The sequence below is a fragment of the Chionomys nivalis genome, chromosome 13, assembly GCF_950005125.1.
Source record: "Chionomys nivalis chromosome 13, mChiNiv1.1, whole genome shotgun sequence".
In the NCBI taxonomy this organism is placed as follows: domain Eukaryota; kingdom Metazoa; phylum Chordata; class Mammalia; order Rodentia; family Cricetidae; genus Chionomys; species Chionomys nivalis.
The window spans coordinates 30,561,350-31,674,678 of record NC_080098.1 but is presented as its reverse complement, the minus strand read 5'-3'; the positions used below and the strand labels follow the sequence as shown (position 1 = coordinate 31,674,678).

Here is a 1,113,329-nt window from a genome sequence, read left to right as displayed (position 1 = left end):
TACGACCTCTCAAAGTCAGCTAAAACCGGGCTAGGTTTATTCACCCCCTATTTTACAAGCAGTTTAGGAGAATATTTTATTGGCATTTGAAGAAAGGAAGAATTCTTTTTTCCCGGCAGGAAGAATTCTTAAATGTAATTTGGCATTATATACATTATGACCAAGAGGAATTTTAGAATTAAAATTTATGACTAATAGTACCTTCATTGTCTCTCAATTCATGCTTTGCTTTTGTGTCCACATTTCTTAGCTGCCATCAGTAGTCCTTTAAGGCTAGGTATTAGTTGTCCCCCATATCGCAAATGAGGAAACTAGAGATCAAGGGAATTAAGTAGTATGCTGTGGCTCACACAGCTTGTAAACTGGAGTTGAAGCCTTAACTTAAAGCTTTTGACTCTACCTCATTTGCTCAAGTAAATATAATTTCAGTTAGGTGGTGGTGCCTTTAACGCCAAAACTCAAGAGGCAGAGGCAGGCAGCTCTGTGAGGCCAGCCTGAGCTACACAGTGAATTCCAGGACTTCCAGGCCTATGTAGAAACCCTGCCTCAAACAAACCAACAAAAAATCCAAAACAAATAAATAAATAAATAAATAAACAAATGTATTTTCAAATTCTTAGGAAAAAGTAAAAAAAAAATTGAGATCTGTTAGCTTTTTGTTGGTTTATAAAACTCTTTCCAGTTTATTTTCTGACATCAATGACCGCTTTCTCTTTATCAAAGATAATCTTGGTTTCATTTACTTATCTTTTGGTTTTTCAGGACAGGGTTTCTGGCTGTCCTGGAATTCTGTAGACAAGGATGGCCTTGAACTCACAGGGATCCATCTGCCTCTGTGTGTGCCACCAATGCCCAGCAACCTTGTTTCTTTTAAAGACTGATTCCTTTTCTGAATGAAAAGTTACTTTCAACTGTACCGAGTAAATCAGGGCGATCACGTATATTGACATTTCATATTGTGCAAAAACTTCTGTCCCTTAGTGTGTTGTGTATATAATGACTGTTTACAAGATAGCTGAAAGTGAGTGGCAGGCCTCAGTAGGATGGCATTCACACCTGTGTGACCTTGGATAAGGAGTTTCTAATCTTAGCAGCAGGTCAGAAGGTTGCAGAGGACACCTTTTTTTTTTTCCTTTTTCTTTCTTTCTTTTTTTTTTTTCTTCCTTTTTCAAGACAGGGTTTCTCTGTGTAACCCTGACCTTCCTGGAACTTTGCAGACCAGGCTAGTCTTGAGCTCACAGAGATCCACCTGCCTCTGCCTCCCAAGTGCTGGGATTAAAGGTGTGAGCCACCACCATCCAACTTTCTTTGTTTTAAAGACAGGGTTTCTCTGTTGTAGCCTTGGATGTCCTGAACTTGATCTGTAGACTAGGCTGTCCCTGAACTCAGGGGATCCACTTGGCTCTGTCTCTTGATGCTGGTATTAAAGGCAGTCACAATCATGCCTGACCATTGCTCGGAATTTTTTAAATACTAAATTTTTAAATACTAAAAATTGAATATTGAGGTCATATAAAAGTAAGAAAATTCCCAATTACTTCCTTCACACCAGTGCTGAAGAAAGAATGACTTCCCATCAGAAGCAAATGAAGTATTATCTGAATGATGGTAAAAGAAAGAGGACTGGGGGTGGAACTCAGTGGCAGAATGCTTACCCAGTACATGGAAGGCCTGAGTTCAACCCCCAGCATTCCAAAAGAAAAAATAATTTAGCTAAGTGCGGCATCTCGTACCTATAAACCCGTCACTCAGGAGGTGGAGGCAGGAAAATCACCACAGATTTCAGCAAGTCTGAACTATTAAATAGTGAATTCTAGACCACTCTAGGCTACATAGTGAGTTCCAGACTATCCTAGGCTACAAAGTGAGCTCCAGACAAACCTGGGCTACCCAGAGACTCAGACTAGTTAGTGCTACAGAGCAAGACTTCAGTTAAAAAAAAAAAAAAAATCAACCAGGCAAACAACAACAGAAAAAAAAAACTAGTCCTAAGAGAACTTGGAAAAACTGGGGAGTTTAAGAAAAACACAGGACCTGAATAAAGGGGCAAGAGGGCACCCGGTGGCAGTGGCCCACACCTTTAATCCTAGCACTTGGGAGGCAGAGGCAGGGGATCTCTGAGTTTGAGGCCAGCCTGGTCTCCCAATCCAGCTACAGGACAGTCAGAGCTGTCACACAGAGAAAATGTGTCTTGAGAAAGCAACAAACAAACAAAACAAAAAGGGGGACAATGGGGAAATAGCTTTGCTCACTTCAGCTACGACGGACAGGGCATTTCTGAGAAGTACATGATTCCAGCCAGCATATTTGATGATCTTGGAGGTTTCTTTTAGAACTATCAAAGACATGGGAAGCATGGTTGTCTAACCTGCCGACACAAAAACGGGCAGCAATATTAAGATAGTAAGCGGCAAAAATCATGTTTCAAAGTGATCTTTAACACTGGAATGTTGGGAGTATAGGAAAGACATTTTCATGTAAGACAAACAGGACTTGTTAAGAGATGGGAAAAGTGAGAGGGCACGCACACCGACTTAGAAGCAGTATGTCAAAGCAGGTTTTGTCGGAGCCAAGCCACTCTAAATCAGGGTCTATTCTGCTGTCTGTGAGCTGTGCAGCCACATGCTGGCTTCTGGCCTTGCTATGTTTCTGTTTCCCAACCAACATCGGAAGGTTTTTGTAGGCGCTGAAGGAGTTAATTTGGGGCCCACTGCTTTGAGCTCTATGTTTGACTTAAGGTCAGCCCTACGCAAGATTTAACACCACAGGGCACTCTTGAGTTAAACTGCGAGAGTGGAGATTATATTAACTGTCCAAGATCTGTATTCAATCTTGTTTGGACCCTAGTAGGACCCAGGGTGTGAGGCTGTTCTTTACAGCAACACAAGCGCTTACGTAGAAAAGCGGAAATTAAATGCTCTCGATTTTCAGATATGCTTAATTTGACAGATCCGCAATGATGTAGTGTACAAATTCCACTTCTGACTGAAATGTCAGATTAGAATTGAAAAAAAAAATCAGGCTGGAGGAAACCCCTATCATCAAAGTAGTTCTCAGGGAGACTGTAAAGTCACCATTAAGGAAGAGACACCGACGAGGAAGAACCTTGAGGAGTGAGGGAGAGACAACAGGAAGGCAAGTTAGCAAAGCACACTGGATTCTAGACACTAAGTACCGGAATGACGGATGCCTCAGGAATAGAGAGGAGGGTTTGAAGGAGATGGTGATACCTGAGAAAGGGTCATATCGTTAAGACAATCAGGGGGCAAGAATTAGATGGATTGAGCCAAGGAGGATTCCAAGGATCCAAAGAAATAGGTGGCTTAAATTAAACTGACAGGGAAAGCGAAGGTGGGAAGGCTGGCTCCAATTCACTGTGGGTCTGTGTCTTGTTTTGAGCCTGGTTTCGCTCAGGGAAGCAGTGTTGGGCAGGGTTTCCTCACTGGCCCAGGCCGGGTAAAGGCCGCACGTTTGCAAACCGCCGCGAGGCTGCAAGGTCAGGAGAGGAAGCTCGGGCCACCCGGAAGGATACAGTTTCTACCACCAACAGAGGCCCCGTGTCAACATTATTTACTCAAATAAATAACTTCCTACAGACCCAGGAGACAGCACGTGTTGCTGAGGGGCCACCAAGTAAAGCGCCGCGTCTTTCCGCTGCTGTGTCACTCGCCCTGACCGCGGCGTCCCCGGAGGCAGCGAAGAGCTTTTGGAGCCCGGAAGCCTGTTTTCCAAAGACTTCCGAGGGGGGATGGAGGCCCTCCTTCACCCTGCAAGGATTTAGCTCCCCCGCATTTCTCAAATGCGGCCGACCTCTTCCGCGGCTCACCTGGCCCCGTCCTCTCCGGGCGATGGGCCTCCCAGCCGAGCGGGGGCAGTGTCGGGACGAGGAGCCCGCCTTGGAGGATGCACGCCGCCCCGTGTTCAGGAACTGACGCAACGTTTGGGCCCGGTAGCTAAACTTCTCTCATGCGTAATGTCGGAAGTCCCGCCCACCCCCGACAACGGAAGTCCGGTCCGCCGAGTCTCCACGTTTCCTCGTGCTTTCCACCGCCGGCATGGCGCATTATAACTTCAAGAAGATTACGGTGGTGCCGTCTGCCAAGGTAGGGGTGACAGAGGTCGTTCCCGCTTATCTCCCTCTTCCCTGACAAGTGGCGGGAACGGTCCAGGCCTGTATCCCCAAGGCTGGGAGAGGCGGACACCGTAGATCCACTCGGTCCCAAGTGCCGGTTTCCACTTGCTAGACTTTGTCTTGGCGAGCCTCAGAGATGAGGCCCCGTCTCTAAATTCAAATCCCTCTCCTCCTAATCGTTGGTCCCCCAAACCTAGAGTCCCTTCAAGACCCCAGGACCCTTCCAGAGCCTGTGATTCTTACCTGGCCTGCCGATGTGACAAAGTGTCTGGGTGGTGGCCACAAGGAGGGACAAGGCAGGAAGCCTGAGGTGTTAGTGGTGAGCGTCGAGCGACCCCTGCTTTAGGATCCTAAGATCAACGTAGCATCTTCCCTTTTAAGCAAAACTTCATTCATTGCTGTCACAGTCTACAAGTTTGTAGGCAGTTGTCATTTGTCTTTGGGCTTGGAAAATGCAGGTGGTTTTAAGCATCCCAAGGTAAACGTAGCCAGGCCAAATTTGTGTAACTTAGCAATATACATCCCTTAAAGGGTTAAAGTGTTGACTATTAGCTAGGCTAAATAAACTACGGGGATACACATGTTTCTTTGAAAGCTTCGGGCACTGAGTTACAGGATCAATTCAGAGAAGGAACTGCTGTCGTTGTCATCCCATTTATGGCTGTGTGGGTATTTTCAGTGTCCTCTTTTCGGAATGAGCGTGTTTTGAAAAGTTTTGTAATGAAATAGTGTCTTCGTGCTGGTGCATACCTTTAATCCCAGCACTAGGGAAGCAGAGGCAGGTGGATTTAAGGAGACCCAGTATCAAGAAGACAAAAACCATGTTTTTCATTAGTGACATACAGAGTTGTTTTCATTACATGTCTGTTATTTCTCCCTTTCTCTTTCTGGTGTAATCATTCTGCTACACATCTCACATCTCACTAGTTTTGGTTTTTCGAGACAGGGTTTCTTTGCGGCTTTGGAGCCTGTCCTGGAACTAGCTCTTGTAGACCAGGCTGATTTCGAACTCACAGAGATCTGCCTGCCTCTGCCTCCCGAGTGCTGGGATTAAAGGCGTGCGCCACCACAGCCCAGCTATCATTAGTTTTTAATATTCGAAAAGAAACCATATGTCGGAATCACATCTTGTGTTTTAGTTTTCATAATTGCCCTGACCACCTGTCAAGTGTTGAAGGAGTTTGCACACTTTTTGTCTCCCTTGAAATAGAGGTCATTGGATCAAATGAACTTTATTAGCATAGTTGACTGAGTGACAATTTTTTTTAACATTTTAGTACAGCATGTATCATTGTCACCCTAAATGAGGTGTGTTTTTTGAAAACAAATGAGTTTGCATATGTGTAGATGAATCATGGTAATCCTTTGATGGTTGGAAATACAAATTCAGCCTGAAGAGAACGGGGTACTTTTGTAAACAGTATGTGCTAGGTGATGTCTGCATAGGTATACCTAAGGTAAAATAATATGCTTAAGAATCAGTTTCTAGCCGGGCGATGGTGGCGCACGCCTTTAATCCCAGCACTCGGGAGGCAGAGGCAGGCGGATCTCTGTGAGTTCGAGACCAGCCTGGTCTACAGAGATAGTTCCAGGACAGGCTCCAAAACCACAGAGAAACCCTGTCTCAAAAAACCAAAAAAAAAAAAAGAATCAGTTTCTGAAGGAATAGATAAATGCATTTATACCCACAGCATGATGGAGAAATGTGTGACCTAATGCAATTGGCATTCTGTGTTTGTGAGTTCCAAATCCAGGTTTTCTTAAAGGCCTGAAACTATGAAGATGAGCCAAGTTGTATATAAAACAATTGAGTTAGAAAAAGTAAATTTTGTAGTTTAAAACATGTAGTGCCAGATTAGTGTTTTAAGACAGCAGTAAGCAAATGCATAGAAAGTACATATTTGAATTGTATATTAATTATTTTCTTTAATCATAGGACTTTATTGACCTGACATTATCCAAGACTCAACGAAAGACTCCAACAGTTATTCATAAGCATTATCAAATTCATCGAATTCGACATTTTTATATGAGAAAAGTCAAATTTACTCAACAGAATTACCATGACAGACTGTCACAGATTTTGACAGATTTCCCCAAATTGGATGTAAGTGACATGTATTGTTATATAAATATAAGCCTTCAGAGAATCAGTGTTTAGCTAGTTTGATGTATTCATTTGTCAGAGAAGAAGAAATTGATTTGTCAGTTACGTGGTAATTCAGGGACAAAGTAGTTTTGGAATCCAGGTTTTTTGAATCTTTAGTGTTCTTCCCAAACCCCATCTCAGTAGTGCCAACGCTGTCTTCCCAGGCATTCTTTGTAGTGAGTGTCTGGGCTTGCCAGTGTTAGCTTGGTGAAAGCTGTTGATTGCATATCCTGAAGCCCAGGATTCTTGGGTGGCTTGTGGCTTGTCCAAACTTTACCCTTCCCTCTTCTGAGGCCTCCTTTCCTTTAGGTTCAGCAGAGTTAGTGGCCAGAGGTGCCCCGGTTTGTGAGCTTGTTACTTTGCGGATGATGGTTAGGTCAGCACTGGCAGCCTCCTTTGCAGTTGACGGCTGTCACTTGCTTGTTTGGCTCAGAAACAGAAGGGCAGACACTGTTCATTTCTTGGGAAGGGTCAAGTACGGGAAAGAACCTGAGGGTTACAAAAAAGAATGTAACAGGGGCTGGAGAGATGGCTCAGCGGTTAAGAGCATTGCCTGCTCTTCCAAAGGTCCTGAGTTCAATTCCCAGCAACCACATGGTGGCTCACAACCATCTGTAATAAGGTCTGGTGCCCTCTTCTGGCCTGCAGGAATACATGTAGACAAAATATTATATACATAATAAATAAATAAATATTTTTTTTTAAAAAAAGAATGTAATGATCTAAAGTGACTTGATATAGGAAATACTCCAATTTAGTAGACAGTGTATTTAAAAGTAGTCAATTTCTCGTTTTTATTAGTTTTTATATATAAGAGGTGGGAGAACTCAACTGCTTGCCTGTTCTCTTACTACTGCCTAGTAACAATCGTACCTACTACTCTGAAATTGTTCTCAGGTGGATACAGTTTTCAGAATTGTAAATCACTGAAGACACATGGCAAGCACAGTTCCAAGCAGTAGGGATAGAACAGTAAAAGGCACTCTCCTCAGCTGAGCTTGGTGTCGCAGTAGGTAGAAGATCTTGAGTTCTTCACCAGCCAGGGATGCATAATGCTACCATCAAAAACAAACATAAAATACAGAATAAAGCATTTTTTTCCTTTGTTTTTCCTGTGAGTCTGTATAGTTATAGCTCTGGCTGACCTGCACCTCACTTTGTAGACCAGGCTGGATTTGTGCTCACAGAATCTACTGCTTCTCTCCCTAGTGCTGAGTCTAAAGGCCTGAAATTATTAGTCCTTAGAGATAGAGGTTGGCAGATCTCCATGAGTTTGAGGTCAGTCTGATCTACATAGTGAATTCCAGGCCAGCCAAGGCTAATAAAGACATTGTCTCAGAACAAGCAAAAATAGAAAATAAAATTAATGGCCCCATTCTAGTGAATGGAGCTCATAAACATAAAAATATATAGCATGTCATATCAAAGAAAGAAAGCTGAACTAGGAAAGAAGGTGTCTGCAAGGAGCCTGAGGGAATTGAAGAGAGTAAATGTGGTAGGCAGAGTGAGTGTCAGCAACAAGAAGTGATCAGTAGTTGGGAAGTTATTAGTGAACTTGAGTTCATAAAATTCTGGTGCAGCGTGCTCAAGTGGAAAGAAAAGGTGAGATGCTTCCCATACTGGCAGCACTAACAGTTCCTTAGGCATTTGCGTGCTGTCCTGAGTAGTTCTGACACTGTCATTGGATGGAGGTTGGGGTGACTACAAGTGATTGCTGCAGCTCCTTCCCTGGGGATTGCTTCTGGTTCCTTAGAGGAGTAATTTGACAGGGTTATTGGCGAGGCGAGAGGTCTGGGGATCAGAGCTGACAGAGGAAAGGGAGATTATTCTCGTGTTTGTTGTATAAGGCTAAGAAACTATTGCACCACAGTGACGTTTTGTATATTTCACTTTTTCATTATAGGATATCCATCCATTTTACGCTGACTTGATGAATATCCTCTATGACAAGGATCATTACAAGTTGGCTCTCGGTCAAATAAATATTGCCAAAAATTTGGTGGACAAGTAAGGTATTTTCTTACTAAAGTATCTTGTAAGTTATTGTTAAAAAAATAACAAAAAGGCCTTAGATATTTTCTCTTTTTCGAAGTGTTGCCAAAGATTATGTGCGGCTTATGAAATATGGTGACTCTCTGTACCGCTGCAAGCAGCTGAAGCGCGCTGCCCTTGGGCGCATGTGTACTATTATCAAGAGACAGAGGCAGAGTTTGGAGTATTTGGAACAAGGTACTTGCTACACATAAGCAAAAATGGGGTTTGTTATGTTCTTTTATGTTTTGGGACTTATTTTAATTTTAATATTTTTGGAGATTTGTGAAGTGCACGTTTTTAGTATTTAGTAAGTAAAACATACACCCAAAAACACTTTATTTAATAGGATAATTTCTGAGTTAGAGCTTGAAATCGAACCTTGTGCAACACCCCTAGCCCTACAATCTTTCTGATTGGCATTGTTCTCTTTCCCTGAAATGGTTCCTCAAGGTTCTTTGAAAGTGTTTCCTGCAGATCTGTGGGATTCTCATAATAGGCCAGTGGGTGCCATGCTAGAGCCATGCTGGTGTTACAGGTGAGGTAACTGAGCGGAAATAGTTCCCGTTCAGCATGCATGCATCAGAGCACGCTGTAGACCAAGTACCAGTAATCATCTTCCCAACATGGTTCTTAGTCTCACTTCGGCCTAAAGCAACCAAAATCGCAGATTGGTAGATTAAGCACTTGATTCATGGTGTAGACATATTTGGAAATTACTCTTGTGTGTACGTGCATATGCTGTTAGCTTCTACAGGTATTCCTTACCACCCTCACTTTCTCTGCCAGTTTTGCAATTATAAAAGTGTAATCCTAGCTACTCAGAAAGCTGAGGTAGGAGTGCAGATAATTATGAGCCTAGAGAATGACTAAGTAGAAATAAAATGTGAAGTCAATCTTAAATTCTAAATTTCTAACTTAAATTCTTTATAGTACGTCAACATTTATCCCGCTTGCCAACCATTGATCCAAATACAAGGACTCTGCTTTTGTGTGGGTATCCAAATGTTGGGAAATCCAGCTTCATCAATAAGGTAGGTATGTTTTTATTATAAAGCAGCTGTCTGATTAACTTAGGTCAAAGTACTGCTTCATTCCCTTTGTGGGATTTATGATGGACTTGGGAATATTCTAACTAGTCATTAGTAAAGATTGCCCTTGTCTTCTCTAGGTCCTGATGTATAAGCACATCTGAGTTCCTTTCAGGAGGCTTAACTCATTGTTTGAACCTAGATTTATGTAGTGATTGCTGGGACCATTCATTTTGATTCTTGTGTGCCCTACAATTTCTCAGGAATATGAGACATCTCAGTTAAGTTTTTTAACTGAGAGGTTTTCATGACAGCGTTGTGTCATCTCAGTCTGGAAATACTCTTAGGCCTGGTAGCACTCACTAGGCTAGAGTTTCCCAGCCTGAAGTTACCTTGGTGATTGTGTCCACTTTCATGTGAACTATGTGTCCATTGTAATAGAGATTTTCGGAGTCTCTCCTACTAATTTTTTTCTTTCTGAGACTGGGTCAAGTTATATAGTCCAGGCTGACCTTGAACCTGCTGTCTTGCCTGCCTCTGTCTCCGGAATGCAGGGATTATCAGGTATAGGCTCTATGCCTGGCCTGTGTCCCTCTTTACCTGAGTAGAATTATTAAGCTCTTGTGTGACATTTAAGAACAAGTGATTTGCTGCTTCCGGACATACTAAGGCTCACTCAGTGCCGGAACGATTTTGCTTTGAAGCTGTGTGTGTGTGATGGTCAGAGAACAACTTGGTTCTTTCCTTCTGTGTGGGTCCTGGAAATTGAACTTGGGTCATTTGGCTTGGTGGCAGGCACCTTTATCTACTGAGCCACCTTGCTGGCCCAGAAAGTTTTATTTTTACCCACAAGTTGTCCTGACTTGGTAGCACACAATGCTCTTGGGGGTTCTAATAGAAGTTTCTAATACTAGTCGGCTTTCTCTAAATCTGCTATGACTGTTTTGTGCTCTGGGGGATGATACAGTGGCCTATGGCCACATTTGGCTTTTTGACTTGTAGTTTAAACTAATTCAGCAAAATTCGTTTAAACTAATTTCAGTTTCTGACTGATAAGAGCTGCATATTGAACCTTGGAGAATAGAGTGGCTGGTGGACCCCTGGTGGAAGAGGAGCAAGGCATTTGCCAAAATGATACTATCTGTCCTGTACTACTGGGGTTTTATTTCCTACCAAAAAGGTTGTGTGTGTGTGTGTGTGTGTGTGTGTGTGTGTGTGTGTGTGTGTGTGTGTGTGTTTTGAACTCAGGACCTCACTATCCCCAGCCTTTTAATTTTGAGACCATCTTTCCAAGTTGCCCAGACTGATTCTCAGCCTGTTATTTTCCTGTATTGGTAGCCTATGTAGCTGAAAATTGAGCAGTGTTGTGTTTAGCTAAAATTAGTCTTGATAAAGTGTGGGTGCCACACTTTGTTTGGGGGAAATTGTGATACGGACTCCTGTGACGGTGAAAGCATCATTTTTGTTGTCTTCTAGGTGACAAGAGCAGATGTAGATGTTCAGCCCTATGCATTTACCACCAAATCTCTGTTTGTTGGGCACATGGACTATAAGTATCTGCGCTGGCAGGTGAGTCTCGTCTGCAAACATAGAACAAACATCCTGGGTTTTGATGATATCTAGGGAGCTGTAGTATATGTCCATCCCGTAGTGCACTTAGTATACAGTGATGAGCAGCGTCCTTTAGGGACAATTCTGAGGTGGGAGATTGTTTCTCTGGTTTTACCAAGAACTTGAGAGCTCTCTGTCATGAAAAGAGAACCAGCCCAAGCTTTGGAGATGTGTAATGACTCATATTTATGTAACCGAGAGGAAGCTGGCAGCTGCCGTCCATATAGATTTCTGCTTTACTTCTGCAGGGGTGATTTAATTTCCTTAATGATGCCTCTAATGAATAAAATATTCTCTGTGTTAAGATATGTCACTAGAAATGGCATTTACTATTGAAAAGCATGAAATAGTCTAGTTTACAACCAAATCTAATTTATAAATGATGAAGAAGCCAAATCTTAGGAGTTGGGAGAGTTGTCGTTTTTTAGTTTTTCTGGATTTTGATAGCTGTATGAAAAAAAGCCTCATTTCTCCCAAAGCCAGTATCTCTTCAATGGGCTCTGCAGGTTTCTTTAGATCCCTGCTTCTGTTCTTTTGAGACAGGGTCTCACTAGCCAGGCTGGCTTTAAGCTCACTGTGTAGGTCATTTAGCCTTAAACGCCTGGCATCCTATTTTTGCTTCCTTGGTGCTAGGTTTACAGGTGTGAGTCACCATACTAGGCTCCTGGATTTTGTTTCCGCTTTTATAGAATTATGTACTCTTTTCTCGTTCTTTTGTTTATTTTATCATTGTCAGTTTCTGGTGTCATATTTTACTTACTAGTTTTGCTAGAACTGGTTTGGATATAAGAGAATGACTCTGGGGACCCCCCCCCCAAGACATTTTTGAGTGAGTGTACTTTAAATGATGAAGTCTGGTTGTTAGGTCGTAGATACCCCAGGGATTTTGGATCATCCTTTGGAGGATCGGAACACCATTGAAATGCAGGCTATCACAGCCCTGGCCCATCTCCGAGCTGCAGTTCTGTATGTGATGGATTTGTCCGAGCAGTGTGGACATGGGTTGAAGGAGCAGCTAGAACTCTTCCAGAATATCAGGCCTCTGTTTATCAACAAGGTAAGTGTGGTAACTAACACTGGTACCTTCTTACTCGTAAGTAATGGGTTCTAAGAAGACCATCGTGGACATCTGAAATGATAGATGATACCGAATGTTCTGTGTCACTTTACCACATGCAGTATTGTGACAGTTGATGTGATAACTGACATAAGCCCAGCGGCTGGTTGCCTAGTAGCATGCAGAATGAATGTGCCAGACAAAAGGATGATTTGTGTCCTGGGTGGAATGTGGCACTAAGACAGGAGGTTTCATTGCACTGCTTCGGATGGGTCGCAGTTTAAATTTATATGTTGTTTATCTGTAGAACTTGCCACTTTCTATATTCCACTAGTAGTTGGTCTCAGCTTGGGTAAATGAAGTTGCAGAAAGCAAAGGCATGGAGAAGGAGGAGCTAAATCTGTAGTGTGAAGTAATAATTTCTTTTCTTCCTTGCTAGCCTCTTATTATTGTGGCAAACAAATGTGACGTGAAGAGAATAGCCGAGCTTTCTGAAGAAGATCAGGTAAGCCACTTGGCGTGTTAATATATATACACACTTTTTAAAGACCAATCTTGACTCCTCAGATGTTCATTTAGGAGGAATTTTAGTGCTTCTAGACCAGTTTTTTAGTCTAGGAACTAAGATGATCTTCAGTGGTTTAGTGGCAGGACATTAAACCTGAAGTAACCGTTTCCTGATTCCTGCTTTGTCTTCAGTCTGTGGAAACGCTTGTGTTTTGGGAGGTTGCGACACTGAACCATTGGCAAGTGTGGTTACCTAGGGAAGGACTGCTTTTAAATTGGTACCCAAGAGGAAGCCAGGTGCCTTGAGGTGTACTTTTATCTTTTCCAGGCCTTAGGCTGTCTGGTGGTTTAGGGAAGTACTTCCTAGAAGTTTCTCTTTAGAACGGTGTGAATATGGCTTACTTTATTCTGCTTTGTTCTGTGGAGCAGGCTGTGCTTAACTAAGTTTGACAAGTGAGTGGACGAGAGCAAGACTCTGTGAGCTCTCAGAAGATGGCCTGCTCAGAGCTGTGAGCATGCTGCAGTGTGTGCCAACATTGTCCGTGATGCAGGCAGTGTTGGGAGGCACGATTTTTCAAATGATTGAATCCTTTTAGTAGGCAGTTTTCAGGATTAATGCTCAGAGAGGCGTGTACTGTTGCAGTGTTCTCTCCATGGCCCCTGACTAGAAGATATCTTCATGTTTACCTAGAGGCTGGTCAAAAATCAATATTCTTGGGCACACCGACCTCCTGGGATATGGCAGCAGTATAGTGCACAGTGGTTTTTTGAAAACCAATGCACTAGAGTGGAAATGCGATCTGGCTATATCTTTTGTGATATTTAAATTAAGGTAAAAAGCTCCTGAGGTGGGAAGGACCTTTTGTTTCCTGAGAGCATGCTGTTTCCTGCTCTCTTCTGTTGGTTTTTTTTGTTGGTTTTTTTTTTATTATTGAAAAAAAAAATTTCCGCCTCCTCCCAGCCTCCCATTTCTCTCCCCCTCCCCCCACTCCTTTTCCCCCTCCCTCTCCAGTACGAAGAGCAGTCAGGGTTCCCTGCACTGTGGAAAGTCCAAGGTCCTCTCCCCTCCATCTAGGTCTAGGAAGGTGAGGATCCAAACTGGCTAGGCTCCCACAAAGCCAGAACATGAAGTAGGATCAAAACCCCGTGCCATTGTCCTTGTCTTCTCATCAGCCCTCATTGTCTGTCGTGTTGGGGTTTTTTATAGCTGGTAAGGATTGGCTTAAGTTGTCTACTTAGGGCAGAAGTCAACAGTTTTTTTGTTGTTATTGTGGGTTTTTTTTTTTTTTTGGTTTTTTTGTTTTGTTTTGTTTGGCAGTTTATTTATATAAAAAGATATGGTCTAAATGTAAGTTGGGATGGCCTTGAACTCTTGATCCTCCCATCTGTACATTTCAAGTGGTAAGATTTGCTATCAGGGCTCTGTGTTCTTTAAGTTACTAATTATCTGCCACTGAATCAGTTTGTCTTTAAAAACAAAAATCAGTCCTTATATCTTTTAAGTAATTTCACATTGTCAGTCTGAAGGCAGGAGGAGGAGAGTGGGGAGCACAGGAAGGCTTGAGAAGTGAAACAGGCCGGTCAGGTGCTTAGGCTTTGGGGTCAGTGCCGGCCCAGCTTCACTACTCACCAGCAGTGTGGTAGGAAAGTGAGTCGCCCTTCTGAGGCCCGGTTGTCTGTGGTGACGGCAGTGTCTGGATAATTGGTTATTTGCCAGCTGTGTAATAGAGAACTGACATCACCTTAGGTCATCTTTCTGGTCCCTGGCTTCTCTCTCTAGTAAGGAATGCCTTTAGTTGTTGGTACTACATGAATTGGGAAGTGGATGTTAAGAATCTACAGCTGTTTAACACTATAGTATAGAGCATGTCGTTTTACTTAATTGGTCCTTCAACAGCATCGTTATTATCATATGATAGTGACAATTGACAGTTATCACGTGTGGAGAGACTCACCACACCAGGTCATTTGTTGCTAAATGACAGAATTTGTGCTCAGACTCTGGCTTTCTCTGAAACCATGCTTTAATCCCTTGATAATAGAAGTTGATCTTGTTCATGGGAAGGTTTAATGTCTATTGAGAGTAGGTCACCTGCCTCTGAACTAGGGAGTGTTTGTAGGTATAAACATGACGTTTGATGGAAAACATACCAAGTCCCTTCTCTACAGTCTTAGTGAGCCATAAAATGATAGATAAATAACCAATTTTTATATTTTCTAAGGCGTTCTCTTGGACTGTTTTGGCAGAAACTTTAAGAAATAGCACTGAAAACATCTTTTGGAAAACTTTATCTTTTCTACTATAGAGATTATGCATTAGTTCTGGCAAATGGAGGCTGGGGCAGAAGCCACCTTTTATTATTACATACTGTATTCTAGGCAGTCTGGGCTACAAATCAAGCCTCTACCTTTTTAAAACACAACAAAATTTCGTCTTTCTGGTGCCGTTCCCCCCCCCCCCACACACACACACAGGGTTTCTCTGTAGCTTTGGAGCCTGTCCTGGAACTAGCTCTTGTAGACCAGGCTGGCCTCGAACTCACAGAGACCCACCTGCCTCTGCCTCCTGAGTGCTGGGATTAAATGCGTCCGCCACCACCGCCCGGCTTGCTGTTTCTGTTTCTTGAATTTTTTTCCTCCTGAAAATTACATCTCGGGGCAGGGGATATAGGTCAGTGGTAGCCCGCAGCTGAGTTCAGTCTTTTGTACTAGGAGTGGATGGGAGGAATGAGCTTACTAGGTGTTCTGTAAAACTTCAGATTTATGGCCGGGCGGTGGTGGTGCACGTCTTTAATCCCAGCACTCGGGAGGCAGAGGCAGGCGGATCTCTGTGAGTTCGAGGCCAGCCTGGTCTACAAGAGCTAGTTCCAGGACAGGCTCCAAAAAGCTACAGAGAAACCTTGTCTCGAAAAACTAAAAAAAAAAAAAAAAAAAAACTTCAGATTTATGTAGCTTTGATCCTGTAGGAGCTTATCTATCTATTTATTTTTAGTTGTAGAAGAATATTGGAAAAATTAGCTTACAGCTGTTTGTTTTTCAGAAATTAAAAAGGAACCACGGCTGTTAAACAAATATGTTTGCAAATACACTTCCATTTGTGAAACAGTGCAGTTTCTCTGGAAAACTAGAGGTCACTTCTTTTCTTTCCCATTCCCAGAAAATATTTATGGACTTGCAAACTGAAGGATTCCCTGTCATTGAGACCAGTACCCTGACTGAGGAAGGTGTCATCCAGGTTAAAACAGAGGTTGGTGCTTTTGTTTTGGAAAAGTCACTATAGTGGGAAACTGTTTTCTTTTTAAGAATTACACCCTGAAAAGAATTTTGGTGGGTTTGTTTTGTTTTGTTTCCATTTTCATTGAATAGCATTATTTGTTCAAATTACTAGAGATCTATGGGGGGCGTTTTATTTTTGTGAGGAACAGTTCGGTAAGGACACTGAGCTGCTTCGGGATTCAGTCTTGGGTTGGCCTTCAGCCCAGAAAGAGTTGGCATCTTTCTTACCAGAAAGTAGTCTGCCCTCCCTAGGTACGTGCTGAAGGACAGTATGGAGGGAGTTCATACCCAGGTGTTAATCCAGCTGGCGCACATGATTCTTTCTTGTAATGTGTGACGGGCTGGTGTAGAACGGCTTTGTGACTCTGCCTTGGTTTTGCTCTTCCTTAGGCTTGTGATAGGCTTTTGGCTCATCGAGTAGAAACGAAAATGAAAGGAAATAAAGTGAATGAGGTTCTGAACAGATTGCATTTAGCTCTGCCAAACAAGAGAGATGATAAGGTAAGGTGGCCCTTTGCAGGGCCTTTGCCATTCAGTGGCTGTGTTGCTGTACTTGGTCAGTGGGTTCCACATGTCTTTTCCTGGGGTTGCAGATTTTAAATGTGGATACAAGTGGACTTCACATAGAGATACCAGTTTCTCACTGCTGGCAAAGTCACATGTGCATGAAGGAAAGAGCCAAAGTAATGAAGAGCTCTGTGTACCCTGCTTCTTCCTGTCAGACACTGTTGCTAGTAACCGTTTTGTTTATCCCTAGAAGTGGCTTGGAAGTAACTGCACACCCCCCCCTTTAAATTGAGCCGATGGAAGTATATTTTTTGCACTTTTATTTTATTGACATTATAAGTAGTATACATCTTTATACACATATGTTACTACAAATAAATCTATTTTAGGATATAAGTTTCTAAAGTTTTTTTTAAATCTTTGTCACTTTTTATGGTTTTATTTTACTGTTATGTGTATGAGTGTCTTTCCTGCTTTGTAAGTATGTACACCGTGTGTCCTGGTGTCTGTGGATCCCCCTGGAACTATCTGTCACATGAGTGTTGGGAACGGAACTCAGGTCTGTGGGAGCAACAAGTGTTCTTAACTGCTGAGCCATCTCCCCAGTGCCCCCCTCCCTTTTTGTAAACATCTCAAAAAATCTACACACTTTACTTCTTTCATAGTTGTTGGGTTTTGAGTTCTACAGAGAACAGGCTATGTTCATTCCTAAAATACTTTAAAGTATCATTTTCCTCTATATTTTACATGGTTTTGTTTTTTGCTTTGATTCCTCTTCTGAATCGAAGATTTGTGTGTGCTGAATTTATTTTGTTTTGAGGGAGGTTTACACTTGTGGGCCTGGTTTCATGTGGAAGTCATTGGACTGAGCTAATCAGTGAATTTAATGACATTGAATTCTAAACATACTTGGGTTTGTATCTGTTTCTTCTTCATTGATCTATTCTTCTGTCTTATATAATTTTCTGGATACTTTTTAGTTTTGACAAATGAACTATGGAATCAGTTTTGAGGGTCTCCTTGTCTCCGTTCAGGCCCATTCTGTCCCTGAAACTCACTCCGAGAATGTACTTTGTTTCAGTTGTTTTGGTGGTTTTGTGTTTTCCTAGTAGACTGCCTTTGTTTTTAATTTTGGTTTCTCTTAAGTTTCTGTCATATTCTGGAAGGTATTTCACATACTATCAATAATGTGTTCTTAGGAGAGACCGCCTTTCATCCCAGAAGGAGTGGTGGCTCGAAGGAAAAGAATGGAGATTGCAGAGCCCAGGAAGAAGAGGGTAAGTTACTGTAACTCTTTGTCTGGGTTTTTATGGTGTGTGACAGAAGACTTGCCTGTGTAGCAGAGAAAGCAGCATTTGGTGTTGGGTACTGTGTAACAGAGGCTAAGGGCTTTAGTCACATGAAGGAAGCTTGATGCAGTAGACTCAGGGTTTGGTCCTGTAAGGTTCAAGGACAGAGTGGCGACAGAATTAACACTCATTAATGTCATAAAGCTCCTCAGCCGATGTCATCACAGTAAATAAAGTGCATAGGACACATATGCACTTATGTCCACCAGGAGGACAAAAGCAGCCTTCCTCTTTGACGTAGATACAGAAGGGGCCACAGGCTGTGTTTATTGGCAAGGAGGTATAGCAAAATATTTAGGGGCATACAAACTAAAATAAACTTTTGGGGGTTTTCTTTGCAGGAACGAGATCTTGAGCTGGAAATGGGAGATGATTATATTTTGGATCTTCAGAGTAAGTAAGGTGTTTTGAAATGCCAGTTGTATGAAAAGTGTTTCAGAAAAAAGGAGTTCAGAGAATGAAAGTCTTCCAGTGAATTTGTTGGTTTATAAGTTATTTATTTTTGGGTTTTTTGAGGCAGGGTTTCTCTGTAGTTTTAATTTTTGAAGATTAGAAGTTATAGATTTACAGATCTGTGTAAAATGCCTTCCATACTATTTTCTGTTGTTTCATATGGTGGGATTATTTTTGTAGTTGAAGGTAGGACATGTATGTCAGTGTTGATCTTGTTAGTAGTAACTGTAAGGCAGTGTTGGACACAGTTCTTCTGTTTACCCTGTAAAGTGTTTTCTCTTGGCGTCTGGAGTATTCCTTTTGGGGGCATAGTACTTGAAGATGCTAGAAACTGCTGTAAACATAACTTTTTTTTTCAACGTTAGAATACTGGGACCTAATGAATTCATCCGAGAAATATGATAAGATACCGGAGATCTGGGAAGGCCATAATGTTGCTGATTATATCGATCCTGCTATCATGAAGGTCTGCCTCACATTTTTATTACACCCACACCCCCCCACATAACTAGAAGGTTCAAACACAGCTTCAACTTTACCGTTTGTCTTCTTTTTGTTTTGTGCCCTGGGGCATCCTTCCACCCTGTTTCTGATTACTTGAGAACATCACTCTTCCATTTAGATGACACTGTTTTTCCTTTGCCCTGTGTAATCCTGGTGATGCCAGGCCTTTCACACTAGCTTGTAATGGGCTGTGTCATTTTGGCTTGGCTTGGTCCTGTAGAGCCAAGATGCTGTCACTGGCTCAGCCTTCTCTCAGTAACTGTTGTAGACTTTTTCCGAGGATTCTCAGACCTCCTCCTGCTAGTTCCTTTTGCTAGTCCAGCATTTGACCTTGCTTTCCCAAGAAAATATAGTCCCTGGGTATGAACTCTCATTTCCAGATTCTTTTTCACTGCCTCATTATGTGTGGGATCTGAAAGAGGGGTTTGCCTTCAGTGGGTCCTGCCTTTTCTTGGGCACAGTCTCCCCAGAGAGTTGTCCCATCACTGACCTTGGTACCTATCCCTTACTTGCTTTTTCACTGCATGTCAGTGTTTACACATGATCTTATCATTGATTAGTTGATTGATTGTATGTGTGTGCTTGTTGCTGGGGGTCAGCCCAGGGTCTTGTGCTTGTTAGGCCAGGGCTCTGTCACACAGCTACATCCCCAGCTCCACATACGTATTTACAATTTCATTTTGTCTTTTGTAAATTACATGGCTGTGCTCAGTATACCATTTGAGAGGATGAATGCAAGGTTGTACAAATTTATTTTGTGAATCTGCTGGGGATGCTGAGGAATGAGGGACTGGGTCGCTTTAAAGATGAAACAGAATTGGCAGAAAATAGGGCATGCAGTGTTCATGCGGTCTCTGTGGCCTTCATATGTCCCCTTTCCTGTGAGATTGGCTGTGTACAAGTTGGGCCCAGCACGATTCCTATAAATATGTTGCTACACTTAATTTTTTGCAAGTTTTTCTTTGTTAATTTTATGATTTTTTTTTTTTTTAAAGAAATTGGAAGAGTTAGAAAAGGAAGAAGAGCTAAGAACAGCTGCTGGGGAGTATGACAGTGAGTCTGAAAGTGAAGATGAGGAAATGGTGGAAATCCGACAGCTGGCAAAACAAATTAGAGAGAAAAAGAAGTTGAAAATTCTACAGTCCAAAGAAAAGAATACACAGGGACCCAGGATGCCCCGAACTGCTAAGAAGGTAAGTCTTGGTTTTGTTTTGTTCATTTTATCTAGCAACCACAGCCCCCCCTCCCTCCTGTCCTACCACCCCATCTCCTCAGAAACAGCCTGGGGGAGTCAACTGCCTGGCACATCAAGTTGAGGCAGGACTATGCCCCTCCTCCCCGCAACAAAGCAGAGCAAGGTATCCCACCATAGGGAATGGGCTCCAAAAAGCTAGTTCATGCACTGCCAGGATTCCCACAAGCCACACAGCTGCCACCTACATGCAGGGGACCTAGTTTGGTCCCATGCAGATTTCCCAGCTGTCGATCCAGAGTCTATGAGCCCCCACTAGTTCGAATCAGCTGTCTCTGGAAGTTTCTCTGTCATTATCTTGATCCCATTGTTCGTATTATCTTTCCTCCCTCTATTTGACTATCTACTCCTGCCGCTAGGCCACAGTACTTGGCTGGGGATCTCTATATCTGCTTCTATCACTAGAAGAGCAGTTTTGAGCATTGCAAAGGCAGGACTGAGCTCTCAGGCTGGATCCTGTGTAAACCACCACTAGAGACAGGCTTCCACCATTTGGGGATGTCGGGTGGCATACTTTGAGGACTGAGGTATACTGACTTACAATATTCTTTGCTTTGAACTGTGATATTCTGACTGTTGCATCTTTTCTCCATGAACTGCAGCTCCAGGTTAATTGTTGTTACAAACTGAATCACTGCTGCAGTTATGCAAGTTAAGACTAAACTTGTTGAAGTTTGAGGATATTAGTATCCATTACTCTCCACCTCTCACCCCAGGGTTTCTTTGTATAGTCCTAGTTGTCCTAGAACTTCATTTGTAGACCAGGGTAGCTTTGAACTCACAGAGATCCACCTGCCTCTGACTCCCAAGTGCTGGGATTAAAGGCATGTGCCACCACTCCCAGCTTAATTTCTAAACAGGGTTTCATGTCGTCCAGGCTTACCTTGAACTTGCTATGTAGCCGAGGAACTCCTGATTCCTCGTCCATACGTGCCAGGATTATAACTGTGTGCCACCATGCCCGGTGCCGACATTTATTTATTTATTTGTTATTTATTTATTTATTTATTGGTTTTTCGGGGCAGGGTTTCTCTGTGGTTTTGGAGCCTGTCCTGGAACTAGCTCTTGTAGATCAGGCTGGTCTCGAACTCACAGAGATCCGCCTGCCTCTGCCTCCCAAGTGCTGGGATTAAAGGCGTGCGCCACCACCGCCCGGCCCCCGACATTTATTTACATTATTTCTCTATTGATTAAGATTCCTAAATCCACAAAGCAGTTCATCAGTCCCTGATACTGTGAGGATAGGGAGAGCTACTCTGTAGGTGTGAATGGATCAGAAGATGTCAAAATTCTTTCCGCGTCTTGGCTTCCTATTGGAATGTCATTGTCTCCTACTTCTGCTTTTGTTTGGATGAAATACCCATATTACATGACAGCCCCTGTGACTAGCCTTCCTGAAAGTTTGAGTAAGGGAATGAGTGGCAGGTTCCCAAAGGAGAAAAGGTTCTGGGAAGTTAAAATATAACGAGGAGGGGGCAGAATGGAATTTGGCAGATGCCACAGTGGACATTCCCGATTTTAAAACACTTTTCATGTGGTTGAGTGACTGTTGATACTGCAGGCAGACATGTTTGCTTGGTTGTCTCTGAGGAGAGATCTGATTCTCTGAGTCCGTCTTACCTGAACTTCAGTACCTTCTCTATCCTGTACAGCCAGACATTTTACCAGTAACAGGTTATCATCCCCTCACTTTAGGTTCAGCGAGCAGACTTGGAGAACGAAATGCGAAGTCTTGGTGTTGACATGAATGATAAAGACAATGTAAGTCAGTGGAGGGGCAGTGTGGTTTTAGATATGATTTGTGCTTTTGTTATTTTGAGACATTGTCTTGCTATGTAGCCCAACCTAGCTTCAAATTCAGTATTTCCCTGCCTCTAGTTCTCCAGGGCTGGTAGTCAGGCATGTGCTACCACACCCTGCATACAGTCACGGGCTGCTTAATGATGTGGATATATTCTGAGAAGTCTGTCACTAGATGATTTTTATTAGGTGAATATCATAGCATGCACATAATGTACGTGGACTTAGCTGGTGAATATGTCTACTACCTAGACTATTGGGGTGAGGGGAGGGAGGGAGTTAGAAACCTTGACATACACTTTGTAAATTGTGGAACCAAAGCAGTGTCATTACCTTACCTTATTGACATTAACACACATTGAATCTCCTGCTCATCCTCAGGTGGAAGGTGCAAGAGCCATGGCTCAGAAGCACCATCTGATTTACCAAGAGCATGGGTGCTAAGCTGGACATTCCTGAAACCCCCCAGGAGGGACAATAGCAGTGTGGCATTGCCTTTGGCCCTTACCCCTTTGCTTCAAACCATACCCTGTGCCAGTACATCCCTCAGTAGACATTCCACATTCTTTCCCTAGCGTGATAATGGTTCTTAAAACCTTAACCATCTTCTCTTCTTGTTGGAGTAATTTTGGTTGTTATCGAGTTTGCTGTTTGTGTGTTTCAGGCCCACTATGCAGTCCAGGCAAGAAGATCTCGGAGTGTCACTAGGAAAAGAAAACGGGAAGAGTCTGTTCCACCTTCTTCTGTAGCCCGGAGTCGGAGTTGCTCTCGAACTCCACGTGACGTTTCTGGTCTTCGGGATGTCAAGGTTAGTTTCTTTGATGTGGGACAGAAGAAAGTGAGAGCCTGCAGGTGTTTATTGTACAAAGCCTGTAGCAGACACTGGCAGTTGTTTGGAAGAGCAGGGTTGTGGCTTAGATCTTAGCTGTTCTTTCCATCCTCCTGGTTGCTGGAGTCCTTTGGAGAGGAACTTAGGCCAGGGAACCCTTGGATCCTGGCCATCCATTCTGGAATCCTTACTGTGGAGAATGGACAGAAACAGGATAAAGAATGAACAGTCTGAGCTTAGGTCCCAGCTGTTTGGAAAATACTAGATGTGACCCCTGAGGAAGAGTCCCCCCATTTCCCCTGTGAGGAAGTGGTCCTGGGGAAACTTGGTTCCTTAACCGGTGATCCTGTGTGTCTTTACAATACTAGAATATTTCCCCTCAAAGTGGCAGCCTGGGTCAATATGATATTTGTATTTAAGATTTTACTAAAATTTCTTTTTGAGGAAAAACAGTTTTATTTCAAATTTTAGTATTTTGCAAATTCATATATAAGAGAAAACCTATTAAATTTGCAGACTGTCTACTTAATGAAAGGCTAAATTTTTGTCACATATCATCTCCATCTGGAAGTGTAGAAGGTGAATGTTGAGTTGACAGTGTTTTGCTGTGTTTCCTATGTTGCCTGGGAGCTTGCTATGGAGACCAGACTCACAGTTCTCCTTTCCCAGCTTCCATCTTCAGCAGGAATTACAAGTGTGCACTACTCAACCATGGGTTTAATGCTGGCATTGACAGAAGTCAGGTGTGATATTTGTGTATTCTCCTGAGTTTCAGTGTTACTCTGAAAGTTTGAGCAGATACTCTAGTCTTCTAAGTCTAACAGGCCCCGGTGTATTCAGATAGTCAGTTTCTGGAAATAGTATGGTGACTGAGACTCAACAGGGTCTTTATAGTTTGTGTCTGTTCCCTTAGAACATTTCTCAGGTAATTGCAATGAAGGATAGAAATGTGGTTTTCATTAATGTGTATTCTCCTGTGTAGATGGTGAAGAAAGCCAAGACTATGATGAAGAATGCCCAGAAGAAGATGAATCGCTTGGGGAAGAAAGGGGAAGCAGATAGGCATGTGTTTGATATGAAGCCCAAGCACTTACTCTCTGGGAAGAGGAAAGCTGGCAAAAAGGACAGGAGATAGTGTCCTCTGCAGTTGGTGTGCTTTGGCTGGACTCTTGTTTATTTCTGGGTATGGTAAGGTGTGCCTTATAAAATCTGGAATCACCATCTGTTAACTGAAAGAAACTATGGAAAAGACTTACAAGTGCTTGTTGCTTTGCTGGGAACTGGTAAACCTGATTAGGTGTGCAGTGTATTGGTCACTGCATAATTCAGGTGTCTAAGTATGGAGCATCTACAGGACTAATTTTACAGGAAAGGTTTATGGTAGCTGGGCTGTAGTGGTACACACCTTTAATCTCAGCACTCAAGAGGCAGAGGCAGGTGGATCTCTGAGTTCAAGGCCAGCCTGAGCTGCAGAGTGAGTTCAAGGCCAGAGCTCTACACATAGAAACCCTTTCTCAAAACAAACAAATAAAAAGGTAAAGATTTATTGGTATAAGTAGGCTGCTTTTGGTGGAGAACAAACTTCGTTTTGTAGTGGAACTTTTGTTAGTATTCAGGTACCTCTATTGCTCTGCTTTGGGGTCCTGACAGTTTGTGTTCTCAGCTACAGCCACTAAGAGCACCTCCTGTGCACATTTGCTGTGTTTCCTTTTCAGAGGTGGGTCTTGCCCACTTCTCATCTCTCTCTCTTTCCCCAACTCCTCCTTTTCTCCTCCACCACTCTTGTTCCCAGGTACCAGTCTCTGCTCCCCTTTCTGTCCTCCTCTCTGCTCCCTTTTTGTCCCCTTTTCTGCCCCTTCTCTTTCCTCTAACAAAAAAACTCCCATGTGAACCCCATTGTGAGGTGTGACTCCTTCCCACCATTTTTTAAATTTTAACGACTTTGCTTTGTTATCCAGATTGCCTATTGTTTTGTGAAGAAAGCATCTCCACTGGAAGGTGTAGGCAGAAGGCTACCAGCCTTTCTGAAGAAGCACATTTAGGAGTGTGTGAGAACTGAAATTACTCTCTTAAATTATTTTCTAGACATTCAGCTCAATGTATGATTGTAACTTCCACCATTTTATTAAATAAACTTCCAGAAAAAATTAGTTTTGATTACATAAGTATTGTTTGGTTTAATTAAAGTTGCTATGATGGCCAAAGAAAAAAGACAAAGAGATAGACTTTGCTTCTTTGTTCTTAGATCAAAAATACTTTTTCAGGGAAACAAATGCCTCAGTTTTTGCAGCAGTTAAATGACATCTTCATGAACCATTGCTGGATAAAGGAACAATTCCACTTAAAAAAAAGAGGGGGCCGGGCGGTGGTGGCGCACGCCTTTACTCCCAGCACTTGGGAGGCAGAGGCAGGCGGATCTCTGTGAGTTCGAGACCAGCGTGGTCTACAAGAGCTAGTTCCAGGACAGGAACCAAAAAAAGCTACGGAGAAACCCTGTCTCGAAAAACCAAAATAAATAAATAAATAAATAAAGAGGGAAACTTGGGAGTGAGCTTGAACAGAAGATTAGTGCCCTGAAAGGTACTAAAACATAAATGAGAAGAATCATAGTGTGGCTGGGACTACATCCCCTGTTCAGACAACAGAAGACAGTCTTCAAGATGCCTGCTTCCTGTCAGAGCCACAGCTTCCATTCAGACCTTTATCAAAACCCAGTGACATGTGGCATGAGTAATAAAAACCCAGAGACAGATTCGGTTCAACCTGAAGATCAGGAAAGCAAAGCAGCCAGCCACTGGCTCTTACCTCTACTTCTGCCTCCACAAATCCTCAGAATGAGACTGAGCTGGGATTAAAAGCATGTACCACCACTGCCTGGTCTCTATGGCTGGTGTGGCTACTGGGATTAGAGGTGTGTGCCACTACTGCCTGGTCTGTATGGATGACCAATGAGGTTGTTTTACACCATTATCTTCAGCCAAGTTTTATTTAGTAAAATACGAATGAAATATCACTACAAAGGAACATAGCTTACGTGGTCTTGGCAGTTTGCATGTAAGGATGGAGTATGACGTAAGTGCTGTCCACACTTCAGGGAAGAAGCTGTTTAGGGAGAATAAAGATTTGCCATCAACCTCAGGAAGTCAGAGGCGATGGGCTAGATTCTGGGAATTCCAGCTGGAAAAAGCCGCTGAGGCTAAACTTTGCAACTGGACAGGGACATGTCAGAGAAGATTCTAATGTCAGAATCCCTCTACTCCAGCTGAGGCGGTTTTGTTCAGCTCTGAATTCATTGTGGGAATGACGACCCCAACTTAATGAAGAATTAGGATACTTCCACTTGATGTTTTTAATTTTCAAGAAAATTAATTGCCTAAGCTGGGCATAATGGCACATGTCTTTAATCCCAGCAGGGAGGTAGGGGTGCAGGGATCTCTGGGAGGCTAGCCTGGTCTACATAGTGAGTTCTAGGACAACCAAGGGTACATAGACTATTTTAGGAAAAAAAAAAAAGATTAATATAACTACAGGTTCCAAAGGGTTTGAGAAGCAATGGAATAGAAGTTCTTCATTATGCAAATGAAGAGAAATCAGATTTTTCTTTTCCAAATTTCCAGATGACTGAATCTTTTAATATAATTTACATCATAAAGATTATGAGGGGCTGGAGAGATGGCTCAGTGGTTAAGAGCATTACCTGCTTTTCCAAAGGTCCTGAGTTCAATTCCCGGCAACCACATGGTGGCTCACAACCATCTGTAATGAGACCTGGTGCCTTCCTTGCCAACAGTACATTGTATGCTTAATAAATAAATCTTTAAAAAAAAAAAAAAGATTATGAGTTTTAGTCATTATTAATAAGTATATCCATAGTAACATTTACCACACAGATTTACTCCTTGATCTATACTAAGGGACATTAAACTTTGATTTTTGTCATTATTTCATATGTACAAGACAGGCATTTTGTGCTGGGGTTCAGCAATGACTGAGGTAAAAATACAGCAGGAAGTAACTAACTGATCATACTCATCAGCTCCACAGATAGTCCCTGTAAAATTTGTGGACCCAATGAAAACTAACCCTCATACACCATATGCTTGTAATCGCCAGGCTCAGTGGTTGCCTGTAGAGCCCTGGACATGGTGAGAAGTGAGCAGAGCTCCAGAGGGAGAAATGTGATACCACTGGGTAGGGGGTTTAGGAGAAAATTAACATAATTATAATACATAGAAGCAGTTAAGTACCAAACTGCAGTATCTCCCTCTAACCATTTCCCCTTTTTCAAATTAGACAACAGAAATGACAGAAGAAAAAGACCAAATGAGTAAACAAACAAAATAGATACCTTCAACCACATACTTGAAAGCAAATGGAAATGATAACCCCAAATAAATCTGAAAAACAAGCTTAGAATAAACCAATGGACTATCAACAAAACCCGGGAAGGTCCAAGCCCAGGAAGAAGTCCCTGACAATCCGCCTGGGAAGGCAATGTCAGATGACTGGGCACAAGGGCCCATTCTGGTATCTGGTGCCTATCTGGGTGACAACTGATTGTCCTTAGGGGCCCAGATTTGTCAGCATAAAACTCTCAACACAAAAACACAACTCTCACCTTAAAGGGAATAAGAATCATTATGGAGCCAAATAGGAGTGCTCATGGCCTGGGAACACAGATGCAGGTGACTTCAGATTCCATGTTCCGTTCTGGAAGTGTGGTAGCATGAGCTTTTATTAGTTATAAGCAAAGAAAGAAAAAAATCAGGGTATTTACCAAATACATTGGTGAAGTACAGTGAATAGGTCCCAACTAGGGAAATCTGTTAAATGACTTAGATGTTTTCTGGTGACATTCTTAGACTTTCAAATTGCTAAAGACTAGTATTTTTCTTTTTTTTGGGGGGGGGGGTTCGAGACAGGGTTTCTCTGTAGCTTTGGAGCCTGTCCCAGAACTAGCTCTTGTAGACCAGGCTGGCCTCGAACTCCCAGAGATCCGCCTGCCTCTGCCTCCCGAGTGCTGGGATTAAAGGCGTGCGCCACCACCGCCCGGTTGACTAGTATTTTTCTAAGAATACATTTTAGTATTGGATACTTCAGACAAGTTTTATTTATACAAACAAGTTATCACTTCAGTACATAGAACACACCAATGAATTTGTTGACCCCCTAAACAGTCACTTTCTTGTCCCAGGACACAATCAGCTGTCTAGAGTGAAGAGTCCAGTCTTGTTTTCCATCCCCCCCCACCACCTCTTTTCTGAGAAAGAGTCTCTATCTAGCCTTGGCTGGCTTGGAACTCGATATATAGACCAGGCTAGCCTTGAGTTCCTAGAGATTTGCCTGCTTCTGCCTTCTGAGTGCTGGGACTCATGACCTGTACCATCATGACCAGTTTTAGCCTTCAGTCTTGGCATTTTAGACCCACAGTTAGAGGAAACTCATATTCTGCTGAGATTCAAACCAGATACCCTGCCTCTAAACTATCACATTCTTCTCGTTGTACACGTTCATGTGGCTGTGTGCACATGGGCATGTGTGTGCAGGCTAGATGCTGACATTGTTGTCTTCAGCTGTTCACTTCTCTGCCTTATTTATTGAGACTAACTCTGTCACTGACTCAGAAGTTCGTTGGCTTGGTTAAGCAGGCCGGTCAAGGAGCTCCAGGATGCCCTGTGGTACCCTACCTACCTCCCAGCACCGTCACTAGGGTTACAGGTGCTCACTGCTGCACTTGGCTTTCTATCTGGGTGCTTCAGATCCAGGTCCTCATGCTTGCAGGAGAGACACTTTGCTGACGGAACCATCTCCTCAGCCCCTAAACTGTTACTTTTCTAAATCCACATTCCCAACTCCCCGTCTCAGAAGAAACTCAAGCTAGTGTGAGGCGACAAGAATGTCCTTGTGAATTACATTCTAGAAAAATTCTAGGTCAAGCTTTCTTTGAAACTTTTTAAAAATTTTTTTGTGTTTATTACTCTGAGGTACACTTACCCTAATGTTTCCTTCCAGCTGATTCTACTCTCAGTGACCAAAGAGTAACTTTCTACTAAGTAGCTACCATTGGAACACTTTATCCCTATAGAAATCAAGATAAAGATAATTATTGAGTATATAAAGTTGCACAAACGTGGGAGGAGGAACTAAAAGAACTAGTATTGATGCAAATCAATGCACACAAAACCAGAATTTACTTGGCCGTGGCGTTAGCCTTTCAGTAAATTAAACAAAGGCAGAAGAAATGTAGTCATTAGGACCTGGAGCAAGGGCTCAGCGACTTTCGGATGGGATTAAGGGAGGCTTTGTTAAATAGTACATCAAGTACTTGAATGATGGAATGGTGGCTACACAAGGTACGCTAGTTCTCTTGGGGCATTGAAGGCGCTGTTTTCACCCCATTTCTCTTAATAACTCAATCATGCTTTATGTCAACTTGATACTAGCTAGTCATTTCAGAGAAGGGAGCCTCAGTTGAGAAAACGCCTCCATAAGATCTGACTGTGGGTAAGCCTGTAGGATTAACGATTGATGGGAGAAGGCCTAGTCCATTATGGGTGGTGCCATGCCTGGGTTGTTGGTCTGGGTTCTTTAGGAAAGCAGGCTGAACAAGCAAGCCATGAGAAGAAAGCCAGTGAGCAGCACTCCTCCAGAGCCTCTACATCAGCTCCTGCCTTCTGGTCCCCGCCCTACTTGAGTTCCTGTCCTGATGTCCTTCCATGGTGAACTGTGTTGTGGAAGCGTAACCCAAATAAACCCTTGCCTCCGCAAGTTTCTTTTTTTTTTTTTTTTTTTTTTTGGTTTTTCGAGACAGGGTTTCTCTGTGGCTTTGGAGCCTGTCCTGGAACTAGCTCTTGTAGACCAGGCTGGTCTCGAACTCACAGAGATTCACCTGCCTCTGCCTCCCAAGTGCTGGGATTAAAGGCGTGCGCCACCACCGCCCAGCCTCCGCAAGTTTCTTTAGCCATGGTGTTTCATTAGCAAAAGTAACACTGGGCAGTGTTACTGGTACTTAACAATAGTGGCTGACTTTCTCCAGGCATTGCTGCAGGAGCAGACTAATGATTCAACCATCATCCGCAAGAATTTAGACAAGTAGATTGTTAGTAAATTTAGTGTAAGATGTTTTTGCTAATACTTTGAGATAGAAAATCATGGGGAACAACTTAAGTTTAGAAAGGCACATTTTTTTTTTTTTTTTTTTTTTTTTTTTTTTTTTGGTTTTTCGAGACAGGGTTTCTCTGTGGTTTTGGAGCCTGTCCTGGAACTAGCTCTTGTAGACCAGGCTGGTCTCGAACTCACAGAGATCCACCTGCCTCTGCCTCCCAAGTGCTGGAATTAAAGGCGTGCGCCACCACCGCCCGGCAGAAAGGCACATTTTTAATAGTTGAGGTCAGGGAACAAAACCAACGGCAGCCTGGCTACTGCTGGCTGATGTACCTTTCTTGCTAGGATAGGCTGATGATCAAAGGTGATGGTTAATTCTTATACCCATTTTGCCTTCAGCTTCCTGATCTAATAAAAAACTGTTGATGAGTGGGTATGCAGTCTGAGGACATACAAAGTAGAAATGACTGATTGTTTCTCACATATAAAAGTTTATAAAAAAAGAATTTCTTTTATAAGAAAAGAATTTGTGATTCTTTTAAGACTTTTTAAAATAAGATTATCTTTTGAGTTAATAACAAAATGATTGATCCTTTCTTGATAGCTGTAAAATGCATCTTGCCGGTAAAAGAAAAATACCTTGCTTGCTTACACTTTGCTAATTATCTATAACAAGCTGCTTGGACATGAATGTATGTGGGTTCTTGGGGATAATTTGTTTTTCACCTGTAATACAAAAAATGTTTAATGATGTAAGGGAAATGAGAAACACTGTTTTTTACTCGTATTTATTGCCATCATTCATTTGAAAAATAGAATATAACCACTAACTTTTATATTGATTGAAAGATTTTGCTGCGGCATATAAGCTGTAAGGAAAAAAAAATAAAGATACACAGAAGGGATACATTTGGGTAGAGAGAAGAAAAGAAAAAGTAGAAAGACCCTGACATGTTGAAGATGTATGTGTGTTTTTCCCTTTTTCACTGGCCCCAGAGAATTTAGTTTTACTCAGATAAAAAGTTAACTGATTAGTCCGCCATCTTCCTTTCCATTTCTGAGCAGATGAGGGCTGCTGCCTCCAGCAGCAGGGCGACAGTGCATGGGTGAAGGGCAGATGGAGGGGCTGGGATTAGGGTACATGATGGGAAATTCCCAAAGAATCAATTTAAAAATGGTTAACATGAGAATCTAGGAGAAATCTAATTTCTCAGTAAAAATGACTATGTCAGTGACTTCACGGCTCAAGAACTATGGCAGTGGTTTGCATAATGAAGGCCACAGCCTGAATGAGAGCCAAGATTAAGGCATGGAAATCAAGTCAATCTTCCAGGCATGTCTCTTACCAGGCAGGACTTGAGTACAAATGTGTTTCTCACAAGCAACACATACTAGTCAGGGTAGCCTAGCTATATCCAGTCATTATGTGTGGTAAGGTCACTTTGTACCCTTGGCTGGCCTGGAATTCATGGAGTCTGCCTGGGTGTTGGGATTAAAGGTATGTATGTATACCCGGTTTTTCCACTTTATTTTTTGAGGCAGGGTCTCTCACTGAAACTGGAACTCACTGATTGGCTGATTGGCTGGCTGGCCAATCAGCTCCAGAAATCCAACTTTGCTTGCTCTCAGACAATACTGGGTTAAGGATATATGCTCAAGTACCCAGATATTCCATGGGTACCTAGGATGCAGACTCAAGACCTCATGATTACCAGCAAGTACTTGACTGAATGAGTAACTTCTTCAGCCCCTTCCACAGCTCATTTCTTTACAACATTGGATATTTATCTAAATGTTCTAGTTTGTTCACTCATTCAGTTTTACCAATGTAACAAACTTGTTCTAAAATTTACATTTGGGAATCTAAAGCTTGTAGACAATAAATTGAGCATAAAGAATGTGAAGATGAGGAAGATGGCTCAGTGGGCATAAGCTCTTGCTGTGAAAGCAAGAGGAGAGCTCAAACCTCTTGCACCCATGTGAAAGCTAGGCATGACTCACTGGTCCCTAACCGCAGCACTCAGGGACAAGAATAGGTGGATTGCAGGAGCTCACTAGCCAGCCAGCCTACCTTCATGTTCAGTGAGATAACCTACCTCAAAAAACTGAGGTGAAGACAGATTGAGAAAGTATCTGAACATCCTTCTCTAGTGTTCACATGCCTGGCACCCATGCACACACGTGCATACATACATGACTATGAAAACGGAAGGCAGAAAGCTGTGTCAACATACACAAGAATAATGTGCTCAAATTCATTCTGTAAAACATACAACCTTATGGTTAAAAAAAAATCTTGAAAAAAAATTTATCTTTGTAAGGTATTCAAGATACCTCACTCCCCAAGGACCCCTGGTAAGGGTCCAACAGATGGGACTGATCCCTGTGTGGATCCCACGGCACCAGCATCTCCAAAGGAATAAAGACAACTTTCACCATTCTAGGCCTGTCCTGCTAACAGAAAGCCACTGTTCCCACCCCCATCCAGTAGGGTCAGGAACACAAACAATGAAACAATCTTAACTATCCTTCAAAACACATCTTTTAAGTCATAGAGGTCAGAGGTAGCTAGATTTTGGAGCAGGGATATATATAATTCCTTATTTTAAAAGACGTTGGGGTTGCCCAGAAATTCATTGGGTCAAAATATTTATACACACATCCTAAGCAGCAGCACAGCACTTCCTAGCACTTGCTTGCCTTTACACAGTCCCAGCTTGCAGTCTAAGACCACTGTTCAGTATGACAGCCATTAGATATATAAAGCTACTGAGAAACTAACTATATGTAGTCAGTCCCCAATTCGTATAAAATAAAGCTAGAAGTTACTTTAAATACGTTTAAGGTACACAGCATTTATCATTATAAGATAAAATATGCAGACTAACCTATTATATCCAGACATTAACAAACCAGACAATATTAAAATAATTTATTTTTAATTTTCAATAAATATTTGCTACATAGCTGTTATCTTCAAAGATAAATCAATTGTTCTGAATTATCAAGAAATTAAAATTTATAGTTTTTGTAAGTAAAAAGTATTTATTATACAGCACTTAAGTCTAAAGTTCTCTTAAGATCTCAAATTTGACACACCAATGGCAAGTTTTAAACAGTACATCAATCAAGACACAATCTCAACATATGCCTGTCCTATAACATCAGAATCTCAATATATGCTTATAACATCTATCTATTCCTTGTCACCTTCCTCACTGCTATTCCCTCCTGTTTCCACTTCTAAAGTAAGCCCTGCCTACAGTGGTTCTCTACCAGCGGTGTCTCTGCTCCTATCGGACACTTGGTATTATCCACTGAAATTCTGGTTGTTGCTGGGTATGATGGTGCAGGCCTTTACTACTAGCACTTGGGAGACAGAGGCAGGTGCATCCCGAGTTCCAAAGCTAGCCTGGTCTACAGAGTGAGTCTAGAAAAACCAGGGCTACACAGAGAGACCCTGTCTCAAAACTCACCCCCCTCTCCATTTTTCTGTTGTCTTAGAAAAGGGGTGCTAAATTCTATTGAGTGTAAGGGTGCAGATATGCTACTAAACACCCCACCCAGGTCAGACCCCTAAAACAAGATTATCCAAGCCCAGTGCTGGTGGTGCTAAGAGTCTTCTCAACTCCTGTTAAAGAACTCACTCCCACCTTGTAACTAGCATCTCTTTTACCCTAATGAAGAACGGATTTTGTTAAATGGTAAATAACTATTTAAAAGAATCAACCAGTTACCATCACCACTAAAAAATAATAGTTAACTTTAAGCAATAAAATAATTTCAGGACGGTTAAAGCATAAAATCACCCAAAAATGACAGAAATTAACATATAGAAAAGGCCTTTCAAAACTGTGGGCTAAGCACCCAATGGTTCAAACCAATTGTATATTAAATTTGATGTGCACTGATCACTAGTATAACAACCATACACATTAGCATTTACACTTTGGTCAGTGCTACAACCAACCCAGAGATGAGGTGACGTGTGAATACATCAAATACAACGTCATATTGTACAAGACTCGAACTTCCAGAACTTTAGTTTTTTTTTTAATATTTATTTATTTATTATGTATACTATATTCTGTCTGTGTGCATGTCTGCAGGCCAGAAGAGGGCACCAGACCTCATTACAGATGGTTGTGAGCCACCATGTGGTTGCCGGGAATTGAACTCAGGACCTTTGGAAGAGCAGGCAGTACTCTTAACCACTGAGCCATCTCTCCAGCCCCCCAGAACTTTAGTTTTGAAGGGAGTCCTGAGATTAGGAGGGATGACTGGATACCATTTACTCCCCCTTGAATCTGCTGTGCCTGTTATTAGTGTTATAATTATTTTAAGGACTAGGAACTCAACAACCCATGACTTCATGCCTGCAAGGCAATCATGGTACCACTGAGCGTATCCCCAGCCTTGACCATTTAATCTATCAGTGCTGTTGTGAAACAACTAAGTAAACTCTTTTGCTCATTTTTCTGGCCTATGATAAAATTTAATGGTATAAAAACAGGAATAGCAAAGTGTTCTGAAAATGTTTGTGAAAATGTAAAAAATGAAGAGTTCTACTTATTTCTTTATCATAGTCATGTATTTGGACAGGCTAAATTAAGTTTTATTTATGGCATAATTTTGCAATAACCTCTCATATCTTTTATAAACAGTAGTGCATACATACATACAAACTACTGAAAGTCAATTGGGCTTTTTTCTCAAACAAAATATGGTTGTAAAATACCTATGTATTATACAAGGGAGTCCAGTTCAAAACAAAACAAAAAAACATTCTTACAAGGTAGAAAAATTTTCAACTCATTTACACATTTACATTCTATGTATTTTTTCATGGTCAACAAACTGACTCAAATGGTTTAAGTTATCCCACCATTTAAAGAGAAAAGTGTCTGCAATAATTTTAAACCATGGAGTTAACTTAATTTCACCACTGGCTGCTTTCTTCATCATTTCTTTGAGTTCTTCCTTTGATACATAGCAATAGCTTTTAATCTCATTGGGATCTGGATTCAGTGTTACATTCTTCCTCAGAAACAAAATATAATCAATTTCATGTTCACCCCATATACCATCAGACTGGGCCTTGTAGTAAATTCGTGTTAGATAATGCATTTCCTTTGGATCAACCTACAACATAAAAAGAAAACTCAATTAATAATACTACCAATGAGGTCAGGCATAGTGGTGCATGTCTTTAATCTAGTACTCAGGAGGCATAGGTGGGTGTTTCTGAGTTTGAGGCCAGTTTGATCTACACAGTGAGTGCCAAGCTAGCCAGGGATACACAGTGAGACACTGTTTCAAAATATTAAAAGATAAACTAATGACAAAAGATAACCTAAAACCAACACATCTCAAGAATGTCTTTGTCTTTTAAATTATTTTTGTGTATGAGTGTCTTGCCTCCATGTGTCTGTGCGCCACTGTGGCTTCTGGGAGACGAGAAGAGAACAACGGATCCCTTGGAACTGGAGTTAGAGGATTGTAAGCTGCCGTGTTGGTGTAGAGTTCTAAACACGGGTCCTCTGGAAGGCAGCAGTGCTCTTAAGTGCTGAGCCATCTCTCCAGCCCTTTAACAATATCTTGAATGGCAGCAGTGTAGTTTTATAACCAGAGCTTTTAAAGAATTATTCTCCTATTGATGATATATGAAAAATTATTACTATTTTGAGTGTCTAAATTTTTTATTCCCAAGACCAAACATAAGTCAATTTTTTCAAAGTATTAAAAAATAGTTACTCAAACTAGAATGTTACTCAATATAGAACAGTTTCTCAAAATAGAATGCATTCATATTTTAAAGTTGCTATTACAAAAAAACACTTTTTTTTGTTTCAATAGATGTGAGACACTTTGTCTTAATTTTCAAAGAGAACAATTCAGTAAGGCATGGTGGTATGCATCTTTAGTCCCAGCATGCTGGCAAATCTCTGAGAGTTCAAGAATAGCGTGGTCTACACAGTGAGCGCCAGGCTAGCTAGCCCTAAATTTTGGTTTCTTAAAATCACAGTCCTAGTTTTGCTTAATATTGATATACCAGTCTATTATAACTGAGCAAATCAGAGATGAATGCTGCCTTGTAGACATCCTTAGGAACATGAACCACAAATCTAAGTAAATTGAAACAACCTTTTCCCTCCTTTGAATTGTTCCCTTAAATTACACACACACACACACACACACACACACACACACACACACACACACACACTTTATTTTATTTATTTATTTATCTATTTTTCTTTTGAGGCAAAGTCTCTCCAGGTAGCCCTGGCTAGCTCAGAACTTGCTATGCAGATAAATCTGGCCTGAGACTCAGAGAACCACCTACCTCTGCCTCCTGAGTACTACGATTTAGCTCAGTGACTTGCCAAGCGTGGATGAAGAGCTGGGTTCCATCCTTAGCACCACATAAACTACGCAAGGTGCATACCTGTATTCTCAGCACTAGGAAAATGAAGGCAGGCGGATCATCAAGATCTTCAGCTACATGAGATCCATCACATCTCAGAAAGACGGAGGCTGGAGAGAGAGCTCAGCAGTAAGAGTACTGGCTTGTTTCTCCACAGGACTAAGGTTTGAGTCCTAGCACCAACATGGCAGCTAACAATTAGCCTTAACTCTAGTTCCAAGGGGCTGAATTCCCTCTTTTAGCCTCCTCTTATACTGCATACACATGGCACATAAGACATGCATGCAAGAAAAACAGAGACATAAAATAAAAATAGATATTAAAAAGTTTTGAAAAGAGGCTGGAGAGATGGATCAGCAGTTAGGAGTACCAGCTACTCTTCCAGAACCCAGGTTCAGTTCCAGCATCCACATGGGGCTCAAAGCCATTTGCCACTCCAGTTCCTGGGGCTCTAACACCCGCTTTCTGGTCTCCTTGGGCACTAGGCACATATGTGGTGCACATCAGTGTAGGCAAATCATAAAATGAAAAGGTATTTTTTAAGAAAGAGAAACAAAAATTTGGCTGAGTTTGGAAGGCATGCCAATAATCCCAGCATTTAGGAGGCAAAAACAAGCATATTGTTTGTTGGAAACCAGGATGAGCTATATAGCAAGACACTGTCTCAACAAAAACAAAACAAAACAAGTCAGGCGATGGTGTACACACCTTTAATCCTAGCACTCGGGAGGCAGAGGCACGTGGATCCTTGTGAGTTCGAGGCCATCCTGGTCTACAGAGCGAGTTCCAGGATAGGCTCTAAAGCTACAGAGAAACCCTGTCTCAAAAAACAAACAAACAAACAAAAAACAATAAAATGCACATAATATTCTAATATTTCTTATTGAAGGGCTAATTCTATAAATTAGGAAGCTATAAAGCACAGACCTATACTACTGTAATCACAGCAATTTGGGAGACTGAGGCAGGAGGATTGGGCTACATAGTGAAACTCTGTCTCAAAACAAAATTCTTGGCCTGGAACTGTAACTTAGTGGAAGTGTACTTGTCAGGAACGTACAAAACTCTGGGTTCTACTCAAAGCATTGCTGAAAATTTCTTTTTGGTTATCAGACAATATTGAAAGAGTGATTTAGATCTAGGCTGCAAGCTCTCTGATAGACTGATTACCTCTTCTAAGGGGATGCCCAGTTCCGCTTTCAAGCGCCTCTGCGCAGCTCGTTTCACACCGATGGCGTTGTTTTCTTCAAGCTCCCCTGGATTACTTAATGGATGACTACAGCAACTATTGGTGAAACAACCTGGAAAATAGTAATATGAACCAAGATAAACTTCTCTTCAAATTAGGTCTGAAAGATCATGGAAGTTTTTTTTTTTTTTTTTTTTTTTTTAAAGATTTATTTATTATGTATACAACATTCTGCCTCGATGTATGCCCGCATGCCAGAAGACGGCGCCAGATCTCATTACAGATGGTTGTGAGCCACCATGTGGTTGCTGGGAATTGAACTCAGGACCTCTGGAAGAGCAGTCAGTGCTCTTAACCTCTGAGCCATCTCTCCAGCCCTCATGGAAGTTTTTATAAGTAGTCAGATGAACAGAGTTTTGAGTCAGTTACAATGGGCTACCTATATTATTTTCTTTGTTTTTCTTCTATATTATTTTCTAAAAGACAGTTATGGATAAGTTTTAATGCTTTCTTAAAACCAAGAAGATGAAAACATAGAGATAATTCAGATATTAAGGTTATACTCATTGGATAAGCTTATTAAAGTAAATATAAATGAAGCCATTTACCAAGCTATTCCTTTTGAACCTTGGCACTAAGAAGTTCAATCAGATTAATATAGTTCCCAGTAGAATCTACCTTGTGCATTAAATATACTAACCTGGAAAGGTAATTTTAGCATCTGATCTCTGCTGTAACAAGAGCTTATTTTCAGTATTAAATAAGAAGACACTAAAAGCTCGATGCAACAATCCTAAAAGCAAAAAGAAGTATGACTGGTTAGAAAATGCCCGTTATTTGTCCAGTTTTCCCTCTTGCAGATGAGAATATGACTAGGAATTTGCTGACAGTTCTGTTATTAACAGGAACTTCTGTATGGACGTTATGGAGAATAGTTCCAGCACACCAGTAAGACTCAGTCACCAAGTGAAAGGAATGGCAGTGGTGGCAGCTTTGAGGCAGGCCAAACGCTTTTGTAACCACTAACCCAGACCATTTAGTTTCCTGCTGTGAGTGTGTGGTGTGTGTGGTGTGTGTGTGTGTGTGTGTAGGTTCATGCTTCCCTTCAACACCTACTTCTCTCTCTAGTCTTCAAAATATGAGGCTTGAGTAGTCTCTTAATAGTCTATTTCTTCTCTATGTGCCCAGAATAATTCTCAAGCAGTTTAGTAAGATACACAAAGTGGAAAGAAATATTACAAGAGAGGTAGCAAGGCAGATTTTATCACTACACTGCTTAATTGGAATGAAATGTATCATTAAGAAATGGATCTCTCAGCCGGGCGGTGGTGGCGCACGCCTTTAATTCCAGCACTCGGGAGGCAGAGGCAGGCGGATCTCTGGGAGTTCAAGGCCAGCCTGGGCTACAAAGGGAGTTCCAGGACAGGCTCCAAAGCCACAGAGAAACCTTGTCTCGAAAAACCAAAAAAAAAAAAAAAAAAAAAAAAAAAAAAGAAATGGATCTCTCAGCACTCAGGAGGCAGATTTCTGCAGAGTAGCCAGCCAGAGCTACACAGTGAGAACCTCCCCAGCCCCAAAGGGGAAAACATTCCTTTTATTCTAATATTTTTCTCAGCTAACTGGAAAAGTCTAGACAAATCACTTTATAACAAAGACTATTTTAAAACAGTACCTTTGTCAATGTTTTCATTCAGGTGACAATTTTTCTTGGTGTCAGCCCCAATTTTATTGTCATTTTCATCAATAAGAATACACATCTCTGCCAGAAGTTGAACCTGTTGTTCATCAAGATGGCTGGTATTTATTTCAGGCATTGTGAGAGAATGTCTGATCTGACCTAGAACACTGACATTAAGAAAGATCATCATATTAGCGTTTTCTAAATGGCATATATGTAGTTAAGAATATCTAGAGTCGAGCTGAGGAACTAGTTCAGTCATTAAGCTTACAATTATGCTTACTGTTCCCATCTGCCACCTCACCATTCCATCGCCCTTGGGCTTCTCCAAGGATGCCACTGGCCAAACACTCGCCCCTACCTTGACTGTCATTTCTCCTACAATCACAACTAGCATTCTATGACAGTTGCTCTAACAGGGTAACTCAGTGTTCTGTGCAAATTACCGAGCAGACGCCTCTTGGAGCATTGGAAAGTCAACTCTTCTCCCTTGGAGTATTTTTCTTTACATATTTTCCCATGCGTGATCTGGCTCCAACCTAACGTTTCATTCTATTTTTCCATAACAATCTCTGGATTCTTTATTATATGTTCCCACAGTCTGCCCGAGTACTTTTACCATTCACTTCCTCAGCACAGCTGCTAAAGAACACTACACATCAATGTTCATTAAAATCCAGTTTTCAAATTCCAATTCACAATCCTATAGACAATGTCCTAGTAAGATTTTACCCAATTTTCAACCTGGGCTCATAGTCAAAAAAGATTTATGCAACTATTTTGTCAGTTCTCCTAAGGCAATATATAGATGATATTTTTGATGAAGAGGCAAAAATTTTATTCACTATATTCAAGTGGATGCCTTAGAGCAGTTCCTGGCATTTTTTAAAAAAACGGTGAATTAATAGTCAATTCTGCCTTTATAAGTGCAAGAACTAGGCAACGCCTAAACTAGACAATGTGAAATTAAGTGCAGCTATGTTCTAATCAGTCTTCAATTTATGGACATTAAAATCTAAGTTTCACTTAATCCCCATGTCACAAAATTTTTCTCCAGAAAAATATTTATAACATATTAGGTTATAGTTCAAACATCCTGACCTTAGTGTAGACACTTAATTTTCTGAACTCTAACTCCTTAAGTATTTTGGTATTTTTAATATTTCTGTATTTTAACATATTTTGCACCTCTATCCAGCAGTTTCTAACTTTTCTAATGCTTGTAAGAGTACCTTACATATCTTCCCAGTGTTTTTAAAAATAAGTTTTCCCACACTATTTTGAAGAGTCCATGTTCTCTAATTTCAAATATACTGATTACCGGAGTTGAAACATACCACTGAATGGCTACCTAATATAACTTTCTAAAACTAAATACAGTACAGAATAAACTAACTGGGGGAAAGGGGAATATCACTGATGACAATGAGGCTAAATATCAAATACTAAATAAACAGGTTAATTATTCCATTAAAAGGACAAGCACTGTAAGAAGTAAAAATGGACTTGAGCTCACAGGATATATTTACAATGTTCATAGGCTAATTTAAAATCCTAAAGTAGATTTCATTCTTGTGGAATTACTAAACTTTTTTTTTTTTTTTTTTTTTTTTGGTTTTTTTTCGAGACAGGGTTTCTCTGTGGTTTTGGAGCCTGTCCTGGAACTAGCTCTGTAGACCAGGCTGGTCTCGAACTCACAGAGATCCGCCTGCCTCTGCCTCCCGAGTGCTGGGATTAAAGGCGTGCGCCACCACCGCCCGGCTTACTAAACTTTTTGAACAATGTCTTTAACTCATAATGCCGGGATATTAAGAATCAACTCCATGATTACAGAATAAAATTATTCATTTAAAGATAAGAAAAATACACACCATCGAACTCGAGAAAAAGATAAAACCCACATGGATATTTACCAACTACAACACCTGCAAGTCTCCCAAATAGAAGAACGCAGCTTAGGAATTGACCTATTTATTCAATACTGGAAGAAGAGGGGTGAGGTGCTCCAAACTGAAGCAAAGACTACATTTTCTCAAGTTAAGTCAGCTCCCTTTTTCTAACTCAGTTTCCCAAGAGCTATGAACCGCAGTATTTCTTGGACTATTGATTGGATCGCTCCTCAGGGCATCTCCACGGAAAGCCCGGTGGACCCGATGCACTGCCCCTCGGACACAATAGACCACCCATCCCGCCCAAGTGGATCAAAGCCTAGAATGAGGCAACGGTACCAGGCGGCCAGAACTCAGGTCCACCATGGCTAGCAGAGGTGGGAAATCGTGTCACCTCAGCCTCATCCTGTCACCCAGCCCCTCCTGGTCCCCTCGCTCCATCCTTCACCGAAGTCACACTTACCAGAGATTCCAGCTAGAAATGCTGTGAAGTCCTGTGCGCCTTATTTCAACGCTCTTCGCAGCAAGCCCCGCCTCCAGGCCCCGCCCCCTAAAGACACGTCCAATCACTTGCGCCAGCACTCGTCCGCACCACATAGCCTCAGCCAATTGCCACTAGTGTAAGCCTGACGTCCACGGCCGCGCCAGGCTTGCGCTCGGTGGCACCACCTCCCTGGCGCTTGGCTCCGAAAAACTCTCCGGAGGTTTCGAGAAGTGGCTGCGGAACTGGGCCGCGGTCGAGGGTGTTGGCGGTTCCTAGTGCACAGCTGGAACGTCCAGCACGCCTGTCTGCCTCGAGGAAGGAAAGCTTTTCTACCGGGAAGGCGTCTTGAGGATGGTGCGACCCAATCGATCGCCAACCAATGGCACCTTCGATCTTGCCCGGGCTCGCCAATCAGCTGGCGACAAGGTCAGGGCGCGTCCCAGACGCTGCTCGGGTGTGTGTGCGTGATGATGTCAGACGCCTTGAGACAGGACCCCTGGCGAGTGCAGTTCTTTACACAGGAACGTCTCAGCTTTTCCTCCTTGTGACAGGGAACCTTGGGGTCCTGCCCAATCCGATATTCTGTTTTTTAAAATCAGACCTAGAGGGCGGAATGAAACTCTAGTGGGACTTGATGAAAATTAAGAAGAATCAAGAAATCATTGTTAATATGTTAGTTTGGAAGATTTACCCCTACCTCCCCAATATGCTTGCTATATTCCCAAGCTGCTTTGCAATGCGGAATAAATTGTTCAGCAAAGTTTGTACTGGATTAATTGATAGTCATTAAACCATCCTGTGACAATCCATTCTTAATAAATTTAGGAAAGCAAGGTTATATGTTCACAGTCTCTCACTACAGGTTATATGAGGTTTGTGTGTTTAATAATTATGAGATATGTAATTGGGAAAAAGTTCGTTTATTACATCAAATCATTTAATTTTTGTGTAGCGAATGTAATTTGTTCAGGTACATGATGCCTTCCTCTCGCTTTTTTTTTTTTTGAGTAAACATTTTAAGAATTATAGATTTATTTATTTTGTGTGAGTGGGTGTGGGTGTACCACAATGCTCTGGGGGAGGTTAGAGGACAGCTAAGAGAGTCAGTTATTTTTCTCCTTTCACCACGTGGGTCCTTAGTAACAAGCTCAGGTCTTCATTCAGGCTTGGGGGGTAGATGCCTTGACCCACGGAGTCATCTCGCTAGCCCCTCCAATCTTATTATTTTTTTTTAAATACTTATTTATTTATTATGTATACAATATTCTGTCTGTGTGTATGCCTGCATGCCAGAAGAGGGCACCAGACCTCGTTACAGATGGTTGTGAGCCACCATGTGGTTGCTGGGAATTGAACTCAGGACCTTTGGAAGAGCAGGCAATGCTCTTAACCTCTGAGCCATCTCTCCAGCCCCCTCCAATCTTATTTTTTAAGAGAAAAAAATTGAAATCGAAGAAAATTGAAATTCTCTTTGAAATTGGAGCTCATTGATAGTTGAGATTGGATAGCCAGCCACTCCTCATGCTCTGCTTCCCTGTTTGGAATTATAGATACACTGATAATGCCTGGTTTTATACATGGGTGCTGGGGATTTGAGCTCAGTTTTTTAATGCCTTCACACTTTGCCCAACCCTCTTCCCAGCCCAATGCCTGTGGAATTTGATTATCTTGAATTTGCCAGCTGAGCAGTGCAAAGCACATTTTTCAAACTTGTTGGTCTCTAGATACTCTGGACACCGAGATGCATGTGTTGTATCAGCTAAAACACACGAAGAACGTTTTATGTGACAAACTAGTAGGATATAAGTACACTTACAGGCCAGTTTTTATGTGGGTTCTGGGGATCCAGATTGAGATCCTTGTATTTGCATGGCAAGCATTTTACTGACTGAGCCATTTCCCCAGCCCTGGTTATTTTTTGATAAAACAAGCACACGTGCTGATTTTCCTTTCCTTTTTTTTTTTTTGTAATAGTTATTTCCCATTTTGAAATCTGGAACTCTTTCTTTCTTTCTTTTTTCTTTCTTTTTTTTTTTTTTCTTTCTTTTTTCTTTTTTTGAGGCAGGATCTCACTGTAGCTCTGACTGCCCTGGAACTCTGTAGATCAGACTGGCCAGAAACTTACAGAGTTCACCTTCCTAGTGCTGGGATTACAGGCATGCACCACTACACCTGGTTTAAGAATTTGAAATTTAAGGGGCTAGAGAGATGGCTCAGTGGTTAAGAACATTGCCTGCTCTTCCAAAGGTCCTGAGTTCAATTCCCAGCAACCACATGGTGGCTCACAACCATCTGTAAAGAGGTCTGGCGCCCCCTTCTGGCCTTCAGGCACACACAGACAGAATATTGTATACATAATAAATAAATATTAAAAAAAAAGAATTTGAAATTTAAGAGAACATTTCATACTGATACTTTAGAATCCACTGATTTTAGTTGTAAACTTAAATACATATTTCCTATGCATGATTTCGTAATATGCATTGGTCGTTTGGAAAATTAGTTACTGAATTAAGCAAGACTTCCAAATGTTGGTACATTTCATTATTTATATTTCATTATATCATGCAATCACCTTAATATCACCAATAATCTTGAGACACATTAGGCACCTTTCCCCGTGGGTCTAGGACGGGAATGAAGCCTTGTTAAAACACGTCTAAATACTATTAAGTCACTGATAATGGCGATAATAAGCCTTTATTTAAATATTCCTTTTTATGTTATTTTTCTTTTATATTAGCTGAAATGGGAAGTGAGGGTTGTTGCCTAATTAACAGATACCCCCTCTCTGGTGCTTAGAATTCTTTGAACAAAGGACTGCCAGTCAAGTAGCCAGTCACTTTGACTACTCCATGGGCACTATGAGGAAGCTTCACAGCAACAGCTGTGCACTGCTGAATTATTCCTCCTGTAGCATGGCTCCTGTAGGCATTATTCCAGATATAGCTGTTTGAAATGGTTTAAGCAGAGTGTTTTTGTTTTTGTTGTTTTTTGTTTTGTTTTGTTTTGTTTTATCAGAAGACTCTGAACTAGATGACCCTGCAGCTTTTCCCATCAAGATGGGGAGGGAGGCACACTAGAGAAATGGCTTAGCCATGAAGAACTGGCTGCTCTCGCACTTGACCTGGATTCAGTTCCCAGCACCCACATGGCACATAACCATTTGTAACTGTAGTTCTGGGGACCTGACACGTAGGCTCCACTAACACCGGGCACACGTGTGATGCATATATATAAATGCAGGGAAACACGCTTTCATATAAAAGTTAAATTTTCTTTTAAAAGGGAGCATTTTCCCAAAGACCTAACATGACCTGTGACTGGAGTTTTTGAAGATAACAAGGTCTTGCTAAACTGAAAATATATGTAATCCAGATTAGCCTTGTACTAATGGTGTTTTCTCTATTACAAGGACAGTCAGTGCCTGAAATATCATGTAGTTTCAGGCTTGCTTTGAACTAGTAGTGTTTCTCCATTGCAGAGCAAAGTGTCTGAGATGTGATGTAGCCTTAGGCTGATCTTGAACTTATAACCTTTGTGCCCGGGCTCCCTAACTGCTGTGATTTCAGGTATGCATCACTATGCCTAGCTTGAAATATATATATATATATATATATATATATATATATATATATATTTTTTTTTTTTTTTTTTGATTTTTCGAGACAGGGTTTCTCCGTAGTTTTTGGTTCCTGTCCTGGAACTAGCTCTTGTAGACCAGGCTGGCCTCGAACTCACAGAGATCTGCCTGCCTCTGCCTCCAGAGTGCTGGGATTAAAGGCGTGCGCCACCACCGCCCGGCTAGCTTGAAATATTTTAATGTGTCATGCTTGTTTTTATTTGAACAAAACACCACTAGAAAAGGAGACAAGGGTTGTAAAGACAGAAGGGAAGTAAAAGTTCCCACGAACAGATAGGTACTTTATCTGTGTGTCATTTTTGAAGGTTGGAAGAGAAGAAAGATATTGCTAGCCTCTAATATTTCAGGGAAACTCAGAAACAGTTCCTAACTTTTAACTGGATTACTAGCCTTTGAGTTTTTCAGTACTTCATGGCTATAGTCTCCTTCCTGGGGATTCCTCAGCTTTTCAGATACTTTCAAGCTTAGACTCAGTTGGTAGATGCCCTCTGTTTTAACTAAACTTTGCAGAGGACTAATTTGGAAAGTCTTGCCCTCTTTTTGAATTGGCCTTTGTTATGGATTGCTTGATTTAGACTCATATATCTGCCTGTGTATCCAAATCCTATTCTGGTTCAACCAACAGTACCAAGAATGTGAGTACAAGGTTCAAAACATAAACTGAGATGAACAATATAGTAATAATTGCTTTTTTTCCTAATTACATATGATTGCATTGTACATATTGTACCTTTGGCATGATTTCAGAGGTTTTCTTCAACTATTATATTATTGCATTGTAAGTAGTTTTGTAAGCAGTTTTGTGTATTTTATGTATTATGGATGATGAGGCAAGAAACAAGGTGGTAGAATAATTCAAGCAATAAACTGAATTTTTAAAATCTTAAAAAACAAAAAAGAAAGAAACATAAATATATGAAAATTCTTTTTCCTTATTGCTCATGGTTTGGATAGAAAATGTCCCTCAAGGGTCATGTGTTGAAAGCTTGGTCCCCAGTGTAGCAACACAGGAGGACTCAGAGGTTGAGCCTGGGGTCATGAGATCATAACCATTATGATTTTATCAGTGGATTAACCCCCTTAGTTCACTGGCAACTGAAGGAATATGTTAGGAGATAATGGAAATTTTCAGACTAGAGTGTAGTTGGAGGAACTAGGTCACTGGAAACACATTCCCAAAGCTCTTTCTTCTGCCCATGGTCTTCCTGGTTTCAGTAAGGTGATCAGTTTTCTTCTCGTGCCATTTCTATCATGATGGCTGCCTCTCTGTCCCCACAGGCTCAAAGTCAATACAGCCTTAGTAGCCATGGACTGCAACGTCTGAAATGATCAACTAAAATTAATAATTCATTTTCTGTTTACTCAGGCATATTATCACAGCAATGGAAAGCTAATTAACACACTTAGTTTGAGAAATATTCACTGACTAGAGTCCGAGGAGCCGGACGCATGGTTGAAGATCATGCCTGAGGCCTCATGCATGTCAGGTGAGCATGCACTACTGGACTACATATCCAGCTCTTTATTTCCACTTTTATAAACTTTGAGACAGGTTCTCACTTAGTTACCCAGTCTTGCCTTCAACCCACTGTATAGCCCAGACATGCAGGGAACCTGGGATCCTCCCATCTCAAGTTTCTGAGTAGTTGTGGCTACAGACCTGAGCCACCGGGATGGTTGATTCTCTTTGAATATTTGGAATCCTTTAGGAAGAGGGGAATAAACCACACAGTGCGTGTGTGTGTGTGTGTCTCTCTCTCTCTCTCTCTGTGTGTGTGTGTGTGAGAGAGAGAGAGAGAGCAGAGAGAGAGAGAGAGAGAGAGAGAGAGAGAGAGAGAGAGAGAGAGAGAGAGAGATTATGTTGGAATTATAGTTTGAGCTACCATACCCAGTAATAATATGGTTGTTAAGTCTTTGGTATTGTTTTGCAGGAGAAATTTGTAAGAGTTTGGAGAAGTAGTCTAGAAAAAGCCTAGAATGTTATATTATTCTGGTGTGAACTCAAGACCAGAATGTAGCAGAAATGCAGACAGGAAGCACTGCTCTGGAGGTCTCTGGTGTTAATAGAAATTTCAAATACTACATTGGGTATCATACAAGCTAAGCTTACATTCTAGCTAAGAATTTATCTGTATTTTCCTCGCATTCTGAGACTTTCTAAGGTACTAAGTTCAAAGGTAATGAACTCAGGAGAGAAAATTGAAGACAGCTTAGTGTTCAGGTTATATTATAGTCGTGACTGGAGGCTTTTAAGACATACTTTCAGTGAGAATTGGGAGCCAAAAGCAGAGAAGAAAGATTGGAGAAGCAGGCAGTCTGGCCAGAAGAGCAGCAAATCAATGTCTGAGGCACAGAAGGATGTGGTTGTTAAGGATATTTGTAGCCACAGATCTTTATGTTAAGCAAAATAAGCAAAACTCAGAAAGACAAGAGTACCTTACTTTCTATCATATGTGGAATCTATATTTAAATCCATCTACACATGTTTACACATTTTTGAAGGACATATAAGTAGAACGGACTATGGTTGCAGTTTAAAGGAGGAGAGTTCAAACAATGGGGTAAATAATAGAATATACATAAAATGAAACCAGTAGGGACTATTTGGGGAGAGGAAGGAGACCAATGAGGGGATAGGAGGAGCACAGAAGGGCAATAAAGGGATTTAATAAGAATAACTATAGTGATATATATGTATGAAAATGTCCCTCCTCTCCTCTCTCCTCCTCTCTCCCCCACCTCTGTCTTCTGTTTCTCTCAGTTTTTCCAAACAGGATTTTTCTGTGTAGTCCTGGCTCTCTTGGAACTTACTCTGTAAACCAGGTTGGTCTTGAACTCAAGAGATTAACATGCCTGCCTCCCAAGTGCTGGGATTAAAAGTGCGCACTACCACTGCCTGATGAGACCATCTCAAACAAAACAAAACCACAAGCAAAATGAAAAGAGATCTTGCAATTTGCACTGGGATAGTGAAAAATACCTTCAAGGAATTTTGGTAACTCTATCCAGCATGTAAAACTGTAAACCCATTTTGACTGTCCCCTGAGATTACTGCAGAGCCACAAAGTATAGGGCCACCTGAAGAAATACTTTTCTGAGGTCCAGTTATTCAGAAACTGATGCCAACACTGCTATGACCCAAAGGGTCTGGATCTGGGCAGATGAACTTGGCATTGTCCATATGATGCTGGTTTTGCAGGCTTACAGGATACAAGAGCAATGTGGTCATGGAGGATTCCACCAAGATTTTAAAGGAAGGCCTCAGAGCATAGGCAGTGCTCAGTATCTGCATGGTGATATAGGAAGCCGTGAATGTGAACCTCAAGCTGCAATGGAGACCCCAGAGTATGGGAGATACTAGAATGGAATATTTACTAGAGAAAGCCACAGTGACTGGAACCAGCCCAAGAGAGAGGCATGTAAACTACAAAAGGCTGTCCAGGCTCCACTATGTACTGCAGATGGATATGGAGCTATAAGCAAGAACTTTGGTCTTGCTTGTTCCAATCCAAATGTGTTGTAATATGAGGAGTGGCGGGGCTGCGTCCCCGGCACCCAGCCGCCCGCATGGCTAGCTTATGCCCCAAAATAATTACATGGAAATTGTATTTTTTTAATCACTGTCTGGCCCATTAGTTTTAACCTCTTATTGGCTAGCTCTTACATATTGATCTAACCCATTTTTAATATTTTGTGTAGTACCACGAGCTGGCTTACCAGGGAGGATCTTAACCTGCGTCTGTCTGGAGTGGGAGAATCATGGCGACTCTCTGACTCGGCTTCTTTTTTTCAGCATTCTCTTCTGTTTACTCCACCCACCTAAGGTTTGGCCTATCAAATGGGCTAAGGCAGTTTTTTTTATTAGTTAACTAATGAAAGCAACAGATAAAATACAAAAACCACCTCCATCACAAATGCATGATTCTGAATGTACAACAGAAGTCTTTCCTGTATGTAGTGGTCTCTGTATACAATTCAGAGTCATACAGCTACATCCACATGGTTAATATGCAAAGAGATGAGACTTGGGAATTGTACCTTGGAATCCTTTCCCTATTCATTCCTGTATAACAGCAATATTTCTTTGCTGTTGGAAGATGCAACTTGTTTTTATATGGACTCATAGCTAAGCTCTTAAGGACCTAAGTTCAGTTCCTAGAGCCCATGTCTCCACAATGACATCTTTGTGTACACTCTTGAGATGATGTGGGATTCTGAATGCACAGTAATGCAGTATACATGCATAGGCTCTTTTATGCAACTCAGTTCATACAGCTGCTTCTAAATGGCTAATATTATACACAAAGAAGAGTTTCATTTCTGCCTCTTACTCTGTAACTTTAGGCTGTTTTTTCTTTAAACTTTTCTTTTTTCTTATTTTATGTGTACAAGTATTTCACCTATATGTATGTATGTACACCATGTGTGTGCCTCATACCTGAGATCAGAAGAAGGCACGGGATCCCCTGGAACTAGAATTATAGACAGTTGTGAGCCATCATGTGGGTGTTGGGAATTGAACCTAGGTCTTCTGTATGAGCACTTAGCCCTTCTTTCTTTTCTTGGTGGAACTCTAAATATATCAAAGATAGAGTGTACTTCCATTAACAGTATCTTAAGTGACATCTAAATGAGGCTGCTTTGTTGCAAACAAAGCCACCTAGTGGATACTTGGGTATGGAATTGCAGTTCATAATTCTTTCTGCTCGCTACTGCTAGTAGGAGAATCTTATGCATTGTTACTAAATAAAATTTTATTTAAATAGCACAGCCCCCAAGTTTGACAATATCTTCCCTGAGAAATTTAATCTCTTTCTCAGTTCATTTTATAGAATTATTTCTAGTGGTAAGCTTTGATTATTACACTTAATAGACAAGCAGGCCCCCCTCCCTTCCCCCATTTTCTTGTACAGAATGCTTTGGTTATTTAAGTCTCCAAATATGATAAATTTGTTTCTTCTCCAACAAACATATTGTATTACTGCTTCTTGAACCTTAACCTTTAGTTCTATTTTATAGGAAGAGGAAGAATGTTGACCTACATAGGAGGGAAATACTTTCATTCTTTTCCTTTAAGTGAGTTTTAAACACCCTGTTAAAGTTGCTCGTAAAGACAGGGAGGCTGTTTATGTAATGGTTCCAGTCTGTTATGTAGGTCTTCCCAACCTAGATTAAAGTAAAAAAAAAAAGGGCAGCTCAAGTCCCACCTTTTGCAGTGAACAGCTGATTCTGTGTTCTCTTCTTAGCCAATGGTGATCAGATATTTCAGAAGGAAACTGGGTGAGTCATCTTCTGCAGATAAGCTGAAATATTAATAGTTCTATCTCCATCAGACTCTCCTGCAGCCAGATAGCAGAGCTGCCGAAGTGGTACCCAGCAAGTCAGCCTGTAAAGCGGGTTGGATTTGAGAGATCCTGAAATCCATTAAGTTAGAGTACCCTTGACCTTGCATTTGAATAGATTATTTTCCTTTCCAGTCGTTGGGCTTGCGCGAGATTTTAGGACAGATGGACTTAAAACCTGCCTGACCGTGGACCCCTCACCGGAACACCTGCAGTGGTGAGTACCCACGGCTCCGGAGACTGCGTGTGCTTTTCCATGTTACCGACGCTCCAGGGTCCCCGGGAGCCATTCCTGCAAGGGTCCTATGTACTACCGTGTTTGTAGGGTTTAGGATTTGGGGTGTAGCAGTAACTGTGTCTGGCATCTTGTGGAAGCGCCTGACAGGGGAAATGCTGGGCCTGCTTCGCCACCAGGGGGCGTCATACTCGTTCTCCCGCAGTCACTCGCTGGGTCTTGGCTCTGCTCACAGCTAGGCCACAGTGGAGGCCGCCAGGAACCCGCGCCAAAGCCGCAAGCCGAAACAGGAGACCGGCCGCGCGCGATAGGCTCGTGGGACTGTGCGAAGGAAATCAGGGAAGAGCTTCCGCAGCCGTTGGGTGTGGGGCGGGGCTTCCGGGCTGTGGGTTGTGAAGTGTATCTGAGGGCGGGACTTCCGCAGTTACCGGAAGTGCGGGCGCGCCAGTTCGGGTCGCCGGGTCGTGCCAGTGCGGGAATTGGCCGATTTTCTACGCTGCCTCGGGTCGGTCCTGGGAGCTGCTTGGGGACCCACGACTTGAGTGCAACCCGGGCTGGCCCCAGGGGGAGGCGAGTGCTACTGCTCTGACAAGTGACGCCATCTTCCCCGCTGTCTGACTTGGCGTCCTTCCCGGGTGCCCGGAGGAGGTGAGGTGTCGGGGTGGCGGTGGGGACGAGCTGGTCAAGGCTTCGAGGTGGACGAGGGATGCGGTCCTAACCCTGCGCGCGCCCTCTGGCTTCCCCGTGTCTCCAAGCGGTGTCTGCCAGGCTGGCTGTGCCCTGGGGGGAAGCCCTTGGAAGGGCTTTTGAAGACGGTGACCTTCGAGCCCTCAGAGACGGGGGGGTACGGCCTCTGGGAAAGGGTGGGGGACGGAGAGTGGAGGGTGAGCAGATGCTGAAGTGATAAACCCCCGCCTCGCCTTTGTTTCTCTTTCTGAAGACTTCTCCTTTTCTTTCCGCTGTACACTTCCACCTCCGAAGATAGACATTAATTTTAAGACATCTCAACAGGCCCGTTTTACCAAAAAGTCGCATAGTTATGTGATCCCAATTTATGAGCCGACATAACCAAGCGATTGATCAGGTTCTTAAAGGTTTTATCATCCAACTTGAACTCAGTGACGTTCCTTGTGCTTGAAGACTCCGTTAGCTCTCCACCACTGTCTTGCACGAATGTAGATTGCTGGGTAGTTTCTTTGAAGTTCAGATGGGTTTCCGTTAAATTGATTATTTTGACCTACGAGTTTGCCTTCAAAGCATTACTGAAGCTGTTTACCTCTAAATAAGTAGTACAGCTTAAGATAATATGCCTCCAGGATACCTTTCCTTTTCTAAGAAATATTCAATTATGCTACCTTCCTTGCTGTTTTGGTCACTTTCCTGATCAAATTCGAGTGTTTGTAGATTCCTTTTGACATCTAGTTTCCATACTTGAGCATAGTATATAAATACGACCTAAGTGGAGTAGAGGTTTTCCATTAGTGCTGCCCATAGGAGATACTAGAGCAGTGGCCAGTGGCCGCAGGTAGTAATAGTGTGACCGTAGTGTTTATGTCAGCCGCATTTTTGCTGTTGGAAGGTTGTGCATATATCAAGGCTTCATGCAAAAAGTTCTGAACCCAAGATCTTACTAAGTAAGTTTCCTTCCTGTTCTCCTCCTCTGTGTTGATACTACTACTACTACTTCTCTTTTTTCTTTTATAGATATGGTGGTCTATAAACTTACTTTGCCCTTGACTTTAGCTAATATCGTTGGGATTGGGTATTTCCCCCAATAACTTATTCTTATTCTCCCTAAGAGTTTTCAGTTATCCTGTCCTGATTTCTCTAAGGAAAAAATGTTTTTATTTCTATTAAATTTCATTCTAGATTTGAATTTCTCTTTTCAGTTATTAAGATAAAACCTTGGTGGTAGCTTATTTAATTAATGATGCTGGCCAGCTCAGTGTCATCCTTGGAATCGATAAGTTTGCATCCTGTGCCTTCGACTCATCAGTGACAGAACATTTTAAGCAACTTAATGCTGGTGACAGATTTCCAAGGTTGCTTGTGAAGACCATTCTCTTTTTTGATACTGGTTAGACATTACATTGGTGTTCCAGCCCTCTAGGAGTTAAGCTAAAAGTACTATTATAATAAAGTAGTAATAGTATTAACTTATTGAATTTCTGGATATTCAGTGACATTGTATTATCATGTACAAATTGTATAACCATTATTTTATATATAATTAATATTTTTGAAGTAAACCAAGTATTTATTTTGAAATAAGGCAGGTATCTTTTTTCTAAGAAAAATAAAGTCCTTTTTGCAAGGTATGGAATGGAGAGTAGTGTTTTATATCATTTAAAGTAAAAGCATAAACCAAGTTTGCTATACTGCTTAAAAAACTACTTCAGCAAGCTCTCGTTTTGCGCCTATGTACTTAATAAAAATCTGGTAATGTAGGTAGTAACAATTTAATATTGAACATACATACTAAAAAGGACCTTTTGAGAAGAGAGAAAGCTACGTGTTTATTTATGTCGTTTAATGCTATACCATTTGCCAAGGTGTGAATTCAGTACATTAACAGTGTGTTGAGATTTACTCAATTGTTAAATATGCTGCACTAAAGTTGGACGTGTATAGTTCTGCCTTGCTTACAAATAGCAGAGAATATGCCTGTGACTGCATGTAATAAGGGCACATGTGTTTGACGACCGTGAGTCAGTTAAGAGTGCAGGAGGAAACTATATTGTAGCTTCCCCTTTAGTGTTTTCTGTCTTGTATCAGTGCTCATCTGTCTGTTGAATCGTGTAGATGTGTTTTGAAAGAAAACAATTATGTTTTGGAGCATCAGATTTCTTTCCCTTTTTAAAAAAGTGTATATAGGTGAAGTATTTCACTTTTTTAAGTACCTTTTTAAAATTTTTTTTTTGTGTGTGTATGTGTGGTGCTGGTGTTGAAACCCATGATATCAACCATGCTTAGCTGTCTTCTTCCCATTGAACTGCATCCTGTCCCAGATTCTTCTTTTCTACTTTTTTTCTTTTGAGACAGAATCCCTCTCCACGTAGCTCTGGCTGTCCTGGGACTCTCTGTGTAGACCAGAATAACCTTGAACTTAGAGATCCACCAGCTTCTACCCAATCCCTTCTTCCCTGCAGTGCTGGCGTTAAAGGCATCTGCCACTGTGTCCCTGCAGACCAGAGTGAAGCAGTTTCCTTTCTTTTTTTCAGTTGTCTGATTAATATTCTGCTTAGTTTGTAAAATACTGTCAAACTACTTACTGAATTTGAAAATTCTGCCTGACAGTGATTTTGTGTGAGGATCAGTTCCTCTGTGTTTATCAGTCCATTTAAGTCTCATAAGCATTCCTTTGTAGTAGTTTTTCAACCTCAGGTCTGCCCACCATTGACTTTCCTTCATTTACTCGCCATTCTTTCTGTTTTCCCTTGTCTAGCTTGGGTTCTAGGTATACCATTTCAATAGTTCTTTTACAAGTGCTTGCAACCTCATTGTCCTTGCCACGATGTCAACCCTCTGAATTTTTTAGTAAATCAAACATTTAATTAATCGTATCTGCATAAATGCATGGCACATGAGTGCAGTGGCCACAGAAGCCAGAAGAGGAAATCAAATCCTCTAGACTTTACAAGTCTAGAGTCTAGAGCTGGCGCTGCTGATGGTGGTGAGTTGCCTGACTGTCCCTGCAGTGAACTTGGGTCCTCTGGAAGAACAGTGTGGACCCCTAATTTCTGGCGATTTATTTTTTTGAGACAGGGTTTCAGGTAGCCCAGGATGGCTTTGAACTCATTATTCAGCTAAGGCTAGCTTTGAACTTTGATCCCCCCCCCCCTTCTACCGCTCTAATTACTCTTGTGTTAATACCAGTACATAGTTTGGAATGAAGATAGTGCCTGTAGGGAAATAAATTGAGCAAATACTTTTCAAATGAAAAAATAGAAATGTCTAATGTTCAGCATCTTTATCCATCAGAGAACTGCAAATCCAAACTGAATTGAGATTTTGTCTCACCCAATCAGAATGCCTGTTATCTTAGTTGGCTTTATGTTGCTGTGATAAACATCATGACCAAAAGCAACTCAAGGAAGAAAGGGTATATTTGATTTTTAGTCTGTTCCAAAGCAGGAACTCAAGGTAAGAACCTAGAGGCAGGAGTTGAAGCAGAGATGGAGGAGTGTAGCTTACTGGCTTACTCCCCATGGATTGCTTACCCTGCTTTCTTGTACAACCCAGGGTAGTATCTCTCATAGTGGGCTGAGCCCTCCTGCATAATCGTTAAGCAAGACAGCATAGACTTGCCTACACGCCAGTCTGCGCAGGCATCTTCTCAATTAAGAGTCCTTTTTCCAGCTGGGAGGTGGTAGTGCATGCCTTTATTTTAATTCCAGCCCTCAGGAGGCAGAGGCAGGCAAATTTCTGTGAGTTTGAGGCCAGCCTGGTGTATAGAGCAAGTTCCAGGACAGGCTCAAAAGCTACACAGAGAAACCCTGTCTTGAAAAACCAAAAAAAAAAAAAAAAAAAAAAAAAAAAAAAAAAAAAAGAAAAAGAAAGAAAAAGAAAAAGAAAAAAGATTCCTTCCCAGATGTGTCTAGATTTGTGTCAAGTTATGTCTACCAGTATACCTATCAAGGATGGAGGTGGGTAGTCCTTGGACCTCCCACAGGGCAGAGAAACCTGCTTGCTCTTTGGGCTGAGGAGGAAGGAAGACTTGATTGGGGGAGGGGGAGGGAATGGGAGGTGGTGGCGGGGAAGAGGCAGAAATCTTTAATAATTAAATAAATTAATTAATAAAAAAAAAGAGAAAACAAAACAAGACAAACAAACAAAACACAGTTATTGTTGAGGATATAGGGAAAAGAGGAATCCTGTACACTGTTGGAAACATAAATCAGTAGGGAGCTTCCTCAAAACAGTTAATACATAAGTATTATATGGTCCAGTTATACAGGTTTTGGATATATATTACAGATATGGACCACAATATTGTGTGTGTGTTTGTGTGTGTGTGTGTTATTTGGGTTCACGGGATTGAGTTGTCAGCCTTACACAGTGATCTGTCTGCCAAGACATCTCTCTGTTCTCAATGTGAAATTCTAAACTCACTAGGTAATCTATAAGAAAGCAGAGAAAATAAGAGGATAGAGTGAGAATGATTTTCTATGAACATCAGTATTGATCTGCATTTGAAAATAATCAGTGTAAAGAAAAATCCATGCCCCCATAATAATTGGTGCAGAAAAAGCATGACAATTTAGGACAAGCTGGTAGAAAATTCATGAGAAAGAAATGTTGTCAACTTGGTAAATAACTATAGAAAATCTGTAACTGGCTTTATTCTCAGTGGCGATGGCTATTCTTACCTTGAAACTGAAGAAAAAGTACTAAATGTATTAAAATTTCTAGCAAGGTCAGTAAAGTAAAACGTAATAAGTTCTTACTTTGGAATTGAAAAAAAAAAACTAGGATGTACTACAGTTTCTTGCCAAATTGGTAAAATATAAAGAAATAAAACTTGCAAATTAAAAAGGAAGAAATTATCCTTGCTTTTTTCAGGTGAAACAGTAGTTTACATTAAACAGCAGCAGCAAAACATGACAAAATAATCTACATTTTCCCTCAGATTTATAAAGAAGAATGCGAGGTACAAGCCCAATACACAGTAATCTTTTGTATTTTGTGTATTATAGGTTAACATGAGAAACAAAGAAGTGTTTAAATGCTAAAAAATATGAAGAAGATATTTTAGTGAAATCAAGAAATAGGATGCTCATTTAGAAGTAAACTGGAAACTGCTGAAAGAGCAAATGTTTTCATAGGTGTGAAGTCCCAAATTGATAAACAGATTTAACGAAATTCTTTTTAAAGTTACAACAAGAATTAAAAAAAATGTAATGTGTATGGGTGATTTACTTTCATGTGTGTGTCGGTGCAGCATGTGTGCCAGGTGCCAAGTCGAGGCCAGAAGAAGGTGTCAGATCCCCTGGAATTGGAGTTACAGAGGGTTGTGAGCCTCTGGAAAAGCAGCCACTGCACTTGACCACTAAGTGATCTCTCTAACCCATAAAGCAAGAATTTTTGAGATTAAAAAAAAAATCTTTTGAAGATAGAAGATTTGATCAAGGAACTGAAATCGCTAAAACAGTTTTGAGAAAGGCTTAAACAACAGGATTCACTGTAAGACTTCAACACTTGATTTCTAAACTATAGTGGGTCAACTTTAGCAAGAGCTCGAATTGGAAAAAATCTTTATCTTGTCTGCTGGTTGTTTCAATTGGCTGTATCAGAAATGAAGTACTTGTTTTCCCTGCTGCTTTTAGCTTATTGCAGGCGTGACCAGGACACTACCTTCTAGAAGTAATGCCCACAGAAAGCGGAAGCTGTTCAACTGCTCGCCAAGCAAAACAAAAGCGCAAATCTCATAGCCTTTCCATACGAAGAACTAACAGCTCAGAACAAGAGAGGACTGGACTACCAAGAGAGATGTTAGAAGGACAGGTAAGTCAGTGTTGGTCAGTGCCCATTTTAAAGAGGGTTGTTATGCTGGTAGTGCATATGGATTTCTAAAGCAGAAGAAAGACTTAAACTGCCAAACCTTTAAAAGAACACAGTAAATTTACCAGCATACACAGAGATAGAATTATATTTTTTGGTTTATTTTGATTATTATTATTATTTTGTTTTTGAGACAAGGTCTCTCTGTGTAGTCCTGGCCATCCTGGAACTCAATATGTGGACCAGGCTAGCCTTGAACTCATGGAGATTCACCTGCCTCTGTCTCCCTAGTGCTGGAATTAAAGGCTTGAGCTACCATCTTGGCTAATATCAATATATTTATAATAATAACAGAAAGATACAGCTATGACAGCATGGACTCATTTTACTCTTTGTACATGTTGTCTCAAGTTTAGCCCTAGACTTTTCAGACAGGTTTTCTGTTTCTAATGGTCTCAAGAAAACAGGAGAATAAGTTTTGATGCTCTTTTTGTTCTCTGAGGTGATTTAACTTGCCTTTGATTTTGTCTCTGCTATAGTGAGTATACTGTTCTTTGATGAATGTACTAATACACGACTGATAACTTTCAGTTTTGCGTGTATTTTTCTAGTGCCTTTGTAGAAGTCAAAATGTTAGGATATTTGAAGAGTATTATTGTGAAGTCTAGATAAAGTATGTTTTATTAAAATAACCATGCAGTATATGTCTATATAAGTATGCACCTATGATTTTTGTTGCAGGATATTTGATCACACTGTGAACCTGAGATTGTGTTATTCATTGGGAGAACCTGTTTCTAGTTGTGGTATGGTTCAGGCCTAGCACATACCTTTAATTCAAGAGCTTTCTGCTTGAATATTGTAAACAGGATCAAGTAAAGTCAACCATAGGTCAAGAGGTGGAACAAGCAACCAGTTGACATGAAGTAAACATAGGATTATTAAGAAAAATTATAGCCAGGTGGTGGTGGCGGCGCACGCCTTTAATCCCAGCACTTGGGAGGCAGAGGCAGGCGGACCTCTGTGAGTTTGAGGACAACCTGGTCTACAAGAGCTAGTCCCAGGACAGGCTCCAAAGCTACAGAGAAACCCTGTCTCAGAAAACACACACACACACACACACAAAAAGGAAAAAACATAAAGGGTAAGAGAGTCAGGAGGATGGATAGAGAGATGCATAGGAAGGAGAAGGGAGGGACATTGAGCTTGAGAGTTTTGTTTGAGATGGCGTAGGAGAAAGGAGAGTTTTCTGGGACATTGGTGGAGGAGGAAGGTCAGCTGAGTGCTTTTTCTGGTTCTCTGAGCTAGCAGACTTTTACCCCAGCATCTGACTCCTGAGTCTTTATTGGTAAAATTGAACAATTGAGATTTAGTCAAAACAACTTTTATCACCATTTTTTCCACAATTAGACTGTGCCAGCCATAGTGCCGCAGGATAAAAAGGCTTGCCTCTGAGAAATTGGCCTCATCATCTTATTAGAACTGTGTAAGCAACTTCTTGCAAGGGCCTGCTAGTATATAAATTCTATAGGGGCAGTAGTGTTCACCTAGAAACCCACAGGATTCTAGCCTCCACAGAGTAGATATTCAGTTGAAGTTGATCCACTGTAGATGCTGGGAACATAATTGTTACACTGCGTTTAGGATCCCCCCCCCCCCAGCACATATTTTCTGTGTTTTAACAGAGAATCTTGCTATATGTCGGCCAGTCTGGCCTGAGATTTGGAATTATTCTGTCACTGCTCCTCATATACTGGGATTACAGACATGTTGCACCTTATCTAGCATTTGCTTCAATGCTTTTTATCTACAGTTGGCTGACTCTACAGGTGTAAAACTTCTGACTATAGAGGGTCAATTCTGCCCTTTTCTACTTTCTATAAAAAGTTAATTTAGCCGGGCGGTGGTGGCACATGCCTTTAATCCCAGCACTCGGGAGGCAGAGGCAGGCGGATCTCTGGGAGTTCGAGGCCAGCCTGGTCTACAAGAGCTAGTTCCAGGACGGGCACCAAAGCTACAGAGAAACTCTGTCTCGAAAAACCAAAAAAAAAAAAAAAAAAAAAAAAAGTTAATTTAGTGGTGTACATAAGAATAGCTTTGGCAGTATTTACTTTGTTTGGTGGTTGCAACAAATACCATAAGCTATGTGACTTAGAAAATATAAATTAATTTTTTCATAATTCTGGAGGATGAAATCCAAGATCAACATGTGGAAGGGCCTCCTAAGGCCTTACTTGTAGTTTGTAGGTGACTGCTACCTTCTTGCATCCTCATGGTCTTTCCTCTTTGTGTGTGTTTTCCTTAACTCTTGTAAGGCCACTAGTCATAATTAATTAGGATTATCATAGCTGCATTTTACTGCTTGCTTCAGTAAAGATCTTGACTTTTTTTTTTTTTTATAAATAGTTCATTTATTTTTATTTTGTTTGCATTGGTGTTTTGCCTGCATGTATGTGTGAGGGTGTCAGATCGTGGAGTTACAGACAGTTGTTAGCTGCCATGTCAGTTCTGGGAATGGAACCTAGGTCCTCTGGAATAGCAGTCAGTGCTCTTAACCTCTGAACCATCCCTCCAGCCCCTAATCTGGACTCTTATAGTCACATTCAGGGGCATTAAGGTTTGAGTCACTATTCATGCATTTGAGAGAGTGATAGGATTTCCTTGATGATGGAAGTGTTATAAACTTTGATAAAGGTGCCACAAGGTCAATGTAACATGTAGGCAGTTAAACATGATTGGTATGACTTAGTATTTAAATGTAGACTAGACAAGAACATAATTACATTGACATTTAAATAGTCATGTGTAGCTGGTGGCTACTAGTTGGACAGTGTAGGTAGACAATGTAAAATGGTTCTTAAAAGTTTTTTGATTTACTCACATTACTAGCAGTGAAAATTCTACTTTGTTTGCTGGCACATTCTAGAGTTACTTCCCACTTGAGGTAAATCTGTTCTTAGTATTGTCTTCCATTGTGATGTATAGTATAAGGTATAATTGTATCTCACAGTAGGCATTTCACAGGCAATTCACAGTTCTTTCAGCTGAGCAGCCTAGACATGTGCACTGCTCTACTGGCTCTCCAAATTTTCCATGTTAGACAGTTTGTTTGCTGAAGTTCTTTGGAGTGGAACCAGCTAGCATGATCTCTGAGTGGCCTCTGTGCCCTTCCCTTTCCAGGAGGGAAGAACGTGACAGTGTTTGCTATTGCAGCTGGCATGGTAGGTGTGAGTAGACTGCTGCGGGAAATAGAGATGTGCTGAGTGTCACTAGTCTGACTTACAGGAGTAATCACTTTAGACACAGTGTGGCGGGGCTCTTTCAGTTACTAGGGAATAGAATCAAAAAGAAGGTGAAGCTTAATCACCATAATGCTGTATTAGGTTAATGTTGTATATCTTAATTTGTAAGTGAAATTTTCTAGAGAGATGTTAAGATTATCAGTTCTCAGATTCAGTGTTTAAGCTAGCATGTATATATTTTAAATAGTTTACAAACTTTAGGGGAAAGCGCATGACTATTGAAAAGTTCAAATGGTAGAAATGCTCATTGGTTCCTGAAATTTATAGTCCTAAGAAGTTAACCTAAGGTGGAATTTAATAAATATGTATGTATAAATATTTTTTTAATTTGTAGCTTACCAGGTCTCCACATTTGATGTTGTATATAAACTTGAAAAGTCACTTGAAGATTATACTGATGTTACTCAAATATTAGAACATTAGTATAGAAGTATTTGAGAATTTTATTTTTGAAAGATTTATTTTTGTGCTGGGGAAGGGTGGTGCACACATACTAATAATTTAGATAGTGTCCTTGTGGAGATTAGAATAGAAGCTAGGCATATCAAATAGTCTTCTGTCTATTAGCAGTGTTCAGGAAATGTAAATTATTTTATGAACTATATGGTACTTGGAAGTGTTTATATGTTTAACTTGGAAATATGTTGTGTTACTTCCTTTTGCCTTCACTTTACCTTTTAGATAGAGTCCGGAAGTGGGAGGGGAAGTGTGCAAAGGCATGAAGGATATGATCTATTATGTGTTCACTAAACTACCAGACATTTTGTTCTCTTTTTATTGACATTTAGTTCTTGTCTAGAGTTATAGGAAATCTTTAGTTTGTTTTGTTGAAGCTCTGTGGATCTAATTAGGTGATGAGTCACATCTCTGTATTCATGTATAGACCATTGAAATAGTGAATAGTTTTTGTTTGTTTGTTTGTTTTTTTAATAGCTTATGGTAGAGCCTAAAGACTATTTGTAACATAGCTTCACTTTTGGGAATGGCTTTGCTTCTCTGTGAATTTGGAAAATTTGAATAAAGTAAGCTCCTTTTCCCTCTGTGTCATTGAAAAACAGAACTTTTTCATCAAAGTAAAACGTTTACTCTGTGTCATATCTGTGTGACTAAGGCCTAAGAACACAGATGTTGTTTACCAAATAACCTGCTCTACTGTGAAAGACCTTTTGAGTCACATAACAGAAGAGTGGTATATATCAGTGCACTGGCCATCTCATAGGTAGGCTACAGCAGAGCAGGGGAGTCTTTGCTGTGGGTTTCAGATGTTCTGACATCCTTAGCTTTTAGGTTGGTGGATGCTTGAGGTGTGCCCAGTGCACTCTAAAGGTTTACCTGGCAATCAGGATGTTAGGCCAGCTAATGACGTTGGTAGTAAATGACTGTTAAAAAAAAACACTGAAGGCAGTTCCAGGTTGTTTGGGTTCTCTTTCTGAAACCTCACGGATCCATAATCATGATGTTCTGGTTTGCCAGTTAGTCTTTAAGATCTTTAGCACATATTCGGCTTCTTCAGAGAACTATGTTCACACATGTAAAAGGAAAAGTTACATTATTTTGTAAAATGTTTGCTCTTAAATCTTGTATTTCTCTAGGAATGCCTTTTGATTATTGTTTCCTTTGTAGAAACTTGAATCTCAAAAAATGTTGAGTGTTGGGAATTGAACCCAAGTGCATGCTAAGTACATGCTCTCACTGAGCTATATGCCTAGCTAAATTTTAAATTCTTTAAACCTTCATATTTATAAGCAATAAAATACATAATGTTATAAAGTAAGAGTTTAAGATAAATGATTATTCACTTTGAAAAAAAGTGTTGCCTGATATTAAAGTGATTCATTTGTTCATTTTAAATGGAAATATTTATCTTATACAGGATTCCAAACTGCCTTCCTCAGTTCGCAGTACATTGTTGGAACTGTTTGGTCAGATAGAAAGAGAATTTGAAAACCTTTACATCGAAAACTTAGAATGTGAGTATCTCCTATCTTAGCGTATTTAAAAAGTGGTTACTTCTCCACTGAACTCTTTGAGAATAAGATTTGTGGTTTGAGAGTCATCACTCTATTATTTTCTATTCTGATGTTAAACACGTTGACTTAACCATATTATTGGGGCTGGGGAGGTTGTTCGGCAGTTCAAAGCTCTTCCAGAAGTCTTGCGTTCAGATCCCAGCACCCACGTGACTGCTCTCAACTTTGTAATTTCAATTTCAAGAGTTCTGTGCCCTCTAGGCATTCATGTGGTATATAGACATACATGCAGGCAAAATGCCCATACACATAAAAAGATTATCTTACGGTTCTGTGGACCTTGCATGATTTTTGACAGGATGATGTCAAATTTTGGCAGAGTTGTCTTCCTTTCTGGAGCCTTTAGGGACAAACATTTCCTGTTTATTTGTGTGGCGACAGAATGCAGTTAATTGTGTTTTTAGGACAGGCCCCCTTATCACTGTCGTTGGCTTATGTGCACATCTCCTTTAGTGATGTATGCTTTCTCTTGTTTCCTCTCTGACTTACCATTCTATCTGTCCCAATCCTAAGAAAGTGTGACTTGATTGAACCCCTGGATATTCCAGGGTGACCTCCCTACTTGCAGAGCCGTCGAACTTACAGGGTAACATTGTTCATAAATTATAGGGCTGGGCCGGGCGTTGGTGGCGCATGCCTTTAATCCCAGCACTTGGGAGGCAGAGGCAGGCGGATCTCTGTGAGTTCGAGACCAGCCTGGTCTACAAGAGCTAGTTCCAGGACAGGCTCCAAAAACCACAGAGAAACCCTGTCTCAAAAAACCAAAAAAAAAAAAAAAATTATAGGGCTGGGCCTTGAGAATCTTTGAGGTGGTTACCAGATCGACCAGTCAAAATCACAGTTTTATACAAAATGAATGACTTTTATTTTTATATACCAAGTATGCCATAAATTATATAAATTATATCATTTCTTCAAAATTTTAAAAAATGTGTTGACATATATTAAAGAAATTTATATAACTCTTTGGCTCCATCACATTCTTCAAAGGAAAACATTTTCTGTATTTTTTTGCTTTGAGTTCTTCTGGTGATATTTCTTTGAGGCTGAGCAGTTTTTGTCCAATTTTAGATCAGGCAGATGTGTTGTTAATGCTTCACCATTGGGAAATTAATGTCTTTTATCCCTTTTGGTGTTAATGGGTAATTTTCATTTTGGAGGAGGGATGGTGTTTATAACATGTATACCATTTAAACTGTAATGAAACTGCTTTCTCTAAGAATTGAATGAATATTAATAAGCAGCAATTAAATTATAGACTGTTTTACACCTTTAATTTCCGTTGTTAGATAAGTCATAAAAAAATGCAATTCTGTGTCATTCACATTTTGCTCTTGGAAAATTTAATGTTTTAATATTGGGTTCTCTACATTGCTTTCATGTATCTTGAGAACTTACAGGAAGAACCAATTCTAATTTTGTTATAAATGCTGGGTGGTGGTGCATTCCTTTAATCCCAGCATTAGGAGATGGAGGCAGGTGAATCTCTATGAGTTTAAGTTCAACCTAGTCTACAGAGTGAGTTCCAGGGCAACCAGAACTACACAGAAAAATCCTGTTTCAACAAACAAACAAAAAAACAGAGTTAAATAAAATAAGGTAGTTACTATGTATAGCATCAGCTTTTAAGGATCTTTTTTTAAATCTAGAAATGTATTTTTTATTGATATTTATTGAGCTCTACATTTTTCTCTGCTCTACTCCCTGCCTCTCCCCTCCCCCTTCTTTATCAAAGATCAGGTGTTTGAAGATGTGTGGATTGGTATCCGGGTTTTCAATTCAATTCTGTTGGTCCTCTTGTCTGTTTTTATGCCAACACCAGGCTGTTTTCAGTACTGTTGCTCTGTAGTAGAGTTTGAAGTCAGGGATTGTGAGGCTGCCAGAATTTCTTTTATTGCATAGGATTGTTTTGGCTATCCTAGGTTGCTTTCCCAAATGAAGTTGAGTACCGTTCTTTTGAGGTCTTTGAAGAATTTTGCTGGGATTTTGATGGTCATTGTGTTGAATCTGTAGATTGCTTTTAAGGATATTTTTAAAAATCAGTTTAGCAACAGAAATATTTAGGGTGTTTTCATTGTGACTATGGCATTTGTATCACAAAGCACCTCCTCCTCCTGTTAAAAATAATAAAAATAAATCTTTAAAAATTACTCATGTTGGAAAGTACTTTAACTTTATATTGTCTAGCACATAGAGAAAGGTTTTGTTAGCTCCTTGGTACTGATAAGTTCCAGTTTCTTAGCATGGGTGCTATGTAGAGCCTTTTGTCCTCAGCCTATTTGTGATCTTGACTTGTTTTAAACTTTGGTCAGACAAGTACCCTACAGTTCCAGGAAGCTTCATGGTATTCTGGCAGGCAGGTAGGGCCTAGAGTTGGGTGAACCTGTGTGTTAGTCAGGTTCCAGCTGTACCAGGTTAGTACTTGGTTACTAACGGGGGGGGGGGGGGGGGGGGGGGGCGAGTCTTTCAGTTTCACAGTGTGGATGCCTGAGGCCGTTCTCAAGGTCCTTTTGATAGTAAAGAGAATCAGAGTTCTCTGTGTCTTCAATGATTGTGTTCCTTATAATGGTCTCAATCCTGCATTTCCTACTAATTATTCATTCTGGAATTTTAAAATCTGTGTTATACATAATCCTCATGTGGAGATTTTCCTGTGTCATATACCAGTAGTTGCATATTTTTTCCTCAGTTTCAGTATCTACAAGTAAACTGTAATTATTTCACTCAATTTTAGGTAGTACCAGAATGTTTTTAAGTACATGAAATCCCAAAAAGGAAACTATGCTGGAATAAGAATTTGGATATGCAGGGTTTTGCTTGAGATCCTGATAGTTACATTGCATTGTCACAGGGTCACAAGAGTGATCTTTCATTTATTTATTTTTAAAGATTGGATCTCATGTAGTCCAGAATGGCCTTGAACTTGAAGTGTAATTGAGAATGACTCTGAGCTTCTGATTTTCGTCTCCACCTTTTAAATGCTGAGATTCTAGGCATCCACATCTTGTAATTATGGTGCAAGGATGAAACCCAGGTCTCATGCATGCTGGGTGAGTGCTCTACCAACTGAGCTTCATTCCCAGCACTGACTTTTGTTCTTGGAATGATACCTGGTATGATGGCTTGAGTATTGGACACTATAAATTATCACCTTGCTTTTTAGAATATTTTTCACATCTTATTTTTTTTTTGATAGTCCTAACTCACAACATTCTCATGTATGTAAGTTTTAGAAGTGATCAATACATTTGAACGTAAGACCAAATTTTACATTTTTTAAAAGGAATGTTTTTATTTCCAGTGCGCAGAGAAATTGATACTCTTAATGAACGCTTAGCTGGTGAAGGACAAGCCATTGATGGGGCAGAATTGAGTAAGGGCCAGCTCAAAACAAAAGGTAAAATAAATGCTTGTAAAGTATTGTGTGTGTGTGTGTGTGTGTGTGTGTGTGTGTGTGTATAAAATCAAGGGAATTGGGATCTAATGGAGGACACTGACTCCTTTGCTGTCTGCTGTCAGCCAGACTTGGAATGCATAATTCAGATGTAGGTCAGATAACAGAGAGCTTGGGTCCCTCTTCTAGCTCTTCTGTTGTCTGTGACTTGATGGGGTCACAGATCTGAGTTTCCCTTTCTCCAGCATAACTGCACTTTGTAATGCTGCGGTTCTTGAGTTTAAGGGTATTTGATTGTCAGTTCTCTGTCTCCACAGCCAGTCACAGTACCAGTCAGCTTTCTCAGAAGCTAAAGACCACCTACAAAGCTTCCACCAGCAAGGTATGCAAGGCACTGGCTCTCGAGCCAGTCATGTGGTGCTTACGGTGTGCAGATGTGTACTTTAACTTGCATATTTTCCAGTTAGAAATGTGTAATAGAAAAATGTCTGGCTTCTAGACGTAACCATTGCTAACTGGCTGTAGTAGTATATAGATGCTTAGATACTAACTTAGATACTAACTTCAGTGAGATCAATATATTGTGCATTAGTAATTTTTTGTCTTCAGAAAAACAATATATTTTTTATTGTTAATTGGCTTGTTAAAAAGTATATGGATTCAGAGAGATAGGTTATAGATAACTTTATGGAGTGAAATTCTATTTGGGCTAAAGTTACATTTTCATTATTTTTCAATTTTCTAAGTATGAGAAGGAGGTGAGCATGTGCTTCTGAGCCATCTACGGGCAGTCAAGGAGTTTTCCTATTAAAGTGCCTAATACTGACTTGAAGTGCAAGGATTTAATTGTTTGCAAAGTTATTGTATATTATTCATTATACATCTCTAGTTTGGAGTATTTTGAGTATGTAAGAAGTAAATTAATTCCCTAACTTTGGTGAATGCTTCTTGGGTTAAATGTGAGGATAAAAATTGAAATTTGTACTACAATTTCCATAAATATCACCAGCTTTTATTTTTACGATCCATTGTCTTGGGCTTACAGCCGTTTATTTGGCAGGAACAGTGCGATTAATTGTCATTAAGAAGGGAAGTCTAGCCTTTCTGCCTTCTCTCCTTATTTAAAAATTCTTGGTAATCATTATTTAGAAGAGAACATGAGTATTGTTGATATATTCTACTGTGTACTTAGATGACATCTGGAATGTAAATTGCTATTTCATTGGATTTTTGTTTGTTGTAATGTCTAGTTTACCCTAGTTTTGAAATTTGTAATTAACTTGTCTTTCTTCAAAATGAAGTATAAAATTATGTTCTTCACTTCTTGTTACATTTTCTTGAATTAAATAGATTATTCTGATGCTTACAATTCTGTGTGTACAATGTGTGGTCTTAGGATTCAAAACTTTCTGGTTATTTCTGAAGTAGAGGAAGATATATATAGCAGTCTTTTATCATGAGCAATAAAAACAAGGTTTGGACAAAGGTAAGGGCATGCACAATAGTATTTTGCTTACAAAATATACTAGAATTATTTAACAGCAGTCATTTTAGGATTAGAATATGTCAGAAGCTTATTCCTAATGGACTTTACAGCAGTTTGTACACTGTATGTACTCATCTTAAAAATAATGAAACACAAGACATTTGAACATTGAAGAAATACTTTGGTAACGATATATTCTGATTTGTACCACAGCATGGATTCTTGGTATTAAAGCTAAGCACGAATGCAACAAGAACATGCTACAGTCTAGATTCATTACTTGCCCTCCTTGTGACTCAGAGCCATGAAAGGCAAGTAGCATGTTTGGTGAGACAGTGGGAGTGCAGAGGTGTATGAAGTAAACCCGGAGAGGCTTTATTCCTTCCCTGGGCTGCTCATGACTTATTGCTGCTGCTTATGGGGTGGGGTCGGGCAAGACAGTCTACCTGAAAACGACTTTAAGGAAACCCACGGAGATGTTTGTATATATTATTTAGAAAGTTTTTTTTTTTTTTTTTTTTTTTTTTTTAGTAGAAAGGGTCTAATTTGTTCTTAACATACTTTAGGTTGTGTTGTAGTTAAAATGATTTAAGATGATGGGGAAAACATTGTGCCATTGTTTCATTAATCTGCTGTTGTTCATTCAGTTGAATTTCTTTATAATCTTGACCAAGTCAGGTTTTTTTTTTTTTTTTTTTTAATTGAGGCAGGGTCTCTCTATGTTGTCCTGGCTGTCCTGGAACTAGTAGAGATCCTCCTGTCTCTGTTTCCTGAGTGTTGGAATTAAAGGCATGCACCATCATGCCTGGCTGAAGTCAGTGTTTGGTTTTGTTTTTGAAGCATAGTGAGCACTATGGAAGTGGCATGTGAGATGGTATGCCACGGTGTTCATGAGAAGCTTATTACTGTATTCCCATGGTAGTGCCTCTTCCATTCTACCTTGTGAATGGGTAGGTAAGAAGTGTGGCTCCGTAGTTTCTCATAATAGTATTCTTTATATTAGAAATGTTGAGAGATTTGGAAGATGAACCACAACTTATGGATGGTGGCAAATTTTGTTTGGTCTGTAACTTCTCTCCCCCTAAAATGTAATGCTATTTGGCATCTTGGTGGTACTTTCTGTAAGTACAAGCTTACATATAATGTAGAGGGATACTTTTGTTCATCTTAGGAGGGAGACTAGCTTTTAGAATGATAAGATGACAATAATGGGTTTGAGATTTGAACTAGTCATTTTCTATTTTCTGTAAAATTTAAACCAAGTTAAATAGAATTGACTTATATTATTTGTAAAATTTCAGTCTCTTAACTAAGCATTTTGTTTTTGTTTTTATTGTGTCGGGGATAATTTGAAAGCACATACCTAATTAATGTAACAGATTATGACTGCATATGTATATGTGAGAGTAAATTTATATACATGTCCTAGGCTTTGCGGAATCATTGTTAAAAGCAAGCTGTATGAATCCATTCATTTTTGTTTTCGTTTTTTTGCTTGATTTATAGATTTTTTATTTATATTTTTCCAGATTTACTTAAAAGTTGGAATGTTTTCATTTATCTCAGAGCAGCTTCATGACCAAAGTTTAAAGAAATCTTTGCATTTATTTCTTCCTCACTTTATAGTCTTCATTACAAGGGAAATGAGAATTGTTGTGTGTGTCATTATATGGACCAGTACCTTACTGTGTGTTTCTCATCTGTATCATTTCATGTCTGTTTCCCATTAGAAAATGAGCTTCTTAAAGGCCTTTGTATCTCCCAGCTCTGTCTCCATCTAGCATGGCACGTGGCTTCCAGCAAGTGCTCAATAAACAATCTTTAACAAACCTCTTCATCTGCTACAAGTGTGGTCATTTGATTCCTCTTACAGCCTGGGCTTTTTTGTTTTGATATGTGGTTGGTGTAAACTGATCAATTTCAGGAAAAAAAATGGAAGTTCTTCTGTGAACACATACTTTAATGTTAGTAGTTTGGGGTATGTTTTTCTCAACTTTTTAATTTCTGTTTCTCTCTCTGTCTGTCTGGTCCCTGTTTCTCTGTCTTTGTCTGGGCTCTGTCTGTCTGTCTCTGTCTCTATTTCTTTGTGCGTATATGTGTGTTTTAAAGATGGAGAATTTTGTTTGGTGATTGAGGTTTGGGGAAGAGTGACTTGCAAGTCCCACCTTCTTCTGTGCCTTCTTCGCAGTGAGACATTATCTGGATAAGAATCCACTAGTGGAGTGGGAGAATTTTCTGCAGCCTCTGATAATGAGTGCAGTGAAAACAGCTGTATTGTGTGCGGCAGCTCCCTTCTGTTCATGCTTGTATTCTATTCCATTAGTGTTTACAATATTCTCTTAAATTACTTACACATCTTTCAAGACATCTTTTTGCTATTTTGCCTTTTTTTTTTTTAGCTTAGAGAAATTAAATTCAGTGTTTAAAAGTGCTTCTTTTCTTCTTAATTTAGATTGTCTCCAGCTTTAAGACTACCACATCAAGGGCCATCTGCCAGCTTGTGAAGGAGTATATTGGCCACAGGGATGGCATCTGGGATGTCAGTGTTGCAAGGACACAGCCTGTGGTTCTTGGGACAGCGTCTGCTGGTGAGCCAGACACTGTTGCAGCTGGCTTATAAGATATGTCTTTGATTGAAAGCTCATGGCAGTGACTTACAGTTAGCAGTGGCAGAATAGTTCCTGGAAACAAAAACATGCTGGAAGAGTTATTGAAACCGAAGCTTTGGATCCAGGTTTGGTGGTATATGCTAAAGTCCCAGCACTCAAGGTAGAGGTAGGAGGACCTCAAGTTCCAGGCCAGCATGGACTGTGTGATATAAAGCCGTGTCACATTGTCTCTCAAACAAAAATGAAATTAAGAGGAAAGAAGGGAAAAGAAAAGGAAAGCCCTTTGCCTTGGCATGGGAGCACCCACTTCTGAGACCTGTAGTCTTCTTTTGCAGTAGTTCCGTGGGTGAATGTCACGGCTAAGGCTGGGCTAATGTTTTTAAGGAAGGAGAGACTTGGCTCCAACTAGTTATGTGAGAGTGTCTGTATCGGAATGGTTGACACAGCATAGGTGAGATAGTTTTTAAACATTAGATATTTTTTTGATTGGCTTTGTTTTTGTTCAAGCCAGATGTGCTTCTGATTTGGGGACAGGTTTGTCATTTTTCTTCTAGCAGTCAAGGGGAAGTTTCTGCTAGCAACTGAAAAATGCATATTCTCTAGACTGTTGAGTTGTCACAGGAGGCTGCTCTTCAGGGGAGGATGTCCTTCGGGGGTCACAGGGTAGGTTTCACCACTAACAGGATAATTCATGAAAGTTCAGATTAGTCTAACACACTATCTCTTCAGATATAAATGATAATTGGTTGTTGAAAATGACTTTCTTAGCTTATGAGAAGTTCCTTTCTTGTTAGATTCTCTCTCTCTTTTTTTTTTTTTTTTTTTTTTTTCCATTTTGAGAAAGGGTTTCACTATGTAGCTCTGTGGAACTTGCTCTAAAGACCAGGCTGGCTTTGAACTCACATAGATTTGCCTGCTTCTGCTGCCCAAGTCCTGGGATTAATGGAGTCCATCACCACCACCTGACCTGGATTCTGATTTTTAAAAGTAAAAGATGCAGGAAACCTAGTTAGAGTGTTGAAAGTGTCTTTGCCTGTTTGTAGTTGTAGTCATCCTAAAATATCTTGGATGGTTTGAAAGTATTATTAAAAAAGGAGGAGTGACTTCTAATGATTCTGAAATTTCCTTTGGATAATTGACTACTATTTCATTTTAAGATTTTCTTTAATTCTCCCTTTACTCCCCCTTAATGCTTATGAGAAGAAAAGGTCCAAAGGGACAGCCATCATTTCATATAATTTGACTGAATTGGAGGCGAATTGACTTTGAGAATCACAGGTGTTCTGGAAGGCTCTGATTTTAGGAGAAGATAATAGACCTGTGATGACGTCTGCATGCCAGTTTCACACGTGATGGCCTCGGTGTCATAGTCCACTAGAATGTAAAGTCCAGTTGTCCTTTCCAGTTCCGTGGCTTCAGACAAGTCACAACACTTTAGGATAATTGAATTGTACAAAGTAGTAGAATCAAAGTTGCAAGAACTGTTCGGGGGACTGGAGAGATGACTCGGGTAAGAACACTGGCTGTTCTTCCAGAGACCCCAGTTTGAGTTCTGATTTTCAACACTCACATGGTGCCTCCCAGCTGTTCTTAACTCTAGTCCCAATGGATCCAGAACCCTCTCCTATCCTTCAAGGTACACGGACATACACGCAGGCAAAAATGTCCATACATATAAAATAAAACTAAATTAAAAATACCTATTAGGGCTATATGACAACATTTTTAGAATATTATTGTATTTTTTAAGAGACTGTAAAATTTGTGATGGCTAAGTTCTGACATCTTCGTCTTTTTAGATCACACGGCTTTGCTGTGGAGCATAGAGACGGGCAGATGTCTTGTCAAATATGCCGGCCATATGGGCTCAGGTAAGCATTTACCTAAAGGGGCACAGCATCAGAAGCTGGGTTTCTTTGGTGCCTTTTTAATTTTCTTCATAATACTGTCTGTATTGGTAGAAAGTTTTATACTTGATATAAAATTTTAATATTTTGGTGGGTGGGGACAGTGTAATGCAATCAGAGTAGATAAGCTTTACCTTGTATGAGTAATACAGGGAAAAGACAGCCTGTGCAATGTGTTAGTCTTCATTGTGTAACTTTATAATTATTTATTAGGAACCATGTGTTAGAGATTAATGCTTAATAGTTTGGTCAGGCAAAGTAAAGGCTGCTCCCACAGACTGTGTTTGGATCTGCAGTTTCTATTCTACAGTAGCTCTCTCCCGCCTCTTCAGTGAATCCTGGGTGTTAACAATGTTTTGATCAAATTTCACTTTTAAATTTTTCTTTCAAACATTTGTAAATTTCTTCCACCTAGAATGTCTTCATCCAGTCTCTGTGCAGGGCTGCCTACCAGTTCATTCCCCTCCTTTGCTAGCTCCCCTGTTTCCTTAGCGTTGATAGATAGTCTTGTTATTGGGCACTTAGGTCAGGAGTGTGTGATTTCTTCTCTGCTGTGTCTGTGACCATCCCAACAGTTCATAGAAATCAACAGGACAGAGTCTAGAACATAATGTGAGTTTAGGGAAGGGACTTGGGCTCCTGTTGCCTCCATTCTTTTACAGAAACTCCCTCCCTCCCTCCCTCCCTCCCTCCCTCCCTCCCTCCCTCCCTCCCTCCCTCCCTCCCTCCCTCCCTCCCTCCCTCCCTCCCTCCCTCCCCCCTCCCCCCTCCCCCCCTCCCTCCCTCCCCCCCTCCCTCCCTCCCCTTCCTCTTTTTTTTGTTGGTGCTAAGTTTAACCTGAAGAAAACAGGGTTTAAAGATCCTCAGTTTTGAAAGAGTCTTCTTTTTTTGATATGTAATATTCCCACTCAGTCCTGAGTTTTTTTAGTCCCTGGATCCATTCCTTTGGTCTTTTATATAGAGTGGAAGCCTCTTTTGTTTTTGGAGGTCAGCTTCAGATGGACTCCTGCATGTTGTTAAAACACAATAATTCTCCCAGTGGAGAAAAGGTGACAGTCTGGTAGCCAAAGAGAGGGATACAGTGTGTGTCTTTTGAGAACATCTCTGCTTAAGTTGGAGTTCAGCTTAGGCTCACATTTATAGACTCAACCTCACCTTTAGCTTGTGCTAAGCCACACCCATGAATGAATCTTTATTTAACTTAGCACCTTCCTGACCATCTCGGTGGTCTCCTCTAAGGCAGGCCTCTGAATCTTCGCCTCTCCCCCACCTCCTCCCTGTCTCAGCACCTTCTCTCCCTTTACAGTATTAACACTGTCACACAGTAGCAAGCTGCTCCTGCTGCTGCTTGTCTCTTTTGTCCCTTTCTCATCAGTCTGTTCTTCCTTAGTTTATAAATACACTGCCCCAAAGAAAGTACTAGGAACTCAAAAATATGATAACATTTTAGAGCATGTGGTACAGTCTCCATGCTTTTAAAAGAAAGATGTATATATTTTTATTTTATGTGTATTATTTTTGCCTGAAAATTTATATGCACCATATGTGTGCCTGGTGCTGAGAGGTCAGAAGAGGGTGTTGGATCTATTGGAACTAGAGTTTCAACAGGTTGTAAGCAGCCATGTTGATGCTGGGAACTGAGCCTGAATTTTCTATAAGAACAGTAAGAATTCTTAACCACTAAGTTGTCTCTCCAGCCCATTTACCCCTGGTTTATTTTTAAAATAAATTTGCTAATTTTTAGCATTATAACATTTATTACTTATAAGAAAATAACATTTGCCGGGCAATGGTGGCGCACGCCTTTAATCCCAGCACTCGGGAGGCAGAGGCAGGCGGATCTCTGTGAGTTCGAGACCAGCCTGGTCTACAAGAGCTAGTTCCAGGACAGGCTCCAAAGCCACAGAGAAACCCTGTCTCGAAAAACCAAAAAAAAAAAAAAAAAAAAAAAAAAAATATATATATATATATTTTTCACCAGCTCTTTTATATTATTTATTTCAGTATTTAAAGTAAATAGAATTCTCTCTTTTTTATGTAGCTTCCTAGTAAAACATAATTTTAAAGGCATAGCTCACAAAATTGTACTAATGGATAATTTTTTGAAATTTGGCAAAATTCTCAAACTGTCATAGTTTTTTAAAATTTATAACTAACTTGTAATACAATAGCTAATAAATATTGATGACATGGTTTGTTATCTTAAACCTGTTTTTTTAATATTTTGTTTTGCAGTAAATTCTATAAAATTTCATCCCTCAGAGCAGTTGGCTCTTACTGGTATGTTTGTTTTTCCTTTCTTGAATGAAATTATTAGTAATCTTAAAACAGCTGTAAATTTTGTATTCTTTTGTTAGTACTATCAGAATTATCCATAGCACTTATGAAAGTTAGACAATCTTTAGTAGACATTTTATGAACTATTTCCGTTCCTTTCTAGGTAATTTACCTAAGCTGCAGTAGCTTGTGTATGTTATATTTTAGACTGGCTTTAAAAACGTAGCTTGATTTACTGCTTTTAGAAGGTAGCCTTTTTTAAAAAAAAAGATTTATTTATTTATGTGTACAACATTCCTTCCATATGTGCCCGCATGCCAGAAGGGGGCACCAGATCTCATTATAGATGGCTGTGAGCCACCATGTGGTTGCTGGGAACTGAACTCAGGAACTCTGGAAGAGCAGTCAGTGCTCTTAACCACTGAGCCAGCTCTCCAGCCCGAAGGTAGCCTTTTGAACTGAGGATTATTTCTACAAAATTGTCAGGCATCTGTGGAGTCATATGTTTTGGGGTATAGGCTATAATCTTGGAGAGTATGTGTTAGCTTTGGTGGGCCAGAGGTTGTCATGCTTCTGAAAAAGACCAGTTAGTTAGTATATTGTCTTTGACAGATTGTATGACGTCTGTCCCTGCTTTGTCCTGTTTTTATAGCATGAAAGTGTGTCTCTGTAGGAGGTGACAAGACATGACAGTTTATTTACAGAAATGGGAAAATGTCTGCATTTTCCCATGGCCCAGATTGTGCTGACCCAGGATAGAGTATGCATGTTGAGATGACACAGTGCTCTGTGCAGGTGGGAGGTTTAAGAGGGAGCCCAACATGAGTACTTTTAATGTGTAGTGAGCAAGACTTTTCACACGTGATGGAAAGCTTACTCTAAATCATTTACTAGTCTTTGATGATCATAGCCAATATTTACCGTACTACATATCTGAGGAGTTGAGGTGGGGAAGACACTGAAGTTTTATTGTTTGATTGGTAGAGAGGAAAGACACTAGGAGTATGGAAGTTGGATATGTCTAGATATAAACCAAAGGCTTAGAAAGGAGAAGTGAAACCAAGTGACATCTAAGAAAGGAATATCAACTTTGAGGCAGATAATAGAAAAAAATTAGACTGCAATTTTTATATAGTGTTGATTTGAAGAGAAACTGGCAATTGCCAATCAGTTGATTTCGGCCATAACAAACGCACTATCAGCTCATGGAAACGTCTTTAGGTAAGTTTTGCAGCAGTGAAGACAGATGAAAAGCAGACCACTTAGGAGAGGGCTGAGAATACCACTCAGGAGTCTAAGAGGGCCTTCAGTGCCCTGGGTGGCTGTTCTTTGTCTTCCACTCCTGATGAGAGCATTTTCTTACAAATTTATGCTAGAAAGAAGAGGAATATGAAAGCAACACAAATAAGTAATGCTAATAGTAACATGATAAGTAAAACATATTGTTAAGTCCTATTAATGATGAATGGATGCAAGTATCATTCCCTTTCCCGAAACATCCCAGACTGTTGTAGTCACAAATAGAGTACTTATTACATAGATTAAAAATAAACTCTTTATAATTATTTTCCTTAAATATAGAGAATTTAAGAAAACATATTTTCTTAAATATTTCTCTAAATATAGAGAAATCAAAGTTTCTCTAAGGTGAAAGAGGAAATATTTTCTTTAGTAATTGTAACCCTAATTTTGTATATTGTTCTATTCTTAATAGCCTTGTATAGTCTGAAATCATTATTTAAATAAAGTATATTTATTTTGCTAAATGATCACTAAGTTAGAAAAGCATGATTGATGTTTGGCCACAGTGTAGGAAAGAGCACATTTTATGCATGTTTTGCCCAGTGGATAATCTTCCCCCATTTGTCTCTTCAGCTTCTGGAGATCAGACTGCTCATATTTGGAGATACGTGGTACAGCTTCCAACACCTCAGCCTGTTGCCGACACTAGCGTAAGCATGTTTAGTTACTCTGACAGTTCACTGTTGGTCTGCTCATGCAGGACTCTGGATGTTTGCAAATTTTAGAATAAGCTGATAGTGTCTGGTGTGGTTGGATGTGGCGTAACTGACATTAGTGTAGACGTGAACTGTGAATTTAATCAGCCGCCTCAGCAGACACTAGGAGCAGAGAAGAGTTGTATTGCTATGGGTAAGGAACAGAGCGTAGGTGACATGGAGGAAGACTGCCAGAGTGCTGGGGTTCTCGTAAGCAGCAAGAAGTGGAACTGCCTGGCTATAAATATGTGTCTTCCTTTGGATAAGGGACCAAGGATCTGAAAGTGATTTGGAAATTGCCATAGGCCTGATGTTGGCTTCTCCTCATATCAAAGGGCAGGCTTCTTGGTTTTCATCCTCCCTACTTCTCTGCTTCATTTTCTTCTTTTCTATCCCTCTTTTTTCTTTTTAACAGACATGATTTAATTGTAACCCAACCCAAGCTGGCCTTGAATTTTCATTTTCCCTCAGCTTCACTAGAGCATGGCCTCTCTTTGGTTTGGGGCCATGGGGATTGGGGGACAGAGTGCCACAGCTCAGTGCCGTAGCAGGGATGGGACTGCCCAGCTAGCTGTCATGGTGAGGAAGCTTCCTTAGTGGTTCTAAAAGGTAAAGAATGGAGCCTAAGAGGATCATTGTTGACTTAAGATCTAATGGAATCTGCTTGACTAGATTTGGGGTTTGTTTGAAACCTGTTTTTCTTCCCTCCTTTTCTTTTGCTCCTTTTTGGAATAGAATTATTTGTCCTGTACTTCTGCAGTATTGTATTTTGAATAAATATAGCTCGTTTGTTTTCTGTGGTCTATAGCTAGTTAGGATTTTTGCCTGGGGATAAATTATACCTTGATTCTCATGTAGACCTCCCAATTTTTTTTGGATTTTCAAGACAGGGTTTCTCTGTAGCTTTTTTGTTCCTGTCCTGGAACTAGCTCTTCTAGACCAGGCTGGCCTCAAACTCACAGAGATCCGCCTGCCTCTGCCTCCCGAGTGCTGGGATTAAACCTCCCAATTTTTTTGTATTATCTGTCTGTCTGTCTGTCTGTCTGTCTGTCTGTCTGTCTGTCTATCTGTCTATCTAATCTATCTATCATCTATCTGTGCTGGGAATTGAACTCAGATTCTCCGGAAGAGCAGTACATGCTCTTAAGCACTGAGCCATCTCTCTAGCCCCAGAGCTCCCGATTTAAATGGGATTTTGTTAAAACTGTACTTTAGATTGAGAGTTAATGTTGGAATGAGCTGATGTGTAGGGATAGAATGAATGTATTTTCCAGTGTAGAAAGGTGTAATTTGGAGGCCCAGCTTAGAATGTTATGGTTGCGATTTATGTCATCCCCAAATTTGTATGCTAACGTGGCTTTAATTGGAATTAATACCTTTAAGAAAGTAGTCCAAGTTTAATGAGACCATAGGGTGGGACCCTGATCTGATAATATTATTGTCCTTAAGATACCAGAGGGACTGCTTTCTATTCTCTCCATTACATGAAAGGCAGCTGTTCACCAGGTGGGAAAAGTCCTTCTATCAGAAAGTGAACTGGTTGGTACCTTTATAATGGACTTCTGCTCTCCAGAATTAACTAGTCATTTCACCTTCTAAAACATGAGGTTTGGGAGCCTTTTTTGAGCCGTTTTTCTATGGTCTCTCCAATGGAACACATGTTTAACGTTACACATGGCCCAAACTATCCATATGATCTTGACACTCAAATGCTTTCCTCTGTGTTGCTTGTCTGAGGAGGTTGCTCCATCCTATATCTGGGTGTTCATTTCTTACTATCTTTTTTTTTTTAAAGCAAAAGTCTATTGTGTTCACTGTTGTAGGTCAGGAGTCCGATTAGTTAACACACCTGTCACGAAGTTTGGAATTCTCTGTGACACACTCTTTTGTCTCCCTGCTCTGTTCCTAGCTACTCCATGAAATCTTTTGTTTGTTTGTTTGTTTTTATTACTTTAAAAATAACACTAATCAAAATTCCCACTTCCTCCCCTCCTCCCACTTCCCTCCCACTCCCCCCACCCTCCCTCCACCCCCCTCCAGTCCTAAGAGAGGGCAAGGCACCCTGCCCTGTGGGAAGTCTAAGGCCCTCCCCACTACATTCAGGCTGAGCAAGGTATGTCTCCAAAGAGAATAAGATCCCAAAAAGCTAGTACATGCAGTAGAGACAAATCCCAGTGCCATTGTCCTTGGCCCCTCAGTCTGCCCCAACTGTCAACCACATTCAGAGAGACCAGTTTTGATCCCATGCTCGTTCATTCCCAGTCCAGCTGGCTTTGGTGAGCTCCCATTAGCTCAGGCACACTGTCTCAGTGGGTGGACCAACCCCTCGTGGTCCTGACTTCCTTGCTCATATTCTCCCTCCTTCCGCTCTTCAACAGGACCTTGGGAGCTCAGTCCAGTGATCCAATGTGGGTCTCTGTCTCTGTCTCCATCCGTCGCCGGACAAAGGTTCTATGATGATATTCAAGATAGTCATTAGTCTGTCTATGGGACAAGGCCAGTTAAGGTACCCTCTCTTCCACTGTCCAGGGTCCTAGGTGGGGTCATCCCCGTGGACTCTAGGGAACCCCTCCTGAGCCAAGCCTCTTGCCAACCCCCAAATGGCTCCCTTAATTAAAATATCTTCTTCCCTGCTCCCATATCTGTCCTTCCTCCATCTCATCCATCCCACTTCCCCAAGCTCTCCCCAACCCTCCCCTTCTCCCTTCTCTCTCCCTCTCTCCCCTTCCCTCCAACCCACCCTCATCCCCATGCTCCCAACTTTTGCTTGGCGATCTTGTCTGCTTCCAATTTCTAGGAGGATCTATATATGTTTTTCTTTGGGTTCACCTTATTACTTAGCTTCTCTGGGATCATGAACTATAAGCTCAATGTCCTTTGTTTATGGCTAGAATCCACTGATGAGCGAGAACATACCATATTCATATTTTTGGGTCTGGGTTATCTCACTCAGGATAGAGTTTTCTACTTCCATCCATTTGCATGCAAAATTTAAGATGTCATTGTTTTTTTTTACCGCTGAGTAATACTCTAATGTGTAGATGTGCCACACTTTCTTTATCCATTCTTCTGTTGGGGGGCATGTTGTTTCCAGGTTCTGGCTATTACAAATAATGCTGCTATGAACATAGTTGAACAAATGCTTTTGTATATGATTGGGCATCTTTTGCATATATTCCCAAGAGTAATATTGCTAGATCCCGAGGTATGTTGACTCCCAATTTTCTGAGAAACTGCCACACTGATTTCCAAAGTGGTTGCACAAGTTTGCATTCCTACCAGCAATGGATGAGTGTTCCCCTTACTCCATATCCTCTCCAACATAAGCTTTTGATTTTTGCTATTCTGACAGGTGTAAGATAGTATCTCAGAGTTGTTTTGATTTGCATTTCCCTGATCACTAAGGAAGTTGAACATGTCCTTAAGTATCTTTTGGCCATTTGAAATTCTTCTGTTGAGAATTCTCTGCTTAGTTCAGTACCCCATTTTTTAAATTGGGTTATTTAGAATTTTAAGGTTTAGCTTCTTGAGTTCTTTATATATTTTGGAGATCAGACCTTTGTCTGATGTGGGGTTGGTGAAGATCTTCTCCCATTCAGTAGAGGTTGCCTTTTTGTCTTAATGACTGTGTTCTTTGCTTTACAGAAGCATCTCAGTTTCAGGAGGTCCCATTTATTCATTGTTGCTCTTATTGTCTGTGCTACTGGGGTTATATGTAGGAAGTTATCTCCTGTGCTCATGCATTGCAGGCTACTGCCCACTTTCTCTTCTATCAGGTTCAGTGTGGTCAGATTTATATTGAAGTCTTTAATCCATTTGGACTTGAGTTTTGTGCATGGTGATAGATATGAATCTATTTTCATTACTCCATGAAATCTTAAGGAATCCATTCAGTCTTTTCTGTGTCCCTGGTGTTGGAGGGAGGTTGCTTGTTGATTCCTGGCCGCCCGGCCAGCTTAGACCCAAAATAATCACACAGAAACTATATTACTTAAATCACTGCTTGGTCCTTTAGCTCTAGACCCAAAATAATCACACAGAAACTATATTACTTAAATCACTGCTTGGTCCTTTAGCTCTAGCTTCTTATTGGCTAACTCTTACATATTAATTTAACCCATTTCTATTAATCTGTGTATTGCCATGTGGCAGTGGCTTACTGGCTAAAGTTTCGGCATGTCTGACTCTGGCAGTGACTCCATGGCTTCTCCCTAACTATACCCTTCTTTCTCTCAACATTCAGTTCTGTCTTCCCCGCCTACCTAAATTCTGCCCTGCTATAGGTCCAAAGCAGTTTCTTTATTCATTAGTGGTAATCACAGCATACTGAGGGAAATCCCACATCACCTTGGGAAACTATTTGGGGATTTTTTTTTTTTTCGAGACACTGTTTCTCTGTGTATCTGGCTGTTCTAGAACTCACTCTGTAGACCAGGCTGGCCTCGAACTCAGAGAGATCCACCTGCCTCTGCCTCCTGAATACTGGGATTAAAGGCATGTGCCACCACTGCCCAGGGAAAACGTTGTGTAGCATACAAGAGAAATATCCACTGAGTTTCTCCATGGACCACCATTGGGAAATACAAATGGACAAGACTGTGTCAACTGTCACATTCCTTATTCTTTGCTGGAGCTATGTTCATCACCTAGTCAGAGAGATCCTTGTCCACAGAGCATCCAGAACTATGCAGCAGCACAGATACAGGACCGCCAGACTCCTTGGATGCAGGCATGGGAGCTAAGAAGCCCCGTGACAAGGAGCCAGGACCTTCTGGACAGTTTTATGAGTAACAGCAGAGACAGGAGGCATTTAGACACTAAGCTCAGAGCTACAGCAGTGCTGTAGTATTCCCGTCAGGCATTTCCTGTGATTGTAGCCGCCCTTCCTGTCTTGGTATGTTTATCTGCCAGGACTCATTCTTCTCTTGAATAGCGTGGCCTGGGAACAAAGCTCTCATCTCATGCAGAAGGGAAAGGGATTTACCAGCCTTTGCTTTTCCACAGATTTCCAGGCTGTCAACTTCTTTAACCAGTTGAATCTAATCTAGTGGCTGCCTACCATAGCTCCTTTTCCATAGTTCATCAGGAGTCATCTTTGTAGAATAATGGATATCTTGATACCCAGATAACTCCGCCTTTGCCTTTGAGATGAAGTCCTTTCTTTTCTGGCTTCCCCTCCCCTTCTCCTGTTGTTTGCTTTTGAAGCAGGCCCTCAGTGTGTAGCTCTACTGCCCTTCACCTTTTACGATATCCCTGCCTCAGCCTCTACAGTGCAGGGATTATAAGCAAGAGCATTAGATTCCTAGACTACAGGGTCTGTTCTGCTTTCCCTTTGCAAATCTCTCTGGGCTTAGTTTTTACATTCCCACACTTCAGCCCATACTGAAAACAAGTATGCTTTTCTAGTTAGCACATTCTGTCCTTTCTTAGCTGTACCTACCTTCCCCAAACTTCCCTTCCTTTACACGTTAATCGTGTGTGGCTTCATTGAAGAGTTACACTACTCTGTGTACTGTGCATTCTGTACTCTTAACCAGATTTTAGCATAGTCTGATGATTCCTTGTTGTCATTATTAGAGTTCTACTTCCTCTCTTCCTGATAATGTTTCTGCAGTGCTTCTTTCCGTCCTTAGAGTGGTTCTTACCATTAGCACACAATTCTCCCAGATCCCATCCAGAACTACCACCTCACTGGTTTTCCTTTCCACACCAGCATCTTCAGAAGTGTTGTGTGAATTTACTCTTTTCCCTCTTGAGTCACACTCTGTGTCTAGCTTAGTGTCCCCATGACTCTGCTGTTTCTCAGTCTTTGCCTTCATGGTTGCTCATCCAGCAGACTCTGAGGCTACTTTTTGATTCTATCAGATACTCTTTCCTTCTGTTTCTTCCTTTCCTTAACCCTTGTTGGGTGACTCTCTGCTCTACTCGCTGGTGTAAGCGTGAATCTGCTTTTCATCTGTTGTTCTCCTATACTAGTCCTTGTTGGTCTCACTCAGCATCTATGGCTTAAAGGGCTCCCTGTTACTATGGGTCTCAAAATTTGCATACTGACTTTTCTCTTAACTCCAGACTTTGGTTGTCATCTAATTACTTCTTATCTCCCTTGGGTGTCTTATATTTGCTTCTGAGTTCTGGACATTCCTTCTAACATGCTACTTTTATCTTATTATTCATATCTGTTTATGCTGTTGCCATTCACTTAGTTTGGATCATATGCTTTTAAAGTATCTTCAAATTGTGTGCATGCACACACATGTGTTTGTAATCTATGTGGATATCTATTGGCAAATTCTGAAACTTTCCTGAGAGGGTATATTAGTCAGCCTTTCTTCTCATCTTTGTTACTACCACCCACATCTAGATTTCTCTTTCTTGTAGTTATTTTTTCCCTGGTGCTTCCTGGAACTGGTGGCTTCAACATTAAATTTATGTTATCACAGTCTGTAGACTAGAAGTCTAAGAGCAAGGTAGAAGAAGGATTAATTTATTCTAAGGCCTCTGTCCTTGGCTAGCAGAAGGTCACCTTTTTACTGTGCCCTTGCATGATTTTTCCCTTGTATGTGTCTCCGCTGTAATTTTTTATTGCAGTATGTAAGTCATGGTAGACTAGGTCCTATACCCAGCCTGATTTGAATTTAATTGCCTCTTAAGGGCCCTTTTCCACTAGGTTCACATTCTGAGGTCTTGGGGTTGGAACTTCAGCATATGAGTTTGTGGGTGGTACAGTCTAGTGCATTTCAGCCTCCTTTCATTTTCCTGTGCTCAGCAGTTTAATTTAGGTGATACCATGTCTCTGCTTAGAAGTGAAGATTTTCCACCACTTGCAGAATAGAGCACAGAGTCCTTTCCATGGCCTACCAGGTTTTCCATGACATCACCTGCTACACTGCTTCCCTCACACCATCTCCCTGTCCCTCCACACATTGCAAGCTCAGTTGCCTAGCAGGGAAAGAGGATTTTATACTTGTTCCTTCTTCTGCCTAGAATGCTGTTTCCTTTAGTATCTGCATACTCTTCTTTGTTCTCCATAATAGAACTCAATTGTTGTTAATCTTTCCTCTGTGTGTAATTCTGTGTAAGACAGCAACCCTTCAACTCTCTCTCTTCTGTCCCCTTTCTTACTCTTCACAGCACTCACAGCCACTTGATTGTATGTGCCATGCATTCCATACCATGTGAATGCAGATGACACAGATGACATACTTCCCATATTGTTCCTGTGTCATCTTCTCATACTAGTATGTGCATACACATGACATTCATTCTTACACTAGTCCATATGTGGGTTTTGTGAGTGCGTGTAGTCTTTCCTGTAAGGACAGGAACTTTACCAATTGTGTTTATGCTGGCATCCTTATGATTTAGAGTAAGCATCATTTTACGTATGACAGATGCCCCGTTTCCTCTGCTGTATAAATAACACTGTTTATCAGCATTTATTGAACGAATAAATATTTTCTTGAAGAGCTGATGTATAGACTTGCAATACAGTTTTATGTTACCTGACTTTTAATAAAAGATTTCACTGATACAGGAAATTCAAGTGATCTCTCATTGTTAGAACAGTAGAATTCTAAGATATTATAGTTTAGAAGTTTTAAAAGTATTTTAAACAGGCTTCTAAGAATTAAAATGCTTTTTGTATGGGGACATGCTAATGACTTTTAATGTATCCATTTTAATTTCTTATTGTATTTCTAATAAATGGTAAAATGAAAATATTGAAATTTGCTTTATTTTCTCTATATTATTGATTAGTGAAAATGAGTTTTAGGTCTTTCGATGCCATAGTAGCTTTACTATTTTCCAGGATATTGGCATTTCTTTTATAACCAAGCTTTAACATTGAGAAAGCATTCCTTGAGCACCAGTTACATATCAGACTGTAATTACATTGGCTGTAATGGTACTAAATCTAGAAAGATAAAGGTATAGTCATGTCAGAAAAAAAATCTCAAGAGTCCTACAAAGTCTTTCTTTTCTGACTTTTACCTTAACAGCAAATTTCTGGTGAAGATGAAATAGAGTGTTCTGATAAAGATGAGCCTGACATTGATGGAGATGTGTCCAGTGACTGCCCTACTGTCCGTGTCCCGCTGACGTCTCTCAAAAGCCATCAGGGTGTGGTTATTGCTGCTGACTGGCTGGTTGGTGGGAAGCAAGTGGTGACAGCCTCATGGGATAGAACTGCCAACCTGTATGATGTGGAGACGTCTGAACTTGTTCATTCTCTCACAGGTACCTTGCCGTGAACATCTGAAACTCTTCCTAGCTGGGCTGTTTTTATGTCTAAGCTTACAAATTACTTACAGGCCAGGATTATGTTTAGTGCTATTGGCTATTTGGTTGCCATTTTTGGAGATCCTTTCTGATTAATAGAACTCTTTGTAGCTAAATTTATTTTATCTTCAGGAGATTAATTGTAGCATATAGTATTTTAATATTTGAAATATGGTTGCTGTATTGGTTTTCTGTTTCTCTTTGACAATTTCTTTTTCTTTCTTTCTTTCTTTCTTTCTTTCTTTCTTTCTTCCTTTTTTTTTTTTAAAAAAAAAAACACACTTAAATAACAGGAATCTATTACCTTGATGTTTCCTTGTCAGCTTTTCTATGTCCTCCTCAACTGTGAGGGTCTGCTTGGTTGAAGTGAAGGTGTGGCTTGGGCAGGACCTCTGGAATTTGTAGTCTTCTGTGCTCACTGGTTGCTGTAAAAATTCATCCAGTTTCTTGTAGCTATGTGACTGGGGCTGTATAATCTTAGTAGGGGTCAGTTAGGGTCTGTCCTGAGCATCCAGGGCTCCCACCAAAAGTCCCTTCCCACATAGCAGGTTGCTGGCTTCCAAGCCAGCAGGAGCATGCCTCTGTTGCCCTGGATTCTCTAGCTTCTGGGAGGACCTTGGCCCTTGAATGGTTCCAGCTGTTTAGGCCAGGCCATTCGGACAGCCTTTCTTCGATTAACACAAAGATGTTGATTTAGAGACCTTAATTACATATGTGGAATTCTCTTTGGTCTGTTGTATACCCTATTTATAGAAAGATATTTTTATAGGCTCTGTCTAAATTCAAGACAGGATGTTGTACTAAGGGCCCACAAACTATATCATTAGAAGTTATTCTTGTTGTCTTCAGCCTGTTAAAGTGATTTGTCTGACCCTCTAACTGTTAAGACAAGAAATTGAGTTATGGTGTATCTAGTTCCTTATTCTTTCTTTTTTTTTTTTTTTAATGTGGATAGCTGAAATGACTTCAGGCATCTGAGGGGACAACCTTCCTTCCATACTACTAAGTAATCCCTTAAGGTTTACTTTTCCCCTCAGCTATTAGTGTTGTCTGTAAAGATGATGGATACTTTTGGTTCTTGAGTTTTTAAAAAAGCTTCACTTTAATTGTGTGTCTGCAGGTGGATGACCTTGTATTTTTGTTGTATTTGGTTGTAGGGCATGACCAGGAGTTAACACACTGTTGCACTCACCCCACCCAGCGGCTCGTGGTGACCTCTTCCCGTGACACAACTTTCCGTCTTTGGGATTTCAGGGACCCTTCCATCCACTCCGTGAATGTTTTCCAAGGACACACGGAGTGAGTTGCAGTTGTTTAGAGATCTTAACTATCTATGAAAAAAAGTGTTATAGGTTATCATTGAAATTTAAGTCTAATCTTAATTTCTACTGTTTGACACTTAGCTCTTTTTCACAATGATGACTTTCTTTAAACATTTTGGTATGTCTTTCAAAAGATATAGAATACTAAGAAGGCTCTGATGGGCTCAAGAGATTGAATGTGATAGAATCTGTCAGGGACTGGGAATGGGTAGCTTAGTAAAGGGAGAATCGAGAAGCACTCCAGGCATGAGTAGTGAGAGCATAATCCTATTATCCACCAAGAGGCCTGATTTACTGTCTGCAACTACTCACAAATTATTGTAATATGTCTTTTTAAGATTAATTGATTAGCAAATTAGACTAATTTAGATTAGCAAACAAAGTATTGGGTTTAATAATGGCATCACCATACCCATGTGTCAATTATACTCTGTTCTCAACTCTTCCTCTTTCCTTATCTGGTTCCCTTTCTTCTCCCAGTTTGCCCGCTGTCTTAGGGTTTCTATTGCTGTGAAGACACATCATGACCACGGCAACTCTTATAAAATAAAGCATTTAATTGGGGCTGGCTTACAGTTCAGAGGTTTAGTCCATTATTATTATCATGGTAGGAAGCAAGATGTCATGTAGGCAGACATGGTCCTGGAGAAGGAGCTGAGAGTTCAACATCTGTACCTGAAGATAGCAGAAGAGACTTGTTACACTTGGCATGGCTTGAGCCTATAGAGACATCAAAGCCCACTTCCACAGTGGCACACTTCCTCCAACAAGGCCTCACCTACTCCAACAAGGCCACACCTCTAAATAGTGCCACCCCCTATAGGTCAGGCATTCAAACACATTTTTGAGGGCCATACTTATTTAAACCACCACAATCTTCTTCTGCTTTCCTTTTATACACATTCCACTAGTCTCTCTCTTTTATACCTCCTTTATGATCTACTTCCCAGCCTCTTATGGCTCCTTTTTAGTTTTGTGACTCCCTAATATATAGATACACCTGTGTTTTGTGTTTTTGAGACAGGGTTTCTCTAGCTATGAAGCCAGTTCTGGAACTAGTTCTTGTAGACCAGGCTGGCCTTGAACTCACAGAGGTCCACCTGCCTCTGCCTCCTGAGTGCTGGGATTAAAGGCAAGTGCCACCACTGCCCCTGGCTTGTGTTGTATCTTTTAAAGGTTTTGTTATTATGTGTATTTGCAGGGCATACACTAGGTGTAGGTTTTTTTCTGTCTGTGTATATACACACACACACGGATTATGAGTCTAGTGTGTGTCCCTCTCTGCTTGAATTTCTATCAAAAAGTTTAGCATGAGACTATCTTAACAGAGCTCTTCCACAAACATACTTTTTGGTCTTTCAATAAACAAGGAGATTGTGTATCTAGTTTCTCATGACACAGATTGTGGTAGTGTCTGTCATGTCTCTTCCTGGAAAGGTATGTTTTCTAGTTTGGAGTTACTAAGGTGACACTTTGAGATAAGTGATTTTCTTATTCCCTAGCAGCCTTCCTTCGTTGATGATCCCTGTCAACTTAGACAGGACAAGAATGTTGCAAAAGAGTGTGGTTTCTAATTCTGCTATTTTCATCTTCACTAGCCAGCCCTTTTGAGAATAAGCAGATTTCTGGTTATGCTTGTCATTTTGGTGGTCCTTTATTGTCATTTTAATTTTGGCTCTTGGTACCACAGAACCTTCCAGTTGTCCTCTAGTCTCTATACATTGCTATCATTTTTCTACAATAGGATGATGTGCTAGGCTGGAAAATAGCACTGGCATCTCCCCCAGTTGGTTCTGCTAACCTGTACTGGAGCAAGCAAAATATCAGATTTGAGTTGGGCCAAGAAGAACGTTTTGTTTTTGAAAGCTAGCAGCTATACTTATGATAAGTTAGAGTAAATGCGGTCATAGGCAGACCAACTGCTTTTCCTTATCATGTTTGCAAGGATAGAATGGATTTTGTGGGGGAACTGATGAAGGCTGGAGCATTGTGTCTGAATAAGGTACAGATGGCCAGGGTTTTATAAGTCCTTCGTGTGCCTGGCCAGGTGTAGTTCTGATTCACAGGTTGGATGTGAAGTTCCCAGATTGGTCAGGCATCGTCTCTATTCCAGAGGTTTGCCTAACTCTGCCTTCCAAGTGCTGGGATTAAAGGCGTTCATCACTATGCCCACTGGAACTCTTATTTTTAATGTAGGCCAAGGAATATTTAAGAGGTTGGCCCCTCCCCATGTTTGAGACAGTGTCTCTCTACATATCTCTGACTGTCTCTGAACTTACTGTGTAGACCAGACTGGATTCAAATTCAAAGATCTGCCAGCTTTTGCTGAATGCTTTTGGTTTTTAAAATAGGTACCAAGAGTAGGCTTACAGTAAAAGCATCTAATTCACATGAACTCTCTCTCCTACCCAGCTTTTCCAAGATGTAAGATAGTTGTTAGATTGCCTTTAACCACAGGGTAAGTAAAAGTTTTAATGAGAGTAAAATATATGAGTCAGGCTTATTCTTGCCCAGATTATTTACATTTTCTCTTTTCTTAATTGATTAGTCATGAACTAGCCATATTGCATTGATGTGTATATCTAAAAAGCATTGAAATGTTTTTGTTTGATACTAATTTCCTTGCTCTGTCAAAAAGGATAAATTTTAATTTTCACAGGCCTTTCTGAATTGGCAGGAGTCAGCTGGATTCTTCTGCCTCTGAATTTTGTGTCGTTAGCTCAGTGGTCAAGAGCATTGACTACTTTTTAGAGAGAGGACCCAAGTTTGATTTCTAGCACCCACATAGTTCACAACAGTCTGTAATTCTAGTTCTGGGGGATCCAAAGCCCTCTTCTGGCCTCCTCACGCACCAGGCACACAAGTGATACACAGACACATGTGCAGGAAAAACACTCAACACATAAAAAAATTTAAAAGAAAAAGAATTTTTTAAAAAAAAAAAGTGGCTGAGCTTAAAAAGTTCTTTCTGGCCTTTCTTATGTAGGTTTAGGACTTGGTCAGCAGATGGAGCTGTAGATATCTTTATTGAACACAAAATATTTCTAATAATGATCAGCAGTAAGTCTTCAGAAACACTTCACATTTAGAAAAACAGGAAATGAGACATTTCATATGTTTTTATCTGAGAATCTTCATAGTGACTGTTGCCTTTTACCTTTGTTATGGATTCTGAGAAATTGAGCCCATATGACCAAATAGCAGGTAGCAAATGCATATAACTGTACATCTGTGATCCCTAAAGGGCACACTTTTATTAAAAGCAAACTCAATTTAATTCCTCATTAAGAGCAGAAGGATAGTCAGTGTCTGCAGCGTGTGTTCTCTTTAATTATTAGTTTGCTGTTCTGAATGTGACATAAGAAAATAAGCCCTGGCTCTCCTCCTTTATCACTCTAGCAGGGTCCGACTCTTCAGGCTGCAGGATCTTCTGCAGTGGACTGAAACCTTCCTGGATGGTCTGTTATCACGTACACATCCCATGCATTCCACCTAGCACTCTTTGAATCAGGACATGGAAAGGGTTTTTAGAAGCAAAGATGATTTTCTGGATTCTTCACTATTCTTTTCCTGAATGCTACAATACAAAAAAGTCAAATTCTCCACTTTTATGTTTAATGTTTTTACTGGTGTATCTCTAAAAAATTGTCAACTGTTAACATTAGAGATAGGGACAGGGAGCTACACTGAGAAACGCTGTCTCAAAAAACCAAAAAGAGGAAAGAAAGTTGTATTGTAGTTCAAGTTTTCATTTATGAGAACTCAGCATAGTTTTTTTTTTTTCTTTTTTTTTCTTTTTTGAACAGGTTTTTTCTTTGTTGCTCTGGCTGTCCTGGAACTCTGTAGACCATACTGGCGTCATCGATCTCATGGAGATCCGTCTGCCTCTGCCTCCCCAACTGCTGGGATTAAAGGTGTGTGCCACCACGCCCGGCTCTACATAAAATCTTTAGTTAAAGAATCAGTGTCTCTAATGTGAACAGTTGACAACTTCTAGTTAATCTGAATTTCTGTATCTTGGGTTTTCTTAAGGCAAGGTGTAGTTACATAAGCACCAAAATTATTAGTTCAGTTTTGTGCTACAATTTCTCAAGGAGTTGAGATTTTTTCCCCCTTTTAATTTTCTCTTCCTGTTATTCATGTACTTTTACATGACTTTGGTGCCTTTTTGAAAAACTAGGGTTTGATATATAATGCTTCTCTGTAATATTTAAAAAAAAAACTGTAGCCAAATGGTCCCTTGAAATTTGTACTGTCATTATGTTTGCTGGATGCTGACAGAGCTCCTTGATGTCAGCTGTGCTTAAGGCTTTTACTTTTATCATGTTTTTAGAAAGCACTAATAAGCCCTTTTCATCTTTGATGTGTTTCATTGATTTTTCACCCTGTATTATGATATCTCTTCATTATAATAGGGAGTCTACCATATTAGTATTTATTGAATGTAATGGTGTATCTTTTACTGGATCAGTCTTTAGTAGCTCTGTGTAGTTTGTCTGAAGAATAATTTTAGGTACACCATATATTGTTTTACTAATAGCAAGAATACAAAATTGTGTGCCGTGGTCTTGGAAAAATAGATGGCTACTTTGAAAATTTTAACATAGGAATTTCTCCTGGAGGTTGAAATGATTGTTTCCCATAAATTTCTATTATGATTATCAACAGTGGACACTAAAATTCAGTGCCTTTCTTCTTAATTAGCTAACTCTTCTGTATAATGATGTGGTTTTCACCTGGTAGTGTAATTTAGTAGCCCAGGCATCCACTTCCTAAGCCAGTGTTTCCCCTCTTTATCTGTCGTCCTCCTGTTCAGCTGGACTCCACAGATGTCAAACTAAATGGTTGTGGACTATACATGTATGTGCGAGAAACTCTTACTGTTATGAAAGTTGTTAGGTTAAATCCGCTTTCTGCCCTTTGAGAGGAGCGTGTGAGGTAGATAGATGCTTATAAATAACCAAAGGCGTCCAGTGCCACTTCTCTGAGATTAATTCCCCTTGGTACCGTTGCCTTGTCTAAGAACTTGACATTTTTTCCTTTCCTCTCCACTATCCCCCTTTCCTCAGGTTCTGACCCCCCCCCCTTTTGTTTTGTTTCAATTACTAAGAAAAGAAACTGACAGTTGAGCAGTCACTGGTCATTAAACTTCCTCCATGGGTGGCCAATGACTAGTTTATATACCCACTGACAGTATTTGTTTACAAGTGTGAATAAACTTTGGCATTGGAAACAGTTGGAAATTAGCTCAGCGTGGATGAATATTTGAGAATGGAAGGTTTTTATTTCTTTTTGGTTTTCTTTGTACACAGTTGTAGCTTTATTCTCAATATAAGATTTGGTAACTTTTTTCCAAGAAAACTGAAATGCATCTAACAAAACAAAAATGTCTCTTAAAGTTGCAATGATTATTTTGAAGTTATGACATTTTCATATGCCTTCATTGTCAAGTATCTGGTGGAAGGTACTTACTACTAAGTACTAAATTCTAGATAGACTCATCAAGGTGGAAGTAGCTTTGTATTATCTTAGCTGTTTTATTTATGCTTTTAAAATGATGTTTTTACCTGGATAACAGTCAATTTTAATTAGGACTGCATTTTGTTCTTTGTCAAAGTCGTGTGGGAATCACTTGGGTATAGGCTAGGTAGCTTTCTGGTGTCAAGCCGCCTTCTGATGGAGATTTTGGAGGCCTGTACTTGTTTTTTTTTAATTTTAATTAATTAATTTAAGTTAATTTTGTTTTGTGTTTTTGATACAAGGTTTCATGGAGCCTCTCTTTCTTTAATAACTACACTTAAATCTATGGTAAAAATCTTCATATTTAGCTCAGGCTAGTGTTGAACTCGATGTATGGCTGAGATAAGCCCGAACTTCTGGTTTTGTTTTGTTTTGTTTTGTTTTGTTTTGGTTTTTTTTTTTCTTTGACCTCCCAGGTGCTGGAATTACAGGCGAGCACCACTGTAGCCAATTTGTGCTTAGTTTTACAATCTGGTTTACTACTGGTGACTGCTGTTTACATGCTCTGTGTGAGGAGGAGGTAACATGGAATCAAAGATACCAGCTGGTAGTGCTTTCTAGAGACAGGACTATAACTTCAGAAGTGTACACAGGTAGAAAGATACCAGCGAGTAGTGCTTTCTAGGGACAGGAATATAACTCCAGAAGTGTACACAGGTAGAAATGACCATTTGAGAAATAAATCCACCTGTAAGATTACAGTGGCCTCAAAACCACACCTCAGTTTTCTTTAGGTATTTGGCCCTTGAGAGGCTACTCATGTGCCAGTAGAAGGCCCTATATCCTTGCACATACTGGGAGCATTGAGTAGACTCAGTGGGTTAAAATCAAACATATGAAATTGGGAAGAAATAGTGATGAGGGTTAGGGGAGGAATTTAGAGGTAAGGGAATGGAGGTCAAATTTTGAGAGTTAGTTCTCTCCCCTCACCATATGGGTTCGGGGAATCAAATTCAGGCTGTCAGTCTTGGTGGCAAGCACCTTTACACACTGAGCCATCTTATCAGCCCAAGTATTATATTTAAAGTTGTTGTAAAATGTAATTTGTAATGTTTCAGAAACAGAGCCTTCAAAATTCTTATTCTTCCAAAATGAATACATAATGTCTGTTATTGAAATGTTGGCCACTACTAATTATTGACAGAGTCTTGGGTCAAGAAAAGAATTAGAAAGTTAAATAATCAAAACCTGAGGGAGGTCACTTCTCACAAAGTTTAAACAATACATTGGTTACCAATTTCTTTAAAATTATTATATATAATTAAAATATTCTAAAATTACAATGTTTTTAAGCCAGAAAGACCAGATTTCAAGAAAGCAAATGAGCCTTGACTCTTGATATTGCAAGAATGACATTATTGCATGATATATATATATATATATATATATATATATTTTTTTTTTTTTTTTTTCTGTGTTGCCTTGGCTGTCCTGGAACTCTATAGACCAGGCTGGCCTCACCTGCCTCTGCACCCCAAGTACTGGGATTAATGACATGCACTACCACCACCCAGTTTATTGTATGAGTCTTATTATTTAACTTTTTAGTAATTTTAAATAAATTTATATTTTAAACTGATTTTTAACCTTTGAATTTGAAAAGGTTCTTGCTAATATAGTTAAACAGTCTTAAGAATTTAGTCCCATTGGTGTGGTGATGCACACCTATAATCCTAGCAGAGGCAGGTGGACCCTTTTGAGTTCCAAGTCAGCTAAGGCTGCAATGAGGTCTTTAGTCCTGTCCTAAATACCCTGCTCTAGAGTGCTTAGAAATTCCTGCAGGTCAGTGGACCAGTCATCACCGTGACTGTCCCAGATGGGTGCAGCTTCACATTGGCGGCTGGCAGTGCAGGTTTAGCTCTCAGTTACATCCTGCATCTCAGACTAAATGGTCTTTCATTAAAAATGGACAAACATCACTGGCTTCTCTAGAATGGAAGTCTCACAGGCATTGCTTTCCTCCTCTTCTCTGGTCCATGTTCCCTTATACAGAGTGAGACCTGACCCACAGAAGGTGCTTAGTAAGTACTTTCTAGATGAGCAGGTCTTTAGTAATCTAGACTGCAGAATTCTGTTATCCTGAGGAGGGAAGGTTACAAAGTCATGACTAAACAAGAGTATTAAGGTAGTATTAGATGCTAGCAGAAGTAATTTTGTTCCCCAGGGATCAGTTGAATTCACTGAAAAAGAATGGTACAAATTCAGCTTCTTCGTTTGTTTTTATTTTGTTTTCTAAATTTAGGGAATTGGCCATCAAGAAATACTCAGAAATACTTCTTTTTTCCTGTTGGTTAATTTGGCATCTGATCTCTTCAAACACAGGTTGTGTAAGTCCTGAAAAACACTGATAATAGAAAAAGCAAAAAAGTATTACTTCTGAAGATGCTGACATGTCTACATGATTAGACTGCTAGGGTGTGGGCTGATGTTAACTGTCAGGAGTTTGGTCTGTACAGATAGTTTAGAAAGCAGTCGTCAAGAAAGAAACTGCAGGTACAGACTTTGGGTACAGGACATACAGTTAACCCACCCCCGATCCCCCACCCGTGTATGTCCCCTCTCCATCCCCTTTCTGTAGCATCGTGCAGTGTTCTAGGTTCCTGCTAGGCTGGTTAGGACATAGTTTGGTTGCCAATTCCAAACTGGTCTGTTTGAAAGTTAGCTCTGTTGTTCAATCTAGGTGTAGTGTATGCACCTGGATATTAATACTGGAATACACATGAACAGTTGACGGGTCAGAGCAATAAAGTCCCAATGATACCTTCATCTACATTCTCGAAAAGAATTTTTTTAATAACATGTTTTTAATGCTTATGAGTATTTTTGCCTACATGTGTATGTGTGCACCATAGGCATGCCTTATGCCCTCTAAGGTCAGAAGAGGGTGTAGGATCCCCTGGAACTGGAGTACAGATGGTTGTGAGCTACCTTGTGGCGTCTGGGAATCAAACCTGGGTCCTTTGCAACAGTAAGAAGTTCTCTTATTGCTGACCCATCTCTACATCTCCACATACATTAAAAAAAACCTTCTTGTTTCTTGAGATTAATATAATTACATCATTTCCCTTTCTCTTTCCTCCCTCCACACCTCCCATGTACCCTTCTTGTTCTCTTATAAATTCATGGCCTCTTTTTAAAAAATTGTTGTAATATGTATATATGTTAATCCACAAAACAACTCCCGAGAGATTTTTAAAAGCCAGAGAGAGAGTCAGGGAGTTTCCTATGAGATTGTGTCTCCTAGTATATTAGAAGCGATACCATAAGTCGCACCAACATGACTGTCTAAATGTGACCTGAACAAGGACAGCAACAATAGGCATCCTAACGTGGACCAGCGGAAAGACTGCATTCTTTTGAAAGATGGATTATGTATGTTCTATACACTTAAGTTTCTACTCAGGGAATGTTTACTCTGTAAACTTCAGATCTAATGCCTTACATATACAAAATTGTTTTTTTGTAGGAACTTATATTTTAAAAATGAGGAATGACAACCCAGTGGTCAGTTTTTGACATGATGCCAGAAAAGCACACTGCATTAGCATTTCATGGTCCAGCATTTTCTACATCATACATTTTTTTTTCTTAGCTGTGAAGTTTCGGCAGATTGTTATGCAAAACAGTTTTGTGTCTCTGTGTGACTGAGAAGACAGCTGTTAGTCCTAATGAGGAGTGCTAGCATTACAGTATTTCCGTTGATTGAGACCCACGGAGGGAGCAGAATGTTCCAGATCAGGCAGTGGTGTGTGGTGAGAAGGTACCATACTGTCAGCTGGAAGTACATGCTCGGCTGCTCTCCACGACAAGATAAATGAGTTTGCTGGAGTTTGGCAGAGTCTGAAGCTTTTCCAGTGAGTGGTTGTAGCTCACTAGCCTCCCTGTGGGACCCACAGTCCAAGGGTGCCTTTAAGACTACTGCGTCTTTGCCATGCTTGTCTCTTGATGTCCTACGATACCCGTCAGCACCGTAATTTATTAGGAACCTCATGTCTTCTAGCATTTCATTAGCATAAGGTCGGATAATCTTTTGTTGAGGCTTTTTTCTCTACATTGATTGAGGGAGGTACTAGCTGAAATTTAACTTGGCCAAAACCTCCTAGAGCACACTGCAAACAAGTCAGTGGGTGTCTTTACTTTATGCTTTCTCAATCTCTGGCAATAGGAGAAGTTCTTCAAACATTACTGTAACGTTTGCTACACCCCGTTTATAGTCAGGCCGTGTGCTGTTATTTATTTAAGTAAAGAATACGTGGGGCTAGAGAGATGTCTTAGCTGTTAACAGCTCTGTCTGCCTTTCCAGAGGACCTGGGTTCAACTCCCAGCGCCCACTTGGTGGCTCACAACTATCTGTAACTCCAGTTCCCAGGATCCAACACCCTCACACAGACGTACATTCAGGAAAAACACTATACAAATGCATACAAAATAAAAATAATTATTACAAAAAGTACAGATAGGTCAGTCATGATTGTACAGTTTGTCTGTATATCTGTTTCTCCCCTGGTCATATATTGCTGTATGCTGTGTCTTTTATGCAGATGTTGTACAGTAGTCTTCTGGAGACGCTGTTGATTGACACCTGTAGAGAGGAAGTACCCGCTGGGATTAGATGAGCTGAGACAGGGAGGCTTCAAGTGCCATTTTACCATTTCAGTCCCATCTCCCAACAAGTAATTGATGACTTTGGGTTGAAAGAAAGGGTTGCATTACAAGTTAACCTAATAGACCATGGTAACTTCTAACTGGGACAATTTTCCCAATGACTAGTGGTGTTGTGTGTGTGTGTGTGTGTGTGTGTGTGTGTGTGTACTTTGAAGCCATAGGCCACCATCTAGTGTTTTCCTCACTCATTTTTCCTTCACCTTAATTTTTGAGATCAGTTACCTTACTGAACCTAGAGCTCACAAATTTCAGAGGAATGGCTGACTAGCCAGTTCCAGGAATCTTCCAGGCTCTACCCCTTCAGCTCTAGGATTACAGGTGTCTGCTGCCATGCCTGTGGGTTTTTTTTTTAAATAGGGGATCTGGGAATTGAGCATTGGACTTAATACTTATATGGCAAGTACTTTATTGACAGACCTATCTCACAGGTGTAACTTACTTGGAAAAAATGCCAGTTGAACTTCTTTGCCTTTGTGAATTGCCCAGTGTTTTTTACTAACTCCAGTGTTTTGATTGAATTGGAAGTTACAGTTGGAATGGCTTTTTTCTTAATTCATCCCACCAGATCTAAATATATAGAAATTTTGGTAAGCTGTGTAATCCATATTTTTCTAGTATCTTCTTTGCTGCACTGTCTGAGGATGATAGGACGGAGTAAACATAGACTTCATTTTCTTGCACGGCTGGGAAATAAAGCAAGGATCCTTCCTTATGTAACATATGCACAAGGAGAGTTTATGAAGCAGGCACAGGTTGCAGAGCAGAAGATGCCGTAAACGTGCACATCTCCCACATCCTTGCCCTCCGTTGCCCCTCTGAAAGCAAGACGTGTGTATGTGCACTGTGGGGGATGGTTGGTACATCCTGCACTCTAACTGCTCATGTGTCTGACCTTTACCTGTAGTACTGTGACCTCTGCTGTGTTCACTGTGGGAGACAACGTTGTTTCGGGCAGCGATGACCGCACAGTAAAAGTCTGGGATTTAAAAAATATGAGATCTCCAATTGCGACAATTCGTACAGACTCTGCCATTAATAGGTAAGGAGTAATTGTAATTTATTACCTTGTTTAATGATGCAGCCTTTGGGAAGGGAGTTCAGCCTACCGGGAAGATGTATTTTATTGATCCTCTTATGTGAATTCAGTGTCTGTAAGTACTTAACCTTACATAACACAATAAATATCACAGTGATGGAGTAAGACTTAAGGAGTCAGAATGGACCTTTGGTAGCCAGATGACGTTGAGCTTTCTTTACTCCTGAGAGGCTCTGTCTGCTGTTAGTCTGTGTGTGGAGTCCATGTGTGATCTGGCAGTTAGGTGTATCTTAAGTTTCTTGTCCAGTGTTATAGGCAGACTACCCCTGTGATTTGCTAATTTACTTTGCCTTGAAAGTGAAAAATGTGGCCTTTACTACTGCATGATACTACAATGTCAGTATTTTATATAAACTTGTTTTTATATCTTTTTTGTAGGATCAATGTATGTGTTGGCCAAAAAATCATAGCCCTCCCCCATGACAACCGGCAAGTGCGATTGTTTGATATGTCAGGAGTGCGACTAGCTCGGCTTCCCCGGAGCAGCCGGCAGGTATTGCTTACAGTGTGTTCGTCATGAACAGCAAAGGGGAATGTGCAGTTCCGTGTTTTACGTCAGGGAAATACAAGCAGGCCACATTCAGAGATGTTCACATGTAGAAAAGAGAAAAATTAGCTTTAGCATGTATTTTATGAGATGATGAGCTAGTTATATGTCGGTAGGAACTCCTGGAGATGGGACCTTCCTCCACCTCCAGCCAGCAAAAATACCTTTCTGTGGTTAGGTGTCACTGGAAAAAGAAGTTCTTTTTTTTTTTTTTTTTTTTAAAAATAAATTACGGATTTGCTCCTTGCTACCATCATATGTGATATTTTAGTGGGTACTTCTGTGTGCTTTATTCAGATCACCCCAGAATGCCTGCATTCATGGCTTCAGCTCAGCTGAGCAGAATCAGAATGTGTTCAGGGAACAACTAGCACCATGTCCTTAAGCAAGTCCTTAGATGATTTTGATGCTCTGTGAAGTGGGGGCTGGGGTCTCAGCATGTATTGTTTAGGTTGATAAGAAGTGGAGGCAGAGGTCATGTTGAAATAGGAGCGGCAGGCTGCGTTCCTGGCGCCCGGCCGCCCGCACGGCTTTACCCGAATTAATTACACGGAAACTGTATTCTTTTAAACACTGCCTGGCCCATTAGTTCCAGCCTCTTATTGGCTAGCTCTTACATATTGATCTAACCCATTTCTAATATTCTGTGTAGCACCACGAGCTGGCTTACCAGGAAAGATCTTAACCTGCGTCTGTCTGGAGTGGGAGAATCATGGCGACTCACTGACTCGGCTTCTTTCTCCCAGCATTCTGTTCTGTTTACTCCACCTATCTAAATTTTACCCTATTAGAGGCCAAGCAGTTTCTTTATTAATTAACCAATGAAAGCAACAGATAAAAAGATGACCCTCCTCCATCAAGGTTGAGGAACATTCCTTTTTAGGTTGTGTGTTTAACTGAGATTCCAAAGCATAGCGTCTTAGGGTTACTATTGCTGTGATCAAACACTGTGGCCAAAGCAACTTGGGGAGGAAAGGGTTTCTTTAGCTTATGCTTCCACATCATCATTCATCATTGCAGGAGGTCAGGACAGGAACCTGGAGGCAGGAGCTGATGCAGAGGCCATGGAGGGTGCTGCTTACTAACTTGTTCCTCATGACTTGCTCAGCCTGCTTTCTTACAGAGCCTAGGACCTCCTGCCCAGGGATGACACCACCCACAATGGGCTGGCATCCCACAATCACTAATTAAGAAAATGCCCTACCGCTGGATCTTATGAGACATTTTTCTCAACCGAAATCTCCTCCTTTCAGATGACTTTAGCTTGTGTCAAGTTGACATAAAACTAATTCTGTTTTCCCCCCCTTTGGATCATCCCTGAATGTCACTAATGTCTGACGAGTCAGCTAAGACAGTCTGTTAATGCATCCATTCCCTGGTCCTTCCAGATCACTTGCCTAACCTTTGAGCATTGCTTGAACGTTTTAAAAAATTCTCCTGTTGCTGTCTTCTGTCTGCTTTTCTTTTGATTCCTTCCCGTTGCTGAGATTTTCACTTCATCATGAAATGCTTCAGAGTAGAGTTTCCAAGCCACAAGCCAGCTTTGTATCAGTTGTGTACTGCAGACACTGAAGACTAAGGATGAGTTTGTAGAAGTAGGAATTAGCTATTAGTCTGGCATCCTTTTCTCTTTAAGTGGTGCACAGTTTCTCAAACATGGTAGTCCTTCCGGCAGTGGTGTTTCAGCCATTTTTTGTTGCCACCCACAAAAGTGTGCTGCCCAGAATAATTACTATCTTTTTCTTTGAGTGTACATTGTAGGAAAATTCCATAAGATCATTTCACAACCCTGCAAGGCCATGAGTTATCTGCCTACCAGAGTTTTAGTCATGTCTTCAACAGGGTAGACTGTTTATGTGTGTCCTAAAATTGCTATTAACATATAAAGAAAGCATTTGTGAAGAGACTGATGACAGTGTGTGTTGCTTTATTATTTTGATGCTTTCTTTTCCCCCAAGAACATAAGGAGTTCTAAGTAGAACTTTGTGGTCGGAATTCCATGTGGAATTATTTGTAAAATATTCAACTTTGCTGGAATTGTAGAAATTTTGTGCCTGGGTTTATTTTTCATATAACAGTATGTTAAATAGGTTTATTTTAAGATTAATGAATAACATCTAACTTCGTTTTAGACCTGTAATTCTTCTTCAAATAAATAAGTATAGTTTTAGTATTATATCATTTCAGTTAGCCGTTACTCACTCACTGTTGTAGGTGCTTTCAGCTGACTAGTTTTAAAAACAGAAAACCAAAACAGAGCATGCGTAGCTGGTTCTCAGTCTTCCTAATGCTGTGACCCTTTAATACAGTTCCTCATTGACCCCCAACCATAAAACTATTTTTGTTGCTACTTTATAACTGTAATTTTGCTATTGTTATTTGGAGGCCAGTCTGGTCTACAAAGAGAGTTCCAGGACAGCCAGGGCTATACAGAGAAACCCTGTCTCAAAAAATCAGAGGGGGAAAAATTAATCATAATATTGATATCCATGTTTTCCTATGGTCTTTGGGGGTTGTGACTCAGAGCTTGAGAACTGCTAATGTATGGGAAGCTTGTTTTCTTCACTAAAGGGTTTTGAACCCAGAGCACCACTCCTGTTAGTAAGCATTCTATGACTGAGCTACACCCCCACTACTTTAAATTTTACTTTTAGAGAGTGTCTTACTAAGTTGCCCAAACTGGCCTCAATTTGGATCCTTCTGCCTGAGCCCCATAAAGTAGCTAGTCTACTGGTGCATGTGCCACCATGCTCAGTGAAAAGAACAAGCGATTTTAGATTATTTTACTTTGGAGATAGTGTAATTAGCGGCCCCAGGTGTTTCAGGGAAGCATGTTATGGGGACTGTTAGAGCTGCAGAGTCAAAAGGCACTGAGGTCCAGTGACTTCTTATGTGTTGGTTTGTAGATAAATAAGTGGGATTCCATATGGCCAGAGTCCTAAAGCTTTTAATAAAAGAATGCCTGTTGTGACTATCCACAGTAGTGTGGAGTAGCCTTCTTTATGTATGTTGATGGTTGATCCCCTTTTCTAGGTGCTTGATCATGATGTGAATGCATAATGTGTGCACTTTTCCCTTCCATCTCCAGTGACATTCACTTTTCAGACAGATGTGGCTTTCAGTGTTCCCCCAGGTCGCTCTTGGCCTAGATGGCCATTTTCTCTCACCGATTTGTCCAGTACTGGATTGCAGTATTTTTCAAAAATACCCTGCAGTTATCTTTTAAGTAGTTCCTGTCTAAAGGCATGGCTTACTGCCAACTAATGGATGTAGATGTGTTTTCCTTAAAAACAAAAGAAAAACAAAACTCTTTTAACAAAGAATCAATGAAAGATTTGTTTTAATAGTTCAGACACCTTCATAACTTGTCATACAGGTTTTTCTTTTATAGGTAATTTTGCAACCTGGTTGAATCACCCATATGTATAAGCAGTATTTATACTGAAATTTTTACAGAAGAACATCTTGTCCGACTCTTGCCGAGTATTTCTTTTACTTGATAAATACCTGTCAGTTTACTCAATCCTTGTGCTTTATTGTATAACAATGACAACAACGTATTAGAGCTATTACACTAATTTATTGGTAATTCCTGCTGTGTGGCGTGCAGACATTCTAAATGTTGGGGTTTATCTTCTGTGCTCAAATATCTGTACATACACAGTATATAACATTATAAGTTTTGTAAACTATTTTGTAGTAATTTCCTCCAACATTTTGATACTTAATTTGAATTCCTGAGGATTCTAGAATCAGCTGAAGAGGCTATTCCATATTTATATTTCATGTGTATGTTTTATTATGTGAACTATTTATTTACTAAATAATATTTGAGGTCTTTGAATTTGGTTTAATGTGTCTGAAAATACATCTTCTAGCTTTATTTGTTCATTTAAAAATATCAAAGTGAGCATTTATTTTTAATGTGTGACTATAATTTTATCATTTTCTTGAAGAAAGACTATTCGTGACTTTTGGTATGAGCCCCTCATTCTCTGAGTGGCACACATTTTGCCTTTGCTCTACCATCTTGCTACTGACATGTTCCCAATACATAGTAGTTTTTGGCTCACTTGAGCTATTCCTATGTTGAGTTTTCACTCTTACTATATTCATCTGAGTACTGTAATTAGCATGGTGAAAGTGTTATATTTTGTTTCAGGAATAATGCATTAATCCTGTTTCATGTGTTTATTCCTAGGGTCACAGACGAATGGTGTGCTGCTCAGCGTGGAGTGAAGACCACCCCATGTGCAATCTGTTCACATGTGGCTTCGATAGGCAAGCTATTGGTTGGAACATCAATATTCCTGCATTGTTACAAGAAAAATAAGTCACTGGTGTTCCTTAGTTTGAAGTTTGCCATGGACCTTTGATTCATGCAGGCTCTTCTGCATATTGATCAGCCATTATAGTGAGAATTTGGCCCTGGGAAGGGTGCCTTGTATATGTTCTTTTTACATTGTGCCCAGCTTGCATGAAACGTACAGAGAGATGTGTGATTCTGTTTTTTGTTTTTGTCCTGTGTATATTGGCATCCTCTGGTCAGTAGAAGTGAAGCTCACCTCCCATGTAGCATACAAAATGCTCTGAGTTGTTGACGTTGACAGATGAGCAGTAGGGCATTACATTACATTATATGAATTAAATGTGAACTGTGTACCTGTTGTGAGGCATAAACAGTCTGTTACATTGTCTGGAGTAACTATCCATACCTACCGTATCCTGGGAAGACTGCAGAGTTTATTTGAGTTGGCTATCGAGAGGCAGACTGACTGATAAAGATTTCATGTTTGGTTTGTGTGAAGTTATAGCATGTGCTATTGTGTAATTCATTTCAACTCCTAACTTCTGTTCCAGTTCTGTAAATGTAACCTGGATTTACAACATTTGTGCAGAGTTTCTTTTGAGAAAAAAACATTTCTTTTATTATACAAAATGATTCCAGTCTCCCAAGGTCTCATACAAGCAAAGTTTAAAATATGATTCTCATCACTGATTTTAGACATTAAAAAAAAAAATCAAAGCACTTTAATTTATAGCTGTGGTTCTAAATAGGTTTTAGAAGTTTCAAATGACTTATCCATTGAATGTGACTTGACCTTTATACAAAGGCCTGCTACCTGAAGACAGAATCTTATTTATTTTCTACACCTTGAATTTGCATATTTCTAAATGAGTTCACTTCTTTGGTGGTATATGAGAGCCAAGGATGCAAATAAATGAGCACTACCTCAAAATAAATATTGGGAAAACTTTGGAGTCTCACTGTTGTCTAGATAAGCGCTTGGATTTAAAGCTGGAATACTGGATTCAAGGTAGAAGGCAAGAAAGACAATCATACCAAACATGTCCTGAAGGTGAAAGGCTCTCTAGACAGGCTGGAGAAGTGATGGCCATGGTGGATAGTTCATAGGCAACAAGAAGCATCTGTCTAGAACAGCTTGGATACCTCTCAGTGCCAGTCCTACTACTGCACAAGTGAGCCTTTCGTTCTTGCCTTCTAGAAACCACTGTTCATCTGATATTTGAAAGTTTGTGTTTCTTACAGAGTTACAGTTTTGATAAAGAGACATCTCAGTTACTGCCCCTCGCATTTTAATCCTTTCCATACCGCCCTTTGGAGACTGACCTCTTGGGGAGAAGATGATAGATAGTATGCTGTTACAGTCACCCCACCTCTTACCTCCTTCAGGTCCCTGTTTTTTCTTTGGGTGGCACAGGAGGGGACCTGAACTAGTAAGTGGTAGGAAGTTTGGTGTAAGATGTATGTGTTGTGCATAGAACATTTGGGTGTCCTTTGGTGGTACTTTCTAGGAGTGAGAACTTGGTTATTGGCACCTTTGACTTGGGCACCAAAGGAGCTGATATTAGGAACTTCACATCTGACTCATTTAGAATGATTCTTTGAGGAATTTTGTTTTTTCAACTAAAAAAAAAATTGTATTTTTAAAGTCTGACCCTTCTAATCACAAGTCTCACCATGGAGTATTTGAGAACCGAGTCAGACTGGTCACTGTAATTGATTATTGTACTTTTTAAGGACCTAGCTCTGACTGTTTTGAATGTATTTTGCTTGATGGTGGAGTACTGGAGGATGCTGATCCCAGTGATCTGCTTTACCTACAGCCACACAGAATTTCTCTATCCTCCATCCCAGTATATTCACAGAGTTGCTCATGATGATGACACACTGTGTTCTTATGTTCCTTGTATCTTAATCTGAAAGTAAACATAAGAACCAGATCTCTACCAGACACAATTTTGGAACTTTAAAAAAAAAATTATATTTGTGACCATTTAGTTCTATGCAGACTATGACCTTCACTGCCAATAGCTGCTTATTTCTTTGGCTAACTGGAGGGACCAGCCTCTGACACAGAAGTGAGGCTCTTCATTCATTTCCAGAAGACCCTAATGGTGCTCGACCAGAGTGCTCAGGAGCAGGATGTGACTTACTGTTAACCGCTGTGTCATCTGTTCCCATCCCTTTGCTGCTGTGGTCAGTGTTATCTTCAAGGGTTTATGAGTGGCACAGGCTTGTGCTCATGAGTGTTTGCAGGCTGTGTGCATGTGGCTAAGGATAAGTCATGCTGTCAGCCACATGTGATCTCAACAGAAACAGTGTTTGGAGATAGGAACCCTATTGTGTGCTAGAGTGTCCAGAATTTCATTTAATATCGGAGGGAAATGCGTGGTTATTAAATGTGCATTGATACAAAATTTCCCAAGAGATTTCTTGTTGGACAGAATTAACACTCCCGCTCCCCCCTTATTGCTGCGTACCAGTTTCTGTAGAGTCAGAAAAGCTCTGTACATATTTGGGAACCTGAAGACTATGTAAATCATTTGTTACTTAAATCTGTGAAAAACAGTTTTGTTTTGTTTTTTTGAGGGAAAAGTGCATTTATAAATGTTCTGTGGAATCAGTTATCTTTCCTGTATTGATGTAATTGTTTTTAAATGTTCAGTGTCTTCATTGAAATATGAAGTTCATTAAAACATTTGTGTTCTATAATTACTATTATAAAGGTTTATGTTATTGGGAGTCTTATGTTTTTACTCCTCTTGTGTTACTTTGTAAAGCATTGTTGATAGTTATAGAAATATCAGTTGTCCAGAAATTGAGTGAACTGCTTATAATGCCTGTTTGATTTTTTTATCTTAGACTTAAAACCCAGTTATATTCTTTTTTTTTTTTAGATTTTTTTTATTGAAAAAAAAATTTTCCTCCTCCTCCCCGCCTCCCATTTCCCTCCCCATCCTCCCGCCCCTCTCCCCCTCCCCCCACTCCTCTTCTCCTCCCTCTCCAGTCCCAGGAGCAGTCAGAGTTCCCTGCCCTGTGGAAAGTCCAAGGTCCTCCCCCCTCCGTCCATATCTAGGAAGGTGAACATCCAAACTGTCTAGGCTCCCACAAAGCCAGAACCTGAAGTAGGATCAAAATCCCGTGCCATTGTCCTTGGCCTCTCGTCAGCTCTCATTGTCCGCCATGTTCAGAGAGTCCGGTTTTATCCCATGCTTTTTCAGTCACAGTCCAACTGGCCTTGGTGAGCTCCCAATAGAAATGGGATGATTGGGGATATAGGAAGGTTGGATAGGGGAGCAGGGAAACTCATATCTTAGTTAAGGGAGCCACCTAAGGGTTGGCAAGAGACTTGAACTTGGAGTGGCTACCAGATGCCCAGGGCAATGTCCCCAGTTAGTTCCTTGGGCACCTGACGATAGGGAACCTGAAATGACCCTATCCTATAGCCATACTGATGAATATCTTGCATATCACCATAGAACCTTCAACTAGCGATGGATGGAGATAGAGACAGAGACCCACACTGGAGCACCAGATGAGCTCCCAAGGTCCTAATGAGGAGCAGAAGGAGGGAGAACATGAACAACGAAGTCAGGACCACGAGGGGTGCACCCACCCACTGAGACAGTGGGGCCGATCTATTGGGAGCCCAGTTATATTCTTTATCCATTTCTTTTGCAAGTAAAGACTAGTAAAGACCAATATAAGATTTCACTAAGTTCTGCCAAAACATTCTTTTCACATTATCCATGTCTTATTTTTCTGTAATAACTTAAGATTTTAAAAAACTTATTTCAAAACTGTGAACATTTCAATCATGCACAAAGAACACGGGCTTCATTATAGAAAGAAGTTAAAAATGAAGTTATGGAAGACTCAAGATTTAAATTCAGCTTCATTAAAATAGCTTTTGTTAGGGATCTTTGGCATGCTGAGCATTCTGTGTGAAAGAAACGATAACAGTATTTGAAGAATGAATGTGAAATAGGGGTGAAATGCTTTAATATGAGCAAAGGGCACCAGCAGGTATTTATGTACAATTAATGTTACTGATTTAGTAAATTTCTGTAATAGGGACACTGAGTTCATGATAGTATATTTTTAAGTTTTCAAATGTAAATTTTCAAGTAGAATCACTTCAAAAACAAAAACACATTGTGCTCTCCAGTGTGGTTTAGCATTTAGGAGTGCTTGCTGTTCTTTCAGAAGACTGGAGTTTGGTCCCCAGCACCCACCACAGGCAGCTCGCAGTCACAACTCCAGCCCAAGAGATCCAGTGCCCTCTTTTGGCCTTGGGTACCAGACACACACAAAAATAACACATTAGAATAGTAAAAAGTGGTTACTGGTGGCATTGGGGGAAATAAGAATAAAGATACAAGGGAACTATCATACTGGAGAAAACATCAAAGATTTTTGTTTTCCATTTTGACAAGTAGATTCCTGGAATCATCAGGTATTTTTATGTTGGGGTATGTGTGTGTGTGTGTGTGAGTACATGCACGTAGATAGCCGAAGTTGCCCTCCAGTGTTGTTTGGGAACTGTCTACCTTGTGTTTTGAGAGCGGTCTCTTCACTGAAGCTTTGCCTGTGTTTGGCACGAGGATTGCAAGTGTGTGCCATTATCCCTGGCTTTTTCTGTGGGTTCTAGAGCTTGGACTGAGGTCCTTACCTTGCAAGGCAAGCACCTTACTGACAGAACTGTCTCCTTGGACCAGTTTTTATACATCTCTGTATACCCAGTGGGTCTTCTGTCCCTGGAGAGTCCTGACACAGTGACCTATTTAACGAATGATTGTGGTACTGCCAATTATTCACGTGGATTGAGATGATGAATATGATTCCTTCACACCTAACAAAGTGAATCCCATCAGTAACTACTGAAGAAGTGTTAAAGGAAAGACATGCTCGTGTGTGTGTGTGTTTATACAACTGGACTTATAAAAAATAGCATAACAAAAATGCATTAACCATGTTAGAAAGGATTAACAAATTCACATTAAAATTTTTTTTACTTATTTTTAATTAGGTATAATAATGAGTTGCCTTCTGTTGTAAGATCTTTTAAAACCAAAGCGAGGTGAAAATCATGTAGTCACAACAAATATAGCTCACAGAAGAGTATTTTGCAGGATACTAAGCCAAACAAAATTGTTTATGTCGATAGGGAAACTGGAAATTGGGCAGCAGGTAAGAATGGGAGTGTCAGGGAACAAATAAGATTGGATGGTCAGGAAACAGGAGACCAATTGTTAAATTGAAGGATCTGCCAAGGATATAGGCTACTAAAACTTTTACATAATGTTGGCTGGGATATGAAATACTACAGTGACTTTGGAAAATAGTATCTTTCAATGTTTATCCATAACAGCAGTTACAAGGTGAAAACTTCAGTGGAGGGCAGGCATATAAGCGTTACTATTGTTTAAACCCAGTGAACCACATATGGTTAGATTGCCATTCTTGGTCTTAGGAACCTTATGGTGAGTGAAAGTGTAACCCATTGAATACACAATATGAAACTATTTTTGTAAGGCACAAACCAAGAAAAAATATAAATCCTGTCTGTCTGCCTGCCTGCCTGCCTGCCTGCCTGCCTGCCTGCCTGCCTGCCTACCTACCTACCTACCTACCTACCTACCTATCTGTCCTCACATAGGAACAAAAATGCAAAATTTATTGTCATGTTTTCTGTGCAGGTGTGATTGGGGTAGGAAGGCAGAGGACCAAACAGGGAACACCCAGGCTTGCCAAATTCCATGTTTAATTTGTGTAAAGATAGGTTGTAAAAAGTACTTGTGCATCCATGCGCATGCTATGGTGCAGGTGTAGAGGTCAAAAGACAACTTTGTGGAATTGGATCTCCCTTTATACGTATGCAGTTCCTTGGGTTTAACTCAGGACACCAGGTTCACTCAGAATGAATATAATTTTCCTTTAGTATATCATAATAGTATATAATTAAGAGTAGTAATGTGTAAAAGTGAATATTGATGCTTTTGACAGCCTCTTTCAAATTTATCGTCATATTATATTCATCTCAGATATTAGTTTTTTCTTTTGCTTATGAACAGGTAGTTTTATTATTCTGAAACATCTTATTTTCAGTCACTCGGTTTGCACATATTCCATAGGATGATGTGAAGCCAATTTTGTGTTCTTGAAAAAATGGCCACTAAGGAAATAGTACAGAGGCAGAGTGCTATACTGTGTCAGAACTGGGCTGTTTTCAAATACATTTTACGACTCCTAGTGTCCAAGTAGGAAATGTAATAAAGATTTCATTTACCAGGTGTGAACATAAAATAACAAGAGTAGTTTTCTTATGTCGCTCATGTACTGAGAATGAAGATCATTTCAGATCTGGGAGGCAGTCCAAGACTTGCATTGAATAGAGGATACATATTTATTCTTTCAGTTTGTGTGTTTAGAAAACAGCATTTTGGGGTAGGTGGGGATGTTCTGCAGTATTTAACCATTAATGTTTTTTGGCTCCCAGGTTGATTCTCATAAATAATATTAAAATGTGCTCCCAGCAGGGCTGGGGATATAGCTTAGAGGTATAGTGCTTGGGTTTCATTTCTAGCATTGCAGAACAACAAAATGTATGATTGGTAATCTCCTGGAACTAATCCTCATTCAGTGGAGCTAAATTCACACATACACACACACACACCCACCGTTTTCCAACAGCTGTGTTGTGTTGTAGTTGAAACACAACACTAAACATAGTTGAAGTGGTGAGCTTGATGAGTTTACCATAAATATTTACCCCTCTCGCATCCTTCCACATCTCTAACTTCATCTTCTCCTTTTCTTCCTTCTTTCATCTTGCTGTACAGGCCAAGGCTCGATTTGAGCTCATGATCTTGCATACTGGGATTACAGTTGGAATCCCAGTTGCATATAAGATTACATGTCTTTGCCATCAAAATTTCATCCGTTTGTTTCTTTAAATATTTTATCTGACCCTGTTTCTTGTTCTCCTTTAGTAGCCCCAGTAAGTAAGTATCCATCCAGTTGTCTGATATTTTCCACAGCGGACTGTTCATGTTTCCTTTTATCCTTTCTCTCTTTGTGTTTTATTTTTTATGACTTTTCTCCTGAAATATTTTTATTTTGTATTATTTTGAAGTTTCATATTTAACCAGGCATTGTGGTACATGCCTGTAGTCGTAGCACTGGGAAGGCAGAGGCAGGAGGACTGCAAGAGGATTCCTGTGTTTGAGACCAGCCTGGTCTAATAGCAAATTCCAGGACAGCCAAGGCTACATAGTAAGACCATGCCTCAGAAACTATTATTTATTTATTTATTTATTCATTCTTTTGTTAAGTATGTGTATTGTGTGTGTGTGTGTGTGGTGTGTGCCATGGCATGTATGTGGTGGTCAGAGGACAACTTATGAGAATTGTTTCTCTCCTGTGTGGGTTCTGGGGCTTGAACTCATGTTGTAGGGCTTGACAGCAAGGATTTTTAACCCATCGAATCGTCTAGCTGGGCCAATTTTGGATTTTTAAATCAACACACAAATATAATATATATACTTAAATGTGGACACATGCACACACACATACATATATGGAGTACCATGTGATGTTTGGACACATGAATACATTGTACAGTATTCAAGTTGGGCAAATATATCAGCAAATAAAGTTTCTTACTGGCAATCCTAGTTTATATTATTGATTTTTATTAAGCTCTACATTTTTCTCTGCTCCCCTCCCTGCCTCTTCCCTCCCCATCAGCCCACTCCCAAGGCCCCCATGCTCCAAATTTACTCAGGAGATCTTGTCTTTTTCAACTTCCCGTGTAGATTAGATTCATGTCTGTCTCTCTTAGTGTCCTCATTGTTGTCTAGGTTCTCTGGGATTGTGATTTGTAGGCTGTTTTTTTTTCTTTATGTTTAAAAGCCACCTATGAGTGAGTACATATGATAATTGTCTTTCTGGGCCTGGGTTACCCTTCTCAATATGATGTTTTCTAGCTCTATCCATTTGCCTGCAAATTTCAAGATGTCACTATTTTTTTCTGCTGTGTAGTACTCCATTGTGTAAATGTATCACATTTTCCTTATACATTCTTCAGTCGAGTGGCATTTAAATTGTTTCCAGGTTCTGGCAATGACACATAATGCTGCTGTGAACATAGTTGAGCACATGTTCTTGTGGTATGATTGAGCATCCTTTGGGTATATACCCAAAAGTGGTGTTGCTGGGTCTTGAGGAAGGATGTTTCCTAATTTTCTGAGAAATTGCCATACTGATATCCAAAGCAGCTGTACCAGTTTGCACTCCTACCAGCAATGGAAGAGTGTTCTCCTTACCTCACAACCTCTCCAGCATAAGATGTCATCAGTGTTTTTTGATCTTGACCATTCTTACAGGTGTAAGATAGAATTTCAGCATTGTTTTGATTTGCATTTCTCTGATGGCTAAGGATTTTGAGCGTTTCCTTAAGTGTCTTTCAGCCATTTTAGATTTCTCTGTTGAGAGTTCTCTGCTTAGGTCTGTACTCCATTTTTTTTTTTAAATTGGGTAATCCTAGTTTTTAACTATCTAGTAGGTTTTGATTACCTTTAGTCACTCCATTGTGCAGCAGAACTGACATACCCAGCTTAATCTAACAATACCGTTGCCTGCCTTGTTTCCCTCATCCCAGCTCCTAGTCACTGCCATACTACTCTCAGCTTCTAGAGGATCAACTTTTTTACATCCCATATGTGGCTGAGATTGTGTGGTATTTATGTTTCTGTGCTTGTCACTGAATTCTATTCAGATTGCTGCAGATAAGATTTTATCCCTTTTAGCGGCGGAAAAGTATTCATGTCTCTCTCTGACTGTGTGTATCTGTCACTGTGTGTGTTGTATGTGTGTCTGTTTATGTGCATATGTTTTTGTGTGCATTTCTCTGTGTCCACTCTATATACTCTAAGCATCTTTCAGACTGATCAACCTGATCTCTTGACCATTGGAAAGAGTGCTGCTGTAAACACAGGAATGCAGATCTCTTCCCGTGCTGGAGGAGAGTCTCCTTTTTTGTGATATCATATTGTTTGGATATGTGCCTAGTGGTGGGATTGCTGGATGACTCGGTGGCTTTATTCTTAATTTTGGGGAGGAATACTCATTCTTCTTTCTATACTGGCTATGCTAATTGCCCTCATCCCAACAGTGTGCAGACATGCCCTTTCCCCTGCATCTTCACCTTTTTTACCGTCACCTTTTGTCTTTCTGAGCATTGTCTCTGTAATGAACCTAATGCTTGGGTTTTGGGTTTTGTAACCTTGTATTTACCACAACCCTATCCTGTGTTTTTTAAGTTGGGTTCTGATGTTGTCACCTCTGGAATTCCAATTAGTGTCTCTTTTCTCTCGACCCATCATCTTTAGTTTGCGGAGCACATGGAACACAATTATAATAGAGCTTAGTGTGTTTCTCTGCTAAGTCTAGCAACTGACCCCAGGTCAGATTTTATGAGTTAATGTTTTCATTTTGAATTCTGTTTTTATCACCTACATATCTGGTAAGATTTGATTGTATACTTGACAGTTAATTTTACCTTTTAGTGCGCTGGGTATCTTAATATTCCTACAAATATTCTAGATCATATGGTATTTTAAAATGCTTTGGGGGTTACTTTGAACTAGTTTTAAAATATGTTAGGTAGGACCAGAGTGATGCTTAGTCCACACTTAGTTGCCTTATACTATGGAAGAAAGAGCTTTCTGACACTACACTGCCCCATTGGTCTGTCTGGAGAGGGCAACCATTAGTCTTATCCCCATGAAATCTTTGAGTAACAACAGTTCTTCCATCTTTTCTGGTGTTTGTTATTCATGTGCACACACCAGTCAGTGCTCAGTTGGAGAAGCAAAGGACTCTCCTTTGATCTAAAGAGTTCATGCTACAGAAATGACTCCTATAGGATGCAAAGAGAAAATATGTAGTTATATAAAAACCAACTCTCACCTTCCCTGCTGTTGAGCTACTCTTGCAAGGTAGTTGGACCATTTTTATATTTTTAATAGATGAATTAAACCATGCAGTGTCTGATACACACCTGTACTATCAGCAACTCAGAAAGCAAGGCAGAAGGATTCTGACTTGAAGCCAGTCTGGACTACATAGTGAAACCTTGATTTGAATCACAGAAATTCTCCATCTTCAGGGAAATAGTTTAATAATGCTGTTATATGATGCTTTTTATTTTGAGTTATTTTTGCAGTTTTATTATTTTTTATTGTTTTTATTGAGCTATATATATTTTTTACTCATCCCTTCCTCCCTCCCTTCTCCCCATCTGCCCTCTCCCATGATTCCCACACTCCCAATTTACTCAGGAGAGCTTGTCTTTTTCTACTTCCCATGTAGACTAGATCCATGTATGTCTCTTTTAGGGTCCTCTAGGTTCTCTGGGATTGTGATTTGTATGCTATTTTTTTTCTTTATGTTTAAAAGCCACCTATGAGTGAGTACATATGATAATTGTCTTTCTGGGCCTGGGTTACCTCACTCAATATGATGTTTTCTAGCTCTATCCATTTGCCTGCAAATTTCAAGATGTCTATTTTCCCCTGCTGTGTAAATGTACCACATTTTCCTTATCCATTCTTTGGTTGAGGGGCATTTAAGTTGTTTCCAAGTTCTGGCTATGACACATAATGCTGCTGTGAACATAGTTGAGCACATGTTCTTGTGGTATGATTGAGCATCCTTTGGGTATATACCCAAAAGTGGTGTTGCTGGGTTTTGAGGAAGGTTGTTTCCTAATTTTCTGAGAAATCACCATACTGATATCCAAAGCAGCTGTACCAGTTTGCACTCCTATCAGCAATGGAAGAGCGTTCCCTTTACCCCACATCCTCTCCAGCATAAATTGTCTTTAGTGTTTTTGATCTTGACCATTCTTACAGGTGTAAGATAGAATTTCAGCGTTGTTTTGATTTGCATTTCTCTGATGGCTAAGGATTTTGAGCGTTTCCTTAAGTGTCTTTCAGCCGTTTTAGATTCCTCTGTTGAGAGTTCTCTGTTTAGGTCTGTACCCCATTTTTTATTGGATTTTTATTTTTGATGACCAATTTTTTGAGTTCTTTGTATATTATGGAGATTGACCCTCTGTTCAATACAGGGTTGGTGAAGATCTTTTCTCATTCTGTAGATTGTCGTTTTGTGTTGTTGACTGTGTCCTTTGCTTTACAGAAGCTTCTCAGTTTCAGGAGGTTCCATTTATTAATTGTTGCTCTCAGTGTCTGTGCTACTGGGGTTATATTTAGGAAGTGGTCTCCTGTGCCAGTGCGTTTAAGTATGCTTACCACTTTCTACTCTGTGAGGTTCAGTGCGGTTGGTTTTATGTTGAGGTCTTTGATCCATTTGGACTTGAGTTTCGTGCATGGCGTTAGATACGGATCTATTTTCATTATTCTGCATGTTGATACCCAGTTATGCCAGCATTGTTTGTTGAATATGCTTTCATTTTTCCTTTTTATATCTTTTGCTTCTTTGTAAAAATCAGATATTCATAGGTGTGTGGACTGATATCCCTGTCTTCGATTTGGTTCCATTTCCTCCTGTCTGTTTTTATGCCAATACCAGGCTGTTTTCAGTACTGGAGCTCTGTAGTAGAGTTTGATGTCAGGGATTGTGATGCCTCCAGAAGTTCCTTTATTGTACAGGATTGTTTTAGCTATCTTGGGATTTTTCTTTTCCATATGAAGTTGAGTTGTTCTTTTGAAGTCTGTGAAGAATTTTGCTGGGATTTTGATGAGCATTGCATTAAATCTGTAGGTTGCTTTGGATAAGACTGTCATTTTTACTAAGTTAATTCTATCTACCCAAGAGCATGAGAGAGCTTTCCATATTCTGGTGTCTTCATTTTCTTTCTTCAAAGACTTAACATTCTTGTCATACAGGTCTTTCACTTGTTTGGTTAGAGTACTCTGTAATGTTTTATGTTATTTGTGGCTATTGTGAAGGGTGATGTTTGTCTGATTTCTTTCTCAGCCCTTTTATCATCTCTGTGAAGGAGGACTACTGATATTTTTTTTGAGTTAATCTTGTATCCTGCTACATTATTGAAGGTGTTTATGAGTTGTAGAAGTTCCTTGGTAGAATTTTGAGGGTCCCTTATGTAAACGATCATATTATCAACAAGTAGTGAGAGTTTGACTTCTTCTTTTCTGATTTGTATCCCCTTGCTCTCCTTTTGTTTTCTTACTGCTCTTGCTAGACCCTCAAGTACTATATTGAATAATTATGAAGAGAGTAAATAACCTTGTCTTGTTCCTGAGTTCAGTGGGATCACTTTGAGTTTTTTCTATTTAGGTTGATGTTGGCTCTTGACTTGCTGTATATTGCCTTTAGTATGTTTAGGTGTGTGTGTTCCTTGTATCCCTACTCTCTCCAAGACCTTTATCATGAAAGGATGTTGTATTTTGTTGAAGGCTTTTTAGCATCTAAATGATAGGATCATGTGGGGATTTTTTTCCAGTTTGTTTATATAGTGGATTTCATTGACAGATTTTTGTATGTTGAACTACCCCTAGGCATCTCTGGAATGAAGCCTACTTGGTCATGGTGGATGAGGTTTCTGATGTGTTCTTTGATTCAATTTACCAGTATTAATTATATTGAGTATTTTTGCATCAATATTCATGAGTGAGATTGGTCTGTAATTTTCTTTCTTAGTAATGTCTTTGTGTGGTTTGGGTATCAAGATAATTGTAGCCTCATAGAAAGAGTTTGGCAATGTTCCTTCTGTTTCTGTTGTGTGGAGTAATTTGAGGAGTATTGGTATTAGTACTTCTTTGAAAATCTTGTAGAATTCTGAGCTAAAACCATCTAGTCTTGGGCTTTTTTTTTGGTTAGGAGACTTTTGATGACTGTTTCTATTTCTTTAGCAGTTACAGGTCCATTTAATATGCTTATCTGGTCTTGATTTAGTTTTGGTAAGTGATAGTTATCCAGAAAGTTGTCCATTTCCTTTAAGTTTTCCAATTTTGTGGAGTACAGGTTTTCAAAGTATGACTTGAGTAAGATAACAGGTCCCCACTTTGTCAGACTTACCTGTCTTTGTGGCATGTGAAATGCATGCCTGGTATCTGTCCTATTGCTAAAGAATTGCTAATTGTATCTTTGTGGGTCTATAAACTGGAAACCTTGTGGGATCGGTGGGAAAACTCTTTTTGAACTATAGATATGGATCGAAAGAACATATTTTGTGAGTAGACTTTTTTCCTTTTAGTTCCTCTTGCTTATTGTAGTGTCTTTTTTTTTTTTGAACCCCCAGAGAAAACTTTAGAGGCAGGACCTTTAAAATTCCCAATATGGAGTAATAACTGAAAGTCCTACATCTTTCAGGCAATAGGAAGGAGATTGACACACTGAATGGTATCTTGAGTATAAGAAACCTCAGATCCCACCCACAAGGTGACACATTTTCTCCAACAGGGTATACCCACTCCAACAAAGCCACACCTCCTAATAGAGCCACTCCCTGTGAATTATGAGGGCCAATTACATTCAAACTACCACAACCTTTCATAAGCAGAGTTACTGTAAGGAGAGACTTTCAAAAGCAGACATGGGATCACCATGAACTAAACTTGGGCCCTTTGGAAGAAGCCTTCTCTAAATCCTTCATTACAGAATTTTTTAAAAGGTACTTGTGTTCTCAGTAGTCCTCATTTCCTACTGCACATACTGGCTTTGTGGGAGCCTAGGTAGTTTGGATGCTCACCTTACTAGACCTGGATGGAGGTGGGTGGTCCTTGGACTTCCCACAGGGCAGGGAACCCTGATTGCTCTTCGGGCTGACGAGGGAGGGGGACTTGATTGGGGGAGGGGGAGAGAAATGGGAGACTGTGGCGGGGAGGAGGCAGAAATCTTTAATAAATAAATAAATTAAAAAAAAAGTACTTGTGTTGTGATTTGAATGTAAAAGACTGGTGATAGGCTTGTGGGTTTGAACGCTTGGTCCCCAACTGGTGACCCTGTGGAAGGGGTGGAGTCCTGCTGGAGGAAGCGGATCACTGTGGGTGAGCCTTGAGATTTCCTAGCCTGGCTCCATTTCCTTTGCACACTGCTTCCTGGTTGTTGATGCAGTGTGGCCAGCAGCCTCCTGCTCGCTCAGCTGCCATGCCTTCTCCTATCTCCTCGAACTGTAAGCCAGCCCAGACCTTTCTTACATTGCTTCTTGTCAGGCTCTTTGTCCCAGCAGTGAGACGTGTAACTGCTACCACCTACCACTTCCATAGCACCATCGGTGTACTTTAACCATTGTCCCTTCTGGCTCATGCAGCTCCCAGTGTTCACTTAAGATAGCTCAAACTCCTTCATGACTGCTGTGATAGTATTGTTGGTTATCAGATTTACTGTATAGAAAAGTTTCTAAGTTTAGTAAAGCATACCTCTAGTTGTCTGTGAAGGCATTTCCAGACATGATTGGTTAAGAGGAGATGATCTATTCGGAGTGGGAGTGGTACCATCTCATAGGCTGGGAGCCCATAGAGGCAGACAATGGGGTTAGAAGGGGAGAACTGACTCAAGGCAGTTCTACTTAAATGTAGCCAGCCATTGTTTATGCAACGGAAAGCTCACAGTTTGATTTTTGCCCTTTCTTGAAAGTATCAGAACCTGACAAAATGGAGCCAGAATTTCCATATTTTGTTTAGCTGGAGCTGAAGAGGGGGGCCTGTTTGCACAACTGAGCTGTGACCTAGAGTAGCCCGGGCAATTCTGTGTTGCTTTGCTCAGTGGCATTAACCCCCGGCTTTTGAAAGACTGTGAATGGCCACCCTCTGACACAGGTGCCCGCTGTTTTCTAGATGTTATCTCCAGAGTCAGTGTCTACGTTGTCAGACATGTAAGCCTTCCGTCCATGTGCTGCACGTCTCCAGGATAGCAGTGGATGTAGCTCAAGACAAAAATCATAAACTTACTTAAGACTTTGCGACATTTTTGGGTAAAAGTGCTCTTGGTGTAGCTCAGTTGCCCAGTTTTCCAGCACAAACTTTGCCGACGACATTGCCGTTTTCGGTGTGATCAGGTTGCATACATCTGGTAGGCCTTGCACCTGAGGCTTTTTATGTTTTGGATGCCAAATATGGTGGAAGAGGTTTTTCTATGAGGTTTCGTTCTAAATGAAATGGAGAGATTTCTACAGTGAAAAGAGCCCTACATTTCCACCATGTAGCCTTTGTGATTAGTGTTTTGCATTTTGGGGGCTGGAGGTGTAGCTTAGTGAGAAAACCCATGCTGAGCATGCACACAACCCCAAGTTCAACCTCTAGAACCCCAAAATAAGTCAGCAAATAAGTAAATAAATACCATCAATATGACCCTGATTTAAAAAGCATTAAATTCCTTTGAAGTGTCCTGGCCACATTTCTGCCTGGATTGGCACAAACACCGTCTTAACCTCTTGGCCACCATAATCATGGCTGAAGGAAGCTGAGGTGCGCTGAGTGGATTTCTATGGCGGCTATCAGCGCTTCCAAATGTCACAGGCAATTGCCTTACTCAGCAGTGTGTGGCTTTAATCTGCACATTAGTCCTGTCTGCAAACCAGTGTCTGGTAGGAAAACTACAGCACCCAAACCCCCAATGTATCGTGACACCGAGAGCTTTGGCAGCCTTTCTCCATGGAAGAGGGAGACATAAGGACACAGGTAGTATTTTCTACAATCTCTGCTCTTCTGAAGCCATTGATCCTACGTGACAGCAGGAGCATTTTAACTACTCTCAGGAGCCTGTGTGGCATAGGAGCTGGGCCTGGGCCTGGAGCTGGTAAGCAGTGCTGTACAGGGTACCCAGAGGCGACTGTGCCTGCTTTGTCTTCAGGCTCCCTCTCCGTTGCTGTTTGACTTCCCTGGGTCCTCAGTTCCATTCGGATTTCTCTCTCTTCCTCTCTCTCCCCCACTCTCCTGTCTCTCACACACGCACACACAAACATGTATCACACAAGAAGACCTATACAAGCACATAGCATACCTGTGCAGGCATACTGTGGTGGTTTGAATAAGAAAGGCCCCCATAGGCTTATATATGAGTGCTTAGTCATCAGGGAGTGGTTACAAGGTGTGACCTTGGTGGAGGAAGTGTGTCACTGGGAGTGGACTTGGAGGTTGCAAAAGCCCAAACCAGGCCCAGTGTGTCTCTCTCCCACTGCCTGTGGATCCAGATGTAGAACTCTCAGCTACTTCTTTATCACCATGTCTACTTGCATGCTGCATGCTCCCTGCCATGATAATAATGGACTAAGTCTCTGAAACTGTAAGCAAGCCCCAGTTAAATGCTTTCTTTGATAAAAGTTGCTGATGTCTCTTCACAGCAACACAGTAATGACTAGGAGACATATGTAGATTCACACTATACAGTGTACATACATAAGCATACATAACTCAGCACACATAACCTCTGAATGCACACAAACTACATGTGTGAATGTAGGGGATAGTCACATGCAACCATGTATGAGTATATTCATGTACAAATGTACCACAGAAACATGTGGCTCTTCCTGTTTCAGTTGTAGATGAAGAAACACCCCTTTCATCATGTTTGTTCTGTATTCAGATAATCCACCCAGCACACTCACTAGAAGTAACTTGGTATAGATGTGCTGCCTTCCAGGATGGCACTAAGCATTGAAACGAAGCCTCAGGATGGCACAGAGCTTTGTGGTTAAGCCTATGAACACAAGTGACAAAGAAAGGAGCTGGGAAAGAGGTCCTGGGAGTACCCAGGATGCCCAGTTAGGGTTTACAGAGTCACAAGATAGAGGAGAAAAGAAGAGAAGAGGGATTAGCTTAACTGATGGAAGCTGTGGCTAAAGAATACTGAAATAAGTGACCTCAGAAGGCCTCGCCTTGAGAAGCAGGGGATGGCGAGGCCTGCCATGAGAACATCAGATGCTTCGAAGCATTGAACTGTATTCACTCTGTACAGTATTACTCATGGTTCGGTTGAGGAGTTTTAGGAAAAATAAAAGATGGATAGAATTTGAATTGGCTCCATAGATGGTTGGTTTGGTTTCCTGAATCATAAATTGAGCTGATTGTCTATTAAAAAAGATATACCCTACACTTTTAAATAATGTATTTGTCTTTATTTATGATAAATAGGAGAGAGTGTACCTTGTGTGGCATGCATTGACTAAATGTGGACCCTGACGTCTTTTTTGAGTGGTTATTTTTAATCATTGTTATAGAAAATTCCTGATGAAAGCAACTTAAAGAAGAAAGGGGTTATTCTACCTCACAGTCTGGGGGTGTGGTAGTGAGGGCAGCTGTCACAGCGGCCCCAGGAGGGGAGGCTGGTGACTCATCGCACCTGCACTCAGGAAGAAGAGAGAGATGAATGGTGCATTCAGCTCATTTTCTCCTTTTGAACCTTTCTGCATGTAGTCTGGAGCCCCGGCATGCTGCCACCAGCACTTAAGTAAGGCTCTCTGAGAACTCTCAACAGCCTGGGGTTTTAAGTGCAACCTAGGCCTCACTTTCACAGCCTCATGCAATGGTCTCTTTAGGCCTGATTGCAGGACACGAACCTTGCCCCAGCAGCTTTCTGGAACCTTGGTGCAGCCTCCATGAACCCGGAACATTTGGACTTTGTATGCCTGAAAAAGTAGCGGCATGCAGATGACCTGGTGAAGTTCTGATGCCAGTTTTACCACAGCTGTAAGGACTTGGTGTGTGTTGGTGGCTGAGCTCAGGGCCGTCATTCCAGAGGTGGTTGTTTTTAACTTCATAACCCTTTTTTTGATATTCTGAGGTAAGAGTCTTTTCATTCAGATGAAATAGAATTTTCATAAGCTGGAGTCTTCACTGGGTGGAGTCTTGTCCCAATAGAAGCTTTGTTTCTCTTAGATAGCATTAATCACGTCAATTAATCAAATAATCACGTCTCCATGTTTGCTTCATCCTAAAACTCACACTCCTTTTCTTTCCTTGCCGAACATGTTTCATGTCTTTCTGTCCTCCCACACCACAGAGCTAAGCGGCACCCATGCTGCAGCCTGAATGCCATGCCCTCTTGAAGTTTCCTCTACCAAACAAAGAGTCCATTATTTTTTAATTCAGCCTCACTTTAGTTCTTGGGACACATGCGGAAGACAGCCAGACTTTTGCCAGATTGTAGAAGGAATGGTCTCTAGTCCAACTCCCAGTAGAGTCTTTGTTCTCTGCTAAAATATCCTGAGCCAGGATCCCACTGTGCACATGTCTCTTGGCACTCTGGTCTCCTACAGCACTATTATAACGGGCCATTACACTTTCCGTGTACAACAGCATTTCCCTCTTCCTCCTGCAAGCTAGTGCAAAACCCCCTTCCTGTGAAATGGTTTATCACAGCAACATCCTTACTCCCTGGTCTGTATTAGTTACTCTTCTTGTTGCTGTGGCAAACGACGTGACAAAAGGTACACCCCATCATGGCAGGGAAGGCACGACGAGGAATGTCACAAGCTAATCTCGTTGTGATGGCTAGTCACACTGTGCCCCCAGTCTGGAAACAGAGGAGGAGTGTGTGCTTGGCTTGTTTTATCATTTCCCTTCTTTTTATTTAGCTCAGGACTCCTCAGTTAAACCTCCCTGGAAATACCTTGTAGACACGCCCATCCCAAGGTTCCTCTCTTAGGTAATGCAGTCCAGTTGACGATGAAGAGCAACCATTGCGCCTTCCTGCCCGAACAGCTTGTAAAACAAAAGCCGTGGCGGTGTCTTCATAGTTGCGGTTGTGTTTGCTGCAGCAGCGGATATTCTAAAGACTGGAACGACATGGAGAAGATTAGCATGGCTCCTCTGCAAGGGTGACATAGACAATCGTGAAGCGCCCCATATTTTTCTGTGAGGCACCTGGCAGTGGGACCAGGATCTATGCCTGGTGGATGAGCTAGCTTACTGGAGCCCTTATGGTAGGGTGCCATGCTTCTTAGCCTTAATGCCGGGGAGAGGGTCTTGGTCCTGCCCAAACTTAACGTGCCGGACTTTGTTGACTTCCAATGGTAGCCTTTACCCATTGGGAGGAGTTGATGGGGGTGAGCTGGGAAGGAGGTGGGAGATGCGCGGGAGGAGTGGGGAGAACTGTGGATGGAATGTAAAATTAAAAAGAAAGAATAGTTGCATTTGCATTCTTGACTTAACGTAGGGACTCACTGGATGGTGGGAGCTGTCTGTCTGAAAACATCAGCAACTTCTAGGGACAGCAATGTGCTGTGCAGCTGTGGAAGGGATTGCAAGATAGAGCTAGGACTTTACCAGGCATCGCTTCTGCAGCCACTGATTGTTTACTGAGTTCTTGAATATGTCAATCAGATCCCCCGGTTGCAGGTTCATTAAGCCTGTAGATTTAAATGCAAAAAGAGTTGACTGAATTCTGATAATCTCCTGGATCGGGCAGCCCCAGTCTTAGTAAACACGGCAGAGCAGGGGTCGCCATCCCCAAGAATGGCAGGCAGCACACCCTGCTGCAGAAACTCAAGCATTTTACAACGCCGTCCATGCCAGAGAGAATTGCTCACTCTTCTGCTAAGATCCCAAGGTTCTTTCACTGGGAGAGGGAAGGGGTGAGAGGGAACGGTGTGGATGAAAATGATGGAAATGTATCACATACATGTATGAAACAAAGATTTTTTAAAAATTTTTTTTAATTATGTATACAATAGTCTGTCTGTGTGTCTGCCTGCAGGCCAGAAGAGGGCATTAGATCTCATTTCAGATGGTTGTGAGCCACCATGTGGTTGCTGGGAATTGAACTCAGGACCTTTGGAAGAGCAGGCAATGCTCTTAATCACTGAGCCATCTCTCCAGCCCCAAAGATTTTTTTATAGAATAAGAAGAAATTGAAACAAAAGGGAAATGCGCCAGTAGGCCGGCATTGTTCTTCGCTATCCCTTTAAATAGTGGTTAAATTTAGTGATTTCTGATGTTCTTTTCTGACTCCTTAAACAAAGATCCCCTTCCACAAAGAACCCCTGAGGTCCCAACTAAGAGCAGCACTGGGCTGGTGAGATGGTGTGGTACGTACAGACGCTTGTCATCAAGTCTGATGACCCAAATTTGGTCAACCGGACCCATATGGTAGGTGGAGAGAACTGCTCCTGAAAGGTGGCCTCTGAGTACCATGCCAGTAGGCGTTCTGCCATGTGTGAGCCCACACACAGAACGCTAGATAAATAATGTAAGTGAGTGAACAATATAAAGCACAAAAATGGAAATAATGATGGTTAGTAGAACACACCCACCATCTAGGGCATGGTCTCAAGACCTTCATCTGTTTATATAAAAAGTGTGAGTTTTCTAATTTTTAAAGGGGTTCAGCAGCTGGACAGCCCAAAGAAACACCTATTCCAGGCTGTGCCATGGTGACCCACAGAGGAAGTGTTCTCTCTTCCAAGAACTTCCGATCCTGTGAGAAAGAGAAGCATGTTTTCTATCCCAAGAAACTTCTGAAATTATAGTTCGTTGAGGCCACACCATATCTGTATCGATGGTCGGCATTTTGTGCATGTGTTTCACGTCCGTGCACAGAGATATAGAACCTCATGGTTTCTTCATTGGAAAGCTGAAACGGTCCCCATGAGCAATTGAAAGTTCATGTTATTTAGAAGGGTCACTGTTGGCTCTGGTAATGGATGAATCACAAGGCTCCTACCACCCGAATCTAATTTCTCCGAACTCGGAATACACAGCTTTATGCTGATGGGGAATGGTGTGAGGGGACTCCATTTGCTACTTGGAAAGTAGAGTGTCATGTTGAGCAAACTGCACATCTCTGATAGTCATGGTGAGCCCGATACTAGTTAGTATTACAGAATGAGTCAGAGTAAGTGGATTTGCTGTATTTCCTAAATCATGTGAATAATTAATATAAAATATTGCCATCGGTAGAGTGGCAAGTGGCTTCATTCTTATATCACAGCAATTTCTACTATCTGGAAAAGAAGAGACAAAGTGAGAAAGAACAGAACCTTAGGTTTTTCAGAAGTCTTCCCGGCATTCAAGGTCAACCTCCGTAAAATGTCGGTCAAACTCAGCCAAACATGATCACAGAAGACACACTATTTTGGATTATTTGCTTTCTTCCTACTTGTTTGGGAAATGGGAAATTGCTCTGTTTTGTGAATATGCATACATGCCAGGTGTACAGAGGAATCTCGGCTTTGGTCCATAGTTGAAGACTACGGTGAAAGTGGGAATCAGATTACACTTTGTTCTCACAACCTTTTTAAAAAGTGCTCTCTCTCTCTCTCTCTCTCTCTCTCTCTGCGTGTGTGTGTGTGTGTGTCTGAGTGTGCGTATTTCATGTGCACACGTGTGTGAGGCCAAATGTCAGCGCTGTGTGTCACTCCTCAGGTGCCATCCACCTTACTTTTGAGACAAGGTCTCTCACCAGCCAAGAGCTTGACAAGTAGGCTACACTGGCTGGCCAGCGAGCCCAGGGATCTGTCTGCCTCTCCAGCACTAGGATTCTAAGTGTGTTCCATTACACTTGGCTTTTTTTCCAACACAATATTTTTATTGATTATTTGGGAATTTCACATCATGCACCCTGATTACATTCCCTCCCTTCCCCCTAAGTCTACCCCCATCCTTCCCACTAAAAATAAGAAGAAAAACACAAATAAAACCCAATTCATGTTGATATTTGGCCTTTTTGTTTGTTTTACTTATTTATTTTATGTATATGAGTGCTCTATCTGGACGTATGATTTTATGCCAGAAGAGGGCATCAGATCCCACTATAGCTGGGAATTGAACTCAGGACCTCTGGAAGAGCAGTCAGTGCTCTTAACCACTCAGCTATCTCTCCAGCAGAGACATTTGTTTTTTTAAAATGTGGCTTCTGGACACTGCCTTGGGGTTCCTATACTTACATAGAAAGCACTTTACTAATTGAACTGCCTCCCCATCCTCTAACAATGTTTCTAATGTTTTTTTTTTTTTTTTTTTTTTTTTTTTTTTTGGTTTTTCGAGGCAGGGTTTCTCTGTGGCTTTGGAGCCTGTCCTGGAACTAGCTCTTGTAGACCAGGCTGGTCTCGAACTCACAGAGATCTGCCTGCCTCTGCCTCCCGAGTGCTGGGATTAAAGGCGTGCGCCACCATCGCCCGGCTGTTTCTAATGTTTTATGGCTCAAGTTACTGGGTTTCTTCGGAGGGTTTTTTCTTCTAATAACAGGCAAGAAAGCAGGCGCTGGGTATGTAAGGAGGGAAGCCCTCAATGGATTTGTTTGGGCCACTTTGTAAGATTTGGAATTGTCTACCACTTTTGGAGATTGTCTGGCAAAACCCTCAATGAAGATCGTGAAAGACAGAGAACTCCCATGATCTCTTCTGGACTCTGGCTAACACCAGTTGGCGTGAAAGCCTACGATTCTGGTTGTTTGGACTGGAGAGTTGGCTCCGCAATTAAGAACACTTGGTGCTCTTCTGGAGCACCCAGGTTTGGCTCCTAACACTCACACGATGACTCACAACCACCCATAACTCCAGTTTCAGAGAACCCAACACCCTTTTCTGACTTCTGAGAGCACTGGGCCGGTCTATGGTGCATACACATACATGCAGCCACTTATACACATAAAATAATAAGAAAAGATTTTTTAAAAGGTGCCTACAAATGCGCGCGCGCACACACACACAAACACACACACACACACACACAACTCTGAGGTCGGGTTCACCCTTGAGACCACCTCTGTGTGCAAATCTCTGCTGTGAGGCTCTGAATTCATGGGTTTGGGTCTCCAGATGCTGCCTGGGCAACGGAAGTTATGACATAGAGCATTTTCCTGAGACCCCACTAGGGGGCAGGCACGCTGTCAAGACTGCCAGAGAATCGCCGCTTTCTTAGGAGGAGACTAAAATATGTTAGTGTATAATTTATGTGCCTGTAGGCACTGTAAGGTAATATAATTGGCTTGTCAGAGCAGCAGTGTTGTTTGCTTTGAAATATGCCTATCAACACCCTCTCTTAAAACTGTTGGGAATGTGCTGTGACTTTTGATGCACTGATTTAGAGAAACCCCTCAGGCTTACCTGGGCCTCATTCATTAACTTTTTTCACATTGTGTTTTAGAAGCATGGAACAAATTCATCAAAACAGTGGCGTGGTTTTTGTTTCTGAGCCCTGACAGGCACTCCTGCTATTGCATCCGATGACTTTCCTTAATAAATAGAAGATTATTTTTAGGATGTGACGTGTAACCAATATCTATTCTAAGGAGGGTAGTGGAGAGAAGATGTTCTCTCTGTAGCTGGCTTGGGGAAGTTTAACAAAGCATGTGTGTGCTAGCTTATGCGTGTGTGCATGTGCACTCTCTGACTGCAAGGGGAAAAGCGCCATTTCCTGAGGATCCATATGGGATGCCTTCTGGAGAAAAAAAATTCCCCTTCTGTTATCTGTCAATACACACATCTAAGTGAGCAACTCCTAAGCCATATGCGGAGACCCAGAGAGAGTGTCATCTTGTTGATTTCCCCCTCTTCTTTCTTTTCTTTTAAGGGTGAGTAGCGTGGACACATCCCACAGGGAACCTTGTAAGCAGAGCTGCATTTTCACAAGGCTGCTACCGTGAGTGTACTTTAATGGAAGATAGACAAGAAGGACCAGGAGCCTCCGTGTGCAAACCCTCCATCTCTGGGTCATCTGTGTTTACAGCACACTAACTAGCAAACACTGGAAATGGGCTTTTAAGTTTTTAAGGTCTCCAGTTGGGTTAGATGATACATTTCTGCAATCCAAGGCCTATGGGGGTGGAGGAAGGAGGATTGCAAGTTCCAGGGAAGTCTGGGATACACTGAGACTGTCAAATAGTCCTCCTTCTGAAAGAGAGTCTTGGTTTTAAGACCTCGCTAAAGCTAGACCCTGAGAAGGGAGTGTGCGTGTCACAGCAGGCTCTTAGGATTGCATGGTCTGTGTCTGTGGGAGTTTAGGAGTGAAATGGCATGGAGGTGATGGAGACAGATATTTATTTAAATCTAAGCTTAGCTGGTAGGCCAGAAAGGAGTGTGCAGGGGAACTAAAGGCTTCGGGATCTCTGAGGGCTAACATCACTGTCAACTCCACTAGGTTTAGAATCTGCTAGGAGGCACACCTCTGGGTGTGTCTGCGAAGGTATTTCCAGAAAGATTTGACTGAGGAGGGGAAGCCCGTGCTGAATGTGGGCAGCACTATCCCATGGGCTGGGGTCCTGACTACAGATGGACTGCCACCAGCTGCATCCAGCTGCATCCAGCTGCATCCAGCTGCATCGTGCTTCCGACTTAGTATCTTGTTGTCTGGGCTGTACCTCAGACTGCATGGCAAAATGAACCCTTTCCTCCTTAAGCTGCTTTGGTAGAGCAGTGGGAAAGGGAGCTAACAGGAGTTTGCAAGCAGTGGAGGGATCACACCTATGCGAAGGTGGGAAGAGGAGCCACACTGCTCTCTTCTCCTGAGATAAAAGCAACGGGCTGCACAGGGGACCAGTTAGAAACCCAAGGAGAGAAACTTTGAGTTCATTGTTCTTTCTTGGTTCCCGGTGGCCAAGGTTATCTGTTCCCTGTCCTCTTGCTTTCCCTCAATATTAAAACTCATCTTTTACCATTAAAGAAACGTGTCCAGTGTTAGATAGGATTTTTTATTATTTTATTTTTTAATTCTGTGTATGTGTGTAAATGTGTGTGAGTGTGTACAGGTGGGCTCAGGGACCCTTGAAAGCCAGAGGAATGTACTGCATGCCCTGGAGCTGCATTTGCAGCAGGTAAACATCCACTCCCTTAGAGATAGGATCTCTTACTGGCCTGGAGCTCATCAATGAAGCTAGACTGGCTGGTCATTGAGACGGGGTACCCTCCTCTTTCTGCTTCCCCAGATCTGGGATTACCAGTTTGTACCAGCACTCCTGGCATTAATGGTTACAATGGTTCTCTTGTTCTGGATTATTCTAGAAAACTCAGGGTCTTATAAAGCACCAGTGACTTTTTTTTTTTTAAATCTGTATGACTAGGTTCAGTAATCTAGCCCTCAAGGGTGCAGTTTACCTGGTGTGTTCTAGCGATAGGCTGTGAAAGTCCCCTTTCCTGTGTCGCACATGAAGAAGCATTTACCTACCATAGGGACCAGGGTACTGCAGATCAGGACAGAAGGTGCTCTTCCTCAGAGCTTCAGTCTTTGGTAAAAACATATAAAAACCTACCTGCTCTTTCTCGGTAGCAGAATGCTGTGCTACCCAAAGGCAGCCTTGTTCATCCATCTCTACCTCCCAGTAACAAGCCCAGGACCTCGGGTTTCGGAGGTGCTTAATTCTGGTCTGTGAAACCCTCAAGCTACTTCAAGTACTCATTTGTTTTTGCTTCCTGAGATTGCATGAGAAATTCCACTCCTGTTGGTGGCGTGTAGAAATGAGCTTCTGGGGCCATCTGGTGATTAATTTCAACCTTCAGTGTGTCCTGGCTCTGCCGTCCACATCTCCTGTTCTGGCTTCCTCCCCACACCTTCAGGAGCCCCTGGGGCCATTGCTTGCCAGGCCTGGGAGAGAATTTCGGAAACCTGCCTGACACTTTGCTTTATTTTGAAAAATGACTCAGTGTGAAGTCAGCTGTGGAGTGGTGCGTGGTGATTTTGTATGTCACACCAGAGGGACAGGGAGCAATTCTGTGGGTGGTGCAGGGGACATGGAGCTATGGTCCCTGGTGGAGGGCAGGAAGACCAAGCAGTCTTGTTACCCTGGGGTCACGATGGAGACAATCTGTCTCCAGCAGCTCTGAGTAAAACATCCTTATGAATTCTCCATTATTTTTCCCTTGTTCAGGGCATGCCATGCAGAATTTGGAAGTATTGCCAGAGTCATCCTGGCTGTGCTGCAGCGGTCACCACACCAAGATGAAGTCGCTTAGAAGAGCATGCCCAGATGCAATTTAGGCTGTAGCACACCAAAAGAAGTTCCTGAGGTCAGCTCACCTGACTTTGTTAATGCATGTTGACCCTTATTTTGTGGCTGAGTATAGAACTGAGCACTTTACCCATCCATCTCTGTGTTAATTGATTTGTTTGATTGACAAGGAGTCAAAGTACAGGCTGATTAATTTCCCAAGTGTCCTACTTGTTTTTTGTCATCATGACACAAACTGAGACATAGTCTGGGAATAGGGAATCTCTCTCTCTCTCTCTCTCTTCGGTTTTTTTGAGACAGGGTTTCTCTGTAGCTTTGGAGCCTGTCCTGGAACTCGCTCTTGTAGACCAGGCTGGCCTCGAGCTCACAGAGATCTGCCTGCCTCTGCCTCCCCAGTGCTGGGATTAAAGGCATGTGCCACTACCGCCCAGCTAAGAGGAAATTTTTTTTTGTTTTGTTTTTGTTTTTTGAGACAGGGTTTCTCTGTGGCTTTGGAGCCTGTCCTGGAACTAGCTCTGTAGACCAGGCTGGTCTCGAACTCACAGAGATCCGCCTGCCTCTGCCACCTGAGTGCCGGGATTAAAGGCATGCACCACCATCGCCCGGCAAGAGGAAATCTTAAATGAGAAAATAGCCCCATCAGATTGGTCTGGTAAGCCTGTGGGCATTTTTCTGGGTTAATAGCTTATGTGGGAGGCCCAGCCCATTCTGGGTGGCGCTACTTTAGGGCAGTATAAAAGAAAGCAAACTGAGCAATCCACAGGGAGTAATCCAATAAGCAGCATTCCTCCATGACGTCTGCTTTAGTTCCTGCCTCCAGCTTTCTGCCTGAGTTCCTGCCCTAGCTTCCTTTCATGGTGGACCAGAAACTGTAAGCTGAAATGAACCCTTTCCTCTCCAACTTGGTTTTGGTTGTGGTGTATATCACAGCAACAAGAAGTAAACTCATACACTAAGGCTCAAATTTTGTGGGGAGGAGTCTGCACGTGCATGCATTTCAGAACTGATGTTATAAGGAGAACATTCATCCCAAGAATTATTTCTAATATGTGGTAGATACTACCAGAAATGAGAATTATTATTACATATATATGTTTTAAGTAAAAAATTAATTGACTCCAAAGTATTATGCAGCATGAATTCTCATAGGTCTTAACAATAAAAGCCCAGAATCAGATATAGGGAAAAATGCTGAGATATCAAAGAGATGAAGGAACAAACACACAGCTACCTTACTTATTCAACTTCCCAGCTGAAAAGAGATTGAGTTCCTGTCTCCTCCTGTTTTATCATGTCCTTTCTCTGTCCAGTTGTTGTTGGGGGCTGCTTGTTCATTTCCCAGCCACACAGACTCCCAAAAATAATCACACAAAAACTATATTATTTAAATCACTGCTTGACCAATCACTTAAGTGTATTGCTATCTAGCTTTTATATCTTTGGTTAACCAATTTCTATTATTTTATGTTTTACCATGAGGGGCGTGTCCTACCAGCAAGGTTCCAGCTGGCAGCTGGCGTCTTTTCCCTCTGGTGGCTTCATGGCATCTCTCTGACTTTGCCTACTCTCTCTGTATATATCTCTTCCAACATGGCTATATTCTGTTAAGCCATCGGCCAAAAGCAGCTTCTTTATTCATTAACCAATGAAAGCAACACATGTACAGAAGGCCTTCCCACACCATTCAGCCATATCACTTCCTGTTTGTCTGTGCAGACCTCTAGACCTCTATGGTTAGCTAGTGACAAATTTGTACAAAGAATATATCATCACAGTGTTAGATATTCTGTGTGTCAGCTTTGAAAAGTATGTTTTATATTTTCCTTTCCTGTTTTATATTTTAATAACATCACATGAAAAAGAACAAACATCTCTCCATTGACCAGTGTAGGATGTTGGAAGTTGTAGAGTCTAGTGGGACTGGGGTGACACTATGATAAACTTGGGTGTCCACAGCATGATGCCTGAGTAGGGGAACCCTGACAGACGGGATTTTCCAGAAGATTCAAAAGAAAGTGCTCAGACTATATGACCTGAGCTCTACTGATACACAGGTCTAAACCTACCATCGTTTCTTAGAGGTTTGAGTGTGAAATGTCCCCATAGGTTTGTGAGTTTGAGCAATTGGTCCCCAGCTGCTAGTGCTGTTTCACGGAGGTTGTAGAACCTTTAGGATGTGGAGCCATTTTGGAGGAAGTGGGGTTTTATAGCCAGAGACCAAGGTAAATTGTAATTCAGTTCTGAACCTGCACGGTTTCAACGTCTCCACGACTGCTGAAGTTCTAGTCAGCTAAGGCGTGTGGAAGGTTTCCGAGAACTCTCACTCACAGTGACAGCTCACTATGCCAAGACTGGGTTTTGATTGCCTTCGCTTTATGTAGCCGTTTTGGGGCTGCCCTTCTCAGTGCTTCCTTGCCATAATGAATGAAGCCTATTATTTTGTTTGCTAATTAAAAATAAAAGCCGCTGCTGTCCGCTTCTTACTATTCATCCTCTCCTGCTATCAGTTCCGTGCCTCTGACTCCACACTTCTCCCCGTACCTTTATCTCCTCATTTTCTCAGATGCCACCTGTCATTCACCGCTCCAATCTGCTCTTGCTCGGAGTGCTCCAATGCTTCTCTTTCATTCTCATTTGCTACACATCCCACATTATCATTGACTATTATGATTTTTCATATGACTTCTATGCTCTATTCACTATTTATTTATGCTTTCAAGTTCTACTTAATCAAAAGATCTGTCAACTTCTTGATGCTGATATCAAGAAGTACCTGCTTTAGCTTCATTTTTGTTGCTGTGATAAAATATTCTGCAGAAAGCAATATGAGGGAGGAAAATGTTTATTTGGCTTTCAATTTCAGGTCCAACAATAAGAGCCGTCATGGCAGGAACTTGAAGATAGGTCTGTTTGCTATTTTACACAGCATTGCTTCTGACCAAGGAACTCACTCCACAGTTAAAAAAGTGTGGCAGGAATCATGGAGGATGTATTCTTGCCAGCAAGCAGGCAGGCTAGCAAATTCTCTGATTTCTTTCTTTTCTTTTAAAAATTAAAAAATATTGTATGTATATGAGTGTTTGCTTTCATATATGTCTGTGCATCTTGTCTGTGTCTGAAGCCTGTAGAGGCACAGAGGGCATCATATCCTATGCGTTTTGGTTATAGGTGGTTATGAGCTGCCATATAGGTGCTGGGAAATTGAGCTCAGTTTCTCTAGGAGAGCAGCTAGCACTTTTATCTGATGAGCCATTTCTTCGGTCCCATTTTTAAACACTTTAGAACTACCTGCTTAGGGAATGGTGCTCCGAAAATGGTTTGGGAACTCTTACATCTACCAGGTAACTCTCAAGACAGTTTACTACAAACATGCATATAGGAGAATATGATCTAGGTAGTTCATCAATTGAGATTCTTTCCCCAGATAATTCTAGGTCATGTTAAGAGTTAAAGCAAACCAGGATAGCACCTATGCTTTTTACTATTCCCAAGGGCTTAGTCTTGTGATTTATTCACAGCAAGTTTCAATAAACATTTACTTATTAAAGAGTTCGGGAAAGATAAGGGCAACTATGATTACCTTGAGTCATCCCTGCCAATGACCAGGTGAGTACAGTAATTATGGGGAAAGGGGATCGTTGAGGAAGATAGGGAGTGGGGAAAACCTCTGCCTTGACTCTAACCACATCATTATTATTTATTTATTGCCTTTTTTGTCTTAGGACCTCCTCTCATTCCCTCTTCATAATGGTCCTTTGATGCAGGTATTATTATTCTATTAAAAGGTGAAGACTTGGTGCTGCAGAGAGTAAGGAGGCTTGCTGAAAGCATAGAGGTCTTCCTGATGCCAGCTTTTGAAACCAGCTTCTGCTCATTGTAAGAAAATCACTCACACAAACATCTATCACGGGCCAAGAAAAGGAACAGAAAAAGTTACAGCCCAATTCTGAACAAAACCCACTGAAGGCTAAAGCTGCAAACTGGACCTCCGTCTGCAGATGTGTCTCACTTTTTTTTTTTTTGATGGATGGATGGACATGATCTGGACTTGACGATAGGCTATGCCATTCGTAAAGTAGCTCCTGTCTTCCCAAGCGATCTTTCAGGGTAGTACTGCTTCTTTTGAAATGCAAATAGTTCTTCCTAGGGAGCAGAAAATTTCAAGACACCAGTCTTTGATATTTATGCAAAGAGGCTTAATAGCTGGGCTAAATTTATGCAGTAAGGGGCTAGACTGATTTCTTTCAAAGGGAAGCTCCAGCCAGAAAGAATGCAGAGTTCAGGACCTGTGAGGGCAAGAAGGGATAGAAACAAGGGGCCCTGGAAAGGTAGAGGGCGCGCTACAGTAGGTTAGAACAGTCCAGCAATGATGAGCATTGTTTCTAGACTCCTACCACACATGCTAATTTGGGAAGTGCAACTCCCAAACCTTCATATTCCAAGGTGGGGTGACATGATTCTTCTTATCATGCCAGACAAACATTTGCAGAAATGTCCCAGGTTTCCTGCTTGAGAAATTAGGAGCCATATTAGCATGGTTGGGAGGGCACATTCCTGTCATTTGGAGGTTCCTTAGAAATGGGTTTCAGGGCTTCAGATACCCTGATTTCATGTAGGAGTGAAGATGTCTCTTCCATTCTGTATTTAATCATATGAGCATAAAGCATCATTGTCTTTTAGCGCAAAGCTATGTAGGCCTGTTTTAAGTGGAAAAAAGCAGTTGCAGCTTTTTCCCTTCTGCTTTCTTCATCCGGCCTATGACTTCCCAATGATGAGGGCGTAGGGCAGACATTGAGCGTCTAGCTTCATGCTGGATGTGCACTCATTTCACTCTGTAGACCTAAGTAGAGTTTCACTTAAGTCCTGGCCAAGAAGTCTCTTGGGTGTCTTCTGACAACAGATTCTCAGAGACTCTATAACTGGCCAGACATGTTTAGATATGCTCGAGTCTCAACAAAAGTGACCAACCCATGACTCTTGCTATAGAGAATCAAGATGAAGGAAGAATTTCAAGAACAGGAAGAAGTCTTTCCTTTTTCGAATGCCAGCGAAGGATTCCTTATAAAGAATCGAGCTTCTGAACACATTTCTACATGGGGGCATTACCCACCTGACTTATGCTGGAAGTGGAGCCCGAGAAAGCTAGATGTGCAGAGAGCATGAGCTCGGAGTCAAGGCGGCATGAGGAGTGCAGGGATAAACTGAGCTTAGCTTGACCCCATGGGGAGACTGAAAGCAAGAAATATACTCCTCAAAGGCAAGAGGGGCAAGCTGTTGTCTTCTGGGTCAGTCTTGGGTTGTTGACTCCCCTGAAGGTGCGGGAGATGATGGAACCAAATACAGCAGGTCTATACGGTGGTGGGTGCAAAAATCAAAATAAGTTCATTCAGGAAGCACAAAAGAGGAGAAAGATTTATTACCTGCAGTAGGTAAGGAGAACATGGGCGTTATGTCCAAACAATGACTTGCCCAAACAAAGGAAGCATGGGGAGGGAATTTCATTTGGAAGTGTGTGTGTGTGTGGGCACACACACATGCATGGGTATGTCCCTTCCTCTCCACTTGGTGTGTGTGTGTGTGTGTGTGTGTGTATTAGGGTCTGGCACATTATTGAGTGTGCTCGGTAGGAGTGCATTCCTGAACATTGCCAGTCTGAGGTCATGGTTTCAAAGGGAAAGATGGGGGAAACCTTTTTAGACTTAGTGCCAAGTCTTGGAGAGCTTTCCAACTTAGAAAAGTTAAAATGGAGCCAGTCAGTAAATCTGCTTATCTCAATGTGCTTCTGCAGAAACTTAGAAAAGGCAGGCAATAGTGATGCCGTGTTACGAGCCATAAAGGACAGATGAAATCTTTAAGATCCCTGAAAATGGCTACAGCATTATAATGCTGAGAAGCACTCACGACTGAAATAATTGTAGTAAAAAACCTTAATATTGAATAAATAATTTACATCTAATTTTAAAAAGAGAAGCTAAATTGACTAGGTAGTAATGCCTTCATTTGTCCTGAGTGTCTGAAAAGATTTTCCTGCTTTTGCTCAAGTCCCTTTTTCTATACTGCCCACCTCCTTGTGCCCCTCTTCATCAACAGAAGGGCATATTCATTCCCTTTTTTACACATGGTTATTAAACACAAGCTGCAAATGAAGCACTGAGGATGCATGAGGACTCAAATCAGGGTGTGGGTGGGATTTGCATACTGGCCAAGACCCTTTTATAAGACTTTCAAATGACATCTGACTTGTGCTTAAGATGGGATGGGTCCAGGGCAGCCGTGGGAACAAGGTCACATGAGAGGCCAGGTTGGAGGTTTCTCCTGCTTATTCTGGTCCCTGAATGGTCCTGATTGTCTCTGGAAGATTCTCTCAGCTTTATTCTGAGTACTCCCCACTTGACACTAAACACACTTTCTGTGTTGAACACTCTTCCCTTTGACCAACCTCCTCCTCTGTTCTACTACTTTGTTTGCTTTTGTTCCAGTGATCTCTCTCTCTCTCTCTCTCTCTCTCTCTCTCTCTCTCTCTCTCTTTCTCGTTTATTTATTTATTACATATACAGTGTTTGACCTACATGTACAACTGCAGACCAGAAGAGGGCACCAGATCTCATTACAGATGATTGCGAGCCACCATGTGGGTACTGGACTCAGAACCTCTGGAAGAGCTGCCAGTACTATTAATTTCTAAGTCATCTCTCCAGCCCCTCCAGTGACATCTCTTAATGAACTACCTGTATTTACTGTCTCCATGGTCTTGTATTCTGGCCTTACTTCACTATGTCAAAATGTCTAATGACATCTTTACTAATGCACACATTCTCTTGGTTATAGTAATTGTTCTAAGTCTTTGCACTCTTCTCTTTATGAATTAATTTCACATAATTGGCCATTTTTCTTATGCATGCTCGGCAAGTGCTCTTCCTCTGAATGCTATTTCTCTTCAATCATTTTCATGACATGTTTTTTTTTCCTCTTAGACTTGAAAAATTACATCACCTTTTTATTCTACAGGACAACTTATTACTTTTTGTGAGTTAAAGACCCTCTTCTCTTGTCTAATACTTGCCACCTCTTGAGGACTAATAGGCTCTTGTCATTAAAATATTATGATATCTTTAAGTATTGCTGTTGCTAAAGGCAAGTGGCTCACCTGAGCTACCTGCCAAGTGCAGGTGCATTCCCTGAAAGAGCAATGCAACTTGAGAGAGTCACGGAACCGACTGGCATCCATTTGACAGGTTCTGAAAGACATCAGATTTCCATTCTTTCCCCAGAGCCCACTTCCTCACAGAAGAAACCCATCTCTTGTTGAAGAGTTTGTGAAGTTTGTTTTGTAATAACAAGGGCCAGACATTTGTCAAAATTCTATAGCTAACCTGAGCTCTGAACAAAGTAAGGGGGTTGTGTTTAAAACACCAATGTTATGGCCTCGGGTAGCCAGTCAGTATATTGCTTGTTTTGTAAGCATGACAACCTGCATTCAGTCCCTGGTACCACATATAAACAAAAGCCAGGCATTGGTAGCATACACTTGTAGTCCTAGCACTGGGGAGAGAGACACACACATGGATCACTGGGGTCACTGACTTGTCACTAGCTTTCTTGGAGTGTTGCAGATTAGAGAGACCCTACCTCAAAAACAGATTATTCAATGACTGATAATAATACCCAAGGTTGATTTCTGATGTCCACATGCATGCGCACACATGCATATGCACATACAAAAATGTTCACATGCAGGCATACCACTGATGTTCCTTCTGAATTCAATTTTAGGTTTAATTGAGCAATTTTAAATGAAAGAATAGGGAGCTGAGTATGACTGCCTTGGTGTATATCAGTACTTGGCCATCATTATCATTATCATATTTGGCTCTATTTATACTTCATCCTCTTTCTTGTTGAGGCAAGGTGTCTGGCCAAGGCTGGTCTCAAGTTCAATATACAGTCAAGGGTGACACTGCACTTCTGATCCTCCTCATGACTCTACCTCCTAAGTGCTGGGATTACAGACTTGCACTAGTAGACGGGTTTCTGTGGTCTGGGGTCTAACCTAGAGCTTCAGTATGCTAGGCAAGGACGCTGCCAAACAAGTTGCATCCTCACTCCCTTCTCACTGCATCCTTAGCGTGTCTCTTCCATAAAGGATGGCGACTTTCTGTACCTCACTGGAAAGAGTGTATTTCTGTCATCATGTTAAACTTGACTATGGGAACTTGATTTAATAGCTCCAAAGTAGACAAGGGTGTGATCAATCACAGAGCTTAACATCCCCTGCTGTGGTCATTTTGTCCTTCAACCTTCATGTGCACTGATCACATTTTAAGAGTAGCAGTAGATTTTAGTTTCTTTCCTTGGGAACAGACACTTAGCTGAAACCTTTTCCTAAGACAATATATCATAAACTTCATGTTCCGTGCTTCAAAAAAAAAATCTCAACAAGAAAGAAAAATGCCACAAGAAAGATATATCTGCTCTAGGCTAGGGCAGGCAGGGGCCTGACTAGCTGGAGAAATCTTTGGGCATGGATGTAAAACATTTAAAGAGGTTACCAAGGCTCTGATCACTCATTCCCAAGCATGATAGATCCCCACCCCCAACCCTGTAACAGGGTTCTCCTGTAAGCAATATTAAGCAGTGGGTAGCAGGGCAGAAAGACATTCTGGGAGATAGTATAAATTAGTCCAGAGACCAGTCTCTGCTGCAGATGAGAAACAGTTCCTATCACCAGCCAAAGCTCGCATTCTTGAGGTTTGGTAATGCCAGTAGGATAGCGTCCGATGCACTTGGGAACTTACCTTGAACATCTCTCAGCCACACTTTCGAACATCCTTCTTTTGTTTGTTCTTTGAGACAGGTTGCCACTATGTAGCCCAGGCTGTCCTAAAATGTACAATTCTCTTGCCTCAGCTACTTTAGTGTCAGATGACAGGTGTGAACCATCACGCTTACCTTTAAAAATATCGGTGTTTATTGTTTTTATTTTATCATCTGTTTTATTATACGAGAACAGGGTTTTCTCCAAACACATGGCTATGCATCACATGTATGCCCTGTACCCTCAGTGCAGAGGGCATCAGGTTCCCTGAAAATAGAACTACAGATGGTCATGACCTGCCACAGGAGTGCTGGAAATTAACTACTGAGCCCTTTCTCCAGCACAGACTTTTTTTTTTTTTTTTTTGTATACTGGGCATTAAACCTAAGGTCTTACACATGCCAGTCAAGAACTGTACCGCTGAACGATATCCCCAACCCTCAGGTGGTTATTTCCTACTAGAAATCCTACCCTTTTATTATTCCTTCCACTAGGGATAACCGACTATCAGACCTAAGAAATGAGAAGCTCAGGGCTGGGGAATGGTCCCAAGGATAAAGTGCTGGTTGTGCAGGTATGAGGACTGGAGTTTGGATCTACAGCATCCACATAAAAGCCAGGTGGATGTGGTGGCCCACTCATAATTCCAGCCCTCAGGAGGTGAAGCAAGGGACCTCTGTGGCAAGCTCGCTACTTAGACTAGCCAAATTGGTCAGTTTCAGATTCAGCAAGGGACCCTGTCTTAATAAATAAAATGATTCTTGATCAAGGAAGACATCCAACATCAACCTGTGGCCTACACATGCATGTGCCTCTGAGTGCTTTTGTGTGCACATATTCATTTGAATATGTGTACTTTCACCACACACACACACACACACACACACACCATGAGAAGCTCTTTAGAATACTGACTCTAAGTTGAGAAAGGAGGAACTCAGTCTTCTCGTAATCTGTTTCAGACTCCACCTCTGCCTTCCTCTGGGATATCATGTGCTCTTACCTAAGCGTTACTCTTGATAATATAAAACAGACTGAAGAAAATGGAAGAAATCCTTACTTTGGATTAAAGGGCTTGTGTATGTGTAGTAGAATTTCAGATACATTCTAAGATAAGGATGAAACAAAAGCTGTGACTCAGTCTTTCAAATGATCATATAGGAGACCTCTGTTCAGCATATTTTTAATTTTTGTCTATTCCTAGGGTAATGGGAGAAAAATCAAAGCTCTTTTCAATAGCAAATGTCCCTTCCTGAATATATTTGGCTCCAAGCTTATGTCTCTGGAAAGAAGCAAAATGTGCTATTGAGATGGATCGAACTTCAGAATGTCCAGTCCGTGCAGAGTTAGATAGAGTCAAGGCTATAAACATTCTCAGGTGAAGTTTTAAGCTTATCTTATGCCTTGGTATCCACTAGGATCAATGTTTGACAGTACAATTGTCAGCCACTGCCATATTTCATATGCTGTGGAAAATCTGGGTGGAGAACATATTGAGTCTTTACAATGCGTTGCCTGTTCAAAGCATTGTAACACAGACTTCTTTGATTTTCCTGGGAAATCCTGTGAAACTGTAGGTATGTCTTGTTTCCAACACTCAATCGTGAGAAAACTGGGGTTCAAAGTCACGCATGAAGTCACTCATTCCACATTCCCCAGGTAAGATAAATCACTGACTCAAGACTCGAAGACAAATATTTTCATTCCTAGTTCCATGATAATTTAACTAGTTTGATTTCATCAACTCTAAAAGGGTAGCATCTGGGCTAGTAATTGTTACTCTGGCATATTCTGACAGCTAACATAATTATTATTAGATGAAAAAGGTTTTAGAGCAAATATTCTATTTCTTTGAAGAGGATGGACCCTCCTGAGGCTTTACTAAGCCCTGGACATCACAGTATTCCAGAGACTCCCTAATACAAAGCTTGATGAAAAAGGCCAGACAACCCAGGAAAGAACAACTTTACTTGATATTTTTATTCACTTAAGAGAAACATTCACTTATCAGGTATCACCGAAGTGCAATTTACAGAACTCAGAAGAGGCAAATTAACATATGTAAATTCATATTGTAAGGTTTTGGATTTTTATTTTACAAATATTACAAATATACATCCATTGATACAATATTGCCATTCGATCATGCTTTTTTATGTACATACCTTCAACTAAGAATGACTATTTTTTTTAAGTTCATTTTACTTAAAAAGTGCTGAAAATTAGCTGGACACCTCTGGGAAAGATTTGATTAAATTGATTCACAGACTTCCAGGTGATAGAAATCAGGTGCCCATGTGAAGGAGGCACTAGAATCCAGATCACTTTGTATTTATTTTGAAAAGGGTGCATCATCTCTCAAACCATTTAGAAAATGATGAGTTGGGAAATAAGGTGATATTTTCTCCAAGCTTTGAGACTGTATACTTCCCTGCAGGGGTGATAACGTTTGGTTTAAATTTCTTGAGATATGGCCATCTGTGATTCTTTTGGTTGGAGGTCAGCTGACATGGACATGCTCTGGGAATCCAGAATGATCATTGTAAACCCCCATAGTCATGCTATCACATGAATACTTAGGGAGTGTCCTGACTGTGAGTACCAGTATGCCTGCTACTTCATGCCTCTCCGGTATAGACCAGAACAAAGAGAGCAGAAGTTTAGTAGGAGGGAAGTGCAGCAAGAATGTGGTGTGGGGAGGTGGGTGAGAAAGGAATCTAAAGAAGTAAAATTGCTGGGAGAATGAAGAGCTCCATTTTCGGTTTCTCCAGACTTGGGTTTGGAGAAAGGATGTGGGACAATGCTCTGCTCTCCATGACCTCTCTAGTGGCCTCCATCTATGTCATCTTGTTTCTGTTTCCTTGTTTCTCCACCGTCATTTATCTGATTCAAACTTTGTCAAAGAAGTTTGACAAGAGCCCTATTGTTCCCAGAAATAGTTGTGTTTCTATCTTTAACTATGACTCAGGACCATGAACAGCGCCCAGGGCCCACCCATTCCCTAGCCCTCCACTGAAGTGCCCCAGTCCCCACTGTCCAGTCTCCCATATCATCCCTAACAACATTCTATTACTTCTCTCCCGCCCCCCCCCGCCACTTCCAGCTAAGTATTGGTTCTTGGTGGCATATCCTTTCCTGAGGCAGCACTTTGAGTTCTCTACTCCTTCACGAACTCTGCAAAAATCCAAAGCTGGGATTGTTCTTCAAAATGTTCAGCGTACTAGATTTCTTAGTCCTATACAAGACTGTAGATTCTGAAAACTGTCCTCAATAAGAGTGATGGAGAAATAGGTTTTTCTGAATGCTAAGACTTTGGCTGGAAAATGTGGTTACAACAGCCAACTGGTAGTACATAAAAAGAAAGACATTTTCTAAATTCCCTTTGGTTGCTATTAGAAAGTGATATTTATTATCTTCTGGGCCAATTAGGTCATTTTTTAGAATGGCCTCTTGAAAATGATCATAGAAGTTTCCCTAAATAAAAAAGTCTACTCTATTTAAATTTCAGTTGTCTTTTTAAATTTTTTAAACAAGATACTATAGACTCATCTTGAAATTTATAATCTAAAAATAGGATTTCATCAAAATACTGTAACTATTCTATTCTGGGAATTGATATACTATGTATTTACTATTTATGGCTCATCAAATATGGTAAACACTATACAAAAAGCATTTAAATTTATTGGTAAGAACTGTCCTATGAAAAGGAAATTATATGGGAAAAATATGAGCTATGCATCTTTTAGAAAAGCAACTTAGCCTGACGTTTGTGAGGGACAAGACATTACAAAATCAATAGTGACATGATAGATATATACAGGTACAAAGAGGATCACAGAAATCAAAAGGAAGCGATTGTCAGAGATTTTCAAATCTTTTCCTGGGCAAAAAACAAAATTCAAAGAAATCTTAAATTCAGTAACTTGATATTATACATCTTTTGCTGGAGGTGATGAGCAGTGTTTCTGTGTCCTCATGAACTTTATCATGAGATTCAGTCCTGTGGAAAGACTCACAAATTAACAGACATTGGCTTTTTGACTGAGAACCAGGCAGGGAACCTTAAATCGCTTATCTCCCCAATAGGAAAGCAACATGTTTTGGAAGCAGATAAAGATGCTGTTGACTTCTATTTGGATTTTAGGAGTGAGACTCAAAGGGTGTGGATACAGAAGACAGAAGATTTGCAAACAAAGGGTGCAATGATCAAAGAGATATGGGGGTAGTTTTGAGATAAATCAGGTGGATAAGGAACAATCAAGGTGGCTAAGATATCTGCCTGTCCTCTTTATATTCTACCCATATTCTTTTTGATTTGTTTGACTGTATTTGCTTTCGGGATGACTGAAAGATAAATATGACCAATGTGTGTTTCTTTCTTATAGAAACTTCATATGGGGTGTTTCTGAGCTGCTTCCAAGTCACCAACCCAGTAGCTAAAATGCAGGGAAGCCTAAAGTAGTGTCTTAAAATCCCATTTGCAGCATCAGAAATATCTCTTCCTGCTATAGACATATCTGGATCCCTAGCGCTCCTCGCTAGGAATTACCTGTTGACTTAATAGGTGATTCTCAGGACTGGGAAGTTGGCTCAGTGACTAAGAGCATCATCTTCCAGAGGACCCAAGTTTGATTCCCAGCACCCACATAAAGTATCTCCCAACTGTCTGTAATCCTAGCTCCAGCAACTCTGACACCCTCTTCATCTTCCTGCAGCCTCCTGCACACACACGCACAAACCCTCCAGCCCACATAATTAAAATCAGTAAGCAAATCTCTATGCTAGTGCTAAGGGGTAGAACAAATTCAATGGGTGGCTTTATTTTAAAGGAGATATTCATCTTTAGGAAAGTTCGGATTGCTCCTGAGGAAACGGCACCTTAGATACCATGAGTCATAGCACTAGACCTGCAATTTATGCACATGGTGGTGCTCACTGTTGGGCAATCGACTGCTTCCCATGGCTCTTGCACAGGCCAAAAGGGTGGCATTTCCTGGGAATACGTGCATGTTGTCCTATTCTTCCTCTTTCCATCACATGATGGGAATATTTAGGATCCTGCAGTTAATGCCAATTTTTTATAATTGATGACACTGTTTGAAGCACACTGTTATGAAGTGCTGTGTATTCTCCATTCCACCCCTCAAAACACAAGTAATTTGAGGGAGGTCTTAGATTTCAGTCAGGAAGTAACTGTACCTAATGGTTGAAAGACAACACATAAGTCACAACTCAGCTCTTAAGGTTTCAAGCTTCCTCCTAGTTGTACACCAAGTTATCAGAGATCACTACAAGCTGGCCCTTGATTATAGCCTTTACACTGAGTGAAGAGTCCATTTTCCTCAGTACTTAAACTTGCATTTGCATTTCTTTGAAAGTTTATCTTGAAAATGCTTTTACAATGGTATTTATATTCTTTTCTCAAAGGATGTTAGTGATAAATGTGGTCTCATATTAAATCCAAGGAGTTTGTATTTCCACTCTTCTTTTTCTTGTATCAGATAACTATAATTTAATATATTTCAGGTTTACCTCGTTCTTATGATATCTGCAATATATGTTAGAATATTACATGCTGTAATGGTTGAATTTTTATTGAGGATTGGTGAGCTGGAATTCTACTCAGGAATTCCATGTTCTAAAAGTGGTTCCTCCTATACTTTTTAAACAAAACAAAAAACCAATAATGCAGTTCAGATGGGGTTAAAAAGGATTTATTTATTTTTATTTTATATATATGATAGTTTGCCCACATGTATATAAATGTATTGCATGGGGGCATGGAGCCCTCAGAGGCCAGAAGAGGGTGTCATAACCACTGAATCTGGAGTTATGGATGTAAGTTGCTATATGAGTGTTGGGAATTGAACCAGACCTCTCTAGGAACATCAAATGCTCTTCACTGCTGAGCCATCTCTACAGCCCATAAGATGGGATATTTTTAAATAAAAAAGATTACACACATGTTAACTAACTTGATGAATATTAGAAATGAGCTTCAAGTAGAAAAATTAATTCAAGGAACATGGGTTGACTAAAAATATGTTACCAACATGCCTCCCTTTGTCTGGGTCTTCTTCTCTTAGGGACGATGATATAGGTTAAATATTAAAGAGATCTATGCCTAGCTATGAACTTTGATGCACATTCTAAAAGTGGAATAATTCTGTCTCTTTAATTTTGGCAGCTATGATAAATCACAACTATTCTTGTTAAAATTATTATTATTTTATTCATGCAAGATGATGATTAAGAAATCTAAAATAATAGAGTAGCTCCTCAAACCTAAAGATTTTGTTGAGTGTTTTATGTGTGTGTGTATGCTTTCTTTATTTGAACAATTCATTTTAAAATTCAGAACTTTCTCTAAGACTCGGTTTTATTACTGTTACCTAATGTAGAGATTGTTGGGTCGTAGTTACAACCATTCTTCAGATCTCCCTTCCATGGCTGTCATATCTACGAAAAGCAATGACAATTTTGCGATCAAGGAATAGGCCTGGGTTTGTTAGAAACATTCTACCACTGGGCAGATGAAAAGCAGTTTTCTTAGATCATGGATCACGACTCTTGTTTGTCTCAGGTAACTATCCCTTCGTGTCATAAACAGGGTTTTCATTGACTTTAGTTCCTCTTTAACAGTGTCCATCTCAAGAACTTTTGAAAGACGGTGGAAAGGCCTGAATGTCTAATGAAAACAGTTCAGCATTCATTCCTGTTGGGTTCTTTGGAGTTATAGAGCCCATGGCTTTTCTTTTCACCTGTGGCTTATATGGAAGTCATATAAACTTGTGCTGGGGAGATTCGATCACACCACTAGAGAGGCCCATGAAAGGGAGGGAAGCACGGAGGATGGGGCATGAGGCTACACGTAAGTACTACTTTCCAATCTTGCCTCTGAGCTCCCCTTGCCTGAAAAGATTCTTTCCTTTTGACACCAGGAAGGGATGGGGCTAATGCAATAGTGCTTCTACCTCTAGCTATGTGGACAGAGTTCTTGGAACTAACAACCCAGGGAGAAGCAGCATGAACAAAACTCAAATCTAGTCTCCGATCCAGACATGAACACGTGTGTTCCTGAACACTGAAGGAGAACAACGTCAAGAGTGGATGGACACACCACACCACCATACAACGGCGTCTCCTCCGGGCGTTTCGTTCTGCTCTAACAGCAAAGGAGTCTAGCGACTTAGAGACTTAGTAGAAACTGATCTTGCTCTGGTGGTTTTCTCACCCAGGTGCCAAGACCAGCTTTCTGAAAAGCCTTGAAGAGCTGCTGTTTAACAGACTGGTAGGTGTGAGCCCCCAGCTTGGCCTCACAGTACATGGACGGTGTGTCTCCATGACCGGGGATCCGTGTGCTTAGCTGTGGAGAGAAGGAGGAAGTGGATTCAACCAGTCATAGCAACACGAGTTTCACAAGCAGAATACCAGCTTAGTCCCAACCCTTGTCATTTGTCTTCTTTGTTGTACAGTACAGCGCCAGGGCCTGAGGAGGTGGCTCGTTTGGGAAAGGCCTGGCTCTCAAGCCTGAGGACTGAGTTCGGATCCCTAGCGTCTGTGTCAAGAGTTGCATTGTGTTGGTTCACGCCTATAATCCCAGTCCTGGGAAGGCAGAGACAGGCCTTGCCTGAGACTTGTCGGCTGGCTAGTCTAGCCACTTGATGGGTTTCAGGTTCAGTGAGAGACCCTGTATCAGAAAATAAGGAGAAGCAATCGAGGAAGACACTCAGCATGGAGTTTTGGCCTCCAAACTCATGTGCACACACACCCTCCCTCCTGTATGTGTGAACTCACACACACACAAACACATGAGAAAACAAAACAAAACAAACTCAAGGGCAGTTATCTGAATTGTGTTGGGAAACTGTGAAAAACCCATTTGTTAAGGATACTTTGTTTTATCAGAAGAGCAGATGATTATGACATATGACTCCCATATGACATAACGTATGACTCACCTCCAAGTAAGAATTTAACACTGCTTTCTTAGCTGAGTGTGATGATGACACACCTGTAATCTCTGCAGTTTAGAGGCTGCCATGTGTTTAAGGCCAGCCTGGGATACATAAGAAGACACCGACTCAAAATGAACAAAACAACAAAACTCAGCAAAACCCAGAAAGAGACAGAGGAGGTAGCTTTGAGGGAAACAGGCCAGGGAAAGATCACAGAACTTGGATCATGTGGGCAACTCCCACGAGGGGGTGAGGAAGTACTTGGAAATTGCTGAGCAGAGCCTTGAGGGAACAGAGAGTTTAAGTATCATGGTAATAACAATTTCAATCCGGGGCGTGCCCAAGTGGACTGAGAGACTTTTCAGAGATAAATGTCCCAAATCACAAAGGAGAGGTGCCGCTTTCCACACGATGGTGGCCCAGTAGGGCATGAGGAAAATTCCTGACACACCAGTGTGGCTTTTGTAGTAAAAGTAGACAAAGTAGACAAAACAGCACCAATAATAAAACCACTGGTTTATATATTCTTTCCAACGGATTGCTAGGGTAGGTTTGTGCACTAACAGCATCGTGGCAGACAGGAGAGAAGAGGGCCTTTGAGTTGTGTTGTTCATCAACTAGAAAGGCAGTAAAAGTAGGGTGTTATCATGCTTCTGAGTCATAGGAGGCAAAAGGTGGAGCAACGCAAGGCAGGGAGAACATATCCATCCATGTCATCAGTCCCCCAACAGAAGGACAGAAAGACGGAGGGCAGGCCTGTGGTAGGGGAGCTTCTGATAACACTGCAGTCTTCCCAGAGGGTTTGCAGATCAATGTGTCCACTCTGTGGCCAGTGCCAGAGAACAAGAAAAGGGCCTATTTGTTCAGCAAGACAAGAAGAGCCAGTGCTTCTCCAGACCTTCCAAAGTCCTTGGAAGAAGTGAGACATAGGAAAAGGGGTACGTGTGGGCATGATAGAGGCAGAGCGTTCTAATCAGAACTGGAGTATATGGTGCCATATGCCCATATCTGCATGGTTGTGGCAGAGGAAGCTTACTGCCAAACTCTTAGATGACTGTAATTTTTTTTTAACTTTCTCTGAGTAGGTAAAAATGCTTAAGTATTTCTATACCTGCTATTCTACTGGTCGATATACCAATCCAAACACTATTATTGGGTGTGTATTTCATATGGGTGCACACGTGTGCAGGTGCACAGAGACCCAGAGGCCAACCTCAGGAGTAATGCTCTTCAGAAGGTGCCAACTTTGTCCCCACCCCTTAGAGAGACCGCTAAGACAGGGTGTCTCACTGACCTAGAGCTTTGTGGTTAGGCTGACTGGCTGGACAGCTAGCCCCAGGAACCCACCTGTCTCTCTATCACCCCAGTTCTGGGACTAATAGTGCCACCATGCTGGGTGTTTTTACATGGTTTCTGGGGCTTTAACTCAAGACATAGTGATTGCGTGGCCAGGGTTTTATTGACTGAGCTTTGTCCCAATACAAAAAATGAGCAAAATACCTTTTTTCCCATTATTTTAGTTTTTATCTGTATTTTATTATAATCTGCTATGCTTTCAAAGTACATAAAAGTCTGCATTTCAGTCTTAACACTGCAAATGTAGTTATTATCTGTTTATAAATGGAAAGCAGATTCTGAAACATTGCTCTAGTAGAAATGGGTAGCCTTCTGGGTTGGAGAAAATTGCTAATTCTGACAGCCACCATCTTTGAAATTAGTGGGAAATTACCTCCTTCCCTTCCTCCTTCCCTCCCCCTCCCTTCCTGTCTTTACTTTGTGTGTGTGTGTGTGTGTATGCTGCGATATGCATTTGGAAGTCGGAAGGCAAGTCACAGAAGTCAATTCTCTTCTTTTATCGTGTATGTCATGAGGATTGAACTTGTGTCCTCGGGCTTGGTAGCAAGTGCTTTTACCCACTCAGCCACTTTGTCAGCCTCTATATACTTTCTGAGGAGTAGTTTCTTTATATCTGAACTTAGAATAATATTAATTGTTTCTCTTTTTAATGTTTTAAGAAGAATTTATTATATTATTTTATTTTATGTGTATATGCATGGGTCTGGGTGTATATATTCACACCACATGTGTGCAGTGCCCGCAGAAGCCAAAAGAGGGCATTGGATTTCTTGAAACTGGAGCTACAGACATTTGTGTGTGGCCATGAGATTTCTGAACTGAGCCCTAGTCTCTCCTAGAGGAGCTAGTATACTTAACCACATGGTCTTTTCTCTCTATGTACCTTTCTTATGACACACTGCGAAAACCAATCGGCACAGTGCCTGATGGCATTAGCTGGCCTAACAATAACCTCTTTTGTTGCTTGACTTCACAGAGACATACTTCCCAAGCCCTGAGGACCACATTTGGGTAGCAGAGCTGTAAGCGCATGGGGGAAATTCCTGGACAGTCAGCTGGAGAAAGGGCACTAACCCTGGGGATCCGTTTGCATGTCCTGTCTCACAATGACTACAGATCAAATGATGTCCTAATTCCCTGGAGCTTCCTCAGGAGTTTAACCAGGGCCCAGGTACAGCCAATTTTCTCCCCAGAAAGGACCGGTGCGACCTACCCTACCATGCAGCCGTGCCCACCGAGCAGAAAACACGTGCTTGCAGAGCCGGGATGAGCCCCCACAGCTCCTCTTCCCAGTTGTGGCATTAATGATCTCCAGGTCGGCACTGCCCACGATCCAGTTGGTACTGAACTGGGGAGACTTTCCTGGCTGCCGGGCCTCGGCGTTACTCACGCCTGTCAAGAGAGAAATAGAAGGTAGTCAAGCGTTTATGTCCTTCGGCTGAAACAGGGCTCCCGGGAGAGCAGATAATGGGAGCTAAAGCTTGTGTTTGAACTGGGATGAGACATTGGCATAAATACTGTCTTGCTTTTCTTCTTTAAAACTTAGTCACGTTGAAGTCATGGTTTCACCTGTCTGGTTGGAGGTTGGAAGTCAAGCCCAACTCTGAAGAGAGCCTTGTATTGGAATTCATTGCTAGACCTGCTGTTAAACTTTTAATCGGAAGGATTTTATGGGTAGATTTTTGCCCCTCTTCTGGGAATGTCTGTTGAATGAATTAATGAGCAAGCAAAACCATTTGAAAATTCTAGGAATGTGAGCTTATTGGGCACCTACTGGATACCCAAAACACAAGGTTAGTCAAAAATTCTTTAAAGGCTCTTAGGCTTATGGTTTGGTTATGAGGAAGAGACCCTCAGATTTAATAAAGGAGCTATAGAGCTATATATTTAGGATAATCAGTCAAGCAATACAGTTTGTAAAAGCATTGATGAGATTCAGTGTGAGATGAGAATAGAAATCCATTTATTGCAAAGTTACTAGGAATTTCAAGCCATGCCTGTGATTCAGGCTAAGGCAAGAGGATAACATGTTCAAGGCTTGGTTGGGCTATAGATTGTGGTTAAGGACAGCTGGAGTAACTTAGTAAGATCTTGTTTCCAAATAAGGAAGAAACAAGAAGAGGCCTAGGGATACACAAGACGGGTAGAGTACTTGCCTAGCACGTGAGAAGTCCCAGCATCAGTTCTTAGCATAGCAACATATTTCTCAAGATGACAGCATAGCATTAAATCAAGCTCAGGTTATTCTAAGCTAAGCTTCCCATGTGCCTGAGTGGGTCTTTTGACCCTTGAAGAATCTATACCAGAATTCTCATGAAAACCCTCATTTTACGGTGCACCTCTCCTCCCCTGTTGGACCATTGTACTCTGATGTTCTGATGTGGGATTCCCCTCTGTAGGCTGTGAATATGTTTTACTACCATTGGTTAAGAAAGAAGCTGCTTTGGCCTATGACAGGACAGAATATAGGTAGGTGGGAAAACTAAACTGAACGCAGGGAGAAAGAAGGCAGTGTCAGGCAGATGCCACATAGTTGCTGAAGGAGAGAGAAGCAAGCCAGTCATAGAAGAAATAAGATATGAAGAAAATGAGATAATACCACGGCCACATGGCAATACATAGACTAATAGAAGTGGGTTAATTTAAGATGTAAGGGCTAGCTGGAAGTATGCCTGAGCCATTTGTCAAACAGTGATGTAATTAATATAGTTTTTCTGTGATTATTCAGGTCTGGGTGGCCAGGAAACGAAAAAGCAGTCTCCGTTTACAGTGTTCAGGTGGGACATGACCCTTACACAGTAGAGCAGAGGGAGAAAGTGAAGACTTTCTACTCTGGGTGATAGTCTCTGGTCAACATGGGGTTCCATACTTTCCATGTTATGCTCTGAGCTCCAGCCTCACCTCCTGCCTGACTATCTCACAGTGCTCCTCATTATGATGAGGACTTTCTGGAAATGTTGGGGTGAGTATTCTGGTAACTACAATGAACACCTGCCCTCTCTGATCATATCAAGTGCCCAACACAGCCAAGAGCCTGGAGGTTTCTCACTTATTTGTCTCTCTGCTACTTTTCTTGAAGGTTATGGTTGCTGACCCTTGATATCTAGGGAGGGATCATCTAAATAAAAACGCAGTTGGGAGACATGTGACCCAGATGGTTTCCACAGCAACCCCATGCATAATAAGTCACACCCTCCTAAGTTCTGTGGGATCTATGGTATGGCCCAATCTTTGCTCGGAGTTTTGGAAAGTAAGCAGACAATGAAGTCAATTTCTGGTCCAGGCACTTCAGTGATGCTCTGAAGAGTTTGGTTTCCAGCCCAGAAGCCCTTGTCAGTTGCCTTCTCTTCATGCCTCTTGCACCTCTCATCCTCCACAGTTCCTATAACTTCAGCTGCAAGCATCTTGCAGCTCCACAGGTCCAAATGCAGCTCAGATAGATCTCTCTCTCCTCTTGTGTAGTTTTAGTATGGGAAGGTCAAACCTGTTACTTATCCATCCCTGCATGTCCACTTCTGTTTCTCTAGCTATGGACACTAGACAGATGGACCCACGAACAGATGTTTCCAGCCCATAGCCAGCTCCATGCAGTCAAGGACAGCTATGAACACAGCCCACCACAAAATCAGTAACTTATTGTATTCATTACTTTTTCACTGCTGTGACAAAATACCTGACAACAAGCAATTTAAGGAAGGAAGAATTGTTTTCCTGGCTTACAGTTGGAGGAGACACACTCCATCATGATGGGGAAGGCGTCACAGGCAACAGTGGGAAGCCGGCTGGCCATATTGCCTCAACGGACAGGAAGCAAAAGGTGAATAGGAAGTGATGTTGGGTTTATACAATCTCAAGGCCTGAATCCCACTTCCTTCAGCCGGGCTCTACCTGGGAAAGGTTCCACAGCCTTCCTACACAGTCCCAGCAGATGGGAACCAATCATTACATGAGTCTATGGGGGGACATTTCACATTCAAACCACAACATTCAAAGCATTGCTATTTTTTTTGGTAACTTGCATGATTCTCCCACATGAATTTTGTAGAAAACATTGTGCCAAATTTTCAAAAGAATGGACATACCTGAGAGTTTTTCTTAGTTTGCCCATTTATCATATGAGTGCCTGGAGGCTGCAGGGGGCACCAAAGGTTTTGGCAAGAGCATTTGGTCCAGTGGGATGGCTGCTCAGGGGTCCCTGGGATGCACTACACTTAGTAAAGAAGCCCATGTGTTGGGAATCAGTCCAGGTATAAATCACGACTGGGTGAGAGCACCAGAAGGCAGGGGCCTATATTCAACTCCTTGTAAGGGGGCAGCTCTCCTCTCCGCGGGAGATCTGCTCACACCGTGCACTACACAGTCTCAGACTTCAGGATCCTCCCGTGTCCCCAGCTCCACCCCAGTCTTCTTGGATAGAACGGAGGCATGCTCTCTTGGTGCATGGTCATTTAGCTTTGCCGGTTGCCACCTAAACAGCACAGCTCTCAGACTGAAAGTCACCCTGTGACCTTCTGGTCATGGATGGACAACGTTGGACATTCAGGCAAATTTCATCCACATCAGCTCTTTTCCTTAGAAGTGGTTCACTGCCGTGGCTACCCACCCTGAGAGCTAGGCAGGGGGGACAATCTGGCCCATTGGCAGCCGTGGACTGTCCTACTGGGCAGGGACCATCTCGGCAGGAAGAGACAGCTGCTGAGGTCAGGGACGACTGGGTACAAAAAAATGTGATCACTGCTTTGGAATTGTGGGCAGCCAGACTCAGCAGCCTGGCTTCTCCTCCATCTCTGCAGGTTCCCCTGCCCTTCCCCAGTCTCTCATCTCTCTGGTTTTTGTATTGGGATTGACCACTGAAGCATGCATTTGGGGCTTCTCCAAAATCCTAAACTCTAAATTCAGAGGAAAGCCTTCGAATGTCTGAGGTCAGCACACAACCTGCCTGCTACCTTGCAATCCTTTACACCCCCTCCCCTAACCCCTGCCCATTCTCTTCCTATTACTGCCTTCCTGGGGACAACATTGGGCTTTGCCATTGGCTCTCAGCAAGCAGACACCTGTCTTGGAGACGGCTCAGCTGTGAACTGGCTGGATGCTGCTCTCAACACCTTTGCCTGCCAGACTCACCAGAGCCCAGACAGTCCAGGGAGGCAGCCGTGAACATTCTTGTGTCCACACGTGAAGAATGTGGGGGAAAGAAGGGAGGAGTGCTATCCGAAAACAAGACTCCAGACTTCAGAACCGCAGAGACTTGGTTTCCAGCCTGTCTTTGGCCTTGACACACATCATTCATTCCCTTTTGATGGCTGATGATGGCAACTTCATTTCCTAAGGTTAGGTAAAGATGACTTGAGACAGAAAGGAGCACTTTCTAAACATCAAATGCTCTAGTAATTATTATTCAGAGGAAGATTTGAAGGTCACCTCTAGTTTGTTTAGTCTTCTCCAAGTCACATACCAAGACATTCCCAGTTATAGGACAGAAAATATGTCAGGTTTGGTGATTAATTACCTAATTGTTATAGGGAATGGACTAACCAACCAACAAGCAGAAGTCAGGATTATTTTTATATTAAACATACATCTTTTGACTTTTATACATTTGTCCTACATTTAACATTAATACCTCTGTTGGAGTTATCATTGTTTTCTTATACTCTGAGCCTCTCCTTTACAGATTATTTTTATTCTATTCTCTACCTGCAAAAACAAAAATCCTTTCTAAAGCAACCTGTGGGAATGGAAATCCAGCCACTGATGCCATTGAAAATTTTCTGCAAAGAAATATCACTTGAAATGTTGACTAAGTGTTAGTGCCAGAAGAGCAATTTTGACAGTGCTGTAATTAATAACTGGTTCTGACGACAGTAAAGGAGATGGATCTGTGTGCCGGACTCACTTGAATGCAACGTGAAGATTTACCAATGTGCCATAAAACATATGATCACTGCCCAGAACGCGCGCATCAGGCTGGCATCACAATCTTTTTCTGTAGGGCCAACGCCGTAAGAGCAGGCAACACATGCAGTTGTCTCGGGACAGTGTCTTGGGACAGTGTTGGATGCGGGAGAGTTTAGTTCCTTAGCCACTGGTCAGCACCAGGTTACCTCTTTCTGCAGGAAGGCCCCCAGTGGCCTGGTGAGGGAGAAGCTCTGAGTGTGGCCTCTGAGTCATCGTGAAAACTGCTTTCCCATTTGTCCCACTCCCATTTGCTATGCATGTTTTTCTGTTCTAGGTGATTCTTTTCATTTTCCATTGACCCCACCCCCACTCTGTGCTGCATTCACACACACAACCCCTCTGGTGTGAACTGGGCCTTGAATATATGCTAATAAGATAATTATGTGACACCTAGAATCTTTGGTTTTGGTCCTTAGAAATACATTTGGTTTCTATGAAACCTTTTCACATATATAAAAGAGTTCACTCACTACATATAGATTTTGTAATTTTAAGCCAATGCTCCAGGTACCTTTTTGGTACTCTTGTAAAACTAACCTTCATTGGCCTGGAAGGGGCATGATACCTAGAGTAGAGTGAACGGATGACCTGCAGGAAAAAGCTCAAGTCTAGAAGATAGTGGGTGGATAATGGGGTTTAGTTTTACAAGTGTTTAAAGACCATGGGCCATAGTGCTTAACTCTACCAATAATAGTTTTAGGCTTTGCTTGCTAAGACGAAGGAACATCCTCTCAGGCATGGAAAGGAAAGACTGATTTGTGCCTAACTTATTCTTCTCTACAGTTATGGGTATAGATACAAATATCACAAATCACAGGGACCATTCTTCCTGAGGCAGCACGAAAAGATTTAACATTAAAATAAAGTCCGTTGGTGCTCTTGGGATGTAGCTGTAGATTACCTGCCTAGCATTTATGAGGTCCTAAGTTTGACTCTCAGCACTGTATCTGCATAAAACTAGGTATGGTGGTGCATGCATATAATCTTGGCACTAGGAGGGTACAGGCGGGAGGACCAGGAATTCAAGGTCATCTTCAGCTAGATAAGAGACTGGGAGGCCAGTGAATTACATGGGACTCAGTTTTGAAAAATAATGAAATAAACACCAACCTCTAAGGATACAATAAAAGAAGGATACAACATGTTATGCTAAGATTCACTCCCATGATACCTAATACATAATAATCTAGGATGCTAACCATGTACAGCATTACCAATTGTCCCCAGTTCAGTATTAAGTATCTCCTCAGAATTATTCTGAAATTCCCTCTCAGTGGCAGACTCCAGCTAATCAGAATCTTCTAGCTGACATGGGGCCCAATTCCAGTTAAGACTTAGGAAATGGATTTGGTATTTTGGTAAATGAGTATTGTGTTGATTACAGTTCAAGAAAAAAGAATACCCCTGGTGAAAAATCAATATTCAGAAACCTAGTACTGCAGGCTGAATTTTATGTCCTGCAAGCTTCTCCCAAGTAACCACACAAAGGCTAAATGTAATTACAAATGCTCAGTCAATAGCTCAGGATTGTTACTAGATAACTCTTAGATTTACATCAACCCATATTTCTTATCTGTGCTTTGCCACATGACTTGGTACCTTTTCTCAGTACAGCATGCTCATTTTGCTTCTGTCTGTGTGTCTGCTGGTGACTCCTGACTCTGCCCTTCTTCTTTCCAGCATTCTCAGTTTCACTCTTCCTCCTAACCTTATCCTGTGCAGCTTCTTTATTAAGCCAAGAAGAATATACAGTCAAAGAGTATAAAGGAACATTCCACACAGTACTGTGAGCAAATGACTAGGATTAAATTGATGGAATTTATGGTATGCCGGTTGGTTTTTGTCAACTTAGCACAAACCTAGACATATCTGGGAAGAGGGACTCTTAATTGAGACAATACCTCCATCAGACTGGCCTGTAGGCAAATGCGTAGGACAGCATCATGATCAGTGTTTGATATGGAGGGTACAGCTCACTGGAGGTGGTACCATTCCGAAGCAGGTGGTCACTGGTGGTATAAGAGAGGAGGCTGAGCAAGCCCAAGGGGAGCAAGCCAGTTAAGTGTTCCTCCACGCCCTGCCTCAGTTCCCTCCTCCAGGCTCCCACCTTAAGTTCCTGACTTGCTTTTCCTCAGTGATGGATTCTGACCTGGCTTGTGAGATGACATAAATCTTTTCCTCTCTAAGTTACTTTTGGTCATGGTGTTTTACCACAGCAACAGAAACTCTGACTAAGACACACAGTGCCCTGTTTCTCACTTTGCAGACTACTTGACCAAAGATTCTACGACCTTTCTCTTTAGCATCTAGAAACTAAAACAAGTAAAAATAAAATTGGCAGAATAGAAACCCTAAGAAACATTTGCCTTTAATGAATTATTTTGTAATGAAGGAATAATAGTGTACAATTTGATTTCTAAAATTGAGAAAATTATGCTTTAACAATGTAGCATTTTATTTAGCTTATTGTAAAGTAATGCTTGAAACAATCAGATTTACCCTCTGACAGTTCTGGAGGTCAGAAATCTACAGTCAAGGTGTCAGCAGGGCCATGCTTTCTGGAAGTTTCTGGGGAGGAGTCTTTTTTTTTTAAACAGTGCTGTATCACATAATCTTTTTTATTTATTTATTTTTTTGTTGTTGAAAAAAAATTTCCGCCTCCTCCCGTTTCCCATTTCCCTCCCCGTCCTCCCACTTCTCTCCCCCTCCCCCCACTCCATTCCCCCTCCCTCTCAAGACTGAAGAGCAGTCCAGATTCCCTGCCCTGCGGGAAGTCCAAGGTCCTCCTGCTTCTATCCAGGTCCAGGAAGGTGAGCATCCAAACAGGCTAGGCTCCCACAAGGCCAGTTCATGCAGTAGGATGGAAACCTAGTGCCATTGTCCTCGGCTTCTTATCAGCCTTCATTGTCCACCGTGTTCAGAGAGTCCAGTTTCATCCCATGCTTATTCAGTCCCAGTCCAGCTGGCCTTGGTGAGCTCCCAACAGATCAGTTCCACTGTCACAGTGGGTGGGTGCATCCCTCGTGGTCCTGACTTCCTTGCTCATGTTCTCCCTTCTTCTGCTCCTCATTTGGACCTTGGGAGCTCAGTCCGGTGCTCCAATGTGGGTCTCTGTCTCTATCTCCATCCATCGCCAGATGAAGGTTCTAAGGTGATGTGCAAGATATTCATCAGTATGGCTATAGGATAGGGTCATTTCAGGTTCCCTATCCTCAGTTGCTGGGGAGGAGTCTTCCTTGACCTGTCTATCTTCTAGAATATGCAAGTATTCTTTGGCTTACGGTTGCATCACTTCAATCTCTTCTTTTGCCTGCATAGGCCTTTTTCTGTGAGTTTCTTTTTGTAACAACAAATGTGGTTGCATGTGTGGTCCTCTGAAATGATTTTGTCAGCATTTCCCCATTTCATAAATTTTAATCAAAATTGCAAGCCCCTCCCTTCCAAATACGACATTTTACAGAAACCCCACTTGTGTGCCACTTCTTGGAGTAATCCCACACTCTGGGTGTCTCTTCCTGGCTTTCTCAGAGACACTTCCTGGAAAACATCATCCTCTGAGCATCATTTCCCGGTGTTATCCCACACTTTGGCACCACCTACTGGCCAAAGGACAGATCTACAGACCAGAGAGTTTGCGTCCTCTCTGGGGCAATCTGTTTGCCCTTCCTCTTGCCTTCAGGAGTGCTAGTCCTGGTGGAAGACTGGTCAGATACCTTAATGGTAGCTGCTCATTTCTCAGGTTTGTGGAATAAACGAAGGAAACACATGTCAGAGTGGGTCTGTCTTAATGCAATAGGCTCTTTGATTTGGAAACTTGTATAAGAGTCTCGGAGAGTGAGGGGATGGGGAAAGTGTGCCTGAAGGATGATTCAGTTTTATGAAAACTCCGGAATCAACTACAACCTTTTCCTTAGTGATGTTTGTGAACAGTCATGGGGGAAACCTCCTCAACCCAAATAGTTCCTCTACCAAAGTCATCTTGAGCAGACAAATGCTAATACAAGTTTGTCTGGTACTCAACACAGAGATGTGTTGACATTTGTAATTGGGTTAGTCTTCTTTGGTGAAGTTTTGGAAAGGATCTCTCTTGTTCCAAAGTCGATCTGTGGAGAAAATCAGCCAGTCTCCATAATCCACCACCTTTGCCTCAGACGTTCTGGAGGTTGGGGGTGGGGCACACTCACTTTGGTTGTCTGGCTTGTCTTTTCAGTTCACACAATTGTGTTAACAAGGCGGGCTCAGAAATAGGCCAAGGGCAATTCTCACCTCTATGACTTCCTGGTAATGCCATCTCTGATAAGTTAATTAACCCAGCATCGCTTCTCCCTCACCACAATTTGATTATTACAACAGTTATTATGACCACTGCTCTTTGTTCCATCATCTTTCAAGAGTGGAGACAGACTGTCCACATATCATCAGTGGGAATTAGCTTTATGCTGGTGCACATCTTTATGAAGACGCCTTACTTTAAAGAAATCCTTATTTGTTTTTTCTTTTTTCTTTCTTTTTTGAAAAGGCATTATATAAGTGAGACATTACAGCATGTCTTTAAATAGCTGGTGAGCCTACTATATTTAAAATGTAATTCACTCTCCCCAAATTAAATTTACACAAGACCTTTCAGGGATGTAATTTTTATATGAAGTGAGGCGAGTCTATAATACAGGGGAGCATTACATTTAATTTTGCAAAATGAATGGAGTAGCATGATTCCAGGCATGCATGGAATCATAAAGTTCAGGGATAGAATGGGCCTTTTGAATTTAATATTTAATATACTGCTAGATATCCTGTGTACCCTGTATAATCTCTCTCTCTCTCTCTCTCTCTCTCTCTCTCTCTCTCTCTCTCTCACACACACACACACTTCTAACAGAAACAGAATTGGTAAAATTTATCGTATTAATGTCATTCTGTTCATTATCCCGAACATGAACACCATCATAATTGCTAGTAATTTTATAGCTACTCTCCTGTCTTAATAGAGCATATTCAGTGGGACATACATGGCATGTGCGGCGAAGCCTGTGGGATGTGGTGGGACTGAGGGTGGGCAGCTGGGATGTCGTGTGGTGAGGCTATCTTAGCAAGTTCTCAGCGTATGTAAAATGTAAACCAAGGGAGCTGGGGAGATGGTCCAGTAGGTGAAAGCATTTGCTGTGCAAGCATGAGGACTTGAATTTGAATCCATAGAACCTGTGTAGAAGCTTGGCATGGCTATGAGGCCTGGCTTCTTCTGTATTGGTTGGGGATAGACCCCAGGTCCTCATGTGTGTGTGGCAAGCACTTACAAGGTTGTCTCCCAAGGCTAAGATGAGTTAAGGTATCTTATGGTCTGCTCTGTTTCCTGTTTACCTTACAGACACATTGAAAGCCCTGAAGAAAAGACTGTTGTGACCTAGTCTCAGAATTGGAACCAAACTCATTTTAAACAAAATCAAGAAAAGAGTTAGCTTCTCAAACATTGGGAAGGAGACACTAACCAGCAGTGTTTCTCAAAGAATATTTTTGTCTCCCATTTTGCTTATCCTTAGACTGCAACCAGAGAACAGCCTGCTCCTCAGAATTCCCTTGGAAGTTGGGCGGTGGTGGCGCACGCTTTTAATCCCAGCATTAGGGAGACAGAGGCAGGCGGATCTCTGTGAGTTCAAGGCCAGCCTGGTCTACAAGAGCTAGTTCCAGGACAGACTCCACAGCTACAGAGAAACCCTGTCTTGAAAAACAAAACAAAACAAACAAAAAAGAAATTCCCTTGGATACTCTTTCCTCATTTTTGTCTTCCTCCCCCTTTGCTTCTTCTTCCTCCTTCCCCATCCTCCATTCTCTCATTCCTCCAGATAAGGCCTTTATGTATACATCAATGGAGGACTGTGTCTGGTACTTGTAAGGAACTAGTTCCTATTTGTTGAATAATATGGTCAGCATCTCCCAACTTCTACCTAAGATTGAGTGAGGAAATAAACACCTGAATGATGCAAATAAACGTGTTGATATTTGTATGAATTAGATGTAGTGGCAACGGAAATACTTTCCTTGGATCAGTGACAATTCTTTTTATTTTTCTTGAGACTGAGTCTCACTATACAGCCCATTCTGTTCTTAAACTTGTGGTCATTCAGCTTCAATCTCTAAACGATAAAATTACAGATGTGTACTATTAAGCTTTACTTTTTAAAAGTGTATTCTTATTTGTGTGTGAGTGTCTATGTGGGCTCATGTGCACTCATTTGAAGGTGCTGGGGGAGGCCTGGAGTTGGATCCTTGGAGGTGGGGGTGGGTGCTGGGAGCCAACTCTGGTCCTCTGGAAACAAGTGCTCTTAACCTCAGGGCCATGTCTCCATCTGTCCAAATACTCCCCCTCCCAAATAGACAAAAAACTCCCTGTTTAGTTTAGCAGACTCTCTGATCTAAATAGAAATGTCAAAAGAAAATCTAGGACACAGACACACATGCACCTATCCTCACAAACTCGGCTAACCCATAAGAAAGCAAGGAAGTACAAAGATCTTGCCAACAGAGAAAGTTTTCTTTTCTTCTGGAGGATGTTCCCACATCCTATTCCATATCTTCTTCCTCCTGTGGCCACTTGGGCCATCAGGGTAGCAGTTTTCCTTACTCTGCCCCTGTGCCTTGGTTTATATTTTCCATGTCCCTCACCCCTCTTTGGAGACAGAGTTAAATCATGAAGCCCTGGCTGGCCTGGAACTCAATACACAGACTTCCAAAGCACAAAAAGTTGAACCAGGTAGGGGAATTGATGCCTCTGCTCTCTGTTCCCATATTGGACACGAAGCTTGCACAAGTACTTCCCTTTAAGTTTTGGATCCAATCTTTGCCAGATGAGGGGGAGTGCTAGCGGTTATCCTGTTCATTGTATAGATGATGCCTAAGTGGAGGGAGTCAAAAGGATTGCCTGGGGCCCTCTTGGGGCATTGGGAAGACTCAAACCAACTTCTGAAGTTGCCTAGTTCTAGGTCTAGGTCTAAGTAGAGACTGTGAGGGGCCAACGGCCTGTATACCTCTAATACTTACAAACTACAAAAGAGTACATGGGATTTACCAAAAACTTCTATGGAAGTTTGTCAGTTGCTAACATCATGTGCCCAAATTTGATATAATACAAAATGATGCTACAAAGTAATATCTAGATGAAAGAATTTGCTCTCACAACATTTGAGTTATTTTCAAAATATCACTAATCTCATAAACTTCTCTTGAATTAGAGAACTCCATATAAGATTCATAAACACCAAAGTAGGACCATGAATGACTCCAGAACAGGTATCCGGAGTGTCAAAAGCAAATAGAATTGGGCAAAATTTAGCCTATAATTGGTGAAGGTTTTAATGTGTATTAAACTTCTAAGTTGTCAGGAAACACAATGTCTAAAACAGCTTTTAGATATGTTTGCTATTATTTTTTGCTGTTTCAGGACAACCAGTACCAGGAAGAAAGAGAAGTCATGCCCCTGTTTCTAGCAGCAGTATTCATCACACGAAACTAAAACAGCAGCCTTCAACTCACGGTTCTCACGACCAATTCTCTGGCCTGACTCTGGCCTCAGATTTCTTGATTGTTATTATAACCTCGCTTTGTACCATAAAAATAACCATTGTTCTATTTTCAGTGTGGGTTGAGAAAGGTCAAGATTAAAACCTGTATCTAGGGCTGGTGAGATGGCTCAATAGATAAGAGACCTGCTGCCATGCTTATGGCCAGAGTTCAGTCCCAGTGACCCAGATAGTAGACGGGGAGGAATGATTCCTCCGGGTCGTCCTCTGACTTCCACAAGTATGCTTCCCCATACACAAGTAAATAAGCATAAATCCACACCTGTTAAATGTGCTATTATAGTTTGACTATTGGATTGGTTATTTTTCCTTTGCTGTGATAGGATATACTCACTAAAAGCAGCTTAGAGAAGACAGGACTTATTTCATTTTACAGTTCCAGAGGGATAGAGTCCATCATGGCGGGGAAGCATGTCAATACAAAGAAAAGGCATGGAGGCAGAAGCAGGAAGCTGCCGTTCAAATTACACGCAGGGAGCAAAAAGGGGACAGGGAGGAGAGAGGAGGGAAGAGAGAGCCAAATGTGAGCCATAAACCCTCAAAGCCCGTACCAGTGACATACTTCCCACAGCAAGGTTCCACAGCCTTCCCAAACAATGCTACCAAATGGGACCTCTTGTTCAAATAATGAGACTATGGGGACATTTCTCATTCAAACCAGCACAGCTATGTTATCTAGACCCCTTCATCCCATTGCATTAAATATTATTACTTGATGGGAGAAAAAGTTAGCCGTGATGTTGAAAGCATCAAGAAGTATATATCTTCAGTTTGGTAGGACAAGCTGCTAAAGTCACTTTCTATTTTTATGGCACCTTTTACCCCTAAAAACATGAGTATTCAAGGTATAGATTTTTGTTAGTTATTACCTCAATATTTTGTTTTCACTTTATTGAATTCGCAAGAAGGCTCATTGGCAGACTTCTTTAGGGTAGCCGGTTCAGGTAACGATGCAATCTCCCTCCCACCCTGCCCACCACATGGCAGCCCCCAATGATTGAAGGTTTGGGCCAGCCTCTGCACACTCACGAATTTCTGGTCCTGAAGTTGGCTGCAGTTTAGCTTGTGTTGTGCAGAATATTTTAAGTCTGTCTTTGAGACATTACTATGCACTCTGTGCCCGTAGCAACGAGGGTATCCTTTTCAGCTTGGCTGGTTCTTTTTAACCCAGAACTGATTCAGTCATATCCAAATTGCAGGGCTTCATTCTCCTAATGCATGCGCGTCACCTCTTAAGGCGACTCTGCAAACTGACCTCGAGGGAAGTTAATTTGCTTGTTTGAGTGTGATTATTATTATTATCTTTATGCCACACCTCATCCTCCCCACTCTTGTTCCCCCCCCCCCCACAGAAATCAAGATGATTTCTTTTTAAAATTTGCATGATTCATTTTCAAATGCCCATCAAAGGCAATGAAGTTACTGCGTAGGGGTTTGATCAGGTGGCACATCAAGGTTTAGCCTAATTTTCATCTCGACGGTAATGAAAACCATATTCTAAGTAAGTTAAGACTGACGGGTTCAGTCAGACCACACTGCTTGCAAGGGAGGCAGATGCCACATGGGCTCGGAGAGAGGACAAAGAGTCTCAAGGGCTGTGCTAGTATCCCAAGCCCATCAGGTGGCCCTGGATTTCTCTAATTGTCCTTTTCTAGTCACGGATTTCACACTTAACATTTAAAAGTTCTTTGCTGTGCTAGTATCCCAAGCCCATCAGGTGGCCCTGGATTTCTCTAATTGTCCTTTTCTAGTCACGGATTTCACACTTAACATTTAAAAGTTCTTTGTGTGTGCATGCGTATTTGGTTGCATTAACCTGTGTATGAGTGTGTGGAGGCCAGAGGCTGACTTGTGGGCACCTTCCTCTCTCATTATCCATGTTTATTATTACAAGTCTATCACCATTACTGCACATGTGTGACCGCACACTCCATGCATGTGGAGGTAGGATGACAACCTACAGAGTTGAGTCTCTCCTGTTATGTCACTGAGTTTCTCTTATTCCTTCTGTTGCATTATCTATGTAACATTTTATTCAACTTTGGTTTGGAGGAATTAAACTCTGGTTGTCAGGCTTGTGCGACAAATGCTTTAAACCACTGAGCCATCCTGTGGCCCTCTACATTATGCTTTGAGATGGGTACTCTTTAGAGAACCCGAAGCAGACCATTTTGGCAAGACTGACTGGCCAGTGAGCTCCAGGCATCCTCCTGTCTCTGCCCTTCCTGGAGCTGGCTTTACAGGTATGCTGACTTGTATGCTGGTGCTGGGCACCTGACTTAGGTCCCTTTGTTTGCTTAGTGCATACTTTGCCAGCTGAGCCATCTCTACTGACACAATAAAGAAAAGTTACCATTTTATTTATGTTGCCACGTTACCAGATGAGCATGTCATTTATAAAGAGCACAGACATGTGCATCCGGAGACTGGATGCCCAAGAAGGGATGTGCTGGTCCCCAGAGGACAGACAAAGGCCACTCCCTTAACAGTGGGTTGGTAGGGAGGTTGCATTGTGTTTCCATTTCGTAGTGTTTGTTAATTTTAAGTCACTGTTTAAAAGACTTATTTTACATGTGCGTTTCTGTGTGTGGGCATGTGCACATGAGTGCAGGTGCCCACAGGGATCTGAAGAGGGCATTGGAGCCCCTGAACTGGAGTTGCAGGTGATTGACAGCTGCAGGGAACCAAACTCAGGTCTCAGGCAAGAGCAGCAAGCACTCAGAACTCATGAGTCATCTGTCCCGCCCCTAAGTCATGTTTGTTAAACTCTAGGTAAATGCAGAAGAATGAGGACAACCCAAGGAGTTCAGAGCACAGAAAAAGAGAGAATGTAAACCCGTTATAAGAAATTAAAAGTCCCTTAAACTTAACCAACACTAAATCTAAGAACTATGCTAGAATTTTGGGGACATCTAGTATGGAGACATTCACCTATGCTTCCAAACCAGCCATTTCGCGACAGTGTCTAGAGCTAGTTTCGTTACTCAGTTACAGTGAGTCCTCGTCACTTTAAGGAAAGACAGGATAAAGTAAAATAAGGAATAATGAAAACAAGAAAGAGAAAGAATTTGGTCCCCAAGTAACATTTTCCCTGAATTGCTGAAATTATTGACCATTTAAAAAAAATAAATATAATTTTCTAGCCCTCAAGGCGAACCTTTCACTTCTGAGCTTGGCGATAGATGGGTCTTCCGTGCCGTGCGGGTGACTGCGAGAGCAGCGGGCAGCTAAGAGTTTCGGACACACTCCAGCGCCTTGCCCTGCTGCTCCCACACCGCTCCTCCTGCAGTTAGATGTTGCTGCCTCTTTAACTAGCCTCGTTTCGCATTATTAGTTTTTATGCAGTTGAAAAAAAATAGCCATCTAAGAAGCTGTATTGCACTGCCACAGGATAAAGTCTGACATATTAGAAGAATTTAAAGTTTAAGCCAGATCTGAATCTAAATCCTTGTTCCTTTTGGTTAAATAGAACATCTTCAGGAATATATTGACTTTGCATGAATCTCTTTTAGTGGTAATTAATGTGTACTCATGGATATGAAGGTTGCACATGTGTGCACATGCCCTATGGGGGCCAGAGGTCAACACCCAGTATCGTTCTTTAGGATCATCATCCACCTCCCTAGACGGGTTTCTCAGTGGACTCAGTCTCCAAGGAGACTAGATTGTTTGGACATCCAGCCACAAAGCTGGGTCTTTTAATGTGCATTCTGGAGCTTGGGCTCAGGTCCTCATGCCTGCAAGGCAAACATTCTAGACTGAGATCACTCTCTAACCTTCCTTTGACATTTGAAAACGGGAAGGACTAGTATTAGGCTTTGGTTGGTATGAAGACTGAATGAGATGATTCATGTCGTAAAGTCAACATTGAGAGACAGGCCTGTCTCACAAGTGTTATCTCATTTCTCTAAACGGTTTTGCCACTCACTGGATACTTCTGAACTTTATAATAGTTGTACCGCTCAGAACATACCACTCTTCTTGCTTCCTTTCTGTCCCCAAGAATATTACGCAGAGGCTGTTCATTTCTCAAGAGCTGTTATGGTTAGAGTCATGGATTCTGCAGCCTAGATGGAACCCAAAGGCAGCCTTGAGAGCTCAGACTTTTCAGATGAACTAAAACCCCTCCCACTATGTATATCATGGACCCCATCACACAATCTGTGTTGAGGGGCTAGGAACAAAAGTAGGGGTATGGGGTGACGTAATAAACAGAAGTCGAGCAAGCACACAGAGGGATGGTTTCCCACTGTCTGAGGATATGAACCCAGTCTTATTAATATCAGCTCAGCCCTCAGATGATATTGCACAAGAGCTCAAGGCTCTTTACAGTGAAATAAGACAAAGTCTTTTTTTTTTTTCTTTTTCCAGTCAGGGTTTCTCTGTAGCTTTGGAGCCTGTCCTAGAACTAGCCCTTGTAGACCAGGCTGGCCTCTAACTCAAAACTCAAAGAGAGCTGCCTACTTCTGCTTACCGAGTGCTGGGGTTAAAGGCATGTGCCACCACTCTCTGGCTAAGACAAAGTCTTAATACAAACAGTTGTTAAACATTCCTGAGCAGTGCCCCTTCCTGTGAGGTAGCCTTGTTGAGACTGGCCAACATTTGAATACAAGGTCTCCTTAGTTGCACACTTGGAACCCCAGGATGTAGCAATGGTCAATAACTCCTGTGCCTTTGAACACAGAATGACGCTAGTCTCTCTGTGTATCTCAGGCTGGTCTGTAATTTGTTATGTATCAAGGTTGTCCTTGATCCCATGGTCCTCCCTCAGCTTCCTGAGTACTCAAATTACAGGCATGTGTCAATATACACAGCTTCAGGAACGAGGGTTGAGCCCACTGTTCCAGTGCCATGAACTCTCCTCGCTGCTAAAAGAAAGAGGAGTCTTAGTTAAGGACCCCAGGAGCTTAGAGAGCATCTAAACTGTCTGGGCTTTTAATATGTGAAGGACTGAGTTGTGACACACAGAAGAGAACTCCTTTCCCACCTTCTCTGTTTTAGTTTTTCGCATCTGTGATCTTATTTAACATAACTTTTAAGTGGTCAATATTGTAGAATAAATGAATAAAAGGCTTCCTGGCAGCATCTCCTCTTAAGAATTTCCTCAACATAGTTTTGTACTTTGTGTGGATTATTTCATGTCACCCCCACCACAGCTCACATGAGGCCCCCTTTCATACCCGATCTTATAATGTGGAAATATTTAAAAACTCTGGAAATAAGTCATAGGCCCAACTGCAACACACAGATATGCAGACATTCACAGAGTACACACACAGATGTACATGCAGTCAGTCAGTCAGACAGACAAATACATACATATACACAGGCACACACACAAATACATATATATACACAGGCACACAGACACACCACACACACACCAACAACTGCTTTGTCTTAATGTTTTTTTTTCTGAGTCTTGAACTGTATTACTTTTTTCATTTCTGTGACCAAGTTACTTGACAGAAGCAACTTAAGAGAAAAAGAGCTTACACTGGCTTACGGTTTGAGGAGATACAGTCCACCACAGAGGAGCCTATTGAAGCTGGTTGTATTGGACAAACAGTCAGGAGGCATTGCAGAGAGGAAGTGAGGCTGTAAAACTCAAGGCTTGCACCCAGTGTCCCACTTCCTCTTGCATGGCTCTACCTCCTAAAAGTGCACAGCCTTTCCAAACAGTGCCACTGGCTGGGGACTAAGTCGGAAAACCCAATAGCCTGTGGAAGGCATTTCACATTCACACCACAGCACAAACAAGCTAAAAGCAAATCAGCCAAGCCGGCGAATGCTCGCCTCTATCTCCTGGAGCAGAGCCCGGGTCTGCTCATGCACAGGGAGTTCCACTGTTGCTCAGTGTGTCTTCCTGATTTTACCATAAGTTGTTCCTCCAGAGAGGTCTCCTGATGCACAAGGGGCAGCCACTTAAAGACCGAGAGTTTTTTCACCAAGTTCTCACCCCAGGGCTAACAGGACAGGATTAAAACCCACATGCTTCTTCCTCCTGCTCAGGTTGTCCCCCAGAAGCCTGGAAGTTTCCAGTTACTACAGAAGTCCAGTGGTCCCAGTGGATAAACACCACCTTTACAGGGCCTTGGAGACTTCTCCCTGCCCCTTCCGATGGCACACAAAATTTCACACCTTTCAGTGTTTCCATGGCTGTGTGACCTATAACCTTTGCAACTAACTGTTGCTAGGCGGGGTGACACATCTGTCTCCCTAACAGCACCTAGGCTTCTACCAGAAGTAGCAAGTGTAGTTTGTTCTTCCTGCTAGGCCCTGCAACAGAGAGTGTCCTAGGTTCTGCAGCACACTCAGGTGACCTGGGGGCTGACTGACCCTTCCAGTTTTTCTTTGGTTTGTGGTGTGTGTATGTATGTGTGTGTGCATGCGTGTGCACATACGTGTACATGTATGTGTGTGTATGTGCGTTACAGTGACAGGATGAACAGTGAGATGTCAGAGAACAACCCTGGGTGTCAGTCCTTGCTTTTCACCTTCTTTGAGACAAGGTCTTTTATTTGCCACTGCATAAATACATCAGACTAATTGACCAGTGAGCTTCTGGGGATTCTGTTGTCTCCAGCTCCCGTCACCCCAAAAGAGTGCTGGAATTACAGATGGGCACTACCATGTTCATTTTTTTTTTACATGGATTCTGGGCATCCGAACTTAGGTTCTCACACACCAGGGGCACCTAAGGTGCTGGCGACTTCTTGAGCCTTATTACATTAGCAGGGTCTTTGTGTGAGCTACTTTAACCACTGTGGTGAAAACAAGATACTCACATGTGATTGTGCTAGGTCCCACATGAACTCACACTAAAATGTTGCCTATTATCAGGTATGCTGTGATCACATACACACACGCAAATACACACACTCAGGCACACACACATCCATATTAAGTTTCTCCATTGTTGTCAATCTACTCATTATGTCTAAAATTGCCATTGCCAAAATGAATGCTATCAGACAAGGGTTGCAACCACGGGCCCATTTTCAACAGCTTGAAGACAAGGAGGAGGAGGTTGCAGGTCTCTGTTTTGAGACTGCTCTCTTACCACTAAGGAGAGGCTTGTTTTGCCGGTAGGAGGCAGGCAGCTGGCCGATGCCCTCCATCCTGTGGCTCATGACCCGTGCGAGGTGGCCCGTGTGGTGCAGGCTTCCCACGATGACGCTGTGGAGGTACACGGGCTCGATGAAGTGGCAGAGAAGAGCACCTTGCAGTCCCAGCACGTTCCAGCTAGAAGGAAAAGCAAGGGTGAAGTCAGTGGGATTCCTGTGTCTGCTGAGGATGCAGAGCTGGCCGCTCATGGGCCATTCAGGGAGCTGGGCCTGTGAGTGATGTTGGTGTCGCTCTGTCCTTCAGCTGCCTGCTTCTTTCCATGTCCCCTTTTCCAGCCTGGGGAACGGTGGCCTGGAAACTCCTCAGGGTGTTATCAGGGTGGCCTCTGATGATTCTGCTAGACTCTAAGGATCTAGTCCTGACTCTGATAGTGTCTCTGCATGTTCAGTAAACTCAACTTCCTTTTTTATGAGTTGTTAGAGAGACAGAAAGTGTCATTCTTTCAGTGACTTCAAATTAGATTGTTTAAAGGAAGATGCTTGGTTCCCAAAGTGAATCGGAAGTTTTTTTCTTACACACTATATGGGAAAAGTTCTGAAACTGAATTTGCTGATTTCCATTGACTTCCATCCCCTTTGTCCTATTGTGCTGAAATTAAAGGACATTAGTAAATGACCTTTTTTTGGTCTGGGGATTTTTTTTTTTAAATTTTAAACAATGTATATCAGAGATGACTGACAAAGGCCCTTTCTTTGAAATAAATACAGCTCTGGATGACTGTTCTTACTTCTTCAGGCAGAGATGCCAAAGTACTGTGAGAAACGTTTCTTTTTTATCCCCCGACCTAAATTCAGGGTAGAAAGTTCTGTGTATCTGTTACTTAAAGCAATGCTTGGTGGTTTCCACTCTAATGTGTTTCAAATGAACCACGGTTGGAGGCAGGCATTCTGTAGCTAATTTCTTACATCATTGTTCTTTTTCATTAATTAACATTTTTCCACTGTTGGAGTCATTATTATGGGACCTCCATGCTGTACATCTCTTCCGATGATTAATAAGGAGTCATTATATCTCTCTTCCCGAAGCAGTCAATTAACACAGAATTCTTTCCATTAATTACTGAATGTGTCTCTACCTGGAGAGCAATCTGCTCCAAGAACCAGTGACACCAATTGCTTTCAAAAGTTCTCTTTAAATTTTATTCCGAAAACACAAGCAATTTAGCTGGCGATATTAATCTGCCTCAGAAGCATCATGGTGAATGAGAAACATCTTTTAATCTCATGCAAGAAAAGGCAGCCATCTGGCTGGCAAGGATTTCAGGGAACCACTCTCCCAGTCTCCCTCCGTAAATGCAGGTCATTAAAGTAATGTGTTCATCTACATAAAACTCAAATGGAATATAAAAGGTAATATTTATATACAAACAATTTAGTCCTACGATTTAAACAGTCGTTGGTTTTATGAAACATTTACTTTAGACTATCAGATTTGCATAACTTCATTTAAAAATATTGTGGTCATTTTCTAGAAGTCACACTAGTCCTCTCAGCAAAGAAAGGGCTGTCCTTGGATACATGCACTTTATGCCAGTGTAAATATCAGAATGGACGGAGACAAAGGGCATGTCTGGAAGAAGGACATGCCCTCATTCCTGATGTCTTTTGGCTGTAATGGTTCTGCTTCATTCTGAATTTTCACTACAAATGACACACCCACTGTGGTTCCTCTGATGCCCTCACTTTTCACTGGTGAGTTACAGATTGTCTACAGAGCTCAGGGGAAGAGTCCTGTGATATCCGAGCTCTTCCTGGGAGGAGGAAGAGTGTTATTGGTTTTGAGTTGTGTTTGAGGAATTTGGCTTATCCCCTTATGTCTTTGTTTTTGGACATTTATTTATATTATTTTTTCACACAATATATTCTGATCATGTTTTTCCCCTCTTTTTTTCTTTTCTTTTCTTTCTTTCTTTCTTTTTTTTTTTTTTTGTTTGTTTTTTGAGACAGGGTTTCTCTGTGGTTTTGGAGCCTGTCCTGGAAATAGCTCTTGTAGACCAGGCTGGTCTCGAACTCACAGAGGTCCGCCTGCCTCTGCCTCCCAAGTGCTGGGATTAAAGGCGTGCGCCACCACTGCCCGGCTGTTTTTCCCCTCTTTCAGCTCCTCCCAGATCCTCTCCATCTCTTTCTACACCCAACCTCATGCTTCTCTCTCTCAAATATAAGACAACTAAACCAAAGAACTTAACTCAAAATAAACAAAAAAATAAGATAAGGAAGTGAGAAGCTAAGAAGAGAGATAACAAGATGGATCAATGGGTAAAGATGTGTGTTGCCAAGTCTGGGGACCTGGGTTTAATCTCTAGAACCCAATGGTTGGAAGGAAAGTTGTCCTCTGACCTCCACATGTGTAGTATGGCATGCGCTGGACCCCTCGCCCAATTAAATAAGAAAAATGTAGTAAATATTTTTTATAGGTGAATACCAAGAACAGTTGCACACTTTTGTAGCTTAGTTCCAGTGCTTGTGAAATACAGGGAGGAGAATTGTGAGTTGGAGACCAGCCTAGGCAAGACTCTGCTTGATACAAACAAATAGCACCCCCATAAATAAACAAATAATAAATACACACATAAATAAATAAATACTGAGGAAGAATAAAATAGAATTGCTACAATGTAGTGTTTTAGACATATTCTTTTCTGATTTGGAGGTGGTGGGCAAGCATGCCAAGGAAAGTCTGTCAAGAGGCAACTATCTGAGCAAAGGGCTTTGGGTGACAGATGCCGAAGAGGAGCTTACAACCCCTAGACTGTCGGTAAAATTTAGAAATTTCTTATCAATTAAAAGCAGAATAATATATAAATCTCCCTTGATCACAAGGCATCTTCTTCAAATAAACTAAGCCTCAGACAATAAAATGAGAATTCCCATGAAGGGATATAATAATTCTTGAGACCATTAAAGTATCGGCTTTGAACAAAACTTGTGGAGCACTTTTGAGTGTTTTGATTCTACTGGATTGTCCAAAGACAAATAACTTCTATATCTGATTCCCCTAATAACCTTTACAATAAAAAGAAAAACCAACCTCCTCTTTGCCTGGCTATAGGAGTTTAAACAAATTCAGCTAGCACGATCAATAAAACCAAATGTCTCCCTGAATATGAACTGGAGAATCCTCAGCATTCAGGATTGAATGGAAAAATACCTTTCCTTTTGTTCAAATAGCTGATATGCCTGTAATGTTGACAGAGACAGAAATCCTATGCCTAGCTTTCAATATAGATAATCCCTAGATAAATATATCTTTGTCTGTTTGTCAATCACAGAAATACCACAGATAAGTGGAGGAGAGATTTTAGAAAAGGTTGCCTTTCTTCAGCCAAGGGATGTCATCTCCTTGCTGAATTTGAACTGTGACCTCTACTTTAGGGAGAAAATGATGAGACTCAGTGTACATGAGGCCCTCCCCAAGGGTGTGTGCCTTGAAGTTCAGACAGAGAACATCCATTGGTAATGTATATTTTGAACATTTTCTCTTTCTTCCTGTTATTTATAGCATCTTGATGTGGTCCTGGAAAAAGATGCAACTCTTTAGAATTATAAATGTGCAGTATGAGATAGTTCCATAGATATACACTTCTTCTTTCTTCTGTACGTCTGTTTTCTGAACAAAACACCACATCATTTGCAAAAGTTTCTCATGTTCTGTCTGAAGCCTGTAAAGGTCACCCTGAGGGAAGCAAGCAGTCACAGTCTGCGGGTGATACTCAGGGACTACGGTGGAACCATGGTCTTCAACTTAGCCTGTATACTGGACCAACTAGAATCTTAAAAACATTCTCTACCTTGGTTCTTGTTCTAGTATCTATTTCTGTGATAAACACCACGACCAAAAGCACCTTGGGGAGGAGAGTATTTATTTCACCTTACAATTCCAAGTCACACTGTACATCTCTGAGGGAACCTGGGGTAGGAACTCCAGGCAGGAATTCAAACTCCTGTCTGGAGATGGGAGCTGAAGCTGAGAATGCAGAAGAATGCTGCTTACTGGTTGGCTTCTCATGGTTGGCTCACTTACTTTTCTTATAGCATCCAGGGCCACCTGTCCAGGGATGATACTGCCCACGGTAGAATGGGCACTCTCATATCAATTGTTAATCAAGAAAATGCCCCACAAATATGCCTCTAGACCAGTCTGATTGATGGTAATTCCTTAACTGAGATCCCTTCTTCCTAGGTCACTCTAGTTTGTTAAGTTGTCATAAACTAACCAGTACAGTCCCCAAACACAGTCTTATCTGATTGGTTGTGAGTCTGGACAACCCTGGGCATCAGTATTCCAATGTCATTCAATGCTGAAACTTTAGCATCGGAGTAGTTAATGAAAATTTGTAATACAAAAGGTCAGAGGAACTACAAATCCAGGTTCTGGTGATTTGGGCCACCCTGAACCACTTCTTCCTGTGTTGAGCAATAGTTCACTCAGAGATCCTCTAGGTGTGATACCTGAGTGATACAGGGCTGGGCACTTGGGTGAAGCACATACTCTCAGTCTCCATCCCAGACCTGCCAAATCAGAACCTCTGGAGTGGATTCAAGCAGCTGTATTTTAGACAAGTCTTTCAGGTGATTCCAATGCTGTTAGAGTTTGACATCTGCCCATCTGCACTGGAATACTGTCCCAGTAGTGCAGTCTGCTTCCCAAGCCATTGAAAGACTACAGGAACTGCATCTTGGGGTTATATTTGTTTCCACTACATATTTCCCTAGTGTCACACCACTTTCCCTCCACCTTTATGAAGACAACTAATAATGCAAAGCCAGGGTCACTTGGCTGGTCCATTTCCAGTTGACTAACCACTTTTCCCTGGTTTTTATAGGTAAAGGAGAAGAATGATAACCATTGGAATCAATAACAGGACTTCTAGGCACTCATCCCATGGCTATACTCTAATAAAGTACCAGGGTATATGTATCAGGATGGTCTTTACAGAATTGTCATAAATGCAAAGCAAACTAAAGAAGACTGGAAATAATTAAGCTTCCTTTTACTGTAGAACTGATTTAATAGACCGCAGTATATTCACAGAAAGAAAAGATATGATAGTCACACTGCTTTCCTTATTGCTTGTGGTACATACCACTTGTCCCTGTCAAGGGCTCCTCTTGAGTACCTCACCTGCCCTCTTGGTTTTCTCTGTGTACCTTCTCTCATGTGGATACATCACATCCGACTGGCTGCCTGCATAATGCCTCTTCCCTGTCATTTATTAGGGCATCTAGGACTGGTTTAGATTATAGGACATCTAGGACTGGTTTAGATTATGTCTGCTCACTCTCTTTCTTTCCATACCCATAGTATCCTTACTCATTGATCTAGATAACTACTTTTGTTTTGTAGAACTGGGCATCTCAGCCCTCTGCTGTTTCCACACCTCTGAGCAGAGTCCTGGAGACCAGCAGCTACCCGTGTGTCTGGGGATACCAATCTGACCATTGTGGCCACCTCAGTGGGTGGTTGCAGTAGTAACGGAATTGGTATGTGCCACACTTTGCTGTTACTGCTTTTGTATTTGATAAGTATCATTCCCTCGATCACTCTGCTTTCATCATGAGAGATTGTACAAAACTTACTTAAATGCTGTTATAAAAATCGTCATGAGCTCTGTGTGAAAGAATGTGTACAAAGGATTTTGAGATGAGAAGAGTGGTGTGATTGTTAATCTCTGTCTTTTGGGAGGTTGATGCAGAGCGATGATGAGTTCAAGGCCAATTGGGCTTTATAGGAAGTTCCAGGCTACCTTAGGCAAAGAGACCTGGTCTCACAAATGGGGTGGGGTAGGCTGGGAGTGTAGCTCAGTGATAGGCCCTTGCTTTGTTTGTATGCATGAAGCCCTGGAATTGAATCTCCAGTACCGCCCATCGCTAAAACAGGAGATGAGAAAATCACACATCATCATCTTTTGAATTCTGTGTGGCTGGTAATGTGCTACAGAAGAGGGGCCTGCCAATAAATCAAGAAGGAAGGAAGTCAGAACTGTCCCCTAGGGGCCTAGGTGCAGAGAAGAGGGAGCCGCTGGGAAGGAAAGTGGAACAAACAGGTCTTGGCCTGAAAGGGGAGCATCCTGTTCACACACAGCCAGCCTCTCAGACGGGTGCCTGATTCTCCAGAAGGTGGCTATCATATATTTTTTCAAAAAGCAGTTCATTTTTTTTAACAGAGAAAGTTTAATTACCTTCACTTAAGGAGACACTGTGATCAATAATCAGGTCCAGGTACTTAAAATTAGAAGCCATATCTAAAGGAACATTCGTTCCAGAAGATTTAGATTTGCATATGCTGTTCAGTATCTGCTTCATGGAGACAAAAGCTGCTCTGCTTTCCCCATTCTTTAAGAAGGCGGCGGCTTCTGCTTGTGATTGCGGCTGCTGAGAGTATGAAAACCAGCTTTGTACACAGGGGATGTGGATGTGATGGCCACACCGCTGTCACCTGTTCCTCTGTATACTGCAGGCTGGTTGGTTGGTGACATGCTACTTAGCTTTAATTATGTGGTTTTGAAGGTCAATTTTCACTGACAAGTTAAAACAACCCATTTTCTGTACACCCGCTGAGCCTTTAAGGGTGTTGGCAGAGCTGGGATTTTCGGAACATATTTTACTGTGACTTTTATCTGGCTTCATGATTTTCCAGAGTTAAGCTAAATGAGTGACTTTTCTCATGATGTCGTATTGTATTCCTAAGACATCCATAGCAAACAATTACATCCACATGACCCCAAACAGCAGAAACATATCTCTTACGACTCTGGGGATCAGAGGTCTGAAATCAAGTAGTCAACCTGCCTGGCCATATTTCCCTTGGAGGCTCTGGGGAGGATGCATCCTCGCCTACTGCAGCTGCTGGGGGCAATTGTTGGTGCTCTTGCATTGCGTCTTGCATTGCGTCTTGCATTGCGTCTGCATCAATTCAAACTCTGCCTTCTGCCATGCGTATTCCCCTCTGCCTGTCCCCACACTTTCTCTGCCTTTTTTTTTTTTTTTTTTTTTTACAAGGACACATGTGGTTGCCTTTAGAAACCATCTGAGGTAGGGTACATGCCTCCATTAGTCTCCCTGACTTAATTCTGCCATATAAAGTTGGAGTCACAGATTCTGGAATGACACATAGCTTTAGAGGTGTCTGTTCACCATCTACACCCCAGCTGATTCCATCTTGAGAAGCCATTGCTTCCCCTTCATCACAGATCCTACACAGGAAATCTGAGATCTAGAACAATTTTTTTTGGGTGGGGGGAGCACTCCTCATAGTAGTAATGACCTGGAAACACAGCAAGCAGTCAGCAGGAGGGAGAGAAGCAGCTGGTGGCATAAATACTAGCAGTAATACACTCCCAATAAAGTGCTTGTTATTTTAGCAAAGAGCTGTGGTTGTAGCTCTAAGGAACAACTTATAAGTCAACTGGTAAATACAACAAAATCCTAACTGTAGGAAAAAATATAAGTTAAGAAAAAGATTGACAGGAACAAAGCAGAGTTGGCTACTGTTCTCTGTGACTGTTGGCATATTAGCTGTTATTTCTTATATTTTCCTAATTTTTCTTTATTTTATTTCCCTTTTCTTGAGACAGAGTCTCACTGTGTACTCCAGGTTGGCCTTGAACTCCCTAGATAGCTTAGGCTTTTTCAAGCTTATGTTAGTCCCCCTGCCTCACCTCCTAGAGAACTGAGGCATACGTATATGCCTTGACACTTTCTTGATTGGATAATACTCTTGACCTGGGCGATTTTAAAAATTATTATTATTATTGTTATTATTATTGTTATTTTTTACAGTGCTGGGGATGGAACCCAAAGCCTGAGTATCAGAAAAGTGCTGTAGCACTGAACTATAATTCTAGCCACTGATTCTATGGGATAGGGTCTCCCTATATAACTCAAGCTGGCCTTGATCTTGGGATCCTCTTGGCTCAGCCTTCCAAGTGATGGGATTATAGGGATACCTAGGCCAGAGATTTAATTCTGTTTTCTGTGAAAGCCTGGCACTCACAAGGGGTAGTTATTCTACCCACTTAGAACTTGTGAGTTAGCCTTTATGTACAGAATGTTTAGCATCAGGGTTTTAACTAAGAGTTTTTTGTTTGGATTTCTTTTTACTTTTTATGTGTATATGTCCCCAAGAGTGTTTTTATGTGGGTCAATGTGTATGTGTGTGTGTGTGCATGCATGCGTGCACACACACGGATGCTCTATGTATCTACATGTGAAGAAAAGTACTATGGATAAAGGATAAGGGGTAAGAGTCCCCCTCCTAACATATGAACTGACTCTTTTATAACAGAGAACTCCACTCATTGGATGCTTCCTAGAGGAGCACAAGGTCTCATGGAAAAGAATCATGAAATGGAACTTCCAGGGGTTTGGTTGATGTTCCAATGAGGGTCTCATCCCTTGATAAGGAATTAGAACTGTCAGGATGGTCCATAGTTACAGTCACTATTGTCTGCCTTGGAGATGAACTGTCCTTGTGCAGACCGAAGGAAGAATGGAGTTCCAGTGAAAGCCCTGAACTCTAGACAGAAGGAAGGATGCTTTCGGGCATTAGCTGACAGGTAACTAAAGGTGTTTTGTGCACTGTTATTTTATAGTTCATGATAAAGCACGACAGAAATTTCAAGCTTTCTGTATCATTTACTTGTTGTCCTGTAAACTGATCATACCACTAATCCTGTAAGATGAAATCAATTTTTACTCATAAAATTCTGTACCTAAAAGAATGGCTGTTATTACCTAGCAATACTGCCCTGTAGGAGCCATTGATCATAAGCAGGGAGCCCAGGTAATATTTTTGATCTGCACGTGGGGAATGATACAGCTGTACTAATTGTTCGGATCCTTTAATATATCAGGTTCCAGTTCATTTTTCTTTAATATTCCAGGGAATTTTCAAAGAGAACCACAGATTTGTCTAGTGGATGTGTTTCTTCCACCTTAATTAGAAACACCATTTTATTATTATTATTATTATTATTATTATTATTATTATTATTATTATTATTATTATTGCTTATCTTAACATGCAGAAGTCCCAAGAAATAAAGGGTGAGAAAGAAGTTACCTGGACTCATTTTTTTTCTTTTTTTTTTTTTTACCTGGACTCATTTTTAATAGTGCTCAAGCAGAACTACATTTATTCAGAGAGATCTACTACATAAATCTACTACATAGATCTCTCTTAATAAATGTAAGCTCTATGTAGGGCTCCAAGCATCATGTGGGATAAGACTGATTTTCTTGAAAAGAAACACCAGTAGGTTTAGTTAATATTTAACACCTCTGTAAAATCTATGGGCAGCACAAATAACTTCTTGCCTTCAGCGAGAAGATTACAGTCACCTACAATATTAGTTTCCAAGTGTCAGGGAGATGGCTCAGTTGGCAAAAGTGCTTCTGATGCAAACACAGGGACCTGAGTTTAGACCCCAAGTTGCATAAAAAGCTGATTGCAGGGCACTTGTCTGCAGTTCTAGACTATGGTGGCAGAGACAGGCAGCTCCCTGGGCTCACTGCCTCCCCAGCTGAGCTGAATTGGTGAGCTCTAGGATCGGTGAGAGACACCGACTTGAAAACTAAGGTGGGGAATGAAGAATATTCTGGACTTTGGCCTCTACTCTTCATGTTCACACACCCACATGTGTGCTTGCCATTGAATGCACACTCATGCACACATATGAAGACCTGAACCCACATTAAAAACAAAAGCAGATATCGTAGTGTGTGCCTGTAACACCAGCACAGGGGATGGCAGAGACAGAAGGATCCCGGCTGGTCAGTTTAGCTGAATCAGGGAATTCCAGACTTGGTGACAGAGAGAGAGAGAGAGAGAGAGAGAGAGAGAGAGAGAGAGAGAGAGAGAGAGAGAGAGAGAGAGAGAGAGAGGAAAAAGCAGGTGAAGAAGTAATTGAGAAAGACATCTGATGCCAACTTCTGATTTCCACAGCTAAGGCTGCACATGTATATGAGCCCTTGCAAATACATGTACGCGTGCGTGCGTGCGCGCGTACACACACACACACACACACACACACCCCATTCAGGGATGAATTCTAAGGAAGAATGAAGATTCCGTAAAACAGACAATAAATGCACAACCAGCCTCACATAAAGTTATTTCTAGAATCTCTCTACACTTGGTGGTCTTAATATACTGGCAGCAGTTAGCTCCCTCCCTTCAAAAGCAGTACACTTGTAGCTTATTCTAGTTCCCTTGGCGCAAATGCTATGACCTGACCAATTTTGAACTGCAGTCTGAGGTCACTGAGCACAGACTTAGGAGGCACACTGGTTTGGGCAGCAGCTCATGACTTTATAAAGATGTTTGTAGTATTCCCTTATGCGGACATAGTAGCTGTAAATAATTCCAAAAGCACACATATTGGTCAGATGATTCTGAAGTGGCAAACTTGGAGTGTTTACTACTTTTAGTATAATTTAGCTGCAAGTGTGTATGTTTTCATTTTTAATAATGACTGTATTTAACATCTGACTTTTAAAACTGCTTGAAAAATTTAATAATAAATCCCCAAGTGCAGCTGGTTCCAACGTGATGAGATATTGGGCGCAGTATATCATGTATTGCAGGCTGTGCAGCCCAGTGTGTCCTCACAGTATTTTACAGACTATGTTTCCTGTGTTTTTGCACGCACAGAGCCTTACTTTTCCTGAGCACTGAGTGTCAGTAATCCATTAAGTTAGAAAGTTTTGTCTGCACTTGTGTGTGAAGGTCCTCTGCTTTGAGCAGTATTTAAGCCCTAGGTTGAGATTTTGTTTTTATACAGGCTAGAAAACAGATGAACAATCCGTTATCACACTGTCTCTTTGTGAAGCCTTTGTACAAATAATGCACACTGCAGATGCTTATGGTCTTGAACCATTATCATAACATATGTTCCTGCTCAAAAATGGCAAATGTGCCTCTGTTCTAAAATAGCTCGTGTATGAGCACTCACATTCGTATGTTATGCTCAGGGTCTGGCTGTGGAGGAGGTACAAGGACTTCCATGCCAAAGGAAGTGATTCCTCTGCCAATTGCTCCAGCCTGGTCCAGACAGCACTGTTTAGAGTGACTGTATTATCTCTGCCGCTGTTGTGGTCATCATTACCCTGTCCTCATCATCATTACCAATAAGCACTGTTTATCAAGAGCCATCATGTGCATCTCACTGTGACAGACACCATGCAAATCAAGTGGCATCAATGATCCCATGAAGGTCAAGCTCAGACACAAGCAAACAGCATTAGGTACCGTATCCCTGCCATTTCAGGGCAGGAGACAGGGTGTGTGATGGCATGGGATAGAAGGAGGGCAGGGCTGCAACTTGCCAGCATTCCCTGCAGGACAGAGAAGCGATAGCACACTAGGTGACGAGAGGAGATGGAACTGAGCAGTTAGTGTGAGCTCAGAGCTCTTTGGTTGAGGAGAATGTGTGGAGCAGCAATGAGACGGAATGAGGAAGGAGGAGGGAGGAAAGGATGGAGGGATGGAGGGCAAGAATAGGAGAAAGGCAGGAAGATCCTGAGACAAAGGGAGAGAGGCATGACAGGAATAGAAAGACAGAGGAAGATAGACAAGGGACAGAGACAAGAAAGACAGAAGAAGAGAAGAGACTGAGAGAACAAGAGAAAGTAAGGGAGGCAGAAGAGGAAGTGAAGCTCAGAAGAAGGAAACTGAGAGGTGCCCTTGAGGGGTCACAGCAAGATGTGAGGGCATCTCTAAGTCCTGGCCTCCATCATACCCCGCTGTTCTGTCCTGTCTCCTCCTACCATCACCACATCTGGCAAAGAGGAGTTAAGTGGGTAGATGGTGTGAACCCACCTGGTGCCAGGGGATTGGTTCCTGAGCTAGTTCAGGGAGTGGTCTCTCTTTGGCCAGCTGGAGCAGAGACATTACCGTTTCCCCTAGCACTTGCTTTCTTAAAAATAAAAGGCTAGAAGCGAGGTGTGGTCACACATGCACCCAGGACGTTGAGACAGGAGGATCACTGCAAGTGATGCCAATTTGAGTTTCACAGTGAGTTCTGGCTCAGCTTGTGCTACACCGTGTGGCCCTGTTTCAAAACCACAGAGAGAAAGCTGTGGTGGTGCAGCTCCCAGGAGCCAAGGCAGGTGAGTCCCTGAATTCAAGACCAGTCAGGGTTTCAGAGACAGCCAGGGTTGACAAAGAAGCTCTGTCTAAAAACAACAACAACAACAACAACAACAACAACAACAACAACAACAACAAAACTCTAAAATCCATGCCAAGCCAAATAAACAAACAAATCCTAATTTACCACCGCCGCCGCCGCCACCACCACCACCACCACCACCAACAACAACAACAGTTCCAACAAAAATACCAAGAGAAACAGTCTAGAGTATCTTCCCATCCAGGACATCATTTGATTATCCCTGGAGACGATGTAACATGAACTTCTGCTTTTTTTTCCAAGGGGATTTTATTAAAAAGATAAAGCCTGTCTTTTGAGCATTACCATCGATAGATTTGCTGGCAACCAATATAAGGTGGGTTCTGTAGCCCCTGTTTAATTTAGCGTCTATTGATGTTTAAGATCCCAGAGACAAGATTTCATTTCTGTTGCATTAATTTTCTTCATTTTGCTGGAGAGCCATAGAATTAACTTAGAAAACTAACATTGTCTGAGGGTATCTAGAGAATTTTTGTTAAAGTGAAAATTGCTGCATTTTTTTCTCCCTTTCACTCCAAGAAGAGATGAAAATATTGTAAAGAGGAATACATTTTCTTTTCAAAGATGGGCTGTTTGAAGACTATAGGTTGTTCCCTGTGATACAGAAATCAGAGCTTTGATTTATGGTCATTTAGCCCTCTCCTTGTTCTGCCAAGCCAGGGCCAATCAAAGCCAGGGCCTAAATGGTGCTCTTTTTTGTATAGCTACTTGGTAATTTCCCATGAGAATTTGGAATCACTGTTGATAGAGGCTCATGTTTTCTCGGCTCTGTAGCCCCAGAATCCTCGCAGGATAGGGTTGAGAAGGAGACCTGGGATGCTGACTTCCGGACTTTGGGGTGACACTTTGTGCTTCCATACCCTGTTTGATGTCCCCACCTTGAAATGCGAGCGGAACGTAACCCTCAGCACCCCTGGCTTTGTGGAGTGAAAGATGCTCAAGAGAGTCCTTCAGGGTACAGAACTTAACATAGCTTAGTTGGTTCATGTACCTTTGTTGAGCATATAAGACACCTCAAGTCTTATACAGGTACTGGGACACACAGCTTGTGCCTCCTGGGACTTTAATTTACTGAGGGATCTCTTGGGATTGTGGGGGACAGCTTGTCTTAGACTCTAGATCCTATATTGGTGGCAGGACTTTGTGTGTAAGACGCTTGCTGTTTTAGGTGACATACCCAGCTCTCCTTGGGTCCTTGGCCTTTCTTTTCCCTTTAACCTTCCCATCCTTTCTCCATTCATCCCTTTCAAGACTAAGATTCTCATTTCTGAACTAGCTGCAGCTGCAAATGCATCCACGTAGGAAATTTTAGGGGCATCAAAACTGTTGGAATTTTTGGGTGCAGGCTTTCTTAGAGACTACATTAGCTTAGGATGCTCAGTCCCCTCCCCCCCACTTAGGTTATAAACTGTGTATCAGTATATTTATCATGGCTTCCAAAAGAGCTTCCGATTTACTCAGTTTTAAAGATATTTGTTTGTTTATTTACATGGTTGAGTTGTGTGTGTGTGTGTGTGAGTGTGTGCATGTATTTGTGTACGTATGGTTACACATGTCTGTGCTTCCGTAGGGGCCAGAAGAAGATGTAAGATCCTTTGGAGTTGGAGTTACAGGCCTTTGCAGGACTCCTAGCTTTTTTTGTGGGCACTGGAATCAGAACTTCAGTACTCATAATTTTGTAGCAAGAGTGCTTGCCCACCAAGCTGCCTCTCCAGCCCACTCCCATTCATCTTTTAATCTTCCTATGCCATGGTGGCAGTAGCTTGGGGCTTTACAACTTTTTCAAACAGATTCAAGCTGCTAGGATTCTTCATCTCAATGCACAACTTGTAAGTATTTTCCAAACACATTTTATGGAACTGTTCCCACAATGGGTGGTATCTTTGGGCATTGGAATTGAGGTGGGCAGGGAACGGATCTTGGGCATCACCATGAGGCTAAGGGGAGTGGGCCGTACTCCTAGCGCAGGCCTTTCTCAAGTAGTAGGAGTCTATGAAGGATGCTGAGATGCCCTTCCTGCAAATTCCTTCTGTGCACCTGGATGCTGAGGCTTCTCTCTGAGAGTAGCCTGTGGAGGCTCTTGGAACACCTTTAGTGCAAAGTAAAAGGTGCGTCAGAGAAAAACTGTTTGTTCCACACTCGGTCGCATTCCCTGACAGTGATGACAGCATCCAGAGATGGCAGATCTTAGCCTGTTTTTTTCTTCCTCATAAAAGCAATTATTACAACTTAACATTGCAACAGAAGAATAATTAATCCTTGGGTCAGAGATTTTTGACCTCGTTGTGGTCACCTGAAATTTCTAGGAATGTGCATTTGAAAGGTGCTTTTCCCTCAAGCCTGTGGAATGAAAAATATGGAGGGGGATTTTGTCTGTCCAATTTCCAGGTGGATCTATATATGTTTTTCTTTGGGTTCACCTTATTACTGACAAAATTTGGGAGCAAGGGGGTGGGGGGTAAAAGGAAGGGGAGAAGGGGAGGGTTGAGGAGAACTTGAGGGAATGGGATAGTTGAGATGGAGGAAGGACAGATATGAGAGCAAGGAAAGAGATATCTTGATTGAGGGAGCCATTATGGGGTCAGCAAGAAGCCTGGCTCTAGAAAACTTACCAGGAATCCACAAGGATGACTCCAGCTAAGATGCTAAGCAGTGGGAATTTGGATTGATATTTTTAAAAAAGTAATAAAATAAAATAAATTTAAAAAGCTATTACATCTAAAAGAAAAAAAAGAAAAATATGGAAGGGCAGGGACTCGGGCCACGGCTTAATTGGTAAATTTCTTGCTGCTCACATGGAAGGGTCTGAGTTTGACACCTCAGAACCCACATAAAAGTCTTGTTGGGGTGACGTGTGCTTGTAAACCCCGTGCTGCGGAGTCAGAGATAGGCAAATTCCTGGGACTCACTGGTCAGCTAGCCCAAGGGTGAACTTCAGGTTCAGCGACAGACTCCTCCTCAAAATACAAGGTGGAGAATGGCTGAGGAAAGCACTGAGCATCGACTTCTGGTTTTCCAATGCCCCCGTATGTGTGCGCTTACACAACATGCATATACATGTGAACATGCACACCTGAGTCCTTGATGACAAGCACCATGTTTCTCGGAGTGAGTTCAATACTAAGACCTGTTTTGGACCTCTCTTTGCTGTAGAGAGCCGTGTGGAGTCACACCTGTTGGCTATATGTAGAGAGCTGCGTGGAGTCGCACCTGATGGTGCTGGCTCCCGCCCTCCGCGATCCCGAAAGCGAGTGCTCTCTGTGATAATCAACTTCTAATATCAACTAGGCCTGACTTATGCTATTATCACGCAATGATTGTCAGCTGCTTGCATATGCGTGGACCTATGAGCAGTGCCCACCTGGCAATCTGAGGTTGGCAGCCCAGGCCTACTTAAGGGCTGGGAGAGGTTTGCCCTGGGAGAGAGGAAAAGAGGAAGAGAGTGAGTGAGGTGAATGAGAGAGAGAGAGAGAGAGATTTTACAATTGTCAAAAGGTCCTGAATAAAACTGCAGTGAGAAGAGCTCCCGTGGTCACGTCATCCTTGCTGGACAAGGGGGACCGCGACACTTTGCTGTCCTCATTGAGGTCCATAGCTGGTTTTTAAAACACAGCTAATTAGGCTCTTACCTGGCAATTTTGTCTGTGCAGGACATGGTGACTAGCTGCTCCCCCAGCAGGATGCCATCCCACGTTTGGACTACACTGGAACCTCGGACAGGGACTGTCCCTTCCCCAGACTCAATCTTGGTGCGCAGGTGGCCTCGGAACTTCCTGACGATGTGTTTGCTGCTGTTCACTGGGAAAGAAGAAGTGACTGTGAAAGGTGGCAGGGACACTGGTCCAGAGACACAAGGGTTGGAAGTGTGACAAAATCAAGGAACCTGGGCATAGGGCGAGTCTGAGACGTGAAGGCAGGGTGGAATTTACTCGCTTCAACAGTGAAATGGTTAAGAACTGGGATCGGCCAACTGCCCTGTGAAGACCAGAGAGCAGATGTCTCAGAGACTCTGTGGGGCCACACGGTCCCCATTTACCCTTCTTTGATGCACAAAGCTATCGTAGGGCTGATTTGTCAAAGAATGCATCTAATGCTTAAATTTGGGACATCAAAATTGAAATGTGTGATTTTTGTAAGTTGTAAATTACAGTCAGATCACCTTATCCACAGGTTCTGTGGCTGTGGATTCAACCAACTGAGATTCAAAAACATTTGGTCCAAAGATTGCATCTGTCTTTTCTCTTGTTATTATTCCCTAAGCAATATAGTGCAGCAGTCATTTTTATCATATCTACATTGTATTAGGTATTATAAGTAACCCAGCAGTGATTTAGAGCTTATGGGAGGAAGTGCATAGGTTATGTGCAAACACCATAGCGATTTGATAAGGGATCAGAGCATCCTCTGCAGGGAGTCCTGAACAGTTCCCAGAATATCCAAGGACATTGTATTTTTCCTTTTACCTTTTCCGATTTGTTTAAAATAAACTTTACCAAATGTTTAAGGATATCACAATACTAGTTTTACATAAACTTTTCTAGAAATAACAAAACCAGAAGAGTACTTCCCAGCTGAAGGTGAACACGGATACAACCCGGAGGGTTAATTGTGAGAAAGAAAGGCATAGACCAATGTGCCTCTTGTGCATTCTAGAGAAACGTTTACAAATTACAGGCAGTCATACAGAAGGGATAATTGCTTGCAGTCAAGGAGGCTTGGTTTAGAAATGCCTCTCCACTTGTTCCCCAGCCACTGACGATTGTAAAGTCATGCCTAGCTTTCAGGTCACCAGAGCAGGTGTTGGGTGGGGTTTGCCTCTCACGCTGGTCTAGATTATTATTCCGGTGTCACTAACTTGCTGTGTGACTGTGGGAAAGCTACTTAAAACCATTGTGACATGGTTATTTCCTCTTAAAACAGCGCTGTCGATGGTGCTTGGCCGCTAGGATGTAAGGGTTAGGAAAGCCAGCAGGTCCGAAGAGGCTGGGGTAGCCCAGATAGCCACTGGCTCAGGAAAAAATGAAGACAGTGTATAAAAGACACACAGTGGCAGTTTCTGCAGCCATGAGGAAGAAATCTTCCAACCAATATTGACTGGTTCTGGCATCAATTAAAAGGCAAGCATACGTATACTCATCATCTCTCTGTTCTGATTGTGAATGTGACAGGCTGCTTCAAGCTCCTCCCCAGATTTCCCTGCATTGAAGGACTGGAACCAGCGGCTGTAAGTTGAACAAACCCTTTCTGCCTTAAAGTTGCTTTTGTCAGGGTGTTTTCTTTTTCCACATCCATAGGAAGTTAAACTGGGACAAGTGTGTTAAAAGGAGTCAGATTCACAACAAATATTCTATGTTTCCTTTACATGTAGAATCCAGATCTGAAAAATGTATATAGCTTCTGAGAGTAGAAGGGGGCTATGTGGAGGAACAAGAAGGGGTGGTGGTGGGGGGAGGAGAGAGACAAATACTGAAAGCTTCTCTCGTATGAGGAAATTCACACACACACACACACACACACACACACACACACACACACAAATCTTGGAGCAGTTCTTCTTAAGTACTGACTACCAAGGGCTGAGATGAGGGAGGTATTTTCTTTGCCTGCAAATGACAAACTGCCTGAGGCTGGTCTGCATATGTCTCTTACAAGTCTGCCCTGAGCTTTCTCTTCTTCCCAAACCCTACTTGACACATACACACCCATACACATCACAGTGTACGGCCCACAGTTACCTGGTGAACCAGCATGAACAAGAGAAGCTTCTTATATTTGCTTTTCTTTCTTTCCTTAAAAAATTCTATACATCGAGTTTAGATAATATGATATTAGACAAATGCCTAACTAACTGCTTCATGTACAAATTCTACACACAGTAGCATGAGTAATTATTAAAATTTTTAAAAAGTGTTTTAAGACTTGAAGGCTACATGTAGTTTTGCCCTCATTGATTCGCATTGACATACTGGACAGAGCATAGCCTGCTGTGGACATCTCTCCTGCAGAGATTACAGTATCTGTTCCCAGGGTACTTCACACTGATCCTAAGAGCTGATGTTCCTTCCAAACACATTTATAGGATATCTCTTGGACTGAAAGAGGTTTCAAAGCTTAGGGAAGATAAACTTTTGAGTGACTCCAGAAAGCTTTTCCACTGGGGCCAGTTTAATAAGTGATGAGATTTGTCCCTGGGCCATCCATGGTAAGACAAACCAAGGAGAGAAACAGAGCCTGGATGTTGCGTTAAGCAAACCTAAACGACACTACAAGCTGGAAGATGCTGATGGTGGTAGTGAAGATGATGGTGACTGTGGAGGTATTAATGATGACCTCATCATTAGATGAGGTGGTATGGGAATGATGATGGCGGGGGTGCTGCTATGGTAGTGTGGGTATGGTGGTGGTGATGATAATGGTGACCATGGTGATGATCACGGTGGAGATGATGACAGTGATGATGAATATGACAATAATACTGATAATACAACTGAAAATAATAAATATAGTTCACGTAACTCAAAAATACTTGAGATGACTTGGGTTTAATCCTGAACTTTTATGCAATTCACATGGGGTCCTTCCCAATATTAACTTTCAATGGCAGATAGCATTGGGAATGGGGCAGATAACAATACTGACAGGTTCTATATAACAACTATAGTGTTCTCCAAATGTAAGGGACTTTACTATCCTGCCTGAGAGGCAGATTTCAGGAGATAAGGTACTTGCTGTCCCTATATTCTCCAAAGATACTACACAACATTTTCCAGGACTTAAAAGTTGCCTATTATGGTTTGAAAGCCTTCTAAATTCTTACCATCCGTTAATGTCAAGCAATAAAAAAGCCTGGACAGAGTTACAATATTTCCTAGGAGTCAACTCAAAGTTTTAGGTTAGATTAATTTTGCCTCAAGAGCCAGGTGTGGAAGATGCTCCCACGTGTGTTTTCTTTGCCTTTTCTAGTGTGTTCCCTGGTGAGTCTGCATAGTCCCAGGGTGAACTGAAGAGCTGGCGAGCTCCTACAAACCTTTTCCCCTGGCTCTGGATCTGTCTTGGCTAATTGCTAGAGGTAGGAGGGAGTTGAAGATGACACTTCAAGTATAATGAAATGCCAATCTAGCCAGCAACTGCGGGAGATTGACTTTAAATAATCTGCAGTAGGTTGAACGCGTCCTTGAGACAATGAAGATGTGAAACTTTAAAATCCTGCCTGTCATGTATCCATAGACAGTCCCAAGTCCATTAGACCATTGCACTCTAACTCTTATACCCAGAGACCACCAGCCTCATTGTTACTGTGTTTATTAACTTTTCTGGATTGATAGTAAGAAAATAGAGTACTAATATGCTTTAGAAACTCGTCAGGTGAATATTTATTTTTTACGAGAGGCTCAAAAGGGGTGGTGAAACATAACTAATTAAATATCATGCCTGCTCCAATGGTGTGTGTGTGTGTCTGTGTGTGCATGTGTTTAGAGATCAAAGTTAAAAATTAGAAAGAAAGCAATTTAACAAGCAAAAATTCCCAACCCCCCGCAAAGGTATAAGAAAGGAAGAAAGGATTTTTAAATACTAAATTAAAAATTCAAGTTGTCTTCAATTAGAACATTTTAGAAAGTGTATTTTTGAAGTAGCCTGTCATTTACTATAATAAAATCTCAAATAGTCACCATGTGGTTATGTAGATGATCTTTGTTTTATTTGCATTATGAAACTATGAAAATGTATTGCTCTGCAATGCATGAACATGATCCTATGTAACACATTCCTGTGTCCAGTAGAACATCTGAAGATGGGGATTTAAGGATCCATGTTTTAGGTCCCTGGCTGTCTGTGGGATTGTGGCTCAGTTTTGTGCCTTACCCTTTTACACAATGAATGTGACTGACTTAAATTGACTGCATTATGCACCTAGCACAATGCCGTAGATATCTATCTTATACAATCCTGTTATTTTATGACATCTTGTGGAAGATTTATTATAGAATTTAATATGCTAAATCATTGGAAATGATGGAAGAATTGAGTTTTCCAGGTTAATTAATGAAAGGGGATTCATAAAGAGGCCACTGATGATTTGAGAGGAAGACAGACGTTGCTCAGCCACGGGGAGGTGTGTGGGTCGTGATATTTGTCTCTAACATTTAGGATCTTTAATACAACCCATCATTATTATTTAAAAGTTTCTCACTAGTATGTATAATATGTTGAGTATATTTCCTCACCCTATTCCTTCCCTGCACCCCCTTTCCTGCCTCCTCACTCTCATTAGTTCCTTTTATTCTCCTAGACAATTTCATTTAAGAAATACATGCATGGTTTTATGTGGTCATGTTAGCTTCAGGAACCATAAATAAGAGAGGACATGTAGAAGAATGAAAGTATCTCTCACCAGGCATAAATATCAAACCAAATGAGTCAAAGGCTGCCAGAGAAGACCCGTCTCTCTGAAACGGTCAGAGAAAAAAAGTAAGTAAAAATACATCAAGATATAGGCATAGTCAAGGACTTTCCAACTAGAACCCTGGCTGCTCATGGAATAAGACCACAGTCAACAAATGGGACCTCATGGAAATAAAAGTCTCCTGTACAGCCAAGGAAACAGTCTAGTGAATAGAGGAACAGCCCACATGATGGGAGAAAAATCTGTGCAGCTAAGCCTCTGATGAGGGTTTCCTATCTAGAAGTAACTTTCAGGCATTTGGCTCCACCTCAGTGGACCTTGGCCTAGAACCAGAGGGAATCACAGGAGTGAGCAGTTTTGAGTTTCCCGAGAGGAACAAGCGGCTCTGGCTTGCAGAGACTGTTGCTGAGGCAGCTTTCCCCCTTCTGCTGCATGGAGCAGACCATGCTGAGAGCCACGTGTTCTGCACAGAGCACTGTGTGGTCTTGGTAGAGACTCTGCCACACTGTCTTCTCCTTGCAGGCCTCTCTACTAAGCAAGAAACAAATGACCTGGCCGGTCAGGGTGTGATTTAAGGTAGTTCTAAGCCAATGACCTGAAACATGACTGAGGTTGTGATTCTCCTCTGTTGCAACAGAATCTTGGCCAAAGAAAAAGCAACAGGAACCCAAATTTGAAAAACTTCTCAGGTAACCCCATAGGTAAATCATGATTAGATTGGAAGCAACTGAACCCAGTGCATTCCCAAGCTTGTAGACAACGTATCTCTCTAAATATCATGAGCCAATTGTCATTGATTCTATACTTAAAGACTTTTGGTCTACATAGATGCTGGGGTAAAACAGAGAAACACAGAAAATTTACAGACATCCCAAGTAATCAGGATTTGTTGATATCATCAGGCCCTTTTCTTGACCTTGGGACTTGGGAACCCTGCATTTGGCCTCTGGGAGCTGTGTTGATCACCTAGAGTTTGACCTATAGTGCTCTAGGGACTCAGGCAACCTCCTGGCTATGAGTTGGAAAGGTCTCTGGGAGAAGGAAGTTACTCTCTCCTGTTGGGGAGTTGGACATGACCTCCTAGATATTCTAAATCAGGCTGTGTTCTCAGGGCTCTTCTAGTTATGCGTGAGTGACCCCTGAGACAACACAGCTATTGCTGTTGCCCTTGGTTGCGTCTCACAGGTTGAAGGTAAGCACCTGTTGATGAAGACATTACACACATAGGATGCAGGACTTGGATGACTTGAGTTATATCAAACAAGAATGCCTTCATCTTATGCTCTAGCTTCCACAGCACTAAAAAGTACTATATAAGTTGCTGAGGGAGGGAAGCAACTAGTAGCCTACATACCTGTGACACCTAGGGACAGCAGTGATAAGCATGGCAAGATATCCATAAAGGTGAAATAGTGGCATTCACATGTTGGTGGTAAGCAATGGCTAAGTAGATTAAAGGCTCACTCAGCAGGAGGGAAATCATGCCTGTTACTAGAAACCTAGCCCTGGGAATAGTGAGATCACGTATCTTAGAAAAGACTCTACTACTGCCACTTTGCTAGACTAGCATAATTGCCAACTGCATTTTAGATATTATCCTTATACCCACAGATAGGTGTAACTATCACTCCTCACCAAAGAAGATTCTCTATTCAGCAAATGGAGACCATTAGAGAAAACACAAAACACAATGCAGAGAATGGGTCATGCGTACCCTAGACTCAATGAACAAATCTGCAGCCAGCACAACCTATGTCTCAGGGGACATAACAGAAGAGATTGAAGACAAATTGTAAAAGTCACAATACCAGGAAGTCTGTTGTGAGGCGTGTCTTCTAGAAATGGGTGCATAAGCAAGACCTAAACAATGACAATATCAATAGACATGATAACATGGAAGGGTCAGACATCATGGGGTCTCACCCTTGGACAAAGAATATATGCAAAAGAAAAATGAGCCCCTCCCAGGGATGAACCACCAGCTGGTCATCCAATACAAAGTGGCCAGCCCTGAAAATCATAAACACATAAACAACAAAATGGACTCAGTAGGTTTCATTTCTATATTTGTGCAAAAAACAATCTCAACAGAAAGTATTTATATATTTGTCTATCATCTATCTATCTATCTATCTATCTATCTATCTATCTATCTATCTATTTATCTATCTCTATAATAATCAAGAAAGAGACTCTCAATTTGAAAATGTAAGTATGGACATGGAAGGGATTAGAAGTAAGGGACATGGGTCCTGGAGTGATAAAAGGGAATATGTTTTAGTTTAAAATGTGTTAAAAATCATTGCTCAAAACTCTGGAAACTGTTGGGGATATGGCTATGTTTTAGAGTTCTTGCCCCGTATGAGTGAGTCTTTGAGACAGATTCCAGCATCACATTAACTGGATGTGGTGTACACTCACACAACCCCAGCAGATGAGGAGAAATTGACAGAGGATTGAGAGCTTGAGGACACCTTTGGCTACATAGCAAATTAGAGGATAACTTGGGATTTATGAGAGCCTGTCTTAAGGGAAAAAAACCAAGGCAAACAAAACTATAACAAAACTACAATAAACAAACAAACACAACAGACTCCAAAACCTACAACTGTAATCTTTTTTTTTTCCTTAGGCTGTTCTGCTTTGTGTTTCTACACTGATTAAAAGGAACGAGAACAATTTATGCCACACAGGTCTCTTGGACTTAGAGTCATGTTGTAGTTGTACTTGTAGACTCTGATAAATCACATGTGGTCACATGACCTTATACACGTGTGTGTTCTATGTTATATACACATGAGTTCTGGTGCATGTGTTTATATGCATGAACTACATATGTGTATGCGTGTGTGAGGGAGAGGATGAATGATCCTGCCACAGCTGCGAGCTGATGAAGGTCAGCACATTGTGGGCTCCACTAGGAGCTGCTCAGCAGCTGTCTTAGACCTCATGACAGAGTGGGGCTAAAGTGACAAAGAGCTTCAGTGATCAGCTGCGTCAGTGCTCTGTGCCTGGCAGAGACAGAAGCTCTGGAAGGCAGAGTCCTGCCCAGGAGCTTCCATTGCTCTGGAATGTCTCTTAGATCCCAGATGAAGATCTCAGTGGAGCTGGCTGAGTGTGTCTGTGCTCTTCCGCTTCTGTGCTTAACAACACCACACTGACAGTCAGGGCTAGGAAAGAGGGCTCCCAGTGTTTCATTTAGGAACACGGCCCCTGAGCCCCTGAGTTTCTGGTGTAGAGAAGTTGGGAGTTTCTGCAAATTAATTTGTAGGGAGTGGGTGGTGCCAGCTTGTGGACCTCTAGGAGAGCTCACAGGAGTTTTCCCAGAGGCTCTCTGCGAGTCTGCCTTCGGCCAGTTGTCACTATTGTCTTTGGTCCTTTGCTGGCCCTGGAAGAAGCCCCTAAAAGCAAAGACCTGATCACTTGAATTCCATTATCCAGAAGTCCAGCCCTCCGTAAAGGGAACAATAAAAATAAAATCAGTGTATGAGGGACAGCGGGGAGAGTTGTAGCAATGTTTCTCAGGTGGAAATTGAGGAAGCTGCTCCTGAGAGGCGTGGGGGATGCCGAGCAGTCTCTCTGAAGGCTCCTTCAGAGGACAGCACGCAGTTGGCTTTTCTTGCCCTTTTGGAGTGACGAGGGGAAAATGATGCATGGCTTTTAGCTGATGAGTTCACTTTGCAAGACAGCAAGTGCCTACCTTCTCTGTGCCTCCTGGCGGGCCGGAAGACACCCGCTTAAATCAGAAGTATGAAGGCCTAGCGTCTTGCCTTTGCCTGCCTTATCGTAGCAACACTGTGAGGAAAAGGCTTCATTTTTCTCCTATCAGCACCTGCCACTTCTTAAAAGTGCCATGAAATAAAAGACATCTGTGTGTGGAAGCGAACCTCAGGGGGCCTCTGAGAATGCATTTGTTTGCTTTTCTAAACCACTGACATTGCAAGTTAGAACCGAAGGCTGAGAAGCCACACTTGGTGCTTGATGTACAGAGACACAGGAAACCCAATGAGCCAGAATGGTCCCCACAGGGGACCTAGGCCTCAGGCAGGGTCGACATTTTTGTGGTCTTCACTTAGCCCTCTCCTAACTCCTGCTGGGGCTACAGAGGCCAAGGAGGGAGCTGAATAAATTAGAACTAACTCCAAATGTTTCAAAGAGCTATTGGGAAATGGATCAAATTTCACTAATATCTAGAGACGTTATTATCATGTAGTTCTACCTTGATGGATATTATTAAGAAAATGAATCAGATCCTTCCATCCTTACCTTTTAATCTTTCTCTTTCCCTCTTCCTCCCCACCCCCTTTTCCCTCCCTCTTTCCCCCCTCTTTCCCTCCCTCCAAGTGTGCATACTTGCGTGCATGTGTGTGTGTGTATGTGTGTGTATGTGTGTGTATGAGCCCAAGTGTGTGTATGCCTCACCATCAAAAACCCTGGGTTTACAGATGCTCCTGGCTTCCTTTTTTCACAAGGTTCTAGGGATTCAAACTGAGACCCTCATGCTTGTACCACAAGCACAGTGCCTGCTGAATCATCTCTCCAGCTCAAGGTGTGGCCCAGACTAGCCTCAAACTCATGACCCACCTGCTTCTGCCTATTCAGCATATTTTACCGACATGCATCACCATGCCTGGCCAACGCATGATGTGCTGATTAATTTTTTTCTCAGTTTTGATTAGTTCTTTGAGAATTTTGCACAATTTCCTTGATCACATTCAACTCCCTTTTAATGCCTCCCAAGTCTTTCCACTTTCTTACCCACCCAAGTTTTGATAGTCAACTTGATTAGATTATGGAGCATCTAGGTTAGTGGAACATACTCTGGGATCTATGAAGACATTTCCAGAGACCATTAGCTCATGAGGGCTCTGACCTGACTACTGGAGTAATTCTTAATGGATCTGAAACACCACGATATCACTGGGAGTGGTGAGAAATGGGAGTTGGAGCCTTTGGAGGAAGGAAGCCACTGGAGATGTATCCTTAAGGGAATAGCTTGCCTTCTGTTTTACCTCTGCCTGCTGCTTCCTGGTAACCATGATGTGAACATACCATGCCTTCCTTGTCACAATGGTCTGACACTTCTGCAAACATGACCCCAAACAAAGCCTTCTTCATTTAGGTTGCCTTAGTCAGATGTTTTATCACAGAGACATACAAACGACCAGACATACAAAAGAGCCTAGAAAGCTCTTCCAGCACAGACAGTAAAACTAAACAGTTGTACGTGTGTTTCTATATAAACACAGTTAACTTTTTCTGGGGTTCATTTGCGCTAAATAAAACATAAAATACTTTATGCAAAAAGCGATATAGTATATGAAAGGGATCTGAGTCTCAGGAAGTTATCAAACCATCGAATGTGTCCTGTGCTCAGAGGAAATCTCCAGTGGAAACACATCACACTCCGTGGTTATTAAGGGTTGGTTCTAACCCTCTTTTCTCCTTGTAGGTGAGGTTACACTTATGATCCAATTTCCAAAGCCAGGAAAGAAAGAACATTTATCAAATTCCTGCTGTGTGCCAGGCTTGCGTAGAGGATGCTCACAAAGACAAAGAAGACACTGGAAAGCAGTAGGTCTTTAAATCCATATATCTTTAGCCCATTTGTCTACCTCTCAAATTGGATAATTACTCAAAAAAGTTCTTTTTCATTTTTGTCAACTCCATTGCTCTCCCTTTAAGAAAGAGTTTGGCACGGATTCCCTACATTTCACATGCTTTAGAAAGTAAACAGGATAGCCAGGCTGGAGTGAGAATCAGAAAAGGGAACACACCATCTGAGAAACTACAAGCACTGCCCCTAGCAGGGTGAGGGTGGTGGTGGTGCCTAGCCATCAGATAGTAGACACAGCCTTGGCCCAAGGGCAATGGGAATAGCATAAACCATGGGAGATCACACAGCACACTTCCCTCCCTAAGACTTTTAGAGAAAGTGTGTGTGTGTGTGTGTGTGTGCATATATATGTGTGTGTGTGGAGGAGGCCACCTGTTCACTTCAGCTGCCCAGAATGGAAATAATCACACAGAAACTATATTCTTTAAATCACTGCTTGACCCATTAGCTTTAGCTTCTTATTGGCTAACTCTTACATCTTAATTTAACCCATTTCTAGTAATCTGTGTATCACTACCAGGCTGTGGCTTACCAGCTAAAGTTCTGGCGTCTGTCTCTGGCAGTGGCTACATAGCTTCTCTCTAACTCTACCTCCTTTCTCCCAGCATTCAGTTTAGTTTTCCCCACCTACCTCTATTCTACCCTATCTGGCCAAGGCAGTTTTCTTTATTCATTAATGGTAATCACAGCACACAGAGGGGACTCCCACATCAGTGCACGTGTCTGTGAGATGGGCACTTTCTGTACAAGTTCGAAGACCTGAGCTCACACCTTTAGAATCATGTAAAGCTGGGTGCAGTGTTGAACATCTGCAATCCCAGTACTCCTATAGTGAGATGGGAAGCTGAGACAGGAGAATCCCCCGAACTCAGGAGCTAGTGAGCCTGTTGTGCACAGCCACAAACAACAAAGAAACAAACCTGTCTAATAAAGTGGAGGGTGAGGATGGATGCTGAGGTACACCGTGTCACTCATGTGTCCGTGCGTGCGTCCGCACACACACATATACACATATGTACAAATCAATAAATAAATAAATAAAGAAAGAATGAAAACAGAAAAAGAGTTTGGAAGACTGTTGAGTGTGTGTGTGGTATACACACAAATAAGTAAAAGATGTATGCATGTTACAATAATAGAATCTAGCATAATTTAAGTGAGAAGGTGAGAGTCCTTGATTTTTCTCTTTTATTGTCAAGACACAGTGGCATCAATGACACCAAAGACATTGTGGAACCCACTTTTGTCCTCCCTCCTGGGAATGCACAATGGTGAGGGAGGGGACTGGCACTGTGGGTCCTAGAGAAGGGTTTAGTAATGGAATTTTTAAGTTAATGGACACTACACTTTGGCCCCTGGCTATGTTGCAAAAGTTGAGTTTCTTTCTCATCCAAGTTGCAAATGAAGGCATAAAGAGCTAGTTTGAGTTTGCTTTTACCCCATGTAATTCTCATTTGCTTTCTCTTTGGTTCCATTTTCCAGCCTTGGATATAGGGATTGTCTGACCTATTAAAACAAAGCAGAGTGCTATGGTAATTAAGTAGCTAATTTTAGACCCCAAACTACTTTTCTGCCAATGGTCTGAGCATTTCAGACTGAGGTTCTGGAGGTATCTAGCTAATCGTAGTAATGATTCACATCCATCCATCCATCCATCCATCCATCCATCCATCCATCCATCCATCCACACTACACACAAGATGCCTTGGCCAAGGTGGCCTGGCATTGTTTATTGACAAGAGGCAAACTTGTGGTTTCTTACAATCTGTGGTGATTTCGTAGGGAGAGTTGAGTCTGGCATCTCCGCAGGGGGACGTGCTCACATAGAGATGGAAGAGGATGTTTTCTCGAAGCCTGTAGCCTCCTTCCTTTAAACGAACAAATATTGATCTCTCGGAGTCCTCTCGATGCTTGCTATGGACACAAAGAGGATGTAGATCACTTACAACAAAACAAATGAAGATGTTCCGATAGGTGCTTGCTTTTGTCTTGTTTTGTGGGGTTAGCAGCTCCCCAGCTTTACCTTCTCTATGCTCATATGCTCTTTGCCCCTTGCATGAACACTTTGGGACCTCAATGAAACTACCTGGGAACAAACACAACCAGCAGTAATGTTTCATCTCCATCTTCCCTGAGCAGTCACACTTTAAGACTGTCTCTCTCTCTCTCTCTCTCTCTCTCTCTCTCTCTCTCTCTCTCTCTCTCTCTCTCTCTCTCTCGTGTTTGTGTGTATGTGTAGGTCGGAAGACAGCTTCAGTTGTTATTCCTCAGGTACCATCCACCAGTTTTTTTTTTTTTTTTTTTTTTTTTTTGACATTGAGTCTTGGTTTGGAACTCACCGTGTAGGCTAGGTTGGCTGGTGAGCCTCAGGGTCTGCCTGTCTCCACCTTCTCAACTCTGGGATTATAAGCATGTGCCACTGTGCCCAGCTTTTTCCCCCTCTTCTTTTTAGGCATGAATTCTGAGTGTCATACTTTGGTCTTCATTCTGTGTGAGAATCACTTTACAAACTGAACTATCTCTCCAACCATTTTAGATCTATCTTTTACAAGCCAGTATCTACCATTACAAAACCACAGTCCTCTGTGCCTGCAAGTCCCCATTCACGAGGTGTCCTGAGACACTACTGACTAAAGCAGCCTAAGTGGGTGCTCCTGTGTGCAATGGAGGGAAAAGGGTTTTAAGTAGTGTCTGAGCTTGGGTGCCAAAAAACTAGGTGGAAACAGCAAACAGTACAGAATTGGCTTTTTAAAAAAATCATTCAGGGTAGATCTAGAACAAACCCATGCCTCCTAATCTTGGAGCTTTATATCTTCTTGCTCTAGGAAAACCTTCTTCATAGCCTTTAATCCCACATTTGAGCAGCCCTGCCTCCCCAAGGAGGAAGGATACCACATTGGGCACTGAATAACTGAGTTGTACTTTTTCTTCCAGACCCTTCTGCAAGGCCCTGCAGTTTGCTTTCTGCCATTCTTGCTGTTTGTACAAGTTCTGCCTCGTTGGTGATGATTTTGAATCTCAGGGCCTTGAGATCTCATAGGCAGCAGGATGGACATTGTGTCCCTGGAAATCTTTGAGACTCCTCCAAGTTCAAGTGTTACTGCCTCCTTTCTTGTGCCCAAGCAGACTCCTCCATCATGTGTGGCTCTTCTCCTGCGGTCCCGCGAGCAACTACATCCAGTCTTGGTTCCCCAGTGCAGAGTCAGACCCACGGAGGGAAAGCTCACTTGTTCTTGAGGCCCTTGGCAGCCATTTTTGGTACCTTCCTGCAGGACAGGGATGGGCGTGACCGTCTTTGACTTTTCTAGATAACTGCAGCGCCTAAAACGCATCCAAGCCTGGGTAAAGTTGACTGGATTGTCTTCTGCACACATACCCTAGGTGGGGGGGACTGGAGAACGTTTGGGTTTTCAGTAGAAATCCCTCCTCACATATTGAGAGATTTCGAGCTCTTGTCTATCCCAGCTGACCCCTCACCAGGCCTCCTGGAACTGATGTGGCAATATATCATGCTGCTATGCGCTGCTCAGAGGCTCAGATAAAAATTAATTGACTGTATTAAGGTATTGCCTTTATTCGAGTCTGCTTGGCATATATTGGGCCTTTCCCCCATTTGTGTGACTTCTGCACTTGCTAACAGGTTCATGTGAATGAACCACTCACTAAAGCCCCTCTGAGAGGCCATTATTAGTGGATTCAAGGAACCCGGTTTCAAACGATAAGAAAGGGCAGCTGGAAGATGCAAAGAAAGAGCATTCTGTCAAGGAGACCCACGGCAATTAAACCACTGTGACTGGCTTGCTTCAGAAATGTGTATGGAGTGTCACATGAGCAAATGTACCTGTGCTTCTGCTGGGGTTTATTGTGTCTTCCAGAGAGATTCCAGCTCATACGACAGCCTGCTTTTTCCTGATGGCTGCCATGGGGACATCAGAAGTTCCATCAAATGAACCACATTTCTTAGCACCTCTTCATTCCAGAAAATTATCGTTAAAATGTATATGGCAGGCTTAGGAGATGGCTTGGTTGGCAGGCATGAAGATGCAAGTTTATTTCCTAGAACCTATGTTTAAAAACATACGGGCTTGCTGGCATGCACTTTTGATCCTACTGCCAGGGAGGTGGAGACAGAGCTGATTCCCATCCCTCACTGGCCAATCAGATTACCCTATTTTAGGAGTTTCAGGTTGGTGAAACGTCCTGTCTCAGAACAAAAAATGTAGATGGCTTCTGAGAAATGACATCTGAGGTTTGTCTCTGATCTCCACCTGCACACACCCATGCACACACAAGGGCACGTGACTTTATTCACATCTCCTGACTTGAAATCTAAAAGTCTAGGGAATGGATAATAATTCCCATGTATTTGGTAGTGTGGGGATGTGGGGATCTGAGGCCACCAGGACAGGATAGACTTGACTTCTTAGGACAAGACCTACAAAGTATCGAATACCTCTATCAAGATGGCTGCCATGTATTTTGTAAGAGCCATTTGCCTTTGGTTCACACAATGAAAACAGCCTGACCCTGAGATTAGGACTGGGGACAGGAAATAAAATGACAGCCCATTTATGAGCCTGGCCTATGAGAGATAGCCCTAGCTAGACATGAATAATTCTGAACTGTCTAAGAAGCTACGCTGGTTGAGAAATTCTCAAATCCAAACTGACCAGGCTGCAGAGGGGACCCTCTTCCCTTTGTAGAAATTGCTGACCTGTGAGCCCTGCTTGAAGTGGACACAATTTTGTCAGAATTGAGCAAAAGTGTCAGTGTCAACCTGGCACCTTTCCATGGCCGAAATGAAAGTTTTTCCCAGGGAGCAAGCTAATCGATTCAAGTTATCTCACATTATACCAAACAGTCTTTCAACTCAATCGATGGAATTGAGGTTTCAGAGAGCAATGACTCTTATTTCCTGAGAGACAGACAAGTCAGTTTCCTCCTTTTCTTCCTCCTTTCCTCCCCCCTTCTGTCCTCCCTTTCTCTGTCCTTCACCTTCTTTTTTTTGTCTTTCCCTGTTTTGTCCTCTCCTTTTTGGTGGTTGCATTTTTTTTTTTTGCAAGAAATTCCCTGCGATCCGCGGGTGTCTCCTAGAACTGTATTGCTGTCTTGTCCCATTGACATTTGTAATTTGAGGAGCTGGTTGGATAAATAGCTTATTAAAGATATGTAAGATCCAGGGATGGCTGTGCCCTGTGCTCTTGTGGATATCTGAGTTTCATAAAGAAAATTGTTTTTTGAGGGATGTTATCATGGCTGCCTGAGTATTTTAGTTGAAAAAATAACCAAATGGAACGAGCCATGACAAGATGTCTTCCTGTGTGCCATGCCTGTGGGCACCTGTGTGGTAACTTGTGTGTGTAACCTGGAGGCAAGCAGCATGCTTTCCGGAGTGAGATGTTGGGTGTAATGCCAAATCAGGCAACTGAGCACTTCCGTGTCTGTGCAGTATCCAAAGGGCGCTCCAAGTCTGAATAAACACAGATGCTATATGGGGCCTTGTCACTTACTATGTATGGCATCTGCCAAGTGCATGGCACATTCTGAACTGCCTCGTTGCCTGCCTCCTCACTAGCTAAGGCGTGTCAGTCCTGCCCATGCCAGGGGCCCCTTTACCTCAAGTGCAGCTCCAGCTGAGTGTAGAGGAAGTGAAGAAATGCCCGCCTGGCCACAATTTCAGCGTGGCAGTCGTTGACAACGAGCCCCTGGTCACTGATGTGCTCACCGCTGATGCACTTGGTCCCAGAGGACAGGACGATGACCTGCGCCTGTTTGGTGTCCAAGCCTAGGGGACACAGAGGGTGGTCAGAACAGCTTAGGCTTTAAGGACGCCACTGCAGGGAACGTATCAACCTTCCTGGAGCCACCAGCCTTGGTGTTTATGGCAGGGTGACGACTAGTCTTTATTGTCAGCCTGACTATATTTAAAATCACCTAAGGAGATTTGTGAGATGTACCTCCGGGTATATTTATAAATCTGTTTCCAGAGGGGACCAACTGTTGGGGAACTTTCATTCTGGATGTGAAAGCACCATCCCTTGGGCTCGGAACCTCCGTGGAACGGAAGGCACTGACAAAGAAAGAAAGTGGAGTGTGGATAATTTCCTTGTCTCTGCTTCCCAGCCCACGAGGGCGAAAGTGTCTCTATCCTATTATGCCATCCTGGACACAATGGACTGAGATCTCTGAAACCATGCACAAAATAGAGAGACCCTCTCTTTATATTGCTCCCAGTCTATATCACCACAGCCACACAAAGGTCAGGTCCCAGACTGACAGACGTCATTCTGAGATCTTGAAACTGGGAGCAACATGGTCACTCTTGTGTTTTGCCCCAATGACTGTTGACCTGATGAGAAGTAAAGATTTCTTTTTTCTTTTGTAGCAGAAATATTGATACTAGAGATAAAGGAGAGACAGTCATAGTCAAACTTGTCTCTGGAAGAGAAGCTGGGCCACCTCAGGGGCTTTAAACGGACAGAGGTTGGGCTCTTAGTCATGTGTGCAATAACAATCCAAATTCTACCCCCGAGATTCTGCCACAGGCCCTTGCTCTCCAGAATGACAGCTGTATCTTCACTGAGACGGAAGTGTCCAGAGAGGAGGTGCACAGAAGGCGGGGAGGGCCCAGGTAGGACCCCTAGCTTGGGCTCTGTCTTGCAGACACATCTGCATTTTCAGGGGGAGAGGTCGCCCTAAGTGTGAGGTGAATATATGGCCCTCATAGGCTCTTGTGTTTGTAAGCTCACTCCCTAGGGAGTGCTGTGTGGGGTAGTCGTGGAGCATTTAGGAGGTGGAGCCTCCCTGGCGGAAGTGGGTCTCTAGGGACGGGGACAGGCATTGAGAATTCACAGCTGGCCCCATCTCCTGTTCACTCTCTGCCTCCTGACTGTGAATGCATGACCAGCCATCATCACTCACTATGCGTTCCTGCCTATATGTTATAGGCTCTGGAACTATAAGCCACGGCAGACCTTCCTTTCTTATATTGCCTCTTACCAGCTCTTTTGCCGCAGCAATGAGAAAGGTTACCAGTATACAGGGTGTTGGGGAGACACCTGGGCATATGCAAGGGCTACAAACATTGGCTTTTTCTTTCCTTCAGCTTTCAGGATCCGTATGAGTTGTGGAATTCAGATGACGTCATTCCTTCACTTCCTACCCCAAATGTACTTCTCTCTCTCTAAGTCCTGCTGGACTCTGCCCTTTGTTTTACTTAGCACACGGTTGAGCACTGTGGGGACAGTTGCGTTTCGAAGTCTCATACCTCAGTGGAGGTCTGCCCTGTAGCCGGACAAGGTTCAGTGGTTTGGAACATTCAAGAGCGTGTGGTTTGTGTACAACTCGTGCCTCAGGAGCAAGGCAGAAAGCAGAATGTAGCTACGGGGCTGATGTTTAGGCCTCTCAAGGCACAGAAGTGTGAAGGCTGGTGACATGGCACAGGGTCAAGTTCAGAACATGTCCCCTCCACGATCACATTTCAGAGGCTGGGCTGTGGCTGGGGCTGATGAAGTGGTGTCTGAGGGGGAGCGTCCCTTCTCTAGGTTACCCTGTTTAACGTTGGACACCTTATCAGAAGTGGGTGCTCAGGGCAGACAGAATGACCAGCTCCACTCTGAGGCTACTACATGGACTGCAGCCTTGAGAAGGAGCTCTGAGCTGTGCCCATGACCATTGCTTGGGTTCTGGGTTTGACTCTGACCTCATTTCAGGGACTCTGATTTAGAGTCACATGTCTATAGGCATGTCCTGAATCTTTAAATCTTAAAATCATTGTATATGTTCATCCTACATGGTATTGTATTACACAAGGAAATTTAAAAATGTTCCTTTGACAGTTTCATACACACACACACATACATACATATATATACACATTGCAATCACATTAATTTCTTTACCCTTTCTTATCCCCATTTAACTCCCACCAACCTCACTTTTTCTGACAAGGTTCCATTGTCCCACTTTTATGACTTTTTGTTTTGCTTTTGGCTTTTTTGTGACCCACTGAATGTAATCAGGGCCAGATGGGTAGCCACTGGAGCATGGACACTCACCAGTGGGTACCACTGAAAACAATGGCTTCCCAGCCCCAAGTAGCCACATATTGCCATTATTTCCCAGGGAGGGCCCAGGCCATTTAAGTCCCTCCCACATCTTTGATGGACTATTGATGGGCCCACTCTTGCAGGCCCTGTGCAGGCCACTGAAACTGCTATGAGTTCATTAGTACAGTGGCCAAGGCTGGCCCAGGAGACACCATTTTATAGCTCTGCTCTTTATCGTCTGGCTCATACAAAGAACGTTTTAATATAAGCATATATTGTGCATTTGAAACATTTTCACTTCATCTTCTACCTCTCTGTTCTCACCACTCTCTCTCTCCCATTAGTGCCCTTCATCTCCCTAGACACTTCTGCTTCTATTTTTATCATATATATTTACATATATATGATTTAGATATCTATATAAAATCTACACTTCCTGACTCTTATACCTAAGAATAATGTCACAAATCCATAAAAGCAAAGGAAGGGAGGGGGAGTAATTGTAAAGCTTCCCCCCTCTCCCGGGAGCTGCAGGATAGACGGGAGGAAGCAGGCAGCAGAACTTCTGCTCACATTCAGCACTTTCCCTGGCTCAGAGGCAAATCTCCCAACTCTGAGGTTTCGTAGAGGCACCAAAGGAGTAGCCCCAAATTATTTCTCTGTTTTCTGGTCTATTTATGGGACACACAACTGCTGGTCTTTGGGGCTATAAAACCTGAGAAGCAAATAACTTTTATGGAGTGATTTATAGGACTGTGGGAGTGAGCTTCTGCTAGTGACCAACAGAAGGAATTCTAACAGCTCCATCAAGATTGCCAGAGGCATTTTGTAAAACACCTTCGGTTATCATCACTTCCTCTAAAGACTCTCACTGCAGGGCAAGAGCAAGAGAGAGTTTGGAGGCCACACTGACAGAATGGCCACTTGAAAACACACTCTTCGAGGTATCAGAGGGCTGGCTCAGTGGGTAAGCTGCTTGCTGTACAAACGAGAGGACCTGAGTTTGAATCCCCAAAACTGATGTAAAGTTAGGTGCTGTCGCCTATGTCAGTAATCCCAGCATTCCTACAGTGAAACAGGACCAGAGAGGCCCTGAGAGCTTGGGGGACAGCTAGCTAGCAGTGACAAACACAAGAAACCCTGTTTCCAATAAGAGGGAAGGTTAGGACTATCACCTGAGGTTGAACTCTGACCTCCACAAGTCTACCATGGCATGAGTACACACACACACACACACACACACACACACACACACACACACACACACACAGAGAGAGAGAGAGAGAGAGAGAGAGAGAGAGAGAGAGAGAGAGAAAGAGAGAGAGCGCTCCCTGAATAACCAGTTTCCGACCTATAAAATGGGGGTTACTCCCTTCCTTACACCACTTTGCCATCTCCAAAGTTTTACCTTTTTCCACAATTTGATCAAATGTTACAAGATAACAAATAGCTCATACTAACATTAAAAAAAACAAAACAAAACAGGACTAGACATATCATGACTTATTTTTCACAAGACAATGCCCATCTACTCAGAGCCAAAGGAACTTGGTCAACAAAATTGGGTCTCTTGAAAGCACATTCTAAATTTAAGGTCTTTAAAATATGTCATGGCCACCGCTGTTTCAGAAGACTACGAAGGCCAAAGATGATTCTTTCTCCTGCCCTCATGGATGCAAGTGTGAGCACACATATTCTCCTCACTTTAATGGTGAATTCCTGGAGAATAGAAAGCAGAATCTCCATGAAATCCTCTAAGAAGGGGCTCCCCAGGAGTCTGTGTAATTAGAGAGATGGCTTCAGTCCTTGTTGGAGGATCCCATACAAATCCAACTCTCAAGGTCCTGCACTGAAAGTCAGAGCATGTGATTGGGATGCCCACCGGCTCTGCTCTATGAGTGCGCACGCTGTTTGCTGAGGTTCGGATTCTGTGTGGCGTGTGGTAGGTGCAGAGTGCTGGCTTAGCCTCAGATTTTCCTGGACTCTGTTAAATCCTTTGATAAATTTATGTATGAACCGTTTCTTTAAAGAGATGATATGCAAATTGGGCCCCCCAGTGGAGCAGACCTTCCATTTTTAATAAGATTTACTTTTCCAAGTGCAAACAGTGCTGACAGCCTTGTAAAGTACTCGATACAGACTTGTTCTAAGTAGAGAATTGCTCCATTGAGAACTAAATCCTGAAGCCTGGCTGACCTCCCTCTCCCTCTCTACTCCCCCCCCCCACCCCCGGGTGGATCGGGTGAATCTTCCTTTGTGGGATAGGACGAGGCAGGGAGGAAAGGGAGAATACTCTGCCAAGGGGATCAGATGGAAGCCTAAGGATGGGGTAAGGGGAAAGGGGGCAAACGCGCGCTTGCATTGTCTGCAATTAGCAGAGGTTAATCCACTATCCATGCTACAACCTCCATGGCAGCCAACTGTGCTGAACGAAAAAAAAAAGAACTAAAAAGGAAAGGAATATGACTGCTCCTAGGCATGGTGGAGGAGAAGTTTTATTGTAGATGTGGGGGAGAGTGTGACCAGAGGCAGGGAAGAGTCCAGAGTGGACATGACGAGACTGAGCCATATGAGGAGATGAGAGGAGGGGAAGCAAGGGCTGAAGAGAGGTGTGTGTGTGTGTGTGTGTGTGTGTGTGTGTTGGGGGGCTACTAGGTGCAGCAGTCAGAGGCCCAAAGGTACAGAGATCAGGTAACCAAAATAATCAGATTATACAGGGAAGAATAGCCCAGCCTTCTGAGCTGGAGAATTCAGGGTAGGGAGCCAGGAGGGCCCTGTAACAGGTAGGGACTGAGGACTGCAGGGAGAATCTGGTGGCTAGAGTCCACTTTGGTATGTTAGCCATTTGTCCCAGGTTTGAAACAACACTCCCCAGCTGGGTCTGTCCCTTTCGTCCTAAGCACAAACCCCTCCAGGAACACACACGCACACACATGCACACGCACACATACACACACGCATGCACGCACATATACACACATGCACGCACACACACATACACATACGCACATGCATACATGCACACACACATACACATACGCACACGCATGCATGCACACATACACACATGCATGCACACATATATACACGCACAGGCACACTCTCTCTCACACACACTCACTACCTCCTACCTACTCTCATTGCTCTCCTGGCTCTGGTGACTTCCATTTCTTAGAAGGACTCAGGTGTCCACGACATGCTGTCTTTCTACTGTCTCCTTCCCTGTGGTGGGATTTAGTTTCGTGGTGGGATTTAGTTTCTTGATAATCTTTTGAGAATGTTCTCAAGCTGGCAGCTAACCTGCTTTGAGAAAAGCAAAAAGAGGATACAAGCAAAGTCCTAATGCTTTCTTCCCGCAGGAAAGCTGAAAACAGCTACACACCATGCCTGGCTTTCTTTCCTCGGGTCCAGGAATCCTCTCGCTTAGTTGTTCCCCAGGCGGACCGCCTCCTGACTGGGAGTCCTGCAGTCATTTGTCAGCAGGAGCTAAAGCTACAGGGAGCCGCAGGAGCCAGCTAGTCACCTCTCCCAGGACGCCTAGGAGCCATTTCCTAATTGAAAGAGTTAACAGGATCCGTGGACTGTTGGGGAACACGTAATGAGGACACTCTCCTGATGGAGAAAGCATTTCCAGATTCTAGCTGCATTAAAGCAGGTAATTCGAGTGATGCAAACCAGCATTGCTAACTCTTGCTAAGAGTGTTTCGGCATGTAGACGGCTGGCGTACATGGACTATAACTCAGACGGCTCTTTGAGAGTAGGCACTGTGACTCCCGAGGCCCTGGCTTCTTTTGATTCCATGGAAATTAGAGCCGTAGAAAAAAGAAACTGCTTTCCCTTCGCCCCTCATTAATTCTCAACACTGCTTGACTCCAGGCTCTGCCACATTTAGTACAATTATGCGGCTCAAGAAATGCATTATTTGCTGATTCACTTTTCATTAATCTCACCTACAATGTGCGAGCACCAAATTAAGTAACGCTGGAGACAAGACACTTAAAACATGGCCCTACCCTTTAGCATGTATTTAGGGAGACAGTATAGAAACAGAAGACCTGTAAAATAAGATCCCCCCTCCCCTCTTTCTCTCACTCTCTCACATACACACAGAATCATATTTAGGAAGCTTACAGTAGAACTTTAGTGTTTGAGCAGATCATGAGAAATGATGTATCTTAGGCAGAACAAATACAGTGGCACAAGGCATAGACAGGATAGAGAACAAGCCTAATTTGTGTGCGTGTGTGCACACAGCAATGAAAAGTTCATTTTGGTACTAGTGGGAGATTTGTATACAAAAGTGGTAGTTCTTAGACTTAAAAGGCAAGTGGAAATTGGTGACAAGATTTTGAATGCCACCCTTAAGGTAGACACTGGGCTTTACACACTAGACCGTGAGACTGTTAATGAACTTTTTGATCGCGACAGTGACCTTGTTGTCTCTGCGTGGGTTCAGTGCAGCGTCCTGGACGAGCAGAGGGAGAGGGATGAGGTAACAGGCAGGAGGCTGCTGCAGCAGTGTACAGTCCAGACATTGTGATTTGGGGAGTGGTGAACCAGGGGAAGGGGAGGGAAGGACAACGTGGGGGAGAAGATGAAAAGAGTGGAACGAAAGGACTGGAAAACTAAAACCAAAACACTCAAGAATTACATAGTAAAAAGGAAAACTATAAATATTCTTATGAGGGTTAGCTAAGTTCAAGGCTGGCAGTCTCAGTTTGGGGAGAACAGAAGATAGACGTCTTGTCCTTATTTCTCCCTCCAAATGTCACAAAGGGTGACTTGATGACATTAGTCTTTTATGAGTTGGAAAATAGTGTTCGATATAAAAAATACAAGCAAAAGTTACTAGAAACACAAGCTATATTGTACCCTCTAGGAAGACAAGTTTTTCTTAAGTCTCTCACCCTATAGTTCTAGTATAGAGGTATAGAATAAGCCCAGAAAGATGCTGTACTCCCCACTCTTCCAGATGAAGATCCTGCTTGTTCTGAGGCAAAAAAAAAAAATAATCTCAAGTCTTGTGAATTTTGGTTCCCATGGATGAGCCAAAGGTGTATGAGGTGACTGACATTAGTGGGCAGAAACCACCCACTGATGCCTGGAAATGAGTTGCACTCTCTTTCTGATACTTTGGTTCCATTTTGTTCCTTCAAGGCAGGGTTTCTTTGTATATAGCCTTCGCTGCCCTGAAACTAGCTTTGTAGATCAAGCTGGCCTCAGACTCAGAGATCCTCCTGCCTCTGCCTCCTGAGTGCTGGGATTAAAGGCTCGTGCCACAACCATCTGGCTTGTTCCCAGTTTGTAAATCCTTGATACCTGGGATGTGCAGTGACTGGCCCATAAATGATGCTTTGTATAAACAATGTGTCTTAGGTCAGGACACCCAAAGTCAGAGACTGAGTTGGAGATTCTAGGAGATAATTTATAGTAAATCAAGACAGAACAGAAGCTGGGTGAAGAAGAGATTTTGCTGGAGTCTAAGGTTGACATTGCATAAATTCTGTAATATGAAGACTAGGGTAAGGTTATCATGCCTCGAGGCAAGGCTGTGAGTTCTGTACTCTGTGAGACATCCAAGAGCACTGGCTTCCTCTAGCCAAGGCATTTGTCAGGAGAAGACATAGCTATGAGCGGTTCCCAGCCAGTGCATAGAGCAGTAATGCAAGAGAACCCTGGAGGATCTTGGGTGTGGTACCAGCAACATCTACTCCATCAAATAATGCTATGATAGTTTATAAAATGAAAAGTTGTTTGGAACCATCACTGATGTTTGGACAACCTATTTTCTCTTAAAATGGCCTCAATTTTAGGGCTGGAGAGATGGCGCAGATGTAAAGAGCACTGTTGCTGTTGCAGAAGACCTGGGTTTAACACCCACGCGGCAGCTTTTCTATAATTCTAGTTCCAGGCAATCTGATATGCTTTCTTGACCACTGTGAGCATTAGGCACACATGAGGTACAGAGACATTCATACAACCAAAAGCATTCCTATACATAAAATGAAATAAATTAATCTAAAAAATGGCACAATTAATTTGGGTGGTGGTGGTGCATGCCTTTAGTCCCAGCATTCAGAGGCAGAAGCGGGCAGATCTCTGTGAGTGCTAGGTCAGGTTGCTCTACAGAGCGAGTTCCAGGACAGCTAGATAGCTAGAGTTACACAGAGCAACCCTACCTAGAGAAATCAGAAAAAGGACACAAATCTAGATTGGAGTAAAAGTAATACCCTATAGAATATCATGAGGAAGAACTATCGAAAACAGAAAAATTCTGATTTCTATAAAGTAAACAGCAAAATCATCAAAGATCCCATTCCTCAACTACCCATCTAAGGTTTGTTGAACCCACTGACTTTTAAAATATCAGACAGATGACTTTAAGGTGGTATATAATGTTATGAAACTAAGAAAAGCCTCAAATTGTTTTAGAAATGAGCATGTTGAAAATACACACTTGATTGAGACTACACAAGAAAGAAAACCACAGATTTTTATAATTTCTAAATAAACTACAATTTACTAGACAGAATAGCTCATTTCTTCTGAATGTGAAAACAGGTTGTATGTAAAACTACAATACAAAAAGATAACTATGAACCATGTTCATAGAGCCAGCATCTGAAAAAAATCTTGACTTTAGATAAATACGAAAATAGATTGGATTTAGAATACAGTAGAGAAAGATGATCATGGTCACAGAAACGGAGCCAGTGTCTGACAAAACACACAGCTTAATGGGGCAACCTGGAGGCGTTTCTGCTGCCGTTAGAAGAATGCACAGTGTAGTTCCATTATTTGGTATCTGTTGAAACTACCACTCAGCACAAGAGAAATAAATTAGAAGTGCGATAATTGAAAGGAGCAGGTGATACAATAGCCATCTGACCAGACTGCATACGTGGCACCCCCAAGACAGCCCAGCTGAAATACTACTGGAAGCAGGAAGAGAGTTCAATAGAACGAGAGGGAGCAGAGCTCACACACCCAAATCAATAGTTTTCATATATACACATAACCACTAGAGAGAAACAATAAAGTGGAAACAACCCTGTTTATAATAGCCACAAACAAGGTGCTAGGGAAAGGAGGATGAACTGTGAAGACTAATGCTTTATAACTCACTAACGGGGCTCGAGACATGGACCAAGAAGGAAAGGGTGTTTGCCACCAAGCATGACCACCTGAGTTTGATCGTCTGAACCCACACGGTGGAAAGAGAGAACTGACTCCTATAAGCTGTCCTCTGAGCTCTACAGGTGTGCACTCCCTAGAGCTGTAAAAATGAAACACCTCTACTTAAGGGCACTGGCAATACTAGAACACACAGGAAGATACCCTGCCATCTTAGAGGAGGAAGATTAGCCCCATGAATTTTCTCCCAGTTGATCATAAGGTTAGGATACTAACAGAAACAGCAAGAGTGCTTTATTTTAAACAACACCTAGCTAAAGTGTAGTTTAATTATCCTTTATTTAAGCCAGAAAAACGGATTCTCTAGGAAAACCCAGCGAGTACTGGAGCAAAGCACTGATGCTGGGAGACAAACCCTAACTTAGCCGGTAGTGTGCTGGTGGCAAAAGCTTGTTACAGATGACAGTGGAGTGAATGCCTTCTGTGAGCCGGTGGAACAAGGAGAAAGTGCAGAACTCAGTCCGAATACATAAGAGAACCCAGTACAGGCTAAAGCCAGCCCTTGAGTCCACGAGGTAGAGAGCACCTAGTCAACAGCATCTCGTGACTGAAGACTCATTTGAAAATTCAATTGCATCTTCATCTTCCATCAGGCACAAGGGCAGGCGCCAAATGGATTAAGATCTGGATGTCAAACACCAAATAACTGCACCTGAATCCTTACAGTTGCTCTATTTACAGTTTACAAAACTTGTAAGCAACCACAATGCTCTTGTGCTTGAACTTCCTGGCCTCTAGTATTCCCAAAACCTTCTGTTGTTTATAGACTCCCCAGAAAGGCATACCTTGTTATAGTAGCACAAAGGGGCCCTTCTTTGGCACACTGTTATCTACCCAGCTCTAGGAATTCTCTGGCACTGAATTTTATTCATTTAACTTGAGCTAAATAATTTTTACTTCACTTTTAAAATAGAAGTTTCATAACAGCATATTTGATTCTGGAAGAAAACACCACCAATTTTCTAAAGTATCAAACTAAGAGTAAAATAATATCAATATATGTTAAAGAAATAAATCTCTAATAAATAATACATTTATATAGAAATTCAAGGCAGAAAGAAAAGATTTTTATTATATACATAGACTGTCCAAAAGTTTGGTACACAATCTATTCTGATTCAGTTTTCTAGTATCGTGGCATGGAGTTTAATGACTCCATAAGAAGGTTTGCACATGTCCCCATGAGAAAGGCTTCTTCCCAATGGATTGGCTCCTGGCATTGGGTAAGCTTCACCAGTGATCAACCCCAGTGATCATGAGCATAATTCCAGTCTATTGTTCGTGTTTCATGTGTCAGAGCTCCTGCCTCTTTGTGCTTTGTATTCTGAGTGTTTGCAGAGAATATCAGTCTGCCTATGATCCTACTTCGGGTCATTATTTGATTGACATCTGTTTTATGTTCAAGTTTTTTCTTCAATAAATTCTTGTTTCTTCTTAAGTTTCAGTTTCCATACTAAATTTTTCTCTAGTTAGTTCAAACTCTGGTGGAAGCAAAAATGCACTTGGTGGGCATTTCTGATCTAGAGGCGTAATTGGGCTAGAACTGGGAAAAGTTTAGCTTCTAGTGGGGAGATTTTTCTTTCCTCAGTGTGTTAACTGAAAGTCATCTCTAGGAATTGGAAGACGTCAGTGTCTGCTATGCTCTTATTATATTGCTACTGTGTCCAGTAAACTAGGTGTCAGTGTCTTGTGAATTTCAGACAACACACCCAAAATGGCCACCAGACAGTAGAGCTCAAGGAGGAGGCATCCATGAGGCTCAGAGCATAGATAACAGCATTTCTTACTTACTTGAAATACTGGACAAGCAAATTTAACTACATTAAATTCAATTAACTCCATTGACTCATGGGGAAAATTAATTTAAAGAAAATCATGCAAAGTTTAAAACTTGAACACTAATTTTTAGCTTTTGTTGTAATACGTTTCAATTCCCATATAATTATATTTATCTATCTCCATAGTGTAATGATCTGTCCTGTCCCTTTAAGAGACAAGCCCTGCCCACTCCCTCCCCCATCTGCTGAGGCAGGCAGATCTTACTTCCTGCTTGCAGCTTGTCTCTCTTTTCTTTTCTGTCTCCCTCTTGAAGTGGCAGCTTCTGTCTCTCCCTTTTCTCTCTTCTCTTGCTCTCTCTCTCTCTCCCTCTCTGCCCCTCTATCTGCTCTTATCTTTTCTCCCCTTCCCTTCCATAACCTACTAAATAAATATCCAACCTCACTCTTCGTGGCCTGCCTATCCATGTCCTTGTCTCTGGGACCAGCTGCCTTCGGAGACCTGCAGTGTGGTCTTGTGGACTGGCTGCTCTCAGGACCCGCTACCCACTGCCGCCTCTTGATCTGCAGTGTTTCTGCCTCTGCAGCCACTTGGGGATCCGCAGCATTTTTATTTTACCATTACACATATGATTATATTTATCTACCTATCTTTTTCTCTGACTTCCATAGTTAGAACAACACTAAAAATCATGTGTTCTGTTGTTGCTTATGTTCACCACAAACTGTGTGTTCTTCATACAGGAGCAAGAGTGTTTGGAGCAGCTGAGAGGCAGGCAATTCAAGAGAATCTTAAAAGTAAGTATGAGTTGGCACTGGTGTATAGGCTAAGTGAAAATTCAGGGAAAAATATTGATAGTATGAAGGGCACATTTTATCTGTTTTCATTCATCTATCCCCATGATGAGTATTGATTTCTCCTGAAAGTGAGGATAGGCAACTTGTCCCTCATCTTCAGATCCTGAACCCTGTGTCACTGGCACACACTCACAGGTTGGGGAAAGAGGCTGGCATGGTAGGAGAGAAAGAATTATGATTATGGACATAACAGACCTGTGGGCGTCTGCGAGGGTGGGAAGGGGTAACTGAAGGGGTCAAGTCCGTGTTAGAGATGGGGAGACAAGGAACCTTTTGCCTGTGCTGAGGGCTGTCTGCCAGATGAATTGGGGAACAGAGTTTCATAGGAGAAGTGTCTGAAGCCATCAGACTCTGGAGGGGTCAACTGGGTCATATGGAGCATGGACCTGTGAGAAGGATGCAGTGGAGCTTCAGCCTGTGGCCATTCCAGCACCATGACTGCCTTCCTCCCAGGGATCTCTCTCTGAAGCTGCCTCCCTCCCCGCTGGCCGTCGTGCTGCTTTCACCAGTGCTGAAGGAACTAAGAGTCCTGTTGTGAAACACGCCAGTCAGGTTAACGCCCCTCCCCTGGTCTAGTCAGCAGACTCTCACTATTAAACATACAAATGCAACAAGAGCTTTGAGTTTCCTGTCAAGGCACAAGGCTGCACTGTGGAAAGACCATACCTCTGTCAGGTCCCTGGAAGTCCATCTTTTGGTAATGTTTCTGGGTCTTGCATGTGACCAGGTGACTTTGAGGGTCACAAATGCATGAACAAAACACAGGCAGGATTTCATCTCTCCTATGGGCTATAAGTTGCCAAAGTCACAGTTTGGAAAAGACTTTTTTTTTTTTTTTTTTTTTTTTGCTAGATGTGGTGGTACACACCTTTAATCCCAGCACTCCTGAGGCAGAGGCAGAGCTCTTGGAGTTTGAGGTCAGCATGAACTATGTAGAGAGCTCTAGAACAGTCAGAACTATCTAAAAAAAATCCTGTCTCAAAAAAATCAAATCAAACAAATATACAAAACATGCACACACACACACACACACCATATACACGAAAGAAACAAATGAAAAGAAAAAGGCTTTTTTCATTGGATTGGGTAAGCAGATTATCTCACGTTGAGATTTGCACGCATGAGGAACATAGAGAATTCAGGGGTACCTACAAAGAACTCTTGACTCTGCTGATACTCCAGACACCATGGTGACCATCTGCCTCACTGCTCACATTTCAAAGGCTGTCAAGCGCTTCATCAGTGAATCTTACAGCTGATGCTCACTTTATGACTCAGCCACAAGAGCCCAGCTTTCTGAACGTCAGCACAGCTCTTGTTAGAGTAACTGCAGTAATTACATACCCGATAGCATCCTCTAGCATGCCACTTGTTAGAAAAATTCTGTAATCACAGACTCATTACCATTCTTTAAAGAGAGAAAAATATGGGTTGGAGATTAAGCTCAGTTGGTAAATGCTGGCCTGGTTCAACTCCTAGTACCACACAGACTGGGCACTGTGGCCCATAACTGTTATCCTAGCCCTTAAGATGCAGGGGCATCAGACGTCTAAGATCATCCTTGGCTACATAGTGAGCTGAAGGCCAGCTGGGATAAATAAGACCCTGTCTCAAAAATAAAAGAAAATAGAAATAAAGAAAAGATGCTTCTATAGGATATACCTGTCTCTCCCTTTTGATTGGTGAGACCGTCATTGGGAAGAATACTAGCTTGCTTGGCAGGAATCCTGGCAAGCAAAGAGGATGGATCCAGTTGATCTGAAGTCTTAGTAGAGCCAAAATTGAACCAGTATTTGGATTTCAGGATGCTAACAATGAATGCTTCTTCTATTCTAACCACACACATACATTTTCCTTCTAAAATGCCTGGGGCTTAGGATTCACGCACATTCTTGATAGGAATGTGATGGTCTCAGGTGCTTTGCTGGGCTGGGAAGTTTTTTTTTTTTTTTTTTTTTCTGCTGCATGGATGGCAGTCCCTGAGCTGTATGTATTGAGCATTGTGGGGACTAAGCCTGCACACTGATCACACACACACTGATCTCTCCAGGAAAAGCCCAGCTTGGAGAAAGGTACCTGGCAGATCCTAGACACAAGGCTGAGGCTATCTATACTCATTGACCATGTGGGATCAACTCAGGCCCTGTGGCCACCCTCACTACAACTCCAAAGAGTCAAGTTCACTGCCAGGGTGAGATCAAGATATCAGCTGGCTAGTGAGCATTGCTACATTTTGAGAAAACTGAACTGTCTCAAACTTGATGCTCTAGAAGTGGGGTTGGAGGTAAACCTGGGCGCCACCAGAGTTAGCCACTTTTCTTTGTGTTTTGTAGTAGGAGGATGCATGGTTTGCTGAGCACCACAGCCCTAGTTAGAGACGTACTGGTTCACGCACGTGTCTGTGATTTCTAGCAAGTCTGCTAGTCTAACTTGCTTTCTGTTGCTGTGATGAAACAAACGGCCCAAGCACCGCTTGGGGAAGAAAAGTTTTTCTCAGCTTATACTTCCAGCTCACAATCCCTCATTGAGGGAGTTTAGGCAGAAACTTGAGGTAGGAGTGGAGGCAAGGATTGTGGAGAAATGTTGCCAACTGGCTTACTCTCTGACTCTCAGCTATTTTTCTTATGTAGCCTGATACCTCCTATCTAGCGATGGTAGGCTCCACAGTTGATTGTTGGCACCTGTATCAGTCATCAATCAAGAATTTGGTTTATAGACCCGGCTGGCCTCAAACTCAGAGATCTGATGGCCTTTGCCTTCCAAGCGCTGGGATTAAAGGTGTGCCCCACCACACTTGGCTCTAAGCTTTTCTTTAGTTCCCTTTCACAAATTGGAAACTTGGTTAGGTGGGATCTTGCCCCGAGGTCACCATTTTTTTCATTCCAAATTTTTAAATATGTTTATCTCCTTGAACATAGTATTTAGCTCCATTCCACTTCCTGGTACTCTGCCAACAGAATTAATCTAAAACTCTTCACTTTAGCCTCAGGTAGACTATTTGGACAAGGGCAAAAGGCAGCCACATTCTTCACTGAAATATCACAAGAATGATCTCTAGGTCACATATTACTATTCTTCTGCTCTGAAATCTCTTAAGCCAGGCTCCCACAGTTCAAACAATTCTTAGCACCACTGTCTTCCATGCTTCTATTAGTTATGGCCCATTAGGCAGGGCTTAAAGTAGTCCACTGTTTTCCTAACCCAAACTCCCAAAGTTCATATTATTTCAATCAAAAACATGGTCAGGCCTATCACAGTAACACCCCAGTTCCCGGTAATAACTCTGTCTTCTGCACTGGCCAGATAGGAGAGTTTAAGTGAGACGTGGTGGGAACCATCACCCATGCATATTTCAAGCCCTTGATGGTGGTGTGCAGGCAGACATGGTGCCGGAGAAGGAGCTGGGAGTTCTACACCTTGCAGGCAACAGGAAGTGAACTGAGACACTGGGTGTGGCCCACCTCCACAGTGCATACTTCCAAGTCACACTCACTCCAATAAAGCCACACCTTCTAATTGTGCCACTCCCTTTGGAGGCCATGTTTTTCCAGACCATCACCATCTGCCAGTGGTAAACCTGTAGCCAGCAGGAGTACACAGGAAGTATTCATTTTTTCTGCTCTGACCTGGCAGGACTTTGAGATGGGCTAAGGGAACTTTAGGCAGACCCTGAAACCAACAAAGCCTTGAATCAAGCCTGTTCAGTTTGTCAGTTATATAACACTAACAAAAAGAATTCGTTCAAGACATTGTTGATCAGCTATCTCAGTTCTTGCAGTCAAACATGAACTTTAAAGTGCATAGCATTCAAAGAAGTACATGGCACAGGTTAAAAATTAGATGTGAGGACTGGGACGATGGCTTAATCAGTCAAGTTCTTGCTCTCCAAGCATGATGAGCAGAATTCACTCCCCAGAATCCATGTAAAAGCCTGAGCTGGTAGCTCGGGTCTATAATCCAATACAGAGAAGATAGAACGGCGAGAATCCCTGGAGCTCACTGGATAGCCAGCCTAGGTGATTTGGTGAACGTCAGGTTCAGGCTTGCTCAGTCTTTCTTAAAAAGGCAAGGTAGAGCGCACCTGAAGAAGACACCTGACATCAATCTCTGGCCTCCAGACAAACATGTACAGGCATATATGTGCATGTGTTCCCACATGCATGCTTGCACACATCCACATGAACCCATCAACACACATATCCACAGGAACACACATACACACAGAGACAGAGAGAGAGATAGAGATAGAGAGAGAGCAGCTTATGAGGATGTCATTAGTTATATCTCCAAATATCAATATTATAAAGAGCTTCACTGGATATAAATATGGTAATTTTTTTCAGTGAATGTATTCAATGCCCTCATCCTACTTCTAAGAAAGAAGTAGAATGACAACGAACTCTTTACAATTAATAGATTGAAGAATCTATTTATCTCCCTGTTTAGATTGGGCTGAGTGTGCTCTCTGCCCCATTAGTAACTCATCCTTTTGTATCAAAGGAGCAGCTTTGCGACACCTGGTCTGATCGATGGGAAGTCTTTTCTTCCCTGCATCGGAGATAACTGACAAAGTCTCCTCATTGATGCTAAACCCAGAAATAATGAGAGCACAAAGTCACAGCTCATGCATAATTCACGGAGGAACAGTTTAAGTGGCAGTGCTTTCTGTGTTCATAAGCAACCACTTGATATTTCCATTTGTGTGTGTGTGTGCGCGCGCGCTTGTGCTCCATTCTTGCTGTCTGTCAGAAGATGGATATGGGATTGTATTCAAAACAGTTCAAAGGGAAAATTTTATGTAGGCTCTCAGTTTTTCTTTTGACTTAGACTCCTTCTATCAGCTTCCTAATATCACCTATTCCTCCTTGACAGATCTATGTGACTTGCTTTTGGTTCAAGTCTAGTTGGTTAGCTGAAATACCTCTCAGCGATTACTGGCTGAATGATACAGGTGTGCACTGCTCTGAGATCATTTTGCTCTTTGGCAGCTCACTACCAAGACTTGACTTTCTCCTTTCCCCTCTTTCTCTACTAACCCTGTCTTCTTGGCTCATTTCTGTAACTGACCATCACCAGGGTAACTCAAAAGCTCAGTTGCTGTTGTAGTCTTGATTGTAAAGACACCAGCAGGGTGTTGCTCTACCACAGGCTAGATACTCTGTATCCCTAGAGACTCATGTGTTGATAGCTTGGTTCTACAGAGAGGTGGTGAAGATGTTTAGAAGTGGGGTGTAGGGAAAGATTACATCACTGAGAATGTGTCTTCAAAGGGGATTAGGGGACCACTTTCTCCCTCTGTCTTTTTGTCCTCTGGGTTTGTTCTATCACATGCTATTTGATGGACCTTGCTACAGTTCCAAAGCACCTGGATCAAGTAGTTATAGACTAGAACCTCCAAAACTGTGAGACCAAAGCAGCCTTTCTGTTTATAATTTGATAACATTGGGTTTTTGCCATAGTGACACAAGGCTGCTTGGCACACTGTAAGGTGAACCCTCCACCCCCAATGCAGAGCTGTCTAGCTGTCACCACTTCCTTCTTCACTGTTTACAAGATACCAAATATCACTTAATGTAGACAGAAAAACTTAAAGCTTTAAATGTAAGCTCAACTAGTTAAGAAAGGAGTTTGAGTTTTGACATCAAGTGCATGTATTTGAGCTCAAAGGGCTGCTGCTTTGCCTAGTTTCACATTTGTTTCTTAATTAACTCTAACATGGCGGGGGTGGGGTAAGAGAGAGAATTAGGATGACTGAATATTTTTAAGCTTTTAGTGTACTGGCTAAGATAACACACTTTAAACACTTGAAAATACTGCCTGGTACTTGAGCAACCAATACAAGTCAGTGTCTTTTCTTTTCTTTTTCTTTCTTCTTTTTTTAATTGATTTTTATTGAGCTCTACATTTTTCTCTGCTCCCCTCCCTCTTTTTCTTTCATTAACAAACCATGTTGTTTCCATTCAAAAGTAGGATCATAGTTTTTAGCAATGCTAGTTTTATTGTCTTGAGCTACACTGTTGGATTTTCTTGCTAAGTGAAAGCTTTTGGGCCATTTGAGGAGAATTGAAATGGAATGATCAGTTGTGAGCTGATGATGAAAAAAATCATAGAAATGTTTGAACAGCCTTGATAGAAGGACCAGATTTCAAGAGTGCAGAAGTGTTTCTTTGTGTGTATACATGTGGACGCGAGTGAATGTGTAGACAAGAGGACAACCTCAGCTGTAGATCCTTAGGTACTTTCCACTCCATCTTGTGTTTGGAGACAAGTTTCTCACTGACCGACCACCAAGCCCCAGGGGTCCTCCTGTCTCTGCCTTCCTGGTGCTGGATTGCAAGGGATGCCCCACCACAGCCAACTTTTTTAATGTGGGTTCTGGGGATTGAATTTAAGTTCCCCTGCTTACTTGCCAAGCACTTTACCACCTGAGCCATCTCTTCAGACCTCTTCTTCCTTTTCACAAAACCCACGTTTTCCTCCTAAACCCTTCCTTACTGAGGAGGAATAAACTCAAGTATTTCAGAAGGATATAGCTCACGGTGAGACATATGACTCTCCCCTTTAGCTCTGTGAATTTTCATCATCACCTTGTGAATTATTTTAAATTAAACCATTTATCTCTAAATGAGCCATAAGTAGGACTAGGCTGGATTAAATATCCCGGCAGGGACTGCTTTCCTCTGGTTTTATTTTAGAGAGAGATGCTTAGTATGATGGGTTGGCATTGGAGCTACACAAGGGTCAGCCACCCTGCATTTTGTAGTCTAAACAGTTTCAGCCAAAGATTTAAAAATCAATTGCCCATCAGCAACCCTTATTGTTCTCGGATGTCGGCATTTCTGAATCTTAATGCGCCCGGACAGATCCCAAAGACCAGCGGCAACTCCATGTTGTGTTTTATGTGTTTAGTCGTAGTTAAGATCAATTTCTAGAAATCAAGATGATAATGTATCCTTTTACATCCTGGTATGACACTTCTGCTAGTGTGATTATTTTGGGTCCAGCTCCTTTGTTTCAGCTTATCTCCCTCATGCTTGACTGGATGTATATGAAAAGGCTTTGCTTAATTTCAAAATCAAAGTGATTTCTAGTCATCCACGGGAGAAAATGGAGAGGAAGGGGCTTTGAGATATGTGGGGAATAAACTTCTTTTGCTATGATTCTGCTAGGCCCTCGTGAAGGTGAGCCTTCACAACGCTCTGCGATAGAAGTTTCAGATGTGTCTGTACTGTCGTGATGTATCAAGAGGAAACGGGACGTGGCATTTAAATAGCAGCCTTGTCTGGCTGGATTCCGCCGTGTGATTGTCTTGGGGACACTGCCGGCAGATTGCTCTACTTCAGATGCCATCTTAGGTTCAGGGCAAACGCATGCAGGCAAAACACACTCCACACTTTAGAACTTGAAACAAATCAGGAATGTTTTACTGGTGAATTAAGTGACCTTTTTATATTTTCACACGAAACCAGGCCTGGCTGTTTATCGGGGAGGACTTAAAATGGGCATGGTTGATTGCTCCTTCAATAACCAGTTTATTATGGAAATACTAGACTTCCTTCATGAAGCCACGCCCTTAATTGTGTGGCTGACTGATGTTGTTGAGACTTAAGTCACCTTGCTCAAAATAGCCATTAAGGTAGCATGAGAACCGGTTCAAGACCTTATTCACAAGTTCCTTTCTTTTGCTCACTTTTTTCTTGAGACAGATCTTAACCTGTAGTCCTGGCTGGTGCAGAGCTTACTATATAGTCCAGAATTTCCTCAAACTCGTAGTACCCCACTGGTCTCAGCCTCCTAACTGTTGAGGCTGCAGGCATGATCCATCACACTAGGCTTTCCTGTGCATATTTGAAAATAGGAACGCCGTTTCTTTTTTTTAATTAATTAACTTATTTATTAAAGATTTCTGCCTCCTCCCCACCACCACCTCCCATTTCCCTCCCCCTCCCCCAATCAAGTCCCTCTCCCTCGCAGCCCGAAGAGCAATCAGGGTTCCCTGCCCTGTGGGAAGTCCAAGGACCACCCACCTCCTTCCCGGTCTAGTAAGGTGAGCATCCAAACTGCCTAGGCTCCCACAAAGCCAGTACGTGCAGTAGGATCAAAACCCAGTGCCATTGTTCCTAAGTTCTCTGTAGTCCTCATTGTCCGCTATGAGGAGCGCCATTTCTTTTTATTCTTTTTTTTTTTTTTTTTTTTGTTTTTTGTTTTTTTCGAGACAGGTTTTCTCTGTAGTTTTGGAGCCTGTCCTGGAACTAGCTCTTGTAGACCAGGCTGGTCTCGAACTCACAGAGATCCGCCTGCCTCTGCCTCCCAAGTGCTGGGATTAAAGGCGTGCGCCACCACCGCCCGGCTAGGAACGCCGTTTCTTAAAAAAAAAAATAAAATTTATTTATTTTTTGCGTATGAATGTTTTGCCTGTGTGTGTGTGTGTATCATGCGCATGCCTGGTGCTTGAGGATTTCAGAAAAGGTTGCAGATCCCCTGGAATTGGAGTTATGGATGGTTATGAGCCACCATGTCAGTGCTGAAAACCAAACCTGGGTCCTCTGCAAGAACAAGTTCTCTAAAACACTGAGACGTTTCTTCAGCTCTGAATTTCTTTTCTTGATGATGGCCTGCCACAAAGAAAAGTGGCAGAGGTGAAAGACACTGATCTGGAGCCAGAGGTTTAGATTAGAAGTGGCGTGCCAGGGTCCTTGGGGACAAGACTCTGGAGGGTGCTGTCAGTGGGGGAAGTGGGCTGGTTCCACGGACAGCCTGACCCATAGACTACATGACTTAGCAAATGTCTTAAAGATTTATTATTTTTCACTTCCCTTTTTAAATAAGAAAAAAGAAAACTAAGACACCAGGAAAAAGATACAAACTTGAAAATCTACATGCTAGTTCTAGCCATTAGCATGAATTAAACAAGAGACATGAGTTCGCGTTAGTGATGGAAGGGAGAGTCTGTGACCTGGTTAGGATAGGTTGGCAGAGAATGAAAATGAAACGTAATTCAAGATCACAGCCTGGCTCTGTGCCTAGTTATGTACATGTTGTGTTACTGTTTTTCAATTCTTAGCAGTACTCAAAATATAGAAGAGTTAACTAGAGTAGAAGTATTATCAGTTAGGATCCTGTTATTAAAAATTATAGTTGTGAAATTTGGCTAGTAGGTAAAAGTCTGAGTGGCTGCCAAGAGAATTACCAGAATAGGAAGCTGTGCAATCCAAATGGAACAAAATCACACTTATTTAGTAATGTCTAAATAATTTAGTAAAATTATATCTACAAAAATCACCAATGAAGGAGTATTAGATTGCAATAGCATTGCTTAATAGATATTTTGTAGAATCAAAAATAGGGTAATGTAGAACTAATGGGAACAAATTATCAAATTGGGTAGAATGTAACTGTAGCTCTTAGGCCTTCCAAGAGAAGCTTCTTTTTGTAGTGGCCGGTGCACGTAGAAACTCACAGCTGGTCAAAGCACACAAAATAAGTGTTTTTAGAGTGCTCAGTCGTGGAAGGGACATCTCTATCATAGCTCCCCTCACTAAGGTCCAGGGAATATTGTGCCAGAGTGAGGTGGAGAGATTGAAAGAGTCAGAAGTAAGGGAGGATGGAAATACTGCATTCGTGAGCTCACGGCAGCCGTGGTGTTTGGCACAAAATCAGTGAGCTAACACTCTAGCATGTAGCAGGGAGATGCGTGAGTCACCACTCCTGCTGAGGACCTATTGGCAGTTGATGACTTCTGGGAGAGCAAGGCTCAGATTTCTTTAAGGGTGTGGCTCCTGGCAGGTTGACCACCCTTCAGTGGATGGTCCTACACCGATATGGGGCACAAATTGGATTTAGTGGGTTAAAAAATGGACATGAAGTTGGAAATGGGAGGAGACCTTACAGGAGTTATGGATGAATATGATCAAAACACATTTTGTGTATGTAGAAATTCTCAAAGGATTCATAAAACAAATTCTATTGGGTAGAAATGGTGAACAATGAAATTGGGGAATATTAGTTTTTATTCATAAGTTCTTTCTTATTTGATTTTTAATCATATGATCGGGATAATGAGATGAAGATAAAATATCAGTCTGCTCATAAGTATGTTTTTTCCCCAATAGTATTCCTCATAATGGCTAAAAATAATATTCCTTCTGCAAATAGTGAAAATTAAATGAAGTTTATTTCAGAATTAGCTTAATTTATTGCATTGTAATTGGTATAGCACACACACCACTATCTCTTGGAATTCCTCAGGCATTTGTTTGAATAACTGAACTTGAATTAAGATTACATGGCCCATCAAAAGTGAGTAAATGAATATTTACAAATACTTTTATTCATTACTTTGCACATTTCTTTATAATCTTTTCTAAATCAAAGTTTATTAACTATTCCCTTTATAACAGGAAAGCAAATTCCAGAAATCGGTACTGTAGGGTCCACAGAGGACTACTTACAAAGCCTTCCCTTGTAAAGACTCTCTTTCACACAATGAATAAATAAATCACCTGTGTAAAACACCAAGCGCTTGCCGGCAACTGGAGCGTTATCTTTTCATAAGCCCTTGTGAAACTGCTTTCCATGTAGAGCCTCAAAATAACTTCCAAAAATTGCCGTTTTGAGTTTCCTATGAAAGTGGAAAGATACTCAGGAACTAGAAACTATTGAAAACCCACTCGTGGAGTCATACTCACGCAGACTTATGAACTTGAACATTACTGTACAACAGAAAAGAGGAGTCCTCTCCTTCTCTCCCTCCTGTCTTAGTAGAAACTTAGGGCAGAAACTTAGGAGGCACTTTACATTTTTAAAAGTTGCCAAAGTTTTGTTTGTGTGTTCTGAGACTCTGTGTATGATGCTCTCTTAGGATTATTTTCTATTGATTTTATATATATTTTTTTAAATGACACATTCCCCAGGTGATTATCAGAGTCACAAGAGTAGGCACTTGGTCAGTTTTATTTTTTGCTGTTTCTCCAGAACCTCCGTGTTGTTGGCACTCAGCCCACAATACTGCATTAAAAATAGCATGTGCATGATATAGTATATGCATTTTATATATATTGCATTATGTATATAGTGCATTAAGGATAACATGACTACTAATGAACATTATATGTATCCTACTATGGATTAGAACTCGTTTCTAGCTTCATTTCTGTTGCTATGATAAATATGTTAGCAAAAATCAGGTTAGGGAAGAAAGGGTTTATTCAGCTCACAAGTTAGGTTACAGTCTGTCATTGAGGGGAAGTCAAGGCAAGAACTCAAGCAGTTAGTCACAGCACATTCACAGTGAAGAGAAGAGACTCACACATGTGTGAGGGCCTATTTCGTTACCTGCTTGATGCCGTCTAAATTTCTTGTCTCTCATACTGTTCAGAAACCCCTGTCTGGGGGAATGGTGCCTCTCACAATAGGCTGCACCTACCTCTATCAATTAAAAATCAAAACAGTCTCACACAGACAAGTCCACAGGATGATCTTTTCTAGGAAATCTCCATTAAGATCCCTGGCCAACACAATTCACATTCTATGCTTTTGTGTGTGTGTGTGTGTGTTTGTGTGTGTGTGTGTGTGTGCTTTTTAAATTTTTTTAAGAGAAAGAGAAAAAACATGAAGAAACATAAAGGAATATGAATCTGGGAAGTACTGGGGGAGAGAAAAGATTATGATGAAAATATATTGTATTAACTTTTCAATAAATCAATAAAAGCATAAAAAGACTTTTCCAGGTGAGTCTAAGTTATGTCAAGTAGGCAGAAAAACCTAACCAGCAAGCCTTTTCTAAGTGTATTTAACTTTCACTGTAACTCTACTCGGTGGGCATACCTTTCATTAGTCTCATTTTTATGTGTGAGAAAACGAAGTCCCAGAGAGGTCAAGCAACCTGCCTAAAGTTGCAGAGCTAGCTGTTGATGTAACTGGGTTCATTTTGGCTCCCTCAATGGGTTGTTTGATTTTGAGTGGGAGGTTGAGTTTTTTTCATGTCGATTGGGGGTGAGTGCAAAGAGCCTTAGAGGCTAGGTAGCTAATCAAACCGGACTCTCTGAATGTGGCTGACAATGGGGGCGGACTGAGAAGCCATTGATAATGGCACTGGGATTTGATTCTAGTGCATGTACTGGCTTTTTGGGATCCTAGTTTGTTTGGATGCATACCTTAATAGGCCCTGACGGAGCGGGGAGGGCCCTGGACCTCCCACAGGGCAGGGTACTCTGCCCTCTCTTAGGACTGGAGGGGGAGAGGGAAGGGTGAGTAGGGGAGGGGAAGGGAAATGGGAGGAGGTGGAAATTTTGAATGGTATTATTTATAAAGCAAAAATAAAATAAAATAAAATGTTTGAAGGAAAAAAAAAGACTGCACCCAATACCATTGTCTTGTCAGAGGTTGATTTAGCCCTGGATTTGGAACATTTCCTGTTTTGCAGGGGCAGATGTCATTCAATGAGTGAAAGGAGGGGAGGCAGCCCTCGTAGCGGCTCAGGCTTATGCATGACACCACATACAATAATATCATTGGAAAAAGCAAATTGCTTTGCCTTAGAACGGGTTATTGTGTTTATAGAGCGATTCTCACTTTCCAAAGCATTTGATGTACTTTATCTTACAAACGACACTGTGAGGAAGCATTGCGATTTCCACTTTGCTCTGATTCAGGAATTGGAAAGACTGGCTCGCGTACACTGTACCAGGTGTACGACGGGGCCCAAGGGGTTGTTTTCCTGCTGCCTCGCTCTTGAATATTGAAGTGATTCCTAGGTATCCAGAGTGACAGGGAAACTCTACAGTCATTTGATTTTTTTTCATTTTTTTTAAGTGTAAATAATTTGGGACTCCAGATAGATAGTGTTTTTCAGTCTTAGAAGTTCCCTACCTATACAAAGTCACATGTGAGTGTGAACCTTTTATTGCTCCCTAATAATTTTGATCTTATGACAATTGTTCTTTACTGTGGAGATAAAAAATGGTTGAGTTTACACAACCAGATGATTAGTTACATTTGTTTAGCAACTGGGGAATTTCAGAAATCTCATTGTTCAAATCCAGTCATTGTTCCTCCCCACCTGGCGAACAGTAGCAGTGACTTCCTGTCAGGTCTTGTCATTATTGTTTCCTAGGATGGGATTCCATTTCTGAGAGCAGATTGGAAAGACGAGTCTGCATAAGAAGGAGGACTTTCACTGAGTAGTGTCTACCCCAGTAAAAGGACCTGAAGACATTCAGGAGGCAGACACTTTGAATGTACTCCAGCGTCTTATCGTATCCCTCAGTGTCTTTTCCTGTTCTCTATGTCCCTTTGGATCTTTCCATGACCTTGTGGCTCTCCGTGTCTGCTATGCACTGTGTCCTGACTGGCTTCCGTATTTCTTTGCTGTCTCTCTCCCTTTTCTGTCCCCATTGTCACATCTTTGTTCCTTAGTATTATTAGGTACCTTTGCTGCCCCCTCCATTTTTTCCTCACAGTCGTCTACTGGTGGGAAGAATGTATAGAGTGTACACTGAAAAGGACCCTCAGATATTCTTTGGCGAGAGAAGAAGATACTTTGACAGCCAACATCCCTTGGACAGTCCACTTCCACACCTGACTTCTTTTGTACACACTGGCTCCATCGTTCTGCTCTGTGTTCGGACTCATGCAGTGTTCTCGTTCTGTGTAAGTGACATCATCAGTCACCTCAGAAGTGACAGAGAAGTGGTGCAGAATATGCATTTCTCTTATTATTAATAAAAAGCTGATTGAATTTTCGGGGCAGAGAGAATGCTGGGAAGAAGGAAGGCCATGTCAGAGGAGTGCCAGCCAGATGCAGAGGGAGCAGGAAGTGTTCAAGATGAGGTAGCAAGTCATGAGCCACGTGGCAACACATAGATTAGTAGAAATGGGTTAATTTAAGATATAAGAACTAGCTAAAAACAAGCCTATGCTATTGGCTGAGCATTTATAATTAATATTAAGCCTCTTTGTGGTTATTTGGGAGTGGCTGCTGGGACACAGGAAAAACTCCACCTACAGAGGAGCAGAGCATGACTTCAAGTGACTTATATGGTATCCTGGCCTCCAACTCCAGCCATCACGCCAGCATCGTTCTTGAAAGTGAGGGTATGCACAGACATCTTATGGAAGTCACGGGAATCAAGGACATCAGAGGTTCTCACAATATTGCCAGTGTGGTTGTTCTGGAAGTAACAGGGCCACTGACATCTTTGTGCTCCACATTGTCTGCCTTTGTCCATCTCCGTGAGTTGGAAACATCCTTAGACTCCTAGGACCAGGCTAATGTTAACATTTCTTTCTGTGGAGACAAAAATTGCCACAGGAAAAGAAAGGTAGTTACCTTTTGTCATGACGATTCCTGCCAGTGTTTTGTGGCGGGCATACACAGATGTCAGGCCAACTGTCAGCTCACGGAACTTCTGTGTGACCAGCTGGGACACAGAGTCTGCAAAATCCTGTAAAACACAAGCGTCAGTGCTCTTTGATGTGCTGGAGAGAAGCAACTTGTGACAAGGGGCTATGGCACACCCCTCTCCTCAGGTCCGCCTCGCACAGTCCTCCAGAGGAGTCCCCCCTTGCCTTCTGCCTGCTTCTCCTTGATCCGGGCTGTTTGGAAGGAGTTTGGTGTGAGGTATGAACCCTCAGCATTGCCTTTCCTGGAATTTCTTGGTTTGGTCCTTGCTCTGTATCTGGCCAGGTTCTTCCCTTCTGTTTGAGAGAGGCCCTGCTCAATGTATCTGATTAGGCCCCTGTTCTGTGTCTGAGCAGGTCGCTTCCCTGTGTCTGAGCAGGTCCCTGTCCTTGTGACTGAGAAGATCCCTGTCCTGTCTCTGAGAAGGTCCCTGTTCTGTGTCTGAGAAAGTCCCTGTCCTTGTGACTGAGAAGATCCCCGTCCTGTGTCTGAGCAGATCCCTGTCCTGTCTCTGAGAAGGTCCCTGTTCTGTGTCTGAGCAGGTCCCTGTCCTTGTGACTGAGAAGATCCCTGTCCTGTCCCTGAGAAGGTCCCTGTCCTGTGTCTGAGCAGATCCCTGTCCTGTCCCTGAGAAGGTCCCTGTTCTGTGTCTGAGCAGGTCACTTCCCTGTGTCTGAGCAGGTCCCTGTCCTTGTGACTGAGAAGATCCCTGTCCTGTGTCTGAGAAGATCCCTGTCCTGTCTCTGAGAAGGTCCCTGTTCTGTGTCTGAGCAGGTCACTTTCCTGTGTCTGAGCAGGTCCCTGTCCTGTCTCTGAGAAGGTCCCTGTTCTGTGTCTGAGCAGGTCACTTTCCTGTGTCTGAGCAGGTCACTTTCCTGTGTCTGAGCAGGTCCCTGTCCTGTCTCTGAGAAGGTCCCTGTTCTGTGTCTGAGCAGGTCACTTTCCTGTGTCTGAGCAGGTCCCTGCTCTGTGTCCTCTACTGAGCAGGTAACCTTTACATGAAAACACACAGTTCTTTCCTGTCCATGTTCCGCACAGAAGCACTCTCAGAGGAGACTCAGGCGAAACTTGGGAAAAATCCTGAAAGGGCTGCAGGGTGATTCACGTTCACTATTGGTCTGCTTTCTTTTCAGACAGTGGTTCTCAACCTTCCCGAGGCTGCGACCCTTTAATACACTTCCTCATATTATGGTGACCCCTGACCATAACGTTATTTTGTTACTACTTTATAACTGCAATTTTCCTACTGTTATGAATCATAATGTCACTATTTGATATACAGGATATTTGATACGTAACTGCAAAGGGGTCATGAACCAGACTTAGAACTACTGTTTTAGATTCAGAGACCAGTGTTTAAGTAGTCAGAACACCTCAGGCTACTCTTCTGGAGAACCGACCACCACAGCTTGTGCCATAACCTCCCCTCTCACCTTCAGACAGACAAACACACTAACACAAGTATGATACATGAGAAGATACAACATGTATTACACATAACATATACATGCACACACATGTGCACACAAATATAAATACGCTCACAGTATGAGTACTGTACACATGCATGTAGGCACACATGTATAAACACATATACATGTGTGTTCATACACATAAGCCATACATATATACATATGTGCACACACTTATTCTAAGGCCAACTCACACTTCTATTAAAGCAGTATATGTACAGTAAATAGCAAGGCCTAGAAGGTGTGACTCTGTGGCCACCCCTCCTCCAGGGCCTGCAGCTACAGCCTCGTGTTCTAGTTTTGGAATCCCACGTCTTTTCACTAGGGAAACTTGCATGGTGTGACTGTCACAAGTGGCACAGAATTTGCTTGGACTCCCAATTCGGAAGTCTATGAGCTGGGATAAGTCATTCAAAACCTCTGAGCCCTGATTAACCAATTTACAAGGTCATCCTTTTAATTTTCATCTGATCGTGTTTTGGGAATGATTAAACGGATTATCACTTCTTAGATGCTTAGCACAGTGCATCACACTTGGTAAGTGCTCAATAATGATGCTGCAACTGTTATTCTTTTCATTATCATGTCTGGCCCTTGCAGGTAGGGACAAAATTTTTGTGCAGCCAAATAAAAATATCCAATATCAAACTAGGTTTTTTTTTTAGTGAGTTAGATATTAATGTTTCCATCATGTGCACTTTGATATTGTGCAGACAAGTGAATCTTAAACATCTGTTATATAAAACTAAGAGATAAATTGGCAGGTCAAAGATTTCATTTGTGTGCAATAAAATATGTTCATGTGCAAACAGGGCTGCCTCAGGAAACAATCCTGCCCACAAAAATAACCCCAAAATTTCCCCTGCCAATTCTTCATTGATGAAGGGTGGGCAGTAGCGAGGCCAGGGCTGCCTCTTCCCAGCACAGACTCTGGGATTTGACAGCCTTATTTTCCATGCCGCTGTCACTGTCCTGGCAGGTGCTTGTGTTTTGAAATGCTTTATAAATCACTATGGAAACCCTGTAATGGACAGACACTCCAAAAACTGGGCTTCCTCTAAGTGGCTGTATTGCTGTGTGGGGAGGGAAGAGGCAAACCCTGAGTTTTCTGGGACTTTCATTTAGATAACTTCTCCCCATCATTCTTCCACTCGAGCTGCTTGGTGAGAGATCACGACATCCAGGGACTTGACAGAGAGACAGGATTTTATCAATAAATCCTGGATCGGCTTGAGGCTGCCCTGTCCTTTTATGTCTTAAAGACTGAGGTCTCAAGTCTACATTTCTAGACACTTTGTGTACTAAGACATGGTGCTGGGGAATGACTGTAACTTGGGGGCTTAGAACAGTAGAATCGTATCGTATCATGGTTCTGGAGGCTGAAGCCCAAGGTTCACTTGTCACAGGGCTGTGCTCCCTTGGAGGGGGTCAGTAGAAGATCCTTCCCACCTCCTTCAGTGTCTGGTGCTCCACAATTTATCACTAGGGGCAGGCCTTCAGGTTTTATAGCCTGATCCCATCTCTGGTCTTCTCTCTGCTTCTTGACTGTGGACCCAGTGTGGTGATTGACCCATACTCCATACTTTCCCTGTGTGATGTGCTGTGATAGAGATAGAGTTTCAGCATCTCCAGGAACTATAAAGCAAAAGAAACCCTTTCTCCTTTAAGGTGCTTCTGAGATGTTGGCACTGGGCTCCATCTCAGCCCGTGACTTCCTACGGCCTTCTCGCCATGCCCTTGTTTCTTCCTCTTCTGTCTCTTGTATGGTTCCTTTGCAGTGAGTTCATGATACATCAATGACTCAGAAGGAGCTCATATCAACCCCTTTAACCTGACTGCATCCACAAAGATCCTTTCTCTACATATGGTTACAGTCACAGTTATTGCCCGTGTCTTCCGGACCCTGTCCCTCCGCTGTGCTCTGCAGTTTTTCCACTTCTGGCTGTAAAGGAGAGGATAGCTATTTTTTTCCCCACAGAGGCACAATCTATTTATTGCTTTTCTTATTACTGTGACCAACCTGACAAGGAGTAACTTAAGGGAGAAGGGGTTTATTTCAATTTATAGTCGCAGGAGCTACGGCCCGTCATGGTGGGGGAAGACATGGCTGAAGAAGTGTTGTGTTCACAGTCAGGAAGAGGAGAACAGACAGAAGACAGGGCCAGGCTGGAAATCTCCTCAAAGCCCTGTCCTAGGAGTTCTACTTCCTCTAGAAAGGCTCTCCCTCTTGAGGACCAAGTGTTTGTATAGATGAGTTTATGGGGTTCATTTCACATTAAAACCACAATACATGGCTTTCCTTAATTTCTATTTGGTTTTGAGCAGCTCCACTGTTAATTTGGAAAAAATGAAGAGGATGTTCAAATAGCAATGAACATCCTCAGTGGCAGACTAGGTAGCAGCCTTCACTGAAGGCCCTTATCCTCACTGTGATCAAGGAGGGTGGCATCATCCTCCTCTGAAGAGAAGTTCTGATGTCAAATCTCGAGAACTTGGGGACCAAGCTTTGAGCTGGGGATAGGAAGGGACCCAAGGTTTGGCTGACATGTACAGTTCTTCCTCTTAGGGATACAAATGGTGTCAAGTGCTCACCACGAGAGCCCAGAGAAAATGATCAAAACAGCTTCTCAGGGAATAGGGCACCCCATCTCACAGGGGCTGTGTGGTGGCTATGGGGCCACCTGCTTTGTCTTTCCAGAGCTACTAGGCATCCTCAAAGGGGGGTGCTCTAGAAACCAGATTTGATGGTACAGGCCTGGCCCTTAGAGTCCTATTCCATGCAGGACCTTATGCTTTGAGGTCTTGTGCAGGTTTGGGAAATTGAATGAAGCTGCCCACCCCAGATCCCGAACCTGCTGCATCTACACCCACAGTCCCCTGCTGGGCCCCATTTGGTCAAAGTAATGAGAAAGGCTTGGGCTAGTGCTGATGTTTGATATAGATTGAACCTTGAAGGAAGAGAATGGGATTTCTTATGTTTCCTTCCTCAAATTTCTATTTCTCAGGCGAGAGAATGAATTTGTCCCCCTTCCCCTGCTCAGCTCTGTAGCACACCAGCAGATATGTTACCAACATGTGCATCCTGAACGTCTATCTTTCGGGAATGACTGTCCTACCCTGGAGGTCTCAATGACACCCTGTCATTTCCACATGACATTTGTCTTTTTATCTTGGGAGTCAGTTTCTAGTTTCTCATGCATGTTAATCTCTTTCTCAAGCTTTACAAAGAGCAGAGTCTGTAAGTGTCTTCTAAAATCTCTTTCTTGGCATTGGGCATTGTGTCTTCCTTAGAGTTATTCTGAACAGCATGTTTGATTGCCCTTTCTTTCTATCATCAAATATTTCAGTGTTCAAGGATGATAACAAGGCCTTAAAGAGGGAAATTTCTTAACTGTTTTGTACATGCCTGATAAAGCTCCCACTGAAGTCCTCAGAATAAGATTCCCTCCAAACACTGAGTAGTTACATAGCTTACAGAAGACCGACGTCATTTAGATCTAAATACCACTCTGTCTCTGTTAGGGATGGGAAGAAACACAGACAACAGAGACTTGGAGCCTTTGTATGCATTATGTCATTAATCCTCCCAAAGAGGGTACTGCCTTTATCCCCTTTAGTTACGGAACTGATGCCACCAAAGTCACCCGGTCAGGATGTGACAGACACAGAATTTAACTCCCCTTCTACGTATGTCTTAGACTTTCCATGCTGAATTGGTAACCTAATTGCTCCAGCAAGAAGCAAGATTCATGTCTTAAGACTCCCCACAGGCTTAGTTCCATCTGCATGCCCTGCAGATGGACATAACCGAATATGTACTGTCATCCTGAGGAGGGTCAGGGTGTACATAGAAGGCCCAAGATCCCTTGACACCCTCTGGGCTGGTATCCCAGGATGCTTTGCACCCATTATGAGTTAATTAGCCCTGAGCCGCAGCCATCCCCTAATGGAGTCATTTGAGGAAATGCTGAAGCAGAACAAATCACATTTGGTTCGGATCTCAGCATTTCCACAGATGATGGCTTCCTCGACTCACTTGGTTTGGCAAAGCACATGGGCCGATGGGACTTCAGGTGCTGCTCGCAGAGTGACGGAGACCTCTAGCTAGCACAGATGGCTTAGAACTGAGAAAAGCAGCAGAGTGAGACTGTTCAGGGGGCGGGGTTTTCCTTATCTGGCCACTTCCAGGAGCCCTAAGATACAGCTCCCAATGATTAGGTTACAGACCTTGGCATTCCACACTCAGTCTTGCGAAGGCCACGTCAAGACCGTCAGTTCCTTGACTGTTCCCTGCCAGGGCAGGTAGGTGGGGGCTTCATTCTCTCAACACACACAGATACGCTGGCTGTCATACCTGTTTATTAATCTGTGATATGCCACTGTGTCTCTGGTCCTTTAAATCCCAGAGACTGGTGAGATGGCTCAGTGGGTGAAGGTCTTGCTTACTTCCAAGCTTGTTGACCTGCATTCTATTCCCAGAACCACATGATGGAAAGAGAGAACCTGTGGCCACAAGTTGTTTTCTGTATTCCATCTGAGTACCATGGACATACACCCTTTCCCACATAGACACATATATCCAAATAAAATGTAATAAAAAATTAAAAAACCCTATAATTGTTCTTTGTTTGCAGTATTTAGATGCTTTTTCTCTTGATTACAGTCCACCAGTGCTCAGAACACTAGCAATGTCCATGTGAGATTAAAGCAAAATTCTGTCTTACATGATAATATTTAGGAGTTTCAAGTTTTTAATGACACAAGCCACTTAAGGCTACCTTTATGATTGGGAATCATTGTTTGTGTTTGTTGTGCACTTTCTTTGCTCTGCTGTAGCACCGTGTGTGCTCATGAATGTCATAAACAGTGGTGCACATCTTGAACGGATGACTGAGGATATGAATTCATAAAATCCTCAGGCGTGAACTAAATGGACATATGCATGATCATCTAAGGGCTAAAGTTTTCAGGAAAGAGTTGATAATTTTCCTTTGTTAGTGATCCTCGACAGGCCTTCCAGCTGTAACACATAGTCTTTGTCTGCAGGCCCTGCATAGCAGATTTCTACAAACTTCCTGACTTAAACAGCAGCTATGCCCTTGCTCACAGTCTGAAGGCTGGAAGTCCTAGATTAAGGTGTGAGCAATCAGATAAGTCTCATGCTGAGCCTCTTCTCTTGGCTTGTGTGCACTGCCACCCTACTGTGTGCTCACATAGTCTCTTCCTGTTGTGTGGATAAAGGGAGAAAGCAAGAATGAGCACTCTATTGTCTTCTCTTTAAGGGCACTAACCATGGAATCAGGGCCCTAATATTGTTTGACTTTGCTACTTCCTCAGAAACCCAACTTCCAAATACAGTCACTTGGCACGTAGAGCTTCAAACACACATAGCTTTCTACCCATCTCCTAGTCATGTTCTTTTGCATGGCAAAACATATATTCATTCCAAATGCCCAATAGTCTTAACTCAGTCCAGCATCAATGTTAAAATCTCAAGCCTAGAATCTGTTTTAAATAACATCTAAATAATGTGTGGGTAGGACACCAGGTATAGTTCATCATATGGCAAAATTCTCTCCTAGCCACTTAGGAGTGGGGTGTCCTGGGGTGGGGTGTCTCAGATTTCAAAGATCAGGTCTGTATTTTCTTGCTGGCCAGTTGTAAGCATTTTCAATATGAAAGTAGCCTTTATGGAAGTGTCAGTTGTATGGAATTTTAATTTCTACCTTGTGGATTCACATGGATGAAGAGCCACAAAGCATGGAATGTTTATCTTCTTTGTGCCAGATGAACTTGGACTAGTAGAAAGAGAATTTGAGTGCTCAGGGATTTGTTTTGGAGATTTCCCCCTAACTTGGGTGCAAAGTTATTGAATGTTGCTCCGTATCTCACCAGCTGGGGCTCGGCAGCAGCCATGACAGATGCACAGACTGTGGTTGCCGTCACCCTTCATGCTGGGCAAGGGCTCTGGGCAGACATGACAGCTGCCATCTCTAGCCCAAGCAGGTTCCGTGAGGGCGTTTCCCACTAGAATAGCCTTTGCTGTAACCTTCTTCTTTTTGTTATTTTGGAAAACACTTTGAAGAATCCGTACACTTTATACTAAGCCCGTTTCTTAACTAATGTTTCACAAAGGTGACTGGAAGAAGAAGAAAGAGAAAAACAAATTAAGGATTTCTTTAACTTTTCTTACTTTGGGTGGTGAACTCACTGAAGTAAAGACAACTTTTCAGTTGTGTGTTAGGACTTACTTCTCTGTTGTTTAACCAGGGTTACTCTGTGATCTCTTTAACGAGTCTTGCTCATGGCTCCAACATGAGACTCTTCACTTCCCTTTGAAGATCATAACAAATATGAACAGCTGATCTCTATTAATAATCCCACCAACCCTAATACCCTACCTCTCCTAATACCCCACCTCCCCTAATACCCCACCTCCCCTAATACCCCAACTCCCTTAATACTGCCACATCCCATAAGTTCTTGTTTTCTAGAAATGATAACAGAACATGATCTGGAGTCATGTTCATTATAGATTCTTAGCCTCCTCATTCTGCCAGAACAAATTTGGTGTTTGTTTTGTTTTTATCTTGAGGTGGAGGCTCACCATTTTGACTTAGGCTAGTCTTGAACTCTTGGGCCCAAATCCTCTTGTCTCAGCCTCCTAATACTGGATGTATGTCACAGAGTCAGCTCACTTAGGATTTTAAAATTTCAGAGGCCTATACTACCTTTGTGTTTGGAAATTATGTGATCTATCTATATCTATCTATCTATCTATCTATCTATCTATCTATCTATCTATCTATCTATCATCTATCTATCTATCTATCTATCTATCTATCTATCTATCTATCTATCTATATATCATCTATCTCTATCCATCTATTTATATATAATCTATTTATTCTCTTTGACTTTCTTTTATGTATGTGTGTATTGATCTATCATATCATATCTTTTTTTAGATATCTTTCTGTGTATCCAGGCTAGCCTTAAACTCATGCCTCAGTCTCCTAGGCTCAGGGATTTCAGGCATGTATTACCATACAAGGCTTAAACATGCACATTTTAATTACTGTCCCAAATCACTTTTATTTATTTACCTACTTATTCATTTGTGTGTTTACAAATGTGCCTGAGTATGTGTGTCGGCATGAGCACATACATGGAAACTGGAGAACAACGTCAGGTGTCATTCCCCAGGAGCTGTACACAATTTTTTTTATTAATTGACTTTTTTATTTGACAACTATAACAAATATATGTATATTTTATCTATATAACAACATATATATACCCCGATTACTCTCTCCAGTGCCCTCTTTATCCCCTCCATCACTGTCAACTCTCACTCATCCCTATTAGTCCCTTACTCAGATTCTCGTTGCTTTGGCTTTTATTTGTGACTCATTTAGTTTCCAGGACTCACTATGTGGCAATTTGGTTGGAATTATCCATTGGAGTCTGATGGTGTCATCAGAGTACACAAGTGAAGGCAATGACGCTCCCCGCATCTATCGTTAGCAAAGAGTTCAGCAGCCAGGTGTAGGGCCTCCTGGATTCTCCCTTTCCACACCTGACTATTGTGGGGTTCATTCTTGTGCAGATGCAGGGCAGACCTCCCCAGATGCAAGAGTTCACGATTGCAATGACTGTGTATTGCCCAGAAAACACTTCTCAACTCTTCTCCCTAGTTTGGGCTCTTAATTCTTTTGTCTCCTTCTTTCTTGATATTCTCCGAGTCTTATATGGGTTTTAGAAATATGGCCTATTTAGGGCTGAGCCTTGTTCGTCATGTATTCTCTACACCCTGTGCAGACATGAATTTCTACGTTTACCACTGTTCACTAGAAGGAGAGACAGGGAACGCCACTGGCATCTGAGGATTGCTGGTCAGCAACCCTCAGGGATCTGCCTCTCTCTGCATCCCTAGATCTGTGCCACCTTTGCCACGATCTTAGGTGGACACAAAGTGATATAAACTCATGCTTGTGTGGCAAGCACTTTACTAACTAATCTACCTGCCCCCTCCAGTCCTTAGATCACTTTAAAAATGTTCTTACAAAGGAAACTTAGATAGAATGTTTATGTACTTTTTGTAGTTTATGTGGTTTTGAACAAGTTATTATTATTTTATTTTATTTCTAGATCTTCAAGAATCATTAGGGAAAATGTTGGCTTTAGGAAGGTCCAGAGAAATCATGTTTTTGAGCTTTTCTGCTCTCTTTTTTTTAAAGTCATTTTTTAAAAAGGATTTACATATTTATTATGTATACAGTGCTCTGCCTGCATGTATGCCTGCAGGCCAGAAGAGGGCACCAGATCTCATTATAGATGGTTGTGAACCACCCTGTGGTTGCTGGGAATTGGGCTTAGGTTCTCTGGAAGAACAGCCAGTGCTCTTAACCTCTGAGCCATCTCTCCAGCCTGAGCTTTCCTGCTCTTCATCTTTCCATTTTCCTTTTCCCCAGGAAGGTCTTTCACTTGTCCGCTGTCTCCACAGTGTGGCTATTTTAAATGATGCATCTGTATGTAGTTTTAGTAGTTGAATTTGTATATGTAAATGACATTATTTTTGATTATATGGGAGTTAGAAGCAAGACAGAAATTTGGAACTCTTACTGGAAAGCATAGATGTCTAATTGGACACTAGAATTTCATCATTTTAATTACGGGGTGCTAATGCAGTCAACTTGGTTTACTGCAAAACTCACTCAGTAGGTCTTGCTGTGATTTCATTTGCTTTTCCACCTGACAATTGGTTTACACCAGAAGCACCTAAAATGCTCACATTTGAACTTGCATTTGATTAGCCTTTTTTCGGTATGTGCATGTATATGCTGTACGTGTGTGTACATGTATTTTTGTGCTTGCATGTGTGTGGGTATAGATGTGGGGGTCAGAAACATTCATGATTGTTCTCTGCCTTATATACTGAGTCAAGGTCTCTCTTTAACTTAGAGAGCACTGATTCCCTTAGACTATCTAGCCAGTTTGCTTCAAAAATCTCTTGTCTCTCCCTCCTGTGTGCTGGGATTCCAGGCAGGCCACCATGCCTACCTGTCAGGGTTCTAAACTCTAGTTCATGTGTGTTTGGCTTCACCCACTGAGCCATTTTTTGTAGTCCCTGCTTGGTTTTATAAATTCGAATTCCAAGTCATACTTACAGTACTGCAATTGAAAAATGTGTGTAAATTTACCACAAAATAGTTTTAAAAAGCAAGTGAATTTGTGAGCCAAGCTATACTGTATTATTACTTTGAGGCTTAGTATAAGACACCTCACCTACTTGGAGGACAAAGACATCACACTGTATATCAGGAGCAACATGCACCTCTGTGTTATTACCTTTGACTGTGTACAAGCCTATGCAGTAACAACTTTGGAGATTATAACACGTGCCTATAGTTTCTGCCTATTTGAGCTTTGAATTTGAATCATAGGAGCTAGACTATTGATTATTCTTCCTCATTGCTGTGACCTGAGGAGGAACAATTTATAGGAGGAGAGTTTTATTGGTTTACACTTTGGTGATCTAGTCTGCTATGGTTGAGGAGGCAGGATAGCTGGCTCTGTCTGTGGTGGCAGGAGGTAATGCATGGTAGGCCAGGTAGTAGATAGGAACCAGGGCTGGGCTATACCTCCAAAGGCTTCCCCCAGTGACCTATCGCATCAATCAGATAACAGCCCCTCATGGCTCCATAACCTCCCAAAGAGTGCCACCAGTTAGCGACCGAGTGTTCAAACACATGTGCCGTGGGGGCCACTTCACACAGACGCTGTAAGAAAACACAAACAAGTCTAAGCTCGTTTCTCAACAGTTGAATTGCCAGCTCCTTCATAAAGGCTACTTGGATGTAGAACTCTTGGTGTTCGTTAGTCTCCTCCTGACTCCTATAGATTAGCTCACTCTTGATATTGCTTGTCCTGGTGTGTTTCTGCCGTCTCTCTGTGTCCTATGTGCTCACCGTTTCCTAGCTATTGCAGACAAGCAGCTACTATTTTAATCGAATCTGTATTGCTTTACAGTAATTACTGCAAACGACACTGAGTTTACCAGGCATCAAACACTTCCTTTACCTGCATTCTTTGCTCTTGACCTCACAAACTGCTTTGTGGTTAAAGTCATACCTCCATCTCTATTTTCATTTGTGAATTAACTATAGGATATATAGCCCAGTATGCATGTCTTGTAGGTTATATGGATGAACCACACTGGTGCCCTGAGATTTCTCCGGAGTCATAGTGTGATGTGCAGTTTGCACTTTTGCTACACTTTCAGCCTCCTTAGATGAATTGTCAAGAGTGCTCCTGGCCTGGGGGACTTAACGCCTTTCACTGTGAGTATGACGGCTCTTGCCACCTGCCTCCGTCCCCCCAGCAGTGACTGCGCATCACTCTTTCCAGCTTCTTGATCGTCAGCGAAAACTCTGCTGGGACCACTTCAATGCCATTTCAGCTCGCCACCTGTGTCATAGGAGGTTGCGAGTCCTGTCATATGGATGTGGATGTTTTAAGGGATGTGGTAACTTGGCCAAAGGTTTCTTTTTTTAACAAGTGGGTAGTTAAGGCTAGACTGCAGTGGTTTTGTCTAAGTTCTGGGCTATCTCAGCATGCTATCTGATGCTCCTTTGAGGTTATCCCATGAATGGTGTCAGGACAGAAATCTGATCATACAGTACAAATCCTTCAAAGCTAGAAAGAAAGGCTTGGCCAATAAAATGCTTCCTGTTCAAACATGTGGGCTTGAGTTTGTTCTCCAGAACCAAGGGAAAAAGGCAAGGTGTGCTGGTGAATGCTGGTAAAACCAGGGCTGGGGTAACAGAGACAGATGGAGTCTTAGGGCTTGCTGGCCAGTCAGTCCAGTTTGATCAGTAAGCCTCAGGCCTCAGTGAGAGACTGTGTCTCAAACACCAAGGTGGACACTTCCTGAAGAATATTACCCAAGGCTGATCTCCGGCCTCCACATGCATGTGCTCACGTTTGGATCTGCATGCACATCTACACGTGTGCAGTTGTTACACACAAGCAAGTCTGCCTACGTAGTCTGGGTCCAGCTTTGAAGAACTGAGTGTGGGAGGGGCTGCAGATCCTTTATGGTATATCCATGGTTACGGTGTAGACAGACACAGTGTCCCTAGAAGCCCCATCTCCCTGGAGGACAGGTGACAGCCTGAGAGGTAGGACAGGGGCAGGCTAGAGGTTCCTCTGAGGTACAGAGAACACTCTTCAGGGAGACTCTAAAGCTGCTCCACAAAGCCGGGACTAATCAACAGTTGGCCACATCAATTCTTCATTAAATATGAAGAAGAGAGCCATCCAGCTGTACTCGTTATTGTTGGTAATTTAGCAATTTAGAAAATGCCTGCTAAAGGGTCCCTTGGTAGCAGGGGAGGGTTAATGTGTCTTCTACAGTCATTCACGGCCTCCCAGGATACCATTTATACAGCGAGAGGGAGGAACCACCTCCATGATACTTCGTGAAACAGCCCTGGCTTCAATCATGAGGGATGGATGTTGGCTGTGGAGGTTGGTGGTAAAGCAGGGTTTCTTGAAAGAGATTCCTGAGGGACTCTGTCGGGCTTCTTTAGGACCTAGATCCCCACAGATCTGGAGACCCAGCGGGGAAGCTTTTAATGACCAAATTGGCATAAACTGGACATTTGGAGCAGAAGCAGTCGCAGGAGAGAGGATTTGGCTTCTTGTTAAATGATAGCGATCAGGTGCTTCCCATTCCAAAGGTTAAGTGGGGAAGTTGACCCACATTTAATGAGCGGCGTGTTACTGTACTTCACAGGAACAGAAGACAAAACGCCATGTGTGCTTGTGCCTTTAGTTGCCTGCATTTTACCTCTTGGCCCTGATTACCATAGCAAATTGCCAGCATTATTCAAATCAGAAAAATAAACTTTAAATGGGAACATTGCAAGACTCAAACTTTATTCATTTCCAGTGCTAATATTTTGAGTGGCATAAATAAATAAATTGTGTTCAAATTTGCAATAGTAGTCCTCAGGGTAAAACTGACATTCAGCCAAAGTGGTAGGGATATTAAAATCAATAGATTATAGGGGAGAAAGCCTTTAGTAAATATTTTCTTGCTGAAATCCCATCTTTGTGTTTATGATGCTGAAATATCTGAAAGGTTAGATTTGCATGTGGGTTGGGCAAGGCCAGATCTGGGAACCCAGACTGCAGCATTCTTGTTGCTCATTTCTCCTGTGAATTTTGTTTCGCGGGATGGAGTGGCGCATGGTGAGGACTGTGATGAGCGGGGCTTTGTGGGTAGGACTAGTGTTCACATGGTAATGGTGTACATCCTCCATGCCATGCAACAGATTTGTGCTCACTTGAACAATGCAGCCTTCCAGAACTGGCAAGGCAGGAGCAATGTTGCTGGGTAAACAAGCAAAAACACTCAGTGAGACAGCAAATCAGGGGTTGGAGAAAAGCAGAGAAAGTGTTGGCCGATCTCCTCCAATTTCTGTCTTAATATTCGTGTCTGCCTCTGTAAAAAAAAGCAGTCTGGATATCTTGGTCATGAGTCCTGTTTGCTGACAATTATAATAAAGCCTCATTAATTTCAGCATCAAGGACTGCTGAAAAATCACTGTCAACTAAGCAATTCAAATTGTCTGACTATTCAGCTCTTTTTTGTCTCAAATTACCTACAGACTGACAGAAGTGCTGAATGAAGGCACGGGAAATGAAAGTCTTTTGTTGTGACCCTAGCAGTGTGGGAAAGACCCGACACTTGGAGTCTGAGCTGCGGTTGGCTTCTGCCAATGTCTTCATCTAACTGCGCCACTGCTAAGAGGCCGTTAGCATCTCTGAACATCAGTTCCTCACATAGAAGAGGCATCCTAATGACAACCCCTGGAAGCTCAGGTTCTGAGTCTCAGCACATACCTATACTTATCAGCACTGCTGTGGACCCTTCCTGGCAGATGCATTTTTAAGGGTGGGGAGCGACCTTTCCAAACACAAGCAGACGTGCATTTTAAGGAGCATCTTCAGTGTTGTTGTTGGCTGGCAGCAGTACAAGGTTGCAGGCGCCATTCAGGGGTCTTTTCTCTGTTCTAGTTGTTCTGAGATCCAGAATCGTCACATTTGTGGTAGATTTAACTCATAGTTCCTCAGCAACTTCAGTCTCACTGCTCATCACACAACAATCCTTTACTTCTCCCATCTACCAGCTCTTTTCTCAGAAACTGATCCAACCGATAGGGCTGGAACATATCTTTTTTTCTCTCTCGGGGAATGTCTAGAGAGGACCAGGGGAGAGGTACTGAGTTTAGTTGAGCAATCTATCAATAGCAAACTCAACCTGGCCCTTTTTGGGAGTTTTCTGGAAGATAGGGTCTGGATCCCATTGAACTATCCTGTCTAATTCCACATGGAGCACAAAAGAGAAATCCATCGTGGGAACTTCTCTAATAGTGGACTTGTGATCACTCTTAATTATGCTATTCTCTGCAGTAATAGTGACCAACACAAATTTCATTTAGGTATTGTTGTGTTCTGGGAGATTTTACAGATTAGGACTTCAGAATGGGCAGTCTGAAGATACAGGAATTCAGATTAATACTCTGACTTTGTTGCTTAGGTGAGGTATGACATATCATAAGCAGGTTTTGATTTCCTCAGCTCTCAAATAGGAACGGTGTCTGCATTAGACAAGGATGTGATTGTTTTAATGAATTTGTACATCTAAGATTTATACCAGGACCTAATATGGTTCATTAGCATCTAGCACTCACATTTGAATGGTACGGGCTGGCAAGATAGCACTTCCCCATGTGCGAGGACCTGAGTTCCAGCCTCAGAATCCACGTGAAAAAGTCAGCATGGTGGTTTGCAAGCCTGGGGGACGCAGAGACAGATACACTGGTGAGGATTCACTTGAGTTAGCCTGTTCTACCTGGTGAGCTCCGGGACAAATGAGGGACCCAGATGCTGAATGCAAACCCAACCCAACCAAACCCAATCCAGATGATGGCACCTGAGGAAGGCACCCACAGGAGACCTCTGGCCTCCAGGCACACACACACACACACACACACACACACACACACACACACAACTCTACCTGCATTCACTAGAGCATACTGACATCCTCCTCACCCAGAAATGATCAGCTATGTTATTTTTATCCACCCTTATGCCAACATGAGTTTTCTTAGGGAAAAATGTAGGAACACAGAACACTTATTTGCATTTTAAGATTCAAATTTTCTCCATTGTAGGCTGTTTAAATGATGCGTTTTGAGGTGTTAAGCAGGTGTGGGCGACTTTGGGAAGGTGTGTGTCCAACTAATCTCTTCTGAAATATGTCTTCAATGTCAAAGTGCTTACTTTGACTCCCTCTCTCCTGGGTTAATGCTGTCTGACCACACAGTTACTCTGTGATTCATTTTTCTGAATTCCTGGTGTCATCTACTTTAGAAGAACTTGGATAAAGGTTTGGATCATGAGGAATGTAAAGCTATGGATTCGACCTTCACTCTACACCCACGGACACAGGTGTGGGTGTATTTTGGCTCTGAAGCTAAACTAAGGAGAAATTATATGCCTATCAACCGTCTCATTTAGTCATTTTTAGTAAAAACATTGTGATTTTTTGGACAGTGAAATATTAATTAAATTCATCTTACAGTCTTTTATTACATTTAAAATAATTATTTCATAAAAGTTGGGAGCCAGTCTTTTCAGCCACTCAGCATTCAAACACTAGGAACTGCTATTCGGAGTTACGCTGTCCTGTGTTGTTAGCTACTTGCTCTCTTCATGTCTTGTTCTCTGACTTAAGTGCTCCTTCCTCTGGCTCCATGACTTGTGTCATTATTTTGTGACTGGTGACATGTACACTATCTTTATTCGACTTGTGCCCCCAGGATGAGCACTTTACATCATCTTTGCTTTCCCAGCATCTGGTAGATGCGCATGGTTTATCCTAAGCAGTCTGTGCACTTGACTTTGGGAGGTCTGCACAGCCACAACTGGCCTCGAAACCTTCCTGAAATGGGGATAGGGAGGAGCGGAAAGGTATTCATCAGGGCCGTTTTCATGGACAAGCTGTGCTGTCTCCAGAGCAGCCCGGGAAGGAGCCGTAGTGGTGATATTACTTCCCAAGCATCTTTGCCTTTATTTCATCTCCTTACTTGTCCCCTGAGGGGGAAGAATCAATCAAAATTTATTGAGCAAAGTACTAATGAAATACAGAAACAAATCAAACAAGGTTACACACACACACACACACACACACACACACACACACACACTCCCGCAATACAAAAAGGAAATAGGAAACATTGTGTGATATAGCGTGTCTCTCCAAGGCTCACTGTGTAACAAGTGCTATTCTGAGTGGCTGGCATACACAATCTACGTTATGATCCTCAGAGGCCACTACAGTCAGTGCCCTGCTTTGTTGAAGAGCAAGTGGAGGCTGAGAAAAAAAATAAAATTTCTTATTATACACAGACCCTAAGTTGTGGGTCCAGGAACCATATAAACTCATTCAGATTCTCTGGAGTAACATCTCACAGCAAGAGTGAGAACAACAGAGAGACAGAAAGATACAGAGAGCGAGAGGAAGGGAGACAGAGACAGAGAGAGACAGAGAGAGGGAAGAGAGAGAGAGTTGACCTTATATTCTCAGGCAAAAGGAGCTTACAGCCTATAAATGCCTATAAATACAGCCATTTGCGGACACCACCAAAGCATTCAGATTCCACCTACAAGTTTGAGGCACATGACCACTTTCACTTTAGCAGTTTAGGGGAAGCAATGACATCCAACTTCCTCAGGTAGGCAGGTAATCCCTGCCTCAGAGTCACCTGAGGATACCTGGATCCATCTACCTATTCCCAGGATTGAAACTGAATCAGGCTTCTGACCATGGAGCCCAGGAAACTCTAATTGCAGGGGAAGTTTCTCCAGGGAAGCAGTTTCTCCAATCCTGGAGGATCTTGAGAAGGAATGGGATGCAGGCAGGGAAAAAGTCCTCTGTGCACAACAGCAGGAGTTCAGGAAGCCAAGGTCAGCTGCTCTGTTGGTCACTTCTCATCACCATCACCAAATACCAGTGGAACAATTTAGGAAAAGAAGCACACAGCTTCAGGTGGGGGAAAGTCCTGGTAGTGTTTACAGGAGAGGCCTTGGTAGTATTTATGCGGGAGCCCCTCCTGTTCATGATGTTGTATTTGCTTCTCAGAAAACTCAGACTGGAACCAGGGCCCGGCCATAACCCAGAAATTGTGTCCCTCCAACCCCACAGACTCTAGCTATGTTCCATGTCCAAGAGGTCTCATTTTCCAAAGCAGTACCACTGTCACGAGACCAACTGTTAAAACTCTCTGCCTGGAGTCCCGTTGAAGAGAAGGAGGAGGGATTATGTGTGTGTGTGTGGGAGGGATGTCAAGATCATGACCACAGAGAGAACTGACCTGAGCTAGTGGAAAGCTCACAGACTCTAGATGAACAGCTGGGTAGCCTGTATGGTCCCTGACTAGGTGTGTGTAGCTTGGTCCGTTTGTGGGACCCCTGGCGGTGGGGCCAGGATCTATCCCTGGTGCATGAGCTGACTTTTTGGAGCCCATTTCCTATAACGGGATGCCTTGCTCAGCCTTGATGCAGTGGGGAGGGGCTTGGCCTTGTGCCAGACTTTGTGGACTCCCCATGTGAGGCCTTACCCTGTCTCAGGACTGGATGGCGGTGGGTGGGTAGGGAGTAGGAGGAAGGCAGGGAGGGGGAACTGTGGTTGGTATGTAAAATTAATAAAACATAATAACAAACAAACAAACAAACAAACCCACATGAGCTGATGGGACTTTTCACTGCTAATCATTGTGGCTGCTCTGCAGGACAGACCAGGAATTCATGACCTGTAGGCAGATTCCATTGGCTGAGAAAGTGTGAGTGGAATCACAACTGATCTTCATGGTCAGCCTCATTGGATTTGGAACTGCCCAGGAGACACACCTCTGGGTGTCTGTAAGGGCGCCTCCAGAGAGGTTTGCCTGAAGCCCACCCAGAACAGGAGCGGAACTGCCCCGGCGCTTGACTGGACTTCCTGGACTGGGCTCTCAGACTGAATGGAAGGCAACAGGGAAAGAGCCGAGTGCCAGAACTCACCTCTCTCTGTTTCCTAACTGTGGATTCAGTGTGGCCAGCTGCTTCAAAGCTCTGGCCACAGCCAGAGCTACTTTAACCACCACATCTTCCTCACCAGGACAGACTGTGCCCTCAAACCGTGAGCCAAAATAAACCCTGTCTTTTAAAGTTGCTTTTGATGTATCTTGTCATAGCAACTAGAAAAGAAAGAGAGATAGCCCTGTGTGGTAAAGTTATAGCAGTGTGCCTTGTTCAGTAGCACTTAACTCATTAGCGTGTTCCCTGGCCCTTAAAGGCCACCCTCCTGCTTCCTCTTGCAAGGCTTCCTTTCCTCTGGCTCATGCAGACATTACTCTCCACTGTCTGCCCTACAGCGTGGCAGCAGGACTCTCCCTGAATTTACCCTTTTCTGGGGAGACTGGTTGTCACCCATTCCTGTCACTGTGCCCCAGCAAACCATATTAAGTAAGAAGCAAACCGCAAGGTCCCTGATCTCTAGTCTCCCTGTTCCAGGGGTTGTTAGCAGAGCAATTCTTGGCTCCTGCACTAGGAAGGTCTCTGAAATGTGTGATGGGTTGGATTATAATAGGCACAGAATAGACTGGCAGTTGGGAACATTTTTAAATTCCAGTTTTATGGCATTGAGACATCTTAATTTGGGATGTATTTTCTAATTTAGTCCAAAAAAGGCACTAAAGAAAAATGAAGCAATGTTTTGAAAATAAAAAAAAAACCTGCATAAAGTAAAAGAAGGGACATAGTTCTGTGAGTGCCCAATGCTATGAGAGTTAGGGCTGTCCTCCATGTAACTGGGGACTGTAAGAGTACACACTTCCTTATGTGGATGACATTATGACCCAATGTTGCCATCTCCAATGTTTATCTGCAACTGTATAAGCAGGTTACACCTAACAAAATATTTCCCAGGGCTGGAGAGAGGGCTTACTAAGCAATCATGAGGACTGGAGCCCAGATTCCCAGCACCCAGTGAATGTCACTTGGGGTTGGTGGCTAGCATGTATATTCCCAGAGCTTGGGAGGTAGTGACATGGGTGCCCAGAACAAGCTGGCTAGCAAGATTAGCTGACATTCTGGGTTCAAGAGAGAGACTTTGAATCAATATATAAAGGGAACAATGATAAAAAAAGCACATGGTGCTGACCTCTGGCCACTACGCGCATGCATGTGGGTATGCACCGCCTCCTGCCCCCCGCCATGAGAGCATAGCTACATGCATGAAGTCTGGATAACAAAAGAAATCTCAGATAGCTTTAAGCATGTTTACAACTAACTGTGTTTGTGCCTCATTCATAGCTTTTATGGACTGCAGTTGGCCTACAGGCATAGGTACGGTCGTTCCTTCATATGAACTGGCCTTCTTCACGACCATCTCAGACAGATTCTGCCCTCTGGCTTTTCTACCTGTTTAGTGAATTAACCTGGCCATTGTCAAGCCCGGTGGCATCTGAAGCAGAGTAGAAGGATAAAGGAAGTTCAAATTCATGCACAGCTTCTAATCAGCAGCACAGGGGAGGGACAGATGTCCATTCTGACAGTATCTGAGGATGCCTGACTCCCAGGCACTAAGGGGGATGCTATTCGTCCGTCCATATTGTGCCAGTGCAAAGACCAACACGGAAGCAAGCTAACTCACTGAGGCAGAGTAGCATCAGAATTAGACTCCTGAAGCTTGCATTTGAGCTCCAACCTCCGGGCTCTTTGCCTACAATGTCAGAAGTACCTCCAGTTTCTTATCATTTTCTTATTTACTAATTGGAGATTTCAGATAAGCCTAAGACAAGAGTGCCAAGGCCTAGTGCCTTGAATAATCGAGAGTATATGCTTCAATACATGCCTGTCTACTGTTGACAGAGTACATTTGTAGGTGTTCACGACGTTGGAGAGCCCCTAATCGTCTCACACAATTAGCAGTAGCTGTTGCTTTAGTAATCCTCTTTGAACGGATGCTATAAAAACACAGCCCATACAGACCACATTGGAAAGCTGTAATATTTCTGATTTTGTTAAGCTGGTGCTTTCTGATCTGCTTGGGAAGATTTGGAGTGTGGGTTTAATTAGAATCTTTAAACTCGCATTAGTGTGCTCATATAATGGGGATAACAGATGAGGCCCTCGGTTTGGGGTTGATTCATAGTTGTTTGTGTTCAGTTGGATTGTGAAAGGCGTAAACAAGAGGAAACATTCTGAATACCCCAAGAACAAGCTTCCTGTGGGAGAAGTTGTTTCCTAAAGAAAGTTAGCATTTGTTGTGTTCCCGGACTTGGTTCACATTTTTAGCTACTGGCCAGATAATTAGGGATGTCAGTACCTGCTTTGTAAGACCACTGTCAAGAACAGTGTCATACTGACTTCTAGATACCATAAAGGAGAGGCCCTTGGACTTCATTACTAATGACTTGCCTCCACTCCCTCCCCAAACTGCTTTCTTTATTTTGGATCTAGACTCCAGAGAGAAGCAAAGTAGATTAAAATGGCAAAACAGTTCTAAAGAGTGTATTTGGGTTGGGACCCAAGCTAGGACAGGGTCATTATCAAACATTTCTAGCAAGAACAGAGCAGAGCCATGTTGCAGCTATCCGCACCTGCACTTATTCTTCTTGCTCTGGTTTATGCTCCCCAGTCCTCCCCTATCACCAGTACTGCAAGCCAAAATATATGTCATCCTCTTGATGTTTATCTTGATTTTGATCATTATTTTATCCATCTAATGTGACTATTGAAATGAAGGTATCTGTATTAGTAAAGGTCACAGAATTCAATAAAATTTAGGAAAAAATAAGCATACAGTCTACCTCAGATGAGTGATATTTTAAGTTTGTTTAGAACACATATGAAATGAAGTTGACGTCTTCAGGTATACTTTGGTAGAGTATGAGCTAGCCCTATGGAGTGGTGTACAGTGCACAAGCTTTTATTAGATGGGTGTCAGCTTCTCTTCTGCCTCTAGCCCTTTTCTTCCCTTCACCATCAGTCACCACCAGGACATTCTTTCTGTGACTCTTCTTATCTCTTCCTACCAGGCCAGACTGCAGTGACTTGACACACTTGAGACCTAGTGACTTCACTTCCTAAGACTTCCTTAGGCCTTGTGCAACAGCAGGTTCAGGAACTCTGTCTGCTTCTGCCTCAGTATGTGTGTGTGTGTGTCTAGAAATTTCCTCCAAATTGATTAACCAGGTTCACAAGTCCTCTCCCCAGGGTTAAGGGAGCAGTAAACAGAGGAGGAGAGTCTCGATTGGATGAGCACTGTTTCCTGACTGTAACTCTCCAACCTGGCAGTGTCTATAAGTCACACAGATGCAGTTTCCAAGAGTCATGATCACACTGTGGTGTGGGGGCCCACAGATGTGAGCCTGCTCCACCTTGACTAAACGTCAGAGAGTTTGAGCTTATTTTTACTTTTTCAAAGTTGTTGACAACAGGTATGGCTACAAACAAGAAACCCTGACTTAGGGTGTGGTTACTTGGTGTTTTGGACATTAAGATGGCCCACAGAGGTGAATCTGCTCCACCCTGACCAAAGGTCAGAGAATTCAAGCCTATTCCTGCTCCTTCATTTTAAAATAGGAGGTTTGATGTATGGAGTGGCTACCTACAGGATACTTGGTCTAGGGTATATTCACAGCAAAATGCTTTACTCAGGAAATAATGGCTTGATGTCTTAAGTATTGAAGTAACTGTTTTAGTCATCCTTTCTGTCATGTTAAAGCAGTCTTTTGCCTTCTTCCCCCTTTTAGGGTATAAAAGCATATGTGGAACAAGTAGACACCTATTTTCATTTCTTCAGGGAAAGTCTCACACACTGTAGGCAAAGGGGGCCAAGGAAAGAACACTCTGCCCCTGGCTTGATTCTAACCTGAAACTTGGAAATCCCAGTTCCCATGACTCAGCAATAATGGCCAAGCGATACTTCTTGCCACACAGCTTTTCCCACTAGCTTGGTCCATGTTCTCCCAGAAACCCTCCAAAGCCCTCCCCTTCACCCAACCCTCCCAATCAGAGGGTTCTGTTCTTCCCACAAATAAACTTCATGTGTGAGGTTTGTTACGCAGTGTGGCTTTGTGGTATTCTTTGGCTCCTGACAGCCGAGATGTTCCTGTGCCAGAAAACCTTTTACACACAACTCTGTAATCTCAGACAGCACTATGGTACTCTCTTCCAAAACCAGAAGCTCTTATCTATGCAGTCATAACTAGTTTTCATGTGAATATGCATGATCTGTCTTCTGCTTTACAATTGCTTCGAAAGCAAATTTGTCCAAGCAAATTAGATACACTTGTAGGAAAAGCGTGCTTTGTTTTTCACTCCTACAATCACAGAACAGATTAGGAGACACAAGCAAATTCCTTCTGAGGTCAATGTTCAGGAAGAAAATGATAGGAATCCGTTTTGTAGGATCACTAATTGTAATCATGACTCTACTGTGAATCCTCTCTGTCCCCTTTGCTCGGATCAGTGTGTTTAGATGAGATCCTTCATGATAGAGGATCATTTTCCTAAACTGTTACATACAGAGACACAGCAAAGGGTAATACTGCCAACTGAGCAGGTGCTAGACTCATCTAAAAAGACATGGTAGACATGTCTGTGGGGGATTTTCTAGGCTGGGTAGATTGAGGTGGGAAAACTAACTCTAAATGTGGGGCACCATTCTACCAGCTGGAGTCAGCTCTAAACAGAAAGGAGAAAGTGAACTGAACACCGGTATTCATCTTGCTCTGTTTCTTTTTTAAAAGATTCATTTTATTTTTAATTATGCATATGTGTGTATCTATGTGTGAGTGTGTGCTCACACAAGCCAGAGGCAGCAGATGTCCCTGGTTCTGGAGTTACAGACAGTTGTGAGCTATCTGATGTTGGTGATGGGAACTGACCTCAGGTCCTGTGGAAGAGCAGTCAGTGCTTTTAACCACTGGGCCATCTTTCGAGCTCACGTCTCTGCTTTGATTGCAGATGCTACACGAACAGCTCTTCATATCAGTTTGTACTAGAAATCAAAAACATGTGGTGCCTCTCTACCACAATGAAATCCCCTTGGATCCCGTGTTTATCCTGCAGTTCAGGGTGCAGTCAACAGTGGTAGCCGACAACACTGCTTTTCAGAAGATAGTTTAGGATGTTAATCTGCGGGTTCTCACTTTTCAGTATGTTCGGGAACTCAAGGGCACCACTGGATGTGTAGGGGAGGTTGAGGAGCAAGCCACTAGGCATGGGCTGTATACCAAACAAGGGGAATTCTTCTAATAGCAGAGCTCCTGCCCACTGAGGAGTGTAGGAGAAAACTGACAAAAACTCACACTGCTAAGACACCTAGAATTCTTCCCCTGAAAAGCAGAATCCTTTTAGAAAACTGTATGTGAGATAGAAAAATGGAGAGGGAGGGAGGGAGGGAGGGAGGGAGAGAGAGAGAGAGAGGGAGAGGAGAGGGAGCGACTTCAAAGTAATTGAGCAATTTTACTTCCACGTGGCTTGCTTTACTCTCTTTTCTTGCTTGTGTGTGTTATAAAAATTGTTAACAGGTTTTAGGAAGCAAATCTTGGCCTTTGTTGTTTGCATCTCAGTTTTTTTTTTTTTTCAATTTAAGGTCACCCCTTGGAAAGGTTCAGAAATACTAGGTAAATTATTATACCAGAAGATGTCTGTCCAGTTCCTGATAAAACCAGAGCTAATTTATTTTTGTTGTTGTTGTTGTTTGTACTCCGTTACCTTTGACAACACCTCTCTGGAGATGTGTATCTTCATACTCCACTCTTCTTTGTCTGTCATCTTGTTTTTTGCTTTGCTTTGCAACTGACAAGGGAAAAAAAAATCTGACACCCACCTTGGAAGATGGTAATGCATTCAAGACTTCTTTCCCCTGTCAGACATGATAAAAATCTTGCCTAAAACAGTGTCCAACCTTTCCAGCAGAAAGTCCAGATGGCTTTGCAGCCTGGATAACAGGCTTCACTCACTGATGCTTCTCACGGTGTCAGCAGGGCAATGTCTTCCTCAAGGCATAGATGCAAAACAAAAGATAGCATCTGTGATGGAGGGAGGCAGTGGGCAAGGAGTGGAAAGAGTACGAACAAAGGGAAACCACTCAGAGCTGGGGACGGAAGCCTCCTCCAGGTGAAGATCCCGTGGAGGGGGGGGGGCGGTGCATCAGGTGGAACACAGCTAAAAGGGCAGTGGGCAAAACCAGGTTGTTGAAGACGGTGGCGAAGTTTGACTTTCCCGGCATTGAAGATGAACTCTGGCTGTTGTGATAAATTAGGTGTCTTTGCTGTCTCTTTCAGCCCAGTGTTCTCACGTTTCTGTTCTGCCAGATTCCATTTCTGATGTGAGCTGCTGGGCTGCTGGAATCTATCACCAGCACAGAATTGGTGAGGACGGACGTCCCAGGCAAAATTGAGATGGCAATAGGCCCTGGCAGGAGTGACGTTGAGAGTCATGAGCTCTTTTCTGTCACCAGAAAAGGAGTCATTTCTCATTTCTGCTGGACATTGCGGATGGGCGAAACCTTTTATAAATGAGGCTAGTGGATCTTTTGGCTTAGCCAGAGAGAGAAGTGTGTAGTATGTTCTATTCTACAGTGGGCGAAACCATGACTCGGGCAAAGCAGCTGACTCTTCAAGTAATTACTAATGAATGACAAGCGGGGGGGGGGGGGGATGATTGGGGAATGCTTTGTGCCCATGCACGCCTTGCCCAGCTCCTCCTCTCTATCCTGGGGTGATTGCCAGAGTGTTGGCTACTCTCTTCTCTTCATCCCAGCTTCCAGGCTTTGTTGTACTCATCATTATGGTTTTTAATGAAATTTCAGCCCAAGCAACATCTTCCACTGAGTCAAGATTTGCGTCTCCTGTAAAAGGTCTCTCTGCAGTTCTGACAGATGGATATGCCCACACCATTAGCCGTCGTTTCCAGATTCTTATCATCCTCATGAGGAGATTGAAAACATCCCAGAGTCAAGGCCTCAGCCTAGAACAATTATATAGAAAGCCTGGGAATGAGATGAGGGCATCTCTGCCTTTAGGCTCAGATTTCCGTGCTTAACTAAAGTGAGGAGACTCAGGAAAGGAGGCAAATAGTCAACTGTTGCTGGAATAACATATTCTTTCTCGGAGAGAACATTTGAATGTCTTTATTCTATGTGTTTGCCTGCTTGTTTGCTTATTTATTTATCTGAGACAGCGTTTGTTTCACTATTTAGCTCTGAGCTGGCCATAGCTGTGTACTTGCTATGGCAACCACACTGGACTCAAATTCACAGTGATCCACTCGCCTCTGCCGCCTGAGTGTTGCGATCAAAGGTGTGCATCAAATGATTGTTCATTTGTTGTGACTGTTTAGACTTCAGTGTCCCTGAAAAGTCAGGGCAATAGCTTTCTTTTTTTTCTTTCACTATAACTTCTTACTGTGTAGCCTAGGTTAGCCTCGAGCTTGCTACACAGTCTAGGCCTACTGGCACTCACATCTCTTCAGCGTTAGTGTCCTAAGTGCCGGGATTCCAGACACAGATCCCCACACCAGGCAATACTATCTTTCTCTTTGAGAATTTTGCTGTAATGTTTATCACAGAGCTGGACACACTGACAGCTGTAATCGACACTGTGTAGCACTGAAAGGATGAAATCCACAGGCATGGAGGCCAAGGCATGACATTCAGGGTGCTCCAAAATCTTGAAGGAGCTGAGACCACGAGGTCCGGGAAGAAATATTGTCATGCATTCATTCACACCCCAAGCAGAAAGTGCACTTTGGGTCATTACCTGGCTTCATTGTCAGCAGGTGTCCAGGCTACTGAGCTGCTACAGGCTTTGGTCTGTTTACAAGCACACAACACCTAAGAACTTGATCTGGTTCTAGAACCCTGTTTCATTTTGAGATCAGCAATAGCAATATATGCAGGGACTCACTAAACAGTTTTTTAAAAAAAGTTTTTGAGTTGTAAAAGTCTAAAACATGAAAAATAAACTATTTTATTTAGTATTACTAACTATGCTTTTGCAGAATAATCTGTAGTCTTAATTTCCTTAAATTTCTGTGATGACAGCCTTTAGTAGTGGTTTGATATGTGGTGTATCAATAAGCACTTGGGTAGCAAGCCATCCCCAAATCACGGACTTTTTTAGCCAGCATTCATTATCACTTAAGAGTCTCAGGTTTGGTTTTAGTGGAACTGAGGTAGGCTGGGAGTCATTGAACTTGGTTTCTAATTGTGGTTTGCGGTGAGTCTTGCAGTACTTGCATCTTACGTCCCTCGAATCAGCAGCTACCTGAATAACTTTCTTTTCATAGCAATGTTCAAGAGTCCAAGTGGATCGGCAAAAGTGAATTTTATACCCGGGGTCCTAGCATAGGTACATGCATAAGACAGCAACTCTGAGGTAGGAAAGCAATTTGTTCCATAGCAGAGGGAGACAAAGGATAGTTAACTGACCTACGGTCTAATCAATATCAGCAGATTTGTTTAGTTAAATTGTGGAATACTGAGTAAAGCCTAAAGAAAAAGCAAGCAGTGTTTTCTTTCTTGTGGATTGTTCATATTATAATAGAGATGCTTATGATAATACTACCTTGAATAATTATTTAAAATGTTATTGATTATTGACGCACCAATAATGTATTTGATGCCTTTCCCAATATCTTCTGCAACACGGTACCTAATTATCGAGAATAATGAGGGAAAAGTCTGTTGCCTGGAGGGCTTCTGAGGGAGTTTTGGGTAGAGAAGGTCAAATAATCCTAAGTGTTAGGGAGAAAAGAGGAAAGGTCATCAGGGAAGTTGTTTCTAAGGTTTCTTGGGATTGCTTGTGATTGATATTTCCATCCACTATTTAACTGTAAAACTCTTTGGACACAATCCAGTGGTGGGAAGGAGGATCCCTTGTTATATATATTCTAAACTAAAAAGCAAAATGACAGAAAAGTCATGACATAAGAATTCAAAGTGATTGATGATGTTTCAAATTTAGGACTTCTAACCTTGAGGGGCTCCTTGGTGTTGGCAGGCAATAATTTAGGCTGTCCTTGGTTTGTGACAAGTCACTTAATGCCCCATTTTTAGTTTGTACTCTTAGATGAGCTCCCGAGTCTTACTGAATTCTGATGTAATGGTAGAGTCTTCAGGACACCATTTCCAACCATCTTCCTACTGGGTTGCTTCATCCAGTCTTGATGTGATGGTATGTGCCATCACGTTATTATTGGAGCATACTATGCCATGTTTGGTTGATATCGCTGGGAGGCCTGCTCTTTTCTGATGGGAGATGGAGTGGGGCATGAATCTGGGGGAGGGAGAGACTGGGGGAAAAGCAGGGAGGGGGAACTGTAGTCGGAATGTAATATATGAGAGAAGAATTAAAAAAAAAAAGAATCTCTCCAGCCCAATGACTGCCCTGCTCACTCTCAGAGAACCATCTCAACCCTTCTTTCATAGACAAGCATACTTGTATGCTGAGGGCTTTTAAAACTGGTGTTATCTTGCATCAGACCTGTACATTACATTGCCTTATACTCCAACCCTTGTTTACCACCAGAAACAGAGACCATTCCTCCTTTCCATGGCTAACCCCTCTGCTGCTATGAGTCTTGCTTCTGTTCTCACCATTTTCTTCAGGATGTCATGTGTCTATAACTGCCTCTTTTTTGTTGTTTAAAAAGTGTGTGTGTGTGTGTGTGTGTGTGTTGTGCCTGTGGAGGCCAGAAGAGGTTGTCATGTTCTCTGTAAGTGGAGTTTATAGATAGTTGTGAACCATTTCAATGCAGATGCTAAGAAATGAACTGTGGTCCTTGGCAAAGAGCAGCAAGCACTCTTAACTGCGGAGCCATCTCTCTGGCCTCTATTATCTTTTCTAATATGTCAGTTTTCTCTGTGATTTTGCTTATGTATTATTATTTGCCTTCTGTAATGGCAAATTTTGATTTCCAATTTTATTGGATTAAGAAAACACCTGGAAGGGCTGAGGCCACAACCCAGCTCCCAGAGTGCTCGCCTAGCATTCTCGAAGTCCTGGATCGATTTCTGAGCAATGCATAGATCCTAAGCTGCAGGGTCCTTCAGAGTTCTCTGACCCACAACTCCTGACTAACCTACTTAGACATTGCCTAGACAGTGACCCTTCTCCCAAGGAGTTCCCTTGGCTGCTGTTGTAAGCCTCTGCAGTAGTTACCTTTCCTGGTGCTATGATAACTATTCAATGAAAGCAACTCAAAGAATGAAGGGTTTGTTGAGTTCATAGTTTAAGGGTACAGCCTTTCATGGCAGGGAAGAGATGACAACAGAGGCACGGGGTAGCTGGTCACACCGCATCTACTCTCAGGAAGGAGAGAGACAGTCGCTGGTGCTCAGTTTACTTATGCATTCTCAGATGTCAGCTCGGGGAATGGTGCCACCTGCAGTGGGGTGAGTCTTACTAAAAGCACCCTAATAGACATGCCCACAGGTTTGTCTGCTAGGTGATTCTCTCAAGGTGACTGTCGGTATTGGCCATGAAGACTCTTAGTAGAGTCTCTTTCTATCAGGGACTTCCTGGGTTGGAGTGCAAACCTGTGCGGACATTATCAAGTGCAGCCTGTGTATGCCACTGCCACCTGCTGGGTCCCTCCTTTTCTTCCCTTACCACTTAACCATGCAATTACTGATCCCTAGATGCTGTTGCATCCAAGGGGAGACCACCTGACAGCAGGGGCAGAGGGAAGCAGGCACAAGCCAGGAGACAGAAAGGATTGCAGGCCGCCACCAGAGGTGAGGAGAAAGGCTTGGAACAGGTTCTCCTGGAAATTCTGGGAATGAACCAACCCTGCTGCCTCTTTACCTTTTAGTTCTGGGGTCCTCACTGAGAGACAACAGGTTTCTTACATTTGTTTAGAGCCACACAGAGATGGTATCATCACCACCCCAGCCCCTTTCCCCAGGGGATACAGTTCAAACCCTCAGTGACTGCTTGGTTAGGATTTCCAAGAGCCCTGGGGTCTCTGCTTTTTCAGATCCCAGATTACAGTTGCGCACGGCCATACCTTGCTCTTGACATAGGTTCTGGGGATGGAACTCAGGCCATGTTTGTGCCCCAAGCACTTTACCAACTGACTTATCTCCCCAGGCCCATAATATATAGTTTTACATATTCATAATAATGTTTATGGATTGATAACAATAACTGGTAATAAAGTAGGATAGTTATATGTATTATGAAAAATATTTGCAATGTAGTAATTATTTCTAATAGTTTCAGTTTAACACATTAGACTCTTACTGGTTGTGTGTGTGATCAAAATTAGAAAATGGCACCTTGGGTAGGGACAAATGCTGTAATTTGTTCTGCTTCTTAACTGTACTGATGCTTTTCCCGATTCAAGAGTTGAGATGTTGGCATGAGGCATATTTCAATGTACCCCCTCACCCATGTGCAAATAGACCTCTTGGTATTAGTGGTTCTTCCAAACACCCTTTTGGATTATTTTTTCTAGGCGTCTGTCCCCTCACATTTGAGACAGCAGAGCTGTACATTGAATGTGCACTTAGTGTCCTGCACACCAGCCTCCCCTCCTCCCTCTTCCTGGCCTCCCAGATGTACACGAGACAGGAGACTTCTATTTGTGGCTACTCTACAAGGAGAGGATCCAGTCACTTGTCGCATGCCTTCCCTTGGTGTCATTCCCCCGACACTGTCACCAACTGAGTAGAGACTGAGTTCTGACTCATTGTCCCTTTGATGCTTAGCAGCTCAGTGACACATTTGAATGGCCTCCTCCACACCCACAATGTCTGGGCTTTCTCACACTATTGGAGGACTGATCAAACCCACTGAAGGTGGCTCACATGCCAGGAGAGGGCTCTTTTACATCCCCCCGTTTTCTCATGTAGTAGTGGCCACTGTTGTACCTCCTCATGTCACATTCTGCAGTCATAGCTGTTCCTGCTAGTCACTGAACTGACTCTGGGAAACTCTAAGCCCTGAACTCTGCCCCTTCCTAGTGTTATGATTCCTTCCCTCATGCTAGCTCAGCTCTGCCGAGTCCTTGAGGTGCTGCCAAGGACAGATGAATCTTTCTGTTTATCAATTCTTGGTTCGTGCTCCTATAATCAACAGTAGCTTTCTTATGTTATCCATCACCCACTATAACTTGTTCATTCATTCATTCATTCATTCATTCATTCATTCATTCAATATTTACTGAATACATAATCAAAAGTATTTTTAGGTGCTTCCCCAAGGACAAAAACTGTGTTTCCTTCATTTATAAATTCCCAGTGTCTTAAGAGGCACTCTGTAAATATTTGCTGAAAGAATTTGGAATTGAAATCATAGCACACTGGTATAAGTGGACTTTGTCAGGTACTTCCTGTCTGGATTTAGGCAATCATTTTTATTTTAGAGGGTTGTTTTTATCATACACAAAAGTATATAATGAATCAGTAAAGTGATTATTGAATAAACATGAGGACTTGAGTTTGGTCTCCAGAACCTATGTAGAATATGTCGGGTTGGTGTTGTGTGCTGTAATCTCAATGCTGGGGACAAAGAGACAGTGGCCCTGTAGGCTCACTAGCTAGTCAGTCTAGTCTAGTTGGTGAGTTCTAGGCCAATGAGAACTCCTCATTCAGAACAAGACGAATTAAAACAAAACAAAACCAAGTAATAGACTGGGCCTGAGGAATGGCACCCAACATTGTCTTCTAGCCTCTACATGTACCTGCATACACACACACATACACACTCAGATACACACACACATTTGTATAACTCCAGTTTTTCTCATGTGGGATACCTTTTTGTACTCTGTGAATATGTTTTATTACCATCGGTTAATAAAAAAAAGTTGATTTGGTCAATAGCCAGGCGGAATAGAGCCAGGCAGGACATCTAAACAGAGATACAGGAAAAAATAACATGAAGTCAGGGAGGCACAAGCAGCTGCTGGAGAAGCAAGATGTGAGGTAAAAAGCCACAGCTTCATGGCAAAATAAAGACTAATAGAAATGCATTAATTTAAGTTGTAAGAGCTAGTTAATAATAAGTCTGAATTAATAGGCCAAAGAGTTTGTAATTAATGTAAGTTTCTGTGTAATTGGTATAAATTTCTGTGTGATTAAAAAACTTTAAAAACCACTGGACCCGAGCCGTATGTCCTGAATACCAAGAGATACCTATAACTTGTCAGGAAGCCTACATCTCTTGGTAAAACAATGAGAGAATATGGAGGTCATTTTTGTATCTGTATAATATTATGACATTACTGGTACATTTACACAATGGAGTATTACAGAGCAGAAAAAAATAATGACATCTTGAATTTTGCAGGCAAATGGATGGAGCTAGAAAACATCATTTTGAGTGAGGTAACCCAGATACAGAAAGACAATTATCACATATACTCACTAATAAGTGGTTTTTAAACACAAAGCAAAGAAAACCAGCCCACAAATCACAATCCCAGAGAACCTAGACATCAATGAGAACCCTAAGAGAGACACACATGGATCTAATCTACATGGGAAGTAGAAAAAGACAAGATCTCCTGAGTAAATTGGGAGCATGGGGACCTTGGGAGAGGGTTGAAGTGGAGGGGAGAGGGGAGCAGAGAAAAATATAGAGCTCAATAAAAAAAATAATAACCTTAAAAAGACAAAGGCTGAACAAGCCAGAAGATTTTTAGACACCATATGTACTTATTTTAAAGATAAAGATGAAGGAGCTGAGTAGCTTAGTTGCATTAAAATCAAAATACAGAAATACAGACGTGACTTAACTTTGGAATGTCCATTGACATGAAAAAAAGATTAAGTAATCAAGCAAGAGTCACCAGCTCTGCCTGCTGCCGACAGAGGGTGGCAGTTGTCTTCCACATAGGACCTGAATAGATGGAGTGAAGAATGGAAACCTATAGCAAATAGAAGAACTTATGTGCACTATTAAGGGCAAAGGAGAACAACAATATAGAACACAGAATATCAATGTCCAGCACAAATCTTTAAGAAAATAGACCTTTTGCAGACAATCTTTGATCCCCTCCCCCTTCTGTCCGTTTCTCCCTTCTTCTCTCCATCCTTTCCTTCATTCTCAGGGTTCATTAGATTTGCTGATTAAATACTTGGGTGACTAATTAGAGTCTAGAGTGGTTATCAGGCAAATCATTATAGCACTCCTTGAGGTTTATCTCCTGTCACTGAATTTTATGCTGACAGCTCTGGTATAATCTTATCAGGTGCCCAACTTTTGAAACAGACCCCATTTTAGAGAAATTCTAGGTCCACAGGCAGATTGAGTGGAAAGTGCTGAGACTCCCCTGTACCCTCTATCAGCATCTCGCACCAGGATGAATAACGCTGTGTTTCAGTCACCTCCCAAGGAGCATCATTTATGTTAGGATGCTCTCTCTTCACGGGGCAGGCTGTGAAACATCTAGACAAGTGTTGAGCTTCACAGCATCACACAGAGCTCTTCTGCTCCCTAAATCCCTCTGTGCTCCCCCTGTTCACTCCTCCCTCCACCCAGCCTCTGCCAACCAGCTGTCTTTTCATCATCTCCATAGTCTGTCTTTTGCAAACACTTGCATAGATAAAACCTTTTCATGTTGGCTTCTTACCACTTAGTAATATGCACTTGAGTCCTTTTTTTTATGGCTTGATAGCTGGTGTATTTTTAGTGGTGAGTCATATTTCATTATCTGAATGTACTACAGTTTATTTATCCCTTCACCCATTAAAGAAAATCTTGTTTCCAGATTTGGTGACTATAAATTAAGCTACTATAAGCATTTGTGTGCAGGCATTTGTGTGGACACGACTTTTGAAGTCCTTTGGGTAAACAGCAAGGTTGCTGAATCCTATAGTAAGAATACATATAGTTTTGTAATAATCTGTCATCGTGTCTTCCACAGTGGCTGAGCCATTTTGCATTTCTACCAGTAGCAGGTGAACCTCTTTTCTTCACATCTTCCTCAGCATTTGGTGTTTGCCAGTGTTATAGAATTTGGATGCGCGTGTGTGTGTTCTCATACATGTCCACACAGGTATTATCCATATGCATTTGGGTGGGCAGGTGCATGCACATGTGTGTACATGTGTATACAGAGGGCAGAGGTCAACTTCAGCTGTTGTTCCTCAGACACTGTCTATCTCTTCTCTGCGGAGAGGCAAGATCTCTTGGTGTGGTGATTTGAAAGAAAATGGCCCCTAAGAAAGTGGCACTATGAGGATGTGCGTCCTTGTTGGATGAATCATGTCACTTTGGGAGTGGATTTTGAGGTCTTATATATGCTCAAGCCATGCCCAGTGTGTCAGATTCCCTCCTGTTGCTTACAGATCAAGATATGAAATTCTCAGCTCCTTCTTCAGCGCTGTGTCTGCCTGCACATTGCCACGTCTCACATTGATGATAATGGACTGAACCTCTGAACTATAAACCACCCCAATTATGTGCTTCCTTTATAAGAATTGCTGTGGTCATGGTGTCTCTTCACAGCAATAGAAACCCTAACTAGGACCCTTGTTGATCTGCTAAGTAGACTAAGCTGATTGACTAGCAAGCCCTAGGGGGCTACCTGTATCTGCTTCTTCTGGGGTTCTAAATTAAGGTTACCATGCCTGTTTTTTTTTTTATGCAAGTTTTGGTTATGGAACTCATGTCCTTCAGGCAATTATTTACTCACTGAGCCATCTCCTCAACCTCTCATTGTTGTTTGAATCTACTTTCTGAGTAACTGGTTTTCAATCGTATAATACAGATCTGTGGGTGATGCTCGGGGTATGGCAAAGGAATCTTATTTATTCTTCTCTGCAGAGAACAGGGTAGACAGCATAGGGTGCATATTCTTCTCTAGCATTCTTCTTCCTCAGCTGCCAAGAAGTTTCTGGATGTTTCTTAGGGCACACAGATGAGCTGATAATGACAAGAATCACATTCTATTAGAACTGTGACAGATTTCCCTTTGGGGGAAAAACAACCTGGGGATGTATATTTTTTTGTATGTGTGTGTATTTTTTCTGTTAAGATTTTTTTTCTTTTCTTCCTGGGATGGAGTCACACGTAGCTGAGGATGACCTTGAACTTCTGTTACTCTGGCGCTTACCACGCGTGTGTTGGAGTGACAGGTGTGTGCCATTACACCCAGCTTCTGTGGTGCCAGGGATTGAACCGAGAGCTTCCTGCAACCTCCCAGCTGAGCCACATCTCCAGCTACAAACCCAAGTTCTTCAGCTGATATTTAAAGTGTGCTGAGTCCACTGTTCTTACTGCAAACAGTATGGATAGTTCAGGGTTCTGGGTTGCTAGGATTGAGGAATGATGCTTCGGGATGTTTCTGAGGTTGTGTCTAGGGAGTTCAGTGCTCTGCACTCTGTGGGTGGTCACTAAATGTTTGCTGTCACTTTGGAGGTTTCAAACTCTGTAAGTGAGAAGGAAAACTGTGCCAGTTGTGACCAATGTGGTTTCAAGTATTCGGTGTCATTTTGGCTCAGTGTGTACAGCTCTCATCCTCTAGATAGACCACAGTCTTAGTTACCAAGAATGGCTTTCCTTAGCTAGGCCTATACCAGCTCTGCTTCCTAAGATGCCCCTAGTACATCAACAAGACCAGAGGCTACACTCAGGATTCCAGGATTGGTGGATGGCTGTGGGGAATGAAGTGGCAAATGCAGCTTCTATTGGTAGCAACATTTCTGATGGAGACAGAAAGATTTGAGAAAGTCTGTGATACAAGAAGCAATGTCCAGCACACAACAACAGGCATCTTGGATAAAATCACAAGTGGTCACCTCTCCCCCTTTTAAATGGTTTGAGACTCTGTTGTATGCAGAGCCCAGTCTTAAGCTGGTTGCTCTTGGAAGGCAGGCTGGAGTTTGCCTGGGCAGGAAGGGGCCTCTGTCTGTCTTCCTGCCAGAGATACTCATTACACGACCTAGATGCTGAGGTGCACACTCTTCCTCTCTTAAGCAGGTATGTGAGTTCCAGTGCTGGTCTGGCCTCTTTCTGCTGGCCTTTGTAATGCCCAGGACCTTCTGTCCTCTAGAGTCTAGTTTATTTAATCCTCCTGTTTCTACTTTCCCCACAACGTATTATGTTCTCTTGACTAACTCTTGCCCTTCAGACCTCACTTTAAAGTGGTTTTTGGTACTTTATTACACTGAAATCTTTTCAATTCCCTGTCCGTCCATCTGTCCGTCCATCCATCCATCTATCCATCCATCCATCCATCCATCCACCCACCCATCCATCCATCCACCCATCCTCCCATCATCAATTTAATACGAGTTTATCGTGGACAAAGCAGTATGCAAGGTAAAACATCAGATATGGTTTAGTTATCACGTTGGGTAGGAAACTCGAGGATGTTCACATTTACACAACAAAATGATTTTTGATTTGTTAAATGCTTTGTGAAGAGAAACTCCCAGATGCTGACATTTACCAGCTCCAGATAAGCAGCCTCAAACAGCGCGCCATCTGCATTAGAGGTTAAACACTCCTGATAAACCACAGAATTATTAGGGTCAGTGAGAAAAGAACCCTCTTTCTTATTCCATCTGTGTGCACATATGGAGTGACTCTTAATAACTTTCCTTGACTGAGAAAACAACCAATGTAACTCAGACTCCGAATCCTACAGGCTGGAGGAATAAAACGATCAGCTACTGACTTATAGGTTGACCAGAAAGTAACTTCTGCAGAACCTACTCCACGACGGGCACTATTCTAGGTGCAGGGGATGTTACTCTGCCAGATCTGGCACTTGTCCTCTTGGTATTTATGCATGGATAAGTATGGTCAGGAGAGATATGAACTGGAAAGGGTAGGATGGGAAACGGAGGGGAGGGCAGTCTGGCTCCTCCCTGCTGCAGGTAAAGTGTCTAACCTCAGCACGTTCCCCTTGCTCCTCAATTGTCTCTTTGCGAAGGGAGTGGCATAAGGAAAAGAGACAGGGTTATAAGCACAATGAGCTGTTTTTATAGAAAACTATTTAGCTAAAAACATTTTTTAAATAAAATAAATTGAGGCTAGTGTTAGAAATTATTTAGTGTTAATTTTATAATATTGAATGTAATTTTACCCAGAAGACTGGAAATTTCATATATTTTAATCCAATAGTAAAAGCAAGTGTTTTTGGATCAATTAGGACTTCAGTCATTCAAAAGATATCAACAAGCATGTACCAGCAATCCAGATGTGGCTATAAGCAGATGAAAAGTAAAATAACCATAGTCTCCCAGAGTGGACAGTGGAGGTGTGAAAGGGACTTGTGGTGTTTACCGGGACATCTGGATAAGAGTTCTAGCAGCCTTTGTACAGTCATGTGATCTCAGGCAAGTAACACGGGCAACCTAATGTCTCCCAGGCAAAGAGATACATAGACGCTTTCCCCAGCAGAGATGGGTACTCTCTTGAGGGCAGAGAAAGAAGGCAAAGACATAGGAAGACAAGTCTCCTGCAGCAGAGAGTGCTGGTGTCTGGAGGGCAGAGCAGTGCGCCAGGGTCCTGGCTAGGCAGATCCAGCACAAATGCTGGGTACCTACATTAGGCGTTTGTTCTGTGGCTGATGGTGAGACTTTTCTTTCTGGTGCGTTGGAGTTCAGTGGGCATCTAGTCTTGGGCTGGGTGTAAACCTCCTTCAAGGCATCTTGGGGGAGGCAGAGGTGCTTTGGAAAGGCACCAGTGGGGATGCTATTGCTTCAGATACCCCCGGAAAGGACCCGTTAAAACCCAGGAAAATTCAAAGAAATGAACAACAACCAAAAGAACTTCTGAAGACTTTGCCTTTCAGCGGTAGATTTTCACGTTATCTGAGCCCCTCCAGAGTTCAGACACATGGACTTCAGCAAGGATGTGGTGAGGCTTGGGTCACCTGGCCATGGAGACCACCCACAAGACAGACAAAGATGCCGGTCCATGTGCCTTCCTCCATGAAACTGGCCTTTCCCTTCTTCTGATGGCTCTTTGATTACTTTTTAGAGGTATTTCCTATTTTATTATTAATTAATTTTTGTCATTTATTTTATATCCCTATTGCAGTTTTTCCTCCCTTCTTTCCTCTTGCTTTTTCTCTCCCAAACTCCCTCCCCTTTATCCTCCCCCATCCACTCCTCCTCTGTCTCCATTCAAAAAGAGGCAGACCTCCTATGGGTATGGCACATGAAGTTGAGGCAGGACCAAGCTCCTCCTCCTGCATCAAGACTTTATTTTATTTTATTTTTTGTGGGGTGGAATGGGGGTAAGGGGAGATGGGGAGAGAAAAGTGAGAAGGGGAGGATGGGGGGCACTTGGGGAATTGGGATGGTAGGGATAAAGGAAGGGTGGATATGGGAGCAGGGAAGTATATATCTTAATTAAGGGAGCCATCTTAGGGTTGGCAAGAGACTTGAACCTAGAAGGGCTCCCAGGTGCCCAGGGCCATATCCCCAGTTAGTTCCTTGGGCAGCTGAGGATAGGGAACCTGAAATGGCCCTATCCTATAGCCATACTGATGAATATCTTGCATATCACCATAGAACCTTCATCTGGCGATGGATGGAGATAGAGACGGAGACCCACACTGGAGCACTGGAATGAGCTCTCAAGGTCCAAACGAGGAGCAGAAGGAGGGAGAACATGAGCAAGGAAGTCAGGACCGCGAGGCGTGCACCCACCCACCGAGACAGTGGGGCCGATCTATTGGGAGCTCTCCAAGGCCAGCTGGACTGGGACTGGCTCTTTGATTCTTATCACCGCAACCGGTGCTCAAAGTCGGGTCTGCACCCTGAGATGATGGAAGTGCAGCTAAATGAAGCTCTTTTTGGAACCAATGGGCCGGATCTTAAGCCTTCCTGAGAATTTAAGTGTAATTTAAGAAACTGGAAGAAATTATTGAGTCTCTGTCCTAATCCCCTGAGAGTTTCTGTACTCACTCGAGTGAGCAGCTTTAATCCTCTGTGGTACCTGCGACCTCTGGATGCGATTCTTAATTACCAGAATCTAATTTCCCCTTCATGGGCGCTACCTGAGTAGTGTCTGTCGCTCAAGTAAACTCATGTGAAAATAAAGTATTAAAATCAATAATTTGACTTTGAGGTGAGATGGAACAGAAAAATAACTTCCAGTTTGCCTGGTTCGCAGTTCCCAGGCAGCTAGTGTTTGTCTCTGTAGATGTGGCTGGCTTGGGATTCCTCGTATCTCAGAAGTGTTTACACCTGGGGTGGCATGCAGGCTGTCTGGCTATGTGTGCACTCACTGGAGGTGTAGGGTTGAATGTAGCTTCTGTGTGGATGCGGTAGATTGTATGTTTGAGTCTATACTTCATGGAAACCAAAGCAGCAACACTGGCAGTACTAATACTGAACACAATGCCTACCCATTCCCTGAGCCAGGGAGAGCATTGGCTAGCTTTAAGGTTGACCACTTGACCACAGAAGGTCCGATTACGTTTTTATGCTTGCAGTCCTTCTTTCTCCTAAACATGTTTCAGAGCTCGCCTAAGTCCCACCCCTGTCTTCTGATCACTTCCTTCTCTAGGGATCATAAGAGAGCTAAATTTATCACTTGTTCATTGTTATCATAAGCACCAATGCCACTATGCATTGTCATAGCTTCCCATGACACCAGGAGATGCACATTACAAAGCTGAGCACAGGAAGCTAACCCTGCCCCAGCAGTACAGTATGGTGCCTACCCTGCTGGGTCAGAAGGGAGTAGGGAGCCACAGCCACTTGCTGGCACCACCCAACATGGCACACATCCTCCAAGTTAATTGTCACAATAACCCTTCAGAGCAGCCATGGTGGCTTTTCCTATTTACAGAACAGGAAAGAAGCAGAGAGGTGAGTCACTTGCCAAGACATCTAGGTCTATGACAGTAGCCATCAGGGTTTAAAACACATTCTGACAACTCCCCCCCCCCCCCGATTCTTTTCTCTACAGAGGCAGAGCTGACACAATATGCAGTTCCCACTGAAACTCCCCATCAAACACTTATGCTGCTGGACAACATCACAGGCAAGCCAGATCTATCCATCACCACCAGGCTGAATTCCTCCTCCTTGGACCACTGGCTGTGCTGCTTGTATGCCCTGTAGCATCGTTTCTGTTTCCTGCTTAGTTATCTTCCTGTAGATGAAGATAACTATATGAATGAAGGAGGAATGAAAATAGTAGTGTTGAAGGAGTGAGTACAGAAAGACAGCATCTTGAGACTTCATTTGAACAAAGGAAGGAATTTTATTTAGTTGTGTGTGTGTGTGTGTGTGTATGACGTGTGTGTATGGGCATGCAAACCATGGTGCATGTATAAAGTCAGAGGACAACTTACAACGGGTCAATTTTTCCTGCAACCATGTGGGTATTAGGGACTGAACTCAGGTTAGTCATTCTTGGCAGCAAACCCTTTTACCCATTGAGCCAACTCATTGACCTCCATTCTTATAATTCTGGCATAAACATTTGGGTGGGAAGCACTGGACAATATAAAGGGAAATGGACGTGCACAGGTGACTCAGTTACCTACTTATTTTGGGTAACTCCTCCCCACCCCAGTTAGGGACAGCCTCAGCTTAAAACCGGACTGCAAGCCTCTGAGAAATAACTGCTTTGATCCTTATTTCCCAACTCCTTTCTTCTTGTTGTCCATGGCATGTCCTACTATCAGGGATGAATCTTAATAGAGACACACAGAATGTGCCCAGGATCTTGTTGGGGTCTCAAGGTAGGCATCAAGGTAGAAATATAACCGTGTGCCATAAATCGTGTTACTCTACCCAGGTGTGGTGACTCGTGTCTGTCATCTCAGCACTTGGGATGCTGAGGCAGAAAGATTGTCATGGATCTGAGAAAAGTCAGGACTCCCGAGAGAGAGAGAGAGAGAGAGAGAGAGAGAGAGAGAGAGAGAGAGAGAGAGAGAGAGAGAAAGAGAGAGAGAGACCCTGTCTCAAAACCACTGCTGCCGCCACTGCCACCGTAGCTACCACCACCGCCATCATTACCCTCCCCCATCAAATCAGAAAGTGTGAACAAACTTGTGGATTATCATCTCTTCACATATGGGTGGATCTTTGTGGAACTGTCCTTGCTAGCACTGTCTTCACCGTGAGTCACGGGCTCCTGTGATGATAGGAGCATAAGCATCTAATCCTGATCAGGAGGGTTTGGTTGCTTGCTTTGCCTGACCAGAGGAGAGGTGGGGGAACTTCAGCCACGTGCATAGGACTGGTACCAGCCAGTCAATCAAAGGGCCCTTCAGAGCCGAGGCCACACTTCTATTATGCAAAGCTTTCACAAAAATGTGCTTGCCATTAACTTTCTGTCTGAGATTGTAGATATCCCTAAAATGCTCACGGCTATCAGTGCTGCCTCCCAACGCATTTCTCCTGCCAACTGGCAGTGCTAAAGATCCATAATGTGTCTTTTGCTAACCGGTAATATTTTTGATATTCACTATGTCTGAAAAGCAGTCATCTGGAACATTCTGCAGGGCAATTTCTAGTCTCAGCTCTTGATGAAGGGAGGAAGGTGCGTGGAAATCAAATTATATGTTGATGAGAGAGCTCAGGAGCCCTTCATATTTAGGCACCAGCTGACTTTGGGTTCTGTATTCCCTGAGTGCCAGGAGCTCTTCATGGCTGACTTAGGGTTTTGTATTCCTTACCCACCTGACATTTTAGAGTCTTGAATTTAGGTCTCCTTTATCTTTGGTCTAGGAACTGTTACAGCCTTCATGAAGATGACACCTTCCCCATGTGTGGCATGGTCAGCAATCCTTGCTAGTGCTATACTTTTGAGCTGATAGCCAGCACTCCAAATATGGTGCTCTGAAAAACCAAGAAGTGAGGAAATTTCTCCCAATCGCCTCATCCCACATCTGTCATCCTCAGTGGTCTTTTTGCTCCATCCTTGCAGAGGATGCAGGATTGTATCCAACTGTTGACACAAGAGGCCCTAGATGAAGTGCTGTGTGGTGAGAAAATTCAAGCAATAGACTGCGATTCTTGACTGAGCAAATGCCCCTGCTCATCGTCTAATTCTAGCATCTAATTCTTTCTCCTCAAGAACAAATAGATAATTTATTTATTGCCTGTATATACATGTGCGGCATGGCATGCGTGTGGAGGTCAGAGCATAGTTTGTGGTACCTGTTGTCTTGTTCCATCAAGTTTGACATGGGCATCAAACTCAGGCTGTCAGGCTTGTGCTTCTCTATGCTGACATCTTGCTATCCCCGAACCCAGCTTTCTAACAGAGTCCTTCCTTCCACGGCCGCACTTGGCTCACATCTGCGCGCTGCCTTGTTCTTTGTTCCTCTTCTCATGACCCTGTCAGGGCTTCCTGCTTGCCCTGGCCTCAGTTCTGATGTGACTGGCTATCCACCTCTCTGTGTCTCCAGGTGTCACAGTAGCTCTGAAGCTATAGCTGTGGATGGTGAAGACTTTAGGAAACTCTTCTATAGGAGTGAAGTGTGTCTGTCACACCCAGGCAAGAAAGGCCCTTCTGAGGACACCTCTACCAGGCCATGAACTTGAAGGGAAGCAACAGGGATGCACTCCAGGAGGGAGAAGGGTTCAGCATGTCTTCTGACAGGGCTCTCTGCCTTGTCTGTACTGAGTGTGATGGGCAGGCCAACTTCAAGACCTCTCTTGCTCTTGAATATGTTACCATTAGCACAAAATACTCTAGGATCTATTAGGTAGAGAGAAGGATGGGTGTGGTTATGAATATCTGTCATTCCAGTACTTGAGAGGTAGAGACAGGAGGGTTGGGGGTTCAAGACCATCCTCAACTACATAGTGAGTTTAAGGAAAGCCTAAGCTACATGAGACTATCTTAAAACATTAAGAAAAAAAAAACAATGAAGACAAAACATTAGAGAGAGATAGACACCAACGGAAGGCAAAAGAGGGAGGGACTTGGATTTTGTAGAAAGGTCGACTTTGGCTACTTGTTATTGTATTGTCATCATTCTTTTTTTTTTTTTTTTTTTTTTTTGGTTTTTTCGAGACAGGGTTTCTCTGTAGCTTTGGAGCCTGTCCTGGAACTCCCTTTGTAGACCAGGCTGGTCTCGAACTCACAGAGATCCGCCTGCCTCTGCCTCCCGAGTGCTGGGATTAAAGGCGTGCGCCACCACCGCCCGGCTATTGTCATCATTCTTATATGTCCTCATCACCCTCAGCCTCCATGACGACACAAGGTATGGTGGCCAGACATGGTGGCACACACTTAGAATCCCAGCACTTGAGAGACTAGGCAGAAGGATGGTGAATTCAAAGCCAGCCTGGGCTCTGTAGTAGTTCAGGCTGGCCTAGAATACCCAATGAGATTCTGTACCTTAGACATAAAATGCACTATATCCATATACATGCAGGAAATTGTGAAAGAAAATTTCCAATAAAAGTTATTTTAAAAAGAAAAAACAGAAAGAAAGGCTTGGCTGGGACATCTCTTCTGATTCCCAAAGCACCCTCTCTTTCTAACTTTCTAGGGTCCTGGGCAAGAGGCAAGGAAGCCAGGAGCGATTTGAGTTGGTCACTCCTCCAAGGGGTGTGGAGCTCAAAGGGAGAGGCCGGGGCAGGTCAGTGAATATAGACCAGCCTGGGGCTGAACAGGTTCCCTGGTAAGGAGGAGGTCTGCGCGGGGCTCTCCTACCATGTTGGGCTCAGCTCGCTCTGAGTGCAGCTCACCTCAGCCTGGGGCACCCTGCGCCGCTGAGTTAGTGTAAAGCATCACGCATGCAGTGTTTCCCTCCCTCCAGCAACCCCCCACCCCGCCCCGCGAGGTTGGCGTTTCTCAAGTCTCCCAGCAAGCTATACATCATGAAATATTGATACGGTTCCACTAGACTGCTGCACCTGACATTTGATTTATAGCTTTAGGTGTTCTTTTTTAATTCTAAACAGTCAATGAAGGATCAAAGGAAATGTCATATTTGCAGTGTTCAAGCTTATAGTGGGCGCTCTGAAGCCAGAGAGGGAGCTACCCCAGGTAACTTGGTGCCCTCCATGGGTGGGGCTTCCAGGGGCTCAGCTGCTGTTGTAGGTGGAGACAGCACTCCCTCTATGCCCCAACATTTCAAATATTTATCACATTAAATATCACCTCTAGAATATTGCCTTCGTTTAAGCTTTTCACATTCCAATGATTTTTTATTATTTCCATCGACCAAAATAAATGAAGAAAATGTTTTAGACTACATTTGAAAGCATGTAAAAATCAATAACTGGATTTTAAAAGATTTAAAATGTCTTGAATACATTCATTTTCAAACATTTTCCCTCTGATCTTTAAATAGCTTTTCTTGGAGCATAACATTTTTTTTTGAAAAGTCAAATATGGAGCATTAAGGGTATAATTACCATTTTAATTATAACTCAATCATCCTATCTGTTTTGCATAGAAATTAAAGCTTTTATGTCAGGATTTTGGGCACTCACAAATGTTCAGGAGCAATTAATGTTAAAAGTTTAATTTTTTTTACACCGGGTATGAACTTGGCAATTCTTCATTTCCTCCTCAGCTGGAAAACCAAGGATGCGTCTGCTTTTATTTGATTTCTAAGCTGGATTCATTTCCATTTTGAGTTTGTTCGTGTGTTTAAGACATACAGTGGTAGGACTGGGGAGATTTCACAATGGACAAGAGTGCTTGCTGTACAAGCGTTAAGACATGGGTTCAAATCCTAAGAGTTTGTGTAAAAGCTAGGTAAAGCTGTTCCACCAGTCACAGTAACCCTTGTTAAAAAAGCAGTGCTGAGAGAGTGGTGGGAAAATAAGAGGATTGCTGGGACCTGAGGATTGTCAGCCTAACTCCGGGTTCAGCAAGAGACCTTATATCTACAGAATAAGGTCAAGAGAGATAGAAGACAGCCAATATTTTCCCCTGTATGGGTGGGTGCCTGGCTGTATGACCACATTTACACATGCACACATACACTAGCCATCCACACAAAATAAATAAATACATAAGAAAAATGAGCACAGTGTCCAAGCTCAGAAACCGGGTGGTTAGAGTTTGAGTCCTGTCTGCCACCTTGACCCAGTTACAGCCTCGCTAGAGCTCAGTTTCCTCATCCATACAGTAAGGTCACAGCAATTCATGTCTTGTGTGACTGATGTAAGGTGTGGTGAGTGGACTTGTGGAAGATGCCAGGTAGTGTTCGGCTCTACTAGACATCTGGCCCTCACCTTGTGAAGTGTATGAAACCCTTACGGCTGTGGAATCTAAAATAATCCGTCAGTCTGGCAGCTATCGATTTTCCTCCCACCCTGAGAGGATTGCTTAAAACATGGTAGCACCTGTACCTTTGCATTCCGGTGATGTGAAGCCGTTCCTGCCGAATCACGCGACAGTACAAACCCTTGTATGTCTCACGGGCACATGGAATTGTAACCCTTTTCTTCTCGGTCCCTTAGTGTACATACAGGGGTGTCCAGTTACCAGGGCTTGCTGCAAAAGTGTCCATTTTTGCATGAATGAAAATGCCATTTGGCCAAAATGCAAACTAGATTGTCATTGATTTTAGGCCCTGAAAATGAAATACGGAAATGATAGATTTTCCCATCATTCCCCTGTGGATGAATAATGTGCTTGTTCTGAAGCACAAGGTTGCAGTTTTGGGGGTGTGTGCCTGTGTATGCATGTGCACACTTGTGTGCAAAATGCAGCCTCACCATTTTTCTCCCAGTTAACCCCCAGTCTAAGATCTGGTCCATTTCCTCTTGAGCTGCTGCAGCTGCAACTGGAAGGAAAAAGTCATTTTTATGAGCATTGCCGTGGCAAGATAAAATAATTTCACTTTATAAAGGCTGTTGAATGGGCTCCTTCCCCCTCCCCAGCATTTTTTTTTTTGCTGACTACTTATTTCTGTTTTACTTTTTATTTTTGCCAATTTTTATGCTTCCAGTTTCTCTCCTTTGTGTTTAACATCTTCTTTTTCTACTCTATTAGGGAAAATGACAATGGAGGCAGGCAGACATAATTTAAAGATAATTATTATATCACATCCTCTATACCTTGAGTCAGATAAAGTTCCTGGGAGTTAATCACTAAATATCAGTTACACAATCAAGCATAATCCTAAACATAATTACATAATCACCAAGAACCTGATATGCATAGGCGATTGGCTTTGTAAGAGACTTTGTGGCCTGGATTTTTCCAGGACAGCGTGGATCTTATGAGTTTATTAATTTTGCTGAAGAAAAACTGATTAACTCTCTCAGCACATGTAGCTTAGTTTTAATAGCTCTATGAAGTTTCCCCAGATTTCAGAACAGTATTGAGAAAAATCCCCTTTCTGAGGCACTGTCTCCTGGTTAGAGTTTTACACAAGAAAGTTCACAGTGCCTTTAGATATATTTTGATTTTCTGTGTTGCTGGGTGTTTCCTAGGCACTGTCTCCTGGTCAGAGTTCCATACAAGAGAGTTCACATTGCCTTTAGATATATTTTGATTTTCTGTGTTGATGGGTGTTTCCATCTGCCTTCATACCTAAAGGGCAGTACCCAGAGTTTTGGGCCTTCGGATTCGGTTTATGTCTATCAGTGGGGGCATGGCAGATATGGGGGCTGAAGAAAGTGATTTGGTTTTCATCACCCACTCTGTCCTCGGGGGCAACATCTCCCAGCCAAAGGTCCAGCTGGAACAGGTTACCAGATCTTCAGCTGCCCCCACTGAGTTCTATCTCAGAGGCTGCAGGCTTCCTAGTCTGTTCACTCCAGGTAAGTAGTCCCTCAACACTGGCTTCCTTCAATACCCAGGGTGAGCATGTTAGGTTCCTGCAGGGTCCTGGTCCAAAATATAGTAATTTTATCAGACTACCCTTTGTGAATGGATTTGAGACGTTTGTTATTATATATCTACTGCCCAAGTGGGCAATTTAAGATGATGGAAAATAATCTGTAATTCTGTTACATAAAAGGAAATGCATGCATGCTATTTCCTGGTATGTATGAATGTTGTGTCTTAAATGTGAAATGTCCTCTCCCGGCTCATGTATTTGAACTCTTGGTCCCCAGCTGGTAGTGCTGCTTAGGAGGTTATGAAGCCCATAGGATGTAGAGTTTCACTGGAGAAAATAGGTTACTTATAGTGGGCCTTGAGGTTTGTTAGCCAGATACCACTTCCTGTCTACGCTTTGTTTACTGACTATGGATGTAATGTGACCAGCTATTTCCAACTCTTGCTGATATGCCTTCCTTACCATGATAAACTATATCTGGAACTATAAGCCAAAAATAAACCTTCCTCCATTAAGTTGCTGGACATTTGGTTATAGCAATAGGAAAAGTAATACAATGGATTTAATAGTAGCAAAAGCAATCAAATGGAGATAAAAGTCGTCTATAGAGAGGAGCAAGGACAGGTCATAAATTCGGACAGCAGAGAATATGATGAAGCCTAGGGTCCCAGTGGTACACTTCAGTCCCTCTCATTTGCTTCTGCATTTTCTTGCAGCCATGATATATAAAAAATTTGTCTTTACACTTGAATACTGGTTGCTCCATGCACACCCCCTGTGCCCAATGCTCAGGAAACACATCAGAAGAAGAGGAGGAAAGAACGTAAGAGCTGGAGAATTGGGAGGAGTGCTGTGAAATGCTGTGTTCTGGACGTGACACAGATATCTCACTTATGAACGCCTAGTAGCTGTAGTTATCCACAAAAGACCTGAGGACGATCAAACCTTCCGGAATTCTTGTGATCCTGCCCCACAGCAAGGATCCTTTGACAGCTGATGATTGCTGGGGGGGATTATTCTTTTTTGAGGAAATATTTTGGCAAAATTCATGCTTTAGCGAATGGTCCCACACTCATGCCATTACAAGCAACACTAACTAGATTTGGAGGGTTATGTAAAAAGGCAAGAGACACGAAGTTGGGAGGGAGATGTGTTGAGGTACATAGAAGGAAGTTGGATGGGGATTATGTTTTATTGTAAATGTGTATGAAATTCTTGAGAATGAAGAAGAAGTTTAACTGGGCTCAAGCTTTCAGAAATGTTAGAAAGTCAAACTCAAAAGTAACAAGAAGTATCAGATGTGTTCTCTGATTGGAGAGTGGCTTGGATTCATTGAATATTATTCACCCATTCATTTGCGAAATTTCCAGCTCTGTGTATAACACCCCTCCCCCCATTATGCTGGGCTTGTGGCAGCAGATTCAGAAAGCAGGCTGCTTTGGTGGAATTCAAGTTCTGCTGTCCCCTCAGTTAGTCTTCTCACTCATAAGTGGGGATGACAATGCTTGTTCATTCTACTCAGGAACGAGACGGAGACTGAGAGAGCTGATGTTGGAAAGGCCTTTCTGTGAACTCAAGAGTGTTGTCAAACGTAATTTGTCCTTGTCAGAAAGAATACCAAAGAGCGTGGGATTCTCTTGTTATCATGTCAGCGACAGAAGAAAACAATCTAATTCCCACCCTTGTCGCCAGAAAGAGAGTCTTAGAACACGGCCCACAAATTCCAGCAGGGTGAGGAGAGATTACCAGTCTGCAGACAGACGTGTTTCCTAGTAGAAAATGGTTCAAAATGGACAAATTCCAGCAGCTCATAAACACAATAAATGGCCTTATCTTCTGTTTTCTGCAATGTGAATCCTCTCAAAATCCTACCTGAAAATTATAAAACAACGTGAAACTGGCACCAGAATAAGGCTGGGCCTAGGAGGCAGGGCTGCTGTCCCCGGGCCTGGGAGGCAGGCCTGGTGTACTAACACAGACCCTATTTCTTATGACTATGACTTGTGTGATGTGACAGAAAGGTAGAGACTTGTCTTTAGATCCCACCCTAACATAGATGGTGGAATAACATGTAACAATAGCACAGAAAGCCTGGGTTGTAACTCAGATGGTAGAGCGCCTGCTCAGAACTGTGTAAATTGGGTGCGCTGGAGCACACTTGTAACCCCAGCTCTCAGAGGTCAAGATGGAAGAAAACAACCTTTCCCCATTAACTTCCAAAGTGCTAAAACTATAGGTACCACACCTAGAAGCACTGTTTTTAACTCAGCATAGTGGGGCTTTAGGAAGCATTTGAATCTTAAGAGGCATGAATCAGTGATTTGTATGAATTAAAAAAAATCCATATTCAGGGAGTGGTACCCAGCATCTCTCTAATTCCATCATGTAGATACCACTTTCTTTTAAGTGAGCCAGTTTCTGAGCTCAGGTGAAAGCAAGCACAATTTCATCTTTTCATGTGTTTCCTTGGTGATGAGTGAATGTTCTCTCTCAGGCTACGAAGAACTACCGGATGGGGGTGTACTGGACAGTTCTTAGTCACTATCGGATGGTGAGCTGTGAGGAGGAGTTTCTAGAATTATTTGGCCACTGTGGAGTTGACTTACTAACTGCTGTTGTGCCAGCTAGCATCCACTGTGAGATCCCGTTTGTTACGGTCTCTATTTCTCTTAGTAGGAGAAAGTGATATGGTGAACTCCAAACCAAAGGCAGATGAGAACAGCATTGCAGAAGAAGAAACGGTAACAGCAGAGATGGCCCAGCAGGCCAATGCTGACACATCACTTTCTGTTTCTTAGCTGCTGTAATAAAACATTTTGGAGGATAGACCATGTGCGCATGGAATACCACTTTGTAGCCATAAACTGAACTGATCTCATCTAGAATTAGAGCCCCGTGGCCCATTTAGGATCATTGGGATTGGTTTCTCATTAGGGATATGTTTTACCCTGAAATGCTTTGATTACACTAAAACATGTAAAGTTCCCATCCCTGCAACCACAGGTTTCATTTCCCCTTCCATCTGTCAGACTGACGTGCCATATGACTGAATAGTGAGAAGCCCATAGACATAATTTGGAACAGCAATCTATCATGTTAGGTCTTTATAGGTCTTCCTTTATGACGGTGTTCACATAGGTTTTACCCCTGCTTGCTTGCCAAGGGAGCATCCAAACCTACCCAAATCTTCATTCTTTCCTTATAGCTGAAATTTGATTGACAGTGAATTAGCACAGTGGGGTCTTTTTTTTTTTTTAAATTTAAAACACTGCTTGTTTGTGTTTATTCTATCACTTTTTACTAAAGAATTTCCAATTCTGTGTGACTCATATTCTTAAACTTTAGATTCTTGCTGGCAATCCTGAGACCTGAGTTCAGCCCCCAAGACTCTTTCAGGGAAAGGTATAAGGAGAGAACTGACTCCTACCAGTTTCCTGTGACCTCCATATGTGTGTGCCTCTTGGCACACACACACACACACACACACACACATGTATGCATACATATGTACACTAAATAGATTAATAGATGCAATGATAATTTAAGCTAAAACTATAAAAACCTCAGGAGAAAACACAAGGGTAAACCTTCATTGGCATTGATCTGACAATTATTTCTTGTAAAAATTTCAGATAAATGGGATTTCGTCCAAAGCAAAACCTTTGTTTATCAAAAGACACTATCAAGAGACTGAAAGACAGTCCAGCAAATGGAAGAAAACATATTCAGAATATCAGATAACAGATTGATATCTAGAATACTATAACCCAATAATAAAATAATTCATTTAAAAAGTAGGCAGAAGAGTTGCAGAGCTGGGATGGGTCATAATGTTCTTGACACACAATCACAAGGACCTAAGGTTACAATACCCCGAGTCCCCACATTAAAATAGCTAGCAGAAGGCACACAGCTGTCATCCTGGTCTTGGAGAGGTAGAGATAAGAGAATCAATTCCTAAGGCCTTATGTTCTTGTTCTCCAAGCCACATGGCAGTAGCTTCAAGAGCATCAAAACCCTTAGGGATTTGTTGGCCAATATGGGTTTGTTTTTGTAATTCAGTGGTGATGGTTTGAAGATAGGAACTGACATTTGCTGTAGTTTGGGTAGGTTGAATAAGGTTACAGTGGGGTCATCTTTATTTCAAAGAATACATCCATCTGAATCTGTACTTGGAAAAAGAGGCTATTTGTTTATTTTGTCTGTGTATGTGTCTGAGTGTATTTGCACATGTGTGTTCCAGTGCTTGTGTAGGGAGGCCAGTGGAGGGCTCCAGGGGCCCTGACACTCTGTGCTTATTCCTTTGAGGCAAGGTCTCCTCTTGACCCTGAAGCTTGAGTTGTCTTCACAAGACTGGAATCAATAAAACCCCAGGGATCCTCCTGTCATTGTCTTACTCAGGTTTGGGATTACAGGCTTACATGGGATGTCCAGTTTACATGGGTGTTAGGATCCAGAATTCAATCTTGAAGATTGTGCAGCAGGTACTCTTAACTATTGATTCATCGCTACAGTCCCTGAGCCTGTACTATTTGGACAATGTCCATGGTAACGAAAGACTACCATACTATCTAAAGTTTTTAGATACGGGATAGTGCTACTATTTTTAATACTGCCTTTATCTTAAGCACAACTTCTCATTCTGACCCAGAAAAAACTTCTAAGCTTTAAGGACCACGGTTCATGATGAAAATTGCATAGAACTGGCTACTCCACATTCTACTTCGGAACAAAGTGGGTATAGATTTACGGATTCAGTTCCTGCCTATGGGCATCTGCATCCAACTGCTACTTGGGGAGTGGGAGGGTCGGAAAGAAGAAGAGATTTAATGACAGAACAGAGGCTACCCAGTGTACTTTCCAATCCTAGAGCTAAGGCCAAGGACTGTAGCAGAGCTGAGGGGACTTCATCTGCTCATTTTCCTTACCATCTTCTCCTGTCTCCTCAGAGCAACCCAGGCACTGGGCTCAGGAGGCATAAATTAGTCCCTGGTGGTATTTCTAAATAACTCAGTACCAGAGAAAAGTGCAGGCCTCAACATTCCGTGCTGTCTTTGTAATGAAAATCTTTGAAGCTTGGTGAGAGGTGATGAAAAAGAGGGTAATAATTAAGGATTGGCCATAAACTTGATTTCTTGTGGTTGGCTCCAAATCCCACTTTCTGAGGGCAAAAAAGACTCAAACCCCTTTGCTGTTTTATCTTTGTCTTTTGCCCATTATTGCATAGAGCAAAAAGCTAGGCTCAGAGCCAGATGGACTTTAGGTTGAATCTAAATTCTCTCCCTCCCCCTGTTTCCTCTTCTGTAAATTTTTGTCTCCTGTCTCTCTCTCTCCATTTCTGTCTGTCTCTCTGTATATGATAGTTTTCTATAAATCTACAGAATTTGAGCTGATCTCTCTAAAATATATATTTTATGTGATTTTATAATGGTATGCTATATAATATAGAATTATACACTACAAGTAATATTAGTTATTTTTTCTCATCGTTGTGACCAACTATTTGATAAGAAGAAACTTGAAGAAGGGACAATCACTAAGACCCATTTTGTTCAAAATTTCCATAATGATTTCTAAGACGATTCTCACTAATTTAAACAATAAAAAGTGAGGAGGAATTTATTTTGTCTTAAGGCATATACTCCTTCATGATGAAGAAAGCACAACAACAGGACTGTGACGCAGCTGGCCACATTGTGTCTGAAGTCAGGGGCAGAGCATGGACAGGAAGTGGGGCCAGGCTGGAAAACCTCAAGGTTCCTCCTGAGTGATTGAGTGACCTATCTTCTCCACTGAGGCTTTTCTTCTTCTTCCTAAATGGTGCCAAAAATCTAGGGACCAAGTGGTTGAGCACATGAGCCACTTTACATTCAAACTGCAACACACACACACACACACAAATGTGTGCACACATATAGAGGTGCACACACATGCATGCACATACTATACTACAAATACAATATATACATATTATAATATGTTATATTAATATTTAATGTATTATATAGAGAATATTCATAAAATATATGTATATATTTTAGTTTTTTTTTCATTACTGCATTTTTTTGTTTATATGATGCAATGGATTACCTAAGTAGTTTAGAGAACTCCATCAGAGTTATAAATGATGAGAAAGGAATTAGCTATCCACTAGGCCAATACTGAGAAAATATGGTGAAGTATTTTATGAGACAAGCTAGGGAATTTGAAACATTTATATGTTTGGAGGCATTTAATATAGGGGAAAAGGCTTAAGGGCTGCTGGCAGTACCACCCACTGTAATCTTCTAAGTGTAGAATGATGATGGACATAAGAAAAGTAGTTTGCTTGGTATACTCCATCTAAGGAGAACTGTGATAATTTCTACATTCTTTACTAAAGAGAAAATTCTCTGACCTTAAAGATACAGTTTTCGCTCATTTCCAAATTGAACGATAATGTGATTTTTCCAAACTATATATAACTAAGATGACACCAGTGACACATAATTGGAACAGACTTCATTCTACCACACGTAGCATAGCAAAGAAGTATTGATGGACTTGACTGTGTCAAATTTATTAGGACAGTGTTACAGTCAACAACACAATGTACCTCACTGTTCGGGGACAGTTTTAAAGAGCTACATCAAAACCTTAATAAGTATTAGACCTCAAAAAGAGATGATTTCTATTTCAAAAAACTGTTTTGTGTTTTTATTTTATTTATGACATTTATTTACTATTTACTAATCCAGACACTGGGTCTCATATAACTCAGCATGACCTTCAGCTTGCTATGCAGCTGAGGATGACTTTGAACCACTGATTTTCATTGCCTTTGCTTCCCAAGTGCTGGGTCTGCCAGTGTACATCATCCTAGCTGACTTTGTCTTTGCTTCCCAAGTGCTGGGTCTGCCAGTGTACATCATCATAGCTGACTTTGTCTTTTAAAATGAACCAATAGAGTAACACTTTAGAAGAGTTTAGTACTTTATGATTATGTTTATTTAATATTCATGAAAGGAGACTCTTAGTGGCTCCTGAAGGTTAAAGTGGTGGGAGAGAGGTGGGTGGGGCTATAGGAAGATACTTGAAGGACCTTGTGGAGAGGGGTGTTCTGTGTATTGAGTGATAGTGGAACACATATACACATGCATACACACATGCATGTACACGTATGTATGTATACATGTACCCATGTGCATGTACATATGTGAATTATAATAGGAAGTCTGAACAAGAAGTGTATAGTTCATTACTGACTGTAGTAAAGTGTGTGTTAAAATGTGCTATAGTTTTTCTGGATGTAATTATTGAGGGATAATAGATAAATGTCACATAATTTTAGTCATTTCTTAAGATACTATGCTCATTTGTGATTATGAAAAACATTTAAATATTCACATGCATATCCATTGCACACATAAAGTCTCAAGGCTCATCTCAAACCTACAGATATGAATAACTGGGCAGAGAACTCAAGGTGTTTTCTGAGCAGGCTCGCTCCGTGGTTCCGCAATAGGACTAGCCAGCAGCAGTCCACATGCAGCACACGCCTCTCTTGTGAAATCATTAGGAAAGTGAAGACAATAGAAAGTTTAAAAAAAACCAGGCAAATATTAAGACAATCTAATACAATAAAATTGATTTTGAACTTTTCCATTTGGTAAACTCAGCTGTCTTGGTGTTCTGTATATAAGGTTGAACATACTGAAAACTCACTTTTATAAGTTTAAGCACATATTTGAAGCAGATTTGTGATATAAAGAGACTAAACATATATCAACTCATGTTATTAATTATTATGATGGAAGGAAGGAATGTTTTTGAAAAGCGGTTCAGACCTTTTCATTCAGTAAATGTCACAGTTATTCAGTGGCTCCAAATAAGAACCATTTAAGGAGTAAAACGGAATTCTTTCAGTGTCTCAAACCATCTCTTGACATAGGCAAAAAATATGACTTTCTTTGCAGAAAAGATATTGCCTCTGAGTAAGACTGTGCATGAATTAATTTCATCTCAGTTACAATTTTCCTATGAACTTGAGGAAATACCTTACCGTGCATTTCACATATGCACTTAACCGTCTTACAAAGGCAGGAGAGGAGGGGAATAATGATCATAAAAACAAACAAGGAAACGAGAATACAGATGTCCCCACAGAACACTTGTTGGACCCTTGATTATGACTGGAATCCTGGCAGAAATGTGAATGAGGAAAAGCTAGCCACAGTCCTTCTTCCAGCAGGAAGTGATGAACAGGAGAAAGGTAACCGTGACACGGTGGGGGCATGATGTGATAGTAACACATCCCTGATAGCTACAGTCCTATACCAATACTGCCACAGCACAGAAGAGAGATAGCTGACCTACCTGGAGATGGGACAATAAAGGGCTGCTAGGAATCATGGAGGAGAAGAAAATACTTGAGCACTGGGACACAGATGAGGCATCTGGGTGACAGAAGTAAAGGAGGATGCTCCAGGTAGAAGAAATTGCCTTTGTAGTGGGTCCAAGTAACACAAGTGGAAGAGTATCATTATTGGTGTTCTTTGGATAAGTGTACCCTCAAGGTCCATATGTTAAAGATTTGGTCCCCAGGATGGTACTACTTATGGACTGTGGGATGTTTAGGAAGAACGGCTTAATGAGAAATCCTTAGGTCACTGGATATATACTCTTAAAGGGGACTGTGAAATATGAACCCATTCCTTTCTCCTTTTTGTTCATGTTCATGAGGTGAGTAATTTGGTTCATCTAGATGCTGCTATGATGCACTATTTTGTCAATGATCCAAAGCTAAGGGAACACTATCTCATGGACTGGAAACTTCTAAATAAATAAAACAACTCAGGTATTTTGTTACAACCGAGGAAGGTATACTATCAGTTACCGTGCAATAGCATGATGTATTGAGGTCAGACACTTTGAATTTAGGGAAAGGGCATTGACTGTATAATAAAAATGCTGGGCAAACACTGAAGAACTATGAAGTGGGTGAGATATGAGATGTACAAAGATTTCTCTAGTAGCATTAGGAAGTGTAAGTTTCAGGGATGGTGGAAATGAGATGAGTGAAAAAGTCTTGTAATAATTTGCCCTGGGTGTGTACCTACATTGAAGTGACATCTTTGGGAATAGCAAGGCATCATAGGATCTTCAAAGGTAGAAGTGGTCTCCATGTGTTGAGCTAAATTTTTATGGCAGCCCATGAACACTACAGAGAGTTTGAAGAGGGATCCCGAGGACCCCTGTCTTTAGTTAATGAAGGGCAATAGGAAGGAAACTGCTGAATGACAGCAACCTGGAATAAAAGAGCACTACAAAAAATGGCATGCGACTTACAGGAAAGCTCTTAAACAAGGGTGGAAAAGTAGAATTTGAAGTTGTGTCAGTATTTGTGCGTGGCATCACAGCCTGAAATCTCAGCATTTAGGAGGCAGAGATAGGAAGATTGCAAGTTGGAGGATGTCTCCAAGGCAAGTTATGTATTAGGGAATCACACACCCCATCCAATGCCAGGAAATGAATAGTCTATACTATGGAAGGTTCAGTTATTCAGCTCAACCCTGTGATGCCTTATTTCAAATGTCAAGGTAACTGCATGGAGGAATATGCAGGGAACTGGTAAAGTACCATCTTTGAGGGTGTTTCTAGCAAAGACTAACCGGTCAGGAAAGGGATCTGGGAAGACTTCTTCAACATTGGCAGTACTGTGCTCTACATAGAGGACTGGGCAGATCAGGGAAGTGGGTGAAGGAGCAAATAAATTTTCTCTGACTGTCATTCTTAAGCTTCACCCTGAAGGCTCATTGGTTTTGCCCCTGAGGCCTTCAGAGGCTCTCAACCTTTGGTCCTTGTCTGGAAGATGTGCTGACAGATTCATCAGAGGCTTTCAGCTTCTGGGACTAAGCATCTCTGCCATCTTCTCTGGATTTTCAGCTTGTAGAAATCTAACATGGAACTTTCACCCTGTGAGATGAGACAGCTATCTTTCACCTCTTGCTTTCATCTGCTTGTCATCTATCTATCTATCTATCTATCTATCTATCTATCTATCTATCTATCTATCTATCTATCTATCTGTCATCTATCTATCATCTATCTATCATCTATCTATCTATCTATCTATCTATCTATCTATCTATCTATCTATCTATCTATCTATCTATCTATCATCTATCTATCTATTATCTATCTATCTATCATCTATCTATCTATCTATCTATCTATCTATCTATCTATCTATCTATCTATCTATCATCTCTCTTTTATCTGTAAATCCATCACCTATCTACCTGTCTTTTTATCATATATCTATAAACACATCATCCACCTATTTATGTTTATCACTAACCTATCTGTTACTATCTTTAAGTTTATTATTTATTACTCATCATCTATTTATTTACCATCTATCTATCTATCTATCTATCTATCTATCTATCTATCTATCTATCATCTACCTATCTACTTGCTATGTATACAATTTGTATTGGCTCTGATTTTCTGGAGAACCCAGACTAATTAAAATCCTACAGAATATCTTCTGTTGAAGAGTACATTCTTCCACCACACCACCACCACCACCACCACCACCACCACCACCACCACCACCACCACCACCACCACCTACTCTGTAGGTATTCTCAGCACAGGGCACAGTTCTCTCTGGGTTGTTGATCAAGCAGAGAAAAATGTCTTGTTGCTTTGCACAGGATGATGGCTGTGTCAGAATCACCCTCCAGCACTTTGGCACATCAAACCCTTATTTCACTTTGCTTATCAAGAAGCAGCGCAAGAGGAAAGGGGCTCCTGAAGTTTGTCACGCGCTAATTTATGATACATCTCATTCAGACACATTGCTCTGATTCAATGCAAAGTTCACACTCTAACACGTGCAGCCTGTGGCAGCTATGTAGATAAAGGATTTAACAAAACACGGCAATACATTCCAGCACGGCAGAGAGCTTCTTGGCAGCTGTCTCCTGTTTTGTGCCTGCTGCCAGTTGAGATGTAAAAATTGTCAGACTATTTATTTCTAAATGGGAATCTAGGTGGTAACAATAATGAAAGTATGAATAAAATAATAAGAAAACCCTCTGCTACTAAATTTGTTTCAGTGATCCATAAGAGGTTAAATAATTAAATCTATTAAAATGTATCACTTGCTCAACATCTCTTAGACTGGAAACAGGATATCCTGATGTTTAAAAATTGCAGAGCAATTGTCTACATGGTGAGGTAGCTGGCTGGCCTTGGCTGGCACTGTAACCATCTCCAAGGCATTGGTATCTTACATGAAAGTTCCTGTTGCTGTTTCTATTAGCCATGTTCTATCTCAAGCCTTAATTTTTTCCTGGTTGTGGTTTTTGCCCCATTAGTTTCCATGTGAACTTTGAAACTCTGTCTGCTTCCTTTGGAGCATGAGGGCTCTTTTGGATGGCTGGTCTCAATATTTTACTAATTGCTCTCCAAATCCTGCCCCTGTTATAACCTCGTTTCTAGTCTGTACTTGGTGACTTGGGGACAATCCCTCCTGTCACTGATAATTCCAGTGTCACTTACTAGACTGGACACTTAACCCTTGATTTGCTTTTATAAATAGGATTTGATAGGAGTGTTTCTAAGTTTGGTGGAGTAGAAACTCAACAAAGGTTGAATATTCTGATTCATTTTTGCATTTTAAGAAGGTACCAGAGAGTGTAAATCCAACTCAGACATAAGGAACAGAATTAAAAACTTTGGCATGGTAAGATGACTCAATTGTGTCAAAGCATCTGTTGACAAGCCTGATGACCCAAGTTCAATTCCCTGGATTCACATGGTAGAAGGCAAGAACCTAATAATGCAAGTTATCATCTGACCTACACACACACACACACACACATGCACACACACACACACCATGACATACACACACACCCGGACACACACATACACACAGATACACACATGCACACACAAACACACACACACACACTTTAAAAGAAAAAGGCTTTTATCTTTCAAAATATATCATAACAGAAACTGAGTAGAATATCTGCAGAATGGGAAAATATATTTGGGAGTCATACATTTGGTTGTGATATTCAATACCAGAATATACAATGAAATTTTATAATCTAGTAATAAAAAGACCCAAATAAAAACACTGTAAAGATTTGTGGAGAAATTTCTCTGGAGAAGATATACAGATACCAAATGATGCCTTACAAGATGCTCAATATCATTAGGCATGAGGAAGTGAAAGCTAAAACTATGACAAGACACATTTCACTTGATAGGGTGGACAGATGATACAAGCTGGCAAGGATGTGGAGAAATTGGAATTCTCACACATTTCATGCAAGTTTTTTAAATGATGCAACCAGTCTGAAGAAAAACAATATTTTCAAAATGCTAAATATATTACGACCACATAATTCCATTGGTAGGTAACATACCAGGGAGAAATGAGGACATATAGGCACTTGGAAAGACACATGGGAATTAGCGCTCATAGTCATAATAGCTTCAAATAGAAACAACCTGGCTGTTGGGAGGATCATTTGATGAGTAGATAAACAAGGTCTGGTCTGTTCATAAAATGGAATAGTACACAACACTGAAAAGAAACGGAGTCATAATTCCTGTTAGAACTGGGGGAGCTTTGGAAACATCACAGTAAGTGAAAAAGCTAGACACAAAAGGTTACATGTTATCTGGGCTTTTCTTTCTTTCTTTTTTTTTTCTTTTAATATATGGAATGCCCAGAACAGGCAAATCTATAGAGACAAAAAGTAAATGAGGATTAGTTAGTTGTGGGCCAGGAAAAAAAATGATAATAGGTCATTTCTGAGATAATTAACATCTTCTATAGTCAGGTAATAGTGACGGCTGAACAACTTTGTGTATACCCCCCCTCAAAAAGTCCCCAAACAATTAAATTGGATACTTTAAAAGGTTAAATTTTGTGACAATTGATTTAAATATCAATAAAGTCATTAAGGAAAAATGAGATCAAAATGCCCAAAGAAGTTTACAGTTTTCGAAATATTTATTCTTTTTTTTTTTAACGTAAGCATGTGTGCATACATTTGTGCTGTTATGAGCTGCCTTGTGGGGGCCGAGAACCAAACCTGAGTCCTCTCTAAGTGCTCTGCACCATTGAGCCGCCTCTCTAATCCTGATTTTCTATGCAATGTGTCATCTATACACTCTACACGTAGGAGACTTTCATCCGTTATCTTAACTAAGTATGGACCTGTTCACTTGGTGTCATTGCTTTCGGGGAATTTTCAGAACTCTTCTTCCCGTGGTGGCATGGCAAGTGTTTGGGAAATTGCTTTGCCACTGTTGAGTAGGCACAAAGCTTGAACTCGATTTGTTTTAATTTGATTCAGAAGTATTTGAACATGTGAAGAGCTGTAAACCTGGGAGCTGACCTGATGTCTCAGTCGGTAAAGTGCTTGTCTTACAAGCACAATGACTTGAGTTCAATCCTAAGTACCCACGTTAAAATGAGTTGGGCATGGTGAGACAGGTTTGTAACTGCAGGAAGGTGAAAACAGGTAGACAGATCTCTAGGGCTTAATGGCCAGATAGTCAATTCCAGGCTATGGAGAGACTGTCTCAAAAAAGATAACAGATAGAGGGTGTCTAATTTACGACACCTGAAGTTGACACAGCCACCACATTATAGTGGCATTTCAATTGTGTATATAAATAAATAAATAAATAAATAAATAAATAAATAAATAAATAAAGCTTGCCTGAAGAGCGGAGAGTAAAACAGCCCCACTGGTCAGCCTTACAGACCGGGAAGTAGTGACACACAACTTTAATCCCAGTAGCCATGCTAGTTGCCATAGAAACCAGGCAGTGCATTCCTTTAATCCCAGCACTAGAGGGGATTATAAAACGGGAGGAGGCTCAGTCTCAGTCTGAGATTCCTGGAGGCAGAATTGCCATTTTCAGACTGAAGTTGAGGTAAGAGCCAGGGGCTGGCTGCTTTGTTCTTTGGATCTTCAGGTTGAATTTCTCCCTCTGAGTTTATATTAACCGTGCTTCAACACATGGATACACACATGCATACACGCACAAGAACATGTACACACACAAGTCTTAATTCTGCATGGCAGGATAGAATGTATTTACTAGTATACTAGTGAACAGCACTGTTTGGATAGCTGCTGCTTCTTCTTCTTCTTCTTCTTCTTCTTCTTCTTCTTCTTCTTCTTCTTCTTCTTCTTCTTCTTCTTCTTCTTCTTCTTCTTCTTCTTCTTCTTCCTTCCTTTCTTTCTTTCTTTTTATTTTTTGGATTTTCGAGACAGTGTTTCTCTGTGTTGTTTTGGAGCCTATCCTGGAACTAGCTCTTGTAGACCAGGCTGGCCTTGAACTCACAGACATCCCCCTTCCTCTGCCTCCTGAGTATTGAATGTCTTTATTTATTAATAAAAACATTCCAACAGGAAGTGGCATAATTTTGGTGTTTTGACATAAGAATCCAAAGGATTTCAAGATAGCTCAGGGCAGGCATTCACCCCTGAGAGTAATGGGGTGTAGAGGAAGGATCATAGACAAAGTCCCCTATGCCTGGGCCTCCCATCATTTTTCTCTTGTTTGCCAGCTCTTTAATTTTGCTTTCATGACTGTATCTGTTTGCATACTAGTTAGTGGAACAGTGGAACAGTTTGGTGTATTTGGACAGGGCACATCTATTTATTTGAGGCAAAAATTCCCAAAGCTATATATGACTTGATTAACACAAAGACAAATTTATCAAGTCACAATAATGTATCTCATTGCATTGGAAGTGTGTGTGTGTGTGTGTGTGTGTGTGTGTGTGAGAGAGAGAGAGAGAGAGAGAGAGAGAGAGAGAGAGAGAGAGCATAATCTATCAGAGAAGATACTTTTGTTGACCACAGCACAATGGTGGGCAAGGAGCTCCATCTGGAACCAGCCACATCATCCTGGTCGCTTGCCTGCCTTCTGCTATTGATTTGCAGCTCCAATTGCGAGTGGCCATGCCTGCACACAAGTCCCCAAGCTCATTAAGGAAAAGTGCTTGCTCCATTTCTCATTCAATTGCCAAGATCATTAGAAGTGCCCCACACTCCAGACTTAGCTGAGTTTACTCAGTTTTTATTAGCTTTTCTTTTGGTTTTAATTCACTTTAAGGCCATAATTGCTTGGTTTGAAATTGTCACATGTTACACAATCTTTGGGCACCAAATGAAGCTTTGTTTAGGAAGATCTGGCATCTGAAAGGGTACTCAGCACTTTTCATTTCTCCTCACCACACACTCAGGAGTAAGTGCTCTATAGTTCCAAGTATACAGAATACAGTTTTTAGATAAAATGCCCCAAACCATGAAGATCATATTACAGGGTAGAGCCAAGATCTAGGCTCAGACAGCTGGAATTCCAAGTCCATGGTCTTAAGCACTTTGTTTCTTGGCAAGCCAAGACCAATTTGAGTATGATTTTTTTGTCCCAAACATAATTTTTTCTTACATGTTCTGCATATCTTTTTCATTTTTTATAATAAAACACAATTCATAAAATAAGTGAAATGGTGTGGGTATATGTGACTATATGGAATATAGTGTATATTTGATTGGAATGTGCATGTGTATGTATAAGGTATATGTATATAGGTGTGTGTGTGTGTGTGTGTGTGTATGTGTGTGTGTGTGTGGTGTGTGTGTGTAACATGGAAAATTTCACCAGGAAAAACATGTCTTCAGGAAGGGGGCTGGGGTTGGGTTGGGAAGGGGATGACTGAGGAAAGAGACAGTAGGGTTGATACAGTAGATCGCAAAGCCAAACAAAGAAACGGGGAGGCATTGGCTGTGCTGCAGCAGGTAGCTGCTGCCTGCAAGCTCCCATTTGCTCTGCAGAACCAGGTAGAAAGAAACAAGCTGTCAACTCACCTCTGTGCTGTCTGCTTCTACTCAATCACACTACCTGTGATGTGACAGTGATCGCTAGTGCCCAGGAGCTGACAGCCAGTCCAGACCGGATGGCTAAAATTTTTTAAAAAGTCTCAAGGCAAATGGACAGAGAGTACTCCTCTATTTTTATAAATACACACAAATAAACCACACAGTGAAAGGGCTCAGATAGAAAGTTATTCAAATAAGCTTGCACAAGTAGACCAGAAGCATAATGTGAACAATGTGATGAAAGTTTCATGCCTGGAATTTTCTGAGTGGTGCTGGGTGTCTTTCCTGAAGGGACTGGGAACCAGAAAAGAAGCTGATTTGGAGAGAGTAAGTATTTAGTTACACGTAGCAAATGGATTAATTGATGAGATGTCCTATGAAAGAGATCAGCTTTTTGGTCAAATGCATTTGAAAATGTTTTATCAGATGCCTTGGTGGTTATGATTGATGTTGGTGTCATGAGCGTTGATATTTCAGGTGTCAGGCATGAGCTTCATCACTGCAAGCTTCAGGAGAGCAGGAATCTCTTACGCATGTGTACAAATGTGTGTAGACAAAATCCATTCATATAGACACATATCTGTGTAGACATATGCACATACTCCTATACACATTATTTTAATCTTATTTACAGCTGAAAATCTGTATATATTATAAACACACACACACACACACACACACACACACTTCTGTTAAAACTCCTAACTTTGCTAGATGATTCCTTGAGATTTCATGGTCAGTCTTTTCATGTGATGTGAAGATGTCCTTTTATAAGAAATTATCTCCCACAAGTCAAATATATTAGCATAGAGTTCAATTAAATTAGCTCCCCCACTTCTTTTTTTGGAAACAGGGTGGACCTGATGTATTGAAGGCTTGCTTTGAACTAGCCATGTAGTTAAGAACAATTTTGAAAAAAATAACAGAAAATCAAAAGACACTCTATATTTTCCCCAGAACTTTCAGTTTCAAATTCAATATAGAATTTGCCCTTCTTTCATCTTTTCTTTTAATTTTTTAAAAAATTGCAAAGGCATCAGAGCTTCAAAAGTATGTGTTAAAGCCATTTGAAGAAGCTTGTGAGCATCAAAATGGAGGAGGTGGAAATTTTTAATAATAATAACAATAAGAAAGAAAAAAAAGAACAATTTTGAACCACTGATACTCCTGCTCTACTTCCTAAGTGCTGGAATTACTGGTGTGAGACACCATGTCCACTTTATATAGCACTGGGGATTGAAATGAAGGCATTGTGCACACTAAGCAAGTACTTTACCAACTGAGCTTCATCTCTGGACCACAGATTTTAATATTTGAGCATTAAAATTACATCTATCTATCTATCTATCTATCTATCTATCTATCTATCTATCTATCTATCTATCTATCTATCTATCTATCATCTATTGTATGTGTGTGTGCCTGCCAGTGCATGCAAGAGGAGACCAGTAGACAATTTACATGAGTCATTTCCATTCATCTGCCATGTGGGTTTCAGGTCTGTTGGCTTGCCAGCAGGTGTCTTTACTTGTTGAACCTGGCCTGTTTGAGTTTTTAGAAGCATATGTATGATTTCCTGGGAAGTGCTTGGATCAGGGACATGGCTCTGGCACTGGTGTCAAAGGGTCTTCTTTTTTCATGGTTTCTGAGTTGGCCTTCTTTCTCTAGTGCTGCGACAACAGTCTTAACCCATCTCTACCACAGCACACAGCACAGTCAGATGTATTGTGGTGACTTGTTCTAATTTCAAGTCCTTGCAGGAGTTGAATTCTGAAATTTCAGGCTGAGTAAGAATTATTTGGGAGATTTGTTAAAATATATCCCAAGAAACTCCAATCTGTTTAGTCTGTGATAAGAGTCCACTATCTGTACTTTTAAACATGTTTCAAAGGTGTTGTAGTTTGGTCTTTAAATGGTTCCAAAAGGCCTATGATATAAGCCTTACTCCATGGTTGACAGATCTTTAGAAAACAGGTCTAGTAGAAGGAAGTGAAGGGATTGGGGCATTTCCTTGAAGGAGATGCTGGGATTTCAGGATCTTCCTTTTCTTTCTGCTTCCTGGCTGACATGAGGTAAAACACTTTGCTCTGTTATCTGTTCCCTTCATGACGCTCTGGTGTGTCACAGGTCTGAACGATGGAATGAGTGTGATGGATGAAAACCTCTGAACTGACTCAAGAGCTTTTTATTCTGTCTAAGTTGATCATCTTGGGCACTTTCCCACAGTGACAGAAGTAGAACCGCAGGAAAATTTTCTGATGACCATCACTGGGATGTGTATGGGAAACCTCTTGGTTAGACTGTGAGGACCTCTCAAGGACAAGGCTTTATCCTAAGCACCTCTCTGGGTACTCGATGCACTGGCTTACGACCTATAAAGGAGGACTGAATATAGATGTCTATAGAATGAATATGAGAATAGATGGACAGGGAGGTGATAGACACATGGAGAGAAAGTTGAGTGATGGCAAGGATGGGTGTTTTCCTGGATGTACAGATAGATGGTTGAGGAGTAGAGGGAGGGGCAGATGATGGCATTTGTGGGTAGGTTTGACTCTTTTCGGGTAGGCTTGACTGCTATCCACAGGTTGAACAATGAACAAAGCTAGTCATCTATGTTTTTCTAAAATCCAAGGACCCTTTTGATAGAATCTCAAACAAGAATAAATAAGTTCCTGTCTAAGTAGAAAATATTCTGCAACTTTTCTCAGATTTTAAAGGCCATCAAAGCTAAATTCGCACATCCTGATAATCTTATTATTTTACAGCTAGCTCATTGCTTGTTTTATTCTGTTTAGAATATGCAAGTCAGAGATACGTTTTTATCCCAGACAGACTGCCTTCTGAGTGCCTCCGCACTGAATTTGGCTTTGAATAGTACTAAGTATGCCTTCTCATTTGGCGGTGGTGGTTAATAGGAGCATTCACAGACTGTTTCTATATATCTTCACAACAAATATAAACACAATTAGCTCTTATTCAGAAATAATTTGGTTGTAAAACCCAGTGATTTCTAAACATGTCCCCTACTTTAGGAAATTTCAACAAGCAAACATTGAGATTTCTAGAATGCACAAATCCAGCACCAATTCATCTCAGAATCATTTTCCAATTTACCAAGGGTTTTCCAGCAGGAGATTTTTAAACAATGGGATCTTGTAATGCATTTAGACCTTTACTCACTTTGGGATAATAAGATAGAACCCGTTAAGGAATGTGGTAACTCCTCTCATTATTGGTGTGGTTATTCTCATGTCTGTGTCTCTTATTCACTGCGATTTTAACAAATTTATCATGTTTGTTTCCTTAGTGTCTTGAATACCTGGTGTTTAATTAATACTTTGCGGATCTAAGGGATATTATCGAATTTCTTGCATATCTTTGTATCCTTCAAGATTACTAATAAATCACGGGAACACCCATCCACAGTATTTATTAAATGAATATCCTTGCTACAGAGAGGCGGATCATTCTACATTATGATGTATGAGTGCTGGGTAGCTGTGCAGGGAAAATGAAGGGTTTAAAGGTTCCTTAGATATTTCTTCTTGTTGTGAAATAAGAATGACCTTTGCATCTCCTTAGTTTTAGCTGCTGATGAATTATGAGGGGTTCCTTGTGGAAAAGACATTTCCTACAGTCGGCCTGCCCTCAGAAGACCATGCGACGTCTCTGTAGAAAAAAATTGCACTTCCTTAGTCCATGGAGGACCACCCATGTCAGGAGAAGTTTTATTATTATCTGTGGCTCTAGAAAGAATATTTTAGCCCATTACTTCCTGTCTTCATCAGCAATTCTCAGTAGTAATAACCTTTATGGTGTGTATGCCATCTCCTATACTTGGAGATGGTATCGGGAACAATGACTCAAGATAGCAAAAAAGCCGTGAACCTATGGAACTAAGCTATTTTAGAGCAAAACAACTGATATTTTTCTTATTCTTTTAGTTAGAGGTTTTGTGTGTCAGTTACTTTTTTGTCTATTTTTAATTTTTGTGCACTAGTTTTGAGTTTGAGTCTTGCTGTGTCAGTCTGACCTCAACTCACTATGTAGCTCAAGGTGGCCATAAACTCACAGTGTGCACTCAGCTGCTTAGTGCTGGGATGATGGGCAAAAACCACTCTACCAGGCTCTGCGTATATTTTAGACACAACCAGAATTGACCTTTTACAAAGTGGATTAATTACTAAGAGAAAGTATGGGGGTGGTCCGGATGATCAGCTGTTCAAAACAGCACACGGTATAGGGGTGTATCCATCTGGGTCCCCAAATTAAAGCTTTGAGAGAAATAACAGAATTTGAGATAGACAAAGTAATCAGCCCCATTTCATACAATATTTAGACTCTAACTATGAATGCTAATGGTACTATAGTATCGACTTCAGTGAAGGAACACACACATCTGCTTTATAAGACACGAGAACTTTGGCAACTGGTGTGAACTGACTGATGATGAGCTGAGTGGTGTGAACTGACCAATGATGAGCTGAGTGGTGTGAACTGACCAATGATGAGCTGAGTGGTGTGAACTGACCGATGATGAGCTGAGTAGTGTTGTCTGTTGTGTTGTAGCATATAGGTGATGTCACTGAATATTTATGGACACAGGGCTTATCGGCTCCTTTGTACCTCCTCATCTGCCTCCGCAACCTACTTCACGTTATTCCGGAATGAGTTTGGATACTCTGATACCTGTTCTTTCTCTTGACTCATTTCAGTTATTCACACTATCGAATTCAGTTTTGTTTGGTATCCATTCAATACTGGGAGAAATTAAGAGTGAATCACATGATCTCTCAGAGTAGCTGGTTGGAGTACAAAGGTCCAGCACCCTGTATTTTCGAAGTGACCTTAGAACTCTCCTTCTGGGTGGTAATCCTACAGAGTCTTCAAATCAGGTAACACATACCCTGGGTGCCATGCTCACGCTGTGAGATTTGCTGGGTCTAACATTTGCTTAAAATTAGAATCATTGGTGGATGTTATTACATACCAAACCAAAAACATCTGTGCAAAATAGTCACAAAAAGCAAGTTCATATGGGACAAAAAACATCGAGAAAGAACACACTTCCCAAACTGTGGCCAGTTCACTGAAACAAGGCACCCATAAAACCATGGCTGTCCTTTCTGCTTTCATTCATGGCTGCTGATCGGTGCTCGGTTGCTCAGTACTTTAGGAGTTCAGCCCAACATATTTAAATTTATTCAGACAAAAGTTTAGCTATCTTATGTTCCAGAGTGTCCAATGACTGTCCACCGTTCCCTGCTTCTGGCCTCTAATAACTACATTATACAACTTCATTTTTACCATTTTTCCATTTCTAATTTCTGTTCGTTGGATCTCTGTCATATAAAATGTTCATCTTTAGCCATTTGATTAAAAAACCATACTTATGTAAAATATGGAAATAAGAAAATCAGGTACTTTGTGTTTTGGAGGAATGGTTTAGAATGACACAGAGCTTTGGAGGTGGTGAGTTCTGTACTGAGGATGGCCCTTACCGGGCCCAGAGAAGCATGTCAGTAGCTCCAGCTCCTCAAGAGGCTGAGGCAGGAGAACCACATTTTGATGTTTACACTGTCAACTTACAAAAACAAAACATAGAAAGAAAGCTGAGGATTTAGCTCCGTTGGTAGAATGCTTGCCTAGGGTGCATGGAGCCACGGGCTCTGTTCCCTGCACTGTCTCCAGTGGGCGTGGTGGGCATGAATATAATCCCTTTAGAAGTACAAACAGGACACTCATTCTCTGCTAAATAGGAAGTCTGAAGCCAGCCTTGTTACCGGAGATTCTGCCAAAAAATATGAAGGCTGGGATATAACTCAGTAAAGTTCACTTTACCTGGCATACACGAGGAGGTTCTAGGTTTACTTCTAGTACTAAAGAGGTAAACAGAAAAGGAAAGAAGATGAGAATGGCCCCAAACATGGGCCAATAACTTCTTAATTTGGCTACGCTAATTCTATCTGTTTTCCAAACAAATCTAAAGTGAAAATGAAAATGATCATGCAAAGAGAGCCTTCTGAAACTGTAGCAAGGACAGGTAGGTGCAATGGAGGAGAGACTTCAAGGCTGAAAAAAAGTAAGTTTATCTTCCCCCTTTTCAGCAAATCAGGCCCTGGGTTCTAAAAGCAATGACGGAAGGATGGGCTGTCTTCTCCTTTACACAGGTTGAGGGCAGGAGTGCCTTCTAGTGGATTCACCCTGACGTCCATCTTGTTCATAGTAGTTTGGGACCTTAAGGGTTGATCTTTCTGATTCTTCTCCCATGCAGTTTGCCAGCAGAGTCCATGCCCTGGATATGAAATATCTCCTGTTCCAGTCTCTTCTTCTCTGGGTGCCCCATTCTTAGCCCACCTGCCTCATCATGTGCTAGACTGTGCTGAGGTGTCTTTCCTTCCTTCCCACAGAAGGGTGTTGATTTATCTGCCTCCCTTGGGAGTAACCATTCTTTCAAGATGACCAGGTCCCATTGAAAAACTGGGTCAAATTTGCATTTTATAAGAATAGGTAACACAGCAAAGGTTAATTCAAAGCAGGTGGACCATGTCCGTGTTCTACTTACCTTCTACTGATCCAAGCTATTTAGCATAAGTAGAAGCCATTTTTGGGAGGGATCACATTTCTGCCAGATGATACTTATATTTGGCAAATCCAGCAACAGGTTTCTTTCTATTAGTTTTTTTTTTTTAAGTTTGAAAACACAGTTCTGAGGGATGTCTGGCTGTGTTTTTGGTCTTCTTTTCTTTACTCCATGCATCATACATCCTGATTTTGGTTTGATTACAACAGGATTAAAAACAGACATAAGCCATGAAGCAAAATATAAATATCAATGATTCAGGGCTGTCATAGATTCATGCCAAACTTTGACAATTGTCCAAATCAATAAGTATTTCTGTTGAGAAATGAAACTTTCTAGCATCGAAAAGCTGAGCGATCGCTGTTGGCAGAGGGGATGGGAATGTGTTATTGTTGGTTCCTAGTCCCTGAAGCCCCTTAGAAGAGTGAAAGGAAGAGAAGGTCCGTGTGCTGTGCACTCCTGTAAATGTGCAGGTAATGGAGAAAGCGACATGGAGAGCAAACACAGGAAGTTTGGAATGATTTGCTTTTTATATAATTTTTGAGAGTTTCAAAGTAATTCTTCCTACATCAACTTTTATTCTGACCTTTGTTTACTGAGTTGATAATGGTGAACTTATAGTTAGAAGTCAAAATGGACAAAAACCACGTGATTTGTGCGATCTATGTGTATTGTGGTCCCAAACAAAGTAAGGGCCATGCTGGTCTGAAATTCAGTTCACATTACCACAGTATTTCCCAGAGCCTGAGTGTTGCTCTGTCACAGTCATTTTCTTGTGTGTGTGTGTGTTTGTGTGTGTGCGCGCGCGCGTAATTCTATGCTCAACTGCTTCTTTTTCTTGTCTTAGGCTTTATTAACCATGGTATCACTGCATGTTTCATTCATGCATACTTGGGCCTGAATTGGCCAGAATCAAATTGTGTCTGGCAGTGGGAAAGCATGAGCAGCAAGTAATACCCAAGTCCCGTGGCCGTCCTCCTGGGAGCCCCATCCATTCTCTTTTTCTCTTGCCCACTTGCCTGCCTTCAAGACAAGTAAAGTCAAGTAAAGATTGTATAATCTTACTTTTCATGATGTCTTGCCTTTTTTCTGGATGTGTCTCATGTAATATTGAAACAAACATGATGTCATGATGCTAACCTTCTCTCTCTCTCTCTCTCTCTGTGTGTGTGTGTGTGTATTTATGTGTGGATGTATGTGGAGGTCCAGGAGTTGACACTGGGTGTCTTTTTCAGTTGCTCTCCACCCTGTTTGGTAAGACTGTCTGTCACTGAACCTGGAGCTCACTGACTTGGCTTGAACTGGGTGGTGGATGAGTTCTAGGGGTCTGCTGTCGCCTTCCAGCGCCAGTATTACAAGGTATGGGTTCTAGAGAGCTGAACTGTGGTCCTCATGCTTATGTAGAAAGTACTTCACAGACTCCCCAGACCTTGATATTATTGCTCATCATTCTCACATCACCCAGAAAGATTAGCTAACTGGCTTAAGGTCAAATAAGCAGTCAGTCATAGACTGAGAAATTTAAATAGGTTCCATTCTAAGTCTTATTCTGAATGCCAGTAGATGCGCATGCTGAAAGTCTTGGCATCCAAAGATGGTCTAATGGAATGTTTCTTTTTCTTTTTTCTATTCTGGAGTTTCCCTTAAGATGGGGCAGTTACTATAGGAGGCCTTTTGCCCCTGTGTACTCCTCCTCATATAAGACATGGACATAACACTAGGGAAAATCCCAGGAATCCTCAAGGATGACCCCAGCTAAGACTCTAAGCAACAGTGGAGAGGGTGCCTAAATTGGCCTTCTCCTGCAGTCAGATTGATGACTATCTTAATTGTCATCATAGAACCTTCATCCAGCCACTGATGGAAGCAGATACAGAGATCCACACCGAGCTACCTGAGACCAGTCCAAAAGAGTGAGAAGCGATAGTATGAGCAAAGAGGTCAAGACCATGATGGTGATACCCACAGAAACAGCTGACCTGAGCTAGTGAGAGCTCACTGACCCTGGACTTAGAGCGGGCAAACCTGTATAGGACCAAATTAGCCCACTAAATGTAGGGGACAGTTGTGAGGCTTGAACAGTCTGTGGGACTACAAGCAGTGGGATCAGGATTTATTCCTAGTGCTTGAACTGGTATCTAGGAGCACATTTTCTTTGGAGGGATACCTGGCTCAGCCTAGATACAGGGGGCAGGGCCTTGGTCTTGCCTAAAAGTGATGTGTCAGACTTTGTTGACTCCCCATGGAAAGCCTTACCTTTTCTGAGGAGTGGATGGGGAGGTGGGCTGGGAGAAAGGTGAAGGAAACAGGAGGAGGAAGTAGGAATGGGGATAACTATGTAAAATAAGAAAAAATTGTATTAAAATTCTTAAGAAAAAAGGAAAAAAGAGTTAGAAAAGTAAGGAAAGAAAAAAGAGAAATGGAGTCTGGGAGGTTCCCCCAGACCTGCAGAGGATGAATCCCTCGTGCTCAGGGGTACGAACTGCAATGGGTGGAGTTTCTAACTCTGTTTACAACCTTGGACAGTTAGAGGTTGAGTAAATTGCCCATTGGCATCCAGCTAGTAAGTAGAGTAAAATGCAAATTCAAGTCTGTTGAGTCCCAAGGAAGATTTTCTTCAACCTTTTTGGATTAAGCTAGCTTTGGTCGTTCAGGTGTTGTGTCCATACAAGTGATCATATTCCCCACAGCTCACCTACTCCATGGATGCTTGTTTGTTCCTATGTTCTCCCAAGGGAGACCAATGGAAGCAGACATGGGTGAAACTTCCCAGCTCCATGCCTCTCTCCCTTCACAGAGGAGGCAGTACAAGAGAGTGCTGCCATGGTGACAGGGACTGAAGCATGTTCTGTGAGGCCCTGACTGTCAGGAGAGTTCGAGGCTGACGACTGATTTTTAGGGGACAGGCAGATGAGCCCAGCTGTGTTCCTGTTCTCCACAATGTCCCAAAAGTGCTTGATAGGCTTTTGAAGAGTGACCTGAAGAGACTCAGAATGCAACCCATGTAAATAGGCATGACACTAAACCAATCTGTGCTTTCTGTAGAGTCTCTCAGGGTGAAGGACCAGTGGGTGAGGGAGTGAACTTGGAGATAGAAGACCCTCTTGGGTGTCCATCCTGTAGTTCTAACTGCTAAAGGCTTCCTCTCTGCAAACCTCTGCTTCCTTTTGGGATGTTCTGTGGTTTTTCATACCTGGTTCTGGGCACTGAAAGCTGCAATAATGGATAGATGCTTTTGGGGGAACCGCCATAATGGATAGATGTTTTTTGGGGGGCCACAATAATGGATAGATGCTTTGGGGGGGGCAATGTATTCACTTTACTGCAACATTTCCTCTGCTTTCTCAGTTTGGATAACCAGATAAAACCAAACTGGCATCTGGAGAGTCACTTTACTAAGCACCTGCAATGTCACTGAAGCCATCAAAACTGCAAGGAGGGGACACCTCGTGCAACAGGCAGAGGAAGGCTTTTGTCACTGTATCCATTGAAGTTGTGACCAGGAGGAAAATACCTTGTATTACAAAACATCTCTCTTGTACTTGGTGTTTGCAGAGGAACTTTCGTCCGTATGCCTTTAAGTTTAGAGTACTTGATGAAGCCACAATTCCTTTGCGTGCATTAATTTAGAAAAATACATTTTAGGACTGTCTAATTGCGGCACATTGTTAGAAACTCACACTCCGGTTTATCACCATCTAGGCCTCATTAGAATCCGAGATGTACAGACACATGACAAGTTTGTGAGAGTGAGGGTGTGTGGCACTGGGATCTGGGAGTAATGAGCTCTTAGCGTCCTACCCGAGTGGCTCTCAGAGCACTCTAGCTCTTACAAGTTCACGGAACTGTGCCTAGAGATACCCACAACCCTCAACCCGGGGGAACCAAAATTGTCACCGTATATTACTTAAAATGCATCACAGATGGTGACGGGAGTTGATTATAAGATTTGTGTCCTAGGACTTAACATGGTTGAGCCTGCGTGCTTCACAGTGTTCTGAGGGACTCCGAGGAGTGGCTGATTGAGGCACGAAAAGCTTCAGGAGGCAGAATATTTAAACAGACCTGACATCGGGCCAAGGCTCTGGACTCGGACGGTCTTTCAGTTGAAGTGATGATGGGATTGCTGGAGATATAAGATCCTCTAGTGTGTCTTCCCCTCTTCCTTTCAACACTACATGTGGGCCCCACTTGCTTTGGTCCACCCCTGTCTGATGAGGATAACCACTGTATCTCCATCATTTCCCAGCTACCCAGTGTCCTCAGTCTTCTCCTTGGTTTAGAACTCTATATCTTAATAAAAATCACTGCTGGAGTGAGAAATACAAATTCTGGTTTGGAGCAAGATGCTGCATATTGCTTGTCAGCCTGAGGATGCCTCTGTGTTGCTCTTTAAATGTTATCAAATAGCAGCTGCAGGCATTTTGTGCCCAGACTGGATACATCATGCTGACATATGGGCATCCAGTACCAGAATTTTTTTTTTCAATGGGAGAGCTGTAAGCAGTCAACCATAGTACTTACTTTCTAATTATTTAAAGGTATTCTAATTTATTGGATGACAATTTTATACAGCTATACAATGTATTTTGATCATTTTCCTCCCCTCATTACACCCTCTTATTCCCCTCCTACTTCCTCTGGTCCTCTTCTTCAGAGAAAGCCTCCCTTTTCTACTTTCTAAAGAGCCACTGGGTTTCGTTAGGGGTGCTCACACTAGCATGGGTGCAGAATTATTTTCTGGAACGTGGGCAATTACTCATAGCTGTGCCACTGAAGAAAAATGACTAACCTTACCCGCAAGCCAGACTGCCAGTAGTTCCTCAGCAAGATGTGGGGCCTCACAGACCCTGTCCATGCTGAATTTGACAAGCGCCATTTTATAGAAGTAACCATAGCTAATCAGATCTTTATTTTACAGGCAAGGAAACTGAGGTCCAAGAGTGGCCAAATGTCATCAAAGTCCTGGTTCCCCACCTCCCACACAGTTACGCTTCTCTCTCTCATTCCAGAAACGGATTAGAAGGGCTCATCTAAGGTTTCTTGGACTATCTGCCCCCTTTCTTGTCCACCAGTGGGGCATATCTGTGGCTGTCCCTGAAAGAGGAATGAGAGACTTGAGGCTCCTGACCATTCTGGTGTGGGAACCTTCATGACCATCCCATCTCACAGGCCAGGAAACAGAGGCCCTGGGGACCAAGATGCCTTAGGTACCATAGCTAGTGAGTGTGTGTGCGCAATCTGGCTCAAAAAGACTAGTTAACTCTTTCCCCTCCAGGCCTTATTTTCCCTCTCTCCAACCGTGGATACGCATGCCTGTCCCAGGAGAGAGCTGAGCAGCACACAGGACAAGGGCTCAGGATTTTATTTCTAAGCCCCTTGTGCCCATTATCTGTGTGATCCTTGGCTTTTCTTTGGCTACATCATTCAGGCTGGAATCCAGCCAGAACTGCAGAAAAGACTGTTGGCCTATAACCCGTACAGTTTCACTCTCCTGTACATTTGTGTGTAAAGCACTTAGGATATTCCTAGTGTACATACCAGGGACAGTAAGCATGCAATAGAATAGGTTCAGGGTAACTGAAAATATGGGGGGCTTGAGAACATGTGAATTTAAGACCCCCCAGGATGGCTGCACCACTGCCCTGACAGTGGTTTACAGAGTGTGGGGTACACAGTTCATTGAGGTGGGATGGGGTGAATTTTTAGAGGAGAGAACTTTTTTCCCCATTATGTATAAACTCCCTTGAACCATATTTGACATAGTTTTTGTAGTATTCAGTCAAAAGTTAATCCAGGATGGATTGTAGGTTTTCTAGATAGTCATGTTGTCTAGATTGGCTTGGACCCTGTTTCCTGCACATATGAACGAATGATCAGGGATCCATCCTCTCTGCAGTACCTTTGAGTCCACAGGTATTCAAGCTCCTGCTGTCTTTCCCGGGCCACCCAAGGTGATGGCCAGGTTATGGGACAGCCGCTGCACTTGCCGGAGCAGTCAGGGTTTGCAGCGGAAGTTCCTGGTGGGTGGGCTGACGTTGGGTTTGCTGTCTTGTGCATTTACCAGTCTGAGGTACTCTACTAACTTGTGCCTCTCTTCCTTTTTCCTACCAGTGGCCTATGGATTTCCACGAAGAATTCTGCTCTTCTTCTCCAACTTCCCTGCTCTAACCCAGCAACTAGGCTTACATTCTAACTCCTATCTGCCAGTTGGTTGCTCAGGAAACCAGAGGTAGGATGAGGGGGAGCTGTGAACTGTGAAGCTCAAACATCCAGATTCAACATCTGGATCACCCGAGCTTTTGCCACCATTGTGTGACCTCACTAGGCCAAGCAGCAGTAGGCAGAGTTTCTGCTCTATCCCAAGGCTTCGCTTCAGTCCATCTCCCTAGCCTCTGCCAGGGGTTCACAGAAGCTCGCAACTGAAAGTAGCCAAGTCACCCAGGTGCCAGAGAGAACACAGAACGTATGGGAAAGAGAGAGAGACCCCAAAGGAGTGAGATCTCCCCCAGGTGCCCTTTGGGCTGGAAAGGTAAAGCCAGCTTTGTCACCTCAGTGGGTATATTCTTTCCACCCTCCCTCCAGCTCCGGGATGGAGCGCTCTCTTTCTTTTCTCTGGATAGTCATCTTTCCATTCTCTGGCTCATTTACATGTTGGCATTCCACCATTTGCCATCCTCTTTCTGCTGTCTCCTTTTCAGTGTAACAATGAATCCCAGAGGAAGGCAGCGCCCGCCCGTCCCCAGAAAGCCTGTCTACGCAAGTGCACTTGCGGCTGTAAGCTTTGAGCCGACTAAAGCGGCAATGTTCTCAGATGGGAGCCCCTGGCGAGCTTCCAGGACCCTGCTGCTCCACAGAGGCATCAGCAGGAGCCTGGAGAGCCAGCAGGACGGCTTCTTAATGGGAATTCATCCATGAGGGCAGCTTAGAGCGCTGACCTTCTCCAGGCCTCCTCCTGCCCAAGTAGGAGTTTCCACATACTCCAAAATCAACGACCTGCTGGGACTTGACACCCGGGCGTGTGTCCCACTCCCGCTTCGCAGCTCTCCTCTTGCGCAGTTAGACTCTGCAACCTTCCAGACTCAAGCAGCCCCTTCCTTTTGTCAGAGCACAATACGTTTTGCTTCTTAGGAGCTAGTAGCTAGTCCCTTTAGGCTTATGTTTTACGAAGTTATAAACTTCCCTTTCAGCCAAGAGTACTCAGTTTCTTTCATAAGCCAGAAAGCCACTGGAAGATGGGAGAGTGACAGGTATCTTAAAGACAAGGTCATTACGACAGCCCTACAGAAGCCAAGTGCTGGACCTTTCTGTACTTGTCCTCCCTTCGATTTTTAGGCCAGGGCCTGTCCTGCCTCAGAAGGGCCTCCGCACAGTCATCTGTCATGGGAACGTAATTAACATCTGGTGTAAAGACTCCATTTGAGGGCGGATGCGCCATTATGTGTAAACACAGAATCAGAGCCAATATAGATCAAGTGCTATTAAACATTAGCTGCTATGTCACTGCCACTGTGATCATCATTAATTATGGCCACGGAATTAGACAATTGGCAGGACTTGCCTTGTAGACACTCCTTAACTGATGGGTAGTTACATGTACAATGTTTAAAATGCCAAACTTAGTAAGAGCATCAGGCTTCAATGCTTATTTGTGAAATCTTTGTTCTTGTTTAATGTTCATGTTTTAGTAGGAAATAAGGTAGAAGCTATTGTGTCAAGGCACAGTGTATTGTATGGACATGTTGAATACAGTATAGCATATATTGTAAGGACACTACACAGATGTACAACCTATAAGTGAACAGGGCGTGCTAGATATACATTCCATAATATATATTGCACATGTGGATAGTAAATGTGATGATACATTGTATAGATTTACAAAAGTGTTAAACATCTACAAAGTCTTCCACACCTAACTAAAGACTTTCTCTATTTAAAACTTTGCATACGTGTTATTTTGGTGTGTGTGTGTGTACATGCAAGCACCCATGCACACTTGCCACATGGTTTGCGTGGAGGTCAGAGGACAGCTGAAGGAGACAATTCTCTCTGGAAGGCAGAGGTGCTGAAAGGAAGGGAGCTGTCTGCCTAGTTTCTGCTTTGTGTTGCTACTATGTTAGGGAAGTACAAGTAAAGAGAAACTAGTAGCCTTTCTGGGATGGACAGGTACCTAGTGGACCTGGTTACTAGATGGTTAGGTCCAGTTAGATTTGGCCTTGCTCAGAGAAGAGAACCATCATGGGGAGGTGGGTGGGAAATGACATACCTTCATATAAACCATAATCTAGGAAGTGCCCCTTTAGACAAGCTCCCCAAAGGAACCAAAAGGCTCCAGGGTTTTGGTGTTTGTTTTCAGGGGATCTTATAAATGTGACCCAAGATAAGATGAAATCCTATTCTTTTTAAAAAAGGATTTTTTTTAATCATTGTACAGATGTGTGCATGGTGTGTGTAGGGTTCTGTACACACTTCCCTCCTTCACCTTTACAGAAGTGCTGAGGTTTAAGTGCCTTTCCTGGCTGAGACATCTCGCCAGCCCACAAGAAGCCCATTTTTAAAGAATGATTTCTTTATTATTATGTATACTGTGTTCTTTCTGCATGTATGCCTACAGGCCAGAAGAGGGCACCAGATCTCATTATAGATGGTTGTGCACCACCACGTAATTACTGAGAATTGAACCAGGACCTCTGGAGCCATCTCTCCAGCAGCCGCCAAAGCCCATTTTTAAGATGGTATCATGATTCTGGCTCAAAGAGCCATGCATGCCTCTGTCTCGCCTTCCTTCACCATTCTTAAAGCAGGTACCAACAACTAAACATCACAGCTTTTAAGAATGGGATTTAAGTCCCGATGAGGAAGAATCATGAGTTAGCAAAGCCACAGTCTTTTATGTCACTACATAAATTATAGAATTATCAAGAGTGATTGGGCGAGAAGGGCTGGTTCCCTACCAGACTCATTTGTTCAACCATTAATGTACATTGCGCATGGAGGTCATTGCAGGAGAGATGTGGCGTTCATTTTTAACATTCGATCCCAGAGGCTCCTTCTGAGGCATCCTTATGTCAAGTTCTTGCCAGTTTTACACACCTGAAGCCATAGGCACAGTCTTCTACAGCGGGCCCTCTTGTCGGCTTGATTGTTCAAATCAGCCAGCCTTTAGCAGTCACTTTAGAAGGCATTTCCTCTTCTACTTTGAGGACACATGTGTTTTAGTTGCTTTGACTAAACCCTTGTAAAACACCATAAACACCAATCCACTTGATATAGAGATTTTCAAACATGGGGAAATAAAGGTCGAATGAGAAAACTGCAGACAAGCCAATTAATTCTCTTTGCAGATTTACTGTGTGCCCAGGGAGAATTTAACTTTTCTTTAGCTCCTTTTTGCTGAGATGTACTTTTTTATTTTTTAGCCACTTTTTCAACAACAGAACTGCTAAAAAAAATTTAAAAAGTCATTCTTTTTGAATTCGTGCTTTCTGAATTCAGATCTTTTCATGCTAGAGGTGAGAACCGGGCCTCGAGACTGTTATTATTTTTCATGATGGTACTTCCAGGTAATGAGTGTTTATCCATTCTCATGCTCTTGTTCTGGTTCCTACTATGAGCCACGTTAGCCTAGAGGGGTCTTGTACCAAAGGTAGATAAACAAAACATGAAGGATTTGGACGGAGCCTCCTGGTTATCTCTCAGTGAGCACATCATTTCCACAGCTGTTTATGGAGCCTCGGGACTTGCACACTTTCTTATCAGCATAGTAAACCCTACCTATTTATGTCTGCTCCATGCCTTAAAGACACAAATGTTCGCTTTTGCTACTCTGGCTAAGACTCAGCTTTCAGGCACCTGGCATGGTGAAAATTAGACCCCGATGAACTCACTCCTGCAGTTCGAATCTTTGCAGTGAGCATCATGCGATTGAACTTACTTTTTCAAAACCCAGACTGCAGAAACAATGTGGACTCTTGCCCCGCGACCGCTGGGCCTCTACTTTAGGTAGTTTAGTAAAGCTGATGCTTTGGATTCTGAGCACAGCAACTGCCATCGTGTATTTGGACTCATCAAGGTCTCGGGGGGAAATTTTAAGAGGTTCTGCTTCTTTAGGATTATCCTATCTATCCTATATACTCTTTGTCTTCATTCCAGAACCCAACAGGACTCTCAGCGGACAATAAGTTGCGAGCATGGGAAAGCTGTCCCTATTACTTATCTGTCATGTGGTGGCATGGGGAGGGGGAGAGCTGCCCTGAGGTTAGAAGGGTGGGAGAGCTGCCCCTGCCCTCCACCAGCTGCAACACGCAGGAGACCAGGTCCTGCACCTTGCCTGGGCAGCAGAATAGAGCCAACCCCATTGGCAGAGGTGTAGTTGTGAGCATGGAAGAGCTGTCTCCTCTATTCACCTCTCATGTGGTGGCATGAGCGGGAGAGAGATGCGCCCCTCCCCACCTATCAACGCCTGAAGCAGGTGGGAGAGCTGACACTGAGGTCATAAGAGTGGGAGAGCTAGCCCTGACCCTCATCTGCTGCAGCACTCGAGAGTGGCGCCTACGCCATGCCTGGACAGCACAGTAGAGCTGGCCCTGGAGGTGTAGGTGTGGGAGATGCAACCCTAAGGATGTGAAAGAAGAACAGTCCCACTCCTTGCTCATCCCTGCAAAGGGTGAACTAGCCAAGGCAATGCAGGGGAGCTCACCCTGGCGGCGAGGACAAGGCAAAGTTTGTGGGTTGACCAACCTTGCTACTACCCATACCCAGAACCAGGGTTATGGGTCAGACCACCCCATTATCCACCCCATCCGTGATGTGCTTGAGCATGTGAAGGGACTGGTCCTGCAGACCCAAAGCTGCAGGATCTCCAAAACACAGGGTAATAGCGGAATAACTAAGAGGAGTTCCAGTGAGGGCCCAGCATTGACTGTATAACAGATACCAGAGGCCTCGAACCAGACCAGTGACTCCCTGCAATGAACACTTGCAAGCAAAGATATATGGACAAAAGGGTTTTCTGTGTGACTCACTGTGTCACACTACAGCTTCCATAATGAGATAACCCCATTTTTTCTTTTCTTTTTTTCTCTTAGATTTTTATCTTGGTGGGGGACAGAGTTTAGGGGTAATGGGTAGATATGCAGGGTCAGAAAATGAATGGGATCAAGATGCAAGATGTGCAAGACACAAAAAATAAATAAAAAATAAGATTCTCAGCTGTGTCTATGTGTGTGTGCAAACATGTGTGTATGTGTTCATGTGCATGCGTACATGTGAGTGCATGTGCGTGGCATGCACTAGAGGGCAGAGATCAACCTCAGGTGATATTCCTCAGGACCTATTCCTTCTTGTTTCTGGTGACAGGGTTTCTCTTTCGACTGGAACTTGCTGATTCCTTTAGGTTGGCTGGCCGACCAGTAAATCCAGGGATTCATTTGTCACTGGTTCTTGAGCTCTGGCATTACAAGGGCACATCAACATGCTATCCTTGTTAAATGGGTGCTGGAGACAGACGCAGGTCTTCTTGCTTGCATGACAATTACTTTATTAAATGAGCCACCTCTCTAGCGTCAATAGCTGCATCTTAAACATGCTTTCCTGATATTCCTAAGCTCTGGCACCCTTGCAGTATTTGTTTATAGCCTATCACATAATTAAGAGAATTCGTACCAGGATGGCTTGAAGCCTTGTTTGTAATGCTTTAACTTTGGTTAAAGCATTGGGCAGACAAAATCTAGTTATCGGGGCTGGAGAGATGGCTCAGCGGTTAAGAACATGGACTGTTCTTCCGGAGGTCCTGAGTTCAATTCCCAGCAACCACATGGTGGCTCACAACCATCTGTAATGAGATCTGGTGCCCTCTTCTGGGGTGCAGGTATGCACACAGGCAGAACACTGTATACATAATCAATCAATCAATCAATCAATCAATCAATCTTTAAAAAAAATCTAGTTATCTTCTATGGAATAACATGTGTGTCTTTGCCGTCCTGCATGGGGAAGAACATGGGAATTTGTGAAGACATTAAATACTAGTATCAGTGTCCAAGTTCCAGAAACTGCACTGCTACAAGGTCCTCAAGGCAAACTCTGGAAGAACTGTCCTTGCTCAGGGGAGGTGGAAAGTGCCCTGTTCTGAGAGCCCAGGCAATGGTTTTGTGAAGATGTTTGGCTTGTTGCACCCATGGCAGTGCTGGCAGAGCAGTCAGATAAAGATCTCAAAAGGACACATCCCTAGAGACCCATGACCTAGAGTCATGGTGCCTTTGAGACCAAGTGTTTTCTTGAATATTATTGAAGGATAAGGGTGTGGTGTTCATGATATCAAGGAGGGAAGTTCATGAAGTATAAATGAAGGATTCTGTGCTCTTTAGATGAGGGGCACAGAGCATTTTTGGGCAGTTTTCATGGTGGCTAGCTGGGTGGTTCATGATGTATGGGTTGTAGTTCACAAAGTATAGGTAAAGGTTCCATGATGTCTTGATGGGGGATTGTGATGTGTATATGGAGTGTTCCCTGATCTACAGGTCAGGGCTCATGGTCTATAGACAGGGAAATCCGCAATTCACAGATACAGTTTTCCTGAAGCTTTATGATCTATAGATGAAAGGCTTTGTTATATAGATGGGAATCCCATGATGTGCAGACAGGGGTCTATAATTTGTGCATAGAGTTTCTATGGTCTATATAGATGGAGTATCTATGACCTATGAATGAGGCACTCAGGTTCTAGAAACAGAGGTTTGCATGACATGTAGACAAGGGTTCAACAGTGCATAGCTAGGACTTCTGTGATCTATAGACAGAGGCTCCATGATGTATTGACAGTGGTGCTGAGAGAACACAGTTCCTAGAAGGAAGGGGTTTAGGCTGAGTAGGAAGACAGAACAGCTTTTATGGTAAACCTTAAAAATTGTTTATTTTCATATATTCTCCCATGAACTCAGACCCTATCTAGGACAGGTTTTCAATTTCATCAGCCCTGATTCCCATTTTTACGTTTGGCCCCCACCCAGTTATAGGGTGCACTTTTTAAGGGGCTGAGGCAAGAGGATAATGAGCCCCTGGCACGGCTGTACTGCTGTGGTGTGATGAATGGCCTGCAACCCTCGAGCCGCTCCATGCCCTTCATCATCCAGTCGGAGTGGTTAGCAGACTGTCAGAGAAAAATAATTTAGCAGCCATGGCTTTAACGGATGTGCTGCATTCTGGGGTCAAATGACTATTACAAAGTAGTAGCGCTGCCTGGCTTCTCCATCGTGAGAACTCAGAGTTGACAACATGAAAGAAGGACGCATCACACAGAACTCACTGACGTCCTTCAATTTCACACGGTAGGAAGCAGAAGAGAGAGATGGGGTGGGTGTCCTAGTAAATAGAGAATTCCCAGCCTGCCTGGGAGCCTTGCGGGGAGCTCTGGCCTTTCTGCAAAGTGGCATCGAACTGTGGCCATGTGAAACAGCACAGGGGCTATGCCCACAATTGCTGTCAGACCTTCTCAAGTAGGCAAGAGAGATGAGCTGATCAAGCTCATGCCAAAGGTCATGGACAGTTTCAGAAAGGGCTCATTCTTCTGCACAGCCTTGAGTCCGGGCAGTAGGAAGGAGACTTCTGCAAGTTTGATTCCTTGTAGCAGAGAGGTAGAATGGGGGAAGTCAGAAAAATAAACAGACAAAGGCATAGGAAAGAGAGGATGCAAGGTCACATAGTTTCTTGCTAGTGAGTGTACAGGAGTGGATCTAGAAAATGTTCTTGCTTCTTTCTCTAGCCCATTCTGTTCACTGGGGTTATGCATTTATTTGAGCGTGAACTGAAAGGCAAGACTGATGAAGTTTATGGTTTACCCCCTTCCACCTGCTCCTTAAGTCATTATTACATGTGCAATAAATGTTGAGGTGAAGTAAATGAGTAGGAAGTAGATAGAGCAGGAAAAAAAAAAACCCACTGTCCCTCACCTGGGACTTAGTTATAATGTGTCTTTTCTCTCACCGAAGATTTGTGAAAAACAGTACATCTTATGACCAGGAACATGGCTCAGTCAAGAGAGTGCATGTTCTGCAAGCATGAGGCCCCAACTTTGGATCATTAGTATCCACATAAAAACAGGCAATGGTAACACGGCCTATAATCCAAGCTTTAGAGAGGTAGAGACAGACGGATCACTGGGGCACGCTGGCCAGCTAGTCTCGTCAAATTGCTGAACTTCCCATTCAGTGAGAGATTCTGTATCAAGAAACAAGATGGAGGGACTGGAGAGATGGCTCAGCAGTGAAGGGTGTGTACTACATTTGCAGAGACCTCCATTAGTTCCCAGAATCCACATCAGATGGCTCACAACTACCTGTAACTCCAGGTGCCTCTTCTGGATTTGGAGTCACTGTAGTCATTTTCATATTCCCACATATACACATAAATAAAAAAATAAGGTGACACGTGATAAAAGAGACATGCCACATTGGTCTCTGACACGTCTCTATGTGCATGCACACACATGTGTGTACACACCCACACATACACACCCAAATATATACACAAGCACGTGCCACAAACACACATACACAAAGGACATCTGCTCTGGCGTCTTTCCCATGCCTGCTTAGAGTCAAACAAATACGAACTAGACCACGAGTGAATGAATGAAATGAACGAATGAATGCCCTATCCAGTTATTATTCAAGCCGAAAGAGCTTTTTATGCTCTTTGTGGCTTCACACATATCCTTGAGCAGTATCTGGAATTTTTATGACACCCTGAATTCTTTTATGGGTTCTTTTATCTTCAAAAGCAAAATAAGGGATTCTATTCCAGGTGCTGTGATGTCATGATGGTGGCGATCACAGCAATAACTCACAGTTATTAAGTACTTATGATGAATCCCACACGGGGCTAAGTGCCTTTTAACTATGTAAAGTGTTTCTTTCCTTGATTGATGCCCAGAATGAATAAAAATAATTTTCTGTATCGACTACATTAGAGAGACCTACAAATAAGCCTCAGAGTGATAAGAGAAAAGATAATTTGCATAAATAAGCAATTATAGAACTTGGCAGAATAAGGTTGTCTTAAGCGGTGCGAGAATAGTTCTTGACATACAGGCAGTGCTACACAGGCACCTTAGACACGTGGAGGTGAACTCCTGTGAGAAAGCAGACTCACAGGGCTGGGGGTACAGCTCAGAGGGACCACTTGTCTAATGTACCAGTGGCTCTGGGTCTGAATTCCAGTATCAGCAAGAAAGAAAAAAATGAAATTAGACCCACCATTATGTTGGCAAAGCAGGGAGAGATTCCTGTTTCTTTCTTCTTCCCCTCCTCTGTTTGTCTGTCTGAGTGTCTGTGTGTCTGTTTGTCTGTCTGTCTCTGTCTCTCTCTCTCATACAGGCCAGGCTGACCTTGAACTTGCTATGCGGCTGAAGATAACCTTGAACTCTTTATCCTCTTGCCTCTACCTCTCTGGTGCAGGAATAGTGGACATGCACCTCCATTCCTGGTTCATGCAGCACTGGGGGTTGAACCCAGCTTCGTGAATGCTGGGAAAGTACTAGACCATCTGAGTCATATCCACAGTTCCCTAATCCTTATTTCTAGCTTCTCTGCCTTCCAGCAGCTTTTCTTCCAATGACTCTTGGTCTGTGCTAGTGTCTTACTGGGGAAATTCCCACCTGGTTGGAAACCATAATCATAGAGGTTCTGGTCACTCCCAGTGAGACAATGTCCGTCTTGGTTTTCTCACAGTAACTAACTAGAAACTCATCCCAGACCACCAGCCAACACACTTTTTTTTCGTGGTTCTTCATTTTCTAAGTTACTGGAGGACCTGGTGAATGAATCTTGCCTTCCTTTACTGCAGCCTGGGTCTCTGGGTAGGGACAGAAGACCCTGCATTCTGCTCGCTCCACTTGTGTCCTGTGACCCTGGTTGTCTTTCCTCCCTAGCAGTTGATCCCATCATTGTGAAAGTTGCCTAGCTTCATGAGTTCTTTTATTACTTCTGCTTGGTTGCTGAGTTGATGAACTCTTTGCTTTCTTAATATTCCCATGATCCTTTATCAAAACAAAACAAAACAAAACACCCCGGCAATTCCTCTCTGTGTGCTTAGGAAAGGGGCCTTTTCAGGAAGGCCAGAGCTTTACCATGCTCTTCTCCCAGACACTGGGCTCCGGAGAGGGGCAGGCCCATTCCCCCATCACAGCAAGGATAGCCCAACTCACATCCATCTTTCCACGGACAGGCAGCTACCCGAGAAGTCTCACCTGTGGCAAGAGGTTGCTTTTACTCCTGCTGGGTGTGTGGCCAGGCAGTCGGATGTCGAAGAGGGCCTGCAAAGCAGCTTGTGCTGCCTGGCCCTTGGCCAGCTTCTTGCTGCGTCCAGAGCCTTCGAACGTCCTCCCGTCCACGCACACAGCCATGACAAAACTCTTGACTCGGGGCTTCTCGGCTGTTTCCGAGAGGCACACATACCGTAGACCTGAGCGTAACTCATTCAGCACCACTACAGGGTTCCTCTCGCCCAGAGCCCCGGGGGCCAGCCTGGACCTGTCGGGCAGAGCCTGGCCCATGAGGTCCAGTGTGTGGTAGAACAGCCGTCCTCGCCGGTAGGTGGAAGACAGAAACTCCGGGTCGACGGGACGACAGCCCGGGAAGTCCTCGTTTCTTGAAGATGGTTCGAACTCCTTGAACAACGTGTCTGGGAAGTCAGCCTGGTCAGAGGTGAAGTCAGTGCATGAACTGGTACTACTGCCCATGGCCAGGTGGGCCTGAAATGCATTGGGGAACTGCACGAAGGACTTCAGGGCCATCTCTGCTGCCCGCATCTTGGCTTTCTTTTTAGTGGGCCCCGTGCCTTCAAAAGTGAGCCCATTCACTTCCACAGCCACTGCGAAGACTGGGGCGTGCACTGGGCCCGTCTGTGACACCATCCGGTACTGCAGACCCGGCTTCAGCTCATGCAGCTGGACCAGGGCATTCTTGGGTGTCATAGACCAGGAGAGCTTCTTCCAGATCAGCTGGAGTTTGCAGAAATGCCCCGCGTTTCCTTCCTCCAGTGGCCTTTTCCTTTTAATGCTGGGCACGCTGCCTCTGGCCCAGTCTCCAGGGGGCGGGGCCCTAGTCCCCAGGTTGCTCACATTTCGGTTTTCCTTCACTTCAGCACTGCTGGTACCTGGAGGTGAGAACAAATTAGTCATGACCCAGGGCACTGGCAGGTCACCACTAGTGACAGAAACTGTTGCTAATGATAGCTCTGGAAGGCTGGGAATCCAGGCTCATGGGTCTTTGCCATCAGCGCCTCCAGCCAGTCTGGGAAAGGTGCTGTAGGGCCTTGTGCAAGACTCAAAGGAGGAGGAACACTGGGGACCAGTTGCCTATGGAGGAAAGACTTCATCATTGGGCAATCCTCAGAAAGTCAGGCCTGAAAAGATGCGAGGAAGAGACAGGAAAGGGGTGTGTCCTCTGCATGGTCTCACTCTCTGCTGTCTGAGCTATGATGATATCACTTACGAGTACCTACTTCCTCTGCACCTACATTATCTCTTAAAAATCAAACAGACGAGTAGCCCTGCCTATGCATGGTTTGGGGCAACAGCAGACATTAAAAAGGCTTTTCTTGAAATGATGAGTACCTTCCTACCTCATGTGCTTCCAGGGCTATCAGGTGTGTGATCGATGCTCGTGATGCCCTTAGCACTGAAGAATGGGATAGGGCTTTGTCAAGAATATGCTCTTTTCTATCAAGCCCAATAGTGTTTCTCAAACCCTGCCTTCTAAATCACATCTGGAAGTAAGATATGTATCACCTGAGACCTCCATGGAGGAGACAGTTAGGAGTCAATCAAATGGAGCTGCAGCTGCCTTTTCTAAACACCTGCATGCCACCCACGTAGGCCAATACAGTTGCTGGGCCTCAGTCATGCTGGTTGGTAACAGAACTGGAGAGTCCGAGGGGCCCATAGGGCCTTGGCCAACCAGCCCCATCCTAGATGAGACAACCCATGGGAAGCCATCAAAAGCCACAGATGCTGAGATGTGGCCTTGGTTCTTCATCTGAATATGGTTCTAGGTCTTCTCTGCCGCCACAATCACCTGGGACTTCTTAATAAAGTGCACTGTCCAGAAGTCCTTTTTCCTTATAAATAAAAATACCACATGTTGACATATCGAGGTCGGAAATGGTCCTAAATGAACCACAAGGTTCATCTGCAAATCTGGGGCTCTACTTCCGCTACAGGATAGCAGGAATCCTTGGATTACTCTTCTGAGAGCCTTCCCATCTTAGCCAGGCAAACAGGTAAAACAGACCAAAACGTGATGTGTTTCTTAAGATATGCACCCACAGATCAGTGGGAATGAACACAGGCACAATTCCATGGCCAAAAAAAATAGGGATACCCCCTGACAACCATGAAACACTACGTACTCAGTAATATGCCATTAAGGATGCATCCGAGAACTGAGATTAATAAAGATGTTCACCGTAACATAATATTTTAAAATTGAAAATGTAGGAAATATGTAACTTCCCACACCTGGAGGTTAAGTTACAGTAGATTCAACAACACAGTGATAGCCAACAGTTATATCTTAATGGACTCTATATGCTTCAACATAAATAAAACTCATCAACATGTTAAATGGCAAAAAGAACTTGCCAAATTCCATTGAGTCGGATAGAATGTCATAAGAATACTCACATGACATATTGTTTGTGTAATCAGACTTATGAAAGAACTGAAGACAGTTATATCATAAAGACATATTCCCATCTCCCACAGGAGGTGGAGGGAGGGAAGGAAAAGAAATGGATAAAGAATGGCTTCATTTGTACTTGTAACATTTTCTTTCTTTTTAAAACATTACAGTGTGTATTTGTGGTGTGTGTGGAGTGTGTGTGTGTGTGTACACCATGGCATGTATGTGGAGGTCAGAGGACAACTTGCAGAGTCAGTTCTCTCTTTCCTTCCTGTGGATCTCAAGGATTTAACAAGTTCCATCAGGATTGGTGGCAGGCATCTTTACCACCTGAACCATTTTGCTGATCCAACATTTTGTATCTTTGCAAAAAACTGACATAAAGTAAGTTCACCAAAACCATAATTCGCTATAACTATATATTAAAGTACATATAGTCAACATTTATCTATCTCTCATCTATCTATCTATCTATCTATCTATCTATCTATCTATCTATCTATCTATCTATCTTTCTATCATCTATCTATTTCACACACACACACACACACACACACACACACACACACACACACACACATCCTGAGGCTGATCTGGCTAGGCATAGCCATGCCCAGGTGTGCACCTTCCATGCATTCTCTCAGAGGCTGGGAGCTCCCAGCTCTGTGGCAGGTGTGAATGTGTTTTTTTTTTTCTCACTAAGCTGGTGGAAACTCCAGGTGATTTTCCAGTGAACCCAGAACTTCAAAACAGACATTGAATTCCTGGCTGGCTGTTGACACATGGACCTGCTTCTCTTGTGCAGCCTGAAAGCTACACACACACACACACAACAAAACTGAGTGAAGATGAATTTAAAGATAATTTAAGACTACTAGCCACCTTGAATGACTATTCTCTAATAAAGCTGTTCTTTTTAGAAAATCCAAGTTGTGAACTGCCACATGACCACATGACCCCTGCTGAACTTTGCTAGGGTGTAGGGTGTGTGCTTCTAGAAGCTAAACTCTCAGTTTTATTATAATAACCCAAGGATTATGCTTATGAATAGTCTGGCATCATCAACTGACCCACCAGCCACTATGCATTCTATTGAGACCCTAACTTTTATATATTTCTTCTTCCTTAGTCCCTAGTTAGTAGCTAGTATGGTCAACATTTTATAAGCAGGCGGGCAGAAGCTGAGACTCAAGGAGTTAAAATATTTTATTTATAAAAGTTGTACGCTGTGTTGTGTTCATGATGGGACTCGGTCCTAGGAATCTCACACTCCTCTCATCTGTGCAGTGGCTGTAAGCTGATTTTATGGACACAGAATGGTTGTGACATTTTCTTGGCCTTTGTAGATTGACACCCCTCCCCAGGCCATCTGGATATAATGAAACCAAGTCTACTCCATGTGTGATGACTCCTGGGGCTGATCTGGCCAGGCAGAACCGTGTCCAGGTTTCCGTGCACCTTGCACATGTCCTCAGAGGCTGGGGGGCTCTCTGTGGCAGGTGTGAATGTGTGTGTATGTTTTTTTTTTTCTCATTAAGCTGGTGGAAATTCCAGGTGAATTTTCCGGTGAACCCACAACTTCAAAACAGACGCTGAATGCCTGACTGGCTGTTGACACACGGACCTGCTTCTCTCATGCAGCCTGAAAGCTACGTAGGTTGAGACCTGCCAGAATGGCTGCTGTGTGCCTAACCTCTCAGTTTATGGCTTTGTTGTTGGAGAATAATGAAGAAGAAGGGACAATTTCACAGTCACAAAGGATGCCTTTGAAAATCAGGGGCCTTTCAGAGGTATCCCGACATTTGAGAATGTTCTTTTCAGCATGTACTCTACTTCCTCTCAGCTCAGAGCTAACCTGTCGGTCATAGCTATCATGTCTTTATAAAGAAGCCCAAACAGCCCTTGCTAGGATGCTCCAGTGGGGGGCACTGGGCTCTGCATTGAAAGCGAGCTCAGCTTCTCAGTTTAATTTTATAAATTGTGAAATGGGCTTACTACTATCTCTATCAATTTGCTACTAAAAAGTTATTAGGCTTGGGGAGGTTAGTTTGTACAAAAGTGTGGACCTGGGTGCTTTCTCAGTTATAACCATGCAACATTCATTTGTCATGGATCTCAGCAAAAATAATTACCTTTTAGATAGCAAGTGCTAAATCTCGGCCGTTTGTGTTGATCGTTGTGAGCTCTGGGTATACTGCAATGGACTCTGCCTTTTAGGGTATTTCAAGGCAAGGGAGAGTGTACATTAGATTAAACCATGTGATTTTCCCAGACTGAACTCAAAATGGAAAATAAAGAGCTAACAAAACAATTCCCAAATCCCCACATCAGATTGCCTAGAAACCTGCTTGGAGCCTTCTAATTTCTTATTGATTTCTTACAATGTGGGGATTCAATAAGTGTGCCAGTGTGATTATGGTGGCTAGCATATCAGATGACCTCTGCTGTATCTTGAGAATCGAACTCAGAAAATAATGTTTTTGTTCTATACAAGGTGAAATCCCTTTTATTTGCTTCTCTTCTGTAACTCTCAATATCTTACTACTGTCGTAGTTGGAACTCTTTATATAAACTTTGATTATTAAACCATGGTGTGAGTTCCTTTCTTCTTGTGTGTGTGTTGGTACATGTGTGTGCATGTGTGCATGTTTGTATATATGCACATGTGTGTGTGTGTGCATGTGCACATATGTGCATGTGTGTGTGTGCATGTGCACAAGTGTGGAAACCAAAGGTTGATGTTGGGTGTCTTCTCAGTTTTAGACAGTGTCTTCAACTGAACATGGAGCTTGTCAAGTAGGATAGGCTGGTTGGTCACAAAGCCCGGGATCTTGCCGTTTCTGTTTCCCCAGCATTGGGATTACAGGTGCTCCCAGTACACCTTTTTACATGGGTGCTGGATATCAAACCCAGGAGCTGTGCTTGTAAAATAAACATAACCATATGAACTATCTGTCAGTTCCTGTGAGCTCCTTTCTTAATAATCAATAATTAGTAGCGGTTGATTTAGAACTACAGAGACACAAAGTAGACTCTCTGGGATAACATTACCCATGGTGATATTACTAATGTAAAACGTGTTGGTTAACTGATCCTCAGAGTTTAGCAAGTACTTCAGAGCCCAGCTAGACTTAGGTTGTGGTCTCTGTCCTGGGACCCTTAGTACTTGAGGTGGTTCAGTGTCCACTTCACAGGGTGTAGAGTTAAGCAGGTGAGAGATCAAATGAAGCCTTTGTTGTTTATGATTATTGGAATCTTAGGCAGATCACTTTGTGTAAGCTTCATTTCTTTAAATGGCAGAAAATGAAGATTTTACTTATATTTGCTTTATCAGTTGAGCGGAAGTGAATTAAATGAATCCATGAATCTATCTATCTATCTATGTACCTATGTATGTATGTATGTATGTATGTATCTATCCATCATCTATCTATCTATCATCTATCTATCTATCTATCTATCTATCTATCTATCTATCTATCTATCTATCATCTATTTATCTATTTATCAGACCTAGCAAAAAGACCACCGCATGGGCATTTAAAGTATAGCACGGAAGCAGTCAGTGCAGGACCTCCTACTTCTATCCATACCCAGCTTCTCAAAGGTGTACAGAGAGAAGGGTAAATGGTTCTCTGATTTCTCTGGTGTGCTGAATGGTAGATAGTGACTTTACCACCCAAAAATGTGGACAAAAGAGCAGCACCTGCTTCCTAAGAGCAGAACAAAACACTTCCCTGGTCTTGTCCTTTGCCTGAGAAGGCATACATTCATGCCTGTTCGATTCTAGTGCACTGCCTGTGTATCCATTCATGTGAATACAAGCCCCATCTTTCTTCCTTGGGCTCCTTTATGCCAACGGGAGCAACACAGACACGGGTAACACTCATCTTGTGACAAGATTGGAGACAGAAGGACCCTTCTTTACTCCAATATTGCCTGCTGCTATTCATATCCAATTGCAACCAAGCCAGGTGCATCTGGGCATTTTCCTACTGCCTTTTCTGTGGACTCTTTATAGCTCTAACTCCGACATACACATTCATATTTTCCTCTTTGTGGAGAAGGCATTAAATATGTTCCACTCCCCTCCTCTGACCCAGGAAATTATATTCATTTTTTTTTCTCCATTTAGTTAATAGGTTTTATACACCCAATTGTCACATATAATAATCGACAGATTAGAAAAGTCAGGAGATCAAAAAAAACCTCTGACTTACGCACAGTCTGGAAGAGTTAGTTGTGAAGACACTCACTAGGGGAGTAGTGGGGAGATCCTTGTATCCTACAAATAAACGCAGAGGTCTGTGTAAACACTGTTACTCTTGTGCTGTCAATTCCCAGCCCTGCCCTGGGGTTCTTGTACTGGCGGTATGAGTACATACCTGGGTTGTGAGGGGACGTGGGGGCTTTCTACCTGCTCCTGTTCTTACCCAGTGGGTACTTTGAATATTATACCTTTCTCTGAGTGTTCCTGGAGGCACCGGGTGTGGATTAGCATGTGCTTACTGCCTGAGAGAGCAGACTAGACCGTAGGTGATCTTACACAGTCACACATACATGTGTATATACAAGTGCATATTCATGAGTGTATCAGACCTACCCCGAGATGCTGGGATGCTGAGGAGGCAGAGAGGGAAGGAGAATGATGCAGTAACTCTGCGGTGACAGAATGGCTCTTCTGTCACTGCAGATGGCTTACATGTAAGAGTCTCAGCATGCATTTCTCCCCTTAGAACATTCCTGATTTGGGTTCCAAACACCTTTTCTGATGAAACTCACTCCCAAGGAGACCACATGCATGGCTTCAGTGCCCGAGGTTCTTCTGCTTTGATACATACAGTGGCAAATTGCCTCATTCTTCAAGACACCGTAAAAGAAGACATCTCAAAACTGTGACTCCCATAAGGTCTTTTCAGGGAGTCGCATGTGTCTTCCCATCATGGGAATTAGAGGAAAAAAAAGCAAGCAAATAACTTCAGACAACATTAGATAAATACCGTAAGCAACGGTAATAGAACAATCACGCGCAATTTGAAGACCGCCAGGCACTGAAAGAAAATGTCTAAGTCAGGAAGGCATCTGTATAGGAAAATGAAAAATGAAATTATTTCCATTCTGCTACTCTCACACCTGGATTCTTCTCCAGACAAAATGTGTCGGCAATTATAATGCTAAGTTTAAAGTCTTATGCATGAAGGAGCCACATTTTGGACAGGAAGAAAAAAATTGTGTATTGTCATGGCTGTGGCTATTTATTTAGTTTCTAAATAAGTCTGCAATTTGCAATTTATTAAGTTTGATGACCTGGTCTGATAACATTCAGAAATTGTTAGACGAGGTAGTGGTCGAGTCTTAAGTGAGAGCATATTGCTATCATCCCTAAGACACCATCTTTGCTTGTGGATTTCTTTATGTGCCTCCTACTTCTCTGCTGGCTCCCTTGCAGGCCAGAATCTTCTACCCAGTTATTATGTACACCCGGCTTCCTCTCATGGCTTGGCATCATTGGGATAGTATGCATCACTGGTAATGACACTGTCTTGTCTGCGGGTCAGGAGGGCTCTGGAGAGCCAGCCATCCAGTGCGCCACGCTACATTTGAAGAGATAATATTGTTCCTGGTGAAGGTTATTCGGCTGCCAAGCAGCCCTGGTTTTAAAAACAGAACAGCTCCTCCCAGATGACAGGGCTTAACAACAGCAGAATGGCAGGCAGCCTGGCCCTTCCTCCAGACAGCAGAGAGGGCTTGGTGTGTGGAGGGGCATGAGATAGCCTAAACGGTAGGGTGCATGACAGATAGGTTCAAGCTGAGGTGTGCAGGAGGTAGCACAAGTCTGGCATTTGCTGGTGTATGTGGGTGCAACAGTTTGTCAGCTTGAGCAGATTGTTAGAAGGTGTCATCTTCAAAGGCTCGACATGAGTAACCATGATGCAGGGATGTGTGTGCATGGAATTCAGGGAAAAGCAGGTACAGTCGGTAAGGAGATGTCCAAGACAATATGAAACTCTGGGTCTCAGTTGTCTTTGAATATGGGTCAAATCCTAGCTTCTGAGTAGAGGGTGGGGCCTGGGCAGACAGGGACACATTGCTTCTCAGTGTTGCAAGGTGAAGCCTTCTCAGACTGAATGATGAAGGTAGGCATGTCTTGAAAACACAGTATTGTATGAGTCTCCCAGCTCAGATCTAGCCTACTGCTGACTGGCTCCTAGATACCAATGTTCTATAGACAGAGCCTAACGTGTGTGTAATGGATGTGTCCTGGCTGTGTTTCTCTGTCTCTCAAAAAGTTCACAGCTCTAGGCAATGCATTTGATATATCCCAGGTTGCTAGGATCTAGATTGCTGCTGAGAGGCATTCTCGAACAGTTGAAAATATGTAAATTATTAGATATGAAGTGTCTTTACATTAGAGTAGCACAGACGCAACATATCCAGAGGACGGACGCTAATGCTAAAGCATGGGGCTAGTGGTTGTCATATGTGCTTCCTCTTCCCCCCATGCTTCCACACACATGTTCACAGACACTACCCATATGTAAACATATACATTTACCACAATACCATTCTTACACACTACAGACATATACATGACAAACACAGTCATGCCACATATATGTAGATAAACATGAATACCACTCACACCATGGACATATGTATATCAAACATGAAGGTATAAAAATAGTTTTCTAAATGAACTAACAGCATTTCGAGAGGAAGAGAGGTCTGAGAAGAAGACTTAGTGGGTAAAGCACTTGCTATACAAACAGGAGGATCTGCATTTTGGTCTCCACCACCTATACTAAAGTCAGGAGCTGCCATGGGTGTCTGTAACCCCAACACTGGCAGATCCCAGAGGCTGCTTGACAGATAGTCTGGTAGAGAAACGAGCTTCAGGTTCAGTGAAGAGACACTGTCTCAGAATGCACAAAACAAAACCAAACAAAATGAAGGGAGAGAGAGGAATCCTTGTCTGGTTTCCACCTATACATGCATTCACAGTCACATGCACTTATACACACATGCATACCCCCCACATACCCAACCACATACAATCACACACACGCAAATTAATCCATTAATAAAAAAATGAGGCTCCCCAAGCACTTCAAAAGCATTTTAATGTATAATAAACAATTAAAAGTTATTTTTATCCATACATTTCTTTCCACTAGCCAGTAAACCAAATCAGAGGAAAATAGCTTGGATTGCAAGTATCACCCATCCTTGATTGAGCATTCCTTGTGTTTTATGTTCCTATTTCGCCTCAACCCTATGACTTTCTGAGATGGTAACTCCCCGTTCCCATTTGTAAGCTCACAAGTTCAAGAGCAAACATGCCTTTAGAATTCCTTGATCCCAAACTATGTTCCTAATTTCTTAACTGGTCAGCCTCAGGAGCAGGAGCAGCAGCAACTGTGGCTGTTGAGGCTGAGGTTAGTGGTGGTGGTGGTGGTGTGTGTGACTTTTTCAGTGTCCCCTGGACAGAGCAGTGACTTTACAAAGGTCTTGAGGTTTTTAAGATATCGAACCTTTAGTTACTACAGAAAAGTGGCACCTGAATTTCTGTACGTTAGAACCTGTTTGCTTCTCTCTCTCCAGAAGTTCCCTAGGTAACTCGTTGCTTTCTTCTCCTGATTCAGCTGGCCTCCCAGCAGCTCCAGGTGGAGAAAGCTGCAAACAGAATTCAGATTCCTCTCATGTCAGAATAAATTTGGCCAGACAATATGCTTTTTAACTCCTCTTTGCCCAAGGTTTCTGAGCTAGTCATTCATAACTTGACTGATGTGGGAATTTTTTAAATTTGGGTCACCAAGAGGATATACACAATGATATGCCAAAATTGTGCTTCAAACCACAAGCCTTGCTAAGAGGGGAGCCCAGAAATTCAGGGTCAAGAATCCCTGTCTAAACTCAGCCAGTTTCTTCCCCTATCCCTCACCCTCTCTCCCCTTCTCTAGAAATAAAAAGATCCAGGTAAAAAGTTGTGACCATCTGGCAAGGTTCCGACCTTTGAGCTCTCTCAACTTTGCTTTTGGGCAGTGAGGTGGGGAAGTATGATGGCTGCTATTCATTGCCAACCAGACAGGATCTAGGCATGGTCCCTTAGGAGAAAGTCTTTGGTCACATACGTGAGGGAGTTTCTAGTCTTAACTAAGTGGGAAGACCTTCCCTAGATTGGTGGCATCTTCCCATGGGCTGAGGTCCTGACCTGAAAAGGAAAAAGTAAGTTGAGCACTTGCATTCATTTCTTTCTGCTTCCCAATGGAGGACGCAATGTGACCAGCCAGATCATGCTCTGCAGCCACAACTTCACCACCATGATACCCTTGGATCATGAGTCAAAATAAACCCTCTCTGCCTTAAATAGCTTTTGCTGCCATTTGTCATAGCAATGGGGAAAGTGAGTAATTAAAGGAAGAAATAACCATTTCTAAAAGCATTAACAATTGTCTAGAGAGAGGATGCCCACAATGATATGCTGTGATTCTTAGAGGCTGATGGTAACACAGACACCATTCTCATGGAAATCTCTGCCAGTGGTTTTGCTTGATTTAGCCAATTATCTTAGCAACCAACCACCAATAGCACCTTGCTTCCTTCACGTCCCACGACAAGCACATTCTTAGCTCATTTTATTTGTAAAAGAAGCCCATCTGTTAGGTGGTGTTAAGAAACAGAGAGGTGTTCTTGTGAGATGTTTGGACTCCTTTTTAAATGCTTGACAATATACCACAGGTAAGAGAAGAGCACAGGGCAAGCCAAACACTCCCAGAATTCTCCTCTCCTCTCCCTTCCGGTCCCCTCTTTTTCCCACCTCCCCTCCCCTCTCCTTTCCTTTCCTCTCCAATCTTTCACTCTTGTCTCTTCTCTTCTCTCCTCCTTCCTTCCTCTCTTTATCTTTCCCCTCTTTCTTAGTTTCTATTCTGAGCTCTTCTTATTGATCTAAGCAGAAGAGATGAATATGACCCCTTACCTAATCAACTTCAATATCAGACACTTAATGCTGCTGCTGCTGCATCTTCTCTAGCTTCATGCATTCAAAATGTTTCAATAGAAAACCCCTACTTATCGTTTTTATTGTTAAAGAACTGTAAAAATCCAGTCTCTGAGACACTACAGTATTGCCATCATTCATTTTTTTCTGTAGTTAGCAGAGGAGAATGAAGAAAAAAGGATTGCCTAAGAAAACTAGTTCATTTCCTACACTGTCTGGGGCTCTTGGTCACACATTACTGAAATTTCCTTATCTTTAAGATGATGATGGGTCTCTAGGTAAGGACAGAATTCCAAATGTGGACAGGATGTTAGATAAGACTGGCGCTTTAGGTAAGGGTAGATTTCCTGGTGATGGTAACTAGGTAGGTGAGATATGAAGGTCTGGACAGGAATGAGGCACACACATACCAACTGTAGCTGGTAAAGATGGGGCTGCAAGGGGAGATGGGGTTTTAGTTTAAGGGTAGAACTTCCACTGAGAGTGGGAATCCAAATAGGGACAGAACTTCTGGTGCAGATTCAACCACAGGGATGAAGGACTATAGTCAATAAGGGAAGATGGTATTCCAGGGGAATATGAGACTCTGGGTGAGGATAGGACTCTGCGTGAGTTTGGTCCTGAAGGTGAAGATGGATGCAGATTAGGGAGGATACTAGGTATAGTTGGCACTGCCATGAAGAATGTGTAAATTTGGTCCTATAGGTGGGGTGACCTGATGGTCAGGGTGGGCTGCAGGTAATGCTGGTACCATGTTAACGATGGGATTACATGTGGGAACAAGGCTGTGGGCGAGGATAAATATTTGTGTGAGTTTGGTCCTGAAGATGGATTTCAGATGAGGACTAGACTCTGTGTAAGGACTCCATTCTTCAGGTGATGATAGTCTACTAGTAACTATGGGAATAGGGAGAGTGTGGAGCTACAGGTGAGAATGGGACTATGGGTAAGGACGTAACTGTGGAAGAAGATGAATCTGATGAAGTTGGGAGCAGGTCTCCTCTACTGGATAAGATCAGCCAGTCCCCTTTCCATGGCTACAAGGCAACCCAGAAAGACAATCCCACCCCCATACACACTGAGTGAGGACCTCTCCACAAGAGAAGTGGGGTTGCTTACTTAGATTGTCTTCATCCTCCGTGTTTGTGGTGCCAGGACTTAGGTACTTGAAGGGAGCGAGGAAGGTTGACAATATGCTTACTTTGTCTGGAAAGAGAAAGAAGAGGAAAATGCACTTTTGACATCGAGTTTCAGGAAAACTCAATGCTTTCATATGTTCTGATTACCAAAAGATTGGACAAGGGAGGAGGAAAGATCATCTGGCTCGTCTTTCTGGCTCCATCTTTTATTGGATATTTGACAATAATTTATCAAATTCCTCTCTCCATTCATTTTAAACCCTATGATTTCCATCTTTCTTCCCTTCTTTATTTGTTTTTGGTACCTTCTATGCTCTTGTTCCACATCCTTGAAAACTTTAGTTGCATTCAGGAGAAGAATCTTTCATCTACTCACAGGTGGGTGGGCTAACACCTATCGTGGAATGTTTTAGAAAGTTAAATAATTCCAGAATTAAGAGAGAATTGTCACCCAAAGGATTCTCCCAGCTCCCCCACTTGTGTAACAATTGCTCTGAGCTCTTTTACCTGAGGTAAAAAATAGTAGAAAGTTAGAAGCACACACATGCATACACACACGTGCGTGCGCACACACACACGCAGGGTCATGTCACTTAGTGGGTGTATTAGTAGAAGTACTAGAGGTGAGGATTAGGCCAGAGTTAGGTAGAGGACCTGAACCATCCTGGGGATGCTCAAATGTCATTGACACTGATGGAATTCCAGGGACCCAGGAATAGCTGGCTTTCTTCATCCCTCTTGTCCTGGTTGATGTTTATTTCACTCTGTAGCCTAGGCTGGCCTTGAGCTCGATATTTTCCAATCTCAGCCTCCCAGAGACTAGAATTACTTCTGTGCACCAATATGCCCAACTGGCAATTCCTCTCTTAAACAGTGAGGTGAAGAAATTCTAGGTGGGACGCGTTATTGGAAAACACATTTTAAAATAAGTAATTAAACAAGTCGAAATTCCTTATTTTAGAAGATTCCACTGAGCAAACTATACTGCAGAAACCGCGAGTGTCTGCTCATACAGCACCTGCTCTCTACTGCCAGAGCCTCAGTGCAGGGGACTCCCAGGATCCCCACTCTCCTTGTGTCTGTTTCGTTATGAATCTGGACCACAGATGAAAGGACTACCATCACTTGTTTGTTGTGATACAGCATTAGAGCCATTGCTGATCTTCTCTTAAGATGCTTGGGGCACTGGCCATGAAGGACTTGGCTGCTGTGCTGTGCAGGGGTCTTTCCTTCTCTGCAGTCTTTCCCACTCGAGGGCAGGATGTTTTAGTGGGGGTCACTGTGTTCTACATTGCCTCTTGTCTCTTGCTGTTATTACAGAGGTGGCCTGCCTGTACCCATATTCCCATTTGCACTTGTACCTTGATCTAAGGGCAGATACCCATGAAACGCTCACTGGTGGCTTTAACTGCCCTTAGCCTTCAGGCGACCAGATTCAGGATGGAATGTGTTCTTTTCTTCCAAGGCTGAGCCTATTTTCTTTTTAGCCCAGCTTTCCAGAGGCCAGGGGAGATCACATTGAAATTCATCTCAGAGCCTGTTAACAGCTGTTGTTTCCAGTAGAGACAGGCACCAATATAGTGTTCACACAAAGAGAACAATAAATAACTCTTATATGAAGTGCCTGCTCCTCCTTCACTCTACCAAACACGAAGGATCGACGCAGCAAAGGCATTGCTCCCCCCACCCGAGTTCTCATCGCCTAAGCTCATTTACTCCAACAGAATGAAATACCTTGCTTGAGATATAATTTCATTAAGTGAGTCCAATAACGTTGCACAAAGACTGTGAAGCTCAAATGATTTTGTCTGGAGGATCTTGAAATGAAATTATAATTTTTTAATAAAGCAGGAACACCAGCAAAACCCCTACAAAATATACCAAACTATTTCACAGCAAAACTGTGAAATATATCAAGACTGTTTCAGATCCATCCAAGTCTTCACTTTTTGTCATTGCTGTTTTTTTCCCCATGTCTATCAAACAAAAAGAGTGCATCCAGTTAAAACTAAATTTCAGATGAACAGTGTTTTTCAGAGTCCATATAGTCTCCATATTGCATGATACAAGTATAAACCAGGACAAGTATTTATTGTTTATCTGAAGTTTATGTTTAAGGCAAACGGGTGTGGACTGACATTTCTCTAAAGAAGATATTCTACTTGCCAATGAGCACTTAATGATTACTATCAGCAGTTATTAAGGACATACGAGTGCAAGGAAAACCACAATGAGGCACCGCACCACACCCACAGTACAGCTATTGGAAACAAACCAGAAAACAGAGTCCTGGTAAAGGGGTAGGAAAAGTCACACCCTGAGCTCTGCTGATGCTGACATAAATCAGGGTCTGTGTGAATGCAGCCATCCCTCTCGTAGGTCTAGAACTTAAAGAACTAGGAGCCTCGTTTCACAGTAGCCTAGAGACAGAGGTACCAATGTCCACTGTCAGATGAATGAATAAACAAAAGTAGGGTACACCCTCATTGTGGAGTAGTATTCTGCCCATATGGTTGCAATTATGGGCTTTAGAGTAAAAGACAAATGCTTTATGATTGCATTCATATGCACAATCTGAAAAGTTGAAGGCACTGAGCTGTGAGAAAGGAGATGCCAGTCAAAGAAAGTAAAGCTTTCACATATGAGAGGACAAGGTTCTGATTCCCTAACAAACAGCATCACGGCTGTAGGTAACAGCAATGCATTGAACACTTACCACTTGATGAGATTAGATTTTACGTCCTTAGTGTGCATGCATGCATGCACACACACACACACACATACGATGGTAACTATGACTAGTGATGGTTATAGTAACCTATGATAATTATACCATATATATTTATTATAATACGATAAACTTTAAATATATATAATTTCATGACCCAATTAAATATTTTTAAATTAAAATAAATTATAACCACATCAAAGACAGTAAAACTTAGCTGAATGTCCTATATTTTCTTTAAAAATATTTATCTATTTTATGTGTATGAGAGTTTTCCTTGCATGTATGTTTGTGCATCACATGCCTGCCAGGTGCCCTTGGAGACCAAAAGAGAGTATTGAATCCCCTGGACCTTTAACTATGGGTGGTTGTGCCTTACCATGTGGATGCTGGGAACTGAACCTGGGTCCTCTGCAAGAGCATTTATGCTCTCAACCACAGAGTCATTGCTTTATCCATCAAATAGCCTGTATTTTATCTAGTAGTCCTAATGTCTTTTGAAGTTTTATTTTCTCCAGTAGATTTTATATCTCAAGAGCCAGCTTCTACCAATCAAATGAAGGCAACCAAATAAAACAGGGAACTCAGACATGCACAATTAAAGAGCCAATTATTATCTGCTACCAGCATTGCTTTACATGAGAGAAACATATCTTCATTCCAGAAATAATGGTGTTTAAAATAGAACTTAACACATCATTATAATATTCTCAGAAAAGGGTGAACAATTACATTTTCAATATACAGAAAAACTGGAGCTAAGTTATTTGATGTCAGTGTCTTTCCTTATCTCATTCTGGATACCTCTTGTCCATTCAACATCATATTCAACTGGATCACTGTGGATGGGACCTCAGCACTCAACTAGTTCTCATAAGTTTCACAGACATCTTTTGAAAGCAGATTTCGTGCAGATTGTTGATGAAAGATGGAGGCCATATTTCCTTTGACCCAATTCTCAGCATTTTGGGTGTATGAAGAATTTTTTTTCCTGCATTGGAGTTTTTATTTCTTTTTTTATTGATTTTATTTATCTATAAATTTTTCTCTGCTCCCCTCCCTGCCTTCCCCATCCCCTTCAGTCCTCTCCCATGGTCCTCATGCTCCTAATTTACTCAGGAGATCTTGTCTTTTTCTACTTACCATGTAGATCCATGAATGTCTCTCTTAGGGTTCTCATTTTTGTCTAGGTTCTCTGGGATTGTGATTTGTAGGCTGGTTTTCTTTGCTTTATGTTTAAAAACCACTTATGAGTGAGTACATGTGATAATTATCTTTCTGTGTCTGGGCTACCTCACTCAATATGATGTTTTCTAGTTCCATCCATTTGCCTGCAAATTTCAAGATGTCATTATTTTTTTTTTCTGCTATGTAGTACTCCATTGTGCAAATGTACCACATTTTCCTTATCCATTCTTTGGTTGAAGGGCATTTAGGTTGTTTCCAGGTTCTGGCTATGACAAACAATGCTGCTATGAACATAGTTGAGCACATAGTTGAGCACATGGGTACGATTGACCCAGGATTGCTGGGTCCTGAGGAAGGTTGTTTCCTAATTTTCTGAGAAATCACTATAATGATATCCAAAAGGACTGTACCAGCTTGCATTCCCACCAGCAATGCAGGAGTGTTCCCTTTACCCCATAACCTCTCCATCATAAGTTGTCATCAGTGTTTTTGATCATGGCCATTCCTACAGGTATAAGATGGAATCTCAGAGCTGTTTTGTTTTGCATTTCCCTGATGACTAAGGACGTTGAGCATTTCCTTAAGTGTCTTTTAGCTATTTTATATTTCTCTGTCGAGAGTTCTCTGTTTAGGTCTATACTCCACTTTTTTTTTTAAATTGGGTTACTTGTTCTTTTGATGACCAATTTCTTGAGTTCTTTGTATATTTTGGAGATCAGACCTGTCTGATGTGGAGTTGGTGAAGATCTTTTCCCATTCGATAGGCTGCCTTTTTGTCTTGTTGACCATGCCCTTTGCTTTATAGAAGCTTTTCAGTTTCAGGAGGTCCCATTTATTGTTTCTCTCAGTGTCTGTCCTACTGGGGTTATATTTAGGAAGCGGTCTCCTGTGCCAATGCATTCAAGATTTACTTCTCACTTTCTCTTCTATGAGATTCAATGTGGCTGGCTTCATGTTGAGGTCTTTGATCCATTTGGACTTGAGTTTTGTGCATGGTGATAGATATGAATCTATTTTCATTCTTTTACATGTTGATATCCCATTATGCCAGCACCATTTGTTAAATATTCTTTCTTTTTTCCATTTTATGTTTGCTTCTTTGTCAAAAATCAGGTGTTCATAGGTATGTGGATTAATATTTGGGTCTTTGGTTCGGTTCCATTGGTCGTCCTGTCTGTTTTTATGCCAATACCAGACTATTTTCAGTACTGAAGTTCTGTAGTAGAGTTTGAAGTCAGGGATTCTGTTGCCTCCAGAAGTTGTATGAAGAATTATTTACACTTCTGGTTGCCTCTCAAACTGACTTGTTGGTGATGGGCCAAGGGGTTCTTCAAGGAATAACCTGGAAGAACCTGGCTGGATCCTTCCTGCTCTGAGGCCATTCTTATCTTTTTCTTCTTAGCTGTAGCTCGTGGTCCCATTGGAAACTGACCTAGATAGCATGGCCCTAGTGGGGAAGAATAGGCTGCATTTCACCAAAGCTTGGCTCATAATTAGTCAAACATTATTTTAAATGCATTGCTTGAAATGTCTTAGGACATTTGCATTATAAACCATATTACTTGTATAACAAGTAACTTTGCTGTTATTAAACCACCTGTGTATTTTTTGGGAACATGTAGGGAAGCATTTTCAGGGTATGGAAGGATTTTTATGGAACCTCAGACATGAGAGAGCTGGAATTTGCAAGGCAGAGAACTAATGATGTCCTCAGCATTATATTAACCTGGAAAACTGTGCTGAAAGATGTACTTACTGGAATAACTTGTGGCTATTTAAAACTCTTTCTCATCATGTTTAGAATTTAAAACATCTATGTAGATTAATAAATTATGTATTGTTTCCTGTCAACATTAACAATCTTTGAAAATTTATTTTATATATACTGTAGCTTCAATATGTTTTGCCAATATTTTGGGGGTAAATATTATCTATGCATATGACTGTAGTTTTTCTTTCACGAAAAAGACATGTGAACAGACCAGCAAAGTTTCAGGGATTTGTGACTCCTTGTTGGGGAATATTATTTTAAGGTGTGTTACTTTTGTTTATGTTGCATTTGTTTAACTCTGTGAAGCTGTGTTACTATGCCTGACTAAAACATCTGAGGAATAAACGGGGATGGCAGGCAGAGAGGATAAATAAGAAGAAAAACATCTGGGAACGGGAGAGGAAGGAGGAGGACTTCAGTGGCCGGCTACCTAACTACACAGCCAGACACAGAGTAAGAAGGAAAGAAAAGGTATACAGCCTTGAGGCCAAAGATAGATGGGATGATTCAAGTTATAAAAGCTGGCAAGAAGCAAGCCAAGCTCAGATTGGGTGTTCATAACTAAGGATAAGCCTCTGTGTGTGATTTGAGAGCTGTGTGGCGGGTGCCCCAAAAGAGTAAGAGAAAAAAACATCACACAACTTCTACAATGTTCCACCCAGAAGAATGCTAGTTATGCTGAACACTAAGAAGCATGGTTGGAATATGTATGCTAACATAGTTCTTTGCCAAACCAAAATATCTGTATGTATTGAAGGTACTTTGTTAGGATAGGAGTTATCATATACAATCAGTGAGGGCCTGATTTTCTTCTCTGATGTACTTATTCCAGGGAAAGAAACAGAGACATTGACTCTATAGCTAAATGAAACACCTGGACTAATCCACAGTGCTGTGGACTTGCCCACATTCTTAACCGGGGCTAATGTGTTTAAGGAATTCTTTATCCCCCCTCACCTCGTTTTTAAAATCCCAGAGTGAAAATGTCTTTGCTGCCAAAATTTCTGGATTAATCGACCTTGTATTTCCTTTATCAAATTTATCTTTTTGTGTTTCATTATCTGTCACATATTTAAATCAAAGAGAAAAGTGTTATCCTTAATTTTAAGGCATATAAAGAAAAAGAGTCATGTGATGAATGATAAGATGATAAAAGATTTAAAGGTTAATATTTAGGAGAAAAATATTTGTTTGCTCTCAAAGCATTCACTTGGACTGTGCTCATAAACAGAAGTGATTGTGGTTAGCTAAAATGCAGTGACAGATCATGCTGAGGAATATGCCCATTTGAGAAAATAGAGTGAGTGGTGCTTCCTCCTTTACTGCCCAAAGCTGAAGCCATGAGTTGACCCACTAAGAATAGGGTGCAATAACTCCCTAGTTTGTCTTGTTGTTTTCCTGTAGATAAAGAGGGGGAGTTGTAGAGGAACTATCCTTTCCTTTCTTGTGAGCAGTGCCTATGAGCATGTTATAAGATCTCACGCTTATACCTAGGTCTGAGAGAGAGCAGGAAGGAAGGGTCATTAATAAGGGTGGGAACGCGACTGGCCACGATGAATTAAAATAACACAAAATACATGAAGGGACCATTTGCAGAGGTTGGACAGCAGGTGGTGAACAAACACTGTCTCTGAGAAAAGGGAATCGTTTTCTAGTAGAAAGGTAAACCCTACAATGTCCACAGTGATATCCTCAAGTTGATCTAAGCAAAGAATAAAGGTTGTATTAAGATAAGTAGAATTTGAGGGCAGAAGGAAGCTCCACACAGAGAGATAGGGCTCCAGACATGGCTGGTGTTCCGTGCTATACACAAGCGCTTGGAGACTGTGAGCCTGAGAGAACAGCTTCAGGGAATCTTAATGCTGAGGGAAGAGGCAGGAGGTTGCAGAGTAATGAAAGTAGGTGTTTTGATTAGGCAGAGGAGAAAGTTTGTTTAGTAGGAATCTTAGAAAGGTCATGTCTCAGGATTGGTTATACCCTAGCTGAAATGAGCAAGCCTACTGACTGGTAACAAATTGCTTCCCAGAAGAAAAGTCAAGAAGACACTGCAATACCCAAACACAGAATCTTTGGTGTCTAGAAGGTAGAAACAGTGTTAATGATATTGTGGATGAGAAGTCAGAAAACAGAACCCCAGCCAGGAAAATCTCAGGCATAGTACTGAGGTAAGATAGTATTGAAATTAGCAGTAATGTCTTTATATGGATGTTATAAGAATCTTTAAGAATTTTAATGAAGCCAGGCATGGTTGTGCACACCTTTAATACCAGAGCTTGAGAAGCAAAGACAAGCAGATCTCTATGAGTCTGAGGCTAGCCTGATGTACATAGAAAATTTCAGACAACAAAGGATACATATTGAAATCCTACCTTGAAGACAAACAAACAAACAAACAAACAACAAAACAACAAAAAAGAATTTAAAGAAAATGTGAACATAATGAGTGAATAGATGGATTGTTGGTAGAAAAGACAAAATTTAAAAATAAAGTCTAAAAATGAAACATTGAAGCCAAAACTGTTATATTTGCAATAAAACATTCACTAGATTAGTGATTAGCTAAATAATCTTACTTAAAAATTCTAACCCGTTACTTGAAAAAATATATGCATAGTTAAAAAGTCAAAAGAAGTGTTAAAATATAGCACTGGGTGTTGCTACTTGGTATAGCTGGGTATAGTGGTAATCCAGGAGTAGAGAGGCCAAAGCAGCAAGACTGCTGCAGTCCAGATCATCCTGCAACACACAGTGAATTCTAGATATACTTGGGCTATAGAGTGAGGCCCTATAATAAACAAACAAATAAAAAACAAATCCAAACCAAAAACCAAACAAACCTTAAACCAACCAACAAACAAAAACTAACAACCCTATAATATAAAACAAAGTATAACTCCAAAACAAACATGAAAATAAAATGAGTGATTCATTAAAAAGATAAGGAAGGGAAAAATAACATGGGATAAATAGAAAATAAATTAGCAGTTTGATAAACCTAAATCTAAACATACTATAGTCCTATTAAATATAAATGAATTATGTACTTCAATTAAAGTGCAGTGATTCAGATTGTATTGAAAGTCAACCTGACTGATGTCTGAAAGAAATCAGTTTCAAATGTAAAGATTATAAACATACTTAAAATGAGAGTGTATAAAAAGATATATCACGAAAGTACTAATCATAAAGAAAGGTAGATGACTAAATTAACAATAGACATTGTAAGTCTTGAGATGAAGAAAGTTATCATGAATCAAAATGACATGTTATCCTAGTAAATCATCAAAAGGACAACTCTGAGAGCGCATTCACTTAGAGTTTCAAGCACCATGAATCAAAAACTAACAAACTTAAACTGAAGGGTAGACAATAAACCATCATCGAGATTTTAACATTCTTCTCTCAGTAACTTAAAGGGGAAGTAGAGAGGAAGGATGGTGTGCAAAACAGGAAGTTTAAACAGAGTCCTCAGCTAGCCTGATTACAATGACAAGCACATAATATTCCAGCCAACCAGGGAAGTATGTACTTTCATTTCCCTCTCTCAAGGAACAGTCACTGAGATAGGTAATTTGTTTAGAAATAAAACAGGTCTTCATAAATTTCAAAGAACTAAAACCATGAAGGCCAATTTTTGGCAATAATATGATTAAATTAAGTGTTTATAAATGAAAATTCAACTAAGAAAAACTTTAATAAATATTAATTATACTGTTAAAAGCAAAAAGGAATCCACAGGCTGGGATTATGTTCTTAAAAGTCCCAGAGAATATTTGTGCCCATAGTGTAAGAATTCTTATAACTCATTAACAGAGACCACAAAATCCAAATGTCAAGATATTTGAACACAAACTTCACAATATAAAATAGATGTATTGCCAATAAATTCACCAACTTGTACTGAACAACATTACAGCTTGGGGAAATGCAAATTAAAATCACAGTGAGATATCAATGCATAGGTTTTAGAAAAACTTACGTTTAAAAAGACTGCTAATACTAAATGTGGAAAAGATGCAGAGATATTCACAAAGCTCGTATTAGTAGATCATATGTGTAGCTGTAGCTATTAAATATACACCTGACCTATGACCTATCAACCCATTTCTAGATTTTTCTCAAGATAATGTCAATGAAATAGCTATCATCATAAGGGATTTGTAAAGAGGCTTTTGTAGAAACTTTATGTATTATGACTCCAAATTCAAACTATCTCAAATGCCCATCAACAGAAAATGGTCAAATGAATTGTAATATATTTATAGGATGGCGTAGCACAGAGCTAAACAAAACAAAACGAAATAAAAGGATCAAACTGTCAAACTACATCATGCTATGGCTGTGTCTCTGAATCATTAGATGGAGGGGAGAAAACAGTCACGAAGCGGAATGTACTACTGGATTGCATTGAGAAAGTTCAGAGCAGGCAAAAACATCTTCATGGTGAAAGAAAATCCTTCTGCTGTGATGTAACTCTTTTGTTTCTGCAAACTGCTTTGTGGTGAGGGTCATAAGGCAGCCCCTAAGGTTGAGTTACAGGGTGACTGGAAAGAGGTCATGAAGAGTATTTCTGGTATGATGGAAACACATTTGATGTTGTTAAGACTGTGGGCTTTGTGTGTATGCATGTGTTACGGTATAGATATTAAAACCATGGGCTTTATGTCTGTCTGCAGTAAACCACAACCTTCCAGATAATGTAAATTACACTTAAATGCTAAAACACAAATCATAATTGTACAAGAAAACAAATCCTCCAAAGCCTCAAAGTATCAATTTACCAGAAAAGGGAACTGGAGGCTGGGGTGCACGCTATTTCACCTATAAAGAAGAGTCAGGATAGCAGATGTTGAGTGAAGGGATCGGCTCGGAAGAATAAACTATATAGCCACTTTTATCAGAATTTAGATTCAGAGTTTATTGCCCGTTTATTTTATAGTTGTGAATACTTAGATCCATTAAAAAGCCCTGACAATAGAATAAGATAAACAATGATAACTTATAGCCTCAAAGATAAAGTGTAGTTGGATTTTCTTTTACTCTAACCCCAAGTTGGAATGCCAAAATGTTGTTGGTTGTTTTTACTCATTTTACTCTTTTGGGGACCCACCACTCAGTCCCCAAATAAATTACACACAGAGGCTTATTCTTATTTATAAATGCCTGGCCTTAGCTTGGCTTGTTTCCAGCCAGTTTCCTTAACTTAAAATATCCCTGTCTACCTTTTGCCTCTGGGCTTTTTCCTTTTCTTACTTCTGTGTATCTTACTTTCACTCTTACTTCATGGCTGGCTGGGTGGCTGGGTGGCTGGCTGGGTGGCTGGGTGGCTAGGTGGCTGGGTGTCTGGCCCCTGATGTCTTGCTCTCTTGTCTTGCTCCTTCTCTCCTTGTTCTCCCCCTCCCATTTCTTTTCCTATTTACACCATCTGCTTGCCAGTCCCCCCTATCCTTGTTCCTGCCTCGCTATTGGCCATTCAGCTTTTTATTAGACAGGCAAAGTAACACAACTTCACAGAGTTAAACAAATGTAGCACAAACAAAAGCAACACAATTTTGCATCGTTAAACAAATGCCCCAGACCATAAACAAATGTAACACACCTTAAAATAATATTCTACAACAATAAAGTCTCTCAGAATCATTCTTAGAGTCGTGGGAAGGTGTGAACATGAAAGCACCACCAAGGGGAAAGTCTCCTCTGAGAACTGAAGTGAGATTGCCAGAAAGTTCAAAGCTGAGGTCAGAATCAGGATGACTGCGCACACCTCTGCAGCCCCAAGGACTCAGCTTATTCACAGAGACCATTTCAGGGGCTGCAAAAACTTTCATTTTCTGCAACCTATTTGTGCATGAAAATCCTGGGTTTCTGCTCTTTGTTTTTTAAACAGTATCTCATGCAGCCTAGGCTGCACGATGGTAGGCAAACACTCCACCCACTGAGCTATACTCCCTGACGAAACACCCTTCTTCAAGCAAGTGGGATGACTAAACATAATCTCTTACTGCAGGGACATGCCAATTACTAGAAAACTCATTCATGTGAAATAACATATGCACCAGAAAGTTTAATGAAAAGTGATGATTGCTAAACTATCTGAGAACTTGATCTTATTATTTGCCTCTAAAAGGTGCCAAGTATTTTTATAGGGTGAGCTATTTCAAAAACACCTAAAGTGAACACGTTAGTGCTGTCCTCATTTTAAAAATTGGAAGTGAAGTTTTTGTCCTCTTGCAGGCCACATACATTTCCATCCAGCACAGCTCTCCTGAATGATTATGTAACGGAAAAAGGAGGGTGACAGTTGGAGTCTACAGAACTCCGTTGGTACCCTTGGGCTACAATACTTAGCCTCTTTTGTAAGTTCCGTTCTTATGTTTCCTTTTGCCAGAACACACTCTGACAGATGGCCTCTCTCAAGCTTGACCCATTTTCTTCCATAACTGTATAGTCTAAGGGAATGCAGGTATGTCTTTAAGCAAATACTGCTCCTATCTAAACATAGCCTCAAATCATTAACACATGGGCTACTCTCAGAGTCAGGAAACTCACCTGCATGGGAGAGGGAGACGGCAATGGCATTCTGGGAAAAGGCTACGGGTTCTACCTTCATACTCTCGGGAACTTTTAAGAGCTGTTTTTAAGTTCCAGTCCCATGAACCACACAAAGTGATTCCTCTAGCTTTAAAGAGGACCCTGGGTCAACACTAAGTTTTGTAAAACACAAGAAGATTTGAATTTTCATTGGTGATTGCAGAGAGGAAATATCTTCAGACAACTTCAGAGATGCATAGAACTCAGGTGTTTGGTCCCTGAGAGCATCCAATTAAAAAGGAGACCAACCTGGAGCGCCAGTTACTCACTGGGCCACTGTGTGGGTTCAGTTGTGTCCTCACAATTCATATGATGTCTTAAAACTTAGTTGCCCGGAATGGGACTGTTTGGAGGTCTTACAGGCGGTGACTGGACGAAGTAAGGTCACCAGGGTGGGGTAGCTATCTGCGAGCCAAGGAGAGAGGCTCAGAGGAGTTCAGCCCCTGGCAACGCCTTGCTCTAAGACCTAGCCTTCAGAATTGTGGGGCAACAACATTTCTCCACTTTAAGCCAAGTGTGGCATTGTTGCAGCAGCTTTAGCTAAACAGCATGTCCTTCAGTAAGTATTGATTTCCTGCAGATAATTACAGGGTTATACATGATTTCAAACTCCCTCACTCTGACAGGTTGATGCAGAGTCCTGTGTCCTCAAGGAGGCAGCTTTTACAAAGTAACTGATGGGCCAAGACCTAGTAGATGATCATGGCTGTGGTTTAAGAAGCAACAGAGCATCAGCTCTCAATATGTGGGTCACGACCCCTACAGGGGTCGAATAGCAGATGTCCTACATATCATAACAGGAGAAAAATTACAGTTATGAAGTAGCAGTGTAATAATTTTAAGACTGGGGGTCAGCACAACATGAGAACTGTGTTAAATAGTCACAGCATTAGGAAGGCTGAGAACCACTGCTGTAGAGGATTTGAAGGCAGTCTCTCACAGGATGTCTTATGAGGCTTTCGTCTCAGAGAGAGGAGAGCATTCTAAGTAGGAGGAACAGCAGGTGTGAGGGTTCTGAGTAATGACCCAGGATCTTAGTTGAGTTTCTGAAGTTAGTTTGGAGAGTTCTCCATTGCTATGAATATGGAAACTTGAGGCAGTAACGGGTTCAGAGTTTAAAATGGTAGTCTTGGAGATAGGTAGCAATGAAATTTCTGGGTGGTAAGAGATGATATCTATATCTATATCTATATCTATATCTATCTATCTATCTATCTATCTATCTATCTATCTATCTATCTATCTATCTATCGAGAGAGAAACTGAGACTCTTACTCAGACCCAGGTCCCTCAGACTCGCCTCTATATTGTCCAGTAGGATAAGGTAATTAAAGCAAGGTAGATGATCCATTTGTTACTTCCAGCTAGACACAGTATATCAATTGCCAGCTGAAATATGCTTCCTACCCCAAGGCTCAGGGAACATTGCAGAAGAGCAGGTAGGAAGAATGTTAAGAGCCAGGAAATAGGGAGAAAGGCAGTCAGTGAAAACCCATCTTTCAGACATGACAGCCAATACAGTCACGAGTTCACAGAAGCTGTGGTTACTTGCACTGGACCTGCTCCTCCTCAGGGTTGCCAAACTCATTGTATTTAACAGATCCTGCATCATCCTTCATCACTAAGCTTCATCAGCCCAGGAAGAAGTGTTCAAGCCTGAGCCTGGGGTTGATGAGGATGCATTTAAGATTCAAAGCATAATGCTTGTAGGAATCAGTCTTTCGTGGAAGTTGCAGTAAGCTGATGGCCATGCTGGGGCTATTGCGAGCCATGTATGCACAAACAGGACTTCTGTTTTTCAGACAGACTCCCATGTACCCTAAGCTGGTTTTACTCTTGCTATGTAAGAGAATGACTAGAAACTTCTTCTGGTCTTCTGACCTCTACTTCCCAAATGCTCACATTATAGGTATATGCCACCATGTCTGGTTTTATGCAGTACTGAGACAGAACCAAGCACTTTGTGCCCACTAAGCAAGTAGCCTATTTGACCTAGCTCCATAAAAGCAACCTCTTATCCACAGGCATTAGTAGCATAGCTATTGGTTTCTTCCTTCCTTCCTTCCTTCCTTCCTTCCTTCCTTCCTTCCTTCCTTCCTTCCTTCTTTCCTTCCCGACTTCCTTCTCTCTTTCTGTCTTTCTTTTCCTTTTGCTTTCCTTTTTCTTTTTGTTCTTTGAGACATGGTTTCTCTGTGTAGCCCTGACCATCCTGGAACTAGCTCTGTAGACCAAGCTAGCCTTGAACTCAGAGGTTCTCCTGCCTCAGCTTCCCCAGTGTTGGGATTATAGGTGTACACCACCACTGCCCACCTATTTGTTTCTTATATGGCAAAATATATAGCCTTTGTATAAAAACTGTCCTTCATCTTAAGGCACTTTGTTCTTCTACTATGTAGTTGCCCCTCACAGAATCTTCTTATAGCAGTATGAAATCATGTGACTAGTAGGTTTTGGACCAATTACTGCCATGCTGTGAAAAGCTTCCAAGACCATACAGACATACTTGACTTGATATATACAGCACATTCCAATGAACTTTGGCTTATTTTTAGAAATAGAGAAAAAGCCTACATACAAACAAGCAGACACCAGATTGTTCCATATGCACATCCAGATGTGAAAGATGGGCAAAGATACAGATGATCTGACAAATGATTGACAGGGTAAGGTGAATCTTTGCAGGAAAATGCATTTAAATTAGGAAAAGATTCTCAAGGTATATGTTCACACTTCCCTTGGAGGCTTGCAGCTTTCTAAATGATGTGCCAAGGCATTCCATGGTCTTGCAGTAATGTAAATAATTTCCTCATTTTAGAGCCTGGGAAGGATCTTTTTAGAATTGTATATACGGCATGACATCATTCTCTACTTTTGACTTTAGCATTCTCAGACGACTTTTCTGTTTGGGTTCCACTGTAGGCTCCTTGACTTGATTGCTGACATAAAGGTCATAAATTTAAGATAAATGGATTATGGGGCCTGACCTATTGGCATCATTACCTACTGCCCCCTCTGCTTGAGATATCTGAAATGACCACACCAGGACTTGTAAAATGGATTAGGAGGTAAGGGTGTGTGCCACAGGCCTCAAGACTTGAACCGGGAAGAGCTGGCTACTTCAGGTCATCCTCTAGCCTTTCCACACTCACTCTGAGGTCTGCCTCAGCGAAGGGGTGGTGTGATGGGGAGCAAAGGCCACACAGAGCCCAGCTGCCGCATCATTTCAAACCCTCGAGAGCAAGTGGCTCACATGATAAATTATTCTCTCAGCAAAATCAGCGGGATGGAGGTCTACAGAGTTATTCCTTCAGCAAGTGCTTCCTGAACCCACAACTTGTAAAGGATTTGTCTGGGCAATTCATCTGTTTATAGCAGCAAAAGCATCCTGAAATTGTTTAGTCACTTGGAAAGTTTTAACACAAACTACATTATATTTCTTATATTAAGAAACAATATGTATCGTCTATTTATTTAACTCTTATGTTTAAGTACTAAAACCACGAGCTGGACAAGCATCCAGCATCCCTCGTGACATTCATACACATCTGTACACATTTCCCTTCTAATTTTATGTCACTGTAGAAAGTGTTCTAGCTGTTCTTTTCCTCAGTGATACAGATTTGTTTCTTCTTAGCTAGACTGGAGGCAAAGTTTCTATATGCTTGAGAGGACCCAAGACTTTTATAGGTTTAAGTGTCAAAGTTTTACAGCTGCATTGTGTCCATCTCTACCGTCGTAAGTAGCTCTTTTTGCTGAGGGATTATTTGCTCCTGGGGGAGAAGTCTTTTGTTGGAGGCTCACAACATTCTTTTCCTGTTGTTATCACACATGATTTTATCCAAAAAGAAGAGAATGGTGTTTGCGTGTTCTCATGTGTGTGTGTAGGCCAGGGGACAACCATGGCTGCCATTACTTATGTACCATCTACATTTCTTTTTTTTTTCCTTTTTCTTCTTCTCTTCTTTTCTCCTCTCCTCTCCTCTCCTCTCCTTCCTTCCTTCCTTCCTTCCTTCCTTCCTTCCTTCCTTCCTTCCTTCCTTCCTTCCCTCCTTTTTCTTTCTTTTTTTGAGACAGGGTGGCTTACTGGTCGAGATCTCACCTAGAATATTAGATTGGCTGGCCAGCAAGGCCTAGGGATCTACCTCATTCTATCTTTCCAATCCTGAGATAACAAGTAAATGCCATCAAACTTGCCTTTTTTTTTTTTTTTTTTTTTTTTTTTTTAAAACATATATTCTGAAGATCAATCTCAGGTCTTTTGCTTGCAAGGCAGGCTCTTTACTAACTCAGTTATCTCTTCATCTCCATCATTTGAGTTTTTGACAGGTACACCATGTATTGTTATCCTTGAAATGGAACTAGAATTGCAAGCCACATCTGCTGCAGGTCTCTTTATAGGCCCTCTAATTCCTCATCTCTCGTACCACTATAGAGCATATTTCTCAAGATCTGGAACTTGTGGAAGCCTGCCACTCCTTGTCTTGCATGGTAGCTAGTTTTACCCTTAAGTTTTTGTTAACGTGCTCAACCTTTCTGTTGTATAAAAGGCACAGTGCCTCACATGGTACAGATTTTGGATGATTTCACAGTGACATCACCTTTGCTCTGCTTCACTTAGTATTCACTAGGGACAGGGTAAAACCTGCCCCAGCATGTCTTGACCTGTCCCAGTTTGTCTTGTCACTCGAGTCTGATCTTTAATAGCATCATGCCAACTCATAGCTGTCCCAGTTTGGAAAACATAGTATAAGGTCACCCTACCTGTGAACAAGGCTCTCATTTGATGATAGTGCTGTATGTGTTATTTAACCCCAGATAATATTATGTTTTTAAAGCTAAATTCTTTACTCCTACTAGATACTTTAATCTATAGTTTTATAGGCATTTGATTCCACCTGTTCAAACTGAATATGTTTGAATATTCTGACCCATTTAGTGCCATCTACTCAAGTTCCAAATTAGAAACCTTTGGGTCACTTCTATTTGTCTATTTTCCTCACTTTTTGTGATAAATGGGTGTATCTTCTTGTCATTTCTTTATTCTTTACCAGGCTATCATTACCTTAATCTTTCTTTTGCAGTGATTTCTTCCATATCATGTGCATCTGTACTTTAATGTGTGTCCCAAACCACTCTCTTCGAGTGAGGAACACACAGAAGTCTAGGAGATAGGAATAGTATGGTGTACTTGGAGTTGCATTGTTGGTTATTGTGGTTGGGCAAAGGAGTCCAGAGCAAGCTGCAACAGAGGAGGTGAACAGAGCAGAGATGAGCCCTCCAGGGTTCCATTTGCCATATAACGATGCTGAGACTGACATAGAACATTGCAGGGTTGAAGCGGTGATGAAATTTGCTTCCTACAAAGATCACTATGTGAACTTTGAAGAGAGAAGGAGCAGTGTCAGTGAATAAATTACCTCTTATTAGGGGTAAGGACATACACAGATGAAAGGGACACCTCTTCTAAGAGGAGAATCTATACCTGTATGAGGGGATACGGCACATAGACACCTCTGTGATTCAAACCTAAGCCATCTTTTCTAAACTCACCAAGCAGAAACCTCACAGTTGAAGATGCTGCTTTGAAATGAAGCCTACTGCAAAAGCTGCATGCTAAGCTTCACTGCCGTTAATAAGTGAGTAAGCGGCTCTCTCCCCGCCATGTTTGGCATCTGAGCTCCAAGATGGCTTTGAATGTAGATTATGAGTCACTGAGGTCTTTTCTGGCTTTTTATCTTATCCTTCTGTTTTCCTTTAGCACAACTCCCTCCTTACTCTTGACTCATGTTCCTACAATAGAAAACAACTTCCTCTGTGTGCTATTTCCCAGTGGGATTGTCTCTCCCTAAGGGCTAAGGCAAGTCTTGGTTGGTTTTGAACTTCTTAGGCAGTTTTGAGTTTCAATACACATGTAAGCTACGAGACCTTGCCCATTTCTTCTGATCTCTTTAAATTTCAGTTCAAATTATCACCATCACTGTCAGCCTTGGAAAGGATGATGTCTATGTCCCATTTAGGGTCAAGCATCTCATCATCACCATCCATCATCAGTATCATTGTCACTGTCATCACCATCAGCATTGGCATTATCACCATCATCATCACCATAGTCATCAGTGTCTATGCCATGGACGTATTGTGCAACTTAACTGAGATGTATATCTAAAAGGAAACATGGCATCTGGCATATGACACAAACTCAAAACATGTTCCTAATCATTAGCTTTTTATGGTTATTAAGTCTGACTACCTTTCACTGCATCTCACAAGATAAACTCTTTGACCTTGTTTTCTGTAGATAATTTAAACACGTGCATTTCTGAAGTCAATTGTATCTAGTGTTTCTTTTAATTTCACTTTCTTTTTTATTAAGGTACTGAACTGAGCTCAATGACTATTAGAACTAAGGCATGAAACCTCCTAGCGAGTCACCTTGCTTTCCTTTACCTTCAGTTAGCCATGATGTCAACATGCTCTTCTTCAATGCTGTTAGAAATTTGGCAGCTTTCTCATCTCTTATAGGGATCAGACATTCTAATAACTGTAAAGGGAGCAATGATTCCACTAGTGATTGTTTAGAGAGCAGGTCAAAGTGTTAGTACCTGAATTTGCAAGTCTAATTGAATTACTTCTCTTAGATTGAACTTCTAGTTAATGTATGAAAATGATATTTACCATTTTTAACCTCCTTAATAGAATGTTTTTTTTTCATGCTTCTAATTTTTCTCTCTTGGGTTGACCAGAGCAAAATCATAAGATCAAAGCAGCTTTTTTCTGTCCTTAATGACCTGTAATAGCCGCATGTGATATAACACAGGTATTTACAAACTCAGTCATCCAGAGCATGAAATGGCCCCTGTTGCTTCCCTCAATCTTCCTCTGTGTCACTTGGTATACCTGCCATTCTTCAGGTCTGTGTGTGGTAAGTTTGGGCTATTTTAACTGAGGTAGAAAGAGCCTGGCTTCATTCATGCCATCTTTCGTTTATTCAGCTCAGACTTGTCTTGCACACATCACCCCAAGGACCCAATAAGAGTGCCTAGAACTGTACAACTTTCTTGTACGTGGTCTTCAAGTGTGAACTGGTGCCATATCAGTGTGTTTGAAGTGACACCCAGCTGGGCGGTTGTGGAGCACACATTTAATCCCAGCACATGGGAGGCAGAGGCAGGAAGATCTCCGTGAGTTCGAGACCAGCGTGGTCTACAGAACGAGTTCCAGGACAGCCCCCCCCCCCAAAAAAAAAGCTATGGAGAAACCCTGTCTTGAAAAACCAGAATCAAACTAAACCAAACCAAACCAAACCAAACCAAACCAAACCAAACCAAATGCAAACTAAAGTGGCAGCCAGCCTACTGTAAAGTGACCGCATGGTGCTTATGGTTCAAGCATAGAAAGGAGAAGTGCTTCACAAGATCTTGCTCTCTCAGCGCTTTTTTGTAACCAGATGATTGAAGAAGGGTGATAGTATGTCCTATAATATTTGCAGATGAGACCATTTTATGGGAATCAGTAGGCCCTGGATGAACGGGTTTTAAACAGATTGCTAATCAACAACATTATTTCTTTTAACTACTGATTTTCATTACAGTTCAACATTTTTCTGCTTTGTGTTTGAATTCCAGTCAATTTCCAAGGTCACCCAACCCTGTTACTTGGGGTCTTTCGGCCCTCAGCTTCCTGTGAAGCTGCTAACAAATGCTCAGGATAAGGAAGATTACACAGATTCTGCAGGAGATGCTCATGCTATGTGGATAATCATATCCCAACAGTGAGGTGAATATTCAAACTTACTGTGTCATTATTTGGAAGGAGTGCTAGGTGATTAGGTCTCTCTCTCCCTCTCCCCATCTCGTGTGTGTGTATGTGTGTGTGTGTGTGTGTGTGTGTGTTAGATTTACCTGTGTTGCTTGACGAGGACTGTAGGTTGAATTGAAAAAGAGGAAGAAACGAAAACCAACAACTGGTTGTCCTCAGGGCCTCCACTTAGTGAAGGAGGGCACTGTGGTGTTCGGCTGATGTGCTCAAGAGGAGGTGTTTGGCTGGAGGATGCTCAGGACAAAGCAACCAATTCTGTGCACACTGTAAAGGCCCCAGTGCTTCAAGTGGCACGGGAGCATGTGTAGGCATTGGTGCTTGCACCTTTGCGTCTGTCTTTGAGGAAGAGGAAGGGCAGAGAGCCAAGCATGGTGTTGCAGACCGGCAATCCTAGCTACCTGGGAGGCTGACACAGAACAACCATGAGCTCAAGGGCTGCCGGGGCTGCAGCGTGTGTAGAGCCCAGCCTGGGAAGCTCAAAATAAAAGGCAAAAACTAAATGAAAAGGGCCGAGGCTGGAACTCAGTGGTAAAGTTCTGTCTGAGTGTGTAAAGGCTCGGGGTTCTGTGTACCGACACTCAAGTCGACAAAGCAACAGGAGGAGTTAGAGAAAGGAGAACTACCCAGGTTTAGTTGAACTACAATAGAATAGCGATGGGGCTATGAGAGGACTCAGGAAAAGGACACGATTGGTACAGGTTCCCACACCAACAAACCTTCGACTTTGCCTCTTAGCAAGATCTCAAATATTGTTCATGGGCTAAGAGGGACAATGTGAGTTCATAATGGGAAGGACGGACCACTTGGTAAAACGCTTACCTTACCAGTATGAGAACTTGAGCTCCATCCCCCAACCCACATGTCAGGTGTCATGTTATCTCCCAGCCATGGGGAGGGCAAGACACATGGATCCCTGGGGCTCCCTGGCCAGCTAGTCTAGGCTAGCTGGTGAGCTCCAGGTCATTAAAGGAGATGGGTGGCCTTCCTGAAGCTGAAAACCAGAGGTTGTTCTTTGGCCTCTGTGTGTGTGTGTGTGTGTACATATCTGTACACACACCTGCACACATTTACATAAAGAGAAGAGATGAGCCCTGGCTGCAGTTTTTCCATCAAACCCAAGCAGGCGTTTTCAGAGACAAACCCCAGGTTGAACTTAAGCATCCAAAACAGCTTCATGCGAAAGAACCGTTTACGGAGTGAAACACACTGCGCCGTAAAATATTAGTTTCTTATTACTTCTTGTGAACAGCCCAGTAAGTAAAGAGCAGAGTGCGGGAGATGGATTTTCTACAAGATGGGCGGTGTAGTGCCGCTCTGTATTAGATTCCATGAAAATCAATCTGCAGCCTCGTTCAGCCTGGTAAAATTAGATCTAAAACTATTTAATTTTGTTTCCAGAGTGTTTTTCTCATTCAGTGCCTAGCTTGAAGACACAGAGGGATAAAATACCGAGTTATTACCTGCTCCCGTGCGCCTCTACAGGGTGAGAGTTGAACAACATGACTGAAGGTCAGCTGACTGGGGTAAAACATCTTCCACAGACAATACGACTCTACCACCTTCCTGGTATAAGGAGCCTCATTTCTCAGCCCTTTGTTTCACATTCTGCAGGGTTTGATACTAAAATGTGAAAAATGAAATCTGCAAAATATTTTTTTCCTCGGTCTTTTTTCTTCTTCTTCTTTTTTTCCCCAAATCATCTACTCATTCTAGAAAGTAGTTATTTTGGAGATCAGGGCATATGGAGGATGTGGACAGGGAAGCCGTGCTGGGCCAAGTCAGGAAAGGTATGGAAACAATGGTGAAAACAGAGGCAAAAAGGGACATATTATCATCACTTCTCTGGGAAGTTGCTCCCTTTGGAGGTCTTGATAATAACCAAAAAGTTGGAAAGAGAAAGAACAAAGGCTTCTGAGAACACCTGGTGTGGGCTCTTAGCCATCTGCAAGAATCCTGCCGTATCCTGCTACCACACACCTGCCTGAGGCCTCTCTGTCTCACCATCTGGAGTCTACACAGCCCCTAGCACAATGAGAACTATTATCAGGGTCCCCACTACAGATGAGAAAGAAACCCACTGGACGGGAAGCTTGTAGAGTATGGTGAGGATGCTGTGGCTGGGGCCTAGGTATTTGTGGCCCTGTTTTTAACTTTCTAACAAGGCAAAATCAACAGGAAACTGACATGACCTGTGAGTACCTAGGGTCGAATTGGGACACATATCTAACACATGGGTTTATAGGAGAGATGTCTGTGGAGTTGAGGTGAAGTGGCAGTACCCAATTAACAGTGGGGCAGGGATTTAATTGTAAACACATATTCTAGAAGACACCATTAATTAAAAAATGAGGGCTTATTCCTCAGTCCTGATTTTCAGTTACACTAAAGGGCCAATGAGTTCCTCCCACCTCAGAGAAGAAGGCCCAGGTTTGGGGGTTGCAAAGTTATTATATGAGGTGTCATCAGCTCAAGGATTGTTGATGGCAGAATAGGTGCTGAGCAGCGGCCCGCTCTAGTCATCATAGGTCCTCCTCACAGACCAGGCTCGGGCTCTGAAACCCAACACAAAGACAACACCACAGACAGCACCAATCTGTGGGAACGGGAGTGTTCCAAAACCCATATGTAACCACTCTAGGTAGTAAAATATGCATAAAAATAATTGTGTGTGTCTGTGATAGAGAGATAGATAGATAAAGAGAGAGAGAGAAAGAGAGACAGAGACAGAGACAGAGACAGAGGGGCAGTTGTGTACCTTTGGAAGTGAGAAGACAACCCACAGGAGTTGCCTCTCTCAACCCACGTAGAAACTTTATAATGGTTTCTAGGCTGATCTGGGCTAACTACAGCACAGTTTGACATCTTTTCGTACGCTCTACCATCTCATAGAGATATACATGTCACCCAAGGAAGTTGATTTGTTTTTCATTAGAATGTTGTGGGGAGATCTATGGGAGTATTTTCCACCTTGTGCTTTAAATGCACTCTCAGAATTCTGAGGTCTATAAAATTAAACAGACTTCTTTCCTGGGAAGGCTTTTTTAGGGTTGGAGTGATATGCAGTTTCCTGACATCATCTGAAATATCTGAGAGGGATTGAGTATGCCGTATTTCTTATGCTTTGGAATGCTTTTCATGAGCATCTCAGGGAACCTTTGTTCCACAGGAGGAGCTTGAGAAATGCTGACCCATGGACCACCAGAAGACCCAGCCTGATGTCATTTGAACTGCCCTGCAGATATTTCCTAAGCAATGCAATGGGAAATTTGCATTTAGATTTGAGTTGCTGAGCTCCAGGCCGAGGGGCAAGAAATGGAAAGCAGACTCTTGATTTTTTTTGGGGGGGGACACAAAAGTCAGTATCATGTGTAGAGAGGTGGTCTATATAGAGAGGGGGTATATTCAAAAATGTTATTTATGAACAGTATGTTCACTGGCAGTCAGTGTAGTTATTGTTATTATTATAATTTGCTAAGTCATGAAGGGACGGTGATTTCCTACATTGTGGGGGATCTGGTAGCAAACAAATATAGGATGTTCCACTGAGAAATAGTGCTGTACAGATTTTGATCACAGGCAAAATAAAAACATTTATTTATGTTTATATGACTCAAGTTATTCTAGTATAGTTTCATCATTCACACCAAACACAAATCAGAAAATACGTCAGGCATTCCAAGACCAAGACAGCAGCAAAGGATTCTATACAAGGGTCTGATGTGGGATCCCCATGTTTGTGGGCGTTTATAATCTTTGCTCATTAGCGCCCATTTTCCTGCAAGTGAGCAGCCTTCTCTTCCTCTGGGAGTACCCGTTCCTGAGTTTTAAGTTACAGGTTGAGCCAGACTCACACCCCTCTCACCTCTAGGGGGAGCTCTGATAATCTAACCTATTCTGTCTTCTTGACTAGAAGAGACTCTAAAATTTGCAATCTATACCGGATGAAACTGTGGCACCCTGTTTTTTTTTTTTTTTTTTTTTTTTTTAAATCATTAGATATTTCCAGATGGTGATGTTGGAACATTAATCTAGGGGTGGGGTGCTACTGAGCAGGACATGTCACTTGTCCCAAGCCTGAGAAACTACATACTTTCCCTAGTGATTCTTTCATGGGTGGGCACAGAACTCAGGCTAATGAGAGTCAGCTCTTGATTGACTGATACACATTCCTATTGCATGGAGTGACTGGATGAGTCTGGAGCATGTAACTTCAGGATACTAGACCTTCCGGTTACCACTTGTCTCTTACCCAAAGAGTTGGAAGTGGAGGAAGGCTCGGCTTAGCCTGCCCCTGAGCTCTGATTTCCATCCATCATTATACTCTGCTTTCAGCAGGATGCGAGCCAGTTCTGTCTCTCAACTCCCCAGTTCTGGGAGCCAAGACTGGTTATCTAACACTTGCGACCAAATTTATTCTGACTTATATAATGCTAATTACAAAACTTCAATGTTTTTTATTGGCTTCAAGTCCTTCATGGTGAAAGTGAAAAATCCTAATATCTCCTCAGGTTATCGAAAGGGCCTCGGCTCCATTATCACTCCCCTGCCCTTGCGTTGCATGGAGCTGAGCATTTGCTTTATCTGGGATGAGAGTTGGAACCCATATTGAGATGCAGAAATAATTGCTGTGCTTGGTATTGGCAAGGTGTGGGCTGGAACCCTTCAGATTGTAATGTATTTCCTAAAGAACTCTTTTGCTACTGTAGTCAGTAAGGGGCCATTATCATTCATTCTCACCTGATTCATGCCAGAATGAACAGACTGAGGCTGCTGCTTGGGCCAAACTAAAATGAGCAGTCAGTTTGAAAAGTGCAGAGTCTTTACAAAAACACATGGGGACTGCAGCGGTCTAATATTCTAAGGGAAAAATGGCTTCCTAGTCACTCAGCTCATTTGGAGATTAGTGATTTGGCATCTCCCTGGTTGCAGCCCGGGATCCACTCAGTGTGCTACAAGGCTTGTTCCCTCTTTAATCTCTCCACTCTTTCATTTAATGTAGTATTTCAGATGGCGTCCCTCCCTCAGACTTTTGGAATATCCTACAAGCACCTTTATCAATGTGATGATCATATTGTTCTCTGCTATTTCAGCTAATTTGGCTTTACAGTTCACTGCTACATCCACAACATCACACTTGTGTTACTGTGACCCAGTCACAGGGCTTCTGTTCTGCAGATACTGATTGGCTAGCTGCGACATCTCTAGGGGAAGTTTTACATCTCTGACAGCTCACAGGTCCAGATGCTGGCTGTTCTTCAGACTCATTGTGAACCAGGAACTGAAGGTTCCTTGTAAGCTGGTGAGATCCTCAGCTGGTGAAGTGTTTACCTTGTTAGCAAAAAGACCTTAGTGTGGATTCCTAGAACCATGCGAAAAAAGCCAAGCATGGTTGTACATATAATTTTAGTGCTGAGGAGTTGAGACAGGTGCATGCCTAGGTCTCTCTGGCCAGTCTGCCTAGACTTTTTGGTACATTTTAGAAAAGTGAGAGACCCTGTCTCAAAGCTAAGACAAGACAAAATAAGACAGATAGAGCCTGAGGAATGACAGCTGAGATTGTCCTCTAGCATCTACTTCTATGGGCATATGCAAGCACCTTTATGTCTACATGCACACTCAGAAGTGAGTACACACACGCACACACGCACACACACACACACACACACACACACACACATGCACATACAGTGGGAGGGAGTCTCTGCCATTGGCACATCTTAGGAGTTCTGTGTTGACTAGGCGGAGAAGTAACTCCCATGCAGGGAACCCATTGTTTTCTCAATGACAAGCACTAGATGGCTTAGTTAATTAAAACATAAGCTTGAGCTGGAGGGACAGCTCAGCCATTAAGAGCACTAACTGCTCTTCCAGGGGACCCAAGTTCAATTCCCAGCATCTACATGAGATGGCACATGACTGCCTAGTGTATCAGCTCCAGAAGATCTAACGCCCTCTTCTGGTCGCTGACTACACCTACACTTAACAGACATTCTCACAGACGTGTACATGTATGTACACAGAAATCAAAATAAGATATATTTTTTAAAAAGCTAGCTAGTCCCAAATGAGGATGATTTCTTCAAGAGAAAGAACTTTCTACCATCCACTGCTTTTGAACATTGGCCATAGAGCCTAGGCAATTAGGTTAGAAATATTTACATTCAGAGCTCCACTAAATGATGTCTCTTCTGGGTCTGCTTAACTTAAGAGGATGCATGCCCACGCTCATCTCATGGGCTGTGCCACAGAGGTGTGCATCCCTAGCAGCTGCTGGCAAAGTGCTCTTCCAGCCAAATGCACCACAGGGACAACAGGGGCTAGTGCTGGACTGGCACCGCTGGGGGTTTGGCTTTTGGTTTTTATTTTATTTTTTATTGTAAGCCAAGGACGACACCACCTTGAGTAATTTGGGTCAGGTTACACATTGTAGGGCATCAACTCTATTTTGTCCTTGCTTTTATCATTGTGTAGCTTGGCAGTCTCAAGTTTAAATGACAGCAAGGCGGGGTTCTGCAGATGGCAGAGACAGCACTTGTGCACGGCATGGGCTGGAGCCGCATCCAAACCCATTTCACTTTAAACCTTCCCTGCTCATCTTGAACTACTTAAAACCCCAAGGAAGGTAAGAGCCAGACTGCTTCAGGCCACAGTTTTTTGTCTTTTTTTCAGCTTTGTTAGCAATAAAATTCATGACCCTAAAGGACCCCAACCAAATCCCCAAAGGCAATAGGATAAGAAAGATTTTATAAAAATTCAAAAAGGACTTCTGGAAAAATACTTTCAGACCACCTTCTTCAGTGTCCTGAGACAATAATGGATGAATTCCCTTGACACCCACGCTTTTAGTTTTTATTGTTTAGACCATTTGAGATTGTGTAGTGTGCTTAATCAGCAGAATGCTATGATCTGCTTTGTGTAAGTGAAGTCTCAAGAGATTCTTAAACAAAATTCCCACTGTATAAGCTGGAGTTGGGACCATTCCCCATGTCCTCCACCATACCTCTAGGACTTCTCAGAGATTATGAATTTGTGTCAGAAATGGCCAATACCGAATGACAGATGCCAGTGCAAGCCCCATGTCTCGAGTCATGATACTCCTCACACCTTATTGCCAGATAGTATTAACAGACACAGTCCTAATGAGTATTTATTGCATATTGACTATGTCTCAAGAAAAATAAAAAGCATTCATCTATATGCAATGAGTCAATGCTCATGTCAACCTTCTGAGTTAACGGCAATTATTATTCTCTTTTTTTATCCAAAAGGAAGTCAAGGTAAGAAAAGATTTAAGCAATATCAAATTCAGCCCAACTCTGGAGAGATCTTCGGCTCAACCCATTCATGATGACTATGGACACCTCTGAGAATAATGGCCTTAATGCTTTCACCTCCAGACTAGGCTACAAATTGTTGCTTTCAATTTGTGTTAGTTACTTTGCTTTCTCTGTGACAGAATTCTAGCTGCCAGAACAACTTAAAGGAGGAAGGAATTATTTGGGGGCGTGGTTTGAGACTATATAGTAGTCCGTCATGGTGGATCAAGAAACAGCTCAGCCAGGAAGTAGGGCTGACTATAAACTTGTAGTCCCACTCCCACATATTTACACCTGCCAGGGAAGCCTCATGTCCAAAAGGTCCAGCAGCTTCCCAATAGTGCCATTGGCTGATGATCAAATATTCACACACATGAGCCTATGCTGGGGACATTTCTCATTCAAGCCATTGAAGCCTCTGTAGTGAAAGAATCAATTTTTTTCTTAATGAGCATCCTGAGTGATCAGCCATCATGTGGCCACTATAAATCTCATAGCCCAGCTGCCCTCACTGCAAGATTGATTAACCAACATGTCCTGGTTCCTTCTACATGCCAATCCATTCCCAGGTGCTCAGGGGCAGAGTTGCAAGTCACAACTTGTCCTCAGGACACATGTATTGGTAATCCCTTTTCAAGGATTCAGAGTGATGCCTTACCACTGTATCTATTCCTATTTAGTCTTGAGCATTTGAGAAAGGGTGGGCATGGAAGTTGGCTCAGTGCCAGATGCGGCTGGTAATGACAATTCACAAATGGTCATCTCCTTCAAGAATCTGCTTCCCTCTTAATTTCCTCAGCTTTCCTGAATGGATATTGTTGGTTCCTTGGTGTTTCCTCTCATGGATTGTAATATCCTTTGGATTTTGAAAAATGAGCATTTAGGCCAACCCCACATGATACAAGCAAAATGGAGTATTGGGAAGTCTAGGTGGATTTAGGAGAAAAATGCAGAAATGTTTTGTCTTGAAATATAAAGAAGGTTTCAGGCCAGGAGGAATGCTGATGTCCTCTCTGAATTTCATGGAGGACACTTTTTTTTTTTTTTTTTTATCTTTTTGAGAAGGCTTCATGAGCTGCAGAGAAGCTTTGTGGGAGCCTAGCCTGTTTGGATGTTTACCTTCCCAGACCTGGATGGAGGGGGGAGGACCTTGGACTTCCCACAGGGCAGGGAACCCTGACTTGTTCTTCGGACTGGAAAAGAAGGGGGAGGGGAGTGGGGGGAGGAGGGAGGGAGGAGGCAGAAATTTTTAATAAAAAAAAAAACCCCTGTAATCAGGATACAATGGTATGAGAAAAGAATCTATTTATAACAAAGGGGTAAAACTGAAAAAAGAGGGACTAAAAAAAAAGGGAAGAACATAATCTAAATATTAAATGTTATAAATATTAAACGTTTGTAATTTAAAATAGTTGCATTTTAATGCAAAAAAATCAACCCTTCTCAAACTTTTCCACAATAAAAAAAATTGACATGAACAAAAAAATCTTTTAAAAATTAATTTAATTTATTTTATTTTACATACCAGCTCCAGTTCCTCCTCCCACCCCTCCTCTTGTCCTCACCTACCCTCATCCCACCCCATCCACTCCTCAGGCGGGTAAGGCCTCTCTTGGGGAGTCAACAAGGTCTGATATACTAAGTTGAGGAAGGACCAAGTCTCTTCCCCCATCCCATATCAAGGCTGAGCAAGGTATCCCACCATAGGGAATGGGCTCCAAAAAGCCATTTCATGCACCCAGAATAAGTTCTGGACCCACTGCTAGGTACCCACCCCCCAACAGATCAACCAATGCAGCTTCCCCAGCTGTTAGTCCAAAATCAGTGAGTACCCAATAGTTCAGGTCTGCTATCTCTGTGGGTATCCCCATCATGACCTTAACCCCCCCTTGCTCATATGATTCCTCTTCCCTCTCCTCAACTGAACTCCAGGAGCTCAGCTCAGTGCTTGACCATGGATTACTACATCTGCTTCCACCAGTCACTGGACAATTAGGGTAGTCACTAATTTGATTATAGGGGAAGTCCAGTTCAGGCACCCTTTCCACTATTGCCAGAAGTCTTAGCTGGGGTCATCCTTGTAAATTCCTGGGGAATTTCCCTAGCATCAGGTTTCTCTCTAACCTCATAATGGCTCCCTCTATCAAGATATCTCTTTCATTGCTCCCCTCTCTATCCCTCCCCCAACTCATCTATCTTGTACCCTCATATTTCCATCCTCCATCCTTTCTCTTCTATCCCCTCTCCAAGTTTATTCAGGCAATCTTAACTATCTCCCTTTCCTGGGCCCACCATGTGTGGAGAATACATGCCTAAAGTAGTAATAAGTCTAGTGTTTGCAGTGTGGAGCCCTACCATATTTTCCTCTTTCAACACCCCCCTCCTGGTTGTAGTCGGAGGCTGCCCATTCATTTCCCAACCTCCCAGACCCAAAATAAGCACTCTGAACTATATTAATTGCAACACTTCTTGGCCTATTATCTCACTGGATAGCTCTTATATCTTAAATTAATCCATTTCTATTAATCTGTGTATCACCACATGGTTGTGGCCTACTGGTAAGGTTCCATCCAGTGTCTAGCATCTGTCTCCTGCAGCAGCTACATGGCTTCTCCATGACTCCACCTCTTTCTCCTCTATCTCTGCTTGGAATTTCCACCTTATTCTATTCTTCTAGGCCACAAGATGAAACAACTTTATTCATTAACCAATAAAAGCAACACATATACAGAAGGATTTCCAACATCACCTCCCCTTTTCTGTCTAAATAAAAAGGAAGGTTTTAACTTTAACATAGTAAAATTCATATACAAAAACAGGTATCAAGCAAGAATTATAGTTACAATACTTATATTTACTTTATTTTTTATCATAACTAAGAAAAACTATAATTATAACTATCTATTCTTCAACTCCATCAAAGACCCCAGAAGGATATAATATTACCTAAGTTAACAGGAAGTGCATTGTAAGCAACTTCCAAAACTCTAGAATTGACAGAGACATCTCGCTGCCTGGGCAGACACCCAAAGTTCTTCTGTACCATTGGGGCATTCATCTTTAGCCTACAGGCCCAAAGTATCTGGCAGAATTTTCCATGAGGCAGGAAATTTCAAAGATAGTTGTGCCTATATTGGCAGTTTGTCAGTTACTTTATTCTGTGTCCTGCAGAATGTCTGACAGACAGAAAGACTTCCTACATCACCCCATATCTATGAACCACATCCCTGGCTCATGCCCCATTACAGGACTGAATGATGGATCTTGGGAATTCTCACTTAGAAAATGACAGATAGGGAGAGGAGAGAGAGAAGGTAGTGGAGACATCTCTCAAAACAACAGAATGAGTTGCAGCTTTCCTCCGGGTATCCAGCAGAGATGAGTGACCCATGCCCTGTGTGGCGGTGTCTTTTCTTCTTGGCTTCACAGCTTCACAAAGCTAGCAGCCATAAAGCCCACTTATTTTTATAACCGTGCATTAAATTAAATGTGTTATTTTATACAAGCACTTACAGAGCCCACTAAATACCTGTTAACAGCTCCCCTACTCCCTGATGTGGTAACAAGACCAGCTCAGAGCCCAGCAGATCTCCACATTGATTTTCTGTTTCTCTAACAGGGATGTTTGGCTTGGCTGGGAGGCATCATTGACTTTTAATTGTCTCTCTGACTCTCCTCTTCCTGGAAGCCTGGGAGGACGGGTCGTAGTTGTGTGGCACATGTAGAGTCATTTGTCTCTTACAAGCACCACTAAAGGAGACTTCTCAAGTGTGATGTCTCCTGGCACCTCTGGGGGGAGGTTCCCTAGCTGAGCAGCAGCTATTCATGAGACAATATGCAGAGTGAGAGACCATGAAACAGTCAGCCCCTAAAGAGATGTCACCATCACATCTTTCCCTTCAGGGCTCAGGGAACCCTGCAGAAGAGGAGGCAGAAAGAGTGTAAGAGCCAGAGGGAATGGAGGACACTACGGAAACAAGACCTTCTAAACACAGCATGGCTGATGCACAGATGAGCTCACAGACACTGAGGCAGCATGCACAGGCCCTCATCAGCCCGCACCAGATGGGGTTCTAGAACTGAAAGGAGACATGGACACATGTCCTCATACCCAATCCAGAAGCTATTTCCTGCTGATAACCACTTGAAAAATGAAATAATAGTTTTCTCCAAGGAAGTCTCACTGGGGAAACCGACCATTCCTAAGGTAGGCACTGAGCTTGGTAATAGGTGGTCAACAGAATACAACCCAACAGAACCCTTAGAGATTCTTTGTCTCACATATTATGGCTTCCAGATTTCCATAAATCAGATTTAACAGAATGTTTTAGCCTGTGTTTTCTCAAGAGACAAACATAGTAGCTAAGAAGAGGTTAATTTAATTTGTGTGTATATGTTAGCACAGCAATTTAAATGAAATTGTGATTATACTTTATATGTCTTATAATCTTGGGTTTCCTTTCATTTAATATGTTGTAGATACTTTTCATTATCTAAAATACTTTCTTTAAAACATAAATTTAAACATACATTGCATTCAATTAGAAATATATATATCAAAATATGTCTCATCCTTTCCATACTTTCTATCCATTTCTTGATATAATAAATATTGATATTCATATGTAGTTGCTGTAATACATATACTATTTGGGTACACGTACATCTTCTTGTGTACGTAGGCACATATATGTGTTCCTGTGTGCATGCACATGTGTGCATATGTGTGTCGATGCCAGAAGATAACTTCAGTTGTGAGTTATTCCACCTTGTTTTTTTCTCTTGAGACATGGTTTCTCTTTGACCTAAAACTTTCCCAAGAGACTAGGCTGGCCTAGCCAGGGAACCCAGGGCTCTGCGGATCTCCATTTCCCTAGTGCAGGCATTACAAGTGAGGGGCACCATTCTTGGCTTTAGAAAAATGGGCTCTGGAGGAATCAAGCATCCATTCATTTTCATGCTGCAAAGTGTGCTCACGAGCTATAGAAAATAAGCTTCAAAAGACAAATTTATTTATTTTATATCCTTGCTGCAGCTTCACTTTCCTCCTCTCCTTCCAGGCCCTATTCTCTAATCCACCCTCCTCTGTTTCTGTTTAGGAAAGGGCAGGTCTCCCATGAGTATCAAGAAAACATGGCATGTCAAGTTTCAGTAAGACTAAGCACCTCTCCATGTATCAAGACTAAGAATGACAACCCAGTATGAGGACCAGGGTCTCAAAATCCAGCAAAGGAGCCAGAGACAAGCCCTGCTCCCACTGTCGTGTATATGCAGAGGGCCTAGGTCAGTTCCATGCAGGCTCCCTGAGCCCTTATGAGCTCAGGTTAGTTGACCCTGTGAGTTTTCTTGTAGTATCTTTGACACCCCCTTGGCTCCTACAATTCTTTCTCTACCTCTTCTGCAGGATTCCCTGAGTTCTGCCTAATGTTTGACTGTGGGTCTGCATCTGTTTTCATCAGTTGCTGGTTGAAGCCTCTCTGATGACAATTGGACTAGGCACCAATCTATGTGTATAGCAGAATATCATTAGACATCATTCATTAACATTTTCCCCTTCAGTCATGTTTGGTTCTATTCTAGGTCCCTAGGTCATCAACCTGGGTTCTGGTGCTCCAGGAAGTGTCAAGTGTGGACTGTACTCTGAAAGTGTCTGGTTCTACATGGAGGGTCAGTGACCACTCTGGAAACTGAGTCAGGTGTGTGGGCTGCTCCAAGAGAGACTTCATGAGTCGGTCTTTGACAGTCTTTCAACCACAATCAACCGTCAGACGCGTTCTTTCTCACTGGTGCCTCATTAGAATCAAGCAGTGTGTTTATCTCTTGGAGCTGCCTCATGGAGGTCACTGAGAAGGAATATTAGCCACTCTTTCTTTTTCTTCTAGCTGAAAGGGGACCAGCTAACAACATATTAGTAACCCCTTCCTGTCTCTCTCCAAACTGATGAATGAGAGGGGATCAGCAAAATTGGGACATTCTGAAACATAATTCTTCTAATTTTGAACCCATTTAAGCTGTATCTAAGATGCTGTGAATCCAAAGCCAAGAATTTCTCTTTTCTTTCACCAGTAACTTTCTGAGACATCCCTAGGTTAGTCTGTCTTTTGCGTGAAGAGTGGTCTCAGACAGAGATTGGGGATGGATGATTGATGCTGTTAGGAGTTAAGTGGAGCTGGTAGACTTGGGGCAAACTCTTGTATTGACATGTCTTCAAAGTGTTCTTTCTTTTCACTGTTGTTAAAAGCTTTTTGGGTAAAAAGAAGCTAACCATGCCCAGAAGTATTTATGTCTACCTTTGAACATGCTTAGCATTCCCAGGAATGTATCTTCTATCATTCCTTCTTGACCTTAAGCTGAGCACGCTCAGCCAGTGATATGCCTCTTAAATCGAGCATGCTGGGGAGTGTTCCCTCCTCCAAAGTGTTTTTCTTTATAAACCTATATGGCTTCCCTAAATAAAATCCCACATGCTTTTGAGCAGCAAGGAGGTCGCTTTGGAAATAAATCCCATGCACTTCCTACCTGATGCAGGTAATAAACCACTCTCTTCTTTCTTGTATCTTGCCCATTCCTGTTTTGGCTTTGGACTCGCTGAGATGCAAGTCCATTGAGTTCAGGTTACAATATTATTTGACCACAGTGCAAATGTGACTTTATGAAGAAATGACAAATGTAGAAGACAAGCCTTCTACTAAGACTCAGATGAACACTTACTAACAAGGCTGCTGAGAGAATTTAGCAAGGTGTCACTTACAAAGCTCTTACAGAGTAATAGGTGGACAGCAAAGAGCACTCCATCTTGAAAAAAACAGATGATTCTGCAACAAAAGCTGTTCTCTATTTGTTTGCATTTTCAACTGAAATTTGGAAGCAGCCACTGTCTCATAGCTACCTGTATACTTTTGTTATAAATAAATCACAGTTTAAAGCAACTTTTAACTAGAATTGACTCAGCAGTTAGCTTTAGCAATGGCCTATCAGATGTAGACAATTCAATACACTTGATCCAATACCTACCATCCCTTTCATTTTTCCTCCCTCTTTCACTTCCTCCTTCTTTCCTTCCTTTTTTCCCTCCCTCCCTCCTTCCTCTTTGGTCAATTTCCTGGAGATTTTGAAGAAGATAATCATTTTCTGACAAATTTGCCATCACTCTAGGACACATGTTGTGCAGTAAGGAAGCAATCAAGATCTTTATACTTGAACTTCAGCTCAAATGCTATGCCAAACCAGTTCAACATGTCCTAGAAGAGACTCAGAATACTTTTATTAAGGGATCGTGAGCGCGAATGAAGGGTAGTTCCATTCTAAGAAAACTCTTAGGTCTTTAAAATAATGTTTAAATCCATTTGAAAAAGATAGCTTTCTTTTGTCTGTTTACTGTGTCAACATGAAGTATTGCTGAAAAGAAAAGCCTACAATTTACTAGAAGAAACTCTTTCTTTGAATAAATGAACTTATTAAAAGCTCTATAAATGCTTGCTAAATTTGAGCTTTAGTTACCCAGGTTTGCAGATTTTGCTGTTTTTGTAAAATAGACCACTACTTTATGTCAAAACTACTGTACCTATAAAGTAAAAATATATAGTTATGAATAATTATACAGGCTAATAATTCCAGCACTTGGGTGGCAGAGGCAGGAGGATTGATATTTCACAATCATCCTGGGCTAAAAGGGGAGTTATCGGCCAGCTTGGGTTATACACTGAGACTCTGTCTCAGAAAAGAAAGTCCAAACTAGCCATAAATATTTTTCTATGTTAAAATCTACATCACGAAAGGATTTCCCATGTCTGATAGAATTGAGTTAGACAATATTCCACGCAATCAACTCAAGAGCAGTAGACAGGCTATTCTTGAGTAGTAGACCAAATCATCAGTCTGATTAACAGTAGCTGAACCCATTTCTGCTCAGGGATTTGTGAGTGGATGTGGTTTTTACAGAACTGGGGCCATGACTCCATGCCTTATCCTTGTTTATCATTAGAGTTATGTAGTTCTGGGTAAGCTAGACCACTTGTCTAAAGTGTCAATTCTCTACAGAAATTGTACTACAAAAAACAATTAGCTACTTTATAGAGCTTTTGTGAATACCAAGTAAAAGAATCTATTTATGTATATCTGGGGCCTGTTTCTGTGACAAACCCTTCTTTGTTTTCTCCCACAGACTCCTCTCTCTCTCTCCTTTTATTGCCTTTATGCTATTAGACAAGACTGGTGCTTTGTGTGGGGCCTGATAAGATGATGGGCAGGGGAAACTTAAATATGGTTGCTTCTCAGGAGAGGGGACATTGTAAGGTTAGTAGAGACCTGGGCAATGAATAGTGTATATTAGTCAGGAAGCCATTGAGACTACCCCAGTCACAGGCAGGGCATAAAGGATTAGAATAACTCAAGCAGCTGATCAGACAGGGCAGGATCTTGGGTGCCTAGAGTAATTGCTTGTTGGTAAGTATTTGAGGACCAACGAGAGCTTCTGATGTTATGGCAAAAACACTGGTTTGCCATTTTCAAACAGTCCTTACTCTAATGCTTTGACACCAATCCATAACCCAGGCCCAATGCCTGTATCACTGAAAATTGGTCATACCATGGACAAAATTCTCTTCTATTTATTGAAATAGGATTCGTTGAACTAAGTAGATGAGTTCCAGAACAATCTTATGATTGATGTATGAAATATCCCTTGTTAGACTCATGCATTTGAACACTTGGTCCCTGGTTGGTGATACTGCTTTGGGATGTTGTGGAATCATTGAGAGGCAGAGTCTAGTTGGAGGAAGTGGGCCACTGATGGGCAGGCGTTGAAGTCTACATTCCTATCTTTTCTGGTATGCTGAGATGTGAGCAAGTAGTTGCTCTCTGCTCCCACTGCTACAACACTGTCTCCCAAAAGACCTTTCCTGTTATGATTGATTGTCGCCTCTCAGACAATGAGCCAAAATAAACTCCTTCCACTGTTTGGTCACAGTGACAAGTAGCTGATACAAGCAATACTAGTATATTTCTATCTCACAACAGGTCTAAGTGCAAAGAATAAGTGACTGTAGAGTAGCTCAGCCACAAATGTGATAGCTACTTCACATCCCTTTCTATGACTCAGAGACCACCATGGGCAAAGGAATGGGAAGATTGTAGGAGCCAGTGGTTGGGGAGGAGCAGAGTGAAGTAGTGTCTTTTGGATTTGACAGGACTGATACACTTATCAACTCACAGCAGTTGTGGCTATGTGCAGTAGAGTTCTAAAAGATGGAGCCAGCCAAAATTCTAGCATGGAGTCAGAAGGTGTTCATGAACCCCTAACTTTGACTAAAGAGTGGACAGTTAACTTCTGTGAGAGGAAGGTCAGTTTTCTTTAAAGATGTGACTCCCAGTAGGTTGACCGTGCTTCAGTGGTTGACCCTATACCCTGATAACATAAACTAGAGTCTATGAATTATTAAATAAAAAACAAAAAGGTCAAGAAACTGGATCATAAGGAGGTGGTAGTAGATCTAGGTGGAGTAAAGGAAAGAATTTGGGTGAATATGGATATAAATATACTGCATAAAATTCTCAAAGAATTGATTTATGTTTAAAAGGCATATTTCTATTTCTTCATTCTTATGTGTGGCCCCAAATTCACACTTGGATGTTGTGTGACTTAATATGCACTCAGCCAGTGGTAGTTATTCCCCTTTAATTAAAATAGCTAAAATTACATCTGAAATCAGTAGAGTTATTGCCATATGCTTATGAACTCTCTTCCTTTTTTATTGTCCTATGAGACGGCTCCTCTTATCATCCCTGTCTTGCAAAGTAGGAACCTGGGGGATAGAAAGTTTTGTCCTACACAGTGAAGTCCAGTTTCTGCAGGCTGATGCCTCTAAAGTCAGTGTCCATCGCTTTTCTGAGTGGCATTTCAACTTTATCCTTGAAGTGCTTTTTGGATGAGCACTGAACAAATTTATCTTTTTTTTATTTTGCTCAAAATCCACCCAAACTTCAATAAAAGCTGATCTTCCAATTATGTAATCAATTCTGCCAAAAGATACAGAAATGCTTAGTTATATTCAGTAAATGTTGGAAATAAGTTCAGTTAAATAGGATAAAAAAAATTCAGTCCAGTAACAGTGAGTCGCATTGAAATTTCTATTCAATTCATCCATGAAATAGTAACTTCAGATACTCACTATGTGCATGATTTTGTCCTTGGGCACATTTGTTGGTGTCTGTAGGCAGTTTTAACTATCATGACCATGGGGTGAGGGATGGTACTATCTTAATGTGGGAGGAAGCAGGGATGCCATTGACACGTTATAGTGCTGAAGAGGATACTAGAAATCAAGAATGATCTGGGCCTATGGTGTTGGAAGTCCTTCTGTATATGTGTACTTTTATTGGTTAATGAATAAAGAAGTCACTTGGAACTATGGCAGGGCAGAATAGAGCAAGGCAGGAATTCCAAGCAGAGATAGAGGAGAAAAAAAGGTGGAGTCAGGGAGATGCCACGTAGCTGCCCAAGGAGACAGATGCCCTGGAACCTTACTGATAAACCACAAGCCTCACGATAATATATAAAACAATAGGAATTTGTTAATTTAAGACGTAAGAGTTAGTTAATAAGAAACCTAAGCTATTGGTCAAGCAGTGTTGTAATTGAATAGTTTCTGTGTAATTATTTCAGGTCTGAGCAGTCAGGAAATGAATGAGCAATCTTCATTTACAGGTCTAGATGACAGTATGGCAAAATTGTAGGGATCTTGGAACTATAAAGGGCATAGCTCTTGTGGTTTGATTTTCTTTTCTAGAGGTAAAAACCTCACAGGTAACAATCTGTTAGTTCTCTTCTACAGACTTAGGATTGTCTTTGTAGATATGAGGGGCAGTCCTTGGCACCAACAACTTGCTTCAGCCTCATGTTGGACAAGCTTCTTCTATCAGGTCTTTCTGAACTATCAGAGGGTCTTGCCAGTTCATGTTTATTTTAAGACCATCAGTAGTTACATTGGTATCTTTGTCTAGCATGCACAAAGTCCTGGGTTCAGTCTTCAGCACTGCCTAAACTCCTAAACTAAGTATGGTGGTGCATGCCTATAATCCCAGCACTTTCAAAGTAGGGAAAAGAGGATCAGAAGTTCAAGATTATCCTTAGTTATATAGTATATTGAGGTTAGCCTGGAATACATAAGGCCCTGGAGAGAGAGAGAGAGAGAGAGAGAGAGAGAGAGAGAGAGAGAGAGAGAGATATTGAGACTGATATATCTCTCACACAAGTACATTGAATTGTAGGAAAACCAAAGCAAAAATGACCTTTTTTTTAAGAGGACACATTCTTACCTGATAGAGTGGGTCAACAGTGGTGTAATAATCTCAGAAGGCCTGTCTGGGGGATCTGCATAAATTATGAATGGTATCGAGGTGTTTGTTGGCTCTGTGGTTTTATTAACGCTTCATTATGTCTCTAAGCAGTTCTTATTACATAACTGCATGAATTATATTGTCCAAGGTTATTGCTCAGATTACCTGCTGGGAATGGTGGTTTTCCCCTTTCATCACACGAATCTAAGTGTTAACTAAATGTGTGTTAGCACTTCACGTTACATCGGAGGGTTCATTAGCTCTTACATCTCTGGCTACGTGCTTTGAGAATCTTTAAAGATGAATCAAAGTGATTCAGTTCTGTAAGGTTTGCACTAGAGACCAGGGTCTCTCTGGACCTCATCCAAGTGTAAAATGTAGCACAAATTGCCTTTAAAAATTAATAATTCACCAAATCTATGTGCTAAACCCAGTCTGGCTTGAGAAGATAAGTAAAATAAATATTGTAGAGTCAATTTTTAATAATCTGTGGCATGAAACTTAAGCACAAGAGAAAACATTTGGCAATCAGGCAGCTGCATTCGGCACATGATCAAATGTGAATAATAATATTTAAAGGCCCCATACCTTACCTGCTCGCAGGAAAGATCATTTAAAGTTCTAATCTGGTACAGAGCAGAGCTCATACCATTTCTTTGTTTAATGAGCTCCCGTCTTGTAATTTTCATGTTTGAGCAGTTACTTTCATAAGAATTTCTACATCTATAGTTATGTGTAAGGCTGACAAAAAGTAGCCCCAGACAGATACTTGATGGGGTGATTTCCAAGATAGTGAGTCACTGAAAAATAATATAATTAGATCCTTCCCTTCCCTAGGCTGGTAACCAGTGGTTGGGTATATTTATCTAACTATTGAGGCAGTGTATTTACATCTGAGAGGATTTTATTATAAGAGGTTTATAAAATTGGCAGTGAGAGTTGATCGCCTTATCTGTATACCCCGTGGAAGCTGGCCTCTGGGCTACAGCATTTTACAATGAAGAACACAGTCCCTGATGGGGGAATGGCAGGTTCTCATCTTCCAGAAAAGAGGAATCAAAATTAAAGGCATAGCAAATGAGACAGCTTGACTGAAAAATAGATAGTTAAAGCACAGCATTCTCTGAGTGTGAGCAACAGCTTGAAGGAAACATATGCTCTGCCTAGGCTACAGACACTGGAAATATAGAGGAAGAGGAGGAGGCATGAAATGTAACTATGGAGAATCCTGTCAATTAACACCTGCCTAGAACCAACAACAAATTATGACATATCTTAAAAGACACAGTACGAGTATGAGTCACCAACTCCTACTGCTTTGCTAAGTGGATATATTATTAAACTGCCTTTTAAATAGTTATGCTTATACCCTCAGATTAGTGCTGCATTCTCTCTATCAGAGAAGCTTCTTAGGACTGCAGGTGGCAGTTAGCATAGAATCTCATAACTGGTCATAGAATCTCAGAACTGGTCATAATGCCAAGAATAATGATGGTGAGGCTTTTGCCCCTAAATAGGAGACAGATATCACCCCTCCAAGACTGAAGGAACATTGAGAAAGCAGACAGAATATAAGGCTAAGAAAGTATGACAAAAATATATCTTTTGTCCATGACATAGACTCATGAGGCGGCTGTGCCACCATGCACACAATTGGTTGTATCCTCCATTCCATTCCAGGGTGGAAGAAGGACTCATGAAGTTCATACCTTGCTGAGGGACTATTGGCAAGAAATGGTTTATGGGGGATAGGATGCTATTTTCTTCAGTGGTGTAGCTACTGAAAAACTGTTTATGCTCTTTCTAGTAAATAAAGACTCATCTATGATCATCTATCAACCCTTGTGAAACTCAGTGGTACATACACATACACACACACACACACACACACGCAGACACAGTATGAAAGGAGGAAGAACCTTGTTGGGGGAGATAAAGGGTTTTAGCAGAAAAGGGAAGGGTGCAGAAATGAGGAATGGGGATGAAGAAGGCATATGTGGGAGCTCCTTCTGCTCCTTCAGCCAATAGCCTTTAAGATACCAGACCACTTGGGCATGAACGCTTCCTGGCCTCTCCCTGGCCTTTACCTACTTGTGGTAAAGATTTGGGTTTCAACAGAGCGTTTACAGATTGCTTTCATATTCCACTGGAGAGTTCTAGTGTGTAGTGTGTCATTTCCTGGATTCCATCCTAGGAAAGCTTTAGAGATGGCAATGAGGCCAGTCTTTCAGTGTGCTCATTAAATGCGTGTGTAGATTCGGTGTTTTATCATGACAGTGCATTAGAAGACAGGAGAGAAAAAAGACAGACACAGAGAGATAAATAAAAAATAAAAGGCACAGATGGGGCATGGACAGTTTCTCATTGCCTGTTCCATATGATAGCACTCAACACATCTGGTCTGCTGCGAAAAGCATCTTTGCACTAATTTGTTTGTCAGTATCCATTGAGAGGACGATCTGTCATCCTGTCGTATTTTGGCTGCCCCGAGATATTTGAAGACAAGACTAGCCACAAATTGGAACTGTGGCCACCTGGGAATGAGTGGAGGAGACCACCAGCTGTTCGAAGAAGTATCAACTCTAATTCTTTTTAGCTGAAATTTTACCATAAGCTCTCAAAAAAAATTGGCGGCTGTGTGAAAAATGCTAATCACAGTAATAGGGCAGTAAATTTATTCCTTTTAATGCCCTGATGTGTATACACCACACACACACACACACACACACACACACACACACACACAGAGTCATTTTATTAATGAAGGGAAACAACAGAATCCCATGGTCAGGATTCAAAGAAAATGGAATCTTTCTTGCTCTTTCATGTTTTAAGTCTTTCTAAGGGGACATCACATCTTGGATTGCAGGAAGAAGAATTGAGATTTCATTGTCTGCTTCATTTGATTTCCTGATGGACTGCCCTAGTCGTGGCTCTTCAACTTTATACACCACCTGTTTCTGAGAACACATTATGTTTGATGGAATCCATTTATTTAGGTTTTTGTATCCTTGAATAGATTTTAATCTTCTCATAGAATGGAGATACAAGTCCTTGTCCTAGAACACAATTATAAATGCCTAACAAATGCTATTTGTATTGAGTTTATAGCTATATTTTCTGAACAATACATGAAGTGTCTAATTTCTGAGACTGAATGTGCTGCCAGCCGATGTTCCAAAGATTCCTTTGCATATCTTATCTGTTCTTCATGTGGCTTAGAGCATCCAGAGTGTAGAAAGCGCTGTGTTCTGCTTTCTTAGATCTCTCAGGGAAACATCAGGATCTCATCTATAAATGCAGACATTTGCTAGAGTCATTCTGAGCTCTCAGATGCTGCCTCCCAATAAAATCTAACTTTGAGCTGAGCGGTGATGGCACATGCTAAATCTCTTCACTCAGGAGGCAGAAGAAGGTGGTCTACAGAGCAAGTTCCAGTACAGCCAAGTCTAAACATAGAAACCCTATTAAAAACAAGAACAAGAACAACAACAAAATAAAAACCCAAACCAAACCACACACGTACCAAATAGAAAGAAAAAACCCAAACCAATAAACCAACCCCTGCAAAAGCAAGCACGAACCCAAACAAAATAGCCACAAAACCTATCTTTGGTTTCCAGCTTTCTCTGATTTCTTCTCCTTGTCAGGATGTTAGTTTGTAGCCTGAATTTATTGAGCTGGGATAATTTTGATCATCCTGAAGATATCATGGGTATTAACATACATGCTGGAGTAAATGAGCAAGTATCAACCCTTGGTAAAAGCTACTGCCTTCCAACTATAACTCAGACATTAGAGGATGTGCAAATATGGATGGGAGAGAGAGAGAGAGTGGCTCAATATGCGGTTCATTGGTGTGGGTTAATTCCACAGAGAAGCAGTTCTCAAAATTTTGGGGCATGCTCTAGTTTCTTGCTCTCTTCGGGTCTTTTGGAACAGGTATGGGTTTGTTGGAAGGTTGTATTTATGCTTTGTATTTGATCTGACATGAGAAAACAAACCAGGATGGAAAATGGACTTAAGGGCTGACATGGAAAAGGGACTTTGGCTTTAAAAAATGCTATTTTGGACTTTCTGGCTAGTACCAGGAAACGGTATGACACAGTGAACACGTCACTACCACAGGACAATGTAGTGGCATTTCATTTGTATTTCAATAAACAAAACTTTCCCGAGAACTAGAAAAGTAAAACAGCCACACTGGCCAGTCATCCAGACCAGGCAGCTATAATACACACCTTTAATCCCAGTAGCCACACTACCTTGCCATAGAAACCACTCCTTTAATCTCAGAACTAGAGAAGACGGGAAGAGACAATTCTCAGGTGCAGTCTCATTCCGAGATTCCTGGAGGCAGTATCACCATTTCAGACTGAGGTAGAGGTAAGAGCCAGTGGCTGGCTGCTTTGCTTTCCTGGTCTTCAGGTTGAACCCCAGTTTCTGTCTCTGAGTTTTTGTTGATCGTACTTCAGGACAACACATCTATAATGTGCTTGTATTATTAAGTGGGGCTGCTTGGTTCTTTGAAATCATACGGTTCTGTCATCTTTGTAATCTAAAAAGAAAGCAAGGGACAAACTCTGGAAAGAAAGGCATGCATGATCAGTTCTGCATCCCAGAGGTGATGCACAGAGCTTACTGTGCTGAATGAAGAACACAGTGTAGGCAGAGGTCCGTGGATGTATGCCTTCGTCCATCTGCTTAGATGTTTCCTTTTGCCTAGGCCATGGGCTGCCATGGTGAACAGGCATGTGTTTTGCCTCAAGGGGAATGGGCACTACCACACAGGTTCACCTTGAAGGTGGTTATAGTGAGGAAAATGGAGGGGGGCAGAATTCGAGCAGAATTAGGAGGGAGTATCAGCTATTTTAAGTTATTTATCTCTAAGATTGAGACTTAAAGTTAAGATAGACCCACAAGACAGCTGATTTTTGATAAAGATGAATAAGGGTTAGCTTTAAAACAACAGCAATGCTGGGGTCTTAGTTATAACACCAGGGGCATAGCCCATAGAATCATAAATCAGGCCTTAAAAACATTAAAACCTTTTGTCCTGCAGAATATTCTAAGAGCATAAAACAACGACCAGGAGAACATATTTGCAAACCATCTCTCTGACAAAGAACTGGCATCTAAAATGTATAAAGAATTCTCAAAACTTGGCTGCTATAGGCAGTCTAATTAGAAACTGGAAAAGATGAAGTGGATGTTGGAGTGGGCCAACTCACAACATTGGTCCTGGGCCTGGGTGTCATCTGGGCCTGGCAGCTTTCCTCCATTGCCAGCCCCCTTTGCCCCTGACATGTTCCAGCACTGCCTCCGCCAACCATCCAATGCAGCCTGTTCTGCTCTCGGGTCCCGAGTGGGGCTCACCCACACTTACACCACTAGGGCCAGCTCCACTGCCCCATCCAGCGAAGTTCAGGGCCCCCTCTCACAACTGCTCTAGGGGACATACAGGGGCTCGGACGGTCAATTCTTCTGCTCGCATACTCCCAGGACTGACTCGCTTGTGCCCCTGACAGCTAGGTTAGTTCTAGTGTGGTGCCCTGGGCCGGTTGTAGGGTCTGCTCCCAGTGTGCTGCAGCTGGTGAGAGACAGGGCACTCCCACTCTCGTGATCCAGGGCTCTCACCTGCCACAAGTAGCAAGGAGTTGGGGGGCATCTTTTCCTCGCCCATGCCACCCCATGGCTAACGAAGTGAGGGAGAGCTTAGCTCTCCTACTCTCACGCCTTCAGAGTCTGCTCTCCTACTGCACCGCCAAGCTCTAGTGCACTGCCCAGGCTTGACATAGGGCCTGCTCTGTGTGCTGCAGCTGATCCACTCTATCTGTGAAGTGTTAGAACATGAGAAAGGGATGAACCCACGGATCCAAAATTTCAGGATCTTCACAACAATGGAGGGCAACAATGGGAAGTCCCGGGGTAGCCCTTCTGGGAGCCCATTGTTGATAATGTGACACAAGACAGAGACCTGGAACCAGATGGAAGACTCAGGCAATGAACACTTGCAAATGAAGGCGAAAGGACTAAAGGATGGACTGTGTGAGACTCCCGGGACTGCAGCAGAGCTGCACAGCTTCCGAAACCATACACGAGATGCCTTTTTCTGCCCCTTTCTTCTTCCGAAACCATACATGAGATGCCTTTTTCTGCCCCTTTCTTCTTTCCTGTTCTGCTTTGCTCGTCTGTTTTGGGTTTTCGGATTTCCTTTTAAATTTTGTTTGGCTTTGGAAGGGAGGTTGCAAGGGCAGAGGGTGGGTGCAGTGGGGGTGGGGTGGGGAGATGGGTGGGATCGGGATGCATGATATGTAAACCACAAAGAACGAATAAAAGTTAATTTAAAAGAAGAGATTGGAAAAGACAAGTTGTTTTACTGAAGAGGATATATAGATGACCCATTAACATGTGAGAAGATGTTCAACATCAGGGGCTGGTGAAACGCCTCAGGAATTTAAATCCCTTGCTCTTTACCCAGAAGATCTGCTTCCCAGAACCCAGGTTAGGTGGCTCACAATTTCCTGTACCTCCAGCTGTAGGGAATATGACACCCTCATCTGGCTTCCGTGGACAACTGCACACATGTACACACACACAAATAATAATAATAATAATAATAATAATAATAATAATAATAATACACATCTTTAAATGAAAAAAGATGTCTAACATCATTAGCTGTTGAGGAAATTCAAATTAAAACTACAGTGAGATATTACCAGAGTACTTTTTTTTTTTTATAAAGCTAAGCATGTGACTAGCATATGATCCAGAAACTACATTCTTGGGTATTAATTCAGCAGGAAATGAAATTTATGTCTGTGGAAACCTGTGCATGGATGTTCCTAGCCTCTTTATTCACAATAGCCTAGACAAACTAGCTGAGATGTTCTTCAATGAATGAATGGTTAAACAAACTGTTACATATCCACCATGGAATACCACTCAATGAGAAAGTAGCAATGATCTATTTGTGTGGACAGTGATGTAGTAGATAAAGTCTCCAGGGAGGCTTAATCATTACAAGCTAGTCCAAAAAAGCTTACATGATTTATGATTCCTTTTATACATCTTTAAAAATTGACTAGAAATGGAGAACAGGTTAGTGATTGTTGGGGGTTGTAGGGGAGAGGAAGTAAGCAAGTCTATTTGTTCAGAGACAATAGACAGCATGCTTGTGGTTACAGGATGTTTCACATCTTGAGATTGATTACACAACTTTATACCTATGGTAAAATTCCACAAAATATCTGGTTACACACACACACACACACACAAGCAAAATTTAAAAGCTAGGGAAATTTGAGCAGGATGGGTACCCTCTATCAGTGTCCATGTCCTAGAGGTGATATTGTACTATAAGATGCTATCATGGGTTGGGTAATTGAGTCAGGGATACATGTGATAGCTCTATGACACTTTTTTACAATGTAAATCTGTAATTATCGTAAAAGTTTAATTAAGAAATTTAGTTAACTGCTTACAGGGTTATGTAGAGTTTATGTTTGCATAAATTTCATAATTAAAATGTTGCATTAAATCATGACTGCAAACTGCAGTGGTGCTTCTGGTGTTGTAGTTGATGAATTCTCATTAACCTGCTGTAGGACAAAGAACTCGTTACCCAAAACACATCAGTGGCTTTCAAATAAGGTAGACTGAAACTTTAGGTTTGAACTGTTTGTTATGCATACAGAAATTCTGACTCACAAACAAACAACCCATCCAAAACAAAAAACAAAATAAAAAAATATGACCCTGTGAAGAGAATCTAGTGGTATATTTGTCTGTTGACTTGGACCCAGCTCACACAGAATCATGTGTGAATGCAGGCGAAAGTTCCTGCCCTCTCTGGCACATGCATGAAGCTAGCCTTTGATGGGCACATACATGATCACAGCCTTTGTTAGTTTAGTGTGTTGTAACATCACTCACTTTTCCTTAAAAAGAAATGTGAATGTAAAAACAATAAATCAGGAATACTCTTGTCAGTCTCAAAAAAAAATAGAGTTCAAAACAAAGAAAATCCCTAGAAACAAAGAGGAAACTTATATAATAATAAAAGCATAAGTCCACTGAAAACTTCTCACTGTCCTAATGTTTATATATCAACCAACAGAAATAAAAAATATATGCAGCAAAACCTGGCATATCTGAAATGTAAAACAAGCTAGTCTGCATTCACTATTCAGGTCTTAAGCCCCACACTCTCACTGATTTATACAATTTTTATAATGAAATTAAGTAGAGATATAGAATAATTTAATACCATCAGCCAATAGGATCTAATTAACATGTATAAAAATTTTACAGATGCACTTATTTTTCAAGTTCTTTAGAACTAATATCAATATAGAACATATTCTAGACTACTGACCAAATTTCAGGAAATTTAAAAATAATTGAAATTACATAGAATGTGTTTATTGATTGTAACGGAGTTGAAATAGAAATAAACAATAGAAAAAAATGACAAAACATTCTTCTAGCATTCAGAAATTAAAGAACACACTTGTAGTGCATACAAATTCTGAAAGAAACAATAAAGGAATGAAATGGAAGCATACTATTTTAAGATACATATGATGTAGTTAAAGTACTGCTAACAGGGAAATTTATAGCACATTTAGTATTTACAAGTATTTGGTATAGCCCTAAAATTTCTACATTAGAAATGAAGAAAGTATCAACTCAATAATCAAAATCTTTTTCTTAGAATTCAGAAAAGGCAGAAATGGAAATATGGCTCAGTCTAGGTCACTAGTAAATGTAAAGCTCTGGGTGTGAGCCTCAGCACTGCCCAAAACAATCAACCAATCAATTAGCTAGCCAACTAACAGTCAATCAATCAACCAACCAATTAACTGACCAACCAACAAACCAACCTGCCAAAAACCTAACTAAATTACCAACTGACCAGTCAATTTATGAACTAACTAACAAGCCAGGCAACTAATTGGCTAACCAACTAACTAACCAATCATCAACCAATTAATTGCCCAACTAACCAGTCAAACAATCCACTAACCCACCAACTTACTTAGTTACCAACAAACCAGGCAACTAAATGGCCAACCAGCAAGCCAATCAATTACAAGGAAAAGAAAAAAAAAGTGAAAGCAGGCAGAAGTGAAGGAATAAAGATATAAGAAGAAATTGATGAAACTGATAACAGAAAAGTAGGAAACCACAGAAGAAAACTTGTTCTTTAAAAAAAATAGCTGTAAGAATTAAGGATATCTTGGTATGATTGAGAAAGACAAAAAGAATAAAAAAGTCATGAACATCAGAAATAGGTCATCATCACAAAATCTGCTTTCATTCAAAAGGCAAGGGAAATGGAACAGCTTTTTATTCATAAACTAACACAGAAGAAATATCTCTAGAGAACTAGAAACTAGAGAAACTCAGTCAAGACAGAAAAAAAACCACTAGAAGAGTCCCACAATCATCTAAGAAAATAAAGCTGGAACTGAAAATTTCCTGAAAAAGAGCTACTCGGGACATCCCCAACACCTTAGTGTTTGAGTCCCGTTTCCTGTCTGTCATGAAGTTTATCATAATTCATAATAGTACATTGGCATGGCTAAATGATGTACTGACAACAATTCATTGTGTGTTATCAGCATCAGGTCTGATATGTCATAGAAATTTCATAAATAACAGTTAAATAAAGAACAGTATTGTTGGAGGAGGAGGTGCTTGTTCATCCTGGCAGCCCAGAACCAAAATAATCACACAGAAACTGTATTAATTAAATAACTGTTTGACCCATTAGCTCTAGCTTCTTATTGGCTAACTGTTATATCTTAATTTAACCCATTTCTAGTAATCTGTATATCACCACGAGATGGTGGCCTACCAGCAAAGTTTCAGCATGACTGTCTCTGGCGGTGGCTCCATGGCATCTCCAACTCTGCCTTCTTCCTCCAGCATTCAGTCTAATTTTCCCCGCCTACCTAAGTTCTGCTCTATCAACAGGCCAAGGCAGTTTCTTTATTCATTAATGGTAATCACAGCACACAGAGGGGACTCCCACATCTCAGTATCTTTAGCTGAAAGAAACCCATTTGAGAATGGTTTCTTGTTCTTTTAGAAATTGTTAGTCAAGGCAGAGAGATCAAGTCATTTGACTAAGATAACTTTGAGAAATAACTATAAGAGTCATGGTTATATCCCAGGTCTGTCCAATTCTAAACCTTTATTATTTTTATAGGCCTATTATCTATCAATGGCAACCAGGAATTAGTGCTTTCAGTGGTTTATCTTCACCATCAACTTGACTGAATTTAGAATCTCCTAGGAGACATTCCTCTGGGTGTGTCTGTGATGGTATTTTGCAGAGAGGTTTGACTGAGGAGGAAGGATCTATCCTGAATGCGGGTAATATCAGCTATGGGCTGGGATCTGTGGTGGAAAAAATAGGGGGATAGAAAGGTGTTATCAGACTACCTCCAGTAATGTGTCATTACTTTGAGACTCAGGATGCTATGTGACCTCTGTCTCACACTCCTCCTGTGCTTTCTGCCACCAAGGGCTGCATCCTTCTTAAACCATTTCAGAATAAAATCCTTTTCTTTTAAGTTACTTCTTTATGTATTTTATCCTGGAAGCAAGAAAGGTAACCTATACAGTAATGCTGCCCCATCATATCAAAGGGGAGATCTCTGGCAGAAAAAGATCTCTGGCATGAAAGTTTGGAAGCTATACAGAGATAATTCAAAGGACCAGAAGTGGAGTGTTACTTTTATAGAATAGCATTCCCTCTATTAAAATGACTCCTTCAGAACTTACATAGTTCTGTCAATAATAGTACAAAGTAAACTTAGAAGTAAATCAAATTTCCCACTAGAACAAGCCATGGTCTATTTGACATCAGAACTTCATAATTAAAGTCCTTATTTATCAACATCATCAAAGGTGAAGATGTTTAATTACTTAGCACTTTGGTGCATATTGAGCAGATGCTACAGGTCGACATAAGTGTTCAATAATACTGTGAACTAAATTTTATTTGGAATCAGGAAGAAAACAGAAGTATCTTAAAGCGGATGTTAGAGAAATTTTGAATATTGAATTGACCCTTTGAGTAAGAGTGATATGATAATGAGAAAAAATTTAAAATGGCAAAAATGTTTGGAGGTAGAGATAGAGGCCAGTGGTAGAGGATATCTCCAGCCTCGGGAGATGGCTCAGTGGATACAATGGTTGTTACACAAGTCTGAGGACCTTGGTTTGTACCCCAGAACCTGTACAGGCAGACAAGATAGCATGCATTTATTGCAAACCCAGTGCTCATATAGTGTGATGGGGGCAAGATAGGAGAAACTAGATGCTCATGAGCCAGCCAGCTTGGCATATACACAAATAAACAAGAGAGCCTGTCCCAGGCAAGATATAAGGAGAAGATTTACACTTGATGCTGTCCTCTGACCTCCACGTGCGTGTGGTGATTAACCACATGTGTGTGGTGATTAAAATGTTCCACATCAAGTCTGACTTGAAAAGGTTTTATGTATTCCTTTTCTCTTTGTAAATAGTATGTCTTAGAGAGGGCCTCTTTTCCCCCCACAAGTTTTAACTTCAACTAACTTCATGGATGAAACAGTCAGAGACACAGGAAGTTGAAAATACAGTGGATACACCTGGGAGGCCCTGAGAATCAAAACTAGGACACTTTACCCACAGTGGCTCAAGGCCAGAGGAGTAACCAACAAGAATTGTCCCTGAGCCAAAATAAGGTGGCATTAGAAAGGTCTGATTGCTTTACCATGTTTTCTTTCCTTAAGTACAAGGAAGTTTGGCAAGCTATATTTTCTGAGAAAGGCGCATATATGTCATCTGCCTACTTCCAAGCTTGGAAGGGGCTTTCCCTACCGCCTCTTCCTGAGTAGGATGTTGGGCTGACTGTTCTCAAGGGGGGCAACGATGAGTGCTTCTGATAGTGGAGTCCAAGTAGACCAGTGCACAGGACATAAGTCCAGACTGTGGTGCCATGTCACGTCTAGAGACAACACTTAACAGTGTTTTCCCAACTCTCTAGCTCTGACATCTCTTCCACCCCCTCTTCCATTATATTCCCTGAAGCTTTGGATGTGAGTGTGGGTAGAGGGTTGTTATTGATGCCCTATTAGGACCTAGCTCTTATAGTCACTTATTCTTGGCACTTAGAAAAGTCATAACAAGACTCTATATTATCCATTGCTCACTGCAAAAAGAAGCTTCTCTGATCAAGATTGAGAGCAGCACATATTTCTGGAATGAATTGCTAACACAGTCGTGCTGAGTTGAAAGGTAGAGTTCTCAGATCCTTCCCTCTTTAGCAAGTTTAACATGGTGCTGTGTGGAAGGGAGAACAGGTACCTTAATATTGGCATCTTAAGGTTGTGTGTTTTCTACTTTAGGGGAGGGAGGTTGCAACCTGTGCGTTCCAGCTTGGCCTCTTTTGGTCCTTTACGTCTGGGCTTCACTTGCAGTTTCAACTGCTTTCTCCTGAGCAGCTCCTTACATTACAAAACATTATCTTAAAGAAGCACTTTACTGATTTTTAGTGATCATGTTTATTTCTCATGCATCAAAGCTAGTAAAGCCTGCCATTTTCAAGGTAATTATGTCTAGCTTCCTATCTGGAGCTACTTGCAAATCGTAATATAACAATAATGTGTGACAGTGCTGGGGCTGGAATCCTTTACTTTTCCTATAATACTATTCCTATAGTAGCATGGATATTACAAACACCGTTACAAAAACCTAATAAAAGCATCATGAACATATAATTCTTGTTTTATAAAATTTTCTACCTTGTAAAGCTTTTAGGAAACAGAACATTAAAATATGTTAATGCACACAGATAGATCTAAATTTCCCTTGGAGAGAAGCAACTTTAACTGCCATTTCAGATTTTACATTTCTGCTCTAAACCAGTGATTTCATTTAAATAAAAAGATCTTATTTTCTATGATGAAAATTCAGCCGCTTCGTGTAACCCTGAAGCGTCTTGATTTATTATTGACTCTATCTCTTTCAAGGAGGATATTTTTCTCAAAGACGTGTAGGAATCCTTATATTTCTTGCACTTTGGCATTTTCTATTAATCTCACCATATCTGTGTTCATGCTAGTTGGATAAAAAATTAGGAAATTGTAGTGGTTACATATTTGGATAAATACAATTGTAGGAATCATTGTATTCTGCTCACCTGAATGAGCCTGTCTACTGTTTTCCATCAGCTGTGTTAATGGAGGCTTTGAAGCTTAAGAAACATCTTCAATGGGAAAAATGAAGGATATTGTAACAGTTATTTTTCAATTGCCTCTAAAATATGTAGTTTGTTAATATGTATTTTAGTAATTGCTTTAATATAATATGTATTAAAATACTTCATTTATATTTGTTGCTGAAGAAATCTTATGTTTATTCATACTTGCACATATACATATAACTAAATTTATACATGTACATACATCTGAGGATATAAATATATGTATATGTGTGTATGTTTATGTGTATGCATGTGTGTGCAGAAATACTGCTGTATGATTTTTCCTGGGGCTACAGGAACAAATGTCTATTTACTGAGGAAGAGCGTCAATGACAGATGAAAGACATAATTTCTAGATTGGTTAAACAGTTCATCATCTGGATTACTGTCGAAAGCAGGGAGAAGGAGTTACTTACAGGATCATGGATGATTCAAAGACATCTATCTGTCTCACAGAAAAGTTAGCAGCCACATGCGTGATGACTTATGAAGACTGCGTTCTTGGAGCTTCCTGCACAGCTTGCAAGCAGCCCCATCATAGAATCGACTCCCCACAGTCATTTGATTATTGCTTTTATAATTCTGGTGAGGGGCCTCAGAAGTCTACAAGATTTCTAAATTTCCCAAACCTACTAAGTTTCAGGAACTTCCTGAGTCTAGTAGTCTCCCTTCTTCCCTTTGGGAAGAAATGTTTCTGCTCAAAGGAAATAGCAATAACATACCAAAGCATAGATTTAGTTTATATATGGTTTTAATTTACATATTTATTATAGTTCTTGTATATTTATAATAATATATATCTATAAAATTTACCTGTATTTATAATGTGTTTTCCTAGAATTGCAGTTGTAGTTCACATATGTTGTATAAAACTGTATTGTAGAAGCTACTCCTGTCAGAGCTTTTTCATTCATGTGCAGGCACACAGCCAATGGTCTATAAATGACATGAATAGGGACTTTATCTGAAAAATTGTATACCAGCTGACCTAAAGGACACAGATAATTGTTGTATGCCTTTAAGAAAGTTGAGCTGAGGGAGATGAATTATCCAAGCTAATTGGAAAATGACTAATAGAAAGGGCTGTGTTCAGAAGGGAGGGGTTGAAGTATATCCAAGTGTTAGGAGAAGCCCCATAATGGAGAGACCCTTTGAGAACAGTATTCACACAGGGATCATGAATTTCCAGTGAAAACCAGAATTTTAAGATGGAAGATTAACAGTAGTAAAAACTTTTGAATAAAATTTGACACGGAACATGCAGAAATTAGTAAACAAACGAACAAAAGGTGGAAATGTGTCAAAGATAAGATGTGTATTGTGATTTTAATTAATAAGCTGAAATCATCTTATGTAGTTATAAATTAATTTTCTGTCTTTTGAATATTTTTGATCTGAAATATAACTTTATAACCATTTATATTTCAGTATCATTCATGCACTTCTTGTGACTTATGAGAACTGAGATTTCCACAGGTCCTCTTTTCTCTTCTTGTCCTTTCCTCTCTTCATCTCTTTCCTCTTTGAATGAGGCAGAGTGGTACGGTGTCAGAGCCTCAATAGAATAAACATTCTGGACTATTAGTGCATGCATCAGCATACTTCCAGTTCGGTGAGGCAATCCACCTGGTTTTAGGTCCTCTAGCCACATTGCATGTTCACCCATGAATTTAACGTATACTATTTATAAATTGAGCACAACCAGGTTTACAGAGACACACTGAAATTCAAACTGAATTTCGACATTTATTAGTGACATGACACAGGGTTAGTTATTCATTTGTAAACCTCATGTATTAATCACAGCTAATACTCTATATCATATATATATATACATATATATGTATATATATGTATATTTTACTCCAAAGCTTGGTTGACATTCATTACTATTTTTATATAGGGTTTAGGTTTTTTCATTAGAGAGGAAATAGCATATTTAAAATGTATAAACACTGGCTTCAGATCGCTTGCTGAAGCTGCAACTCATAAAGACTTTACCAAATTGTGGATCAGCTTCAGTGCCATGATGATGAATGACACCAGCTACCTATTTTATTTTTAATTTGAGTTCCTGGTTTCCCAATCTGTTTGTAGCCCATTTTAGATGTGGTTCTTTGTTGGTTTATTACAGTATTTAAGGTAGATATTAATTTAATCTTAACTGTAAATATTTATCTATATTTTTTTATTGTTGGATAGAAATTAGTTGGAGACCAGGAGATCAGGCTGTTTAAAATGGAGTGATGAGGTCCTTAGGAAATCATGAACAATGAGGAATGAAGTGATTTTTTTCAATGTTTCTCATGCTTCAGATGAGACATTAAAATACCTGACAAAACTGATGTACACATCTCACACCAGCCTTTGCCAGGCCTCGAGGGGAAGAGCCTACAAACAGCAAGAGTGTCTTGTGATTACACTTACTTTGCAGGTTCAATGGCAAGCCAGCTTTCAGCTCACTTGGTGGTGTCAGCTGAATCACTTTCCTAAGTACAACTGTCAGGTAGACCAGATGTCAGCTTTTGCATCTGTGCAGTAGAAGCCTAGTTTCATTTGTTAATGGGAGATTAGTGATTCCTGTCTCTAGTTTCATTTTATTATCAAACTTAAGAAGTATATGGTACACTGCTTACAAGGGAGAAAGAGGAGAAAGAGAAAAATTCCAGCAAATTATTTTTCCCCAATAAGTTAAGTTGTCTGGAAAAAATTGTTTTCTGGGAGGGCAATATTTCTGTCTGCTTTTTCAATTTTTTCTTTCACTTGTGCTGCTTTTGACATATTTTTTCCAACATCAAAATGAAAAAAGTATTTGTGTGGCCAATCTTTCACAATAAAAAGGTAACTTTTCAGAGAAAAGGTAATGCACAAATTTTATGTTTTCATATGTTTCTTATTTTTGGAGGACTTTTTAAATTAAAAACATAGTAATAACTAGCATCATTATTATAACTCTTTTACACACATTATCTATATGAACCATATATTTACTCTTTCCTACATAGTAGATATTACTTTTTACTCATACAAGATCACTCAGAAAGGGATCATTTTTGCTTATTTTTATGATATATTGTTATATTTATTTTCTTCTATGACAATTTATCAACTTTGTGATAAGTTTCTATAGGTAAATGGCATGAATGTTCAACATATTAATATTAATCAACTTTGAAAAAATATTTAAATAATTTCCAGGTTGAAGTTATAAAGTTATAAATATCTCATAGACATTTATGAAGGCAATGAATTTTAATTGCATAAGATTTGGGTAATTCTCATTTTTCTGGAGTAGCTTAATATTACTCTGATTTCCTCACCGCTGTCAGTTTTCTTAGAGAGACCACAGCAGAGTTAAGGTTTTTCTTCTGGGTAAGTATCACTTCCTAATAAGTATCACTTGTCAAATTCCATTCAAGTTATATCTTGTCTATGACACCACTTCTAAACATCACTCTGGGGACTTACTTGTTGGCCTCAGTTAGTCTAAACCTCAAGTTTTCTCTGTGTTATTATGTGTTAAAGTTTCCCATTTAGATATTAAATGCACATTACAGGCCTGGGTGAGGTAATCATGCAGTTCCTCATATTGAACCAAAAAAGACAAACCAGGAAATCAAATGTGTCCATAGGACAGTTTCTCTGTTGGTTTTAAAAATGATTGCTTCTCCAAGTTCTCCCACAGTGCATTGAAAATAAACATTTTATAATACACAAAGACCAGTAGCTATCATCTCAAAGCGAAGCACAGACTACTTATGAAATTAAACATTAATAAGAATTCTGCCAGATAATGTATTTCATACACTAAAATTACAGAACAGATAAAAATTTAAATGAACTTTTTTGTTCCTTGAAAAACTTGAAAGGAACACAAATGCAATTCTGACCTAGATAAGAGTAGGAAGAGCATGAGGTGAACGAAGTGTATAGCCATATCAACCACAACCAAGTGACTAACAACAAAACAAGAAAATGAGAACAAAGAAAATGTGATGGATCAATCTGAAAAGTTAGATAACACAACTAATATGGATGATAGCAATGAATTATGTTTTCCTAGAGACTTACATATAAAATAGAAAATAAAAAATTTCTTTAGTAAATATGGAGGCACAGAAATATACCATCATGGCAGGAAGATATAAGTACTATTACCTAGCTATCTATCCATCCATGGCATGTATGGTCTCGTGAGTGAATCACATAATATAAGAATATACCAAGTATAAAATAGATTCATTCAATTACGTATCTAATTCTTTAGCTGAGGAAATTAAAAGTTACCAATAGCAGAAGAGAACAAACTTTCAGCAGTATTAATGTGGACTGTCAGTTTGAGAGAAAAAGAAAGATGGGCTTAAAATAATCTGATTAGTTAACTGAAAGAAAGTTTATTAAAGGTGAGAATAAAAGAAAAATATTTTTCTCCACATAAAGGATAATTAAGAGGTACAATTGAGAAAAACTCTAGAATGGATCATTCAATATTTTTTTTAATTATTAAATTTTTTTTATTAAAAATTTCTGCCTCCTCCCCGTTTCCCTTTTCCCTCCCCCTCCCCGCACTCCTCACACCCAACTCCCCTCCCCCTCCCTCTCCAGTCCAAAGAGCAGTCAATATTTTAAATAAAAGATAAAATGAGTAAAAAATTTGGCTCTGTTTTGGGGGGGGACACGATAATCTAAAATGGAATATTGCTCTTTGGGTAAAGCTTACTCTCTACCTAGTAAGGTTCTGTTTTCTAGCAGGTTTATCTATTGTTTTCGACAAGGCTGGTCTAAAGCTGACCACATACTAATAATGGGAATTTGGTACAGTAGAAGACTAGAATGGAGTGATGGCAAAGTAAACATCACTCAAGTAATGCATGTGTTTTCATAGAACAGGACAAGAAGCTTAAAACCATGAGTCTCTCATGTCCTATTTTTAGGCTATAATTATCTTGGAAAGTTCCTTTGAGTCTTAGTGTCTCTATTTCTGAAATGGAAATACGCTGTGGAAGATAATGCTCTTGTACATTGTAAAGATGTGTTACTCATATTGGTTTTTTAAAAAAGGCTGATTGACCAGTAGCCAGGTAGGACGAATTGGTGGGGCAAGCAGACTAGAAGCTTTCTGGGAAGAGGAAAGGCAGAGACACAGTCATCCACTAGATGTATAGGAAGTAAGGTGAGAATACCATTCTGAGAAAAGGTACCAAGCCACCTGGCTAAACATAGATAAGAATTATGGGTTAATTTAAGTTATAAAAGCTGATTGATAATAAGCTTGAGCTAAGAGGCCAAGCAGTTTGTAATTAATATAAGCTGCTGTGTCTTTTGAGGACTGAATGATTGTAAGACAAGGCAAGACAGAAACTTCTGTCTACAGAAATAGTAATAATAATAATAACTACTACCTCAGATGATTATAATAAGAACAGGCAGAAGTTGTCCACTTTCCAAAGAGTACCCAAATACACTGACAGTAGTAATGAAAAAAATAAGGGTCCATCTTTACTGAGCACTTACAATGCAGCAGTTACTTTTCTAAGAATCCTGCTTACACCAACTGGTTTAGTTTTTTTTCTAAAGATTTATTTTTACTTTTAAAAATCATACATATATGTATGTGTCTATAAGTAGTCACACAAACATGAGTGTAGGTGATTGTGGAGCCAAGAAAATTGCATAAGATTCTCTGGAGCTGGAATTACAGGCTATTGTGAGCTTTTTTTTTAGTATGGGTGCTGAAAGCATAGCTTAGGTCCTCTCCAAGAGCACTACATAGTCTTAACTGATGAGCCAGTACTCTCATATCTAGGTTAATTCTTATAAATGTAAGCCATTACTGTTTGTTCTGCTTTACAAGTGAGCAAAAGGGGATTTTTGTATGATTATATAGTCATCAATGAGGCATTGGTCCTAGAAGATCTGTAGGCAAGTAATGTCACAGTGACAGCAGCATTGGAATCATGTACCATCATCTCTCAAATGAGACTCATGCCTTTTGGGGAAATGTAATGGAACTCCCCAAGTTTGTGTTCATCCTTTTTTTTTTTTTTTTTTAAAGATACTGAAGTGTAATCTACAATGTTCTTGTGGGAATGAAAATTTGAGTTTGTGTGAATTTATTTACTACAGTACATTATATATTGTGGATTCTGAAAAATGTTGTTTTCCTATGTATTTATTCAAACATTTTTATTTTTCACCTTTTGAAAGGAGTTGACTTATAGTCAGGGAGAGATGAACTATCTTAGAGGATTTCAAACTATGTGATTTTTAAATATTCTGTTCCATTTTTCTTAATTTAATTACAACACTTGGTTTATTGAAGTTCATGATTTCATTAGGGAAATATTTGAAAATTCATTGTTTAATCACTTAATTGTAAAACATGAATGAAACTTCTTAGTTGATTATAGTCAGTGACTAATAGTTTAATTATAATTTTATATGCCAGATTTACCCAAAGCATTTTAGTGAGGGATTAAATTAGGGACTTTAGGATAATCAGGTCAGAAAGATGCTACTTTGGGCAATGCATGAAAGAAATTAGACAATATTGAAGGAATTGCTTTATAATAGTTCTAAAACAGAGTGCCCATGGTTCTGTAAATATTTGAGATTATTCTGGGAAAATAAATTAGCTTTGTTGGGTTTTAGGTATTTTAAATCTCTGAATTGAGATTTTAATAACTATTTTCAAAAGATGAGAGGAGCAAACGAACTTGGCCTCAGGTATTAGAGAGAAAAATGGCTGTCATTATAATTCCAATATGTAAAAACAAAATCAAATAAGAATATGGAGTCCTAGCTACATGGCTATTTAATTTTTAAGGGAGGGAGATTACAGTTTTTGATTCATGGTGGGTTTGGTTATTTGTTTTCTTATGTACTTGTTCAATATTTTTTGTATTCATTCTTACTCTTGAAAGTTCTGGCTCATACTTAGCATATATTAGTCTATTATAATTTTGAGGAAAATATTGATTCTTAATTAAATTATGAAAAAACAATTATCAATATAGGAAAATGAAATTGGATGTTATGGAATATTTGATCACACTGTGTAACCCAAGATTATGTCAATAAATTCATCCTTGGATCAGAGAGTGGAATAGGAAACTAGTTGATAGGAATTAGCCAGAGAGAGAGAGAGAGAGAGAGAGAGAGAGAGAGAGAGAGAGAGAGAGAGGAAAGACGTCAAGGAGATGGATAGAGAGACACATTCAAAGAACGGAGGGACTTGGAGTTTCTTGGTATTTTTGTTTTGGGATGGCTGGAGAGACACTTTCTTGCTGGGTCTCCAGCCAAAAAGGAAGGTTAGCTGTTTGCTTCTCAACTTCTCTGAGTTAACTAATTGTCACTCTAACGTCTGATTCCTGAGCCTTTATTGGTAAATAGGACAACAGCTAAACAATAGCTACTTAATTAAAAACTACTTTTGTCAGAGCTGGGCCTAGCAAACCAGAAGTCCAAACAGGCCACTGACTGAGTGGCAGGGTGTTGACTGAAGGACCAGGGGGCCACAGACAGTATTTAAAATATCAGTGGGTTAGGTGCAGTTGCTAAGCTGATGGAAAACACAACAATTGGACTCTTATTTCCCAGAAAACAAAAAACAATTCCAAGTATTAATTGTCTCAGAAGGTTTCAATCTATGCAATTTTTCAAATATTCTGTTTTATTCTTAATTTAATTGTGATTTAAGGAAAAGAAGAACATTGAAAATATATGTTAAATTTGGTGTTTTGCTTTTTAAGTGTTAAGAAGGAATAACAATCATACTCTCCACAGTGATTAATGTGCATAATATAGATGTTAGGAACACACATGGGAACTTTATTAGAAAGTTTGTATGAAAATATCTATGAGGAAGTTCACAGAGCTCAGACTTGAGTGAGTTTTCCATGTTCATAAAGTGAAGGCAACTGTGACATAAGGCATGGAACTTTTGATTTCACAGAATTCTGGAGTTTCGAGGAAAGTGCTTTGTTAAGTGGTTAGCAAAAAGAAAGAATCTCAAGTCTCTCTTCTTGTTATGTTGCTTCCAGTTTTCCTGAAAGCAGAAAGAACAAGAACACACAGAACGCACCAGAACTTATGCTACGTATCTGCACAGGAAGTGTTGTGAGGTCCTACAATGTTACCAAATGTAGCCTTTTTTATGAATTTTATATGAATCTGGAAATGATTTAAGAGGATAAAGGATAGACCACATGATTCCATTTCTATGCCCCAGTCAGACAGGATGTTTCTGCAAGTCAATGAAATACATGCTGTGCACCTGCCTTGCATAATCAAGACTTGGAGCTTCAGTGTGAGTGAAGTGAAGATATTACATTAATCTAAGAAGCTGCATGAGGACTGTTTGTCCAAGTTCTCTATTGATACAGAACTGGTTTCTGAAAACTTTCCTTAGGAAAATGAAATGAAAGTGGATACACTGAAGCTAATGCTTGGAGGATGGCACACACATGGCAGATGTGAAATGGATTTGTGGAAAACATGCAGAAGCAGACAGAGCTAAGTTTATGAGTGATTCAAATATTATGTTGTGTAATCTGAATTTAAAACACATTTATACATCAAAAGAGAGTAAAGTGGGAGAGAAAAGAATGAACAGGTTAACAAATTGCAATATAAAATAAGTGAATGTCTTTAAAAATTCTGGAAGACCAGGTATCAATGCAGAGAAATAGAATTGTACTTTTATTTCTTATAAATACAAAAACCAAGTACAGGTGGGTAGAAGACATACATTTAAAATGAAAACTATATGAAGTTTAATAGAGTCTATGATGTTTAAGAGAGAATCAAAATAGCAAAATAAAAGAAATGTAATAATCTGGCTTCATTAAAAGTATAGACATCTTTCCCAAGGAAAGTGTGACTATGAGGAATGCATCTCACTATAATAAAGGTTACCTGTGAGAAATCCATAGCTAAAATTACATCAAGTGAGGTGAAACAAAAAAGCATCTCTTCTTAAATCTGCAATGAAACAGGGTGCTTGATCTCTTAATTCTTATTAAATATAGTTCTTGAAATCTTGCCTAGAAAAATAAGACAAGAGAAAGATTAAGATCTATGAACAGGAAATGGAGAATACAAGTTTCCTCCAATTTCAGTTGATATGATCGTCTATGTAAGGAATTAAACACCTTACCAGAAAACTCTAAGATCTGAGTTTTTAAGTAAACGAGCAAGATACAAAACCCATTACCTTTTCCTTATACTAATAACAAACTTGCTAAGAAATAAACTAGGAAAAATGTTTCATTTTTAAGAGCTTAAAACAACAAAATAGCTAGAAACAAACCTGAGGAGATGAAAGATCTATGCACCAAAAATTAAATTGAAGACTATAAGATGGAAAGGCATTCCAAGCTCATGGATTGGCAAAATTAATATTATGAAAATGGCTATAGTACTACAAGGAGTCACATATTTAGCAGAGTCCCCGCTAAAATTCCAATGACATTCATCATAGAACCAGAAAAGATAATCCTAAAATTCATTTGGAAATACAAAAATCTATGACTAGTCAAAGCAAATAAGCAGAAAAATAAAAGATGGGGATACTTCGATACCTGACCTTAAATTGTAGAGACAAGAAGAGCATGGTACTAACATCAAGGTGGACACATCAAATGACAGACTATAATAGAGGACCCAAAATAATACCACATAACTAATATCCTAATTCCTGACCAAGTCAACCAAGACAGACACTGGAAAAAAGACAACCTTTCAACCAATGGTGCTAGAATAAAGGATAGCTATATTTATAATAATGAAATTAGATCTATATCTTTCACTCTGAATAAAACTCAAAAGAGTTGAAAATTTTTAAGTTACATAACACTGAAACTACCAAAGGAAAACACAGGGGAAATACTTCAAGACATAGGGTTGAAAAACTTTTCAGGAAAGTACTCTTGAATAGCACAGAGAATATCCCTAAAAACTGTCAGACGATTACATGCAATTAAATAGTTCCTGTGTGGTAAGAGAAACAATTACCTGAGTGAAGTAGTAGCCTAGAGACAACTTTTGACAACTACACACCAGATGGGTGAGTGGCATTAATATATAGAATAAAGAACTGTAAAATTTAAACACCAATCCTGAGCAACCTGGATATATGCAGATATTACTGGCTTTGAATAAAATGTAGATATTTAACTAACTTGTAACCAATAATTACCTTTTAAAATGGCAGAACTTAAGAGATCTAAAGAAAGAAGAACATGTAAAATGGAGGTATATTTCAGAGAGTTGAGAAGGATTAGATGGAATAACAAAGGCTCTACATGAATGTGTTTGCTCCATGTGAAGCTCCAGGAGTATGGAAGCTAAGTGATGAGGCTGTAACCGATGACACAACTGGTGAGGCCTCTTTATTCTGGGAAGGTCAAATACACCAAAACATTTGGAAATAATATTCAAAGTATTTTGTCTACTGCAAAACTTCAAAGACTACTTTAGTAAGAAATTTAATGTGAATCTAATATGAAATAAAACACTCAAATGAATCTTTAGGAGTTAACATCTGTAGCATGAATAATAAAAACCCAAAGACAGATATTGGGGTTCAACCTGAAGATCAGAAAAGCAAAGCAGCTAGCCACTAGAGAGATTTTACCTCTAAGGAATCCTCAGACTGAAAGAGGGTTAGTTCTTGTCTCATCCCACCTTATATCCCTCTCTAGTGCTGGATTAAAGACATGTGACTCCCTCGTACTGGAATTAAAGATGTGAACCACCAGAACCTGGATCTGTCCCTGCATTGATCTTGTGTAGCCCAGGGTGGTCTTGAACTCACAGAGATCTGTCTGCCTCTGTCTCCCAAATCCTGGGATTAAAATTGTGTGACACCACTGCCTGGCTTCTAGTGGCTTAGTTTTATTTTCTGGTCCTCAGGCAAAATTTATTTCCCCTTTCTGTCTAAGATAAAAAAGCTATAACTAATATAAGAAAAATTATATACAATAAGTACAATAACTATATAAAATATACACAGGCAATAAAAGCATCAACAATGTCTAGTGCATTTGGATTTGACAGATTCAGAGAAACTACTCCATATCTATCCTATCTTGGTGAGTCCAAAGTCTTGTACCTAATTTTGTTCTATCATAACTTGCATCACCATCTAAAACTATCTTTTGATATCACTCAACCTTATATAATTTACATTTTTTAGTGAATTTTTTTCTGAGTCTTGTAAACAATAAGAACTATAACTATCTCGTCTTCAACTACCTCAGAAACCTAAGAAGGAAATAATATTAACTGAATTAGTAAAAGTATAAACAAGTGACTTCCATAAAATATGAGAAATGACAGAAACAGCTGGCTGCATGGACAATTATTCAAAGTTCTTCTGCAACATTGGTTCATCCATTTTTATCCTACAGGCCTAGAATATCTGGCAGACTTTTCTATGAATCAGAGGGTTTTTTTTTTGGACTGCCTGCCTTGTGTGGGAAAGGTTGAACAATCACTCTCTTTTGTGTCCTTGCTTGTCCCATTAGGACAGCATACTGTTAGCAGTTGAAGCAAGGTCACTTTCTTGCCCAGTGGCATACTTTTGTCACAGAGGAAAAATACTCCATGTGGAGTTTCTTTGATGCCCATCTTCTTCTCTGAAGTAGGTTTGTGCTGCCAGGAGCAGATATGTTTCATTGTCATAAAAAAAAGAAACTACATTATTAAAACACATTAAATGCCATATTCTGTAGATCTCTGAAGTGTTTGAAGATGAACTGTCTTTTTAAAATATATCTCTGTTTGACCTTGAAAATATACCTAATGTGACTACAAGTTTGATTGTATTAGGTGACTAATTACTAACCTGTACTTCCTTATTATCCTAAACAGTTGGTAATAATAACTTTCAAGGACTAGAAATTTGCATTACATTATTAAATGATGTGTATAGGCATAATACATTGAACAAGAATAGAAACATATGTACAGTCTGTTTTAACAAAAATTAATCTCAAATTTGTATAAACATACAAAATTTGTATACGATATGCAAAAGTCCAGTCCAATGTAAAACATTTAAAACTAGTTGTTCCTTTCTAAAAGTAGATTCAATAATCTACCTTTTTATCTTACCATAGCCATATCTTCCCTTTTTTCTTTTCAAAGTAGATTCTACCCTTTTATCCTATCATATCTGTATCAATCTGGCTTACAGAGTGAGTTCCAGGACAGCCAAAGATACACAAAGAAACCCTGACTCAGAGAAACAAAAATTTAAAAAGAGTAAAAAAATGCTACACAGATGGAAAATACATAGAGACTCTGGATACTGTAAGTTACTGTGTTGTCTTTGAATTGTTTGACTGCTGAGGAAGGAACAACTTCTGCTAAAAGACATTTGATTATAAATGCTGCTGTATTAATCCAACCTATATATTTTGAAGATACCTTTATTTCAAAATTTAAGTCAAAAGATAAGTTACTTTGGAGAAGAGGTTTTGTTTTTGTTTCCACAGGAAATTAGAGGCTGTGGATTCATTCTGGACTAAGAAAAATATAGTTTGATCAAGGAAAACCCTCTGAAAAATTTCCAATAGGAGCAGATGACCTAGATGATTTAATGTTTTAGAACACCTCTGTTTAGTTTCCTCTGTTCTACATCCAGAACAGCTTCAAGACTGCTGGCTGAGATAAATCAGACTTTCAGAATATTCCAGTCAGGACTTGATTTTAATCCTAAATTTTCTTTGGGTCCTGATAAGATTATCAACATCCCGCCCAATCCGCAGTAAGTAGCCTAGAAAACTATGCCTACATTCCCAAAATATGGATTATGGATGTTTGTTGAGAGAAATTGTTGGTTACAATTATGGATACAATTATGGATAATGGTCAGGAAAAAAGCTAAACAAAGGAGATTCGATTCAGGGTCTTGTTTTGAGAAGAAAAAAAGGGGAAATGCTGTGGGATAATGCTCTTGTACACTGTAAAAATTTGTCACTCATATTGGTTTAATAAAACACTGTTTGGCCAGTAACCAAGCAGAAAGTATAGTTGAAGCAACCAGAGTAGGAGAATTCTGGAAAGAGAAAAGACAGAGATGCAGTCATTATCTAGAAGCAGAGGAAGTAAGATAAGAATGCCTTACTCAAGAAAAGAGACCAAGCCACATGGCTAGCTAAACATAGACAAGAATTATGGGCTAATTTAAAAGAGTTGGTTGATAATAAGCCTGAGCTAATAGGTCAAGCATTTTATGATTAATATAAGCTTCTGTGTGTTTCTTTGGGACTGAACATCTGCAGGACTTGGTGGGTCAGAAACTTTTGTCTACACATGCCTATATTGCTGTGTGTGAAATATCTGATTGAATCAACTAAACAGAGGAAGGGCTTATTTTGGCTCACATTTTGAAAAAAAATTCCAGATGTCCTGGTGGCAAAGCAGGGGAGCAAGAGAGGCTCAGAGCAGTAGGCATTATGTAGCCAAGATTGTTCACATGGTTTAGGCCAAGCAGTAGAGGATGCAGATAATAACCACGGGCAAACTTTCAAAGACCCACCCCTAATGACCTACTTTCACCATCCAGGCTCCACTCCTGAAAACTCCACAGCCTTAAAATAATGTGTCATTGTGGGGACTGAGCACTTAACACAAACTGGGGAGAGACATTTCACATTCAATCTGTAATAATGAGATGCCAAAGAAATGTCATATTTACCGCTGGATGGTTTGGACCTCTCTTTGGACAAAAAAGAGTTTACATTCATTACCTGTGCTTGTCAATTTTTTGATAGTCAGTATCAGTGACCCGTGGACCCAAAGTAGTGGGTGGAGATGATGATGTCCACCAGAACACCTGTCCTTTAGAGAGAAATGGACCAGCTGTCACATGCTGCAATACAGAGTTGATCATATCTTCTTGAAATGTGGCACCACATATCAAACTGACTTAATCTAAATGATTGCCTTAAGACTGAAAACCAGAAAGACACGCTAATTTTATGTATAAGCTTCAGGCACTTGAGTCCCCAGTTGTCAACCTTCGATGATTTATTATTATTGTTATTATTATTATTATTTTGCATGGGAGCCTGATAGTAGATGCTGATCCAGCTTACTGTTGGACATTTTAAGCCAAGGATGATGTACGTATCATCCTTGGAGCTCTGAAAATTAATAGAAACTGATTGAATTTGCCAAATGACCTGAAATATGACAAGGCACAATGCAGGATCTGTTTGTTTCTCTTAGTTAGACTTCCTATCCAGGTGAACTTTATGCCACACTGGGCCCAGCATGTACCATTATTAGCCTCATGGGGAAGTTTTATGCTTCATTTAAAAAGCAAAAGGAGACCAGACAGAAAAACAATACAAAAACAAACAAGAAAAGGAAGGTGATGTGCACATTTCACAAATAAATTGCATGAGATGTTTTAGTTCGCTTATCTGGGCTCAGGGGAAGAACAGGTAAATCACTCATAAAGAATATTTGCAGAGTACTAAGAGAAAGATGGACTCATAATCCATGGAAATAGAGTCTAGGAGATTGATGTGGAGGATTTTCCAGCTACACAACTTTCAATCACTTAGAAGTTCTTCTCTCATCTGAACTTTCTTTAGCTATCATCCCTTATTGGTATCTCAGTCAGATTTCAGATTCTTCCCCACAGATAAAACTATCTTTATGCCTGTATCACATTGCATATGCACAGTCTAGTCTCTCACAAACACTGAAGAAGTAGTCCCTGTGAGAAACAGGCTTCAGATCCAAATCAGGTCATGCAAGCGTTAATACACTGGTGTTTGAGGGTATATTATTTTGACTATTTATAATCTTGAGTCCTTTGTTTTCTGGATATGACAATTTATATTTAACCTGAAGTGATCTCCTTTTTCTTTATATTTCTCTCTACAAATGCTTTATTTCAGGGGCAATTAGCTGCACACACACACACACACACCACAACACCCCCCCCCCCCCCACAAATCATCAGCAACGATCACTTTCCGTTCCAATACTATGACTCACTCATTGTTTCCTTTTGACCACCATTCTTTCACTTCTGATTTTTCATTCTTGTAGCCCAGGTTTCCTCCAGATACAGATGATCTGCTTTATCAATCTATATTACTCAGGTTCCCTCAATTACTAGGTTAATGCAGGGCAAATTTGTTCTTAAAGTGAAAAATTCCTTAAAATGTCTCATATCCAGTGCTCCTTCCTGTTTGCACATTTCTTCCCCAAACTTCACCTATGACCTATATTGACTCTTGTTGGATTTTTGTGGTTCCCTATACTAGCAGATCAAGGAACATCTCATGCAAAAGATTCTTGCAAAAGAAATTAGAGCCCCATACAAAGAGAAATCACACAGGAAAAGCCTAACAGCGCTCACATAAAACTTTATGTAACTCCCAAGGGGCTGATGGCCTTATTATTAGGAACTAAAGGTTTTCTATTATGTGAAAGGAGGAGACTTCTTAGTGCGCTAGCCCTCGGTTTTATGCAAAGTCATTCCCACAAGATTGAAATATAGTATCTCCAGGTCCAATTTAATCTCTATTAGGCACTCAATGGCTAAATTAAGAACTTTATGGATACCTAATTTAGATAAACATTTAACTATTAACCTCCAATAATGTCATCCCTTCAGTGAGTAGAAAAGAAAACATCTGGGTGAGCTCAATTAGCCAAGGGCGTGGATGTGGAGGTGGCTGCGGAGCCTGTGCATTCTAATTGCGTCTCATTGACCTTGCTGGGAGATTTCATCCATGCAAGAGGCTCCCCGTTGTCATGGCACCCCAAAGTAGACAGACTCTGCCTTTGTGTCCAGAGCTTTTCTGGGGCCTTTCCATGTTGTCTGATAAGCAGGTGAACGGGGCCCCTCTCAGTCATTGTGACAAAGAAATTCTTTATGCACGGTCTCAGTTCTGAATAAGAGACTCATTTATTTTAGAATAAACCATTTTTTGTTCATTATTATTTGTTATATGAAAGACTACAATCATTTTTAAAGGAAATTGCTTGGGGGTTTGTCTGCTTTCCTTTTAGTGGCCTCAGTGACCTTGCTCTCTTCAGCAGGTGTGGCTGCATCTAGGATGCTCGGCCATTGCACAAGTATCCGACCTCTGTCCCCACTTCTCCCACCTTTGGGGGTTACTCGGCACCAGTGTCCTCCTTTTGACCTCACAGTGTTCACATTCCTATCAGTTTTCTTACGTTATATCTCATTATACCAACACCTACCTTTGGACAGTTCTTTTTATTTAGTATGTCTGCTTCTCACCATGTAGATGTGATTGAAAAGCCAAAGAAACAGGAATGGGCTTATTTTCTTTCTTTCTATTTTCTCTAGGAGAAATTTCCAAGATGGGAATCTGGATGTAGGGAGCTCCTCTTTTGGAGGTGGTCATAGGAGGCATTGGCGGGAGTAGGGAAAGGTGCTGAAGAAGAAACACCTGGCCATTCAGAAGTGAGGTTCCTGGGGCTTTGGGAAACGATACACAATTTACATTAGAGTTGTTCTAACCCACAGGCTAGAAATTTGAGTTGTTATCTACCTCTCATTCTTCACTAGTTGAAGACAACTGCCAGAGGTGGGGGATAACAACCCCTGACACCTTTAGCTTGCTGTTCAATCATTTCCAAATTTCACTCATTAAAAGTGTTTGCAGATGGAGGCTCCCAGGTGCAGGGACTTGGTAAGTGTTGAGGAAGCTAATAGTGTCTTCTATCTGCTGTCGTGGGACTGCTTACAGGAACTTAAGGAGTACATTTATACAGGAATGAAGGGATGGCTAAGCAGGTAGGCATCCATAATATTTAAGCAGTGGACCCTAGTTTGGTTTCTAGCATCCACACCAGGCAGCTTATAACTGATAGTAGCCTAGTTCCAGGGAACCCAACACCCTTCGCCTCCACAGGCACTTGCACACATATGATATGAATTAACTCACATAGGCGCACACACATGCACACACACAGAAATAAAAAATAAATCTTTGAAAAGATTTATGCTCAAATAAAATTTGAAAAATGTGAACCTTGCATCTTGCGGAATTTCAACATCTTATTAATAAAGGATATTTTCCTAGCCTGGGCCAAGGAAAAGTAAAAGAAACCTAATGCGTTCAGCTATGAGTTAATATTTTCTAGAAATAGTTTGCAATAGATAGATTATTTCTTTTCAAGAGATACTTAGTAGCATTGTCAGTAGTAAGCTTGACATTCGGAAGGGTTGTCATGAAACTCGAGTGCTCCGTTGATATGTGTGAAGTTTGTCCCTCCAGGCTCATGTGGAAAGCGAGGCTCTCAGTGTGCCAATGCTAAGAAGAGGTGGGACCTTGAGGAGATGGGGCCTGTGGGAGATCAATGAACCTTTCTTTTTTAATCAATGATTTATTTTAAGTTTTTGGTTGTTTTGCCTGAATGTACGCTTGTGAACCATGTGTATAGCTGGTACACCCAGAGGCCAGAAGAGGGCATCCTATGCCCTGGGACTGGAGTTACAAACAGTTGTGAGCCATCATGTGCGTGCTGGGAATCAAACCTAGGTCCTCTGGAAGAGCAGCTGGTGCTCTTAATTCCTGGTCCATCTCCCCAGTTTTAGGTCATTGGATCATTTGGGGTATGTTATTAAATAGGATTACTGTTCTTATGGCCATAAGCTTTGTTCTAGCTTTCTGTGTGTGTTGTGTCCTCCCTTCATACATCTCCTAATGCTCTCATTGCCCTCTGCTAAAAGGTGCTCTCCAGAGTGAAACTGATGCTGGGGCCACACTTTTGAACCACAAAAAGGGCTCATTAGTCCACTCATAGCATTATACAAGATTCCAAGTCTGAACGAACTTGAATCAGACACCTAGGTCAACACAAAGAGCAGGAAAAGGACATCCAACTATGGGGGAGATGATATGTCTGTAGAGGGAACACACCTCAAAGGAAGGGAATGCAATGCTCATGTTCACATGTGAAGGGACATGGAGGAATGGAGAGGGGTTAAACTTACTGGAGAGAACACCTGTTCATGAGGAAAGGAGCTGCAATGATGGACAAAGAGCTGAGGGTGGTATGAAGTTATTTGAAGAAGACTCATGCCCAATCTGGGGTACTTTTTCTTCCATATCTTAGAAAGGTGGAAAATTTGGGGCACTTTGCTTATGAAGATAGAGAAATATTACTCAGATTTTTCTAAGAATAACTCTTTTTTTTTGTTTTTAGATTGGTCAAAGATGACATAGACTCGCAGCTGTTTAATAAGTAATGGACAAATATATGAAAATAGCACAGAATATGAGAACTTGAGTTACAGACAATGGGAGAACCAAGGTCAAAGCCCAAAATGCTGAGCACCATTCCTGGGATAGTGATTGTCTGATACCTTGCCTGAAGGCAGACCAGCCTTTATCAAAGTCAAAGTCTTTGTCACTGTCAAACAGCAAAAATTTTGTATAATTTATGCTGCCTGAAAAGTCATCAACAATCTTACCTGACTGTGAACACTATGACCTACAATAATGACTGGCCTGACAAGATATTGGTGCAACAGCATCATGAATCTTATGATGGTAATCAATAGATTTCTGATTGGATTTAAGATTGCTCCACTGGAGAGAACACATACCTGGTATTATAAACCTGTGGCCAGGGAGGTTTTATGCTGTAGGGTTGAATGTAATACTGTTATTTGCTAAATGGACATAGAATCAAATTGCTTCCTAAATATTTAGCTTTATACCCGTAGATTAGTGTACTTACTGCAGTAGATGGTGGTTAACACAGAGACTCATAACCAGTCAGTGTGGAGAATAAGAGACTGTGGTAAGCCCCAAAGGTGATGATGTGAAAGAGGAGACAGGAATATTGTAATAGTCATGTGTTTGGAGGATGGGAGAATACTTTTTGGACACAAGAGGGCCCTGTATTCATGAACTCACTGCAGCTCTGGTTGCCTGCACAAGATCAATACTTATATATGAAAGAATGAGTTCTGACTTTTACCAAATGCCATATATAAAAAAATACTTGAAAATGGAAACAAACCCTCAAAGTAAGATCCTCCAATTAATATAGTCTTAGAAGAAAACATGATAAACATGGCATGGCATTGAATTAGGCAGTGGTTTCTTAGCTGAGATACCAAAAGCATAGAAAACAAGAGAAAAAAAATTGAGCCTAATCAAAATGAAAATTGAATCACAGGAGAGACTTATAAAGCATGTATTTGATGAACTATTACTATTAACACCAGGTAAAGCATTCCTCCAACTGACTACAAAAGACAAACACTCAAAATGACTAAACCCAAGAAAAGGGGCTGGAGAGATATCTCCGTGATTAGAGCATACATTGCTCTTTCAGAGGCTCTGAATTCAGTTCCCAGCACCTGTTTCATGTGGTTTATAACCACCTGTAACTCCAACTCTAGGAGATCTGATGCCCGTATATGTACAGACAAACAGGGACACACACACACACAAACACAAACAAAACAAATGGTAATAATGGTAGGGAAAATAACAGGCTCTAAGAACAGTTTCCTCTTGTCTTTTAAGCACAGCACATGATCAGATCACATCATTTGTGTGAGATGGGACGAGCCTCCAGAGAAAGTTGTAAGTAAGCATGATCATATAGAGTAAGTTTGTTCACAAAGCAGAGGACAGATAGATTCAGGGCTCCTTTCCATTCAAGAAAGATGTCATACATTGTTCCTGAGCAATCAAGTGTTCACAGGGGTGGTGCACGCACAGGGACTCTAAGTCCTGCTTGTACATCTACGCAGCCAACAGATGGTAGTGAGTAAGGGCTGCAGGTGAGAAGGTAGAGAGCTATTAGGGAAAAAAAAACCCAAAAACAGATGGTTTCCTGTTCTTGTGCCAGATGCAAACCAAACACCACCTGGAAGAAATTTAATCATTTGATATGTATTTAAAAATAGTCACTGTCTGAATTTAAAATGTTAATCTATAATGATTACGATGAAGACCATAATTAGGAAAGATAGTTTTATTAGCTTAGGATGCTAGATAATTCAGGTGGTGATAATGTTGAATTAGTAGTGTATCTGTCAATTAAGCAGATAGACATAAGAAGGCAAAAATTAGACAAAAAAGCTTTAAGAAAGAAAACAGAGGCCACAGTTAAGTCATAATGTATAACTCAAACCAAACATTTGGAAAGTTAAACTTTAAGCAGTGCTTCGTCTGAGTTTGGGATGCTACCATTTCATTTTCTTCAAAAGGTTTATGTGATGTACACAGTGCCTAAAAACATCAGAAAGGATTTCCTCTGGAGATTGTTAGTTCTCCACAATTTTTATAATAATACTACAGCTAATTCTGAAGGAATTAATCCATTTGTGATGGTCACTTCCCAAATTTCTTAGTAGATACCTATCCATTTCTTTTATTTAGAAGATGAGATTGCTTTTTTCAAGAATTTTTTTGATTATTGACTTGAGCTCTTGATCTGTGATCAGCACAGATTTTTTTCTTTTTTGCTTTTTAGGACAGTTTTTTAAATTAAGAATTTCTTTTTAATACAATCTCTTCTCATTTTACTCTCATTTCCCACTGTACTGGATAGGGTGGGGGTGGGAGGAAGGATACATACCCATTTCTAAATTATCTGATTGCAGATTTAGTTTTGTGCAAAATAATTTATTAAAAGAAAGCAGTTTTTGGTGAATGTAAACAATACCTTTTTCTGGCCTAGTCCTCTCTCATCATAAAACAAATGTGTCTTATGTGAATATAAACAAGATGACATCATCATAAGCAAATAATTCACCTTACTTAAATGTGTGTGTTCTACTTCACACATTGATGAAGTCAATTGCAAAAGAGTCATTTAAAAGTGCTAACATGATGTTCAGAATATATATGATTTTTGTTGTGATTATTTGCATGCTTTTCAGGCAGATCAAGTGAGCTGAAGAAGAGATCCTTCCATCTATAACTAAGATTCCTAATCAGTGATACCTACAATCTTATCTAATTCCACCACTGGCCTTGGCTAAAGAGAAAGCTTAGAAAAGTTTCCAGATCTTATCTTTCAGTAAGAATGGGAACCAATGTAATTTCTTTTCCTGGGGTTAAACAATACCAGGACCATATTAAGCTCACTACTTTCTCCAAGAAATATCTGGACCTGCAAGATAAGCCCATGGAGCAGCTAAATTGCTTACTTATCCACAAGAGCAGCTTGTTGAGAGGACTCATTTCCAGACCACAGCTGTGCCTAGGAATCTCAAGGATCACGAAAGTTCTCTACCCTCAAGACCTGCCTTAATGTCTACCATCCCAGGCTTCAAATCTTATAAATAGCCCTAGAACATCCACTTTGGGACTCCTAAGGCTCTACCAAGTGAACACTGCTTTCTCCCTGCTTTGAGAAGCCTAATAACCTCGACTGTCCACAGGCAGACCGTTTAATTACCTTTCTGAGGGAGTTGACAGTTGGCACTGTCAGTCACCAGAATGAATTCAGAATCTAGAGCATTGGTGAGAAGGTAACCAAGGTCACAAATTGTCTTTTCTTGCCTCCTCCCACCCTAAACATGCATTTATTTAACCTTTTATTTAGGATAAGATGAAATATTGAGATCTTTGGACTGCCTGAGAAAAGATCAATTCTTTTTATTGGGAAGAGATTACACTTCATGATCTCCTGGGACAGATCTTCTTACTAAACAATACATCTGGACTGAATAAAGTCAATGAAAACTACTACAAAACATTTTTGGAAAATAATTTTCTAGGCAGATAAATAAAAAAACCATTAAAGACCGCACAGACTAATGAAATTGTGCAAAAGGCAATATAGCAGAGGCAGCATGCCCTCACAAGCTCAATTCTGAAAGGATTTGGGGATGACTGACATGAGCAATCCTAACCTCCAGCTGATGTTCAGATTGCATTCTCTTTTCTGATTCTGCCCCTTGAAAGGTTCGTTCTGTCTGTGAAGTGGGAGACACCTCCTTAAAGCCACATATAAAAGACGTCCCACAGCCTTCTGGGTACCCCATCTTGCCTCCAGTGCATGCGTACTGTTGTCTCTGAGAGCCTGTGTAAGAGCAGCAGATGTATCCATTCAGATTTCCTGCGACTCCCCACCTGCACAGCGGTCCCCTCATTTTAAATGTAAATAAAGTCCTACTAGAAAATAAGCTTCTTGGGTCTCAGATAAATTTGCCTCTTGTGTAACTTAGTGATCAGTTATCTTCTATAAACGTAAGCTTCTTTGTTTTCCATTCTTTTTGGGCACCAAGAGTTAGAGAAGAGATACATAAAGTCAGTATCCCATTCAAGGCCCTTATAGTGGCTCCATCTTTGCCCACTGTCGCTGAGATGTGCTCTGCTACAATGAGATGGAGGCCATTGTTAATGAATGGACCTTCTACCTCTTCTATTTTGATAACTCTTTGCTATTTCTAACATGAAGCCTTCCAATCCTAGGAAACCACCGTCTTCACTGACCTTTTTAGTGTTTTGCATTTTTGCCTGTCATTATAGGTGCCCAGTCCTCCTGAAGTTCAGTTATCCATATCTTACAATTATATAAGGCCTGGTTTTACCCCAGCATATGGGTTGACTTGGGTGTCCTCCCCCAAAACATGTGTTGAATCCCTAACTCCAAGTAACTTAGAATGTGACTGAATTTGGAAGTAGGTTCAGCATAAGAGGATTAAATTAATATTCAGTCATCTGTGCACTTCCTAATCAAATATGACAGGTCATTTCAGAAGAAAAGGACATTTTCAGGGACAGACAGTAAAAATATTCAAGACTGAAAGCGCTGTGAAGTCACTGAGAAAGCAATGTTATCTACCAACCAAGAAAAGCCCCAAGAGGAGCTAATTATATTCCGATACATTGATTACAGTATTCTAGTATGCAGAAAAGTGTGACACAAGCATCTGCCGTTTAAGATGCTTAATCTAGTGTTTTGTTACATCATCCTTACTTGACTAATACAGTCCAATAAGATTTTGGTGAATGGAGTCTACTCCTAGATTTTTGTCAGTTGTCCTTTCGTGTGTGTGTGTGTGTGTGTGTGTGTGTAGCTGTAAACCTTGTGTTTTGAGACAGGGACTCTCACTGGCTTGATCGCACTAATTTGACTAAGCTAGCTAGTCTTCAAGCCTCAGAGATCAACCTGTTTCTGCCTCAGCGCTGGCAAGTGAATGCCACCTTGTGCGACTTTTACATGGATTCGGGGGAGCAAACTCGAGCCCAAGTCCTCATGCTTATGTGGCAAGCATTTTATTGACAGAGGTGTCTCCCCAGGCCTTTCCTTCCTTCCTTCCTTCCTTCCTTCCTTCCTTCCTTCCTTCCTTCCTTCCTTCCTTCCTTCCTTCCTTCCTTCCTCCCTCCCTCCCTCCCTCCCTCCCTCCCTCCCTCCCTCCCTTCCTCCCTCTCTCCTTTCCTTTTTCCTTCCTTCCCTCATTTCTTCCTTCCTTCCGTTCAAGCAGGCAGTATTGTGACAGTGGCACAGTCATTGTGATCTTCTGAGCAACACTTATGCCTTAAAAAAAAAAAACTCTTTCTGCTTACCTCTGGAGACTGCAAGGCCTTGCAAAGTCATCTTTCCATAGATGTTTTTTTAAAGGTCTTATTTCTGATATACTACCCAAGTAAGAACTCTGTGCTTACACTGGAGCACCGGACTGAGCTCCCAAGGTCCTAACGAGGAGCAGAAGGAGGGAGAACATGAACAACGAAGTCAGGACCACGAGGGGTGCACCCACCCACTGAGACAGTGAGGCCGATCTATTGGGAGCTCACCAAGGCCAGTTGGACTGTGACTGAAAAAGCATGGGATAAAACCGGACTCTCTGAACATGGCGGACAATGAGAGCTGACGAGAGGCCAAGGACAATGACACGGGGTTTTGATCCTACTTCAGGTTCTGGCTTTGTGGGAGCCTAGACAGTTTGGATGTTCACCTTCCTAGACCTGGATGGAGGGGGGAGGACCTTGGACTTTCCACAGGGCAGGGAACTCTGACTGCTCCTGGGACTGGAGAGGGAGGAGAAGAGGAGTGGGGGGAGGGGGGAGAGGGGCGGGAGGATGGGGAGGGAAATGGGAGGCGGAAAATTTTTTTTTTCAATAAAAAAAAAAAAGAACTCTGTGCTTAGTGTTTCTGGCAGCATGTTCCTCTCAGGTCTTACTGACCATTCAAGTTAGTTTCTCATCAATTGACATCCCAACTTTACTTGTCCATTATCTTAGCTCCATGTTTAGTTCTTTAATTGGTGTATAGATCCTGACTTCCTCACTTTTCTGCCTGCCCTTCACTCTATTATCTAATAACCTATTAGTTCTTAATTAACCAGGGCTGTTTTCATCTGTAAGGATGCAACAATGTGGTGCCATCCAGCAGTACACATAATTGTCCCCTAATGTACATTTAAAGTTTTGTTTTCCATTTGCTTAAAGTAGGATAGACCAAATACTCAGCAGACCAAATATGGTGAAAAAAAAAAGCAATTCTGTGTAAATATGCTGACAGATTTTTATGACTGTATTTAAATGCTAATTTAGACAGTATATATTCTGTTGTTTTTGTTCATCTTTACTAAGATGAGAGAAGTGGATAGTTTGACTCAATTGAATTAAGTTCTTTAAAAATCCACACCTGCTGTATGTCCTGGCTGGGAAGTGAGGGAATAATTTCAGTCACAATTTTATAATTCAGACCTTGACAGAGAACTGTTACACCAATGACATCATGAAAAATGCCTCAAAACTAATTTACTTCTCTGTTATCATTGCTCCTGGTCACGCTAGCTCCTGTAGGTCATTTTCCATTTCGGATAACCTGTCTTATTGTCTTTACAAGTACACCTGTACTTGTCAAGGCTGCGGTCCTGATGCTTGGTTCAGAAAATATGGTCATTGCAATTATAGTTCTTCCCAGGGTCGAGGAAATGAGCGTCCGACTCATAATCCTTTTATCATCGAGGTGGATGATTTATTTCTTACCAAATGAGAATAGAGAAATTTCAAGGGCGATTTATCTAATTCTTTTTCCACATAGATTTCTTTTTTAAAAAAGAAACTTGCCCCAATCAGAAAAAGCTTATTTCCAAGAGAGAGATTCTCTAACAATACCGATTTCTCATGTCTTTCCTGGCCCTGATAGAGCTTAAATGAATGTCCTAATGAAGCAGCAGGACAAGTTTCAAATCCCCCATTCTCCCCAGAAAACACCAGAGACTGTGTCTATGTTGTTTTAATGATTATTTTGCTATCATGTTTCTATTTCTCAAAGTTGAATGAATAAGGTATGCTTTCATATTCTCTCTCTGGCCTTTTGTGCCATAACTATTGTCCTCTTTGATGCTACCTATGTGGGTGTCTACCCTACCCTTCTATGAGATAACTGCTTCTGCCTTCACCTAAAGCCCACTTGTCTCTACCTTCAGGTCTCTGCTTGCTCATTGTCATTGGTTCCTGTGGAAACCCCATGAATTGAAGCTTAAGGGGAGAAGTAATGGTGACAATACACACGCTGCTTATTATTGTTTGAATATAAAAGATGCCCCCAAAGGCTCATTGTGTTTTAATACTTGGCTTCCAGGTATTGCTGTTAGAGATTGTGGACCCTTTGGACATGGGGCCATAGAGATGAAGCTTTCGAGTTCTAGACCAGCCCAGTTACTCTAAGAGTGTTCTCAGCTATCTGACCAGCTCAGAGACAGTCCAAGTCTCCTGCAGATCTAGCTATTCCAGCTGGCCCAGTTGCCATTTCTCTCCACTGTGAAGGACTATAATGATGTGAAACAGGAGTTGTAAATCCTTGCTTCCTGTGTTGTTTCTGTCAGATGGCCTGCCACGGCAAGGAGAAAAACCAATACTTTGTACCTGAATCTGGAAGGAAGGTGCCAGGTTCACTCTTAGCCACTCCCCTGCTAATTGTGTCTTGAGCAAAATGAATCATTCCAGGGTGAATATGATAATCTACAGAACAGGGTGAGGTTTGTGCACCTGAGAATTACTTAATGCATATGTAAATTTATATGCAATTATGAATTAAATAACATATAATTATAAATATTTTTAAATTTATTTATTATTTTATGTGCATGTTTGTCTGATCTGGGAGTTATAGACAGACGTGAGCTGCCATGTGGGTGCTGGGAATTGAACTCAGGTCCTCTGGAAGAACAGTCAGTGCTCTTAACTGCTGAGCCATCTCTCAAGCCCCAACTATAAATACATTTAAAAACAAAGATAAAACCACAGTAGGCTCCTAGAGGCTCCTGAGTATTTCTTTATCATGCAGTTTGAAGACATGCTAGACTGATATGCTGATTGTCTCAGAATCTACCACGGCTAGTTTCAGAAAACCTGTTGAGGCTAGATGGGGAGGCTTGAAGGCAGAACAGTGAGGCAGTATGGTGTAGGACAATTGTCTATATTCTGTCAATTATGTTTTAAATAAATGCTGATTGGCCAGTATCCAGGCAGGAAGTATAGGTGGGGCAATCAGACAGGAAGTAGAGGCCGGTCAATGAGAACAGGAGAATTCTGTGAAGGAGGAAGCCCATTCCTCTCCAGTTCTGGCCCATTCACTGAAGAAGCAGGATGTGATCTCCTCACTGAAAAAGGTACTGAGCCGTGTGGCTAACATAGATAAGAATAATGGGTTAATATAAGTTATAAGAGTTAATAAGGAGCCTGAGCTAATGGGCCAATTAGATTATAGTTAATATAGATCTCTGTGTGATTTCTTTGGGGCTAAATGGCTGTGGTACCTGGTGGGAGGACAGAAACCAGGCAGGACAGCAGTAAGCTCTGTGAAGAGAGAGAAAGCCCTGAGTGAATGCCATGACTGGGAGTTAGCGGCATCTTGGCAGTTCACGAAGCATGGATGTGATCTCTGCCTGCTGTTGCTAAGCAGAGTCATTTGTAGATATGACCATGGAGAGAATAGCAAGTTTCTGACCTCTGGGATACAATACCAGGATCCTGTCTGGCCACCCACGGCATTTGTTGGATATCTTTCCTCCAGCTCACCTTACATATGTAGAATCCCTTCTGTGTGTACCCTCCTTGCCTAAGAAGAACCTTCTACAACTCATCTCTGTAGCATTCCCAACTCAGTATGACTCATAGATGATGATCTACAGAAACATTTATTAGGCCTGGGGATGTAGCTCAGTGTTACAGCGCTTGTCTACCAAGCATGAGGCCCTGGGTTCAATTCTGAGCACCAAAAAAGAAAATTAATTTTAAAATAAGTTGATCCTAGCACTTGGCAGACAGAGGCAGGTGGATCTCTGTGAGTTCAAATTCAGCCTGATCTACATAGTGTGTTCCAGACAGTCACAGAGAAACCCTGTCTCAAAACAAACAAACAAACAAACAAACAAACAAACAAACAAACAAACTCACAAATGAATGAATGAATGAATGAAAAAATAAACAAAAAATAAAATAAGTTGAAAAAATTAAGAACTGTTGAGTGTGTGACTTAGTTGAGGGGCATTTTTGTGTTGGGATTAATGGCACAGACGGAAGTCTCAGCAGGTTTAATATCACTTGTTCTGACACTAACCCAGAAACGGCATGCATGCTCACAGTATGAGAACTGGCTCTCTGACCTTCTAGCAAGGCCTTTCCCAAGGTTGCCTCTTGTCCTGTGAAAAAAGCAGTCATGATGCTGCTGTCTGTGTAGGTTAGTGATTTGAGCTTTCCTAACATGACTGGTTCCATTTGAGCCCCTCAAAAACTGTGTGGAGTGGGCAGATGCTCATATTAGGGTTGCTGCACAGTGAACAAGCTGTGGTAATCCCGAACTGAGCACACACAGTAGGCAAATGTGGGGTGTAGTCTTCTCTCCAGGCTCTTAGAATCAGATTTCCTGTTTACTTAGCATGTGCTAACATTCATTTAATGGTCAATTATGGATCTTTTCCCCACTGGTAGTGTTTAAGGAGAGAATTTCCTGTCCACCTCAGGTTTGTTAAAGCCTCCTGGGGAATGTGAAGAAGAAAATGACATTCAAACATTCTTTTCCAATTTAAAGTCATCTTCCCTCAGAGGTGAACTTTGGGGCCTTTCTGGCAGGCAGCCAGTGTGAGCAGCAATGCCTGATACACACAGCTCCACAGAGAGGCCTGCTAGCTTGAGGGAGAAAAGGCTGCCCTCAGCCTTCACTGGTCTCCTGTGAGCAAAGCAAGTTAGGGTCTTGAACCCAATGAGATGGCACAGCAAGAGGAAGCATCTGGTTCTTTTGGAGATGTGGGACTCTTCTCCACTGTCAATATTCCCTGTAGCCCCGCATGAGGAAGCCCAACTCTGAAGGACATGAATCCAGGTAACTTTCTTTTATTTTGCCCTATTTTCCTCAAGTGTGAGGGATCAGATTTTTAAGGGATTCAAGTCTGGGATGAATTTGGTAGATGACATAAAAACATCTTGCTTAGTGCCTGACTGAGAAGGCAAACTGATCTTCAGAGTCGTGTGTGCTTCCTGTGCTCAGGCACCTACCTACGTAAAGAAACCCCTGTCCCCGTTGTTCATCTCAGCCTGAGGATGCACTCTGCCACTGTTTCCCACATGCAGGACTGAGCCAGGTTTATTAAATGCATCCTGGGGTCTTTCCCAGTCTAGGGGTGCTGTGAGTTATGTTCACTGGTAGGTCCTGTCCTGTCTGACTAGGGAGCCAGTTCTCTCCTCTGGGATTTTGTTTGATCTCTGCTACCCCATTTTTGCCCACCAACGAGGGTCTGAATCATATCATTGAGCTGATGGCAATTTCATTTTATGAACACTCAGTTTATTTTGGGAAGACAGGTCTTGGGAAATCTAGCCTTCTTGTGGTTGGGATCAGGAGACACGGAGGGATTAATTCAGAACTTTGTAGAACTTGAGCCAACACTGACTTGGGGCTCAGGTGGTAACACATGAGTGGACAGAGTAGGGGTGGATTTTGACAAATCCGATCACATTTTTATTATTTTTTAAAAACAACCTTTTATGGTATTGGGGATTGACCTTAAGCCAGTCGCGCGTGCTAGTCCAGAGTTCCTCCACTGCGTTCTCTCTCCAGCTCTCTTTCTGCTCTGTGTATGGGTCTTGTAAAGTGACTAGGCTGCTCTGGAGCCCGTTTTGCTATCTGGGCAGGCATTTAACTTGTGATCTTCTTTTGGCCTCCTGGGTTACTGGGATTATGGGCTTGTACAAGTCCTGTATCTAAGTTGTATTAAGAACCCACTTTAGGTGCAGGGGCACAGTAGCTACAGCTTCCTGGCTGCTATCATTCCTGTCCCCAGTCAGGTCCTTTGGTTGACCTCTGTAGATCCCCATACCTGTTCTTATTTTTTTTTTTCATTTAAAAAAATTTTTTTTGAACCTCAGAGGAAACTGCCATTCAGAAACAGGATACTGTTCATATCCTCTGGTGAATGAAAACAGACATTTTAGATGGCTCTTCTTCCTCCAGGTCTCACATAGCTTAGGGAAATGCTGGGTGGCCTACAGTGTGGTTGTCTTGACATTTTCACATTCTTGTCATTTATGTGTTTCTCTTGTATGCACACTGTTCTCTAAATTTGTCTAATTCCTTTGAAATTACCTTACACATGGTAACTATATCTTGGAACTCCAAGGGAGGAGGCAAGATGCAGTTATAGATTGCTGGTTAGACTGAACTATCCAATTATCCCATTCTTTTTTCTTTTTTTTTAAATTATTTTTATTCTTTTTTAATTAAAATTTCCACCTGTCCCCGTTCCCCATTTCCCTCCCCCTCCTCCCAAATATTGCCCCTCCCCCCACTCCCCTTTCCCTATCCCCACTCCTCTTCTCCTCCCCCCACTCCATTCCCCCTCTCTCTCAATACTGAAGAGCAGTACAAATTCCCTGCCCTGCGGGAAGACCAAGGTCCTCCCACTTCTATCTAGGTCCAGGAAGGTGAGCGTCCAAACAGGCTAAGCTCCCACAAAGCCAGTTCATGTATTAGGATCGAAACCTAATGCCATTGTCCTTGGCTTCTCATCAGCCTTCATTGTCCGCCATGTTCAGAGAGTCCAGTTTCAACCCATGCTTATTCGGTCCCAGTCCAGCTGGTCTTGGTGGGCTCCCAATAAATCAGTTCCAATGTCACAGTGGGTGGGTGCCATTGAGCATATAATTTGTGATCCTAGAGAAGCCAATTATCCCATTCTTAATGGAATAGCCATTCTGAGCATGTGGAAGGATGATGTAAGATTCCCCTCTGTATGCTGTGGTTACCACTGGTTAATAAAGGAACTGCTTTGGTCCTATAGCAGAGCTATATGGGGACAGAGCTAGGCAGGGAAAACTAAGATGAATTCTGGGAAAAAGAAGGGCAGAGTCAAAGAGAAGCCATGGAGCCGCCACTGGAGACAGATGTGCTGATATACAGATTAGTGGAAATGGGTTAAATTAAGATGTGATAGTTAGCCAATAAGAAGCTAGAGCTAATGGGCCAAGCAGTGATTTAATTAATACAGTTTCTGTGTGATTACTTAGGGGATAAGCAGCTGGGAACTAACTAGCAGCCTTCCTTACTACAGAAGGAGTGGTCAATTTGCTAAGGATTAAAAAAAATACTGACGATAGAAGCCAAGGGCTAGCACATTCTAGGCAAATATTCTATCACTGAGATACAATCATGGTCAAAATACATAATGATAAATACATTGCAAACATGATTTTGAAATAGAGGTATGTAGCTCAGGTTAGTTTCAAACTCAGTGATCCTCCTGCATCAGCCTTTAGAGTGCTAGCCTGACAGGTATGCACCATCATGCTGGGTGTTTGCGTATGTTCTCTTCAAGGCTCTATCATGATGGTTGAAGTTTCCAGTTTCAGACTTACTTGGTTTTTCTGGTAGTGTATCTAGGGAAGTCCTACAACAGAAGCCTAGTTTTTTTCTGTGGAGGACTTACACCTTGTGTTCATCCTTTTGACATCATGCCAGGGTATTGCCATTTACAAAATTCAAACTTAAGAACTGCACAATTGGGCTACCAAAAAAAAAAAAAAAAAAAAAAAAAGAAAAAAATTGTAAAAAAATTTCTAATTTTTATTAGTTTTGGAGGTTGCCTGGGTCTGTGTAAAATAAACTGAGCCCAAGTAAAGGCAGATTTAAGTACAGCTGGGAGTGTGGATCTCAGAATATTGAAAGTGAAGAAGGACGCTTAAAAGAAATCCCACAGTAGCTCAGAATTGAGAATAATAGAGGGTTATTCATTTAGGGGTAGACTCACAAATCACAATCCTCTGCTGGAACAGAGAATAACTGCATCCCACAGCCCGAAAAGAGACCAAATGTGTGCTTTAACATCGGCATAAATAGTATAAGAGGCCATGCCCAAGTGGGCAGGTAACTTAAAGGTGGTAGGGTAGAAAATTCCTACATCATGGAAGGACAATTTAAAAGTCTAAACATGGAATTCTGAAGATGTGTTTTATGTCATTCTGAAAAAAGTTTCAGTTTACACTTTTTGAAGAATGGGTCTTGACTAGATAACTCTTAGTTCTTTCTTTCTTTCTTTCTTTCTTTCTTTCTTTCTTTCTTTCTTTCTTTCTTTCTTTCTTTCTTTCTTTCTTTCTTTCTTTGTTCAAACCTATTTACTTCATGTTCTCCATCTTTCTACCTTTCCCTGCAGCACTTTGATGGATTCTCATAAACCAGGAGAGAGACTTCCTGGTTTATATCTACCATATAAAGTTACAGTACTTTGGCTTCTCACAAAGCAACCACGTTGTTGGTATCTGAGTTTAACACTGTAAGTGCTTATCAATTTAGCTCTCAGTTACCAGCCAAGAGATACTCAATATCCAGCGAGAACATGTGTATAAAATCCTCACTGTTTCTTCAGGCTTCTGTCAGATCCTTAAAGCAAACTATATGTTGGACAGAACCCAAAGCGGGGGGGGGGATTCTGTTGGGTTTTCAAGAACTAATTAAGGTTCTGCACAGTTTCACGGGAAATACCTTCCCTTGCCTTCTTTCCCTGGTTCCTTGGAAATGAGACCAAGGTTGGAAAGCAAATCGGATACTAGTTCCAACTGTGGTTTTGTTTGGGCTGTGTTGACATATTAAATCCCCAATGCTTCAATTGCTGGCATTGGAGCAAGATGGAAGCTTAGGGACAGGCCAAAAGTGACAAGTACAAAAGGCACTGTGCCACCTCTGTGTGAGAATTTAATTCATTGCTGTAACTGTTTCCAGAAAAACCAGCAAAACGCTGGCTATTAACTGGTCAGTTTTATTCCCAGAGGCATAGAAGGCGCGTGTATACACACACACACACACACACACACACACACACACCCCTCAACATGAGTAATGTAAAACATTCCCAGTGTAACTCTGACACTCCATGCTCTGGGAAAATAAAAATAAATGTTTATGCTGGCAGATTGTAAAATCCCCTACTACTTCCTTTATTCCATCTTGTGCTTTTAAATAGAACACATTAAGCTCGCCAGGGGAAGCTGGGTCTGACACAGCACTGTGTCCCTCTTCATGAAATGAAAGCAATCTGTCTGACGAGGACATTGAGGACCAGTAATTTACTACCTCAGCTGTAATTTTAAATGCTCCCCACTGCAGGGATTGATGCTTTCTTCCTATAATTATAGTGGAATCAAAAGACTAACACACTAATGCATTGAGCTACTATGCCAGCTCTTTTTAATGGTAGCTTCTCAGCCAATATGTTTTTAATATGCCATCCATGCAAGGTTGTCTGGATTAATCCTGTCCTTTTCTTCCTGCTTCTTTTTTTTTTTAACTAAAAGTAATATTATTACTTAAAATTTTTATGTGAAAAGAAAAATAGCCATAAATTTAAAAAAGTCAATCCCAGTTGCCTGGTTAGACTGCCATAGAATATCACTCTGAGACTGACAGCCACAAAGGAATCTCAAGGACTGCTTGAGATGGGACCAGCAACCTCAGGAAGGCCAGATGCACACTGTGAGTGCACGTCTCATCCTGGTCTCTGAAGACAGTGGCCTTCTTTCTTTGGAAAATATCTCCTCTCCATGTTACGGAATCCATGGAAGATACAGCTTTGTTCTTCTATGTAGTACAGTATTTTCTCATGCACTGTTTGCTTGTCTACACCATTAATCCTGGCACAGTCACATTTAAGTTACTCGGTTATGGAGAACAGTACCCCAACACAATGTGTGCCCCAAACCCTGTGCATATTCTAATTTCTGTGATGAAGTAGACAGCAATCGACTTCCATTAAATCAAAAATTCAAGAGGGACCTGCAAGTGTGTCCATAGCCTGGAATAATTGAGACCTGGAGACTTGTTTCCCACTCCCCCAGTCCATCTTACTGCAGGTCTCTTATTCTTGGGCTGTGTAGCAGGCTCAGCTGGTAAAATGATTGCCTTGTAAGTATGAGAACCTGACTTTCATCTCTAGAACACATGCAAAAAGCCAGGCATGGTGGTACATGATTGTGATCCCAGCAATGGCAAGATGGAAACCAGAAAATTACTTGTTGATGTCCTGGCCTAGATAGAGACCCTGTCTCAGAAACTACAAGGTGCTTAAGGAACAAAGCGAGGTTGTTCTTGGGTACACACACACACACACACACACACACACGCACACGCACTCACGCACGCACTCACGCACACACAGAGGTGCTCACCTGTATCTCCCCCATGCCATCCCACATCACCTGCACAAAGAGCATCTTTACTCTGACAGACATGGCAGTCACGTAATTGGTAAAGCTGGTGATGCTAAAACAACACTACAGTGGTCACAGACAGTAAAACCCCATCTCTAAGCCAGACCCCTTTATACTTCCTGAGTTGTGTAACACGAAGCCTGGGAAAAGCCTGCGGAGATCACTGTGACTCTGCAGATGAGAATGCTGTAGATCAGCAGGTTGGAGCCCCTTGCCTACACGGCACAGCTGGGCTGACCACCTGATCCCTGGCTCACGTGGATTCCACTATGGAGACACTCTCTCCGCTTATTGGTCTGTCGAGATTGCCCCCTAGGGATTGGCAGTGCCCCCTCCATCCCCCTTCCCCAGCTGCAGTCCTTTTATCTCTTTCCCACATAAAGTACAGGCGGCAGACATTGAAGGAGTCATTTTTATTATGGAGGGCAGCTTCAGGGCTGGCTTTGATTTGGATCCTGCTCCAGCAGAACGGAGAGACCTCTTTGCTGTTTGTTCCCATAAAGCGTGCTGTTCACCGCTGTTCGCGGGAGCCTTCCTCTAGCTGCCAGACGTAAATATTTTAGACAGCATTTAGTAGTCACACCTTGACTTCTATCATCTTTTCCCTCTTTCTCGTTTAGATTTAAAAAATCATAATCTGAGGATTTGTCTTTAGAAAGTGCTAACGATTTGGAAACCATTAGTTGCTCTACATTTCACTTAAGCTCTCAGGTGATAATTGTTCCACTTTTGATATCACGCTCTTACTTTCTTATGCAAGTTAAATTTGGAGGCCTATTGGAGAGTTCTAAACAAGGAGAAAACTCTAGATTGACGGGAGAATACTAAGTTCAAAAAAATCTTGAAATCAATTGATTGAATCAATCGGTTTAATGATAGTTTTTCTCTTTGACAAAGTCACCAATTCCTCCGTGCACCAAAATAATTTGAAAGTAGTCTACTGTTAGGTCCTTCTGGGGAGAAAAAAGTAAGCAAGACGCTGCTGCTACCTTGAAGGTCTGTGTAGAAGAGAAGGCTGACACTTCTAGGCATCATTGTATGGAGAAAGAGACGCTAAAAGAAAAAGTGGGTAAAGTTTTCCTGGCGGCTCATGTGAGAGGTATTTTGACAAAGGGCCCAATGAGGGGGTGCGTAAGCATGAATGAATGAATACAACTGGAAATCTTGTAAATGAGAGAAGGCTGAACAAGACTCTCGTAGGGATGGTTGATCAGTTCGGTTTGTATGAAACAATTTCAAGCGAATATGAGGAAGGGACTTAAACGTGAGCAAATAAACCTTGGACTTTGTCAAGGTAGCATCAGAGATCTGTAGATCCAAAGTGTAGGAAAGTTCTTTCCAGCTCTGTAGTGTAGCCCTGATATATGAATATTGTCCTACCCATTCCCATCCTCGGTTCTGGTAAAGATACAGTTTCATGAACCCATTTCTACTTGTCGGCCACAAAAGGTTCAGACAAAACAACAATCATTTCCAGAACTTTAATACTTTACGGCTGTTGTGTGCTTATGTACTTCATCAGAATGTGTTCTGGTTACTCACAGTGCAGCTATAATACCTACATCTTTGCAAATCTATAGGAAGTAAATTGTAAGACAGATTAACTGTTTTACTGTACACTGGAGGATCTATGGGGCTGATAAATGGCATATAGCAGAATAACTGAAAATGCTAAATTAGCATTGATGTATATATGACAGAAAGGAACTCAAAATAATGTTAAAGTTGTATTTTAGGACAAGTGTTCCTGTCCCCATCTTCAGGAATTCTACTTGCCAGTGTGTGAATATGGTTATGGGAGCTTTTTAACATCCGGAATTTATTTCTAACACATTCATTTTAGTTTATTAATTCAAGAAGATGAGCTTTTAGTAAGCTTTATGAATCACACATTAGCTTATTTGTAGACAACCATTAGAGGGAAGAACAGCTAAAAGTCTGCCAAGTCCGTGGCTGGTAAGAATCACACAGAGGCACACACAAAGGAATCCTCACTGTTTTAGTAGCTTGGCACCCTACCGGGGAATGATCCCAAGGGAGTGGTTTTTCAGCCTTAAAAGGATCAAAACTCACTGTCTTACAAAGGATTTCATTCTGTGGAGCTCTCCAGAGAGTCTTCTCACATTTGTAGTTCCCCTCCTTGCAAAATCTACCCGGTGTCTTCCTCTCAAAAGTTCTCGGAGCTCGCAGAACTCTGTTTTCATGTCTTTCCAAAGACAGCCAGCAGTTGCTGCTCCTTTCTTCAATATTATGTACATTTTAAAGGAGAGAATGAAACTAAGAATATCACCCTGTGATTTCTTCTTAAACTTTAAGTCCCTTAGTTGTTTCAGGTTCTTGTGTCTTCATGAGTTTATGACCTTCGTACAACTAAAATATTGAATAAGACAGAATGAAGGATGACACTCTATGTCTTATAAATGTAGATTATACTCTCTGTAATCAGTTGCCTCTTGAACTGAACAATAAGATTTTAGTTGTGGCTTTGTATAATAAATGATGACAATACAAGCTTAAGTATGCTAAGTACCAAAGGGGTGGGGGAACATAACAATCTAAGAGTTCCATAAATACATTGAATATTTATTTACCGTGTGCTAGCTAAGACTAATGAAATGAACAAAACCCAGTATCTACTCTCAAGACGCAAGAAGTACTGATATTTCTTTAGAGAAAATGAATCTGAAACATCATTTAGAAACCCTGTAGCACTTGTCATGCTAAAAGAATGCATGGGCTGAATAATGGGACTATAACAATGATCACAGTATCTTCCTTTCCTAAATGGTCAGTTGAGTAGCCACATATAAAGAAGATGGAAATGTAGGCGAGGGCACTGCATTGGGAAAGACAAAGATGTCAAGTAAGCAATAAAGTGCACAAATGAGATGCAAGGAGCTCCACGCTACTGGGTTAGGCATGGTGGGCTCAGAAGGGGTTGTCTAGACCAGGGTAAACCTTGTTGGGTTCATTGAGTATTTCACACTCTGTTGGGAAGGAGCACAGGTAGGTAATAGAAGAGCTACGGCAGCAATAGCTTCATTTTAACCATCTAGAAATGGTTGAAAATGAGTTTTATCCAACAGAGCTTCCTTAGTAGATATGTGTAAGTGGAATCACGCATATGTAAATTTTTTGATGATTTGGTGGGTGACATTCATGAGGATTTTCCCTGAGATTGTACCTATTTAGCTCTAGTTCTTGCTATATATCCACCCCTGTTTAGAAGTCAGCAAATGTTTTCTTCCTTCCAATAAGTACTCATATGGCGTGAAGGGAAATATTGCACAGAGAAAGGAAGTCTGTCTGAAGGTTTGGAGTTAATGTGCATATTATGTTAAGTAGCTGGACGGTCAGTGGGGCCGAACTGAGAAATAAATGGGATGAGGGTCAAAACCCACAACAGATCATGAGGCAAACCAGTTCAGTGGTTTGTAATCTTATACAAAAGCAGAAGGGAGATTGTTTGGGAAGAATGAAGTGAGAAATAAGGGGTCAGTAGGATGGAGTGAGGATGCATAAAGAAAGCATGATGTTGGGTGGCGAATATTAGCAAAACACGTGCTGTATATATGTGTGCAATGTTGTATGGAAACATTATTTTCTGTGCTTACTACAAATCCTTTTAAAAGCTTCAGGCTATTTCCATCAGGCCAACAGAATACCACCAAGATGGGTTACACAAAGAAAGATTAACTCAGAATAATACAGATCAAGGGTTAGTGCAAGAAAGATGGACAGCAAGCTAGATTCATTCTGCAATCCATGGGTAGGCTGTCAGCAGCAGGAGTGGAGACTTTACATTGAGAGCTGTAGAATGGTCAGGATGAGCAATACAGGATTCTGGGTATGGAGTTGGGCGTGGTGCACCATGTATCAGAGCAGTCGTTGGAACCAATATGATAGAACTTGTGGTTTCGTCTGGCCACTTAATGGGCCTTTGGCATTGGGGAAATCACCTTTCTTTCAGAGTCCAGTCATTCTGTCTCTTTCAACTAAATATGGCATTGTACCCCCTGGTTGGTATATTCCTTGTGAAGACTGGTGAGTAAAGTATACAAACTTAGTCCACAGTGGCAGGTACTGGATTTGGGGTTTGAAGGAAGGATGTCTATTCTAATTTGTGGTTCCTGGAGCAGCCATTGTAAAAGAGGTCATGGCAGAAGGAACTTCCTGGGAAGTGGAGGAAATGACCCAGTGTTATTTGTTCCCAATATGGGGAATTCTAGATAATTTATATGAAAATATGAAAAAAGTGGCATCTTTAAGGGCAAGTGAGATTGTAAAATCCAAGAACAGGAAGATGCTTGTAAAAATAGAGAAGTGAGGGAAAAGGAAGTAAATTTAGGAGACTTTGCAATATAAGGTGGCAAAAAGTAAAGCAGGTTGTGGGAGGCTTGGGAAGGGAGTGGCAGAAGGAGGGATGGGGAGCAGGGCACATCATGAGGAGCTTTATTGGACAGGTGAGCATCGTGGTCTTTATGCCAAAGTGGAAAGAGAATCACTGAAGTGTTTTAAGTCTGGGAATAATTAGATTTGCATTTTAGAAACTTTTATCATCAGAGCTATGGTTATCAAGGAGAGAAATGATGCAGAGCTAAATTGAAGGGGCTGCTCCTGGAGATGGAGAAGAGTTTAATGCTAATAAGGTAAAATGAGTTCAAAGCATTTGTGGATTTGAAATTCGGAAGAAAGATAAAGAGAGAGGTGTGGGGGTGGGGTCGATTGAAAAATTTGAGTGGCTTTTTGTACCCTTTGTTAGGATGAAAATGTAACCATGGAAGCAGATTTTTTTTTTTTTTTGTTTTTGTTTTTTCGAGACAGGGTTTCTCCGTCGTTTTGGAAGTTGCCCTGGAACTAGCTCGTGTAGACCAGGCTGGCCTCAGACTCACAGAAATCTGCCTGCCTCTGCCTCCCGAGTGATGGGATTAAAGGCGTGTGCCACCACTATAACATGAAGGTGTATCTCTAAATAGAGATGATGTAAATTATATATTAGTTTTTAATTATGTGTGCGTCATCCCATGGGGACAGTAAATTGATAACCAGATAATTTTTAGGAGTAAAATAAATATTTTCTTGTTGCATCCCACTGCTGAGTTCTGTGAAGCATCTGCCCTATTATTAATATTCTATATGTACATTTGTGTTAAAATTTCAGCTTTCACTTGTTCAATCACGTGTGTGTGTGTGTGAAGGTGCCTGTGTGTGGTATAGTCTACGCTTCTCTGAATTTATAGCTATCACCTACACTGGCATGGGAATCTGACAGCTTGAGCTCTAAGCATCTCCTTTGGTTCTGTGAGATAAAGGATGTAGACCCTAACCCCAGCCCTCTGAGATGCAGAGAGGGGAGGCTGATGTTTGCTTGTTAAAGCTGCAATAAGAAGCTGATATTTTTCAATTGAAATGCTTGAGAAACCCAAAATTGCACCCAAAGAGTGGGGAAGAGTTCTGGGATTGTAGTCAATGGGGAGAAACTAAGTGATGAGCAAGGATTTTCTGATAGGAAAGATGAGATGAGGAGAGAGGTGGCATCCTGCACTCTAACACAGGCAAGACCAGAGTGTAAACCTGAATGATACCTCCAGAGAGGACAAGAAAGGTTTCAGATGTAACGAGGGAAGTATGGAAAACCTAATATGATGGTTAATATTGACTACATTAAAAGGTCTAGACTCACCTTTCTGCACATGTGTCAGGGCATTTCTGGGAAGGATTAACGGAGGAAGAAAGGGCTCTCTTAAATGTGTGAGGCACCATTCCATGGGCTAAGGTTCTGGGCTGAATAAAAAGTGAGGGGCGCACCAACATTTATCACTCTGCTTCCTGACTGTGGATGCAATGTAACCAGTTCCTATAAACTCCTGCCACCCTGACTTACCCACTGTCGCAGACTGTCCTCTCAAACTGTGAGATAACATAAATCATTTTTGAGGTTTCTTTTGTTACATATTTTATCACAACAATAAAAATAATAGGTACATGGCATGTTGTGTGCACTTGACAAGATGCCTGATACAGTGTAAGCCACAGTATGTTCCAAGTAACTAACAAAGGGTCAATCTAACTACAAAAGAACCATGTGTCTGTAATACAGGTGTGGTTTGAAAATCATTCTCTTATGTTCAGGGTCAAAGCAGAGAGCGAGATGGCATTCCCCAGTTTCTGCCTCGCTATGCTCTGATTGCAAACATAGCCATCGTGCTTGGCTTATAATGTGGGTTCTGGGTGTCAAACCCAAGTTCTTATGTTTGCAAGACAAACTCTTTACCAACTGAGCCCGATCTACACCCTCAACAGTTTCTTCTGCTGCACATTTATTTGCTGTAATGTGATGGAAGGTAGAGAGGAGCTCTTACTCTTGATGTTTTCTCCTAAAAAACAAATTGTTTGCCTCTAGGGCTCAATAACTTTCTTTATAAAGAGGGAGAATAAAGTTTCCCCTGCCTCTTTAAAATGGTCCAGCTATGAAATGTCTCCAGCTATGCTTTGCAGATTGGTAAATCATAGATATATTTTGTAGGTTTTTTCCATGACTGAAAAAAATTTGAGGAGACGCATGTCGAGAAGAATGCAAGAGAGAATTTGCTGGATTCTTATTATTGCTTAATGTGATATGCACATAATTTTAAAAATCGATCTTAAAAGCAAGGAGTCCCACGAATATTTTATGACTGATGGATATTTTATGTAAATCTGGTTTCAGTTTGGAAGTGATAGTGCTGGCCAATGGAAAGAAAATGTGTAAATCAATTACCCTTTTGTGCCTTCACTTTATCTCACGATACAAAGGCCATAGAAAATGAGTCCCAGTCCCAGGAATGTAGCCAAAGAGATAATTGTATGAATTTCCTAGGCCCAGGAAGGTGGTGCCTATTCACGTTCAAACACTAACATTTCTGTTTCTCTGGGAATTTCATTGAAAATCATTTGTCTTAAAGGCAGTAAAGCATCACTGTGAGAAAATTCTTAGCTTCTTTGAAAACAGTGAAAACTCTTTGCAATTTCAACAAAAAGAAATGTGTTTTGGAGGTGAGAAATTGTCACTACACAATTAAAGAGGAATTTACAAAAGGACAATCCCATCGGGTGGGGAAGAGAGAAGAGGGGGCAGCATGGGACTTTAGACACAAGCAAAGAGTTTTGTGTGAGAGAGCAGTGGGAAATCATTTGTAATAAAAATGGCGAATGGTGTGGTTCCCAAGTCAGGGAGCATAGACAGGGGTCAGGAAGTCCTTCCAAAGAGGGAGAAAGCCACTTATAAGGGGTCAGAGTTTATGCCTAGGGTTTGCTCCTCTGATGATTTTAGACCAGGCATCTTTCCAGAAAGAGCTTCTCTCTGTGAGCTTCCGTGTGAAGAGCTCTGGATCCAGGGCTCATGGTGGTCAGGGTTCAGAGTTCTGCACTGAGAATGTGTTCACAAAACTTCCATTTCTTATGGGATGAATCTGAGGCTCTTCTTAGGAGGCCTAAGTTGTCTGATTGACAGCCTAGGAAGCCGAAGGCCCCTAAACGCACTTGGTGAGTAGTTATTGCTGTTGCTTCCATGGCAACACACACAAGACTGGGGAAGACAGGTAAGGTTTTAAAGACAGCTTTCTTTTTATAACTTCCCCTTACCTTATCCTTCTTCCATCTGACCGTGGTTCCCATGGCAACAAGATCGGAAAGGCCATCCACAGCCAGAACTCTGATTTGCAGTGGATTTTCCAAGTGCCAGACAATTCCTTGCACATCCAGGGGAGGCAAAGGCAGACTACAGCAATAGCACACCTGTGAGTCATCTGAAGAGCAGTCAGATGGAAACTGCCAGAAACTCTGAGCATGCCTTGGCTCTCTGGGATGTGAACACAGCTTCAAGTGATGGCCTGGGCTCGGGTTTATGACTTTTTTTTTTCAACTATGCTTAATCTATAACTGACAGTCCTTAATGCATTTCATTTACAAACAGAGATAAAAATATTGGGCTGCCCACGACTTAAAGAACTGTAATCTTGGGGTAAGTCATAGTGTTTGCCACAGATGCTCTTTTAAGCACTGGAGTCCGTAACCCAAGGTATTTTCATTATCACACAAGCATGCGTTACGCTCAGGAAGTGATCTACCTCTGGCAGGCACTAGTGACCTGAACTTGGACAATTCTGTGTTTACAAACCTGGATTCATCCTCTGTGAATGGTGCTAATCCTCCTCTACACAGTATGCTGCATGATGTGCTGGTAACTCTTCTTTGTCAACTTGAAGGGGTCTAGAATCACCTAGGAGACAAGCCTCTGGGTGTTTCTGCATGGGAGTGTCTAGACTGGGATAGTTTGGTGGGAAGACCTACCCTATATGTGAGTGACATCATCCCATGGGCTCGAGGTCCTAGACAGAGTAGAAACACAAGCATCCACCTTTTCTCTGGAATGTGGTTGCCATGTCATCTGCTTCAAGCACCTGCCACTGTGACCGTGCTGTCACTAGGGATTGCACTATTGAACTCTGAACCAAAATAAACCCCCTTTCCTTCCTTAAGTTGCTTTTATCAGGCAATGGGTAAAATAAAACAGAAAATTAATAAACATGGACACATGATGATTTGCCTAAAAACAGTAAAAAGAAGCACACAAACATAAAATGGGAACCAAAAAGGAAGTTCTCTTTTCAGATGATAGATATCATGCTTCATTAAAAAGTCTTTAATACTATTTTATCTAGACATAAATACAGACTATATCTGTGCATTATAGCCCTCAGATTGACTTCTGATTGGGGTGATGGAAGGGATCCTGTGGATGGATGGTGGTGATACAATGTGAACATACTCACTACCTCCTGGCTTCATTTTGTGTTCTCAGCACCTTTGAAAACATTGGATACTTTTTACCCTATGGATAGCAACTTCACAGAACTTTCATTAGGTCAATGTTTTTTGTTCTATGACAATGTTAACCAAACCCAGAGGTAAATTTGTGGCTCTCCTGAAGCCTCTTAAAGGCTGTCTTCTGGACGTGGCATAGCGATTGTGCCTCTAAACTTAGTGGCTAGAGGTTGCCTGCATTAGACCTGGACAAGGGCAAGCCAGGTAAATTCTAGCGTGAATGGGAGAGGGCTCACAGAACAGAATACTTGAGGAAATATTGACAGCTGAGAGTTCGGAAGGGAGAGTCTTGTCTTAGAGTGTGTTTGCTCATGGTAAATTTCCATGGTTCCAGTGTATGGCTCTATATATGTGCACATATGGACAACAGTGATTGGACTGGGTGGGTTATTAAAAATAGATAGATGAATACATTAATATATTGATTACTAGGGCATTAAGTTGGAAGATGAAGTTGTTAGGACATATCCAGGGATAGTGGGAGGAGAAAATGGAAAGTAGATTTGTTCCTATTTCATTGTGTATATGTATAAAAATCAGAGACAATTAATTAAAACTTTTATAAAGTAGAACAATTGCACATATAAATACATACATAGTTACCTTGCACATAAAATCATATTCCTCTTTTTATCCTACTTCTGGCTATGATTTTAATATATTTTATTGTCTGTTTCAACACACTGGAGACATTAAAATAGCTGCCTTCAATACTGACAAGTGAGGCATTTACTATAGGAAAACTAGCTTTTTAACCCCAGAGTTTATCATTTTCTTCCCCAAATTCTTATAAAATTTAAATTATATATTCAAATGAAAATAAAAAATAAGTCTATTTTGAAGTCTTCTCCCTCATCTATATCATTATTACTTCCTGGCCTCCTCCCACCTGCCTGGACACTGTTAGGTGATTTAGGGTCTGGACAACATGATCACTGAAACCCCACAGTTTTGATGGTCTCACTGTCATAGCATCCTGAATAGCAACTTTACAATTTGGTAGTCATTCCAAGAACATTTTACAGTTATTTTACTCTAGTTCTACAAATGTGTGTGAAAAATAAGGTGAGCTCTCCAGGGAGAGAATAATTTTCAACAGCACTTTGCTTGAAAAATTTTCTCCATGGAAAACTAGGAAATCTCTTTGTCCCTGTGATCCTGGGATGTTGTTTGTAAAAACTCTCAGCAGGGCCTTTTACATGATAACATAACACCGATGGATTATGAGGCGATTTACACTATTTTTTTTAAAAATAAAAATGACCCTCCCTTTTCTCCAAACTAATGAAAGCAAACAAATCAGTAAACAATAAGAGTAGGCTGGAGCCATCTAGCTGGTACTTTGACTCCTGGTGACTTTCAATTACTTCTCTGTTGTCACTTAGGTCCAAGACTCAGGTGTATCCTTTGATCCTGGCTTTGTTTGGGAGAGTTTAGCATTTACAAATGTGAAAAGACAGTAAATACGTGAGTGCCTGTAACAGGATGTCATTGAATCAAGCGAGAATTGAGCTCGTTAGAGCTGGTTCAACTTTCAAAGTATTTACAAATCAGCAGTGCTGGAATTACCCCTCTGGTTTCAAATGTGGCACAGAAGTGACTTAAATGAAAGCCTTCTTTCTGATGCCACTGTGTGCCAGAGGACTTTTCCTGAATGAGAGAGGCAGCATCTCATTTATTAACAATGCAGATACACATCAAAGCCGCTATTGAATCTGTCTCTCCCCATTTATTTTGCTTTCCCATTTCTACAACCTATATTTCTTGTTTAACAAATTGCTCTTGATGTGACGTATTCACAATATGCCCATAAGCGCAACCGAAACACAATTTCCTGCTAGCTTCAGTCAAAATACATTAATCCTCTCTATATTTCCCAGGACAATACTATCTCTCATGTGCAGACTTTATTTCTCTCATTTGGCTGCAAAGAAGAAAAATCCTTGAAAATTGGTTTGAAATACATGCACGTGCACTCACACAAGCACGTACACACACACATTCATGCAATTGCGTGTACACACACATGCACATACACACGCATGGACACACACGCATGCATGTGCACATGGTCAGTGCAAAATTCTTCCTGCATACAATTTTCCTTAAATGCTCTTATTTTCATGATGCACCGTCCTGTAAAACACTCATGTGTGAGTGGAATTAAGGATGGAAAAAAAAAGTCACTCGGCAGTGAAACAACCACCGTGGTTGACATCCTTATATCAATCAACTGCAGTGGTCAAACTACATCCTTCCCCACCACTCATTTTATGTCTGAGAAAGCTGAACACACAGCTTATGAAAGAGGAAAACCTAAATGCAGGCCATTTTCATGGCTCATCACTTGGGGATGTATGTGAACTGCTTGACATAGTTCAAAAATTCATATTTAGATAGGTAAGAGGTGGGTGCAGATATATATGTATAGATATACATGCATACATACACATATGTATACATGTCACTGAGAGGTATGTATATAGAGAAGTAGTATATAAGTAGATAAGTAGAGAATACATGCAAGTAGCTACGTGAAATAATACATATACATGTGCATGTGTATTTTATGCACAGGTAACTATATGCAAATGTATGCATCTGTAGATACATATATAAATATGGAAGTGTGTACATGTATAGGTAGTAGAGTTTGTGTTCTAGATGTGAACATGTGGGTGTGCAGGTATATATGTAAATAAGCTATGTATACAGTATGTGTATAATATGTAATAGATAAGCATAAAGTATTTGCATGGATGATCATAAAGATGTATAAGCAGGCATGCTAGAATATGTGCAGTCAGACACATATTTTTGCATGTTCATTGGGAGATACTTATATAGGTATGTATTTTGTCATGAGTGTGGTAGATACACAGGTAGCTGTGTAGGGACACACCTAGATGTATATATTGCTACATATATATATATATATATATATGTACATATCTATAGACGCAAATGTTTATACAGACATGTACAAATGCAGACATGTATGTTCAAACATAGATAGGGACGTGTATGATTGTGTATGTAGTCATGTGCATGTGTGTATTTATGTATTTATGTTGGTCAGTGCAGCGCTGTCTTTGCCTGCCTTGCAGAGAGGGTTTGGGGAGGATACCGAGTTCCCAAGGACTCTCCAGCTACAGCTGATTTCTAGCCTCATCTGAGTCACAAGGCTAAAACACTAACTTGTTCCTTGCTGTCCTGTCAAGCCCTGGTGTTGTGTGATAACAATGTCTCACCTTGCTGGGGAGGTTTGGGCTAGTACTCACTATTTGGTGGTAGGACAAAGGTGGCAATGAGTGTCCTTTATTTATCTCTCCACATTATGTTTTTGTGTATTGGGCAGTCTGTACATCAGGTCTAGAGGTGTTCACATTTCTGATGTGATGCTAATCTGAAGAACGTTATCTTGGTTTGGAGAGCTGAATTTCATCAAACTGAAAACAAAATAGATAACTCCTCTCCCTCTTCTGGCAGTATCATCTGACTTTAGCAATTGGATATTTGAGAAAGCCTGGCAGGGAATTAAAATCTACTTCAGCTGGGTGAGAGCTTCGAGGTGCTGTATTTCTGGTATCTGAAAGGACTTAGCGGAAGAGAGGCACGGTTCCTGCAGACACCCTATCAGCTGCCGTTCACTCCAAACTTTGACACTTGACCTGTGATCTCAAGCTGTTCTTGTAAACCTTGGTAGAGAAACAACAGTGAAAAAGCTGTTGTGTGCACATGTGTGTCTCCACTGAGGACCGGTGTACATCTCCTTGTTTTCATGGCAACCTTGGCAGACCTTAATCTTGGGACCTGAGAAATTCTAAATTATTGTTTTACTCTCCCTAAATTTTGGATCACAAGTATATCCTGCCTAGGTGACTAGATGGACAAGTAAGATCTGTATAATGTCATCTATATAAAGGTCAGCTGTATAATGTGGCCCATACGTTTGAAAATTTTAGATCTAGAGATTGAAAACACAAATGTCTACAGGAACTAGGTAGGATCTGACTAACGCTGAGCAGAGGGTCCTGCACTTACAATATCCATTTGATTCAGCTGTGGTCAAGATCACTCTTACCCCAGATAGTTAATTTGTGTTCTCCTTGGTCTATGGTTTGTTTTGTAAATTTTATTTTTAGAGATGTGCATTGTGTTACAGGCACACATATGTGTGGGTGCACATGCATGTACATAATGTGTATGGAAAGTGGAGAACAATTTTAGTTATCATCTTCAGGAATGTCATCTACCTCCTTTGAGGTAGGGTGGATTTTACTACATAGGTTAGATGGGCTGGCCAGAGAGCCCCAGGGATTTGCTTGTCTCTGTTTTCATAGCACTGCAATTAGGAGTGCACACACCACTCCTATCCAGCTATTTAATATGATGTCTGGAGAACAATCCAAGATCTCATGCCTGAAAGGCGAGCTCTTTGCATTGGAATAAATACGTACATTTAGACATTAGTAGTGTTGAATAGCAATCAGCAGAGTCTCGGCTTTGGGGAAGTCAGAGATTGATGGGGCTACCTATAGCCCTTGAGTATAATGCCGGAGTGAGTCCAGAACTGTGAGATGTTACAAGGAGAGTCAGAAGTCTAGATACGTGCGTGTGTGTACGTCAGTGTGTTTGAGTGTGTGTATGTTTAAGTGTGTATGTGAGTGTGTATGTGTGTGAGTGTGTATGTACATATGAATGTGTGTATGTGAGTGTGTTTGAGTGTGTGTACAAGTAAGTGTGTGTACGTGTGAGTGTATGTGTGTGCATGCGTGTATATGTGTATGTAAGTGTGTTTGAGTGTATGTGTATGTATAAGTGTGTGTGTACGTGTGTGAGAGTGTGTATGTACATGTGAGTGAGTGTGTGTGTCTGAGAAAGGGGAGGGGATTGACTCCCAAACTAAAATTTTCTAAGTCTGTCATTATTTGAGGAAATAAATGTTGGTTTTGAGCTTGGAAGAGGAAAGGAGAGAAAAATATTTAGCACTTTTTTCCCTTTGATTTAGTTGATTGGGATTTTTCTGGCTCCAAAACCAAGTTCTGTGTCAGAATCATCTTTAGGAGCCTACAGAAAAGCAGAACCCCAGACCCCAGTTCAAGCTGTGTGTGAGGCTGACTTTCTGTTCCACTTTGCCAAGGCCTTTCACAGCAAACCTGGGATCTCAAGTCTCCAGCTGAGTGGAGCTGAGGAAAAGTTTCATGAAAGTTCTTGAAAACTTGATCCAACGCAACCCAACTAGGAATCTTCAGGGTGATCACATTTCTTAGGCTTTCTAACTGCAAGTTATTTCCAGTAAGGAAAATAAAGACTGAACATGTCTGAAAACACTCGCACACTTCTTTAAAAAAAAAAGAATGTGGTAAAATTTATAGAAATTTGGAGAGAATTTCGCTTGGGATGAGGACTTTCCTTCTCTTAAGCTTCTTAGAAGAAGGGGACAGAGTGAACCATTTAGTGAGGGGAGAGAGCTGGAGCTTGACCTTGGTTCTTCCTTGACTTACTCTTTACTCTTTGATGCCCGGAATAATGACCATAACCTTACACCACGTTATTTTGGGACTGGGGTTGGCCAGGATAAAAAACATAAAATACTACTTGAGATATCATCCAAGGTACAGCCAGAGAGAAAAGAAGGAGAGATAGGAAAGGGGAGGGGAGGAGAGGAGAGCAGAGAAGGGGATGGGAAGAGGAATGGAGAGGAGGGAAAGAGGAAAGGAGAGCAGAGGAGTGGAGAGGAGAAGAGGGGAGAAAAGAGGAGAGGAGAGGAGGAGGGAGAAGAGGAGAGGAGGGAACGGGAGAGGAGAGGAGGGAACGGGAGAGGAGAGGAGGGAACGGGAGAGGAGAGGAGGGAAGAGGTGAAGAGGGAGAGGAGGGAAGGTACACACTGCTCAGTGAACATACTTTGGGTATAAGTTTTAGGCATTATAAAATGTGAAAAATGATGCCTGTTTTACAGTTAGGTTTTCAGGCTCACGTGTACTAAAAACTCAGGCTCATATCTCTCCTGAATGAACAGTGATCAGAAAATAAATGATAGTGATTCCTCCTTGACTGGGTTAAGGAAATTGTCCTTGATGTGAAGTCAGTGCTTGACGTGATTCTAGAGAGCTGAGTCGGGAGGAGGGAGGAAGAAAACACAGGTGGATGGTAATTAATTGAATTTAGAGTGGATTGGGATTTTTCCATTGTGCAAACTTGAATATTAATATTCATCTATCAACTACTCATTTTTTAAAACATCACAGAAACTATCAGAGAAGGTCAGACATCTCTTTATTTTTTCATTTTGCTTTGTAAAAGTGTTTGACATAATATATTCACTCTATTACTTTTTATATAGTAAAACATCTCTTAAACATGCAACTAATTTATAGTTTATAAACTGGTGTAGACTTTTGAGGAAGACACATTTTTAAAAGATACAGATGTAATCACAGACCCGGAGAATCCAACTGTGCACAAAATCCTACAGTCAGTGCTGCCTTCTTAATGGTATTCAAAATGACCCAGTTCAAAATGAAAATGGAAATATTTGTTCGCACCACATGACCGGATCTGAGTAGCCAATGACCTGTGTCTAGCTTGCTAGAGTGTGATATATTATAGTGGCTACAATTTGCTGCAGGCAGAAATCTTAATTAAGGCATTTCCTAAAGAGTGACCTTCAGGGAGTACATTATCAAATTGGTGTGAAAATAGACAAAGGGCCAAATGGCAGCGTTGAGACGGGAAGACATTGGATATATATTTCCCCTCAAAGACTGTGTTGTCATTGATATTGGTAGGGCTGCAGGGCTCTTCACAGAGCTATTAGCCTTACCCTCTAGGAAAGACCTTATTACTCAGGGGAAGCAGAAGACTCCACGCTCTTGATTAGTGAACAATAGCCCCTTCCTCCAGTGCAAATAATCTGTGTCTCATTGCATGTGTGTTTTGCTTATAAATTCACTCTCATGCAGGTTCTGTGGAGAGAAGTGTTCCCTGAGTATTTTTATTTTATATGCACATGGTGTGTGTGTGTGTCCGTCCATGTGTCAGGTGTTGTTCCTTAGAAGCCAACTAGACAAGAGTGACCAGCCAGAAAGCGCTGTGTCCACCTGTTTCCACCTCCTCAGTACATGGATAACAAGCATGTGCTATCACATCCAACTTTTATGGGTGCTGAACACTGAACTCAAGACCTCATGCTTGTACATCAAGCCATCTCTGATGACTAAACCATCTTCCTACCTCAAATCTTTTATATTTTCTTTTAACCAGTCACATGTGTGCTGGGATTTCTTTAATTGGACAATGCTGCTGAATATTTGCAATACTTGATGACGGGGTCTTCTCTTTAAAAACACTGATCTAATTGGGCAACCTTTAGAGTGCAATATGTCTTCTCCTTTGACAGAAGTTGTAAGATGCCTTCTCTGGCAGTAAGGATGGATTGCTGTGCTTCAAGGTCCACAGGCCGCTGGCACTGGGCCTACCAGTACAATGATGTGGCTCAAATCAGTTAGGTTCTTTCTTCCAGATTTCTCCAGGCTGTGCAAAGTATGGTGGCCAAATGTTCCTTAATCTGCTCCTTTCCTGGCCAAAATTATTTGCCATTATTTTAACTCTTAGACATTTGACCAGCTTCTCATTAACTTGAGCAGGCTCAGAGTCAGCTGACCTTGTCCTTTTTGGCAGAGCACGACCATGTATTTCTGGAATACATGAAATACATCAGGACCCAGAGCTAAGTCATTTGGTGGTGTCTGGACATTAATCTGCCACTTGTATGCCACAGCAGCTTGAGATCCAGCATTTTCCTGTGATTACAAAGGAGGAAATATCTCTGCAGCCACAGCCTCATGTGTTTACTTAGAAGGAAATCCACAAATTTAGATTTTCTTTTCATCCTCATTTTCTTATTCCTTTCACTTCTACTACCCCCAGCCCAGGTCCCTTTCTCATCTTTAATTGTGTCTTTTCTGCTTTCAGGTCATAACTTCTCGCCTTTACTTGATCCGTTGGTTGCTCCCCCCTTGTTTCCTCCTTTTGTTGTTACACATAAGAGGAAATATGATGTTACCTTCTTGGATCTGTCTCTTTAGCTTACCATAGAATTTACATTTGTGTTAGAAGAATGAAGACAATAATGCCCGTCTCAGAGTTTTTAAAATACAAAGTCAATGAAGATGTAAAATTATTTTTGAACAATAATTATCAGTCTATTATTATTATGTTATTCATTTCAATACACCTTGTCTTAAGTCATCTGAACTCTAAATGTCTCAAACAAGCGTCTTTAAAAGCACAGCACAAGAATATTTAGGGACTAAATGACTACAACAACTTCAATTTGGCAAAGGTATTAGGTGATTTGGGCTTATTAAGGGGCATCTACCTGGGAAGAGGAATTAAAATAGATTATGTGGGGGGACTGGGAGTGCTTGGGGAGCAGGAGGGATCAGGTAGGGGCAATGAGGGAGAGAGTGCAGGGAGAGACAGCTGGAATTGAGGGACATTTGAGGGGCAGTGTGGAAACCTAGTGCTAGAGGAAACTTCCTGGAATCTATCAGGTTGACCGCAGTGAGGACTCCTAGTAATGGAGGATACAGAGACTGAACTGGCCATCTTTTGTAACCAGGAAAGGCTTCCAGGGGTGGGACTGGGTTTTGCATTTGGTTGAGTTGTTGGCCAAGGGGGTCTGGTGGAGGACCCCAAACAACCCAGCCTGATGCTAGATGAGAGGGTTGCTCTCTAAAATCTGACAGTGGGGCTTAATTGCTGAGGACAGCATCCACACAGTTCATTGAATGTAGAGAAGTTGAGCTGGTGCTGGCGTGGAGCCTTAACCACTGTGTTCGAGTCTCTTTGGTGCAAGAAGATACTCTGCAGGCAGGCTATCAGAAGAGAAACCTGGACACCAACTCAGTCATAAAACTTCCTGCCTACAATCTCTAACTGCAAGATGTACTGGACAATGGTGGCACAGAACATGTCGGAATAGCTGCCATCAGTGTTTAACTTGGGGCCCACATCATGAGAGGGAGCCCATATCCTACACTGGACACTAGATAGCTCAGAGACCTAGGGTAGAACCAAACAGGGCTGGCAAAGAAAAAAAGGTTCTTAATGATACTTTGCTCTACTCACAGATTTGTGCCTTGCCCAGTCATAATCAGAGAGGCTTTATACAGCAGTAGATTGCAGGGGGTTCAGAGATCCACAGGGAGACATTATATAAAGAGAGAGTCTAAATTGGAGGTCTCCTTTGGGTCACTCCATTCAGAGATCAGGGAAGCCCCCAGAAAAGGGGCAGGAAAGATTGTAGGTGTTATCAGGGATGGAGGATACAAGGAGAACATGACCTACAACATCAACTAAGCAAGGCTCACTTGGGCTCACAGAGACGTAAGTGGAAAGCCCGGGTCTGCATGGGTTTGCACCTGGTCCTCTGGGTATACGTTATGGCGGTTCTTTTTTGTAGTGGTTTTATGGGACTCCATAATTGTGGGAGCAGGGATGTCTCTGACTCTTTTGCCTGATTTGGGATTCTTTTCCTCCTATTGGGTTGCCTTGTTCAGCCTCCACAAGACGACATTTGCCTTGTCTTATCATATCTTGTTTTGTCCTATTTGGCTGTCATCTTTTGGAGGCCTGTTCTTTTCTGAAGAGGGAACAGAGGGGGAGTGGATTTAAGGGAGAGGTGAGGTGGGAGGTGGGAGGACCTTGGATGAGTGGAAGGATGGTAAACTGTGGCTGGACTGTATTAAGAGGCACTGAGGTAGCTGTGAACATTTTAAAACCCTTTGTGCATGTGCTTATACCAGAGTGTATGAATATGTGTATAATGTGTGTGCACGTTTGGGTGTAAATGCAGGTGAGTATGCAAAAGAGGGCGAGCATGGGTGTGAGTGTCAGCCTTCTGCCTTGTTTGAGGCAGGGTCTTCTGTAGTTTGCCATGGCATGTGGCGGGCTAGCTGTCCCTGGTAGGAGTGATGAGTTTACAGACACATTACTGAATCCTGCTTTGCATAGGTTCTTGGGATTCAACTCGGGTTATTCTACTCTGCAGGCAAATGGTTTACCCACCAGGCCATCTCCACAGCCTATTCTTATCAACATTCTTTCTCTCAGTTTCTCTATCAAGTAGCTTATCCTATGGTGGTAAAAGAGACAGAAAACTTAAGGATGTTCAAACTAACCCACTGCACCCATTTTTTTTTTTTTTTTTTTTGGTTTTTTGAGACAGGGTTTCTCTGTGGTTTTGGAGTCTGTCCTGGAACTAGCTCTTGTAGACCAGGCTGGTCTCGAACTCACAGAGATCCGCCTGTCTCTGCCTCCCGAGTGCTGGGATTAAAGGCGTGCGCCACCACTGCCCGGCAACTGCACCCATTTTGTAAGGAGGCTTCACTTTTGCAAGATGCTGTGACACAAAAGTGAGCTAACCGTCATTCCCTCAACTGATCAACAATTGTAGTCCTAGATAATAGTTGTACAGTTGTATGGTCAATCAGTCTGTGAAAAAGATTGTCACCAAGGAGCAAACAGCCCCAAAGAGTAACTGTAATGTTGGCCATTAGAAAGATATTACCGACTAGCCCTGGAGGAAGACTAGGGTTCTGTTCCTTAGACAAGCAATAGAACGACATCTGTAGCCGGCGACTCTGTACTGTAGATTACAGGGATGTAATGACTTAGAGCATTAGGATACATAATAAAATAATTGTGTATCTATAATCATTTCCTTATTTACAAGATAAGCTCAACTATATTATCGCAAATCGTCTTTATAAAAAATACTCTGGCAAATACTGTCAACAAACGGGGCCTCATGGGATTAAAAGGCTTTTGAAACCTTTGACCAAAGGTTACTATCTATAATATACACAAACCGGATGGCCATACACCAGTCCATGCCCCAATCCCCAGACTAGCTGGCCAGCATGAACTGGACTCAATGGGGAAAGAAGAAAAAAAATCCAAAGTTGGGTGGGAAGGGGTTGGAGGATTGAGAAGCTGGTAAGAGGAGGAACTGGTGGAGTAAATATGTCTAGAATGCATTGTATGAAAGTCTCGAGGAACTAATAAGAATTATTTAAAAATGCAAACAAATGACCTAATAAAAAAGGGCTAATGATAGGCATGGTTGTGTGCACACCTGGTACCCTAGCACTGTGGGAGTCAGAGACAGGAGGATCTTTGGGGCTTGTTGGCCGCAAGTTTAGCTTCAGGTTCAGAGATAGGCCCTGTCTCAGAGGAGCAATGGGGGAGTGATAGAGCAAGGCATCTGGTGTCTGTCAGCGTCTACTGAATATACATAGGTGCATGCACCTTCATATGTGCACATATGTTATACACACACACACACCCCCCAAAGAAAATGGGTAAGTGAATTGAATAGAGATTTTTAAAAAGAAGAAATATAAATGGCCAATGATTATTTTTAAAATTTTTAAACATTCTTAGCTATCAGGGAAATAAAAATTAAAACTACATTAAGATTGTATTTTGCCCCAGTCAGAATGTCTATCATCAAGAAAACACATGATAAGAAATTCTGACCAGGGAGTATAAAAAAGGAATTTTCATTCGCTGTTGGTGAGAGTGTAAATTGGTGTAGAAATCAGTGTGGAAGTTTCTCACAACTCTAAAAACAGAACTATCAACTATACCATTCATGGACACTCACTGAAAGGACGCTATATCTTGCCATATACTTGCTCGTCTGTGTTTATTATTGCTGCTCTCTTCACAATATTGAGAAATGAAATCAGCCTAGAAGCCCAACAACAGATTAATAGGTGATGAAAACGTGGTAAAGACATACAATGGAACTTTATTTAGCCATAAAGCAAAATGAAATTATGAAAATTTCAGGAAAATGGATGAAACTGAAAGAGATTCTGTTGAGGGAGGTAAAACAAGCTCTTTGTTTAGAAAAACAAACGCTGAATGGTTCTTCCTCACTCGTGGGTCTCAGTTTCTAGCTTTTATGTATTAGTTTCTATGTGGGGATAAGCGCATAGAGAGACCAGGAAACTGTCAAGAGACCCATGGAAAGAGAAAATAGAGGTCTCAAGGAAGAGGGGTGGGGTAATAGGACACTTGCGATTTGAAAATGAGGGGGAGGCTCAGCTGAAAATAAGTATTGTAAAATGCCATAAGGAAACTGTTACTTTGTAAGCTAATTAATGGGATTACCAGAACAAGACCTGAACACACACACACACACACACACACACACACACACACACGGACATGAAATAAGAGAGAGACAATAGAAGTAGGAGAGGTAAGAGAGAGAGTTGGAGAGGGGTGCATATGATCGCAGTATGTTGTATACATGTATGAAAGAAAAGGAAAGATTATTAATAAAACAGTTTTTCTGGAGAAAGAAAATTCAGTTGCTAAATGGCTTGGTCAAGGTGGTGGCAACACCGAAATAAGAGAACCAGGAGCTGAACTTGGTTCTTGCCTTTGTCTTTCAAAGTTAACATGTGTTGTGAAGCTCACAAGTCAGCAGCTAGGAAATCATGTTTAAGCCTAATGGATAGGGGAAGGGTGTTTGAAAAGTGAGTTCTAATGGAATGCATCCTATCTGTTAACAGTAAACTAACAGAAGAATAAAAGAATCTTCTAGTTCTTACAACATTGCAATTCTTTGTGGAAACAGTTTTTTTTGTTGCTATTTCTGGTATAACCAGTTTTATAATCTCACTGACACCTAGCATTCTGGCACCTACTGAATGTATCAATATCCTTCAACTGATCAAAAATAACCTTTTGATAACATGTCTAAAAATGGAGGACAGCCTTTAAGCAGTGTGTGTTCTCAGGGGAAGCCCACATTATTTGAAGCTTTGTCACCTCAATTGTAATTCTGCTTGATAATTAACAGTACCAATTAATTGAAAAGTCCAGAGCCAAGGTGCATTGAGTTTGTGGAAAATAAAAATGAAATGAGCAAAATTAGGTTTAATGAGTCCTGCAACCTTGAGAAAGTCCAGCCCTTAGACCTCATCTACACAGAGCCTACAGTGCACTCTCCTTCTTCAGCCTTCCCAGATGCAACCCAATTCACAACAAGGTTGTAAGTTTGTTTGACATAAGATTTCGGGGGCCGGGGTTGGGGGAGAAAAACAGAGACAAAAGGCCTGCTTTCATGTTCTGCCTGTGTTCACAGCTGAATGAGTCACCTCTGGAGTTTCAGTTTTCCCATGTTAAAAAGTAGGACGAAAAACCAAAAAAAAAAAAAAAAAAAAAAAAGTAGGTAACAATTCCCTCACTTGCCTGTCTAGATTCTTGCAAAATTAAAGGAGAAAAGACAGAAGAAAACTACGACTCACTTGGAAAATGCTTCAGTTGGAAGTTTTTGGTCTTTCTTTTATCCCTTAGCAACTGCTGATGTTTATATTGTGGTGTGGAAATTGATCCTTCATTCAATGCTTTTTTTTTTTTAAATTCAGTCTCTTTTTGACTTGGGAAAATGAGTTTAGACTAAGACAGAGAAGAATATTGTCTTAGTTATGTTTCTATTGCTATGATAAAGATTATGGTCAAAACCATGTAGGATGGGAAGAGTTAGTTTTCACTTACAGTTCTCAGGATGAACCCATCATTGAGGGACGTCAGGGTAAGAACTTAAGGCAGGAACCTGGAGGCCAGGGATTGAAGCAGAAGCCATGAAAGAATGCTGCCTTCTGGCTTTCTCTCCGTCGCTTGCTTAACCTGCTTTCTTATACCAGTGCAGGACCACCTGCCTAGGGATGGCATGGCCAGCGAATTGGGCACTCCCAAATCAATCATTAATAAAGAAAAGTACCCAACATACTTGCTTACAGGCCATCTGAAGGAGGCAATTTCTCAATTGGGCGTTCTCTTCCCAGTTAACTGTAGTGTGTCAAATTAACAACAACAACAAAAAAATCCCCACACATTTGTAGAAATAAAATGTAGTAATGAATAAAACTTTCCAGGTTATATTGTATGGTGGCTTATTCCTTTAATCTCAGCATTTTGGAAGCTGAGGCAGGAGGATTGCCTATGAGCTAGTGGCCAATCTAGGTTGCAAAATACACTTCATGCAGTGAGATACTGTCTGACCCAAACATTAGAAAGAACAGGTAGGCTAGGCTATAATAACTGCTACCCAGGGAGATAAAACATGATATTGAGGGACAATCACAGCTGGGAGGGAACTTAATATAGTGGTTATTGTGGATCATACTGTGTGTATCCCCTCCACCAATAAGAGATAAGACATTTTTGAAAATCCCTGAGATCTCAATATGAACTTGAGCTTGTTCAGACATACAGTTATTACAGGTGGTGTAGACAGAGCCATGATCCAATACGGATAGTGTGAAATCGAAGAGTTGTTGGGAGAAGGTTGAGACAACTAAGACAAAGACTGGCATGTGATAGCAGATCTTCAGAAACTGGAAAGGGACTGAAAAGATCTTGTACATCCTGCAGATAAAACACCCTTGTTGACACCTTGATATTTAAACTTCTGGCCTGTGGAACTAGGGAGTTAGGCATTTCACTCTCCAGGGTCAGTACTCTGTCTGAGCATCCACAGGCAACTCCTTGTTAGTCTGAAAAGTCCCTTAAAGGTGCAAGATTAGGGGCAGAAAGGAGAGAGAGAAAGAGGTACCCAAGCTCTGCATCCCATGAATGGAAGCTGGGCTGTGAGATGACTAGAGGATGGAGAGCCAAATGGAAGAAGGTCAGCGAGACCTTGGGATGGGAGAAGAGGATTCTGCAGGGTAAGGTAATGCATTTGGACTTCGTTACCAACTACTGTAGGTCTCCTCAGATGTGGTACATGTAACACCATGTAGACAGGCCAAGCAATGCCACACCAAATGTTTTCAAAGCGTAGTGTTTCTTAAAAATACCCAGAACCCAGAATATGACTGGAGAGATGACTTAATGACTAAGAGTACTTTTTCATTTTACAGAAGAAACAAGTTTGTTTCCCAGCACCCATATTGTGGCTCACAGCTATCTGTAACTAATGGTTTCTTCTGATCTCAATGGGTACCAGGAATGCACATGCAGTAGGTACATACATGCAGGAAAAATACTCATATATATTTTAAAAAGTAAATGAATTTTTAAAAACACACAAAACAGATAAATATACTTTTAGAACCATGTGACAGCATTTTAGTGGTGTGTGTTTGTACATGTGTGTGTATGTGCATATGTTTGTATGTGGCATATACATATATGTGAAAGTATTAATATGTTTGTGAAGACCAAAGTTCAATGTCAGTTATCTACCTCAATTGCTGTCTACCTTTTTTTTTTTTTCAGACAGAGCCTCTTACTCTACCTTAAGGTTCATTTATTTTTGTAACCTGCCTAGCCAATGAGCTTTAAGGACTCTGTCTCTGAACTCCCAGTGCTGGTATACCACGTTGTCGATCTTTTATGAGGATGATGAGGATCAAATTTAGGTCCTTCTGCTTATGTGTCAGGCACTTTACTGCCTGAGCTGTCATCTTGGCTGGCAATTTCAGTGTCCATTAAATTTCAAAATGCATCATCACAACTTCAAAATGCATCATCACAACAGTAGAAGTCACTGTCTCATGCACCTTTTGAGTAAGTGATCAAATTCACTCAAGATTCAAGCTTTCAGCAGCATCATATCCTATCACCTTATCCCTGCAATTTGACAATGGAATATTTGTGCTATGTGCAAGGTTTCAGGTGGCGCAGAACAGAAAAATTAGTTTATTGTTTGCTAATTTGTACTTTATAATTTGATTCCTATTTCTATTTATTTCTTTGAGTGTATTTTTTAAAATAAGGGTCACTATTCCAGTTTTATACTATGTTATATTCAGATAAGAATAATGAATATGTAAGGACTCGGAGGACAAGTGTTAACATTAGTCTCTGTGAGCTACAAAGCAAAGTGAAATGAAGTCGAAGGATTCAAGGGCACATTTGTTAGCACTTTATGATGATCCCATTAAACGCTTTTCAGTGGCCTATCTCAGCTAGATTCACAAATAATTCTTTCCTTAGTCAACTAAGTATGCATTAGGGTCAGTGATGAGAGAATACTGTTGAAAAATTAGATGTGGTCCTATCTTTTGTCTGAAAAATTAGTATAGTCAAACATGCTAGAATCTAATCATCAATTTACTAGGCACAGTGTAAATATGCATGCAAAAGAGCACCTAACATATAAACCAAAAATCTACACTACTTTCACAATTTTTTACTCAGAATACTGATTTAGGTATTCAGTAGAAAAGTCAAAATTTGCATTTCTAGTTCTAACTCTGTCATGGATTATTTTGTTTGTTTTTATGGTGGTGGATCAGTGCATAAAAATATATTTGATAGTGAAAGTTTAAAACCCAATGTGAAGACTCACAGATTCAGAATGACTAGTCTACCTGTACAGAAGTTCATTGATGAAGACTTTGGGTCTGGTTAATTTTTGTGTGTGATGTGTTTTACTTGTAAGGTTTTTTTTTTTCTTTACAATAAGGTTTATATTTAAAACGTTAGAAAAAAAGAACAGATAGAAAACACACACCACCCTGTTTTTATTATTCTCAAATTAAATGTTAAAATATTGAAGGAATAATTTTGTCTTTAGACAATATCCAAGTCTCTTTCTGAAAATTAGCTTAGGTTCTTGGGTTTACCTGCTTCCTTTGGTTGAAACTATGTCTTCTGGATTTCTGCTTCTTGTCTACTATTAAGTATCTATATTTGCATAGGTATATGGAAATACTGTACTTCTTAGTGAATGTCTGATTTTGAAAACTACAATAATAACACTACCAAGTACGAATCTTCAGAGAAAATGATCCTTTGTTCTAATTTTTAAAATCCGTGGACTACAACAGCACCCTTGGGGACTATAACCCATGCAATAGATTAAGAGCCTGTTAAATGTTATTTTCAGCTTGGCAGAGCACCAACTGCTAGGTAACTCTTTAGCTCTGATTATGTTGAGGTATGGTAAACTTACTGTAGCCAGGTGACAGCACTAATGTGTCATTGTGGAATGCTTTTAAATAACTGTACAAGCAAATGTAATGAGCTTTACTATCTAATTCCTAGGTAGAAAATCAGCCTCGCAGACACAAAAGACAAACATCTCGTCGCTCCTCTCATATATAGAAACTCAACTGTACACCTGTATGTATGATGTGAAAATGGAAAGAGGAATCTTTGGGAAGAAGAAGACTAGGAGGGAACAAGAGGGAGTCATAGGGGAGGGTAACCACAATCAAAATAGCTAGCATGCTTGAATAGAAATATTTTATGAAACTCATAGCTTTGTAAAACTAATACAGACTAGTACCAAAAAATGAAGAATGAAATCTTCTTGTCCCAAGCTGTGAACTGGTGACAAGAGTGTATACGTGTAGTGTATCATTGACCCCTTGAATGCCTACAATTGGCTTCAAGCCACTGTTGATTCAAGGAAACTCTCCTGTGACTTTCCAAAGTATACCTATGTACTGAAATTTAACGAAGTTTGGCTAATATACATATAAAGTTATTTTTATTGGTTTAAAGATGTTTTAGGTTTTCTTTTCTTCCTGTTTTAAAATTCCTGCCACATCACAGGTTATAATTTTCATTTTTCTGAGTAGAATATCCTGATTAATCTATTGAGTTTAAAGAGTTTCATTCTGATTAACGTTACATTTTCAGGATAGTGCATATGGTATGGCTGATTTTCAAATTGCTTTTTCATACGTAGTAGAAATATGTGTTGCTGATCTGAATTCCTTTAAGATTACTATAAAATCAACCTTGGGGATGAAAGTGCTTACTGTGCAAGCCTGGCAACCTGAGCTTGATAACCTGAACTGATGTAAAAAGCCAGCTGTAGTGGCTTGCATCTGAATATCAATATTTTTGATGATGAGATGGGAGGAAGAGACAGAAGACCTGCCCAGAAGATTGCTGAGCCAGCTAGCCTCGAATATGTGGCACAACACTAAAAACAAGAGGGACCCTGTCTCGGCAAGGTGGAAAGGGAAATCAACACTCAAAAGTTGTCTTCTGACCTCCATATTTGTCATTTGCACAAGTGTGAGTGCATCATACATGCACACATAATAAATAATAAAATAAGACATGGCCTACAGAGAACTACCAGAAAAAATAAACCAGAGAAAAGATCCCTACTGTAAAACACGCACAAGTTATGTTTCAAGTAAGTAAATATGATATCTAGTTAACATTTGTAAATACTTGTAAAGCTCCTCAGATGACAGAGGGGACACTTACACAGTGTCTAAAATGAATTGAAAATATCTTAGAGTTGCCAAGTGCAAATAAATCAACTCTAATATGACAAGGACTTAAACATTTATACTCAGGTTGGTGCTTGGAATTCCAACCCTATGGTAGAGTTGGGCACGCAAAACATAGTGTTAGAAATGATTTAGAGCAGACATTAGTTCCTAAATTACACAAAGTTTTGATGGGTTTTAGAAATATTTTGTTACTTAGAATCTGAAGAAAAGTGCAAATCTTTCTAGCCATCATGGCTGTCTTCATTATTGTTACCATCAACATCATCATCAACGTAACAGTGATCATTATCATTGCCATAGTTTTTTTATCATTATCACTTCAGCATCATCATTGTCATCATTATCATCATCATTGGTACCATCATTAAGAACTTCATCAAAAAAATGGTCATTATTACCATCAACATCATCATCATTGCCATTGACATCACCACAGTCATCATTATCATTACCATTGATATCATCAATAATCTCATCGACATCATGGCCATCATTTCCCTCAAGACCATTGTCATAATTATAATCTCCATTGTATTGCCACCAATAGCACAGATCATACCCATTATTGCTATCAACGTCGTCCTAGTTTGAATTATTTCTGTTGTTATAAAATAACCTAGCAAAAATCAACTTACGGGAAAGAGAGTTTATTTGTCTTATGGTTCTGGGTTACAGTCCATCATAGTAGGGGAGTCACAGTGCTAGGAGCTTTAAGTACCTAGTCACATTTACAGTCAAGAGCAAAGAGGAAGGAATGAATGTGTGTTCACTTGCTTGTTATCAACTTGATTTTTCCACTCTTTATACATTTCAGGTGCCTTTCCTTAGGGAATAGTGTCCTCCCCCCACACTTGCTGAGCTGGGTCTTTCCATGTCAGTTTATTTAACAAATGTAATACACAAAGTCATGCTCACAGGCCAGCCTGTTATAGACAATTTGTAATCGAGACTTCTTTCCCAGGTGACATTAGGTCTTGTCATGTGGCAACTATAACTAACCAGAGTGGGCATCATAAGCGTCATCAGAATCATCACCACCAGTCCCTTCCCCCAATAAACAGCATGGTCCTCAGTGCCATCAGTATAAATGTTATGATTGACGTCGACATTGTCATTGTCATCACCATCTGCACACACAGTTTTGCCTTTGTTTCTTTTCTGTAACTGTTATAAAATATCTTGACAAACGTAAAAGGAGAAAGGCTTTAGTTTCTCACAATTCAAGAGTAGAGTCCCTCATCGTGGCACACTCGCCTCAGCAAGAACTTGAAAAAACTGGTTGTTTTGCATCCACAACCAGGAAACAGAGAGTAGATGAATGCATACATCTGATAAGGTCCCTTTCTCTATTTATATAATCCAAGATCCCAACCCATAGTAAGCCAGTCTTCTCATCTCAGCTAGGGCAGTCAATATCACCCCACAGTCATGCCCCGAGGCCTGTATTTCAGGTGATCTTAAACTTTGTTAAGTTGACAATTAATCTTAACCACCACAGTTATCATTGATATTAGCCTACCATCTTTACATCATCATCCTTTTCTTCTTGCCGTATAACTTAACTTCCACCACACATAGCACAGTGAACACCAGACTATGGAGGATGACTAAACTAGATCAATGAGTTCCTCTGAAATCCTTGAGAGCCTTTTTAAGCCTTTTTCCCTGTTTCTGACTAGTGACACTGAATTGAAGTCTGAGGTACCCAATTCTAGGTACCTAAGTCTGAGATACGGTGAACATTTTGTGTTCAGAAACTCTACCTGCTTCCTTTTGATGTTATTACCTGCTTGAGTCCTACATCTAGTTCAGTTTTCTTCTTGTGCCTTAAATAGTTTAAATCTAGGCTGGGCTTGGTGGTGCTTGGCGGTAATCCTAGTACTTGGAAAAGTAAGGGGGAAGGATTGCCCTGAGTTTGCAGTCAGCCTGGGAAGCAGAGTGAGTTCAGAAAAGTCTGGGCTATTTAATATGACTCCATCTCAAAACATAAAAGAAATTGTTATCTAACTGTGTATAAAATATATAAAAGTACTGGTATGTTTTTTCTCTCTTTAGAAAATTATAGGGGGTAGCTCTGGTATTACTCTCAAACCATCATTCTAGTGGAAATTCTGTTGTCACCACTGTCAAAAGGGACTGCATGACAAAAACAATGGGAATTTCCTAACCCACGTTAGTACTTAAAGGGTGACTTTAAAATGATAATTATTTGTTAATACAAAAGAATAATTTAATTAATCACATATTTATTTATTCATGAATGTCTATAACACAAAAGGTAATATATTCAAGGGTGAATTTTGGCAAAGGGAGTTTTGATTAGGTAGATCATGTAGAATAAAATAGATATGCATTAATAATACTGTTGTCTTTTTAACAAATACTGGATATTTTAGGAAGATGACTAAACAGAGATAAAGTTTTTTATTTTTATTTTTGAAGAAACTTCAAACTCTAATCTTCCTGCTTTAGCCTCCCGAGTACCAGGATTTGTATATATATCACCAAGCTCAATGTTCAGTTTTTTTTTTTTTCTGACAAGGACCTGCATGGCAGAAAAATCAATGTCTCAAGTTAAGATTTTGATAGCAGCTTTCTTGTAGACAATGCAAAGAAATTATCATGATATTTTGTAAGAATTAAAGTAAGAAAACAAGTCCCAACTATTTATTCTGCAAAAGCTGTTGCCAAAACCTGGAAAATCTCTCTCCTGTGCTCTTCTGGGAAGTGGTATATATTGCACTTGGAAGACTTAAATATTTTTTTCAGTAAAAAGGGTTTTAATTTATCCTCTATGAAAACACTTCCAAAAGTCCCAAAATTGCACATAGAATCTACTATGCATATATGGAATTTTCTGAAATTAATTATCCAGTTATTTCTCTGGGTTCTTGAGGGTAGTTTCATCCACAATGTATCTTCCAGATAGTTGTATTGAAATCATTCACAAAACTTGATAAAATACAGAGTTCTGGGCTCCACCCTAATCAGAATCACTGAAGGTGGAACTCGGAATGAAGAATAAATGGGCTCCCTGTGTGTGTGTTCTCTTGGAATGAAGAATAAATGGGCTCCCTGTGTGTGTTCTCTCTCTCTCTCTCTCTCTCTCTCTCTCTCTCTCTCTCCTCTCCTCTCCTCTCTGTTACCTTTCTGTTTCTCACAAGTACCCTTAATTCAATTAAAAACAAAAAATAATCAAAAATCAATTTAGCAGGGAACAATTCCACAGAGGGTCTCAATGAAAACAGCTAAAATATATCACTCTCTCACAGTCTGTTTTGATCCAAGGGTAAAATGTAAACCAGTCAGGGGAATTTATGGACTTCATGTCCTTCACACAATCCTCCATAAATATCCTTTCTCCCTACTGGGCATTTCAGGAGGATTAGAAAACAGAATTCAAGGTTTCCTTCACTGACAAGAACCTATAGGGCAAAAAATTCAGTGTTTTAACTTTGGATGAAGCCATTATATTTGCTAAGCAACTGGGCAGAGGGCAAGATAAAGATTATGTTTTTGTCTTCCTGAGTATTTTGCCGGAGTGAATGGGCTACTTGCCTACCTGATTCCAAAGTAGGTCAGTGGGTGTTACACTTTGGGAATACCCCGGTGAGATCTGAAATTAAACCTGCAAGAGCGAGGCAGTTCCTAGAACATCAAGGCCAATTGTTAGAAGGCAAATAAACCAGGGAGAAAACATGCTACACAAATGGTCCTACCTGGGAGTCAGCAGCAACTGGCTACATATTTGCCTAGTTTATGCAGAAGCAATTCCGTGACAACCCTAACTGATAGTTGTCTGGTATCCTTGCTGTACCTGGTCATTTCCTGGTAAGGTTCTTCCAAGGAATATCTTATACAACTGTCTAATTATCACTAATAATTTGGAGAAGTCATAGTAGAAATTCACTTTTTAAAGTATTTTTTAATATTGTGTTTTGTCTATCTATACCAGAAAGGAATGTTCATTCTGTACTATGCAGAAACATACATGCACACACACACACACACAAACACAAACACAAACACACATTTAGTATTTCTAGAGAGATAGTGTGTAGTTTTGTCAATCATATGAAGCCTTAAAACGCCTTAAAATTCCTCCGAGGTTTCCTGTCATCCTCTCCCAGTCCTGAAGGAATAGTGTGGCAAATTATGGGAGAAAAAAATAGGATTCACGCATCTGTCTTTGAAGAGGAGCAAAGCTACAATAAGTGAACTTGAAACCACAAGATGTCTTCTTGTTGTGTGCTGTGGGTTGTTCACCTTGCTTTCAGTCTAGGTTCATCATATTTGTATATGAAGTGTAAGAGGTCTGGATTGGGGCTATAAATATGACTTAGCTGGTAAACTGCTATCTTGTGAAATGCCACCCAAGATTGACATGTGAACTTGTATATACACATATAGAAACACACACATATGCACACATACATACATAGTCCAAACTGGCTTCATATGAGGCCAGAAGCTTCGTGCAGAGATGAAGTTTAAATCACAGACTTTCCATCTTTTATTATTTTAGCATTTATTTTTCATTAAAGCTCTGTTGAAGAGAAAAAGAAATGGGATTGCATTGTCTAGTTATTTTATATAAAAGGCTTTAAACACAGAAGAAAGATTTATTTTTTTTAAAACATTTTGCTAAGATTCCTGCACTTCAGACAGATCTCTGTAATGGCATAACCATATGGTGCCATTTCAGTATTTTATACATTTCCTTATTTTTCCTGTTGCAATCTAGCATATTATCTTAATTATGTTTTAAATAACTTTTGGAAACTAAGCATTAAGAAATATCAGTGAGATTAAGCCTAAGCACATGTATAATATATACATTTTATAATAGCATTTATCAAAAAAGAATGGAAAGATTATGGCATATACCCATCCTATCTGGAGTTTCTTTATATCACTCCACTATAAATAAAATACCCACATTTAAGTTTCAGGAAAGAAACCACTTATTATGCTACATCAACCTGTCTTGAGGGATTTATTGACGAATATGATTTTTGTAGCATCAACGAGTCAACACTTTCCATCCATATTTTCTACAATATAATTTTTATGACTAAATCATGAAAATTGATACTCAGGTTTATAGCATGATAAAACATATCAACCCCAAATTTCTTGGGCAGCATACTATCCGTCCAGATTCAAAACATGCTTACATATATTTAGCATATTTTACTTGTCCTTAGGTATCTAGATAAGTATGGCTCTCTAAGATTCCTGGACACTATAGACAACATCCGGAATGTAAGGGCTAAGATACTGTGCTGATGGACAGTTCTATTGCATCACTTTGGGTTCCCAAGCTAATTGAGAACTCTCCCAAACTTGGTTCCAGTATCTGTCATATTATAGCTCTGTCATAGCTTTCACCTTTACATCGAGTTCCTTCATCTTTGTGTGAAAAGCTTTCTTGTCAAAAGCTATGACATTGCTGTTCCAGAAAGACCCCATTCTTCACTCTCCCACCCCTTTCCTGCCCCTTTGCTGGCTGTACTTCAGCTGAATTACCACACCTGCATTGTCTTTCTGATGACCTTCTTGAAAGTTCAGACACCATGATAAGCCTTTCTAAAGAATCCAAACTATCACATTGTGGTCCTTCTCTGAATACTAGTCATAATTATGTTAATTGTTATATTTTGTTTGTATGACATAGTTTGGATCTAAGGTGACATACACTTTCTGAAAAGGGAAACACAATGTGTATTCTGGGCCAATTAGCTTTCTTTTTCCATTGCTACTCAACTTTGCCTCTGTTGAAGGAATAAAGGCATTGAAAAAAGATTTGTGCATTACGCAAACCCTGAATTCAAACACATTAATTCATTTTTTCCCTCCCATTCTTAAAATTTCAGCTCTGTTCTAAGTTGCTCACATCCAAATCCCTCTGTATTTACTCAACACAAAAGCCGTGGCATCCAACATGGCCGTCTTCTCATGCTGCCCACAAGCATACCTGTGCTGTGCTGTGCTATGTATGCACCAAGCACGATCCTGTATCCTTTTTCCTTACAGCTCTTAAGTTACTCTAATTGGTTTTATTGTCAAGTGCCTTCATTTTTTTCTTTCTTTACTCAAAGGGAAACAATTCATCCTGATGAGTATCCTGGCACCTAGTTTCCCTCCCTTTACAGACATGTCTGTGTCTATTTTGTACTTAGCACACCCTTGGTACCTACCAGTAGGTGGGCACCATCCTGAGGTGCCACCTTCCACCTGTGTGAATTCAATTATCTACAGCTGGGCCTGTGCTTAAAGCATGGGTTGTTAGTATCTGCCTTCTCATGTCTGCACAACATGGACTAAATAGTCCAAAATGTCCCTCTCTGAGCAGAGGGCAAATAGGTTCCATAATAGGTTCTTTCAGGCCATTACCAAAGAAGAAATAACAGGATATTGAGGTAAAACTTTTATGTCACTGTATTTTCTAAATATTGAAAAATGTCATTCAAATTTTTACTGTTCATTCATTTATTTATTTTGCTACTAAGACACAAGAGAGTTGACAGGCTCATGTTGTGCCCAATATGCTATTTTAAAATTTCCGTGGACTGTGAAGTTCACAAATCTGGGGCTGGACTCATACAGCCTTGGGCAAATGACAAACGCCCAGCATGCATTGCATTGCTCCATTTAACGCATGTTCTGCATAAACAGAAAGACCACAAATGATGGCAAACATGAAGGGAAGAGGGCATTCACAAGCGATAGTGAAGTGGGTCTCTTTTTTTCCTTCTTTCTTGGCAACAAATAACTCAGATACCAGTTTTCCTTTCCAGGGAAGTTTTATGGTTGGCTTAGCTGAGTCTCAGGGAGGTTAAATGATTTCCCTAAGGCATCATCTGACACACATCCACACACACCTTCTCACTGAAGAGACCCGTTCTGCATGAGTTGGGGCCCAAGCACCTTCCCGCCCTGAGCCATTTGCTCTAACTACCGCTCCGAGAGGCCCCCGGTGGGCAGCTTGCTACACAGCAGCCCCCAAGGTCTGCTGCTCTCGTTTCTTGCCATCTGTTTTCAACAAACATCTTCCTTTACTAACAAAACTCCAACCCGCGAGCCTCTATAGTATTTTATTTCTTTGTGTGGGTGATGTTACAAACAGGTGACAGGTGAATTAATTTTTTTCCCTTTCATGGCTTCTCTTTATCTCAAAATTATAGTGTATTCTAATAGCCATCTAATTGTTACCAGCGATTTCCTTTCATATCAGATAGCATGCATCAACCCTTCATCTGATAATTTATATTATTGGATCTTCAACAAAAATGATGGTATCTAACCTATTTAAAATGATGTGTATCTAACATGTTTTTTAGATAGCAAGAATCCTTTACAATATTTTTGTATAAAAATGATTATCAGGATTGATATTGGTCAGGACAAAATAAATGATGTGATTTATAAAAGTTTGAATTTTGTCATTGCTACACTACCTCCTGAGGTTCTTCTGAACATGAGAAATCATGAGCAGAGAGGAGAAAGAGCTGCCTTTCTCCCTCCTCAACTCTTTGTCATTTGGGGGACACACAAAGAAGATGCCCACTCACAAATCAAAGAGTGCATTTCCACCAGATACAGGCTCTGCCAGCACCTTATTCTCAAAACCAACCTTTGAAGATAGATGTGTAACTTTCCCAATCTGATTATTTGATATGTAGTCTTCAAAGTTACAAGTTGTTGTCCTCATGTGTTTCAGTCTCCTAAGACATCCTTCAAGTATTTGTGGTGGGACGAATTGGTAACAAGGCTAGATCTATAAAACAACTCTAACAAACATATATCTATGTAGGAAAGATGGAAGATGATGATGCCACAGAGAAGAGAAGCAGGAAGTGGCTCCAATGTGATGATATGAAGACGAAACCCATTTTAGAGAATAGGGGGTTCTGTAAGTTCTGTAAGCTCCTCCAGCTGGAAAGGGACACCCATAAACACATCAGCTCAGAGTAGAGTTGCAACAATGGCACCTTTGGGTAAATCCTTGCCTTCTGTGCTTCACTATAGCTTTGCTCCATACTGTTTTCAAAGCGCATTCCCAAAGCTGGTCTCAGCTCTTCATAACATTCACCCGAGAGCCGCAGCCAGTAGAGCCTGGCTTCGCCAGCAATGTCTACACTTGATCAGGATGACAACTCCCAACAAGGTGACTACAACCTGCTAATGGAGTTTATGTTTCAGAGATCATCCTCAGCTACCTGGGGTAGAAGCAGAGGGAAACTGATTCTGAGTGTCAAGGAAGTTGAGGCAGGACCTGGTTTGAAGGAATCCCTCCATCTTGTTGCCAGCTCTATCTTCTAAGCACAGGAAAGACACAATGGTTTTTGCTGGGCCTGGCACCCGTAACTTTCCCAGTTCAGATGGGCATGAAACCAATTTCAAGGGAAGGTAATCTGAAGAGCCTGTCTTTTCCTGGTCTCTAAATCAGCACTATTTCTACTGCAGGGCAGGGAAAGATGTTTAGCCAGTTTCTTGGTCATAAGGTACTAGTGGGATGATAATTTTAAAACTTCACTTCTTTTCAAGGCTTTTCACCTCTTCATCTTAAAATTACAGTGTATTCTCAAAGCCATCTAAGTTTTACGACTGATCCAGTTTCCATCATTTGCTGATCTCCTGACTATGGAGAAGCCATCAAATGTTGCCCTGTCTCATATTTTCAAGTCACACAATATGGATATATATGAGCACCACTTCACATATTCACAAGGTAAAATTAGATCAAGCTTGAATATATAAATTCCCTAGGGACATATGGACAGAAAGCCATTGGGAGTTTTATTATTTTTTGATTAATTAATTTTAAGTAAGAGGAAGCTAAGTGGATGGAGAAGCTGTGCTAATTAGTTGTCCTATTTCTTTCTAAGACCATTGTCAGTAGAGGTCACCCTCGGCCGTGGACAGATGAGGAAGACGTAGATGTTGTGTCTGCATCATTGTCAGACTGAATTGCTGGTGAGCACAGAGCTTCAGTTTCCTCATCTATAAAATGAGAAGAGTAGTAAATCCCCTTCACGGAGTTGATATGAGAGACCTAGGAGACCTTTGATGGCAGTGTAGCTCAGTCTCTTGTTCTCTGAGTGGTTCATATTAATTCTCACAGCCTCCAAGAAACTGCTGTGGTCCTAATGTTTCCTCTCCAATTCATATGTTAAAGTCTCATGACCAGTGTGGTGGTATAAAAAGACAGTGAGGTTCGTGGGAACATTCTAGACCTCCTTCTGTTTTACTGGTTCTTCCACCATGTGAGAATACTTAAGAAGCCCCATCTATGAGGAACAGTCCCAAAACCAAACCTGTTAACGCCTTGATCATGAACTTCCCAGCCTCTGTAAGAAATCAATTTGTGTTTATGAATGTCCTCATCTCAGGCATTCTGTCATAGCAGTGCAAATGGAACAAGGCAAAAACTTGATTGTAATAAAGGCCCGGAGTCTGGGGGTTTCTAGAAAATCCAATGGGCAACAAGGTCTGCTGAGATTTGTTCTACGTGTGAAGCAGGCTCATCTTGACTGACCCTGACTTCACCACAGGGCTGGCGGAACTAAATGAGAGGTAAGGCAACAACTCTCGACTAGCGGTCTGCTCTGTGTTCCTGGGCTTCCTGTGAGGAGTTCGCAGGTCTACTAAGACTATAATTGAGCCTCGTTTCTAACCTTCGCTGGGCTCCTGCGTGAGATGATCAGTGTTAGTCACAGCCTAACAGCAGCAGCATGTTGAGCTAAATGTCACGTCCTGGCTAAAACAATCAATCCTCTTGACTTTACCAGTAAACATGTTCCATTGGGGGGTCACTAATATGCTTTTATGACCTCACTGTCAGCCATGGTGGCATTACCAAGCTTGATAAAGTACCCTTCTGAGGCTTCCTTTTAATTTTATTTTTTATGCAATCATGGGAGACGATAACCAATAAATTTGCTTGATGCTTCCTTACCACTGACTCATTTTGAAGAAGCCCTTTGGGGTTTGCTAGGCCCCCAAACCTTTCAAAGAGTTTGTGCAGGATATTGGAAATGATATCTACCATGGGACTAAGATTTAAGCACTGAGCTGCTACTGTTTTGTTTGCCATTAGAGTTACAACTTAGCTAAATGTCACTTAGTCAAAATGCTGCATTCTGCAGGCTTTGCCGACAGGCCTGACTATTTGTCTTTAATAAATTCATTGCCTCACAGAAGAGGTATTAGATGATTTGTTTGAGGAAAGGATGTGTAAGTGGTACCAGACTGCTGATGTGCAGTTTCTCATTAGGTCCATGTGGGCTCAAAAGTGCTCAAATCCAAATTAAGCTCCAGAGTCTTTTTGGAAAACATTGCAACAGCTGTGAAATGGAAAGGGGAATTTAAATGAGCGTCCCAGCTAGGGATCTTAAAGGGGTATTAACTCAAGCCCTCTCTTTGTACAAAACTACGGGTCTACCTATTTCGTGCTTTCTTTAAGCCAAAACTAGGGAATGTTTTTTTTTTTATTTGCATTTTACTTGTCTATTTGTGTGTGATGGGGGAGAGCGGGAACCTGTCGGGAGTATCGGGGGAAATTTCAACGTGGTGTGTTTTCCTCTACTACTCATTGCCTTATTTTTTGAGTCAGAGTCTCTCACTGAACCTGGGATTCAATGATTCTCTTAGACTGGACAGTAAATCTCAGGAATTTCGCTGTCTTGTCTTCATCTCTGCAGTATTCAGATTACAGGGGCATGCTACCACACCCCGCTTTTAAGATAGGTACCCAGGATCTGAACTCAGGTCCTCATGCTGTGCTGTAGACACTGTTCAGGCTGAGTTGTCTGCCTAGTTTCCAAATATGGGGTTTTAAATTTGTATTTTAGTGCTTGGACTGTTTCTCAGATTCATTATCATAAGGCCATGCTGCAGGGGCACTTCTAACTCCTGTCTTCAGCCACTTACTGCCAATGATTATTTTCAAGTTGAATTTAAATTCAAAGACGTCTTCAGCTAACTATGGGGAATGGCTTCTCTTCTGACTTTCACATTAGCATCTCGTTACTGGAATTTTGGAAATGAAGGGGAGAATGAATGCCATCTTAAAGTAGGCTATGGATCTATCATAATTATTAGTACTCTTGGATCAAAACTTCTTTCCAACATAGTTGCTTCCTCACACATATCTAACATAGAGTCTGTATTAAAACACTAAAGGTTTTTTGCCAAAAAATCAATAATAAAGTTTTATTAGTGTAAAAATCTTAAATCTAAGATTTGTTGTTTTCTTTTTTTTTCAGGTGTTTTATATTTATTTATTAAAAATTTCCACCTCCTCCCATCCTCCCATTTCCCTCCCACTCCCCCCTTCCCGCTCCCCCTTGCTCTCCAGTCCTAAGAGAAGTCAGGGTGCCCTGCCCTGTGGGAAGTCCAAGCTCCCCCCACCTCCATCTAGGTCTAGGAAGGTGTGCATCCAAACAGACTAGGCTCCCAAAAAGCCAGCACGTGAAGTAGAATCAAAATCCGGTGTCATTATCATTGGCTTCTCAGTCCGCCCTCATTGTAAACCGCATTCAGAGAGTCCGGTTTGATCACATGCTCGTTCAGACCCAGTCCAGCTGGCCTTGGTGAGCTCCCATTAGATCCGTCCCACCGTCTCCATAGGTGGACGTACCCCTCACGGTCCTGACTTCCTTGCTCATGTTCTCCCTCCTTCTGCTCTTCATCTGGGCCTTGGGAGCTCAGTCCAGTGTTGTTTTCTTTTTATTTGTTCTGTTCTACTTGTGCATGCTTCTGGGAAGTTGGAAACGGCGTTGGCTAGGTGTACTTATAATATTAGTGAATGCTAATGTGCCATCTGTCTGACGATCTCCTCCCAGATGACTGTAGGCTGTCGCAAGTTGACAGGAGAGACCATGGTTTACCCTATAGTTTGAAATAATTGTCAGAGCATGTTCATTGATGTCAAGGATGCAGGTATAAACTTAGAACTGCAGCAAAGAGGAAAAATTGATAAGTATAAATAAAAACAATGGCAGTGGAAGATATTACAGCTGGATTCAATAGAAGTTCTCAACAGAGGTGAAAGGTAGTAAAACAGAAGAATGAAATCAAAGATGGCTGTTCAAGAGTTACCCAATTCAAGGGTGAGCAAGAAGTAAGTAGAATTTGAGAGTGTAGCTGACTTATGAGAGTTATATGACTCAGCAAGGAAAATAACACATATTTTTTATGCAAGAAAGAGAAAAAGGACAGAAAATGTATTTGAAGAAATAATGGTAGAAAAAAATCTTTAAATCTGAGACACGAAGTAGAAAACCATGTCCAAGAAGTCCAAAGATCATCAGATAGTGTGAGTTCAGATATCTACTTAAAGACACGTGACAGGGATAAGGTTGTAGCTTAGTGGTAGAGTGCTTCCCCTAGCAAGCATAAGACCCTGGGTTCAATTCCCAGCATGAAAGAAATAAAATTACACACGCCAATAAAATTGTCAAAGGTTAAAGACAGAGAGTGTACAGAGCAGCATAAGAATGATTAGTGACATACCAAGAAATTGCCATTAGACTATCAGTAGGTTTCTTATCAGAAACCTTGTAGGCCAAAGGAGAGTGGGATGAGATGTTCAAATTCCCAAAAGAAATAAAAAAACCTATCAGATGAGAATACTATACCTAGCAGTTCTGTTGTTCAGACATGAAGGGTGGATGATGACTTTCTCAGACAAAAAAAAAAAAAAACATCTGAGTTTGTCACTGTAAGTTACATAGCAAAGAAACAAAGATTGACAGGTGACTAACATAGAACTTCTTAATACCTTTTTACAAATGGCCAAAAACTGTGAAAAAGTACTGAACTTCTTTAGTTAACAGAGAACTGCCAATTAAATACATGTGAGCTATCAATTAATACTTAAATTGGCTGCTATCAACAAGATAAAAGAGGTTGAGTAATTTAGTCAATGCTTGTAATCCCTTTATTGGGGCGGGGGGCTGAAGCAGGTGGCCTGATCAAGGTTAGCCTGGCTACCTAGAGACTTCCAGATAGCCTGAGCTGTATGGAGAAACTTTTCTTCAACAAAAAACAAACACGAAAGACAATAAGTGTTGGCGAGAGCGTAGAGAAAGAGGAATTGTGCACTGTTGGTATTGTTGCAAATTAGTTTAGCAATTCTGGAAAACAGTGTGGAGAGTGCTCAAAAAGCTAAATATAGAACCAGCATATGTCTAGCAATCTTATTCCTGAGTAGATATGCAAAGAAATTGAAATGAGTTGGCTGAGGAGACGTCTGTGCTCTCAAGTTCATTATAAGACCAGCAAAAACAACCAAAGGATGAAACAATGTAGGTCCCGGTCAGTGGATGGGTGGCTTTAAATACGCACCATTACCGTGTACAGTGAAATACAACTCTGCCTTTAAAAAGCAGGAAGTTTGGTCGCTTTCAACACTGTGGATGAACCTAGAGGACAACTTGATAAATGGAATAAATCAAGTGCAGAGAGACGAGGACCGCCTAATGTCCTATGGGAAAACTGTACGAAACAGAGAAGAAAGGGATTTCCAGATGCTGGGGGGGGGGGGGCAGCAGCATTCCAGCCGGATAGGAGAGTGGCTTTCACTGCTTTGTATGTGGCCACAATTAGAAATGATGTGTTTTTCAGAATAGCTCAAGGAGTGGTTTTAAATGTTCTCAGCACAAACGGCTAAGTATTTGGGGCAGTAATATATTAGATAGCCTAAGTCGATCATTCCACAGTGTATGCATGTATCCACAAACACACTTAGACTCCATCAGTATATATTAATGATTATCAACAACAACAACAACAACAAAAAAAAAACAAAGCAAAACTTTTTTTTAAAGGAATGTGACTGGAGAGATATAATAACTAAATTTTGAGTTTTGCTTGATTTTGATTAAATTTGAATAGCCAGTTGTGGCTGAAAGCCAGTGTATTTGTCAGTGCAAACGGAATGGTGTTGGAGACCGCTGCCTGTGAGGCTTAAAGTTATTATTTAGTCATTTTTTACCAGTTTCATGTGACAAGAATAAGAAGCACTTTATATAAGGGTTATTGTTCCCTGTCAAGCACGTGGAGAGTTATGCAGTTTGGCCATATTGTACAAAGGAATAGAGCCCCCAGTACTCATATAATGGGCAGGAGTAGAGGAGTAGAGACCTGGTTTGAGAACTACCAGGTTCTGGAGGGCACTCACTTCTCAAGGCACCGGTGACTGGCGGAGCCTGAGAAGAGGTGGAGGAGGGGTGAACTAGAGAGGCTGTAACACGGACAGGTACTTATCACTGGTGGGAACTAGAAACTTTTGCTTTATAGCAGTAGACAAATCTGTTGGCAATGTTCAAACTAAATTTAAAAAGCTGGAGGCTTCTGGGAACTTTGGGGGAAAGCTGTTGCTGCAAGTGGTCATGCAACAACTAAAAAAGAATGTCAGTGGGGAGAAAAACTACACAACACAGAGAACAACCCAAATTGGTGCTGTTCAAAGGCAGAGCCGACTCTGTACCAGCACTTCCTGAGAACACGAAGTTTGCTGTGATCTGTGCAGTTCTAGCCAACAAATAGTCTTTATTTGTCTTGGAGAAAACTCATGTTAGCAAATAGATTGGACAACCGCATGATATTACAATGTTCCAAACATATCTTTGTATTATTTTTATCAGGAGAACTTGAAGAAGTGAGACCACATTTTAGTTTCAGGATGCATCTCAAGTCCTAGATATAACCTTTGTTCTAGTTCCACTAGCAGTTTATTCTCCTGTGCCTAAAACATTGGTCCATGTGCTGAAGCTAGTACTTCTTAAGAGACCTAGGGGAAAAATATCAAGATCTCTAAATACTATATCTAGAACTTTGTTCACTCAATGTTGAGTGCCAGTGGGCCAATCAGCACCTGTGGCAATGAAGCGGTTTGTGCATGAGTGTGTATGTGTGCACACTCGTGTGTGTGCACATGCATGTGTGCACGCACACTCATATACATGCACGAGGGTGTGCATGTGCACAGAGAGGGCAGATATCAACCCTAGGTGTTGTTCCACCCTGGGTTTTGATGTCTCTTACCTTTATTTGGAACTCCTAGATTTGGGTAGGCTGCCTGGTCAGTGAGCATCAGGGACTTGCCTGTCTTCACCTCCCGAATTACAAGCACATGTCATCACACCCAGTGTTTAAGGAGGGCTTTGGGGACTGAGATCCTTATGCTTACATAATACACAGTTTACCAACCAAACTATCTCACTCCTCCGTGACCTGATTTTTCTGATACTTTGACTCTTCTTTGCGAGATTTTTGGAAACTTGAACCATATGTCCGGCCCCTTTAGTCTTTACATCTGCTTACTCTACTCATCCTAAACTCTCAAGCATGAGATGCTTTTGTTTGGTTTTACCCTCATTTGCTCTCTTTCTGCACACATAGATCTGGAGTTTGAACCAGGCTTATACTGGAATGGACCAAACCCAAATCAAATGAAGTGTTGCAGACATTGTTGGTGTTCCTTTTATGCAGCTGAACCATGAAAACTGACTCTCACTTCTTTCATACGGGGACAATATTGAGTATGTTCATTCTTCAGCAAACTCTGAGCTATCCCAGGAGCACTAAGCTCTAGCTGCCAAATGGAGAAGTCTATCGGCTTTGAGGATGTGGTGACTGCTGGCTGATATTCCTCCTGGTAGGTAGTTCTATGGTCCGAACCTATTCTCACACCCTCAAATGCCCTCTAGTTTGCTTCTTGTGGATCTCTCCAATCTGATTGGTTGGAAATCCAAGTTGAAGATCTCTGACTGATAATCATGGTTCAAAACTTCTGATTCAGCACAGACAAATTTCCCTTCCTTCCCTCTTCTCTTTTCCACGGTGCAGAGCCCGATTCAGATGCCTACAGGCAGCTCATTACTCAGGCACTCAGTCTTGATGTACATGCTTTGTACTCATCACCTGCTCACTCACCTGTGATGCATGTTCTGGGCTGGAGAAAATGAAGGTTCGTGTGATTTCCTATGATAATGCCATCCCATTTCAAAATAAGGGCTAGCTAGAAAAAAAATGCTTTAACAGTGTTCCTAGCTAATAGTACCTAAAGCAAAACTCTCTACAAATAGTCTTGTGTGCATTTTCAACCCTAATACTATGGAAATAAAAACAATCAGTTAAAGTCTGGAAATAATCTTCAAGATGATAACAACAGAATTGAACATAGTTTTCTCTAAAATATTTGGATTTTAAAGTTCTCGGGCAATGACGGCAAGTGGAAGGGTTACCAGACCATTTATTTAAAATTTGCTTGCTTACAACTCGGCCTTACATGTTCTGGGATTGGGAGTCATTATTCATTTGAGATAGCAGAAATGATCAGGCTTCTCTTCCACACTGGTCAGTGCTTCCCTGGGCTTGCACTGGAGCACCTGCTGTGGAGAGGAACATTTGATCCCAGTGATTCTGGCTGCCAGCCTCCTTGACCACTGGAGGGAGGATTTCCATTAGAAGATTTTAAATTCAGAGTTTGAGTTGGAAGCACCAAGTGTGAGAAATAATGTCACTCTGGTGCAGTAATTCTTGCTTTCTGCTGTTCTTTGCTGGACAGTTGACATTGTTTGTTTAAATTCTTTAGGGATTCTGTTTTTAAAACATTAAAAATTGTTGTTACTATATGAAAGGGTGGAGGGGAAGAGAGGAGAGAGAGAGAGAGAGAGAGAGAGAGAGAGAGAGAGAGAGAGAGAGAGAGAGAACGAGAGCCTGCAGGAGACTTGGAGCGTGTGAGGACAGAGGATGACTTGTGGGAGCCAGTTCTTGCCTTCCCCTTTTACTTGAGTTCTGCGGATTTAATTCAGGGTTGTTAGGCTTGCTCCACAAGCACTTTTACCCACTATACCGTATCCTTGGCCTTGAGTTAGAGACAGTTACCATTCTTTATTTTCCTGTTTTAGATTATTTAAGTGAATTAATAACATAGAACCAATTTTTTTTCTCGTCCTTCTTTACATTCTCTATAAAACAATGGGAAGAACTATCCTGGATGCTATCCGTTTCTCTGTTATAAAGCGGGGTTTATCAGCCACAATCTCTGAGGGTACTAGGTAGACATTTCCAATGGTAGCTTGTTAAATCAGCTCTTGATATGACAAGTAAAAGAAAGAGTCAACTTTATTAACATTTATATTTTAAAGGTTCTGTTCTCCTTTCCTTACTTTCCTAATCAGCTCCCACCCCATCCTGATATCCACCAATCAGAGTGCTAACATGATTCTTCATGCTGGTTTATAGTTAATGATTTCTGTCAGGTTCCTTACTCACAAGTTGTGAGTTTAGTATTAACTCTTAACTTGATAGAACTTAGAATGTCACATGAGCCAAGTCTCTGGGCCCACTTATCTAGATTAAGGTTAGCTTCCCACACAGTCAGAATTGATGTAGGAAGAACCATTTTAATTGTAGGCAGGACCATTTCTTCAGCAAAAGATCCTGACAGCATAAAATGGAGCTGAATCCTAGCATGCATTTTTCCCTTTTCTGAATTATGTAATTAATAATTTCCCATTTCTTCTTTCCGTTTCCTCCCTCTGAATCTTCCCATTTACCCCTCTTGGCTCTCTTTTAAATTCTTGGCTTTTTTTCATTAGTTGTTGTTATATGCCTATATGTGTATGTATATAGCTATGTATTTCTAAATATAATTAGCTCATTCTTTATAAAGTTGTTTGTACTTATGTTTAAAGGATTGACCATTTGGTATTGGATAATCAGTGGTTGTCCTCCCTCCCGAAGAAGACTATTTCTCCCACTCTCAGCATTCCTTAGTTGCCTATAGTATGTTGTATAACCTTGAGGCCTTGAGGGCTTTCCCCCATCCACTTTGCATGGCTATTGGTAGTCCTAGTGTAGCTCATGTTTAGGGAATTCATGCTGGAAAGGCATTGTGGGTGCAGATTCTGACATTACTAGGAGATCCACTGATCCTCTAGTGCTTAAAATTTTTATACCCCTCTTCCACAATGTTCTGGAGTCTTCGATGAAGAACTAGTTTGTAGATGTATCCATTGGAACTGGACTCCACAATTCTCCATTTTGATTGGTGTGGCTTTCTGCAAAAGTCTCTGTCTATTGCAAAGAAAAGTTCCCTTGATGGTAAACACCGTCTGGATATAAGGACTAACATCTAGAGTATAGTTAGGCATTATGCTGATTTAATAAAGTTGTGATTGTAGGCTCTACTCAAAGATCCATGATTTTACCAGCCCTGAGCATTAATACAGGCATCTAGTACCAGGCATGGTTTCCTTTTTGCTGAAAGGTTCATAAGTCCAATTAGAGAGTTGTTGATTACTGACAAGATATGCATGCCATTGCTGCACTGTTAGGATAATTGTGCCATGCTGGTGGTTATTGTGGTTTAAATGTAATTGGTCCCCAGAGACAAAAAGGGAGTGGTGCTTTTAGGAAGTGTGGCCTTATTGAAGTAGGTGTGACTTTGTTTGAGGAGAGGTGTCACTAGCGGGTGTTCTCTGAGGTCTCCGTTGCTTAAGTCAGATCTAGTGTGACATTTGCTTCCTGCTGCCTGAGGATTCAGATGTGGAACTCTCAGCTCCTTCTCCAGCACCATGTTTGCCTGCATACTGCAATGCTGACATGCTTTGCACCTAGACAATAATGGACTAAACTTCTGAAACTGTAAGCCAGCCCCAATTAAATATTTTACTTTATAAGAGTTACCTTGGTTATTGTGTCTCTTCACAGTAGTGAAACCCTAACTAAGACAGGTGTCAAGGCTGGTTAGGATTGTATGTTTAACAGTTAGACAGAATGGGTGAAGTAGAATTGCAGCATGAATTATATATTGGTTATAGAAGTGGAGTCTACTTAAGATCTATACATTAGTGAATACAGTATTATTTTTCCCTGAAACACAGAAATCGGTGTTCTGTGTGTTCTGAAGAAGCAGTGAATGTCCTAGTTGAAAATACAGAACTGACATTAAAAGATCTGAGTACAAAATCTGCCCTACCAACTAATCACTTGTATTCAATCATAGACAACATCAAAACTTTTGCAAATTTCAGCATGTTCATGCACAATCCTTGATGTGCCCCAAAAGTTCTGCTTCATATGTTTGCTATAAGAGTAGAGAAGGACAAAGGCCTGGATATTAATCCACACATCTACAAACACCTGATTTTTGATAAAGAAGCAAAAAATATAAAATGGAAAAAAGAAATCATATTTAACAAATGGTGCTGGCATAACTGGATATCAACATGTAGAAGAATGAAAATAGATCCATATCTATCACCATGCACAAAACTCAAGTCCAAATGGATCAAAGATCTCAACATATAGCCAGGCACACTGAACCTCATAGAAGAGAAAGTGGGAACACAAAGACATATGCTCAGCTATATTCTTAGTATCATTGTTTCTCATAGCCAGAACCTGGAAACAACCTACGTGCTCCTCAACCAAAGAATAGATAAGGAAAATGTGGTACATTTACACAATGGAGTACTACACAGCAGAAAAAATAATGGCATCTTAAAATTTGCAAACAAATGGATGGAGCTAGAAAACATCATATGGAGTGAGGTAACCCAGACTCAGAAAGACAATTAATATATGTACTCACTTGTAAGTGGTTTTATTATACATAAAGCAAAGGAAACCAGCCTACAAATCACTGAGAACCTAGACAGCAATGAGGACTCTAAGAGAGACATACATGGATCTAATCTACGTGGGAAGTAGAAAAAGACAAGATCGCCTGAGTAAACTGGGAGCATAGGAACCACAGGAGAGGGTTGAAGGGGAGAGGAGAGGAAGGGAATGTAGCAGAGAAAAATATAGAGCTCAATAAAAATCAATAAGAAAGAAAAAAAGAGTAGAGAGGGAGCTGTCTCGATTAAGACAGTTGTTTAACTAACAACACCATTGCTTTGCTCCAATCCCTATCACTGATTTATTGTTATAGTTGCATGCTAAAACATAAAGGAAGAAGAAAAGAAAGGGCTGATGAGGCAAATTGCTACAGGATCTATATCAGTGTATAAGAATACCTACTTATTGTAAGATTACCCCTTCCCTACATCATGTGTATATATGTGTATTACGCACACACAAACACACACACACAGGCACATGCAACACAGGTTGAGTGACAAAACAGAAAGGAGCTACTTAGAACATAAAAAAAATCTAAAACTAGTCACAAGACAAGGAAAATATTGAGCTTGAAAATTCATGGGCACCTGTATTTGTCCTGACCAGAAAGATGTTCTTTTCATATATGTGCGTGCATGCATGTATGTGTGTATGTACTATATATGTACATACCAGTTTGCAGAAGCAGCTTTGGGGAAGTTTTTCCTGCCCTGATACACTCTAGGAGTGAGTAGTTTTCTGCCTCTGAGAGCTCTCACCTTTCCCAGATTTTCCCTGTAGCTTCCTCTCTCTGGGTCTTTCAGTTTGGAGTATACAGACCAATGATTGTGAGTCTTGCCTGTTGGTTCTGTGTTTGGCTTTTGTTATTCTCTACTATTTTAAATCCAAAATTCTGAGGATGGAAAATACCTAAGTATTATTAAACTAACATATTTTAACTCTGGATTTAATGGTTTTGAGAGAATACTTGGGTTCTTTTTTTCTGAGTGTCCCTGTGTCATTGGGAGGGAATAGTGTATGTGAAATCCCTGGCTGTTTTTTATGTGCAGTTCAGAGCCTGGTCAGCAATTCCTAACCATGTGGCTCATTTGTGCCTTTTGTTTCCCAGTGGTATTAAGACTGCCCACTCTTACTAGAGGGGGGATTACAGTGTTATTGGTTATAAAGCCTTTAAGCTCTCTTTTTAGGTGTCTTTCAAATCTAGATCTCTTTAAGCTAACCGAGCTCTCTGCTTGACTAAGTCTTGGGCAGATTTAGATGGACGACTGTGAGAGAGTGAACAGTTTGACAATATTATACTTCTCTCCTGGCTGCCTGTTTTTCACTCCTCTCATTCATAAGTGCAATAATGAACATTTCAATTAGCAAATGCTGAAGAACATAGGGTTAAAATCTGAAACTGCTGTTCCGTTTATTTTTTAATTTTTTTGAAGATGAACAAATATGACAGTTATTGTCATATAATCTGATGACACGCTAATTAACAATGAAAGTTGATAAAAGATACTGAGATATCTGTATAGATGTGGAAAATAAATTCTAAAAGCTAAGACCGTGCTGCTGTGTAAGCAAATGGACCACATAAACCTGATGCCGGTGACTGGGAAGTTCAATGATGGTATGGTTAAGACGTTAGGATGCTTTGGATGTTCACACAGCCATTGTGCAAGGCACACAAGAAAGCTGTTTTTATGCACTCAGTGTTGACTCACTCACATCAAGGATTGGCTATAAGCTATACATGGAATCACGTCTTTATATTACAAGGTCCTGAGTTTTGTCATCCAGTCCTGCCACCTACAACCCTCTGATCAACAATGTAACAGAAAATTTGTCAATCTGTATTCCCCAAATTCATGGCAGATCTTTCCTTCTCAAAGCAAGCAGTGACTCCAGTTTTCCCTGTAATAAAAAAGAACTTTACTCTGGGGCTTGATTTCCTCTAAAACCTAGTTAGTGCTTCTTTATTATGTTTCTATCAGTCTATCATAAAAGCTCCAAAATATTCATACCTCTAATCTCCTTTTTACCTTTTATTTTGTAAGTGCTTAGTCTTTCTTGTTAAATGCCCTATCGTAAGCTTGTATTGTCTTCCATGTAATTTTAACCAATTTGGTTAACTTATTAACTTGTTACCTGCTAATTCATCTATTATTTTAAAAGCATTTCATTCATTTATTCTGTATTTAATTTTCCAGACAATACCATGGAGGTGGAAAGATAGATAAACAGATGATAGATGTACAGATAAAATAGATAGATAGAAAAAAATAGATGGGATTGAAGTATCAATGTGGTGCGGGAGAATTGTCTGTATTCTGTCAATCATGTTTTAAATAAATGCTGATTGGCCAGGCAGAAAGTATAGGTGGGAAAACAAGAGAGGAAGTAGAAATGATTCAATGAGAACAGGAAAATTCTAGAAAGGAGGAAGTTGATTCCTTCTATTCCTGTACAGACCACCGAGAAAGCTGGATGTGACCTGTCAGCTAAAAAAGGTACCAAGCCATATAACAAAAATAGATCAAAATAATGGATTAATATAAGCCATAAGAACTAATAAGAAGCTTGAGATGATGGGCCAATCAGTTTTATAATCTTATGGAGTCCTCTGTGTGATTTTCTTTGGTGCTTGCCGGGCTGTGGGGTACTGGGCAGGGCAGAAACCCCAACAAGCAGGCCCCATTCATGTTACATCAATACATAGAAATATAGAGGATAGACAGATAAATAAGCAATTGTTAATTCTTAATGACCAGAAAGGTTTACTATTTATTATAGAAATGTCTAAGATGCAACACAGTTCTGGTTACTATTTCTGATGAAGTAGAACAACATTGGTATTACGATTAAGAAGCATTTCCATTCAGTAAGTGTTTCAGTGCCACTGAAATAAGCAAGTGTAAGCCTGAATAAGGTTGTATTCATCCATTCTAATAACTTATTAGTAAATGTATGAAATGAAATACAAGTTATTAAAGATTCCTCAATTATTCCTTCTTTTTCTACCATTATGAGAAGACTTTGACGTGGTTTTTCAAAGCCCATTGAAGTTATGATTTTCTGTGTGTGTGTGTTTACTAAGTTTGTTGACTGGACTAGTTATGAGTCAACAAGGAAGCATTCCTTCTCAGATCAAAGCCTAAAAGCTTTGGTGTGATGGATCTAATGAAAAATTTAATATCTCTCACTTCTTTCTTCTATTGCATTTTTGTTTGGTTTTCATGGGAATCTAATTCTGAGTGTTTGCAGTAGGCTGGTGTGTTCCCTCTCTTCACTTTTGATTAGGAAATGGTTCAGTGAGTGAACAGAGTCCTCTGTGTATGTGTGTGTGTGTGTGTATGCGCACATGTATGCTTGTATGTATACTGTGGGGCTCTAGAAATAAATGGTTATCAAAGATGCCATGGAGGCCAGTTATCTCATGCTTTTCAAAGTTATGGGACATTGAATCTAACTGAAATGAAACACACACACACACACACACACACACACACTGTAAATCAGTGAGCTGAAGACATGGCTAAGTGGTTAAAAGCACCATTTCTTCCAGAGGACTCAGGTTTGATTTCCAACTCTTAGATGGTGGTGTACCACTTGTAACTCCAGTTCCAATGATCTTCCCCACTCTGTATCAAAAGACACTAACATGGTGTACAGGTATACACATATGCAAAATATCCACACATGTAAAATAAAAAATTAAAATTGTAATAAGTTAAAATGGCAAATCAATTCAAATCTAAGCTTGAAATCTGAACCTCAAGGATTAAGGATAACTTATACCCACACATCACTATTACTTCTTACCCTCCATTTTCACAGCTAACTGCTAATGTCAGTAAGCATCCTTACTTCGGTTATAGATCTTGGTAATAAAATAATAACTTCACCAATAGGACTATCTTCTATAACCCAGTCTCACACATTAGTTAACCACCACAGAGATGCTTGAAGTACTAATAACTATCAAAAGTTAGGAATATAATGTGACTTACTTAAATAAGTTGTCTCTTGTTTATATTTAGAGAAGAAGAAATTTCTGATTCTACTTGTCAAGTGTCAGTAAGTAACATGCTGGTTCAATCTATTACTCCAGAGTGTTTGAAGTAATCATTATGAAAATTATAATTATTGCCAGTTTGTTTTGTTCAGAAATTTCATAAATCCATTTGAGTAGATTGTTCGGAAATGTAAGAACATTTCTTAAAGTATGATTCCTTTAAAGCACTCCTTTGTTCTTTGGTAATATTGGCACAGTCTTATCTCTGTCCCTCAGCATTCACCTGTAACTTTTACAGATGAAGGACCCTTTAATATGATGTGTTTTGAGGATGTGTCATGTTGACTAAAATCCTGCTGTCAGATTTGTTGCTGTGTCCCTTTGTAACAGCTGAGGGATTGTGCCTATGAGTTTTGGTGAGAGAGGATGGGATCAGGGTACATTTTCATAAAGACATCTCTGCTTTGTACATAATTGGACTTCAGTTGTTGCTGACTGAGAGCTGAATCTTTGGATGCGAAGGAGGAGGGAAGTACAGAATATATCATAGGCAGAAGTGGTTCCATGGTAGAAGCTTCAGGTTGCAAAGGAGCATGATAAAGTCTTGTTAGTGAGGGTTGAAGATGACTAGTTAGAAGTTGCTACTGGCTACGTACTGAGCTCTATCCTCATCTCAATGATAAAGTGGGTGAGCTGTGCTAATGTAACAGTATTAGCAGAATTAAGCTACTCTTTCTTGGCTTCTTTTTGGTAACACTAAACATTTCTGGGTAATGTATTGACCATACATAACAGTTGCCACATCCAAGCACATGTGTTTGGGTGTTTTGCTGTGTCTTCTCTCATACCCTTCACAGATGGCAGGCAAACATTCTAAGCACTTCAACTTTGTTTTGCTAATAATGTGGAACACAGATGATGGATCCTTCATCCAGAGCTATGGCTTCTGAAACAAATTATCCTCCAAGTGTTTAGAACCTTCAGAACTTGGGAATGATATCAATCAATTGAATACATTAAAGCTACTCTCTAACTAGGGACAATTATATATCTAGGAAAATGATTCTGATAGGAAATGCCTCCAGAACCACTTAATTTCAAAAATAAGACGTTTACTAAAAATTCTTGCCTCTAATTCAATATAGAAATTAGTGTGTATATATTTAGGATCCTCAAAGGCTATGTAATTCCCCTAGCTTGCAGAGCACATAGTATAGGCTGAGTCTGTGTCTTTGTGAATATACACAATGAATGTGCCAGCTCTCTTTGGTGGGATGTAGAGACCTTTAGGTATACGACCAGGAATTGGGTAACTGGGTCATATGGTACTTTCATTTAAAAATTTTTTGAGATACCTACATACTGATGGATACAAAAGTTTATACTCTATTAGCAGTTTATAAAGGTCCTCTTTGGCATATCTCACCAAAACATTGGTTATTATTTAATTTCTTGATGTTGGCCCTCATTGGAATGAAGGAGGAATATTGAGTGCAAAGAAGTTCAGTCCAACAGAGAAGGGATTGTAGGAACATAAAGTAGGGAATCAACCCCCCAAAATATATTAAAGCTTCATGTGTGTAAGAATCTTGGAGAAATGGTATTATACCTGCAGTACAGATGAATTTTGATTCTAGGGTGATATAGGGTGGTGCCAGAGTTATACTTTGATGATATTACAGGACATTTTGAGTTGAAACTTCCAGAACATTTGATGGTATTTAAAAATTCTTTCATTTCCATTTTAAAACTCTCGAACAAAATAATCAACAAAACTAAGAAAAAAAAAAACTAAGCCCAAAACAAACACCTTTAACATGTCTGCCCAAAAGGGTGGTGTTGTTTTTGTTGTGAAGGGGGCTGGTGATGAAATCCATCATTCTATGTACAGGATGATTACAAAATTAAAAATATAATACTGTATGATGTTATTTGGCTTGGTAAAATGGGAATAAGATATTATATTGGAATACTCTTCCTTCTGTTTGATCACACATTTTATTAAAGGCACAGGCAAGACTTCCAGCATGAGATATTTTAAGCTGTATTGGTGAGAACATCAGATAGATGATTGGGCAGAGAGAGCAAGCCAGCAGCAGCAGAGAGAAGAAGCGGGTGAGTGATGGGTCTTTGCCATCGCTAACATTCACAAATCTATCATTCGGGATGCCCAAATTAAAATTATTCACCAAGCAAGAATGGCATTGAATTGTACCTTATAAAATTCCCAGAGTAAGTAGAGAAATGCCAGGCTGATATATTTGTGCAGTATGACACATATAATCATGCCACCATCAATAACAGCCCTCACAGTTTATGAACTCTGGTCTTTTTGAGAAGGGTATGAATAACCAGCACATGGTCTCTTGCCAAATGCACAGCAATAGATCGCATGCCATGTTCACCACCATCTGACTCCATCTGAAGCAATTAAAAGATCCATTTAACACGTTTCAGTTTTGTTAACGTTATTGCACGATAACATGACAGAACCATTTTGAATATTTAGTGAGCTCAAAATACTCATCACTTAAATCACTACCTGCCCAGATTTTTCAAGCCTTACCACATTACTTATTTTAATGTAACCGACTCAGTGTGTGACCTAGAAACAATTATTTATGGAGTCATTTCTGAATACCAAGTGGTCAGTTAAAGAGTTATATGTGTGATAACTTTTATATCTTGTTTGCAATAATCTGATGAGGTATACATTCTAAAAGCTATCTCTAGTATTTCATACATGTATACAATGTATCCTATCCATCTTATTCGAGCTCTACACAAAGGCATTCCATATTCTTCGTATTTCCTTTCTTCTCTTTTGATAAGATTTATTTTTAATTATGTGTGTGTGACCATGTGTGGGTAATTGTGAGTTACTGTAGGTAACTGTGGAGGTCAGAGGCATCAGACTCCCCAAAGCTGGAGTTCTAGGTGGTTGTGAGCCAACCAACGGAGGTGTTGGGAACTGAACTTGGGTCCTCTCCAAAAGTTGTACTGGCTCTTAACTACCAAGACAATTCTTCAGCCCCATTTCTTTCCTTCTTAATATATTTCTTCTTTGGTGTTCCTCATCATGTTTCAACAAATTGACAATAACCACCGACACGTTCTCATTTCTTCGATCTGTTAAGATTCTGATGAAATCAGTTCATGGCTTTCTCCATTGCTACATCACTGCTTAGGATCACCTGGTATATACTGCAACTTTCTAGGTGATCTGCCAAGATAGATGAACTCCTCTTTCCCTCCTCATTTTCCATGAAGCAGAGTAATCATTTCTATGCATGAATTTTAAAACATGCTTTCACTCAAAGCCCTTCACATAGGACATCTTCCACTACTGAATTTTGACTAAGATTTCTTAGGGTATGAGTATTTGAGGTGTTCCCAAACACTCTAAGTCAGTTCCCCATTGTGTCTGCTCGTTTCTCTTTGTTCTAAGCAGCTCTGTCTCTCCCACTCACTGTGTTCATTTCAGGCACGGCTTTCCCTGTTTATTCACTGAATTGTACTCAATATCCAGGGCTCATAACATCTGTCCTCTTCATAGAAGCCCATCCTAATCCCCTCCTTCTTCCCATGAGGCCGAATCTTCTAGTGAGAGGTGTTCACACCAGGCATCATAGTTTAATTGCTGATTAATCTTTGGCTCTCTTGGCAGACTGCAGGCTATCTTCCCCATAGAGCTATGAGTGGGCTTTTCATGAACCTACAGGGCTGAACATTGTGTTCCACAAGGATAATTAATAGTTGTTGAATGACTAAAAAAATTAAGGATGATTGAACAGGACTTGTCTCCCTGAATTTTGGGGATTTTTATAATATACCCTTTTAGGATAAAGTTAATAGGATGGTGCTCTTTAATATACAAACTCTTTGTTCTAGGAATCCTTTGTTTAAGGAACTAACTAGCATTCCAGGGATGTAAGGCTTTCCTAGGCCTCTGCCTGTTCATATTTCCTACATTAAAAATTCTACAAGGAGAGCTAGAGATCTACAATATTTTACACAGATTGCAACTCAGTTAAGCATTTCACTTATTGAAGCAATGACTTTTCAGATTTATTATTATTTTTGCTAACTAGTGACTATGTCTTTCAAATACAATTTTTTTGTCTTAAAAGAACATACAGTCAATAATTACATGCCTGGTTTCCAACCATTTAACACTCCTTATAATGCTATATTTGATTTTTACTTGTTTCACTCTGTTTGTGAAAACCATTGATTAGGGTCTTGGGACAAATACCTTTAAACAGATATGCTCATGTCTCACATTTGAATCAGTCCAGAAACAAATACTGAACACTGTCTGCATAGAATTAATAATTGCTATTTCTACTACATAGTTCCTCCAGACATGTATTATGTTATTAGTGTTTCTTGTCCTAAACACAAACAAGTTTTGAGTATTTGTTGTTGCAATTATTTTTCCTTCAGGATAGCATATCTACCTTCCTCTAATTCTTTGTATTGATTTTTTTCTTTTAAGAAACTCATAAAGTCAGTATTGTTAATTGTCCTGTACTCTTATTGTCTTAATAAATCACAAAGGCTAAGTCTTCCTATGTGATTCTCTATTCTACTCTTGGATGATGAATGGCTATACATTTTTAATGGAGAATCCAGTCATGGTCTCCAGTCATTTGTTCTCTTCTGAGCCCTCCATAGCTAGTCTGTGTGATTTTCCCTTTCGCCTGTCTTAGGAGAGAGCTCAGAGGACTTTTTCAATGTTTGGAGACATTTTGTCTTTTATTCATTATGTTTTAGAGAGAAAGATCTCTTTGAGGTAAAGGAGAATGATCACTCTGTGCACTTTGCAGACAGAGAAATGTATGCCAAGATGAATGAATATGTTGTCACAGAAATGGAGAAAGCGCTAGAACACAATGTTTGGAGAGTATTTGCCTTGTTCAACACACAGTCTGAATACTCATGGGGATAGCAGTTATACAAGGCTCATTTTTGTTTTGTAATATTTGCATCCTAAAATAATTATAGAAATGTGCTGAAGACACAAAGTAAGAAGTTTGTTGGCTTTCCCTAAATACAGTAGAGAGTGTATTATTCTTTTCCTGTTGGGTTTGAATGGGGCCCTATGGCCTTCTTCATCCACTGAACTTTTAGATATCTTTATGTCTTTATACTCTCCTTACCCTTGCCAAGGGCTTCTCAGCATGAAGCATGCTTATGTTTTCATTATTTATTTTTCCCATTTTATGTTCTTCAAACACTGATTAAAGAATTTGATTGAAGTAAACTTAGATACATTTATCTATGTGTTCTGGAGTCAATGCTGCTCCGATAACAGGATCTTTTCCAGGACAAGAGCATTTTTTCATAGACTCAGCAGGCTTGGCACACTTGTCTAGGCAACTATCAATTGGGACAACTTTGAACCAAATAAGCATTATCAGAACATCACTGGAGGTTAGCAATGCACCTTCTTTAATACTAGAGCTATTAACCTGTGCTCATTACTGGAAGTTTCACTTGTTGACATCATTAGTGAAAGATGACATCAACTCTAGAATTAAGAAATAACTTCCTACAGTTGAGATAAAACCAGGAATTTCATTATTTTACTAGGTCATAATATTTGTCTCTCCTCTTTCTACCAACTTGCACTTCATCTTTTATTCTATCTAGTATCATCTTCCTTTATTTATGAAGTGCAAAGTTATTTAACAAATCACCTGCTGAAAACTGTTGCATTCAAAGAAGGATGGTCCAGTGAAGGAATTACTAAGGTAAACATCAGAAGAGATAGCAGACATCCTAGAGAAACTTGATTCTTATCGTAGGGGTGATTTTGACTTGGTTTCTTTACAAGTGAGTCATTACCTTGGTGCATACCCACACCTCCACATGGCCTAAGGAATAAGTTGTATTGACCACCCCCTTCCAAGTCTCCTTTTGTTTCTATTCAGAATTTTCTCATACACGTCATCAGAGGACAAGTCAGAAACTTTTAGGTCTTCTAGTAGATCCATGAATATCATTGGGTAAGTTTGGCGTTAGCTCATTAGATGGCCCTGCTCAAATCCCTTCATCTCTTTGAGCTCTGTCATCATTTATATGAACTGCTGAACTTGGCCCATGTACCTGGGCTGCAAACATTACTGAGGACCAGAATAATTAGGGAGTTACATTTGCATTCATAAATGCTGACCCTTCTATCTTCTCTCAAGGGTTCTGATACCAGAACTGATAAGATATAGTATTCACAATTTGGGAACTGTCCCTAGGTGTATGTGTGTGTATGTGTATGATAAGAACCTCAGGAATATCTTTATTCCTCACATCTTGAACACTCTAGGTGCCTGGTGGGGAGCTGGAATGTCTAACATGGTTCTTTCATAGTTCTCCATGTACATACAAGAAGATGTCTCCCTACATATTTTCCAACAATTTCAAACAGTGAAAACTATCATTTTTGCTATGCAGTTGCAGTTTATACTACGCCAAGTCTACAAGCATAAGCCAGAGATGAACGCTCGTCCTCTTACTACTATAATGAGCCAAAAAACATGGGAGTATGTCTAGTCTGAGTCCCAGCCTGTCTTCACAGCAGGGCCTTGTTACATGCTATTGACTCAGAGAAAAGCAAATGACTTTTTTGAGTTCTCTCTGCATATTCTATAAGTTCCAGCTAAACACACTGTGATCCTGGCAACCAGCTTAAGAAAATATATGTCGAAAGCTGTACTGGGGGTTTTTGAACAGCGTGTCTCAGTGTTGTTTTTCTACTTTTTCCCCATTTATTTATTTCCTTAGGGCTTGAAACATCTTGTGTAGGTCTGATGTGGCTGATGAACTTATTTATGGTTCTCTTGAATTAGTCCCTAATTTTCCCATGATTCTTCATCTATTTGTTAGGCAGGAAGCAAGCTTCCTTTGCAGGAGCAGGGATCGGCTCTTTCATTTGTCAGTTATGGAAATTTACTTAATAGAGCCGAATAAATCTCAGTGGTTCCGGGATTTGAATAAGGGCGGAATCCTTCTCAGTTCACAAAGCCTGTGGATGACCTTAGTCACTGCTGTCGCTTATAGGGGTAGCAGGTGGACTGGGAAGATAAGGAGTGAGAGCAAGTACCAACGTGGCACCTATTCTTTGGGAGGTCATTTAAAATCCTCTACAAATTCTTACACATCATCTTGTAATTTATGTTTCCAGCATGTGAATGTATGCACACTAGTACACATGCATGCATGTATGTATGCATGTGCATATTGAGGCCAAATATTAGCATCTGGTATCTTCTTCAGTTGCTTTTCACCTTCTATTTTGAGTTGGTATCTCTCACAAAGGCTGGAGTATATCAAGCCAGATAGGGCAGATGTCTGGGAAAGCTCTAGGAATCTGTCAATGCTTCCCCAGCACTGGGATTACAGGTACCTTTAGTTATGCCTGGTTTTTACTTGAGTGCTGGGGACTGAACTCACATCCCTATGCTTGCGTGACAAGCAGTTTACATAAGCCCATGTTGTGTCCCTCTTCAAAGAAGCAGTGCACGAAACAGAGAGGTCATCAATACCAAACCATAGAGGGCTGGTTCATAGCTGAGTCTCTGCATCCTTTGGATGCACTCAGTGTCTTTGAAATGCACCTGAACTTCGTAAAATATTACCTGATGACCGGATATATTTTCTCTGAGGAATAAAAGGTTTGCTAGATAGTGCTTCACAAAATAAACAAAACATGAAATGAGAACAGGCTGGGGTTTTCTGAGATGTGTCATTAATTTGAAATAACAGTGCCCAGAAAGCCTGAGATAGTTTAATTGTGCAAAACAAGCAGAGAGCCAGATCTATATCAGATATGAATGCCAAGTTGGCTGGGTGGACATCATGGGAAGCTGCTTGGCTCTGGTGAGGAAAGACAAGTCTGGAGCAGAAAATTCCAAGTGTATACAAACACAATGCCTGTACTCACCAGCACAGCCCTTTTCTTTGTACTGACTCTTGCCCCTAACCACAACAGACTTGGGAACAACTTTCACACACACATACACACACACACACACACACACACATCAATGAGCAGAAGTGATCAAACACATTGCTCAGATGATACAAGGTTGGAAAGCAGCCCTGGGCATTTCTGGGCTTAAGGGTTTTATGAGAGTCATGGAGTTTGGTTATGCCAGGGCTGGAGCCATGGAAGTCCAGTGTGTGATAGTCCCAGCATCACTGGAGGCTTGGGAGGTCTCCTGACAGGTGCCTTTGCAGAATCCCTGACAGTTTACAGTTCTCCGACTACCTCCTTTAGTGAGAATCTCCCTGTTCTGGTGAGTGCAGACGTGGTGTCTCTGTGTGGAGAAATAAGAAAAGGGCAGATGACACAGACTAGTGGGGGGGTCAGCCACACAGAATGGTAGGAGAGCAGTGTGCCTTTACTTCTTTGGGATTATACTTTTATCACCTCTCCTTTCTCTCTTCATGGCCTTTTCTCCATCAAGAGGAAGTATCCAATTTCTGAATCTGTTTGTGGAACCCTGCAAGGGTGTTGCCACTATCTTGCTTAGACATTTTTCCTTCATAGCCAAGTCTCCTGGCTGATCTCAGACCGTTCCAACCTATAAAAGTTCCAGGGCTCAGGGTTTGTGCTACAACATTCTTAGGGACATTGAACATGGGTCTTAGCAGGAGATCCTATAGACACACAGTTGTCTCCACTGGAATACAATCTCGCCTTACCTAACTCCCTGCATGTGGGAGACAAAGCTCTAAGAATATGGCAGAACATCTTCATTCACTCATGGTAGCTGCTCTGCTACCTGTGTGTCAACTGCTAAGGAAACTTGTGGTTGTCTTCAAATAAGCTCAGAAGAGGTTGTTGGCAGAGGCTGCTCGTTTTTGTGGGTCTAGAAGTCTGTTGGCAGAGGCTGCTCGTTTTTGTGGGTCTAGAAGTCTTTTTTTTTTTAAGAAGTTTTCTTAGACTTTACCTGGAAATTCTTGCCCCATCCTGGCGTGCCAATATGTCGGGGGAAGTTGTTTGTTCCTGGCTGCCCAGACTCCCAAAATAATCACATGGAAACTGTATTAATTAAATCACTACTTAGCCCATTAGCTCTAGGTTCTTATTGGCTAGCTCTTACATCCTAAACTAGCCCATCTCCATTAATCTGTGCATCACCACAATGTTGTAGCCTACGGGGAAGGTTCTGGCTGACAGCTCTTGTCTTTCTCCTCTGGCAGCTACATGACTTTTCCTTGACTCCATCTACTCTCTCTACATATCTTTTCCATCCTGGCTATATTTTTTTAAGCCATTGGCCAAAAGCAGCTTCTTTATTCATTAGCCAATAAAAGCAACACATAGACAGAAGGACCTCCCACACCAAGAGGTGGCTCAACAAACATATGCACATCAGCATGTGTGAGAGCTACAAGTGCTTGGGTTAGAGTAGGGGCTGTAACTTCAAAGGGAGGAGCACCACAAACACTTCACATGGCTTCTGGGACCCAGGTCCAACCGGCCAATGAGGGTAAACATCCCTGTGGTTATTTTAATGGAGTAGGCAGAAACAGTGATCAACTTCAGCAGGTGAATTATCCATAAATCAAACCACTTAAATATAAAACAGTGAAATATGTCAATGGCTACCCACTTTTCTGCACTGTCTTCACTAGTGGCTAATAGTTTATTCATGAAGGTTCAGTTGGCCATCAGTGTGCTTGGGTTAGTACATGTTACTATTTGACATAAACCGATGCTTTTGTGTCCTGGGCTTGATAGGGCTTGGAAAACACTATCTTGTTTTGTGGTATCATTTCAGAAGGGTGCATGTATAGCATGGGCCACTTTCCTGACAGGGCATGGGAATTATGTTAAGTTGTTTAGCAATTCATAGAAAGCAATGTCTCCAGTACATTGTCCTCTCAGCCCCCAAGCTAGGCAATCCCATCAGAGACACTGAGACAACACCATGAACAGATGATAGGGTTTTTTTTATTTATTTATTTATTTATTTATTTATTTATTTATTTATTTATTTTTTTTATAATCTCTAATACCAGTAGTAATGATGGGAGTCCAAACCATTTCTTTAGGAAGACATGATTGCCTGGTTAATGACTTGAGGCTTACTCTCCCAGCAGGCCAATAATGCTTTTATTTTGTGAGTGGATAAAGAAGCTTCACGCCAGACCCTGAAAATGTAAGAGCATACATGGACATAGAATGGAGGAGTTTTCAATGAGCATAAATCTTGATAATAAGGCACATCTCAGCACCTCAAGCTTGTCCCCAGGAGACCCACATAAACATCAGGCATGTAGGCAGAACCTGTAATGAGATCCCACCCAAATGAGGGGGAGAAATGGCATTGCATTTCATTATCCCAGGGGAGGTGCAGGGCTGGGGTCCTGGCATTCAACCTTCATTGAATCCAATGCTCATTACATTTTCCAATTTGCCCTGGAGAGTAACCAGCTCCGATCACTATTACTTGGGTAAACATCATCTCTTAATAAGCAAGTAGAAGGCTGTGACCAGGTCATCACCATGGAGTGGATCCTACCAGGAATGCATGATCATTTTGGGACTGCTTTAGGGCATCATGAGGCCACTTTAATTTCTGACTCTGCAGTTCCTAAGCACAAGGAAGCATGGGTACATTGGCCTAGATGAACACAGGCATGGATTAATAATGATCTGGGAGGATAGTCTAAACTTCCTTGTAAATAACACTACAAGAGTTAGAGGATTAAAATTTGCTTGGAAAATATTTAATACACTTCCATCTTTTCTTTGCAGATACTAGAAGCATAAAGCATGTCCAAGTGAATCCCATAGTAAAAGGAAACTTAAAATAAATTCTCCTTTTTTATTTAGTTGACTATTTTCTTCCCCCTTTCCCCAAATGAACAATACTGATGGCTTCTGCAATTTGACAGTGCTTTAATCCAATTATTGGTACATTAAAAATACCATTCCAGTTATTGCCAGGATGCTACTGATCATATTGTCCCCAGACAACGGAGAAACCAACTCTTCCCTTCCCTCAGTGGAGTAAATGTAAAACACTGAAGAGAAGCTCTCCTGGCCGTTAATACAGTCTTTATACGAGAGTCAGTTCAATTCAGAGGGAGAGATGAAATGAACGTTCGGTGATACTTCAGCATCAGTGTAGCTAAGTTCTTGGTAAACACAATATACAGAAGTGATATTGCACTCTGTTTCCTCAGATTAAATATATCTCATCCTCAGATTTATACTGGCACTTTATGGCTTCTGCAAATGACTAACTCAGTACGGCAAAGTAATTCCACCCTGTCATATTTGTCTTTGGAAATTGTAACAAATTATGGTGATTTATAATATCAAACTGAACTCTTCCATTTTTCCCCAGACAGCAATGTCGCTGATGGTGAGATGCTGGGCCATCCATTTATTCAGGGTGGAAGGTGACAGTGAGGTATGCTTCATCTGCTGCCATGACACTTGCTTTCCTTTGAGGGGACCCTGTAGACATAATTCAAGCTGTCCTGAGATGGATCTGCTCCTCTGCTTACCTGCATCCTCCTAATGAGGTGTGACTTCACTTGTCTGCGTAAGTTGCCTCCTGCTCTGAGTCTCCTTGCTCTACCTCTCTTGGCCCCTAATAGTCAATAGGAGTTAAATGTTAGACTGTTTGAAACACTAACAGCTGGGGGCAGTGAATGTGGGTCAGTATTCTTCCTTCCTATCAGACTTGATGTGGGATTTCCCTCTGTATGCTGTGATTATCATTAATGAGTAAAGGAACTGCTTTGGGCCTATGGCAGAGCTATCGGGGAACAGAGCTAGGAGGGGAAAACTAAAATGAATGCTTGGAAAAGAAAGGTCAAAGTCAGAGGGAAGCCATGGAGCCACAGCTGGAGACAGATGTGCTGAAACTTTGCTGGAAGACCATGACCTCATGGTGATGCATAGATTAATGGAGATGGGTTAAGTTAAGATGTAAGAGTTAGCCAATATGAAGCTAGAGCTAATGGTTTAAGCAGTGATTTAAATAACACAGTTTCTGTGTGATTATTTTGGGGCTAAGCAGCCGGGAAACACTGGCCTCCTTACAACACAGACTTTTGCCTTCCCTTCATTTTTCCTTTATTTTAAAGTGAAGCAAAGCACAATCTTTCACATAAGCCCATACCCATTAACCAGGCTCAGGAGACTTGGTTGAGTGGCCAGAGTGAATAGGTAAGGTATTGGCATGTTCAGTTCAGTTTCCTTTCCAATGAGTGAATCCCTTCAAGTTTGCATGCTGAAGTACTTGAACCCAAGTTTTGGTATTCAGTATGAGGTCCCATGAAAAGGGATTAAGGTTAGATGACACCATGGGGTTGTAGCTTCCTGATAAAAGAGAAAGACTACTACTGCCCCTTCCCTATGTTCATCACACAAAGACACAGGGAGCAGGTGCCGTCTATCTGCTACTCAGGAAGAGTGAACTCACCAGCCACCAAGCAGCTAGATCTTGTTCCCTAGGCTTTCATAACTCTGGAGAGACACAACTATTGTTTCAGCCACAAAGTGATGATGTTTTACATGACAGTCAAGTAGACTATAGTCCTGCTTCCCTGCAAGTCACTCTTGGGGATGACTTCCTCTTTACCATCTTGGTCAGGAGTCACCAGCAGTCAGAAAACCTCACTGAAGGTAAAAATATATTGTGGATATAACCACCTTACAACAGCTTCCAGTATGAGAGACCTGACTATGCACCCTCCTCTGATTGGTCACAGTTGTAGAATCTATCTTATGAACTTATTCCATAAATAGCTAAAGCATGTTTATCAGATATCTGACTTTAAATGGCCAGGTAATAAGACTCTACTTCTTCAATCATTACAAGTAAAATGATGAAATTGAAATTTCTCTTTTAAACAAAAATTGGGAATGAATTCAGGAATACAAACAACATAAGATGCTTGAGTAGTCACCAGTCTCATAGGAGCGGTACGCAAGTCAGAGAACCTTACGGAAGGCCAAGTGGACTGTAAACTGATACAATGCAGTAGGTATTTGTGCATCTTTATTCTCCCTGATCCAGTGCTGTGTCTTTGAATATCTCCAACGTGTTCAACAGCATTGCTCTGGTTTGTGCTTGTAGCTGTTGTCAATGGTTGGTAAAGCAGGCATTTTAGGAGAAGTGTGCCCATTTCAGAGCATACAGTAGGGTAATGTTATCTAATCTTCTCTTCATGCACTCTTGCGTTTTTACTAAATATTAGAACATTTGGAATATAAAAGGTATAATTCATGAATGTATGCTGGAGGAGATAGGCAAACAGTGACAAAAATTCTCTTATTATCATCATAAATATTCTCTTAGAAGTCCAAATAATCATTGTAAGGACCCTGGAAATGTGTGCCTGACCAAAGAGCTTGTGCTAATTTTTTGGGAGAAATTAATAGCAACTATCCCAAAAGTGGTAGACTTAACCTCATAAAGAGAACTTCTTGGATTCTTCCTAGAATTGTACGTGATGCTCCAATAACTGGAGCCCGTACATTCTATACTGATGCAAATAAATCAGGGAAAGCAGGTTATAAGTCAGATGAATTGAGTAAGGTGGAACAAAGCCCTTATAATTCTGTCCAGAAGGCAGAATTATATGCCATTCTTATGGTGCTAAGGGATTTTAAAGAACCTCTTAATATAGTTACAGATTCACAATATGCAGAAAGAGTTATCTTGCATATTGAAACTGCTGAATTTATACCAGATGACACAGAGTTGACTTCATTGTTTATCCAGGTACAAGACATAATCAGGAACAGGCTTTGTCCGATGTACATAACACACATCCGGTCCCATACAGGTCTGCCTGGTCCTCTAGCACAAGGCAATGCTGAGATTGATCAATTATTGATTGGAAGCGTGTTGCAGGCCTCAGAATTTCATAAGAAGCATCATGTCAATAGTAAAGGCCTAAAGAAAGAATTTTCCATTACATGGCAACAAGCTAAGGACATTATAAAGAGATGTCCTACTTGTTCCTTCTATAATCAAACACCGTTGCCTGCAGGGAGTAACCCAAAGGGTACTAAGAGAAATGAAATCTGGCAGATGGATGTGTTCCACTTTATGGAATTTGGTAAATTAAAATATGTACACCACACCATAGACACGTACTCAGGTTTTCAATGGGCTACTGCCCTGAGCTCAGAAAAGGCTGATTCAGTAATCACACATCTATTGGAAGTTATGGCCATCATGGGAATACCTGCACAAATAAAGACAGACAATGGTCCAGCATATGTATCTAAGAAAATGAAACGCTTTTTTGCTTATTATAATATAAAACACATTACAGGTATACCACATAATCCCACAGGTCAGGCAGTTATAGAAAGATCAAATCGTACTATAAAGGATATGCTGAACAAACAGAAAGGGACCGAAAATACCCCCAGAAATAGATTACATAATGCTTTATTGACCTTGAATTTTCTTAACGCTAATGAGAAAGGAACGACAGCAGCAGAAAGACATTGGATAATGGAAAAGTCTGCTGAACTAAATCAACCAATTTATTTCAAAGATGTGCTGACCTCTCAATGGAAGCCAGGAGATGTGCTACGTTGGGGAAGGGGTTTTGCTCTTGTTTCCACAGGAGAAGAAAAATTGTGGATACCATCAAAATTAATAAAGGTTCGATTTGAAGAGGAGAAACCTCTTGGAAAGGAGAAATGACAACTCATCCACAATGATGATATTCCTACAGGTGGTAAGAAAAACATATAGAATGGGGGCAGGGTTCTGTTCTTATCTCCACAGGAAAACACTCATCTTTGAAAAATTCAAGGGATCCTGGATGTTTGGATACTGACAGATGGAAAAATACCTGCCCAATAGGAACTATCAAGAAAACTGAATAAGTTGTGTAAGTAAAATATACTAAACCATATTTCTAAATTTATAGAGCTGGTTTTGAAGTTGGACTCTGGCTCAGTCCCTCTCCAATTCCAAGCCTGTTGGTAAGAGAAAAACCCAGAGTTTCTGGAGTTTCTGTCTCATGTCAAGAGCCATGATAGGGGACAGAAAGAAATATGAGTTTAGAAAACATCTTTGCTTTTCTTCATATCTATCATACATTTCATTGAATATATCTATCATTCCTTTCATTGAATATATATATATATGTGTGTATATATGTCTATATGATTAATGTTTAAGTTTTTCACAATGAACAATGAGTTTTTCCTGAAGTGACATCTAAAGTTTCCAGGAAGAAGATGGGGCCCCATAACAACGACTCCACCTGGTTGATATGACGTCATGATACTGATAGCGCTACTACAAGACCTGTTTTGGGTACCAGCTGCACAAGACGATCCCAACTTGGTTAGCTGAAATGGTGCACCTCTTATTCTGGCCAGACCTGCACAAAATACTCAGAGACTATTTGCAATTTTAAAAGACATCGATCTTGAAATTTAACCATCATTTTACTTTCACAGGATCCCCCAGAAAGAACGTCGCCCCCATGACAGCTGGAAGTAACTCTAGAGGACGACGTCCCCTCTCCCAGTAAAGTTTGCCCTTGGGTTTAGGGACATCATTTAGGGGTTGATTATAAATTGGTATATGGTTGAGGGTTGGGGAAGGAATTTTATAATAAGCTCAGGGATCATTTGAAAAAAAAAAAGAAGAGGGATAATAGATTGGTACTTGTTGGTACTTATGAGTTATTGTTTTGAGACAAATGTATTGGTATCGATTCTTATATATTGATACAAAGTGAAATTATATTGACTATTGTATGCATGCATGTTTCTACCTCTGTTTAAAAACATTTTTTATGTATTGACATATATTGTATTGATATATTGTATATATTTACCATATTGCAGTGTACATTTCTACCTCTGATTAAGATACTTACATATTGCTTGTGTATTGATATACATTTACCATACTGCAATGTATATTTGTACATTGTTTATATTTGGAGGTCATTGTCCTCATTTGTTTCACAGTTGTTTATTGTCTTAGTCTTTAAGTTAGATAAGTATTGAGAATTATATAGATCAATAGTATTCTAAGTTTGTCATTTATAATTAGACTAATCAGGTTCTTTAGACACATAGAGATTATACTCAGTATAGATAGATAATCTTCAACCTCTTCAAAGAGCTGTAGAAAATGGCCTTTAATCTAACTCAGAGTTTTGTGGTAGTGAGACACAATTGCTCCTGGCAACACTGCTCTATTCCCGAGAGAATGTTGAGCACCAAAGACACTCCACCTGGAGCCTTTCTTCTTGGCTGAACTGGCCTTTGGGTAAAGAAATGCCCATACCTCAACCACTGACAGAAATACAGAGTATCTGTGAATGGAAAAAACAGGACTGTCATATCCTGCCAAGACAGGGTAAGATAGTTTTGACAAGTTGCTTGCCTTTGAAAATGGTGTGTCAGTTATGTTAGGCCTTAGCCAAAGTTGGTTGCTTCAACGCTGCAAACGTGACCTTGGGTGATTGCCCAGGTAGCTAGTTGTCTCTGTGATTTGTTGCATGTTTTAGAAGTTGTTTGATTGCACTTCCTAATTACTCAGGTAACATTATTTCCCTTCTCAGATCTTCGATGGGGTTGAAGACTATATAAATGTAGTTACTTTCGACTCATGACTTAGCCAAGCTATTTATTATATAAGACCTAAGCTAGTTAGAATAGGATATTTGTACTTATTGTATATAATTTCATAGTAGGTTTAGAACTCTCTTACTTAAATAAAAGGGGGAGGTGTTGCGGGAGGTCCTTCCGCTCCTCCAGCCAATAGCCGCCAAGATACCAGCCCATTGGTATGGGAAAAGCTATCATGGGCACAGAGAGCAGGGAGTTTTTCAAGCAGAGAGAAGATGGGCTCCATACAGGGGATGCAACCTGTGTGAAGGCATAGGAGGCTGCCATCAGATATACTAAGAAAGTCAAGGTTGTTTTGAGTGAGTGGAGTGTTTCACCAGTGTGGGGAAGACTAGGAGGCAAGCTTGATTACACTCTCTTCCAATCTGGTGGCTGGTTCTTCACATAAGAGTTTAGCCTCTGATGCTCCAGGTAGAGAATAAGAGAAATCCATTGCAAAGACACTCACATTTTCAAAGTATATCTCCATGGACCATCATGCAAATTTCTCTACAGTCTTTAGACCTTGAATGGCACCAGGTGTCATTTTTAGGTGATACTTAAGGAGTCTCTGGGCAGGGAAGGAAGAAGACTGACTTACCACAGCATTAATAGCAACAATGGAATATAAATCTCTGAGACTGAGGACTGCCCTTTGTGGAATTATGGCCAAGGGGTATAATGGTTGAATGGCTGAAACATGGAAACTTGAGTGACAGTGATAAAATCTGGCTTCATGGTATAGCCTTGCTGGGCCTTGTCATATTACTGAACATTTTAAAACCCTGCAGTTTGTTCTTAACCAGGATACTGCAGGAATGTTACCCCTTCACTCATTTTAAGAAAAACTTACTAATTAAGATAAGGGAGAACAAAGATCTTCTACTCATAAATTTTGCACGTGCTGATCATTTGTAGCTACTGTTAGTTCCTCTGTGCTTTGGGCTAGCCTGGCATAAACACATGGGGCACTTACGTTAGGCATCCCTTATTCAGAGACTTGAGTTAGAGGGTATTATACCTACAAATGCTGTTATGTCTCAGCTACAGAGATTCCTGCCCATGCTTTCTTCTTTTTCTTCTTTTTCTTCTTCTTCTTCTTCTTCTTCTTCTTCTTCTTCTTCTTCTTCTTCTTCTTCTTCTTCTTCTTCTTCTTCTTCTTCTTCTTTCCTCTTCCTCTTCCTCTTCCTCTTCCTCTTCCTCTTCCTCTTCCTCTTCTTCTTCTTCTTCTTCTTCTTCTTCTTCTTCTTCTTCTTCTTCTTCTTCTTCTTCTTCTTTCCTCTTCCTCTTCCTCTTCCTCTTCCTCTTCCTCTTCCTCTTCCTCTTCCTCTTCCTCTTCCTCTTCTTCTTCTTCTTCTTCTTCTTCTTCTTCTTTCCTCTTCCTCTTCCTCTTCCTCTTCCTCTTCCTCTTCCTCTTCCTCTTCTTCTTCTTCTTCTTCTTCTTCTTCTTCTTCTTCTTCTTCTTCTTCTTCTTCTTCTTCTGATTTTTCAACACAGGGTTTTTCTGTGTAACAGTCTTGGCTGTCTTGGAACTCACTTTGTAGATCATGCTTGCCTCGAATTTACAGAGATCTGCCTACCTCTGCCTCAATGTGCTGGGATTAAAGGCATGCACCACCACTACCTGGATGCCCATTCATATTTTATTATTGCACTCTTCATAATAGACAGGTTATGACACCACCCAGATGATCACCAGCAGGTGAAAAGATGAAAATATGCCATATATCCACAAGGAAGTTTTTTATCAGCTATAAAGAAGAATGGAATTGAGCTATTGGCAGAAAATTTAATGGATCTTGGAATGGACATGTTAAACAAAATAAGCTAGACTCATAAAGACAAATATTATGTTTTCTCTAATATGTAAAAATCTATCCATCTATGGCATACATGCCCCCGTATATATGATATAAAACAGAAGGTTACTATGACAGAAGAAGAGGGCTAAAGGGAAGAGGAAGGGTAATGGGGAAAGGAAAATATCTACATGTTTTCTGTCACCTGCAGGACATAGACTTAATACATACTACATACTATATATATTTATACCAGTGGCCAATGAGAAGGGTAGGAGTATGGGGAAGATTAGTGGGAAGAGAATATGAGCAAAGTACAATGATCAATATGTATACTGTAATGGCCATTATCAGTTTGCTAGCTAAAAAAGTGAAACATACTCTTGGTAATACAGCAATGCTGTAAGTTAAATTCCAAATGTAAAAACCTTTTCTGAGCAACTCTGAGGTGGTTATACCACACTCACACAAAGATAACCCTTCACCCACTGAGATGTTAAGAAAAAGTGATATTATGTAAAGATACAAAATGAAAGTTGTAAGGAGACCTGGGAAGTGTAATGCCTTTAGGGCTCCAGCGATTGTGCCAATACCATCCTGTAATTGAGGGAGACCATGGAGAGGCTGGTTTCCTAGAGAGGCTAAGGCTAATCCCCCTGGCCGACCAGGTATTGTCATCAGCTCAGAGGGGGATTTAAAGGAACATATCACTGTTTGACAATTTTGCTTTTATTTACAAGAGCTGCATCAAACATATATTTTACTTGATAAGTGGGAAGTGTCAAAATGAGCCCCATAGAAAGCGGTGACAAAGGAAATCATTTCAATAAAATTACATAATGTACAACAAATCATGGAAACAGCCACATTAGTGCAACATGGCATTGTGCAGCTTCTGACACTCCACAGAGAGGTATTGGGTCTGAAGGAACTACATTTAAAAAGCAATTTGCAGAATTTCTGTTCTTTTAGTGGTTTGAAAGCAGTGATAATTTTTTTTGGTAGCTGACAAGTGAACAAAAAACAATAATTGAATAGTACCATTTTCCCCAGAAGGCAAGCTGATAATTAAAGGTATAACAGACAGTTTGGATTTTATCTGAGTAGTGGCAGAGCTGACTCTTCTTTTTTTTTTCCACCAGGAACCAAATCAGGCTTCTCTTCTCAAGAGCCATGAAAGAAGAAAATGAGACTTATTTTCAGTTTTTTACTTCTGACATGTGAATGTTTTCTGGTCCCTAAACTAAAGTTCACTCGTTTAAGATGAGGAGAGTCCAACTACTCAACAGCTTGGGGAATAAAGGGAATTTTCCAGTCACCAACAAGGATAGAAATCTAATACAAATAAAGTCACTCTGTGCTACCCAGAGCACTGTGGGATGCCTCATTAAATATTCCAGGGGAACCAGAATCTCAAGTGCCCCCGCCCCCCCGACAGAGACTCTTCACTCAGAGTCAGTTTGGATCCTGTAACTACAGTAAATGGTTTGAGCAGTCTCAGTTTTCAGCCTGGATTTGGTGGTGGGGCTGTTTAAGCCTCCACTGAGAGCAACAGTGTCTCTTTCCTACTTGGTTATTAGAGAGGATCATATTCCATTCATGCAGTATTGAGGACTTTCCTCTCTCTCCTCTCTGTATCCTAGAGTTGTAAGATGATGGCTATCCAAGACAGCAAAATCATGAAGTCAGAAACAAAACCCTGAAAAACTATATCCTAGCATCCTGCCACACCTTCTTCTCAGCTCTCTCTGGGCCCTCAGGACTTTCCAGCTTCTGCACAACAGCTCCTGGTTCAGATGTCCTCCAGGTGGGTCAGCAGAACAGATCAAGGGCCCTTTGCAATCAATACGCTAGAAACACATTCAAAAATAGCTCTCTGTTGCCTTTAATAGCAGGCCCTGACAAAAGAGCTGGTTCTTTAGCATTCCATTTTTGATAGCTCATTGTATCTAAAAAGAGATCAATTAAAGCTCCCACAAACCTCTCAAACTTAACTGAAGGACAATTTAGACGTCACAGTAGCACACAAATTATGTTGCCCATTGTTACATTTCTGCAGTATTGGAACTGCTCATGTCTCTCACAAACTCTGGGCAGATGAAGAGACTTCACACAGAAAAAGAAATGCTAACATCAGAAGATAAATTGTCACCAACTTCATTTGTCAACGGATGAAGGGAGCTTTTGAATAAAAAAAAAAACCTGAAATATGATGTGGTGGAAATATTTGTGCCTGCATTCTTCTGAATAACCAGGGACTTGTGTTCATTATTCATCCTTTGTAAAGGGGCAGTGCAGGGCTAACTTATTAGTGCCAGCAGCAGAGAAGTATGACATTTATAGCTTGTGCTGACACAAGGTGGCTACGGTCAGAAACTCAAGTTCATCCCATTCAAGTCAGTTTTTGCCTATATTTCAAGAACTTAGCTCTTACACGTGGCTAGTGGTGCGTTTGTGGGCTTTTCGCCGCCCTTGTATTATTCTTACGAAAAGCAAGATTGGCATTGAGGAACAAAACCAAGTTGAGGATTCCAGGAACTCAACATATGAGTGATGATAATTGCATGAATTACTTTTCCCATTACTGTGACAAAATGTCAGATGAAGGCAACTTGAGGAAGGATGGGTTTACTCTGGCTATGGTTTGAGGACCTGGTCCACCATGACAGGGGAGTTATGGTAGCAGGAGAATCAAGGAGCTGATCATATTGCATCCACAGTCAGGATGAAGAGAGGGACCAATGCTGATACTCAGCTAGCCCTATTCCTGTTATGCGCTCTGGAATACTTAAGGAATAGTTTCATTCAGGTTTAAGATGGGCTTTCCCACCTCAGTTAACCAAATGTAAAACAAAAACAAAGCAAAACAAACTACAGGTTTTTCACAGGATTGTCTCCTAAATCATGCTGTCAGGTTGGCGACATTACCCACCACTGTAGCTTCTAGGTATATTTTCCCATCCACCAGGAAGGAGTGTGTTTACCTTGAGTGGAATCACACTACCCCACCTGCATGAAATCCCACCCCATTGATGCATAAATATCAAAAGCTGCCATGAAAGGTATAATAAAGCCAGGTGAGGCTCTGCTGGCCTTGGGTGCTATGCTGACTGTCTTAGCTGAGCTTTTCAGTTTTTAGGACCATCAGCCAGTGTCTACTGCTCTGCCTTACCTCAGTGGGCACAGTTCCCAAGCACAGTTGCAAGAAGTGTCACTTCATAGATGAGGAAGACCTTTAGATAATGTACCGCCTCATGTAGGCTTTGAGGTGCACTTCTGTACTTTTGTTCAGTGTAGATATAGATGCCAAGTACGTCAAGAGTATGTATGCCCTTGGGAGCTGTGACTTTGCCCATGACCAGTAGCCCAGATGTGTGGGCAGCACCCATTTGGCTGTTTACCTGAAATTGCTCCTCTATCTTGCAATGGATCCCATCTTAGAATTTCCAAGACAGGAAAGGGTGGTAGTTGATAATGAGGTGGAGGGAATGGAGGACTAGGCTGGAGTGAAATGCAACAAACCATCTTGGAGAGAACAATACTGGGGCTTGGGGAAGAGCACAGGCAGCAGGGTCATTTGCACATGTGTAGATTCTACTGTGATGTGAAGGTAGCATGCAAATTTATGTGATAAACAAAGTATGTGTATACATATATACAATGTTTGTGATGCACAAAATACAAATAGTACATAAGCCCATACAAGACATAAAGTATGCACAGCATTTGAAGCACACATGTCATGTAAATGTATATAATATATTAGGCCTAACAGGTGAAGAATATTTAGCAAAGTCTTGTGTATTTAGTATATTTATATACTGACCTATAATATAGCAAAGTTCATGTAGTATGTAAAGCTTATATAGTAGATAATTTCTATGTAAAATGTGTATATGATGAAGACAAGCTGTATGTGTATCATTCCATTTTGTAATAGCCTAGTGAAATACCTGAGGATGGGTAACTTTCTATATATGGGAAGGGGCCGTTTAGCTCACAGTTCTTCAAGTTGAGTGGCTCCCATCTGCTCATGGGTAGTCTCAGTTTGGCATTGGATATCATATGTCAACTCTCCCTCTTGAAAAATTACCCATATGGAATCATGTGGCTTCTGATCCTAAGGACCTTATCAAGTCCCAATTACTTCCAAAGGCTCCACTTCTGAGTAACTCTTTGTTGAAGAATCCTTTCTTGGCTTAAGTCTTCCTTCCCTTATTATCTTAAAATAGAGATTCAACTTCAAGCCGTGAACTTTCCAGGGCTACCCTCTAACTATCCCTAATGCACAGTATTTGTAAAGTAAAGATCACATATCAAGTTTACATTCACAGAGATACATGTGTGAACATAAAATACTTGCAAATATATGCACAGATACTTTGTGTTTCACTCATTTTTAAAATTATCTCTCATAGGCTTAAAGTAATTTAAAATGATTAAGATCATCTGGGGGTATTTTCAACAACATGTCATAAACTGGGACAAAGAATAAAGAAAAACCAAGTAAGATCAAGTAGAACAGACCAGAACAATGGATTGCCTTGTGTGTAAAGACATTTTCAATGAGTCAAAACTGGCAGGAAACCTGAATTCTGTATGAATTTTATCTCTTTCATACTGACCCTTTTCTCACCCGCTTCACTTACAGGAAACCGACTGCTAGCCAGAAACGATGCACATCCAGGTGTGGAAGTGCTGGATCACGGGATTGACGGCAGCCGTGGGAGGGGCTATTGCAACAGGAGCATTAGCAATTTCGATGTCACCAGAGGCAGAAACATAGGAAACTATGTCAGACCTGAGCTCTGACCTTCCAGGATGCCTAGTCAGCTGTCTCAAGCATGGTGGACTTGGGACAAAGGAGGAGGACGGATACTGCACAGAACCTGGGTTAGTATTTCTGTGATCTTGAACTCCACTTGTAGACACCTTCCCACTGCAGCTCCATTTCAGCTGGATATGTTATCAGACCTCAGACCTTTAAGCAGATTCCAGTCAAGGCTCAGGGAGTACAAACCCGAAAGGGGGTTTCAAGCCCCAGCCATATCTCCAATGTCCAACTGCAACTTTTGCTTGGAAAAACAACAACAACAACAACAACAACAACAACAGAAGTCTGTCTATCATCTCCTAATACGAGACAGGAGAGGTGAAGAGTCAGAGCCAATGTCCATAAGCAGAGTCTTTCTCAAGGCTCTACTCTCTTCTCCAAGCCTCGGTAGAAAACACTGCATCATTTTTCCTACAGTCTGTTGGACTTTTTACATCTAAAGCAAGAATGTAATCCCTAAATGGCATTTATGCCCATTAAGGCAGTGGATAAAATCCCTATAGGAAGGCTGCCTTCGAACTGGAGATAGGTAATGACTTTTAGGAGACTGCAGCTGGGTGAAGGGTGAAAACAATGCTGGAGAGGTCAAAAGGGTCCAGAACCTATTACCAAGCTGTTGATAACCATTCCGGCTAAAAGGGCCTTGACAAATTACTCCCTGCAAAGCTGGGTAAGCCCTAGATATTCATCAGCGTATGCTGAACAAGGCAGAGAAGCACAGAAGGGCTGGCTACTGCAGTTACAAGAAAGGAGGTTTGGGGTAAGTGCAAAGATGAATTCATCTTTGCTCATTTGTTTGTTATTGGAAAGAACAAACAGAGAAGGTAAATGAAGGCAGACAGAATGCAGCAGGCTGACAGTTTGCAGAAATTAGCAGCAGAGAACTAACACCTAGATTCAAAGTCTGGGCTTCCAGGCGTCAAAGCAGAACATGCAGATAGAGTAGGGTGGTGACCTGTGTGTGAGCGTTGAGCTAATTCTAAGAAAACTTCCAAAGTGTTGGTTCTCTGAGAATACACAAAGCAGCAAGAGAGGGGGCAGGTGCTGTCATGAAAAGTTTTGAGGTCATGAGGAGTGTTTATGGCTAGGCTAACAGAATCATCTTTTGATCATAAATGTAATGGAGGAGGCACAATAGCCTCTATCATTAAAGAGATTCACTCAGCTTTTTATAGAAATATAGCATGTGGCCTATAACTTAGAGGGTGGAACAGAAGGTCAAGGCAGAAGTAAGGCACATCTGGTAAGCCGGTCACAAAGATGTCATTATTGCAGTCAGGTGGTAGGAATCCTGATAGTGGACAGACAGTCATAAGAACTGGGAAGATGGCTCACTCAGTAGAATGCTTGCCATGTAAACATCAAGACCCAAGTTTAAACCTCAGAATTTACTTTTAACAAAGTCTGACATAGCGGCACCGGCTGGTGAGGTAGAGTCGTAGGGATCCCTAGGACTCTCTGGAAAGCCAGGCTAGCCTTCTTGTGTAGTTCCAGGCCAGTGAGACCCTGTGTCAAAAGGCCAAAATCGGCACTACCTGAGAAATGACAGCCGGGACTATCTTCTGGCTTCCATCCCCAGCCCCTCCAACAGAGCTAACTTAGCAGGCCTGCATTGCTTAAACTCATAACATTTCCAAGCAAGAGTTGTCTTAAGGAATGGACATCGGCCAACTCTTGGGGAAGCTCCAAGCCTCAGGATGGTCTATGGAATCAGAATATTTGGGCTTGAGGTTTGAGGCATGTGGCACTAATTTGTCCTGATGGTTTATTCTAATAATACACTTCACAGTGAGCCCCCATCTTCCTTTGGTAGGCTGGGGTATGGGAAGCTGTGGTTGGTTATAGGAACAATATTCACCCTGTGTATAATAAAACCCCTGGATATGAGATACCCTCATGGGGAATGTTACTCGCATGTTTTCACCCATCACAGCTGAGAGAACTAAGTGCATCTGAAATGACACAGGGAATGGATGCCAACAAGCTTGTGCCATCGTTTACTTGAGTTCATTCTGCACGCCTTTCTCTTTGTCAATAACAATGTTTTCAGCTTCCCTGCAATCAGCTGTTCGGTGAACGTGTTGCCTTGCTGAAGTCTGTTAGTATTTTCAGGTGTTGCTGAGCTTAGAGGGTGATCTCCATGACTCCAGCATAGCCACAGACCCCTCGCCTGAGGTGATGCCAGTTGCATAGTCTCAGAAACAGTGATGTTAAAGTCAGATTTGTGTTCATCAGGCCAAGGAAATGTCCAAGAACAGACACCCATAGGTAGCTGCATCAGGAATGAAGAAAGAAGGCTTACCCTTATCCCAGGGAATAGACAGAGAACACATTACCATATGGGTTGCAATTAAAGTCATAGATGTCAATTCAAATGTATGGGAGAAGTAGTCAAGATAGAGGAAGATAAGCTTGCACAGCGGATAGAAAGAGCAAAGGCACGCGAAAATCTTATCACAGAATCCCCAGTATTCAAGAGAATATTGACCAGTTGTCAATCACAGGATACTTCAGTCATACTATGTCAACAAGGTGAAGTAAATTAGGGACCTGGAAAATTGCCACTGAGTTAGGGAGAGAATAATTTTGTGACATGGGATAAAAGTTTAGTTAAAAGAAAAGCTAAGCACCGTGGTGCAATGAATTGAAATGTGCCTGGTATAAATATGAATAAATTGCTAAAGAAATATGACTATGAAACAGTAGAGGGAGGAGGGAAGGCCTTTGTGTGTGTGTGTGTGTGTGTGTGTGTGTGTGTGGTTGTTGTCGTTACTCTTAAGTTTGATGAGACACCACCGGGATTTTGAAAACATTTGTATGCAATCGTGTTTCTGCAGTAGGGTGGGATAGGGGCAGGAGTCTTCTACAGAAAGCAAAAGGCACTGAAAAAAACTTCTTTTGCTTGGCAGATGAACCCCTTTCTTACTGCAGAAATGATTGGCGAAGGGTAAATCAGACAAAGGAGTATTTTTTTTTTAAATTGTACTTTCTTTGTTTGGTAAGGATGAGTTCCTGTTTTGAAACCTGTGGACTGAAGATGGAGTTGTTCTTCCCCGCTATCCCACTAGATACACGTGTTGAACACACAGCAAAATCTGATTATTGCAAAAATATGCAAATGGAAGTAGCAGAGAAGTAAGAGAGGAGGGGGAGGGATGGGAGATGGAGGGAATGGAGGGGATCGGAGAAAAGGGGAGGGGGAATTATGGAAGTGGTCCGAGGGTACCTGGTCTGGTACACAGAGTTTCAGTGATTTGTTCTGAACGTTTTGGGAAAGACATTTTTTATCCCTCCTTTAGGACCCATTTGGGCAATTTGAAGGGGAAGGCAAACAGGAAGTGCAGCTTCTTCTTTGTGAATATCTCTGTAATGGACATGGCCACACTTGCTGTCCCCACTTTGCACATGTAAAAACTGATGCTGTAATAATGAGGAAATACAGCAGTGAGTTCAGAGGAATGAAAAACCGTGTTCAATCATGGAGGACCTTGGACTTTCCATCATCTATGATTCTGGAGGGATAGAGGGTCTCAATGTCTTACCTATTTCCTTGAAGGTACAGTCTACACCATGTGCTTAAACTTAGAACAGAAAGCCACTTACAAGTCATAATAGAAGCTGTGTATGTGTTTGTTACCTCTTTTTGGGATTTCAGGTGGAAAAATATAGCAGGTTCTGGTCTTCTATCAATTTTATTTTAAAAATTATTCTAATGCTTCCTAAATTCAAATATGGTAGAATCCAGTGTGACATGCCTGGGACATAACGTCATTAATTAGTTCTTGTTTATTCTTGTTTTGTGTAGGTTCACAGTTAAACAAAGGGTAAAGGACACATCTCAGGAAGAGCTAAAGAATGCAGCTTGCATTTCCTCCTCTTGCTCATTCTGGGGCAGAAAGCAGAGCTGGTGGCACTTTGCTGGATACAGGTTTCTTCTCTTGTGTATGCTAATGTGTTAAGTGCATATGTTTCTTTGATTTTTGTTCTCTTGGCATTTATCCATTGAGCTTTAAGCTTTTCTTAGTAATTTGAACTTGAAATACAGGGAATCCCTCCACAATAGGAAGGAAGGAAGAAAGAAGGGAATGGAGGAGGAAAAGAAGGTAACTTTTCAAGAGACGGGATTTAAAGGCTAACAGATGCACACATGAGAAAAATAAACAAAACAAGTAAACACAGAAAGGCATCAAAACTGCACATGCCCAGAAGGTCAAAGGATGTCTTTCTCTCTTCAAATGGCATGCCTGGAAAACAGGCTGCTTTCCCGGCACTGCAGCTGACCACGGAGCCCTGTCTGTCGTCAACAAATACTAAGGCATCACTCTGTCCGACTTGTTTTCCTCCTTGTACCTGGGATCAAAATTTCAAGAACCTTTTTGTTGCTTTGTTCTCACAGAGTTTCCAGGAAGTGCTAACCTCGAGTACCTTTCCTTCCTGACCTTTGACCTGCTAGCCGTGCATAGCAGCTGTTTACCAGGAAAGCTCTTTCGCCGAGAGTTTTGATATGATTATACTAATTTTTTTTTCTTTTCTTAACCTGGAAACCTCTGGAAAGTGCTAGAGATCTTTGAAAACCAGAAAAAATGCACCAAAGTATTTTTAGGAGAGTGTGTATACACTGTCCCATTGATTAAAGCTCCAGGGATCACATGGACCAGCACACTACTAGTTACTTCATTTGTACCTTAAAAGGCATGAACCAGGGCTCCCTTCAAGAAGGTCTTTATGACATAGAGTCTCATGGGGATGATTATAGTTTCATGCACTTGAGACTTTCCAACAAAATGGCTCTATTGGTTATAGATGTTTAGAATGATCAAGAGCATCTATCAGATGCACTTATCGAGTAGGGAGATCCTGGGAGGTTACTCTGTTGTGAGAATAAAGGCCAGGGGATCCTGACTGAAAGCTTCTCTTCTTCACGATGGTGAGAGAAAGTAAAGCCGTGTCAGGTCACGTAGGAAAGACTTTGCAGAGTCCACAGCATAAGCCTCAGATCCTTAAAATATCCTGCTTGTGTTGGTTATGGTCTCTTGTTATTGTGATAGGATAGTTTACAGAACTGAAGGGAAGATTTATTTTGATTCTTTATTTGAGAGGATGTAGCCCATCACTGAAGGGAAGGTACAGTAAAGTCTGGGCTGTTCGCTTCTTAGTGGAAGCAGAGAGCTCTGTGTAGAAGCTAAGCTACAGCTCCAATGCCTCTAGTGAAGGCCCACTTCCTAAAGGTTGCAGAAAGTCCCAACCAAAGCACAGGTTGGAGATAAGTCTTACACGTGAGCCCATGGGGGACATTCCCTATTCCTTCTATCATGCTATATTGTAAAACATACAAGCAGATCCGGGGGAGGGTCATTGGGCAAAGTGCTTACCATACAGGTGTGAAGACTTGAAACTAGATCCACAGAGCCACATAAAGCTGAGGAGTGGTCATACACTTTTGTAATCTCAGTGTGTAGAGTCCTTAGGTTGTTCCAAATGACCAGAAGACTCCCAATATGCAATCATAAAATTCAGTTTTATTCTTGAGAAAAACCAGTGGGCTAGGACACACCCTAAATGACTTTGACCCCATGGGAGGGGAAGGCAGCACCTTAAAGTCAGCAGAGGGTTATTCCAGCTGTAGTTAAGTGTACTTGGAAGGGATTGGGTATAGACCCTTATTGGCATAAGAATCAATTTATGATTGGCTCATGGCATTTGGTCAGCAATTGTGGTTGCAGTTTCAGAGCTCTGTCTGCTGTTTCAAGGCAAGAACAGTTCCTGCTTGTGGCTGGGTAGGACTCTGATTTACTAGTAGACTGGACATACTTCCTGAGGGTCTGGTTGAAGCCAGACATGAGTCAACATAGGATAGTGGGGTAATATGCGGCAGAAGTCTTCTCAAACTGGCTCCTAAAAATGAAAAAAAAAAAAGAAAAGAAAAAAGAAAAAACAAAAACTGACCCTGGTCCCTTCAAGTGTACCCACTGTGAGATAGGAATTAGAGATACGAGAATCTCATGAAACTTCCATGACACCAAGCCTGACATGACATACGCTGTGACAGGGTGAGGGCTGACATTGTCTGAGGTTGACCTTTGACCCCTACACATGTGCCATAGCACACACATGTCTCCAATCACACAGGAATATACATACAGAGACACACACATACATAACAAAAGTACAAACAAAATTAACAAAAGCAAAAAAGATACTAGTATGGGCTGAACAGTTCTCCCTCTCAACTTTATTTGCTGAAGGACTAACCTGTAGCATCTCAAAATGTGACTATATTTGGAGAAAGGATGGTTACAGAAACAGTCACTCAGTGTGAGGTCACACGGTGGTAGTAAGGTAGCAGTCACGACACTGCAGCAGTGGAAGAGAGAGGAGAGAGAGAGAGAGAGAGAGAGAGAGAGAGAGAGAGAGAGAGAGAGAGAGAGAGAGAACCTGGACTTGGTGTGGGCTTTTGAAACCTCAAAGCCCACCTCCAGTGGCAGACTTCCTCCGACAAGGTCACACCACCTAATCCCAATCTTTTCAAACAGTTCCATTCCCTGGTGACTAACCAGTGAAGTATATGAGCCTATGTGGGCCATGTTTATTCAAACCACCATAGGTAGACTTTAATATGGACTGATTTTCTTATTTAAAAAAAGGAATAGGAAACATAGTACAGAGGATCTGGTCATTTGAAGACAATTTATAGGCCCCCAAAAAGGTATGAGAGGGAAGGAGGACTGTTGGCACCCTGAGGACAGATTTCTGTTTTCAGAACCATGAGAAAAACACTTCTGTTGTTTGTGTTATTGACTTGTGGCACTTTGGCTCAAGGACACTGACATAAGAAAGGGTAGGATAGTCCATCTGGATTAAGTCAGGTTCCATTTTTCAATAATCCTAGTATGCAGAGGCTGATCCCAGATCTAAGGAAGCCTGAACAGAGATTTGTAAACACCAGGCTTCTCATCCTTTCTCCTGTCCTTTACTAACTGACTTTTGCTATCTGATTTTTAAAAGGCAGCAGGGAATATTTAAGGACCAAATGGTATAATCTTCCCTTTATGGATTGAGTTAGCAAGTGGATGCTTTTCATGTTTCAAAAGGAGCTATTCATTCTAGGACATATTAATGATAGTCACATGGATATTGCTGTTTTGTTTGCTCCAGTGTATTAAGGAAAGTTATAATTAGGTAATGAGTCTCTCTTCAACACTTAGAATTTCATGGTGCCTAGAGTTGAAAGAAATCAAAAAGTTGCCTAAATCTTACTGTTCTGGGATACAGAAGATAAGGCTGGATCTTTTGGGCTCTACATCCTCGGTGGACGCTTGCAATACTTAACATGGCTTATTTGCAAAGGGGAGGGTGCTTAGAACACTAGGCATGCCTGGTGAAAGATGCTGGTGGGCACTAGGACTTTCAGTTTCTTACAGCCTCAGCTCCAGCATATGGCGGTCAGAGGACACAGCTACAGGCATTTTAGACCTACTGCTGCTATGAAAAAGAACACTTAAATGGCTTTCTCTCATATGGATGTGCTTCTATAGGGAGAACAGTTTAAGTTATTATCTGCCTTATTTCTTTTTTCCCTCACTTAGTATTGCTAGTGTAAATATTACTTGGCCATGCTCTTTTGGTGGAATGCAAACAACCATGGAAGTGTCAAATATATTTTCTCATTGATAATCATAGGCTTAAAGAAAGCCAAGCAACCCACTGAAAACAACAATGGCAGCAGCAACAACAATCAAAATCTAAAACAATTATTCCTTACTTGTCACTATGCTGATAGTTACACCTGGGCAAGTAATGTGAAGATACAGGATAGATATCTTTCCATCTGTGGTCCCTTCAGACCTTCCCTCCTAATTGTGGGTGCTGTTATGTGTCCACTTCCTCCCCACCATGTCCCTGGTTGCGCTGGCATTTTTGAATAAAGTCACGATGTCAGATACATATGTCAAGACAGACATAGACTTTGTAACTTGCACACAAATTCATTAAAAAGGTTCAACACAAAATTTTAAAACAACAAATCTTTCTTCCAGTTGACACTGATGTAGCAGTCAAGAGGTAAAGTCCATGAAAGAAGTACAGGAAGTCACCCTCTGGAAAGCATCCATGCGGGGATGTAGACTTTGAAGATGCAAAGATCTTCCTCCAAGCATTCCTCTATCAGGAGATGGACCACCAGGACTGGAAAGAATGCCATGCTTGAGTGAGATGGATCTAAGAAAGACCTTGGAGGGCTTGAAACAGGTAACTTGCTTGAGAAACAGGGTACCAAATAGTTGAATTCCAGAAATTATAACTGAACTCGAAACTGTTGGAACCTGTTGTGAAGGACAAGTCACAGGGCAGATGACTAGACAGTAGACAGGACATGCCTCTACCAGGGAGGCTGGGAATACACCGGAATGGTACGGAGCTGGTGTGGGAGGTACTTTTTTCTATGTGTAGCTTTTATTGGTTAATGAATAAAGAAACTGCCTTGGCCTGTTGATAGGGAAGAACTTAGATAGGTGAGGAAAACTGAACTGAATGCTGGGAGAAGGAGGGGAGAGAGAGAGAGAGAGAGAGAGAGAGAGAGAGAGAGACCTGATGAGACAGAAACCGGGAACATTACCCAGTAAGCCACTGCCATGTGGCAAAATACAGAATAATAGAGATGGGTTAGTTTAGGATATGAGTTTAGCTGTAGGGACATAGCCCCACCCATTGGGGGCGTGTTCGCCTCGGGCTAATGTTTACGGATAAATCTGCCGGGCGTGAGCCCAGCAGCCCTTTTTTGTCTTTTGCTCCGCCGCGGGAACCTGTGGTCCTGTAAGTCTATTTCCTTATTAAAGCTGTATATATCTATATAATCTGTCTACATTCATTTGCTCCGCCACATTTGGCGCCCAACGTGGGGCTCGAACCCACGACCCTGAGATTAAGAGTCTCATGCTCTACCTCAACTTCTGACAAAGATACAGAATATCCCTAAGTGGATGAAACAGGATTGTCTTATCTTGCCAAGACAGGGTAGGATAGTCCTAAGAAAGTTCCTTGCCTTTAATAATGGTATGCCAGTTATGTTAGGCCTTAGCCAAAGTTGGTTGACTCAACATTGCAAACGAGACTTTGGGTGATTGCCCAGGTAGTCAGTTGTCTCTGTCAATTGTTGCACATTTTGGATATCTCTCGATTGTTAAGTAATCTTTATTCCCTTCTCAGATCTTTGACGGAGTTGAAGATTATATAATTGTAGTTACTCTCTATGTTATTTAGACTCCTTGAGATAGAATGTTTAGCAAAAGTTTTGTTCTCAATATTGTTTGTTATATTTATTATTTGTTATTATTGTATATAGTTGTATTTGGTTTGGTTCTATCTTATTTAGACAAAAGGGGGAGATGTAGGGACATAGCCCCACCCATTGGGGGCGTGTTCGCCTCGGGCTAATGTTTACGGATAAATCTGCCGGGCGTGAGCCCAGCAGCCCTTTTTTGTCTTTTGCTCCGCCGCGGGAACCTGTGGTCCTGTAAGTCTATTTCCTTATTAAAGCTGTATATATCTATATAATCTGTCTACATTCATTTGCTCCGCCACATTTAGCCAGAAATACACTTAAGCTATTGGACAAACAGTATTGCGAATAATATGGTTTTCTGAGTGGTTATTTCATAGCTGGGCAGCTGGGGCGAACAAGCAACCCTTTCCCCAACACAGAGTGGGTTAAGTGGCCTGTAGATGAAGGTTGAGGGGGCAAGTATGAGTGAGTTGGCTTTATTCTTCAAGTCACCAGGTTTGTAGAAAAGTCTATCTTCAGCAATACATGGGATCCAGAGCCTTCTCCCAATTATAAAACTTTCAGATTCTCCCTAGGAAGTTCTTGACCAAAGCTTGATTGGAAAGCTGCCCCTGCTTTGTTAAAGGTGACTGTACACAGTCCTTAGGATGGATCTTAAAAGTGGAAACCATCTGGATCTTGGAAAACTGCCTTTGGAAATGCTTAGGTCATACTCTAGGGACAGTTGAGAAGCATGATTTCCAAGGTAGGCACGCTCCCTGTATCTTCTTGCTAAGGGTTTTGGGAGTCATTGGAAGGCGGCCAGCAGCTAAAATGTTGATGCTCACTTGAGAGTGAGTTAGAGAAAGGGAAGCACAGTCTAGGCTGCTCAGGTCCACTGTGGTGTGCACATCTGCACACCATGTTTTGGCACACATAGATGACTAAGAATCAAGAAACAAGGTGCTACCTTGCCAAGTGTTAGGGCAGATCCAGTGGCGGTTTGCAGTGCAATCTAACATCTTTCTGTGATTAACCAAGAAACGTACTCTGAAGAGGCAGAGGGAGGCAGACGAGACAGAAATATTTTCAGACCCACCATGTTGTTGCATAAAAAGCAGCCTTTGAGTCAAATCCCATTCAGTTGTGTATTTGTCTCTAGGAGGAGAGCAATAAACACATCTGCCCCTGGCAGAAATCTTTATCGGCTTAAGATTTCTGCACTGCTTTGGTCATTGTTTCTCATACATTTGCAACATTAATTAGTCCATTTATTTGGTTCATCATTCAGCAAACACTCATAAGGATGGTTGAGGCAGAGACTGTGTGTAGACCTCTGAGTCTCTGCCAATTAACTCTTGGAACATTTTAGGACAGAGAGGCGAGAATAGTCCAGCCCAGTGCAAGGAGTTCCCTGTTGGAGACACAGAGCTATAGACAGGGGTACATCCTGTCCTCGGAGCCTACAGATTATTCTCTGAACACCATCAGATACCAGGTGGCCTATAACAGTAGGAAATTACTGTTTTAATCATTAATTACCAAATAAATGTCAGTTTGCTGGTACAATATATGCAGAGATTTCTGTCATAAATTGACATCTGTAAGTCATAAACTGCTTAGTTTTAGTTGCTTTTAATTGCTAAATTTTCCCAAGCTGCATGGTGCACACATTTTGGATCTGGTTCAATCTTCTCTGGCACATGGTGCCTTCTTGACAGAAACACTGGATTCTGATGGCTTCAGCAGTGCAAGAGGTATGAGATTCCTCACAAAAGCATTTGGCCTAATCACAGCAGAGAAAGAGAGTTCAAGGGAAAGCAAGAACAGCCTTTAATCAGATCGGAGATTCTGACGGATCTCACAGAAAGCCTGTGGTTTGCACGGCAGAAATGGAGATCAAAGGGAATGGTGTTCTAATAGACTCGAGGCAGGCTCTGCCTTCATATTGTTCACAAGCATCCAGGCTTCTTCTCTGTTTGACTTGAAACAAGTTATTCCTAGAGGAACCTACAGTCCTTTTTACCCAGAAGCCCAAATGTGTGTGCTTTGTAAGAGCACTGCTGTAGTAGGTTAAGGATGAAAAGGGGTGTTTGGAGCTCAGGCAACAAAGAATGTGCAGTTTTCTTCTAAGTGTGGAGATGATTCTGAGAATAATGAGCCACGAGAGCTGTATGGGAGTGAACGGGGACAAACTGCCCTCTTCTGTTACCCCAAGTACAAATCCCATTCAGGCCATCTATAAATGAAGTCCATTACTGGAAAAATTTTCAACTGGATTTTGAACATTGTACACGGACAGGAGTATCGGAAAAGAGTGCTCTGAAAATGAAGTCACGTGATGCTGGCTCGGATCTGTAACCTCTGGTCCTTCCTGCTCTTTCTGCTGCTACTCTGTCTTCTCAGGAGATCTTGAGGCCTTTGGACTGGGGGAGGTGACAGAAGCAGGGGGTGTGTCAATCCCTCCTAGGTAGCACAGGCTTGTCCAGGGGTCTTGCCTCTGTTTCTCCCTCAGGTTTTACAGGACTGTGTTTAGGCTCTGAACACCCCATTCTTTATTCATCCTTTCTTCCTCAGAAAGTGGTGACTTTCCTACCTTCCTGGCTTCTTTCTTGGGGTTTCTTACCCTTTCCTTGACCACAGAAAAAATTTCCCACTTGGGTTTAAACATTTAGTGTTATTTCTTTTGTTTTTGGTTTGAACCCTAGGAGAAGTTTCAGTACATATTTGGTATATAGCAGAGATATAGAGTCCACTTTAAAAATGCAAACCAAGAGGTACTTCTCTTCTCACCATCTCTCTGTTAACTAGCTTTAACTATTACCGAATGGGTCATGCTGGGACAAGAGTCACTTCCCTTTTTAGAACAGAAAACAGCTTTCTAACATTGATCACATTGTTTTATTATTATTATTTTAGTTTTTGTGTTCTCCACAGCATCAAAAAAATACTTAACTGGTTTGGGGACTTCAGTAAGCCTTTAAAAAATTTTAGCTAGTGTGTATTGTATGGGCTTTTTTTTTTAAAAAACAGTTATCTTTAGATTGTAATACTTAAAGGGCTTTTACAGTTCATAGTTTAATTATCTCTCTTAAGAACAATGGTATCTAGGTGTACAGGTGCATTCTTTTAATCCTAACACTCTAAAGGCAGAGGCAAGGGGATTTTGAGTTCTCGGTTATTTTGGGCCACATAGTGAGGCAGATATTTGAAACAAAATAACAAAAAAAGGAAAGATAATACCGGGTCCAGTGTTATTTCATATAATCTGTCACATGCTATTTCTTGAAATACATCAGACATTTGTTGTAAGGAACTAGGACTTGGTTAAAGAGTACAGCACTGGAGGCAGTTTACACGTCAATAATCCTGACATTTGGAGGGTAGAGGCAGGAGGCTCGGGCATGCTCAACTCTCGGCTTCCTTGTCTGGCTCCTCCTTCATTCTCATCTGGAACCATTTTAGCCTTGGAGTGACCCCAACCCTGGCTGGCTCCAACTCACAGCCTATTTCAGGTCTGCACCTGAGCATCTGAAATGTGGCTGGAGAGAAACAGCAAACCCTGCCAATGAATGTCACCAAAAATTCATAGCATGAGCCTCAAACCTTCCCCCATACTGTCTGTCAATCCAACCACAGTTCCTAATTAATTTGTAATCTTTCCTTGGAGACTCATTCACAATCCATCTCTCACTAGTCTTCAATAGTGCTATCGCTTTCCTCATTCTTAGCTATTGCCCATGTTTTCAGATTCTGCATTAAAATTATCCACCTTCTCTCATCTATCTGGGAATGCCTTGTGCCTGACACTCACCTGCATTCTGAGGCCCTGATTGAGCAGCAAGGGCTGGATCTTTAGGACATTTCGTGTACTTACATGCTGCCTTCCTCCCCTCTTGAAGTGTTCCTCACAATTCTACCTTTTTTCTTTTGTATCATTGGTTTTAAGTATTTTTAAAAGATTTATTTATTTATTATGTATATAGTATTCTGCCTATATGTATATGTGCAGCCCAGAAGAGGGCACCAGATCTCATTAGGGATGGTTGTGAGCCGCAATGTGGCTGTGAGAATTGGACTCAGGACCTCTGGAAGAGCAGCCAATGCTCTTAAACACTGAGCCATCTCTCCAGCCCCAGTTTTAATTCTTAATGAAAAACTTCATTAGAACAGATTTCTCAATTTAGGCTCCCAAATGATTTCCTTGAATCTCACCCACTTCTGCCTCAGTTCTCACTTTTGAAGTCCTAATCACTCTGCTCTTCCCATTCACTACTGACCCAATGAGGAGATTTCTCCACTCTTACTTTATTTAGAGTAGGTAAGTGACCCTTGTCCTACCTGACATCTTATTTTTCTAGAAATTTACAAGTCCCCTATAGGAATTCACATCAATGTCTTGCTCAGCTTCATTTTATGCCAAATCCTTTTTCATGTCGGAACATAGTATATATTGTTACTTGCCCTGTTCCACTAAAACTAACACTAAATGAGAACTAATACTTTCTGTTTTGGTCACAACAAGACCTTCACCTTATGTGACTGTCTGATAAATGTTTGGCAGCGTCATTTCTGTGAAGACTTGGCGAGATCTGGAACATGTTTGGCAGGCAGCATTCTAAGTGCTGAGAGGTCTGCCCCTTGTGTTCATGAGAAGCTCTAGAACACTGAGGCCCTTGAGCTTCTTGCACTTGCAGAGGCCCAAAAATGTGAGCATATTTCCACCTTGTCTGCAGGTCAGAGAGTTTTAGCTTGTTCAAAGTTGTTTGCAACAAGTGTGATTACACACCCTGATCTAGTGTTTTTGACATTAACATGGCTCATACATGTAGATCCACTCCACTTTGACCAAAGATCAGGAAATTTAAGCATATTTCTGCTCCTTCTTTTGAAATAGGAGGTTTGACCTAGGGAGTGACTGCCTTCAGGACACTTGGTCTAGGGTAGGTTCACTGCCGAAACAACAGAATGCTTTTCTCAGGAATTAATGGCTTGATATCTCAAGTATTGAAGCAAGTAACTGTTCTAGTTGTCCTTTGTATCATGTTAAATCAGTCTTTTGTCTTCTTCGCCGTGTTGTATTGGGGTATAAAAGTATATGGGAAAATATGCACGTGGATTTCAGTATTCACTAGAACTCCCTCCCCGTACTATCCCATGTCTCTGTTTTATTGTTTTTATTTGTGTCTTTGTCCTCTTTATTTATTTTTCTAATCCCCATTCCCCAACCTTGGTATGTGGTATACTCATCAAAGATGGTCTCTGACATGTACTAGTATAACAAAAAGAAGATGAAATCCCCTTAGGGTAAAAACAACCTGAGATACTCCTTAGAGAAGTGCACAGCTGTGGTGGAGTATGAAGACTGAATAAATGATGTTTCCACACGCACAAAAGTGTGCATATGTAAGTAGTTGCTACTTTGAATCTCTTACTTATAATATACCAGTGTTCTTATAATATGAATTATCATGAGGTCAAAGCATTACCGAGGAGGATTCTTCCTTATAGAGGAGAGTTTCCAACATAGGAGACCTGGGTTCCATGGACCAGATGGTTTTTCTTCTGCCACTGACCTGTCTTAAATCCAAATTCTTCTGAAGATAAGGCAAGTACACACTCGGTTACACTGATAGCAACTGGGAATATGATGCTGGCTAATGGATTCTCATCCATATTTGAGAGAAGGACAGGAGCATCCCGGAGAGGAGTGGTTTGAGGTCAAGGATGGAGTGGGAGTATGGTTGGGGGGAAGGGATGGGAACAAAACTAGGAGAACAAAAGGCACATTCCACTCCTTATATTGTTGCCACAAATTGATTCCAAATGGTCTTAGAAATTTAAAGACAATTTACAAGATTCTCTGTTGATTTGACACGGCTTTTCATCTCGAGGCAGGAAATAAAGGAGGAATGATAAAGGGAAAACAATGAAGAGAAGCACAAACTGCAGTTCTTTTTTCTCCCCAACTAGTATTAAGTAGAATCAAGGATTCTCAGACATCTTCCTTCCCTCCTATGGGAACAGCTGGGTTTATGATTCCTGTTATAAATATTGGGGTTCCATAGATGAATCTGGGCAAACAAAGTATTCTACAGTGTGAACTATAGGGGAAATCCATTTGGAAAAGTTGTTTTGATATCTATGACAAATGATAAGGTTAGGAGATTTTATCTTTTGAGAGCAATTTGGATTATTACCTAACAAATTTTAAGAGTCTCAGGTGATTCAGTTTGCTACAATATTTATATAAAAATATTTCAGAGATAAACATTTCTGTTGGTGGTTGTTTTTCTCTTGCATACTTCTCCCCATAACCCATATTTTAAATATCAAGTCTTGAAAAGAATGGGACTCTACTTCTTTGTTCATTTTCAGAAGCCCCGGGTGACTATTAGAATTCTTATGTTATCCCAAACACCTTAAACTATCTAAAGTGGCAACAGTTTCACAGTTTACTCCAGCAACAATAGGCAGCAGGAAAACATCTAAGAATGAGACACTCCAGAGAGCAAAGCGCACAGAGAGCCACTATGCCTGTATGAATATCAGAAATGTAGGTTACACAGGAAGTGCTCTGTTCTATGGTCTTCATATCAGGAGTCTGGCATCCAAAACACTAGTCAACACAGAAGGCCAACTTCTGGGAAGTTCTCACCTGGGTGGGCAACACTGTCAGCTACCCACCCCAGGGACTAGGGCTGCCCACCTGTCCTTACTAGAACCACGGAGGAGGTAGATTGTTGCAGAGGAGTTAGAAGATATGAGAGTTGGTCTTGCCTCTTGATGAGGTCATCTGAGGTCACACAACCCACAGAAAAACATCAGCTTTCACAACTATCCCTTGTCAATATGAAGGTAAATTCCTCTTGCTCCTCTTTGGTAAGGACCTTGCTACTCAGTGAAAGTTTACATTTTTAAATGATTTACCTACATTATCTGACTGTAATGTCATGTGGGTCAAGTAGGTAATTAACCTTTACAGAAAAAAATAATTAAAGGGAATTTAATTTTAAAAATATTTTTTATTAATCCAATATATGTATCTAAAGCTACTATTATGTCAGCATGTGAGCAACATAAAGTCATAAAGGAGATAGCCTATGTTTTCTTTATTAGCACAAATTATTTGAAATCTATTGTATACTTTGTGTTTTAATTAGTTATATATTTTGACTCACAGTTCCAGGGGTTTAGTTCATCAGAAAAAGTGAGGAACTTGAAGCAAGTTTTATATTGCACCCATAATCAGGAACCAGAGAGCAATGAAAGGCTGTACTCAGATCACTTGCTCCTTTTTATACAATATAAGATCCTAGCCTTAAAAAATGGTGCCAGCCACAGTCGGCTAGTCTTCCTACGTTAATTAACTTAAAATACTTCCTTGAAGTCATGTCCAGCGTTCTATCCCCCAGGTGATTATAAACCTTACCAAGACAACAATTGAGACTAACCATCTCATCATTCTTGGCTACATGAGTTTGCTGTGTCTACATGAACTTGGAAGTTTAGGCTACGAGACCCAGCCATACTACATTCTGCATATTTGTCCTTAGATCAGATTTTATCCCTAACAAGGCCATTTCTCTTTGCAAGAGACAGAGAACACTACAGAAAACTACAACAAATCAGAGCCCAGCCCCAACTGATACATCTACAACACAGCCCTGCGTCTAAGCCATATGGATTATGGGGGAAGAAGGGGTGGAAAGATTGTAAGAGCCCAAGGATCAGGGAATTTTCTGTAAAATGTGTCTCCTAGAAATGTCAGAAGCTACACCCATAAATTCTCACCAACATGGCTGCCCTAAACATGGCCTGAATAAGGATAGCACCAAGAGACACGCTAACATGGATGGGGAAAAGTTCTCCTTACACAAGGAAATATAGGAAAACAAGGAGTGCTGGGAGTGGGAAGAACAGGGGAGGGCACAGCAAATTCTTATCCAGCACTAAACGGTCAGTCCTGAAAACATTACATGATGGTAACATGCAGATTGAGCAGGTTGTATTTATGTATTTAGGAATACCTCCATATATATATAAAGAGAAAAAGAGGCCATAAATTTGAAAAAGAGCAAGGAAGTGGGTAAATTGAAGGGGTGTTGGAAGGAGAAAAGGGAGAGGGAAATGATGTAAGTGTACTATAATTTAAAAAATAAAAAGGTATTAAAATAAAGGGATGAGTGAGAAAAGGAAGGAAGGAAAGAAGACAGGGGAAGTAGAGAAGAATGGAGGAAAGGAGAAAAGAAAAAAAAGCAGAGAGCGTCTACATGTCTAAGGCATTTTTATTCCTAGAATGATCTGCCACCCACATATCACTCTCTACACTTAACTCGTCTCTAGAGAATGACACCAGGATCTCACGTCGGCTCTCTGGGTCCTCCAAAAATGCAGAATTAAGGATCTCAATACTGCTGTGATGGTTTTCTGTCCTTCGGGATGATGTCAGTCTGGTGAAAACCACAGCTGAGCAAGAAACAACTCAGTGTGACTGCTCCTCACTGAAAATAGTCAAGCCTTTGTTTTAGTTCTATATCGGGAGAATGACCATTGTTGGCTTTGTCAGGGAAAGGCTTTGCTCCGTTGCTAGTGGCCTGACGCTCACTTAAGAGATTCCTGTTTGGGGCAAATATTATCATTCTACATATGTTTCTTCTTCGAAGCACGGCACTAGAAGTTGTTCTATTTTTCTTTAATCTCCCCATCCCTCACTGTCTCTCTCATTCTAATTTGTTTTCCCATGCTGCCACTCTAAGGACCAGGTGCAATGGAATCTAATTGTTTTCGCTTAACAGCTGTGCCCGTTGGAAATAGAGATCATCTAAATACTTAGAAATAACAAAATGTGTATTTTAGCAGTTGATGAAGAAATATTATAGAGAAAAAACAACATATCCACCTTTGCTAAAAAAATACAAAAACCAATTTTTATGTATACCAGTGATAGTCAATTTCTAATAGTAAGAGACAAAGTAAGGCATGAGATTCACATCTGTGGTCATTAGTTTAAAAATTAGTGTCAAACATGCTCATTTGTATTTTAAATTGAAAGTTAAAAATCTTATTTTTACATATTCTATGTGTTATCTTTCTCCTTTTTGTTTCTCTATCTCCATATGTATATACACACATATATCTATATAAAATATATATTCTATATCTCTCTATAACATTTTACCATCTGAATTTATCAATTATAGTAATGCATGTGTCCACTTCTCAAATTCTGCCTCCATAAAACTACATTTTATAATTCTATAAATTGTTCTGCTAGAGAAATTTTTATGAACATAAAATATCACTATAATTGATTTGAAAGCACTAGAAAAAAACAGAAAAGGAGACATTTAAGTAAAAACACATGTCAGAAATTAAAATGAAAACTCTGGGGCTAAGAAACATAATTGAGTAAAAACTGTTAATTGTGTTCTCTTCAGTTTAGACTTCAGAATTACTCCATAGAATTGTTTGAGTCTGGAAAGCAAGGGAATGTTTGCTGCTATGGAGCCCAGTAATTATTGACAGTGAGAGGCACTAAGACTATGATGATTAAGAACCCTCATGACAGTCATGAAATGATGCATTGGCCTCCCATAAGAAAAACAAACCTGTCTCTACCTGTGGAATTCCTGCAATTCCATTCTTTTGGAATTAGACCTTGGACCCATTTCTCAGATATGTCACATTGTTTCTTTGAACATCCAGTGAATTTTAAGCACATGAATTCCCAGAGCAACAGGGCTGATGTGGTACTCAGTCCACACTGGGATCTTCAGGGCTCAATGTTCAGCTCTCTGCAGCTGATAATCTAGCTCCTTGCTTAGGAGTACCCCTCCTGACCTCCTTATGGAATCTACAGCGATGTCATTCAAGACTCAGCCTTGACTACCCTACTACCACGTCTCTCTCCTGACACCCACTCCTGCTCTGAAGAGATGAAATCAGTAAGGCCTCTGCATAAGCCATGTTTAACGTGTTCAGTGCTGAGGGTTTTCGTTCCTAGCCTGAATGTATATGTGATAGTTGGAATTCATATTTGTTTTTTTTTTGTTTGGTGTGTATATGCAAGTGTACAGTGTACTTGTACATATGTAAGCACACATGTGTAACTGAGAGTGACCATGTGTGTGTGCATGTATGCATGTGCACGTGTATGTATAGGACAGAGGTTGAGGTCTTCCTAGATCACTCTCTACCTTTTATATTGAGGTAAGGTCTCATTTGAATCCAGAGCTCTTCAATTAAATTAGTGTAGTTAGCCATCTTGCTCAGGGGACTTCACGTCTCCCTTTCTGAATGCTGGGATTGCAGCATTCTCTCCGTGCTTCCATGTCCTCACGATTGCTCAGCATGCACTTTATTTGATGAGCCCCCTCCCCAGTTCCTTATATTCATGTTTCAGTAATATTGTATCAACTATGTTTACCAATGCTCTGAGTCTTCAAGATGGGAAATATTTTGCCTGTTCTTCCTCATAATGTCACTTCTCACTGGGGTGAATAAATAGTATAGGCTCAGGAAGCATTTGTGGAAGCAGTTTTTAGATGAGGAAACTGCTCCCCAGCAAAGTGAAGTCCCCTGATCAACTGCTCAAAGTTATTATTATTTTTTTTGTTTTGTTTTTTTGTTTTTTTTTGTTTTTTTTGTTTTTTGTTTTTTTTTTCTTGCTGATTTTTTTTATTAATTAATTAATTTAATTATTAAAGATTTCTGCCTCTTCCCCGCCACCACCTCCCGTTCCCTCCCCCTCCCCCAATCAAGTCTTTCTTCCTCCTCAGCCCAAAGAGCAAGCAGGTTTCTCTGCCCTGTGGGAGGTCCAAGGACCACCCACCTCCATCCAGGTCTATTAAGGTGAGCATCCCAAAGTTATTATTAAAGGGTGGGTATGTGTTCGGTCGTTAGGATGCTTGCTTAGCATGCACAAGGCCCCAAGTTCCATTCACCATGGCAGAGACAGGTGTGTGATGGCAAACAGCTAGAATCCCAGCATCTGAGAGGTAGAATTAAGGGAAAAAATCCAGACATTCAAGATCATCTTCAACTATATACCATGTTCTAGGTCAGCCTGGGCTCCAGGGAACTGTTTCACGCAGAAGGCACTCATAATCTAGCCTCATTTCCATCTTTTGGGGAGTCACGTCATAAGTGATTGGTTGTACAGTCTCAGTTCACAGGGATCTTACGAGGTAACAATAAACATGGCTGGAAGAGTAACTGCTACTATATCAGAGACCAGCAAGAGGTTGGTTCCCTGCAAACTCTCACAGGCAAGAGGATTAGTTTATAGGAGTCTGCTACACCCAGGGGGCAGTGTATACAGTGTGGCGACACTTGCCAGAAGTGATGTGTTTAGCCTCCTCAATCTTGGAGAGCAGGCTGAGTTAACCTTGTGCTTGAAGGTGCACCAGGGCCAAACAGTCTCCAAAAAAAACAATCAGGTATAAGGCAGGGAGGAGATCATAAATGAGGATCACAGAAAAATAGTGTTAATTACTTATCTATGGGAGAGTCTCCAGCTAGCAAGGCTGTACACAAATGAAATTTCACACCAGTCAATGCGGGCCATTTGAAGTTTATCCCGGCTGTTTCAGTGAATGACCACTGCTAGTTAAAGGAAGAGAAGGTGACTGAGAGGGAGGAGAGAGAGCTGTCAATTCCACATGATAGCCATCTTTTACCAGTTCATAACAAGCTCGGAAATACTGTTCACTAAAAGGTAAGAGTGTTTTATGGGCTGATGCTGGCCCAGCCTTCTGAAATGCTGACTTTTGAGTCTAGGATGGTATTTGCATGGGTGAATTAGGACAAAATACACATAATAGAATAACCATCAGTATTCTAGTTCCTCTGAGTAAATTATAATTTATATAATGGTGTTGATAGACCAGAGAGTAGAGTAGTCCTATGGAGAAAAACAGGGAGAGAGAGAGAGAGAGAGAGAGAGAGAGAGAGAGAGAGAGAGAGAGAGAGAGAGAGAGTTAAAGATAAGCAAGACAGAGACATAGCAAGCACCATGTGTACCACATATATATTGAAGTCCTGGTTTGGTCTGCGCAGGAAAGATGGGAGCTGATCCGAGAATGTGTTGCTTAGGGAACCAGCCTTCCTATTCCCTATGGGAGCACGGCTGTGAACCCAACGTCTCTAACACATAATGAGGTCAACAAAGGTTGCCTCTGGGTTCTTATGCAGTCTATTTTTCTGTTTCTAATTTTACTCTTAAATTCCATCCTGATGAGCTACAGAGGAGGAAGCCTTAGGAAATAAGTATTTTTTACCTTAGCACCTGTCTCCTTTTTAGAAATTATATCCATTTGCCATATTTTCAAATCAGTTAAGGGTTTAATTGCCTATAAATCTGGCCATGTTTCACCTTAGTACTTTAGACACATTGAAATTATTTTCTGAAACATGATTTTCCCCTTAAAATGTGGTATTGCTCATGCATTTGACAGATACTGGGAGAGGAGAGTCACATTTCTTCATGGGTATAGTGCCTGAGAGGCTACACGTGCTCCAGAGGGTGCTACTGCACCCGTGTACATACAGGCAGCGGTAAATGCACACAGTGGGCTAAAAGAAAATGATGGCACAAGTAGCTAGGAGGGAAATTGGTGAAGGAATCAGGGTGGAGCTAGAGAGGAGAGAATGATAATGTGTTTCATTAAAATGCATTATATGCATGGAATATTAAATAATGAAAATAGTGCATAGGATAAGTGTGGTATTGCTAAAAAATTATAATATGCTACGTTGAATACTGTCTGTGGGTATGTTTTGAAGCAATTTAGGGGCTGCTTACTTTCTATCCTTGTACTTTCAATCTGCCTGGGGATATGGGCAGGGCTTACGTCAGAAAGGAACCTAAGAATAATTTATGTCATTTTCATTGTTTCCTGACTTGAATAAATTACTGAGTCACCCCTGGGAACCTCATTTCAAAACCAACAGTTTCCTGTGAGTGAAAACAACATATATTGACTTTAGGAGCAGGAATGTCATTCCCAAGTCAGGTATGTGGTCACGTAACTGTTCATAAACAAAACATGTATCTGCAGATATTAAAATTGCCACACAACCAGAAAAACTTAAGAGGTTTTTATGCACACTTCATTAGAACATTTCCGTTTGCAAGGTCTTGCTTTAAAATAGTCTCTTTAAAAAATGAATATACTCTTGTTTAAAGATGTGTAACTTATGGTCAACTCAGGCTGGGCTTTAGTTAGAGAGTGACTTAGTAAAACACATTAAAAATGCTTAACTGTTCTTTCTCTACTTGAACTTATTAGACTTACACTGGATTAACAGAACTCACTTCCCTTTCATGGTCTTCAGCACACTGAAGCTTGACCAAGTTTCAACCTGCAAAGTGAAGGCAGACAGACAGACAGTGTGCTCAGTGGCAAGACTGGCATCAGTTTCTCTCCTTCTAGACTTATTTAGTATTATTTTGCTTCTTGATTCAAGAAACCAGCTGTGGCTGTTTTAGTTCCTGTGTTGATGGACAGGCATTTTGCCTAGGATAGTCTGGCATATGTCAATTCTTTCCACCCATAAACACATCTTAGAAAGATTTATTTTATTTTTAATTATGTATATATGCGTATCTGTGTATTGGTATGCCCATATGACTAAAGATGCCTGCAAAGCCCAGAAGAGGGCATTGGGTTCTCTGGAGCTGAAATTATGGATAGTTGTGAGTCTACAGATTTGGATCCTTGCAACTGAACTTGTGGTGCCCACAGGAGCACTTATGCCTGTATCCGTTTGGCCATCTTTTCAGCCCTTCCACTCATTAGCTCTTAGTGTTCACCAGTGTTGCAGCTCGCGTTGATCAGTAAGAGCAAGGTCATGGGAAGAATGAAGGATTTGAATGGTACAAGGAGCAAACTGAAACCTGCTAATATGTAGGAAAGAGCAGAGACAGAAGGGGTGACTCTGAGCTGGGAGATTAGGGGAGCAGGTATGAAAACACTGGCAGAGAGACATGCTGGAAGGTAGAAGACAAAGACTCCTGGGGAGACTCAAACTTTTGCTTTTTACAGGATGGAGAAAAGCTCACTCCTATTTGGAAGTACCAGTCCTATGATATTAATGAAAAAAAGCACAACACCACTGTTACCATTTAATTACAATAAATAATGTCACCAATGTTGGATGCATTCTTTAGAAAAAAAAATTTCCAAGTTTTGGGTGGGGAATCTACCTCATGAGTGAAATCTGTTGCCAAGGTTTGTCTGTCTGTCTATCCATCAATCATCCTTCTCTTATTTATTTGGACATAGGGTCTCACTATGTAACCCTTCTGACCCAAGCCTTGAGAACATGGGTTACAGGTATGCTCCACCACACTATGCTGGGTCTTCTCTACTTAATGAAAATAAATTAATTTCACTTTTTCTTCTAACAAATAATGTAAATAAATCTGCATTTCTATGAATAATTTCCAATGAGTCCTCAATTAGTGAGCATTTAGAAGTAAGTCCATGCCCTGAGCTCACTTCCGCAGGGCATCATCTTGAATATCTGCTCATTCAGCAAAGGAGATCTCCAGTTGCCTAAAGATACAGGAACTACAAAGAAATACAACTAATAAAAATAGCATACTTTAGGAGACATAACTTTGATCTATTTTTGTATTTTTAAAAGAGCTTGCATGACAGATTTTGTTTATAACTTCATGAAAATATTTACATAGTACTTGCCCATTCCTCTATAATTTATTTCAGTTATGTTTGCTTTCTTTGATAGTTTTCTTTTCAACAAACATAGGACATGAAACAGAGCGATGCAGAATCGTGCAGACAAAGTTGTCACAAAGCTTCAAAGGTTTTTCTGCTGAAGGTGAAGAGGGTTGCATCTGGGAACTCCGTAGAGCCTGAGAAGTTTCCAGGCCAGAGGCTGTGTCCTGGAAGTATCTCCATCATCGCCCACCCCATCTTTGTGGGATGACTAGCTGTATCTACAGTGTCCAGGGCCCTACAAAATGGAAAAGAGGTGGCCACTGTTGGTTCACATAAGCAGTCTCATTTATGCCTGTCCATGGTTTGAAGGAGACTGAAGGTACTGGCCACATCCTTTCTGACCCCAAACATATAACATGCTTCTCACTGTTTTCTAGTTCAGACATCAGCACAGGCCTGTTAGACAGCAAGGGCTTCTACTCCATGATTTTTGAAAGAAAACGAAGTTAAACACCCTTAGGACCCCTGACTGGCAGATCCTTAGGTGGTAGTTACTGTCACTGCCTACAAAATCTGGTCTGAGGCTTCACTCAAAACCAGCCCTCCCTCACCCACTGTCCCCTTCACCCTCCTTTCTCTGCTTTGTGTGTGAGACTAGAGAAGTCTTATCTCACTTAGACTCTGAAGGAGCTCTAGAAGGGAGGGGAGCACTGGGAGGAAGCCACTAAGTAGGCTTCAAGCCTGAAATGCCCCCAGAAACAGGAAGGTCATTAGGGTTCAGGTATGTCTTTTATGCCCTCTTGGACACTTGTTTAAACTGTTTCTGGGACCTGTGTGACACTGGCCTTTTCCTCCCTTAGGGAATGCACAAATCTAACCGAGATAAGACTGAATTGTCTGTCCTTGTATTCTGTCTTGGCCTCAGGGACTTGGACACCCTCGATAATGGTAATTTATCTATTTGCACACTCACAGCTCTGATTTGCTCACTTGCTTTGCTCTTCTGGACCTGGCTGCAGTCGGAGAGTCAGTATCCCCAGCCCTATAGGCTAGAAGCTTCAGGCACATATATTTGGAAAACAAAGCTTTGGGCTTAGGAAGGAGGTATATCTGTATGGCTTACCTAGGATGTACCTGTCTCCATCACAGAGAGAAAGGTGAGAAGGGGCTTAATGAGCCCTGGGACTAGATCTCTCAGATTTCACAAGTATTAGCAAGGGTAGCATGGTTATATTTGACGAGGGATACTCATATTGCAAATGCTTTGAACCTAGGTTCCCACCCATTCCACAAGAGACTTATAACCATATCAAACAGAAACTTGGTACATGGGAGATTGACAGCTTTGGGGTAAAATCCAACTACTCATAGTCATCTATCTTTCCGTATGTCACCTCCAATATACTCAATGTACTCATCAATGTGAAGTAGATTGAGTTATTCTTTGGGATGTTGATGCTGTCCCCTTGAGGGTAGATGTTGATTTTACATCTGATCTGTTTTCATCTCTGCTATTATGATAAACCCTCTGACCAAAGGAAATTAAAGGGAGGGAAAGGTTCAGCTTATAGGTGGCAGCCCACCATTAACAAAGTCGGGGCAGGAACTCAAGGCAGGAGCCTAAATGAGGAATCGCAGAGGTATGCTGCTTGCTGCCTCACTCTTGGGCTTATGCTTAGATAGGTCTTCTATACAGCCTAAGACCACTTGCCCATGGAGTAGTGACACCCAAGGGAGACTGAGTCCTTTTACACCAGCTAACAACTAAGAAAGCTCCCTACAGACATAACCACAGGCCAGTGTACTTGAAGAATTCTTAATTCAGACTCCCTTCCAGGTTGATTCTAGTTAACAGTACAAGCACACTAGGAATCTCCTCACCTGCCTCCGCCCTCCAAAAAAAGGAAGAAAAAAAAGAAGGCATAGGACACAGTAAGCTCATAGCTTAAAGCTATTTCATTGCCTGGCATAGGTGGGAGGGGCAATGTACACATGATGATGAGGTTTCCAGGGTTATGCTTGAAGGTGTCTTACAATAGCAGCTAAGAGACCCAGGGGCCAGCAATCCAAGGACTCTGCTGACATTCAGGAAAAACTGAACCCAAAGGAGAAAACTCCGAGAAGTAATATTTTAGCAAGCAACTCGATTTCCTGACTCCATTTTACAGGTTATTAAATTGGATTAGTTTTGTGGGTGAATTAAGATTATTGATAGAGTAGAATGAATCAATAACAGTAAAACCATAATAACTAGTGCTAATTAATTCACCCCTCATAGAATGACTTGCTGTGATTGGATTTTACGAGCAAAGCAATTCTGCTGTTTTTGTTTCTTAAAAAAAAATTAAAACTAATATATTCCCCTGGCTGCTTAAGAAGCTGCTGTAAATTAATGGGCAGGCTGCTTAGCTCATTAAAAACTGTAGAGGGTTCATTCTGTATCTCTGCTGCTGATATTTCTCTGGAAGGGAAGCAACCCATGACTCCTCCTTGCCAGCTCACAGGTGGTAATCATGGAGAATAATGGGCCTTAAAAGTGCCAAAGCAACGCATTTCACACTGGAGAAATACACAGGGTGGAAAATACAACAAAGCAGTGAGCAGTGCTTCAGTGTAAGTACCTGCCGGGTCGGAGAGCTGTAAAGCATCCTGGTTTTAAATACTCTTTGCAACTTCCCGTAGGCACACACCCGATGCACATGCACACATTGTGATAGTCCTAGAGGACTGCACCAGTGTTTGCCCGCCTGTCCCTCCCTCACTGCTTCTGTCCCCCTCTCACCTGGTGAGGCACCCCTGTGGCACCTGTCCTCTGTGTGCCAGCCCTTGGGCCATGTTGTTGGGTAAGACTGGGGTGCTTGGCAACAGGGTTGTAATTGGACCCAGGGAAGGGTCAGGAAGGACAAAGAAATAGGGTTGGTTACATTCTTTTAAAAAAAATTGTTTATTTCACATCCCAGCCACAGTTTCCCTTTCCCCTTTCCTCCCAGTCCCTCCCTTACCTCTTATGTCCCCTCCTTCTCCCTCTTCATCCATTCCTCCTCTGTTTCTGTTCAGGAAAGGGCAGGTCTCCCATGAGTATCAACAAAACATGGCATATCAAACTTCAGTAAGACTAAGCACCTCCCTATGTATTAAGGCTGGGCAAGATGGCCCAGTTATGTAGATTTTAGGTAAAGTTAGTCAAATATGAGAGACTGGTGTGACTCTAACATTAGAAACAGGAACTAAGCACTGTCCTAAATCAACCCTCTCCTAATCTGCCACAGATATTTCAAGGCCCCTTTTCTACAGTGCTTATCAAGGTCCTTTCTTATAACAAAGTGGGCAAACTTGAACTGTTGTGAGACTCAGCACTCATTGAATGGGGGCGGTCATGTGATTTTCACTGGATGAGAGGGAAACTCAAAGTCCATTGGATATGAGGCTTATTTGGTATCCATTGGATGAGGGTCTCACTTGTTCAATGGAGCAGGGCTATTTCAGTACCTACTGAAGTAGAAACTCACTTGGTGACCATTGGATATGGACCCAAATTGGTACCCTTTAGAATACAGGTATTTTCCCGAGGTCTGTACATCTCAGGGCAATAAAAACTGGGCTAGGCATAGTCCCCTTATACCTCCTGTCCAGAGTAAACAGGAAGGCAGTGATCACAGGTCACTACCATGCTCTGTGGTGGGGTAGACTGCACTGTGGCTATTCTTACCTTCTTGTTGAACAATAATAACCTATGTCCAATGAGCCATCTGTGACATGATTTTGTGAGGACTCAAAGCCATTCACAGAGACACTACAGACCTCACTGTACCCTCTCCTGCCCCAAACCGAGGAAAACTCTAGAAAAATCTTCAAAACTTTTGTGGTGGGTCAGGATGTTGGTTATTGCATAATACCAGAGATACTGGTAGGTGTGAAGAGAAAGCAGGCCTCTGGGTGAATCAGTCATGACACACTGTAATAAGTAGGGGCACAGCTGGCAAGGTACCAGGTTTTTGCAGGCTAATAGGCTTTGCCCATCCTCTAGTTGGACTTGTAACTGCTCATTTCCTGAGCTGTTTAACATGGAACTCACTTCATTCTTTTCCCTCACAGTGTTTCTTGGGATAGGTATAGCATTTGACCCTCAGAAATAATGTTCAAGGTCACACAACTAGGTGACTTTGAGTGTTGAATTTCAGCAAATGGGATTCATTCCTTATTTTGTCATTTTGCTATTGGTAGCAAACTCCTTCTTCTCCTGGGTCTTGGAAGCAATGAGTTATTTCTACCAGAACCTGAGAGTTAAACATGACACTATCTTAATTGTTCAGCACAATGCTTGGTGTGTAGCAAAATGTAGTCAATTTAGTAATGACTCATTCAAGGTTTAGCTCATGGAACAAGTTCCAGCATTGACTCTAGTGGCTCTAAAGGGATACTGTCATCATCCTAGAGCATTCTCTATCTTGCAGTTTATAGAGTTTCTACTAACAACAGCAGTTTAAGTCAGTGTGAGTTAGCAAGATGGAGTTATGAGTAACCAAACATGCCTTGGAACTCGAGTTGATAGACTTGAAACCTTAAATGTTTCCAATGGTGTGGTTTGAATGTGTTTTATAGGGTTCTTGTCTTAAAACATTCCCCACTGTGTGGTATTAAGGAGGCAGTATAAACGGATGGGGCTCCACATTAGAATAACATTTCCAATATAAGTTTTATATTAATTTTCAAAATTAAAAAAGTATGACCAATTAGGCACTTCTGAAGAAGATGAAAACTTTATCCACCCATGACAGTTGACTGGGGTGGGGACTTCAAGTGGTGATTAGAATTAGGTGAGGTCATCAGGACAGAGCCCTCCTGACTGATAGTGCCTTTAGAAGGATATGGAGAGAGACTGTGCGAAGAAAAGAGTGTCACATAAAGATGGAAGCAGAGTTGGGGGCGAGAAAGATCCCCTGCTAAAGCTTCCAGAGAGAAGTATACACAAGTGTTAGGGATTAAATGGCAGCACTCCAAAGTTATGTCCAGATTCCAGCCCCTAAAACCTGAGAATGTAACAACTTGGAAGTAAAGTCTTCTCAGATTTAACTGGATAAAGGATCTGAAGGTGAGATGACTCTGGCCTAGGCTGGCCTTTATACCCAATGACAGGTATCAAAGAAAAACAGACAGACAGACAAACAGATACACACACATTCACGAAGGGCTGGGAGAGAAAGAAAGAGAGAGAAAACAGAATCCTTGTTTCTTACTATGTAAAAATGTGCAACCTTGGGATAAATCTAATAAGGAAGACAGCACCACAGGAGATAATCTGATCTTAAACTTCTAGAATCAAAGCTGAAATTAATCTCTTCTTCAAAAGTTGCCTAGGTACAAACATCAACATCTAATGACATTTTGAAATTCAAGTCTAAGCTGGCATGTTCTTTTGTGTTCAGAAGCTCTATCACAAATCAACGGTCTTTAATTCCATGCTAGAGCTGACCTCAGAGACCAAGGCTTTTACAAGGCCAAGTATGCTGTAAAAGGCTGGTTATTCTAGGCATTACAAAGACTGGATAGCTGTAGCTGGAGAGTGTGGTGTCCTGGAGATGGTACAAGAGATGAGCAGGCGACAGAGGCAGCCATAGTCCTCATCAGCTGTGATGAGCAGCAGGACAGGTAAGTAACTTTTTATGACATCTCTGGAATCGTGGAATGTGCAGTATACACACACATTTTGTTTTCTCACTCTAAATTCCTGTCAAGCCCTAAACCCCAGGACTTTGGGATGTGGTTATATTTGGAGATACGACCTTTAAAGACGTGATTAATGTAAACTGAGGCCATTGAGGTGAGCTGTAAGCCAACATGACCACACCCTCATAAGAATAGGGAATTCTGACAGAGACACTTTGATCCTGGATTTTCAGCACTATAAGAAAATCAGCCATTGTTGTGTACGCTGATTGGTTTGTGGTACTTCATTATGACAGGCCAGGCTGACTGTGAAACCCGTGTTTTCTCATTTAGTCAGCACCATAGCTCTGTAAGATGATGAACACTGTATTCATGGCAAATGGGAACAAAGACCAAGTTTGGAGCGGTTACCATTTCCCAAAGTGATTCAGAGAGCATGTGGCAGAATGGGGACTCTATCCCAGGGCCAGAAAATGAAAGGGAAAAAGTAAGTTCTAGAATATTCCATGACATTTTAGTCCAGTTTTTAATATATACTATATATTTATGTATTTTATATATAATACATATATTATATATTTATATATTTTATATATAATATTTTAATATATAATATATTTTTTGAGACAGGGTTTCTTTGGAGCCTATCCTGGAACTAGCTTTTATAGACCAGGATGGCCTCAATCTCACAGAGATCCTTCTATATAATATATTTTTTTGAAACAGGGTCTCTTTGGAAACTATCCTGGAACTAGCTCTTGTAGACCAGGCTGGGCTCAATCTCACAGAAATCCTCCTGCCTCTGCCTCCCAAGTGCTGGGATTAAAGGTATATGCCACCACCACCCAGCTTCAGTTTTTAATATTTTAAAACTATTTTTTTTTACTATTTTTCTTCAGGAATTACAGACTGAGATATTTTGTTATTGCAATGGTCAGAATGCGAAATGATCTCACAGACTCATGTATTTGCACACGTGCCTGGCTAGCGGCACAGTTTGGGAGATTGTGGGACATATTCAAGGTGAGGTCTGGCTGATTGAAGTAGGCCTCTGAGAGAGGGCCTTGTAACCAAAACACTGCCCCATTTCTGGGACAAAAGTCTTCTGCATCCTGACCTATGAATGTGTAAGCAATGACCTCATGGATTCAGACATTTCTGTCACCATGGACAGAAGCCATTATGAATTCGACCATACCCTCCCAGACTGAGAGTTGTTTCCTTTCAAATCTTGAGCCAAACCAAGCTGGTTCTTGTCAGGAGTTTGATTAGAACAATAAGAAGGTAATGAATACAATGATTACAGTACCCTGGATTTCATAGGAAGGATATTATTTTTTAGGGTGACTCTGGTTAGGCTTTCCTGGCAGTAGCATTTGTACTAAGTCATACATAGTTCCAACATCGAGTTGGTTTAAGATTTCCTAGACAGTTGGTGAGAGCTTTTATGATGTGCTAGGAATGATACATGGCTGATGATGCTGGGGGAAACTGAGTTCCTACCTTCTTGTCTATGTCTACTCTCAAGATGCACATGCTATCTTTGTGCCATGTTATTTCCCTACACACACACACACACACACAGAGAGAGAGAGAGAGAGAGAGAGAGAGAACCACATATAGAGATATGCATACACATGGTGACACAAGGAAACAGAAGAAAGTACCCACTGATCATGCATATAGACACACATGCCATATGCCATATACTGCATTCTATGTACACCCATATATGCAAACACACATATACCACGCACGAACATATACACATAAATTAATACAGACATAAGTATCCCTTTCACCACCACACACACACTTCCTTGTCCTGGATCACTGAGGAAAATGGACTTAATACTAAGGCTCAGAGAAGACACTGTTTTCAGGTTGGCCAAGGTTGGTGAAGTGGGAAATTCTCTAGCATGGTGCAGGCAGACAGAGGTAGAAAGTATTGATGTAGGTGGAGTCAGTCCTGAGATCTCTGAGTAAGTCAAATTGCTGAGAGCCAATGATAGGATAGCAAAGGAGAGAACCTGAGACACGAACTTGCTTACCCTGCCTCAATTTACCTTTTTCTTGAGCCCCAACTTCCAGGAATCCTGTAGGACTCTCTCCTGTTTTTCTTAGTTCTCAGTGTAGGTCATGCAGAATGAGACACTCCTCACTTATTCGCTCAGCCACTGGAAGGAAGATCCCATCTTCAAGAGCAAATATACCCTTGAAACACATTTCCCACCAGATTCAGTCTTTAAAGACTAAATAATAAAGAGAACGAGCAGCTAATTTCCTCAGATTACAGCTCTGTGAAGCCCAGCAGCACATCTATTTTTTTGCAGCTGGTTCATGTCATTTCTGCGTTTTATTAAAGAAAGATGAAAATGGGGGAAATTACAGTATATGTGTAACTCCAAGTTAATCATCATTTTGATAGAGTGAAGAAAATTGTTTACTATGATTTGAGACATTTCTGTTCAGCTGCCAGGAAAGGCACTGTAACACCCATACAACACAGACTCTTTTTGGATTTATATTTCATAGAGACAAAGACGGGGGCTCTCAGATATACTCCAACTAGGTATCATGCATTGCATTTATCTACACAAATCAGAAATACTTCAGGAAAAGCCATGTTTCAAGTGAATGCAAGCAGAATTGATCAGGTTATTTCATCTTATGAGCACAAAGAAAGGCAAAGTCTGCCTCCTGCATTCGATGAGATCTTTAACCCCTTTCTGAATTTCTGTCATTGACCCACCTTTGAAGGCTTCTCTGATTGCTGAGCAACCATAAATCTTTTCATATTTTCAAAATCAGTTTTTAGTCTCTAAGGATCTGACTTTTGGTAGCTGAGACTATCGGGCAAATGATGGAGAGTAGACCTGTCCTCATGTAGACTGGCTCCTTGCAGTTCTTTGGACTGCATGTCATACTTAAGAAATGGCATATATATATATATATATATATATATATATATATATACACATACATACATATATGTATATATATATATCTTGGTTTGTTGAAGAGATATCAGCATATATCTTGTCTTAACTCTGTTTTATTTTAATCTGCTTCTTAGGTCAGTTTTAGATTAGAAGCAAAATTCATTTGTCCAGAGTTCCCAAATGCCTCTTGACTTCACTGTGTATAGCTTCTTTGGCTATAAACATTCCCTCAGGAGAATGGTGTGTGTGCTCATTGCAATTAGAACCTACACTGACACACTGTCCTCACTCAGGGTTCACAGCTGCCTCAGTACTCACACTTTATGGGTTTAGACAAAGTTATAATAAACGTCCAACATTGTCATACCAGACAGAATGATTTCACATCTACAAACATTGTTGCTTTCCTGCTGTAGATTTCTACCTTTCCTTAACGCTTAGAAGCCGCTGACCTTTTAATTATCTTGATGATTTTACCTTTTTCCATACTGTCATTTAGCTATAATTATATCCAATGTAGGTTTTAAAGTTGAACTTTAATGATGCTACTTCTCCTCTATCTACGTTAATCCATAGTAGAAAGAGACACAGCAGTTTGGGCTTGTAGAGGATTGTCATAGAGCCATCAGTCCCAAAATAATGTCTACAACGTAGAGGAAATCCCCTATAAAGTTAGGTCAAATCTGCCTCAAGTTCTCATATGTCTTGTTTTGTGAGCTATAGATGGGTTGCACACACCCAAGCTCATTGAACACACATGTCAACATTCATTTCCATTCACTTACCCATGCGTATTAAGCATTTTTTTTTCTGAGTGCAGGGATCTGGGAAGCCATAGAGCCTTCCTTCTAAGACCAGGAAAAAGCCAACATCAGGAACCTTGCAACAACTGGCTTGAATCCCTCATCTGGTTCTCCTTAATGTCAGTAAGGGCATAGGGCTACATAATTACCTTCAATACAAAGTTCCAAATGAATCAATGATGGCATCTGTTTCATGCAGGGGTAATTTTTGAGAAAATTTTCAGTATTATTTATCAGATGGAATTATTTTTCCTGAATATTAAATGAGCTAATTTGTATGTATATATGTGTGTATATATATTTCTGCTTCTATATAAAGATATGTAGAAAATATATGCACACAGTATGTGAGACTCCACATGTATGCATACATGTACATATATACACTTAGATGTGTAAGTGCATGCATATGTGCATATATAGGAAGAGAGAGAAAGAAGAGAAATGTTCCAAATAGCTAATCTTAGCTTAGCTGCTCATGCACAACAAGCCCCATTTCCCTGTTTTAGTGCCTCCACGCTGGATGCTGCTGCTGCTGAGGTCTCTCCCACCCCATCTCACTAAGCACTTAAGCTGCACAAGCAGCACTTGAATTGAGGTCCAAGCAGACCTTCTTAATCTAATCAATTCTGAACTACTCGCTGTCGAGGGCTAACAGCCTCTTGAAACTTGGGGCTGTTCCACGTTTCATTTACATGATGGATGAGATGCACAAATGGATTAAGTGGTAGATGAGCACCTTGGGACAGAAAGAAACTACTATCTCGCTGCTTGTCTGTGTCCCAGTAAATTCAGCTGTAGTGGGAACCCAGGCAGTGCTTTGGGATAGGGACTGGGTCAGGAGCTCCATATCGGTGTTAGCCTCAGCCTGGGGCTTTCATGTCGCTGACACTTCCCAAGTTCGATTCCATTACAAACTAAAATCTCTTGCTGCCCTGATGGTACTCCACACCTCTAGATACGTTGGGTTGGTTCTTTGTGAGGAAATTAAACACTTCAGAAATTAGATCACATGCAGGAATTGTAATTGACAAATGATAATAGAATTCATTACCAGTGCCTGGGGGCTTCAGCTCAGTGGTTAAAACAGCTACAAAGCAGGTGCGAGGACCTAAGTTGGATTCCCAGTGCCCATGCAAAGCTGGACAAGGTAGCACATGTCTGTTACCCCAGTTCGTCTGTACAACAGAAGAATCAGCAGAAGCTCACATGTCAGTGAGCCTAGTGTATGCTGTGATTAGCCAGAGACCCTGTCTCAAACAAGTAAGGTCAGAATAAGGTTGGTCTGCCTGTATGTGTGCACTCAAATTATGCATACAATGGTCATACATGCATACGTCTCTCTAACGCACACACACATACAAGCAGGTTTAAAAGGGGAAAAAAACTCCTGTATTTTTATTGATATATTACTCATTTTTACATGGAATTGCTGACATTAGCAGTTATGAAGTTACTATGACTCTGTCCACAAGTACCCATCAGGAACTTTTGAAAACAATGAGTGTACTAAGCAATACATCCAGTCAATGACATTTTACTGTTTAATTTTTAAAATTTATTTTATTTCCTGAGATTACATTATAATAAATTATTTTCTCTTTCCTGTTCCTCCCTTCAAACCATTCAGTCTCCCACTCCTTGCTCTCACTCAAATCCATGACCTCTTTTAAAATTAATTGTTGCTACTGACTCCTGCAAATTATCATTTGACCTACACACACACATTCATTCAGTCAATCAAACAACTAATCAAGCAATCAATCTAAACAGATATAAATTCTAGCACACATGTTTCTGAGCTCAGTCACGTGTTGACATGTGTGTGCAAATTTGCATGTATGCAGTTTCTAAACGTGAATAAGGGAGAACTCAAGAGGATTCAACCCTACACTAACAATTGCAGCAATCAAAGAATCCTGAGATCTGAAGAACTAGTTGTCTCCAAGGATGAGCACATCATTTGTCAGCCAATGGTTCCTTAAAGATTGGACTAAAGGTCCATCCAAAGGACTTCACAGACCACCATGATGTAGATGGACATTTTTATAGGCTGCTTCCATTTCTACTGATTTAAAGCTTTCCAAGGGCTCCATTTTACACAGGGAACATATTAATCATATTGATTAGCATTAATTAAATGGTTTTGCTACATTCATCATAATTCTCTTTCAAAGCCGACTTGGATGATGTCTCAGACTTAACCTCATTACTGCAAGAACCTTACCAGCTCTGTTGAACTGTGATAAGGATTAGTCATGGGCTTGGCTTTGAAAGGATGCTTCACTGTATGGATTGAGATGGTAGCTCATCTATACTTACAGAGGTTATCATACTATACTGCACTATTTTTAACTTTTAAACTTTTTGAGATAGTACTAAAATAACAACATTTCTCCCTTTCCTTTCTAAACCCTCCTAACATATCCCTTCCCTCTCTCTTTCACATTAGTGGCCTCTTTTTTTAAATTAATTGTTATTACACATATATACATGTATATATGTACATATTCATTCCTAACTCAGTCTGTAAAATATTATTTGTATGTATATTTTCAAGGATGACCATTTAATATTGGATAACCAATTGGTGTGCTTTTTATGGTTCACTTTGCCAAGTCTATTGGTGTGCTACCTGTTCAGCACTTGTTTAGACAGCCATATTCATAAGTCTTTATGGGCACAGTATCTGACTTCACTAGGAGACATAATCTCATAGCAGACCCCTTTATCTTCTTGTTCTTATAATATTTCCACCTCTTCTTCCACAATGTTCCCTGAGCCTTAGGTGTAGGAGTGTTCTATAGATGTATCTATTGGGACTGGGTTCCACAGTTCTACATTTTGATTGGTTTTGGTTTTCTGTAGTGGTTTCTGTTGCAAAGAAAGGGTTAATTTATTAGGGGGTGACAACTACTCTTGTCTGTGGGTATAAGGACACATGTTTATAGATTTTTGCTAGGGATTATGCTGACTTAGTGAAGTGGTGGTTGTAGATTCTCCTCTAATATCAATGAATCCACTAGCACTGAATAAATTACCCAGGTTTCTAATACCAAGCATGGTTTCACTCTTATTGAGTGAAACTTAAACCCAACTAGAGAGCTGTTGGTTACCACCAAGGTTTATATGCCACTGCTGAGCCTTTAGGGTAATTATGTCATGCTGTTCCTCGATGTGGTTTATAGACTTTCGGTTGCTTGTCTCCTTTGGAAACTTATATGGTGCCCTCTGGTACCATGAAAGCTACTTCTCGTGGAGGAGTCCTTCAGTTTAGTTCCAGCTCAGGGACCTCCAGGTTCTGCTTCTGAAGTGCATGGCATCTTCAACAATAGGGACTTACCTTCAACCTCAGGGTGGTGTGTAACAAAAGGTAATAGTAATAGGCTATATGTTTTGGGAATCTCCTGGACAGCCCTAACCAATAATTCAAAGGGCTTCCTATGCTTGGTGTTGGGAACTCTTGTTAGATGGTCTTTGGCTTTTGGAGGAAGCACCATCAAACAGAGTGAAGAAAGTTCATTAAAACTGTTTATAAAAGGAATTATATGTGTTATAAATATTATATATACTTAATAGTATAGATTTCTTATGAATTTCTAAGGCATTCTTATTGTTATACTCTATTCATTGAAGAAGGACGCTTACAAGAAATCCCACACTAGTTCAGAATTGAATATAATAGAGGGTCATTTATTTCGGGGTAGACTCACAGATCACAATCCTCTGCTCCAACAAGGATCAGCAACCATTGCTGCAGCTGGAAGAGAGAGAGAGAGAGAGAGAGAGAGAGAGAGAGAGAGAGAGAGAGAGAGAGAGAGAAGCCCGGGCGCGCTTACATCGGCATAAATAGTATAAGAGGCCATGCCCTAGTGGGCAGGTAACTTAAAGGCTACTGGTGGTAGGAATTCCTACAGCAATTCATTTTCTTTCCTGTCCTCAGGATTGAGTCCAGGGCCTTGTGCATACTTGGCGAGTGCTCTGCCGCTAAACCAGCTACCCAGTCCTCCAGTCTGCACTTCATATGGGCAGCATCATTTTTCCTAGTTGCTGCAGGATTCCATCTATCCTCCTAAAGTGATTGTCTAGTTGTGTTCTGACAAAGGAATGAACACTTACCCAGGATTATAACAAACTGTCACTTCATGCCATAGATAACATTTGATGAAGCTTCCTTCCACAGAGGCCACATTTTGATATTAAATGCCTCCAAAATTTTGCCTCGCAGGAGATTTGTGAAAAGTCCCACACAGTAAGATAGAAACATGGGCAGCATCTTACAAATGGTCAAAGAATTCTACAAACTGACAGGACCTTTCATATAAATATGATTGTGAACATCCATAGAGCTTTGCATTTTACAAAGTGCTTTCAAATTTGATTTATGATTTGGTTTTTGCAACAGCCCTCTGCAATATATATAGCAATGTTTTGGAGATAAAAATCACATAGGCCCAAAGAAAGAAAAGGACTTTCTATGATGAAAAATGAAGCCCAAAAGGAACACAGGACACCCTTCAAAGTGAAATACTTGTGTATAAATCTAGCAAAATGATACAAGGAAAACCAGAAAACTGATAAAATGTGAAATAACTACATGGATGAAAGATAGATGTTCTCTACCTGAGGGAAGGGAGACACAATAATGCTAAGTTGTTAGTTATTTCTTCTTCACTTGATCTCTAGATTCAACATAATCACAATCAAAGCCCCAGTAAGTTGTTGGAGTCTATAGCTCATATGACAAATCTTAACACCTGGACTAGCCGACATGACATTGAAGGAAAGAAGTCGGAAGATGGGTAATACTCAGCTTGGATCCTGACTCTAAAGCTACAGTAAGCAAGAGAGTGTGGTATTGGCACAGTATCATGCTAGATACTGGACATAAATCAGAGGGACTAGAAATAGTCATGCACAGATATAGTCAAGTGATCTTAGACAAATGTGGTAGAGCAAGGGCTTGTGCACAAAGACTCGAGGCAGGGATGTTATAACTTCACAAAAACAACTCCAATGAATTCCAAACCTAAGATATGAAAATATGAAACTCCTACAAGACTACACAGGAGAAAATCTAGATGGTCTTGGGTATAGTGATGCATTTTAAAATACAACATCAGAAGTATGAACACTACTGATAAGCTGTACTCCCTTATAATAAAAACCTTCTACTCTGAGAAAGTGAATGCAATATCAAGGAAAAGATAAATTCTTCTATCGCCAGGAAGAAAACATTTGCAAAGGAGATATTAGATAAAGGACTGTTATCCAAAATATGAGAAGAGCAAAAATTTAACAATAAGAAATAACTAAAAATAAAACAACTGAAAATTTTAACCAACACTTCACCAAAGACACAAATGAAAAATAAACACATAGACAGCTTCCTTGTGAAAAAATAAAACATCAATAAGATGTTTTTCTGACTATATTCTAAATACATATCCTTAGACACAGATAAGTGTAGCTTTCACACTTCATCAAAAACTTCTTTTTGCAGTAGATGGAGACTCTTAGCAAGATCTATAAACTGGTCAAGATACAAGGAATAAGTAACTGTGGGGTGCCCAATCCCAAATGATATATCTTCAGTGAAGCCAGTAAAATTAATGCTCATGGAATATTTCAGAAGGGAAGGTCCAAAAGATTGTAAGAGCCAGAGGACCATGATGCTTGCATTTGATAGTATCCTCTCAACAGGACTTTGAAACTGCACCAATTGTAACAATATAATTGCCTGAAGAAGACCCACAAAATGATAACACAGGTTGATACGCCAACATGGATGGAGGAAGTCCTACAAATTCCCATCCCTTAGATGAAGAAAAATAGGTGACCAATGACTGTTGAGAGAAAAATAATGTTTCCTATAGGGATGAGCTCCTTCATAGGTTGTCTAATTCTAAGTAGCCAACTCCTGACACATGTACATATGTACATACATACAAGTAATGCTACATGGACACATTAGGTAGGCTATATATATATATATGTGTGTGTGTGTGTGTGAGAGAGAGAGAGAGAGAGAGAGAGAGAGAGAGGGAGGGAGGGAGGGAGGGAGGGAGAGAGAGAGAGAGAGAGAGAGAGAGAGAGAGAGAGAGAGAGAGAGAAGAGGACATGAATTTGGAAGGGAGTGTCGTCATAGGAGGAGTTGGAATTGATATGAGGCAGGAAGAGTATGAGTATGAGTGAGGAAGTTCCAATGCTTATGTATAAAGTTCATATATATACTATATATATATATACATACATACATATATACACACACACTCATACATAGATACATACATACATATACAAATATCTACTTCTTCCACCTACTAGAATTGACAAAACCCATCATAGCAAATCATAAGGTACAGGTGAGAATATGGAGAAAACTGAACTTCTCCTGGGCAAATAATGGATCTCTGGTTTATTAAAACTCTCAGTTGTAGCTAGTGAAACTGTAAAATGGTCCAGCAGCTTCGGAAGATAGCTTGGTCACACATGTGTCTACAAATAACCCTCACATAGGAGAGTTGCTCTTCTTCCTCCATCATGGAATAATAAGAACTTGCTGTGAAGTTTTGTATTTTGAATTAAACTAGAATTGATTTTTCCTGGGGGGAAAACACAGGAAGATGAAATCTTTCCTAAGAAATTAATGAATTCTGGGTTCCTTGAGAATTTAATGTAAGTTAAGCAACGCTCCCATGATTGTAGTAGGAGGGGGAAAAACCTGTTGCGCAAATGTGATTTCCATTAAAAAAATTATCTTGAGTTGGTAAGTAGTAAAAGGAATACATAAAACTCTTCCTTATTAACTTGTTACAATTTAAAACAATAAGAAGAAATAAAATATGTAATGAAATCAATATGTAAGCTGAGGTTGCTTTTAATTATAACTTAAATTAACCAGAGCATCCACTTTGTGGAAGAATTAATTTTCAAAACAAAAGTGAAGTCTGTAAAAGTATATTCAATTATAATGGGTAATTGCAAACTTTCTATTTTTGGTCACACAAAAGATTATTGTTTTGTTTCATCTTAAATTAATATAACTATTGTGTACTCATTCCTATAACCAAAGTGTCTCATTTCATTTATTGCTTACAGATAATTTGGATGTAAAATTAGTTTACTTTGAACAATATTTTTTTCTTTAACCAAAAAAAAAAACCTTAAAATACCACATTTCTGGCATGAAGATTCTAATCTACTAATGGTATTCCTTGGAAATCTAGAGTACTTTAGAACCTTTCAGGTGTTTCCTTGGTTAAAGAAGGAATTGGTGATGCTTCAGAGCTCTGAAAAACTGGAGGACTGGGTTTTTAATCACAAATATCTGACTTTTTTGGCTACTCTTGGATGCAAAGTTTTTTAAAAAGACAAAAATTTAAAAGTCACTATCTTAACAGGAATAGCAATCATCACACAGGTTAGATTTCCAACAGAAGGGGGTGGTTCTATGAAAATCTGTCTAGACATTTATATCGTTACTTGGTTTTGTAGTAAGGCATATGTGCATGTGCGTGTGGATTGAAGATCAACTGTGATGGTAGTGGATGTGTGAGATCAGTTTTGGCTCATTGGAAAAGACTTGGTGTATTTAGCCGGTGATCTAGAACAGCTATGGAGAAAGAGATTCATTGAATGGTTGTGCAAACTGTCAGTGAATTTGTGAAAACATTACACTTTCTGGAGTGTTTGAAGACTTTGTCTTGATTGAGCTGCTATCTCTCAAGATTAGAGGTTCAAGGGTCCCTGGAGGTGGCAAGAATGCAGATTCCTGTCCTCCCTATCCCTAGGCTTGGCTTCATCTTTGAGAAGAGATGGTTCTTGAGAATTTGTTCTTCCAAGAGGCATGTGGATTATGCTGATGTAGCTACCTTTCCAGACTTGAAGTTTAGAAGACAGAAAATTGTATTTAGTTATATCAACATATTCTAAAAGATAGACTGATGTTTTAATAAATCAGCCAGGAAGGAGAATCAGCTGCTGAAATATTGCATGACAAACTCAAGAAACTCAAAAGTGTATAAAGCAGAATCTGTTTTCAGTTACTTAAATTTGCAATTTTAAGCAGGGTGTGGTGACACTGCTTAATCCCAACCCTTGGGAGGCAGAAGCAGGAGAATCTCTGGGTTTGAGGCCAACCTGGTCTGCAGAGTGAGTTTCAGGATGGTCATGGCTGTTATGCACAAAATCTTGGCTTGAAAGGAAAATAAAACAAACCAAGACAAATACACAGCTTTGCTATGACTATGTGCACAAGGAAGGCTTACTTTGGAGCTGTGGTCTAGGATGTAGACAGAAAGAGATTTTCTCAATGTTTGGATATGACAAGAATACAATTAATTTTGTGCATATAGAACAGGCTCTGTCAAAAGAGTGAGACCCTACTCCTGGCTACAAGGAGATGGTGAAAATGACCTTCAGGCATGGAGAAGGATCAGAAGAAAAGTAGTTGTTGGCCCAAGAACCTCCCAAGGCCATCTTACAATTCCCCCCTCTTCTTCTTTTCATTTTCTTTCTCTTGCACATCTTCCTTCTGCATTTTGTTACTTATGAATTAACTTGGAGATCTGGCAGTCACATGTGTGTGTGTGTGTCTGTGCGTGTGTGTGTATGAAAATGGTAGTTCTAATTATTTGTGTATGATGGGTTCCCTGCTTGTTTGATCATTTCTTTGTGACCCAGATTGGCCCTGACTATTGTACCAAGACATATGGAAAGCTCCAAAAAAAAAAAAATTTAGGAATCGAGTAATTTCTCAGAATTATGAGAAAACTCCTCGTCCTTCCCAAACCACGAAAATTAACTATGAAGTTGTGTTTGTATTTGTGTGAATACATGTGTGTGTATGTGTGTGCATGCATGCATATCTATATTTCTGTGCATATGCAAAAGAAATGGGGAGGAAGGGTAAGGAAGAGATAGAGGGAAAAATGAAATACAGAAATGGTAGCTCTTAGCTACCTACCTAAAATGACTGTTTATTCCTTACTCCTGCTAAATAATTTTCTATTGACTCAGTAAAGTATGTTCCGTGGACTATGGAAGCTATCATACAGTCAACTGATGCCGCAGATGGTAGCTCTTAGAATTTGGTTATATTCAGCACATTGAAGGGCTTTACTATCTTCCTTTCCCACAATCCTTTTCTCATGGCTGAATCCCAAACAGACATGAAACCTCATATTTTCTATAAAACTGGTCCTAATTCTCAAAGATGACTGAGTGTTCTTTAGGTACCTCTATCTTCAAGAGTCTTCAAGATAAACTCCTCCAGCACTCCTTGTGGATGGTAAGGTTTGGGAACTATTTATATAAATGAAATTCAGATTCTTGCTTTTCAGAGGCTTTACTGAGATCAAGAGGCTCAAGCTTGCTTTCCATACTACCAGACCGTAGGATTGTTTTCAGATATGGAGGGACAAGGTTAGAATCAAGTAGGAGTACCCTTCATGAATCACAAATCTGACTCCTCCACTGTGAATTGAGGTTTTTTTTTTTATTTTTGCTTTTTGTTTTCATTTAAAACACCCGTTGCTCTCCAGATATTGGCTGAAGGTGGACAGAACCTTTGTTTTCTTCTCCCTTTGCATTGACTTCAAGAACTGTGTTCGTACACACAAACTCAAGTGTCGAAGGATTCTCATGCAACCCCTTACCCTGGTTGGATGGCTTTGGTATGAACAACATCCTTCCTGTCTGTGCAGAGAAATGAACAAGACCATGAGCTGATGTGGGAGTGATTTCTTTCTAATCTGTTGCTTTCGTTGGTTAATTAATAAAGAAACTGCCTAGGCCCATTTGATAGGCCAACCCTTAGGTGGGTGGAGTAAACAGAACAGAATGCTGGGAGAAAGAAGCCGAGTCAGGGAGTTGACATGATTCTCCCACCTGACACAGACACAGGTTAGGATCTTACCAGTAAGCTACCACCTTGTGGTGGTACACAGATTATTAGAAATGGGTTAATCTAGATGTGAGAGCTAGTTAGTAAGAGGCTAGAGCTAATGGGCCAAGCAGTGTTTAAAAGAATACAGTTTCCATGTAATTATTTCGTATAAAGCTAGCCGTGCAGGCGGCTGGGTGCCAGGAATGCAGCCCGCCATTCCTACAACAGAGTGGCGCCCAACGTGGGGCGCCACTCTGTTGTGATGTGGGCTGCTGGCTGCCAGGAATGTAGCCTGCCACCCATATCACAACAATGAGCCTCCTTTTTAGATATGTTGATTCAGTGGGGGTCAGAGAACATCGGACCCAACAAATCCTTTGCCCTGAAGAAGAAAGGTGCTCCAGTGGTTCTCTGACTGAGGAGACACAGTGATCACTCAGCACTGTGTCAATGAATTTAATCTGAAGAGAAGTCCTAGGAAGTCCTCTGCGGGATACAGGATAATAGGGAGTGTTCAGGTGTGTCCAAGTTTTGCTGTCAAGACTTTCCCAGGGAACCTGTGTGACCAGCAGAATGAACAGTGCTGGTGGAAGGAGCAGAGATGGGTTTCCTTCTCTTATTATAGCTCCTAGAAGCAGACAGCAGAGGGAGTGACTGGCTTCAAGAATGGCTTTAACCATTTGAGAGGAGTGTGGACATAGGAGAAAGAAATCATAAAATCATAAAGAGGATTTCAAAACCAAGTTAGTATGTTAGGAGCTTTGGCTCAGGAAGAAAGTCACTGGATGTGAGATAATCCTGGTGGGCAGGCAAAGAGGCACGAGAGTAAAACACACGGAGGTGGTGTGAGGTTGGGAAAGCTGCTGAGGATCACACTGTGGTCATTTCTGTAGGTGGAAGGGATGTACAATGCTGCTTTAAAATGTCAGACTCATCTCTTCTGAGTACTTATGCTCCCAGAGAGTGGTGACATGATTTCTCTGTGTCTCCAAGAGCAGAATTCCCAGCCAATGTCTCAGAGGCTTTAATTTGCTTTACATACTCATACCCAGGCCAGTGCTACTAGGATGGTTGATCCCTGTCTCAAGTGATTCTCAGGGGCTCTTCCCCAGCTTCCTGGGGATGGGTGGCATAGGGAGCCAACTCTGGGCAAGGTCCCAGTTGGAGGCTAAATAGCCCAGGTGGTTTGCCAAATGGGCTCCTTCTCAGAGAGCCTCTAAGGTTATCTTTTGTTGGAAAAATCAAACAATCTTTAGAGGGCAAAGCTGATTAATAGTAGAGTCAGCACTGATAGTACATTCTGGTAAGTTCCAGACATTTTTTTGGCGTGACACATAAAACAGCTTTAGTGCTATTGTATCTCTTACACTCTTATCTATACTCTACTTTCTGTAGGTGTTCTATCTCCTCAGTGGCTCTCTGTCTCTGCTTCTCTGCCTGCCAGGATAGTCTGCAGCATCATCGAGCTATTGGTGGCATACAGTTATAGCACTGTGTTATAGACAAGAACTTTGCTCAGAGAATAAATAGTTCTAAAGTATTTTCCCCACAAATAATAATGGGAACCATATGTGGAGGTGAAGATGTTAATTGATTGAGTGTAGTCATCATTTAACAACTTGAATATTTTTATTAAAAACATAATCTTATGTACCTTAAATATGCACAAATGTTATCTTTGTAAAGTTTTTATAAAATTAGTTTCAGCTATTTTTTTTCTATGTGTAAAATGCATGTGTATCCATGTGTGTGCTGCTCAGAGGGCAATCTGAGGCGCCATTACTCAAATTTCATTCCCTTTGGTTTTTTGACACAGAGTCTTGCATTGGCCTGTAACTCACCCAATAGTCCAGATTGGCTGGCCAGAGTCCTAGAGATCCACCCGTAGTCTCCCGTTCTGGATGAAGAGCACTCATCATGATGCTCAGATTTTTCTTTAAGTACGTTCTGAAAACACAACTCGGTTTTCCTGGTTGCAGGTAAGTACTTTTCTGATGGACATATATTTTGTGCCCTTTCCAAAGAAGACTCTTCAGTTTCCTGACTGGGTTGAGAATTTGGAGAGAAGCCTGATTTTATGGCCTCTGTGTCCTTGGTGAATGTAGTGGACCAAGTAGAGATGAGGCTCGGGGTTCAAGGGTCCTTCTGAGTGGTGGGGGTGAGAAGTAATTTCAAATTATTCCCTATTTTACAACAAAGACTTTCTATAAGTATCTAACAGAGATGGTGCTACTTAGCATCTGCTTAGTTTTTCTTTTTACTTTCTCCAGAAAATGAACCTCTACTTCCAGCTACTGTTCCACCTCTACTCTGTACTGTTAAAGCATCTGCTGCTAGGACTCAGTCATTTACATTGATTAGTGAAAGAATGTCTGGACTCAATGGTATTCAAGACTCATAGGCACAGGGTTATGTCTTGGGAAATCGGATCTTCCTTAGAACTTTCTGAATATATTCCTCTACTAGGTTGTGCCACACTGTCCCCGCCAATGTATGTTAAATTGGTAGGACACAGCCTGCTACTCTATACAGTGTGGTAAATGAATCTTTTGTTTTTCTCTTTTCCTCTCTTATATTTCTGTCATTATAGATTTTACTCCACATCTCTCTCTTTTGCTTCTATATCTGTTATGCAGTCTCTCTCTTTCTCACTCGCTCTCTCTTTACACACACACACACACACACACACACACACACACACACACACACACAAAAGAAATCTCACCCCGTCTTGTCTGACAAGCAGCTGCATGGTGTTATGCTTGTCTGACATAATTCCACTTACGCCTCTACACGGCAAACTCCTCAGGGCAGAAACTTGGTTCAGCACAATTTCATCTATTATTCAACAATCTCTGTGTGGCTCTGGTATCTTGTAAGTGATAAATTATTATAATGAAAGAAAATCTGCTACTAGTTAGTCATGGAAAATGCAAGATCAAATTCTTCCAGCGAGCATTATTCACCTTGTTCAAATAAAGCCCAGGCCCTTGGAGCCCTCTGAGCTGTTCTGACAGATATGCATTGTCCTAATGCATGATGCTGGCTTGCCAAGAATGTCAATACTGCTCACCTTGGCCAGATTCTCTTATCAGGGTGTGATCAACCCACAACTAATCTGAGTATCCGCTTAAGAAGATGTGAAGAAAATATTAAGAACATCAGACACTTAAGGAGGGAAATAAATTCCTATTGACTCTAATAACACTAGGGAATACCTTCTTCCAATTTCAGTGAAGTCAAAGTTCTCAGTGTCCAGCATCCATACTGTTCTGCATGGCTGTCTGCCAGACTCAGACCATCCACAAGGCTCTCCCTCTCCAAGCCATACTCTTTAAGCTTCCTCTTCTGGCTTGACCAAGTAAGTGTAAAGCATACCGTGAGTGCAAAGTGGTCTTGAATTTATCAAATATACATTACACACACCCATTAGATACTTCCAATTAGATATAAAAATAATTCTTAAAATCACAATAATTTCCAACTATATTCCATTGTTCATCATTTCTGTTAAATATTAATATTTAAAAATTCAAAAATAAGAATGGCTACATAAGAACAGAAAAGCAAATAAAATGCCTTTTTAATAAAGTAATTAGCTTGTTGACTTGCTTATTAATGTAAAGTTCCTTAGAACTTACTGTGTGCAAACTTTTTTCCAAATGTACTTGACTCCAGCCTTCTCTCTTTTATTTCTTAATTTAGTCTTGAGTGGAACAATTTTGGGAAAACTCATAAGAATAACATTTGCCTGAGAATATTAGAAAATATGCAAAGTGCTTTTGCATGCATATTTTCAGTTCATCCTATCTCACTGGGCTCAGAAAACTGCAGGACATGAAGATCACACAGCAGGTCTTGGACAAGAATGCAGGCCTCTTAATTGCATGGTTAATATTACTTATTCATTGACTTTTGCATTGCACATTTGCATTCTGCCACGCCAGGCACTCGGTACCAGGCTTCCTCTCTGTGATAGCTTTCTCCTCTCCACTTTCCTGCTAAAGCTTTCAGTGATAGGCCTATTTACAAACTTCAGCTTCCAAGAGTGGAAGCTTTCCATCAAGTTTTGTTGGAAATGATTTTGGCATGGACACTTGCTATGAGCTGATGTTGCTAATTAGTTGTCAAATGGCCCAGACTCTCAGAGTGGGCTGCACACCACACGAACCAGGCTCTGTGTGTTTGTCAGCGCCCCACCATGCCAGCGCAGAGGCTCTGATAAATACTTTGTAATGAGTTTAATGCTATGGGAAACATTTGCTCATCATTTTCTTGGCTGACCAGAAGACTCCTTTTCAACATTAACATTTAAAGCAGCTTAAGCCACGGGAGCAAGATAAAGTGTAATTGTTGGAAAATAATGAAAGAACCTCAGCTAGTCTGCCGCCAGCTGCAGGGGTTTAGGTCCTGTAAATCCTATACATGGAGAGTCAAGAATTTTAAAATTAAGGAGCCTTTCCTTCACTCCTCCCAATGTGCCTGGCTCATTTATTCATGCATCATTCCAGTCAGTGAACATTCACTGAATGTTTACCCTCTGCACACTACCTGCTGGAAAGGTGAGTGCAGTAACTGGAGATGCACGAGAAACACATTTTCCTCGGGAGCCTGTAGGTATGGTGAACTGCTGAAACATATCCATAGCAAACACAAACACCTCTGGTGCCAGTGGGTGCTGGCATGGAATGCTACGAAGAAACTGGGAGCTGGTTAGTAGCATATTTGCAACGAAGAAGAGGATTCTCCTGGTGGATAGTTTCATGAACTGGCTCTTGGAAATTTCCTGTATACAACTAACATTGTAGGAAATGATACAGGGCTCGGAATAGGGAAATAACAGCAGAGAGACAAAAAAGACCTTTAGAACTGCCAGAGATGGAAGGATTTGGACGCATGACATGAACTCTGGGCTTCATGCATGCACAAAACAGAAACCTATGAATGTGGGAGGAGATTATACCAAATGAACTTTATTAGATTATGTGCTGTAGAGAACCAGTCTCTAATCAGCACAGCAATGCATATGAGAACAAGACTCATATGGAAAGTTAGAAAAATAGGTTAATATAAATATAATGTGGGTCAGTTATATATGTAAAAACAACTATACTGTTGACTAGGTTATATGTATGTGAGATATATATTAGGTAATAAGTTATTGTATATATAATATAATATAAACACATTATGGGGTCAATAAGAACTTTAGAACAAGTCTCTGAAATCCTCTTTACACCTAGTCTTACAACCTTTTCCTTCTAGTTCCACACAAGCACCTGACTGGCACCCTCAGACATTAAGGGAAATAGAGAAGAATGGAATGTGCTGCCTGCCATCACGTTATAAAGTCCAGCAGAGAAGACAAACACTCGGCAGTGAACATATCTGACTTCCAATTTGCTTGTGACAGGTGTCCATAAAGAATGGAACAGCTCAGATGCGGCAGCTTTTACAGCTGGTGTCTCGGCTTCACTGTGTGAAAATGAGCAAACTTCTGAAAGTGCTGTGCTGTGACCCACTGACCTGTTTAATGCTTTCAGAAGTCACCCATAGTTGGTGGTATCATAGATCAGCCCATAGCGCCACAGTCTGCCTATATAAATGGTCGTGTCTTTTGTGACCTCTTTAGGATTTGCTTTTAGAATAATGAAAGGTGCTTATTCATGTCAATGAAATACTAGGTGAAAAGGGGTGCACACTAAGTTAAATATTTCAGGATTTTTTTTATAGTTTATGAGTTCATGTTAAAAATAATAACATCCCAAGGGGATATTTTATAAGAATAGCATTACTAAGTGAGAAAAGAGTGATAAGTAAAGATTTTTACAACAGAGCTATTTTTTCTTATGTCTCAATTTCTTCAGAAAAAGAAAATTGACAAATCTATTTTGTTTAGGAACAAAATAGGTCAAGTAGAAAGATAATTCCTCATATGAAGAAGCAACTTTTTATTTTTTTCTGCAATTAGTAATACTGTCAAAAAATTAACATTACTAAGAATAACATCAGTGGGTATGAAACTAACATTTTGATGTCAGGCCATTGGAGTTACTTGACAAATATGTATGTGCAAAATCCTGCACTGAGAGCTAAGAAAAACCTCAAAGCATTACTGTTGTTGTTTTGTTTTGTTGTTCTGCTTGTTTTGGCGGAGGGCCTGCATTACCAGTGCCTACTCAGGACAAGAATGCATCTTTGTGCAGAGGTTTAGAAAATGTCTAAAGGTGGTATTTGGTGACTGGGTGTTTAGTAGTTACATCTATGGTCAGGACTGAGAGGATCCAGTTATATAGGAAAGAAGGGTTCATTGTCATCAAACAGTAAGTTCTGACTCACAAATCATTACCTTGGAGGTTTCACCTGGAAGATCCTTCAGTTCTTGAAGTATAGCAGACATGCCAGTGTTGATAAAAGGAAAGGCAAGGATGCAGACATGCCAGTGTTGATAAAAGGAAAGGCAAGGATGACAGCAACAGAGGGAAACTTGGAAAAAGTCCACAGCTTACACGGAAGCAGTCCACGTGTGTGTGTGTGTGTGTCTGTGTGTCTGTGTGTGTGTGATGTGTATATGTGCATATGGAACCTTGAGGTCAACCTTGGGGTTCCTAAGTTACTTCCCACTCTTATTCTTTTGAGACAGGGTCTCCAACTGAATCAGAAACTCATACGTTTATCTAGACTAACTCTACCCAGGAATCATCTGCCTGTCTTCACCTCCCCAGTGCTAGTGACACAAAATCACAATACTGCACCCGGCTTTTCCTATAGGTTCTGGTGATCCAAACTCAGGCCGTCATGCTTGAGTGGAAGCACTTTATTGCATTAACCACCTCCCCACCTCTGAAGTCCTTCTTTATTAAATCTCCCTGGTGCTAATAGCCACCTTAGTCTGAAATGTGTTCGGGGACATAATAATAATAAAAGTCCCCCGATGGTAGCGCACTATGCTAGACATTAAATGAACTGTCTGCCCAGGGGGCTACTAGCCTCATGTAAGTTCACTAGAACTACCGACCACAGGCTCAGAGAGTTATGATTATATAAGCAAAGAGCATAAAATAATTATAGTTCATGCTGATGGTGCCTTTCTTTTGAAGAGCTGTAAGCCTTCATTAAAATCTTTCAAGTGACAGTAATGAAATGAAAATAAAGCCTTTCAAGTAAAGCCCTCTGGGTGGCTGGCTTTTCTGCTCAGTTTTTGGGAGTTATACATGCATGTTGCAAAAAGCTAAAGTAGATATTTACATGACTGTAGTTTTTATCCTCTTTAAAGCAATTCTCCATCACCCAATATGGTAGTAATTTTTGATTGTCAAATTGGTGGGATATAGAACCACTGTGGAAACAAATCTCACTTATCTTTGAGGGGGTTCATGTAAAGTAACTGACACGCACAGCCTTGCTAATGAGCACATAAACAGACCAGCTGCCGTCTGGAAGCGAGTGAAGCATTGATGCAGCAGGTTTCTGAGAATCGCGATGCTGGTGCACATTCAATTCCACACGGTCCTATCCCTAAACTCCAGGCTAAAGTACAATTGCTATAAGCAGCTTTAGTTAGTAAGCAATCAACAATCAATGATCAGAAACACTTGGGAAACACATTTTTTTTTTCTCCAGGCATAGATAGGGCCACTCTGAGGGGGAATCCCTCTAGCACCATTCAGAAATTAACTTTGAAAAGATACATGGTCATCTTAAATTGGAATCCCTTAAAGAATTAAAATGCTAAGTTCCCCATAAGAGAATCACAGCAACATCTGGTTAGGAGACAGATTCAATGCCTATGGGGAAAAATAAAAAGATTCACCTGTAACAAGAGATACTCGAGTAGGAAAGAGTGAATCCCATGTTAGGGAACAGGCTCCAGGGCATGTTTCCACCACCAAATCTCTCAGGTATCAGTGTGCACCTGTGCGCTGAGTGAAGGAGGCTATGCAGACGCACTTCAGTGCGCAGTTTGACAGGAGTATGAAGACCATGACTTGCATGCCACACACAAATCTCGTCAACTTATGGTGCAGTTGAAGAATGCAATTCCCAAGCATATCCACAATGCTAATGAAGTGGCTCGAAAGAAATTTAAATTGATAAATTAAGAACAGCATCTTGTGAGCTAATAGTGCATTTAAAACATACAATTCAAACTTCTCAGTGTGTGAATGGTTGCTGTGGCTGTCATGATAAAGGGTCTGAGGGCTTAGGAATGGTAGAGAAGGATGAACCAAGGCAATGGATAATCTCACTATTCTATTATCAGGAACTTACTTATGTGCTTCGGTTTGCTGGTCTGTAAAATGAGGATGATAATAGGTTCAAATTTGGAGGCTTATTGTGAAGATTAAGTGAGAAATCATATATAGCATTGGGGCTTTGACCTATAGGCATAAAATAACTATTAGTCTCTGTGAATATTGTATTTGGTATCATCACTATTATGACCACTAGCATCTTCTATCTGTGTATAATATGTACATATGATACAGGAACTAGATAAGAAATCAGCTGGTGGAGAAAGTATTTTGTTATATGTGTCTAGAGAGCATGCGTTCTATAAAAGACTTACTAATACTGTATACAGTTTCCTGGTCATAAAGGACACTGTTTATTGTTGGGACAATATAGCCTTCCCAGTTCAACCTTAAACCACAGAAGAAGGATTAGGAATGGCGGAAGTCAATAGAAATGTTTAAGCAAAAAACTATTTAAACAAAATTCTTTTTCTTTTATGTTTTTAGACAGGGTCTTTTATATAGCTCAAAACGGTCTTCAACTGTGATCTTCCAGCCTTGGTCTATCAGGTGCTGGGTTTACAGGTGTACAACAGCATACCCGCCAAACAAACAACCTCTGTCTAGGGAGTCTTTGTGAACTTTTTTTAAAAATTGAAAATGGTGTGTGAAAGGCTTGGTCCTGCCTCAACTTGATATTCCAGGCTTTGTTGACTCTCCATGCCGGCCTTACACTCCTTGCGGAGTGGATGAAGAGTGTGGAGAGAGTAGGAGGAACTGTGGTTGGTATGTAAAACGAATACAAAAAATTTAAAAAATAAAGAAAGGAGATTCTTCTCTCATACAATACATCCCAACCACATTTCCCCCTCCCCCCTTGATTCCTCCTAGCTCTTCCCCACCTCCTTTCTCTCCCATATTCACTTCCCCTCCATTTCCTCTTTAGAAAAGAGCAGGCCTCCAAGAAAGGACAGCCAAACAGGACAAAGAAGATACAATAAGACAAGGCAAAACCCCTCATATCAATGCTGGACAAGGGCAACACAATAGGAGGAAAAGAATCTCAAGAGCATGCAGAAGAGTCAGAGAAATACCCGCTCCCGCTGTTGGGAGTCATAAAACACCAATCTAATAAATTGTAAAAATAAAAATTAGAAAGTTAAAATAGTATTAGAAATCTATATGAAGTCTTAATTGGGCATTGGGGAAAGGGCTTGATCGCTAAATGATTGCTGTGTCAGCAAGAGAACATGATTTGGACCATTGGCATAGATGTAAAAGCCAGGCATGGTAATACATGCTTATAATCCTAGTGCTAGGGAGGTTGATAGGCAAAACCCTAAGGCTCACTTGCCAGCCATTCTAGCCAAATTAGTAAGCTCCAAGTTCAGTGTGAGGACTTACCTGAAAAATAAATGAAGTGACTAAGGAAGAGACTTGTCATTAACCTCTGGCCTCTATCCGCATGCACACGTGTACATATACATCAACACATACACATACCACACACATAAATCAAAAATGTCATATCTGATAAAGCCAGGTTGTCCTGTTGGCACGACATATATGGTATAAAGAGCACAGAACTAGAAATGAGGATGAGAATCTGTCTGCAGAGATAAATTAAGATTTGTAAGTGTGCCGGTTAAGCACTGATCTTGGGCCAGTTGCTCACTCATAGCAACACATACAAAAACCACACAGGCAATGTCTCACAATCAGCAGACTGATGTCCTTTTACTTCTGTGATCCAATAGTATTTTTAGCACTTAATGGAGATTAAGACTCACTTAGGAAACCAAGGAGCACTGCAGGTAATAGACGGTCTCCCTGCCTCGAAACTAGTCAGTGTTTATTTCCACTTCCACGTTCATCCATCCTGTACCGTCATGTAGCAGCTCTGCATCTTTGGACACATTCATGACTCTCTGAGCCTCAGGGCTCTGATCCATAAAGCAGTGGTACTAATGGTACCCTCTTTCACAGGTGTTTGCAACGACTGCCCCGGATGATAAATACGAAACATTTAGCATGCGGTTCTCAGAACAGATTAGCTGGTAGCAGAGATGATAATAACAATAACAGCAGCAATAATGTTTTAATGTGAGCAGCAGTGGCAGGGCCTTACTCAGGCACAGAAGGTTGATGCCAGATACAATTTATTGGAGGAAATAATCTCGGAGTGTGAAGAGCTTGTGTTATTCAGATGCAAAACCAGCCAGGTTTCCATTATCCACACTCTGCCAACCTCCTTGGCTGGTTTTTGCTCTCTTGGAAACTGCTAACTTGTTTCCTAATTTCCCAGGGAAGCATGGAGTGAGGTGCTGAACTTCAGAACAAACTCCCTGCTGTTTTCACTGTTCCCGCTAATGGTGGCTCGCCTGAGGTCAGGCATCAGGGACCGAGGGGGCAATGCTGTGATATGTACCAGGTGGTACCAGGTGGGTGTTAGCATGATCGTTGGATAAAGTCCAAGGTCATTTGTGCCATCTGATTCTAAGCTAACTAATTTTTCTCACACTCTTGCTGGCGTGTCCATCTCGGTATAGTAGTTGCAATTCTCTGAATGAAATGCTTCGTCTGTGCCTTGCCACACGCTGTCAGTTTTTCCCTAACACTGCGATTTAGGGCCTGATGTTTTCCTAAACACATGTTTCAGCCATTGTCGTTTAGACTGATAGTCTTGTAACAAAGAACTCAAGTGTCTTTGTTTTGTGTAGATTATAAATGCCGAGTTCCCAAGTAACCAGAGCTGCGATGCTGATAGGCATTTGAGAGGCATTGGAAGGAAAGATGGTGCGATCATAGAGAGTTAATATAGATCATAGAGAGTAATATTGAAGGCTGGAGGCAGTGGCAGTCATCTGTTTTAGGATGCTTCTTGCTACTTTTAAAGAATATTTTTAATGATACTTATTAAAGTAATTCCTATATGTCACAGTTATTATTAATAATTTTAAAGACTAAGCCAAAGATAAGCAAATAAACAAAACAAAATAAAGCAAAGAAACATGGCTTGAACTCACAGATATACACAGAGATATGCCTGCCTCTGCCTCCTGAGTACTGGAGGCACTGCCTGGCTGTGCCACCATTGCCTGGTCCGAAACTATTTTAGCCTACTGAGGATGGTCCTTACAGATGCTATGGTGAAAGAGTTACTTGAACCCAGGTCTGTAGGATCTAATAACCCAAACTGAAGAACAGGGGTCCCTTGGGAAATGCAATAAAAGCATGGGTGTATGGTTAAAAATCTCCTGCGTCATTCCATTGAGAATTAGAGGTGAGAAGATTATAGTCTAGGGATGGATGTACAATTAGGTATCCCATCCAGAAAGAACTAATCCTTCCTGGGATGGCTGATCTTGATAGTCTACATGACTGAGAACTAACCCTTTCTGGAATGGTTAATCTTGATTGTATACATGACTGGGGACTAATCCTTGCTGGGATGGCTAATCTTGATTGTCTGTATGACTGGGTTGTGGAGAGCCTGGGTGATTAATGAAGCTCACTGTGAGTGTGTCTGTGAAGGCTTTAATGAGAGAATTAACTAAGAATAGAGAAGATCCATCCATGAATGTGAGTGGGACATGCAGGATAAAAGGGAAGAAAGAGAAAGCCCTCTCTAACATGGATTCTGCCTCCTTCACAGTTGATATATGTGAGCTGTCCCGTGTCACTATACCACACCCATTTGTGACAGACTGAACACCCCAGAAACATGATAAAATAACCTCTTCTCCTTTAAGCTATTTGACAGGAAAGCCACAGACTTCCTAAGACAGAGATTTGTTCACCTGATTGGCACCTGACAAATGCACTCTGAACAGCCATAGCCTCGGGACATGTTAAGTCATTCACTGAGATTTGTTTTGTGTTCCACACCTCTCTAAAATCCAGGTCTACTCTGCTTTTAATATTGTTTCTGCTTAACTTTTTTTTATTTCCTGCACTGTCTTCTTGCCTCAAATTAGTTATTCTTAACAGCATCCCAGAGAGGCAGACCCCTTGAAGGATGGAGGAGAAGAGGTGGCCATTCTTCTTCTCTTTTTCCTTGTCTCTCGGGATGTCGATTCACTTCTCAATGATAAATGAGGAGGTGCTTGGCCCCTTTTGTCACCAAAGAAACAAACTCCATCATAATGCATAGCAGGATATGAGGCCACCCTGGCTATTTCTTCTAGAACGTGCTTGGTTGTAGCTGTCTGTAGAAATAAAGAAAAAAGCTAAGGGTGGTGCCCAGGGTGAGAAAGATCAATTTGTAGAGAAATTAGTACGGTATCTCACTTGGGAAGACAAGCAGGGCAGTGTCAGGAACAAAATAGACATTGTTTTTCCTGAGCAGATAGGCCAGATCCCTAGTGCCCCATCAGTCAAAGTGGAAAGCAGAGTTTGCTTTGAAACAGGTGCCCCCTGCAGATGGTCAGCTCTGAGCATTTTAGAATTCTGCTCTGAGCACAGCCTGTCCCATCTGGAAGGGCTACAGATATCCACTGCATTACATAGCTGATAGCTTTTGTTTAGAAGAAGGAAGTCCCCAACATCCTATCTGTCACATCTGAAGTTACTTTGATTTGAATGATTTCTTTGGCTTTTAAGGGAAACGTGTGTATACTTTCAGAGCTCCAAGGCGCCAAGAGCCGTGCAGGGTGCTTTAAGGATGGTAAGGCTTACACTCTTATGATTTGTAATAATCCAGAGATACTATGGTGGATAAGTAATTGTTGTAAATGTCATAATGTCATAATGATTTAATACTAAGTTGAAATTTTCTACCATTTTTAAGTTACATAACCCCAACCCATTCTGTGTCAAGAAAAAAAAATAAACTAAAATTGATAATTTGTGACAAGGTACATTATGGAATAATAAACCATTAACCCACATTTATTCCAGACTTTCTAGATAAATAAGATTATTCTGGCCATGATGGGAGCCAGACAAATGGTACTTCCAAATTTTTAGAAATTTGCCTTATAAATTATCAAAAATACTCTTAATTTATCTTAAATTTATAAATACAATATTCTTTTTTTGTACTGTCTTGTGCCTTTTCTTACAATAAATATTAAAAATGTTATATGAATTGATATTAAAGGTTTGTGCTACTTTCTCGGTGTCTCAGGCTCTGGTAGAACCCATAAAGCACAGAGTACCAGGATTTCATGGATAAGGGAAGTGGACATAGGTAAAATACTGTTTGGTTCATACTGCAAAAGTTCACAATATAACAGATAGAAATAGGTTAGCAGAATTTAGAGAGCATATGCAAATACATAGACCTGGTAGGGTGTTAATTCTGTGCCAGCCATTTCTTTGGGCTGCAGTTTGGGAAGGTACACATTTCTGTGAAGCTCAGATTTTTCTCTGAGCCACTTTTCAAGTTCACCTGCCACACACGCTGATTAAACTGATCCCTTCTCCCAACATGCATGCTGAGACAAAGTCTTGCTGTGTGGTTCAGGCTGGCCCCCAGCTTTACTACCCTCCTAACTTATACTCTGCAGTAGTTAGGATTGTGCCTGACAACAGTACATTTTCATATATTTTGATGTTAAGTGCTTTATTGCTATGCCTATTTTAAAATAAGTCACAATTGTTTTTAGAGTAGAATTCACCTTAAGAAATTGTTTCTTTAGTTAGTAGGTTAGAATTTTCACCAAAGATGCCTTGTAATGTAAAATGTCAAGATAGTATCACCATTCCATGAACACATTTAGATTTGGTTGACTGCCTTGGGCCTCTCAATACCATTCCATTGAAGAAGGCTGTAAAGGAAACATCATATGGTTTAATTCAGGGTGGAGGGCATATTGGTACCATAGACATGGATGCAATCATTTGGTTTGTACACGGCTAGTGGTCTACTTTTTTGGATTCCTTCTGCAGTTTTAGCAACTTCAACTGTGTTGGTCATCTTCAAACAGTTTTGCTTTAGATACCACTTTCCACAGCCCACATTTGAATCCTCATGAAATGAACTTGACGATTTCTACTCGGGAACAACTTGTCTGGTTCCAGTATTCTCACATCATGCATGTGGAGGGCAGAGAATACCTTTTTGGGATCAGTTCTCTCTTTCCACTTTGTGGGTTCCAGGGATCAAATACAGGTTTGCAGGCTTGGTAACATGCTCCTTTACATACTAAGCCCTGTCACTGACCCTCAATTTTAACAAGATGAAATAAGTGTTTCAAGACTGACATCTGTAATTCATACATTTCTTGTCTAAGTCTTCTCTTTCATGGGTGTGAATGAGATAATACATCCACAGTCCACACATCAACTATAAGCCTGGGCATATTTGGCTTGGCTGTAGGTTTAAAGGGCAGTGGGCAACTCTAGGGGTAAGGCTGAAGAGAAAGACAGTGTGCATGAAGATCTATATGATACTATGTGTCTTTCTGGCTTGTCATTTGGGCACCACTAAAGAAGATGCTTTTTTAAAAAGCTGTTCATTCTTCTGTCCTCCACATCACAGCTAAAACTTAGAAGACTAAGATAACATAAAGGGCAAGCTATTATGACCAGGGAGTTCACAAGGCACATTTCCCATGCAATTATTCTTGTAATAGCAGAACAAACCCATTTATATAATGGAGTTATGCTAATAAAGAGTATATTAAATTTTCCTGTTGGGAAAATAACTTAGCAATGATGAAAATCTCATCTATATAAAACCAGACTGTTTGCAAACAGACTACCAGGGGGAAAATCAGTTCTTCCTATCATATTTCCCTTTGAATATTCCTTTCTTACTAGCAAATGCAGCTTTGCCTGTATGGCCTCTGGGGTCACCAAGAGCCTCATTCTGTCAGTCCGTAATTTACAGGGGACCTGCAGACATTTGTTGGTCGCTAATTTAATCAGATTTTTTGATTACATGCAGCTCCTACTTTAATTATGTCACTGTCCTTTATATTAGTACGAATGCCCACAGAGTGAAGGGGTCCAGAATGCCACTTGATTGCCTTTTCTTACGAGTAAATTCCTGATTTTGCCCTCAATGGCGTGGTATCCTTCAAGGAAGCTGGATTCTGGATTAAGCAGAAAATCCAGGGCATGTTGTTCTTATTTCATGGCCAGGCCTAGGAAGAGCAAGTCCTTTGGCTAGTAGAGAATTATTTGAAGGTTGCAGTTAGCAATTACCCTTCACATATCTATGACTTGTGTGTGTGTGTGTGTGTGTATGTGTGTGTGCATGCACACATGTGTGGACACGGGTGTCCTTGGATGTGGAGGACAGAGTAATTTCTCAGTCTTCAGATACCTTGTACTCACCCACTCCCACTTAGAAATAGGGAGTTACCACCTGCAGACCACTAAGTAGGTGAGGATGCCTCGGCAGTGCTCATAGGGATCTACCTGTCTCCTTCCCAGTACTGAGATCATGTGTATACTGTTGTTCCTTGTCTTTTTAGACGTAATTTCTGGGAATCAGTGAAAGCAGGAAGAGGCCATGGGAAAGCTGTGTGTAACTGGACGTTTATCAAGAGGGAACAAAAGCAGCAGAGAAGCCAGGTCCATAGTAGCACATACCTTTAATACCAGCACTCTGCAGACAGAGACAGACAGATTTCTGTGAGTTTGAAACCAGTCTGGTCTATACAGGGCATCTGGTCCCATGTGACTACAATTATAGATGGCTGTGAGCTGCCATGTGGATGCTGGGAACTGAACTCAGGACCTCTGGAAGAGCAGTCAGTGCTCCCCCAGAGATCTCTGTGTAGATCAGACCCACTTAACAGCACTGGCTGAGCACTGACTGCTCTTCCAGAGGACCTGAGTTCAGTTCCCAGCATCCACATGGCAGCTCACAGCCATCTATAATTGTAGTCACATGGGACCAGATGCCCTGTATAGATCAGACTGGTTTCAAACTCACAGAAATAGTACCTTCTTGATGGGATTTTTTTTTTCCATTGAGATCCAGTGTGCTTGGTGCAGGCAGGAATTGTGGTTGGCACACTGGAGGAGATACACTGTTCCTGCAGAAGGAATGGGAGCTTAACAGGCTGGACTTTGCTTCTCCTAAGGGAAAGGAGCTTGGGAAAACAGGCTGCAACTAGTTACCCACAAGTGTCTATTCCACAAACTGAACCTGAGGTTAAAATGATCTCAAGGAAAGGGAACATGGTTTCTTATCATTTCGGACATTTGCTGGGATATCTATGACAAAACATGAATCGCAAAGACGAAAGACTAAGTCAAAGGATGAAAAGTTCCGCACTTAAATCCGTGAAGGTTCTTATAAAGAAAGGTCAGCGCTACGCACCCAAAACAAAGCATCTCACCTTTAGCCAGGTCACAGCAGTCGGGGTGTTTTTTCTTTACATAACACATGCTACACTGAATAATTTATTTTAGAAAGTAGGTCTTTTATGTTGTAATAAACATACAAATTTTAAGGTCCAGTGGATGGAAATGGAGGCTAGCTGAGGAGATTTTTGTCTTCTGTCTCTCTCGACAGCAGCAACAGGATGTTAACAGGATAGCAGTCCTGCAGGGATGGAATTCTCTGTCACTTATTAGCAATGATTTGGTGAGGTCCCTGAAATTCTAGAGTTAGAAACCCAAGACACTCTTGCACACATGGGATTAACCTTGGCTATGATACTCCTATCATATCAACCTCATATCATATCATGCTTGTGGTTAAGGTACACATCTCAGCCACAGACAACAGTACTGCATTGGTTTGGAAGAGTGGTGGTAACTAGGGTTATGGCATCCAATACAAATTCCAGTGTAGATTCAGACTTAGGGTGGATACTCCTTATGGACCAAAGTCTCTGTGTCTGCTGCAGTCCTTCTCAAGAGAAGTCAGAGTATGCCGTGCTTCTTATACAATGCAAATCCATTAGAAGGAGCTCAGAAACACAAGGCAAAAGGGATCTGGATTTGTCCAGAGGATGCTATGCAGTCTCATGGACTAGAAATCACAGGGCTTTTGGTTTTTTAGCCCTGGGAAACATTCTGGCTGCTCCGAGCTCCATTCACTGACCTGTGTATGCGGCTAATGGTATGTACCTCCAGGGGTTGTAGGAATTTAAGTAGAAAACTGGCTTCTAATAGGCAAGCAATGGCTGTGCTTAGCACTGCCACCTGGCTGGATCATTCCAAGGAGCGCTGTCTCCTGATTGTTCCCAATACAACAGCATGCCATAACAATGAAATATAATCCAATTAGCTCCTGAGGTGCTAATCCTGCAACAACTGGGGATTAAGCTAACACGTGTCCCTTGAAAACAAATCTAGGTTTTGAGATGATTCTTTAAAAAAAAAAAAACGATAAAATAGTCTCTGCCTTAAAATTATTTACAATTTTATTCACAAAAAGCAATCAATGCAAATGAAAAGTGATCTGCAATAATATAGAAGCAAGGACTGGTGTCCGGAACAGAGCCTGGAAAGTTCACAAAATATTATAGACGGAGGAGGCATACTGGGAAGACCTTTTGTATTTGCCCCCACAGTTTATTTCATAGATTTATGTTAACTGGGCCCCTCAGTCCCACAGCTAATGAAGAGTCAGCTTGTCTGTGTTTCAGCTAAGCCATTTGTCCATGAGAATTTAAATTGTTACCCTTAGCAGGAAATGCTGAATGTGTGTGAATGTAGCCACTCGCCACATCTTCAGTGACCACTGACAGCAAGAGTGGTGGCGGGGAAGAGAAAGGAGTGCAGTGGGGAGGCAGAGAGAAACCAGAAAGCTCTGTTTTCTGACACAGTCCCAGCTGGTACGTCTTGACTGCCCTGCTCAGCGGTTGTGGTCAGGGCCCGATGATACTGTTATATATTAGTTCTGTCTCTCAGATCACGGCTTCTCGCAGCCTCTGTTCATTGTTGGGGTGTGCATGGATAATATGGAAGGCTAGGAAGGCGCCTGCGACACCCTCCAGCAAACTGTAAATGAATGCAGGAGACCTCCAGGAGAGGTACAGGCTGGGGGTGGAGAAGGCAGTCCTCGGCTCTCCTTGTGTGGAGAGTGACCCTCACTCCTGGAAAAGCATTTCTCAGATTTGTTCAGGTCACAAGTGGGATGGAAATGAGCTGCCGGGCTGCCGCTTCACACATCCGGATTTAATAGACTTTTTTCCACTGATAAAAGACCACTAATGAGTTCATTTTCAAGCTATTAAATTGGCTATAATAGCTAGTTCTACTGATGATTGCGCGGAGACCTGCTGGTCACAGTGGGTTTTGTCTCTTTCTTTAACTGTTTGCTGCCCTGGTGCTGAGATCTAAACAATGCAAGCCGGAAGGCTGCATGGGGCGGAGGGCACAGCTGCCAGATAACTGTCTCTGCATTTCAGGTCCTTGGGTCTAAGAAGTAGACAAGGACCACAGTCTATACAGCTGGTTGCTAGGACCCCGAGTCCTTGTAGAAAGCTCTAGTTTTAAACCAGAGTATAAGCTCGCAAAGGTTGCACATGGGACAATGGGATTGCATACCACCCTAGTTATGAGCATAAAAAGATAGATCTTGGGATATTGCCTGCCCTCACGACAGTGCTTACAAAGGGAACATCATTTGGGGGTGTTTCCTCATATAGACAACTGTAGACATGCAGGACAGTTGTAAACAATACTGTAGGTTCCTGTGGACAGGGCAAGTTGTTCAGCTGAAGTGACTACGTTCTTCCATGTGTCCATAGTCATTTCAGCACATGCAATTAGCAAACAGCCTCTCCAGGTGTCTGATTTAAATACACTTCTCTGGTGTTTAAAGGCAAGTAATTAATAGCAGGGTGCTCCCAGTACCAGTCTGCCCTTTTCGTTATGATTGGAGCAGGGCAGGTTTCAGATTGACTCTTAATGCTCCTGTTTATTATAAATTTGTTTTTAGGTATTTAAACAAAGGTGCCCAGAGCCCTTCAAGCTTGGGCAACCACCAGCTGAACTGGATTACTGATATTTTTAATTATTGTTATTACTGCCTGTTTTCTTTTTAAAGACTCTCTTATTATGAGGTGACCAACAGGACACAGACATTAAATTGCAGTGATAAACTATAATGGGTGTCTATTAATGACAATGGTTCATCCTAAGTAGGCTTGTGGTTGAACCATGTGGAGGTTGAAGGAACCTCACAGGACCAGGCTGTGGGAGATTTGGAGGGCATGAACACCTAGAGCCACTCTGACTTCCTAAATGTCCTTACAAAGTGGAGCTGGACTTAGGTGTGGACATCTCATAGGTCTACTGTGTCCTGCTCCATTGTAGGCTCATTAAAGAAGGTCCCTACAGAAAGAAAGATCAGTTTCAGTGCAATGTTTCCAGCCCTAGAATCGTGAGTGAATTTATCACTGAGGAATAAAGGCACCATTGTTTACCAACTTCTTAGGCGTCCTTCTTAGATTCAGATAGAAGGGTTACATTTCTAAATATATTCAGAGACTGCCAGCTCTGATTGGCATTTGAAGCAGGTCCTCAGGCTTTAGCCAGGAGAGAGAGAGAGAGGGGGAGAGAGAGAGAGAGAGAGAGAGAGAGAGAGAGAGAGAGAGAGAGAGAGAGAGAGAGAGAGGCTTGTGTATATTGAGAGAAACAAGAGAGTAAAACTTCATATCTCGTCCTCACCCATGCTTCTAGCATCTTTCCTATTTGACTCATTTCTTCCTTGTCCTTCCAGAGTCCACAGATCATAGGCACAGTCTGCCCTACAGCAGGAATCCACACCAAGTACTCATCTGGAGCCCGAGTAGGTTTTTTTTTTATTTGTTTGTATATTTTTGTTGTTGTTTTGTTTCGACTATGTGTTCTTAGATCCCCGTTTCTCACTGCATTCTACGACAAAAGCTCTCCTGTTCACACTTCACTCAGTGCCAGACCTCTCTCACCCTTCAGTGTCTTTACAATGTTGGAAGGAAAAGTTTCAGTAACCCTCACTGCTTTCTGGGTAAAACAAGCTGATAAAAGAAAGCTATCAGGATGTTGAGTGCCCATAAAAACTGGATAATTTACTTGGGGTCAGAACAAATGGTCTCAGTTTTGGTTCTTGTCCAGTGTCTCCTGCTGTGCCCAGCATAACGGGAAGAAAGCACTGCTCCCCGTGCTGCTCACAATAACTAAGTCCCCTCTCCCACAGTGATTTATTTGATTCCCCTCTGGTCCATGAACAACTCATAGTCAAGAGCTCTTTGTATTTGTGTCATAGTATTTAATCAAAGTCCCTGGAGACAATGTAGGCAGAGACTGAGGATTGTTCTCATCAACGTCAAAGTTTCAGTAAGAAAATGCAGCAGCAACCCTACTAAATCCAAAGAAGGATGACTTCAGCAAAACTCACTACAAACACGCACGCACACACACACTCACATACACACACAGACACACACATAGACACTTATGTCCAGACACAAGCATGTCCACACACACACAGTCAGTCAGACACATACACAGACAGGCAAACATACATACACAGACACATACTTACACATATGCACAGTCAGATATAGACCTACTCATGCAGATAGATATAAACACACATATATACTTATAGAGAGGGAGAGAGAGAGACAAAGAGAGGGAGAGAGGGGGGGGAGAGGGAGAGGGAGAGGGAGAGGGAGAGGGAGAGAGAGAGAGAGAGAGAGAGAGAGAGAGAGAGAGAGAGAGAGAGAATAGACTTACACAAAGGACTGCAGATACAAACACACTAAGGTATCTAGTTACAGATATCAGTATCCAGGTTGTTAGGTACCATCTGAAGTATTTGAGGTTAGAGTTCACACTTGAACTTTTGTGAATCTAATTTGGCCCCAACAACTTGTAAGACTGAAATAAAAAGAGTCTCAGATTGTAGTAATAAGAAATACATATGGTACTTAATTGGAATATAGGTGTCAAAAGATTGTTTACTTTCAGTGGCTCAGATAAAATACCTAAGTTCTCAGCACGATGAGTAGAGTTTGGTCAGAATCTACGCTGGAGAGGTAGAGACAATCAGGTCCTGGGACTTAGCCTACCTCTAGGTCAGTGAGGGACCCTGTTTCAAAAAACAAGGTGAACAGCTTCTGGTGCACAATACTGACTTTGTCTTTCCCATTCAGATGTACACATATGAACCTTCACACGCACACACATACACACGAATGAATCAAAATAAAACTTCCGTTTTCTGATTTCTGGTGGTGTTTGTTTGTTTGTGTGTGTGTGTGTTTCTAAAATTCACCCTTTCCCAAACATGGAAGGCAGAGGCAAGAGGGGGATGGAAACTCTTCTCTATACCAAAGACTCTTCTATATGGCTGATAATTGTCACATGGGTGATTCTTATAAGTATGTCTTGGAGGTCTGGAGTGAAACCACAGCATGATAAAACATATCCTCTCCCTCTCCCACCTCACTTTCTGTACCTTGAGTCCACCAAAGGCCTGTAAATCAGCTCCTGAACTCAGCGGCTACCAAACTCTGTAACATGCAGTTGTTTTAGCTTACTCTCAGAACAAATAATTTAAGACATTAAGACAGTGGCAGTATATTTAATCCAAGGGGGGGAATTTACTCCCATTTCTTTGGAAACCACCTGTCTGGATGACTTTCTCTTTCTAGTAATTGGTTTTCTCTTCTTGTAGCTTTGCTAATCGGAACCTATATTGCTGAAGTTTCTCAGATCCCCACAGGTCCATGAACAGAAAGGGTCTAAGCAGCATGGGAGCTTTACCCCATCTCTCCTTTCCTGCTCTCATCTCTGCGGTGCATTGTATATTTACTCTCTCCTTGGGAACAAGACATGTCCTCCTGTTGACATTTTTAAGACAAGATGTGACACATACATTAAGATGAAGGAAAAAGAATGTCTTTGATGTCATTTCTGCCCAGATGTATGGGATTCCTTCCACGTGACCTTAGCTCAAGGTGACTTGCTGTATTTTTTTAAATGTTTCTCTCTCTCTCTCTCTCTCTCTCTCTCTCTCTCTCTCTCTCTGTGTGTGTGTGTGTGTGTGTGTGTGTGTCCAGGAGCAACACTTGCAACAACAGAACACTGCAGAGGTAGAATCCCCACTGGTCCCTCTTCTGAACTTTGTTAATCATTACCCTTTCCTGCTAATGAACTTTGGCCTAAAGTTAGATTGGAGCCTGTATTTTAGTTTGTTTGATATTTTATTTACCTGTGTATTTATTTTATAACCCATAAATAACAATGTTTTTTTCTTTTTACATTTTTAAGTGGTTCCATTTTAAGCATGTCTATAGGTACTGTGATGACTATTCTTGGCTGTCAACTTGATTACATCTGGAATTAACCAAAACCCGAGCATCTGGACTAAGTGGACCACAAGATGAAAGTCATTTTAATAAATCTCCTTTATAAGCAATATTAACTATTTTAGTAGCAATGTAATATCTTGGTTTTTCTCTTTGCCCCCAAATACTTTCCATATGACATCAAGGAAAAGTTTGCTGAGCTCTGCTTAAAATGATCTAGCTATTGTGATTAGTAGCTAAAGTACATTTTTTTTTTAATTAAAGAAATGTCTGATGTTTTGGGTGAAAGCTACTGCTGATAAGATAGGGTTAGGTTAGCACTTTCTTTTACTTTTAGAGTCACAGAACAATGCTGACTAAGATACTTAGCAAGTCAGTAGACACTGGAATGACAAATGCCAAGTAACAGTTTTCTAGGATGCATATGACAGAGACAAAACAAGCTTTACTAGTGTATTTCAATCTCAAGAGTGTTGAAGGAAACTGATGAAAGGTGAAACCATTTACTCATAGGTCACACTCTAAGTTTTGGAATATCTGTTGAGAAAAATAAGCATTTGTTACAACTGAAACACTTTGCTGTCAGTTGAGTAGCCTAAGATCCATTTCATAAAATATTTTAAAGCAAAAATAAAAAAGGACTGAGGCTAAATTCCCAGCGGCCAGTAGAACTTAGCAGAGTTGAATGTCTGGGCGCCATGGGCAACAGTGTAGCGACACAAAGGATTTTATGTTTCTCTAGTAGAGTATCTCTCTCATTGATTATCCCCATTATTGTCATTATTATTCTTATGCAATACCCACAGGACATACTTCAAACCTAAGAATTATCTATAATTTCAAAGCAAAACTCAAAAGTCTATTACAGATGCACTCTGGAGTAATTTGCTTAGAATGCCAAGCCCTGCAGTGCAGTCACCCAAAAGAAAGGTGACTTTTAAAGCAGGTGTTTGTTTTAATTAATGTCAGTCTGAGTAATACATTAGCACTTTAAGAGCATGCTCATTTACACATTGCTATCTCATTTGCTGCAACTGGGTGGGTAGTTATCTTCTGGTACAGTCTTCAAACATGGGGTTGTGCAGACTTGTTATTTCTTAGATATTTTCTACCACTGTATGATTGGAAATGGGACTTTTATGTACAAAGCTAATAACCAGCATAAGGTAGCTGCAGAATGCTGCCAGCCCATGCTATTATACCAAAGAGCAGCAAGCTAGTGGTTAAACGTGCTTGCCAATCACAAAGAGGCTCAAGGAGTTTATTTCTCCAGGCTTACAAATTTGATTACTATAGAGTACAAAGCTATTAAAAATATGACCTTTCTAATTTTTTTATACCTTGGCAAAAAGCCAGATAATAACTTTATTTGACTTGGTTAGTAGGATAGAGTGCTTATTCAGATGGAAATAAAATGACTTTCTTTACTGGAAATTATACCTTGAAGTCTAAATGTCCATCACTGATATAACACACAGACAGGCATGTTAATTCAAGCCTGAAAGCAGCCGGGGCTGTTAAAGAGGGAAATAGAACCTCCCCATCTCTGGAGAAAATGCATACTGATGTGCAGATGTCACCCACTTAAAATGGTAAAAAGTAAAATTTTTGTTTTAGGACAAGAAAAGTGAAAAGACTTGATTATAGCATATTATCAGAATATAAAAATTGTGCCTTTTGACAGCACTAAAATGGAAAGAAATACAGTGTTTTCTCTAAGCCACTGTTTCTCACTGGGAGATTTTTTTGAGTCAGAAAAAGCAATCATAATTCGTATACATCATCTAAAGTCTTAATTTGAACTTTGCAAAAAACAAGAAAAATATAGCATTTTTAAAAGAGTCTATAAACCATGATTAAATTTTTGAAGCTTAGATTGATTATGTATGCTATCAGAATTTAGGCCAGTGAGCAAAGACATTGAGTTTTGATGATTAGTATACACTCGAGGTGAAGGAAAACATGTTTCCTCTCTGTGTGGTGTAGATGTCAGAAAACACGTATGATTCCTAAGAGTAGTTTCCTTTAGATTCAGGACCACGGACAGATCTCAAGGGCCCGCTGGTCCTGCCTGCTTTCTGTTCTGTACCCCTGGACTGCATGGGCTGTTTGCTCCGCATTCTGAGATTTGTGTGCAGTAGATTATTTGAAATTATAGAAGTACTTCTTTCTGAAGTTTGCTCTTTACTTTTCTTTCATGTCCCCTGCTTCCCCACACTGAATTTAGAAAAATAATGCTGTAGTGGTGCATGCCTCTAATCCCAGCACTCTGGAGACAAAGACAGGAGGATCTCAGTGAGTTTGTGGCCAGCTTTTGCTACATAAAATAGTCTAGACTACTCAAGACTACCCAGTGAGACTCTGCCTCAAAAAAAAACCAAATAAATACAAATAAAAAGAAAAATTATGAAAACCAAATACATATGAATGTGTAAAATGAATAGATAAGTAAATTAAAATGATAAAAAGAAATTAATAAGATTAAACACTCCATGTTTCTGATTAAGAGAAGAAAATGAAGATAAGAATTACAACAATGAAAATGTGGTAGAAAGCTCTAGAAGGGATCAGAAGACGCATTATACCTCTCACTTCATTCTCCAGACTATTACTTTGTCTTTCCTCTGATTTTTCCTTTCCAAAGATGCTTCATTGGGATCAGAACTTATGGATTAGAGTGGGCATATAAAGGTACCATGTTCAACATGGAGATAATTTTCCTAGAAAGAAAGATAACCTTGGACATAAATAAAGAACCCAAGATTCTGGGGTAGCATAGAAACAAGTGTCATCTCTTTCAAAGTTGTATAATAGTACAAGCGGCCACTTTAATCCTTCTACTGTACCTCCTGTGTATTCTGTACACCACAGCTCTCAAAGAAGTGACACAAACACAGAACTTGATGTAAGCCACACTAGTACTGATTACTAGGAAGCAAGGTTTTCATACATCTGGTGCTTTGACTCAATCCTGGTACATCTTCCATTCCATGATGCTTCCAAAGCAAATGTCTTGGAATGATAGACATACAGCAATAACAGAGCATCACAGAAACTAAGCAGAAGGTGTCCTTTCTTTCTAAGAATATTATCTCCATGTTGAACATGGAGAGTACCCTGGAAGATAATATGGCTGTAATTTCTTATACAGTAGGCCAAAACTGTTGCTAGGAATCTTTTTTTAACCTCTTGGCAAGGACAAAACAGGCCATTGCTCAACATGGCAGTTGTGTCCATGGATACGTATTTCCTTCATTCTCTTGACACCATGTAGGAAAGACATCAACAATGGCTCACCTTTTGGTAGACTGCCTCATTGGAAGTGTGCCTGGGTTCTAATCCTCAGAAAATTAAATTTCTTCCACTGATAGAACTTGTGCCCCTTCTTGTGTTGAAAGTTTAAATGATTGATCCAGGTAAAACTGAATGATGGTCAAAAAAACAGTTGGACTGGCTGCAGCATTTCTGTTCAGGGACTTTGTGCCTTGGAAACCTGGTGTTTGAGAATTGCACTTCTCCTATTTCTCTTGGTTTCAACTCATTAGCATGTATGGCTGCATTTCAGAGGGTGGGGCTAGGAGTTCCAGACATCTTTATTTGCCTGTCTCTGACAGTTGCTGTGTCTTCCCACCTAAGACTGAGACTTCTTTTGAATGACTTTCCTCCCTAGATACAGTCCTCTGAGAGCTAAGAACTCACTCTCTTTTCTTAGGCTGTGTATTCTTGAATACTTTGTTATCTTTGCTTCTCCCAATATTCTTCATACCTCTGAGGATATTTCCTTTCTAAATTTCACTCTGAGTGTGCCTTTTGCTGCCTCCACAAAACTTGTGCTACCCAAGTTTCAACCTTTTTTCAAGCACTGCACATATCAATGTATATATAACTGCTCTTTAAATTGCAAGAATGGGTTAATTTATGAACTCTTCCCCTTTAAGATTCTACGATTCTAGTTTTTTTCAAATCCACAAACATATTTTTAAAACTGATTTTAAAGAATGAAAACTTATCAGTGTTTGTAATGACTATTGCAATAATATTTATTACTTAGCAGCTTCTAAAACTAGCCTATAACTATAGAAAATGTTGATTTAATTAACCAAGAATATTATCCCTCAAAGGAATTTTTGTCTGTAAAGGGTCATTTTAAAAGTAATTATTAATGATATTAAGTTTGAAAATTAGACTCTAGGTGATGTCGCCAAGAGTTACAGAGAAGAGGGGTCAGAAAAATTATGAGAGCCATATTACCAGGAAATCTGCTGTGAGAAATTCTAGAAATGGTTGCATAAGCAAGATTGGAACAATGGAAATATCAGTAGACGTGCTAATGGGGACGGGGGATGTTCCACCCATAGACAATAACTACAGGCAACCAATGACTACCACAGGAAGGAGATTTAACCTCTCCTGGGTATGAGCTCTCTATTTGGTTATCCAATACAAACTGGTCATCCCTGAAACCATATGCATATGAATAACAATAGCAGAGTAAGGAGGTTTGAGAATGGAGGACTTGGGAAGGGTTATAGGGAGGGCACATGGGGCTGAAAGGGATTGAATAAATTCTAATCAAAATTGTAGAAGAATTAAAAACAAAACCCATGACATGTTAATACACATGGTTTCTAGATACGATAAATGAAAAGAATAAAGGGTTTATTTTCACAGAAGGAACACGGTGCTCTGCTCAAAGACAAGAAAAAAAGTAACCCTTGAAAACAAATTTGAGGTAGGACCTCAAGCAATAAACAGTTGAAGAAACATTCGTATCTTCCCTTACAAAGAAAATATAGAGCTGAAACCACCCCCTGGCCTTTGCTATACAACAGAGATTTTAGCAGGTGAGAACAGCCTATGAGAACTTGCAGCCTTGTGGTGGTGCTCAGTGGTTCACTTGGTTTAGAGTAGTAAATGATTAGAAAAAAAAAATCAATGGTGGAATTAAAGTGGCACATTGAACCACTAGAGGGATAGATGGAGAAAAATAAAAGACAGGAGACACAAGAAAAAGAAATGTCAAATGGCAGATCCAGATCCACTAATAATTTCACTACACTTTAATGATCTAAACATGCAAATAAATAGGCAGAGATGATCAGAATTGATAAGAGAAATATTTAACTATATTCCATCTTTAAGTATACATGACATAGAAACAGAGAGATAAATAGATTAGAATTAAAAACAATGGTAAAAACATATCCCACAGAAATAGGAACCCTAGCAAAACTGCATTTTCTACTTTACTTATTGATAAACAATTAGCTGGAAAATTAAGTATTTAAACAATTGAATAAACCCATTCAATCTAGCTGACATATTCAGGCACTTCAGGAAAGGAAAAAAATTTAGCAGTGCTCATTTGCAATTGGCAAATTGCAACAAATCTGATAGGATACACAAAATTATTAGAATTAATGAATAATATTACTAGGATTTGTAGGACACCGGAATACAACTATGCCACGCATATTTTATGTATTGCTGACACTCTGAAAATACAAAGAAGTAATAGTGAGAAAACTAAACTAAAATAAAAATAAAAGATGAAGGATATTATTAAGAAAAGCAAACTGCAATCTGTATACTGGGAACAGTGAGAAAATTACTGTGATAAGCTGGGTTTCAGAGTAAATACAGAAACATTTTCCATTTTACTAATTTAAAAATTCAATATTGGGGCTGGAGAGGATGCTCAGCATTTAAGAATGTTTGCTGCCCTTCTGTAGGCTCTGTATTTGATTCCCATTACCAATATGGCAACCAGTAATTGTCTGTATCTCCAATTCCAGGAATCTGACATCCTCTTCTGGCTTCTGCACGCAGCCACATATGCTCTCCCATACATAAATATCAATAAAAATAAAATTTGAAAGTTGACATATAAAAAAATCAAATACCAACATGAAAAGATGTTTGGCAACATTAGTCATTAGGGAAATTCAGTCAGAATCACAAAAAGGCATTTCTACATACCTCTAGGCTCTGCCAACTAAAAGAACAAATGATACCTTGTGTTGGATAGACTATGGAGAAGCTTGATTCCTCATACTTTGTTGGCTATTGGGAATTAAAAAATGGTGGATCTATTTGGAAGAAACAGCTTAATAGCTTTTTTTGATAGTTGAACATATACTTGCAGTAGTAATTCAACATTGATGAGTGTAACAAAGCGACACAAAAGTACATTACAACATAAAGGCATGTACAGAGATGTGCACAGTGACACATTGTAATCACACCACTAATCCTGTCCTTCTGCCCTAGTGTTCCACATGCAGGCACCTGGTGTCCTGGGAACTGGTGTGTGTGTTCTAGATGCTGTGAATACTCCTGAAGATGGTGGCATCCTTCTAACTATGAAATCTATAATCACACACTGAGTGATTCTTCATGAGATTATGACAGTTTTCCACCTCTGAAAATAACGTTGATTGATATGTTTTTGAGAGACTGACATATGTAACTCTTTATTAAAAATTATTAAATAACTCCTTGAAATAAGAAGGCAGCCATGTAATTAATAGTTATGTAGTGCTTGACAGCATAATTATTCATTACCAATATGCAGGAATAAAATGGCTGCTAATTTCATCTTCAGAGTCCTTGGAGGTAAAGAAAAGAACGCTCTGAAAGGAAGAAGACTTGAAAGAGAATATGGCTTTTGTAATTACTGGAGAGTTTCCTTGACTTAGTGTGGGGAAAAAAAAAAGGGCTAGAGAGGTGGCTCATGGTTCAGTTGGTAAAATGTTGACCTTACAAGCATGAGTTTGAAGTCTAGTACACACATGAAAGCCTGATATGGGGGTGGGTGCACTCATAATTCCAGTATTGGGGTGGAGTTAGAATCCTGAGGCTTATTAGCTCTTCCAGACAGTCTACTTTGTAGGACTCGGGTACAAGTGAAAGACCCATCTCAAAACATGATATGAAGGGTGCCTGATGAGTGACATCCAAGACTGTCTTTTAGCTTCTATGTGCACTTGAAAACGCATGAATATGTAAATACAGCCACACTTTCACATACAAGCACCCTTAACCATTAAACTGTGAATAATGCTGTATACTATATTTATTTAAGGGGCTGTCTAAAATATCTATAAATTTGAAAAAAAGTAAAATTAGAAACTTGTGTGTGGAGCAGTTTCTAACATCTATTCATTTACTTACTTATTTTGAAGGGGTACTAAGTATAGAATCCAAGGTTTTTGTATGCTAAGCATGCTGTCTCCCATTGAGCCACATCCACGGTTAAGCACTTATCTTTCTTCAACTGTTGCTCTAGTTAAAGATTTTTTTAAGGTCTTTGGAGAAAACATGAAATTATCTATTTGTTTAGTGTTGGCAAAATGTCTCCATAAATTATTCAGAATTATTGATGAGTTCTAGAATCTAAATCTCAACAGACTAGTTTTTTGGTTTATTTTTCTTTTGTAATTTTGAGGCAAATGTATCTAGTACACAGCAGAGCAAGGCCTTTTTCTAAACACACTCCATTAAGTCCCAGGTCTTTTATTGAATCAGAAGTCACAATTGCCTGTTTTATCATCATGGAAAAATATTAGGATATAACGTGTTAATATAAAACATAGTACAATGACCCCTTCACGTGTAGGTGTGGCATCAAAAAACTCTGGCCACAATGAACTAGTTAATAGAGACTTCTATTGAGATCTCGGCACTTTGTTTTGGCTTTCCTTCCTTTTTATTTTAGAGCTGTTGCCCTAACTCACTTGTACAGGTTTGGAATGTGAGCTTATATCATGGTGGTTCACAAGAACTTCACCATGTGAACTCCCATTTACTCCTTAAGAGGTGAGAAGCCACTAGGTATGTTGACTTGCTCCTTAACACCAGAGATTGGCATCTGGACTCCTGTGAGTTCACTCACTGGACTTCACAGTGAGTGGCAGGTCAGTTTTGACTACAGAGTGTTACCTTGTCTCAAAAATATAGTAGGGTAGATTATATGATCTTTTCACAGTTAAAATCTTAAATAAATACATGGAATCTAAAACAAAAACAACAGAACAAAAATAAAATAGGGAAGCTGTGTACAGTTTTTCAATGTAGTCACACCAATATGTGATGAGATTCAATTGATATCACAACTTGGGCCTAAAAACTGCCTTTTGGCAGCCAGGTGTTGTAATTATCTAGAAAGATAGTCTTAAAAGAATCAGCCCATAAAACTTACACAACATTTAAAAAGAATTCTTAAGGCCTTCTATAACCTACATTCAATTAACTGTCTTAATCTTTTTTCTTTCTTTGCTATTTTTCTCTCCACTTTTGAGTTGCTCTAGACTTTTACTTCTTCCCCTTTCCAATTGTGTATGGCCATTAAGATGCCAGTCTATTATACCTCTCTCAGAGTTTGTATTGCCCCTCTCGTGCCTGGACATCAGTCTGTACTTGACTTACAATATAAACTCCATATCCAGTCTGCCATCTTGCCTTTATTGCAATTCAGCAGGTATTATTTGCACATAGCTTTCAAGGTATTTTCCGATACTATTGCAATCTCCTTGAGTTGTGAGTTACTTATATTGTTATTGAAGTTTCATTTAGCTAAAGAAGTTTTCAGGTTATCTGTGCCACGACAGCTAGCTTCATGTCAAACTTACAGCAATCAACTCTTTGGTGCCTTGAGGCTGTCCTTGGATCCAACAGAGATAAATAGTCTAGAAAATCCATCCTAGCCTTAGATGGAGGATAGAACTGAAGGAATGAAGTCACCATAGATGACTACAGATATTTTAATAATATGTTACTTTTATGACTTATTAAAACACATTTATATATAGAAACATCCTAGATGCGAAACAACAAGTGAAAGAATAAAGGAAGTGTGGTGTATTCAATTGTGATGAAGAATGAAGTTATATAATTGGCTGGAGAATCATGCAATTGGAGATCACAATGCTAAGAGAGAGGGAAAAGTCTTCTACACCTTGCTTTTCTGCTGGGGTCTTTGGTTCACCCTTGAGCCTCAGCTCACCTAGGCTTTTATGAAATACTTCCTGGGTACTATAGCTGGGGTGTTGCCGTGCTATACTTGTTCATGTGTGATTTGGTTATCCACATGTTCTGGACATTTGTCCTTAAATAAACTACCCATTCTTAAAGTACAGAGGCTTACACATTTAATAAATTTGTATGTAGTCAATAGGGGTCTGGCTAGCTTCTGATAGATCTATTGCCTTGGAGACCATTGTCTAGCCAACAGTAGTGAAGGATTAGAAACCTGAAAGACGGTTTTTAATAGTATTTGAAATGTGAGAAGGACTTAGTTTGGCAGTCATGAGGTATATGGTTCTACTTTCAGGGTAGAGTCAGTGTATGTATTCAAGATTGCTCTATCTTAATTGGATGAATTGCCATTCTATCTTAGCATTCCATCTCTTCTCTCACACATTAATGATACTGTCTGGATGTTAAAGGAAAGATCCCAGTATCTAGCAAACAAGTTTGATTTTAGACTTAAATCTCAGTTCTTACATAGTCCCTATAATCATGGTACAAAAACATCAGCTATAACAGCTCATTTTTTATTGTGCATACATGACCATAGCTACACTTATTTTTAGTGCTGGGGTTTTGAATAGGGTTCTGTTTTGCTGGTTTATTTGCTATAAGAGAGAAGAAGAAAATTTCCTGACTATTTTTACAAAATTACCACCAGGAAAAGGTATTTTTCTCTTAATTTTTTATTCAACAGTTGTTCTTTGCTGTCATCCTTCTATTGTGTTTTCTATTCTTCCTGTTACATATAAAAAGAAATAAGATACAAGAACAAACAACCTGGAACATGTCCTTCTGGTTGGGATTTTCCTTACAGTGACTTACTCTGGTTTTTGGAAACACGTGTTCTGGTCTAGCCCAAACACTCAGTATCTTCTACAGACTCTCCGGGTGCTGCGTTTCTTCCTCTACCAATAAACTTTTTCCCCATATATTTCTGTTAAACTTACTTCTCTTACTTTGTGTGTGTGTGTGTGTGTGTGTGTGTGGTGTATATGTGTATGTGTGTGTGCATGCATGTGTGCATATGTGTACATGTTTATGTGTGTGAGAGTACACATTTGTGGGTACATGGAGGCCAGAGGACAACTTTGTATGTGATCCATCATATATTAGTCACCTTATTTTTTGGGACAGGGTCTTTGAATTTCCTAAGACTGGCCAAGTAGCTGAGTGTGGATGGCCAATGATCTCCCCACTTCCATGTGTGTGTGTGTGTGTGTGTGTGTGTGTGTGTGTGTGTATAGAAATACAACGTCTGGATTTTGAAATGTAGATTCTGAGGGCTGAGCTCAGGACCTACTGCTTGCATGTCCCAGACTACAGACTGAGCTCCTTCTTCCCTGCTCATAGTAGTCATTTCTGTTTGGCTTTTTTCACATTGTGTTCATATATATATATATATATTCACTCAACTAAGGTTCTCTAGAAGTGTGGAGAATCCATCATTAATTTTTCTCCCAACTTTGACAGTGCTTCACTTTGTTCCTGACCACCCTATAGATGACAGTAAGTTAAACAATGCTGGAGTTTATTCATTCATTATACAAGGAAGAAACAGGAGCCTGGAACTGACAGGGGCTGACTACATTTAATATGACACTAATTTATCTTCATGTTTTTGTACATATTAACAACAGGCACTTGAAAGGAGAAAAAAGGAATTGCGCTTGGCTACATCCCAAGGTACTAGCCATATCTATTCACAAACAGTTCCTGGTTACAGGTTGGAGCGCTGGCTCATTCATACAGTGAGTACATTTGCTTTGACTGGTGTTCTGTAGAGTGTTCTATGCCTATCCTTTTTCTTGTTAGGAATTCATTTGAATGTCACAGAGTGTGGAGTAGGTAAATCCAGGCGGAAGTGTCCAGGAGGAAAGAGCATATCCCAGCATTTTGCTAGAATCCTCCCAGCATCCCTCACCAGTACCATGGACAGATTTATCACCACTGTAAAACAGGCTTTTTGCTTCCACCTAGAAAATCCAGGCTTTTGCTTGTCACTCTGTAAATAGTCTGGGTCCCACTTCTGTTTATCTGTGGGGTGATCAGGAGTGCAGGCAGCTTTGAGGAACCAAGGCACAGCCTTGGGGAAAAGATTATTAAGTGCATAACGGGACGAGAAGAAAAAAAACATATGAATAAATCCAGTTTTCTGTGTTCTCCTTCTGTTTTTCTTGGTATGTTTAAAACACACTAAATACATACATTGGAAAAGGCCAAGAGCAACTTCCTCGGTGCTGCGTGAGAACCGAGCGTAAATCCTCCTCTCGATGGGTAGTTGCCATGATTAATTGCATTCAGCCGACATTAGGCTGCGTTATTATCAGCTGCTTGCTGTTCAGCACTTGCTAGGCTGTTAATTATTGTTGTGTGGCTCTAAGGAATGTTTTCAAAACATTTTAGAATTCCACCACTGTGATGGCGCAGGGAGGAAGTTAATATGCCACTATTCTGCACAAGGAAGACAAATAGAGGTTTTTTTTTTACAATAAAAATAATTTAATTATGGATTTTTTTCTTCACTGGCTGTTGGTAACAGAAATGTATTCTTAATATCTTTCTGCATGTTCCTTGTGGGTCTCAGCTGCCCTAGATTTCTGTTTTATTTTGTATGTAAAAAGAATGCAATGAGTTTATGGGTTTAGAAGACAGTCAGATTAGAGAAAATTAATTCGAACACTAAGATATTTTAGCATGGGCATATATATATATATAAAATCAAATACTACTAACAACTTGAAAACTTTGATTCTTAGGTTGGCAAATGTGAGTGTGGGTTCCTAATGAGCACAGAAGCAGGAGTCGGATCTCCCCAAGCTGCAGTTGTCGATGGCTAAAAGCCAATGCATGTGGGTGATGGTAATCAAACTCAGGTCCTTTGAAAGAGCAACACATACTCTTATCACTGAGCCACCTCGCTAGCCCCACTGCTGGCACTTATATGAACTAAAAGGAATGCAAAACTTCACTGGGGAATCTTTTTTCTGTAGACTAAGAAACAGAAATGAATTGAAGTTTTTATTTATTTGTATTCTATGTGTAGAATATTTGCTTATATGTATGTGTGTGCAGTGCATATACATCTGGTGCCTGAGGAGGCCAAAGTGGGTTAAAGATGGCTGTGAGCATCTATGTGGCTGTTGAGAAGCAAGTCCAAATGCTCTGCCAGAGCAGCAGGTGCTCTTAACCTCTGAACTTTGTCTGCAGCCCCTAAAGAGGAATTCAAGACAACCTGTTCCTTCTTTGCTGTTTTTTTCTGAGCCTGGGGCCCACCTCCAAACCAGACACAAGTTATTGTCAGCTAGGTTTCCCTATACACTTTGAGATACCACCCTAGAATTTTTATATGTTGAGGTTTTAATTCCAGGTTTGCCAATTTTTCTGTCTTCACTATGAGAGCTGAGCATACATAAAATTAATTTTGTTTCAGGAAGAGACTTGACTAAAAAATACAATGTGTAAGATAGATAAAAGATAGTCCTCTTTTTTGGGGCTTCACAATGAACCAAAAGGAGATGCTATTCTTGAAACAGGGACGTTACCTTGGAGAGGACAAACAGTAGGAACTGACTCAAGTCATCTCTGTTAAATGTTCCTGATCAACCCAAGAATCCAAGAATAACATACACTTTCATTTCACATTAATAGGGTTTAGGTTTTTATTTTAGGCTTTGAAGGCACTTGAGTCACCTTTCCCCTTCATTTCTCTAAGATCCATAGAACCCCACTCCAAAGACACCCTGCTGAGTGGCCTGGGCCTAGAACATGGGATTTTGGCCTGCCACTTTGTAGTTCTTCAAATGCTATTTCTAAAGCAATTGCCAGTTTGTTCCTTAAAATGCGGCTCCTCGAGGACTGACAGCCATCTATTCATGGTGGTGTTCCTGGTGTCTATACTTGGATTCCTAGTCACTTTTTCCAACCTTGTCTTCTGTTATTTGATCCAAACCACAGCTGTCTCCACCTTCCACAAGTCATCACTGATGTTTCAATGAGGTCATTCTGGTTCTGAGTTTGCTGCTCCAGGTAGCCGAGAATGCTTCCACGGGACATCTCATTCCTAGCTTTCTTTATAGAGCTTCCTTGGAGTGTCCTCTCCCAATATACAATTCCTCTTTTCTAATAACCTATAGGCTTGTCACTCCACAGCACTCCATTATAAAACAGCAGGGAGTTTTGCTTGTTTTAGTGACTTACGTGGGAAGGCATTGGGAAATACTGCCATGCTCCTGAATTTGCTAGAAACTCTTAAGATGGCAATGGCACAAGGTGGCGTGAATTTAGAGGCAGCAATTCAGTTACTGTTCATAATTATTCTGTGACTTCCACAGAGGCTAGCAAGACAAACTTGCCTTGATATACAATTAATATGTACTGATTAAAAGAAATTAACATGAAATCATCTACACTGATTGTAAACGGAATAGGGAATATATTTTGATGAGACACAAGAAGATGCAGGAAGAGAACATCTTTTTTATGTCAGTTGACTTAATTCATGTCTTTATTTGTTCATTGTCCCCATGTTGAGTTTGTATTTTCACGCTGCTTTTGTGGTCACCCCAGAGCTTCTACTTGCTATATTTTGCTTTGCTCAGGATTATTTAGCCAACTGATTAGCATTTTGTTTATGATATATACTAAAAAAAAAAAACCCAATAGGCATTATTGTCTTAGTCTCTTCAGTCAAAAAAGGAAATATATGGTTTTCTTTCACATATTAACCAAACATTCTGAAAGAACTATGAGCAGCCAGAAACTGTAATTTCAGGGCTTTGCTGAATGTGATTCTTGTGTTCAAGGGAGGGTTCGGGTAAATGATACGCATGCAAATAGAGACATAAGTTCAGGGAGTGATAAGTGCTCCACAAATCCAAACAGGTGGATTGCTAGCCAGCTGCCGCTGTCTTTCACTTTTACATCAGTGTGTTTATGGGAAACAGCTTAGTGAATTATTTTGCACTTTGTTTTGGTTAAAGTAAGCTCTTTTGTGGAATGTGTCATTTACATGCTGACCGTAAGAAATGGCTTTAGTTCTCATTTCAGTTCAAGCATTTATGTCTAACTAGCTGACAGTGAATCTGAGCTGGGTGGTTGGAGGTGGTATAAATTCAAGTGCTTGGTTTTTGACATAAAACTGTTGAAGGTGCAAGTCATATGTCAGGCCATAATCCATAATGCGTTGGTGTACTGTGTTGTAGTATAGTTACGCTGATAAATTGTTGTGTGCTCTTTGTGCTACTTGGAGGGTTTCTGTCTCAGACTCGAATATGTTTATTTTAAGTGTTCACCAAGATGCCCCATCCTGGGTCAGGTTGATCCCTGACTCTGTAATAGAGCTGAAGAAGAAAAACAAGCAGTCATGAACATTAAAAACATGGTGCCCTTGAGAGAAGCCATTTCAAGCTGAGGTAACTATTGCTTAACCCCATGGTGTAAAGACTGCAGTAAGAATAAGAAGTCATAAGCCCATCCATAGGGAGAAATCTCTGTTCCACCAGCGACTCTTAGTCGGGAACTCCAACATGACAATGTCAGTAGAATACCGTCCTCAGACATTTGTGTAGGATCGTGTATGTACCCGATCTGTTCATGCTGTGCTATCTGTATATCTACTCATAAACTGTATAAATAGTAAAACATGTCTTGCTGTTTGTTCATTTGCTTTTTCCTGCTCCATGATTAATAAACTCACTTTCTTAGAACTGAAATTACAGCCTCAGTAACTCATCTCTGTAGAAATGCTCACTTCAGATTTCAGAATAATGGATATAATCAGAGAAATTTGTGCATGTCAGTGGCATCTCCTCTTCAGTGCTAGTTAACATGTTAGGAGAATGGTAAGTCCACTAGCCCACCATTCATGCATTTCCAATGTCCAAAGAACTAAAATGAATTAATCAAGAGTCTTCACATATAATCATAAGAGCATTTAAGGAAACGCCTACACTTCCATCCTTTATTGCATTCTTGCCTTCTTCCTTTAGATGAAACTTACTAGTACCCACCATTATCAGCCCCTGCAATGTTTTTTTGATGCTTAGAAAGGACGTCTAACTAGGAGAAGTGAGAAGCGATTCTTTGGGCATTAGGTACAGTGTAGTGAAGGAACACGGACAAACAGTGGAGTGGTTGAATAAGCATGCAGAGATGGGAACACTGGATATTTGGTTTCTTTTGAACCAATATTTTGCCTTAAATATAACAGAATATTGGGATGTTGTAGTACAGTGTGTTCTGTACTTGCGCATGCTATTATAAATGAGAATATATAATTCCGAATGCCAGCTTGTAAAGTAAGTTGTTAGAATGTAATCAGATGCCCTGAGTGCTTCTGGAAGTGCAGAGTACTGCAGAAATTCTAAATTGTGATTGTTCACACTTTAAAGATTGTCACCTGTCTCTCAAAGCTGCTACGAAGAAGTGCCAATGAACACACTCTTAGACAGGCACTCTGTTTGTTGTGTTTGTTATCTTCGAAAATGGCAGTAGTAGTGCTGAAGCATGTCTTAATGAAAGACCAATGAATTTCAAAGTTATAAATCTTAGAAGCACGATTATCTTCAGCTAATATATAAACAATCCCTAGAAATAGTAAAAATTGTAATAAATTCATAATCTCATTAAATGTTCCACGAATAAAAACAACACAGATATTAGACATAGCACTGTTTAAATAAGCTCACATATTTGCAGGCATATACATGTAGAGTGTGCAGATGTGCACACATGTGCACATACATGCACACATGTGCTAGAAGACACCTAGCACATAGCAACATACTTTGTTAACTCAAGGCAAGGGCACTTTTCCAAATTCTCTGCATATTCATGTTGACAGATAACAAAAGTGATTTTAGCTCCATGTTTGCTTTAAAAAAAAATAAGCCCCATTTCCTTTGCTTCCTGCTTCCTCAGTTACCATCTGAGTTCAGGCAATGCACATACTCAAAACCTTTTCCTTCCAGCTAGCCCTTCTTACCATTAAGCACTTACTTTTTCTAAAATTTGTAAGTTAACGTTAGTCCAGGTTAAGCCTAGACCTGAGTTGATCAAGTATTATCATGCACTCCGAAACATTTATGTACTTAACTTATGACAATTATAGCACTTCAGATTTCTTAAAGAGCTTTATAAGCAAGACAACATTTGTGCAGTCTTTCCAGTTTATATAATTTATGTACTCTGGATTACATATCATCAACATACTTTCATTGAATTCAGTTCAAAACTAAAAACCAGTAGGGAATAGCTGAAAAATATAAATAACGCTAATATTTATTAATATTTCAGCTTTAGCTAGCTCTAGTAAGCTTTTCATAAAACAGTGGTTACTTTCTAAAACAAACACTTTTTAATTTTTCTATTCTGCTCTCCTCTAGGCAATTCACCGTTGAAATGGGAGGCAGTTAAACCAATCTGTAGTCTAGAAGCTAGCTTTTATGTAAACTCTTGAAAATGTTCATATACCTAAGCATTTCTCTAGGAACCAATATATGTTAAGCATATTTGTGAAACTGAAAAATAAATCACTAATCATGTCTCAGCCAGTAAACTGTTTGCTGTGGAAAACATGTGGACATACAGAGAAAAGCCAATCATGGCAGTGCCCTCAGCACCGATGAGGTGGAGATAGTCTGGCCAGCCGACAAGCTGAATAGGTGAGTTCCAACTTCAGCTAGAGAAGCTGCCTCAAAAAAAAAATAAGCTAAAGAGCAACTGAGGGAGGCTCTTTATGTCAGTCTCTGGACTCCAAACATGCACCTACACACAAGTACACTCTGAGAGAGAGGGACAGATGGAAAAAGGGAAGGATGGAGAGGAGAGAGAGAGACAGAGAGAGACAGAGACAGAGATTATAATGTATGCTAGTTTGTGATATTTTTATATTTCTAAATTTACTTTACATTCAACAATGCCTTTTGCTTCTATGAACTTTGGATGTCAAGGTTTAAATATACATATACTTTTAAGAGGTTTTTTTTTTTTTTTTTGAGAATGGTTATATCCATTCCTTATTTGAAGCTTGTCACCACATGAAATGTTTATTTAGAAATTCATTCAATAGGGTTTTTGAAGTTTTAGTGGAAAATGCCATGAATGGAATACTAAACTTGTTATGGCAGCCCATCAGAAAGTGATCTAATTGCCATTTGTAGGTGCATATTGAATATGACTTGTGAAATAGCTGGGCAACTTCTGGCTGAGATAGCTGGGTTCAAAGACCATACTGCTGGGCTTGCCAAAAGGCTTTGCCTTCCCACTTTTCCTTAGATAGAACCAAGTTCCTCCCAGAGGATTTCTACCTTATTTAGTAGCTGGAAATCTACATACATGGCTTGCAGTACTCCCCATCCCTGATACTGAGCTTTTTCCTCTGTTGGACATCCTTATGTTGGATTTAAAGCATCCTCACCTCTCTCCATAAAGTTTTTCCTGGAGAGAATCAGATGCATGTTTTATTGTAGATTCAACAGTCATGAAAGCTGAGTAAAGGTATCATTAAAAAAAAGAGTTTGCTAAGTAAGCAATAGAATTGCTCCCTGTATCCCTAACTGGATGCTGAGTGGATATGGTGCCACCTGTAATTTCAGTGCTGGGACACAGGGACAGGTGCCTCCTGGAGCAAGCTGGCTAGTGAGACAACCCATGTCAAGGAGCTCTGGGATTGACTGGGAAATCCTACCTCATCAGAATAAGGTGGAAGGAAAATCAAGTAAGATTTAAAATATCAACCTCAGCCCTGCATGTGCATGTACACAAACCTGCACCTCTACACACACGCATGCGTGCGCTCACACACACATACACCCCATGCATTTGCTGATATGTTTACACATGTACATATATCACGCGATACTCTTTAAATGAAGAAAAGATAAAAATAAACAAAAATCATCATTCAGTCACTTTCCATTTTCCTCTGTTGAGTGATTCTCGTCCCTTTTATCTTCCTCCAAATTTCTCTCCAAGCAAACTGTAGCTTCTTTGTGATCCTGTCGGTTTTCATCTTTGGGCTATCAGTGGTGTTTGTATCAAAGTGTCTCTGTTTATCGAAGGGCTTATTATCTAGCCAACAGAACTATCTGGAGCCTGTACAGAAACTCAAAGTCTGATCAATCAGAAATCAAAGTGACTGTACGGTATAAAAGCTGTCATGGCAAACACCACACCTGGACTTCAGCGCGATTCCTTCCGCCTGACTCTGAGCTCTAGCCAGTGAGCAGTCACCCCTTTCTTATGTGCAACGTCTTAGCAGATAATGTCTTTGCAACAGATGAATGTGAGAAACAACTCAGGAAAGCCAGAGCAATCAAAAGCGGATGGTACAGGGACAGCAAGGCTGAGAGGAGAAACCGAAGAGGACAGCAGACTGAGTGATTAAAAAGAACGAAATAAGCCTTGCTTGTCTAGTTTGGGGAAGTTTCACATTTGTGGTACCAGGAAAGACATCACAGGTAGTGTCAGCCATGATGCCTAGAAGGAAACTTTGAGGGCATGTAATATTTGAACTTATTTGGTATGAATTTATATGTACATATGTATAATAAGTTTTCAAAATCCCATTATTTTTACATCTTTGTTTAACTCTGACTCTTAAGAGGATAGCATTTTTCTGTGAAAATAAAATTCTTTTATTTTTACTTATGGGACATTAAAAAGTTCAAAATTTATTGGAAAATTGTGTGGCCTTCTACAGAGGCAGGTATGCTATATGGCTTGAGACACCAAAGCCATAAGCCATTTATTTATTTATTTATTTAACTATTTGATTTATATTTATTTATTTAATTAATTTACTTACTTTCTTGCTTAGACAGGATGCCATATACCTCAGGCTGGCTTCAATCTTTCTGTGTAGCTGACGGTAACCTTGAACTTCCAAGAGTCCTTATCTTTATCTTCCCAGTGCTGGGGTTACGAGTGTTCACCATCACACCCGATTCCTGCTGTGCTGGGAATCAAATCTAGGGTCTTCTGAATGCTAGATCAACATTCCTAACTGAGGTACATTCCTAGTCAGTGTTTACTTTTAAAAAATGGACCCCTCCCCATGATGGTTCTGATGTTGATATAAGGCACGTGGCAGTTTATTTCTCTGCTAGCAATGATGTAAATCCTATTTATACAGAATCCATGAAATGCATTACTTTAACAGTTTAGAAACAAGAAAGAATGAGGAGTATCACTTGTCATGAGTTTCAGTCTTTAATTATGACATTCTTCCTTGATTAGAGTTATAATCACACAGAGCTTTGTAAATCTTGATTACTAGCAGAAAATGCAGGCTTAAAGAAACGCAGGATACTCTTGAAAAGCAAATATACTTTCCTTTAGACTGCGGAGATTTTTTTGCTTAAACAATTATCTCAACTTAGAGTTTTAGAATATTCAAATAATTATATGTAAAGAAACTCATTTGGGACTGGGGAGATTTCTTGGTGGGTTAAAGTGCTTGTTATACAAGCATGAGAAGCCAGTGTTCAGATCCTGAAACCCACATAAAAGCCAAGCATGTTAGCATACATCTGTCACTAAAGTACACTTACTGGCTAGACAGTAGAACAAAAATGGCAAGCCTTTACTTCAGTTATGGAGAGACAGAAATCTAATAAGAAAGCAAATACTCATCAAAATATCAGCTTTCAGGACGATGGGGCAGGACTGCAGCAAGTTTGAGGGTTACTTCCAAGCAGCTCTCGGCTACAGAGTAGATAAAACTATTATTGTAGTGATTTGGACGAGAATGGCACCACGTGCTCCTATGTTCAAATCCTGGATGTCTGTTGGTGTTGGGAAGGATTAGGAAGTGTGGTCTTACTGGGGAGGTGGCAACTGGGGCTGGCTGTGAGATTTCAAAAGACCCCGTCCATTTCTAGTGTACCTTTCTGCTTTTTACTTGGATGTCAAGATGTGAGCTCTCAGCAGTTTTTACAGGCATGCCTTTGTTCCGACATCATGGTCTCTAACCTCCTGAAACCATAAACCCAACTAAATTCTTTCCTTTATAAATTTTTTATCATGATGTTTTGTCACAGCAATGGAAAAGACAGTAAGATAGCTATCAAAATATTTCTAAACACTTTGTGCATGGGATTTAATTTTTCCCCAGTCTTAAGTGGCATTTTTATGGTATGATATGACAAACAATTGCTTTCAATAATTTGTCTCTTCAATAAGCTAACATATCTGGGTTATTTCTGATTATAAGACAAAGGGCTTCTACTGCTCCCCAATATTTCACGGTGTCCCCTTTCTTGTGTCCATAAAGATATTTACATCATTCCAGGCGGAACAGTAGAAATAAAAATCACCAAGTCATATGTTTGGCACGGTAAACACAACAAATTCTCTCTGTGAGCAAGGAGAAGTGAAGCAGCTTGCAGTATCAGATGAGGACAGAGAGCTGGGGGCAATCATGACCACTGGGCCACTCGGAGAAAATGCCGTCTCTCAACCTGGAGGAAACTCTCTAACAATGAAATGTTGCTTTTCCAAATCTCATTCATTGCCATGATAGTTCTTGAATTACCTTGTCAAAATCAACAGCCAATATAAATGAAGCAACCTTTAATCATTCTGGGAGAAGCAGAGGACAGATGTAGATTATTATACTTCAATATAGGGAAATAGTCTCGAAATGTCATTAACTTTTGAATTAGTAATGAGCCCTGATTGTTTGAAAAAAAGATGACATATTCCCCCATTTAGACTATGGGACAAGAAGTTAATTTAAATGCTTAGAGTACATATATTGGAGTAACTTGATGTCAAATAAATCTTTCAGTGTTAATATAAAAGTGGCATTTATAAAAGCTATAACAGATGTAGCTAAAGGCAAGCTTTCTCCTGGTTTTACTCAATTGAGACCTTATAAAGAGCCATTCCATTGTTTTACTTTCACTAGACTTTTATTTCAGGTCAGTTGAAGCAATATAATATATATATATCTTATTTTTTATTGAGTATTGATTACTGATGAAATGGTTTTGTTTGTGTCACATCTAGTGATTTTTATAGTTTCCTATACCAGTCTTAGAAGGAAGAACATTTTCTTTTCATTTTGTGGGTAAGGAGATCAACATTTAGCATTTGTCTAAGGACATATATCTAATGAGCTGTGCATCCTGTTGCAGCCTTCCTGTTAGGATGTCTAGGATAACATGATCAGATCTGCATTAGGAAGAGAAAAATCTTTCATTCATTATTCATTTTCTATTTACTTAATAATATGTGTGATTTACTTGCACATTCTTAACTCATTCATCCACTTTATAGATAATATATCTCCCCTCCCTCCACCAAACTGGGGTAGAGGGCAACTGACTGATTTTCTCATCACTCAGTTTGTCAGTGGGGAAAAACTGCCTCATTGTCTCGGTTTGGAAATATCCGAGCTATTACCTTTCATGACAGTCAAAGGGTGATTGTAGCTGGAGTAGAAATGAGTCAAAACATGAATTCAACCTTGTCAGAAAAGTTTCAGATGGGAGAAACTCTGGTCTAATGAAAAAAAAAAAAAAAAAACAAAACAATGTTCATTATCCACAGCTCAAGCCTTTGTCTCAGTTTTCTGTTCTATTGGCAATTCATTGTCCTTGAAGCTTGCTCAGACCCACAATCTTCAAGGGTGTCTCAGGGCATCAAGAATCAGGGAAATGCCATGATCTTTGAATACATATATTATGTGTATATGTATTATGTATATGAACACACATTTCACTTAGTCTCACCTTCAGTTTTGAAATTCTGGACTATTCAGAACAATTTGCTGAGCCATATTTGCTCTATACCCCTGCAAAGGAAGCCCTTGGTCCCTGCCTGAGCCTGATTTCTACCAATGCTGGTTACCCCATTGATTTCTACGAATGCTGGTTACCCAGTTGAGCCCCAGACCCCAGCTCTCTTAGTTACACACAGATTAAAACTTTGAACTGTAAGGAGATGGCGGCACGTCTGAAGTATGTTTTCCCTCTTTTATTGAAAATAGTTTCCTTTCTCATACATTATATGCTGATTACAGTTTCACCTGCCCTCTCCACTCCTTCCAGTTCCTCCCCAGTTCCTCTCCCATCTGTAACTTTCCCTTTCTATCTTGTCACTGAATGGGTCAAGACAGAAGGTTAGCTATGTTTAAACATCCGCATTGCTGAGAAACTCACTCCCTCTCCCTCATGCATGTTTCTGGTAATATCCTAACATGGTACCTTTGTGGAAATTCAGTTTAACAGTCCTGTTCACCTGGGGTGATCGCAGTCTTCCATCTTAGAAGGAAGAGGGGATGGAAAATGCTTTCTAGCTGCTCAGCTCTTTAATGTGGACAAGTGGGGAAGAGCGAAGACAGAATATTATTTTCTCTTTTAGCATGATAATTGCTAGTGATGTTTAAAAGAAAGTAGATAAAAAATGACAAATGAGCAAAAAGCAATTTCACCTTTCAGGAAAGGTTAAATGCAAGTATGATTTACCACAGTTAAAGGGGCCCAAGTGTCCCATTTACATTTTGACTTTAAATACGAAGAAAACCACAAGAAATAAAAACAAAACAACACAAAACCAAAACCAGGAGATGCTCTAAACTTAGTACATAAATTGAGATAACCATCTTACACATTTTATAGATAATAAACCAATCTACAGTAAATTTTGCCATTTCCTGGGATATTTATAGGGCTCTATGATATGCATGATATATGGTTTGCATGTGTGCATGTGTGTATTTTACCATCAATAATTTCAGAGGACATTCTGTGTGACACTAATATACTACACAAGAAAAATTTCTGTCTTTGTATGTCATCTGAAAAAATGTATTACTGATAAAAATGACTTTTAAGAAAGTACTGAAGACAGATAATGAATTTTAGCCAGAAAAAATATTCTGAATCAGGCAGGCTGGTGTTCATAACTTGTACCAACAGGGTTATTGTTATCCTGCCTTCTTGCCTGAGGTAAAAAAAAATAAGATTCCAAAATTTATCTAAAGGCAATAAATATCACAAGTTAAGGAAAGTTAACTTTAAGAGAAAAAGTATAATTATTTCTGTCTGCTATTAGTCAATGTTACTAAAGCATAAAATTAGTTAAATACAAGCTAACTATGACAAGTCACAAATCATTATTCAAACAAAAATGCATGCAGTTATCATGAAATCCATGAGTAACCAATGCTAGAACTTGGATACAAGCATACAATAATCCAACAAAACTTTTAGAAATTTATATTTAAGTTCAGAATTGTCAAGGAATGAAATCTCTCTACAAGAGTTATTAAGACCTTTTAATAAACTCCCCTTGAACCAACAATCCCAAATGGGTTTCTTCACAACTTTCCCACGCTCTTTTCTAATTGAGTGAAATTGAATTCTGCTGCTTAGTGAAATTTCAACAAAGACATGAACATTCTAACAGTAGGCCTAGATCCGCTCAGACTGTTCTTTAAGCTGCATACTTTTAAGGGAAATAGCCTATATTTGTGTCTGGATTCTAAGAGTCATATAGGTTGTAAGCAGAAGTCACCTAAAGTTAAAAGAACAGCAAAAGCTAGCATCTTAGAATTCGGAAGAGCCCCTTTTCCTCACATCTTTGTTATGAAGGTGAAGCCAGGCAGACTGACCCCAAGATCCTCTATTTGCCACTTCACTAAAGGAGGGAACCTCTTTATTGTAGAGAGGGTAAAGGACACTTTAGTGAAGCTGTAAATGCAGGATCTTGGACAGTTTGGTGCATATTTTTGTTTGTTATTTTGACTTTTATATTTTGTTTATTTACACCCAAATATCACTTTTTTTTTTGCCACAATCAGGTGTACTGACTTATTTGCTGCCTCTGCAGAAAACCAATCACAGATATCTGAGTCCAATTTTAAAGATGTTTTGAAAGATTGACAGTGACTGTCCCACGACAGTTGCCTGGTAGGTTCATCTGCCCTCACTGAAGACTTGGATGCTCTACTTGATCATAAACTCTGAGGCGACATGGTTTACTGCCTATATCTTTCATTTATGAAAGGGTTAACCACTAAACATCCTCACAGCTCATTCAACCATCATTGTCACCTCTTGGCTCAGGATAAATAAATATTCCAGTCTATCCCATAGGCAGGAGCGGGTACAGCTAACACAGAGCAATGGGACTCTCATTACGCCATTCATACTAGCAAGGGAGAAATGATCAACTCTCTGTGTCAACTGCCAAAGAGCTCAAGAATAATTTTTAAATGCAGGAAGTATTTCTCCAGGGCTTTGGTGTTTTCTGCCTCTGGGCTTCATCCACCTTCACTAGTGTGCCAAGCTGTGCCACTACTGATTTACTCCTCTGGAAACAGTATTCCATCAATGTCCTCACGCTGCCACTGCCACCAAGCTTTCCCTGTCCCCAGGCATCTTGCTTACAGTAGGAAATTATTCACTTGCTTGTATGTTACATGCAAAACAAACTATTTTTAGCTGTTTGCATCTATCGCCTCATTTTGCTATCAGGGCTTGGTTGGGAAATGCAGAGAAGGACAAAGGAGTCGTAAGCTTTACCTTAGAAAAAGGAATCATGAGCTTGGTGACTGCGACATGGGTTATCATAGACAGTGACAGAGAAATGTGCAGGTGGGTCTAGTGGCTGTCACATGAGCTTTGTCTTGTCCTGCCAGGTAGCAATGCAAAGTGGACAGTCAATGATGATGGTGGCAGGCACAGTTTTTCTTGTCTACTCTAGATAGGCTGCGTAGAGTTCCTGCCACAGATACATTCAACATTTAAAATGGAATAGAGCCTCTTAAATTAATTTTCTGATGGACTCATAGAATGCACAGGCATCAGAACCCTGGTTTTTTTTCAGGCTTTTATTTTCATTTTGTTTTCTTAATGTTTGTATTTTTGAAATGAGATTTCACTTATACATGAAAATGCCTATACGCTTGTCTAGGTATGGCTCTCTAATGCTAGTTTTCCTTGTTTTGTGTGTGTCTGTGTTTGAGTGTGTGTGTGCGTGCGTGTGTGTCTGTGTGTGTGTGTTGGCAAGAGGTTAACATTAGATATCTTCACCCATTATCTTTCTAGTTTATCAAGGTCTCTCACTGAACCAAGGGTTCACTAATACAGCTAGACTTTCTGGTCAACAAACCCAGGAACCCTCTGCTATCTTGCATTTATATGTGCATGTTGCTACATTTGACATTTTTTACATGAGTGTTGGAGATCTGAACTCAGCTCTCCATGCTCACATGGTTAAGTGCCCGACTGACTGAGTTATCTCTCTAGCCTTGATAATACTAATACTCATAATTATTTTCTAAAGTACATATTACACTTGGAGAAATACAGAAAGACCATAGTGAGACAAAATATAGAATCTCAGAGTCTGGCTAAATGTATTCTCCATAAGATTACTGGATGTAAAAGAAGTAGCTATTTGAAGAAAAAAAAAAAGTAGAAATCTGTCTTCAGAGAAAAAATCCAGCAGGCACTGAGGTACTTTCAAGGAGGAAAAGAACGTGTGCATTTCTGTCGAGGGATATAGCATGATGAAGGAACTGAGAACTTAAAATGCTGAAGTTGAGTAGCTAATAGGAGATCTGACTCTTAAATTGGCACGCTGCTGTCCTCAGTCATGTTATGGAACAAGGGATTGAACCAGTTCACAAGTCTCACATGAGGCAGAACCAATAGGCAATGGTTCAGTGTGTCTGTATTAGAGTAAGTGGACCCAGGCAAGAGATGCATGCAGACCAATAGAATCTGTAACCACATGAAGCACAAGAAATGCCAACATCCCAATCAGAGCAGCAAATTATCTGTGGAGGCTGGGGAGATGCCTCAGATGTGTGTTTGCTTCATAGGCATGAGGGCCTGAGTTCAGACACTCAGCATTCACATAAGAAGCTGGGCAAGAAAGCTTACACATGTAATTCCACTGCCATGGAGGCAGACAGGAGGATCCATAGGACTGGATGCCCAGCCAGTTTGGACAATCTATAAGATCCAGTTTTAGTGAGAGAGCATTCTCAAAAATAAGGTAGAGAAAGAATAAAAAAGACCACTTAGTGTCAACTTCTGACCTCTGCAAATATGCAGAAATGTTCACGCACAACAGCACACACACATGCACACGTACACAAACACATCCAACACACACACATACACACACAGATTACATAGGATAAACCAGCATAATAACTTTCCAGAAAAAATCATATTTGAGCTCTGGATGTAAGCTAGAAGATAATATACACATGAAGAGTCAGAAGACTGAAGATGAAACTGGTGGTTTACATACACATAACAGCCCCTAGATTATGCTTCTAGTCCAGCTTTCCCCAGGTCTGCTCTTGCTACCTGTTTGTCTTCTAGCCTCATCAGTGTCCTTAATTCATCCTCGTTGTAACTCAGTTTTATGTTCATCTCTCCATCTTCCTCTGCTCCATGCCATGGATTTTAATGCTCACACCCCAATGCTCCTTATTTTTGCTGGAAATGCATTTCCACAACCCTCACTCTTCCTCATTCATCAAGACTTATTCACTCATAAATTCAGTCTCTCAAATGTGCAAGGGACTCATTCGGGCACATCCTCTTGTGTCTCTGTGGAGCTCATCATCTGACAGGACAGGCAAACAGACATTGACCAATAAGAATGGTTATTTGAGGTTTCTAAAGGAAGTGTCTGACATGGTGGATGGTGCCTAACCTAATACAAGGGCGTCTGTGAGAGTTTCCTGGAAGACAAGCTATCCATGTGGTGTATAGTCTGAGGATGAATATGGGACAGCTGAAGCGAATGTAAAACCATTAGCAGATTTCTATTGGAAGAAAGGGGTGTGTGCTCCGAGAATTAGAGGTCCTCAGAATTTAAAAGGGCTGGATGGTAGAGCACTTGCATAGAATGGGCAAATCTGAATTTTGATTCTCAGCATCAAAGAATAAGAAGCAAAGATAAAAATATCAACAATGGTGGCAATGATGAGTGCTGGGGGTACTTATGTTAGTTTTCATTTCTGTACATATTGGCTGTGTTAGGTTCAGTCAAATACAGCAGAACAACGCTGCTATGAACATAGTTGAGCACATGTCCTTGTGGCATGATTGAGCATCCTTTGGATATATACCCAAAAGTGGTATTACTGGGTCTTGAGGAAGGTTAGCTGAGAAATTGCCATACTGATATCCAAAGGGGCTGTATCAGCTTGCATTCCTACCAGCAGTGCAGGAGTGTTCCCTCTACTCCGCAACCTCTCCAACATAAATTGTCATCAGTGCCTTTGATCTTGGACATTCTTACAGGTTTATAATGGACTCTCAGAGTTGTTTTGATTTGCATTTCTCTGCTGACTAAGGATGTTGAACATTTCCTTAAAAGTGTCTTTCTGCCATTTTAGATTTCTTTGTTGAGAGCCCTCTGTTTAGGTCTGTACTCCATTTTTTTTATTGTGTTATTTGTTCTTTTGATGATCAATTTCTTGAGTTCTTTGTATATTTTGGATATCAGACCTCTGTCTGATGTGGGGTAGGTAAAGATCTTTTCCTGTTCGGTAGGCTCTTAGTTTGTCTTGTTGACTATGTCTTTTGCTTTACAGAAGGAGAACTATTTGTCATAGCCAGAACATGGAAACAACCTAAATGCCCTTCAACTGAAGAATGGATAAGGAAAATGTGTAACATTTACACAATGGAGTACTACACAGCAGAGAAAAATTATGACATTTTGCAATGTACAGGCAAATGGGTGGAGTTAGAAAACATCATATTGAGTGAGATAACCCAGATCCAGAAAGACAATTATCATATATACTCACTTATAAGTGGTTTTTAAACATAAAGCAAAGAAAACCAGCCTACAATTCATAATCCCAGAGAACCCTGACAACAATGAAGACCCTAAGAGAGACATACATGGATATAATCTACATGGGAAGTAGTAAAAGACAAGATCTCCTGAGTACATTGGGAGCATGAGAACCATGGGAGAGTGTTAAAGGGGAGGGAGAGGCAGAGAGGAATCAGAGAAAAATGTATAGCTCAATAAAATCAATTTAAAAATTAAAAAAATAATTTTTTGTCAGTTTTATGTAACACACACACACACACACACACACACACCAAAACAGAATACCTTTTTAAGACCATATCTAAGCCTATACTGTACATACCGAGTAATGGTATCCTTAGAATATGCTTGTGTAAATCTTTAAATCCACAAAAGTATTGTTAGTCTTGTTTAATACTAAGAAGAATTTAGTCATGTAAGGGTTAGGGATACTAACTTCTAAAGGCACGCTAATGACTGCTGTGAGACTGTGATAGCCTTTCAGGGTGATGGCAGAATTTGATTTGACTGACAGGTGAACTCACAGGGCCATCAACGTGCTCACATAAAGTCATTTGCTGGATGGATTTGTAGTGAAATACAGATAATCTGTCACAATGCGTGAGTGTTGTGGGATCAGTTCATGGAGCAGTCCTTTGTTCTTGAGTTTGGATTGCTTTCTAGTTCTAACTTCTGATGGTTTTCTGTATTTCTAGTACCCTATCTCCTACTCAGCTTCCATCTTCATTTCAGTGTTCAGGAGATGGAATACATTTTTTTTCACATAGATGAATTCAATGAAACTCTAGAATATGCTAAGCTGGCCCTTCTGCATGCAAACAACACTCAGCTAGTAACTCTGTACACATCCTTGGATGTGACTCCGGCATGATATCTATACCTTTAAATACCCAATAACAGAGATCTCTTTGATTCTAGAAACAAGCCATGCACTTAATAATGATGAAGGATAGTGAGAAAATTGTAAATCTCAACAACTTGGAAGAGAATTAAATTCTGAGAAAAAAAACCTTCCCACCAAGTCACTATTAATACTCATGTCACCTCTAATATCACGTACAGCTCCTTGTTGATTTTAAAGCACAATCTAAAAAGATAAATGAAGAGACTCTCAACAAGAAAAATGAATCATCTGAGGTCTTTTTATTTTGATGTACTTTTTAAAAAGGAATATTATAATAGAAAGTGCTTTTAGTGTTCTTTGTAGGAGCTCTATGGAAAATGAATGCAAGGTTTATGGCTTATTTTTCCATTTAGCTGTGGTTTCTTTGACCTTTGGTCCCACTTCTATCTCTGTCTCCACTCCCATCTGCATCTCCACCATCTCCATTTATGTCATCACTTTTCCCATCTCCATCATCTCCACTCCCACCATCTCCATCCTCATCCACACCCACCTCCATCATCTTCATCCTTATTTCCATCTCTGTCTCCATCATCTCCGTTTACAACATCTCCATCCTCATCCACACTCCAGCTCCACCATCTTTACCCTTATTTCCATCTCTGTCTCCATCATCTTCATATACATATCCCCATCCTCACTCCCATCTCCATCATCTCCATTTACAACATCTCCATCCTCATCCACACCCCACCTCCAACATCTTCACCCTTATTTCCATCTCTGTCTCCATCATCTCCGTTTACAACATCTCCATCCTCATCCACACCCCACCTCCATCATCTTCATCCTCATTTCCATCTCTGTCTCCATCATCTCCATTTACAACATCTCCATCCTCATCCACACCCCACCTCCATCATCTTCATCCTCATTTCCATCTCTGTCTCTATCATCTCCACTCACACCATCTCCATCCTCATCCACACCCCACCTCCATCATCTTCATCCTCATTTCCATCTCTGTCTCCATCATCTCCACTTACATATCCCCATCCTCACTCCCACCTCCATCATCTCCGTTTACAACGTCTCCATTTTCCTCTCCTTCTAACTCTCCCTCCCCATTTCCACCTACCCTCATCTCTACTCTCTATATTTGTCTCTGTGTAATTTATTTATTTAGGATGTATCAGAAACTGTATGCTCTAATTTATGAGCTCGACATCATTGAGTTGGTGTAAGAATTTCTAAATAGATAAATTTCATTCTAAATAGAAAGATACACACATAGAGGAATCACATAGAGAAATTCAACAAGATTGTACTTAAGAATGTGTCAATATGTTAGCAGGAAGCTTAGAAATTTGAAAAATATATTTTTACAGTTTTGAAAAGCTTCTCCTTTTCTAATAAAGCATAGCATTTCTCTGCCCTTTTGAGCTTCTGAAGATTATTATATGAAGTTTATACTGCATGTGTCCTAGACTCTCTCCTTTGGTTCCTAAAATACTTCATCTTCCTCAGTAATGCTCTCTTCAAAGTGAATTTATTTCTAACCCTTTCACACATAGCCAGGCACAAAGTGATGTGCTTTATTTAACTTGAAGTGGCCAGTGGAGGGGCGGGGAGTAAAGCAAGTTTTATCTTCAGCCTTTCCATCAGGCATTCCTAGGATTGAACACATGAAAATGGACGTAGAGTCAGGTTAGGAGTGGTTGAGCAAGTTTAATTTAAAATATTTATCTGGTGATTTCCTTGACTCGTTCCTTAGTTTTACAGGATAAATCACATTTTTTTCAAATTAATTTTTCACATAAATATGTTTGCATATATGTGGGTAGGGAAGGTGGCACTCCTTCCATGGTGCATATAGAAGTAAGAGGAAAACTTGCAGGAGTCTGTTACCTCTTTCCACCATATAGGTTCCAAGAATGAAACTCAGATCATGAATCTGGCTGACAAGTATCTTTACCCAATGAAGCATCATATCAGCCACTGTGTTTTCTTCTGAATCAGTTTTGTATTCTCTTTTCTCTTATAACTGTAGAAAAATAGGTATGTACCTAAGAATTGGTTGATAGTAATGCTTCATCAAGAGATCTGGACCACCAGCATAACCTGTCATCATACAACCTGTTCTACTATTTTAGTTGCTTTTCCCTTTCAATGCACATGCAGAAGCTAAGTCTGTAGTTATACTAGCAAAACCTAGTATGAGTGAGTCCGACCTTCCAGCAGAACAAATGGTGACTAATTAGCAATTTTTGTATATCATTTATTTTTAAAGATACCGCTTGTGCATTGGAGCCATCAGGTTAACAGCAATGTCTTGTGGATGGCACTATTGTGATTCTCTAATTTAGCAGAGGGAACAAGGAGTCGGGGGCTCAGAGACTTCTGATTACCTGTAAGAGGCATTGCTCTCCTTTCCCCACCCCACAAGGTAGAAATCTCAACGACTGAGCCATTACTCCAACCCTCGCTTTTATTTTCTTTGGTATCTTAAATGTTTAGGCATATAAAACAAAATCTAATTTGTGGATTGCTTTGGAAGTAACTGCCCTTTAACCTGGGCAGATAGCAAGACAGGCTGTCAAAACTCATGGTTCAGTAGGTGTTTCCTCCTTATGTCAGTGTGGGTATGTCTCAGCAGAAACTACTGACAGTTGTGGAATCCTTCTGATTCCATCTCTCCTTCCACTTACTAGCCCACTGAGCCACTGGTTTCCAGTATATTGTTTGCATGTCATAGAGATTTGCGAAGGCAGGAAAAAGTCTCTCAACTTCTGCTAATATTCTTGAGTCTGTGCCGTGTACTAATTATTCCTATTATTTCCAATTTCTGAAATCATGTCCCGAGGGAGGAGTGACGACTATGTAAACAGGATGCTTTAGAAGTCTGGCTTCTGTAATTGCATTGGGACTACTCATATTATATTGTACCTTTGTAAAATCCACAACTGCCCAGGATGTAGAGAATGAGTGGCTGTGTGTGCCCAACTCCAGCTATTACATCTACAATGTAACCACTATTCCTAACACTTAGAAAAAATTACAAAAAAAGGTGATGAAAAGATTGAAGTTCAAAGTGCCTATCATTAGGCAATGCTCCCCAGACATGACAGTGTAGATTAACCTATGAAGTCTCAACAAAATGGTTGCCCAAACAATATTACTATAATGACAATGTTAGTTAATATGGGAAATTCCACGTGGTCCCACTGCTAGATGAAGAACTACAGGTGATCTATGGTTGCTGAGAAAGGGAGAATCAGTCTCCTCCCATCTAAGCTTTCACACAGTTGTCCAAGTCCAAGTGGTCAGTACTGGGCCCATGTGGAGTGGTTTTGAATAGAAATGACCCCCCAGAGACTCAGGAAGTAGCACATTAGGAGGTTTACATTGGTGAAGAGGGTGTGACATTGTTGGAGGAAGTGTGTCTCAGTTTAATTTCTGTTGCCTATGGATCAAGATGTAGAACTCTCAGCTGCTTCTCCAGTACCATTGCCTGCATGCCACCATGCCCTGTCATAATGAAACCTCTGAAACTCCAAGCCACTCTCAACTGAATATTTTCCTTTATAAGAGTTGCTGTAGTCATGGTGTCTCATCACATAACAGGAACCCTACCTAAGCTTAAATGGATTTAGTATGTTGTATGAATATATATATATATATATATATATATATATATATATATATATACATATACATATGTGTGTGTGTGTATTATACATGTACCAATGCTAATTAAGGAAAAGATTCTAATTTTGGGAGGGGGTGTCAATGGGAGAAGTTGAATGGAGGAGGGAGTGAGAAGCAGGAGTGGTGTAGATGCAGTGCTCGTGTATAAAGTCCAAAATGCAAAAGAATCTACTGGAAAAGCTTTCGAATGCTATTACAGATTATTTTTGAGGGTCTTTAAAGTGTGAAGTGTTGGTGAGCTGCCACATTGCATGTGCCATAGCTATTGGTTCCCACATAGAATGTAGCCATAAATACTGTGATAGTTACCATGGGATTTTCCCACATTTCCCCTTGAAACACAGAGTTAAGTGACAGCCCCACCAAGAGAGAGATTTACATATTTATGTTGAGGGTCATCCCTTAATGTTTCTAGAAGCTACTCAACCTCAGTCTATGTCACTTAAGAAGAAAACGCTGGGTTTGCAATGGGAGCCTCCTGATGTTCTGGTTAGGTCAGCATCTGCATTATGAAATGGTACAAACATTTTGATCAGATATTTAACATGTTAAGAGTGATCCTAGAGGAGAAGGTTACAAAAGGAGAGTATAGCTACTGGGTAAGCAGATGTGAAAAAAAAGACTTAAAAAAAACTCACAACAGAGAAGTGGAACTTCCCAGTTTTTTTCTTTGTGGAAGCCATAGAACCTTGAGCTATTAAATGTCAGACACCAATCTAACAGCATCAGAAATCAATGCTATCGGTCCATAAAAGGTTTAATTTAATTTCTCTCCTATAATCTTTGCCCGAGGACATCACTCACCTTGAACATCAGCAAAGTCTTTCAGGGTGTAAAAGTTTAATTCTCTGTGTACTCATTGTGGTATTGTTCCAGTAGTGTGGGGGCAGGTCTGAAATTTAATGTCATATCTGAAAAAGATGCATGTCCCTCCTTTCCTTAGCCACCTGCTGTATTTCCCCAGCGGAGAGCAGAGCACTCACTGTCAAAGGCTAATGCATCGCAATGACTTCACTGTGCACGATGGAGAAAGCTTTCTCCTGGGATGGCCGACAGCACAGTCTCCGTGTGACTTTCTGAAGCTGTGATTTCTTCCGTACCAAGGTGAACCACAGAAATGATTCAAGTGTTTACCTGTCCCCTTCTGAGACAGTCAGCACTGCTCTTGCATGGCTTTAGGGCTGGGAGTGTACCAGTCATTGGCCACAGAATGACAAATTACATCCCTGCCACTATCAGAACCTGGGCAGTGTTCACCACAGCATCCTCCAGATGGGCCTAATTAAACTATTAGCCAATAAGCAAGGTCTGACGGCTCCATTAGAAACTTTGTGTGCTTAAACAAACAGCACAGAATGTATCTTTATCAAAGTTCTTCATCCATACTGCCCCAGCTCCACACGTACTGTTTCCAAAGATGTACCTGGCGGCTCTGGCAACCCTGACAGGAATGCCTGGGCTCCGGCAGCCATTTTCCTTCATTTTACAAATCCATGGAGACACATCTGGAGCCATGTATTGTTGTTGGCTCTGAAGGAGGGAAACCACACTTCTGCAAGCTGATTGCCAGGGTCTTTTCCATTGTGAGCCCTATCCTGTCTGCTGATCTCATCTCTAAAATCCACATAGCCACTTCTCCTGATTGATGTTTCCAGAATTATCTTATAAATTAGGAATTCTAGTCCTTTGTAAGCTAAACACATTTATCAAACATACAGGGATTTTAGACAACTGTTTTTGCCATTTATAATAATTATTGTCATCTAATGGCAATAATTTACATATAATAGATATTCATTCACATATAATGGATAAAGACACCAAGAACAATGTGGAATATATCCGAAGCTTCTTGATCTCAGGTGCTCATAGATGTAGAGAGGAGTTGGGACTACCAGGACCTGCTGATTTCATGTTCCCTATATCTTTGATGGTGATGACCCACATAAGAATTCCAATTCCTGGCAATTGAGACTTGTCATTTAAACCCAACCTGTAGAATCCCAGCAGGAGCTTGTCTGGGAATAAACAGCTTTCTCCATCCATCCCATCTTTCAGTATTTATGGATCCCATGACATTTTAGAAAATCAGAAGTTGGAAACATGAGTTCCTTAGAGCAAGTAAATTAAGAAAATAAATGTTTTATTTTGTAATTTTACATTTTTTATTCATTTTACATACAAACCACAGTTCCCTTTCCCTTCCCTCCTCCTGCTCTCCTCTGCTTCCCCCAACCCACTCCTCAGAAAGCGTAAAGCCTACTTACTCCAACCACTCCTCAGAAAGGGTAAGACCTCCCATGGGAAGTCAACAAAACTTGGCACACTAAGTTGAGCAGGACCTCCCCAACCCCCGGCCGCATCAAGGCTGAGCAAGGCATCCCACCATAGGGAATGGGTTCCAATAAGCCAGCTCATGCACCCTCTAATCAGATTGGTGACTACCCTACCTGTCATAATAGAACCTCCATCCAGTAATTGATAGAAGCATATGGCAGAGATCCACAGCTGAGCACCAGACCGAGCTCTGGGAGTCTGGTCAAAGAGAGGGAGAAGGAATTATATGATCAAGGGGGCGGGGGTCAAGATAAAGATCATGATGGTGAAATCCACAGAGATAGCTGACCTGAGCTTGTGAGAATCAATGTTTAAAAAGTGTACACTAGGAAACAAATGGAGAGTTCCCATGTTCAGTGCATCAGGAATGCCCAAGTGGCTCCTCCTCAGACTGCCACGGTGCCTCACCTGCATTCCACAGCATGCTCTTCCTGCCCTTCCTTGTCTTATGATAGACTATGCATCAGCTCTTCACCTGCCTGCTCCCACTTCTGGATGGCTTACTGTGGACTGATTGTGCCCTGCAAGGTCTTATGTTTGAAATCCTAGCCGCTAGGTGACAGCTTCAGGATATGAGATTTGGGAGTGGGTGAACTCTACACAAACAGGATTAATTGTCCTAAAAAGAGACCCTAATTGCTTTCTGCCCATCTTTGTACCATCCAAAGACAGGAGATTTACTCATCTGACAGCTAGGGAGAAGCCCTCAGCACAACCAGTAGTTCCCCAGTCTGCTAGCTGGGAGAAATCATTCTTCTGTTAATGATTACCTTGTCTGTGGGAGTTTCTTACGGCAGCTGGAGGAGAATAAGAAATCACCTTAAGTCAGGACAATACTAGCTCCATCCATTCACAGTCTGGGTCCTGTTCTATAACCAATCCCTGCCTGCTCACTTATCAAAGCAAAGGCCACATTCTTCACAGACTCCTAGAAGACTTTTGTGACTTTTGTCAAGTCCCTTTCTCTCCAAGCCTCAGTTGACCTTTACACATGAGCCTCAGGGTTTTTTTTTTTTTTTCCCTTGTGGCTGTCCAAAGTCAAGGAATCTGGCTTGCACAGTCTCCTGTGAGAGCATCTTCTATGGGGGGATGGGGATGCTTTTCCATTATCTAGTGCTGCCTTAGATTTCACTTAGCCTTGACAGGCCTCACAGTTCCTGCTTTAACCGAGCTCCCTCCTCTCTGTGCCATGCTCTGCCCCTCCCTTCGTCCCTTGTGCACTTGGTGTTTTGCAGGAATTGCAGTGCAAACCTCCTTGCTCTTGTTGTTTCTGTACTCTGCCTACTTCCTCTAGAACATACCTTCCTCCACATGGGGTATTCTTCCTTTTACCTAGATGTATTCCAATATGAATTCATCCTGGATGCAGACTAAGTCCTCCACAAGCCGGTCTTGAACTTACTACATACGGTTCTGAATTTCTGACCCCTCTGCCTCTACCTCCTGAGTGCTAGATTGTAGGTATGCAGTACCATGCCTGGTATATGTGGTGCCGGGGGTTCAATCCTAGCCGGCCTGCTAGGCAGGATCTCCACTAGCTAAGCTACATGCTCTGCTCTGAAAGTATCTTTCTATAAGCACTAATTGGTAATGATAGTCACATAGCACATTCATGATTGTGCTACCTTTCAGGGAAAGCCTTCTGGAAGGTCAGCCCACCTGTATCTGCTTGGAAATCACAGACACTCCATATTCAGGAGTAACAAACCTGCATTTTCTGCCTCTGTTTTCACCTTCCTCAGTCTAGCCTCTGGTCACACTGATCCAATTCAGGTATGCACAATGAAACATCAAAGTTCGGTTGAATCATTGATAAGACCATGGTAGCTGAAATGCCAATGTTTTTCTTTTCTTCATTATTCTTTATTCCGTTCAAAAGACACCTATAATTTTGGAGGATGAATAAACAGGCCAGAGAAAATCTTTACTTCTCAATACAAGGAATACAGGGAAAGGCAGGAGAGGGTCAAGATGGGGGACAGTTGGAGTCAGCAGGTTCAGTTTTTCTCATGGGTTTCTTTGCAGAGCTGCTGAATACACTAGCATCACCATCATGAAAGGCAAACACTAGAACATCTGAGGGCTGTTAAAAGAATGCATAGCATGATATTACAGAAGATGGCGACCTCTCTGAAACCCCGTGGTCTAAGCAGATGAGGCAGATGTAGAATATGAAAAAGTGTTTGCTGGCACATCTTCGAATGGGCCATTCTGGCTTGCATTTTCTCAAGGCTCATTGGGTCCATTAGGAATAAACAGTCTTAATTAGTAGGCTGAGAACACCTTTGCAATGCATACTTAATTATAACTAATTTACTATTGATTAACCATTTATCGTAACACAACCGCTGTACAATTGTCTTGTCTGCTTCATCATCACAGTGAAGGAGTACCCACAGCTTCTCTGTTTGCAAATATTCTATTCTTTAGGCCAAAGTTCAGCACTTCAATTGATTCTAGAGAGAAGATGGAAATCCACTTTATAAATGTGGAATTATAAAAGCACAACTGTAGGTTGGCTAATGCCTTTTTATTATAAATCTCCCTAGTGGGCACAAATAACTTTGTCAGGAAACTCAGAGTTAGTGTCCCATTTAACTTGTCAGAACTGAGGCCTGGAAGTTTTGACTGGTATTCCTATTCCCAGTCACTGTTGTGGATATAAATTAGCTCCTTCTGGGGGGAGCAAAAGAAGGCATCTTTTGTGTTTAAACTGCATTAATTATGCATATACTACACTGATTATTTTTAATAAAATTTGTTCTGAGGGTAAGATGTAAGTTTTGTCAGAGATATGTGATACTCATATATGCAATGTATTTCTCACTTATCTAATTTTAATTTAAATAATGAAGTGAATCTCTTTAAGAGTATGGCCTGAATGTAACCACAATCATTTCTTGGTAACATGTTTCTGATATTTTAAAACTGACTTCCATGTCTTTTAAAACAACAAGAATATAGCAAGTTAATTTTATTTAAGGTTCAATGTGGATGTCTATTATTCTCCGGGAAAGTAACACTGAAATAATTCTTTTTGGGTTAATAGAGTGTTCAGAAAAATATATTCCTATTGGCGGGTTCCAGATAGCATCATTTTCTGTTCGTTGGTTGTCTTTCACCAGTTTTCTGGCACCCATGTCTAATTCTACCTTCCTTCCTTGTTCAATCTCCTAACCGAAAATAAAGTCTGCGCAAAATGTTTAAGGTATAATAGTTTGTTCAGTTTTCTTATGGGCTAAGTAGGGGGAAAAAGGATAATTATATAAGACTCTGTGGTCTTCTGTGGTAAAGTATATACCTTTGTGAGTGACACATTACTTGTTTCATAAGAGGCCATTCTTTTAATAATTGTGGTTCATCGCTGTGACCTAGAAGGTGAAGATATGGCTCTTCAATACGTGGGATGTGTATAGAATCTGGCTAAAATTTGGGATAAGGCTGAACTTCATTAAGCCAATGCATCTATTGTTACCACATTAATTATAAAAATCATAATTGTTATTTTTTAAAAGGAATTTATAATTTGTAGCAGATACTTTTAAATTATTCTTCTCAGTCATTAGCTATTCTGTCACTCAGAGAGGTAGTGGATTTTTTCCCATAACATGAAGTAGAGGCATGAGGATAGACCAGAGAAAAACAGAACTGACTTTTTAAGAATAAAGATGTTTTAGCATTTTTTAAAAATTCACAATTTTTTTTCCCTAAAGTGATGTCATTTATCTAATTTTATAATAATAAAAGTGCTTTTGAAGCTTGGAATTTCTGACTAATTCCATGCACTTGGATTCTACAGTATCATATTCTTTTGCACCATACACCAGAGAAAGAAAGAGGCTTGTGAAAACATCAAAGGAAGTCTTCAGATTCAGATGTCCAGGTGGCAACTTTCTTCATATCAAGATTTTAAAAGATAGAAAAAATGAATTCAGCAAAAAGTTATTAATTAACGCTCAGGGGACATTCCAACTTCAATTAGTTGTTTTGGGGAGAACTGCAAATTTTAACTAATGGTCTGCTGATGGCATATAGAAAATTAGACTCCTCCTCGGGAAAGAAGGCAGTGAAGGACTGGTAGAATTTACAACTGGATATTCTTTTATCTTTAAAATATCTTCCTTTTATTAAGCCTGACAGAAATAATGCTTCATCTTCCTCATATTGGACATTTTCAGTAATTTCTTTTTTATTCTCTCGGCCTTGCACAGACTGTGGAGAAAATGAGCTGCACTGTCCATCTCACTTAGGAAATTACAAATTGCTGAGCCTCTTCCCTTTTACAAACTATCCAGAGTGTTCAATAGAATGTAGCATCTTCTCTGCTGGGAACTGTTTCTGAGGACAAAGCAGAAGATGGCGGAGGAGCTGAACATTACTTGCCCTATAAACTAAGTATGTCATTTTAGAACATCAGGGGCTGAGAACCAACATAAAACCTGCTTTTGGTGGGAAAACAACGATGGGGTGATAGGAAAGCTGGGAAGTTTCCTGGGAAGCCAGCAACACAATTTTTATCTCTGTCCACATCCTTCTGCTTCTTTCTCATTTCCACCAGATTTAACACAGGAAATAACAGCACTGAAGTACATAGTTAAAGAGCAAGAGAGTCCCGAGGAAACTTGCTGGGAGTCCTTGGAAAGCAATTCCCTCTAAACTGAAGCATTCCATCCTGGAGGGATCTCCTGAAGACAACTCCCAAGTCGCAAGGAAATTTTCATGAGTTGCCAACCTCACCTCTCCCCACTCCAGGGTATCTAAGCAATAAGGCCTGCTTCAGAGAAGACATTCTCTTCCTGACCTGTTGAGCTGTCTGCTACTTATATTTCTTGACATGGTTGGGTTTGAGTCATCCTTTCTCCTGCAAGTAACTCCTCATGTAAGCTCATTGGTTCTCCATGTTGGACATTGGTAGAATTGTTACTTTGTTTTTACTAGTTCCCAAAGTAGGGGCAAAATGACATTTGTTTATGACTCTCTACATAATGTCACACAACAGTTAAGTGGATCCTTTGGCCATGTGTTCTATGAACCTACTTTGCTCCTGTTTGAATCCTTGGTTCTGAACACAGTCACAAATGTGCCGGAGGTTGGTGTAATTTTGACATATGCATCTCAAACGCAGTGAGTGAAAATGGTTTTTGTGTTGTGTGCTTTGAGTATTCCCTTTGTGTGAAATTCTATTGTTTCAGAACTGCCTGTCAGTGTTATTATCCTGTGAAATCTCAACAGAAGTTCTGCTTCTCTGTCAAAAGTGCCAGTCTGTGATGCTAGCCAAGTGGGGAGAGAGGTCCTTCAGAGACCCAGTTGTTTTTGTAAAAAACCAGACACTGTGGTTCTGTTCAAGTGAATTCACTCAAGTTGTGGTTAACATAAACACTACAGAGAGTATGACATGTCAAATTAGCAGCTTTGCAAATCTCCTGTTAATTGTCAGCCTAATTAAAAAATTGCTAATTATAATGTTTATAACTTCAAATAACTGTTCAGCTATAAAGTATGGCCTGTCAGGTGTAAACAGGGGACTGGAGGGAAAAAATCAATCGACATCTGTTAATTTATCAGCGGCAGCACACCAAATTGAAAAATGGATTGCCTATTGCACTGTAAATCTGCATTACGATAAAAAGACCAATTCATTCAACACCTGCTTAATAAATGGTAATGGCCATCGTTACTGGCTTGCCCCAGGGTCTCTTTGCTTATCTAATTCCCATCCTATTTCAGAGTAGAAGCAAACACAGACCAGTCACACAGACAGCATACAAGACCCTGCGTAATTCTGCTAAAGAAAACCATCTAGCAGTTCGTACTACCAAAAAATAAAATAAAAAAGAAATACAAATGCTAGAATGAAATATGCACACAAATTAGATAGTAAAGGTGTGAAATTGCTCCTCCCTGGAAGGATCTTTTCCCAAAGACCCACTACTTGGTCACCTTAGTCTGAATTCTCACAACCTGCCAGATACTGTCAGATTAGAAAGTGGTACACACATCAGATGCTAAAACCTATATAATTCTAGTCCAGATTTGTGTCATTCACCATACAGAAAATCTACAATTACAAGACGCCCTTGGCAGACGCTTTACCAGTGCACTAGATTGTATCAAATAGGGTCATTTTCCAATTTATCCAAGCTTATCCCTTTTGTGTCTTGTGAGCTTCTGAGAGCAGGAGCCTCCTACTTAATCCCTCTTTCCCTAGCAACCCGTTAGGGCCTGTAGGGAGAAGAGGATGCTGTACATTATCCGAAAGCTCCAGCTCCTGCTTCTCTTGAGAACAGACACAAAACATTGACTGGAGGAGCAGTCACAGGTAAGTTACTATATAGTTGTTAACAATCACTGTTATTTATTATGAATTTTTATTCATTAAAAATTCACTGAGATTTTTACTTCAGGCCAGAAATTATATTAAGACAGTTACATAGGTCTTATCCCTGAGAAGTTTTTAGGCTAATGAAAATAGCACACCAAACTAAATTTGAAGGTAATATTGCCATTTCTGATGATAGTTTTAAGTCCTTGTTGGGAACTCTTGTCAGGGATAAGTAGAACTATGGGTTTTACTTTATCACACCTCAGGCTGACCAGCTGAATATTTCAGATACAGGATGACTAATTCCATGATTACTTTCCTCCCTGTGGTTCTCAGCTCCATCACTGGAACCTAATTTATCACGTGATAAGGAGTGTAAAATGATTAGTGAGCTGATAACCCGATATGTGTGAATGTCTTGCCTGCTTCAACCTGTTGCTCTTGTTTTTTCAACTCTCTGGTCTTTCCATCCATCCAGGGTGTATTTAATCCCATTCCATTTTCCCGTTGGAGTCATTTTATCTGAGTTATCATCTGACACAGGGCTTTTTCTTCTGCACACCTACAGGTAGTATGGCTTTCCAGGTTTTTGAGATGACAGACAGCTATGTCCTATGCATTATCTTTCATTCCCATCCTGAAATCTACTCGTCTTATCCCTTTACAGAAGAGAAAGAACAAGGATGGCTGAGTGTTGCCAGGTTCTTTATCCTTATTGTCTTTATTTAACCGAATGCTTTTGTTTATGTCCTCATCAATTTGAAGAGGCAACAGGACCAAGAACTGCAAGCAACTAAGGAATTCTGAGAGTAGAATAAATGGTCTTTTCCTGGGAAGAGTAAAGCAAATGCTTATGAAATACCACATTTTCAGTAGGATGACATATACATACCATTAGATGGACTGATCAGACAGACTGATTCATTAATATATGTGTATGAATGCGAGCAACGGAGTATATAAGAGGGATTGGAGGGAAGAAAATGAAGAAGGAATTATATATATATATATATATATATATATATATATATATATATATAATATATACATGTGTGTGTGTGTGTGTGTGTGTGTGTGAATTTGGAAGTTGTAGTAAAGAGTGATTCCAGCAAAAACAGGGAGTACAGCAAAGTTAAGAAAAACCCAACAGGGAGGTGGCAGGCTAAGAAGTAGGCACAAAATTAACCTCTAAAGAATTCAGTCTATGCCAATACCAAGCTGTTTTCAATACTGTAGCTCTGTAATAGAGTTTGAAGTCAGGGATGGTAATGCCTCCAGACGATCCTTTATTGTATAAGACTGTTTTGGCTATCCTGGGTTTTTTGTTTTTCCATATAAAGTTGATTATTGTCTTCCCAGATCTGTGAAGAATTTTGATGGGATTTTGATGGGGATTGCATTGAATCTATAGATTGCTTTTGGTAGAATTGCCATTTTTACTATGTTGATCCTCCCAATCCAAGAGCAAGGGAGATCCTTCCATTTTCTGGTGTCCTCTTCAATTTCTTTCTTCAAAGACTTAAAGTTCTTGTCAAATAGATCTTTCACTTCCTTGGTCAGAGTTACCCCAAGATATTTTATGCTATTTGTGGCTATCGTGAAAGGTGATGCTTCTCTGATTTCCCTCTCTGCTTCCTTATCCTTAGTGTATAGGAAGGCAACTGATTTTTTGGAGTTGATCTTGTATCCTGCCACATTACTAAAGGTGTTTATCAGCTGTAGGAGTTCTTTGGTAGAGTTTTTGGGGTCGCTTATGTATACTATCATATCATCTGCAAAAAACGAAAGCTTAACTTCTTCCTTTCCAATCAATGAGGACTACTGAGAACTCAAGAACAATGGCAATGGGTTCTTGATCCTACTGCACATACTGGCTTGGTGGGAGCCTAGGCAGTTTGGATGCTCATCTTAATAGACCTGGAGGTGGGTGGTCCTTGGACTTCCCACAGGGCAGGGAACCCTGATTGCTCTTCGGGCTGAAGAGGGAGGGGGAGGGAAATGTGAGGTAGTGGCGGGGAGGAGGCAGAAATCTTTAATAAATAAATAAAAAATAAATTAAAAAAATGAATTCAGTCTATTACCATAGACTAAATAAGCCCAGTTATAACATGCTTGCAGTCAACTTTCAAAAATGCTGTCAGATAATCATTCTATTCTCATTCTTACTTAAGGCACCACTTTCACAAAATTTCCCTAAATCTCGCAGGCAAAACGGGACAGAAAAAAAGACAAGAACTTGATGCTCATATTCTAAGACAGTTGTTCATGACCCCTTTGGGGCAGAATGACTCTCTCCCAGGGTAACACATCAGCTCTCCTATATATCAGATAATTACATTATGATTCGTAACAGTAACAAAATTACAGCTATGAAGCAACAACAAAATAATTTTATGGTTGGTGGTTATCACCACACGAGGAACAAATTAAAGGGCTGAAATTAGGAAGGTGGTAACCATTGCTCTAAGAACTGTCCTCTACTCTCATCAAAGCACACTGCCTTTGGAGAGGTAAACAGGCTGAGAGAGATCTATCAGGCCAAAGAAAAGAGTTTGTAGTAAAGCCAAACTAGATGCATTAACACACAAAGCCCAAGTTGCAGAGATTTCTCCCAGCACATGAGTAGTAAGTGGAATAGTCCCTTTTCGGCACCCATGTCCCATGTGACACCCATGGGGTTGAGTACATTGCTTGATTGAAAGGGCTTTGTAAATACATTAGGTTTCTCCTGAAATAGGGAGATGCTCTTGGTAATTAGAGATAATTTAATCACCCTCAACATCATGGGATTTTGTCTCTTTAAAATCAGAGGCATTGCAAGCTTTGTCCAATCTACTGTAGTTAAGACAGCCATGGGAAAGTAATACAGATTCACTTAGACAACCCTAGGCTAACAAAAAGAAAACGAGGCTTCAGTCTTATAGTCTCAAAGACATGAATTTAACCATTGTCTGGATTGGCTTTGGAAGTGGGGCTCATGTTATCTATGCTGCGTTTATGCACTGCTCAGACATTTATATACACAAAGACTATAAACATCAGCAAAGCAGCAGAATATGGTCTAGGAGAATTGCTCATTAATCTGACAGTGTAAACCATGATGTGTTGAGAGCAGCTATCTCTATACAGACATGTGCTGAAGCATAGTTGAACCTAAATCAGTTCGGCATGCATGCAACTCTTTCTAAGTGCCACTATTATCACTTGACAAATAAATTTACTTAACAAATTTTTTGTGGCAAATAATAAAGTAATTTAATCTTATGTGTATTGCATTTGTGCATGTTTGTATGTAACATATGTGTGGGGGTCATAAGACAATCTTAGATCTTGTTCTTCACCTTCAGAATGTTTGAGACAGGATCCCCCTTTTGTTTCCCAGCATTGTGTGCGCCAGGCTAGGCGGCCTGTGGGTTTTCAGGGATTCTCCTGCTTCTTCATCCTTCTTTCCATAGGAGCACTGGAATTATGGACTTAGATGACCATGCCTTGCTTTTCATGAGTCCTAGGGGTTCAAACTCAGGGCCTCATGATTGCTCAGTGAGAGCTTTAACTACCGAGCAACCCCCTGCAGCCTGACTAAAGTAACCAATTGTAAATGAAAAGTTAAGAGCAGCCTTAGGTTAACAGAAATTTTAAGCAGAAAGTGCAGCCACACTTGTCCTTCTCCTCTTGCACACACATTGTTTTTCTGTTATTAACAACTTGTACCAGTATGGTACTTTCCATAGATGAAGAAGCCATACAGAAACATTGTGTTCAAGCTAACTTGCTCCTCTTTCATTCAGTTGGTCATAATGGTCGTGTGGTGTTAAAAATGTGTAACAGCTATCATGGTATTTAAAAAAATATTTTACTTTTTTAAAATATCCTCTGTTTTGTCCATCCAACCCTAGCCTCCAAGGCCCCTGTGAATGCTTTATCTTTTTTTTATTTACCACTTCAATTGTCTTGGCGACTTCGGATGTTATACAGTCCAAACTATATAGTACATAGAATGTCCACACTGCCTCCTTTCACTAAACATTGTGCTACTAAGTTTCCTTCAGTTTTACAGTTTGATAATTCATTTCTTCTTTAGTTCTAACTTATATCCCATTGAGTGGATATACTATACTTTATTCACTCAGCTACTGAAAAGCATCTTAATTATTTTCAAGTGTGGCAAGTCTGAATGAAGTTGGCATAACCATTTATGTGTAAGTTTTTGTATGGATGTGAGACTTTTAACTCATTTGTGTTAAGATGGAGCAGTGTGGTTGGTAGACAACGTAGTGAAGGTACATTTAATTTTAAAGGAAACTGTAAAACTGTCTGCCAAGTGACGGCACCATTTCGCATTCGCACCATCAATGAATGAAACTCCCTATTGCCCCATTCAGAAGCCGGACAGACTTAATGACCCATCTGACACTGTGATCAGGGTTTCCTTTGGGGGAAGTGGCCCATAGTCCAGGGAATTAGATTTACTAATATCATCTCAATGAGTTACTAAAAGAAGTTACCTTTCCTTCTGTATATACTATGCGCTTGGGGAAGGGGAGATTCATACTCTTCACCTCATTTAATCATCTGGAAGCCTTGCTAGGTAGCTACTATTATCTCTCGCCTGGTGATAAGAAACTGAATGCAAGAAAGGTTAAATAACTTCCCAAAGATCTCAGTCAGCAGATAGAAGAAGTGGAAACTCAAATTAAGCTGACTCAGAAGGTTGTGTTCTTCCTATCCCCTATCTTTTTTGATCACACCATGACATTACTTATTTTCTGAAATGCCTTCTCAAGCACTGTCAAGGGTCATTCTATGCCTAGCTGAGTGTGCTGGCTGGTTTTCTTAGAATGAACTGGGTGAAGAAACACAGACAGGGGAATCACACCTGGGAATCCACAAAACTAACAGAAAACAACCATGAGACTCCAGGCTACCACAGACATCCTTGACCAGGAGCAATATAGAAAATTCCTATACATTTATCACTAAAGTCACTAGAGTTATAACTTCTCTTAAGAGTTCCTCCTTTCCCGTAGGATGTGCTGGAGCTATAATTAAAAAACAAGAAGGAACAAAAAAGCCTAGGTCATTGCTAACTTCTGACTTCAACATCTTTAATTTTGCTTATTTCCCCTGGCTCCTTTGCTTATTGCCCTAGATATCTCCTTAATATTTAAAGCTTTGCATAAGAATTAATTTAAAACCTGCATGACAATTTCTAGTTAATTCAAAACACATGTCAGGCAGGGATTGTCTGCGGTCTTGTGTTTGGTCACTAAGAGGGGTTTACGGGCAGAGGTCAAGTCAGATGAATGGTGAATGCTTTCAGCTTGGGGTATAAAGCACCTTTGCACCCACTCCTAGCACACGATAGCTGAGCAAATCTGAAAGATCATCTGGCAAAACATTCGCTGCCTCTCATACACCACCTGCGGCTCAAGAGAGCTGATCCTTTGGCCCAGTGCCTCACCTAGATGGTGGATGGGTTAATGGCAGCACCTGGCAGCTTGGTTCCAATCCAGGATTCTTTCAACTCTACTCCATGCCAAGAAGTGATCATTGACAACGAGGGGAAAAATATCAGCAGCTAGGAAATGGCACTGAGAAATTAACTCTTCTACATTCAGAATCAGAAACAGAAATTAGGGAGCATATACAACTGGTGCAGAGTTCGAGCGATCAAAGGATGGATGGGGTTTCTCTGGGGACGTTCTTGGAAAAGATTCTAACTTTGCGGGTCCCAAACATTAGGTGTAGAAGACACACTTACTGAATGGCAGAATAACATCGAGGGACACCAAAGGATTTGGGCAGAGCAGAATAGAGAAGAAGAGAGGAAGCGTGAGAAGACCAGAGGACACTATGGAACAGTGTGGCTCAAGGCAAGCAGAGAAACATAGAACTTTCGCCCCCAACTGGCCCTGGGTCGGGCTATCTACACAGCTCAATCTCAAGTTAGTATCTGCAGAAATAGACTCTCTGTTTTCTGTACTCTGTTCTTGAGTGATTCTCGTGACTGTACAGATCTGCACTGAGCGACAGGTCCCATTTGCATTCCACAAATCACATTTCTCTTGGGAAGACGATATTTTTTTTCCATTATGGAAAACAACTTGCACACCGTTTCCTGCACAGCCTCTTGAAATCTTCCCTATCACAGATATCTAGCAATCTTCTATAACAGAATGTGTGCTTGGAATTATGAGGGCAATTTCCAGTGGGCTGCAGTCTCCTCAAACGCACACTCCCATACTGTTCTATTGCTTTTTCTTATTTCAGAAAAGTGTCTAAGCACTGGAAATGTATGAATCTATAAAGATGTAATCTAGTGATAAACTTTAAAAATTTCTGACTATTCACGAGCCCTAGTGTAGGACAAAGACAAGTATGAGTGCTGGCAAGGATGAAGGAAAGGGAATGCTTTTACACTGTTGGTGGGGGTGAAGATAGGTATAGTCATTGTGACAGGCAATTATTGATTAATTAATTAATAAGTGAAGCTACTGTATATCTAACTTTCTCAATTGTGGGTCCATAAAGGGAAAGAAATCAATATATAATTGAGATAGATGTACTCCAGTACATCCTGCAGTGTTGCTCACGACAGCTAAGATACAGGTCAACCATACTATCCATTCATGGAGAAGCGAATAGGGAAAAGATGGTATATTTATATAATGTAGCATCATTTAACTATAAAAAGAATAAAATATCATTTTGTTTGTTTTGTTGTTGTTTTCAGCATTGTGTTTGGGGCTGAAGGACATTGCATTAACTAAAACGAGCTAGATAAAGAAAGACAAATGTTACATTGTGTGACTAACATGTACAGGACAAAAATGTACATTTCAAAAAGATTTTGAGAAGATTGAAGGTCATTAGAAGCTAAGAAGATGAGAGAAATTGGGTGTCAAGATGTTAGGCAGTAAACACAACATACGGTTATGCTGGGTAGATTAATTCTAGCATTCTAGAGTATAATAGATAACTATACAACAATTGTTCAAGTGTTGTAGAAGAAAGGAGCTTTAATTCTCCCAATATGAAAAAAGATAAATGTTTAAGTAGATATGGATGATAGCCACTATGATTTGATATTTATACATTATATTCATGAATCAAATTATCTATGTTTCTAAAACATGTACAATTATTAGTGTCAATTAAGAATGAAAAAGAAAAGAAACTTGCAACTGCAATAAGGCCAGTATTTAAAGCAGACAGATCTGACAAATAGTTGGAATTTTGGGGCACTCTGTGTTTATCAAATGACACTGACTGAGAGTTTTATATCCTGGTTGCTAAAGCACGAAGTAGGACTTCTGGTAAAGACCTTTGTGCACACTTTCAGCATGTGTAGAGACTCTGAAATGCTCCCCCCCCAACACAATCTACTACAAACTTAGAGCTATTTTCAGATGTTACTATGAAATTAATATTGATATTACTAAAAATTTTTGTTTGTTTATTTGCTTATTTTGTTTTCTGAGACAGGGTTTCTCTGTGTAGCCCTGGCAGTCTTGGAACTCATTCTGTAGACCAGGCTGGCCTCAAACTCAAGAGAGCAGCCTGCCTTTGCCTCCTAAGACTGGGATTAAAGGTATCTGATACCACGATCCAACAATTATCAGTATACTTAAAAATGCTTTTTTGCATTTATAAATATTTGGGTAAGAAACCATTTGCATAGCTTGTCTCAAATAGATTTAAATTTTAAATCATAGATTTAATGTTCTTGTCTTGGAATGCTCAGAATAACAACCCAAACTTATAGTAAATGTCAAATGATGATTTAACAGATACTGCAGGCTTATATGTAAGGTCTCTCTGATTTTTTTCTTTAGTTATCAAGCCTAAAGCACATGTTTTCTGAGAGTTAGAAAACATGCAAATAGTGTATTTAGGTGTGTTTTATAGACTTCACAGGCACTTGGATTTGGTGAGTTTGAATTCACACATCCTGTAAGTAAAACTACATCAAGTTACAGACGGGGCTCGTTATAAATAGCTTCGCTAATAAAAACATCGTCATTTTGTGTGTGAAACAGAAATAGCTCCAGGAAAATAAACCATGCATTTGTAAACTGCAACTGATGGAAAAAAAATAAACAATTTTCTGATCTCCAGTGAGACCGAGCAATCCTTGTTTTTACAGCTGAGTATTCAGAGGGATGTTTACTCTAATTGGAGAACACTTGGTAGTTTGAGTAGCCCACACTTAGCAGACTTCAAAAAGGTCCTAAATTATTTGTTGCAAACCCATAGATAAACAAGAAAAGTGCTGCTCAATTGTCCTTTAAGGGCCCAAATTAGAGGCTTTTCTGGGCTATTCCTTGTGATTTCCGAATTTAATGATAAAATTCTGATTTTCATTTGTGTTAATATGCTCTTGAACTTTACAAAAGCCATTCTACAACTGTAGGGCTCACCACACCATGCAAGCATGCATTCACATGCATACACATCCATCATGCATTCTCTCTCTCTCTCTCCCTCTCTCTCTCCCTCTCTCTCTCCCTCTCTCTCTCTCTCTCTCTCTCTCTCTCTCTTTCTCACCCTACCTCCTGTGTGGCACTGTTGGTAGTATATTGGGCTAGGACTGAATCAGTTCCCCCTTCTGTCTCCTTTGCCAACAATGAGACCCCTCTATGGTCCCTCTGCAAAGTGATTGTTGTTGGCCTGCAAAAGCCAGTATCGGCCACAGTCCTGATGAGACTTCCTCCTTACCTGGAGGTGTGGATACCCACCAGCTCCTCTGAGAAATTTCCATCTACTACATTAATTCATCCTTTGATGAATTAGTTGGGCTTGGTCACTTGTGTTACAGTCATGTCAATATAGCGCTTCTTACCCATTTGATCAACTCCTATGATTATTATTATTATTTTTATATTTGAGGTAGCATATTAAAACCCAGCTGCATGATGACTTTGCTTTTCTCTATGTGATGTATTCAGGGCATCTGAAGAAACAGCTCAAAAGTTAGACACTGAAAGCAACGTTGCTCATTCAGTGGCAAGTACCTCGCATACAGGTTCAGATATAATATGCCCATGTTTTAAATGAACATCTAAATATCTATAATCTTTGTTTCCAAGCTTTTGATATTTTCAGTCAGTTAATTAGAATCAGGGGCTTATAGGCTTCTTGACACTGAAGAAATGTGACTGAAAGCAGAAAAGATACAGGATTTCAAATACAAGTAGCCATCTGGGGTTGGGGGTAACTCCCAGGGCCCACAAATGTGAGTCTATTCCAAACTGACTAAAGGCCAGAGAGTTTGAGCTTATTCTTGCTCTCTCAAAATTGTTGACAACAGGTGTGTTTACAAATGAGAGATCCTGACCTAGGGTGTGGTTAATGAGTATTTTGAGTATAGAGGTAAATCTGCTCCACCTGTCTAAAGGTCAGAGAATTCAAATCTATTCCTGCTCCTTCAAGGAGATTGGCAGGAAGTTCCAGGGAGTGGCTGTCTGTAGGATAGTTGATCTACTCCTTATATCATGTTAATGAAGTCTGTTGCTTCCCCCTCTCCCCTTTTGGAGTGAAATATATAAACATGTGGAAAATAAACACAGGTATTCCCTCCCGATGCTGTTCTGTGTTTCTGTCTTTTATTTTTCTCATATCTCTGTTCTGTTTGCTTAATAATTTTAATCTTCACACTCCTACCCTGGAATTTGTGAATTCTGTCAAGGCTGGACCCTGACAGATGTTGCCCCGAAGTGTGGCCTATGACGGGTTGCTTGAGGAGAAGTCCAAGTGGTCACACGTGGACTATCTGTAGTATATTATTATACTGGCATTTCATTTGTATTTTAATAAATAAAGCTGGCCTGAAGATCAGGGAGTAAAACAGTCCCACTGGTCAGCTTTACAGACCAGGCAGTGGTAAAACACACCTTTAATCCCAGTAGCCACACTAGTTGCCATAGACACCAGGTGCTGCATGCCTTTAATCCCAGTGGTGCACACCTTTAATCCCAGCTCTAGAGAGGATTATAAAATGGGAGGAGACAGCTCTCAGACACAGTCTCATTCTGAGATTCTTGGAGGCGGGATCACCATTTTAGACTGAGGTAGAGGTAAGAGCCAGGAACTGGCTGCTTTGCTTTTCGGATCTCCAGGTTTAACCCCCATTTTCTGCCTTTGAGTTTTTATTAATCGTGTTTCATATTATTATAGCTGATTTCCACAATGACAAGCCTAGCTTCCAAGTAAAGGGTGGTTTGTTCCATATATGTTTAAAATGTAGGTAAAGGGGGCATTTTAATCTCTCAGAACATTGGAGCATTTAAAAACCTCATTCCCTACACAGTCTTCCTCCAATATACTTTCTAATTAATAATTAATTTCCTAACGAACATCTGATCATTGGAGAGAGCAAATGTTTTACCAGATAGGCAGGGATGTTATTGGTACTGTTGGCATATTTTGTGGATTCTTGTGTTCTGTGTCTCTTTTTATCTGGCAGACACTGACCACTAGCCAGCATCTGGCCTGGTTTAGCCATTGAAGGCTTCTTGGTGCCTGGTAACAGTTGAGTGTGTGACACTTTATAAGGTCCAGCTACTTTCCCTGTAACTTCAGGGCACTGAGGCTCAGCAAGACTGAGATTTAATAAAAAGGTCATGGACTCTACACATAGATGTAGGGCCAGAATTCAGGTTTCCTGGATTGCCTATTCTGTTCCTGTTTCTTGTCAGCGCCCTGTGTGCGATTCTATATAGAGTGATTACAAGCAGGTGATTAGGATGTCTGTGCAGGCACCATGACAAGAAACGATTTCAGACAATGGGAAGCTCAGACGCCTGGAAGGGGTGGAGGAGGCAGGAAGTCAGTGTCACTGATAAATGGGAATTGCATTTATTACACGTCTGTTGAGTGAGTCAGCTACACACCTCCAGCCTTTTTCTTATTTTGATTTTTAAATGGAATTTCAAATTCTTTATGTGGAAAGAAAAAGAAAGGTCAAATGCAGGTAATTTCATCTTCCCTGTCATACATCCACTTTTCAAACATAATTTTCTAGGTTTGCTGTCTGTTCTCATATCCTCTCTTTTTCCTTCTCTGCCAAGTGACAGCCTGTTTCTGGGGCAATGAGGATTCCAGAAAGGCACAGTTGTCTGACAGCACCAATGCTATCTGCTCACCCACGTGCAGAGACTCCTAGAAGTCTGGGCTCTGCTTCTTTGCCTCCATAAAACTTATATCTTTCAAGTCCCACCGAGGGGTTCCTCACCACAATTTGTGAGGGAGAAGACACATACATATTTTGGTGCTTTCTTTGTTTATGAAACTGATAATATTTGTCAGTTCTAGGTCAAATGATGTACAACTTGGTAATATGTAAAATGAGCCATGGGTTGTACCTCCTTCCATCCTTCCAGCCACACACGTTTGTGAGCTCACACATATGCTCAGGAATAGACTCACAATACTGAATCTGTGAAAAACAGACCAGCACCATTTGAGCAGCGTCAAACAAGTCTTTCTTCAGATTATACCTGACACATGTCACAGCCCTTGGCAAATGCTATCAAATCAGGAAGTTACATGTTTTACTGAAATAAAAGTCTAATTTTAAAAATTGTACTGTCCCGTTGTATCCTGTCTCCTGCCCTCAAGGGATGCTTCATAGCCTTTTGCCAAGCTGAGGTGTTTGTAACTATTCTGCCACAAATATGCTCTGTAACATCAAGATGCCAGAAAACACCTAGATATTCTGCTATGCTCAGATTGTTACCTAGTCCAATTGTTATCAGAGGGCTTCACCCAGCACCAGATGGAAACAGATGCAGAGACTCACAGCTAAGCATTAGGCAGACCTAGGAAAATCCTGTGGAAGAGGAGGAGGGAGGATTATAGGAGCCAGAGGGGCCAAGGATCCCATGAGAAAACCCACAGAATCAACTAACCTGGGTTCATAGGGGCTTACAGAGACTGAACTGACAACCACAGAACTTGCATGTGATGAATCTTTGCCCTCTGTACATATTTTACGATTGTGGAGCTTGATTTTCTTGTGGGACTCCTAACAGAGGGTGCAGGGATGTCTTTGACTCTGGTATCTGCTTTTAGAGCCCCTTTACTACTGGTTTGCTTCACCCAGCCTTAATAGGAGAGGAGGTGTCTAGTCTTACTGCGACTTGATGTACCTTAGCTGCCTGATATACATGGGAGGACTGCATTTTTCTGAAGAGAGTGGAGGAGTGGATGGGGGGGTGGGAGAGGGGAGGTTGGGGGAGTGATTGATAGAAGAGGAGGGAGAAAGGGGAAACTGTGATCAGGCTGAGGAAATTTTAATTAATTAAATATTTTTTTAAAGGAAAAAAATGTTCAGAGTATGAGGATACACAGCTGCTAATCCAAGCTGTCTTTCTCCTTTTTATTGGAAGGAACTAGGTTACTATTTCCCCCAAATAGAAAATTCCCTCCTAGAGGAAGAAAGGAGGATCATAGCTCAGGAATCTCAGAAAGTCTGAAGGTTCACAAGGCCCCTTCTTAAATTTATATAAACAGCAAGCAGTTGCTGAGGAGAGGAGGTCCTGGAGTTGCCTGTGAGTTGGGTCTGGAACTTTAAGGATGTGTCTTTCCAGAGTCCCCTCTAAGGTTGTGGAGGGCCTTTGCATCCTTCAACAGCTATCGAGGCAGCCTTACTTCTAAACCTCACTGATTTATCATCTGCTTCCTTGGGTGGAGTCATTTCTTTGTTCTGTTCTTGCTGCCTTATCTGCAGTGAACAGACATGTTTTCATCTTTCCTTAGGTAACATCACACAGCAAGTGTGGGGAACTGCATTAAAACCCTTGTTCATCAGCATGTTTATTCTTTGTTCATGTGGTCTTGCTAACGTAAAATTCCTCGATGCCGAGATTCAGAACAACCCATGAAAGACAGCATGGAGTTGGCAGAGGATCGCTAGCCCCGCACTTGTCTCTTGTTAGTGTCCTCCTGTCTGTGTCTAAGACCACATCGTCCATCATCTAGGACTCCCTGTGGTTCAAAGGATGATGCTGAGGCTCCAAAAGCACACTATTCTTTATTGCTCGAAGACTCTTGGGATAGAAAACTGTAGTGTAAAGGATGGGAGTCAGATTGTGGAGATATCTCAACAGGAGGATATGGATAAGGTTTCTGTTTTAAATTATAGACTCCACTATGGGCTCTGATGTGTTAGGTAAGTAGGAAATTAACATCTCTTGCCCTTGCAGCAATGTTTTCTCTTTTGGTTAGACTTACTTGTAAATGGTACATGGTTTGTAATTAATATCTCTTGAGTGAATGCTATTGATTGCATGGTTGTTGACTTTTCTTGGATAGGTATATAAAATCAAACCTTGCCAGACAGGAGGATTTGGCTCCACCAGCTGGTATGTATATTGGTTGAATTTCTCCTCACAGTCTGTCATCTCCTCTCTGGGTGTAGCTCAAATTATTCTCAGTGATGTATGCTTCCTACTCCTCCTTCCTAGTGCCCACCCAGAAACTTTCACTTCTAATTTTTAGATGGAATGAGTAAGTCAAAGACAAATCATTTAAGAGGAAAACAAAAAAAGGTAAACAACAACAAAAACAAGACAACTAAGAACTAGAAATAGGCGTCAGGTATATTAATAGATCAGGTGAGGTGAAGACACATTATTAACCAGGACTTCATTCCCTGATCATCCAATGTGTATGAGTTACTAACAGGCCAGAGTCAGAATAAGTGAAAATGTCTGATCTTGCCTCAACTTTTGCACCACCGTATCAAACACACCTCATCTCAGCACCCTCTTGGTAAAGCCTCTGCCAGGGCTCATGGTGATGACCTGAAATTTTATGGACTACTTAAAAACCTACAGTTTTGATATTTGTAAAAACCCCATGTTAAAGTTACAAAACATAAATGACAAAGTGTGTGTGTGTGTGTGTATGTGTGTGTGTTTGGGTGTAACAAGCTTCTTATTTCTGTCTACATCCACAAGGATTTAAGTTACGTTGTAAGTAAGTAACTTAGTTTCAGTATCTGACTTAGAATATCATAAGTGTTTTTCTTTTCCTTATGGACTCTATCACAGTCCCAGTCCCATGAATAGTTCCATGAAGACAGTCCTGGATAAAAATCAAGGAGTCAAAAGCCGAATTAAAAGGCATTCATGTGGGAAAAGGAAGTGCACGAAGGTGGAGGGTAGACATGGATGGGAGGGATGACGAGAGGTAGAGGGAGAGTATATAAATAGGGTGTACCACACACACACATAAAATTCAAAACAGCAAAATTTTTAGATTGAAAACTTATAGAAAAATTACAAATTTTTATTATATTTATTTATTTTGTGTGCATATATATGCATACCACGACACATATGGAAGCCAGAGGACAACTTTGGGGAGCTGGTACTTTCTTTCTACCATTCAGGTCCTGGGACCCAAACTCAGCACCCCACTCAGCAAGTGACCTTGCCCACTGAGCCATTTCACCAGCTTACTTGTAAGTTATTAATAAAGACTGTGACTGAGGTACTGATTGCTCTCAGAGGAATGTGTGACACAGGGAGGCACAGAGCGTTGAGAAGAAGAAACATGGTAAACGTGGCTGACACATGTGGATGGTAAAGAGAGGCTTCTAAGTTCTCTCACACATTCTATCTTGATGAAAAATGCAGGTTTAGCCCTAGCTGAACTTCATAGCTACCTCTTAGTGAGCACTGCCTGTATGCAAGGTAGTGTTGAGTTTTCATATATGTTCCGAAAAAGGCACCTAGGATGTGTCCTGACTCAATTATTTCTGGGATGGTATCTTTCCAAGGTGAGTTGCTTAACATCGTTGAGCCTTCCTTTACTCATTTGTAAAACAAACATGATAACATCTTGTATTGGACACTTTCTCGTCACTGTGACCAAATACTTCACAGAAAACTTAAGGGAGTTAGGACTCATGAGAGGTGGAGGTGTCATGAGGGGCAGGTGGTTGATGGAGGGAAAGAACTAGATATGGTTTGGTAAAGACTTTCAAGCCACATTCCTGAGAGAGGGCAGGGTCCTCCCTACTTTTTTTTCTTTTGGACTTTAGACATTTCAATTAATCATTGTTTGAAAGTCAGGGTAGCCAGAGAAACTCTGTCCTTTGTAGGGGCAGCATGCCGTGGAGGCTTGTTCACATAGTGACAGACAGGGTATAGCATGTACAGTTCTGAACCAGAGGCAAATATAGCCTTCAAAGAACATCCATAGTTACCTATGTCTACTGGCCAGGCCCTGCCTCCTAACAGCTCCATAGTCTTCACAATAGTGAGCACAGTATTTAAACTGCGACCCCGTGAGGGAACATACTAGATGCAAACTCTAGCTCTTCTGTTTCCTAGAATGGCCCATGGTGAGAATGAAAGGAATCAGTACCAAAAGTCCTCATCTATTCTTTATTATAATACCCAGTGTGATTGTGAATAATAAATAAGTGCTCTAGGTATATGCAAAACCAAGCAAAACAAATGTGCGCTTATTGTTTGTAAAAAGTTATGTAGCATAAGTTTTAGCCTCTGCAGTTAAAGGAAGTAGAATATTGCATGGGAGGTATGAAAAAAGGCATCTGGGAGCCACCACACTGGCCTGTCGCCCAGAAATCATCTCTTATGCTGGCAGTGCTTTTCATAACATTTCTCTTTTTCTCTACTTCAAAACAAATGATTCTCTGAAACATCCATTGTTTTTTAATCCCCTAACCCCCCTGTTAGAAAATTGGCAAGTGTGGTAGCTTTAGTAGCTCCAACTTTGTAAGTCCTGAGTTCTAACTTAGAGTGACTTTTACATTGTGTTTCATTCAGTTGATTACATGCGTTTGCTGTCATTGCCCTTGATGCTCTAGGACTCCTTGGTTAGCATTGTGAAGGATTTGATGCCACTATGACTTAAAAAAATGTTGGTTATATCACTTTTGAGTTTGTTTGACATTAAAAGTCAGGAGGAAACAGTAAGTGCAGCCTCACATGAAACTGTGTCCCTCTTGATTTGATAAACTACACACAAATCGTTAGCCCCAAACCTCAAGTTATTCGTGCCAGGCCTTTTGCTCATGCTGTGGTTACAAAGGTTAAAGAGTGCACGCTGCTTTTGATTTCTAGCTGCTAGATCAAACTATGATACATTTTCTCTGAAGGACCAGTCCTGAAGGTCACATACTACTCACTAATCAACCTAGAGTATATAAAAGAGACAAAACAAATCTCATGGGAGTTTAGTGTCCAAGACGCAAACCGAGGAGCTGAGGAGATTGCTTCATGCCATGCAAGCGTGAAGACTTGATTTCAATACACAGAATTTATACAACAATGATAGGTATAAGGAATCACGCTTGCAATTCCAGCATTGGGGATGCAGAGACAGGTGGATCCCTGGGACTTTTTGGTCAGTGTGTTTAGTGAAAGCCCCTATCTCAAAAAACCAATGTCGACAATACCTAATGTATGACAGTTGTGATGATCCACTGACCTCTATGCACAGTTATGTGCACACATGTATGGCCACGTGTTGTGGTATATTTGTTTACACTGTAAAGATGTGTCTTTGCCAAGGTACCTTCTGATTAGTTTAATAAAGAATTGAATTTCCAATAGCTAGGCAGGAGATATAGGTGGGTTTTCTGGGGTTAAAGAAGAAATTTGAGATGAATCTAGGCACACAAGAGATGCCATGGAGATGCAGAACGAGTTGGACACACAGAATGAGGGAGGGATAAAAGCCACATGGAAAAATGTAAATTAATAAAAATATGGGTTAATTTAGGTTATAAGAGCTAGTGGGACAAGCCTAAACGAAAGGCCAAGCTTTCATAATTAATAACATCTCCATGTTGTTATTTGGTTGCTAACTGGCAGGACTGAGAAAGACTCATTATAGCTATGCACAATTACTCACGTAGCATATCACACACACACACACACACTCAATCACATAACATACACACAGTCACTCACACAAACAGACACACACTCAATCACATAACATACACACAGTCACTCACACAAACACACATACACTCAATCACATACACACACAAACACACACACACACTGAAGACAGGGAAATATGAATGATATCCAGACATACAAGTCTCATGGATATGTTTTTTGTTAGTATATGATGTCAGAAACAAAGGACCCGAGTCTGGAGATTTTTTTTTTTTTAAATGTGGTCTTTATTTTTTTTCATTAATTAATTTATTTAATTATTAAAGATTTCTGCCTCTTCCCCGCCACCACCTCCCATTCCCTCCCCCTCCCCCAATCAAGTCTTCCTTCCTCCTCAGCCCAAAGAGCAGATATACATTCTTAGAAACCTACAACCTAACATTCATTACTTAATCTGAGCCAGTGTCCCTATCAGTAATAACAGAGATAATAAAGCCTTTTTCAAAGGGCTATTGTCCAGAATCAATGATACCATTTGTGGAAAACACTGAATGGGATGTTTTGCCCTTCTTTGATGATCATTAAGTAGAAGAAGAAACAAAACAAAACTAGACAAAAACAAGTTCTGACTACAGGGAATGATTGGTCTTAGCAGGCAGAGAATAGCCCCACGTTCCCCTCCTTGAAGAAAGTCAAGTACCCAACATTGTTCTGAGGAGCAGTTCAAGTACATGGGCTTTAGACTTCCACAGAGAAGATATCTCTAACTCCTGTCAGACAAGGAACATGTATGAAAATTCTTGGGAATTAGTGATTCACCCACTGAGATGAAGATGTGTATTAACAGATCTATTACACTGGGGCAAAATGCTTCGTGTCTGTGTGGGCCTATTCTGGGTAACAAGGTACTACCCTGAAGGTTCTAATGCAACTTAGGGCAAAATTTCCCTTAGATTTTATAGAAGTGTGATATGAACTGAATTAGGCAAAAATGGTTTGGAAGAGCTCAGAAGAGGAGTATTAAGATTTTCTGCTGCCAGGCAGTGGTAACACGGGCCTTTATTCTCAGCACTAGGGAGGCAGGGGCAGGTGGATCTTTTTGAGAGCTTGGGCCAGCCTGATCTATAGAGCGAGTTCCAGGACAGCCTCAAAAGTTACGCAGAGAAACCCTATCTTGAAAAACAAAAACAAAACAAACAAACAAAATCTTTGGCTACTGAGGGCAGGAGGCATCAATATTCAGATCTTCACAAAAGTCTCGTTTGTGTAGAGTTTGCAGACTCAGGTATTTGTAATGCTATTATCAGAGCCACTGAATCCGTGATCAAGGCTTCCACATGTACACAAGCCCTAGAATGTGAGCCCTTGGCTCAATAGCCTGTGGTGTTTTATGTTTTAAAAATGTTCATGAACATTTTATAGCAATATGTTAAAGCATAGAAACCTCTTTAAAAGCAGGATAGTTCATTAGTTTTAATACCCACGAGGCCTCAGGATGACATGTGTATGACCACATTAGACACCAAATGGACTGTGGTTTTCCTCTTCAGTTTTATGATGACCATTTGAGCTTATTCATAGGAGTAATACATGGGGTCTTGCAAACATCACGGGGATTGTTTAAATATGTCCATAGACTCTACTGTCATGGGTATTCTGATTGAGTTTTGCCAATTTTTATGTTTTAAATGAGATCACTTGCCAAATCAACAAATGCTCACATGAAAACCAAAAAAACAAACAAACAAACAACAACAACAACAAAACGATGAGGAAGAAAATGAAATGTAGTCTTTGAAACTGTGAGAAACTAGTCTCATTAAGCCTGGTTCCTCAGCACACACGAGTAGTAGACTTCCTTATTCCAGAATCCCCCTAACTGCCCAAGAACTTCTCTTATTCATCTGATCTGGTAAGCAAGAACCTCTACAGTCACCAGCTAGGAGACAACCCCTCCACCACCCCAAATGAAAATCACACTCAGACTTGGCTCAAGTGCCTTTACCTGCTGCTCTAACATTTGTAAGTCTATCATTTGTTGAGCTCCTTTATATGAATCTGTCATTGTTGTCTTTGGACTACAGCTGCAGATAGTGAGCTCTGCCCTTGGGCAATGGAATTCTCATTTTGAATTAAAACATAGAAATAGGTGCAATGAGTTTTATGGGATCAGCCTTGATATGTCTTCTAAATATTGGAACCCATTGGAATTGGTCAGACCTGGGCTCTTGTTAAGTCTTCTAAATATTGGAACTCATTGGAATTGGACAGGCTTGGGCTGGTGTTGTCTCAGTTGAGAAGATGACAAACATTTGCATATAAACATGTGTGGCGTTGTTAGGACATTAGAGGGAGCTTGAAGGCCATGGGAATTTCATTGGGGGAAAGGCAGCTGATAAGTTCCCTTTGTAAGCATATAGACATGTAACAGTGCGACCCCTGAGCTATAATCTCTTGTTTAGGTTCTTCTGCACCCAGCATTTTGATTTATACTCAGGTGCACCTAACTGTCATCTCTTAGAAATTGCAACTAAACTGTATTTGCATAATATGCTCACTGCAATAATAGTGGGGCGGCAGCATCTTTGTGGTCATACCCAGGCAAACCCCAGGCTAGGTTGAGGGCCTCAGAATCTCCTTCTATACTGCTCCTCTCTGAGTACTGGGCTGTAAACTATGCTTGTATACTCTCCCAGAAAATCTTACCTCGCTAAAACGCTTATTATATCGATCTACTTTGCACCCAGTAAACAACACCATTATGTCTTTTCCCAGTCCGCAGAGAATTCCAAGCATAGGCTCCATCTCCCAGCAAATTCTTCCCTGTAAGCATTTTGGTTTACAATAGCCTGGAGACAGCAGGAGAACAAAGTGGATCACTTGGCACCCACCATACCAAAGACCTGATGGCTTTAAAAGTTCAGTCCTGTGAGCACAGACTCTGGAACAGTCACTGACTTGAAAAGTGATTTTAGCATCTAGCAGAGGGACAACAGTCACACAGCAAGTGTCCAAGTCAAAAATCCACATGATGTCAGTGTGAGCAGCTGACTCTCCTTTTTTTTTCTTCCATTGTTTGTCACAGTAGCAGCACAGACTCATGCATAATAGAACCAAAAGCTATGCGGTTTACAGCTGGGTCACTTGAAACTTGAACCTCTCTTTTGTCTTCTAGGCCTCCCCCTCTATGTTCACTTGTCTTTACAGCATCTCATGAACTCAGAGCCTGAGGCTGGGGAGATGGCTTCATCAATTTAGTGGCTACTATACACATGTGAGGATCTGGGTTTGATTGGCATGCCTAAGTAAAATGTTGGGGAACGGTGTGTATTTAGAGCTATATCTGCATATGTATATAGACATATGTATGTAAAAACAATTTTAAAAAGAAGCCATGATTTAAATGAGAACCAGAAGTATATGGGAGGGTATGAAAGGAGGAAAGGGAGGGGGCACAATGTAATTATAATCTCAAAAATGTAAATTTTTTTTTTAGCAGTTGGGCATACTGGTGCTGGTTTATAGTTCCCCTGGGGAGGTAGGCACAGAAGGACCCCAGACTCACTCACAGCTGAACCAGTGAGCTTAGACTGGTGAGGGATTTCTGTACTAAAAAGCAAGGTGAATGGTGCCTGATGAAGAAAGACAGTTGATGCTGTCCTTTTTCCTCTACACACATGTAGACACACCTGCACACACATGAGTGGCCCAATGTCCAAAAAGGACAATGAGGTCATCTACTGTCTTGATTCCTTTAAGTGAGGTTACAGTCAGAAAGGTAATTTTTCATGACCAAGAGTTCACTTGCCTCTGGCAGGCCATTTTCGCTTGTAGTTAATTCCAAATGGACATTTCTTTGTCTGTGGCCTTTGCACCGGAAGCAAGAGTCTCCCCTTCTCCTTCCGTATCACGTGGCTCCAATGTTTGGAAGCAGTTCTCTTGTTTCTGCACAAAACCTCCTCTCCTCTTGTCTGTCGTTCCTGTCATAGCTCTTTACAACAAATGTGTTGCTTCTCAATGTCTCTTCTAGACACTGGTGCCTAGCATTGGTTCGTCTAGTTGCATGCCCACTAAACACAAATGAAGCAGGAGACGAGGTGTCCTGCATGACTCTAGGGACTCTGAGCTCATTGCCACATGGCATCCAGGCCAATGCCTATGGAAATGGGACACGACTGCATTCTCCAGTTAATTTCTCCTAATCTGCTACCAGTCATGATTTGGTCCAATTCTAACAATAAGAGACACCTGCCTTGTGCTACAGTTCCTGAGAGATGGCTTTAAACAACAGATATGGGACACTTCCTGTTTCATCTTTCCAAAGATAACTCAGGCCACTGAGAAATGAAATGCAGAACTAGGAGAAAACCTTCTCATTTATCCTTAGAGGGCAGGTGACTCCACATTCCCGGTCGCCTGGACAGTCCCAGTTTATGCTTACTGTCCTGGAATAATTATTAATAGAGCCGTCTCCCTTTCAAAAGTGTCCTGGTTTGGATGATAAATGATACGATCATCCTATTTAGAGGAGAATGTGCCATGTGCCCAGTGGCAGAGGCCTTTTTCTATTTCCCTTGCTCCAGCATATCATCAGACACATATCTTCCCAAGCAGAGCTAATTAGAATTTTTGCATAAATGGAATTACTAATGAGAGATTTACCCTTGTGCCATTATTTTGGCTGGAAATCTATCCTGGACAGAATGGTTGATTACAGTCAAGGTGATCAGGTCCCACTTAGTGAAACTCCTGGACCCTTAAAAGCTCATTTTGTGTGACCTGGTTAATTGAGGTGTTTTCCTGGCAATGCCTCATTATGGCCAAAGAAGAGAGCATTTAAACGGCAGTGTTTAGCTCACTGTCCACCATAACTGTGTTAAATCTCAGATTTTAGAACTGCCAATTCTACTAATCAAGCATGTAAGTTGTAGCATAATAATACATTTTGAAAATGAAAAAAAAATGTTATGGTTTGAGTTTAAAAATCCCCATGGGAAGCTCACTCAGCAAAGACTTGTCTTACAGACACTAGGATTTGAAAGGCCACAAAGCCTCCAACTTTATTAGTGGATTAATCCATCGGCGAAATCATAGCTGTGGATTGGCGGAAGTAGGTCACTAGAGGTATGCTCTTGAACTGTTTGCCTTGTCCAGGCCTCTTCTCTGTTTCTGCTTCCCAACCACCATGATGTAAGGGCGTGTTCTTTTCCACTCTGCCCTCTTTGTCTGGATGCTCTGCCTCACGCCAGACCCACAGTATGGACCAAAGTCACAAAACTGCACAACCGAAATAAATCTTTCTTCCCTTACAATGCAATCTCAGGTACGTTGTCACAGTGATGCAAAGTGAACAGCATCTTGGTTAGATGGTGATGACTAAGTGTCTGCTTTCTGGATCATGATAGAGTTGGAAATGTTAGGCTAATGGGCCTCCCTGAGTAGAAAGCACGTGAAGTCATAGAGGCCCACGGTGTGAATATAGTACGCTGCTCTCAGTGCAGGAAACCCCCTGCCTGTCTGCATGCATGCCATTCTGACTTGTTTTCAACTGATTTATTTTGCTGCGAGCGACAAGTTTACCTAGTAGCAGCAATAGAATAATTTTTATGACCAAGCCACGGAGACCAGAATACATCCCTCTCAAATTCATTTCCTCAAAGCAGTGGACTCCAAGTCAGAGCACACACACAGCGTGGTGCTTAATGTCCCCTTTCCCAACAACTTGGAGAATAAAAGTCCAAAGAAATATTGTCGTGGCTATTACTATTTCATTTCTTCTTTTCATAGAAAAGTCCAAAACTTGAAGCAGTAAACTAATGCAGTTCAAAGAAGAAAATAAAGCCCTAAACCAGGAATTAGAAAGTACAGATTCTAGTTCTGGCTCCGCAATAAATTATCTGTATGACTTTGGGCAAATTGTTTGGCCTCAGGGTCATAGTTTCCTCACCTGTAAAATGAGGTGATTGAATTAGATAGTCCTGAGCTTTCCAAGGGAGCCACTGCTCTGCAATTCTCCTGTGAGCGGAAGCTCTCCAAAGAATACCCTGGCTTCATACCAGAGCTTTTGTTACCCTCGAACTCCTGCCTCTACCTTCATGATAGCATCTAATAACACTGATTTCCTGTGCAAACAAATAAGCCCGAGAGGCTTGGGTGTTTGGTTTGATTTTTTGTGAATGATTCTCCTAGCCACTGAATCCCAAGTGAGAAGGCAGCAAATGAAAGCCAGGATTCAAAGGCAAGTGCGTATACCACAGAGCAGCCTGACATGGACGGTAATGAAGGTAAGGACTGGGGCCAGGATGGACCATGTTAGAAACAGCATGTGAGGGTCAAAGGAAATGCCACACACTCAGTGTTCCAAATGTGTGTGTGAATGAGTGTATGAGAACATCCATGTGGAGGCAAGAGGACCACTTTGGACTTTGTTCCTTAGGTATTGCGTATCTTTCATTCATCTATCTATCTATCTATCTATCTATCTATCTATCTATCTATCTATCTGTCATCTATCTATCATCTATCTATCTATCTATCTATCTATCTATCTATCTATCTATCTATCTATCTATCATCTATCTATCTATCATCTATCTATCTATCTATCTATCTATCTATCTATCTATCTATCTATCCATATCTATTTACTTATATCTATATTTTGAGACTAGGACTTCCTTACTGGCGGCTTGTAGCTCCACAGGTATGCCAGGCTAGCTTGGGGCTCAGGAACCTGCCTCTTTCCACTAGCACTGGCCACTGGTGTTAAATTGCCACCATGTCTAATATTTTTTCTTTAATGCGAGTTCTGGGAACCACACTCAGCTCTTCTTCCTTGAAAAGAAAACACTTTATCAATTTAGCTATCTCGTTAACCCTGGCATTCCTTTTTTTTTTTAAAAAAAAAAATAACAAATAGTTAGAGATCAGGCTATACCCTAACTCCTAACACATATTATTTACATAAACTTGAAACCGCCTTCACACTCTTGATCACTGAACTTGACTTCTGGAAGCAGAATTTTAGTGAGTCAGGTGCAAATAGATGAACTAAAACTCCAGAAAGATGGGAGAAAAACAACCCAGGACCGATGGCACAGGCCATCAAAGATCCCCAGACTCTATAGCACAAAGCCAGCAGCTCCTTGATGTGGCAAAAACTAAAACACAAAATACCCAGGACAATCAGACTGCAGTTCTGTGTTCTCCTCTAGAGATCCCCTAGGGTCTAACCTAGAAGAACAGCCCTCAGATAATTTTCCAAATGATAATAAATTCAGGAACATAATGGGCACTGTTAGGAGAAAAGTAAACACAGAAAATGCCACCCAAATGTCTGTGTTAAACTGTCCAATAAAATGAGCAATAAAACTGTTAAGTGCCTCCTGAAGAAAATGACTGTAAAGGAACTTTAATATTACATGGTTTCTTCCTTTCTTCTTCAGGCTAGCTGTTTTTTTCTTTAATCTGAACATACCACAATGTGTAGGCTTCATTTCTGAATGTCATTATGATCTCTAACGATGGTTATTTTAATCCCCTGTTTCCTGATGTTGAAAATGTGCCCTGGGATAGTCGCCATTTTCTACTTGTATGATTAGGAAAAACATTTGAGTCATTGGCCGAGTGTATTGAGGAGTTGAAAACACTAGGTGAGTCTCTATGAAAATTAAATTGCATATGTTTAAAAAATGAAAAAATAATCAAAATGGGTAGGGAAATACCTGAGGTACACTGGTTCCCACTACATTCATAATTAATAAGTTTAAACTATAGGAAGAAAAGTATGTGGTCATAAAAGGCTGTTAAATTGTAATGAGTAAGTTCATCATTACACAACCCTTCAGTTCATCCTGGGTTAATTCGTAAGGATACAGAGATGGTTATCACAATACATCCCTTTGAGTCTTTTTCACAGTTTTCTTATGGTGTGCATATTTCTCCTGGATCATAGGTCAGATGTTTGCTTGCATTTGTCCAGTTAAAATTAGAAGTAACACTTAATTTCCTATCCGGGTAAAGTCTGCTTCCAGAGGTATATATATTTCCCAGTTTGTGTTACACGTCTCTTTGTTCTAAAGTGAACTTAGCTCTACAAATGTGAAACTTGGCTTTTATTGACACCGATGCCATCTTTGGAATGTGGTTCAAAAAGAAGGCATGGGGATAAAAAGAAACAGCCCAAGGGCACACCAATGATCTCTCTGTGGTTTTTTTTTTTTGTTTGTTTTTTTTTTTTGAAAAGGAAATGAAAAGAACCAGTGTTCATCCCTAGATTCACCCCAAGTGACTCAGACTAACTAGAAATGGGAAGTGCCAAGCTCCCTGAATGTGGTCCTTGATGCTGTCTTGCAACACAACGAGCCACGTGGGTCAGAAGTGAGGGCAGAATTGGTTTATTCTTTGAGTAACCTGTGTCTTCAGCTCCAGGACTGAAGAAAAGTTGTTTTAACACTGGTTTCATCAATTTTCTAACACAGAGTCTAGACAGCTGACGGCAACAAATACCTAGTTGTTAATGTGACACCCCATTCTATTTTGAAATGCTGGGGAGGGTAGAAATAAGAAAAAATAGAATATAACTATTTCCCTGCCTCTTCAAAATTTGTGGCATAGAAATTATAGCTTCTTTTGGATGACCGGAGAAATACACAGAAGGTAAATAATGATGCAAAAATATATTCACACATTTAATAAGATGTTAAATGTGTAATGAACTCACTTAACAAACCTTGGTGTTTTGAATGGAGAAGAGAGTTATCTGAATCATGCTGCTTTAAAGAGATCACAGGAAGAATGGCTTAAGCTAATATGAAACACCGTTATTGGCTTATTAGAATTCTAGAACTTGACATAGAATTATATACCCTGTGCTCAAACCAGATGTGGATAGTCCTCCTCTCAGAGCGTAATGCATTTTATGATTCTAAAGAGTATATTTGAGTGAACCAAATAGAAGACAAAGCAGTGAGCATTCCCCCAAAGCATGGGACAAAACCGCACGTCTGTCACTTGAAGTAAGTCCAATCTAATGCCTTTGAAATCCATGACAGAGAAAAGGGTTTTTGTCTGAGATGAATTATTTGAGAGGACATTAAAATCTGAAGCCACACTTCTCACCCATGAAATAATGTTTATTTTGTTTGTTGGTTTTTAATTTCTTCTGAAGTTCCACAACTTGTAAATATGTTTTTAGAACTCCGAGATGCAGTGATTGCAAAATACTTGTTATAAAATTTAACAGTGAATTTTACACAGAAAAATGTGTATGTGTATATGTGCTTACATGTCTCTTGACACTTATATTCATACATATATGGTATCATATGCACAATGCACTTATATATGTATAATACACACACCCATATGTGTGTGTATGGTTTGTGTATTGGTTATTTGAAATAGTAGAGTGGTGTTCCCTGAATTTTTTTAAATTGAAGAATGAATGTATTACAAGCTATTAAGCTACAAGGGACTTTTCTTGATATTTCTGTTTTACACAGTACAAAAAACAAGACCAAAAACATGAAATATCTCAACTGATAAACAAAGAGGGTTCAAGCACTCCTTTGTCTTGCCTTAACCTGAACACTTATAGACTTTTATATTTTCACAAATGGCAATGGTTTTATCAATCCAACTTATTAATTACTGCTATGTAAGTTGCTGTGCTATTTAATATGCCCAAACACTTTCTTGTTTTTAGCTATTATGTGGTACTTGGTAAGGTGAGGTTTTTCTCAGAAAAAACTAACTGACACATAAGACTTTCAAATTTTAATAAAGTGGCAGAGATTCTTTATGATTTTGAATAAGAGGTGTCCCAAGGTCAAGTAAGCACCTGGTTCTAATTATGCTTCCATTTGTGCTTATAGACAAGGTATTGGTGAACCCATGGTGATGAATGAAGGATGGGGAACATCAGAATTTGCAGACAGGAAAACATGGGGTTTAAGTAGCCAAGCTAGGGGCATATTAGGTATCTAGCAGCGGTCTGTGTTTTATGTGAATGTGTGTATTATGCATGTATATACATCTCTGTGTGTGTGAGCTTGTGCATGTGTGTGCTTCTACGTGTGCACAGAGGCAGACGATGGAGAGGCAGAGACAGTAACCATTAAAATAAGCCCACTACTATCATTGTAATTTAAATTTTTTCTGGAACAAATTTCAGAAAATTCTCATTTCCTTTTCTGACAAATCAAAGAAATTATTCAAAGTAATTGTTTTATTTTCTATTTTGAAATGTGAGATAGTCTTTTTATACTTATATATAGCACAGATTAAACAGAGAGAAAGAAAGCAAATTGTAGGGATGGTTTCATAGTTTTTTTTAAAACTAGAAACACCAGCAGATCTTTAAAAAATAGTCAGTGATGGGGGCATACCAAACCACAATTAGTACTACTCTTAGGCATTGTCAGAGAAATTTCTCTCTGCAGTGAGTGGTGCTAATAACTGGTCCAAGTACATGAAACGTTACTGTAGAAGGCTCAGCCACAAGTGGGACATTTGCATCACATCGCCTCGCCCACACTCTGGGACCATGATGGAAGAAGGAGTAAAAGCATCTAAGAGCCAGTGATCAGGGAGGACCAGAGAAGAGAAAAACAACATCTCCTGGACTAATACAATCTGTGTATGTGTATGACAGTCAACATTCTAGCATGGAGTAGGAAGGTGGTCACAAACCCCCTCCTCTAACCTAGGGGCTGGGATAGCCAATGGCTTCTTGGGGAAGAAGAGTGACATTATTCCAAAAAATATGTGGAAAACACAGATTGGCGACAATCAATGATTAAATAGAAAGAAAATAAAAAGGATGGAATGAAGTTAGCAGGAAGAAGTGTCTCTGGATACATCTGAGAGAAGTTACAGGGAGAAGTTAGGGTAAAGAAGGCAATCAAAATACATTATATGACATTATCAAAGAATTAATAAAAACATTTTTAACATGCCAGCATCTAAAGGATCCTGCTGAGACGGCTGAGAGCTGGAATGAGGTTCTGACAGAAGTCATTATATCAAAGCAAACACAACAGACATTTCTAGATCTTGGGTGGCTGAGATCTCTGAAAGGAAAGGGTGTGTGCTTGGCTGACAAGATTTTAGATCCATTAGGAAGCATGAAATTTTTTAGTATGACTTGATCTGGGCGGGGCATTTCCAAACTTACTTAAAGTTGATTATCCTAAGAATTACTTCTCCTAATCCTGTACCCTTTCTTTTTTCTTATATTTAACCTTTAGAAAATCGTGTATATGCATGGGTGTGTATCTGTGTGTGGTGGTATTTTGCTTGAGTATATGTGTAGAAGCTGTCTTTAGAACATCTGTTTTAATCACTCTCCACCTTTTCTTTATTTGAAGTAGGGCTCTTCATTGATCCAAAGTTTGTACCTTGTACAAACCAGTAAGCCATCAGTGTCCATCTCTTTCCACCTACCTAACACTGGGGTTATTGTTGTGTGCAGTTCAGAATGAGTTCTAATGATCTGAATCGAAGTCCTCATGCTTGAGCAGTTAGTATTCTATTGCCTGAACCCTCTCCCCAGCCCATCCCCCTTTTTCCCTCTTTTAATCAGGGTATACCTGAGGTGGTAATTGCTTCTCAGTGAAATAAACCTTGGCATTTGAGAGTTGTTAGACATTTTACCTGCCTTTCAAATTTGTCTGCAAAAATAAAAATCAGAAAAAGTGAAGTTGGTGATGGAGACTAGTGCTTTACTTCGAAAGCTGGTACCGATGGCTGGGTCACTAAACAGCAGGTGCTGAGGCGACGGCCAACTCTCTCTATGGCCTATTCAGATAGTTAAGTGAAATGAATGTCCTTGTTATAAACTGGTTGGAATGAATCAATTGAGTTGAACAAAGAGAGGATCATGTGCTGAAAGTTAGTACCAAATAGGTTTAAAGTAATCATAGTTTGAAAGCTACAGCTGCTGCAAGCTCTTGCAATCATGAAATTGATGAGCAGTTAATTTGCGTGAAACCAGAGAAAGGTCTAATGGTGTTTAGGTGATAAGAAACAAAAGCCGCAGGGTGCTGATGGAGCCCATCAATCTTTCGGGAATAGCTGAACATTCAGCACATGGGTAAGGAAACACACAAGACGCTGAATGAAATGGGCTTTGGTGTGCAATTAACTGATGTGATTGTACACCCCTGTTCCTGTCTATGGGTGCATTATTGTTTTGATAATTAGCCTGCTTGCACGTGAAGATCAGAGGCTATGCTTTAAACTATTTTATATAGTTTGCACGTTAATAATATTTTAATGCTAATGATATACATCCAGAATACTATCATTGATGTAATACTAATATGAAAAAATGCTTATTGTTGAACATTTCAGAAATGATAATAACCCAAAGAATAACCCCAAATTATGAGCTTAGATGTGTGAATGTATCAAGTAATTAATCATGATCAAATCTAAAATGAAAAAATTAATCCATTTGAGACTTATCTCTTGCTTAGTTGCCATCTATGCTCAGTGTGCTCAAGATCAAAAGTCTGATTTTTCCTACTCCTCCTCCAATAAATAACTAACGTGTGGATTTCACACAGATTCTTTCATAACTGTTTAAAGAAAGAGTTTCTAAGCATTTTGAATCAGCTCTTAAGGCATAATTGTTATTTGAATATTCTTTCATGGCTAAATGTAAGAATAGATTTTGTACACAGTGGTGAACAAAAGCAAATTAACATTCCCATTAATCCCCAAACTAACATAATGTGGTGCCCAAAATTCTATGCCCCAAATTTCCAGGTTTAAAGTTAACTCTGCAAGAGAAACTTTATGGTCCTACTTAGTTGATTTTATAATACAGCAAAATTCACTTTTGATTTAACAAACTAAGCTTATAATAAGACATAAAACCTACATTGAATTATTGAAATAATATTTCCACTGGAAAAGAAAATTTGGGGATCCCAATTTTCCTGTAGGTTTAAAGACTCAGAATCCATGGTTTAATTCTGGCTACTGCTCAATGAATGGCCTGCAACAGCCTGACCAGGAGCTGAGATGGGCCCTGGGGATCCTGGAGGAATAGAATGTAAGTGACCCAACATTTAGACATGTGGTGAGGGAGAGGAAAGCCACCTCCTCTATTCGGCTCCATTGCATTAGAGATTAAGGTTTGAATAGGTTGATATTAAAATTACTAGTGCATATATAATGTGGCAGCCCTGAAGAGAACAGCCTCAGTGTTTGCATGTCACATGTGTCATTGGATTCACAGCCTCCTTTCAAAAGACTGTGAGCAGATGATACTTCATTTAGAATATCTGATTGCTCTTCAGTGAAATCTCGGAGAAATGTCTCAAAATACTAAATATGCAAAATAAAATGATGAAGCCTATTCTGCTGCATAAATAAATAAATAAATGATAAATAAATAAGGATACTTAGAGGGCCTGATGGTCTGGACAGACAGGGAGATGTAAAAATAGGGGGCTTTAATTTAAAGGATTAGATACAACCAGTAGATAAATTGGAAGTTGAGAAGAAAGGCTTCCTTGACTGTGTCTTACTACCCCAGCCCTGTCTCTATTCCCATTCCTTTAGGATGTGTGACGGGGCCTTCCTTCAAGAGTGAGTTCTGGGTTCTCCCAGAGGTAACCCTGGCATTGAGAATGTCAAGAAGAGAGGGCGATACCCTAGTACCTTGTTTTCCCGCTGTTCTTCATACTTCCAGTTCAGATGCAGTAGTATTCCAAGTTCCCTGACCTTGAGGTTGATTGTCAGTAAAGATCTCAGAACTGTGGTTCTCAGCCTTCCTAGTGCTGGGACCTTTTAATTCAGTTCCTCATTTGGAATGACCCCCACCCATCAAGTTATTTAATTGCTACTTCATAACTGTAATTTTGGTATCATTATAAATTACAATGTATTATCTGTGTTTTCCAATGGTCTTGTGTGACCCCTGTGAAAGGGTCATACAACCCTCAAAGAGGTTGTGATCCACAGGTTGAGAACTGCTATTGTAGAATCTCCAAATCATCAATATTTCTGTATATGTCCTAAAAGTTAAAAAACCTAATTATACAGTAAACATATATTTACAAAGAACACAAAACTCTGTGACAAACTATTTTTTTAATTTTTAAAATTTATTTATTTATTTTTTTGTTTTATGTGTTCAAATGTTTGGCCTGTATGTTTGTATATGTGCCATGTACATGTCTGGTGCCTATAGAGACCATAAGAGGATGTTAGACGCTACAGAACTAAAGTTACAGGCTATTGGAAGCTGTTATGTGCGGTGCTAAGAACCAAAATTGTGTCCTCTGCAGAAGCCACAAGTGTTCTTAATTGTCCAGTCATTAGACCTCACGTAATGTTTTAGATGGTTGACCACATATATGCTGGTGTTCTGAAAGAGTGTATTTCCTCATAATAATATTGTGGTCCTACCCTATGACCTGCAGGAAACTATAAGTCAGTTGGCCTGGTCTAACTACTTTGAGAGACATGTGTCAAGGTCCTTGGTTCCTGGGGCACAATGTGCCTTCCAGTTCCTGAGAGACTGTTGTACTACCTCAGGCAGTGAAACATTTGGGCCATTTTTTGTTTCTCTGTATGTTTCCTTGGAATTCAAGAAAGCATGGAAGCTTGACAGGACCATTGGTCTTTGTAATTTAATCTTGTGTACCCTGTAAACTTTGCAAACATCATTGTATCCTGAAAACTACTAACTGTATGGATCCTGGCAATTCCCACTATATTCTGTTTCTGATATAGGTATAAAAGTCTTATTGCTATCAATAAAATTATCACAGCCTCAGTCTTGCTGTGGCCCCTCCAACCATCCTGGTTTAATTCCTCAAGGCCATATCAAGTAACCTTGGACTGGTAAGTAAGCATGAGCGCTTACAATGACCAAATTGTCTAATGGCTCACTTGACAAGCCACCTCATGAAGAGATAACCACTGCATATATCTTGAAATGTATTTCTCCTTATGTCCTCAGTACCCTGTACCCCAGAAAACAGAATAAGGAATGCTTTGCATCACCCTGCCTAAGTCCTTTATGCCCAAAGTAGATTGTATGTTTATATGATATACCAAATGAAGACTCATCAATAACAGGTTACCCCAAATGCATCCTGGAAAACATTTAACTTCAGCCCATGTAGACTTGCCCTTGCGTTTCATGGTCGTAACTTATTCCATAATAAGACATGATATAATTTATTTGCCGTTTTCCTCTTGACAGGCAGGCATTTAAGTGGACTATTGTGGGATTATTCTCAAGAAATGACTCAAGAAACATCCTTGTGCCGGGTGGTGGTGGCGCTAGTTCCAGGATAGGAACCAAAAGCTACAGAGAAACCCTGTCTCAAAAATCCAAAAAAAAAAAAAAAAAAAAAAAAAAAGAAAAGAAAAGAAACATCTTGTTCAACATTTTATTGGTAACATATATGCATTATCACAAAATATATGCAGTGTATGTCAATATGAAATTGTTGAGTTGATGATTAAGTGGATTTTAATAGCTAAAATTTATTCACCAAGTCACAGGAATGTTAACAATTGTCTCTTTTCCTACATATCTGTGGCAATTTTTAAGCGATACGACAGAAGGTTCAGATTCTACTATTAAAATTACAAATGATTCCTGGAAGGAAACAGATTTCCCTCACAAACAAAGCTTCCCTGAGACCTCCTGCTGTCAAAGAGCTGGTGAGGCTGGTAAAAAAAAAAAAAAACAGCACATAGTACACTTTGCCACTTTGCCAGCTATTCTTAGGCAGTAGTCAGTGGAAGCATCCAGAGAGGGGAGATTAATTTCCATTATGAATTTGCCGCTAATGCCACATGGTTCTCTGGAGGCTTGTGTTTCTCAGCTGCAGAGGCATGTGCAGGGTTGAAGCTTAAGTGATAATAGTGTTCTGTCCACGGAGCAGAAACACAAAGCCTGGTGTTGATATTTCACCAGTGGAAACAAGCTGCCCTGGGTCTAAGTAACTACTGACACATCTGCCTCAAGATATGAAACACAGATTTTTTTTTCCCTGTGGTCATATGTTTTTGCTGACCCAAAAGCTTTGGTGGGAAGGAATAAAAGACCCACTTTGGATCAAGCAGTGTGGTAAGTATGGGGTCACAGGAAATAGTTTCAGAATAAAAAGTTGCATTTGGTTAGAACTGTGAGACTCTCAATGGTGGACTGGCATCTGCTAAAATTCTACAATGCAAAGAGAGGTTTTTTTTTTTTTTTTTTTTAGATTTGTAAAAAAATCATCTGAAAGTGAGAAAATAGCACAGAGAGAAAGAGGGAAAAATGACATGTGCTTCTTTTTTGCCATTCTTATTTAACGTGATTTTTATTGATATATATTCACCATATCTAGTGTTGCGTTGGGTTTCATAGACATTTCTATCTAAGTACACCATATAGTTAAGCCATTATCATCATCCTCTTAGCCCGAGGACTTCAGAAATCAGTATAGAAGTTCCTAAAATATCAGAAAGTAAAACTACCTAATGACCAGCTATACCATTCCTATATATACCTGAAGCATTTTCCATCAGAAATATCAACCTTTAGATTAATAGAGAAGAATCTGATTTATTAAAACTATAAAAATTGTTTTAACTTAATGGCAGCCTACAGCAGCTGAGGATAACTATGGATACAGCTCAGAATACAATCATAAACTTCCTGAAAATATTATGATATTTTTGTTTTGTTTTGTAACTGAATCATATAGCTGTTGAGTAAAAGCTTTGCAGATGATTGCATCCTTTTGGATCGTCAAAAATTTGGACATGCCTTCATCCCCCAAGAATGAATAAAGATGGGTCTGGCTGAGATAAGTGCCGTTGGAGCTGTCTTCTGACTTCAGATCATTGGGACAAGTGGACAGTGCTACTTGTAGTTTTCAGTTCCATGTTAACAGAGATAGTTATGGACTCAAATCCTGGGGTCTTGACTTAAACAAAAAAAATGCTGGCAGATTACAAAGGAGGGAGGTATGCCTTATTTAACACTGGGATAAAAATTTAAGGGAGACAAGTCATGGTGAAATTCTACATATTAGATATTTCAGATGGCTATAATTGACTTAGTAATACTTCTCTTCTTGGTAGATGGAGATCTATAAATATATTTTCTTGAATCAATAAAAATAAATAATAGAAAGTTATAGATATGGTTCAGTGCTTTAGAAAACTTGATGCTCTTCTAGAGAACCCAAATTTTGTTCCCAGTCACTCACATCTAGTAGCTTAAACCTCTTTACCAACTCCAGTGGTTCTGAGATTTGTGGCCTTGCAAAGCAACTGAATTCATGTGTAAACACACACACACACATCATAAACTGAATAAGTGGAATAATGATAAAGTGGAGTATGGAAGCTATGTCTAAAATACTTTCTAAGGTCAACAAATATCAAGTATGAAATATATTGATCCAAGATTCTGGTTTGAAACCACAAATAATAATTAGCATGTTAATGATACTAACAAATTATATTCACTTAGATTCTAGTTCCTAGAATATTCTTGGCTTTGTTGAATAATTTTTTCTCTCTGTTTTTTTCCCTTCTCATTTATTCCATCCCTCCAAGAGGCATCCCAAACCTCCAGTCTTTGAAAGACCCTCCCTCCATTCAGTTGAAGTTTTATGCCATCAACTGTAAGTTACTGAGCTCATTGGTTCCGGTGTGTTAAACTCTCAGGTATTTGCTAAGTCTTTTATCTCTAATTATGCAACACACAGGTTTGTCTATTGGTGAAGTTGTGGGGACACTAGGGAATATGCAAACCTGAGTTTCCTAACTTAAAAGGGTCTTAGAGGAAATCCTTGCCCTGCTTCTCATTTTCCAGCTGAACAATCTGAGTCTAGGGAGATTAAGTGTGCTTTGGCGCTCTCAATGCCTGGTCTCAAGAACAAACCTTGCAAGGCAACTGCTAGGTGGTGAAAAGTGAGCAAGAGTGATCAGGACAGCAGAACTAGTCTCTACATCCCACCCATCACACTTTGATTTCCCTTATCTCCTTTTTGTTATAATTCCCACATAGTAACTCGAATCAATAACCTAACTCTAAGTCGTTTTTAACCCTTTGATTAAAGCTAAACAAACTACTAATTTTTTAGGGGATATCATTTATAATTACTCAATTTGAAAAGAACCCAATATCAGGTACTACTTCAAAAAACAAAACCAACCATAAATACCCTAAATACATATTCACAGGTGATAATATTCTATTAGTAAGATACTGAAGTTCAGTTGGGGCCTTTGATGATTGCTCATGGTGACTAATGTCATATTACGTATAGAAATATGACAGTCTTAAGACACTAACAAGATCATCAATGCAAAGGTAAAAATGATGAAGGGTTAAACTCAAAATGTCATTTCATGTTTACATAATAGTTATATTATAGAATTGAAAGGAAAACAACACATTTCTAGAATCCCATTTAAACATGTTCTAGAATCCCCCTTAAAGGTTTATTTATTTATTTATTTATTTTTTGGTGGGGGGACTGTAGAGTATCTCTTTCCTTTCCAAATAATTTTTAAGAACTGATATTCAGGTGGGCTTGCCTGATATTCATCAAGGCTTGCCTACAAGCAGGCTGTCAAAAAAAAGCCAGTGGGTCCCTTCTACAGGTTTTTCTAGAAGGCAAACTACCGAACACCAGTTGCTTAGGGCATAGCAGACATTGCATAGATCAGAGATACTGGAGCCAAATGACTTCTGGAAGTCTAAGAATTTCTCAATGAAATGTTTTGCATTTTAATCTACATAACATTATGGAGCATATTGCGTACAGACTTCCCACATTTACTTGATTAGCAGTAAAACAATTTTGCTTTTGATTTATATTTATTACCAAAGAGTATTTTTATAATATTTTATTACAAATATCATTGATCAGGGAATATTGATTAAGCTTCAGTACTTGGTGTGAAACTCAAAGCTTCTGAAATTCATTCTTATGAATAGCAAATCATTTTATGTATTAATTAGGGCAATGTGCTATGTAGATGGTTCATTCTTCTGAAAACTCTCAGGTGGGCTGTGCATTAATCTTTTCAAATGGTCAATGCAGTATAAATAATGCATATGTTTATTCTGTCCCATGAATATTGAATTCTGACTCTTACTTGTTCTTTAATTGAATACATATTATGAAACTCTATATTTATCAACTGGAATAGCTAGCCACACTTTTTGGTCATTAAATTTATCTGAACATAGAGCCCAGTGTGATGGATTTCCTGGTGATATTTAGGAAGGACTCTGGTTTCTGGTTTTCTTTGCAGCTTATTGTGTATTTTGTCAATATATAGGATTTCCTCAACAGACCCTTAAACTGATTAGTCCTATTAAATATACTGTAAAATGAGAGAACCAAAACGAAAGTACCCTTGGACAACGAGGAGAGCAAAACAGGGCTGGAGAGATGGCTCAGCAGCTAAGAGCACTGCCTGCTCTTCCAAAGGTCCTGAGTTCAGTTCCCAGCAACCACATGGTGACTCACAACCATCTGTAATGGGATCGGTGCCCTCTTGGGGAAGAGACCTGGTCAGTCATCCTCATCAGCTTAGATCATGAAACTCAATATGGACAAGTTCAACAGAGCCACCAGATGTGGGCTGCCCATGCATGCTTCAGCATTGCCAAGGCATAAATTTTATTCAATTTCACACTTTTAATATGATGCTTGAAAGCAATGAAAAGGTCCTGAGGCAGACTCATGTGGAGAGTTAGTGGCCTTTTGATGGCTGAGATGGGGCATTCTGCCAGAGCTAGGTGTGCCCTGCTAGGTAGGGGCAAAGCAAGATGTTCCCAGTTATGTAGTGCATCACAGTGATTCGTGTTCAAGTGAAGGGTTAAAGTGATGTACACTTGTAATCAGAAGGCATGTAGCTCACCATGGCTCTGGGGCTATAAAAGATACTGAGGATCTGCAAGGCAATGGAGTGTAAATGTCAGTTAACTCCTGATCCCGGACATTTTGCAGCTGAAAGAGTTGCAGCAGCACTGGGTGGACAGGCAGTAGACTAACTCAACAACAGACCTGCTCCGGAAATACAGGGGGCTTCTCATAGCCCTTCTGAAGCAGAGGCAACACTTCCCTGCATAGTGAGCATCAGAATGCTGTTTACTGGAAAGAATGGTACCCAGGGGACTTATCAGTCCTGGTTTAGGCTCTAAGCCTCACTTTTGCCCACTGTGAAATATGAGGGTACTACTGATGGTCTCTCATGAGCCCCAGCTTACTCATCAGCAGCAGCCAACATGAATGAGGAGCTGCACACCTACCAGCAGCTCAGCCATGATGCTTCCCATCCCTTTTCCTATTAAGTTACTCACATTAAGGGCAATAATCATCATTGATTCAATCCCTCATTTAATCAAGTGTTTATTGAACAATCTCAAAATGTATATAGATGGTTAGACAAGTGAGGCAATTTAAAAGGAAGTTTAGAGCTAGGATGTGTGTGGGTAGTAATATGTGTGTTGTGTGTCTGTGTAGTTGTGTGTGTGTATTATTCACTTGGACAAAAATGTGAAAGAGTGTGTATGTTCATGTTTGTTCATGAGTGTTTCTATGTGCATATACATGCTTATATATATGCACCTGTGGGTATATGAGTTAATAGAAGTATGTGTATACAAATACGCAGTATGAATGTACATGTTGTGTATGCAAATGTGCATGCGCATGTGTGCTGTGTGTTGACGGTAGAAGTGATGTTGTAACAGACTATATATATGTGCCTACAAATTATATTCTTTTAAAAGCAATGGAACAATAAGAACTCTTGCTTTTTGACATTGAGGATATTCATTCTCTAAATAGTCTTATTTCAACTCAAATTACCTATGCTGTGATTAAAACCCATGTCCTATTGCTTTGTGCTCCAAGGATATTTTAGACATTTACCTGTGGGAGAAACATCTGCTGAAGCTATTTTCCAGGTGAGCTAACCAGAGGATTGCATCTCAGCATTGCTGTAAGAGTGTTCGGCTCATTTTTACTTTATTTTTTTTGTAGTTATATCTTTATTCATAGTGTAGGTGTATTTATATGTATATATAATCATTCTTCTCTCATACAATACATCTTGACTGTAGTCTCCCACTCTCTCCTCCCCCATGTCCTTCCCTGCACCTCTCCTTTCTTTCAGATCCACTGCTCCTCCATTTCTATTCAAAATGAGATTTCCAAACAATGTATTTCCATTCTATTTACCACCTCCCCCAACTCTTCTCTGAACCATCCGTTTTCCAATGTATCCAAATTTGTGTCCTCATTAAAAAAATGTAATTGAACCCTGTTTGTTTTATTTGTTTTTGTTTATTTAATTTGTTTGAGTCCATATGTTCTTTGGTGGGTGGCCACCCACTGGAGTATGGTCAACCTTTGGGAGGAGCAGGTGCACCCTTAAAGAAAACTGACCCTTGTAGCAGCTATCACTTGCCAATAGCTCCTCAGCTTGGGATGGAGTTTTGTGCCCACCGCTTCTCTCCATGCTGGGACTCCGTCTGACCTGAGCGTGTGCAGGTCCTGTTCATGCTGTCACAACTGCTGTGTGATCATATTTGCTGTGTCTAGAAAACACAACTTCCTTGAATTCCTAATGACTTTTCATTATGCCCGTAGATTAATGTATCTCTCATCACACATCAGAGAAGCTGCTCTCTACCACAGATGGTAGTTAACCCACAGACCCACAATTGGTCAAGGCTCAGAGAAAAGAGACTGTAGAGTGCTCTGCCGTAAGTGGGACACCTGTATTATACCCTGTCCTCCCTACTCGGGGATCAATTCTGTCTGACATATTTCAAATGGCCCTGAAGCTTGTGTTAAGATGACAGGAGGCTACTTAAGGGAAGGACAATTTACTTCCTTTCAGAAGCTCAGCTATCAGAGCATGTTCTGTTTCCTGTTCTGAATTCCATGGTCTCCAAATGTTTCTCTTTCTGCTTTAATTGGCTCTACCTTGGCTCTTGTTTGAACAAGTGCAACCCAGGGTCTGCACAGGAGCCACAACTGCAGGAAGGGATATTTTGCCATTCTGCCAACCCCCAACTCCCCAGCTGTCTGTCTGTCTGTCTGTCTGTCTGTCTCTCTCTCTCTCTCTCTCACACACACACACACACACACACAAAGGGAGAGAACGAGAGAGAGAGAGAAAGAGAGAGAGAGAGACTCCTTAAACCCATGAGTACACGACAGCATTGTCACTTATATAGGTTCTCTATTGGGGTTGTAAAAGAAAATAATAACAGGGGAACATGAAAATATCTTAAAGTCAGCATTTTGTTCATCTGATCTTATTTTCTTTCATTTATTCCCGGGATTCCACATACTAGCCAGTCATTCATGTACACCAAAAAAAAAAAAAATGTGTAAAACAGATAAAAGAGAACACTGTTTAAAATTACCCCATGACTGGACATATTTATAAGACATATTTATGAGGAGAGAGTAAAGAATATGGAAAAAAGTTACGTACAACCTCCCCAAACTCCCCAGAATGAAACAAAACAAAAACCTACGGCACACCGAGGAAGTAAGAAGAGTTTTAGGCACAAACTCTCCAAACCTGAAGGAAAAGCTTCAGATCATATACTCACTCCTCCCCTCAGATGGCTTTACATGTCCACCCTCAGCACGGACAAGACTGAAGAAAGCGATTACGGCTACGGTCCATGCTCTGAACATCTCATGCTGTGTCATGAGCTCCAGGCTCCTTCATAGATAGAGATCCAGAGCTAAGTGCCTGCTGTGTCCTGAAGTGAGTGATATCAAGATGATATTAAAAAGTTCTGATGGACTTCTTCAATTGACCCTTTCATGCTTCAAATTCCCTAATTGTCCGCGAGTTTCTTTCAATCATGTTCATACTGAATCTTTGGATTGTATACCATCCTAAATGATGGTTTAGCCTAGATGAGACCACAAAGGGGGAAATAGAGTTACCAAGTCAGGAAAAGATGAGAATGGGCAGTTGCTTAGCAAGTTCTCTGCATGGAACCAAACTGTGGCATGCCGGTTCCTTCTGTTCAATCAGCTGGGCATGTTCTTTCTAAATAATCAAGCTCTCCTCCAAAGTGTACTTGAAGAAACCTCCTTACTCCCCTCCTCATATGTGGATCTTCGTGCCCTGTTTGCTAATTTCTTACACGCTCTGGCCATCCTCGTGGACACACCAGTTGTTTTCTGCTTTAGTTCACAAGTTTGCTGGCATTCAGCTCCTCTCAGAGCTCGGTCATTACACCTTGTCTTTTTTTTTTTTTAATCATTTCCTTTTTAATACCAAATAAGCGAAGTATCCACCTTGACTGATCAGTTGATTTAGGCAAATTACCCAGACTCTAATATGTCATTTAACACACTTATGTACTTTAGCCTAGTTAGGGACCCACAACAGGTAGTTTTCAAAGCAGCAGTAGCTTACTGAACTCCAGTTTTTCCCTGATTGGTTTGCACTCCTTTTCAGTATTCTGAATTCCTCCACAAGATGATTGTGCAATTCCTTTTGTGGTCCCCATTATCCCTTGTCACTATTGAGTTGCTTCAAATGCCTGATGACCCTGCTTTCTCCACGGTATAGACTAAATTAGTCTTGGACAGCTTTAAAGGTCTTGGATGTAGTTATATCCTCAAAAAGCTATACCATCTCTAATCTACTCTGTAATATCCATATGAGTGTTTTTATGATATAATAAAATACCCATTCTTATGAATATTTGAGTAAAATATTATTTCAGGTAATTTCATTTATATTTTATATTTGCATAACTTTAAACTCGTTCCACAAGAGACTTTTGGCAGTCCAAAGATTACAGCACGAAGTGAGTGAGGGGAGGTTGAAAGATATATAGTAAGGGGTAAATAAGAATTTATTAAAATAAAAATTTTAATCAGTGATGAGTTAAGGAGTTAAGAACATACTCTGTCTTAAATTTATCTGCAGCTTTTCTCTCTCTCTCTCTCTCTCTCTCTCTCTCTCTCTCTCTCTCTCTCTCTCTCTCTCTCTCTCCCTCTTTTATGAACAGCCACCATTTGTTTTCATCATGCCAAAGGCATGTGCCTACAAATTGTTGGGGAATCTGGGTCTGGTGTCTTTTGTCTAAAGGAAACAGAGGGGCCCAAAGATCATTCTTGTGAACATGAACCATCCACAGCAGAAATTCCCTCAGGAGCCTGTGAAAGGGGTTTTAGTCCTTCAGATACACCTGTAATCACAAAAGCAAAGCAAAGAAACAAAAATAAAAGAAATGGAGTCAGGCTTTGTCATTCTGCCTTCCAGTGAAATGAAGATCCCCATTGCTGTCAGGGTAACAGTATGTTGCTCATTAAGTTTGTAGGGCTCAAACATTCCATCACTAATACTTAACTGAAGAGCCATGCCAATGTTACAGCGGGCAATGAGAAATGTGTAAGAGCCAACACTTGATTTCCAAGCAATTTTTAATCCTGTGTATTACTAGCTCCAATGCCTGGCTCTAAGGGAGCATGACAGTAAATTTACATGCTGCCATCCAAAATGCTTGGAAGTTAGTATATCTGGTGTTCAATTTTTGTCTGACTTTTTTTTGTCTTAAGTTTTTCATTTTCAGAAATTCTGGGATCCAAAGGTTGCAGAAGATGTTGTAAGTGAATTCCGAAAGTTTCATGCCCTATATTAAAGTTTGCATTATTTGTCACTTTATCTTCTCATTTTTCTTCTCTGAGGTACTAGTCCACATAAATGTCTAACCAACCATTAGCTTTTATTAGTAAAGTTAAAGTGAGTGGCAGCAATATGATTGACATAAAACACGGACTTGCTTTTATTGGCTATAAGATGGGTGTGTATGGGGCTAGCCCTCTGCTTGTGTCTTACTCTAACTGCTAAGAAGCTGGTATTTTCCAGGTCTGCTCTGAAGTGCCCACAGTACCTATCCTCCCCTAAAAGACATCGACACTTCAAAGGTGTGCCTGCTGACATCCCAGAACTCATGTTTCTTCCTGTCCAGAAGCTGAGATTCCATGTATGTGAAGTGGGAATAAGAACTGAGGGAGAGCTATGGGTGAAACCAAAGAGGAGGAGCGTTCAGAATCCTACCTCCCTCGCCCCTACTTCCTGAGTAATTTTTCCCATTATGAACACAGGGAAGACAATCTATTGGTTCTTGTATGTGTGATTATCATGTTTATAGTGCAGCCACCTCTCCCTTTCAAGGTAACAGATTCAAATGATGTCCAATAGAGGAGCTCCATTTTCTTTTGATTCCGTCAAGTATATTTATTTTAAAGATAAAGTTGGAGACAAAATATATTTAATTTTATATAATATATTACATATAAATGTATATATATAACACAATTGTACAGTTTTATGAAATAACTTAGGCAATTTAAATCTTGTTCCTCTGTTGTTATCTTCTTCCTGTGTATAAGGTCAAATCAAACACTGATTGGCAGAGTTCTTACTGTTTAAAATATATAATATTTTATTAATTAAAAATTTCATACATATATACATTGTATTTTTATCATATTCACTTTGTCACTTTTTGCTCTAACTCATCCTAGAAATATCCCCAGCCTTAATCTTTATGTTCTATCTAATCTGTCTCTGTCTATCTATCTATCTATCTATCTATCTATCTATCTATCTATCTACCATCTTTCTATCCATCCATCTATCATCTATCTATCATCCATCAAGTCCAGCTTGTGCTTCACATACATTCACAAATGTGAAACCATCCATTGGAACATGGTAGATCTACAAGTGACCACACTATCAAAGGAAATAGGTTCTTCCTGTCCCATAACCCATCAACCATACACAATTCCTTAGCTAAGGATGGGGACATGAGGTCTTACATTTTAATTTGAAAATATCATCTCTATTAATGAGTCAAGTGAAAAAGACAGTCAATAAAATCCTATTGAGGCAAATACTCTAGTAGTAGTCATGCTCTTCTCTGTCAATACATAGTGGTGGCGCATGCCTTTAATCCCAGCACTTGGGAGGCAGAGGCAGGTGGATCACTGTGAGTTCGAGGCCAACCTGGGCTACAAGAGCTAGTTCCAGGACAGGCTCCAAAGCAACAGAGAAACCCTGTCTAAAAAAAAAAAAAAAAAAAAAAAAAAAAAAAAAAAAAAACCAAAACAAAACAAAACCATAGTCCACAATAAAGTGTGAACTGTATTTAGTAAAACACATTTTGTGTTTTTTACATTTGATATCAAAATTATTTATATAATAATAAAAATTGTTTTCTAAGGTTTTCCTGTCTTTCACATAGGATTCTTTTTGAAGATATTTCAAGCTCTTACATGGTTTCCTAATTCCATACTGCTGACCTCAGTCTGCTCTTAGCCTTTCCACACAGCGCGGCCTTCACAGCTTCTGCTCTCTACCTCCCCTGAGCTAGATGGGGGAAACTGAGAAAGAAAAGGACAGAGGTAAGCACTGTGATTCTCCTAGTTCTCACTGATACGCTTTTCTAGAATTTTCTTTGCTCTGTGCACGTTAACGTTGCACAGTGGTGGTCCATTCTGTGTGACTTGCAAACTGTTCAATCCTGCAGCCATTTCCTCACAGTCCTATTATTTTCAAAGTACCATTTTATGCATCTTAGTAATTTTCTGTTTTTTTCAACTTCCAGGTCTTCCTGATTTAAAAAAAAAGCATTGTATTTATTTGTTAAAACAGTGCCTGGAAATAGCTGCAGTGGCTGAACATATATCAGAAAGTAGCTGATGCTTGATTCCATGTCTGATTTTAGACTAGGCAAGCTGGAAGGCTTTGGCCATAGATAAAGCACTATATCAGTAGGCTGGATTTGACTTTCCTAGAATTTCCTAGAAAAATACCTCGACTTCTCTTTTGGATGCGTGTTAAGTAGACATTAGCTCTGAATGCTGTGCAACTCAAGTTCAGGATGAAAGCGGTTTCCTTCAGGCACCACGGAATTTGAGCTTATCCCTGGTTTATTCTCTACCTGTGGAGCAAATTAGACTGGCTTCTGCGGACAAAGGAAGCAGCCCCCGGTCCATGGGTGGACTGAAGGGGATCTATGAAGAGTTGTGACTACAATTATTTCTCAGCATGAAAAATTCTGTGTAAAATGTCATTACTTCACACAGAGATGCCCAAGACATAGGTGTCTCTTAGAAAAGTGACATCCAGTCTTGTATGCACCAGGGGTAGAATGATAGGTGTATGAGTTTGGAGCTCCAACGCACTTGGTGATGTTCTCTATGACTCTGAACACATGGGTTGCTTCCTGTCCCTTGCAGTTGCCACTCCTCCGTAGCAAAGATTGTGATTTAACCTGACTTCATCTAGTGCATGTACAAAGTACCAGCGTAGAGAAAGTCAGGAAAATTCACTGTGTTAGAGAAGAAAGTGAAAACGAACGCTGTAAAAACACTTTACTCACTTGCATTTTCAGGGCAGGTGCTCAAACTAAGCATTGGGTTGCAAAAGCAGTCTGCCTTTCGAAGATGGAGCAATGCCGTGCTGTATTCTTTCATGCTTTGCGTCGTAACAGTCAGCTGTGACTAAACCTGCGCTGATTTTCCTATTGAATGCAAAGGATGAGTTCATGCACACTGGTGCTGCTGAGGCCCCTGCAGGGATGCCTTGTGCTAGCCACCAGCAAGGACCCATATTCATTTCCTCAGGATAGTCATGGGGAACTTGTAAATAATGCTTCCTTCCACTGCTGCATTTCCCCGAGGTTCTTAAATGCAGTATGTTTTTTGTTTCTGTTTTTAACGGAGTAGTGGAAGCATAGCTCAGCTTTAAAGAATGTTTGTTGTTGTTACAGAAGATCCAGCCTCAGTTCCCAGCACCCAAGGATGCTCACAATTCTCTTTAACTCCAGCTCCTGGGAGAATTCAACACCCTCTTCTGGTTCTTTGGGCATTGCATATATATGATGCACATACATGCAGATGTGTGTGTGTACACCCATACACACACACAGCACACACACCGAATAAATAAATAATACATAAATAAATATTTTTTAAAAGCCTTCATACATGTTGCTACATACTCTTGAGAGCTTTGATGACTGATTTTTAATTTAGTTACAACATTGAGTATTCCATCTAAGCAAACACTACAAGCCACTTTAAAGCAAGCTCCAGGCTGCTAATGTGAATTTGTAGCACACCAGAAGCTCTAGAGACAAATTAATAAACATCTGTGATTGATACATCTAAACATTAAGCAAAACAGAAAAATCAGCCTGAGATTTGATGGGTGACCTAGAATCATTGGAAATATTTAGAACCAAGCTACCTTCTTGCTATGTTAGGGCATGGTTTTCTTCTACTATGGAGGAGAAATGGTAACCTTTCTTTCTTGGGTCATTACAAAGATCAGTGAAGTGATTGCCAGAGAGAAAACTGTCAGACAAGAAGTGATAATCACATACCAAATCCTTTTTTTCCTACTTATAAATTCTAAATCCCCCACACAATGAGCTCACAAGCCTATGGACCACATTTGTGACCACTGACAGCTGTGGCTGACTTACAAGGGATTGATAGTGTGGTTTGCATGTGAACAGAAAGGAAGAACAATGGCGGGGAGAGCATGTGCATAAAGCCAGGGACTTGGAGAGCGGCTCGGAAGGAATTTTTAGCAGAAAGGAATAGGGGACTTCAGTCTTGAATTCTGACAAGCATCCTCATCCTTCATCTTGGTACACTAGGTTGTCTGAAGTAAAGAGTCCCAACTCTGTGATATTTAATTTTAACAATGTGTCTTGCTCCTGCATTGCATAAGCTTCCTTGTTGAACTTGCTAAGGGAAGACCTATGTGTGCCCCTTTCCACATTTACTGTCAAGTTGTTTATTGATTTATCTTGTAAAGTGATGGTTTAGGCTCTGCACAAATCATTGCAATTTATGCCAATTACAACTAATTAATAAAAGACGATTGCTTTGGTAGGTTACAAATCATTCATTGCTAGTTAGAACCAATCAAGGTAATGTGTAGTTTTTCAAAACTATAGTTGTCACATATCATCATGGTAGAGTCTATTTCCTTTCTCATCATGGACATTAATTTTTTTATTTTTGTTAGGATTTGAATTCCAATAGGCAAAAAGTAAAAGTTTGGTAGCGTGTGATTATGACACCCATAATGAGTGTATATCCTTCTATTTTCTTTTGTATATTCTCTTTATTTTGGGCTGATTTGGGGGGCTAAGGAAGCAGCATTATTTCATTAGATGGAATGTTTCTCAGAGTAGGAGGTAACAGAGTTCTAAGGGAGCAAACTTTTGAACATATCTTCAGAGTCAAAGAGAAAGCGAATAGGGACCACTTAAATGAAGTTACACACCTGAATTCTGCGCTCTCCTGTCACAATACGGAAGCTTGCCTACCTGACTCTTACAGCGCACTTTAATTCCATATGTCCCTCTTTGTCCCCTTACCTCTGCAGAGGAACTACCTAGCAGCTCAGCTGTGTTATTGAGATGTTTCAGCGTGAAATTTGTTTTTCCTCAGTGAACTTTAAGCAGAAATTCAAGTGCCAAGTCTCTAAAGCCGAGTGGGGCGATTAAGAGATAATTACTAATTATGCTAATTTGAGAAGTTGCTGCTATTTTCTTCCCTGGTCATTTTACGTGCAGCTCTCCTGAGAGAGCAGTCCCCTCACTGTGCTAATAACCTTCCCTCTGAAGCATTTGGTAGAGGACAGAGTGTCCTAAACATCTAAAACCTAAACTCAAGGCTTAGCATTGATCAGAAAGTAGAGCAAGACATGACGGCTTTCCTAGGGCAGTCCACATTCTCAACGTGAAGGCTGTTTACTGATTATTAACTTGTCACATGCCAGGGATACTTACTTTCCTATATAGTCACACCAGAAGAGTAAATTTGATTTTTAATATATTTATGCAATTTCCCTTGTGATCTCTGAATAGTAATAATGAATTCTGAAAATGAGAAATCTTCTTCATATCCTGTCGCACTGAATTAGATGCCACAGGCATTGTGTGTCTTTGATAATTACCACAGTTTCTCCTCAAAAGTTACTATTTAAAGGGAATATGATGGGTCAGCAGAAAACACTATGAATCTCCACGGGGTTGAAGTTGATCAGGCAAACATGGTGTCTACATTTAGAACACGCGTGCATAGATGCTGCCGTGGCTTCGCTCTACCCTGTTAGACTCACAAGTGAGTAAAGAGTACAAGGACTCAGCTCATCACACATCCCACGGAAGGAGGACTCTGGCCTTCTCTTGTGCATCTTTCTATTATTGCAGACCCCAAGGTCCCATGAACTGCTCTTGTTTTCCCATCCCACTCCTGTCTTCAGGACACTCCTGTCTTACTGACTAGAAAGACCACACTGAGACTTCAATATCTTCCCTTACATTATTTCTCAATCCTCTCAGCCTAATGTGGAGAAGGTGGCTTTGTTATGGTATGCCTTGAACTCTGTTTAGAAAACTAAACATTGCATATGTGGGATGGATCTGAGGTACCAATTTCCTGCTCTTGTAAAGAGATTTGTAGTTTAAAAAGAACACAGAAAACAATGTCTCCTGGGAAATCCAGGCTGAAACACCTCTCGTACGAAACTTGGAGACTGAATCTGAGACTTCAACTCTGAACAGAGTACCCTGAAGACAGCTTCTTTTCCTGGTCATGACCACTATTGAACTTGGGAACATCCTCACAGTTAATCAGGACACCTAAAGCTAATGATTGATGTGTTTCATTAACTTGCTCTTTGGTATATAATACATCCTGATAGAGGATATTTCATGAAGGTGTTACATTATAATTAAAAAAGAAAAAAAGGATAATATGATGTTGGGAATATTTTAACTAATTTACCAGCTAATCAAACTTAGCTACTCTTTCAGTTTTCTCTGGAATTATAGTTCTAATCAATGGAGAGCTATAGTACTCTTAAAAGTGATGACTTATTTACCTTTTTTCATGAGAATAAATGATAGAAGTACTTCCCTTCTCTCCATGTCCTTCTATGTCTACAAGAGCAGCTTTGTATTTTATAAGAACTAGGAAGAAAGGGAATCTGACATTTCTAGGTTACACCAGATTGTAGTGGAATTCGCAAAGCTCCTTAGAATTAATGCAATTCTGCACTGTACTTTCACTCACTGTCTCAATGAGGAGTTAAAACTTAAATTGTCTGAGTGTTTAGCTGTTTATCTTTAGATTAAAGTTTACTTTTGGTTCTTGAAGATTTTTCAAACTGCCTGCAATTGATATGCTAAAAATGCATTAAATATAAAAAACTTGGGGTTTGAAAGATGGTTTAGTAAGTAATTGCACTTGCCATCAAACCTGATAATCAAAGTTGGATCCTTGGAATCTATATGTTTTAAGAAAAGAACTTACTCCTGCAAGTTTTTCCCTGACCTCCATACACAGGTTGTGGCATAATCCCTATACAGCAAACAAACAAATATGCAAATAAATATGATATGAATAATAGGAAGCCATGGCTGTAATGGTGTCTCTGTTGATAAAATTCTTACTGCTGAAGCATGAGGACTTGAATTTAGACTCCCAGCACTCCCTTGACAAGCCCAGAACAGTGGCATCCAACTATCACCCTAATCCTACTGGGGTAGACAATGGTATATTCCAGAAGCTTGCTGGCCAGACAAACAACCTAGCTGATCTGGTGAACTCCATGCTTAGTAAGAGATTTTTTCTCAACAATTAAGGACAATGACAAAGACACCTGTTGTTGAGTCACTTCTTGTCTACACATAAACACACACATACACACATACATACATAAATATGTACACACATACAGCAGTCAAACAATAATGTAAAAAGAAATACACAATTATGCATGCCTAAGTTAAACTAAGCAAATATAAGGGGCTATAGTATTATAAACTACATTTAACACATACCTTATATTTATGCTTCAAAGGATCAAGTGACAAAGACTAAGCTCTTATTTGTGAGTTGTACTGTGCTTATATCTTGGCATATGACTGATGTTCAAAACTGGCCCATACAGCATGGCCAAGCAGAAATGCAAGTTAAATTTAATACATCTGGAAAAAAATTTCACAGGCAAACAGTGTATAATCTCGTGAGCTCTTTTGTATAAAAGCGAGAAATAAATCCCCAAAAACATAACAAGACTCATAACTTCGTTTTTTCTTTGCTTCTCTTCTGCGTGAGGAAACAGGCATGTAGTTAGTATGCTGAATCTCTCAGGAGGAGCTGGCAGTGGCCTCAATGCCACCTAATAGCATCAGCAGGGCCCTGCCATCCTCCCAAATAGCTTTCTCAGTTACTAAAATAATATTAACCTTAATAACGTTCTACAAAAACTGAATTACATACTGACAATGAAATTCCTTAGTGGTAACAACATGTTTTTGTCAGTCTATTAAATCTTTGTGAAATTGCCTATCATATGATTTCAACTGGGGGCCATCAAATTTCAATAGGGAAAGAAATCCAGGTAGAAAGCAGAGATAGTGTCCTCCTTGGGTTTTCAGATTAAATACACTGAGCACCAAGAAGGAGGGCACACCTACTTGGAAAGGTTGACAGAGTAGGGATGGACTGCACAAAGTCACAGTGGGCTGGCCTATTTCAGAAAAACTTGTGATGACTAGTAAAACTAACATGTGTGTGTGTTTGTGTGTGTGTGTGTGTGTGTGTGCCCCTCCATCCTTCCTAATTCTGTAGAATTAGGAAAATAAGCTTGGTCCAGACTATGTCCTCTTAGGACATTGGTTTAAAGTGATAATCAGTTTAGTAAACAGGTAGCAGATTGAAGAGAGAAGACATAGGAATCAGGAGAAATATAAATGATCCTCTTAGTATACTTAAAAGCTAATTATTGATATATTAGCTTTAATAACTTCCTTGAGGAAAGAGAGAACAGTAAGTTGAAGGGCTTTGGATATGTACTCTGCTGAGGATCAAATCCAGAGCTTTGTGTGTGGCATGCAAGCACTCTACCAACGAAACTACACCCCTATCCTTAGATTAAGATTATGAATGAGTCACTAAATATATTTTGATACTTCTTCTCTACTATGTGAGTAGTAGATTTTGGACGACTGAAAAAAAAACCTATCAAGGTTATTTCAAATTCAATGTGATTTTTAAAACACTGTGAAGGAAAATTGACCTCAAGCATCTAGGGAAACAGATATGGAAGCATTGCACTGCAGAAATAGAATTGTCTTCTAAACAAAGTAAAATAAGCTAGTGGGATTCTGTCATAGTTTCTATTTAGTGCTTGTCTAAAATTCCATGACAAAAGCAACATGTGGGAGAAAGGGTTTATTTGGCTCACACTTACAGGTTATAGTGAATCACTGTGGGGAAGCCAGGGCAGCAGGAAACTTGAAGCCACTGGTCACAATATATACACAACCAGTAATAAAATAATGCTTGCTTGTTAGTACTCAACCTCCTTTCTCCATTCTTCTGCAGTTCAGAATCACCTCCCTAAGGAATGGTGCCTTATGGAGCTGAGGGGGTCAGCCTTCCCTCCTTAGCTATGCAATCACAGCAGCCCCTCAGAGACATGCCCTAGGTAAGTCTAGAATCTAGACTATCTAGCAGATAAAACCAAACATTGTGGGTTTCCCATCAGGATCTCTGTATCTACTGCCATCCGTTACTGGATGAAGGCTTTGTTGCCTCCCCATGGGAGGCCTTACTCTTTCTGGGGAGCAGATGGGGGTGAGTTGGGGAGATGTTGGGAGAGAGAAAGGAGGGGACAGAGGGGAAACTGTGGTTGGTATGTAAAATGAATAAAAAATAAAGTAATTTAAAAAATTAACCCTTATGGTGATTTAGTCGGTAGCTTAAAATTCACTTTCCAGCAGCTTTCACCATGCCTTGCTTTGTTCTTATTATGCTTTAAAAATCTTGAGAATAATACAGTATGTTAGTTATTATTTTTCTCATGTTTAAACTAATTTCCTTAATGTTCATCGAATGATGATAGAAGATGCCTGACCATGGGAAAAAGACTGGTCCAGTTGTAGAAGTGAGAAGTTTCTACAGATTCCCAGAAAGATTGGAAGCCAGGTGACTGTATATCAAGGTTAACCTTCCAGTCATGCTGTTCTTCCCCAACTACTGAATACAAGCTCTGGGCACCTCTACTAGGGGACAACCTGGATCCCGCCTCATCATTCAGTGTACTGTATGATATCCTCTTAGAAGCTCCTGCTCTAGACCCAGGCCAGCACAATGGCTTCTCTAGTTAGGAAGGCAAATTTAAATTCTGAATATTTAGAAAATAACCATTAGCCAGATAATCATTTATCTAATATAGTCAGGGACAGTCGTGATAAAAGTGTTAAAAAAGCTAAAAATAGCCGGGCCGTGGTGGCGCACGCCTTCAATCCCAGCACTCGGGAGGCAGAGGCAGGCGGATCTCTGGGAGTTCGAGGCCAGCCTGGTCTACAAGAGCTAGTTCCAGGAAAGGCACCAAAGCTACAGAGAAACCCTGTCTCGAAAAAAACCAAAAAATAAAAAGCTAAAAATATAATATAATTTATAAAAAGAAAACAAACACTGCAGATAAACTGAAAATTTAACACAATTTACTTAGTATCAAATTCCATTATGAAAAAGAAACTTCTAAAACCACTATCGGATGACCTAAGCATTTCCTAAAGGCTATCCCATTGAACACTACTGTTTAGCAAGATTCTCATGTATCACCTGCTCCACCAAAATTTAAGGTTGAATTAAGTATAGGAAATACGTTACTCTTCCTTGGCTGAAAAGTCTCCAGCAAAACTTGTTAAGTTTATATAAATCATAATATCTCAAGCTCTTCTTTTAAATAAATATACCTTACACAGAAGTCCATTTGGAAATTTTATTTCATTCTGTGGAAGAAATGGTATACGATAAAACTTTTGGCAGATTTAGGATCCTTAAATCTCTGAGGGTATATCTCTTATGAATATCAAGGAGCTACTATGGAGAAAATGTCCAAAAATAAAACAGTCTGGGAAATAACCCTAAAAAGTTCACACACATCTTGGATAACAATAAACTATATGTTTAATCCACAAGGACTTACAGGATTAAAAGCACTCCTAGAGACAATATTCTTTTGAGCTTGAACTTGTTAATTTTATTTTACTCAGAATCTCTCTCTCTCTCTCTCTCTCTCTCTCTCTCTCTGTGTGTGTGCATGCTTGTGTGCATATGTGTACACATGTCTGTGTAGATCAAAAGTGGTGTCTTCCTACCTAACTTGTGTTGGCACAGGGTCTTTGACTTGATGTGGAGCTTGCCCAGTAGGCTAGGCTAACTGACCAATGCATTCCGGAGATCTGCATGTCTCCCCCTTCTCATCACTGGGAATAAAAGCACAGATCACCATACCCAGAGTTTCACATGGGTGCTAAACTCAGGTTTTCACAATTGCATGGCAAATATGCTAGGGACTGAACCATGTTCTTAGTTCCACCCACTTTTATTAAGTAGGATACGAAGCACTAAGACACCAGCTGGGTTTTGTTTTTTAATTTTTGTTTGTGAGACAAGGTCTTACTCTCTAGTCCAGGTTGACCAGGAATTTATAGGAATCTTCTTGCCTTGTTACCTCACATTCCGAGATGATAGATATGAACCACCACTTTCAGTTCTGATATCAATTTTATCAACATTTGATTTTTTTCTCTTTCTACCTAGGATTTGTTTTGAATATTTTTCCTTTTTTTCTTTTCACTTTTTGTCAATTTTGTTTGTTTCAAAAAGTCTTTGTGTTCCCTCCATTTATAGACAGTTTGGCTCATTTCTTAGAGCAACTCTGGGGCAGAATTCATAGGCCTGTCCTTTGAGTCATGTGGTAGATTGACCTGAATAAGGAGTAGCTCTGGACATCCAGGGAGGCAACTCAGTATCCTGAGTGACACAATTCTGACTAGGGGCACATATATCCCATCTTCTGCATTGTGCCCTGCAGCTGAGCCCACAGAGCTTGATCCCTCAAGAAGCACTCTGATGCCCCTATGGCCACTTCTAGATTCTGATTTACGAAAGATACTAACCTCACTCAATGCAAATGCAGACTAAATTGGCTTTGAAGCTGCAACATGGTGGTACCTGGAAATTTTTCAATTATAAAATAAAATGTAAAAATTAATACGCTTTAAAATACCACATTTCATTTTAATGACAATTAGAAAAATATGAAGCAGAGATCTCAAATTCATAAATAGGACAGTGTTAACAAAGAAAGGGAGGATGGGTGGATGGGTGGAAGGAAAGGAGGGAAAGAAGGAGGATAAAGGATAAAACCAGAAACCAATAAAAACAATGAAAACCCAGGCTTACATTAACATTAATAAATCTTTGCATATGCAATAATAGCAAGCATGCTCACTTTAGACACAAATCTTGATCCTGAGGTACAAAGAGCTATAATTTAGGTAAAATCGTAATCTCTTCCAGCCCCTTGACTCCAGGTCTGAATTTTTGATGTTAGTTTATGGCTGGGAATAACCATCTAGAACTGTTTCCATGTCCTGGTTGATAAGACTGCTGCTCCACCCCTTTGCATGTGGATCACAGCAGTTGCACAACACTGTGAGGACAGTGCACGCTCAGTACCATACCAAGACCCTTCTTGCTCCTTTTATTGCATGCCTTTGTGTGAGTTCACAATGGAGTCCATGAGCTAATGTGGAGCTGATTCTGGGTCCTTCTTCTACCCATTGTAAAAGGGTGAGACACTCCATGGGAGAAAAGAGACAGGAAAGAAGTATTAGGAGGATGTAGAGTGTGGCTTCTTCAAGCATCTGTTGGAGCAGGTGTGTTGGTGGGGGTCTGACTCAATCAACTCCAGGTATATGTGATCTCAGACCTGCTTAATATGCAAGTCACCAGCTTCCATCAATAACATTCCAGTCTCTGCACTCCCAGAACAATGCTCAGCTTTTGTATTTTAACTTGCATCCAAGGCTCACGTTTAGAGAAATACAAGGTTTGTGAAGCATGGGGATTGTGTTCTGTGCATTTGTGGAGATGCTAAACATTTGTTTTCAATCTGTCTCATAGCAAAGAATACATTGAAATCTATTTTGATTACATTGTAAAGTTATATTTCTCTTTTTCATAATCATATACTTTGTTCCTTGGAAAGTTCATTTTTTAAACTTTTATTGATTCTTAGTGGATTTCACATCATGCATTCTGATGCCACTCATCTACCCTCTACCCTTGCAACCCCCTCCCCAAACAAATCTGAATTTAAAAGAAAAACCAAAACATTTTTATTAGCCTATTTTTCATGTATCCTCAGTACATTCAGGGTATCAGAGGCAAATGTAGCCTTTAGTTGCTTCCCAATTTGGGACTCTCATCTTCTTGCCTTCCTTTCGTTTAATGCAACATTCATACCAACCTGTTTAAATGGAGAAAAAATTCCACAGAACCAACTGTTTTTACATGCATTTGATACGTAATCTTTTTGACAAACAATTACTGAAACAAAAATCTTGTGTTGGGCTTTGTCTTTAATTAGCATATGTAGTGAAATGGAGTGATGATTGATTTGACTGTCAGTATGATTGCTTAAAGAAATGTCTAGGGAATGACTGGAGCATGGATTTTTGTATGTCTTTGAGGGAGGGTCAAAAGGAGACTAACTGATGAGATTAAGGATGTCCCCGCCATGTGGGTAGAAGTGTCTCATGGTTTGGGTTCTGGGACTGAATGAAGGTAGGAAAAAAAAATCAAGCCAAGTATTGGCATTTTACTTTTTCTGCTTCCTTGCTTACTGATGTGTGAGTTCACTGAACTGTGAGCCAATATAATTCTTTCTCACTGAAGTCCTTTCTTTTTGGTAATGAGAAAAAGAGCTAATGAAGTTATCAAAGGATCAGTTTCTGAGTTTTTGGAAATACCAATGTGAGATATCTTGGATGCTTCTAGTTAGAGGTCATCAAAAATTAAGGCATCTGTCATTTTAAATATACAGTGAACACAATCCACTCAGTCTTCCCCATTTCTTTGATAAAAATAATTTTAAAATTTTAACCCAATGTGTGACTTAAGAGGGAATAATGCACTGAGAAACTTTATTTTTTAAGTCAGTCCTCATTTGAATGAGGGAAGAGATTAATTAAAGAGCCTAAATTTCAAGCTCATGGGTTTTGCCTTTCTCAGTTTGAAGAGATCTAAACAGAATGAATAAACTCAATGATTCAACAGAGCAATTAATCCATCATTATCAAGACTCTGTAGACATAATATCACTTTGAATACAGGTGGTAACAAAGAGAGAAAAATAAACTAAATTATTGCAGGAGGTGAAATCATACTGAATAGTTTAAGATCAGATAAAAGAAACATTCATGGTGATATAATTTAATCCAAAATGGACAGTGTCAAAACACAGACATTAAAACTAATGTATCAACTTACTTTCAATTTACTCATGCCATTTTAATATAAAAACACATATAATAAATAACCTGGTGTCCCTCCACCTCTAAATAGAATGTGGAATACAATGATCGCACACACACACACACACGTGCATATATATTCATGTGTGCACAAACATACACACTCAGAGTTAATTTTGCAGCATAAATTAACTTCTGCTGCAAGTTTGTTGGCATTTTAGTCATAAGAGCATTTGACATGTTTGTCCTTCATATGCAAGGCTCTCTCATTCGTGGATCCTACTAACTATGCACTTAAAATGTTTGTAAAATTTACATTCCTGCTGAATTTATGCAGAAAACTCCATTTTCATCCCCCAAATAGTTCATTATAACAACTACATACATAGCATTTACAGTGTATTTGTTTTTATAGGTAATCTACACGAGCTTCAAAGTAGACTGGAGGGTTTGCAGAGGTTCTATGAAAATTCTGTTTCACTTTATGCAGAGAACCTGAGTATCTAAAGAGTTCCGACACTAATCCTGTGTAAATATTAAGAGATGGGTGTATGACAATTTTTACACATTGCTACTTTAGCTTTAGAAGCCAACAGCCTGTAGCAGCCAGATGTACAGACTGCCATGTATAAACTCAGTCTAATGTAAATATTGGTGGACTGAAGCCTGCATGTTTCACTGAACTGAGCTTTGGGTCTCAGGCCCACATAATTTTCTCTTCAGCCCACCCTCAGGTATCTTTGTCCTAGTTCTCAGCTGGGGGGGGGGGCTCCCAGGCAAGAACCTAAAGAAACCAACTCTCTCTACTTGTTCAGGGGCATGAAGAACCTTCATATTTTCATTTCTGGGGATGGGGTTTGGCAATCCTGGGTTTATTAGACATAAAATGTCACTACAGAAAAAGTCAAACCACAGAAAACCTACCTGTGAGTATTTATGTAAAACAGTTTCATAAGTAAAGTTTGAACAGATGGAGAGAGCCATTTCAGTTAATGTGTATGTAATGGAGTTTATGTATTCTTCTGAGAGCGAACCTCCCTTTGTTATCTGGTGGGCACACAGTCTGTATTTGAGCATGGGCTCAATGACTTTACCTCTCTTCTTCAGGGTGGCATACCAAGAGTCAGTCACAACACACTGAGTTCAAATGTCCTGTTTGACCACTCTGCATCTGGATTTGTCTCTTTAATCTACTCCTCATTTGTTTGCTAACTACATCTGAAACAGGACACATACATTTACCTACATGTGTTTACTGAGGGCTTCATTTTTATTTTAGCCTTATATTGCCTGCATAAAATGAGAACAAACTTAATCTAGGAAACATAATCATTAAGCTTATTGTTTATGCATCAAAGTAGATGAAAATATACTGTATGCAAGCACCAGAGACACAAGGTAATGTGAGGGTGGGGTGGGGTGATTCATTTTAAATTTAAATGCACATTAAACAAAATATCTATTTAAATCTGATAGACACATGGTGGTTGACTTTAGATGCCAGTTTTTTTCTGAATGGATAACATGCTTTCTTTCAATTGAAAACTATTAGCTGAATTGAGTATAACCGCATTGGATGCATCTCTACTTGTCTTTTGTATGGTATGTGTGTATGTGTGTGTGTGAGTGTGATAAGTACATTTTATAGCATATTTATTTCCTTTTTTATTTATTACCTGAGTTAAAGATTTTAAACATTTAACTCTGATCTTTATTGCTTGTATTACTTAAGTGAACAGTGATTAATAATTATTTTGTAACTCAGTAATCATATTATAATGAATGATATCTGAAAAGGAAGATGTTTGTGTATATTAATTTAGTTCAACAATCTATAAGATTTCCTTTAATCTATATGTCAAAAAATTGTATGACTGATGCTACCTGGGTAGAGAAAGCACAGGGAAGGTATACATAAATTGTGCATACTTGAATGCATACACAGGCATAAGGACAAACACAAACATATACATCCACTCCACATATTACTGTTAAGGCAATGTGAACTTGGTTGATATTCTTCAGAATCTTCTTGGAAAGAGAAGTATAAAACTCTCCCCACAAAGTCCCTTTTATTATGACTCTATGTGACAGCTGTTAGTAACATATTGCTTTCAAGACAGTTGTTTGAAAATCAACATGGAGAAGTCATCATACAAATCTCTTAAGTGACAATTCTATTGCCCAGAGATTATCCTTTCCTGAGTTTTGTGTTTTCTTGAAAAATATCCTTTCATGAGTCTGTGCTTTACTGGTAGTCTCCTGCATATATGTGTTCAATCACACACTGTTGTAAGGAGCTTGCTTGTTGGTTTCTGGCTGCCTGGCCCCGAAATAATCACATAGAAACTGTATTAATTAAGTCACTGCTTGGACTATTACCTCTAACTTCTTAATTGCTAAGTCTTACATCTTAATTTAACCCATCTCCATTAATCTGTGCATCACCATGAGGTCGTGGTCTATCAGCAAAGTTTCCACAGTCTTGTCTCCAGGAGCGGCTCCATGGCTTCTCTCTAACTCCACCTTCTTCCTCCCAGCATTAACTCTAGTTTTCCCTACCTACCTCTATTCCCTGCAAAGGCCCAAGACAATTTCTTTATTAATCAGTGGTAATCACAGCATACAGAAGAAATTCCCACATCACCTCCCCTTTCTGTTTAAATAAAAGTTTTTAACTTTAACATAGTAAAATTACAAATAACAAAACAGGTATCAAGCAAGACTTACAGTTACAATATTTATATATCCCCTATCTTTTATCATAACTAAGGAAAACTATAACTATAAATTCTTCAATTCCATTAAAAACTCCAGAAGGATATAATATTATCTAAGTAAATAGGAAGTACATTGTAAGAAACTTCCAAAACTTTAGAATTGACAGACACTTCTCACTGCCTGAACATTCACCCAAAGTTCTTCAGAACTGTTGGGGCATCTATCTTCAGCCCAAAGGCCCATAGCATCTGGCACACTTTCCCATGAAGCATGAAATTTCAAAGACAGTTCCACCTATATTGGCAGTTTTCAGTCACTTTTTTTCTCCAGAATGTCTGGCAGACTCTTTCATTAAACAGGAACCCTGAAGGACCGTATCACCTTTAGGCAAGTTCATCAGCCATTTCTTTGTGGGTCTGCATATCCAGTTCATCAAGCAGTCCAGGCAAGAGCAGTTTCTTGCCTAAATGGCTAACAAAATCCACAGGGAGCCTCTTAGATGCCCATCTTCCTCTTGAAGTAATTGGTGCTGCCAGAAGCATATGTGTCTCACTGTCATGAAAAGTCCTAACTTCTTAAACATTTTAAATGCCATATTCTGTAGTCTTTGACAGGTTTGAAGAATGTCTATTCATCTGAAATGTATCTATGTACACCTAGCTAACCTAATTAATGTGACTATAAGCTTGACTATTATAGATGATTATCTATTAACTTATATTTCCCAATTATACATTACATTTTCAAATGAGCGAACAAACACAATACCTTAGTCAGGAGCAGAAATGTGTATATATATATATATATATATATATATATATATAACAAAATTGACATTAAATTTGTATTAATAAACCAAGATCCATAACCAATGCAAATCTCTATAGAATATTCCCCTTTAAATGTAAAGAAACATTTATAAACCATATTTGGGAATATGGGTGTACTTCTTCTCCAATCTTCTTTTTGCTGTTTATTGGGCAAAGTAATTTTTGGGGGGTGTTCAAGACAACCTTTCACAGGGGTCTTGGTCCATCAAACCACATTAGCCTGGAATGAATCCACAGGTTCTCATCCTCTGTGGAAACAAAAGAAGAACCTCTTTTCCAAAGCAACATGTCTTTAGATCCAATTTTTGAAGTCAAGAAACCTTTAAAACATATATGTTGGTTTAGCTTAGCAGCCCATACAATAAAATGTCTCTCTGTACTTAGCTCCTTCACATTCAAAAAACTCAAAAAACCAATAATATACATAATCCAAACTCTCTGTATATTTTTATTCTTTACAGGTCTTATTTTTTTTACTCCTTTTAATCTGACTGTCTATACTCTGTTTCTTTAAAGACTTTGTTTTATTTTTTAAAAAATGATTTACTTCTTTTTACAACTCTCTATACTCATTTTCTTCTCTCTCCCAAGCCTACAAACATTTATCCAACACTGTGACCCATTTAGAGGTCTTTTATGACTGAATCTATCCTATTGTGTATCTGTAATTTTTTACTGTCCAGGAGTGCTTTTTAAAATGCTAAGAGTTTCTTAAAAACTTAAACAGTGCCATTTCTAGGGCAAACATGGCACTGCCTGCTTGCTCTGCCCAGTCTACCATGTGGAGTTGCTCCCTGCCTCCGAGAGCCATGTACACTGCCTCATCTCTAGGCACAGAACTAGTTCATGTTGCCACCAAGCAAGCCATAGCACATTGCTCACATAACCCATTCAAATGCTCCATAGCTGGACCTCCAGAAAGAGTCAGAGTTCATACTGGCAGCACGGTCCAGAAAGCCAGTATTTCAAAACCACGGCTTTTTTTCTGTTACTGCTGAATCAGGAAAACCTCTCTTAAAGAAGCCATGGCTCTGCTTGCTTATAGCAAACTGAGCCCACCCAAGAAAATGCCACTACCAAACCATGCTTAACTCTTCTTTTGTGTCTAAAATTCCTTTCTAAGCTTTCTCAGGTATCACATGGAGTTAGTCCACCAGATTGCACATGAACACAACAGAGCCTTCTTTTGTGTAGTTGTCTGTGAGTGGGTGTGGAGACCAGATGTTAATGTGGAGTATTTTCTCTATCACTCTCCACCGTGTGTGCGTGCATGTGAATGCGAGTGTCTGTGGGGGGCTGGTGTGTGTGTATGTGTGTGTGTGTGTGGGGGGGGTTATGTGTTTGTAAAGGTCTTTCACTGAACCTACAGCTCACTGACTTACTATACTGGCTGGTCAGTGATCTGCAAGGAGCTTGCTCTCACCTGCTCAGCACATACATCGATATCCACATTGGCTTTTTTTGTGGGTTTTGGGGATCTGAACTTATGCCCTCATGTTTATGTGGCAAACACAATTCAATTCATTTTCTCATCTAGTTTTCTGAACAGTTACTTCCTGTCTCTTGGTCTCACTTCCCTTATCCATAAAACAAAAATGTTGCTTAGCTATTCATGTTTTAAATTTCTTTTTACATCAAAGGGAAGAAAAATCATGAGACTAACTCTGTTTGTTGGAGGAAAAAAGTCATCACAAGGAAAGACAACTTTACCCTCTTTTCGGGAATGTTGTCAATTCCCACCACTGTTAACTAGAACTAGGAGAACTTCAGAGAAGTCAGGGAGATGAGAAAACAAGACAGAAAAAGATAAAATTCACAACCCATGCATCACACCATTGGGTAGCCATGGATATGACAAAAACAATAAAGGAAAATGTTCTGGACACTAAATGGATCTGCTATTAATTCAGTTCTACAAAGATTTCACATCCCTGAAGATATTATAGTTTATCTATGAGCAATTTTAAAGTGATGAAAACAGTACTTATGAATTTGCAGAGGTAGAGGTATTGTTTCTGGAAAGGATTCTGATAACATAATCTAGCTTTACTGTCTAGGAAATGTATCCAAAGTGACAGAAATGTATTATTCTGGTTGCTAGGGATAAAGTACTACATGAGCCATGGTTCTCTAGACCTAGAAGAACAAAACTGATAAAAAATGATTGATTAGAGTGGCTCACAGGCTGCAGTCCAGCTAGTTTAACAATGGATGTCTACCAATAGAAAGCCCACAAATCCAGTATTTAGTTCATGAGGCTCGATGCCACAGCTGGTCTTCAGCTGATGCTGGAACCCTGAAGAAATATGCTCTAATGCTGGTGAAGGAATGCATTCCAGTGAGAGCAAGGTCAGCAGGCAAACTGCAAGAACTTCCTCCTTCCACGTCTTTCATATAGGCTGCTAACATAAGGTGTGGCACAGATTAAAGGTAGATCTTCCCACCGCAAACATTCACTTTAAAGGTGGAACATCCCATTTTCAAGTTATTTAATTAAGAAAACAATCGTGTACAATAAAAGAATTTCTGGAGGCATCAGAATACCTGACTTCAAACTCTACTACAGAGCTATAGAACTGAAAACAGCCTGGTATTGACATAAAAGGAACAATGGAACTGAATCAAAAACCCAGATATTAATCCATATACCTTTGAATACCTGATTTATGACAAAGAAGCAAAAAACATCAAATAGAAAAAAAGAAAGCATATTTATCAAATGGTGATGGTATAACTGAATATCAACATGTAGAAGAATGAAGATAGACCCATATCTATCACCATGCACAAAGCTCAAGTCCAAATGGATCAAAGACCTCAACATAAAGCCAACCACACTGAACCTTATAGAAGAGAAAGTGGGAAGTACACTTGAATGCACTGGCACAGGAGACCACTTCCTAAATATAACCCAGCTGCACAGACACTGAGAGAAACAATTAATAAATGGGACCTCTTGAAACTGAAAAGCTTCTGTAAAGCAAAGGACATGGTCAACAAGACAAAACGACAGCCTACAGAATGGAAAAAATTTTTCACCAACCCCACATCAGACAGAAGTCTGGTCTCCAAAATATACAAACAACTCAAGAAATTGGTCATCAAAAAAACTAATAATCCAATAAAAATAAAATGGTGTACAGACCTAAACAGAGAACTCTCAACAGAGGAATCTAAAATGGCTGAAAGACACTTAAGGAAATGTTCAACATTCTTAGTCAAAATACAAATCAAAACAAGTCTGAGATTCCATTATAAACCTGTAAGAATGGCCAAGATCAAAAGCACCAATGACAACTTATGCTGGAGAGGTTGTGGAGTAATGGGAACACTCCTGCATTGCTGGTGGGAATGCAAGCTGGTACAGCTCCTTTGGATGTCAATGTGGCGATTTCTCATAAGATTAGGAAACAACCAACCTCAAGACCCAGTAATACCATTTTTGGGTATATATCCAAAGGATGCTCAATCGTGCCATAAGGACATGTGATCAATTATGTTTATAGCAGTGTTGTTTGTCATATTCAGAACCTGGAAACAACTTGAATGCCCTTCGATCAAAGAATAAATAAGGAAAATGTGGTACATTCACACAATGGAGTACTACACAGCAGAAAAAATAACAACATCTTGAATTTTGCAGACAAATGGATGGAGCTAGAAAACATCATTTTGAGTGAGGTAACCCAGACCCAGAAAGACAATTATCACATGCACTCACTCATAAGTGGTTTTTAAACATAAAACAAAAATAAAAAAAAGCCTACAAATCAGAATCCCAGAGAACTTAGACAACAAAGAGGACCCTAAGAGAGACATATATAGATCTAATCTACATGCGAAGTAGAAAAAGACAAGATGTCCTGAGTAAACTGGGAGCATGGGAACCTTGTGGGAGGGTTGAAGAGGAGGGGAGAGACAGGGAAGGGAGCAGAGAAAAATGTAGAGCTCAATAAAAATCAACAAAAATATTATATATTAAAAAGGAAGATCACAAACAGGTCTATAAAAAAGTTTAAAAAATAAAAAAAAATTAAAAAAAAAGAAACCCCCTTGACAGGTGTACCTAGTTACTTGGGATTTAGTTAATTCTAGATAAAGTCAAGTTGACAACAAAGAATACCAGTAAAAAGTAACTTAGTCTCAGAATATTTAGGAGATCTAACATGTCATGCTCAGTTTGTTTCATTTGGAAACAGGGTGTTTGAAGAGTAAATTACTCAACACATACATCATGCAATTATACTTCAAAGCCTACTGCTCATCAGAGGCAACTGTTCCATGGCTGAGAGGAATTTCTAGATATTAGAGTAGACAACATAATTTAGGATTAAAACTATGTACACATATATGTTGCACCAAGAATCATTTGCTTTATGTTATGATTTCTATGATTATAATTACGTTTATGCCAAGATCTTGACATGCTAATTATTTTTTTAAATTCCAAAAGCTGTTATCTGGTCTTTTGTGTAGAATGATGCAATGTCACTACCAGTTGAAAGCCTCTTTGACTTTGAAACAGCATATCTTCGGCCAGTTCATGGTCATCCTCACATGTTAAGTATATGAAATCCTTGCAATGATCTTCTTATGATATGTTACCTCCAAGATGATGAGCGTGGACAGCACTAAGCTTCTTCCTGTAGACTGCAATGTGATGACCTGACGAAGGTCATGAGACAGTAGCAGCATGCTGTGAGGCCTCTTTTCTGTGCTTGGTCTTAGTGTGTCACTTGTTTCTACTAGTTCTTTGAAAAGCTTGGGGTCATATGAAATAATAAAAGAATTAGATGAGATATATTCCCTGTTCAAAGTATGGGACCCTGGAATTGTAGAGGTTACTCAATATTTAATAGTCTTGATCTTCTTGAAGATGATCTGGGTTTGTTTCCCAGTCCCTACATTTGGAGGCTCACAATCATCTGCAACTCTGGTTCCAGGGTATTCAACACCCTCTTCTGGTCTCCATAGGCACCTGCATACACTCCCCATATACCTCCAACCTCCCCTCCCCCACGTATATAAAAGTGGGGGACTCTAGCCCTTTTGGTCCACTGTGGGAGAGCAGTACTTAACCAGGAGAGTGGTAGCAGAACTTTTGATAAATCATAGTATCACCCATGAGACTGAAGACAGTCATGATGCCTGAAGTGTCACTTCCTAAACATGTGGCCTCAAGCACATGTCTTCTTCATCTCTACGTATTTCAGCACTTTCTCTGCAAAATGAAAATAACTCACATCACTACTTTATAGTATCACCAGGAGGATTAAATCAGATAGCCTGAGCTCAGGACAACGTGTTAGACAAATATTAGATGTTTGGGCTGTCTAAAACCAAATGGTACCTTGCTGATTGTATTGACTAATGCAATGAATCTTCATATTAATGGTTAAAAAAACCTCAACATTTTAGAATCCAGGCTCCCTTATATTGTGTTTCTCTAAGGCAAGTTTAACAGTTTTAGCATAAATGTATCTGATTCTCCTGCTCCCCTCTCTTTCTCTCTCTCTCTTTTGTGTGTGTGTTTCCCAACCACATTTTGTAGGAATGTCTGTGGAGGTCAGAAGTCAGCCTTTGATTCTTTAAAGCTGGAGTTAAAGGGACTGTGGGTCATCTAAGTGGGTTCTGAGAACCGAAGTCAGGTTCTCTGCAATATCAGCAATAACTCTTAACTATGGAGTCATCTTTCTTATATTTCTTATACTTTTATTGTGTTAGGAGTAAGCTGAAAAATCTATAGTTCAGATATAAATCCATAGATTTTTGCCTATTATTTTATTACTTATGCTCTTTGTTTTCAGATTATTTTTTCTATTTCCTGTTATTATAAGTCACGGTCTGGCTCTTTCCTTTCTGCCACCACCATGCCATCCAGACTGAGGAAGACCCGGAAACTCAGGGGCCACGTGAGCCACGGCCATGGCCACATCGGTAAACACTGCAAACATCCAGGAGGACGCGGGAACGCTGGAGGCATCATCGCAGGATCAACTTCGACCAATATCATCCAGGTTACTTCGGGAAAGTTGATATGAGGCATTACCACTTAAAGAGGAACCAGAGCTTCTGCCCGACTGTCACCCTGAATAAACGGTGGACGCTGGTCAGTGAGCAGACCCGGGTTAACGCTGCCAAGATCAAGACTGGAGTTGCTCCCATCACTGATGTCGTGCAATCGAGCTACTACAAAGTTCTGGGGAAGGGAAAGCTCTCTAAGCAGTCTGTTATCGTGAAAGCCAAATTTTTCAGCAGAAGAGCTGAAGAGAATTTAATGGATGTTGGAGGTGTCTGTGTTCTGGTGGCTTGAAGCCACTCAAAGAGGCCAATTAAATGCTAACATTTAAAAAAAAAAAGTTGTGGTCTGTTTTTGCAATGAGCTAAGACTAGGACATCATTCTTTCTTGCAACATTACATTATGACAAATCACGAACTATTATATCAGAGTCATACAGAAGACATTTTAGTGAGTGCTATGGATCCACGATCCAGGAGGGATAGACCCAGGATAGCTCAAAGACAGAATGGTTTTCCAGGGCAGCACCAGAAGGGAGGAATGGAAGGGAGAAAAGTACTTTCAGTATGGAAGAGAATCTCAGGGTGTTGGTGCGTGAAACTTGTAATGTTCTCAGTTACAGGTGTGTTTGACACTGGTGATAAGAACTCTGACATAAAGTATTCCTTCATAGCAGAGGGACAGGAGTCAAGTCTTCCTGAGACTGCTGAAAGAACAACCCAGCTAGAAGTTGGACCAAGTGTGAGAAAATCGAGGACGATTTGCTGAAAGATACCAGATTTAATATGCCATGCTTCCAAACTGAAGAGGCATTGGTGCTAATATCTAAATCATGGACAATGTATAATTTAGTCAGATAAATATATACAAATAGCAAATGACCCTCAATTCTTTGTTTTATTTCAATTTAATCACTTTACACTTTTAACTTCTATGATGCTCAAGTTTTAAAAATGCAAGAACAAGTGGAAATCAATATCCAGATGTATCTACTGCAGCCAGTATCTTTGTAGCTACAAATCACAGGTCAATAGCTTAAGATCTACTAAAGAATTTTGTCATCTGATACTATATTTTGGGAGTGAATTCTATACATGTCTCCTGCTTGTACAGAGAAAGAGACAATAGATTATAGACAGGTAGGTGAGTGGCAGGCATATAAGATAAAAGCAAGCCATTTAGTTAGAAACTGAGGGTAGATTTAGTGACTTTCATTTTTTTTTGTCACAATCTATCTCATATTGACAATATTGAGTGGAACGGGAGGGAGTGCCGACATCTTTACTGATGATATAGATGAACTGTACTTAAATTGCATTAGACAGATGGGTGTGCATCCCACATTCCATGACCTCCAGGCAGAGCTATCCTGTCCTTGGTCACAAAAATTGCTAGTGTATTTTACAAGCAGGCGACAGCAATTTAAGTTACTCTCTTTGTTTTGGTGCCAGGATTTTGTGTTATACAGTGGTTAGTGCACAAGTTCATTTTCAGCTCAAATGGTGGGCTAACAACCGGCTGATGCCTGAATCATTTTGGGAGAAAGAAATTGAATCACTTGTTCCAGGCAAGGGATGCAGTAGTGTAGCTGTATATCTAGGAGCATCTAGAAGTAGGGACCACCCCCTTACAGAGATGACAGGTGCTCAGGCTGGAAGCAGGATAAACGAAGCAGAGAAGAGAAAACCTGGCATGGCAGCAAAGGCACTGGTCTAAGAACACTGGCTCTGGGAGAAAGACTTCAGGTTATTTTAGTTTTGTTGGGTCTGATGGCTTCATTTCATTTCTTACATGGAAAATACTGATGAGCAATGAGCATGCCAATCATCCAGAGACTAATTCAGCAAACAATAGAAATGAGCAGCCCACGTTTTCTGAAAAGGGAGTTTTGTAAAATATCTCTTCCAAGTAAATGTCAGAGAAGGCAGAAGACATTGAGATCTGATTTCTGGGATTCTGAGCAGTTTTCAGAGCTTACATTGTTTAATCTCTACTGTTTATTACTTGACTAACAAATAAAAGGGTCTACCAAATGGTTGGTGGATGGATAGACTCCAGAGTTATGTAACTCTTCTGTAGAAATAAAGGAGACAGAACGTTTTATAAATAATTCTACAGCAAATATTTATTGATAATGGACAATGCTATCACTGTGTTAATTCCAGAGAATACAAAGGAGCACTCCAGGATATCCATTTTGAAGGATGACAAAGAAGAGTGTAGCAACATCCACATTCTTTCACACACCTGAGATCTGAAGAGTCTATTTTTTCCCTAGATTACATTGTCCCAAAGATGTATGCTGGTTGCTGTTTTTATAACCCTTCTTGATTTTCCCTTCCCATAGCTGCCATAGTTCACACGATCTATATATAATCTTAGTAGAAAGTCTTCTGTTTTCTGATTATTTCTTTTTTTAAAAAAGTCCTTTTAAGACTATGTTTTAATTAAAATAGAATTACAACACTTTTCATGTTCCCTTTCCTACCTCTAGCCTCACCCAGATAGCCTCTCTGAGAACATTCCACCCACCACGACTTATTTCAAAATTGACATATTTTTTCATAGTGAGTTTCAAAAAATTTAAAGGTTATTTTGTCTACGTGTATGCCTGTGTACCACACATGTGAGTGTCTTTGGAAGCCAGAAAACATTGTTGGATCCCCTCAGACTTGAGTCACAGATGGCTCTGAGGGGCCATGTAGGTGCTGAGAATTGAACTCAGGTCCTGTGGATAACAAGCAGGTAGTACTCTTCACTGCGGAGCCAACCCTGAAGCTCCTCCTAGTGAATGGACATCGTTTATGTTTTGACACCGTAGAAAGAGTGGCAATGTTATATCTTAATAGCTTAGTTTTATAAGGAACTTTTATTTTAAATAATAAAAGAAATACAAGCTATACTTAATTTCATAAAAGTAACTCATTCCACTTAGTGGCTTTTGTTTTAAACAAATCATTGTTTATGTTCATTGTGAATGGGACTGTAATATATGAGGATAGTTTAATATAAGTTTAAAGTATATGTTGAGCATATTCTTTTTAAAAAATCACAAGACCCAATGTTACATGCAGTCATAGTAGGTTATTATTACTCCCTGCTGTCATTTTTAACAGCCAGATTTGTATTTTTATATGGAATATAAGCTTACAGAAGAGCACTGTATCGGCTTCATTTTATTGGGTCTTGGTAGCATCTATATTATATAAAATATACTAAGAAATACTGCTATGCATACACATTAATAAGTAAGTAGATTAGTAAAAATTATCAAATACAGTTCTTGTCTGCATATTCATACTTGTTTAAGGCAAAATTTAGCAGTTCTACAAGCAGCAGAATGAGATGGGTTGGCTCATATTTTTAAATCATGTATCTTTGTGTAATGAAAGCTACACAAAATAAAAGGGAAGAGGGAAGAACTTTAATCATGCTTAGGAAAAGATACTATAACTTATCCCCTCCATTTATTTGTCTTTGGTTTGTGAGTTCTTTGTCCTTTATTAAATCCTTTGTACAAGAGTGTTTCTTTATGATGTAAGAAGATGGATTACTTTTTATTAGTAGCAAAGACAAGAAGATTTATTTTACTTCATGTGAAATATGAGCAAGGAGAAATTTTAATTGTTGATCCCCTGTAACTTTTGCAATTAAACAATTAATGTTTTCCTCAGAATTATGAAGTATAACCACAAACCACTATCATTTTCCCACCATTTCTCAACGTGTTTACGCTCTCAGATACAGCTAAGGTATTTTTATTGTGGTATATTCTTTCTTTAAAAATTTATAATAGATAACTACTATTTCAGAGTTGACGAATCTTTTAACATTTTAAGATTCAATATTTCAATAGCTACTTATTGCATTTTAAATCTTGAGCCTGGCATTTCTCTATGCCACATGCATATATTAGCAGTCTACACAAAGCACACAAGCACACAATTTAATGACTTGAATTCCATTCATTAGCTACACACAAAAGCCACATCATGATTCAATTTTCATGCAATGAAAAAGTGGATTTAAAACTCTGCTGATTACATGAAATGATATGCACGCACACTTAAATTTGTTAGCCTTAATAATAAAGGACTTTTCTTCCTATGTGCTTAGTGAGTAAAAGTATACCTCTCAATTTCATTTAGTACTCAGAGTCTACCCATTTGCTAAACCCCAGACTGGAACTGTATATTGATATTGGAGGAGTGCATTACCACACAGCAAAGCTTCTTTCAAGCATGGTATTATTTGCTGTGTGTGTGTTTGAAGGGCTGTCAAAGTTAGCTCGGTTATTGTCTCAGAGTTCTCAAATGTTTGTGCTATCCTATTATTTTACCTAGATATCTAATAAGTGATTTTTGAATTATGATCCTTTATCGAGGAGAAAATTTGAGATATATAATTATTTAAGTTTAAAAATATTAATTTGACCACATTCACTGGCTTTAAAAATCACTTTCTGTTAGAGTTCTGGTAGAACATTGATGATTGCTTGTCCTTCGGATTCCGACTATAGTAATTATTTAGGGGCTCAGCACAGATAAATGTTTCAATGTTTTTTGTTCACCTAAGGATTAAGAGAAAGTATTGTTTTTCAGTAATTTATTTACCCATTCCTCAAATTTATAAAATAGAGTTTAAGAAACAGTTGTGTGCATATATTCTAAACAGCTAATATTTGGGCTCTTAACCTTCAACACAGCCTAGCATCAAGAGGGTGGGCTTCTCCTTTAAGACCCCAGCTATTTTCACAGCCACGGGCCCAATGTGAACTCAGCAGCTGTTACAGACAGGGATGAGTGAACCCAGCTAGACTTGGGGTTTGAAGGAGGTCAAAATCTATTTTGCTGACGTTTCTGTCATGTTTATTAAATTGCATTCTTCGGAATGCAATTAAATTTTTTAAAAAAATATCGCTTTTACGCTGAAACACACTAGCCAATGTAGTTTGAACAGCACAGTTGATTTTTTTCAAACAATTAAAAAAATCTGAAGCATGAGCGTCCCACTAGCCGATGGTGTGTTTTTAGGAATGTTAGACTCCCCACCTTTGTTTCATCCTGACCCTAAGAAGGAATTTGACCAGATTAGCATTTTCCATTGAAAACAGGTTTTGATGGTGAGAAAAGATGTCCTCACCCATCTGCCCTATTTTAATACCACAGTTGTGAAGACGTATTTGAGAAATCATGTAAGACATTACAAAATGATGAGGCAGTAAGAAACAAGAAGCAAAGATCTCATATCCAATAAACGAAACAGCAAAGGTTAATTAAATCTATAGAATTATCCTACGAACATTATGGGTAAGGTGTTTAAAAGCATCACACACTAATTCATTTCAAAGTGTTATGATGATCATTTCAGCATTAGATTCACTTCACCTACTCAAGACTTCAGAAAAGAGAGTTTAGGAATATATTATGAATAGTTTTGTTCAGTGTATTATTTGAATAGCAAAATAACAGTCACAGATAGAAAACTTGGTCTGTGACGTGAATGATTTTTCTGTTGTCACTGATTAAAAAATGTCCAGTGGTGTGGCTGGCACCTCGTGGTAGTTTGAGTGTCAATGTAAGAAGCAGGTACTTAGACTGAAAACAGCACCTGCAACACTGTATCTCTGTCTTCAGACCTTCCTTTCTCATCGACAGGAGTGTTTGCTTTGCCAAGGTGAGAGAAGGTTTTCAGTGACTATTCAGATTGGAATGAATTAGCAGTTAAGCAAACATGACTGTTCTAATTGTCCTTTACCCCTGCAAGCGGATTGTGAGATCCACCCTCAGGCTCAAGATTTGAAGTAGACAGAGTTTAATAAACACTTTCAGCTCTCAGCTTTAAGATGTTTGAGCATGAGAAGTTGTCTGGGTATTTAGATTGTATTCGCTTTCAATTTTAAAAACAAATATTACTTTTCTTTGTTTATAGGAAGGCTCCGTTTATCAGACCTGGTTTCTTACTCAAGTATAATATCATTTTTATGGCCTTCATATAAACATAAAATTTATATAACCTGTTTGCTATTTTGAAAAATTAAAAGAAACATTAACTATTTGACAGTTTTCTAATTTAGCACAGGTGATAATAAATTCTAATATATTTGCATTTAATAGCACAAAGGGGGCAATTGCTGGCTATTTTCTACCCAGAAGCCAGATGTAAATGGAATTCATTCACAATCAATAAAAGAATAAAATGGAATTATTTTACTGCCTTTCATATTCAATACCTGTAACTAAAATGAAAGATAATTAAATATCCAGCATATATTTAGGGGACCCAGGTGATTCCAATTAACTCTTTATAAAAATATACATAATTCCCCAGAAAAGAAAGTCTGTTGTCTCTGCCAGTGGCCAGATTTATTTCTGAGAAACTAAAATTCCCTTAAAAGGCAAACGAGTCAGCTCCTAAGTGGCTGACGCCTGGATGTGATTCCTGGGAAACTGGATTCGCTCACACATTTTCAGCTGCAGATTTAGAGCTTAGAGCTCCGCTTTAGACTTTACCTACAGCCATCCAGGCAGCCAGACGCGACAGCCCTTGACGTTCTTCCTTCTAAGTGAAATAAAAACAGAGGAAAACCCGAACCACCATCATTAAACACAGATGCCTGGGGACCAAGCTAGCAAGGGACACAAACAGAAGCACAGATCTGTCCTGGAGTTTGCGAAGTCTAAAGACAGCTTTACTCTTGCTTCCCAAGGTCTCTCAAGAGCCTATCCAAAGTATGTGTATTCAAAATTGAAAAGGAACTGTTCCCCCTGATTTATTCTCCTTAAAAAAAAAAAAAAAAAAAAAAAAAAAAAAAAAAAAAAAAAAAAAAAAAAAAAAAACATGTCCATGTCCCTCTATTTGATATTGGCACATTAAGTGAGTTATAATATATTAAGAGCAATAAATAAGCAATTGTAGTTACACAATCAAGAATTTATAGCATATATTCCTCTAAGCAAAGGAAACCATTTAATTGAAGAATAAGGGTTAGTTTAGATTCATGTTATCTACAGACCCCAAGCAGTAAGGATCAGGATTGTGACACCATCAGCTAGGGTGCACTGCTGTGTCTCTTCTATGTTCTCGGGCTTTTATTATTTTCAATTATTTTGTGCTCACATGGAACCCCATACAAATTATTAACATTCAATAGTTAAACTATTTTGTAATGGACATTCATGATTTTCTTTGCTCACTTGGAATTTGATTTCATTTTTTTGTCAAAGTGGTTAAGTGCTTTTAATATCTTGTTCATGATAAGAAAATATGCCCCTTTACAAATCTTGCTTACAAATCATTAGCACACAGATTGGTCACAGCAACATCTGTTTAGAAATAAAGATTATAAATGACCAAGAGTCAAATAATGCTTTTTTTTTTTTCATTCTTAGGGTATTTCTCTACTGCTTTTGTTGTAAAAATACACACTTCTATTTTCTAGAATTTTTCGAAAAAGATACAGACAGGTACCAAATTGATCCAATATTTCTAGTCTTTACTGTTTAGATACAAACACACACATAGCAATACATGCACACACAGACGCATAGGAACATACATATATGCACATATAGGTTTTAAATTAAACACAATGCTTTCAGAACATGTTACCTTTCTGTGTCTCACAAAATACAGTCTCTCGCTCTACATTTCTTTATGTAAGACTATTCTGAGATGGCTCTTTGCAATAACCATATCGCCTTTATTTAGGTAAGAATACACAAATATCATACTTATATTCCAAATTCATGTTCCCTCATCATACCTAATGCCCTTGAAGCAATCTCAAATTACTGTTATTACATGGGTCACTAGAAATCAGAAGCACCAATATAAATTTTTTTTAAAAAAAGAAAGAATGAAAGAAAGAAAAAAAGGAAAACCCCTCATGCAATTAGATCCTGACTAACGGTTGGTTTAATCAATTTGATTTTTATCCCTAAATCCAGTCCTTCCTCTTGAGCTGTCAGCGAGCGAGATAAGAGCCAGTGGTGTAGACAGGCTGTCTTTTACCCGCCGAGATGACAGCCACATGGATTACTAAAGCGTTCAGGGGATAGAGAGCAACACGGCCGCTGCACCCTCATCCAGTGCGCAATCTTTCTATTTCATTAATTTTTCATGGAATTTCATTTCCCAACAAGCCGGCGTCTGCTATCCATCTGCTCCACTTACTATGTCCCCTTTGCCAACTTTTTATTTGCATTTCACAACATTCGCAGGCTGCTCTGCTCCTCACCACCTTGCTGAGATTCCCAATTTACTTTCGTAGATCTGCTTTGTGGGGTTGCTTCCAAAATTCACACCCAGACCCCTAAGGATCTGTACACTGAACCACTCTGGAAGAATAGCTCATTTCAAGACAACTTTTCTGTTGTCAATGCTCCAAAGACTGACACATTATGTGCCAATGCCCAGCTCAGCTGACCAGTCAGATGAGTGTCTGCATACTGCTTAGATACTTCCCCTAAGTCCTTTCCTAGTTGATGGAAGACGGATACACTTTACCCTGTTGTGTGTCCTTCAGTTTACCTTGAGTGGGTATCTGTTTCCAAATAGGTCTGTATTAAAAGAGATTTTTGTTTTAAATTCTCAGTAACTTCATTTATTTTACATATGGGCTGTCTATTTAAATATTTTACTTGAAAAATGGATTTCAGGTCAATGTATAGCTTCTTTGGGGAAAGTATACTAAGAACAACAAGAAAAATAAAAACATGTAAACAACACAGAAAATATATACTATTTTAATCAATGAGACTGTCAAGGTGTATTTATGAGACTCCTCAAATATATTATCCTGAAAGTCTATGGGAAGGGATTAAATTTTAAGTGATTTACTTTTCTGTACTGAACTATTTCAAAACCTACCTGAATGATCTGCTGCTAACAACAATTTAAAAAAAAAACTTTTAATCTTAACCTTTATTTAAGTTAAAATGAATTCTTTTGCAATATTTACTCAATAGTTGCAATATTTTCTAATGAAAGCAGAATTATCCTTCATAAAGCAAGGAATAGATGAAATTGTTTACAATCATGCTGTATAATTCTACCAAGAACTATAAAAATAAAGTGCAATCGCTTTGCTTGCTCCGTGAACGGTTGCAGACAATACTGTATGGTTAATGACGGCAGGTGATAGCCTTCATAACTACCTGACTACCATTGTTTCCCCAAAGTCTCTAATTGACAGCAAAGGAGGATGAACTGCTACAGTCCACACATAAATGGGTTCAGTCCTTACTTTTACACAGGTACAGAAATCAAAAGATTTGCCTGTTCTTCTCAGTGTACTTATATTTCGCTTGTCACTGTCTCATATAAAAGTAAGATTCTCACACTTTCCATTCGTCTAGACAGTGTAAACCACATACAAACAATCCCGAAAAGAAATCCTAACTGAAACAGAAAACCAACAGAAAATACGCAAAGGTGACTAATACAAGGTCTCAACAAAATGTAAAGTAGATGGGGGTAAGGAGATCCCAAAGAATTTTCTTTAAAGTTTATCTGGCAGAGAAGTGTGTGCTTCTGCTCAGTAGTCCCGGAAGTAATATTCTGTGCCTAAGTTTTCCTCCAGTTTTTGATGCTTTAAAGATGTGTACTACTTCCTGAGTGGTAGTGTGACAGAAACCCACCCTGTGAAATAAAGGACCCCATTTCCAAGGTGATGGATTGCATTTGCCGATAATCATTTCCTATCATTACCATAGTTAGGCTGTAGTTAGTGTTTCGGTTCAAAACAGACTGTTGGAACATGGAAAGCATACTGTACCAAAGACACTTTTCAAGGCTATACATGGAAAATAAAAGAACCTTTGACACACAGACCAGCTAAATGCTAGGAGGCACTTTTTAAAGACCTGAAGCTTGGCTGAGAGATGAGCTGGGAACATACATGCACACATGCATTTATCATAGCTACATTTCTTAACTTGCAAGAATAATTTAACAGATTATAATCAGCATCTTCCAAATTTACCTCTCTAGAATTCCTTAACTCTCTCCCATGCATGTCTGGGTTTTCCTGTTGGTCAGGTTTACAATTTGAAGCTGTGCTATTCCATCTTGGTGAAGATACATGATCATTAAGATAAAATTTAAAGACACCATTGCTCTTTATGGAGCAGAAGAAATGTGCATTTATAAGATATTATAAATAAACTTATCCTTTTGAGAGATGTAAAAAATTATTTACTATGTCCTGTAATCGAATATACTAACCTTTATTTTTGTTAACTTTGCTAGTAGAAGCAAATATTTAATAATTTCATTTGTCTATCCTACCACAATAGCTGCTGGCAGGTGCCACCGAAAAGGCCACTTATACACAGGTCCACACACACACAATAGAAATTGGTATATGATTGCCTATTGCCTTTGTTATCAAAATCTGGAGACTTACTATCGTCAAAATTACAAATATAGTCAAATGTACAAATTTTTTCTGTAAAATGTTTTACTTTGGGCTGTCATGGTTCAGTTTCTAGTAAATGAAGACTTTCTCAGATTTTTTTTTTTATTTCCTTCCAGAATGCTTTTAAGTTAGTATGCCTTATACTTCATGGTAAGGCAAATGAAGGGAAATGATGATTTCCTGCGGCTTACATTTCTAGAGACGGTGTTATTGTAAATATTGCTCCATTTGCTTTGTTCTAAATAGTTAAACAGACGATAAAACTATCATTTTTTTTTACTTCTTTTAAAACTGACATTCTTGGTCAAACTGTTGAAAGCTATGGTTTTCTCACTATCCATGCCATTTTTAATAGTACATAGCTTTAGAAGAAATCAGTAAGTCAATTTCAAAACATTTTAAGATAATGAAATGAACGTCAAATACATTTAAGCTGCTTATGAATTCAAGTACAATTATAAAATCAGCCCCCCTGTGAAACCAAACGTTCTGAGACAATCAAAGGCAGGTGTCAGCTCTCCTTCACTCTCAGGGGTCTTTGCATGATCATAAGCAAGGACTGTTTGCTTCTGACGTTTTTGTTTTGTTAATTTGTGTTATTAGAAATCATATTGGATGCAGGGACTGCTAGAAAACACTTGGGAAACCATTGAGCAGAAACTTATCTTAGGCTATAGATATAGATTCTAGAAGGGTTAGTACAACCACCACATCTCACAATGTATTCTGCATGAGAACAGTTTAAAAATTCCATCTCACTTAAGTTGTGTCTGCTCTGCATACCTCTAGGAACACTTTGCAAGCTAAAAGAAAAACAAAATACTTTCCAGATACTGGTAAGAGCACTGAACTTCCACCGACTCACAAAGAGTCAAGTTCCTCTCTGAGAAGAAAGGGACAGCTTTGGGACCATCTTTAAATACATCTGTGGAATGCACACGGGCTAAAGATGCATGCTAGGGCACCGCCTATCACGTTGGAAGAATTGCTAATTTGACACAAACCCTTGTGTGGAATCCCTGCACTTGTGGTGACATTGACTAAGTTCTGAGCCGCCTGTTTCCAACACTGTCAGTAGCAACGCACAGCCCGAGTTTGTCAGCTGCAACCCGCCATCCGGTTGTCCATCCTTTTCTGGTTTGCGAGGCTTAATTTTCTTTCTTTTCCTACCATTAATACACAGCGTTTATTTTATTATTATTATTGTTATTTTTACTGGCAGTAAATTTCTGCAAGGATGTGCCTTGTCCTCTTTGTCTATGCCAGTGTTTACACGACCACGAGATATTTCACTGAGTTAGAAAAAAAAATAAAATAAATAAAAGCCAGTCAATTTGAGAAGGAGATTGCCAGGGCTTTGCCCTCTTTTTCCTCTGAGACAATTTGGATAGGAGGAGCAGGGGCAAGAGCTCATTCCCTCATTTTTATGTGTGTTGGCTTAAGTGAGTGTTTCTTTTGGCACCCTCTAATAATGTCGGCTCCAAGAGTGTCTAAGTGCCAGCCTTGGGTATTCAGTAGGGACGGTGGTACCCAGAATACAAGCATCAGAGAGTGGATGCTCCTCTGCTCTGCCCTCTCAGCTTCCTTCCCAGTGTCTCCTGCCAAACATCTTCCTCTTAGTAGTGGGCTGGCTCGCTGTGCCGTTCGGGCTTGAGGAAAGACCCCTACCTATTTACAAAAAAATTTGAACTCGCAAGTGCCCTACTGAGTGTGGACATCCCAGAAACATCATAAAGTAAAGACGACAAGCGGAAACCTACAAGCGGCCACCGAGACGCAGGAAGGACAAGGGGAGAGAAGGGGGAGAGTGGCAGCGGGCACCAGAGCGCACGCACCGAGAGCGAGAGCTTCTTACCTTTCCTCTTGGACCTCCTCCTTCTTCTCCTCTTGGATTTGCATTTGAGTTGACTGCTTAGCCCTCCAGATCCTCTGCCGCTGCTCCCCAGGACAGATGCCATGCCAGTTGGGAGACTTAGAGAGGAGCCGGTCCTTATTCAGTTTCGCCTTTCTTATTCTTGCTGCGGTGGCTGCTGCGGTGAGTATTTCTGGCTTTCCAAATCAAGTAGCAGGCTCACTTTTTAGGACTGGGAATGCTAGCAAGCACCTTCTCTTTAATTGCCGCGTCCCCTGGTTCTGGAGCTGCTGAAAGCCTCCGTTGTGCGCTGGAAAGCTGAGCCCTTCCGTAGGCAGAAAGCTCTGGGAAAGATTCTCCCGCGCGTCCTGAGCGCCCCGGAGCTCTTTTCTCCTCCTCTGGGCTCCCAAAGCAGGGCTGCTACTTTTGCGCCTCTGCGAGTTGTTTGGCACCATCCACTTTAAAGCCAATCACGCAGGGAGCTCGTCTATTTGCTGCCGCAAAGTCTAATTAGATCCAATCACAACTGTCTTCTGGCTCTGACATCAGCAGCACCAGCTCCACCGCCTCTGGTAGCTTGCAAACTCAGCTCCCATTTGGACGGATGGAGCCGCCCAGGGCAAGCTGGAAGGAGAGAGGCTTCAGAGAAAGCCACAACCACACCGAACTGGTTTTACTGGGAGAAGTCCAACGATGCGATTTCGGGGAAGGTGACTATGCTGGGATGCCAAGGCTTCTTGCCGCGTCCACTTGTTATGCTCGAAAGACGCAAGGACTAATTTCTCAAATCCAGCAATTTTTAACTAGTTGTCTTATTAATACGCTCATTGTCTGAAGCGGGAAGAATCTCGTTCGGTTCAGGACCTTAGTCAGAAATACGCTGAGATTTGTAACTGTCAAAAAGACAAGCTCTTTAGGAATTGTTTACTCAGAGACTGAGTATCTGTCTGTTTGCATGTTTGTTCTGGTGGGTTCCCACTCCACCTCCTTTTCATATCCCTAGGCTGTTCCTTTAGAAAAAGGAAAACCTGATAAAGTTGGTGTTAAGATTTCATCTGAATTTTATAGAAAGGGGATTCCCGTGCTGTTTTATCCACGGATGGAGCAATTATAGGAGAGACAGGTTAGTAGTGAGGAGGGGAGAGGTAGGGAGGAGGGAAGGAGAGGAGGGAGAAAGAGAAGGAAGAGGAGGATATTCCATGGCAATTGTAATATTTACATACAGAACGGAATATTGAGGAAGAAGTGGACTATAAATTGAGATAATCTTAAAATTGTGTTTTCAGGGATGTTCTAGGTTTCAATAATTGACTTCCAGAACATATAACTCTGATATAAGACATAGAAAGGAATATAATCCAGCAATCACGATGGTATCTTGTATTTAAGATTGGGTTGATAAACATTCAGTCTGAAATTTGGTAGGATTAGTTTACAGGAAGATGGGGAAATTATTTTCTGTTTCTGTTATTTACTGAGTTCCATATTCCTTTTTTCAAGCTCCTTATGGCCCTTGATATTTCCATATTATTTCTCTTATATAAGAAATGATTCTTCAAGGGAACATTGAAAGTAATTAGGATGTCCATGGATTGCTGCCTTCGTGAGCTGAGCAACCCTTACTCAGCTTGCATCGATGATAGACAGAGACTAAATTCCAAACCCTGACTCCACTGCTAGGATTCCCAGCCATTTACATAAACAGTGCCTCAGTTTCCACATCCGTGAAACAGAGATAGCAACCACAGCTCCTTCATGGGGCCATTCATACTTTTCAATCAGTATGGACAGTAGCTAGCAGACAATAACCACTCTGTGATTGTTAACTTTATCCATGATAATTTGGATAATTTCAAGAGACTCCTACAGGTAGGCCTTTGAGACAGAGAACTTGCTTTTCTTCTGTTTTAGACTATTTGACATCCTGACATATTTCAAAGAGAAGACTGCAGTCAAACAAACTTCTCCAGCTTGGGTTAGATTCTACAATTCCCTCTGGTAACATTTCTGCCTAGTGCTACTGAGGACTTCTCCTGATTGCTGAGAAGGCAAATGACAGTCTCACATACCCTGCAACAGAAGAGACTGAGATTCTGGGGAAGTTCAATGAGAAGTCCCATAACATACATACAGACTTTGTGGTGTACTTCAAGGAGAGCAGACACTGTGAGGAATTATAATACATCAGATAAAAACAAAACAAACAAAAAACAAGAAAACAAACCCCTTCTGCTCTAGGTTATGAGACTTCTCAGTAATGAATTAAGTAAACATGCCATGAGGTCAACATTGAAGAAAAAAGCTCATTTATAATGCAGTGCTTATAAGATCAAAGGTGGAAATTATGGAGCTTAACAGAGAAGACTTAAGTTGACCTTAGTTGTAGAAATTCCTTCCTTGGCACATCCAAGCCTCAAGGGGATGTCAAAAGCTGGACAAATATCAGAAGCCGTGTTAACCCTTCAGCCTTGCAAAGGCTTGGGAGTTTCAACTGTAGTCAGAAATACAGCTGTGCAACCACACCTCGCAGATGATAAACATCTGTGCTCCTTACAGAATGCCTGACCTAATCCTGAGTTTCCCTTCTTGTATGTGTGCCTGCAGAAAGTCTGTCATCAGGTTGAGTCACCAATGGATGGTCTTTCAGATAAAGCTACACACAGATGACCCATTGCTACTTGATTATAGGACTTCACTAATAATGCTCCCATAGGCCCATAACCACACCAACATGTAATCTCTGAGACTCATACACACTGAGACTTACTTTACTAGGACAGTATGTATGGGAGGCATAGGACAGAATTTTGATTATATATATGTATAGATACATATGTGTGTATGTATATGTGTATATGTATGTTTATATATATATATATATATATATAGTTTTGGGGAGAGGGAATAACATGATTAAATTCTGAATATAAGCAGTTAATATCTTGATTTAAACATCAATTAGACAAATCTTGGCAAACATTTGCTTTTCTTGAAGTTTCTCACTTTGTTTATTTTGTGCATAATCTATGCAATATTACTATACAGAGATCTCTTGGTATATTTGTTGTTTGTGTGTATGTGATAGTGCCTCATAAATGGTAGACTTAGTCCCCTAGTGAGAATTGGATAAAAAAAAATGGATGTCTTCGTACTAGAAACAGAAGTGGTTTATGATGGGAAATATTTACACTCAAGCATGGTCTCTAATATGTTTCAGTTTGTTAGTGCCAGCAGGGCTGAAAGTGAGCAGTGTTGACAGTCTGCCACTCTTCTGATGAGTCCTTTTGCTTTTTGCTTTTTTCCTGTATCACTTGAGCAGAGCCTGGCAGCTTGAGCTGATGAAGAGCAGCTGGAAGAGGCTTTGGGCTCAGGAGCCAGTCTCAACCCACTGCCCATCAGCAGTCATCACGATGTGTCCCGTACTAATTGTATTCAGTTGCTGTTTTTCCCACAGAACAGAGAACTAGCAAAGGGGCTTTCAAAGAGGAACCAGGCTGATCAAAAATGCCAACAAGAGCTCCATAGCTCTGCATGTACCTATAAGTTGCAGAGCTAAGAACAGAAGGACTTGGGGAACATGCGGCCTCTGTTTGTCTTCACATTCAAGTGTCTCCCCAGTTTCAATCCTGTGTAACATTTCACTGCTCTCAGCAGCCCTTTTACAAGTGTTGTAACAATCCAAATTTTTGCATGATGAATTTGCTAATTTCTTTAATGTTTATTCTACAACAGTTAAAATCATGTGCCCAACTCAGAACAACTCTAAATCCAGAGAAGATTTTGTTTGCATGATGCATCGTAATTTCCAAAGATCAGGTAACGTTTAACTATTACCATGAATCTCACTGAATTCAAGCAACACGTATTGCAAAGCATAACCAAAGCAAAGCTCATTTTATCGATGAGGAGACTGAGGCTTGGAGAGAAAAGAAACATGCCAAAATTCATGTGGATGTTTGCAAGTCAGAGGACATGCTTAGGCCATAGCCTCAATGATTTACACCATGCAGTACTGATTTTTACTCTAGAGTCTGAGACCAGTTAATTTGGCAAAGTTAAAACCTTTGTAGCCTGGAAGTGGTGGCACACACCTTTAATCCCAGCATTTGGGAGGCAGAGGCAAGCAGATCTCTGTGAGGTCGAGGCCAGCCTGGTCTACAGAAAGAGTTCCAGGACAGTCAGGGAAATACAAAGAAACCCTGTCTCAAATTAAAAACAGAAACAAAAATACCTTTGTGAGTTAGGGAATACTATTTATAAAGAAAAAGAGCAGAGTTATCTTTCAAACCGAGTGTGACTCCAATCATACGAAAAGCAGCAGTAGAAAGGTCCCTGGCTTATATTTATTATTCTCACACATCCAGATATCACCTGTTTTTCCTCGGAATAAATGTACAGTGTAGAGAGGAAAGCTATCGACAATGGTGATAGATCCAAGACTTCCACAGGCTATTCTAATGCCATCCAAAGGAACAACTGTCAGAATTATAGGCTCTCACAACAAACATGACCTTGAATATTTTGCTAGTAAGAGAATCAAGGAGCATACCATGAGGTACAACTATAGAGATGATAGATTTGAGAACAAGTTCAAGTCTTCTTTTTCTTGTTATGGATGGTTTTTCTTTGAACTCCTGTATTAGTGTACAACCACACATGCTTATTCTGGAGTCTTAATGCTTAATACAAACTCACAAGGGCTTTGATCCTTTATTTGTTTTTATCAGCCCATATGAACTGAACAAAATAACAACTTCATTATGATATTGCCATGTATATATGTAAGTTTATATGTGTGTATATACGTGAGGTACTTTTATCATAGCATACCCTTTATTGCTTTCCTTTCTTGGTCCACCATTTTCTTTCCCTTTTTGTATCACAAATAGATCTCTCTTTAATGTATAATATTTCTCTTTATTGGTCTAACTTCATTCATGTAACATGATCATCTCCAGTTATACCCATTTTTCTACAAATGAAATAATTTTATGATTGGTAAAATTCCACGTATCTATCTATACCTATACCATCTATCTATATCTATCCATATTTATGTATGTATGTGTATATATACATATATATATATATATATATATATATATATATATATATGAAACAATGCATGTGTTGTTTCCTTGATCCACTGATGAACATCTAGGTGATACTTCAATTCATGGTAATGTCTGCATATCCAAATTGTTCATCTAAAAATACAGTTAGCTGGACATCTTATAAGTTTGCAAATACCAATATAAACAAACATTACTTGCTTAGAGTCAGGATTTTGTTTAATATTCTCTCCCTACCAGAAAATTTCACTGGGTGGGAAATATCAGAACAAAGGTTTCCCTGGAGATATTTGTGTTTGCTGACTCACTATATCATCACACATGGTATTAAGTTATTATTTTTACAAACAGAGACACAGTAAAAGAGGGCTATTTTACTCTTTCATCTTCTGCCATTGTTCTTAAATTTAAATAACTCACATCAAAGGACTTGAGCATGAGACCAGAAAATATCTCAGAATGATATTTTGCGATAACAGCCACTGTATCAAATGCATTCTTATTCACATGCCCGTCAAAGGGTGTGGAAGCAGGCTGGTGAGATGAGGCTTAGTGGAGAGGTCTTGGGGAGCAGGGAAGAATCTTGAATGTGAAAATGCTATCTACCTCATGCTCCTCCTAAAATTACTTTCCCCCTTTTGTTCTTGGATTCTTTTTTTCCCAGACATACCTATGGTTTAGGAACACCAAGTACATTCTTAGCAATTTTTGAAATGAACATGGTGTGGACCAGATTTGTGAAGTTCTTTTTTTAAAGTTAAAGCAACCAAAACAAATTTCTAGGTAAAATAATTCAGGTAGATTTTTTTTTCTTGGTGAGAATCACACAGATTTTAATTTGCTTATGTAAGCTTTCTATATCAAAAAAATTTACTTGAATTCTGTATTAAAGTTGAATAGAACATTGCTAAGAAAATACAGAACAAAAAAAATAATGAATTTATGGCATGGTCAGTGGAGAGTTTGCCTCACATGCACAAGAATCTAGGCCGGATACCCAGAGTCATGAGTCACATGTGGTAGCAAATGCACATGTTCTCAGTGCTGCAAACATGGAAGAGAGAAGATAGAGAGTTGAAGGCCATTCTGGGCTATGTAGCAAATAGGAAAGCATCTGGGCTACATGAGATCCTATGAGATTTTTTTTTTTTTTAAAAATACACCTACATTTATAGCTGCAAACTTAAACTTCAGATTCCCTCTCTCTGTGTTCTATGTCTACTGTGTTATTAAAGACATTGGCCTGTCCTAGACTCTCCTTATAAAATGAAAGAAAATGACATCATCATTGTAGATTAAATAGGAGCAAGTATGTAGGACTCTTTGTGAACGGACTCTGAAACTACGAAGTCAAATACTATGTTTGTTGTTGCCTTGTGGCACACAGGACATTGATTTTAACTGCTATACCCATGAAAAAAATAAAGCATTCAAAACATCAGGCACATTGGCGCACAGGTTCCAATTGCCAGGGAGTCTGCAGAACCCAAGGCCCATAAGCTGTGCACCATAGGTGACCCTGAGGAATCAATCTTCCCTCAGGGCTAATTGTAACAGCTGATTCCATTTCTTTCCTTGGGTTCAGGTCATTCTTGAGATGGCTCTGCCAGCTGCAGGGATAATGTGCAGAATCACTGCTTTATGACAACTGTGACCTTCTGATAGAGTCAAGTATGGTATTTTACTACTAAATATTTGTGCAGGATATGAGGAATAATGGCATGAAATAATCCTCCTATTCAAGATAGATTCAATTACTTATATTTACATGTAAAAGGCTCTTGGTTACTAGCTTCTGAAATATGAAACATTGATGTTCTATTGATGGTAAAGAATTACCATCATCTGAAGGTATGCAACTACACAGTTTACAGTATGTGTCTTTTTGTCTTAAAGGGACACAATTCAAGGCGTTAATATTGTTTCTTCCTGTACTTCCCAGATCCTTTTTTTAGAAACCAGTGATTTTCAAAACGAATGATGTCATATTCCCAGAGTGCTCCGCTACAGTAGCAAGGAAAGAAAGAAAGGAAACACATGTGGAATTAATGGTTTGGGATGTTAATCAGTGTAATAAGATGAAAGAAATGGAAGGGAGCTTGTCAAGGATCCGTTTCTGTCATTCAAACTAAAACCAGCTGATGTAATCCTTTTGTTTTTATTTCTATTCTGTTTTTTTAAGTCTAAACAGTTTGCTTCTTCTGGTTGTCTTCAATCTTCCTTTATTTGAGATATAAAGTGTGCACGCATGCATGTGTACATGCATGTGTACTTAATGTGGAGTGTTATGAAATTTTAACATAGTATTTTATTCATTTTCCAGTTCTTACATTGGTTTCTGATTGTTTCCAGAGAGATAAATGGACAACTACTTGCCACGATATCTAAATGGCTTGAATGAGAACTTTTTGATATTTATGTACTACTTTCTAAAACTTTGCACTATTGGTCATATGTTGGGTTACAAGAGACAGTGAGAAAACTAGGGAAATACTAGAGGGACTATAGATGTGGGTTCTTGGTGGGTTTTAAGTGAGACTAAAATAGGGGTTGGCTATTTTCTCAGAGATCTCTCTACCTTGGGATCTGCACCTGGTTGCCTTTCTAGAGTAGCAACAGAAATATCTCATTGCAGGTGTCTCCACACTATCTGGTATTTCTGTGTGGTGGCGCAAATGAATGTAGACAGATTATATAGATATATACAGCTTTAATAAGGAAATAAACTTACAGGACCAAAGGTTCCCGCGGTGTACCGGAAAAGCGGAGCAAAAGAAAAAAGGGCTGCTGGGCTCACGCCCGGCAGATTTATCCGTAAACATTAGCCCGAGGCGAACACGCCCCCAATGGGTGGGGCTATGTCCCTACATCTCCCCCTTTTGTCTAAATAAGATAAAACCAAACCAAATACAACTATATACAATAATAACAAATAATAAATATAACAAACAATATTGAGAACAAAACTTTTGCTAAACATTCTATCTCAAGGAGTCTAAATAACATAGAGAGTAACTACAATTATATAATCTTTAACTCCGTCAAAGATCTGAGAAGGGAATAAATATTACTTAACAATCGAGAGATATCCAAAAATGTGCAACAATTGACAGAGACAACTGACTACCTGGGCAATCACCCAAAGTCTCGTTTGCAATGTTGAGTCAACCAACTTTGGCTAAGGCCTAACATAACTGGCATACCGTTATTAAAGGCAAGGAACTTTCTTAGGACTATCCTACCCTGTCTTGGCAAGATAAGACAATCCTGTTTTATCCATTTAGGGATATTATGTATTTTTGTCAGAAGTTGAGGTATGGGCTTTTCTTAACCCAAAGGCCAGTTCTGCCAAGAAGACAAGCTCCCAGTGGAGTGTCTTTGGTGCTCAACGTTTTCTCGGGAGTAGAGTGGTGTTGCCAGGAGTAATTGTGTCTCTTTGGTATAGAAATTTTAGGTTAGATTAAAGGCCATTTTCTATAGCTCTTCGAAGAGGGTGAAGATCATACTATCTATAATAAATATAATCTCTATGTAACTAAAAGACCTGATAAACTTAAAAATAAATGTGACAAACATATAATTCTTAATACCTATCTAACTTTGAAGACTAAAAGAATAAACAACTGTGCAATATATGAAGACAATGATCTTCAACTGTAAACAATGTCATAGTATCAGAGGTAGAAATGTACAATGTATATGGTAGATGTATCAATACAATATAGACAAAGTTATAAGCATACTCATACAAAAATAGAGGTAGGAACACTCACATTCAATATTCAACATATCAGTATACAAGAAACAGTACCAGTACAATTTTCTATAAACAGTAATTTACAAATACCAATCATCCCAAAAAAACCAAATTGGCCAGCACTGCAGCAGTGTTAGGCTTTCCTATAGGAAACATAATACTATCTCTTACCTGAGTCAATGTGATTCCCCCCAAAGGTAATCCTATACACGAATAGTGCCATTGCACTACAACAGATCAGTGTAGACTGTATGTGACAGTGTTGCCATCCACAGAAGTTCTTTTAAAGACACGAACTTTTTTGGGAGGGAGACATTTTTTTGGATTGCCTTGGGGGAAACTAGAGGAGGATATGAACAAAATACTATAAATACAAATATGTGTATATATCTAATTTATGTATAAAATCTATAGATAAACTTTTTAAAGAATGAATATATATTATTTTTAAATATTAGCAATGCACAATAAATGAAGTATTTTTGCTATCACATGTTCATTAAAAATACAACTTCAGGTCATGTGTCTAAGTTCCATGAAATGTGCATTGTTCTCTTACATATCAAAGACTGGATCCAAATTGAGCAGTCTTTCTTCTAACACTATCGTGTATTAGACAAATAATCCACATCCTGCTCACCCTTGTAAGTGCACTGATAATACAAACAATTGTACTGTGACCACACCACTATCACTATCACTATCACAGAAACAGTAAACAAAGCCCAGTGAAGACAGTGTAAGTGATCACACCACCACATCATGGGAGCAAGTAGGATTGGGTATATTCATGAGCTTCATGTTTCAGAAGAAAAGAAAGCTTATTGCAATCTTCTACTGAACCATTTATGTCAGTTTAGCTTTGAGTCACAGTGGTTTCCATAGGATATCTGTAGAATTCCAGCCCTTTGGCTTTATAGTTTTCCTAGGGATTTTGGGGATCTCGTGAACATTTTATGAGAACGAAATTGTCTTTTTTAGAATATGGGACATCCTTTCAGCAATTTATTTCCATGCTTTCTCCTGCTTCATATATTTAGTTCTCAGTCAAATTATTTATATATCAGTCCATGACTTCAAAATCTAACCACTAGGGAAGTTCTCCCCCAAGAGTTAAGGCCTTCTGACCCTGGGTTTCTCTTCTGTACTCTGGGAAACAGCTATGCTTCAAAGTATTAAGGTGAGGATTAAAGGAGTTGGCATTTTGAAAATTATTGAAGCAATGGAAATCTGTGTGCAGGTACCAGAAAATAACTCAAGTCAGCTGCTGTCTCTGAAAACAACCTACAGGTCTGTTGGCAGAGGAAGGTGGCACAGCATCACGATGAAATAATATAGTTGAGAGAGGGTAGAGCCAGATGGGACCACAACTGAGTTATCTGTATTTTTACTTTTCCCTTTGGCAGAAGCAGAGAACATTGGTATCAACCTCCTAGTGTCAGAACAGTGGCTAAATCATGAGGAAGGATGACATGGAATAAGAAATTCTCTCTCTATTTCTCTCTCTCCCTCGTACCCCCCCCCCGTGTGTGTGTGTGTATGTGTGTGTGTGATGTATGTCAAGGCTAGCAAACGCATAAACATTGACAGATTTTTCCTGTCTATACTTCGCATCTTATATCACAGTAACACTAGGATTAAATATGTGTTCTGCCATGGTTTTTAGTGGATTCTGGGTATTTGAACTTAGATCTTCATCTTCAAGTGTTTTATACACTATTCTGATCACAGTATTGGTCCACATTAATATTGGACCACAGATTCAATATTAATATATATTTGGTACCATTGTAATTTTGTAGACACATTCACCAATGTCTGGGTTCTTTCTCTTTACTGTACATGTGACTAAATGCCTTTTCTCTTTTCTAGAGTAAATCTTTGGGTCAGAGTAGGAGGGGGTAGAGTAGTAAATGATTGCTTAGTTAATTCATATGTCTAATGTCATATAGTCCTTCTCTGAACCAGAAATGTTTCATTCAAAATGACACAAGAAATGTCATACACGAAGTAATTGCAGTCTTTCAATTGCAGAAGAGTAATTGCAAAAGCGAGAATGCAGAAATTAAAAGGGGAAGAGTTCTAAAATGTTACATGAGAAGTCCATAATTTCAAGAGAAATTTGAACAAGAAAGTTCCACCGGGAGATGTGTACCCCTCAGGTGCATATGAGGGAGTAGACAGAACCTGAGAACAAGAGTAGATTTGGAGTCATGCATCCTTGACTTCAGAGCTCAGTTCAACCCTTGCGATGTTAGCTATCTAATCTGCCAAATGTCAAGATATGTACTCAAGTGTCAAGTTGGGCCACCAGGTACCGTGATTCATGGAAAATGCCACATCCAGACACTTCCTAGGAATTCCCATCTCTCCTTTGCCCTCAATATGGTGTCACAAAAGGCATAGGGATTTTATCGATGGTTTATTGTACTTGGGACTTTCCTTGGGAAAGGAAAGCAGATTTCAACTACATACTTACAAAGTTTGCCAGGATTCCAGCATCGTTAGTTATACCCACAGTATTGACGTAACCGGGAACGTCTTGGCTGTGGACTGACAGTGGCACGGGTTTGTTTAAAGACATATTGTTTTTTATGGGACACTCGGTGATGGTCCTTTGTCCGAAGAGTTAGCAGCCAAGCCATCAGAGGGAGATAGGATTTTCTAAGACCAGTCACCAGCAATTCATGTAAATTGCAGTTTGAGTGCAATCAATAGATGTGACAAACAGCCAATGCTGGCAACAGGGGACATAATGAAGGTGAAGCTGTGTAAACGCTCACAGATAACAATGGAGGGGAAATTATAGGGCAGTGTTCTATTGAATAAGTGTGGTGCCAAATGAGTCTCTGCTCTCAGGTCAAGCTTTCCAACTGCTCAAGTGTCTGTGTTCTTGTCCTTTGTAATTGTTCGTGGCAGCAGAACTGGCTGGACCTGTGGAGGGCATGTATTCAGCACGCATTTGTTCTGCTTCGCAATCCACTCTGGATGGCACTAGCTGATCCATGGTGTCAGTGACCACCTCCCAGTGGACAAGGCACCACCACAAATACCGATCCTCCTTATGGTTAGAGTCAAAGGCCTGCCATTAAAGCAATAACCGGTTCTGAGCACTCCCGGAAAAGGATTAATATGGAAAAATCACTTTGGCTATTATTACAATGTTTTCCATTTCTTAAGTAGCTAGGAAACAGTCTCTGATAAAATGAAAGGAAATATGCTAATATGGTATTTCTTTTTTTAAACAACTAGAAAATTTTAGAGATGCATGTTAAAAATGTAACCTTACATCTACAAACTACACAAATCATAGTGTTTCAATAATTTTAAGACTGAGTCTCTTGATATCTCAGACCTCAAAGTTTCAGTAAGTCAATAATAATAATGGCACTTTTATTTCTTAAAACTATATTTTATTTTTCAATTTTTAAAAATTGTTTTTCTATTTTTTGAGTTTATACTACAATCACATCATCTCCCCCTTCTCTTTTCTCCTTTGAAACCTTCCCATATACCCCTCCTTGTTCTCTTTCAAGTTCTTGGCCTCTTCTTTTCATTAATTGTTCTAACATATGTGTATGTATATGTATATGCATGCATATGTATTGAATATGAATATGTATTTATTCTTAAATACCTAGGTACAAACTGTTCAGTCTGCATCGTGTTAACTTATGTGTACATTTTCAGGGCTGACCATCTAAGTACTGGAAAACCAATTGGTGTGCTCTTCCCGGGGAAAGACTATTTCTCCAGCTCTCAGCCCTCCTTGATGGCCTGTAGTTCTTTGTGTGAGGCTGAGCCTCCTGGGCTACTCGTTATCCACATTAGCATGTCTATTGTTGTAAAACTATATTTTAAAATTTGTAGTCTGTATTGGAAAATTACTAGGCAGTGCTGTAATTGGTTTTTTATGAGACTCAAATATTTATGGGTGAAATGACTGCTTTTTACTTACACATTGTATTAATAATTAAATGTACCACTTTTACTTTGTGTAAATTTCCAATTTGATACAATAAAGAAAATAAAATTGTTTTCTCATTACATTATTATAATAATATATCTACTCAAAATTTCAAAACACACAAAAAAACAGATAAGGGTTCTTTTGGTAGGTTGATCATGGTGTCACATGTAATTGCAAACCAGATGGCAATTGGAGATCAAATGCAGGTCCTCTGCTTTTTAGATAAGATAAGCTTGCCTTCAGAGTGGCTCTATCTTGGGTAGTGAGTGGTGTTTGAAAATGGTTAGAACACTCACATTTTTCCTTTTTAACTAGATCACATTTGATTCATACTATTCTAGCATTTATCTTTGCTTTCCCCATACCACGTGCTTTATAGTCATTGTCTTTCTCCAGACATGGATCTGCTGCCATAATTTAGAAAAATTCTTCAGTGATGACAATTCTGTCATGCTCATTAATGAGTGTGTATCATGGGCTTAGAGTGACAAAGGATATGCATTAGAACAAGAACAAAGACACCCCAGAAAAACTGTTTAATTGTATTATTTACAATAAAATATATTTTGAAAAGTTTTTAATCCGTAGGTAGGGCCAGTATGATATGTATTATGACTCACTTATATGAGTGCATCTACATCCTTCTAAGACTCTTCCTCTCACAGTTATTCAGGTATACAAATGACCCAAGGCCCTGGAGTGGTCGAAATGGAGATTACTTGGCCCTCAATCTATGTTCAGTGCTGCCGTTCCTAGTCAGTCCGAGATTTGCTGGAGAAAATGTGGAAGAAATTTTGGTTCATTCTCCTTCATTAAGAGGAATAAATCCAGGCAAAGCAAGAAAGTAAACACAAAATGGAATTGAGGAAGAGACCATCAAAGTCCACAAATTCTGCCCACATGGAACATGATGTAAAGTAAATTCAGATTTCAAAATGTAAAGTTGATTTCCTTCTCATTCTTCTCTTCAAATCACTGACCTTAGCCGGGCTGTGGTGGCGCACGCCTTTAATCCCAGCACTCGGGAGGCAGAAGCAGGCAAATCTCTGTGAGTTGGAGGCCAGCCTGGTCTACAAGAGCTAGTTCCAGGACAAGAACCAAAAGCTATGGAGAAACCCTGTCTCAGAAAAATCAAAAAAAAAAAAAAATCACTGACCTTCTTCATAAGACTCAATGGGTTTTACAAGAATTTAGGGACAGCCAGGCGGTAGTGGCGCACGCCTTTAATCCCAGCACTTGGGGGGCAGAGGCAGGTGCATCTCTGTGAGTTCGAGACCAGCCTGGTCTACAAGAGCTAGTTCCAGGACAGGCTCCAAAACCACAGAGAAACCCTGTCTCGAAAAACCAAAAAAAAAAAAAAAAAAAAATAGAATTTAGGGACAAAGGCTGCCTTCAATGATCACTAGGATCATGAATATTCATACCTTTTGTGGACAGAGAAAACCCTGTTTAAATGAAAGTGTATGTTGAAAGTGACCAATTATACTCACTGTCAAAGCAGCTGCTGTTTTGGAAGCAGATTCTGGCCTCCTTGCTGCCCTGGACTCTGGGCACAGCTACTTCTCTGTTCCTTAGGAGCGCATTCACAAGTCACTGGTCTGCCTTGTCATCCTCCCCTCCTTGTTTGCAGGTAGGAAAACTGAGGCTTTTAAGGTCAAGTAAATGAACAAATGGCATTTCTCTGTGAATTCATAGAACTATTTTTATGTTGGATCTATTTCCTACCTTTATTAAACTGAAACTTCTTATACAAAACTTCTTTGTTCTCTTCTCAGTTGGATGACTTCTACTCACTGGGATGGAGGCAGCAGATCTATCACTGGCTGTGTTCTTCTCGTTCACTTTCCACACACAAAACAGGAAAATGACATGTAGTGATTTCTATGTGTATGATTTGAGAATATCGTACATTCTTACAATATAGTTTAATCAGCTCTATCCCTATTTCCTTTCCTCCAAATCCTCCTCATCCCCGAGGCACTATTACCTTCAAATTTCTAGTGCATAAAACAACAAACAATAATGCAAACAAACACTGGTGCTGCCAGTATGTGCTTGATTGCAAGACCATCTACTGGATCATAGGTGGCCTCTTAGGGGCCATATCCCTAAAGAAAAATGAATTTCCCTAATGCAAATCAAAACTACTTTGAGATATCATCCTACACCTGTCAGAATGGCCAAAATCAAAAACACCAATGATAACCTTATGCTGGAGAGGATGTGGAGTAAGAGGAACACTCATCCATTGCTGGTGGGAGTGCAAACTTGTGCAACCACTTTGGAAATCAGTGTGGCGGTTTCTCAGGAAACTGGGAATCAACCTACCTCAGGATCCAGCAATTCCACTCTTGGGAATATTCCCAAGAGATGCCCAATCAGACTACAAAAGCATTTGTTTAACTTTGTTCATAGCAGCACTATTTGTAATATCCAGAACCTGGAAACAACCTAGGTGCCCCTCAATGGAAAAATGGATAAAGAAAGCGTGGCACATATACACATTAGAGTTCTACTCAGCAGTTAAAAAAAAAAAAATGACATCTTGAATTTTGCATGCAAATGGATGGAAATAGAAAACACTTTACTGAGTGAGATAGCCCAGACCCAAAAGATGAATATGGTATGTACTCACTCATTAGTGGATTCTAGCCATAAACAAAGGACATTGAGCTTATAGTTTGTGATCCTAGAGAAGCTAAATAAGAAGGTGAACCCAAAGAAAAACATATATCTATCATCCTGGAAATTGGAAGTAGACAAGATCGCCCGGCAAAAGTTAGGAGCACGGGGGGGGGGGGGGGGGGAGGAGAGGGGGAAAGAGAAGGGAGAAGGGGAGGAATGGGGAGAGTTTGGGGGAGTGGGATGGTTGAGGGGGAGGAAGGGTGGATATGGGAGCAGGGAAGAAGATATCTTAAGGGAGCCATTTTAGGGTTGGCAAGAGACTTGACTCTAGAGGGGTTCCCAGGTGTCCAAGGGGATGTCCCCAGCTAGGTCCTTGGGCAGCAAAAGAGAGGGTACCTGAACTGGCCTTCTCCCATAGCTACACTGATGAATATCTTGAATATCACCATAGAACCTTCATCCAGCGATGGATGGAGATAGAGACAGAGACCCACATTGGAGCACCGGACTGAGCTCCCAAGGTCCAGATGGAGAGCAGAAGGAGGGAGAACATGAGCAAGGAAGTCAGGACCATGAGGGGTGTGTCCACCCACTGAGACAGTGCGACTAATCTAATGGGAGTTCACCAAGGCCAGCTGGACTGGGACTGAACGAGAATGTGATCAAACCGGACTCTCTGAATGTGGCTGACAATGGGGGCTGACTGAGAAGCCAATGATAATGGCCCTGGGTTTTGATTCTACTGCATATACTGGCTTTTTGGGAGCCTAGTCTGTTTGGATGCACACCTTCCTATACCTGGATGGAGAGGGGAAATTCTTGGACTTCCCACAGGGCAGGGTACCCTGACTTCTCTTAGGCTTGGAGAGGCAGGGGGAGGGAAGAGGGGGAGGGAAATGGGAGGAGGGGAGAAGGTGAAAATTTTTAATAAAAAAATTAATTTCCCTCCTCCTAGCAGCCATAAATTGTTATAGCTCCTCAGCTAAAGTACAGTGAGTATCTCCTTCAAACCTAGTTAAATTTTTGTTTGGCTTGATCTTGTGTAGGTCTTATGCATACATACAGTCATAGTCACTGTAAGTTCATGTGTGTAACTACCCTGTTGGGTCTGGGAAAACAGTTTTAGTGTAGTCATCCACTGTTTTTTTTCCCAAGCACTCCTACTATAAACCTAGCCACTACTTATGGATAGTGAAATCATGGACTCTAGAGGAGAAGCCATTATTGCCATTTTGCTAAGTCAGTGTAATTTCTAACTCCACTCTAAAAACTTGTCCTTCTCATCCCTCATCAAATATGGGTCTTTTTGTAGGAGCTAGAGACCATCACAGAAATCTACAATTGGTAAAAATGGAGAGAATAACAATGGAATGCCCACAATCAATTGCTATTGCTGTGGGATAATGCTGTTGTACACTGTAAAAATTTGTAACTCATATTGGTTTAATAAAACTCTGACTGACCAGTAGCCATACAGGAAGTATAGGCAGATGACTAGACTAGGAGAAGCCTGAGAAGAGAATAGGCAGAGATGCAGTCACCAGCCAGACACAGAGGAAGTAAGATGAGAATGCCTTACTGAGAAAAGATAACACGTCACATAGCTAAATACAAGAGATCAAAATTATAGGTTAATTTAAGTCATAAGAGCTAGTTAATAAAAGGCCTGAAAAATAGACCAAAAGGTTTATAATTAATACAAACCTCTGTGTGTTTATTTGGGACTGAATTGTTGTGGGACTCGGCAGGACAGAAACTTTATATCTATAAGGTAACCCCTACACCAAAAGATCATCACAGAAGAAGGGGTGGGAAGATTTTAAGAGTCAGAGGACGAGGATTTCTTCTGTAAATGATAATGAAGGAGCAGCTATCAAATCTCAAAGTTATGATATTCTCAACAAAACCTGCATAGTGAAAACACCAGTTGATACGTTACTGTATATGGGGATATCTCACAGGGCCTCAATCATAGATAAAGATCTATAGGGAGTTAATACCTACAGAGAGATGGAGAATCAACTTCCTCCAGGAATGAATCACCTGATAAGTTATCCAAACCTAAGTGGTTAGCTTTAAACAAATATGCATATGATCAACATAAATGAACGAAGAAGGATGTATGTTATGGTAATTAGAATAGAGGTCATGAATTTGAGAGGTGATTGAGGGTACATGGGAGGACTAGCAGAAGAAAGATTAGAAAGGATGTGTATACAGTATGCATGTAGGACCCCCCTCCACTCACACTGTAATATTAATATTTTTAAAAGAAGGCAAAAACCAAAGCCTCTACTGAAACCACAACCATTCTCTCTAACGGTACAGATACTGTAGAAGTCAGTGTGGTAATTTTCTACAAAACAAGACATTCTCTTTGAATGTGAGTTAGCAGTTACTTTACTTGGTATTTACATAATGAATTGAAGCTCACCTCCATACAAAATGTACATGCAGGTATTTAGAGGGCCTTTATTCATTAAGGACTTGGGAACAACTAAAATATTCTTCAGTAGGTTCATAGACAAATGAATGGCATCCATATATGTAATGTTATGTAGTCTTTTAGGAAAGAAATGAGCTGTCAAGCTATAGAAACCATGGAGAAAACATGCATGCACATTGCTAAACAAAAATAGCACATCTGCAAAGGGGCGGCTCTAACTAAAGTGTAGTTTTAACTACTGTCTGACTTTAAGTGAAAACAAGGGAGAATCAGAATGAAGGGTACGGTACAAGGATCACTGGTACCTAGGCATTAGGAAGTAGTTATTGAATTACTAGACAGAGAAAAGAGAGTATTTTTAGGCAGTAAATCCACTCTATAGTGGTAAATATGTATCATCACACATTGGTTCAGAATCATGCAGTGTGCATCACCAAGCAAAGGGTAAACCAAGGACTCTGGGTAGTAATGATGTCTTGATGATGTCAGTTCACAAATGTTAACCAAAGTGCCCCCAAAGGGAAGATACTAAGCTTATGGGGAATTGAAGGAGTGTGTTATTGCATGTGAAATCTCTACTTCTGTTTAATTTTTCTACCTGCCAACAGTATGACCAAAAGTTCCAACTACAGTGCTTTATACCATATTACAAGTTAACTATAAAATATTAACCACAATGTTTCAGATAAGAATTTATATATTATACTAAAATATTACATATTATATATCTAAATATAACATAAAATATGTAATATTAACTATAATATTTTAGGTCCAACTACAAATTTACTATAACATTTTAGAACAGATAACTTCACTATATTCTAAAATTTGAGCTAAATTATTAAGTACAAAAGAAAAGAATTTATCTATAAAACATCTTTGTCTTGGATATATCAGAGAGAAGACAACTGTAGCACCTCTAGAAGTAGGTTGAGGGCCATGATTCACAGTACCTACAGAGGTAGGGGTTGAGAACAACTAACTGAAGCATCTATAGAGGAGAGTAAGGATCATAATATGTGGCATGCAAAAGGGCAAAGTAGGACAACTATCTATAGTAAATATGGAGAGAGGAGCTAAAGACCACTATTCTACAGCATCTACAGAGACAGGTTGAGGACCATTATTCTGCAACATCTATAGAGAGAGCCATTATTTGCCACATGTGGGAAAAGTCTATAGGGCTAACAGATCCCTGACAGAAAGATGCATGTATAACCTCTGTCTATGCTACATGACAATGGGTGTGATTTTATAAACTCCCCTTTTAAGGAATGACATTCTGCTTTAGTTGGAGATTATTATCCATAATACTGGATGGGTGTCAAGCTTTCTTGAAAGTGACAGTGTTGCTAAATGATACACAACTTAAAAACATTATGCAACACTAATTATTTTGACTGCTGATAGATTGCATCAACTATCCATGAATAGCATTTTTCATAGATGCCTAAACCTGCACAGCTTAATACGGTTTATTGATTTATCACAGCTCAATTTCATTTTAAAAGATCTCAAATTACAAGGTCCTTCAGTTAGCTAAAATAGATTTTCACCACTTAGATAACCAAATTCAGACAAAAATGGTAAGAAAACAAGCACTTGTCATATCTCTTTAATTTCAAAAATTTGGGGGGTAAGTTCCTAAGACACTACAGAGCTAATTCTATTTTCTCATCAGTAATTCATTCACTATGAGTTCAGGGAGAGCTTTAAATAAAAATGTAGTGGTGAGAAAACTCACCACTAATTAGAATCTGAGGTTGGAGTCCTAAAAATTTAACACCTATAAATATTCCACAGGTAATTGCCAATGTTCAAAAAAATGATGATCAGTGTTTCATTCATGTCACAGAAAGAGACTGAGGGTCACCATCTGGGACATCTGTAGAGGCAGGTGCGAAGGACCACTATATTTATTGTACAGAAAAAAACTGAGGGGGAGGAGTCAGATCTGTAACATCCACAGAAGGAGACACTGAGGAGTAATGCTACTTGTAGTATTTATATAAAGAGGTTGTTGTGAAGACCATTATCTTCAGCATCTAAAGAGAGAGGTTGAGGACTACTGTCTGTAACATCTATAGAGAGATGATGAGAACCATTTTTGAGGCATCTGGAGAGACGATGAGGGCCGCTATTCTAGATACTCTATAGTGCGAAGCTGAGGATCACTATGGTACAACATGTACAGAGATAACCTAAGAAACATTATTGTGCAGTTTCTATAAATGGAGACTGGGGACCACTATTCTACAATGACTAGAGGCATAGGTTGAGGACCACTATCCTGAAACATTTGTACAAGTGTTTCTGATCATATTGTGCACCATTTACACAGAGATGTGAGCATCGCAATTCTGCACCGTACACAAAGAGAGGCTGAGAACCATTATTCTACAGCATTCACAGGGGAAATCTGAGGATCACTGTTCTTGGGAAAAATGAACATCATCATAAACAATCTATATAGAGCATCTTAGTTCTGCACATTGACATAAAGGCATACATTAACCAAACAGGATGAGTAATTGTATTATTTATTTAGAAACACAATTCTGGAAAATTAGCTAAAAAATTTAGCATCATTTCAATTTGGTAACTGCCAAAATACACAAAGAATGCTACAATAGTCAACATTTTTACTTTCAGTTTTCATCTTTTAAATGATTCTTGATATCTATGCATATTTACAGGCTTAGTGTAATTGCATATGTATACATAAATATATGTATTATCAAATCAAGTAGATTGTAATTTCCTAACCATTTATTATTTCTTTGTGTAGAGACCTTAAAAGTCTTCTGGTTATTTTGAGATAAAGTATTGTAGACTGTAGTTCTTAAACTTGAGCAGCTGGTATGCTAAGATGCCAAGTAGAAAAAGCAAGGTAAGAGAAAATGCCTGCTACAGTGTGGACACTGGCTTCCGAGAGCTCGGGTGGTTGAATGCAGCTCCTAGTTAGACCTAGTTCCCAGTTGAATACAGCTCTCAGCTAGGCCAGGCATGAAGCTTGGCTCTCTTGTGGACCCAAGCAAGATGGAGTCAGCCCCTGGTCCAATTAGAGGTTTGGCTCACATGGTCAGAAAAGGTAAAGACAGGCAGAAAAAAAAAACTCTAAATAGGTTACAGTGTGCTTAAAAATGTGCATAAGCATCTGGGCAGTGTTGGGAAGCACTGGGAAGGCAGAGACAAGTGGAGTTCTGTGAGTTTGAGGCCAGCTTGTTTTACAGAGAGAGCTCCAAGGACAGGCCCCAAAAGCTACAGAGAAACCCTGTCTTGAAAAATAGAAAAAGAAAAGTGTGCATAAGTTTAAAAAAGAAAAGAAGACAGATATAGACAGGCATAGGAAAAATAGTTTAAAAATAATAAAGTTTTCAAAGAGGGAGTAAGGTAATATAAAAGGGAAAAGTCAAGTAAAACTGGGAAATACACAGGGATCCTGTGTAGTGTTGTGTTGACTTTGAATTATTTGAATGTTGATTAGCGAATAACAGCTACTGAGAAACATGGGATTGTTAAAAGGACTGTTTTGTTAAATCAACCTAGATTACATTAGGGATGTCTTAACTTTAAAATGGAATTCACAAAATGTTTTGAGTTGGGAAAGAGGTTATGCTTTTGTTTCCATAGGAAATGAAAGGCTGTGGTTTCCTTCAAAGTTAGTAGAGATGAGTTTTGATCAGGGAAGGCCCCTGAAATTTTTAGCTACAGACATAAAGAAATAAACCAGAAAAAACTACAAGACGGGTTTTTTAAAGATGCCATTGCCCTCAAACAACAGAAAGCAGTCTTGAGAACACAATGCCCACATTCCCAAAAGATGGAATTTGTGATTTTTGGTCATTTGGTGGGTTATAGATATTTGTCATTATTTAGGGGGATATATGAATATAAAATAAAAAGACAGCTATTAACCTCAAGTATTTTACATTGGTATGGATTTTGGTATAGAGTTATTTTTGCTGTACTGTATGTATGAATCTACTCTTGATTGAGCTATTGCAATTATGCAACTCATTTAAAAATGTAGTGCATAATTAAAATGTAAGTTAGTAGTTAGTCATCTATAATTATCAAACTTATTTTTATGTTAGGTATTTTTCAAGGTTAAACAGATATATTTAGATAGATAGATGATATTCAAATACTTCAGAGACCAATAGAATGTGGTATTTAAGATGTTTAATGGTACAGGATTTTTCAAGACAGTGAGACATATCTGATCTTGGCAGTACCAATTTACTTCATAAAGGAATGATAGGCTTTGAAGAATCTTTATTTGGAGTTTGTTTTCATCGTGGTAAAGTTAGCCATTAGAGCAAGAAAGTGCCATTGTCTTGGCTGCTGACAGTACAAACTGGACACACAGGTCACAAAGGAAAACAACTGCTGAATTTTGTCAAGAAAAGGCAGGATAGTCCTTCAAAATGCCTGTTCCATAGAAAAGTCTGCCAGATATTCTAGCTTCATAGGCTGAAGATAAATGCTCCAGAGGAACCCTGTATGACTGCCTAGGCAGCCAGATATCTCTGCTTGTTCTAGAGTTTTAGAAGTGACTTGCACTGTTAACTCAGGTAACATTACATCCTTCTGGTATCTTTGATGGAGTTGAAGACCAGATATATCAATAGATATAAAGTTTTCCTTAGTTACAATAGAAGTAAAATTAGGTATAAAACTTTGGACTCGTCAAGATAGGATGAATAGTATTTTCTCTGAATAAAAATAAAAATGGACTGGGTATTGTTATGGTTGATAATTGTTCATCCCAGAGATGCCCCTGATTCCAGTTGTCTTTCACAGTACTTTCTCCTTCTATCCTCCCCTCAACTGATCCCTCCTGTCCCCATGCCATCCTGAACTCCCACTTTATGTCCACCTGGGATATATATATATATATATATATATATATATATATATATATATATGTTGGTTTAACTTAGCAGTCTCCAGAATCAAATGTCTCTCTGCAGACAAAAAAAATAAATAAAGACAACATAATACTATATATAAAATCCAGACTCTCAGTGTATATTCCATTTTTATGTGGCTTATTTTTCTTTATTTTTATCCCTTTTTTACAAGTTTACTCTGTCTCTTTAAAAATTTTGCTTTATTTTTTTAAAAGCCATTTACTTCTTTTTATAACACCCTATATTCTTTTTCTTCCCCCTCCCAAGCCTACATACATTTATCCAACATTGGGAACCACTTAGAGGTCTTTTTTTAAAATCTGAATCTGTCTTTATTTTGTATCTGTAATTATTTGCTGACCAGGACTGCTTCTTAAAATGGTAAGCACTACTTAAAAAGTCAAGCAGTGGTGTGATAAGTAATAAGGCTGCTTTGCCTTTTGACTCCACCCAGTCAAGCATGGCAGAGGTATGTTCACTGTCTCTGCAAGCCATGCACACTGTCCCAGTTCCACGTATGCAGCAAGTTTATCTCAAGCCATTAAGCAGTTTGTAACATGCTGCTTACAAACCCCATTTAAATGTTTGGTTTCCTGAAAGAGCCAGAGTTCATACTACCAGCACAGCCCAGGAAGCTGCCATTTTGAAAAAGCACATGATGCTTTTTTTTCCCTCCTGCTACTGCTTATCAGAAGACCTCTCTTAGCCGGGTGGTGGTGGCACATGCCTTTAATCCCAGCACTCGGGAGGCAGAGGCAGGCGGATCTCTGTGAGTTCGAGGCCAGCCTGGTCTACAAGAGCTAGTTCCAGGACAGGAACCAAAAGCTACAGAGAAACCCTGTCTTGAAAAAATCCAAAAAAAAAAAAAAAAGAAGACCTCTCTTAAGAAAGCTGTGACATGTCATCAGGCCCCCCCCCCCAAATGCAGCTAAACTTTGTTTTTGAGTGTCTAGAATTCTTTCCAAGCCCTTCCATTTTTTATTTTTTATTTATTTTATTTTTATTTTTATTTTTATTTATTTTTTTATTAATTAATTTATTTAATTATTAAAGATTTCTGCCTCTTCCCCGCCACCACCTCCCATTCCCTCCCCCTCCCCCAATCAAGTCTTCCTTCCTCCTCAGCCCAAAGAGCAAGCAGGTTTCTCTGCCCTGTGGGAGGTCCAAGGACCACCCACCTCCATCCAGGTCTATTAAGGTGAGCATCCAAACTACCTGGGCTCCCACAAAGCCATTACGTGCAATAGGATCAAGAACCCATTGCCATTGTTCTTCAGTTCTCAGTAGTCCTCATTGTCCATTATGTTCAGCGAGACCGGTTTTGTACCATGCTTTTTCAGACCCCGGCCAGCTGGCCTTGGTGAGTTCCCGATAGAACATCCCCATTGCCTCAGTGTGTGGGTGCACCCCTCGCAGTCCTGAGTTCCTTGCTCGTGCTCACTCTCCTTCTGCTCCTCCTTTGGATCGTGAGACTTCAGTCCAGTGCTCCAATGTTGGTCTCTGTCTCTGTCTTCTTTCATCGCCTGATGAAGATTAATATTCAGGGGGATGCTTATATGTTTTTCTTTGGGTTCACCTTCTTATTTAGCTTCTCTAGAATCACGAATTATAGTCTCAATGTCCTTTATTTATGGCTAGAAACCAAATATGAGTGAGTACATCCCATGTTCCTCTTTTTGGGTCTGACTTACCTCACTCAGGATAGTGTTTTCTATTTCCGTCCATTTGTATGCAAAATTCAAGAAGTCATTGTTTTTTACTGCTGAGTAGTACTCTAATATGTATATATTCCATACTTTCTTCATCCATTCTTCCATTGAAGGACATCTAGGTTGTTTCCAGGTTCTGGCTATTACAAACAATGCTGCTATGAACATAGTTGAGCATATACTTTTGTTGTATGTTTGGGCATCTCTTGGGTATATTCCCAATAGTGGTATTGCTGGGTCGAGAGGTAGGTTGAACCCGACTTTCCTGAGAAACCGCCACACTGCTTTCCAAAGTGGTTGCACAAGTTTGCATTCCCACCAGCAATAGATGAGAGTGCCCCTTTCTCCACAACCTCTCCAGCAGAGGCTATCATTGGTGTTTTTGATTTTAGCCATTCTGACCGGTGTAAGATGGTATCTTAATGTTGTCTTGATTTGCATTTCCCTGATTGCTAAGGAAGTTGAGCACGATCTTAAGTGTCTTTTGGCCATTTGAACTTCTTCTGTTGAAAAGTCTCTGTTCAGCTCAGTGCCCCATTTTATAATTGGATTGATTAACCTTTTACAGTCTAATTTCTTGAGTTCCTTGTATATTTTGGATATCAGACCTTTGTCAGTTGCGGGGTTGGTGAAGATCTTCTCCCAGTCAGTGGGTTGCCTTTCTGTCTTAGTGACAGTGTCCTTTGCTTTACAGAAGCTTCTCAGTCTCAGGAGGTCCCATTTATTCAATGATGTCCTTAGTGTTTGTGCTGCTGGGGTTATACGTAGGAAGTGTTCTCCTGTGCCCATGTGTTGTAGAGTACTTCCCACTTTCTCTTCTATCAGGTTCAGTGTGTTTGGACTGATATTGAGGTCTTTAATCCATTTGGACTTGAGTTTTGTGCATGGTGATAGATATGGATCTATTTTCATTCTTCTACAGATTGACTTCCAGTTTTGCCAGCACAATTTGTTGAAGATGCTCTCTTTTTTCCATTGTATACTTTTAGCTCCTTTATCGAAAATCAGGTGTTCATAGGTTTGTGGGCTAAAGTCAGGGTCTTCTATTCTATTCCATTGGTCGACTTCTCTGTTTTTATGCCAGTACCAAGCCGTTTTCAGTACTGTAGCTCTGTAATAGAGTTTGAAGTCAGGGATGGTAATGCCTCCAGACGATCCTTTATTGTATAAGATTGTTTTGGCTATCCTGGGTTTTTTGTTTTTCCATATAAAGTTGATTATTGTCTTCTCCAGATCTGTGAAGAATTTTGATGGGATTTTGATGGGGATTGCGTTGAATCTATAGATTGCTTTTGGTAGAATTGCCATTTTTACTATGTTGATCCTCCCAATCCAAGAGCAAGGGAGGTCCTTCCATTTTCTGGTGTCCTCTTCAATTTCTTTCTTCAAAGACTTAAAGTTCTTGCCAAATAGATCTTTCACTTCCTTGGTCAGAGTTACCCCAAGGTATTTTATGCTATTTGTGGCTATCGTGAAAGGTGATGCTTCTCTGATTTCCCTCTCTGCTTCCTTATCCTTAGTGTATAGGAAGGCAACTGATTTTTTGGAGTTGATTTTGTAACCTGCCACATTCCCAAAGGTGTTTATCAGCTGTAGGAGTTCTTTGGTAGAGTTTTTGGGGTCGCTTATGTAAACTATCATATCATCTGCAAATAATGAAAGCTTAACTTCTTCCTTTCCAATATGGATCCCCTTGATCCCCTTATGTTGTCTTATTGCTATTGCTAGAACTTCAAGCACTATATTGAAGAGGTATGGAGAGAGTGGACATCCTTGTCGTGTTCCTGATTTTAGTGGGATGGCTTTGAGTTTTTCTCCATTTAATTTAATGTTAGCTGTCGGCTTGCTGTAAATAGCTTTTATTATAGTTAGGTATGACCCTTGTATCCCTAATCTCTCCAAGACCTTTATCATAAAGGAGTGTTGAATTTTGTCGAATGCTTTTTCAGCATCTAATGAAATGATCATATGGTTTTTTTCTTTCAGTTTATTTATATGGTTGATTACATTGATAGATTTGCGTATGTTGAACCAGCCCTGCATCTCTGGAATGAAGCCTACTTGATCATAATGGATAACTTTTCTAATGTGTTCTTGGATTCGGTTTGCCAGTATTTTATTGAGAATTTTTGCGTCGATGTTCATGAGTGAGATAAGCCTGTAATTCTCTTTCTTGGTTGGGTCTTTGTGTGGTTTTGGTATCAGGGTAACTGTAGCTTCATAAAAGGAATTTGGCAATGACTCTTCTGTTTCTATATTGTGAAATACATTAAAAAGTATAGGTATTAGCTCTTCTTGGAAGTTCTGGTAGAATTCTGCATTGAAACCAAAAAAAGCCCAGGACCAGATGGTTTCAATGCAGAACGCTTCCATTTTTTAAAATTGATTTTATTGACCTATACATTTTTCTAAGCTCCCTTTCTTCCTCTCCCCTCCTCTTCAACCCTCCCGCATTGTCCCCATGTTCCCAATTTACTCAGGAGATCTTGTCTTTTCTACTCCCCATGTAGATAAGATCCATGTATGTCTCTCTTAGGGTCCTCATTGTTGTCTAGGTTCTCTGTGATTGTGATTTGTAGGCTGGTTTTCTTTGCTTTATGTTTAAAAACCACTTATGAGTAAGTACAAGTGATAATTTTCTTTCTAGGTTTGGGTTATCTCACCCAAAGTGATGTTTTCCAGCTCCATCCATTTGCCTGCAAATTTTGAGATGTGATTATTTTTTTCTGCTGTGTAGTACTCCATTGTGCAAATATACCACATTTTCCTTATCCATTCTTTGGTCAAGTGGCATTTAGGTTATTTCCATTCTGGCTATGACAAGCAATACTGGTATGAACATAGTTGAGTAGATGTCCTTGTGGCATGATTGAGCATTTTTTTGGCTATATACCCAAAAGTGGTATTGCTGGGTCTTGAGAGAGGTTGTTTCCAAGCCCTCTCAAATTTTATGTGAATTTTGCTAACACACGTTGGAGTTTCAATTTGTTGTATGAAGGTTGCTTGTTCATTTTCTAGCTGCCCAGACTCCTGAATAAAATGGATTATGGATGTTTGTCTTTATGTAGAATGTTGGTTACAAGTTGTTATGGATAATGGTCAAGAAGAAAGTTAAACAAAAGAGATTGTATGCAGAGCTTTTGTTTCGAAGAAAAAATGGGAGTGTGCTGTGGGACAATGGTCTTCTACCCTGTCACCTGTATTGCTTTAAAAAAAACCACTAATTGGCTATTAGCCTGGGCAGGAAGTATAGGTGGAGGGACCAGGCAGGAAGTAGAAGTGGGGCGACAAGATCAGGAGAATTCTGGGAAGAGGAAAGACTCAGTCTGCAGTTGTCACCCAGATGCAGAGGAAGCAAGGTGAGAATGCCTTGCTGTGTACCAAGCCACATGGTTGACACAGACAAGAATGATGGGTTAATGTAGGATATAAGCATTAATAAGAAGCCTAAGCTAATAGACCAACCAGTTTATGATTAATGTCAACTTCTATTGTGACTGAACGGCTGCCGGTCTGGGTGGGATAGAAACCTCCATCAACATTTCTGGGTCTGGGTTACCTTGCTCAGGATGATCTTTTCTAGTTCCATCCATTTGTTACCAAATTTCATGTCATTGTCTTTAACAGTTCAGTAATACTCCATTGTGTAAATGTGCCACATTTTCTTTATTCATTCTTTGGTTGAAGGGAATCTAGGTTGTTTACAGGTTCTGTATTTTACAAATAGAGCTGCTAGAAACATAGTTGAGCAAGTGTCCTTGTGGTATGGTAAAAGAGTCCTTTGGGAATATGCCCAGGGGTGATATAGCTGGATCTTGAGGTAGGTTAATTCTTTTAAAAATTTTAAAACTTCGGGCGGTGGTGGCGCATGCCTTTAATCCCAGCACTTGGGAGGCAGAGGCAGGCGGATCTCTGTGAGTTCGAGGCCAGCCTGGTCTACAAAGGGAGTTCCAGGACAGGCTCCAAAGCTGCAGAGAAACCCTGTCTCGAAAAAAAAAAAAATTTAAAATTTTTGGGATTAGGTCCAACTGAATTCAAGAGTTAGCAGAAATTGTCCTTTCCTATATGATTAAGAATAAAGGTGGCACCCCAAAAGTTTAGAAGCTGTGATATCCTTCCCATGCTACTGCACATCTATTCAAGAAATGAGCAATTAACAAATCTTCATGCTAGAAACCAACATAACCACTGTGTAAATGATGAAACTGACTTGAACATGGCACATACCTCCATGACAAAGAGAAGAATGAAGGCAGCTGTGATTTTAGTAGATGTGTTAAGTGAAAGAAGTGTGCTAGACATAGATCTATGGAACAAGGCAAGGACTGGGAAATTATTTCATGACGTACTGCCCTAACTAAGCTGTAAAATATTGGATGTATTTATTTATGATTAAATATGATTAAAACAGTTCTATAAATGAGGAAGAATAACATATTTAAATTATATTCCAAGAAGAATCTAGATGATGGGCAGAATCAACAAGCTTTCACATTGGGAGCTAAGTGCTTAAGACGAGAGACTTTGGCTACCCAGTGGGCCACTGAAGGCCTTTCTCCATGGCTACACTAACATGCTTCCTAGAATTTTTCCCCAATGAAATCTGGGTATAGTTATTAGCTGGACTGTTCTAGGTCAGCAGTTCATGACCCTTTTAGTAAACCTCTATCTACAAAATATTTATAATATAGTTCATAAAAGTAGCAAAATTACAGTTATGAAGTAGCAACAAAAATAATTTTATGGTTTGGGGGTCACCACAGCATGAAGAACTGTATTAAAGCGTCATAGCACTAGGAAGGTAGAGCACTATTGTTCTAAGTACTAATCCTATAATTCAAAATAGATTTTTTTTTCATAGCCTCTACTTATACAAGAAGCTGGAGACTTACAGTTTTCTTAACAGCCTTGTGATTACTCCCCAAGTAACATGTTTCATGCTTTTATTATGCTTTTACTTTATTCTATCCATAAAAGTTTAGTTTGTTTTTAGGACAAGTAATATAGAAATAAATGAATGGGAACTTTCACATCAGTCTGTCTTCAGTATTAATTCAGATTTTGAAACTTCAATGATATTTTGGGGGTTTTCTTTGTGTTTCATGTGCATTTATTTTAGGTGTATAAATATTTTTTAATTTTAATTTGTATTTTTGTTATATTTTTCTTGCAAAGTCTAATGCAAATATTCTTTGGGGAAAATGACTGAGTATAATATTTAAGTGTCTAGCTAGATGACATTCATTGATAAAGGACTAAATACATAAGTCATCTTTTCTGCAATGACCAGTGATTAAATAAAAAAGGACCTTGAGTTTTGTTTATGCCTGTGTTAAGTTTCCATATTCAGGTGTAATTTCTTATCTTTTCCCATGTATGGCTTAAATAAGAATGTTGACTTAAAGCTGTGTTTTTTTTAAAAAATTCTGGCATTATCTGTTTCCTGATATGAGTCATTAGGTAAATTCTCTCTCTCTCTCTCATATATATATATATATATATATATATATATATATATATACATTTATATAAGATAAAGCTTGTAGTGTGTGTTCCCATGTTCATGTCTATGTCTGTGTAGTGTGTGTGGTGTGTGTGGTGTGTGGTGTATGGTGTGGTGTGTGTTTTGTGAGTATGTGTTTGTTATGTGCTCATGCATGTGGATGCCAGAGGTTGTTACTGGTACCTATTTAAATTGTTCTTTACCTTATTATTTGAAAGAGAGTCTCTAATAGAACCTAGAGCTCACTGATTCAGCTACATAGGATCGTTGGTGAGGCTCCTGGATCTGTCTTTGTCTGTCCAGCATTCACTGCAATTATTGGCTTATACCTCCCAAAGCCACTGTTCATATGTGTGCTAGATATCTGAACTCAGGTCCTCCTGCCTTCCCAACAAACCCTTTACTGACTGAGCCATTTCTCCATAAAGAACACTTTTTGATATTTCAGTGTCCACACTTGTTAGCAATGGGTGTGAGCGGTCATGCTTCCAGCTCTCCTTTAATGTTAAAAGAGAAGTTTCCGTGGAAAATGATTTTGTCTTTTCTGTGTCACAGAAACATGGCCTGAATTGATGCTGTTTAACATTTTATCAAGTGAGCAAGGGAAGAGATGATACCTCTTTGAGTACTGGGCAAAGGCCACTCGGCTAATGCTGACCCCTGCCAACTATAACACGTGGAACACGAAACATTCACAATTACCTCTCTAGTGTATTTTGCAAGACACAAGGGGTCATAACAATCAGATTGTTATGCTGTGGGAGAGCAATAATTCAAGTCCTGTTTGCTTGTGCTGAGCTTGAGAAAACTGCTAAGGTCAATGTAGTTATGTTGTCTGAGGACAGACTCAACATGAATGACTTCAGTTAGCCCACAGAGCCGACTTGGGGTTAGATGGGGTTTCAGTACAGAAATTGCAACCACCCTCAGATTTTCTGTTATTGTTTATTTTCGGAAGAGGGTAATGAATCTATCTTATATCTGTGAAACACAGATTTTATAAAAGTCTCAGTATCTTATACAGGAGCAAAAATTCTTCCAGTTTCTGCTTATCCCTTCCCTTCTTTCTTAACCTCTAGGCTCTTACAAAGGAAGCATGGGTCCCTTCTTCCCAGGGGTGTCACCCTACGCAGAAGAGGTTTGCTTAGGTGCTGAGACACTGCAAACTTTCCTTTGTGCCCAGGTGACAGTTTTGAAGAGAGTGTTTGGGCAAAAGAGGAAGCCAACAGCCCAATCAACAGGTCAATAAAACTGGGGAAATGGAGAAGAGAAAAGTTTGCATTTTAATACATCAGAAATGATTGTCATAACTATGCTTTAGGAGTGCTTACAAGTAGCATTCAAAACATGAACTGTTCATGTTTGTGTGTGGCTTCTGCGTGTAGGTAATTGAGCATATACGTGTGCACAAAGGCCACTAGTGGGCATCAGATGTTCCATTCTATCAGCCTTTCCTTTATTCTCTTGAGATATGTCTCTTATTGAACCTGGAGCAAGGGTAGCAGTCAGCAAGCTCTCAGCAATGATCCTTCTATTTCTTCCCTACTAACCTGCAGTGATGGGGTATAAGTTTGTGGGGCCATTTCCAGTGCCCAACTATTTTCCTGATCCTTATAGAGTAAGCTTTTACCAACTGCACTGTTTTTACAGCCCTTTAACTGTTTTTATTTATTTTATTTTTTGCTTTTAGTTATTCTTGTACATGTGTAGGTGTGTGTATATGTGTGTGTGTGTGTGTGTGGTGTATGTGTGCAGTCATGATGTGCCCCGGCTCACACATTCCTGGGCCCACATAGGGATGTAAGATGACAATTTGCAGGAACCATGTGGGTTTGAGGGATCCAACTCAGGTGATCAGGCTTGGCCAACTGAAATATCTGGTAGGCTCCTTACCCATTTCTAAACCAGTGCTTACCCCTAATAATAACTCACTGTATTAAAATATACTTTGCTTTTCTGTTATCCTTAAAACAATGTTTTAGAATTTTCTGGTCTTGACATTTCAGATGTGTTTTCCCATCATAGTCCAACTGAGATGTTTTTTTTATCAGCAGACAGAATACAGGCAAGCAGATCGAACTCTGAGTTCATAATCTTTGGATGGCTGAACAATGCTTCCTTTTGATTTTGTGGTTTGAGCAAGGAAAGATGTTGCCAGTTTTAAAATTTTAATTTAATTCTATGGGTCTTTTGCATGCATGTATATCCATGCAATGTGTTTCTGGTGCCTGCAAAGAATAGAAGAGGGCGTTGGATCCCCTGGAACTGGGGTTACATATGGTTGTGAGCCACCATGTATATCCTGGAAATTAAACCTGGGCTCCTGAAAGAACAGCTCATCATTTTTAACTTCTGAGCCATCTCTCCAATCTCCAATGCCACCAATTTTAAAATAATCAAGCTTTCCAGGTTAATATATTCTAACAAAGTACAGTGCCTGATTATTCCTGTTCTTCAAATGAAGGTACATGTTAGTACACAGAAATGAACACATGCACACCAATACACACCAGTTACTCAACCAAACATCTGTGATAATAGAGTAGTAGAGAATGCACTCTTTCTTGTGTAGCCACAGGGGGTCACTGGAGAGCAAAGCTGTTGTCAACTAAAGCATCCTTCTATAACTTAAATCAGCAAAATTCTTGCACTGCCTTGGGATACTCTCATTAGAAACAAGATTAAAGAAAAAACGAAGCAAGAAAATTAAAGGAGGAATTCATTTCTAAGTATTTAATAAAGGGAAACGAGAGCTGGAGATAAATTCTCCTGTGTAGATGAGTTTCCTCAAGCAAGTTCTTGTAAAAGAACAGCATTGGTTGCTTAAAAGAAATAAAAGGTGCCAAAAAATTGGGCTTAAAAAAGACAAGGGACAAAGCTATATTGCGTGATGTGGAAAGTTTTAAAAATGGAAGAATGAAAGAACACAACAATGCATTTAAAAAGTGTTACAGTGTTTAAAGTGGAGTTTGGGAAAAAATTATTATGATGCCTTGTCTGGGGAGAGAAAACTGAAAATTACAATTCTGAATGTAAAATGGTAAGCATAATGGAAAGATTGATTTTCTTGTTCAACTTTTTGAGTTTAATCTATTACAATAAAGGAACAGAGCTTAACAAACTGATAGGTTTATCTACTGTTGAGTAACCATATCCTTGATTTATTTTGAAATATTTGTGTACACAATTTCATAAAACTAAAAGCATTTACGCTAACATTTTTATTTCATGAGAAAATCTTTTTTTTAACTAGTTTTGAAAAGTTAGCATACAAATAATTGGATTCATTGTAGGGTTTACAAATATATAGGCTAATATACTTGTTTCTTACTCATTCTTTTGCAGATTTTTTTTCTCCTCTTCCTGATCTTCCAAATAGCTTCCCTTCTGCCACCATGTAATGTCTATAAGTAGAAATTTTATATTAAAGAAAGATAAAGCGAACATTTTGGACTAGAGATATGGAGTTGATTTTTGTGACTTTCTCAGTTGCTAAGTTATCAGTCTCATAAATATGAATTAGTGAAAAAAGAGGGATATCTGGTCAACAGATGTGAAGATATTTGTCATAGAGAATACACAAGCAGGGTATTCTCTAGGACACGTTCACCATGGTTGTCCAATACAAAGCAGCATAGGGACAGCTTAAATAATATATGAAAATTTAGCTAACTACTACCTCATAAAACCCTTCTGGAAAGTTACACTAATTTTGATACAAACAGGAAAAGATCAAGAATTAAAATTTGGAGTTCATAAGACTACGAAGTCTGAGAGTCTCAATTAAGTGAATGAGCTTCCATTGAACCAGCAAATTCTTATTGTGTGTATAACTGCCTTGAACTAGAGATGGGCTTGTTTGATGCCTCAGATCTACATCTGCAGATAGGAAGGAGAATGCAGGCACAATGACAGAGGAACGGGGTGGTCTACCCTCTTTCAGGGGTATTGAGGTATTCATTCTGGCTTCCATAGAGTACTTAGGCATGGTAGGGATGATGGGCAAACAAATTTGAGGAGGTTTTTTGAAAGGAATTTATTAGAGGCATAGACATTTGAATTTTATTTTATGAAAAATAGCAGATGTTTCAGTACTATGAAAAAAACAAAGATGATGATATATCATGAAATTCTAAGGTATTTCTGTCTGTTAAGTCTTAACATAAGCCTTAAGATTTAAGGGATCTATTCATATAAAGAATTCTCTCTCTCTCTCTCTCTCTCTCTCTCTCTCTCTCTCTTTCTCTCTCTCTCTCTCTCCCCTATCCTTCCCCTCCCCCTCCCCTCTATATTTTTCTTTGTCTCTTCTTTCCTTGAGACAAGAAATCCCCTAGTTTGTGCCCAGGCTCACCTTTGATTCCCTATGTATTTAAAGATAACCAAATAATGATCCTTTTCTTTTCTCTATCCCCAGAGCACAGGGATATAGACGTATACTCACATCCGATAATGTGTGACTTGGGGTTTTAAACCTCTAGTTTCATGCATGCCAAGCAAGCACTCTTCAAACTAAGCTACATTCCCAGTCGCAAAGAATCATTTCTATTCACTTCCAAGCTCTTGGCCCTAATCTGTGTTCTGAAATGAAGTTCTCCTCTCCTCTCCTCTCCTCTCCTCTCCTCTCCTCTCCTCTCCTCTCCTCTCCTCTCCTCTCCTCTCCTCTCCTCTCTTCTCTTCTCTTCTCCTGTCTTCTCCTCTCTTCTCTCATCCCCTCCCCTCCCCTCCCCTCCCCTCCCCTCCCCTCCCCTCCCCTCTCCTCTCTCCTTGTATGTCTCCTTCCTTGTTCTTGCTCTAGCTCTCTTCTATGATCTGATCTCATGTAAACCACGCTGGTCTCAAGCTCATGCCAAGGCTGGCCTGAACTCCTAATTCTCCTATTTTCATCTCAGGATTACAAGCATGTATTGTGGGGTATTCACCAGAGAAGACTGCTCAGACATGGGTTTGTGCCAATAAAAAGTCTTTATTAGCCAGCTGACAACTACACTGGGTGTTCAGGATCCCAGAGTAGGACCTAGCTTTTCTCAGGATGAGCTTTTAAGCACAAAATCATATCCTGGGTTGACATACTCCAGTTAACAAGAACAGTTAGCCATAAGAGGAATTACCAAAGCCAAGAAGGAAGGCTTGTACATTTTCTCAGAATTATGGGCTTTGATGGATTAGGTCTCTGTTTTGGCAGTCAGTGCTGTCTACATGCTGAGTTTTACAGCCTGAATGGTACTTCTGTCATGGAGTCAGTTGTGCTAAGATCTCAAGTGTCTACTAAGGTCTGGGGCACCTTTACAATCCACTGCAATAGGCTTAAGTCAAAACTTTCTACAAACAGTAATAATTCACTTTTTTTTCATTTTTCCTAAATCAACACTGTCTTAGGGCTTCTATTGCTTCAACAAAATATCATTACCAAAGAACAAGATTGGGAGGAAAGGGTCTATTAGGTTTACACTTCAACATTGCTGTTCATCACTAAAATAAGTCAGTAAGGAACCCAAAGCTTGTTCAATCTTCCTTCTTATAAAACCCAGGACTACCTGCCCAAGGATGGCACTATTGACCATGGGCTGGGTCCTCCACTACTGATGAAAATGCCTTATAGCTGGATATCATCGAGACATTTACTTAACTGAAGTTCCTTTCTCTCTGATGACTCCAGTCTGTGCCAAGTTGACACACAGAGCCAGCCAGTACAAATATCAACCTGTGCTTTCAGTATTTTCTACGTTAGGTTGCAGGAATGAATGCTCACAAGTTTTCTTTCTAATCGCTCTAGCTGTCTGGTATGTACTTGGGCTACAAGGTCTCCATCATTATAATATTAGTCATGGTTCTCTAGAGAAACAGAACTGATAGAATGACTCTATGTGGTTTATTAGAGTGGTTTACACGTTATGGTTAGACTATTCCCCAAATGACTGTCTCTCGGTGGAAAAAACACACGTTCAATAGCTGCTCAGTCCACAAAGCTAAATGCCTCAGCTGGTCTTCAGCATACATCAGAATCCCCAAGAACTTAGCTCTAATGCCAGTGGAGGAATGAACTGGCCAAGGAGAATGAGGGCAAGCAGGCAAACTTCCTTATTCCATGTGCTTTACAGAGATTGTCACCAGAAAATGTGGCCCAGATTTAAGGTGGATTTTCTTAACTCAAAAGATTCAAATTTAGGGTGGGTCTTCATACTTCAAATAAAAAAATAAAATCCTACACAGATTTACCTAGCTTATTGAGGTTGAGATAATTCCAGTAGTTGTCAAGTTAACAAGGATATCCATGACAATTACCATTATTAGATGTAAGTTAACAGCAAACCCAAAGGCACTTTTCTGTGTTAAAGTGAGCAAGAGAGTAACAGTGACTAAACCATAGTCAGTGCCCACAGTTTTTGGTCAAGTTTGGCATATATTACTTCCTACCACTGCCATTTGAGCAACGACCATATCAAGTTAAAATCCAAACTCAAAGAGAATGGGAAGAAAAAGTTATGGGATATATCCAAATGTAACAATGCTGCTGCTACTGAGATAGGTTATTATCAAAATAATCTCAAACCCCCCCCCCCCGGTGTGCAAAAATTTCATTGCCGCAATTATGAAAAATCACATAAAATGTATAAATACTTTATGCTAAAATCCCTTTGGATTTTACTAACCTCTAAATTGATGGGCTGTTCTGCTATGGCCATATGTTTTAATTACTGCTAATTTGAATTAATGGGAATTGCGTAATGATATAAAAAGAAATTCTCCAAGTTATTTGTTTAGAAACTATAGTGGGATTGCTTATCAATAAAATGACTTATAGCCCAATTCTTAGTTATCATAGAGTTTTTCTATTAAACATCCAACAACAATTAGTCACATGACAACACAAGTTCCATGTGCAGTGGACATACTCAGGCCTGTCAGGAGGTTTGCAAGTACTCTCCTACATACAGTTTTAACATTGTAAAAAAAATCACCAAAACTATCTCTTAAAATATCATTTTTTTTAAAAAAAGCAGAGTAAGTTGAATCTGTACAACAATGAGCAACTCATTTATTATGATTATATATTTCATATATATGAAATAACTCTGTTCTCAAGAGGGGTTATTGTTTATGATTAAAGTGAGCATTTTATTAGGCAGTCTAGGCTAATAATTTACAAATACTACTCTAAATGAGGCAAGAACTCAAATGATTCTCCAGTATGTATGCTGGCTTCATCTATGACAGTACTATAAGCTTCACCAGACACAGAAAGAAGCTCATGTAATTAGCCCGCCCCTTGTACTTTTCATGTATTTATCATGATAGGCATTTCTTTTTTAATAGCTTTCTGTGTAAGGAACAGTGTGGAGAGCAAAGGAAGCCCCGAGTGAATTAAATTCAGGGTGAATATGAACATATATTGTAAACATGGGCACAACCATGACAAGGACTGAAGCCTTTTATCTATGGGAAATTGGCAAAGCTTTTTGCCATTTACACCAGGCTCAAAGTTGAAAAAGCCTGCTTCCTCAGGAGCAAGTAAAGTCCTTATAGAGGGACAATCGACCAGTGAGCAAAAACTGGAAGCTATAGCTCTTTCCTTTGCTGTATTTATGAACTGAGATTGCTCACCTATGAACAGCTCTTTTGAGGATTAGGCAAGTCTTTGCTCTGTGCTGTACATAGACAACACCCCAGGTCCACGTTGTAGCTGTCGTAAATAGCTGGTGTGGCTCCGTCAGAAAGCACACAGCCCAGGACAGCAGCTTTTCTGTATTGGTGTTTCTGTTATTTCCTTAGTGTCTCTCCTTTCCTCATTCTCTCTCTGTACCCAGTGTGGTTCCAGGACCCACGCCTGTGGACCACTGCAGCACAGAGACTCCAGGGGGAAAATCAGACCTCCAAACACATTTGGGAGACCTTAATTTAATGATTTCGATGTTTAAAAGCTAAGAAAAGTTTAAATGAATGAACATAGTGTGAAACGTTGCCATTTCTTGGGGGTGGGTAATTTGTTTTTGAAGGTGTGGCTCACTGATGCTTAAAATTAATGTTACTGGTGTATTCTGTGGAGGGGTAGTGAAGTCTAGAGGGAAATGAAATCAGAAACAAATTGAAATAAAAAGTTGTTACTTAACAATGAAATATTTTTTCAAACACAAATCTTCACGATAAGATGTATATGCAAATTTCCCACAATTTCTATGTAATATCTTTGAAATTAAACCACACAACATTCTAGTTGGATAAAACTGTGGTTCAAAGGTTAACTAAAGCTGTTTCATGGCACAGGCTTGTAAGCCTAGAAACTAGAAGGTCGAAGTAAAAGAATAAGGAGATAAAGATTATCCTAATAAAAGAATAAGTTCTGGGCCAGCCTGGGCTAAGTGAGCCTCTGCTTTTACATAAACAAACAAACAAACAAATAAATGACATAGATAAATATACAAACAAACAACTCAAAGGTGAGCTGTTCCTTCCCTCTGCCCAAGCAACCATCTCCTCTTATCACTTCTTCCAGACTGTGCAGAAATTTGGTTTTCTAAGCACCTCCTCTCTCACCAGGAAGAGTTTTATATCTGGTAGGCTTGACCTAGTTCCCTACTTCACCAGCACAAATAGGGGTCTCTGGGATTCTGGGCGATGATTCACTCATCATTGTGATGAATTTCTAACAGAGTCCACGCTCTCTATTTCCAGATGTGTGTTTCTGGGTTCCTCTGATTTGTTCAATTTAAAGGGATTTTTATGGCATTAGGGTTGTTTGCAAACATATGCTCAGGACTTGGAAAGTACTGAGATATGGGGGTCACTGACACCCACATTCCATGCTGAGAAGAGGCTCTGTGCTTCTTTAGGCTGCATGCTGTAAACAGCTATTCTTTCATGACTTAGTGCCATGCTTTTACATTCTGGCAGGTTTTGTTGGTGATTTAGACATTTAAAACAATTCAAGCACAGTGATTAAACCTATTCTGTTAGTGTTCTCAAACATAGGTTGTGATGTTCTTTACTGAGAAAATCTGTGCGTTTTAATTTAATTTTGTTTAGGTGAGTTTGATTTCCATTGTTTCACCAGTCAGTGATTCCACAGTAAACGCTAAACAAAGGATGTTGGTTTGAATGAGAATAACCCTTATAAGCTCATGCCTTTCAACACTTGGACTCCAGTTGGTGGAACTATTTGAGAAGGATTAGAAAGTATGGCTCTGTTGGACAAAGTGTGTCACTGGGGGCTGGCTTTGAGGTTTCAAAGACTTGTGCCATTCCCAGTGAGCTTCTCTTTCTGCCTCCTACTTGTTTTTGCTTACCTATCATAGAATTGAAACCTCTTGAACCATAAGCCCAATTAAACTCTTTCTTCTAGAATTGCCTTAGTCATAGTGTTTTGTCACAGCAATAATTAAGTAATTAATTAAGAAAAGTAATTAAGACATAAGGCATCTTTAAATAAACACACAAAGTTACATGTTCATCTGTTGTCAGAATTAGTATGACTAGGAGCATCTAGAAATTTCTCCTGGGAGCAAATGTTTCAAGAACACACTCTATGCTCATAGTAACTTTGGCAGTTAGAGGTAGCAAGATATAAATAATGACAACTAGTGTTTTTAATTTGTACAATTCTCTCGTTTTGTTGTCCCTCTTCCTGACTATTTTGTGTTCACTACTACACTCAGTGATAGAGTTAGAATTGGTAGTAAAGACAGAAGACAACCCTATGGTCATGACCTGCTCTGGTTTGAACAGAAATGTTCTCAGGAAGATCATGTGGTTAAACAACTGGTCCCCAAATGATGACACCCCTAGGGAAGTTTATAGATCTTTTAGAATGTGGAGCTTTGTTGGAGGAAGCAGGCTGCTGAAGTCTGAATCTTGAGGTTTTATGGCTTGATTCTGGGTTCTATTTATTCTCTATCACTGACGCAGTGTGACCTGCTCTTACCACTTCCTGCTTTCATGCCCTCCCTGCCTGTGCTTTGCTAGATCTGTTGAACTAGATCCCCTTGAACTGTGAGTCAACACCAACTGTTTGTCTTTTAAGTAACTTTTTGTTAGATGTTTGTAAGAGCACTGAGAAAATAGCTACTATAGCACCATTTCAATGAATACACACATTTTCACTTTCCTTGGGCAATTATCCACTTACTTAATGGATCCTTCACAGAGTGAAGTCAACTTTACCATCACAAGCACAGACACTGCCTTCAGAGAGGATTCTGTAAGAAGTTGCCTTTCAGATGGAAACTAAGCAGTGAAAACCATTAAATGATGAAGAAAAAAAGAATGCAAAAATTAGTCCCAAAGAAGAATTATTTTATTTAACAATCCTGAGAACAAAGAAAGAAACCATTCCTAAGGTTTCTGTTAATAGTCTACTCTGGCATAGGGGTGATGGGTAAATGTTTGTTGTCTTCCAAACACAAAGAAATTTGTACTGGAAAAAAGAAATAACTTATTGAAAATCAAATATCCACACTGATTCAAATAGAAAACACACACGTGTGTGTGTGTGTCTAAGTATACTGTGACTGGCATATAGAAATCAAAGGACAACGCAGTGTAGGTTCTCACCTTCCACTGAGGCAGGGTTTCTTCTTTGATCTCCACTGCTGCACACACCAGACTAACCATTTGAGCTTTGGGCAATTCTGTCTGCCTCCTGTTTTGCTCTAGGAGCACAGGGAGTAAGGACACACACAGCAATACCCATATTTGCATGATTCGCGAGGTTTGAACTCTGGTCCCCATGCTTGCTATTCAAGCGTTTTATTCACGGAACCATCTTTCAAGCCTTGGAAAAGCTTTTGGTTAAACTGCCTAATTATTTTCTATTAGTTCTCTAACTTGTCCCACTTCCCATCTGTCTTCACCCCAATAAAATACAGAAAAATTCTAAATTGTTTTTCTTAGTTTCAAACCAGCTCTGAAGTCTTAATTCCCAAGAAAACTAGCAGCCAAGCATTGTCACAAGCACGCTGGCAAAGTTGCTCAGATATCTTCTGTAGTTAAATCCCCGGAAAAATTCACTGGTTAATTGCAGTCTGCATCAGCAAACTCAAAGTCAGATTAAATCACTGTAATGAAAATCTGGTACAAAGATTGAAACAAGCAAGAAAGCAGTTAAGAATCTTCACATTAAGACTTAGAATGTTCATCACACTAATACTCCACCAGCATCAGGCAAACAGCAATCTGATATATTTAAGAATCTCATCCTGTGCTGGTATTGGTAGAACACACACACACACACACACACACACACACACACACACACACACCTCATCCCAGTTTTTTAGAGTGGAAAGGTAGACCCTGAGCAAAGAAGAGCTGGTTCTTCTGTCTTCTGCCTTCCCTGCCCACAGCCCAGTTCTTTAGACAAACTTGTGCTTGGGTTGTGGTTAGCTTGGATCTTCTCATCTCTAAAATATGGTGATAATATTTCATAGACTTGTTTCAAAGGTCAAAAGCATTATAATTATCAAATAGCGCTATATATCCTACACTTTCAGAAAGTGTTGCCTTTCTCTCACTCCCTGTTCATCCATCTGTTGCTGGGCAACAAATTACCCTGGAACTCAGCATCTTAGTGCAACACAGTTTTCCTAGCTTCTTGCTTCTGACTTTGTGGCCAGGGATAATACCCTGTTACCCGAGGCTTGGCTGGGAGTTGCTTTCAAACTCCCACAGTGGTTGTTGGGCAAATACAGGTCTTTATTGACTATTAGGAGTAGACTTCTGATTCTCAGCTTCTGAATTTCTCCATGAACTTTCAGATTATTCCAGGATTTCTAAAAGGTAGTTGTCCAAGTGACTTAGAAGAGTCAGAAAGAGAGGAGTAAAGGGGAAAGAAGGCGAAGGGGTGAAGGAGAAAGAGGAAGAATGGGAGGGTGAAAAGGAAGATGCTGAAAAGGAGGAGTGACGGTATTCAAGACAGAAGCAGAAAAACTTCACAACTACATTTCAGAAGTGATATCCTCTGACCTCCCCTCCCAGGTTTCTGCTCATCACATCTGATACAGACAGAGGTGCACGCTGAGAAGCAGAGATCAAAAGCCTTCTGGGAAAACAGCCTACCTCTGTTCCCCAAAGGTACTTTGGCTGTACACTACGTATAAATGACTAGGAAGAAGAGCAAATATGCACTAAGAATGGTGACAGTAAGAGGGAATGTAGAATAGGGCTGCTCCAGAAAGTTACAGGAAAGCTCACCCATGTAAGACACACAGAATTTTATTTTATTTTATTTTATTTTTTTAAATATTTATTTATTTATTATGTATACAATATTCTGTCTGTGTGTATGCCTTCAGGCCAGAAGAGGGCACCAGACGTCGTTACAGATGGTTGTGAGCCACCATGTGGTTGCTGGGAATTGAACTCAGGACCTTTGGAAGAGCAGGCAATGCTCTTAACCTCTGAGCCATCTCTCCAGCCCGACACACAGAATTTTAAATGGTCTATAATGTCCATATTAAAAACCATGACATCATCTGAAACTCAAATTCACCAAGACTCATTTTCTTCTTCTGTAAAATGGGAATGTCTGTAGCTTTTACAGTCTTTGCCTCTTATGAAAACTGATGACATTATTCAGGCAGATTGCTTGGAGTAGATTTGAAAAGTGCCAAATTCACCAGCTATAAAGATAATCACGGTTGCTTTCTTCAGATTCACGAATTTGGTTATTTATATCTATATTTATATTACTATCACTGTGGAAGCAACCAAGGAACTGACCAGCACACATACATATGTATTTGATAGGGAACCGAGCAATGGCCTGATAGGACTCTGGGAAAGTTCAGGTGGAATGATAATCACAGGGCACTTTTCAGTTCTGTCAGGAGCAGGAATTCTACAGACCAAGCTCAGCAGCTAAACTTTTTAAAAATCTCATTTCCTAAAGTTTCATCTTTCCTGCTACTATTACAGAAATTACCCAGTGGGTGAGGTTACTCAAATGACATAACCAATATCACCTCTCTATTGCTATATTGCATTTTTGTTGAAAAGACGGTAATTACATAAAATACTCATCTTCTGAATAAAAATGACAGCTGAACCTGTGAGTTTAAAAATATTAATTTCTTTTATCATAAAATGCCATTTTATGATCATTTCTACTGGGTTAACATTGTAAATGTGCTTGAGATAAAGAGAGAGGGGAACAGACAGACTGAAATGGAAAGGAAGAAAAAGAGGATGGAGGCATGAAAGAGAAAGATATGAATGAAAGAAAAAAGTTTTAATAGGGGACAGGGATGTTATTTAATCTTCTTATCAAGTGAGTTTCAAAATACGCTTAAAATTCTTACCACCCAACTTCTTTCTTGGCATATTTGGCTTTATGCTGAACTGAATCAAAAGTTCCCATTAATGAAGATGGTTTAATGCATGTGCATTTATTAGAATGGATGCCTTTGTTCTAACACTTCTCCCGTGTCACAGACTAAGTCATTAATCAGTGGGTGCTGAAAAATAATTGTCTAGTTCTTAACAATTGTCTATTGTTGAAACATTTGGAATTTCAAGATAAAGATGTACAGGCTGCTCTAAAAAAAATAGTTCAAGATTACCCTTCATGCAACTATGGACGTATTGTGGGAAACACAGAACAGCTGACCTGGTTTTAATGCATTTTTGAGTCTCCTCATTCAATGGCCTATTCAAATAGTGCTGGAGAAGTCGACTTCATTAATGTCAGGAAATAATGATTTCACATGTTTTTATTGAGCTGGCACAATTATTAAATGCTGAAACATCATAGAATTACTTAGCATTTTAAAATAGAAGTGTAGTATGCCAATAACCGTGATGGCAACCTCTTGTCTACTTAACATCATTTTTTGTGTGTAGTACTCTCATCCTAGATAGCAGCAATAAATCAGAACCCATATCTGAGTGACTGCTATTCAGCAAGAAATGTATGGCTGCATCATGCTGTTTTAGTGGCTTAAAATTAGATATCTTTCTCATTGAAAATGCTGTAATTTGAAATGTCAATAAATACATTTCATGCCATCTCATGTTATAACAAATTACCATTTAAATCTGTCAAGATAGAAGTCTAACTCATAGCCTAAAATATAAATTCCAAATTGAGAAAAATGTGTGCTTTGATTTTTTTTAATATAACTCACTTGAATCTAAATTTTCTTTTAAGCCTATGTATTTCCACAGTAAGCATTGACACAGCAGTTACTATATTTTTACTATAGACCTAAGGTATAATAATTAATGAATATTATTAGCTTTTTTATTTGATGAATGCCTAGAACAAAAAGTACTGTGCACACATGTGTGGTGTGTAATTTCACAGGTGCACATACGTGTACATGTGACAGTCAGAGGCCAATCTTGGATATTGCTTCTCTGGGGATCTACTTTTCATTAGAGACAGAAACTCTAATTGTCATGGAGTATGTTGCATCCTAACTCTTTTACTCAACACTCGAAAAAGGACATAGACATTTAATCTGCTTTAATCTATTCTTAATATTTTAACAGTTTTGTATGTGCAGGTCTTAGGATGAACATAAACTTTGATTTCTGTGGGCAAAGGCCTAGAAGTGAGATGGCTCCATCTTATGGCAGGTATATTTTTAACATCTGAGGAAAGATACCAAACATGCTTTGCAGACTCCCATGTCCCCTGTTGTCACATGATGCAGCTATGGTCAACTCTACAGTATTCTTCAACATTATGGCCAATGGCAAGCCCCTGAACTGTGTCTCCCTCCAGGTGTTGGCAGACAAAGTTCCAAAGAGAGCAGAAAAGTTTTAGAGTCTGAGCACTGAAGAGAATGGATTTGCATATAAGGGTTTCTCCTTTCAAAGGATTGTTCCAGGGTTTATGTCCCAGGGTGGTGACTTCAGAAGCCATAACAATGCTGGTGGCAGGTCCATCTTTGGGGAAAAGATTTGAGGATGAGAACTTCATCCAGAAGCATACAGGTCCTGTCATCTTGTCCATTGCAAATGCTGGACCAAACACAAATGGCTCCCAGTTTTTTTCTGCACTGCCAAGACTGAGTGGCTGGCTGGCAAACATGTGACCTTTAGGAAGGTGAAAGAAAGTGTGAGCATCTCATCGTGGAAACAAGAGAGCGTCTTGGAGTACAGGAGTGGCAAGACTAGCAAGAAGATCACCATTTCCGTCTGTGAACAACTCTAATTCTTCTAACTTTAGGGCATCTTACCCACCAGACCATTCCTTCTGTAGCTCAGGAGAGTGCCCCCACCCCATCTGCTTGCAATACCCTGTAATCTCTGCTCTCACTGGAGTTCTTTGGGTTCCATACTTTACTCATTCCCTTCCAAGTATAGCTGGATTGTAGAGTTAAGTTTATGATCATGAATAAATACTAAATAAGACAAAAAAACTGCCAAATAAGTTTTCATGAGGTGTGTCATTCCCATTTCCCAGAAATAGAGCCAATAGTTCTTGTCTCCCTGAAGGATGATGACAATCTATTTTTGTATGTTTTTGACATAACATAGAGGAGTCTCTATTTAACAGCTATATACACAAAAATGTGTTATGTGTGTTAGGTGATTCTGAGAGTTCTTTATGTATTACAGACTTGAATTCTTTGCCAAATATGTGATTTTAAAACATCTTATTTCAGTCTGTGACTTATTGTCTCTTAATAGTCAACTTTTTAAAAGTAAAATAATTTATTGTGATGAACTTCAGTTTAAGTTTTGGAATTTAAATGGCCTCCCTAAGTTTTTTGGGGGGGAGGGGTCAAGACAGGGTTTCTCTGTAGCTTTGCAATTTCCCTTTTACAAACATTAAAGAGATATTCTGAAGACTGAAATTCATAATTTGCATAGATGCACATTCTTTCTACTATATAGGACACAGTTTTGTAATAGCAAGTGACAAAATATTTTCTGGTTTATGATCACTGAAGGTGTTACTTTACAATAATTAGACAAAGTTGTTAATAAATTTGGAAATTTCCAGCAATTCTCATGGGTTTTGGAATGAAGGGTTTAGAAATTATTTTCTGTATTAGTATAATAATTAATTACAGATTTTATACTTGAAAATGACTTTTATTTACATAATCACCATTCATGCTTCATTTTTCTCATCAAGGGTTAGTATAATCTGTGTTTACCTCATATTGCCCTATAAGTTAGATATTTTTAATAGGTTTAACTTCCTAGATATATGCCATTCTTTGTATTGAATTGTGTTTTGATGTCTATAATTTGACTGTCCGTTATCCAGCTTATCTCCTTCAACAGAAGGAAGAGTAAACACAGCAGTTTGGATGAAATGATAAGGACGTATTTAAGTGATGTAGAATTTTAATAGTCCCTCTGCTTTATTCACATATTGCAAAGCTCTGTCATCTTCCTTAAGCCTTATCAATCACTATTTTTCTCCATCCCTAGTCTGTTTTGTTGCTAGATACTCTCAGGTCCTTGTGTCCCTTGGTGAGTACTAAAGCCAGGCTCTCCTTATCTTTATTTCCACCCCAGGAACATACCAGCCACATGTAACCTAAGGATACAATCACTTCTGAGATTATATGAATAGAATTGGAAAGCTGGGAAAGACATTTAAGAGAACGTATCTGTCGTGGTTTATGAAAATTGCCTTGATGGGCTTCTCTGGTGAACTGTTTAGGAAGGTTTCCAAGGTATGGCCCTGGAAGAGGTGTATCAATGGGAATGGAGTTTGAGGTTCCAAAAGCCCACTCCAGGCCAAATCTCATACTCTCTGTTCCTGTCTGCATATCTGTATGTAATCTCTCAGCTACTGCTTCAGCATCATATCTGCCTATCAGCTACCATGCTCTCCACATTATGACCATGGACTCACCCTCTGAAACTGTAAGCAAGCCCCAATGAAACACTTTTTTCTATAAGTTGTATTGATCATGGAATCTTCTCACAGCAGTAGAAGAGTAACTAAGACACTATCTCAAGGCTTCATTGCAGAGATAATGATGCTGAGATGTTGTGGCATAGTTAATGCAGTGCACAGGTCCTCAGGGTACAGATGGGAAGGTTATCCGTACATCGTAAACTGATAATTACTGCTCTGTGAAAGAACAATGTAGCATTTGAGATATTTGTGAGCATTCCTGCAGAATAGGTGCTTTCTCACATACTTTTGACAAAAAAAAAATGGTCCTTTATTCTTTTGTAAGATAATCTCATGGAACAAAGATCACAACCTTTGCAGAGATATTCATATAATAAATAAGGAAAAGAAATACAGATGGTTCAACAAATTAGCTCAGTGAACATTAGCATTTGCTGCAGTTCAAACACTCCCAGATCCAAGGTTATGAGGTTGTGTTGGTGTCCCAATCCCTCTACTAGAAGTCTTGCCTCCTTACAAGAGATGGATACCTCAGGCTCCCCATCCCCCATTCCTAGAAGTCTTCGCTAAGGTCACCCACATAGATTCATGGGAGTTTCAGTTGCACTGGGTTTCTAGCTCATTTCAAGATGCCCCTTAATTTCAGTTGTCTCTTTCTGTACTTTCTTCCTCCATCCTCCCTACACCTATTTGTTTTGCTTACAAGATTTTCTGGGGGTAAATATAGCTAAGGAATTGTGGCAGTGGCCAACCAGCTTGGGAATCATGTCACAAGAGGGAACCCACCCCTGACATTGCCTGGAGGGCCAGGTACCAGAGGTTGACTAGTCCAGAGACCTAGGAAAAGACTGAACAGAACTGGCAATCAAATGATTTCTGATGATGCTCTGCTATACTGATAAATTGGTACCTAGCCCAATTGTCTTCAGAGAGGTGTCACTTAGCAATGAATGGAAACAGATGCAGAGACTAACAGTCAAATATTAGGTGCAGGAGCTCAGGGGAATCCTATATGGAAGAGGGTAAAGAAGGATTGTAGGAGCCAGAGGGGTAAAGGACACCACAAAAAAAAAAAATCACACACTCAACTCAACTAACCTGGACTCATAGGGGCTCTCAGAGACTGAACTGACAACCAGGGACCCTGCATGGGAGTGACCTAGGCCGTTTGCATATATGCTACCATTGTATAGCTAAGACGTTTTTTGTGGAACTCCTAACAATGGGAGCAAGGGCTGTCTCTGACTCTTGTGACAGTTTTGGGGACTCTTTCCTTCATACTGTGTTGCTTTGTCCACCCTTAAGATGAGGGGAAGTGCCTAGTCTTATTGCAACTGGATTTGCCATGTTTGGTCATATTCGTGGAAGGGCTGCCCTTTCCTGAAGAGAAACAGAAGAGGAGTGGATAGGGAGAGGTGAGGGCCTGGGAGGAGAGGATAGGGGGAAACTGTGGTCTAGATATAAAATAATAAATAATAATAATTATATTGTAATAGTAATATACACTCCCAGAAGCAAACTGTTAATTTTGTGGGCACCAACTACTAGTTAAGGCTGATGGATTCTGAGGATGGACAGACCTTCTCGTCAGCTGTGTACCCATTGAGGAGCTCAGCATGCTCTAGTACATGGTTGCAAATCCATGGCCATACAGATGACAATGGCTAAAGAAAACAAAAATGCACTGGCGTCTCATTTGTACTTTAATAACTAAAGCTTGCCTGAAGATCAGAAAAGTAAAACAGCCACACTGGCCAGCCTTACAGTCCAGGCAACCATGACACACACCTTTAATCCCGGTAGTCATACTAGCTTGTCATAGAAACCAGGCGGTAGTGGTGCACGCCCTTAGTCCCAGAACCAGAGAGGATTATTAGATGGGAGGAGACAGCTCTCACTCTCAGTCCCATTAAGTTTCTTGGAGGTGGAATCACCATTTTTAGACTGAGGTTAAGGTAAGAGCCAGTGTTTGGCTGCTTTGATTTTCTGGTCTTAAGGTTGGCCAGTATGACTGTTCATTATTTTAATTCTCAGGAAAAATTTATTTATTAAAATACAAATAAAATACCACTACTCAAAAATACATATGTCTGAGAAAGGGACTTATGGATGTTGATACTCTCATGGAAGCAAGCTAAGAAAGGGGAAGGGATAAGGAATCAGAATATAATATATACATATGAGAAATTATTAAAGAACAGTTTTAATAGATGATAATTTAAAAGGAACCAAATCCTAAATCACCAAAATTGATATTGAAGCACTTAGCTGTATCAATGGAAATAGGGTACGAGTTAATATAGCTTTACTTTGAATCAAAGATAAAACTTCATTTGAAGAATATAGTAAAGTTTATTGGTAATATTCTAGAGACAAAATTATCTTGTCAATATTTTTGCCTTTTACTGGTCAAGTTATAGTTAGTTCTGATAAGTCACAATAGTAATGTCTGCCCCAGGTAAACAAATTTTAAAATGTTCTACAAGAAAGGAATGTAATGAATATAGAGCATCTCATGGTGCCTTGGTTAGGTTTTCTATTGCTGTGAAGAGACACCATGGCCACAGCAACTCTTACAAAGGAAAGCATTTAATTGGAGTAGCTTACAGTTTAGAGGTCTAGTCCATTATCATCATGGTGGGACATGGTGGCATGCAGGCAGAAACAGTGCTGGAGGTTAACTGAGAGTTCTACATCTTGATCTGCAGGCAGCAGGAGTCTGTGTCCAAATTGGGCATCGCTTGAGCATAGGCAACCTCAAAACCTGAACCCACAGTGATGTGCCTCCTCCAGCCCGGGCACATTGACTCCAACAAGGCCATACCAACTAATAGTGTCACTCCCTATGAACTTATGGGAGCCATTTACATTCAAACTACCACACGCAGTGGTCTAAGCTTGTAGAATTTAGAGTTGTCATATACAGCTGTATATAATTCAATAAACATAATTATTCTACCCATAAACCACAACATTTGAGAGCCTACATTTGGAAAGGCTATTGCTAACTGCATTGATATTTGCTAAATACATTGGTACCTGTTGTAAAATTAAAGATAAAATGACTTTACTAGCAGAATTTCAGGACTTGTCTACATAATATCAGTTACTTTTCTTCTTGCTGTGATAAGATGTCTGACCAAAAGCATCATACTGGAGAAAGAGTTTATTTTGTCTTAAAATTTGGGAGAATACAGTTCATCACATTAAGGAAGAAACATGAAGCCAATTGTGTACACTGCACCATCGATAGTGAGTGTGCTAGCTAGACTGTTAGCTTGACACAAGCTCTAGTCGTCTGAGAGAAGGAGACCTCCACTGAGAAAATGCCTCCATTAGAATCAGGCTGTGGAAGAGCCTGCAGAGCATTGTCTTAATTAGTGACTAATGGACCAATCCCATCGTGGGTAGGGGCCAACATCCCTGGCCTGATGGTCATGGGTTCTATAAGAAAGCAGATTGAGCAAGCCGTGTGGAGCAAGCCAGTAAGCAGCACTCCTCCATGGCTGCTGCATCAGCTCCTGCTTTCAGGTTCCTGCCCTGTTTGAGTTCCTGTCTTACTTCAGTGATGGACTGAAAATGTAGAAGGGCAAACCCATTAAACCCTTTCCTCTTTTACTTTAGTCATGGTGTTTCATCGAAGCAATACGAACCCTAACTGAAGCAAGTTGTTACCAGGACAGTGTGGTACTGTTGTGTCAGACATAAGCATGTTGTTTAAGGGAATATTGTGGAAGGATTTTGGAAATTTGACTTAGAAAAATCGTTGAGTGTTGGGAACGCAGTCAGCTCTTCTGTAGGAGCTTGTAAGAAAAGAATGTTCTGAGCACTGTAGAAGATGAAGGCTTGGCTTGGGGAGTTTCAGAAGGAAGTTTAAAGACTATCAGGGTCATTTGTTATTTTAATTAAGAGCCCATGGTTCTGGTTAGCTGAGGCTGAAGAATCAGCTGTGGTTAACAAGATACCAGAGCTACAAAAGCAAAACCTTTGCTTTTGGGGGCTACTTGATGCTGGTCGACTGGAGCTAAAACGATTGGTGTTTATTAAGAAGAGACCAGCATCACTGAGGTGAAATCTTCTGGAAAGGGTTTCCTCACAGTGAGTAAACAGAAGCTGTGCTCCAGAAATGGCCAAGTTTGTACCTTGTGCTGGGAACAAAACTTGGCAGTCTAAGAGTCTCTCAAGACAGCAAACAGCAATCCTTTACAGCCTCTGCATCGCTCCTGCCTTAGATCTAAGACATGCTTGAGTTTCTGTCTAGCTTCCTTTAGCTGGACTACAGTGTAGAATAAGCCCAATAAACCCTTCCCTCTCCAGCTTGCTGTTTGGTCATGGTGTTTCATCAAAACAATAGAAACCCTAACTAAGACAAAGAGAAACAAAAAGTGAACAGGAAAGAGTGCTCAGCTATGAAACCTCAAGGTCCATGACCTGTCACCCACTGTCTCCAGCACATCTCAGTGTCCGACAGATCCCATGACATTTTCCACAGCACTGCCACCTGGAGACCAAGAGTTCAAACGAATTAGCCTATGAACATTTCACATTCAAACCCCAACAAATATCTACTTGTTTCATGGAAAGGTTCGTGATTATTATGATTAGCTCTAAGTAGAGAATATCTGTAAAGATGTATTCATAGACATACTGTTGCTTGGTCATACTTTGGAACCATAGAATAAACCTGTTGTTGAAAACCACAGAGATGGCTTGCTGCCTAGCCTGACTACCAGAGTCTCTGGACATGTAGGGGAAGTAAAGAATCAACTCCTGCAAGTTATCGTCTAACTTCCACATACATGCCATAAAATGCACGCTCCTCAAATAATCTGACTAATTAAAAAAGCAACTAACTAGTAAAAATAAATCAGTTAAGTTAACAAACTATAAGACTACCAAGCCACTTGCTCCTCCTGAATCCATTGTAACTGAGCAAGGGCTATTTCTCTAAATGACAAGGTATTAGCAAGTATTAATGCACTTTATTATAGCGAGGTAACTCAGATTATTCAAATAGTGCTGGGAGGGAAGGCTACTGAACTAGCAGTGATGACTTCTCCTGTGATTTTTATTAGATAGATACAGGCATTAATTACATAGAAAATTTCTTTAGACTTACATGAAATTTAAGAACATAAATATAAAAATGTATAGTAAAAATGATGATGTAAATCTAATTTGTATCTATTTAATTCTTTTAAAGTATTTTATGTATTTTGGATTCCTTTCCAAAGTGTATGTCATAAATAAAAGTGATTATAGGCAAGTTGGAGATATGGAGAAGCATAATTCAGTTTTAGTGTTTAATATGGGACAGAGAACTTATTTTTATGTTCCCTTCTGCTTGACTGGCATATCTAAAGCTACTGAAAAATCCATATTGGAGTCGTGAAGGAGACAAATGACTTTGCTGAGAGATATCTGCTTTAAATAAGATGTGTTTCTGGTGGGCGATGTTTTATGTCTAACAATGACTATTTCATTGTAGGTGTTGACTACGGTACATCTTGACAAAGGCTAAAGGAAATCACACTCCCAGCTTTCCCTAATGATTATTTAGTTTTATGAGACAAACACACACACACAAACAAACCTATGCCCGAAAAAACTGTGATTCTCCATTTATTTTAAGACTTTTTTTAAAACTAAGATTTTGCTATATAAATAGGTAGATGTGGAACTTACTATAAACATGCTGGCACTGAACTCCTAGCAATACCACTACCTCAGCAACCTGAGGGCTAGGACTCCCAACATGCTTATTTTGGAAATATTTCATTTTGCATATATTGCCCTTGGATTTCTTAAGAGTTTATATTTTATAATTTCTGGTACAAATTCTCTTTTATTTTTGTCCCCACTTCAATAATCTTGATAAGATATAATGTTAGACCAAAGCCAAGAAAATGAAACTTAACAAAGCTGCTTTTGAAAGTTCATCAACAACAAACCTTCTATTGAAACAAAAATGAAAGACCCTTGTTCTAGTTTCCTTCTGTTGCTGTGATGAAACATCCACCAAGTGCATCTTAGGAGAGGAAAAGGTTTATTTAATACTACACTTCCCGGTCAGAGTCCATAACTGAGGGAAGTCAGAAGAGGTACTCAAGGCAAGAACCTGCAGGGACAAAGGAGGATTGAGACTGGCTGGCTCACTCACTTTAGCTCACTGTATAGCTCTGGTCTATTTAGTCTCTTATACAGCCTAAGCCACCTACTTAGCATTAGTGTTGCCCACACTACATCAATCATCAATTAAGATAATTTCTCCAAAACACATGGTTACAGACTAATCTGGGTATTTTCTCAACTGAGACCCTTTAAAATGACATTAGGTTGTGCAAACTTGATAGTTGAAACTATCTAGGATAGCCCTTGTCATGGTCCAACACTGAAAATAAATGGTGGGGTGCCTAACTAGTTATTACGAATAGACAAAGTAAGTTCTGCCTGTTCCAAACACAGATAAAACAAACTAAGAAATGCACTCTGGAACTCTACGGAACTGACATTGACTTGTTTACAAATTCTTTCAGAGACAAATGATAAGATAACCTGTAATATTAACACTGGTAAGTACTACTGTGATTGCTGCTGCAGAGCGCATCCCTGGAGTGTGGCTGCTGGAGATTGCTCCCATTGAGCCCCATAAAGACATGGAATATAGCTGCCAAAGCTATTTTCAGTCATGAGAAAATCCGTTCCAAGAAGATGGTGCCCATTCTTTAGGTAGCTCCCCATACTGAGGCTCAGATTAACTTCTAAGTTTTCAGAAAGAACCAATTTTTGTATACATGGTAAGAACTTTGTAATCAAGGAGGACAGCTCTTGGCAGCAAGAATGTCTTTGATTATTCTCTGCCAGAAATACAGTTTGTGCAGTGCTTGAGAGGACACATTATAAATACTCATTTGTGATGGTTTATGAGGTTGTCAGAACACCGAAGAGCTTTGCACAGTTGTCATTTAAATGTTTGCAACAGGCTTATGAAGTAGCATCTTGCATTGTTCATGCGTTAACACTAATAACACTTACGCATGAGATATAGGGTCTTAACCAGGGCTCTTTTAATAGTTTCTTTTCTCATTACTGTGACAGAATACCTTGCAATAAGATAATTAAATGAGTAAGGGTTTCTTTTGGCTTATAGTTTGGGAGAATATAGTCTATCTTGGCAGGGAGGAGATGGAAGCAGAAGCAGGAGGTTGTTTGATCATAATATACCAGCAGTCAGGAGACAACAAATAGGAAGCCAGCCTGGCTGCACTTCCTCCAATGAGGCTCCTCCTCCTAGAGGTTCCACAACATCATCAAATAGTGGTACTGACTGCAAATGAGTGTTCAAACACACAATCCAGTGGGGAATATTTAATATTCCAAACAAAACAGTCCTCTGTATCCAGAGAGCAGCTACTATCTCAAGGGACAAATTTCTTCCTGACATAGTAGAGAAATGAAGCTGGTAACAAAGGAATAAGTCTGAGGAAGAAATATATCCAACCTCATGGATGTTTAGGGCCAAATTTCTTCATTTGTAATAAACCTTCATCAATGATATTTGTATCTCAGAGAAGTTGAGAAAAGTTGTATCTCAACTGATCAATTAAATCATCATATTCTGAATGAATATACTTTAAGAGGTTCTGTTCCATTTCATTATAAACATTTTAAAGGTCTAGTCGCAATAAGCACTTGACTTTTAAAGTGTATCAGTATTTCAGATTTATCTGAAAAGACTAACAAAATATTGGGTTGGGAGTTACAATAGGAGGAATGGTTCGACATCAGTCTTTTAGTACCCACAGCTGAGAAGCCTACTGTCACCTAGAAAGTCAGCCCATTCTCTAAGAAAGATATCCAGTCTTTTCAAGCTTAAGTTCAAGGGTCGGCTAAAGCTTAGTGGAAGAAGTGAAGACAGACTCATGTTTGACTAGATCAAGTCAACTGGTATTTGTCCAGGTTGATCATTGGGGACAACTAGTTCAGCTTATCATCCATAAAATATCTGCAGTAGTTTGAAAAAAAATGGCCCCTGAAAGGAGTGGTACTATTGAGAGCTGTGGCTTTGTTGGAGTAGGTGAGGCCTTGTTAGAAGAAGTGTGTCAATGTGGAGGCAGGCTTGGAGATTGTTTGCTTAAGCTTCACAGTGTCACAGTCGACTTCCTGTTTCCTACAGATTTAGGACTCTCAGCGACTACTCCAGCACCATGACTTACTGCACACTGCTGTGTTCCCTGCCATGGTTATAATGGACTGAATTTCTGAAACTGTAAGCAAGCCCCAGTTAAATGCTTTTTTTAAATAAAAGTTATTGTGGTTATGGTGTCTCCTGTCAGCAATAAAAACCCTAACTAAGATGTATCCAGTGGAGATTTAGAGGGTTTATATTTGATAATGTCCTAGGTAAAGTTGAAAGGGTCATACGCAACTCATGTCTGAGTAATTTTTGGATGGAGAGAATGAGTTTTTTCTATTATGCAGAGGTATGGCACATTTAAAATCGTGATTATTTTGCAACACCCGAGGCTCAGGTCAGGATCAGCAGTGGTGGTGAAGACTGAGACAGAATCATTGACCTGCTTCACAATAGCCCAAGTTCTGTACAAATTTTATAAGATTCATGAACTCAAAAAAAAATTGAAACAGGCATGATGGTTCATCTCAGCGGTGATGGTACAAGCCCACATTCTTATCTCTGATAATGGTTGTGATACAGGACACTGATTTCAAGGCTACTCATAGGGAAGATCCGTATAGGGTCAAGAACATAGGAGGTGAGTAGGAAAGACTGAGTAACACTTCCGTGTGGGCTTAGGTATACCATTCTCAGAGCAGAAGCTCAAGAGTGTACCACTGAACAGAGGAGGATGCTGGCTTTTATTTTCCAAGATGGTAAGGCTTCCTTGGCTGTACTTTACCTATGAAGAGATAGTTCTTTTGGCAAAGGATAATTCCTCTAGAAAGGTGCTGTCAAGAGACATTAACAGCCATCATTCAGAGAAGTGACAAAGGGATTCCCTCTTCAGGAAATGCTTCTAAAAGGAGTGTAGCCAGCTCATCTCAAGCTCCCATTTTGGGGTCCTTTTTGCTGGCAAATATTCTATCAACCATGTTTTGACTGAATGATTGTGTTGATTAGAATCATTTTCTTTAATTGGCCTTTAGTTCCAAGCTAGATACAAGTACTTGAGAGATTGCTCACTAGGTAACTTCTTAGTGCACAAGTAGGAGGACCATAGAGCCCATGGAATAGCCAGGAATGGTGTATACTTTTAATAAAAAAAAATCTGAGAAGTGGGAGCAGAATTATCCTGGGGTCTTGTTGAACAAGGTTTGGTGAATCAGATCATGAGAAAGAGGAGGGACTTGTCTCATAAAATAGAGAGTGGGAGAGTGATTGGGGAAGATAACACAAGAATGGCTTCTGGCTTCCACACACATGCGCATGTGCGCTCCCCCTCCCCCTCCCCATGAAGAGAGAGAGAGAGAGAGGTGGGGGAGAAGAGACATTCTGATAACTTTCAAAGAACTTTGGAATTGTCCCCAGGTTTCTCCCTGTGTGCACTTGCTTTATCTTGTGTCAGGTATTTGATTTTCTTTGATGGTCATTTGGTTTAGGGAGCCTTTTACAAATAGACTTTGATTAAGGTTCTTGCTGTGGCAAGTGTTATTTGACATCTGGCAAGTTGGTCATTTAGAGGGTCACTTAGAGATAACTGAGAGTGTCTTCAAATGGACCTGGGTGGAGAAGAAGGGGAGTTTGTGTAGGAACTGAAGGAGCTGATATGACACAAACATGGTGTCTACAGTATACATACAGTATACAGGGCTCAGTAAATCATCTCCCACTCCACTTCCTGCCACGTCACCTCCTAGACATGCATAATATAGTTAAAATCAACTGGTAAAAATAAGCAGAAAAAATTATAGAGACTCAGAGTGATTCTGGTAAAAACTTGAATGCAAAGTTTTCTTTTTCTTAAAAGAACTCAATGTTACTGAGGTATTTTTTAGACTAAAAGCAATGATGATAACATCAACTAGAATTGTATTTTTTCTTCTCTCTGTTGTGATTGTCAGGATGAAAGTTCAAAATGCAGTCAAATAGTAAATACATATTTTAAAAGTACTGTGTCTACTATATTTAATATAATTATAAATTTTCAATATTTTATTCACAACAAAGTCGTATTATGATAGCCAGACATATTAGCATATTTATAATTTTACCCTTTGTGCCCAGCCAATAACTTGCATGTTCTCTAATTTGAACAATTCTTTGTTTCAATTTAACTATCTTCCCACTGCAAACAACATCATTGACCCCAAGGTCAGGCTACATATCTATTCAGTAATTTGCACCAATAGCCTCATTGTATTTCATTTAGCAGAATGCTTATCAGAGAAACACAGGAAAAGAGAAATCCACAGCTCTTTGTAAAATAAGTAGAAGTAATAATAATAATAATAATAATAATAAAAAAGATAGGGCTTTATAAAGCAGATTGGGGAAGGATGCAGATAGGTGGGAGAGAGAACTGAGATTTGTGCATTTGAATGCAATGGTAAAATCCCATTAATATGTCTGTGAAGCTCCTGCTATGAATAACTTTGGGGTATCGGCATGTGGCTTGTGATTCCTGTTTCTGGTGTCAGGCACCGTAGCAAATTTTACTTTTGGCTTTTGGGTCTTATATGTCCAATAAAGGACAGACATGGACTGTACAAGTAGAGAGTAATTAGAAGGTCCACGAGCCACTTAACAGGCTCCTTAAATGTACCGACTCACCATTCAGTCATTCATTAAACTTGTCTGAAAAATGTTAACATTATTGAATGACTTTCTTTGTGTGTGTTGCAGTAGAACTCCCCAACCTCTGGATTTAACAATGTTTGAAACTGGGTGTTGAAGTAACTGTGAGAAGTGAATGAAGCGACATGGAAACACAGGGTATACTGTATGGCAGGTGCTCAGAACGGTGGCTGTGGTGATAAATGCCATCCATACCATCTTCCTTCTCCAATTCCCCCATTTTCTATCTGTCTGTCAGTTACAGGGTAAGGTCATACTCCCTCAAGAGCTTCATGAAGTGGGATTCAGATGTCCCCTTAGGGCTGGGCACACCTCAGTCACTTATTTTTTATACTTTGATCAGTGATGAATCTCTGTGTTAACTGCTGCCCACTGCATAAAGAAGCTTCTCCGGTGAAGACAGAGAGCTGCACCTATCTATGGAGAGGATAAGTAATTAGAAGATAGTTTGGTGCTATGTCCATTTAGCAAAGCAATAGTAATAGATTATCCCCTGTGAATTGTGTCTCAAGTTTCTGGTCAGATTACAGTACCAGGCATGAGTTTCTCACTGTGGAGAGGACTTTACACTTAGCTTGTGTAATATCTAAGTCTGCTGCTGACTTAAACCCCGGCTCTTAGATTACTTCTGATCTAGTATAATCATGGAGGGAAGAAGGGAGAAAGAGAGAGAAGTAGGGAGTCAATCTCAATGAAATCTCTGGGTTAGCTCACATATGCAAGAGAAGTCCTGAATCTCTAAACAGAGTCTAGGAGTGAGAGGCCCCTTCTTTCTTGATGGGGGCATTGCAAATTAATGGCTCTCATGTCTTTGAGGTGTAGGCAACACATTCACAGATGCTCCTCTTCTTTAGCAAAGTTATATCTCCATACATTTGTCCAAGCTTAAGAAATCATTAAGAGAGGTGCTGAGAAGATGGCTTACATAGTAAAAACCTTGCCTCGCAAGTATGAGGGACCTATGTTCAATTGCCAGGATGTGTGGAAAACTGGCGGATATGGTGGCTCATGCTTTGATCCTAGCATTGGGAAAGTGATGATAGGTGAATCACTGGGTCTTACTGGCCTTCAGCCTTGACCACTAGGCAAGTTCAAGACCAGCAAGAGATCCTGTCTCAAAATAAATTAAAAAAAAAAAAAAAACATCAACAGTGGCTATTGAACAACAGCAATGCTTTTTTCCGGCCTCCACAAGCACATGTGCTCCCACATACACATGAATATGTTCACATACATACACAAACACTCAAAAATCATTAAATCAAAGCACATTTCCTTCTTAATATACTGAACGTTGTTGCTTAGCTATATTATCCTATATTTGGGCAAAATAATTTAATATAAAATAATTTTCTTTCTTATCTCTGTAAGTATATGGAGTATGTGTGTGTGTGTGTGTGTGTGTGTGTGTACTGAGTGTAGGCACATTGGTACATTGCTGAACACTGGTTGCCCTTTTACCTTGTTTGAGACAGGGTCTAGTTGCTGTCTTTCTACTATGTACAGTACACCAGGATTACTCTCTTACAAGCTTCTAGTTTTTTATTCCCTTGTCTCTGCTTCTAATCTCCCTGTAGGAAAGCTGAAGTTACAAATATCAGCTGTGCTGTGCAGAACATTTGCATAGGTTCTGAGGTTTCAGACTCAAATCCTCATACTTGTACAACAAGCACTTTACACACTAAACTATCTTGCTAGTCTCCCTGAATCTGTTTTGTTATAAAATATTAAATACCTATTACAATTTATTTCATATTATGAAAAGAAAACATTATGGACAAAAGTAAATACTACCAGTGCTTAGATCTACAACAACGACCTGGCTGCTAGATAGGCCGATGCCACAATGACACAATGCTTGCAGGAATAACCAATCAATCCCTGAGTTAGAACCCATACCTAACACAATTTAGGTATCCAAGAACCTAAAATTAAATAGATCAGGGACTTAGGGGAAATACAAATATTGCAGTTCTACTATGCCTTACTTGAAATGTCCTCTGTGTTCACATGATCTGCACACTACCATGTTTCAATCTCTTCACAGAACCTTCACCCCTCCTCATTTGGTGGTTGTAATTTGCCTGTGCACAGCAGTATACAGGACACAAGTACTCAGTCAAGGCTAGCTATTAATTTTAATCAACTGTCTAGGATTATTTCCAAAACCCCAGTTATGCTATTCGCTTTGTAACTTCCTCTGCATTATACCATTCAGAAATGATGGACTAAAACTATTAAAATATAAATACGTGTGCTTGTCAAAAAATAAGTAAATAACATAGCAGAGACTGAGGGAGAGAAAAAGTTCCATTCACAATCCAAATGATTATGACTGTTCTGGTGCCTTAGGCACCACTATCCTAAATTGACTTTTGCTCTACTTTTTTGTGTTTTTATTTTTTTCAAAGGAAGATACTGTTAGCTCTAATTTAGGTGAGTGTTCAACCAAGAAACTACAAACAAAATAAATTTACAAATAACTAAACAGAGACAAATAAAACCTAACAGCCCCCCACCGCCACCCCGCCGCGAGCAACAGGATGAGCTCCTTTCAGAGCATCACAGAGATGAGGTGGCCCTGGAGGCAAGGATGAATCACTCTGGATGGTTTGGTACCAGGTATAAAACCAGCTAATGAGAAAGGTTCAGGTTCATCATCACCCATGGAACTTAAATTATATGCTATAGATGATTCTACTCCTCTTCTCAGCCAAGTTAGAAATATCCTGCTTATTTGCTGTTGATTCAAAAATCACATAAACTATTTACATCATACACAATAGATAAATGAAACCTTTTAAAAATGTACAAAGGGTTGTTGGGATGGCTCAGTGGACGTAGTTCCAGTACCCAAATGTTGGAAGGAAAGAATTGACTTCCACATGCCGTCCTCTGATGTCTACATATTCACATGGTACTAACATACTCATTAAGTTAGAAAATGTAATTTAAAAAGTTTGCAGCATTTGCCATAGCATGATTTCCAAGAAATGGACATTACCAGGGGATTGAAAAGTTGTTCTGCAGGTATAAAAGTTAAAGGAGTATCTGGTCTTGCAGTCTAGATGCCACTATTCCAAACACCTTGGTTCTAAGCCTTGGTTTAATTGTATCTAAATCTGAAAAGATATATGAGAATATATAGCTTACATATTGAGAGAAGAAAAGTAAACAATCCAACAATCCAAAGTAAAAGAAGGGAAAGCATATAATTATCTTCTAAACTGTAGTGAAAGTTTAAAGTTTTTCACCTGGTTGTTTCTGGGCATTTTTACAAGGATTGGGTCATCTGATTCATAATTGTTATTCTGTGGTGCTGAATTGCAGAACCCATTAGCGAAAAATTTATTGTTGAAAACTACGTATTAATCAGCACACACTTATGAAAAATCTGAAACAGTACAATAAACTATTAAAACCATTTGACCATAGGAAAGAAATAATAATAAAAACAAAGTTATTGACACAGAGCTGGAACAAGTTATTTTACTGGTCTATCAACTTGGATACCATTGAGATACTTTGCATTATGACATATTTTTTACACAGTTACTGACAGTTTAATGCAATTTAAAAATTATATCTATCAGGAGTCTGAGACCTCTGAGGAACTAGGCTTGAGCGAGGACCTCTGCAGGTTTAGGCATGAGTCTGGGACCTCTGAGGGAGTAGACCAGAGCCAGAGACCTTTGAGGGACCAACCCCAAGCCAGGAACCTCCACAGGAACAGATACAGATCTGGGACATTTTCAGAAACAGGACTGAGCCAGCAGCCTAGGTTGGAACAGACCTGAGACTGCAACTCCACAGGAGCAGGAACAAGGGAGCAAATGCTGAGGGAGTAGGCCAGATCCAGAGACCTCTGCAGGTCCAGGCTGAGTCTGGGACTTCTGAGGAAGTAGGCCTGAGCCAGAACTTCTGAGGATCTGGGTGTGAGTCTGGGATCTCTGAGACAGTAGGCAGGAACCAGAGACATCTGTGAGTCTGGGCATGCGTCTGGGACAACCAACGGAGTAGGTCTGAGCCAGGACCTCCGAGGGTCTGGATATGAGTATGGGACCTCCGAAGGAGGGACTAGGAGGGAACCAGAAACCTCTGCAGGTCCAAATGTGAGTCTGGGACCTCCTAGGGAATAGGGAAAAGATCTTCACCACCTCTACATAAGATAGAGGACTGATCTCCAAAATATACAAAGAACTCAAGAAATTTATCATCAAAAAAAAAAAACCAAAAAACAAATAATCCATTAAAAAAATTGGAGTATAGACCTAAACAGAGAACTCTCACCAGAGGAATCTAAAATGGCTGAAAAACACTTAAGGAAATGTTCAACATCCTTAGCCATCAGAGAAATGCAAATCAAGACAACTTTGAGATTCCATTTTATACCTGTAAGAATGACCAAGACCAAAACAGTGATGACAACTTACACTGGAGAGGTTGTGGGGTAAAGGGAACACTCTTCCATTGCTGGTGGGAGTGCAAGCATGGTACAATCCCTTTGGATATCAGGAAGATGATTTCTCAGAAAATTAGGAAACAACCTTTCTCAAGACCCAGCAATACCTCTCTTGGGTATATACCCAAAGGATGCTCAAGCATACCACAAAGACATATGCTCAACTATGTTCATAGCAACATTGTTTGTCATAGCCAGAACCTGCCCCTCGACTGCAGAATTGATAAGGAAAATGTGGTACATTTACACAATGGAGTACTACATAGCAGAAAAAAATAATGACATTTTGAAATTTGCAGGCAAATGGATCTAGAAAATATCATGCTAGTGAGGTAACCCAGACCCAGAAAGATAATTATCATATGTACTCTCTCATAAGTGGCTTTCAGACATCAAGCAAAGAAAACCAGCCTACAAAATCCCAGAGAATGTAGACAACAGTGAGGATTCTAAGAGAGACATACATGGCTCTAATATACATGGGGAGTAGATAAAGAAAAGATCTCCTGAGTAAATTGGAAGCATGAGGACTATGGAAGAGGGTTAAGGGGGAGGGGAGAGGAAGAAAGGTGAGCAAAGAAAAATGTAGAGCTCAATAAAATCAATAAAAAATGAAAAAAATACATCTAAGTATCTTTATCCAGTATAGCCACCTTACTAGTCCTTAAAGAATTTTTTTTTAAAAAAAGACTTGCTTGAATTTTATTTTAATAATAATAACATAATAATAATAATAAAAAACTATATGCAATGACTGAGAATAAATTGGAGATATGAGATTTTAATTTCATTTTCCCTTTTATCAGAATATAAATTGCTGGTTTTGTAGTTGTTATTAGAAAACTATGACACTATAATTTCAGGAAACGTCAGTAGAACAAGAGTCCCTCATGGCCCCTTCACTAAGAGGAAAAACATTATAGGAAAGTAGTAAAGTTAGAGTGTGAAAAGACCAGAGTTTAAACCTGGTCCTACTATTTATAACACAGAGATTATGAGAGAAGTTATTTAATTTAGTAATTTAAAACCTCGATTTTCTATGAAAATGAATATTGATGATTGTCAATGTCTATAATGTGTATTAGTGTATCTGTAGGGCAGGGGACAACTTTGGGTGCTGTTCCCCAGATTATGTCCAAATTATTTTCTTGAGACAGGGATTCTTGTTGCCTCAGAATAGACAGTTAGGCTGGGTTAGCTAGCCACTAAGTACCAGAGACATGTCTTTCTCCATCTTTGCACTTCTGTGGTTACAAGCATTCACTACCATGCTTGGCTATTTAACATGGGCACTGATCATTAAACTCTAACACTAAAAACTGTCTGACCTATCTTGGTGTCCCTGAGTCATTATGTTTTAAAGTCATTCCTGTAGGTCATTCTATCATGTCTAGCTCTGAGCCTGAAACATGCATGTACTTAGAAAGTAACAGTAACATCAGTATAAGTATCATTATTTGTTTTGTTTTGAGGGGATTTGAGACAGGTCTAGTTCTGGCTATCCTGGAACAATCTATGTCTACCAGGTTGTCCTTGAACTCACAAAGATACTCCTGCCTCTGTGCCTCCCACAAACAGGGATTAAAGATCTGTGCCTTTATGCCTAGATTATGATTATCATTACTATTGATTTACTTTATTTAGTGATCTTTTAAAAATTGTTAATTCCAGATTGGTTATTGGGCCAATGCTACCTACTTAAGATCTTTTAATAAGCCCCAGGTAGAATGTGACACAAATATGATTTGGACAAGGATAGACTTCTGTGACAGGACTGTTTCTTCCCTAGTGCTTAGGTACTACATGTGTGTCACACGAAAGGTAAGAGAACTGCTTGAACTAAACCAGATCCATATTTCAGAGCCCTGAAGGACTACAAACTATGCTTGAGCTACTCCCCTTGCTAAGCCAGCACTTGAGTAGGTGAAGAATAGGTTTATCTTCCTTAAAGTTATGCATATAATAACAGCTTTGATAGTGGCAGAACATGAATTACGATCTCTCCCATGACCCTTCCATATCTTACACCTTTTAAAATCAGAGAATTAAGTCATTTTGTACATATTGCCCTAGTGTTTTCTGGTATATCAAAATCACCTGTTATAACAAAAATTAATTATACACAACCAACCAAAAATTCTCAAACTATAATTCACAGATATATCTTAGTGGTTTCCATGGTAATGGGAAGTAGAGAGTTTCCAAATAGAACAATCTTGTGAAAGAAATATATTTGGCAATTTTCCTGACATTTCCTAAGTGGTAAATCAGAGTACATCTATCTTGTTGCTGCTGGGAACTGATGCTGAAGAGAAGATCAAATTCTTTACAGTACAGCATCTGGATCACCATGTGCAGTTCAGCCCAGTGTTCAGCATCTGGATCACTATGTGCAGTTCAGCCCAGCATATAGCATCTGGGTCACCATGTGCCTGTACCTGGAATAGACAAGGTTTTATTGAATCTTGTGAGATGGCATATTGCTTAGTTTTTGAGAAGCTCATTATTTATTTGACTATTTAAAAATCAGTAGTTGAAGAAGTAGGTGGTAGGGAGAAATGGGGCAGCCAGAGCACAAAGGAAGATTACAGAAGTAAGGAAAGGAAAAAGCCCAGAGGCAAAAGATAGATGGGATAATAGAAGAAAAGCTGACTAGAAACAGGCCACGATAAGGCTGGTTACAAGAAGAAATAAGACTCCATATGAGATATATTTGGTGGCTGGGTGGTGGGTCCCTCCAAAATAGCAAAGAAAAAAGAGTAAAACAACCAATAACATAGTAGCCTAGCTAGGAGCATCATGACCAAACTAACAAGTCCTTGTGTTCTTATGTTTTGAAGGAAGCATATAAGCATATATGTAACATGAAGGGTCCTATTTGTTGTTGTTTTCTGTCCTTTCCTATACCCCCATCTGTTTAGCCCCAAAGAAAATCACACATAGATCTCCATAAATTATAAGCTGATTGGCCCATTAGCTCTAGCCTCTCACTGGCTAACTCCCACATCTTGATTAACCCATTTTTCTGATCTATGTTAGCCATGTGGCTCAGTACCTTTTTTTAGTGGGGCAGATCACAACCTGCTGCTTCGGTGGTCTGGGCAGGAGTGCGAGGAATCAACTTCCTCCTTCCCAGAATTCTCCTGTTCTCCTTGTATCATTTCTCCTCCTGTCTGGTTTTCCTGCCTATACTTCCTGCCTGGTCAATCAGTGTTTATTTAAAACATGATTGACAATACAGACAATTCTCCCGCACCACTTCCCCCTCTTTAAAAAAAAAAGGAAAATATCCATAGTCATGTTTTAAATAAACGCTGATTGACAGAATACAGACAATTCTCCCACACCACATATACTGTGGAGTAAATTATGCAATGAGGTATAAATGAAAAAATACAGATGTAAATAAGGCTAGTAATAAGTTCTCAGCTAACAAAATGTTTTTAAAAATAAAGAAAAATGAAATAATAGAGATGGGCTAGTAGGCAAGAAGAGGAAAATAAAAAGACATTGCAAACGGAAATAATGAGATGTAGGAAGATGTTCAGTGTTTGAAATCTCAAAGGTGAGTGACCACAATTACTGAACTTAGCAAATTTCTCTGGGCTGAACCTAGTGAATATTGATGAACAGGGAAGTTTCCTTTCCTGTGGAAGGTACCTTCCATGCTTTGCGTGTGTTTGAGAAAACTATGACTCTATTCTTCCCAAAGAAGGTGTAACTGCTTACTAAGGCAACTACCTGGAGAAAGACACAATTACAAATCAAGAAAGAAGTGAGCTATTAGCTGACTCAATGACTATGGACTTAAAGTCCTTCTTGAAACGAGGGGTCCAGCTCAGAGGTTAAGAGCACATACAAAAAATTAGAATATAAATACAAAAAAATTATAATATTAATACAAAAGTAGGGCAAAAATCCAATCCTCAGAATACAGAAGACTGTCTCTATGCACTAAGTTCAAGGTATTTGAATTCTTCTCTTGTCTCTTATAATGTAGGATGTTGGCATTCCAGTTATACCTGGAGATGACTAGCTAACTTAGTGTGTGCAATATGAAAATTTGACATAGTAAATCAGGAAGTACATATTATCCTAGATATTCAGAAAAAGACTTAGATTTATATAACTATAGAGGAAAAGTACAGAAGATTCAGGAACCTGATATTTTTAGATGTCCAACATGGTTAAATTAATGTGGAATATACAGTTTTCTAGAAAAGAAAGTGTAACAATTGGTGCCATCAGTGAACAATAGCATATATAGCTCTTGACTTTGAAACTGGTGGGATTTTAGCATTGTTACATACTTCTCCTGAATAGTAACTAAAAGTGGTTGATAGTGATCAGCTTACTCAGAAATCAAGAGAATTAGCTGTAGCAGGATCATTTTGGAATACAAAGTGGCTTGCCTTTTGGTCATATGATGGAGTACTGAAGATTCTTGAATGGGTCATGATGATGTAGTGCCCAGTAGCTGTTTGTTCTGGGTTGTAACCTTCCCTACTGCAGGGAGGAGAGAAGCCTGCTAAGCTTATGAAACTTATAAGGAAATTGTAAGAGTGAGGAATATCATGAAACTTATAAGGCTCAAGGGAGTTTTCCTCAAGGTTTGGAGAGTAGTAAGAAGTTTCTGGGATAGAGAAGTCTTTCAGTGAAGCTGCCTGAAAGTTATACAGGATAAATTAAGGGCATAGCTTCTATGAATCATTTCCTATGCTGCAGTGGCCTTTTCAATGGTGCAACTGACCAAGTCATTCTTGCTTATGTTAGTAAATCCTCACCCAGGCTCCTGAAAATAATCCCAACAAACTCGTTGGCTTTTCAAGCTGTACTTGAATGGACTGATTTCTTTGGTCTGATTAGCCCCTCTAATTGAGGTGAATAGAACCAGTCTTGCTAGGAAATGTCATAAAACATATAGAATTTCAACAAACCCTGGCATAGGCGGATTGTATTTGTCTCAAGAGCTATTTACCCTGAACTGGATATAAATGTACCCTTTGACTCATAGACTTAACTAAGCCCAGTGGCACTCACTGAAGATAAGTGACGTGCTGGGCATCAGGGAAGAGCATGCCCACTGGCATGAATCAAGATGAATGCTTTGAAGTCTTGCTGGTCCAGCAGTTCTCCCTCTATCCAAACCTTTTACTTCCTGGAAGTTGTCCTATGAATGATACCATCAATTCTTTTTCATGCAAGAGTGAATATTTTTAATAGTAGGAAAAGAACTCGATTAATCATTTTTCTGGAACCACAAGTATAAACTGGGTCTTTTCCAACAGATACACCGCGTGTAAGATAGGAGATAAAAATGATCTCACAGTATTCTAAGATCTATGTTCCTGTAAACTATATATGAGAGATTAAAATGTAATTTTCCATCATTTGACTAGTTGTCTTATCTAACTATATATAGGAAAATTGACACTTGTTTTTATATTGAAGGTGTTTATTATGATTTTATGGTATTGATTGAGATAGAGAAATGACTCAACAGTTAATAGCATGAATTTCCCTTTCAAATTCTTGGCTCCCATGTTGGGTGGCTCACAGATGCCTGTAACCCCAGCTCTATATGATCTGGTTCCCTATTCTGATCTCCATGGGCACTCATATGCACATATGCCTTCAGAGAGACAGACAGATGTAATTAAAGATGAAACAAGTCTATAGGAGTCAGTCCATAGTGTTGATATACTTACCTGATATTTTAGTTTGTTCTTTAATATTGCCTATTTAATAGAGTATCTTAAATGACTTTATATAAAATAACTGCTTACAAAAAAAGATGTTTTGACCACTGGATTAATGTGAATGTTGACTGGGATATGGAATACCCAGATTTGTCAAATTTAATTTGACTGTTTTTTTTTTCAGGGCATTTTAAAATGATATCAACATAAACAAATAAAAACTGCTTGTTCTGAATACGTCTTTCTGTTAAAATATTGAGTAAAAACAACACAAGATAATGGTTTTCCTCTCTGAGGATCCCCAAGCTGGGAACGGGTGCATCAGATTTTGGATTTACCACTAGGAAACATACTTTAATGGCTCAATGCAGACTTCTCATTGGCAATGTAGTCATGCCATCCCTGGAAAGCTGATGTCTTAGGGAAGAAAGAAAGGTGGTCACAAAGTATTCCATCAGCATGAACACGGGAACTTTAGGAAGTTAGAATCAGAAAAGAGAGCACTTGTCTGTTGAAGTTGTTGAAAAGGTAAAGCTGGAGGCTAAGTGAGCTAAGTATTCAGACTTGAAAGCTACTGTGTGGTGTGTGCAGATGAGAAGGAAGTGTGGAGCGTGAAAAGCAAATGTCCAGAACCTGTGGAGACAGTGTGAGAAGATAGGCAGTGTGTGTGTGTATGTATGTGTATGCTGGCATGCATGCATGCATGTGTGCATGCATGAGTGTGTGTTTGTGTGTTTGAGCACAGTTATGCTTATGCGTGCATATAGGCTTATGCATATATATATGTATATATATATATACACATGTGTGTCTCTGTGTGTATGTGCATATGTATGAACATCTGGAGAGAATTTCAAGGAAGAAAGAGTAGAGGAATAGTTTAAATCTCTACAGTCATTGCAAAATTCCTTAATAGTCATCAACCTCTTACTATACATAAGTAGTTTCATTGTATCAATGAGCATTACACCAAGAGACACACAGCATGTACATACATACGTGTATGTAAATCTAGAAGGAATGAATGTATGAACATATTTCCTAACTGAAATATTGAGTGAGATGCACTTGAAAGTTTAGCTACTGTTTGGAAATAATGAAGAAACTCACTTCCTGCAGTTTTCACTTTTAAATCTTCCAGAGATAAGGCTTTCAGCAAGTAAAAAGTAAATTAATCTATTTCATGAAGACCCAAGACACATGATTGAGATTTTCATAGGATAAACTTTATAAATCTGTTCCAAGTTTCTGTCTGTCTTAAATATTTCATCTGTGCTTAAAAATTAATCTGTATTATGAAAACTGACAAAGCTCCGCACAAAGTCAGAGCTGGGTTCAACAAGATAACAGTTGAATAGATGTGCCTTAACCTCTCCTTGCATGGTGATTAGATTGAAAGCAGAGAGCTCTGCAATGCGATAATGATGAAAATTAAAAGGACTCCTTGGTGTGGTACGTTTTAACCAGTGTCTACAGCTGTATATTCATATTGTGGTTATGTCAGAAAAATCTATATACAGTGAAATGTTTATAGGCAGTAAAATATATGGAGTAGCCCAATAAAATTTTAAATTAGAAAGAATATCAAGTACCCTATATCACTCCATATGCTTTTATTATGCTTCCTAATAATTGCATCATAAATAGAGGCAGCATCATTTCAGTTTATACCTTTTCAAACATGTTCTTAATGAGACTTAATGAAAACTACCTTCTCATTTTATTTTATTCAGAATATATTGATCAACAATACAACACAATTTTACCTTTCATGAAATTTTGGCATTTTCTAAGGCTTTGAATGTCTGATAGAAGACGCTAAAGGACAGAAATTTGACCTGAGAAATCAGAGGTTCCCCGTCTTCTTCATTCTGGGTGTCAGAGTATGAAGGTAAACTTGTTCTCTGAGTTTCTGCAATGCTGTCTGTAAAACAAGTGATCTCTTAAACTTTTCCTCACTGTGAGATGAGCAGCTTTTTTCTGTTCATCTAGGATGTAGGATTGATGTAATTTTAATAATGTATAGTTTTTAAAGTTTGTGTTTGAATCTACGTAATATACTTAGTTTAACAGAAAGAAGCCAATGAGCATTTTTAAGAGTGAGATACTGCTGAAGTTCATTTTTATGGGAAATCAATAATTTTGATGCACATATAGCTGAGACAATTTTTAGTGATGCAGACATTGAACTATAAAAAGTAATTTATTATCTCTATCATATGTATCATATGACCAGTTTAAATCAAATCAAATGATTGCTAAATATGATCATCTTTATGGACATTTTATACATATATGTGGGAGCATATTTATGCAAGTATATGTGCATATATCATTAACACATAGTATACACATTATATGCTTACATATATAAAGTAAATGTAATTTAAAGGGCTTAAGATATATTGAATAAATCACATATGTTAAGCAAAATGGAATGTTTTCAACAATCCTTTTGGCCAAGGATATATTTTAGAGTCATGATAAGGAGGTTTTAAGTATGAGAAACATTGATACCTGTATGTGACTACTAGCCTGTCGTCATATGTTTTGATCTGGTGCAGCCACAGAGCACTGCAGAGGAGTGGAAGATGCATCTTAACAACAAGGTGGAAGAATCCTTTGTAGAGAGAAATAAGATGCAGACCTGGGGGAGACAGGGATCAGTCCTGAATTGCTTGCTCTTTGGAGGGATTAGTGGAAGTGAGGATTAATTAGGGATTAGGTGCTGCTACGAGTTAAGGGCAGTTTAGCAACGGGGTATCCAATTTCTGGGTGGAAATAGCAAGCACTTCTAGGGTGTTATTAGATAGAAAGCAATAGCCACTCGAAGAGGGGGCCATAATGGCATTTACAGGTGCTACCTGACCTTGGAGAAAGCTCTTTCTGAAGTCTGCTTGTGGCTTTATCTGTCACATGTTTCTTTCAAGTCTGATCAGCAACTGGGCATGCTTCTGCTTTTTCAATCTTGCTGACAAATCAAGGTGCATTTATTTGATTTTCAAACATAAGAAACTATGTCATTTAGTACCTTCATGCATTTAGTAGGCATGAGACAAAGGGAAGGTCAGAAGGCGAACAATACAGGGAAAATGGATGAACACTGGAGAAGTTGAGAGAGGAGACATCCCAGAAGAGGAAAAAATTCAGCAACTTGAAGCTGCCTATTCCAGGGAATATAAGAAAACTGGTAGAAACGCATGTTCAGTGTCTGTATGGGTGTCTGGTGACCTTTGCCACGGCAGCATCACGGAACTAAAGGTGATGACAGTAAAATGAGAGGGAGTACAGGGCAGGGATGTGGCTATATGCTCTCTTTCCAAGGAATCTGAAGTGCGAAAAAGAGTGTGGTTGCTAAAATGGCACAAACTGTGAAGAAATGTGTGTTTGTGTGCGTTTGTGTGCATGTGTATGTGTGTGTGAGAGAGAGACAGAGACATACAGAGAGAGACAGAGAGAATGTAGTGGGAAAATCTATTGTAAATAAATAGTAAAAAACAAACACCCATGTTTTCAATTACATCTACTTAAAAGTACCCAAAATGAAAATTAAGAGTGTACACATACACACAAAATACCGGTCTTAAAAAATAATATAAGTGAAGACATACATAAAATGTTAATGTGTTCATATCATGCTGCTTTGCCTTAGTTTGCTTTCTGTTTCTGTGATAAATGCTGGAGGAAAGGTTAGGCTTCTGTTTGTTTGCTTTTCTTTTTCAGTTTGCAGGTTAGACCATGATTGAGGGAAGTTAGGACATAACCTGGAGACAAAGACTGTGAAAGAACAATGCCTACTGGCTTGCTCTCTGGCTTGCTTTCTGCTAGTTTTCAGTATGTCAGCACCCACTTGCCTGCTCATAGCACTTCCCACAGTGGGCTAAGCCTTCCCATGCCAATCATCAAGGGAGACAATACCTCAGAGTTATGTCCACAAACCAATGTGAACAAAACAATGCTTCAAGTCAGGTTCCTTCAGACAACACTCAGTTATGTCAAGTTGGCAGCTAGGAGAGACCTGAAAATAAAGAATGAAGGAGAAAATAGATAGTAAAATGATGAATGAATCAGGATGGAGTAAATGACCTGTCTCATTCACTGCAGTATTTGTCCATTGATACTAAGGCCAGGGCACTCACAGTCATGGATATTAGCTGGGGTCCTTGCCAGATCTTCCCAGCATATGAAAATAAACTCACTATACATCATTTTTAGAGTTCTTTCAACTGCAAAAATTAAATTTGCCTTAAACACATTGCTAGTAAAATGAAGCTTGTATGTGTTTCCTGGATAACAAACATGTTGTACCATTTCTTGAGATGTTTGATTTTTTTAACATATGCACACACACACACAAACACAAACACAAATATAGCTGAGGTGCTGTCATACTTCGATAATTCCAGGATTTGAAGTCCGAGGAGGTAGGATTTTAAGTGTGAGACTAGCCTGAGCCACACAGTGAGTTCCAGACTATTTTAGGCTATATATATTGAGAATCAGTTTTGAAACCAAGGCAAGTTCAGATAATCATCATTGATATATATATATATATATATATATATATATATATATATATATATATATATACCTATTTGTGAATTTATCTGAATATTTGCATATATACACATACTTCCTTCCCTTGCACACATACAGTCACTATTTCACCTTCTCTTGAATTGTGCTCAGAAGTTTGTTACATATTGTTTATAAGTAGGAATCCTCTATAAGTTTCTCCTTGCCAATTTGGGTGCATTATGCCAATTGCAGTACATTACATAATTTTGCCTGAGAAATCTGTCTTACACTTCATTATTTGTCTCGGGATATCAAGTTCAGGGCTGTGCAGGCAAAATACTTCTAATAAGTTTTGATTGGTTGATAGCTAGCTACTAGTGTTTTAAGATCTCTTTGAGGAATGTTCCCACAGCTGTAATGCACACTGGCAATAAAAGTCAGTACTGTGTCTTGGGGGTGTATTTTCTATGTAGATATGAGCTTGTTCTGTTTCTCAGCATTCTTATATAATAAAATAAAATGCAGGCTAAAAATACAAGTTTTAGATATTTTTTCCCCCCACTTGGATGGGAGTTGAACGGCTTTGCAAATTCTTTGGAAAAAAAGATTGAAATCCTGTTAGCATTATGAGTCAGCTGTCTATATTTATGACACTGGTTTTATGGAGAGCTTATATTTATTTGGAAATGGCACCTGAGGGAATAAAAAGATCAAGATGAATGTCTCAGGCTGCTCCAATGTGATACCTCAGCAACTCAAAAAAAAAAAAAAAAGTCACACAAACCCTCAAATTAGTTGTTTTGAATTTTGAGTGCAGAAAACCTGAAGGCATGATTTTTTATTTGTCATTAGTTTTAACTATTGTATGCCATTCTAACACCGACAATCATATTGCACTTTTAAACTAAAAGTATGGGATCTATTTAACATACTCAACTTGCAAAATTATGTGAGGTGAAGACAGCATTTTAGATTTTGGGCTTCACAGTGGGTTCCAAAATTCTCTCCCCCCTCCTCTTTCTGTCTTTGTCTCTCTCTGTCTTTTTGAAGTGCTAAGGATTGACCAGGACCTAATACATACTAGGTGCAATTTTATCTCATTTTAGGTGAGATAAATCATATTTGTAAAAATATGTCCTGACTTTAGGGCTGATCAAGCTAAGAGCCTGAACACTGGTGATCTTTGTGGTGTCAAAGGAAAAACTTGAAAAGTTGGGAGCATGGGGGTGAGGGTAGGGGTGGGGATTGGATTGGGGGAAGGGAGAGGGGGAGAAAGAAGGGAGAAGGGAGAGACTGGGGAGAGCTTGGGGGAGTGGGAAGGTGGAGATGGAGGAAGGGTGGTTATAGGAGCAGGGAAGAAGATATCTACATTAAGGGAGTCATTTTAGGGTTGGCAAAAGATTGAGCTCCAGAGGGGATCCCAGGTGTCCACAGGGATGTCCCCAGCTAGGTCCTTTGGCAGCAGAGGAGAGGGTGCCTGAACTGTCCTTGCTCCACTATCACACTGATGACTATCTCGAATATCACCATAGAATCTTTGACAGCGATGGATGGAGACAGAGACAGAGACCCTCATCAGAGCAATTGACTGAGCTCCCAAGGTCCAGTTGAAGAGCAGAAGGAGGGAGAAAATGAGCAAGGAAGTCAGGACTGCTAGGGGTTGGTCCACCCTCTATGGCAGAGTGCCTGTTCTAATGGGCGCTCACCAAAGCCAGCTGGACCAGGACTGAATGAGCACGTGATCAAACCGGACTCTGAATGAGGCTGACAGTGGGGGCTGACTGAGAAACCATTGATAAAGGCACTGGGACTTGTTTCTACTGCATGTACTGGCTTTTTGGGACCCTAGTCTATTTGGATGCATAACTTCCTAGGCCTGGATGTAGGGGGGAGGGCCTTGGACTTCCCACAGGGAAGGGTTCCCTGCCCTCTCTTAAGAAGGGAGGGGGAGGGAGGAGGGTGAGTGGGGGAGCTGGAGGGGAATGGGAGGAGGGGAGGAAGTCTAAAGTTTTGAATGGAAAAATAAAAATAAATAAAAAATAAAAAAGGAAAAGCCTGTGTCCTCCTGAAAAGACGAGCTGGATGTACTTAGTGTGTACACAAAGGAAGCAAAAGGCAGAGGTTATGCAACTTATAGGAGTATGAGACTGCTTGTTTTCTTGTTGCACGTCGAACATAAACAACCTAAAATGAGGAAATATTTATTATTTTCTTTTTATGTTCCTTTTTATTGTTTTTATTGAGCTACACATTTTTCTCTGCTGTCCTCCCTTCCTCTCCCCTCCCTTTTAACCCTCCCCCAAGGTCCCCATGCTCCCAATTTACTTAAGAGATCTTGTCTTTTTCTACTTCCCATGTAGATTAGATCCATGTAAGTCTCTCTTAAGGTTCTCATGGTTGTCTAGGTTTTCTGGGATTGTGATTTGTGGGCTAGTTTTCTTTGTTTGATGTTTAAAAGCCACTTATGAGTGAGTACATGTGATAATTGTCTTTCTGGGTCTGGGTTACCTCACTCAATATGATGTTTTCTAGATCCATGCATTTGCCTGCAAATTTTAAGATGTCATTTTTTCCCACTGTATAGTATGCCATTGTGTAAATTTACCACATTTTCCTTATCCATTCTTCAGTCGAGGGGCATTTAGGTTGCTTCCAGGTTTTGGCAACAACAGATAATGCTACTGTTTCCAGGATGGTGTTTGAGAGATCCCAGGTCAACCACTCAATCCTATTTCATCTTGCAGCTCTCTTTCAGTGCTAATGGAATGTGGAGTGACCATGGGGAACAGACGCTGGCAGAGGGAATGCTGGGCTAGGGGAGAAACAGGAAATTGCAACATAAAGCAGCTGGTTTAGAGAAATAGTGTTTTCTTTACAAACAGTGTTAATGTGCCGGAAGAAGGCAGCAGCTTTCTGTTTAATGCCTAACGTGCAGAAGGCAAGTCAGTAGGAGAGGACTCCTTGAGCCTCTGCAAGAAAAAGCTGGCTCAAGATCCTGTACATGGAAACACATTAACCATCATTGTGCGTAAACCTAAGGTGACTGTTCCTAATGGCTTGTGTCTCAGGTTGCCGAAGTGTCCTCTGAATGCCTTCATCAATAGCTGCCTTTTTAATGATTCATTTGATTATTTTATTTTTATGGGTTAGTGGGCATAACTGTATATGTGTATCACATGCATGCCTTGAATGCACAGAAGCCACAGGAAGGCATTACATTCCCTGAAACTGGAATTATAGGTAGCTTCGAATTGCTTGATACGAGTGCTGGGAACCGAATCCAGGTTCTCTGCAAGAATAGTGCTATTGACCATTGAGCAATCTCTCTAGCTCCTCGGTACATACTTTGTTATCCAAAGGAGAAACACTTTCATAGGAACAATATCATGATAGGAATACACCATCTTTGAAGGATTAATCCATGAGCAAAATTCCAAGTGAAATTCATTTCTATGTACAATATGCGGGAAATTTTTTGATCATTCTTTATCTCATTGTGAAATGTGAAATAACTTGCCTTTTTAATATAATGTTAAAGATATGTTGGCTAGGAGAAGTTAATTTCTGAATCGGCACATTGCTTGCAGGGGATATCTGTATCTTGGAAAAATGTATCTCCTCGTGGCAACATATGGGCTTCTCTTTAAAAGCATAAGCTTTTCAAATCCCACGAGACATGCATTTTCCTAAATAGTTACCCTTAAACTTCACAAACAATCTAAACAACATATGGGATGATTATGATTTACATAAAATATGATGTGGGAAATGTCCCATAAATTCTTCCTAAGTTTGTTGCACACTTCTTTGTTGGAAACCACAAACCCAAGAGAAAAAATATAACTGTTTCCAATTTACAATCCCCTTTTAGATCGAGTTGTCCTCTGCATGACCCTAGTACTTCTCAGACACGCTTACTCTGTACTTTTTAAAATTGATTTTATTGAACTATACATTTTTCTCTGCTTCCCCCACTCCTCTCCCCTCCTTTTAACCATCTTCCATGGACCCCATGCTCCCAATTTACTCAGGAGATCTTGTCTTTTTCTACTCCCCATGTAGATTAGGTCTACATAGGTCTCTCTTGAGGTCATCACTATGGTCTAGGTTCTCTGGGATTGTGACTTTGTAGGATTTGTTTCCTTGCTTTTATGTTAAAGAACCACATATGACCACTTATGACATATGATAATTGTCTTTCTGGGTCTGGGTTACCTCACTAAGTATGATGTTTTATAGATCCATCCGTTTGCCTGCAAATTTCAAGATTTTATTTTTTCTGCTGTGTAGTACTCCATTGTGTAAATATACCAAATTTTTCTTATCTGTTCTTTGGTCAAGTGGTATTTAGGTTGTTCCCAGGTTCTGACTATGACAAACAGCGTGGTTTAAGCTTTAGAAGTGTTTTTTTTATATATGAGGGAGCTCTTGTGTTTGTGGCATAGAAGTTCAGTATTGAGATTTCCTTTTGATGGATTTTCCTGGACAAATATGAAATATCCTATTTGCCTTTTTGATTGATTTTAATTTGAAGTCCATTTTGTTAGATATTAGGATAGCTATACCAGCTTGTTTCTTAGGTCTGCTTGTTTGGAAAATTTTTTTACAACTCTTTACTCTGAGGTGATGTCTGTCTTTGAGGTTGAGATGTGTTTCTTGTATGCAGCAAAAGGATGGGTTCTGTTTTCGTATTCAATTTGGTAGCCTGTGCCATATTATAGGTGAGCTTTGTTCCTTTATATTAAGAAATATTAATGACCTGTGATTGCTAGCCCCTGTTATTTTAGTTTTTATTGTTGTTGCTGTTAATTTGTGTTTTTCCCTTCTTTGAGTTTTGCTGCTGTGAGATTATCAATTATCTGTGTTTATTTTGATGTAGTCAACTTCCTTAGGTTGGAGTTTTCCTTCTAGTATTTTGTGTAGGGCTAAGTTTGTTGCTCGGTATTTGTTAAATCTGGTTTTGTCATGGAATATCTTGTTTGTTCTTCTATGGTAATTGAAAGTTAAGCTGAGTATAATAGTCTGGGTTGGTATGCATGGTCTCTTAATGTCTGCATAACGCTTGACCATGATCTTCTGGCTTTTCTTGTCTCCATTGAGAAGTCAGGTATAATTCTGATAGGTCTGCCTTTATATGTTACTTAGCCTTTTTCCTTTGCAGCTCTTCATATTCTTTCTTTATTTTGTACGTTTAGTGTTTTGATTATTATGTGGTGAGGGTACCTTTTTTTTGTTCCAGTCTATTTGGTGTCTTATAAGCTTCTTCTATCTTCATATGCATATTTTTCTTTAGCTTGGGAAAGTTTTATTCTATGATTTTGTTACATTTAATTTCTGTGCTTTTGAGTTGAACTTCTCCTTCTATACCTATTTTTCTTAGGTTTGGTTTTTTCATGGCGTCCCATATTTTCTGGATATTTTGTGTTAAGCTTTTGAAAGATTTAATGTTTTCTTTGACTGATGAGTCTATTTCCTCTATTGTATCTTCAGCACTTGAGATTCTCTCTTCTATCTCTTGTATTCTTCTGTTTATGCTTGTGTTTGTGGTTCCTGATCATATTCTCATGATTTCTGTTTCTATAATTCCCTCGACTTGTGTTTTCCTTATTGTCTCTATTTCAGTTTTCAAGTCTTGAATAGTTTCTTTCATATGTTTGATTGCTTTTTCTTGATTTTTTTAAAAGGGATTTGTTGGTGTCTTCCAATTTTTTATTTGCATTTTCCTCCATTTCTTTGAAGAAATTTTTCGTTTTCTTTTTAAAGGCCTCATATATTCTCCTAAAGATATTTTTAGCTTATTTTCTTCTGCTTCATCTATATTTGGTTTTTCAAGTCTTGCTGTTGTCACTATTTTTTATTGGTGTTGTGTTGCTCTTTGTGGTGTTGCATATGTTCTTACCTTGTCTACCCATCTTTTCCTCTGATCAGTGTAGTTTGAGCTTTCTGTCACTCTGGTGATTAATCTTCCAGGTGCCAGGGAATCCAAGGCTCAGTTGGTTGCTCCTCATGGTACAGTTAGTGCCATGTTTCCAGTCATCCCATTGATCACTCTGTGTTCCTGGAAATCACTTGGAGTCCCGAGGTTTGCTCTGCTCCTGATGAGTTCATTGTCTCAGGCCTGTTCTGGCCTAGGTCCACGGCTCAGTCTTGTTTCTATAAATGTCTCCGGTCTGGATCTGCTTCTGTGGAGGTCCCTGGCTTAGGGTTGGTCCCGCAAAAGTCTCTGGCTCCAATCTACTGCCTTGGAAGTACCAGATTAGGGTGCACCTGGATCCACAGAGGTCTCTGGTTCTGGGATACTCCCTTGGATATCCCAGACTAGGCCAAGACCTACAGAGGTTCTGACTCAGGCCTAGTTCCTTGGAGGTCTCAGACTCAGACCTGAACCTACAGAGGTCCTGACTCAGGTCTACACCCTTGGAGGTCCTAGACTCACAGCCTGACCTGCAGAGATCTCTGGTTCCTGTCTATTCCCTCAGAGGTCCCAGACTCATGCCCAGACCCACGGAAATCTCTGGCTCTGGTCCACTCACTCAGCAATTGCTCTCCTGTACCTGCTCCTGTGGAGTTTGCTATCTCAGGCCTGCCCTGACCTAGGTTACTGTCTCAGTCCTGTTTCTGTAAATACTCCTGGTCTGCACCTGCTCCTGTGGAGTTCACTGTCTCAGGCCTCCTCTGACCTAGGTTGGTGGCTCAGTCCTGCTCTTGTGGAATTCACTGTCTCAGGCCTCCTCTGGCCTAGGTTGCTTCCTCAGTCCTGTTTCCATAAATGTCCCTGGTCTGGATCCGCTCCTGTTCCAGCTCACTGTATTTTTATTTTTAATTTTTTAGTTCATCAAATAGTTTCTGGCAACAAGTAATTTTTTTCTATGATGTCATAAAAGAATCTATGTCAAGTCCCCAAATGTTTCAGATTCTGTCTTGTTGACTTCATTCATGGTAATGGAGACATACAGAAGCCAGCATAAACAGGTGCCACAGTAATTCCTTTAAGTCCTAGAAAGGGGTTTCCCTATGGGTTCTGTAAGGAAAAGAAATAGATATTTCTCATTCAGGTATTGGAAAGGACTGGCTTAAGGTTATGTGTAGTGTTTAGCTTTGAGATGAGAATCAGGGTACAACATAGCTTCCTTCATTTTCAATTGGCATTTTCTATACGTAATGCAGTCATCACATATCTACTTTTTTATTATAGTTAAAATACATTCACATCATTTCCCTTATTCCCTTTACTCCTTCCCACCTTTTCATCCCCTTGTCCCTTAATGACTCCCAAATTCATAGCCTGTTTTTCTATAATTTTTATTGTACACATTGATTCTTTTCTATTCGAAGCTGAAGATCAGACCCAGAGCCTTGCACTTGCTGGAAAAGTGTTATAGCAATATGATAAAACCCCACACCACATACACATGTTTATATCTCTGTTGTCCTACATGGATAGATTGACAAGATGGGCAGAGCTGCTGAGACCAGAAACAATGCCCACTTTGAAGCTGTCCACATTGCGTTCATTCACTTATTTTTCCCCATGTACACTGTTTTTGTCAAAGGCACAGAAGAAAATCTCTACACCTTGCCTTAGGTTTTTGCTAGAAACAAGCTGGGCCACCAGAGGCTATAGCATGTCTCAGACCTGTCCTAACACTGCTGCTCTGTCACTCTAAGACTATGTACCTGGTGCTGTAGAAGCATATTGCAGTGCTTGAGATTCTAGTTTTGGATGCTGCTGAGCTTTAAACATGATAATGTATAAGAAATTTCTCTGGACTATAAACAACACATAAAAAATTATAAGTTTTCTCTTTCTTTCCTAGTTTATCAAATTGATTTATAGTAGTACCTGAGAGTTACAGGAAGGAAGAAACCTGTGATGGAATTCACTTACCCATAAACCCTGAGGCAGAACTGAAATGAATTCTGGGGAACACTGATATTTCCTTTATTGCTATAAAATAAGTTGCCTAGCACCTGCCCTCAACTTTGGTTTTGGAAAGCAGAGTTGCTCACCTGGCCTGCCATCTCTGAAGTTCTCTGCCATCTCAGTGGTATTTTCTACAGTCAGTCTTTTATGGTGGACCCACTCATTAAACCTGGTATAGGGATTCATGGTGGTGATGGAAAAATTTATGGTACATTATTTCATGATCAAAAGTTTCCCTCTGTTTTTTTGTTTCAATTCAGGTATGATAGATATTAACAGAATATTTCTACTAAATATATAAAATACATTTTGGCAAATGAAACGGATACCTCTAAAGCCAAAGCCTGACGTTGTGAAAACAACAACATGGTGTGTTATACTCACTCTTTGCAAGTAAAAAGTTTACTTTGTACAATACTATGTGGAGAAAATACAGGAAGTGTGGAAAAGCAACGTCATTCAGCTATTCTTCTCTATTTCACTTGTGATGTGGGATGTCCTTCTGTATATGTGTTGCCTTTATTGGTTGATGAATAGATAGATGTTTGGGGCAATGGCTTCGCAGAGTAACGCCAAATGGGAAATCAGAACAGAGATATAGAGAACAAGCAGGTGGAGTCAAAGAGACGCCATGTAGCTGCTGAAGGAGATGGCAATGGGAACCTTACCCCGTAAGCCACAGCCTCATGGTGATACACAGAATAGTAGAAATGGGTTATTTTAAGATATAAGAACTAGCCACTAAGAAACCTGAGCTAATTGGTCAAACAATGTTTTAACTAATATAGTTTCTGTGTGATTATTTGGTCTGAGAAGCCAGGAAACAAACAAGCAGTCTCCATCCACAAACTTGTATGTCTATTTATCTTTCACGACAAAGGAAAGTTTTCAATATGCACATATTATTGTGTGCCAGTTATGGGAGGGTTAGTAGTGGAAAGACAGTGTGATAAAGTAAGAAGTGGATCTGAGGTAATGTTGAGTACAATATGAATTCAATTATGTCAGTGTGTAAGTGTGTGTAGACACACTTGTCCATCAGTGGCTGCTGTCTTACACACATATACAGGTTGAGATTTTTTTTAAAAAGTGTTTTTCCTTATATTTGTTTATATTGCTTGTTTATATTTTCCTTTTATTTATTTTACATTTCTTTTTAAATTTTATTTCATTGATTTTTATTGAGCTGTACATTTTTCTCTGCTCCCCTCCCTGCCTCTCCCCTCCTCTTCAACCCTCTCCCAAGGTCCCCATGCTCCCAATTTACTCAGGAGATTTTGTCTTTTTCTACTGTGAGTATGTAGTATAGCATCATCTTAGGAAACCCAAAATGATTCATAAATAACAATGAGCATTCAGAAAGTTTACATGTGTGTTCTTAGAAGCCAAAGGCTGTCTTCTCTCATTGCATTTCCTGTATTTAGCACTACATGTTCATACATCACCAGCAAATATTCTTATACCCAGAAAAGAGAAGCAAAATATCATTTCCTCTAAAAAAATCTCATTACTGTGAAATATGATTAAAATAAATAAATTGCAATAGAAACATGTATGAAGTTTTAAAAATGTTTTTTTTTAACTGTTGAGCTATGATGGAGCAAATATCATAGCAACATTTCAATTTATAATGAAACTTATCTTTTTATATTAATTTTCTACACCCCCATATAGTAAAATTTTAAATTACAACTTCCTTGGACATTTCAGTCATTGGTGTGAAGGAGAATGAAGGATCATGTTTGCCTCATATGTGCTCTGGGAGCAAATGTGGGTGAAGTGTATTGGCTGTTTCACAGGAATGCAAGCACGTGTGCCCATCCATATGTCTAGTCAAATCCAACCATGCCAAGAATTGCCTAGCAACACAGTGCAGAGACAGGATGTGGATCAGGGTTGACAAGATCAGTGAAAAGAGGATGCTGCAGCATCAACTGTTAGAGATGCTGATTTATTTTTAAGGAAAAAAATAGGAGACTTAATTTCCAAGCTGTGTTTATTGTGTAAGTACAGAGCCTAAACTGCCAAGCACAGCATGTGGCACTTTTTTTTTTTAATTTGGGAGACACTCTTTTTTAGTGTCTTATTTAGTTATCCCATGTTTCTAGTGAGATTTATAAGCAGTCATGCTTCTCAAACTCATAAAGAAAGGTGCCTTGTCCTACATCACCCTAGAACATCTATGTGATGTGGGCATGCAAGTAAAATACATGTATCCATGATAGTTTTATGATATAGACATAAATATCCAAAAAAACACACATAAGTAACATACTCACAGGAAACCTCAAAATTGTATTTAGCTAAATACCTGACCATCTTATGGCTAAGTCAGGTTGATGCATAAAATCAGTTTGTATATATAGTATATGTAATGCAAGCATGTTTTATATATGTATCTTTGTGTGATATATATGTATATATACATATATGTATGATACATGTATATATGTACACACATATATACTTAAAGTGTTATGTACAAAGAGAAAATAAGAAGGGAGTGGAGGGCAGGGGAAGAAAAAGGAGAAAAATAAAGAGAGGCAAGGAGACAGGATGAAACTGTGTCATAACTCTTAAAATTCTACATGCAGTTCTAAGTTGACTAATTTCTAAGTTGACTGGGTATTTAAAAGTCAGAAATTTATTAAACTTTTAAAAATGTAAATCCTCAATTATATTTAAAATCTTGATGGATTTAGACTGGTCCTAAACCAATGTAGAAAATCCATTTTAAGCAACCTAGATCCAGAATAAAGCAACAAGATAATTTCTTCAATACGAGTCAACCCCAAAGAAATAGAGCGATCAACTTTGTCTAGTTTTGTATGAGCTTGGTGTTTTTTCCTTGACACTTTCATAGCAGAAGTGACTGCATGAGATTGCTCTTCCTTGCGGTGCTGCTTAGAGATTTAGGACAGGCCAAGCGAATTTTCTAGCAAAATGGGGAAAGGGTGAATCAGCATTGATCTTTTCTTGTTTGAGTGACTGGACACTGTGTGACCTCCTGCCATAATTTCCTGACAGATGGGCTGCACTGTTAAACTCTGAGCCAAAATATATTCTTCTTTTCTTAAAAATGGAAAGTTTGTGTTCATACACTCACTAAACACAGCACTGTCTCAGTATCCTGGTTTTCATGGCATAGTTTTTCAAATATGACTGTGCACACACATTTGATTTCAGAGATTGAAAGCTTCATTTTGTACACTGTAAGAAGCAGTATGAACCATATGTGCATTATGCATAATAAACATAATAACTTCCAAAATGCATTTTCTTCTTTACCTTTAAGAAATCAACCCAGTTGAAATCCCATCATGGCTCAGTATGGGTTCTGGTAGTCTCAGCCCTTGTGGAGAAACCATTGGCAGCGGATGACAGGGGGCAGGGAGAATATCATTCTTCTCTGAGGTTGTGGTAAGTTCCACAACCTTATCCACCGTGCTCCAGTGGATGCCCCCACACCCATGCTGAAATAGGCAGCAGTAATAGGATACAACGGGAATTTAAAAAAATATATGCATGAAGTTAGAAGACAGATGTATTGAGGGGATTGGTCAGAAGACAATGGGGACATACATGATCATAACATATTGTCTATATGTATGATTTTCTCAAAGAAAAAACATAGTTGTTTTTTTTTTAAAGATCAAATAAAAACCTTAAAACTTTTCATTTGGTTTCAAAGATGTCCAATCTGTCCAGAATGGTTAGGAACTGTTTGCAACAGGGACCCATGTATATTTAAATTTGTAAATAAGTGTTCAGAACGATTCTGTGAGTTACTAACCAATTTATCCTTTACAAATGGATCGGGGCAGGCTCATTAAATTTGTTCATTAGGCCTCCATATGGGGCATGCTGTGTTAGGAGACAAACAGAAACATTTCGAAGGAACTTGTTATGTAAATCAGGGCATGCAGTTGAAAAGGAGAGCTTTGGATCTTATGAGTTTTATGACTCTTAAATAAATAAATCTTACACAGGGTGTCTGGGCAATGTCTCTGAAGCTTTACAGTAGAGGGTAAAGGGCAGGGATAACTCCTCAAGAAAGCTGAACATCTCAGGGAACCGGACAAGAGAGGGACAGCCTAAGCTCAATCACAAAACTTACTAATAATTTGTTATTTTACTTCCACGACTTGTGATTTCCAGGGTCCATTCTACATAATTGCTCAAAAGAATAATAGCAGTGAATTTAAATGACTATGAGAAAATTTGTGGACATTTACTTAGGTTGCAAACAGGATTAGTAATAACCTTATTTGAAATCAGGTAGCTTTGGAGGTCAGGAATGTGATATTTTGCCTTATAAGTCCCAAGCAATAGATTGAGTATTATTCAAATTGATGTAAATGAATGCATGCCGATGAAGATAAGAACAGGAGTCTGGGACCCTAAAACAAAGGTGGCTAGTGCATGTGTAGATTCATTAAACCATTGCATTAAGCATTCACTGTTATTTTAAAATTAGCAACTTACTTTTTCTTTATTATTTTCATATTTCATTTTTATCATAATTTTTTAGGTCTTAGTCTGTAACTTTCAAGTTTGATTTATACAAAGGCATGCAGCTTTAAAGTCCTATTTAATGGCTCACTCCTATTCTCTTTCTTGTTTCATGACCAAAACTTAATTTTTATTTTTCTTCAAATCTTCCCTGATGCAAATATGTCTCACAATAAATGACATTTCTGAATACTTATTTTTACACCTTTATTGTACACAGTTTTTAAAAAGTTGATGCTTCAGTTTTTTATGTGTTGTGTTTCTCTAGATTTGTATATTCTGGTTCTATTTCGTCAGTATATCTCCTAATCAATAACTTATTAATAATATTAAATAATTGATTATGAAATAAAGCTGATGGGCTCTATAGAATAACTCTAGAATACTTCAGTCAAATAACAGCCAAATACTTATAAACCTCAAGGCACACTGCAGATTCTCCAGGACAAACAAAGAGCTCATTAACCAAATCTAAACAACTGCTTAGGAAAGACTAGATGCCTTTTTCCTTTGTATAGCATAGGGAAGTTTCTGGCTCGAAATCAGTAAAGTCCACAATGTTTAAAGAGATGCTAACAGCTGAAAAGTCTGTAGTTAGGAGGAAAAAAGAAAGAACCTGAGATGGTAAGCTAATTTTATACTTTAATACACGCAACAATGAAAAACGAACTACAAGGAAAGCCAGCAGGAAGAAGGAATTGATAAATGTTAGAAGGGAAACTAGTGAAACCCTAAACAAAAAGTCCATGGAGAAGAAGCAAGGCTACCAGAAGGTGTTTATTTTTAAAGAGCAACGAATTGGCAGATCTTTCAGTTACACTGATCAATTCCAAAAAGGAGAGGATTGCTTCTAAATTCAGGACTGAAGGAGGGAACTTTAACAAAAATCATCTTACAGAAATAAAGATCTTAGGGCAATGAGCTAAATACATTAGGTGAAAAGGCCGTGTTTTCAGAACTATAAATAGAAGCTTCTGAGACTAAGAGGAGTTTAGAAAGCTCAGTTGACCTTTGACCTACTAAAGAGATGTTAATTAGTAATTGAAAAACTTCCCAAGCTGATAAATAAAGAGCAGTTGTTTTCACTTGTGATCTTTAGTAGATAATGAAGAATTACCAACAAATATTCACTCCTAATTCACTCTCTGCAGCCTGTAATGTTAATAACAATACCCATGAGGAACCATGAAAAACTTGGTATGACTACACACTAAAAATCGTTGCCAGCCAATTAATCATGGGATAAATATATAACATGATCAAGAGGGATTTATCCTAGAGGGGAAGGATTGGATTAGCATCCTAAAAATCAATTAATGTAATATACCATAACAACAGTATAAAGGATGAACACAACAGGATCGCTTCACTAGACATTAAAAGGCATTAATAGAATTCAACACCACTCATTAAAGTAGTCAACAAAACAAGAGTTAGAACAAATTTACTGTAGTAAAATTTTCCTTTAAAATATTCAAAGTCGGCCCCAGAATCAAGGATAAAATACCTCAAATAGAAAGCAAGAAAAGATACCCACAGTTGTTACTTCTTTTTTTTTATTAATTAATTTATTTAATTATTAAAGATTTCTGCCTCTTCCCCTCCACCACCTCCCATTCCCTCCCCCTCCCCCAATCAAGTCTTCCTTCCTCCTCAGCCCAAAGAGCAAGCAGGTTTCTCTGCCCTGTGGGAGGTCCAAGGACCACCCACCTCCATCCAGGTCTATTAAGGTGAGCATCCAAACTACCTGGGCTCCCACAAAGCCATTACATGCAATAGGATCAAGAACCCATTGCCATTGTTCTTCAGTTCTCAGTAGTCCTCATTGAAAACACTATCCTGAGTGAGGTAAGCCAGACCCAAAAAGAGGAACATGGGATGTACTCACTCATATTTGGTTTCTAGTCATAAATAAAGGACATTGAGACTATAATTCGTGATTCTAGAGAAGCTAAATAAGAAGGTGAACCCAAAGAAAAACATATAAGCATCCCCCTGAATATTAACCTTCATCAGGCGATGAAAGAAGACAGAGACAGAGACCAACACTGGAGCACTGGACTGAAGTCTCATGATCCAAAGGAGGAGCACAAGGAGAGTGAGCACGAGCAAGGAACTCAGGACTGCAAGGGGTGCACCCACACACTGAAGCAATGGGGATGTTCTATCAGGAACTCACCAAGGCCAGCTGGCCGGGGTCTGAAAAAGCATGGGACAAAACCTGTCTCGTTGTTACTTCTTTTAATGTTTAATATTTTTATGTCACCCACATTCAGAAGGCCTAGTTTGGTCCTCTGCTGGTTGCCCTGCTGTCAGTCCAAAGTCAGTGAGCTCCCATTAGCTCAGGTCAGTTTCCATGAGTATCCCCATCATGTCTGGACCCCATTGCTCTTTCCTTTCTTCAACTGGACTTTGGTAGGTCGGCCCAGTACTTAGCTGTGAATCTCTGCATTTGCGTCCATCATTTGCTGGATGGAAGCTCTATGATGACAATTAAGGTAGGCATCAATCTGATTACAGTTGTATGGCTGGGGCAGTCTGTGCGGTCACTGGCTGTGGGACCAGGATTTATCCCTTGTGCTTGAACTGACTTTTTTGGAGTCCATTCTCTATGGAGAGATAGCTACCTTGCTAAGCCTAGATACAGGGGAGGGCCTTGACCCTGCCTCAAAGTGATGTGCTAGACTTTGTTACTTCCCATGGGAAGTCTTATCCTCTCTGAGGAGTGGATAGGGTTGTGGAGTGGGGAGTGAAGGTGGGGGAAGCGGGAGGAGAGGACAAAGTGGGAACTGGGATTGGTATGTAAGAAGAGAAAATATTGTTTTAAAAAATAAAATAATAACTTTTAAAAAATTAAATTAAAATTACATACATTCCCTACCCTGTTTATGTTCCTCCCTTGTCTCCTCCCTTGTCCCTGCACTCCATTGTTACATTTGTAATATTACTTTTTAACATTAAACTGGAAAACAACTTAGGTCAGAGAGGGAAGAAAAGAAACCGAATGGCATTCAGATTAAAACGAAAATATTAAAAGTGTCTGTGTGTATAATATACAATCTGGTATACAGAATATCCTAATGAATGAATAATTCAATTGATTAAAACAAGTGACTCTATGAATGTTTCAGTTCACAAAATAAACACACAAAATCAATTTTATTTCTCAGAGCTAGTTATGAACAATCCAAAAACAAAATCAACAACAACAAAAATTCCACAGAGGCATACATTAAAAATAACTAACAGAAGAAAACCAAAATTTATACTATGGAAATGTTAATATCTTGTTGAACTAAGTCAGTGATCTCAATACGTGAAAAACCATTTCATGCTCATGAAAATGAGACAGTCTAGCTAAGATGGAAATTAACCTCCAGTTTGGATAACATCCTGTCAATGACCCAGATGTATAACTGGAGAATTCAACAAACTGATCCTAAACATTTATGGGTGCTGAGGGTCCCGAGAGATAGAAATAATTTCTAAACAGTAGTAAGTGGGGCGTTAATAATTTCTACTGTCAAAAGACAGAGCAAACTTTTTATAACTTTATCCCGCAACATGGTAGACACAATATAATCCAGGGAGTAACATTAAGATTTAGAGATAACTCTGTTCTAGTCTGATTCTTTTTTGCTGTGATAAATACCATGACCAAAAACATCTTCGGGATGAAAGAGTTCATTTCAATTTACAGATGACAGTTCATCATGGAGAGAAACCAGGCAAGATCCTGAAGTGGACACCTAGAGGCAGGTGCCGAAACAGAGACCACAGAGGAATGCTGCTTATTGGCTTGTTCACTCTGGCCTGCTCAGCTACCTTCTGTAAAACTCTTAATACATTTTCATTAACACCCACTATTCCAGTGGGTTTGGTCCTCCCATATCAACCATTAATCAGGAAATGCTCCACAGATTTGCCTGTAGGTCAGTCTGACAGAGGGAATTCCTCAGTTGAGATCTTCTCTTCCCAGGTATGGCTAGATTTGTGTCAAGTTGACAAAAATGAACTATGACAAATGTCTTCACAAAACTGTGTATGTCAACAGGCAGAGCAACAGAATTAACACCTTTAAACACACACAACCTAAATTTCAGCCAGCTAATGTATACATTTAAGCAATTTGTTTAATGAACCTAAATTACATCATTATTTATATTGCTGGATCTAAAAAATATCTTCATATAATATTAAAAATATTTGAAATTTTGAGTGAATCTGTAGCACAGACAAACCTTACAAGCACGCTACTTAGAAGAAGGTGCTTAAGATCAAAGAGGAGGATTTCCCAACATGTAAAGTGCAGAAATAAAATCTAAAATGCATGGTAATATTATGCAAATATGGGACCACTGCATTTTTGGATACATATGACAGCCAACAAAAATACAGTGAACAGTATTACTATGAAGCTCAAAGCCATGAAATTTGCAATCCCATTACCCAGTGTCAATAAAATGTGAAGCCCTTCTTGACCAGTGTGGTTGGGTCAAGAGTTTCTATACAGTTGATTCAGTGGGGGGAGAAAATTTTCAACTTAGAGGTGAATTCCGTTCAGTTGATCAAGAGTTGTGCATGAATTTGTAAAACGTCTGCTAAGGTATGTGGAGGAGTTGGTTCACGTAGAAGAGTAAGTTTTAAACTAAGGTGAAACTTATATTAAAAAAGACCAAGACAATACAATATTGACTCTGTTAGCCAGGGCCCTTTAGAGGAACAGAACTGATAGAACAGATGTATATAGGAGGATTGGGTGGGGGTGATTCCGGCTCTGGGTATGTTTAAAAAGAATTTACTGAACACATTAATGCAACATGGTTAAAATATTCCAACAATACCTATATCACACCAGAGAGGCCCAAAACCCAATAGCCTCTCCTTCCATGAGGCAGACAGTGTCAGCAGTCTCTGTGTGCTTCTAAAGGCCTAGAGGGATACTGCCCAGCTACTGGCCGTCAGTCCATATCAAAAGCCCAGAAAAGTTGGCTCAAATATCAGTGACGGAATCAGCAGTGGCAGCAAGAGGGTAAGTGAACTCAGCTGGTAGTGGGAAATTCAACTGCCGATATGCAAATTCTTCCCTCCCTGTCCTTTTTTTAATTTGGGCAATGATTTTGTTCACAATGAAGACTTTGCTCATATTCTTATATGATCTCTAATCAGTGCCTTAGGCACAAAAGAAACCTTAACCTTATAAACACAGAACAAAATTTTATTTAACGATAAACAAAATGCGACACCCCGTGGACCACTTGTTAACAGGCTGGCTAGCTGTAAAACTTGCTATAAAAAGGCATATGAATATCTCTCAGTGAGGAGCCCATTGATTATGAACTTTGTGATCCTGAAAGGGATGTGGAAAAGGAAGGGGGGTGTTCAGGCACACAGCTGATGTGTTCTGAAGGGCTTCTCTTAGCCACTAACTAGATAAGATAAATCTAACTAGAAACTAGATAAGATATTTCGGAAGGTTAATACCACTTTGTACTACAGTCAGTTCCTAGAAGTGACCAGCAAGTAAATGAGCCCTGATGTTACCATTTCCTCTATCATCAACCCAAACATTAGCACAATCCACCATATACAACAGGGGCCACTGGGGAGGAAGCTTAGGACTGAAGTGAATTCCGGGCCATACTAAAGTCACAATTCCAGAGCAATATCAAGAAGTCACTTTCTAAAAGACATGGGGACATCTATGTAGTAGACAGAAGTGTGAATATGAGGTAAATCCAAACCTGGCAAACAGTAGGGACACCATGGCACAAAAGGGCTTTGCGCTGTGTCTGAAAATGTGAAACCACACCTGAACTATGCCATGGGGTACAGGTGCTGGCTCCCCATCCACACCCTTCTTCTAGGCAAAAGCTTTTTTTTTTTTTGATGTCTTACTAAAACTGTTTTTTTTTCCTAGAATTTACTGACCCTATACAACTCACTTTTTATTCCTAGAAAAATTACTTTAACACAATCTATTCTTCTCTTCCATATCTGCTTCATCTTTGGTCTCTGCTCAAGTGTACAGATTCAAATACATACCTCCAAAGGTAGTTTGATAGTTGAATGGGCTTTTGAAAGTTTAAACTAAACCCTTGTCATTATTTATAACTTTTCATCCTAACAGTCCACTACTTTTGCCTTGCACACATACAAAAGTTGCCTTTTAACTATTCCAGATAAAATTTTATACAGCTCCTTCCCGCCTCATTCATTTTCTCTTTAAGTTTCTCTTTTCAAATCCTGTTATCTCTTCAAGCATTGAACATAATTTTTCTCCCCTTGTTAGCGTGCTGCCTTGTTAACTCTGATTCTGATTCTTTATTTCATGCAGGGATATTTGTTCGTGCTTACGATCTAGAGTTCACCTACAATGCATTGAGTCGAATGTCTGTACGGTGCCCCGTCCGTGATAAATCTCTGACTTTATTCCTAGCGGCAGCATCTTCTGTATCATTTCATTTTCACCTGTGCCTGATACCTTGTTTCATTTTTGCTATTGCAGCTGAAATTATTTTATTTAATCTTCGCTTAAACATAAAACATCCTCTCTTCTTCCCCCATTTCCCATTCTCAACCTTGAGATTCACCTTCTGCAGAGATTCACTTAACTATTAATATGATAATATTTCTGGCAACAACATTTGCATGACTGTATCAAGGGCCTATTACTGACAACAGCTACACTCCTGGCGGTGTAGAAAGTCTTTTCCTTGAAGTTTGAAGTCATCACTAGGTCAGACTTATTTCTGATCTCAAACAGTTTATTGTTCACTATAAAATTGAAGGTATGCTTTTGATTTCTATGACGAATACAGTTAACTTTATTGCTAAATAGAATAATGCCATGTGACTGAAACTGATAGCCTCTCCAGTGTCTGCATGGCGTTCTGACTCAGATCAAGGCGATTTTATCATGGAAAAGGGTTCCCTTGGGTTGGAACTTGAAAAACACCTGAAGCAGAGCTTTCTGGAGAGAGGTGCAGATGAAGCACTAAGACTATGTGATTTCACTAGACAGGATTTTTACAAACTATTTTTATTTGTGAAAAATCACACTTACCAGAATTTACTGTTAAAACAGAATTGGACACATTTCTGTAGTCCCTGTAGTTTTAGAGTCTCATGTTTTCCTTATGAAAGTGATGGCCAATGCCTCTGCCATGACAATAGGATTTTATTTCATTCAGGTATAAAAAATTTTCAAACTTTTGGGAAATGATGACAGCATATTACTTGGGATCTGGAACGCAGTGTTTGGCTCTGGTGTCCTAAGTGGGTGTACAGAAAGTTTTCCACTGTGATCCTGGGGAAGAAAGTGTAGTTTCTGACCATTGATGGAAGGCAGAATCCTCTCTCCTTTAGCTTCTTACAAGAAGAAACCTCAGAGCTCTGTTTATACTTGACTCTGTTCCCTTCACAGCTCTTTTAAACAACTGTCCCTTTGGTCTTTTCTCTGGATCCTACTAATGTTATCAAGCAAGAAATTTATACTATTGACTGAGGATAAGTGCTATCACTGGACTTCTAGAAGGCCCAAGAGTCCATAAGCGTCAGGACCAGAATAAGTCATTCACTAGTCTGAAGTGACATGAAGGAGCAATAACAAGATGTCAGTTTCCACGTGCTGTGTGGAGAGCTATACAGTAGACAGAAATGTGTCTCAGGGTATCAGGAGCCATTTGTGGGTGGCCCAGGTCTAGGTGATGTTGGAAGTCATGGAGGATGACTATGGAAACAGAATAGTGTTTCTTTGATTGATTACAAAACCATAATAAAAAGTTCCTCATGTAATCTAATAGGGACTCACACATTCAAAATGTGATACCGTCTATATGTGTGTTCTGAACTACATATTTCACGGTAGATCTTCAAGTAAAGAAGTCTTCAAAATTTTTTGTCATGCTACCTGGCCTTTAATAATTGTAGATAAATTGTGAAAAACTTGTTTATAAGTTTTTAAAAAATTAATCAGCAATATGAAGACTAAGGCCTGTCTAGGTTTTTAATTTTACCCAAATCATGAATTAGCTGTTATCCCTATATAAATTTCATAAGAAAGCTAGAAGCATATAAAATTATCCTCATTTTACAGATAAGAAAACTGAAGGGCAGAGGAATGAAACAACATGAAGTTTAAACAGTAAGTGGTAGAAATTGATTTAAAAATTAGCTTTCCGACACTCTTCATGTTTTTAGCTAATCAGTTTTACAGGTACAAATTTTTCTCATTTGATAATCAATAATACCATGTTATGTAATTATTTTCTTTGAGTTGAAACAATTTATTTCTCTGGAGGAAAGAAATGCTCTGAAGGTTTGTGAAGCTCAGAAGAAACATGTAAGATTAAAAACAAACCATGGCCTCTGGAAACTCAAACGATTTCTGAGCCCCTCCCTGGGTTTATACAAGCAATAATTCATTGCTGAAGAGAAGAGACTCTACAGCAGAACTGCCTGCAAGTTGTGTAGAGCGTTCCTGGACATAGCGTTCATACATCACCACCCATGCTGGAATGGACTTTCTGGTAATGCAGCTACCTATGCCATCCATTCTCCTGTACGTGTCTTCTCACCTGAGGTTTTTTTTTTTTTTTTTTTTTTTGTAAGACCAATAAACTCATTGATTCAGTGAACTAAACTTGGAATCATTTCATTGGGCATTTGTTCATTTTTCCTCAGGGGAAGTTATAGAACATATAGCTAACTTCTTAATGTCAAAGCTTCAGTGTGTATATTCTTATTACACACCTAGTTCTTGTTTTCCCTATATATAAATCTTGTTCAAGATCCAGATAGCATATGAATTTATCACTTTTTATTTTTTAATTGACTTCTATAAAAATAGCACTATGGGATGGTGAGAGGTCTCAATGTGTATAGGCGCTTGCTGTTAAGCTTAACAAACTGAGGATAACTCCCAGGGTCCACACAGGGAAAGGAGAAACCAAGTTCCAAAGATTTTCATATGACTTTCACATGGGTGCCATGGCAAGCAAATACACCCCATACACACACAAATAAATGAAATGAAGAATGATATTAGGAGTCATTTTAGCACTACTTTTATTTTTAAGACCAGTAATATTTAGTTTTCCCTAGGTCACTGGGCTATCTAATCAGTGTCAGAATGGGTTCCATCTCATGGAGTGGGTCTTAAGTCAAACGGGACACGGATTGGTAACTTCCATAAACTTTGTGCCACCATTTCCCTAGCATATTTTCTAGGTCAGACAGTATTGTAGATGAAAGGTTGTGACTGAATGAATTGGTGTTTAAGTTTCTCTTTTGGTAGCCTTCAGAGTACTCTCCCACACCAAAGAAACTAGAACTTAGGGGTGAAGGTTCTATTTAAGCACTAGCTGCCTCTCCATGTTCAGTGATTTGTGTGGATGTTGACTTCAGCAATGGGGCCTTGCTGTCAGTTTATTGGATAACAACCTAATGTTTTGGCGACAGTTTGGATTGTTTGGACTGCTCCATGGTACCCCTTTTGTCAACAACTCAATTGGATGTAACCTAGTTCCAGTACTGGAAACTTCATTTGGTTTGTTTAATTGATTATTTGATTTGACTTTGGTAAGTTATATGTATTAAAAAAATCATCAATTTCTTTTAGACATTCCAATTTTGTGGCATACAGGTTTTTAAAGTATATCCTAATGATTCTCTGGATTTTCTCAGTGTCTGTCAGGTCCTGCTTCTCATTTCTAATTTTGTTAATTTAGATATTTTTTCTGCCCATTAGTTATTTTGGATAATATTTTTGTCAGTCGTATTGATTTTCTCTAAGAATTGTATTTTTGTTGTTGTTTTGTTTGTATTTTATTAATCTCAGGCCTAAGTGTGACTATTTCTTGCCACCTTCTCTTTTTTTGTGGTTTCTTCTTCTCCAGAGTTTTAAAGTGTATAGGTAAGTTGCTGTTATGAAATCTCTCCAAATTTTTTTAATGCAGGCAATTCATGTTATGAACTTGACTCTGTGAATTGTCTTAATTGTGTCCCATAAGTTCAGGTATGTTATATATTTATTTTCATTGAATCTAGAACTTTTTTAATTTCTTAAATTGTCTTACCCCATTTTTCATTCAGTAGAGAGCCGTAGAGTTTTCATGAGTTTGTAAGCCTTCTGTAGTTGATATGCAGATTCATTCACTGTGGTCAGATAAGATGCAGGCTGCTATTTCGATTTTCTTGTATCTGTTGAGACTTGCTTTGTGTACAAGTATGTGATCAATTTAAGGTATATCCTTTTGTGTCTTAGTGCCATCTTAAACTTCAGATATCTAACACTGAGCTATTTATCTTTCCTTTACCTCAAATACATTCTTGTTAATTCTTTATTTTAGCAATGGACCATTTGATTCTTCAAACTACCTTTGTCAAAATCAATAGATTATGAAATTTAAATGAGATACATTATACATCTGTAAATACTTTGTTCAAAACATTAATTCATAGAAACATATGTTAATAAATACCTGTGAATACATTGTTTATAGCAGAAACCAGAGATTTATTTGAACAAACAACCAATATAGAAAACTTAAATTAATATGGAAAAGGCACATTAAAATTATTATTGGATTTTCATTTTTACATGATAGCATATGGTTAATTTAGGATACTCAGCAAATAGAGAAAAGAAAAAGAATCACCTTGACCTAATCACTATTAGCTGAATACTTTCTTATATTTCATAGAACTGTTCTAAATATAATTGAGGCTGTACTACATTAGGTGTTAATATCATTTGCTGGAGACCTGCTTCAGTGGGGGTTCAGGTCCCAAAGACTACACCTTTTATAGCACATAGGATTAAACAGAACAAAAGGGGCATGTGTGCCTTGAGATCAGGGGTTGGAGGAAGCAAGCCTCGACTTTTGACAAGTCTACTTGAATGAAAGAGTCATAAGTTTCTCTTGCTGGAGATAAGGCTGTCTCTCCCTTTTTAGCAAACAGGAATGTTCTTCAAGCCTTGGAGGGAATAGATGCCCTAATCCAAATGCCTGACCATGGGAAAATACTTCTTCTGGGGTCAGACACTAGGCTACAATTTAAGAGCAGTTCACTCGGCAAGAGGATAAGCACTGAGATGTTCCCTAATTGTGTTTTAGCCTTACTATATAGTATATAGGCCTGTTTCCCTCAGAACACTCCCAAAGGGAAGGTCCTGATGTCTTACTCTTTTTTTGTTATACCATACCATTCTGACTCCTCTACGCTTATTAACTGAACTCTTGCCCTCAATGGCCTTGGGCTCTGCCTCTGAATTGTAGACATTTCATCCTTGGGATCAAGTGTATCTAGTAAATCTCTAACTTTCCCATTCTTGGTGTAATTAGGAGGGCACAATGGGATTCCTACTATTGAAGTGTTATCTCTAGCTCCAAATGTGTGCTGTAGCAAGATCTGTGTGTAGCATTCCTCATCTTGTGATTTGGCCTTCCTAGGCTATTGTCCTAGAAAATATAAAGAGGTTTAAATACTATCAGCACACACTTAACATTTATAATAAATTCTGGATGAATTTCTTATAAATAAGATATTATTAAAAATATTCTCTTTTAATAATAATTTCCAATTACTATATATCATAGTGTTGATGTACATGTAATACCTGACATATTTGATTATAAAATCCCTGGACTATTAACATATAATGAAAAGCTTTGAAACAAGTATACCCTGTTATCCCAAGTTTAATTCTCATTCTACTGGGACCTCATTAGAAAATAAGAAAACATTTATTAGGAAATGAATCTAGTATTAATTCACAGAGAATATAAAGTTATAGTTTTGCTTCACTATAGAGCAATAAGGTAATTTTTTCATATTTGCACAAATGTTATTAGAATTAGAATGAGAAGTATGAGCCAGGCACTTTTGGTGAATTTATCTTGTTTTGCCTATAAAGTAAAGAATCATATTCTTCTTTTAATAACATGGTCCAATGAGATAACATAGAAACAAGAATTATATGCAAAACTGCCTTTCTTTGCCTATGATGAGAATTTGGAAATAAATTGAATGTTTTTTTTTTTTTTGAATGATACACACACACATATTTCTGTTTTTTTTTTCAAGAAAGGGGTAATTAGTACATACAAAGATAATGATAGAATTCTTCAAGATCTGTCTTCTGTATAGGGCTTCAGCCATTTATTTAGAATGGAGATTACAACTCACATAGAGGGCATGCAGTATGAACACTACCCAGGGTTCTTTATAATAATGGTTTTCATTGCTTCATTTGTATAATTTTCTTTCAAACTCTACACTTCACACTCAGTTGTTTTTTTTCTTAAATTTTGGAGTGCATTTTAATATTATTATACACCTTGAATGTGAATGTTTTGTTTTGATTTGTCAAGCATGCCTCAATAAAATATTATTAATCTCATCAATTGGGAATAAGACTACAACCATGGGTTAAAGCCAAATTTGAAGCAAGCTTTAATTACTGGCTAGTAGATAGGCTCTGCCCAGGTCCATACCTAGGTTCCTGAGAAATAGCCCCAAGTCATGGTTTGTAGTGACTTAAGAAGGAAAACCCATAATTGATTGCATTTCCCATCAGGTCCAATCAGGGGCAAGCATATATCCTGACGTATTTCCTGCCTGTGAACATCCTGCCCACATGTGATCAAGCCCATCTAGTACAGATGAGTCAAACAAATTTTTTAGGTGAGTAAAAAATTGTGACTTATTATCTCCATAAATAATAGCCTCCAGCATTTTAGGAACTACCTGAACTTGCACAAGGGGCTTGCAGATTACAGACATTTTTGCTTCATGGATCTCTAAAGCATAGTAATTAAACATTTGGCTCTCACAGTATGTGGGTGAGGGTGAAAGGTTCTGAACTCTGTAGTTATGAGAGACCCTTACATGTTAAAATATATTCCACTTTACAAAAAAGTTATAAAATGAAATCAGTCGAAATTTAGGAATTTTTTTTTCCACAGCAAGTAAACTCACAGAAATAAATCTTTCACCTATAAATGGACAAGTTAGAAGAAAACAATTTACAGAATGTCACTTTTAAAAAGTATATTCAAAATGTCTAAAAGTGGTACTTATACACAGCAAGACATATAAAACATGAAGATACTCAGGCGATTTAAATATTTAGCCAGTAGGTCACACAACATAAAAATCTTTGTCTTGTATGGGGTATATATACTCTGAGATAAGCTGTATAAGGCCATTGTAGAATATCAGTGTGCAAGTGCTGTATAGAGACATAAATCTAGAAAGTGGAGTATGAATATTCGGGGAATAGAGAACATGTGTGAATTGAGGTGAATATGTCAAGAGGAAAATTTCAGTTTCAGTGTCCTATCGAAACTGTACAAGAAAGGAAAATGTAAAATCTGATCAAACACTGGTTTTTTATTGGTGGGGGGTGTGAATTGAACTGTACAAAAGTGAGTAGGTGTGTGTTTGCTGTGTCAGAGGAACAAGGAGACTTAGGTGGCAGAAATAAAGTCTGCTCGTTAGGAGGGAAACAGGCTGTAAACTGAGCTAGAAATCCCCACCAGAGGACCTGACTTGATGTAGGATTCCCATCTGTATGCTGTGATATGTTTTATTACCATTGGTTAATAAAGAATCTGCTTTGGGCCTATGGCAGGGCAGAATATAGCCAGGTGGAAAATATGAACAGAGATGCATAGAGAGAGTAGGCAAAGTCAGGGAGACATCACCTAGCTGCCGAGGGAGACAGACGCCTGAGAACCTTACCAGTAAACCACGAGCCTTGTGGCGATGCATAGATTATTAAAAATGGGTAAATTCAAGATGTAAGAGTCAATGTGCATGAGCTAATTGGCCAAGCAGTGTTGTATTTAATATAGTTTCTGTGTAATTATAGTGTCTGGGCAGCTGGGAAATGAATTAGCAGAGCAGTCTCTGCCTACACTGACTAACCATCAGGACAGGTTCCAAGTGAAGTGTCTTTAAAACTTGCAGGGTCAGTGTGCAGAAACAAGACTTTCTTGGGTTTTAGAAGATTAGCAGGGAAGAAAGTCTTCTATTCAGCAGTTTCATCGTGGATGAGTTAGAGAGTCATCTACAGTCTTGTTATGCCAACCCCTCACCTTCACACACAGGTTTTATTTGACAAACCTCTGCAACTGCTGGCAGTCCTGCAAATGATGAGGAGTGTCCCCCAAGCTCAGGTTACATCTGGTATTTTTGTAATCTGGTATTAAACATTTTGAGTCTCAGAGGATCAAAGATATCAGGATTGTTGAAAAGGATTTCGATCCTGTTCTTTTGCTTTGATTTGGGGTAAAATGTGCTGAAAAATATCCCCTGATAAGGAAAGTATTTGAACTAACATGTTAACATACTCTTGGTTTCTAGGTTATGATTGTGAATCTAGAATCCTAGGTTGTGAATTGAAATTGCTAGGTTGAGGGTTTGAGTCTTGAGTGCACTGCTCTGTGCACTATGTAGCAAGAGGCATGCCCCATGTTTTTTTTTTTTTTTTTTTTTTTATCTATCTTGTATATAGATATGTTACAGGTAAGATTCACAATGTACCTCCTCAGTCTTGAAACTTTTGTGTTTTTAAGTTACTATTCTTAATTAGCTCATTTTCCTGAGGTCTTTCCCATTAGGGTTATCTCAGAGTGGAACTATATAAATATGGGTACATATTTTTGTGTCCACATTTGTAGGTATGTGTGCGTGCATGTGTGAGTGTGCTCATGTGTGGAGACCTCATGCTGGATAGAGGTTGGGAGTCTTCTTCAGTTACTTTCCACATTCCTCACTGAAGCCAGGTCTCTCAATTGAACCCAGAGCTCACTGATTAGGCTAATGTAGCTGGTCAGCTTGCTCTGGGGAACTCCTCTCTGCCTTCTGAGTGATGGAATACAGGCATGATGCCCTGTGAATACCGGCATTTGTGTGGGTTCTGGTATCAAACTCTGATTCTCATCCTTTTGCCCTAAGTGCTTTATATACGGAACCATCTCCCCAAACACAAATTAATTTTATTCTATTTTTCATATCAATATTTTCCTTATCAGTATTAAAATTCTTTTTATTGTTTAAATCACACTGCACCGTGTGATATGTTATCAATAGCTTTTTATATCTATGGCTATTTTCAGTTTGGCAATCTCATTACAAGAGCTAATTAAAAACTGTCTTCCAAAGTTAAGTGAGATGTGTACCTGAAACAGTATCTACGTGCTTATTTTTTTCATCACACACAGTTAAAGACAATTCTACTCAGAAGTATATGATTGATGCATCATCTTTGATCTCCTAATGGAAACCAGCTGAGAAGAGCTAAAATTTGGTTTTTATTTCCTTCTCCTGTCGGTACAGTTGGTATTTTCAAAATGTATCCTGAAGTACAGCAAAAAGACCATGCTCCATGACCTCCCCAAGAACAAAACCAACCTGATACAGGGTCACTCTCCTGCTGTATGTTCTGTTCTGTCTGCATCCTCTCTACCATACCCTCTGATGTGTTGACATGCGTGTGCTCATGATTCACATGGTTCAGCTGAAACTTCTTCCCATTAAACAAACAGGAAGGTTTCTAGATAGACACAGTCCCTAAGCTAGAAAGACAGAAGAAGGCATGGCAGAGATTCATAGACTGTCCATTCTCTCTTGAATCAGAAGCTGTACGCACTCACCTCTGTTGAGAGTTGCTCCTTGGCCACTGGGGTGCTTGTTTTCCTGCCGACTCAATCAGTAGCTATACAGGAAGCAGTAAGTAAATCCATCTAGGATCCTGAAAATATGCTTCTGGGAAAACTTAGCAACCCCATGTCATTGATAAGCCTACATGCTTATGGTCAAATAAACACCTGACGATATTTCTAAATAACTACACTTTTAAAAAATACATGCAGACCAAACTCACAGTTGAATCAAGGCTACAGAAATGGCTCAGTCAATAAAGTTCTTTTTGCACAAACATAAAGGCCCAAGTTCAGATACTTAGGATGTATATTAAACAGCCAAGTGTGGGGGCAAATGTCCTGGGTCTTGTAATTCCAGTGCTGGAAAAGGATTCTTGGACTTCACTGCTAGCCAGTCTAGCTGAACTGCCAATGCCAAGTTCAGTAGAAAACCATATCCAAAAAACTAAGGTGGGGAGAGATGGGAGAAGACAAGCGATGTCCAGTGGCCTTCACATACGCAGACTCATAGATGCATGTACACATAGACTCTCTCTCTCTCTCTCTCTCTCTCTCTCTCTCTCTCTCTCTCTCTTTCTCTCTCTCTCTCTCTCTCCTCTCTCTCTCTCTCTCTCTCTCTCTCTCTCTCTCTCTCTCTCCTTCCATTCCTCCCTCCTTCTCTCTCTCTCTCTCTCTTACACACACACACACACACACACACACACTCCCATGACTGAGATGCCTTAGGAAGGAATGCTAGGTCTGTTCGTCTCAGCCTGTCATCCTCACAGCAGCAGAACTAAGCAGAAGTCTGTCATTTGCAGTGGTGTCCTTTGCTCTGAGCCTGTCCTCACAGCCCACTCACAGCAAGCTCTTCAAGTCGTCATGACGGTTCGGTTTTTATGTTTTTCCCATTTTCATCATTAAACTTTACCCCGGTAATTACCATTTCAGAGATAATAGCAATGTGTTCAATCAGATATGCCTCGCAGCAGAATGTCTACTTTGAAAAGATAATTATTAAAAATAATAAAAGAAAGGGCACAGTATTATAGGTACATGTACCATAATTTGTCTATTTTTGAGTAATTTGCTTGAACTTTGCTATGATATATATAGTTTTTATTTTAGTTTTGCTTGTTTGGGTTTTTAGGAGAAGGTCCCATGTAGGTTCGGATAATCGTAAATTTGTTACGTGATTGAGGATGATCTTGAACTCCTGTTAATTCTGCCTTCATCTCCCAAGTTCTGAGATTATAGGAGCATGTGCCATATCCTTCTAACATTCAGATATTTTGAGATAATTTGTAACTATTTAGAAACCCAATGCTTCATTAGTTTTAAGAGCTAAGAGGAAACAACTGGCCTGCTTTAAAAGTCATAAACAACAGCACTACTTCTTTTGAATAGCTAGTTCTGCTATCAGAGTTTTAGGCAAAGATACGACCCCTTAATGGCAACTCTCCATTGTCCAGAAAGCCAGAAAATTCTGCCTACATTTTTGTATCATATAAAGAAATTCATCAGGACTGGAGAGATGGCTCAGAGGTTAAGAGCACTGGCTGCTCTTCTAGAGGTCCTGCGTTCAATTCCCAGCATGCTCATAGCCATCTATAATGAGATCTGGTGCCTTCTTCTGGACAGGCAAACATGCAGACAGAATAGTGTATGCATAATAAATAAATAAATAAATAAATAAATAAATCTTTTTTGAGAGAAATCCATCAGTTAATTTTGATTTCCATTTACACATTAAAAATCAACTGATATCACCAGTGTCTGTTTCCTGCAACCAGAAGACTCTGTTACTTTCCCCATTCACTTTTTAAAACCATACAGATGCCATTAATAACATTCAAAAAACTAAAATACAAGCTTCACAGACCTTTTCAACATTGGTAAACATTGGATATTCATCTTGACAAAAGTACAATTAATGCACTCTAGGAACTGTTTTGAGAAATAAGACAAACAGAAACCAAAGAGCTGCGTGGCAGAGAGTAGATGATATGAAATTGAATAACAAATGCACGGAGTAGATAAGAGTCAGGGAGAGGGCCAGGGCGAGCCGCCAGCCTGGGAGACATACTGGATTGCTTTGTGCAGGCAGCGGTGCAGTGAACTAAGCCTGCCCAGGTGCATCTGTAGAAGCCTGGTGGCCTTCTGTAAATGTTAATTATATGGTTCAGTAACAAACAGATGAGGATGGGAGGATGGGTGAGATGGAGATCCAAAGCAGATAACAACTGCACTGAAGAGAATATGTAGAACAGTGGTCAAGCAGGTGACTAAATCTGACAGCATGGAAAATGGACCTGAAGGCCCATTATAGTTTAACAGGGTTGAAAGCAACTTTCCTTTAGATTCTGGGCCGGAAGGGTGCCAGAACTTACGGTAGCAAAGACTGGGTCCTGAGATTCCTGCAGGGCACAGAGCAGAAAATATGCTCACTTCTCTCTGATAACGGTATTTCTTTTTATAAAATTGGTTATATAAACCTGGAACCTAATGTCCCCGAAATTCATGAAATCTGCAGTACAATGTGTTCCCCATAGTTAAAACTATTGTAATACATTCTAGAAAATTTCAAAGGGGAGATTTTGAGTATTCTTTTCATATAAAAGTAAGTATGCAGAATAATATAGATTAGCCCTTCCACAATTTATACATTCTTCAAACCTGTTGTACAGGAAGACTATAAACTGTTTTATGTTCTCAATTACACAGTTCTTGTTTTTAAATCTGTAATTTTTCCACAAGTGAAGGGTCTTTTATAGTCAATAAGAAATTTTAGACTTGTGTGCTCCTTTTCCAGAACTGGCTTGGGAAAAGACAGCCTAGAATGGGGGGTGGTTTTACATCTGCATGAACATAAAGGCCTGTAGTTGTTAATTGCTCATTGTCTTACTAAAGACCATCAATTACATCACACAAATTACAATGTGGGAATTAGAATAAAGAATAAGACAGATGTAAAAAGAGGAACTGCAATATGGTCATAGAATTATGAGCAGAATGGAATTGGGAATTCCTTTTGATTGTGATAGATTGTTCCCTTTTCCAGTGCTGACTGGCAGAACCCTTGGCTGAGCAGGTTACCTACCATACACTTCAATAAATAGTTGCAGCACATTCTTTGCTGGACAGGGGTTTTTGATAGAACACAGGCCACTGTTAACCAGTCCTCTGGGGGTTAGTGCTAACTGAAGCATTGGCTCTACCAGATTCTGCAGTCATCCCAGGTTTTGTTGAGATTCTTCCAGGATCCTGACGCCTGTGGCCACAAGTCTAAGCACAGGGCAGCATTGTGCTAAACTTCCGGGAGAGCATCAGAACGAGAAAAACAAAATGAAACACAAGGAAGCAAACAATGTGAACATGAGAAGGAAATCAGACTTTTTGAAGATGGTTTCTCGTGCTGTCTGTTGCTGGGAAATATTGTTAAGGCAACCTGCATACATTCTTCGGAATGATATTATCAAGTTTAATTGCTGTTCAAAAGAGCAACACCAATAGTATCAATAGTTGTTAAAGATTCTTTTCTGTTTTCAAATTACTTGGTAGAGTATTACATATATGCTATATATATTTTATATATCCATATCCATATGGTGATGGTGGAGAGAGAGGGTCAGTCTCACTGCACAGCCCAGTGATCACAACCCGTATGCTAGAGTTCTGGGCACACACTCCATTACCAGCTGTTATTTTTGAAGCAATGCCTAACTTACGTCTTAGCTTTACAAATGTCTGGGAGATGCATGTACATTCCATGTGAGCACGTTACTCTATGGTGTTAGTTTTGAGGCTGGTATCTAAGATACATATTTGAAAACATATTAATCACTTAGAGTATTCTTGAAAGTGTTATAAACTTCTAATATTTTGTGGGTTTGTACATATTTATATTGAATACAATTATAGGATATACCTAATAGAGGATTTTAAGAATGAAAACAAATAACCCAACATTATTTTCTTTAAATAGCTAGTTTTGTTAAAATTCCTAAAGCAAATGATAGTCTTTATTTGGAACTTCCAATAGGCTCGTATGTAGGGAAAAAATGTCTTGGTTTGGTGTCAGGAAATGAAACCTTCTTGATTTCTGTTTTTCCATCTATACATTAAAAACTAAATTATGTATTCTACAGTGATTCTTGTAGCTGAAAATTTTATACTTTTCTTTATCCATCTCTTTGAAGACCTGCAGGTTTCTATCACTAATATGCCTGAAATTAAAATTCATTGAGCTATAGGATGCAATATTTGATCCCCCTTAGCAGTCATGTTGTCCATTTTAGCATGGATTGAATGCACCAACTTCTTTCTTTCCTGGTAAGAAAACCAGGTGAAGGGAAGATTCATTCAGATCTCCACGGTTAGTAGTAGATGCCAATCTCATTAAAGAATCATTGACAAGATCTGGAGGCTCACCATATGCATCCTTCCACAAGTGTTCATATAGCCTTAATTTCTGATGGACTAATTCTCTTAGGTACAACTGACCCCTTGTCAACTTGACACACAAACATATCATTATTAAGTCACATTCCTTGCTTTCATATTCATTCCCAAGATACCACATCAATCATAAATAATTTTATAAGTCCCATAGTCTTTACCAATTCAAACACATTAAAATTTCAATCTTTTTAGAAGAACCAATCTATTCTAAAAGTTCAAATCTTTCAGCTGTTGGCTCTTTTAAAAATCAAAATTAAATACTTCTTCAAAAGGGAAGAACCAAGGTACTGTTACAATCTCAACCGAGCAAACCCAAACTCCAACACATAAATAACTCAATGTCCAATTATCTGGGATTTACTCATGATCCTCTGAACTCCTCCAAAGGGCTTGGGACACTTCTCCAGCAATGCCCCCTGTTGCATATGCTATCTTCTAGACTCTGGCTGGCTCCACTCCACTGTTGCTACTGTTCTTGGTGATCTTCCCATGGTACTGGCAACACCAAAATCCTGGGATCCTTTGCTGCAACTGAACTGCACTTTCCCTAGTAGCCTCTTAAAGGCTCTCTTCATGGTGCCAAGCCTCAACTCTTTGCATGACCACTTCAGCCCTTGGCCTTCACTGCCACTGAGGTTGCAGCTTCACCAATGGCCTTTCCTGGCCACTTGTAGTGCCAACTTTCAGCTGCCCTCCATGGCTTCTTCATGAATTCAAAACTTGGGTGACACTTATGCATTACCAAGTCCAGCCACCAGCATGACGTACAACCTTAGCTGCCTCTGGAACAATTTCTCTGTGTTCTTGCGAAACACTTCCCAGAAGATATCACCAGTGATGATGCTGGTGTCGTCTTACTGCTAATTCTTAGTTCCAGCTGACCAGCATCAATTGTCCCAGTAAAATAGAGGTTTCACTTCAGTAGTTTTGGCATCTTGTTAATCGCAGTTGATTCTTCAGCCCCGCTAACCAGAACCACAGAATCTCAATTCAAAATATCAATGGCCCTGATAGAGTCTTTAAACCTCCCTCTAGAATTTTGCAAGCCAGGCCTCTGTCTTCGGCACTCTCTTACCACTCAATGGTTCTTCTAGCTGAAAGTTCTAACGTCATTGCAGAGTCCTCTCCACAACATCATCAGATCTGTCATAACAATACCCCACTACACTGGTATCAATTTTTCTTAGTGTTTCTTTTCTTTTTTTTTTTTTTTTATTTGGTTTTTCGAGACAGGGTTTCTCTGTGGCTTTGGAGCCTATCCTGGAACTAGCTCTGTAGACCAGGCTGGTCTCGAACTCACTTTTACTGACATGAAACACCATGACCAAAAGGCAAGTTGGGAAGGAACTCGCTTTCTTAGGCTTATACTTCAGCTTTGCTGTTCATCACTGAAGGAAGACATGGCAGGAAGTCAAACAGGGCAGGTCCCTAGAGCCAGGAGCTGATGCAGAGGTCCTGGAGGAGTGATACTTACTGTTTTACTCCCCATGGCTTGCTCAGTCATCCTTCTTATAGATCCCAGGACCACCATCCCATAGGCTGGTGCCTCCCCCACTGATCACTATATGAGAAAATGCCTTACAGCTGGATCTCATAGAGGCATTTCTTCAACTGAGGTTTCTTTCTCTGATGACTCTAACCTTTATCAAGCAGATGCACAAAACCAGCCAGAACACTAATTTTGTTTTTAGAGAGGTTTCATACTGTAGCCTAGTCTCCTGTCAAACACACATCAACTGCTTTCATTAGACTCCGGAGTGCCGGCAAAAGGGACATGAAGTAACTTGCCTGTTTTTGAGGTGCCTTTTAGACTTAGATCATAATCTATATTTAAAGCATGTTTTGTTTAAGAGCTGAATATAAAGGACCATTAAACATGAATGTTTCTTATCACAGGACCAGAAAGGCTAGGGGAAATAGAAGGGAATGGACTACTGGAGCAGGAGTCATGACTATTTTCTGTTCCTGTTTCTCCCACGAGTCTGGCACAAGTATCTCTTCTCACACATGTCCAAAGCATTCAGATACTTGAATTTTGCAGTAAAACCCCTAATTTGAGGATGCTTTTTGTATTTTTGGCCTCAATTGCTTTATTAAAACCAGTAATTATCACATCAAAGGATGGGATTATATAGTATCCAGATGGAAATTAAACCTGTATATTAGTTATATCTTTAAATTTAGGGACTTTTATTTTTAGTTTCTTCAAAATGTTCTCCTTAAAATAAATGCATGACATGAAACAGCTTATCAAGAGCCACTTTTAATAGAAGCACATTTCTCTCCATTTACCTTCTTTATTAATGGGAAACAGTATCACAGACTAATGAACTAAGGGTTGTTGAGTAGACTCCATCTAGTAGATCATAGAATGTCTTCCGCTTATAAAAAAGCTATCAAGTAAAAGAGCTCTCAAACCACCTTTGTAGATCTTTAAAAAGCTGGTCTGTCTAACTGGAGTCTCCAGTTGAACTAATAAGCTACTTCCCACTCAGAGTCTTACAAAAAAATAAACAAGAGAATATTAGTGCCCCATAGTTAATAAACAAAGAGCTTGAATCTTTAGTATATGCACCTGTAACATAAAGTCATAAAAACAGTTGAAGTAATATACAATTATTGGTCATCAAACTCATTTTAATTCTTAACTTAAAATTTTGGATTCTTATAACTATTTTTTAAACAAAAACATTACTGGCCATGGTGTAGAGAAACTTCCAATACTAATCTTAGCTTTGAACCAGTGTCACAAATAGAGAAGTGGTGTTGATGATATTCATAAATTGTAAGCATATGCTATGTTGCATTGCAGTAAGTCAAAAGTATATGCTATTATCTCTAGTGTGTTCAGTAAAGAGAGCAAAGGACTAAATAATAAACTTGTTTTTATGTGGTGGGACATAGATGAATAACAGTTAAAAATAGTTGAAGTAACTCAAAATATATCTTGAATAGTGTTGTAAAGCATTGTAATAATAATATCCCAACATCCTAAGTGACTAAATCTTTTCTAAGATCTCACAGCCAAAGTTAACAACACATCTTGAGGTCATTTAAGACTGTTATTGTAATGTAGCCCAGCTGTTTTACTAGCCTACAAGAGAACAATGTAACAACCAACATTGCTTTCTTGGATTTTTTTTTATTTAATTAATTTAAGGTAATGTGTAGGTGTGATCTAAAGTTATGTACTCTTCTATGTCCTTAACCCAAAGACAACTTGCGTACATGCACTGTGATAATCATTTGATGAAAACAGCATATATAAGTTGAAAGTAATTTTATAAAATGAATATCTGCCATAAATCTTAAATGCAACATATGGATAATGCTTGATTAACAAAGATATTTATAGGACTGTTGTTGTCTGAGTCATTTGGGGTCAGTTGAACTCAGTGACTTAAGCCCTTGTCAAATTCTGTTAAGAATTAATGTAAAATGTTCAGCATTTTATCCCCATGTGATACTTCCTGTGCTTTTCAATAAAAGAGAGAGCAAAGCTCTCAGCTAGCAAGAGACGCACCCAAACAGAAACACTCAGACACAGATGTACACACATAGAGTTAGGGACAGACAGAAACACAAGATAGCATTCACGTAGGGACATAATCAAACTAGACAGACAAGGACAAAAGAAGACATAGGGAAAACTAAGAGAACTTGAATCTGGGATCACTTTTGGCTGATTGACAGCACTGGGGAGTGCTTTTATTTTATTCCCTTAATCAGACACCAACACATTATTGGTGACTCTGAGTTTATTATTAATGTATTATTTATATTGATGCCTCATATTAGGAATCATAATGCATTAAATATGCAGTGTAGAACTGAAGAGAAAATTAGTCAATATTAAAAATCCATTATACCAGTACATACAAAAAATTTCAATTGGTATATAGTTAAAAATCAGTGTATACTACTGAATAGAAAAGTGGTTCTGCTGAGACATGTTCCAATCACAAAGTTTCAGAATAAGACATGCATCATGGAAACAGTAACCATTGTTTAGCATCAATAAGAAAGATCTCAAATGACAAAGGATTATTCCAATAAGATAACTACATTCTCTCTCTTTTTGTTTGTTTGTTTGTTTTATTGAGATAGTGTTTGTTTGTGTAGAGGCTGTCGTGGAACTCACTTCCTAGAAATCACAGAGATCTACTTGTCTCTGCCCCCCCCCGAGTGCTGGGATCAAAGACAAGAATGATATTCTATATCCATGTGTATTCATATTCTGGATGTAAAACATCTAAAGAAAAGTAGATTGAACTAAGAATAAACACATACATCTATCAATGTGGTCTTAATTAATGTGACATTGTTTAGAATGTGATGTTTGCCAGTAAAGAGAAACAAACTAAATTATACACAGTATTTTAATATATTAATTTTGCATAAAAGCTAACTGAATTATATATAATGATGGGTCCAGCTTTGAGAAAAGGCATGCTTTGTTCAAGTACACATGAACCATGAATCAAAAATGACCACATGAGTGAGACAGTTCCAGAAAGATTTCATTTCCTCAAAACCTGTTAGGGTCTGGAAACTAGGTTTTGAGGGATTGTAATCTTTCTGGTTATGATAAAACAGAACATTTCTAACAACTTAGAAATTAAGCCACTATACCTTCAAACGAATGACAATTGAAGATGGAGGAGAAGGATGGGGGGGTGGAGAGACAGAAAGATATACAAAGACAGAGACAAAAACAGAAAGACAGAGAAAGAGAGAGGGAGAGACTCGTTCACTTCTAGGATATACTAGCCCACCAGTCTAAACAAGGAGGCTCCAAGTTCAGTGAAAAAGCCTATCTCAAAATATAACATTAAAAGTGATTGAAGCCAAAAGTCAGTTTTTACCCCTGACCTCCATACCATGTACACACAGTTGCATGTGCATCCATAAACACACATGCACACACAGAAAGAAAATTGAAGGCATAAGCAACTAAGGCATTGTTGAGAACACAGTACACATCTATAGTGTCATAGACATGGATACACTTATTTACACTGTGTAGACCCTGGTAGTGTCTTGTAATACATATGAAACTATCACTCCCTGAGTTGATTGGAGTCATTCACAGTTTGGAAACTGAAGACAAGGTGTGGAGTCGACAGATGCACAGACACACATGGGAACTTCATCTGAGTATTAATTCTTAATTTAGTTTTAATTTTTCATTTTAGTTTTTGTCTGTCTGCTTCTGCCCTGTTCTGTTCTTCTACCCTGTTGTCTTCCTTCTCTTCCTTCTCCTCCTCCCAGTTCTTCTCCTTCTAACTCTTCCCTGATATTTTCCTTCTAAATCATCCCTGTAATTTTCCTTCTATATCTTCTCTGATGTTTTTCTTCTACTTCTCTTATTTTTCTCTTATCCATTTTATACCTCTTAAGATAAAATTTTTCTATGCAAGAAAAGATTACCTAACAACCACATGTTATACATTTTTCAAAAACAAGTTAAAATCTTTACACAGGAGAAAAAATCCCATTATGCTCACAAGTCACACATTTTTCTTAGAGGTCCACAAATAGTTAAACATTTTTCTTTGTATTAATTTTCCCACTATAATATATTTGCCCTTATGCAATAATTCTTTTATAATTGATTAACAAAATTTTAAATAAGACAAGATATTTCAGCTCATTTCTTTTGTATTGGCAGGTAGCTGTTTTTAGTTACAAAGAAAGGATCAATTATTTATTATTTACCTCAAAAGGTAATCTTACAGAAACTTAAAAAGAATAACAAATCTAAACTTTTATATGTAAAAACAACCACCCATTTCTACTTTAAGTCCTCAGAATGCATACCTATCCATCAACAATTTGTTATTAAGTCATACCAGGAAACTGAGGGCAAAAATGGCCATCTTTAGCAAGAAAGGAACGTCAGCTAATAAGAACTGGGCTGCCTTTGTTCTTGTTTTTTTGACCTTAACGAGCCCCTTGATCAACTATTGAAACTGTGCATTTCTAAACTTTAACTTGTTTCCCAAGATTTTCTACATCAAATCCATTTACAAAAACACCTTAACCAGGTTGGGGAGGGAGGAACTCAACCAAACAAACACAACCCAGACTTTCTAACCCTGGCACTACTATGTTTGGTAGAAGTATGGTGTGGTATTTTTGTATGATCGAGTCAGAGAATGGTTCACATCCTGTGAACAGAGCCATACCAGAAGAGGCAAAAGAACAGAGAAACTGGCTGGGATGGGTGACTTGATTGCTCCCAGGGCCATGATGATGTGTGGACTTAGAAGACTGCTGCTGGAGGCTCTTGTTTGGGTTCATGGCTCTGATGTGGCCTTGGCTTCTATTGGTTTTTGTGGTTCCTGATACCACTAAAAGCCTATTGGGTAGAGCTGTATAGAATTTGTTCCACCCATCACTGGCTGCAACACTAGGGAGAGTTGATCCTACCCCTCGCCTGCTGCAACACTCAGGAGAGAAGGTCCCACGACTCATCCAGGAAGCACAATAGAGCTGACCCTGTTCACAGGGCATGGGCAAGCTGACCCTGAGTTTATGAGAACTGAAGAGTAGGTCACTCCCCTTTTGTATGCCATGTGGCAGCATGGGTGAGGGAAAGGTGTTCTCCTCCTTGCATCCCTTGCCACCTACAGCAGGTAGGGGACCTGACCTAACCCTTTATCAGCTTCAACACTCAGGAGAACTAGTTCTGCACCTTGTCTGGGCAGCACAGAAGAGTTGACCCTGTAATCAGGGACACGAGTAAGCAAGCCTTGAGGGCATGAGAGGGGCATATCTGGACCGTCTCCCTCAATTGTGGTGTGGTGTGACTGAAAGATGCCCCTACTTTGCCCCATCACCTCCAGCTGTCGAGGGAGCTGACACTTGTCTTTACCAGCTGCAATGCTCGCGAAAATGATCCGTGCACCTGATTTGGGCAGCGTAGCTAAGTTGATCCTATTTACAGGGGCACAGGTGAGCTGGCCTAAAAACATGAGCAGGAAAGATTCGGCCCCACCCCTCATCTGCCACAGGGTGGCCTGAGCAGAGAAGAGATACCCTCCCTTACCAGGATCCAGCCTCTGCTGGGGTTCAGATCCTGAGACAGGGGAGGGCTGTTGACAGAAGGAAAACTTCTGACCACCCAGTGGATTGCACTCAGGTGGCCCCAAATCTCTTGAGCTGTCTTTGTAGTTAAACAGAGTTTTCTTACCAGGGTTACATGAACAGCTTTATTATTGGCTTCTATTTTTGACTTTTAAGATGTACGCTATATTTTAAGTAATACATCCTAATCACTATGAAAGCCCCCAATATTCCCCCTTATGCTTCCCCAAATACACCTTCCCTGCATAAACTTTTTCTAGACATAGAGTTTAGCAGTTTTGCAGGCTTAAGTAAATATCGAGGCAGACACATCCTGCTCTCAGAACACTTATAACAGCTGGCAACTACTTGCAGTTGCAAAGTTAAAAAATAGACATGGGTGTAATACTTTAAGACAATAATATTCAAACCCATACAATTCTTTCATGTCTGCAAGATATATTTTTATACATTCCCCTTTTTCTACAAGAGGGTCCCATGTCTCAATCTCTCTGTAAAGAACAGACCTTGACAAAGCTCTTTTTCCATCTCACTATGCAATACTTCTTCTGACAATAGAAGCTCCTATATACGTTAAAGATGGATCTATTCATACCACATTTTTTATTGTAATATTTCCTCTTGGAGAATACTAGAGTCTACCAATGATTCCATGCTTAGTGTCCAGGGAACTTACTCTCAACAGTTGGCACTATGTATATTCCTGAGACATTCCCCCTGTTCTGTCTATGTGTGCTTTCCTTTCCTTCCCAGAACTGAGAAACATGGTTAGAGTTCCAGGTATTGTTTTCTCATATGTACCGAACTATCTTTATTGAGTCAGAAAAATTCCCAGGATTAGGAGTAGTAATTAGTAATAGTGAGTAATTCCAGATAAGAGATTTGAGAAGCATTAGGCTCCTGTTGAAATTTAGGGGAAAATATTCAAGAAAGAACAGAATTTCCAGGGAAACTTACAGCTATTGCATTTGTGACCGACAAAGTAAAACTAAAAACTTCCCAAAGAATCACCAGTATAATGAGAAAGAAAAGAACCTGCAAGTGGCATGAATTTGCAAAATTCCCATGCTGTACCATGGTCTGGAAGTATTTCACAAGTTTAATAATAAAATTCTAGAAATACTTTGATTTATTAATTTTTCTTACTAATTGCTTAAACATTACCATCTCTACTTCTCTTTAATAAGTCATTTTTAACTTCCTTTAGTTAAATACATTTCATCTTCCACCTCAGGTACATTCTTCAAATGAACGGCACCACAACATAACATTTCACTTTTTAGCATTCCTGGGATCAATGACCATGGTGTTGTTGGCGATGATAATGATAGCAGTGAGACTACGTCTCTGTACTAATGTCTTATATTTAACCAAGTCAACTTGTCTATTTCTATATTTTTTATATCTGTCAATCATCAATCTAGCATCTATCTACTTAACACACATTTATCTATTGTCTGTCTGTCTACCTATATACCATCACTCTTGTATTACCTACTTATCAATCATTTATTTATATACCAACTATCTATCATCTATGTATCTATTATCAACCTACCTATATATTATCCATCTATTATATTTCTTCATAGTTATCATCTCTTTACATATGCATACATATATGTATAATGTTTAGTTGCAAATAGTCAAATAGAGATGAGTTTTACATATGTTCATTTTTTGTATGGAGATTGAGGTACACGGAGATAAGTGTTTATTCAGAATCATTGAAATGCAGTGGTAGAACTTTATTTGGACCAACTTATCTACCTTTAGAGCCTGGCTGATAAATATAACGGGATCTTGCATGGATGGTAAACAAGGCTAACAAAATTTTAACTTATAAAGGCATGTGTTCACATATCAGTTGGTGTTCATGATAAAATGACCTTCTATTCTAAACCTTCGTAGACTAATGTGTTTAATTAAGTGGTGGAATAAATCTATTTGCAAATCTCCTTGAGTTGGCTATGACCTTCAGTCACCCATCTGTCATCACAGCCTTCGGGTACTTACAGAGTAAGCATCTCCAGAGAGTGAAATTTTTTCAGAAAATAACCCTAAAATGTGAATTGAAGATTATGGGAAAGGGGCACTTCCATGAAAAATAGATTTAATGAGCAACATAGCAATGACATCATACATTTTAAATGACAAATCTATATTTAATACCAAAACAGTGAACATAGTTGTTCTTTGCCTATTTATTTTTATTTAAAACTTTCTGTTTTTTAGGATTTTCTATGATTATTTGTACATATAAAGATAATTTTGCATGTTCTGAAATGATTTAAAAGCCTTCCATGACATATATTAATTGAAGACACATAGACTACAGCCTAAAAACTAATATAATTGACACAGCTTTTACTTCACTTAAGTTGTTTTTTGTTGTTGTTTGTTTGTTTGGATTGGTTTTCTCTTTGGGGGATCTACCAACAAAATACCAAATGAGACTTACTTATGAATGCCTGACCTAACTTGGATTGTTTCTAGCCAGTTTTTCTAACTTATATTATCACTTTTCTATTTAACTACATTTTGCCTCTGGGCCTTTTATATTTCTTTACTCTTGATATCTTTCTTTCCTTCTTACTCCATTGCTGGCTAAGTGGCTGACCCCTGTCATCCTCCTTTCCTTCTCCCTTTCTTGCTCCTCCCTCTCTTCCTTTCAAGCTTAGATTTTTCCTTATATTTATTCTCTGCATGCAATCTCTACCTATTTCTCTCTTTTTCCTAGTTATTGGCTTTTCAGCTCTTTTTTTTTTTTTTATACCAATCAGGTGTTTTAGGGAGAGAAAGTAAGATAGCCTTACAGAGAGAAAAGCAAGTGTAACATTAAAGAATGCAATACATCTTTGTAACATTAAACAAATATTCCACAGCATAAACAAATGTAACATATCTGAAACAAATATTCCATATTTCCCCCTTTTTGTCTAAATAAAAATGAAAGGCTTTTTCTTTAACAAAGTAAAACTATATACAACAAAAACAGTTATCGAGTAAGAGTTACATGTACAAAATTTAGTCTATTTGTATTTAGCAAATTTAGAAAAAATACCTCATTATCTATCCTATCTTAGTGATTCAAAAGTTTTATACCTACTTTCTGTCATAACTAGGGAAAACTGTAATCTAACTATTTAGTCTTTAGCTCCATCAAAGACCCCAGAAGGATACAAAATTACCTAATCACAGAACCATCTTGCTGCTTGGACAGTCACCCAAAGTTCCTCTGCACATTGAGGCATCCATCTTAGGCCTACAGCCCTAGATTATCTGATAGACTTTTAATTGAAACAGGAAATTTGAAGGACTATCTAAACTTGTATTGTCAAAGCTCTTCAGTCACTTTCCTATTTGCCTTGTAGAATATCTGGCAGACTCCTCTGTGATACAGGAATATCAAAAAACTTTACTGCCTTGTCTTGGCAAATCTCAATGGTCTTTTCTCCTGTGTACCACTTGTCCAGTCTGTACAGCACACTGGTAGCCATCATGACAAGAGCAGTTTGTCACCCAAATGGATAGCCTTTTCACACTGAAAGCAAACCTTCTATGGAGCTTCTTCAATACCCATAATTTTATTAAATAAATTGGTACTTCAAGGAGATGTGTCTCATTTTCATGAAAAGCTTTAGGTTATTAAATATCTTTAATGCCATATTCTGTAAGTATTTCAATCATCTGTCTGTCAAAAATATACCTGTTTAACTTTGAAAGCATACCTAAAGTGACTACAAATTTGATTATTATTTTAAAATTGTTTTTATTGTGCTATACATTTTTCTCTACCCCTCCTTCCCTCTGCCCTCGCCTTCTGCCCTCTCCCATGATGCCCATGCTCCCTATTTACTCAGGAGAGCTTGTCTTTTTACACTTCCCATGTAGATTAGATCCATCCATGTATGTCTATCATAGGGTTCTCTTTGTTGTCTAGATTCTCTGTGATTGTGAATTGTAAGCTTGTTTTTTCTTTGGTTTATGTCTAAAAGCCACTTATGAATGAATAATTATTATATTTGTCTTTCTGAGTCTGAGTTATCTCATTCGGTATGATGTTTTCTAAACCCATCAATTTACTTGAAAATTTCAAGATGTCATTATTATTTTTATGCGTGGAGTACATAACATATGAACTATTAGCCTTGCTTCTAAATTATACATTTTCTTTTCTTATCTTTTGGTTTTTCAAGACAAGGTTTCTCTGTATGTATATTTAGAACCTGTCCTGGAACTCTCTTTGTAGACCAGGCTGGTTTCAAACTCACAGATATCCACCTGCCTCTGCCTCCCAAGTGCTGGGACTAAAGGCGTGCACCACCACCCGGCTTATACACTGCATTTTAAAATGAGTTGCATAAGTACAATACCCCAAACAAGAGTAGAAACATATATACAGTATAACAAAAATAACTTTAAATTTGTATCACAATGTCAAAATCCATACCAATGCAAAATATCTGAGATTAATAGTTGTCTTTTTAATCTATATTCCTATATTCCCTTAAATAATAACAAACATCCAAAACCCATCAAATAACCAACAACACATCCCAACTCTTGGGAATGTAGGTGTTATTCTCCAGACTTCTCCCTGTTGTCGGTGGATGAAGGCATCTTTATGGGTCCCTGAGAAAACTTTGATAATATCCAAGTTCTGGGAGACTAGATATAATCTTTATTGATATATATTGCCTGTCAAGACTCAACAGCTTTTTCCAGATCAAACCTGAGCCATATTAATCCTAAAGAAACCCATAGCCTTTTCTTTCCCATGTAAACAAAAGCATAACCTTTTCCCCAAAGCATTTTTGATTTCCATTCGACAAATACATTTTCTGACTTCCAATTTGAAGTTAAGGTATTCCTAAAGTTTGTAGGTTGGTTTATTCCAACATTCCTTTCAATCCCGTGTCTCTCAGCAGCTGTTATTTGCTTATTAACAATAAAAAATTCAAGGTCAATGCAGCAACATACAGGATTCATACTCTGTGTATTTCCTACCTCTATATGGCTTTTTTCATATTATTTTAATTCTTTTTAAAGACTTTATTATTTTTAAACATTTTTCTTTCTATGACTGTCCACATCCTTTCTCTATTCTTTCTTAAGCCTATACACATTGTTAAAACACTGTTTGGAGTTTTTTTTTTTCTGTCTGGACCTCTTTTACTATGTTTCTCTAGCCTTTTTTCTCTGCATTAGAAAATCCTTAAACTGCTAAGCTACAGCTGGTTCCTCAGTCCCTGCATGGGTTTGCTGGCTGGTTCTGCCCCTTCTTAGATTCTTTTTTTTTTTAAATATTTATTTATTTATTATACAATATTCTGTCTGTGTGTATGTCTGCAGGCCAGAAGAGGGCACCAGACCTCATTACAGATGGCTGTGAGCCACCATGTGGTTGCCGGGAATTGAACTCAGGACCTTTGGAAGAGCAGGCAATGCTCTTAACCACTGAGCCATCTCTCCAGCCCCCCCTTCTTAGATTCTTGAAAGCCAAACCTAAAGCTTGTGGGCTGACTTGGAGGTAGGGGACAGAGAACTGCATTCAGTCCTCCAGCTCTGGAATGTAGGTGCCCTGAACTGTGGCAGGTGTTTTTTACTTAGTTTTTTGTTTCTATTTACCCTGGAAAGCACTGTTAAGTATAGGAGCTATTTCCTATTTGTTTTTTGTTTCTTTTTTCTTTTTTTAAAGTTTTCACAAACTCTATGTGGATATTTCAGGCCTCATTTTGGAAGGCCAACATGTACGGTTTTTTGGTTTTTGTTTTGTTTTGTTTTTGGATGTTGTTGTTTCTTTTTTTGTTTTTTTCCATTTGGGAGACTGCCATCCAACTCCCAAATAAATACACAGAGATAGGAATGTCTGATCTTAGCTTGGTTTGTTTCTGGGCAGCTTTTCTAACTTCAGTGACCCCATTTCTCTTTAACTTCATTTTGTCTTTGGGCTATTAGCTTTCTTTATTCTATATATGTTTCTTTCCTTATTACTTCATTGCTGACTGTGTGGCTGGGTGACTGGCCCCTGGCATCCTCCTCTCCTTTACCTGTTTTTGCTTCTCCCTCTCTAGCTTTCAAGCCTAGATTTCTCTTCCTATTTATTCTCTCTGCTTGCTGTTTGTCCCACCCACTTCTCTCTCCTGCCAACTATTGGTCGTTCAGTTCTTCATTAGACTAATCATGTTTTAGGCAGAAAAAGCAACACAGCTTTATAGAGCTAAACAAAGGCAACGTCAAAGAATGAAATGCATCTTTGCATAATTAAACAAATATCCCACAATATAAATGAATGTAATACATCTTAAACTAATATTCCATAACAACAAAATAGCTTTATAACATTCAGACTTGACAGTTTATACAACTCTTCTCCTCAAGAAAAAATTTTTTTTGGTTTTTTTTTTGAGGCAGGGTTTCTTCTCCTCAAAAATTTTACAGGATTTTAATTGGTGAAAGAACTAAATGCAGGGCCCCTTTCTAAATTGTACTTCAAAGGCATTCCAGAACTCTGTCAGTAATAACAAAAGCTTGGATTTCACACATCATCTTAAAAGTATTAATCCATAGGAAAAGTTCTTAAAGCTTTAAAGAAATAAATACAGTATTTTAACTGTTCATAGGAGGGCCTTCTTCATTCATTTGAGGGTCATTTGTATCTGATATATACGTTTTAGACTATATCTGTAAAAAAAAAGAGAAAAATATTCCCAGTTTGTCATCTGTATCTCTACATCTATGTCTATCATCTATCTATCTATCTATCTATCTATCTATCTATCTATCTATCTATCTTCTATCTATCATCTATCTATCTATCTATCTATCTATCTATCTATCTATCTATCTATCTATCATCTGTCTATCATCTATCTATCATCTATCTATCTATCTATCTATCTATCTATCTATCTATCTATCCATCCATCCATCCATCCATCCATCCATCCATCTATCATCTATCTATCTCTCTATCTCTCTATCTCTCTATCTCTCTATCTCTCTATCTCTCTATCATCTATCTCTATCATCTATCTATCTATCTATCTATCTATCTATCTATCTATCTATCTATCTATCTATCTATCATCTATCATCTACCCATCTGTCTATCCATCTCTCCATCTATAGTATCTCATACAGCTCAAAATGACCTCAAACTCACTATACAACTGAGCATGACCTTGAATGTCTTCACTTGCTTATCTCAGTCTCAGAAGTATTTTATCCCTGAGCCTCCATTGCCAGCTTATATGATACTGTGGCTTGAACCTGGAGTTTTGTATGTGCTAGGTAAACATTTTGTCAATGAAGTACTTCTCTACCCTGTACTATTTATCTTGAAGCCTATTCATTAAAAAGATAAATGAAATTCAACTAACATCATTTTGCTGATTACAATGAAATATAAAATGTCCTGAATATTTTGTACTGCAGGCACTATTTGAAAAATGACTCCCTGCTCTCTGCCTGATTTACAAAACTTGGTCATGGATCTTTTATACAATGAACATGAACATCAAATGATATTTGGGAAGATTCTTTCTGAAGGGAGATTCTGATTAAGGGAAGCAGGAAAATCATGAATAGTCTTGTTTTAACTCCAAAAGGCTTAGCCATTTAATGAAGTATTGTAAGCAATCAATTTATTTTGACAGCATGATCAACAGTACAGTCCAGGTTAACATGATTGGTAGTGATGGTAGGAAGAAAAAAAATCTATAACTTAATGTATTTGAGAAACATGAAGTCAGGACTTTATCCATAGGATACAGTTTCCAGGGAAGAAACAAATTGGCTAGATTCATAAACAGCTAATATACAAACAGCCTTGGCATTATTACTTTGAAATTTCGGCACATCATTTTTCCTAACCCACCTAATAAATCCCGCTCTATGCTTAAAAGAGGTTAATGATGATGACAAGGCAAACTTGAGCAGACTGAAGCCCTAGTACAGGCAGAAAATGTTTATGAAGGACATTTTTAGATGTGGATCCTAGGATGCCCTGCATCTGAAACCAGAAGCTGCACTTAAGGTGATAAGGTGATAAAGGTCAGTTTTATGTCATTTGTACTGGGTCATGCACTGTTGACTGACAAGCAAATTTTTATCAACATAGGTGTTAGGTTTAAGACTGGGGTAAATGTAGATGAGAATCAGATCAGGTTAAATAATCATTTTTAAACAGAACAAATTGTTCATTGTGAAGAGTGGAATGGCAGAGAGTTTGACAATTCCAGGATATACATTTTCAAAACCATCTTAAGTTTCAGAGTTAAGCTTCAGTAGTTTGACATATCTAACATATTTTAACATAATATGTTAGACATTGAAATGTGATCAAAATGTTTACTAAGTAGATAATAACAGTTTCTAGGAGAGGGAGAATCATTCTTTTCTGAAGACATAGCCATTGCTAGCATTTCTGTGCTCCAACGGATGACCCAACACCCATGCTCATGGGCAGCACCAACTAGACTCGGTCAGTTGTCAAACAACAAACAGACATGAAAATAGGGGAGTGATGTATTGGGGAAAAATTGTAAGGGAGAAATTGAGGTAAATATGATTACATTTCATTGTGTTTATATATATATAAACACATCAAGAGCTTTGAAAAGAGAAATCAATGTACCATCCAAGATTAAAATCTATATACATCTTTTTTATAAGAATTTGGATAGCTGTATATCATACATATATTTTAAAAATCACTTTGAACTATTCTTTTGGTACAGGTTAAGGGTGCAGTTCAGGATTGTTTTTTTTCTAGAAAGATCAACAGCTGTTGAAACATCAGTGATAAGACTATGCCCTAGTCATTTAATCTTGACAATCTTTCTCATAAATCAGTTCTCCTTACATGCACAAGCCTTCTTATAGACTATTAATTACATATGATGGTCTTCACATCTATCTTTATGCTAGCATAACTGTATCATCATTATTCTAGTGTGCAAGAGTACCTTAAAATGGAGACATGAAATCTTTTGAGTATAATTTGAACTATTTGGTTTTTCTTACATTTTCATGGGACAGCTTCTTGATTTCGGGCAAAAAAATTAACACCTGAGATCTTTAGATGGATTTTACAGACTTAGATGTATATAGAGGAGACTTAAAAAGGATGTGTTGATTTCGATAGGGGCTGAGCTTTTTGGTAACAACATAAAGAATACTTTCCTACAAAATCAATTTGCCAAGAAGAGAGATTTACTTTGGCTCATGTTTTCATAGGTTTAAATCTATGATTACTTTGATTGATATGGCTTTGTGGTGAGAAAGAACAGCATGGTGGCAGGAATTTTTGGCATAGGATAATACTCACATCATTACATGAGAGTGAGATAGAGATAGATGACACAGAGATAGATAAATAGACAGACAGATGGACAGACGGCTAGACCCATGGGTAGATGGATGGACAGAGGGTGGATTGATGGATGATTGATGACAGAGACAAAAAGATACAGAGAAAATATAGGTGATGCTGAAAATATAGCATGAATTTCTTGTAGGGCACATCATTTGTTGATGTGCATCTTCCCTTTATGGTTCATCTCCTGGTTTCTATCACTTCCAAATAATGTTCTCAAATTATGATTGCTGTAACGGTACATTCCACTTATGAGGTCAGAGCTATCATGATCCAAATACTTCTCAAAGGCCCTTCAGTTGTTAACCATGCCTCTGACCAAAGAGTCTTTGGGGGGAATTTCAGATTCGAACTGTAACATAATAATTTAAACATTTTCTGTCATAACACATTTTAATGATTAAAAAGCCCAACATTTATCATAATGTTACAAAAAGCATAAGTACTAGAGGTCAAGAATGTAATTGGGTTTCATGTATTAGATTTTTAGCTGACCTTTAAATGGAGATAGCATCCTGAGCAAGTTATTTCCTTTTTTCATGGGTCTCAACATTTTCTTATTTGTAAAATGAGGGTAACAGAGTATACATCAGACTATCATATTTCAAGTTAGAGAATCTCAACTTAGAGAAATGTAGTGGTATTGAAAAGATGCCAGGCATATCTGTGCACGCCAATTGGCATTAGACATTACTTTGAAAATTAATTTCAGTGTGAAATCTGTATAAATAGTAACTGAATTAATAATTCCAATCTGCATACATAACATACATAGTAAATGTTATTGCAGAATCAATTGCTAATTTGCCTTACAGGAATTACATCATTTATACCAATACAATCTGGGGATGTGACAGTATATTCATTTAAGTTGTCCTTGAAACACTAAACATAAATTGCTTTCATAAGGCTGAAACTTGGAGTCTACTAATCATGAGAGGCAAGGTGATAGGGCGAAATTTCCTAAGGCAGTTTACCCACCAAGAGTACAGTAAAGGGGAAGATCCATGTTAACTTGGAGGAACTAATCACTGAATTCTCACAAAGGTAGCTTAGAATCTGTGAGAATGCCTCAAACAGTTGAAATTTATTGGGTTTGTTTTATAGGTTTAAAACTCTCTGATTGTCACTCCAACTCTTTATGATACACTTCAGTGGAGATCAAAGTAGAAGGTATCTAGGATGGAAAGACTCTTTTAGATTTATAACCAGGAGTTACAAACCGTTTAGCTCACTGTGCACTAACAACATTTAAAATATATAAATGTGAGAACATTTTATTTGCTTTGAAAGACTTCAAATCTAAACCACAGCGCTACTTCTGAGAAGAAGGGTGTCGAATACGATGTGACAAAGCTTTATTGAATTAATTCACCAATAGCACCATAAATAAAACTTTTAAAAACATGAATTTGTTAATAAATTTCTAGCTTATTCAATATAAATGTACATGAAATTTCAATAAACAATAGAAATTTACATGACATCTTGGATTAGAATTAATCAGGAATCACAATAGTATCTTTTTCCTTATTTATATAGGCTGTATTAGAATTATACAATTCAAATTATGGAATGGAAGTCAGACATAATAAGAAGATGCAGTCTTAAATAGCTTAATATGTAATGTCAAATTATGATGGAGGGGCTGGAGAGTGTCTTAGATATTAAAGGTTTTGTCTCAAAAGCTTGAGACGTGAGCTTGATGGTAAAGCCCTGCTGTTGAAGACACCACTAACTTTGGTCAGAGAACTTTCTTTTTTTAGCAGATTGTAGTTAATAAAGTTTTCTGCTTAATTTTCAGCTCTTGATAGTTTATTTGTATCACTCTCCTATTATCTAAGGTTTAATGAACTTCTAGGAAGAGGACGGAAAGAATAATGGACTTGGCAGATGGAGAGGAGGCCTGTGTATGGATTTCTGACTTTTGGACATGGCATGGGTATTGTATACATCGACTCACAGAAGCTGTGTATACCTGCATAAGTCCTGTACAAAATCAAGGTTGTCAAAATTTCAGAATGGATGAGGTAGCTCTTTCTAAGGCTCCAGCCCTATTTTATGTGCTATTGACAGTTGATGACTGATGAGAGAAGAAGAGTCACTCTCCTTGAGAAATGTAGCAGCTGGTAGGTTGCTCATGGCCCCAGCTGATGACAAAATGGAAACACTCATTCTACTCAAGTAATTATTAACAATAAAACAAATAAAAGAATCATCATGAAGTTGAGGGAGATGGACTAGAGGACGTTAGGGGGAAGTTGGAGGGAGGGTTGCGCTATGTAGATACCATCAGCATACATTGTATAAATGTGTCATAGAGTAAAAATATTACCTAAAAATAAAATAACTCCAAAAATATTTATGTGAAATAGTTCCTGAGGAAGATACTCAATATGGAACTCTGACCTTAATGCACATGCACACATGGGCTCTTGCACCCATCCACATATACATATACATACAAACATACATAGAGATACATAAGTTTTGATGAAGTTATTCTCAATCATGAAAAACTGCAAAATAATACAAAGTCAACCTTACATAGTAAAGTCAAATGTATTTTAACATCACACTCCTGAGCAAGTCTCACAGTAAGCTACCTACATTCCTGTAACTTATTTCTACATTAGTAATTTAAGGCACTAAGATATTAGGTCTTGATCAAAGTTGGGCATGTTTCAGATTCATACTTTTGCATTTTATGCTTGGAAACAATATTTCTTGCATCTCAAATTCAATTAATTTATTTGTTCACTATGACCTTTCCAGTACTTCTTTTCAAATACGAGTGTTGAGCTGTGCTTATCATTAGTAGCCAAATGCTACTTTTAAAGACCTATTTCCTGAATCAAATTTAGTGGATATAATAAAAAAATAAATACCTTAGGCTTTGCAGCTTCATCTATTTGTACATGCAAATCTAGTAATTGCTTATATAAATTGTGTAAACCATACATGAAAACAAGTTGTTAAATGTTCAATTAATCAGCATGAAAAAACCTCCTAATGTTCTTGCTACCAGCAAACTCTTTCCAAGATAATTCATATAAGTTGGAAATAAACCTAATATTTCATGTGCACATGAAGTAAAATCTTTCTCTATTTGTGGGGGCTGGCTCTGTTTCTTTCATTTATTTAATAATATTTTGTACACACATGATAGATGTCAGTTCCAAAACTTCTATGAAAAATATGGTTTTTCTGTTCACCCTGTGTCCATTTTGAGCTCTTAAATAAACTATCACAATTTAAAACCATGTATCATTTACCTTAATTTCTGTTTTCTTGCATGCAGTCTTCAAAGATAAGTAGAATAGTGGCAATGCAAACCTGAGACCCAGGTTTTATTCTGAGTTATTTAGAATTTGTTCCAAAATTCTCCATGACGCAAAATAATATGGTATCAAATTTATGCAGTATATTTAAATGTATTTTTAGCATTGTGGACATGAACAGTTGTCACAGTGAGATATCAGTACTCCTGTGACCTGTTTCTACACTAATAATTTCAAAGTTAAGATATTTTTTAAACACTGAAAACAATAGCTGGTCTTTTTTGGACGGCCAGCTCCTAAATAAAAACACAGAGACTTTTTATTTATTATGAAAGCCAGCCTAGTTCTAGTTTAGGCCTGCTCCCAACTAGCTCTTAAAACTTAAATTAACCTGTTTCTATTAATCTGTGTTCTGCCACATGGCTCATTACCTCTCCTCAGTACTGTGTGTCCCATTTCCTCCATGTCCCATTGGTGAATCTCCAAATCTCACATTCTTCCACTGAGTTAACTCTCTCTGCCCAGAAGTCTCACCTATCTTCTCCTGCCTAGCGATTGGCTGTTCAGTTCTTTATTAAACCAATCAGAAGCTATCTTAGGCAGATGAGGTAAAATAGAGACACATCATTACACAGTGTGATCAAATATTCTACAACAGAAAATTGCTACCAGGAATAAGGGTCTTTGCTATGATTAAACCTTAGTATGTGGTTCTCAAGCCTTTGAAAGTAGTTCAAGAAGAATCTGGAAAACGTTGGAGAAACTGGCTGGATAAAAGAAAGGATGATGCAAGCAGAATTCAGTGGGCCATTATGATGGGAGATCAGATGTGAAAATTTACAGAAACTCAAAGGGTAAAGGTAGGACTCATAGGATTTCTAGTGGAAAGGAGGATTATTGAGGATTAGAGCAGATTCCAATTACTTTGCTTTTATTTCCAGTGTCCTAAGCATCTTCTGAATGATATACTTACTTGCCACTCTCTATTTTATGTATGGGATAAACAGTAGGACGACTAGTGGGGTGCCTCAGTGCTTAGAGTACACAGGATCTACCCAGAGAGCATGCTTGAATGCAGAGGATGGCACTGGGGAGTCCATGTGTCTAACCAGGTGGTACTGGTTGTCCAGCTGCCAGAACTCTGGACTGAGGAACAGAAGCAAAATGAAGGTTGCCTTCCACATTTATTTGTTTCATGGAATCTTCTACTCAGATTTTTTTTTAAAAAGGCCCATGATGCCAAGCAATGCATGACAGGGTCAGAAGCCCTATAAGCACCCCTGATAGGGCAGTGCATGGAGCTGTGAAGGTGAGGCTGCAGATATAATGGTAACTCCAGAATCTGGAAGACATTCAGACTGGGAATGTTTCCAGAGTCATCAAGGGTAGTCAATATAATAGAGATGCGCTACAGAGTATAAGACTATAATAATGAGATGTCTCAACCTTTTTCGAGATTATAATTTAATTACAACTTTTCTCACTTCTCTTTCATCTCTTCAAACTCTCCCAATACCCCACCCTTCCCTGCTCTCCTTCAAATAACAAGCTGTTCATTCTTATTTACTAACTGCTACTACATACATATCTGTATATGTTTACACATATATATTCCTAAATATAACCTGAAGAATCTGAATAATCTACCTGTGTGTATGTTTTCAGGGCTGACAGATTGGCACTAGACAGCCAATTGGTATTTTCCTTGGGGAGACCACCTCTTTACTCCCAGCTCTCCTCATTTGCCTATGGTTCTTTGTGTACAGTTGAGGCTTACAGACCTTTCTCTGTCTAGCTGGGCAAATTTGTTGGTGTTACCTTGTCCAATTCATATTGGGCAGTCATGCTGGTGAGACTTTATTGATATAGTTTTTGCTATAACTAGACTATGTATTGTAAGAGCCATGACACATTTCCAAGATTCCAGATAGAGTTATAGGATTTAGAGCTTTCTCTGCTTGGTTTAGTCTTCCTTTATCTGATTCGTCTTTGATATTCTTTCACTCATCTCTGATGGAATGAAAATATTCACTCCCCACTGCATTGGAAAGAAATGGCTTGCTCTTTATTTTATAGTAGTTCACAGCTAAAGCTGCCTGGAGTCTTGGGCTTTTGAAAATTTTGGACTTGTTAATTCTACTATAGTAATGGAAAAGAACAAAATGAGTTTTATATTTTGAGATGTCCATGAGGGCAGAAGATAAGGATACACATATGGGTGTCAAGTCAACAAGGAGTGGGCGTGTGATGGTGAATATTGATTAGCAGCTTGATTGAATTAAGAGAAGCTTAGGAGTTATAGATAACATCTCTGAGCAGTCCGGAGAGAATCTTCAGAGATAGCTAGATGCTGAGACTGTTTGACGAATAAGTGACTTAATCATAGATGAATTTATAACTTGAGTTGATTACTGAGACTGGGTGAAACTACGGACCTTGGTGTCTTCAGAAAAAGACAGTCCTTGGATCATTGGAGCAAATATTTTGCCCTGATCCCTTCCTGTTAACATTTTGCTCTGTCCTTTGTTATCACAATGTGATTTGTTGTTACTTTGATGCCATGAGTCCCAAAATTTGGTCCCACCCAAAAATAGACTAAAAGCTTTGAAACCATAAACTAAAATAATCCTTCTTTGCTTACATTGTTTCTGTATTGTAATAAAAGTAATGCGTGGATTTAGATCATTGTATTCCTAATAGGAAATGTTAGCACCAGTGCAAAAGAAGTGCTTGCAGGTCACTTCTGCAGGTTCTTTCCTCCCTGTCCAATGCCCTTGCATGCAGTCTAGATACAAAGCTTAGTCCTGGAGTGATTAAGGTAGGTAATTTTCCCAATTTTATTTTTCCATAGTATGGTGCAGTTCTTGGTCTTAGCCAATTCTTTGTAAATCCAAATTACATGATGCAAAATCCTTCCCATCACTGCTTAGAAATTGCCACTTTCCATATCATAATAAAAATCACTAGTTTGGTTTTAGAAGGCACATTATGCAGACAAGTGAAAGAACACTGATTTTTATTAGATGATATCATTTAATCCGACAATATTACACATAATGCATGTTTCTCTAAGTGGTGACCTTTTCAAAAATTTAGATCTCTGTAAGTTTTACAGTTAATGAAAATATATTTCAGTGGCTATAGCATTGTATGAAATTTTGTATTAATATGCATGCATATCAGGAAAGAATATCTTATCACTCCTCTAGAGATACATTTGAATACTTAGTTTAAAAAATCTTTTCAAACTAGTCTGTTCACAGTATTTCACCATAAAGCTATAAGGATCACTTTTTATTATCTAAGATTTTTTTTAAAAAAAATGAAGAAACTTTTTTAAAAGTTAAAAGTCAAATGTATAGAAAAGAAACAGTTATTCCTATTTGGGGGCTTTTCTGTAACAGGCACTATGGTTTGTGTCTGACTTATTCTTACAAATGCAATAAGGCCTAATCATATCCATCACCAGGGCTTATATTACATTATGGTACAACTCACCCAGGGTAAGGAGGACTTCATTTCGGAGCCTGTGGTTTAGAGCAATAGATGCTTCTCTTTTCTTGTAGCCTTTTTCAGACAGTATCTGAAGAGGTTGTTTAGTTCCATATTTCACACATCAATGAGGACCTAGACTGTAAAGGATTTTTAAAAAATCCTGCCAGGCTGAAGAGACATCTTTAGTAGCTTATACTGCTGGCCTGCCTGAGTAAGTGAAAATAAGAGAAACGATAAGTTTTCTAAGAATAGGAAGAGGTGACTCAGATGGAAATAAAACTGTGAAATGTACAGAAAGCAGATGTGGATCTGGAAGGCTGCGACCTAGCTTCAGGGCTGAGGTAAGAATCCTGTCTTGTGTTGTTGTGAGTTCTAAGTGCGAGGGCCACGTAGACCTCCGTCATCCACATAGTCTAATGTGGTAGAAGGGAGTTTAAATAGAGGATGGACGGAAACAAGTTGTCCTTGTTTAGTCCTATTTTATATATTCATTGTACATGGTACTGTGCAGAGAATATTTTTACATGTTGTTTCTGTGTCCTACCCTGCTCTCCTCCTATCTCCCCCTACCCTGCTCTCCTCCTATCATCTCCCTCAACCTGCTTTCCTCCTAACTCCCCCTACCCTGTTCTCCTCCAGTCATCTCCCCGTACCCTGCTCTCCTCCTATCTCCCCCTACCCTGCTCTCCTCCTATCATCTCCCTCAACCTGCTCTCCTCCTATCTCCCCCTACCCTGCTCTCCTCCTGTCATCTCCCCCGCCCTGCTCTCCTCCTATCTCCCCCTACCCTGCTCTCCTCCTATCATCTCTCCCTACCCTGCTGTCCTCCTATCTCCCCCTACCATGTTCTCCTCCAGTCATCTCCCCCTACCCTGCTTTCCTCCTATCTCCCCCTACCCTGTTCTCCTCCAGTCATCTCCCCCTACCCTGCTCTCCTCCATTCTCCCCTACTGCTAGTTAGTTTTGAATATGAATTCAGAATGATTTTCCCACATATTTATGTTAGGGTGCCTCAGACTTCACCATTTGTCCTGGTTGATTCATGTTCCTTTGGCCTAAAATGCTTTTGTGAGCAGTATATTTACCTGAAGCAGTGTGTGTTCACATTATTTTTAGATCACAAATGATTGTCATGCATACTTTGCAGAGGGAAACAATATGATACCTTTAACTATGTTTATGCTATAGAAATAGTCTATTAATCTCTTCAATGCATCTACTACATTGTAAAGTTACAACTTTTCTAGTGATAAGGATGTTAAGATATACTCTTTCAGCAATTTCAAAATACACAGTAATTTAATATTAACTATAGTGACCAGTATGTCAGGTCACTAAAACTTGCATTCTTTGATTCATGAAGCCCCTACCCCGCATGTATCTCCTTTCTTCCAGCCCCTAGTAACTCTCTTTCTACTATGTTTCTATGAAATTTACCCTTTTTGGATTCTCATAAATAAATGAGCTCATGCAATGCTTCATTTTCTGTATCTGGATACCTGCGTTTGTAGTAAAATCTTTTAGTTACCTCAGCTGTACCCCAAAGGACAGGATTTCTAACACTGGTAGAGTGATTTATTCATTTCTGGAATCCCTGAGTACATTGGGAAGGTTAATTTTTAACTTCTGTCTTAAATAACAGTTTAGTATATTCTGCTAAACTGACTCCAGCTTCTTCCTGTCACACAATCTGACACAGTGCAGCATCTGATACTCAAGAGAACGTTTGACAGTATGTTTGCATTTAATATAGTTAATGGAAATTTAATGTTCTTACAATTGTTTTTGTCCTCCCAGAAGCACTGAATAATTTATGAATAATTCCATATGCCTTTAAATAAAACAAAGTTCTTTATTAGCCAAAGCAAGATCAGCTATCACATTTGGTATCATTGTTCAACCTGATGCTTGAGAATAGCATTTTTTCACAACTAATTAGGGCTACCCAAACTTGGGCAATGTCAGAAAAACATTATTTATTCACCTAGTCCTGTAATGCTATTTTATTAATATCAAAATGGTTCAGGAGGCAAATTTTTTGCTGTGCATGAGTGAAGACTTGAGTTCGAATCTCAGAACCCATACATTGCCCGGCAAGGTGACACATGGTTATATTCCAGAACTCATGAAGAAGTCTGGAGAGAAGACAGGAGAACCCCTGCAGGCTCCAGGTTATCCTTATTAAGGCTTATTTTGGAGTTAAGCCCATTAAACTTCTGACGGTTCAGAAAGATTCACTATAGCAGGCAAAGATCTGACTAATAGGGTATGAGGGTAAAAATGAAATAAATTAACTTACATATGTTACCTTTGCATGTTCTTTATTCTTTGTGCAAAGAAGCAGAGAGAAGAAGGGGTGATCTTTGCTATCATTCATAAAGCTGTTGACCCAAGGTCTCAGTGGGTCCCCTTGCGGGTGGAAGACTGCATCAGGTGAAGAACAGCAGATACACCATGCCGAGAGAACTGGAGTATAAAGTTTATTTAGTGGGTTATGGAGGGGGAAAGGAAGGGGGAAAGGGAGGGTGAAAAAGAGAGAGAGCAGCAGAAGCTGCCTCTCAAGAAGAAGGGCAGACAGAGAGAGCAGGCTGAAGAGGGGGATGGAGAGGAGGCAGGAGACCCATTTGCCTAGGCAGGAATGGAGTGGGTAGGGCTTGTCTCTTAAAGAGGCAAGGTACCAAGGTAACAGGCCAGGCCAGAAGATTACAACATTTCCGCCTTTCTCTTATAATAAAACCAAGAAGAAGCAGTGTGTTCTGGCCTTTGCTCATTCCCAGCACTCAACTGAGGATCAGGACCATTAGGGCAGTAGCAAACAGTTCATTCTGTACCTGTGGTGTGACAGAGCAGCACAGGTCCCTCGAATTAAATAGAACAACAGAAGGCAATGAGTTCTGAAGCTAAGCTCTGGAAGGCATTTGCTGCTACGCAGTTCTGAGATCTGGCTCAGCTCTCACAGGGAAACCAGCTGCAGGTGGGATTTCCTCTGAGAACCTCCTAATTGCTTTGTGGGTCTAAACATTCAGTGCAAAGTTGTCAGAGATTGCTATGGATAGCCGACTCCATTCTGCTAAACAAAACCAGCAATTTGGAAAAATTACATCCCTGGATGCCATCACTAGCGCTATGAGGACAACCTCCTCGCTAACTGGTAAAAAGGAAAAATAAAAGAAATGTTGGCAGTCCACCAAACGAGGGAAGGCCTCTTTGTAAATGTAGCCCTTGGTGACACTCTAGTAAGGAAGTAAACCATGCACTGGATAAATAAACATTTGATTTAACCCAGGACGAGGATGTCTTCTAGAAGGTGGAGGCTCCTTCTTTTTGTAAAGTTATTTTCAAACAAAAAAAAATGGCATATGCTGCTTCGAAGTGTTAACCATATTTGAGCACTGTTTAGCAACTTTTACATAATGACAAGTTTCTCTGAATAGCTGTTTAGTCATGAGACAGATATTCATAGGCCTGTGGCTCATCTTGCTAGGGACTCATATAACCATGGGCATAAGGACACATGTGAGGCAGAAAATCTTAAATAAGATGCTGACTGCCATGTTGCTTTTCTGTTTCTTTTTTGCTTTCTTTTTTTCTTTCTTTCTTCTTTCTTTCTTTCTCTCTCTCTCTCTCTCTCTCTCTCTCTCTCTCTCTCTCTTTCTTTCTTTCTTTCTTTCTTTCTTTCTTTCTTATTCCTTCCATCTCTCCTACTCTTTAGGTCTAGCCTGGAATTTTACACATTTCAAAGGAGGACTGATATTTGCTCACAAATTCTTTTACTTGACTTAAGTTTAATATTGTCTGTGGAAAAAGGAATATTCTTATCATAAACCTTTTATCCTTCAGATGAAGTGAATCAACATGAAGTACATTGTGAGCCAGATGAGGCGGCAAACACCAACAATCCCAATTTGAAAGAACTAAGGGGTTATGAGTTCAAGGTTCAGTATTTACTACATAATAAATTCCAGGCTAACCTGGTAATTTATTGAGAGGTTTTTGTAGATAAATAAACAAACAAAAACCCCACTAAAACAGCAACAAGCACAGATCCTCTGATCATCAAGAGAGTAATGCTGTCAAGGGGTGTATATATGGAAGAGAGGATTTGTCATCAGCAGCAGAAGTGCAGGATCCATATAACCACAGGACTAAGTCTTTCTTTTCTTTTTAGTTAGTGATCCTATAAACTGAACCTGTTCTGCCTTTCATTCTTGTGTTAGTTTAAAAGTAATTGGCTCCCATCATCTCATGGGGAGTGGCACTGTGAGGAGGTGTGACTTTGTTGAAGTGCATATGACCTTGTTGGAGGAAATGTGTCACTGTGGAGGTGGGCTTTGAATTCGTTTGCTTAAGTTTCACTTAGTACCAAGTTAGTCAACTTCCTGCTGTCTGCAGGATGTAGCACTCTCAGCTCCAGCCTACATCTGCCTGTGTGCCACCATGCTCCCCATCATGATGATAATGGACTGAACTTCTGAAACTGAAAGCAAGCCACCTCAATTGAATGTTTTCCATACAAGAATTGTCATGGGCATGATGTCTCTTCATAGCAATAGAGACCCTAGCTAAAGACAACTGCCTACAGGTATGTGGTGATAAGAAGCCCCTAATGTAAGTTCAGTCACTCAGGTCATACCACAAGTAAATATTTGTGTAGTGTATCTACTGAACAGAAGATACACTTAAAAGAAAAAAAATCAAATCAGAATTATATCAGCCTCTCTGGCTTCTAATGTACATAGAATCTGCCTGCAGTTGCCACACAGACTAAGTCTGGTTACTTGCTACTGTGACTGTCTTTCAGTAGTTTGAAAATAGGAGTTATGGTATAGTCAACATCTTTTGGCATTTTCAGACAGCCCCCCAATTTTTTTAAATTCTTATAATTGCTTTATAATGCAGATACTGTACTTCTCTTTTCATGTTCCAGAAGTTTTTTATTTTAGTATTGTTCCTCTTTTCATAAGTTTTCAAAGGAAAGAAAATAGCAAATACTTCATATTAGGGACTTGGGAGGACAGACCCTTTCCTACACTTTAATTAAGATTCCTTTTCCTGGTGTTTTAAAATGTTATGTCCTGTTTTCCTGTTTTGTTGTTGTTGTTGTTTTTGTTTGTTTGTTTTGTTTTTTTGGTTTTTTTTTTAGAGTGTGGTGCATCTTCATGTTCATATTAAAAAAAATCAGCTGTTGTGGGAGGTCCTTCTGCTCCTCCAGCCAATAGCCGCTTTATTTCCCTTCTCAGATCTTCGATGGGGTTGAAGACTATATAAATATAGTTACTTTCCACTCATGACTTGGTCAAACTATTTATTATATAAGACTTAAGCTAGTTAGAATAGGATATTTGTACTTATTGTATATAATTTCCTAGTAGGTTTAGAACTCTCTTACTTAAACAAAAGGGGGAGGTGCTGCGGGAGGCCCTTCCGCTCCTCCAGCCAATAGCTGCTGAGATACCAGCCCATTGGGGCGTGGTCTCTCTCCCTTTAAAAAAGCAGCCACTTCCCTCCTGGTGCTCTCTTACTTCCTGCTCCGCTTCCAGCGACTAGAATCCCTTCCTGATTGCACAGAGGGCTGTTGTCTGGGACGGTGATCTGTAAGTTTTTTCCCCTTTACATAGTCTCTCAGTGGCTATTGGCTGGAGGAGCGGAAGGACCTCCCGCAACAATCAGCAGGCTGAAATTAAAAAAAAGTTGCTTACTAAACCCAAGCTCAGTAATGCATTCTATAGTAGGGGTTGTTAGTCACTTATTGCTGTCAATTCAGAATTTACTTTTTAAAAAATTTTTTATTTTACATTCAAACCACAATTCTCCCTCCCACCTCTCCTCCTGCTTCCCCTTGCCCACCCCCATCCCCTTCTCCCAAAGGGTAAGGTCTCCCATGGAGGAATCAAAAAAGCCTGGCACATCAAAATTGAGGCAGGATCAAGTTTCTCCCCCTTCACCAAGGCTGAGCACATCATCCCACCATAGAGAATGGGCTTCAAAAAGCTAGCGCATGCAGCAGAGATAGATCCTGGTCCCACTGCCAGGGGCCGCTCAGATAGACCAAGCAGCAGAACTCTCTCCCACATGCAGAGAGCCTAGTTTGGTCACACACAGGCTCTACAGCTGTCAATCTAGAGTTTCAGAGTTGCCTAACTAGCTTGGTTCTACAGAACTTACCATTTTAAAGAAGTCATTACAGCACCTTCATCATAAACCAGCCATTTTCCAATTTCCATACACAGGCTAATAATACCACAACCACTAAAGGCTGTATTTAATTGTCTGAAAAAAAATAAGGTTACAATTGGGTCTGTCCTTGGAGATACTCATGTGAAAAGTCAGTGCAATGTTTTGAAGGTCATAATGAGCCTTAACTTTTTAGATGAAATATTCTGTCATTTTTATTAAAAGGAAATTAATTGTCAGATCTCAAAGTCTCAACCTGAGGATCACTTATACAGTTTTATCACTAAACAGATATTCTAAGCTGTGGTCTAACAAATATATTAATTTTCATGGAATCTTGATTAAATCTATTGATCATGATTATGTTCATTTTTCTTTCATCATTATTTAATGAACTCAAAAAAACTATATATCTTTGATGGACTTCATGAACTTGAGAAACTTCAGGTTTTACTTTGCAGAAAGGGCTTTCAGAATATCTCGATTTGTTTAAATTATGGTAGGTTTTGCATGAAATCGATGATTAAACAACATAGGTACATAGTTGAGACTTTGGAACTGGACCAGTGATGGACTTAGGTAATAAAATGACTCAGAAAAAGCGGAATGAATAATGGTTAATCATACAGATTTTTAGGGTTGATTTATGTCAAATATTTTATATACATTAAACCAGTTGGAGAGTTTGCCAGAGATTTTGGAGAAAAATAGTTTCTAGGGAAACTGATGTTTATCAAAAACTTCATTCAAAAAATAAAGCAATGCTGATAGGGTCCATCTTAGGAGACTGATTGAAGATGATCTGGTCCTTAACTGACTTAGAGATTTGCTGGCAGTTGTCTCACTGAGCACTGTGCCCACAGAAGAACTACTTTCAATATCACCTAAATACCAATCTGCAGCCTTAAGAGTACAATTTGCCTTCTTCCTTGCTCTGAATAATTAATCAGCTCAGTTCAATGACACAAGGAATATGCAAAAAAAAATCGAGATCCTATCAAGTGATGGTCTCTGCAACCAAGTGCTTTTCTGCCCATCTATTCAGATCAGAGGGAGGCTCCATGAGATGGTATCCATTTGATGGAGAATCCAGTTATACGATATTAAATATGAAGTGGAGGATCTAAGGTCATCTCTGATTTTAGATAGGACAGGGAGTAGCCAGAATCATGTGTGATACAGGTTCATTGAACATCTGTCTTGTATGCACATACCTTTCTCTTCTCTAGAATGTAAAATAACCTGCTTCTAGATTCACACTGAGGAGTCTTTGCATGATGACAGACTATTTTTCTGAGGTAACCTCCAATCCAATGTTTGGCATGATTCAAGTCATCATGTTTTTTATTCCACTGCTACTACTTACATAACCGTCTCTGCAGCTGTTCCAATCTCTAAGAAATTGCATATGAGTTATTGATTAGAATATTCGAGGCAGGAATAGAGTGATTTTTTTCATATTATAGTAACTGTATGCTACGAACTATTGTTCTACTCATTTTCTTTTACAGGTTAGGTAACTGTAAGTTGTTAAAAACATCGAAGTTTTAAAACTAGAAGAGCATATTTTGGAAGGTCAATCCTCCTCCAGTACACCTTCCACCAGAAGTAACCCCTGATGTCTCAGAAATGGCCAACTATATCAAAAAAAAAAATCACACAACTGAAGAGGCTACCTTGTATAAGCCAAAATGCTTGCTCAGATTCAACAACATATGTGTCTGTCCAGAAGGGATGCTCACTGCTGGTTCAAAGCGCATGACTTTCTCAGGCATACCCCAATTCTCCAAATATGTCATGTTTGCTAATAAGGCTGAGAGCTACCCTGTCTTCAGGGAGACATGTACACAACTGCAACTAACAAGGAAGAATTTATTTGATTCATAAAATTGGCACCTGCAGTCTAAGTGCTCCGAGCCAGGGTTAGTTACATAAACATTTTCAAAACAATAAAATCCGTGGGGGCTCTGTGTATTCCTGTGAGTTCTATTTTTATTTCTTGCACTAGTTCAGGTCCTCCACATCTGTGAATTAGTTTCCTGGGCATGAGAAAAATGGAAGAAAATGGAGAGTGAAGGCAACAGCAGGCCTCTGGTTGGCGCCTCTGGAGGCTCTGTAAGTGGATGCAGCATGTGACCAGAGCATGTGACCAGACCTTACTAATGGAGGATGAGGGGAATCTTGAACAGGTGTTCTCTTAACTCAATCCCAGCTTTCAGGATTAGATGCTACATAGCTAGAAGTTGGGTGCTTCGTCCTTTAACTTTCACCCGCCTGAAGGACAGTCTAGAAGAAAGAGACTATATCCATGACTGACTAATTCTGTACAATGACTCCGTGACAACTTCAGAGCCAAAGTCTCAGCATGATCTCTCTTCTCAGCAAACGCTTTTCAGAAGATAGGCAAATCCACTTGACCTCTCCAGCAGCCCATCATTCATAGGGTATCAGCTCCGCCATCCTCCGTGCTGGTTCATCCCTATAGAGTAGTCTCATCTTGGGGTTCTGTTTTCTATTTGTTTACATTTACACACACACACACACACACACATGCAAGTGAGGGTGATAATTACCTCTTGGAAATAAGTGCCCCCTTTTATCCTTAATCCCATCCTTAACTGCGATACAGTATTTTCCTCATAAATTCTTGAAGCAGGGAGCTTTTGGCATAAAACTGACATGACAGGGTGTGAAAGCTCTTTGGAAATATTCTCCCTAGAAAAACCCGTCCCTTATGTGCAATGGATGAAAGTACCTTAGATGCAAGCAAATATAAAACACAATGCCATTTGGAAACTCTCTAGAACTGGTAAAAGTTTGTCATATGCTTGGTATACACATACACACATACACGCCATGAATTACAAATGCATGTGATTTATAAGTGACCCTTGTTAGTAGAATCTTGTCAGTGCTACAGGTAAAGCTAGATTCTTGGGTACTGTTACAACACAGACTCAGAAACAAAAGAAATCCCTCTAAAACATCCATTTGTAAGCTGTGGCTGTCATAGGTAAACAGGTAGTGTATGCATGTGTGCATCTACCAATCATATAACCTTCTATAGTTTCTTTCTATGTGCACCTTTACATCTGCATGCTATCTCTATTCTCTGTTTCTATGATCTAACTTATATTTCATCTACACACTATCTATCTATCTATCTATCTATCTATCTATCTATCTATCTATCATCTATCCATTCATCCATTTATCTATATATCTATTAAATTACTTATGTATTATCCATCTTTTATATATCATCCATCTATACTCTGTAGCATGAAGTATAATTGGTCTTAATGAATAAAAACCCAGAGTCAGATATTAGGGGGTGAAAGTTGAAAGATTAGAGAAATACTGCAGCCAGTCATTGAGTTTTTACCTCTACCAATGTTCAGACAAAAGGGGTAATCCTGTCTCTACTAATCCCCAGACTGCATGTTTAGACTACATCCTCAGACTTCATCCTCAGACTGTATCCCCTGACTGCACTGAGCTTCTGTCTCTTCCCACCTTATATTCCTCTCCCTGACTATTTCACTTTGGTCTCCACCTCCCTAGTGCTGGGATTAAAGGTCTGTGACCCCAAGTGCTAGGATAACCTTTGTGTGAGCTGTTTCTCTTTAAGACTGGATCAGTTTTGTGTAACCCAGGGTGACTAAAATAACAGAGATCCATCTGCTTCTGTTTCCTGGGATTAAAGGTGTGTGCTACCACTGCTTGGTCTCTAGTGGCTTAGCTCTGTACCCTAATCTTGAGGCAAGCATTATTTGTTAAAACACAAACAAAATATCACTATGATATTCTGATGAAGGCTGCAGACGTTTGCAGTTGTGTCATTGATTGTATGGGTTTTAGGTTGGAATGATTAAAGAACTGCTGGCCTTTCCCTTCTCCGACTGGATCAGAGATGCTACAATTGCGGTGGTTTCTGGGAGGATAAGACTTGGCATAAGAGCTTTAGATACACCTGTTCATAAGCTATTCTGTCTCAATGAATTCTCAAGTCTACTCTTAAGCACAAGATTTAGTGCCTGTACGAGGAGAAGACACCTTTGCTTCATCAAATGTAGGTGATGATACTGAGTGTGCGGCATTATTGTGGGACTAGCTACTGTGCCTCTTTTTAGCACAGGCTCTTCTGTTTCACTTTTGCTTCCTATTCTTCTTTAGACGAATAAGGTCTCCTAGTCCTTTTTAAAAACAAAACCCAAGACAATTTTCATGGCATGAATGAACAGAAGAATTTTAAACCATAATAAAAACGTGGATGTTTGTCTAGAAAAATAAGTATGTTGATCAGACCTCATATAAATCTGTATTTCTGGACATAAAGACCAATATTCTAGAACTCAAAATATATATCTCTTAGAGATCCTGAAAAGTTGGTCAAAGGTTGATAATAACCATTTCAGAGTCATTTCAGTGTTTCTTCAACCCCACACTAGTATCCTAACATCTCCTGGAAGCTTTGCTGAATTCGTAAACCCACTTCCCATTCAAGAACAAATGGCTGATGAGTTGCTAAAACTTACACTGTCTTAACACTGAGAATGAACTAACTGTTTATCCAGCAATAAAGAAGGTAATAATACTTTATAACCCCTAACCACCTCTGCTGTAACTTGTTTCTAACATTTTTCTTTCAGTGACCTTTTCTGTGATGGCTCCAATCTGTGTGTCCCCAAGGTAGGCGTCACATGCTACTAAGACATGCTCTGTTGAGGCTGACCAGTATATATTTAAGTGACTAGCTTGTCTATAGGAACCAATCCTCTTAAATTGGATTTTTTCGTCTTTCATGAAAAACAATAAAATAGACAGTTAAAAATCAATCAGATGCTTGACCTGCATGTAATGATGTAAACCTCAAATTCCATTCTATGAGAATGCTGCCCTCAGGTTCAGGTGGAAATTGCTTTGTCATAACCTTGTCAGCAGCCTCCTGGGATCAAGTCTCTTTCCAATCCCCCAAAGAGACAATGACTGTTATTGGTTTTTACCCTTCTGTGGGTACTGGTCTCAAGTATAGTATCCACTCAGCTTAATATTATTCCATCTGATGATTTACACTGCAGAAGCCAAGTGCAATTCAGAGTCTGTACTTGATAAGCAGGGTAAATAATGAAGGATCCAAAAGTCTGAATCTTTGTCATGCTGGAACTATGCCCGGCATTATGTTTGGTGACAGTGTTGATGAGGATGAGGACTCTAAAAGACACTGAGTCACAGTCTATATTACTTAATTTAAAACAAGTTATTCTGTCTGGAAAGACACTGTAGAATAAGAGAAAGAGATGAGAGTAAATGAAGAAGAGACAAGGGGAGAGAAGGAAGTAGAGGAAAAGAAAAAAGAAGAAAAGAGTAAGGAAGGAGAAAGAGGGAAGTGTGTAGGAGAGCTAGAGGAAGACTGATATATTCAAATCAAGTTTGCAACTATCTTACTAATTTTCTCACTTATTAACTGCAAGATTATAAATTCTGGCCATAATGTATCAGAAAATTTTTGTTTTCTACTTATTTTTAAATGTAAGGTATTAGGGAATTTTTCTGTAGGTTTGCCACTCAGAAAGAAAACAAAGTATTATTGGCTGTGTGAGGCATAGGAGTGAGATGCCATTTCTACAGAGCAGGAGGTGGTCTGCATGGTCAAATGACATTTCTAGAACCACCATGATTGTGCCAAACGATAGGAAGGTGAGTCGGACTAATGAAAAGTGGCTTCCTCCCTGGAGATGAGTGACTAGGTGAGGAAAATGAACACAAGACAAGCACAGTCAAGACATGGTGTATAACAGAAAGCCTCAGGAATTGGAAGCTTAGAATAGTGCTATAGGTCATGTAGTTAGGGTTGTCATGTAGGGCCTGGGCTGAACTGTACCTCACCTCACTTGGGTATAGTTTCAGACAAAAGAATGTGTTAACAGAATCCAAGTCCAAATTCAGATTCCTATAGGATCAAAAGTTGGTGGTGCTTTTTGGTGAAGGCCGTGAGAACCTGATTCTTTCTCAACAGTGTTTCTAAGACTTCTCTGAGAAATGGGTGACCCTTACCTCAAGAAACACCTCCAGAAGTGATAACAAACTCCACAATACAATTTATAGGGGAGGAAGAATCTTATTTTGATGAAAACCCTGAGATGGTGAAAACCAGAAGTGAAGCTCATGTAGGTAAGAACCATTTGTAAGTATTCTTTCCAAGTTCATCCTTTTGTGTTCTCTAAGTCATAAAGAAAAAAAGTTTTTTTTTTTTGAGAATATATTTTCTTCAAAAATGTGGGCAGTCAAAGAGAAAATGATTAATAAAAAGCCAATAATGAGAACACATACTTTTTATTTAAATTCATAGCAGTGTAACCTCGTTCTTGTTATATTGAAGATTCAGATTCCTGTTTGGGATTATGAAGACGATAACTACATCCTACTTTAATTTGAAAGCTCATTGACTAGCTTTGGTTTTTAAAAAATGAACCAAAAATTTATTGCAGAGATGTGTCAACAGTTAAGAGCACTATTGTTCTTACAGAGAAGATATAGAAGCTTCATTTCCAGCACCCACACATAGTAGCTCACAACTGCTTGTAACTCTAATTCCAGGAGATCCAATGCTCCCTGACCTCCATTGGCACCCTTGAGCATGTGATGCACATAAACTTATGAAAACATGCAAGCACATAGACATATAAATAATTTTAAATATAGTATAATTTTATATACTTATGTATGATATTTATATTTACAAAATATACAAATATAATATACAAAATGCATATTATAAATACACATTTATTACATGCTCTATATATGTATATAGCTTTAAAATAAGAATTTATTCAATTGACTTACATACTTATAGGCTGGATAGCAACATGATGGCTGTCTGCAAAACAAGGAACCAAAGAGTGTTTTGGTAGCAGGTTGATTATCAGGGTAGATAATGAAGGTAGCCACGCAGTCTACTAGAAGCTACTAGTAGCTTCAGAAAGAGGATAACTAACGATACCATTCCAGTTCGAGGGTTAAGATCTGTAAGCTACCTGAAGAGTCATCAGTGCCAGTCTGAGTAGAAACACTGAGAAGTTGGAGTCTCCTACGGCCTATGGGTGATCGCAACAGCAAGGGATGCATAGATGGTCTAGTTAGAGAATAAACTTGCTTGGCTTGCACATCTTCCGCCTTTGTTTCATGCAGGTCTCGAGCTTATTGGATAATCCAATCCAAATTGAGGGTGGATGAAGACTCTACGGTAATCATATTAGGAAATGCCTCCATATGCATACCTAGACGTGTGCCTTACTCATCTCCATTCAGGCTGTCAGTCAGAATTAACCACTGTACCCTATCTTCACAAGCAAAGAGACACACTTGGTTTGATTTGTACTTTCTTACAGGTGATGTCCACTGCATGTTTGCACACTCTCTTACACTCTCAATGCAATAATGTCCTTCCCTCCTGGAAGCAGCCATATTTTAGTGATGGATCAGGTGCATTACTTTAAGCACATAATAAACTTGAGACCATTCCACATTGAAGGGCGCTATCTAAGCATAAGGTCATCATCACTTCCATTATGGAGGATGTAGCACTTAATGACAATAGCCTTTAACTTTGGTCATTACTACACAAAAGTCATTTAAAGCGGCAATCAAACCCACCCTCAGTGAAAGAGCCAATGCAATGTGCTCACACATCCATATCATGTCCTTTCCATACCAAATAATTGCTTCATGTTATATGTCCCATGGGATGAGAGGAAAGGATGGAACTTGACTCATTCTGTGATGTGTCTGGCATTCTTAGATTAAATGAATTCAGACCCCCAAGGTCCAGTGTATTTGAAGTTTAAGTAACAAAGTACTATCCTGGAGCAAATAGATACATCACTAAATTTCAGAGCTTGTCTGGTTCAAAGCAGCCAGAATATGAAACCATAGCTAAGCTATCTCTGTGCTTCACATTTGTCCACGAATGGAGTCTGGTCATGCTACAGCCCTAGAACTCCTAGGATGGTTCTTAGGGCTTTCCACTTAGGAACCATGGACAAAGATCAGTTAATATCCTTAAGCTCTATTTGATTTAATTTTGTATTCTGTTAATCACAGCATACTGAAGTTGTATTCCATATAGATTGCTTCCACTGACTGAGCTCAGAGACTTCTGAAATCAAACCTAGCTTCTGTTCTTCCAGGGGAAATCTTCGGATGGGTCTAAGTTAGTCCCTGACCCCTTCATGAGCATTCTTCATTTCAGATCCAAATTTTGCATCTGATCATTGTAGCATATCCATAGAGTGACATTTCTGTTACATTTCCCTCTAGAAGCTATGAATTATTACTTTTGCTCTTGTTTTTCTTTCATCTATGTTCAAATATGGTTATGAAAATGAACGAATTGAAATATACAAATGGATTAAGCTACTGCATATGAGGAGTAATCCCTAAAAGTTTCACATTGCATAAGTCTAGCTGCCTTATCCTGCTCTGCTATAGATGTATCAAAATCTTCTTGCATGGACAGAACATATCTTAACATGTTAATAATCAGTACCAGGCATTTTCCTAGGAAGATCGATGCATTGAACATGCAGAATAAGAGCTGAGCTACTGCCTTTACTACTTAACTGTCAGCTGCTTACTGAGACAGAGCAATTGCTGTAAGGTTTCTTACTGAAGGGCATTTTGAAATGCTTCTAAGTTTTGGTGATTATGAATAGGGCTGTTATAAAAATACATATGTAGGTTTTCATGGGGTACATGTAGTTACATAAAAGAACAGACAATTCAAACTAAATATAAAATTGCTTTTCATAATCGTTTACTAATCTGATGATTTTGGCATGTAGAATATTTTATTATTTACGGATGTCACCATTTTGTGCAAAGGGTCAGTGACTTTAGACCACTTCTCTAAGTTAGCCTTGTATATTTTGGTTAATATTTTATTTAGCTATGTTACTGTTGGTCTCTGGTAAGCATGATAATTTTCTTCTTTTATGGGTCGGACATTTTCAGATTACAGAGATTTGTTCAATCATGCAATGTGTGTGTGGTGCATATATGTGTATCCTTGAATGGGTGTGTAACATAGAGATTGGTTCTGGATACCTTTCCCAATAGCTTGCCACATTCGTTTTGAAAAAGGAAGCTTTCTGAATCTGAAGTTCACTGATTAACTAGACTGACAGACAGTTACTTCTAGGTATATCTTGTCTCTCCCTCCCTAGTGGTGGGATTACATATAGCTGCCATACCAGAATTTGGGGGATTCACCATGTGTCTATATAGAGTTTTGAACTCAGCCTTTATGTGGTCATACACTTTACTATTTGTAATGGATATGAGGAATAGAAACTGAAGTGGAGTCTCCATAAGAAACCCCTCCAGAGAAAACAGTTTCCTGAGGTTGGAAGCAGATCTACTAGATACACAAATATTTTTAAAAAGATCTGGATATGCCAAAGGCCACTAGCATTTTTAACTAACTTGCAGAATGTATAATGATTTCAACAGCCATTAAAAGTAAAACCATTTTACCTGGGTGGTGGTGGCACACACTTTTAATCTCAGTGCTGATGAAGCAGAAGCAAGTGGATCTCTGTAAGTTCAAGTCCAGCCTGGTCTACAGAGCAAGTTCCAGGGCAGCAACAGCTACATACAAAGAAACCCTGTCTTGAAAATCAAAAACAAAGAAGCAAACAAAAGCGAAAAAATAAAGTCACTTTAATTTAAAAGATATACTTTTACCTGATTCACAGTTTCATATATATATATATATATATATATATATATATATATATATATGAACTCCACAATAATCATTTAATCTGCTAAATCTGTTGCTAGGCAATATTCTCCTAAATCATTTAGCAGAAGCTAAAATGTTGTGTTCTGTTACAAGTTTACCTTGTGGAAAAATTCATATACCTTGTAGAGATTACCAGAAACTCATAATATTTGCTTTGATTTCCAGATGAAGTTCAAATATGTGGTGAATTTTTGTGGCATTTCAAAATGTTCCATTGCTTGGCAAGATGCCATTTTCCATAAATGTCCTTTTACCCTGAGTTATAATCGTCTCTATAAATGACAATGTTAAATTTCTTCTAAACTTTTAGATGGGAGAAACAAGGTGCTTAAGAATTTCAGTCTTTCTCCTGTATCATGTCCATATCTGTTTTTGAAGAATCACCATTAACAGGATCATTGAGTTGAAGATCAAACTGAATGTGAGCTATCGAAGTCTTTGTTAGAATTCTAGAATGTTCAAAGTGATTGCTTGTAGAGGTTTACTGTTGATAATTTTCTAAAATGCTTAACAACAAAATCTTTTATATGCTTAATCACATAAATATGATTAAGACAAGATTGAGAGAAAAACATATTTAAAAATATAGATTTAGAGTGTGTACTCAATAGTGTTCTCATAAAGTAAGATTATCTAATGGCAATGCCTTGCGGGCTCTTTATCACATCTGTACAATCACCAAATACCTCATGGAACAAGGTCTTGTTCACTACTATAAGAGAAGAAACAGCAATTGCCAACAATAGTTGTTCAAATAGTGTATAAAAAAGTCATCCTGAATTCAGGAGGTTGAGAATGGAAAATGTCCCGTAGCTCTAGAAGAGGCTGTAATGTGTGAAACTGAAGACACTTCTAAGATTTCAGTTTTTGCAGTATCTGTAAATCAGCTATTTCTTGTGGCAAAGGATGATAGTTCTGTCTTAGAGGATAAAACCTAGAGAAGGGTTGGGGAAACCAACATCCACAAACAGCAACGAATGAGTGAGCCACTTGTGAGGAGCCAAGGACTTTGAATGTCCCACAGGGTAGAAGAATGCAGGGTCACTAGTAAGAAGTGCCAAGGCTTCATCGGGAACACAGTTACCTAATGTAACTGTGCTTTGGCAGAACTCCAAACGTTTTCGGACCAGGAACTAGAATGCCTACACTGTATTACTCTATTATGTTTCAGTGACTATTGCAAGTATAGGGTTACTCAAATAGTATAGTGTGTGTGTTTGTGTGTGTGTGTGTGTTGAGACGAGAGAGAGAGAGAGAGAGAGAGAGAGAGAGAGAGAGAGAGAGAGAGAGAGGTGGGAGGAAGGCATTGGCTCCTTTGGAGCTGGAGTCATGGACAGTTTTTTACTGAGAACTGAGCCATGATCCTCTGCAAAAGCAACAGGTGCTCTTAAATGCTAATTCATCTCTCCAGCCCCCCTAACTTCTAATTCATACGTTTCTGTATCAAGAGAAGTTTGCATTCCAGGAGCCAAATTGGCATGTAATATGCCTGAAAAGAAACTAAATTTTGAGCTTTGTTTCTCTAGAGTGAGTCATGGGGAACACTGGTTGGGTGAACTTTCCATATGAGAGGGACAGAGATCAGTGGAGTCACAGTGAAACATATTGAGTGTTGCAGTAGACGTTCCTGGATGAGTCAAATCTTTCTTGATATTCTTAATACTGAGCAAGGTTCTGACACTCAGTTTTCTTGGTTACCAGAGTCGTAACACACTTGATGCTGACACAGTCTTAGATATTTGCTTCAAACCTGGGACACTGTGTATTGCTCTTGAAATCTGCCACGATGGCAGCCTGGAAAACCACAGGGTTGGATTAGTGTGTTAATCCCACTGATGTTCAATGAGTAAACATGCCGGAGTTCATACGGAATACATAGGTTCTAGAAGGAGACACAGAAAATATGACTATATAAAAAACAGAACTTTAAAGGTAATATATGAGTTATTTTGAGGTTTCTATGTCTCATAAAATTTCTTTCAGTTTTTATTTGTGCATGTGTGTGCGCATGTGTATGCTATAATGTATGATTATGTGTGCACAAGTCCAGCAAGGCCCTGTAATTCAGCTGTAACTTACCCCCATCAACAAGCTTGCAGGTAGGCTTTTTACAGGGGTGTTGAGTAGGCAAACTCAGGTCCTTGTGCTCATGCAGCAAGTATTGACCGATAGTGTCATCTCTCCAAATCTTTACAGTGTCTTGCTCAACAATAAATGTGTTTGTGTCAGAGTGATGACATGCTTATAATCCCAGGGTCTGAGAGGCAGAAGCAGGAGTATTAAGAGTTCAAGGTCATCTCTGACCATATGGTGAGTTTAAGACTAACTTGTGCTGCCTGAGACCCTGCATTAAAATAAAATGTGTGAGGTTTTAAATTTGTAATATACAGGGAAATATGAGTTGTCTAACATTGGGGTATACGGTACTGAAGTTGTCAAAATTTTAAATATATTTATATTAGTATTTCTTAATGAAAAATATTATGATTTTTGTTCATTGTTTAATTTATCAAGTTTTCAAAATAGGAATAGACTTAAATTTTGTTCTAATTTTCATTGTTTTAATATTTATGCCCTATGTACATGAAGGAAAATCACATGATGGAGAAAAGTGTGCTGTTTTTTGATACTTGATAAAAGGTCAGTAGATATTTATAGCCAACAATGTATTAAGTTTTTATATTACATAAATTATATCGCCACTCTTTGAAAACACTTCCATGACAAAAGTCCCTGAGAAATATATTGACAATGAGATTCTTACACATGCAGCAGCATCGCCTTCCAGATGACACATGTCTCCTAAGCTTTTATCACCTGTCCTCTTTCCTCTGAATGTTATCATTCTGTGGTTATTATTATCATTTCTGAAACAAAGAAATATGTGTTTCTTATAGTACTTGCTGGAGATATCTGAAAATGTGTAATTTCAGATGTTCACATGTTTGCCATGACTGACAGTGACATCACTTTCCAAGCGGACTGACTTCTGGCATGGTGCTTGTAGCAACAGATGTTCCTTGGAGACTTCACCACATGAGCTGTGAAGCCTGCACTAGAAAGGACAGATGTTTTGGCTCACTTTTTCTACTTAATACAGAAAAACAATGCATACTGAATGCAAATTAATTTTCCTATGACTGAATATCTTTAAAGGGTATTGTTACAGTTTATCCTAGAGTCACAAGTTGGGTAGGAAAGGCTTTATCTAATGATGTGGGTATATCCACCATCAAGGGGGGCCAAGGCAGCACCTTACAGCAAGAGGTCACAGAGGAATGCTACTTCCTGACTTGTTCTCCCCTCCTCCTAGGTTCTGTTTCTTCAACTTCGCTATAGAGCTAGGACCATTTGCCTGGAAATGGCACCACCCACAGTAGGCTGGGCTTTTCTGTATCAATTAACAATGAAGTAAATGCCTCAAAGACATGGTCACAGGCCAATGTGAACAAGGCAATCATTTAGAGAAGCTCTGTTCTTCCTAAATGATTCTAGGTTTGTGTTAAGCAGACAGTTGAAACTAATTATGACAAGTGTTTACTGGAGACTTGGACTTCTACTTCCAGGTATAATGGAAACGAGTGACACAGGGGTACCCCATTTCCATTATAAATCCCAATGTCGTGTTTGTTTCTCCAGATTGTAACACACAGTTTAGCCCTACCATGTATGAGATGCATTTGTTGAAGAAATATCATGAGGTGGGTTCTCCAGTCATACTGATTTTTGGTCTGAGAACAATTTCTAAACTCAGAGAGAGCTCTAAAGTCCCTGCATAATTCTAAGATCATGTTGAGCTGAGGTGGCTGACTGAAGAGTCTAGGAGAGAGGAGGCAACTGAGACTTGAGAGTCTTGGCACTGGAAAATGAGAGGTTGCATTGCATGAGGCAGAATTTCTGGCTGTGGTCTGCATTTCTCGTGCCTAGTTTGAATAAATCCAATCAGAAGGAAGGAATTGCTCTAAGATGGATAAAAGATGTAAAAACTGAAGCTATTCTAGGGTCTGGTGGGTTGTTACCCTAACTGCAATAGAGAAAAGTCAACATCTCATTTAAAATTCAATATGAAGAGAAAACAAGGAAGGTCCAGTGTAAGGGCAGTATTTTAAGGTATGCAAGCCTCATGACTCCCATTCTACTGTTAGGCTCCATCTTGAGGACAGATGTCAGAACAGTCTATTTGTGGTCAAGAAGACATAAAAGCAGCATAGGAAAGAATGGGATACTTTTCTAAATAAGTGCTCAAAGAGAAATTGATAGCAACTATTCCTGTAAACTATTATAAAAGAATATATACAAAAAAATCAATATACTCCAGGAAAGCAGAGAAAGAGAAATAAATGTGCCATATATGGAGAAGGCAAAGCAGTCAGGTCAGATATTCATTAAATTCAGATAAGAAAAGTACCAAATCAGTTTGAAAACCTATTTTTTAAGACATAAACCAATGCTAATAAACTAGAAAAGTACAAAGTCTGAATATTAGAAACAAAGTGAGGACATCATGTCCCACAGTCACTCAAAGAATAACAATTCTGTGCAAATGAGCTGAGCAGCAGAGACTCTTTGGAAATCCAAATTGCCAAGTACATTTGAGATAATATATTTGAACAATAGTCTATGTATTAAAAATTATTTTAGTTAAGATGTACTTTCAAAGGTATAATTGCCCTATAGTTTCAGTGTGTAAGTGAAAAAGATGCCAGTTTGACACAAGTCCTTCATTTGTCAATGACAGCATTATATAATATCAAGCTGAAAATGTTATAGGAAAATTACTGGTTATTAGTCTGCATAAATAGAGGCTGGGACATTTTTTCTTGAGAAAAGACAAAACTATAGAATCCAGTAACATATAAATATGGCAAACTGGTACTTTTTCCAAGAATGTAAGGATATTTTAAACTTTGAAAGTCAATAAACTTTTATACTTTTGGCTGTGAGCTTTTCCTTTAATGGCCCAACCCAGGCTGATGCTAGGACAGAGGGTCGCTCTCCAAAAACTGACAGCAGGGCCCCATTGTTGAGGACAACATCAGCTCAGCTCAGTGAAGGTAGAGAGGTCAAACTGGTGCCTGCATGGAACCTTCACCGCTGTATTCTAGTCTCTCTGGCACAGGAAGGCATTTTACAGGCTATGAAAAGAGAAACTTGGACACCAACCCAGCCACAAAAACCTTGACTTACAATCTGCCCTGCCTGCATGATGCCCTGGATCAATGATGGAGCAGAACTTGTGGGAGTGGTCAGCCAATGCCCGCTTTAACTTGAGGCTCAAGCACAAGAGGGATCCCAAGCTTGATACTCCCTGGATGATTAGGAATGTGAGACTGGATGGTCCAGAGACCTAGGGTAGAACCAAACACAAATGGAAATCAATGAGGTGATCCCTGGTAATATTCTGCTATACTCATATACTCATAGCTTGGTGCCTTGGTCAGTCACCATCAGAGAGACTTCCTCCCTCAAAAGATGGGAGTGGGTACTAAGACCCACAGCAAGGCATTATGTGGAGAGAGAGAGAGAGAGAGAGAGAGAGAGAGAGAGAGAGAGAGAGCCTAAATTGAGGGTATTCATCAAGTTTTCCCTTGGAGGTTGGGGAACCCAGAAGAAGAGGAGGAAAGATTGTAGGAGACGCCAAGAGAGCAATGACCCACTGAAGCTACTAAGTGGGGGACATATATGTTCACAGAGACTGAAGCAGCAAGCATGGGATCTGCAGGGGTCTACACCAGGTCCTCTGTGTATATGTTATTGGCTTTTGTTTGGTGTTTTTGTGGGGCTCCTAACTGGGAAGAGATGTGTCTCTGAACTTTTACCTGCTCCTGGGACTCTTTTCCTCCTACTGAGTTGCCTTGTCCAGCCTGCAAAGGGGGCCTATTGTCTTATCTTGTTGTATCTTGTTTTGTCATGTTTGCTTGTTATTACTTGCTCTTTTATGAAGGCTAAATGGCGGAGTAGATCTGGGGAAGAGGGTGATGGTGAGCTGAGATGAGTGGAGGGAGGAGGAACTTTTATCAGGATGTATTGCATGAGAGAAGAATTGTATGAGTAAGAATAAATTATTTTCAATAATAAATAAATAGATAAACAGATGACAAATAAGTAAAATAGAAAATCAGCAAAGTTATTTAAATCTCTAAATATATTTTCAAAAAATGATACATGATTATCTTAAGAGATTTAGAGGACCCTGTTGCAAATTCAATACCCATTCTAAATTGATCCTTTAGAAAAGAAGAGGCATTCAGGAAGTATAGCAACATAAAAAAAGGACAGCTATCTTAAAAAAAAAATACAGTGAATGATGGTCCTATGATCAGCAGCAAGACAGAGGCATTTCCTCCCTAATCCTAATCCTCATCCTAATCCTGGGTGTTTTATTCAACACAATATGACGCCTTTTGTTGACATTTCCTTTTAATTGAAAACTCCCTTCTTGGAGAACAGAGGGAGGTTCCTAAGACTCAGGAAGTAAATGAAATACAGTAGAAGATTCACTTTCCCCTGTTGGAGATTATGTAAACCATAGTGATGGAGGTGGTTCTTGTATTTTATCTGTTGTTTTTATTGGTTAACTAATAAAGAAAACTGCCTTGGCCCATTTATAGGCCAGCCCTTAGGTGGGTGGAGTAAACAGACAGAATGCTGGGAGAAAGAAGTCGAGTCAGGAGTCGCCATGATTCTCTCACTCCAGACAGACGCAGGTTAAGATCCTCCCTGGTAAGCCAGCTCGTGGTGCTACACAAAATATCAGAAATGGGTTAGATCAATATGTAAGAGCTAGCCAATAAGAGGCTGGAACTAATGGGCCAGACAGTGTTTAAAAGAATACAGTTTCCGTGTAATTATTTCGGGGCATAAGCTAGCCATGTGGGCGGCCGGGTGCCGGGGACGCAGCCCTGCCACTCATATTACAACAGAGTGGCACCCAACGTGCTATGTTCCCAAATATGGTTTATAAATGTTCTTTTACATTTAAAGGGGGATATGATATAGATATGAATAATTTGCATTGGTATGGATTTTAAGGTCAATTTTAGTATATGTATATGTATATCTAATCTTGATTAAGGTATTGTGATTGTATAGTTCATTTAAAAATGTAATAAATATAAGTTGTTAATGGATAATTATCAATAATAGTCAAGCTTGTAGTCATATTAGTTAGATTTTCTAGATATATAGAGATATATTTCAGTTAGATAGGCATTCTTCATATCTTTCAAAGACTACAAAATATGACATTTTAAATGTTTTAATAATTTAGGGCTTTTTATGAAAATAAGACACATCTGCTCCTGACAACACCAATCTACTTCAAGAGGAAGATGGGCATCAAAGAGGCTCCTTATGGAGTTTGATAGACATTTGGACAAGAAACTGCTCTTGCCTGGACTGATGCATAAACGACACAGAGAACCCACAGAGAGAGGACTGCTGAACTTGCCTAAAGGTGAGATGTTCTTTCGGGGTTCCTGATTCGTGAAAGAGTCTGTGAGACATTCTACAGGACACAGCAAAAAGTGACTAAACTGTCTTTGAAATTTCCTGTTTGATGAAAATGTCTGCTGGATACTATGGGCCTGAAGGTTGAAGATGGATGCCCCAACAGTACAAAAGAACTTTGGGTGACTGTCCAGGCAATGAGATGTCTCTGTCATTTCTAGAGTTTTGGATCTCTTGTTTGCTTAGGTAATATTATATCCTTCTGGAGTCTTTGATGGAGTTAAAGAATGGATAGATAGTTATAGTTTTCCTTAGTTATGATAAAATAGATATAAGTATTATAACTGTAATTTTTGCTTGATAACTGTTTTACTATATGTAATCTTACTATGTTAAAGTGAAAGCCTTTCTTTTTTGTTTAAACAGAAAAAGGGGAAATGATGGAGGTGGTTCTTGTATTTTATCTGTTGCTTTCATTGGTTAACTAATAAAGAAAACTGCCTTGGCCCATTTATAGGCCAGCCCTTAGGTGGGTGGAGTAAACAGACAGAATGCTGGGAGAAAGAAGCCGAGTCAGGAGTCGCCATGATTCTCTCACTCCAGACAGACGCAGGTTAAGATCCTCCCTGGTAAGCCAGCTCGTGGTGCTACACAAAATATCAGAAATGGTCCAAATTGAGACTCTGTCTCTACCTCGATCCATCGCCAGATGAAGGTTCTAAGGTGATATGCAAGATATTCATCAGTATAGGATAGGGTCATTTCAGGTTCCCTCTCCTTAGTTGCCCAAGGTACCAGCTGGGGACATATTCCTGGACACCTGCGAACCCCTCAAGAGTCAAGTCTCTTGCCAACCCTAAGATGGCTCCCTTAGATAGGATATATACTTCACTGCTCCCGTATCCATCCTTCCTATATCCCAACCATCCCAATCCTCCGAGCTCCTCCCATCCTCCCCTTCTCATATTTCTCATCCCATTTCCCCTTTGCCCCATGCCACCTCACCCGCACTCTCTGAGCATGGCGGTCAATGAAGACTGATGAGAAACCAAGGACAATGGCACTAGGTTTCGATCCTAATACATGAACTGGCTTTGTGGGAGCTTAGCCTGTTTGGACGCTCACCTTTCTGGACGTAGATAGAAGGACCTTGGTCTTCCCGCAGGGCAGGGAATTTGGACTGCTCTTCAGTAACGAGAGGGAGGGGGAATGGAGTGGGGGGAGGAGAAGAGGAGTGGGGATAGGGGGAGGGAAGTGGGGGGAGGGCAATAATTGGGAGGAGGGGAGGGAAATGGGAAATGGGGAGCAGGTGGAAATTTTAATTAAAAAAGAATAAAAATAAATAAATAAGTAAAAAAAAAATATCAGAAATGGGTTAGATCAATATGTAAGAGCTAGCCAATAAGAGGCTGGAACTAATGGGCCAGACAGTGTTTAAAAGAATACAGTTTCCGTGTAATTATTTTGGGGCATAAGCTAGCCATGTGGGCGGCCGGGTGCCGGGGACGCAGCCCTGCCACTCATATTACAACACCATAGCAATTGCTGGGGAAGGTAAGGGTTTTCAAAGGAGTGGCTTAAAAATTTGGCAGTGAGCTAAGAAAATGTAACTTTGTAAGCGATCTCCCTTGTTGAGATGGGATTTTTGCTGTAGAAGGTGCCTTTAAGTCACCCATGTGCTTGTAAGTAGTTGCAATAACCTCATAGTCAGTACTGTAAGTAATTGCATTAACCTTATTGACTCACAAAACTACACTTGTGTGGAACTCTTTCTTTGCTTCTCATTGGTATCCTATCCAGAGCAAATTAATGTTGGCTCATGTTTATCTATAAGAAAAGTAAGGCATGGCCAGGCTGTGTTGGCATATGTCTTTAATCCTAGCACTTGGGAGGCAGAGGCAGGCAGATCGCAGTGAGTTCGAGGCAGGCCTAGTCTACAAAGGGAATTCCAGGACAGCCAGGACTGTTGCACAGAGATACCTGTCTTTAAAAAAAAAAAATTGCAGGAAGCTGATAGAATAGTACAATATGGATGATTTCACATGGAGTATAATTTTCTTAATAGAAAATCTCCAAAATTCTATGATGAAAAATTCATAACCAATAATCAAGTTTGACAGTGGTACAGATTACTAGAATAATATCAATGCTTGTATTCTGGTATAATTTCTCTGTAAATAAAAAAGAAAGTTAATTCAGCATAAAAAGGATTTTCTTTAATTTTTAAAATGATTTTCAAATGGCATATAATGTGTTAAATATCACCATGACATTTTAAATCAAAGTATGTTTTCCTTTAATTTTAAAAATATAATTTAATTCCTTTTTGGCTACATTTGTAGAAGATAACAATTGAACTATCATTTTACATTTCCAAATCTTATTTGATAAATACAGTTTTCTTATTATCTTCCAAATAAAAATAAGTTGCACTTCATAAAAATAATGAAGTGTACATGTGTTGCTGGTTGCTTTTGCTAAGTCCACTGAGTTCCTATGATTCAGGTTTAACACTTTCATTCATTTTGAAAAATTCCTTCACATTATCTCTTTAGATACTTTGTTCTCTTTTCCCTTTTGCACTTAAGATGTATTTGTTGAAAATATACTTTGATTCTATCTTTTGTTCCCTTTTATTAGCCTAATTTCTGTTTTAGACTTTATTATTTATTTGTATGTAGTTTTGTGTTTCTAAAATGATCCTACTCTTGCTGTGTATATTTTAACTTTTTAGTATTATGTTTTTATTTTTCAGTGATTGTGTTTCTAGCTTGAGAAATCATGGTTAGTCTTCATATTGATTTGTTAAGACTGCATTTCCATGTAGTTTATGGTTTTTGTCTCTTAACAAATGTTGGTCAGAAAGTGAAATAACAATGTCTCAAATTATTGGAGAATTGTTGAACAAAGTTCAAATCATCCACAAAACCATCTATGTGTTTACTGATATGTCAAAAATGGATTGAAATATGCCTCTCAGGTTCCAAGTTGAGGTGGTCTGTAACATGCACTTGGTCATTACACTTAACCTCCATCTTCCTGCATTTTGGTAAGCCTGGGGGGGCCTTCAGGCTCAGCTCTAGGGTGACTCTTAAGCTGAATGAGAAATTCGAGTATGATGCAATCTCATCCACTTCCCAAGCTCCAGATCCCCATATTCCACTAGAGAAACAAACACAGACACAGTGTCATGGCACAGAAAATGATCAGCACTGAGGCCACTTCTGACCTGCTGCAGGTCAAGTGACAGAAGAACTCAGCAATTTTCTGTCCATTTGGCATTTTTCCTGTATATCACTAAACTGTCTTTTTTTTACATGAAATGTTAAAGCTATATCACAAGCTCCCCATCTTAATGCATTCCTTCATAAACATGATCTTTCAATCAATTATTATGCAAATAGCTTCTTTTTAAAATATAGCAGTAGACTAAGGAAAGTATCTCCTTAAAACAGAAGTATTTTTTTCCACAAGCCAGAAACATAAAATTACCTCCAAGTACTTACATTTTACAGTCTCGAGTGCTGCTTTTATTAAAGTAGATATAAAATAGATTAAGTACAATGGAGTGTATTCACTTCACTGAACTGTAAGAGTGTTATGAGAGACTGCCCTTGATTAACTAGATTGTTTGGCAGTCACAGAACAGTCTACAGTCTTAGACCTCTTGTATATCACCTTGCAATTAGTTTGAATTCAGAAATGCTCCACTTAGATATATTTATCTTAGATGCCAAGATGTGTGTCTGTGTGTGTGTGTGTCCTCTGGATCCAAAAGCCTTCTGAAACAATATTCATTTATAATTTTTATGATATGGAAAACCTCTATTTGAGATTTCTGCTACACCTGCATACAATAATGATGCTTAGCTGTAGATTGTACCTATCCTATATATTTCAGTAAATTTTGTATTCAACTAATTTTCATAGTCAAGTGCTCAGCAACTCTTCCCTGTTGCCAATACCTGCAAGTACATTCAGAGGTATAAGATAAAGAGTTGCAATCTGGATGAAGTTCTCATTGCCCTCTGTGTGGTTGTGAAAGAAAAGTCTTGCTCCAGTTGAGATTTATGCTCTGATTTCTGCAAGAGGTCGCATGGCTCCTGTGCCCAACTAACCTTACACTAATTGTACAATTAATGTTACAATATCAAGTCTCTAAGCTAGCACAGATTCTCCTGCGATGTGATTAACTCCTGGGATTCTAGGCAGCAGGCGTTAGGCACAAAGAGCAAACTAATTAATGTTGGAGGACAAGAAAGCAGCCTGACCAGGTCACGTAGCTGGCAAATTCACAACACCATCAACTGCAATAGAAAAAAATTTCCACTAAAGCGGTAGGAATAGGGGTGTACCCAAGCTAGATCTTACAGCTTTTCTCTCCATTTCTGGTGGACAGCACCAGAAAGGAAATGGTTGCCATAATTATGCAGACCCAGAGAAGAAAACCAAGTGAGGACATGCCAACAGACAGTGGTGCCCTGTCTCCTCCCAACTCATTGGTGGTAGGAACCTGGTACAGTCTGTGGACAGTCTTTGATTTACAGCTAGAGGAAGTATGGCTGATATAGCCCCACAGTGATGAAATTGCTTTCTTTGCAATGTTGGCATCAAACCCCTAATAAAAGACATGTGGGAAGATTAAACAAACACACACATACACACACACAACTAGCAAAAAGACATCAAAATAGCTGGTAAAATATTAGTGACTCTCTTCCTATAGTTTTTGGAACTAAATTGTAAGAAAGACCTTTCTAGAATCAAGTCTTCCCTCAAAATCCTCTTGTAACTGAAGAATAGGCAAATTATTTTTAAAAGTACTCTCTTTAATATTTTGTGAGTTTCTTTTTTTGTTTACTGATATTAGCTATTATAAAACGGCAAAAGGCGCAAGAGAGTACAATCCTTTTCTGAACGAAGTCTGTAAATATGTGCAGGCATTCTGTCAGCAACCTGTACAGCGTCTGCAGGGTCCTTGTGAAGGTGAAAGCAGGCAGTTTTTGACAGGCCAGTTAAAAGAATCTGAAAGACATGTGGAATAGAATGTCTCCCCCAGTTTTGAGAGTAGGTGTGGAAAAAGTGTGGAAGAACATTCTCCTTTGTGGTGACAAGAGAATGTGGGAAAAACCGACCTGCAGCCCATGCCTTGGAATTACCCTGGAAATACTGAGCAAACATCTGTAATGCTTAAGTAGCAGGATCCACCATGCCCCCCAAAATAATCTCTTTGAGGACTTGCTAAATAGAAAATTAGCTTAGAGTAGATGTTGGAAAGTCAGTAGTGTCTGGTTACAATGCCAATTAGTGCATCACAGAGTCTCAGAATCACTGATGGAGTAATCTCCATGTTCCAGACTACAGCTTTCTGCTTTGTTATTCTTCCACAGGGACCCCCCAGCTTCACTTGGGTGACATTTTGGAATGCAAAACATGGTAGGGCATGCTGTCTGATGGCATGTGCTGGAAATATTGTTCCTCTGTAGCTGTTACCAAGGATGACCAGCAGCTAGTAATTTTCTTCTTAAAATATTTTTAAGTTTGTGTTGAGTCGCATAAACTGAGTTTGAAAACACATGTTCAGTTAATTCTGGAAATTCATCTTTTAGATTATTCAGTGAGCCCTCTTCTGTCTTACTTCCCCATGACACACTAGCTTAAAAGGTTAGCTGGGTGTCCCATCTTGCGATAGGACAGGCATCACCACCATAATTGGAGTGTATTCTGGCTTCTCTCTTTTCCAGAGGGCAGAGCAGATGGGCAGAAGGTGCCATTTAGGCCCGTGATTTATTTATAATCTTTAGATTTATCTATAATCTTTAGAATATTGTTAGGGCATTAGAAGTCTGCCCAGTGGCTGCACCCTAAGATTCAGATATTTGTCTTCTTTACCAACCTTGGCCAGGAGATGAAAGCAGTGCTTTCCTGGATTAAAGCTGTTAATGATTAAGTGATTCAAGGAGATTATTATGACAGCCAGACCAAGCTTCCTTTTCAGGGAACAAATACTGACATTGTGCAACTTTCTGACACAGCTGGAAGAGAAAAATACCCGTGGCTATGAGCAATGGAATGGCAAATTAGGAAGTGTCCTGAAATCTCACCGTTAGCATGCCATCAAACCTGTATTCTGACTCCTCTGTTCTTTGATTTTCTCTATTTTTTTCTCATATCCTGACTGTAGATACCCCACCTCCCACTAATCTCAGCCCAGCTCCTCCCACCTCCCCAAGTCTTCAGGATCCACTTCTCCTCTATTTCCCTTCAGAAAAGAGCAGGCCTCCCAGGGATATCAATCGAACATGGCACAATAAGTTACAATAAGACTAGATACCAACCGTCATATCAAAGCTGCACAAGGCAAGGTAGTATGAGGAAAAGTGTCCCAAGAGCAGTCAAAACAAAGAGGCTCCTATTGTAAGGAGTCGAGCAAGAACACCAAGCTACACAATCACGACATAGATACAGAGGACCCAACACAGATGCACGCAGGTTCTGTGATTACCACTTCGATCTCTGTGAACCCCTATGAGCCCTGCTTGTTTTCCTGGTTTCCTCAACCCTTCTGGTTCCTAAAACCCTTCCTCCCCCTCTTCTATGGGGTTTTTTGAGATCTACCTAATGGCTGTGGGGTCTAATGGCTGTGGGTCTCTGCATCTCTTTCCATCAATTGCTAGATGATGACATTTGAGCTAGGCACATATCTATGAATACAGCAGAATAGCATTAGGAATTATTTCATGTGCTGGAGAGATGGCTCAGTGGTTAAGAGCATTGGCCTCTCTTTCAGAGGACTCAGGTTCAAATCCTAACACCCATATGGCAGTGCACAGCTGTCTGTAACTCCAGTTCTAGGGGATCTGACGCCCTCACACAGACATACATGTAAGCAAAATAGCAATGCACATAAAATAAAAATTAATTATAAAACGGAAGCATTTTATTGACTTTTTATTTTTTGCCGGATTTGTTCCGTTCTATCCTAGGTCTTTGGCTATCCAGCCTCCTATTCCTGGCCATCCACACACAGTGTCTGGCATGGGCTCCCTCTCTTGGGCCTCAGATTGACGTTCTCTATTCTTAGCAGTTTCATATACCTGATTTGATATAATGTGGGAGGTCATAAATACATAAGACTATTCCTTCAGTTTTACCTGGCTTGAATGAATGCATATGTTTTTAAGAGCCTTTGTCTCCAATTTTATCCTATAAATCTTGTGTATGCATATATCTACCTGACCTACATATATTGAGTCATTCATGTTTTGATTGAAATAATGAAACCAATCCTGAATCTATGATTGTTTTAATTTTTGTTTATTTGTATTTCTTCGTGGTTCCTGAGAATGATTTTGGAAGTCTGAGTTTTTGTTACATCAAGGCAGTCGTGAGAAGACTCAGTTCCCCTGATCATTTTTGGTGCTTCAATCCTTTAGGACAATTTTTCCATAGTGTTTACACCAGGGGATTTCTTATACTAACCCTCTTTACACATGCAAGAATAGCACAGGCAGGAACTGTTTGCTTCCATCTCTGCAGACAAGACGTGCAGGAGTCTTTAGGGAGTTTTCTATCTTTTGTACTTACAGGGAGGAGATTAATAAAATACCCCTACGTCCTCTGATGTGCAATTGGTTATATAACTGTGGTGCATTCGATCAAGTTAAGGGAGAATAAGAGAGTCACAGCACTTGTAAAAAGTAATCTTATAGAACAGTACAGATGCCACAGTGCAAAGCAATACCTGTGACATGGAGCTGGATCACCACTTTCCCTAGAAACTCTACAAACATTGCCTGGGTGATTTGTCCTCCTTTGTTTCCTGTAGTCATGTGGAAGCCTGTAGTGGTCTTCATGTGCAGCTAATTCTTACTTTATTTGTGTTTTAACTCATTAAGCAATGGGCCTAGTGGGTATCTACTACATCAATGAAGATTCTTTTTTCAATTAACCAATATGACATCATTTAATGTCCCTATGCTATTTGTGGCCATTCGTGATCCTAGAGAAGATAAATAAGAAGGTGAACCCAAAGAAAAACATATAGGCATCCTCCTGAATATTAACCTTCATCAGGCGATGAAAGGAGACAGAGACCCACATTGGAGCACCGGACTGAAACCTCAAGTTCCAAATCAGGAGCAGAAGGAGAGAGAGCACGAGCAAGGAACTCAGGACCGCGAGGGGTGCACCCACACACTGAGACAATGGGGATATTCTATCGGGAACTCACCAAGGCCAGCTGACCTGGGTCTAAAAAAGCATGGGATAAAACCGGACTCTGAACACGGCCGACAATGAAGGCTGATGAGAACTCAAGAACAATGGCAATGGGTTTTTTTTTTATTTTTATTATTTTTTTATTAATTAATTTATTTAATTATTAAAGATTTCTGCCTCTTCCCCGCCACCGCCTCCCATTCCCTCCCCCAATCAAGTCTTCCTCCCTCCTCAGCCCAAAGAGCAAGCAGGTTTCTCTGCCCTGTGGGAGGTCCAAGGACCACCCACCTCCATCCAGGTCTAGTAAGGTAGTAGTAGGATCAAAAACCCTTGATCCTATTGCAAGTAATGGCTTTGTGGGAGCCCAGGCAGTTTGGATGCTCACCTTACTAGACCTGGAAGGAGGTGGGAGGTTGGACCTCCCACAGGGCAGGGAACCCTGATTGCTCTTTGGGCTGATGAGGGAGGAGGACTTGATTGGGGGAGGGGGAGGGAAATGGGAGGCGGCGGCGGGGAGGAGGCAGAAATCTTTAATAAATAAATAAATAAATTTAAAATAAAAAAATAAAAAAATGTCCCTTATGTTCATGAGAATTAGGCCTGACAATAGTGAGGAAATTGAAACTGTTCCGCCTGTGGTCTCTATAGTCAGTACACTAAACTAGAGTATTTATTATTCTGCTCTGTCTGATTATCATAGCTATCACCTTCTATGAAGGACTTTTACACAGTACAGTCTCTACAAATGCACAACAAAGCTGTAAGTAGGTGGATGCTTCAGAAATGATGAAAGGCAAGGGAAAGACAATGTTTCAACTATACAGACTTTCTCAAGCTCTGATACCTCGGCTTAAATCAAAAGGGGAAGTTTCTCAGTTGGCTCCTGCACATCCATTTTTCTGATTTTATTATTTTTTTAACTTAAATGTATAAGTAGCATACAATTTTTGACACAAATGTAAAATCAATAAGCTCAGATTTTGTGATATGAATTTTTGTATTTAATTGTTGCAAGACTATAGACTTCTATGTTTCAAGTTGGATATCTTAAGCTGGCTTAAAATAGAATGTTAGACAACTTAGGAGTTTCTTAAGCGAGGAGAAATATATTTGATAAACACACATTTTTGAACTCTGTAACAGTAAAGAACCAAAGTGACATAGTTTTTTAAAAGATTTTATCTTAAATCACATGTATATGAGACTGTATGTTCACATGGGTACAAGTGTCTTCGGAGATCAGAAAAGGACTTCAGATCCCCTAGAACTAGAATTACAGGTGTTTGTGAGTCATTGCCTTTTCAGAACCAAATCCGAGTTCTCTCGAACAGCTGCTCATGCTCCTTAAATACTCTAGCCCGATATGGTTTTTTGTTTGTTGGTTGGTTGGTTTTTGTTTTTTGTTTTGTGGTCATTTCATAAATATACATTTTGTGCAACAAACTCTTATTTTATAACTGCAATATATTAAAATTTATAGCCAGAATTGTTGGCATACATGTTGCAATACTTTTCTATTGTGTGATTAGCCTTTAATTTCATGGAGAATATTTGGTTATGCAGGTGTGTGTGTGTTTGTGTGTATATGCATGTATACACATTTCTCATGTCTTCTAGTCAGATGTTTTAGGGAGACATTCCCTACTTTGATACCACAATTTGATTTTTTACAAGTTCTTTCAAAACTTTTATTTATTTATACCATACTTTTATTCAGCTTAAAATGCTTTAAAATATGAAACAATTCTGCAGGTTTATTTTCTGCCTGATTATCTAGCAATATTTGCAGATTAGTTGTAACGAATTAAAATACTTATTGCACTTCAGTAAGATGTGTCAGTTTATTTTGATCTCTTTCTGTTCTCTCTCCTAGGTTTTTCTGATGGTCGAACTTATCCAAACAAAGTCATTATAGGCTTCCTGAACCTAGATTTAGAAAGAAATCTCTCGCTGGTTTTGTAAAACTGGATCACTTCCTGGCTTTGTATACCACCTTCTTTAACTGGATTAATAACATCTAACTTGATATTGACAGGGAAAATTGTTTGAAGCACACCTTGCGTGCTTCTCCAAATTGATTTTTATCTCATCTGCCTTTGGACTTTGATTTCTTTCCAAATGGACAATCCAGCTGCCCAACAAGTCCTCACATTTCTTAATATCTCTGCTGACTTTCCCAGGGGGCAGTCTCAGCCTCCATTACATCTGCTGTATCATTGTGCACTCTTCAGTGGGTACTGGAGAAATTCCACAGCCCAGGTCTTCGTTGAAAGCATGTGAAGTGGCTCAGAGCCCTTCCTTCCCTTCTCGGAGGTTGATGTATCATGGATTTCAAAGAACTGTTGAATTCTGAATGACAGCTTCCTGCCTAAGTCAAGGCTCCTTTCAAACCATTCCATCAACAACCAAAAAGCCTTGCTCATTATAGCACACACATGGGAAAGCTCTGAAAGGTGCTGAGAGGGCGGAATGCACCTGGGAGTCCTTTACCCTCCCAGCTGACATTAGGTATTGAAGGATTATACGTGAACATAAAGACTGTTTGTAAGGCTATGCATGTCAAGGCCACAGCTAATATAACCATGGTGATGAAATGAAAGCTTTCCTCTAAAGTCAACAAAGTGCTAGAAGTTCATACCAGAGCAATTAGTCAGGAAAAAAATATTAAACAGAAACTTTTAATAGGAAATAGGCATGGTTAAATTGTCTATTAAATAGCATAATCTTATATAGAAAAAATTCTTGTATGTTTTGTTACAAATTTTGAGAGCTGATAAGAATGAAAAGTTTTTTACAGTATTTAAATTTTGTTATTTTACATAAACTTCTTGTTACTTTTCTGTACTTTCTACTGAAATTTTTGCATGCAGAAACTATATGCTTGTTTTATTTTTTCAAAAACTTCATATGCCCTTATTTTTCTTGCTTTACTGAATGGGTGGACATTCTCTAATATACAGAATAAATAGAAGAAGCCTTTCTGGGTTCAAAGAGATAGCTTTGAATATTTATCCGTTAAGTTTTTTTTTTGTATAATTGTATATGGTCTGCTTTAATTGCATTCATAACATCTAAATTTATTTTAAAATCTTATTGCTTATCATTAATCATGAATGACTTTGAATGGCTGTTTGTATCTACAGCAATGAGATTTGTTTATAAAATATTTCATTTATATAATTTTGATGAAGATATGTCAAATTTTTGAGCATATAAATGAAATTAATATTAATCTAATAGTTACTTGTTCCATCTATTATTATTTTTGTGTGTGACAGTCTTACACTCCAACCCAGGCTGTTATTGAACTCACGGTTGCTCAAGCTGCCCTGGAATCAGGAGGCTCATCCTACTTCAGCTTTTGGAGTGCTGGAACTGCAGGCATGCACCACTCTATCCAAATAAGAATTCTTCGCAGAGAAGTCAATTCTCTGAGAAACTAGTATTATTACTTAATTCATTATTTGGTAAAATTTACTATATTGCTTCTATACCATGGAGTTTTCTTTGTGGAAATATCATAGTAAGTAATTGAATTTATTTAAAATTTATGTTAAGAGTTATTTTTCAGTCTTTATTTGGGATGGGTTTATATACATGTTTTTCTTCAGACTGAGTGTATTTGATATATATTTCTAAGACATTTTCATCATATCTCCATAAAATTTTTTGGCAACTTTGAAATCAGTAATTATATGTACTTATCACATCTAATTAAAAATATTTATGTCTTCAGCCGGGCGGTGGTGGCGCACGCCTTTAATCCCAGCACTCGGGAGGCAGAGGTAGGCGGATCTCTGTGAGTTCGAGGCCAACCTGGTCTACAAGAGCTAGTTCCAGGACAGGAACCAAAAAGCTGCGGAGAAACCCTGTCTCGAAAAATCCAAAAAAAAAAAATAAATAAATAAATAAAAATATTTATGTCTTCTCTAGTTCATGATTGATATTCCTAAGAATTTATAAACTCTGTAGATTCTCAAACAGCTTCTTATAGTTTATTTAACTTCTCTCATATGATCTTTTATTGATGCCTATTTTTAGTTCATTATTCTTCCACCTTTTTGTCAACAAAGCACAATAAATTAGTATTAAAATGTCATATAGAAAAGTTTGAGGATTTTCTAATGGACTACATTGTTCCTTAGCCTATGGGCAGTTTTGAAGTGTTCTACTTGTCCAAGGCTAGGCTAATGAATGTACCAGGAAGTGTTCGGGGACTTTCAAAGTGAAAAAAAAAAGAACATTCTCCATGTGATTTTTAAAGCTCCAAACTGTGTTGAGCTTTATAAGTATTATTTGAAGGAGAATATTTTGGTAACACATTTACGTTATGTTATGTATTCGTTAACATCTAAATCATTTAAATACTTTTGAAAATTAAGTATCTAAAGAAATAATGGAAATAAAAACAATTCAAAGTACAGATACTAAATAATCATGGCAAAATTATAGTAAAGGTAAGGTTACATATGCTTTGTAATTTTCATAAATATTAAATTTCCTATATCTGTAGAATAAATGCACAATATTTCATAAATGACGGAAACTTACATTTTGCCTCTTATGTAGATTTATTTAATCAAAACTGAACATCTCAGAATTAGTTGTTGAAACTAGTTTTCAGTTTTGTAAATAAATCTAGTGTGGTTTGGTATTGCAAGAACAGAAAATTGTACATAGAATTCACAAAAATCACTGATTAATGTTTTAATTAAATTTGTTATGTCAAAACAAACACTATCTCATGTCTGATAAACAAGTTGTGAACAGTCATTAGGTAGTAGGCTATTCTTCAAGTATTCTAGATAGTATGAAGTGCGTGGTAAAATTTGGGTGATAACATGATCACGAAATCTATAAACTCTGGAATACTAGGGAAGGAGAGGGAAACAGCAGGAGAAAAAGACAGCCTCCAGCAAATGTGAGTCCTGGCTGGGCTTCCTGGAATGTGAATGGCAGATGGCTACAGAGTGAGTCAGTTTATCCTGTGCATTGTTGAAAATCATTTCTGTGCTGGGCGGGTGGTGGCGCACGCCTTTAATCCCAGCACTTGGGAGGCAGAGGCAGGCGGATCTCTGTGAGTTCGAGACCAGCCTGGTCTACAAGAGCTAGTTCCAGGACAGGCTCCAAAACCACAGAGAAACCCTGTCTCGAAAAACAAAACAAAACAAAAAAAAAAAAAAAAAAAGAAAATCATTTCTGTTAAGGTGGGAGCATAGCCTTCAGGCCTGAGAGTTGTATTGGTCTGGGCTCCAAATCCCAGCATGCCAGGTCCTGATCCCCCTGGGGGAGTTAGAACCACACCCACAGGGTATTTAAGAGAGCTCCCAGAAGAGGAACCTTGGTCTCTTTTCCTTCCTCCTGGAGGTCGCCTTTATGGCCTCCGGGTTCCCCCTCGGGGCCACCTGAGAGCGCAGGAATCCCATTAATCCTGGATATTTCTTAATTTGGCTTGCTGTGATTTGGCTTGATTGGGATTTTTGCGTGGCAGAGAGCTTGCTTTAGGAAAAATTCCTAACAATTTCTTTTTCTTGCTTATGCTTCATCCAATATTCTGTATGATACAAACTCCATAATTAGAAGCATTAACAGAATACAAGAAAAATAAATAAAACTCGAAAATTTAGGAACTTATTTATCCTAAAGCATTTTGAATCTATAATGTAAATCCAATGATTAATATTGAAAGACTCAGGGAATCACAGAAACCTCAGTGCACTAAGAGTTAGTTAACTAACTTTAAGCCTGATATACTTTACAAGTGTTTTTTTTTCTCCCCAAAGACAAAAACATTAAATTATGGTAATGTGTTTAAAAGGTAGCATTAAATTTTATTGACTTGATATTTCTATGACCAGGAACTCAAGTTACAGCAAAACATTAAAATGCCCAGAGGTAGTTTCTTATTTTAATTAAAATGTAAACATCGGAGTAAGAGCTATTAATGGTCACACATCATTTTATTTCAGCCCGTAATGGGAAAATAAACTGAAATTAGATAGAAAATTTCCTATAACTAAAGCAGTGAAACGGTGGCTCTAACATTTATATGTTCTTTAATTGAAAGAAAAATAACAATTGGTATTAGTGAAATAGATTATTTCTGTCATTTTATCAGAAGTCCAATCTAACATATTTTCTGAATAATTCTTATTGTATATCTTCTCATAAGATTAAAAAATAAAGTCATGGTCTCCTGTGAGGAGTACAGGTTCCTTCATCACAAATTGCAAATAGAGGCCCAACCATCTGCTATTATACCCTTGGCAACACTCTGGGAATCTTAAGAAACCTAGTATCTAAAATGTTGTGGGATTCTCCTTCATATGCTGTGAATACCATTGGTTAATAAAGGACTGCTTTGGACCTATAGCAGAGCAGAAGTTATCTAGGTGGGGAAAACTAAACTGAATGCTGGAAGAAAGCAGGCAGAGTCAGAGAAAAGTCATGGAGCTGCTGCTGGAAACAGATGTGCTGAAACTTTGCTGGTAGGCCATGACTTTGTGGTGATGCACAGATTAATGGAGATGGGTTAAACTAAGATGTAATAGTTAGCAAATAAGAAGCTAGAGCTAATGGGCCAAGCATTGGTTTAGATAATATAGTTTCTGTGTGGATATTTTGGATCTGAGCGGCAAGACAATAGAGAAATGAACTAGTGGCTTTCTTTCCACACTGAAATTACCATTAAACACAAACATCATGCTTACAATTTTAAACACTGCAAAATTCATAAATGTTACCATCATCATTAATGACTCATTTATGATAATTTTCTTTGCCATCATTGACGCCAGTAGCTATTATATGCATAATATATAAATGTAAATTCATGCATAATATATAAATGTAAATTCAACTAAACCATTGTGTCATTTTCCTTTTAACCCTTACAACAGCCACACTAGTCAGATCATATTGATATTTCCATTCTACAAATGAACAATCTAGACAGGATTGTGATGGCACACATCTGCAATCCCAGCACCAAGAAGCAAAAATAGGAGGATCAGAAATTCAGCTCCAACCTGGCTGTTTAGTGAATTTGAGGCCAGTATTCAGTAGTGAGATTATCTCAAAAACAAACAAAAATAATCATAAAAAGTGAGAAAAAGGCAAATAATCTAAAGAGTTTGGAATTCTAAACAGAATGCAGAGGGAAAGCAGAATGTTGGAATTTGAGACTATCACACTTTATCATATATGTTATGTTTTACAGGTTTACTTTATTTAGCAGTGAGCACCTCACCAAAGAATGGATATTAAGAAAATGAATAATTGTGTAATTCCTAAGGGATAGTAAGAATATAGTGCATAACATGAAACAGAATGCATATTGGGGTTATTTTTTCATTGTTTCTGGAATTTGTCTTACCATTTTGCAAAGGACATCAGGAACATGAACATATGGAAAAGGGGGGAGGTGACAGATTCCAATTAATTACATCCAATTTACTTCATATATCATGGTCTCTTGGGGGTTCTTTGAGTACTTAATCTAGTGAAAATAGAAAGGTTTTTTTTGTTTTTTTTTTTTTGTTTTTTTTTTTTTTGCAATTCCCAAACATGGCAATTCATCGTGCATTTGTGACAGTGCTTTCACTAAATGCTCTGGACAAACAGAATGCACTGGACAAAAAAAGAAGTGTATTGTTAGGCTTCTCTTAACATCTCTGTGATTGTCACTGCAGTTACCTTCTTGGTGCCGAAGGCTTTATGCCCTTCTCTTTGTTTTACATGATACTTAAATTTCTTATAGAAAGAAATCATCTCCACACCAGGAAAAAAGTGTTCAGAAATTCTCTACATCTGAACACCGTTATGTTAGAAAATATTACATGCCTATACACTTGCCTCTTTCGTGCTTGACCCTGGGGACTCACACGGATGATTCTGAGGATGTTCATTAAGTATTTATTCAAGGGAGCTAACAGTTACTACCGGAGGGTATGACGAGTTCTGTGCCCATTAAAAGATTTTTTCCATATCCTTGGGTCATTTGTAACTTTTGCTTGTTTTACTTTGTGTTCTGGCTTACCCTGCTTCACAAGCTTGAGCAGCAGGATAAAATCAATTTTTCTATGTAACAGAAAACAATGGCAGCAGGGACAGCATATAAATCAGATTCCTATAAAGGGAAGGTCAGGGTAATAGACCAGATCTCCCAATTGCTCTTTCCCTGACTACAAGTTGCATGTATATGTAAAGTCTGAAAACCACATGTACGTTTCATACTGATCATTACAGAATGATAAAAGACAAGCCAGAAAGAATTTACTACCTATGCACAAAGTTTGCCTATTTTATACTGACAGGTGTTTTGCTGATCAATGAGACCGCATTGATTTAGTTAAATAACGTCCACGGGATGAAAAAGAAATAATTTGTTTTGTGTCTCCAAATATTATATACAGCTTTCCTGGAGCACATTTACACCTCAGAGTGACGTCCCTGTACATTGCACGGTGTGAATCGTGCGTTATATGTTATGCTGCGTAGCATGGAGAGCACTGCATGCAGCGACAGAGCTGGGACAGCACAGCCTTTAGGACCATTATTTACATAGTCAGTGATACTGATGCCTCTTGGGGGAGTTTTGCAGAGGGCAATTCCTAGACACTAGAGCAGTAACAGGAAACTGTGTTATATACAAATTGCAGAGCTCACACCTGCTTCCACAAAAGCCCACAACTCTATCACATGTCAAAATGTAATACTCTACAACCCACGTTTCCAAAATAGGATATTAAGGGGCAATAAATGTGGAGAGTTTGGAATGTTGCAGCTCCAGAGTTAGACTACAGTTTACCTAGGGCTAGCTTTGACCCATTAAATAACCATTCCCTGACAACCATTGTGTCTGACCTAACATTCTGTGAGCAGCGAATAAAACAATTTGAACATATTATCTTAACAAAACAATACTTTCTAGACAGCAAAGGCTACGGGTATCAACAGATACCCCTCGAGGCTTCTCTGCTTGGCCTTTTTCATCTTTCAATCAACATATACCAAAAGTGCCTTCTTCATCGCTTTCCGAGTTCTATTACAATAAAAGCTTCATAAAACCTCACTTATTTTGCAAAATGGAATTTGGATAAACCTGAAGCAGTGTTACAGCAACTGTGGTTACTTTTATCAGGCTCTAGACATTTTTCCAACCTCCCACACCCTACATGTGTCAAAAAGAGCATCAGAATTTGAGGAACATGGACTTCGGTGTGTTCTCAGTTCATGACACATATTTTGAAACTATAAATAAAGACATGTAACATGGTGCCCAGATTACAGGTTTCTCTGTATAGCTATGGTTGTCCTAGAACTCTGTAGACCAGGCTGGCCTTGAACTCACAGAGATCTGCCAGTCTCTGACTCCCTGAGTGCTCCTTTTTCTTCCCCTCCCCTCCCTTTCTACCCTCTCCAAATTTAGTCAGGAGATCTTGTCTTTTTCTACTTTCCATGTAGGTTAGGTCTATGTATGTCTCTTAGGGTCGTCATTGTTGTCTAAATCCTCTGGGAATGTGAACTGTAGGCTGGTTTTTCTTTGTTTTATGTCTAAAAGCTATTTATGAGTGAGTACATATGATATTTGTCTTTCTAAGTCTGGGTTACCTCACTCAATATGAGGTTTACTAGATCCATCCATTTGCCTGCAAATCTCAATATGTCTTTATTTTTTTTTTTTTCCTGTTGTGTGGTACTCCATTGTGTAAATGTACCACATTTTCCTTATCCATTCTTCGGTCAAGGGGCCTTTGGGTTGTTTCCAGGTTCTGGCTATGACAAACGATACTGCTATAAACATAGTTGAGCACATGTCCTTGTGGTACGAGTGAGCATCCTTTTGGTACATATCCAAAAGTGGTATTGCTGAGTCTTGAGGTAGGTTGTTTCCTAATTTTTAGAGAAATCACCATCCTGATATCAATAGGGTCTGTACCAGTTTACAATCCCACCATCATTGCAGGAGTGTTCTTTTTACCACCACATTCTCTCCTGCATAAGTTGTCTTTGGTGTTTTTGCTCTTGGCCATTCTTACAGGTGTAAGATGGAATCTCAGAGTTGTTTTGATTTGCATTTCTCTGATGGCCAAGGATGTTGAACATTTCCCTTAAGTGTCTTTTAGATATTTTAAATTCCTCTGTTCAGAGTTTTCTGTTTAGGCCTATACTCCTTTTTTTATTGGATGATTTGTTCTTTTGATAACCAATTTCTTGAGTTTTGTATATTTTGGAGATCAGATTTCTGTCTGTTGTGGGGTTAGTAAAGATCTTTTCCCATTTTGTAGGCTGCTGTTTAGTCTTGTTGACCGCGTCCTTTGCTTTACAGAAGCTTTTCAGTTTTAGGAGGTTCCATTTATTAATTGTTCCTCTCAGTGTCTTTGCTACTAGTGTTATATTTAGGAAGTGATCTCTTGTTCTAATGCGTTCAAGTGTACTTCCCACTTTCTCCTCTATGAGGTTCAGTGTGGTTGGCTTTATGTTGAGATCTTTGATCCATTTGGACCTGAGTTTTGTGCACAGTGATAGATATGGATCTTTTTTCATTCTTCTACATGTTTATATCCAGTTATGAGAACACCATTTGTTGAATATGCTTTCTTTTTTCCATATTATATTTTTTGCTTCTTTGTCAAAAATCAGGTGTTCATAGGTCTGTGGATTGATATCCAGGTCTTTGATTCAGTTGCATTGGTCCTCCTGTTTTTATGTCAATACCAGGCTGTTTTGAGTACTATAGCTCTATAGTAGAGTTTGAAGTCAGGGATTATGATGCCTTCAGAAGTTCTTTTATTGTACAGGATTGTTTTGGCTATCCTGGATTTTTTGCTTTTTCATATGAAGTTTAGTATTGTCCTTTTGAGCTCTGTGAAGAATTTTTCTGGGATTTAATGGGCATTGCACTGAATCTGTAGATTGCTTTAGGTAAGATTCCCATTTTTATTATATTAATTCTTCCTACCTAAGAAAATGGGAGATCATTTTCTGCTGACTTCTTCAATTTCATTCTTCAAAGATTTAAAGTTCTTGTCACACAGGTGTTTCACTTGTTTGGTTAGAGTTACTCCTATATATTTTATGCTACTTGTGGCTATTGGGAAAGGTGATGTTTCTCTGATTTCTTTCTCAGTCCATTCATCATCTATGTAAAGGAGGGCTACTGATTTTTTTGAGTTAATCTTGTATCCTGCTACATTACTGAAGGTCTTTATAAGTTGTTGAAGTTCTTTAGTAGAATTTTTGGGATCACATATGTAAACTATTTTATCATCAGCAAATAGTGAGAGTTTGACTTCTCCTTTTCTGACATTTATCCCCTTGTTCTCCTTTTGGAGTCTTATTGCTCTAGCTAGAACATCAAGAACAATATTGAATAGATATGGAGAGAGTGGACAACCTTGTCTTGTTCCTGGTTTCTGTGGGCTTGCTTAAAGTTTTTCTCCATTTAGCTTGATGTTGGCTGTTGGTTTGCTGTATATTGCCTTTATTATGTTTAGGTATGTTCCTTGTATCCTTGCTCTCTCCAAGACCTTTATCATGAAGGATGTTTATTTTGCCAAAGGATTTTTCATCATCTAATGAGATAATCATTTGGGTTTTTTTTTTCAGTTTATTTATATGGTGGATTACATTGACAGATTTTCAAATGTTGAACCATCATTGCATTTTTGGGATGAAGCTGAATTGATCATGGTGGATGATTTTTCTGATGTATTCTTGGATTCGGTTTGCCAGTATTTTATTGAGTATTTTTGCTTCAATGTTTATGAATGAGATTGGTTAGTAATTCTCTTTCTTAACAATGTCTTTATGTGGTTTGAGTATCAGAGTAAATATAGCTTCATAAAAATAGTTTGGAGATGTTCCTTCTATTTCTATTCTGTGGAACAATTTGAGGAGTATTGGTATTAGTTCTTTGAAAGACTTGTAGAATTCTGAGCTGAAACCATCTGGTCCTGGGCTTTTGTTAGCTGGGAGACTTTTGATGACTGTTTCTATTTCTTTAGCAGTTATAGGCCTATTTCATTTGCTTATCTGTTCTTGATTTAATTTTAGTAAGTAATATTTATTCAGAAAATTGTCCGTTTCTTTTAGTTTTCCAATTTTGTGGAGTACAGGTTTTAAAAGTATGACCTAATGGTTCTCTGGATTTCCTCTGTGTTTGTTGTTATGTCCCATTTTTCATTTCCGATTTTGTTAATTTGGATATTCTCTCTCTGCCTTCGGTTGGTTTGGATTAAGGTTTGTCTATTTTGTTGATTTTCTCGAAGAACCAAATCTTTGTCTCATTGATTTTTTTGTATTGTTTTCTTTGTTTCTATTTGTTTGCTTTCTGCTCTCAATTTGATTATTTCCTGCTGTCTAGTTCTCCTGGGTGAGCTTTCTTCTTTTTGTTCTAGAGTTTTCAAATTTTCTATTAACTCACTAGTATAGAATTTTTCTGGCTTCTTTACGTAGGCATTTAGTGCTATGAACTTTCCTCTTAACACTGCTTTCATCATGTCCCATAAATTTGGGTATGTTGTGTGATCATTTTCATTTAATTTTAGGAAGTCTTTAATTTCTTCTGTTATTTCTTCTTTGACCCACTGATGATTCAGGAGAGCACTGTTTAATTTCCATGTGTTTATGGGCTTTCTGGAATTAGCATTGATATTGAATTCTAATTTTAAGCCATGTGATCCGATAAGATACATGGGGTTATTTTAGTTATTTTGTATCTGTTGAGCTTTGCTTTGTTACCTAGTATTTGGTCAATTTTTAGAAAGTTCCATGAGGTCCTGAGAAGAAGGTATATTCTTTTACATTTGAGTGGAATGTTCTATAAATGTCTGTTAAATCCATTTGAGTCATAAATCTGTTAGTTCCCTTATTTCTCTATTAATTTTGTTGATCCAGTCTATTTGGTGTTCTGTTAGCTTCTTGTATCTTCATATGCATATCTTTCTTTAGGTTGGGAAAATTTTATTCTATGATTTTGCTGAATATATTTTTGGTGCTTTTGAGTTGACTTCTCCTTCTTCCATCCTTACTATTCTTAGGTTTTGTCTTTTCATGGTGTCCCATATTTTCTGGATATTTTGTATTAAGCTTTTATTAAAGTGAATCTTTTCCTTGACTGATGAGTCTATTTCCTGTACTGTATTTTCAGTGCTTGAGGGTCTCCCTTTCATCTCTTGTATTCTACTGTTTATGCTTGCATTGTGGTTCCTGATCATTTATCATAATTTCCATTTCTATAATTCCATTAGTGATTTTTTTGTCTCTATTTTGGTTTTCAAGTATTAAATAGTTGTTTTCATCTGTTGAGAAACTTTTTCTTTTTGGTTTTCTTTAAGGAATTTGTTGATTTCTTCCAATATTTTTTATTTGTCTTTTCCTCCATTTCTTTGAAGGAATTTTTTATTTCCTCTTTAAAGGCCTCAAACATTCTGCTAAAGTTTGTTTTATTTATTTATTTATATATTTTTTTTTGTCATTTGCTTCTGCTTCATCTACAATTGGTTGTTCGAGTCTTGCTGTTGTAGGGTCACTTGCTCAGGCCTACTCTGGTGGAGGTCACTAGCTGAGTCTTGCTATGCAGGGGTCACTGGCAGGGGCCTGCCCCCTCAGTGGGGGCTCCCTTGTATTTGCTCTGTTGTTGCCTTGGGCTTGCTTCTGTGGAGGTCACTTTCTTAAGCCTGCTCCTGTGGCCATTGCTGACTCATTGGTTCAGGCCTGCTCCTGAGGAGGCCTGTTTCCATAGATGTTCAAGAAATAATTCTTAAAAATATAATGATACGGGATATTGGGATGGTTGGGATATAGGAAGGGTGGATACGGGAGCAGCGAAGTATATATCCTAACTAAGGGAGCCATCTTAGGGTTGGCAAGAGACTTGACTCTAGAGGGGTTCGCAGGTGTCCAGGGAGATGTCCCCAGCTGGTACCTTGGGCAACTGAGGAGAGGGAACCTGAAATGACCCTATCCTACACTGATGAATATCTTACATATCACCTTAGAACCTTCATCTGGCGATGGATCGAGGTAGAGACAGAAACTCAATTTGGAGCAACGGTCTGAGCTCTTAAGGCCCAAATGAGGAGCAGAAGGAGGGAGAACATGAGCAAGGAAATCAGGACCACGAGGGATGCACCCACCCACTGTGACAGTGGAACTGATTTATTGGGAGCCCACCAAGGCCAGCTGGTCTGGGACTGAATAAGCATGGGTTGAAACTGGACTCTCTGAGCATGGCGGACAATGAAGGCTGATGAGAAGCCAAGGACAATGGCACTAGGTTTCGATCCTAATACATGAACTGGCTTTGTGGGAGCTTAGCCTGTTTAGACGCTCACCTTCCTGGACGTAGATAGAAGACCTTCGTCTTCCCGCAGGGCAGAGAATTTGGACTGCTCTCCAGTATCGAGAGGGAGGGGGAATGGTGTGGGGGGAGGAGAAGAGGAGTGGGGAAAGGGGGAGGGGAGTGGGGGAGGGGGAAATATTTGGGAGGAGGGGAGGGAAATGGGAAACGGGGAGCAGGTGGAAATTTTAATTAAAAAAGAATAAAAAAATATAATGATACTCTATGAAAAATATTTAAATACCCTGATTTTAAGCTAATGTTTAGTTTTCTTTCACAGAACCATTTAGTGTAACATTTATCAATTTCAATGTTTTATAAAGCAAAATAATAATTTTAAATCTTTAGTTTTTCAACAAATACTTCCTAATTTTTTAATATCAGAAAATTATTTTGTTTCATTTTCTATCATATTGATTGGTTCACTTATATGACTTACATTTTTTATCAAAATATTTTTAGTTTATATTAAATAAAATTTCCATTGAACCATGGTTAAATAATTAAGTTCTATCTGGCTTTTAAATCAAAAGAAATAATTGATACGCGTGTTAGGGTCTATTTTATTAAAGCCAAATTACCACATTAATTGTGTTTTAAAATGATTATTCACTTTTATTAGCTTTCATTACCATGAACTCACAATCTTTGATAACAACTTTCAGACTCACAGTCTGTAACCTACAGGGTAACTAACTACACATCCAGGTCTGCATCAATTATTAATATCTAATTCTCTTGGAATTTGCATTTTTATTGCATCAGTCAGAGATAATTTCAGTGGAAAAATCAATGCCAAAGTAAAATCTTCAGAATTTTCCCCAAGATCCCTACTCAAACTCTGATTAATTTTCTATATTTTTACTAATATAATATACCCTAAAATTAATAGTGTTTCCATTTGTGTTGAAAGTTTTACAGCATATTCTTTACTATCACATATATTATATAAATACATGTGCAAATATATTCATATATACAAATATGGTTCACTTTTAGATCATGATATAAAATAAAAGTAATCACCTTAAGAATCAATTTCAACGTATTTATGTAAGCTGTGCATGGTGACTCATGACTAATCCAAGCATTGGGAGGCTAAGGTAGGAGAACTGGTATGATTTCAAGATCAGCCTGGGCTATATAGTAGAGAAACTGCTCTCAAGAAGAAAAAAAACTTATGTAGGTGTATTTGTTTATATAAAATATATATGCATGCCTTAGTATAGAAATTGTCTTGTGTTAAATTCTAAAGTTAAATTTTCTCATTAAAATAGAGATGTGCATTTCATATCAAGTAAAGTGGCATTTATACTGCTTTCCACATGCAGTATGAAACAGAGTGGTGGGATGCTATGGAAAGATTTACATGGAGATTAGGTGGGAAGATGGGGAAAAACTGAGAGTAGCGGTAAAGGCTAAGAAAAACTATATATCAATTAAATCCATATACAAATCTATTACTTATAAGCTAACACATATATGTTAACTTGGACTAAATTATGCATAAACACACATATATATGCATTTATATTTGCAGATACATCTGTGCATACAAATATACACTTATGTACATCTATATGTATATATAAACACACACACGCACACATATATATAATTTTTGAGAGTTTTGAGTAGATGTATCCTGCATAGGTACAGATGTTGCTCCCAGAAGCTTCTAAACAAACATCTGAGTGCCAGAAGTGAGATGCCTCCCTATGAGTTGTTGGCCAGGGATATTGCAGAGGCACTCAAAACAATATAATCTATCACCATTTCTCTTGGTCTCCCACCAGAATTATATGGCAAGTGTCTATGGTTGAAGACAATACATTGTGGATGAAGGACACAGAAATCAAGCTAATTTGAACTTGAGGCTTCCTTCTTGCTGGATAGCACACACAGAGCTATAATATGTTATTTAAGGTGCTGCTGGGGAAAAAATTTTATCAGTAGCCTTACGGAGGTGTGGACTCTAAACATTACAATATTTGCCTGACAGACAAGCTATACTTATTAATAAAATAGTGGCATGGCTGTTTTGGGGTTAACCAACTACTTCAAGATTGCATGTGAAACCTACTCCATGGGAGAAAACATATAGCTGATCTGGCTCGAGAGGTCATAGGCCTAAAGAATTTATTACCAATTTTTCACTAAATTTTATCAACGACCCTGTAAGCATTTATAATTTTTCCTATAAACTAGTGTTGCACTTAGCCTCAGATGGAGAAGCTTCTTTATATGGCTGGTATGGAAAGTCTAACAGGTCAAAGTGCTGTGAATAAGAAATTGCTGCATGTTTAGTTCTAAACAGAACATCTGCAACATGTCCCAAAGGCCAAAGAACATTGTGAGAATAGGGGAAGAAAGATTGTAAGAGTCAGAGGATGAGAAGGAGTGCCTTAAAGCACCATCTGCTGGATATGACGTAGTTGTTATGATTATGAACACACAGCAACTGTGGCTTCCTGCATAACAGCTGACCAAATTGGACGCTTGAACATTCTGTTACAGCATGTGGGCAGGCATTGCCCTCATTGGCTTAGCCAATGGTAAATTGTTTCTGTGCTAGTAAATAGTCACTTACCCATGCTCATTATCAGCAACTCCAATTAAACTTGCTAAGTCACACACCCCATAAGGTAAATATATGAAAGCAAGGGAGGAACTAGGTGGAAGATGGGATCACCTGCAGTTGTAGGTGTAAGAGAGGCTAATGAAGAGGTCATCTGAAGTGGGAGGGGTTGTAACAGGCTTTCTTCGACTGCCAGCCTCCAAACCATGACTTGGATACCTATTATTAATTATGAATGTACATCTTTATCTTAGTCTTTTTGATGGATAGTTATCTCTTTATTTTTTAAAATTAAGTTAATCCATTTCAATTAATCCATGTGCTGCCCTGAGGCTTGTTTACCTCATCTACATACCGCCAATCCTGCTTTCCTGCTTCTTCTATGTCTGGCATTTCTCTCTGGCTGGAAACCTTGCCTGTTTCTCCTTTACCTAGCTATTGACTGTTCAGCTTTCTATTAAACCAATCAGGTGTCTTAGGCAGGCAAGGTGAAACAGCAGCACATCTTTGCATAGTTAAACTAATGCAATACATATTTACATAGTTAAACAAATGCAATACATATTTACATAGTTAAACAAATGCAATACATAGTTACATAGTTAAACAAATATTCTATTCCACAACAAGGGGTAAGAAAGGGTAATGACTGGGTGTCTACATGCTGAAGAATGCAAATAGATGCATATCTATTCACCCTGCACAAAATTCAAGTTCAAGGGGATCAAAGACCTCAACATAAAACTAAAACTAGGTAAATAAAACATGATAGAAGAGAAAATGGGCAACAGCCTTGAATACATTGGTACAGGAGACACTTTCCTGAACAGAACACTGATAGTGTAGACACTAAGATCAACAATTAATTAATGGGATCTAATAAAACTGAGAAGCTTTTGTACAGCAAAGATTACCATCAGAAGGACAAAATGGCAGCCTACAAAATGGGAAAAAAAATTCACCAACTTCACATCTGACAGTGGGCTAACATTTGAAATATACAAAGATCTCAAGAAACCAGACATCAACAAACCAAACAGTCCATGTTTAAAAAAATATGGTACAGATCCAAAAAGAATTTTCAAAAGAGGAATCTCAAATGCTGAGAAGCACTTAAAGAAATGTTCAACATCCTTAACCATCAGAGAAATGTGAGTTAAAATGACTTTGAGATTTCATTTTACACCTATCAGAATGGCTAATATACAAAACAGAAGTGACAGCTCATACTGGTGAGGATGTAGAGCAAGGAGAACATTCCTCTACTGATGGTGGGAGTACAATATAACCATTTTGAAAATCAATATGGTGGTTCCTCAGAAAATTGGGTGTCAATCTACCTCAAGATCCACCTATACCACTTCTGGGCACTAAACCAAAGGATGCTCCAACATACCACAAGAAAATTTGCTCAACTATTTTCATGTCAGTCATATGTTTTAATTAGCCTGGGACTGGAAACAACCTAGATGTTTCAAAAGTATGGATTTTAAAAATGTGATAAATTTATGCAATGGAGTATTACTCAGCTGTTAAAATAATGACATCATAAAATTTGAAGGAAAATGTTCAGAACTAGAAAAAATTATCCCAAGTAAGTAACCCAGATGTAGAAAGACAAACATGGTATGCACTCACTTATAACTACATATTAACTGTAAAGTAAAGGGTAACCACAATCCACATACCCAGAGAAGCTAAGTAACAATGAGGGTTCAAGGTGGGACACGTGGATCTCCCTGGGAAGTTGAAATAGAATAAATTTCACAGGTGGACTGGGGGCAGAAGGTTATAAGACAAGGAGGGTTTATGTGGGGTGAGAGATGGAGGAAGATAGTACTAGGAGAGATGATTGGAATTGGGGTGGGAATTTTGAGGGCTATGTGGAAACTTAATGAAATAGAAACTCCCTGGAATCTATGAGGGTGACCTTAGTGAGGACTCCTAGTAATGGGGGAAACAGAATCAGAACCAGCCATCTTCTGTAACCAGGCAACACTTCCAGTGGTAGAACTGAGACATCAACCCAGATTCAAAACCTTTGACCTATAATGTGCCCTGCCTACGGGAGATATTAGTATAACAGTGGTGTAGAACTTGTGGGAATGACAAACCAATAACTGGTCCAACATGAGGACCACTCCAGAGAGGAAGCCCTCTCCTGACATTGCCCGATGGCCAGGACCCAGATGCTAGAGAACCCAGAGACCTTAGATAGAACCAAACATGATTGGCAAAAGAAAAAAAAAGTCAATGCGATGATTCTTAATGATATTCTGCTATATTCATAGATAGGTACTCAGCTCAATCATCATCAGAGAGGCTTCATCCAGCAACTGATAGGAACAGATGAAGAGACTTATAGCCAAACATTATGTGGAACTTAAAGAATCCTGTGGAAGAGGCTCACAGGGACTCACAGAGACTGAAGTGACAATCATGGAGCCTATGGGTGTCTGAGCAAAGTCTTTGCAAATACGTATGATTGTGTAGTTTGGGTGTTCTCTCTTGAAAGTCCTAAAAGTGGGAGTGGGGCTACTTCTGACTCTTTTGCCTGCTCTTGGGAACCTTTTCCTCCTACTGGGTTGCCTTGTCCAGCCTCGATATGAGGCTTTGCGCCTAGTCTTATTGTAACTTGTTATGCTGGCTTTGTTTGATATTTCTTGGAGGACTGCTGTTTTCTAAAGAGAAATAGAGGAGGAGTGGATTTGGGGAAGAGGGGAGAGGAGGAGACTGGGAGGAGTGGAGGCAGGGGACACTTTGGTTGGGATGTAATAAATGAGAGAAGAATAAACTTTAAAAAAAGCATAATGGAAGAGAATATATTCAACACAATAATGAAACAAAAATATTTAGAAGGCTTGCTGAGGCAGTTTTAAACACCTCATTGCACTTGGTTATTTTGAATATTCAATGCATACCATTAAATTTTTTCTTATGTTAGCCTTTGAATATATTTAGTTTGTTTTCAATATTCCCCAAAAAGTGCTTTTTATCAATTTTTAATGTAAAGTGATTCAATTAGGAATTGCATTTGTTTACATGATTTCTTGAAGGTTAATTACAAATTCTACCAACTATAATACTGATCTTTAACTTGAAATATCCCAATCGTAACACTTTGGGATTTAAAGACATAACCTTTGATCACTACCTACCTTGAGCACTGACATTAAAATTTAACGTACACATTTTGTGGGGAAAAAAATGTGATCAATTTCACCATTTTTGGCTATTTTCAAGATTTCTAAAATATTTTGTATTCCAAGTGGCTTATCATTATTAATATTTTTCTATGATCAATTTCAATATATGCAAATATTACAAAGAAAAGAACATTTACCCAAACTTGCTGTGTTCCTGTTTTGTCTTATTTATTATTATTATTAGTGTTTTATTGATGATTTTTTCAGTACAAACATTGCATAGTAGTTAATGGTCCACAGGTACTGCTACGGTTTCCTTATCTTTAGATATTCACAGTATGATAAATCCTACAGCAAATTTATTTCATGTTTCTGAAATTTTTGGAAAAAAATACATGAAAATAATTAGTTAGTAGACTTGCTTCGTGTGAAGCCCAGAAGAATGATCAAGATTGCCTATTTTATGTAACTATTTCCAGTTTATTTGCATTATTGACCTTCAATTTTAAGGAAACTGAAAGTACAGAAAAGCAGTCAAGAGTTAAATTATATGGAAATTCACTTAAGATGATTTCCTGGTTTTAAGCTCTTGCCCCTCTTTTCTGGATGAGCATGAGAAAGAGGGTGTGGAAATTAGCTTTGGGATGGCGTGGGATTGAGGGAGATCAGCTTAGTGAGCAGGGCGCTGCAAAGCAAACGCCTGTCTGCTGGAACATTCACATTAAGAAATAGAGCATTCCATAATCCTTTATCCTGGGTGTGCAATAAGGCAACTCCCACCAGGAAATTAAAGCTTTCAAATGGCAGTTATAAATTACAGTGATGGATTGTAAAGGAGGTGGTGAAAAATTACATTTCTGGAAATTATTTTGCGGAGTGCGTTGATCAGGTTCTATAGAAGATGATTTGCGAACGGCAATTACAGTAGAAGTGAAAGCACCGGTCCTGTGCTGTGGGCCTGTTCCAGAATATAAGCAGAGCAGTTAGCAAATTAAAGATACCCACATTGGAGGCTGCTAATATTGAAGACAGCTTCCAGGCTCAACATCCTAAGACTAAATAAATATATTCAAATTTCGAGGCTGCATCATCAAAATAAAAAATAAAAATAAATAAATAAAAGAAAAGTAAAACCCACTCAAATTGAATGTGGTGCTCAAAAATTAAAAGAGCAGAAAATTGCCGTGTTTATGGAGATAACAAAATAATTTAATCAATCTCTCTAAATGCAGTCTAAATAAAATGCAAAATAAGGCCATGTGCCAGCATGCCCTTCCTATCCTCACGCCTTCCTCAATCTGTTCCTGTCTGAAGAAAAATTGGAAACATGAAATGCTAATAATCAGTTTTCAGTGTAGTATTCAGTTATGCATTGAATACTTCGAAATTTCATAACTCAGTAATATTTGAATCCCTTTTAATAAGGTGAATACAATGCGACTTTCTTTAATTATATAAAAATTATAACTATGATAGATATCCTAAAAAAATCAACTATATGAAACATTATTGTTCCAAATCCACTTTTTACAATGGCTGATTAGCAATTCTTAATCTAGTAGCTGGACAATGTTGTTTAATAAAATTATACACATGGCTAGTAAATTTGAAAATTTTGCTCTCATTGTTAAAATGCATTTTACTGGTTGCCCTCATGTCCAATTTCACTTGATTTATGAAGGGAAGACATTCTCCATTCAGTCACCATGTCCTGCCCAGCTGCCCAAAGGGAAGCCATGAGAAGAGGATCAGTCATCTAGGATGCGTCAGAGGTAGGAGATGCATTCATTCATTTTTAAGAGTTAAGAAAATCAATGTAGACCAAGCAACTAAGTTAATCTATTATGCTAATGTAGAAATTTAATAAAATATCTCTTATCTACTATCGATCATCTATCTATTTATTTACCTATATCTGTCTAATACAAGTGAAATTTAATTCTACAAATACAAAACTTATGAAAGTATTACATGTAGTCCATCATCTACTTTAGTTATTGACACCTAATGGTTGTAAGATTCCAAAGATATTTTACTTATTTACTGATCTATTATTATTATTATTATGATGATGATGATGTATGTGTGTGTTTATAGAAACACTCAGAATCCAGAATAGAGTGTCTGAACCCCTGGATCTGCAGGTACAGGTTGAGAGTCACCCAATGTGCATGCTGAAAACTGAACCCAGGTTCTCTGTAACAGTCCAAACCATCGGTATAGCTTCCTGAGGGGTCGGAGTTCTGTACTGGCCCTAGCAATCGGTTCATTGGTTACATTTTATTCTGTTTTCATTTAATCTAGACCATTTAATCATAACAATAAATTTCTATTTACATTCCTAACTTTACATTATAAATTACTGTAAGATTATATAATTGAGGGCTATACATTGCTTTGTGTTTCTTAGGTTTAAATTTCTACTCTAACAACTCTTTCTGAATAGCAAGTTCTCCTTTAGAAAATTTGTGCCAGGTGATAAAAAAGAAGTTCTGGATAATTTGCCTATACCATGTCTAGGCTTCTTAAACCTCTCTAGCTTTCTCTTACATGTTGTAGCATTTGTGTGTTCAATAACTGAAGCAATTGGAGTGGTACATGAATCCTTACATCCGTATATTCCAATGAATACATGGAAACAAATACATCCTTATGACATTTTCATTTCATGTATTTTATACTCACTACTTTTTGTTTGCATTGTATTAATATTTTTAGAAGATAGAAGGTTGAGAGAGCAATTGCTCTCTCCTTGTATTTTTAGCTATTGATTCATGAACTTGTGGTACATAGGAACTCATTCATCTCAGCTGTTCCAAATATTCATAAGCAAGCTTGCAACAAAGAATCTCCACATGCTCAAATACTTTGAATTTGTTATTACAAATGTGAAACTTTTTAAGCTCTGTATAGCTATATAAATCAATCAGATGTTAAAACATCTGTGGAAAAATCATGTTTTGTATGATATATGGAGAGTCCACAGGCTCTTTGTTGTTTATTGGTTTTGAGACAGAGTCTTATATGGCTTGGAACTGACAAAGATCCTCCTGTCTTTGCCTCTCCAGCTCTGAGATTAAATGGTGTGTACTATCACTCTTGTTCAAAGGTTTATCATAATCACCAAGCAAATACCACAGGTCTTCATGATCCTTGTTAGTTTTTTACCATCTGAAAACACCAGTGAACCAAGTTTTCCTCCTCCTCAAAGAGAAGGATCCTCCTGGAAATGATAAAACTCATCTAACTCCCGTTATCACCTTGACTAAATATTTGCACCTATCAACTTAGATTTAAATGATCCTGAAGAAGAAAGATCTTCCAAGGTCTTTTAGCCAGCAGGTACTATGATTTTAAGAGTGCCTAGCTGAAGCAATTTAAGTTGGAGAATTCTATTATTATATGAACACCTTGGAAAAAAATTAAGGCAGCATCTCATATATCCAAGGTTGGCCTTGAACTCTTGATCCATAGGCCTCCACCTCCCAACAGCTGGAGTTATAGGCATCCACCTCATCTGGCTCTGACTATTTCTGTTTGTTTTATCTACCTCTCTTAAGCCAGTATAAGACCAAATTTTGCTACTCTGCACATTGGAACACTTATTGCCCCTTTTGTGAAATGAAGTATTGTCAAGGTGTAGAACTGAAAATAAAATCAATTAAGATCTTTATCCTGATTGTAATTTTATTCCTTGGCACTCTCTGGTCTCAGTAACCAATGCAAAGCCTGACCCTCAGCAGGGATAAAGTGTGTGCCAACTGACTGAACAAAAATATACAAGAGGGTAGAATTATAGGCAGCCAAGCTATCAGCTTAGAACATGAAAAGTGTTCAATAATGATTTGTGTGTTGTCTGATCAAGGTAAGACAAAGAAAAATGGCAGCACCTGTTCCCTTTTTCCACATTGTATTACTACTTCTATAGTTCCAAATACACAATTTGGTATTTTGGTGTCCTTGCCAATAAATTGGTTGCCTGGTGAAAATATTCTTCCAGAACAAAGCTGAAGAGCTACAAATGGGAAAAACTAGAAAGGACCTTCCAAAAACACTCAGAGAATATTTAGCACAGCTGAGCTCCTTCTTGAATAGGCATCTGAGACATACTTGTTTGCAGAGTGAACAGCAGACAACACCAGGCTTCTAAAACTCTCAGTGATGCTTCTTTCGGCAGTTATCTGAGCATGTAGATGCACTGTGATAGAATCAACTGCATTTCCTCATGACACAACAATGGCCATGTCACTTCAACAAGTTGAAACAAAGGACTGATTAAACAGTGATGTATGAATATAATGTAAATCTTTTTTTAATTTTAATTTTTTTATTCATATTACATACCAACCACAGTCCTCCCTCCCTCCCCTCCTCCTACTTCCCTCCACCTGCCACCACCCCACCCTCCTATCTACTCCTCAGAAAGGGTAAGGATTCCCATGGGGAGTCAACAAAACCTGGCACATCCAGTTGACCAAGCCCCTTCCCTCTGCATCAAGGCTGACCAAGGCATCCCACTATAGAAAATGGCTTCCAAAAAGCCAGCTCATGCTCCAGGGAAAGATTCTGGTCCCACTGCCAGGGGACCTGCAGATAGACCAGGCTAAACAACTGTCACCCACTTGCAGAGAGCCTAGTTCCGTCCCATGCAGGCTCCCCAGTTGTCAGCCCAGAGTCTAGGAGGTCTCACAAGCTTGGGTCAGCTGGCTCTGTGGGTTTCCCCTGTCATGATCTTGACCGCCCTTGCTAATGTAATCCCTCCTCTCTCTCTTCGATTATACTCCCAGAGCTCAGTCCAGTACTTGGCTATGGATCTCTGCATCTGCTTTCTTCAGTTACTGAATGGAGGTTCTATGATGACAATTAGGGTAGTCACCAATCTGATTACAGGAGATGGCCGGTTCAGACAACTTCTCCACTATTGCTAGGAGTCTTAGCTGGAATCATCCTTGTGGATTCCTGGGAGTTTCCCTGGCACCAGGTTTCTCCCTAATCCCGAAATGCCCCCCTATCAAGACATCTCTCCCCATCATCACATTTCCAATGCACCCAATCCGAATCTTCATGTTCCCATTCCCCCCTTCAGGTCCTCAGTTTACCTGGGAGATCTCTTTTAATTCCCCTAATATACACCCTCTGTCAGATATTTTTGAACTGTAGTGGAAAAATTCAGTAGTTTCTTATACTTAATGAGAGTTTTTATTTTTTTTAAAGATTTATTTATTTATAAAGTATACAGTAGTCTGCCTACATATGTCTCTGCAGGCCTGAAGAGGGCAGCATATTTCACTACAGATGGTTGTGAGCCACCATGTGGTTGCTGGGAATTGAACTCAGGACCTTTGGAAGTGAAGTCAGTTCTCTTAACCTCTGAGCCATCTCTCCAGCCCCCTAATGAGAGTTTTTAAAAGATTAATCTAAATATCATGGTTAGCCGGGCGGTGGTGGCGCACGCCTTTAATCCCAGCACTCGAGAGGAAGAGGCAGGCGGATCTCTGTGAGTTCGAGACCAGCCTGGTCTACAAGAGCTAGTTCCAGGACAGGCTCCAAAACCACAGAGAAACCCTGTCTCGAAAAAACCAAAAATAAATGAATAAATAAATAAATAAATACATATCATGGTTACTATAGGTATACAATAGAGACTGTGCAAATATGGCTCAGCCTTGAGGACCATCAGAAAAATACTAGATGAATAATATATTAAGGAAACACTAACATAAAATATGATAAGTGATATAGGAATAAAAATAAAAGTTTAAAAATTTTCATAGTTCAGTTTTATCCCACTATACTCTTAGTCTATGTATGTATGTATGCATGCATGCATGTATCTATCTATCTATCTATCTATCTATCTATCTATCTATCTATCTATCTATCTACCAATATCCTTTACTAAAATATTCCATCTGGTAGCCAGTATGTAATTTATATGATTATCAATAAACATTTGATTTCTTTAAGGGGTGCTACTGTCCCCACATTGCTTAGGCTTAGGAATACAGAAACTCTCTGCAGGTTTTGTACAGCCTAATCTACTTCAGTAAAACTGTGGGTTCTGTGAAAGCTGAGGCTAAATTTTAAGTTGTCATACTCTGACTAGAATTCAAATTATTTCATAATTCTAATGGATCAATCTTTATTTACATAAGAGTCAATAGCAACTTGAATAACAACAGAAAAGAAACCTCATTCCTGTTGAAAATGTTATCAATGACCACAGTTACTGTCCATCGCTGTAACTGATGGAGCATTTATTTACTTGAATCAATAACATTTCCTATTTAGTAAAGGAAGTGCTAGAGAATTGCCTGCTTATTAATCTCCTTTTTCAGGTCATTTAGAATAGGGCAATACACTATTGTTAATTTAAGTTATTTTAGAATTTTTACTTTGTGTGTGTGTGTGTGTTGCATGGTTTATATCCAAATGTAATTCACGGGGTCCAGCAGAGGATATGAGATCCCCAAGGCTGGGGATATGGATGAATCTGTGTAGCCTAACAGGAAGCTTTGGGAACTGAACTTGGGTGCTAAATAAGTGCAGTATGCACTCTTAACAACTGAGCAATTTCTCCAACTCCTTTAGAATTAGTTAACTAACAAAAAGAGGAGCAAGTTAAATATTCTGGCTACCATTTGTTTGGCAATATTGCTACGAGGGCCAATACACTGCCACGTTGGAATTAGAATCCAAGTTAGACTGTTGTTGTCTCCCTTCTTTGGAAGCTTGCATAGTTTCTTTTGGTACGGTGAAAACTAGTTCTCAAGGAGATGTCATCAAGGGCAGCTCCAGCTCAGGGGCCTCTGGATCCTGGTTCTGAAGTGCACGGGGTCATCAGCAGTAGTTCCTTATTTTCCGTCTCTGGGAGTAACCATGGGAAACAGCAATAGACTAAATGTTTTGAGAATCTGTTATATAACCCAGGCCAATAACTCAAAAGAGAGCTTCTTTTGTTTGCATTGGGGCTTTTGTAGGTGGTTTTGGCTCTTAGCAGGCATCATCAGCTCAGAGGACTGACTGTCTATCTATCTATCTATCTATCTATCTATCTATCTATCTATCTATCTATCATCTATCTATCTATCTATCTATCTATCTATCTTTCTATCTATCTATCATCTATCTATCTAGTGTGTATGTATATATATTATTAAGACTGTACATGTATATTTATACAATGAATTTATGCATTATAACCAACAGTACAACCCAGCTATAAAGACCATGAAGAGGTGGTCCTCCCTAAGGAAGAGCACACCTATAGGTTGTCCAGTACCAGTCAGTCTTGAAAACATACATACAAATAGCATTATATATTCAAAAGTTTATATTTAAGACTTTATGTATATAAAATAAGTATACGTGTGCAATAACAACTTATGACAAAATAACCATGAATTTGAAGAAGAATCGGGAGGGGGCTAAGGGAGGGCTTGAAGAAAAGATAAGGAAGGGAGAAAAATTGAGATTAAAATACAATCTCAAAAACTAACAAACAAGAGGTAGTCAGATTCAAGCACTGTATGGAAGCCTGTGTGTGTGTGTCTCAAAAACTAACAAACAAGAGGTAGTCAGATTCAAGCACTGTATGGAAGCCTGTGTGTGTGTGTGTGTGTGTGTGTGTGTGTGTGTGGCCTTTCTTTCTTTCTGTTGTCACCCTAGTAATGTTTCCAGGATCAAGCTGTGCTGGACATGGTATTAGAGGTGTTATGAAGGGACAGTTTTAAGGAAGGGGGATGAGAATCAAACTGTGTCAAGAAACATCATGTAGATGAGAAACAAGGCAAGCACCAGTGGAAATGACTTTCTGCCTTCTTAACACTTAGTTTAACAGAAGGCTGATCCAAACTCGTCGTTAGCTCACTGTACAGAATAGCAGCAGTGTCTCCTATGTTCTTTCTTTTATTCTACAAATTGTAGCCGAATGCTGACCTGAAAGCTGTGCTCTGGTGCAGAATTTTAAAATGTATCACTGGGAAGTTTCTACGTTTGTGTACACATATATAATACTACCCATCAGAAGAAAGGACACAGATATGGCCACTAGTGATGGGGTAATATTTAATTTTAAGCCACAACTTAGGGTACAGGTGAGATCTGTGGAAGTAAGTGCTGCTGGTTGTCTCGGTATCTCCTAATTTGCTCCAAATGTAGGCAGGGAATTAATCATAAGGAAGAAGGTGAGGTGGGGATGTGAGAGGTTTTAAAAAATTTGGCCCCTGGAGATGATCTAGAGACCTGGAGAAAGCATGCAGAATTTCAGTCTTTTCTTGGCAGCTTGACACCCACTTGGGTTCACAGCTATAGTCAATCAAACAAACAGTTATTCTTAGCCTCGCTTTAATTACAGAGAGAAGGGGTGTTACTTTATAGCAAATTTGCATCTCTTCGGAAAGCCTTCTATTAGATTATACCAGCAGCAAAATATCATGCTAGGTAGACAGAAGCCAAATCCCCTGGAACTTATTTACATTGAGCTCTGTGTAGCAGTAGTTCAAATTTAATAATATGGTCATAATGAAACTCATAACCTAAATTTGAAAGCCTTTCAGAAACACTTAGTAAGGTGAAAGTGTAAGTGTCACTCTAATTATAAAGTGTAGGGAGCGAGGTGGCGATTAACATACCTCATAAAAAAATTAAGAGCAAGTACAAAAGAAAGCGCCAGTCTACGGATTGCCTATGGACTCTTTACTGCAGCTCCGGGGCTTGCATGGTCGGGGGCGGACATACTCATTACATTGCCTGCAAAGAAAAGCACTTCTACACGTAATGAGCCCATGCAGAGGGTAGATGAATCAGTTATTGGCACAAACTACCACCTCGGCATATGCAGCTGGTTTTATTTATTTTTTCATATTTCTCCAGTCCACCCACTAAAATTTATTCTTTTTGCCAAGCTGTGCCCCATGCTTGGTTGAGAAGCAAAACACAATACTGCATTTCCGTGTACACACTTAAGACAGCTGAATAGGGTGACTTCTGGTCTCTCTTTGTTAGCACAATAGTTTTGGAAATCAGGAAACTGAAGACATGAACAGGAGAGAAAGGCTCAGACAAGGAATTACTCGTGTGCACGTGCTCACATGCCAAGTGTGTGAGGAGGAGGAGGAAGCAGAGATTTGAAGAGATGTTTGCTTTTATTTTTTGTAGTGCATGGTTGTTTCCTATGTAATTTTTTTATGTTTAATTTTAAATACTTTGTGTGTGTGTGTATGTGTGTGTGTGGCTGAGTGCAAATTCCCATGGAGTTCAGCAGTATAAGATAATTCCGGAGCTGTAGTTAAAGCGGATTGCAAACTTTCTGGCATGGCAGCTAGGAATCTAATTCAGATCCTTTGCAAGAGCTGTACGGGTTTTTAACAGCCAACCTATTTATCCCACACCTGCATTCTTTTATGTAGAGTGGTTTCCTTGAATTATCTGTGTTAGAGATATCTCTCTCTTCCTCTCTCTCTGTCTCTGCATCCCCACCCCATGTGTGTACCTGTATTCACGTGTGTGCCTGCGGTCTAGCATGTGCACATATGCAGAGGCCAGAAGCCAATGTTAGGTGCTGGCACTCTGCACTTGCTGCATTCTCCAGACTCAGGGCCTGTGGATTCAGTCTTAGCCTCTCACCTCACAGTAGGAACATGGAATCCTGGAAGCTTGTGTGAAACCTTTGGCTTTTATACAGGTTCTGAGGAGTCATACTCAGGTACTCACAGCTGCATGACAAGTGGCTTTTTAAAAATTTGGTTTTTTTTTCTTTTTATATTTTTATTTTTATTCATACTTTTGCCCAGTGAGCCATCTTTCCGGCTCTGTTTTCAGTCTTTATTATCTCACTGTTCGGGTAGGTGTGGGTTTGTTAAATTGCCGAGGATTTAATTTGCATTTTCCTGAGGCCCCTCTGAGCTGGAATGGCCTTGCCTTTGCTCTCTAGCCACCTAACTATAAGCTTGGAGAAAGACTGAGACTCTCCTCCTTTGCTGCTGTGTTGTCTCTTTTGCTTCTTGTGTTTCCAGTACTTTTTAAAAATTTTTTTTGCTGGTTAAGTTCCAAAGCATATATATTTTATATTCTTTTATTTGTCTTTGGACACTTAATTGTACTTTTTAATAAGCAGAAATGACTAATTTTCTCATATTCTCACTCATCAATACCTAGGAATGCTAACGTGTCCCAGGTTCAGTTAATGAAACGCACATCCCCAGATGCCACCAATCTATGTGCCTTTGGAAGATGCACTAACTTCCACTTGTGAGTATGCAAGCTATCGGCTTCTTTCATATTGTATTTAGTGTTAAAACAGTTCTCTCTTATGAACAGAAAGTATCCGTCCATTTTTGTCAAAGTAACGTTTTATCATTATAAATTTCAGTGGCTTAGGGGAAAAATAGTTTAACTCAGGAGCCTGAGATTTAACAACTTGTGTGGGCCTGAGCAGAGGAGTATTTCTGGCAGTTGTCTGGGAGTTAATAAAAAACTTGACTGAAGACAAAAGTTTCTCTTCCTGCATCTTAATTACTTAGGTTTTTGTTTGTTTGTTTGTTTGTTTGTTTGGGGTTTTAGCTCTGCATCTGTTGATGATTCCTTGTGACTCCATCACTTTCTCAAGGCCCATTATTGGCCACCAAGCCTGTAACACATCAGCTTCATGGGACACTTCAAACTCAAGCCTTAACAGGATGTATTTGTTATAAACTGATACTGGAGGAAGAGACTGTAATCTGGCTGTCTTAATGATACGAAAGGACCACGTGAGACTGAGCATCCATGACATCCTAGCCCTTTCCTAGGACATCCCTGAAGGACAATAAACCAAGAAATGATCCTATTGAGGAGAACTAAACCAGACGCATAGTAGTCATTTATATATAGATCTTTGCCTACACATTTGTACATGTATGTTGGTGTGTAAGTACACATCTGTGGTAATTAGACACAGAATATATCATCATCATTATCAGTTTTATAATTATATCAAGTATTTGTATTACAAGTACACAGTATTTGATTGTGTCCATCCTTGAATATAGTCATTCTTTTAAATATAAATATGGATAAAATTTTCTATTCGACTGTCCCTTTGGTTTTTTATTTTTTTGTACCTAAGATTCCTGTATCATTTTCTTTCAATAAAGAACCTGCAACATCTGACACCCTTGTAGTAGATGTTCACGCTCACTTTTTGTGAGGTTCTTTCACCTCCTCTGGGGAGTGTTTGAAGCACATATCTTCAAAGTAGTGCTTTACTTGATACTGTTTGTGACAGTCCTCACTGGCTACTTGATGAAAGCCATCTTTTCAGTGAATAACAGCAGGGCATAAGTTCTTCTCCCTGTGAAGTCCTCATTCCTTTGTGGAGTTAACAAGTCATCAAAGGACTAATAGCAAATATCAACAATCCTTCCTCCATAGGCAAGCAGAAAAATGTCAGAAGTGCACTTTTGAAGCCTATGAAATGGTCACTTCTGAAAACAGCCAGAAGACAATGATGCTGAAAACAGGAAGTGAGGAATGGTAGCGTCAGGAGACTACTCTAGCTCTTTGCTCCTTCCCTCGACTCAGTGTCGTAGACATTCCTTTACTCGCTTCCCTACGCTTGCGGCATCTAACTGTACTAATACAGAGAAAGCAAGGAGCAGACACCAAAGATAAAAATAAAAGTCAATAAATAAAATAAAAATCAAAGTCCGTACTATTATGACTATTAACTTAGTAAGAATGGAAAAGCCTTTTTAAACTTACCCATAAGTTTTGGATTTGCGGGTTTCATAACTTCGTTGTTTACGAATAGAGAGTGCTTAGGTTTGATTGACAACAAGCATTTTCTCTTTAGTAGCTCAGGTGGAACATTAGGATTCAGGACCCCCTCAGAAGATATTCTTCTTCACAAAAAGATAAAGGTTGCTGCATCCAATAAAGCAAGAATATTTTTGCTTCAGAATGATGCTAATGCATACCCTTGATGTTGAAAGTATGTACGTAAAGTTAAAATCCTTAAATTGAGGCATCAAAGTAGGCCTAGGATTTGGGTGCTTTAGGAACTTTGGGGTCTCAAAATGAATAAGAGTCTTATTAGCATGACAAAGAGACATCCTAAGGTGTTTAAATTCAATATCAGCTTAAATTTTTATACCGTCCCTGGTTAGGAGGCAGTCCAGTGTCACTTATTTAATAAAAAATGATAAGCAGCCAACCCTGGAGTAGTTAAAATGATCCCCTTCCAACATCTGCTCCAGCCTCACCAGATCCGTTCAGAATCACATTGAGTTTCTGAGTTCTCACTAAGTCTTTGACGAATAAAGTTCCCATTGAAAGAGGTCCTTTTAAGTGAGACCATAGACTAGTCTGTGATTAAAAAAAAATAAGTCAAAAATATACTTGATGACAAAATATTGTGACTTTAATCATACAGCTAAGGAATGCGACATCACTATCTCTAGGGACTAATAATTGTGGTAGTTGCAGAGTTCAATATAATTCATTTCTTTTAAAGTAAAGGGTTCCATGTTAAATATTTATTTACTGCTTTGTTCTGTACAGCTACAAATCTCTGTCAGTTGCTAGAAGTCTTGTGCCCATCACCCAATGGTGTTTTGACACATGCAGAGAGCATGATCTTTATACTCAAGAATGTCTCTTCATCATAATAATTAGGAAGTTAAATTCAAAGTGGAAGGTCTCTCCTTCTGTACTTAACTCCCAAGAAAACCCAGCGACAAACTGTGTCCATTAAAAATGAAAAGAAAGCAAGTACATACATCAAGTGAGAAGTAGGAGGGAGATCTGCTTTTCCTGTCCTCGATGCACTAGACATAAAACCACTCATTTCCTGTGGCCAAGGCATCCTGTTCTAAAGTCAGTCCAGGCTTGTGTTCACTTCCAGGGATTCTTGTAGTGGTTACATTTTTTCTTCCACTGAGAGAACACTGAAAAGAGGAACTTAGAGAGAAGGGGTTTATTTTGATTCAAAGTTTGAAGAGATATAGTCCAACATGGTAGGCAAGGTATGGCAGGGGGCCTGGTGTGCAAGCCTCTTGCTTCATTGTGCTGAATGCTAGGATTATAGGAGTATATTCTAGTACTAACTGATTAATTGACTTGTACTTATACAGTAGTGGCAAGACTTTATTAGGAAATAATAAAGCAACTCAGGCAGTGGTGGCACACACCTTTAATCCTAGAGCTTGAGAGGAAGAGTCAGGAGGATCTCTTTGAGTTCAAGGCCAGCCTGCTCTACTGAGTGAGTTCTAAAACAGTCAGAAGTATGCAGAGAAACTCCGTTTCAACAAACAAAAACAAACAAACAAAAAAGAAAATAATAAAGCAGTATTTTGTCAATATTTTTGCATATTATGTAGGGGTGTGTGTGTGTGTTTTTGTGTGTGTTTGTGTGTGTGTGTGTATTTGCTGAGTAGATACATGTTGTAAGTCCATAAACACACAACTAGAAGCCAGAGGATGGTATTGAGTGTCTTTCTCCACTGTCGCTTCTTTGTTATTTTTGAGTCAGACTTTGAACCTAAAACTCATGGTTTTGGCTAGGCTAGCTTGCCCATCACTTCTCATGCTGTATCCACCTACTAATATTGGGGTTCCAGGAACACATTGCCATACATGGGTTTGACATGTGTGTGGGGATCTGAACTCCGATCCTCTTGTTTACACAGCAAGCACTCTTACCCACTGAGCCATTTCTCCAGACATTTGTGTACTATACTTCATAATAATATCAAGTACCTGATTGCTTTATGTTGTATGAATTATAGTAAGCAATTAGAGGGTATTAAATAAAACCAAATCATGTAGGTCAATGGTAGTGGGAATTGGGGAACATTTGATTTTCTTCTCCTAATGAACTGTCACTGTAATAATTTGAGAGGGCCTGACCTGCTATAAAGATGTGTCCCATATCTCCTACTTGCTGATTCACATATACAAACTTCTAATGGTTGCCTAGGGACTTCACCCATTTCATATCTATAGTACAGTATCTGTATGTCCCACAGAAAAGATATGTAAGGCAATGATAATTAAAGAATTCCCAGTGATGGATAAAGGATATTAACTCATGGAATCCTTCATCAGGAAACATATATCTACATGTAGGTGAAAACCAGTGTGTGTGTATATGTGTGCATGCATACGTGCATGTGTGTGTATGTAAGTATGTGTTTGATCCCTCTGGATAACATATCTTTTGTGTAGATCTAGTAACAACAGGAAATGGTTTTGCATTTCTTCTATGCTAGACTCAAGCACAGGATCACCCAATCATCCAAAGTATTAACCTTCTGAGTCTTTTCAAAATTAATTTGCTGCTGTGATTTTGATCTTTTCACTCATTTGGACTATGCACAAACTTCTTGTATTTAGGACCCACACTTCTAAGTTATATAAAAACATATTTGCTAAAATTTTAAGTGCAAGTTTTGTTGCTAAATCACCTTCATTTTACCAAATTACTGTAAGTATTGACTATATGTAATGACGGTTGTTGAATATTCATCCATGAGTTGCATTACATGATTCCAATTACTCATCTCAATAACAACTCATATCTCCTCTGAGTTCTCACTCCATTGTTAAATCAGTTCTTCTCCTTCAAAGAGTTTATTTGTTATTGTTAGAAACAAATGAGTGCCAAAGGTACTATTTTTCATGCTTAAAGCAATTTCACATCCACTTGTAGCTGTTTGTGAAATTTAATTAATTCTTTAATCCCCCAGCCGCCTTTGTTTCACGAGCTAATTCCTTGAACAACTTTAAATGGGTATGAATACACTCTGCCTTGTTGACATGCTTAAGTGCCTCTTGTAAGCTGCCTTACATACTACTGACAAATTGAAGACATTATTAGAGTAGAAAAAGTAAATAATAATACTCTTCCTGAGAAAGTCACATGCATTTTAATATGGTTCAGAAATGTTCACCTATTTTAGTGATTTATTTATTCATCTTTCTAATAAAATGAGGACAGGGAAAAGGCAAGATAGTTTCTGTTTGTTTTTAAACAACATCATACCATGTAGCCCAGACTGGCTTTCAACTCATGGTGTTCTTGCTTTAGCCTTAAAAGTGCTAGAATCACAGGCAAATTCCAGCATACCTGGCAGTGTTTTTTAATTCATGAAATGGGAGATTTTTTCAAAAGTGACCTTTTCCCGGGTTTATATTTGATCATAGATTAAGCTCACATCCTACATTTACTATAAATGATGGCAATCACAATACGCGGTCCACTGAGAAGACAGGGTCTAGAGGCACATTGGTGAGTAATAGTGAACAGTGAGAATTCTAGTTTCTCTAACAGGATAGTTCAGTGTAGATCCCAAACAGAGTCCAGATGTAAGTGTGCCACATGCAGCCTCTGTGAACAGTCATTATAGCTGGTGTTCTCCTATATGTGAACCCAATTTACATAGTTGACCCTTGCAACCCTACTGTCTACTTATGTATAATTTCCTCAAACAGTTCTCCTTCCTGTCACAGCAACCCTCAACCATAGCCCTCACAAACCCATCTTTAGTCTGAGCACACTGTCACACAGTGTGACTAATCTTCTACATTTCAATGCTTCCTTAAAAGATGAACTTCATCAAATGTTGCTTTTCATACCCTTCTTTCTTGCAAATGCTATCACTCAACACATATTATTTCTGTGTTGAAAATACATAATTTTTCTGTAATTATTTATTCCCCTTTTGCCAAATCATGAAGACACTGATTAAAATTTTATCACTATTTGAAAACAGTGAAACTATTCCTGTAATTCTAGCCCTTGAGGGGAAGAGGCATAAAAATTACTCATGTGTTTCAAACTAGCCTGGCCTCCTTAACAAGTTAAAGATCGGCCTTAGCTACAGAGTGAGATCCTGTCCTAGACCGCTAAATGAACAGGCAAACAAATTAATACATAAATAAGTGATTAAAGTAGTAAAATTTCGGGCGGTGGTGGCGCACGCCTTTAATCCCAGCACTTGGGAGGCAGAGGCAGGTGGATCTCTGTGAGTTCGAGACCAGCCTGGTCTACAAGAGCTAGTTCCAGGACAGGCTCCAAAACCACAGAGAAACCCTGTCTCAAAAAACCAAAAAAAAAAAAAAAAAAAAAAAAAGTAGTAAAATTTGTTACATTGAATTATTCCTTTTGTTCATCTATTTTTGTTTTGATTGACTGTTTAGACCTTTTTTTCTTGAATTGATAATTGTTGACCACCAGTACTGGTCACAGGAGAAGGGCATGGTAGACACAATGTGTTTTCAAGGTATACATTGATCCAGTTTTCTGTTTTACAAATTCAATCTCTAGGACTTTTTAAATGAGATATGAACCATTATATTTCATTATTTAAAATGCCAGGTCAGAATTTGTGGAACACTTGTATTTTTTTTTTATTTGTGTGGAGGATGGGGTTATGGGAAAGGAATGGGGTTATGGGAAAGGAATGGTGATATGGAGCATAATTACGTCAGGAAAGAATAGATACCCTCAGACAGCTTTCTCTGTAAGAGCTAAATCAGGAAATGATAGACGTTTATTGTAATTAATTGAATGTAAAATATTGCCTTCAATGTTTATGTTTCCATTTGATTTCCAGTTGGCAGGTAGCTTTTGGATTATGTGGAACTTTCGTTGGGAAACAGGTCTCCATGAATGGCCCTGACTCTAATGTGGTTAAATACATTTGAAGAACTCTCCAACCAGAAATGGAACAACTCCCACCGCCTGGATGAAGCTGCTTATAAAACTCTACATATTTTTAAGCCATTCATTCCTCCAGTTGCTAATTTCAAGCATTTGGTTTCAGTATTGCTATCGGCCATAAACACATTTATGAGTATGATCTCATCAAAATAACTACATTATTGACCTTCTGACATCAAGCCTGAGAGATGGTGTATAAATGGAAGAAGTCTTAATTTTCAGCACTGAGAAGAAAGCTGGTGAATTCTATTTATTAATGAGAGAAAGGATTTCTTCTGGACTGTATCAACCTCAATAAATTGTTCTGTTGACATCATCAAAGTGATGAATTCTGTTTATTGTAGACAGAGACTGTGATTTTGTTTCCCAGTCACCCAGACCAAAATAATCACACAGAAACTGTATTAATTATAATACTGTTTGGCCAATGTCTAAGGCATTTTTCTAGCTAGCTCTTAAATGTTAAATTAATTAACCAATTTCTATTAATCTATGCATCACCATAAGGTTGTGATTTATAGGTAAGCTTCTGGCATCTTTCTCCTTCAGCTGCTACATGACGTCTCCTTGACTTGGCATACTCTTTCTCTTTAGTTCAGATTTCCCACCTGACTTTACTCTGCTAATCCATTCACTAAAACAGTTTCATTCATCAATCAATACAAGAAACACATACACAGAAGGACATCCCACATAAGTTTATACCTTGTATTAAAGACAGCCGGGAAGAATATAGCAGAACTAAATGTGATCAAGCGAAGAAGCATGAACGTGCACAGAACATTTTTATTTTGTCTTATTCCTTTGCTGCAAAGGTACATCAAAAAATAACTTGAATGAGCTATAAAGAGGTAGTTTAAATTTCTTAAACAATTTGAAATCAGAAGAACTCAGTATACAAAGTTATTTATCTTATTGATTAATTTATTAGCCATAGAGAAACCTCATCCATTCCAAATACTTGAATTTCATCTATATTAATAACATCCCTTTTTATCCTTGCTTAGATGTGGTATGTATGTAGATTCAGTACTGCACAATTTCTGTAACACAATATCCATACTACCTGTTAGAGTAATAAGAATTAATGGTTTCATGTCTCTGGAGGCTAAAAAAAATAAATCAGGCCAACAGAGACATGTTCCCTCTGCTACCTGCTAGAAAACCCTTCCTTTTCTCTTTCAAGCTTCTAGTGGTTTTCTAGCAACTCAAAGTTGCCTGTCTTCCAGTACACCATCAATTGGCAATATAAGTTTCAGATAATATTTTCATAGTACTTGAGTGGTACATCTGTTCAATTCTATTCTATATACTGACAAATATTTCAAAAGCAGTTTATTCATGAATCTTCTAAAGAAAACCTAGTATACAATTCTGAACAGCAACTCTGCCACACGAATCTGAAATAGTAAATGTAATTTGCCATATGTAAGGCACTGTGGATTATCATTTTAATCTTCATAATCTATAAGCAATGCTTTCATTCAGTCCATGTTAGAATTTTTTTATAAATTCAGAATGAAAACTATAAAATATTCACTACTTCCTCTTACTGCTTTTCATTTCCTTCTCCATATTTCTCACCCTTCTCCCCTTTTTTTCATCCTTTCTCCTTCTTTGATTAACACATTAGTCACTGATAATATCATTAAACAAATTTTGTCATAGATATCTTTAAGCAACACTTCAGAATTCTCATATGGAAGCATTCCTCATTAATACTTAGAAATCAGACTGCAGCAGAAGCCACTTCAAATGTTCTGCAGAAGAATATCTTGAAGATTTAAGACAAAAACTCATAAGTTATTAGAATTATTCAGTTAAGTTTTCTTCAGAGTAGCAAATGAATGTATTTGTTTTCATGATGAGTACTTGTTAAGAGAGTCTATTAATATCTGGAGTATTCTTAGATGGTTAAGGAAAAGCATTGGAGCTAGATGGAGAGAAAGGTCAGCCACTTAAGTGCTCACCGTGCAAGCATGAAGACTCACATTTGATTTCTTGAATTCCCATATATAAGGAAAAAGAAAAAGAAAAGTCAGACAAGGTGGCAAGTGCTTGAAATCCCAGCTTTGTGGAGACAGAGACAGGTGGACCTTTGAGCAGCCAGCCTGAATGAATCAGCAATCCCCAGACAAACCTTATTTCCAAAACACAAACTAGATAGCACCTGAGGAATAACACCTGCTATTCTCTTTTGACATGTCCAAGCATATGTACGTGCTTATAGGCATATCTGCACACACATGAGCCATATACACATACAAAAATCCAGAGAGACTACATAATTTATTATTTATTAAGAGTGATCTTCTCTCTGACAAATACATTCTTTTACTCTAAACTCAACAACTTTTACTCTAAATCATTATTAACACTATAATCATATGTATCAAATATAACCCCATAATCTAAGAGTTTAGCTTTATAATTTTTATTAATTTTTCTTTTGTCTTAAGTAAATTCTCTAGTAAATGCTAGTCCTTAAGTCATTTATCCAGATTCCTCACAATGCTGACTTAAACATTTAACTTTTCTGACATGAATAACAAATACTTTCTTCTGTTCAAATGAGCTAAAGGGATTATTTTTTGAGATTGTCCTACAAATTATTTGGGTTTTGTGCTTATGACCAAGTAAGGGAGGTTGCTTAGAAAGTAGAGAAGTTTCTATTTGTTGTGGATTGTGGTGAGTCTGATGTCTAAGAGTACCATATTGTAACAAAATATCTAGAACCAATTGAGTCAAGGTTTGTACAAAATGATAGCTGATGTGTTAGGAGATGGATGAGTTTTAATAAATTTCACAATCTCCATGTCTTGGTTTCTTCTTGGAAATGATGCACCTGTGTGAGAGTAAGTCGGGGGTTGCTGTTTCTTTTCTGTGAAACAGACAGAGGTAAATAAATATAGATAGATGAATTGGTTCAGTAAGGATTCAATTTTTATTCATCATTTTTACAACTATTTAATATTAGAAGGCAGTAGAGAATTGCCATTCCAGTTTCAAGATTTCTAGGTGTCTGAGTTGATAAAGAATTAATAAATTTGTTGAAACAAAGGGAATTTGAAATATTAGATATACTTTCTGGATAACCAATTCTTTAATTAAGAATGGTTATGTCCTTAATTATGTTATATGGATTTTATTCCTTAATATCAAACATTTCAGAAGGCAGTGATTAGGATTATTAAAAAATTATTACAGTCCATGTTCATTTTACACTGTGATTCTTAATTTGTATGAAATAAATCAGAAATGCCAGAGATAAGAACAAACTATGTATCCTAACTGGGTTACTGAGTAGACCCAAAAGAAAATTCTAATCTAGTCTATTATTTAAAAAGTCTTTGTTTACTACTACAGAAAAAGTCCAGGTAAATACAATGAAAATAATAACCAAAATGGCTCTTTTTAATGAGTTTATAAAAATACCTTTCTGGTAGAAATAGACGGAGGGGTCACTGGCAGTGGCACTGTGGTTTAACACTACTGCATGTACTGGCTTTTTGGAATCCTATTCTCTTTTGATGTATACCTTGCTCAGCCTAGATGTAGTAGGGAGGGCCTTGGACCATCCACAAAGCAAAGTGCCTTACCCTCTCTTAGGATTAGAGGAGGGGGGGGGATGGAGGGAATGGGAGGAGGAAAAGCAGTGGGAATTTGGATTGGTATTTTTTAAAAAAAATCTAATAAAAAATAAAAAGCAAAAACAGAGAAATAATCCAGTCACATACTAGAAATGTGGATAAGTGTTAAGTTTATAACACTTGACTATTATTTACAATGAAGAGGCCTGTGATTCAATAGCAGGAAAGTTTTCATGTTGCAAGCCCAGGTTTTGAGCATAACACATTGTTCCAGTCTGTTGGTGGCAGCAAAAGACTCTAGATGTTCAGAAGAGATCAAAAGTTTGAAAAGCCATGGCAAAGTGTCATGTAACTGTAATAACTCAATAAAATCTGAGTATGAGCCAGGAAAGGACTTGTCGCTCCTCTCAATAGATAAGGATAGAGCTGGGGTAGACATGACCTGAGGCCTGTGTCATGCTTCATAGAAATCCCTGGCTATTGCTAGTAAGTGGATGCCTATTGAAATAAAGGAACTACTATGGGACAAAAATGTAGATGTTTATTAGCATAGCAAGGTGAGCTTAGTAATCTAAAATTGTTGAATTGATTTATACTTTCTTTGTTCTGATGACATCTCAGTTCTAAGTGACCATGTGTTGCTAAGCATAATAGAGGATTTTAACACTTACTAGAGTGATACACTCTATGTGGTCTCAGTATGTGATCATTGATTAGCCAGAAGGTAGATAGATAATAGATACATAAAACTATACTCATAGATAATAATCAATATATAAATAGACCCATGTTAATAGAAATCTCTATGAACATGGTTCTTCTAAATACCCAACTTAACATCTGAGAAAACAGACAAAATGAACAGTGTTTCCTATTTTTTTTGTTTCTTTTCATGTGACTCTAACAAAGATAATTACAGGAAAACCAAAGCAATATTTTTGTTTATAGAAATATCTATATTTTTGCACCTGCTTCCGAGACCAAGCGATACCTTTGGTGAACAGTTCTTTAAGAACACTTCACACAAATAACAAGTGTTTCAAGGTTGTTATCCTGCACTGTGTTTTCCTCTTATGTCATTTGTAACAACTGCAGTCTCTGACAGTTGGTTAATTAAATCTGCCCACAGTGTCTGACTTGGTTGTGTAATTCTTCTAAGAATGTGATTTTTAAAGTTGGCAAGAAGAATGGCTGACCTTAATGAGTCAGTTAGCCACAGCAGCATGCTGTTCAAAAGGCAGGAAAAGATTAGATGGCTTGAGTTCTGTGTGACCATAAAGTTCCTCAATGTAGTATGGGCATGGGCTACCTATCTGCTTGTGGCTTCAGAAACAGAATTGTAATGAAATCAACTGACTGTAGTTTAATTTTTTTCCCTGTGCCAATCAGGCACGTGTGCACACACACATTAATTTTATCTCATATTTTCTCTGAATCATTTTTATATGATGTTATACTTTTATTCCATTGCTGTACCAATACCACAACCAAAACCAACTGAGGGAAGAAAGTGCTTTATTTCAGCTTGTAGGTTATAATTCATCATTGAAAAAAGTCAGGGACTCAAGGAAGGCAAGGCTGATTGCTTTTCCATGTACTGTTATCTCTGACCAAGAAATGTACTGCACAGCCACAGAAGCACAGCAGCAGCCATGGAAGATGCTGCTTACTAGCTGATTTTCAGGTAGGATTATACTCAGATAGTTTTCTTATATAGTCAAGGACCAGCTATCGAGGGGATGGTGCCCACAATGACCAGTTCCAGCTATATGAACTGACAATCAAGACAATCTTCCCCAAGCATGGCCTTGGGAAAGTCTGATCTGGAAAATCATGTAGTTGATATTTCTTCTTCAGGTGACTCCAAGTGGTGTCAGGTTAAACTTTATTGGTGACTAGAACATAGGACTTTAAAAAATGTATTTATTTTAATATGTGAGATTATAACATAATTGCATCATTTTCCCCTTCCCTTCAAATCTTCCCACATACTCTTCCTTGATTGCTTTCAAATTTATGCTTTCTTTTTTCATTAATGTTGTTACACACACATACACATTCTAAGATACATAAATACAACTTGCTCAATCTATATTATTGTTATTCATATGTATGTTTTAATTATGATAATTTGAATGATTTTCTTTGTCTAATGCTTAATAGTATTCATCAGAACTGATAGATTTTATTTAGGCTTGTGTAACTCAGCCAATATCTAGTATTTTAATATTACTGTCAATATTCTGTGCACACTATTCTTTGCTAATAGAAACCTTTTTTTTTGTGAAGTAAACTTGGGTTTTGGAGCATCAACCAGGGTTTCCATGATGATAAAACACCAATTTTATGAGTTCCACTTTGTTTTGTATTCACATGAACATATGGTGTAGAGGTTTAAGTTGTTAGCTGGCATTCAGAATTTATAGGCTGTTTATTTTGTGACATTTGGAAAGTAAGGCATATTACCAAGGTGAATTTGTGCTATGTATTCACTGCTAGTATGGCATCAATGTCAACAGTGTTAGTAGCTCTACACGTAATGTTATGTAGAAATTCTATAATTGCCTTTTAATAATTGTATTTGAGCAATGGAATACACTGAGCACAAAAAAGGAAAAATGAGAAAACGCTTCTGAAGAAAAAACTCATATGAATATCTAAAAAATTTTATTTTATTTTAGTAGTCATTCCTGTGCTGGCCTGTTATCACAGTTATTTTGATCCACCTTTGAAAATTAAAGTTGTTAAGTGTGGTTCTTTTTGTTCAAGAGAGAATATAGATGTGCATCAAGATGATTATTTGTTTTTCCAAGGCAAAACCTACCCTGAATTCATTTTCTAGTGTTGTAAACAATTAAGAGAGCCATGATGGTTAATGTTTTATTCTACAGACAGAATCATCACTTGGTTATCATATTCTAAATAAATGATACCTGTGCTTTACGTTAAAAGTTTTAGATGAGCAATTTTGATGACTGATAGTGTACAAGTGCCTGAATTTCTCTATCTTTAGAGTAATTGAAGCAGAAGTGCCTAACATAAAGAACTAAGTATCTCTGAGTGTTGATCCAAGAATGAAGGAATAAGGGTAGACATCTAGAGGTCAGATCAAACATGAAAAAGAGGTAATGTCTGAACTGTGTATCCTTTTTCTTGGCACTATTTTCTTTTTGTATCTTGGAAGTTGGATCTAAGACCTTATACATGATGGTAAATGCTTCACACTGGTGAGATATCTCTACTATTTTTATTTTTCCTTCATATTTATATATTCTTTATGAACCTCACAATCTAATTAACAAAATATGATCACGTTCACACTCAATTTCTTTCTACAGCTCCCGAGAGATGACCCCAGCCCTTCATCTCCATCCTTTACCAATTTCCTGCCCTCCACTTCTTTTATTTATTTTTAAATAATTGAATAAATCCAATCAGCATTTCCCAAATTGATACAGTGTCTCAGTGAGTTATCCAACTTGGCCTTGAATCACTTTGTGACCCACCCTGATCTTGAATTGTACTCTTCTTTCCTCAAATTCTAGGCTTGAGCTATGTGGTCTGGTTTACATTGTTAATTTCAACCAATAGAGTTAGGTCTTGATCTTTCTGGAGAATAAGACCAAAGGGATTTTGTGTAATGCCAATATTGATAAACAAGAATCTTATCTGAAGTGAAAAGAAAAAATTAAGTTAATAAAACTACTATACTGGTTATAAACACTGGTTATAATCACTTCTGTATACAACCACACTTAAAATATGCCAGTTAAATTATGGCAAATAAGAGAAGCCATAGCTGTATTAATAGAAGTGAGATAGCAGAGAGAAATCCCAGGGTCTTAGTATGAAAAAGATTGTAAAAGCCTTCACAGAGGACAATGTAATCAGCACAGAAAGGAGCTGGAAGAGACTGTGGAAATAACTCTGCAGTGTAGAAGAGCTTCTAGTACTACAGAGGACCAAGGGAACTGTGGGAGTCTTTAATAAACATGGCATCAGTGTGAAGTTTGGCATAATTCTCTGGCATTACCATTTTAGAGGAATCTTGAAGTTGTTAAAGCCAAATGGAATAAGACAGAAAGGGCTCATGTTTACTGGTTTTGACAGAAACTTAACAGGTGGTCACATGGGATATTAGCATATGTGTCAGTGGTACAGGGATGAGTCTAGGACATTGAGAATTTGGGTGACCTTTAACCCCCTTACTGTGGGATGGGAGTTGGTAATTCTCAGAGAACAGCCTAGAACACCCTGAATGGGGAACAGAGAGCTTAAGTAGACCTTGCCTTTCTCAAAAGGGCTCATAGCACAGTGCTCTGGTGCATGGAAAAGGTGCTATAGGATGCAGAAAACTCAGTCTCTGTTTCTTTAGATGAACTAAGTTGTACTTAAAGAAAAATGTTCTGAGTGAAGTGAGAGAAATCTAGTGGATCCTCAGTGAAAAATGGACATCTTAAAAGTCTGTCAGTCTGTCCTTTTAATAATCACTGTAGCATGATTGCTATCTTAAACAAAAGGAAAGCACAATAAGAGAAATGGAAAGAAACACCGCAGTTCTACGTTTGTGACCATTTAGTCTTCACTGCTGCTGCGGAGGAACAAGGACGTCGTGGTCTACACAGATCAGGAAGAGGAGAAATGTGCACATCAGAGAGCACACAAAACTAGATGTGTTAGCTGGAAAAAAAATGATTGATTAGAAAGTACTCAGAATCAGAAGAGGGAAACAAGGAAGGACAAAAAGAAAGAATATCAGTGTATTTGTGAAGAAATGTATCCTTTGATAGGTAAAAAGTCGATATAAGGGAGATACATTTGAAAAAAAGGTCATTAAAACCTGCCCAGTTGAAGAGAGAAGAAAAAGAATGTGTACATTAAGGTTTAGTTTAAAAGGGATTTTTCCTACTTTTGATATGATGTACTTTATCAATGTTGATCTTAGAGTTACTAGACATTCTAAAACATTAAGGAGAAGGATTTGAACATATGATAATTACTATTTATTGTGGAATTAAGAATGATCACTAGTGCTGGGCATTGTGGCACATGTCTATACTCTCAGAATACAAGGCTCTGAAATAGAAGGCAGGTAATCAGAGACCAATCTGAGCTACATGGTTAGTTTTCCTCAAGCCTGTGCTACAGATAGAGACAATGGTTATAAAATAATAAATGATAACTTTTTGTAAAAGATACCCAAATGAGCAATAGATTATAAAATGGATCATCCTTGTCTGTGGTTGTCATCCTGTGTGACCTCAAGCTCTCTTTTTAAAATATTTTTTATTATTCCAAGTAGTTTCTGGAGCTCCTCTGTCGCTATTCCTCTGGGATTAGAACTATCCCTAGGAGATCAGTGCCAGTTAGTCCTTTATCTCCATAAGCTCATTTATCTAAATCTCATTGGACCCTGATCCCTAAGTCATTGTTCCATGCTTCATCTTTGGAATTGTGCAACGTGCTTTTCACATGGTCTGTGTACACAACCCTGAGACCGAAGTGAAGTTGATCCACTAAATGTGTTCTCTGGTTAAGTACCTACACCTGCTTTAAATACATAGTCACTTAGGTAGCTTTTTTAAAATGCTTTTTAAAATATGAGATCATACTTAAAGTCTTTGTAACAGTGATTTCATAAGAAAAAGAATCCATGCCCATCATATCAGAAGAGTTGGCTTTTCCTGGAGTAGGTTTGGATAATTAAATTCTTATCAAGTTTACTTAGAAATATGTATAGCTCAATTAAAAACAATAAATAAAATAAAATTTCAAAACAGCCAAAGTGGGTGAGCTAACTTAGATCAATGATATGGTTTTAATGAGTTCTTCCTTGAGGAGTCAATTTGATCTATTTTGGAGTTCACACTACTGACTTAGAGAAACAAGGACCTACAGTTGTATTTTAGGAGCCTTTTATTGCAGGCAAAAAGCATTTCTGTGATGGTGACTGTTGTCAATGTGCCAGAATCTAGATTTGTCTTGGGAGTAGGACTCTAGTACTATCTTGGTTAAGTTAATTGATGAGGGGAGACCCACTCTGCCTTTAGACAGGACTGCTTCCTTGGCAAATCCTGGTGTTATAAAATGTGGAAACGAAGTTCACAGATAACAAGTAATCACTGGTTTCTGTTTCTCACCCTATTTATTTCATCACCATAATGAATTTGCCCTGACTTGGTATCCAGAATGAAAGCTTTCCGCCTAAGTTGTTGACATCACGGTTTTTATCACAGCAACAAAGACTCTGCATCATTTTTAGATAGACAACAAAATTCAGCTAAACACATTAAACAGCCAAATTCTGTTATATACTTTAAACAGTGCGGACTTCAATTATTTTATCTCTGGGGAAATTAACCTTACCAAAAATCTTCCAACAAGCAATTTCATAGTTTTCAGTAATTATCAGGTAAAGACAACAATTCTTTGATGAACAAAGAAATAATCTAAGAATTTTGGGATAGATCTGATTCTACTTGGAATAAAATAAGAGATGGTTTCCAGAGTGCATAAATGCCATCTAGTGACAATCCCTCATGTCATTTGCCAATTGCAGGAAACATGCTACACATGAGCTACCTGTGGATAGCTCAGCATTATAAAATGTCAGGATTATTTTTGACCTCAGGGACTATTGAACCATGTCTTCTTTTATATACAAAGACTGGATTACAATAGCAACATTAATGCTGTTGGGTCATTTTAATGCAACATTTCTTATTTTCCACTACCTTTATTAAATCTTTAATTCAGTCATTAATTATATGATACACACATTATATCTATTTTATAAATGAAAAGGGGAGATCAAGCGGTTAAATAACTTACTGAGCTTATAGGTTTGGAACAGGTCAGAGTAAGAATATAAAGACTCAAGAAGGTGTTTCTATGAATGCAACCTGTTGTCTTTTTCTGATCACTACTCAGAAAAGCAGAACTAGTTGTATGTGGTTCAATGTTTTTGTTTTTTAACTGATGACATGAAAAGTAACTTTCTCTGCTTCAGACATATCTACTTCAGTGTCAATAATTTGTCACTACCCCAAGTTCTGAATATTCTATTACTAAGTATTTGAAACCACTCAACTCTGGTCCTGTGTTCATTTACATAGTTATTAGATCTGATGTCCATAATTTTACTGCTTCTAGTTATCTCTTTTGACACTTCTATATTTTCATGACTCTGGCTTATCCTCAAGGACATCAGACAGGAAAGGAACTATGTCTTAACTTTTCTCTTGCTTTCTCCATTTTATCATTTATTTCCTAGGTTTTATAGATGAAGCTCTGGCTGATTTTCTAGACTCTGTGAGTCAAATACTATTTTGAAAAGGTTTTCAAAAAAGAAAAGAGCATTTTTACAAGACCCGTATCTATTAAAAAATCCACTTCCACTATAATCACTCCTTATAAAGTTCTTAATGACTACACATCAGCAAAGCTATAGGGAGTTATTAAAACAGTACCTTGAATAATTCCCAAAGACCTTTCTGTTTCCGGAGAGAAGGTGAGAGTAACAGATAATATAATTTAATACATCTCTCATATTAGCTGGCTCAGTCAGAAGCCATCCCATTTGGCGTGCAATCGCTTCTTTAATCACACTTGGGAGGAGAACCACACAGAGCTGACTCAGTGTCACGCAATCTTATTATCCTGCCTAAACTGTCATGGGTCGTATTTGTTAGAGAGATAACAGGTAAGCAATTCTCATTGTGGGGTGGATCGAACTGAAAAAGAAATACCATATGAATTTGATGTGGTCATGAAATAAAATAAAAAGAAATAATTGCCATTCTATCTACCTACATTGAAGTATCTTAATTTCTACAAACAAAAGTCTTATCTCTGCCGACGAAGCATTATTTACTGTTATATGAAAGCAGAGGTTGTTTTCTTTTGCGTTTTGTTTTCAGCAAGAAAAGGTGCAGTTGGTCTGCATGATAATTTATATTGCACAAGAGTTTTGTATTTTCAAAGGATTACCTACATTTACAATCCTGATGGATATTTTTGCTTTTGTCTGTATTATTTTAGAATTTCTCTTTCTATATTCTGATTGCTTTGAGGCAAAGATGCAAAGTTGTATAGTAGACTTAATGTAATTAGAATGGGAGAAGGGAAGAGAAAATAAAACAGGGAACACAATATGACTGTTGTTTATGAATTTCTGTAACCACGTGTCAGAGATCTCAAATGACATATACTCTTATATAGTGATTGACACAGTGTGCTGAAGTATTCTTAGCATAGATTCATTCTATTTACATATGATTTTTTTAAATGAGGACTACTGAGAATTCAAGAACAATGGCAATGGGTTTTTGATCCCACTGCATGTACTGGCTTTGTGGGAGCCTAGGCAGTTTGGATGCTCACCTTACTAGACCTGGATGGAGGTGGGTGGTCCTTGGACTTCCCACAGGACAGGGAACCCTGATTGTTCTTTGGGCTGACGAGGGAGGGAGACTTGATCGGGAGAGGGGGAGGGAAATGGGAGGCGGTGGCGGGGAAGAGGCAGAAATCTTTAAGAAATCAATCAATCAATAAAAAAACGAAAAAACAAACAAACAAACAAAACAAAACAAAACAAAAAAATCCCAGTGAGATAACACATTTAGGTAACAGGAGGACCAACATTGCATATATTCTCTCATCAGAGACTCCTAGTTTCAAATCTTTATATATAAGTATATATTCTGGAGTGACTGCAGAAACCAGGAAATTAGTAGGAGCCACTGTCAGAGTGGGGATGTTGGGAAACAATAAAGAATGGAAAACAGCGTACAAGTAACCTGACTGGGGAAATGAAAAAAAGATGGGGCTCTAGATAGGGTGAGGAGGAAGATAAATACAGAATAAAGTGAAAGAATGGTAAAATAAGAGAAAGGATTCTGAAAAAAATTATAAGGAATCATATTATTAACCATACGTTGAAAAATATATAATATAGGTAAGCCTATGAGTAAGTCCACATATATAAAGTGAAAATTTTTCAACTGGGCTGATGGTCCCCACAAGAGCCAAAGACCTTGTTAATAATAATAATAATGATAATACTAGTAATAATAATAATAATAACCAGCACCAGGCATGAGAAGTCCTCTTTTGGCCATGAACGTCTAGGACTCCCCAAATGTAGAGTTTATTGGTTTTACCCTTGGTTATCTGACAGAGATGAATAGGTCCCATTGATGAAGACACAAGGCTCAGAGGCCCCGGATAAGGAACTGACCTGAATAGCTCCTCCCCGAGGAGAAGCTTTCACAGTTCCAGAAGGCTCCGTGGCAGCACTGATGGAAGGAAACAACCAGCAGTTTTTATCCAGCTAAGACACCTATGAACAACCAGCATGGCATGATAAGCCTAAGGTAAGGGTTCACTAGTGGCAGCCATTACTTGGCAATAATCAATAACTCTCTATTTGACTTAAGATCTTCTCAAAAGACAGAAAGGATGCCTGGTGCGAGTTACCCAAGAATAGTAAAGACAGAGATCATGGAGAAGAAGCTGCAACCACCACTTTACTATGCCATTATCATCCTTAACTGCATTCCAAATACTTTTTCTTATATCCAGAGGGAAGTGAATTCCTCGTCCATCTTGAAGGAAACTTCTCTTTGCAACGTACAGAGACCATTACAGAAAATCAAAACTAGTCAAAATACAGAATTGTGAAAACCAGTCACGGGTATATTTATAATATAACTCCAATCAGGAGTGATTGCAGAAGAGCAGATGGAACTACTTTAACAGCCAGAAGATCAGGGAGTTTGCCATGAGATGGTGTTTTACAGTAATGTAAGAAGCTACACCCACAAAGTCTCACTAACATAACTGCCTAAATATGACCTGAATAAGGACCAAAACAAAGCATGCTAAAGTGGACTGGGAAAGCTCACAAGGTCTCAGCTCTACAAAAAGTGGTAAAGTGGTAGAGAAAGCCAAGGAATACTGTGATTGGTAGAAACAGTCTTGTCCCAGGAAGAGCATATCAATTAATTATCAATACCAAACAGTCAGCCTTCAAAACATAAATATAAGTAATGGTACACAGCCTTGCCAGTGACTGTGCCAGAAGAGCATCAGAGCAGCAGGTGGCAACTGAAGTTCCAGGTGTCAGCCCGACAGGAGGCCAGTCGCTGATGGGGGAATCTTGGATAGCAAGACATAGGACGTGTTTTAATTCTCTATTTAGGAACATATATTTATACATGTGTGCAAAAACATTTAATGAAAATAGAAGGTCTGAATTTAAAGAGAGCAAGGAGGGTTATGTGGGAGGTTTAAAGGAGAAAAAAGAAGGGAAAGGAAGTAACTACATTATAATCTCAAAAATTAAAAGAAATAATTCAAAAAATCACCACCAATCCCCTAAGACTTTTCAGCCTCCCAAGGAAAAGGTGATAGTCACAGATACACAATAACTGTTGACCTGTTTTTCAGTATTAGCCTTGAACTCTATTTCCCTCTTAAGCTCCAGTGAAGTCCTCAGCTAAGGACTGTCCAGGATCCTTGATACACGCTGTATTTCTAAAATTTCATGGAAGAGCAGACTAACTCAGGCTACTCTGTTGAGGCCTTTGCTTCTGACTTTACTGTAGCTTGGATTCTTTTTTTCTCCCCCACTTTTTTTGTATTCTTCTTAGATTCTTTTGGGAGCAAATTCTGAAGAAACCATACAAAGAATTGTCTAGGCGTTCACATACACACAAATACAGAATCAAGCACATAGTCTCAGTCCTGCTACAGAGTTCCTAAGACAAGATTCAGACAAATATTATAAAAATGCATTCTTTTCCTTTTCAGTAGGACCATGAATCATTCAACATTTTCTTGAGTTTACTTCTTATACCTAAAATTTCAATAGGCTGAAGCAGAAGAGTCACAACTCAAGGTCAGTCTGTGCAACGTTAGTAGACCTTGACACAAAACACAGACAAAAACACATGCATGAGTAAATAAAGTTCTCCAGAGAGAAAAAAAAAATGAGAGTAACAAAAGTGTAAGAAAGATTCTTTCGGATACATACTGTGCTAACAATGAAGTTGGAAGTTCGGCTCGTCATTTCAATTGTGAGCTGTCAATATTTGAGGAGTCATTTGCCTAACTTATTGCACCATGTTTCCGAAAGGCCATAACACTGAAATCAGAGAGTCCTGAACTTAGCACTGCTAGAAACAGTGTTGATTTATGGCCAAGTAGAAACTCAAGTTCTCAGAGTCTGTAGCTCATAATCATGAAAATTGCTTAAAATGAAATCGTCTTTCTTGGCATTCATGTGAAAGGGAGTTTCAGAAACCCCCATTTTTACGAAATGAAGTCAGAGGCTAGGTAAGTCTGTAAACCAATAAATAAGCTGGAGAAAACATCAATGTCCAATCTTTATCACTGTAGCAGTAGGTAATCTATTTGTTATCAACACTATCTCTGTTCACTAGTGTGTGTTTCTTGCTCAATATTAAAATTTATATATGTATAATTTAGTCTTGAAAAATTACCTGGAATTTCAGAAATATTTTCTTTGTATTACAACAAAGTTTTGAGTATCTTCCTTAAAGAAGCAATAACATCATTTTTGGTATTTTCCTATTCACCCTGCAGTAGTTCAGTGCAATACTATAATGTGTCCTGTATGTAAAATGTTGTACACAGGTTTATGCGCTTGAACATTTGGTCCTGAGCTGGTGGTATTGCTTTGGGAGGTTGGAGAAACTTTAGAAAGTAACATGTAGGTAGAAAAAGTGAGTCACTGGGGGAAGAAAGTGCCTTTTGATTTACACTGTGGTCATGCTTCCCAACCCACAAAAATGTGAGTAGTCAAGTGACCTACTCCTACCATCAGAGAAGTCACTTGTCATCATCCCTTACCTGCCATAGCTGAAGATAACTCCCCCTCAATTGATGGCTGGATATAAATCCTTTATCATTTAAGTGATTCTTCTCTGCATTTAGTTTCTAAAGAGGAAAATAACTACTCTGGGCTAATGCAACCTCCCCCCTTTTTTTTTTCTGTGACATGTTTGTCTGTACACATTGGTTGCTATACACCATCCTCCATAGGAAGCCTATTTTACAAAGTATTATATTTATAAAACCATGAATCAATACATAAATGACAGTTACTATCATTGTAATCTAGAGAAGAGAACCTTGATCTAAATATTCTTCTCATTTAACATTCACTTCTATGCAGACTCTTGTACTGCTCAGAGAGATCCATTGCAATATGCTTCCCTCATCACACTGAAATTATGTTATTGCTGTGTGATTAATGGCATTACCTTAATGATGCCCCATCTCTTTTATATTTTTGCTGACTTCCTTACATTCAGTTGTTAGCCCTATCTTGGAAATGGTTGTTGTTTATGAGGAATAGAGAATATGTATGAAGTCACATAAATTGGTCGATGAATGTTCATTATTTTCAGTTTTTAAGTTTCTCGTAGTACTGTACTTGTATAAAATGCACCATGATCACATTCACCTGAAACTACTATCTATATCTCTTGACTCCCACATCTTCCCAGTTATTTCCCCTTCTGCCCATGTTCTTTATCCTCCCTTTCTTTCCTATCAAAATTTGTGCACAAGTCATAGTTCCTATGCGTTCATGATTAAAATGGTCATCACACTCAGGCGAGAGAGTCTCACTATATTTCCCATATCTTTCAGCTTCTACATTCTTCCTATCTTCTATCTGCAATGTTTCTTAGACCTCAGAGAGGTAACAAGTCACAGCAGAACAATCCGGAAACATTTATTCTCAGTATCTTGGCCAGTCATGAGTCCCAACTTTGGCCATCACTCACACCTGAAGGAAGTTCTGTGATGAAAGTTTCATTACTCTATAGGTGTACTGGCTAGTTTTATGTCAACTTAACACAATCTAAAATCATCAGATAAGAGGAAGCCTCGATTGAGAAAATACATCTATAGGTTTGGGCTGGTTGAGAGCTATATCTTTCTTCAGGCAGAAAGAGATTACACCTGAACAGGAGTTTTTAAAACCTCAAAACCTATTCCCAGTGATACATTTCTGTATCTCTTAATCCTTCTAACTCTAAGTTGGCCAGCCTATAGTGCATTTTTGTAACTAGTGATTTATAAGGCAGGGTCCAGGCCACTGTGAGTGGTGCCATCCTTGGGTTGTTGTCCTGAATTCTGTAAGAAAGCAGGCTGAGCAAGCCATGATGAGCAAGTCAAGTAAACAGCATTCCTCCATGGTCTCTGTATCAGCTCCTGCCTTCCGATCCCTGCCTTGCTTAAGTTCCTGTTCTAATTTCCATTGAGGATGAACAGTGATTTGGAAGTATAAGTTGAATAAACCCCCTTTTCTCCAAGTTGTTTTGGTTATGGATTTCATCATAACAATCATAATCCTAACTAAGACAATATATATGTATGTGTGTGTGTGTGTGTGTGTGTGTATTCAAAAGATAGTTTAACTACATGTCCATTTAGCAGAGCATCAATAGTATATTTGACAGTGGTCATGTAACCTCTTTAGACTTGGGGTTTGTTCAAGTTTATACTGCAGGAATATATTTTCTCCTATTGATTGTACATCAAAACAATCAGAAAATGGTTGGTTACTACAAGACCATTCATGCCACATTTGGTGGTTTGAATAAGAATGGTTCCCATATACTCATTTATTTGAATAATTATTTATTAATAAGTGGAAACATTTGAATTAATTAGAAGGATTAAGAGATAATGCCATGTTGGAAGAAGTGTGTCACTGGGAGTAGGCTTTGAGGTTTTGAAAACCAATGTCAAATGTAACTGCTTTCTGCCTGATGATAGGATACAGCTCTCGACCAGCTCCCAGTAGCATCCTGCCATGCCTGTTGCCATGTACCCTGCCAGGATGATAATGGATTGAGCCTCTAAAACTGTAAGCAGGTCCCAATTAAATTCTTTGTTTGTACGAGTTACTGTGGTCATGGTGTCTCTTCACAGCAATAGAACAATGACTAAAACATGTTCTGATAGGCATATCTTCTAGGAAGTTCAATATTGTGGTAGTAGATAGAGTGTACACCTGGGTTGATTGTTGATGACTTTTCTTTCCCAACTTACTGTTAAAGACATTTGGATGATTTAAGTACCTAAATAGGGAAAGAAAATAACACTATCAGAATCTTCCGTCTTATAGAGACATCAGATTATTTTGAGCATAAAAATCTACATTTGGCAAAGGCTATGTAGTTACAGGTAGAAAAAAAGATATTTTTCTTTAGAATCCCATAGTAATCATACTGTTTTCCTTAGAAACATTACAATCTTGATAAAAGGTAAAATGATACTATTTATGTCACATTTTGAAATTCAGTTTGTACTATGCTTTCCACAGTGTATTATAAATAGGCTGATAAACATAATTATTTTATTTTTCATTTGTGTAAGTTGTACTTGCAATCTTTATAAAGATTTATTAACATTAGTTTCCTTTTATAACAAGGAGTTTCAAATTTTTGTGGCAGGGAGCATGCATGCAATGTTGTACATAATACAGCACAGAAAAGAATGACAGAACCAAACCAAAACCAAAAGCCAACAGGAAAAATGCCAAAGTTTCCAATTTAATACCCAGAATTTGAGGCTCTAGATAATTTTTTTTTGGCTCCAAAGAGTCTTGATAGCCTAGATCCTATACCCTTGTTTACTCTGGGATATATAGACTTTTTTAGACTAACTCCACTCTATGTCCCCAGATTTCTTTCCAGGATATTTCATGGTTCTGGCATCTCCTGCATCCTGAAGTTTTCACTGAAACTTAGACATCACATTCACAGTTACATATATTGACATTTCAGGGACCAATTTCACCAACTCTTACCATGTATTGTAAGGCCCCAGCAGCTCTATGGAAGTGTAGTCAAAGATTTATATGACCCTCACAATTTTTCTTGTTGCATGTCTAGAAAACCAGTACCATAGGAATAATGGTGCCAATTGTGATGCTAACTTTGGATGGATACTCGCCTACTTGGACAACAATTACATTGGCCCTTTGTATACTCAGCATAGGGAGACATGTTTATTTCCAGGTTTTTTGAGCAGTGAACCTGTTCAGCATGAATCTCAGTTCAGGCTTTCTCCTTTCAAATGATTCTACGTTTTTTGTAAGATAGAGTCATCCATAGGCGAGTTCTTGCCAGTAGGACCCCCTTTCTGCTTTCTAATAAAGAGTTATGCATCTTTTTCTCATGGAGCTAACCTCTTTAACCACTATAGGTGGTAGCTATTCTCTTAATCTTTATCCTGAAACCTTAAACTTATAAACACACTTTTCCTTCTAAAACATATGATAAAGCAAACACACAAATAAACTTTACCTCTGAATAATTACATCAAATAAAATTTATTGATGGGAAACATTTCATTATATTAGAAAGTTGAATGGTGAATAATAACTGTAGATTATCAATGAACTGCCAGGAAGATTTTGCCTTGTTAGTTATGCACTAATTATTAACAGCTTGTTTTTCATAACCAATTTTTCTTATATTGGAACTTTTTTGGGGTGGGGGAAATACATAATAATGCATACAGTCTTTTTCTTCCTCTGAGATTGTATATCTGGCATATGTTCAATTTTTTCACCTTTAGGACTACACTTCCTCAGACAACAATCCCTCACTTCCAACTCGCATGCTTACAAGCATCACTATATACTAAACAATATTTACAGAGTGATTGGTAAGGACACTAACAAACCTCCATGGCAACAGATGCACTGTGCATGTGTCACCATTAATGATTTCTGAGAATGAGAAGAAGTGTATTCAACAGGAAGTCGTAAAATAAGAAGTTTGGTGACCAACAATAACTTATGAGAACGCAGACTCTTAGGTTGAAAAATCGAGTGTCATAAGATCTGGGAAGACAAAGTGGAGAAGGAAACCTGAGTAAGAAGTTCATTTTGTTTCTGCTTCACATAAAGACACAAAGATAGTCATTATTATAGCTATTCAGGAGACCAAGGCAGGATGTGACCTCGTCTCAAAAGCAAAACAAAAATATCCAAAATCAATGAAAAGCAAAAAAAAGCAAAGTGAAGAGAGGGCAGGAGGAGAGCTTTTAACTAGCTCACAGAAGGTCTATAATGGTTTAATCTCAATTGCCAACTTGATGAAGTCTAAACTCACCTGAGCAATTTGCCCCTGGCTGTCATGTGAGAGATTATCTTTTGGGTTACCTGAAGAGGAGCACTTGGCAACTTTAGGTTGCACTCTGGTTAGTTGAAATCCTTGACTGTATAAAAGAGACACGGGGGTGGGGAGAGGGGTAGAGCAGAAGCATGTACTCTTATTATGATTTGTAGGTGTGATGTGACCAGCACCATCAAATGCCTGATGCCAACCAAGGCTACCTGCCATGATGGTCTGTACCCTGGACCAGTGACTCAGTAGCAACACTTTCCTGCTTAGTTGCTTTTGTTAAGATATTTTATCACAGTAACTGAAAAGTAACTGATACAAATCCCTAGATCCAGTTGTCATAACGGAAACAAAAATAATCATTTCAGTGTGGGAGCTCTGTTTATATAATGAAGTGTTCTGCTGTTACGAAAGGTAGTAAATAATTTCACACTTAGAAACTCTTAGAATAACATAGCAATATTACACATGGTATAAAGGATTCAGTAAAGAGGAAGCATATAGCTATGTGATGTATATAATGGAATATTAGCAATCTCCTATATTAATTTTAAAAAAAGACATTTTTACTTTATTAGATAAAATTAGCCACTCAGAAAATTGTTCATTTAAAAAATGGTATATATCCAAAGGATGCTCAATGGTGTCACAAGGACATGTTCAACTATGTTCGTAGCAACACTGTTTGTCATATCAAGAACCTGAAAACAACCTAAATGCTCTTCGACCAAAGAATGGATAAGGAAAATGTGGTACATTTACATAATGGAGTACTACACAGCAGAAAAAATAATGATATCTTGAATTTTGCAAGCAAATGGATATAGTTAGAAAACATCATTTTGAGTGAGGTAACCCAGATACAGAAAGACAATTATCACATGTACTCACTCATAAGTGGTTTTTAAATGTATCAAAGAAAACCAGCCCACAAATCACAATCCCAGAGAACCTAGACAACAATGAGGACCCTAAGAGAGACATAGATCTACTCTACTTGGGAAGTAGAAAAAGACAAGATCTCCTGAGTAATTTGGGAGCATGGGGACATTGGGAGAGGGTTAAAAGGGAGGGGAGAGGTAGTGAGGGGAGCAGAGAAGATGTAAGGCTCAATAGAGAAAAGAAAAGAAAAGAATATATTTTCTTGTGTTCCCTGTCCATTGCTTAGTAACCAAGAAAATAACAATCCCTCATTCGGTAATCTTTTCAACCAAAATACAGGACTCACGTGACAGCTATTAGAATGCTGTGCTCATCCACATTTCCCATGTTTTACCACCTGGGAGAGGAATTTAAGTCAAGAAAATGTGTGTTAATGAGGTTATTTCAAGTAAAATATATTACTGAGAGATATGCTATTTTATATTATTAATAATAAGCCTAGCTCTGTGTAATGAAGCAGAAAAAACAGCATTGGAGAGATACCATTTAAAATATATCACATTACAAAGCATGGGAAATCAGAGTGAAATCTTCCTGATCTGAAATGTATTTTAAAATTACATGGTTAAACTAAGCATAGAGAAATGTTTAACTGAAAAACAGAAATATGTCTAAAATAAGTCAGATAAAAGGTGAGCTCATTTTTATATCATTGTGGAATGGCTTTTTTTCATACTTTCTTACATTTTTTTTTGTCTCACATGCTTCACAGTCCTCTCTCTCTCTCTCTCTCTCTCTCTCTCTCTCTCTCTCTCTCTCTCTCTCTCTGTGTGTGTGTGTGTGTGAATATGTGTGTACATGTGTATGTGTACTTGTTTTGTATGAAAAGGAATTATGATAAAACAATTTTTTTCTCTCCTATCTTATTGCAAATTCTGGATGTCATCTAAGAAATTCTGTCAGCTACAGGAAGCTTTGGAATCCTTGCATTGTGAAATAGAAGGCAATGCCAGGAGCCTGGAAGAGAAAACGGTGGCAGGTAATGTTTGAAATAGCTAATAGCCAAGAGTTATAAAATAAAATGACAATGTGTAACTTAGAAAGCACAGGAATGTTTGAGAAAATCTTTCTGCCTAATGAGCATAGCAACACTCAGTACAAACACCGAGGCTGTTAGTGTAACTCACTTGGCTATTCCAGTTATCAGACTCTTCAGCTTCACAATCCATCTCCTAACTGAAACAAAGAATGAACATTCCAGAGCTTGCAGAATAATCTTCCACAGAATATTTAAGAGTGACTTTGTTCTCAGTGTCCATTAAGTCGTATTCCTCTTGAGGGTTATAGTAGGTATTCTAAATAGAATTTGCAAGTGGGTTAGGTTGGAATATCTACTAATTGTAGTTTCCTTTCTCTCTCTGTACCAGTTATTCACTCCACAGAGGTAGAAGAAAAGACAAAAGAACCACGGATATGGAAGACCTAATTCTTACTTTTTGAGAGTCAGAACTGAATTTTGAGTCTCCAAAGAGTATGAGATGAAAGTGTTTTGAATACAAAACTTCACAATCGTGATTTTAAATTCTTAATATCATATGTTTCATCATGAGTGAAGGAAAATCATGTTCTAGTGATGGAGATGGTTAGCCATAATGTTTTTCTACCTTATAATTTAATTAATTAGGGGCAGGTTAGAAAATATGTAGCATTCATAAGGAAAAATAGCTTGCCTGAGAAAAAAGGTGCAGGGATTGCAAATCTGGATTAATAAAGTTGCCAATTGATTGTGATGTTTTTATGAATGAGATTGATAGTATGTTGTTACTTTTTTATGTTTCCTCTTGTTTTCTCTAAATCTTGATTAGATAAAAGGTATCACACACAGTCATGCAGCTTGCTTTTCAGGTGCAATGTGATGGTCCCCTATATCAATGTAATAAATATTGCAATTCACATATGAATGCCTGTTTCTGGTCTGTGAGCTTCTATGTCTCTGGAGCATCTTTACTATTTTTTTCTTAATTGTGGAATAAACTGGTTGAATGGTTTAATAATGATACAATTGTAAAGCTATGTTATGTGGAAATCAAGCCCTCTTCTTCAAGCTACTTCTTACACATGGGAACTAGAAGAAAGAATTACATTATCAGGAGGAAGGTGTCTGTGCCCCTTCTCAGTAGTGTGCCAGTGCACCCCCCCCCAAATATAACCATTTCTCCTGTATGTATAAATACAGACTAAAAGGGAAACCACCTGTAGGTGAAATGTACTCTTTAGAAAGCAATTCAATGCCCAACCACTTCCCTAAGAGCTAGTCACACCTAAAAGATATGTAGAATGAATTGTGACCTGTGTGTTCCCTTTGCTTACCTTCTAAACATCCTTTCCCGTGTAAACATTTCCACCTTTATGTTTTGTGGTGTTTCTTACTGGAAAGCATGTGAATGAAATACATTAACAGCATTTTGCCTGCAGATGCTCTCACTATTCAAATAAAGGGGATGGGGGTCTGTTGAGTTATTTTTGTTTTAATCCCAGCTCCAATGGATGAGATTTTACAAAGCAGATTTGCTTATCACCAGTGGAGGACAAAAGCTTTTATCCACTTTTAACTGGATTGTGCTCTTAAAAACCAGAAGGACATTTTAATCCATACACACTCCCTCCTAACAGTCCTGCTAAGCCTACAAAGTCTTTAAAATTGCAATTGTCTTTCTCAATCCAAATAACAAGGTCATTAGTAAAACTGTCCATTAACTGTGTTGGAGGGTGACTGGCCTATTTTGTCCCTGGGAGACTCTTGTTAGCTCTTTGCCTCCTGCTTGGTGATTCCTGACTCTTACTCCTTTTCTTACTCATGTCGTATATTTTGGAGCACACCAAAATTGAAACACCAGTAGGAAATGTTTGTGACAGTGAAATTCAGCCAAAATAAAGTGTTGATGAAGAAGTTACATGGGAACCCGTGAACTTACCACTCTAATAAAATGTAACAAAAAAAGATAGTAAAATGCATTTGATGTAAAAATGAAGATGGTTACCTGGAATTAAAGGCTTATGTGGGGATTGGAACAGAGGATGTGGGAATAAATAGTTGAGGGATGGGTTAACTGTTGTGGAATCTTTTTGTACACTGTGAAGATTTGTCACTCAGATTGGTTTAATAAAAAGCAGAATGGCTAATAGCTAGGCAAAATTTTCAAGGCAGAGAACGCTGGTAAGAAGGGTGGAGTTGTGAGTGTTGCCAGCAAGACACAGAGGAAGTAACATGAGCATGGGCATTACAAAGTAAAGGTAACCTAGACAAGTAAAAGAACATACATTAAAATAAATGGGTTAATTTAAAATGTGTGAGCGAGTTGGTAACAAGACTAAGTTATAGGCTGATGATTTACAATTAACAAGTCTCTTGGGAACAATGATGGTACAGAAAACTCTGACTACAGTTAACCAAAGTAAAGAATGTATTAAGCGGCCTTAAGAAACATCACTAGTTTGCCAACTAACTAAAGCATAGTGTTATTGCAACGGGAAGGACTTTGAACACAGCTAGCCAACATGGGAGAACAATGCAGAGCCTAGACGACTGGGGTTATTAGATGAAAATCTCAGTGCTCAGAGATGTGGAGAGATGTTCCCATACGATATTACATTCAGTGGCACACGAACAATGAAATTCAGAAGAGAACTTGGAAAACATAGTTCAGATATATGTCTCTTTTTTTAATCTCACGCAAAAAGAATGCTTGTTTTGAGAAGTACCTATGCCTTATCGTGTTGGGTATCCATATGCAGAACTTTGGGGCACTGCTATAACAAAGTGTGTGCTTCCCACAGCTGCCCATTTAGGAGGAAGTGCCCAGCTTCACAGCTCCTGGATTTTATCTGGTAAAGAATTGTTTAAATGTCGAATGAAGTTATTGCTGTCATCATTTCAGACGATTTTTAGCAGCCTAGAAAAATTTTTAGTGTCTATGTTGTTGCTAGACAGAGCCCACACTTCTACTTTCTTTGCAAATAAGTAATGCGTGCCCATTAGCTGAATAAAGATGAATGAAAACAGAAACCAGACACTTGTCTTTGACCATTCTCCCTATACCTGCAGAGGCTAGTGCCTTATTTCCTTCAGACAATGAACTTGCTTTCAGCTTCACTGAACTGGAGGCTTGCTATTTTCTCTAGGCTATCTGGCCAGTGAAATCTGGGGATATGTCTGTCCTCACCTGCCAGTGCTGTAACAGGCATGCACAGTCACGTCTCACTTTTAAGAGAATGCTTCAGATTTGAAGTCACATCTTCAGGTTTTCACATCAAGCATATGTACCAATTGAGTTATCTCTTCAAGCCCTGTCTTTGATTTTTTTTTTTTAAATCTCATTATGTTGCGGGGGGGGGGGGGAGGCTCAAGCATAGTTTGTAGTTTTCTAATCGTCATCTGATCTGACAACAAACAACGGTTATTGTGTGTGTGTAGATATGTATCAACAATATATGTGTTGGGTGTGCTTCAATGCTTCATTGTACTTGTGGAGGTCAGAAGACAACCTTGGCATTACTTCCTTTCTGTCTTCTTTGAGACAGGGTTTCTAGCTGTTGGCCTTTGGTACACTAAGGCTAGCAGGTCCACCAGCTCCTGTGGACTCTCCTATGTTCACTTCCCAATTTGCCACTGGTGCATTGAGATTGCATATGTGTGCCAGTTCAGTTGGTTTTGCACAGATTCTGGAGATTTGAAATTATCTCCTACACATTTATGGCAAGTATATTATCTATTGAATCTGTCCCAGTTCTAATTTTTGTAGCACTTAGATGGTACGATCTTATTTTTTGTGTGTTTGTGCAACATCCTTTGAGATGGAGCAGATGCTTTCTTATTTTCTTTCAAATTTAAAGACATGGTAATAGGTTTACAGGTCAGAAGAGCATGTTTACTATTAGCTAAGTTTCCCAAAGCTAACTGTTTGAAATCATTATCCTGTTTTCTGATATCTTATTGAGCTTGTTTTCTTTGTGTCAAGGTCTCAATATTTATCACTATTGGGTCTGGAGCTTCCTATGTAGCCCAGGTTGACCTGGAACTGTTAGTAATCCTTCTGCCTTGGCATCTCAAATGCTGGAATACAGATGTGAGTCACAATGTCTGGCTCTATTTTCTCATCATGAAGTGTTCACCAAAGCACGTATTCCATAGTATTTTCATGAGAATAGTATACAAATAGTATATTACATGGATTTAAGTTGTAGGGAACTTTGCATATGCTTATTTTAAATGCTTTAAAAACATTCAATGATACCTCATAGTTTTTAAAAGTGAGCTAGCTCTACAAAAGCAGGCTTTTGTGTGCCTCACCTGTGCTCTCCACACCTCAGGCTGATCTTTAAGGTCAGGTCTTTGAAATTTTCACTTGTGCTTTTAATATTTAGTGACATGGTGCTTGCACTGAGCCAAGTCATGTTCGGTTTTGGCCAAAGAATTTACTACGGAAGAGTTCCACAAATACAATCCTCACTCTTAAGAACATTCAACAATATCTTATTTTTTTGCATTACACTATTAGAGTTAAGATTTGGTTACATCGTATAACTAAGTACTCTGGATCGATCAACACATTCAAAATACCGAGTTTTCTTTTCTGGCTTACTTGAATTGTTTTTCTCTCTCTCTCCTCTCTCTCTGTCGTCTGATATTTTGGATGTTAATTGCAAATTCTTAAGCTTGTACATAAACCTATAAAGGGTATTTAAGATACAATTCAAATGACAACCAAATCAGTGAGTTAAGACTTCTGACTAGAAAAGTGCTCGGGTTTCCCGAGCCTTGCCTGAAGAGCTTTATAATGATGCTGCTCACATTCCAGGACCTACAACTAGCAGGACTCAGTTATGGTAAAACTCAGTCCTCAGGAAAATGTGGTACATATACACAGTGGAGTATACACAGCAGAAAAAAATAATGACATCTTGAAATTTGCAGGCAAATGCATGGATCTAGAAAACATCATATTGAGTGAGGTAACCCAGACCTAGAAAGACAAATATCATATGTACTCAGTCATAAGCGGCTTTTAGATATAAAGCAAAGAAAACCAGCCTACTAATCACAATCCCAGAGAACCTAGACAGCAATGAGGACCCAAAGAAAGACATACATGGATCTACTCTACATGGGAAGTAGAAAAAGACAAGATCTACTCAGTAAACTGGGAACATAGGGACCACAGGAGCGGGTTGAAGGGGAGGGGAGAGGAAGGGAAAAGGGGGAGACCAGAGAAAAATGTATAACTCAATTAAAAAAAAAGAAACTACAAAAATCCCTCAGTACTTCCAGGAACCCCTACTCATAGAACCTAGTACTCATGGGATCCATTAATCCTCATAATACTCATTGTTCACAGGACTCTGTACTCAGCACCTGGTACTCATAGAACTGGGTACCTATATGATGTACTCACTCATCCCAGTAATCACAGCATCCAATACTCACAGGAATCAGTACTTACAGAACTCTGTACTCACAGGATCCAGGGTCTTTTTTCTCCTCTGTTTTTGATACTCTTGTGCTTTCAGAATAGAAGACGATTGAGATGCCATATATGAATTAAATGTCTTCCTTTTACATTATTTATATTGCTTACATGTTAAACACTCAACACACTTATTTCTTTCTGCCAGGCTACTGATATTATTATGAATATTAACTTAATAAAACTTTGCTAAAATAAAATTCTACCTTAAGAAAAATTGACTCTAAAAAATTTAAGTGTTCTTATGCTTTCTTCCTAAGTGGTAATAATGTTTGGATATTGGAGACCATTATCCAGAACTAAGGACTAATTTTTAATAAAAATGTTCTATTTAAATAAAACAAGAAGCATACTTCCAAGCTGCGCATTTTGGTAATGTTTTTGCTCTGCATTCAGATGGGGCAGGCAACACTAGCAAATGTAAGAAAGCAGCACATAGTACTTATTCATCAACACCTAATGTTCAACATGAGATGAGTTATAAGTATGTGGTAGATCTTGTGCTAAGTACATTTGAGTTATTAAAGTATTTAATTTCCAATGAAGTCTTACAAGGTAGTCAAATTCTACAGATATGAAAACAGGGTATGGCAGGTGAATAATTCATTGTGCAGTGATACATCCAGGTATGTGGAGAAGTGGCTTGAATGAGGATAGTTTCTGTGGTTGTTACTGTGTATGCTTGTGGGCTGTGTATGTATGTGGATGTGCATGAGGCTTCATATAACTGTGTGTTTGTTGCTAGTGTGTAAAGGCCAGAGAATGGTGTTCTCTCTCTTTCTCACCACTCATCACCTTTCTTTTTAAGGAAGAGTCATTCACTCGAAATTTTTCTTCAAATATTTTGAGATAGATTTATCCAAATGAAGGAAATGTAGTGAAGGATTACTTGATTTCTAAATTTCTGACACCCTTTCTATTTATTAAAAACAAGATATTATTATTAAGATTATATTAATAAATTATTAATGATTAAGAAATTGCTATAGAAATTAAGTCAGAAATATTTAAGCGTTAAAAATTAAATCAATACAACTTTATTTCTCAGTACTGATACAACACTAGGAAATGTGAACAAGAAAATTGCTAATGATCTTGAAAGATTACTTGTGTTGTAGATCATTCTCTTAATGAGGGGTATATGATGCAGATATAACTATGCAGCTAATTCTAGCTAAACCAATTATAAAAATCAGTCATATTTTCTTATTCCTTTGGCAAACATAGTCATCGTCACATATGTTACTTTTACACGCTGCATAAATTCCTCTCTACAACTAGAGAATATGGGTTCCTCATGTTTGCCTTCTGAATTTTACATTTAGGGAAAGCTGAGGGCTGGGTGTGTTCAACTGAAAATGTGGGTCAAATGTAATGCCAACATGAAATAAAGTGTGTGAAATGATAGACCTTCACCAAAATAAATATGAATGTCACCAAACGCTAAAGGAAATGAAGTGATTTTAAGAACTTCAGGATGATGAAAAGACAAACTGCATCCAGGGATTAGATATTTAAGAGCATATATTCTAGTCCACTTCTCTACACCCATGTTAGGTAACTCGTCACTGCTTGTAACTCTAGCTTCATGAGATCTGACACCCCTCTCTGTCCTCTACAGGTAACTGCACACATGTGCTCATACATACACATACATTTGTAGATTACTTTAAGATGTGTTGCATTTGTTTATGCTACGAAACATTAGTTTGATGATGTAGAGATGTGTTGCATTCTTTTTCATGACATTTGTTTAACTCTGTGAAGCTGTGTTATTTTGACTGTCTGAAATACCTCATTTTTCTGATAAAGAGCTCAATAGTTAATAGCAAGGCAGGAAAAGGATAAGTGGGGCTGGCAGGCGGAGAGAATAAAAAGAAGAAGCAAAATATCTAGGAGCAAGAGAAGGAGCAAGAAAAGAAGGGGCCATCCACCCAGCCACACAGGCAGCCATGGAGTAAGAGTAAGAGTAAGATATTCAGAAGTAAGGAAAAGGCCAGAGAGAAAACGTAAATGAGATAATTTAAGTTAAGAAAGCCAAGCCAAGGCCAGGTATTTGTAATAATAAGCCTTTGTTTGTGATTTATTTGGGAGTTGGTTGGCAGACCCTGAAAGTAAAAGGAGTAAAAACAACTAACAACATACACATACATAAAGATCAAATCTATAACAAAAAGAAACATATTTGAGGTTAGAAAATTATATCACCATCACTATGAAAAGATAGTCACAATAAGCTTTAACATTTTTGGAGAAAAAAACTTAAATCACAGTTATAGCATGTTCAAAGGATATTTATAGAGAGCTCATATGCATATAAGTTAAATAAAGAAAAACACTGCTGACAAGAAAAGTCAGTCTGTCTTCTTCATACAAAGACAATAATTGGTTTCTTTCTTTTAGCTTTAAACTAAAGTAGATTTTCAAACTGAAGGGAGAGAAAATAAAATTACGTGTAAAATATATGAGATGGTCTCTATTTTTGCTATGGCTAAATCAAGAAAAACCTCTCTTAATGGAGTTGCAAGAAGCCAAGCCACTAGAAAAAAAAAAAAAAAAAACCGCTAAACTTTGATTTTTGTCTCTAGAATTCCATTTCAAGCCCTCTCAGGTTTTACATGGATTTAGTCCACTACATTGACAAATATAACATGCATGCTCACTCATAAGTGCCTTTTAGACATAAAAAAAAACCAGCCTACAAATTACAATTACAGAGAACCTAGATACAATGAGCTAGATAACAATGAGGACCCTAAGAGAGCCATTCATGGGAAGTAGAAAAAGACAAGATCTCCTGAGTAGATTGGGAGCATGGGAACATGGGGATCATGGGAGAGGGTAGAAGGGGAAGGGAGATGAAGTGGGGGGGGATTGAAAAAATATATTGCTCAATAAAAACAATAAAAATATGTGTATTTGTGCATTACTAGAGGAGTATAAGAACTTGTAATGCTGTATAAGAATGTTGTTGTGTTGTTCTGAAATCAAAATATAAAATTACACAGTGACCAAATGATTCCATCTTTAGTTTCAACACACAAAAAAAATTTAAAATTAAGGATCAAGTACATTTGCAGCATTATTGACAATAGCCCAATGATGAAAATAATCCAAATGTACAAAAATAAGTGATGGGCAACACAATGTACCTTTTTATATACTGGTGTTTTATGTAGTCATGAAGTTTAATTTGAAAAGTATTACAATGGAGATGAAACTTGATAATTTAATTTTATAAAAAATAAAGTTTTTATAAAACTTACTAATAACAAATAATGTGTGTTTGTGTATATGCAAAGTATCTAATATAGATAAATTCATAAAGAAAAAAGTAAAGTATGCATTATTAGGAATAAGAAGAGAAGAGAATTATAGTTCATAGGGTATAGAGTTTCTGAATGGGAGATTGAAAATTCTGGAAATAACTGTTGGCATTGTCTACAAACTTGTCAGTGTAGTGACACAATTAACTGTGCTGTTTACAAGAATAAAATGACAAACCTTATACTATCACAAGATATTTTAAAAGTGATTTTTGGCATCTTCAAATGATGTTTATGTATATGGTCTCATGCACACATACATTAAAAACATGCAGTCAAAGTAAATATTTTCAAATAGATAGCTTATATTAGAATTGAATTGCTGTACAAGAAGAATTCTTACATTTTCATGAAAGAAAACAAAAACTACTGTTGACCATTTTAAATTTTACTTTAGCATTGAGGTTAGCAATGTAGAACAATTAAAGTATTTATCAAAATGGAATGGTTTCTTTCATAATAATAGAACAAAATGAGATATCTATGATGTCATGTGATTTTGTAAACTGTGTATATTATAATAGTTTATTTAACATTCATTACTACCAGGTAAATGAGAGATCCATGCTGTGGTACCTCACCAGAAGGTGAAATTTGTGAAAGAATGAAGAGGTAGAAGATGAAAATGTACAATTCATGTATTGACTGTTGTTCTCTTCAGACTCCACTAAAATGCAAGAGAAATGGGTTTCTAATATGCAAAAGCTGCTGAGGTTGGGTGGAACCAGAATGGAGATAAGTGTCCAGATTTGAAATTTATAAAGCACAGAAGGAGCAACTGGCTTACAATGAGGGAGGCAGCTGCATCTAAAACTGCGTTTTGTGTTGAAAAGCTCTGGGAGCTCAGAAATTGAAGGTATGGGCTATTTCATAAAGTAAAGGGGATTCAAGGAAGTCAAGAACCAGCCTGCCTGTGTCTTAAGCTTAAAAACCATCTTATAATAAAGACAAACTTGGTTCATTCCTACTTTTGAGTAAACCTCTGTTTCTCAAGGTTTCTCTATGCCTGACCTGTAGTCTCACCTACATATGGTTCTGTACTGACAATTACAGCAATGACAATAATGTCTTTATTACATAAAGTGTTTTATAACCATGTCACAATCCTGCCTTTGCTTTAAAAGGTTATATAACTACCATGACTACCTTGTTTTGGTACCTACTTTGACTGTGCAACCATGTCTGTTTCACGAGAGACGAACTTTCTATGTTTATATTCTGCTCCTGTAACTCCACCTGTTTTGCCCACCAAACTTACTATTTGTAAAACCCCCTACCGCTGAGCTATAAAATATAGAAGACTTGTCTTTCTCACATCCAGTGCTGACCTCTCAGAGGCAGGCCATGTACATGAATGGATAAAATAACCTGCTTTTATTAATTGCTTGCTTTAATTAATTTGTCTGTGATGATTTATTTGGTTTGGTTGTCTTTTTCCTTCCATTTTTGTAATAAACAGATTAATCTTTGGGATTAACAATTTTTTAAAGGAATTGACTATTGACACAGGGCAAACAGACAATTGGACTTTCGGTTCCAGAATCTTAAGGAACAGACAGAGAAGCTTATTCACTAGCAAACACAAATTGTTCATAGATGAAAGGAAGGTTATATTAAAGGCAGCAACTAAAAACCTAGATGATGACTTTTCTCCTTGTTGAGAACCAGTAATGGCCTCCAAGTTGGGTTTTTTGCATTTTTAAAAGAATATTCTGTAGGTTATTAATCTTCAAAATGTTCTATCATTACTTAATTGCTATGTAGAGGAGATATTTGAGATCTAAACAAATTCAATTTCACATGTAATTTACCAATGTGTTAGCCGGGTGGTGGTGGCGCACGCCTTTAATCCCAGCACTTGGGAGGCAGAGGCAGGCGGATCTCTGTGAGTTCGAGACCAGCCTGGTCTACAAGAGCTAGTTCCAGGACAGGCTCCAAAACCACAGAGAAACCCTGTCTCGAAAAACCAAAAAAAAAAAAAAAAAAAAAAAAATTTACCAATGTGTTTTATAAAGAACATTTATAAAGCAGAGAAGTACTATTTATTTATGAGAAGAAGACTCAGTGTGTGCAAGGTACAATAGCTTCTTTGATCATTTAAAAATGATATTGGAATGAAAGCCTTTCTGTCATTGACAGCAGCCAGGATTCCAACTTTGACTAATTCCTCTTGATGGAAAAATTTCGTAAGAAAAATATAACACTTTGTTTACTTACAGTTCATGAACTTGGAACAAAGTGATTTATACATTTCCTCCTCAATGTCTAGCAATCAGCTATGATTGACACATCACAAAAGAAGCAATAAACATATCATATGTATATTCACAAATTTATAGGATAAAAGCAAGGTGTTAAAAGAAAGCAGATACCATAACCAATTCAACAAATCAGTCTTCATATTCAAATTTATGAAATTTACTTCTCAAAATTATGTCTCAAAATAAATTAATACATAAAGAAAATCATTAAAAAAATAACATATTCTGTGCCTTCCGAACGAGAGGTTCAAGAGTTTGCCTTTCCAGTAAAGAAAGTATGACTTGAAAGGATAGAAGGGAGGGTCTTACAGCCCCACAGAAAGATGATGTCAACTACAAATCCCTTACTCTAATCAATTGTCTCTACTTAAATGTGAGGGCTTCTCCTCTTCTGACTCCATCAGTGCCTTTACCAGCAGGGAGAGATGTGAGGGGTATTTCAAAAATGTGATGTGAGGTAAAGAAACTAATTCTCGGCAGCTCTTTCTTTCACCACATGCAGAGACACACAATGCAGTGTTGGAACTATAGCAATTCCATTAATTTCCCAAGTAATACATAATAGAAATATGCCTATTGTCTAAATCTAAGTTATAGCAAGCTGTCAGAAGGCAAGAACTTAAAAATACCCTAAAGCCCACAGTAAAGCTTAAATTATTTTATATTTAAACATTAACATTGGAAAATAAATCGGTTTTGAAAGACACTAGTTTTTCAGAATTTAACTTTGTGTAGTAAAGTCTATTATTTATGTATGGTGACAAAAGTATAGAGAAGAATTATCTGTAAAGAATTTTAAATTTGTACATAGTAAAATTATCTGTAAAGAACTTTAGAGATAAGAAGTTATATTGAACTCTAAACGTGATCAACATGAGTAATACTTGGATTAACTATTAAAATTAATGCGGTAGTGTTTTTTTTAATCTTATCAGGAAATAGTGGAAGCTTGTCAAGGTTGTTTCCTTTGGTCACTTTTATTCAGATGAAATGAATGTCAAGAGACTATTTCTTGGCAGAGGTGTAAAGAGAACTGTTTTTCACTGTAGTATAGTGAATGAAAGAATAAATAATAATGAAAGGGCATGACTGTCCCTAGGTAAGGTGGAGGAGAAAGTTCACTGTAGAAAACCAGGAAAGCATAGCCAGAGGCAAGGTCATTTGAGAGAGTCCAGAGTGGACATTACCTTGAGCCATGTGAGGAGAAGGAGGAAGGGAAGAAAGAGGGGAGACGGGAGAGGTGGAGAGGACAATTCAGGTGCAGCAGCCAAGAGGGCAAAAGGTAAAAAGGGGGCAGGCAACGAAAGGGCTGGATGTAGAGAAGAGCCTCTGGGGGAAGGGCAGCTCAATCCCTGCTGAAGAATTCAGGGGTAGGGGACAGAGTATGCCAACCATACCCTGTAACAGGTAGGGACTGAGGGATGCTGGGAGAACCTAGTGGCCTGGTTGGCTTTGATATGTTAAACAGTCACTTCCCAGGGTTTGAGACTTAACATATAATGTGGTTAAGCACTTAAGTAACTTCAAGAAGGGGGACAAGAGAAGATAGCATAGGACTGGCAAGGTATTCTGTACATGTCTGAAAATGAATTTCATTGTCATGCATAATTAATGGATTCTAAAGCATTAAAATAAATAAATTTGTATACTTAACTTAATTTTTATTTCTGTAATAGGAATTTAGAATGAATATTTTGCCTCTATTATTTATGTAAGGTAAAGAAAGTATAAAGAAGAAATACATGTAGCATACACTCAAAGAGTATATTCACATATTGTATTTGTATCTCCAACCACATGTATGTGTACCTATACATAAGTATGACAGTATGTGACTTTAAATATACATATATGTACTTCAACATACATACACACACTCGTGTATGCACACATTTAAAAGAAATCTTGATTTAATGGGTAGGGAGATGGGTCAGTTGACCGAAGAGCTTACTGGTCCAGTACAAGGATGTGAATTAAAATTCACAGAACCCATATAAAAGTGAAATTTGGAGTTCATCCGTAATCCCAGATTTCCTGCATGAAGATGAGATGCAGAGACAGGAGAATCCCAGAAGCTTAGGAACCAACAAGCCTGGCAAACAAAATAGAAACACAAAATTAGCGATATTTCTTGGGAGGTCATATCTTCTTAAAGCAATAAAACTAGCTGAAAGTGTAATATTTCACAAGGAGCTACTCAAAACTGACTTTTATATTAATGCTGTTTTCGGATAATGGTTGAGCTTTTAATAAGAGGACATAATGCTATGAAACAAAATACAATATTCAGTTTATATGTGTTGCATATTTAATATGAACTAATCCATTTTAAATTAATTATAGCATTAGGATTCCCATAAAAAGGCATGACTATGGTATGGATTATTATAATTAGTCAAGAAAAGTTTCCAGGCTTTGGAAGGGGAAACTCAATAGTTATAATATAAAAAATAACTTGCTGGTATATGAACATGATATACCCAGTTCTGTAAAAATTGCAAAAACAGCAAAGTCTATATAAATAATCAAAACACACTACTGACCAATTCTGATTGCTTATTTAGCATTGTGTATCTTTAATGATATCCACAAACAGCTGAAAACAATACACTGGAGAAGGGAACTTAAGATATATTAAATGATTGAGACTTCATCTCTCTTTTGCATAAAAAGCACAGCCTTCACATTGAAGTAGAGTTTTATCCTCATGATGATACAGGAGAGGGACAGTGATATGATTCAGAAGATTAGGGCACTGCCTGTCAATCACAACCACGTTATTTGGATCCCTGGAACAACGTGGTAGAAAAGAGAGACAGCTGCTATAAGCTGACCTCTGACATCAACACTCACACCATTGCATGTGTTCCCTTGTCCAACTATGCAAAATTAAAAAGAAAAATCAAACATAAAGCAGATAAAATATGAATCATAACACTAATACCTACATATGTATTATCTATTTCTATCGATATACATACACATGTTAACAAATATGTAATAAAGTAAATAGCATGATTGTTTCTGGCACAGAGAAATGAAGTATTTTGTGTACCCACAAACTTTACAATGTATTTTTTGTTACATTATCTATACAGTGTATTGCATTTAGTATAGTCTAATAATTAATAATGCCTTTCATAAAGACTTGTATTACTATCATATAATTATATATTTAAATTTAATACAGAATATACCATCAAACATTATACTGTATTGATCTGATATATGTTATCTTATCTTGGATTACATGTATTTTTTTAAAATCCTCCCTCTCTTTTTTAATGATCTTTGTGTTGTTCATAATATTTCATATCTTAGGTTACTTTTTTCAATACTTGAAATCTTTGCTAATCCTTAGTTAATTAGGTTCTGTTATCATCTTATTTATGAGCCTTTATCCTCTCTCTCTCTCTCTCTCTCTCTCTCTCTCTCTCTCTTCTACAGGTCCTATATGTATGTCTTATAATTTCCAGTTTAACGTTCTTATGGAATCCTTGAGTGTGTCAATGAGTATTTCCATATCTTTGGCCTTTTCTTGGGTTCTTTTTTCTTCTGTTTTGTTTTTTATTTCATTGATTTTTTACAATTCCAGTGTATTTGGTTTTTCTTTATCTTTTATATTTTATTTTATTAGTAGCTCTTAGAAGCCTCTTTGTTTTCTAGTGAGAAATGGAAGGAGGTGGATCATGATGGGAGGGGAAGTGGGGAAGAACTAGGAGAAGCAGAAGGAGGGGGAACTCTTGATCAAGATATATTATATAAAAGTATGTGTTCAATAAGAGAATAAAGAGAATTTTGCTCTACAGAGTGAGGTAGTGCAACACTTAGATCCTGTTTCTTTTCTTTGACTTTATCCCTCTTTCTTCCTTCTGTATCTTCTGCATTTTGGTGTGCCTTAAATCTTCATCTACAATGCATTAGTTGAAGGATCTTTGACAATTTAATTTTATTCTGCCTCAGTTGGTGTGTTTAAACTAGAAAATAACAGTTCCCACTTCCAACGGTTTAATGAGAACTGAGAATGGTAAGAGTCATTTGGAAGTACACCGTGTTCTGAGCTGTGAGTCAGAAAATACGGTGGTTACTCTCCATGTCTTTGATTCATATTTTAATTCTGCCTAGGGTTTGAACCCCTGCTCTTCCTAAATATCTTTTTATCTCTCTCTTTTTCCTGAACCCAGTGTCTCTATTTTGACGATTTCCATTAGAGATCGACTTTTAAAGATGTAGCTCCATTCCTTGCACACACTGCTTTTGTGTTTCAGCTCCCACTAATTTGTCTCCTTCCAGCTTTGACAGTACGTAGACGATGTTCCACACAATTTAGCTCTCAATTACGTGCTGTCTTATAGTCACATTTGCGTCGTGTATTATAATCATCTTCTTAAATACATTGTTAACTCCTTGAGGGTACTGCATGGAAAGCTCATAAATCCGTCACAAAGCATAGCTCAACTTTGGGTTCAAAGTAGGGTTTGAATGAAATTTTGATGATTCATCTCTTATTAAACTTATTGACCATGTCCTAAACATGAGCTTCTTTTAAAGAAGTAGCCCAGTAGATAAATTTTAAAATGTTTGCAAGTTTGTCTAATAAACTAAAACACTGTCATTAACATATAGAGTATTTTCTCAAGAAGCTTTAAAGAAAGGGGAGGCATGAGGGAGTGCACTGAGGGCCTCCTTAAAGTCCCTCAAGACTTCTCAAATGCTATATCTGTACAGAAGGTGGTTGTTTTGTTCCATGTCCAGATGGAGCCTGACTGGACTTCAGAAGATCTAAATTCTTAAACCCCAACTAGTACTGGTCACCCCTGTGCCCACAGGTCGGATTGACTGGATCAGGACTTATCCTTGGGTTCATGAGGACCCTTTCTCAACAGCATCACTTACAGAAACACTGCTGAGGTAACCCGAGTCTCTCCTGCACACTGTTCTTTCTGTTATGTGATTGTTAATTCCATTCATCTAGGTTCTCAGCAATCAGAATCTGAGAATGAGTAGGATAGGTTCAGCAGAAGCTTGTCTGACTCCATTGACATTAGAAAATGAGATACATTCTAGGAACAATATGTATATGTGATAAGACAGGACAGAACTGAATGCAGAGATTCTCAGACTCAAATAATGATAATATATATACTAATGTTCTCTCTCTCTCTCTCTCTCTCTCTCTCTCTTTAGCTTCTCATATGTATTTATCATTGTTCTATCACCTTTCATTTAATTTAATAATTTGTATATAAAGCATACACTTAAAATCCATTGATGCATGTCAAAAACCGATTTTAAAATATGAAAATTGATTTCCACATTCGGCATGTAGTCCTTATATAATGGGCATGTTGTGTAAATACCATATTTTGAACAAAGAAATATAGTATTTTCTTCACTAGAATTTATACTAAAGAAGTTTCAGACTGTGTTCTATCGGGAACTCACCAAGGCCAGCTGGCCTGGGTCTAAAAAAGCATGGGATAAAACCGGACTCGCTGAACATAGCAGACAATGAGGACTACTGAGAACTCAAGAACAATGGCAATGGGTTTTTGATCCGACTGCACGTACTGGCTTTGTGGGAGCCTAGGCAGTTTGGATGCTCACCTTACTAGACCTGGATGGAGGTGGGTGGTCCTTGGACTTCCCACAGGGCAGGGAACCCTGATTGCTCTTAGGGCTGACGAGGGAGGGGGACTTGATTGGGGGAGGGGGAGGGAAATGGGAGGCGGTGGCCGGGAGGAGGCAGAAATCTTTAATAAAGAAATTAATTAATTAATTAAAAAAACAAATAAGAGAGAAAAATGTAGTTCCTTCTTAAAACTCATTGGCAGCAGAGAGCTAATAGAAGCACACATTAGACACTGCTTACGTTTAGTGCTAATTTCACAACATTACATTTTAACTAATTGAAATTCATTTTCTTTTCTTTTTTTCTTTTTTTGGATTTTCGAGACAGGGTTTTTCCGTAGCTTTTGGTTCCTGTCCTGGCACTAGCTCTTGTAGACCAGGCTGGCCTCAAACTCACAGAGATCCGCCTACCTCTGCCTCCCGAGTGCTGGGATTAAAGGCATGCGCCACTACCTCCCGGCTTGAAATTCATTTTATTAAATGACCGAAAAAGTTTAAACATTTAATAAAAGGTTGGTTTTAGTATTTACAGAATTCAATTATTTCATAGTTGAATAGTGATAGCAAAAGATAAGTAGGTTAAATTTTAACAAATTGATATTAGCCAAATTTCCTAAGTGTACCTGGATTATGTGTTCTGAGAAAGAAATATTCTTCTTTTAAAAGTTAAAGTAAGCCGGGCGGTGGTGGCGCACGCCTTTAATCCCAGCACTCGGGAGGCAGAGGCAGGCGGATCTCTGTGAGTTCGAGACCAGCCTGGTCTACAAGAGCTAGTTCCAGGACAGGCTCCAAAACCACAGAGAAACCCTGTCTCGAAAAACCAAAAAAAAAAAAAAATAAATAAATAAAAGTTAAAGTACATTTGGAAATTTTGATTTAAGACCAATGTAGTTTTTTAAAATATGACATTTATTTAGATTGAATAGTTACATAAATTTTTATATAAGGATATTAGCAAGTATTAGTTTTCTATTTGCTCCATCTATCTGCCTATCTCTCTCTCTCTCTCTCTCTCTCTCTCTCTCTCTCTCTCTACCTACTATCTGTCTGTCTATCTAATTATCTATCTACTATCTACCTATCTATATTCTATCTGTCTATCATCTGTCTCTCCCATCTTTCAAGCATCATCATCTACCATGTATCATCTATCTATTCATCTATTTATCTATCATTACTTATCTCTCATTATGTAATATGTATCACCATTTTGTACAATTTAGAGTTTACACTTATTAAGGATTTAGTAATTGTGACAATTTAAACTTTGTATGATATCCAATTACATTAAAGATTTTCTTTTATGTACTTCTTTTATTCCTGTACTTCCCCAAACATCATAATATTCTACATTGATGAACATTTATATGAAGCAGTTTCATAAGCTGATACTTGTGACTTAAGTATGCTTTTTCTCATATTTTACTGATATGTAAAATCAAATATATTTGGCATGCAAAGAAATTTTGTGGGAGTCAATGGAGTCTAGATTTTCATAATTATTTATTTCAATATCATTTCACACAAATGCTCTTAAAATCCTTTACTTCTATTACTAATCCTTGATCTCTGCCTTTAGATTCTGTAAGGGCACACTGTTGTTATAAAAGTAGTATTGTTTGAAACATTTGTTACTGTGTGTGTATTTTCAGATTAGAATTTGTCAGTTATAATTTCAGACAAAATTTGCTTTTTACACATTGACATTTATGTTCAAATTTAGTATTCCCTTTGCTTTGTCTGTCATTCATCCAGAACAGGGGCCTTTTCCTTCCCAATCACAGTGCACATGCTCTCCCACAGCTCCTCTTTCCGTTGGCATAGATTATCTCTTTCTGGTGTTCCTCCCTGTGATGAATGTTCTGTCCATTCATCTGCACAGTCTATGGTATTGAGCATCGTCATATTTTGTTGATTGTTATTATATTCTTAGTCTCCAGTTGTAATCAAACTTTAAATGACTTCCCTTAAATGGGCATAAACATGGATTTTCTCTGGCACTCTCTGTGTAACATCAGTGAGCATCCTGTCTGGAAGCTGTTGATCAATACTTTACTCATTTACCATTCCACGTCTTTTGTTAATTTCAGCAGTTAACAACATTTGGGGCATGGGTCAGTTGGTCCTGAGAGACAAGAAGGGTTTTTATTGCTAACTTATCTATTTACACAGGGCTGGTTTGCATTTTACTAAGCCTGGAATGCCTTGATGCTCTATAAAAAACTAGTGTTGATGTCCCACATTTTGTATTGTCTTTCAAAGCAGGTAAATGAGATAATGAAATAAAACTTTTGCTGGAGTGGGTATGGAATGTATGAATGTACCTTATAAATTCTTTGCTGACAGTTACCAGATATTCAGATGCTCTGCCAACTGTCAAATATAATATCACGATTTGAATTTACTATAAATAACTTAAGTGAATTGGTGGATTAGGAATTTAAGGACCATTGAGATGGGGCAGAGAAAAAAGGCACTTGACGTGCAAACCTAATACTTAATGCCGTCCTGAATACTTGAGTTCAATCCCCAGAACCCATGTTAAAGTAAAAAGAGAGGACTTATCTCAAAAAGCTGTTCTCTGACCTACACAAGAGTACGGTAGAACACGCACACGCATGCATGTACGTACAACACATTAATAATAAACATAATAAAAATTAAGATGAATAGAAGTTGACACATGCACAAAAAACAGCAAAAAGAACAGAAGAGAAATGCAAACAGAAGTAGCAAATAAAGATATCTATTTTGAAATGTTATGCGCTCAGTGACAAACCATAAAGGATAGCTGTATTTCTACAGAAGCCTGGCAGTGGTAGCACATGCCTTTAATCCCAGCACTTGGGAAGCAAAGACAGGTAGATCTCTGTGAGTTCAAGGCCAGTCTGGCCTACAAGGAGAGTTCCAAGACAGTTCCAAAGCTATGCAGAAAAACTCTGACTTGAAAACACACACACACACACACACAAAAAAAAAAGTTTCAGAGATTTTTTTTTCTGTTATAGCAGAAGATTTACTTTCAAATGTCAAGATGAAGCCTAAAACTTATTGGTAGTGTCAGTAGAAGTCTATTCTCTTAATTTTCACGTTTGCTTGCTACATATAGATTCACCTTCCGAACCTTTCAGTGCTGTCTGTTTCCTGATGTTAACTCAGTTAATTCCTAAATCATATCTTCCAAGTGGTTTGGGCAATCAGTCACCTCACTGTTGATATCTTGGTGAAGTTATGCTGCTCTCACCTTTAAGAAGAAATGAGCAACATGAAGACAAATGTTTACTTTCTAAACTATCACAATGTTTTATAATCATACATTGTTATTGTTTTAACTCAGTATAAGCAAAGTGATACAGGATCGATATTAAAGAATGTATCTGTCTGTACTAACTACATAATAAATAAATTAGAACCTCAAGTGTCCTAATTTTCAACCATGCTATCATTTTTTCTTAATGGGGAGATGCTTTGCATATTTATAATTTCAATGAACTACTGTTAATTAATTGAATACATTTTAATCCAAAATTAATCCATTGGATCATTACTCATGTTATTATGTACTTTGAGGTATAAAGATACAATTTGCATGTTATTAAAATAATCAGAAGGACTTTAGTATTAAAAGTAAGATAACATTTAATGTTAGCTCATTGAAATAATTTTGTTAGCAAAGCAAAATGAAGGATGTAATAATTTGACCTTTACAGAGGTGATACCAAATGGAATCTGAAAACTTTTTTCTTGAACTTTGTTAGAGAATCCACTAAGATGTCCAAGAACCATATTCCTCTTCAGTTGCCTATGAAGCTCTAAACTGATCTACTTGCTAGCTCTTCTGTTTCCCGAAAGCATCCTCCAGCGCTGTTTTATACCTTTTAGACCTTACAGTCTATCTAGCTATAACTTGATGGAAGGCAAACACATTCTATTATTACAGTGGTGTCTTGATCTTTTGGGTACCCAAAGTGAAAAGGTACCTTGCAGTGAACAGAGCTACATGTTTTCTTTCCCACGGTTTTGCATGAAGGGATACTTTATCAGGACACTGAATATACTCAACCCTCTCTCAGCAATGCTTTGTCTATTTGGTCACAGCTAAGAAAGAGAATATAAAACATGCGTGATGTATAATCTTGGGTTAACGTAGGAATGGAATTATCAAAAGATATGCATCCATCGATGAATTTCCTGATGACCTTGTCCAAGGATATAATGAAGAAACCATGTAAAGTATGGGGATTAGAGAACAATATGAATCTAGATCCTAGGGCATTGGGGACAGCCTTCGAGACTCGGCTTTTGTGGTTGGTTAAAGACAGGATGAATCTTTTATTTTTTTAAATTTTATTTTATTAGTTTTTTTTTTTAAAGTACCAATCCAAATCCTCACTCCCTTCTCTCCTCCCATTCCCTCCACACACCCTCCTACCCCAGACCCCTCTGATCCTAAGAGAGGGTAAGGCACTTTCCTTTGTGGAAGGTCCAAGGCCTTCCCTACTACATCTAGGCTGAGCAAGGTATACATTCAAAGAGAATACAATCCCCAAAATCCAGTACATGCAGGAGAGATAAATGCACAGGATGAGTCTTGTCATAGAGATTCCAAAGATGACAGGGTGAAGAATACATATGATAGATGTATTGTCAGAGCATTGGGATCCTTGCGAGCCCCCGTGGATGGAGGTATGACGCCTTGCAGTGGGACTAAAGGTGCTCTCCATGTGTACATTCTTCCTCGGTTTCCCTGCATAGTGACAAAAGAGATTGTCATTCTAAGCTTCATGAATCTGGGAATTCTGTGCTGAAACCTGTTGAGAAAGTGGTTCTATGATAAGCAACAAGATTCCTTCAGTCTTCCTAGTAGACACAAATAAATGTAGCAAATTTGCCTATTACTTTGCTTACGTATGTGTAGTTTTAGTAGACATCGGTATTTATGCTGACATTTTCCTTCCTTACCCACTTTACACAGAATTATCAATCGCATTGGTAATTGTCCATCCTGCTTTAATCACCTGATTGTATTTGTATATTTTACCTAGACTTAACTGTCTATGCATGTCCAGAATCACTAAAGTTTATAAGTTGATACTTTTTTATTTTCCTCTTTAAACCATATTCAAGTGTACTTGTTCTAAGTATTTTTCAAGAAAAATTTGTATAACTGAACTAAACAAAGTAGAATTTAAAGTTGTTTTTAAGAATCGCAAAGTTCATGTTTTACAATAGGTATTTACTACTATCTAAATATTTTGCTACCAATTTTGTGGATAAGAAAATGTCAGTATCATTTTTCACAAAGCATTAATAATAGTAATTTATGGTACAATAACTTTACATGAGGTAACACTGAATAGCTGGTAATTTCATATTAAAAAATGAAATCTTAGTTTTCCTAATATATGAATGGATTTTGAGGGAAAAATGCAGACGCTCCTTTCATGTATTTGCATGTGATTATCAGATGAAGTTGATTGCATCTAGGTGACATTAAAGTCATTGGATTCTGTTTAAATTGGCCCTACCATAAAGACATTTGAAAAAAGAAGATATGTTGATTTATCTGCAAAAATATTCCTTTTTTATAGCACCATAAAGGTATATGAACAATGAAGATATGTTGCTTTATCTGTAAAAATATCTTTTTTTTACAGCACTGTGATTTGAATCCATGGCTGTGTACATTCTTGGCTAGTGTTCTATTACTAACTATAACCCTAGCCATAAGGTAACCTTTTCGATCATATGAGTTTCTTATGTTTTATAATGTTACTGTGCTGAATAGTTTTATGGCAACTGACACAAGCTAAAGTCATCTAGTAGGAGGGAACCTCAATTAAGGCAATGCCTCCATATGTATTGTAGATAGTCATGTAAGGCATTTTCTCTCTCTCTCTCTCTCTCTCTCTCTCTCTCTCCCTCTCTCTCTCTTCCTCTCGTTTTTCAAGAAGAGTTTGGAAACTGTCCGGCTGTCCTGGAACTTGTTTTGTAGACCAGGCTGGCCTTGAATTCACTGAGATCCACCTGCTTCTGCCTCCCAAGTGCTGGGACTAAAGGCAGATGGTAAGGCATTTTCTTAATTAGTAATTAGTGGGAAAAAACCCAGCCCATTGCGGTTGGTGCCATTGCTGGGCTGGTGATCCTGAGTGAAACAAGAAAGCAGGCTGAGCAAGCCATGGGAAGGAAGCAAGTAAGCAGCACTCCTCCATGGCCTTTGTATCAGCTGCGGGTGCGCTCCAGGTTCTGGTCCTATTTGAGTTCTGATCCTGGCTTCTTTCAATGATAGACTACAACGTGGAAGTGTAAGCCAAATAAAAACTGTCCTTCCCAACTTGTCTTTTGGTCTTGTTATTTCATCATAGCAATAGGAACCCAAACTAAGACAGGATAGTTTTCAAAAGTCAATGCATGATAGGCAATGAAAGTCTTCAGTATATTTTGTAAATAAATGAAAACTTTCTTAAAGTATAATTTGACTTTAATCTATTATGCTAATTGTGATTATTCAAAGCCTTATAAATAAGAAAATTCCAATAACATCTTAAAACTTAGAAAAGCTGTTATAATAAAGAAATAGACAGTTATCCTTTTGGTAAGAGAAACACATGCCAAGTATGGGGCATTATTTGAATTCTATTAACAAGAAAGCCTTCGGTTTACAATTGCTGTTAGGCTGAATTAAACACTCGTGTGGACTAAGGGAATAAATTGGAATAAGGAAACCAGAAGTATTAAAACATTGAAGTTGAACTCAAGAGACCAAATCCTAGTATAGGGGCCCTGTGTTTTACATATGAGATATCCCTCATAGATGCCCCAATGAGAAAGGCAGGAATTCACTCTTCCAAGTTGTCTTATGATCTTCATAGTATGTGTGTTTGTGTGTGTGTGGGGGGTGTAGGCACATGCACAGATACAGATATACATATGCATATAAATAAATACAAACATATTTTAAAAGGAACTTTAAAAAATTAAGAGCTTACTGCTATCACTTAAATGAAATGACACCTCATCTGAACCTTAACAGTGAATTGTTGATTATTTTTATTTTAGGTGCCCATTTCTTTCCTCCAGCACCTCTAGTGAGTCATCCGCTGATTGAGCACAGGGCTGGGAAGTAGAAAGCAAATGCCCATTAGAGATTTTCCTTTAAAATTTCTATGAACTATTCTGTTGTAAAAGGAAATAGAATTAGTTTAAAAAGACAAGCAGATTTTTCCATATTTCATAATTATTTAAGATACCCTAAGTAAAGGAGTTCTTCACAAATCAGTTGTGTCTCTCTTGAGTAAAGGGTTTCTTAGGGAGAAACACTCTAAACCAATTTATAAAAAAGAGACCATACATGCTGCCTGAAAATATGCTGTCTTAGCACATCTCAAAGTTCTTTTGTCAGTGCCGCTTTTTAAGTCTTACTTTTCACTATCATTTCTTGTAAAATCCCATCTATTGTTTCATAGTCACCTACATATACATGCATATTTGAGCAGCATTTATTATAAATCCATCAATTTTCTCCCCTCTTTATGCTCAAGTGATATTCTTCTTAGATGAGAAATGAGCACATTCCCCTTATAACACTTCAGTGTTCAGGAAGAATTCAGCAAATCACTTTTTTATGTGTATTTACTTTTTTCTATTCATTTCACATGCCAAACACAGTTGTCTCTCCCTCCTCTCTTCCTGCTCTCCCTACTCACTCCCAACCCACCCCTATCCACTTCTCAGAAAGGGTAAGGCCTCCCATGGGAGTCAACAAGGTCTGGAACATTCAGATGAGGCAGAACCAAGCCCCCCTGCCCTGCATAAAGGCAGAGCAAGGCATGCCACCATAGAAAAAGGACTCCAACAAGCCCTTTCATATGCCAAGGAGAGTTCCTGGTCCCACAGCCAGGGTTCCCACAAAAGTCAAGTCTGCAATACTATCACCCACACGCACGCCTAGTTCAGCAAATCTCTTACTACTCTTTGGGATCAGTAAGTCTTTCTGAGATCTTTAAAAGATACTAAATTCACTGCCAAAGGTTGTTCTGTGTTAAAAAATTCAAGGTCCTATGTCTTAGAAGTAGGCAAAGTTTGACCCACAGATGTGGAATAGTCAATGCTGATTCTTTACAGTTACTATCCAGCATCCGTGTCCTTAAGACAATGTTTTGTAGCTATGTGTTTCTCCATTAACATAGAGAAGTTCATAAGAAAGGAAGTTTAAGGCTTGGGATGTAGCTCAATTGTGGAGTGCTTGTTTAACATGCCTGAAACCCTGAGTTTGATCCTTAACATCACATAAAACTGTGCATGGTGGTGCATGCCTTTAATACTTGCACTCAGTACAGACCTAAACAGAGAACTCTCAAAAGAGGAATCTAAAATGGCTGAAAGACACTTAAGGAAATGTTCAACATCCTTAGTTATCAGAGATATGCAAATCAAAACAATTCTGAGATTTCATCTTACACTTGTAAGAATGGCCAAGATCAAAAACACTGAGGACAACTTATGCTGGAGAGGTTGTGGGGAAAAGGGAACACAACTCCATTGCTGGTGGGAGTGCAAGCTGGTACAACCCCTTTGGATATCAGTATGGCGATTTTTCAGAAAATTAGGAAACAGCCTTACTCAAGAACCAGTAATACCACTTTTGGGTATATATCCAAAGGATGCTCAATTGTGCCACAAGGACATGTGCTCAACTGTGTTCATAGCAGCATTGTTTGTCATAGCCAGAACCTGGAAACAACATAAATGCCCTTTGACAAATAATAGATAAAGAAAATGTGGTACATTTGCACAATGGAGTACTGTACAGCAGAAAAAAATAACAACATCTTGAATTTTTCAGGAAAATAGATGGAGCTAGAAAACATTGTTTTGAGTGAGGTAACCCAGACACAGAAAGACAATTATCACATGTACTCACTCATAGTGGTTTTTAAATATAAAGCAAAGAAAACCAGCCTACAAACCACAATCCCGGAGAACTTAAACAGTAATGAGGACACTAAGAAAGACTTACATAGATCTAATCTACATGGGAAGTAGAAAAAGACAAGATCTCCTGAGTAAATTGGGAGCATGAAGACCTAGGGAGAAGGTTGAAGTGGGGTGGAAAGATGCAGGGAGGGGAGCAGAGAAAAATATAAAGCTCAATAAAAATCAATAAAAATACAAATAATATTAAAAAATACTTGCACTTAGAATATGGAAAAAGGCCAATCAGGAGCTAGTCTACATGACATGTTCAAGGCCTGCATGGGCTAATGAGACCACTCTCTTAAACAGACTAATAAGATATTTTATTCCTTTTTGCATTTTCAGCACCTGTCAATGAAACTGACGGTCTTCTCAAAGGATGAATAAAATTTGAATTCAAGCCAATTTGGATGGAAAACAGTGCTTGTGGACTGTTGAAGCTGATTATACACCTGTTCTGAAATCACATTAGTACAAAAATTAAAAATCAAGGATGCTTTATTGTAGCTATTAAGTATTAAATGATTTTCTGAATAAGTGTTTTGTACACTTTGGTAGCACTTGGGGCTGCTATTAACTGCTCTCAATCTCCTTCTACTGTTCTAGAATGCAATGAACACAGAGACTGGACATGGATGATAGCAATAGTATATTTTCCTTTCCAGTATAAGCCCAAATGATTTATAAGAATTTCACCCAAAGTAGGTTCAAGTGGTCAGGAATGAAATATTGTAAAATAACAAGTGGATATTCTGTGAAAAGAAAGTCACTGTCATACTATATCCACAAAAACCTTTAGTGATTTTTCTTCAAAACTTATCCCATTACTTTTACCAGGCTGACATGAAAATATGTTAACTGGGAATGGTGTTGTCTCCTGTTAGCGGCCGAGTTCAGTACACAACATGAAAACAAAAGATGCTAAGACTTCAAATAGAGGAACCCAGAACACAGTCTGTGCAATCAAATTATTTTTGTTCTCATTGACATAAACAACGGACTTTAGGCAGTAGATAAACACACTATATAACAAGCATCTTTAGTAAATATTTCTTGAGCACCTATTATGTGTGACCCTCTGCATACTGTCAATTGTAATATAACTTATAGCCAAATATGTATTCATAGATTTTTGCCAGTAAATTTGGGAACATTTCATCTAATAGAGTATGCAGGATGGCAAAAAGCCCCTACACCATACATCCTATAATTAGAGTATAGCTATTCTCTAGGCTGAAAAGTAATTGTTGGCAGGTGCACATATCAAAACCCATGCCAAACTGCATAATTTTAAAGAATTATTATTCTTGTTATCACAACTTCCCTCAGTAATTCTAGCTGTCAAGTTTTGCTGAGTGATTATACAAAAATAGATAATAATATAGACTTATGTTCAACTGTGCTTTGTGGTAATTGCATTGTCACATTAAACTATTAAAAGTATTGAATTATTATTTTCACATTTTCTTGAACACACAAAAGATAAACCCATCACAGATCTTAGACAGAGGCAAGCCAAGCTGTTATGACATGAGTTTCTGTCACATACTGGGTATGTCTGTAAGTTAGCCAGACCTACCATATATTTACATTTACATCCTAACAAATGAAAAAACAGAAGACATATATGTCTCTAAAATTTTAAAGGATTATAAATGTTAGTTAAAATATAATAAATACATTGGGCCTCTAAAACAAAACAAGAAAAACTGAAAATCACTTTTGTCTTAAAAAAATATTTTGAAAACTGAGGACATAGCTTAGTTTGTAAAAGCACTGTTTATGCAAGCATGATGAACTAACTTGGAATCCCCAGAACCCATTTAAAAGCTGGATGATAACAAGAATGTCTAATCTCAATGTAGAAACAGAAGAATCTTCAGAAGTTGGTAGACATGCTGGCTGGCATACACAAAGGCACAAAACAGCGAACAGACCCTGTCTCAAACAAGGTAAAGACAAGGACAGACACCAGAGGTTGTCTCCTTCCTCACACAAACACACACACAAATATATTATTCATGTTTTAATATATATAAATATATGTAATTGTTTATATGTAAGTTTCATTTTACAAGTTCTGAAGAAAATTTCCTGTATCAAATGTGTAACTACTCATTATGATTATTTCCATAGGTAATTTCTTGGACTTACATAAAAAGTTATTAGAAACTATACAAATACAGCTGTTGGACTAGGTTGCAGAAATGTTTTGTTTCTATCTATTTAAAAGGCCTCTTTACTGACTTTATTTTCTTTTCTTTTAGTTTTATTTCATTCTTTGTGTCTTACATATTTCTTTATAAAAATTTTCCAGTTGTGTTGGGTTTATGTGTAAACATTCATGTGTGTATGTTTTTTGCATTTCCATCTAGGTATTTTTTATACGTGACTAGGGGGAACTCTTAGTGTGCAAGTAGGGTATGTGATGTGAACGTGTACAAGAAAGGTCATTCTGTGGTGTGAATAAGGTGATGCTGACTACAAAATGCTCTCTCTCTCTCTTTTTTTTTTTTTTTTTTTTTTTGCAAGTTTGCTTCAGACTGGTTTCTTTACAATTGGTCTGAGCCTGGAGTGTTTCATTTTAACTGAAGGAATGGAAGAGGGGATCGCTTTAAAAAAATCATTAGTGAGGCTGGAGCGATGGCTCAGCAGCTGAGAGCATTGCTGCATTTCCAAAGGACCTAGCTTCAGTTCCCAATACCTTCTGTAACTCTAGTTCTAGAGGATCCAACATTTTCTTCTAGTCTCTGTGGATGGGCATAGACTTACATGGAAGAAAAGTATCTGTATGCACAAAATAAACAAACAAGCACCTGCAAACGCTGTTACTTTGTTAATGATCTGTATGTTAGTTAATTTTTGTTAGTGTGAGCCAATATAAATAAAGGAAATAGTCATTTATTCTTGTTTAAGGTTTTATGAAATTCTGTTCATGGTTCCTAGGCTCTATGGGCCTGGGAAGAACATCATGCTAGCAATGCAAGCAGCAGAAACTGTTTGACTTCATGGTGGACAGGACAGAGAAAAGGGACAGGGTGCAGGGCAACTGTAAGATGGGCCCCAGGGACCTACTTTCCCTCACAGGGCCCCACATTCTTTCTTTCACCATCTTCAAATAAACCAATCATATTATGAAACCGTGTCATTGGGGGATTAAGTGCTCATTAAGACAGACTCCTCCTCATCTTTTCATTTATAGCAACATGAAATTACCAGTCATGCTTCCCTAATTCACTGGACATTTCTAACCCTCCATGCTGCCAATCAAAATTTATTTTCACCGTGTATTGCCAGTATCCCCTAATTGAGTGGACAAAAGAGCTATTCTGTGTTCAGATGCTATTCCTCCTCTATTGTATGTCAAATACATATCTCTATAATTCACTAGTGAAAATCACTTCTGGGTATATCTGATCATGGACTTTTCTGAACAGGTCTATGATGTACAAACCTTAGTGGGCATATAGGAATCTTTGGCCCCACATTTATCCTAGAGACATATTTTTCTGGTTACAATCATGAATTTGTCTATACCTAGGCAGCATTCTCTCTCTCTCTCTCTCTCTCTCTCTCTCTCTCTCTCTCTCTCTCTCAAAGAGAGAGAGATTGAGGACAAGAAGTAGGTTAGATTGCATATGAAGTAATCCTGGTTCATTTATATTTCTAATAAATTCCCTTTGCAAACTGAGCAAATGAGTCGCCAATCCACATCTTTTCTTGCATTTTAACATAATCATGGAGGAGAGGACAATAGTGCCTTGAAGCACAGATGGGTTTTTAGAATTTATATAGTTCTGTGATGCTCTGTGTTGCCTTCAGTGACCTGCACAATGTTCCATCCACATGTAGCCTGTTTCGGTCCTCAAGGTCTGATGCTGCTTTTCTTGAATATATTCCCAATCTGAAATCATCATTAAAGCATCAAGAGCACACTCTGGCGCTTTTTGGGAGACTGCACAGTTTTTAAGAACAGGTCTCTCCTCAGTCCTTCCGTCTCTCCATCATTTGGCACATGACAGTGCTGTCTATTTCATGTTAGAAGCGCTGGACACATCTGCATTGTCTTGTCCACTTACATAACCAGGGCCAGGATGACAGCTGACAATGCCTGTTAACCAGGATGTTCGTCCAGACTTCCTCCTTGTGCTTTAGTATGTATACAACATGGCTGCATGTTTCTATGATTAAAGTGCAACTTCCATTGTGTTTTAAGACCTATCTTCAAAAGATACCTAGGATAGTCACTGATCAATATTTATATTCTGTCAAATATAAAATTGATAGACTGTGAAGACTTTCAGAGGGGACCCTCTTTAAATAAGAAGGCAAAACAGTCTCACTGTGGAAAAATAATGGATAGATAAAGTAATAATTATCACTGAAGCAAAGTCTCCAAACTGATTGTGATGAATATATTATTGTGGCCTGAATAACGTTAATTCAAAGTTGACATGTTAAATTTTGACACCCAGTATCTGAGGTCACTGTGACTTTAAAGAGTTAATGAGTTTAGTAATGTGCTAATTATGACAGGCATCCATATGTCTTTTTAAGAGATTATATAGGACTTATAAGACATACAAGGGCATGTGCAAACAAACAGTTTTCACCAGGACACAGCATTAAAGTGGTCATTTTTAAGTTAAGGAGCTATTCAGAGGGAGCCAACCTAGTCAATACTTTGATTTTTGACTATAGACTTCAAATATGGGAAATGTGGGAGAATACATTTCTGTTTTTTAAGCTACACAGTCTGGGGTATTTTGTGATGGCAACCCTTGCAATTTCTTTTTCCTTTATATCAGAAAGTAATGAAAAATATTATGTGAGACTTTCCTGCTTTGTGATTGCTTAAATGAAGGTTGGCTAGCCAAGAATCAGAGAAAGATGTATGAGCAACAGTATTCTAAAACAGTCCCTTTAAGAGAAACTAGACACTAGGGAAATTCCCAGGAATACAATGATGACCCCAGCTAGGAATCCAAGCAATAGTGGAGAGGGTACCTAAAATGTCCTTTCCTGTAATCAGATAAATGACTTCCTTAATTGTCATCATAGAACCATCACCCAGTAACTGATGGAAGCAGATACAGAGGTCCACAGTTAAGTACTAGGCCAAACTACTGGAGTTCAGTCATAGAGAGGGAGGAGCGATATTATGAGCAAAGGGGCCTAGACCATTATGGGGAAACTCACAGAAACAGTTGAGCCAAGCTAGTGGGAGCTCACTGACTCCAGACTGACAGCTGGGGAGCATGCATAAGACCAAACTAGACCCTCTGAATGTGGGTGATAGCTGTGTGGCTTGGGCAGTTTGTGGGGCCACTAAGCAACGTAACCAGTATTTATCCCTAGTGCATGAACTGGCTCTTTGAAAAACATCCCCTATGGAAAAATATCTCACTCAGCCTAGATACAGGGGAAGGGCCTTGGTCCTGCCTCAAGTGACAAACTTTGTTGACTCCCCATGGGAGGCCTCAGCCTCTTTGTGAAGTGGATTGGTGGTGAGGTGGGAGAAGATGGGGAAGCAGGAAGAGGGTAGGGAGCGAGAACTGGAATTGGTAGGTAAAATATGATTGTTTTAAAAATAAAATAAAAAAAACAAAAACAAAAAAGCACTATTTGCCTTGGCCAGATTAAAAAAAGAAAGCAGGATTTTCAGGCAACCTGCTGCCTATGAAATAGTCAGACCTAGTGAATATATTATTATTCAATAAATTCTGACATTGTGAAAAAATAAAATGATCTAGTATAGGATTCAGCTTACAAGATAAATTCCACTTGCAGATTATGGGTTTATATGTAAGTATACTTGCCTGCCAGCCTAAATTGTATCATGTTTTTCTGGAAAGAGAAGGAAGAGAACCATATGTCTCAATGCGTCAGCAATTGTTCTTTTTCAACTACCCATCTTGAGCAACATATGCGTGATTAATCTTCATTAAATGAGATCTGGGAAGTAACACCTTTTTTTGTTCTTTCACATTTTGATGTTTATGCAGAACAAATTATTTTGTCAAAATGTATTTCTTTTGGCATTAAAATTGTTCATTCAATAAAACACATGTTTTCCCACTTGCCTAAAGACTAGATAAAGTCTCTATAATTTGAGAAAAACAAGAAAATGTTAGAAATTCAGCAATTATCAATCAAGAACCTGTAAATAGTCTAATTCATGATCACACACACAAACAGTAATTGTTTACGATAGTGCTTAGATATGCAGTTAATGTCAAGAATCCCAATGAAAAATGTTGCTTTGTAAAGTCAAGTGCATGGGAAAAGAGTTTTAAAATTATAAATTAAAGTTATTTTCCTTGGTATGCTGGCCCAGGGATGTCTGCCAATTAATTTTAATTAGTATTGATATACTTAATTTTAAAAATGCCTTAATTAGTTTAAATTCCCTTAAAAATAACATCTTTGGCTCTATAATCATGGCTTACTTTGAACGCCCGCTTCTGCCTTCTGGCTGCCAAAATTCCTTAGAAGTACTGAGAACTTTAATTTAAAAATAAAATGTGACAAATAACCATGCAAGCAAAGAAGAATGTCATGCAAAGTTCTGATCCATTTATGTGTAAATATTGCATGCTTGCACAGAAAAGCACAGACAAAGAAAACCTAGGCACAGACAAGGAAATCCAGCTCTTTCTCGAACTTGCTTTTGGAGCTGGGACCTGAGGGTAGTGAGGAACCTGCATTTAAATCTCTTGTTTATATGTGATTGCCACTGAGATGGTTTATGTGCATGCCGATGTTGCAATTATGAGCAGTAAACACACAGGCTATGATGTGCAAAGCAGCTTTGATACATAACTCTTTAATTCCCTGTGAGATATGATGTCTTTAGGAGACAGAGCTGTGAATTTTAATAACCTTGTGTCTTGCTTGACCAAATCAAGCTAGTTATGACCCTCCAGACTCTATCTATGCTTTTCTAGCTTCAAAGATAACTTTTTTTTTCAGATATCGCTGCGTATGTGTGGGTTTGTCTGTGGGCGTATGTGTACATGCATGAGTGCACACTAAGCTTTTCAGCACAACATTAAATGTCAAAGTTTAGACAGTTCTTACAGTTAATCATTTAAAATAGAGCCATACTGTGCTAAAGTCATCACAGTGGCTTAGCAACAGAACTGCAATGATCCTTGAGGGACTGGCTCATGTCTCGCTGGGCTTAGACACAGCCCACATGTAATAGTGCAGTCACCATGCTTGGCCTCTATCTATACTATGAAAGCCAAGCCTCAGTTTGAAGAACAAAGATGTTGCTTATGTTTGTCAGTCTTGTTTATTTTATAGACCCGAATTTCCAATTTAAAACTTACCTCTCAGAATTACTTTCACAGACACATAGGAATGAAGATTTAATATATACTTGGGATATTAGTGAGCAGTGATTGCTATCTCCTATTAATTTAGTTTTCATTGTTGGTGATGCTAATTTATGTGTTTTTTTCCTTCTATGGGAATTGCTGCTATGAGACCATCAATTGTCTGTGTTTTTGTTGGTGTAGCCAACTTCCTTGGGTTGGAGTTTTCCTTCTAGCATTTTGTGTAGGGCCATGTTTATGGCTAGGTATTGGTTAAATCTGGATTTGTCATGGAATATTTTGTTTTGTCCTTCTATGGTGATTGAAAGTTTTGCTGGATATATATATACATACTTGGGTATCTGGCCTAGTCACAGATAGGTTTGACTGTCATTATTTTGCGTCTTAAAACACTGGAATTGTATTATGTTGAGGGTATGCTCAGATGATATCAATTAGTTTGTTAGGGGGACTGTTAATGATACTCAATACAAACACATTACACTGAGAATTTTTAAATGGGTAATTTTCCCAAGATATGAAAAGATATTGATTTTTCAACATTTATCTCATGTAAAATGTTTTTTTTTTTGTTTTGTTTTGTTTTTAAGATTTATTTATTATGTACACGGTGTTCAGACTCCATGTATGACTGCAGGCCAGAAGAGGGCACCAGATCTCATTACAGATGGTTGTGAGCCACCATGTGGTTGCTGGGAATTGAACTCAGGACCTTCTGAAGAGCAGCCAGTGCTCTTAACCTCTGAGCCATCTCTCCAGCCCTCATGTAAAATGTTTGTTTTGGCTGTTAGAAGACTGTGTTTTACATTCTTCTATAGGAAAAGGATCATAAAGAGTTAAAGTCACTATTTACACTTGATATATAGCACTTAGATAGATACAGCATGATTTAAATTCTAGTGCAACTTAGCTGAAATAAAGATGTGTCATAAAATTTAAGCATTGAGGTAGTCAGAACTATAGATTGAGCTATTCTTAAATTTGGAGACCATAAAAACCTAGGCTGACATGCCCTCAATTTTGTAAGACACATTCAATATTGTACACTCTTTTTGAAGCACATGATAACATTTTGGAGGGTCAATATGAGACAGAAACTCAAACCTAGATTGCCCTTGAACTTATTCCTTCCACCCTTCCACCACAAATGCTGGAAATTCAGGTATGTACCACCATGCAGAGCATTTGATAAATTTTATTAACAATACACAAAATGTATTTGGTTTGTGCTGAAATATTATATTTCTTCAGAAATTTAAAAACCAGTATTTGTTGTGTTTCAAGCCCTGGAAGCTCACCTGAAGAAGCGAGACCCCAGGGCTCTCCATCACTAACATTATCCTGAACTTTCAGTCAGATGTAAATAAAGAAAAAATGATGCTGGGGTCTTAGAAGTCAATTACACTTATTTCACATGGCAAGGGAGGGAAAATCCTCAACTGGATCTCAGCCCACTGCTCCCTATTCAAAACAATACAGATAGGGTGGGGGAAATATCTTAATTGAGTGCCCTTGTGCTTGTGATATGAAACAAAGAATTAAAATTCTAAGGCTTTGGAATAAAACTGAAAACAGTGTCAAAACACAACAAAACATTGTCAAAGCAAACCTATGGAGACAATATTGAGATGTCAAAATTAAAATGATGCTAATGCAAATTTAGAGTAGCACTTTTTAGAAGTGAAGCTTGGAGGCCTTTATTTGTCTGATGTGCACTGCCACTCATTCTAATTGTTCATGCCAGATGTGTAGGAGGTGTGACACATGTCCCCATACATTTCAAAAATAGCTAGGAAATTGTTTAATGTGAGTTACAAAATTTTAGTCAGTTTGGATTATTGTTTGAGATCCAATTTATTCTTCAATAATATGTACTATTTCCTTTTAGACTATATGTATATCTTACACATATTGCACTTAACAGCATTATTTTTTTGTTTTCTAATATCCCTGCAGACAGTTTGGGACATAACGGCAAGTAGGTAATGAATTATACATTAAAAAGATAAATGAATATAATGAAATTATTTTATAATTTCTGAGCAGATAATGATGTTTGGTGTTACCATCAATGGAAAATTCATTGTAATTAAACACTTACTTTAGACTAATCTACTTTTCAACATCATTGTCTTATTATCATAATATTTTTAATTTGTTTTTTTCTGAAGATTTTATCTAAATATTCAAGTTTATCTATATTATTAAGACTTATGTAGCTCACATTGTTTCATGAACTACATGACACTAGAATTTATATCATGTTTCCCACAAGACTTCTGTGAAATGCTCATTTACACACACTAATTATTCTGCTAGGTATTTATTTTTGAATAACCAACTTTTAAAAAATAAGTTATAAGGGACTAGAACAGTTGTTCTCAGCCTTCCTAATGCTGTGACCCTTTATTACAGTTCATCATGTTGTGCTGACTCCCAGTCATATAGTTAGTTTTGCTACTACTTCATAGCTATAATTTTCTACAGTTATTAATCATAATGTACATATCCGATATGCAGAATATTTGATATGTGACTCTTGTGAAAGGGTCATTAGACCTCCAAGGGGTGGTGACCCACAGGTTCAGAATCATTGGAGTAGGGTGATGTTCAATGTCTAAGAACATTCGATGCTTTTCCAGTGTACCCAGATTTGGTCTTCAGTACACATATGGCAGTTCATAATCATCTGTAACTCCAGTTCCAGGGAATCCTCTGTTCTCTTCTAGTATCATCAGGTGTAACACACACGATTCACATTTATACCCACATCAAAATGCCTATACATATAAAATTAAAATTAAATTCTCTCTCTCTCTCTCTCTCTCTCTCTCTCTATATATATATATATATATATATATATATATATATGACAATTATGTCTGCCATTTCTTGCAAATAACACCTGTTCCTTCACATATTGCACAGAGCAATACATACTGAGCTATGGTAGTGCACACCTTTAATCCCAGCACTCGGGAGGCAGAGGCAGGTGAACCACAATGAGTTTAAGGCCAGCAGAGAGAGTTCCAGGACAGGCTCCAAAGATACAGAGAAATCATGTCTTGAAGAAACAAAACAAACAAAATGAAAGAAATAAAGAAAGAAAGAAAGGAAGGAAGGAAGGAAGGAAGGAAGGAAGGAAGGAAGGAGAAGAAAGAAAGAAAGAAAGAAAGAAAGAAAGGAAGGAAGGAAGGAAGGAAGGAAGGAAGGAAGGAAGGAAGAAAGAAAGAAAGAAAGAAAGAAAGAAAGAAAGAAAGAAAGAAAGAAAGAAAGAAAGAAAGAAAGAAAAGAACCTATCTGGAAAGGTGTAAGTTTTAGGAAGGTTATACTTTCATTTATAATGGCTATGAGTTTTGATCTAAATCCTTGTTGTTGGAGCTGGAGAGATGACTAAGTGCATAAGAACACTTGATGTTTTGGCTGAGATTCTGGGTTCAGCTCACAGCATTCACCTGGTAGCTCACAGCCATCTATAACTTCAGGTCCAGGTAATGTAATTACTCTTTTAGATTATGATGACATTAAGGAGCATGTTCTAATGTATATATGTATGCAAAGTATTCACACAGACAAAATAAATGCTTTTAAAAATAAATTTTAATAGCCTCTTGTAGAAGTACCTTTTACCAATTATTATATTGTCCAAACTAAATGATGTACTCTCTAAAGTTATGGTCTGAAAATGTGTGTCTTAGATGAATGTTAGACACAATAGTGCATCATATTATTTATCAAAGGTAAATGCATAACTATGTTTGCATTATTCAGAATAGAGCACAAATTACACTCAGGATTACCTGCATAAAATAGATTATAAATATGGTTAAAAAGAATTAGTACTTGAACTAATTTTGCCAGATTGTAAGCCAAGTATTATTTAAAAGTATCATTAAAAACATTTTTAGCAAGACAAAATGTTCACTAATGTATCATTTCAAAGGACCAGTCAGAAATTTTGATAGTCACAAATAGATATGTAGAGACAAAAAAAAAATCAATGCATACTTACAATGATTAGTTCAGAAGCCTGATCAGAGGAGAATACAAGCATACTGGTATTGTAATAATAAACAAAATGAAAAGAAGTAGGATTTGAGCATTTTTAGCTATAATTCCATTTTAGCTCATTTGCTTAATGCATATTTGTTACTAAAACAGCAGATTGTAGACAGATTTAGCTTCTGAAGCATTATATAATATTGCAAGCACACTGTGCAATTGACATAAACTGTAGTTTCATTAGCCAACATTTTCAGCCTCATGTCAGAAAACAGGAAACACAATAAATAAACGCCCGATTCTTATAAAAATAGTTTTTCAAATTTTGAAAAAAAAGCACTGTTATCAAACCACATTGCTTCCTTCCCAGATCAATAGAATCTCATTATGGTTATAAAATTTATTTTCTTCATGCTTAAAAGACTGCTTAATTCATGGATGAGCTCTATTTTAGTTTCCTCTTTCATAGATTTGATTTTTTTTTAGAGTAGTTTTAGATTCATAGAACATTTCCATTTGCCCTTCCTAACTAACCCCCTTCTCTAAACACTGGCATCTGTAGTTGGAGTGTTAGTTTTGGTAACATCAATGAGTCATCACTAATATGATTGTCACATATAGTAAGTATCCATTAGTACTCACTCTTGGCTTTTATATATTCTATGAGTTTGAACAATGTATAATGAATATTAGCATTTACACTGCCTAAGTGTGCTCTATTCTATTCATCTATTTCTATCTCTTCCAGTCCTTGGTAGCTATGTAGCTACTATTTCTTTTTTTCTTTCCTTTCCTTTCCTTTCCTTTCCTTTCCTTTCCTTTCCTTTCCTTTCCTTTCCTTTCCTTTCCTTTCCTTTCCTTTCCTTTCCTTTCCTTTCCTTTCCTTTCCTTTCCTTTCCTTCCCTTCCCTTCCCTTCCCTTCCCTTCCCTTCCCTTCCCTTCCCTTCCCTTCCCTTCCTCTCTCTCTCTCTCTCTCTCTCTCTCTCTCTCTCTGTTTTGAAACCAATCTGCCCAATCTGCACTTGTATCATAAAAAGTTATTTCTTTTAATTTTTAGCATTAACATACAAGGTACTAAATTTCATTATGACATTTTTGAACAAACTATGTTTTAGTAGATTTAATCTTTCTTTTATATATCTACCCCCTGCTACCTGTTATCAATTGTTTGGATCTAGAACATTTAGATGCATGGGACTACATGAACAAAATAATAACTTAGAAACAAACATCTTTATTTATTTCTTCTTACCTTGTAAATCTTTGTTTCTTCTTTTCTTACTGCATTAGCTACAGTTACTACTTTGACAGTAAACTAATGCAACTCTACTCAGCAGAAAAGGGTTTAGTGTTTGATGACTAAGTATAATAGTCACTGTATGCTTCTCTTCCTTCCTTCCTTCCTTCCTTCCTTCCTTCCTTCCTTCCTTCCTTCCTTCCTTCCTTCCTTCCTTCCTTTGTTTTTTCTTTTGTTTCTTCCTTCCTTTTTTCTTTTTAGCTCTTTTTCATTAAGTTGAGAGGAAGTTTCTTAAATTTAATATGTGTTTTCATAAATGGGACACAAAATGATAAATTTAATCAGTTGATATGTTCATGTAAATTTTTGTTTAGTTTACTGTTTTATTATATTTTGAGTATATATATTTTAGATCAAAGCTAAAAGTTGTATTTTATAGTAATGTTTTGCTAAGAACTTTTGTGTCTGAGTTTTTTATGCCTTATGATTACCTGGTTTGCTATTAAGGTAATTTTGGCCTATGTCCTTTGTTCTTTTGATAAGAAATAGATTTATAAAAATGGGGAAAATTACTTACAAGATTGATAGACTTTATCAATGACCTTACCATGGATTTAAGTTGGAGGTTTCACTGTGATTTTAAAGATTACTTTAAGGAACTTCTGGAAATGAGCCTCCCTTGACATTTTGTTATTTCCCTTTCCTTTTTCTTAGACTATTTTTTCCACAAATATGTCTGTTATGGTTTAGATTTCCTTGGTAAATTTCCACATTTTCTACTGTTCCAATAAGCTATAGTCCTACTTCTATCATTTGTCTCTTCAGTTGTGGAAAGGAGTCACCACTACATTATCACTGTCACCTCAATCCTTCCAGGCAGCTAAAAAAAGTATCATTCGTCTCAGACAAACCATTGTTGATGCAACTAGTGGTTTTTTAAATTATACCAGTGTTGAAATGGTTTTAGACACAAGAAGAATACTTACTAAAAGGGATTTAAACCACGAACTTACTAATCCTTTACTATAAAAGAAATATTTTGGCTAGAGTGTTGATTCAGTAGGTAAAGCATTTGGTGAGGATGAGGACTAGAGTTCAGACCACCAGAATTCACACAAAGCTGAATATGCTAGACACTTCTGCATTTCAGATAAAACATGAGGTGGCTATAGGAGAATCCCCAGAATCTTGCAGGGAAGATAGTGTGGTTTACACAGTGAAGAACAATGAAGAAACCCTTCCTTAAGCCAGATGAAAGGCAAGGAGTGATAGTTGATAACATTCACAATGGGCCCTGGAACACATGTATGAAAGCCCACATGCCTGAGCTTGCACACACAAATTCACACATGCGCACACACACACACACGTATATACACACATTTGCACATACACATGTAAACACAGAGAGAACTTCAGAAAAATTATGGAGGTAAAAAAATACAAGCTTATTTTTTAGACTTTAGTGTGTCCCAATTTGTTATTCTCTTATGTTGAAACTATCACAGGTCCAGTAGCCTTGTTATGAGTTAATTCCTGATTATTTCCAGCTTTTGTCTCAGAATTCTTTTTAGATATTATTTAACTTTTTTAGCTTTTGAAATTATAATATGATTATACAATTTTCACTTCCATTTCCTCCCTCTAAACCCTCTCATGTAGCTAGCTGACTCCACTTGCTCTCTTTAAAATTCATGTCATCTTTTTCTTGTTACATAGATACCTTCTGTGCATGCTGTCAGCATGTCAGACTGTTCACATTAGGTGTAACTGTCTTTAGGCTTTTGAATGATACTCATTCCTTCTGCTTCAAGTCTGATTATAGCTCATTACCTTGTCTAACGTCACAGAGTAGGAATTATAATGAGCACAAGTATTTCTGGCACACATTATTCCACCAAGGTCAATAAATAATAATGGTGGAATGAAGACTGCAGTGAATTGATCATTGCAATATGACTTGTTAAATTTGAATTATAGATATTGCAATTTTAGTCACAGAAGGAGAATGTGGAATCAGTTTTAGAAATTAATAATTGTCTTTGGCACGATAATAACTAATGCTGATGCAGATGATAACAGAGATGATAAGGAAGCTGATGGTAATAGTGAGCAATCATAATGGTGATGATGAAGATGGTGACAGTGATGATGGGGATGTTGGTGATAATGATAGATAACCTGGATACTTAGTATGAATATGAATATATGGTTTTTGTTTTTACTTTAAAAAAGTCTAATGTTGAATTAAAACAAGAACATGACAGAGAAAAACCTTACATCTTATATTATCCAACAGGATATAGAGAAGGAGAATTATTGAAAATTTACATTTCAGGTAACATTATCATTTGATATCTAAGTAGGATATTGAGAGAGAGAGAGAGAGAGAGAGAGAGAGAGAGAGAGAGAGAGAGAGAGCTGTCCTTAAAATATTTTGAGAGTAAAAATTTCTTTTCTAATACTGTGTTATCATTTTTAGGATGCTTCTATATACTGTTATATTCATAAGTTAATTCTAAGACATATCAAGTATTTTTTAAGACAGGAACGATTGTGAATCTTGATACTTCCTATGTATAAAGGATATAGGGATTAAATGGGAAAGGGACAGTGGGATAAAAAATGTGCAAACTTCACTGTATTTGACCCAGGCATGCTGGCTTTTTTTTGTACGAGTCGTGACTTTCTTCTTCAAAGGCTAGGGAACTTATGTCATTAACATGCTGCCTGTGCTTCATGGTTGACTTTTACGTTATTGCTCTAGCTATTACTATGCATGCATTATTTATATGGTTGGCTATCATGGAAAAAGGCAAGCAATTTACTTGTCAAAACACATTAGAATGCATGACTTTAAATCAGAGTTGCATGGGTTGGTAAAAAGCTATAATAATTCACTTTGGCTAATATGTTAGAATAATGCAGTTTGAGATGGTCACTATACTGACTGAGAAACCTATAATCATCTCTGGACTCTTTGAGTGGAATAGTACTCCAAACTATTTCCACTGTGATTTTAATTGGATGATACTAAAGTCTATTATTACAATAACTTTTCTTTTCATTCATAAATTTTCATATTAAAATGTAGGTATATACAAAATAAATTCTTAATAGTACACGTCTTAGCATTCAATATATTATTAATATACAAAATGTTTCATAATAGAATACATCATGTAATCATATGTTTCATTTGCTTTTACTAGTTAAGCATATCCTATTTCTTGCCTTTCTCATTAATGAACTGAAATCCCATATTATAACATAGCAAATATAAACAGTAGACAACTTGTTAATTCTCTGTTTAGTATATGGCTTAAGGTTTCTTTTGCTGTAGAGATAGCATGACCACCGCAACTTTTATAAAGGACAACATTTAATTAAATGGCTTATAGATTTAAAGGCTTAGTCCAGTATCATCATGGAGGGACATGGCAGCATAATGGCAGACATGGAAAAGGAGTTGAGAGTGGAGATGGAATGACATCTTGATCCCAATGTCAATAGGAAGAGGTCTGAGACACTGGGTGTGGCTTGAGCACCTCCACAGTGACTCTCTTCCTCCAATAGGGACACAGCTCTCAATAGTGCCATTCCATTTGGGAGGCATTTTGTTTCAAAATACCACAGTGTAGATAAGACCAAATCCAGTTGAGACATGATGGCACATGCTTGTAACGGGAAACTGAGACAAAAGAGTAGTGAGTTTAAAGCAAACCTGGATTACTCAGAACGACCATGTTTCAGAACAAATTAAAGGCAGAATCAAACAAAACCTGAAACAATCTGAGATGTTCTTAAGTTTGGTATCATAAATTACAGGTTCCTAATGAAAGAAGTCAAATCAGAATAATGGGTCAATAAATTTATTTTTGGTAATTCTCACTCATTTTAAAGCATATTAGAATTGACAGTTATTATAAAGGTTGTTGTTCTTGGTGGGCACTATATTGTGGATGTAGCATTATTAGATCCATTTTTATTGTCCTGTTTACACTCAACATTTTTTTCATCTCTGGAACAGAGCAATCCTTCAGGCACTGACTCTATAACTGCAGTTGAAGACACCAATAACTGAATCCAATATCAGTCTTTGATTTCAAATAAGTATCACAGAAGGGAATTTTGGAATTCTCTCCAACTAATATCATTTGTACTTTTATGTTGGAGGAAAGGCTACTTGTTCATTCATGGCTGCTCAGCCCTGAAATAATCGCACAAAAACCGTATTAATTAAAACTGCTTAGCCCATTAGCTTTAGCTTTTTATTGACTAATTTTTACATATTAATTTAATCCATCTCTATTAATCTGTGTATTGCTACGTGACAGTGGCTTACTTGCTAAAGTTTCCAGCATCTGTCTCCAGCGGCTCCATGGCTTCTCTCTGACTCTGCCTTCCTCCTCCCATGCTATAGGCCAAGGCAGTTTCTTTATTCATTAACCAATAAAAGTAACACGTAGACAGAAGGACTTCTCACATTGCTTTTACATTACTTCCATGAGGTCAAAGGCTGATTGATAGAATACTTACCTAATCACAATTTTACATCAGAATTTTTCAGTTTAATAAAGATCAATATAATCAGATTTTCCAGCACAAACCTTTCAAACAGAAATGTTTTGAAGAATTATAGATGATATTTGTTTTGTGTTATAATTTCAAAAGAAAGTTTATAACTATTACAAAGCAATCTATTAGTACAAAATACTTCTAGGGCACGGCCATGAGTTGTCATCTTTCATCAATGTTCTTCCAGGCTCCTGTGTTCTTCCCCAGGGCACTCTTGGAGCAAAGATTGGCTAAGAACATTTGGCCTTTTCTAAACAGTTGACTACAGTAACATGTCTGGCACTGGACCAGGAGAAGCAGAAGAGACCTTAATCTGAGAAGCCAGAGTGCCTGGAAATAAGATCTCTTAGAGATAAGTGGGGATAGAATTGCCACTGTTTCATGGATCAACTATGTAGCCATGGGCAGCCCTGAAAGAAACAGGAGATAGTTCCAATATAGGAGAGAAGAATTCAGATTAGAAATTTTTCTGTATTTTTTTTTTGCTCTCATTCTTCCAGTCTTCTCAGTTTTATTTTTAAAATATTTTTATTGATTTTATTGAGCTATGTATTTTTCTATGCTCTTCTCCTTTCCTCTCCCCTCCCCTTCTATTCTTACCCATGGTCCTCATGCTCCCAATTTACTCAGGAGATCTTGTCTTTTTTCTACTTCCCATGTAGATTAGATAAAGGTATGTCTCTCTTAGGGTACTGATTAATGTCTAGGTTTTCTGGGATTGTGAATTATAGACTGGTTTTCTTTGCTTTATGTCTAAAAGCCCCTTATGAGTGTGTACATATGATAATTATATTTCTGGGTCTGAGTTACCTCACTCAATATGATATTTTCAAGATCCATCCATTTGTCCATGAATCTCAAGATGTCATTATCTTTTTATACTGTGTAGTACTCCATTGTATAAATGTACCATATTTTCCATATCCATTCTTTAGTTGAGGGGCATTTAAGTTGTTGCCAGGTTCTGGCTATTACAATGTTGCTATGAAAATAGTTGAGCACATGTCCTTGTGGCACGATTGAGCATCCTTTGGATATATACCCAAAAGTGGTATTGCTGGGTCTTGAGGAAGGTTGTTCCGAATTTTCTGAGAAATCAACATACTATTATCCAAAGGGACTGTACCAGTTTGCACTCCCACCAGCAATGCAGGAGTGTTACCTTTACCCCATATCCTCTCCAACATACATTGTCCTCAGTGTTTTTGATTTTGGCCATTCTTACCAGTGTAAGATGTAATCTCAGAGTTGTTTTGATTTGCATTATTCTAATGGCTAAAGATGTTGAACATTTCCTTAAGTGTCTTTTAGCCATTTTAGATTCCTCTGTTGAGATTTCTCTGTTTAGGTGTGTACCCCATTTTTTATACTGGATTATTTGGCAAAGAAGCAAAAAATATAAAATGTAAAAAAAGGAAGCATATTCAACAAATGGTACTGGCATAACTGGATATCAACATGTGGCAGAATGAAAATAGACCCATCTCTATCTCCATGCACAAAACTCAGGTCCAAATGGATCAAATACCTCAACATAAAGCCAACCACACTGAACCTCATAGAAGAGAAAGTGGGAAGTACACTTGAATGCATTGGCACAGGAGACCACTTCCTAAATATAACCCCAGTAGCACAGACTTTGAGAGAAATAATTAATAAATGGGAACCCCCTAAACTGAGAAGCTTCTGTATAGAAAAGAACACTGTCAACAAGACAAAACAGCAGACTACGGAATGGGAAAAAAATCTTCACCAACTCTACATCAGACAGAAGTTTGATCTCCAAAATATACAAAGAACTCAAGAAATTGGTCATCAAAAGAAAATGTTCTGTATCCTTAAGATTTTTAATTCTTATCTTTTATATTTATGTTTTATTTATTCTATTACATTATTCTTTATAGAATTATATTCAGCAACTCATATGAATTATATACATATATACACATACATGTATACACATATATATATCATTGTATAGTGTATAATATATAATATTTTACTGAATATATACTTAAAGAGGAAGAAATTATCATGTATTTGTGCAATGTATGTATATGTAAGTGTATATATGTGTGTGTATACACACACACATATTTATATATATTCCATCTGGGTCTTGTTGTGGAATATTAACTAAAGACACATTACATTTGTTCAGGCTCTAGAATATTTGTTTAATGATGCAAAGATGTGTTGCATTCTTTTATGTTGTGCTCATTTAACTATGTGAAGCTGTATTACTTTGCCTGTCTAAAACAACTGATTGGTCTAATAAAGAGCTGAACAGGCAATAGTTAGACAGAGGAAAGGATAGATGGAGCTAGCAGGCAGAAAAAATAAATAGGAGGAGAATTCTGGAAAGAAAGATTGAAGAGCAAGAACAAAAGGAGGAGAGGGGATACCAGGGGCCAGCCACCCAGCTACACAGCAAGTCATGGAAAAATAAGTAAAGAAAGGTATATAAAATAGAGAAAGTATAGGCCAGAGGCAAAAAGCAGATGGAATATTTTGTTAAGAAAGATTGGCTAGAAATAAGCCAAGCTAAGGCCAGGTATTAATAAAGTAAGAATAAAATTCCATGTATTTATTTGAGATCTGGGTGGTGGGCCCTCAAAGAGCAAAGATTAAAAACAACAACAACAACAACAACAACAACAAAACTACAAGGTTCTAAGGGATAATACAAAATAAAATACAATAAGATGAAACAAACAAAAAAAACCAATTGATTTGGACAAGAAAAATAACGAAAGAAAAGGGTCCAAGAGAAGGAACAAGAATCAAAGATATACTCATTTGCATATCCAAGAATCCCATAAAGACACTAAACATGAAAATAAAATATAAATGCAGAGGACCAGGTGCGGACTGTGAAGGCCCTATGCATTCTCACACAGTTTGAGTTCATATAAACTTTGGTCACATTGCTTTGGAGGACCTTGTTTTTCTTTTGCCCTCCATCCACACTAGCTCTTATACTCTGTCTGTCACCTCCTCCCTGTGATTTCCTGAGCTCTGTTGGGAAGAGTTTGATGGAGCCATTTACTTAGAGTGGGATGTCCCAAGGTCTCTCTCTCTCTCTCTCTCTCTCTCTCTCTCTCTCTCTCTCTCTCTCTCTCCATAATGTAGGTCTGGTGAGTTTCTTGATTTGTTTTCATCTTTTGCAGAAGGAAGCTTATCCGATGATGGCTGAACAAGACACTGATTTCTGAGTATAGCAGTATATCATTAGGAGTAATTGCATTGCTATGCTATGTTTTTTTGTTTGTTTTTAGAACATTAGTATTTGGATTTACACTATGTTCCCAAGCTATTTTGTCTCTAGTACTTGATTATCCAAGCAGTGTTGGGTATGAGTTCCAACTTATAGACTGGGCCTTAATTCAAATCAGTTTTAGGCCCTGCTTTTGCAGGTTCATGCCACCAACTAAAGCAATAAACAAGTAGGAGTAGAAGAAGAAACTCAGATCAAAAGCACTATATATCCTAAAGAAGGATATATATGTATTTCTCAGCACATAATAATCTAAATACTAAATGTACAAAACAAAGAAAGAACATTAAAAAATGCAAGTGAAAAAGACCAAATAACAAATAAAGGCAGACTTACTAAGATTACATCTGACTTCTCACTGGAGATTCTAAAACCTGCACATCAAGGACAGACAATCTCTTAGCCTTTGTCCTCACACGAAAACAGAAGATGTTAAGGTACTAAGTCTTGTGGAAAATGAATTCAAGGCAAGGTTTACACATCCCAGGAGTATATCCTTGGGCCGCATGAGAAAGATGCAGCTCCTGGTCCATCCCCCTGCAAATCTAAGACAAGGGACTAAAGCATAGAATCTTCTTCATGCTCACCAGCTGAGGGACTGTAGTTCCCACCTTGACATAGCTTCACTTTTACAACACATTTTGTGAAAAGCGGCAAAGGAGATATGAATTCGTTATGTTGCTCCCTGTCTCCAAAAGGATATTATTTTGGTATTTGCTTATTATGAACTGTAATACACAAAATAAAATAATATTTCCCAAATTTCCCATGGTAGAAAGTTACCTTGGTAACGTCAATGAAAAGGAGTCTGTGATGTATTTGACCTCTACACTTTCACTTCAGAAATAATGAAGCATTCTATATGAAACCTCTACAGAGTTACAAAAAAGGAATGGCATGCCCCAGGATAAGTCTATATTTTAGCTCAAGCAGTTTGTTAAGTACAAGAGACTCATACTAAACCTTACAGAGAGGATAACTGATTTGGGGAATGCTAGTTGTGGAGGCTGAATTTGCCACAATATCTTCGAAGTTCAATACAGATCCTCCCAATTCTCCTCAACTTTGTGTTTCCCAAAGTAATATTCGCTAATTTATTACCCTTACTTTAAGTTATTATTTTATTACTCCATTTAATAACAGAATGGAAATAATAGTATCCTCAATGGTGTGGAAGGTCTGGATGTCTGTCTCAGGGTCCACTTAGGTTAAGGCATCTCCCTCTCTCTGTGACCTGTGCTCTTCGCAAGTACAATTAATGGACAGTCTCTGAGAAAATCAATGACTAAGTTTTGGTTGAGTTCAGGCTTAATTTATTTGCTCTCAACAATCCTTCCATTTGAAAAGAATAAGAATAAGAATAAAAACTTCCTTGTCTTTTAAAAATAAAAGTTTATTTTATTTTTTCTTAAAATCTCTGTACCTACCTAGGATTATATTTTGAGTAGCAAGATTTCATGTTTTCTATAAAGCCAGTATTTTAGTTATGTTAATTAAAATTTTATATCTATAACATTTTGTGAGTTTCATTTTGTATATACATACAGACATTTGTGTGTGTCATCTCAATTACATGTGTGTATATAATTTATACTGTATTGCCTGTAGGTACATTATATGTTATACCTATATAGAATAAATGTATTTATTTTCATATATGTTTGTATGTGCTCCAAAATGGATAAAAGACTAATCTCACAGACAATTAAGGCCGAATCCAGTTTTACCTCAGAATGACACTTTCCCATACTAAAAGGCATCATGTGAAGAAGAAAAATAGTGCTTAAAGAATGAGAGGAAAGACCTGACAATTATCACATGTACTCATTCATAAATGAATTTTAAACATAAAACAAAGAAAACCAGCCAATAAATCACAATTCCAGAGTACCTAGACAACAATGAGGACCCTAAGAGATACATACATAGATCTAATCTACATGGGAAGTAGAAAAAGACAACATCTCCTGAGTAAATTGGAAGCATGGGGACCTTGGGAGAGGGTTGAAGAGGAGGGGAGAGGCAGGGAGGGGAGCAAAGAAAAATGTAGAGCTCAATAAAAATCAATTTAAAAGTTAAAAAAAAAGAATAAGAGGGGATATATGGCCAAAAAGGTGCTCTTACTCAATCTTAGCACACACACACACATGCACATACGAGAGAGAGAGAGAGAGAGAGAGAGAGAGAGAGAGAGAGAGAGAGAGAGAGAGAAAGAGAGAGAGAGAAAGAATAAACCATCATGTTCATGTTCTTTGTTTTATATTGTTGTTAGTTGAAAGTCTTGTACAATGTATTTTAGTCATTTCACCCACTCTTCCATCTCTTCCCAGATTCCTGTTTATCCCTACATATTCTTTATTGTGCCATCTTTTAAATTAATATATTTATGATATATTATTATATACTATATATTAATATATATTATTTTGTGTATGAGTGTTTACCTGCATTTATGAGTGTGCACCACCTGCATGAAATATCAATAGATTGAACAGAGGTGGGTGTTGGAATCCCTGGAAATGGAGTTATATGAGTTTTGAGCTACCATATGGATGCCAGGAAGTAACTCTGGTTCCTCTGCAAGAATGGCAAGTATTTTTTACTGACGAGCCATCTCTACAACTCCATGTAATTCTTTAACAAACAAAATGTTAAGTTTAATTTGTCCTTCTCATATACTCTTGGGTAAGTGATTTTCCATTGAAGCATGGTCAATTTCCCAAGGACCTCACCCTTAAAACCAAAACTCCCTGTTCAAGAAGCTACCAATTGTCGATAGCTCTATGGCTTCAGCTGAAATTTTGTGCCCAAGCCCTGTCTCCATGCTGAGATGTGGTTTGGTTTGAGCTCTTACATGTTTTCTGCATACTGTCACAACCACTGTGAATTCTTAGATGCAACTGCGCTGCTGTATCCAGAAGACACAGTCTCTTTGTAGTCTTCTAACTCTTTTGGTTCATAAGAACCTTCTGTAACCTCCTCCCAAATATTCCCTGAGCCTGTGGAGCAGGGGGTATGATATAGATTTTCAATGAGGAGTGAACATTCCAGTCTCTTATTTTATGCACTATGGGTAGTTATGGGTTTCAGGAAACAGATTTAAACACACATAGTTTACAATTTTTAGAATATACTGCTTAAAATATCACAGCGTAAACGAGTGATGTGTGTGTGTGTGTGTGTGTGTGTGGTTCTGTTCTGTAGATGCTACTGACATCTGAAAATGTTGAAAATGTTACTCTACCACTTCCATGGCCTACAACCTTATTGAATTATGATGAATGGTAAAACCAAAATAATGAGATTTCTACTTTTCTCTTAAGAGCTATAAACCCTTTAGAGATGAGTTTTGCTTTCCAAAGCATTTCGGGTTACCTAAAAACAAAACAACATATTTGGCTAGAGAAATGGCTTAGTGAGTAATGTCATGAGTTCTATTCTCAGTCCATGTAAAAAGCCAGACATAGCTGCATTCATTCCAACCCAGTGGTAGTGGTGAACAGACAGAAGTTCTTCTAGGCATGTTGGCTGCTAGCCTGTTCCATAGTCAGTAAAATATTCTGTCTCAAGTGTATAAGGAAGAGTTTGATAGTGAAGGGCACCTGATGTGTTCCATAACAGTTCTTGCATGCACATACAACCATACACTTCTGTTACACGCGTACACACAGGAAGAGCTGAATGTTTAGCTTTCTGGAGTAAAAAGTTTACTTACTGTTTTCCTTCTGTCAAACCCAAATTCTATATTTTAGAATTTTTTAGTGACAAGGTAGATGCATTTCAGATGCCAGTTCATATTTACTTGGGATACACATACACACACACACACACACACACACATCACTACCTAAAAATATAAATTGATTTGCCTTTCAGAATGTAGAGGCTAAACAGCTCAGAGCAAGGAACATCCATGATGTTTTCTAGTGCCCATGTTTTCCTGTCTTCTGTGTAAACTTCAAAAATTTTTGTAATATCTAATTCTGTCTGGCTGTAGCTCATATAGCAAATACAAACTTATTTTTATAATCTTATTTCTATGAATTATTGATAAATAATTTGATATAAATTCATATAGAATTGACTTGGTGCATTTTAGTATTAGATTTTTCAGTTAAATTTGGTAGTATTATTATAGTAAATGATTTGTTGGCTCCACATTAGCAGATGGACCATTACAATACACTTGACAGGTGAAATTTGGTATCGAATGACTGTCACTCATGTTAATATTGGTGGGAGCAACTAGATGTTATTAGTTAATATTAAATATAAATTTTCCAGAATATTCGGAGATAAAATATTGCAAATATTTATCAAAGAAATTAATAACTTAGTGAGTTCTTTGTGAGATGCCCAGAAGAATGATTTACTATAATTAGTACTATATGCAAGTTATTATTACTATCACCTTATTGTTTCCATTAAATTTCAAGGCTATTGTTTTAGACATGTTTAAACAAAGAAGAGTATTCTACCATATTTCAAAATGATGTAGAACTCACAAGTCATGTTTTGATACGTGTCTGTGTCTGATGTTTAGGGACTGCATGTGTGAAACTGTATGTCAGAGGTCTGATTACTTCGGGTGCTGTTCCTCAGATTCAGTCTAAGTCTAACTACCCTCTCATTGTTTATCAGATAGGATCTTTCATTGCTTCTTACACTTGCCAATAAGGCAAGGGTGGCTGTCCAATGAGCCCCTGGGAGTTACCTCTTTCAACCAAGCTGGATTGCAATCACGTGATATCACTCTTAGAATTTTTTGTGGGTGCTCGGCATCAAAGTCAGTTTCTCATGCTTGCCAGGAAAGCATTTTACTGCCTGGCACATCTCTTATGCCGTTCATGAATCTTGGATTTAAAAGAGAATTTATTACCAGAAAATTCTGCTTATACTCCTGATGTATTCTGCTTGAGATTCCTATTGTCATTACTTCTATTTTCATATTCTTGATTCAAATTTAACTGCTGTAACAATTTTTATAAGACTCTTGTTTCTTTGGGAAGATTAAGCGGAAGGGGAGAGAGAGGGTTGAGTGAGGGAATATGGGAAGAGACCGCTAAAATGAAGGTATGTTTCAGGGATATTATGAAAACCAAATAATGTATAAGCTTCCTAAAATATACACATATATGAATGTGATCTAAACAAGATCATCAAGTAACTGGGAAGACAGAATCTCAACTGGCTACCTATTTTCATCAAATGAAGCTTCCAGTACCAGAACTGGGTTACATTTAATTGAGTTATTGGCCAAAAGGGATCCCATGGGAATATCCAATCCAAACTTAGGCTGTTGCCAAGGCAATAGGTTGTTTTCCACATGCTGTTGGCAAGGTGCCATTGTTGAAGATAACTCCTACACAACTCATTAAACATGGAGAAGTCATGTTGATACTTACATAGAGCCTTCACCCCTATGTTCTATGTTCTAGTGTCTTTTGGTACAGGAAGATTATTTGATCACTACCAAAAAAGAAACATAAACACAAAGATAGTCACAAACCCTTTGATGTAGAATGGTGCCTTGCAAACAAGATACACTAAGGCAATGTTGGAACAAAGCTTGTGGTAGTAACCAATCAGTATCAGATTTGACTTAAGACCCAGTCCACAAAATGAAACCAGAGGAAAAATAACTCAGGTCTTGGGGTAAAACAAAATACTACTGGTCTTAAAAACAAAACAATAAATAAATAAACAACAACAAAAACAGTGATAAAATGATTCCTAATGACATTCTGCTATACTCATAGTTTGGTGTCTTGTTCAGCCATCATCAGAAGCTTCCTCCTACAGGAGATGGAAACAAATATAGACACTCCCAGCTAGACATTATTCAGAGAGAGAGAGAGAGAGAGAGAGAGAGAGAGAGAGAGAGAGAGAACCTGGAACATTCAGTTGTATATGGAATGTCTCCACCAAATCCCTCCCCTAAAAACTTGGGGCACCCTGTGTAGGGAAGAGGCAGAAAAGCATAAGATCCAGAGGAGATGGAGGACACCAAGAAACAAGACCCTCTGCGTGAGCAGAGCTCACATGAACTCACAGAGACTGAAGAAGTAGGTTTAGGGACTCCATATGTCTGCACCAAGTCTTCTGTGTGCATATGTTATAACTTCCAATTTAGTGTTCTTATGGGATCCCTTAGTGTGTGAATGATCAGAGTGGTTCTCTGATTCTGTGACTTCTTTTGGGCTCTTTTCCTTCTGTTGGTTTGTGGTGTCCAATTTCAATTGAGAATTTTTGTTTTATCTTATTGTATTTTATTTTGGTTATATCTTATTATCTCTTAGAAGCCTTGTATTTTCTAATAAGAGACAGAGAGTGAGTGATTGTGGTGGAGGAGAAGTGGGACAAGCTGAAAAGAGTATAGGTAAAAGAAACTGTAATCAGGACATATTATGTGAGAAAAGATTCTATTTTCAATAAAAGAAAAAGAAAGAATTTTGTTACTTGTATTAATTATTGTATAATAAGAATAATTTACAATTAGTTTTCTTTTTCCTTCTATTAAGCCATAGTGAATACCTTTTTATTCACTATTGAGTAACCTAAAATTTTATTTTATTTTGGTTTATTTTACAAATCCTGTGCTTTCTGAGAATTGAATGCACAGTCTTTAGAGTCTCTGACATGGCCTCTGTCACAGTCATTAACAGACTGATTTGTTTAGGTCATTTTCTTTTACATAACCCAAAACTTATGCGCCTGGACAAGCACACTTTTGCTTATGAAGATAGTCTGGGGTGGGAAGTATCTTAGGAACAGAGATGCTGAATATTCAGGGGAAATAATCAATAGCAAAATATACACACATATTGTCTTACATAGACTTTTAGGTTCCTGAGAGTATTCCACTCAGTGTATTGAGAGATACTTCCGCTATCAAAATTAGGCGCATTAAATTTTAATTTCGAACACTTAGTTATTTTACTATTCAAGTTTATTATCAGTGAATAGGAACATTTGTTTTAAATATATACTTCAAGTTTTTGGGTTAGGACAGCTTACTAAAGTATAATTCACAAAAAGAAGAGAAATCAGTCAAATAATTACAGATTATGCTATTGATTGGGCATAACTTCTGCAGATCTAATAAGATTATTACTAAAATAAAAAGTACTTAGCTTTTGATTCAGTTGAATTAATTTATGTTTTTTCACTGCATTTTAAAAATGCGAGCAGAAAATATTCTTGGTAAGATATTATTGACTTGTTTTTCTTTCTTTTTTCTTTTCTACATCTAACATAAGAATATGTAATCCTTGGAGCATAAACTAAACTTGAATCGTTCAGTTAGAAGGGGGGCACTTCTGGCTTGTGCTGTGTATATGTTTAATATACAAATTTATGTAATATAGCTTCATTATGCAACATACACAGCAAATATTAAATAGTGCAAGTTGTGCATGTTTCCTTCTTCATAACAAAGGTGGGACCTAAAGAGCAAGTGTGATCGTTTGCAGGATGCTTGCACCTTTCATGGCGTGGGGTGGACATATTACTTGGAGGAGATGTGAGGTATTTTTATTTATTTTAAGGAGAGGCACAGAACCAAAGCACAGTTCTAGAAGAAGAAGAAGAAGAAGAAGAAGAAGAAGAAGAAGAAGAAGAAGAAGAAGAAGAAGAAGAAGAAGAAGAAGAAGAAGAAGAAGAAGAAGAAGAAGAAGGAAGTTCTCAGAATAGAACATGCTGAAATATACTGCATTATCCGTATTGCATAGAATCATTTTCAAATTTGTATGTGAAATGTGATTTCGAAGTAAATCACATGAACAAAAGTGATCAAAAAGCTGGAGTTGCAAATGTAGTCATGTAATGGAGTAAAATAATTCCAGTACAAATTAGATGAGTCTAAAACAAATATGCTTCCTTTATGCAAGAATGTATTACCCACACTTGCCATTATATTTGGCCTTTTTATTGTTGTCTTGAATAGTATATATAGCCAGAGAATCTTTTGAAAATACTTTATGTTCAAATTTGTTTTAATTGGAGAAATTTCATTGGTTTGAATCATGATGCCATCTACAAAGTACATATATACTATCTTATTTAAATTTCCTTAAAAGAAGGGATTTTAAAACTAACCACATTGGTAAGCAACAATAATCTGCTGGTCAAAATACAGCATGACACACCATTTCCATCCACCTGCATGCAGATTTAAAACACATTGCTGGTGCAGTGATAAACCCTGGAATTGAATAGGGGTCATTCCACATAAAAATGCTGGCATAACTTAACTGTACGGATATGAATTGTTTGCCTCTGCTACAATTATTTTATAATGTGTGGATGAGTTTATCAGGCTAAGCAGACCATATGGAGAAGTGAATATTTAAATTGAAGAACAGAAAGGCATTTTTAAGTGTCAGGGGGAAATAAAGTCCTCTATATATTTTGACAGAGAATGTGCAAAAATAAAAATTTGAAATGAAATAATTTTATACTAAATACACCCAAGCAAGTCATGATAAAATATATAATTAAAAATATTCTTGATACCAGACCTTCATGGATTTATTTATTGCAAAGGAAAATGAGACAAAATATAATTTTGTGATTATTTAAAACACCGTTCTGTCCATACTTAGTTGTAGTGGCATTTCATTTGTATTTTAATAAATAAAGCTTGCCTGAAGATCAGAGAGTAAAACAGCCATACTGGTCAGCCTTACAGACCAGGTAGTGGTAACACACATCTTTAATACCAGTAGCCACACTAGTTAGTGGGCCATAGGAGTACATGCCTTTAATCCCAGTACTAGAGAGGAATATAAAACTGGAGGAGACAAGTCTCAGCTCAGTCTCATTCTGAGGAATTGTGGAGACAAGATAGCCAATTCGGTATGAGGTAGAGGTAAGAGCCAGTGGCTGGCTGCTTTGTTTTTCATGTCTTGAGGTTGAATCCCAGTATCTGTTTCTGGGTGTTTATTATTCCTGCTAAGTGTACTTAGTGTTTATATATATATGAAGGACTTTGTTTTGATTGACAGGAATCAGGAATGAATTTGAGAAACTAGTTGTTACTACAAAGCAATGTTAATTGCCAAGGCATGTGTTGCTGTGGAATGATCGTAAGAAGTGTATTTATTTATTTTATTTTTTACATTTATTTTTTAATTCATTTTACACTTTAACCATTGCTATCCCTCCCACAAAAAATAACAGTCTTATTAAAGCAATCTACATATTTACTACAATACCTATCAAGAAATTTATTTTTGATATTGTAAAAATTATAGTAAGATGTCTGTGAAATTAAACCTAAAAGAGATTCCACATTTTAAGTTCCTTGATTTTCTTTCTGCTTTACTTAGGAATGAACACAGAATGTTGGAAGTCATACTAAACTGTTCCTGGTGCTATCATTACTCCCCAAATAAATGGCTTGCTGGATGATGAGAGAGACAGGTGTTGGTCAATCTTTTGTTTATTAGAAAATGAAAGACCAGTAGGCCTCGACTGAATGAAAATTAGGAGCCTGTCTTGAATCTGACATCTGCTTTCCCTAATGTCATTTCTTCAGCTTAATTGCCTTCTGACAGCAGTCACTGAGTGTTCTAGAAGCCTTCTGTCCAACATTTAGTTGCTGAAGATCCTTCCCAGACTTCTTTATTAGTGACAAGATCAGAATATTGAAGTTATATGGCCAGATATGGCATTTAGGATATTTTTCTTTGTGTGTATGTGTGTGTGTGTCTGTGTGTGTGTCTGTGTGTGTATCTGTCAGTCTGCCCAACCTCCATACAGTAATCAGAATGCGCTAAGAATGCAAAACTCAGAAATTTGTTTCAACATTTATCTAAAGTTAGTGTTATTATTGAAATTTCATTAAAAATGCAACAGAGAGAAACCACACAGGCCAACAATTCTTTGACTCTACCTTAATTTTTGGAATTGAATAATTTGTTGGAGTACAAACCCTGGTTTCTATTTGAAAGTTGAGAAAATTGGGCAAATTATTGTCATTGAGTACAAACACTTTCTTGTGTACTTAATTTTAGGATATATTTTTTTTCTCGAATTTAAAGTTCCATGAACAGTAGCATTATTGTTTTCTATTAGGTCCCACATTTCTGCCATACATTAAGTTTTGTTTGTATTTGTATATAACATAGTTGAGTAGATAAGCTCACTTGTGCCAGTACATATGTGGAGACGAGAGTACAATCTCAAGTTTTGTGCTTGCCTTCTCTCATATGACACAAGATCTCATGTCTGTTTTGTATGTCATGCTAGCTGGCCTATTCACTTCTTATCATGAATAACAAAACCCATGTTTGAAATGTATTGTCAAAGTTAAGTATAGTATACCGTATGCTCCATTATTTGATTGACTTGTCTGTCTTAAATCTTTTTTCACTTTCACAGCATATCAGTATATGACAGATTTATTTCTAAACATTGGTTGTAAAAATTATGAGTATATCCATCAAGAAAAGAATGTTTGTCATTATACTGGCTAGGGAGTTTTATACCTTTTTATAACATTTTTTTAATTTTGTAAAGATTCACTCTGGGTTCAAAATAATTGAAAGAATGTTTGGGAGGGTCTTTTCTCAAATCCTACTGAGTGTTCATTTGGAGAGATAATGGGATTCTGTCTTGGAAATTGCCCCATTTGAGAAGCTTCAGGATGAATATTGCTAATCTTGTCATTCCACTTCTGACCTTGAAATTAAATTTCCTTTTCTTTCTGGACAGCTTTTAAGACCTTCATTTGTCATTAGCATTTTAAGAATTACTCATTAAGTCATACTCTTTTGTGCTCAATACAATCTTCAGGATAAAGACTCATATTTTCTAAATACTTAGCAATTTAATTTTAAGCATACATACATACACTCACAAAGACATACATATGCATATTACATGTCATATGAATGTTTATATATACATATATTACATGCAGACTTGTCTTACCTTTTAATTGCTAGTTTATTCTTTTGGTTGAAAATAAAGATAAATGTATCCATCATAACTTGTTTAATCCATCTTTCTATCACTTCTATCAAGTGCTTATTGCAAGTTCTGAATTGATTGCTTTTCATGAATTAGTTCATTTGCTGATCTTTATATATTTTTGCTATTGTTTGCTATTTCTCTGAGTTTTTCAGAATTTCCAAGTATCTTTAATCTATTGCTTTGACACCACGGTACTTACTTTGAATTGACAGTTTATGTTTTATATTCTTATCAGGCTTTAAAATTTTTACATGATTCTACTGTTAAAGAACTTTTGCCAGGCTTTTTTTACTCCCCACTAGGAGGCTTTACTCTTTATGAATAGATGGGGGGTGGGCTGGAGGGTAGAGGCAGCGGGAGAGGGGAGGGAGGGAAAACTGTGTTCGGTATGCAAAATGAATAAAAAAATTAAAATAAAATAACTTTTGGTTTATTGTAAATTCTTGTCACTTTAATACAAGTTGGTAAATTAAAAATTTAAAAGTTATGTTTTAGTCTTTATTAATTTTTCTGATCATTAACTTTTGTCTTATCCTTCAGACTCGTGGTTCTTTTTCATGGTGCCTCAAATTTCTGGTAATTTATTTCTGTTTAGACCATCCACTGGATAATTTTGGTTACTATATAATGATGTTGTATTGTGTTTTTTGTATCCAAACATAGTCTGGTAGATCAGAGGATGATAATCAATGTGAAAATGTTGGGAAAAGTGCTCTGGAAAGGAATGCAAGTTAAGCATAATTTTCAGTTCAAGTGGCTAAATCTAATTTGGGGAAACTGGATAAGATCTGCTGAAATTCCAAACTAATAGTTGGTCCCTTTGGACCAGAGCTTTCCACAGCAGGAGAATAGAATATTCAGTTGGTAGTTAACTCTACACATATGTGCCGTGCTTGAATCTGAGGAATGAACTAAAAGCATGTGGTGACCTCTGTAGATGACAGATGTTGAGGAAGGTGGACACCCCTGGGGGCATTGTTCCTATACTGATGGCTTTCAACCTTTCCTTTACTTTTTATCAACTATAATTTTATAAAGGAATCTGATTGTATTCCAACGTGGTCCTTCCTTACTATTTCAGTCTTTTGTATATGTTCTCTATGGTGATGAGCTAAAAATAACCAAGTAAATCCATTAACTTTCCTTCTTAATCTATGATGTAATGGTGAGTATGTCATGAATGTACTCTTTCATAGAGCATTTCAGAAGTGCACTTGCCTTGAAAATTCTTTCCTATGTTAATATCTATAGGTTCATGAACAAAATCATCTTGTTTCTTTGTTGGAGGAGGGCATTATTTTGGCAGTAACTCCCATAGTTCCCCTTACCTGTTGCACTAATGAATCTTTCTCCATTTTATAATGTTTATACTTGTATTGTCTTTGCATTCACCAATGTGGGAAGTTATTGGCTATCAAACAGTGAATTGGGAGCTTCATCAGAAAACCCCCCTCTTTGAATTTACTATGCATTCACCTTCAGTTTTTTTTTCATTGTTATTTGTTTCTTTGAGACAGGATTTCTCTATGTAACAACATTCCTGAAACTCTCTAGTTAGACAAGACTGACTTAGAACTCACAGAAATTCACCTGCCTCTGCATCTCTAGTCCTGGGATTAAAAGTATGCACCACCATGCCTGGCAACATGATAAGTCTTGCTACCTACTTGCCCCATTAATTTGGTACTGTGTTTTTTCTACTTTGTTAAAATATTTCTACCAAAAGTCTTTTTTGGTGGAGCTGTTATTGCTTCATTCCCATTAATGAATGTCATTTTTCAGTCATATCTGGGAAATAATACTCACTACAAATTATTATTTTGAACTGTTGCTTATTCATTGCCTCAATTCTGTTGAAGTGTTTTCAGAAAGGTCTTACCATGCATATCACCACAGACTTCATCCTAAATATTCTTAAACTGTTTACTTGATCACAGAATTACTGTGTGTCTACTAGGATTGTTGGCTTCTCTCATTTTGAATGCGTGTGTGGTGTGTGTACATGTGTACAAGTGTGTTCAAGAATGTCTTCATCTCTGTGTGTGTACATGTGGAGACCAGAGGCCAGCATCAGATATATTCCTTTGTCATGCTCCACCATATTTTTAAGACAGCATTTATTGCACCTCAAGTTTGTGTTTTGACTAGACTGCCTGACAAAACAAGCCCTGGGATAGACCTGTGTCTGCCCCAGAATCACATATATGTGCCCTCACATCCGGCTCTCACATAGGTGCCGGGAAACTAAACGCAGGTACTCAGGCTTGAGGCATTTAAAGCAAACACTTTATCCACCAAGCCATGCTCCCAGTACTGCTTTCTTATCCTCATATTTTGGAGATGATTGTTAAAGATCCAATGCTATGTTGCCATCATCACATTTTGTATCATGTCTAGATGCATTGTACAAAACTAAGAAAAGCTTTAGAACATCTAATCCAATGCCTTCATGGGCCAGGATAAATGATGTCACTTTTAGATGTTTGTTTTTATTGGCCAAAAGGTTATGAAATATGTCCAAAGAATATTAAGCAAACTAAAATGCATACATCAGAACTAAATTTGACATGATTACTAGATTATAAACAGGTACTGATAGAATCTGTAGAAATTGAAAATGTTTCTTTAAAACAGTTATTTTCTTTGTTTTAATTACCTATGTTCCTATTTTGAAATGTAACCTATCCTAGGTCAACACACTCATTTCCTAATGTTGCTTCTCTTCCTTATCTTTGATAAAGACAAACACAGTAAAAATAATAATAAAGTTTCTACTAATAGATAATGCATTCTCATGGGGAAGTAAAATATATCAATTAAGAGATATATACCTGTGCTTTAATTATAATGAGTTATTATAGAATTGGTGTTTTATAATCAGTCCCTGGACAAATAAAATAAAATAAAACTTTAAATGAGTTCTCTCTCCCATGGTGTACTAAACAGAGACCATCTTACAAGCTTGGACATTCATTTTCTAGCCCAGGACAAGGAATACAGAGCTGGTCTGCATGGGAATAGTCCTTATCATTTTGATGTGTGTTTTTCTGTTCTGTGCATATGAGTGTGCGGGTGTATGGGGATGTAGAGATCAGGAGCAAGCACTGGATGTTGCTCCTTGAATCCATCCACTTTGTTTTTTACAGCATTGTCTTCTGCAGGCTTAGGCTCGGCTATCGGGTCTGTGATCTGCTAGGATTCCTCTGTTTCTACCTCTCCAGCTTTCCACTTGTAAGAACATGCCCCGGCTCTGGGTTTGCTTATGTGAGTTCTGGAGATTGGATTCAGGTGCCCTAGTTCACAGAAGTACTTTATCAATTATGCTAGCTTCCAAACCCTAAATGTCATAATTCATCCCCCTCCCAGATTTCCATCAAGCTGATCCTAATGCAGATTGACTATTAGATGATTCATTTTCAGATTATCCCTAATATAATGCTTAGAGTTTCAGAACTTTTCAAAGTTCCTAATTTCCTCTCAAGAAGAGTTTTCTGGAAATACTGGGACTGAAAACAGATCTTTTCTTTTGTTTAAAGGTTCATACCACCGGTGCTGAGTTAAAGTCATAAGACTGAGCTGCATCTCCTGTCCATCTTCATCCTTCCTGTCCAGAGTTTGCAACCTGTGCTGGACCAGAAGTAAAGAAAGCTACATGGGGACAGAACTGCTGGCAGCTTTATGTAAATTCATAAGACATAATATCATATCACAATTTAAAGGAGCTTTTTGGAGGCCTATTCTTCTGTCTCATTTCATAAATTGCCAAAGACAGTGAAAGACAATGCATACGAGCTTAATTATTATCTTCTTCTGCTTGAGCATGCTGCGAGAAAAGATTAAGAGGTGGGGGGAGGAAGAGATAAAATATCCGTGACACAAATTAGCATTTAGCATACATTTTTGAAATCATGCTGTTTCTGCCAGCTTCATTGCTTCTCACATTCAGCACAGAACAGACCCCCAACTTTTCCTTTTTAGCACAATTCTGTTATTGTCTGCATATGAAATACTCTTTCTTCTATGTCCCCAATATCTCAAATTGTCCTGTGCTATATAATTCTTCCCAGAAAGAAATGAACTTCTTGTGTCAAAACATATAGAATTAAAACTCTTAAGACTGAACCCCACCCTTAGTAACATTCTCTACTACTCTGCTTAAGCTTCACAAAATCTGGATTTTGTGCTTCTCTGTGAAATAAGAATTATAATGTCATTACCTGACAGATTAAATAAAAATATGATCATGTAGTTTTGTCACATAAAAAAATCTATTTCAATTTTAATAAAAATGCCTGGAAGAAGGCACATTTTAGTGCTAACATCTAAGAATGGCTCAACATATTGCAAAGCCCAATAACATATGCTCAGTACCACAAGAAGCAAATCCATTAAAAATTAACCCATTATTAAATGGTTGCCTTGCAGGTGCCAGCATGCAAAGCCAGTAAGTAAGGGGCTGTGCCTGAAACTCATTGTTCTTCACCAGTATCAAGTCTGTATGTCCAGTTTCTGTCACTGTGCATTTCCTCTGCAATAACCTGGAGGACCACTGTTTCTTTCTCTAGTACTCTTTCCTCTCCTTACTTTTATCTTGTGTCTTCTCCCATGTATGAGTGACTCAAGATTATTAAGGACTGGAAATGCCCTTGACCTCAAGTATTGAATGCAATGCCAGCATTTCAAATTTAAAATTTGGAAAGTAAGTAATTGGAGCAACTAAAGGCGCTTAAGACATGAGGTATGGTTTTTTTTTTTTTTTTTTTTTTTTGGTACAGCATGGGGATGAATTTTATCTGAGCTCCTTTCTCCTCATTTTAAAAAGAAGACAGCATCTTTCCCCAGAGTTCTCTTTTTCCCATTTCTCTGTTATGGCAGTATTCCAATCTCTCCTTCTTGTAGCACCTTCATATGACTCAATTTTTCTTATGTATTATAAAGACATTCTTCTCAATATTTAAATATTTTAAATTTCAGGGCAACAGAGAATAGGACTTGAGCATGAATTATCTGGTGGTCAATAGTCATCTAACTTCATTAACAATTAACTATTGTTAATAATCAATGATGTTCTCATTCCCTCTGTGTTCCTTGTGCTTCTCAAAATTTTACATAAACCAAAGTTGCTCTACATAAAAGGAGAGCAGTAAGAGAATATATAGGGATCTCTGCAGGTGTAGAACATGTGGTATTTGAAAACTATAATCTCAGGGTTGGGTAACCATATTTGAAGTAGGAGGAGAAGGAACTGAGGCAGAGCTTGTAATGCAAAATTCAAAAATTTATTTTTGATCTTTATCTTGAAATCAGATTCAAAACCTTAAGTCTTTTTCAAATCTCAAAATAAAACCTGATCTTTAATATCAGTTATAGGCTCAGAATGGCAGATTTGCGTGGTCAATATCTAGAATTATAAGAAATTTGAAATTCTAATAATGATTCACATCTACATAGACTCAATGCCAAAAATCTAATTTAACAAAAATAATTATTGAGATGATCAAGTAGAAAATCATGAAAATTTCCATTGGAATTTAAAATTAATGACTAGTATTGCACAAACAAACTAAATAAAATTCTGCATTATATTATCTTCTGTGACTTGGAAAATGAAAAACATATTAATAAACTTCTAGTTGGGGTATCTAACACCATTTCCAGTCACAATATTAAAAATTCAATTGCTTGATTTCAGTTGTTCATAGTATTTTAAAGTAAAAGATGAATGGATTTTTTTTTTAATAGCCAGTTTGAAGGGGAAATTGCAGGGGATATCCATAGGCCTGGTCTTGCGAGATTAGAAATTTAAGCCACTTCTAATCTTTTATCTCTGTGCAACCAATAAAATTCTCCCAAGATAATATATAGCCTGAAGACCCAAGCCAAATCATTGTTTACTAGAAAAATTCTTTGTTATAATCACTGTCAGATTTGAGGCCTTAACTAATTGGCAGATAGAGCTGAACAAAAAGGACTTCAAAGACCATTTCCACAGCAGTCACATATATTCAAAAACATATAAATCAAGACTAGAGACAGAAGTTTGCCTGGAAAAGAGTCGAATTTAAATATTTCCAGGTGGATGGAAACAATCAAATATAAAAAAGTGTTCAGGGTTCCATTGGAGTTGCAGAGGCTCAAATCCAATAACATAATTGGAGAAGGAATAAAATTGCCTGAAATGAAAGAAAGAAAGAAAGAAAGAAAGAAAGAAAGAAAGAAAGAAAGAGGAGGGAGGGATGAACAAACAAAAACAGAAGAGAGGAGATGAGAAGAAAAAAATAAAAAAAAAAATTAGAAGTACTTCAAAAACTCCCAGATTCCTTTTGGCAGAAAAACAGAAATTTTCTCAGCTCTTGTGATATGTTCTAAAATGTCATGTAGAATGATGTAGGGTGATGGAGAAGAAAGAATACTGAAAAGGAAGAGACAGACCTTTCCATTGGTGCTCCTTTGATGGGAAAAGAATTGTCTAATGGATGCATGTTCTTCCCTCTTAGAGTATTTGACTAGCAGATCTGAGTCTGCTAAAGATCAATTAGTGTTTTATGCATCACATTCTTTAATTCTTCAACTCTGTTCACTTGGGCATATTTATTATCATATCACTGTGTTCAAGATGTGTGTAGGGTAGTGAAAGTGGTGTCCCAGACTGTACAATGAAGGTCATGTCATTGGTGCCTTGAGATTGGTGATGGTAGATATACTAATAACATATCAGGCAGTGCTAAAGTTCAAAACTTTTTCAAGCAGGTTCAATGTGTAACATTTATAAACACACATTTTTTTTCTGGATAAAGAAGACCTGACAATATTGGGTTTGAAGTTTGATGCAGAATTTGGGTGAGGTCTATGAAGGCTTTCAGAGTGTATCAGTATGCTAAAGAAAATGAATGGTTAATGTCATAATTAGATGATGGAGACCAGTTATCAAGACACTCATAATGAGTGACATCATGTCTTCATGTATTTTTGTTTCTTTTTGAAGGGACAGTTTAAGATTTATTTATTTTTAGTTTGTGTATATGTATGTGCATATGTTTGTGAACCAAATGTATTGCTGGTGACTGCACAGGCAAGACGGAGTATTGGACCCCCAGGAAATGGAGTTACAAGAAAATAGGAACTGGTAAATAAACCCTTGTCCTGGAACACATGTGTGTTCTTAACAACTTTTCTGTTTTACTAACCTCACAAGTTCTTTTAATATGAGTATCTCCTTCCATTTCGAGGTTGGTTCCGTTTACTTGTTCTGGGGGTTGCTTACATTTATCATTGTTCTGATATTTATCTTAACTAAAGCAAATTTATCTTAGCTGAAATAAAGTTAAGGAATGGATTTTTTATTCTCCTAGTGGTTTAGGATTATTTTCCTTAATGGGAAGGAAGGCATGGAAGGTGGCTTTTGACTTTGCCTGCGGGGACATGCATGACTGCTTGCTTACAACTCAGAAGATCAGGAAGCAGAGAGCAGATGGGACATGGGGATCGACAAGTAAACTATAAAGCATGTTCCATGTGACTGACTTTCTTCAGTGAGGCTCCACCTCCCAAAGGTTTTAAGCCCTTTAAAACAGTTCCACCAATGGTGGTGCAAGGGTTCAAGACATGAGACTATGGAGTACTAGGAGCAAGCTAATAAGCAGTGTTTCTCCATGGTCTCTGCTACAATTTCTGCTTCCAGTTTTCTGTCTTGAGCTCCTGCCTTGAGTTTTCTCAGTTTTGAACTTTGACCTGGGAGCTGTTAGCTGAAATAAGCCCTTGTATCCCCAGCTGGTTTTGCTCATATGTTTTATCACAATTGAAAACAAACTGACAGTAGCTAAAAGACACTCTTAGTATAGTTTTGTAAAGATGAGGCTAGGCCTTGTGCATACTAAATCAAAGACAACATGAAACATGAAGGGTTTCTTCCTGATAGTTTAAAGTTATAGATTTCAACCTACTTTTGGAGGAATTTAGGAAAATACTACTTTACTAGATAATTTTTTATTGCAACTAAATCTCTTTCTTGTCTTTTGTGAAATGCATATTTTAGAATGTGTTCAGCTGACTTCATTTTAATTATATAGGTGATCATTACTTCAGTTATAAATTTGACTTATGTGATTATAGAATTATTTATAGTTAGAATATTTTTTGAAAAAGAGACACCATTGTTATTATTATATATGTAGCATGAGTTTTCATATTCAGTTAACAGAAGACCTCATTACCTGAGGAATAAACAGGTTTATTACATCCACTAAAATTGTTTCTATGTATTTTATAAAGCATCATATATTCAAAGTTCCTTTCCAAAGAGAATTATTTAGTGTTGTAGGGAATTTCACAAGCTTCAGAACAAAATAGAATCCAGGCTGTATTTTTACTGCTTCTCACATTATTATCATTAAGTAAATTATGTGACGTGACATACAATTTGTTCTTTATTTGGTGGATGGAAATGATAACTGTGAATTAAGAGCACTATGGGGACAAAATGGTTTTGTAAGTTAGACTATAGTAAACTATCAATTTTACTGAAAGAACCTGAAAAAATGCAAATAAAAACAGTTTTAAAAATGAACTGATGGAATTGAGGACATTTCATGGGAGGGGAAGGAAGGAGCTTAGGTTGGGGGTGGGTGGAAACAGCAAGTAGTGGAAAAAATGTGACATGAAAACAGAAAGATGGTTATTTCAGGAGAGGAAAAGTCTCATCAGGAGGGGAGGAAACAGCAGGAGAGGATAGCAGGGGTGGAAGTGGAAAACAATTACCAAAGCATAACGACAAACGTAAGAAAATGCCAAAACGAAACCTATCACATTTTATCTTAACTTAAAAAACGTTCAAAGAATAGGAAGGAGTAGTTGGTTACTACCATAAAGAATGGTAACCCCTGTTCCTATGAGACTGTCTTGCCTTGCAGGCAGGAGCTTAGTATGCAGGAGTCAGCACTGGATAAGACCTTTGAGGTTTTTTTTTTTTTTTCTCTATCAGGGCCAACATAGCACCATTTGGTTCCATAAAAGCTAGCTGAGAAGAACATTCCTGGAAATTTTAATTTCTCTATGTCCTTAGCCAAATGTGTAGAATCTTAAAAATAGTCAAATAATATAGTTATAGTGAGTAACCAAGGACGATGGCAATCACCTTTATGCTTTGAAAACCTCTATAGCCTCTCTTACATAATTCATAGGGAAGAATCTGATGCTTGGATGTAGGGACATAGCCCCACCCATTGGGGGCGTGTTCGCCTCGGGCTAATGTTTACTGATAAATCTGCCGGGCGTGAGCCCAGCAGCCCTTTTCTTTTGCTCCGCTTTTCCGGTACACCGCGGGAACCTGTGGTCCTGTAAGTTTATTTCCTTATTAAAGCTGTATATATCTATATAATCTGTCTACATTCATTTGCACCACCACATTTTGGCGTCCCAACGTCGGGCTATTTTGCCCCCGACCCGGCACAGGGGGGGCGCAAGCTCCACCTTTCCCGGCTAGTTGCCTGAGCTCAGGAAGGCCATGTTCCCAAATATGGTTTATAAATGTTCTTTTACATTTAAAGGGGGATATGATATAGATATAAATAATTTACATTGGTATGGATTATAAGGTCAATTTTGTTATGTGTATATGTATTTCTGATCTTGATTAAGGTATTGTGATTGTGTAGTTCATTTAAAAATATAATGTATAATTAAAAAATATAGGTTAATGGATAATCAACAAGTCAAGCTTGTAGTCATGTTAGATTTTCTAGATATATAGAGATATATATTTCAGTTAGATAGACATTCTTCATATCTTTCAAAGACTGCAGAATATGACATTTAAAAAATTTTAATAACTTAGGGCTTTTCATGACAATGAGACACTTCTGCTCCTGGCAGCACCAATCTACTTCAAGAGGATGATGGGCATCGAAGAGGCTCCTTATGGAGTTTGATAGACATTTGGGTAAGAAACTGCTCTTGCCTGGACTGATGCATAAACGACACAAAGAACCCGCAGAAAGAGGACTGCTGAACTTGCCTAAAGGTGAGATGGTCTTTTGGGGTTCCTGGTTCATGAAAGAGTCTACGAGACATTCTGCAGGACACAGCAAAAAGTGACTAAACTGTCTTTGAAATTTTCCTGCTTCATGAAAATGTCTGCTGGAAACTATGGGCCTAAAGGCTAAAGATGGATGCCCCAACAGTACAAAAGAACTTTGAGTGACTGTCCAGGCAGTGAAATGTCTCTGTCATTTCTAGAGTTTTGGATTTCTTGTTTACTTAGGTAATATTATATCCTTCTGGAGTCTTTGATGGAATTAAAAAATGGATAAATAGTTATAGTTTTCCTTAGTTATGATAAAATAGATATAAATATTATAACTGTAATTCTTGCTTGATAACTGTTTTGCTATATGTAATCTTACTATGTTAAAGTGAAAGCCTTTCTTTTTTGTTTAAACAGAAAAAGGGGAAATGATGGAGGTGGGTCATCTTTCTATCTGTTGTTTCATTGGTTAAGTAATAAAGAAACTGCCTTGGCCCCTTTAATAGGACAGAAAATTAGGTAGGCGGAGTAGACAGAACAGAATGCTGGGAGAAAGAAGCCGAGTGAGGAGTCGCCATGATTCTCCCACTCCAGACAGACGCAGGTTAAGATCTTTCCTGGTAAGCCAGCTCGTGGTACTACACAGAATATTAGAAATGGGTTAGATCAATATGTAAGAGCTAGCCAATAAGAGACTGGAACTAATGGGCCAGGCAGTGATTAAAAAAATACAGTTTCCGTGTAATTATTTCGGGTAAAGCTAGCCGGGTGGTGAAACGCAGCCCTGCCGCTCTTATTACTACACTTGGAAGTGAAATTTTTATTTGATTACTCATATCTTTTGGGAGCAGCACTGTCTTCCCACACAGTGGACATTCAAACCCTTCTTATTTGTCTTTAAAACAATTTGCTCTGCCTACAAGATGTGCTGGGGTAAAGGTGAAACAAAAATTAGGGGAATAGCCGATCAGTGACTGGTCCAGGTTGAGAGCCATATCATGAGAGGGTGCCCATCTGTGATATTGCCTGGATGGCCAGGACCCAGAGGCTGGACACCCAAGAGACATAGGATAGAACCAAACATTACTAGCAATTAAAATAAAAGTCATGAATAAATATGCTTCCCTTTTGATTATATTATTTTTCCAGACCAATCACTGTTTCCCCTCCCTCCCTCCTCTTCTCCCAGTCCCTTCTCTCAAGCTCTTTTATCTTCATCTATTCTCCATTCTCTTCAGAAAAGGTCAAGACAATCATGTATATCAGCCTGCCAAGACATATCAAGTTGCTCTAAGACTAGGCAGCTCCTCTATTACTAAGGCTGGACATGGCAACCAAGTAGTAAGGAAGGATTCCCAAAGCAGGTAACAGAGTCAGAGACAGTCACTGCTCCCACTGTTAAAAGTTCCACAAAAAGCTGCGTAACTATAACATATATGCATTGTGCCTATGTCAGAGCCATGCAAGCTTTCTGGTTGTTGGTTGAGTCTGCGAGCCCCTATGAATCAAGGTTGGTTGATTCTTTGAGTTTTCTTGTGGTATCCTTGACCTCTCTGATCCCACAATCTGTCCTACCCCTCTTCCCCAGGATTCCCCGAGCTCTGGCTAATGTTTTGCTATGGGTCTACATTTTTTTTCCATCAGTTGCTAGGTGAAGCTTCTCTGATGACAACTGGGCTAAGCACCAATGTATTAGTATAGCAGAATATCATTAGGAATGATTTCATTGAAATAAGGTATAATAATACCTCCCAAAGTACTGTACTTAGGAGAGTAAAGTTGGAGTGTAGCAAGCTCAAGGTCAATATGGTTAGCTTAAAGACACTTTATCTCAAAATTAGCGGTGAAAATGGTGTTGATATAGCTTAGCTACACAGCTAATCTTGCCTAATAATCTGTTTGCGAATAGAGTTGAAACCCTGGTGTTAAAAAAACTACTTGAGCAACTCATTTTTAGGACCCCTTCCTACTATTGGGGAAGTACTACTCTATTGATCAATACTTACTTGCCTACCCTTCAAAATTAGTAATAAATAAACAAAGTACTGTAAACATACTACAATATCATATGGTGTGTTATCTATGACTTTCTTGTTTATCTAACACTTATGGTAAGTTTAGGCCATTTGATATTATAAAATTTTTATTTGTAAGAACCAGGTACGAGTTTTTACTAAGTACCCATCCCTCAGTTAATAGAGAAGTTTCTTTGTTCCTATTTCCATTTGTCTTGCAGTCTTTTTCTTGTCTCTCTCTGCTTTGTTTTCTGGGTTCAGACTTGTTATTGCATTTGCGGAGGAGGGCCTTGTGGATACCAGCAGCAGAAGATTCTCTTTAATGAAATGGAGATGGCTGCATTCAGTGACCTCTCCACTTTCCAGCCTAATCATCCTATAGCTCTTAAGGGGAACTTTCGACCTTTTCTTGTCTTAAATTGCGTTTCTATGGCAACATTTCTTGCTAGCTTACTATCTATATAGCATTTGTTATTCTGTCTCCTACATTTTCTTATCACCTGTTATTTTTTTTTAAACATCTGCCCATTACTTCTTTTGATGTCCTTTCTCGCCTAAATTCTGGCTTGGCAGCTGAAAAGTGTGGCTCCCATCTTGGCACTCTGTCCGTATAATTAAAGGCCTCTCTTCTTGGAGTTCTTCATTAATGAAACCTGTCTTTTATTAAGTTCCCTTCAAGGCACTGTAATGTGTTCCCAGCTCAGTTATTCTCAGATGGGTTTGAAAGACTGTGCTGACACTAACTCTCCATCATCCTCTTGTCGCTGTTACTAAGAAACAAAACTCTTGATGTCATAGGGTTCAAATTTTGACTCCTGGAAAAATTATATTCTGCTGAGTACCACTCTTTTCTACAACACTTCGGTCCTGCTGTAACTGTTAGAAGTCTAAACAGCTCTACGGTTCCACCACTTTCCTTTCCTCGTGAAGGCAGATAATGCTGACCCTTCATTTCTAATTAGCTTCCCACATTGTGTGTCTGAGTAAATGGCTTTGTAGGATGCAAGGTCATAAACTTTTATAGGAGTTAGACTGTTTTTAACCATAACCACATATTTCAAATGTATTTAATACATTATCCTAGACATTACAGGTTCCAGTATGCACATAATGCCTTTTCCCTCCAGAGAGTAAGTGGAAGCTTCGAAAGGCAAGAACCCAGTTCTTTGAAGATGAGGATTTACTTTGGATTTGCTATCTCAGAGGGATCTTCCAACATTGGGAGTGTAAGGAGCGAACAAAAGAAATTGTTGCATTATTTAAATTCCAGTTTAAGGACAAGAGAGCAAGTTCAGTGATCAAGAGTACAAACTCTTCCAAAAGACCTCAATTCAGTTCCCGGAACACATATCAGATGGCTCACAGTGACTTTTAACTCCAGCTTTGGGAACCAGAAACCTCTGACCTTGTAGAGTGTGTGCATATACTCATGTACAGATATATGAAGACACATAATTCAAGAAAAAGTTTTAAAACTTCAATTAATCTCCCTATGTTCCTGATGCCAAACTATCAGATTCATTGTTTCACTACATATCTGAGCAAATGACAAAACTAACATTTTTTTCTTATTCAGATACTTATTCATGTTTCATTTTCTTGGACTCATATATGTGATCCAATACTACAAGGTATCACTTATAAAATATATTTCTCTGTTACTTGGGTTCCTATTGATGTGATTGACTCTAGCATGATGTCTCTGAATCTGAAGCACTGTATTTTCTGTGTGCATAACGGTAATGGGGCTACATTAGAGGAGATAAAATGCCCCATTGGGCATGGGTAGGAGGAGCAATACAAATGTGGCAATTAATTTACTATGAAGGTGTAGATGGTAGTGTTGCAATTATGTCAAGAGGTGGGGGAAATTATTAAAGTCTTTTAAGCCAGCCAATCTCTCCACCCTTTGTCCATTTAGAGATTGTTTCTGTATTGCAGTTATATGAGCTTTGGCTATAATGATGAGTCCAGGGCCAGGTGCTGTTGAGAGAATAATTAGCTTTGTTCACTGTTGGCTGATGTCTGATAGATACATTTGGCACATGAGGCTCCCAAAAGGAGCAATTCTGTGCTCATTAACCACACCTCCCCATATCACCATTCCTTGGTGTACTATCGTGTAAACATGTGTGGCTTTTACCTCATAAGGATCAAATGGTCATGATTTTGCTACCATTCTTCTGTGTTTTGCAGTAAGGTGCTTGTTTGCCTTTAAGAAAATATGGCTTTGTCATCTATGCTTTATATGTTTAAGTATAATTTGGGTAAAAATGGAGATTTCAACTTATTTTCAAATTAGATTTAATGGTAACTAGATAGAGAGTGAATGTCTTCTTTTAAAAGTTTTCAAAATGAACAAAAGTGAAATTATTTTTCCCTTCATTCCAGAAATATATCTTAAGAATTTTTAAAATAACTATCCAGAATAGAATAAATACTCAAGCCTCTAGCATCTACACATATCTGCCTTCTGATCACTCATCTTTCTGTAATATATATTAGCAGCAATTATTTTGGTTTGTCTTAGTAGACATTAAGTCCATACTGAAATTAAGTGTTCCCCTTCTCAATTTCTCGTTTTGTTTAATTGATGTGAGCAATATTAACATTTACTTTAATGTGATGTCCAGGTAACTTAAATTAGTTGGTTTCTTACATTGATAGAAAAGGCATTTTGCTTCATTAAATCAGTTTTAGATTAAAAAACAAAAAATATTGTATATAAATACATACACACAGAGCATATACATAGACATAGTTCATCTGCAAGTTGCCTTTATACTTGTATTTTTTATGTCTGTGAGGTGTATGCTCTAGGGCTTAAATAAATCATTCTCATTGATAAAAGTTCTGTATTTAATATGTGTGTACACCTTGTATAATGCAATGAATATGTCCATGCAGTAAAACTAGGCTGGGGCTTGTGGTCATGCTTTGAATCTGAAATGTTTTCCATAGGCTAATGTGCTTGGATGCTCTCTCCAGTAGGAAACACTATTCTGCGAGTTGTAACACCCTTGAGACATAGGGCATGTCTGGGAAGAGTGGACCTTTAGAAGCCTGGCATTATGCTAGTTTTGATCTAACTTTCTGTCTTCTGGCTAACTGCCACATAAGAAATCCTTCCCACATGCTCCTGCCGCCATGCCTTCCTTACCAAGGTGGACTGTAACTATCTGAACATATTAGCTAAAGTAAACCTTCCTTCCTTAAATTATTTGTGGCAGATATTTTCTCATTGTGAGAACAATAATAAAAGTAACTAAAATATTCATTCCTCAAACACTTATTGACCTAAGTAAGTTTTATGTCAATTTGACATAGACTAGAGCCATCAGAGAGGAGAGATCCTTAATTGAGACAATGCTTCCATAAGATAGGTCTGGTGCCTACTTTTAGAGAGGTTCTCAACATGTAGGTCTCAACTCCCCAAACCATCAGAAAACATATACCTATGTTATTATTTATAACAGTAGCAATATAAAGTTGCAACAAAAATAACTTTGTGATTTGGGGTCACCACAACCTGAGGAACTTTACTCAAGTGTGACAGCATTAGGAAGCTTGAGAATGACCACTCTAGGGCATTTTCTTAACTAGTTATTGATGGGGGAGGGCTTATCCCATTGTGTCTGGGACCACAGTTGCACTGGTGTTCCTGGTTTCTATAAGACCTGGATGGATGGGGGAGGACCTTGGACTGCCCACAGGGAAGGCAACCCTGACTGCTCTTTGGACTGGAGAGGGAGGGTGAGAGAAGTGGGGGGAGGGAGAGAAGAGTGGGGGGAAGGGGGAATAGGAGGCGGGGAGGAGACAGAAATTTTTTTCAATAAAAATAAATAAATAAATAAATAAATAGAAAAGAACAAAAAAGAAAGTAGGATGATATCAGCCCTCTGTCAGATGTGAGCCTGGTGAAAATCTTTTGTTTTTTATAGGCTACCATTTTGGTCTTTTGACATTGTACTCTGCCTTCTTTCTTTTCAGTTTCATGAAGTCCCATTTATTAATTGTTGATCTTAGTGCTTGTGGGATTGGTATTCTCTTCAGAAAGTTGTCTTCTGTGCCAATGTGATCGAGGCTATTTCCCAATTTCTCTTCTATCAGAATCAGTGTATCTGGTTTTATGTTGATATCTTTATTTCCTTGGACTTGAGTTTGGGGCAGTGTGATAGATAGTGATCTATTTGCATTCTTCTACACGTCAGCATCCAGATATACCAGCACCATTTGTTGGAGATGCTGTCTTTTTTCCATTGTATAATTCTGCCTTCTTTGCCAAACATCAAGCGTTCATAGTTGTGTGAATTTACTTCTAGTTATTGTGTTTGGTTCTCATAGATCAACCTGTCTGTTTTTATGCCAAAATAATGTTTTTATTATAATATCTATGTAGTAAACTTGAAATAAGGAATGGTGACACTTCTGGAAGTTTTTTTTTTATTGTACAAGACCGTTTTTAGCTGTTCTTAGATTTTTGCTTTTCTATATGAAGCAGTATAGTTGTTGCGGGATTGTTGCTGTTGCCTGTTATGTAATCCCCATTTCCCAGGAGAGAGGGGGTGAGAAGACACAGAGGCAAATACAGGGACTCCAAGAGATTACCATGCAGAAGCTCTTTATTGTAAAAAGGTCCATGTTTTAATGGAATTAAGGAAATTAAACTTCTGTAGGTATGTTTTTGGTTGGTCCTTTTGAAACTGGTGTTTGCTGCTGTTGTGTTGTGATGGGCTAGAACTGCACATAACTAGTTATCATGCTTTGGGTCTGCTGATAAGATTTTCTTATTTTTTGTTTATTCACTGTGAGTTTGCATGCACTTGTTTGTGTTTGCACTATTGCCCTGCCTAATCTCATCCTTTTTATTTTATTTTTATTGGCCTACCCAGTGGGAGTTATGGACTTTTATAACCCAACCTTGGGGATACCCCAGTATTTTGGGCTGTGCCTCTCTTAGGTTGACTTGCCAAACAGATTTTTACCATCTTTGACTATCAATATTCGAAGGATTGAGTCCCTGGAGGGTTCCAAGAATTCAGAAGCAAGAGGAGACCTTTAGGAGAACTAGAGCTTTAAATGGCCTCCTGTATTTGTGTTCCAAGCATGGACCACCTCTCTTGGAGGTTTCGGTTCAGCACACTCTATAGCTTTTAACACCTGCAGTGCTACCTTGTTCACCTGCTGTTGTAAGGATCATAGCTGTAAAAGACACTTAAGCAAAGTATTAGATCCATCACCCCCCCTCCCATAAGGCACCATGAAATAAGTTCAGAGGGATATAGCAAGGATTTTATGTGATCCCCTACTTGGTGTAAGAATGAGGTAGACAAATCCAATGACTCAACTCCTGTTATAAATTGCATAGGTTCTGATTAAATGTTTACAGCTGGGCAAGGCAAAACCAGGTAAAAATGTGTGAAATTTTGAGGGGACAAATAAAATTGCTGATAGATGAGCCTAGATTGTTCCAGAAAAGGCAAGGACACTGTCATAGTCTTAATTAGGCAGTCTAATCTGAAGTTGTCTGTTGATAGCATTCCTGGCAGCCCCATATGAGACCTGATGTGGGATATGTGCCAGGGTATCCTCTGGGCTGTAATAAGTCTTGAACAATTTTCATTGTTTTGGAGATGGAATCCTTTAGGGACTTTAATTTTGCAAAAGATAGTATTTTGCAAGCTTGTAAGGCATAATGGATATCAGAGAAAATGTTTACAAGTTCTGATTGGGTCATTTCCAATACTTTAAGGACTACCAATAACTCCCCTAATTGTATTGATCCAGGATTTAGTTGGGTATAGGCCCTTTCCTTATGATTAACTCCCATTACTATTAGCCCCAAATCAGTTTCATTAGTATCTGTAAATGCCATAGTGGCTTGGGGGGTGGCATTTTTGATGCTGTGGCATAACTTTTTACCTTCAATTTTAAAAGGCAGAGGGAAGAAAGTCATCTGTCCTGAGGGAAATGTTTATCTAGCATGTCCATACTGGACATAGCAACCACTTTAAAACATACTTCCTCTCTAGGTGTTTGTTTGTTTTGTTTTGTTTTCTCCTGACTTTGCTTATGACAATGTTTCTACAATCTATAACTACATCTGTAACTCCTGGGTCAGGAACTACACCAAGTATCATAAGCAGTGGCTGATTGGCCTGAAGGGCAGCAAATGTCTTATTTTCATAGACTGTCCTAGAAAGCTGGCTGAGCACATAGAGCATGAGCAACAGGAACTCCCTGCTGCCACCTTGGCTCTGGAAGAAGACCTAACAGTGTTCCACAATGCTCTCAAGCTAGTTCACACAGACACCAAAATCTCTATTAAGTTTGGTCCTACTGCTGTTTAAGTAACCTCAGCAGAAAGAACAAAAGTATTGGGACAATCCTTCTTTTTAAATGATATCTACTATGCTTCTGAAATTGAAAAGATCTGCCTAGTGAATGAGAACCAGTTACCTTAACCATTAAAAACCAAGGCACATTACTTACCTTTATGCACCAGGAATGTGAAACAATTGTCCAGTCTATTATTTATATTAGGAACCTCTGGGAGCTTCTACAGTCTAGTGCCCAATGATAGCCCTTTTGGCATTTAGGGCATTAGGTCTTTGGACTAGCCCTGTGACAATCCCTATGTAAGTGGCCAGACTGTCCATATATCCAGCAAACATGGTCTGGTGGGACAAAATTATCATCCTTGTCAAGTTTGGCATTGACCAAGGCATTGGTAGAAGCTGTAAGAGTAGAAATGGGCCCATTCTGTGAGTCAATATCAAGGAGGCAGCAACACAAACTCTGAGAGATTCCAATGTAGAAGCTCTTTGTTGTTAAAAGGTCATTTTTTATGGTGTTAGGGAAATTAAGCTACAGCTGGAACATTTTTGGTTGGTACTTTTGAAACTGGTGATCATTGCTGGTGTGATTGTCTAGGAGTGCATGTCATTAGTTATCATGCTTTTGGTCCTCTGACAGGTTGTTTTGGCTAATTTTGCTTATTCATTGTGAGTTTGCATGCACTTGCTTGTGCTTGTACTAGTGCCCTTCCTCAAAGCAGAGTATTGTTCTTTCAAGTTTTGTAAAGAATTGGATTGGAATTTTATGGGGGCTGAATTGAATCTATAGATTGCTTTTGGTAACTAGCAATTTTTACTCTATTATTCCTACCAATCTATGAGCATAGGAGATCTTTCCCTCTTTTGATATCTTCTTCAATTTCTTTCTTTAAAGACTTGAAGTTCTTGTCATGCTGGTCTTTCCCTTTCCTGATTAGAGTTATACCAATACATTTTATATTATCTGTACATTTACACAATGGAGTAACATTAAAGGCAATAACACTATGAAATTTGCTGTCAAATGTGTGGGACTAACAAAGAATGAGTAACCAAGGACCCAGAAAGACAAATATGGTGTGTACACACTTATAAATGTCATTAGCAATAAAGTAAAGGATAACCATGTTGCAATTCATAGACCCAGAAAAACTAAGTAAGTAAGCAGCTCCCCTTCCATCAGCTCCTACTTCTAGTTTCCTGCCCTGTTTGAATTCCTGTCCTGACTTCCTTCAGTGATGCTCAGCGATGTGGAAGGAAAATCCAAATAAACCCTTTATTCACCAGTTTGCTTTAGTCATACTCTTTCATCACAGCTAGTCACCCTGGCTAAGATAGCTACCCTGTTTCATAAACTTTAAAACATACATTATTATTAACTGTAACCACCAGACTCTGATAGATCATTTGAATTGAGCCTTATTATCTAGGAACATTTTTAGATATGGGGGTATCTTAAAGTAAATGAAGATTGTTCTGTTATTGCTAAAAATTGTAGTAATGAGAATCACAAAATGTATCAGAAAATCAATGTGTGAATGATATTCTTTACTAATTTTGACAAAAAATTTTAACTTTTTTGTAATGTTATTATAGTCTCATTACAATGTAATATAATGATAGTAAAATTAATAATCATAGTAATGTTATTTCTATATAATTTATCTTTTATAGATAATTATGCAATTTTTGAGGATAATAAAAATTTTACCTCAAAACAGGTTAAAATTACAAATGTTTTGATTTTCTTCATTTACAGCTATTACCAACTGATGATAACTTCACAGTCTTGCAATTTGGGGAATAAAATGATATAACTTCTAACAGAAACACAGTATATGAATAAATCTACATTCAAAAATGGCACTTTGGCATACAAAGCTGCAAACAATGTATAGGTGACATGTCACCTACCTTTGCGTTGCAGAAGCTCTCTTGACTTGTTAATGTCTTTCAAACATTTATCATGGATTTTATAAGTGTCTTGGTAATTCCTTCCACTGAGAAATCTCTGAACATGCCTTATGACATTTCTGTGCAGTTATTTCATCCCTTAGTCTGAAATAACCCTTTCCTGCCAAAAGGCCGTTGAAAAGTTTATTTGAACTCCACTTCTGCATGTTGTTTAAATCTGTGCCTTACTTCCCTGTGGTCTTTTTTCAAAAATCGATTTTAACGATTTTTAAATTTTTTAAAGAAAATCTTTGGGTTTAGTCAGTCAGAAATAGAAATAATATCTATTTTTATTTATTTTTAAATTCTATATCACTATATACTTTTGTTTTATTAATGGATTGCCTTAAATGTATGTTTGTTTGCTGCATTTGTGATTGGTCTCCATGGGGGTCAGAGGAGGGCATCAAATACCTGTAGAACAGGAGTTGCTGGCAGCTGTGAACCACTGTGTGGGTGCGGGAAATTGAACCTGATTTTTTGCAAGAGCAGTCAGTGCTCTGTACCACTGAGACATTTCTCAAGTCTATGGAAATCATACCTATTAAAATTTAGCACTGTTAAGTAAGTAGAATATACATATTGAAAGGATTAATTTAATTACGAAATGTGGTGAACAGAGTTACATATATCTTCTAAAGGAAGAAAGGAACTACCAACCAGACTCTGACACAGATTATTCCAGAACATCAGGATCCCTATTCTCCCTTCTCTTAGCTTTGTAGTCCACAGAGATGACTCACTGTAAGAGTATAAAACATAAGTAACATATAATTCAGTTCCATCTGTCATTTGCTGAGCTTTCTTCCCAGAGTTTTCCTTGTCTAGTTTTTAGGCAAGACAAAAACTTCTTGTTTCCACAGGAATTACTCAGTCAGTATTGTGGAGATTTGGGTGAATTTGGAAGCTAACAGTCAACTTATATCTATGATCTCTAAAGCTATATAGAGAAATCATCAAAACAAAATTTTCAGCCCATGCACCTCCCAGCTAGGACCCATTCTTGATGCACAGTGTTAATTCTGTCTTGTTAGTGAGCATTTCTTTAAAAAATAGAAAGCTAAAATTACTGAAAGACAAAAAAAATAGAGTGATAAAATCAAATGGTTAATTTCATGATCACATTTGATTCTGTCAGCTTGCTGCCTGTATTCATCATCTTCTACACAAGTCTAGATTCCTCTCACTCTTTGGCAATAGGCTTTCTTATTTCATTCCTGATTGTCATGACTGCAGGACTTCGGTCAGATCCAGGTGACTGCCTGCTGAGAAACCTCTACATGTGTATACCACCAGAGTGAGGATGCTAGAAGCCCTATGGGTTCCCAATATGTACACTTCTGTATCCACTGTGTAGCAGTAAAATTACCAGCCCCTGGCTATCAGGCTAAATCTTCCTCACTAGTACAGGAAACTCTTTTTATCAACAGGGTTTTTGTAGTTTGAGGAAACCCTTTGGTCTTTGGTTGTTGAGTAGCAAGAAATGCAAGCAAGAGAACACAGGCTTCAAACTCCTGCCCTGTTATTCTTAGAACTAAAGAGAAACATCTACAAAACACTTTGTGTATTTTCTCTACTGAGATAGTACAGTGTTACAGCTAAGAATTATAGGAGATGACAGACACTGCTGGAAAAAATAGCTTTGGGAAAAACAGGTGAAGACCACAGTGTCCTTTCCATTTACTCTAACTAGTCATCATCCGGAAAATCTAGCCAGAGAATGACTTCTTGTCATTATTAGTATTCTTTCAGAACTTATGAAATTGTAATTGTTATATATGTTAATATTGCATTAAATTTAATAATTAATCAGAAGTTTATGTAAATAGGACTGTAAATCAAAACACAGAAAGATAAAAATTGCTAACTCATATATCTCCAAACTGTCTCCACTGTGGTAGCCAAAAGTATGCATAACTCTGCCACATCCCCAATTCATGTAGTAAAGTCCTAAGCTCATGACTTCAAAATGGGGCTCCAAACTATGTCCGATGGCAGGCCAATCCAAGTATGCCTACTGTCTCACAAAGTGGAGATATCTGAAGGCATCAAGGGCAGAGGAAAAATGCTCTGTAAAAAGACTTAAAGAAGTCAGCCAACTATACATAAAGTATAGGCCACACCTCTGACTTCTTGATGAACCTATCAGTCTCCAGAATTGTGAAATAATATATTTGTGTAGTTTGAAACTCCTAATATTTTGAGTTTTGTTACAATAGCGATAATATACAAATATAACTACCTATATTGCCCTTCTTCCAATATATTTCAAAGACATACTACCCATGTTTCCACAAGCGATTCTAAGACTACAGAAGTATATATTAATGCATATTCTACTGAAATAACATGCTGGTGTATTCTTATTCTTTTTCACTTAAAAATAGATAATCTCAATGTGTAAATAAAATCTTTGCTTTGTTTATTAATTTTTGTACAAGGTCTTCTTTGGTTTGTACTGAAAGTGAAGGACTAGCTAATATAAGGCTCCAAGAGTGTATCTCCAAGAGATAGTGAGAAAATCCTAGAAATGACAGCAAAGGATGATACCAGTAAGAGCAATTATTGAACCCATTGATGTGAGTAGACAGAAGAAATCAGTCCTAAGAGCTTCATGTACAAACCTTTGTAGCATGTTGTTCAATGACCTCAAATCACCATGAGCTGATCACCAGTCTTTTAGTACCTCCTGATGGAGGGCTACTCCTGAGCAAAGGAAACACTGAGTCCTTCTGGATCCAGAAGTTGTTTTCAACAGTACTAGAGACATCCAGAACAGATGTTGTTGCTAGAACTCTCCAACCTCATAGATTTCCATAGTTACAGCATAGTCGGCTGAAGTCACAATGTGATTTTTGCTCTTCCTCAGGCCAATATTAACTGATGGGTGGCTGAGGGACATATCCTGCACATGCTTTGCCATTGTACAGTGTGCAACATGTTCATTATGCAGAATAATATTGTCAAACATTTAGCTGTTTCTAATCTTGGTAATTAATAGGACACAGTGATAAATAACCTTTCATATCTTTTGAGTGGTTTACATCTTTGCATGCATTCTTCTGATGAGCAGAATCAAGTGATTGCATAGGGCTAGATACATGAGTTTCCAATCCCATCAACAGACTCATATTTAAAACTTATTTTATTTTTAATTATGTGACTCCATACACACAAGTGCAGTGCCTACAGAGGCCGGAGACCTTGGATCCTTTGGAGATGGGGTTAAAGTATTTGTGAACCACCCAACATGGATGCTAGTTCTGCTTCAATAGCAAAATACACTCTTAACCATTGAGCCATCATACCAGACTCCCAACAGAATTTTGAGTATTTAAAATACAGTCACTAGATTTTAAATATATTCTTAGTATCACACATTTCTCTCCTTAGTTCTATTAATCTGAAAAGATTTATTAATATGAAATTATCTTTCATTAGAAGAAATCTCACTTTCTTATGATGTATTATACCTTTAATTTAATACAAGACTCTATCTGCTCATATCTTAGCACTCGTTTTATTATGAAAATCCTAATTTTATTTTCTTGTACAGGATTTGTCGTCCATTCTAAATAATATTATCACTACTTCATCACAAGAACTGCAAATTCACAGGCTGTGTGCTGAAAAATATTAGCTTTGTTCAAAGTTTGCTGCTGGCATTCTCTGTGACCTCTCTTGGCTGTCGTGTTCTAGTCTAGAGGTGGGGGGTAGAAGTAGGATTGAAGTAGTTGTGAGCTAATTCTCAGAAGGGCTTGTATGAGAACCCTTCTCAGCACTCTGATTTGTTGAGCCCTCTAGGCACTCAGCTTTCAGAATCAGAAGACACTTTAGTTGTGTATAAGATCCTTGACTCCAATGGTCTTTCTACAATGCTAACTTTTTTTGTTGTTTCTGTGACTGGATGTTGTTGTCAAGCGTCTGTATAAGACTTACCTTTTTTTCCCTTAAAATTGATTTGACCTTTCTATTCTCCTCTTACCTGAGGTTTTTCTCAGAAATATAGCACGATTTTTTTCTGTACATTAATGATTGTTGCATTTTGTACCTAGAATGTCCCTAAAAGCTTGACTAATATCCCATGTTGCTACTTTAAAAAGGTGAAATCTTTAAAAGACAAGACCCAGTAACATGTCCTCGAGTTATTTCAAGCATACTCTTAATTTATATAGTGTCCCAACCCCCTACTTTTGATCTTAATTTTGCATGTGGTAAAATGGGCTATTTGACTGGGTTTGCCTTTATGCACTGTATTATCATACATGTAAAAACAACCACATTAACCAGTCAAGGTTTAGAACCTCACAAACCATTGTACAAAGTAAACCTTATTGATTACTTTATGTTAATTCTCTTGATTAATTATTATACTGGCCAAAAGCTACTTTATCCAATGAAATCCATTGTAATGTTCATTTTAGTTAAATCTGAAATAACACAGTATGCTCTTTCTGTGGGTAGGTCTATATCTTTCAATTAAGAAGATTTTCTTGAATGTTAACTTGAATGTTCTTCTATTGATCCATTATAGCAAAAATAAGCACAATGTTGAAGAATGTTTGAGTTAAGTATCTAATACCCAACTAAAAGGTCTTCTAATTCTAATGAAATTCATTATGTATATTGGACTGGTCTCAAAACCGTAAACATCCACCTTTCTCTGCTTCTTGAATGCTGGGACCAACAGCATTTACCACCAAGCTGAGGTTCCCAGCCCACATTTTACAAATCTTTTGACTTCGGGTTTCTATTGCCATTAACACCTGATCACAGCAACTCTTATACTGGAAAACAATTAACAGGTTGTCTTACAGTTCAGGTTTAGTCCATTGTTGTCAGTCCAGGAAGCATGGTGACACACAGGCAGGCAGAGTGCTGGAGAGTTCTGTATCTGTACTGGCAGGGAACAAGACAGGGAGTGCCACTAGGCCTGGCTTGAGCATCTGAAACTTTAAATCCCACCGCCAATGACATTCTTCTTCTAATAAGATACCACTTCCTCATAGTGCCACTCCCTATGGGCCTATGAGGGCCACTTTCAATCAAACGACCACACCCTTGTTGTCTATTATCGAACTGTTCGTTTTCTAAAATCTTGTATTTTAACACTATGTTACGGTTTTTATTATATTTTATTAGTATAAAATTATGCCTTTCATAACCTGTGAGGGTTGAATTAAGGTTTTCATATACTCCGTGAAATTGCTTTTATATTTTCTTAATGTGTTAGAAACCAATACTCTACTGGGCATTGCCCAGCGGCATTTTAATAGAAGTTATATTTATTTACTTTTGCTGTGATATTGACATGTAAGTTGTGGTTATTATCCTAGATTAACTTTGACAAATATTCATATAACAGGGATAGCACAATAGATTTCCAAAGGTCTCAAGCACAGGCTTTAGATATCTGCATTTTGAAAGTATGATAGAGGTCTGTAAATGGACTCCTCTGAGTCTTTGCTTTGACAAAGAACATCTGATTCACAGGGGTGTAACTCCAACCATGGGTTCTCCTTGTGAGTCTTTTTGATGACACCCTCATGAGAAGGTGATGGATGTGAAATTTTATTCTTTTTATTTCCACTTTTTTCTTGGAATCTTTCTCCTTTTTTCCTGATAAACCTGTCATATCAACTCATTTGGGGAAAAATAATTTTATAATGGTTTATAAGATTTCACTATAGTCCTACACAGGTTTTCTGTTTCCTCCCAAGCATGATACCCTACACATATTACATTAGTTATGAGATACATTTGCAACTGCACATTTGTGGATTTTCTGTCTTTTAATTTTACTGAATATGTACTTCTATTATGTCATCTTTTTTGCGTACATACACTCCGAAAGAAATAATATTAACCGGTGTGAAAATTAGCTGCCACATTTTATTTATCAGAGCCGGTAAAACTGCATTCTCAATATTTTATAATAATTCATTTATAGGAAATAATATATAATTATATTTAAAGTTTGAAATGTGAATTTCAAAACCTAAAAACGTGTCTTTCTTGTACTCTCCTATTTTATACACTTACCAATCCAAAAATTTGTTTCTAATAAATGAAATTGATTACTAACTCTAAGAACACGTAATTTAAAAATGAGTCACATTTATTTTTACATTAAGTATATTTTATTTATTTTTGGTAATTTTATTCTTAAAATAATTTATAATAAGAAAGACAAATCTTACAAACACAGCTAAATTGGATTACAAACAGGTAAATATGTAAATATTTCTATGCATACACATAGAGAGAGAGAAAGAGAGGGAGAGAGAGAGAGAGAGAGAGAGAGAGAGAGAGAGAGAGAATCACCACATGTGTAAAAATACAAATCATATCTGGGACTCTGAGAGTCTGGCAATACCACATGCCCTTAAGCACCATCTTGAATACTGCCCTCTCATCTAATTTCATTAATCATTCTACTTGGATTTATATTACATGAGATGATGTCATTTTTATACTTTTTGTTTTTAAAATCTACCACTCATCGTTACTTCTCTTTCATCTGTTTGATATTATATTCTGTTAACTCATTTACCATTGTTATATCATGTTTCATTGTATGAATACTTTAAAGCATATTCTATTGTATTCCAGGTGGAATCATTATTGTTTCTAATAACCCGTTAATATTATTATGGCTGCCATAAACCTTAATGTATGCCTTTTGGCCCTATAGACTTGTTGCTTCAAGGCATCTGCATAAGGAAATACACTGAATGGTAGGCACTACCTTCAAATGTGCCTCTTTATCATGTCCCTTTTCTAAATAATGGTTAAAAGGGTCAAGTTTGAAACTTGTAAAATGGAGCTGTTAGCATCGCATTTTTCCTCTTTTATCCCAAGGGAATTTCTTTATACAAAATGTGATTTACTTGTACTTTAATACAATGAAAAGCTTTGCTTTTCCTCAAAGAGCATATTGTGGGAACTCTTCTATCATAAAATTGTGTTTACTTTTCTTGCCTTTGGCAGGTCATGAAGGATGTCAGCTCAAGTAACTTAAAAAGCAATGCTCTTGAGAATTCAAAGAAAGTGCCTACAGGTGCAGAGAGAACAATAGGGCACATGAACAAAAGAAAAAAATCAATCCATGAAGAATAAATTAATTCTTGGTCTTTTGTCTGCAAATAGCTACAAGCCTTCAGTACATAATATTAGAAGACACAAACCTGTCTGTGAATGTTAAGTGCGGGACAATCCCACACATTCAGTTTCTACTTCAGGAAAAGAGCAGTTTGACTTTAAATTAATAAGGGGAAATGACAAACCAATCATTGTATTGAACTGGGTGGATCTCAAAACACTGCTTGCAGTTTTGGCTGTTCTTGGTTTGAATCTTAATTCTGCTGTAGACTGTGTGTATCCCTTTGAGCAAATTTACTCAGGTCCTTGAATCTTAATTCTTTTCTGAAACAAGAATAATTATGTGTTTCATGGAATGTTACCCTAGGAATTCCAGAAAAAAAAATATGTAACAAAACTCAAAATTGGAGGTCATTTCAGTGAGTATATGTTGATTTTGTTTCCAAATATCCACTCACCAATTTCACAACTGTTTTCTTTTTTAGTGTAGACATATAAACCTAATGTTCTTATAGTTTGTGGTACAATCTTCTAGCAAAAAGCATTAAAGCAACATGGTTTGGGGGGTGGGATTATCTTCTGGGCAATGCATCGTGTAAACCTAGGCAATTATAAGAGTTTTTGGGAAGATGTCAAGTCAGCTGCAGATAAGAAGTCAAAAGTTTATCTAGGTTGTTTACAGGTTTTGGCTGTTGAAATATTCAGGCAAATGGATGGATCTGGGAAAAACCATCCTGAGTGAGGGAACCCAGACCCAGAGAGACAAACATGGTATGTGTTAACTCATAAGTGGGCATTGGATGTAAAGCAAAGGATTACCAGTCTACAATACACAACCCTAGAGAAGCTAGGTAAAAAGGAGGATCCTAAGAGAGACACACATGGAGGTTCCAAGGAAAGGGAAATTGTTAAGATCTCCTGGGTAAACTGGGAAGGGGAGTAGAAGGGAGAGGATGGGGGATGGGAACATGAGGGTGCACGAGAGATGGCCAAATTGGGAGAGAGATGGAGACAGGGAGCAATGAAAATGATATCTTGATAGAGGGAGTCATTATTGGGTTAGGGAGAAACCAGGTGCTAGGGAAATTCTCAGGAATTCACAAGGATGACCCCAGCTAAGACTACTAGCAATAATGGAGAGGGTGTCTGAATTGGCCTTCCCCTATAATCAGATTAGTGATTGTGGCACAATGCCTGCTCTACGTGCTACATGCGTATGGTTCACGAGTAGGGCAAGGGCCTGGACATTGAAACACACACACACACACACACACACGGGTAATGCTAAGACCGCCCCCAGAATACCCCTTTATTGTGTTCCAGGGCAGCTTATATAGGGTCTCCTTGACTAATGGCCACACCCTAACTCTCAGCTGCAAGCCCACCAGAAACCAGTCTTCTGCCATCAGGAACTCTTCAGGGTCTTGTGTTCAGAGCAGCTGCAAAACAAGTTGTTTGCTCAGAGCAGCTGCAAGCATAGGAAAACAAGTTGTTTACTACTCTGGCAGTTAGAGGGTCACAGGAAATTCAGGGTCTGGGTTGTCCACAGTCCCCAATAAGTGACTACTCCAATTGTCATCAAAGAACCTATATCTAGTAACTGATGGAAACAGATGCAGTGATCCACAGCCAAGCACTGGGCTGAGCTCCTGGAGCTTAGTTGAAGAGAGGGAGGAGTGATAAAACAAGCAAGGGGGGCAGTCAAGATCGTGATTGAGAAAACTACAGAGACAGCTGATCTAAGCTAGTAGGAGTTCATGGACTCTGACCTGACGGCAAGGACCCCGCACGGGACTGACCTAAGCCCTCTGAATGTGTGCGACAGTTGTGTGACTTGATCTGTTGAGGGGGATCTGGCAGAACTTATCCTGGGTGCACGAACTGACTTCTTGTAGCCTATTCCCTATGGTGGGATACCTTGCTCAGCCTTGATACTTGGTATGCCAGACTCTTTTGACTTCCCAAGAGAGGCCTTACCAGCTCTGAGAAAAGGATGGGCAGAGGTGGGAGGGTGAGAGAATGGGAAGGAGGAGAAACTGGGGCTAATATGTAAAATTAAAATGATTTTTTAATAAAAAAATTATTTTAAAAAAGATATCAAAAGTTTAGTACTGGTGGAGATGAAGAATGGTTTACTCCTCTGTGTTTGACTTGTTTCTTTTATACACTGGCCCTGAGAGTCTCTCGATTACAACCATAATCTTCAAACTTCATTCCTTCAGTGTTTCTTAAGTCTTATTTGCGTTGATGTTCCTCTAGCTTACTAGATAAATTGGGATGTCTTCTCTGCTATTTCAGATTCCTAACAGATAAAGATGAAGGGATAATAATATTGATTAATTGGCCTTTAGAATGTAATTCATTCATTTTATGCATGTATAAGAGTGAAGATATAATTATTATCAGCATTCACATAACAGCTTAAAATATTGATAGACTTGCCATATGAGCTTAATCACCATTTTAACAAGGAAATAAAACACTAATTCAGAAAATATTAACCCAGGCATTATAAGCAAAACAATAATAATGCTATGTTAATCATAATAAAAACTCTGTCCATTAATTTTGGGGTTTTTTTTTTTGACTGATATATTCCATGTGCCCATTTTTTTTTATTTAAATTGTCTTCTACTCCTAACACAGACAAGAAATTTACTTCTTTGAATATGGTTTTTAAATCTCTCCAGAAAAATATATTTATTTTTCTGTACTTTTGTATAGCATACTGTACTTTTGTATAACCCAGCACTTTGTGATTTTTATCAGATAAATTATCTGTAGTTCAACCACTCCAACATAGTTTGTAACCATAAAATCAATACACAGATAATGTTACTCTAATTCTCCTTTAGTTTTTCTTTAGTCACTCAAGGCTTACATGCCTTTCTTATACATTTTTGATAGTTTTTGTTGTTGTTTTGTGTGTGGTGATAGTGAAGGTCCAATTTCATTTTTCTGTGTACAGATAACAACCTAGTGTTTCTCCTACTGTTTGTTGATGAAACATTCTTTTCCTCACCTTAGACTCTTGATACCATTGCCAAAAATGAACAGGCCATAAATCCTTCAAATAAAATGTTGGGAGTATAACAATAAACAAACAAACAAATAAATAAATAATGAAAAAACATCCCGTAAGCTGTGAGAAAATATTTAGCTACAACAAATCTGATGAAACGATAGTATCCACCATATTTGAATGCAAATGTTACATTTTGTCCCATTTACCTGTTTTTAATCACCTAGCAGCTGCTCCACAAAAAAATTGACTCAAATGATTGGCTGATAGCTCAGGCTTATTACTAGCCAACTCTTACACTTAAGTTAATTCTTTTTTTTTTATTCTTTTTTAATTAAAATTTCCAACTGCTCCCCGTTTCCCATTTCCCTCCCCCTCCTCCCACATATTGCCCACTCCCCCCGCTCCCCTCCCCCTATCCCCACTCCTCTTCTCCTCCCCCCAGTCCATTCCCCCTCCCTCTCGATACTGAAGAGCAGTCCAAATTCCCTGCCCTACAGGAAAACCAAGGTCCTCCCACTTCTATCTAGGTCCAGGAAGGTGAGCATCCAAACAGGCTAAGCTCCCACAAAGCCAGTTCATGTATTAGGATCGAAACCTAGTGCCATTGTCCTTGGCTTCTCATCAGCCTTCATTGTCCGCCATGTTCAGAGAGTCCAGGTTCAACCCATGCTTATTCGGTCCCAGTCCAGCTGGCCTTGGAGAGCTCCCAGTAGATCAGTTCCACTGTCACAGTGGGTGGGTGCACGCCTCGTGGTCCTGATTTCCTTGCTCACGTTCTCCCTCCTTCTGCTCCTCATTTGGACCTTACTTAAATAATGTAAACAGAGACTGTACTTTCATTTCCTGTCTGTTCAGACCTGAATAGTCACACAGAAACTATATTAATTATAACACATGCATATTTCTAGATAGCTCTTACATTTAAAATTAACTCATATCATTAGTCTATGTATTGCCATGTGGCCAAGGTGTTTCCTCATTTTCTACATGTCATATTTCAGTGGCATCTGGCTGTCATCTGCTTCATTTCACCTACTCTCTATCTCTCTCTCTTTGAATTTCCTGCCAGGCTTTATTCTGCTAATCCATTGGCCAAAACAGCTTTATTCATCAACAAGTAAAAGTAATACATATACAGAAGGACATCCCACATCAACATAATTCTTATCTATCCTTAGGCATGTGGTTTGGTACATTTACTCAGTATGGCATTCTCATCTTGCTTTCTCTGAGTCTGCTGGCAATGTCTGACTCTGCCCTTCTCCCTCCCATCATCTTTAGTTTTTATTTATTTGTTTGTTTGTTTATTTATTTATTTATTTTTCTGACTGTACTTCTACCTATACTTCCTGCCTGACTACGGCCAATCAGCATTTTATTAAACCAGTTCAAGAGACAAATCTTGGTAGTATATAAATATATAAAAGGATTTTCCACAGCATGTGAATGCTTTCAACAGCTCAATAGGAGAGAAACAAACTGTGTTCAATAGTTTTATTATGTTAATTTGACTCCGGCTAAAGTCATCTGAGAGGAGAGAATCTCAATTAAGAAAATGTTTTCATAAAGTGGGGTTGTAGGCAATCCTACAGGGCATTTTCTTAATTAATTATTGATATGGGAGGGCCCAGCCCATTATTGATATTGCTGTTTCTGAGCTGGTAATCCTGGGTTCAATAAGAAAGCAGGTTGAACAAGCTATGAGGAGCAAGTCAGTGAGTAGCAGATCTCCATGGTCTCTGCATCAGCTCCTGCCTCCAGGTTCCTGTCCTGTTTGAATTCCAATCCTAACTTCCTACAATGAAAAATGGTGATACAGAAATGTAAGGCAAAGAAATCCTTTACTCCCTAAATTTTTTGTCATGGTGTTTCATCACAGCAATAGAAACACTAACCAAGACACAACCCAAGTTGAAGGTATTAAAACAAAGACCTCAAAGAAGTATAAAAGAATTACTTCAAATTATAATTTCTGTGACACCGTACACATTTGTTCTTCTTTCTTCTTAAATGACATGTTTTCTTCATGAAATGCCCTGAGGCAGGAAGCCCCCTTCCCACCTTTTGAGTATCCTAGTCATAATGATACCCTTTAAAACCCTTCTTCACTTTTTTACCCAAATTAAGTTCTTCTCATCATTACTTTAATTAAATCTCTATAAAAATAAATTTTAATATTCACTTTCACCAATCTTTATAAATGCTTGTAGGGCTTTCTACTATTGGTTATTGATAATATTTCTTATATTATGAGTTTCCTAGGAAACAGATTTTACTTTATGGAATACACAACATTTTTAGTTGTCTAATCTAATAATAATTGTGACATTTTCTTATGTTAAGTGGTATATTATTTATAGTAAATTTTCCTTTAACAAGTTATTAAATTAAGATTGTATTTGTTTAATAAAATAATTTCAACTTATGCTTTTTTGATCTTGGAAATCATAATAAGATTTTCTTGGGTCTTTAACATTTAAATAACTGGAACCTGAGAAAGTAAATGGTTATGTCTTTGATAATATTTTAATTTCTACCTCCTCACTTTATTGAATATTTTTCTTCTGATATGAATTTTGGGCTATTTCATTGACAATAATTAAGTTTTCTTACAGAATAAAATAATAAAAGAAGAAAAATCTTATTCAAACACAACAAAACTATATGTGGCAATGCTCACATAGGCAGGTCATATTAGAGGGACGCGAATACATTCCAAGTGTAGCATATCTTGTTCACATGGCCTAAGAAGTTGGAGAGAAGTGACTTGCGGCATACAGACTATGCTCAGAAATCTGAGTTCTGTTTTTAAATGAGCTGAATTCAATCTTGCACACACACACACACACAGTCTTGCACACACACACAATCTTGCACACACACACACACAATTCTCGGTGAACTGTATATGTGTTTTGACCTTATTCCCCTCAGTCTTCCAATTCAACTCATCCAACAGCCACATACTTTCCTTCTCATCCAACATTATGTTCTTTTCTCTTCACTAAGGATAATTTGTGTTATCTGTGTTATCCAAATAGTTCAGATGTGTGGTTGAGCTATACTTTTGAAAAAAACTGAACCTTCCCTCTACAGCTAAGAATTTCCAATAGCTCCTACACTAGGGGTAGAGCCTTCTGACAAACTTTATTCTCCCTGCTTGGATTTGGTTTGGTTGAGTCTTGTAAATTGATATTACAACTACTGTAATTTCATGAGACAATTCCCTGCTGTGTTCAGAACTCACTGTCTTCATAGGTAACTTAGGCACTGGCTCTTACACTATTTTTCCCCCTCTTATTTTATTATCCGTGACATGCGGAGGAAGGAAAATGGTTTGTGGCCCCTTAGTCTCTGCACCTTGCCAGCTGTGGGTCTCTGTGTTGATCAGTATCTACTGCAAACAGAAGCTGCTGTGTTGAGGGTTGAAAATGCCTTATCATATTAGAATAATATGATCAGTCATTAGGAACTGATTAACTCTCATGTTTGTCTAGCAGAATAGTGGGTTTTCTCCTAAAATGTTTACACACACACACACACACACACAAATGCATACATACAAATGAATCAAAAATTTGTTTTTAAAGCACTCGACAATTATGTTAATTATCTGAATGTTAGGGTGAACTTATGCTTTGCATTTAGCCTTCTCAAGGAGTACTTAGTGTGCCATCCAAAATGCTTGTTCACTCCACTCTACAGTGGACAAGGGCCACGTAGCATGGTGATGAAAAGCCAGCAATCTGGTTCTGGACTTTGTGAAGATGTCAACTGTTGCAAAACCATCTTTGTTAACAATGTTTACATCCGTGCTTCAAATTCCACAGCCACTAAATGGGAGTATAGAGAAGAATGACTGTGATAATCACTATGACACTGACTAACGTGTTGACCAAGGAGAACAGAAATAGACAGCAGTTATGATCATCTCCTAAAATACTTATTTCTAATCAATGTAAACTTATAAAATAATAGGCCATATAGGATTCAATAACCAGAGTGAGGTTATGAAAAAAGTCAAAAACTTTTTTTTTCCAAAAAAAAGCAGCTCATGAAGAACAAGTCAAATATTAAGTAATTTTCAGATTCAGAGGTAAATTGAGGATAAATATATTGATATTAAAATCTGGAGAAAAACGTTCCAAAAATAAATTGTTAGTTTTTCCCATTACATTCACTGAGTTGGAACGTCTGTTTTCATGATTAAAAATAAACTAATTTCTTTACACAATACATTTTTATGGAACACCAGAGTTGAGAAAATAATTGATTCATGTTTCAGTTAATCTCCTAAATAAATTGTATAAAGTTGTTTCTATATGAGAGCACATTCTCTAAAGAAGGAAAGCTCAGTTGTGCTTGGAAGACGGACATACGGACATAGTTAAAGGAACCTGGTGAGGGCATTGTGAGGAATTTGACAGGTCTCTTAAAATCTTTATTGATTTTCTATTTTAATATTGTAACTTGACTTAAAATAAGACCACTTGCAATATTATACTTTCATTTATTTAAAAATTCTGACTTTTATATTTAATATTTTATATTTAATAATACTTTCTCAAAATACTAAAGATAGGATGCAGAGGTAATCTTATTGGTTAACAGACTTGCAGGAAGCAGTCCAGAATTCAAGCAAAGATTTTGGAGATGTCAAAGGCAGGTCTCTACCTGCTTCAACCAGAGCCTTGGTCCATAACTGCTTTGCTCTGCCATTTTGAAATACAGAAGCTTTAATGCTCAGATCAAATTTTCAGGATTCTGACCTCTGATCCGAAACTTGTCCTGACATCCCAATTAGAAATTATGGGTTCCTGATTTACCTGATTTTAATGTATTTGTTACTTTGAAATCCTGACCTCAAAATTTCCAATTGCAAGCAGCCTGACCTTCCCCAATTCCTCACTTGTGTTGTGTAATTTCTTCTACTGCTTGATAAATTGCTTGGCAGGTTATGACATATGCATAATTAGCATAGAAATTGTAGAGACTCTGAATAATGATCAAATTGAATGGATCGTATTCAAAACACATATGAAACTTGTGTTTATATAAATGAAAGTGAATATTTAAGTCCCCTTTTTTACTATATTAGACCCAGTTAGTTAAATTTTCATGTTTTGCTACAGGTATGTTTCTGTCTGACAAATGCACAATTTGCTAAATATAAACCTTTAAAAGGTCTGATATTTACCATAGTTTAAAAGTATAAAATTGGCTTGCCACAATATCTTATGTTTATACTGAAGGAAGAAACAAGCCTCTTGTATCAGGGATAGGATGTATATCTTACAGGCAGAACTGCCAGAATATCTGCATTCATTGGTTGTATCTTAGTTCCCTCAAGATGACGTTCTGGGGCCTTATGTGTATATATTAATGCAGTGGTTTGAGCCACAGGGAAGGAACATTCAAAGTAAGATGCACCAAGGTTTCCTTAATATCTTCTATCTTGGTGTTTTCACTCTCTTACAAGGATACAGAGGAGGACTGAGCTGAACTATCTCCAGCAAATGAGATATATCTAACTTTAAGAAGGATATATACGGATATTAGCAGTTAAGTCAATGCTAACCAAGCTAGAATTGGTAGAACTACAGAGGTTAGATATAGAGGAAGAGGGATAAATATTTCCCTAGGAAAGAGATATAAAATAGATAGTTATGGATGGATGGGAGATGGATGGAGACTGGAATGGGAACACCAACTAGGAAAAAGGAGGGAAGAAGCGGGCAAGGGAAAAATACAGAGAGAAACAGCTAAAATAAAGGGCCATTTAAGGGACAGTATGGAAATCTAGTACAGTAGAAACTTCCTAAAATGTATACATATATGAAAACAATCTAAATGAAATCACAAAATAAAAGGAGAAGTAGAGTCCCATTTGGCCATCTCTTATCACCAAAGGAAGCTTCTAGTACTGAAATTAGGTTACATCTAATTCAGTTGTTGGCCAAAAGAGTCCATGGAATTCCCAAACTCTCAAAACTGCTATCAAGACTCTAGGATGCTCTCCACCAACTGACAGCATGGTCCATTGCTGAAGGCAGCATCCAGATAACTCATTAAACAAAGAAATGTAAATACCAAACCAGTCAGAAACCCTATGATCTACAATGGTGTCCTGCTAGGCAATGTTGGTACAATGCTTGTGGGATACAAGCAAGTGTAACCAACCGATATCTGATTTGGCCCACTCAACCGCAGGGCGGTGGTGGCGCACGCCTTTAATCCCAGCACTTGGGAGGCAGAGGCAGGCGGATCTCTGTGAGTTCGAGACCAGCCTGGTCTACAAGAGCTAGTGCCAGGACAGGCTCCAAAACCACAGAGAAACCCTGTCTCGAAAAACCAAAAAAAAAAAAAAAAAAACCAAAAAAAGAAAAAAATAAATAAAGACCTACTCAACCATGAGATAAAACCCATACTCATCATGAAACCATGCCTGGGTGATTGAGAACCTGAGACCAAATCAAATAACCCAGAGACAGATGGTAATACAAAATACTAATGTTCAAAAAAAAAAATGAGCCTGTTGACAAGGGCACAGGTGAGCCATAGGAGACATGGCCCCGTTCCTCATCTGCCACATGGCAGCATGCATGGGAAATATGACTTGAAGTCATAAGAGCAGAAGAGCTGCCCCCACCAGCTCCAACACTTGGAGAACAGACCCTGCCTCTCCCTTGGGCAGCACAACAGAGTCAACCCTGTTGGCGGAGGTGCGGGAGAGCAAAAGTGTGAGTGTGAAAAAGTTGTCACCACTACTCCACTGTCAGGTGGTGGTGTGGGCAGGGAGAGATGCTCCTCCCTTTTCCATCACCCTCACCACCTGCTGATATCGGCTGCAGCACTAGGGAAAGTGGGCCATGCACCTCACCTGGGCACCAGAGCAGACCTGACCCTGTTGGCAGAGGTGTGGGTGAACCAGCCTCGAAGTTGTGAGCATGGGAATGCTGGACCCATTATTTGTCAGGGGGTGACATGGCAGGAGAGAGATCTTGCCCTCCATCAATACCTGGGACAGTCAGAAGAACTGTCCCCATTTCTGTCTTGTGGAGGCACAGGTCGGGAGAGATTTCCCGCTCCGGACTCAGGTGGGAGAGCTGACCCTGAGGTCATAAGAGAACTGTCCCTGCTCTGTGTCTGCTGCAGCTCTGGTAAGTGACCCCTACTCCTCTACTGAGCAAAACGGTAGAGCTGACTTTGAAGGTATAAGTGTGGGAGAACCTACCCTGAGGATGTGAAAGCAGGAGAACTGGCCCTGCCCCTTGCTTTTAGCTGCAAGGGGTGAAATAGCCAGGGCTGGGGAATTCAACCTGGTGATGAAGACAAGGGAGAGAGAGTAGATGGGCAAACCATTCCTGCAACTCCCAGGCACAGGACCAGGATTAAGTATTGGCTTACCCCAGTATCCTCCTCTGTGATCTGCTGGAGCAAAGGTTGGGGGTGAGGTGTTGCCAACACAGGGCAATAGGATCTCCATGACACAGGGCAGTGACAGATGAGTCCCAGTGAGGGTCCAAGGTTGATAGTGTAGCAGAGATCAGGGCTCTCAAACCAAACCAATGATTCTTTGCAATAAATGCCTGCATATAAAAATGCATGGATAAAGAGGTTTAGTGAGTAATTCACTGTTTCACACTGTAGCTTCCATGATGAGATTTCCCATTCTTCCTTTTTTAATTTCTTTCTTTTTTCCCTTTTTTTATTTTAAATTTTATTTATTTTGTTTTGGGTGGGAGGGAGGTTGCAGGGGCTGAGGGTGGATATGGGGGGCGGGTGAGATGGTTGGGATTGGGATGCATGGTGTGAAAGATACAAAGAATAAATAGAGATAAAATTATGAAAAACAGGTAGCAAACTAATGACTCCTAATGACATCCTGTTGTGTTAATACATCATTTCCTTGATCAGCCTTCATTATAGAAGCTTCCTCCTGAAACAGATGGGAACAAATACAGAATCATTCTTGGATATATAGAAGCTTCAGAAGTTACTGTCACGGGCTGGGGAGATGGCTCAGAGGTTAAGAGCACTGACTGCTCTTCTAAAGGTCCTGAGTTCAAATCCCAGCAACCACATGGGGACTCCCAAACATTTGTAGTGAGATCTGGGGCCCTCTTCTGGTGCTGCAAGCAGAATACTGTACACATAATAAATAAATATTTTTTTTTAAAAAAAGAAATTACTGTCACAACACTATCAATAAAAACAAAGTTGCTCTCTTAGTACAGCTGGTGATACATGTCGATATTAATACCAATTAACTGAAAGCACTAAGAGCTTGTGCAATTGCTCCACAATAAAACGAAGTGTTCACTCAAATGCACACAAATTTTATTTTTAATCAAGGAATCAGAAAGTTGTGCTATGACAAATGGTAAATAAATGAATGTAACAGAACCAACAATGCCACCTAGAAAATACATGTCACAGTAGCAACTGTAATTATGGATGGCATGCTTTCAACTGTCAGGAGTCTCGAAACCAATCTATTGAAAACTTTCATGAAGTGAAAGTACTTAAAATGCTTTTTGGGAGAAAGGTTTGAAAATATGGAGATGAGATTGTGGTATGATATTGATTTATATTTCAGCATGATGCTTCCTATACCTCCCAGGTGAATGTATCCAAATCCAAAAGATTATTTAAAAATTCTTGTGCAGGAGTGTATAATGCTGATACCTTTATTAGACTCTGCATGTCTAATGAGGTATGCTTAATGCTTTTGTAAAGTTTTTCATTATCGTTTGAGGAATGATTTTGTTTTTTGTTTTTTTTTTTTTGTTTTTTTTTTTTAAATGATTTTGATTGTTAGCGAATAAATAGGGCCAGCAAGATGGCTCATGGGAAAAAAATAACTCTTGCCACCAGGCTTGATAATTCGAGTTTATTGCCCATCAACTACAAAATAGAAGGAGAGAATCAACTCTTGCAGGATTTCCTTTGAACATGACCCTATACTACTCATGAATACGTGCACACAAACTAAATAAACACATGCAGAAAGAAAATTATGAGATGCAATTTCTTGAAAAGGAAGATAGTGTATTTTGAAGGAAAGGTTGAATATTTTCATATAAAATCTCCGTATTTACAATGGTCTTGCCCCAGAGTAATGAAAATAATTTTGTTTTGGGTCTGGGCCAATTTTTTTTTTTTTTTTTTTTTTTTTTGGTTTTTCGAGACAGGGTTTCTCTGTAGCTTTGGTGCCTGTCCCAGAACTAGCTCTTGTAGACCAGGCTGGCCTCGAACTCCCAGAGATTCGCCTGCCTCTGCCTCCCTAGTGCTAGGATTAAAGGCTTGTGCCACCACCGCCCGGCTGGGCCAATTTTTAAATGGTTGAATGGCATAAGAATGGAGGAAAATCTAAAAAAATTATAAAGAGCATAATGTATTCAAGAACAATAGGACATTCATCTTTATTGTTTTAAGTGAATAAATTCATATGGTTTATACTGTGTTGCTTTAGGACATCAAAGCCAGCATTGTTTGGAATCCCTCTATGTCTGATGCTTTGCATTTTTTAAAAAAAATTGCTGGGACTTTAGCTCAGGGTAGAGTGCTGTCCTAGTATGTATGATGTCCTTGTTTCAATCTTCCATACTGCCAGAAAAGTAAAAGGAAGATACTGAGTTGGAACACAAAAAAACAAACTAAGAAAAACAAAACGTCCTGAGCTTTTGGGTACTATTTAATTAGACAGTATATTTTTTATTTCTTTTGAGAAAGTAAAGTATGTCTTTTACTTAAAGCCCTTTGAAAGGTCTTCTAGATTGTCTTACTTAAATAATGTAAATCAATTCTAAACTCATGTCCAGATTCTCTAGTCTTATGCTCTTATTGATAAAGCCCATATTTCAGCCTACCAGTGGCTACTATGTAAGGACTGACAGAGCCTACTTGCTTTAAGTCTTCACTTGAAGAAGTCTTTAAGTCTTCTTTACGTCCAGGCAAATGCCTCAGGGGTGAGTTACATTTTTTTTCTCTTGTGTATTTCTTTTAACTCAAAGTTCACTGAATTCTCCATACTTAGGAAGGACTTTCTTCAATATGCTGATATTGGCACTGTTGATGAATACCACTGAGTCTATTTCTAATTTAGATTCTTTCCAAAGTGCATTTGATAACAAGTATATCATCTAAAAGATTCTTCTAACATGTGTACATGTTGCTGTGAGTGTGTGTGGGGGTGCATTTATGTACGTACTTGGCATGAGGCATCTTCCTATGATCTCCATGTTATATAAAGAGACAGGAGATTTCTTTTTCTTTTTCTTTTTTATTTGACTGCAGAGCTGGCCAGTTTGGTTAGTCTAAAAGGGCATCATGTAGTGCTGCTATTGCAGATGGGCTTCTATTTACTTCTGCACCATATGCTAGGGCTGGGTATACAAAATTCAGCTCTCAGCATTTGTAGCTTATTCTTTACCCTCTATGTCAACTCTCTAGACCGCACTTCTATTTTACTTTAATGTCCAGGCTATCGCATCTGCTTGATGAATTCAGCATTCCATTGTCACCAGCTTTCTACCATCAGTGGACTCATTGTGCTGCCTGGATTTCTTCTTGAATTAAGCAATGCTGTAACTGGGAAAGGATGTCTGTCCTGGAACTGGGACTAGCTTTTGTAGACCAGACTGGCCTTGAACTCACAAAGATTTACCTGCCTCTGTGTTGGGATTAAAGGCGTGCGCCACCATCGCCTGGCTAGATGAACATGTTTTAAGGAAATCAAGGAGTTTCTAATCCCACCATTAATAAAGGCATTGAAATTTGGAAATGCAGATTAGCTTAATTAAGATCATTTATCGTCACTCAAATAAGAGTTTGAGATCACAACACCTTTCCTTTCAAACGTTGACACTTCTTGTAACTACTTCTTCAGAGAAGGATATTGAAAATCAGATCTTGCTGTTTTAGAATTTAATGGCTTCCCTGCCTTTATACACTTTCAATTTAATTTTAAAAGTTAAAAAGTTGGAGATAAACATCTCTAATTTTGTGGTACTGCTTTTCTCCATGATGTCACCAGTTTTGGCAAACAGCATAGCCACAATCTGCTTTGACAAACACTTCCCAGTTCTCAACTTCGTGAAACACCATTGTCTTACCTTGGATTCCTATTACTGTGATAAAATACTATGACTAAAATCAGTGTGGGGAGGAAAGGTTCTATTTTGTCATACAACTCCATGTTCATAGTCTATCACTCAGGGAGGTCAGATTAGAACTTCAGGGTAGGAACCTAGAGGTAGCAACTGAAGTGGAAGGCATGGAGGACTGATGCTTACTGGATGGCTTCTCCACACTTTCCTCAGCATGCTTTTTTATAGTACCCAGCTGCCCAGGTGACTCAGCCACAGTGTGTTGGACCCTACCATATCAATCTTTGTTCAAGAAAATCTCCTGCAGTCTTGCCCACAGGTTAATCTTGTTGGGACATTTTCTCAATTGAGGTTCTCGCCTCACAAATAATTCTATCTTGGGTCAAGTTGACATAAAACCAATTGATAACCATCTTTCTGTCCCCTGACAATATTAGCAGAACAAGTAGTGGAACATAAAGATGAAGAACTCTATGTCTTTGTAAAAAACATCTGTCCTGGTTAGTTGTAGCTGTCAACTTGATACACCCCAGTGTCATTTTAGGACATTTCCATTGGGGATTTTTCCCAGATCACATTGGCCTGTGGCCATATCTATGAGGAATTATCTTAAGTTTTGATTGATGTGGGAGGGCACAGCCCAGTGTGGCAGTGTCATCCCTAGGTAAATGTAGTGATTTAAGTAAAATGCTGCAGGTCTCTGAGTGGCCAAAGTAGGCAGCCGGTCATGAGACCTCGCTGCAGGTCCCAGAGTGGCAGCAGGTCCCAAGAGTATGAGAATCCCATGCAGAGTGAAGTTGGGTATTTATTTAGTGGATTATGGAAAAGAAGGGGAGAAGGGGGAAGAGCAGAGAGAAAGAGAGGGGGAGGGGAGAAGGGAGAGACAGAAGCTGCCAGAGAGAGAGAGAGAGAGAGAGAGAGAGAGAGAGAGAGAGAGGAGAGGCAGGCAGGGAGGGAGGGAGGGAGAGAGAGAGAGACTACAGAAAAAGGAGGGACTGGGACTCAGGCTGGAAGCTGAAGATCAGCTTGCATTGGTGGGGCAGGGTGGAGTGGGTGTGGCTTGTCTCTTAAAAGGACAGGATAGACCATTATAGGTATGCTGGGCTAGTTAAGAAAAGTAATTGAGTGTGAACTTGAAAACAAACCAGCAACCAGCTTTTGCTCTGGTCCCTCCCTCTGGATTGTGTTCTCAAAGTGTAAGTCAGAATCAAGCCTTTCTTTCCCACACAGCTTTGCATCAGAGCATTTTTTTTTTCACAGCAACAGAAAAGCGAAATAGGTTGCCAGGGATTGTTTCCCTCAGGAATGAGAAACAGTCTGAGTATCTCTCAGTGAGAGGCATGGACCTGAGAAGCCTTGTCTGAACCTCCCATACCTCCAACTAACATATTTAACAATTCCTAACTGATATATCTGAGAAACACAAATGTTCATTTTTATGCCCCCCAGGGACTTGTGGTCATCTGTTATATGGCAAACATACACTGACAAGTAATTTCAATTTTTAAGTCATAGGTTATCTGATTCTTTATCACATGATATATTATATACAGGATCTTCTTCTAAAGACTATTGGTGAAGAGTGTGATTGTTACTGGTCTTTGGATTTCTTCTGGGGCATTTTATGATACATATGGTCTCTCTGCAAATTCTTGGCGGTTCTGGATTCACTATGAAGAAGAAGTCCATTTAGAAGAATTGATTGACTTCTTTAACCTTACTCTATTTTCAGGTTTATGATTCTTCTGCTTTGTTTGTGTTGATCTTTGCTAGGAGTAGAACTCTGATTACAGTCATCCTCAGCTCAACTATTCAGGGACACTAAACAATGAAACCCAATAGTCAGTTCTGGAAAATCCTAAACTGAATACAAGAAATATCCATAGGTTCTCTAGGGAAATCCTGCAAATCTCCCACCTTATGGGAAAATCCTAATTCTACCATTATACAAATTTATAAGTCTGAGGATGCCTGAAAAGTCATGCTTAGAGTAACCTAGAACTTCTTACATGTTTAGCCTCGTATTCATATTTGTCGTTGCTTTTTGGTTTGTAAGAATGTTCTAGAGTGAACTTAAACATAACCTTTTCTCTAGTTATATACAAAATAAAACAATAATTATTAATTACTTAATAGTCATATGCCATATTTCATTGGTTTATATTTATACACATACTATCACACTTTAAAATCTACTTTTAAATATTTTACAAATAAGGATATTTTTGTAGTAATTCTTGGATTAATTATTTGGTAAAGATATAAGAATATTATTTTGAATGTGCAAATATTTTGAAATAAGCAACATTCTAGGATAGAAAAGTAAGCAGAACAGGATAATGTGTGTGTGTGTGTGTGTGTGTGTGTGTGTGTGTAGATGCATGTGTGAGCACATGCTTTGGGCACACTTGAACATGCATGTAGAGGCCAGAAGACATCATTAGGTATCATTACTCAGGACCTATGTTCCTTGTTCTATAACATAGAGTCCTTAGCAGCTCGGAGCACATCAATTAGTTCAGTCTAGTTGGCTATTGAGCCCCAGGGATTCTCTTGTCCCCTTTCCAATGCTGGAAATCATTTCTGGCTTTTTTTCATATGATTTTCAGAGCCCAAACTCAGGTCCCCATGCTTTTATGAAAAGCACTTTACTGACTGAACCATCTCCTAAGCCTGATATACTCTGAAAATTAACCGTAGTGTATATTCATCTTTAAAGACATGGAAATGTGTTTTTAAAAATAAACCAATCATCCATTTCTTTTCTACTGAACATGTAAGATCAAATTAAGAATTTTAAAAAAATCTAAGCAGATTCAACTTCTATTCTGCAGTTCAGAAATAAAAAATTGTTATTTGACAGAATTGTAATGATATTCTTTTCTTGGATGTAAAAAAAGACGTGCAATTACTGTGCCAGGTGTTAATTTTCTTTTCATGGTCCAGTTAGTTATATGTCCAACTTATCCAGCAGGCTGCTTTTCCCTGCCTGGGAAGGCCTATATTCTCACTCAGTGTTTCTAAAGGAGACAAATTATTCCCAGTTCAGCTAATGGTAGTAGAACCTATTTGAAGAGGGGCCACCTGATGGGATCTGAGGCTGCTAGCATGTTTTCAAGTTAAACTTTAAAAACCTAGCTCAGGTGGAAATTTCCCTACTACTTAGAGTAGTCTGGCCAGCAGCACTGGCTACAGGCAACCATCTTGACTCAGGTGGATTGAGCTTTTTAATTACCGAGGTTGTCTAAGCTTCAAGCTCAATGAGCAAGACAAAGCATTTAGAATGCCCCACCCCCCGGTTATCATGGGGCTTCCTAAACCAGGACGTCCTAATGAAAAAGCAATTCACCAAAGCAACCATTCCCTTCTGCCACATGAGAAATATCATGGTCTTGCACAGGTAAATGTGGAGTGATTTAAAAGATCTTGTGAGGACAAATCACGCGTGGCTGTAGATCAGCGAGGACTCTTTCTGTTCAGATGCATTCAGTTCATCAATGAAAAGGGAACAGCCATAGAAAATTTGAACATCAATTTATTCATTTACATATAACTTATTTGAAGTGCCTGTAAAAACTGTACCTGGGTCCTTCTACTTGATAAGTAAATGCCCTGAACAGTATGCCCAGAGGTCTTTTCACTTTTGATCTTAGAGACAGGATCTCTTGCTTTGAATCTACCCAATATACTAATTAGACCTAATTGAAATTCTCTTGCTTTAATCTCCCTCAAACTCCAGAGGAGCTTGGATTTCTAGGTTGCTTCATCACACATACCTCCTTTTTATTTTCCCTTAAATTCTCCTCAACTATAAAAATGATGAAATAAAACTGCAAAAGGTTACCTTCATTAACAAAGCATGGAAATTACAAACTGATTTACCCATTATTAATAGCTCCAAATCATTTTTATTATCTTCAACAGAAAATAGGAGAATTATTTTTACTCATGAAAATTCAGTTTGTTGGGGCTGGAGAGATGGCTCAGTGGTTAAGAGCATTGTCTGCTCTTCCAAAGGTCCTGAGTTCAATTCCCAGCAACCACATGGTGGCTCACAACCATCTGTAAAGAGGTCTGGCGCCCTCTTCTGGCCTTCAGGCATACACACAGACAGAATATTGTATAATAAATAAATAAATATTTTTAAAAAAAAAAGAAAATTCAGTTTGTTTTCATGTGAATCAGTAGGTAGTGATTCAGTATTAACTGTGTGTTAGTTTGTTGAGTGCTAAGTAAAAATAAATCATGAAAGAAATGAAATATCCAAATTTTAAATAATCCGTGATTAAAAATCTAATAGCTAAGCAGGTAGTCTTAAATCAATACAGATTTTCAAAATTAACACTTGGGTAAAATAATAATAATAATATATATCGCATAGTTTATAATAATAATATAATATACTTAATATTAAGATGTCTTTTAGGTTTGGCTTTGGGTTTGCTCATAGTTGCCAGCTATCATTCCCAGACTTTATAGTCTTCCAAGTTAGTCTTTTTCAGATCTTCTGTTTCTGAGATTTTGAGTTCTTGTGCAAGATATAATTTTGTTTTCGAAGTGAATGCAAGAATACCTATTACAACATACCTAAAATGCATACTGATGATATGCTTTCGATGTTTTGGGATTTGTCTCCTACTTTCTGTGCCTTACTGATGGATTCATTATCTTATCTTACCGAGCATACGTATAAAATAAAATTGAGATACCCTTTAGGAATCCTGGTGGTCCAATTGTTTTGGAATAAACTACTAAAAGAAATCTAAAATGATTCAACTTTTGGGGAAGATCCTGACTGTATGTTGTCCTGAGTGAGTTTCCATCATTTCAAGTGTTCATAATATTCAAACAACAAAGGTCACGTTAGTTACATCCACCAAGGACCATGTTCGTGAAAGTCAGAATGCAGAATATACAGCAGACAAAGTGTGAGAAGTGCATGTGGATATTGTTTTCTTTCTTATTATATTTCTGGCTTTTTAGGAACAAAACTGGAGAAGGACATGAATATATGGTGTGTCCTTGCATCTTTAACTCTTTAAGAGAGATACTGCCTTGGTTATTGAGTTTGGAGGTTTTGTCGTCATTATGTTGGCAAGAGAACAGACACAGAAGACAGTGTCAGTGATTTGACCTGGTTCAACACAGCTTCATAGAAAGTTGACTTAGGTGTTGTTTTTGTTTATTGCAACTTGCAAGTTCAGAGCAAAGAAAAAATTATTCACCACTAATAATTATTTGTTAGCTGGTTCTAGGATAGACATTCATTTACTGAATTATTTCCGTTTCTACAATTATATTTGTGGAGACCCTATCATTCATTTTTTGTTATTGAGGAGCTTGCCCCTTTATTAGCATCTACTAACATATCTAATGACTGGTGAGAGCAGTGTTCATACATCCACAGTTTGGGTATGGAATATCTTCCTCTTATTTTGGAAAAAAAAAGTCTACTCAATCCTCTTTGGAGATAAAGTGGAATTCTTTCCTTCCTTCTGGAGTGTAATGGTCTGAAGATCTTCCAGCTATCTAAGCACTAAACCCTGGAACTATGGGTGACACTTGATGCTAAGACAGGGATTTTTTCCAATGTAATTTCCACTAAGGATCTGAAGACTAGAATAGACTAGAATATTGTCTTCAATTATCTAGCTAGAACTGAACTGTAAACACAGGGTCCCTGTGGGATGTAGACTCTACTACAGAAGGTAGATACCATGCTACCTTCTTCAGAGATGGGGGTGCTACACTGTGGATGATATAGAAGGGCAATCACGGGCTGAGCAATATGAGTCAGGTATGACTAGCTTCCTGGATTTCATTTCTTTTTCCATTGCTGCTTGTAAAACACCCCGATGTGAGTATGTTAAGGAAGAAAGAGACTATTTTGGTCACAGTTTAAGGATATAGCTCTACACAGCATAGAAATCACAGCAGCAGACTGAGTCACTTGTCTCCTAGAGATCCAAGAAAAGCATAACCTTAGAACACTCTGCTTTCATTCCTAAGCCCAGAATTCAGAGTTTCTGTCCCCAAACTGTAAGAGGATATACACATGTTGTTTTAGTCCACCTATGGTTTCCTACTTTTGTCCAGACAGATTAATGTGTGACTTACGCTGGCGGTCATACCTTTTCTAGACTTTTTGCTTCTCTCTCATATTAATGATACTGGTATTCTTCTTTATCTGTGAGTGCTCACTGTTTCTGCTCTTCTAAAAGCCTTGCTTCCTATGCACTTCCCTTTTTCTCATAGTCTCTCTCCCTGGAAGAATCCTTCTCCACTGATAAGATGTTACTTGCATACTTGTCTGTCTGTCTGGATCAAACCCAACCACTAAGCATCCTGATCGGAAGTGGTTCTTCCCCAGCAGGGATCACTACTTGGCTCATTTGGGCAACTTCTTTGGGGACACTGTACCTTTGTTCTTCAATAACTTCTATGTCCATTATCAAATTTTTCTAATTGCCCAACTGTGGTTCCAGGTCTGGGTGCAGATCATTACAATCCCACACACTGTTGTGCCAAGCAAGGCTTCAGCACTTCTCTTGAAGCAATGAGAAAATTGAGGCCATCAGTGATTCTGTGATTCTTATTGAAACAAACACATGTGATTAGCAAACAGCTAAACCTTAACATATTGTAGAATACATGACAGAAAAAAAAAGATAAGATGAAACAAAAGCCTTATGTTTTATTTGGACCAAATTGCAAGTGTTGTGTCTATATTTTCTTTTGTTTTGTTTATTTCAATGCTCGTGTATCTTGTGTCACAATTCAATAATATCCTCAGCATATAGTCAGCATTAAATGAGAGAGAGAGAGAGAGAGAGAGAGAGAGAGAGAGAGAGAGAGAGAGAGAGAGAGAGAGGAGAGAGAGAATATGAGAGACTATATAAGCCACTATTTATATAAAGAAAGGTATAACTGCACATTTGGTCTTGCTTAGAAAATAATCAGTGAGACTTAGATTCACCCTATGCTCAACTTGATCATCATATATTCCAAAAATATAATTCTTCCAGCACATATAAATGAGTATTTCCAAGTGAAACAAAAGCATAGCCAACCCAGCGTTATGCTACTAGATCACGTCTGCCAAGTGCACAGCTTAAAAACAGTATGCAATTACATAGTGTTTTTATTATCTCAGTAAAAATACTGTTTATCATAGAGAATGCTGCATTTCTCCATTTCTGAAATTAAAGAACCTGGGAGCTGGCTCCGGTGTGATAAGAAGAATTCACATTCTTCCACAACTGTCTTTTTATTTAATTAGTTGCAAAGCTATAACACATTCGTTTCATCATATCTCTTTTCAATGATCTTCTAAATCTATACATTGTATGTGGTTGTGTGTGCACACTTCTATGGCAATATAATATTATAAAAAAGCCACCATTATTTGAAAGCCTTGTATTAATAATATATATCCATCCTACTAATTGACCCAGATACGATAGCTTTTTCCCCACTGAGATTCTTAAATGTTTTTCCATCCTCATGTAGAAAGTTAGTAAATTTGTCAGAGTAGAGTGTTCTCGACTTAAGTGAATCTTTTCTCTAGTGTATTTGTGATGACAAATGTCTTACATCTTCAACTATTTTCAACTATTTCCAATGACAATATTAAAGTAAAGTTGTAATTTAAAGATAGAGCAATTTATGGCTAATAGAAATGTTTAGAGTAGCTATTTCCTCCTCTTTTTTAAATAGTTATTTGCTATGGAGGTAAGCAGGGTTGTTCCTACCCCTAGGTGCTGATGTTTCTAGGTGCATTAAATTTGTTCCTAAAAAAGATAGAGAAGAGATAGATAATAAAAAGTTAGCCCATTATGAAAGCGCCAAGACACATCAACATTTCCAACAAGACTGTGTCATATGTAAGAAACGGAATTTCTTCTTACAAGGAGTAATGAAATACTTATGAATTAAAATACAAATATCCAAATACGTTGTAGAAGAGGAATTGAAAATTAATACTGGGTTTCATTTCATGACAAAATTCTAATCTTTGCCTTTCATAAGGATCTCATATTTATATTCATATGTTAGTTATAGGTTGTTTTCATGACACATAACTTCATTTAGTAACACTGTATATTCATGATTTTATCTACTCAGCATCCCTTAATTTTCATTTCTCTTTTGATGACCACATATGCCTCTCATCTTTATCATATTAAAGAGATTATATTATCTTCTCTCTACTAACCCAATTCTTCCTTAGTGATTGAGTAAGAAGTTCAGCATCTGCCAGGTGGTAGTGGTGCATACCTTTAATCCCAGCACTCAGGAGGTAGAAGCAGGAGGATCTCTATGAATTCGTGCCCTGTCTGGTCTACAGAGCTAGATACAGGACAGCCAGAGCTAACAGAGAAAGCCTGTCTTGAGTAACCAGAAAAGGGAGAGGGGATGCTTCACTATTAAAGACATTTTGAAGTATTTAATACATAAAAGCTGATGTCTTCATTAAGGTTATTAATGTTATAAAAGGTACCGTGATCAAAAACAATGTGGAGAAAGAAGAAATGTGTGATTTCTCCTTACTGAGTACAGTCCATCACTAAGAAAATTCAGGGCAAAAACTTACATAGGGCAGAAGCCTTGAAGTAGGAACAGAGCAGAAGTCACAAAGGAACATTGCTTACTGGATTGCTCAAGGCTTGTTCTGCCTGCTTTCTTATAGCACTAAGGATTACCATTCCAGTGGTTCTACCTCTTACAGGGTTCTCGGCCCTCCCACATCAATCATGAATCAAGATAATGCCTAGTGGTCTTGCCTACAGGCCAATGTGCTAGGGGGATTTTCTCAATTTAGGTTCCCGTTTTCCAAATGAATATAGATTGTGTTAAGTTGACATAAAACTAGCCAGAATGGTTGAATATTATAATGAAGCAGAATTTTTCAATAATCTTTAAAATCACAAATTGATACATCAGAAACCTGGTATCTACCACAGTTCAAAAATACATCTGTACATATCATAATTCAATGTAAGGATTTCAGTCACTTATAGCCATCATAGTCACATGAGTAGTTAACAGAGTATATCACATAGTACCAGCAAAACTCTTGGTTATTTGTAAGGTGTTATTTCAAATGGTTTAGAACTGTAATTGGGAGGATTAATGTTTCCAGCAAAGTAGATAATGAACATGCTATTGAACAGTCTATAACATCACCCTGACAACTCAGTTAAACAACATGGCCGAGAACCCAGGACCTCTGAGCATAAGCACATTTTTATTTCTAGTTCCATCTGGCATTGTTTTCTGACTTATAACATCTGCTCCAATAAAACCAAATTCTGTTCTACTTCCAAACAATACAAAATCGCTTTCTTTGTGAGTTTCTTCTTCCTCTTTATCTGATAGGGATCCCTAACTTCTGTAGGATCGGCTTCCCTCCAACGCATAGCGTGACCCAGTCCAAAGTGAAAGTATAAGACTTTAATCAAACAATGAACATACAGAAATTAACAGGGTAAAATGAAGAGGTCAGTGGTAATTCTAACATTCAATCCACTATCTACCATTCACATATATTAAATAAAAATATTTTAGCTCAAAATATGGTTAAGATTTGAGGTTATTCAATTAATATAGTTATTTGAGGAAAGTAAACAGTTTTTTAAGTTATTTCTTCTAATTAAAGAGTAACAAATTATTAGCACATAAGGATAAGGAGTAGCCACAACAATACTAAAGGAGAAGAAAATATTTGTAGGATGAGAACTTTGTGATTTCCAGATATACTATGAATTTACATTTATCAGCTTGACCATTTTCTCCTGAGCCTGGCTCATGTGGGTAAGACTTTGCAATTTATCATGTGTCAGTTGATTTAGGGTCACGTTCATTCAAAACTTCACTCACTCAGGGCTTTCTCTACTCCATACAAAAAAAACAGTCATTATTGGCAAACAAAGCACTAAATAGCATTAATAAACAAAAAAATTAAAAGCAGAAAAATAAGTAGACAATACTCTCCTTATTACTAGGCCCATTGTCCTCCAAACTGAACTAAACAAACTTTATATTAAAAGGAAAAAAGGGAGACAATGTTAATTTAGAAAATTGTTTACTACAACAGAAAATATGTCTAATTCTTGTTTTATTTATGTAGGACTATATACAACTATATATTAATCTATTTATGCATATGTGTACCAGCATGGGTTCATGCCCCTGCTACTATTAGTAACTCTATTAGTAACATTATTAATGTTTTCAAATATGGAATTTAAATATAATTTTATATGTTTTTATATTAATATTCTATGCCCCCTCAAATTTAAAATTACATTATTTTGACAAAAAATGTTTCAAAACAATACATTTAAGTAGAGTAGTCCTGAGATCCCACAAAATATTTAATTTGTTGAGGGATCCTAGATGGTTATTTTACAGAATTCTCTGACTTTCTGTTTGCCTTGATAAATATTATTTTTCAGCCATCTTCCAATGGCATAATTGAGATGAATCAAACATGAGTTTCTCAATTAAGTTTTGATATCATGTCTCAGACTCAAGAAAAGCCTTCATTTTTATGGTGTTTGATATAAGAGACATCATAATATTTTAATAAATTTAATCTTGAAATAAAAATGAATAGGTGCTATAGTGATCTGACAAATTAAATGAAAAAAATTGCTTTTTAAACTAAAATGGATAAATTCTACTGTAACAATGTAAAATATCAAATTACATCTTTGGTTTACAGTGACGGAGATGTCTGAACAGTGCTTGATAATTCCTTTTGAAATAATAAAACAGTACGTTTCTTGAGAAATTGAGTAACAGTGTCAACTTTTTATACAACTCAATTCTCAAACACAGCTTTAAACTTAAAAAAACCTACTGGGTTTTTTTTTTTTTTATCTGTATGGGAATTGTCAGGATGTGCTTTCTGAAAATTTGGCATGCACTTGACAATTCTTTCTTTCAAAATAAGAATTCGTAAAGTTAGCAGAAATTGGAGAGGAGCCAACTAGGTATTGTGCATGACAAGCTTGCCCCACTCTTACCAAGCTGTCATGTGTTTTTCCACCTTTATAGTTATAATTAATGAATTGAGCATGCTCAGGGACAAGATTCACCTCTGCCCTTGTTTCCTTTGATCACATCCTTATGTTCTGTGTCATCATTTGTTCCCAGCATGTGACATGGTTTCCTTATCATGCAATTCGTCTGTCTTCCACTTTAAAAGACAATGTTATCTTTATTGGATAAATATGCAATGATGTTGAAAGTACAACTCAATTTTCTTTGTGTGTTTATGTGAATGCAAACTTTTCAGTAGCTTAGACCTGTATTTTTCACCCCTCCTAACTGAAAACCAAACTTATAAAATTATCAGAGTATGGTTTTAAACTAAATTCAACTCTTTTTAAAAGAATGTTCACCATTCCTATCCATCCCTTTGTTTCTGTAATTTCTGAATTATAATTCAGAATTATGAAATGATGCCCATCTGGAGTTCTCATTGTTATGTTCACTGTGTCAGGGGGTGACAAACTTGGCTTGTGAATTAGCCCAAGTATGTACTTCTATTTGATCCTCAAGAGAATAATATCTTCATATTTTTATGTGGTTTTAAAAATATCAAAATAATAAGCTAAAACTGCATTATATATGAAGTTTGAATTTTAGCATCCAAAATTAGAATTTGCTTGGAATGGAGCCACATCTATCTGCACACACACACACACACACACACACACACACACACACACACACAATATTAAAGTGACTTGTAGAAGGTGGTCTTGGCAATTCCACTCTTTGTTTTAGTATCTGAAAATTATTTCCTCAACAAAAGTATAGCTTCCTCTTCCATACCCTCTTATATCCACTGCATCTAGAAGTCCTTTATTCTGCACTCTTATAAACTTCTTTGTTGTCCTCCTACGTACAAACTTAATGACCAGAATCTCCGTTCTCTGTTTTCTGCTTCTCAATTCTACTGTTTTAAGTCTTTTCTCATGTGTTAATTGATTTTCTTCTTCTACAGCACTTATATGTATAAAAAACAACTAAAAGATGGAAGGGCTTATGAATATAAGCTCATGGATGAAGGAAGCATTTCACTGTTAATGACTTGTGGCAAAGCAGAGCATCGTGATGGAAAGAGAATGTGGAGGCAGGGATGGTTCACCTTATGGCAGCCATGAAGTAGAGAAGAAATTAAGATGAATCCTTCAAAGGTATGACACCAGGGACCTACTCCTTGTTTAATTTGTCGCTAAAAATTTATTCATCTCTGCAGTTGGTTTAATTCACTAATGAGCCTAATGTCATAAGGAATCAATCAACTATCAGTGACACCACAAGTGGGGTGGAAGGACAACAAATGAGTCTCTGCAGAGGATGTGGCCCTTACCTTAATATTCCAGCCACAAACCATTATCCATCTAGTCCCTCTGCCCCACAGTACAATGCAAACTACTAACTCTTTAGTTGCTTTTATTGTTCCTACCCCAATTATCATCTTTATAACATCTTTGATGTTACAGTTGATATTACACATTTTCATCATTGTTGTATAGTCACTTTTAAGAATACAGTCCAAAGCTCTGTAGTTGTCTCGACATATTTCTCCAAAGAGAAAATTGACAGGTAAATGAGTAAGGCATATTCAGATGATTTCATTCATAAAATGTACATAGAGTGCTTTCTCCAAATATTTACATGTGTTGGTGAAAACTAGTGGTGAGAACACAGGAAAGGGCTGTGAGTTAAAAGATGAATTTAATTTATTTCCTTTGAAGTTCAATAAAGTTTGTATCTTAACTCTTAAGAGGAGAGACTTAAATAACTTAATAATTCTTGATCTGCGGTCATCTTTGTTCTTGGAGCTGCACATTAGAAGCTATTTCTATGCAAATTAGGAAATTTAAAGGAAAATTTTAAGAGGGATTATTATTTCAAATACATTTAATTATTATCTGGGCTATTTAAAAAGTGAAACATTTTATCGTAACTTGTTCCGTTCCTATGATGAGGGTCCCTCATTGAAGAATTTCCTTCATTGATCAAATTGGCCTTTGGACATACCTGTGAATCATTTTACCAATTGCTAATTTACTTAAGAGGTTGTAGTTGACTGTGGGCAGTACTGTCACTAGGCAGTTGTATCTGGAATGTATGAAAAAAATTAAGTTGAAAAAAAGAAAGGCATGGCAATCCAGTAAACAACACTCTTCCTTAATCTCACTTCAATTCTTTATTCCCAAATCCTTTCTTGGTTTCCCTGTAATCTATCGTTGTGTAGCAGTTTTCGCAAAGATTGAAACATTCTATCACTCAGGGAACCTCATCAAGCAGAACAGTAAACAACTCAAAATAGCTTCAGGAAGTCCCTGAAACTGACCAGATTTACTCCGCTTCTTCTTTCCAGAGTAAGCAATAAAGCTGTCAAGAGTAACTCTCAGTCAAGTCAGCCCCAAAGAGCTACCTGGAAGAAACAGAACTTGGAAGAGACTGTGTTAAGCTTCAACAATATAAGCTGCCTGTAGGCTTCTCAGAGTACTCCAGTTTCCCAGGTTTTGTGAGGTGTCACACATGCTGGGGTGGGCTTTGGTAATGTAGTGGTCTTTGAATTGTTTTTGTTCCTGTATGTCTGTATCTCCTGTACTTCTCTACCTCTCCCATTCCTGTAAGTAATCTCAATAAACATTGGTTTACCAAGTTGTTCTTTGGCAGTACCAATACTTTGGCTTGTCACTGGCTCCCCATCTGAGGTGAGTAGACAATGTGTGTAGTGTTCTTCAGGGGAAAGTTTTGTCACACAACACCTTTAGTGCAAATAAACCTCTTTCTCCACATTATTTTTGGTTAATGTATTAAGCAACAGAGAATCACACTATCTCCTTAGTGTTTAATATATTTAGACATAAAATCAGATCATATCTGAGTCAACAAATATTTTTATCTCTTCCCTCCACCTTTTCTTTCCTAATTCAAAACATTTTTCTGCTGGCCTGATTTTTTTCTAAAGGAAAGTGAAGGAGAAGTGAATCTGGGGGAGAGGATTAAGGGGCTTGGAGGAGTGGAGGAAAGGGAAACAGCAGTAAGGATGTATTGTATGAGAGAAGAATAAAAAAAATCTAATGGATATGTTTTACTTTTGCAAAAGCATTTCAGCTTTCAGCACACTTTGCTTAGGATTATGAATGAGAAATAACATAATAACCATATAGGGCTTTGTCAAAGAATTAAAGCATGTTTTAACACAAGAAAACATAGTAATCATGGTTATTATATTAAGAGACTAATGGAAAATAGATATAGTGCTTCATGTATTTTCCATGAATAGATATAACATTTTAAAAAAATCCATTAACTTGCAGTTGTTAATATCCCATTAGTTAAGAAACCTGCAGATGCTCTTGATTCTTCTCTTTTAAATTAGTTGTAGAATTAAACAAAGTGCTTCAGAGAAATGTTGAATTCTTAACATGTCTGAATGTTGAATGTTACAAGTTCCAGAAATCCTCAGTTCAACAGGTGGAAAATAGCATAGTTGACAGTAGGAATGAGACACAAATAAAGAATCACTTCCTTCTGTAGAGTAAGGTTGACAAATCATTGCCATTTTCAAAAAAAACCAATAGGTTGTCTTATATTTATCTAAAAGTAGACAAAGTTTTCTATTAGAGTCATATAAAAATAAATAAAGATATTGAAACATTACCGTACAGGCAAGGCACACATCTAACCCATGAAACTTCACATGCCCCAAACTTAAAGGGATGCTTTAGATGATAGACTCATGTTTTACCAGATCTTGAGTACATGGACACAGGATACACAGTTACAGAAGTTTACTCTCCTGTAGCACTGTGTTTCACTGTCAGTAAACACCTTGAAATGTAATGGGGAGTGAGTTGGAAGTTTTCAGGCAGGTGAATTAAGACTGATTGAGAATAGATTCTTAGAATAGGAATGTTAACAGCCTTCAGAACTGATTCTTGACAGAAGCATAATGTAGTCCATTGTATAAGCTGGCTTTTGGTTCTGAAAAAATATTTAAGGCAATCAACTTGGGAGGAAAGATTTGTTTGCCTCTTGTTTTATAGATTTCAGTCTGTAGCCAACTCTGACTATATAAGGCAGAAAGAACATTATAGTATGGGGTGGCTAACAGAGCACAGCTCTTAATCTCATGGTCATTGATGAACAAGAACATTAATATGTGTTTGTTTCTCGAGTGAACATGGGATAGGTTGTAATGATCAATCTGACTGAAAAAAAAGGGTTGGGCTGAGACATATGTCACAGTTTAGCAAAGCATACCTGTGCCTGTGTCTGTTGTGGTTATAGAAATTATTAAAGCATGAGGTGTTTCATACAATACAAGGTATTTCCCACCAATGGATTCTAAATCTGAGGTCATGTTAGTGGATTTGTTCAAGAAAGTGGGTTATTGAAGGTGTACAGCATCTTTTCTGCCACCATGTGAGTTTATTTGCTTCACCATGACTTCCCTGTATGATGGACAGAATCCTCAGAAACTGTGAGGAAATGCATTTCTTCCTTACATAAGTTGCTTTTGTCATATACCATGTAAGGCACATAAAATAAGGCTAACACAATATATTTTCTCCACAAAAAGCCTGATAGCAGTCTATTACCATGTCAGTTTTTACCATCCTCTTTCTGACATCTAAAGATGTTACCACTCAATTGTCATAAATTATCTTAACAGTGTATTGTCACTGTGAGCAATATCATATGTGTGATGACTAGCTGTACTTTTAATAAGCTGTCTTATGATCTTTTCTTACATTTAAAATCAGTTATCATTTCATAGTAAGGTACAATGTTATTTTTTTTCCTTATGTTAAAATCATGTAATTGCTTGTGTTCCAAAATCTCAATAAAATGACAAATTCATATTATGACCCATTTTATATTAACATGCCATTTAAATACCACAAAGAGTATAAAAAAATTAGTATCTTGGATACTTGATGTCAGCAAATTATTGACCAGAAGCTACTCTACTAGAAAATGTCATTCAGAATTTAATAGATGACAGGGTTGAGAGTAGCAGGATTTGGAGAAGGAAGGAAAGTGACAAGACTGATTTTTGGGTCTAATTAAATTATTCAGAGAATAAAATTTATATAATGCAATTGCTCATCTGTGAGGCTCTTGTGATGGACATATACCAAAAGGATAGACTATAAATACCATCTCTCCACCTACCAGTAAATCTCTGCTTTGATCAGCCTTCTAGTATGGAATACATTGAAAGCTCATAACCTGTCTTCACCAGTGAGAAAGTCATCAAATTACTATGTGTAATTATTCTTCCCATATAGAATATCTACTTAATGCCCAAAATTATAAAAATAGAACTTTCTGTTCTATTCATTATTCTGTTCATTATAGGTAACAACAACAACAACAACAACAAAAAACTATTAACTGCTTTATGCAGTAGCATGACTACGAAAGGATATCAAAAGGTCAACAAAGGGTGTGTTCTTGATCTCCACAGAAGGCGTGACTGTGCCTTCTGGTACTGATCCACAGCATATGCTGTAGTACATGGCTCGCGTGGAGGTTCTCAGCAGAACTTATTGGTCATATGTTGTCACCAACAAGTTTTAAAATCTCCTATTAATTTTCCAATGTGCTGTTTTCACTATGCTATGTTTTCACTTTGTTTCTGACCACTTTATTTTCTTTTTATCATTAAATAGTGGAGCCTCACGAATATTTCTCATTTGCTATCTCTTCATGTTTTCTTTCTTTTTCTTTTTGAGACCTTGGCTGTCCTAGGACTCACTCTGTACACCAGGCTGGCACTGAACTCACAAAGATCCACCTGCCTCTGCCTGTAGTGCTGGCATTAAATACATGTAACACCACTGCCTGGCTTCCTCATGTTTTCTTTATGGTCATTGAGATTAATTTTCCCAAAACAGAAACCCTTTCTCCCTCCCAAAAGTATTATTTAAAAAAAAAAATGTATTACCTTGGTGTTGTAGGGATGCCTCTTGTGTTTTCTTGGCTGCCCAGACTCTTGAAATAATCACACAGAAACTATATTGTTTGCCGTACTTTTGACCAATAGCTTAAGCATATTATTAGCTATCTCTTACATCTATAATTAACCCATTTCCATTATTTTATATTTTACCACTAGGCTTGTGGCCCACTGGTGCGTCTGTCTCCAATGGTTTCTCCATGGCTTCTCTTGACTCTGCCTTCTTTTTCCCAGCATTCATTTTAGTTTCCTCCACCCACCTCTGTTTTACCCTGTCAGGCCGAGCCAATTTCTTTATTAACCAATGGTACTCACAGCATACAGAAAGGAATCTCACATCACCTTGGTTCTTGAAAATTATATGCCTGTATACAATGAATCATTATCATCTTTACCTGCAATTTTGTCCCTCCAACTCATATAATAAAGCCCAGCATGTTAAGTGTATGGTGTTGTGTGATGGTGATACACACTCTCTTCCCAGGTCACTTTCTAGTTTGAGCAAATACAGTCTTTGCCTTCCATTGTTGAATTCTTAACATACCGTTCATGCAGGCTAGTAATGCTATTTTTACATTTTTCATACTTCAAATAATCCTTGGCAATTGATAATGGTGTCATTCAAACACAAGTAAACCTTGGTTATAGAGAAAGCATAAACAAGTATGAAAATTAATTGCATGGTAAAAGTTTTCACAATTAAAGTTGATATCACTCACTTTCAGCTCTTAAAATGCAATTCCTCCCTTTTTCTCATTACAAATAATATGTAATATTACATACATGCTATGTTCTTGGCATACAGAACTCATCATTGCTATGTTTCTTTGAGAAATATCATTGTCTGTGGGTTTTGTCTCAGAGTTCTGTCGCCAGTTACATTAAACAATTAAAGAGAATTTCTATGTTTAATGAAGATATGAATGTACTAAAATACTTGAAAATTTTTCTTTAGCTTTTGCAAATTATGGATTTTGCAAGGCCATAAGTAGAAGCTCATAGGCATATGTAAAATATGGTTTATTTTGTGTCATTCACTGAGCCTGGTAACATGAACAGAATTGTTTGCACCCTTCATTTTGGAAAAGCAAATTCCACAGCACTCTGAAAAGAATTGAGCTTATTATCTCCAAACACCATTTGGAAATAAGTGATCAGCAGTGTAGAGTCATTAAACATACACAATTGGAATATTGAGCTTATAATCTATGAGAATGACTTGGGATATATTGTCTCATTATTTTATTTTATAGCTAAAGACATAACTTGCATTATGTTTCAGTGAACAATGAGCATCAAACCCTGACAAAATTACCTCATTTCTTTTTTTATGCTTTCTCAATATAGGCAAATGCATTACAAACTCTAATTTATTCTGACCTAGAAATTGCTCTCTAGCATATTTCTATAAGCCCTGACTGTATGAAAAAGGAAGTTTTCCAGTATAGGATTATTTTTCCAAAATCATCATTGGTAGTTGCAAAAGTTAGAAGGAAGTAAAATTAGTTGTTGTCGTCAACTTGTAGTATAATATTTTTCCAAATATAACTGTGTTTCCTAGGATTAATTCCATTGTATATTAAAAATAAGAACAATTAATATTCCAATGGCCATTCTAGTAAACATCTGTGAAGCATATTTGCCTGAGACATAAAATTTGATTGTAAATATTTTTTGAGATATAAAGTGTATGAAAGTAAAAACAGTATCAAGGAAGATCCTTTGTTACACAACAGAGCCACAGGCAGAAAAAGAAATAGGAAATAAAACTGTAATTAGTTAGGGAAAGTAGGAGTTTCTTTTCTATTTAAATATTTATTTATTTATTTTATGTGTGAGTGCTTTACCTGGCATATGTTTGTGTACATGTATGCAGTGTCCACGGATGCCAGAAAAGGGCATTGATTCTCCTGGAACTGGATTTCTACAGGGTTATTAGCCACCATATGGGTGCTAGGAGTGAAATCGGGGCCTCTACAATAGCAAGCAATTGTGTTAACTACTGAGCAATCTCTACAACTCCTGAGGTTTTACTTTAGGATTGGTATCTGTTTATCAGTTTTTGTTCAATAGCTATTAGCTTCCATATTAGAATGTTACATTAGAACTCATGCATGTTCCCTAGGGTGAAAATGCCCAGGCTTTCTCATCCGTATGTCAGTAATACCTTCGTTGTTTAGCAATGAAATGTATCTACAACAAATATAGGCTCTACAGTTCCACTGACAAAATTCAAACCTATGTTAGTTATTCTGTTACTGTAAAAAACATCTTAGGAAAACAAGTGAGAGTAGTAAAGCATGAAGAAAAGAAGGTGGAATTCTTTGTGCCATTCAGCAGAAAAAAGTTTGCTTGTCCACACTCATCATAACTTTCACATAGACATTTTCAATGTCGTCTTTGTTCTGATATAGCACTCCACCCTGGATGGTGCCTGGAGGAATGTAAAGACTTGTGATTCCTTTACTCCAACGGGCATGGAAGAAGCGTCTGAGTAGAGATGACCCAGAAGCTGACGAGTTAAAAGTATAAGAGGGCAAAAATGGGGGCTGCAAGGACATCACCAATTTCAGGAATCTGTTGAGCACCTGACCAAGGGAATAGGATTTAGTTAGTTTTCTGTGCTCCCCTCCCTATAAAGACACCAGCTGGGGATGAGATGTGAGGCTGGTTTCTTTAGAGTAATTAACACAGTGCCTTCTCATATAACCTCTTACTACATTTTACACAGTTCAAAGGTTCATCATCTGTCTCCGCATGACTTTGTTTGTGGTGGCAGACAGCACAGTTTTTCAGCTAAAGAAGGAGAGATTCATCTTTGGGTTAAAGCCCATGGTTTCAAAAGTTTCTGTCAGTATTCCCTGGCTCCACTGTTTTTGAGTCCCTGGAGGGAGAAAATTATGACAGGGGGCATGGAGGAGCATAACTGTTTATCTCATGATGACTAGAAAGTACAGAAGTAGGCAGGAAGAGTCCAGAAACAAGATAATGCATTCAAGACATATTCAGTGACTCACTCTATATAAACTGTTGTCCTCATGTCCTATATTCCATGGCATCTCAATAATGAAAATTGTAAATTATGTATTTGTCAGTGTGTTAACCTATTGATTACATAAGCATCCCCCATGGTCCAAACCATGGTCCAAATATTTCTTAAAAGTACTACCAGCTAGAACCAAAGTTTTATATCTAATACCCTGTGGGAAGAACGTACCCAAACCATAACAGACTCAACACTTTTAGACAGACATCAGAACATTGTTTTCCCAAGGTGGTAAGATATACTTTCTAAATTGGAACTGGTCCCAAAATAGGTTGTTAGGATGCTTTAAGTTTCTTATGCCTTGACTAGTAATGGTCATGAGTGTACCCATTAACAAAGATCATGGAAATGTACCAGAGAATTATACTCTTGTCTGCTAAGGCTATAATATTTTAAAGTTTCTAAAGAAAGTAAAACCATACTAATTTCAAAATAAACAGCCACAAAGTTCCCTGTCTCCTTCTATCCCCAACTGCACACAAAAATAACAGAAGGCCACCTGCTAGGAGCCTGAAGCAGACAAAGGACCATCTGCCAATCTTTCCCTACTCAAATCACTCTACTCTTTCCTCCATCTTTTATGTCCCAAACAAAAAGAATGCACTTCTTCCTACTGTGGTTGTCACATTAAGCATCTGTGGACTCTTGATTTCTGAGAGCTAGATGGAGGGTATTCTACCACTGAAATGGGATAATAGTAGTCTTTTTCTCCTAGCACCAAAAATTTAATGGCTGGTATTATCTTCATTTGATATTTTTTTCTTTTGTGAAATTGCTTTAAATCTTTATTCTCTGCTATCACAATTTTTCCCGTGTAACATTTTATCAAAAGTGAAATTGGTCAGAAAATAGTAAATTCACAATAGGGAAAAACATGTAAACTGTTGGGTGGGAAGACTATGACAGCATTTTTAAGTGGGTAAATATGTTGGTCTTGTATTAAATGTTTGTATAACATATATCTTCCCAAGCCAGAAGTCCAGGTAAGGGAAGAAAGGTCATCATTGTATTATATGTCTTAGCTAATGTTCTATTTATAAAAACATGGTGTCATAAATTGACTAAATAATGGAGTATAGGTTATTTTGGTTCCAGTTTTAGTTCAATGTGAAAGAACCACAATTAGAATTTGTCTTATGTTACCAAAGTCCCAAGTAGTGATATTATGTTATAATAAGAAGACGAATGTGTGGGAGCATATGTTTTGGTATCTGTACCTCTCTTCTTGTAAAATAACCAGGACTCAAATAAAAAGTCTTCTTCATGGCTTTACATAACTTTAATTATCCTCCAAAGCTAATCGCCACCTATAAATGGTGTGATCAGATTAAGGCTATACCCCTTTAATATCTCACATTGGGGACTCTGCTTGAATAAAGGAAATGTTGGAGAGCACAACTGAACTGTAACCAAAACAGAGCAGCATCTTAGCTTTAGTCTTTCTTCTGCAGTTTTGGAGAGACTGAGTGGGAGCTAAGTGGAACAGACAGAAAACCAAGGGGCATAACTTTATGTATATTTAATATTGAGTTTATATTTTTTCATACAACGTCCCTAAGTTTTTTGACTCTACTAGGTTTATTTTGTAGATAGGACAATAAATGTTAAAAATAACTATCCCTAACATTTCTCTTATTGAAAATACTTGGTACCAGTGGTGTTGAGGAGTTTACCCCCCCAAAAAACTTTAGCATACATCTCTCTATATATCATAAGAAATCTTAGAAAAAGAGTCATAAATCTAAACACAGAGTTCATTTAAGTTCCATATTTACCTAATACACATACCTTAATTGAAATGTTATGATGCACCCACTCTTTGACTGGTCTATTGTATGAGGTCAGGTGTGGAATTGTTCACATAGAGTGATTATGCCATTTTCTTTTATTCAGAAGTCTTACATTTTGGAATATTTCACATTTAGAATGTTTGTGTGAGGAGTCCTGTACTTTATTTGGCTCTAATCCAAAATTAGGTCAGAAATCTCAAACCTTTGATTGTTGGCCCAAGATTTTCAACCCATTCTTTAATTTAAAGCAGTCAAAAAGTTGTGATATTTTTGTTCAGTGTTCAATATGCTTTGAATAGATTTTACTGATACCATATTTTCTGAATTCCGGGATATTTAAATCACCTCTTTAGATATGATTTTCTTTTTTTAAAAAATGAATTTGCCAATCCCTTTAACCCTGGAGATTCTATATAATACCCTTTTTCTCTAAATCTGAAGGACATGAGTCACTTTACCAGTTACCAATGTGGCAGGCTTCCTCATTTGGAGCTCATTAGGTTTCAATGATTAACATGGAGAGTCGCACGTTTAAAAACAAAAGGTAAAGGGAAATGAAGGCACTATAAAACAGTTCAAGGCTTATGTAGAAGTTCTTATTATGTCCCCAAGGTTTGGGGATACCTACTAGAGGGAGAAACTTTCTTGTGGTGACAATATATAATTTACAGATTTAAAAAAAAATAATTGAAAAGTGAAGAAAACAGATTGTGTAAAGGAGATAATTGAAAAGTAAGAGTCTACTATTTTGTTGTTGTTGTTTTCAGTTTTTATCTTATGGAAATGAAAACTCAGATAAAATGTTTGTGCGTTGATGACTTCAAAAGACAGTCTTCCCTTTTGAGGAGAGAGGTTGTTCTCACATCGCCTTGTTGATAGTATCAGCATTGGCTGAGCCTGGCTCCTTGGTGCTAACAGATAATTTTCTCTTCAGAAATCTAACCTTATCCCATCTTTCATGTGTCTCAACTGTTCCCATCCATATCTCATTTTGCTATCTAGAGATATGAAAAGAGAATTTATGAAGTGCTGCTAAACAGTTAAGGCCACAACCCAAGTGATCTTTTCTCGGAACCCTGATGTTTGTTGGGACAGTGAAAGTCCTGAAAACTTCCCCTTTGGAGGCAGGAGTTAGGGAGGGGTATGTCCCACTGAGCTGGCTCAGTACTGAATCAAATTTGGTAAATATCTTTGAGACATTTAAGTCAGATATTTCATATTTTTATTGTTTTATTTACTGTGGAGACTGTAAGCTTTGAAAGCGTAGTTCTCATTATTTAGTGCTTTTATAATTTCAGATAGTTCCAGTTTTTCCTGATACACATTATGTACAAATTGCAGGTTCAGATAACCATAAATTCAAGATGTGAGGTACCCTCTGGTGTTGTCCGTACATGCATATGGACTTCCATAAAAACTTCATATGATATATGGTGGCTAAGCCTGACTCCTTGGTGTTATCAGAGAATTTATGTATTTCCGTTTCAGAGAAGAACTCTGGAATTTCTTATTCCAAATCGTACTATAGTGCTGCTTCAGGCATGCCAGGTGTCTGGAGGTGTGAGGCACTGTGTGACTTGGTAGATATATAAATCAGCTTGCCTGTCTCCATTCCCTGTTGGCAACCTGCCATTTACATCATTCAGGGTAACTTATTTAACTGATCAATGTCTCCCCTACAGGGTAAAAATAACCTAATAATAGAATATGTTTATTATATTTAAATAAATATTAGCTAATCCATTTTAATCTGATCTAGCACCATAGATCCCCTCAAGAACTGATAGTTGTCTTCATTTAATATCATAAAGAGATCTCTAGGATTTCATTCGCAAGCCTTTAGTACTTTTAAAGGCTGTAAGACTGTGGATCTATGTGGGGAGAGGATAAAAAATGATAATTGATTTCTATTTTCAAGTTGATTTTATTGAGCTATATATTTTTTCCATTTCTCTCCCTTCCTCTCCCCTCGCCTTCTAACCTCTTCCATGATACTCATGCTCCCAATTTACTCAGGAGATCTTGTCTTTTACTACTTCCCATGTAGGTTAGATCCACATATGTCTCTCTTAGAGTCCTCATTGTTGTCTAGGTTCTCTGGGATTGTGGTTGTAGGCTGGTTTTTCTTTGATTTATATCGAAAAGACACTTATGAGTAAGTATATGTGGTATTTGTCTTTCTGGGTCTTAGTTACCTCACTCAATATGATGTTTTCTAGATCCATCCATTTGCCTGCAAATGTCAAGATGTCGTTATTTTTTTTTTTTAGCTGTGTAGTACTCCACTGTGTAAATGTACCACATTTTCTTTACTCATCTTCTGTAGGGGGACATTTGGGTTGTTACCAGGTTCTGGCTGTGACAAATAAAGCTGCTATGAACATAGTTGAGTACATGCCCTTGTAGTATTCTTGAGTATCCTTTGGATATGTACCCAAAAGTGGTATTGCTGGGTCTTGAGGTATGTTGTTTCCTAATTTTCAGAGAAATCACTATACTGATATCCAAAGCAACTTTACCAGATTGCACTCCCACTAGCAATGGAGGAGTATTCCCTTTACCCCACATCCTCTCCAGCATAAATTTCTCATCGGTATAAGATGAAATCTCAGAGTTTTGCTTTGTATTTCTATGATGCCTAAGGTTGTTGAACATTTCCTTCGGTGTCTTTCAGGGATTTTTGATTCTTCTGTTGAGAATTCTCTGTTTAGGTCTGTACCCCATTTTTTATTGGATTATTTGTTCTTTTGATAACCAATTTCTTGAGTTCTTAGTATATTTTGGATATCAGTCCTCTGTCTGATGTGGGGTTGGTGAAGATATTTTCCCATTTTGTAGGCTGCCAATTTGTCTTGTTGACCAAGTCCTTTGTTTTACAGAAGCTTCTCAGTTTCAGCAGGTTCCATTTATTAATTGTTTCTCTAAAAACTAGGAAAAGCCCCAGGCCATATGATTTCAGAGCAGAATTCTACAAGATTTTCAAAGAACTAATACCAATACTCCTCAAATTGTTCCACACAATAGAAACAGAGGGGACACTTTTTATGAGGCTATAATTACCCTGATACCCAAACAACACAAAGACATTACTAAGAAAGGAAATTACAGACAAATCTCAATCGTGAATATTGATGCAAATATATTCAATAAAATACTGGCAAACCAAATCCAAAAACACATCAAAAAAATCATCCACCATGATCAAGTCGGCAACATCCCAGAGATAAAAAAATAGTTCAACATATGAAAATCTGTCCTAGTAATCCACCATGTAAACAACTTAAAAATACAAACCATATAATAATCTCATTAGATGCTGAAAAAGCCTTTGACAAAATGCAACATCTCTTCATGATCAAGGTCTCGGAAAAAACAGGGATAGTGGGAACATACCTAAACATAATAAAGCTAATACACAACAAGCCAACAGCCAACATCAAACTAAATGAAGAGAAACTGGAAGTGATCCCACTGAAATTAGAAACAAACAAGGTTGTCTACTCTCTTCATATCTTCAGTATAGTACTTGGGGTTCTAGGGGATGCAAATCAGAAGAAAAGAAGTCAAACTCTCACTGTTTGTTGATGATACGATAGTTTACATAGTGACCCCAAAATTCTACCAAGGGACATCTACAACTCATGAACACTTTCAGTAATTTAGCAGGATACAAGATTAACTCAAACAAACAAACAAAAAAATCAGTAGCCCTCTTTTACACAGAAGATAAATGGGCCAAAAAAGTAATCAGAGAAACATCACCCTTCACAATAGCCACAAATAAGATAAGATAACTTGGGGTAACTTTAACCAAACCTGTATGAAAAGAACTTTAAATCTTTGAATAAAGAAATTGAAGACGGCACCAGAAAAAGAAAAGATCTCCCATGCTCATATAGTAAAAATGGCAATCTTACTAAAAGCAATCTATAGATTCAATGCAATGCTCATCAAAATCCCAGTCTTGGCCTTGCGTTATTAAGTATCTTTAGTATTTAATTAACTTGGTATTTTATCTAGATACCATCTTTCCATTCCTCTCATTGATGCTTTTCCAAGATTCTGGAATATACTACTCAAAGTTTTTATGTGGGGATGTCACTGTATATTTAGTCACATGTATGTTTGAGTGCATTCACATGTATGATTATGTGTGTAGAGGCCAGAAGACAACCTCAACTTCAGGATGACTATATTCTTCCTTTCAATCAGGGTCTCTCACTGGCCAGGTACTCACCAGTTTAGAGCAGAGTAAGTTTCAGGAACCAGCCTGTCTATCTTCCTAGCACTGGGATTACAAGAATGTGCTGCCAGGAACGGAATTCTTAGTTATATTGTTTATTTGGAATAAACTCAGATTATCATGTCTCCAAGGAAAGTAATGCTCACTTTGGTGAACTATCTCCACCAAAGATTGAGATCATTATATTTTATTTAAATTTTAGGTTACATATATAACTGGGGTTGTGGTATTTGGTTGTGTGTATGTTTGCCTTACCTTCCATAACACATTGTCTTGCAGTCCCAGTCACGTTGCCAAAACAAGGACAGAAAATCATTATTTTGTGGCTTAGAAATACTTATGTGAATGCACCATGTTTTCATTACCCATGATAGACATATAGATTGATTTCCTGTTTTAGTTTCTGTGTAGTAAACATGTTCTTTGTCATGGCTGTGCTTATTTGTGCTCTCTTCAACACTACATGAGATTTTTTTCTTCCTTTAAAATTTTACCAGAATTTATTATATTTGCCTTTGATAGTAGCCACAATAACTAGGGTAAGGTGATATTATAATTTTATTTTGCATTTCTGATTACTGAGTTTTTATATATGTGTATTTGTACACACACATGCAGGCACACACATATTATACCTGTTAGCCATGTGTATACCCCATCTTTTTTTTAAAAAAAAAAAAAAAAAAAAAACAGGTTGGGAACTTGGCACAGTGGACAAAGTATTTGTCATATAAGATGGAGGACCTGAGTTCAGAGCCCTGTAATCCTGGATATGGTGAAAAGTGCCTTTAATATCAACATATGGGAAATGGAGATCTAGTTGAAGCAGTGAGTTCCACCTTCATTTAGATAGCCTGTCTCATAAAATATGGTGGTGAGGGCCGGGCGGTGGTGGCGCTCGCCTTTAATCCCAGCACTCGGGAGGCAGAGGCAGGTGGATCTCTGTGAGTTCGAGGCCAGCCTGGTCTAGAAGAGCTAGTTCCAGGACAGGAACCAAAAGCTACGAAGAAACCCTGTCTTGCCGGGCGGTGGTGGCGCACGCCTTTAATCCCAGCACTCGGGAGGCAGAGGCAGGCAGATCTCTGTGAGTTCGAGACCAGCCTGGTCTACAAGAGCTAGTTCCAGGACAGGCTCCAAAACCACAGAGAAACCCTGTCTCGAAAAACCAAAAAAAAAAAAAAAGAAAAAAAAAAATCCAAAAAAAAAAAAATATATGGTGGTGAACAATTTAAGAAGGCATCCAAACATGTACCTCTAGGTCCACATAAATTCATGCATATGATACAAATACCTCATACAAAGGTGGGTATATCTTCATGCAAACATGGCTACACTAATACATTGCACATGCAAATATGCAAATAAATATAAACAGTAAAAATAAAACAGTTGGTTTAAAAGTCTCTTCCACTTTTTGAAAGCATATTATTAATTTGTTAAGTAATATAACCTAGTAATTAATTCCTCAGTCCACGTACTGCTCATAAGAGATCTACCATTCTTTTGGTTATACCTTCATTCTGTGAGATTTTTTAAAAAAACTTATCGTACACCATATTTTAGTTTCATGTAATTTCTTTTTTCAGTATTTACTTTTTTTTTCTAAATTTTGGGAATTTTAAGTAAAATTTCTACCCAGACCATTAGTCCTGCAAGCAGGTTCTATGTACTTTTGAAGATACACAGTTTAGAATTCCAGGTTTCAGTTTTAATCCATTTTGAGTTAATTTTGAATATGGTTAGAGAAGTGAGCCTAGTTTCATTCCTTGGTGTGTAATTATCTAATTGTCACAATACTATCTTTCTATTGTTCTCTCTCTGTGTCTCTGTCTCTCTGTCTCTGTCTCTGTCTCTCTCTCTCTCTCTCTCTCTCTCTGTGTGTGTGTGTGTGTGTGTGTGTGCTAGTTTTATTGTCTGTTCTCCATGGTTTGGCTATTATCACTTAACATTTTTAAGTCAAGCATTTTAATGACTCCAGCTTTGTTAATTTGATTATTTGAGTTCTTTTGTGGTTCTATACAAATGTAGGAGTGTTTCTATTTTGTGCTTCCATAACGAAGTCAATTGCCATTTTGATAACAATTGTGTTGACTCTGTAGATTGTATTGGTGCCATGAATATTTCATCAGTATGATTCATGCCAGTCTAAGAACATAGAATATCTTTCTGCTTTTGATGTTCATTTCAATTTATTTTATACCTTTGTTAATTTTTCTTGGAGGGCTCATTAACTTTCTAGGTTAAATTTATTCCTATGTATTTTTATTTGTTGTAGCAACCATGAATGGAGTTGCTTTCTTGATTTGTTCCCTCATGAATTTAATTATTGCTATGTAAAAGGTCACTGGATTTGCAAATAGCTTTTGGGTGCTACCACTTTAGTGAATTTATCTATCTCTTTAAAGAGTTTATGGCATTCTTCAAATCTGTTAACATATAATTTTATTAGAAACTAGGGATTATAGACTTTTTGTATTTATTTCCTCCTATTTTCTTAGGCCTATGACTAAGAATTCCATTGATCAATTGAGTAAGAGGGACAAAGGTTGACATCCTTTCCCTATCATAGGAGAGAGAACAATATCAGGTTTATTGATAGATGACGATAAAGGCTTGGATGTCTCATAAACTGCCCATATTGTCTTCAATTAGAGAGGATATGGTTTTTCTACTAAATCATCAGGTTTCACAAAAAGAAAAAACAATTGATTTTCTTGGAAATTTCTTTTGGTCAGTACTCTTTAATAGTATAAAATTCATCTTCTATATCTAAATTAAGAATCTTTAGAAATTACTAAAGGCATGCTGTTTATAAATATAGAATTATAACTTTATACCGAATATTAAAGAATGATGAGAGCAAACTCTTTTGTCAGGAATCAACTTTGCAGGCAGAAATCAGTCATTTATTCTGAATTATAATGAAATTTTCAGGCAAGTTTGCAGCTTCCCCTTAGAAATCATAAGTGTTCGCATCTATTTCTCTTTTGCTGTTATTTTTTCAAGATTGAATGGTATCTCTTTAAAAATCATGTTTTTAAAGCTATTCTGATTTATTGCCTCTAATACGGTGAGTTGCTTAAATTGTTGTCCTGAGATTGAGCCAACCTTAAAATTCTTATTTAAACCTTAAAATTCTGTATAAAACTTTGTAATATTCTTCTGGCTTTGATTTTCTAATTTATATTCTCCCAACATAAAGAGTAAAGCCCAGAGTCTTGGTTTTCATCAAGTCATATTGGCAATGCAAGGAAAACACAACATTGAAGTATTATTTTCATTATTTAGGTGTGTTTGCTGACTTTATCCAGCATAATAATCATGAATATATACATACAAAATATTTTGCTTAGTATACACCTTGATTTCTGAGGTTTAAATTACATTTTAGAGTAAGCTTTTATTTTTATTGATAAACCAATGGTGTCCCTTATTACTGAAGTATCAAGATTTAATTATAATATTTTCCTTCAAAATGCATACTGTGGAATACTAGCTATAAAAATAATCATGATTTTGAGACAGCATTTTAATTCATTATTCAGTAAATAAAGAATACACAGCTTCCCCTAGATAATATGCTAACACTTACATATTAATTAAAATGTCATGATAACATTCGGGATAAATTTCCCAAATTTCTCAGTATTTAAGATACTAATTATGCCTATGTTTTTATTAGAAGCAAAAACATAAATAAATGCTACTACAATAAATGCTATAACTCTTGATACTACATTTCAATACTTATCGTAGGGAGAGATTGTAAACTTGGAATGTTACAATGACAATTGTGTTATCCATAATTCAAATATGCAGCTAATTTATTAGAGAAAGCTAATTTATTAGAGATCAAACCTAGTTCATTCAAAATAAACAACTTAATTAGGGGCTAGTAATATTTCAGTGTAATTGGCCTACGAACACCTAATAAATGTTGACTCATCAATTTGATCACAAAGAAAAATTGAGAAGCAATACTTTTGATTAATTATATTGGCTTCTCTGTAAAACTGAAGGAAAGGATTCTTATTGCTTACTTTTAAGATGAAAATTAAATTCATTTCATAATTTAGGGTAGGCATGTGTGTATCTTTCTATGGATGTGATAAAGAAACATGATGTAAAGTAACTTGGGTATGAGAGATTTATTGCAGCTCACAAGTCTCTGATTACACTCCATCACTGAGGGCCATCATGGCAGGAACTCACGGCATAGTTCTGAAGACAGGAAGTGGTGTAGAGGCCATGGAGGACTGCTGCTTCGTGACTGTGCCCCATGACTTGCTCTGCCCACTTTCTGAGAGCACATAGGACCACCTGCTCTGTGGTGGCACTGCCCACAATGAGCTTTACATCATATGTCAATCGTGAATCAAGGAAATAATAGGCTTTTCTATAGGCATTTTATCAATTATGGTTCCCTATTCACAAATAACTCTAGCTTGTGTCAGGTGGATATAAAACTAAGCTGCATAATGTGTGAGCAAAGTCTTTCCTGACTTGCTTTTCAGTTATTCTACTTTAATACAAAGAAAAGAATGTTGCAGGAAGCAAAATTATAGAATGAGATAAGGTGTGGTTTGAAAATACTGCAGTAGATAATCTACTGAGCACATCCTCTTGTTTTCTCCTAGATAAGATGAGGCATCTTCATTCAAGATTTGTGTACATCTTTCTATTTGGATGTTTGTTTTGATTTTGTTATTATTTGAATTTTTTTTTTTTTTTCAACTCAGGTTGCTTGCCTTTATGTCCTTGCCCCCAGTTTGGTCCGTTTCAGCTAAGCATGTTGCTAGGAAGGAATGTATAACCTGTTTATTTGAGTATAGGAACTGATGGTCCTCACTTTGCTTTCCTCTTCCATCAGGTTTAATGATTTTGAAGAATTGCTTCACTCCATCTTTTATCTTCCACTTCTATATCATTTTATTGTCATTGCTGCTCTAACCTTATTGCTGTTTTATTTCAGTCTGCTTTGGTCTTAGTTCGTTTTCCTTTATATTCTAGTTTCTTAACATGAAAAATTAGGTTGATTTATGATATTGTTAAAACTACTATTGCTTTGCTTTTGTTTATAATTATTAGTTCTATGCAATAATGTAAACTTGTGTTTGTATACTTTCATTCATCTCAAAGAATTTCATAATCAACATTTTGTTAAAGATATATATGTGTTCCTAACTTCCTTGCTCATGTTCTCCCTCCTTCTGCTCCTCATTTGGACCTTAGGAGCTCAGTCCAATGTTCGAGTGTGGGTCTCTGTCTCTAGCTTCATCCATTGCCAGATAAAGTTTCAATGGTGATATGCAAGATATTCATCAGTATGGCTATAGGATAGGGCCATTTCAGACTCCCTCTCCTCAGCTGCCCAAGGATCTAGCTGGGGACTGCATGTAATGGCTTTGTGGGAGCCTAGTCTGTTTGGATGCTCACCTTCCTAGACCTGGATGGAGTGGGGAGGACCTTGGACTTCCCACAGGGCAGGGAACCCCAACTGCTCTTTGGACTGGAGAAGGAGGGGAAGGGGGGTGGGGGGGAGCAGGAGGGAAATGGGAGGAGGGGAGGAGGTGGAAATTTTTAATTAAATAATAAAAAATAAAATAAAATATAAAAAGGATATATATGTGTGCATGTGTTTTGTGTGTGTGATTTAAAGAGTATCAAAATAGAGTCAGACATTGTGGCTCATGCCCATAACTCACAACAAAGAAAGCTGAGACAGCAGGACTGCTATGAATTTGAGTCCAGTTTTGTCTCCAAGTTTTACCAGGCCAGTCAAATACATTTGCAAAGTGATCAAAGATCCTGTGAGACTTATCTCAATAAGTGAACAGCAGAAGAAAATAAAGTGCAAAAATGAAAAACTAAAGGATACCTAACTAAAAAAATGCCTTCGTTGGCATCTCTGTGATTGTATGATGTGTGTGTCTGTGTATTTCTCTTTCTTTTCCTGTGTGTTCCTCACTAGAGCTGCTGATGAACACTATCCTGAATGAGGGATTATTCATTTTTTCTAGCTTATTTACTTATGTATTTATTTCTGCTGTTACTCCACTACCTAGTATTATACACAGCACATCCCCATATCGCCATATCTATTGCTTGTTCAACGTGGAAACACATACATTGTATGTGATCAGAAATATTCATTTTTAATGATGTTTTCTTAGGCCTAGAATTACATCTTCCTAAATTTATGAAATCATGTTGAAACATACTCATATACATACATAGCAAATTTCTGTCAGTTCTCATATAATTTGTGTACATCCAGCAATGAACAGTTTAATTATTCTATTCTATCCTTGTAGGTGCATCCTAGTTTAATGGTTTATTTTAAATGAAGGGTTTTGTTTTTGTTTTTATTTTTGTTTTTTTTTTGAGACAGGATTTCTCTGTCTATCAACCCTAACTATCCTGAAACTAGCTATTGTAGACAAGGCTGGCCTCGAACTCACAAAGATCCGTCTACCTCTGCTTCTCAAGTGTGGAATTAAAGGCATGCGCCACCATCGCTGAGCAAGTGAAGATATTTTTAATGTACTCTTTTGTCATAACTTATCAACTCTGTGATATACACCTGAATTTTAAGATATTTATAAAATACTTGCATATATGCATATTAAGTCACTAAGCACTAATATTGCAGGGAGGCCATTAGTTGGTTCCCGGCTGCTCAGCCCTGAAATAACCACACAGAAACTGTATTAATTAAATCACTGCTTGGCCCATTAGCTGTAACTTCCTGTTGGCTAACTCTTACATATTAATTTAACCCATCTCTATTAATCTGTGTATCACCATGTGGCTGTGGCTTACTGGATAAAATTCCAGCATCTGTCTCGAGCAGGGTTACATGGCTTCTCCCTTAGACTCCACCTTCTTCTTCCCAGCATTGAGTTTAGTTTTCCCCTCCTAGTTCTGTTCCCCTATAGTTCTGCTATAAGCCCAAAGTAGTTCCTTTATTAACCAATGATATTCATATTATATAGAGGGGAATCCCACATCACACTAAGGTTTTAGTATTAAAGTCTTGATATACAAAACACTTTAAAGGACTTTTTTTTTTTTTTTTGTAAAACAAAAGTCTAAGATGACTTTTCAACAGATAGGGAGTAGTATTTAAGGGTAAATTATGATTGCACAAAAAGACATTAAAAGATTTACACCTGTGATTATTTGAGTCAAATCTGTAGCACAATGGATCTGTAATCTCCTGCCAGCCAGTCATAACCTGGAGGTGCTGACAACTGATATGTGCAGGAACCGGCAAAACTCTGCAGATGTGACCTTCTGCTATCATTCCCTTTAGAGGAGTCTCTGCAGCATATTTGTGTAGAAAGCTACATGTGACCGACTTGCCTCTAAGCTGTTTGGACAACAGTTTCTAGGCTGTTTTGTCCCTGGTCACTGCTTGAGCTAACAACAAACTTTTGCATCCTTTTAGTGAACAACAAGTTAAGCCTTTTTGTTTGGGCAAAAAGAACACAGGGCTGGTCCTCTGGGAGATTTCTAACAACAGTGCAGCTCTTGCCGGTAGCGGTACAATTTTCTCTCTTTTCTGTTCCTTTCAAACTCCTGTGTGCAGCAACCCTGTTCTTATAGTAAAAATCACATGTGGGCTCCCCTGATGCTCCATAGGATTCTATTGATTCTAGGTTCAGAGCTTAGGGCTGGCCATTTTTGTTTGACTTTTTGACTCTGGCTGTAGGCTCTTCATGCCTGGGTTTCCTGACATAAATGCTGTTGAATTCCCAGTCAGTGGCACTTGGGTCAAGAACTAAAGAAACAATTTCAAGAAAGATATGACACTCCAAAGTATAAAATCAATTCTTGGGATATTAAAACAAAACAAAAAAACTTCCATCTGGATGAAACTTTATGCAACCAGCTAAGCTTGTCTAGTAAGCTGACCCTAGATGCACCATGTGCATATGTGAATATTAATATGTATAGTCACACATGCATAATTGTTGAGCTGTATACTATGAAAAACATATAAGTGGTAAAAATGAAATGGCATAACTAGATTTTATCATTTTTAGCACAATGTAATTTAAGTACAAATGAAGATAAATTAGAAGAAATTAAATCAAACAAATAAAACTAAACACAGGAAGGAAGCAACAGTCACCACATGTCCTCTGAGAGGAGTCACTTTTGATAATGAGGGCCAGAATGGGGAGTTCTAATGAGAAAGACACAAGCATTTATCTTCCTCATGAATTAAAAATACGGCTATCTGGGCTGGAGAGGTGGACGCTTCAGTCCTTAAGGACACCCATTGTTCTTGAAGGGGACCTAAATTCAGTTCCAAGCCCCCGGATAATGTGGCTCACAAAATTTTCTGAGTCCAGCCCCAAGGGAATCTGACCCTTCCAGGCTTGGAAAACACAAGCACTAACACACAGATCCCAATATCTTGAATTGTATCCCTTCTGTTTCATCTAAAATGCTATATAGATATGTTCTTTCATACATAATTTTGTACTTAAGAATATAATTTTTATTAATTCTCATATTCTACTATTTTAAATTTAAAAATCTACCAAAAATGTCATGCAAATTATATTTTCTTCTCTTTTGATTTAGAATCTACGTTATTTTGGATCAAACACCTATGCATTTTGAAGTTATCAAAAGAGAGAGAAAGATAAACTGTACAAATATTTCCATTTCTGCAATCCACATAACTGTTTCATTGAATTGTTTCCAGTGCTCTATAAATATTTGAATCATAGACAGTTGATATTCTTTCATAAATTTGATTTGGAAATGATCTCATCATTTTCTTGATGTCTGAATTAATTTTACAAGAAAAGTAAGTGTCCAAACACTGGACTGAATTGCATAAAAATATGCCAAGCAAAATATAAACACACAGAAAATGAATTGATAACAACATGTCCTGGCAGAAGTCTGGATAATTTAACAGCTCTCTTGAAGCCATTTTACTTTTTAAAAGTTCACATTTTCTTATATAGTGAACTTAACAACATGTGTGCCTTTGAGAATCTTAAAAAATGGCTAGATATTCCTAAGAGTTTGGTCTAAGTAACTGCATTCAATATCTATTATTTTTTATATGTATGAGTGATTATCTAAATGAGTATAAGATCCATATAAATATCATGTGTATGCTGAGACCAAAGAGGATGCCAGAGCCCCTTGATTGCTGAATACAGACCATTGAGAGCTACCATGTTGGTGCTGAAAATTGGACCTTTGTCCTCTGCAAGAATAGGAAGTTCTCCTGACCACTGAGCTATCTCACCAGCCCTTGCGTTCGGTAGCTTTGTTTTGAAAATTCATATAATATTATGATCATGTTTTTTTTATTCCCCATTTTCTCCAAGATCCTCCCCCGCCCCATGCATCCAACTCCATGCCTTAATTCTTTCTGTCTCTTTTAGCAAGTGAAAAGAAAAAAAATAATAATTTAAAAATACAAAAGAATGCACAAGAAAAACATACAAAAACCATTAAAAATTCATACTTCACAAACAAAATACCAATAAGATTTTTATTAAAAATCTCCAAAGCAATATGAGACAGAAGTAATCTATAAAAGCACCATTGGGTTTGTTTTGTGTTGCTCATCTACTGCTGGGCATGGGTCCACCCTTATTATCTGCCTTGTGAGGCTCCATTAGAGAAAATTCATTTTTCCCTTAGAAAAGTTATGGGTAAGAGATCTTGTGTACTCCTCTTTCTCAGGGTGGGGACCCAATCTGGCTTGAATTTGTGCAGGCCTAGTGGATGTTGCCACAGTCTTTGTACGTTCATGTGTACAGTCCTGTTTTGTCTGGAAGACACTATTTCTTTGGTGTCATTCATCCTATGGCCCCTGCAATCATCCACTCCCTCCTCCCTATAGTCCCTTGATCCCTGAGGGGAGGTGTTTGATGCAGATATCACATTTAGGACTTAGTGTTTCAAAATTTCTCACAGCCTGCACATTGTCCAGTTGTAGGTATCTATACTAATTCTTAGTGAAACATTGGTCTATGGATATAGCAGAATGTAATTTGTCATTTTATTGCTACATTCCTTTAATAGAACAATAGTATTTGCTTTTTCTCTAGGTCCATGGCCACCTGCTATGTGTGTGGCAGGGTTCCATGTCATAGACGGGGCCTCACATCCAATTAGATAGTGGTTGGTTACTCCCACACATTTGTGCCACTATTGTACCAGTGTGTCATACAGGTAGGTCCCTGTTGTAGATTGAAGTTTTGAAGCTACGTTGGTGTGCAGCATGTATTCCAGTAACATGAACACTAGTTAGCAGGGGTGAAGGCTCTCTGTGTGCACCAGCTTGATTTTTCTGAGTTCAATGAGAGATGTCAATGTTGTTTTCAGTAATGGGGCCTTACAATCAGTTTGAAGAGAGCAACCAATAGTATTGGAAGTAACCTTAGATGTTTAGGAGTTTTTCATGGAGCCCCTTGGGTCAACAGCTCTCTTAGATGTATTTTGGCACTGGAGAACATTTATAGTAAAATCTGATGGTCTGACTACTACACCATTAATATGCTTTTATGACATTGCTTTCAAACTGGAACCATTCTACAGAGAATGATGTCATAGCCAACAGGGCACGCATAGTACTAGGGTAATGGCTAACATGTCCGTGGGATTTGAGTATATTGACATTGAACACAATGCATGAAGCAGTGATTCTAAAAAGTAGTACATTTCCAGAGTATCAAACAGAGATTCACAACCATAATGAGTTTCCTAAACTTTAGGATTAAGGTCTACCTCTTTATATACTACTTATGAAAATTAATAGTTATCCCTCCCTTGGGGGCCTAGACATCGTTAGTAGGACATCTTGAGAAATATAAAAGAATCAGGTACTATTGCCAGTTTTTATCTAAGATCTGCTGGCTTTGCAATGAATACCTTACAATCTGGATTTTTCTTCTCTTTCTCTCTCTCCTCTTCTCTCTATTCTTCCTCTTCTCTGTGTTCATGACATTGAGATTAAGTAGGTATGTACAATGATTCATCACAGGGTGTATGACTATTGCTTTATTCAAACCATTTAAAAATAAATACAATAAATCAGGGTTTTCCCTATCTGAATACTACATACAGAAGTACTGTGCGCTTATGAAAATTTTGATTAAAACATTTTTTAACAGTCTGTCCCTTTAATTAAATAAAACCCACTCGGTATTAATCAAGGCACAAAGAATTTATGCCCCAAATCCAGATTAATTAAAATTCTAGGAGCCTATGGAACAGGCTGTGTACTAAGACAAAACTAAATCAATCCAAACATGATATTTATGAATATGGACTGTTTGTGAACAAAGCATAAATTACACCCATGAAGAAATATATATCAAATGTAGGATAGAATTAGTTTATATTACATAATGTATTGAAAAGTAAATATGAACCAGCATTTTGAATTATAGTTTATATTTTTAACATTGATTTTTCATTAGAGAGTGATAGTGCTAATGTTCAAAACTCCTAAAGATTTAACTACCTGTTCAACTACAGTAGCAAAGTGAACCCAAGACTGAGCTTCTCTCTTTTTTTTTTTTTTGTAGTTTGCTTTACTATTAATCCATATTACCGTTATATCTTCCCTGTGGAATATGGTCTATATATTCTATGAAGGCACTCTACAAACTGTTAATACTATTCATCATGCTAAGGAAATAAGCCCTAGCTATTTGTTTAGTCATTTTGTGTGTACACCTGTTAATGTGTATAGGCATGTATTCATGTTTTCTACTTTTCCTACAAATTGTGGATTTAAAACAACACAAAACAAACAATAATAATAAACACTAATGTAGGTGTTTAACTAACTAGTTGCCACAACCTAGCATAAATATTTTGGCGGATTAAGGGCATTTTAGGAACAGTTCTCATTTTTACATTGACCTACATAATTAAAAGTGTACCTATGTACAAACATGCACACACATATAATTTCAAATCCAGACATGGAAAATGAAGACTAAAGTTGAAAGTACATCTCCCATGTCAAAGGAGCAGGGTTTGGACAGAACTAAGAAATATGACTTTTGTCTATCGTAACAAAAAAAAATGGGTAGAGGAAAATTGAAAAAAAATGCATAATGAATCAAAATGTTATGAAAATATTATTTATAGACTTTAATTTCTAAAAAATAAACAGGTGACTGATCTTGTGTGAATCTCCTGATTTTTCTACAAAATTTGTGTTTGTTTTCTTCTGTGATTTGAACCAATGATATTACTTAGCACATGCTCTTATGTGCAAACCAACTGATTTCAAAAACTTTTCAAAGATTCAGAAGTCTGTTTCAAATCATGTCATTTTCTTCTCTTTTGAAGGCCATTCTCAGTTGAAAAATACTGAAATCAGAATGACAGATATATTTGTCCATGGTTTCAATGCCACCCTAATGCTCCTTCATGTCATTGCTCCTGTAGGTAAAGAGTGCCAGTCCTGGCAGCTGGGGGAGACAATGGGTATCACTGTGGCTCTACATACATCTCAAATTGGCCTGTACCGCATCAAAGATGAGATATTACAGCCTACTTATCTCTAAAAACTGGATCAAAGAGGATAAATGGCTCTGACTTATAAAATGCCCTAATTTTCACATAATGACTTATCTTATAAATGCTGCTTCCCCCAAGTCAAAGAGGAATGGGTGGGTGTCTACATGTTGAGAAGTGAATCACATTTGCTATATAATCGACAGAAGAAAGTTCAAAAACCCAGACACCTCTACACCTGTAACAACTTATAGGTATCCCAGGTCTTCCATTTAAACGACATTTGTGTTGACTTCTGCCTATACAGCTGTTCATGGTGAGTTTGCTAGTTATCACTTGTGACTGTGAACTAGGCTTGCTAATAAGGACTGATAAAACGTGGGTGTGGTTTTCTCTGAGCAGTTGTTGGCATGCAATTGTTCCAGGCTATTGTTTTAAACAGTTTCAATTTGTACATTGTTCCAGTTGTAGCTGCCAATAGCAGACAAGCTAATAATTCACAAATATTCCATTTGGGCTCCTCTTGAATATATATCAATCCTGGAAAACCTACAGTTCTTATTTATAAAGCAAACATGCTAGTAGTAAAAGCAGAACTCATAAAAGAGGAAAAGGAAGAAAATTACAATCTTTTCAGGATTTTGAAGAATGTGACTTTATATTCAGAGGATTCTATTTACTGCTAACTTTAAATATTGGTAATTTTCGCCATTTTTTAAATTTTGCTTGCTTGCTTATTTGTTTGTCTCGCAATAGCATTAGGTCTAACATATAACCAAAATTACAATTAATATGAAAACACTTCTAATGTTTTTAAATTGTTATGCAGAACTAAAGTTAACAATGAAGCAATAATATCAGGGGTCCTCTTTAGCACGAGGGTAATGAGTGTGCTCTTTAAAGGCAAATCTAATTAAACTTTGGAGAAACAATGGCAGGTGACATTTCCACCATGGAATGCCTGCTTTATGTTTCTTTGGAAAACTAGGTAGGATGTCAGTTTTGAGTTTATGAATATTTTGAATACCTAGATACTGTACCTAAGAATTCCAAGTATTATAATGATAGTTATGTCATGGTGTAACGGAGGAATGCCTTGAAATCTTCATTACTTGATTTTTTATGGACATTTTTCACAAATGGAATTATCAAGCTCAGTTGGGAGAATATTTGAATTTCGTTAGACCAAAAAATTCCTGATAGCTTACTTTCTTCCAGTATTTCCCTGCCACCCTTGTAGCTCTGTGTGTGCCAGCAATCCGTCCTCTGATATTGTCCACCTTCAGTATCAATCTTAAGAGACTGACAACAAATATATTTTCATCTTTCTCTCTTCTTTAAACAATTTAATTTTAATTCTTATTTTGTTTTATTTTAAAAATTTTCCCTCCCTACCATCATCCCTCCATCATATTTCTCTCCTTCTTTCTTAACAGGGTCTCAGGTAACCCATACTGACCTCAAACTCACAATGTATTTGAGAATTAACTTGAACATCTTATCACCTTGAATCCACCTCCCATGTGCTGGGACTGCAAGAATGCATCACTACCTTGGATTTTGCATAGGATAATTTCTAGTACTTACTAGTCATTGTTAATATGATAAATCCTTACTAGATTACCCTAACATTTTTATCATCTAAAAAAGCACCACAAAAAATAAATAAAAAAGCACCACATACAAAATAACTATTTTTAATTTCTTGATGTTTATATATTTCCTAAATTATTATCTACAAATATTAAGTTTTATAATCAGTACCATCTGGATGGACAGTATTTTTTTGTAGCAAGAAAGTGTACAAGAAAAGAAATTCTTTCTATGAAGATAGTCATATGCTCAGTTATTGATACCCTGTAACATTGAAGCTGTCAGGGCATTGCAAATATTTCTGTGTAACGCCCTTGCACAAACATAAGAACCACTAGGCATTGTATATCGATAATATTTGATTAGTGTAAGCTCCTGGGTCTGAATTCTATATGCTTTTCTCTTCATGTACAACACTCTAAAATCAACTAAGCTTCCATGAGGCAATACTCTAAATTTTCAAGATACCACGACTCTTGATTTTTCCAATGTTCTTTGAAAAGATGGCTTATATAAAGTTCACATACCAAGAACATTGACCTAGTAGACATCTAAGTAAGCTTTATATGTTTCTGAGTTTGTCATTACAGAATCTATGATTCTGATATGCTTCATGTTGTATTTTGCAGTGATAGTTATAGACAAAGGTTTTTAAATAGATTATATATTTTGATCATTCATAAAGCTGTTAGTTTGATATCTGGCCCATGTTCACTACCTGCTCACCAGTGACCTGAGGAGACTAAACGAAGGTCAAAACCCCCAAAGTGGGACCTTATTCCTTTATTGTCATACAGTCATCAAGCACTCCAAAGTACATGCTATTTCTTTGGAATACTGGTTTTTATTTATTTTTCTGCAGAATATTAGTGATATATGCATTTATCTATATACTAATAGATAAAATGAAATTACCTTCAAATCAGTTTGTACAAACCATTTAATGAACAAACATCTTATTTGCACATTGCATCGTCCCTAACATTTTCACCTTAGGGGACATTCTAAATAATGCTAGAGAATTTAACATGTGGTGAAATCAGCTTGGATTTACTGAAAATCATAGGAACAGATGCATGTATTTAAGTAAAAAGCTTGAACCTGGAGTTGTAATTTGATCACATGAGAACACTATTTACTTATATTTTGTAGTAATTAAATTCTTCCTAGTTTATGAGGTGACATTAAACATGCCAATAAGTCAATCTAAGGCAAAATGTCATGAGTTCTAATGAAAGTGCATGGCTGGTCTTTCTGACAAGGTTGTAGTGTGCCTGATCTGCACTTACAAGAGTGTCAGGCTAAACCTCTACTCAGAAAAAGAGAGGTTTTCCTGAGTCTTTATTTTAATACTTGTTATTGTCATGAGTAAATTAATATAAAATGTTTTGTACTAGGGAGACACCTCCATGGACAAAATGCTTGCTGTATGAGTGTGAAGACTTGCTTTTGCATTCCTAACACTCATGTTAAGGGTGAATGTGGAAGCTTGTGCTTGTAAGCCAGTGGTGTATGAGAAGACACAGCAAGTCGACTCAAAATATGAGCTCCAGCTTCTATGAAAAAGCAAATCTCAAAAATATAAGTTACAGTTACTTAATGGAAGACATCGGGTTTCAATCTCTGACTGCCACAAGTACACACTTGGGAATGTGTACCATCACACACATGCGCACAAAGCATACATCACACACAGCAGATAGTTGGATAGGTAGGTAACTAGATAGATAAATAGGTAGGTAGGTAGATAGATAGATAGATAGATAGATAGATAGATAGATAGATAGATAGATGATAGATAGTTTATCATTTCATTTTTGTTTTCAGTGATTTGATTATTTCTAATAAAGTCTTTAGGCTGTATTGAAGTTTGTCTCAGAGGGACTTTGACAGTAAATACAAGTAATATAATACCTTGTTGCTGGGTAGATGGGTCAGTGGATAAAGCACTTGCTATGCAAACATGAAAACCTGAATTTTGGTTCCTAGAACTCACATAAATGCCAAACAGGCGTGGAAGCCTACCTGTAATCTCAACATGCAGGAAGCAGAGGCAGGATCTTGAGACAAGCTGACTAGGGAGACTAGACCATTAGGTGAGCATCAGGCTTTAATAAAAATTATCACCTCAAAATATAGAAATGAGAAATTAATTAGGAAGATACTCAACATCAACTTATGGTGCAGCCTCTGTATGCATGCACACTCACATGTAGTTATATCTGACACACATGTGTACCCTTCCATGCACATGCTTAAAAAACCCTAAAATAAAAGAAACCAACTCAAGTAAAATTATCTTCTTAGCTTCCTTGATAGCTATTAGACAGTAAGGGACTACATTAAATCCTCACATTTATTAATGGATCCTATACAGGCATCTCTACTACCAGGGTTAGATAGAATCATTATTTGGCATGATGAGTATACTGTAACAGGATCACTAGAGGTGATGAAGCTTCAAACATAACTTCTTGTTTGGGGGGTATAATTTTTATTGACTTTATTGAGCTATACATTTCTCTCTGCTCCCCTCTTTTCCTTTCTTCTCCCCTTCAACCCTCTCCCATGGTCCCCATGCTCCCAGTTTACTCAGGAGATCTTGTCTTTTTCTACTTCTCATGTAGATTAGGTCCATGTATGTCTCTCTTAGAGTCCTCATTGTTGTCTAGGTTCTCTGGGATTATGAATTGTAGGCTTGTTTCCTTTGCCTTATGTTTAAAAACCACTTATAAATGAATACATATGATAATTGTCTTTCTGGGTCTGGGTTACCTCACTCAATATGATGTTTTCTAGATCCATTCATTTACCTGCAAATTTCAAGATTTTTTTTTTCTGTGTAGTACTTCATTGTGTAAATGTACCACATTTTCCTTATCCATTCTTTGGTCAAAGGGCATTTAGATTGTTTCCAGGTTCTGGCTATGACAAACAATGCTTCTATGAACATAGTTGAGTACGTGTCCTTGTGCCACGATTGAGCATCCTTTGGCTATATACCCCAAAATGGTATTGCTGGGTCTTGAAGAAGGTTGTTTCTTAATTTTCTGAGAAATCGCCATACTGATACCTAAAGGGGTTGTACCAGCTTGCACTCCCACCAGCAATGGAGGAATGTTCTCTCTACCCCACAACCTCTCCAGCATAACTTGTCATCAGAGTTTTTGATCTTGGCCACTCTTACAGGTGTAATATGGAATCTCAGAGTTGATTTGATTTGCATCTCTCTGATGGCTAAGGATGTTGAGCATTTCCTTAAGTGTCTTTCAGCCATTTTAAACTCCTCTGTTGAGAGTTCTCTGTTTAGGTCTGTTCTTTAGGCAGCTGGGAGTTCTTAATGCTGCTCTGTATAGAAAACTCCTGAGTCTGTTTTCTCCCTCTCTACAATTGTTTTCCAAATGCCTCAATTGTGAATAATTTTGTAAGTGAATTCTATTATTTTCTGTTCTTTTTGCTATTCTCAGAAAATAATACAGAAGCATAACAATGAGTTAGGAGTTATGATACATTAATAAATACATATGACACTGAAGACTTTCCTAATGTATGGCTTCATGAACTTCTTTTATTCTGCAGGTTAAAGTACCATTTCATGAAAGTTAAAATCAACATGAGTATCTCATTTTTTTGAGGGGGTCATGTGTAAATCTTAATTTTCTAGGCTAATGGGTTTAGGTTTTCTTCTTTTTCGTTCTTGACTGGGTAGTCAACTTTTGATTTTAATCTTTCAAATTTAATATGCACAAAGTGAAATTAATGACTCTTCTTACCAACATCATTTTCAGTATTTCAGGAAGTGATATGACTGCTCTTGTTCAGAGAAACACCTAAACAGGAGTGTCTTCTCCACCCCAAAAGGCTTTAAATTTGCTAGTTAGAGCATTTTTTAGTCCATATTTTAGCATGATAGGACAAAACCATACACTGAAAAAAATAAGAATAGTAATTTCTTGATTCCAGTGGCGGATGGTGGAAGTCCACAGTTAAGGTAGCAATAAACAAAATGGGAAATGACCATTTCTGGTTGGTCGGTGGCACTTCTAGGTAAGTTCTCAAAGTAGTACATGAGCTCTCTAGTTTCTTCCCTGAAAAGTACAATGACTCCAGTCACGGCAACCACACACTCATGCTCTCCTGTGCATTTCAAGAGGCTCCCCTTCTAAGTACCAGAAGATCTGATTACAGCACATAAAAGGGGAAGACACAAACATTCAGTTCAGCCATGCGTGCACATGCCAAATCTATGCTAAGGGCTTCTGCCACGGTAACATCATCGAGACTGCATTTACAGTAGACTACTGAACTACTCTCCTAATTTGTCACCTCATGTCCCCAAATCTTCATGACACTTGTGTTCATGCCTTCATGTGTGCATGTGCTTAGGTGCACACATGCTTGTGTGTGTGTGTGTGTGTGTACATCTTGTGAACAGGTACAATGTTATACAGATACATAAGCACACACATAGTGTTCATTCTGAACAGTATACTGAAAATGATTTCTTATCTGCCTTCCTCATTCTCCCATATCCTCCTCTCTTCTTTTTAACTTTCCTTACCTTTCTTTTCTTCCGTATCTCTATAACTTATGTCAAGCATGTTTCTCTTCTGTATCTTTGACTTCCAGGATTTCTCTTGTCTTTATGGATTTAACACTGTCTCCATATTTACCACCATCTTATCAAAGAAGCTTTCTTTCAAAAAATAATTTGATTTGTTTATGTTTTGTTATGGAGGGGTGCTTTGTCTGCATATATGTATGCACACCATGAGTGAGGTTGTGAACAGCTGTGTGGGTGATAAGATTAGAAACCAAGTCCCGCAAGATCAACAAGTCCCCTTAGTGACCGAGTCAGGTCTCCAGCCCTTGAGAAGGATTTCTTTACCTTCCCAGGATCAATAAATTTATTATACTTAATTTTGTTCCTTACCAGTTGTATTACTTTCCTTTCCTGGAAATTGTTACTATCGAAAATTCCAGGCATTTTAAAATTGATTTCTGTTTCCCTCTAGTGAACTGTAATCTCCAAAATCAACAGAAATATGAAGAGTTTTCTACAGCACTCTGTACCCACACCTTGGAAGAAGAACTGACACAGAACAGGAACTCATGACCACTTATTCATTGTGTGATCTAATTCTTCAGAGCAGAACTGAGAAAAAAAACCCAGCCTTAGGAGTACTTCGCAAAAACAAGAAAAAAAAAAAAGAACTTTGAGGAGATGAAGGCCAAGATGCTATGCTAATATGCTGATCATTTGTTCAACTTGTTTGAAGATTTTATTCTTTAAATTATTTTACTAACTTTCATTTATATTCTAGTGCTTTCAAACATAAAGGGAAAACAAAAGAATATGAAAAAGTTGAAACAAAATTTTGTACCTACCCATTACATGTTTTACTTCTCTGTTATATCTGATATATGCATCTTTCTCTTTTTCTCTTTCATTACATATATAGATATAATGGCTGATTTAGATGATCATATAAGCTCAGAGACATATATAATTTGATGATTATCTAACATTAGGTTTTAGAAAATGTGATATAACTCTTTAATTTGCTCCTAGAGCCCAAGCCTAGGTGGATGGAGTGAACCAAGACCACAGTGTTGTCCTTTGAGTTTCCATGGGCATCTTAAGTCAAACACACACACACACACACACACACAAACAAAATCATAAATAAAAATAAAGTTTAAAGAAACATTAAGTTTTAGAAATTCTATTCCTCATTACTTAGAAGATAAAAAAGATTATGTTTTGAATTTGAGATAAAAGTAAATTGGGGTGCTGAGAGTCAGATTAGCTGTTTAGAGCACTTGCTGTTCTTCCAGGGGACCCAAGCTTGTTTCCCAGCACCCCAAACCCACAGCTCACATGTGTTGCTCACATAACTGTTGCTCCAGCACTTCTGACACCTCTTCTGGACTCTCAGGACATGCACTTGTATGAAGCACACCTGCACAAAGACTCATACCCGTACATACAAGTGAAAAAATAATACAAAGAATATTTAAAAGGAAATAGTTTTACCACTGTAATTGTAATATTGATTCAATGGTTTCATAATTACGATTTAAATATTACTCATTTTTTCTAATGTCTCATTTTCTATTTTTAAATAGAAAAATTTAAACTTTTTCTAATATACTTTCTAGAAGAATATATCTCTGGTTTGGTGCAAAATTCAAGTACAGTGTTGAAACTTTGTCCTAATTCCTTCTAGTTATTTTTGTTGATGAACTATGTGATATTCAAGGTATCTGGCACTACACAATGTATTCTTATAATAGAATTCCCATATCAGTTGTGAACTACTTTATAATTGTTTAGGATACTGAAAGGCTGCTACAGGTTGAGGATCCTCAGTCCCTATCATCAGGAAGCTAGAGATGCAAGATTCTCCTCTGATTTTGACATCAGCTTTGATCATCTAGCCCAGTTGTTACTCAAGGGTTTAGACCACTGTTTACTTACTCTCCTTGATGAAGTTAGTCCATGTTTTATGGTAAGGTCCTTTGACATATCAAAATCTGAAATCTGACTTCTCTGTATCATTTGGGAATTGGAAGGTGACTGGCAAATGTGTGTGTGTGTGTGTGTGTGTGTGTTGAGAAGTAGTTCAGACTAAAGAAGTTAATGATAAGATGAATATAACAAACATACATGATACACATGTTTGTAAATATAATGGTATGTATTGTTTGTACAAATAATATATACCAATAAAAATGATGACTTGTAAAGGATGATAGACACTATATCAGAACTTTTTATTTTTAGCAACTTATTCAATATCGTTGATTGACAATCACTTAAGAGAAGAGGAGAAGGAGGAAAAAGAAAACCTGCCAGGAATGATGGTATATGGTTGCTATTTCCTAATATTTGGCAAGTGGAGATAGGATAATCAACAACTTAGAGACTGTCTTAACTATATAGGGAGTTTAAGAGTAGTCTTGACTACATGATATTTTTCTTAGAAAAAACACATAAGAGGAAAGAAAAAATAAAAGAAGGGAGGGAGGGAGAAAATAAAGAAAGAGGAAGAGGAAAGGAATTTTAAGTTGAAAATTAATAAATGTATAAACTGCAATAGCCCTCCTATTTCTCTGTATATCTTCTATTTTCATATGTCATAGACTTGCTGGGCAATAATTTATGTTATTAGTTTAAAAATAAAATCAATGGTATCAATAATTGATATCATTGATAGCACTGGTACCAGAAACAATACATCATAGAAAACACTCTGGGAGAGCTCCTGCTACAAAACACTTCAGAATGTCAAATAAAATATCATACAAGGCTTTTGAATTAAAACCTTAACTTGGAATAAACAGGGACACCCTTAAAGACAGAAATTGGGCAGGAAACAAAGACAGGATCTGATTTTCCCAACACTAGTGCTACTTTTCAGGCAGTTGTTGTTCTGATGACAGAGAGGTCTGGCTTTTAGTAGTCCTGGGGTACAGAGGAAAAAACACAGAAACAGTGCAACCTGGGAGGAACGTGAGACCTGGTAGGTCTGGAATAACAAAAGGAAATTGTGCCAGAGAGGTGATAAGTACCATGCTAAGGAGACAGAGAAGAAATGTCTCTGGGCTCTTTATGTAGAAAAAGATTTCTGTCAGTAATTTAAAAAAAAACAAAACACTGAAGTTGTCTCATCTAAGTGTGGGATTCAAATTTTTTGTGATGTTTCTGGTTCACAAAGCATTGAATCTAGTTCCATGAAGCCCCAAGTGAATATCACTGCAGTCCATTCACATTTTCCCTAGGAAATGAAGTCTGATTCAATTTCCACAAGCCACATAACTTTCCTTGCTTTGTTAGGAAACACACACATGCACGCACACACACACACACACACACACACACAAGCATTTCCATTCCCATTCTCTGTGTGTGTGTGCGCACGCGCATGAGTGTGTGTGAAGGTGCACACACTCACATACACTTGGTTATTAAACGTAATCGATGGTTCGTTCTCCAGGTACCTTGTATCCTTACTATAAAATAGAAATCCTCTATTTTCTGGCTATCAGAAACCTAAATTAATATGAAGTATGTGAAGGCCATCCTTTAGGTACATAGCTATCTGACAAGCTAAGTAGAATTTACTGTGTTTGCTCATCGAACACAGCCAGCGATACAGACTGAAGTTGATGGGTGTATGCACACTCTGAAGTATTGGCGCAGGTGGAAAATCCAGACTTCCAATGTTTGGCTCCCAGTATTTGCTTATCTTTAATCTAATTGCTGGGAACCTGTCAATGTAAGTATTGGAGCCAAGCCATTACTATATTCCTACCTGATATTACCGTTTTGCCTTCTTTTATGAATGGGCTTCGCTGATAGCTGCTGGAACCCTGGAGTCTGTAGCACTGTCCACAGACATGTTTGGCATTCAGTAATCCTACTATTGTTGACTCAGTATTGCCTTAGTTTTGTATACTGGCTTCTGCATCGGGTTCGATCTGTTATATCACTCCAGAACAGAAAAGATATGTGAGGAGCCAAAGAGAAAATAAGAATAAAAATATGGACATTAGTAAAATACAACATTATTTATTTTTACATAATATATGATCAGTTATAATGAATAATAAAAACAAAAAATACAAAATTATTTTTAATATTTGACCTTTTTTTGGTCAAATATTATGCAACCGATTTTATACAAAACTCATGGCATTTCTGTCTCAGTCTCCTGAGTGCTCTTATTCTCACCTCAGCTGACAATCTTTACTTTTCTTTGTAAACATAAAGATATTTTAAAGTAAATGTTTATTGAACATATAAATTCACAATATACAGTGTAAACAGTTTTAAGAAAATCGAACCAGATCATGGCTTATGAATGGATCTGTATCTTGCAATAAAAACTTTAATAGAGAAACTGGGTTCATTAAATTACAAATAATCAGAGGTAGTATGTCCCTTTATTTTATGCAGATTCTTAAGTAGAGAGAAACGTGAAACTGTCAAGGTGGAGCCAACACATTTGGGATCCCTATGGGTGAAAGGTTCTCAACAAACTACTGGGGGCAGCATTAGCTAGCGCCAGGATATTCTTAGGCTGTGTTTGAATACCAGAGAGATACTGAATGCCTCTGAGGGATGGAAACCTAACACATGGGCACACAGCGGAGGCGAATGCTAACCACACGAGCCTCAGAAAAAGTTGGGCTGTAAGAACGACCCCCTCCCGGTGCTGGGTAAAGTATAGTCAATTACTTTTAAAATTGCTCCACATTAATGCTTATGTCCTAAGGAGATCAAAACCATTACAGTTTTCGTTCATCTGCTGTTGCATCCTCAGAAGTCTGGGGTAAGAGGTAGTGGCTGGCTTTAAGGAACTCTGTGCAAATTAAAAGGATCTTGGTAATGTGATAAATAAAAGCTTCCTCCAATGTAGGTCTCTGTGGTTCACTTCTGTTAATTTATAATAGGTCCTAAGGGAGGACACTGCTTGGTAAAATTTTCCTGACAAGTAATTGAGAACTCTTTCTGCCATTGTGGCTGGAAAGATAGGTCCATGGTTGTACACACCTTAGTGTCCGGGTCAGTTGCCAGTACCCACCTGGCATTCTTTTTCTATAACTGGTATTTGCCACTATCTATCACTCCACGACCAGGTGGTTCGAGACCTCTCTTGACCTCCAAGAGCTCCAGACGCATACATAGTGCACATACACATAGCCAGGGAAAACACTCCACATAACATAACATAACATAACATAAATAAATCAAAAAAGTGTCTTCCTTCCATGTCAGATCTTCATGTGCAGATACATTCCAAATTATGCAGGAGTATATAGAGTCGTACTTCACAGTTTGCTTTGACTGGCTCCCACGACTAATTGGGAATGCTGCTCGAGAAGCAGACCATAGGAAGGAAGTAGAAAGATTAGCTGTCATTTTTCCTTTTTTTCCTGAAAAAAAAAAAAGGTAATTAAAGCAGTAGGTCAGATCCTACAATGTCAAAGAGATGTGTTGTTTCCCTTCCTTGGGAAAAATTGCCATGTGGCTGGCTGCTTCTTTGGTACAGACCTCACAACTGCCGGGAAAGGACAGGAAACTGCATGTTGACAAGGCTTCCACTTGCCCACTATTACGAGAAAGGCTCCAGGAGAGTCAGCAGATTACTAATGAGAGCAGGTCCATGCAGCTGGGTCTAAGTTCTGGGGAGCATTGCTATGCGGGTCAGAACGCGTCAGTAATGAAAAACCACCATGTTTTAATTTCTGTCTGTAGCTTTAAGGAGGAACGTGTCCATCATGAGATAAGCATAATTTTTTTTCACCTTTCTTTCTGGAACGAAACACAGACATTCCACATGTGATCCTATATCACAGTTTTACCGCAGTATTTCCCACAATTTTAATAGTATCATGAGTGTATATTAACCAGGCTCTGTTGACTTCAATACTAACTAATCTTTTTGTTCTTTAAAGTAAAACACCAAAGTGCATACTTTTCTATTAATCTTTTATATTAATTAAACATTTTCAGAATTATAAGTGATGGAAAATCACAAAACTTATTTATGTATTATCTGCCTTATTTCACTTAGATCTATATGAACTGGAATGCAAGAATAATATATATGCCCACACTAAATTACTAAAATCTCCTCTTATGTGAAAAGGTGATTTCACAGATATTTACTTTGGAGTTAATTGCACACTTTGAAGGAGACATAAATTATCTGTATTGGTGTGGTTTGTTGAGTTAAATATATATCTACCTTATGTTAGAATAAGCCTCTTGTTGACTCATTTTTCTGGGCTTAGAGTTTAGGCTTCATGTCAGAGAAGAATGAAAATGATGAAGTCCAGCAAATCAGGTGTCTGGTGTAACACGTGGCCCACAGGGAAGGAGTCCCTGGATATTCAGTGTTCCTAAGCTTTCCTTGTTTGTTCATTTAGTTTTTTTTTTTAATTTGTTTTTTTTGTAACATTTAAAATAATTTATTTAGAATTAATGTATCGAATTAATTTAGTCAGCAATTGCAGACTAAAATAACCCAAATTCCACTACTTCTCATTAAACCATCCCTCCATGGTCGCTGCTTATTATTTGTCTACTTAAGATCTTCACACAAGGAATTTTGTTGTTTCTTGTCAATTTACAGTTGGAATATCGACCATCTGCTTTCTTACTGTTCACAACTGTGATATATATTGATATGCTGAAATGAAAAAAATCTTGATTTTGATAATATATCCATAAACTTACAAACTTGTTCTGTTCTAGAGGAAGAATGAAACGCAAAAATCTTGAAGGCAATTCCTCAGATTTACTTTGGTCATGGTTTAAATGTATACAGTGCTATAATTTTAAAAAGCAAACACAATATTTTAAAATTTTTATTATAGATATCAGATGTCCCTGATAATGTATATTTCTGCAGTATAGTACTTGCAAAATATATTATAATTATTTGTCTAAAAATAGATTCATTACTGTATGACCTCCTTTAAAAAAGAAATGTTTTATTTGTTCACGTACCCAGTACTTTACAAAAGAGCTTATGATAAGAATATTAGATTACATTTAATCATGGCTTTTTCTTACAAAACCATCTGAAAGAAAATGCACACAGTCCTACTTTATATCATAAACTAATGCATTGGCTTCACATAGTCTTCAGATTGCTGACTTTTTTTTACAATTTTAGCATTTTTAACAACTACATTCTCAACATAATTTCCACAATTAAATGCATTTTTTTATAACTCAGTGGCCATTTCGTTAGTCCAAAGCTAAGGTCTTGCGTATCTTAAATCACACAAGGGATGCAGAAGGTGTCAGACATCAGGGGGTTAATACTATGCTCCAACCTCTGTCACACTGAGTTTCAGAGTTTTCCACAAATTTAATTACAGTTTCTTACCTTTTTTCATACCTCTGTACAATTTCTACACATATAACAATGCATGCCTAAAACCAACCAGGCATAATTTAAAAAGATTTTACAAGGAGGAGATAACATACGGTATAGGAATGTACTATTCAATAAGAAGAACATTTGTAATAGCTAGCAAAATTTGCATGAAAAAGTAACTTAGTTTGAAATTTTCAAGCAATATAGTAGACTATTAGTCAAAATGAAATTTCTAAGGTTTTGGTGAAAATGGTTCTAGTCTAAGACCTGTCCATGCTTAGCGAGTGCTCATGATGCCATCCCAGCATTGGATCATCTTTGGGATGTGAATACCTCACCTCCTCACACATCCGCTCTGTGCCATTTGTCTGGGAACACGGGCTGTATATTTGGTCCAAGACTCTCTTGTCTCTGTCAGTTTTAATCATGCTCAACAGCTCCCTTGCAGATTCATCTTGAGTTTTAATGCTGTTTCTTTGAATACTACTTTGGAAAATTCTGTATGAGCATCTTTTCTCCTTAGATAGTCATCTTCACAGGATTTTCCCATTTGTTTGTCATTTAGTTTGTTTATCTTCCTCTCAGAAGTGTTCATCTTTTCATGGGCTATGTCCTCACAATCACACAGTTAAAAGGAAGCTAAGATGAAAAGCGACAGGAAACGCAGAAAGGCTTCATGTGACCTTGTCAAAATTTTTCTTAGACAAAATTGATGTTTGTGATTAATTTGTTTTCTTGTGTATGTACTTGTATTTCCACCAAAGTAAAATCTAAATTTAATATTTGTTCTCTTTTGACACAAATGGTGCCATAATATTCATGCTTAACTTTTCTTTAAATTAATAATTTACATTGGAAATGGATCTAAATTGATGACTAACATAATTATAGACAGTATTGCATATTATGTGCCTGAATTATATGATGTGTTTAGCATATTGGAACACCAAATGTTATTGCATTACTATGTGTAATTTTCCATTTTACTTTTATTTTCAATTATTGTGTCTCAGTGAGAGAGTTTGTGCACCTGAGTGCAGTGGCAGCAGAGGCCAGAAAAATTTGTTAGCGTCCATAGAACTGGAGTTAGAAGGCAGTCACATACTTCCCAGTGTGGGTGCCTGGAACCCAACTTACAAACTTACAAGAGCAGTCAGGACCTGTTTTTAACCTCAGACACTTCTCCAGCTCTGTGTGTCATTTTTAAGTCCTTATTGTAGGATAAAACTACATTCAATAAAAAGGTAAAAGAACATAGTCTAAAATGGATGCTGGAAATCTTTTAAACAGCTGTATGTTAAGAATGAACATTATCCCTATTTCAATAAATTTTAGGCTATACTTAAGTCCTTTGATTCATATGTGAACTATTGCAAAATTTATCAAAGTATATATTTTCACCCAAACAAGGTGGTATTTTGAGACACACACACACACACACACACACACACACACACACACACATTTTTATGGTCTGGGGCATAATCCCAGGCAGCAGGCCTCTGATCCTGTTGAAAATGTGACTACTACTACTAATAATATTAAATTCCTGGTAAATGGAATTTAGACTTATTTTATTCATATGAACTAATAAATTTTGTTTTCTTTCTGTGGCTAAGCTTCTATGGGGAGCTGCTTATTAATGGGTTAAAAATTCCCGCTAAGGCAGACAATACTGTCAGTACTTAAAAATCTTGTTCTAATTCACTAACTTTTGAGACCGTTCTTCATCTGATAAAACGTAGATGTTCTGAAATGTGCTCATTGTCTGAATCGACCCGATTTGTACTGCCCACCTTGCTGACATCTTCTTGTACAAAACTATTTCTGGTTGTGGATCTTTTTTGGGGAATTAGCTGATTAAATTATAGGCTCTTATTCTGAATCCCTTGACTACTGTCAAAACATATTTGTGTCAAGGTTTCAATCCCTGTCATCTAGTGAGAAGCCCTGATTAGTTCACTCAGAAGATTTTCTTTTCATAATGAGAGTGTTTCTTAGCATCTTGACCTTTCAGATGGTGTACATCGAGACTAATACACCAGAACTTCATGTTTTAATAATTACACAGCCGACATCATTTTCTATCTCCTATTTAGACTCTGCAAATGCTACTTTTAGTGACTTCCTTCCTTCTAATTAATTTTTTACAAGCAGATGGTAGGAAATAAATAATATGATTACCTACAGTGTTATAATTGATAAATCACAACTTAGTGCATGAATACATAATAATCAATTATTAGTACATGTATGTAAAATATGTGGAAGCAATGAAGCATTATTATAGCATACACTTTGAGAACTCCCCATGTATATAAATAAAAGAAGCATTAGTGATGTTCCTAATCTATCCTCCCCAGTCCCATCCTCTCCTGTAACCCACCATAGGCGCTCTAATTCTGTACTTTGTATTCTTTCCTTTTTTCTTTGTTTTCCTTACCACAAAGTTGATACTCTAAACACTGCATTGTTTCATTTCTAGTTCTTTGAAGCTGCATAACTACTTTACAGTCTGTGGATTATTACACGTTAGAAAATTCTTGCTTCAATTTCTCCATCTATTTCAAAGTTGATAGAAAAAGCAGCAGATCCCAGTTGGAGTCTGGAAACAATGTAGGTGGATTAGAGTGTGCAAACCACAACATTACACCACTTGAGATGTAGATTTCTGGATTTCCTTTAAAGGTTCACTAAAGATTGCCAAGAATAGTAGAGAAAGGACATCCCTTAATATCTGCTCTTCCGTTAAAACAATGAGAATTTTTTCAAAAGATAATTAAATGAAATGTAGGCAAGGAGTAGAAAACCAAAGGCATTCTTTGAAAAATAAAAAACACCTGTACTTACATCTGGGTACAGTAACTAGCATTGTGATGCTCTGTTGTCTCTCATGTGGAGTTCTAAGCTCCATGAAACCAGCAAACATGCAGATTACTAGACAATTGATAGGTTGCAGTGGTATGGAAACAGTCTGCCTTAGAGAGGACTTATCATTTAGAAGTGTCTTGGAAATTCCACTTGGAAGGCTTTTCTTTTTTCCTTTTGTTTAGAACTTACAGTCTGCCTTTTTTCAGAAGGTAGATGTCCAAACTCAGAACAAATAGGAATGGTAATTGTTAAATGCTGCAGTTTCCTAAGATTGAGATGAAGCATAAAACCAAGTAAATTCAATGAATAAAGACCTAAAAATAAAATATGGTAAGAGAGATATCCACACGGATCATTCTCTGTTGATCTAGAATATATTGTGCCTGTTTGTTACACGGCAGATATCTTTGATTCTGCATTGGCCTAGAAAACAAAATGGAGAATATTGTAAAGAGTATCCTGCCCTGGGTTTATTTTTTAATTTGAATAAAATATTTCCTATGCTGTAGAGTTGCTGGCACTTTCTTCAATGTGTCAATACAGAAAGTAGCTTTATAATTACTTCTGAAACATAACAAAAGCAGAAAGCATGACAGATGGGGGTTCTTCTTACTATTAACTCCTGTGTTATCCTTGTTACATAAATATAATGCATTTTTATGTAGCATGGATTTATGTGACATTCCCACAGGGTCTAATGATAGGAAAGTAATTGCTAATAGATGTGAAATAATCACATTCAATTATGTTTCTTATCAATTTTTTGTATTGATTTTTACAAAAGTAGTAAAGTCTGTTCAGAGACATAAAGAGGAGGGCTTATTGGGTTATAGTAGATGGATGTGTGTAAATGCAATTAATTTCATAGCACTGAGGATGCAGAACTTGGTAGAGTGCTTACTTAGCTTGCACAAAGCTCCAAGTTACCTAAAGCACTGAGTAGACAGGGAATAATGTCATATGTCTATAGGCCTAGTGCTCCGGAGGTGATGGTGGAGGGATCAAAAATTTGAATCAACCTCTAGTATATTGTCAGTCAAGGCAACGTGAGAGACATGAGACATCCAGCTTCCCCTTCACAATGTAATACTGAAAATTTTAGAAATAGCTGATAATATAGTGGTCCCAGGGTCTAAGGCTATTCCTGGGGATAAGAAAAATAGAATATTTCAGGTCAATAAAAAGTTTTTTAAAAAATCTACAAATGTGTGTGCAGACAGGGTAGAAAAAAAAGTGATTTTTATTTGCACTAATGTGGAGATTTGTTTATTTCAAATTTTGTTATATAGGTTTAATTTCATAATTACATAAAGTACTGAAGAAATTCCAAGTATTTCCTCCCTTTTATGTGATCATTGTCCAGCATTTTGATGCCATTTATTCTAAAAGCCCCCACTCTTCATTTCAACATCAATGTTTGTAAACTGCTGATGCTTTGATTGTTGTATTAATTCCCTTGACCTCATTTCCAAAGAAAGAAGATGATTTTGAGCAGTTATAAGTAAGGAGATACAGGCACTGACGTCAGGAGGACCTCTTGGAAACTGTGTCTGAGACACCATATCCTTCCCCATAATTTTTCTCTCCTTCCTGAGTGACTAAGACTCTTCCTCTCTTCCTTCTGTGGCTGTAGCTTCCTTTACTGAATCCCTGGGAAAATTAGAAATCACATTCAAAGATTCATGCCCCATAAATGTGGTCACAGTGAGCACTTCTTCACACTGCCCTCCTCATAGTACCTCTGAGACTGGAAGCTGGTGTGCTCTATAGTTTGTCCTGAAGTAGCACTGTTCTTTGTCATGTGATTGAAGAAGAATCTTTGTGGATATAAGCTTTTCATTTCCGTGTGTATCAAAGGGAATCTGAACAATATCCTGCTGTCTCATCCGTGCTGCCCTCTCTCCTTTGGGTGTCGGGGTTATTGTTTGTTTGTTTCATTTTCCCGCAGTGCTAATTATGACTTTACAATAGTATCAATCAGAGAGAAAGGCTGTCTCATTAGAAAGGAACGATACTTGGCTAATGCAAAGATTTGAAAACAATAGAAGCTAAGCCATAAAGAAATCAGGAGCATGATCCAGGTCACATAATATTTTCAAGGTTAACAAAGAGGAAAAGCCAATACAGTTATATCTGGCTGATATGTACTAAGACTGGCCAATGTGTCTGATGTCTCAATGCATTTTCTGTTTAAACTTCAACTTTAAATCTAAAGACGTAAGTATGGAGAAAATGGAAATAGCTTGCTTTATTAGAAAAACAACATGTTTTCTAATCACACGCCTCTAAATATTTTTTCTTTTATATTGAATTTATCTAATAAACCATAATTAAACAGTAATTTATGTTAAATAATATAAATAATTTAAAATAATTACTGCTTAAAACATTAGCTTAAGCAGTTTCTCAGCGTATGTTCTTCATAGATGTGAGACCATACATGCTAGCATTGACCCATTGGCGTGCAGCAGCAAAATTTTCTCTCTCCTTTTTAAATTTCTTTATGGATTCTTTTTGTACCCTGATTCTGCTCACCTTCCAGTTCCTCCATATCCTCCCCTCAACCCTGCAGTGCCCCCTCACAAAAGAAAATTTTTGAAAAATCAACCAAATCAAAACAAAACCGAGCAAGCAAGCAAAAAAAAAAAAAAAAAAAAAAAAAAAAAAAAAAAAAAGAGCAAAACAAAAAGACCTCTTTGTCCCTCCTTTTCTGCCTCTCAAACACCTCTTCATTTGTCCTGGTGGCATTGGGAGCCTCGGTATGCCATAGTGGTATGCTCTTTTGTCCGATCAACTTTACTGACAATTGTTGACTGCGATAAGTCACTGCTCTGGTTTCTGGTACAGCATCATCACTGGATCTTCACTAGGACTCCTCTGGGATATACCATAGCTGCTCCGAGCAGCTGAAGGTAATGTTCCATTCCGAAACACTGGTGCTTTCTGGGCTCTAGCAGCTCCTAGATGAGGTAGATGTTAGGGTGGACCAACCCAAGGCCCGGCTGTGAACCTGTGTGGGAGTCAACTGTCAGCCTGAGCCACCTGCCGAGGTGAGAGAGTAGAGTTAGTTCCCTTAAACTCATGTCCTCAGGGTTGCTTCACCCTAGCCTGTGGTGAGGTGAAGGGTGGGACCATCTCTCCTGAGTGCAAGGCCAGCTCTTCCTTGCAGATACATGAGGCCTGCACTGTCAATTGAGGCAGGGGTGACATCCAAACCAGGCTGCTTCTGAGAACTATGGCTGGGTCCATAATCCTACTGTGGCTGGGGTCTGAGCTGAAAAACGAGTCCTATATTGCCACCAAAGGTCACACAGAAGCCCAGGGATAGGTCTACAACCTGAAGTCTTGGTGGTGTTCAGTCTTCATGCTGCCATAGGAACCAACCCGACCTGAGTGGTCAGTGCTTCTACCCAGTACTAAAATGTGTTGTCCGGCCCTCACCAAGACGCTGCCAAGGGCCATGTCTGGGTCAATAGTCCTGCTGCGACTGGGGTCTGTGGTCCGGATTACCTCAGAGGGCCATAGGAACTATTCAGTATGAAATCACATGACCATGCTGAGCTGTCTCCACCCTTCACTGGTCCAGAGAAAGCTGGTCTTGCCTTTCATTGGACAGCAAGAGAGCTGGCCCTGACCCTCATAAGAGAGCTGGCCCCTGCAAAAAATTTCTATACAGAACAAAATGGAAATTACTGTAGTCATAAGCCCCATGATTATGCAGTTCCATCCTTGTAGCATCTATATATAATACAAAGGAGAGCATGTTCATGCTCCAATAAAACTTTATTTAAATATGTGCCCTGAGGATGTTGTGTTCTGACAAACCATAGGTTGCTGACCTTTCTTCTATGACAGGTTAGATTTGTTAAACTTCCTTTATCTCCATTCTTTTCTAGATTAAAGGAGAATCTCTTGAGAAAAATAATAAATTTCTGAGTGTGTAATACTTAAACACTTAAAATTATAAATATTACCATATGGGATACTGTTGTAGTAAGAAACCCAAAGTATATAATATTTATTGTCTAAAATCTCCTCAGAATATGCTACTGTTATATGTTTTATTATCTATCTTTCCACGTATATAATGTTGTCATTTTTCACTTTGAATGTACTTTTTAGAATTTCACACATTAATACTGTTTTGTATCATTCATACTCCTCTCTCTTCCTATTCCAAGTTTCTTGTGTCCTTCTCTGCTCACTCTCAAATTCAACTTTTTCCTTAAATAATTTTAGCTATTATTGCCGTACACATGTGTGCATGCATGTGTGTGTAGACACATCTATTTAATCCAATTAGTGCTGCTATTTTGCACATGAGTTTAAGGATAACCAGTTAAGACTGGATAAGCTATCAGGGGACTCATCCTTGAAAAAAAAAACAACAACAACAGCAACAATAACACCAACAACAAAACGATCATCCTTTCAGCAACTACTGCTCTATGTCTAGAGGTGGGAATTATCCTTTTTATTGGTGCAATAGCAAACTTGGTTTCTTTTTCTAAAGCTCTTATTGAAGATGTTTCTCATCATTTGATTTGAGAAACACATCATATTATACAATTGTTACAATTAAAATATCCTGAAAATATCCCCAGTTGCCTCTTGTAAACAAAACTAAATTTATTACTGAGTCAGTTTCTCCTTAATCCTCAATGACCATTCCTCCCCAAACATTCTTCCATAAGAGAAACCATACATAAAAGAAAACAGATCATAAAAATTATACAAATTCTAGAAGTTTTTTTCCCATTCATATACATTGCTGAGGCCCATCATAGTGCTTTGAACAAAGTTGGTGGAAAACATTCGCCCAAATGTAAGTCTCATTTACTTCCTTATAACCGCATGACTGTTTTATTAGCTTGAACCCAATGGCTGTATTCCTGGGCTTGAGGCTCTGCATTTTTATTTATGCAATCCTTCCAAAGTGGCCTGGATGCACAGTGTAGTCAGGAAGACAGTTTCCTGCTTACCATCTCCTGTAGACCAACTCTCTTCTAACACCCAGGGGAATAAAAATGTTTGAAATTGTGAATATTTTTCTCATTCTACATTATTGAAAAATAAATGTAGAGGTGTAAATAAAAATAAGCAATCTAATTTGGATATAAATTGTAGGCCTTTTATCTTATCAATGGATGGAATAATGGATGTTAGGAGTTATTTGAAATATCTTTCCACCTGTGATGGCATTTCAGTATTGCTAATTTACTTCTGTCTATAGTTTAAAAATTCAAAAGTTAATTTAAAACTCATTGCATATGTATGCCAACAATTTCAGAGAATTTTAACAGACATGTGTACACACACACACACGTGTGTGTGTGTGTGTGTGTGTGTGTATGTATAAAATTTTTTGGTGATTAATGATAGATTAGGTAGGTAGGTAGGTGGCTGGATGGATAGATAGATAGATAGGTAGATAGATAGATAGATAGATAGATAGATAGATAGATAGATGGATGGATGGATGGATGGATGGATGGATGGATGGATGGATGGATGGACGGACGGACAGATAGATAGGCAGACACAACAGATATATGCAATGATGGGTGGGTAATGCGACAGTTTAAATGAGAATGATGAGAATGGCCCCAGTGACTCATTTATTTGAGTGTTTGGTTGCCAGTTGGTGTACTGTTTAGGAAGGATCAGGAGGTATGGCCTTGTTGGAAGCAGTATGTCATTGGAGATGGGTTCACACTCATGCTGATTCCAGTCTCAGTCTTGCTTTCTGCCTCCACCTTGCAATCAGCTGTAAGCTCTCAGCTTCTGCTCCAGAGCAGTATCTCTAGTGATCTATCTATCTGCCTATTGCCCTGCTTCCTGCTGAAATAAAACTGGACTAAGCCTCTAAAGCTGCAAGAAAGCATCAATTAATTGTTTTCTTTCATAAGTTGCCTTGGTCATGGTGTCTTTTAGTAGCTGTAGAAACGTAGATGAGTGAAGAGATGATAGACAGACCAGCTCCTGGGTTCAACATTGATGTGTGTATAACTTAACAATAAAAGATGAAAAGACATTGTTAAAGAAGTTAATAAGTGGAAGAACTACCACATTTGAACATCAGAACATTTTTAAGATAATTTAATTTGGGGTACCTATAATTTTGATTAAAATGGCTTTAAGATTAAAGGAATTTGGCCAGCTTTGATATAATAAAATTAACAGCAGGTTTGGAAAATGTTTCTGTGTCTCTGGTTGCTCATTTAATGACCTTTTGCTGCTCACCTACTCAGTCATCTGAGTAAAGAAACTTGGCGCCTGATTCAAAGGAATAAGATATTTTAGAAATATTGCATTAGGTATTTATTCTAGATGCTAAAAAAGTTTAAAATTTTGAATTTTAAAAATAATGTGGTTAGTTGTATATGTTTGATTATCAAGACTTATTGTACTTTACTTCATATTCTCTAAGCAATATAAAGGCAAAACCTTTACAATTTACTTATTAATTCCTCTTCTGATACTTACAGGTAATTCCTCCTGTCCCACATTCTGTAGACAAAGACTCTGAAGTTAGTTAGGCTGCACCACCTCCTAAGAATTCCTGATGAATACAAAGAAGCTTGGGTCTCAATCCTTATTTTCAGCACCTCTGTCTTCATATAACTTGTTTTTCTCTCATAGCCTCTGTCAACCATATCTTCATACAAATCTTAAGCTGATGAAACATATGAAGGCTAGGGTTTGAATTACATACAAAAATGTTACCTTAATCTTTGACTTTTTAAGGTACTCAACAACCACCTGGCAATGGGTTCTTGATCCTATTGCACGTAATGGCTTTGTGGGAGCCCAGGTAGTTTGGATGCTCACCTTAATAGACCTGGATGGAGGTGGGTGGTCCTTGGACCTCCCACAGGACAGAGAAACCTGCTTGCTCTTTGGGCTGAGGAGGAAGGAAGACTTGATTGGGGGAGGGGGAGGGAATGGGAGGTGGTGGCGGGGAAGAGGCAGAAATCTTTAATAATTAAATAAATTAATTTAAAAAAAATTAAAAAAAAAACAACCACCTCATTTTTATTGTTTTCGTTGAATTATATATTTTTTCATCACCCTCCTTCCTTCCTCTCGCTACCCCTTCTACTCTCTCCCACGGTCCCCATGCTCCCAGTATTCTCAGGAGATCTTGCCTTTTTCTACTTCCCATGTAGGTTATATCCATGTATCCCTCTCTTAGGGTCCTCATTGTTGTCTAGCTTCTTTGGAATTATGAATTATAGGCTGCTTTTTCTTTGCTTTATGTCTAAGTGTCACTTATGGGTGAGAACAAATAATATTTGTCTTTCTGGGTTACTTTACTCAATATGATGCTTTTTAAATCCATCCATATGCCTGCAAATTTTAAGATGTCATTATTTTTTCTGGTGTGTAGTACTCCATGGTATAAGTGTACCCCATTTTCCTTATCCATTCTTCAGTCAAGGGACATTTAGATTGTTTCCAGGTTATGGCTATGACAAAGAATGCTGCTATGAATATAGTTGAGCACATGTTTTTGTGGTCTGATTGAACATTTTTTTGGATATATACCCTAAAAAGGTATTTCTGGGTCTTGAGGTAAATTGTTTCCTAATTTTCTGAGAAATCGCCATACTGATATCCAAAGCGACTGTACCAGTTTACCCTTCCACCAGCAACGGAGTTGTGTTCCCTTTACCCCACATCCTCTCCAGCATAAGTTGTCATCAGGGTTTTTGATCTTGGCTATTCTTACAGGTGTAAGAAGGAATCTCAGAGTTGTTTTGATTTTCATTTCTCTGATGGCTAAGGATATTGAACATTTCCTTAAATGTCTTTCAGCCATTTTATATTCCTCTGTTGAGAATTCTCTGTCTATGTTTATACCCCATTTTTTATTGGAGTATTTGTTCTTTTGATGACTAATTTCTTACGTTCTTTGTATATTTCGGAGATCAGACCTCTTTGCAATGAGGAGTTGGTGAAGATCTTTTCCCATTCTGTAGGCTGCTGTTTAGTCTTGTTGACCATGTCCTTTGCATTACAGAAGCTTCTCAGGAGGTTCCAGTTATTGTTTCTCTTAGTGTCTGCGCTACTGGGGTTATATTTAGGAAGTGATCTCCTGTGCTAATGCTTTCAGATGTACTTCCCACTTTCTCTTCTATGAGGTTCAGTGTGGTTGGTTTTATGTTGATGTCTTTGATCCATTTGGACTTGAGTTTTGTGCATGGCAATAAATATGGATCTATTTTCATTCTTCTACATATTGATATCTAGTTATGCCAGCAGCATTTGTTGAATATACTTTCTTTATGCCATTTTATATATTTTTGCTTCTTTGTCAAAATCAGGTGTTTGAAGGTGTGTGGATTAATATCTGGGTCTTCGATTTGGTTCTATTGGTCCTCCTGTCTGTTCTTATGCCAATACCAGGCTGTTTTCAGCACTGTAGCTCTGTAGTAGAGTTTGAGGTCAGGGATTGTCATGCCTCCAGAAATTCCTTTTTTTGTACAGGATTGTTTTGGCTATCCTGTCTTCTTTTCTTTTCCATATGAAATTGAGTGTTGTTTTTTTGAGGTCTGTGAAGAATTTTGCTGTGATTTTGATGGGCATTGCATTGAATCTGTAGATTGCATTTGGTGAGATTGACATTTTTACTATGTTAAATGTACCTAAGAACATGGGAGATCTTTCCATTTTTTGGTGTCTTCTTCAATTTCTTTCCTTAAAGATTTAAAGTTCTGCCGGGCGATGGTGGCGCACGCCTTTAATCCCAGCACTTGGGAGGCAGAGGCAGGCGGATCTCTGTGAGTTCGAGACCAGCCTGGTCTACAGAGCTAGTTCCAGGACAGGCTCCAAAGCCACAGAGAAACCCTGTCTCGAAAAACCAAAAAAAAAAAAAAAAAAAAAAAAAAAAAAAAAAAGATTTAAAGTTCTTGTCATACAAATCTTCTGCTTGTTTTTTTAGAGTTACTCCAAAATATTTTATGCTATTTGTAGCTATTGTGAAAGGTGATATTTTTCTGATTTCTTTCTCAGCCAATTTATTATCTGTGGAAAGGAGGGCTACTGATTATTTTGAGTTAATCTTGTATCCTGTTACATTACTGAAAGTGTTTGTGAGTTGTAGAAATTCTTTGGTAGAAATTATGGGGTCCCTTGTGTAAACTATCATATTGTCAGCAAATAGTGAGAGTTTGACTTCTCCTTTACTTATTTGTACCCCCTTCATCTCTTTTTGTTGTCTTATTGCTCTAGCTAAAACATCCATGCACAAACACACTGATGTACATTTTGTGATTATTATGTATGAGTTATAAATTTAGGTAAATTTCTTGAACACTAGTAACTTTAGTGGTAATGTATATGGAAAGTAACTTTTTATTATTTGTTAGGATGATCAAGTGACTTAGTGTTTAAGCATCTCCCCAAAGAGACCTTTCTCATGGTAGAGGACAGAGCACTATAGCCACCCTTAATGTTCACTCAGCACACTGCCCTCACATAGTACAGGATTGCATCTGCGATGTTTCCAGTCATTGCAGTGATATTATTTTTAGGTTCACCCCTGCTTTCAGATTGCTTCCCAATCAGGGATATGTAAGCACTCCTTTAACTTTTAATCTTTATTTGACATTTTTGACCCAGCCTTTGTTTGTGTTTTCTCACTAGAAGCATCTCTATCTACAAGAAGCCACTCATCAGTCAAGGGCTCATTGCATTTTTCCTCCCCTAAGGCTCCTCCTATTTCCGAGGATTAGAGCTAGTATTGCCTGAGACCATGTAGATAGTTCAATAAACTGCTTAAAAAAACAATGCTGCCCTTCTCTTACAAGCCGATCTCTGGCCTTCATTTCTGCACAGTTGTTATCCCAATCAATACTGGTATCTGAGTAATTAAAGGCTTCCAGGTTGAGTTCTGCTTTCTTGCAGACTCTCCTTATCTACAAAAACACTGCCTTATAGATTTACTTCAATTGTCCTTTACTTCTACAGCAGCAATTCACAGTCCCATGACTAAATATGTTTAACTCTAAATCAACCTCTTTATCAAGCATTCCATGTAAATAATCTCTTTGCTCCCATGATCACTGCTATAGACAGCATGAATAATAGTTGGCAGTGCCATTTGTTGTGTGTGCATGCAATGGAGGACACACAAGCTGTTTTCAATTACTCTCCCCTTTATTTTTGAGACATGTTCTCTCATTTACCTTGAGGCTACATCCTCTGATGTGAGCTTTAATTTTTTTCATTAGTACAGTGAGGATTTTATACCGTTTTGATGATATTTTCTGCACTCCAAACTACCTCCAGATATAACTTCTATTCCCTAGCAGCCTGACTTTGTGTCTTTTCCTTTGTACTAACTCATTATGCAGAATTTGGGGGTGCCTATAGATTACTGGATGTGTGTACTTTCACTGGAGTATGGTCAACTTGCCAGCAGCTCGTCAGTTAGGAGTGGGACTTCATGTCAACGTGTTCTCTGAATTCTGAGGCTCATTCCATCTTGTGCTTGCACAGTTGTGCATGCTGTCACAACTGCTGTGAATGTATATGTTCAGATGACCTCCTGGGTCCAGAATGCACTGCTGCTGCACTGCTTCCTTGCAGTCACTCACAGCTTCTGGGCCTTGAGACTCATTCCTCCCCCACTTCTGCAGGTATCTATTAGCCTTGAGAGGGAGAGATGTGATTCAGCTGTCCCATATAAGGATGACTATTTTGAAGTTTCTTGTTACCTTCACCTTGTCCAGTTGTTGGTATTTGTGTTAACCACCACCTACTGCATGTGGAAACTTTTCTGATGTGGATTGAGAGATGCATTAATATAGGCATAAAGCAATAAGTCATTAAGAATTGGTTTAAATTTCAATGACCACAGGTCAATCCCAATTACTGCAAGAACTAAAACAGAATGAGAAATTCAGCTACAATGATTCCCCAAAGAAGAAGGAAAGATGGAAGCTACAGAGAAAGAAAATTTGAGAAACAACTTAACTGAATAGTATAATCATTGTTAGGAAATGATTGATATACAGAAAGCAGAGGCTTACTTTAATTTATGGAGAATTACAGCAAACATTAATTGCAAAGACATTTTATTTGCACTTTGTAGTTACAAATATAGATTTTAGACTTCAATGAATAACCTTCACAAAGTCACAAAATGGACTAAGCTAGTCAGTACATTGACCCAGGTAGCCCGAAGCCCTTGTATCACATAAACTGCTCTGGCTTTATTATTTTGCATTCAGCAAGGAGTTAAAGCAATTTGCTTTGGCTGAGTGTAAATTTTCCACTTCCAACTTCAACAATCTGAAAACTGCCTGGGTAATTGTACATAGTATGGAAGGGGAGGAAAAAGAAGAGAAAAATCAATAAAAGATTACATAATTGTATTTCTTATCTTCCAGGGCTGAAGCTATCCATAGAAGATCTAGTTATCAGAACACAGCCAACCTTGACAAGGTTAGCTTGGATTAGCCATATAGAGCAGTTTGTGATTGTTAAAAGCATGCTGACGAGCATCATCATCATTACAGAGTTGTAGCAGGTATCTTTAATTTGGTTGTCAAGGGAGACAGGGAACAACAATTAAGGGTAAAAGATGGAGAATGGAAGTCTTATTAAAGGTATATTGAGGATGGGAATTTGATCTTAGAATTAGATTCTGATGAGAGTGGCTAATGTAGCCGTGGTGCTCTTGAGTGACAGGGGAACCAAGCAGGCAATTATAACAACAGGCATCACCCCTAATCTTTGCAATCCCAAACCCACAGTCACATCCATTTAAATTCATTTTTACCTATCTGGCACATTTGCAGCTTCATTGGAAATTTGTTGTTTGCTGTTTACAGGATGCAGTTTTTTAGAACAGGAAATGGCATGAAGAGCCATCCTGGGATTTTTTCTCTTTTTTTACTTTTTATATTAATGAAATGAACGTCATCTTTGTGTGAGCTGATTGATCTTCAAAAGTCAAACGTCATGATTATTTCTGAGAAGGTCAACAGGAAACATATCAAAGTCACAGCTGATTTGTCAGGGAGGGTGGCAGGACACAGTCTTGTTTTGTTCCATTTTATTAGGGAGAAATCAGTCATCCTTGCATTCCTCAAACTGAAATATTTGCAGAAGGATTTTAAACAACTTCGGACACAGTTATTTCTAGATGTCTGTTCAGTGGAGATAGCAATATTCATTACCAGGCATGCTGAAAACCCATTTTAAGGAGTACTTTGCTACACAAAGATTAATTTACATTTTTTAACTTCTCTGTAATACTAATGTAAATAATTGTTGTATCTTAAATTGCCATTATTATTTTGATAGCCTAGTTTTTAATATACAGAGACCTGCTCAGCAGAACTGGTCAGAAACAAGGAAATAGAGACAGAAAACATTTTGGGAAGATCCTTCTCTTTTGGAATACGAATTATTGTTCTGATACAATAAAATAGCTAAAGATGTTTCACTAAGATAATAACAATAAATTCATAATATTGTCAATATACTTGAAATAATCAGAAGTTATTTTATTTGTAATAAAGTTATGGTAAAATCTTAAAACCCCAATTAAAAGTATTTTTAATCTCCACCTACTAAAACAATATTGTTTCTTTTATCTTTTAAGGTTGAAATGTATATAAATTTAGGCTGAATACTCTGATTTTACACAGTTGTCATTCTGATTATTTCTTCTATTCATTAAAAATATAATACAAGCAATATATAAACTTGGAGTAAGATGTGGTTTCTACAGATGGTGGAAGAAAAACTAAATACGTAATTAATATATTGAAAAGAGAATATTTAGAAAGTAAAGATATCTGTATTTTTGCAGGGTGAAATGTCGAGCACCAAATCCTAGTTCACAGGTACATTATTAAAATATCTAATGTTGAACAGTATCTGAATATTTTTGAAGTGCATGATGGTGTGATGGCTTAAAACATCAATAATTGAAGAACTGAAAGATTTAGTATGAAGGTCATAGAGTAATGAGAGAGAGACAGACAGCCTTATTTTATCTCTTATTTTAATCATTCATATAGTATCCATTCTTGGATAATCTCCTAGTCATTTTGTCAGTTGATACAATTTATCTTTTATTGGTATATTTTGGTAAAATTGTTGCTAAGGAATTTTAAATATTGTCAGTTTTGTTATATTGATGCAGAATTCATGAGATCATTTTAGTTCACTTCCTACATAACAAATTCAAGTGTTAATATCTAACGTGTCCCAATCTTTGGTTCAAAATCACTGAAATCATTTAGAGAAGAAAAGTCAAGTCCCAGAGCTCATACTGAATTTCTGGACTGTGTGGCATCTGTCAAGATGACATCCTCCCTCCTTTCCTACTGTGCCTCTCTTGTGTAATCAGGTTTGCACGTCCACCTCTAATTTCAAAATGGCAACTTAATAGAAGATAAACAACATATGCAGTGTTATGGTTTGAGTATGAAATGTCCTCCATAGGGTCCTGTTTTGGTAACTTGTTATCCTGCTGGGTGTGTCCTACATGGAGGACATTCAATAGTAGTGTTGATCCTTGTCCCTGATCCCTGTGCCATGGTGTGAACACCCTAGTTGGCTTCCTAGTCTTCTGTGGTGAAAACAACCTTGGACACTTCTTCATAGTATGGAGTTTGAACTGTTCCATCGTCCTCCTCCACCCCCCCCCCCGCCCAGGATGGACTAAGTCTCCTGAAACTGTGAATCAAGTATTTCTTCTCTGAAATTATTGTGGTCACAGGAATGAGAAATTAATTAGGTGTTTCTACGTATAGAGATCAACTACCAGAAAGGACAAAGGTGACCCTGGCAGCTTTCCTACATATCTCTTCAGCACCACCTTCAAATGCACAGAATTGTCAAAAGTAATACACATAAAATATATTGGAGCATGAGAGTGATTAAGCATTACTAATAATAATTTAAATAGTTCTTATAACTCATTATATTGTGGTAGCCTAGGTTCTTTTATTCATGTCAAGTTGTTTTTTTAAAACTTTACCTATTTATTGTATTGTGTTGGTGTTGGGTTTTTTTTTGCATGCATATATATCTGTACACCACATGCATGAGTTTCAGACAGTTGAGAGCTACTATGTGGTTGCTGGGAATCAAATCTGGGTCCTTTAGAAGAGCAGAAAGTGCTCTTAACCTGTAGTTTCTAATATACAAAGAACTTCTCATCGGAATGTTCCTATACTTGACATAAATTGCTCTATTGGAAAGATTGTAATTCTTATAACTAATATAAAGAGTATATTTCCTGCTGAAGAATATGTAACTCCTAGCTGATAAGGAAGCAGAATTGTTAATTCAGTTACTTTTTAATCTTGCATTATATTAATATTATATATGGCTATAAATTATTAAAGGATAACATTCAGAGAGAAATCATAGAAAAGTATAAACTTGCATAAATCCAAAAGATCTTGAAACAACATTTGAAAATATATGTAAGGATTTCTCAACTAAAAGCGTAAAAATAATTTGTGCCATTTAATTCTATTCGTTACATTTTATTCATGAAATTCGTCATGATTTAATTTTTATCTTCATCTGTAGATGCTCAATATTTTATTAAGGAAATTAAAATATACTAAAAGTCATTAAATGTGAATTTGTTCTTCAGATCTTTTTCCGAGCTGTTCTTTCAGAGAAACACTGAAATGAAAGATTAGAATATGAACTATTATTTTAAATGCTCAGGTTTGTAACTTTGTATGTCTACCTACATACAGGCCTCTGTGTGTTTGTGTGTAAGTAAGTAAATAAAAATACATATAAATTTTATGTTCTGCTAGGAGCTATCTGCTCATATACAGTATGATATCTTGTGTTCCACAGAATGATTTCACCCATAATCAAATACTAAAATGTTTACTGAGAAGAAGGGTAACAATATTTAGGGACAAGAGTTTGCTTGTTCTTATGTTTCCTACAGGATAAATCATGACTGCATACAAGATCAACCTGTGACATTTACGAGGTGGTAACATTAAGATCCTCAACATGAAAAGAGAGACCATAATCTTATATTATAAAGGACCTTTTTCAGAAACAGAAATTTCATATTTATTGATCAGTATATCCAAAACAAAGTATGTTATTCACATTAACAGAAGTGATTTCTGAAACAAGGCTCCTCAGCCTGTGAATTGTTCTAGGGCCACATACACAAATATACTGAATGTTTTAATGAATTGTACTTTGGAGATGTTTTCCATTTCTTCTTTTGTAGGCACATTTTTGAGGATCTTAATATGTGAAGGGGAAGAAAAAATAAATGCTTTTTTCTGCTGTTGCCTCCTTATTCCAAAGAGTTTTTAAAGGCCAAGACAGTGCTGGAATGTCAAAATTGACTAAAGTACAAAGAATCAAGTGGTCTTTAAACAGAATGGCTAAGGACATATACTTCACCCCAAAATGCCTGGGGTGAGGATCACCCAGCATTATCCTAAGAAGAAAAAGAGACCCCAGTGTTTATCTGAACACCACTTCATGCTATGTTGGGGATAGTAGGTCCAAAGACCCTTTTGGATCCTATGGATGGAACAAGGAGCATTGAGATTTTGTTCCCGCCACAATCATACTTAACAAGGTTAACAATGAACTGATGCTTAACAGTTTCTCTGTAAAGTTGTGGTCCAATGTTCCAAACACTGAGATGTGAAATGTCTTGCTTACTGTCCTTGCATGTATCTTGTTAAAGAGGAAGTAGAGATTCTCTGGGTTTCCAGTAATTCTTCTGTCTGTTGAACTTTACTGACCTCTTTTCTGCTACTTCATTTGAGGGTATATAAGGAGCTGTGATACTAATAAACCTGTTGACTGAGGTCACCTGCCTCGTACCCCTGCTGACCCAGCTTTTATTTCTTTTATTTTGTACTCCTGTCCTCCGCCTTGGAATCCCAGTAAGAGCCTAGGAATAAATGGCCGGTCAGGTTCTATGCTGATCAATGGTGCCAGTCTCTACTTCTGTGTCCTCACCTGCCATTAATTCCTCTCAGTGTTGTTTCTTCCTTCATAAAATATAAACAAATAAATGATCAAATAAATAAATATACAGAAACCCTCAATTTGTAAGATATTTTACCACTGTTGTTGCTTCAATGTTGAAATAAAACATCTGAATATCAATATCATTGCATCAAGAATACCCCAGAATTATTCTTACTTAAACTTATCTTTCAAATGATTCTTACATGAATGCCTATGCATGCAGGAAATAAAAAGAGAAAATTGTTTGCATATACTGATATTGATGACATATAAAACATTGTTCATCATTGTACATGCTTATGTTAAATACTTAGTAGACACTATAATGGACATTTATGATCTAAGATATACATTCCATATAATGTAAGCAGTCTTTCACATATTCCTTTTGTGTAAGATGTATTTTATTCACTTAATTTAAATGTATAGGAGTTACCCATATTCCATGTCCTAACGATTGTCACAATTTTCTAACACTTTTTGTCTGTCTTCTGTGTTGGCAACAAAATAAATACCTCTATTGCATTATATAAATTATATGTAGTTGGAAAGACAGTTCTGTTGTTAAGAACAGATAGTGTTGTTCAAGTTTTCAGCACCCAGGTGGAGTAACTCAACACTTGTCTCTAACTAGAGGTGCAGGTAATCTATTGCCCACTTCTGGACTTGGTGAGCACTTCACACACAAACACATAATTTTAAAAATCTAAGAAAATATACTTTCTGTAAATATTGAAGTTTAAAACAATAGTATATTGAAATGAGGTTGTATGTGAAATGGGAAACAGAAACATATATATGCATCTACATGTGAACATATACAGACACATGTAATATGTATGTCTGTCTGTATGTACTTATGCACAACACACTAGACTTAGTTTCAATATCTTGCTGTAGCATTTGTAAAAAAATGAATACAATTTTGCTGAAATAAACACACTAGCTTTCCTGGTAATGATTGGAGTGTTTCAAAACTAATTTACATGTATCAATGTCTTTAGTACAGAAAGAAAGAAATGCTATTCAAAGCTTAAAGCCAAGGCAAGTCATTATTTACTTTTAGATTTTTGTATAAGTGAAAAAAATTTGTGGGTTTAATAAATAGGCTTTTAGAATGGACTAGCACAAAAACTAATCCAGTCATTAGGGGTTCATATCAAAAAAGAATAAAAGTCAATAATGAGAAACAATTGATAGGAAATATCTTAGAATCACTGCCAAACGTCAACAGGTTTGTGACTATTAAATGACAGACTAGAGATACTGCAAATGAGGATAGGCACATTATCAACAAAATAGGCACATTAAAGCCAGACTCACCTACACAACAAGTTTGAGGCCAGCCTAGACTGCATGAGACTCTGTCTCAAGAAAAATTCACAACAATAAAATGAAAATGCACATATGTAAATTATATTACCAAACACATGCTGCGTGTACCATAATTAAAGATGGATTCACTTAATCAAAGCTATTACTAAGCCAAAATCTTTGTAAACGTCTACAAGGGAACTAGTGTTTCCATCATCAGAAAGCAGAAGAGTCCTCCCATTACTTTATGTAATAGCTGGAAATGCATAGATCTCATCTGTGTATTTTTATCAGCTGTGTCCTGATTCCCTCCCACTTAACAAATTATTTTACATTTTTATCAATTATAAACATGCTAGAATATTCTTAGTAAGCCATCTTATTTTAATTACTGGAATATCTCTAAATTCAACCCATTACATCTCCAGAGTGGCATAGAGATCCATACGTGACGTCTCCAAGTCAATCCCACGAAGCTTTAATTAGCCCATTTAATTAGCAATGGTGGCAAAAATGATCTGTGGACCTATGCGATGTCTTCAAGGCTTTCACATTAAATATGTACCTGGTAGTGAGCATAATTGTTTTATATAATTCAGGGATTTATTGGTTAAACTTTGTACATATTTATTTATTTAATTCAATAGTGAATTTTCCTAAGACTTTTAAAAAAATGACTATCACCACACTACAATTTTACTCCCTATGGCTGTGAAAGTGTATATTATAACTTTTAGACTTACTCATCCATGTGTCTGCTAGTTCTCATCCTCTGATTTACATTTCCTCTCTTCCTTCCCCTTTACATGAGTCCTAAGAGTAGACTTTCTGTCTTCAGTCTATGCTTCCTTTAACACATTATACATTTTATTTAAGTTTTTGAAGTTATGAAGCTGTAAATTTTCAAAAACAATGCATTTTCAGATTACTATATTGCCTTATATTATGTAAAAGCTGTGCTGAGGGGACTGAATGATGATTCTTTGAACAAAGACAGAGCCACTTTAGCAAAAGAAAGCATACTAATGAATATACAAGAAATATTAATGACTATACAAGAAAGCCAGATTTAATTTTTAAAATGTGTGTGTGTGTGTGTGCTTGAATGTTTGTATATATATAATGTGTGTGGTGGGAGATGTCCACAGGACTCAATGATCACATGTATTTTAGAGAATGACAGTATAGGTTGCTTCTCTTTCCACATTTCCTTGAAACCCAGGGATTGAAGTCAGATCATCAGGCTTGAAATAAAGTTTCTTTATCCTCGGAACCATCTCATCAGGCTTTAAACATTTTTTTACGGGCTCCAGAAATTAATATACTGTTAACCAGAAGAAGCCCTGTAGATCTCTTGTTGCCCCATACAGCAGGCTCTTCTATTGCACAGTGAGAAAACCTTGGAGAATCCATCTGGCCTCTGAAACTGGTGAACACGCCCACTACTGTGACTCACCTTTAAAATGGTTGTCTATATGAATTTATAGATAATTTAGTCACAAGGCAATCTTAGTAACTCTTCAGATAAAGACAGCTCAGAGAGAAGCAAAGGCTTTTCAGTTGGAAATATGGTGTTCAAATCTTTAAACATCCTGTTGTGGCTTCTCCGCCCACCCTGACACTTCCCGCCTACAGTCTGAAACTCAAAACTAAAGATGGAAGATGTTATTCCTACTTGGGATTGTTCTGAAATTTTAAATTGCAAAGGAACAACAAAGTGTATGACATATGTAAGGCTGTTGCTTGTTGTTTTACTTTTACAAACTCCAACTAATGTAAATCATACTTTAATTATCAATGATATATCTGTTGTTTTTACTCAGCTATGTCTTAAGTAAGTTCAGTTATCTTTGAATTCTTTTTATGATCCATCCTTATTGGGTAAGAAGATATATTTATGTGCTCCCAGAGGGAAGTATAAATTTGTGTATATATGTATGTGTATTGTGATATAAATATGTAAAATAATTACTGTATTAATTTAAAGAATTGCTATGCTTCATGCATTGTTCTATAGATAGCTATCTCAAAATCTACCCACATCTGTAAATTTTTATGAGTGTAAAGAGGAAGACTACTGAACATTTTTGTTTTAAATTCATTACTTAGTAGCTTGTCTTAAATTTAATGTAGTTTACTGTACTTTTTCTCTGGGATTCTCTGTTATTTATTTGTGGTGTCTCAAATATGTGAGTTTTGTGAAGTACTGAGACTTGAACCAAGGACCCAATAATTCTATACTAGCACTTTACCATTGAACCATATCCTCAGACCAAGCTTATAACGTTAAATGTACAAGAACACTACCTAGTACCACCAGGGTACTGAGGGTACACAATGCATCAGAACTGAATATACTTATACACTGTTACACACATGTACTCTTAAATACAAAATAAACATGTACAAATATACTTTATTTTAAAAAATCAGACAATATATTCTGATCATGTTTTCCCCTTTCCCAACTCATCACAGATCCCCTACCGTGCCTTCCAAATTCCCACTTGCCCTCACTCTCTTGCTCTTTAGAAAGCAAACAGGCAAACAAATGAACAAGCAAAAATTTCCAAACAAACTGCAGCACAAAGGGAAGAAAGAAAACACAAGTATCACACACATGCACATATACACACACAATCCACAGAAACACAAAATTAGAAGTGTTACAATAAAATTAAAAGTTTAAGAAAGACAAAAAAAAAAAAACAAAACAAAGCAATGTAAGCTAAAATGTCTGCAAATTACTACTGATTTCATTTTGAGTTGACCATTAATTGCTCCCCTCACCCCACCACCTTGATATATCAGGTCAAATCTCATGACAATTTTGATTGTGAAACCTAGGGATCATACAGTGATCTAGTGGGTAGAGTTGAGGGACCATTACTGTCTGCAGCAGTCGGGAAAGCCCCAGAAGAGAATAACCCGTGTTGCAAGCATTGCTATGGCTCAGGAGCATGCCGGCTCATTGTAGAGCCTGGAGGTACAAGGTTATTCATAGCAGACCTTGGTATACCAGCATTGCCACTGACTTTCACTGACACAAAGATGCACTTTCATCTTGCTTTGCTTTTTATGTAGCAAATCACCAAAATGATAAATGAAAGACCACAAATGTGCTCAGAGTTCATCAAGATGTGTTTAACTTTGTGTATGACATAAACTCAACAAGTCTAAAGTCAAATAGAAAATTAATGGATGGATGAACACAAAATTCCATGTGTGTAAGTCCAAGCTTTGAGGTAAAGTCTGTATAACATACCGATGTCCAAGCTGACTCTGAAGATCTGTGTTCCATTCCCAAGTCACAGGGTCCTGACTGTGGTATACATATGATTCCCGGCTATCTGTAGCAATTTTCCCCAACTACCCTGCTGCTAGTGTGGAGAACGGAGCAGAACAGAGAAGAGACCCGAAGCAGCCTTAGAGGTTGAGACTCCTGTGCTTTGTTTCAGTTTTATCATTCTATATAGAACATAAAGCAGACCAGATACAATTTATCTTTTTGGAAATTATTATTATTTCATGTGAGTTGATATTTTGCCTCCACATATGACTGTGCACCGCTTATATGTATGGTGCCCTTAGAGTCTAGAAGAGGGTCCCACATCCCGTAGGACAGGAGCTACAAATGTTTGTAAAATACCATATACATGCGGGATATCAAACCAAGGTTGTCGGGAAGAGCAATCAATGCTCTTAGCTACTGAGACATATCTCCTCAGTTCATATTCTCTCTCTCTCTCTCTCTCTCTCTCTCTCTCTCTCTCTCTCTCTCTCTCTCATATATGTGTGTGTGTGTGTGTAGTTGTATGCGTGTATGTGTGTGTCTGGGTGTAGGCATGTGTGCACATTATTTTTAGTTGCTGAAATACAGATGTTTCCTGTTACTTTCATGCCAAGATACCTTCAATACATATTTTCTCATTCAGTTGTTTCTGGTTAACCTTATTTTGTTGTTGTTCTTGTTGTTCTTGTTACAAAAAGGCTCAAGTCTTATTTTAAGTACTCCTTCTAAATTTGGTACTCAAAACCATAGTTGTCTCCTTCTGATAGCTGTATTACTGTGGTGAAAGAAACAGCAGTTGGCTTATTTTTATTCCCTGAAATTATTGCTTTTAAGTATGTATTCTGAGTCCTTTGCATAGCTGTTTCTGTTTCTATTGGAGTATCTGACAGTAAAAGAGATTTTCCTGCTTTGTGTTCAATGGGGCATGTGTTAATTGCAGTCCCCTATTGGTGAAGAAAGATATTCAAAGTAAAGTGTCTGTAAATGATTTTAAAAATCATAATTTGTGAACGTGTCAGATCTTGGAGAACTGCATTTTCAGACAGTTGTGAGCTGCCATGTGGGTGCTGGGAATTGAACCCGGGTCCTCTGGAAGAGCAGTCAGAGCTCTTAACCACTGAGCCATATCTCCAGTACCTTCACACCAATGCACATCAAAATAAAGTTAAAAAAATCATAATTTGTGTTTTTAAGCTAGCAGGTGGGTAAAGAGGCTTGCCTCTGAGCCTGCCAACCCGAGTTAGGATCTTACAGTCCTCCCGGTGGAAGGATCAAACCTTCTCCTATACTCTGATCTCCACACATGCACTGTGGCACCCATGCAAATTCACCACCATCCACACAGAAATAAATAAATGTTTAGAAAGTCAACATAAGTCACTGGGTCTTAGGGTCAAAATTTGTGTTATTCTGTTGTCACAAGGCTCACTGATCATACTGGGATTCTAACAGCTCACACACTGGAAGTTAGAAAAGCCTCTTGTCACACCGGGTGTGGTGGTGCACAACTTTTATCCCTGCATTTGGGAGACAGAGGGAGGCAGATCCCTGTGAGTTTGAGGCCAGCCTGGTCTACAGAGTGAGTACCAGGACAGCCAGAGCTGTGACACAGAGAAACCCTATATATAAACCCCTCCCCCAAAAGACTTTTCATCATCTTAATAACCAGTGAATCAACCCTTTCTTAATTTAAAATATATTTATTTATTAGTATACTAAGATAATTTGAGAATGGATATGATTTCTCATAGTGGGAGTTAGTTTCCTCCAGAGATAGAATATGGATTCTTGATGCAGGGATTTTGAATAACTGCAGCTATATATATATATATATATATATATATATATATATATATATATATATATGGAGAGAGAGAGAGAGAAAGAGAGAGAGAGATATCCTGAATCTGATGCTTAAATATCTTTGATAGCAAGAACCCTGTCTTCCAATTGGAGATATAATTTTTCTTTTCTTTTCTTTTTATTCTTTTTTCTTTTTTTCTTTATTTTATTCTTTTTAAATTAAAATTTACACCTCCTCCCAGTTTCCCATTTCCCTCCCCCTCCTCCCACACATTGCCCCCTCCCCCCACTCCCCTCCCCCTCTTCCCACTCCTCTCCCCCTCCCCCCACTCCATTCCCCCTCCCTCTAGGTACTGAAGAGCAGTCCACATTCCCTGCCTTGCGGGAAGTCCAAGGTCCTCCTACTTCTATCTAGGTCCAGGAAGGTGAGCATCCAAACAGGCTAGGCTCCCACAAAGCCAGTTCATGTATTAGGATCGAAACCTAGTGCCTTGGTTTCTCATCAGCCTTCATTGTCCGCCATGTTCAGAGAGTCCGGTTTCATCCCATGCTTATTCAGTCCCAGTCCAGCTGGCCTTGGTGAGCTCCCAATAGATCAGTTCCACTGTCACAGTGGGTGGGTGCACCCCTCATGGTCCTGACTTCCTTGCTCTGGAGATATGATTTTTCAAGAGAAGTGTCTTGACTAGTCATCTTTAAGTGCTTCACCGGTCATCCTTCTTAAGCCCAACTCCAACTTTTTATTCAGAACTGAAACTACAGCTTGACAATTACTTAATTAAATTCAGCTTATTTTAAAATGCATGGTTATTGTGACAAAAGTATCTTCACTTATAACAACTGAATGCTAGGGCCTAGTGAATATTGTTGTAAGTCCTTCTCATGAGGAATGTTGCATAAAACAATTTACTTCAAAACTTAATGAGTTTGGTAATATCGTAACTATTCATTTGTATCAATGACATCCTAAAAATGATTACTATGAGCCTCGGTCACATGATTATTTTTCAATCCTGTGTTTTTTCTTGAGAATGTTTGTGATTTTGCTTGCTCCCTAAAGTACATAAACAATATTAAGAATGATAATAATAAGCAGTTAAGTATTTGACTTCAGTTGAATCTTGGGCTCTTGAATACTAATTGGGAATATATTGAATTCACACTTAACACACTATGAAGCAAGAAGGGTTCGTATCCTAGGTTTAAAATACTTGAAACACAAATACCATCTTCCTGAAATAACTGTCAGGATGTGTTACCAATGCACATGATAAAAAAGAAGGTTTTCAGTATTGAACTCGACTTGGAAGAGGTGAGTCCAGTCTCAAAATGGAGGGCATTGGTCCAAAGAAACCAGAACAGTTAAGGAAACTGTTTACTGGAGGCCTGAGCTTTGAAACCATAGATGATAGCTTAAGATAACTCTCTGAACATAACACCAATAGCACAGGTACTAAGATCCGTAAATAATAAATGGGACCTCATGACACTGAAAAGCTTCTGGAAGGCAAAGGATACCATCAAGGGAGCAAAGCAGCAGCCTATACTGGGGGAAAGATTTTACCCTCTCTACATCTGATAAAGGTCTAATATCTAAAATATATAGAGAACTCAAAAAACTAGATATGAAAAGAACAAATCCAATTTTTAAAATGGAGTACAGATATAAACAGAGTTGTCAATAAACCCAGAACCACTTAAAGAAATGTTCAACATCCTTAGCCATCAGGGAAATGCAAATCAAAACTACTTTGAGATTCCATCTTACACCTGTCAGAATGGCTAAGATCAATAACACAAGTGACAGCTCATGCTGGCAAGAATATGAAGCAAGAGAAACACTTCTCCATTTTGGTGGGAGTGCAAACTTGTATAGCCAGTGTGGAAATATTGCAGTTTCTCAGAAAATTGGTCATTGATCTACCTCAAGATCCAGCTATATCACTCTTGAAAATACACCCAAAATATGCTCCATCCTATCACAAGGGTACTTGCTCAAATATGTTTATAGCAACTTTATTCATAATAACCAAGAACTCAAAACAACCTAGATGCCCATCAACTGAAGAATTTAAAGATAATATGGTACATTTACACAAGGGAACATTACTGTGCTGTCAAAAACAAACAAACAACAAAAAAACCCAGCATCATGAAATAAAAAAATCATCCAAAGTGAGCTAACCCTGAAACAGAAAAATAAATTTGTTATGTATTCTCTTGTATGTGGATATTAGCCATTAAATATATAGCTATAATCTGTAGACCCAAAGAGGTTAGATTTAGAGGAAGGGACTAAGGGGGATACGTGGATGTCCCTCAGAAAGAGAAACTGAATGGATTTTAGGGGTGGACATATGGCAGTTTAGGAAAAAAAATCTGTGGATCAGATGTGGATAGTTGCCCTTTTCAATTATCATTAGAAAGGCTTCTTTGTGCAGTAGATGGGAAAAATACAAAGACTCATAGCTATGAAATTCTCTAGAAAATGCTAATTTACTTCTCAGGATAGGAAATGGACCCGAGCAAACTGGACACAGGTCCATGGGAAGTAGTGAGAGGAATGGCACCTGACATAGAAAAGCTTATGGCTGCTTTTGTACCCTCTCACTGAGAGTAGCTGTGATTGTGCCACAGATGGACACAAATATCACAGGTCACTGAACTAAAACCCCTTAAACAAATGTAGCTTAGTATATGCAAATTCTGCCTATATAGAAACACATTACATGACTATCGATTGATTATGGTTATATATTTTTATTGCATGAAGATTTCTGTGAATTAGAATTGTGGTCTTTGCCTTCTTAGCTCATTATCATAATAGCTGGCAAAGGTTAGAAGAAAGTCCTCTAAAAATGTTGATTTTGGTGCATTTTCTTCTTTCTTTTCTCCTGAGAACCATCCTGAGGGCCGCTGATTCATAATAGTGGTTGATTATCTTTAAACTATAAAATAGAAACTGCTAGCCAATGGTTTCCTTCCCACCCTTTGCAATCCACCAATCCATTGAACTCATTTTATCCAAAGAAGATTCACTAAATTTAGTACATATCTATCAAAAGGAGGCTGATGATATATGGCCAATCACATTCTTATTTCACCTTATTGAAAACCCATCTTTAAATAATAATGCTCAATCTGCCACTTGACAAATCAGTGCACCAGAGGGCTGATAATATTTCTAAATGACAGATAGGTTTGGGAAAAAAAATCTCTAAATTGCCCTTTAATCAGAATAATACTCAGGGAGACTGAGTATCCAGGCAACCATGCTGAGAACTCCAGAGCTTATAAGACGGCATCCTTACAACCTGGTGAGAAAAATCAGTCACTTCTCCCTTTTGAAATCAAAGCATGGAGAGCATGTATTTTCTGGTTGTGAATATAAATGATGAGAATTCCCCTTTAAATATCATACCACCGTCCAAGGTGCTGAAATATGTGCACATTCTGCTCAGAGGTTCATTTCTGTTCTTATAGCTGTCTTTGAGACATGATTCGGTGTCAGGAGGACACCTGTTACTACCAAACTCTGGCCACAATTGAGTTTCCTTCATTTGAGGTCCCTTCAGAGACCCTTGCTAAGGAGCAGGACAAATCATTTGGGTTTTATGAGGAGAACACAGAAATGTGGGTCTCTATTATAACACAAAATACAGGGAAGCACTAGACTGGGATCAGGATGTGGGACAGTGGTATTCTATGGATTAGCAACACATGCCTAACTTAGTATATGCTCAAGGTAGAGGAAGAAAATTCCTTTTAGGCAACTCAGATGATATCCAAATTCACCCAGGTACACATTTTGCTCCAGCCACAACACATCAAATGGATGTGACTGCATATTCCCATAATGTTGAAAGTGAATAGAATTTAGTCTTTTTACCCACAGAGTGATTTCTCAAGAGAATACATGCATGGTTCTTTTTTAAAAAAATCTAAGTCAAGTAAATTGATAAAATTGGAGGCAATGTATCTCAAGCTGAATTTTGGTTTTAGTCAACTCCAATAATAACAGCTTGCAGTATTGAGTGAATGTAGCATCAGTGCCCCCCATGGCGATTATGACATTTTCAAAAACTGGCACTTAAGAGGCACATGCATAAAATTATTTCAGAGCCTTCGTTTCTATCTTCAAGGCTATAGTATCTATCATAAGTAGTGGTTTGAAAACTCTTAATAATGGGCTAAAAGAATCTGCCACATTTGACCTACTTAACTCTTTATTTGTTTGCTTTTGTTTTTTGAGATAGAGTTTCTCTGTGTAACAGCCCTAGCTGTTCTGAAATTAGCTCTTGTAAATGAGGTTGGCCTTGGACTCACATTGGTTCACCTACTTCTGCCTCCTGAGTACTGGGACTAAAGGTGTGTGCCACACTGCCCATCAGCCTGCTTAATTTTTTTTTGAAAAAAAAAAATTCCGCCTTCTCCCAGCCTCCCATTTCCTCCCCCTCCTCCCACTCCTCTCCCCCTCCCCCCACTCCTCTCTCCCTCCCTCTCCAGTCCAAAGAGCAGTCAGGGTTCCCTGCCCTGTGGAAAGTCCAAGGTCCTCCCCCCTCCATCCAGGTCTAGGAAGGTGAGCATCCAAACTGGCTAGGCTCCCACAAAGCCAGAACATGAAGTAGGATCAAAACCCAGTGCCATTGTCCTTGGCTTCTCATCAGCCCTCATTGTTCGCCATGTTCAGAGAGTCCGGTTTTATCCTAGGCTTTTTCAGTCCCAGTCCAGCTGGCCTTGGTGAGCTCCCAATAGATCAGCCCCACTGTCTCAGTGGGTGAGTGCGCCCCTTGCGGTCCTGACTTCCTTGCTCATGTTCTGCTTAATTTTTTTAAAACTTACTTTTTTCTAATACTCCTTCTAAAAATCTACTGGGATTGGTACAGTATCTTAGATTTGGAAAATATTAGTTTGATTTTGAAAATTCATATGTCAACCTATCATATGGAAGAAAAAGCCCATGAATTATAGCAAGCATATAATGGAAAGAAAGAATAGGAAATATTTAAATTTAAGACGATAACTTTCCATAAGTTTGTTAAAACATCTCCATTTCAATTTCTGGCAGGTATGGATACTTTACCAAGTCTACATACTCAGTGTGGCATTTTTGACATTTGATGGCATTAAAAAAAATGACTCAAAGAGTTGAATAGTGTAGTCCACAATAGTAGAACCTCTGACACCATTGAAATTATTTATTATTGCTTACCCTTAGATAAATATTGATATTTAAATAAAAGAACACTATTAATATCTTGCCTATAATTGCCTCTTAATTTCTTAACTTTATCGAATTGTGTATTTTCTTAGATAATAAATAGAACAAAATTATAAAAGCAAAAGTCGTGCATCTTGTACTTCCTTTCAGACATCTTTCTCCCTTAAATTTATTTGCCTTCTTCACTTTATTTATTAAATGATTACATCACATTGTGTCTGTACTATTAGATGGAAAGGCATAGCAGTAAGTAAATCAGGCTTCATTTACTTTATGTCATTTGCAGCCTAATGAAAAGTATGAATATTGAGCAATAATAATATACATAAAAGCAAATAATTGGAAAGTAAGTGTAATATGGAGTGCTATCAGAACATTAAATACCTAGCCTTTATCTAGTCTGAAACTGGTGAAGGCCAATTAGGAATACTTCTTTAGGGTAAATCCAGACACCCCATAAGGGCTTTGGACAAAGGCCTAAAGAAAGGGCTTCTTTGACAATCAAAATACCTTGGTCAACCACTGCATTCGATAGCTGCACTTTGTGATTTTGAATATCACTGAGCACAGATACTACTATACCTTTCAAGTCAAAATTACAACATTGTAAATCATTGGTGCTATCAGACTTGATCTGAAATGTTCTGAGACCCGATCTCTGAAAGTGATTTGATCCAATCATACTGTCTTCTTTCCTTCTATGACTATATACTTCTGGAATATATTCCTAAATATATTCTTCATCAGTTTGTTGGTAGAAGTTCAGAGAATATCAGAACAGTACATATTCAGGCAGGTATTGATCTGTAATAATGCAGGTAGAAGTCCCATGGATTGTTGTCAGTGCACTTGAAAAAGTCTAGAAGAATGAAGATCTGGATTGAACTATGGATTCTCAACTTGGATTCTGTAATTTGAGATTTGAACTGAGTTTTCACTACAAAAATTCAGGATATTTTAATGCTTAAAAGGAGAGAAAATGGTAGTTATCCAAGAAAATATGTAGAAATTTGATTATGACAATGGAATTCAGAAAAGGATATTTGAACATACAGCTAGACACTATAGAATGGGTTATTTGTAGCATTTTTTCTTGCAAAATGAGCATGATTTATTTAGCCCCATATTGTCTTGGATATTACCTCAAGTGCTTGTGAGAGCACGAGCAAGGAACTCAGGACCGCGAGGGGTGCACCCACATACTGAGACAATGGGGATGTTTTTTCGGGAACCCACCAAGGCCAGCTGGACTGGGTCTGAAAAAGCATGGGATAATACCGGACTCACTGAACATAGTGGACATTGAGGACTGCTGAGAAGTCAAGAACAATGGCACTGGGTTTTGATCCTACTGCACATACTGGCTTTGTGGGAGCCTAGGCTGTTTGGATGTTCACCTTAATAGACCTGGAAGGAGGTGGGAGGTCCTTGGACTCCCCACAGGGCAGGGAACCCTGACTGCTATTAGGACTGATGAGAGAGGGGGAGTTGATTGGGGGACAGGGAGGGATATGGGAGGCGGTGGTGGGGAAGAGACAGAAATCTTTAATATAAATTAATTAATAACAAAAAAAAGATACTGTTGGGTAAGACTAGAAATCTATTGCTCAGTCTTACTTTTAGTTCACAGCTTACATCTTCCTGGTTCTCTCTTTTTCCTTTGTTTTTTGAGATGGAGTTTCTCTGTGTAACCCTAACTATCCCGGAACTCATTTTGTAGACTTGGCTGGCCTCAAACTCATAAAGATTTGCGTCCCTCTGCTGCCCAAGGTCTGGGATTAAAGTTTTGTGCCACCACACATGGCTTACATTACATATGAAAGTAACAAGATTTTTATATATGTATGTGTGCTATAAGCTAGTTTGGGTAGAGAAAAAACACAAGTGAACCACTGATGGATTTTTTTTTTTCCAGAATCACAATGTCTATTTAAGCCATGGATTCCAAAGAGATAGAGAAGAGTTGGGAGATAAACAATTGAAAAAAAAAACAGAAAGAACCCGGGCTTGGGGAAAATTAGACTAATGGGTTAGAGACTGTTAGGATGGCTTTTATAGGTACTAGTTCCAAGTACAAGCTTATCCCTTAATGACAGACTGTATTCTTCAAACTGTGAGCCAAAGTTAACTTCACCCTTGAGTATTATGTGTCAGCTTTCTGTAATATTAACATTCTGGGATTGTAACATATATAAACTGAAAGGCTCTTTGATATTTCTTCCAAGATCAGAAAGGAGGTCTGTGAAGGGCTGAGAATATAACTCAGTGGTAGAACAATTGTTTTGTATACATTGTCATTGATTCAAGCTCTAGGAATTCAAAAAGATATATTAGAATATCTAACTTGTAGAAATTATTTATTCCAACAGTTTCTCTGATAGATAACAATTGGAGAGAGTAAATCAGTATCTACCTTCTAAGAATCTGTAATCATTCCAAAGAGAAGAACCCATTTATACATTGCTGTAATTTAGGCAACTCTTGTATTATGAGCTGCCATTGCTCAAAATTATGAATATGAATAAATAGGAGAAACTAATTCTCACCTAAAAGTTCACATGCAGAATTAGGTGTGAGGATGTTTGGATGCAGGTACATATTGAATATTCATATTCTTATTTTGAGTATAACAAGCATCTCTTCTCACACACATCTGTCACTCTCACAGGAAAGGCTGTGAGGAGAATTATGTTCCAACTATGGCAATGTCCATCACTCAGAAAACAAAACATGACTAGGAAAACAAAAGTTTTCATGGATGTGTGTGTGTGTGTAAGATAACTAAAGCAATCTACAAATATAAATCAAATAAAACAAAACAGTATAATTAACATGTTGATGTCTTTATTCAAACGATTTTTTTCTGCAATAATTTTTCTGTCCTCTGTTGACATAATTTAATTAACCAGACATCTTGGAGATATTGCTTGGCATTTCATAGAAAATGTCAGAGTAAAGTGAAAGGGGAGAAACATTATTAGCCTATATTTAATAGTAAAGAGAGTCTTCAAACTCAGTCTTTTCATTTAAGGACCATACCCTCTCCGAGAAACCAAAAAGCATAAAGGGCTGATTATGGCATGGCTTTAAGAACAGTGTTGCCATCCCTATTTTGTATATTAGAAATACTTAGTACAGTTACAGGATTAAAAATGGGTGGGGTGTTTAGGTGATGATTAAGAACGGTAATCCCCCAGGAATGGTGTCTTCCTCTTGCAAAGTGACCCTATTATTATCTTAGCAAAAGATACTAACACAATGATACCTTAATGGTGATGTGATAATATGTATTGGAATACTTTATAAAATTAAAATGATCTCAGAAATTTGGGGACTTATTTGAATACTATCTCTAAGTTCATCATAAAAACTAATGGAAGAAAAATTGTAGATAAAGTCAACAATTGTAATGAGGGTTCAAGCTCTTGATTTTAATATCATAGATAGCCAACATCCCACTTTTTCTAGCTGATGTTCATGGAATTCATGGCTCCCTATTCCAGGGATATTGGTAAAAGGAAAAACACCTCACATTTAACAGCCACAAAGTCATACTCATAAATTATTTATTTCTTGTTTCTACAGATTTCTTCAAGGGTTCAAGTTAGAAGATAAAGGTACAGAGACGTTTGCATCACTTAGTATGTATGAGAAAAAAAGCAAAAAGAATAATGGAATATGCACAAGTATTGAACATAAAAGGGGAGAAGGAAAAAGCAAATCTTAAGAGAAAGAGACAGAAGCCTGAGGGATGAGGAGAAGAAACAAGTCTACCTGGTTTATTTGTGGTGACTGGACAGGGAAACCAAGGTGGCTAATACTGCTTCTAAATTTTAGAAATTCTGGTGATATTAATGTTATTGAATTGAAAGAAAAACCATGGGCCAATGATCAGTAGCTACTTATCATAAAATTTCTGACAAGATTTTTTTTATTCTCCTCTGTTTTTAGAGATGATTTTTTTAATTTGCACATTTACTATTTATTGGTAGACAATGAGGCTGAAAGATGGCCCAGTAGATAACGTCCTTGCTGCACAAATGTGAGGATGGGAGTTTGAATCCCTAGCCACTCAAATAAAATCTGGGTGGTAGTGGTGGTTCAACTGTAATCCCAGTGCTCAGAAAGCAGACACAGGAGATCCTGGGGCAAGCTGTCTAGCTACACTAGCTGTGCTTATGAGCTCAGTGAGAGATATTACATCGATGCATCTAGTTTAAAGTGATAGAGGATAGTGGATTTCTAACCTACGGTCTTCATATTCACATGCATGTTGGGCCATAAACACAAGAACACATACATACTTTCATATGCCTGTCACACATATATACATACACACACACTCAAAAATTAGTAGAAAATGCAAAAACATTAGCCTTATGTCAGATTAATTAAAGTAGATCTGTAAGTCTACCATTTGTTTCGTATTAATATGTAAGGGAGAAACAGCAGATAAAAACATGAGTCAGGTAATGCTACACAGAGAACATATTGTAATCAACAATGCTGACCAAGGTTAGGAGACCATGTGGCACATGGGAAATTATGGTGGCTGGCATAAGGTGTTAGTGGGTAGAAATGTTTATTTATTCTAAACTAGGTATCTTTGCATTCACAGATAGGTAGAGCTTATAGACAGAAATAAAAAAACATAATTCTCGAGTATGTCTAGACCGGAAAACTGAATGGAGGCTACTGCCATGTACTTTGACAGTTTTGTGTAAAATTTCCTGAGAAGACATGAACTGAAGCTTGCTAGCTACAGATAGAGCACAGATGATCAACCAAAGAATTGGTTCCCCTAGTTGATGCTGATGTATTAAGTTTATTTATTGAGATTATTTTACAGGAGATAAGTGAATCAAAGGCAATTGCATCATCAAATAGTCCCCTCTACATGAATGATGGCTTAAAAAAATATGCTTTCATGGAGTTCTGAACAGCAGTCAGAAGCATAAGAATTATCCCTCCTCCCAGCATATGCTAGCTGCTTAGGGAACCTTGGAGGAGGGGCTTGAGAATATTTTAATTACCTGAGTCTTATAACCTTCACCAACTTCCTGTGCTTCTACTATTCTGCCAGGCTCTCCAGTCTTAGGAGCCCCCCTCATAATGAAGGTGTATGTTGTTTTGTTGGGAAGCCACTGTCCTGTTTGATTTCTACCAGCACTTCACCTGAGCATGCTAACCAGACCTGAACACCTTACTTGTCAAAATCTTTCTCAATAGCCAGTTTACTATCTCTGTTTAATTTTTAATCACCTCCTATACTTGATGATATTGTCATGAGACCACTCGTGTATCATGGAATGAAATTATCTAATGAGCTTACACTAATAAAACATGCACACTCAAATTCCCTAACTATTGTTAGCCACATTTATTTAATAAAAACCTTAGATCGTCTAGAAAATGGTTTTGTGGCAACTTAAAGTGTTGGTTTCCAGTAAAAAATGTATATGAAGTCCAAAGAGAAGGCACAGAGGTGAAAGGCACCTGCCACCAAGCCTGATGAACTGATTTTGAACCATAGGAATCAAATGGTGAAAAGTGGGAACCTACCCCCACAAGCTGTCCTCTGGCTTCCACATGAGCACTATGGCACACACACACACACACACACACACACCACAGAGGCATGCACAAATGCACACTAAAATATAATGAACAACTCAGATGAGACTTTATGTCCAAACCATCTCTGGGGGTTTTGTTCTGAATAGCTATAATGTAACTTCCAGCTTACGGACTGACCCAGGTGTGTCTGGGCTGATGTGTTAGCTTTATCTGGGACACTGTTATGCTCTTTCCTGTGCATAAATATGTGTTCATCTCTGCCTTTGTGCATGGGAACTTGTTAAGAGCCATTTAGGATTCATTGTAGGATTTAATATTCATGGGTTTCACTCACAGATAAAAAGAGAAACTGAGGAAAAGGAAGGGATTTTTCATTCTTAACACGAGAGTTTGTTCCAAAGGTGTTTTGAATTCTGAAAGTCATGACTTGTAAAGGACAATTAGTGGTATCTCAATGTGCTCTTCAGATTGTCTTCTGCTATAAACTATGCACAATGAAGTTCTAAAACCCAACTATCTTACAAGTGACCTAATTAGGAAAGGACAGAGAGTGGCTTGGGCAGGTTTTACCTCCTAGTCAAGAGTAATTCTCTAATGGAGCTGCTAGGTACACTGACCAAAGAAACAGATGAAGGAAATGAAAACTGTGTAATCAGAAAATAATAAATTTGATATCTATTTTTTTAATTTAATTAACTTCAGACAGTTTAGGTAAATATCACAAGTGAGAGGTCTATAAGATCTGTCTATTGCTTGCCTACACACATGCACAGTCTTCTCTGTCTACAACTCCACATAAAGGTACACTTCCTCCAATCGGTACATATTCCCCAGATACATCGGACACACCATTATCACACGGAGTTCGTAGCTTGTGCAGTTTCCTGCTTCATGTTGGACTTTCTCTGGGTCTAAAAATCTATTATTTGATCATTTATTATCTTGATCATATCATGATATGATCAAGCCTAGGTAACTTCATTTCCTCAAACATATTTCTCTTCCTTCTGCTTCCCCCTTCATCTCACATAATCTCCGAAACATTCAAACTTTTTCACTCTTACTATAGTTTGCCTTTCTAAGACTGAAAATTGAATTATATAGTGTGCAACCTTTTGAGATTATTTCATTTTGCTTAGAAATATGCCTTTTCCTATCTTGATCTCTCATCTTTGGTATTGAATAATATCCCATTCTCTAGGTATACAATGTATTTTTAGCCATTCACCCGCTGGAAGACTTCTCAGTTGATTAGAATTTGGGAAACTATGAATAAAGCAACTGTAAATGTACTCCCAACACATTTCTGAGGACCAAGAAACTTGACTTATTAATCTTATTTCAATGGTATATTTACTATTAGAAGAGAGTGCTAAATACTCTTTCACAGGGGCCACGATGTTCTCCATTCCTATTGAAAGAAGAAGCAAAGAAGACTTTGTCATTCCACATCCGTGCCAGCAATTACAGTTGCCAGTATTTTGAATGCGGCTTTCCAAGTAGGTATATAATGATATCTTGTTTAAATTTACATTTCCTTTGTAATAACTACTGCTATCTTTGCTCCTGCTTGTCTCACAGCTACATAGGTTTTAAGTTGAAGTCTGTTCATTTCTTTGATCCATTTGTTATTAAATTGTTGAATATGCTGGATAATAGTCCAATTTAGCAATGATTCCCTTTGTGGGTGAGACAATTCTTTTTATCATAACTTAGAAATCATCTCCAAACATAAAGCCACCTAGAGTTTTACCACCTCCTGGTGCTTTTATAGTTTCCCATTTTACTTGAAGGTAATCTAGTTCATTTGGGGGACTGTTGCAGAATATGTGCATGGATGTCCAGCTTTACCTGTGTGCATTCAGTAGTTCCAGTGCCGTGTAGTAAAAGACCTTTCTTGTTTCCATTGCTTTTGTTAAAGATCAGCTGACAGCTCACACAGGTTCCCTTCTGGGATTGGCATTATACACTATTGAAATTTCAATTCGTTCTTTAGCCCGTGTTATACTGTGTTGACTACTGTGGTGTTTTAGTAAGCCTTCAATGTTTATTATACTTTAACAGTAATGAAATTCTAAGATATGGATTTAAAAGTCTTGAAACATTGTCCTTATTCGTAAATCATACAAACTCTACTCCTTCTTGTTCATTTTCTCCTTTTCATCTCATGGAGAGAGCAATAATGCCGCAGGCTATCTCTTCTATTGCTTTGGTGCCCAAATAGGTACCAGCTGCAAGAATAGGTACCCAGCACAACCCTCACAAGCAGGCAGCTGATCAGAGGGTGTAGGAACGTCGAGTGACCCGACCCTTGTAAATGTCTGAGTCTTTAGTTGTTACAAAGGCCATGGTATTTGCCTCACTTGATGGAATGATGGATGCTTTAAACGTGAAAGGAAATTGTATTTCTCAGCAATGCAAGGTGATATGGAAAGCAGGGACTGAAGAGTAACACGAAGCACTGTATTCGAAGCTATATACTCAGCAAGGCTAGAACTCTAAAAGCTAGTCAAAGCAGATACTTCACAAATTCTGATTTCCCACTTTAATAAAACACACTCTCTCACACACACACACACTGTATTTTACATGACTTTCTGCTTTTATATAACCCTCGGTAACATCTCAGGTAGAAGCTTGAGAAATTTATTTTCAATTTCTTGTTTATTTCATAGGCATAGTTTCTCTTATCAACAGGCAAGTCAGATAAAATGTCTACTATTTCTCTCCTTTTAGGAAAGATTTATTCACCTGTTCCTGTTTCTGAACTTCTAAAACATAAAGTGACAATACAAGTCTCATAAAATACCCCGGTTCTGATGAGTGAGACAGCAGAACTCAATAACAAACACTGAATGGGAGCGGTAATAGCAGAAGCACTCAGCCAGAAACTCAAACCTGCCAAACAGTCTTTCCAGAGGCAGGTGGAGGAGTGCTCTCCAGCAGCGGTCTTTTAACACTGTCAGAGGCCATCTTGCTTCACAGAGCTGCAAGAAAGACAGATTGGATTCTTAGGCTCAGATGTGCCAACGCTTCTGCCCAGAACATTGCTGAACAACACATTATTTCCAAGATGGCACGTTTCCTTATTTTTAAAGGTGATGATATTTTCAGTGAAAATGCAGTCATTGCAAAACAGTCACTGATGTGTGTGTGTCTTAAGAATTCATTTCCCTAGCCTCAGAATTTAGAAAGATTCTCTTTTATAAAAGAAGAAGATCATTCATCTTGAAATGCGTTCTTCTCATTTTAATTCTGTGGAAAAATTACTCACTTTTTTTAGAAAAAAAATAAATGCCAATTTCTTTTTCTGTTATAGCTTTTTGAGATTATAAAATTTACATTATTTCCTCCCATCATTTTCATCCCTCCAAAGCCTTCAACGTATCCCTCCCTGATCTTTATCAATTTAATGGATTCATTATTTGTTGTTTTACACACACACACACACACACACACACACACACACACACACACACGTGTGTTGTGAAACCAGAAAAGTCTGTATAATGTACTTGTATGCATGCTTACAAGGCTGGTCACTTGGCATTGGGTGACCAATTGGTATACTCTTCCCTGGAGACCATTTATCTTACTCTCAACATTTGTTAGCTGCCTATAGTTGTTTCTGTGGAGTTGAGGCCTCATGGGCTTCCTTCTTCTGGGTTCAGATCTCATTAAGGCATCCATGTTAGTGAGACTTCTTGGGTGTAGCTTCTCAGACATTTCTAGGTGTCACAACTGTACAAAACACTTCCCGTTCCAGTGTGTCTTAACATCGTTCTGTCTCTTTGTCTTCAAACAGCCTTAAATGTAGGAGCAGGAGTTGTCTTTGTAAAGGTACCTGTTGGGACTAGGATTATAACTGTACTTTAGGTGGTTGTAGCTTTATCTTCTGGTCTCTAGCTATTGTAAATAACAGTTTTCTTGCTGAGGAGAGAGAACTACAGTTACCTGAAGGTATAAGGACAGATATTAAGAGATTATGCTGACTTAGTAAAGTAGTGGTTATAGGTTCTCTGAGTTCCATGACTTCAGTAAGCCCAGGTAACTGACTAGGTTTCTAGCACCAAGCATGCTTTCTCTCTTGTTCAGCCTTTAGGGATGAGAGCTGTAGTGGACGGTCAAAGTATTTGTGTCACTATTGCAGCCCTATGGTTATTGTGCCATGCTTGTGTTGTTGTGGGTCATAGAGTCATATCTATATAGGACTGTATTGTTGCACACATAAAGCAGTTAACACTGGGAAAAAAAGATCGGTTCCTTCCTACCTTTGGGAGCCCATATGATGCTTTCAGGTACAATGAAAGCTAGTCCACAGGTAGGAGGCCTTCTACTCAGATCCAGTTAGCACATGGTGTTTTAAGCAATATGGACTTACCTCACTGCTTTGGCAGATAACCAAGGACAAAAGAAATATCTTATGTTTTGGGAATCTTTTTGGCAATTCTGAACAAAATTTCAAAACATGGTTTCTCATGCCTAGTATTGTGGTTCTTGGCTTTCTTTCTTTCTTTCTTTCTTTCTTTCTTTCTTTCTTTCTTTCTTTTTTCTTTCTTTTTTTGACAGTCTATGGCTCATTATGGATGCATTGCCAGCTAATTTGAGAAATCTTATTTTAAAATGTATATATATTTAAACCAAGGGTTACATGTACTATAGACAGTTTAGATAGATAAATAATATGATTCTTTATGCCATTTTAGATGTTGTTTCTGTAATTTTTGTCCTCCTCATAACTTCTGTATTTATCTCTCTTCTCTCTCCCTGTTAAACCACCCATATTTTCCGCATTTTCCCCCTTAAGCTCTCTTCTCTGTCACCATCACACTCAAATATTATGCCTTCTCTGCACATGTGTAGATTTTCTACAATTTCTAAGAGACTCATGGTGATATTTTATGAAAACCTGCAGCATGTATTGTGTTTTTAGAAGACCCGCTCCATCAGTATTTGTTCTTGAGAGAGCTCCTGCAGGAGAGAGCACTGGCGGTTTCCACCATAAAATAACCTTCCAAGTGTTTTCTGCTTGAATTTTAAATATAGCCATGTCCTAATCTTTCCTTTCCTAACATTCTACTTATTTAAAATCTCTTTGTAGTCTTGTTAGAGGTTTTCATATATTTACTGGTATTGTGTAAAATTACTTAATGAATTATCAAATTTAATTTTTCTAGTAGTTTTTGCGTTCAAGGAAATTGTTAATAGCATATTTTTCTATAATATGTCTTTCTTCTCCTCTTTTATCAGAGTCACATTAAAAATCACTGTTGAATTAATTGCAAAATTCTAAATACCATGAAATATAAATAACTCCTGGCAATGACTGCAATGGTTCCTTCCACTGACAGATAAGACATTTTATAAAACCTGCTAGGTGTGATTCATCTACTTCAGGCATTGTTTCTCGATTCCATTCTCCTATCAATTCTGGTGGCCAGGCTTTCTGAATTCATTCCCTTCCACTCACCATGCCACCTTTTCAGTGTGGTCTTATGTCTCTGGGGAGAAAATGAGAATATTTGAGATAAGTCTTAGTAGCATGGTGTATTAGTTACTTATTTATTTTTGTGACAAAAGAAATGAATACAAGCAACATTAAGAAAAGAAGAATTCCTTTTAAGTCATAGCTTGAGGATACGGTTCATCATGTCAAGGGAAGCATGGCAAGAAGACAGGGAAGTGGCTGATCACAGTGAATGTTCAGTCAGAAAGCAGAGAGGAAAGGTGCCCAGTGCCCTCTTTCTTATTATTCAGTCCAGGATTTCATCCAATGAAAATGTGCTGCCCATCTTTAGAGTGGGTCTTCCTACTTCCATAAACTATTCTGGAAATAACCTTGTAGACAGCCTATAGCTATATTTTCATGGCAGTTTTAAGACCTATCAAGCTGACAATCAAGACTAAACAGCACAAACACCTTTCAATAAATTGAAGACTTCTTTCTTAAGTATCTCAAAAATTATTATTTCAATGGTTTTCTTTTCACAAGAGGAATAATCAGTTTAATCTTTTTCAATCTGAAATTAAATTTCTTTTCTTTGTGAACCGTTGGTGTGGTTCTCTATAGACACTAACATCAGCTTGTCTTTTGTTTATATAGATGATCAGTTTCTCAGCTACCGGCAAGTCAGTAGGCCTCATCTCTGGAACCTTCTCTAATACCCTTAGAAAAATTTCAAGTATGTTTGATACTTCTTATTTGTTAGTTATTTCTCTGTTGCTGGATTTTTCCAAACTCTTCTTCATATTAAATAGTTCTTTAGATACTTTTCCTATATTTTATTATGTATACTCATTATATTTTGTGATTAGTTCTATAAAGACATTTTTATTCAAATATTTCATGTACTTTGAAAGTTCTCACCACTCAAGTTTCCCTTCTCCCCATCTCAATTCATACTCATACTCAATTTTTTCTGAAATATTGAAGATTCTACCTCATGTCAGCCAGTGATATGCTTGCTTATAAAGATATATTCAGGTAATATATATGTAAATAAAATTATGCATAAGTACACACACACACACACATACACACATATATATATATTCCACATATAGGAAAAAGTGGCTTAAACTAACTCCTTCTGTTGGAAATCAATGTAGTAAAAAATTCTATAGTGTTTATTATTCCAAATTTATTTGATCATTAATTGTAGTAAAGCAAAGATAATGTCTACCCCAAGACTTCCAGTGGGCATATTATTAGCTCATCCTCACAATTTTGACAAATACAAATAAAATATAACATCGTAAAATTAATACTTACTCTCTGTGGATAAATATTATACTATAAACAAAAAGTACAATGATAGAAACAGAAACTTCAATTAATATCCAAATATATAGAATATTACTTGAAGTTTACATAGAAAACAACAGTGGATATTTGTCAAATCACAAGTATCATATAATTGTGAGCATGTACACACACAAAAAAACAAGCTTGAAGAAGCAAGTTTTAGCTTCTTGATGAAAATTATTATTTTTTATTAATAATAATGCTTTTAATAATATACTTTATAATAAAAATAATAATACAGAACCTAAATAGATATTAGTTGCAGATTATTATAGAAGACAGCGCAAAGAAACTTCGATAAGATCTAACTGAACTCACTGTACTTATAGACTACTGGCAGATCTATAGCCAATGTGAATATGAAAAACTGGCTCATAGTAAAGAGTACACTGGGCAGATTATATAACATAGGGCACACTGTAAAGTCTTATATATATACATATATATGTATTTATATATACATATATGTGTATTTTTTTTTATTGAATAAATTTCCGCCTCCTCCCTGCCTCCCATTTCCCTCCCCCTCCCCCCACTCCTCTCCCCCTTGTCCCACTTCTCTCCCCCTACCTCTCCAGTCCAAAGAGCAGTCAGGGTTCCCTGCCCTGTGGGAAATCCAAGGTCCTCCCCTCTCCATCCCTGTCTAGGAAGGTGAGCATCCAAACAGGCTAGGCTCCCACAAAGCCAGTACATGCAGTAGGATCAAAACTCAGTGCCATTGTCCTTGGCTTCTCATCAGCCCTCATTGTCCTCCATGTTCAGAGAGTCTGGTTTTATCCCAGGCTTTTTCAGTCCCAGTCCAGCTGGCCTTGGTGAGCTCCCAGTAGATCAGCCCCACTGTCTCAGTGGGTGGGTGCATCAATCACGGTCCTGACTTTCTTGCTCATGTTCTCCCTCCTTCTGCTCCCCATTTGGACCTTGGGAGCTCAGTCCAGTTCTCCAGTGTGGGTCTCTGTCTCTATCCCCATCCATCGCCAGATGAAGGTTCTATGGTGATATGCAAGATGTTCATCAGTATGGCTATAGGATAGGGCCATTTCAGGTTCCCTCTCCTCAGCTGCCCAAGGAACTAGCTGGGGACATCTCCCTGGACACCTGAGAGCCCCTCTAGAATCAGGTCTCTTGCCAACCCTAAGATAACTCCCTTAATTAAGATACCTTCTTCCCTGCTCCCAGATCCACCCTTCCATTATCTCAACCATCCCATTCCCCCAAGCTCTCCCCATCCTCCCCTTCTCACTTTTCTCTCCTTATTTCCCCTTACCCCCATCCCACCCCACCCCCAAGTTCCCAATTTTTGCCCGGCAATCTTGTCTACTTCCAATATCCAAAAGGATAACTATGTTTTTCTTTGGGTTCACCTTCTTATTTACAGAGTTTAAGCAAAACTAACCAGCAAATGAGCCAAAACTACCTATGTCTGATACAGGCCAGATGCTTACCTTCCCATTATATTTTTGATGAATATCTGTTTGGTTTACTGAAAAGTGAAAACTTTGAAGTGACTGATATCTGTCACATATTTTTAGGTTCTCTGCAGTTCCAGGCTACCGCAGGAGTATGAAAACATGTAGTTGAACATTGATCTTTGATTTCAATACTTATTCCATATTAATTTTACAGGAAAAACACTAGAGTTTTTTTTCCATGCTATTGATAATTTCAGGATAGAATGCTCAGGAAATAGCTTAGTTATTTTTGTGTACCCACCTATTTCAAAGTGAAGTGAGGTTATGGAATCCAGCTCCTCTACATAGGGCTCATGAGAAGTTCACACTGAGATTCCACCTGTCTGAAGCTCAAATTTAAGATCTATGTGAGCATTTCAGCACAAATCAGTTAAAAATGACCAGATTCAAATTTAATGAAAAAATCCTGAGTCTAAATTTACACTTACTTTAACAAATGATTCATAAAGGCAAAAACTAATTTTTTACAAGTTCTTAGCATTTTTTCTCAGTTTTTTTCTTTTATTTTTTTTAACATAAGATTTTCTGTGTCAAGGGATTCAAAGACTTGATAATTATTTAACACATGGTAGCCTAGGAAACCATATCAACAAAAGCATTTTGGGCAATCCTGGTAGTGAATTTATATTTTAAAAAACACTTCTGCTTCCTTATCTAAGCAATTATACTGGATAGATTTAAAAATCCTGATATTTCCAATTAGCATCTATAAAATATATATTTGAAAATACTATGGTAAGGAATGATTTTTGAGACTAAAGTAAAATGTTAGACTCAAAAAAATGTAGTAATATTATCATGTAGTTTCCACTATTGTCAAAGTGAAACTATTATTTCTAATTTATAGGCATTAAGTGACACATGTTAGTAAAATATTTGGAAAGGAAACATCTCAAATTGAGCTTAAAGTGAACAGAATGCAGAAGAAGAAAAAGAGATTATTTTTTCCAATGGAAAATCTGATGATGGTTGTAAAACATGGTAGCTGTGTGTCAATGTTTATTAAAGAAGGGTATTTTCCTGTCCTCCTTGCCTTGTCTCCAATGCATTGTAATTATTGATGGAGGAAATTCAAGACATGCAGATTTATTATTTCTTTGTAAATATAAATGTTTTATCTGGTTTTGCCTCACAGTAGTACTTATTTTAAAACAACATCTGGAAATTTACACTTACAAGACTTTTATGGTTGTACAAAGCAAACAATTCAAAAACATTTGAAGACCATGGGCTCAGCAGTGAAGGAGTTTTCATTTCTGCACCTACTGACATTAGCTAGATGGGAGAGTGGATTTCTATCTAGCGATCATAACAAAGTCTACGATACAGAAGAACATCAAGGAGAACTCTAACTGTTACCACTAGCACCATATTCTATTTTTTTTTAAAGCATAACGAGGAGTTTTATTCATTGTGGTTACATTGGAATGAGGCACCAAGAGGTCCAGGATATTCATGGCTGTGAGTGGCCAAGGGAGTTCTTTATTCTTTTGCAGAAGTTAAACCACACTCTGAGGACTGCAGTCAACCTTCCACAGACATTACTAACAGACTCTTAGCCAGGGCTCTTTTTGTTTGATTGCCAGCTGGCAGCTGTAGCTTAGAGAAGGTTTGTAGGAGGAGAAAAAAAAAAACAACAACTTGGAAATAAAGGCCATGATTTTGAGGGAGAGCAAAGGAGAGGGGATATGAGGGAAGGACTGGAGGGAAGGATTGAGGAAATTATGTAACTGTATTTTAATTTCAGAACAACAAAAACCAAAACAAGGAAAGATGAAACAGAAACAAACGAGAACTTTTAATAACACTACTTAAGTAGTGTTATCGTTGTACACAAACAACCACTTTCTGACATGAGATGGAAAGCTACAATAGTTTAGCATTCAGTGTCTAAAAGAGACACCTTTGTCTAGACAGTTGAGAAAGTGGACTCCAACAAACTGGGAATCCTGCAGGGAAAAGCAAATGACTGAAGTCTGGTACACCCAAAAGAATTGCTATTAGTTTTAGACTCTGTGTATACAATAAAGAAGGCAGAGTCATCACAGCTGAAGGTGATCTGTTCCTCAGTCCTTAGTCGAGTGTAAAGCAAGTGTCGATTTTATCTCTGTAGCGTGTTCTTTAACTGTTCTATGCTTCCACTTTGTCATTACACATATGGATCCCATGCCATGGTCAGCCACGGAAATCAATGCCCCCATGGCTTGTGGATTTCTCCATGATATTGGCCCATAATTTCCCTTTGATTTACTTTGAAACCTTCTAACAGTTGGTTTAATTTGGATAAACTTCTATGGACTATTGACAAGCAACCTATGACTGAGTTTGAATGAAGTCATAAAATGGGCATCTAAATCTCAGCTCAGCTGCTGTCATCTACAGCATTTCTTTATAGCTATACTGGAAAAAAGCGCAAGAAAATAGATGTTATTGTCTAAAAGTAGGAATATGGTATGATTTGTCATTATATAGTTGCAAAAGTAAGCTAAAGATGACGAATTATTTGTTCACTGAGTGGTCTAGTTGTGCTATGGGGATGTAGCTTCTCAAGAGAAATGTGTAATGTGTACAATTCACCGAAAAGTTAAGTAAGCTGAGAACACAGGTCAAAAATATAAGATCCCAATGTGTAATGGCAAAAACAAAATCAGAACTAAGAATAAAACTAAATGGTTTCCCAATTCAGCTTCCTAGTGCAGAATTTTGGAGCAAGAAGAGAAACTTGGAAAAGTTTGCCACATTCCTGTTCACCCATTAGCTTCTGATGTTGGTTCTGCAGCTATCAGGATGGGCATGGGTGGACAACATATTAGATCTCACTATTTGAAAGCAGTTTAATTCTCACTTATGATATGTTCATCACAGGGGCCGTCTGGAATATTTCTAGTCACCATCCAAGAAAAAAAAAAGGCAGCATGGGAAATTATAAACTGGCTCATAAATTTCCAAAACCTCACCATACTTTCCACATAAATGCACCTGACTCTAGCTAAGCCCAAAGTTCAACCTTACTATGCTCCCAGAAGGAAAGCTAACTGTACTTGAGCATCCCTTAAAGGGCATAAAAATACAGTAGTCAGTGGGATAATTTGGATAATGCAGAGTTTATATCCCGAAGAATAAACCGTTTGAAGAGAGGACTCTATTCGTGACTGCCATCCTTACTTCCATTATATTTCACAATGCCTGACATAGTAACTTGTAGATTATTTAGTCTAATAAATATCAAGGATAAGTGGAAACCGGACAAGTATTTTGTATCCACGTACTCTTACAGAAAACAAACATTTTTTCTAAACATTCACAAAATGCTGAGTTGTATCCTACTGATAAACTTTACCATTGATATTCTTCAAGTGCCCATGAGCCAGTAACTCTGAGATTTCAGCAGAACACTTAGTTTTCCTTACCTTTTACATGATTCACATCTGCAGCGCTTTCCTAAATGTAGTCTCAATCTCAGTCTTCAGAGTGTTCTCCGGCTCTTTTATTTCTTGCATTTAGCTTTTCAGAATGCGCAATAAACTGAGAAATGGTGACAAATTTCATTCTTTTTTTTTCTTTTTTTTTCTTTTTTATTAAATTAATTTATTTAATTATTAAAGATTTCTGCCTCTTCCCCGCCACCACCTCCCATTCCCTCCCCCTCCCCCAATCAAGTCTTCCTTCCTCCTCAGCCCAAAGAGCAAGCAGGTTTCTCTGCCCTGTGGGAGGTCCAAGGACCACCCACCTCCATCCAGGTCTATTAAGGTGAGCATCCAAACTACCTGGGCTCCCACAAAGCCATTACGTGCAATAGGATCAAGAACCCATTGCCATTGTTCTTCAGTTCTCAGTAGTCCTCATTGTCCATTATGTTCAGCGAGACCGGTTTTGTCCCATGCTTTTTCAGACCCCGGCCAGCTGGCCTTGGTGAGTTCCCGATAGAACATCCCCATTGCCTCAGTGTGTGGGTGCACCCCTCGCCGTCCTGAGTTCCTTGCTCGTGCTCACTCTCCTTCTGCTCCTCCTTTGGATCGTGAGACTTCAGTCCAGTGCTCCAATGTTGGTCTCTGTCTCTGTCTTCTTTCATCGCCTGATGAAGGTTAATATTCAGGGGGATGCTTATATGTTTTTCTTTGGGTTCACCTTCTTATTTAGCTTCTCTAGAATCACGAATTATAGTCTCAATGTCCTTTATTTATGGCTAGAAACCAAATATGAGTGAGTACATCCCATGTTCCTCTTTTTGGGTCTGGCTTACCTCACTCAGGATAGTGTTTTCTATTTCCGTCCATTTGTTTGCAAAATTCAAGAAGTCATTGTTTTTTACTGCTGAGTAGTACTCTAATATGTATATATTCCATACTTTCTTCATCCAATCTTCCATTGAAGGACATCTAGGTTGTTTCTAGGTTCTGGCTATTACAAACAATGCTGCTATGAACATAGTTGAGCATATACTTTTGTTGTATGTTTGGGCATCTCTTGGGTATATTTCCAATAGTGGTATTGCTGGGTCGAGAGGTAGGTCGAACCCGACTTTCCTGAGAAAACGCCACACTGCTTTCCAAAGTGGTTGCACAAGTTTGCATTCCCACCAGCAATGGATGAGAGTGCCCCTTTCTCCACAACCTCTCCAGCAGAGGCTATCATTGGTGTTTTTGATTTTAGCCATTCTGACTGGTGTAAGATGGTATCTTAATGTTGTCTTGATTTGCATTTCCCTGATTGCTAAGGAAGTTGAGCACGATCTTAAGTGTCTTTTGGCCATTTGAACTTCTGCTGTTGAAAAGTCTCTGTTCAGCTCAGTGCCCCATTTTATAATTGGATTGATTAACCTTTTACGGTCTAATTTCTTGAGTTCTTTGTATATTTTGGATATCAGACCTTTGTCGGTTGCGGGGTTGGTGAAGATCTTCTCCCAGTCAGTGGGTTGCCTTTCTGTCTTAGTGACAGTGTCCTTTGCTTTACAGAAGCTTCTCAGTCTCAGGAGGTCCCATTTGTTCAATGATGTCCTTAGTGTTTGTGCTGCTGGGGTTATACGTAGGAAGTGTTCTGTGCCCATGTGTTGTAGAGTACTTCCCACTTTCTCTTCTATCAGGTTCAGTGTGTTTGGACTGATATTGAGGTCTTTAATCCATTTGTACTTGAGTTTTGTGCATGGTGATAGATATGGATCTATTTTCATTCTTCTACAGATTGACTTCCAGTTTTGCCAGCACAATTTGTTGAAGATGCTCTCTTTTTTCCATTGTATACTTTTAGCTCCTTTATCGAAAATCAGGTGTTCATAGGTTTGTGGGCTAAAGTCAGGGTCTTCTATTCTATTCCATTGGTCGACTTCTCTGTTTTTATGCCAGTACCAAGCCGTTTTCAGTACTGTAGCTCTGTAATAGAGTTTGAAGTCAGGGATGGTAATGCCTCCAGACGATCCTTTATTGTATAAGATTGTTTTGGCTATCCTGGGTTTTTTGTTTTTCCATATAAAGTTGATTATTGTCTTCTCCAGATCTGTGAAGAATTTTGATGGGATTTTGATGGGGATTGCATTGAATCTATAGATTGCTTTTGGTAGAATTGCCATTTTTACTATGTTGATCCTCCCAATCCAAGAGCAAGGAAGGTCCTTCCATTTTCTGGTGTCCTCTTCAATTTCTTTCTTCAAAGACTTAAAGTTCTTGCCAAATAGATCTTTCACTTCCTTGGTCAGAGTTACCCCAAGGTATTTTATGCTATTTGTGGCTATCGTGAAAGGTGATGCTTCTCTGATTTCCCTCTCTGCTTCCTTATCCTTAGTGTATAGGAAGGCAACTGATTTTTTGGAGTTGATTTTGTAACCTGCCACATTCCCAAAGGTGTTTATCAGCTGTAGAAGTTCTTTGGTAGAGTTTTTGGGGTCGCTTATGTAAACTATCATATCATCTGCAAATAATGAAAGCTTAACTCTTTCCTTTCCAATATGGATCCCCTTGATCCCTTTATGTTGTCTTATTGCTATTGCTAGAACTTCAAGCACTATATTGAAGAGGTATGGAGAGAGTGGACATCCTTGTCGTGTTCCTGATTTTAGTGGGATGGCTTTGAGTTTTTCTCCATTTAATTTAATGTTAGCTGTCGGCTTGCTGTAAATAGCTTTTATTATATTTAGGTATGACCCTTGTATCCCTAATCTCTCCAAGACCTTTATCATAAAGGAGTGTTGAATTTTGTCGAATGCTTTTTCAGCATCTAATGAAATGATCATATGGTTTTTTTCTTTCAGTTTATTTATATGGTTGATTACATTGATAGATTTGCGTATGTTGAACCAGCCCTGCATCTCTGGAATGAAGCCTACTTGATCATAATGGATAACTTTTCTAATGTGTTCTTGGATTCGGTTTGCCAGTATTTTATTGAGAATTTTTGCGTCGATGTTCATGAGTGAGATAGGCCTGTAATTCTCTTTCTTGGTTGGGTCTTTGTGTGGTTTTGGTATCAGGGTAACTGTAGCTTCATAAAAGGAATTTGGCAATGACTCTTCTGTTTCTATATTGTGAAATACATTAAGAAGTATAGGTATTAGCTCTTCTTGGAAGTTCTGGTAGAATTCTGCATTGAAACCATCTGGTCCTGGGCTTTTTTTGGAAGGGAGATTTTTGATAACTGTTTCTAATTCTTCGCGACTAACAGGTCTATGTAGATCGTTCACCTGGTCTTGGTTTAGGTTTGGTATATGGTACTTATCTAAAAAAGTGTCCATTTCTTTTGCATTTTCCAGTTTTGTGGCATACAGGCTTTTGTAGTAAGATCTAATGATTCTCTGAATTTCCTCTGTGTCTGTGGTTATGTCCCCCTTTTCATTTCTGATCTTATTTATTTGCGTGTTCTCTCTCTGTCGTTTAATTAGTTTGGATAGGGGTTTGTCAATCTTGTTGATTTTCTCCAAGAACCAACTTTTTGTTTCATTGATTCTTTGGACTGTTTTCTGTGTTTCTATTTTGTTGATTTCTGCCCTCAGTTTGATTATTTCCAGTCTTCTACTCCTCCTGGGCGCGTCTGCTTCTTTTTTTTCTAGAGCTTTCAGGTGTGCTGTTAAGTCCCCAATGTATGCTTTCTCCATTTTCTTTAAGTGGGCACTTAGTGCTATGAACTTTCCTCTTAGCACTGCTTTCATCGTGTCCCATAGGTTTGAGTATGTTGTCTCTTTGTTTTCATTAAATTCAAGGAAGACTTTAATTTCTTCCTTAATTTCTTCCTTGACCCAGGTGTGGTTCAGTAGTTGACTGTTCAGTTTCCATGAGTTTGTCAGCTTTCTGGGGGTAGCATTGTTGGTGGCTTCTAATTTTAATCCGTGGTGATCTGATAAGACACAGGTGGACACTGATATTTTTTTGTATCTGTGGAGGTTTCCTTTGTTTCCAAGTATGTGGTCAATTTTCGAGAAGGTTCCATGAGCTGCAGAGAAGAAGGTGTATTCTTTCCTATTTGGGTGGAGTGTTCTATAGATGTCTGTTAAGTCCATTTGATTCATTACCTCCAACAATTCTCTTAATTCTCTATTAGTTTTCTGTCTGATTGACCTGTCCATTGGTGAGAGAGGTGTGTTGAAGTCTCCTACTACTAGTGTGTGTGATTTGATGTCTGCCTTGAGTTTTAGCAATATTTCTTTTATATAAGTGGGTGCTTTTATATTAGGGGCTAGATATTCAGGATTGAGACTTCATCCTGCTGAATCGTTCCTGTTATGAGTATAAAGTGTCCCTGTCGATCTCTTCTGATTGATTTTAGTTTGAAGTCAGTTTTGTTAGAAATTAGTATGGCCACACCTGCTTTTTTCTTAGGACCATTTGCTTGAAAAACCTTTTCCCAACCCTTTACTCTGAGTAGATGCCTGTCTTTGTGGTTGAGATGAGTTTCTTGCAAACAGCAGACTGTTGGATCCTGTTTTCGTATCCAATCTCTTAGCCTGTGCCTTTTTATTGGTGAATTGAGACCATTAATATTAAGTGATATTAATGACCAGTGGTTGTTAACTCCGGCTATTCTTACTGCTTTTGGTAGAAGAGTTTGTGTGTCTCCTTTCTTTGAGTTGTGCTGTTGAAGGGTCGCTAGATGCCTGGGTTATTGTAGGCAGTGTTGGTAATGTTGGATTCCTTGGGTTGTGATTTTCCTTCTATTACTTTCTGTAGGGCTGGATTTGTGGCAACGTATTGTTTAAATTTGTTCTTATCCTGGAATGTCTTGTTTTCTCCATTGATAGTGAACGATAGCTTGGCTGGGTATAGTAGTTTGGGTTTGCATCCATGGTCTCTTAGTTTCTGTAGTACCTCTATCCAGGACCTTCTGGCTTTCATGGTTTCCATAGAAAAGTCAGGTGTAAGTCTGATCGGTTTACCTTTATAAGTTACTTGGCCTTTTTCCTTTGCAGCTCTTAATATTTTTTCTTTAATCTGTATATTTTGTGTTTTGATTATTATATGGCGAGGGGACGTTTTTTTTTTGATCCAGTCTGTTTGGTGTTCTGTATGCTTCTTGAATATTCAAAGGAATATCTTTCTTTATGTTGGGGAAGTTTTCTTCCATAATTTTGTTAAAAATGTTTTCTGGACCTTTGAGCTGTGCCTCTTCTCCTTCTTCTATCCCTATTATTCTTAGGTTTGGTCTTTTTATTGTGTCCCATATTTTCTGAATGTTTTGTGATGAGAATTTGTTGGTTTTGGTGTTTTCTTTGATCAGTCCGTTTATTTTCTCTATGTTGTCTTCAAAATCTGAGATTCTTTCTCCTATCTCTTGTATTCTATTGATTATGCTTGTTTCTGTAGTCTCTGCTCGTTGACCTATATTTGCCATATCCAGCTGATCCTCAGTTTGTGTTTTCTTCCTTGCTTCCATTTCAGTTTTCAATTCTTGGACTGTTTCCATTACCTGTTTGATCGTTTTTTCTTGGCTTCCCATGGTATCATTTACGTATTTACTCATTTCTTCAAACTTTTTGTTATACTTCTCATCCATTTCTATGAGGGCGTTTTTTACATGTTGTTTAAGGGACTCTATTGCTTTCAAAAAGTCAGTTTTTTCCTCTTCTCCTGTGTTAGGGTGTTCAAGTCCTTGTGTTGTAAGATCATTGGGTTTTGGTGTTTTCATGTTGTTTTTCAGATTGTTGGGTGAATTCTTGCCTTGGCGTCTGCCCATCTCCTCTTACCGATGCTATCTGCGTGCCGGTGCCTCCGCCGCCCGGGCCTGCCTGCCGGTGCCTCCGCCACCCGGGCCTGCCTGCGCGCCGGTGCCTCTGCCGCCTGGACTTGCCTGCCTGCCGGTGCCTCTGCCTCCCGGGCCTGCCTATGCGCCGGTGCTTCCGCCGTCTAGGCCTGCCTGCCAATGCCTCTGCCGCCCGGGCCTGTCTGCGCGCCGGTGCTTCCAACTCCTAGGCGTGCCTGCTGGTGCCTCCACCACCAGGGCCTGCCTGCCGGTGCCTCCGCCGCCGGGAACTGTCTGTGCGCCGGTGCTTCCGCCGCCTAGGCCTGCCTGCCGGTGCCTCCGCCACCCGGGCCTGCCTGCGCGCCCGACAAATTTCATTCTTGAAAATGAAGAATAGGGATGTGTGTTCCACAATTAAGAAGAAAGAATTGAGAAATCATAATGTATTTGCAGAAATTGAGGGAGATTCCATAATAAATTAGAAGAATTTGGTAAACAATCTAAGACAAAAATAGGAGATAGTATGGGGTTTTTGTTTGTGTGCTCTTCTTCCTTCCCTTCCTTCCTTCCTTTCTGTTTTGTTGTTTGTTTTTTTGAGTCCTGGTCTAAGTTTGTATGTAGTTCTGGGTATTCTGGAGCTCACTATGTAGATCAAGCTGGCCTTAAGCTCAGAGATCTGCCTGCCTTTGCTCCCTTGTCCTGGCATTAAAGATGTGTGCCACTATGTCAGCTGAGAGATCTTGAGAGTTTAGGCATACAACACAGGTAAAAATTCATATATTATTTGTTTCAAATTATAAACCATTTTTAAAATTCATTTTCTTTTGATTAAATTTTAAGTCTTTTGTTTATTTTGAGATTGTATTACTTTATTTATTTTTCTTTCACGGAATACATCTCGAAAGTAGTTTCCCTCTCTCCATCCCTCGCAGGTCCACCCTCAAAATCCAGCTATATCACTCTTGAGATTGTATTTTAATTACAATATTTTTCCTTTCCCTTTCCTCCCTCCAAACATTCCCATATACCCATGGCCACTTGTGGCCTCTTTTTTCTTCAACTGTTATACTATGCATGCATTTATACATTTTATATATGTATATATATATATGTATTTATATATGTTATATAAAATGCTATATACAAATGAATTGTGATAGCATACATATATTTACATATATAACATGCATGCACACACAGGTGCACACACATATATATTCCCAAATATAACCTGTTGAGCCTCTTTAATGTTACTTGTATATATATTTTCAGGCCTGGCCATTTGTTCCAGTTTTTATTAAAAACTAATTCATAACTTAAAAACAAGCTACATTTATTTGCATATAAATATTTTTTCTTGTTTTATTTGAGAAAAACAAATGTGCACAAGAGAAAACAATCACTCCTAACTCTCAAATTCTTGTTTTATGTATTTCTAAAAAGATTTCTTTGGGGTTACATTAATATATGGATATTTTTTCATGTATAGAGAATGTTTAATATTATGAGGAATTAGGAATAAAGACTACCTATTGAGAACACATACTTATAATTATGAATAACTGTAATTTGTAAAACAAAGCAAAGGAATAAACATGACTACCTAATTCATAATAATAAATATAATTGTTTTTGTGAGAACCATACTTAGCTTTTACCGTTTTGTTGATCACAAAATTAATTAACCTGTGCATTTACTAGGGGAAAATAAGAAACAAGAATGCATCACACAATAAAATAAAAGGTCTTATTAAAGTATGGTCATTGTCACTTTCCCATAAAAATTTTATCTTTTTTTTTACTTTAAGTGCAAAGTTTATTATTTTTATTTTTATTCATTTTTTTCTCAGATAGTTGCTGTATGCCTTCTATCTTTTAGTTTCTTTTCTCTCCTCATTTTAATTGTTTGGATAGGCACGTGCTCTACATCTTTCCCTCCTCCTGTCCCTCCTTCCTTCTCTCCTTCTGCCTTCCACCCATCCCCCATATCTCCAGAAACCAAGAAATGTTTTCCTGTAGGTTCTTAGGAAATCAAAAGTGTTCTTAAAATATTTAGAGTCCGGTTTGATTCCAGTCTATTAATTGCAGAACCAGTACAGGAACCTGTAATAACATACCTGGGACAACAGTGGTGTTTTCATGAGGCAGAGTGGTGTGAGGTACACAAAGCTTTGACAGTGAGTGTATAAAACAACTCAGACTCATCACCAATCAAATCTGCACGTCTAGAAGACCACTCCCAGTGTGGGCATTCATGCTTTGAGTAGGCTCATTTTAAAGAGAAAACTGTGATTTGCTAATGGAGTCTTTTCGTCATGTTTGATTTTATAACTTAATGTATTGCTCATGAAGGGGTATGAATTTGACAAATTGCTAGAATATCCCAAAGACTGATACATCTCATTAATTATATGAAAAAATATGAGACACTGTGGTGATATTTTGTTTGTGCTCTAACAAATTAAGCTTGCCTGGGGGTTAGAGGGTGAAGGTAGTCATCAATTAACCATAAAAGCCAGGCAGTTGTGGCACACACCTTTGATCCCAGAACGTGGGAGGCACACACCTCTAATTCCAGCACTAGGAAGGTGGAGACAGGAAATGATATGGCTGGGCAGAGAGAAGAATATAAGGCAGGAGGAGACTGGACCATGGCCCCTTTTTCTGTCTGAGGACTTCCCAGAGAAAAGAACTCTAGTGGCTGGCTGCTCTGCTTCGCTGATCGTTCAGCTTTTACCCCCTAATATCTGACTCCAGATTTTTATTATTAAGACCTATTAGAATTTGTGCTATAAGTTACTATTGCCATTTCTATATACAGTGGAAGAAAATCAAAGAAACCATAAAATACTTAAATTTTTAAATTCTGTCACTGGTAATAAATACATTCATTTCTTCTCTAAAACTGATGAATATAATTTGCTCATTTGTAAGGAAATTTCTTTGAAATGCCAAATGTGAACAATAGCAATTATGGGTCAAACTTCAGGTATTCTGGGGTGGAGATTGTGTATTTCATTCCAACCTACGTGGGAAGGTTAATACTTATTGTTAATTTGTAGTAAAGATGCAACAAATTGGGTGCATATTGACCAATATTAAGTTAAACTGTGTACTTGTTCTCTAAGTCAGTCTTCAATTGAAAGAAGAGAAAAGTTCCCTAGATTCAAATACATTTGTTAAGAATTCTGAACTGAAAATGGCCTGATACAGCCTTGAAGAAATAAAAAAAGATCTTTAAAATACCTTCCCAAGTGAAAAGGAATAACGTTTTTGTGAGTAAGAATGAACTGTAGACTACAAAGAGCTTGACCTTCAATGAAGTGAAAGATATTTTTTCTTCTTGGCAGTTTTATCAAGTAAACCTATAAATCAAATTTAAAAGACACAGCTGCACTCAGATGTGTAAGAGTTCAGCAATGTGAACTCACACACTTCCTTCCTGTAAAACAACAAAACTTGACTTGATCTTATAAAACTAAAAGAGAAAATGGCTAAGAAGATGTGATATTTGAAATGTTATAGAAATAACTGTGAGTTCTTAAAGTTGCATTTAGTGGAAAAGAAATTGATCTAAATGAAATGAGCATGCTGAAGCCCTCTAAAAGAACAGCTTTAAAAAATTGATTGAAATTCAAGCAATAGTGACAGTCATCCCAACATAGTAACAAGCAAAAATAAGTTTGAAAGGATATGACTAAAAGCCCGTCAGGAGCCTCAAAAAAAGAAAAGCACGTAGAACTGGTAGCCTCTGTTAGATAAGTGAAATGTAGAGCTGGTAGCCTCTGTTAGATAAATGAAAGGAATGATTGTAGTCCATTATTCAGAAAAGCTTGGTGGCTATATATTAAAAAAAAAAAAAAAAAAAAAAAACTTCTTAAGTTTCAAAGATTTCATAAAAGAAATGCAGTCAGACTACATGAACTAGGAATGTACTGCTCACTGCTAACATAAACTATTTACTCTTAGAGTAAGACTTCATTTGTAAGGAGGAAGACAACATTACAAAACAGAACATTCCTAGTCTTTACATTATAATATTAACTGCTGTAGGAATTCCAACCACCAGTAACCTTTAAGTTACCTACCCACTTAAATGTGGCTTCTTAAACTATTTATGCCGATGTAAAGTGCGTGTCTGGTTACTTTTCCTGCTGTGGGATTCGGTTGCTGTTCTCTGTTCCAGCAGAGAATTGTGATTTGTGAGTCTACCCCTAAATAAATAACCCTCTATTACTCTCAATTCTGAGCTAGTGTGGGATTTCTTTTAAGCGTCCTTCTTCATCTGGCTCCGTGGTTTCGTATTCCGCACCTACTGGGTGGACAGCCTGAGGGCCTAACTGGTATAGACACAGCCCAGAAAGTCTCCCAACCCTGCCCATTTGGCTTGCTTTTACCTAGGCAGGTTTTTGTAAAACCGCCGCCACAGCAGAGCTAACTGCATGCAGTGACTTGGAAATTCCCCAAGCTTGCGAACATCCTCTCCCCCACTGCTGTGTTCCTTGCCACATGGCATCTTTTGTGCACCTTACAGTTTGTGCTCCCTGCCTGTAAGTTCTGAGCTTCTTGCTCCATGTATGGAATTGATTTAATTGCTTTTACTTTTCAAGCAAAGCATATTTCTTAGTATTTGATCAGTACCAAGGCGGAAAACTAAAGCGGCTCAGGACCTTTGATGTCACCACTAGTTGCATCACTGAAAGAAAGTTTTGCCAAAATGGGGATTATTATTGCTCCTGAAAAAGACAGAGAGGAGATCCTGTCAATTGCCTAGGTTAGAAAATAAGTATACAGAAAATTAGAACACAAAAAGCACAAAATAGGAGAGACTGGTTGAGGACTCTTTTTTTTTTTTTTTTTTTTTAATGACTTTCAAAGATTGTGAGGAGATATTTCCAGTCTATGACAGGCTGTTGGGAAAAATTCCTGATCTAATAATTCATTTAAACAAAACCTTAGATGATGATAAAGACTTGAATAGTCCCAGAGAATTAACTACTGATCCAGAAAAGGAATTGACAATTATTGAGGAGAAATTATGGGAGGCACATGTGGATAAGGGGGAATCCAAATCTTAATTGTATTCTAGTCATATTGTCTTCCAGAATTTCTCCTACAGGAATTTTAATGCAGAGGGATGATATTATCTTAGAATGGATCTTTTTACCACATAAGCCAAGTAAAAAATTAAAAACTTATGTAGAAAAGGTCTCTGAATTAATGACAAAAGGCAAATTGAGACTTTGTCAATTAGCAGAGATTACAGTGCCTTTTACTACTGATGAAAGAAAAAAGTTATGGAAGACAATGAACTATGGCAAAGAGCTCATGTTTTTTTTTTTTTGGAGAAATTAATACCAATTATCCCAAAAGCAATAGACTTAACCTTATAAAAATAACTTCTAGGATTCTTCCCCAAATTGTACGCGATGCTCCAATAACTGGAGCCCATACATTTCATACTGATGCAAATAAATCAGGGAAGGCGGGTTACAAATCAGAAGAATTAAGTAAGGTGGAACAAAGCCCTTATAATTCTGTCCAGAAGGCAGAATTATATGCTATTCTCATGGCACTAAGCATTTTAAACAACCTCTTAATATAGTTACTGATTCACAATATACAGAAAGAGTTGTATTGCATATCGAAACCGCTGAGTTTATACCAGATGATACAGAATTGACTTCATTATTTATCCAGGTGCAAGACATAATCAGGAATAGGCTTTGTCCTTTATACATAGCACACATCCAGTCCCATATGGGCCTGCCAGGTCCTCTAGAAAAGGTAATGAAGAAATTGATCATTTACTGATTGGAAGTGTGTTGCAGGCCTCAAAATTTTATAAAAAGAAAACCATCATGTCAATAGCAAAGGTTTAAATAAAGAGTTTTCTATCACATGGCAATAAGCTAAGGAGATTATAAAGAGATGTCCTACTTGCTCTTTCTATAATTAAACTCTGCTACCTGCAGGGACTAACCCAAAGGGTACTCAAAGAAATAAAATCTGGCAGATGGATGTGTTCCACTTTGTAGAATTTGGAAAATTAAGATATGTACACCACACCATTGACACTTATTCAGGCTTTCAGTGCGCAACTGCCTTGAGCTCAGAAAAGGTTGATTGAGTAATTACACATTTATTAAAAGTTATGGGATCAAGGATATACCTACACAAATAAATACAGATAATGGTCCAGCATATGTCTCTAAGAAAATGATTTTTTCTTATTATAATATCAAGCAGATTACAAGTATTCCACACAATCCTATATGTCAGGCAGTTATAGAAATATCAAATTGAACTATAAAGGATATATTAAACAAACAGAAAGGGATGGAAAATACCCCCAGAAAAAAATTGTGTAATGCTTTGTTAACCTTGAATTTTCTTACCTCTAATGAGAAAGGGACAACAGCAGCAGAGAGACATTGGATAATAGAAAAGTCTTCTGAATTAAGTCATCCATTGGGAAAGGGGTTTTGCTCTTGTTTCCACAGAAGAAAAACTATGAATACCATCGAAATTAATAAAGATTCACTTTGAAAAAAAGAAATCTCTTGAAAAAGAGAAATGACAGCTAATCCACAATGGTGACAACTATACAGGTGGTAAGGAAACCTCATAATGGTTGAGGCAGGGTTTTGTTCTTGTCATTGCAGGAAAATATTCATCTTCAAAAATTCAAGAGAACCTGGATGTTTGGATGCTGAAAAATAACTATCCAATAAGGATCATCAAGAAAAAGGAATATGACTTATAAGGACAGGTGAATAAAACATATACATTTAAATGTGTGTGTGAATATATGAAGCTGGCTTTGGAGTTGGACAACAGCTCTGTCCTCTAAATCCAAGTATGTTGTTAAAAGAAAACTTCAGACTTTCTGTCTCATGTCAAGAGCTGTCTGGTATGGGACAGAAAAATGAAAGAATAAAAACAAAATTACATTTTTATACCTATTTTTATCTCCATCATACCTGTCATTGACTATGTATGTCTGTATATGTCTATATAAATAGTGTTTAAGTTTTCCACAATGAACAATGAATTTTCCTGCAGGAATCTTTGACGTTTCCAGGAAGAAGATGGGGACCCAGAACAACAACTCTACCTGGTTGATGTAGACCTGATTGGGATACCACCTGCGAAGGAGGGATCCAACTTGGTTAGCTGAAATAGTGCACTTTTTTACAACGTTCTGACCAGAACTCCAAGTAGGAACCTCAGAAAAACCCTACCGGATACTTAGAGACTATTTGCAATTATTTCAGACAGTAAACTTGTAACATAACCAACATTTCACTTTCACAGAATCCCATAGAAAGAACATCACCCCCATGACAGCTGGAAGTAATTCTAGAAGACAATGTCCCCTCTCCCAACAAAGTTTGTCCTCAGGGTTAGGGACATCATTTAGGGGTTGATTATAATTGGTATACAGTTGGGAGTTGGGGGAAAATTATTTAGGCTCAGGGATCTCTTTGAATAAAAAGGGGGAAATTGGATGGGATAATAGATTAGTATGAGCTTACTCACACTGATAATAGTGAGTAATAGAGTGAATACTTGGGAGCTATTATTTACAGACAATTTACATTGGTATAGATTCTTGTATATTGATACTAACTTAAATTATATTGAATATGTTATTATTTTCATCTACAATATTTCTATATCTAGGCAAAGTTATTTTGTCATATTGTATGCATGCATGCTTTTACCTCTGCTTAAAAAATTTTTGTATATTGATACAATTTTAGGATATATTTATCATATTGCAATGTACATTTTTACATCTGATCAAGATACTTATACATTGTTTACAATTTGAGGCCATTGTCCTCATTTGTTGCACAGTTGTTTATTGTATAATATTCTAATGTGAAGTCTTAATCTTTAAGTTATATAGGTATTATGTATTAAAGATCAATAGTCAGCTATGTTTGTCATACTTATAGTTAGACTACTCAGGTTTGTTAGATACATAGAGATTGTATTCTGCATAGATTGGTAATCACTTCAACTACTTCAAAGAGCTGTAGAATATGGCATTTAAATAACTTTTAGGGTTCTGTTGACATGATCACGATTGCACCTGGCAGCAATGATCTATTCCTGAGAGATGTTGAGCACTGAAGATACTCCATTTGGAACTTGTTTTCTTCTTGGCAAAACTGGCCTTTGGGCAAGAAACTACCCATGCATCGACCACTGACAAAATGCACGATATCCAGACAGGATAAGCAAGATAAAAGAAAAAAGATTGTCAAATCTTGCCAAGATAGGGTAAGATAGTTGTAAAAAATTTCTTGTCTCTGAAAATTGTCTGTCTGTTACTCTAGGCCTTAGTCAAAGTTGGTTGCTCCAACATTACAAATAAGACTTTGGGTGTTTGCCCAGGTATCCAGTTGTCTCTGTCATTTCTTGTACATTTTTGGAAGTTGCTTGATTGCACTTCCTGCCTACTCAAGTAATATTACTTCCTTCTCAGATCTTTGAAGGGGTTGAAGACTAGATAGTTGCAGTTACTTTCCTCTCATGACTTGGTCAAGTTATTTGTTATACAAGACTTAAACTCAATAGGATAGGATAATTATTGAAACATTTATCATGCTTCTTGCTTGATATATTTGTTCTTATTGTGTATAACTTTATATTAGACTTAGAACTCTCTTACTTAAACAAAAGAGGGAGGTGCTGTAGGAATTCCTACTGCCAGCAGCCTTTAAGTTACCTGCCCACTTGGGTGTGGCCTCTTATACTATTTATGCCCATGTAAAGTGCACGTCTGGTCTCTTTTCTGGCTGCGGGATTCAGTTGCTGTTCTCTATTCCAGCAGAGGATTGTGATTTGTGAGTCTACCCCAAAATAAATAACCCTCTATTATTCTCAATTCTGAGCTAGTGTGGGATTTCCTTTACGCGTCCTTCCTCAATTAATCTTTCTTTCTGTCTATACATGTCTTGCTTCCATTTACTTCTTACCTCTCCCCACTGTATCTCACTACTCACTGGTTTCAGATCCCTGCTCCCACACCCCACTAATGCAGTTTGTTGTTTTATAGGAAAGCATGACTGCTATCCGCTAGGTATATCAGATTCTTCTAAAGGTTATTATTATTTCCAGTGCACCATCTGCCTTATTTCTCGTGCGACTTCTTCAGTCTGTATCTGTGATTTTATGATGTTCCATCATCTGTTACTCAAATAGTAACAGATGCTACCTTCTACTACAGGACAATTGTCTATGCTGACTCTGTTAGTATTTAGGCATCTGTATTGGCCTGTCCCTATGGTCCTGACAGAATACATCCTCAGCTACAGGCCCAAGACCACCTCCTGTGCACATTTGCTATATTCCTTTTTAAAAGGTAGGCCTTGCCAACCTCTGGTCTCTTTCTCTTTTTTTCTCTCATTTTCTCTCTCGCCCTTTCTCTTTCTCTTCTGCAACTTTTATCCCCAGGGACCAGTCTCTTTACCATTCTCTGTTCCTTTTCTCTCCTCTTCCAATAAACTTCCTATATGAGCCTTGCTGTGTGGCATGACATCTCTTTGCACTGATTTTCTTACTAGGAAAGGCCCTATCGGTGCTTCCTTCTGTCTGCCAGTAGTCTAAAGCATGCTGGAACCCTGGAACCTGGTCCACATGAAATAGCTCTGCTTCTCCAACTAATGGATCACTGGGCCCCCTCCACCTAACACTTGCTTAATTGGTAAGCCCTCTCTTCTCCACCTCTGGCCACTTTCCATGTGTGAGGACTCGTCTCTCAAGCATGGTTTCTCACCTTTTGACCTCATTAAGCCCTAGTACCAGGCAACCACGGCTGTCTTAGGCTCAGGGTCCTTGGTTCCTGATCTGTATTTGACGAAAAACTGAGACATCTGTGAATTCTTGAAATCGCCCCTCCGAAATCTTGGGTTGCTAGGAATTACAGACCCCCGGGTCTCACTTATTTGCCTCCCTCATGGGAACTTTGACATTATCTATACCTTCAACTTTTGCTCTCAGTGCTGATTTAAGGCCTTCTAAACTCGCAGGTAGATCTGGCCCAAATATCCTTTAGATATTTGCTCTCTGATTCGCTCTCTTCTACCTGCAACAAATCTGCTTTCTTGTTGGCTAATGGCCTTCCATTCAATACCAACCATTGGGTCTCTAGTGGGATTATAATTCCCCTAGAAGTGAGGCTTCCTTAAACACAGTCTTTACCTCGCCTTCTGGCTTTTCTTGAAGTCCTGGTAACAGGAGAATCTGTCTCTCTCATGCTCAGAGCCTCTGGCCCCTTTTCTTGCATGTCAACGTTCTGAAATAGCTTGCGCCCACTCTGTCTGATCTTCCCTGGATGTCAGTGCATTGAGACTTTGGATATTCCTTCTATTTCTTCCTCTGCCTCATCCTTGAGAACTGTGTCATACACCTCCTCGATCTTATTGGGATATCTTTTGGAGACCCTCTCACCACTCCTTTTAAATCAAATCTGGCCTTAGCATTCCTTGGACAAGTCAGTCAGGGAAGAGAGTAAGAATTTTCCACTTTGTTTCTTTCTCATTGCTTCAAAACTTGCTTGTGTTTGTCTGTTGTCCCTCTCTAAATGCCTGTCTGTTTGCTGCAACATGCAGGGCAGCTGGAGAAGCCAACTTCCTTATGCTCAACACACACTGGTTTTAATTTACTTAACTCCTGCTTAATTCTGTGTGTGGATGTTTCTTGTGAACTTCAGGGAGTCTACTTGGATCCACCTCGAACAGCATTTTGCCTGCTCCAAGACCCTCCTGACAGTTCCACAGAGCCTGAACAGTGAAGCGAAACAGTCAGAAACCTCAGAGCATGGCCAGTAGCCCAGCTTTCTCAGGTCCCCCAAAGGTTGCTACACTCTGGGATGAAGCAGTCTCAAGAACACAGTGACCTCATCCCTGCCCCACCTGCTGCCATTTTCTAACTCCTTACGTTTTTATAGTTTTTATAGTAAACAGAAGGGAAGAATGTTAGTATTCAGGCATCTGTATTGGCCTGCCCTTAGGGCCTGACAAGATACCTTCTCAGCTGCAGCCACTAAGAGCACCTCCTGTGCACATGTGCTACATTCGCTTTTAAAGGTGGGCCTTGCCCACCTCCTGTCTTTCTCCTTTTCTGTCTCTCCCTTTCTTTTTCTCTTCCCCAGTCTTGTCCATAAAGACAAGTCTCTGACCCCTCTCTACCCCTTTCTCTTCCCCTCTTCTCTCTGCTTCCAATAAACCTCCTATGTGAGTCTTGTTGCATGGTGTGGCTTCTCTTCATGGTGTTTTTTAAATTACAACAGACTCTTCAAGTCCTATATCACTTAAGTAACCTTTAATTCCTTTGACAATGTGTGACAATACTTACACCTCATATTCAAATGAAGATATATATTCTTTTACATAGAATGCTATCTATCCTTCCTTATATCAAGATAGCTTCAAGTAAAGCACTTCCTGTGTTTATACTGAATCATTGTAATTTCTCCTCTGAACAAGACCGCACATTCATTGAGACTTCAAAGGTTCCAGTGTTTCTTGTCAGTAGACTAAAGTGTTAATTGGCAAAGTAAAAATGTCATGACTACAAACTTTTTGTCTAGTAGAGGGAGAAATATCCCTAAACACAGCGGTTTTCTATTATATATTTAAATATACACTTTCAGGGCTTACATACAGTGCTAATGTTCATGGAACATAGAAAGATTAATGTGTTCAAAAGTATGGAATTACAAAGTAAAAAATGGAGAGGCTAAAAATATACTGAGAAGACCAAATTGTTTCAGAAAGAGAATTTATTAAAAATACTACAGATTTTAAGACATGATATACTATTGCTAAATCAAGGAAGATTGAAATTATTTATTTTCAGAGTAAAAGATAAGCAAACTCAGTGAGGTTGTTGTCTGTTTGATGGCTTCCAGGTAAGAAACATGGAAGATTATAGTACATACAAATCCACTCATTGTTTACCCTTATTTTTGTTGTCAAATTGACTTTTGACCTGTATCTTTTTTTTCTTGTTTTTCCGGAATGTTTTATTCTTTTTCTTTCTAGGCACATCACAGTTCGTAAATTGTTTGCCTTGTTTCTCTTGGTTAAAGAATTTAGTTAAATAGAATGTAAAGTCAACCCAAGTTCTGATGTTGGGTGATTTTACATTCAATTTTACTAACAAAAATGTCTAATTCATCATGCATATGTAGCATGCCCTTCAAAATCTATTATATGCTGCATTATATGTGACATTTAAAAATGTTTATCTTGTCCTCAGTTGGATGTAATCTCTTTAGTGACTGGAATGAAATCCTTCTTTCTTTACCCTTTGGCACCTAAAAAGGGCAAAATATAGCATACATTCTTACTCTGGAAATATTTCAAGTAGCTATTGAAACACACTGGTGCAAATGAACTTTTTATCAATAAATTCACTGGACGTGAAAATCTCTTCTTACAGTTCACTCTTGCCTTTGGCTCCACAATAGTTCTAGAGTCATGGAGGTGGGAGGTGCTTACAAATATCTGTCAGCTAAAGGGTTAAGTGAGAAAATGAAATTATAGTCAGAGCCTGGAAAGGATTATAGTCAGTAATTATAAGCAACAACAAAACCTGACTAAGTCACTGTTACCTGCCACTCTATGTAGATCTGAATTTGAAGTCAAAACTCTGACACCTTGGTATATAGCTCAGGTAATGAAGTATTCTCACATGCAAAATTTCCTGGACATTATGGTTCACATCTGTAATCTCAGCATTTGGAAGACAGAGGTAGGTAGAACAAGTGTTTGATGTCATCTTCAGCTACATAGAATTTTTAGACTACTCTGGTATATAAATAAGACCATGCTGAAAAGCATTAACTAAAGTAAGTCAGTATAACTAATAGAGAAAAGATTAGTGTTCTCATAAGTAGCCAAATTATTTAATGTCTTGATCAATGACCCTTACAATTCTTGATTTTTTTAACCTAACTGCCTCAGTGTACACTGAAGGAAATAACTTGGAAACTTTTTGTGATAATATAATAATACAATAATCATATTAGAAATTTACTCTTGGAATGATTTTGAGAATTAAAATCATGTACTTGAGCAGCAAGTACTGAAGAAACCATAGCTATTATGTGTTTCATTTTGACTATGAACTACTGTCCAACTAACAAAATTTCAACTTTATTTTCCAAAATTTTCAACAAAATTTTATTTTTAATTAAATTACAAAGCCTGCTAGGTATTCTAATAAATTAATTTTTCTTTTGGAAAGTAAGAAGAAGCCATGGAGCTGCTGGAGACAGACACTTTGAAACATTGCCGATAGGGAAATGGGTTAAATTAATATGTAAGAATTAGCCAATAGCAAGCTAGAGCTAATGGGCCAAGCAAAAACCAAATAATTTAGGACATTAACTAGGCAGTTTAACTACATTTTTAAAGCACCTCCTAAAAATTTTTACTGTAGTATGACTTCTTTTCTGACTCTGCCTCCGTTCTCCCAGCATTCAGTTTTGTTTTCCCTGCCTAGCTGAGTTCTGCCCTGCTATAGATCCAAAGCAATTTTTTTATTCATTAATGGTAATCACACAATACAGAGGAGAATCCCACATCAAAGGTACTTTGTAGGCCACCAAAGGAAAATGTGAAAACAAATCTAACCACAAAAGTTTTGATCTATAGTTGGTCCTGTTGGTGGCATAGAACTTGTTGGAGTAGTTAATCAATGTCTGATTTATCTTAAGGTCCACTCCATGAGAAACTATACCAGTAACTGCTTGTCTAATCGAGAACCAGAGACTAGATAGCCCAGAGATCAAAGGTAAAACCAAACATTATTGGGGGAAAAAAGTCTTAATAAAATGACTCTTAATAGTATTCTGCTATACTCATCATCAGAGAGGCTTCCTTCACAGCACCACAGAACCAGATGGGAACAGATACAGAGACCCACAGCCAGACAATATGCTGAGTAAAAGTCTAAATGAGAGGTCTCCATCAATCTCCTCCTCTCAAAACCCAATGAATCATGAGAAGAAAAGAGGTAGAAAAAGTGTAAACGCCAAAGGGGATGGAAGATACCAGGAAAACAAAGTCCTCTGAACCATCTAATCAAGGCACATATCAGCTCACAGAGACTGAAGCATCAAGCACAGGGCCTACCTAGATCTGCACCAGGTTGTCTGAATATATATCATAGCTATTAGCTTATTATTTTCATGAGAATCTTGACTGTGAGAATGAGTGAATCTCTGAATCTTGTGCCTATTCTTAGGCCTCTTTTCTTCTTGTTAGATTTCCATGTCCCTCTTTGATATGATAGTTTTTCCTTTATCTTATATTTTATTTTGCATGATTAATTGTAGTCTCTTGTAAACCTTTTGTTTTATAATAAAAGGCCAAAAGGAAGTGGATCTAGAAGAAAGGGGAGGTGGGGATGAACTAGAAAGAGTGGAGGTAGAAGAAACTAATTAGGATGTATGCATGAGAAAAGAATCTTTTTTCAATAAAAGGAAAAAACTGCCAAAATAAAACAAACAAATAAAAAGCAAATAACTCAGGTTTAAATGTGGCTTCAAAACCTTGAATCAAACAAAGCTTAAAAACATGAAGAGGGAATTTATATTATAACATGTTTGGGTTTCTAAAAAGAATTTCTTTAGCCAACACTTTCAACCAGTGACATTTACTAGAATCAGACTTCAAGGAAACTTACTTTAGGGAAGGTTGTAAGGACAAATTATAGCTCTTGTGACAATATAGATCTTTTTTTTTATATAGCTTGAAATAGGGAAAAGCCAGTAGCACAGTGGCTGATAATTAACCAGCATCAGATTGAGGCAATGCACCCTGATTGTAGGTTACAAGGTAAACATGGAATAGGATCTCCCCAAAATGTTTCAGGTGCTACTTTGGAAGATTGCTGGAGGGGGAATCACTAATGACAAATTCACAGGAAAATTGTGGGTTGTACATAGTATATGCAGAGATATACCAGAATAATAAAAAGAAGTGGAATGGACCTATACAGAGATTCAAAGGAGATAAATGGAAAGAGTTGATACAGAAGTGTTCAGAGCTCTGAAGGCACTCAAATCCAGGTAGAGGTGATGACTGACTGCTGTGGGACAATGGTCTTGTGTTAATAAAATGCTGATTTGCCAGTATCCAGGTAGGAAGTATAGGTGGGGCAACCAGGCAGGAAGGAGAGGTGGAGCAATGAGAACAAGAGAATTCTGGGAAGAGGAAAGAGTCAGTTTGTAGTCCTCATCCAGACATAGAGGAAGCAGAGAATGTCTCACTGATAAAAATACTAATGATGACAGAGATGGAGAATTAACTTACACAGAAGCTAAAGAAAGTGCTGTTTCAGACATAAAATGTCTAAACTCAAGTATTTCAGTAAGAAAAAGAAAATGGAATGGTGGTTTCTGTGGTGAGTTAAGATGTTAAAAGGGGATGCTGGTAAAACTTTAGAGCAGAACTATGGAGTCCAGGGTAAGAAGTTTTGATATTTAGAGCAATGAGACCACGGTAGAAATTTAATTTTAAAAAAAGTCATGATTGGATTTTGATCTTTGGTAGTTATACTGGCTAAATACTGGATGGATTGCAGCACATACAAATGAATTTAGTTATGAGGTGGTGACTGACAATCATGACTGAGGTTTGAGTTTGTTCTGGTGAACTAGAAATAGGTAATGGATCTACTGCAAATATATTTTATATCCATAGCATTAGGACAGAGTAGTGCTAGAAGGAAAACCACAGTTACCTTAGATAACAAAAATTATAACTGCATTTCAGTTTTGAGACAGGCTCAAGATGGCCAGGAACTCTCTATGTAGTCTGGGATGCCCCTGAGCTCTTGGTCTTCCTGCCACCACCTGCTAGTTGTTAGAACTACATGTGTGCATTATCACACCTAATTTTTTATAGTACTGCGATTGAACTTAGGGCTTCAGATGTGATAGATACTAATGAAAGACTCTAAATACATTTGTAAGCCCCCCTCAACCCTAAGACATTTTTCTAAAACCTTACACTCACTCTATCTTGGAAAAGGGACAGTCGCCCACACACCCACATGCTGGACTGCTCATCCTCCTGTGTCCTTGTGAATAATCTTGAAACATAACTCCATTTTGGGAATCGAGGCAAATACAACCCACAGATGTTGACTCAGTTCCTGATGTATTGATTTCATCACTGAACCAAAGGTCAGGATGTACCACAGATACTCTCCCTTATCACCTGACCACACAGCTATTCTCCTGCCCTGGAATAGACCAATGGCTACTAGTAACCCTTTGAATAAGCCGATCCAATAAGTTGGAAAACAACCTACAGGTCCCCCCCCCTTGTGTCTGTGCCTTTTTGCTTTAAAAGATGGGCTGTAACAGCTATCAATGTCCTTCATATCCTGAACCTGAAGGGCCCTGTCATGACAGAATAAAAATCCTCTTGCTTTTGCATCAACTGCGCCTGTGTGAGTGGTGTCTGGAGCAACTCCCCCCTGATGATTGGACTTCTAGTCCAACACTATACCACCTGGGTTACATCTCTACCACTTGCTACAACTGACTATGAAATGTCTAGCTTCCTCTGAAAATGGAAGAGAGATACATTATTTCTACCAGCTGCTAGAATACTAATTTTCATTTTTCTCATAAACTGAATATAATTTTCAAATTTGGGGGGATATAAATATCTGGGTGCAGAAAAAAACCCAACAATATGAGTATATATCAAATCTTTATATTATTTACGGAAGTGTTTTTAAGTATTGTTAAAATGAGATATTTCTGGATATGTTGAAGAAAGTTAGGAGGGAAATATTTCACAATAGCGTTTAGGATTTACAGGAAGAAAATACTAGCATTTAAAACCATATTTCATCAAAATGCTAACTTGGTTTCAGGATTATTTTCTGTACTTATTTAGGAGGCTTGTCTTTCTGTGCCAGAATCCTACAATGAGTTTTAGATGAACTGTGAAATGAATTGCAGGATTTTTAAGGTAACATGTCTGTGCCACAAAAGCAATTTCTCCTTAACAAAACAGTCAGAAAAGGAAATACCTGCATTGACATTTTCTTCCTGTAAGACTGTCACGTGAAAATGAGTCTATTATTAGGCATGTATTTCAAGCAAATCTCACTTAAACTTTAAGGGGCTCACTTACATAGCAATAAGATTAGCCTATAGCTTAAAGATTGATGGTACATTCAGTAGAATTAGTTTATCTTACACCAAGTCCTTTTTATTCATATATATCTGTGGCTACAGTAGCTTTCTATAAAGGCTCATTATCTTCCCGAGTCTTAATCTGCAACAGTGCAAGAGAAGCATCCCAACACATGTGTACTTAACAGGAACCAAGAAGTAAAATAATATGCACAAAATAGGCATTTATCTTTTAATCTTTCTTAACAGTTTAACATATAGTAGTATATCTTTCCATGAAATAGTTTATTTACATATAGTATTTGCAGTTTACATAGAATATTTACAGGTAATATTTACATATTATTTCATTAGAGCTAGTGGGAAACATGCATTTGAAATTATATTTGTGAAATATGTCAGTTTCTGTTTAGATGAATGCATCATATACCTGCAGTAGAATAAGATTATTTCAGAATGGCTAAAATCAAAAACACCAATGATAGCCTTTGCTGGCGAGGTTGTGGAGAAAGAGGCACACTCATTCATTGCTGGTGGGAATGCAAACTTGTGCAACCACTTTGGAAATCAGTGTGGCGATTTCTCAGGAAATTTGGGATCAACCTACCCCAAGATCCAGTAATACCACTATTGGGAATATACCCAAGAGATACCCCATCAAATGACAAAAGTATCTGTTCAACTATGTTCATAGCAGCATTGTTTGTAATAGCCAAAACCTGGAAACAACCTAGATGCCCTTCAATGGAGGAATGGATGAAGAAAGTGTGGAATATATACATATTAGAGTACTACTCAGCAGTAAAAAACAATGACTTCTCGAATTTTGCGTGCAAATGGATGGAAATAGAAAACACTATCCTGAGTGAGGTATCCCAGACCCAAAAAGAGGAACATGGGATGTACTCACTCATAATGGGTTTCTAGCCATAAATAAAAGACATTAAGCATATAATTTGTGATCCTAGAGAAGTTAAATAAGAAAGTGAACCCAAAGAAAATCATATAGTCATCCGCATGGAGAGGGGAAGTAGACAAGATTGCAGGGCAAAAACTGGGAACTTGCGGGTGAGGTGGCATGGGGCAAAGGGGAAATGGGATGAGAAACATGAGAAGGGGAGGATGGGAGGAGCTCGGGGGATTGGGATGGTTGGGATATAGGAAGGGAGGATACGGGAGCAGCGAAGTATATACCCTATCTAAGGGAGCCATCTTAGGGTTGGCAAGAGACTTGACTCTTGAGTGGTTCGTAGGTGTCCAGGAATATGTCCCTAGCTGGTACCTTGGGCAACTAAGGAGAGGGAACCTGAAATGACCCTATCCTATACTGATGAATATCTTGTATATCACCTTAGAACCTTCATCTGGCGATGGATCGAGGTAGAGACAGAGTCTCAATTTGGAGCAATGGTCTGAGCTCTTAAGGTCCAAATGAGGAGCAGAAGGAGGGAGAACATGAGCAAGGAAATCAGGACCACGAGGGATGCACCCACCCACTGTGACAGTGGAACTGATTTATTGGGAGCCCACCAAGGCCAGCTGGTCTGGGACTGAATAAGCATGGGTTGATTCTGGACTCTCTGAGCATGGCGGACAATGAAGGCTGATGAGAAGCCAAGGACAATGGCACTAGGTTTTGATCCTAATACATGAACTGGCTTTGTGGGAGCTTAGCCTGATTAGACGCTCACCTTCCTGGACGTAGATAGAAGACCTTCGTCTTCCCGCAGGGCAGAGAATTTGGACTGCTCTTCAGTATCGAGAGGGAGGGGGAATGGTGTGGGGGGAGGAGAAGAGGAGTGGGGATAGGGGGAGGGGAGTGGGGGGAGGGGGCAATATTTGGGAGGAGGGGAGGGAAATGGGAAACGGGGAGCAGGTGGAAATTTTAATTAAAAAAGAATAAATAAATAAATAAATAAATAAGAAAGAAAGAAACTCAGAAAAAAAATATGAATGGTAGATCATAAATAATTCAAATTTCTTAAGCAAAACTAATAAATAGATCCATTACAGTTAAACAGTATTGTTATTACATCTTATGACATAAGACGTAGAATATTGTCATTTAATTTAATTCTAAAAAAAAATTTTACATTTTTTCTGACAAATGGTGTTGTGAAAGTTCACCCAGCTACACATAATCTTGAATTTGAGTATAGATGGCCTTTGAATGCCCATTACATATATTTTTGGATTGAAGAAAAAATTATTCCTTTACAAAGGCTTTGCAAATATTATAACTGGAAGATAATTGCAAATTATGAAAACAATTTACATATGCTTCCTGTAAGATTCTAGAATTCAAATTGTTTGTACTTTTCCATCATTCCTGTCTTAGTCAGTGTTCTATTGTTGTGCAGAGACACTGTGTCCACTGTAACTCTTATAAAGGAAAACATTTAATTGGGCTGCTTATATTTTCAGAGATTCAGTTCATTGTCGTCATAGTGGGAAGCATGGCAGCATGCAGGCAGACATGATGCTGTAAGGGTAGCTGCGAGTTCTATATTCGGATCCTCAGGCAGCAGGAAGAAAGAGAGACACTGAACCTGGCTTAAGCTTTTGAAGCCTCAAAGCCTAGCCCATAGTGACACATTTCTAACAAAGACACATGGATGCCAATAAGGCCACATCTCTTAATGAAGCCACTCACTGGTGAACAAGCATTCAAATCTGTTAGCCTATGAGGAGTATTCTTATTGACACCCCCACAACTCCTAAACATCTTTGTTTTTACAGTCTCAGGGCCTTTTATCTAAAAGTTCTACTACATCAAACAGGCCATTATCATATTCTTACTCAGGTATCTGTTAGGAATATTTCCTAACCGAGCTCTCTGATGAAGCAAAAATTCCCAATCAAGCCAAATCAAAACAAGCCGAATTAAGAAATATCCAGGTTTAATGGGAGATCTGCGCTCTCGGGTGGCCCCCGAGGGGGAAACGGGAAGCCGCAGAAAAGCGACCCCTGGGAGGAAGAAAGGGGAACCACGTGTTCTTCTTTTGGGGGGGATTACTTAAGTACCCTGAGGAGTGGTCCTGACCCCTCCCTTGGGGTGGGGTCAGGACCTGGCTTGCTGGGATTTGAAGTCCAGACCAGGCCTGGGGGCTGAGATAGATGCCAGGGACTGGGGCCTAGGCTCCCAACCTAACAGTATCCATGTTTCTTTTTTATACCATTTTTCAGATAGATCCAATTCTAATTTAAATGTTGTCAGAAATCTACTCAATGGACACCCTCTACTCACTGAAAAATATGATCAACTTTAAGTCATACCCTAATTATATTTCTGAATCATAATATTTTTCTAAATTCAATAATAAGACATTTTTGCTATTGTCAGTTTTATTTAAAGATGTCTAATGGAGCAAACAGTATTTAATTTTAACAAATCTATTAATATTATCTTTTAAATGTTTTGAATGGAAATAAAATTACACCTTCACCCCCTCCTTTTGCCCTCTTTCAAACCCTCACATGTCCTCCACTCTCAAGTTGATAGTTTCTTTTTCTGTGATTACTTGTGTTATTTATATAAACATATATATGTATATGCACAGATATATGAATTCAATCTGCTGATTCCAATGCAATATGATCAGTCCTGAAACCATATATACACAAATAACAAATTATTGATACTTAAAAGTCAGGCCTGGGCTCTTCATTCTCTTGACTCTTAGTCCTCTTTGTCTTGGCATTCTCTCTTCTCTCTTTTTCTTTCACTTTCTACCCTTACTCTCTTTTCATGGCCCAGTTCAGTCTACTGACTACATTCAATGAGCTACTTTCTTTCCCTATGCTGGACTCTTTCAGACACTTTAGCTGCACTTCCCCTCATTTCTACAATGAAAACTTCTTCAACCATTAAAAAAGTAAAACAAGAAAAGAAAGAAATCAGTCAAGGTGGTGTGTGCTTGGGGAGATGGAAAGATGGAAACAGATTCTTGTGTCTCTTTTAACAGTCAGCTTAACTTACTTGAGACTTCCGAACCAGTGAGAGTTTCTGTCTCCAAAAGAGTAGCCTGGCCATAGTAAGGAAGGAGGGTAGGGAAAGGTCTGGAGGGGGAAGAGGGAGGAGAAAGAGGAGTGGGGATGGAGATTTAGCTCAGATGGAAAGCATTTTCCTACCAAGTACCAAGCACCCAGCACAAGGCCTTGGGTTCAATCAAGAAAAAGTTTGGGCCTGGCTAAAAAGGAAAAAAAGATAACTAGAAAGTTGGGCATGGCTGCATGAGCCTTTAATCCCCACACTCCTGAGGTAGGTCTTTATGGAGACCAGTCAGATCTTCAAAATGAGTTTAGGGACAGCCAGAGCTGTTACACAGAGAAACCTTGGCTCTAAATAAATAAATAAGAAAAGAAGAAGAAAAAACAAACAAACAAAAGTTGCCTGGTATCTTAGTTAGGAACAACACCTGAGGCTGCTTTTGTTTACCAGTTGAGTGATCTCTGAATCTTATCTGAAGAAGAGCAGTGGAGAATTGCTTGGCTTTATTTATTATGCATTGAAGATTCAGTTTCTGAGCTGATTGGTTTAGCATAGATTTTACTTGTTCCCAAAACACATCTTCCACCTTGATTTGGTTGAACAATGAAATGTTTGGTAACGTTTATTTTCATCTCAACCTCTAACATTTAGCATACATTTTAATTGCAGTTACTAATTTAAATCTTTTGGAAGTATTAATTTAACTTTTTAAAAAATCAGATAAACCTGTGCCCTGTACAGTTAGCCCATCAATTAAAATGGTTAAAATTATTAATCTATATTGGAGAAAGACCATATTAATCTGCTTCTAGAGTTGTATACTATTGAAAATCACAAATGAAGCAAGTTTCTATTTCAAAGAAAGATGATGGATTATACAAGCAAAATAACAATACCAAATTATTTACAGAAGCACTAAGATATTCAGATTAATTATCATGACTACAACTTGAATATTTTAGATTTTTCTCCATGATTACCTTTACATTATTTCCAAATATGCTCATATTAGTGAAACTTAATTTTGAATTTGCTGAACCGCAGTAATTATTTTGAACAATGTCAGAATCATCATAATTATTTTCTCTCAGTATGAGCAATCAGTAGAATAGGTGCAGATCATTCTAGGTGATACAAACTTAAAATTAATTCAGAAAATTGCCATTTTAAGATTTCCAAAGAAATATTTCATTTCATGTGAATGCATGATTTTGAGCATTCTAATCATCTCTAATTACTCCTTTATTTTATTCTTCACAATTGTTATGAATTGCTATCATGAGTAGGTGGAGTCTCAATGAATATTTATCACGGTCTTATTTATTCTAAAGAATGTCACTATGTAGCCCCTCTAAACTTCTTGTCTTCCATCCACTGGTTGATTTTATTTTAAAGGAATTACAGAATGATTACTGAAGATTTAGTTCATTAATATTCACTAATAGTAGCAGAACAAATATGTTGATCAAAATAACTTCTTAAATTGAACTTCAGCTCAGAATTCTAAGCTTTACAGGGGGAATAACAGTGGTCTTCTGATCATATTTGAGGAGTAATTTCATTTATACCATGCTCAGAATATCATCTTTATAAAAGACGGTATCATCTTTAGTAAAAGAAAAATCATTGCAACTGATAATATGACCATTTGCGTAATATTGCATTTCTGTTTATTTATTTAGTACATCTTTTTGTTCCATCCATCCTTGAACATGAGACATTAAGTTTTCCAAAACATATGACTAGATTATAAAGTTTTGTTTAGGGAATCAGTTGTTTGGTGGATATGCATTTGGAAATAATTTCATCTTTTTGATGAATTAATTCTCCTATCAAAAAAATAGAGTGTTGTAAGGAGATGGGGACCCTTTGTTTGTCACGGCCACCCAGATAGCTTACACCTTAAATAATCACACAGAAACTGTATTTATAAAAACACTGCTTGGCCCATGAGCTCTAGTTTTTTATTGGTAATGTTTACATCTTAATTTAACCCATTTTTATTAATCTGTGTATAACCATGTGACTGTGGCTTACTGGCAAGATTCTAACCAGCGTCCATTTCAGGCAGAAGATCCATGGTGTCTCTCTGACTCTGCTCTCCTCTTCCCAGAATTCAGTTCTGTCTTTTCCACCTACCTAAGTTCTGCCCTATCAGGCCCAAGGCAGTTTCTTTATTCATTAACAAATGAAAGCAATACATGAACAAAAGAACTTTCTAGACCAACAGAATTTTACTGTTTTTAGAATTCTTATTAAAAAATGGACTATTTTATTTAATGTGGTTTTGTGTATATAGTCACTACCACTCTAGTGTAATTATTTACATGGAATCATTTTATATCCTAACACGCTAAACATTTGCATTATATTTGCTCTATACCTTTGGGATAGTGAAGCTGATTACTATTTTTTCTTTTTGTTATATCTTGTGTGCACTTTATTTGTGTATGTGCAAATGAGTGTGCCAGTGTGTGGTCCCATATATGCACTGTGTAGGCCAGAGGTTAATGCTGACTCTTCCTTTAATACACTCCACCTTATTTTTTGAGACAGAGTCTTCCTTGCTGAAAGCAGAGCTCATTTTTGCTGAACTGGCTGCCCGGTAGACTTTTGGAATCCATATGTCTCTACTCCCTGGTCCCCATCCTTTCCTAACCTAAACTGTATTAGTACAAGAAGAGGGATAATCATTAGATGAAGTTCTTCTAATATTAAAGATGAGTGTGGGCAGAAAGGGGTACGATAAATCCTCAGGGGGCCTATCAAATGATTTCTCATAACTGTCCTCAGGTCCTCTTAAGTTTATGGAAAAAATCTGATGTTGCTTCTTGACAGGAGAAGAATGAACAGCCTGGCACTCAGAGCTGACTGTAATAACTCACTCTATAGAATTAAAGATGTTTGGTCTTGCTTGAAGAAACTTGGGGGGAATGACAAAATTATTGGGGTAAAAAATAAGTACACTAAGTAGACCTAGTCATAATGGTAACGGCACTAAACCATCACCAAGCTGCTCCTATTGTTTCTGAACTGAAGAATCAAGGCTTTATTTCATCATGAGATTTTCAGTTTACTATACTTTCATATAACAGAAAACTATACCTATAAAATGGAATTTTGTTTCAGTCTCCACAGATAATGTTTAATAAAAATAAAGTCAAACAGGGCATATTCAATATTATTCTAGTTATAATGATTTACAGAAGTCGTTATTTTGGGCAAAACTGCTTATTAAGTAGTACATTTTTTTATTTCCAAACAGACTGGCTCATATCTATATGTTTAACTAGTTTCATGGCCCTGTAGCTGGTGCTGTGTCAGGGTTTCTGTGTAAAACATTTTGTCTAATTAAAATGTGATTTCAAAGCCTATTTGTTATTACTTCTATTATCTTCCTGTAGGACTCTGGAATAACATGTTTATGGCTTCTGCAAACTCATCTAATTTAATCTTTGCCTAGTAACCCAAATGTCCTCATTTAACAACAGCTGCCCTTGGAATAAAGATTTTTTTTTTTAATCACAAGGCCAGCTAAATTTTAACTAATTGTCACCTCAATATTCTATTCTGCCTG

General features: G+C 39.2%; 4 protein-coding genes and 2 non-coding genes across 10 annotated transcripts; 4 read left to right on the top strand and 2 right to left on the bottom strand.

Moving 5' to 3' along the window:
• The first annotated feature begins 4,001 nt into the window (after positions 1–4,001).
• On the top strand, positions 4,002–26,251 carry Gtpbp4 (GTP binding protein 4). The gene is made up of 17 exons (XM_057788035.1): positions 4,002–4,103; positions 6,069–6,239; positions 8,185–8,288; positions 8,374–8,510; positions 9,246–9,346; positions 10,820–10,912; positions 11,820–12,011; positions 12,451–12,516; positions 15,676–15,765; positions 16,185–16,295; positions 17,501–17,578; positions 17,992–18,043; positions 18,469–18,569; positions 19,603–19,800; positions 21,555–21,620; positions 22,324–22,467; positions 23,471–26,251. The coding sequence occupies exons 1-17, from the start codon at positions 4,056–4,058 to the stop codon at positions 23,621–23,623; spliced, it is 1,905 nt and encodes a 634-aa protein (XP_057644018.1). The 5' UTR covers positions 4,002–4,055; the 3' UTR covers positions 23,624–26,251.
• Positions 26,252–32,509: 6,258 nt separating this feature from the next.
• On the bottom strand, positions 32,510–41,422 carry Idi1 (isopentenyl-diphosphate delta isomerase 1). Its single transcript, XM_057786983.1, has 5 exons — positions 41,239–41,422; positions 38,881–39,053; positions 37,909–38,001; positions 37,190–37,320; positions 32,510–34,734 (listed from the first exon to the last, which is right to left on the bottom strand). Exons 1-5 carry the CDS (start codon positions 41,370–41,372, stop codon positions 34,417–34,419), a joined length of 849 nt encoding a protein of 282 aa, XP_057642966.1. The 5' UTR covers positions 41,373–41,422; the 3' UTR covers positions 32,510–34,416.
• Positions 41,423–41,553: 131 nt separating this feature from the next.
• Positions 41,554–104,538, top strand: Wdr37 (WD repeat domain 37). Of its 3 annotated transcripts, XM_057786982.1 has the most exons (16): positions 41,554–41,685; positions 46,269–46,389; positions 50,380–50,461; positions 56,806–56,983; positions 62,156–62,252; positions 65,614–65,709; positions 66,024–66,088; positions 69,645–69,780; positions 71,601–71,672; positions 73,944–73,988; positions 75,861–75,937; positions 83,983–84,220; positions 85,420–85,561; positions 96,674–96,808; positions 97,244–97,358; positions 101,614–104,538. In XM_057786982.1, exons 4-16 carry the CDS (start codon positions 56,846–56,848, stop codon positions 101,743–101,745), a joined length of 1,488 nt encoding a protein of 495 aa, XP_057642965.1. In that variant the 5' UTR covers positions 41,554–41,685; positions 46,269–46,389; positions 50,380–50,461; positions 56,806–56,845; the 3' UTR covers positions 101,746–104,538. The 3 variants fall into 3 exon arrangements, with proteins under 3 accessions (XP_057642965.1, XP_057642963.1, XP_057642964.1); XM_057786980.1 differs by lacking the exons at positions 41,554–41,685; positions 46,269–46,389 and having other exon boundaries at positions 50,229–50,461; XM_057786981.1 differs by lacking the exons at positions 41,554–41,685; positions 46,269–46,389; positions 50,380–50,461 and adding an exon at positions 50,928–51,127.
• A 15,919-nt stretch (positions 104,539–120,457) lies between these two features.
• LOC130886301 (U6 spliceosomal RNA) lies at positions 120,458–120,561 on the top strand. Its single transcript, XR_009058274.1, has one exon. It is a non-coding gene; the product is annotated as a U6 spliceosomal RNA (small nuclear RNA).
• A 12,775-nt stretch (positions 120,562–133,336) lies between these two features.
• Positions 133,337–133,468, top strand: LOC130886250 (small nucleolar RNA SNORA33). The gene has a single exon (XR_009058235.1). It is a non-coding gene; the product is annotated as a small nucleolar RNA SNORA33 (small nucleolar RNA).
• A 6,048-nt stretch (positions 133,469–139,516) lies between these two features.
• On the bottom strand, positions 139,517–666,536 carry Adarb2 (adenosine deaminase RNA specific B2 (inactive)). Of its 3 annotated transcripts, none has more exons than XM_057788090.1 (10): positions 666,125–666,536; positions 322,457–322,543; positions 309,906–310,813; positions 224,799–224,913; positions 198,210–198,378; positions 194,356–194,507; positions 182,202–182,370; positions 166,318–166,499; positions 146,936–147,114; positions 139,517–143,774 (listed from the first exon to the last, which is right to left on the bottom strand). In XM_057788090.1, the coding sequence occupies exons 1-10, from the start codon at positions 666,225–666,227 to the stop codon at positions 143,598–143,600; spliced, it is 2,241 nt and encodes a 746-aa protein (XP_057644073.1). In that variant the 5' UTR covers positions 666,228–666,536; the 3' UTR covers positions 139,517–143,597. The 3 variants fall into 3 exon arrangements, with proteins under 3 accessions (XP_057644073.1, XP_057644074.1, XP_057644075.1); XM_057788092.1 differs by having other exon boundaries at positions 143,591–143,774; positions 146,941–147,114; XM_057788091.1 differs by lacking the exon at positions 322,457–322,543.
• Between the last annotated feature and the right edge of the window lie 446,793 nt (positions 666,537–1,113,329).

Bases quoted from the DNA above. Each gene is read 5' to 3' on its own strand.
- Wdr37 (XM_057786982.1), top strand. From the start codon at position 56,846: ATGCCCACAGAAAGCGGAAGCTGTTCAACTGCTCGCCAAGCAAAACAA. The intron at 66,089-69,644 runs GTATGCAAGGCA...TTCTTAATTTAG, and splicing joins ACAAAGCTTCCACCAGCAAG to ATTGTCTCCAGCTTTAAGAC. The intron at 97,359-101,613 runs GTATTGCTTACA...GTTTATTCCTAG, and splicing joins TTCCCCGGAGCAGCCGGCAG to GGTCACAGACGAATGGTGTG.
- Adarb2 (XM_057788090.1), bottom strand. From the start codon at position 666,227: ATGGCATCTGTCCTGGGGAGCAGCGGCAGAGGATCTGGAGGGCTAAGC. The intron at 310,814-322,456 runs GTAAGCAACCCC...TCTCACCTCCAG, and splicing joins GGAGGATGAAGACAATCTAA to GTACCAGCAGTGCTGAAGTG. The intron at 182,371-194,355 runs GTAAGAAACCAC...CTTCTTTCCCAG, and splicing joins CTACGAAATCACCACAGATT to TGAACAGCAGCAAACACATC.
- Idi1 (XM_057786983.1), bottom strand. From the start codon at position 41,372: ATGTGGTGCGGACGAGTGCTGGCGCAAGTGATTGGACGTGTCTTTAGG. The intron at 38,002-38,880 runs GTACTGTTTTAA...TTTTGCTTTTAG, and splicing joins GAATGAAAACATTGACAAAG to GATTGTTGCATCGAGCTTTT. The intron at 34,735-37,189 runs GTAATCAGTCTA...TTTATGTTGTAG, and splicing joins TGGGCATCCCCTTAGAAGAG to GTTGATCCAAAGGAAATGCA.
- Gtpbp4 (XM_057788035.1), top strand. From the start codon at position 4,056: ATGGCGCATTATAACTTCAAGAAGATTACGGTGGTGCCGTCTGCCAAG. The intron at 8,511-9,245 runs GTACTTGCTACA...AATTCTTTATAG, and splicing joins TTTGGAGTATTTGGAACAAG to TACGTCAACATTTATCCCGC. The intron at 21,621-22,323 runs GTAAGTCAGTGG...TGTGTGTTTCAG, and splicing joins ACATGAATGATAAAGACAAT to GCCCACTATGCAGTCCAGGC.